At 44.6% G+C, this 1,153,433-nt stretch overlaps 11 protein-coding genes and 2 long non-coding RNA genes across 28 annotated transcripts; 10 read left to right on the top strand and 3 right to left on the bottom strand.

The window, feature by feature from the left end:
• The first annotated feature begins 4,009 nt into the window (after positions 1–4,009).
• On the top strand, positions 4,010–144,708 carry LONRF2 (LON peptidase N-terminal domain and ring finger 2). Of its 6 annotated transcripts, none has more exons than XR_012645208.1 (15): positions 4,010–4,743; positions 28,318–28,436; positions 35,453–35,575; positions 39,784–39,936; positions 40,630–40,918; positions 44,473–44,572; positions 44,942–45,056; positions 46,692–46,813; positions 47,841–47,999; positions 53,037–53,199; positions 54,285–54,434; positions 54,785–55,482; positions 121,505–121,692; positions 130,691–130,830; positions 144,136–144,708. XR_012645208.1 is itself a non-coding variant. In XM_074991613.1 (12 exons), exons 1-12 carry the CDS (start codon positions 4,074–4,076, stop codon positions 54,941–54,943), a joined length of 2,322 nt encoding a protein of 773 aa, XP_074847714.1. In that variant the 5' UTR covers positions 4,010–4,073; the 3' UTR covers positions 54,944–59,157. The 6 variants fall into 6 exon arrangements, 2 of the variants coding, with proteins under 2 accessions (XP_074847714.1, XP_074847715.1); XR_012645209.1 differs by having other exon boundaries at positions 130,743–130,830; XR_012645211.1 differs by lacking the exons at positions 121,505–121,692; positions 130,691–130,830.
• A 37,034-nt stretch (positions 144,709–181,742) lies between these two features.
• Positions 181,743–697,225, top strand: AFF3 (ALF transcription elongation factor 3). Its single transcript, XM_074986799.1, has 22 exons — positions 181,743–181,797; positions 184,010–184,034; positions 252,310–252,430; positions 263,632–264,432; positions 420,730–420,774; positions 481,888–481,974; positions 489,388–489,424; positions 518,370–518,421; positions 568,383–568,434; positions 587,715–587,755; positions 636,232–636,397; positions 645,520–646,560; positions 649,161–649,285; positions 653,147–653,348; positions 658,855–658,979; positions 682,506–682,569; positions 685,309–685,445; positions 687,543–687,614; positions 690,084–690,177; positions 694,806–694,855; positions 694,991–695,205; positions 696,975–697,225. The coding sequence occupies exons 1-22, from the start codon at positions 181,743–181,745 to the stop codon at positions 697,112–697,114; spliced, it is 3,747 nt and encodes a 1,248-aa protein (XP_074842900.1). The 3' UTR covers positions 697,115–697,225.
• A 37,868-nt stretch (positions 697,226–735,093) lies between these two features.
• Positions 735,094–848,972, top strand: REV1 (REV1 DNA directed polymerase). 7 transcript variants are annotated; one of them, XM_074991619.1, is made up of 23 exons: positions 735,094–735,212; positions 751,423–751,489; positions 752,738–752,870; positions 755,862–756,030; positions 768,039–768,191; positions 773,084–773,772; positions 774,698–774,805; positions 777,127–777,243; positions 783,507–783,636; positions 785,667–785,795; positions 786,498–786,652; positions 794,528–794,647; positions 796,668–796,888; positions 807,472–807,644; positions 811,098–811,200; positions 812,324–812,492; positions 813,112–813,314; positions 825,119–825,352; positions 838,765–838,882; positions 841,817–842,037; positions 844,354–844,510; positions 845,596–845,698; positions 848,067–848,972. In XM_074991619.1, exons 2-23 carry the CDS (start codon positions 751,433–751,435, stop codon positions 848,176–848,178), a joined length of 3,774 nt encoding a protein of 1,257 aa, XP_074847720.1. In that variant the 5' UTR covers positions 735,094–735,212; positions 751,423–751,432; the 3' UTR covers positions 848,179–848,972. The 7 variants fall into 7 exon arrangements, with proteins under 7 accessions (XP_074847720.1, XP_074847716.1, XP_074847721.1 ...); XM_074991615.1 differs by having other exon boundaries at positions 773,084–773,802; positions 848,067–848,971; XM_074991620.1 differs by having other exon boundaries at positions 773,084–773,475; positions 848,067–848,969.
• Positions 848,973–858,111: 9,139 nt separating this feature from the next.
• Positions 858,112–935,976, bottom strand: EIF5B (eukaryotic translation initiation factor 5B). Its single transcript, XM_074991622.1, has 24 exons — positions 935,839–935,976; positions 925,133–925,258; positions 924,965–925,049; positions 923,881–924,535; positions 923,136–923,350; positions 920,558–920,708; positions 917,193–917,291; positions 914,771–914,854; positions 909,856–909,942; positions 904,739–905,046; positions 903,134–903,241; positions 898,204–898,314; positions 893,890–893,957; positions 881,730–881,871; positions 879,597–879,728; positions 878,745–878,927; positions 878,478–878,639; positions 869,721–869,852; positions 863,980–864,111; positions 863,797–863,873; positions 863,370–863,534; positions 860,559–860,697; positions 859,819–859,980; positions 858,112–858,928 (listed from the first exon to the last, which is right to left on the bottom strand). Exons 1-24 carry the CDS (start codon positions 935,871–935,873, stop codon positions 858,821–858,823), a joined length of 3,666 nt encoding a protein of 1,221 aa, XP_074847723.1. The 5' UTR covers positions 935,874–935,976; the 3' UTR covers positions 858,112–858,820.
• A 9,811-nt stretch (positions 935,977–945,787) lies between these two features.
• On the top strand, positions 945,788–957,314 carry TXNDC9 (thioredoxin domain containing 9). The gene is made up of 5 exons (XM_074983273.1): positions 945,788–945,906; positions 949,267–949,485; positions 951,830–951,948; positions 953,578–953,832; positions 955,463–957,314. The coding sequence occupies exons 2-5, from the start codon at positions 949,297–949,299 to the stop codon at positions 955,578–955,580; spliced, it is 681 nt and encodes a 226-aa protein (XP_074839374.1). The 5' UTR covers positions 945,788–945,906; positions 949,267–949,296; the 3' UTR covers positions 955,581–957,314.
• A 4,968-nt stretch (positions 957,315–962,282) lies between these two features.
• Positions 962,283–969,893, top strand: LOC142006798 (lysozyme g-like). The gene is made up of 5 exons (XM_074983274.1): positions 962,283–962,325; positions 963,543–963,629; positions 967,315–967,514; positions 968,138–968,276; positions 969,754–969,893. Exons 1-5 carry the CDS (start codon positions 962,283–962,285, stop codon positions 969,891–969,893), a joined length of 609 nt encoding a protein of 202 aa, XP_074839375.1.
• A 24,348-nt stretch (positions 969,894–994,241) lies between these two features.
• Positions 994,242–1,004,908, top strand: LOC142006950 (uncharacterized). The gene is made up of 3 exons (XR_012643862.1): positions 994,242–994,335; positions 996,043–996,144; positions 1,004,840–1,004,908. It is a non-coding gene; the product is annotated as an uncharacterized LOC142006950 (long non-coding RNA).
• A 4,593-nt stretch (positions 1,004,909–1,009,501) lies between these two features.
• Positions 1,009,502–1,012,601, top strand: LOC142006799 (uncharacterized). Of its 2 annotated transcripts, none has more exons than XR_012643831.1 (4): positions 1,009,502–1,009,650; positions 1,010,475–1,010,770; positions 1,011,746–1,011,925; positions 1,012,462–1,012,601. It is a non-coding gene; the product is annotated as an uncharacterized LOC142006799 (long non-coding RNA). The 2 variants fall into 2 exon arrangements; XR_012643830.1 differs by having other exon boundaries at positions 1,011,775–1,011,925.
• A 14,366-nt stretch (positions 1,012,602–1,026,967) lies between these two features.
• On the top strand, positions 1,026,968–1,043,270 carry LOC142006800 (lysozyme g-like). Its single transcript, XM_074983275.1, has 5 exons — positions 1,026,968–1,027,010; positions 1,028,035–1,028,136; positions 1,029,524–1,029,720; positions 1,041,496–1,041,634; positions 1,043,137–1,043,270. The coding sequence occupies exons 1-5, from the start codon at positions 1,026,968–1,026,970 to the stop codon at positions 1,043,268–1,043,270; spliced, it is 615 nt and encodes a 204-aa protein (XP_074839376.1).
• A 20,301-nt stretch (positions 1,043,271–1,063,571) lies between these two features.
• Positions 1,063,572–1,073,077, top strand: LOC142006801 (lysozyme g-like). The gene is made up of 5 exons (XM_074983276.1): positions 1,063,572–1,063,652; positions 1,064,456–1,064,557; positions 1,065,871–1,066,067; positions 1,068,458–1,068,596; positions 1,072,669–1,073,077. The coding sequence occupies exons 1-5, from the start codon at positions 1,063,610–1,063,612 to the stop codon at positions 1,072,800–1,072,802; spliced, it is 615 nt and encodes a 204-aa protein (XP_074839377.1). The 5' UTR covers positions 1,063,572–1,063,609; the 3' UTR covers positions 1,072,803–1,073,077.
• Positions 1,073,078–1,123,408: 50,331 nt separating this feature from the next.
• Positions 1,123,409–1,125,967, bottom strand: MRPL30 (mitochondrial ribosomal protein L30). 2 transcript variants are annotated; one of them, XM_074983280.1, is made up of 5 exons: positions 1,125,891–1,125,967; positions 1,125,212–1,125,295; positions 1,124,435–1,124,581; positions 1,123,721–1,123,794; positions 1,123,409–1,123,636 (listed from the first exon to the last, which is right to left on the bottom strand). In XM_074983280.1, the coding sequence occupies exons 1-5, from the start codon at positions 1,125,942–1,125,944 to the stop codon at positions 1,123,504–1,123,506; spliced, it is 492 nt and encodes a 163-aa protein (XP_074839381.1). In that variant the 5' UTR covers positions 1,125,945–1,125,967; the 3' UTR covers positions 1,123,409–1,123,503. The 2 variants fall into 2 exon arrangements, with proteins under 2 accessions (XP_074839381.1, XP_074839382.1); XM_074983281.1 differs by having other exon boundaries at positions 1,125,927–1,125,959.
• Positions 1,125,968–1,125,995: 28 nt separating this feature from the next.
• On the top strand, positions 1,125,996–1,130,119 carry MITD1 (microtubule interacting and trafficking domain containing 1). 2 transcript variants are annotated; one of them, XM_074983278.1, is made up of 7 exons: positions 1,125,996–1,126,390; positions 1,128,272–1,128,373; positions 1,128,510–1,128,646; positions 1,128,719–1,128,805; positions 1,129,388–1,129,503; positions 1,129,813–1,129,873; positions 1,129,948–1,130,119. In XM_074983278.1, exons 1-7 carry the CDS (start codon positions 1,126,237–1,126,239, stop codon positions 1,130,041–1,130,043), a joined length of 753 nt encoding a protein of 250 aa, XP_074839379.1. In that variant the 5' UTR covers positions 1,125,996–1,126,236; the 3' UTR covers positions 1,130,044–1,130,119. The 2 variants fall into 2 exon arrangements, with proteins under 2 accessions (XP_074839379.1, XP_074839380.1); XM_074983279.1 differs by having other exon boundaries at positions 1,126,216–1,126,344.
• Positions 1,130,120–1,132,623: 2,504 nt separating this feature from the next.
• On the bottom strand, positions 1,132,624–1,136,952 carry LIPT1 (lipoyltransferase 1). 2 transcript variants are annotated; one of them, XM_074983282.1, is made up of 2 exons: positions 1,136,815–1,136,952; positions 1,132,624–1,134,111 (listed from the first exon to the last, which is right to left on the bottom strand). In XM_074983282.1, exon 2 carries the CDS (start codon positions 1,133,822–1,133,824, stop codon positions 1,132,706–1,132,708), a length of 1,119 nt encoding a protein of 372 aa, XP_074839383.1. In that variant the 5' UTR covers positions 1,133,825–1,134,111; positions 1,136,815–1,136,952; the 3' UTR covers positions 1,132,624–1,132,705. The 2 variants fall into 2 exon arrangements, with proteins under 2 accessions (XP_074839383.1, XP_074839384.1); XM_074983283.1 differs by lacking the exon at positions 1,136,815–1,136,952 and adding an exon at positions 1,135,235–1,135,360.
• Between the last annotated feature and the right edge of the window lie 16,481 nt (positions 1,136,953–1,153,433).

Here is a 1,153,433-nt window from a genome sequence, read left to right on the forward strand (position 1 = left end):
AAGTTCAGGGGATTATGTTGTTTGAGGTGGAGCTCTGTGTGGGTGGGTGGGGGGGGGGGGGGGGGGGGGGGCGGGGCAGGTTTATGCTAGGTTGCCATTAACTATGAAGTGGCCAATTTAACTTTCAATAAAATAGTGATATAGGCCTCTGTGGCTCTCTTCTTGGAAAGCAGGCAGACTCATGTAAATGTTTAATCCTTAAACCAGCACTATGAGGCCACCGCTGAGAGAGACTAGGGAGGAACTTCCCAGGCTCCCCATGGCAACGGCTAATTTGGACAAAATAGGGCTTTTAGGCCTTGATCCAACCGCAAGCAAATCAATACAATTGACTTCAGTGGAGGTGGACTCATGCCTTTGGTCCCCCATCTAAATCTTAATCCCATGGAATGGCTCCAGATTTAAAAAAAAAAAAAAGTTCAATTAATTTTGCAGACGCAGTTAGGGTCATGATTTAATTCTGAGACTATCAGAAGAGTAAAAATTGTTATTGAAGCATGTCCGGGGGTTTTTAACCACAAATTATCCTTAGTTTACGGAAAAAGAGAGAATGTGTGTGTGATTATCAACTAGTTTTGAACCTGGTTTGCAAAGGACTCAAGTTGCCATAGGTCTGCAGCCTTCAGTTTCATGGCACTGTTGGTCCAGAACTCCTCACCGGATTTCTTCTTAGTGGGCTTATTAACCATGAACAAATAACCCTTCTCATGTGGCCTTTAAGTTGACAGAAGAAAATTTATTTCTCTCTTTTTTTGTTGTTGTTTAATTTCAAGGAGAGGCTGTTGCTAACAAAATAATTAATAACCCTATTGTCTCACTTTTAATTTATTTTTATGTGCTTTACAATATCAATCTGCTTTGAAACTGTTACAGATTGTACATCCCTTATCCGGCATGCATGGGACTAGTCAGTTCCTGAACAAGACAATTTGCTGGATTAAGGCAAAGTGCTGGGCTGTGTTGAGGTTCCAGCATCCCTCGCCTGCGGCTCTGGCCCCAAACCAGACTCCCAGGGGCTGCCACAGGGCTTCAGCCAGTCCCTGTCTCCCCTCCCCCTGCCAGGGTACTGGGGTTCCAACTCCTGCCCATGGCCGCCTCCTGGCTCCCGCTGCTGTGGGGCAGGCAGGGGCTCCTGCTCCTGCCCTGCAGTACTAAAGGGCTCCAGTTCCTAACCCTATGGCAGCATCCCTCTCCTCCTGCTGCAGGACAAGCAGGCACTCTGGCTCCCGGCCCCGTGATGCTGTAGGGCAAGGTAGAGCTCCAGCTCAGGCCTGTTACAGCCTTCCAGACCCTGATCCCATGGGGCAGGTGGGGGCTCCGGTTCCCAGCCTTACAGCAGCATTCCAACCCCTGCTGCTCAGGGTTCTGGCTCCACATTGCCACGCGGCTGGCGGGAATTCCAGCTCCTGCTCCTTGCTGCTGGGGAGCTTCGGTTCCTGACCCGTGGCAGCCTCCTGCCCTACAGTCGCGAGGCAGGCAGCGGGGTCTGGTACCCAGCCCGGCTGGGGCTCCTGCTCCTGTCGGCTGCTCTCTCATCTGGCAATATCTCATGATGCATGTTGCCGGATGAGAGAGAGTGCCGGATTTGAGAGGTGCATCCTGTAGTATTAAATACAGCATTTTCCCTCTAGGGCTATCTGATTCCTATAGCATCATCACTTCCAGACTTATCTCCTGGTTAGTGTCTTAACTGGTGGCACTTCTCACCCCCTTTTGATGTTATCCCTCATCCATGTCGCCAGATTTCCAACAGACCACCCATCAGCTTTCCTTTTTGACACACTTTTTAGTCCAACTAGTAGTGTCTGCTAGAAACTGCTCTCCAGGAAGATTTGGGGAGTGAGTGGGGGTGGGGGGAGAATTTTACTCAAAAGCTGAAACAGAAGTGAGGCATGTTCAGCCAATGCACTGGATTTATATGTGGTCCTTTCAGATGAGCTTCTGGGATGAGCTAATTATTACTTGCATTGCATGGGGCACCAAGCTGAAGGCATTGGTGGCAGTTGGGGAAGAGCATTTTTGGGGAGAAGAACACAAGAGGCTCTGACACCACTAGGTCCACCTATGGCAGCATCCCTCTCCTCCTGCTGCAGGACAAGCAGGCACTCTGGCTCCCAGCCCCATGATGCTGTAGGGCAAGGTAGAGCTCCAGCTCAGGCCTGTAACAGCCTTCCAGACCCTGCTCCCATGGGACAGGTGGGGGCTCCAACTACCGGGCCCCTCTGCCAAGGGGCTCCGGTTCCCAGCCCCACAGCAGTATTCCAACGCCTGCTGCTCAGGGCCCTTGCAAAGGGACTTAAGCACGTAACTGTCTCTTTAGGTGCCTAAATATGACAATTAGGTTCCAATATCATTCTCAGTCAAGCTCTCCCCTGCAGCACACACACACCTAACCTTGTAAGGTGCCTAAATGCTAAGTTTTCACTTGTGGGCATGGGGCAAAAACCACTTAAGTCCTATTGCTGCCAAGTTGCTTGGTACCCTAGCTCAGGCCCAAGTCATAGAAGGACTCACAAACAAGGCTTTCCCCTGCGGCTCTGGAAGACAGGGTTTAATCCAGTGGGCATGCCTAACCCATGTATTTGATATGGGGGTGGGTGAGAATTTTGTGGGCTGGCTAGTGTGTTATTGGACCCAGAATGATTAGGACACTAAGCTGGGATGTCAGAGAGCCTTATTCTGCCTCATTTGCCAGTGACACTTAAACTCTGATCTCACGTATCCCAGGTGACTGCTGCAACCATCAGGCTCTTGGGTATTCAGAGGCTGGGGGGAATTCCTCAATCTCTGCCTTTGAAGCCATTCTTCTTTGTATAAATAATTCAACATTTGCTGGCATAGTGGCTTGAATTCGACACTTCTGGACAACAGAGTCGAGTTCTCATTTTCTTTTTCTTTCCCAATGGAGACTTAATTGTTCATACAAAGTGGGACAACTTCAATGGGAAAAAGAAAGACGCACACAAAGTACTTTGGTGGAAAGTGGGAGACCTCAATTCAAGTCCTGTTTTCAATCAAGAAGTGTGTGAACTGGGGGGAGCAGTCTCACTTTCTCTCTGGCTGTTCATAAAGGCTTTCCTGGCTGATACTCTGACCAGACCAAGGTGCCTCTTCCATCTGCTTTTGCTAAATCTCAGCTACTACTTGGGATGTGAAACTTTCTCTGTCATATACACACCACTTCTGTATCCTTTTCTTCTCTTTCCTAATACTCATTTTGTCTCCTATCTAATAAAAGTCTGGCTTCACCAGCTAAGACTGTGTATTTTGCAACACTGCTGCAAGACAGTGACCAGAGAAAGAGCTAAAAGGAATGCCCATGACAGCAAATTTGCCAGGTTTCAGAGTAACTGAGTAGGCTGATAAAGCTGCTAATAGGAGTTCAACAACAGACACTGAAGCTGTATTTTCTATTTTTGCAAGACACTTAACTTTCCCCTTCAGTTCATGTATTTGGTTTGTCGTTTTTTATTGCATTTTTTTTGGCTCCCTGTGCTATCTAACCGGGGCAGGACTGGAACCGCTGTACATCTGAAGAAGTGGGTCAGCCCCACAAAAGCTCATCACCTTATCAATCATTGTGTTGATCTTTAAAGCGCTCAGGACTGCTGGGATAGACTAACAGGGCTACCTCTCCAGTACTCGGACACATGGCCCTGTCCTGCTCCTCCCCGCTGTTGCCCAGACTCCTATCCGCCCGCCCCACGCCTGCAGGAAGCGGTGCCGCCCGGCAGCCTGGCCTGGAGAGCTGCTTTCAGCCCTGGCCGTGCACAACGGGAACCACTTCAAGCAGCACCCCAGTTCCACCCCTCCCCGCGCGCCCCAGCGCCCCCCTCTGGCGGGCAGCGGAGAAGCGAAGCCGGGTGGGGGGAGTGGGAGGCGCCACCTTCGCAGCGCGGCCAGGCAGGAGGCGGGGACGCGTTGCACAATCCCCGCCCCTTCCATAAGCGGCCGAGGCGGCGGCACCGCCCCGCGGGCCGGAGGCTGCCGGGAAGGAGGGGCGGGCGGCGGCGGCGGCGGCGGCGGCATGGCGTAGGGGCCGGGGCGGCGTGGAGCGGAGCGGAGCAGGCGGCATGGAGCCGAGCTCGGGGCCCTGCGCCGAGATGCTGCAGGTGGCCGAGGAGGCCTTTCGCGGCGGCAACTTCGAGCTGGCGGCCGAGATCTACGGCTCGCAGCTGGCCGAGCTGCCGCAGCCCGAGCGGGGCCTGTGCCTGCGCCGGGGGGACGCGCTGGCCCGCGCCGGCCGCATGGCCGAGGCCCTGGAGGCCTACAGCGCCGCCGCCCGGCTGGCCCGCCTGCGGCCCGACGAGCTGCGGGAGCTGGCGGAGAGCCTGGCGCTCAGCCTGCGCCACACGGCGCTGCGCCTGCCGCCCTGGCCCGACGGCGGCGGCGGCCCCCAGGGGGCGGGCGAGGCGCTGGCCGACCCCGTCTGCTGCCGCCCGCCCGAGCTGCTCGGCTGCCCCCTGTGCCGGCGGCTGCTGTGCGAGCCGGTGACCCTGCACTGCGGCCACACCCGCTGCCGGCGCTGCGCCGAGCCGGGCGACTGCGGCCGCTGCCACCGGCCCCGCCGCGACGCGCCCGGCCCCGCCAGCGCCCGGGTCAACGTGGTGCTGGGCAACCTGCTGGAGAAGTGGCTGGAGGGGGAGAGCCGGGCGCGGCGGCTCCGCGCCGAGGGGGACGAGCTGCGGGACAGGCAGGAGCTGCTGGCCGCGCTGGAGAAATACACCCAGGCGCTGGAGAGCGGTGAGTGTCGGCCCGGCCTCTCCGTGTCCTTTGTCTCCAGGCGCTGCCTGCAGGAGGGCTCGGGGCCGGGCGACACCACGTGGGTCAGGGTGGCCGCGCCGGGCCCTGCTGGCTGGCTCCGGAGTCAGCCCCCTGCAGCTCGAAGCGCGCTGCGCTAAACCATTTCCCGGGGGGCCTCGGCCCGGCGCAAAGCAGTGGATGCTGGGAGATGAGTGGAGCCCACTCGGGGAGAAGGGGAGTTGAGCGGCTTCAGCTACCCCCTGGGGGCACGCTGGCAATAGAAGGGTTCGTTATAGCCCCCCCATCCTGCACGTAAAACTGTTGGAACAGGTCCTTTGTGTGGGCACAAGGTTGAAGCCTTAAGAGGCTAGGGTGGCTCTTTGTTCGTTTCTCTAGCACCCTCACCTTTTTCTCTCCTCTCCCCCTTGCCAGTATCCTAGAGCAGGAGCAGTAACTGCTGCTGTTATGGTATGGTTTTGGGGACGCCTGGGCAGCAGCAGAGGAAGGGACTGGGAGCTTTCTACTTTGCCCCACTCGGCCACATAGTAACTATGTAGAGGGAAACAAGCTGAAATCCTAGTTGTTTATAGTAAATGAAGTGTTATTTCATGCTATATCTGGCTTTGAGTTATCCTGCCAGTTTCTTTGGCATGACCATCATAGGGTCTTTTATTTTTGTGGTGTGTTTTTTTTTTTTTAAATCATGTTTATGCAGATGGGAGCTACATAGGGAAACACAAGCTTCTGTCAAAAGATGTGAAATAAGGGTAACTTTTTTTTAGTTAGCTGCTGTTAGCAGTGAATACATTCATGTTTTAAAACTGTTCATTAATAGTTGAACGTGTAGGGGAATTCTCCCTTTCTAGTAACCGTGAAAGTGAAGCAATATAATTTATTTGTTAGCTTTTCTTTTAACTTGGGACCATAGAGACAGAATAGTCAGTTTTGCAATTTGTGTCCACTTAACGTGGGTTTACATTGCATAGCCAACACTGCAGTTGACTGACTTGTAAACATAAAAGGGGACTGACCGCTTGTTTGGAAGGAATAGTGGAATACCAAGCAAAGGTGAAAATATATCCAGTATGCTCTTGTTGAAATTTAGCAAACATGGAGCCCATCTACTGATCTTGACCTGTGAGAACTTTATTTTGAAAAATGCCTCATTGTATATACTGTAGCTTGAGTAGTTTTTTTACTTAAGTAAGCAACGTTGAAACAGGGCTGTCTTGGAGGGAGGAGGGGAAAAAGGTAAGTGTCCACACACAAACTTGCACTGAAATACCAAAATGTGAATTAACTCTTCAGTTGTTTTGGTGCAAGTTTGTAGAGGCAAGCTCTTAGTGTTTCTTCATCCTCTCTCTGAAATGATTTTGTGGGTTACAGGAAAATGTACTCAGTATTTTAAAAGTTTAATGCAAAGAAAGAGCTGTGATTTGAAATTTGCGTGGCTATAAATATAAACTGAGCACTGTGTTCAGAAACGCACTGCCAAGTTAAAGTGTAGCCAGTATTACAAACTTCAAATGAAAGATTAATTCTGGCCCTGTAAAACTGTGCAAGCAGTTTAAAACACCGGCTCTTACTATGGAATGCAAATTGCTCCTTGATGATTTGTGAAAGGTTGACAGAGCACCTTTTCAAATAGATACTTGTGCTTTTAAAAATGGAACTAAACAGCCTGCCTTTGCAAGAGCCAGTGTTTTACAGGAAGAGGAAAGGAAACAGAAGTCATCTTCAGTGGCAGGAGCTGTTGGTGGTGGAGATGTATGTGGGGGAGAAAGCAATCCCTTGGTAGCTAGCATGTGGCGGCAAAAAAAAAAAGGACTTGGGGAATGGAGGGCCAGAAACTACTATAATGCCTAATGGATAGAAGAGGAGAATAAGAGGGAGGTGGAGGAAAAAACGAAAAACAGAGTTTTGTCTTAAATACTCATGTATCTTTATCCTAGATTTGATGTTTTTCCAGAACTATGCACAAGTGATGGATGTTTCTTTAGCTGCAGAGAGGTCCCCCCCTTTCTTTGTGTAAGTCTCCCCAGGGCATTGGCAAACAAGCAAGTGCTCCCTAGTCTATACTTCACCATGCTTGCTTGTGTTTGTATTATTAATTTGTGTACATAAGCTGTTGGAGCATCACCTTGCTGAACAAACGTTATCTGCCCCAGTGGGAAGGAATCTCTCCTGGGATTCCAAATCTGTTTCAATGTGTCTGTGCAGTCTCCTTGCATAATCTCAGTAGTGCCTTGTCTGCTGTCTTATCTGAAGACACAACACTGGTCATAAAACTTTTCTGTGACTTTATTTTTTTTAAGGCATTTGGTTACCCCTGTGCAATTGTATAATGGGTGCCTAGTGTCTTTGCTTGCTGCCTTCTTTCTCATGGGGCTAGTCTAGGTGGTGGTTGTGTGTCTTATGGTAGACTTTGGCAAGCAGGTTTTAGTGTCTGACTGTATTGTATGCAACTGATAACCACCTGCTGTGTTCCTCTTCTTGAATCACACTTCTGCATCCTGGGGGTGTTCAGTAGTTAGCCAGTGAAGGATTTTCCTGTTCTAAAGCAGGCTTGTACTACTGGCATTAGATCCTGTTAGATATGAAGTGAGGTGAGGGAAAATAGTTTTCGTAAAGTTTATAAAGGTGGCAGAGGAGTGATAATGGCCTGAAGCTCTTTGTGTCAGAGACATTATTTACTGGCTTCGATAGAGCTATTACGTAGGCTTTTTACCATAATGTGGGTAATCTAAGGGGTTGAAAAACAACAAGAAGTCCTGTGTCCCTTACACACTAACAGGTATTTTGGAGCATAAGCTTTCGTCGGCAAAGACCCGCTTCATCTGACGAAGTGGGTCTTTGTCCAAGAAAGCGTATGTTCTAAAATATCTATTCGTCTATGAGGTGTCACGGGATTTCTTGTTGTTTTTGAAGATACAGAGTAACGCAGCTGTCTCTCTGATACTAAGGGGATGAGGAACTGTCGTTAACAGGTCATAATACCCTTAACTTGGTTGCAGGACCAAAGCGTTTAATTTGCTCCGTGTGTATATGAAGTTCAGTTGCTTTGCCATTCTTCAAGAGACTTCTTCTGGCATTGAGTTCATTTATCGTGTACAGCAGGCTGAAATGATTTTCTTCCTAATCAGTTTGCCCTCTAATTACTATTGTAGGCAGCTTGGTCAGAGTTTTCCCCATTGAGCGGGAGCTGATGTGACTGACATTTTTTGTGGTGCTCTACTTTTTTTGAGTCATTATCCAGCTTGTGAAAGGTCAACTATTCTGTTGGGTCATTTCTTTCCGTTTGTCACCTTTTTCTTGAACAACATTAGTTAGGGCTGTCCCTACCATGATAGTGTCTTGCAAGAAAGGATCGCTGTTGAATATTTGTGGTATTTTTCATATTCAGCTGCTAATATGGGAGTAAAATCTGGTATGTGCTCAGTTCTGCTTCCTTGACTTAACTGTACTGAAGACTATTAAAATTGCTGTAGTTCCTATGGAGGGGTTATGCAAATCGATAAGACAGTCTCTGATTGCTAATGATATGAAAAGTGTTTTGAAAGAGATTGTTATGATACCTCACAGTGTGAAAGTTTGGGAATGAATGCTGGTAAATGCAATAAAACTGCTAGTTCTTATTTTTAGTCCCACTATTGATTTTTGTACCCAGTATATCAGACTTCAGAATGAAACACTTATCTGCCTGCAGTTGATGACTCATTATGCAGCATTTCTAGAAAATCCTCTTTCATGCTGGTGTTGAAAAGGTCTTTCATGTAAACTATATACCTGAACTCCTGCTTGATTCTGCCACAGTTGTATGGGAGAAACTTGTTTGTGGTCAGATCTATGAACCTTTGGCTATAGGCCATTACATTTGCAACAAAAATGAATTGCTAAAAGTAACTTACTTATGTTTACATTTTTTTTAGGAAAAGTTTTATCTACACTCAAGTTTTGAGGATAACACTGTGGTTTTGTCAACAAAATGCACAGAGCATCAACACACTATGCATTTTGTTGACAGAAGCTATCAACAAAAAAGCCATGTAGCTGCAGTGGGGGGCCCTTTAGTCAACAGAGTGGATCAAAATATCGATATGCTTTTCTGTGTAGACGTGATCTGTCAATGGAAGTTTTGTTGGAACATCTCTTCCAACAGTAACATCCGTACAGATATGCTTCTAGTGTAGATGTATCCTGTGTGAATAAAACAAAGGGCTCCGTGTCTTGCATGGTAAAACATGAAACTGTATTTTGACCTACAAAGAGGAGCTATGTCTTTATTACCTGATCTATGTAGGGAATTTTCAACGCTTCCACTTTACTGCACTGTACCTTTCTTGCTTGAGGCATGAAAAACCACCCCTCTCCTGAGCACGGCAGTCGATCATCCCCCTAAAGTGCCAACATAAATATACTCCCACACTGCTAGCTACTCCCCCCCCCGGAGGTGGGTACACCTACAGCACTGGGAGAGCTCTCCCAGCACTGGTTCCATGACCATACTCTTACATTAAAGCACTGCTATGGCAGCACTGCCATGGCTATGCTTTAAACTTAACTGTGTAGACAAAACCTGAGTCTGGACACCATTCAGTCCAAACAGGCGCATAATTTTAGTTAGGCAAAAAGTAGCCGTGCAAGGCATTCCCCATCTTCCTTGGGGAAATCAGACAAAAATTATGTTTAGCCTGTGTTTTTCTTCCCCCTGCACCTTTAAAAGCACCACATGCAGAACAATGATTTCACTTCTCTACTGGGCAAGATGTGGACTCTGGTCACTTGGTTGCAGTAACATAGTATAGCTTTTGTTAGAGGATGGTAACAGGGAGGTAGCCCTTTTAGTCTATATTCCAATGAAACGAACTAGCATTCATGTAGCTCTTCAAAGACTAACAATAATTTGTTAGGTGGTGAGTTTTCCTGGGGCAGATCCGCTTCCTCAGATCTTGATCATCTTTAAAGTGCTACATGACTCCTTTTGCACTAAAGGAAGTAATGAAGCGAGGACCAAACTGCTCCCTTTGGCTACATCTACGCTACAAGATAAATGCGAATTTATTAAAATCAATTTTATACTGCCATTTTTTTTAAATTTGATTTCGTGTATCCTCACTACCAATAGGCTCCCAACATATTGCTTCCACACTGAACTTGCCAAATGTCAACTGTTGCAGCAGTGAATTGTGGGAGCCTGTCCCACAGTTCCCATAGCCCTTGTGCCAGGTGCAGCCCTGCTGTCTGTTTCCCACCTCCCCCAGCCTGTGGGACCTCAGAAACTGACAGCACAGCAGCCCTGGTCAGTTTCCCGGCTCCTGCTAGTGACAGGGAGGCAGGTGCAACGCCTAGCGTTGTGGGACGCTTGTGGAGGCTAATAAAGTCAAATTAAAGACTTGACACTTCCACACTAGCCTTTATTTGAGGTTTTAAATTATAGATTGAAGCTGTGCCCCTCCTTAATAACGACATATTGTTACTGATATTGGGGCAAACTAAATTGAGCTAATGACGTACTGTGAAGACAGTGATGTTTTGCTGTCGAGCTACCTCCTTTTAAATTTGACTTTATCTCGTAGCATAGACGCAGCCTTTGAGATGAGCTGGAGGGGGAGGCAAAAATGAAATGTTTAGATGAAGGATAAGGTGGGGAGGGGATGGGACCAAACACAGTCTGTGTTAGCAGGCAAAAAAAGAGGTCAATAAAACCTGTCGCACCACATGCCCCAATTAAATGTATGTCAGCGAATCTGCTTCTGTACAAAAACAAAACAGTGATTCACCATTGAAGTAATTCATCATCTTGAATAAGACTGTTCCACCCCCTGCCTCCTCACGCACACCCTGAGGCTTTTTATCTGGGGGAGACTTGTCTATGGAAAAAGTACTCCCATTCTTTTCAGAGTAGTAGACAAAGCACAGGAAGATCACTGTTCCAATCTGTATTTTGGTCATGCTTGTACAAAAACGAGTCAGCATTGAGCGGGAGGGGAATTATACTTATTCTGGTGTCTTTTAGTGGTCAGTATGGTTTGGGACAGGAAAAACTGTTCCTCCTCTTAACTGTGGAAGGGTGACAAGCCATTCTTGCTGCTTTAAAATCTCATCCTAAAACAAAGGTACAGCTCAACAGAATAATCTGTGCTAACGCAGAGGAGGGTAGAACAGACAGCTCAAGATGGAGAGTGGAGCAGGACAAATGATAGACTTGATATAGGTTAGTATCAGAAGTGGATTTTTGTGTGTAAAAATACTTTGATCTTATACTGAGAAGTGTTGCTTTATCCACTAATTATTCCATTGTTAATAAACTTAGGTCCCATAAATGAATTACTACTTAACAAAATAAATCCAATATAAGTATATGCTGGGACATCAGTAAGGTTGCTCTACCTGTTACAATCCTAATTATTTAAACTGATCTCTTCTGCTTTGGAAGCAGTTGCCTCATTGTACAAGTGCAGCTGGATTACTTAATTAGGAAGATCCAAAATAATTGTTTTTAAAAAGGTGACATATACCAAAACAGTTGTAGGGAAGTTCTTAGTTGCATGTTTTCTCCTAGGTTCTGAACCCCTAGAGCCATAGGATTGAATGTTGTGGATCTTCAGGGAGTTTTACAACAGCAAATTTATACTCCAGGGACTGAAGTTGCAATTAGTCCTCTTGATGTTCGTCTGATTTCGGTTTTTCAGAATTAATGCTGATTGAAGAGCTGGTGTTCAATTTAACTTTGCCTCATACTGATTTTTCTACTTCATTGTGACTCTTCATTCAAAGGAATAGTGAGACAATAGTATAAACAAGAGTAAGGAATGGTGGATGTGAGTAACTTCCCCAGAAATGTGTCAGATGCTAGCACGGACTCTAGAAGTAACAAGAATGCATGATCTGGGATATCAGCTTTTCAGGAACTTTAATCTGGATGTAGATGAGGATTTTTTTCCCTTCACATTCTTCTTGGTTAGACTTTTAGTTCTCTTAAAAATCTTTCCCACTTTGAAAACCATGCGCAGATAAATGACTCATTGTCTTAAAATTCAACAGGTTTACAATGTCAGCTCAGGCACTGCAGTTCAGCTTTTAAAGGCATTTGTGTAGGCCTGGAAAGGGACCTTTGAAGCCATCAAATCCAGCCCTTTGGGCTGAGGCAGAACTAAGTGAACCTTAGACCATCTCTGACAGATGTTACCCGGCCTTTTCAAAAGCGTCCTGTATAGTAAACCCCTGAAATGTTCAGTTTCAAGGTGTGCTTCACTTGCATTAACACGTATTAAGCACATTTCAAAAGTGCTCTGTGGCTGTCAGCCTGCCCAGCTCCCCCAGTTAGGGGAAGCCAGAAAGAAGCTGTGCCTGGCTCCCAGAGTGGTGGGGAGCCTGGAACTAGGCAGCAGCCTGGTTCCCACTCCCTACCACTGGCGGGAGCCAAGAAACTGACCAGCGATGTACTGGTTAGTTTCCCGGGTCCTGCCAGTGGAGGCCAAGAAACTGACTGGCGATGTGCTGGTCAGCTTCCCATGTCCTGCCAGTGGAGGAGAGCTGGGAGCCAGGCTACTGCCTGGTTTCAAGCTCCCTGCTTCACTGTGGGAGCCAGAAAACTGACCAGCGCTGCTGCAACGATCGGGTTCCTGGCTTCTAAGTTATGCAACAATGCAACTTATGCAGAGGTGGACAAGAACTCAACCTCTGTGTAGGTCAGGGGTCTACTGTAATGTGATTTGAATAACCTGCCAAGGAAAGCTGTGGAGGAGTTTAACTACCCTTACAGTTAGTCTGCAGCAAGAGAGATGTAGGTTAGCTATTAAGAAAAAACGCTTAAGCCATTACTTTTTATCATATATTGACTGGTCACTGAGAACCTGTCTGATCACCATCCTCTTTGTAACATACCTGAAGACTTACCAGGTCCTCCTCGGGCATCCTTTCTCAAGACTAAATGGGCCTTTCCTCGTAAATCAAGTTTTCCAAAACTTTAGTAGCTCTCATCTGGACTTTCTGCCACTTGTCCACATCTTTCTTGAGTTGCAGTGACCAGTGCTGGACACAGTATTCAACTGAGGCTGCATCAGTGTTGGGTAGAGGGCCAATTATCCTATATGTCTTACGTATGACACTCCTGTTAGTACACCTGCAAATGAGAGTAGCCTCTTCTGCAACTGCCTCACATTGTTGACTTGTCATTAATTTCGGCTCCACTGCAGCCTTCGGATCCTTTTCAGCAGTACTGCTGTCTGGCTAGGTGTTTCTCTTTTTGCAGTTGTGCAGTTGATTTCTTCTCCGCACACACTACACCAGCTTCCTAAGATGGAGTGCAGAGTACTTTGCTGCAAGTGGCTTAGCATGGCTGAAGATGCATTCACTTGAACTTTAAGGAGTTGCAACTTAAACTGCTGTCAGTAAATGTGCTTTCCAATATAGATACAGTTTTATCATATGCTTTAGATAGAAACTTTGCTGGTTTTTTTTCCAGGACTCAGGGTGATCCAGTGCTCTCTGGTGGACAAGTGGGCTAGCATCATGGAATTTCAGGCCAGAAGGGTCTACCAGATTATCCCACCAGACTTCCTGTATATCACAGGTCACCCCAACCCCGTGTGTACACTTACTGCAACAACAAAGTAGATGGAAATATTCCATCCCTGGCAGACAAGACTATTATGTATCACAGGCAGAGAAAGAGAGGGACCAAAGTACCCCAAGGCCCTGCAGTGGCACCCGTGCAGATCCATTTTCCTATTGCCAAGAGTCTGAGACGAAATTGAGTTAAGTCAGAAGCCAAGTCAACAGACTAGGAGTAGGTCTAGGAATAATGCAGTATTTCTGGATATGTTCCAGTGTCTTGAGAGTAAATACCTGAACTCAGGAAGCTCTTTTCCTATGATGAAATTCAAGTGTATTTTGAAGCTGGGTACTGTGTGTCTCCTTTTTAAGGATCTGTGCAATTACTGGCTGAAATAGGTGTCTAATGCTCTGCAAAGAAGTTGATTGAATAGGAGTGGGCAATTCAGGGGTACAGAACCCCGTTGTGATCTTCTATTGTGTCCGACTTCTTTGCATAGTATAGAAAGGAACTAAACATGGCATATAAGCTTTTTTGTATGAAAATAAGTTCTAAAATAACTGGCAGTATAGTCCAACAGCTAAATGTTTTGCTTGCCTTTCAGGTTTCATATATACATTTCCTTTCCAGGTTTCATGTATCCTTAAATTTATATATGATGGCCAATAAATTTAGAAATATGAGAGTGACATGTATCTAGAACAGAGGTCGGCAAACAAAATAGCAAGAAGAGCCATTTTTTTCCTAATTTGGTAAAAAACTTAATTCAAGAGCCGCGATGAATATGAATAAAATTTTTTTAGTGACACGATAAAAACACAGATACAGTATCATATCCCACCGTGCACTACACATATTGAAGGGGGAGTTGCCCAAGGTTTGGGAGATGTGCTATTGTTTGGTATTTAGACATGAGTTGTTCATTGTTGGGCTTTTAGACGGTTCACCATTTAGCGGAAAGGAAAAAAACTTCCTGATTTTTTTTTTTTCTTCCTTTGTTTGTAATTATAGCACCGGGAGCCACAAATAAGTCCTTAAAGAGCTTCGTGTGGCTCCAGAGCCGCAGGTTGCAGACCTCTGAGCTAGAATATGCTCTGTTTTGTTTTATACGTCCTAAAAAATCTGCTGACACAATCTGAGAGCACGTGTATTGTATGTTCCATACCACATTGCTGGGTTTTAAGATTGGAACTAATGGAATTGGGGCTGTGATCAACTCTAGGGCAAGAGCAGACTGGTCATTGGATGGGAGAGGGCTGGGGAGCGAAACTGTAGAGAGAACTGGTGACTTCAGCTGGCAGAAGTTCTCAGCCTTTCTTGATAGCAAAAGTTGAGTTAAGCCAGAAGACTAAATTAGGCCTCTGAGCATATACTAAATAAGATTAAATAAAATCTTTTTCAAAGGTAACAAGACAGCAATAGTTTTATGGCTGTACCCACATGATCTCTTTCTCCATACTCAGCTGGACAGCTGCAGTTTTTTTAATGATCTTCTGAGCTGGAGCTTGTATACAATACAAGCACTGTTCAGACTTTCTCCTCACTAGAATAGTCTGCTTATTCACCCTGTTGCACATACAACTTCTGCACAGATTGCACATGTTGGAAGATAATTTTGTGCAAAAGTTTACTCACACATAAGCATAGCAAAGCTGTTGACGCTAATGAGGTCTTGTTTATTTGCATACAGTATATAGCCCTTAGACTTTGTACAGTAATTTACATGCTAGAAACCAGACTGTACGTGGGCTTCATACCTGAATTTGGGCACGAACTTTACACACAGATAACATCTAGCTCTGCTGGTCTCCTGTTGGGTAAAGTGCACTTACTTGGGGGAGTACTAGTAACCATCACAACTTATGACTATAACAATACTTGGCATGTAATCTTAGGTAAGGAGCAGTTTTCTGTTTGCAGGCCTTGAGAAAATGTTGAATGCTATGTCTGGATAGCACATTCAGCTTTCACTTCCACAGTTGCAGGTGACAAAGGTTACTAAAAGTCACCTTGTAGATTGTCTGGTGCTTTCCCACTTGTTAGTCCTTAGTGTCGTGAATTGTAATGCTACCACACTTATCTCGGATATGGATGCATACTGCTATTATATATTTTTCATAGTTTTTTCATCTTGTTTTATCCCGGCCTTTTGACTTTTTTCTTTGTGCATCGCTATGTGGAACCAGAAGACAGACAGACAGACAAGCTGTTGTATTAAATTGTCTCTAATTTTAGAAGGAGATGTGCTAAAGGTGGGGTGGGGGGGCATGTAGTCCCTTTTCACGAGTTTTCAGTACCCTTGACCAACTGGCCTTTTAAAGAAAGAGTGTGGTTTTTTTTTTGTTTTTTAAGATGCAGGGTACCTGCCCTTTCAGTGAGGTGAGCATTCACAGGAACCATTCCTGCTATCCCAAATTCAGTCTGCAAGGGAAAGTGGGCCTGATATTTCTTCTAAGGGGTTTCAGAGTCTGTAGCTCAAGTGGAATGAATTCACTGGATACTCCAGGAGCTCCTGGAATCCCTCCCATTTCCCTCACAGGCTCTCTGTGTGCCACCTTCCCATTCCTCTTCATTACAGCTGCTCCCTGTCCCTCATTTCAGGGTTTCTGTCTCTTGTGTCAGGGTCTGTGTATAGTGTGATTTAATAGGGACTCAAGTGGCTGAAGCCAGGCTATTACACAAGTGACCCAGCTTTCAAACACGTTGAGCACTTTGAGAACTGCCATTAAACTCAAAGTAAATTTTTACTGTGGAGTTCAGTTGTTGGAGCTGGTGTGGACACAACCAGGTTTTATTGCTCGCTGTTGAAACCTGATCTAGGATAGAGCTGACAGGTTTTATATTAGAAAGTATTAACTTGAAACACTGAGACCTAGTCATAAAGTTGCAGAATCTTTCACAAAGGAGAAACCATGGTTCCTCATGTGAAATATTTAGGGTTTTTTTCCTTTGAGTTCCATATCTTTCTCTTCAAACTTGAAGAGCAATGGAGTGGGCCATTCTGTTAATGACTTAAGAGTTTGCGTGTTACCTAAGAGGAATTTTCAGCAGCCTCTCTTTCAAGAGTGTTGTGAACTCTTATATTCAAATTCGACACATTAACACACAGTTTGAACTGGGATGGGAATTTTCTGGGACACTCTAGGAGCTCGTTTGCATACTTGGCTTAATCTAATTCTTGATTCCCGCCCCCCCCCCCCCCGCCCCTCTACTCTCTGATTTGTTCACCTTGATAGGTTTTTTTCTGATTTGTCGACCTTGATTCCTGTTTTTGGTTCTCTGTGCCTTAAATATGGAGTCTGGTCTGGTCTGGCTATGGTCTGAAGAAGTGGGTCTGCCCACGAAAGCTCATCACCTAATAAATTATTTTGTTAGTCTTTAAAGTGCTACTTGACTGCTTTTTGTTTTGATAGTATATAGACTAGCACGGCTTTCTCTCTTACTTTTGAAACTTGAAGCAACTCTTAGAGACAGAGTATGAATAGAGAAACCTATTCAGAGCCAGTGCAGTCCTGGATTTTATCCTGAGTCCCAGGTTGGGAAACACTCTAGATGAGCATGACAAAAGTATAAAATGTTCCACAGTGCGTTCGTGGGATTGGGCAATCCTGGTTCCACTGACCATTATGATAACTGAAATGTAGCACTTTAAAAAATAACAACATGAATCATCACCAAATAAATCATTTTGTTAGTCTTTAAAGTGCTATATTTCTGCTACTTTGTTTTGTTGCAGTACAGACTAATGTGGCTACCTCTCTGTTACTGTTACGATAGCTGTACAGCATGCCACATCCCAAGTTTCATATCATAATTGCACTCTTGTCTTCCGTGGCGGTTGCTCCTCTCCCTGCTTCTGAAAAGCAGTTTATGTAAATAGAATATGAGGTACTACCTTTGTGTTCCAAGGGAGTCCACACCTCACTCTGCTGTGAAGGGCTGCAGATTGTTTAGAGAGAGAATCTGGTAACTTGTTAACCAAAAATGAAAGTGCATCTTAAAACAAAGAAGCAGCTGGCTTTGTGTTTGTGAGTCGGGGGTTTCTATTAGGTCGTTGTCTTTGGGGCACAATAAGTGTCTTACAGCATCACACACAAACCAGGACTCCTTGGGCTCGGGCAGAGATCTGCCCTTTTATAGCATCGGGAACCACATGCAGCTCTTTAAGGACTTCTTTCTGGCTCCCAGTGGTATAACTGCAAACTGAAAAAAAAGAAAAAGAAAACCCTCCTGATCATTTTCTATGTATAGTGAATGTCTAAAAGCCCAAAATTGAACATCTCCTATCTAGCAAACGATACATGATCTCGAAACGTTGGGTAACTCTCCCTATGTGATTTCAAAATGTTGGATAACTCTTCCAAAGAGAGAGAAGATTCAGGAGTGAAAGTCAGGAAGACAGTGGTATAAACGCACATGTGAAGTGTAAAGAAATAGAGTATGTAAAAGTTTGTGAACATCCTGCAGTAAGCATCGTATTACAAATCGTTGTGTGTGCAGTGTTCTTAATAGCAGATGTTAATGCTCTTCATTCAGTCCGCCCTTTGAAGGACTTCGCATTTCAATTAGTTTCTCTAGCCCCGAAGAGCATAATGGACTTAGAGTTGGCCTTTGTGAGCTGGTCACAAGAGTAAAGGTTTCCTGTCTTTTGGAGCTATTGGGAGAGGAGAGTTAGGTTAACCTAATTCCTTATGTGATAGGGAAGAGGACTTACGTATTGCTTTTTTGAATAGCTTGGAAGCACTTCCTGATTTCTGTGCACAGTGTTGCATGTGGTTTGTTCCAGTTGGAAAATATTTGAAAATGGAATGGTCTAAATAAAGCAGAAAATAAAACTAACTGGATGGCTGGGTGGAGAATGTTTTACAGCCCTTTAAAGCAGAAATCAATGTAACTTTTAATTTGTGGCTACTAAAAAGCGTAATCTGTTTCTAAACTAAGAGTGAAGTATAGCCTTTGCCAGATTGGTTTTTTTTTTTTTTAGTTCTTCTGTGAGATTTCTTACAGAACATGACTTTCTTCTGACTGTAAAATGACGTGGGTATTTTATTTTAACCAAGTGAAGTGCATGTCTCTCTAGCATGTGTTGCAAATGAATTGTACCATTTCTAGAAAGGGCTGGAGCTAAAGAGGAAACTGCTGTCCGTCCTTAAATACCCTGTGTGTCAAATTTGCTTAAAACGTGACTTGGAAACCTGTGCCTTCTAGCTGTTGCACGTGCACAGGAAAAAAGAATGAAAGTGGGAGTTATGGTTACCTAGAGACTCTCACCCACTCATTTTCATAAGGCTGGGATTTTTTACCTTTAGACTACTTTTTTAAATCTTGCATATTTCTGTTCCCATTTCAACAATTGAGTCTGCTCAGTTGCAGAATATTATTAATAGTATTTCAGGTGATGTGGGTTTAAAATACACCAATCAGTACTTTACTGAGAGAATCCACTCTTAAGTGCTTACAGCTTAAGGACCTCATCCTTAGTTAGATACACACGATCTGTCTGGTTGTGCAGGCTCCAGTGGAACTCTGTCGTTACACTCGGGTGCAGAAGCCTGCATGGGTTAGATTATAAGATCAGGACTCAAGTGAATCATGGTCAGACACAGGAGTGGCTGAAAAAGTGGATAATTTCTAAGGGTATGAACGATGAAAAGGAATAAATACAGACTAGAGTATGAAATTGGTTGTGCAGTACATGAAATGTTTCCTTTTTAAAATTAGGCACATGAGTGTGTACAATTAAACAATACATAATGTACTTAAAAGAATTTATTGGCTAAGACTTTTTTATTTATAGTATGTTAACAGCAAGAGAGATCGCAGTTATGAGAAAAGGGAGGAAGCAGAGTGGGAGTGCAGAGTTCTGAATTATTGGCAACTTTGTAACTGGCTTATTTTTGTTTTAGTTTTGGTAAAAATTTCATTTCAAGGGGAATACTTGTTTTTTCCACTTTTTCCTTTTCAAATGTTTTGAGTTCACAGAAAAAAACTACTTAATTCATCTGTTCTTGCTTTTTAATCATTAAAAGTGAAAATTAATATCATATTTTGCTGTTCTACATTCCTTTTAATTTATTGGTGTTGGCTTTCACAGATGCATAAAGTACTCAATTCAAGTGACACGAGAAAGGGAGGCTTTCTTAAAAGTATTCACCCCTTTTCTCCCAGAGAGAGAGGATCTAAACAAAGAATGCAAAACTGAACCAATAGGCAAAGGATATTTTGTAACTGTGTTTTCTTTTTTAATTTTTAAAGGCTGTGGTGGGCTAATCAATTTAGTGCTAGCTAGCCAGTATAAGTTTGACTTTACTGCTGTTTATTATTGTTGCAACACCACCCCTCTTTCCCTCCTCACATTTAACTGGGTTTTAAGTGACTTGTTACGTCTGGTCTTACAATTAAGCCTTATCTACACTAACCCCCACCATCGATCTAGGTCAGCTGCACAAAGAGCACAGCTGAAGTTGACACTCCCTTAATCCCATTAATTCCAGCTACTCTCATTTTGGTGGAATACCAACATCAATGGAAGAGCACTGGGATATTGGTTTATCACGTGTAAGCAGATTCGATAAATGGATGGCCAGTGGGATTGATTGCTGCATCTGTGACATGGCAGAAACATACCTGTAGGTTGAGACTCTCTTGCAGCGGGGATAGCTGCTATTTCTTTACAGGGCTCAGCATGAATAAGGCCTCAGTGTGTTATGAATAAGGGATTCATTACGTAAATCTCAAATGGGAAAAGAGATGGACAAAAATGGAGATGTCAGTTCTATATTTCTCTAAGGACTGGGGATTCTACCACTGTGAAAGTGCCTTGTCAGCAACCACCTACCTTAACCAAGAGATGCCAGGTGTCTTCAACTTCCAGAATGGGTTTTACCCATTATAGCTCATGACCGAATAAATTTGGTAGTCTCTAAGTTGCCACGGGACTGCTTATTATGGGTTGTCTTATGTGCTTCATTTGCTTTCATAATCAGTGATGTCAACACTTACAAAAAAGGGGTCGCTAACTTGCTCCCTCTATTGGCTGCATAGCCAAAATCTTGTGTGGTCATCTATTACTGGTAAAAGATATTTTTTTTATTGAATTATATCTGACTGGGGAATCAGATTGACTTGGTCCAAGGATGTCTTAGTGAACAATGTTATAAATAGACGTATGTTGCTGAAGTTTCCATGAACCAAAGTGGAATACAGAAAATCATGCTTAGCACTCCAGTATACAAAGCTATGTGCAAATGCATTTCTCCACAGAGAGGTTTTTAATAAGATTATAGCAGTGCCTAGAGGGCACAGTGGGAATCAGGCTCCCATCATGCTAAGCACTGGACCTGTGTATAAATAAACTAATTTCCAACTTTTCTGTCTTGTAGTATAAATTGGAAAATGAAAGTTTTATGGGAACTGTGTGTCAAAACCCAGTTTCCTCAGAGTGAGAAGTATTAAAGTGCTGGGTGACTTTCTCCTGTCAACCTCCTGCTGTGGGATGTCAGGAAAAAAAAATCTATTTTGAATATGTTGACTCCAGTTATGCTATTTCTGTAGCTGGAATGGTGTAACTTAAATCGTTTTTCCCTCATACTGTGAACCTGGCCTAAATCTGCACCAGAATTCTCTTGGCTCTCCATCGGTGAAATGGCAAACAAAGGAGAACTGTTAAATAACTCGTTTGGGTTTTCAAAATACTGAAGCAAATTCCTTGCGAACTGTTCTAATTCTGTGATTGCTTCCCTTAAAGTTCTGGTCTGTGCATTTTTTTTAATATAAATGAAAAATGAAGTTTGACAATGAGGGGTTGTTTTTCAATGTGGACTGCACTCCAGAACTCCAGCCTACATCTGTTGTGCAAATTTATCACACAGATAAGTGGGTGAATGAAAATGTGCCAAAATTTAAAAACCATGGGGCTGCAATGCTGCTGGCTGCCAGTAGGACCCCTTGGACCTGGAAGAGACCAATTTGCACATAGAAGACCCTGCCAGAGGGTGGGAGAGCTGAAGGGTTCCTGGCAGCTGTGGTTCCCAGCATGCCCTGAGGGAAGGAGAGATGGGGGAGTACAGGAAACTTTGTTGAAGCCTGGGGCTGAGCATCAGGCTGTTCTACCTCTGAATCCCTGTCTAGTCTCTTGTAGATGAGCGCTAGGCTATAGGAAGATTGATGGGTAACCATTGGCTGGAAAAAGCAAACAGCGGCTGCTGGGTGCCACAGGGAGCGTTGTCTGCAGATGCTTGTTTTTTATAGCCCACCAGCAGATTACTCTGATGGGCCGTGTGCAGCCCCATGAGCCACAGATTGCCCAGCACTATTGCTTTCAAATCGCACTTTTTGGAATTCCAGAGTGAAGAGTGGTGATACAACATACATCTATGTTTAGAGAGGAGTGTTTAAAATAAAAACCACTGTATGGGTTCATGGATAAGATGTGGGGTTACCTAGCCGTTGGTTGGCAAAAGGCATTCCAGCCTAGTCGTGTAATGTGTCCATTCTTTGAGCATGTGCATGTTTGTGTTCTACTTCTAGTGCGCGTGTTCTCCAGGTACTGGAGATCAGTCATGTCCCGTAGCCCAGATTTGCTGATTAGTGCCCTCAGGCTTGCTCAGTTGTGGGCATAAGGGGTAGGGTCATTTGACCCTCAGTTCTTTTGTACGGTCTGTGGTTGCAAGACTGGTCGGAGTTAGCCATGTCTGGTCTCTTGCGGTCCCTATTTAGCTTTAAACAACTTGTGTAGGAGAGTGGTGAGTATGACTGGTTGAGATCCCCTCTGGGCTGTCATCTGGTGTTTTGAGAGCACACTGCTCCTACTTTTCCTAACAGCCTGGTCACATGGTGGCCCTGTCTCTCTCAGACCAGCTTAGTGCAGACATAGGGACAGGATTTTATTTAAAAAAAAGGCTGTAGACCCATGCTGTAAAGCCGCACAGTGTGAGACCTTTTCTCAGCACTCAAGTACAGTACACAACCCCTCTGGGAGCTGAACCCCAGATAAATCTGTATTCAGCTGTGTAGAGACCTGTACAGTGTAAGCTAATGAAATTTGCTGTCTTTCTCAGTGTGAACAGAGATGTGCACAGACTCGTTGCTCCCCCCACCAAGCCCAGTTACTGTTACTTATTTATTTATAAATCAGTAATTTCGTTAAGTAAAAGAGGATTTCACTGGCTAGAAGGACAGAATATAGAACATAATAGGTTACTAAGCAAAATAAAATTGAATGTGCAAGCCAAGCTCAGTGCACTAGAGAAACTAGTTACACATAATATTTCACCCGAAGAGTTGTTCCAGTAAACTTTGTAGAATAGATCTTCTTCCAGCCTGTGCCTAGTTCTCTTTGGCAAGTAATGGGGCCAGCATTGGGCCCCTAGAAGAGGTGGGATTGGGAGGGGGCGTCTAGAGGAAATGTGTGCACATGAGACTTCATATGTGTAGCACAGAGTAGTGTGTGGAAGCACGAGAGGGACTGTCTGCCGGCTGCCACTGTGTAACTTGCTGCTTGAACCCTGCTCCCCACCAATAAAATAGATTTCTCCCCCTCAGCCAACCAGTCCAAGCCCTTCCTGCTGCTCCTTCTTGTTGCCCTACCTCCATAGTTGTAATCCATTTCCCTGACATCCCCATTCCCATGTCACCCTGCCCACTGTCTTTTTTTTTTTTTTGCTCCTTATCACCCAATCTAACAAAACAAGTTGGTTAGACCAGAGGCCGCTGGAGTGGGAAGCATTGGCTGGATGCGTTCCGTCCACCGTTTCCGTCTGTTCTGGCAGTGTGTGTTCAGCTGGCCTTTCTCCAACCTTGCTCTGGCCTGAAGCCGAACTACTCCCAGGACCCTTCTGCTCACTGCAGGGTGGGAGCGGGGTGGAGTGCTGAAGTCACCCCTGCTCCTGTAATCCGTCAGGGAGAGGGGAGGACACAACAGAACTGCTCCAATCTGAAGTATTGTGAGTGACTGAGCTGAGGGCCTGTTTTAAGAGGCAGTTCACTGTTTCCAAGATTTCTCTAGCCTCTCTCTCTCACCCACCCCCACACACACTTTGTCTCTTCCCTCCACCCCCTAGGATATCCCATCTCTGCAGAATGGGAGGATGAAGGAAACAACACAGCAGGACAGCTTTCCCTGTCTTAGAGGCAGCGTGTGGTGTGTCAAAAAATTACCCAGCAACAGCCAGCTCGCACAGTCTGTCATACGCCCACAAACCTAGTCTGTGCCACCACACACACCGTGTACGTCATAAAGTCTGTCTTTCAAGCACACGCTCTCTCTCTTAGCCCCGCAGCCCTTCTGGGTGTTTAAGAACTGGCATAAATTGTCCAGGGAGGCTGTGGTGGGTCCATCTGAGGTTTTTAAGATCAGGTTAGACAACGCCTATAGGCACTGATGGTGCTTGATTCTGCAGTGAGTGCAGGGGACTGGATTTGATGATCTCTTGCGGTTCCTTTCAGTTTTGTGATCGCCCGTGATTTAGTGTTTGTACAGAACCAGGCTAGTAACCACTTACACCATATGTTTTTCTGGCGCTTGTTCTGGATGTGATTGAATGTGAAGTATCTGTCTGTCATTCTTGAATTAAATATTTTGTAAATTTAAACTCTCAATGCAGGGTTCTGTCAGAGAAAGATAGATTAAAAAGTTGAAGTCTTACAGACTTGTGCACGGGTGAACTAATTTGGAGTTGTCCAGCTGCTTAGTTGTGGGCATTGCCACTTGAGTAATCTTTCTGTAAAAAGTTGTTTTTCTTCAAACAGGGATGGTTTAGACAGTACTTGGTCCTGCTGTTAGGGCAGGGGGCTGGACTCGATGGCCTCTTGAGGTCCCTTCCAGTCCTAGCATTCTGTGATTCTATGAATGTGTTCTTGGTGAGATTTGCTTTAGCAGTTCTAGACAGTCTTGCTTCTGGCTGATGGAACATTTATAGACTATTGTTTGTAAGAGTCTGCACACTTTACTTTCCAGAGTAAGTAGCTGTAGGAATCTGGAAGGAGCTTGTCATACTTGTCACTTTTCTCCTTAAGAGTGGCCATGCAGGGTCAGACCAAAGGTCTGTTTTCTTGCTAGCTCTTGCCTTGTATGTGATTTTGGGGGTGGGGGGGGCAGTGCTTTTTCCTCTTTTTAGATATTTCCAGGTTCTTGTGTACTTGTCTGTTGGAGGACTTGCTGTTGAATTCAACCTTCCCTGCATATCTTTGTTACGGAGTTACTGCTTTCCTTTAACTAAAAGGGGAAAATGCTCTTGTGGGTCTGTAAACTAGCTTATAACAGATTCTGAGCCTATCAGTGTTTTGAAATAGCTTTGAATTATTGACTGATGCTGACCGACAGAATTTGACATCAAGATACCTTGACTAACGCACAATCCCAGACAGCTTTCCACATCTCCCTAAGCTCCAACTGGCTGTCCAATTGCCAGAACCTCTAGCTTAGGGATTTCTGGCCTGTGGGTCTCCATTAGATTTGTTAAAGGTGGCCAGCTGGGCAGTTCCCAGTTGCATGTGGCTGTTAAAGAAGCCATTTGCAGTTTCTTAACACTGCTTCCTCAGGCGGATATCTGTCACTAGAGACAGCTGTTACCTTATGCCTAGGTGCTGACAGCTTAACCCTGAGTTAATTGGTTTTAACAGACTGTTACCTGCTGGGAGCAGGAGAGCTGGGAGAGCCACCCAGCCTAGCAACTCTGGTGAAAAGGCTGCGGGAGGAGGGGAAGTGTCTAAGGCTGGAGCCGTTGAGGGGAGAGGAGTCTAAGGCTGGGGCCAGTTTGGGGCTGCTGCGGGGGGGGTCTTAAGCCTGAGGGCAGATTGGGGCTGCTGGAGGGGGTCTAAGGCTGGGAGCAGTTGGGGGAAGGGGTTAAGTGAGGGGGCAGTTTGGGGCTGCTGGGGGGTTTAAGGTTGGGGGGCAGGGGTGGAGTGGTGGTACTTTGGGTCTATTTTGTGTTCAGTCCTTGGAACATTGGAGAAAATTGCCGTGTGGCCCCCAGTGTAAAAAAAAAAATTTTTCTTGGACCCCTCCCACCTCTAGCCTCTGAGTGTGGGGTTTAAGTCAGGGACGGGGGGGAGCGGTTTGAGGGCGAGTCTTTCTCCCACCATAATTCAGGTTAAGCATAATAATAAACTGTGGTTAATGTTTTCTCCCTCTTTTATGGAATAACTAGTAATGTATAAACGTGAGGGAGCACAAGTGTATATTCTTGCCTCAGGCACAAAAATGAACTATTCATGGCACCCCCCCATTTTTGGATTGCCTTGGGTCACCAAGTCTTCCTGAATTGTCAAAATCGTTTCCCATCTGTGAAAGATTGGGAACCACTGCTCTAGCTACAGCACTGACAGTTCTGATTACATTAACTCGGAAACCTGCTGAAAATTGGCCACTGATTAATATAAAAAATGTACTTTGATACTACAGTTTCTAGTGTATTCGCCTAGCATGCCATTAGGTTTGTCTTGGAAGGAGGTGCATAGGCATTTTGAAAGGTCATGTCTGGCATATTTTTGTGAGGTGTAAAAGTTTATCAACTGCACACCTATATGCCACTTTTGTTGTACACAGCAGCCCTTTGTTTCTGATAAACTGGGATAATTTCTGTTGAATTGTGCATTAAAGATGCTCTCACAGAAATGAAACATGAACTGAATGATCTCAGTCTCCACCTGTGTTCAAGTGCACTGCAGAGTATAGGAGCTACACAAGTTGTCTTTCCTGTTTCTTCACACTCCATCTTTCTACAGAGCGTGTGCAACTGGTCTGAAGAAGTGGGCCTGTCCCACGAAAGCTCATCACCTAAGAAATTATTTTGTTAGTCTTTAAAGTGCTACTGGACTGCATTTATGTTTTGATAGAATATAGACTAACACGACTATCTCTCTGTTACTACTCCTGAAAATCTGTGTATATAGATGATCACAGAAATTGAAGTGTACTTGGCCACTTACCTATAGTGTTAAATGGCTGTGGAGATGCAAATGGGGAGCCAGGAAACATTTGTAAAAATAAGATACAGAAAACATAAGGAAGTAGGATAATATTGTGAATGGGCAGAAAATGAAGTGTCTTTAAAATTGGAGGTTAACAACTAGGGAGAACGTTGGGGAACACTGCGTTGAAAGTCCATGAAGAAAAGAAGCCCATATAGACAAGGCAGCATGGAGCTCATTCTAGGCATAGAGGGAAGGTGTTGAACAGGTATGAAAGGAAAAATAGTGCGGAGAAAAAGACAGGACTCACTGCATGAAGTGGAGTAACGAAAGTACTGTGCAGGGCCTTGGTGTAAGGGAGAAGAATTCAAACATTATGTCTGAAGATACAGGTATGTACTAACTCGGACCTGTAGGATTAGTCATCTTAAAATGCATATACCCAAGGGAACTGGAGATTTAAAAAAAAAAAAAAAAAAGATATTCAAGGTTTAAGAGGTCAGCTGGCTAAAAGACTTTTTTTATCAAAGATCCATACCTAACTTTACAGAGAATAACCGGGATATAACATGGTGGTGAACAGGAGCATAAAGTTTGAGGTACATTTGCTCTGTGCATTCACTTCTCAGTGACTGTGTGCTGTGTTCATTTAGATATAAGTTCACAGGCTTTTCAGCATAGTGCCTCAGAAGCATGCTTGGCTCTACTGGTGTTAGGTCTCTTTCCCCAAGGAACGGACAATAAAGCATGCAACGGAATTGTGAAAAGTTAGAGAATGTTGTTAGTCACAGATTCATAATGAGGTTTTTGTAGGATTCAGTTTCAGTTGATAAATGTTGATAAACATAGATTTTAGCTGAGACACTGAAATGGGTGAGTTGGGGAGTTGGTAATAATCAGCATGCGTGTGGGGTTCGGGTGTCACCAGCCCTGAGGCAGCCCAGGGAGTTGTCTTCAGCTCTGCTGTCCAAAGGAGTGAGTGGCTTGTTGATGAGTTTGCAAAGATTGGCGACACCGAATCCTTGAAGGGATAAGATGCGACAGAGGCTTGTGGTCCGAGCCTGGTACGACAACCCCCCACCTTTCTCAGTCAGGACTGAAAAGAGAGGTATGAGCCCCTGGCCCTGAAGGAGATCATCCCAATGCAGAACGGCTGTTTGCTAGGAACAGAGCCATTTAGCAGTGGGGGAGACCTCTTCTGGGCTAGGATTCATGGGAGGGGAGTGCGGGAGATGGTCTCTTGACCAGGATCTTAGTCTTCCTGATGTCTTGGGCTCCATTGTTGATGCTGGGAGTCCTCTAAAATGCCAACAGGATACCCACAGCAATTGTGGGAAATAAAAATAGTTTAAAAATAGGGGTTAAACCCTAAAAAACTGTATCAGCTCTCAAAATTTAGAAAAAAAAATCAAATTCTGTAACCCTGTCTATAAACTTGAAGGCTGTGTCTACACTAGCAAGTTCTTTTGGGGAAAAACAGGCACTTTTTGGAAAGAACGTGCAGAGCATCCATGCACAAAATGTGCTCTTTTTTCTGAAATTGGAAGAATGTGGCACTTTTTCCAGCAGCCCTCTTCTTCTCCCAGATGAGAAGGAGAGTGCCTTTTTCCGAAATACTCTTTAGGAAAAAAGAGTGTGTAGATGCTCCGGGTGCCCTTCTTTTGAAAGAGCAGTCTTCATGATGCCAGATTTTTTGATCCCTGGCTTGCTCTTTCAAAAGAGCAGGGGCTGTGTGGCTGCAGTCTGTCAAAAGAGCAGATTGATCATTCAATCCACTTTTTGTGTGTGTGTGTGTGTGTGTGTGGGCACGTTCTTTCCAAACAAGGTTTTTCAAAAGAGATCTTCCAGAAAAACTTCTTTTGAAAGATCACTGTAGTGTAGATGTGGCCTCAGAGTCTGGCCCTGACCTTTATGTAGGTGAGAATTGATTAGTGCTATGCTGAGAAAGGTATGTGCATAGTTTACGGGATGAGGAGAAGGAATATTTTTGTTTCTAGTAGGTAAACATACAAATAAAGTACTTAACTTAGGTTTGGAGTAAGATATGTTTTACAAGAGATTACTCTTAAATTTGTAGAGTTCTTAACCTTCTCTTTGTTTTCCAGCTCCCTGTAAATGTTCGTTAATAGCACAACGAGCAGAATTGTGGATAACAATGAAAAACTACCAGCAAGCTCTCCATGAGGCAGATGTGCTCTGCCAGAGCAAACCCCTGTGGGCCAAGGTATGGAATTCTGATACATCAAAGAGTGAAATATGTAGCTGGGTCTCTTTGTAGTGCAGACCATACTTTTCTAGGTCACTTTTGGAAGGCTATTTTGGCAATTGGCAGGGCTAGAAACATGAAAGAAAACTTAAATGCTTCTTTGAGTGGTCCCCATGGGTGCTGCACAGTAGGTATCGGGCTCGCCCCAGCGCCGCAGATTGGAAATTTTCAGCAGTCTCTGTCGGGTCGCGCATGCACTGATGCGCACCGGTCCTTCGTGCGCCTTCGGTCACATGCACGATCCGGTCCCCGCCAGTTCCTTCTGAACCGCCAATGGCTGCAGACGGATTCCACTCCAGCTCCAATGCCTGAGAAAGATAAAACTATGTTTTAATTTTGTTAATAGTTATTAGTTGATAGTTTTAGTTAGCACTGTTAAAGTTGTTCCGTTTAAATGTAGATATAGTTTTTAAAATAAAAAAAAAAAAGGAGAGAGAAGAACAGAGGAAGCCGCCCTAAGCGGTCTGCTATCCTAAAAGTCACGAACGTTATCTTTTCCAGGACTGATTAGCTGTTAAGTGCCCTATTAACATTCAAAGACTTAAATGCCTGGGCCGAGATGTCCTCGCCTGGGTTTAAGAAATGTGCATCATGCTGCAAGGCCATGCCTGCCTCAGATGGGCATAGCGAGTGCATTCGTTGCCTTGGGGAGATCCACGTTCCACAAAAGTGTCCTCACTGCTCCAAGCTCACAGCCAGAGCCAGAAAGGACAGGGAAATGAGGCTGAAGATGATTTTATTTGATAAGGCCCTCCAACCTGGACCATCGGAGAAGCCCCATAAAGAGGGGCCCTCAGGGTCGCACAAGAGGAAGGTGGCTTCCCTAACCTCCTCTGTACAAGAGAAAAGGAAGCTTTTTCCAGCTTGATCCTTGCCGGTAACACCTGCGAGCAGGACAAGCAGAGCACAGTGCTCTGACCCGCGGGCTGCTCAAAGCGGGACGACTGTAGTGCACACAGCTGCGCCGGGACCTCTGACCATTAAGCAGTTGGCACCAGGGCACCGCAGGCGCCAGAATCGGCGTCACTGACTCCCATGGCATTGAGCCCTGCGGCACCGACGGCACCGGAGCAGGGGTACCCGGCACGGGACCCAACAGTGCTGGAGGAAGCTACCGGCGTGGCACTGTGCACAGGGGCGCCGAGGTCCCTGGCACGGGAGGGGGCGGCACCTGCTTCTCAGGGACGAGGAAAAGCACAGGCAAAACCCAGCACTGCAGCCGATCCCCAGAGGTCATTGCGTTGCCGTTATCGCCTGGCTTGCTTCCCCCCCCCGCCCCCCGAAATACACCGGGCAGCAACTCCAATGGCCTGTTTCAGACCTCCATCCCCGTTCCTTCAACCACCATCCCCCTGGCTCAGACAACCTTCACCAGTCTCCAGTAGGGACCCCTATGAACACTATCACAGAGCATCTCCGCCACTGTCAGCGTCATGGAGGTAATGCTCGTCTAGACCCCATGCGTACGCTTTCCGATCGTGGTCCAGATCCCCATCACCGGGCCCTTGCCCCTGCTGTTATGGCCATCCTTACCATACTGAACACCAGCACAGGGGGTCCACATCCAGGGGTAGATCCCCACCCACACCTCGCCAACACCCCTTCACACAGTCTTACTCCATGAGAAGAACACAGCCTTCCCAGGCGGACGTTGGTCCACAGGCCCTGGACCTCCCTTCTGAATCCTCAAAAGGGCAAGCGTATGAACAAATCCAGGAATCAGAGGAATTAGAGGAGGTGTATCATAGCGACGCCTCTTCGTCCTCCCCAGATGAGGGGGTTGTCCCCGGGGATATTTCCCCCCCGGACGACCTTAGGCAATTCCAAGAACTATTCAAGAGAGTAGCACAAACACAGGACATTCAGATAGCAGAGGTGCAGGAGAAACATCATAAACTCCTGAAAAATTTGAGACCCCTGGCTACATCTAAGATCGCAATCCCACTAGATGAAGCGATTATGGAATCAGCCACCAACATATGGCAGACTCCAGCCTCCACCCCTTCCACAAATAAGAGGGCGGATAAGAAATACTTTGTTCCAGCCAAGGGCGTGGAATTCCTGTTTAGCCACTCCCAGCCAAATTCCCTGATAGACGAATCATCACAGCATAGATCCAAGACACCCCAATAAAAATCAGGAGGGTGAGAAAAAGACACAAGGAAATTAGACACGTTCGGTAGGAAGGTCTATTCCTCCTCTACCTTACTGCTCAGAATGGCAAACTATGCAGCACACCTGTCAAACCACAACTTCAACAATTATTCCAGACTTACTTCCCTCATGGATTTCCTTCCAGAGAATAAGAAACTGGTGCTGAAAGCGATCGTCCAAGAGGGCTACGCGGCCTCACGAACAGGAGTTCAGATTGCCCTGGACGTGGCAGACACGGGAATTGTGGCTCCAGACGTCCAGCATTCCCAGAGATTTGCAAACAAAAATCGTAGACCTTCCATTTGATAAACAGAAGTTATTTGCAGATTCAACTGACTCGGTCCTACACTCCAGCAAGGACTCGAGAACCACACTTAGGACCCTGGGCATATATACCCCTCCGTACAGGAGGAGGAAGTTTTACCCCCAGCAAAGGCGCTACGCTTATCAACCTCATCGTACACAATACCAACGGAGCTATGACCAAGGGTGCCGTCACCAGCAGCAACAGTATAGGGCCCCCAGACGACGCCCCCAGCAGGGTCGTGCACCCTCGCGGCAAGCCCTGAGACAGCAAGCTTGATGGGTATGTAGAGGACTGCAATATCAAGACCATCCCTCAATGCCAATCCCAGCACATGTTCCATCATCGGCTCAAATCGTTCTACTCTCAATGGCAAAACATCACCACAGACAAATGGGTACTGGAAATTATAGCCACGGGATACATGATCCCCTTCCAATCACTACCTCCACCGAAACCTCCCACCCAGTCCTTTTTCAAGGAGCCCCTCCCATGAGACAAGGATAAAACAGGAGGTGGACCATCTCATGTTCATAGGGGCAGTGGAGAGTGTTCCGGAACAATTCCAAGGGAAAGGGTTCTACTCACGATTCTTCCTAACAGGGAAGAAGACAGGAGGCTGGAGGCCAATCCTGGACCTACAGGCCCCCAACCAACATCTGTGCAAACAGCGTTTCAGGATGATTACAGTTGCCTCCATACTTACGGCATTGGACGATGGAGACTGGTTTGCAGCCCTCGACTTGCAGGACGCGTATTTTCGTATAACTATTCACCCGGCACACAGATGTTTCCTTCGCTTCACAGTAGGCAGGGAGCACTTCCAATACAGAGTTCTTCCGTTTGTGCCCAGAGTGTTTACCAAAACACTGGCGGTAGTATCAGCTTACCTACACAGACAGGGTGTGTTCATTTTTCCATACGTGGACAATTGCCTACTGAAAGGGGCCTCGAAGGCAGAGGTGCTGCACATGATACACGTCACTACAAACACATTCACCTCGTTAGGCCTAGTTATCAACCTCTCGAAATCAAATACCAAACCTACGCAGAATATAGGGTTCATAGGGGCACGCATAGACTCTACTACATCAAGAGTATACCTGCCCGATGCCCGTTTCCACACCATCAAATCCCTGGTACAAGTAATGACGTACAGGCCCACAGTGCCAATCCTAACATGTCTACAACTGTTGGGGCACATGGCGACCACCACATTTGTGGTACAGAATGCCAGGCTGCATATGCAGGGCCTGCAGCACTGGCTGGCGAGCGTTTACAAACCGATAGTCCATACCATCCACAGGGCAGTATCGCCCACAGTGGAGGCGCGCAGGTCTCTGGCATGGTGGGCAGATCCCAAGAACTTACTAGTTGGAGTGCTCTTCCACCAACCACAAATTGTGATTTTTCTTACGAGAGACACATCCCACATAGGATGGGGAGCGCACATCGGCAACAAAGTAACTCAGGGGCTATGGTCCCCCGTGGAAAAGACATTGCACATAAACATACTAGAACTCACAGCAGTGTCCAATGCGTGCAGATGTTTTTGGAAATACCTGCACGGCAAAGTAGTCGGGATGAATACCAACAACACCTCCACCATGTTTTATATCAACTGACAAGGAGGGGCCAGATCATGTGCGCTATGCACGGAGGCAGTCCGGTTGTGGAACTGGTGCATTGTCAACAATATAACGCTAAAAGGCTCATACTTACCCGGTGTCCACAACGTGAAGGTGGACCAGCTAAGCAGGCGCTTTGTGCTCACGCATGAGTGGCAGATTCGTGCCAATCTGCTCCAACAAGTATTTCACAAATGGGGGGTTCCCCAAATCGATCTGTTTGCCACTTACAACAACAAGCAATGCCCTCAGTACTGCTCCAGAGCGGGCATAGGACAGGGATCCTTGGGGGATGCCTTCACGGTGCCATGGAAGGGCCCTCTACTCCATGCGTTCCCTCCCATGGCACTCATTCACAAGGTTCTAGAGAAAGCCAAAAGAGAGCGAGCATGCATAATACTTAAAGTCCCAACCTGGGACCGACAGCAATGGTTTCCTCTGCTTCTGCACGTCATGCTGCCCGCCACTCCCCCTACTGGTAGTGCCGGACCTTCTCACACAGGCTCAGGGGTCCATAGTGCACCCATACCCTCAAGGACTCCGCCTACAGGCATGGCTAATCCATGGCTCAGCGCCTTAGAGAGCACATGTTCGGAGGCAGTGAAACAAGTCTTGGAGTCCAGTCGAAGGACTTCCACCAGAAGGACTTACGCACAGAAGTGGAAACGATTCATCTCCTGGTGCTCTTCCAAGCAGCTGGCTCCTCAGGGCATCCCTATAACCGCAATTCTAGAATACCTGCTGGAGCTAAAACAAGATGGACTCTCCCTATCCTCACTAAAGGTCCATCTTGCAGCTATATCAGCGTTTCAAGACAAAGAGGAAGGGCCAACCATATTCGCCCATCCTATGGTCACAGGGTTCCTAAAGGGGCTGGCAAACCTGTACCCCCCTCAGAAACCGCTATCGCCATCATGGAATTTGGACTTGGTCCTCCACACGCTGTCGGGACCACCCTTTGAACCATTGGTCACGGTACCCCTCCGGTTACTTACCCCGAAAACAACCTTCCTTCTCCCGATTACGTCAGCCCACAGGGTGAGCGAACTCGCAGCAATAATGGCAACGCCACCCTGCACAGTATTCTCAAAAGAAGCGGAGATCTTACGATTACACCTGGCCTTCGTTCCAAAGGTTTCCTCAGAGTTCCACATTAACGAACCAGTAGTATTACTCTCATTTTATCCTAAGCCTCACAAGTCCAGCAAAGAGGCGCAGCTGCACCTGCTAGATGTAAGGAGGGCGTTGGCCTTTTACATAGACAGAACTAAGCTCTTCTGGAAAACGGACAGACTCCTGGTGTGTCTCGCACCCAGGTCGAAAGGGGAAGGCCTATCATCACAAAGAATTTCAAAACACATCGTATCCTGCATAAGACTGTGTTATGAGCTGAGTAAGACCCCTCTGCTAGTTCCGCCCAGGGCTCTCTCCACCAGAGTGATGGCAGCGTCGATGGCCTTCTTCAAAGAAATATCATTAACAGACATCTGCAGAGCGGCGACTTGGTCATCTTACGACACCTTTGCCCAGCATTATGCCATGCACCGGGTGTTCGATGAGGATACATGCCTATCGACAGCAGTCCTATCAAGGGCACGCTGCACATAAAGCGGACACCCACCTTCTTAATTGGGGTCACTGCTGGGTAGTCACCTACTGTGGAGCACCAACAGGGACCACTCGAAGAAGAAAGAGAAGTTACTCACCTGTGTAGTTACGATGGTTCTTTGAGATGTGTCCCCGTGGGTGCTCCACTACCCACCCGTTCCTCCCCGCTTCGGAGCTCTGTTTTGCGTTTTTCAGAAGCATCTGGGGCGGTTGGTCAAGGAACTGGTAGGAACCAGATCGCGCATGTAACTGAAGGCGCGCGAAGGACCGGTGCGCATCGGCGCATGCGCGACCCGACAGAGACTGCTGGAAATTTCCGATCTGCGGCGCCGGGGCAAGCCCGACACCTACTGTGGAGCACCCATGGGGACACATCTCAAGAAACCATCGTTACTACACAAGTGAATAACTTCTCTTTGTGCATGAAACAGTGAGCTCTGTGGTGGGACTGTAAATCTGTACTAATGCATGGAATTGCTATGGGGTGTGCATCCATTGGCCCTTCATGCTAAGGCCCACTGATAAGTTAAAATGGATATGTTGGTATGCCTGGGGACAGAACCAGATCTGGCAGTAGGGGAATGACCCATCACCTGAAAATCCCTCCAGTTTTGTTATTTTCCGAAGTGGCTTAGACAGCCCTTCACACTGCTGCAGAGCTTTTCTTGGGAAAATGCCAAATTTATTTCATGTTCTTTTAACTATAAAATTTGGTTCAACAATGTGTCTAGTTCTCAGACTTGACTCCTGGCTTCATTTTTGTGTGTGAGGGAAAGAGGGTAGACAACGGGGAAATAAAGGTTGTATGGTAGATTTTGAAACAGCCCATGAAGTGCAAAAGGGGAAGAACTAATGCCCCTTTGCAAGTAATAGGTAGAACAAAGTGCAGCATCAGAAGCCACCCACTCTTGCTTCAGAGCTGTCTGCAGGTCTCCCAGCTCTGTCTGTAGTTGAACACCGTGACTGGTCCGGAAATAAAAGGGTTACCTATAGGTTTGCTCAAGTGAGATCACCTGACATTATCCAGAGGGTCTGTGGACCTGTGTAAGGCTTTTAGGAACAGCTCAGTAATCCATGGAAAGGCCACCAGAGGAATGGAAGCATCCATCTTGAGCTTTTGTATCAGAGCATTGCTGCCCACTCCCCATCCAATTTCTAATCTCTTCTGTATTTGAAACTATGCAGTGTGACTTCAGAAAATAATAGTGATATTCATTGGTCTCCTGTGCAATCTGCCACTTTGGAAATGTTAATTTTACCCACCATTTGTTTGCATGTAGGGTCATTATGTAAAAGCACACGCTCTTTTGGGATTGGGAAGGACTGAGGAAGCACTGAAGGAGTTTCTTTATTGTGTTGCCTTAAATCCTGACTGGAGCTTAATGAAGAAAGAAGCCCAGAAGGTACAGTAACTCTGGCACACCACTCTTTGTATGCCGTGTCTGTTGTGCCCTGCACCTAATAGAAAATCTTTGTATTCAGATACGTTCCATGTTGATGATGATGATGATAGTGCTTTTGTTGTTGTTTTATTATTTGGGCGCAATAACAAATAAAACCTTTGTGCGCTTAATTACGCAGAACTGCACCATAGAAGAGACTTCTTTCTCTGCTTGGTCACCTCTTTGTCTTGCTTGTGTGTGAATTTTGCTAAGCTGGTCATAGATGGAGTGAAGTGAGGTCTAATCTCGCATCAGTGGTGTCTGTCTATTGCAGTAATTACCTCCGGACAGGCCTGCTGACTAGGGAGAGGGAGAGGAGGCAGTTGCACAGAGGCCTGGCATTTAAAAGGGGCCTGGAGCTCTGGCTGCCACCACTGCTGGTTCAGCAGTTCCCTACCCATTTGATGTGCTGCAGCAGTGCTGCTCTGCATGGCTCTGAAGGGGATGCGGGCAGAGCTGCAGTCTGAGCGGTGCTAATGGATGACTATCCTAAGCCCTGCCCCATCCTGGGTGGGGAACCAGGTCCTCCTCCACCTTGCCCTGGGGCCTGTGATGGCAGTCAGCCTTTATGCCTCCAGAATTTCAGGGAACAGTCTTGGTATCATTGGGCACAGGCCTGTTTTTGTTGGTGCAGATCAGAACACCAGTAAAGCATGATTGAGAGGAAAATCAGGGCCCCCAGATTCACCTATGCCGCATGCAGAGAAATCAGAACCAGCAGCTTAATTTGCTGTGTGTGTTGGGGGGTGTCAGTAGCCTGGACTGTCTCACAAGACCCTTGCGCAGAATATTGTAGGGGGTAGCAGGAACCCAGGGGACGGGAATTGATTTGAGGAAGGGCACAGACCCTGGCATGAGAGAATGAGGACGGTACTGTGGAGGGACGTGTGAGGGATGGTGGGGGGACAGCCTCTGCCATGAGGGAGAGGTGGGAGGTGGTTTAAGGAGTCCCTAACAGAGAGGGTGTTGTGTGGGTAGCACAGCTGTGGAATGAATGGATGCAAACAGCCCTGGAATGCTCGGTGAGCTCCTGTTAAAGAAGCTGCAGTGTGTGCGAATCCTCCCACCCACATACCCAGCTCTTCAGTTGTCATCTGTATTTCTCATTTATGGGAACACACCAACTGGTGCAGCCTAAATAGCAGCGTTCAGCTAACAGTAGCCATTGGAACGCTCACCTCTCCTGCTGGCCCTCAAAACTGTGAACATCACATGTTCTGGGGTGTAGGTATAAAACGGGCCTGGCACCCTAATCATCTCCGTTCTTTGCAGCTGTGATGGGCTGATTAGACCAGGAAAGTGATCCCAGATTTGCACCTTGTTAGTTAGTAATTTTATGGTTAGAATTAGTTTAGCATTTGTTTATATTGTAAATCTTTTGGTTTCAAAATTCTTTGATTGCCTAACAGAAAAATAAAAAGCTCAGTTTTAAAAAGATATCCTCTCCAGCTGTGTTTCCAGCACTCAGTGTACTTGGCATGCTTAGGTGAGCGACACTCACGAGTCTGTTGCAACATGAGCCAAAGAGGAGTGACAGAATAGCCTTACGGTGCTGAATGATCCAGAGTCAAGAGAGGTAGGAATATAACGAGCCCCCTAGCCCAGTGTCTCCTTTGAGCAAGTCTGAGGGAAGGACAAACCCTCCACCTCAGTACCCAGGACTAAAGGATCCAAAGAGTAAAACTGCTCTGTGGTGGCCTGTTTCCAGAGCTTATCCGTGACAAAAAGACCTAGCTGTCATGGTGCGCATGATTTCTGAGTGTCACTGGTGCCAGTCTCTTTGTGAAGAGCCAGCCCTCAAGAGAGACGGTTTGGCTCCTGGAAGACCTTCTGGACAATCTGGGTACAAAAGCAAAGGAACCAGTGAGGGGTAGGATAAGATGATGTGGTAATCCATACCAGCATGTGATCACCATGACAGGTGCAGTCACAGCACAGGTTCATATATAGATCCTTCTCTGGTTCCAATATCTGGTCATTTGAGTTATCAAATGCTTTGTTGTAACAGATTCAGTTAGGTACTTAGTCCAGGAAAGTGTTGAACTCAGGTTGTCATCTCTGCTCCCACCATCTAAGATTTCTTTTAGGTCTCTAGAAAAAAAGGTGTTTTGTGTGTGTGCGCGCGCACTCTTCACCCTCTCATGGCTTCCTTTATTCAGCCAAGGAAAATGCTGTTTGTAGTTCCACCTGAAAGGAGAAAGGACTTAGCTCAGAGAAGACAGAAATCGGAGGTCAGATCTAGAGACAGATTTTTTCATCCAGACCTTTGGCCTGACTGCCAAGTATCCCCCTTCTAGTCTGTGCTTTTACTGGTCCTCTTCACCTTATCAAGATGCTTCTGTGTACAAAAATAGACCTATGCCAGTTTGGTGCAAGAGAACACTCCGTTGTCAGTCCCAAAAGGCATGATCCAAGACTGCATCTCTAAGTCCTAATAGGTATCCTACCGTGGTAGGAGTTTTTTGATATTACAAGAGGAGGAATTAGTGGAGTTAACAATAATAGGATCCAGACTCTAGAATTGTGCCTTCTACAGAGAAGAACACATCAGACACTTCAGCATTGTCACCAAAAGAGAGGATGCAGAGTTGTCCATTAATTGGTGGTTTGCATGACAAAGACATCAAAAAGTTTAATTTCTACTTATTATCTCAAAGTTTTATAATCCCCCCATTTTTCCCTTCAGGATCAGTTTGCAGCACTCTAAGACACTTTTCAGTAAGACCACATAGCTGGAAATATTCTCATTTTGTGCTAGGAGAGAACCATTTTCAGTATACAGTCATCTTCTTTTGCTCATCGAGGACTCCGAGGCTGTTTATGAAATTCGTATCTATAATGGCAGCATACCTGAGAAAATGGGATTTATGTATATCCTTACCTAGACAGCTAGCGGCTCAAGCATGTTTTATTTTTTGCTAGTATGAGATTACATATAAATTGCGAAAAGCCATCTCTAAATCCAGTAACCCAAAACATCCATTTCATTGGGGCCATGTTAGGCTTGAGTGTAACAATGTGTTTCTTCCAGGAGAAAGGTTTATTAAAATTAAGTTGTCTGTACGTCTTCTGCAGTCCCCCCAGTGGCCTATACTCTTCCTTTCTAAATGCTCCCACAGTTACTGGGTCTTTTGCATCAGTCATGTCAGTAACTCACATGCTCATCTTGAGATGAAACCGGGGCACCAGTTAGGAGAAGCTACAAACTTGGCTTAAACAAAGTGCATTACAAATTTGGTAATTTTTCTGTAGAAGTTAACACTGATGCAGTGAATGTGCTCTTAGTGTAATGAAGTTTATACCTTTCTGTCTGTCTTGCTATCATTAATATCTGCACATATGCTGAGGTGGGTGGTGCCCATTTAAATAAAATTCTGTTGGTCAGAGCTCACTGGTCACCAAAGGATAAGAATCCACATATCAGTATCTAAGATTTGAGAGCGATCAGGTTGACTGATCAAATCCCTTGTGCTTGAAGTCAAAAATAGGGTATGTCAGATCATGACAGGTAATAGAGGTTTATATTACCTGAAGAAATAAGACAGGGGTCATTTCCCTACAGTTGTGTGTAGAGTCCAGGCATCTGGGACTGATGCATGGGACAAGATAATCAGCCAGTAATAATTCGTAGTTGGGGAGAACAACACAAGTCCTTGCAGATCACCTGAGCAGGTCAACCACTCGTATGCATGAGTAGAATCTAGATCTCATGAACTTCTGGTGTGGCTATTCTGCAATTCTTATTCAATTAGGATTCCATGGTCCCACAATCCTTTGGTACTGCTGTCTCGTGTGGGAATATGGCAGACATTTCAAGAAGAAATGAAGCTTATCTGTAATCAGCATGTTCTCATACCTTCCACATTCCCCCTCCTCCTGCCAGGCTTGCAGTCCTACTTGGTGCATGGGAAAGAAACTCAGGCAGTTGGACTGGTTATGCCCCATTTATACTCTCTCCCTGGAACATTCAGCGTTCCCCAAAGGAAGGTTTAAGAAAGGCATCTGAATGCCCCCACAGCTACTTCTAGAGTTCTAACCTTGCAGGCTACACCTGTGAATATGCAGAATATAGCTTATAGAACCTTGTTTACATGTAAGTAACTTCATTTGGACTACAAATACGCTTGTTTTTGTAATACCATCTCTAAATTCTCTTTCTCATTTACTAGATAATGTGTGAGATGTTTTTCCCAGCTTTTGAAAATGTGCACGACAGCCTCACTGCACCTTTCTCTAGTCGGACTTCTTACACAAGGTTGAAACCTGCATTTTTAAGCAGCTTGAATACTGTTGAAGATGGTTGTACTGCTGGGTGTTCTGAGGTAAATAAAATATTCAAAATATATTAACACCAAAAGTAACTTGATTCATCTTCTGGTATCTGATTTATCTGACTTGAATTGTTTTGTGTGGTTATATACGAGCTTAGTTATTACTAATGTATATTTTCCTCTCTGAAATTTTAGGGAGGAAATCTAGCTTTATTGTAATTTGATAAACAGATGGGAGGAAGTATGAATTATATTAGCTCTCTTTTCTCTGCAGGCATGTCTGTGCAGTAAAGCAAAACCTCTGGCTGTCTCAGGCCAGCTGATTCAGACTTCCAGGTATCGGACTGTGAGGCTGTTTCACTGCTGTGTAGACTTCCGAGCATGGATGCAAACCCAGAAGTAGCCCCACAGCCTGAGCGAAGTCCAATGGCACAGGCCAGCCCTGGGTTTTTCTTTGATATGTAGGCTTAACTTAAGGCAACCTAATACAATTATGTTGAGGTGTCATTTTTCCAAGAGAATCAGCTTGCTGTTGTCATATGGTGTCCCATCATGATTTTAATAACATTTTATTATTTTTCATCAGTTTTTTGCTTTGAGAATGCACGATGACAATATGCCAGGGAGTGGTTAGTAAAGAATAAGAAGTGTAAAGAGAGAAATAGCCCTCTGTTTCTGTTGGTGTTGGCTCAGAGCAGTTATTAGTTTGCCACCATGACACTGTTTTACCATTTCTATGGGCAGAATTCGAGCAGACAAGGAGGAAACAATCTGTTCTCAAGCAGGGTTTTTTTCCCGCCCCCCCAGGATGCTGTAAACAAATTCACAAAAGCCCTGTCCCAAGAACCTGATGTACTTCGAAGCACTGATTCTTCTCTCTCTCACAATGTACTGGATTTACATTTTGAAGAAAATAAGAAGTCATTGGGAACAATTCTCTCCAGCTTACCCGGCACACGTTTAAAAAGAAAGCTATCCTGTGACTTGAAGGATTTACAAAGCTTGGATGTTCCAAATAAAATTCCTAAAAAAGGTCAGTCCATTTGGGAGAGGTGGTTACAGCACTGTATTTTAAAATAGATGAACGATAACCTCGAGTGTTTTTTCCTATAGGTAAAACGTGAGGTGGGGGAGGAGAGAATATGCTACACCGAGCTCTTCCTCAGGCATGGGAGAGGTATTCAGGCCTCATCTACACTAGGAATTCACTTCAATATAGCTGTCTCTCAGAGATATGAAAAATCCACATCCCAAGATGAGATGCTTAGCAGTATTGACCTAGCCATTAGCATAGCCACCACTAGGTTGATGTAAGAATTCTTCCATCAACCCAGCTGCCGCCTCTCAGGGAGGTGGATTACCTATGCTGACAGAGGATGCCCTCTGATCAGTGTAGATAGTGTCTACATTGAAATGGTGCATGTGTGCCACTGTTTTAGTTCAAGTGTAGACATAACCTTAGTGTCACAGTGAAATACAAGATGGAGTTAATGGTTTAGGAGGGCAAGTCTGTGCTTAAAACCTTTCTGTGGCACAGTTCTCTCACCTGTGTAGTTTATCTGCTTCCCTGAGAGGCCATAGCTGTGTTGATGGGAGAAGCTGTCCTGCTATCATATCTCTTTCTCAGCAGGATTTTTCACACCATCAGTAATGTAGTTTTTGCTGAGTAGTAAGATCTGATTTACACTACAGACCCATAAAAGTAGTTAACGCGTTCTAGGGCTAAGTCTACACTGCAGAGGTCCTTCTAAAGTAGTTCTTCTGGAAGATATCTTCCAAAAAAACCTCCTTTTGAAGGAGTGCGTCTGCACACACAAAAGCAGTTAGAAAAATCTGCTCTTTTGATAGAGGGCATCTACGCAGCCCCTGCTCATTTGCAAGAATTGGCTGGGGATCGAAAAATCTGGTGCCGTGAGGACTGCTCTTTCAAAAGAAGGGCCCCGCAGAGCCCATCTATGCATGCTTTCTCTTGAAAGGAGTGCCACATTTTTTTATTTACATTCAAAAGAATGTTTGCTGTGCGTAGATGCTCCTTGGGATCTTTCGAAAGAGCCCCCTTCTTTCAAAATAACTTGCTAGTGTAGTCACAGCCTGGGAGACCATTTGAGGTGAAGCAGCCCATTAACACCTCTGCAATCATAGGACAAATATGGAGAGAGAGAGTTACAAATTACTGTAATAAACTATAAACCCTGTTCCTTTTTATTACGATCATATAGGTGTGCTGTAGTTATTAGGCCGCTGAGGTATAGCTAAACTTCAGTGTGTCTCTTTACATGAAATAGATGCTTTGTAAACCCAACAGGGAGTGCGGATTTGCATCAAAATCAGTCATATGTTAGTGCCTATTTTCCCCCAAAAACAAAGAATCTATTTAGAAGAGTATTAGCCCCATTCATTCTGTCATTTGATATCTATGTAAGCACAAGGTATGTATTTCAGAAATAAAGGGTTTAGCAGTGCACAGGAATGCTAGACGGCAGTAACCCACTGTATAATGAAATACCTGGCTAATGGATGTTCGTAAAAATCTCCATTGTGTTCACATTCATTGTTTTGCCAAATTTTGAAGGTTAGAAATCTGATTTCTGCTTTGAAATGTATGCAGAGTACCATTGTCTGTCTGTATTCCACCTCTCCACTTAAAACACATTTCTTCTGGTTAATAGAAATGGTCCCACACCCTGCTGTGATAGGAAAACTCCGACAGAATGACCTGTAAACACACCCAGTAACACGGGTTGGAAATCTAACCTTCCCCTTCCTTCACAGTAAGACAATTAGAGCCCATGTCACGCTTTGGCTATCAATTTAAGCTTCACACAAGATGTGATAGCATGTTACTGTCTACTGAATAGCCCAGTTAGGGTCCTGCTATTGGTCAGGGGTTCCACACTCAAGATGCATGTGAAACATTTTTCAAGAAAAGCCACTAATCTATTGACCCCAGGATCCAAGTGCTCTCTACACCTCCCCTGTACCTGGTACAGGGCTGAAGGCTGTGTGCAGGTTATTCTGTAACAAATCGTGGTATTGTAACTTGCAAGTAAGAGGAAAAACTCAATTTTTAATTTGGCATCTGATTGGATTCCATCACCGGAAGGTTAGGAGGCAGAGTTTACCAGGGTTTTAGAACTTTCACTAGTATTTCTAGACTTTCTGCAATTTCAGCTTTTTGAATTATGGTGTTAAAATTATCTGACAAATGTTGGTCTTCCAGTGAGTTTTGCGCATATGAAGGAATTTGCTTGCAGAGATCCTATTGCGGGATCATGCAGTGTGTCCTAGAGCAAAAAGAACTTAAAAACAGATTAGAGCGAGAAATTTGTGAATTGGAATTCATATTCAAATTTGACACATTAACATGTGGTATGAACAGACACATCGATTACCTCATGCTTTACAGGAACTGCTTCCCTTCCTTTGATGCTTGTAATTATCTCAGGCAGGACAATTAACATCCCCCCGGTTGTCATCCCCCTTTTCCAGTCCTATGTATTTGATTTGTTAGTTTTTATTGCAATTTTTTTGGTCCTCTGTACTTATGATGTCAGTCTGTATTGGAAATGAGGTTAGGTTCTGATGTCTCACAAAAGCTCATCACTGAATAAATCATTTTGTTAGTCTTCGAAGTGCTACATTTCTGCTGTTTTGTTTTGTTGGAATACAGACTAACACAGGTACCTCTCTGTTACTATTCATTATGGAGCTTATACTGCTACAGAGCTTCTAGGTCCAAACTAGTAGAAATCTTGTTTGCTGGAGACAAGAATTGTTCCCGTGATTTGGGGTCATGTATATGTTTCTCAAGACGAAGAATTTAGAAGTCTTTGGAGTGGTGGGATTTAATTTGAACCTGTGAATTTAGTAGTCTCTTAGTCCAGCTGTGCTTAGGTCAGCTTCAGCAATTAAATGTTCTGCAGCTTAATGCCGTGGGATGGGCTTTATATTTAAAATTCTTGAAAAACAGAAATTCATCTATGGAGAATTTGCCAACAAACCAGACTTTCTGCTAGAAGTTCATGGACTCTTTTCACTCTTACAAGCCGTGCCCACCCTTGAGAACTGTGAACATTACTGCAACATCAGAGTTCTCAGACACAAATGGACTTACCAAAAATACTGAAATGCAATATACCTGACTTCAGAGGAGGAGGTATTTAAAAAACAAAGTTAGAGTTCTTAAATTAAGCTTGGTTTGGGGTGAGGGGTGTTTTTGGGAGGAGGGGCTGTTTTTTTTGTGACTTTTTTGTTGTGGCTTTGCTTGAAACATGAAAAGCTTCTGAAAAATTAAAACCTCATTTCAGCTCAAGTGTTTTGTCTTGTCTAAATGTCTGGCTTTCCAGCAGTAACCTCAGCAAAGTTCCTTCTGGGAAGAAGCCATGTGTAAATATTTCAGGTAGAAGAGAGTTGTTTTTTTTTTTGGTGGGTTGTTGGGGGAAAGGCGCTTGTGTTCATGGAGAACAGATGTAAAACTGGGTTCCTCATTGAAACTAGCATGGCATCACTACTCCAGTTCCATAGTAAGTGTTCGTATGTAGTACATACTTTATATGAATATTTCATATATAGTTCTTTCTAACTTAGATGAAGATACTGTACTTGAAGACTCTGCCATGTCCGTGTTACGTGAAATACCAGCAACTCTTGTGGATGCCTCTGACTTTGAGTGTTCCCTCTGCATGAGGTATGATTGAGTAGAGCCGAGAGCCTTCCTAAACTTTAGATCAAGCTTAGTTGTGTTTGGAGGAAGGGTTTATACTGAAGCTATTCTACCATGAACTAAAGATTTTTGTTTATGTTCCAGATGTAATGTTAACTTCAGTGGAGAGGCTGAAATTATTTTTGTAACAGATCGACATAATGGATTTATTTTAAAAATCCCTTTTGCATTATAGGGTAGAGATTAGATAATAAAAATGTCAAAAGACATGAGAAGGGGAAAATTGCTTTTAAAATGATAGGCTTAGCAACTCAGTACTATCCATTTTGCTTGTATGTGATGGATGGAAATTATAAAGAACCAATTTTATTTTGTCTCAACTGTCTTGTTCAGGTTATTCTATGAGCCAGTTACCACTCCTTGTGGACATACATTTTGTCTCAAATGCCTCGAGCGTTGCCTGGACCATAATCCATATTGCCCCCTCTGTAAAGAAAAGCTGTCTGAAGTAAGTTTGTATTTATGAGGAGTGTTTTGTTTTTGTGTTTAATACAAAGGAACAATTTGTATAGAAGCTCTTATTAAAATCTTGGCATATTGTGCAAAATCTCCTGTTTATACAGGCAGTTGAACAGTATAGAGCCAACATCGTAGTCTTGCTGAGCTCTGCACAGACATAATCTGAATACTAATACTAATATTTATTAAGATGTATTCATAATCTAGAACAGGTCAGAGGGGAATGGAAGTACTGACCAAAGTTCTTTGTATAACTTTCTCACACTGAAATGAGGCATGCTAGCTTTTGCCTGAGCAGACTGTAGTAAAAACTGTAAATGCTGAAGCAGCTGTACTGTCGCTTGCAATATGAGATGGTGAACAAAATACACTTCCGGCCAGTTCAGCGTAGAGAACATATGTTCAGCTGGAGGAAATCTGATTCCCAAATACTCAGACTCCTTAGGTGACAATAGCTTGACAGCTTCAGAGTCAAAAGAAATTGTGTCATTTACACCAACTAAAGAGAGCAAGGGATGGGCAAAAGTGTTTTGGTGGAGGAGAGGGAATGGAAACTATTATGCTGAAAAAGGCTGTTTTGCATAGACCAAAACATTTCAGACTCCTATCTGCTTCAGGTAGTTGTTTCAGGCAAAATGGGAGTGGGGTAGGGGGGTGGGGAGCAGGAGGGTTAGAGGATGGAAGAAGTTCAGAAATGTCAAACCAGCCTTGTTTTCAACCCTTCTGAAACATAAACATTTTGTTTTTATTTGTTAGATTCACAAAACTGGAAGTGCTGGTGAACCATTTATATCCTTTAGTCCAGTTAAAGCACTCCCCCTTCTCTCCTGCTGAAGCTGTTACACTTTGCTTATATGATTAAGTATTTATTGGAGCAGGGACTGGAACCTGAGTGTTGCCTGCCCTCCAAGGTGAGTGCCTGAACCACTGACTGGGCTGTTGTCATTCCCATTTGCTTGCTCTCTCTGGTCCAGTGACTACTTAAACACATTACACAAAGTGGAATAGCTTCAAGAGGAGAGACTGAGAACATTCTCTAAACCTGGTGATTAGGGCACTCATGTGAAGGGAGGCAAGATCTGAGTTCAAGTTTTTTTTCTAGAATGGGGATTTGAGCCTGGGTTTTCCACACCCTGAGTCAGTGCCGTAATAGCTAGGCAATAAGGGAACATCATTATTTAATTTTTTGTTTTTCTTATAGTGATCTGGCACAAGTTTTACTCAACTTTTTTGATATGCTTCAAATTCCAACATATTTCAGGGTTTGAGTCAAGTTGAACTGAATTGTTTTCAACTCTTTGGGACTGCCAGTGAATTGCAAGTCATTTTTTTTCCCACAACTCTTAAAGAGTATCCGGTTTTTGTATAATGTTGTAGACGCTATGATAAACGTGCCTTTCTGTAAGCTGATGGGCACTGAAAGTGGCTTGTGTGTGCATTTTTGTATCTCAGATATGACCTCCGATTTTAAGAAGGAAGATAAGAAAAAATGTACATGGGGAAGCTGCTGCATTCATTGCTTTGTCGCTGTTTGTGAACAGTCTTGAGCTATCTTGTTCTCGGAATGGTGGCTAGATATAACTGATAAATATTAGTACTTAAATTTTAACTCTCTTCTCTGTAGTTTTTGGCAAGCAGAACATATAAAAAGACTGTTCTTACAGAAGAACTAATAGTTCGTTACTTGCCAGAAGAATTGTCAGAAAGAAAGAAAGTGTATGAAGAAGAAATGAAGGAATTATCAAAGTAAGTTGTTTTTGCTGTTTCATCCATTACTAAAGAAACCTTTAATTTATTTATGAAAGTAGGTTTCAAGGGTTAACTTAATCTATTGCAGTGCTGGCATGTTTGTGGTAGATGGTGCTCGAGCAGAAGTAGGCTTGGATGTGAGAAGTGCACAACATCAATGGAAAATAATAATTTTGTACAAGATTTGGCAATAAGTGTAGCTGATTTATTTCTATGAATAAAACCCTGTAATTTTAAACTAATTGAAACATCTTCTCTGAAAATGGGAAGTGGGAATGGGAGTAGGGGAAGTGTAAAGTTTAAGCAGGTATGCTTCGGCGCACCCATATAAGTAGGTATATTGGCTGCTTTATCAATGATTACTTGTATTTGCCATATAGTTGAATTAAGAAAGTCCCAATAAAAATGAAAGTAATACAATTGTGTGCTACAAAACTACAGACGTTGAAAGGTCACAGAGAGGAAGCTGTTGAAGTCTCTGTCACAAAACAAAAACCCGTCTTTGAAGTGCAACAGCACTGCTTTTTTGTTTTGTAGAGAGGCTGAAATTTAACTGAGTCATTTCCACTGAATTGCTACCAGCCACCCATCTCACATTAATACAAGCCATGCTTTCCAGCCATGATTAAAATACACATAGCATGCAGTAACATGCGTCCTTTTGAAAATTACAGATAAAAATTGTGAAAGACCGATATGCAAATTAGATGTGTTTTCCATGCATTTTCTTGTGAAGGCGATTAAATTTTCCAAGCTCTTCCTCTATTTGTTTTAAAAAAAAAAAAAAAAAAAAAAAAAGGAATGGAGGTATCAATGCCTAGAGTGCATTAATGGGAGAGAAAGCCCTTGATGCTCAGGTGCCTGAGAAAGCAAACAATTTTGTAGACCAAGAGCTCTCTTTTTTTTTTTACGAGAAACAAGTCCAGGAAACCACTCTAGTCAAACCTCAGCTATGAGGTATTGTGCTGAATAAATACAGTACATGGGAGGAGATTGACTGTTCTCACATTTGTATTTTTTACAGTTTGAATAAAGATGTTCCCATCTTTGTGTGTACTATGGCCTTCCCAACCATCCCTTGTCCACTTCATGTCTTTGAACCTCGATATCGGCTTATGATAAGAAGATGCATGGAAACTGGTACCAAGCAGTTTGGCATGTGCTTAGCTGATGAACTAAAAGGGTAAGGAATTGTGCTGAGGACATCCCTTTTGGAAGCCAGTCGAGAACCATAGGCCCTGTTGGTCTTCCACAGCTACTTGGATCCTTTTTAGGTCTCATGTTAGCAGGTACAAGCGTTATCAAGCATGTTGTGCTGGGTTTTTGCAGAACTTTTAAACATCCCCTTTCAACTAGATCCAGACAGTTGACTTATACTCTAGCTATCCAGCCAGACTTCTTCCTGTATTCCTGGACAGTGTATTTCATTGTGAATATGCTTTGAAATAGTTCCATTGCATTTAACTTGAGAAGAAAAACATGTCAAAAGACTGCGGAGCCCATGGCATCTATTTCTTACTAGGTGATATGTGATTGTTTTGTGGTCAGCAGTACCACAGAGTCCATTATGACCATTTCTGATCCGTGGTTTTGTTCCAAGAGAAGGCTGTTGACTAAATCAAGGTAAGGACTGCAGTTCTGTAAAGGAATATCTGCAAAGGAATGCTCCTGTGGCTGCTCTGGGTCAGATGACTCAGTCTCTGGGGCTGAAAATTCACGGTGTAGATGTTCAGAACTAGGTCCCTCAGAGGGTGGTGTCCCAGAGCTCAGGCTCCATCCTCAGGCTGAAGTCTACACAACAGTTTCTAGCCCATGAGTCTGAGTCAGCTGATCTACACCACCCGTAGCCATGCCTGTGTGTGTTTATCCCTGTGTAGATATGACCTAAAACATCGTCCTGTCTCCTTAGCTTCTGGTTCAGATTGGATTTCTGTGAATACCCTGGATTAATAAAGCTGGACCGTGCAATAGGTGTTTGAAGCAGAAAATTAGGCTCCTTGATGGAGAATTACATGTTTGGTAGATGAGGGCACTGGATGTGGGCTTTGCATGTCTAGAAATTGAAGATTCCTAAAGAGGTCATGGAAGACTCTTGATTGCATGGTGTCACTGTGACATATGCAGCGAAATCTTACAATGAAGTGCTCATTCCTTTGCAAGAGGCATCAGTGGAGAATAACTGGCTTCTCTGTTCTGTCTACAGTGCATGCAGAATAGTTAAGCTGTGCCTACACTGCAAAGTTTGTTGACAAAAGAGGCCTTCTATTGAGAAAACTAGGGAACGTCCACACTACAAATGGGTTCTCTCGAGAATCTGTTGACAGAACGCAACCTTTTTCCCTGGCAGAGTTACGTCTTGAGAGTTTGAGGCATAGCGTCTCTGTTGACAGAGAGGGCTTCCAGTTCACCAGGCTGCCCTGTTCATAGAGCTTCTGGTTGGCTGTTCTGTCAACAGAAGGCTGGGCAGTCTGTCTACTCTCTGTTGACAGACAACGTGTAGATGTGTCCTGTAGACAGAGTTGTCAGGGAAATCTGCCAACAGCAACTTCTGTCAGCAAAACTCTGTAGTGTAAACACAACTTGGTTCCAAAACCCTCGCTGTTAGGGTCTTGGCTTTAATGGTAACTCAGGTATAACATAGTATAAGTGTCCACTTAAGCTGCTTCTCAGGAGCAGCTATTCTTAGGGTTTCTCTGTAAAACCACTTTTGGCCTAATTCTTTCTAGTACAGACGCTCCCATCCCCTTGCTATTAAAATAGGAGATCGTCTGCACTGTGAAGAGCTCAACACCTGACTTGTAAAGTGCTTGGCACAACACAGTCCTGACCTAGGCCAGTGTCCTTGGATACTACAGATAATACATTTGCATGGAACTAATGGACTCACTTGTCATGACTCAGAAGTCTTACGCTGAATTCTAATGCAATATATTAGCTCCAGTTGCTGCCTTCTGAAGGGTGCAGTGTATAACTGTTGCAGCACGTCTGGGTACAACAGGAAAGGATTTGCTTGGTCAAATACCTCTTCCTAGGATTTTTTGCAGGTGGCACTGGCAGCTGGTGGCTGAGGAGACTCTGGTTGGTATCTCTCTCAGCAGAGACCATCAGTAGGAACAGCAGGACTTTTTAGGACTCCTCTCCCGTATTCTCTTCCTGCTCTTCCCTGTATAGGCTGGGTGGCAGCTTCTTTCTTCTCTGCCCCACCCAGCCAAAAATAAGGAGAGCATGTGTGAGAGAGTCATAGTAGTCCCCTTGGAGTGCATTGTGTCTACACAATGGGTAAGTTGCACTCTAAGAGGATTAGTATATCAGAACTCACTCACAGTAGTGTGTTAATTAACTTTCAGTATCTTATGCCAAGATTGTTTTCTGCTAAAATGTCCAACCAGTGTCTTCACTATTGGATCAAAGAAAGTGGCAGCAACAATGGGACAACTTGTCTGAGACCCAAGTGGAGTAAAAGTCTAAAACTACAAAAGACATTTACTTCACTTGCACAACATCATAGAATCATAGGGCTGGAAGGGACCTCAGGAGGTCATCTAGTCCAGCTCCCTGCTTCAAGGAGGATCAACCCCCACTAAGTCATCCCAGCCAGGATTTAAAAACCTCAAGGGATGGAGAATATACCACCTCTCTAGGCAATGCATTCTAGTGCTTCACCATCCTCCTGGTGAAGTAGCTTTTCGTAATATCCAATGTACACCTCTCCCTTTTTAACTTCAGACCATTACTCCTTGTTCTGCTATCTGACACCACTGAGAACAGCTTCTCACCATCCTCTTTAGAGCGCTCCTTCAGGAAGTTGAAGGCTGCTATTAAATCAGCCCTAAGTCTTCTCTTCTGTAAAACTGAACATTTTTGTTGCCCTCTGCTGAACCTGCTCCATCAAATCCACATTCTTTTTATACTGGGGGGGCCCAAAACTGGACACACTATTCCAGATGTGGCCTCACCAGTGCTGAATAGAGGGGAACAACTGCTTCTCTAATCTGCTTGAGATGCTCCTCCTAATGTACCCTAATATGCCTTTAGCCGCCTTGGCTACAAGGCCACACTGTTTACTCATATCCAGCCTTTCATCCACCATAACCCCTAGGTCCCTTTCCTGCTTAGCCACTCGGTCCCCAGCCTATAACAATGCTTGGGATTCTTCTGCCCCAGGTGCAGGACTCTACACTTCCCCTTGTTGAACCGCATCAGATTTCTTTAGGCCCAATCCTGCAATTTTATCCAGGTCACTCTGGATTCTACCTCTCTTCTCCATTGTATCTACCCCTCCCCCTAGCTTTGTGTCATCCACAGACTTGCTGAGGGTGTGGTCCAGTCCCTCATCCGGGTCATTAATGAAGATGTTGAGCAACTCCGGTCCCAGAACCGAGCCTTGTGGCACTCCTCTTGAAACCGACTGCCATCCAGATATTGAGCCATTGGCCACTACCCCTTGGGCCCAGCCGTCTAGCCAGCTTTCTTTCCATCTTATAGTCCAAGGGTCCAGTCCATATTTCCTTAACTTATGGGAAAGAATGTTGTGGGATTCTGTATCAAAAGCTTTGCTGAAGTCAAGGTATATCACATCCACTGACTTCCCCATGTCCACAGAGCCTGTTAGCTCATCATAGAAGCTGATCAGATTGGTCAGGCAGGACTTCCCCTGGATGAATCCATGTTGGCTACTTTTGATCACTTCCCCTCTTCCAAGTGCTCCAAAATGGATTCCTTGATGATCTCCATTATTTTTCTAGGGACTGAGGTAAGGCTGACCGGTCTATAGTTCCCTGGATTGTCCTGCTTTCATTTTTTAAAGACGGGCACTATATTTGCCTTTGTCCAGTCATCTGGGATCTCTCCTGATTTCCAAGAGTCTTCAAAGATAATGGCCAAGGGCGTTGCAATGACATCTGCCAATTCATTCAGTACTCTTGGGTGCACTAAATTTAGACCCATGGATTTGTGTACATCTAGTTTTTCTAGATAGCTCAGAACTTGTTCCTTCCCCACAGATGGCTGCCCTCCACCTTCCCATACGGTATTGTCTAGCACCCTGGTGTGGGACTTGACTTTGTCTGTGAAGACTGAGGCAAAAAAAGCATTGAATACTTCAGCTTTTCCTACATCATCTGTCACTAGGTTACCTCTCTCATCCAGTAATGGCCCCACACCTTCTCTGGTAGCCCATTTATTGTTCACATGCCTGTAGAAACCCTTCTTATTAACCTTCACATCTCTTGCCAGTTCCAATTGTGCTTTTGCTTTCCTGATTACTCCCCGACATTCTCCAGCCATATGTTTATACTCCTTCTTAGCCAACTGTCCACGTTTCCATTTCTTGTACACATCCTTTTTGAGTTTAAGCTGACTAGGAATTTCCCTGTTAAGCCAAGCTGGTTGCCTACCATGTTTGCATTTCTTACTATGCAGTGGGCTGGTTTGTTCCTGTGCCTTCAGTAAGACTTCTTTGAAACACTGCTGGTTCTCTTGTACTCTTTTCCCCTTCATCTTGGTTTCCCAAGCGATCCTGCTCATCAGTTCTCTCAGCGAGTCAGTCTGCTCTTTTGAAATCAAGGGTCTGTATGTTACTGCTCACCCTTCTTCCTTTTGTCCAGATCCTGACATCTACTATCTCATGGTCACTGCAGCCCAGGTTTCCACCTACTTCTATTTCTCCTTCTGGCTCTTCCCTGTTTGAGCAGCAGGTCAAGTTGTGCACGGCCCCGGTTGGTTCCTTCAGCACTTGTACTAAGAAGTTATCCACAACATTCTCCAAAAACTTTGTGGATTGTCTGTGTGCTGCTGTATTGGTCTCCCAACAAATGTCCGGATGATTAAAGTCTCCCATGAGAGCCAGGGCAGTGATTTGGAAGCTTCACTTAGCTCATCTTATACAGGTACTTCTGCCTTCCCCAGCAGTGCAGTAGAGCTCTTCACAAGATGATTGCAAAACCCTGCCTAGCTTGCTATCAGCATGTGGGATTCAGCATGAAATGTGCTCAATTTAAATACCACCCTCCTTTTCCCAACACACAATTCTAATTTTAATAAGTTGTTTCTTCAGCTATGAAGTGTGTGTGTGAGAGACTGTCACCAAAAGCAATGTTGTGTTGGAAAACCATGAAGTTACACTGGTGAAAAATGAAGTAACACAGTTATGTTTATAAATCTCCGAAGTTCCATAAACATGTGTCAGTGTGAAGTTTTGGTTTCTCTTTTATCATTTTAGGTTTGCTGATTATGGCTGCATGCTAGAGATCAGGGATGTAAAGTTTTTTCCTGATGGGCGTTCAGTTGTTGATACAGTTGGTGTTCGTCGGTTTAAGGTCCTGAACCATGGTCAGCGCGATGGTTATAACACAGCAAACATTGAATATCTTGAAGATAAAAAGGTGACCTGCTGTGTATTCATGTTTCTTTGGGGTTCGTTTCAGTGTGTTGTCCTTGTCACATCTCAAGTTGAAGTTGTGCATTTACAGCCATGTAAATAAGTATCTATTTCTGAAACCATGGAATACATTATTTTGCCCCTCTGATTACCTCACTAGTTCTTTGCAGTTTAATCATGTCTTCAGTGGTACTTCTGTCATCATTGCTCTCAGGGGTAGCTTTCAAACCTTTGGTACTTGAAAAGGTGTAACCTACCATGTCATGTTTAGATCAGGTTCTGAAGTAGCAGTTAAAAGTAACACTGTTTCAAGACCCTTCTAAAGACACCTACATGTAAATTTTACAGGTTGCACTCAGTGGTCCCAAATGAGAGAATTTGCTAGACCAGGAGAGCTTAATGCTCCCAGCCTCTGGCCCACCCCCCTGGCCCTCCAGCTGCAGCTTGCCACCACAGCTGGCTGCCTGGCCCCACATGGCTGCCACAGGATGCTAGCACTCCTGTTGCCCCTTGCAATGCAGCCAGGAGACTGGCCTTGCTTGCTCTTCTGTCCCAGCTTTCTAGTCCAGGAGCTCAGTGGTTAGAGCAGTGGCCTTGTAAACCCTAGGTTCAATCCTTGAGGGGGCCTTTCAAGGGGAAAAATGAAAAAAATACTGTGCAGGATGGTGATAAGTCCTGCTGTGAGGGCAGGGGACTGGACTGAATGACACCTCAGTGTCCCTTCCAGTTCTATATTATGATATGCCCTGTCTGGAGGTCCAGGGATGCTTGTTGCCAGATCTGAGAGCATCTGTTTTAGGAGATGCAACCTGTATTGAAGTTCTTACGATTCCATACTTTTTGCATTGATAATGTCTGTTTCACTGCCACAGATGATCTCTGACCCCACCATCCAGGGAGTAAAAAATGTTTTGGGGGATATTTTGCTTTGTTTTTTTTGTTTAAGGTGGAACTCTTTTTTAAGAGAACTTTGTACTCAAATGCCTGTGTGTGCGTGACATCTCAGGATATCTAGCTTTGTATGTGCAGTGAATTTGAATTGTACAGAATATAAAATAAATCTGATTTTTGTATTCTCTTTTTGATAAGGTGGAGGGAGCAGAGTATGAAGAACTCGTCCGTCTTCATGATTCAGTTTATGATCAAGCTGTTGCCTGGTTTACTTCTCTTAAAGACAATATGAAAGCGCAAATTCTCAGTCATTTTGGTTCGATGCCAGGAAAAGAATCAGAGCCACAGGTAAATAGTTCCTAAACGTCCACCATTGCCCTAGGTCTATGGATCACCTAAACAAATTTCTGGTAGAAGAATCTCTTGTCTGTCATACATGTCAAGCTTAGTTGTTATTACCCCTTCCTGGTTCACTAAAATCAAGGTTGGAAAAACGTTGCCAGTACTCCATGTAGCTTGTCTTTTGAAGATGTGAATTGCACAAAGAGGAAGCATTTAAAGTTGGTTTATATAGCTCAAGAAGCCCCCAGTATAGAGGTGGTTATCAGTATCTGCTACTAAAATAAAGGAAGGTGAGAGGGAGGATTTGCTAATGCTAACCTTTAACCCATAAACATGTCTCTTAATTTCTCTTGCAGAGTAACCCCAGTGGTCCAGCCTGGTACTGGTGGCTGTTGGCAGTTTTGCCGTTAGAAAACAGGGCTCAGCTGGCTATACTTGCTATGACTTCCCTTAAAGATCGTCTTATTGCCATCAGACGCGTATTAATATTTGTCACACGCAAGAGACCCAGATGACACGGACTTACTTGTGAACAGGCACTGACACTATATTGGTAGCTATGTTTTTAAAATGCATTATGCAGAGATGAACAGTTTCTGGTTGTGTGTGACATTTGCTACTCTGGACGTTCGCCAAACTTTGCACTCTACTCTGTAACTAATAAGCACTCTGTGCCTGTCATCCTGGTGAAACCTGAGCCTCTACGAAGTTGTGCTGCAATTACAGTGTAGTTGGTAGTTGTGGATAACTACTTCTGAAGTACTAATCATGATCCAGAGTTGATGTGTCTAGCCTGTGAGAGATTGAGTTTGAAGTACGAGAGCACCACACATGGCCTCTGTGCAGTTTGGATTCACACTAGGCAGGGAAAAGAATTCTCCATGGTGGATCACAGAAGATGGATTTACTAGCGTTTTCCTGAGGTGATCAGCAGAAGAGAAGACGAACTTTCCTGTGGAAAAAGAATGCACACACTGCATAGCAGGCGCGATGTTCTCTTAACAAGCTGATAGTCTTTCTGCACTTTTATCTCCTCCTTGTTCAAGAAATATTGGTATGTGAAACAATTGTCAAGATTAAGTTTTTGGAGGTTGTCCAAGATAATAGTATTTACGTGGTCAAGGCTGTAGTAGAGGGTGTTTGTCAGAGTGGTAGCTATTGAACAGCTTTAAGTAGTCCCTTGTGTTGTGATTTGCATGTTGTAGTGGAATGAGTATATCAAATGTGAAAGGAATGCATTCTTTTTTAGAAACTCAAAGTAATCCTAGCTGGTCTCTTATCACTAGACACAAACAAAACATATTCCCTAAAACATGAAACTAGTCAAAGGCTGTTGTGAAATAGCTATTTCACTCCATGCTGTAATACTCAGCTGGTGTGTGTTCTTGAAGTGAACTGGCTAGGATAAGCACCAGGGAAGATTCCCTTCCCCTTCCCCTCTGCAACTAATGTGTCAAGCCAATGCTACATTGAAAGGATATTTGTTAAAACTTTAGGTTTAAAAGTTACTGTTATGATTTATATCACAAGTGCTGTACGTGGTTAGAACCTTGGTCTGTGACGATGTCGTGAAAGGAGGTCCAAACTGAACACTGACAAAAGGCACGTCTCAATGCAAGCTTAAGTAAGATGTCAGCTTCATTTGTTTGTCTCAGTTTTGTTAATATCTTACTTTGATAGCTATTAAATATGTTACTGGTTAGTCAGATTGCTTAGTTTTCTGAATAGCCACTGAAATAATTAACTGTGTTACTAATTTTTGGGTGTACCTTCACTATCAGTAGAAATAGCTTTACCAACAGGAAAAAGTTAGCCAGAATCTGTGTGCTCAAAGGATAGTGAGATGCTTTTAGAGGCACTTGTTCATGTGCAACTCTCTGGCATGAGGAAAGTGGAATCTTGACTAAATGTTTTAAGTGCCTAGTTTTTAGTTTGCGTTGAATTTTTTTTTGTGCATGAAGATATATGAAACAATTTGCACATGAGTTCTGGAAGAAAACTACATAAACAGATACATAAAGACATACTGACGGCTTTCTTGGATACTGTAATTACAACCTTTTGTGGTCTGAGAAACTAAAGTATCTAGTGCAGGGTTTTTCAGCCTTTCTTTATTTGAGATCACCTACAGAACTTCAAAAGGAGGTGCGCGGACCCTTTTGGAAATTGTAGACATAGTCTGTTGAAAACCAGTGATCTAGTTCTCTTTTCTTTCAGCAAACTGTTTACCAGAAGTAATTTCTGTGACCAGCTCTGAATGTACTGTACTTGCCTCTACCTTGAACACGCCTTTTCTAGTTAGTGATTTGTACTTATCCTTTGGATTGTGAAGTACATAACTTAAAACCAATGATTTCATAATCTCAACAATAGCCTTGCTGCAAGTTCTGCTACCATCCTGAGTACTAAAAGTAAAAGCTGTAGGAGATTCTGAGAGAGTAGAGAAGCACCAGAGCCTCAAAGCTGCAAAACAAACAGCTTGAAATCTTTTGGGGGCACTTCCCCCTCCAAGCATGCATTCGGACAGGTTGAACCTCTCTACTCCGGTGTTCTCTGGTCCAGCAACATCTGTGGTCCGGCGTGATTTTAATTATCTGGATGTCTGGGTGCAGCCAAGTTTCATGTGATCCTGTAAAGTTTGTTTACAGCTGCCATTCCTGGCTCTCACTGTTTTCTGCTGTTGTTTAGCTCTAATGTACCCCTTCTTGTCTTCTAAGAGCTCAGTAACCAATGGACGTGTTAGTTATGTGCTAGACAATATTGGCCTTCCATAGTTTGGCAGATTCTTTGGTTCTGCACCGTTGAGGTGTGAGGGCACAAGAGTAGAGGTTCAATCTATAACTTTCCTATTTCTTCGCAGTGAGCTAACCATGCTAGAATACCAACAGTTTAAGTAGCTCGCCTTCAGAGTGTGGTAACCCAATGCATTTTCAGTTGGGAAAACAAATTCTCTTTGTGAACTTTCATATTGTTTGTTGTGTACAACGCTTGTGCCATCACTGTCCTTGCTCTTAGTATTGCCCTTCTCCTCTTCCATGTCTTTCCTTGTCTGTTCATTCATCGAATTTTAATGCTTTGTCTGGAAAGGGACACTGACATAATCATACAAGCCTAGGCACTGAATCTGCAGACACATGTAAGTGTTTACACTTAAGCCAATAGACACCCCTTTAGAACTGAAATGTTAGTAGGTGCCTCCTTGACTCTCATTACTGAAGACAATGTGAATTTCTCCTCTTTGCAAAAGCCCATGCTTTAAGATGTCTGTTTTCTAAGTATTTTAAAGGTAACACTATAAAACAAAAAGCATGACCTTTTTATACATCATAGAATAATAATCAAGACAAGATTGTCTCTGGGGTTTTTTAATTAGCCTTTTTTTTTTTTTTAGCATTACTGTCATAAGGTGCCTGGATAACTAGTAAAATGTCATTGCTTGAGTGAAAAACTGAGTAACGGAAGAATTTGGGTCAGTTTTAAACTATTTCTAGCACAGTGAGCTCCTGGTCCATGACTGGGGCTCGGGGTACGGTGCTAATGCAAGTATTATTAGTGTTTAAATACTTAGTAACTCACATTTTGGATAAATAATATGTAATAGTATCTGTATGCAAATGTTAAGCCAACAACCCAAACTCACTTTTTCTTTCAAAATACCAAATACTGGATCATACAGCAAAGCTAAAAAAGAAACCCTTTTCTTGTTTACGAACAGAGTCTCAAGGAGTAAAGTGAATGTTTTAGTCCAATGAAGTTCTACTGGCATTGTTTGTGTAGCAGCAAATAGTAAGATGGAGGAACCAGTTGTCTCGCCTTTGGATTACAGGCAACTGTTCATATTGCAGCTTTTACATCTTTGCTTTGATCTTGTCCCCATGGTACAGTATTGAAACCATGAGCTGAGAAGCTGGAAATGACAGGTGTTTCGCTGTCCCTTAATGCACTACATTTTTTGTGCTTGTTTCCTAACATGGGCAGTGCTGTAGGCAAGAATCCACTTTCAAGAGATCCTATGTAAATCTCCCCTGCCCACCCCCCACCCCCCAAAAAAAAAAGTCCAGACCTATTTATTTTCCCCCGTGGGTTATCTGTAAGACTTCATTTTTATTTTTAATTTAATCTTTCCAGAAACGTATTAAGTATTTGTTTTGTCACCAGAGCCCTTTTTTATCTACTGTATTTGTACATGTCCAGTTTGTATTTTGTCATCCATTGTTTTGCATATCTAACCTGCTTGTAATCAATTCAGCTTCTTCCTGTGCCTCTTAGTCATGCTCCAGTCTTTTTTGAAGCTGAAATATAAATCCATCATTCAAAAAACTCTGCACTCTGTCCATATTAACTTTCACCCTGGTGGAATTAGTACTTGGTAGCGCCTTGAACTTGCAGTTGTGAAATGATTGTATCAATAACAAAAACTCATCTGGGCCTTGTGACCAGATTAAAACAAGTATGTGTAAAGTAGATAAACTTGAAACAATTTTTTTTACTGTTTTAAAGCTAATTATGAAACTGTATGTAAATATGTATAAATATAAATTAAACTACACCATTTTGTATTTAGTAAATACAGGACAAGTCCATGTTCTAACCACATTTGGCACTTGTTGCATAAGCAAAGCCAACCTTTTTTAAAAAATTGCAATGTTCATTTCATGTATATTTGCGATGTTCATGGGAACTGTATTTAATTTATGTGACATTTTGAATAAACAGATTACGTTTAGAAGTGTCTGTCTTTTAACAAAAGCCTAGCCTCTGTGATATGTCATGTTTACTTGGACCTTTCTTCATTGGAAGTTCAGTTTAATGTGCTGGTGTGTATCTAGTGCTGTTAAGGTGGATTTAGAACTGTAGACACTTGTCATGTAGCATCTTGCATTTTAAATGTCTTAACTATCTGTAAGTCTGTGTTAATGGAGACCACTCAGACTGCTCTTGTGTGTTTCCCCAGGTAGGATTTTTAATATGATGTGGAGCAGGGCTTGGAATTTTTATCTAGTTGGGGGTAACTACCAGGATTATTTCCAGATCTGAAGAAGTGGGTCTGCCCCTGGAAAGCTCGTCACCTAATTATTTTGTTAGTCTTTAAAGTGCTACGTGACTATTTTTTGGCTTTGTGAAGACAGACTAACATGACTACTCTCTATAATTATTCACCTAAATAAAAGGTAGTTTCATGGTTACTTTTTTCTTCTTCTTCCTCTTTTCAGTCTTTTCTGGCACGTAATCCCATCTTTTCCCAGTTGATCCCTCATGAGCTCTGCCCTTCAGCTGTAGGAGTTGGTCGCACACTTCAGTAGTATGACCACTGTAGTGGTCTTCTTTCTGAATAGAGGTTATAAACAGGAAACTTTCCTGTAATACTTCAGGAGTCTCATCTCAAAGTGAGTTATGGGGTTGCAGGCCTATAGGTTGAGTTCAGAAAATTTTAAATGGTTATTGGGACTGGTTTTAAGAAGGCTAACATCATAGCTAATAGCCAAGTAGAGTCATTTGGAGAGTTGTGGTGTCTCTGTTCAGAAACATTGTTGACTGTACAGTCATGGTATAATTTTTTAAGACTTCTACCACCCTTGCTGGATAATGTGCTGTGCTCCAGGTATTGCCAGTCATTCGTATACCATGCTATCGGGCAAACTAAGGCTGCTCACCAGTGTTCCATGTAAGCTGAGCGCATGGGTGGCTGCCCAAGAGAGAGGCAGGTGCTGGCCCAGCTGATTAGCAGAGCACCCACAGCCACCTGGAGTTGGCAGCATGTGTTTCTATTGGGGGTGCACACCCGTGCATGCCTCGGTGCACATAACAAAATCTGTTCTTCCAAGGGATGTAAAAAAAAATGGAGGGAATGCTGCTGCTCACTGAGGTAACGAAGTTTCTTTTAGACCCATTTCTTTCTTGGCCAGATTTGTCAATGGAGAAGTGGATAGCTGAATTGTCATTTCCTCCTGCCCCTGCTAGGAGCCTAGGAAATAATCTAGGGTTGGAAGCCGGACAAAGTGGGTAAAGAGTGAATGGCATCAGATAGCCTACGCAGGTTAGTCTCTCCCAAGTGCATGTTAAGGCGAGGGAGGTGGATATATAAAAGGAAGGTGGAGGTAGCATGGGAGTCAGCCAGCATATGCCTGTGGATAGAGGAGCAGGAGAAGAGGAGATGTTGAATGAGGTGCGAGGGAGCATTTGGAAATGAGATGCAGGTAAGAGAAGCCTATAACTGCAGTGAATAGGTAAAGGAATCTGGAGGAGTGTGGTTCCAGAACCTAACCATTTCGGTGAGGGTAAGAGGCTGGGCTGAGCACGAGAGAAGTAATTGCATTTTTTGTATTCTAATAAGTAAAGCCCTGAGGTGACTGAGGCCTGGTTGTGCAAGGCACTAGAGGAGTGGTTCCCAGCCTTTTCCAGATGGGAACCCATTTTGACAATTCAGGAAGACTTGGTGAACCAAGTCAATTTACAAGTGGGGGCTGGGGGGACGGCTGTGGAAAGCGGTGCTGGAACTAGCTAATTTTATGCCTGAGGAAAGAATATACAGTTGTGCCCCCTCATGTTTATATATTAATAGTTATTCCATAAAAATGGCAAAATACATTAATAAAATAACACTATATTATATTTTATTTATTATTATACTTAATCTGAGTTTTGGTGGGGGAAAGACATTTTCAAACCACTCCCCTCTGCACCTGTTTTAAACCCCACACTCTGAGGCTGGAGGGCCTGGCCAGGGCAGGGGAGGGAATAGGAAACAAAAAAATGAAAACTGAGAAATCCAGCTACATAGAACGGGGCAAAAGTGGGAGAAGAAAAGTGGGGGAGGGGGGTGAAAATTACTGCCAGACTATTAAGTGGCTTGCCTGGGATCACTATGACTATCAAAGACACAGAAGCAGTCTGTAATGCGTAAGGTGGGGGAGGGGTTCCAATTTTTCTTTCACTGGGGGCCACACAGCAATTTTTTAAATGTTCCAAGGGCTGAACACAAAATAGGCCCAAAGCCACCACCACCCCACCCCCTCCCCCAGTCTTACACCACCCACCCACCCAGCAGCCCTAAACCGCCCCAGGCTTAGACCCTCTCCCAGCAGCCCCAAACTGTCTCCAGTCTTGGACCGCCCCTCCAGCAGCCCTAAACCGCCCCCAGCCATAAATTCCCCCTCCCACACCCACCCCTGCCACCACAGCCCTAAAGGGCCCCGGTCTTAGACACTCCCTCTCCCACAACCTCTTCACTGGGGCTGCTAGGCTGGGTGCCCTCCCCCAGCCCTCCTTCTCCCACCAGGTAACAGTCGTTAAAACCAATTAACTCAAGTGTTACGCTTTCAGCACCTAGGCATAAGGTAATCCCCTATCCCTAGTGATAGAGCTGCCATCTCCAGCAGCTGTCTCTATTGCTAGATACCTGCCTGAGGCAGTGTTGGTAAGAAACTGGGAGTGGCTTCTTAAACAGCCACATGCAGCTGGGAACTGGTGACCTTTAACAAATCTAATGGTGACCCATGTTCGGGTCCCAGCCCATAGGTTGGGAATCCCTGAGCTACACACACATGCTCTAAATAAACAAGACTGACAGAGCCTAGAGCAGTGAGCTGTCCTGAAATTAATGGGTTTTGCTGTTGACTGCCAGTTGATTGAGCCAAAAGAGAGCCTACAGAGCCTATGGGAGAGGGTAAGATCTATGGCATCTGGGAAGGGACAAAATTAGGGCATTTAGCCAGCTATGGCAAAGGAAAGAACAGTGAGATCTATAAATAGAAAGATGCAAAGCTGATGGGGTGGGAGGATAGTAAAGAAGATGAGACCAGAAGGAAAGCAGGAGAAATGAATATGTAAAATAAAAAGTAGAGGGTAATGGAGCAGGGATATGGATGGAGGTTACATAGTTACCTTCCTCTATTTCAAAAGTTCCTGCATAGGGAGCTTGGATGATTCATTTCAGAAATATTTTAATTGTAAATCTGTCAAGTTCAGCATTTATCCTTCTGCCCCCAAATATTGAACTGGTTAATTGACTTCAGCGCTCATAGTTGAGACACAGAAGCCACCTACACCTATCGTGTGGCTTAAAATAATCAGTAGAGGTACCTTACAAAAATGTCAAGATGTAGTCTATGCTCAGAATGGGCTTTCATTTTGCTGCCTAGGAGCTAGGTTATTACATATAAATGCAGTTTTGAGGGTTAGAGGAAAATATTGACAGATTGTAGAATATCTCGGTGGTTCTCACAGTGGAGGGGAATGTGAGGCATAGTTCCTGATTGGAAATAGGTATTTGAAAGTATTTCTCATGGTTTTTAATGAAGTAGACTGACTTTAACCAGGTATATGTTTTCTGAGTACTTGAACAATTGAGCTTCATTTCTGTAGAGTGAAAGGATTGCCACATTCAACTAATTATATCATTACAGCTATATGTAAGTATATTAAAACAATACTGCTTTAATACACTAAAGAGGATTTCCAAAATTTCTCCCAAATCCTGCCACAAAGGCAGTTGAATGAGCCAAACAAGGATCTGCGACTGCACTTCTCACAGCTAAGACCATACACACAACTACTTTGTGTGACTATAATGAGGGGAGAGGTAGAGGAGAAAGCGGCACACACTAACTTACACAGAAGCAAGAGGATTTTCTTGCCTTTTCTGTGCAAAGGTGCTGTGTGGTCTGGAAAGGAGTTGTGTCAGTGTGTGGATGCCTCTGCTGGTTCATCATCTAAAGTTCACTTTTAGCCGGCGGGGGGGGAAACTTGCCAGTGTAGAACCACGCCTAAGAGTTTTGTTTTTTTTTCTCTCCAGTTTTCTTAATCTTGCACAATGCCTCTCTCAGACTGAAAACTAAAATGGTGGCTAAAAGTTATCGTGCTTCTGACCTTCACTCAGGAACAGAAATTAAGCTATTTTACAATTGCTTGTGTCCAGCAGACCTTACGTGTTTGAACAGGAGTTCTAAGTACTCACTGCTGCTCACAATGAATCAATGGATTGGGGGTGGGGGGTTATAAATTAGAATAACAAATATGAGGAATTATAATTGGTACACAGTAAAAGGCAATGAGAGTAAATTAGTGTGAATAACTGCTCTCAACGGCAGCATTTTTATATCCATGGAACAATTTCTCCATACAGTACTAACTGCTGAGTGGCTATTTTATTGAACCTATTTTGTATGCTGTGGTTTGTTACCTCTAAATCAAAATTCATTCACTGAGAGGATGTTGTGGCATTTTGTTTCCCGACAGAGGTAGATTAATGAAACTCAAATACATTATAGAGTGGAAAATAACTTCACATTAAATGTCTCGTTCATTTGTTTTGATGCATGGCAACTTCACCCTAATGTAGCTGTGTTGTCTGAGCTGAGCCCCTGATGAGGGGTCACAGCCCACGGGCCCATACATTGGAGATGGTTTTGTATATCCTGGGAGAGCTTTGGATTTTGGAGGAAAACTTTTTATTCCAGAGAGGAGCCCCACAACAGAATGAGTTGTGGGAAACCAGTCAAGGCCAGGGAATCTCAGATGTTCTGTTTAGGAGTTATCTGTGGAACTGTACCACCTATTCTTAGGGGAATATGTTCTGTTTACTATGTGCTTGGTGCATTTGAGGTTTCTGAAAAGTCTGATTAGCTACAGTGGCTAGCATGCATGCAAAGCGCCCAGATTTTCATCTAAATTCTCCTCAGGCTTTACAGTGTTTAGCATTAGTCTGCATTTGCAGATTAATGTCACTTTAAGAAGTGCCACTGCCACAAGTAGATGAGCCATTACTTTGTATCATGACAGTGATTTGCAGGAGCGTCTCTTCCTGCAGTCTTAACTGAGGTGGAACGGTAAAGGGACCAGAAGTGATTTTTGGGTAGTGCAATGTAACAATAGGTGAAAATACTGCAAACTGGATGCCAGGGCTGTTTTGGGTTCTGTTACTTTACTGGTTAATAATTAACTTTATCCTTAAAGTTCGTGTTAAGCATATACAAGACCAGACACTGAGGTGCATAGACAATGTGTGACACCCCTCCCCCACAGCTGCCTAGACTACCCGGGAAGGAGGCCCCCCTCCTGCTGCTGCAGCTGCCCCCTGGCACACTAAGCCCTGGCCCTGGAAGCCGGGCCCAAGCATGGCATGGAAGAGGTGGGACCAGCCTACTGCTCGGGGTTGCTGCTCTGTGCAGTGTGGTGTCTGCCTGAGAGCAGCCACAGGCCACTCCCCACCTGGGCAGTGCTGCTGCCAGAGTTCCAGCTCCATGTTTCTGGCTCACTTGACTACTGTCCTTGGCAGCCAAGTGGGGGGCGGCCCACCGCCCCCACCTCCCTCAGGCGGCTGTTGTGCTGCACGGAACAGTGAGCTGCAGTAGCCAGCTTCAGTGGGGTGTGCGAAGCAGCGTCCTCCTGCTCCTGTCTGTGCCCACCTGCGAGGAACAGGGTCTTAGTGGGGTGGGGAGGGAGAAAGAGCCCTCTCCCCAGAGGTAGTTCTGGTTAGGCAGTAGCACTGGGCTGGGTGAATGGCAGGGAGCGTCACTGAGCATTGGAGAAGTGGTGCAGCCTTATGTTGCTTCTCCTTTAGATTGTCGTGTCCCCCACACCTACTATCGGGAGGTGTGAGTTGTCTATGCTGAGGTGTGATTCTGTACCATATCCTCAGCAATTACCACAGAGGTCAGTCTAGTCTGGTGTCTTGTTCCTGACAGTGGCTTTCAACAAATGCTTCAGAGGAAGGTTGAAGAAACAGAGTGGGCAAAAAGAATCAGCAAAACCTCACCTGTCAAGCGCCTCAGTTAGCGGCTGGCTCATGTCCAGAAAAATGAGCGTTTCTTGCCCTTGCAAGTTGCTGGCGTATGTTTTGCTTTTTAAAATCCTGACAATTAAGACTATGAAGTTCTTGTCAATCATTGTAAAAATCTGCAGTCCTTTCTTGAAGCCCGCACTGCTTGTGCCCCCATGACATCATGTGGCAGTGAGTTCTGCAAGTTAATTGTGAACTGCCATAAACTGGTAAACATGAAATCTGCTGCCTCTAAGTTTCTTGGAATATCTGCTTTTGTTCTTGTTTTAGGAACGGATACATAGAAATGCCAATTCCACCTTCTCCTTACCATTCAGGGTCCTCTAAATCATTATCACATCCCCTCTTCTTTACCATTATTTTCACTCGTCATAATTCCTTCTACTTGACTGCTTTTTGTTGCCTGTTTCGGAACTATTTTGCTGCTACCCCCCCCCCTTTTTTTTTAAAGATTGACTGACCACAGTGTTTCAAATGAGGGCATAGTTCTGATTTATGTACCAGCATTATAATACTTTTTGTACTCTTTCCGTCCTGTAGAAGGCGTTAATTACATTCTGTATTTTGTTCCTTTTGTTTTGGACTTCTGCTGGCCTGGGCTTATCTGAATTTCTGAACTTTTGCTGGGACCCTTTGCCTTTTAGTGGTGACTTCTTAGGGAAGGCCTCGTCTGATAGCCAGGAAGACAAGTAATTTTTGTTGCTAATGGTAGTAATTGACTGTATGGCTATGTCTACAGTTCAGTGATCTTTCAAAAGAAGTTCTTCCTGCGGTTCTCTTCTGCAAAAACTTCTTTGGAAAGAGTGTGTCCACATACAAAAAGCAGATCGAAATGTTCATCTGTTCTTTCAATAGAAAGTATCCACACAGTCCCTGCCCTTTCAAAAGAATGGGCCACGAATTGAAAAATCTGGTGCCACGAGGGCTGCTCTTTCAAAAAAAAAAAGCCTTTCTTTTGCAGAAAAGAGGTTGTCTTCCTGATCCAGGAGTGGTAGAAGGCTTCCAGAAGAAGAGCCTCATTCTTTCAATTTCAGATTGAAAGCGGATTTTGTGCATATACGCTCCACGTGTTCTTTCAAAAAGAGTTGGATTTTGCAAAAGAATTTGCTAGTGTAGATACAGCCAATGTGTGTGTCAGTTTGGGCTGGCCACTTCTGAATGTCATCAACCTCCATGAGTTACTTTTAATCTAGGATGTTTTGGGTTGTTTTTGCAAGTAAAGCTGCTGCAGAGAAGGGAGAACACGTGCCAAGGCATAGATACAGTTGAGGTACCTCTGTTTGTAAGAGGTCTTCTGTAAATCCTTTTGTTTCACTGATTAACCTGAATTTAAAAAAAATACCTAGCAGTCTGCACATCTAGCTGCTCCTTTCAGTCAATATCTGCCTGGAGATGCCTTTTTATATAAGTGCTTAGTGTTGGAAAACCTAACTACTGGAATCTCAAGGGGTTAAACATTTCTTAATTCTAGCATGACTCATTTGTCCCTGCGTTGGGAGTCAGTCTGCTTGCAATCACGTATTAGATTGGATTGGTTCCTGGAACAGGAGCTCCTGGCTCACGTCTGACATGAACAAGCTCAGAGAAATGAAGAAACAGTTACTGCAAATAAAAACATATAGAGGCCCTCTGCTTGCAAAAAAGAAACAGGAAAACAGGCTTGCTTATTCGGGATTATCACAGGACAGTTTGTTCCCTTCCACTTTTTTTGGAAGGTGTGGCTGAAATTTTCAGTACATTGTGTCTATGGTGAGTGTTAAAGGTCAGGTTAGGCATAAGTACTGTGCTGAAAATACTCGAGAAGAGGAGCAGGCAGTCCCTATACAGGTCAGTGTGCAACGTTTTAACATTTGTCGTGGTTTGAGCTCACCATATGGGCTATGAAGGGTGTTTAAAAAGGGAGCCAGATGGGGAATAGAGCAGAATCAGTGGTGGGAAATGATCCATTTCTATCCCCTGCAAGGGAGGTGGCTGCAGTACAGAACCTGCTCAGATCAAACTCTGAGTTATAGTTCCTTTACTTCATTAGGACGTAATGGAAAAGTTGCCACTGCAGTAAGATGGAAGGCCTAAGCCCATACAGCACAGACTTGGTGTGAGCAACAATGGACAAACCATGTCCAATAAAACATGGCTCAAAGCTAAGCTGTGAGCAAGAGGCAGGCCTCAGCTAACAGAACTTGGCATAGACAGGGCTGAGAGCACAAAACGCTAATTGGTCCAGGTGCAGAGCAATAGTTGGTATAAGTTGAAATCACACGGTCTCACCAGCTCATTAAAAAAGACCTTGATACCTACTCCTTACAGATACAGGCCCAGGTTCAGGAAAGGGTCTAAAATGACAGCCTGATGGATAGATATGACCAAACCAACCACGAGGTGCAGGGTAATGGGTGGTATCTAAGTAGCATCAGAAGGTGGTAACCTGACAACATCAGCACTGAGGTGCACTTTGTTTGTACCTGTATAGAATGGGATGTTTGGGGAGGGGACCGTCTTTGTCTGACCTGTGGGGGCAATGGAATTTCTACCATTTGTGTCAGTCCATTGCAGCAGGGGCATGTGTGCAGGGTATCAGTACAGTATACTGTACCTAACAACCATTATTTGCACCTTGTTTGGCAATAAATCCTGGCTGGGTGTCTTTGATCCTCACCTGGTCTGTGGTATTTGGGAAGCCTTGGCTGTGGTGAGTGGGCCTGTTTCATTGAACGCACACACACATGCACACACTCACTCACACACACCAGCAGCCTTCTGGTTATCATCAACAGAGCCAAAGACCCATGAGGACACAATGGCAGTAAATCCACCGAACTACAGTAGCTGAAAAGTACTAGGCTTCAACAACTGGAGGTAGGAAATGCGTTTCCTATGGTGACCAGTAGCAGCCTTTGTCACTCATAACAGCCGTGCATAAGCCTTTCCTGCCATTTTGTCCAAAGAAACTGGAAAGATCTCTTAGGGTATGTCTATACTTATGTAGGGGGTCAGTGTGCCGTGATGAATCTTCCTGGGATCAGTTTTGCTGTGGGTGTGAGGATGCGGCAAAATCAATCTCTTTGGGCTCAGCCATTGACCTTGGGATGCTGGCGCAAGCCTGAAGAGCTCCAGTCTATACCAGGGAAGAAGGTCAACCCTGCTGTGTCAATTCTAGCTATGCAAATAGCATAGCTAGAATTGTGTATCTGGGATCAAATTTGATGCCTATTGTAGACCTCCCTTGTTCCAGCTTATTTCTAGCCCCATTCCCACCTACCAGCTCTTTCAGCTCTCTCTCCCCATGGCTTCAAAATCTTTACTGCTGCCGGCTCCAGGCTCTTGCCCATTTTCCCTTTCTTGGAGTCAACTTCTCTACTGTCCCTACAGATTGTTGGTGTGTGCCAGTGAGAGAGAGGTTTGTGGACATGGCAAAAAGAACTAACCAAGACACTCAGCATTGGTCTGATTTTTGGAATCTATTTGACCAGCACAGTCATGAGTGCATGATAGAAAGCTCGTCACAATTACAGCTGGTCTCACCATTGTGTTGAGAAAACATTTTTCAGTGACGAGTAGGGCTTTTATGGAAATCAAAATTTCTGCAGACAATTTGTTTCATGCAAAATATTGAGGGTGGGCTTTCTTAAGGTACCCCACTTCTTTGTCTCTCTACCCTACTTCCTTACTTTTTTTTTTCCTTTTCTGAGGGCAAAAGATGGAAAAAGAGTGAATGGGGAGGGAAACAACCATACTTTTTTCCAAAAGTTTTAGTAGAAATAATTTTATTTTTTTTTCATCCCATATAAATCATTGCAGCCACACTGCTGGGATGGCGTCACTGTCGCTCACTTCAGATTCGGAATGGTGTAAAGTGTCTGAGGGGAGTCAATGGATCTACTTATTGTGCTCAAAACCATGCATCCAATTTTCACCATCTTATACATGTAAAGAGGGTTTGAATGAGCTCTCCCTGACACCTCATGACAAGCTGAGGGGGGGAACCCTCAAAATTAGACTATTGCACAGTTGTGCTACTCTGGCAAAATGATCCATGTTGTCTGCTGTTGGGTTAAAAATCACTTCAGTTCAGGGGTAAGGAAATGTTATCCCGATGCAAGGGCAGCAGAACTGTGCTCAGCCTGCCCTGATTGAAGAGGTCACCCTCAGCTCAGCTGAATTGCACTCGCTAAAGCGGGGTGGGGGTGGGGATGATGGATGGCAGAGAGTTTGGGAGAGGCCTTCCTACCTGATGGGGTGGGCTCTCCCTAAGAAGCCCCAGCGGCCATTTGAACCTCCCTCTCCATTGTCCAAAGACAGAGCTGATTAGACTCAGAGGAGAGTTCTTATTTTGTTCACTGGTTGTTGGAACTGAAATCACTTATAATCGAGTGGTGGTGGGATAGCTCAGTGGTTAGAGCATTGACTTCGTAAACCCGGGTTGGTGAGCTCAATCCACGAGAGGGCCATTTAGGGGCCTGGGGCAAACAGATTTTTAAAAAAAAAATCTGCCAGGGATGGTGATAGGTCCTGCTGTGAGTGCAGGAGGCTGGACTCAATGAGGTCCCTGGCAGTTCTGTGAGGTATGGAGTGTGGTGCATTAGACCAGGTGTGAGCTGCTCTTGCATTGAAAGGGACTGCACAGCCTGCATTAGCAGCCAGGTTCTCCTCTGCCTGGGGAAATCATTTGAGACCCAGTGGCATTAGAACAATATGAGTAGCAGTGGTGCTGAGAGCCAATATAACCAAACTGTGAACGCTGCGTGTGCTGGGAAGCACCGCAAGCCAGGGAGGGCAGCAGCACCCTTCGTTCCAACATCTCTCTTGAGAGCCAAGTTAAGTGGTGAGACCTCAGGATGAGAGGTCACAGCGGAAAGAAAATAGAAGCTGGGAGTGGTAGCAGCAACAACCAATGGCTGAGGTGGTGTAGTGAACAGCAGCTGTAAGCCATTGTGGTGGTAGTGCTGCTGCTGAGGTGTTAGTCTTGGCTCACCTCAGCTTCACACGAACACACCCGTGAACAACGGGTCTTCACTGGCCAATAAAAGCAACTGGGAGTGGGGTGTGGTGGAAGGAGAGGGCAGGTGTGTGTGTGTTGGACTTTCACAGTAAAGGATGAGAAACTGAGGCAAAGGACACCACCCAACATACTATCTGGCAGGTGTTTTGTCATATGCTTTTGAATTGTGATTGTGGTATTTCCCTCCTAATTAATTCTAAGGTCATTGACTCTCTTTGTTAAAGTTTCTCTTTGCTATGCACGCTCAATGGTTGGAAAAAGGGAAGTACTGTCTCTTGGAGATGTCGGGGTGGGGGTTAACTTTTCCAGATTACTGGGTGAGATTTTGAACTGGTTCTGTTTTGAATTGTGAAGGGGAACCCCTACATCAGTGGTTCCCAACCTTTTCACTAGTGTGGGCCCCCATGAAAGCCAATTCTAGTGCTATCTATGCTTCCTTAAGTGAAAAAGGAAACCACAACATAGATTTTTGGACAGCAATTAACATAATTGGAAGATATGTAACTTAAAAATAATCATTGATTGAAACTTTGCAATTAGTTTGATTTATTTTCCATGATCTTTTTTATCTTTTTTTTTTCCTCATGGACACCTGCAATACCCTCACGGACCCCAGGATGGGAACCTCTGCCCCTAAATATTGAACTCTGCCTTTGTTTCTGTCAACTCCACCTGGCAAAAAGGTTATGTACAAAACTACGTTAGTGATTCACTCTAGAGACAAAAATCAGGTTTGACAACTTGTAGGTAACGTCAGGATTCTGTGTGTCAGTCATTCTTCTGTATATAGACAGTACTATTATTCACTTTTATTAGGCCTTTGTTTGGATTACTATTGGTTACCAAACACTTCTTACAGAATGTTAGTTCATCCCAACATGCCTGTGTAACCAGACGATCAGGGCAATCTGTGTAGGGCTGCTACAGTGAACGCTTTCATATCCAGAAGCCCCGGGACCAGCAGGTTTCTGGATATTCAGATGTATTGGATAATAGAGAGGTATACATAGCAACGTCTAACACTAAAGAAAAACAAGATTAGGTATTAAGTAACAAACAAAAATGTATGCAGAGTACTTTATTTACCAACAATAGTATTGTACACTGTAAACTTATACTGTGTATGCAGTATTTATTTGTATTTACTTTCACTACACTGTACTTATGGAAAATGTAACTAAAATTAACATATGGTTAAAATGCCTATTCTTTGAGAGTTCCGGATGTTAGAGTGATGGATTTGAAAGTTATACACTCCCCTCCCTTCACCTGAGCTTAACTTTTAACTGAACCGCTGGCTGGTTTTCAGTCTTTGGAGAGAGCCCTGCACCAAACCAAACACACCCATAACTTTGAACATAGATTTTAATGGCTCCACTCATTTGCAAAATGACCACCGTACAACTGTTTAGTGGACAAAGAACTTGATATTTAATGCAAACCAGACATTTTAAGCAGTACTGAAAATACCCAAATAACTTCATGAGCAAAAGCTTTTGGGGAGAAAGGCTACCAGTTTCTACCACACACCAATTTATTTAGAGTATTTACTGTCTCTAAATCACTCCTCTGTCACATTTAGAGGGCTTTTCTGCATGCATTCTTCTCCAATCTTTAGGGATTTTAGTTTTGCGTGGCCTGAACTGAATTCTCTAGAATCTGAAAACTGTACTGTACACCACCCCTTATCCAAACACTTCTGCCTTAGCGGCAAATAGAAGCGACTGGGTTGCGACGACTTCTAGCTAGCCACACTCTGACCCTGTTCGGTTGATTACTGTGGCTTAGGTTTTGGTTGGCTAGGATCAAGCCGGCTGATGGGGAGGAAGGGGCAGTTGTCCTGGGACCCAATGTTTCAAAGGGGCCTGGAGCTGCTACTTCAACAGCAACTGAAGCCGGAGTTCTGGGCCCCTTTGAAACACAAAGGCACCACTGCTCCACTGCTACTTGTGGCTTTGGGGTGGGGGGAGGTGACTAGCACCATGACCTCAGTGTTGCTAAGGGCTGACTGACCTTGGCCCCAGCCCTTCCAGGGGTGTAGAGCCAGGTCCCCCTCCCACTCTGCCCCCCAGGGCCCACGGTGGCTGTCAGCCCCTCTGCATAGGACAGATTTTGTCCTGTTCACGCTAATAGGGTTGAGCCATCAGCACCTGAAACAACGCATTCCTCTCTGTCTTAGGACTCTGCCGGCTAGCTGAGCGGTGCTATAAGAACGAGAGCGCTGCACTAGTCTTTGCTGCCAACGGTTCAGTGGAGGGTGGGGAAGAGGGCAACAGTGAGATAATTAATGCATGGTAATTATCTCTGCAAAATGGTGCCAGAGACCGGGTACTATTTTACCTTGAGTTACCTATATGCAGTCAAGATGGCTGACCTCGTAACTGCCCATAGGCAGACTCAGACCTGGGCCTTCTGGAGCTTAGTGAAGGCACCTCTATGGCTTGATCTAAAGGCCACCTAGAGGCCACTTCTTCCTCTGTGAAGTAGACATGGGGCAGGGAACCACACGTAGGCATGTGGGTTACAACCTCACTTCATTTTTTGGTGGTGAAACTACAGCATCTTGTCTCCATTAGGCTTGCGTAACAGGTTAGCTCACGTTTGTTAAACATGCCTTTTTTTAGCAGTGAGGACGAAATCTATCCTAGCTTGTCCACCTATGGTTTTTAGCACCATGTTATCATAACCCTGCTCAGAGCAGCTCTAAGCTACACCATGTGCAAAGTGACTCTGGATGCTGGTCTCTGTTGCTGTTAATGTCAGCACTGCTCATGCTCCACTGGTGCTAACTATAACGGGAGGCTTTTCAAAGGCTTACCTGGTGCAGAGAGAGCTACAAAGTTCACTGAGTATTTTAAAGTAAGCTTGTGTTGAGCCACATGAGGGATTTATAGACTTTCCTGTCACTGAGCTCCAGCTGCCCGTGTTCATTCTTTTCTTAGCTAGAGAGGATTGTGACATTAAAGCAGCGAGCGTGCAGCTAAATCATGATGTTCACAGGCTCTGTTCACCTTGAGTTGTGTGCGAGCACTCTAGAACACTCTCCTGGCAAATCGGGGTAGGGGAGTGGGGCGGTGGTGGGGGACAGAATGATGTTGCAGTACTTCTGGCAATTGTAAAGTAATGGGATAATTAGTGACTGGTTTCATTTTGTACTTTGCAGTATGTAGCACTGGTACCTGCCTCAGTGGTTAAACTATGTGGTGTTCTTTGAGTAGCATCCCCATGGGTGCTCCATTCTCGGTGTCAGTGGGTCTGTACGCTGGCGATAGGAGATTCTTAATTAGTTGTGGTTCCTTCACAATATCCAAATGCAAATCTCCATCACCGGAGATTGTTAGGAGCAGGGTAAACAGACACCTGTCAGAGATGGTTTAACTCAGTGGTTCCCAACCTTTACACAAGTGCAGATTGCCAGTCACCTCCCAAACTATTTGTGGACCCCCATCAAAGCCACGTCTAGCCACTAGGTAGACTTCACTAAATGAAAAAGGAAATGACAACGTAGATTTTCAGACAACAATTAATATTACTGGAAGATATTTAATTTAAAAATAATTGATTCTACTTTGCAATTTCTTTAAAACTTATTTTCTACGATTATTTTTTTTTCATGGACCCCCTGCAATACCCTTGCAAACTCGCAGGGGTCTTTGGACCCCAAGCTGGGAACCAGAGGTATAGATTATACTTGGACCTGCCATGAGTGTAGGGGCCGGGAGTAGATGACCTCTTGAGACGCCTTCCAGTCCTACAGTTCTATTCTGTGATGCTGTAGGTCTCTTTCTGTTTCATCACTCCTGCCTTATGAGAGTCAAAGAGCAGAAAAGATGAAAAATGTTCTTGTTCATTATCGTTTTTTTTTCCTTCTTCCAGAATTCAAGCTGATGCGTCAAGGCCTTTTCAGAGTTTGACTGGCATGGGGCAAATGTTTTTATTATTATGGTGAAGCAAAAGCATAAGTATGGATTACAGACATTGCAGTAGGATTAATACATGTAGGAGCTTACAAGCCTTTAATGAAGTCTGAAAACATAGGCCGTGGCCACACTTGGCCAAAACTTTGAAATGGCCATGCTAATGGCCAAATTGAAGAATACTAATGAGGTGCTGAATTGAATATTCAGCACCTCATTAGCATTAAGCCACTTCTGGCCACGGCACTTCAAAAGCACCACTTTTGAATGCACGCGGCTTGGCACAGCTACACAGGGTCCTATTCAAAAGGGGAATAAGGCTGAGGGGAATAAGGGGATTTCGAAATGTGTGGGGTCCTTTTGAAAAGGACCCCCATGTAGCTGCACCAATCCACGTACATTCAAAAGCAGCACTTTCAAAGCACCGCTGTCGGAAGTGGCCTAATGCTAATGAGGTGCTGAATATTCAGTTCAGCACCTCCTTAGTATTCTTCAATTTGGCCATTAGCCTGGCCGTTTCCAAGGTTTGGCCAAATGTGGCCAGAGCCATTGTGATGTCAGATACCCATCTTACACCAACTAACACACAAATGAGCTGAACGGGTTTCCCTCATATGTACTGGGATGAGGCCTAAGGCCCTGTCAGGAATTAGCATCTGCTCTGCCAGCATCACTATCCCTTTTTTTTAAAAGACATTTTAATATCTGAACACCAGAGAGTTAGATGGTTCCGAGAATTAGTAACTGCCTTACTAAGAATAATAGTGTATTTCATAAGTGCTGATACAGTCCATTCGGTGACTGTGAGTTTGGCGACACTGACCATAACACAGCTTAAACCCATAGCTGGAAAAGAGGCATTCCCAGGAGAGTGGGTGCTGTAATGCTGTGCTTCAAAGCTTGGGAAATTTGAGAACCCTGGAGGTTTTGAAATTATTTTAAGTGTTGTACGTGAAAAGGTAATCACTGTGATGGAAAACCAAGCCAAATGAAGTGTCTAGCCATGTGAAACAGTAATTTAATATGCTCACCTGGTGTTGTTTAATGCTGCAATTCGACAATCCTCAGTACAGTGAGCACAAAACCAAGTTCAATAAGCTGTTGGTTAACTATGCTGCTTATCAGCAGTATGATTACATTTTTAAAATCTCAACTTCTAACATGTCTGAATATCTAAATGAGGGGCCTGGCATAAACTTTGGCTCTACTCACCACATAATCAGCTAACTTTCCAAGTTTGCTGGTTCTGTTATTGAACCTAAGAAATTATTTTGTTGGTCTTTAAAGTGCTACTGGACTGCTTTTTTGTTTTCATAGTATATAGACTAGCACGGCTTTCTTTTTGTTACAAAAAATATTCAGATAATTCTAAAACATTTAGACTACCACAAGAGGTCACTGTAACCATGCGTAATGGATAAATGACTCTCACATAGTGGCCGTGTCTACACTAGCCCCAAACTTTGAAATTGCCATACAAATAGCCATTTTGAAGTTTACTAATGAAGTGCTGAAATACATATTCAGCGCTTCATTAGCATGCGGGCAGCCGCGGCACTTTGAAATTGACGCGGCTTGCCGCTGCGTGGCTCATCCAGACAGGGCTCCTTTTTGAAAGGACCCCGCCTACTTCGAAGTCCCCTTATTCCCATCTGCTCACAAGGGGACTTTGAAGTAGGCGGGGTCCTTTTGAAAAGGAGCCCTGTCTGGACGAGCCGCGCAGCGGCACGCCGCGTCAATTTCAAAGTGCCGCGGCTGCCCGCATGCTAATGAGGCGCTGAATATGTATTTCAGTGCTTCATTAGTAAACTTGGAAATGACCATTTACATGGACATTTCGAAGTTTGGGGCTAGTGTAGACATAGCCAGTAAGGCTTAGAACACCCATATATAATAAGGTTTTCTTCCTTCTCAGTATGTTGACGGTAGAAACTAAGGCTGTCCTCGTTGACTTATTTTCTACTTACATGATACTGCTTCTCATCATCAACATTGCTTTGGCATGCTCGCACTATGGTCCTGTCGGCAGAGCACTACTACACTTGATGCTTTAGCTTTGACAAGTATGAGCAGTGCACCAGGGGTAGCCACTGGCCTGTGGCATGTTCTGGTGTGGGGGGCACTCTTCTATGCAGGCTGTACCACACTGTAGAAGTAATTAAATGCCAGGCCAGAGAATACCTGCAAATAACTGTGCTACATGCCACCACCTTCTGCAACGAAGGTGGAGTGGATAACAGTGCATCATAGGTGTGGTCTCAATGTCCCATGATGCAGTTCTTTTTCATCCTAGCATTCTGTGGGCTTCTGACAGCAATTTTCAACAGCACACATTTACTGTGTGCCTGCCATCTCTGTTTGAAAAGTTGGGTCCTGTACTGCGGTATATTGAGGTGACTGTCATTAACACTTCAGAGATGGTCATGCACTGCATCATGAGCTCCCAGTCTGAACAGGAATCAAATTTGCCTCCCCTACTCTGTGCCATGGAAAGAAACAACACCAGATTTCTTTTGGCATTCATGGAGCATGGTGGCTACGCAGGTCTGAGGTGACGAGTAGCAACTGCAGCACTTTCAAATGCTGAAAGTCACTGGCCTGAAACTGTATGTGGGATTCACTCCAGTCCTGAGGTACCTGGTCACCAAAATGAGAGCTGCCCTCCATCTGGAGAAGCACATGGCAATGGGCATGCAGAAGTTGGTGATTCCAGATTGCTATGGCTTGGTCACAAATGAGTTTGGAGTTCGGAAGGTGATAAGGTAATGTTAATGCAACCATGCAGTATCTTTAATCATATCCTGCTATGAAAGACTAATATCGGAGGGGTAGCCGTGTTAGTCTGGATCTGTAACAGCAACGAAGGGTCCTGTGGCACCTTATAGACTAACAGAAAAGTTTTGAGCATGAGCTTTCATGAGCTTTGAAGTGAGTCTGTGCTCACGAAAGCTCATGCTCAAAACTTTTCTGTTAGTCTATGAAAGACTGTGACTCTTGGAAATTTTTTATGAAATTGTGAATGGGTTTATGAAAATCAGATTTCCTGACTGTAAAGGGGCAGTAGAGGGCATACATATTCCAATTTTAGCCCCAAACCATCTTGCAACAGATTACACCACTAGAAAAGGTTACTTGTTGACCACTGGGGCTTTTCACTGATATCATCACAGCGTGATGCAGGAAAAGGCACAACACGTGCATCTTTAGGAAAGTTATGGCCTGCACAGAAAGCTGCAGCAGGGACTTTTTTCCAAACCCAAGAATTACAATGGGGGATGTTTAAATGCCTGTCGTGATCCTGCAAGACCCAGCATACCCCTTACTCCCAGGCCTCATGAAGCCTTACATGAGAAAATCTGAAGAGCAGCAAGGTGCACTTCCAACAATTGGCTGAGCAGATGCAGAATGACTGTGGACTGTGCTTCTGGCAGATTACAGTTGTGCTGGAGAGGCCTAGATGGCAGGATAGAGCTAAGTGAAGAAAATATTCCAATGAGCATAGCTGCTTGCTGTGCTCCCCATAATTCTAGTGAGGCAAAGGGTAAAAAGTTTGCCTAGGAGGCCAGTGCTGAGACAGATCATGTGGCTGCTGATTTTGAGCAGGAATGTGCAATGCTGTTGGAGTGGGTCAATGAGGTGGGGACAGTTTGAATCAGGGAGGCTTTGAGGCAACATTTGGATACTGGGAAAAAGTAATGTGTATTTGTATGCATCAATCTATTCTGATTCATTCATTGGACTTTTTGTTTGTTTGCCTAGCACTTGTGATGATTCCCGAGCAGTTTTTATAGTAAGCAAAGGATTAAAAGACAGGTCCATATTTTACTATCACCACATGGAGGACACAAATAAAGACTGGTTATCTTCTGGAGAGTTTGTTTCTATTAAACACCAGTTAACACCCACAAAAGGCTTGGTGAGAAGGGAGATAGTAGTGCAAGACATTGGAGGCTCTCATAGCAATATGTAAGTCCAGCTTTTTTCAAAGCTGTCCAACAGGACAGAGCGAGCAGAGTACAGAACAGTCATACTAGGTCAGACCAAAGGTCCATCTAGCCCAGTATCCTGTCTTCTGACAGTGGCCAATGCCCGGTGCCTCAGAGGGAGTGAATTGAACAGATAATCATTGTAATCCCTCCCCTGTCACCCTTTCCCAACTTCTGACAAAAAGAGAGGCTTGGGACACCATTCCTTCCCATCCTGGCTAATAGTCACTGATGGACTTATTCTCCATGAATTTTCCTACCTCTTTTCAGCTCTTTTAAAGTCCTGGTCTTCACAAAATCCTCTGGCAAGAAGTTCCACAGGTTGACTGTGCATTGTGTGAAGAAATTCCTCCTTTTGTTTGATTTAAACCTACTACCTATTCGTTGGGTGATTCCTCCCACCCGTTCTTCTGTTATGAGAATATGTAAATAACTATTCCTTATTTACTTTACTTGCTTACTGTCGTAATTTAGGAGACCTTTATCCTATCCCTCTCCTGCTTAGTCTCCTCTTTTCTAAGATGAAAAACCTGAGTCTTTTTAGTCCCTCCTCTTATGGTTTGCCTCCCTGGCTTTAAGGCGTACCTGCATCAGCTCTTTGCTTTGCTCCGCACTGCCTGGTGTCCTGTTTGTAGCCTTTATCACACGTTACCCAACCCAACTTCTCTCTCTCATATCATGAGACTGACACAGCTACAGCAACATTGCGTGCATCTAAGTGTGTGGGTCAGTGATAACAAGAGAGTGAAAATGTACAGGATTGTTATTAGAGATGAAAAGACTTGTACCAAGTTAATCTTGCTGGAAAATCAAATCACTTGACAAAAGCTGTATTATACTGATACTACTGCTTCCTGTACTACATAAGGGGCAAAGAAGGAAGAGGCTTACACTGAAGGTTAATGGAATCCTGACAAACACTCTGTGTCTTTAGAGATGCTCCATTGTAAACTCTATATTACCAAAAACGATGCCTGCTCTGTGCCGTGTAATGTTTGAGGACTCTCCACGTTCCACCCACTAAACAAATTCACGAGAAATTCATAACTAAATGATCATCTTCTCACGCAGGTTTCCTTCTCTCAGACCTTCATTTAAACTGAAAAAAGGAAAGGACATTCTTTCTAAGGCTTTGCAGGCAGCAATCAAAATTAGCAAAATCACTGGTTTGAAGTTAACCCCAACCCTTGATTTCCAAATGAACACAAATGCAGCTTTCAAGTTGCTTTTCCATTCATTGCTCATATCTCTTGTTTTTTGTGGAGTGCGGCCACCTCTGTTCAACCACTGGCTGCTTCATCTGAGTATGTGCAAGAGCTATACAGGAGGGGGATGTGATTTCAGGAGAGTGGCGGAGCAAATGAAGCAGTGTTTTGACTTTGGCTTTCTGCCTAAATGACAGTATAACTGCTGTGTTAATAGAAATCTTGCTGTTAGGATGAATACAGCCTCTTTCTAGGAGTGGATTGCAGCTGGGCAAAAATTAGGCAACAGCACAGTTTAGGTATATACTGTAACCTAAAAGACCATGAAGGAAGCCTGCTTTTTCTTTTAAATCAATTAAGTATTTATGGAAGGTGCTTAAGGTGCAGTCTTATCCCACCACAAAAATATTATAACTTAGAAGTAACTTTGTTCAAGTGCATTGCTAATCAATCACCAAAGGGCTCCTCCATACAAATAAATTGACCATGCTAGTTCTCCCAGAATAGCTCGCAGAGTAGACACTGTTCCAAAATAAAAGTCACGTTACACACAAAGCACAGTAATTACTCTGAAGCAGAAACTTTTAGTTTGGAATAGAATGTCCATGCAGGGAAGTATTCTGGAATACCTATCACAGCAAAGCTTATTCAGTAATAGCTATCCAGTCAATTTTCCCATGTAGACAAGCTCTAACAATTCAAGGAATCACCAGTTAATCCGACATTTGCTCCAATCTCAATTTAATTCAGGTGTGCAATTATACAACTATTTTGTTCAGGTATAGCCATTGCATGAGGAAATAGAGTACTTACATGTGGGAGACCTTGAAATGGCAAATACAACCTCCCCACCCACAGTTATCAATGAAAGATTTACTATGGATCCAGGGTGGAATATGGCCCTAATCTGTAGAGTGCAGCTCGCACATCATGATTAGAAATATAACGTTTGGTGCTCTGGATCTAGAAGGTGATTCTAATTGTGAGAGAGACGAGGCAGTGGGTCAAATCCCCAGCTGGTATCAAGCATTAAAGTCACTGGAATTATATCCACAAAGAGGATGAGACCAAAATATTTTATGGCCAATTCTTCTTCCTTTGACTCACACAAATGATCCTGCTGAAATCAATGGAACCACTTGAAGGAATCTGACAAGCAAATTAAGTGGTTAACTGGCTTTGCTTTTTTGAAACTTTGTAACAGTTCTCATCTATTAGCATCTCTGTTGTGAAGGCCTAATACATTTTTAAACAAACTTGTCTCCTTTTATAATTCTCTCGCAGTTCACGTTCCATCCCCTTCAAAAAAATATTTAAAATGGAGAAGGGCAGCAAAAATTATTAAGGGTACGGAACAGCTTGCATAGGAGGTGAGCAGAGATGACCAGTGTGGAGATTTCAGGGGGAAGCAAGGGGAAGCACCGGCCACATGCCCCTCCCACTTTGCCCTGCTCTTCCTATACCCCACCCCTTCTCTGCCCAGGCCCCTCCCCTCCCACCACTGCTTCACCCCTGCCCAGTCCTCTCCCTTCCACTGTTCCATGCCCATTGCCTCTACCTGAGGAAGTGCTGCACTGCTTCCAGTGAGTCCCGGGCCATCCTCCCCACTCCACTAGAGCAGGACGGCCTGAGAGTGGTGTGAGCTGGGAAGTTCAGGCTACTCTCAGCCCACATCACTCTAGGAGAGGGACAGGATTGCCCCCGCTCTCATCGGAAGCAGTGTGGTACTAACTGTGAGTGTGGGGGGGCTGCACATCCCCAGGTATCACCTATGCAGGTGAGATTAATAAGACTGAAACAGCATGGCTAAAGTTGATTTATCTGCAGTCAACTTCCGTAACTGTCCACAGGATGGAAGCCCAATGGGAGCGTTTCTCCCTTTGACCTTCCTTTTTCCTTACCTTGTGTGAGGAGTACGTGGGTTGACCTGTGGGAACGTCATTTTGTGCATGCATGAAATGAAGCCCTGGAAGATCAACCCTAATGGGTTGATCTTCCTGTAGTGTGGCTCTAGCCTTGGTAGCGCCAGATCAGATTTTTCTGTGAGAAAGTGGGGTGGAGGGGAGATGAATTAAATCCCATTTTATTTTTTTAAATATGTGGAAAGAGGCATTGTGACAATAGTAAATGGGGCAAAAGTGGAACTTCCTGAATCCCAAGTATCTTCAACTGCTGAAGTGAACTATCTGAAAAAAACTGGACCGGCTTCACACTTCTGAGAGATTCCCCCAATCTGCCATTGAAACAATGTCCCCCAGAACTTGGGCCCACATTCTCCATGGGGCCTACTTCTCACTGAAATTAATTGCTTTAGATTTCTAAATATCTTTGGGGATTTGAGCCCAGGAGCCTAGGACAAGTCCTTACTGTACATGTTGCAAATACCTTGCATCAGATTAGACAGAGCTAAAAGATGGAGGGAAACTTTAGTGAATTATTTTTTATTCCAGAAGCAGTTATTGAAAAGGAAATTGGGAAGTGACATTAGTAGGAAACACTCTGATTTATCAACATCTTCCATTACATTACCCATGTTATGCAGTTCCATTCACAATCACAGAGTAGGGAGTGTACATATAGGGCATTGATCAATGGCTGGGTTAATGATGATGATGGTTCAAATAATTAGGGAAGAAACCTGAAGTTTGTGCATTTCTTTAAACATATATTGAGGACTAAAGCAATGAGAGTTAGCAGGTGTGTTTATTGGACATCACAGATACAACAAGAGGTGAGAGCTATTGAAGGAGTCTGTCACGACAAAGAAGAACCTTATTTAATTCATTCGCACAAGTCTCAGCAACATTATGTTAATGTTTCTAATCGTCACAGGAGTTTTACACATGTACATGGGGAAGTCAGTAAGATACAGTTATCCTTCTCCTAGCTTGGTGGGACTGAAGCAGGCAAGAAAACAAGGGCCCTGTGTTTAATTGATGATTGTTTTCCTTCATAAGCAATATAATTTCAAGGTTTATTTCATATAACAAGAAAGATTAGCTCTCACATTAAACATTATTGAGGTTCTGGGATGTAGGCATCATCAAGTTTTTCATATTATTTAGCATTTACAGCATTGTTCACCTGGATGATTTTTATTTTCTGAATCCAAGTGTATTCTCTTTGCTGTGCCATGATGGGGTACTGCTCATATAGTACATTCAGCATCTTTTCCTTATGATGTGGTTTCCAATTTGGCTTTAACATACATTAGCAGCTGTCTCATGTCTGATATTTTTAATGGCTATTGTAACAATTATTATCAACGAAAAATTTAGGCAGGAAAAATATTTTCTCTGATTTGGTCAGTACATTTAGTTCGTGTACCTGACAGAAAGTTGTTTATAGTCAGTTTCACTGATTCCCCTTATATAAAAAGTGACTTTTCTCTATTAGTTGTGGGGGGCTCCTGACATAAAAGTTTGCCATAATAGGTGGCTAACCCCAGATACTCCTCCCAAGAAGCTTTCTTAACATAGTGTGTCTCAAAGGTGGACCAAATCTGGATCCTTTCACATATTTTCTTGGCAGCAAAGTTCTCCCTAGTTACCAAGAAAAAGAGGCTTATTTAATAAAGATACAGACCCCCTCCCGCCAAGCCCTCTGCATGGTACTGTTATAGCGGAGGGTGCAGGTGGGTTTCAGCAAGCCTGTCTTTGATCTATGTTGTGGTCATGTAGGGAACCTATATATGGTGTGAATTCTGACTGATGTGAAGTTATTCTAAGTTTTTGCTCTGAAAAGTGCTGTCGTATGAACATCCGTCTGTCTCTGCATATCTACCTTTGCTAATAAACTTTTCATCATATACCTCCCAGACCTGAGATGATAGTGGGTCCTTCATATTCAGCAACGGACTCAATAAACACCTTGGGACAATAGGTTTGCTTAAACTGTGGGGAGGTACCTCTGTATTTATGTCAAGGGAGAGGGAAGTGTAGAGAGTGAAAATGCTGTAACCTGGACAAAGAGACACAAAAGACCCAGCACAGGATGATAAAGGGACTTACTAAAGGGAGACGTAGGGCTTGTCTACACTAGCTCCCTAATTTGAAGGGAGCCGGGCACTTTGAAGTACCAGCTGGTGAGCCGCAGCTACACGCAAGCCGGCACTTCGAAGTTTAACGGTTTGAAGTTGCCGTGGGGGGGAATTTGCTTAATGAGGTGCTGCATATGCACCACAAACTCCCCACACCCTACTTACCATGTGCCTTTTGAAGCATGGAGTTAGTGTAGACAAACCTTCAGAGAGCAGTAGAAGAGGGGGAGGGATAGCTCAGTGGTTTGAGCATTAGCCTGCTAAACCTAGGGTGGTGAGCTCAGTCCTTGAGGAGACCATTTAGGGAACTGGGGCAAAATAGATGGGGGGGAGGGGTTCTTGGCCCTGCTAAGGAAGCAGGTGGGGTGGACTAGATGACCTTCCTCAGTTACCCTCTAGCTCTTTGAGGTGTGTATCTCTTTTTATTTACATTTTGGGCCAGAAGAAGGGAGGGAATGGATAAGCCAACGTTGGAAAAATTGACCTGGGGGAAAAGCATCTAAATTTCATAATCCAGGCCATACAATGCATCAGAAGTACTCAGGCTGGTCCTAGGCAAACCTGACACCAGCCCAAAGAATGTTCTGGGAGACATTGAGGTAGGGAAATGTATGTAGGGTTTATTATATTATGTATCTGTGTATTTTTCATAGTGGCAAAGAAAAGGCAATGGTATGCTAGAATCCCGTGCAAAGTATTCGTGCATTTCACAAGTTACACCTGCCATGTGTTCCCATGATGAGGTAATCCAGAAAACTTATGGATGAAGGTCTTGGAGAGGGTGTGTTTAAGCTACGACAGGAGATTGTGGGGTCTGCACTGATCCTAAGGCAGGAGGGGACAGCACGGTTACACCTCTCAAGAGGTGCCTGGTAGAGGATCTGCTTCCCAAAAGTATGCTTAGACACCTCCAAGACAGGGCCAGTGCCTGGACTCTGTTCAGTCACTGGTGGCTTAAGGCACTGAGGGATTCAATGTCTGGATTTCCTCTCAGAAGCACAGCAAGTGGATGCTCAGCTAGCACTGTTACAAGTGAAGAACCACAGCCTTGAAGCTGATGGGAGTGCAAGCCATCTCTCATTCAAACAAAATGAGGGACCAAATAAATTTCTCTTTGTTCAGTGACAGATGAAACAAGAGAAACCGCTAAATTACATGCAAGGCTGGGCATGTGGGCTGCACATTTCCCTGGGGCTAAGCCAAACACACAGCCAGGGGAACTGATTGTGAGTGGGTCTGGAAGGAACCAGAAAGCAAGAAGCCAGTGACATATGCAGTGTAAGTCTGGCCCTGGAAAGAACCCAGAAGAGAGAGGGCTTTTGGGGCAGCAGAAAACTGGCTGGAAAGCCAGGCTTGGAAACTGAGCAGGGACACCGCCTACCATTAACTTGTTTAGGGAGATAGGTCGTGGTGTATGTTCCCTGTAAACAAACAGAATTTTACCACAGCAATACTTGTCTCTAGCATCATTTTTCCCCCCTACTAACAGAAACAACTCAGCCACACGCCAACTACTGGTCAAGGGGGCCATGGTACTTTCATTCTAATCCAAGCTGCACAGACAGTGTGAGAAACAGACCTCTGGGTTCCTTACTGGAGAGCCCACTCCTTGAGCGGAAGACAAAACTGGACTTGGCTCATCTTATATCCAACCTCTGCAGTGAATCCTTTTGCTAGTCTACAAAATACGTTAGAATCAACAGCCCAGGTGAAGGATTACCACTGTGACCCCTGAAGATACATAGGGCACAACACAGTAATCGGGGCCAATGGGTTTGTTAAATCACACTTATTTCCAGATTCAGTGGCAACAGAACTGTCTTCCTCTTTCCGTTGCCGCATGTGAGCAAGTTAGTCTCAGTGAGGGGTGGAGAATCACTGTGAACATGGAAGTGTTCCTATAGTGAGGTCATGTTGCTGCTTTGGTGATAGGAGGTGTGCTATCACTAATATTCATATTAGTATCTGGAAAGAGAATCTGGGAGAGAAGTTAATTGACAGCTAGATGAAACAATGTCATGGCTAACATGGATATGAGTGTAAATATTCTCTGTTGTATCACTATATTTTGCCATTTCCAGCCTCAAAGCACATTCATTAAGTACATGAGGCTTTTAAAAGGTAGTGCCAAGAAGAAGCCATTAGTATTTTTCCTTCAAGCAGAAGCAACCTTCTATCTCTGGGGAGAACACAGGGTTATGAGAAACTAAGGGAAAGAATATCCCATTCTATCTGTCAACTTCTGAATGCCACCTCATGCCCTTCCGACTGGCATGACTAAGAAACTGGTTTTCCGTACGCCTGCAGGGAATTAAGTCTGACTCCTGTAAGGTAAAAATCTGAAGTGATGCAGACAAGCATGACTCAGCCTGTATGTCACAGTAGGTTTATAATGCTGAAGAAGGAATTTGTTCTTGAACATGAGTAACTGACACACTAGGTTTATATACATGGTAAGGACAGCTTTCAAAATGAAAGATGACAGACTGTTCAACAACAGCTGGAACTATACTAGCAGACGTAAACTGTTAGGTTATGGCTCTTTTGCTAAATGTAATTTCTTCCCTTTTTCTTTTTTTTCTAAATGTATATACATATATTTCATAATATATATGGTCAAAATACTAAGTGTAAAAGCTGCTGTCATTATGGGAGTTTTGCCACTGATTTCAGGAGCACCAGGATTTCCTCCAGGAAGTCTGTTGCATTCATTGAATTTCTGGTAATAATATAAACTCTGAGATGGAACCTAGAGTGTTTTTCCCCATCAGCAGAGCTGTGACAAACATTTTGACTTTCTTATCTTTCTTTCTATATCCTTTATTTGATGTTGATTTCTTCCCCCATACACCTCCTCTGGTGTTGCTGAATAGCGTTTATTGATTCTATTCTTCTTGGTGCTTCTATTTCTGCTCAGCGATCTGAGTAACAGAAAACTTTAAGAGCCCTGGCATGTTCCACACTTGACTCAGCCCTCTAAGCTAGTGGTTGCTAAATGTTTTCAATCATTTCTCCCTGCGCATCTGGTCTGTGCCCCATGGGAGCCAGGGCAGAGGGTGAGAGCATAGGCGCCAGTTCCTGGGGTGCTCACTGCTGCCTGGCAGCTCCGCAACATGAGCGGCAGATGTAAGTGGCAAAGAGAAGCAATTCCTCCCCTGGATCTTAGTGCTCAACCCTTCCCTTCTTCCTATCCCAGGGATCTGCAACCAAAATAGTGAGAAGAGCCATTTTTTTCAAATTCGGTTACAAAATCAACACTGCAAGAGCCACAATGTACATCAATACAAGACAGTCCTTAATAAATAACATCCAACTGTACTTTTTGTAACTCTGGTTTAAGACTAGCATGCACAATGAGTTGTACCAGTTAGAAAGTTTAGGTTACTTTCACTCCTGGATTGGAGAGCAAATGAGAAGAAAAATGCCGTGCCTGGGGTTAGACTCTTAAGTAGGAAGAAGCAATGTTTGCGTTAACCCTCCATACCAGTGTTTCTCAACTTTTTTTGGAAAGTACCTCTTTTTTAAAAGAATTATAAGTACTCCCAGCCCCCCCGCCCCCCGCTTTAACCCCCCTCCTCCAGACCCAGGCACTCACAGTCACCTCTCCCCCAAGCTGTAATCCACTGCTGATGACTCACCACCATCACCACTGCCATGTGCTTCTCCCTCAAACTTCTCCCTTCTGTGTGTACCCCTCCACTCCTCTTGCATGCCAGGGTTGGCGACCTGCCAGCAGAGTTGGAGCCAGCCTGAGGCAGCTCTGGAGCCTCAGGTTGCCAGCCCCTGCGACCTATCCCCATGCTGACAGTCCTAAAGGCTCCCACAGCAAACTTTTGCACTTTGCAGACTCATGACTCTGCCCTCCCATTTCCCCACCCCTTGCAGCAGATCTGTTAACTTAAAAGTGAAAAGTCTTCCAGCTTGTCTGATCTATTAACATAACATTGAACTTGTGAGAAAAGCCGTGATGTGGATAATGAAGCTATTTAACAGGCATGTATCAACCCTGAATATAGTGGCAAAAACCGATTGTGCATTACTATGGCTGCATCTACACTGCGAGATGAAATCAAACGTAAAGGCGTTAGCTCAATGTTAAAACGTCACTGGCTTCGCTGTAAATAGTGATCCGTAATACCTATAACAAAACGTCGACATTACAGGATGGGTGTAGCGTCAATTTTGAGTTTAAAATTTTGAATAAAGGCCAGTGTGGAAACGCCGTGTCTTTCATTTGAATTTATTAGCATCCAAATGTGTCTTGTATGTATCCCACAAAGCTATGCAGTGACCCTCCATGTAAGGTCACTTCCTCCTCCACTGCTCTCCAGCCAGGTGCACAGGAAGAAGGTCATAGGAAGCCTGCAAATTTTTGATTGAATTAGAATTCGAATTTAAATTCTGCAGCACCCATGCCTGCAAATATAAAGGTCCAGACACACAGCTGATGGAACCAGGTGGGAGTGGGCAGGGCTGCTAGCACAGCTGCCCACCACTATGCCAACATCCACAGAGGACGTGAGGCAAAGGGAACCCGGATGTGTTTGGGGAAAGTCCAGCTAAGGCACTGTGGGATAGGTACCCACAATGCACTGCTCACACTGTCGAACTTGCATAGGGCAATGGAGATGCAGAAACTCAATACGAACAAACGATGGGTCGAATGTCAAGAAGGTTTGTGGATACTTAAATTAAAATTCATAAGAACAAGGTTAAAATTGAATTTATTAAAAATCGAATTTACCTCGTAGTGTAGACATAACCTATGTCTACAGGACCTTAATTTAAAAGTTGCTTAAAATATTTCATTAGTTTGTGGCTGTACTTATAAAAATTACATCTCTAAAAAAATCTTTGTATAGATATTTGGATGCACAATCTGAATATTCAGTTTAGCCTTAAATGCTTGGATCTGCAGACATAGGTTTTGTTTGTTTGTCTGTTAATAAAGTCTTCAACAGACCACCCTGATGTAAAATATTTAATTTTAATTACTATAGTACAAAAACTTGCTTCCAAAATCTTCTTGTCCTTTATATCTGTCCCTACTCCTCTTTCACCCTTTCCGTTGAACAGAGACCCAAATGGACAATGTTCCTTTACTTCTAGATAGAAATAAAAAGGAAACTGATTTATCCACCTATTTGATGAACTAGTTTTCAGAGACCCCATCACCAAGCTCAGTACCTTACTAAGATATAAAAGCCTTTAGTATTCCTAAAATTTTTGGAAACATATTTTAACATAAACGTACAGTGAAATGTGAAAAACATGTCATGTTCTGAAAATCACACAAAATAAATTAGTATTCCCGTTTTCTAAAAGCAATGAACTTTCTTATGATCGCACAAAACTACTCTGACTGATTAGTTTAAATAATATCTTTGTTTCAGCAAGTTTAAATAGGTAGCAATCTGGAATGATTTATTTATGAAGAACTTGAGAGTATATTTAAACTATAAAATCAGTTTTAAAATACTGAGGAAGAAAATGTTAAACAGAGAAGGGCTGCAACATGTATTCTGTAATATTTACTATTGTATTCAGGTGGACAGCTGACTTGCCCTCACTGCAAAGTCTTTGCACGTACATCTCTGACAAGCTTCAGAATATATCAAAAACATTGTGACTGGCATTTTTTATTCCCATATTTAGTGCTTTTAATTAAGGACCCTCTGCATGTCCATTTTTCACAATCCAACACCCTATGCTCCATTTTCTTTAGAAATAAATTTAAGAAGAGGGTTGGTTGGTTGGTTGTTTTCTCCCTCCCAAATATCATTTGCTACATGTGGGTTCCAGAATTTTTCTGGAAGGGATGAGCAGAGAAAAGAGAGAGACAGTGGGAAGGGAGTGAGCATGTGGATATGGGGTGGGGTCTGGGCAAAGCAGGGGTTTGCAGAATTTGCCTCCCCAAGCAGCAGCTTCACCTACTGCCCATGACCCATGGATTAGCTCCTCTGTTTCCCTGCCAGCCCTCCACCCATCAGTGGCCTCTGATGATTAGCTTCTCCTGTGCTCTCCCAGCTACTTCAGACCACTGCTATCAGCTGTCCAGCAGCCTGGAGAAGGCCTGGGGTGAGGTAGAAGAGAGAAGAGCTGGGAGAAAAGGGATGGGAAGAGGTGGGGGCATGGGAAAAGGGGTGGGGCCAGTGGCAGAGCGGGAGTTGAGCACCCTGCAGCACCTGGGGAAATCAGTGCTTCTGAGCGTGGGGAGGAGGTGAGTGGAGCAGATGTGGGAGAGATTGTTGTGCTCCGGGGAGGGCGGGGGAAGAGTGTATGTGTGTGTGTGAGTGTGGCAGTCCATAGCCCATGCTTGAGCTGGCCAAGGGTATGTCTCTCACCAGAGCCTTCTGTCACTGCTCCTGAAGCTTCTGCAGGTAATAGGATTTTTGATGTCCAGGAGGCTGGGACTGGGCTGGCACCAGAACAGAACTGGGGCAGACTGGGGATGGGTGGAGCTCGCTGTCTGCCCCACACAGGGCTGGTCTGGGCCTGACATGCCTGCACCCCTGCAGTCTGGGGACCACTAGTTTAAGCCCTTCTGAGGGGAATTCCCATTGACTGCTGAAGACTGCTTGCTCAGCTCAGGCCCGTGCTCCCTAAGGCTTAGATCCCCACTCCATAGGTGCTGGAACTAGCCCCTCCCCCTCCCTGTCAGCCCTCTCAAGTTGCAGGACACCTGGCTTGAAGTGGTTGCCATTATACACATGGTTTACTGTGTTGTTCAGTGGTGCTCAGCACCCCCACTTTACAAATTAATCCATTTCCAGGACCCTCTGTGCACACCTACCGAAGTCAGCTAAAGCTTCTTATTTCACTGGTGCAGAATTAGGCCCTTAGTTTGCTGTTCAAAGCATATAGAACACTTCACAGCGTGCTTGTAAAGTAAGGGGGGGAAGCCTAAATAACAATGTCTTCAACAGACTGTCCCAAAGCCTACTCCATCCAGCTGCATGAAAACGCTGGGTTTTGAAGTATGCCTGGGAGTTAAAAATTGCTAGAGAAGAGATAATTGCATCTTTTAGTGTAGTCCATCAAAGCGACTTCTGCAACAACACAGGCAGGCCGCTAACCGTTATGGATTTGTGTATGCGGATTTTGTTTGTCAGCTGCTTTATGGTAAGAAACAGAAAATTGTCATGAGACATAGTGGTGTTGTGTTCCTTTAGCATTTATTTATTTACGCTACTGCTGAGGAGAGGAATCCATTGAAATAAATCCCTGCTCGAAAAGTGGACTAGATAATCTGGAATGGGCTGCCTACTCACCCATAAAACACTAATTATTGCAGCAGGACCTCTCAAATGAATCCCTGCTAACAGGAAGCCATTATGAAAAACATCAGTTTTCAGTGCAACTCAATCAGACTGCACACAGACAAATAAATCTAGATTGAAATGCTTAACAGATACAATTTTCCAATGGTGGTGCACTGTTGTCTGCACAAACACACTCTGAGTGAGTGCTCAGTGATTTTGCAATTTATATGAAGGACATATAGCCTATCAATCTGTTTATTGCTTATTGCTATTTGGATATATGGGTAATTCTTGAGAGACAACAACAGGAATTCTGTAGAGTCCTTTTTCCTTGAGATCTAATGTTATTCTTTGATATCCATGTTTGTTGTAGGTAGGTTGTAAGATCCCTTGGAACATAAAAGAAAAACTTGTAATAGTATTTCTTGCTTAGGATACATAAATGAAAATGTGTACTGTCACATTAGTTTCTTTTTAGTTACATCCAGCTGGAATCAAATCTCTTGCAGAATGCATGTTTGCCACAGGGCATGAAAAATTGATTTTTTTTAGGTATTGTCCAAATTTCTATCTTCCAGATCTCCCCTCCACATCAGTTGCCAGAAGTGGGCCACATCCTCCCTGACTGAATTGACCTCATCAACGCTGGCCTTCCTCTTGAGCCTGTATAATTAGACCTGCTTCTGGAACCTCTACTACATGCATCTGACAAAGCGGGTCTTTGCCCACGAAAGCTTATGCTCCAAAAAAATCCTATTAGTCTACAAGGTGCCTCAGGACTTCTCGTTGTTTTTGAAGATACAGACTAAAACGGCTTCCCCCTCTGATACTTATCTCAAAATATTTATGTCAAACTATTTTCATGGACAATTGTGGAACATGTGTTTTAAAACGTTGTGTACTGCCTGCTGTGTATGCAACTTGTATCATCCACATCCGCCGAGTCTCTCCCATGGAGTTGTGACAGCACTCAAGGAATCCATTCCCTGACAGGCCACCCTACTGTGAGACAAGAAGGGTGAGGTAATATCTTTTATTAGACCAACATCTGATGGTGAGAGAGACTACTGTGCACTGCCAGACCTAGCTGGCTGATGAGCTCATTCCAGGAGCTAAACTTTCAATTTCCCTTTTTTGATGGAGAAACAGGTGCATGTGATTATGGCATGTCAAATCCATGGGGAAACAGGTGCCTCTGGCTTCTGTTGAAGACAGAGTGCCAGGCCATTGGGGAGGGTAGTGTATTGCTAGCCCAAGACACAGTAAAGAGATTGCGTGCGCTGAGTTTGATAACTGCATCCAGACTGAGTAGGGGACAGAAATCTTGGTAATCAACAAATGAGGGACACAGGAGGTAATGTCTCAGGGACAAGTTGAGCACCTCCGTTACCTAGTCAGTCGGTGGTGTTATGGGTGCCAGGGAATTAGCAGTTGTGGTAAGGCTGTGTTATTCTTCAGATCGTGCAAGGATCCATGGATGCCCAGTGCAAAACCATGCAGAAATATTGTTGCCCATGATGCCCTCGTAAGTCCATAGGTGAGCTCTCCTCCCACAGGATGTAGGCAAATAGACTTTCTGTCCAGGTTGTGATTCATCATTAGGACTCACCCATGCTAACTATAAGAAAGAAAATTACGGTCACGTGTCATTCTCCATGGAAGGGGCATGACTGACCATGACCCCTACACCTGGCATTCTCTGGAAATCAAGTGCCATGTGTCAGATCAGCTGTTCACAACACAGGCAAAACATCCTGGCCTTCTCCTAATGATTGTGTATACCAGGATTCAAAGCATATCAATGAAATCATACAGATCACAATTATTTATTTACTGCTTGGCAGAACGGCGTGCAGAATGGTGGAAGCCTGAGATTGACAAAAACTGGGCACACAATCTATGCACCTAATAAGCTCATGCAGCCCCAATTTCAGCTTCTCTCTCGTACTCTCTGTGTATCTATACATACATATATAGATATATAGAGATATGTGTATAAAAAATTCCTCCCAGATGGCAGAACGATGTCATTATGCAAATGCATCTGTCTGCCACCGAGGAACTTTTGGGGGAGGTTGCTGTGAGTGGCTCTGGCAGAGCAGTAAGGGAGGCAGGGCAGAGCTGGGCTGCCTCCGGCTATGGGTAAGGGGAGGACCTGGGACCAGCCACCACCACCAGGCAATGGTGGGCAAACAAGGTGCCATTCAGAGCCAAATTCCAGCTGCTGCTCCTGACTTCCCTGTCCCCAGGTCAGGCAGCAGGAAGCGGCTTCCCTGTCAGTAGCAGCATGCGGAGTTTGGCTCTGAATAGCACCTTCCTTCCCCAGCAGAGAGGTGGGAGGGCCTGCTCAGAGTCAAGTGCCAATGGTCATTACAGAGGGGTACCAAGTCCTGCTCCCCAGCCTGGGGTAGGGGAGTCAGTAGCAGCAGCCAGAGCTCAGCATGGGATGGCCGGACAACTCCCCGACCTGGGGGAAGAGAGGGAGGTTGGAGAGAGTAGCAAGCAGGGGGCACAGCCCACTCAGTGGTATTTTAATTTGAAATTAAATGCTCATATGTTTGGTGCCACTGTGACTCCATGCAATTCTGTATACACCATATCTGCAGACAAACTTCGGGTGACTGCAGTTTTTGTGGTTGCCCTCTAAGGCCTGTGTGATTTTCCAACAATACTCTACTCTTCATGCTTAAGTAACACCTGCTGCTAACCTTTGGCTTGGTTCCACATAGCTGGGCGCTACTTTTTGGTTGCCCGGTCGGTATGGCATAACTTATTTTGGAGAACTTATTGTTATAAGCGGTCACTGGCTGATTGTGATGTTACTGCCTATTTGGGAGCTGAGTGCACTTTATATCTGCAGTGTTAGTGAGGTATTTTACATTCTCCTTGTGTTTCCTTATACAGTAGTCTTCTATTAATCTTCCTTTGTGGGCACTGATTTTTCTATCTTGCCTACACTTCCCTACCCTTCCTTACACTTACTGGAAGATCAGCGTGGGGGCAATCCATCTTCCAGGGTTTGATTTAGCGTGACTAGTGGGGCTGTGCTAAATCGAAACATCAGGCCTCCACCATCAATCCTGGTGCTCCTCGCTGTCATGAGGAGTAAGGGAAGTCAATGGGAGAAACTCTCCTGTCAACCTCGCACTGTGGAGATGGCAGGAAAAATCAGTTTAGGATACGTCGACTCCAACTACACAATTCATGGAGCTGGAGTTGTGTATCTTAAACTGATCTTTCCTCATAGCGTAGACCTGGCCTTTGTCTTGATCTTCAAGTCCAAACATCCTTTTCCCCTTCTTCTGTCATGAGACTTAACTGCCGTGTCTTATGTTTAAATGTCTCAGAATGTGGCCGTACCAGAAAACAAATATTTCCTGGCCTTCCAGTTTGTGTGGCCAGATGGGCCCTTTATGGACATGCAGTTGTTTCCCGTGCAACGCAAATAGAATGGACTTTTAGGATAGTTGATTTATAGAAATTCTGGGCTTCTACAGCTTCCATTGATTCAATAAAGGTGTCCTTGCTCACTCCTCTGAAAATCAAGTGATTTCATGCACCTATAAAACTTCTATTCTCATGTTGGGCCTATTTTTGATGCTGCCACTCCACCCTTGCAGAATGCAGAGTGTTATTCGATGGTGCTTAAAAGACTACTGTAACTTTTGCAGGCCAGCTGCATTTTCTGAGTTCCAAATACTTGCAAGTGTTGATTCCTCCTCCCTGTTTTTCCTCTCAGGCTGCATCTACACTGCAAAGTTATTCAGAAATAACAGCCGTTCTTTCAAAATAACTTTACGAGCATCTATGCTATGCGTGTGCAATTTCAAAATAAATTGGAAATAGTGGGTGCATTATTTTGAAATTGGTAAATCTCGTTGCAGGAGGAATAACTACTGTTAGAAAATAAGCTATATGTCCAGACATGCTATTTCAAAATGCTTTTTGCATGTAGCAGCGTTATTTAAAAATAAGATATTTCAAAATAGCTGTTCTGAAATATCATTTCAAAATAATTCTGCAGACTAGATGTAGCCTCACAGTCCCAAAGATTGAATGACCACAGGACACTCTGCCCAGATTTCTTTTCTCCCCCGTTTCACAAAAAAACATTCTACACCAAGCTGGGGTTTGACCCAGGGAACAAAATTTACCCCCAAGTGCTTACTTAAAAGGCATATATTTTAGTGTCTTATCTTTTCTTTTCCAGTTACACACTCCAGTGAGCTATAAATGATGGGTAAATACCCAAAACAAGAATAAAGAGGTTTGCTGAGTAGTGATAAATAATAAATTACATTGGAAAAAAAACACATTGCTTTTATTTATTTATTTGGCCTGGCACAATTTCCATAAGATTCTGACAACCATACCACCATTATCTTTTCATGACTGAGGCCCTAAGAACTTGTTTAGCCCACAGCAAGAACCCTTTATCTACCTACTAATGTGTTGATTCAGAGAGCCTGAGCAGGGCTGCTGATCTGAATAGTAATCAGATTCCACTGGATGCTGTCTCTATATAAGAAGCATGGACATTAATAATGTCTCTGGGGAGTGGCTGCAGCTGCAATAGAGAAATGATCTGCAATGTTTGCACAGCTCTCCTCATTTGTCCTTCTAGGTAGTGAAGTGTGGTAATTAGGCCTTTACAAAATTTAAATGACACGTGAGGATTTTTTTTTTAATTTTAGAAAAGTAACAAGGGTGTTTCTGCCAGTTATGCTTGAATGCTGTTCGTATTTCTAAAAGATGGCCCAAGTTTGCTATTATATGAAAGGCCATCCACAAAAGTCATCTTTGAAAATTTTTTATTTCTAGTTATGGAGCATGGAAAGTACCATGTCACAAATATCCAAATTTTAACTGCTAGCCCATAACGCCATTCTTGCTTCAAACCAACTCAGGAAAATTGATTTACCTCTCTCATGCAAATTAAATTAAGAAGAGAGAATTCAGCCATTATAAAACACTGACAACTAATTAAAGGAAAACAAAAAAGCAGTCATGTAGCACTTTAATTTATTAGGTGACGAGCTTTCATGGGAAAGATGGACTTCTTCAGATCTGGAAATTCTGAAGAAGTGGATTTGTCTCATGAAAGCTCATCACCTAATTAATTTGTTAGTCTTTAAAGTGCTACAGGACTGCTTTTTTGTTTTTTGAAGATACAGACTAGCACAGCTACCTCTCTGACGAATAGAAGGAAGTGGTTATATAGCAAGTCTGTGAAAAGGCAACATTAAAAGAACTTCAATAATTTTTTTAAAAATTATACCATTCCGATATTAGCTTGGCTATGTACAAATAACATCTGCTAAGAAAATAAAGCCACAGAAATGTAGCACTTTAAATACTAACAAAATAATTTATTCGGTGATGAGCTTTGGTGGGACAAACCCACTTCATCAGATCCTGTATTTTGTTGGAGTATAGACTAACATGGCTACTGCCCTGTTACTATTCAGTGTGCTAAGAGTCCTTTAAAGGAAAGAAACTGGGGGGAAAAGTGACTTTATTTTGTGGCTTTGACATCTCCACATGTCACTAACTTCTCTGAGGTTTGAAACATGGCGTTTAGGGGTAGCAAGTTAACTGTGTTAAATGATGGGGTAAAGGAAGAATTTAGGCCTCTCAGGGTTAAGCCACTTGCAAGCTCCTTAACCCAGAACTATTAGGCTGGCATAGCCCATCTGTTCCACTGATTTCATTAGAGTAGCTCATAACCACTCAGGAAGGAGCCGTTGAACATTATAAACCCCTGCTCTAGTTAAATCACCCTACTCCACATCAGTACAATAGGATCGCTAAAATGTAAACAAATCTTTAAGTGACAACACTTGTGAATTTGCCATGAATCTCACAGCAACTGATATTTTTTTTCTTAAATCCTCAACTCTTAGATTCTTGTGAGTGTAGTGGCCGGCACTCACCCCCAAGAGCCCACTGTAGAACTGCAGTGGCATCACTGTCTCACTTTCCTCTAGTAGTCTTTCAATAAGTTCAGTAGGATGGTTCACAGTCAAAGCCCCCCTCAAGGTCTGGCTTATTTAATCAACCTCCAATGGCGTGTAAACAAGCTTTCTCTTTTTCCTATAAATCCCCAGGCTTCTCCAGTGCTTCTATCTCTCTTCCACTCACTCAGAGCATCTCTAAGGCCTATCCTGCCTGGAAATCATTTTCAGGTGCTTTCTCTCTTTGTCTTCTTGGGGTTGTTGGGCTCTCCTGCGAAACACCCTTGGAAGAAGCATCTTCTCTAGGTCTCTGCCTTCATAACCCTATATAAAGCCCAGCAGTTCCTTAATTAACAATATACTAGCCAGTTACTTGTCCCATGAACTATCCTCAGGTGGAGCTGAGCTGACTCATTCTTCTCAGTGGAGGGATGTTAGTGAGGTCAGGTGCCTGACACTGAGGCTGTGTCTATACCACAAAAATAACACTGAAGTTGCTTACTTCGAAGTACAACTTTGAAGTAAGCAACTTTGCGGATGAGCATCTACACACACCCTACTTCGAAGTTAAGCTTCAAAGTAGGGCACTACTGCATTCCCGGGAATGGAGTAAGGGCTTCGAAGCTGGGCTCCCTGCTTGGAAGTTAACTTCGGAGTAAGGGAAATGTGTGTAGACTCTCTGCTGGCTACTTCAATGTAGTGCCTAACATCAAAGTTAACTTCGAAGTTAGTTCCTAGTCTAGATGTGCCCTGAGAGGATCTGTACTTGGGGCAGTGAGATTCTCAGCTTTCATTTTACAAAAAGAGTCTCTAGCCCTTGTTGCTGTGGACAAACCTTGACACTGTGACCCTGAAGGCACAGAAAGTCAAAGGTAATTAAGAAGAACCTGCATTTTTTTTTTCCAAATCTCACGTTTAGCAGGCCCAGTCCTGATTTTGGGGGCCTGACCTCTGATATTTAAATGCTTGTTCTTGGCAGCAGTGTCATATATTTACTCCTTTCTACTGCAAATGCAAGAAGGATGTACATTTAACGAGCTAGCTGGCAGTCAGCACTACACGTGACAATGAATGATGTCCGTTTGTCTGACCATATCAAAACAGTAAACGGCAAAAAATTAAACTCGTAAGTGCAAAACTTCAAGTAGCTGCATTGTGGGGCCTTGTGTGATTGTTTTTGTTTCTTAGGGTGTAAAACTTAAAATCAAGTGTTTTCCACATAAGTGTCTCTTTTGCTTTATTGCTGCAGCCTCCTGTGGCAGGACAGTGACTGGGCTGAGATCAGAGTCACTGTACAAGCCATCACAGACTGAAAAATGGATTGAGATGCACAAAATTAAGAAATGTTCTGTCTGTTCATGTCAGCATAAAGTCCATGGGGGAGAAAGAAGGGTCTGTGTCATCCTCAAGTAATTTCTTGCTAATGTTAGCAGCCAATTCAATGAACAATGTGATCCTTGTCTGAGATATGCTGGTGGAAAATGCTTGCATTTGTTCTTCCACTCATTGAGGCCTGACCTTAATTCAAGCAGTTTATTTTAACAACTCCAAGTATAGCTGTAACAACAGCAGAACAACCAGGCATGGCAGGGTTCTGAGTCTGAGATGATGGCTGTACAGTGAGACCCTTCTAGCAAAATACAATTATTGCTCAGGATGAGGGAGTAGGAGATTGATCATCTTCTCTACAAAACACAGACACATTTTAAGATAATTGTAGAGGAAAGGCTGTCATAACCAGTTGGGGGATGAGAGGGTTTCTAAATAGGATGGTGCAGAAAGCTATTTTAATGAAAAAGCTGGAAGGGAGACCATATCTTAGAACAGGAAATAGGAAGCAAACAAGGAGAAGAATAATGCATCTCTAGTTCCAATGGAGGCTTTATAAGATAATGTCACTGAATTCTAAGTATTCACTCATATATTCACTGGCTTTTTAAAAAACCCATTCTCTTATAAAATGATGTGCTGTTTATCTGGGAAAAATTGAGACCTACAGTATCAAGGCTGCTGAAGAAAAAAGTAAGGCATGAAAAAGATCAACAGGAGGACATTCAGATTTGTATGAGCGTGTCTAAAGATGAAAAGAGAACTGGACATCATGGCCCTGTGAGTTAGCATGAACAATCACAAAAGGGAAAAGGCTACAGCTTAAATCCTCATACTGCCCCAGGATTACAGTTGCTGGAATGGAGTATTTAGATTGTTGCCTACCCAGTAAAAGAGTGGTTGCTTCTCAAACAACTTTCTGTGAGGAAAGAATCTCAGAGCCTGGGCTTCAACAGAGCCCTGATCCTTAGATCTGCATGTGTTTATCAACAAAGGGTGCAAATTACCCCTCTGCTGGAAAAAAAAGTCAAGCAGTACTGTAGTACCTTAAAGACTTACAATTTTATTTAATAGGTAATGATCTTTTGTGGATAAGACCAGTGCACCATGAAGATCCCAGTTGTTTAGAGACCCTTTGCTGCTGTTTGCATGGGGGCACATTTCACTTGGGGTGTGTCTACAAGAGCCCCCTCCTTTCGGAAGGGGCATGGTAATGAGGGAGTTGGGAAGATGCTGAGGAGGCGCTGCCATGAATACGCGGTGCCTCATTAGCATAATGGCAGCCGAATCATTCAAAAGTTACGCTTTTGAATCACGCGCCACCCTTGTAGCTGGAGGCATTTCAAAATGACGCCCAGGACTTGGAAAGCCCCTTGTTCCCATTTCTTTTGGGAAGAAGGGGCTTTCAAAGACTGGGAGGTCCTTTCGAAAGGCCCCCAGCAACACTGGCAGTGCACGATTCAAAAGCAACACTTTTGAATGATGTGGCTGCTATTATGCTAATGAAGCACTGCATATTTATGGCAGCACCTCATTAGCATCTTCCCAACTCTCTCATTAACATGCCCCTTCAGAAAGGAGAGGGCTCGTGTAGGCACACCCTTGAGCTTTTGAGGCCTTTGTGCTTCTGTTGCAGGGCTGGCATTTGTTAGGTACTATTATTGCTAAATCAATTACTCAAAGAACATGTCTTGCCATACAGTTTGAGGTTTTAGCTTAGCTGTCGCTACTCTCCGAAAGACAGCATTGAGAGCAAATTTCCCAAGTACAATTTGTCCTATAAGCAGAATAGGATAAGTGGTGCACATGAGAAACGTAAGAAGATCTCTGCTTACAGATCATGTAATCCCTGCCCCCCCCACGCACACACACACATTGCTCAGCCACCTGTAACTCGGAGATTCATGTGCAGCCTGTGGGGACCTCATGTGAGTGTGTGACACTCCTGGGGGAAATCTGAGTTAATAAAGCACTTGTGGCACGTGGCTCCAGAGCCTCTGGCAACACAGGGAGCGTGGGAGCCAGGAAGAAAGTCAGAGCAGGCACGTGACCGAGAGCAGTGACATCCTAAGAGCCTTAGAGGAGAGAAGAGACAAGCAGAGGTTCCAGGGTGTGATGGAAAGAAAAAGCTTTGTGAAGCTGCAGCTGCTAATTGAGTGGCTTGGGGGGTTTGAAGTTCCTAACATCTCCGACTGTGTGTCTGGCGGTGGGGTTTTCTGGCCCTTTTCACAGAGTAGAGGGGACTGTCAACACTGCTGCCTATAGGGTAATCGGACATCTCTGACAGCTTCCTTTGAGAAAATTAGAAGGGGCTGCCTGTCCTCCCCTTGGAAAGTCTCCCACCGCCTCGACTGCACAGAGCTGGAAGGGATCTTGAGAGGTCCTCAAGGCCAGTCCCCTGCCCCCTGGGCAGGACCAAGCACCATCCCTAACAGATTTTATTTATTTATTTAATTTATTCACCCCAGATACCTAAATGGCCTCCTCAAAGGTTAAACTCACAACATCGGTTTACAAGCTCAGTGCTCAAACCACTGAGCTCACAAAAAGGGAACATGCCCTCTGCTGCTACTCTGAGGCCCCATGTGCTGCAATAGGTGCTGGAGGTGGAGCTGCAGAGAGAGCTGAACCATAGTGATACCCCTGCTTCCCCTCCACCCCTCCCAACCCCTCTGTCTGCCATGCAACATAGCTCGGCGGTGCGCAGTGCTCCATCATGTGCCAGCACCCCCAAGAGGGCAGCATTGTGCAGACAAGCAATGACGGTCACTGCTTGCAATGGTATCAGCATAATTACGTGGATTTCCGTCAGGGATTTATTCAGAAACATCAACAAGACAGAAAAATGTTACTCATCGCAGGAGTAGGGGGACAGAGGCTTGTATCAGACTTGTGCGATATCAGAAAAATCTTGTCACCTTTGCAGGATTCCATTGCTCAACACAGCACTTGGTAGAATTTCATTTTTACATTGGGCTTCTGTTCCTAATCTGGGCCTCACAAAATAACAAGGTGGTAAGAGGTCTAATTAATGTTCTGAGCACACATGGCTGTACAGCAGCTAGTAGTAGCATCCTTCAGTCTATGTGGACTATGGATCGCGCCCTTCGTAGTTCCATTTGGGATCATCATTTGCAGCATCGACTGTGTCTGTGCAGGCCCACATGAGAGTGACATTCCTTGCTGCATCTGTTGCATGAACCAGTATCTGTTACCTCCCGTGTTGGTTCAACGCTGTTAAGCGATGCTGGAGTACCTCTCCAGGAGCGAGCCTGGGCAATATTTTGGGACCCTGGGCTGCCCAGACGCCACTGTTCCCCTCTCGGCTTTACTGATATAGTTCAAAGGAGAGGATAACCTCTACATCTGGTAGCAGCTCAGCTGCAGCAGTTACCGGATCAATGCCAGAAGTTGGCACAGAACCGCCTTAGGACTCCCCTCCGGATATTCTGTCAGGGTTTACTCCCTTAGCCTTGCTCCTTCCCAGGATAACCCACAAGGCAGTGGGGCATGGAGATACAGCAGCTAACTGATCAAAGAACTTTGAAAATGAAAAATGTTATAAGCACTAAAGATTGTATTTTTATTAGATATGTGACTAAAGGGTTGCTAAACAGTTTTGTTTGACTCAAGGCCAAAGGCCTCAGTAAAAAAAAGCTAATGCCTTATTTACAGAGCAAACATAAGCATATATTTAACTAATCATATTCGTATTATTGCAGTTTGGAAGTGGGACAGAATATTTTTCTGAGTTAAACATCCGCTACTGTGGGGTAAGCACTATGTAGGTCAGTGCTTGTTCCAATGCTTTGGCTTCAAGTTGAAATAGTCAATATTAAATTAATTGCTTTCCATTGTATTTGGTTTGTCGATCTTTAAATAGAGGAAACGCAAAGACTATGTTAGTGCAACTGAAGGTTAGGAATTGAAATGAGGAGAAAGACAGAAAATGTGAAAGTTCAAGTTCTCATAGCAATATTAATTCCCATTGTCCATAATGTATATCACAGTACACATGAAATTATAAAGGAGTTTACATTAGAAATGTTATAGACGGATAATGTGAGTCAGTGATACAGCAGAATGCTAAACCCTTCCATTTCCTGACTAGATTTAAATATGACACTGAGATTCTGTATTTTATCTGGTTTTTCTTTACTTTAAAGAAAAATGCCATCCCTCCTTCCCTTGTGGCTTACCCCTTTAATGTTCTGCTGCCTTTCCCTCTTCTAAGACAGAGAGAAGCAGATCTTTATTTTCTACCCCTCTTAGTATCCTTATCCAGGAAAATCATAGAATCATAGGGCTGGAAGGGACCTCAGGAAGTCATCTAGACCAGCCCCCTGCTTCAGGCAGTATCAATCCCCACTAAGTCATCCCAGCCAGGGCCTTGTCAAGCTGGGACTTAAGAACCTCAAGAGATGGACAATCCACCACCTCTCTAGGCAATGCATTCCAATGCTTCACCACCCTCCTGGTGAAGTAGTTTTTCCTAATATCTAACCTACACCTCTCCCTTTTCAACTTCAGACCATTACTCCTTGGTCTGCCACCACTCAGAACAGTTTCTCAACCTCCTTTTTAGAGCTCCCCTTCAGGAAGTTGAAGGCTGCTATTAAATCACTCCTAAGTCTTCTCTTCTGTGAACTAAACAAGCCCAAATCCCTCAGCCTCTCCTCATAGGTCATATGCTCCAGCCCCTTAATCATTTTTGTTGCCCTCTGCTGAACCTGCTCCAGTACATCCACTTCCTTTTGATACTGGGGGGGGCCAAAACTGGACACAATATTCCAGATGTGGCCTCATCAGTGCCGAATAGAGGGGAACAAATACTTATCTAGATCTGCTCGAAATGCTCCTCCTAATGCACCCTAGTATGCCGTTAGCCTTCTTGGCTACAAGGGCACACTGTTTACTCATATCCGGCCTTTCATCCACCATAACCCCTAGGTCCCTTTCCATCGTACTGTTGCTGAGCCAGTCCCCAGCCTATAACAATGATTGGGATTCTTCTGCCCCAGGTGCAGGACTCCACACTTCTCCTTGTAAAACTGAATCAGATATCTTTGGCCCAGTCCTCCAATTTATCCAGGACACTCTGGATTCTCTCTCTACCCGCCAGTACCTACCTCTCCCACTAATTTTGTGTCATCTGCAAACTTGCAGAAGGTGCAATCCAGTCCCTCATCCAGGTCACTAATAAAGAGGTTGAACAACACCAGCCCCAGAACTGAGTTTTGCAGCACTTCGCTTGAAACTGACCACCATCCAGATATTGAGCCATTGACCACTACCTGTTGGGCCTGAACATCAAGCCAGCTTTCTATCCATCTCATAGTCCAAGGATCCAATCCATATTTCCTTAACTTATGGGCAAGAATGTTGTGGGGGACTGTATCAAAAGCTTTGATAAAGTCAAGGTCTATCACCTCCACTGACTTCCCCATGTCCACAGAGCCTGCTACCTCATCAGTCCCTATTCTTTAAGCCAGAGAAGCAAAGCTGGTCACCTCACCACAACTTTCACCTTCCCCCTCCCATTCTTCCATGTCACTTAGCCAATACTTAATATGACATTAGATAACGAAGCACACGCTTAATTTCCCTCCAAAATGTGCAGGACCTCTTCCCCCATGAACATACAGCTAGACACTGTTTTATTAATACAAAAGATTATATAAAGATTTGCTTAAAGACATTTTTTCCAAGATCCCTTCATCTGATCTAAGGGTTAGGTCCAATCTTCCAAGGTTTTTCATGTTCTCTCAGAATCCTTTGATTGGTGTTCTGTTTCTTAGCCCTTTGGGTTTTTGGGTTTTTTACCAAAATTACAGACAAAAGCTCTCCACTTTTCAAGCTCTACTGCACAGTAGGTCAGCAGTGCTGGGTCATCATACCATAACTTATGGAGAGGAGAGAGGGCAAGAGTGGTGGTTTCCTTATAAAAACACAAACTACAGGGGCGGGGGGAATCAACCACCTGCTAGGGTTTATAAAAAGTTTTTCCTAGTATTACCTTTCTTCCACTTCTGGAAAACCCTGGAATCCAGAAGAATAATTAGATCTAAAATAAGTGACTAAAATAAGTAGAAAGGAAGAAAAGAAATTGAACAGACAAGTTTGCTAGCCAATCTGGAAAAGAAGGAAGAAAAAAATAAGAGCTTCCCAAACAGTAAATTTCCTTTTTTTTAATTTTTATCATGGGCTGTAGAGGGTGGTGGAAAGGGTATCGCATATTCTATACATTCTGTTCCATTCTATCTCATTATGGATCATCTTAGGGCTTGTCTCCGGAGATCAGTCTCCTGAGGGTTGATTTAGCACATGTAGTAGGGAAGCAGTATATTGATTGCTTGTTGCTCTCCTGCTGGCTCCAGGACTCCATGGAGTTGTGAGGAGTAAGGGAAGTCAATGGGAAAGTTTCTCCCATCAACCTCCCGCTGTGGGTACACAGCAGAAATTTGGCTACACTAGTCACGTAGCTGGAGCTGTGCATCTGAAGTCAACTTTCTCCCTAAGTGTAGACCTGCCCTCAGTAAAAAGTACAGTAATCCCCTGATTTCACATAAACTGGTGGGAGGGTTGGCTGAGGAAGAGGGAAGCTGGGAGAAGTGGGGCAGGGCAGCCACGCAGCTCCTGGTTTCTCCCAGCTGGGGGCACACAGCTGTTTGCACCATGGTTTCTCCCAGCTGGGAACCGCGCTGAAAACAGCTGTGTCCTCGCCAGGCTCTTCCACTGGGGGGAGCCAGAGGGAGCGAAGGGGGGCAGTTTCGAATTGCATTTAACTCATGTTAATGTGAGTTAAGTGCAAATTGAAATTGCACGTCTCAAGGGTTTACTGTAGCAAATATGTATCTTTGATTTCCAAAGCTAGATCATCAGTGTTATAAACTAGAAACACCCGTAAAAGCCTTCTTGATGACCATAAGGAAGTTATTAGGAAAAAATAAAAGGTACTACAGGTTGAATCTCTCTTGTTTGGCACCCTTGGGACTTGACCAGTGCTGAACAAGAGAATTTACCAGACTCCGGGGGGTCAATATTGTCTAGCACATTACCAGCACTTCCACTGCTTACTGGGCTCTTAGAAGACATTTAGGGGCAAATTAGAGCTAAATAACAGCACAAAACACTGACAGCCCGGACTGGTGGCTGTTCACAAATTTTACGAGACTGTGGGAAACTTGGCCACACCCATGATAAGCGGTCATCCAGCTAACTAAAATCACGCTGGATTACAGATGTTGTCAGATGAGAGAATTCTGGATTAAAGAGCTTCCGCCTGTAGTTTAACCCTGCCTGGTACACTGTGCAGAAAATGATACGTAATGGAAAATCAGCTACAGCATGTGTTCTCTGCCTTTAATGACAGGACAGAGCCCCAAAGAGAGTACAAACAGGCCCACCAGTGCTGTTACTCAGAGAATCTTGAGATAGATCCTGGAAAATCTCCACAGTGGCTGAAGCCAAAACGCACTGAAATCACTGTGGCTACGGTCAGACTACAGTTATCTGTCAACACAAGTCACTGTCGGAAGAGGGTGGTTTCTGACAAAACTTCTGTCGACAAGAGTGTGGCCACATACAAAAGCCAATCGGAAGAGTGCTCCCCTTTTTGAAAAAGCAACCAGACTTCCTGGCCACACTCTTGACAAAACACAGACAGGGCTGTCCATTGTTCTGGATGCCCTGCGTACCCAGAGAAGGTCCCCCACCCCCACACCCCAGAGCATCCACACAGCTTTTGCAGACAAAAGTCACCCTCCCTCATCTGGGAGAGGCAGAAGGTTGTCAGCAAATGTGTTGGGTTTTGTCGAGATACTGTTGACAAATCCCATTTTATGTGTGGACCCTCCATGAGTTTTGTCAATAAAACCAGGGTTTTGCTAGCAAAGCTCACTAGTGTAATCATAGCCTGGGGGTCTTTAGTTCCAGCTTTATGGTGCAGAGCATCCATTGTCGTCAGGCCTCAGATCTTAAATAGTATATCCACTTACTTGTCCATAGGAGCATTGTTCATTGTCCATAACCTCATAACCTCTGATCTGAAGAAGCGGGTCTGTCCCAAGAAAGCTCATCACCTAATAAATTGTTAGTCTTTAAAGTGCTACTGGACTGCTTTTTTGTTCTTATAACCTCAGATTTCTGAATAAATGCGATTGTGTGTGTGACGGAGAGGAAGCGATAATACTACTGGTTTTTTTCTATTTTAGGAGATTAATTTTTCTTTTCATTCCAGTTTTTGAAGTCAGTATCTTGCTGCAGCATTACTTACTGTTAGTTTTCAATGCACTGTAATTACAATTTGGAAGCAATCATTTAAATCAGTTCAATATGTTTCAATTGCAGTCCTGTGCAGAACAGACATATGAATCATTGTCAAACTGAAGTGTGTAAAATTAAGCGTTCCAGCTAATGAAATAACTCTGTAATGCCGCATACATTCCCAGACTGGCTGTCTTCAGTTCACTTTTATAAACTCTTGAGTTCAGGAGCAAGTGCACTGTGAAATTACTAGTCAATTCTGTGGATAGTGTAATGGGGGGGGGGGCTAAATGTTTCTAAGCTTAGCGAATTTTTCATAAGACTATCCATTTTCACTCCATGCACATTAACCAAGGACGCATCAACCAGAGATTTATTCATAGCAATATATCACCGATTGGTGTTAGCACATCTACCACAAGAAACTAAAGCTATGGTCTCTTCCCTAGCCTTACAGTGTAGGCATACAGAACTGGAATTCAGGGTTGTGCTCTGCTAAAATTTAGCTGAGAGTCCTGGGGCAAAACTTTCAACTTCTGTACTTATTTGTGAGTAAAATGGGGAAAGCAATACTTATCTCCATTGGGGGTATTCTCAGGTTGAATTTCACTAATATTTGGACAGAATTCCTTCTGATACTTGATTTCCTGAAAGGCAGCTAGTAGCTGTCATGATAGGCATTATTAAGGATTCTGTCTGTAGACTAGTATTTGCAAAATGCTTTGATGTCCCTGACTGGCAGTTTGAGGGAGTAGGTAAGTACAGCTCTGAGGATGCAATTGCACCTGCAGTGTGGAACCTTGCACCCACACGGACTCGACCTCCTCCCCCTCCCACCTGCTGCACCCTCAGTGAAGAAGGAGCTCTATGTGAGTTCAGGTGTTCATCAGCATGGGTCTGATAGGATCACAAAAATCATGGTGTATGTTGTTATTATAAGGGCTACTTCTCATGAACTGCTGCTGTGAGTGCTCGTGTTTTTGCACATGCCATGCACAACAAAGGCAAGCAAAAAGGTTGCAAAAGGTGAATGTGGGTCCATTTTCCAGGGAAAACCGGTTGTATTCAAAGGGAATGGTGGTAAATGTAGTTCCGATTCTGTGGATACCTCAAATTCCTCTATTTCTAATTGAAAGGAACTTTGGTTACACGATTAATATGTAAAGTGAAATGTAATTAGAGAAGCTGATTGGGCACTTCTTTATAATTATCTAAACATACAATAGTCATTGTTCTAATGAGATCTTTTAGTTATTTTAGATTAAGTTTCCAGTGAAGAGTGAACTTAGAACTGGGTTTCTTTTCCTGGACAGGTGGTGGCATTGTTGCACTAATAAATGCTGTAAAACCAATGAAGGTGCTCCCAGAATGAAATCAACTGTTTGATTTGTTCTCCACACACTTTAGCAGCTTGAGGTTTTGCATTTGCTTTTCATGTCTTTGGTGAAACAGATGAATGCTATAATAGCAGTACTTTCTAAAAGGAAGACATTAAATCTTTATATTTTATAATAAAGAAGTGTTACCAACCTCATTGTAATTCAGACTTGAACTGTTCACCCTGTGCACGTCCAGAAACTGATTCTCTAATATTAGGATAAAATGATCTCTTGAGGGAAGTTTTCCATCTGTTTCCTTATGATGTTAAGCTGTTAGGGTGGTTCATTATATCTACTAGTTGATGTTAAGCTATGATATTCTTCTTTAAGGATTTAACTGAGTTAGTGCAAAAATTAAGGTTTGCATCTCATACAGATTTTTTTTAAACATATGGGGTGGAAGCCTGGAATTTCTCCCAAGACGCTTTTGGGTTAGCAGATCATTTATGTTTAATTCAGTGATACAGAATCAAATTAACCACTTGAAGGCTACATCTACACGTGAAGCCAACATCGAAATAGCTTATTTCGATGTAGCAACGGCTATTTCGATGAATAACGTCTACACGTCCTCCAGGGCTGGCAACGTCGATGTTCAACTTCGACATTGCGCGGCACCACATAGAAATAGGCGCTGCGAGGGTACGTCTACACGCCAAAGTAGCACACATCGAAATAAGGGTGCCAGGCACAGCTGCAGACAGGGTCACAGGGCGGACTCAACAGCAAGCTGCTCCCTTAAAGGGCCCCTCCCAGACACAGTTGCACTAAACACCACAAGATCCACAGAGCCGACAACTGGTTGCAGACCCTGTGCCTGCAGCATGGATCCCCAGCTGCAGCAGCAGCAGCATCCAGAAGCCCTGGGCTAAGGGCTGCTGCCCACGGTGACCATAGAGCTCCGCAGGGGCTGGAGAGAGAGCATCTCTCAACCCCCCAGCTGATGGCCGCCATGGAGGACCCGGCAATTTCGACGTTGCAGGACGCGGATCGTCTACACGGTCCCTACTTCGACGTTGAACGTCGAAGTAGGGCGCTATTCCGATCCCCTCATGAGGTTAGCGACTTCGACGTCTTGCCGCCTAACATCAAAGTTAACTTCGAAATAGCGCCCGACGCGTGTAGCCGCAACGGGCGCTATTTCGAAGTTAGTGCCGCTACTTCGAAGTAGCGTGCATGTGTAGATACAGCTGAAGACTGACATAAGTGTAGACTTGTGAATATAGTCTGTTTCTGCCATCCTAACTCATCATACCAGCACTTTATTTTGCCTGACTGACTACTTGCAAAGTAAGACCCTTCTCAAGGTAAGGTAAACAGAAAGAAGCCCATAATGAATACATTATATTGCTTTATACCCATGTGTTTATATCAATATATGTGAAGGAAAGTGTGTATACATGTGCACACATCTTTGTGTAAAAGCATAGCTCACAGGTTCATGTTCAATTTATATATTCTTCTGGCTTAGCAGCTGGAGAGGCACAGAGTGTTTTGTGTACTATTTACAGTATACAGAAGAAATGACAGATTCTCTCTGTAGGGAGAATAATAGCTCAGGAAGACTATTGCTTCCCCCAAATTATTACTTTTTGGTTGGTTCATACTGTTCCATTGCTCTTTGCATTTAGAGCAAACAGCAGTTTAGGTGTCATGAAATAGCTGTGAGGGATAGTTTGTGCAGTTATTTAAATTGTACAAGAGGCAACTCTTGATGTGCTGCATCCTGCTTACAGAAATATCTTACGAGGCATACTGGAATACGCTCAGAATCTTATTACGCTGTAATTAAAGTATCAGTTTTTACCTGTGAAATATTATGTAGAATAATCATAGAAAGTGTTTTTAGCAACACTGATTGCTTTGGAATAAACATATGGGTTTTCAAACAGCAGCAGAGAAAGTTTTAGTGTATCATTCTCATATGTGGTTTCTTCTAACGTGATGGAGATTTGGAGATAAGACTTGATTGTTCTCTCTCTTGTCATGTTTCTGTGTCTTTATCTGCATAGAGATGTTACGATAAAAACATCTCCATACTGTGGTGTAATAAACCCCAGAATTAACAATGCTTTATAGTTCATAAAGAACAGAGTCTCTGACTGCTTTAAGCAATATCAAAGTAAAAATATCTTTAACTGGTGGGTGCGGGTGGGCAGGAGGCAGGGGAGAGGGGAAGAGGAAAGCAGTTTTTATTATTTGCTAAATTTGGATCTATAAAGAAAACCCAAATTTCTGATGTCCCCAATTTATCAACACAGAAAAAAGTTAAAGAAGGGAAGATAGTCATTTATGCATTTTATTTCCGTAACGGAAATGTATTTGACAAGGCTCATAGTTTGTTCAAAGCCCTTTTCTGGATGTTTGATGGGAGGAATAAAAGCCAAGTGCTGCTGTTCTGGGGGATTTATGTGTTACTCACGGACGCCATGTCTACATGAGTGGATATTCCTGGCAAAACCGGGCTTTTGCCAGAAAAAAACGTGGACTCTGTGGACAGCAAATGCACTTTGTCAACAGTTTGTCGAAAAAACCTGGCACATCTGCCGGCAGAGTTATACCTCTCCCTATTCAAGTATAATGCTCTCGCAACAGCTTCTGTCAACAAAACAGCTATGTAGACACTATGGAGCCTTTCTGTCGACAGACAGGGCTTCCAGTTCACCAAGCAGCCCTGTTTGCAGAGCTTCTGGTCAGCCATTCTGTTGAGAGAGGGCCAAGCAGTCTGGCTGCTCTCTGTTGGCAGAGTGGGTTGCTCTTTCAATTTGTTTTTATATGTAGATGTGATCTGTTGACAGAAGCTTTGCCAGGAAATCCCTTCTGACAGTGACTTCTGTCGACAGAGGCTTCTCGTGTGGATGTGACCAGAAAGCCTAAGACAGCTGCATTAAGTTATCCTGGAATTTTGCAATAGACCACCTACAAAGTGACTTTAGTATGAGTTAGATCAGATTCCTAACCACTATCATAAATTCTCACAATCTGTGTCTCATGCAATTTATTTTTTAAAACTTCAGTATCTTTGCTGAGGGGAGGAGAATCTGACTCTTGAGTTTTGAACCTGTGGTTTTGCAACACTGTGTATTGCACAAGCACTTTGTGGAGCCAACTATGGCCAAATCCACAAAAGGACTTAATCATTGCAACCTTGTGTTGTAATCTCGCTGCGTACCTAGGTACGTAACCACCCAGTGGAGTCCAGAAACCCTGACTTAGGCGTGTAGGTTCCACAAACTATTAATGAGGAGAGAGAGAGAGAGAGGTGCCTAAGAATGGGATGCACAAAAGCCAATGCATATATCAGGAGGTTGCCTACACAGACAGTAGCAGATGCCAAGGAGACAGGTATATCCTCAGCCCTGGCCCATTCAGGGACCTAGGTGCTCAATTCAGGTTGGAGGTAAGTGTCTGATTCTGTTGGGAGCCACAGCTGGGAACCATTCATTGGAAGCCATGCCCATAAGCTGGGTATTTTTTGCTATAACAGCAACTGGCTAACTACACACAAGGTGGCCAGAGGCGAATGAGTGGCTTCTAACCTCAGCCCTTTAACCATAAGGTGGAAAGGAGGACTTGAACGTGGTTCTCCTATATCTGGGAGAACTCCCTAATCACTGGGATGGCTGGAGCTAAAACAATTCATTTTCTTCTTGCCATGGCTCTGGCTGGATGAGGCCTTTTCCATCCGTTAACCATGACCCAGTGTTATTTATGGGCTTTAGAAGGAAATGTATCAAATCTGAAAGAAGGTCATCACTGTGTGGTGCTGGCAGACCATGTGCCAAGGCCTCACTGAATACTGACAAATGAGCGTCTGGTGGGTTATTATTGTTAAAGTTGACATTAGAGTTTGTGACATTGGTCCAGATTGTGTCCTGAGTAATGAACAGGTGCATCTCCCTTCAGTTCTCCAACCTGTAATGACTTTTACATTGCTTTTCTATCAGAGCAACGACTCCTGGTCTGCTCGCCTGCAGCCACCACTTGTATGGCAAGATTGCTACAGACATACACACTGGAATTACATTGCAGAATACCAGCAGATTCACAGACCAAGACTTTCTCCTACATTTTGTACTGCCCAGGACTCTCCTGGACAATACACACTCATATCAAATCCATCATTTTATTTACAGAAAACGACATGCACAGATCCTGTTACCCCAAACGCAGCTTCTCAAACACTTCAGTCCAAACATATTGGTCTAAATAAAACAAGAAAGATAAATTTTAAGCAATTACAAGTAATGAAGCATAAGTCAGAATTGGTTGCAAGAAAATAAAAATAAGAGCTAATGTCTCACTTAAAAAGCTAGAGTGAATTCCAAATAAAGTTCTCTCTCACCACACGTTCTAGCAGTTTTAAGGCAGGTCTACACCAGACCCTACAGTCAATCATAGATATGCAATTCCATCTATGGCAATTGCGCAGCTGGAATCAACGTATCTACGATTGACTTATCTGGCCATCCTCACTGAGGGACGCTGACGGGAGAAACTCTCCCATCAACCTGCCTTACACCTCACAAGAATGAGGAGTACAAGGAGTACAAGTACTGTTGATCCGTGATAGTTCAATTTTTGTGCCCCCCCACCCCCCCCGCCACCAGGCATGTAAAATCAAACCTCAGAAGTAAGAGTAGCTGTACCCTTGCTGTCTAAATCTTTCAGTCAGGATCCTTTTTTTGAGTCAAGCTGTTGCCTTTGCTTTTCACGTGTTGTGGAAGAGGAAGAACTTGTGCTATCTCCTCTTTACTTTTATAGTTCTTTCTCTTCTTTGGGAATACTCTCCAGCTGAGATTCAGGAGACATAAAGTCTGTGTGGGCACAATCCTAGCTGTTTCTTTGTCAAGATGTACATGTTCGCTCACATCTTCTTTTCTGCCAGAGAATGGCCACTTAACTTTTTGATAGTCCATTTGATGCTGCTGACACCTGACTGAGGCAATGGCTAACCTTTTATCTCTGGTGAACAGGTTTCTGACTCTTCTTCGGACTCAGAACAAATATTTAGTTGTATAATACATTAGAATTCTATAACCTTACATGCTATGTTACCAAACATATTTTCCCAGGACAATAATGTCCAGTAAATGAGTTTTCAAATGATGCCTCACAAGGCATGCTTTGTACAAAAATTATCATAGTCCATAAAGTACAGACTGTTAATGTTATAAAACTTTATAGAACCCTGGGTGCGTGGTCTACGTATTTATCTACTTATAATAGAGATATCCCATTTTATAAAGATATTGAGTGTTTTCATTATAAACCTCTAATTGTGTAACTTGCCAAACAGGAAAACAAGCATTAATTAAGGCAATGTGCATTTCTCACAACAAGATGGTTCACTGAAAGCACATGAGGCATCATATCTCATGAAAGGACAGAATCGTTGTTGATTGGCTTCCTCTCTCCCTCCAGGAAGAGGTTATCTGTGCATGAACTCCTTCCATCAGCTTGAATTCTGGGATAAAGTCCCTGACCAGGAGAAACTAGGATCTTTTACGCTGTCAGGACTGCAAAGGGCAAAGATTCCTAAATATAGACAAAAGATCTCTGTGCACCTTAGGATACATCAGCCCTAAAGGATGCATAGAGCTACTAGTTATATTATCTTCTGAAATCGAAGACTGTAACTCATATCCAGGGCCCTAACAAGTTCATGGTCCATTTTGGTCAATAGCCCGATTGCAGGATTTTTAAAGTTGTAAGTGTAATGATTTCGGATACTTACATCTGAAATTTCATGGTCTTGTAATTGTAGGGGACCTGATCCCAAATGGGGGTTTTGTGTGTGTGCATTTCTGTGTGTGGTGGGGGTGGGAGTTACAAGGTTATTGCAGGAGGGGTTACAGTACAGCTACTCTTACTTCTGTGCTGCTGCTGTTGGTGGCAGTGCTGCCTTCACAACTTGGCCACGGGGGGGTGGGGGGTGGGGGTGGAGAGGGGGGTGGGGAGGGGCCCACAGCTGCCAGCCAGGCATCTAGCTCTAAAGACAGAGCCACAGCCAGCAGCAGTGCAGAAGTAAGAATTCCATGGTATGTCATTCTCACCCCTATTTCTGCACTGCAGCTGGGGCCTGCTGCCATCAGAGCTGGGCAGTACAGAAGTGACGGTGACAATATCATGACACACGCACACCCAATAACACTGTGACCTCCCCCGCAAGTCCTTTTTGAGGCAGGTCTCCCCCATGCCGGTAGATGCTGATACACCAGTTTTGGCTTTTGCCCTGAGCCTGGCACTCACAGGAGTGAGTATGGGAGACAGGTAAACCCCTGGCCCGGCCCACCCCTTCTGCCTGAGGCCCTGCCGTCCTTCACCCTTCGGTCCCAAGCCCAGATCCCCTCTGCAGTGCCACATGCACACGGCCCTCCAGACCACCAGGAGGACTATCAGCAAGTTAAGTGTGCCCCCACCCCCTGCCAAAACCCAGTGCACTGGGAGGCTGGTATGTGCACTGCCCCTCCCAGCACCGATGTACCGGGCAGGCAATGCATACAGAACCCAGCCCCAGCTCCAGTGCAGCCCAAGTTCCCAGAGCTCCCCTGTGCCGGGCTGTTCCAGCAACCCTAAATCCCAGCTGTCCCAGCTCCAGCCCCAGAAGGCGTCCCTTCCCGGAACAGGAGCAACTTGCCTGAGCTGGGCTAACTAGCAGCAGGAGAGAACCTCTGGGCAGGTTTATTATCTTCTAGCCAGTTTTTAGCCAATGCTGATTTGTCAAAAAGATGTTCTCAGGTTTAAAAGTCACATAATTTCCTTGTGTTCAGATAACTGTAAACTGATTTTGCTTTAAACACTTGAAACTTGCCATGGATGGTAAAGTAAACTCTTTCGTATCCAACAGCCCCAGAACCAGGAGGTTGCTGGATAGTCAAATATTCTGGATAATAGAGAGGTATACCCAGCAATGCATAACGCTAAAGGAAAAGAAGATTAGATATTAAGGAACAATCAAAAATGTATGCAGAATTCTTTATTTACCAACAACAGTAGTACTGTACACTGCAAACTTATACTGTATTTGCTGTATTTATCTGTATTTACTTTTACTACATAGCACTTATGCAAAATGTAACTAAAATTTACCTGTGGTTAAAATGCTAGTTGTTTGATTGTTCCCGATAATAGAATGCTGGATATGAAAGAGTTTTCTGTATATTATCCAACCATTGCCATGTTTTCAGGAATTTGCTTTGAAATACTAAGGATAGTATAGGGCATATATGTCCTTATACAAACACATGGCCAAAAGTAATTCTGTGAACATTGCTATCTTAGGGACCCAATGACCCATGTGGACAATTCTATTGATGAATTGAGAGTCAGGCATATATTTAAGCATCAAGTTGAATTGGGCTTTGGTAATTTAAAAGAAGGTGGATATTAATTAGGAAGGTTGATGAACCTCCTCAGTTCTTGCATAGCAGTTGGCAAAATGCTCTGGTTAATGGTATGACGAAGACAAATAATGATATTGCAGACTTACAGGATTATCCTTGGATTTATAAATTGAGTGAACAGTGAGCTGCAGTTGAAAGGATAGCAGCTGGATTCTTGAAAACAGATGGCCTTCTCTAACTCGGCTGGATCTTATCTAATCTTTAAAAAGCTAAGTAGGCTTGGGTCTGAAATATTCACCTGAGAATAGCTGATGCTCTAGGATTGTTGCTTTTCTGTCATAGCAGTAGCTGTTCATTGTGAGGTATAAGACTTAATAATTTTTGCAGAAATAATTTGTGTGTATTTCATGTCCTTTCTGGTGGCTTGTTGGTAGCAGTTTTGCTGTGTTATGAAGGTGACAAGTTTGATTCCTGCTTCAGGTACCTTTTTACATATGGCTTCGTGACCCAGAGAGACAAACCGTTACCTTAGCTATAAAATGCCATCTGCTAAAAATGTCAGTCATGGTTTGTGTTTGGATGAAGGAAATGTTCAAATTTACAAAAGATACAACAACAACAGTATTTGTCTTGTGAATCATGCTGCAGCCACAATTTTGTTGCCTAAAAAATCCTTTGGGTAACTGCATTTCTGATTGCATTTTTCCCCTGATTTTTATTGGCTATTTTGTGTATTCAGTTTTCTTTTAAAATTCCTCTGTGCATTACAGTGTGCTCTGTCTGTTAGTCTACAGCACATGCATGTGCTCTTACAGTTCACATCTGTATAGCTCATACGAGGGTCAGCACAGCAGTCGTACTTCTCAGCATGTGCGCAGCGTAACTCAGGAGGCACGTGACCAAGATTCATCACTGACTTTAGTCTACCGGTTGGAGTGTTAGCTTCCCTGGCCTGGGATAGGTACAGATTGGCGTACAATTTGAATGCTGATCCATATTCTGCAGCAGTTGCACTGAAGTTGCATGTTGCCATGACAGACTGCGGGTTTGCGAGCTGGGTACTCGGTTATTTTCATATACAGTCAGAGCAGCCTACCTCAGGCTTGTTTTCCTTCCTCACACTTAATCCTTGCTGCACAAATTCTATACTGAGGGCTCTTGACACAGGAAGCCTGCAGAAGCTGCCCTTTAAAATGTGATCAACAGGAATCCTGGAAACCCCTTTGCGTTAGAAAAGTGTGGAATTTTTATTTTTACAGAGAATTTTTAGATTTTACATTTTGCGAAAAAATAAAAATATTAACTACATGTCACTGAAAGCACTATCAAAACAAAATGCAGTCAAGTAGCACTTTAAAGACTAGCAAAATAGTTTATTAGGTGATGAGCTTTCATGGGACAGACCCACTTCTTCAGACCACAGCCAGACCAGAAGAGACAATATTTAAGGCACAGAGAACCAAAAACAGTAAGCAAGGGGGACAAATCAGAGAGTGGAGGGGTGGAGGCAAAGGTCAAGAATTAGATTGAGCCAAGTATGCAGACGAGCCCCCATAGTGACTCAGAAAGTTCCCATCACGATTTAAACCATGTGTTAATGTGCCAAATTTGAATATAAAAGCACTAGTGTCACTGCTTCCAAGAGGCGTCCCACAAAGCCCTGCTGTGATTGTTGTGGTAGCTTTCCCCATTTAAAAGCTCTTCAGCCAATGCTGCTCAACCCATAACCACACAGCAATACCATCCCACCAGTCTGCTTGTTTCCTGGGACCAGAATTGGTGCTCTACCACATCCAACTGCTGTGCAACTGCCAGGTGCCACCAGAAATTGTTTTGTTCTTAGGCCTCCAGGAAGGAGGCTTGAAGGACACCTCAAAGTTCCATGCAGCAGCTCCTGTCTCAGCTGCAGAAACACTGCAGGGCAACGGACTAGGTGTTTGTAATGCTCACCACAAAAGCGTGCAACCGAGCAGGGCCCTGTGCTTCTCAGGCTATGGCGTAGATACGGCTTAGAACAAAAACTGTGGCTTGTTTCCCATTGATGTCTGGGGCGAGAGGGAGAAAACCGTGCTGCCCTTTTATGCCCTGATTCAGAGAAGTGCTTCAGCATGTGCATACCATAGCAAGCTGTCCCACTGAGGCAAAGCCATAGCCCATATAGCGCATCTTTCCTCTAAGTTATTTGCTATATGCTGGGGACTGCATCTGCACTCTCCCTCATGCTGCTTGGGCTTGGCCAGCCACAGTCCCCTGTATTTTAAACCTTCTGAAATTGGCAGGTGTGAAAGATTCTGGGTAGGTGCGATGGAAGGCAAAGAGACCACTTTGCTCTGCACCATGCTGTTGTGGACGCCTTTGGGGATGGAGCCACATGGGTTCTGCTGTGGATGTGAGCCGCCTGCTTCCTGGGTGGCTCCTTTTCTGCCACAGCACAGCAGGAGCTAGGAGAGGGGAGCTGTTAGGTGACTTCCATAGAAGCCTTTGTCTGAAAGCAACTGTAGTGTCTTTGATCCAAGTCTAAAGGTACGCAGAGAACCATAGCTGGAAGATAATTTTTTAATATGACTAGCTTCCTTTTTGTTTGGTCCTGAGCCATAATTTATCTGCCTATTTTCTGTACATTACAAATGGTGCTCCCAAAGCCACTGCTTGATAGAGTCGAATTGAAACCTCTCTGCCTCTTAGTGAAGATTCTCTCAGTGTCTCACCTGTCCAGGACATTTAAGCATAAATGCATCTTACTATTCTAAACAAGTGCGTTCAGTCCCGTGCCAGAACTCCATGCAGTGGAGTTCAGTTACAAGAGTTGATCTGGGCAGCGTTCCATGTGATCTGTAATAGCCTGTGGAATACCAATGGTATTCAGAGCAGCGGTGCCAGCTGACAAGTTTGGTCTGGTACACAATACTGGCAAGTTGGTTTTAGCCAGTACGGTGTACCAGAAAGACTCCCTGCTGGCCAGCCTAAGCCCCTCCACTGGTGGCTGCATCTCTGTCTGTGTGGCAGGGCTGGGATCATTACAGTAGCCAGAAAAGCTCCAGCACTCTGTGCCTTTCCCCACGGCCGTTCCCAGCAGGGAAAAGCACAGAACTCCCTGCTCCACCCCACCACGGCACTTCTTCGTGCAGTTAGCCCCACGGACTTCAATGGGACAAACTCATGTTAACCTATGCCATTTGGCATGAGTAAGTATCACATAGGTAGGCCCGATATGGATACATGCAATAAACATATTGGACGGCGGTTGTTTTACTGGGACGGAGTGCATTTGTTTTGAAACAGTATTTGAGAAATGCTGACTATCTGTGGAAGGGTAGCCTACAAATCCTATCCAGCACTGAAGCAACCAGTGACTCTTTCCCCTGCCGGTTACTGGCTTCTGCTGCAGAAGCTGGATGATCGGCTCTAGCAACTTGCTGGGAAGCTGGAGGGGAGGAGCCCTGGTCCTCATGGGCTAGATCCAGGCGACCACTGGCCAGATCTGGCCCATGAGTGCTGCCTGACAGCGGGAGGAAGCAGCTCTGCACACTGCTGTTTCCCCTCCTCCATGGCTGGAGAAACAGCAGCGCAGATGACTGCTCACCTGAGCTGTGTCTACATGTGCACGCTACTTCGAAGTAGCGGCACTAACTTCGAAATAGCGCCCGTCGCGGCTACACGCTTCGGGCGCTATTTCGAAGTTAACTTCGACGTTAGGCGGCGAGACGTCGAAGTCGCTAACCTCATGAGGGGATCGGAATAGCACCCTACTTCGACGTTCAACGTCGAAGTAGGGACCGTGTAGACGATCCGCGTCCTGCAACGTCGAAATTGCCGGGTCCTCCATGGCGGCCATCAGCTGGGGGGTTGAGAGATGCTCTCTCTCCAGCCCCTGCGGGGCTCTATGGTCACCGGGGGCAGCAGCCCTTAGCCCAGGGCTTCTGGATGCTGCTGCTGCTGCAGCTGGGGATCCATGTTGCAGGCACAGGGTCTGCAACCAGTTGTCGGCTCTGTGGATCTTGTGGTGTTTAGTGCAACTGTGTCTGGGAGGGGCCCTTTAAGGGAGCGGCTTGCTGTTGAGTCCGCCCTGTGACCCTGTCTGCAGCTGTGCCTGGCACCCTTATTTCGATGTGTGCTACTTTGGCGTGTAGACGTACCCTCGCAGCGCCTATTTCGATGTGGTGCTGCGCAACGTCGAAGTTGAACATCGACGTTGCCAGCCCTGGAGGACGTGTAGACGTTATTCATCGAAATAGTTGCTACATCGAAATAAGCTATTTCGATGTTGGCTTCACGTGTAGATGTAGCCCTGGAGTCTTTTACCCCTCTACTGCCATTGGCTGGAATCATGGCCAGTGGGAGTGGCAGGGGGTGGTGCCTGGGAGCAGTGGAACAGGGGTGCAGAGCCGTATGTGCCCTCAGGAAGCTGCACCAGGTAAGAACTCCCATCCCCCTCATGCACCCATCTACCACCCTGCTGCCACACCCTCAGCCTGCTCCTGCGCCTCACCTCCCACACAGATCCCACATCTCCATCCCACTTCTGCACCCCCGCTCCAGGCCCCTCCTGAACTGTCTCTCCTGCCCTGACCCTACACCGAACCCCTCATTTTTGACCCCACCCCAGAGCCTGGGGAGGCAGAAAATATAATAGCTTTGGGTCCCCAGAAAAGAGAATCTGGCCTGGGGGAAGCCCTGATCCTTTGTCTGTGCCACTTCCCATGTGGGCCTGGAGCACAGGAAGAATGAGGTGTCTCAGTCAGGGTCATGTCAGTGAGGTCTGGGTTTTGTTTGTTTTGTTTTGTTTGCGTCTTACTTTTGTGTGACCTCAGCTGATTTTTCTGTGGGTCAGTGGCCTCTCATCCAAAAAAGGTTCTCCACCCCGTCCTACAGTACGGAGAGCTGAGACACTCAAGTGAAAAAGCGCATTCCAGAAAGCATCCTCTGTCAGCTCCTTCCAGATTTCCACAACGCAGTATAGAATTTATTGGCACTTCTTCATTTCTTTCCATGGTGGCATAATAACTATTTCCTCTTCATGTCCTACATTTCCTTACAGGTTCAGAGCAAGCATTTTCAAAGTGATAAAGCAAAGTGAGAAGCAAAAAACAAACAAATAAAACCCAACCAGTGACGATGAATGACATACAAACACGTACACAGTAGATTGGCTCTTGTTAGCACTTATTTCCTTCTAGCCTGATCTTTAAAGCTGGAAACTAGCTGGGGGTTATAAGTGAGGCAAATGTACCAGAACAATGAATACCCAGTTTTGGAAATAAGGATATGACTGTTATAGCCAAATAATCATTAGAGTGTTTAATTACAGAAATTGAATTCCTCATGTACTGAACTACACCTGCCTGACATCTGGAAAATTGAACTAATCAATCACCTTAAAGGAACACTAACTTGAAACTCTCATTTCCATGTGACAGAGTTGCACCAACTGTTGTTACAAGTAGTCTCTAAGATTATTAGGCTGGAAAGAAAACAAAGACAACCATTTGTTTAATCAGTTTACTTTGTGCATTTGACAGTCCTCGGTATGGCATCAATTGCCCTGTTTTATTGTCAGTTACGTTGCTCCTATGCTGCCCTGGCAAGAGCTTGCATGCACTGGCTGCTCCAGGTTTTGCGAAGGGACGTTTATTAGCCATAGTATATGCAAAGGGAAAAGTGAACTGGCACAAGGCAATAGTAAATTCTGAAATGAGCCCAAGCATGTTTGGTGTAGTTGGTGGGCCTCCCAAATGACCTTTAAGAAAGCAGCTGGAGGACAGAAAGACCCTATATTGTTACTTTTAAAGACTGATTTTTAATGTGAGGACATGCAGTTTCCTGTGTGCGCCATCAGAAAAAAAAAATATATATACACATATATATTTAAAATTCAGTTTCAAAATACTCCAGATGCCATGTGTTCCTTTAAGATTGCTAAAGCTTATCTGTTTTGAACAAGAAGCACAACAAATTTCCGACTCTGACCCACCTTGAGGAATACGCTGGAGCAAAAAGTTGATCTAAATATGTGACAACTTTGTCCATCAAAATAGAAGTGTTTAACAGAGATATATCAATCTTGATGCAAACTTAAGAGAGAAGACTTCTTAGGCCTACATGGAAAATTGGCTAATAGCCTTATGGTTAGGGTTTTCTTCCGTGATACGTAAGGTCTAAGTTTAAGACCCTGCTCTCGCTGATTTGGATTGAAACTTAAAGATTAACAACTTTATTTATTAGGTAACGAGCTTCCATGGGTATGGCTCACTTCTTCCAATTCTCCTGTGTTACCCACAAAAGCTCATTACCTAATAAATAAAATTGTCAGTGTTTTAAGGTGCTACAGGGCTGCTTGGAGGTTTGAGAGTTATTTTTTATGAAGCTACAGACTAACACAGCTTCTTTCTGGGACTTGAAACTGGATCTATCATGACTGCCAGACTACGGAGTCAGTTTCTTTGTCAGCCTCTCCTTCTGCACAAATAATTAAATACTCAGTGGGCCAGAGGCTTGTCTGGGATATTTTTCATGCTTTGTGGCTTGAGGAGAAAAGTCTCGATTTGTTTTTTTTTTCAATGCAGAATGAAAACAAATTTTGAAACATAAACTTTTCCTTTCCTTTCTTTTTTCCAGCCCTACCCAACAGACTTAGCCCTGGTTCATCCCGATCTTTGGATTCTATAACAATGGATGGAGTCGAAGGAGGCCACAGATTTCACAGACTCAAACCCTAACGTGTGGACCCTGTTGCAGCACCTACATGGAGCAGTTGCCTTGCCATGCACATCCACCCACATGAACACTTGCACATATGCCCACAAGTCAGTGCCAGCAGTATTACTAGCTTCCTACTAGGAAATTCAAGGCTGACTTTCACGCTAAAAGAGAGGTGAAAGTAGCTTTCACATTGTGTGCTCCTCCCTCAAATTTCTGCCAGTCCTTCACAAATGTTGTGATTGGTACTGTTCTCTGTTACCCACGCAGGAAAAGCATTGGGCATTGACAGCATTCTTCTGGGCTTCCATTAATACCTCTGCAGAGATGATGTGATTGGATGGCAGCACTGTTCACAGGAGTGATTGCCCCCAGTAAACTCTCAGCAGCTTGGTGATAATCAAAGGTATCCATCAGGCTGGCTGGAGTGGGTGACAATCTTGAGTGCCTACCTTCTGACAAGCATCCTGCAGCACCTCAAAGATGAGACTAATTTATTAAGTTATGAACTTACGTGGGGAAGACCCACTTCTTCAGATGAAAGTTTGACCCATGAAAGCTCATTATCTAATAACATTTGTAATATCTAAGGTGCTACAGGACTGCTTGTGATTTGTGAAGCTACAGACTAATACAGGTAACACTCTGAGACTACTTACCTCAGGGCAGACTGTCGAAACTAGGACTGACACCACAAATTGGTGGTTTGGTTCATAATTAGATTTCATCAATCTTGTAAAAAAAAGTGTACTCCTGGATCACTGTAACAGTCTCTCTATTAAGTCATAGACAGGACTTAGACTGTCTCTTTAGACACTCCAGTCCCGTTTACCACTCTGACAAACTAGGGATAAAAGGTTATTTACAAAAATCACATCATATTCAAGTTCCTTCCAATCCCAAGACACCAGTCGCTTACCTTGGCTGTCTTGGTACCCTAGATCTAACATCAAACACAACCTGTAGCCAATCCTGTAATAAATTAATCTGAAGGTTTAATAACTAGGAAAAATAAATGTTTTATAAGTTTAAACATCAAACATATATACACAAATGAGTTATCTAAATCCTAAGAATGACAAAGTTGTAATCATATGTCAAGTTAAAGGGAAGTAGCTTCTGTGAATCACTGGCTTCAGTTTGATGATTTCTCTCACCCTGCAAGAGTTCAAAGAGCAAAGATGAAAAATCTTCACATCAGTTATTTTTATTTCCCTCTTCCAGCATTCAAAGTGAAGAGACAAGGCCCTCTGCACATACTTCTCCATGGGGGAGATAGGACCATCTATTGCAACATTGCCCGATGGCCCATCTGATTTTGATAGTTCTTCTGGATGGCGCAAGAGCAAGGGACACACACTGCTATTCCCACACCTGGGTTTACAGGTTCAGAACAAACATTTTCAAAGTGATAAAGCAAAAATATCATATTTTTCTATAGCATGGAATGCAGCCATTACAAGTGGGATTAACGCACCAGCAACTTATGAGCATTCCCTTCACTCTAAACACTAAACACATTCTTATAAAGCTAAAGTTAATCTGAGCAAAGCCAACGTACAGGTGAACTAGTCTGGTTAGGGTTAGGGTAGTCTGAGTCTGTCAGTTCTTAGCTAATACTTGCAGTCTTGGCAAGAGATGGTGCCTTGTCTGACAGAGTCATAGTATTGACATTTTAAAACCTAGAAAGCCATCCAATTTCCACTCCACCCCCAAGTTACAACCTGTCTCTTCTCTGTTCAACATACAAATTACTGGAACAGATAATCCTGGCGAAGCTGACACCCCATCTCCTCCAGCCTGGAGACAAGAACAGACAGATTTCCAAGCAGGCCAAAGCTGTTGTGACCAAGTGCATGCATTGACTACACTTCTTGAGGCCAGCTTCCCATGGCAGCTTAAAATTGCTGCAGATTTCATCAACTTGTCATCAATGAATGAAGCAGCACAGCAAATAAAGACACAGAACTACAATTACAGTTTCAATTAACTAACAATATAATAATTCGCTTAATACTAAACATCTAGTATGCCTGGCCTGGCAGAAATTAAATGGGTAGGAAGAACTCACTCAAACTGCAGGCATCCAGCTTTATTTACAGTTGAAACCCATAGTCTCTAGGATGTTAAATACAGACAGATTTTGCCTCACAGTGACTTTTCTAAAATCCCTCTCTTCTTCATCTCCAGAGCAGCCCTCCCACTCTGTCACCTAGGCTATGTCTACACTAGCCCCAGAACTTTGAAAGGGGCATGATAAAGAACCTAATTGAAATATGCTAATGAGATGCTGCTATGAATATGCAGAGCCTCATTAGCATTATGGCAGCTGTGGCACTTTGAAAGTGCCACTTTCAATCGCACATGGCTTGTCTACATGGGGTCCTTTTCAAAGGACCCCGCACACTTTGAAATCCCCTTATTCGTATTTGGTTATAGGAATAATGGGATTTCAAAGTGTGCAGGGTCCTTTCAAAAAGGACCCCGTGTAGAGGAGCTGCACACGATCGAAAGTGGCACTTTCAAAGTGCTGTGGCCGCCATTATGCTAATGAAGCGCTGCATATTCATGGCAGTTCCTCATTAGCATCTTTCAGTTAGATTCATTATCATGCCCCTTTTGAAATTCTGAGGCTAGTGCAGGCAAAGTCCTAATGGTTGTGGATTTTGGGGAGCCTTGTGTGATGAAGGGCTGCTTCTGGTGAGGTACTCTCTGCTACCTCCTTCTGAGGTGCAGTGTCTCCTCAGGCAGGAAAGACAACCGTGTAGGTCAGTGTTTCTCAACTGATGTTCTGCAGGAGTGAAAACAAGAGCTGTGCAGTCAGGAGTCAGCAACCTGCGCCTCTGGAGCCACATGCAGTTTAAGGAATCATTTGAGTCTCTGATGCTGCTGCTAACTCCTCTGTGACTCACTGGCCCACTGCCGCTGGTAGGGGAGTCAGACGGGTCCAGTGTTGTTCTGCGTCAGGCCCTTGGGACTAGAGTCAGAGGAGCAGAGGGTGGTTCGTCTGCCATATTAGATGAGGTATTTGGGCAGGTTTGGGGCTGAGAAGGGTTTTGCCTGGAGAAGGGGGAGGCAGGTTTGTGGGATGGGGGTAAAACTTGGGGATGGGGGCCAGATTTGGGGGATCGGGGGGTGCAGCCTGGGAATGGAGTTCTGCAAAATTCTTTCGTGTTGAAAAGGGTTCTGTGGCCAAACACAATTGGGAAACTGCTGTAGGGTACTGGTGCTGGGCTACTGCAGCGGCTTCCCATTGGCTAGGTGCCAGAAGCAGCCACTGCATGGGACAACCCTGGAACCCAGGGTGGGCTGCTGCTGCAATGGTGGTCTTTCAAGCAGCCTTTCATTTGCCAGGTTCTGCCAGAGCTGTTACTGCTGTTCGTGGGTGCCTTCTTTCTTTCTTTCTTTCTTTTTCTCTTTCAGGAGCCCGCATTCCTCAACTTACTTGCTAGTCCCTGTCTGTATGGAGCTTTAGTCTCACAGCTGTGGCCTTTATATACTGTTTGGCTGAGCCTAGGTGGCCAATCAGTCTTCAACTTTTCAATGACCTCACAGCGTAGTCACTTACCTGCAGGTGATAGAAGCCCCATTTGCTTCAGTGGGCTCCAATATATCCTTATGGAATTTTGCTGAATCATCCTCATGCAGCATCTCCTTCTATTGTATATTATGAGTTTCTTCAGGGGTTTTCTTGGCTGACCTTTAGATGAACTCTATCCACTTTCTGTCTAAGAGGGCAATGTATTTCTGCAGGCTACAGTGTATTTCTATGGAGTTTTGATTAGTAATCTTCCATAGGAAGTGGAATGTACCATTGCATCACAAGAAGATTACTATATCATATGCAAGGAACTCCTCCTATGAGCTCTAGAGGTGGAGTCTCCCATTCTATGAAATCACCTTGTAACAATCTTTACTGGATTTTCTATTTCAACTGTTATTAATTTTTTATTTAATTAAAGCCTAATTCTTAAAATTAATTAATGGTCTTAGGGTCCTGGCACTACCACCATTCCATTTCTGTTCAATTACATCAATTCAGCAGACTTTTAAACTCCTTCTGTGGTTTTTCTATAGATTTCTAGTTCAGAGCACAGTAAGGTATTTCAGGCTACCGAGGCAAAAATCACTCCCTGGCTCCATGCTACTCCCAGAAGTGGCTTGCACATTTCTGTGGCCTGTCAGGACTGGCAGGTGGCATGTTGCCCATGCCCACAGGCACCACCCCCACAGCTCCCATTGGCCATGATTCCCAGCCAATGGGAGCTGTGGAATCAGTGCTCGGAAAGGAGGCAGTGTGAAGAGACACTCCCACCTCTAGGGCTCGCAGACACAGGAATGTGCCAGCTACTTTCAGGAGTGGTACAGTGCCAGGACAAGCATGGAGCCAGCCTGAGCTGCACTGTGCCACCAAACTTTTAGGGGACTAAAATTTCCCAGTTTAGCTGCAGAAGCTTCCCAGGCTACATGTACACTTGAGAGCTTTGTGGATGAAAACTGGGGGTTTGTCAACAAAATGTGTTTTGTTGACAGAAACAGTTGACCAAAAAATCTGTGTAGACACTCTGGGGGCCCTTTTGTCGACAGAGTGGATAAAAAGATTGATACGCTTTTATGTGTAGACGTGATCTGTTGACAGAAGTTTTGTCAGAAGATTTCATCCAGCAGTAATTCCTGCAGACAGATACTTCTAGTGTAGACATAGCCCTGGAGATTAAGGCTGATTCTGAAGGACTCCTTTTGAAACCAGGGGTTTGGCAACCCTAGGCTATCACCTGTGATCCTAACCTCTGCTACCTTGTAGTCACTGTTCCTCATAGTCTTACCTATCAACATCTGAAGAAGGTGAGCTGCAAAATGAAGCATTGCATCAATGTAATCCAAATGCCAGCATGTTCTAGCTAGGGATGTGATGTTCAAATGCTGGGAATGGCAACACTGGCTTTAATTCGGCTGAGTACTGTTCACCTGTTTGGGGAAGAAACTTGCATTTGGACCTAGTTGATATCCAGCTAAATGCACTCGTGAAACTTGTAAATGACATTCTGAAGCCCCCTCTACTCCTGGACTTCTACACTTCAAAAACATCCTTCTTCCAGCCATCCAGTGAGAGATGGCTATGGTGTGTGAGTAGAAAGAAGCTCTCACCAGTTGGAAGTTTCCACAATGTTACAACCTTAAGAACATAAGAACATAAGAACCTTGCTGTCACACCTCATGTTTACCTCTTAGTCCTCCCAGATTTTGAGTAGTTGGAGCTCTTCTGTTGTCCTGCTTCAACCAGGATCTGATAGATGGGCAAGTTCTCATGGAAACAAGCATCTCATAAATTCTCTCTCCATCAAACCACATCAGGTGTGTCTACACTAGAAACTAACTTCGAAGTTAGGCACTATTCTAAATAGCCACCAGAGAGTCTACACATGTTTTCCCTTACTTTGAAGTTAACTTTGAAGTAAAGGAGCCCAACTTCAAAGTCCTTACTCCATTCCTGGGAATGGAGTAGTGCCCTACTTCAAAGTTTAACTTCGAAGTAGGGTGTGTGTAGACACTCAACTTCAAACTAAGCAATTTCAAAGTTATTTTTGTAGTGTAGATATGGCCATCATTTCTTATTCTGCCAAAGACAGTGGACACACATCAACTGTATTAGGCTCTTATATGAATATGCACACATTTGATGAACAAATGCTGTCTCAATGATTTGCCAAAGTAAGAATGTGTAGACCTCCAAGCCATCATATGCATAGGGAAAAAGTGCCCTGTCTTTTTCCTTCTAGGAAGCATACCAAAGATTCACTCTGCATCTGCTGAAACCCTCAAATGGATTTCAAATTGTTCTATTAATTCGTAAATGTTATAGTCATATGGAAGGAAAAGGAAGTTATAAAAAGGGAAATAAATTTTGGGAAAATCATTTTCTATTAGCACCTTAACAGCTGTTCTGCTCTGGTAGTTTGTTTGGGTTTTTTGGTTTTTTGGTTTTTTTTCGTTTTTTGTTTTTTTATGGTATAGAATCCTGTTTTAAAAACTGGTTTACTTTAAAACTTGTTCATTTTCACCTCTGTGAAATTTGTAACCATAACCTTTCCCATGGACTTTGAGTTTGCTTACTTAGTAATACACACATGATATACAAACCTTATGATTGTGATAAGATGGTCTTCACAAAGCTTTTTTGTCAGCAAAGGAGATCAGTACATCTGGGTTTAGAGATTGTTTACAAAGTACTTGATCCAGCTTTCACTGAAGTTAGTGAGGGAAAACTCTTACTGAATTTCAAAAGGTACTCAATTTAAGACAAATTCAAATGTTGAAGAAAGTTCTTTCCAGAGCACTTAATTGAATGACTTCCCAGGTTTTCAAATAGTGACACTGGCAGTCAATTTATCTTCTTCTGACTTCAGTGGGATTAAGGTCTGAACTTAAAATTAAGCACATGCTTAAATGTTTTGTTCTCTAGACCCTAATTCTTTAAGGCCTATTTCTTTAAGGCCCTATATGGCTATAGTTACACTGACCTAAAATATCATCAGCAGTATGCAAATGAACAATCTCAAAAATGCAAATGGACTGTCATTTGCATAGTCACTTACCAGCAGAGGCTGCTGCCAAAAGACAAAAAAGCAGTGTAAATGTGGTTCTGCTGGTGAAACCCCTCCTTTTTCAGCAGCCTCTTATGCCTGATTTTTTCCAGGCATAAGAGGCTGCCAACAAAGGGGCCGGGGTTTCATCAGCAGAACCACATTTACACAGCTTTTCTTCTGCTTGCAGCAGCCTCTGCCAGCGAATGAATATGCAAATTAGTGGCAATTTGCATTTTAGAGACCACCCATTAGCACACTGCTGCTGGTAGTTCAGGCCAGTGTATCTGTAGCCTATATGTTTCAAGCTTGTGTTCAGGTGTGGCTTGATGACAATATACAGCAGTAAATCAATTTCTGGTTCAATTAAAAAGAGTAATTTTAAATTTAAAATACATCACCTTTACAAGATGGGCAAAGTGGTCTTTTTTATTTTGAAATGCTTAATATTTTGAATTGCTGTATGTTGCTGTCTCAAGTATTTTATTTAATATTTTATAGTGATCAACTTTTAAAATCATTTAATGCAATAGTAATGTTTCTTTGCTATTTAAGTGACTTAGCCACATGGGTATATGGTCTTATCAAAGTCTCATTATTATTCTGTCAGTTTCTCATTTGTATGCAAATCCACTTGTATGCAACCTATTCTTTGCAAATGGTACTAGCATACCAGAAAGCCTTTCTTTAATTATGAACATGTCTTGTGTGTACTGTATTTGTTACTGTATATGAACATTAACAAATACAGTATCTTATGTCATGTTCATGGATAGTGCTGGAAGTCATCCTGTGATTTGTCTCATGAATGCTGTGTTAGTCTCTGTCACCAAAAGGTAGCAGTAATTTATAAGATATCATTTTATATACACTATTCATAGGTTTCCTTCTTTTTGATTGCTCATCTCTTCCATAGTAATGTCCACGGCATTGGCATTTCTTCAGCTTCCCTCTCATTTTTCAATTTGAATATCCTTGACCATTGCCAAAAATGAATTTTATTACACACAAACAGAAAATGAGTATCTGCTGAAAACATTCCTTAGATTACCACTTTCATTTAGTAGTTTTTGGCAAACTATAAATAAAAGTCTGTTTCATTAAAGGTGTGGGCAATTCTGTCTTAATGGGCAGTTGTCCTAAGAATAGCACATACATGTGCTACAAAAGCAGCATTAATGTGTGCCTGTAGTCTGGCCATAAGCAACCCATGCACAGCCTTCTAGTGAAGATTATTCCTGCCAGGAGCATAAATAATCTTTGTGTGTGTGTTTTGTAAGGTTCATTGCTAGGTTAGGGTGTGCGTACACACGAATATACAGCTCATGCCAGCTGATTGATGGACCCTATTCCTAACACTCATCTGCATTGCCTCTCCCATGGAGTGGCCTCTCTGCAGCTTGTAGAAAGATTCAAGATTGGTCAAAGGGTACCTTCCCTGTAGTTCTGAGATGGGCATGATTTTTTTGGCAGCCTGTGCTATGTAGCCCCTTCTCTTCAGTATAAGGCTAATATTGTATGTTTTAGTGCATAAAAAGAGGCTGACTCTTTGCAAAGCAAAATGTAAAAATAGAAGCACCCTAGCAACTAGTTGAGAAAATGTAACAGGGAAGTAGCCGTGTTAGTCTGTATTCCAACAAAACAAACCAGCAGTCAAATAGCACTTTAAAGACTAACAAAATAATTTATTCGGTGATGAGCTTTCGTGGGCCACTTCTTCAGATCTATATAATTTCCAGTCTAGACCAGATATACAGCACGGAGGTCCAAAAGGATTGGAAATTATATAGCTATGAAGAAGCGGGTTTGTCCCACAAAAGCCCATCACCTAATAGTTCAGAAAATGTTCAACTACAGCTTTTCAAAAAAATTAAAGAGAAAGATGTATAAATGTTGCAGTTTCTCATTGGTGACATTTCCAAGTAAAAAAAAAAAACAGTTTTGATTATCTCAGGAAAAATGTAACAACATATACAATAGGCTGGTTGGTGAAGATGTACAAGTCCTTTTAGAATATATGCAATAGTGCTGCATTCCTATTGTGTGTGCATACATAACTATTATGGGCAGTGATGTATGCCTCTGTATATGCATGAGAGAAAACCACCCATGTACAAAATCAACATCTATCAGAAATACTTTTCAATAGGTACTATAGAGAAAATATAGTGAATTCAAAACAACCAAACTTCTGCAATTAGTAATAAAGCTGACAATTTAATTTATGACTTTTTCTGCTTCATTCCAATGACAGATTGATCTTTATGCAAAAATTAGCAAGGTTTAAATTGGTATCATATGGCTCTTAATTCAGATGACAATATGTTAGCAATTAAATTCTGCTTAAGCTATCATCAGCGAGCAAACCACAGAATGCATTAAATAGCATGGCAATCAGGGAACCAGTAAAATACTTTGCAGCGTAAGTCTAAGGGCTGGCCAGTAAAATAGGTACCAGAAAAATAGTTTTTTCGCAGGGCAAATGAAACTATTACTAACTATTAATTTCCTCATGCTGTAGGTGTTCAGAAGGAATTCTTTTACCAACTATCCCTTTTGTCACTTCCCTTCAGCGACAGCACAGTAGAAATGGAGAGATGCATTATGAGAGAAATCCTGGAGAAGCCAGTGAGAGTTTTGCCCCTGGGATTTGAGTTTAAGGTTGGTTGTTTTAGTTTGTCTTTGGCTCGTCTCAGAAGGGTCATTTTTTTTATTACTTGGGGAATGAAGAGTCCTTTGTTGCTAGGCAAGAGATCTGATCCACTGTAGCAAATATTGTGTTCCTAACTTGATTTCCATTCCCCAATTCCTCCCCACTTTTTACAAATATGGAAGATTGCTCTGAAACAGTACAACCTACTCTCAAGGCTGTAGTAAGAAAACAGGTCTTTAGTCCATGTTTTGACCCCATCAGACTACTTGATTCATTGGGTGTGATCTCTTTAAACTCTCCAATGGCAGCATCTCCAAGGAAAGACTCATTTTAACTTCTGATAACTGCAGTGAAGTGAAAACCACAAGTACTCAAAAGTTTTGAGAGCCAGAAATTTACCTTGTAAGGAGAGAGATGCATGTCATAAAGCTGGAGGGGACCTCAAGTCTAGTGCCCCACCCTCTTGGCGGGACAAAGCACCATCCCCCTCTCCTTTTTAAGGAGCCTATTTGTCCCAGATCCCTAAATGGCCCCCTCAAGAGCTGAGCTCATAACCCAGGGTTTAGCAGGGCAATGCTCAAACCACTGAACTATTCTTCCCCCTATTAAGCCAGCTATTAGCTTGGTTTATTTAAACAAACATGAACATCATTAGTCTGACACACAGGAGCCGTGTCTACACGTGCACGCTACTTCGAAATAGCGCCCGTCACGGCTACATGCGCCGGGTGCTATTTCAAAGTTAACTTCGACGTTAGGCGGCGAGACGTCGAAGTCGCTAACCCCATGAGGGGATAGGAATAGCGCCCTACTTCGACGTTCAACGTTGAAGTAGGGACCGTGTAGACGATCCGCGTCCCGCAACTTCGAAATAGCGGGGTCCGCCATGGCGGCCATCAGCTGAGGGGTTGAGAGATGCTCTCTCTCCAGCCCCTGCGGGGCTCTATGGTCACCGTGGGCAGCAGCCCTTAGCCCAGGGCTTCTGGCTGCTGCTGCAGCTGGGGATCCATGCTGCAGGCACAGGGTCTGCAACCAGTTGTCGGCTCTGTGGATCTTGTGGTGTTTAGTGCAACTGTGTCTGGGAGGGGCCCTTTAAGGGAGCGGCTTGCTGTTGAGTCTGCCCTGTGACCCTGTCTGCAGCTGTGCCTGGCACCCTTATTTCGATGTGTGCTACTTTGGCGTGTAGACGTACCCTCGCAGCGCCTATTTCGATGTGGTGCTGCCCAACGTCGAAGTTGAACATCGACGTTGCCAGCCCTGGAGGACATGTAGACGTTACTCATCGAAATAGACTATTTCAATGTTGCTACATCGAAATAAGCTATTTCGATGTTGGCTTCACGTGTAGACGTAGCCAGGATGAAGTAAGCTGGGCTCATCTTAAATGGTCAACAGGAATGACTCTCTTTGTTTTAAATACAGTACTGAGGTGTTCCACAAAATAGTGTAGCGAAAACATTGGTGAACGTATAAGACTGCAATATTCCAGAAAAGCTACTGGAGTTTGAAATCTTATAATGGGGCAACTCATTATACTGCAAGAGTATGCAGTAACTCTTGGATAGCCCCTTCTTTTTGTACCATATAAAGTGAAATCATAAGCCAAAAATTCACTTTTTTAAAAAAGTAAAATTATAAAACTCTCTCAGATACAAATATCCCTCTTACTGTTGGTTACAGTGTAAACCAGGCATCTGCATCAATATAATAATTTACAAGGTATTTGCACACAACACATGGCATTCTTTAAGTATGGTAAATTAGACATAATAAGAGAACTGTTAGGCTACACCTACGCTATGAGATAAATTCAATTTTTAATAAATTTGATTTTTTAACCTCATTCTTATAAATTTGAATTTGTGTCCACAAAACTTCTTGAAATTCAACCCATCATTTTTCTGTGTCAAGTATCTGCGTCCCTATTGCCCTGTGCAAGTTCAACAGTGTGAGCAATGCATTGTGTGTAACTATCCCACAGAGCCTGAGCCCCACTTGCTTGCCGGTGTTTCATGTTAGAATCCCAGAATGCAAAGCACTGCCCCAGAATTCAGAGCACTCAGTAACAGAATTCAGACCTCCCCAAAACCCACCTGGGGTCCCTGTGCCACATGTCCTCTGCAGACATTGGCGTAGCAGTGGACAGCTGTGCTATCAGCCTTGTCTCCCGCACCCAGTTCTGTCAGCCGCGCATCCGCTGTGGATGTTGGCATAGTGGTGGGCAGCTGTGCTATCAGCTCTGTCCAGCCTCAACTGGTTCCGTCAACTGTGTGTTCGGACCTTTATATTTGCAGGCCTGGGCACTGCAGAATTCAAATCTAATTCAATCAAAAAATCTGTGGACTTCCTGTAACCTTCTTCCTGTGCACTTGGATAGAAAGCAGTGGAGAAGGAAGCAGCCATACACGGAATGTCACTGCATAGCTTTTGGGATACATATGGGACACTTCTGGAGGCAAATAAATCTGAATTAAAGACATGACATTTCCACACTGGACTTTATTCTAAATTTTAAATTCAAAATTGATGCTATACCCATCCTGTAATATTGACATTTTGTTATTGGTATTAGGGCTCAGTAATTTGAGCAAATGGCATTTACAGTGAAGACAGCGACATTTTAGTATCGTGCTAACTCCTTTAAATTTGATTTTATCTCATAGTGTAGACAGCCTTAGATACTTAGAAGATATAAATAGCTGTGCATTCAGGGGAAATCCAGTTTTTCCTCTGCAGGTATAATATGCCCCTGGTGGTGAAACACATGAAGCTCCATTAAAAACACATGGCCCAATACTAATTTTCCTTTTTGGGAAAGATTATGGGTGTCATCTGAGGACCATGCATTTCTTTGATCCCTTTTAGTTTGACTTTCCCTGTGCTATAGCCTGAACACAGTATAGAACTATATGGCTGCTTGCGTACTTTTAGCAGTGGATAAAGTTCAAGGGTGCATGCTGGGCTGGTTTCTTTTAGTTATGTCAGCAGCCTTTGACACTGCTGATATGAGGTTTTGTTGCCCTTGGCTTGGGTAAGTGGCATATTGAAGAGTTCTTCCCCTTCCTTTCCAAGGGATTCCAGAGGATCTTTTAGGACACAAGTTTAGGGACTCAAGCATGAGAACTCTACGGCGTTTTCTTCTTTCATCTCTCCTTTTCAATGAACAACACAAGTCTGCTGGAGAAAATAGGCTTTGATCCCATCGTTATACACAATAGAATGATAATGAAGCTCTATTGTTCGCTGTCATCAGACCTAGACTCATTTCTTAAAGATGGGTGGGGATGGACAATGAACACCTGGAAAAAAATAAAAAATGAGTATGGTCAATGAAGGGCATACTTGGAGTACTGGCTTACCAAAGACGATGCTTTCATCGTCTTTCAGATTATCAGAGACTCAGCCACCATTTTCAGACCACTTTAAGAACAGCCTGGACTGCTTACTGCTTCTGTTTCTCATTGCCTGGGTGAGACGGGAGCTTGGATGAGAGTGAGCTGCCACAATCCAGAGAAGATAGAGGGGATGCTGGTAGGTTAGGGAAAAGATTTGAGAAAATATGGGAGGAGTACTTACTGCCTCTGCTCTCTGCGTCAACTATATTTCACATCTCTAGATAATATCCGCGTAGTATATGAGATCCTGATTCTGATCTCTGATACACCATATTACACTGGTGGGACCTTTCCACTGACTTTTTAGTGGGTTGTGGATTTTCGCAGAAAATGCAGCTTTTGCCAGTCAATGGCCATGTCTACACTAGCCAAAAACTTGGAAGTTGCCATGCAAATGGCCATTTTGAAGTTTACTAATGAAGCACTGAAATACATATTCAGCGCCTCCTTAGCATGCGGGCGGCTGCGACACTTCGAAATTGATGCGGCTCGCCGCCACATGGCTCGTCCAGACAGGGTTCCTTTTCAAAAGGACACCAGCTACTTCGAAATCCCTTACTCCTATGAGCAGATGGGAATAAGGGGACTTCGAAGTAGGTGGGGTCCTTTAGAAAAAGAGCCCTGTCTGGATGAACCGCGCGGAGGCGAGCTGCATCAATTTCGAAGTGCTGCGGCCGCCCGCATGCTAATGAGGTGCTGAATAGAATTTCAGCGCTTCATTGTAAACTTCAAAATGGCCATTTGCATGGCAACTTCGAAGTTTTTGGCTAGTGTAGACATAGCCAATGACAATTCTTATAAAGCTACCATAGCTTATCACCTAAAATGAGAAAAACCAAAAACACTGCACAGGAAGAATAAGAGCAGTTGAAAGAAAGATGTCCAGAGGTGCATAAAACAATGAGACTAGCTAGTCGTCAACCAGTATGTCTGTAACATTTCCTAGTTTGTGCAGTCACTTAACATTACATTGGGTACAGCTCATTTAAACAAATTTATATGCGGGAACACTATTTTAATCTTAGTTTTAAATTAGCTTTCATTAATAATACCTATCTTTTCCAGATTGTCAACATAGCTCTACCTCTTGGTGTTTTAAGAATTAAATACAGAAATATTAACTTGCTACCATACATCCAGAAATAGGAAAATATTAGAATTCTCAAGCCTGTAGCTCCCCTTCCACCCAAAAAGGATGGTTTTCAAATCCATACAACCCATTTAGTGTAAATATATATAGTTTCCATTGTTGTTAGATGATACTTTGTTTGAAGGGAACTATCGAAATGCTGTTCAAGCAAAACATTATATCGTGTTATCTCTTCCTTTATTCCTCTACAGTGTTTCCTGTACAAGGTTTTCTTCTCTTGATAAGTGTTAACGAAAAACAGTCTTCTAACTTTACCTTTGGCATATCTCCTATTACTGCTATTTTTTAGCTTTCTCTTTACTGGAAACAACTCCTGCATGTGGCTAACTTTTTGTAGGATGCAATTCAGAAGCAATGGCAATGCAATTAAATGCAGTGGTTACACAATATATATGGCTTTTCTGGATCTCAGACCAAAATAATACCCTATATTTTTGGGACACCGTGTTGTGGAGTTTGTTGAGGCTTTTTGAGTTCAGGATACATAGTCCCTGGAGCCTTCCTCCTGGCTCATTCCCATAATGGGCATTCCTATGTTGCAGATAGCCACTGATGACACTAAGGACCATCAGGTATATACTGCTGTTGAACTGTATCAACAAATCTGCATGTGTCTGCTTCCTAGTCAGGAGAGTGAGAACTTTGAACTGTTTCCCATTCTTCTCTAAAATAAAGTTGGTAATTCTAAGTTCTTCCCTATCCACGCCTAAGAAACAAAAGCGTTCTAGAATCAGATTAAAATGCGATACACAGGCCACTATGCCATTTCCACAAAGGCTATCCACAAATGCCTTTATGGAAAAAAGTACTTTTCAGGTAAAGAATGGGAATTATAATGCAATGATCGGGAATGTATCTTTGTTTTTCCTAAGGATGTACTAATTTAATGGATAGACTAACCTAGAGAGAGTACTAGAAATACCTTAAATTAATATAAATCCTTGAGTTGTTTATGGCTTTAAAAAGTCTTAAACGGTCTTTAGGAGATGATATGTGGGTAAAATGCAAATTGAGAGATAATGGAATAAAGTAATTGCAATACAAACCAGCTCAAAAACTTTAGACAGTAAATATCTGGCAAAGAGGACCAGCTCTTTTCTCTCTCAGTGGGTTTTTGAAGAACTATGTGACCCAGGAAAGAAAACATTAAGATATTTGATTTCACCTTATAGTATAGGGAAATATAGTTTTGTTAATGCTTACCATAATTCTGTCTGTTTGGTTCAGGCAGTTATAATTTTACAAATCTTATGTTACTTTCTGTTACCCTCTAGGCAACAATATAGAGTTATTACAGTATAAAGGAAAATTCATCCCGTTGAGCTGATATTTGTTCTAGTCCTAACCAAGTGGAAGCTTTCAAAAAAGGGTAAATAAAGTGAGAAATAAACATACACATGGGCTATGTCTACACGGCTCTCTGCCCAGTGCCGCTGCCGGCAGAGCTATGCAAAATGACCTTCTAGGGATTGCAAATGGTGTGCTATTTGCATACTCCCAAAGCTCATTACTATAGCCCTGCAAGAGTTTGGCCTCAGCAGAAGGGGGTGCCAGCATGGCAGAGGCAGTGTGGATGTGCCTATGCCAGCTAAACCCGCCTCTGTTGCCAGTCTTTTGTGCCTCAAATGTCCAGAGGGACCACTATCATGCAGCAAGATACCAATCTAGAATATAAGAAATGCTATACTGGATCAGACCAGTTGTCTATCTAGGCTGGAATCCTATCTCTAATTGTGGCCAGCAGCAGCAGCTTTTGAGGAAGCTACAAGAAATCACTGAATTAGGCAGTTTTGAGAACTTATTCCCATGGTCCCCAATAGTTAAAGAATGGATGAAACCTTGAAGTACTAGAGTGATGGAGGGTCCCTTCCAAAACTCCTGTTTGGCTTTTGTAGTATTTATTCCAACTGGCAGTTCTTGTTATCCACATAAATATCTAATTCCTTTTTTGAATACTGCTTCTTTTTTTTTTCTTGCACTGAAATTTTGTTACCATGAGTACTGTTGGGTAATTGTGTTTTGTGGGATGGGGTAAGGATTTCCTTTTATGCATTTTACATTTCTTTCCATTCAATTATACTGAATATTTCCTTTGTTCTTACGTTATTAAAAAAGTGAATAGAATTTCCCAGTCATCCTCTCTCTAACATTCTTTATTTGGTCTCTTGTCTAAGGAAAATGCTCTCAATTTCTTCAATCTCACTTCATATGCAAGTTTTTCACCACTCCAATCCTTTGTGTTGGCTATTTCATTCTCCTCCTTTTTGAGACGGAATTACCAAAAATGAAGAGTTTTCCAGATGAGCTCGCTCATGCAATAGTATATTTTCTGTATTATTCCAAAATCCTATTCTTTATGCAATTTTTTTATTTTAATTTTTAACTATTCTGCAGATTGAGCAGAAATCTTCACTGAGCAGGTCTCAGCAGCGCCTGGGTTTTTTTTTCTGATATAAAATTAATTTAGAATCCTGTAAGAAGTCTATGTAGTTTCACATTATTTCCACCAATGCACACTACTTAGCATGTGGCAATGCCGAGGCCATGTCTTCAAGTCAACCAAACTTATATCTGGTACTTCAGCAATAATCACCGTGCTTGTGTGTGTCGACAGGTTGCTTCTTCCTTGCGTCAACAGTTCACATCCTCACCAGTAGTGCTGATTAAACTGTCAGTGTGAGTCATTAGGGGACAGCTTCTGAAAGCCAGCAACAGTTCATGCAATCAATAGTGTGTACGCTGTCACTGTGTCGACCTAGCTACATTGACGTTGATTGTATGCTTTTTGTGACGATAGTTAAGTCGGTGTAGCAGGCGAGTTACATTAGTGAGGGTGAAATTTCAACATATACATTTAAGCTATGGTTACACTAGCAAGTTTTGCCAAAAAAAACTTTGTTTTTTTTTATTTTTTGACAAAACTGATGGAACATCCACACACAAAATGTGTTTTGCCGACAGTGTTGACAAAACTCAGCACTTTCGCCAGCAGTGTGCTGCCTCACAGCCATGAGGCATAATGCTGCTGTCAACAGATTCTGCTGACTTTAAAAAAACTGTGGATGCTCTGGGGGGGGGGTCTTCTCTCAGCAGACAGGGCATCTAGAACAATGGGCAGTCCTGCCTGCTGTGTTTCTGGGTGCCTGTTTTGTCGACAGAGCTGAGCGCCAGCCTGATTAGCTTTTGTATATGGCTGTATGTCAAAAGAAGCTTTGTCATGAAATCTCTTCCAACAGTGACTTCTTTCGACACATCACTGTAGTGTAAGTGTAGCCCTATGTAGATTGACCTCACCCTTCAGCATAGACAAAAGCTGACTTCCATTTGCTGTCCTACTTGACTTCCTCTTCTGGCCAGAAAATCCTCAACTAAAAGAAAATTACTCAGAACCCCCCAAACCAAAATGCATATGTGGAGCAAAGGACAAGGTTGTTGAGGTAATATTTTTTAAGCTATTGGTTTGATGAAGAACGTGCTCACCCATTACAGTTTTGGACAGCAGTGTAAGTTGCTAAGGCTATGTTTAGCCTGCATTTGATATTTCGGGGTACAGAGGTATCCCAAAATAGCAATGCTGTAAAGTGGAGGTTTAAGAAACCTAGGAAAGGTAAACCATTAACTTTTCTGGAAGCTCAAAATAGCGCTGATATTTTGAGGGCGGTATTCTGGTTCCGGTACCCCTTATCATGAGAGGGGTAAGGGCACTTTCCGAACAGACCCTTATTTTGAACTTCGGTGCTGTTTGGATGCATCAAGTTCAAAATAAGGTACTTGGAGACAATTTACAGGATTTGCATTGCGCAAATTGTGTAAATTATTTTGAAATACAAATGCAGTCTAAACATAGACTAAGAGAATCGGTTGCTGCCCTTACAATAAGCATAAAATGGATATATTTCTCTTTGATGAAAATGTTACCCTCCTGAGGGTTAAGGTGATGCAGGGGTACCCAAAACTTCCAGCGATTTGCACATCATCAAAGATTGGTTGCCCGTGTATGTGACTTACAGAAATGTGAATTTCAGACAGCAGTCCTTACAGTACTCTGTGTCTGATATGAATAGAATATACTTTCTGGGTAATAGTCATGAGGGCATTCTGCACTCCTCTGCACTATGGCACTGAACCTTTGGCTAATATGAGCTATGCCTACGCCACACGATAATATTGATTTTAAGTCAATTAGCTCAATTTTTCCAAGTGTCTGTCCTCACTGTAAACCCCATTAGCTCATTTTATGGAGCACTAAAATCAACATAATATCAAGATCATAATATTGTAGTAATCTGATGGGTGTAGCGTCAGTCCAAATTGAAAATTCCGAATGAGGGGCAGTGAGGAAGCGCCATGTCTTTAAATCAAATCCATTAGCCTCCAGACACGTCCCATATGTGCTTCAAAATGCCCCACAGTTCTCCACTCTGGCCTCTAACATCTCCACTGCTCACAGGTGCTGAGGAATTAGGCAACAGGAAGACTGTTTCCATTTGGCACCTGGAAGCCCATGGCTGTAGGGTCAATAAATCTTCTTTCTTTTTCATTGCTAGTAGCGCGTCTCTGGGGTCTGTGGGTCTGTGTATACCCCTGCTAGCTGCCTTTTTTTTCTGCACGTCTGAAACCAGTTGCTGCCCCCTGTACCATTTGGCAGCTAGGCTGTGGGTGGCGGGTTGTGCTTCTCTGTTAGGATGAGAAACTTCTTTTTAGCTGTTTGCATTTTCTCCCGCTCTTCACATCTGCTCCCTTTCCTCCCTGAGAGGTGCCATGCAAATATACTCTATCCATAGCTCATCCCTCCCCAAGAGGTGCCACGCATTCTGGAACTTTCCCTCACCCGTATCACATGGCAGCTAGTTTGGGAGTGGGGGTTGTGCTTGGATGAGAAACTTCTTTTCAGCCACTTACATTTTGTCCTGACCCCCACGTCCTGTCCCTTCCCTCCCCCCAGAGGTGCCACGCAGTCTGGAACTTTCCCACGCCCAGCCATATCACGTGGCTTGACCCTGAACCAATAAAAATGCATGTCGTGCAAGGTGCCAGACAGCTTGTGCACAGTAAGGATCATGATTTTCAGGTGCTGGCTATAGCTGAGGGTCTTTTGACCATCATGGGGAAGTCTCCCTTGGCGGTCATGATTTCCAGGTGATGGCTGTAGCCAGGGGTCTCTTAGCCACCCTCGAGCTGTAACTTTTTCAATGATTCATTTGAGTTTCAGTGTAGCACCTTTGTCTACTTAAACATTCTAATGGTCTTGTTTGGCAGAAGGCCTAAATTCTGATTCAGGCCCAACATAATCAAAGGGTGGTCAACATAATCTCCCTGGCTGGTCACAATTTTCAGGGCTGTCAAATGCCTGCTGCCTTTTAGCCGCTCCAAGCCATTACTGTTTCAATGATTCATTTGAGTTCCAGTGTAGCACCCGTGTCGAGCTAAGCATATTCTTCTTTTAAGGGTCTTCTTTGCCAGGAGGTCTAAAACCACATCCAAGCCTGCAAAGATCCAGTGCTTTTGCATTCCATTTTAAAAAACCTGTCAATGGGACAGGTTTACTACCCTTTCCCTTCCCTCCCCCCAAGTTATAAAAAAGCACATCTCTTACAAAGGCAAGCCAGACCCCCGTCTGGAAAAAGACATTTGTTTAACGGGGCAGGGGAAAGAGGGGAATGGAATGTGGGAAGATGTCGTCAGATATCCACATCTGCTTGCAGGGCATTTTTTCCCCGTGCTGCACCAGTGAAAATAGGCCAGAATGCTATGGGCCTCAGGGAACTATGGGACAGGTTCCCACAATACACTGCTGCAGCACTTCATTTAAGCTCGATTTTGGGTACTTGCATGGGGCAGCAATAAGTCAATTTTGTGGAGAGCATGTGGGAAGGTGAAGATGTTCAAAATGAAATGGATGAAACCCAGCATTAAGAGATTGATTTTAATAAATTTGATTTTTAGCTCATTGTGTAGACGCAGCCACAGTCACTTAGGCCACATCTATACTAGCAAGTACATTCAAAAGTGAGGTCAAAAGGCGGCCTTCTTTCAAAATAATCCACAGAGCGTCTACACACACCCTGCAATCTTTCAAAAGTAACATTGAAAGAACAGGGCTGTTCCGTCAAAGTTGGTCCTCCGTTCCCATGGCGGAAAGAGCAGCCCACTTCAAAAGATTACTTCAAAAGAAAGCGAGTGTAGACGCTTTTCAGATGGCTGTTTCAAAAGAGGAAGTCCTCTATGGCAACGATCAGCTAGCGGGCAGCGACACCACTCTCAGCATAAGTGGAGCTCTATGGTTCCAGCGTCTGGCCGCATTTAAAGACGCAGGCTCCCACAAGCCTCAGGCAGGAAGTGGAGACCATGCAGGCAGCAGGGAGCCCAGGCTGCTCTCCAGCTCGTTGCCTTCTGCAATGCATCAGGCAGCTCCTCGCCCTCCCCAGTCCCATGGCAGGCCTTCAAGACCCCTGCCCACCCCAGGGTCCCCCTGAAGACAGCAGAGAGCCCTCCCAGGAGGTGAGCCAGGCCTCAAAGTGCTGGGCCTCCTCCTGGATGGAGGCCAAGCCCCAGGACTTCCTGTCCCTATGGGCAGATGAGGAGGTCCCTCACCAAACAGCGGTCCAGCGCCGCAATGCCATGGTCTTTGAGTGGCTGTCGAAGGACCTGATCAGATGGGGCCACCTCACCCGCACCCTGGACTAGGTCCATTTGAAGGTGAAGGAGCTCTGGCAGGGCTATTGCAAAACCTGGGGTATGGCTGGGCAATCGGGGGCAGCACCCATAAGCTGCTCCTACTATAAAGAGCTTCACCACCTCCAGACCCCCAATCGTCATCATGGACATGGCTGAGCCCAAGCCGGAGATGGCAACGGAGGGCAAGAAGCATCCGGGACCGGCAGCCAGCACCAGGTGCCTATGGATGGTCTGGTGCTTGGACCCAACCAGCAATGATGAGGGCTCAAGTGAAGGGGCTCTCGTCATTGACATCCCATCCAGGCTGTCCAGCCAGGCCACATCTGTCGATGCCTCTCCTGACTTTCTGGAGGGACCTACAGATAGTTGGTGGGCACACCACGCACCCCAGCACCTGGGGAAAGGACACTGGGTCCTGCCTGGGGTTGCCACAGGCCACCCATGTGGCCGCCAGCCCCAATGCATGTGGACATAGAAGAGCACGAATTGTTGGGCAAAAGTCAGCATGGTTTCTGCAGAGGGAAGTCGTGTCTAACTAATCTATTAGAATTCTTTGAAGGGGTTAATAAACATGCGGACAAGGGGCACCCAGTGGACATAATATACCTAGATTTCCAGAAAGCCTTTGACACGGTCCCACACCAAAGGCTTTTATGTAAATTAGGTGGTCATGGGATAGGAGGAAAGGTCCTTTCATGGATCGGGAATTGGTTAAAAGACAGAAAACAAAGGGTGGGAATAAATGGTAAATTTTCACAATGGAGGAGGGTAACTAGTGGTGTTCCCCAGGGGTCAGTCCTGGGACCGATCCTGTTCAACTTGTTCATCAATGATCTAGAAAATGAGGTAAGCAGTGAGGTGGCAAAGTTTGCAGATGACACCAAGTTGTTCAGGACAGTCAAAAGCAAAAGGGATTGTGAAGAACTACAAAAAGATCTCAGCAAACTGAGTGATTGGGCAGCAAAATGGCAAATGAAATTTAATGTGGGTAAGTGTAAGGTAATGCATGTTGGAAAAAATAACCCAAATTACACGTACTACATGATGGGGTCAAATTTAGCTACGACAGATCAGGAAAGGGATCTTGGAGTTATAGTGGATAGTTCTCTGAAGACATCCACGCAGTGTGCAGGGGCAGTTAGTAAGGCAAATAGGATGTTAGGAATTATTAAAAAAGGGATCGATAATAAGACAAAAGATATCATACTTCCCCTATATAAAACTATGGTACGCCCACATCTTGAGTACTGCGTGCAGATGTGGTCTCCTCACCTCAAAAAAGATATATTGGCATTAGAAAAGGTTCAGAAAAGGGCGACTAAGATGATTAGGGGCTTGGAAAGGGTCCCATATGGGGAGAGGCTAGAGAGACTGGGACTTTTCAGTTTGGAAAAGAGGCGATTGAGGGGCGATATGATAGAGGTATATAAAATCATGAATGGTGTGGAGAAAGTGAATATAGAAAAATTATTTACCTTTTCCCATAATACAAGATCTAGGGGACACCAAATGAAATTGATGGGTAGTAGGTTCAAAACTAATAAAAGGAAATTTTTCTTCACACAGCGCACAGTCAACCTGTGGAACTCCTTGCCCGAGGAGGCTGTGAAGGCCAGGACTCTATTAGGGTTTAAAAAAGAGCTTGATAAATTTTTGCAGGTTAGGTCCATAAATGGCTATTAGCCAGGGATAAAGTATGGTGCCCTAGCCTTCATAACAAGGGCAGGAGATGGATGGCAGGAGATAAATCACTTGATCATTGTCTTCTGTTCTCCTTCTCTGGGGCACCTGGCATTGGCCACCGTCGGCAGATGGGATGCTGGGCTCGATGGACCTTTGGTCTGACCCAGTATGGCCATTCTTATGTTCTTATGTTCTTATGACACACGTCACTCACCACCACGTGTCTGGGACAGCACCATGTGCCAGCTGGATGTGGAGGTACCAGGGGACAGTGGGGGGGAACCTGCACCCATGAAACCCATGTGGGGAACCCTGGGACATGGACATTGCAGGGCCCTCAGGATGGGGACACGGGGGCCAGCATCTGAGACTAGTGGCTTGTTTCCCTTCCCCTTCTGTCTCCGCAGCTCCAGCAGCCAGCAACCTTAGCAGCCCCACCAGCCAAGGCAAGGGGGAGTGGCCCAGAACTCAAGCCAGGACTGCGCGGGACTGCCGCTGGGCTGTTTGCTGGTGCCACAAGCCCAGGAAGGAGGAGGTGGGGGACACTGCCCACGCTGCAGCCCTGCAGGACCTTACCTGGCCTGCATGTTGCTGGCCAGGGACAGCCAGGAGGAGGCCGCGCCTGTGCCCCCTGCTTCCCGTGTGCCAACCCTGGGGAGGCCACTGGGGCCTCACCCCAGCCATGGCCCTTGCCACTGGCTCCAGCCCAGCCCTGATGGGGCCCCCAAACATGGGGTGGGGAGGGGAAGGCATGAGCAATGGCGATCCCAGCCCTCAACCCCTCCATCAATGGGTAGAGCCACCCGCCCTGACCGTCAACCCTCCCGGAGCTTGGTGGGTGCCTGCCTGGGTCTGCTATGCCCCTGTGTATAGTCCCCCCCAGCCCCCTGTTTACAGTCATTCCCCCCACCCCATATAGTTCTCTGGAGTTGGCACAGGCACAGACTGGTGGTAGGTGCAATTAAAGAGTTTATTGTGGAGTTTAACCCCATGTCCTCTGTGCATGTGTGGGGGTGGGGATGCATTTGCCTGGGGGGGATGTATGTCCAGGGTGGGGGGTTACTGCAGTTCCTGCTTGAAGGGCCTCCTGTACCTGCACTCTGTCCTGCTGGGCCTGGTGGCATGGGGCAGCAGGGGGCTGCTCAGACCTGTGCCCCGCCTCGACGACCCACCCCACACGAATGTCTCAGGCTTCACCTCCACAAGGTTGTGCAGGGTGCAGCAGGCCCTGACCACCTCCAGGACACTGTGGAGGCCCACCTCAGGCCTGGTGAGGAGGCACTGGAAACATTCCTTCAAGCAGCCAAATGCCTGATCAACTGTATTGCGGGCCCTGGCTAGGCTGTGTGTGTCCCATGTATGGCCTCATCAGCCAAGGCTGTGGGTGGTAAGCCGCATCCGCCACAATGCAGGGTGGTATTGTGGTGTCCCTGCCAGGGAGCTCCCACCAGGGGATGAAGGTCCCCTCAGCCATGCCGTGGCCCAGCCCTGAGTTCCAGAATACCCTGTGGGGTGGGTTGAGGGTTGTGGGTCTGGCTGGACCAGCCCACGCAGATGTCCTGGAACCGACCATTGGCATCAACAAGCACCTGCAGGACCACGGAGAGGTAGCCCTTGTGATTTACGTAGGCCCCACTGCTGTGCTCTGGGGCCCAGAAGGCAATGTGCGTACCGTCCAGCACCCTGAAGCAGTTTGGGAAGCCCTACTCTTCAAACCCCTAGATGGCATCTTCCAGGTCCCCAACGCAGACTGGCTGCCACAGGAGGGCCCTGTTGATGGCCTGGATGACCTGCAAGGCATTGGGGAAGGATGCACATATGAGTGTGGGGTGAGGTGCAGTGTGTCCACTCCCCCGTCCCCACCCCAGTCCCCTGCAGGGCAGGCCTCTGGGGGGGTCTCCAACCCCTTCATGCCTGCCTGTCCCTAAGCCCGCACCATCCCCTGTAGGGCAGGCCTCCCTGGGGCCCCCATCTTCTCACCCCTGCATACCTGCCCATCCCCATCCCTGTCCCTGGCAGGGGCCACCGCCACAAGTCCCTGACACTGCCCCTTACCAGGGTGCCCCCTAGCCTCTGCATGCAGTGGGCCGGGCATGGCTTACTTAATTGAGGATGGCCCCAAAGTGGCCCTGCCCATCCCAAACTGGTGGCCGATGGATTGGTGACCATCCGGGGTGGCCCATTTCAAGACACCAATGGCCACCCTTTTCTGGAGTGTGAGAACTGGCCTTATGCAGGTGTCGCGGTGCTGGAGGACTGGGATAAGCCAGTGGCACAGCTCCAGGAATGTCTCTTTGGTCATCCTGAAGTTCTGTAGCCACCAGTTGTTGCCCCAGTCCTCCAGCACCAGCCGGTCCCACAAGTTGCTGCTTCTGGGGAGCCCCACAAGGGGCAGAAGACCCGGGGGACCGGATGGGGACGTCAAGCTGTGAGGACGGCCTCCGGCGGGGTGGCTAGTAGGGCGGCCACCCAGAGTTGCTGGTGCATGGCAACCATGACCATGGCCAGCATGCCGGCCACAGCCTCAATGTGGGTGGGAACCTGCTTGGGGTCCATGGGGGCCCGAGGTGCTTCCTCTGCTCACTGTCCCTGCACACCTGGGGACAGGTAGCTGGCCCTCAGCATGTGCAGGCTGAGGCTTGGGGTGGTGGGGCCCTTTGAAGGGATGGCAGGTAGCAGCCCCAGAACAGCTAATCTGCCATGCAACTCTGCCCACAGCGCTTCCTGCCCCTGTACTTTCAAAACGGCGCCCTGGGACATGTGGACGCGCTCTTTCAAAAGTGCGGCAGGGGACATTTGAAAGGGCGAGTCAAAGCTTCACTCCCCGTTTGCCTGTGTAGACTCTCCATTTTGAAAGGCCGTCTTTCAACATTAAGTTTTGAAAGCTGTCCTTTCAAAAGGGAGCTGTAGTGTAAATGCAGCGTCTGGGTATGTCCACACAGAAGCCTTATTTCAAAATAAGCTATTCCAGAAGAGCTATTCCAAAATAGCTTATTTCAAAATAATGCTGCTACACAAAGCCTATGGCTACATCTACACTACAAGATAAATTTGATTTATTAAAATCGGTTTCCATAATCCTCACTTCCCACAGGATCCCAACAAATTTGATTCATTGCGTCCACACTGAAATCACCAAACATCAACTGTTGCAGCAGTGCGTTGTGGGAACCTATCCCACAGTTCCCTCAGCCCCACATTCTGAGCCGGCAGCCAAGTGCAGCAGCACTGTCAGTTTCCCCAGCCCCTGCAGCTTGGGGGACCCAGGAAACTGACAGCGCAGCAGCCCTGGTCAATTTTCTGACTCCCCTATGCTGCAGGACCTGGAAAACTGACAGCACAGCAGCCCTGGTCAGTTTCCTGACTTCCGCTAGGAGCAGGGGGGAGTTGGGAGCGAGTGCAGTACATATCTTTGTGGGAGACATACGGGACACGTGTGGAGGCTATTCAATTTGAATGAAAGACATGGTGCTTCCACGCTAGCCTTTATTTGCCATTTTAAACTCAAGATTAATGCTATACCTGTCCATTGATAGCGACATTTTGTTATCGATATTAGGGCAGACGAAATCAAGCTAATGGTATTTCCAGTGAAGACAGTGACATTTTAATGTCGAGCTAACGCCTTTAAATTAAATTTTATCTTGTAGTGTAGATGCAGCCTATGTCTACGCTGCGAGATAATATTGATTTTAAGGCCTTTAGCCCAATTTTAACCAGTGCTAATCTTCACTGTAAATTCCAATAGCTCGATTTATGGTGCACTAAAATTGACATATCAATATAATATCATTGTAACCTGATGGGGGTAGCATTCAGTGTGAATTTAAAATTCTAAATGAAGGGTAGTGAGGAACCACCATGTCTTTAATTTGATTTCATTAGCCTCTAGAGATGTCCTATATGTGCCCCACAATGCCCCACAGCTCTCCTCTCTGGCCTCTTCCATCTCCACTGCTCTCAGGTGTGGAGGAATTAGGCAAGAGGAAGACCATTTCAATTCAGCACCTGGAAGCTCATGGCTGTAGGGTCATGCTTGTATGAGAGGCTGAAAAATCTTTCTTTCTTTGCTATTAGTGCAGCTGTGGGGTCTGTGGTTCTGTGTCTACCTCTGCCAGCTGTATGTTTTTTTCTGCACTGCCTGGTGCCAGCCACTGCCCCTCTGCACCACGTGGCAGCTAGGCTGTGGGTGTGGGTCATGCATGGACAAGAAGCTTCTTTTCAGCTGTTTACATTTTGTCCTGCCCCCCACATCCACTGCCTTCCCTCGCCTCAGAAGTGCCACACAGTCTGGAACATTCCTCGCACCCAACACATCACGTGGCTTGACCCCAAACCAATAAAAGGATGTGCTGGGCAAGATGCCAGGCAGCTTGCACCTGGTGAGGGTCCTGGAGCCAACTGGGGGAAGTCTCCCATGGCAGGCATGATTTTTGGGTTAACACGGCAGGGGACTGAGGGAAATGAAATGTGAGAAGATATTGTCAGATGCCCACAACATCTTTGTGGGACATTTTTTCCCCATGCTGCACCAATGCAAATAGCCAGAATGCAACAGGGCTCTGGGAACTGTGGGATAGGTTCCCCTGCAACATTAGATTTTGGTGACGTATGTGGCAGCAATAAGTCAGTTTTGTGGGGAACATGTAGAATGATGAGGATTCTCAAAATTGAGTTGATAAAACCAGCGTTAATAAATCGATTTAATAAAATCGATTTTAGCTTATAGTGTAAACGCAGCCAAAAATGCATTTTGAAATAGCACTTTTCAGCTCATACATAAAGCTTATTTCAAAACAGAGCCATTGGACAAACTATGGCTTATTTCGAAATAGGCTCTAGTCCCTCTATTAGCAGCATTTACTTTGAAATAGGCACTATTTCTAGTGGAATGGGGCTTACCAATTTCAAAATAAGCCATCTGCTATTTCAAAACAGCAGCTGTGCTATGTAGATGCTTGGATAGTTATTTTGAAATAACTTTGCCATGTTGATCTACCCGTAACCTTCAAATGCGATGGAGCCCGGTTTTGGTTGGTTCAGAGCATATTGCTTCAGCACAGCCAAATTATGTGGTTGCAGACTGCAAGGCTGTGGCCACACTAGCTCCTCCTTTCGGTGTGGCTATGGTAATATGGCATATTGGGATATGCTAATGAGGTGCTGCCAAGAATAGGCAGTGGCTCATTAGCATAATTGCAGCCACACATGCTTCGAAACTGCCAGTTTCTAAATGCACGCTGCCCACGTAACTGGGGGCCTTTCAAAACAACCGCCTGATTTTGAAAGCCCCTTCTTCCCATCTGGCTTTGGGAAGAAGGGGCTTTCAAAATCAGGGGGGTCATTTTGAAAAGCCCCCCAGCTACATGGGCAGCGTGCATTTTGAAACCAGCAGTTTCAAAGCATGCACGGCCACCATTATGGTAATGAGGCACTGCATATTCATGGTAGTGCTTCATTAGCATATCCTGAAGTGCCACATTACCATAGCCATTCTGAAAGGCATGGCTAGTGTGGCCACAGTCCAAATGATTAATAATTAGCTGTAGGCCCACTGACAGCAATGCCAGGTCAGCTAGATAGTTTTTCACTCAGTTAATGACTCTGCTGTTGTTATTTTAACTCCTCTGAAGAAGGTAGCTGACAGTCTGTCTCATCTGTGTTAATGTTTTACCTTTCCTAGGTTTCTTAAACCTCCACTTTACAGCCTCCTTTGATGTAACTCTATGGATTCAGTCATGCAGCAATTTAAAATTGAACAGGGAAATCAAATCATGAGTCTGCTCTGGTATGGCTATGGTCAGAAGTGGGTCTGTCCCACAACAGCTCATCACCTAATAAATTATTTTGTTAGTCTATCAAGCACTACTGAACTGCCTTTTAGTTTTGACAAACCATACATAATATTCCTTAGACAACATACAGATTCTTTTGACTTGACAAATCTGAGGAATTGTCCCAGATTGCAGTTTCAACAGAAGAGGTTTGGAAACAAATTGATAGATAGAAGTAAGTTACCAGCACCAGACAATATTCACCCAAGAGTTCTGAAGGAACTCTAATTTGAAATTGCAGAATTACTAATTGTGGTATAGTCACAGAGTGAAAGCTGTGCTAGTCTCTATACTATCAAAACAAAAAAGCAGCCTAGTAGCACTTTAAAGACTAACAAAATAATTTATTAGGTGATGAGCTTTCGTGGGACAGACCTACTTCTTCAGACCATAGCCATACCAGAACAGACTCAATATTGAAGGCACAGAGAACCAAAAATAGTAATCGAGGTGGATAAATCAGAAAAAAAAATTATCAAGGTGAGCAAATCAGAGAATAGAGGGGCAGAAGGGGGAAGAAGTTAAGAATTAGATTAAGCCAAGTATGCAAACGAGCCCCTATAGGCTACGTCTACACGTGCACCCAACTTCGAAATAGCTTATTTCGATGTTGCAACATCGAAATAGGCTATTTCGATGAATAACGTCTACACGTCCTCCAGGGCTGGCAACGTCGATGTTCAACTTCGACGTTGCTCAGCCCAACATCGAAATAGGCACAGCGAGGGAACGTCTACACGCCAAAGTAGCACACATCGAAATAAGGGAGCCAGGCACAGCTGCAGACAGGGTCACGGGGCGGACTCAACAGCAAGTCGCTCCCTTAAAGGGCCCCTCCCAGACACACTTTCATTAAACAGTGCAAGATACACAGAGCCAACAACTAGTTGCAGACCCTGTATATGCAGCACGGACCCCCAGCTGCAGCAGCAGCAGCCAGAAGCCCTGGGCTAAGGGCTGCTGCCCACGGTGACCACAGAGCCCCGCAAGGGCTGGAGAGAGAGTATCTCTCAACCCCCCAGCTGATGGCCGCCATGGAGGACCCCGCTATTTCGATGTTGCGGGACGCGTATCGTCTACACGTCCCTACTTCGATGTTGAACGTCGAAGTAGGGCGCTATTCCCATCCGCTCATGGGGTTAGCGACTTCGACGTCTCGCCGCCTAACGTCGATTTCAACTTCGAAATAGCGCCCAACACGTGTAGACGTGACGGGCGCTATTTCGAAGTTACTGCCGCTACTTCGAAGTAGCGTGCACGTGTAGACGCAGCCATAACGACCCAGAAAATTCCCATCCCTGTTCAAACCACATGTTAATGTGTCAAATTTGAATATAAAAGAGAGTTCAGCAGCCTCTCTTTCAAGAATATGGTGAAAATTCCTCTTCAGTAAGATGCAAACTTTTAAGTCATTAACAGAATGGCCCAGTCCATGAAAATGCCGGTTGACCAGTTTGTGGATCAGGAGTGTTTTTATGTGTGTTTTGTGCCCATTAACTCTTTGTCTAGGAGAGTTTGAAGTCTGCCCAACATACAAAGCATCTGGGCATTGTTGGCACATGATGGCATATATGATGTTAGTTGAGGAACATGAGAATGTGCCTGTGATTCTGATGGGAACTTTCTGAGTCACTATAGGGGCTCGTCTGCATACTTGACTCAATCTAATTCTTGATCTTCCCCCCCACCCCTCCATTCTCTGATTTGCTCACCTTGATTATCTTTTTCTGATCTGTCCTCCTTGCTTACTGTTTTTGGTTCTCTGTGTCTTAAATATTGAGTCTGTTCTGGTCTGGCTATGGTCTGAAGAAGTGGGTCTGTCCCACGAAAGCTCACCTAATAAACTATTTTGCTAGTCTTTAAAGTGCTACTTGACTGCTTTTTGTTTTGATAGTGTATAGAGTAGCATGGTTTACTCTCTGTTACTGGTTAGGTCCCTGCATGTTGAATAGTAACAGAGAGAAAGCCGTGCTAGTCTATATACTATCAAAACAAAAAAGCAGTAAAGTAACACTTTAAAGACTAACAAAATAATTTATTAGGTGAGCTTTCGTGGGACAGACCCACTTCTTCAGACCATATTGAGTCTGTTCTGGTCTGGCTATGGTCTGAAGAAGTGGGTCTGTCCCACAAAAGCTCACCTAATAAATTATTTTGTTAGTCTTTAAAGAGCTATTTCACCACTTTTTTGTTTTAATTGTGGTATGTAACCTATCATTTAAATCAGCTTCTGTAATTGTAAGATGACTAAAGGATAGCTAATATTACATCAATTTTTTAAAAAGACACCATAGGCAATGCTGACAATTACGGGCCAGTAAGCTTAACTTTACTACCAAGCCAACTACCATGAAGATTATTGGTCATGTAGATGGAGATGATTTGTTGGGCAAGAGTCAAAGTAGGCTTTTGTGAAGGGCAGTCAAGCCTGGCCAATATATTAGATTTCTTTGAGGAAGTCAATAAACATGTGGATGAGGCTGATCCAGATGATTGTAGTGTATTTGGACTTTTAGAAAGACTGTGACAAAGTCTCTCACCAAAGTCTTTTAAACAAAGTAAGCAGTCCTCACCTCACAGATCAGTAACAGGTTAAAATACAAAAAATGAAGGTAGGAATAAATAGTCATCTTTCAGAATGGAGAAAGTTTCTCCTTTGGGTTCTGTACTGAGACTTTAAAAGATCTGGAAAAAAAGAGTAAACAGGGGGGTGTTTGCAGATGATACAAAATTACTCAAGATAGTTGACCCAAAGCAGACTGCAAAGAGTTAGAAAGTGATCTCAAAAGACTGGGTGACTGGGTATTAAAATGGCAGTTGAAATTCATTGTTTATAAAAGCAAAGTACTGCACATTGGAAAATATAATTTCAACTAGACATACAAAACAATGGGTGCGTCTACACTAGGAACTAACTTCAAAGTTAACTTTGAAGTGAGGTACTACATTGAAATAGCCAGAAGAGAGTCTATGCACTTTTTCCTTTACTTCAAAGTGAACTTCCAAGTTGGGAACCCAACTTCGAAGTCCTTACTCCACTCCAGGAATGGAGTAGTGCCCTACTTTGAAGTTCAGCTTTGAAGTAGGGTGTGTATAAATGCTCTACTTCGAATTAAGCAACTTCAAAGTTATTTTTGTAGTGTAGACACAGCCAATGGGGTCTAAATTAGCTGTTACTGTTCAAGAAAGGGAGCTTAGAATCAGTTGTAGATCTTTTCTTGAAAATATCTGTTCAACATGCAACAGCAGTCAATTAAGAAATAGATAAAAGAGAAAATACAATGTCATTATATAATTTCATGGTATGCCAATAGCTTGAATATTATGCGCAGTTCTGGTCAGTCCATCTCAAAAATATTGTAATTGGAAATGGTATAGAGAAGGGCAACACAAATAATTAAGGTTAGAAAAGTCTTTCATAAAGGGAAAAGACTGGGACTTTTCATCTCTGAAAAGAGAAGACTAAGGGGGGCTTTGATAGAGGTCTATAAAATTGTGACTGGTGTGGAGAAAATGAATAAGGATGTTATTTATTCCTTCAAATAAGACAAATCACAAGTAATCCAATAAATTAATATGCAGCTTTCTTAAATAAAATGAAGTACTTGTTCACACAATGAACCTGTGAAATTCATGACCAGGGAATGTTGTGAAGTCCAAAAGTATAATAAAATTCAAAAAAGAGCTAAGCATGTTCAGGAAAGATAAGTCCCTCAATGGTTATTAGCTGAGATGGTCAGGGATGCAACCCTATGCTCTGCATGTCCCTAATCCTCTGATTGCCAGATGCTGGGTGTGGATGATAGGGGTCATTCAGTCATAGCCTGTTCTGTTCATCCCCCCAAAAGCGCCTGGCATGAGACATTGGCAGAACACAGGATACAGGTCTAGATGGACCATTTGTCTGGCCCAGTATGGCTGTTCTTATGCAGATACTGTCACACCCTCTTTTATGTTATTACATACTGTCAGGTCTCTCTCTTGACATTAGTTCTGAAGAAGACTTCCCAAAACTTATGAATCATCATATCTCATAGGAAAAGTGAGTGTTGGCAACTCCTCCTGCCTATGCAGCAGTATTGCTCCCAGCCCTGGCCTCAGTCACATCTCCTGTCTGGGGTCATACAGCGCTGCTGAGGATGGGGTAGAGGAGAATACAGCCACATGTCTGGGGGAGCAGGCTCCTATGAATAGCAGCACCACATTCTTGTCATTTGACTGCTGTATTTCCTGGGAGTAGCACCCTTTGGCTCAGTGAATACCAATTTATATCCATGGATATCTGCATCTGGGGCAAGATATTTCCATCTATGCAGGGTTCTAGTTACAGAATGTTGTTAATAGTTCAGTGAGGACTGCATTAGTCTACTTGTGCATTGATTTGTAAATGTTATTCAAAAACACATCACAATCTTCCCTAGATGTCTCAGCTTTTTCTCCCACCAGTCCTTGCCCTCATAGTATAGCCTAAAGCCCTGTGGGAATCTACATTTGAGCTTCTGTTCTACAGGCTGTCCCTGGTATGTCTGGGAATGAGACAAGGATTTCATTATGTACCAGGTTCTTTGTTTCCAAAACTCTTCTGTCTAATCAGCTAATATGGTCAGACAGCTATCTCTGTAACACACCAACTTTCTTTAGGGACCCATTATTCCAAGAGATGCTGTCACTGGATACAACCTTAAAAATGATGCAATCAAAGAGAATTATAATTTATAGCATTTACTAAGGCTATTTACCAGGCAGAAGACAGACAGCCCAGAAAGCACGAGATAAAAAGTAAATCGCAATCGCCTTACAAAATCTGACATTGTTTAAGAATTTGAAAATCTTTTTGTAGGAAAAGATCAAAGATAACTTAAAATACCACTCCTAGGGTCCATCTACACAAGGAAAATTGAACACTGATAGACAGTGGTTGTGAGAAATAGGTTGTCTCCTAGTCCTCTTTGACTTGTGATGGAAATTGCCTATTAGTACAGAGAGGCAAAACTGCTTTTGCCAGCTTCTCAATGTGGTTGCTTCAATGCAGGGCTGACCCATTACTGACAACCAAAGTCACCAACTGGTCATTTGCATAATGCAGAAACCATTTGTATAATTGTCAGCCAACATTCACAGGCATGAGGCAGCCAGTGTAAGTGACAGAGTGATTTGATTGTGCTTTACCTTTTGTTCCTCATTCCTCTCTCTCTCAAGTGGACTGTCTGTGTCTGAACCTAGACCAACCATCTGATAAATTTACTCAGTGCCTTTTTTTTTTATTTTTATTTTTTTTTAACTGAAGCGGAGCCAGTACTCAGCTGGTTCCCCAACTCCCTGCTCAGCCAATCCTGTAGCAGGGGCTACTGAGGTGCCAGTACTCAGTACTTGGTTATAATTGTTCAATTCTTTCCTTTCCAGGTCAAAAATTTTATCTTCCCTGCCCCCCAAATCTCAAAAAACTACTACAAGTCCTTTTGTTAAGCTTATCTTGCAAAAATGTCCTCTGGAAGCATTTTGGTCCCAGACTACAGATTTCCATTTTGTTCATAACGTTTAGTTTGAGCAACTTTAAATTGAATAAAAAAATCACAGAGAAAAGTTTTGTATCTGTCTCTAATTGGCCTCATTCCTTCCATCATGGCTCTGATTTAGTATGGCCCAATTTATCTACAGTTGACAAGACATGATACACATTGTCACCAGTACTTAGAGCTATTTGCTGTCCTTCATCCATCCACACAGCATGCACTTACTTCAGCTGGAGCCCCTTGTGTGAAGCAAGAGAACTATACGGTCAGTAGGTTGAACTTTGACTTACTCCTCCAGACATGCAACATATATGAGACTAATACATTTTCAGTATCCACAAAATCAATTCTATCCCTCTACTTTAGCACTTGTTAACTAACCATTTGAATTCATTGCCGCAATTAACCAATGAAAATTTTGTTTTCAATGTGTTTTATTTGTGTGAAAAAGTTAGTTTTTAACCACTTTCCATTTATGGGTGTTCTGTGGAAAGATGAAATGGAATATGCTCTGTTAACCTTAGCAGCATCAGCAGCGATAGCATCTTGTATGGTGATCCTGTCAAATCTTTCAAGCTGCAATGCAAGATTAGGCTGTGTTGTTATTTGAATGAGAGAACTCATGCACAACACAACACAACACAGATTTTCCGCAGACAAATCCTGTGTAGGAAAAAAATCTAATAATGTCATACAAGGCTGTATAAGAACACATATACACAAGAAGGAAGAGTTAAGATTATACATACTGTTTCCTGCCACGCACACAGCAGATTTCATTATAAAAGGATTCAAAATCTCATAAATTTAAACAAATATAGAAACTATATATAGGTTGAATCTCTAGTCCAGCACCCTCAGGACCTGACCAGTGATGAACAAGAGAATTTGCTGGACTACGGGAAGTCAATATTGTCTAGCACATTACCAACACTGCCACTGCTTACTGGGCTCTTAGAAGACATTTAGGAGTAAATTACAGCTAAAGAACAGCACAGAACACTGAGGCTATGTCTACACCACAGGTCATTTTGCCAACAAAACCCACAGAGCATCCAGATTCCTAAGGCATTCTGTCGACACTAAGTTGACAGAATGCAGCACTCTCGTTGACAGCTGTACCCTGCTCCCCACAAGGAATAACACCTCTGTCAACAGAGATCTGTCAACAGAAAGCCGGTTTGGAGGTCTCTGTCAACAGGCAGGGCTTTTGGGACACTGGGCAGCCCTGTCTGCTGTGGTTCCAGTTAGCCATTTTGCTGGTAGAATGGCCGGGCAGTCTGGCTGCTCTCTGTCAACAGAGCAGATCACATTTTTGATTTGCTTTGCAGTCTGACTGCATTCTGTCAGCAGAAGTTTTACTTCTGTCAACAAATCCCTGTAATCTAGACATAGCCTGAGAGCCAGGACTGGTGCCTGTAAACAAACTTTATGGAACCACAGGAAATGGAGCCACACCCAGTGGTCATCAAGCTAACTAAAATCATGCTGGATTGCGGATGTTGCAGGAAAAGAGAGTGCTGAACTAGAGAGGTTGAACCTGTACAGTGATAATTTTCTTGGATCGTTACATTAACAGCTGCTATTGTTCTGGAACATAGCCGTTATTTAAAGGAATACTATACGGTTCCAATAATATATGTGGGATAAAAGATAGGTTGGTAAGTGAAAATTGTCTTTCTTTTTCTTTCTTTTGCGTGTCTACTATTTTAACAGTACTAAGTAACAGACAATGCAGCTATTCTTAAGAAAGAACTTTAAAAACGAAGCCCAACACAAGTTACTGGGCTCAACATGGGGTAACTGGGTGAAATTTAGTGGCCCATATTATTCAGGAGGTCAGACTTGATCTAACAGTCCCTTTTAGTTCAACAAATACATATAAAATGGCTTTAAGCTCAAACTTTCATGTACCAAAATAAAGTGAAGCTATCAATTATGTCTACCTATTATATATTCATACTGGCACTGCAGAGTCCTTTTTACAAGTAAAATACAACTTAGGGTATGTCTGCACTGTGTGTTAAAACCCGCATCAATGAGTCTCAAAAGCCAGAGCTAAAGACTTGGGCTCATGGTGCATTCCAGTGCTAAGAATAATGGTGAAACTCAGACTGGATGGGTGCTGTGAAGCTTGGGGAGCAGGGTGAGCCCCTGTACAAATTGCAGTTTCTACACCTGCTATTTGTAGTGTGGGACCTACAGACCTGAGTCTGTAGACCTGGGTGCTGATACTTGCTGTCACAGTTTTTATAACACAGCAACACATACTCACTTATGTAGTACTAACGAATGCAGTTGGAACAATTTGTGTGCACCTTGCCCAGAGTGCGTAAAGGTTGTAGAATCAAGACCATAATTACAGGAGGTTCTCCCTTTCTTTCTTTGGAACAGATTGAGACTGGTCCTCATGCATGTGTTCTGGGGAAAGAGTACATCTGGTCCAAGTTCTGGCCACCATTGCAAAGGACCACTTGCTTCACAATGGCTCACGGAACTGAATGAGCAGCTGGTGGACCCAGGAAGGGTTGTAACAGCAGGTGTGAGAACTCCTCATATAGACAATGTAGCTCCATACAATACAGCTGAGCCCTTTGATCACGAGGGCTTGTAGTTTTCCATGATGAACTTCCCCCACATTCTTGGATAAAAAAAAATCCTGTTTTTCTGTGATTAAAATGGAGAGCCACTTCCTAAGGGGTGTTGTTTGGTGCCCTCCCCTTCATTTTTCCATAGCAAATGGATTTCTAAGATACCTGTTGATTATTCAGTCTCATTGATATATTTTTCAATAAGACCTGTCTTCTGTGCTGCTACTCAATGCACTGACTTTACTGGAACAGAAAACACAGATCAGTTCTTGTGCAGTGGATACTTTATGTAAACTTATTTTGTGCGAAACTGAAGGTAATACCAGGCTTTTTATGAGCACTTTCCACACAAACAAACAAACTCCAATTCTTTATCGACTCAGTTACACATCTTTATGCTGGTGTAACAAAAATATTATAATGCAGTAGAGAATCAGGCGAAGAAGGTTAACGCACACTACACTTGTTCCTTTTCAGAAGACATTTAAAATATATATTTTTCTTAGTTCTCCTCTCCTCAAATTTATTGCCTGTTTAGGCTTTTGTAGTTTAGTCTCAGGGAAAATTTGCAAATAGAGGAAAGGGCACAATGGGGTATGGGTGGAAGGGCAAAATCATGATGAAAAGGGTAAACTTTTTTTTTAATGTATTAAATGAATAGGATTAGGCTTCAAGTAGAAATGCAACTACACACCTGAAAAGAAAGGTTCTTTTCCCACCAGTGAAGTTAAATCATGTCTTCATATGGTACGGCAAGGGATGACAAAGTGAAATGATTGTAAGAGGTATAAGGGTTCACTCAGTAAGAGGTCAATACACACTTTATTTTTTAAAGGAAAAATCAATCTTCTGACCTAATATATGTTGATTAAAGGGAAAAAAATTAGGAAAGAGGTCAGGAATGGAGGTCAGTGTTCCCTGTAATCTTTTCCGTCCATGTGTGTGTTTTTCCATCCATCTGCAGAATAAATTTTTCTGTGCACACCAAGGCATGTGAGAATATGAACCACAAGTAGGAAAAAAAAAGTAGGTGTGGGTGCTCTGCTAATCAGCTGAGCAGCATTGAACTGTCTCCTGAGCAACTGCCCAAGCACCCAGCTTACAGGGAAGGCTGATGGAGGTTAATGTCAGGTGGCTAAAAAGAAAAAGGAATTAAAAGAGTTGAGGTTGTATAGCACACAGGGTCCAGAAGGATAGTCTGGTCATAGGGACTGGCCAAGGAGAGTGCTCAGATTGGAAAATAAAACTGGTGAAGGCACAAGCCTGGCTAGCAGAGGCTAAAGCAGAAGCAGGATAGTATATGAAGCAGGACCACATATTAGCCAGGGAAGTACTGTGCACTTTGCAGAGGAGGCTGAAGCAATTGAATCTGATGTGTAAGAAGTTTGGAAAGTATTCCAGGTGCTGGGATTCAGAGAGAGGAAGATGCCATCACTCTCCACCTTGAAATGCCGATGCACAATAGCTGAGATTTTTCAGTCCCCTGAGGGGTTTGAAAATCTCCACTGACTTCAGTGGATTTGCTCCTGATGCATACCACTGCAGGTGGGAAGAGAATCATGGCCACAATGGTAGAACACAAAGGAACACAAGAGTCATAACAGATACATACAAATTTAAAGTGTGGTTCATGAGTTAATATATTTAAAAAGCTAAAACAAATTTCTTTACCTGTATTGCTGATGTCTTGGGTTATTAAAAATAAGAGGATTTTGGGAAATTTAATTCATTTTGTACCGGTTATACTGTTTCCTGTTTTGTATTGTCAGCTTGAGTGATGGAAATGTAGACAGTTTAACTTTTACGTTTTCATGCATTAGTATCCTGCTGGAATATTATTGCTTGTTTGCACCAAAATGCACGTAGCGCTTCACAGAAACACGTGTAAGGTGGTGTATCACCATTGATCTGGCCCAAAGAGACAACAAAATTCTCCAGGGCCTTGTAGACTGATTTTGGTAGCATTTTAACCCTACTTTTCACAGGTGTAAATGATTGCACATGGTGGCTGTCAGTAAAGACTCAGGTCCAGAGTCTCCTCTCTGGGTTCCAAAATCTAGATAAATCCAGAACAGCAGCAGAAATTGACAGCACCCAGGCACTGGTCAAAGAGGGAGAAGAGCATGAAAACAGTCCAGTCATTCTGTCATCTAGGGTAATATATGTGTCTTGGAGTAAGCAAGGGGCTGGTGCAGCCCCAAGCATAAATTAGAGCATGCACAAGCCTATTCTAAATTGCACTGGCTAGATTATGTGCCAAACCTCCCCATACCGGAATGCTTCCACTCTCCCTGCACCCCACTCTGGCGCCTCAGTGGGCCATGTTGTGATCTTGTTCTGGGATGGGAAAGAGAGGATATAGGGCTGGCATAAACCTAACCATACTAAATGGAGGAATTATAGCTTCCACTGATTTTGCACTTCTTTGCCTATGCAAAAATAACCTAAGTGGAACTGAGAATCTGGCCTATAATTTCTAAACCTCTTGTGATAGGTATATAAGCCACAATTGTCTGAGTTTTCCAACTTTTTCATAGCGTGGACATATGAGCAGAAAGAACTACTTCCTGTCTCCTTCACTCTTCCAGACCATCCTTCTCATCTGTGGTCATATAATATTTCTGGGGCAACTGTAGCAATTGTTTAAATGGAAAAATAATATTCTGAAAGTGTTTGGTGTTAGCTTCTTTTAATGTGATGTAGCATTTAGAAGTCAGGAAACCCAGCATCATGTGACCAGTCAGCTCTCAAAACCGCAGTCTAAACAAGAACCATGGCTATGATTATTAGTTTATTTGAGAAGCAAACATAACAGGGGAAAATATTGGTTTAAAAAAATGTTTCCATTGGATCTTATGGACTTGTCCATGTTGGCGATTTTCAGCAGTGAGTGCCCAGGCTCTTTTGGCAGTGACTTAACACTGGTGCAGTTTACCTAAATTTTATGGAGGGATAAACTGTTTCAGTGTGACATTGCAGACAGTTTATATCAAATGTATCCTGTAGAAATAGCCTGTCTACATTCAGGGCTGGTGCTATTGGTGGCTGGCCATCAATGGCTGAAATGCACAAGAGTAGGCTAGGCCTAAGCCAAAGCAAATGCCTGTTAGTCTTAGGTAACTTTAACTCAGATACCTTTAGGATCAACGTGAAACAGTAATGTGTTTTTACAACAAAACTGGTTGAAAAAATTGAAATATATTGGTTACTACATACTCCCAATATCACATTTGTGTGGGATTTTTTTATTATACATATTTCTTAAAGCCTGCTGGTGATGAATATAAAAAGGATCCATTTTCAGAGAACCTGCAATCGGCATTAGTGTCAGCCAGAGTATGAGTGCTGAACATTTCCTAAAATCAGGCTCCCAGTGGGGATACCAGCACAGGCTATTGTTACACGTCTGGCCCTGAGAGCAAGGGACAGGATTAGATGCCCTAGTGCAGGGGTCAGCAAAGTGGGGGTGGGTCCCTTCAGGAGTTTCATAAGGGGGACACAGCATGATCAGCTGCTGGGTCTCAGGCTCATCCATCCCATTAAAAATGTTGCAGACTGACTCTTTATGTACCTGTTTTCACATTCATATACTGATTAATAAAATTTTTTACATTCTACATACTTTATTTTCTTACATGTGCCAAAAGGAGGGTTTTTTATTGTATGAACATAATGGAAATTTCCACAGGTTTGGGTTCATTAGACAGGTTGGGGGTGGGGGTGGGGGTGGGGGCTGCTAATTACAGGGATGAAAAGTGGGGCCCAAATTTGCTCACCCCTGCCTTAGTGCAGTGTCTTCCTGTCCTACAGGTCTAGGAATCTCTCTCTGGCCATTTGCCAGCATCAGTGACCCTGGGCTTTGGCCCCTCTCTCCCCGGAGCCGGGCACCCCAAAGGAGGCTGCTTTGTGAAGGTGTGACAGGGGTGTGTATGTGATGGTGGGGGGAGGAGGGGAAGCAGAGGGGGCCACAACCCGGGAGTGGAAGCAAGTTGCAGCTGGAGATGATGAGGGGAGGGAGGCCGGCAGGGAAAGTAACACACAGTCCTCGATCTCCCCCCCCCCTCTCCCACCCCCGGCAGCAGCCCGGCGAGGGACCGAGCCAGTGGCCAGAAAACAAAGGCGCAGGCTGCGAGCCGGCCTGGCGGCAACGAGCGCTACCTGCCAGGCACCGGCAGGGCGCGGGGCTGTGCGGCGTGCGGGCGCCGCCGGAGTGACTCACACACACACACACACACACACACGGGCGGCGGCGCGCGGCGGCGAGCGGAGGCGCAGAGAGGAGAGGGCGGCCGGGGCCCGGGCTGTGGCGGCGCGTTGCTCCGGGCAGCCACGACCCCCGCAGGCGCAGGGCGGGCTCGGGGCGCTGGCGATGCCCCGGGGAGGCTCCGCTGGTGTCGCTCAGCCGCGCTGACGCGTCTCCGCCCCCCCGCCCCGGCATGGACAGCTTCGACTTCGCCCTGCTCCAGGAATGGGACCTGGACTCCCTCTGGTGAGCGCTGCCGGCCGCGCCGCGCCTGGCCCCCGCCGCCTGGCTCCCCCCGCCCCTGGGCAGCAGCCCGGCTCGCGGCGTGTCCCTGCCCCGCGAGGTGCCCGCTCCCCTGCCCCCGTTCCCCTCCCGTTGCCCCCGCTCCTGCCTGCGCGGCGGCGCTGCGCATCGCCCGCCCTCCCGGGCCCATTGCACCCCCCTTCTCTCCCCCCAAGTCTGTGCCGCCTCCCTGGCGGCCGGCGCGCGGCAGCGGGCTGGAGACTGTCATTGTCCGCTGTCCCCGCGCGAGGCGGGGTGGGACCCGGGGCTGGGTGTTTCAGGTAGCCGGCTCGGGCGCCGCAGCCGGAGGCGCCGCGCACGGGGCCCCCTGGCCGGGGCTTGGCCAGCCGGGCCCTTCCCCTGGCGGGGAGCAGGCGCCCGTCCCGCCGCGTCGCGGGGCTTTTCGCTTGTGACTCGCAGGTGCCGGGGGGGCGCCGGCGGTGTGCTGCTCCGCCGCGTGTCGCTGCCGCGCGCGGCCCCCGCGAGGAACCCTGGGGTGCCCCCAGAGGCGCGGGGCGGAGCGGGGGCGGTCTCGGGCTCCCCCTGCCCTGGAGTGCATGCCCTGGAAGGCACCGGAGCTGAGCGGTTTGATGCCAGCGGCAGGTGCCTTGGAATAAGCCCGTGCGCCCTCCTGCCACCCCCCAGGCAGGTGGTCTCATTATTTCAGTGCCAGTGTGTGTTGTTGCTAGAGGAACTCCTGTTACGGTCATCCTTTTACGTGAGAATTTGCTAGAAGAAGGACAGTGACTGCAGTTTATGTCCTGTGAGCTGGAATGGTGTATTTGGGAATTGAAAATATTTTTGCCTAAAATCGGTTAACGGTGTTGCATTTCTCTTAACATTTTGTGTGATCTGTGTCAGTAGTGGAGGCATTCAGCAACTACAGCTTATCTTTTCCATTACAGGGGTAACAAAGTAAGCTGGACAAGCAAATCCATTAGTGAGCTCCAGCTTACAAAAGATCTCATGATTCATGCAGTGCATAATGATGGTCCTTATAAATGCACACATTGATGGCATGCAGCGTGTTAAAACTTTGTATTGCTATGGGAATGTTAAAGATCAAATATAATAAAATAATTGGTTTCCCACTCTATAAAAGTTATTAATTACAGTGCTGCTTTCTGAGATACTGGTTAAGGTTGTCTCTGAATTTTAGTAGTGATTGCCAATTTTTAGTTTATAGGCAAACCATAACACTTGTCTCTGATTTTAAAATTTCAGCCCCCATACATGTTTTTAAAATTAAATTCCGCAAACTTTCTATTTAACAAGGTGAGAAGGATGGAAAGAAATAGTACTTTGGTCTGGTTTGGACCCTCCCTTTTGCATACTCTCTTTAAAAAATGGGAATATGGTGACCATTAGTTCAACTTATAGCTTAGCTGTTGTAGTTAATATTTTAAACATGGCAAAAGTTGAGACTCTAATGTTGGAAACCCAGCTGGCGTTATGTCTGGCTATTGGTCCTCTCCATAACTTTCTTAGCTTGATTTGAGTGTTATGGAGTCATTCTGAACATTGTATCACAGGTCCTACTGATTTTAAATTATAATATTGATCCTAAGGATGTTTCTAGTCTCCCAGATAACAAGCTTTTAAAAAGCAAGCCTATATATTTGTGTAAGAAGATTTTTATTTTAAATAGACTAAGTATATATTTATGAAGTACGCCACAAATGTTGCAAAGGAAGTATTATAGGCAGTTGGTAATAATGAGCCTGATCCTTGCTCACCTAAACCTTTCTCTGAAGTTTTGCAGAGTTGGGTTCACAAGAAATTAAACAGCAAGCCTTCAAAAAGTGAATCACATATATAATCGTAACAAAAAGCAGTCAAGTAGCACTTTAAAGACTAGCAAAATGGACCTAATAAACCATTTTGCTAGTCTTTAAAGTGCTACTTGACTGCTTTTTGTTTTGATAGTGTATAGACTAGCACGGCTTCCTCTTTGTTAATATATAATCGTAACTTTGCTACAGAACACGAGTTTCATAAGGGTTATTTTATGTTTGCATTTTTTCAGGAAGAAAGTGTAGTCATGTTCTGCTGAATGTCTTGATGAATCTCAGGTTGTCTACTGGAAGTTTATCACAAAGCAGCTATTTTAGCAAATGTTTCAAAATAAAAACACTCAGAATAATCAAGTCAGAGTCATAGAGGAAGTATTGATGTCACATAATATAAGCTTACATCAAGAATACTAGGAACATGGTAACTATACAGCTGAGTGACCCAGCAACAACAGGCACAGAGGGCCCTGGGCTTATTTATGATTATGGGCAATGTGTGCATGTCATGCTGTCCTTCCTCTATAGTGCCAGCTTCTTTCTTGTGAACAGACAGGTTATTGAAAATTACATCCTGCCTTGTAGGATGTACTCACTCACTAAAATAAACCTTCTAGATCTAATTTTAGACTTAAAAGGCTGACAGTATCTTTCTAAAGGAGCACAGCTATCACCAAAAAGAAGAAAATATATTTTGTACCACACAGATGGAGAATACTTTTATGGCAAAGGGCAACACAGAGGATTTAATTTTTCATACAGTAAGAATAAATTTTGTCACATTTTTGAATGCAATACTATTGACAATTTGTACACTTAACTGATGACAGAAAAGCTGCCTTTTGCAGTACTTGATGACTGTTTTACTTAAAGGTACAATCAGTAAATATTAATAAACTTCTCTCAAGTTGTTTGGTTTTAAAATTTTTGTTGTTGGAAAATCAAAATGGTTTGAAAAGATAGATGTCCAAATCAACAGTAGTATGATACTCAGTTTTCATTAAGGACATGTAAATACTGTATTGAAAGTACCAGATTTGGTGAATTTGTCTTCCAGTTAAAAGCCATGAGATTTTTACTCTCTTCATGAGGTAGTATACAAAATGTAATATAATATTGCTGTCATATACATGGGACAGAAACCATCATAAAAGAGGATATTAGTATATTTTAAACTTCAGAGGGCTATATAAGTTGATTTTTATATTGAATTGCAGTGTCTGCCAAGTTCATCCATGCCAATGACATCCCATACTCCCAGTAACTAGCATATTTCAAATGGCAAAAGCTAAGTGAAACTCAATTAGCAAATGCATCATAGCCACACAGTTTTTTTGCATAAACAAAATATGGTCATGGGTGCTGTCTAAAATTTTGTTGGCACATTTTTGGGGAGATCTGCATATATCTCTTATGCCACTGTTACTGGTGAATAATGCAGTTATTCCAGTGTCTCAGCAATAACAACTTTGAACACTGCCTGACATATTTTTTTTCCTGTATCAATTCATTTGTATGTAATAGATAGTTTGTGTGTACCGCAGCAAGGGGCTAGATTTTCCACTACCTTGCAACTTGTATGTTCTTTTACACTGCGCAAAATGGGGTTATTTTGATTTACTAGTGTTTTATACCTGTTTTACTTGAGGTAAAACAAATTGCAATCAGGTCAAATGAGCTAACTAAAAGTGTCAAGCTTGGTTTTGTTTTTTAAAAATAAAAAATCATGCAGCTGTGTTGTGTTGCATAGGTAAAACGTAAGCCCAGAGTCAGCTAGATACTTAAGCATATGCCTGCCTCTAAACCTACAAGGAAATCCTGTTGAAAGTGAGTTTGTAAAGAAACAATTTAAATACCTAGCAGAATTGTGGTAAATATTTACAACATTTGTAAAAGTTAAATAAAATTATCAGGCTTATTAATGCAGTTATTCACTATGTTACAGCATACAAAAAGTAAATTTTATGCATATATAAGCATGAGGCGTGTTAATCCTGAATAAACTGGTGGTGGGTTAGGCACAGGTAGCAAACTGCATAACTGATGACTATGTTGCTGATTTGATGCATTTGGGGATATTTTGAATTATCATCAGTTTTGCAGTATGCCTAGTGTTCTAAATAAATGCAAATATAACCATGTAGTTTCCAAGTAGAGGTCAATGTCAAATGCCACAGTGTAAGGTGGCTCACTGTTTTATACAGACTGCGTATTGAATTACTAGTTCATTTGCTATCTTTGGGTCTGCTCCTGCTCCATTTGAAGTCAATGAGAGTTTTGTTTGGAACCTGCTCTTAACAAAAAGTGGGTAGACATCCAGCTGTCTTATAAAAGAAGCTTTTGTGAGTTTTTGATCCAGAGTAGTCCAGTTTTTAGTCACTAAGTTTTATATTTGCACAAGTTGAGGTCTTTTTCATTTTGTACAAAGTGTTCACTAGAGAAGATTCTAGAAGGCTGATTTTGCGAATAGTTCCCTAGATACTACAAAGTATTAAAATGTTTATTTTCAGTTAATTTTACACTGATTTTTTTTAGTTCGGGGTCACTTAACCCATGGATATCTTTCCTTCTAGGACTGGGACCACAGTTTACCATTACAGGTACACTAATACATTCACAAGAGTAATACTTAATTTTATATAAGCGGTAAGCTTCTCATTTTAATCATGAACTCTGTGAACATCTGGTGTACCTTGGGGTCACATTAGACCGAAACTGACAGGCTACATCTACAATTACTAAAAACTTCAAAATGGCCACGCTAATTGCCAAATCGAAGAATACTAATGAGGTGCTGAAATGCATATTCAGCACCTCATTAGGATGCTACCAGCTGTGGCACTTCAAAAGTGCCGTGGTTTGCTCGCCTGCGGTTCATCTACACATGGGTCCTTTACAAAAGTACCCCACCATCATCGAAATCCCCTTATTTCTGTCAGCTGAAGAAAGAAAGTGAACTCCAGGAACTGTCCAATACAAAATGGGGAGCTGAGCGCAAAACACTGAACAACCGGTCCCACCGTGTGTTACTCAGTGGAAGGGTACTGTGCCTTCGTATGGTTACACTCGAACCACCACACACGCAAAATTTATATTTAACTTATTCAAGCCTATAGGTTCATCAGAGGGGGCTTTGAAACTGATTCTGCGTTGTCGCTGTACTGTATCATGAGGAATGTATTGCCATTAGTCAGGCAGAATGCTTTCAGTCGAGAGACTAAAATAGGTGCATGATCTAAGATGTCAGCTGCATGAACATATTCTCCCATGCAAGAAGATGAAGTCCAGGAAGAGATTTGCCACTGAAAATCACAGTGGTAGCCTGCCACTATGGTATTTTGAGGTAACAAAATACTGGTAAATGCTGATGATCCTGGGACGCATGGGTCTGCTAGAACAACTTCCTCCAGTAGGTAGTGCTACTAGTTACTCACACTCCCCTCCCAAATAAATAGGAAATGGCTGTCTCAGCCTTTGTCCCTGCTTGCACTGTGATCAAGAAGTTTCCCCTGCCACTGCTCTGAATTTAAAAGACTAAGCCGGCAGGCAAGCAGACAGGCTCAGCTTCTGTCCCACCTCCCCACCCCTGCTGCTCTGCATTTAAAAGGCTGAACTGGCATGCAAGCTGGCTCAACTTCTGACCCCACTGTGCGGATGGGCCCTTCCCTTCCTCCACACCTCTGCTGCTCTGCAATGAAAATTTTAACTGCACAGCAGCAGAGGAGGAGGGAAGAGCTGATCCCCACAGCAGGGACAGAAGCTGAGCCAGCCCATGTGCTGGCTTATCCTTTTAAATGCAGAGCAGCAGGACAGGGTAGTCAGTTAACTAAGTAACTAACAGAAATGGTGGTGGTTACTCAGTCACCAGATTACTCACTCTTTAACATCCCTACTCCAGTCATTGTCCTGAAATAAACTTAAAAAAAAAAAGATGTGCTCTACATAGAGTAAGAGTTGGGATGCTAAAGACTGATGACAGTATGATCAAACAGAAGCAAGGAATATGGAGCTTTGAGATAAATATTTCAACATTGCCTAATGTAACGTCCCTGTCCACATCCTGATGTCTAGCAGGAAGGTTTTAGCTGAAATTGTGGAGAAACAAACAGTGATGACCTTAAGTGTCAAGGTCCTACAGAACTTGCAATCTATTTTGGACATCCTCTTATTCCTTTCCCATTTTCTCTTGCCTCTTTCTTACAGCAATATCATGCTTGATGCTCTTCTGGTTTATTTTCTTCTTGGTTCCATCTTTGTGCCTCTTTCCTCAATTCTGATCAATGATAAGTCTGAGTAGACAATAACAACAAAGATAATAGATAACTTTGTTATCTATCTATGGATTTTATAGTGTTCTTTTCTTCTGTCTGTCTTTCAGATTGTAAGCTCTTTGGGTCAGGAATTGCTTTATATTTTCTTTTACAGCGCTGAACAAATTGTGTGCATCACCATCATCATCATTATTATTAACAAGCATGGGCTCAGTTCCCATTTGTGTCTGATGCCTCCCTTACTATTTCCTTCCATCTTTCCCTGTCGAGTGCGGAGTGGCTCAAGTTTCTGTAGACTAGCTCTGCATCAGTCTGCTATATCATCTACCCATTCTCTGTGGGGTCTGCCTCTCCTCTTCGAACTGTCCATTATGCTGAATCCCAGGGTCTTGACTTTTTGTTCATTGTTCAGTCTGCAGATATGCCCAAATAGCTGTAACTTCTGTTGTATAATCTTCTGCAGTTGGTTGTCTTTCAGCTGTATATTCCTATGTGATTCCTTGTTGGTGACCTTCTTCATCCATCCTATTCTCAGTATCTTTCTATAACAACTTCTCTCAAATGCCAATATCCTTCTTTTCAAATCTTCCATTGTCACCTGCGTCTCACATCTTTACAACATGCTGCTGAATACACAGGATGTATTCCTAAATTAATCACGTTGCTTTTCCAGATCTTATCCGTTGCCTTCAAACTCGCTCTTGCTTTCGCTATTCTAGTTGCTATTTCTTTCTTACAGTGTAGATCATACATTTTGTTGCTCCCCAGATACGTGAACATCTCTATGTTCTCTAGTTCGATCCCAGCTACATTGGTTTTCCTTCCTGTTTCCTAATCTCCAAGTACAGTAAACCCTAGAAATGCATGATTTCGAGTTGCGTTTAACTCACATTAATGCAAGTTAAATGCATCTCAAAATCATGCTCCACCTGGCCCTGGCTCAACCCCCCACTAGCCCTGTGTTGCCCCCGTTCAACTGCCCCAGCCCTGGTTTAAACCCCCCAGCCCTGGCTAAAGTCCCCAGCAGCCCATGTCACCACCCACGAATGGCTACTGCTCACCACTCCCACCCTAGTTCAAATCCCCTTTGGCTGGGCTCACCACCCATGCATGGCTCTGTCTCACCACCCTTGCCCTGGTTCAGTCCCCCTACCTGTGGCCCAGCTCGCCACCCCTGTGCACAGTTCCAGCTCAGCCCCCAGTGCCATGGTTCAAATCTTGCACAGCTCCGTCTCACCACCCCTGCACATGCTTCTAGCTCAACCCCCTCACCTGGTTCAACCCCTCCCCCCCGTGTGGCTCTGGTTCAACTTTCTTTCCTCCAACCCCTCTTGTAGCCCCAATCCACCACCAGGCTTAACTCTCCGCAGCTGACCCCTGCCAGACTTACCTTTCAAAAGGAGCTCCAGGTGCTCCTGCTGCTTCTCCGGCTGCTGAACGTGCATTCCACTGGGGAAAAAATCTGCCCCCCTACTTACATGAAATTTGAGTTATGCGAAGTTGTGTGGGAACGCAACTCTCGCATAACTCGAAGGACTACTGTACTACTGTCTTTGTTTTATCAATGTTGATAATCAGTCTGTACCACTTCCTGTCCTCATTTAGCACCTCCACTGTTCTTGGTAACTTGTCTTCATCTTTCTTGATGATAACTTTATGATCCATGAGCCTCAAGTTGTTAATCTCATCCTTTGCACCAATATCCCTTCTACCTCTTCCTTGATCTTGTCCGTCACTCTCTCTAGGTGCGTGATGAAGATACTCCTCAATAATGGATCTCCTTGTCTCTACCTCTACTGATTCTAAACCAACTTCCCAACTCCGCACATTCTCACCATTGCCTCCTTCAACAACTGTACCAGTCTGCTATCCACTCCATACAACTCCAACACTACCTCAGTCTCTTTCTGATCTGTGCTGTCAAATGCCTTCTGAAAATCGACAGAGCAATTGTAGATGTTCTTGTTCTTTATTCGAGCTTTCTCTGCTATCAATCTTAGTGCCAGTATTTGCTGTATGGTACTTCTATCTTTCTTGAACCCCACTTGCTCATCTGCTAGATTTCTTCTATCTGCAGTCTCAGTCTCTCCATCAGTAACAAATTGTGTTGGTGACATACAGTACAAACAAATAAGAGCTTTTCATGTTCAAAATGCAGTATCCACAAAATAATAATGTTTTAAAAAGTATGTCCAGTACTTAGTTGCTAGATGTACTGTGCTAGAGTCTCAGTTGGTTTAAATCTGCATAGCTCCATTAACTTCAATGCACTATGACAATTTGTGCCAGTTAAGGATCTGGCTTATTATCACTAATTTGTGGGTCTCAGGAAATTAACATTTGTAAGGAGTGGTATATTTTTCATCCCCACAATGTTTTTTAGCTTGAAGAATGATATTCGAGGAAGACAGTGGGATGGTGTATTTTCCTTTTGCTTCCCCACTGTAGACAAGTTGATGATCCAAAACTAGCTGTTTGATATATAATGATAAAAACTCTTCAGGATGTCCTGCTGGTCCTCAAGCCTCTAGATTTATATAACTGTGGATATGCTTTCTTTGAGGACTATGAGGATGACAAGTAGAAAGCTCACTAGGTTATGGGAAAATAAAAACATACAGGAGGGTATGCTAAATTGCCAGGCTCACTCAATAAAATATGATCATTCTAGCAAAAGTATCAGACCTGGAAAAATTTGCAGATGAAGAGAAGAAAAGCTATTAAGGAGGAGGGACAGAAAAAAGCTTATATCATATCCGTATACTTCTTATCATCCATTTATAAGAACCAACATTATAATCAATGCCATAATATTTTCATATAGGAGAGCAAATATTTTGTTTTTAAAATATTTAAAATTGGGAAAAGTTAGTATTGAACATTATTTTGTTGTATTCTTTTTTCTGGCCAAAAATATTGTCTCTGATTACTTTCAGTGTACTGCAAAATAAGAGCAAAGAGGGATATCAACTATTATCTCTGCGTGTTGGACTATAGCTAAATATCACATAATAACTTCAATGACAATATGGCTAATAAAAATAGTAACAGGAATGAAGAAAAATTGATTTCCAGAGAGGCTAGAAAAAGAAGGTTTTTTGAAGTTGGTGTTGAAAGTACAGTGAAGCATACCAGACATCTCTGAGAGCTGTAATACTTTGATGTATGGCTGATTGGAAGGGTTGGTATAAGGGTGGCTTGTGATGTACAAGAGGACAGACTAGATGATCCTAGTGGTCCCACCTGAGCTTGAACTATGGTAAGTGTACTTCCTTTGGGGAGTATTGGAGGGCGGGGGTCATATCCACACACAACTCTGATTTCAAAGAGGAAAACCATGCTTTCAAAATTTCTGGGTTATAGGACATAGAGGAAACTCCCATCTTTAGGACCTGCTAACTATATGACATGCTTCTTCCCCCGCCTTACTCCCTCCCACCGGAGAAAAAAATAAACTTTTTGGTAAAAATTTAAAAGCTAAAAATATAAACAGCAAATGTTCCATTTGAAACAGAACATCCTTATGCCACCACGTTTCCTCCTGGGAGTTGTATGGCTGCTTCATGTACCCATTCTTCTCTATGGGCAGGTCTCCCTCGCTGGACTAAATTTCCTGTGATGCATCACCCTTACTGAGACATTGTAGTGCATCTCAGGAATTCCTCAGCCTTTTGTATTCCTGGAAGATGTATTCTTATTTGGGAGCAAAGGAGAATAGGGATATGAGGCATCCAAACTACAGCTTCTGTGAGGTACTGGGGCAATCTGTGTGAAGAGAATTTTTTTGTTAAAATGTTTTACTCATTTGACTTTCCTACAAAAAGTTGAAAGCAGAAAGCTTGTATACAAAATAAATTTTGCAAACATTTTGATTTGTGAAGTACTCAATTTTCTGTTGAAATCTTTTTGCCAGGATTATTTAGAACACTTTTTATATGGTTACAAAGAGGGTGAAGGTAGGATTCAATCTTCTTGCCATTGAAATCTGTGGAAGTATACCAGTTGATTTTAATGGTTCATAATCAGGCCCTAACAGAGGAGAGAATGACATTTCTAGCTTAACAGTTGCTCAGTGATTCACATATTTTCCTTAATATTGCTTAATATACGTATAAGGTTTTATTTTAGTAAGAGATGTGTTATAGTTACTCCTATTATATGAGCATGGTGATGGTTATTAATATAAGTAAAATATTTTCTGCATGTTTTCAAAGAGAAAAATACAGAATGTTTGTTTATTAAGTTTCTTATTTGCCCCCTTCATAACTCGTTTTACAGATAATATCAATGTACTCACTAGCAAGAAAAGTAGATCAAATTTTATTTTCCTAGGAAAAGTGTGAACTACACATATGATTCCACAGGGTTAGAAACTCGCGCTTAATTGTTTATTGAGAAATAGTCCAGTAGGAGGAAAATATAAAGTTGTCATAGGCTATTCTTTATTTTTTATTTTATTAATAAATTAATCTCAATGACAAAAGTCAGAAAGAATTTGTGACTGCAACATGAGGAGTGGGACGCCTTTGCTATAAAGGCTGTAAAAACCAGCAGGCACCGAAGGAGGCTGAGTGTTCCCCAAAACAGTAAAACATTTTTAAAAATAAAAAAGAAGGTTTGAGCTGGAAAAGCGCTAACCCTTTTGATAAACTAATCCTCTCTTATTTTGCCATCTACAAGGTCCTGGTCAACAAAATGTTCTGGTTGGTTGACAGGGAAACTAATGGACCATATTAGATTCAGCTTACACTTGATAAGTCAATACTGGCTGTGCTTAGTGAGGAGAGGATAAGGGTGATGCCATCTTATGTTTCAATTTTGATTACTTTCAGATATGATCTAAGTTTTTGTTTGTATGCTATTCATGGCTAATTAAATCGACCGGGGACAGACTGGTGAACACGATAGGCAATTCATGGCCTGTATAATAAATCCTCTCACTTGGTATGTAAATAATCTCTTGTATGGTATTAGAGCTACTGCAGATGGATAGATAAGAGAGAATAAAGTTAAAATTAAAGTTGCTTTTGCCATACTTGAGATCCTAAAGCCATCTCTGCAATTTTATTTTCATCAGCTATTGCCCTGTTTCTCTCCCTATGTTTTTGGGAGAGGTTATAGAGAAGGTGAGAAAGCTCTGCAATACCTGGCTTTAATAGATTTCCTGGATTCTTTTAATGTAGATTTAGATGTGAGTTAGGGTACTATGGTTTGACAAGACAATGACCACCTTCTGGTCATGGATAAAGACAGTGCTGTCTTTTAAATTTATCAAGTGCCTTTAATTCTGTTGACCATGAGGCTTAGGGGACACAGCTGTGAATTCTAGCAGGGGGTGAGAGAGCTTGAATGGCTCCCTTGTTTGTCTGAGAGGCTGTGATCACTTGTCTGCCCCATGTTCTTGTGAGGTGCCACAATATGTAAGAAGTTGGGGAGAAAGAGGAGGGAGTAAGGAAATATGGGAGGTGGTGTCATCAACATTCAGGTCAGATCCTGAAGGGATCATTTCTCTGCTTTCTGTCTAGCAGAGATTTGGTCCTGGATGAAAGCTATTTGGTTGAAGCTTGTTCCCGAGGAGAGAAGTGATGCCTTCTGGCAGGAAAAAAATGCCTGGAGGAGGCAGCAATATTAATATGTGTCTCTTTGGTCATTTCTCATCATTCGTTACAGAAATGTGTGATTCAGGCGGAGTCTTGTTTGATTATTTGCTTCTAAACAAACAAGAAATAGACCAGAGAGGTTTTTTTTCATTTCTATCTGGCAAGAAGAGCACAACCCTTTCCTCTAAAATGAGGATATTAGTTATCCAAACCTTTACCACCACCTAGACTGTATGGCTATTTTACGGTGTGTGCTGTTTGTGGCTAGGTCTGATGATCATTCAAGAATTTCATCCAGCCCCTCCAGAGAGTGGGGAGAAGACCTGCAGGACACACCCTGAGGCACGAAGGGGTGGGCCTCCTCTTGGATGGAGCCAGAGATCCAGGACCTGCTCGGCTTCAGGTCTGAGGAGAACATGCTCCTGAACCCAGCAGCAAAACGGCGGAATGCCCTCAGCTACAGCTCGATTGCCAATACCTTAATGGTGTGCGGACAACCTGCCCGGACCACGGAACAGGTCTGGGCAAAAATTAAGGAACTTCAGCAGGGCTATTTCCGGGCCTGGAATGCTGCCCGCTGGTTGGGGGCACGATGGGCAAGCTGCCCATACTCTCAAGAGCTGCATGACCTCCTCTGGGCAGAGGACCCCTCACCTCCTGCAAGCCCCCTGGATATGGCTGAGGAGACATCCCCCACTAACCAGAGTTGGAGTTCCATGCACAGGAGAAGCAGCCCGGGACCTAGGGCAAGTCAGAGCCAGAGGGCAACACCGCCTCCATTGCCAGTGAAGGGACCCTCATTATTTCCTTGGGGTTGGGCCCCTCCTCCAGCCAGAGCACTTCCAGGGCCTCCCTGGATCTATTCAAGGAACCCTCCAGTGAGTACCCCATGGTGGGCAGGTGCAGGTGGGGAATGCTGTGAGCCCCATGAGGCCGTCTTGGGTGGGATCCCACCCCATGGGCCCAGCATGTGCACATGTGTGCAAGGCTCTGTGTTCCACCCAGACTGACCACACAGCCTGAAGGCATGGGCGCAGGCTCGCTGCCAGCCCCATGGGAGGCCACAAGAGCTCCAGGGCCCTGGGGGAGCCCACCTTCCCCTGGCACAGCTGGAAGCGGAACAGCCGCACGGGCAATGGCCTGACTCTAGCCACATCATTGGGGACCACAGCTCTCAGGTCGCAGGCACACCCACAGGAAAGAGGGAGCACCTGAACCCGTGGACACTGCCGTGAGCCACATGTGTGTGGGAGCTTCCCTGGAGGACCAGGCTGTACACAGCTCACCTGCCACCCATGTGGGGACCCTACTGTGGTTGGACAACCCCCCTTGACTGGCAGGTGGGGGTGTGTTCAGGGAAAAGCCCAATCACCAAGGTGCTGTGGACACCCTGTGTGGCAAGGGCTGCCTGTGTTTCCGGAACATCCCTGTCCCCCAGCTTGGGGGTGGGGGCTGCCCCTCATGGGGGAATGTAGGGGAGGTCCTTGGGAATTGTGTGCTGGGAAGGACAAACTGTCTCTCCTCCTTGTGTTCCTTGCAGCTTCACAGTCAGAGGACTGGGCCAGCCCCACTTCCCCACAAGAGCTGTCCGGCTCCCAGGAGGAGCCAGAGCTGGAACTGGGTGTTCTGTGTGGACCATCCACACCAGGAAGCATTGGCACCCCACTGTGGCAGGGGCAGGCCCATGGCTGGAGGGCTTATTGTTGGGGCGAGGAGGACTGGTTGGGGGGGGGTGGGGCTTGGGTGGCTCACTGACATTATGGAGCAGCCCTGGAGGCACATGCCACCTGGTTGTGCTCCCAGGTGAGGTGAGAATTGAACAGTTTCTGGCTTGGGTGCTTGTGTCCAGGGTAGGGCCTCGTGAGCCAGGGCAGGAGTGGGGTAGGCGCGTCCCCCACTATGCAGAGTGGCATGTCCACATCCCCGATGGCCAGCTTCCAGCAGGTGATTTAGGTGCCCACCTCCATCCTCTGGAACAGGCTGGAGTTGTGTAAAACCCTGGCATCATGTGCCCAGCCTGCTCACCTGACATACACGTCTATGAAGAGTCCCCGGTGGTCGACCAAGGCCTGCAGCACAAGGGAGCGATAGCCCTTACGGGGCATGGATGGGGATGTGGGTCCTGTCGATGGCCCTGAAACAGTTGGGGAACCCCAGGGCATCTAATCTGGCCATAACCACATCGACCTCAGCCAGATGGATGCACCTCTGCAGCACGAGTGAGTTGATGGCCCTTACGATCTGCGAGGGGAGGAGGTGGGACACATGGGTGAGGGACTGGGTGGGTTGAGCCCTTGGCCCTGGAGCGTTCCCCCTCCCACCTCCCCGAGCTCTTCAGGAGACCCCCCCTTCCATGAGGTCGCTCCCCAAGCAGCAGAACTCTGTGTGGGTAGGATGGTATGGTCCCCTGGGGACGCTTCTCCCCCTGCCCCTCCACACCACTGCTATCCACTCCCTCAGGTTCCCCTTAGATGGGACCTCTCTTCCTCCCCTGCAGGGCCTGCAGCCTGAGAGTGCCTTACCTGCATGAGGACAGTGCTGACGGTGGACCTGCCCATGCCACATGGGTTCCCTACAGAGCGGTAGCTATCGGGGTGGCTTGCTTCCAGAGAAAGATGGTGACACTCTTCTCCAGGGGGATGGCGGGCCGCAGCTGGGTGTCCTGTTGTCAGAGGGAGGGCGTGAGATCCAGGAAGGCCTTCTTCCGCATGCGGAAGTTCTGGAGCTGTGGCTGGTCATCCCCCTGCCCCATGACCAACCAGTCCCACAAGTGAGGCCTGGTGGTGTATCTCCAGACCTGCCTAATGACCTGAGGGGTGCAGGCATTGGTGGTGCCCTGTGTCCTTCCAGGAGGTATGCAAGCCTTTGCATGGGCAGGGAACACAGGTCGGCTCGGGGCAGGGACTTTAAGGGTGCTGGGTTGGGGCTCCAAGTAGGGCTTGGTGTCCATGTGAGCCTGTCTTCTAGGGTCACCAGGGCACGTTCAGTTGCGAGAGCGGTTGGAACGTGTGGCCACTCTTTGTTGACAGTGTGTCAAAAGAGCGAGCTGCTTTTATATGTAGATGAATTCTGTGGACTGGAGTTTTGTCAGAAGATATCTTCCGACGGTGACTCCTGTCAACAAATTGACGTAGTGTACACGTAGTTTTAGAGGCAAGTTGGATAAGTTAATATTTTTATTGACTCAGCTTCTGTTGGTGAAGGAGACAAGCTTTTGAGTGTCAAACCGGAAGGACACCTCTGTAGATTTCAGAAGTTTTCCTTTCATCAACCATGAGTCACCTATGATGGGCATTCATCTCTGGAACCTACCTTTCATAGTTTGATGAAGCACAAGTTTGTTGTCTTCCCAGGCAGACTGCAGTGCTCATCTGTTTACATGGATTTTCATCTGTGAGAATGAGCTTGGAATGAGTTTAAGATTTGTTTTAATTGAGGTGAGGACTTCAAGTCTTTTAATATTGAGTCGATTTAGTTAACTGTCAATTTTGCATTTAAAATGTTTATAGATGTACTTAGAGATTTTGATAAGTACACTTTCTGCATTTAATACATCAGTCAAAATAAAACATAAGTGGAGATGTCTTGGATAAGAGCTATAACTTTTCAAGTTTATCTGCCCTTTTGTTGTCTTCAAACAAATTGGTGCTGCTATGTTCAAAGTAGAAACATGAAAGCATTCCTGGGTTAATTCAAATCATATTGAAGAATCTGACTATGTAACAATAGGAGATACTTAACAGGTTTTATAAGTCTACATGACATTGGACTAAAGTAAAAATATAAACCAGATAGATGAAAATTCAAAAAACACATCCTAGTTCTTACAACGATATAAGTAATAATATTTTGAACTAATTACAAGTGATGTAAAGTACATTAAAGGAATCCCATTAGAGGAAAATTAGAACTGGAACAGATTAGCTGTTCTTTAATGGTGTTGACCATAGATCTTTTGATGCTTGGGATACTTTTTCTAACTCCTATTTTGAGTTATCTTGACTAAATGACTGAGAAGCTGTTTCCAGTTTCCCAGCTGATAGTCAACAAATTTATTTTCAGTCAGATACAGTGATTATATTTTTAAAATGTAAACTCTGCTGTATTCTATAATATTTGCTTGTGGGATTTAAGGAATTACTTGAATACTCACAGTGACTCATAGGAAGAACAGTTTAATAGATTTCAATGTAGATATTAATTATTTACTTTATGGAAATACTGATCAGAGACAGTGGTACATTACTTGCTTTTCTAGGGCAGCCTTTTTTTCTCTGTTTTTATTTTCTTGTGCTATGCAAGCATATAAACTCTATCACTGAAAAGGGAAGTAAGTAACATGAGCAACTGCAGCCGTTTCATAACTTATTTCAGTGTATAACAAGTAGTGCCTATTCCATTCCTGAGTATCTCTGCAAAGCATTAAGATTCACAGTATCAAGATATGATCCAGATGGTAGCACATACTTTATGATCGGAAAAGAAATATAGTTTGTACAAGGCCTGAAAAATCCTGCACTGATAAAAATGTAAAGTCTCAGGAGAACATAAGAATGGGCATACGGGGTCAGACCAATGGCCCACTAGCCCAATATCCTCTCTTTTGACAGTGGTCAGTGCCATGTGCTGCAGAAGGAATAAATAGAATAGGGTAATATTGTGTGATCCTTCTGGCAGTCAGAGAGACTCAAGAAACGTAGAACCTGGAGTTGTGCCCCTAACTGTCTTGGTCAATAGCCATTGATGGACCAGTTCTTTTTGTGAATACAGTTATAGTTTTGGCCTTCATAACTTTCTCCGGCAATGAGTTCCAGGTTGGCAGTATATTGCATGATGAAGTACTACTTAGGGTTTGATTTGTTTTAAATCTGCTCGCCGTTAATTTCATTGGATGACCCTTGGTTCTTGTATTATGTGGTGGAGTAAATAACAGTATTTTCCTCCACATCATTCATGACTTTATAGATTTTCTAATATGCCCTTAGTCATCTTTTTCAAGCTGAAAAGTCTCTGTCTTTTTAATCTTTCTGGATATGAAAACTGTTCCCTACCGCTAGTGATATCTGTTGTCCTTCTCTGCCCCTTTTCCAGTTCTTATGTATCTTTTGAGTTGGGGTAACCAGGGCTTTTCCTAGTGAGGCATGAGCCTGAAACAACCTTCCTTCTCGGCCCCTTTATTATTGAGTTTTCTGCGTTAATAGCTTCTGTAGTCTCCTACAGCATGTCACAATCACCATCACCCTACTGGGCACGTGGTCAGTAGCATATTCCTCCTGCTAAATTTTTATTATTTAAGCATGGATTTTTATCCACAAAGATTTGTGATGGCTGGAAGGGTCCAGCTAGTGGGTGCAAAAGGTTGTAGATCTTGCAAGGTGTCCAGACAGGCTTATGTGCGGTACTCAAGAGTCTGTGGATATAGTACGTGTAGTTCCTAATAGCATAGGTAAGGATAGGAGGCAGATCCTGGAGTTTAAATCTACGTGGCTAGATAAGAAATTGAGTTCCAGAGCCTCCATGGTAGCATTCACTGAAATGTTTCCAGTTCCACACAGAGAGACAGCTAAATGGGCAGTGCTACAGGATTGCATTGTGTGGTTGAGGTGATGGTATAGGCAGGAGGGTTTTAGGTTTATTAGGAACTGGGGAACCTTTTGGGAAAGGATGAGCCTATGCTGATAGGATAGGTTCTGCCTCAACTAAAACTGAATCAGATAGCATGTAAAATTAAACAGGTTGTAGGAGAGTTTTTGACTAAGGGCTAGGGGGAAGCCAGAATGTTTGGAGCAGTGCATAGTTTGGGCTGAAAAATCCATTGGGGAAGATCTATTAATTGTGTTTTTCTATATCCTAGTAAAGGAGAGAAGATGGAGGTTGATAAAATACAGGTAGGAAGTGACGAGAAAGCCAAATGAAAAAGGAGTCCTATTTGCATACATTATATAATAGTAGTCAGCTAAAAGGTGACAAATCATGTAAGTGCTTGTATGCAAATGCTAGAATTCTGAGTAGTAAGATCGGTGAACATGAGTGTTTGATATTAAATGAGGCTAATGATACATTAGACATCACTGAAACTTGGTTGGAATGATGATACCCAATGGGATACAGTTATATGACAGTACTAAATACATAGAAATGACAGAACAGGTCCTGCTGGTGAGGAGAGAGGCACTATATGTGAAAGAAAGCATAGTGTGAAATAATGGAGAAATCTTAAATGAGTCAAGCTATACCAGAGAATTTCTGTAGAAAGAAAAAAAGTACCTTATCCAAATTTTGAACCATTGCCTTAAGTATTACTTAAAGCACCTATTTGAAGCAGAATAATAATCATTTTAATAGAACTGTAGAGCCAGGGAAACAGTATACTTACTTACAGTATACAGATTTACTTATAAATCAGTATATAATATGCAGTACTCAGAAATGTTTGATAAAGCAAGTAGAAAAAATATTGAGCAGAAGGAGATATCATAAATGGTCTGATGAGGTACATGTAGAAATTCTACTAAGCAATTATGAAGGTTCATATGTGAACTCTTTACAGAGCTGTTTGGGGAAAAATTAAGTCTTTATATTAATTTTACTTTAAAATAAGTAAATATTTTAATAGAAAATAGTATAGCAAAACACCAGAGTTACAAACTGACCAGTCAACCACCCACCTCATTTGTAACCGCAAGCTTTCAGTTAGCTTGCAGAAACAAACAAAAGAAAGCAAATGATAAATTACTAAATATAAGGAAATTTATAAAGATGGACAAGGTAAGGAACTGTTTCTGTGCTTTTTATTGAAATTAAGATGCTTAAAAAACAGGATTTTCTTCTATATAGTAAAATTTCAAAGCTATATTTAGTCAGTGTTCATTTGTAAACTTCTGAAAGGACAATCGTAAGATATTGTTAGGAGCTACAGTCTATATTTCCAAGGTGTTTGTAATTTTGTGGTTGTACTGTATGTTGCAAAAAAAAAATCTTTTATGCTTTTGAGAGAATTTCCAAATAAAAGGCCAAGTCCTTTGCAGCATTTAATCCTTACTCAGGCAAAGTTGTCTTTGAAGTCAATGGGAGTTTTGCATGAATAAAGACTCCATGAATTAGCCAGTTCACTTTAATCTGAGTTACATCAAAAGTTGACAGCTAAACAATACAATCATGATTCATGACACAACTGCGTTACTTACTTCTTTTATAATTTTAATAGATGTCATTATATTGTACTTCTGTTCTTTCTTCCCTATGCAGTATTCAGATTAATAACAACCACCTTTATGTAACTTTTGGTTAGATTTTTGCTGCTTTAACAGGGTCAAAGGATTTTTCTTTGTAGTTTTTTGCATATATATCAATACTGTGGTGATCAATGTAGCCATTAAACAGAATGAAATACTTTGGGATACCTTATTGGGGATGCACAGACTCAGAGATTGAAGACATCTTACATTCTTGAGAGATTCCCAAATTTTTGGGACATTCGTGAATTGAACATGAGTGAATGGGAAGTCTTAGCTATACCTTCTTGAGAGTAATGTGTGCTGTATAATGCCCTCAGCCAGAGTCACCAGGCCTTCACCTTCCTTTAGATCCTTGTGTAAGTGAATGATAGGAGGAAAAGGTCTGTCACCTTATCCTTCTGGTAATGGAGACGGAGAAAGTAGACTGAGGGTGACTGGAGATAGGGTAAAATGATGGGAGAGGTTGAAATTTGAAGTGAGAGGAAGTCTGGGGGAAGAGCCTGAGGGAAAGGTGAGCCAAAAATAACATCAGTAGGACTCTCACAACTATAAACCTGACCTTAACCAAGGAGAAATGCATGGTGAGCAGAATTAAGGACAAAAAAGAGTTTTTTAAAAAAAGTATTAGACCAAAAAGAATTGTGACGATGATATGGTTCGTTACCAGATGAAAATGGTGGAATTATCTATAATAATAAAGAAAACTCGTAAGTGTTCAGTAATATTTTTGTTCGTATTTGGGGAGAGAACAAACAACTAAGTGTCATTGGATAATACTCCATTCCGCTAGTGTCTCTGGAAGTTGTTAAACAGAAGCTACTAATGTTAGACATTTTAAAACCAGTAGGTGTCAGGAAACCAGGGTGTCAGGGTCATAGGCAATCTGACCTAGTGGTCTGAGCAAGAGTCAGGCCTGGTGGTCAAAGGGAGGGTTGGGATCAGAATCTGAGTTTAAATGTTAGAGACAATGAGCAAGACAAAGCTGGAACCATGGTGGAGAGGCAGAAACTAGAGTCCAAATGCCAAAGCCCAGTTTCAGAATTATATTAACTGGAATCAAGGACGGCAGGTGAAGGGCTGGTTTCAAGTCTGGGGCAACGTCAAATGAAGGCAGGAACTAGGTTGGAGTGACATTGGTTGCAGGGTGGGGTCTGAGCTGGAGCAGGCTTGGTGTAAGATGAGTAAAGGAATTGGGCCATCCTGACAACTTATGGGCCCTAACAATGGAGGGCCCCTCAGCTTCTGCTGAGGTCTGCATGCTACACCTTCTCTTTCCATCCCCCCAGCCAGTCAGCTCCTGCCAGCTCCTGGCCACCTGGTGCTGCTCACCCAACACTGCCTGTGCAGACACCTGGGTCTTCCTTGCCCCAATGCACCTCATTCCCCTTGCGTGGCTCCAGCAAGAAGGCCTGGGGCTTCCTCCTCAACCCTCCATGAGTGGCTCCTGCTGGGAGCCTGGGGCTTCCCTCTTGCTCCTGACATGTGGCTATGGCTTGGGGCTTCCGTCTCCTCTCTCATCTGGTAGTTTACTAGTTTACCAGTGCTCAAGGGCTTCCCTGGGGCTGGAGCAGAGCTGCAGAGGCTGCGGGGCCTCCTCTGTACCCCAGTCTGGCAGCACAGAGCCCTCTGCTGGCTGAGAAGAGCATGTGGAGAAGGTGGTCCATAAAACTTACATTGAAGAGTTATAGGAACTGGCTGAGGAGCTTGGTGGGCCATTATTATTGATTTTTAAAAAATCTTGGAGCACTGGGGAAATTTCAGAAGACGTGAAGAACTGTGCCAATTGTTTAAAAGGGTAAATGAGATGACTGAGGTAATTTTAGGGCTGTCAACTTGACATCGATCGTAGGCAAGATAGTGGAGTGAAGCAAAGGAGGGTAATGTAATTAAATGCAAATCAGCATGGATTTATGGAAAATAGATCCCATCAAACTAACTTGATATCCTTTCTAGATGATACTACAAATTTAGTTGACAAAGGTATTGATGGAATATACTTAGATTTCAGTAAAAAGTTTGATGTGGTAGCACATGACATATTAATTTAAAAAAATTAGAATGATATAAAATTAACATGGCACACATTTAATAGATTAAAAACTGTCTAACTGATAGGGGGTCAATGTAACTGTAAATGGGGAATCTTCAATGAGCAGATGTGTTGCCAGTGGGATCCCAGGAGGACCTGTTCTTTACCCTATGCTATTTGCCATTTTTATCAGTGACCTGGAAGAAGACATAAAATACTCACTAATAAAGTTTACAGGTAACACAAAAGTTGGTGGGAGTGGTCAGGTCACTGGTAGAGCAATCTAGATCACTTGGTAAACTGGGCCCAAGCAAATGATGATTTTTAATATGGATAAATGTAAATGTGTACAACCGGGGACAAAGAACGTAGACCATATTTACAAGTGGGGGCACTATATCCTCAGAAATGGTGAGTCTGAACAAGATTTTTTTCAGGGGGAGGGAACGACTGGTGGATAATCAACTGACCATGAGCTCTCATTGACAGACTATGGCCAAAAGAGCTAACGTGCTCCTGGGATTCATAAACAGAGGAATCTCCAATAGGAGTTGAAAGCTTACCTTACCTTTATATTTGGCACTGGTTCTCTTGCTGCTAGAATTCTGGGTCTGAGTCTGGTGTCCACAATTCAAGAAGGATGTTGATAAATTGGAAAGGGCTCAGAGAAGAGAGACAAGAATAATTAAAATGTTAAAAAACATTCCTTATAGTGATGGACTCAAGAAGCTTAGGGAGTGATGAGTAAGGAGTTAAGAGGTGATGACTACAGTCCACAAGTTTAAGCACAGGGACCAAATATTTAATAATAGGCTCTTTATCATATCAGAGAAAGGCGTAACATGATCTAATGTCTGGATGATGAAGTTGAACAAATTCTAACTGGAAAGAAGGCATACATTTTCAACAGCGAGAGTAAGTAAACATTAGATTGTGGTGGATTTTCCATCACTGACAATTTTTAACTAAAAATTGGATGCTTTTCTAAAAGATATATTTGAGGATTTATGTTGGGGAAGTTCTGTGGCCTGGGTTATACAGAAGGTCGGAGTAAATGATCTGAGTGGTCCCTTCTGGCTGAGAGTTTATGAATCTATGAACCCCTTACTTGGAAGTCATCTGTAGCTGTCAAACTTTTAGAATATTTTTCATCTGGAGACATAAATGGAGCAAGATGTGTAATGGCTTCAAGATGTGTCATTTGTCAATGTAACTAGAAAAGTGAGTTCTGCAGTATACTAATATGCAGAGCAATGTTACCATTGGGCAAAAAATAAGAATAAAATGTAATAGCATGCTGAAGAAAGGCAGGAGAGAGGAGTAGATGGATGAAACGCTACAATTAAATCTCAGTGCTAAATGGTATTATGTTGTACTGGCATTCTCCTTCTTGGTAATAACTTGATAACAAGTAGGACATTTTCATGTCACCCTCCTATTTGTGAGTCTGTTGATGGATGATCAGCCCAGTTCTGGAGCCGCAGGTCTTATCATAGATGGGGGAGGAGTTGGTAGCTGTTGGAGGGGCGTGGGGTAGTTTGTGATGCTCTTTTCTTCTTCTCTGTCTCTCTTCATCTGCATTGGGGCAGGACCTCTCAAATTGTGCCACGCCCTTACGGATTACTGTTTTCCACTGGGAGGAGTCTTGTGCAAGGTTCTTCCAAGTATCAACACTGACGCTGCACTTTTTCATGTGTGCTTTCAGCAAGTCCTTATATTGCTTTCACTGCCCCCCAATACTCCTCTGTCCTTCCTCTGTTTTGGGAGGCACTGATCAGACATCTGAACCACGTGGTCAGTCCAATGAAGTTGTTGATGAATGATAATGGTGTCACTGCTGGTCATGTTCGACTCTTCTAGGATGCTAGTGCTCGTGTGCCTATCCTCCCAAGCCATTTAGGCTTCTCCTGAGGCAGAGTTGATGATATTGTTAAAGTGCCTTCAGATGATGCTGGTACATTGTCCAGGTTTCATATGCATACAGTAGTGTTGGAACAACCACTGCACGGTATACAAGAAGCTTTCTCTTGGGATAGATATCCCAGGTCTCGATGATGCTTTGCCTTAAGCAGGTGAAAGCAGAGCTTGCACGGCAAAGATGGTGCTGTATTTCCACACCAATGTCAACTGTAGTGGAAAGAGGACTTCCAAGGTATGGGAAGTGCTCCACATTTTCAAGCAGTTCTCCATTGACTTCAATAGAAGGTACATGAGATTGTCCCATCAGTGAGGGTTGGTGGAGCACCTTGGACTTTTTGATGTTTGGCAAAGGCACCTAAGATGGTCTGAAGGGCTGTGGGAGAAAGCAGCAACCGTATTGTCACCCGGGTACTCGAGCTTCGTGATTGAGGGTGTGAAGGTCTTGCTTTTAGCCTTCAGTTTCCTGAGATTGAAAAGCTTCCTGTTCTTTCTATAGACAATCTTCACATCATGTGGAAGCTTGCCAGCAATAAGGGGAAGGGTCATGGTGATGAAGATGCAGAACAGTGATGGAGAAATGATGCAGTTTTGTTTAACTGCTGTTTTGACCTCAAAGGGTCAAAGGGCCACTTTGGGATCTGTTGTGGCAATCATGTTGTCATGAAACAGCCTCAAAATGCCAATGAATTTTTTGGGGCAGCTCATCTTCGAGAGGATGGTTCACAGGGCACTGCAACTGACTGAATCATGTATAAGGCTTGGTTTTGTTCACGATATTTTTTCTTGCAGATGCCAGGTGGTGAAGATCATGTCTGCTGTTCCTCAGAATAGTCAAAAGCCACACTGGGATTCTGAGAGAATTTCTTCTGAGAGTGGTAGGAGTTGGTTTGCAAGGCTTCAAGCTGAGATTTTCCCTGCTGTTGCCAGGAGGGAGATGCCATGATAGTTTCCACAGTCTGACTTGTCACCCTTCTTTAGGAGACTGATGATCAGCGTGTCTCTGAAATCTCATAGCGTCGACTCCCTATGCGAGATCTTGACAATCAGGAGGTGGAGCTGTTTGTGGAGCTCTGGCTCACTGTCTTTGAAAACTTCGGCAGGGATTCTATCTAGTTTGGTTGCCTTGTCACACTTCATCACTTCGACGGCAGCTTGGACCTCACTCAGGGTAGGAAGTGTTGCAAGATCATCCCTAGGTGGTTGCTGAAGGATTTGGTCAAGGGATTCTAGGACCATGGCAGAGGGGGCATTTCAAGAGCTCATTGTAGTGCTAGCTGCAGTGAGAAACAATGGTTTCATTGTCTTTCAAGAGTTGGGTACCATCCTTCCATGGTTTCTTGGTCCATAAATAGCTTTGGAAGCATTGATGAAACTTCTTGTATCCTTGATGTCTGTGAGATGCTGCAGTTCTCACACTTTCTCAGTCTACCATTGTTTTTTCAGTCCTTGTTTTACATTGGACTTCTGCCTCGGGGTCCTTTAAGCCTTGTACTTTGATCTTTCATCAGATCTGTTTCCTCTGTCTTCTCCATTTGGTGACAATCCTAATCACCATTGTGGATCAAATAAGGCGGTGATTGGTCCAGCAGTCATCAGCACTAGTCATTGCACATGTGAGAAGGACATCATACTGAACCTGAGCATGGAGGTGACATAGTCTTTGAGGTGCCAGTGCTTTGGCTGATCATGTTGCCATGAGGTCTTAAATTTGTTTTTATAGTGGAAGAGGGTGTTGGTGAGGTTGAGCTTGTGTTCCTCACATTTCGTAAGGAGGAACACTCCATTTGGAGGTGCTGTTGTCGACTCCTTTCCCAATGGTAGTCTGTCAGAGGTCCCTGTCTCTTCTGACCCTGGCGTTGAAATCCTCCAAGAGAATAATCTTGTCTTCTTTGGGGCTGTCTTTCATGACGGTGTCCAATTGGGTATAGAATTTCTTCTTCATGTCATTTTTGGTGTCTACAGTTGGTGCAGAAGCACTGATAACAGTTGCCTGTTGGTTTTTGGCAAGCTTCAAGCAGAGAGTCATGAGGCACTCACTGACACCAACAGGGACTTCAGATAGGATCTCTGTAAGTTTGTTTTGATGGCAAATCCTACTCCATGAATTCATTTTTCTTCCTTTGGGGTTCCTTTCCAGAAAAATGTGTATCCTCTGCCTTCTTTTAGGTGTCCTTCTTCTGGTCTATGCATTTCTGTCAGGGCAGCTATACCAATGATGTATCGTCACGGCTTGCAGGTGATAATTGCCGTGTGTCTTTTGGGTCACTCAGCTTCTGTGTTGTCCATTAGAGCCTGAATATTCCGTGTTCCAAAGTTTACTATTCAGTTTTGCCCATGCAGAGGTGAACCCACTGGACGTAGTTATCCAGTCAAGCGGGGATTAAGCTGGGCTGTTTGTAGGACACCTTTTCTAGCTCTCTCCCTATGTGACATTAGTAGAGTGGAGCCTAAATAGGGCTGCTCAGTCATGGATGTAGCAGCTGGGCCATTCTACTACCTCAGTCCTCAAAACACATAATGAATGATACATACATCCACCATCTATGTGCTGATCCATGACCAAAAACTTTGGAATTTCACAATCCTGTTCCAGTCACCATTCACCATGGGGCTTAAGTTTTGGAGAGCAGTACATAGAGGAAGATGCCTGTATGTGACTACTTTCAACGTGGGGGGACTGAAGCACTGCAGGCACCACACAGTTCTTGATGGACACAAGGCATGGGATCCATGACTACTTGGAGTCTCCTGTCTGCTGCAGGCTTCATGCACCTTCGCAGCCATTGTAGCATTACCCTTGCTACACTCTACCTGTTCTGCTGTTGAGGACTTTTAGGATTGTTCTTCATCTAAACCCTCACCCTTGACCTTGCTATCCTGGGTTACCCTGCTGGGAGTATGCGACTCCCTACAGCATCGCTATTGGGTTCATTGGAACCCACAAGCCCACTCACCATGACAAGGTGATGATCCGGAGAGTGTATAGCATAAAGACAACCTTTAGCATGAAACTCAAGGGGTGAAATGCTGAGTGCACTGAAGTCAGTGACAAAATTCCTGTTGCTTTGGTGAGTGAAATTCTGGCTCCAACATAGATAACTGGAGGAAAGAGTGGCAGCTCTGCTGCTGTGAATATCTGCCCACTTTTTCCTGGAAGAGGAAAACATAATGCAACAAGGGTAGTACAGATAAGTGAGGAACGGAGCTTTGGAAATCAGGAATTCCTTGAAAGATTGAAAACTTACTCAAAAGGGAGAAAGCAAAGTAAACTGTAATAAGCAGCATCCATTTAGAAAAGGATGTGAATGAAACAAGGGTGATATTATTTTCACTTATTGATGTATGCCATTTAATTCATCTATTGAACTGTGAGACACATTCTCAGCTGGCATATATAACTATGGCTATATTGATGTCAGTTTGCACTTGCGGTAGTGGCCTTATCTGTAACTCTGTTTAGGAGCAGAAGGCAGAAGTTTTGAGGCAGTGTGGCGTAGGGAACAGGGCACTGGCATGATACTGAAGATAGTTGGGCCTGTTCCCAATTTAGCCACTGATGTACTTTGTGACCTACAGCAACTTACTTCACCTCATTGTCTGTTTTCCCTCCCATCCTTTGTCCATCATGTCTGTTTGAAAGCTTTTTGGTGGAAGGTTTTTACTCTGTGTTTGAACAGTGATCTCTAGCAAAGTAGAGTCCTGATCTTGATTGGCATCTCTAGGTGCTATTGTAATACAAATAACACACCGTGAAATAATTTATGTTAACAGACAAGGCAGCATTTCAGTTTTTGTTTGAAAGGAATTTTGGAGCAGTATTTCTGGACTTACAGAGAACACCCCTTTCCCAACAACATAGATAAGCCACTTTCCGCTATGTAGCGTCTCTTGCATGGAAAGACTTCTCTAACAGCTTATAAAAGCATTCCTCACCAAAAATTCTAGGAGTTCTTAATCAGTGAGGTCCACTTCTGTTTTTCTATTGAAAGGCTAAAGAAAAACAATTAGAAAATTATTAATATTATTTGTGTTGTAGTTGCACCCAGCAGCCTCAATCCAGGGTCATTACCCCATTTGTGGTAGGCACTGTACATGCATATGACAAAGAGCTGTCCTCCACCACAGAGAACTTACAATATAAGTAAACGAAATAGCAATTAGTGAGCTGTTATACTCTAAGGTTATCCTATCAAAATATCACTTTTGCAAGGCTCCTTAATTTAGAAGTGAATTTTCCAGGTATAGCAAAGTTCCTGTCAAAAATGGATGGAGAGAAGAAAATGATGTCCGGCCAGATGAAAGCCATGAGGACTGTTAGGCAAATGCTCCCTTTGTGAACTGAAGCACCGAAGTATCCGTTTCATGGACAAAATACTGAGAGCTGGAGAGTAGACAGCTGACCAAGAAATACTGTCTCAAAGTCAAGTGGAGGATAACATTTTCAAAAGTATGTGCTTGTCTTCACTGTAGAGTTAATAACATTGGACTGGAAAGGGGGCAAGGATAAGGGTAACTGGGAGTGGATAGAAGTAAGGGGGTTCCAGGTTTGAGGATCACTGACTTTCAGCACCCCCACTGTAAAAACTGTACCATCAGAGTTGAGTTCAGTCCCCTGTTATCACAGGTCACCCTTCATATAATCCCATTAATAAACATGGTGTTAACTGGACTAAAGTGAACTCTTATTTGGATGTTGCCCTTAACCTAGTTCTCACCCATATACTAACCCCTGGCATCTGAATGAGTTTGTGCTTAACACATGAGCTAGCTGGTCCATCCTGCGGATGTGGGCAAAAGCTCAAGTACTTATGTAACCCCTTTACCTTCGCATGCTGGGAATTCTGCAGTGCCTTCCTCCAATTCCTGATGTGCCAAGAAGTCCCTCTTCACAATTAATTGAGACAGAACAATAGAGTGGCTCAGGTTACTGCAGTGCTAGGAACAAAAGAATGTGCACTTGTATGTAGTCCTAATGACATACACAGTTGCGTACAGAAGCAGCCTAAGGTGCAGTTGAGTGGAGACGCTTGGGTATAGCTTTGTAGCATGTCTGCATACAACTGAGCTAGGCTGACTAGGTGCTTCGGAGCCCACTGTGAATCAGTGATCTGAGTGTCTGAAGTCTGATTTTTTTCAAAAAATGACTTGTGCTCTCAGGAGGCCACATATACCTGTGATCACGTGCGGTAGTGTTTTTAATTAAATTTGGCTGGCCTGAGAGAGGATATAGGGCACAGGTTGAGTGAGTATGACATGATTGCTGACGTGATGATGCTTGAGCACTGCTAGTCCTCCAGTGCTTTCTCACAATTCCTCTTGTGCTCAGAAAGGATATGCAAATCCTCCCAAAATGTTCTGGTAAAGAATTCATAGAGAGGCTTTGCTTACTGCAGTGCTGAGAACCATAGGCTGTGCCCCCAGCAGTATTAACACCAGGGATGATGGTACAGTTTTTACAGTGGGGGTGCTGAAAGCCAGTGATCCTCAAACCTGGAACCCCCTTACTTCTATCCACTCCCAGTTACCCTTATCCTTGCCCCCTTTCCCCAGAGCTGGGGTCAAGACTGGCCCATGGCTGTGGAGGGGGAGGACATGAGACATGGAGAGGGGTAAGTGGGCTGAGGCTGGGACAACATTTGGAGGTGGGAGCAGAGCTCTGGTTCAGCCAACAGTTGGAACCCTGCGTATGGGGCTGGGAGAAGAGACTTGAGTGGGAGACCAGCAGTGGGACCTGGGTGCAGGTCTGGCGGCTGGGACTCCACATAAAACCTGGGCATGCTGCAGCACCCACCGCACCCCTAGCTCTCATCCCTCTTTGTGTCAATATTGAGTGATGCAGAGTCAGTGTGAGCACCACAGCTCAACTGTTATTTTGAAGTGTGGCCACTTTTTCTTGAGGTAGGAGAACGAGATGAGTAACTCAAGTGTAGATAAGCTGAGACAACACTACAGTAAAGACTTATTCTTTGTCACAGATGTTTTTGAAAATTGTATCCAAAGTCCATCCATGCAAGAGACACTGTAGAGTGGGCAGTGAAGCTTGGGGGGGATGGAGGGCAATCAATTTCTAGGTCAGTGAAGTGCTAGCTGTATACAGAAAAGGAAATGTAATTTAAATACAATGCAGGATCAGTCATCCCCATGAGTACTCCTAGATACATGAGTGACTATTTCTAGCTACAGCTAGGTTCGGAATGTGTCACCTGAACTCCTTAGTGTAGTGGGAAAGAAGGAAAGGTATTTTGTGTGTCAGAATATCAATAGTGAATTCATAAGGAAAAGTAAGTAATTTAAGTGTGGTGTATGGGATTCAGAGTCCTTCTCAAGTCGACATACATATATGTGTGTGTGTGTGTATATATATATGTATATATATATATATATATATGTATGTCGACTTGAGAAGGACTCTGAATATACGCATGGAGAGAGAGAGAGAGAGTTAAAAAACTTAGGTGCACAAAATAATGTATGAGGAGTAAAAGGGGCTGCTCCTTCTGGTCATTGCATCCCTCCATTAAGAATAAAGAAGAGAGGGGAAAAGTCAAAGTAGAACCAACAGAAATCTTACATATGCAAAGCAAAACATCCTGCTGCTGCCTCTCATCTAGGGCTTGATCTGCAGTACTGAAACTGATGGGAGTTTTCCTGTCAACTTGGCTGGGAAACAGAATCAAGTCTCCATTGAGAAAAGTGACAGTAGTTTTCAGATGCTAGACTGGAACAAGCTCCTTTTTCTACCCTGCTACTCTGCAGATTTCTTTGAGTGAAAGGTGAAAAGGGCCTCAAAATTGCAAGGAATATGATTTTAATAAGATAAAATCATTTTCCTTCCATTTTTATTTATTATTTTTGCAAAAGCAGCCCCCTTTGTCATCTTGATTTGGAATAAACTGAAATAAAACAAAGTCTATATATGTGACGGTGCATTTAAAAAGAAGCATATTTAAGCGTGAAGTTGCTAGCATTCATGGGGCCTTCAATAAACCTGAAAGTATTTTAAGATATTAATAGGTCTCATGAAGTTTTAGTCACACTTCATAATAAGGAGTTCTCTGTGATTATTTTACCATAGTTTTCACTGCCAGTTTAGGATGCTGCTTTAAGGTCTATCAGCAATGTCTGGAGTTTCTACCACAATATCAGTTACAGCAAGGGCAATATTCCAGTTGGATGGAGTTCCTGTCTGTCTTTCTCTGGAATGCATTCTTACCAAGTAAACTGTCTTCCGTCTGATACAGCAAATTGCCAACAGCATCACCACAATTATGTAACAGGTTTGTGATCACACTAGAAAACTTAGTACCACTTTAATTGATTACACGTCTAGGATTCCTTATAGATTGCAAACAAGGAAGAACTCTTCTTTCAAGAAGGATTTTGGAAGTTGCAGAAGCTCACAAAAGAAATATAAATTAGGAAGGAAGTTTTGAGGAAATCATTAATAAGTCTATGATGTGTCATGCACTGAAGTGCTCTTACAGGGTACACTTTATATGATGAACTTGCAAACATTAATCTCAAATTGTCATACAAAAGGAATGAAGTGTTCTGATAGTGGTTTCAGTATATGTAAAATCAACTTTTTGGGGCGTACATGTGCAGATTTTCTTAATTTGGGATTTATAATCTTGCAGGTCCAATGACAGGGGGCAAAAGGGGGAACTGCCTGGAGGCCTGGTGATTCAAAAGTACCTGGAGTTCTGGTCACTGCCGATACAGTAAACCTTCGATTTAATGGACTAATGGGGAGGGGGGGAAAGGGTGTCCATTAATGCTGAAAGTCTATTATATCCGAATGGTTATACCGCATAAAGATGCATTGACCTTCCTAGCCCATTGCTCACTCCTGCCCTCTGTTCCCCCTTCTTTACCCTTCCTGCCCCATTCTTCCCCTCACACCTCCATCTCCCTCTCCCAATTACCAGGAGAGGAGCTGAATGCCAGCCTGGCTCCTTCCACCTCCTGCAGTTCTGAGTGGCTCCAGCCCTGGCTCTGAGCTGCCCACGCCAAGGTAGAGTGTGGCTGTCCCCAGCCTGCCGGCGGGCAGTAGCCTCCGACACCATGGCTGCTGCTCAGGACCATTGCAGGCAGTGGCGGCCGGGTGCCGACATGCTCCACACACATGGGGCTGGTGGGGGAGAGCTCCAGCTCCCCACTGCACCCTCCCCGGCTTCTATGGTCCCAGTGGCTCCAGCTGCTGCGGTGGCCTCTCCAGTCCCGGTGGCCCCAGCTGCTCTGGCAGCTCCTCCTGCCCTGGCGAGTCCCTCGTGAGTCTCCAGCATTTGATTAGGGGAGGCTGGCGGACAGTGCTGTTACTTCCAAAGCCTTTTATATCAGGGTCTGTTAAACCGAGGGTTTACTGTACTACTGTTGCAACAGCAGCCAAAGCTCTGGCCCTTTAAATCGTTGCCAGAGGGACACGTAGCACACTAGTGACACGGTGGCATGGTCCTGGCAGTGTTGACGGCTGGCTGTCCCAGCACTGCCCTTTCTGCACCAGGCCACACCCCTTTTGGGGTGCAGCGCCCTGGCCCTTCCCCCACTTTGTCCAGGGGTCTGGCAATTCTGTTGGCCCCTGTGGTCGTGGCAGCAAAAAGTCAACGGTATCAGTATTTTTACTCCAGTGGACAGTAACCATCTTGTTCTTCATAATGGCAGGACATGTTAGCAATTTCGAAAATAACTATAGACTTCTTTAGCAGAAGTCGTTTGACAATGGAAGGGAGCTTAAATCTTGAAATGTGCACTAACTTAAAAGGCAATGGGAGAAGCAACAAACAGACCTCTTTTCATTGAAGGTCTAGTATCAGAAAATAAAATGCAAAACTGTAGATACTCTAAAGCAGAGATTGTATGTACTTCCACTCTTTTTCATGCTGGCCAGCACTGCTGACTAGTTTAGAAGGGAAAAGGATAGCACAATATTGATCTGGGAGACTGTGCCTTCTGAGCTTGATGAAAACGTCGTCACACTACCAGTCACAAAGGACTTTTTACAACAAGGTGGAGTCGTCCATCTAAATGTAAACTCTGTTACCTTAATAATGTGGTTATTGAAGGGGAGAGAGCACTGAAAAGGAAAAAAAATCAATTCAGGGACGGCAATACTCAGACAATGTTATTGCACAGCAGGAGTACAAATTAAGGGAACACATAAGAATCTTGGAAATACTTTGGTCATAGAAATAAAGAAAAGACCTCAGAACTTTTGAAGGCCAAAATACATCAGACCATAATCCACAAAAAGACGTTTGTTAGCAGACTGAATGGATAATCAGGTTGTATGGTGAGATTGCTATTAAGACTTCTTCAGCTATATAATTTGAACCACTAAAACATTTTCATTATACTTACCTTATTTCTAATCGCCACTGCGTCAGTCAGAATTATCTCCGGACTGTTTGTAGATACTGCTGTTGATTTTTGTTGAACCAAATAGTGTGAATTCATGCTAAAAGTGAATTCAGCTTATCACAGATGCACAAAGATATGTAGCTAGCTCAGTGCCTAACCTAGGTGCTAGTCTCTCCATGCATGGATTGCGTGGGAATAATTAGGTGCTTTAGAGTGAGATTCACAAAAAGCCAAGAAATTGAGTGCCTAGAAAATGAGGCTCTTGTCTCCATACAGGATTTGAAGCCGTGAGTTCTCTAGATGTTAGGCACTGAAACCTCGTCAGTCCTTTCTCTCAAAAAATGAAGGAGAAATAGGAGATGCTGCTGCCCATTATACTCAATGGCCCAGTGGTTAGACATTAATCTCCTGTGCCTGATGTGAAGCATGAGCTTGAATCAAGGTCTCCTACCACCCACATGAGGGCCCTAAAAGCCAGGCTGTGAGCGGCAGGGAGCCCAGAGTCAGGTGCAGCAGCACTTCTCAGTTTCCCGGCTCCCGTAAGCTGTGGGGACTGGGACCAAGGCAGCACGGTGAGCACTGCAGGGAGCGGAGGGTGCAGCAGAGTTTGTTGATTTCAACTCATGTTATTCTAAGAATCGTGTAAGTCAAAATCATGTAAAATGGGGGGTTTACTGTATAGGGTCAGACCAGTGCTTCCTATAGCCCATCATACTGTCTTCATTTCAGAGACCTTTCTGGATGGTCTGTTTTCTCAGATGAAAAATACTTTTTAATCTCTTCTCATATGGAAACTGTTTCACACTCTTAATACTTTTCTGTTGCCCTTCTGGGTACCTTTTCCAATTCTCATACATGTTTTTTGAGTTGCAAATAGTATTCAAGTTGCAGGGATAACTTGGATTTATATAGTGTCATTATGACATTTTCTGTCATATTATCGATGATCCCTTTCCTTCCCAACTGCCTACTTAGCTTATGAGCCTTTGGTGTGGGACCTGAAAGTCCACGTACACTATGGATATGTCTATGCTGCAGTCTAACTCTGAATTTAAACCAGAGCTCAGGCCTAACCTCCCTAGCCTCTATACTGCAGTTGCACTAAGCCAGGACTTGGACCCAGATTCTGCAGAGCTACAAGGTCTGAGATGAAGTTAAGTGAAGACTGAGCGGAGGGGTGGGGGTGGGAACGGGGTTTCCAAGCATTATTGCTTTTCAGTGTAGGCATGCCACTCTCTTGCAGAGTACTAGAGCCCACACTGCAGCCCAAACCTGAACAATTATACAGCTCTTTAGTTGGAAGCTCAAGAGCCTGAATCAGCAGGCACAGGCCAGCCACACTATAGACAATAGCCAGGGTTTCGGGGGGATGATAGGTGCCAAGTAATCAGTATGACATGTTGGTTCCTTGAGCACAGGCCACACAACAGCTATGTTAAGAGATTCACCAACATTTCCTCCTTATGGGAGGTGCTGACTGTTTCCAGTGGCTGTAAACCCAGTTCTTCTTTATCGTCCTTCACCAATCAGGAAGGACATAGGTCCAGAAGGCAGATTGTGTAACAAAAAAGCTCCCAGTACCTGGAGTACCTGAGCTAGCATAAGTAGTGTACTCAGATGGAGAAAACTAGCGGTAGATTCTCTGCCCCACCTAAGTTCTACTCAATGGCAGTGGAGAAGGTACAATTGTAAAGGGGCTGGTTGTGGTTCCCTGATCCTCAGTTACTCAACCCTAGCACAGATTAAATGTTTAGCCCTAACTCATGGGAAAAATCTGGTCTAGGGCCCGTCAGTACTTCTGGGAAGATTGACCTGGTCAGGGTCGATTGTCCGGAGTACCACAAAATCGATCTCTCTTGGGTCAGCAGTTGACCCTTGTAGTCCTCGCTCTTGCGAGGAGTAAGGGAGGTCGATGGGAGAAACGCTTCTGTTGACCTTTCTTAGTTAGGACAGTCAGGTAATTGCTGTGGCTAGAATTACAAATTTAAAATCAACTTATTTCCCTTGTACAGACTAGCCCCTAGAGTGGCTTTGTTATATTCCCTCCAGTTCTAACCCCCAACATGTGCAATCTTACTTTACAGCAGGGGTTACAATGCAGCAGCACTTTCTTCTCCAGCTTTATACTTCTGGTGTTCTCCCTTGTGCAGGAGAAATTCTTCAGTGGCAGTCTCTGATGGCTTTAGGTGTGAAATGGCCTTGGCAAACTAGAAAATATGACACTTAGACTTAGCCTTTGTCTGTTCCAGATCTCATCTTGCTTGTGTAGTAGGGTGCTATTTACCATGAATAAGGTGGTAAAATCAGGTCTTTATGCAGCTCTGGAACATTTGGCTCCGTACTGTATAACTAAAAAAGATATCCGCCTGGGCTTCTTTTACTTGTATTGTTTTCACCATGTAAAACCTATATAATCTGCATGAACAGAAACTGTTTTGACAATAGCATTTGCATTATGTGCAGCAAGATGCATTCTTTTTATTTGTAACTTCTAACCTGTGATGTATACCTTGGGCTTCATTTGAGAGTAAGAGGTTAGTGTGTTATTGACTTGTCTCTAAATTGCATTTCATCGTATTAAAGAGGATCTATCATTTTTCTATAATTTGAGATGTACTATTATGTAGAAAATATTCGACTAGCACATAGCTGTAAGGCTAGATTTTGAAAAACAGTCATCGATGAAGCTAAGATGGTATTTAGTGAAAACATTCAAGAGGGTTATTATTTAAAATGGTTTTATTCATAATTTGATTTTTATGCAGTTTTGCTGATCATTTCCTTTGCACTTAAGAATCCTGAATTGATTAGACACACTATTGCATCTGCACTGGAGATATGAGAGGAACTGAATGAACAGCTTACAAGAATGTTGTAGCAATTCAAGATTGAGGCTAAAAAGACATGATAAAGAGAGAGGTTACCTCTTTCCTAAGGTTGTCACTTCTGGTCATGATTTAATTAGAATTTACTGAACTGAAAGAGGATGAAGAGGTAATTCTGCATAGGAACTTCTAACATAAAATAGTGTGTGACATTATTCCTATCGTCTGTGGGGAACTTGTCAGCTTTCATAATATTAATCCTGTAATTAACAGCATATGCAGCAATATATTTTAAAATAACGTATGTTTCAGATGCCTCATAGCGTATTAGTAGTGGCTCATTTTTTCAGGTTCCTTAGAATCACTTTTTTTCTCCTTGTCTTTTTCTATATAAAAAAAAGGTCTTTCAGAGTTTTCTAAATTGTGCTAATTCCCAAGGGTGACTTAATGGACACAGTATGGATAAATCCACATGACAGTCCACTTTACAATACCGCACAGCTGGCATTCTGTGCACATGTACAGCTCAGGAATAAACTCACAGAGAAACTGCATCAGTGTAGAGTGTGGGTCAGTGCCTGATGCATCATCGTGTCCTGTAAATGACCTTTTTCCTCTTACAGAAGATGGTGGCACACCAACTTGTACATTTTTCTTAATGCTATCAAAGCAGAAGGAATCATTTGCAAGGTATTTTGGGTAAGAGTGTGCACTGGAGTTACCATATTTTTTTCCTGGTATTTAAAAACACAAGGTTTTTTAATCTTCGTTTGTTTAATAGAATTATTCATATACTCTGTATTCTTAATTGTCAATACTCTATATTCTTTTTTAGAGCATAAATCACTTAAGTAGAAAAAATAATTAGAAAAATATTTATAGAACTAGATTAGATTCAAGATTCCCACAATTTGTCGGAAACCATGCCCACACTATAGATAGTGAATAAATTGCAGGTTGTGTGTCTGCAAACAAACCGAAACTAATGTAATTGAATTGTAGGCCTGTAAGGGACCGCAGGAGGTCATTAGTCCAGTCCCCTGCCCAAAGCACGATCAATCCAACTAAATCATCCCAGCCCAAGCCAGGATTTAAAAACCAATAGGAGTGGAGATTCTACCAAAACCACTAGGAATGGAGATTCTACCACTTCTGGGCTACGTCTACACGTGAAGCCTACATCGAAATAGCTTATTTCAATGTAGCAACATCGAAATAGGCTATTTCGATGAGTAACGTCTACACGTCCTCCAGGGCTGGCAACGTCGATGTTCAACTTCGACGTTGCGCGGCACCACATCGAAATAGGCGCTGCGAGGGAACGTCTACATGCCAAAGTAGCACACATCGAAATAAGGGTGCCAGGCACAGCTGCAGACAGGGTCACAGGGCGGACTCAACAGCAAGCCGCTCCCTTAAAGGGCCCCTCCCAGACACAGTTGCACTAAACAACACAAGATCCACAGAGCTGACAACTGGTTGCAGACCCTGTGCCTGCAGCATGGATCCCCAGCTGCCGCAGCAGCATCCAGAAGCCCTGGGCTAAGGGCTGCTGCCCACGGTGACCATAGAGCCCCGCAGGGGCTGGAGAGAGAGCGTCTCTCAACCCCTCAGCTGATGGTCGCCATGGCGGACCCCGCTATTTCGAAGTTGCGGGACGCGCAACGACTACACGGTCCCTACTTCAACGTTGAACGTCGAAGTAGGGCGCTATTCCTATCCCCTCACGGGGTTAGTGATTTCGATGTCTCGCCGCCTAACGTCGAAGTTAACTTCGAAATAGCGCCCGGTGCGTGTAGCCGTGACGGGCGCTATTTCGAAGTTAGTGCCGCTACTTCGAAGTAGCGTGCACGTGTAGACACGGCTCTGGTGAAATAGTTTTTCCTAATATCCAGCCTACACCTTTCCCTCTGTAACTTCAGACTATTGCTCCTTGTTCTGCCATCCGTCACCTTTGAGAACAGTCTCTCTCCATTCTCTTTAGAGCTGCCTTTCAGGAAGTTGAAAGCTGCTATCAAATTGCCTCTCAGTCTTCTCTTCTGCAAACAAAACTAGCTCAAATCTCTCAGCCTCTCTGCACGAGAAAAATCATTTGAAATGAACGAGGCAATTTGGAATATGTAGGCAGGTTAAATGGTTAGCTATGAAAGGCAGTGGCCATGTATACCTTTGTCTTTGTATGGGATGTAGCACAAGAGAGAGATTGTGGCCCCTGTTATAAAAGTTTAACACTAAAAAATAAAAAGAGAGAAGAACAATGGAAAATTGGTATTTTATGTCAGTTCTTAGGTTTGTAAAGCAATTTCAACACTTCTAAACAACCGGTCATTTACTGAGTTTTCTCCATTGCCCTTATACCTCATACTCCAAAATCCATGCTGTTTTTTTAATCAGAATATATTGGGTTCCTCAACCAGATCATCTACTTGATACACTACTAATTACACTTTGTTGCGATTTGGTGGGCAAATGATTGGTCTATTTGTAGGACAGTGAATATGTCCCTGCTTAATAGTACCTGAAGTATTTCAAACTGATTTGTCCATCTTTACCACAAATAAAATAAGACAAAGAACTGTTTTCTAAGTCTACTTATCACAGTAGACACAATTGTGTCTTAAAGGCTTAGTAATTTTCTCTGCTAGAAGTAAAATAGTAGCAGTTTAATTGCACTTTAAATGATAATATTTCTACTGAATGTCTACAAAGGACAGTATTTTATTATTTTATTTGGAGGTTATAAGAAGTAAAAACATTTTTCTCTCTTACACTGGCCGTGTTATTCTGTAAACTCTGTATTGTTGCTATTGCCATGACCACTTACAGCAACTATACAATAAAACATTCCAGTCACACAAGGTCATTTTCTCATAATTTAAAACTGCCTGTTACAACCAATAACTTGAGTGCTGAAAATCAGTGCAGCAGTTATAAAATCTTGGAATATAACTTTTCATGTAAGGCAATGGTTTTATCACAGCCATGGACATGCAAGTGACCCGGGGCATAAAATTGCTTCTCAAAAAAATGATACATTTCCACAAAATGCTCAGATATCTACTTATAACAATTATTAACAATGGTGATTTCACATCGGTTAGGCAGACAGTTTTAATCTGTAAAAGGTTAAGTACTTGACAGTTACTTGTTCTTACATACAGATTAGCTGCTTGATGTTTAACCTTTAGATGTACTTAAGCAACTGCTCTTTAAAATTTATTGTGTAAAGCCACCCAAATAGAAATGGTGTAATCACTTGTAATTAAGAATACAGAAATCAGTAAGACTTTTTTTTCCTCCTTAAAAATCGCTCAAATAGCTTTCCCTTTTTTGTGTGTGAAAATATTTATAATCATATTATTTTAATTTCCACAGATACAGGTTGGCAATTAAGAATTATAAAAGAGGATTTTATGACTAAATGCGTACAATTAATTAGGTAGACTTAATAAGGGTACTTCTGGAAGAATACAGTGATTCTTAAGCATTGAATTTTGTGAAGTACACTGAAATAGGGTGGGTGGGAATGAGTGTTCTTGAGGCCTTTACGTTTGCTTAAGAATGGAGATAAGAAGTATTTTATAGTTCTACAAATATCTCTAGATTTATGTCATTTTATATTAGTTGTTTCCTAAGTTTCATAAAATGTGATATTTTAAACCTTCTTAATGGAATTTAATTTAATTAAAAAGTGTCCTGTGGAAGTAAGTTTGTTTGTTTGTTTGTTTTTCCCCCTGCGATGGCATTTATGAAGCTATCAAGAACATGCACGTTATTTAGATTAAAAGGCTTATTTTATTACATATTTGATTAATGGCAAAGGAACAAATAGTTCTTCAAAAGTCAGACATGCGTACACTGGGATTGGACATTTGTTTGTTGCTGCTTTGTATGGCTCCTTTCTGATTCACAGAAGAGCACCTTGAATGTCCTATTCCTCCTCCAGCAGGAATGGGAAGGCATACAAATTTCCATTTCAGGCCCTTCATAACTGTGTCATTATTATTATTGTCTCCCCCCCAAGAATAGACTCTCTGAATTTGTGGTCGACACATCCAAATTAGGCCTACAAAGGCAGCCAATTCAAAAATGAAACAACAAGTACAGGGAAGAGGGAGGTTTCATCTCAATGGCTTGATTTTTTACTATTCAAGTGAGTGAGAGGTTGGTGTGTTGTTGTTTTCCATTGACAGGAATGAGAACAGGGTCATATCCCAAATGAGCAAGTTGCAGGAATTCACAAAAGCATAGCTTTCTGAAAAAGTCATACTCACATGTGCACAAAGTTTTTCCTTGGTAAATTTTTCTTTTGCACCAGCCATAGGGATCTCCATCTGTGGGGATGGTGGTGTTTTTTTTTTTAAAGCAAATATTTGTAATGGGTAGTGCAAGCAATGGGATCACTTTAGCCCTGGGGCTCAGAGTTTTCAATCTTGCCCCTCCACCCACTTCCTAGGCTGTGTCTACACGTGCCCCAAACTTCGAAATGGCCACGCAAATAGCCATTTTGAAGTTTACTAATGAAGCTCTGAAATGCATATTCAGCGCTTCATTAGCATGCGGGCAGCAGCGGCGCTTCGAAATTGATGCGGATGGCTGGCGCATGTCTCGTCCACATGGGGCTCCTTTTCAAAAGGACCCCGCCTACTCCGAGGTCCCCTTATTCCCATGAGCTGATAAGCTTATTTCCATGAGCTGATGGGAATAAGGGGACTTTGAAGTAGGCGGGGTCCTTTCGAAAAGGAGCCCCGTGTGGACGAGACGCGCACCGGCAATCTGCGTCAATTTCGAAGCGCCGCTGCCGACCGCATGCTAATGAAGCGCTGAATATGCATTTCAGTGCTTGATTAGTAAACTTCGAAATGGCCATTTGCGTGGCCATTTCGAAGTTTGGGGCATGTGTAGACGTAGCCCTAGTGTGTCAGGTATATCCCAAGAGGGAAGCAGCAGAACAGTCACAGCCTTTTGACAGGGAAAGGCAACTTTTTACATTTCAGCCGGTGCTCCATAGCTCATCTCCAAGATATTGCTCCCTTCCCATTTAATCTGTTGTTATGCTACCTTCTTCACAGTTCTCTTTATTGTTTACTGACTGTGTTATGGCTCAGTGTGCAAGAAAGGTGGGCATATCCTGGGTCTTGTATTGATGGGTCAAATCAATCATAAACAGGAAAGCAATTTGTGGCAGTTGGGGAGATCTGACGGTGGAAATCTGCATGAAGGGGTGCTTGTCTTATGGGGTGGCTTGCGGCAGGTGGAAGCACCCAGGAACAGATGTCTGAGTGCAGAAGTGTGTTCCAGTGGGAGGGTAGAGTGAGCATACAGTAGAGTGGTGGTACTGTACTGTAGTTGCACGCAGAGGTAGGTGTCTCTCTTTGGGGAGAACATTCCCAAATCGATTGCTTTGACTAGAGTTGTTTATAGGAGGTTCCATTTTGTCCACTTTTGAACAGCTTAAAGGAGATGGACAGAGGTAGCTTTTAATCTTGGATTGGTATTAACCATTGTGTTCTTAGGTCCTGCTTAGCTCTTATCACCATGAGTCATATAAATGAAGAAACAGATGAAGTCTGCCAGTGCCTTAACAGTATGGATCATTACAAACACATTAAAGAGTAATAGCTATCTAGTCTCTGTAAATCTACTATTGGCCAATTAGTATATCTAAATAGAGCGATAAAAAGTTAATAAAATACATCTTAGAATTTGAATGTAAGATCAGATGTGACATTTTGGCTTTTCTTCAGATTGCTGAACAATGCAGTAGGCTTGAAAAGGTCAGATTATTTTATTTAAAGCCTGAGAAAGTATTCATGGCTGAAGTATATATTGTCTCTCCTTATTTTCTTAATGGTGATCTATATTTTGCTACATATTAAGCAGCCCTCAGTCAAACGCAGCAAGAGTTTTGTGTGCAAATTATAATTAATTGTTTGAAAATGGTATAAATAATGTAGTGCTGTCCTTAGAAAACATATAGTCCTAAATGTAGAGAGAGATACTGCAGTGGAGGTATAGAAAGTGAATGACGTGAAGATATTGATAAAAGCTTGTTTCAAATTATTTAATCACTTTGATGTTTTCTCTCTCTCACTCTCTCTCTCTCTCTCTTCCTCTCTCTCTTGCTGATTGCCAGTGCTGTAAGAATGACCAGTAATCAATTGTATAGCTGTCTTAATTGAAAAAATAGAAATTCTAGGTGCAGTTTCAAAATGGATTATGTATTGGGGCTATTTGTAAGTTAGTAATACATAATACAGAACTTTATTTCCTATTCTTCTAGGAATCTGGTGTTTCAGTGAGTAGTGTTAAAAAAAGACATCTAGTTGGCTTATTTTAAGAACTATGGGATCAGCTAGATTTTCAGCTGATGTAAATCATTGTGGCTCTATTTAATTAAATGCTACTACATTGGTCTGAACCAGCTAAAGCTCTCACTCTGAATCTTCATCTGAAATCCATGCATTAGTTGTAGTTGTCAGTTGTGGAAAGTATTATTTAGGTTAATTGAATTAATTAAAATAAATATTTGTATTTTAAGCAAAACAGTTTATGTTGTAATAAGATAAGACTCATTTTATGCATCCTCTTCTTTGCTGGATTTTGTTCCTTACGAATAATGATCTTCCAATCTCTGTACCATAAATATGCACGTCATGTTTAAATGCATGCATGAGTAGGAAGCACTGCATTTGATTAACTTTAATAACAATAAATAATCAAGTGTACTGTTTTATGTTAACTTCTGTTGAAGGGCACTCATCTGTGTAACTTTACTCATGTGAGTACTACCATGATCATAACAGAATTACTCACATGATTAAAATTAGTCAAGTGTGTGAGTTTCTTGTAGGATCAGTCCTTTATTGTGTATCAGCCTTTAGAGCTTTTACTGTCTGGCAAGCAATCATTTGTATCCTTTTAAAAATATTTATGGCTTTTTTTTTTTGACTAATTGCTTCTTACATGACTTAGAGCATTTTGCATTGGTATCATTTGTTAAAACACATCCAGAAGCAGGCAGAGCAGAATCATTTTTCAACTTTTTAGTGTCATTTTTATAGACAAATAACACATATACATGATGGATAATAGCCAGTAGAATGCTGTGTTATATAAAAAGTGTATGAATTATATTTGCTGGGAGTTAGAAGGTTAACTTGCCTATGAACTAATTGAGGAGGTTTATGGTAAATGCAAAGTAGTGGGTGCATGTTATAAACATAAGGCAGTTCAAAAAGGGGGTTTTCTTCTCTTGGGGATTATTCATTGTCTCATCCATTTTTGGGCAACCTGGTGTTTAAAAATGAAGGCCCAATCACAATGAATCCATAGGAACTAAAAGAGTGAGAACAGAACAGGTATAGTTAACGATGTGATACATCAGCACTTTACAACCTTCTGCCCCAATCCTGTAAACCCGTTGTGCTCAGAACTCTCACTAACCTCAGTGAGAATTTGTGCACTGAGAGTTGGCAGAATTGTCTTAATCTTCAGTCACTGTCATGCACAATAAAGTTTTCTCGGCTAGTATTCAAGAACAGTTGTTTTGTATACTACAATTCATAGGTCACTTTATAATGTTTATTCTCATATTGTGTTATGAAAGAATTCAGAATAACGGCCTTCCCCTTACTATAATATATGGCTGTCATTTAGAGCTGTGCTAGTCAATAGAAGTTTGTAAGTTTGGCTTTGAGTGACGCCTGTTGGTGTCAAGGTATGTGAATGTTTGGCCAACGCCAAGCAATGGCAAAGTAGGCAGATGGCTCTGTTTGCGGTACAAGTTGCACCTTTCCAATCCAGAACTCTCTTGTCTGGCAACATCCGTTGTCCAGAATGACCACAGATGTTGCCAGATGAGAGAATGGCCAGCAGATGAAGGAGCCCCAGCTGGGCGGGGAGCCAGAGCCCCTGCCTGACTCATGTCTGTGGGGCAGAAGGCTGCTGCAGGTCGGGAACCGGAGCTCCCCGGTAGCAGGGGGCCAGGAGTTGGAGCCCCTGACAGGCCTGTAGCAGTGGCTGCCAGGAAGCTGCCCAGTGGCCAGGAGTTGGAGCCCCCACCTGCCCTGTGGCAGAGTGGGGGCTGAGAGGCTGCCGTGGGCAGGAGTGGACCCCCTTCTGCCCTGGGGGTGGGGCGTGGAGATAGAGGCTGGCTGGCTGGAGCCCTGTGGCAGCCTCTGGGAGTCTGGGCTGAGCCCAGAGCCCCATGGGAGGGAAGCTTGAGGCTGGTGCCTGAACACAGCCCTGCACTTTCCCTTGTCCAGCAAATTCTCTTGTTCAGGACCTGTCAGGTCCTGAGCAAGCCAGATAAGGGAGAATCAACCTGTAAAATGTTCTGGGTGTGTCTACACTAGCCCCCTCCTTTGAAAGGGGTATGTTAAGCAGCGTGTCAGAGGAGGCTAATGAGGTGCTGTGATGCATATGCAGCACCTCATTAGCATAATGGCCACCACGGGAACCTCAAAACTGCAAACTTTGAAGCACTGACGGGCAGGGTAGGTGCGGATGCTTCCAAGTACACGCTGAACTTTGAAGTTTTCTTACTCCCAAAAAGTTTTGGTTTGATTAAAACATTATATGTGTATATATTATTTTTGGTGCATCCTCTAGGCCAGTGCTTACCAACATTTTCTCTACCAGGGCGCACCTCAATCTCAAGGGGTTCTTTTCCCCACCCCAGCTGCAGGAGCGATGGGGAAAGGCAGAGAAGCAGACCTCTTACTCAAACAGGAGGAGGGGGAGAAAGAGGAAACTGACCATGGATTGGTTGCTCCTCTCCTGGAGGAGGTGGAACAGTGAGGCAGACAGCCAATCAGAAGGTGGTTTCCCTCCCTAGTTCTCATATGTATTTTTCAAAAAAAAAATTCTGTGGCACACCTATTAGAGGCTGATGGCACATCACTGTGCCACGGCACACCAGTTGGGAAACAGTGGTCTGAGGTGCTTCCTTTTTACTTCTTTTACTCACCCTGATAGACCCAACATCATGGGCACTTTCTCTCTAGCCAAGGAGAACTGATTGCAGTTACTTAATCCTGCCCCATGCTCTGACTAGCAGGAAGTGTTACTATCGAGCAACAAAAGCCCCCAGCAATTGAGTGTTCTCTCCCTGTTCCAGGGGTGCTTGGGGCTGACCTAATGATCCAGATTCATATCCCCAACAAACACTGCCGTACTACCCCACTGCTGCCTTGCTCCCAGTTCATTGTTTTTAGTATTTTACTTTTTATTTACACATCTTGGCATTTAATTTTTGCAATGGTTTTAATTTAACATTTAAATAAATATTTGGGATATGGGTAGAGTTTCAGCAATTTGTTGCTAGGATCCAGTAGAGTTCATGCCAGCCCACATTCTTTGTCCTTTTCAAAGGTCCTCAAGAGACACATATGCAGAATCTGGATAATATCCTTCTAGCAATGGCATCTGGCTTCTTGGCAGACTCCTCAGGCAATTGGCAGTCTTGCCTTTAGATCCAAAACCGGTTCTCGTATAAGTTTTTTGAGATACCTTATACTGCCGGCTGTCATTTGTGCTTGGCTTACATTTGATTTTGAAATATTAGTACATTATTGATTAGTTAAGAACTTGGTGCTTATCTAATCTGTCATGCTAGTTGAAATTTTATGGTAAAATAGCTGCTTTCATATGTATCTAATGTGGGCACACATACCTATTTTATTGTGGTCTTCAGGTACGTATAGATTCATCTCTTTTTTTCTAAATGAATAGAGAGTCAAAAGTACAACATCCCATTGGATTGTGGGAGGGTGTGTATGATGGTGTCTGTAGTGTCTGCATAGCTAACAATGTGTTGAGATTCGCACTCCACATCTGACACAATAAACTCTTCAGAACACAATTCAGTTTTCTATGTAATTTTGTTTTGGTAAAATACTTGCTGTTTTGCAGTGGAAACATTCTGTGGTTTCTCTGTCACATGCGTGTGTGTGTGTGTGTGTGTGTGTGTATGTGTGTGTGTGCATGTGCATTCAGAGATAACATATTAGGCTTAGTACACACCAAACTTTTACCTACGCAAAGTTATTGCCGTTTTTCACAATAATTTAATTGAGCTATGGCTAGATTAGTCAGTGGAGCTGCCTAGATCCATTACCTGCATCCATCGTCAGCCATTACTAGCCTGTCTCTGACCCATCAGTAGTTCTGGGCACCCAGAAAACCAGGAGCTTGAGGGACAGTCTGAACAGAAGCAGATATTGGGAGGAGACTGAACTTTGCAGAAAATGGGAGGAGAGGATGTGTGTGTTAGGAAGAGTGAAGAAAGCTTAAAGGGAGGCTTTGGGTGAAACAGAGAGATTTAGATGGCACATGTGGTAGTGCTGAAGAAGAGGCCTTTGTGTGGGGAGAAGAGGTCCATGTTTGAAGGGTTCCCATAATGCTCCTGCCATCTTGTGGTGGGGTTGGGAAAGAAAGGGAAAGGAGTGAACTTTCCTCTGAACATGCTTGTGAAAATGAGTTAGCACTAGTGCATCACTAATGGCTTGATGCAAAGATGCTGCCCCCCCACCCCCAAAACTTTTTGGGAATTTAGTGAGGTATGGGACATGCTAACATACATAAAGAATATGAGGTATTATTCATAATGTGCATGTGTGTGTGTAAGAGGGAGAGATTTTGTGTGTGTGTGTGTGTGTGTGAGAGAGAGAGAGAGAGAGAGAGTTGCTAGGAATCATAGTGTAATATATATAGTTGTTAGGAACTGGCCATCAGGCATGTTGGTCATTACAGGCATCCATGTTGGGGAACAGAAGCAAGGAGTCAGGATGGATTCAATCCCAAATACCAGAACTGGAGGTAGTGCCTGAAGTCAGGACCAGCAACTGAAGCTGAGATACAGAGCCAGGGTCTGGTACCAAATGCCAAAGCCCAGGCTTGAGGCAGAGTCAGAATTTGGAGCCTAGGGTCAAGAACAAAGCATCAGGGAAGGAACTGGAGAGTGGCTAAGATCAGACATGGAACAGGTCAGGAATCAGGAACAGAGTTGGATAAGGACTGCAGGATGCAGGCAAGAGCAGGCTTCAGTATGACGGCAGCAGTAGCAGTATCAGAAAGTCGTCTTCACAGATGATTAAACAGGCCACCCGACTCACTTCCTGGCTTACATAGCAAGTGTGAATCAGTCATATAGCTGTTCTAATAGGACTTTGTCTGACTGTGCGAGCTTAGCAAGTTGCTGCTTCACCCATTTGCCTTGCTGGCAATGAAGGAGTGTCAGCAGTTCAGCCCCCTCCTTGCCCCAGCCCTGCATTCTAGACTTTCACACCTACAGCTAAACTGGGTCAAGTGGCAGGTGCATCAGCTATGACACAAGTTAATTCTCAGGTGGGAGACTGAATGACTTCCTTTCCCTACTATTTGTGCACCCCTCTCTAACCCAGGGAGAACTATCATAATACGAACGCTGCTGCTAACTCACGTTTTACATAAGATAGCACAGTGCACTAGTATCAAGCACCCCTCACCCCAAAACTATTAGATGGCTTCAAGTAATCAAAAGGATAACTTGATGTAATTGTCTGGTACAATGTAAATGAACCATGTGTGCTTTCCCCCCAGAATTCTACAGCTGCATAATTTGGAAGCTGGTTTAAAATATTACCACTTTGTTCTAAGAGTAATTTAAAAAGAATGGATTGTGCAATGCAGGAAATTATCTGGATCTGCGGTTCATTTCCAAGTGAGAGCTTCCAATTTTGGAGTGACTTTGGGCCTGCCATTTCTTGTTCTGGAAAGGGCAGTACCACCAGCTTCTTTTTTGAGGGCTCAGGGAAAAACAAGGAAGAGATAAATGTAGGTCTCCATCCAACAAAGCATATATGAAGCATATATTAAGTGGTTTGTTTTATTGGGACTAGCACTCCCTTTTGGCTTATAGAGTATCACTGCAAACACTGGGGAAACTGCGTGGTTTTAAAGAGTATTACTTTACTGCAAGAAATGTAGGTGATAATGCCTACTAGATAAGTAGGCCAGAGTGAATGCGTCAATAGAAGGTGAATATATTTAACCCTTTCCACACAAAATAATCCTGTGTAGCATCCATCCTGGGGAAGAACCAACATATTGGTTAATTATACTTGCCACAAAAAGAATATATAGGTAGTCCATCATGTCTGACGATGATGTCTTGAGCTTGCACAAGCTCATCGGTTGTGGACTCGCATGTGGCTGAGGAGTCCAAGGTTTGAATGGCATGGGCATTCACAGTGGGGGCAAGGGAATTGTCCTGGCTTTGTTGGTGCGGCTGCTGCTTTTGTTTTCTTCCTCTCATGAGCATCAATGAGGTATAGGTGTCACTGCTCTTCAAAGTTGTCATACGTGTGTCATACGAGAGCACGCCAGCCTGTTCGGTCTTTTGCATGCTGCTCTAGCTAATCTGGTTTTAAACCAAAATAAACAATGTTGGCCTTCACGCAGTCTTTATACCTCTTGCGAGGCATACCTTGATTCCTTTTGCCCTGGGAGAGTTCAACGTAGAGGAGTTGCTTAGGGATTCTTGACTCCTCCATTCGTATGACGTGCCCTGTCCAGCGAAGCTGGGCTTTCGGAATCATGGCTTTGATGCTTGTGGTTCCTGCTCTGTCCAGGACTTCCAGGTTCATAACTCTGTCCTGCCATCCAATGTGCAGTGTTGACCTCAGGCTGCGTGTGTGGAAGCACTCCAGCAGTTTTACATGGTTTCTGTACAAGGTCCAGGTTTCACAGCCATACAGGAGACTAGTCAGGCCTACAGCCTTGTACACTTTCAGTTTAGTGGACTGTCAGATATTATGCTGATTCAACACTCCCAATCTCAGACTTCCTAGTGCCCGGCTGGCCTGGCAGATTCTGCCATTGATTTCTTTGTCAAGGGATCCATCATTGGGTATCACTCTGCCAAGATACTTGAACTCCTCTACTGTTTTTATCTCTGTTCCTTCAATAAAGATTGAAGTGATGAGAACAGCAGATCCTGGAGCAGGTTGAAACAGTACCTCAGTATTTCCTAGGCTGATGGTCAAACCAAAGAGGGGAATGGCATCAGCAAACTTGTTGATGATGAGGTGGAGATCAGATTCCTTGTGTGCCATATGTGCACAGTCATCAGCAAAAAGGGCTTCAAGAATGAGCCTTTCAAGCATCTTGGTTTTAGCATTCAGACGACGAAGGTCGAAAAGTGACCCATCAAGTCTGTATTTTATTTGGACTCCATGGTCCAGGTCCCTAACTGCGTGGCTGAGTATGCATGTGAAAAAGAGGTTGAATAACACTGGGGCCAGAATGCACCCTTGCTTCACACCACTGGATATCTCAAATGGATCTGAGGACTCAGCATTTGAAAGAGCAAAGCAAGTCATGTCATTGTGGAACCGGCATGTGAAGTTAACGAATCTTCTCGGGCAGCCAAGTTTTGACAGGATAATCCACAGGGCTTCTCTGTTGACGGTGGCAAACGCCTTGGTTAGGTCTATTAAGACAGCATACAGATCCAAGTTCTGCTCTATGCACTTTTCCTGGACCTGACGAACAGCAAAGATCACGTCAATGGTGCTGCGGCCTGGGTGAAAACCGCATTGTGCCTCTGGTAGGTTCTCCTCTGAGATGCTGGTGATCAGACGGTTGAGGATGACTCGAGCCAAGATCTTCCCAGCAGTACAGAGAAGGGAAATGCCCCAGTAATTTCCACAGTCAGCTTTGTTGCCCTTGTTCTTGAAGAGCGAGATGACTGTGGCATCTTTAAAGTCTTTGGGCATGTCTTCTTCTTCCCAGATGCTGATCAAGATGTTGTGAAAGGCTTCAAGTGACACTGGTCCTGCCTTTTTGAAAATTTCAGCAGGGATACTGTCCATCCCAGGGGCTTTGTCAGAGCTGGTCTGGCTGATTGCCTTTTTGACTTCATCCATTGTAGGGGGCAGGTCAAGATTGTCTGTTGTGGGTTTCTGAGGGGTCTGGTCTAGGGCCACAGGGTCGACAATGGAGGGTCTGTTGAGAAGGTAGCTGAAGTGCTCTCTCCACCTATTGTTGATGCTGTTCTTCTCCCTCAGAAGGGTCATGCCGTCTGCAGACAGGAGAGTTGTGGTACTTGGCTTTGAAGGTCCATATATAGCTTTGATAGCACTGAAGAACATCTTGGAGTTCGTGGTGTCAGCACAGTATTGGACTTCATCGGCTTTACTCTCCCACCACTCATCTTGCATTTTGAGAAGTGCTGTTTGCTCCTGGCTCTGAAGATGTTTGAAATGATCACGTTTGGAGATTGAGGACAGATCGTTTTGCCATAGCAGAAATGCGTTCTCTTTTTTCTCTAAGATCTTCAAGATGGCTTCGTCATTTCATCAAACCAGTCTTGGTGAACTCTCTTTTTCAGTCCTAGTGTTGACCTGGCTGACTCCGTCACCAGGGTTTTGAACTGGTCCCACTGGGTCTCCAGTCAGAGGTCCATGGGATGTCAGCACTTCATCAAGGCAGGCTGCGAATTTCTCATGATGACCAGTATGTTGCAGCTTCCCAATGTTGAAGCTTCTTGCGGTGCAGTGGTGTGATGTGCAGCATAAGGACTGATCTGACGAGTCTATGGTCAGTCCAGCACTCAGCTTCCCCCATTGGCACTGGTGATCTTAACATCTCTAATGTCCCGCCTGCTACTGATGACATAGTCAGTCAGGTGCCACTGTTTTGATCTCGGGTGCATCCATGTGGTCTTGTATTTATTGGCTTGCCTGAAGAGAGTGTTGATAATCGTCAGGTCGTTTTCTGCACACAAGCTCAACAGAAGGCGGCCATTAGCATTCATGTTGCCAACACTATGATGCCCCAGCACCCCTTTCCAGGTCCTACAGTCCTTGCTGACCCTGGCATTGAAGTCACCCAACAGGAGAAGCTTGTCACTAGGAGGAGTTGCTTTCACAAGATGGTCAGGGTCCTCATAGAAACTTTCTTTTGCTTCATCGCTGCTAGTCAGTGTGAGGGCATAAGTGCTGATGACTGTAACGTGGCGAGAGGTGTTGGGGGGAAGCAGAGCTTGATCAGACACTCACTGATGCAAGTTGGTAGGTCAGCAAGTGGGTGCAGAAGTGATGTCTTGATGGCAAGTCCCACTCTGTGGATTCTGTCTTCATTTTTTGTCTTGCCTTTCCAGAAGAAGGTGTAACCTCCTTTTGGTTCGCATATGGATCCTTCCTCTGCCAGTCTGGTCTCGCTATGCCAATGTTATAACGTGCCAGTTCTCTTGCTATGAAGGCCGTTCTTCTCTCAGGCCTCACAGCATCCTCCCTGCTCAAGAGGGTGCGAATGTTCCATGCTGCAATATCATCTTTCTTTTCACTGTTTTTTGACCACTGTGAGGGTAAAACTGCCAGCTGCGGCATGCTGGCCATTTTGGCTGGGACAAGCAATTTTTGGGACACCTTTTCTAGTCCTGCCCCTCATTTTGAGGATGAGCAGTGCTGTTCCTAAAAAGGCCTGTTCAGTCGCCTGGGATGGTGCCCAACTCCTCTGTCGTCCCAGGGTCAGAGTTAAGCGGGCAAAGTCCACAGGCCGCCTATGTGCAGGTTTGGAGCCACGACTCCCAGTGGTCACCTCCCCCGTCGCTTCGCCCCTCCGCCATCGCCGTAGGACTTTGAGGTAGACAGAAGTGATGAGAATGTGCAAAGAACCTGAGCGGGAGAATGTTTAAAGTGGAATAGCTGTTGCACAGGGGCAGTTCCACTCTCTCGACCTCAGAAGCCTGGTTCCAGTAGTACAAAAAGTTGTCACGGCTTGGACTTCCTAGGTTGCAGTGGATGGCCCTGCCGTTTTTGGTGCCTTGTCATGCCCTTCGCTCTCCACAGAGCGTTGCAGAACTGCCTTCCTGGTCATTGGATCTTGCTGTTGATCTCGTCTGCCCAGTCCGCTGGGGCTGACTTTGCATGCTGGGATAGGCAATTCCCTATCTCACCGCAGGCTTCACACCTGCCGACTACCCTCACCTGGTTTAGCCCGCCTGTCGAAGTGGTTTATCGAGGTGTGGCTGCTGCATGCTACAGCTTCTTGGAGCCACAGGTGAGAGCTGGTGCCACGTGGGAACCAAAGGTGCACGAACTGCCCCGAAGAGACACGACAAGTCCCCACACCAGAGGTGCTACTCCTCCCTGGACAACTCATACACCTCACCACAAAAAGAATATATTTAAAAAAATGCCAATGTGTTTCACATATAAACTGAGATTTTAAGAAAACCTTACATTTGAAAAGGTGCAGATCCCATTTGAAATCTGCGTATCTGCTTTACCTGTACACATCGCAATTCTTAAGTTATCAGAGCTATGATAAATAATGATGGCATTTAATGGTACATTACTTAAGTCAACCAAATAATGTAAATAATCCCAGCTTTAACTGCTTGTATCTACTGCACAGAGTTGGAAAGATAGAGGACTACAGTGGTTTGTTATTAAATAAACTTCAGTAATATTTTTGTGGACTATAACTAACTTTGATAAATGGTCCCATTCCCCCTGCTTCCTTCCTTTCAGAAGGGTTGCAATTACTTTTATTCAAGTTTAAAACAAAAGAAATTGCATTCAAATGTAAGAATCTTGGGGAAATGCAAGAAGCTGCTTGTGGGTGGAATGTAGTACATCACAAGACACTGATTTCTCCATTTTAATTATTGACTTTTTATTATAAAGGCATAATTATGTTCTCATTCCTCTTAATGAATTATAACTCATACTTGAATTATTACCTTACACATCATTATTGGGGATGGTTAGCAACTGGAACTTGCTAGTGCACCTATTTTTTAAGGTATTGCAAATATGAGATAAAGTGTTGGCAATGAGATGGCCATATGTATTTTCCATTAAAAAAAGTTAGCATTTGCTGTCAGTCACCAGACAGTGGACTCCCAGTTCCACAGAAGCATTTTTCTATTATTGGAATGAGAAGTAATTGCTAAAGCTCAGATATCACTGTGTATTCACTGTGTAAGTCTTCGCTTTTTAGTAACAAGCACGTCTGAATTAGATCAGGCTTTATATTTGTACACTGTTTTGTTTTCTCTGTTTCAGTTAATAAACAAAAGATAGCTCTGTGGAACTGTTAGTCATACAATCTGTGACAGAATCTTTATTCAAAGTTTAGATTTTCAGGATTCTTTCTTGTCAACTTTTAATTTTCTTAAAGTGAAATTTAACCACAGATTTCTTCACTTCCTTTCACTTTCTTTAGGGTAGAAGTTATAAAATATGAATGTAATCTAAAATGTGGTTTAGTAATGATGAAAAAAATAATCTAGCTTCACATATTTTAATCTTGAAGTATAACAATGCAGATTTTCAAAGTTCTCATTTTGCATAGAACAGCCAGTAAACCTTGCCTTGAGGAGCACTGTTAATCTGTTTTAGTAAACTGTAGCCATGACTATTAGCATTGACTGTGCTGTTTAAATTAGTGAATGCCATCAAACTGCTATGCATATGCAGTAACAGCATGATGATGTAAACGCTTATGTATTAAACATGCTGATTGCATGGTGCCTAAGGCAGATTATGAATAATATTAGCTGAAAGTAGTACTATGCAGTAGTACCTATCAATACTATTTATATAGATTAGATACAGCAAATATCAACTAAGGGCATGACCTGTTTACCTTAAGACATTAAGGCTATGTCTACACTAGCCCCCTTCTTTGAAGAGGGCATGGCAATGACACGGACCAAGGAATATCAATGAGGCGCTGCGGTGCATATGCAGTGTCTCGTTAGCATAATGGCAGCCATATGAATTTTGAAGCTGCTAACTTGGAAGTGCTGACAGGCAGTCTAGACATGGGCACTTCAAAATACTCCCCCAACTTTGAAAGTCCCTTACTCCCAAAACAAATTGGGAGTAAGGGAATTTCAAAGTTGGGCGTGTGTTTCGAAGCGCCCACATCTAGACTGTCTGTCAGTGCTTCAAAGTTAGCAGCATCGAAATTCACATAACCGCCTTTATGCTAATGAGTTGTTGCATATGCATGGAAGTGACTCATTGATATTCCCTGGTTTGTGTCATTTCCGTGCCTCCTTCAAAGACGCGGGCTAGTGTAGACGCATTCTTAATGTTTTAATGTAAACAGGTCATGGCCTTAGTTAATATTTGCTGTGTAGACACTGCCTAATATGTGATATAAGTGAAACTTGATTTTTTTAAATTTCGAGACTGGTGTGTAATACTGTATAAAACTAGCACTGCCTGTCACTAAATAAAAGTCTGTACTATTTTCACATTGTGTAGATGAATGAGCGGAATGATTAACATGTATTGCTTTTGAGTTTATGAATTGTAAATATAGCTCAGCTTCAATATGCCATTGGTTTAAAATCTTTGACTAAATCAATATGCTTACAATTTAAATCAAATATAATTCCAGCAATTTGCAGTTACTTCAAGGATACAAGCAAGAGTGGAGGAAAGCACGGAGGTCACAAAGGCTGTGTCTACACAGGAGCCCACTGTCGAAAGGTCAAAATTGAAAACCGGGAATTGAAATCCTGGCGTTTGAGAGTGTACAACCACATGGCAAAGGCAGATTGCAGGTCCGACTCCCTGTTTCGACAATCCATCCCATTCTTTCAAAAGGAAGCACCACATGGCTTTGAGCGCTCTTTCGAAAGAAGGGAGGCAGAGACGCCGCAGACAGGGTCATGTGGCTGTCAAACCCTTCCAGGGCCTGCAGCCAGCCACTTCCTTAAACGGCCCCCTCCAACTTCCCCACCCTGCATGAGCTGAGGCCTGCCGAGCTGCCAGCAGTGACGCAGACCCCAGCCAGCAGCGCCATGGCTGATGATACCCTGCTCCTGGCACTGGATGCAGACATCATGGACAATGTTGCCCATGTCGTCTGCACTGTTGCTGCGTCTGTCCCCCTCCTTCTCAGGACAGAGAGCAGTCCTCCTGGGGACATGGACCCCCCCCAGCCTGCACCCCACCCCCCTGGCACCCTGGCACCCATCCCAGCAGTTCAGACTGGTGGGAGCAACTGGTGCTGGGGCAATGGGATGATGCCACATGGCTGTGGAACTTGGGCATGAGCTGGGACACCTTCCAGGAGCTATGCCACTCGCTGGCACACGCACTAGGACACCACCATGTAGACCGCACTCCCCCTTGAGAAGCGGGTTGCGATCACGGTATGGAAACTGGCCACTGGACTCCTACTGCTCAGTGGGGTGCCAGTTCGGGGTGGGCAAGGCCACCATTGGAGTGGTCCTCATGGAGATAAGCTGGGCCCAGGGCACACCCCCAGCACAGGGACCCCGGGGGAGGCTGGCCAGGAACACCCTCAGGTGAGCGCATGGCCTCCCTCCCATACAGGTTATCCGTGCCATAAATGCAGTGCTCCTGCACTGGGTCATCCGTGTCAGGGTTTTCTCCTCTCTGGGGTTCTCAAACTGCTTCAGTACCTTCAATGGGACAGACATCCCCATCTGCACCCTGCCAAACAGAACCAGCCACTATATCAGCCGGAAGGGCTACCACTCGGTAGTCCTCCAGGCCCTTGTGGATCATAAAGACCAGTTCATGGACATCTGTGTGGGCTGCATGGGGCAAATGAATCTTCCGCAATTTGGGCCTGTGCCAGTGTATGGAGGCCGGCACCTTCATCCCCCAGCAGGAGCTGGGGACACCACCAGGCCACTGTGCATGGTCACAGATCCTACTGCTATGGATGATGCAGCTGGGAGGCCTTCAACACCCACCTCAACCAGGCCTGGCACATGGTGAAGCAGACCTTTCGGTGCCCACGGTGCATCCTTGCCCACCTTGAGGTTGGGGTGCACAATGTGCTGCAGCTGGTGGACGCCTGCTGTGCCTTCCACAACATTGTGGAGGGTAATGGGGGTGCCTACATCCAGAGATGGGTGGCTGAGGCCACCACAGGGTTCCAGCAGCTGCCTGCTGTCCCCAGTTGCACCGCAACAGGGTCTGGATCCAAATAACATATGGAGATACACATCTCATCTCATCGAGCTGGGAGGGACCTTGGGAGGTCATCGAGGCCAGTCCCCTGCCCTCTCAGCAGGACCAAGCACCATACCTAACAGTGTTTTTTTTTTTTTTTTGGATCTATTTACCCCAGACCCTCCTCAAGGACTGAGCTCACAACCCTGGGGTTAGCAGGCCAATGTTCAAACCATTGAGCTATCCCAGGTCCTCCAGGTGAGCCTCCCCCCGGACCGCACTGACCCCCCAACGCCCACCCCTCGCCATCTCCCCATGCATCCAGCCCCACCACATGCACAACCCCCACCACCACTGCACCCCTGTTTCCCCCCACGAGACCATGGGACACAGGCGTTGGTGTGTAATAAACATGTATAACCATGAACTACAACCCAGTAGCTGTGCAAATGTGCAACTATTTACAATGAGGGGTGGGAAGCCCGCCAGTTAAGTCGCAGGGCAGGGAGGGGCCTGAACTGGCAGGGTCACTTGGGGATGGGGTTTGCAGGCTGAGAGCCCTGTCATCCCCAGCATCCCCTTCCCCCTCCAGGTGCGAGCTCTGCAGCAGGGCTGGGTTGGCGGGGGGGAGCACTGGAAAGTAGGGGCATTGGGAGATGTCATTGGGGGGTGTCAGCTTGAGGTGGGGCAGGGGACTCTGTGGGATGCTTGGGGGAGTGGGTGGTGGAGGGGGGGCTGCATGGAGGGTCAGGAGCTGGGCTACATTGCCAATGTGCTTCTGCAGGGTCCCATGGATGTCCTCCAGGTGGGACATCAGCCTCTCTCTGCCCCGCCAGGCTGGCCTCCTCCAACTGGCGGAGGCTGGTGGTGTCATCCGCTGTGTGCAACTGTGGTCTGCGGGTGCAGACATGACACCTTGGTGCTGCTGGAGGCACCTGGCCCCTGTCTGCCGCCTCCGGGAGGCTCTCGGGGACCACTGAGGCTGATGGGCTGTACGGGCCCTCAATTGCTGCACCTGGAAGGGGAGATGGATGGCATGTCAGTTCCCAAGTGGGATCCTGTCCCCTATCCCCCAGGACCCCGTCCCCGCCAGGACCCTGTCCTCCCATCCCCCAGGGGCTTGTCCCCCTCTGGGGCCTGGGTATGGCAGGTGAGGAGTTCATGCAGTGTTGGGTGCGCACAGGGGTTCCCCCCAGCGTGGGACCATCCCTGGGTGCATACCAGCCCACTTACTGTGCGTTTGGGTGCCTGGATCTGTCCACAGGTCTGGGTGCTGGGTGGCACAGGCAGGTGCCAGGGGCATGCCGTGGGCCATGGCTGGTTGGGGTGTCTGGCCCTGTGCCTCTGGGGCCGTGCGTGGCCTACAGGAGGCTGTGCCACCCCTGCCGTGCAATTACCAGAGGGTCCTTCGATGACCTCCAGTGACGCCCAGCTCCCTGTGGCCTGGCTGGACGACTGTGAGGGGACGTCGATGAAGTGGTCACGCTCCTCACTGGAACAGTCCAGGGTGATGTCTGCCCACTGGCTTGGTCTAGCTGGTCCTGGCTCCTTGAGCCCCTCTGGATCAGGCTGATCTGCAGAGGTGTCCAGGACCACTGGGGAAGGGGAGTGGTCCCAGGACCCCAGGATGTAGTGGTGCTCTCGGTAGTAGGGGCAGGTGGTGCGACCTGCCCCCGAGCGCCCGGCCTCATCCTGGACTCAGATGTAGCCCTACCAGAGTGATTTTACTTTGCTCTGGACTTGCTCCAAGGTCTGCTCTGGGTGGCCACAACTGGTCAGTCCCCGGGCCAGGTGAGCGTAGGCCGCGGTGTTCCTCTGCTTGACCCCCATCTCCCGGAGGATCTCTTCTTATTTCCAGAGACCTAGGAGGTGTTGGAGTTCTCTGGTGGGGGCACTGGGGCTCGGGAGGCTGCCAAGAGCTGGCCATGAGGCCTCCGCAGTCATCGGGACCAGCTGAGCAGGCCCCGCTGCTTTTGCAGCTTGTCTGCTCTCAGCTTCCTGCCACAGGGTTTCTGGGTCTGTGCAGCTATAAGAGTGGCTGGACATGCAGATCATAGAGCCCCTCTCTGCAGGGCAAGGTGTCTCTGTGCCCCAGGTGGGTGCCACCCTGGAGGCCTTGTTTTTTGAAAGAGCGGGCCATGAAGCATCTACACATGCCTTATTTTGATGTAGTTTGTTGACGGGAGGCACTCTTCCCACTGTGGGATCAGGGTCCAGCTTTCAATGCCTGGGCCGCATTTCTCCGATCTCCAATCAAAAGAGTGCATGGCACGTGTGGACGCTCCCTCTGTTCTTTCGAAAGAGGGCCTGTCTTTTCGAAATAACGTGCATGTGTAGACACAGCCAAAGAGAACGGTATCCAGTCAGCATGTTTTTATTTAATGTCACTTAAGGATTTATGAAGCAAACTAGCATTGATAGAATCTGCTGCCTTTTTAAAGCAATTCTCATTTGAAGAATTGCCTAAAATAAATTTCTGACTAATTGAATCATATATTTCCCTAATATGCTGAGTATAAAATTAGATAAGGAAATAAACAATAAAGTCAAGTAAACATTCCTTTCTAATTAATAATTGTTTCAGGTTTTTAAAACAAATTTCAGTTTGCCTAAAGTAGCCATTCTGGTATAAACTTAAAAATGGAGGCTGTAATAATAGGTAAATATCAATTGTTTAGTCCCTGATAACCTGGTGTAATAGAATGATTTTATTTATAGCTTGTGATATTTTTCTTGCTTTTTTCTTTATCTGGGTTGTATTGCAGATAAGGCAAATACCCCTGTGCAGGCCCTGACCAAAAAAAAAAAAAAAATTTGGTGGGGAAGAGGGTCTGACAATGTAGACATTTATGCAAATACATTTCTTTTGTAAGTAAAATGCAGGAACTCTATGAGGATTTAACAGTATCATCATAGTAGCTATTCTTACTCCTGTATTGTGAAAAATAAAACACTGAGAATGGTTTAAGTATGGAGTATGAGGGTACAAAGGTAATATCCACAGTGCAATAAAATATTTTGATTCCCTTGAGTGCCTCCTCAAGGAGTATACTGCACTACTAAGTGCTTTGCATTGATGCTTGCCTTGACAAATAAATATTGCCAAAAGTGCTTTCTTTTTATGATGGTAGCAAACAGAAGGTAGAAAGCAACAAAAATATACCAACAAGAAGCATCCTGCTTTAAATTTGCGAGAAAGGATATAATTCTTTTCATGTTACAGACAAAATAACATCAGAATTCAAAATCAAGAGCCACGTAGTTTACCACCAACATACTTTCAGACTTTGTGTATGGATTTTTAAAATTATTATTTAAAAAAAGAACAAATCAAGGAGTGGGATCCAGTTTTTGGGTCTTGATTTCATTTTAGCAATGTATATATTTTTTGTATTTAAAGTTTATATTTCAGTGTATCAAGTTGAAAGAACAAATAAAAATTAAAATCAGTAAAAAGTCTTCCTGTATTATGTCCTCTCCAAACAATATCAGAAAATAGCAATGGAAAATCTTTCTTGGTTGTACATATAAACACATTATTCAATTTAGTAATTTTTACTTGTTAACTTTATGGCCTCATGGTCCAAAACTGGATTCACAAATTGGGTTAACCTTAAATACTTTTTGAGTTGTGGTAAAGTGTATAGTTTATTTCAGTGTTTCTTAAAATTTTCTTCAAAAATTGTTGTTAGTTGTCAGATCAAAAACTAACAAACAAATGAACCCCTCCCTCCCCCCAAAACCCACCCAAACAGCAAAATATACAGCCAAAACAAAATTAAGTAATTTAATCGTGTCATAGCAATGAAAAGGTAACATTCTTTCTCGTTTTAATAACAGAAAATATATACTGCCAGTGTATTTTTCCAAATGCTTGTGGCACACTTATGGGTAGTTTGTGGAATACCAGTGTTCCACAGAACACAGTTTAAGAAATACTGGTCTATAGGATAGTTCATACTCTGTCACAGGGGTGGGTAAGATGCTTTTAATCTAGCCTATGGTTGGCTCCTATACTGGGGAGGGGGGAGAGCTTCAAGGGCCTCCCCCAGCAAAATCACTCAGTTCCCATTGACCAGTTTCATGTCTCCCACACCCCCAGCAAAATCTCTCTGCTTCCATCGGCCAGCCAATAGGAGCTGAGAGATTTTGCTGGGGAGGGGTGTGAGGGAGAGGGAGGCATTAAACTGTCCCAGGGGAGCTGAGAAATTTTCCTAGGGGCACGACAGTTCAGCACAATTTGTCAGCTCCTATTGGCCAGTTTCTGAGCCTCATGGACAGATCAAGACAGTTCCCAGACCCCAGACCCTCTCCATAGAAAGGTGTGGCCCTTGAGCACTCACCAAATCTTGGAGTGGCTCCCCACCAAAAATTATTGTTCACCCCTGTCTACTAAGTACTTATGCTTCAGAGCTCCCCGCCCCGCCCCCCGATGTGCGGGACTTCTTGCCTCTCGAGATGCTTAAATCATCCCTCTCTATTTTTCTGGATGATTTCAGAGTCTATACCCAGGATAGTTCTCTTGGGTTAACTCAGAATTGCCTGGGATCATTTCAGATAACATTTGGTTCTGCACATACAGTTGGGCTTACAGTAGGATCTTAGGCCAAATCCTCATTTGGTGTAAATTGGCATAGCTTAATTGACTCGAGTTTACATAAGTTTACATAGATGAGGATCTGATTCTTGATTTTTGCATCAAGTTTGGTAATTGAAAGAGTAGGAAATATACCTTTTGGTTATAATACCATTTTTCCTGATCACCACTCACTTTTGCTGTTGGTGGAGAAAAGGGTATATTTCATTTGCATACCATGAAGATAGGGTGACCATCTGTCCCATATTTGGTGAGATGGTCCCGTATGTGGGACGCCAAAAATGTGTTCCTACTTATTTTTTAAAAGGGACTAATTGTACCGTGTTTGGACCCTCCCCCGCTGACCTTTTCTGCCAGCAGCTGCAGCTGGAAGGCATGTACGTCACTTCCCCGAGCCTCAGAGGGGGGTGGGGTGGGGGTGCGGCAAGAGTGGCTGCCACATCCCTGCCGCTTTCCCAGAGAGCACCGGCTGCTGCTGCTTCCCTGGGCTTGATGGAGCCGGGAGGAGCTGCCTCTCACCGCTCCCTATCTCCCTGTCCTGTATTTGGGACAGGGAGATATGGTTGCCCTACATCAAGACTGATGGTCCACTTAGATTTCTGAATTTTCTAAAGGAAAATTATTTGCACCTGTGGCCTGCTCTTTTGAAGATTTGACAGGAGCTTGTGATTGTCCAATGGTATAGTGTCTCCTTGAGTTCTCTGTCCAGTGAGTGTTCTTGCAAGCCTCCAGGGTGTGTACAAATGACCCACAAAAAACTAAAACCTACAAACACTGCAGGTGATGGGAAAAGTATATTAAATCTGAAGGACTGAATCACAGAAGCCATGTGTACACTAGGTCGGAAGATGCTAATGAGGCGCTGCCATGAATATGTAGTGCCTCATTAGCATAACGATGGCCACGGTGATTTGAAAGTGCTACTCTCAACTTGCGTGCTGCCCGTGTAGATGGGGGTCTTTCAAAAGGAACCCCCCCAGTCTTCAAAAGCCCCTTCTTCCTAAAACCAAATAGGAATAAGGGACTTTCAAAGACTGGGGGGTCCTTTCAAAAGACCTCCATTTACACGGGTGGTGCGCGATTCAAAAGAAGCACTTTTGAATTGCAGCAGCTGCCATTATGCTAATAAGGTGCTGCATGTTCATGGCAGCGCCTCATTAGCATCTTTCCACCTCACTCATTACCATGCCCCTTGCGAAAGGAAGGGGCTAGTGTAGACGTAGCCAGAGTGTTTGTGGCATTTCACCCAGTTCTGCTTACTGAGGTTCAGAAGATACTGAAGGTTCTTGTGCACTTGAGGTGTGTGGAAGAACAGGTGAGGCAGAAGGTTTTTTCACTCAGGCTGTGTTTACACTAGCTCCCTTCTTCGAAAGGGGCATAGTAATCAGCCTGAGTGGGGAATAATAATGAAGTGCTGCGATCAACGTGCAACACCTGATTAAGCTAGTTCTCCCTGAAGCAACTTTGAAGTTGCAGACTTCGAAGCGCTGGCATGCCGTGTAGCCGCGGGCACTTCTAAGTACCCATGCAACTTCGAAGCACCCTTACTCCCAAAATTTTTGAAGAAGGGGGCTAGCGTAGACACAGACTCATAGAGGAGAGTAGGGCTTCCCTCCAATTGCAGTGCCTGGGGCCTGTGTTTAAGAAGCCTATCACTTACCTGTATTGAGTTTTATCAGTTATGACAATTTTCCTAAACTTCCCTTTTTGGGAAGGATTATTGAGAAGGCAGTGATGAGGAAAGTCAGGCGTCATTTAAAGTCCTCTGATTTTCTTGACCCCTTTCAGTCCATATTGTGATCTGGATATGGCATGGAAAGCATGGCCGTATCATAAGTTATCTGTCTGCCTCTGGCTCTGATCATGGTGATTCTTTTAGATCTACGAGAGACTGTAGTACTGGATGCTATTGCCACAAAGCTTTGTACATTTGCTTGTGATCTTCAGCTGAGGTAGATAGTACTGTTCCATCTTTCTGATGGAGTCCCAGAAGTTGGTTTGGGGCGGGTGTTCTTCTGTGGAGATCTGTGAGGTTCCACTTCATATCTCTTACTACTCAAGCTGTTGATGTTATTGTTTCAGCTGGAAGATATCAGTGTGTCTCTTTGTCATCATCCTGTAGTGGTATTGCACGTGTGCTTTCTCAGCCTATGGCTAAGATGGGACTTAAGTAAGGATCACAATAAAAAAGACAGAGGTGGCAATATGTGGATGGAAGTAGGATCTTGAGGATAAGGAAGCTTTTGTGACTTAAGGACTGAATTGTTGAAATGTGTTTTGAATGGAATGATTTCAGATCATTCAGATGCCGCAGCTGATACAGAATACAGCTGTCTTCCTGTTATGCCATATGAGATTCAGGAAACATATTGTATTCCTCTATTTCTCCATGAATTGAAATGGTTTCTCGGTTCCTTTCAGATGCCATTCAGTGTATTGATCTTCATTTCTAAAGTTCCTTGTGGCTTTACACCTGGCTACCTGGGAGACTGCCTCTCTGCATGAGTCATCGAGGCAGCTGAGGTAAAGTGGGGAGCACAAGTCCCTACATTAGTGTTCCGGAGATCGTGTCTTCATATTCTAAGTGGAAAGCAAGCAAGCAGGTTTAGCAAATGCTTTCCCCATTGGTCAGACAGTCTCTGTTGACCTTTTAGGCTTGCACATTTTCTCAAACATTTGGGAGAGTGGATCCATTTAGGGAGAGGAGACAGCTCTATTTTATGGAATGGCCTTAGCACTGCTGACTCTGGGGAAAAGGATAAAAGTTGCATACTTGTTGTTTAAATTGTATATTATGGTCCACGAGATGAGACAAGGTGCATTTTATAAATTTAAAACCATAAAAAATACAATGTTCATTGAAAAAAAAAGTTTCAAATAATTTCATCTGCACTTTGTCATATCTACCCAATCTTTTTGGCTCAAAGAGGATGCATTCAAAATCACTGTTAAATAATTTCTCTTCTGAAGGCCCACTGTTTTTTCCCCCTTTATGATACCGTGTGAATACTATATCAGGTATCCACTGATTCCCACACCAAGATCAGTAAAGTGTTCCTTAGGCTCTCCTGTACAGCCTTAGATCCTTTACATACCTTTGTCTCCGAGTTAATAGCATCATCTTTTTGTTCAGATCAGAATAAAATACTGAGTATTTAAAATTTACCTAGAAATAATCCCAAACAGATGGAATTTCTTAGTTAAAATTATTTTTTCCAGATGTACTAAAAACAACTGAAATAAGTTAACAGGATTCTTCCACTCTAAAAGTTATTAACTTGCTGTTACTTCCTTTGCTTCTCAGAAGTCATGTTAGCATGTTTATCGAGGGGTGTTTCAGGAAGGCTCTTTGCAGTTGCAATTTTCTGTTTAAAAGTATGTATCATTAACCAAATGCTGTTTGGCTAGTAACAGCTTCTGTTTATTTTTGCGTTGGGGTATCTCAGATATCAGCAGGTGGATTCTGCCGTGTTGCACTTGGACCCAATTCAAAAGCCAATTTACTAACAACATGCTGCCTCCCCTGTACTGTGTTATTTTGTACTATTTTATCCCCTTGTCAACTATAGGTTTACCCTGCTCTTGTCAGGTTATTTCCATTACAGACACATCAAGAATGTATCGGGAATCTGATAGCAGGCAGCCCTTGTGGTATGTCTTCACTGCAGTGCTTACCCGAGCTGTAATTCAAGTATTGCCCCATCTCTCCTTCCAGCCATGCAGAAAAACCTCCAATCCCGGATTCTTTAAGACCACTGCTGTTCGGCATGGCTGAGAGTATAGGTCTGAGCTTGGTTTCATGTCATCCTGGGCTCACAGTCCACCTACCTGACGATGAGAATGCACGTCCAAGTGCTGTGAAGTTCTCCAGTGCTCCTAGGTTAAACTTTGTCATCTAACTTGTTCTTTCATCTGCACTGCATTTTTGCCTGTTTCATTTCTGTACTTCCACAACATTTTGAACAGAGATGCCATCCAAGAAATTGTTGTCCGGTGCTGCCAGCTGGCTGGAAGCTAATGTAATTCCCATGCCTATGAGTGTGGTTCACTGTCCCATGTAGTGGCACTCAAACCACTGAAAGAGAGAAAGAATGGGTCTCCTCTACAGCCTTAGCTGAGAGCCAATGGACTTTTAGGTCAAGCTGTAGAGCAGGATCAGCAACCTTTCTGAGGTGCAGTGTGAAATTTAACCTTTTGACCTCTATTTAAGGTCTGAATGCCGGTGATACTTTTTAAAGTCACTAATAGTCCTACTTACGACAGTTTCATTAATAAATAAAGATGCAAAGTTTTACTGTTTAGGTGGTGGTTAGTAGCATTAGCTGGTCTTTTGTTAATCCACAGGCAGCATGACTTTGAACAAGCCCCTGGGTACATTGGGGAAAAAGAGGCAGGGCTGAGCTCCCAACTTGCGCGCCAATGAAAATTGGCTCACATGCCACTCTTGGCACCCATGCCAGGGGTCGCTGACCCCTGCTGTAGAGGTTTATACACTAAGTTCTAGGGGTCCCAGGGTCAAGTCCCCCTTTCGGTGGTTATGCTAACACCAGCCTTCTGATAAAGCTGTGGTGTGATAACTGTAAGACCCATTAGGGTATATCTACATTACAGAGTTATTCTGAAATATCTTATTTTAGAATTATTATTCCAAAATAAACTATTATGGAATAATCCATCTACACTACAGGGAAGCCCCAACACAAGCAAAACTTATGCTGAAATAGGTTGTATTACGTCTGGATACGCTATGTCGGATTAGAGCCCCTGGAAGCACTGCGAGGTTGTTCTGTGGTTTAAGCATAACCATGGAGTGCACAGTCATCACCTTTCTGTTCTTTTCCGGTTTCCTCTTCAACTTTCTATTTCCCAAGCATGAAAATAATTTAAGGGCTTTAACTGTAAGCGAAATAAATGTAAATAAGGCACAAATTCCTTTTGTAAGCACAATCCTGTGTTTTAAATGTGACCATATCTTCTCTCTGTTTTCATAATTTATGTTCTTGTAAAAAAATGGAGTTTCTTTGGTATCTAGTCCAGTGTCTTGATAGTCATCACTTTTAAGTTCAGACCCTGAGATTGCAAAATCTGAAACAAGTATGTATATTCATATCCCAAACCAGATGGTTATAGTTCTTATAAATGTTTACTCTCATTCATAAAACTCATTGCACAGCATTCAGCAACCCCAGCAACAGGGCTGGATTTAATCTTCTGAGGTTCTGGGGCTATTAGCTTTTCTGGGTCCCCCTTCGTTTTGGGGTGGGACCAAAGATGAGGAGTTTGGAGTGTGGGAGGGATGCAGGTTGTGGCAGGAGCCTGGGTGCAGGAGGGGGTGAGGGCTCCAACTGCATGGTACGGATTCTGGGGTGGGTCATTTTTCCATTGTACAAACAAGACACAGAAAGGGTAACTATGGATTGCTCAAGGATAACACAATGAAATAGTGTCAGAACCAGAACTCAGGAATACCTTGCTTCATGCTTGATCTGCTAGACCACACTGGCTTTTTGATTAGAAATTTATAAGAGTTTCACATCTCCTTACATAAAGTTTAAACAAAATCCTGGGCCACTTACTCTGATATAAGCGTGCATTTGTGGAAATATGCTTTAAAAATGAAGTATGAACCACTTCACCCCCTCAACCCCCCCTACAACCTAGAAGCTATTTCCCCCCTTCAGACTTTCAAATTTGTTTAAAGAAGTCCTGAGAATAAAACAGCTGTTTGGGAAGTAGGGGACCGTGTATCATATCTCATCAGATTGCTTGCTTTTTGGATTGGAACCACAGGGCTTTGAAACCAAATGGATAGTCTTTTATAAGCAGCATCTGGCTCTTTGGCAGTCTCCCCAGTTATATTTGTGTCTTTGGAGTGGCCTCTGCATCTATCAAATGTTTCAGCTGCAGGATGGCTTCCTCTCATTTTGTCAAATGTGGAGATACTTAAAGAAATAATCTGTCTGAAATTGAAATGTTCCATAACCTAGACATAATGACTCTGTGTAATATCATACTTAACGAGATTAAAAATGACCATTTTTTCCCTTAGTTCTGTTACCATTAGTTGTTGTAGTGCTCTGTTTTTCTTTCTGAAAAAATTCCCTTATTGTTGGGTTTGTAAGGAGGCCCTATGCTTCCATACTTTTAAAATAAACACAGAGTAGTAAGGCAGACATAAGCCATTAAAAAGAAAAGTGTGTTAATTTGAAATGTTTATTGGTTATCATGAAAAGTAAAATACTGCATTTCCCATTGCATCTTACTAGAGTAGTTAAACATGCATATGTCTACACGTGCTCCTGCACATTATGTCAAACATGGGTAGCATGAATTTTGATACAAATGTTGATCTCAAAGGCTCAGTGAATACAGAATAACATGATGAAAAGTTCAGTTTTACAGTTTCAGTGTATTCCTCATTTTAAGAAGAAGTGCATTTTTTGTTCATGTGTGACCGACCATATATTGCTATTTAGAACTGGGTATGCCAGTTTTGCCTAAATATTTTTTCTAATTTTGATTTTATGTCCCTGGGAACTATGTCAAAATATGACAGAGCTGCAGAGGCCAAGCAGAATTTAATGGACAGGAAACGGGAATTTATATTGTGTGTTTTGGAATTTTCTAATTTATATTTGAAAAATAAGTGATATGTGGTTAACTTCTTAATTGGGCAAGCATAAACTCCAGCTTCTGCTGGACAAGTTGGAAAAGCGTTGCATTTAATTAATTTCAGTTAAAATGTGTACAGTTGCCTTGATAGAAACTGGTGAGTTGTATAGTGCAACACAATCTGTTTAGCTGGTAGCATTTACTCCTTAAAGGAATACAATATGCTCTTTGTAAAGTATTTTCACTTTTGGAGTAAAAAATACATAATAAAACACATTTCTTGTTTTCTTGAGGCCAAGCTTTTAAGAGTTGAGACATTTATTTTAATTCAGTATCTGTACATGTAGGTACAATATATTATTTTTTTATTTTTCTATATGCTAGATGCTGTTGGCCTATATCATATTTCACTTACCATGTTTAAAATAGTATCTCATTATTACTTATAAATAAAGAACCATTGCAGATACCTAGAACAAATTTAGGTACTATAACTGAGGGCATGGGGATAGTGTTTCTTTGTATAATAAGCCACAATGTCATATGCTCAGATGAGAGAAATCCTTATTGGACTTTCTACTTAGATATTCACTGAGGCTGCGTCTACACTAGCAAGTTCTTTCAAAAGATTTTTTGAAAGAAGGAGGCTCTTTTGGAAGATCCCATGGAACATCTGCACACAAAAAGCGTTCTTTCAAAAGTCAATCGAAAGAATGCAGTGTTCCTTTCAAAATCGCCCTTCCTCTCCTGTTTCAGGAATAGTGCCCCCTTTTGAAAGCTTTTTTCAAAAGAAAATGTGTGTAGATGCTCCACAGGCCCTTTTTTTTGAGAAAGCAGTCCTCATGGGGCCTGATTTTTTGATCTCTGGCCCATTCTTTTGAAAGAACAGGGGCTATGGGGGACACTCTTTTTTGAACGAGCAGATTGCTCTTTTGTCCACCTGTTTGTGTGAGGACACACTCTTTCAAAAGAAGTTCTTAACAGATCTTCCAGAAGGGCTTCTTTTGAAAGATCTCTGTAGTGTAAATGTAGCCTGGGGGTTATTTTTGTTTGGTTTTGTTTTGTTTTTTGTATATGTGGAAATGGCATAGATTTTGCAATACCTTGCTTTTGAATTATTTTTTGTTTGCATTTGCAGTTTTGTCTTATGGGTGTGCATATGCATATTACGATATATACATTGGCAAAACTCATCTGAATCTTAACTATGAGTCATGATGGTTCCTCCGTAATAATACCTCATTTTATAAAATAATTATCTGTGCAATAATAATGAAATATAAACCACAAGCAAGTTATTGCAAAACACATATCTACTCTGTAAACTCAAAAAACCAAAACAAACAAAAAAAAACCCTCAGTGAACGTCCACTAAATGCCCAAGGAAGAAGTGCTTTTGCAGCTATATGAACTGTGATGACTTACAATATGCTAGGTTCATTATTTGTTTCAAATTCCAGCAATTGTGTAGTTTTCATAACATTGTAAATCCTGATTTAACGTGCTCAGAAAAGCTGTCACACGTGATCCTTTTTAAGCCAAGAAAACATAATACAATACAAAATGTACGTCATTTTCTTGATTAACCTTGATGAACCTTCAGTCATTATCTATTATAGTAACAGTAAATGGGAAACGTTGCTTTGTTAATAAAACATGTATAGACATTTTCATGAGTCATAGAATTGATGGCTACTAGCAGCTGACATTTGTAATGGAATATTGTACTTTATCTTTCCTTGAAAGTAAAATATTACATATAGATGCAATTATGCATCCCATGCTTCACGCAGGAGGCAGGTGGTACTGTATTTTGATGGCTTCATGAATTTTATTCCAGAATTAAGTCATAGCGATAGCCAAGGCTTTTTACAGATTTTGTACCCATTAAAAGCTAAGTTACCTGCTGCATGTTTTTCACTCACATTTTGCGTAGACTCAGCGATGCTGGGGCATTGCTAGGGCTAACAAACTTATATTAAAACTACCCTGACTGGTCTGTCACCTGCAAGCTGGATGAATGACTCAACACTCAAAGACCATTTAGAAGTTTCATCTAGGACTTGATCCTGCAATGATCCTGATCCAGCAAAGCCCTTAAGCATATACTTACAATTAAGAATATGCTTAATTGTATTGCTGCATCATGGCCAGAATGTTTATTGCCTTGCACAATTGAGTGCTACATGCAGAATTCAGCTACCTTTCTTTTAGACATAGTGTACCTCTACACAGCAGTTGCACACTTATGCCTGGTTACGGCCATGAAGCCATCATTTATTTCTGGTATATACGAACACTGAGAGTTCATTACCCTATTTTAATTATTCTTATTTATTTTGATAGCACTGTAAGTGATACATGTTATGTTATTCGTGCATAAAATTCATAGCACATGAACCAAAGAGCTCGCACATCTAAATTAAGACTGAAAATGGTTGGGATTAAAATATTAGATATTCTATATAGTAGGAAAAGTCAGGTGCATAATTCATGAAGGATATACTTATGACAGTCATGTGATGAGTTTTCACTTTTGGTTCCCTGTTTGTAATTTGTTTGGGTGCAAGCAAGAGTTATTTGGTTTATGCTTGTTCACTTTCTAAGTAGTTCGGGCATGATTTTAGTAGCAGGATGGCCACTTACCATAGGTGTGGCCAAGTTTCCTGTGGTCCCATAAAGTTTGTTAACCACCATTGGTCCTGGCTTTAAGTGTTCTGTGCTGTTATGTAGCTGTAATTTACCCCAAAATGTCTTCTAAGAACCCAGTAAGCGGTGAAAGTGTGGCCCAACAAATTCATCTGGCATAGGTCAGATGCGAAGGGTGCTGGACAAGAGAGGTTCAGCCTGTATGATTGACTCTACTTGTGGCCTTTGTACTATTTTTTGTTTTCAAAAGTATTAAGGAAAAATTTAGAGTCACAAATCATCATAGCTTGGCACATTAGGGCTATGACTAGATTAGAGGGATTTATTGGCAGAAGTTTTTGTCACAAGATATCTTCTGACAAAACTTCTGATGACGGATTGTAGCCAGACCACCCATGCAGATCGAAAGAGTAATCACTCTGTGAATAGGGAGCAGCTGGGCTGCCCAGCCACTCTATCGGCAAAATGGCCAACCGGAAGCACAGAAGACAGCCTTGCACAGTGTCCCGGAAGCCCTTTCTGTCACCAGAAGGGCCCTCTAACATCCAGACTGGCTTTTTCTCAACAGAGATCTGTCAACAGAGGTATTCCTCCTTGTGGCAAGTGGGGTACAGCTGTTGACAAAATTGCTACCTCCTGTTGACTTACTATCAACAGAACGCCCTTGGGAATCTGGACGCTCCACGGGTTTTCTCAACAAAATCCTCTAGTCTTGATGTAGCCTAGAATAAGAAGGGTATTTGGTTTGTAACCTGGAGCCACTGAGAAGGGAAAGTAAAGTCTTCCCTACCACCTTAGCCAAGAGAAAGCTGGATTTTAACTTATGTGGTAGAGCAGACATGTCAAACTCAAAGCCTACTGAGGACCACACAAACAAAAACTGGTAGCTTTCAGGGCCACCAAAGACAATGTGCTTCTATCAGAAAGTTGTAATTATTTATTATTACAGATTATGTTTTAGGTATATTTTATAATATTTTTACGAGTCTTGTTGGAATATAATACAGTAATTTTAATTGAGAATTTAATACTTAATTTTATTGTTTTGTAATTTTATTAATAGTTCAGAACATTTGATGTGGCAAAATTATTTGTAAATACATATAATCATTTCAATTGAAATATACATTTAAGGTAATATTACATTATTTTATATGATACATACCTTGGCCGTGTCTACACTAGCCAAAAACTTGGAAATGGCCATGGAAATGGCCATTTCGAAGTTTACTAATGAAGCGCTGAAATACATATTCAGTGCCTCATTAGCATGTGGGCGGCCGCGGCACGTCGAAATTGACGCGGCTCGCCACCACGCAGATCGTCCAGACGGTGCTCCTTTTCGAAAGGACCCCGGCTACTTCGAAGTCCTCTTATTCCTGTGAGCAGATGGGAATAAGGGAACTTCGAAGTAGCAGGTGTCCTTTTGAAAAGGAGTCCCGTCTCGGCGAGCTGCGTCAATTTCGAAGTGCTGTGGCCACCCACACGCGAATGAGGCGCAGAATACGTATTTCAGCGCTTCATTAGTAAACTTTGAAATGGCCATTTGGATGGCCATTTCGAAGTTTTTGGCTAGTGTAGACGTAGCCCTTGTTTTGTTGAAATAAAAACAAGCATAGACTGTGGTTAATCAAATAGAAAGTTTGAAATTTTACATAAACATAATTGTTTGTGTGATTGCAAAAATGGATATATATTTATTGATATAAAATTAATATATTACATTTTGTGATTTTATTTTTAAATAAATAACTGAATAAAAACAAAAAATAATTTTTTTACTATTCAGCATTGAGAAGCAAATATAACAGTAGCATATGAATGGAATATAATAGAGTGAAATTTTCAAATTAAAACCTGCAGCATTTCAGTCCTAGGTATTCTTTCCAGAGAGCTGACACCACTTTTGTGATACCAGTTTTTCAGTATTTTTGTAGCACAAAAAGCTATAGAAAAGACACATCTAGCAGTGAGGAAAGAAAGCGATAGAAAACACAGATGATAAAAGCAGATCAGGGAGAAAAGCCAAAACATCTGTAAGAAGGAAGGGACAGACAGTTTTTCAGTGAACATGGAACGCCAGGTGTCAGGACACCTGCGTTCCACGGCTACCTCTGCACTTTCTGTGCTGCCAGTTTCGTCATCTCTAAAAATGAGGATTGGTGTGATTGTGGTATAGCCTGTGGTTTCTGGTGAGAATCCTCATAAGGTTGGGAGGTTGTCTGTAGCACAGAACAGGCCTGTCACCTAGGGCCTTCTGGAGTGTGGCATCCTGATTAAAGATAGGTTGTAGGTCTTTAATGATGCGTTTCAGTGGTTTGAGTTGAGGGGCTGTAGGTAATGACCCAACAACAGGACACCATTGGTCATTACCTACAGCCCCCAACTCTAACCACTGCAACACATCATCCTACTGCCCCTCTGCTCTTCTGATTTGCCCACCTTGATTACACTTTTTCTGATTTGTCTACCTTAATAACAATTTTTTGGTTCTTCATGCCTTATATATTGAGTCTGTTCTGGTATGGCTGTGGTCTGAAGAAGTAGGTCTGTCCCATGAAAGCTCATCACCTAATAAATTATTTTGTTAGTCTTTAAAGTGCTACTGGACTGCTTTTTTGTTTTGATAGAATATAGACTAACATGGCTATCTCTGTTACTATCCATATGGAGGTTAGAGATTCCCCTTTTTCCCACCTTCTATAGTGGACCATAGAAGACATCATAATCCAACATTTTTTTCCTGCATACAGGAAGCAGGAAGAGAGGAAGGAGGCCCTGGGTGGGACTGGGTGGACCCCAGAAGGGAAAGGGGTGATGGGGAGAGAGACCGGATCAGGATCTCACAGCTTCAGTGGCCTTTGTCCAAAGTCCAGAAAGAAGATTTCCTTTCAGTTCCATTGAAGGAGAAATATTGCACTCCCCTCCCCTGCTTAGACACCCTCCCCTCCAGCTTACACTGCCCCCCCACTTTTCTGTACTTCCTTCTCAAACGTTCTGGGGTTTACTCTGCAATTCCCCATTGCACTGTGTTCTCCCCAGACTCTTTGAGGCTTGTTCCCCTCCTCCCCCCGCACTTCGGTGCAGCCTTAATTGCACCTCCCCTGGCCCCCGGAGGCCTGCACTGCTCCCCATTACAGTGCAGCCCTCATTGTACTGCCACCCATTGCAGTGCAGGGCTGAATACACCGACCCCTTTCCCCATGAGGCTTGCACTGCACCCTCCCTGTACTCTCTCCCCATATAACTCTGCCTTGCGCATCTGAGTTGTCCATTGCTCTGCCCCCCACAGCTCCCTACCTGCCGCTGTCCCAGGCAGGTGCCCCTCATCACCTCATCTTCCTCTGGCCACACTTGGGCCAAACTTCGAAATGGTCATGCAAATGTCCAAATCAAAGAATACTAGTGAGGCACTGAAATTAATATTCAGCACTTCATTAGCATGCTGCCAGCCACAGCACTTCGAAAGTGCCCCATTTTGCATGCGCGCAGCTTGTCTAAGCAGGGTTCTTTTCAAAAGGACCCTGCAGATTTTGAAATCCCCTTATTTCTATCAGCTGACCAAATAGGAAAAAGGGGATTTCGAAATCTGCAGGGTCCTTTCAAAAAGAACCCTATATAGATGAGCCCCGCGCCATCGAAAGCGGCACTTTAGAAGTGCTGTGGCTGCCATTATGCTAATGAGGTGCTGCATATTCATGCACATGCCTCATTAGCATCTTTCAATGAGGTTCATTATCATTCCCCTTTCAAAGTTCTGGGGCTAGTGTAGACACAGTATCCATGAGGAATAGCAGCTATTTGAAATAGCTCTTTTGAAATAGGGTCCATGTAAAAAGGGAGTAGGTCCTATTTTGAAATCAGCCATAAGCCTTTTGGAACGAGCATGTTAATGAGGCAGTTGGGAAGATGCTAATGAGATGCTGACATGAATATTCAGTGCCTCATTAGCATAATGGCAGCCATGCATGATTCTAAAGTGCTGCTTTTGGAATGCACACCACCTATGTAGACGGAGGCCTTTTGAAAGGACCTTTTGGACTTCAAAAGCCCTTCTTCCTAAACCAAATAGGAGGAAGGGGTGTTCAGAATCCAGGGGGTCCTTTCAAAAGGTTCCTGTCTACACAGGCGGTGTGCATTCCAAAAGTGGCACATCTGAATTGCACGCAGCTGCCATTGTACTAATGAGGTGCTGCATATTCATGTCAGTGTCTCATTAACATCTTCCAAACTGCCTCATTTACATGCCCCTTCTGAAAGGAGGGGGCTAGTGAAGATGTAGCTGGTGTGTCCAATGGCTCTATTTTGAAATAGGCTCTGGTGTGTGTAGATGTTCTCTTTTGAAATAGCTGAGTGGTATTTTGAAGTGCATGTTACATGTAGCAGCATTATTTCAATATAAGCTGTTCTGGATTATCTCTTTCAAAATAGCTTATTTGAAATAACACTGCTGTGTAGACATGCCCTAAGGCCGCGGTTACACTAGTGAATTTTGCTGACAAAACCAGTGGAACGTCCACACACAAAATGCATTTCATTGACAGTTTGTTGACAAAACTCAACACTTTTGCTGGCAGCATTCTGCCTCAAAGCCATGAGGCATAATGCTGCTTGTTGACAGATTCTGTCAACAAAAAAGCGGTGTGGATGCTCTGGCCGGGGGATGAGGGAGGGGGCTTCTCTTGACAGACAGGACATCCACAAAAATGGGCAGCCCTGTCTGCCCTGCTTCCAGCTGCCAATATTGTCGAAAAAACATCCAGGCAGTCCAGATGCTCTGTTGACAGAGCAGAGTGCTCTCCGGATTGGCTTTTGTGTGTGGTTGCACTCTGTCAACAGAAGTTTTGTCAGGAAATCACTTCTGACAGTAACATCTGTTGACAGATTGCTGTAGTGTAACAGTAGCCTAAAATTCCTCCCTAAAACTCTTTTGCTATGGGCCTTGCAAAGACGTTAACAATGATTAAGCTTCAGTTCTTCTTCGAGTTGTCCCCGGGGATGCTCCACATCAAGTGATGGGCTCACCCCCATGCCGCAGTTTGGAGATTTTCAAGCTGTAGTTTGTCGGATTGCGCATGTGCAGGAGCATGCTGGGCCCCTTGCATGCTTTTGGTCACATGCGCGATCCAGTCCATCCCAGTTCCTCTCAGCCCCTAGTATCTGCAGACAGACTTCGCATGTGGTCCAACGCATGTCTGAAAAGATAAATCCAAGTTGCTTGTTATATTTGCCCTTTTACCTTTTTAACATGTTTAGAACTTTGTACTGTATATACTTAAAAAAAAAAAAGAGGGGAGAGAGAGAGAGAGAAGAAGGAGGAGGTAGACGAGGGAGAGCTAGGAGAGTTTACATAATAGTTCAAATTTACTTAATAGTTATCTAGAGACTGTTCTTATCACTGGTTAAATACCCCTTGTTACAGTAAGCTCTGTTAAGTGCTGTTTTAAAAAAAAAGAAAAGAAAAGAAGAGAAGAGAGAATGATGGTGGCAGGGTTTAAATGTGAGTTATGCCATGAGGCCATGCTGTGTCCGTCAGAGTCTGGCATGGCCTCGTGGCATAACTGGGGAGGCCCATGTCTCTCAAAAATGTCCCCTCTGCTCTAAACCTACTGCAAGGGCCAGAAAGGACAGAGAGATTAGGCTAAAGATGATTCTCTTTCATAAGGATCTTCAGCCTACAACATCTGAACTGATACCCCCTAAGGGTTTGTCCTTACGTCAGAAGTGACAAGCTGTCTATCTGGCTTCCTCAAGACAAAAGAAAAAGACAGCATCTCCTACTTGATCCTTGCCAGTGTTATCTACAAGCAGGACAAGTGAGACTGAAAACCATGATCCCTCTGCATCTAAAGGGAACAAACGGCCCAAAGAGCAGAAGGCAGCAAGCATAACCCAGACACATAGACATGCTTCGGAGCCAAGAAGCTTGCATCCCTCCAAATGACTGGTGTCTGGAGACTACGGCACTGAGGCAACCATCCCCGGCACTGAGAACATCGGAACCGGAGGCACTGGAGCACAGACCCACGGCACGAAGGCCTCTGCGCGCATGCAGCTGAAAGCTTCGGAACTGAGGCCTGCGCCAGCAACAACAAAACCAATGGCATGGACAGACTCTGCACCAAGGCCTTTGGCACCGAGTACGATACCAACTGTATTAGCACTGGTCCAATCAGCATGCAAGGACTGAGAAAAGCACGGTCCAAAACTCACCACTGTAGTCCTTCTCCAGACTTGGTTATTATGACATCACCTTTATCTCCAAACTGTCCCCCAGAGCCATTTATTCCAGAGCGGCCTTTCACACCTCCATCACCATTTGTTAGACCTCTGTCTCCCTTTCCTAAGATCTCCTTCTCCCTGGCTCAGGCATCCCTTGCCTACTCCTCAACAGCCATGCCAACTGCAAGAACACTCCTGTCAGGCATCCCCACCTCCTTCTCTGTCATCGAGGCAGTCTCATTTACCTTACTCATTCCATCATGACACCTATAGGAGACATTTGTGGTCCCGATCTTCACTGGGATCATGCCTTTGCTATTATCCTCACCCATACCATCAAGAAGGATACCGTCGGGGTCACTACTCTTCTAGATCTATAGACAGATTTCCAGACTCGCATCCCTCATATACTCAGTCTTTATCTGCTCCTCCCAAGAGACACTGTTTCTCTTCTTCAAGAGAATGTTCAGAGGTAGCTATCGGTGCCCCTTCAGAACTCACAGAGGAGCAACTACAAGAAATGGTGGAAGAGCAGACAGAGGCCTACCAAACTGATGTCTTTTCATCATCTCCAGATAAGGCAGTTGTCTCGGGCAACATATACCCTCCTAACCACCTTAGGCACTTTCAGAAGCTTTTTAAGGGGGTCGCTCAGTCACAGGACATACAGGTTGTGGAGGTACAGGAAAAGCAGCACAGGTCCTTAAGAACCTAGGGCCTCTGACATCATCCAAAGATAGCCATTCTGTTGGGTGATGCTATTGCAAAATCTGCTACCAACATTTGGCAAACTCCTGCCTCTATCCCACCAACCAGCAAGAAAGCAGACAAAAAGTATTTCTTCCCTTAGAAGGGAATGGAATTTCTGTTCAGTCACCCTCAACCAAACCGTCTCATGGTAGGATCTTCCCAACAGAGATCGAAGACACCACAATATAAGTCCTCAGTGTATGACAGGGAAGCTTAGAGGCTCGACCTATCTGGACGAAAGATGTACTCATCTTCCACCTTGTTATTACGGATGGCTAACTGTGCCACACATCTTTCTAATCATAACTTTGATAATTATACGAAACTGACATCCCTAATGGACTTTCTCCCTGATGATAAGAAACCCATTCTAAAATCAATAGTACAAGAAGGGTACAATGCCTCACATACAGGTGTCCAAATTGCACTTCATGTTGCAGACACAGCTGCACCATCAAATGCTACTGCGATGGTAATGAGGTGAGTGTCTTGGCTACAAATGTCTGGCATTCCGAAAGAGCTGCAAACAAAGGTGGAAGACCTCCACTTTAATAAGCCAAAATTACTTGCTGAATCCACAGATACGGTTCTGCTCTCTAGTAAAGACTCAATAACCACATTGAGAACACTGGGGATGTATACCCCCGCATACAGGATGAAGAGGTACTACCCATATCAACACCATTACAATTACTATCCTCAGCAGCCACAATATCATCAGCATGGCTATGACAGCAACAGCAAAGACTATTAAGGTGCCACAACCCTGTGCTGCAAATGGCTAGGCAGCAGGTTTGACTACCATGTTGAGGACTGTGACACTACACCCATTGTCCAGCACCAACAGCCATCTCACCATCTGTTTCACCACCTCCTCAGACCATTTTATCAGCAGTGGGAGAATGCTACTTCAGACAAACGGGTGCTGGACATCATCTCTGTGGGGTACACCATCCCATGCCGCACCCTACCGCCAACCATCCTCCCATCCAGTCCCTCTTTGGGGACCCCTCACACGAGACCGTGTTGAAATGCAGGGTCGATCACCTCCTATCTGTAGGAGCAGGGGAGAAAGTTCTGGAAGAATTCAAGGCAAAAGGGTTCTACTCCCATTACTTCCTCACAGAGAAGAAGATTGGGGTGGGGTGGGGGGGGTGGAGGCCAGTATTGGACTTAAGGGCCCTCAACTGTTAACTTTGCAAACAGCATTCAAGGTGGTCACCATTACTTCTATAGTTATAGCACTGGACGACGGGGATTGGTTTGCAGCCCTTGACCTACAAGACGCTTATTTCCATATAAGCATTCATGCTGCCAACAGGCATTTTCTTTGTTTCACATTGGGCATGGAACATTTTCACTACAAAGTTCTGCCCTTCGGCCTGTCATCAGCACCCAGAGTTTTCACAAAGACACTCTCCGTAGTGTAATCTTACCTACACTGCCAAGATGTCTTCATCTTCCTGTGCTTGGACAATTGCCTCTTACAAGGCAACTCGTGTGCATGTGTACTTTGTATGATAGACATCACCACAAAGACATTTCAGTCTCTGGGCCTCATCATCTATTTCCAGAAATTGACCACTGAACCCCCGCAGGACACAGAATTCACAGGAGCCCACCTCGATTCCACCACAGTGAGCGTGTATTTACCTGCTCCTCATTTTTGCACTGTCCAATCACTAATACAAATTCTGCTACACAGTCTTCCAGTATGGGTAATAACTTGCCTCCAGCTTCTGGGCCACATGGCCACCACCACATCTGTGGTGCAAAATGCCAGACTGCATTTTTGCTATCTTCAGCATTGGTTGGCGACAGTACATACGCCGACGAAGCACACCATTCACAATGTGTCACCAACTGCAGGGGTATTAAAATACTTGCGGTGGTGGATGGACCCCAAAAACCTACTATTGGGGGTTCCCTTTCATCAGCCCCAGACTGCCATTTATTATGGCAGATGCTTCTGGCATAGGTTGGGGAGCACATATGGGAGACACATCACTGCGAGGATGGTGGTCACAATGGGAGATGGCTCTTCACATAAACGTGCTGGAACTAAAAGAACAAAAAAGCAGTTGTGTAGCACTTTGAACATCACTCTTAGTTCCAGCATGAATAGTGACAGAGAGATAGTCGTGTTAGTCTGTATTCTATCGAAACAAAAAAGGGTGGTTCTAGTGTAGACACAGCCTCGATGTGAGAAGGGCGCTGGCCTTTTATATAGGCAGAACTAAACCTTTCCGCAAAATGTACAGATCACTTGTATCTCTTGCACAGAGGTAGAAGGGTGAAGGATTATCATCGCAAAGGATCTCAGACATCATCACATTTTGTATTAAGATTTGCTACCCATTACACAGAACCACCTTATCATCTCCGTACAAAGCTCACTCTACCAGGGCGATGGTGGCTTTGACAGCCTTTTTCAGGGGTCTCTTTGAAAGATATTTGCAGAGCAGCAACGTGGTCATCCTATGACACGTTTGCCAAACATTATGCAATCCATCGGCACATGGAAGAAGATACACGCCTTCCAGCAGCGGTCCTCTCACGGGCAAGCTACATATAACTCCGGTACCCATCTCCATGCTTTGGGGTCACTGCTGTGCAGTCACCTGATGTGGAGCACCCATTGGGAACGCTCGAAGAAGGAGGAGAAGTTACTCACTTGTGTGGTAACGATGGTTCTTGGAGATGTGTCCCCGTAGGTGCTCCACTACCGACCCGCTCCTCCCCACTTTGGAGTTCTGCTTTATGTTTTCCAGATGCTTCTGGGGTGGTTTTTTGAGGAACTGGCCCGGACGGGATCACACACATGACCGAAAGCGGATGAAGGGCCTGACGCACTCCTGCTCATGCATGATCCAACAAACCACGGCTTGAAAATGTCCACACTGCGGTGCTGGGGTGAGCTCAACACCTGATGTGGAGCACCCACGGGGCACATCTTGAAGAACCACCATTACCATGCAAGTGAGTAACTTCTCCTTATACTGAGACCACTTACTGTCTTTAATGCTGACCATATTGTCTCATTGTTTTCTTGTACTCCCATCTGTCTTCAAATGTTGTTTCTTGCCTTATATTTAGACTGTAAATTCTTTGGGACGGAGACAAAATAAAATATAAAGGCTCAAATCAAATGCATTCTGTAGTGCCTTTTGTGCTACTCACGTTTGATTTACTATGTTTTTGCCTTAATGAAAAAAGTGTCGGGGGGGGGGAAGGTGACAAATGGAATATTTTCATACATATTAGCTTCAGTGTCAGATAATGAAGGCACCTGTTTAAAACTTTTTTATTTTTGTTTCATACATGGTATCCATTTTAAACTTGCAGATAATTGAAGGAGCAAATTCACTATTGGTGTAAGCTTAAGAAGGTGATGAATTTCTTGCACATAAGAATAAACATTCAAAACAATATGCCAGGGTAATAGTCCAAAATTCCATTAAGGTTAGGTGTTTATATGTTGTAATTGTAAAGCTCTTTCCTGTTTTGGCTCAAGTCACTACTGGGACTCTTTCAGTTTTCAGTCTAATGATCACATTAGAAGAAAGTTGAAAATGAGCAGTGTTATGATAATACATAAATGGTAAGCTTGTTTGTCACAAGTGATTACTGTATGTGTATGAACGTTATGTATATGGAATGGCATATTTTAGAATTGATTAAGTTATTCTTTCTGAAGTAAATATTAAGCTAGAATTAATGGCTGGGGTCTTGCTCTTCCCAGTGTTAGTGCCATAAATGGTGCTTTGACGTAAGAAACATCCAAGTTAGCTACAGCTTCTGAAATGTTCTGATGTTATCTGATTTGTTGGACTAATTCAAGTGATTTCTGACTCAAGATTTTCAAAATTAATCAGTTTAGCATAAATCCTTTGTATGCACAAAACTCATATTTTGTGAGTACTGGATATCTACACACTAAAACATTAATTGCACACATGATACTTGTCAGTTTGCGTGCTCAGAAGCCTATATTATACACCCAGATGTATGTTTGGCATGCATTGCTTGCATTAATTTTGAGGGTGCAATTTAAGTAGCTTTGAAAAGTGGCTCCTATTTTCAATTCTTGAATTTTCAGGAAAGTAATTAAAGCACCTTCAAGCTGGCACCTGCCACTGAATAAATGGCTAGTACTGCAAAACTCTTCATGTTTGTTTGATACTGTTTTGTGTTTAGTACAAATCATAAACAGATTATAAAAGATGAAGCATCAATGAGTCCTGTCTTTAAAATTATTCAGAGATAAAGTTTTAAAACTGATATTGCAAAGTGAACGATAAAATGTAGCCAGACATTTTTGTAAAGAAAAAGTAATTTATTGGATATAAAATGAAAAGCTGTGAAAATAAACATCAGTCTTGTCTTATGCCACACATGCCACTGATTTGATGTTTGCTCTGTTCTCCTGCCTGGGGGTAAACTCTTTGAAATAGCAAGGTAGGTGCTTTATCAGTTTGTAGATAGGCGTACAGCTTTCTATATTACTGCTTTTTTGAGACCTCGTTACATCTTTATGTTCAATCAAAGAGGAAACAGTAAATCAGAGTAATTGCTTTACCCCAGGGCATTTCTATTTGTAAATGGAAAATATACTGTAAAAATCTTGAAATTAACTTCTGCTGTTTCAACCAGATGAAAAGTCTAAAAAAGTCACTTGTAGCCCTCTATAGCAGTTTAGTGATCATGTCAATTAGTTCATTAAAGAATGACTCTTTGTTCTGTTTGACTCAATGCTTTAAGTTTCATTAGGGAAAGCATGTAACTCTCAAAAATGCAGAACGGTCATCTCTAGAAGCTTCTATTTCCAGTAGGGGTTTTGAAATTATTATTTTTAATTAGGTAAAATGGAACTGAGACCAGTAAACTGGCCATTAAAGACTATGGACATAAACAATGAAATGGAAAGCAAAACAAACATGAAATGGTAGCACTATTAGGTTACATAGCAATTTAACAAGTGAAATCCACTGTGCTCTATTAATTAAATTGTATTAAAATGTTTTCTAACATGAGCTAGTTCTTGTTCATTGTTCCTGGATGGCTAATCTTTCTGTGGGACTATAGTATTGACACCATTGTTAAACTTGTAAGACAGTTTCCATTTTTATCTTAAGTTTCACAATGACCAGCCCAAATCAGGACTAGGTTGATTCTCCATTATATTAGTTTTACCCAGGAGCTACTCAGTTAAGTTACTCTTCAATAAAACTGGTATAATATAATGGAGAATTAGACCATAAAACTTTTTAAAAGTCCCCCTTTCAGCCTGAAAATGTAAACATTAAATCATAGCTCCTTTGTCAATTTTTGTAGAAATTTAGAGGTTAGATGAATAAGCAACTTTGAAGTTATGAGTCCTTGAAATATGATTTATTTATTCATATTTGAAGCATACTTCTAACTTAACTATTCATCATTTGAAAGTGGTTTTGGGTAAACTTCAAATAATATTTTTACATATTTATCATCACTTGTGTTTAGGTCTATCTTTATTGTTTGGAATTTATAAATATTTGGTATTTGTATTTTGGTTTTGTAGTTTCTTTTCCTGTGAATATTATGGATTCTATACACTACCATCCATCATCTAGGTATTTTACAGTGTCTGTGGGTTTCACTGTTATTTCCACAATCTAAAATCTAGGTGTTGAAGTATATGGTGCTCTTCTGCGGAGGTTGTAAATGCTGACATGAGACAGAGAAGAGGAGGAGATGAAGTCTGGGTGCATTGAGAACTTTAAGTATCTGGAGGAAAGGAGGTGGCACAATAGGTGCCTGGATGATGTACAATAAAGAAAAGTACGCACAAACTTTATTTATATGCTCCACTTTGAGATGTAGAATTAGCTATACATTTGCCACCTTAAGAAACTGCCCTATATTAATGCAAAATGGATTTCACTTTTGTTCTTCTACTTGAATTCGCGATTGTAAATAGTTTATATGCATAATATAGTTTATGACTGAATTATTAGGAGACAAAACCTGAATAGATAATGTAACCAAATAATAGTCTCACAACTGGGCATGCGCGGTCTGACCTAGTGGTGAGAGCAGGAGTCAGGCTGGGTCAGATACCAGGAGGTCAGAGTCCAAGATAGGCTTGAGGGCAAAACCAAGAGCCACGTGTCAAGCACAATGAGGCTACCAAGGTATCAATAGGAGCACATATTTGGGGAGGATACAGTCCTAGCTTGAACAGACAACTTCTTGTTCCTGTATTTGGGTCAAGTAGGAGCTGGGGGCCAATCAGAATCCTCCAGTGTTCCATCAGTCAAATCCCAGGACAGGAGGTCCTCTGTCAGAGCTCATCTGGGCTATGTCTACACAGCAAAGTTGTTTTGAAATAACTTTGCAAGCACCTCCACTACTCAAATGCTACTTCAAAATAAATTCGAAATAGCAGGCACATTGTTTCAAATTTTGTATACTTCATTGCAGGAAGAATAATAAAATAGCTATTTTGAAATAGGCACTATTTCAAAATAAGCCATAATGGTGTCCAACAGCACTATTTTGAAATAGTCACTGTATGTTCGGACATGCTATTTCAAAATAGCTGGGTTCTATTTCAAAATGCTTTATTGCATGTAGCTGTGTTATTTCAAAATAAAGTCTTTTGGAACGGCTATTCTGGAAAGGATTATTTCAAAATAATGCTGCTATGTGGAAATAGCCCTACCATTCTGGCAGCAGGTTGCTGTATGGTAGATTGGAACTGCCCAGTTCCTATGTGCTCTGTGGAATATTGTTCAAGACTAATGGTATAAATATATTATACAATATAATATTGTAACCGTATATTAGCCCCATGTTTTCTCTTACATATATATATATGGGAAAACATGGGGCTGATATACGGTTACAATATTCTGTCTGCTAAAACTGTTTTAGAATACATGTAGTTTTTAAAATTGAAAAGCTCCTGAAATCCAACAAATACCAACCTAAATATCTAGAATTAATAAACAAACATGAAACGGTCTAGCAATTCGGAGTTAAGATACTACATTATGGGTAGGCCTATACTAGGGAAATAAGTTGATTTCAGATTCGTAATTCTAGTTATGGCATTTGTGTAGCTAGAATCGATGTATCAGAATTAACTAGTGTAGTCCTAGCCTTGTTAGTCACACGTCAGTGTCTCTTACTCCATGTGATAGTGTGGAATACAGGGGTTCACAACCAAGTCCAGAGAGGTCAATTTTGCTGTGTCTTCGCCAGATGCACAAAATCAAACTCTGGAAGATTGACTGCAGTGTGGTGATCTTCAGGTAAGTGAAGTCTTACTCTATGACTAAATGCAGCTAACCATAGCCAGGTCATTCTACATTCGTTGTATACTCTCATCTTGCAGGTAGATCAGCTGAGATAGGAAATGTTTTGAGTCTTCTTTCCCAAAGTTCCTTTACCACAGGAAATGGTCCCTTAAGGATGGACTTGTAAAAAGGCAGAACCGGTATGCAACTGAGATTTGCACTTTCTACTTCCATGTGTATGTTATACTTTTTCCAAAATATTAGATGGTACAAAGATGGAAGTCTAGAAGCAAAAGTCTTATATCTGTTTTGGAACTCTCATTGGTGCTCTGTGCTGGTGATAAGCAGTTTTGTTAGGCCTCTTCCTTGGGAGCAAATACCGCCTGGACCATCTGAGAGTTAGTAATCTGGTGAGGAAGGGAAATGTGCTGATAGGGTGTTCTCAGATGTCTCTCAAGTTGGAGCTGGAGAATGCTTCTTTCAGTTGAGTTCTTCAGCCTACCAATGGTCTGGTTCTGGAATGTTATACCCCAGAAGATCACAAGACACTCATGAGACAGTGAAGTTTCAATGTTTAAAACCTCAGGATTTTCAGATAGATGTATTCTCCATCACTTGAGGTCCTGTTACTATTTGGATGCTTTGTGAGAGATTAAATTCAGTTTTGGGTGAGCTATGTTTTTCAGGTAAGTTTATGGCTACCCATTTAGGCCTTCTCCTGAGTTGTCTGTATCTGTTTCTGTGTATAAAATTAGAGGGAAATTGTTCCTTCAGATATCAGGTCAAGCAAAAAAATAGGCCAGGAATGCTCCTGTCAGTATTGCAGAAGTTTTTTCTAGAGAGGCTTAGAGTTGTGAAGTGTTTTCCTCCAAATTCCTGAGAATCCAGGCATCTGTCCTTAAATCTTTCCAGTTAGGGCTTGTGTTCCCTAGCACAATACTGAAAAGAAGTTTCAGTCTATCTGTGCCTCATATAATGCCCACAGAACCATCACATCCTGTGTCTACACGTGCCCCTTCCTTTCGAAAGGGGCATGTTAATGAGCAGGTTTGAAAGATGCTAATGATGCGCTGCAATGAATATACAATGCCTCATTAGCATAATGGCGGCTGCAGTGATTCGAAAGTGTGGGTTTTCGAACCACGCGCCACCTGTGGAGACAGGACCTTCCGAAAGGACCCCCCCCCCAGTTTTCGAAAGCCCTTCTTCCGATCACCAGATAGGAAGAAGGGCTTTCGAAAACTTGGGGGTCCTTTCAGAAGGTCCTGTCTCCACGGGTGGTGTGCGATTCGAAAAGCCGCACTTTTGAATCGCCGCAGCTGCCATTATGCTAATGAGGCACTGCATATTCATTGCAGTGCCTCATTAGCATCTTTTGAACCTGCTCATTAACATGCCCCTTTTGAAAGAAAGGGGCACTTGTAGACCCAGCCACACAGTCTGAATTGAGAGAATAGATGTTTATATAAATGTTTTTATATTTTAATTATCAACTTAATTTTTGTAGAGCTATTATGCCAGCTAGAAGAATCAGCGAACTGACCACCCCTCTAATCCAAGTCTCCAGTGCTGATATTCTTTAAAGTCGGGGTTGTCTAGAAGAGTTTGCTAGCCACTGAGAAAAGTTTCCGTGTAATTCCATGAGATAGTCCTTCTTAGTTTTGTTCTTTTTTAACTTCTAAGGAGAAGTTTGGATTCCCTTAATGTCTGAACTTCAAAGTACTTTGAAACTCCGTAGTTTAGACTGTTATACAGGAAATGTGGATATGGGGGGGCTGAGAAGGGTGGAGCATGGTAAAGAGTGGGAGGGAGGACTGCAGAGGGGAAGAAAGCCATTTACAGTTGCTATAGCTATAGTAATGATGATGTGATAACAATCCAGTGGGCATGAAATGTAGTTACATAAGTTTATTTTCCTTTTTTGATATGTGCTTTTGCAGAGCTTAAAGCTGAAATAAATTTATATGGACTTATAAAGCAGATTCAAATACATAGGAGACTAGAGATACAAAGTAGATGACGTATCTCTTATTCTGTTAGTGAGAGAGAGCAAAGCTTTCAAAGTTGGAGCAGTAAAAGATATAACCTCATGCACCTTGTCTTGCTAGTATCCATGGACTGACATGGTCACAGTATGACTGCAGAGGCTAATGTAAGCATTATGCGAATGCAACATTCATTCATTCATATTTAGATGTCAGTACTGCAGACATTTGGACTGCAACTCGTGCTAACTAATATCTTGTAAGCATAAATTCCAAATGGAAATGCATTTTAAAAATAACCATGTACTGCCTATGAAAAACATTTAAACCAATCCTTCTAGAGTTTGACATTTTTTAATAATGTAGAATAAACTAATTTTAAATTTTTGAAAATAGTCCGCTGTTTGTTTGTCTGATTTTCCCTGACTGCCTATAGGCCTTTTGGCCAATATTCAAAATCCCATATATTTTCGAGATGCATATGGGAAGAGTCTTGAAATGTGCCATATGGCACAGGTATCAGAGAAATGAACAGAGTACAGCATAAATGCTTAGATCAGTATGTGTACATTTTTGGTTGTTTTTAAATTTAAAAGTTCATTTTTACCAAAAAGAAACTATTAGATTCATTTTCCATTAACTAAAGTGTTTGCAATAAATAAAGTTACAGCTTTTGGACTATTCTGTTTCAAACAAAAGAAATAAATATCTTTGGTGACATATGCTCATGGAAATATTCTTGTAATGTTCTTGCAAATAAGGAGCAGTCTTGCAAATAATACAGAATTTTGCCATCTGCCATTAACAAAGAAACATAACTTTCAACTTGCAGCAGTTTGTAGGATATTATGTTTAACTGGCATATTAGTCATCATGATACTGCTTTGTCATTTGCATAGTCAGTCTATATTTTTGTTGCAAGTTATGAATTCCATTGCTTAGTCAATAGCTAACTGCAGATGTGTGGATGGGTGTTCAAAGACATATAAAGTATACATTTGTATAGATATTCTTTTTTCATCTAATAAGGGGAGGAAAAAAAGCCCCTCAGCTTTGTCAGTGATTGTCACATCGGTGAGTTTTAAAAAAATATCTGTTGGTGCCAGAGTGAAGACTCATGCATGCATTTGCTTTCTAGAAACTGGCTAGGTACCAGATATATAAAGCCTCGAAAGGAGATGTCTGCCTGAACTGCGCACAGACTAGATACCTCATAGAAAGTTTTACAGGGGACACAGTTCTGAAATGGGAAGGCAGGTAGCTCCAGAGGAAGATGTTGGACTTGTGTGCCAGAAGGTGTTGGCTTTGTTTTAGCAGATTGTGTGTGACTCTGCTGGAAGGTTTAGGCACTGCAGAGCCGCAACAAACAGAAAGAGAGTGCAGGCACATGCAGTTGTCCAGGAGGTGCTTGTGAGAGGTGAGTGCCCACATTAACTCTGAGTGCGTGTCAGGTTTCCCTCTAATTTTTCCCATCCGCCCAGGAATATGCAGATGTGCACCACCATAGAAACATATGCTGCTGGCCGTGGATGCTGTGGGATTGCTGCAAGTCAGCTGGGAAGCACCTGAATCTCTGCTTGGTGGCTGTCAAAACACTCAGCTTACAGGGAACACTGAATTTAAAAAAAATTGAAACAACCAACCACCTACCCCGCCCAGTCCATCATGTGACTTCATATACAACCTGATTCATTAGGACGGTGACAGTCTTTGGTCCCCCACACAGACCTTATCCATTTGAGCTAACAGAGTATTGGTAACTAGCTGTCATTGTCTGTCTGTGTAGACCAGCCCAGAAGGGGGATGGGACACTTTGCCAACAGGTTTCAAAGTTAACTGCTGAGACTCAGAGATCTTGGGTTCCAGTCTAAGCTCTGCACAGGAGCATTCTCTAATGGAGGGCACCGATTTTTCTACCCATTTACCCCAAGCTTCACACCTTCTGCCCTCTTCCCTTGAGTCTTTTCCTGCCCCAGTCCTGTCTCTTCTCCACCAGTGACTCCTTGTCCCAGTTCAGTTTTGCTCTCCTACTCAGTCCCAGTCCCCTTTCTCAGACCTCTGATTCCAGTCCCAGTCTTCCTACTCAATACAATGTACTCTCACCCCTCCAGATGCCCTGTCCCAGTCCCGTTTTCCACCCCTTTCAATCTCCTTATCTAATATTCCCCACCTCTTACATGCGAGTCCTTTGTTCTCTGTCTCCTTGCCCAGCCAGTCCCAGTTGTCTGCTCAGCTCTCCGATCTCTTCTATCTCTTGCAGCCTCCTGTTTCTACCCTGCACACATTCTTTGTCCTTGTCTTAGTCACTGGGCTTATTGTCCAGTCTTTGTGTCCTCATCAGTCTATTTGCTCAGCTAGTCCTAGGTCTTACCCCTGCCCTGGTTTATTATCTGGTCTGTCCCACCTCCCTCCGTGTCTTTCGCCTGCCCCTCTGGTTCCCATCAGCTCACTGACAGCTCCTTGTCTGATCAAAGTTTATCCCACCAGCACTCTAAGTTCCTTCTGACTTTTCCCTCCTTGGCTCCCATACCCAGTCTTCTTGTTCAGCCATTCCCAGGCCTCTCCCACTAGCAGTCTCCAGTCCTGGTCTGACCCAAAGGTCCTTGTTTCAGTCTGCTCTCCCTCTGCCTTCATCTGCAGTGCCATAGATCCAGCCCTTATCCTTTCCCTCCTGCATTTAAAATCAGACAGCTTCCTCCTTTGTGTTGCCCAGAGCCAGCAGAGGTCATTGAGAACACAGGAGAGACAAGCTCCCGGCTCTCATTTCTGGTGTTCAGCCCAGAGCAACTGTTACAGGGTATTATTGTGTCCCATAGCCCTAAGCTGCAGCTTAGGCAAATTCTGGAGGTTGTATATGCACTGTGAGGCGGGGAGGGGAAGCATGCTCTTTTTCTAATGTGTCCAAATTGGAGCAGATTTTCACAGGGACAGCAGAAGATCACGAAGTCCCCAAGCCAAAGGATGGAGAGGCCAGAGCTTTCCAAAGAAAAGGTGGCCAGAATTTTTTATTACCATTGTTTGTCAGTGTATTATTAATTAACTTTATTCTCAGAAACAGCCAAACCATTTTGGCTGAAATTTTCCAAGAATGTTTGTTTTGAGGGTAACGTAGTTCGGCAGAAATAGGCAACAGAAAATGGGGTTTGATAATGTGAAGTGTCAGGCAATCTTACTATGCAGTGTGACCAGCCTTGACTACATTACAATGATTGCTGTTAGAAAATCACTTTCCATGTTACCACACTGGGGTATCTCAGGTGGTATGGTGTAGTAACACCAGTGTTACCTTTTAAATACCATCTGTTTTCTCTCTGTATATATTACGTGTAGCATATGTTCTCCATCTTTTCCCATAACGATTGCTAAATGGAATCTCACCTGCGCAAAGCAGGTTCCACTGAAGTAGTAAATCTTCTCACCAGTGCCTCCATGCAATCTAAGGGAGCAGTCTGTGATTATCCGATCAGGTCAAATGGGTCAAGTACCACTCTTTCAGCAGATATATTATCTTAAGTACATTTATTTCACATGCAAAGTGAAAAATTGACAGCATTGAATAAAAAACTGTGTTTTTTAAGGAAAAGAGAAAGTGTATCTTAAGCAGCAGCTTTGACTGTTTTCCTGCTCTGCTATGTCTTAATTCTGCTTTGAAGAGAAACTTCCTTTGGTTTAGAGTACTGTTTAATTTGCATGGTCAGTGTTTGGTGTCTGAGGTGAGCCTTCAGTCAAAGGTATCCAATGAGACAGGCAAACATCTGTCCATTGAGAATTAGGCTCAGAAGTTCATCTCACACAGATCAACAAATGGACAGTGGATTTTAGTGTCTTTTGGTCGCTATGAAGAAATTATTTTAAACTACTAATTGTATCTATGTGTTTTGGATGTTTTCGGTATATCCATATCTTAAATTAATTTTCAAAGTGTTAGGCATTTTGACAGTCTTCCCTGAGGCATACAAAGTGAAGTCACTTGGGTGGATGATTTAAAGTCTATTTTGACTGACGGGGCAGCTAGTGAGAAAGACAAGCTTTATTTTATTTATGGCCAATACACTTATATGGTGGTAATATATTTTTACTTTATGAAACTGCAGCACAGAAAAAAGAGGAAAGCATTGGCTGAGAAAAGCAAAATGCTAAGCTGTCTTTTTAAGCTAAATATTTATAAACAACATTTAAACCCTATTTTGGCATTTAGGTTTATTTTGTGTCGAGGATGAAACTTAAGAAATTGAAGCATGCAAATCTATATATGTTGCTTGGAGGTGATATGAAGACAGTGTTGTTCATCTCTTGAACCAGTTACTTTAATATATTTCTTTCAATAGTGGGGCCTTTAGTTTACTTCCAAAAAGGACACCATTGTTTCATGAAATTATATTACTTAATGACCAGCTTCTCCTAAACCCATCATTGCAATACTCATGTATTCTTTGAAGTAGTGATAGTGTCAAATCATTCAGAAAGAGGAATTGAGTCAGCAGTAATTTCATGATTTGACAGATCAGTAGAAATCAGAAGGAGTATATCTGGGGAAACAGCTATAGCATGTAGTTTTAACTGCTCTTTGGGGAGCTCAGTAGTTAAAAAAATCACTACAGAAACAGAGTTATGTGAAAAAAGAGCATTCTTTTATAACATACAGAGGATATGTAATAAATGGAAATATGTTCATAACTTCTCTTTATTCTTAGGTGTAATTACCCTGTGTCTTATGAGTACTCAGGTCTATGTCAAAGTTGCTTGGATCTTTTATGCATCACATTTCAGGCAGGGAAGTTCAGTGTAGGCTAGGGTTTGCCCCATGGTGTGTGGGGTTTTTGTTTTGTTTTGTTTTGTTGTTGGCTTCCTTAAGAATCTAATTATCTGTTCTCTGTGCGAAGAGAGCACTGGCATACCCAGAGACCTGAGTTTCCACTGGCTGATTAGGCTGGCATTAATCTGATTCATGTTCTTGTTATCGCTGCCATCTGTCTGTGACCCCACTGTTCTTCAGATAGATTAATGTTGATTTATGTGCTGACCTTTAATTTTTTAAAAATTCTCTCTTTTGACACAGTGTCTATGAACCAGACAGAAATGTTCTGCGGTGGAAAGAATGGGAGAGGAGAAATCAGGAAACACAGCAGGAAGATGGTTCATTTAATACCAGTTACTCCCTCTTCAGTGAACCGTACAAGGTAGATGTTTTCCCAACTGTGCTGATTTTTATTTATTTATGTTTGGACAATACAGTTTAAGTTGTGTACGTTGTTGCACAGGCTTTAGTAGTCTCCAAAAAATGTTGGCCTCACAAAACTTACATATAAATATTTATGGTTCATTGAGAATCAGATGACTTTTCATTGGCTTCTTATGAGTTTCAGTGGTAAATGAAAATGACATAATCTTACACCTTGATGTTACTGCATTGAATCTATGCAGCTGCACTGAATCTAAGGGTCAAGGTGATGGTGCTGTACTTCTGAAGTATTTAGAAAAAAAACTGTTAGAATGAATTCAAGCTTACATAAGAACATCCAGATGGCTATACTGCACCAAATGAATGGTACATATTGTCCAACATTCTGTCGTCAAACAGTGGCCAGTGCCAGATACTTTAGAGGGAATGAACAGACCAGGGAAACTGCATGAACCGTACCCTGTCATTTAGTTCCAGTATGTGGCAATCAAAGGCTCAAAGGCTTACAGATGCCCAGAGTATGGGGTTGTATACTTGAGTGTCTTGCCTAGTAGTCATTGAACTTGTTCTTGTTTTAACTCCAGTAATACTATTGATTTTTTTGGTGCCGGTATGGAGTATGTGCCAGGGAACCCCAGCAGCCCTGGGGCTGGGAGCCAGACAGGGTGCAGAGCCCTGCCAGCAGTTCCAGCCCCAGGGACCCAGCTGGGGAACTGAAGGTCCCTGGGGGCCTCACAGCAGGGAGCTGGCTGGGGCGTGGAGCTCTGCTGGCTGCCCCAGTCATGGGAACATCTGCAGGGGGTGGAGAGGGTGGGGAATGGCAGTGTACTGGCTCCTCTTTTCTTACAGAAAAAGCACTGAGTAATACTTGTGGCTTTTGTAATATCCCCAGTACAGGATGACTTGAGTTGTGCGAGGAAACACTTCCTAAGTTTGTTTTAAGCCTGCTATTTATTAATTTAATTGGGTGAGCTCTACTTCTTGTGTTACATGAAAGGGAAAATAATATTTCCTCAATTTGTCCACCCCTTTTGTGACTTCATTCACTACCATTATGGCTCCCCCATTAGTTACCCCTTTTCTAAATTGAGCAGTCCAAGTCTTTAAAATCATTCTTCTTATGGAAGTTGTTTTGTATGCCAAATCATTTTTGTAGCTCTTCCAATTTTATCTTTCTTAAGATGTGGCAACAAGAACTGCACGAATATTCAATATGTCAGAGGGTACCCTGAATTTATATAGTGGCACTTTAATATTTTATATCCTATCCATCCCTTTCCTAATGGTTCCTAACATTCTGCTAACTTTTTGTTTCAGCCATTGCTGCCTCTGTGGGATTTTTCCAAAGAGCCCTGGCTTTCTCAAAAAAACACACTAGTGTAGACATAGCCTGTGAGAGACTCCCGAAAAATCTTCATTATTGACACTGATGCAATCTTCTCATCCTGTATCAGGAAGTGGGTGGAACTTTCACATAACTCAGAATACTTTTTACACTGAGATTATTGCCTGTGCCCAAGAGTCATCTCCTTCAGCCACTAAGCTCTGGCTTCCGCACCATCTTCTCCCACCCTGTACCACGGATTTTTATGAAGTCCCTGTCAGTGGTTCCCGAGGCACTTACAACTCTATAGTCTACCCCACACATTTCCATCACCAGACAGTTCCTTCTGTTTATATTGTGGGTATAGAGAGGGTGAAGGACAAATGAGACTTGTAGGAAAATCAGTATTTTTGCTAAAGAAAGAAATCAAGATGGTCATCCTGAAAATCAGCAAGGTTCTTGAAGAATGTGATGGGCTATCTTGCAGTCATTTGAATACAAGGGTACTTCCCAGGTGTCAGAAGGCTCTTTGATTATTATATCTGAGATCTGTTTTCACAGAATATTTGGCCTACTTATCCAGGTTGGGAATACATGTGTTACCATAATTAATAATTGGCTACTCAGGGACAGCAATCCATTTGAGAGTGTCATAAAGTCAGTCTCTATCACTATAATTACCAGTTAAAATACCCAACATTTCAACTTGCCCCAGCAAACTATTAGAGTATCCAAGAGCCCAGCTAAATACAGCTTGGCTTAAAACTTTTCTGCCTCAGGATTGGATCCAAGACCTCACCAGTGCATGGGGTAAAGCTGATCTCTCCAGGAACAAAGGCAGCACAAAAATGTTCATAGGGATGTGGAGAGTTCCTCGAGCTTTAAGGCATCAGTTTCCAAAAGGTGGCTCTTTGAAGAGAATCAGGCCACCTCATTTTATATCAGTAAGTATGGAAACTCTCTCTATATAATGGATAACGTGCTTATTTAAGGGCCAGGAGACCAGGGGTTGGCCAAGCTTGTTTAATTAGCCAGGCCCTGGCACATCTGAGCTGGGCATAGGACTTAAAAAGGGAGGAAAACCACCACTTAGGGGCTGGCTGCGAAGGAGTGCTATTGAACTGACTTATGGCTGGAGCACTGAGTCACTGGAGTGGAGCTAACTCCTGAGGTAGGCCCTGGAACAAAGAGCCTGTCCCCAGGGAGGCAGTTCTGAGGGCTATGTTCTGTAAGAGGAACTGTGATTTGAAGAAGAAACCAAGAGGGGCAAGAGTCTCAAGTCTATAGAATAGTGAAAGATGTTCTGGATGTGTTTAATCTTGAAGTTTTCCTGAACCCAGGGAAGAGTTGTGGGACCTGTTTCTCTTTAAAAAAAAAAAAAAGACTGCAATTCTGTTCTGATTTAGAAGGCCTCTGTTTCTGGCCCTGCAGGAGATGGATAATGGGACTTTGAAGATGCCAGCTGCGAGAATCTAGTTAGGGCTTGTGCAGTTATGGCTGGACTTGAATATCCCAGAAGAGATTTAGAACTTTTAAGTTACAAAAGATCCAGACAGAGGGTAACCACAGGAGAAGGTGACCCGCAGGGAATCCCATCAGTCCCACACCCAACATAAAGAAGTGCCAGTGGATGAATAGCTTCTGTATATATGAGGCTTGCTTTGGAGTGGGATCCTATAAGATCTCTTGGTAAAAACCTGTTCATGTGAAAGTGGCCCTGTTTGTCTAACCATCCCTTGGTACCATACACACGGCAGGGAAATAGAACATTATCATGAGCAGACTAGATTAGTCTGTGGCAGGTTCTCACAAATGGTCTCTGAATCAAGGAATAGTGGATCAATGCTTCTCTTCAATGGAGAATGCCAGAAGTGGACCACTTCAGTTGTCATCTGACCAGAGAAAAAATTACACTCATGACAGATCCACTGGAGAAAAGATCCAGTGGAGAAGGAGGAGCCTTTTGTGTGTCTTTCTGCTAACATCTCTAATAGCCAACATGACAGGAAAAATTAGAAGATCTTGTGCATCCCATACTGGCCCAGACACATATCGCTCCCAACTCTGTTGCAGATACCCAATTCCATAAGGCTGGGAGTCTGGCCAGAGGGTACACCCTTTTCCTCCCAACCCAGGAACTCCCTTCTTGAGAATATTCGCTCCTGACAAGATAGATATCTATAGTTATGCTGTCTCTGAACTGGTAGCTCCAGCCTTCTTAGCTTGTCCAAAAATCACATATGTGGTAGATTTACAATTCCAGGTAGAAGAGACTTGTGGCATGATATGAGCAGGCCCATGTGAACTCTTTACTACCTATGCTTGACTTCCTTCTCACTGCCTGAGTCTAACTTAAATTCCAGCTTCATTAAAAAACACCTGGCCTGTTGAGAGTTAGGCTATGTCCACACAGCAGCCTCATTTTGAAATAAGTTATTTTGAAATAATGCTGCTACACAGAAAATGCCTTTCAAAAATAGCCCTCAGCTATTTCAGAAAACACCATCTACACACAACAGAGCCTATTTTGAAATAGAACCATTGGACACACTAGCCATGTCTACACGTGCACGCTACTTCGAAGTAGCGGCACTAACTTCAAAATACGCCCGTCACAGCTACACGTGTTGGGCGCTATTTCGATGTTAACATCGACGTTAGGCGGCGAGACGTCGAAGCCGCTGACCCCGTGAGGGGATGGGAATAGCGCCCTACTTCGACGTTCAATGTCGAAGTAGGGAACGTGTAGTCATTGTGCATCCTGCAACTTTGAAATTGCGGGGTCCTCCATGGCGGCCATCAGCTGAGGGGTTGAGAGACGCTCTCTCCAGCCCCTCAGCTCAATGGTGGCTGCGTGGAGCGGCCCCTTAAACGTCCCCACCCCCTACCTTTCTGTGCAGGAAGCTGAGAGAGCATGCAGGCAGCAGCAATAACACACGGCTCGGCTGCACGCTCTTCTTCAGCCACCCACACCCCCAACCGACCTGATGGCCTCCCAGCAGCACCCCCAGCGCCCTCAGGGAACCCCCCCGAAGGGGAGCCAGGGTTCCCAGGGCAGGAGCCAGGCCGGGAAGCGGCAGTGGGGCCGCTCCTGGACGGAGGCCGAGCTTCGGGACCTGCTGGGGCTCTGGAGCGAGGAGGAGGTGCTCCAGGTAATGGGGAGCAAGAGGCGGAATGTGGATGCGTTCGCTCGGCTGGCTGAGGGCCTGGCCGCCCGGGGACACCCTGCCCGCACTTCGGACCATGTCCGGAGTAAAGTGAAAGAGCTGCGGCAGGGTTACGCCCGGGCCCGGGATGCGGCCGGCCGATCTGGGGCTGCCCCCATCACTTGCCCCTTTTACAGGGAGCTCAGGGACATCCTGGGCCCCTGGCACACCTCCTCCCCTCCGGCCACGCTTGACACCTTGGCTGAGGAGCCCCAGTAGGCCCCAGAGGCGGAGTCCGCCCCAGAGGCAAGCCCCACACCCTGGAGGCCTCCCCAGGAGCTCACCCCCGGGGCACCGGAGCAGGAGGAGGAGGAGGAGGGGGACTCCTCCTCCACTGACACCGGCCTCCAGATCCTCCTCCTGCCATCCCAGAGCAGCAGCCGGGCGCCCGCCCCCCGGGTGTTCCCCGACCGTGGGAGTGGACCGTCAGGTATGTACCCCCCCGGTGCACACCCCCAGGGTTGAGGGGCGGGGGTAATAGATATGGCCAGGGCCCTCCACATGCCCAGATGACCATGGCCCCAAGGACAGCAGTGGCATGTCCCTCACAGGAGTGCATCAACCCCTTCCCCCCCCAGCACAACAGTGCCATGCCCCATCCCCGGGGCAGGGGGGAGCGGAACCTCTAGGGTCCCCCGGGGGAAGGGGGTGGGACACCCAGCAGCAGCAGCAGCAGCAGCATGTGATGGAGTGGGGGCAGTGCAAATGTGAGACTCAGGCTAGATATGAGCAACAAGCTGAATAGCTCCCAGTGGCTAAGGATGATCCTGGGGCTACAACTGACAGGTAACACCTCTGCCCTGAACAAAGAGGAGGGAGGAGCTGAGCTGGGTTTGAATCGGGGGCCTCAGATAGAGGCTAGGGGAAGGGAGAGCTAGAAGGCTGCCTGCCTGAGGAGGGGGAAAGCTACACCCCAGAGGGGCACCCCTCGGGGTCTTCTCCCCAGGACGGGTTGGAAGGACTGTCTCTGACTGCTGTACTGTCGCTTCTGGGAGAAACTGGGCATCTGTTGCCTAAGAAACCTCTCCTGTCATACCTGCTGAGTGAAGTGAGAGTCACTCCCGCCAGGGGACAGGGTGCAGTGCAGGGGGACCCTTGAACCCCATCACAGCAGCATCTCCCGGGGACGGGGATGGGGAACCTGCAGCAGAGGGGTGGGGGGACAAGGGCCACGGCTCGGGGCCCACACTAACGGCTGTCTCCACTCTTCTTCTCCCCCTCCTGTGTTCCGCAGCTGCACCATCGGAAGGACCGGAGAGCGCCGGCGAGGCTTCAGTGGTCCCGGAATCCCCTCCGGGGCCATCGCTCCAGGCCAGCCCCTCGGCGGAGGACCGACCGGCCCCACGGCAGGCAAGACGGCAGACCCAGCAGCAGCAGCCGCCGGCGACAGACCCCCAGCTGCTGGCCGTCCACCTCTGGCAGGTGGAGGTCGCAGAGTAGCATCTGCGGGTAGAGCAACGCCGCCTCCACCTGCAGGAGCGGGCGCTGGCCTGGCGCCAAGAGGCATGGGGGGCCTACATGCAGACATTCAACCGCATAGCGGATTACCTGGCCCCCCATGCCGCGCCGGCTGCCACTGCGCCCGCCCTGCGTGCTCCACCCGCTGCGCCACCTGCTGCTCCAGTCACTGCGCTGTCCGCTGTCGCCCCACCACCCGCCACCGAGGGCCATTCCGCCGAGGGGGACCTGGGGCCAGCTGAGACTTGCCGGCCATATCTTCTGGTCCGCCCGGCCCCCAGCCAGGGCTGCGGCCGAGGCGGGGATCCCGGCCGCCCACCCCTGGTGCTGGACTGTAGGGGCGTGGGGCCCAGGACGTGCCGCCCCCGCCTTTATATATCTTCCCCCCACTATTTTGGTTTTTTGCCCTGTGCATAGTTTGTATTTATTTATTTGTGACCCCCATTTTCACTGTCTGATGCTTCCCCCCCCATGTAAATAGTTCTCCCCTTCCTTGTCATCTCTGTTTTTATATTAATATACATACATGTAATATATAAGTTAGTTAGAAGTTCTATAGTTATTATTAAGAAGAGTTCAAGTAAACATGTTTGATTTCACAAACAAGTGTCTGTTTTTATTTGTACAAGAAAAGGGTGGGGGGGTGCTGTTGGGTGCTCCGTGGTGTGGGCGTAGGGGCAGGGAGTGTTGTGGAGGATGGGGGGGCAGTGGGGGGCCTGCCAGCGTTCACCCTGCGGCCTCATCGAAGTGGGCCCGCAGAGCCTCCCGGACCCGGGTCCCTTCGGGGTCCACCTGGCAACTGGGGGCAGCGGGTGGCTGCACAGCGGCCCTGCCGGCCTCCACAGCCCAGCCCTGAAAGAAGGCCTCCCCCTTGCTCTCCACCAGATTGTGTAGGGCGCTGCACGCACCCACAATCTGGGGGATGTTGGTGGGGCCCGCATCCAGGCGGGTGAGGAGACACCTCCAGCGCCCTTTGAGGCGGCCAAATGAGCGCTCCACCACCTGGCGCGCGTGGTTCAGGCGCTGGTTGAAGTGCTCCTGGCTGGCACACAGATGGCCCGTGTACAGGTGCATGAGCCAGGGCCGGAGGGGGTATGCCGCATCTGCGATGACGCAGAGGGGCATGGTGGTGTCCCCCACAGGGATCTCCCGCTGGGGGATGTAGGTCCCCGCTTCCAGCTGGCGGCACAGGCCCAAGTTTTGGAATACCCAGGCGTCGTGGGTGCTGCCAGGCCAGCCCACATAAATGTCCAAGAAATGGCCCTGGCTGTCCACCAAGGCCTGGAGGACCACTGAGTGGTAGCCCTTCCGGTTGATGTAACGTCCTCCACTGTGCTCCAGGGCGCGGATGGGGATGTGAGTCCCATCCAGAGCCCCGAAGCAATTGGGGAAGCCCAGGGTGGGAAAGCACATGATGGTGGCATCTGGGTCCCCAAGCCTCATGAGCCTGTGGAGTAGCAGGGCGTTGATGGCACAGACGACCTGCAGGGGAAGCACATGGGAGAGCACCAATGAGGGGTGAGCAGGGTGTGTGTGGCCCTCCCCTGCCAGGGCCCCCCTCCCCTCCCCTCCTCTGCCCCCCCTGCCAGGGCCCCCCCTTCCCTCCCCTGCCCCCCCTGCCAGGGCCCCCCTCTTCTCCCCTCTCTTGCCCTCCTCAGCCAGGGCCCCCCTCCCCTGCCAGGGCTGCCTCCCCCCACTTCCCCCCGTGGGTCCTCTTACCTCCACGAGGACAGCCCCGACGGTGGCCTTGCCGATGCCAAACTGCTGGCCCACTGATCGGTAGCTGTCTGGAGTGGCCAGCTTCCAGATAGCGATTCCGACCCGTTTCTCCACAGGGAGGTCATGCCTCATGGCGGTGTCCTGGTGCCTGAGTGCGGGGTTGAGCCACTGGCATAGCTCCAGAAATGTCTGCCGGCTCATGCGAAAGTTCCTGAGCCAGCGGTTGTCGTCCCACTCCCCAAGCACCAGCCGCTCCCACCAGTCGGTACTGGTGGGGTAGCTCCACAGCTGGTGGCGTATGAGGCGGCGGGGGGGTCGGGGTGCTGCAGGGTTGGGGGTTGCGTCCCCCTCCCCTACGGGCAGCTCCTCCTCTGTGGCAAGGAGGTGCTCAGCTGCCTCCTGCATGGCATAGAGCAGGGCGAGCGCTGCTCCTGCAGGGGCGGCTGGGTGGACCTCTGGCGGCTGCTGCTGCTGCTGCTGGGGGTCCATCATGAGTGCGTTGCCCGAGGTGTGCGTGCCTATGGCTCTGCAGACCGCGTGTGTCTGGGAGGGGCCCTTTAAGGGAGCAGCTAGCTGTTGCCCCGGAAGCGCTAGTCCGCCCTGTGACCCTGTCTGCAGCTGTTCCTGGCACCCTTCTTTCGATGTGTGCTACTTTGGCGTGTAGACGTTCCCTCGCAGCGCCTATTTCGATGTGGTGCTGCGCAACGTCGATGTTGAACGTCGACGTTGCCAGCCCTGGAGGACGTGTAGACGTTATTCATCGAAATAGCCTATTTCGATGTCGCTACATCGAAATAAGCTACTCCGATGTAGGCTTCACGTGTAGACGTAGCTACTGTGTCTTACTTCTAAATAGGCTCTATTTCCTGTCTATGCAACCCCTATTTCGAAATAAGCCAACCGCTATTTTGGAATTATTTTGAAATAGCAGTTGCATTGTGTAGATGCTAGCAAAGTTATTTCAAAATAAGGGCTGTTATTTGGAAGTAACTTTCCTGTGTAGACATACCCGTAGTCATGACATCATCTGTGTAGACCATCATCTTCAGATTTATGTGGGGCTTTCCATTTTTTGATGCCTGATTAATAGCTCTCTGTTATGGGATGTTAATGTGGTCCTGACACCTACCCCAAAATTACATTTAAACTACTGTATTTACTTGTGAGTTGAAATACCATGTGATATAATGACTTTTTCTTGTAGAGAGTGGAAGCTTCAGGCTATCATGACTGTTGTGTCTTATTTCAAGTTTTAGAGTGTGATGCCTCAGTCTCAGCTGAGGCTGCTCTTGCAGGTGGTGACATAGTTCCATCATAGCCCGCTTCACAACACAGCAATGTTCTTTCTATCCATGTGCCCCGATCATGGTTGATGCACTTCTCCCTAGGCTCAAAAAGTTCTTGGCATTCTAACTGGAGTGCAGTAAATGAGAAATAAACCCACCCAGTCTTTTTTTTGTTTTACTCTACTGTGGCAAAGTTGTGGCGAAGTGATCCATTTCAGAATTGTTGTTTGATCCCATTCTGCATGTTGATCATTTGGCTTCCTTGAACATAGAAGACCATGTTCAGCTTTAGGCAAGGCTGCCTGCAGTGCTTGCCCTGGAGATGGTTTCCTTGCAAACATAGGCAGAGCAGTTACATGACCCTCATTTGACACATCCCTAAGGTATTATTACTTGGTTTCAGCTTCTAGGAGGAAATCCTGTTTAAGTGCTGGCAAAACTGTTCCTGAGGTAGGGGAGTACAGATTCGTCTTTCTCCAAGAATTTCTTTTCATTATGTGACTAGTTTAAGTCAATTGTAATTGAAATTTATAAAATATAAATCAAAAATCCCCACCTTGCTCTCCATGCTTGCTATTGGCCTGATTATTGCTGCCTGGTGCAGATTTATTTACATTCTTTTCTTTTTTACATTCATGTAATGTTCTTGTCATGAGCTACTCATTCTCCCAGAGCAAGAACCTTGAAGTTAAATTTTGGCCCTACTGAAGGCAATGGGTACTTTGCCCCGACTTCATTGGGATGAGGATTTCACTTATGATGAAGGAAAAGCAGAAGATTATAGACCTCTGCTTCTATTTCTTTGAAGATAGCCTGACGGGGTTCTCACTCATCCGCCTGCTCTCTGCAGGGTTTGGAAGCATTTAAGAGGTGGTGATGTTTATGTTTACATCATTGTTTATAATTAATGTCTTCAGACATTAGTTTTTCAGTTTATTTTTATTGATCATCTTGTTTCTTTGGGGAGCTTTTGCCTCCTGTTCCAAGGCCATGGGTAGGCACCGATATTAGCACTTTCCGCCCTTGGAAGGATAGAAAAGTCAACTGCTTGTATTCTTTCTCACTGGCACTGCCAATCTGTGATAAGAACTCGGGAAGTTCTGCCTGTTTTCTGAAAAACAGCAGAGACCCAGGAGTGAGAATTCTTCTGTTGCAAATGATATTTTGCGGAGAAGTAGAGTAACAAGTCAATGCTATTTCCCCTGTCCCATTAGCTCACTTTCTTCCCTTAAGAAACCTCCTTGATGTTAGAATATCAGAATATGAAGTACACCAATGAATTCAGTACTTTCTCAAGCTGTTGTGTGGCCCCTTCTTCTGCAATGTCTACATTTCTGTAAGAAAGGTATCTGGAGGAAATCAAGAATGCAGTGTTTTTATTCATGGCTGAAGCGTAACCAGTGTTGTGAAAAGGAAGCTTGCTGTGCACTACAAGGATTTAATTCTGAGGCACCAGGCAGCAGTCCAGAGCAGTAATGTATATCCAGTGAGTCAGTCCGTATCAGAAGCTGTCCAGGGGCATGGTCAGAATACCTGAAGGGTTCAGTAGCTGGAAGACTCAATCCAAGGGGCCTGGTCAGGGAGGTGGGCAGGTGATGTTGGATGAGGCAACAAGGCAAGGTCAAGTGAAGCAGCACAGTAGACTGGGAAGCAACCAGCAAGCATCGGTCTGGCACTCAGACAGCTTCTTATTCCTGTTCAGGCCTTTATATAGTCCAGTTACCCAGTGAAAATGCTGCCTGTCCATCCAATCAGAGGCCTGGTAGCTGTGGGCCCATAGGCCTTCATTGCTAAGTGTCAACAGGCCAGGGGTCACAGTCCATTTCATGGCTGTGGTGCAGTTGCTAAGGCTGCTAGTTAAGGCTATCAGTGAAGAATGTTTCTTACTCATGACCAGATTTAGTCCAAACCATTCTGCATAGTCACAATAATAAATTGTCTAGTTTCCAGGTAATATATTTTAAGTACAGTGTGATACCAGTTATAGATTTTTTTATGCACTCTGTGGCTCTTTAGAGCTTTTCCAGGTCAGAGTAGATTTACAATGTGGACAAGCATCTTCAGAGATAATAAGGATTTTTTATCTCGTTCCACATCTGTGCTGCTGAATAAGGCAGAGCTACTTCAGTAAGTAGCGAAGCACAAATGGAATTATTTTCTCTTACATTAATTGTTACAGAATATTTGATTTTTTTTTGTTTTGCAGACTAACAAGGGAGATGAGCTCTCAAATCGTATCCAGAATACATTAGGCAATTATGATGAAATGAAGGACTTATTGACAGATCGATCCAACCAGAGTCATCTTGTTGGAGTTCCAAAATCTGGCATTTCACAGGCACCTGGGAACAAAACCGATGAACATTTTATTGCAGAGTCAAGACCACAATCTACGCCTTCTCTTTGCAGCACTTCATCTTCAATACCAGCAACTCTATCTGGTCAGCAGAGCAAGAGCCCAACAATGGATCGGCAGAAAGCTGGGCACAGTCTTCCTGATGGCCAGCAGAGGGCAAACAAACATGGACACAGATTGCTTGAGTCACACAACAGTGACTTCAAAATGGCTAACCAAAAAAACAGCCTGGAAAAGCTTAAGCATTTTGTATCAAGTCCCACATCAGCTGCCAGTGCAGCACAACAAGGTGGTTTAAGATCTGTGCTTGGAGACAGTGTCAGCAGAGCACAACAGCAGTCAAAACTAAACAGCAATGCAGAAATAGTACCTCAGGCTCAAGAAAGGTCAGCAAAACCCAGCACTGGGCACTGTGTTCAGAACTTTCCTCCTTCTCTTGCTTCAAAGCCTAATATAATTCAGCAGAAGCCAACAGCTTATGTAAGACCAATGGATGGTCAAGATCAGGCTCCTGATGAGTCTCCAAAGCTAAAGTTATCGACAGAAACTAACAAGCACTGCATGTCATGTAGGGGAGTACCTTCAAGTAAGCCTGACCTGGGTATGGCCAAGACCAAGATGGCAAAATTTAATATTCCTAAGCAAGAAGAGGTAAGCCTTTTAACATATTTCCTGGTATTGCCCCATAAGCTGGTATTTCCAATGCATCTCTTTGAAAACATTTTATATATTTGTTTTGTTTAACAATTTTTGTTTTATGAATTGGAATGTCATATACTGCAAATAGTAACCAGTAGTTAGATCAGAAATGTATCTGAGATAGAGGCTTAGTTGTCTTCAGAACTAAAGCACATTTTACAGGTGCAAAATTTTCAGTTAACATAAATTATGGACTGTTGACACTAGAAACTTCTCTGGCTGCCTAAGCTTAAGTTCTTCGGGGAGGGCAGGGAAAGGGACCATAGTGACATAAAATTTAATTTCCTTGTTCAAGTATCCTGCATATTACCATATATTAATGGATTTCTCTTCTAACAGATGGTCAGGCATAGTTGCACCCGCCTTTGTCAAAATAGCTACACCATGTAAATAACTTACATAATCAATGTTCACATTATAACATAGGTGAGAGAATAATAATAGTACTGGCTATTCATATCTTTCATATTCATTTTGAAATTGAGAAAATTACTATGACTTCTAAATAGATGGAAACAAAAATACATATTTTCTCAAGAGTCATCCTCTTATAGAAAGCCAGTAAACATAGAAACCTCACCATTTGCAACAAACAAACAAGCTTATAGGCAACATTTCTCTTTCTGTTATCTGAGTGTTATAAAGACTTATGCTCTGTATTGGGTGAATTTCAGAGACATAAATCAGGCAACCCAATTTTTGAAGAATGGGCCTTTTAGAATCCTAGTGAAAAGGCAGCAAACCAAGGGAGACCCCAGAAATGTTAATTTTACAGCATGAGAGACAGAAACCACATTCTGTGATTTTTCTTGTATTTTATTTATTTATTTATTTGGTTGGTTGGTTTAAAAAGCACTGGTAGACACCTTATGTTGGTTTACTTGATGTTGTGCTTAAGTTAGGCAGGGTAAAGTCAGAGGCTTCGTTCGGTAGTTTCGCATCTTCACCTGGTGTACATTGGGTGGCATACACCCATTAATTTTCAATGGATCTATGCCACTTATAGCTCTGGCATAGTTTCTCTGGTTAACTTGAATGGCAGGGACTACCTCAGTGCAAAGATAGTGATCTTGTTACTCTTTCTTGAGAGGTATAGTGTTTATTGAGCTGTTTTAGACTATGTCTACACGGCACCATAAGCTCGAACTAAGCTGTGCAATTTGAGCTGTACAAATGGCATAGCTTATTTAGAGTAGATTTTGATATAGGCTGTTTTGGCATGTGGCACTGTCTAAACAGCACCACATGCCAAAATAAAACCCTATTTCGAGGCATCCCAGTACTCCTCCTGCAATGAGTTGTATTGGGATGCTGGAATAACGTGCCCATTATCTCAAAAACTGTTTTGAGACAATGGGCATGTTGCTTAGGTGTGGATATCGATTTTGGGATACCTTCATGTCCTAAAATAGCACCTGTTGTGTAGATATAGACTTAATGTTTGTCTCTTGCATCAGTAAATAAATGTTTTTTGGTTCTCTCTTCGTTTTCTGCCTTATCACTGGGATTCTAAAAAAGGCCTATTCAAAAATTGGGTTGTCAGATGTGTGCTTTTTAAATTTTTAGGAAACCACATCTCTGTGAACGCAACTGCATTGTCTCAGCCAGTCCTCTCAGACACTCCAGGTCACGTGATTATTTTCTCTAATTGAATTATTCACCAATTAAAAGCAAAAGTGAAGTGATTTGTCGGCCTTGAAAAGGATCAATTTATACTCAAGTCAAATTTTCAGGAGCCCAGGGAATAGGTCAATCACACAAAAATACCTTTGCATTCATGAACCCCTGTGTTTATGCAAAATATAAATTCAGGTAATGGCATGTGCTGCAGCCAGTTCAATCATATCATTCCCTTGTTTTGCTGGTGTAAATACATGCTTGGATAACCAAATGAAGAGGTGTTTGAGGACTAACAGAACCAGGTGCTCTTTTCTAGCGCTTCTGAATTTTTCTCCTCTGGTGTGTGTGCCACATCTTTAAGATTAATTAGCAGAGATGCCAGTAACAAGTCACTTGCTTCTTTCAAATTTCAGCGTTGGCTTCAGGATTTTTCACCTGTATTCTAATTTTGACCTGCCTGTGCCAGTGAAGTTATAGTGAATTATATATTGTCCAAATTTGCCTCATTTTGTTCAAAGAACAGATAGTAAATTATGCTGTATGTGATCCAGCAGGCATTATGGAAATGTACTGAGATGATGTTGGTAATTAACTGTGCTGTTAATGGAACTGCAAAATTAGTAAATGGACAAGACAAGATGCAATGTGAAATGTAGTAATTTGATACCATGTCGCATGAAATTTTAGTTGAAATCAAATTAGATGTTTAGAGATGTTGGTGGACTAATAAATGGCCATGATACTACTCATATATCAGAATTCTTCTTCGAGTGGTCCCCGTGGGTGCTCCATAATAGGTGTCGGGCTCGCCCGGCACCGCAGATCGGAAATCTTCCAGCAGTTTCTCCTGGACCGCGCATGCGCTGGCGCGCGCCGCTCCCCCACACACCCCCAGCCACATGCGCGCTCCGGTCCCCGCCAGTTCCTTCTCAACCGCCAATGGCTGCAGACGGAATCCGCTCAGGCTAAGGCCAGAGTCAGATTAGATAGCTGTTTTCTATGTGTAATTTGTTGTTTTTGGTTACTAAAAAAAAAAAAAGAGAGAGAGAAAGCAAGGACAAAGAGAATATCAGCAAAAAAAAAAAAAAAAAGAGGAGCGGAGAAGAGAAGAGCGAACGTGAAGGCCATTTAGGCCACCCACTGCCCCGCAGGCCGGTGATCGCTATTTGGGGTGGAAAGGCACGGATTAAGTGCCAAGTACCCTATTAACAGTAAAGGACTCACCGCAATGGCCTCTTCAGGTTTTAAAAAGTGTGAGTCATGCCACAAAACTGTGCCGGCCTCCGATGGGCATAGCGAATGCATCTGCTGCCTGGGGGAATCACACGTTACCCAGAAGTGTTCTCACTGTGCTAAGCTCACAGCCAGGGCCAGGAAGGACAGAAAGATGAGGCTTAAAATGCTCTTGTTCGATAAGGCTCTCCAGCCGGACTTGCCGGAGGAGCCTCACCCAGAAGGGCCCTCTGGGTTGCATAAGAGGAAGGCAGCTTCTCTGACCCCCTCGGTGCAGAAACGGAGGAAACTCTCCCCGGCTCGATCCTTGCCGGCGGGTTCAGCGAGCAGGATGAGCGGCACACACAGCCCCCAGCCGCATACTCAGGCAAGCGGCAGCGCGGCAGCGCACGTGGCAGAGGCTGAGCCTCCGGTTACACAACAGCCGGCACGCGCGGCGCCCAGAGCGTCAGCGAGGCAAGCGCCGGACCTGGCGGCACCGGCCCCCACAGCACCAATGGTGCAGGGGCCCCAGGCACGAAGCCTGCAGGCGCCGGAGGAAGCTACCCGCGCGGCACCACAGCTGATTGTGCCAAGCGTGGTGCCAACAGTGGGGCCGAGATCCCCGGCATGGGAGGGGGCGGTGCCAGCCCTGCAGGGAAGGGGCAAGGCGAAATCAAAAACCCGGCACCGCAGCCCATCTCCGGACAGGGCTGCACTGCTGTTAGCACCAAGCCCTCCCCCTGTGATACACACGCCACACCGAAGGCCTGTGTCTCCACTGGTTTATCCAGAACCTCCTTCTCTGTTCCTCCAACCAATGTCACCATGGCTTGGGCTACCTTCACCATTTCTGGGAGTGGATCCCCTGGAGTACTATCACAAGCCAGTTTCACCTCTATCTGTGTCGTCGCAGAGGTCTTGCTCTCCCAGACATCAGGGGTACACACTCCGTGGGTGGTCCAGGTCTCCATCCCCGGACCCTTGCCCATGCTGCTATGGTCGTCCTCATCATGCTGGACACAGACATCGCAGACCTACATCCAGGGGCAGGTCCCCCCGGCCGCTCAATACCCCCGTGGACACTCTCGATCGGGGACAGAAACACAGCTGTCTCAAGGGGAGTTAGTTTTAGAACCCCGAGACTTTCCTTCACAATCCTCCAGGGAGCAAGCGTATCGTCGACCGCAGGAGCCTGAGGGTTCGAGGGAGGTTTACCCCAGTGGTTCCTCCTCATCCTCCCCACATGAGGCCATGGCCCCCGGGGATGTCTCCCCCCCGCATGACCTTAAACAATTTCAGGAGCTATTTAAAAGGGTAGCTTTCACGCAAGACATTCAAATGGCAGAGGTACAGGAGAAACATCACAAACTCCTGAAAAATTTGAGACCCCCGGCTCCATCCAAAATTGCTATTCTGCTGGACGAAGCCATTATGGAGTCAGCCACTACCATATGGCAGACTCCGGCCTCTATCCCGCCTACGAACAAGAGAGCGGATAAGAAGTACTTCGTCCCGGCAAAGAGCATGGAGTTCCTCTTCAGTCACCCACAACCAAATTCTTTGGTGGTCGAATCATCCCAGCGGAGGTCGAAGGCTTCTCAGTATAAATCGGGGGGATCGGACAAAGATGCTAAGAAGCTAGAGCTGTTTGGCAGGAAGGTATATTCCTCTTCTACCCTGCTATTGAGAATGGCAAATTACGCGGCACACCTACCAAACCATAATTTTGATAATTACTCCAGACTTACTCCCCTCATGGATTCACTTCCGGAAGACAAAAAGCCGGTGTTAAAGGCGATTGTTCAAGAGGGCTATGCAGCATCACAGACGGGAGTCCAGATTGCCCTGGACATGGCGGACACGGCAGCACGTTCAACGGCTACAGCAGTGGTCGTGCGTAGAGAATCCTGGCTCCAGACGTCTGGTATCCCTAGGGACCTACAGGCGAAGATCGTGGACCCTCCCTTTGATACACAAAAGCTGTTTGCAGACTCAACTGACTCAGTCCTCCACTCCAGTAAGGACTCGAGAGCTACACTTAGAACCTTGGGCATTTATACTCCCCCATACAGGAAGAAAAAATTTTATCCTCAGCAAAGACGCTATGCTTACCAACCACAGCGTGCTCAATATCAACGGGGCTACGACCAAGGGCGCCATCAACAGCAGCAACAGTACAGAACTCCCAGGCGACGTTCTCAACAAAGCCGTACGCCCTTGGGATAGGGCCAAAGGCAACAAGTTTGACGGGTATGTCGGCGGCTGCACTGTCAATACCATCGCTCAATGCCACTCTCATCTCATGTTCCATCATCGCCTCAGACCGTTCCACTCCCAATGGCAAAAGATCACCACAGACAAATGGGTGCTGGAGATCATAGCCACGGGTTACACGATCCCCTTCCAGTCGCTCCCACCAACGAAGCCTCCCGCCAGGCCTCACCTCAGGGACGCTGCCCACGAGGCAAGGCTCAAGCAGGAGGTGGATCACCTTATGTTCATAGGGGCGGTGGAAAGAGTGCCGGAAGAATTCCAGGGGAAAGCTTTTTATTCACGCTACTTCCTAACAGAGAAGAAAACAGGAGGCTGGAGGCCCATCTTAGATCTTCAGGGCCTCAACCGTTACTTGCGCAAGCAACATTTTTGGATGATCACAGTTGCTTCGATACTCACGGCACTGGACGATGGAGACTGGGTTGCAACCCTCGACTTACAAGATGCTTACTTTCATATAACAATCCACCCAACACACAGATGCTTCCTCTGCTTCATGGTCAGCAAGGAGCACTTCCAGTACAGGGTTCTTCCGTTCAGCCTCTCCTCGGCCCCCAGTCTTTACCAAAACCCTGGCAGTGGCCTCAGCCTACCTGCACAGACAGGGGGTGTTTATTTTCCCATATCTGGATGACTGCCTGCTGAAAGGGACCTCGAAGGCAGAGGTCTTACGCATGATACGCGTCACAGTGGACACATTTTCTTCGCTGGGCCTAGTTATCAACCTCGCAAAGTCAAAGACTGAACCCACACAAGGTATAGAGTTCATAGGGGCACGCATCAACTCTATCACAGCAAGGGTGTACCTACCCGACGCCCACTTCCGCACCATCAGTTCGCTGGTGCAAGTCATCACATACAGCCCCACTGTGCCGGTCTTAACGTGCTTACAGCTGCTGGGCCACATGGCGGCAGCGACGTTTGTGGCACAGAATGCCAGGTTACACATGCGAAGCCTGCAGCATTGGCTGGCGAGCGTTTACAAACCGGCATCCCACGCTGTCCACAGGGTGGTGTCGCCCACGACAGAGGTGCGCAGATCCCTGGCGTGGTGGGAAAACCCCAAGAATCTGCTAGTGGGAGTGCCCTTTCACCAACCACAAATTTCTATTTTTCTTACTACCGACGCCTCCCACATAGGATGGGGAGCACACATCGGCGACAAGGTAACGCAAGGGCTATGGTCCCCTGCAGAACAGACACTGCACATAAACATACTGGAGCTCAGAGCAGTGTTCAACGCCTGCAAACATTTTCGAGATTACCTACATGGCAAAGTAGTCGGGATTAATACCAACAATACCTCCACTATGTTTTACATCAATCGACAAGGAGGAGCACGATCCCATGCTCTATGTGCGGAAGCAGTCCGATTGTGGAACTGGTGCATCGCCAACAACATAACGTTGAAAGCCTTGTACTTGCCGGGCGCTCACAACGTGAAAGCAGATCAGCTGAGCAGGCGCTTCGCACTCAAGCACGAATGGCAGATCCGCTCTGATCTGCTACGGCGCATTTTTCGTACATGGGGGTTTCCCCAGATCGATCTGTTTGCCACCCAGTACAACAAGAAGTGTCCCCAGTACTGCTCCAGGGCAGGAGTGGGGCGGGGGTCCCTGGGGGACGCATGCATGATTTCATGGAGGGGCCCCCTACTTCACGCGTTTCCCCCCACAGCGCTTATCCACAAGGTTCTGCAGAAAGCCAGAAGGGAGAGAGCTCGCATGATACTCATAGTCCCAACTTGGGATTGGCAGCAATGGTTTCCCTTGCTTCTGTGCATGTCGGACTGCCCACTGTTTCCTCTACCGGTGGCGCCAGACTTACTCACGCAGACTCAGGGTCCATAGTACACCCGCACCCTCAGGGTCTGCGTCTACAAGCATGGCTAATCCATGGCTCAGCTCCTTAGAGAGCATGTGTACGGAGGGAGTACAACAAGTCCTGGAATGTAGCCGAAGGACCTCCACCAGGAGGACTTACGAGCAGAAATGGACTCGATTTACAGCCTGGTGTTCCGCCAAGCAGTTAGCTCCCCTTGACATTCCTATACCTGTAATACTAGAATACTTATTGGACGTCAAAAGAGGTGGGCTTTCTCTATCCTCGCTAAAGGTCCACCTCGCTGCTATATCAGCCTTTCGGCATACAGAGGAAGGGCCCACTGTATTCGCCCATCCTATCGTTACAAGGTTCTTGAAGGGGCTGGTAAACCTGTACCCTCCTCGGAAACCGCTTCCACCATTGTGGAATTTGGACTTGGTGCTCAGCACGCTATCGTGTCCACCTTTCGAACCATTAGCCACAGTTCCCCTCTGTCTCCTTACGATGAAAACAACCTTCCTCCTTGCAATTACATCAGCCCGCAGGCTGCACCCAGCCTTTGTTCCAAAAGTTTCTTGGGAGTTCCATCTTAACGAACCAATAGTTTTACCCTCGTTTTACCCGAAGCCTCACAGCTCCAGCAAGGAGGCACGCCTGCATCTCCTGGATGTGAGGAGGGCATTGGCCTTCTACATAGACAGAACTAAGTCCTTCCAGAAAACGGACAGGCTTCTAGTCTCTCTTGGTCCCAGGTCAAAAGGGGAAGGTCCCTCTTCACAGAGAATCTCAACGCACGTTGTGTCCTGTATAAAAATGTGCTACGAGCTTCGAAAGACTCCTTTGCTGGCCCCGCCCAGGGCTCACTCCACCAGGGCGGTGGCGGCGTCAACAGCCTTCTTCAAGGGCATCGCGTTAAAAGACATCTGTAGAGCGGCAACCTGGTCATCCTACGACACCTTCGCCAACCATTATGCCCTACATCGGGTATTCGAAGAGGATACCCGTCTGTCGACAGCAGTCCTCTCGGGGGCAAGCTGCACATAAACCGATTACCCACCTCCTTACTTGGGTTGCTGCTGGGTAGTCACCTATTGTGGAGCACCCACGGGGACCACTCGAAGAAGAAAGAGAAGTTACTCACCTGTAGTAACGATGGTTCTTTGAGATGTGTCCCCATGGGTGCTCCACCACCTGCCCATCCTCCCCGCTTCGGATCTCTGTCTAGTGTTTTTCAGGAGCATCCGAGGCAGTTGGTCAAGGAACTGGCGGGGACCGGATCATGCACGTGGCCGGGGGTGCGCCGGGGAGCAGCGCGCGCCGGCGCATGCGCGATCCAGGAGAAATTGCTGGAAGATTTCTGATCTGCGGTGCCGGGCGAGCCCGACACCTATTGTGGAGCACCCACGGGGACACATCTCGAAGAACCATTGTTACTACAGGTGAGTAACTTCTCTTTTTTTGTTATTCTTTGAGTTGTGGAGGGGTATAAACAGAGATCTGTTAGGATTTTGAGATGTACTCAAATTATGGAAAAGATAGTATGTGACCTAGAGCTGGAAGTCTGTGGATTTAAATATTATTTCCCGTGATTTTTTGCTTTACCCTGTGCTAGCATTTTCTGCACCTAGGTGTTAGTGCAGAGAGATGTATTAACCAAAGCTGGTCATTCAGCCAAAGCCAACTTCGAGTCCTGAGGCTCTGGTCTTCAGCATCTTGCATCCTCCATTCTCCATGCACAGCACTTAACCGTTCTAAATTGTAGTCCTGTGTCTTTTTCTGTTTCAATATTTTAAGCTCTTGCAATTTTATAATGTTTCACGATATCTGGGGAGGTTTAAGGGTCTCAGTTCATTTTTATTTCTTCTTTCAATATTGCAAAATTTTGCCTTCTTCCTAAAGTGGTCACCATGTCCTATTCCTGTTGATAAGACTGATGATAGAAGTTCTTTCAGTACGATAACCATTATGCATCTCTACCCTTTGCAAAGGAAAATGAGGTTCCTGTTCTCTGCAGTCTGGCTGACGTGAGGCTGTTCTTAAGCGATGGCTGCCCCTTAGTCATCACAGGAGGGCCAGGCAGGGGCCAGAAGTGAGGCTTTCAGAGAGGTTGGGAAGAGGAATATGTTAAGCAATAGGACAGGAAACTGAAGAGCTGGGGAAATGTGGTCAGCTGAAGGCATGCAGTGGAATATGGAGAGCCGAACAGAGGCAAAGGATTGGCACAGGGACGTATGGAGAGATGAAGGCAGACTGAGTCCTTGTTTAGGTTAGAATAAAAACTGTGTGATACCGTAGTGTGTTAGGTAATTCATTCTTACCAGCATGTTTTAAAAGGCTAATTCAGAAAAGGCAGTATATTCTAATGTATTAAGGTGATCTAATTATAAAATCTAGGGAATTTAAAATGAGCAGCTTAGCACATGTTAAATAATGCACTGATTTCAGTACACTAGATTTTCAAAACTGGTTAGTTCAGACATGTTAGGTAATCCGTACTAACACATATTTTATTCTAGCGTACATAAGGCCTGAGAGGGCATGCAGGGGAATTGGGGTGAAAGAGGAATTGAGAGAAATGTAGCAGGCAGGAAGAGTGTAAATGGAAGACAACTGTGGGGGAAATGTGAGAGCTAAGTGAATGCAGAGAGTAGGTGGGAAATGGGAGACGAGGGACTGTGAATTGGGCAGCTGCCTCGCCTGTCTGGTAAGGGACGGAAATAGAAGAGGAATGTCAGTTTCCTGCGTTGCAGGGATTGGACCGAGTCCAGCTTGTAGACAAGAGTGAGGACAATATTTTTCTGTGGTATTTGAGGATTTATTTTGAATTTGATGGGCTTGTTCACAAGTTGGGTGTGGGCATCTGCTAAACATGAAAAAATCAGAAGAAAAATTTGATTTTATTTTCAGTTATTAAAAACCTCTTCATCTGTAAGAACTTTTTGAGGTCTGAGTCATTGTATATGAATGCTTGAGTTTTAGAATATTGCTGTATCTCAGGGCTGCTATTAGCCCTGATAAGTGTGTTCTTGCTTTCACGTGTACCAGTTTGAAGGAACCACCATCTGGAAAAATAAACTGCTGATAAAGCAATCAAAGTTAGGATCAAGTGTAAAAAAGAAAATAAGAAACAGTGTAAGATGAAGTGTTTCTCTTCTGTTGCAGTACCATCTCTTCTTTGGTATATCCTTGGAGGTTTTAAGTGGAACAGGCCAAAGTTGACTGTGGTACAGTTATCATTAACTGGGAGTGAAAGCACCTGAATCCAAATTGAAGACCATTAGTTTTCAATATATGAAAAAGGATTGATTTCTAATATAGTCCAGTGCCTCATTTGATATTGTTAATCACATATGGAAAGCTTTCAATATTTTGACACAAATTGAAGCTTATAACATTTTTAAAAATTGCTTTAATGAGAATATATATCTTGGATAGACTGCATACAGAAAGATATCAATTACTCATTGAGGATATTAGTCTTTAGGAATCAGGTTCATCAGTGTTAATCAGAATCTGTACCCAACCTCCTGGTCATTTCAAAATTATGATCTTGCTCTGCATAAAGGATGGTCTCTCATCTCAAGTACTTCTGTTTCACATTTTGTATTTTACTCTAAATTACTTGTGCATTATATTACAGTAGATAAAAACCTAATGTGCTGAGCAGTACAGAGAAATAGATGTGATACTAAAGAGGAAAAAAGGCAACAGAGGAAGTGCGTCTTCTAAAGAATGTTATGCTAGAAACACACATAAAAGCTAGGATGGCAAGTAAGCCTTTGTATCTGAATTGCACTTTTAAATACTATATTATAGTCTATAAATTGTTTTTTAATTTTAAGTGGAATACATGAGTTGAAAATATGTATTGGTACCTCTGGTTTGCTTACTCGAGTGAAACAAGAAAATCGAGGACATCTGTTTGAGAATGAGAAGTGACTACTAACTTAGTGACGTTAAGCACAGTTTTTGTTTGTCAAATATGTGACCATATTTATGAGTAATTTAGATAAAAGCGTATTAGGAACACTTTCTATTCCAGTTAATAAGGTGCTTACACAGTATCTGCAATGCACTACATGTTGAGTTCTTCATTCCATTCTTCCTCAATCCTTCCTCAGGCAAACTCCTATTGAAGTCAGTTGAAGTTTCCAGGGTAAGAAACTCACTTGGCCATATTGGAGTAATTTTTGTTTTATGGAATCTTTTTTTAGCAAAAATGGAGGCTCCTCAACAGCATCAAAGCATTTTACTAATTTGTGTTCGTTTTGTTAAATTAGCTTACAAAAACCTCCCAACTTTCTGAAAAAAATTAAATGTTTCCTCTGATATTTTTGAAATGAAACATTTTCATAGGATCACTTGATTATTACAGGTTCTGTACATTTCCTCTGGAGCACCTAGCACTGGTCACTATTGGAAGAAAGGATACTGGGCTAGATGAACCTTTGGTCTGACATAGTATGGCCACTTTTACGTTCTTATGATTTTTTGGTTCAAAATTACTTTAGTTTTTTGAAAATTTTCTTTAAATTACTTTTTAATAACATTAACACATGCTCAAAATTGAAACAAAATCTTTAGTTTCAAGTGAAACTAAGTGTTTAATTCCAGCCAATATCTTTGGATTTGTTTCAGAATTGCCAGTGGACCGAAGCATCCATTATTGTTTAGCAGTATCATCAATGTTTGTCACCAAACACTAGATACTGTTTTTCAATGATGCATGCTAATTGTGGGTGTCTTTAGGTAGAAAATTTTCTCAATTCCTTTTACTCAAGGGTGTTGGAATAAACAAGACAACCATCACCAAAAACTGGATAGTAGATTTGCATGTGTGAAAAGCATAATGTGGCTACGTTTCATCCACTGGTAATGTCATGACTGGGACACATGCAGTCAGGCCTAGTGGTCAAAGCAGGTGTCAGTCTGGGTTGGGTACCAGTAGGCAGAGTCTGAGATGGGCCAGAGGGAAGACCAAGAGTCACGTGTGAGAAGAAAGGCAGAGTTGGAAGGCAGAGTCTGGGGCCTCTTACATGTAGGGTCTCAAGCAGAGACAGGCAGGCAATCTGTTTTATTGAGTAGACAGCTCCCCGTCATGGCTTCCTGGCTTAAGTGTTGGTGACAGCCAATCAGTGGGATGAGAAGAACTGCCACTTAGATGCTGCTGGGTGGTACTTCCTGTTGACCCTAGTCTCATAGAAGCCTATCTCAAGCCTCCTGTGGTGATCTGGAGGTGTCAGTGGTCAGAACCCCCAGGGGTCTAGCTTCTAGCCTGGCAAGTTCCTACATGCTGAAACTCCAGTACATAGTAGATAGGAAAAAAAATTTCAGAATCAGTATTTGTGCTCACACCATGAAGACTGAAGAAGTGAGTTAACTCACGAAAGCTCATGCTCTAAACTTTTCTGTTAGTCTATAAGGTGCCACAGGACCCTTCGTTGCTATCATAAAGACTGTGCATCAGTCAAAAATGGAAGATAATCTGCATCATCACAATGGCTGCGTCTACACTACAACCTTACTTCAAAGTAAGGGGCTACTTCAAAGTAGCCTGCAGAGTGTCTACACCCACTTTTCCTTACTTTGAATTTAACTTTGAAGTAAGAGAGGCTAACTTTGAAGTCACTGCTCCATTCCCGGGAATGGAGTAGTGCCCTACTTCGAAGTTTAAATTCAAGGTAGGATGTATGTAGACATTCTGCACTCACTACTTTGAAATAAAGGGTCCGCCAAGGAGGTGCCCACCCCCCGGAGTACAGAGACACTCTGGCCAGCCCAGTCAGGGCTCTGTGGTCCCTGCCGGCTGCCTAAGAGGAAGCCGTCGCTGGGCAACCCCAGGCAGGAAGCTGAAAGTGTGCCACAAGCAGGAGCAGAACGAGCTCTCACTCGGACTGCCCCTGGTCGATGCACCACCCAGCATCCACTCCCCTGCCCACCATGGCAGCATACCAGGACCCCCCGATCCCTCGGAGGCCCTGGATAAGGGGTCTGAGGGCTCACAGCACCCGGACACGGACTGTGCCAGGAGGTGACCCTCATGGACTGAGGGGGAGCTGAAGGACCACCTCGCTTTGTGGGGGAAGGAGGAGGTCCTTTGGCAAACCAGCACCCGCCAGTGGAACGCCGAGGCCTTCGACTGGCTGGCCAGGGGGCTCGCCGCTCGAGGCTACCGTGACCGCACTGGCAGCAGCATCTGGATCAAGGTGAAAGAATTGAGGCAGGCATACATGAAAGCCCGGAACACAGCCAGCTGGTCAGGGGCATGGCGTCTGCACTGCTCCCACTACAGGGAGCTGCACAGACTCCTGGGGCCGAGGGAGGCAGCCACCCTGGAGCACCTCGTCAACAGTCCCCTCCCTCCTGCGGACAGTGATGAGGAGGCAGACCCCCATGGCACTATAAGCCCCCTGTGTGGGGACCGGCCCACTGAGATCAGGAGTAATGATGAGGGCTCCAGCGACAGGACCTTCGTCATTGCCTTCCCCTCTGAGACACCCAGCCATGCATTGTCCACCTGTGCTTCACCTGAGCTCCACGAGGTCACAGCCGGTACGTATGGGGTGAGCATGATGTTGCAAGGGATGGGTCCGCTACCCCATAACAGCCCCGCAGCCCACACGCCAGGGAATGGGGAGGGAACGCAGCTCGACCCTCATCAGGTGAGAACCTCTAGGCACCCGGGAACCCATGGGGCTCATGGGCCGTCAGGCTGCAGGCGAGCAGGTTTGGGACCCAGCACTCACGGGCTGCCCCCCGCCCCATCCTCTGTTGTCTCCACAGGGGAGTCACTGGGCAGCTGCCACAGCCCTTCAGAGCAGGTCACAGGGGGCTGGGAAGCCATCCCATCGCCCCAGCGTGCATCCCCCCATGGCCACATCCAGGCTTCCTGGGGACAATGGTGGAGGGATGAGGAGGCGGCCGCCAACCTGGCAGTTGTTCAGGAGATGACCGGGGTGCTCTGGGACTGGCTGGTGATGGAGCAGGATGTGTGGGTGTGGATGGCCGGCAGCCTGGACGCTGTGGCCCAGGCCTTGGCTGCCCGCCTCACCCAACCTCCCAGCCCCTCGCCAGCCCAGTCTGCAGCCGTCCCCCCAGCCACCCTTCTGGCAGCTGCTTCCTCCCAAGTCGCCTACTGTGTGGTGGACCTGTCTCCGGCCACCTGTATCAAGCTGGCTCAGTGACTCCTGGATAGGGTGGGCACACCTGGTCCAGCCCCAGTGGTTCCCCCGTACACCCTGTGGAGGCCGAGCCTGTGGCACACCCAGCCCACATCTACTTCCCCGTGGCTCCGTCCCTGTCGCAGCCCTGCAGGGGGCCCTGGACCTGGGGTAGTAGGGGTAGCTGTGGCCGCTGCGGCTCCCTGCCCCCATGCCCCTGGGCAACAGAGCCTTCTCTCATCCCAGCTCCACTCCAAGTTCAGTCTCAGTCTCCTCACCTAGCCCTCCACCTTCCCTCTGAGGACCAGTCTCGCCGTGCATTGTAAATAGTTTAACACATTCTGTTTTGTTTTCCAATTACATTTATTCCCCAAATTAAAATTTAATGTTCCCAACCTAACCCCGAGTCCCTGGTGTATGGTAGGAGAGTGGTGGTGGGGGAGAGTTGGAGAGGGTGTGTTTGGTAGTGGAGCATGAGGGATGAGGGAGTGAGGGGGCCTGTGATGTGGACTGTGGCTGGGAGGGTCAGGGTAGGTCCTGCATAAAGGCCTGGCATGAGGTGTCCTGGACCCAGACCCCATCCCTCTGAAGCTCATGGCATGAGGCAGCGGGTGGCTGTTCGTACCAGGCCCCCAGGTTGCAGCCCAGCCCTGGGTAAAGGGCTCCTGCCCACCCTCCACAAGCTTGTGGAGGGCACAGCAGGTGGTGATCACCAAGGGGAGGCCGACATCCAGCCTGGTGAGGAGGCTGCGAAACCTCCCCTTCAGCCTCCCAAATGCCCACTCTGTTATGCTCCTGGCATGGTTGAGGTGACTGTTGAAGGTGTCCTGGGCTGGCGTGGTGCGTCCAGTATAGGGCCACGTGAGCCATGGGTGCAGCGGGTATGTGGCATCAGCCACAATGCAGAGGGGCATTGTGATGTCCCTGAGTGGGAGCTTCCATGGGGGAGAACATATGTGCACTCCTGCATTCGGCTTCTCAGCCATGAATTCCAGAACACCCGGGTGTCATGGGCCCTGCTTGGCCACCCAACACACTCATCCAGGAAATGGCCCCTCGTGTCCAGCAGGGCCTTGTGTACCACTGAGTGGTACCCCTTCCTGTTAATGTAGGCACCCTGGCTGTGGTCTGGAGCCTGGATCGCCACGTGCATCCCATCTACAGCTCCAAAACAACTGAGGAAGCCCAGGTCATCAAACCCAGAGAGAGCAGCATCCAGGTCCCCCAGGGCAATGGTGTGCCTCAGGAGCACCCTGTTGATGACTCGGACGACGTGTGCGGGGGGGGGAAAGGAAGACACACCTATGAACGCCTGACTGGGAGGCCCACCCCTTCTCCTTGCCCCCTCCCTGCCAGGGGCCCCCTTCTTACTGCTCCCTCCCCACTAAGGGCCCCCTTCCCTTTCTCCCCTCCCAACTAGGGGCCCTCTTCCCCCTGCCCAGTAGCCCCCTCCCCAGGATGGGTCCGTCGTGGGGGCCAGACATACCTTGATCAGCACTGCTCCAACGGTGGCCTTGCCAACTCTGAATTGGTGGCCAACAGACCGGAGGCTGTTGGGGGTTGTAGGGTGCGAGAAGACATTGTAACGGTTGAGAGTTCAGTCTGACCCCTCTGTGAATCCTCAGGAGAATCTAAACAGACCAGTCTGTGCAAGGTGAAAAGCTGCAAAATAACTAACCCTGCCATGGGAACTACTGCAGAACAAGGCGCGCTTGCCAAGACTTCAAGGCTACGCTGGCAGTAGGCCACAAGAGATAGTTATAAGAAATGCATAGGCAATTTTAGGCAATCTTATGTTAATGAGTTCAGCCTTATCAGCTAGTGTTAGGAGGCCTGTTACAGAGCCTCTCCCCGAGTGAAGCTCCGACGCGTCGTGTTTTCCGCCACTGGTGACTGCGGCGTGTCTGGGGAGCCCGTCACGGGTGTCATGTGCTTTCAATAAACCAAATATAGCACTCGCCTTCTGGGTGCAGCCTCGTTTCTGGGGAACCCGAGCCTGGTTGGCTACAGGGGTGGCCAGCCTCCACACACAGACTGGAACGAAAAACAGATGAGCTGTTGAGGGTGTTTGTGGATCCATCCAATATGGACACATTTAACAATAAGTTGGTAATTCTTCTGAGATGATGTAAGATTTGCCAAAAGAGATTGTAAACTTGGTTCTGTTCTGTAATGGAATTCAGTGCCGTGCGAGTCTTGTAACAGTTGTCAGTGTTACCAATGTACTCGGTGTTTGGTGTCAACAACAATTACACACAGCATTGCTCAGTGATCTGAAACAGACATAGGTTTATTTAAGTTCCTTGAATGTATTTGTGAGAGCTATATGGAGCTTTGTGTTTTTAGTTAGGAGAAAGCAATGGTACAGGTTCCAAAGAAGAAGAGGGGAAGTGGTATTGAAAGTCTCGAGCACAGGGTGAGCAAACATGCTAAGGTTGTATGGATAATCATTTCTTGATTAAGTAAGCTAAGCTGTCTTTAATGAATTCCTCTTCCAGGATCCTGCAAACAGTAATGTACTGAGTAATTTTACACTTGTGCACAGGCTCGCTCCACTCAGTGGGACTAATACACAGAGTTATTTATCTATCAGTGTTTGCAGGTTTGAGGCCTTTCTTATAAGCTTTTACCTGATATATATTTTAGTGCTCTCTACTTTTTACCATTTCCATCTGCAACAGAACAATTAAATTGCCCTTTTGCATCAAATCACATTTTTGGGGGAAAATGCTACACATACTTAACATCTCTGAAGAACTAAGAACTATATTGCATTGATTCTAAAAGTTTTGTATATATGCCCTTCCATGTGGTGTATAATCTACATTGGTTTCTATGGTGAGTTACTTGTTACTTGTCATTAATTTTGACTAGTATGATCATCAATGTAGGAAAATCTCTGGTAACTGAAAATATAGTTGTGATTGTTGAGAGGCTTGCTTAACTTATGCAGCTTCTTGACAGTTTTTCCTAAGTTTGTTTTTTTTGCCTTTAATGAAAGACATCTAGTTTGAGCATTGGAACAAGGTTCTCTTTTTCTCAGCTTCACTTGTCAGTAAAATTGATCTTTCCTGCATTTACCCGTTGGAGAGGTTGCTACTTCATGATGAGGAAGAGAACTTAATGAATGTCAGAATTTTATATTTTATGGGGCAAAAAGAGTATTCTACCTTTTCCCGGTCAAGTGAACTTTATGTTTTTGCTGCTTAAATCATCCCTAGAGATAATATCATGTATGTGAATAGAGTTCAGTTATACAGGATTGCAGTGCTTTAATTCTGCATATTAAGATAACATTGTTGATAAAAGAATTAAGATTGCTAGAACTGAAAATGTTTTTAATTAAGCCAAAATTTGGTGAATACTTAATCATTCTGTGGAGCTTTATGTTGTAATGGGTAAATGTTAAAAATCCTGACTACCAAATATTATCTAATAACCCTCTTAAAGAAATATGTCTTATAGGCTACTTGTATATTAAAACATCTTTTTTTATTTGCTCAGTTAACATTCACCATTTTGAATTACTGCAAATGCATTGGGAGGCTTTAAAACTTACTATAAAGTCCTAGATCTTGATATCCTTGCAGGGCACATAGCAGGAACCACAAAATGCTGCTGTTTAGTGTAATTGGAGGCTACTTGTGGAATCACATACGATTTAGAACAGGTCATTGTTCTCTCCAATGAACAGGGTTCTCAAGCTCCTGTTGTACCTGCTTTATGAGTCTTAAGAACGTGGATTTGGAAGAAAAGGGTTGGATGCATGTGGGTGGGCTTTGCCAGATCTTTGTGTGCAAGTTTAAGTGCAAAATCAATGCCAAAGTAACTTGACAGATACAGCAGTGCTCTTACTCATGCAGGATCAGGCTCCTCTGGCATAGTAATTATAATGATAATCCCAGCCTACTCATGTGCACATCAGTTTGTGCAGGTGAAAGCCTAAAGATGGCCTAGCATTTTTCTAAATTATCCACTCAGAAGGTTTCCCTGTTTTTGCTGATAGTTTCTTTTCCCAGTCTTTAATTAATTAGAGTGACATGAAGTGGCTGTCGCAGAACATATGAGACACTTAGGACCAGGTATGATTGAAGAGCTGGAGAACCAAAGGAAATGTGAAGGGCTATATAGAGCACTAACAATTCTAACCAAAGAAATGAATGATGTATGTCATTTTATAAATGGAGTTAAAAAGGTCATGTCTCCAATAATCATGGTTAATGCACCCAGTGGCATCAAAAACCATTTATTGTTGGTCACCCATTCAATTACTGTTAATGAAAACACAGCATTCCCAGTATTTGCACACCTTATTGATCTTTCACATCTTAAAAGTTTCATTTCCTTAGTGCTTCAAAATACAGAAGATCTGTTGCATGGTGCCACAAAATAGCTTCCCAGAAAAGCAATTAACATGTTTTTTTAGGAAGAAAATAAAAAGTTCAGTAAAGAGAAATAATGTGGGCATAAAATAAGATTTCCTGTCATTCTTAGTTAACTTTGTATGAGAATAGATAGCTTCCAAATTAAAGTAGGCACCAGCCTGCATGAGGAAGAATGCATCTGTAAAGAAGTGTGTACGTTATGCATTCAGACAATTCCAAATTTCTTAATTGTACTTGATATGCATAATATTTCATGTACTGAACTATGGTATCATATTATTTCATGTGTTAAGAACAGAATGCATGATATTATAAGCTAAAGTTATTGTACAGTACAGCATACTAGAATTTCTTCCTCCCCTCACAATAACAAAGAGATCATATTGTTTGTTGCAGCACTACATTGCTATATACGTGAGAGAAATATATGACACCATTCCTGTTGATCAAGTTATTACAGTTACTCTCATTTTATACAGCAGATATTAAATATTGAAGCAAGGTTTACTTTTGAGGGAAAATTAATATAGAAACTACAAAGGAGTAGAACTGAACCACAGGTTCCAGATTGTTGAGGTCCATCATTTTCTATCCGAGCCAATCTCTTGGTAAAAATTTCTATTCATATCCTTCTGTGTTTTCTGCAAATGGCTGTAATGGAGGTTTGTACAATGAAAAGATGATACCTGGTTTACATCCATATATTTGGCCAACTACATGTTCAAGAAGTGATAGAATTTGAAATTGAACCTCTGTATAGTAATTTTGTTTTTAAAGTTGTAGCTGAATTTTCTTCTTGTGCCTACTGGAGATAATTATTACAGTTCAGATGACTACAATGTCATTTGTCTGGAAACAAAAATCTAGTTTTGCACTTATTGAGCCCAATTTTTTTAGAAATTAAAACATATTCAAATACTCAGTTGGTACAGTTAGACTTGTATCTCATGACAACAGGTGAAAAAAGGTTTTTCAGGTTGACTAATTGTGCCTGTCTAAAATCCATCGGTAAGTAGATTTGGCTAAAATAACTAGAACTATGGATTGGCACTCATATTCTTTTCTCTTGGAGTTTTGTCTTGGAGTTTGAATTACCTTCTAGAGTTGAAACTGGCTCAAGGAATTACATCAGCTACTTCATTTCTCATAGAAGTGCCAGTCTAGAATTAAATCATATCACTGAGAAAAGATGTAGAACAAGTAATAATTTGACAGTGGAAAGAGTGAGAGAAAGTACTTAAAAACCACAGTAACTGGAAGGGAGCTGTCAGAGTGGGCCAGAAGGATGGTTATATAGTTTGGAAGCCAGCCTGGAACTGGGAGACCTGTGTTCAATTAACTGCTCTGTGACAGATGTCCTGTGTGGCCTTGGGCAAGTCAATTAGACTCTGTCCCTCAATTCCCCATCTATAAAAAGGGAGTGATAGTATTTTTCTACTTATGGTATTATATGGTGCTCATACTATGGTAATTAGGGCCACATAAATATTCAGGAATCAGCTACTCTTAAAACACAGCAGAGCAGTTGCAGTGCTTCAGTGAAGATGCTACTTACACTCAAGTCTGTCAATGTGCAAGGCGTGGGGGGCAGTGGGGTCAGTTACTCTGGGCTCCTTTGTCATGCTGCTGCTCAGCTGCTCCATGCAGCTGTGAGTGGGGTGGGCAGTGCCATTGTCTGAGTGGTGCTTAGGGCAGACAGACCTAGGCCTCACCCCTTCTGTCCTTGGGCCCACGTTCCTTCTGGAGTCACGGACCTGGGCCTTCTTCTTACCTTGTCCCAGGGCCCATGGTGGCTGTTGGTCCTGCTGCCTACGCTGAGGAGAGGATGTCTCCCATCAGTGTATGTAGTCAGAGTCTTTGAGAGGCATTAGCTAGGTTGATGGGGAGATTCTCTAGAGGCCGTACTGATTCTCCCATCAGCCCTGCACTGCCAACACTGGGGTTGGGGCTGTTTAGCTGTGCTGCTGGGCTGCTCAAGGGTGTGGTTTTTTTACACCTCTAAGGCTACGTCTACACGTGCAGCCGACATCGAAATAGGCTATTTCGATGAATAACGTCTACACGTCCTCCAGGGCCGGCAACGTCGATGTTCAACTTCGACGTTGCTCAGCCCAACATCGAAATAGGCGCAGCGAGGGAACGTCTACACGTCAAAGTAGCACACATCGAAATAGGGATGCCAGGCACAGCTGCAGACAGGGTCACAGGGCGGACTCAACAGCAAGCCGCTCCCTTAAAGGGCCCCTCCCAGACACAGTTGCACTAAACAACACAAGATCCACAGAGCTGACAACTGGTTGCAGACCCTGTGCCTGCAGCATAGATCCCCAGCTGCCGCAGAAGCAGCCAGAAGCCCTGGGCTAAGGGCTGCTGCCCACGGCGACCATAGAGCCCCGCAGGGGCTGGAGAGAGAGCATCTCTCAACCCCCCAGCTGATGGCCGCCATGGAGGACCCAGCAATTTCGACGTTGCGGGACGCGGATCGTCTACACGTTCCCTACTTCGACGTTGAACGTCGAAGTAGGGCGCTATTCCTATCTCCTCATGAGGTTAGCGACTTCGACGTCTCGCCGCCTAACGTCGAAGTTAACTTCGAAATAGCGCCCGACGCGTGTAGACGCGACGGGCGCTATTTCGAAGTTGGTGCCGCTACTTCGAAGTAGCGTGCACGTGTAGACGCAGCTTAAGAGATGTACCAAACTAAATTTCTAGTGGAGACCAGGCCCACGATAGACAGGTATCAATCCACAGGGCTAACCAGTAGTGCTCAGAATACAAAATTTTGCTGAGAATACAACGGTCTGGAGTTGTGTAGTGTGTCCTGGATGGAAGCTGGTAGCATGTAGCTAAGCATAGTGGTCCATGGGTTTTTGGTGTAGGTTGGTATTTATGTGACCATCGCTTATCTGCACAGTAGTGTCCAAGATGTGGATCTCTTGTGTGGACTAGTCCAGGCTAAGGTTGATGGTAGAGGGGAAAGGTGCAGCTAAGCAATGGTCACATAAACTCTGCTCATATATCTACACCAGTGATATCATCACAGGACCTAACATCAACCATACCATCAGGGTCTCCTTTACCTGCACATTTACTAATATAATGTATGCCATCAGATGCCAGCAATGCCCCACTACAATTTATATTGGCCAAACTGGACAGTCTCTACATAAAAGAATAAATGGATATAAATCAGACATCAGGAATGGTAATGTACAGAAATGTGTGGGAGAGCACTTCAGTCTCCCTGGACACTCAGTAACAGCTTTAAAAGTAGCAGTCCTAAAACAAAGAAATTACCATCCTATTCCAAGCAGAAAGTGCCAACCAACTATTTATTAGCCTTTTTGTGTAGCAAATAGGATATATATTTTGTGTAACTTGATGCTGTTGAATAAGGGTTTGTCTACACTAAGGGAGTGTCTAAACTACTAAGAAGATTGACCTGGTTTCACACCTAGTAGAGAGGAGCAAAATTGAACTGTCTGGGGTCAGTAGTCGACCCCTGTGCTCCTCACTATTGACCTGGTTGCACAGCTAGTAGGGAGGAGAGAAATTGAACTATCTGGGGTCAGCAGTTGCCCCATACTACTGAATATTGTGAGGAGTAAGGGAGGTTGACGAGGGAGTTTCTCCCATTGACCTCTCTCTGAATGGACGGCCAGGTAAGTCGATTGCAGATAAGTTGATTCTAGCCATGCAATTGCTGTAGCTAGAATTGTGTATCTGTAATCAACTTAACTCCCTACTGTAGACCAAGCCTAAGGGGAAGATCAATGCTGCCGCAGTTGATCTTCCCAGATTTGATTTAGTGCACCTTGTAGTAATGCGTTAAATCGAACCCTAAGGTCGCCTCCATTGACTGTGGTACTCTCCACTGATGCGAGGGATAAGGGAAGTCGACCTCCCTCAGTGGGGCTGCACTGGAAATTTGACCAAAGGTAGGATGACTCCAGCTATGCCATTCTCATATCTGGATTTGTGTAAATTTACACAATTTACACACTGTTTAATGTGGTCAAGTAGACTGAATCCATATAGTACTTTGACTCACAATTATAAAAACTTTAGACTGGGGTCAGCAACCGCTGGCATGTATGCCAAGAGTGGTATGTGAGGCAGGAGTTCAGCCCTGTCCCTCCTCCCCCATGCAGCCAGGTATTTGTTCAGAGCCATGTCACCTGTGGGTTAACAAAAGACCAGCTAATGCTACCATCCACCACTTAAATGGCAAAGCTCTGCATAGTAATTTATTTATTAATGAAGCTGTTGTAAGTAGGACTGTTAATTACTTTTAAAAATATCACTGGCCCTGGACTGTACGTAGAGGTCAAAAGGTCAAATTTCAGCACTCTGTCTCAGAAAGGTTTCTGACCCCTGCCTTTGATGAGGGGTGCGCAAAGTGAGGGGGGTGACATTTTATAAGGGTGGTGCAAGGCAATTGGCTCCTGTCCCCCACGGCTTCCGCTGCCTCCCCAACCCTCTGCTTTCTCCCCGTAGCCTCTGCTGCTGCTGTCGCCCAGGGAACATCCCTCCTCCTCCCCACAGCCACTGGGCCAATCAAAATGTTCAGAGGCGCTGAGTCAAGCAGTGGGGTCAATCCGGCAAGTTCCTATCTTGGTAACTTGGCTGCATTGGTCCTGCAGCCCATGTCATGCTGTTCCCCAGGAGTCGCCCGAGATGCCGGTGTGGAGTGAGTGCTGCTTGGTGGGGTGCAGGGCTGCTTTTGGCCTGATGCCACTGCCACACGTCAACATGGTGCAGCCCCAGGTCGCTGCCTCCCTGCTGCCCTTGCCATGTGCAGGAAGGGCAACACCTGCAAGGTGGAGGTGGTGATGCAGATGAGCCTCCAGGGTCTTCCCTTTGAGACAGACCCCCCGAGCACCCCTTTGGGGCAGCCCTTGAATCCCCCCATATACCCCACATGCCCTGCTGGGGTCCTCCCCACAAGCACCGCTCCCACTTCTGGGCACCCCCTGGAACACCCCCAGCACCCTTCCCTGAGTATTCCATTCCCTACCCAAGCGTCCCACCCCCTTCCTGAGTGCTCTCCCTGCACATCCCTCCCTGTGGTCCTCCCACAGGTTGGGTGGTCCCTGGCTAATTGTTGGAGAAAAAGTGGGGTCCAATGTGAAAAGTTTGCTCATCCCTGCCTTAGACTATAACAATCATCCTCTTGATAGAGAGTGAAAGGAAGGTGTGGTGTCAGCTGTTATGCATCAGTGCATAATCCAATGCTCTCATTCAGTCATCCAAATTAAAATTGTATTATGGTATGTACTAAAATAGAGAAAGGTGGTAGATGTAGGCTCCTTGAAGGCAGATGAGGTGTAAAACAGATTTATAATGTTACATATCTTTAGATTTTCTCTAAAACATATTATATATTATTATGAGACTTTGAAAATTATTCCTGTGCATACAATTATCTTTCTTGTTTTCATATTCTTTAGTTGTTTGGCAGACTGCATTAGTTTTGCTAATGCTTCCATAGGTATGCAACAGTATGGCCACGTCTACACGAGCCAAAAACTTCAAACTGGCCATGCAAATGGCCATTTTGAAGTTTACTAATGAAGCGCTGAAATACCTATTCAGCACCTCATTAGCATGCAGGTGGCCATGGCACTTCGAAATTGATGCGGCTCGTCTCCACGCGGCTCGTCCAGATGGGGCTCCTTTTCGAAAGGACCCCACCTGCTTCAAAGTCCCCTTATTCCCCTCTGCTCATAGGAGTAAGGGGACTTTGAAGTTGCCGGGGTCCTTTCAAAAAGGAGCCTTGTCTGGATGAGCTGCACAGCAGCGAGCCACGTCAATTTCAAAGTGCTGTGGCCGCCCGCATGCTAATGAGGCGCTGAATATGTATTTCAGCGCTTCATTAGTAAACTTCGAAATGGCCATTTGCATGGCCAGTTTGAAGTTTTTGGCTCGTGTAGACACGTCCTATGTGTAATATACTCAGTCACATTCTCTTTCTATTTGCAATATACCAGATTATTTTCTGATTAGATATTATATTTATTTGAAAAGTTGTGATGATAGTCAGATGATCTCCAAAAAACAAAATAAAATGTATGCTGTATTATTAACGGTGCCATTTAGGCAAGGCTCTCAAAGCACTGTGTAAGAATTAATTAGTGCTGAATACCTTCAATGTGTGGTAATAATCACAGGTACAGCATAAACAGAGGCACTGTTTGGTGCAGTCATTTTGCCTCTCTATGAGTCTTGTGTATCATAATGAGGATAAAGCCATTAACTCCCAGTCCCCTGCTCCAATTTCTATTTTACAGAGATTTTCATAAAAATAGAACGTAATACAAAACCCTTCCCTATCATTTAACTTGAAAGTGAAATTTACAGAGAAGCAAAAGGAAAGAACTAATGTTACACTTTGAGTTCATGGCTGTCTTATCACTTGATAAAAGAAACTCTTTAGGTCTGTGAGACAGAGAGTTCCCGTGTGGTTGTGTTACTCGTGGATTACTTCTTCCATGTGTTTAAATTAATGGGAGTTTTTCCTTTGACTTAATTGAGAGCAAGATCAGGGCCTAACATGAATGAAACTTATTTTTATACATTGTAGGTACGGCTTTTGATGAGGAAGATGTTGCTTGCGGGAAGACAATATGCTTATCTCACTTTTTCACTATATAATTTTTGTAGTTTTTGTTGTAGAATCAAAGATGTAATGATTCTGATTGTTCCTGATAAAAATTCAACATTTGCAGTAGTAGCACAATATCAAAATGGCAGCTGAATTCAGCTATCATTTTAAAATGCTGTACTGTATTAACTGGTATTTTTAAGGATAGTCTTTAGAGCATCAAAGCAGTTTCTCTGATCAGTACTACATGCTTGATCACCTTCAGTATGTCCTAACTAAGGGAGGTTGTGTTCTGTGACTCACGTGTAGTATTTGTGAAAATACATTCTTTTGAATACACGATACTTAATTTAGAAAGATACAGGATAAAAAAATTTGTTGTTGAATAATTTTTAAATAAAATATTTCTTTAAATAGATTAAGTAGAGAAATCAGTCATTGTTGGACTAAAATCCACCTCCTCCTGCTTCTTGAGCAATTCAATTAATGAACAGAATAGGATTTGTTCCTAGATGTATGGGAAGCTCCATTTAATTAAAAATATACATAAACCCTGTGATCTCCCTCTGTATTTTAAAATTATGGTTATGGGCATAAAGCATGTAATATGGACCGTCAGTGTAGTTTGAAACATAAAGAAATTACAATTATCTTTAAAGTGGTGAATTGTAAAGCTATTAAAAATTCCTTCTGCTTTCCAGGTGTGAACTTTCTTTTAAATTTGATGAAGTCACCCTCTAAGCTGTTAAACCATTATCAATGAGCAGACTGTGCATTTTCTAATCATTACTGTGGAATTGAAAAAGACTCCATAATGTTCCTTTAGTTTGTTCATCATTTTTGTTTGATAATTGTCCTAAAAATCAATGACAGCTATGGCATGTAGAAATTGGATTGAAGCAAGTATAAATATAGTCAGCAATTTAGGCTGTTCTAACTCAGTATGAAAATGTCTTTGGATAATAAGTGGATTCCTATCTAAATTCATGAGTTCTTTTATGACACTTTGGGTTAAGCCTGAAATAGATTAATCTTTTCCTGATAAAGTTTCATAAGCTGTGATTTCTCCAGTGACCACATTTAATTGGATATTAAATAAAGTGCTTATCTTTACACCAACAGGTTTTATAGTCTGGATTTTTTTTCTGAACTGTATTTCACAGTTTAAGTAACAAGTAGTAAGCTCACAAAAATGTTGATTTGAACTATGATATACTTAGATTAGAAATTAGAATGTGTTAATTCACATATGTTTTTGAGACACACAATTGAAATGAAGGTTTAAAGTTAAAGGATTAAGGAAACTATAGAATATTCCCACAAGTTAATGCAGCCAGGCCTGGTAAGTTTACTTTACTTAGTTCCTGTTATGTGGTACTGCTGCTTGCAGCTTTGTGAAATTTATGTTTCATGCTATGGAAGCTGAGCAGAGTAATGTAAAAATGGTGATACCACCCAGAGAGCACTCTGAGGAGGTATTTGAAAACAAGTCTTAAGGAAGAGGCTTGTGCTCAGCTACACTGCTGAACCAAACTATGCCTACCCCTCAAGCTCTTCCCACTGGTGTGACAACACTGGGGTTACATGGGTTGGACAGTGACTTGCTGAAACACCTTTAGGTAACCAAGCCCCCTTTGGACTTCCAGTGTGTGGAGCTGACAGCCATTTTACAACAAAAAGCTGTCTATATGGTGGCTCCTGTAGCCGAGAGAATTACTCTGGCATTCTGGAGACAGACCAAGACATTGGGCAACTACTTCCTGACAGAGTTCTTATGGTCTGTGGAAGAATCAAATGGGAGACATGATAGCAGATGGCTTTACAATAAAGCAGGTGATATTGACAGGCTGAGCAGGGTTACTGAGCAAATTGAAGGCTTTCAACTTTCCTAGTGATTCCCAAACTGTGATGGGCCTGTTCAGAGATCTCACTTTCTGGCTCTGTGCTTCCTAGATCAGGTGAAACAGAGTCATACAGTAACTGTGCACCATTCTGTGGTCATCCAGGCTGTGGTGATTCTATAAGGATGCTCTGTGAATGCCAGTATAGGTCATGCAAGATTCATGATGCTGGAGTATTAACGAATTTGAACTTGTTTAGGCAGGGAAAGTGAAGATACTATTTCTTCAACAAAATAGGGGCATTAATATTGTTTGGGTACCAAAAGTGATTCCTGAAGAATGTGATCATCTTATGTTGCTATGGTGGATGAAGCCATGGCCAGGTAATGATGATGGTGTCAACAATAATCTTCTCTGCACATGAGGGACTGCATAAATCAAGAGTTATTTTATGTTCCAAATTTTTCCATGAGCACTGAATCTCTTGCAGGCCTTTTCCTTGTGTCAGTCACTGGATGGGACATGCTAGCATCATTAGATAGCTCTTTCAAGTGCCTTCCAGAAACTCGGATAGAGAATGTGAGTTATTCATTATCAGAAAGTTAATTCTACAGCATGCATCTGTTGGGCCACTTTCTGTATGAAGTATTGTTCCCCTAGACTCATGTGCAGTCTTGTTTTTTGTAATTTAGGGCTTGAGTATATTTGCTGGAAGATCAACATGCTGTGGTCAATCTTCCGGAGTTTGATTTTGCGCATCTGCTGAAGATGTGGCAAAATCGACCTCTCTGGGTTCGGCCGTTGACCCCTATACTTTGTTGCATGTAGTAAGGCATGTTAACGCAAGACTAAAGGGGCCTGGATGACACTAGGGAAGTCAGTTGATTCTGATATGTTGGTTCTAGCTAGTCAAATGCCATCGCTAGAATTGCATATCTGAAATTGAATTATCTCCCTAGTATAGACTTAACCAAACACTTCATTTAAAGATTTTTCCCTTTAGAGTACTGTCAGTAAAGCTAAGTAATAAACTCTGTAGTGGGCATTATTTCACGTATGATACTAAATTATTTTTCTCAGACACATTGGATTTCAAATAGAGTAACAGAAAGGAAAGACAAGACAAATCTTTTGATTTTTTATGGCTACCAGTGCTGGATTTCGGTGTCTTTCCATGCACACATTGATATTAGTGAATGTCTGGGACCTAATATGCTAGTATCCACCAAGAATCTAGACCACTATGTTGTCAGAGCATCCCAGGTAATGATAAATGATTATGGGAGACATACTTACGAGGTGGTGAATGTTGTATGCAGGTTTAGCAGAGAAATATGCACGGCTTGTGACTCTGTTGCATAAGCCTGAATGGTAGCTGTCATAAAAAGTTTTGAAGTACTTAATAGAGATCAGAGAAAGATTTAAGCTATGGTGAACTTGTGCACTGGCTAGATTTCCAAAGTCCCAGCTTAAGTGGGGGAAAGGTGAAATACTTGACACCCCAAACTACTTCCCTAATTAAATGTATTTGCAGATTGACTATAAATATTTTCACATTGTTTCTTTTAATTTTGAAATAAGGAAATAATACATGCCATTATGGGGAAACTAGGCCAATCAACTTTCAATATATAAGGGTGTTCCACTTAGCTCTACCTTTGCCAGACATGCTTTAAGTATCTCCTCAAGGACGTGAGGCAAAATTTTCCAGTGATGTAAACTGGGATGGGTGGGGTGTTACTGTATTTCAGTTTTAAAATTACTAATTATTACTATTTATCTCTGTTTATTGAGTGAGCAGGTGTCGGAGGCAATGGTGGTGGTGGAATGTTTTCCAGGCTGGGGCACACTGCAGTGTGAAAACAGTGGGAAAAGGATTTCTGCCTCCTCAGAACACTTATGTCAGTATAATGACAAAAGCGCCATTCACGCACATGTAGCCAGCCACAGGACTTTTCCTGTAGCCACAGGACTGTTCCCTCAGCCCTGCTATCATCTGTCTATCACATAAAGACTTTCTATGATGACTGAATTATTTTGTTGCCAGATTGCTTCCTCATTCCTCCTTTCCTTCTCTTTGCATACCACTTCACGCAGTTCAAATTCCCTGCTGTCCACAGAGTTGAGTTTCAGTTCCTGGTTTGTTTGAGTGCCTTGCCCAGCAACACAAGTTACAGGCCTTTTAATCTGTTCCAAGGCTTCCTGCTGATGTAGTCCAAGAAGCCCTCTGTGATAGCTTTCTGGGAGGAGATGGCGTTCCTGGAGACCAGGCACATAATATGACACCCACATCCCATAGCAAACTGCATTGTTGTAGGGGAATGGACTGTCTCTTTTTATGGTTATAGCGGTACATGTAGGAGTGGCTTTTACATGTTCCAGAACCATGTTTGTAGCTGGTTACAAGACTAAAATTGTGTGGCGGACTAGGGAGAAGGCACTGGGTTCGGTATTACTATTTAGTAACCGGTTATTAACTGTATCCTATGCCCTTTCAGTCAGATGCGCCCTTAGCTGATAGGAGGCATGTTAAAAAGTTGCTCTTTGGATCTGAGGCCTGAATCTGTGTATTGATGTCTCTTTGCCTCACACTAGCGGCATCAAGTTCCCTAAAAGCAGTGGTTCCCAACCTTTTCATGAGTGCAGACCCCTAATCTCTCCTCCCCAAGACCATTCGTGGACCTCCATCAAAGCTACTTCTAAGTTCTATGATCATTTTTATATATCTTTTATTTTTTTCACAGACCCCTTGCAATATCCTCACTGGCCCCAGGCTGGGAACCACTGCCTTAAAGCATACCTTGTCTTGATGTAAATGAGATCGGTCTGCTGGTCTGTAGCTCAGCTGCTTCTCCTTCATTAAAGGACTTGACATGTAAAGAACTCTTTTACGCCTTCTGGCTATGGAATATGAGAGATTAATTAATCTGTTGTCATTGTACAGATGTTAACTAAGGGATCAAGATGGTAAAAACATGGTCTCTTGGGTTGCAGCTCTCCTGGAAGGCTGTGGAAAGGGGAAGGGTCAGCCTGCTACAAAAATGGAAGAAAACCCTTCTGAACCCTGTCCACTCTGTTGAGTGCTATACTTGTGCAAGGAGAGGTGAATTTACATGAATGATTTCAGAACTCAGTGGCAGCTCCGCAACTAGCAGTTCTTTCAGAAATGAAACAACTAGCAGGCTAATTTATTGACTCTATTCTGCATTCAGATCATCCACAAGCTAGATCCTCTGTGGGTATAAATCAGCACAGCTCCACTTACACTGAAGATCAGCTGCCGTATGAGATGTTTAAACCATTAACTCAACTGGGGGGTTGATGTGCTGATTTCTGGGTGTGGATACCTCCTGTGGCTGAAATTAATGTGTGTGCAGAATTTCCTTTCCTTTCCCTCACAGAAATGGGCTGCAGTACTGATACCCACCACTAGGGGCGAGTGGACCCAGCTGAGCACACAGAAGATACTGCTGCGGGTGGTGCAGCAGGAGAGTTAGTTCTGCGCAGGTGAAGTTCCCAGCATGCCTTGAGGTGGCAGTGTGCAAGAAACTCTGCAAGTCTGGGACTGAGTGATTCTTCCTTTGCAGCCCTGAGAGAAGGTGTGGGTGTCTATGTTGTCAGGGCCTGACTGCTGTGCTGTGGGGAGGAGGACGTAGGTGTCTGGTCCCCCAGCGGGACTTTGTGGGGGAAGAGCGGAATAAAGTAGCAAGGAATCAGGAACTGGGTTTTCATAGGTGCTTCTTTAAGTCCTGGAGGAGTTTGGGCATGCATCTACATTACTACAAAAGCAACCAGGGGTCCTGTGGCACCTTACAGACGAACAGAAATATATGAGCATGAGCTTTTGTGGGCAAAGGCCCACTTCTCCAGATGCAGGTAGTGGAAATTTGCAGAGGCAGGTATAAATAGGCAGGCCAGAGCAAGGCTGGAGATAACGAGGTTAACTCAGTCAGGGAGGGTGAGGCCTATTACCAGCAGTTGATCTGGAGGTGTGAACACAAAGAGAGGAGAAACTGCTTTTGTATTTAGCTGGCCATTCACAGTCTTTGTTTAATCCTGAGCTGAGGGTGTCAGATTTGCAGATGAAATGCAGCTCAGCAGTTTCTCTTTGGAGTCTGGTTTTAAAATTTTTTCCTGTAGGATAGCTACTTTTCAATCTGTTACTGTGTGTCCTGGGAGATTGACATGCTCTCCTACAGGCTTTTGTACATTGCCATTTCTGATATCCGACTTGTGTGCATTTATTCTTTTCTGAAGGGACTGTCCAGTTTGTCCGATGTATATAGCAGAGGGGCACTGCCAGCACATGATGGCATATATTACATTGGAAGATGTGCAGCTGAATGAACCTGTGATGGTGTGACTGACTTGGTTAGGTCCTGGGATGGTGTTGCTGGTGTAGATATGTGGGCAGAGCTGGCACCGAGGTTTGTTGCATGGGTAGGTTCCTGAGTTAGAGTTGCTGTGGTGTGGTGTATAGTTGCTGGTGAGAATTTGCTTCAAGTTGGCAGGTTGTCTGTAGGCAAGGACTGGCCTGCCGCCCAAGGCCTGTGAAAGTTGGGAATCATTGTCCAGGATGGGTTGTAAATCACTGATGATGCACTGGAGGGGTTTTAGCTGAGGACTGTAGGTGATGGCCAATGGTGTTCTGTTGGTTTTGTTCTTGGGCTTGTCCTGTAGTAGGAGTCTTCTGGGTATCTGTCTGGCTTTGTTGATCTGTTTCCTTACTTCCTCGGGTGGGTATTGTGGTTTCAAGAATGCTTGGTAAAGATCCTGTAGGTGTTTGTCTCTGTCAGAGGGATTGGAGCAAATGTGGTTGTATCTTAGTGCTTGGCTGTAGGCAATGGATCGTGTGGTGTGTCTGAGATGGAAGCTGGAGGCATGAAGGTAAGCGTAGCGGTCAGTGGGTTTATGGTATAGGGTGGTGTTTATGCAGCCATCGCTTATTTGCACCGTGGTGTCCAGGAAGTGGATCTCCTGTATAGACTGGTCCAGGCTGAGGTTGATGGTGAGGTGGAAGTTGTTAAAATCCTGGTGGAATTCCTCCAGAGTCTCCTTCCCATGGGTCCAGACGATGAAGATGTGATTGATGTAGCGTAGGTAGGGACGGGGTGTAAGTGGACGAGAGCTGAGGAAGCTCTGTGCTAGGTCTGAGGTGGCATAGGGTCTGAGGAGAGAGTCCACGTAATGAGACAGTCCTTTTGATTATAATGTCTGAGGTGTATAAAGGAGGAGCCATTGTCATCATGAACAGGTCTGACTTCCAGAAGGAGGCTGCCAGACAACTCTCCAACACCAAATTCTACAGGCTACGTTCTTCGGATCCCACCAAGAAATACATTAAGAAACTGCACCTTCTGCTCAGGACACTCCCTACACAAGCACAGGAACAGAGCTACACAAACACACCATTAGCACCCTGTCCAGGGCTATTCTGTCTACTACCCAAGATCCACAAACCTGGAAATTCTGGACAACCCATCATCTCGGGCATTGGCACTCTCACTGAAGGACTGTCTGGTTATGTGGACTCTCTCCTCAGACCCTGAGACACCACTGATTTCGTGAGAAAACTGCAATACATTGGTGATCTCCCAGAAAACACCGTCCCATCCACCATGGATGTACAGGCTCTCTACACCAACATCCCACACACAGATGGAATAAACGCTGTCCGGAACAGTATCCCCGATGATGCCACAGCTCAACTGGTGGATGAGCTCTGTAACTTAATCCTCACGCACAACTATTTCAGATTTGGTGACAATATATACCTCCAAATCAGTGTCACAGCTATGGACACCCGCATGGCCCCTCACTATGCCAATATTTTTGTGGCTGATCTAGAACAGCGCTTCCTCAACTCTCATCCACTTATACCCCGTCTCTACTTACGCTACATCGATGACATCTTCATCGTCTGGACCCATGGGAAGGAGACTCTGGAGGAATTCCACCAGGATTTTAACAACTTCCACCTCACCATCAACCTCAGCCTGGACCAGTCTATACAGGAGATCCACTTCCTGGACACCACGGTGCAAATAAGCGATGGCTGCATAAACACCACCCTATACCATAAACCCACTGACCGCTACGCTTACTTTCATGCCTCCAGCTTCCATCTCAGACACACCACACGATCCATTGCCTACAGCCAAGCACTAAGATACAACCACATTTGCTCCAATCCCTCTGACAGAGACAAACACCTACAGGATCTTTACCAAGCATTCTTGAAACCACAATACCCACCCGAGGAAGTAAGGAAACAGATCAACAAAGCCAGACAGATACCCAGAAGACTCCTACTACAGGACAAGCCCAAGAACAAAACCAACAGAACACCATTGGCCATCACCTACAGTCCTCAGCTAAAACCCCTCCAGCGCATCATCAGTAATTTACAACCCATCCTGGACAATGATCCCCAACTTTCACAGGCCTTGGGCGGCAGGCCAGTCCTTGCCTACAGACAACCTGCCAACTTGAAGCAAATTCTCACCAGCAACTATACACCACACCACAGCAACTCTAACTCAGGAACCTACCCATGCAACAAACCTCGGTGCCAGCTCTGCCCACATATCTACACCAGCAACACCATCCCAGGACCTAACCAAGTCAGTCACACCATCACAGGTTCATTCAGCTGCACATCTTCCAATGTAATATATGCCATCATGTGCTGGCAGTGCCCCTCTGCTATATACATCGGACAAACTGGACAGTCCCTTCAGAAAAGAATAAATGCACACAAGTCGGATATCAGAAATGGCAATGTACAAAAGCCTGTAGGAGAGCATGTCAATCTCCCAGGACACACAGTAACAGATTGAAAAGTAGCTATCCTACAGGAAAAAATTTTAAAACCAGACTCCAAAGAGAAACTGCTGAGCTGCATTTCATCTGCAAATCTGACACCCTCAGCTCAGGATTAAACAAAGACTGTGAATGGCTAGCTAAATACAAAAGCAGTTTCTCCTCTCTTTGTGTTCACACCTCCAGATCAACTGCTGGTAATAGGCCTCACCCTCCCTGACTGAGTTAACCTCGTTATCTCCAGCCTTGCTCTGGCCTGCCTATTTATACCTGCCTCTGCAAATTTCCACTACCTGCATCTGCCGAAGTGGGTCTTTGCCCACGAAAGCTTATGCTCATATATTTCTGTTCGTCTGTAAGGTGCCACAGGACCCCTGATTGCTTTTGCAGATCCAGACTAACACGGCTACCCCTCTGATATATTACTGCAGACATTTTTCCTGACAGGCATTTTAAAATAATTCAAACTGGCATTGTTATGTGCTGTCATTTTGGCAAATAAAATTTGCAAAATTTTGCAGAATTTTTAATGGCGCAGAAAGCCCCTGGGAGTAGCACATACTGCAAAGTACTCCATTCCATATTAACTATCATATTTGCAGCTTAGCCTGCATTGTGGACTAGAGATGTCATTTGTATCACATTGCTTCTCTAGTTTTATCACTTTGTTTCCTCATTTAATCTGGGATTAATTGATTACTAGCTGTACAAACAGTGCAATTCTTTGCACATTGGTTCCCATTAGAAACTTGACATTTACCACTTGAAGGTAATTATAGCACTAATGAGGCATTAATTAGTTGTATGGCAATGATGCCCACTACATTATGAAATATGAGATTGATTTTCAAGCAATAGCCTTCTTTTGCAAACATGGAAAGTTATGTGTGCAGCTGGCCGTGAACACACCTTACATGCATTAACACCTGGGCATGCTGGTAACGGAATGTACGTATTGAAACTGTGTCACTTGAATACACAAGTGTTAGGCTTTATCAACTATATGCAAAGTTACTAGTGCTTGAAAAGATGATTTTGCATGTGCAACTGTTCATGTAATGGAGGTCAGCTTGGTGCCTCTTTCAAAACAAGGCTGATATATATTTTAATATTTTAAAAGTTCACTGTAATTTCAGAGCTTTGTTCACCATCTAAAATATTTATTCTTCTTCAAGTGCTTGCTCATTTCCATTCCATGTAGATGTACGTGCACAGTGTGCACGTGGCGTTGGAAATTTTTCCCTTAGCGGTACCCGTTGGGCTGGCTGTGGAGCCCCCAACAGTGGCACCATATATCAGACCATATATACCCTTGCCAGCTCTCCATCCAGTCAGTTCCTTCTTGCTGTCCATAATGGTCATTGGAACTTGCTCTTGCTAGCAAGTGCCCTTTAGCAGTCACCCCTTGTGTTCCAGTTGCAGTTGTTATCTTAAGTAGTTGTTAAGTACCTGCTGAGTGTTGTTAGTTTAGTTGAGGACCTAGTGTGGTCCTTGAGTAGAGTGCTGGGCGCATGCTACAGGGAATGCCTGGCCCCCAGCACTTCAAACCCTGTAGGAGCTGCCAGAAGCTGATGTCCTTTGGTAACTCACACTCTGCTTTTCTTAAGTGCCTGGGTGAGGCTCACCTGCAGAGGCCTGCAAGATCTGCAAGGCTTTTAAACCCTGGACCAAGTGTGAGAGGGAGTAATGCTTTGAAGATATCCTCATGGAGGCAGCTCTGCATCTGGCACTGGAGTTGGACCTGGCACCGACAACACAGAGTGCCCTGGTCTTGGTGTGGGAGGCATCCAAACTCCCACATGCCTCCCTGCACCGTGCACACCTCAGCTCTGCTTCTAGTCCCTGGTGCCCCAGAAGAAGACAAGGTCTAGCAGTGGCAGGTCATCCCAATGGTGCAGGCCCTCCATGCACGCTCAAGTGGGGCACATGTGGCCATCAGGTGCTGAGCCCAATCCGGTTGGGCAAGAGACTAAGCTCAGGCAGGGAGTCCAGCCTGGCAGTAGACTTCCCAGAGCCTGTGATGCCAGAGGCTTTTGAGGTGGCTAGGGACCTTATTCAGTTGTTTCTGTCCTCCCACTACCCCAAGGCACCAGCCCTGGGGAAGGATTGTGACCAAGCGCTACACCAGCCAAAGAGTATGGTGCTGGGTGTTCTGGAACCAGCGGTGAAGAAGCACCATGTTGCTGTCCCAGACCAGAGTACGGCACTGCTGGCATCGGCAACCTTGACCCTGACCTGTGTCCCAGCATTGGACCCTGCACCAGGAGGGCCACACATGGCACATAGTATGGCTTTGGCTGATGTGGTCTCTGTCAATGCTCAGAATCTCCTGGGTCTCTTTTTCTGGCAAGAAGGCTGCAGATCCTGTCACCAGGGGCTGCATCTCCACAGTAGGAGCCATAGTGGCAGGAATGGTAGGTGATGCCACTGGTTGAATCACAATCAGGAGCAACATCCATGTGACAAATCCTTGGGGCTCCATCAGGGATTTTGAAGGTGCACTTGAGGACAGCCTACCAACCTCATCGCTTCCTTTCCAGGACTGCCTGTTCCCTTTCCACCAAACCTGGGAGTCTGTCACTTGGGACCTGGAGTCTATCCCCCTCCGATCCATGCCCCCATTCCCATTCCCCCAACCCATCCGTCTTCAGGGACCCCTCTCATGAGTACCTGCAGGAGGAGGTGAGTCAGCTCCTCGCCCTGCGAGTGGTAGAGATGGTCCCTGTGGGGACGATCGATACAGGTTTTTATTCCCATTATTTCCTGGTTTCCAATGCAATGTGTGGGTTCCATCCCATCCTTGACCTCTGGAACCTCAACACCTTCATAGTCAAGAAGAAGTTCAAGATGGTGACCTTGGCGTCCATCATCCTGCTCCTGGCTCCCGGAGACTGGTATGCTGCCCTCAGTCTCAAAGATGCCTATTTTCATATTTCTGTTACACCCTACCATTGGCAGTTCCTCCACTTTACAGTGGGCAAGGACTACTATTTTATGGCCCTTCCCTTTGGGCTTTCTACAGCCCCATGGGTTTTTACAAAAATGCACTCCATTAAGTAGTGTTATGGGCTGGCAGGGGTCTTAGCTCTTCCCCTCACAGGCCACTTGATGAGATTGTGGGCTTCCTCAACAACTTTTTATGGCTCAGCTCCTGATTCTGGACATCTGTTGGGCTGCCACTTCGTCCTCTGTCCACACTTTTGCCAACATTGTGCATTGACATATCATGCCGGGGAGGATGCTGCTGTGGTTAGGGCTGTCCTCCATTCAGTGGGTGGGTAGAACTCTGATCCTGCCTCCAGGGATATCTGGTTTGGAGTCACGTACGTGGAAGTGACATGAGCAAGCACTTGAAGAAGAAAGAATGGTTACTTACCATTGTAACTGTTGTTCTTTGAGATGTGTTGCTCGTGTCCATTCCAAATCCGACTTGTCTCCTCTTCATCAGAGATTTCTGGTAAGAAGGAACTGAAGGGGTGTGGACCTGGCAAGGGTATATATGGGCTGATATAACAGCGCCACTCTAGGGGGCTCCCCGTTGGCGTGATGGGTACTGCTATGGGAAAAATTTCTGACGATGCGTTCATGCTGTGCACACACACCTAAATGGAATTGTAGAACACTAGGACTGGAAGGGACTTTGAGAGGCCATCGAGTCCAGCCCCCTGCCCCAATGGCAGGACCAAGTACTGTCTAAACCACCCCTGACAGACATCTATCTAACCTGTTCATGAGCAACTCATCTCAAAGAACAACAGTTACAATGGCAAGTAACTGTTCTATTGTAGACATGAACATGTGTTAAATGAACCTGTTCTCTAGGAAAATATATAATAGCTTCCTGAATGGTTTAACATGCAGCTTAAAGCAATTTCTTGAAATTATGAGCAGAACTTCTTAATTATCCCCCAATAAAATTGGTTAGCTTATATGTTCTGCATTTACAACCTATTTCTTTAATTGGTACATATTTTTAGAGAGGAAACAGAAACTCTTAGAATTTCACAGTCTTTATGTTATCCGAAGCAGTCTCATAATTTTGTATGGAACCTATTATACATATGCAGCAGTTTAAAGGTTTAAGTATGTTTTATATTTTATATTAGTAAATTAATTTTACTTTCCCGTGTTTAATGGTGTGCCTTACAGCTTTAAAAATGTGGCATGATTTCCCTTTAACTAGATCATGTCATGTGTCCTTGTAAAGTTTGTATATAACAGCAGCAGCAATAAATTTAGTGAATTTTATGATTAAAAGAGCCTTTACCATGTTTCTTTAAAGGAGTAATTTATATACAGTAGTGCTGCACTGCATTTCAGAAAGTGATTGGAGAATTCCTTTTTAAGGGATTTGATAGTAAATTTTGATGCAGTACTGAAAAGTGGTCTTATTGTACAGTATGCCATCACTCACTGAATGATTTTGATGAGCAACAACTGAGGATTAGCATGTAAACTATCCCCATTGTTTCATATTAAAAGTGAATATTTAAGAGCAGAAAATGCAAATTTGTTTCACTTGCCTGGTGCACGTGTTTTCACTATGTAAATGTTCCACATCTGTGTATTTGTTTTGCTGCAGACATAACCAGCAAGAGTCTAGTGATGAAATCTGTTCTTAATTATGATAGCAGCTGTTGGAAGAGTAGCCATTTCTTTCCTCCTGATGTGAAGTTGCCTGATTTACTTGTTTCTGTCTGCATTTGTTCAGGCTGCCAGTGCAAAGAGAGAACTCTTTGTGAGAGGTTGCAATTTGTTTTCTGTGTGAGAGCCCAGTGTAAATTGACTAAATCTTTACAGCAGGGTAGTTTTCTCTTTCCCCTTCCTGCAATGCAGGCTGTTGTACCTCTGCTCCAGCACAAGAGGCCTATAAAACTACAAAACAAATGAGTGAGCTATTAAGTGCTCTGGCAAGTGTCTTAGGCAGCCGTTCATGTATGTTATCTATATCTTACTGACAAAAAGAATTGGATAGTCTAGATCTGGGATGTATGGTATTAAAGTATTATTTTGATAATCAGTTTGTAAGTCTGATACCTTTTTCTTCTCCAGTTATCAAAGTTACCAGCTCTCTGGAGTTCTAATTTCTTATTTGGAAATTATAAATATCTTACTTTTCGTAAATAATTTACTTATGACACAGATCAGTGGTAAATCAGCACTGCCAAAAAATATTTCTTTTGCATTCTGATAAAATACAGACTGCAGATAGAGTTCAAAATGAAAACTGAGTTAAGAAATCAGTTTTCATTCATAAAATTTTTGTATACCAGTTTTCAAAGCAATTGTTGTCCCCACACAGCCAATGATTAATTTAACAAATAGTTCATTTCACAGTACATTGTACCTTGTTTTAAAATTCAGTCAGTCCAAGTCTTAAGTAGACTTCATTCGTGCTTCTTGTGGGTGCTGAACATTTTGAAAGTCATGTCCTACACCAATGAAGTAATTGGAAACTTTACCATTAACTTCCAAGATATGTAGCAGATCAAGTCATACAAGAATATGGATTTGGCATTCTTTTTTTAAAAGGGCCACTTCTATCTGCACAACACGAATATGATGAGTACTTCATATGAGACTGTTTGCAGTTGCTCTCTGTAATATGTTATTCCTAAGTAATATAATATTGCTTATCGTTTTATTGGAAAGAACTGCAAAATAGTGAGCCTGGGGATTCAAGTAACTTTGATTTTACATTTATAAATTTATGGTAAATCAAAGATTAGGTACTTAAGATAATAGTGCTGTAAAACAGTAGATGAATTTATGGTGTGAATCTATTGACTGCATAGGTTATCAGATAAAGTATATCATCTTAGAGTTTGTCTATTGAAACAGTGCACTCTAATCTGTAGGCATCCTTCAGTCTGCATAGACTATGGACCGCGCCCTTTAAAGTTTCAGTTGAGGACTTCATTTACAGCGTCTATTGTGACTATGAAGACCCACACGAGAGTGACAGTCCTTGCTGCATCTCTTGCAGATGTAGTAGGTGTCTGGCAAGTCCATATTGTGCTTTCTGTGCGCTCACTTCTCCTCTGCTAGCTGTCTGATCTTCATCTCGCCCTTTTGAAGGCCCTTGTGTAACCCCTGCCTCCATCTGCTGTGGTCATCTGCTAGTTCTTCTCAGTTGTCCAGCTCGATGTCTACCTCTCTGAGGTCTCTCTTGCAGACATCTTTGTAGCGCAACTGGGGGCGTCCGGGAGGTCTTTTGCCAGAGGCTAGCTCACCATACAGGATGTCTTTTGGAATCCTTCCATCATTCATCCTGTGGACGTGGCCAAGCCAGCGGAGTCGATGCTGCCTGAGGAGGGTGTGCATGGTTGGGATTCCAGCTTGCTCGAGGATGGCGGTGTTGGTCACTCTGTCCTTCCATGATTTTCCAAGGATGCGCCTGAGGCAGCGCAAGTGGAAGACATTCAGCCTCTTTTCCTGGCGGGCGTACAGGGTCCAAGTCTCGCTGCCGTAAAGGAGGGTGCTGAGGATGCAGGCTCTGTAGACTTGCAATTTTGGTGTGAGTGTACACCTTGTTGTTATTCCATACTCTCTTGCTGAGTCTGGACAGAGTTGTGGCTGCTTTTCCGATCCTCCTATTTAGCTCAGTGTCCAACGACAGGGTTTCAGTGATGGTGGACCCGAGGTAAACGAACTCGTAGATGACCTCTAACGTATAGTTGTCAATGCTGATTGATGGGGATTCAGCAGCATCCTGACCGAGTATCTAGTATTCTTGGAAATAACTAGATTAATGAACTGTTAATGCAGATCAGCTGAGTCTACATGGACAGTTAGTTTTGTGGCAGGCCAGTGTGAAGTAGAGTGACACTGCAGTTTGCCACAAATTAAATGTTTGTGCAGACAAACCCTTTGATATTGAGGTGACGTGCAGATTGAAAACTGTAAAGCAGGTGTGTAGGCATATTTATGATTTCTATATTGTTGAGAAGGTTTGGTCATAAGTGGGTTATTTCCTTAGTGCAAGAGAAATGAGTGGATTTTGCTCTCGGCAGAGGAGTCTGTGGGAGGGAAATTCAGGCACAAGGGACTGGCGACAGAGTGAGGTTTAGCCATCAGAGGCACGTCTACACAGCCTTTTTCCTGCCAGCAGACCCCTCTGCTGAGAGCGAAATCTTGCATGGCTATGTTAATTAGGCGCAAGAATATGCAAATGGAAAGCTGTTTGAAATTTCCAGAAACCTGGTTAGCACAGCTCTGCTGGCAGTGGAGCTGATGACCTGGGCTGTAGAGACATGGCCATAGCTTCCTTTGTTGCTCACTTACCTATGAAGATTTAATGCAGTGGTTGAAAGTTCTCCATAATCACCCTTCCCTTTTGGTATTCTTCAGAAACTCAGTGTTTTTCCTCCAAGACTACATCTAGACAGTCTCCCTAACTTATTATTTCGAAGTTTCTGCTGCCTCTCTCAGGACGAGGGGTAGCAGAAACAATAATGCACTCAAAAGAGCTGCATTGTTTCGAGAGCGGTGAGTAGCAATAGGGAATATCAGTACTGGTGGTATAAGGCAGTGTTTAATTATATGTACTGTGGATAGGAAAAAATGCAGAAGGTATTAGTTGTTCTCCACATGTTTGGTCCGCTTACAGTGAGCTACGCAAAATGTTTAATTCAGGACCAAGAAATCTGTGATTTTTTTAGAAGGTTTTCTTGCTGGAGTACATCTCAGTGACTTAATTGGAAATTTCATTTAATTTAACATGAAAAGTGTTTTTCACTTGTCAAGTGTTCCCATCAGCAGTCTTATAGAATTTAATTGTGTGTCATTGTCACTATGTTAGGCTCTTCCTTGACTATTTCTCAGCTGTGTTTCTTCTCTCTCATAAGAGTCTGTGCGTTTGAATCTGCTGCTGCGTATATTTGGTGAAACATTCCTTTATTTAATTAGTCTGTTTTCCTCAAGTGGCTCTGGGCTCTGCTGCTACTCGCTGCAGTTTCCTCGGCCATGGGGAGAGGGAGAGGAGCAGTAGCAGCCTCTGTAGAAATGCCTGGATGCTTCCTACCACTTCTCTGATTGGGTGGAATTCCAACCAATCAGAGCAGCAGAGGGAGGTGCCTGTGAGCAGAGAGCGGGGGCACAGAACTTTGTGTGTCCAGGGTTGCTGCAGAGGTAAGCAGCACCCTGTCACCCAGACCCCATAACCCCAGACAGCTCCTGCACCCCCTCTCATCCAGATTCCCATCTCATCCCTTTCCTGCACCCTACCCCCGACCCTGACTCCTCACCCTCACTCTGCTCCTGACTTCTCCTTCACAGACCCCTCATCCCCACTCTGACCCCTCCCCCTAAGCCCTCCACTGCCTCCCAGCCAGACCCCAAACCCCTCTCCTGTATCTCCCCTCCCAGGCTCCCCACCTGCACCTTACTCCTGCCCTCTCCCTCCCAGACCTCTCACACACATCCTGACCCCCCCACACCCCACACTCTCCTTCACCCTTCCTCTCACCTAGACCCATACCCCCAGCTTGCTTCTGCACCCTCTTCTGCCCAGACCACCACTTGTGTCATACACCCTTTTAACCAGCAAACTTCAGGTAAAGCTATCAGGACAAAAATCAACCTATCACCTGTATATGTACAGTCACTGCCACCCTTGGGACTGGTGTCGTGGTTAGCAATAAACTCAGTGGATCAGGTGATAGTGTTTTGATTACACAACCATCAGTGAACTTAACAGATTTTTAGTAGGGACAACGTGAAAAAGCGAAGTGGATGAAACCAACAGAAAATTACAAAAATGTTGTATCTGCCATGTAATGTAATCATATTAACTTGAAGTCTCCTTTATGCTGCTGTGACAGTGTGAAGGAGCCATAGTATAAATGAGAGTCAGGCCCACTATTTGCAAAAGTGTATAGAAAACATGGGGAGTAAGCAGGCAATCTTCAGTTATTTTGTAAGGAAAATCAAAGGATTCATTGCACCATGAAGACTTAAACTATAATATCTGGCACACCAGTAACTCTTAGGGCTTGTCTACACTACCACCTTCCTTCGAAGGAAGGATGGTAATTAGGATGTTGGGAGTTTACTAATGAAGTGCTGCCATGCATAGGCAGCACTTTATTAAGCAAATTCCCCCCCCTTGGCAACTCTAAAGTTTTAAACTTCGAAGTACTGGCATGTGTCTAGCTGCATTGCACCCACCGGTACTTCGAAGTGCCGGGGAAACTTCAAAGTCCTCTTACTCCAAATTTTGCTGCCACAGGGGGGAATTTGCTTAAGAAAGTGCTGCCTATGCACGGCAGCTCTTCATTAGTAAACTCCCAACACCCTAATTACCATCCTTCCTTCGAAGGAAGGTGGTAGTGTAGACTCAGCCTTAGTCACTATAGAGAAATTTCTACATTCTGGCTGGGTCTACACAAGCCCCTTCCTTTTGAAAGGGTATGTTAATGAGTGGGTTCGAAAGATGCTAATGAGGCACTGCGGTGAACGTGCAGTGCCTCATTAACATAATGGCGGCCGCGGTGATTCGAAAGTGCGGCTTTTCGAATTGTGCGCTGCCTGTGGAGACGGGACCTTCTGAAAGGAACCGCCCCCCCAGTTTTCAAAAGCCCTTCTCTTCCTATGTGGTGATCGGAAAAAGGGCTTTCGAAAACTGTGGGGGGGTCCTTTTGGAAGGTCCCGTCTCCACGGGCAGCGCACTATTCGAAAAGCCGCACTTTTGAATCGCCGTGGCTGCCATTATGCTAATGAGGCATTGCATATTCATGGCAGTGCCTCATTAGCATCTTTTGAACCCACACATTAACATGCCCCTTTCAAAAGGAAGGGGCTTGTGTAGACACAGGGTCTATGATTTGCAGAATGTGATTCCTTGCTGTTCACCCCTTTTAAGTTGGTCACCTTTGCTTGTAGAAGTTCAAAGTTCTTTTAACCAGCAAATATGCTCATATCTTTCTTTGTATTTAACTGGCTCCCCCCATTATTACGTGCACACTGGCCCTATATGTGCTTGGCAGAGCTATTTTAGCATACCTTGGTATCCCAAAATCACTACTCTGTCTTTGGCACGCACCCGTTATTTCAAAATATTTCTTTGAAATCATGGGCGTTCTATGTTGGCATCCCTGTAGTCCTCATTGCAGGAGGAGTAAGGGAAGTTTCAAAAAAGCTCTTTATTTCAACATTTGGCACTGTTTAGAAAGCACCAAATGCTGAAATAACCTATTTTGAGGTACACTCAGAATTTGTTTAGTGCAAATTGCTTAGCTTATTTTGAGTTCAGGCTGTTGCATAGACATAGCCTGGGACAGATAGATATTTCCTGTACATATAAGGAAATCTACTGTGATTATTCAGTATGCAATTTTAAAATGTTCATTTTTTTTTCAAAACAGAGAAACTGATCCTCGGTGAGAACTGTATCCACCATATGTGAATCCTATGGTTATACTGCACTGCTGAGTCAAAAGTTCAGATTTTTTTTCTTTTTTCTTGTTCCAACATACATGGTTTTTTACAGTGGCAAAAGTGTATTCCTCCCTGTCCCCTGGTAACCTAAAACGTGTCTGAAGAGATTTAGCTCAAATATTCAAACAAATTCTTTTTCAGATTGAGGACAAAGCTGAAATGTTTTAGCCCAAAAGCTATCTTTGAAAGTTATGAGCTTGCAAAAACAGGAGGATATAGTAAAAAGTATTTTGCAACTTTAACTGTGATGGGCATAGAAGGTGGCCACTATAACACTGAGTGAAGGAGCTTTTACAAATTTATCTGATTTATAATGTAAGGGGCAAATTAGTTGGATTCAATTGTTAATTTGAAAGCGACTTTCTCACTGTACCTAGGATGACCTTTATTCCAAAACTAAGTAAATTTCTAATGTACTGGATTTTTTGTATACATATGTCTCAACTCAGCCTATTTAATGTTCTCTGCCTAATACCAATGAAACATCTTTGTTGTCTTGTATAACTCATCTTTGCTGGTATTGATATTTAGATTTGAAAAAAGCAAGTATACATTTCTTTGCTGTTTCTTCTGGATGTGATTTTAGTTTGATATGAAATTTATCAGATGTTATGATCAATTAGTGGAATATAGAAATGAAAAGTTGGACTAATGAGACATGAAGAACTGGGCCACGCCAGCCAGGGTGTGTGTGGCGCCCTCCCAACAGTTAATTCATAGAAGTGAATACCCAGAGAGGAAAAATTGCATTTGTAGTGAGCCAGCCATTCCCAATCCCTATTCAAATTCCACATTTGTGGGCCCCATCTACTTTTTTAAAGTAAGATAAGTCATTTAAATATGTTATGTAGCATTTGTATGACAATGTGTTTGACTGACTGTATCTATTACTAGGTAATAGGTAATAGGTAAACAGCCTATTATTTTACTCCAAATCACTACTGAGGTTAAATTCCTAGAGGAGGAATGTTTAACTGCAGATAAAAAAATGTCAGCTTCTGGAATTAATTAATATTTGTGCTACTTTGGGTGTCTCTAGTGCTCTGATTACAGATTTGATACAAGGCTCTTATTAAGATGTGTCTTATTAATGCACTGCTGCTGGAAGGAGAAGAGTCATTAGGACACATCCTCTTACATTCAGCAGATCACAACACAAGGTCTGTGTCGCAGTCATTTAAATATTAAATGGCTCCAAGCAACCTCATTAAAACGATGTTTGCAGTAGCTAGAAGTGCCACTGTGGAGCCACATATGACGTACTAATTTTCTGTAAAAAAAAATTCATAAATAGAAAATAAAAGAAAAACTGGTTTAAAGTAAAGGTATGAGAATACTGCTAAAGCAGTTTTGAAAGAATAAGATGCTGTTTTTAATTTTTTAAAAGACTTCTTTCCTGCAATATACGAAATCAAACCTGTGTTAAAAGTTAAAGAACAAGAGAGGGGGAGAGAGAGAGAAAGAGAACATATAGTTTTGTTACACAGTGTATTATCCAGACAATGTTTTCCAAAAATATTCTATATCACAAAAAAAAGGCAAAGATCAATCAACACTATGACATACATTTTCTTAAAATAACATAGTAACCACAGCCAGTAAAAATATCTTTAAAACATATTCCTTCCTCTGCATCTATGTATAGTTAAGTATGTAGAAGTATTTTATAAAGCAATGGCAGGAGAGGCAAGAGGGCTACTTTCAAGTCTCAGTGACATAGCTGATGACAAGGAACGATAGTAATTCTATCAGCTATAAGCACTACTGCAGACTGCTGAGAGGAACTGTCTAAACCTCAGGGAGCTATCATTATGCCAGTGCAAAAGGTGAAAAAATGTTGGAACGATGTATAAGGTATGTCAAGAGAAACTTGAGGAAGCTACACACTATAAAGTCTTTCTGTCCAGATTGTGTAGGTGCTGCTGTTCCCTTGCAATATATTTTACAAGGGTATGTTCTCGTAATAACATTAAGGGCAAAAATGGCTTGCACAACTATTTAAGAACAAACATTGCTGAGTGTAGTGATTGTAGATACAGGTGTACGGCACTTAATATATTAATTTACAAATACCATACACAGTATGCTTATTTAGTTTACCACACCTGTTTTGCTTTGATTATCCTTTTAAATAAGAACATCTGAACAGTAATGTCACAATGTCCTGAAGACTCATGGATCTTTATTAATGAATAGGGCAGCAAAAATCAGTCAAGACACTTCCTATCTGTAGTGCATATCTGTGTGGGTGGTGGGTAAAGCAAGGGCTGGGGGAGGCAAGCCCCTAGCCCTGCCCTTGCTGCCCAAGGTCCCGTGGGAGCCAAGCACCCCACCCAACTGCAGACCGCCCCTTTCCTGGTAGGCAGTGCATGGCTGCAGCCCAGGAGAGCAAGGGGGAGGGCATGGGTGGCATGTCGCTCCAGCCTGCCCTAGCCCTGGCCAGAGCACATGAAGGGAAGGCTGGCAGAACAGCCTCAGCCTTGGTGGGACTGAAGCCTAGACAGTGCCAGGAGACTGGGATAGATGCACTTAAGGGGAGCAGGAGCAGTGGTGGAGAGTGGGTGGGACTGGGCTAGCAATTTGGGAAGGCATTGCTCTGCCTCTTCCATCCACCACCGATGCATTTCTGTTTGGGGTTAAGGTGCAATGCTCAAAAACATCGCCAGTATTCAACTAACACTTAACACCCTTGTTACACCTACAAATGCACATTGTTGATGCATTGTTTCAGCTGCCATACACAAGACTGGTGCCATAGTTATCCAGTGTGAATTTACATGTAACATTATTCCACTAACTGAATTAACATTATCTGGAACACATTTGTGTTTGTATTAGAAGTCCAAGGTTATAACGAATAATTTGAATTAATGTTCCACTGCATATAATCCCAAATAACATTTTCCAGAAATGTCACATGTTACGGGAGGGCCACCGTCTTTGACATGGCCTTTTTCTTTTCTTGTTTGGGTTTTCCAAAATGTTGCATGCCTTTTATTTTTAATTGAGGTTACAATTTAATCACTCCACCTTTCTCCCCAACCAATAGTGGGAAAACAGAAAATAACCAATGTTTATATAAAGAAGCAAACAGTTTAACCCTTGCCAATGATGGGAAGGGGGAGGGGGAAGCATATGTGTCTATGTTGTGTAACTTATATTGGTAGATATAAAACTGTAATAAAATTAATGTAAACAAATGATTTTTGAAAGGGTTCCACATCGGCCTACACATGCTGACACTGTAAACTGCGAAAAAGCTAATACTTTAATAGGAGCAGAGGTAGGTCAGTGCTGAGTGCTTTTGAAAATCCCGCCAAATTTGGTTTTGGTTTTTCAAAAAAAAAAAAAAAGACCAAAGGAGAATTTTTTATTGTATTTTGGAGTTCTCTTCAGACTGGAGGATGGTTATTGGGCTACTTAATTTTTGGTGGGATGACATGTATGTGTGGGGAGAGGGGATATTTATTTATCTTGCAAAGCAAAATAAGAAATTCTGTAAATCCTCAGAAAGGAAACGGTCAGATATGCTAATAACTTCTATGTAAGTAAGTTGTCTTTAGAGAACCATGAGGAGATTTCACTAAAACTACCTTGATTTTATGCCAGGTCTAAACTAGGGATCAATGTCAATTCCAGATACGCAAACCTAGCCATTACATTAGCATAGCTAGAATTGGCATATCAGGATCAACTTTGTTCCCTGATGTAGATCAGGGATCTTTGGTCTTATGCTGATGTCCGTGGAATACAAGGGCTGACGACCAAGCCCAGAGAGATTGATTTTGCCACATCTTCGCCAACGCGGCAAAATCAAACTCCAGCGGATTGATTGCGGTGCGTCAAACCTGCAGTAAATATAGACATACCTTTAGTGGTTAAAGTATTGGAGCAGCACTCAGGAGCCCTGGGCTGTATTCCCAGGTCTGATGTGGACCTACTGGATGACATTGGGCAAGTCACTTCCCCTTTCTGTGCCTCAGTTTGTTCCTTGTAAAACAGAGTAGATTAAAGATGAACCTTTTTCTTTGATTCTTACCTTCTGAGTAAAGCATTTTGAGATCTATTGATGAAAAGTCCTGGAAACAACTAAGGATTATTACTGTGTGCTACAAATGTTGGAAGAGTCACATAAACAAAAAATATTAAGGCTGGGTCTACACGAGCCCCTTCCTTTTGGAAGGGGCATGTTAATGAGCGGGTTCGAAAGGTGCTAATGAGGCGCTACCATGAATATGCAGCACCTTATTAGCATAATGGCAACCACAGCGATTCGAAAGTGCAGCTTTTCGAATCACTTGCCATCTGTGGAGACGGGGACCTTCCAAAAGGACCCCCCAGTTTTTGAAAGCCATTTCTTCCTAACACCATATAGGAAGAAGGGGCTTTCGAAAACTGGGGGGTCCTCTCGGAAGGTCCTCGTTTCCACGGGCAGCGCGCGATTCAAAAAGCGGCACTTTCGAATCATTGCGGCTGCCATTATGCTAATGAGGTGCTGCATATTCATGGTAGCTCCTCATTAGTACCTTTCGAACCCGCTCATTAATATGCCCCTTCCGAAAGGAAGGGGTCATGTATACTCAGGGTAAGGAAATGACTGTCTGATACTCTGGCTGAGCTGCTTTTGTCAATTTGCTCATTCAAATTGCTGATTTTTTTTCACTCACTTTAAAAAAACAGCAATTTTTTAATTGTATATGATGAAATATTTTGTTTACTTCAGTCTGTCTGGTACAGCTTTAAAATTGCTTGGTTTTCATATTATATGGTTTGGAAAAGCCTTTTCTCCTAGTATTTTCCCATGTGAAAATCCAAGGTCACCTCTCTCTTTTCCTTAACAAAGAAGGTGTTTGCAAATGTTCTTACTGTCATATAGACATACTGTTTCACCATATTGCAGTATGTACTGCTGGAAAGGTCCATGTTGAGGCTGACATCTGAGTATTTCCTCAATGTAGAAGAGCCAATGAATGAATAATAAAGATTCATTTTTTTTCAAGCAGACACATGCAAAAGAACATTACATTAATCTCTTTCTGTTGCTATTTATACAGCATTATTAGCATTGTGAAACTAACATGAGGGTAATCACAATAGCTTATCTACTCAGTTTATAAAAACAGCTGGTTTATGTTTACTGTCTATTGCCTCCTACCTGCTGCATGAATGTTGTCAGATACTCAGAACCTAAAGACAAGGACACCCTCTTCTTTTTTGTTTGGGAAGCTACTAGCACATTGCAGGCACTACACGATATTAACTAAATTAGGAATAATAAATGTATATAGATAAGCTACAAGACAAGATCACTGACCCTCAAAGACTTATGGTCAAAATATGAAGATTATTCTCAAATCAAGCAGAGGAAATGCCGAATCCCAACACCAGTGAGTTTCATAATAGCGTGGACTGTGCTCTCACTCTCCTACCTCCAATCAGGAGTCAGCATGGGAGTTTTGTATAAAGATCAAGGGGTGCAACAGGACCCTTAGTAAATCCACATGTGAAACCTTGGGCCGAATTCTGCTCTCAGTTATACCTATGAGACCCACTCCTTAGCAAGTCAATGGTGGGTGCTCGGGTGCAGAATTTGATCATCAGAGTTTATATTTATATTGGAAGGTAAGATGAAAGAGTTTTGTTGCTGCTTATGCTGTGTATTAAATTACCTTTGCATGTCTATTATGGCTTTCAGGTTTAGTAGTCTGTGAGTTATAGCCTTCATGTTGCAACTGCTAAAATCTGCTCTAATACCAAGGAGCTATCACTGTAGCTTTGTTTAGCATTAGCAAAAAAGAGGGCAAAAACCTCTTAACTGAGGACTGTCAGGGATTACCGTGTGTATGTTGCGAGAAACCAAACAGCCTCCAGGGTGCTTATCTCCACTGCTGCTCACTTCATGTTTTATCCATTAAATGAATATGACAACAGTATTATTTTTTTCTTCTTGACATTACTTTTTCTACAGTGGAACAATTTAACATGCAGTAGGCTTAGCTCTGTTTTTACTGGAGCAGAATTGTCATCTAAATTGTTATTGATGAAATAATTTTCTATTAAATTGTGAAAGTCTATTGAAGATGAACTGCCTCTTTAATTGTGTGCATTTTAAATACAAAGACTTGGTTTAAGCAGGTTTTACATTTGGAAAGATTGTTATTTGCATGTGCTTTTTAACACTGCAGGTTGGGTACTTCCCCTTCTTCTCTTTTGATTCAGCCTGTTCGTATATGCCTTTTTAAAAGATCTCACAAGCTCCCTGTGGTATTCCCTCACAGCCTTGAGATGGTTTTACATAGTTGAAAATATTATGTCACAATTATTTATGAAAATCATAAAAACTGTTACTGAGAGGTGGAGACTTTCTGATTGTTGGGTTTTCTCATAATGTTAATTACAATAACATAGCTTGGTACATTAATTTTTGAGTTGCATCAACTGTATTTTGTGACAGGATGAGAGGGCATACATGCCAGGGCTGCCAGATTTGATTTGCAGTAGCAGAAAAATTCTGGTTTTGACAGGGCTATCACAATGCACCACTGCTTACCTCCTATACTGTACAGACTGTTCTCTTTTTCAAAGATTGACTCATCTGTGTGTGATGCAGAAAACACATCAGGCACAGCAAGAACTTCCTAGATCTTGCGAGAGATTTTGCCTGAAAATTATAGTGTGCAATCTTTATCTAATTTAACATAATCTAGGTGATCCTAAAACTTCAAACCATCTTCAGTGGGTTATGGTTTGCAAATGCTGTCCAGGGGTTCACAGAACAATTGTATTGCCCTATAAGAAGAAAATATTCCTAATAAAACATTGCTTTTCCCTGATACTGCAATGTAACATGTTATTTTATTGTCCATAGTTAAATCCAGTTTTGCAGATAACTTATGGTAGTGAGATATCCATTTGGTTGTTGGTGATGTGATGGGTTGGGTCACAGCGATTTCCTTGAGTTTGTTGCTTGATGGGCTGATCATATCAGGGAGCCCATATACCTACCACCTGGGTGCCCCATCCTGTCCAGCTGAGCCAGCAGCTCTGGTCTCCTGCAACAAAGGCAAAGTTGGGGTCACAACCCACCGCAGAGCAACACGGACGCTGAGATTAGCTCAGCTCTGGGAAGGCTCAGTCACAGGGACTTGACAAACTCCCCCATCACCATACCAGGTGCAAGGCTCCAATGCAACCTGAACCCCAGGTAAATCCATCTTACACTGCATGAAAGTTTTACACAGTTCAATCTCATAAGTTTGTTCCTTTTAATAATGAGAGATATCACTGTTTCCCCTTTATTTATACTGGGTTTAATGATAACCAAAAGTGATTTTATTAACTCTAAAAAGGAAGATTTAAGTAGTTGAAAGTGATAACAGATCAAAATAAGACATTAAGCAAAATAAAAAAAAGCTCGTCAGCTAAACTCAATATTCCAAGAAACTTGTTACATGTAATTTCTTATCCTAACAGTAGTTTTAATCCTCTTCCTCATAAGCTAGCAGCTTCCTAGTTTGGCCTGATCCTTCCCCATTCAGTCTTAGATGGTTTAAGCAATCATCCGGGAGGTAAACTGAGGGTGTCTTACTGTCTTGCAGCTTCCAACTCCCTTATTGTTTGGTTTCCTGTCTATAAATAGATTTTGCCCAAGGTGGGAATCGTTTGTGTTCAGTTTCATCCCTTTTTCCCATGTAAAAGTACCACTTCCACAATGAGCTCCACCATCAGGTGACACGGGCACATGTCACCGTAGGACCAACCATAGTCCAGGCTTACAGGAAGAACAAGACTATTTACAGATCATTGTCTTGAGCACTGGGCCATTAGGTTCCTTAAATACTATTAATGACTTTCATTAGCACACCTGGCTCATTAACCAAGTTTATACTTCATATTTCTAGCTTCCACTACAGGACTTATACAAGCACATGAATAGAATATACACATTCAGACCATTACAAGCTCTTCAATGATAGGTTACATGCCCCATTTGGTAAAAAGCACGTTCAGGTTAGGCATATTCATATAATAGAATCATATAATAGAATACTAGGACTGGAAGGCACCTCGAGACGTCATCGAGTCCAGCCCCCTGCCCTCATGGCAGGACCAAGTACTGTCTAGACCCTGCCTGATAGATATTTATCTAACCTGTTCTTAAGTATCTCCAGAGATGGAGATTCCACAACCTCCCTCAGCAATTTATTCCAGTGTTTGGCCACCCTTACGGTTAGGAACTTTTTCCTGATGTCCAATGGAAACCTCCCTTGCTGCAATTTAAGCCCATTGCTGCTTGTTCTATCCTCAGAGGCCAAGAAGAACAAGTTTTCTCCCTCCTCCTTATGACATCCTTTTAGATACCTGAAAACCGCTGTCATGCTCCCCCCCTCAATCTTCTCTTTTTCAAACTAAACAAGACCAATTCTTTCAGCCTTCCTTCATAGGTCATGTTCTCTAGACCTTTGATCATTCTTGTTGCTCTTTTCTGGGCCCTCTCCAATTTCTCCACATCTTTCTTGAAATACGGTGTCCACAACTGGACATAATACTCGAGCTGAGGCCTGGCCAGTGGAAGAATAACTTCTCCTGTCTTGCTCACAACACACCTGTTAATGCATCCCAGAATCACGTTTGCTTTTTTTTTGCAAAAGCATCACTCTTTTGACTCATAATTAGCTTGTGGTCCACTATAACCCCTAGATCCCTTTCTACCATACTCCTTCCTAGACAGTCACTTCCCATTCTGTATGTGTGAAACTGATTGTTCCTTCCTAAGTGGAGCACTTTGCATTTGTCTTTATTAAACTTCATCCTGTTTACCTCAGCCCATTCCTCCAGTTTGTCCAGATCATTTTGAATTTTGACCCTATCCTCCAAAGCAGTTGCAACCCCTCCTAGCTTAGTATTGTTTACAAACTAAATAAGCATACTCTCTGTGCCAATATCTAAATCGTTAATGAAGATACTGAACAGAATTGGTCCCAAAACATACCCGCGTGGAACCCCACTTGTTACACCTTTCCAGCAGGATTGAGAACAATTAATAACTACTCTCTGACCACAGTTATCCAGTTATATTCATATTGAAAAACATATTTCCATAAAAATATGGGAGTGCAGCGTCATAGATGAATGGGTGTAATAAAAGACCAAAGAGCATATGGTATGTGAACATTCAAAAAGGAAAGAACTTTCACTTTATCTGACATTCATCTTTGAATTAATTTATGTCATTTGTTTGTTATTCCAGAAATGAATGCAGGATTTTAAAGACAAGAGTTCTTTATTGAAAACTTTATGTTTTAAAATGGAATCCAAACCAAATTTAAATTTACAGTTGCATTATGTTTTTGGATACTTGAATGTTCACCAATAAGTAAATATTATCTCAAGGTAAATTGGATTTTGGTTTGATTTATAATTTAATCACCAGATTCCACACTTAAGTAGGCACATAACTTTATTCATAAGAGTGAGTGAGTTGTTGATCAGTGTGATGTGTGATCATCGTGTCAGAACTCTGGGAGGAGTGCTTCCTTTTTATGATACTCATGGCAAAATCAGGGAGCCTCCTCCCTTCAAAAGACGAAACTCATGACTATCTACATTATATCAAAAAGAAACAGTTAACCTTTGCATGTAATTAGTTGTGTAATTTCTTATGTAGACTACATCTATAGCTTATATAGTTACTCAAACTGTTACGTGGCTAGCATGTGTAGGAATGCGATAGAAAAATTCCAGAGGAACATTTCCAGTAAAAGGATGATACTTCTACTTTCTTGTCCTTCTAATGCAATTATAACTTTTTATATATATCGTATATAACTTTATATATATATATCTTTGGCTGCGTCTACACGTGCACGCTACTTCGAAGTAGCGGCACCAACTTCGAAATAGCGCCCGTCGCATCTACACGCGTCGGGCGCTATTTCGAAGTTAACTTCGACGTTAGGCGGCGAGACGTCGAAGTCGCTAACCTCATGAGGAGATAGGAATAGTGCCCTACTTCGACATTCAACGTCGAAGTAGGGACCGTGTAGACGATCCGCGTCCCGCAACGTCAAAATTGCTGGGTCCTCCATGGTGGCCATCAGCTGGGGGGTTGAGAGATGCTCTCTCTCCAGCCCCTGCGGGGCTCTATGGTCACCGTGGGCAGCAGCCCTTAGCCCAGGGCTTCTAGCTGCTTCTGCGGCAGCTGGGGATCTATGCTGCAGGCACAGGGTCTGCAACCAGTTGTCAGCTCTGTGGATCTTGTGTTGTTTAGTGCAACTGTGTCTGGGAGGGGCCCTTTAAGGGAGCGGCTGGCTGTTGAGTCCGCCCTGTGACCCTGTCTGCAGCTGTGCCTGGCATCCCTATTTCGATGTGTGCTACTTTGATGTGTAGACGTTCCCTCGCTGCGCCTATTTCGATGTTGGGCTGAGCAACGTCGAAGTTGAACATCGACGTTGCCGGCCCTGGAGGACGTGTAGACGTTATTCATCGAAATAGCCTATTTCGATGTTGGCTGCACATGTAGACGTAGCCTTTATGTTTAGAGGCCAACAAAGGGCATGACCAACATTACTTACTGGCCTGCTTCTGCCAGTCATTGTGCTGACGTTTTGTATCCACTCACTAACTCACCAGTCCTGAATTCAGATCTACAAAACACACTCACTGGCACAGCTAAATACAACATGGAACAGACTTCATACGTGGTTAATGTATATTCCAAAGTGAAATAGCCCATTAGCATCTGTCCAGTCATAGGTGGGAAAGGAAGGTAGATTAAAAAAAGGCACCGGTAGGGGTGTCTTAGTGCAACCTGTGTGGCCCATTGTGGTTTTATGTATCGCCCACAAAACTTTTTTTTTTTGTTAACCATTGTCCATGCACAAGATTGGTAGATTCTGCAGATTTTTGTCTGCATAGTTTTTTTTTACTACCAGGATTACAAAAGTGACATGCACTTAAAGCAAGGGCACGTGCAGCGAGGTCCATGCTGATTGCACACAACATTGTGAGAGCCATCTGCTCCCTCTGCAGCCAAGTGAAATGCTGCTATAGTTCACTCAGTACACCCTGCAAAGTTTAGGTACGCAAGAGCAGATAGCAAAACTACCCTGTGCTGGGAGACCATCTTGGTTACAACAATATTTCAGTTCCCTGAGCTCACTTACTAACCTAAGTTGCCCCTCACTGTGTTAGTGGATTATAAATTGTTGTAATAAGCCATTAATCCAGTGTCTATTCAGTCTGTGATTTTGATGTCTAACAAAGTTATGAATTTAGCTCTTAGGCTTATCTTTGAAGGAATAATACAGCTTTCCTTTGAGAATGAAGACTGAGAGATCTGATATAGAGTGACAGTTTTGTAAAATATTGTTTGCCTACAGGTGTTAAGGTGTTTTTGTCATTTATCATGTTTCTCTGCAAGTTCGTTCAAGAACGTAGCGATTGTCTAGTTTTCTAATGTTAATGTAATCTGAATCTAGAGATGTTAATGTAATTACATCATCATCTCAGCTGACTGAGCTCTGCTATCTTTAAGGGTTTGTGAAGTAGAAGAAACTCAATGCATCATGTTGTTGCAGTCCAATGGTATATCAAGATGTCACAATATAATTTCACCATCATCACATATGCACAGAATGGTTTGCTAGATTCTTTATTGATCCTGCAACGCAACACAGTGTGATTTTTGTCAAAGTGGATCATATCCTCAAAACTGTTGTCCCAGGAACAATGGGACATGTTTGCAACCCTGGCTGTTGTTCTGTTGTGTTCCCCTGGGTATGTATGGACCATGGAAATAAATTTAGATAAAACTGCTCTTTCTCTTCCCTGTCTCCTTTGCTGCCTATAATTATTTCATTAGTGCTACATAAGAAGTGTTAGAGCGCCTCTCCATGGAAGAAGAGAGGGTGTTATCTCTCAACCGTGTTTTACAAAAGTCTTCTCTCCCTGGGTAGAAGTGGACTCAGACCAAAATTTGCTTTTCTTTGCCAGTTGTTTCTGTTTCTTTCCAAAGAATTCCACATTATGTCCTCTTCTTGTGCACAAACCAAAATGAAACTTCTCAGTGTAATTAGAATGACAGAAGACTGAAGATCAGGAGGAGTGAAATGGTGCAAATAGTGCATTTTGGCAATATGCAGTAGAAGTGTGGAGAGAGCATCAGGAGATCAACATGAGGTGAATAAAGAGAGATTCTGAGAGTGAGCCATTTCACTCCAAAGTATCTCCAACATCAGCAATAATTAGTCCTCACACCCTATTATTAAATTCACTCTTACCCATTAATATTTGTGCCCTCCCAGTAGCATCTTCCACTGCATCATTGTCCCTGACCTCCTAACTAGTTGTTCAAAGAGGCCATTTCTATAACTCTGCTTGAGTGACACTTTTCTTGATTGTGACCTCAGAAGAAAAGATGATACTGAGGTGAAATGCCTATCCTATTCCAAAAATCAATACATGGATTTCACAAATTCTCTTCTGTTATCTTTAATGATCTACTTTGTCTCCTGTCTACCCTGAAACTCTTTTGACTAGAACTAATGGCACCTCCCAGAATCTTTCTATACCCTGGTGTAGACCTAGCAGCCACAGAGAGTACTGTTGGCTACCTTGGATTCCTGTGTCTTCTCCTTCTCTGTCATGTTTTGAACAGTTGCTCTTCTTCCTTCGGTCACAGCAGCAACTGTGATCATTGTTGTTAGCAGTAAACATTTATGTTATGGTGGTGTCCGGAAACCTCAGTCAGACTGGGCAAGGTCTCTTGGTGCTGGGTGCTATACAAACATAGGTAAGACACTGTTACAGGGCTAGAGGGCTTACTATGTAAAAGATTCCAGGAGAAGTTGTTTGTTTGTTTGTTTTTTTAAATCTCACATTCACAGTTAACCTTTCAAATAGATATATATGTACTTCAGGGCAGAAGAGCAATTAGACACAACCTCATGAGGAACCCATACAGTTGGCACGTTTTCCTTTTTCCTTGGTTGGTAGTGAATTGCAAGAAAGCCATTTTGCACTGCATAAAGAGAGCAGAATCACATGGTTGTGTGTGACTGGTGAGGATAGAAAGGGGGGCTGGTTATCTAGTTCATTAGTTCTCGTTTACTGTTATGAGAGTACCACTGACAACATATCAGGTTTTTGTTATTTGTATTCTGGATTCCCTTCTGAAGGAGGAGCTTCTGTGTTTTACACCTGTGCAGAGCTGGTGCCCACTTCCCATTTGAGTAGTCAATGTTCCTGTGCAATTTAAAAATTCACAATTGAATGGAAGGCACCAGGAGGTGACCTCATTTATTAAACTATACCACTGAAGTGGTTGGGAAGCACTAGTTTACATTTCAGATATGATTAATGACATGATAGCTTGACAAGATGTACTGGATATAAGTGTTGATGAAGATATCTGTTAGTAGAAAAGCTTTAAAAATTCCTATATTAATGAACATTTCAGAGAGATTTAAATAAAAACTACTTGATATAGTGTAATGGATGAAGCTATTGAAACAGCAAAAACAATAGCTGTATTTTAGTGATACAGCAGGGCCACTGTAATTAAGATTGTGTCATGACTTCTGTTTGAAGATCAGCCTTTCTCTAATGCCTCTAAAGTTGACACAGACAGATTCCTCTGAAAACTGTAAAAAACCCAAGCAGTCCTATAGTATCTTCAACACTAAGGCTGTGTCTACACTACAGAGATCTTTCAAAAGAAGCCATTCTGGAAGATCTATTACGAAAGAACTTCTTTCGAGAGAGTGCGTATACACCCAAAAAGCAGATCAAAAGAGAGATCTGCTGTTTTGAAAGAGTGTCCACACAGGCCCTGCTCTTTCAAAAGAACGGGCTGGAGATTTAAAAATCAGGCCCCATTAGGCCTGCTCTTTTGGAAAAAAGTAAAAAGGCCTGCAGCACGTCTACACAGGTTTTCTTTTGAAAGAAGCTGTTGAAAGCGGGCATTCTTCCTGAAACAGGAAAGGAAGAGCAATTTCAAAAGAAGTGCCACATTTTTTCGATTTACTTTCAAAAGAATGTATTTTGTGTGTAGAGGCTCCATGGAATCTTTCAAAAGAGCCCCCTTCTTTTGAAAAATCTTTCAAAAGTACTTGCTAGTATAGACACAGCCTAACAGTTTTACTTATTAGGTAGTGAGCTTTTGTGAGTAAGACCCGCTGAATAAACCTGTTAGTCTATAAGGTGCTCCAGGATGGCTTGTTTTTGTGAAGCTGCAGACTAACACAAGATTCCCTTGAAATTTATTTTACTTCAGGAGGATAGACTGGAAACCCAAATTTGGGGCTGCGGGTTTTGGGGATGTAAACCCTGGGGAAAAAGCAGGCATTTTCCACTAAGTTTCTAGGTGTATTTTATTTTGTGCGGAGATCAAACTATTGATGTGATACAGGCCAAAACAGTGTCACTCACTCGAGTTTTACCCAAGATAGTGCCTGGCATCCACTAAATCTTTGGTTGAACCCAAACTGAGAACAGTATTTAAGACAACATCTGTCTTTTACATGGAGCAAGTGCTAATACACAAAAAGACACCAACAGTTTCCATTGCCGCCATTCTATAGGCTTTCCTATTGCATGTACTCTAAATCAGAGCGGTTACTCTGATGGTTTTGAAATGTGATGTGCTTTTGGGAGGCACAGGGTTAACACAAGTGTTCCACATTTGGAGTCATTTAACAAAGGGACACCTGAGTTACAGGCCCCACCAAAACACATTTTCCTTCTGATACCTTGTACTGTCTAACTGAGAGGCACTAAGGACTACATGAATCACAGACCTCCCTGAGATCGACAGCAGTGAATGTTACCCTTCAGTTAACATAACAAAGGTTAAGCTAATCAGAGCCTTCGGCCTAGGGTAAGTTTTGAACTCAGTGGTTAGATATTATAACAGTTTGGGAGTCTTGTTTGGCAGTCTTAATTTGGAGGGAATATAATCAGTCTTTTGAGTGTGTGTGTTGGGCAAAAGTGAATAGACCTGCGAATGCTTCTTTTGAGGGAAGAAGTATTAGCAGTGGAGGAGTGGGGGAACAGGAGGAGTGGGTTAGGGGCTGCAGTTTGTGGGGAAGAATGGTAGGGGAGGAGAAAGAGGGTTGGGGTTTGGGCGAGGAAGGTTTGTGGATTAGGAGGAGTAGAGGAATACTTCGGGAATGTGAATGTGTGGGGTAAATGGCAGTGGGCCTGGGGAAGAATAGGGATTGGGCTTCTGTCAGCCCGTGTTCTCCCCACTCAGGTATGTACCTAGACCTGGAGGTTTCTGAGTTCTCCCCCATTCCTGTATCCTCAGATGAACTAGGATAAGGTTCCCCTCTTTCCCCCTGTGTGTATGCTAGAATCAGGGTGAGGGGGATGTGTCCCTCCCTACCTGTGTCATGTGAGCCAGATTCTGGGGAGGGTTTGTCCTTTTGGGAGTGTGCGAGACCCTCTTCCTGCTCCCCATGTAAGCCAGGATCTGACAGACTCCTCCTTCTTTGAGTCGGGAGCTAAAAATGGGCATACTTCATATCACAGGCTTTCAAGCTCTGTGGAGGAGGATGAGAACAACACTGAGAAGAATGGAGCAGGCCACACCTCTCTAAGCTATTGTGTCAGGTTGTATTCATACCGTTTCTCATGCCTCTTACACCTGAATGCATAGAGGAGCCTTTACCCTCCTCTGTCTCTCTAGCCTTTTTGGTTAAAGGACGACACCACAAGTGCGTTGCAATCTGCAAGCTTGCCTGGACTATCTTGAAATTTGTTATTCTGTGGGAGTTCAGAGGAGACTTACACTTCGTCTATGCTGGCCGTTTAATAACAAAACTTCTGTCATTCACAGGTCTTAATAAAACATCCCCTACCCTCCAAAAGACAATGTGAACAGCTCGTTGTCAGGAGGAGCATTCTGCCATTGAAAATGCAAACCCTGCTCATAGGGAATGGAAGTATTTTGTCAGCAAAAGTGCCACCAACCAGCATGTATATTGCCAGACTTTTAGCAACATGGCCATGGAGTGTAGAAAAAGCCTGAATGAATCCTAAGGCTATGGACTTCTAATGACTTCTAAGGCTATGGAGCGTAGAAAAAACATGAATGACTCCAATTTGGGAATATTTGAGTCAGGTAGGCCAGAGATACGTTTCCCAAAACCAGTGACTTTTCAAAAAGTTTCTGGATGCACTTTTGCTTGCTTGTTTGTTTGTTTGTTTGTTGTGAGTGTTTTTACTCACAACAAGAGATCATCTATTGTTAGGACAGGGGTCCAGGTCATCTTAATCAGTCAGTTTTTACCCAAGGTAAAACTGGGTAAAACTAGCATGCACTAAACCTTTTGTTGGAGTCCCAAACTGAGAAATATGTAGGACCTTGTTCACGTCTTCCGTTATGCAGTCTGGCAAGATTATTGTGAGTCTGTGAAAGGGTTTTTATGTAGTTGCTTTATATGTACCTTGATAGTTCGAGCAAATGTGCTGACATCTTTGCGCCAGTGAACATCGTGCTGCAGACATTTCCAGTCAAACCTTTGCACACCTGTGTAATAAAGATTTAATAACTCATGTTGTTATGGGTTGTCTTTGTTATAAGAGAACATCCCTATGGATCTGTAGTGGTAGCTAAGCTGTTCAGTGTGTACATAAGTGATCTGGAGAATGAGGTAAAAGGTGAGATGGCAATGTTTGCAGATGATCCAAAACTACTCAGGATGGTTAAGTTAAAGCAGACTGTGAAGAATTACAAAAGGAGCTCAACAGAACTGGGTTTCTTGGGCAAGAAATTGACAGATGAAATTTAGTGTTGATAAATATAAAGTAATGTGTATTGGACAACATAACCACAACTACACATACAGAATGATCGGGGGTGGTCTAAATTAGTTGTTAGAACTCATGAAATGGGTCTGTAAGTGAATTGTTCTCTGAAGACATCTACTCAATGTGTATCAGCAGTCAAAAAGCTAACCACGTTAGAAACCTTTAGAAAAGGAATTGGTAAGAAGACAGTAAGTATAATGCCACTGTATAAAGCCATTGTATACCTACACCTTGAATACTGCATGCAGTTCTTGCTACCCCATCTCAGGCTATGTCTACACTACAAAATAAAGTCGAATTTATTAAAGTTGACTTTGTAACACTGGATTTTAGAAAGTCAAAGTTGAGTGTCTGCATCTGCCCACAAAGTTGACTTAGGGCACCCCCACTAAATTGCCAAAGTTCAACTGTTGCAGCAGTGCATTGTGGGAACCTATCCCACAGTTCCCTCAGCCTCATGGCAATCTGAGTTCTCTTGCTGGTGTTTATGGGAAAAAAAATGTCCTGCAAGTACTTATGGATGTGTGATGTCATCTTCCCAGAATGCATTGCCCTCATTCCCTCCCACTGAAAACAAATGGCCATTTTTCTGAAACCTCTTTCACTGATGAGAGAAATTGTTTGAGTTGTTTGCATTACCTCCACCCCCAGGCCATTTGTAAGTTTTCATTGCTGGGACTTGTGCTTCATTCTGTCCCTTTTTAAAGAATAATGACATTAAAAAAGAGCATGACTGTACTGGTCACTCAACTACCTTTGTCCTGAAAAAACTCAGGTGACAGGGACCAGCTGAGTAGAGTAACCTGTTGACGTGGTTCAAACTGTGTGTCTAGGTGGGAGGGTTGGGCAGCCACCCAAAATATTTTCTGCTGGGTGGGCCAGACTCCCAGCACTTGGTGAACCCCAGAAAATTTGAGGTGCAGAAGCCTTCGTCCCATGCAGATCAGAACATGCTGCTGTCTGGAAGCATGGTCCATGCTGCACAGCTGGCACATGCTGTGGAGGGGTGAGGCCTAGCCCACAAGCTGCAGGGTGCCTGTGCGGGAAGGGGAGCTGCCCTGTACAAATGTGAAGCATGGAAAACCAGTGTCCCAGCCTCACCTGCTAAATTCTGTGCAGAGAGGAAGCCCTCACCCTGTGCAGGACAGGACATGACACTGTCTGCAAGCATGATCCCCACATCCCATAGTTTGGTGGAGCAGAGGCTTGTCCAGCAGCCTCATGGCGCCTGGCATGGGGCCTAGTCACGTGGGCTGGTGGGAACTAGACTGCCAACTGCATGGCACTTGGGGGTGGGGGTGAAGGGCTGCCCCATACAAATGTAAAGGGCAGAAAAGAAGTTTCTTGGTCTCTCTTGCTACATCCTGTGCAGGGAAGAAGTCGTCACCACGCACAGGGCAAAACATGGTGCTGTGCTGCTGTCTGGTGCCCACAGCCAAGCCGCCACATGGTGTGGTGAGAGAGAGGGAGAGGTCACCAGCGCCAACAGTGGAGCCCCTGCCAAAGAAAGTAATCCTGCATGAAGGAACACTGAATTCAGTAGGGGGTTCTAGACACACAGATCTGCTTGTAATTTTGGGATGTGAAATGTGAGAAAACCATGCTATACATGAATACCAAAGCCTAAAATATAGAGAAATCTTGTAATCATTGTTTTTTTTTTCCAGCAGAATTCTGAAAAGAATGTAGGAGTAATATGTTTCCAATTTGTTAGGTACTAATCTAATCAAGGAATGGAAACTTGAAGGAGAGCAATAATGCAGTAGCACTTAAAATAGTGAAAATACCGGCAGACTGCACTGTTTCCCAATTTCACTAACTGTGGATTTTAAAATATTAGAAAAGTTAATGATTTAACAGATTACAATTTATTATGCTGGACTTGGCTCACCATAACCAAAGGGGAGTCATTAGAAATAGATTACAATGTACAGCAATAATAATAGGCACTTATTGAATGTAATGAATCAGTGTAAAGGAGGGAAGAGCCAGTGTCTGTCTTTTCCATTAGAGACAGAATAACACATTTGATCATGTAAACTTGGGTTATTTAGTTTTTATTCTCAATTTTTACAGCTAGATCAAACTGCATTATATTACAGCAGAAAGGCCTGTCATAACTACACATCATCTCCTGTCTGTAACCATGCATGAAATATTTTTTAAAAAATGAGTATGTGAATGGTACATTAATATTTGTATCTCATCCAACACATACCATAGCTGTATTATTCTAATTAATTTAGTATTTTGATTTCTAATCCTGTACCATCAAGACTCGTGAAAGGGAATGCTTTTTCTACAGTCATAATTAATCTGTGGAACTCATTGCCATGAGTTAAGAAGGTTTCAAAACAGGATGAGCCATTTATATAAATGATGAGACTATCTGGCTGTTATAGTTACTGTAGGATGCAAACCAGCATCTTACCTCATAGAAGGAGGAAGAAGCTTACGCTATGCAGATGCTACTTCATGATAGTCTACTACTTGGATATTTCTGTGCTGTTCCACATACCTTATTGTGCATCCCTCCTCACTGTAGTAGTTGAACATTTGTATGTAGTGTACCTGTCTATGAACTGTCTAGTACTTCCCAGGAACAGGTTATTGGACTGGATAGATCATTGGCCTGATCCAGTAGGGCAATTTGTGTCTATTAAATAACTAGAAAGAGCCAAGACTTTAATATTATCAAGATGACTGCTTTAACTCATATGATAAATGAAGATCTAAATGGCTTTCTTTCATATTGTCCTGTATGCCAAGAATAACTTTTCCAGTTGCATGCGCCAAGCTCCCTCTTCCATCTCTGTTATCCTTCTTGCCTTCAGAATATATAGCATAGCATTCAGCACAGGGACTAGTCATGTGTTTGACCTGATGTATCACTTTGTGGTAATATATTTATAATGCTTTGCTCATTATGATTGTGATCAATAACAATAATATGTATCAGTGAGTGTAAAATATCCAGGTCAAATTAACTATAAAGTAAAGGTTATAGTTCAATTAAAGTTAGATCAGCTGGAATAACCATTGTATAAATGTGCTGGGGGCAAGGAATTCAGAAATTCCACAGAGGAGATGCAAAAAAATTCCAGACTTTTCATTAAATTGCTCTCAAAGTCTGTCATAAAAGCAGTCATGATTTCTGCTCCTTTGCTACACACTTGGTGGTTATTTCTGGTAATTTCATCCTTCTAACCCACTCCGACCCCAACTGTCTGGTTCATTCACCTGCTTGCACTCCTATGCAGCTGTGTATTATCTAGACCAGAGGCCACCATCTTTGTTAGTTACTTGGTCAGCATCTGGAACTTTGGATCCCTGATCTTTTATTAGCTTTCCAGGCATTAGTGTTATCTAAATAATTATAAAATAAGTAACAGCAACGAAGGTCCTGTGGCACCTTATAGACTAACAGAAAAGTTAGCATCTGATGAAGTGAGTCTGTGCTCACGAAAGCTCATGCTCAAAACTTTTCTGTTAGTCTATAAAGTGCCACAGGACCCTTCGTTGCTGTTACAGATCCAGACTAACACGGCTACCCCTCCGATATAAAATAAGTGTCTCCAGTATAGCTCATTCTGGCATGTTTATCTCCCTCCTCCATTTTCATTGTGCCTTTTACAAAGGTATAATCTGATTCCATAGCAAAAGGTCAATTATTTTAGTTCAAAAGGTACAATGCTTCATTTTACTGAAGTAAAGAAATTTACTCCATGCAGTCGAGTAATATTCTTCAGAATGACTGACTTTATATGGACCATGAAACAAAATACATAAAATATAAGATTAAAAAAAGCTCTGCCTTAAAAAAATTTCATTATGCTATTGGATGAGTTTTAAATCTGAACCTAAATACCTGGTGTCTGTAGCCAAGTCAAAGTAAACGCTGAGGAAAGCTACTAAATCATTCTCTGATCTTCACCGAACTCTATTAGAAATAGAGCATGTTTTTTATAATGTGTACCTCTTGGTTCTCATTAAAGCCTCATAGAAATGATACATTGTACTTGAAAACCATAGATTGGAATATAAATTCATCTGAGTCTGTTTTTTTGGGCATGTGCCCTGGCTCCCAGTGGTAAATTTAGCTTGTTAATGGCTGATGCTTTAAAGAAATAGAAAAAGCCCTCAGGCTAGTCTTGTATTGCAGCGTATCTGCATAGCAGCTACAAGTATTAATCAAAGCTTTTAAACTAATGTAATGGATTGTCCTTGATAATCTTTAACTGAGTGTGAACCACAACAGACTGGTCTAGCAGCTGCCCCACTATCTTTTCTAAAAGAAAATTTTGACACACTTGCACAGCATTGCATTGAACACTCAGGAACAGGATCATGAACAGATTGTAATGTGATTATTATGGGGTAGATATTAAAGCCCTGGTCCTGCAAAGGCTGACACACAGCCATTGCTTTACATACTTCAAGAGGTTCCCCTGGACTGCTTACAGCGCAGTCCCAGAGACTACAAGGCACGGCCACTGGGAGGTGTCTCCTTTAACAGTCTGCGGCAGAGATCAATGAAGTCTCAGCACTGGGAACAAGAAGTCCTATGGCACCGTATAGACTAACAGGTATTTTGGAGCATAAGCTTTCATGGGCAAAAACCCGCTTCGTCAGATGCACGAGTCCCACATCAGCCCTTTGCCCACGAAAGCTTGTGCTCCAAAATATCTGTTAGACTGTAAGGTGCCACAGGACTTCTTGTTGTTCTCAAAGATACGGACTAACATGGCTACTTCTCTGATGCTTGTCTCAGCACTGGGAATTTCCTCTCTCTTCCAGTTTGAGAGCAAGAAAATGAGATAGTCTTCAGTCCAGCTGGTAGTAGAGGAGGCTCTTCCCAGCTGCTAAGGGGGCTCAGATGTTGTCGTTCCACTGACACCAAGGAAAGGGTACTCTAGGAGGTCTGGATTCCACCTACTGCACTATAACCTATGGAGAAAATAAAATAAATCTTTTCTCCTGGTTCTGGTGATACCAGGGGAGGTAAGAACACTGTGGGAGCTGCTCCATTTACATCAAGGAGAGGCAAAGGAGAGAGGTGCATTGTGAGGAGGTACTGCCTTTCCCATCCACTTGTGTGACTAGGAGAGGGTGAACTGAGCTGCAGGAGATTGCTCATGAGCTGCCTGCTGGCAGGCTAGACAACAGAAGGAGTATTAACCAGATCTGATGGTTGAGTGGCCAAATGTTTCACTGTGCCAGATATCAACTGGAAATATTCAAAGGCCCAGTAGTCGGACTATGAAGTGATTAAGTTTTTCCCTTAGTGTATTCAAACAATGGCCTTGAATGCACTGTCTGTTGGGCTGCCATCACACTGTTGAAATCACAGTCAAAAGGCCTGAGGTTATGGTTAGGTCCCATGAAAAATGCATCATGGGCAATGAAGTCTGGTCTTCCTCCGTGCATCCAGTCTTTTGTGTACTTTTACCCTAGACTATATAGATCTTATGGGGAGAGCAGTGGTTCTCAAATTGGAAGTCCTGACCCAAAGGGAGTTGCAGAGAGAATGTGATCTTACCACCCTTACTTCTGCATTGCCTTTGGAGCTGGATGGTTGGAGAGCAGCAGCAGTTGGCCGGGTGATCAGCTCTGAATGCAGTACTCTGCTAACGGCAGTGCAAAAGAGACGATGGTCATACATAGGGTGACCATATCTCCCTGTCCCAAATACAAGACAGAGAGATATGGAGGGGCAGATGTGCCTCTTCCCAGCTTAACCAAGCCCAGGGGAGCTGGTGTCCCCCATAGCCCTGGGGAAGCAGCAGCCGCGGGTGCTCCTGGCCCGGAGCTCTGGGGAATTGGCAGCCACAGATGCTCCTGCCCCATCCCCTAGCCCCCGAAGGCCTAAATATGGGACAATTTGTCCCTTTTAAAAAATAAGTAGGGATGCCTTTTTGGCATCCCAAATATGAGACTGTCCAGCCCAATATGGAACGGTTGGTCACCCTAACCGTACCTTACTGTATCATCATCCTTCTGCATTGCTGCTGGTGGCAGCTCTGCCTTTAGAGCTGGGTGCCTGGCTAGCAGCTACTGCTTTCCAGCGGCCCAGCAGTGCAGATGTGAGGGTAGCAATGCCACAACCCCACTACAATAACTTTGTGACTGCCCTACAACTCCTTTTAGGGTCAGAAAACTATGTAATAATCAGGGTTCCAGGGGAGCCATCTGTGGTCATTCAGGGTGCACAACAAAATTGGACAGTCAGTCCCCAAAGCTGCTGGCTTATATTTACCAAGCCAGATCAAAATAGCTTCTATGTTACCCTTATTAGTTAATCAGAAGTCCAAACAATGCAGTTCCCTTAATGTACCCAGCCTCAGGCTTTATTTCCAAGTCAAATAAAGCTCAGTGAATTCCAAAGGATCAGCCACATTGCCTTCCAGGTCAGTAAATACCGTAAACCCTCTATTTAACAGACTAATGGGGGAAGGGGTGTCCGTTAATGCCAGAAGGCCATTATATCTGAATGGTTATACTGTGTGATAATGCACTGACCTTCCCAGCCCATCACTCCTGTCCTCTGCTCTCCCACTTCTCTTCACCCCTCCTGCCCCATTCTTCCCCTCACACCTGCACCTCCCTCTCCCAATTGCCAGGAGAGGAGCTGAATGCCGGCCTGGCTCCTTCCATCTCCTGCAGCTCTCAGTGCTGCGACTCCTCCAGCCCAGGCTGTGAGCAGTCCATGCAAAAGTACAGCATGGCCGCCAGCAGCCAGCACAGTCCCCATGGCTGCTGTTCCATGCCATTGCAGACAGTGGCAGCCAGGCGCCGACATGATCCAAGCACATGGGGCTGGTGGGTGGGGGAGAGCTCCTGTGCCCTGCCACAGTGCCCTCCACCATCAGCTCCTTTGGCCCCAGTGGCCCCGTGTGCTGCTTTGGCTCCTCTGGCCCCAGCCACCCTGGCAGCTCGTTCAGCCCTGGTGGTGGCTCCGGTGAATTTCCAGCATTTATTTACAGGTGGGGGAGGGCGGTGGGCGCTGACAGACAGCGCCTTTTTTTCCGAAGTCTGTTATATCAGGGCCGTTAAATCGGGGGTTTCCTGTTTTTCAAATCTTATCCCAAATACATGCTGTGTTCCAACACATGCGTATAATCAATTCTTATTAAATAAACTAAAATTTGTTAAAAAGAAAAAAGAGAACATTGGTTAACATATCAATAATAAACACACACAAGTTCAGTTCTTGAGGGTAAGATACACAATAGAGTTGGTGAACTTGCAGTTAGAAGTATCACAGAAGTAGCTGTGTTAGTCTGTATCTTCGAGAACAACAAGAAGTCCTGTGGCACCTTATCACTCATGCATCTGATGAAGTGGGTCTTTGCCCACAAAAGCTTTTGCTCTAAAACATCTGTTAGTCTATAAGGTGCCACAGGACTTCTTGTAGTTAGAAAAAATTCTTTTAGAATTTAGTCTGTGATTATGTTTTAAAATTCAACATCATATTTGGGGGATACCAGTTTAGGGCTGTGATCTCAATACTTATGGTTTAGGCTTTTGCTGCATTAAATCTTAAGCAGATCTGAGATTTAATTCAGTGTCCAGGATCAAAAGTAAGGGCCTTTTATACAATTTTGGGTGAACAGCAGGCTTTTGATGGAACCACCTGTTTCCCAAATATCATGGTAATTATCATAAGGTAATTTATCCATTAAACAGTTTATCACAATCTCAACATTATTTCGTACAAGATTCATCTAAATTTTAATATTCCCTTGATCTCTGAATCAGTAGTTATATGATAGACAGGAACTGTCTGTTTACATGTTTAGCATCTGTAAGACACAAATTAATACATATAACTAATATTACTTCTGTTCTAATATTAGTTCTGATCTAAGTAGCATTGAATGGCCTTAATTACCAAGCTGGGAGGGGGTGCAAGTGCTTTGGATTATAAAATGGAGGTTCAAAATGATCTGGAGAAACTGGAGAAATGGTCTGAGGTAAATAGGATGAAGTTCAATAAGGATAAATGCAAAGTATTTCATGTAGGAAGAAACAATCCATTACATACATACAGAATGCGAAATGACTGCCTAGGAAGAAGCAATGCATCGTGGTCATAGTGAACCACAAGCTAAATATGAGTCAATGGTATAACCCTTTTGCCAAACAAACAATCAAAACCCCATCATTCTGGGAAGCCTTAGTAGTAGTGTTGTGAGACACAGGAAGTAATTCTTCCACTCTACTCTACTCAGTTGAGGCCTCAGCTGGAGTATTGTCTGCAGTTCTGAGCACCACATTTTAGGAAAAATGTGGACAAATTGAAGAAGTCCAGAGAGGAGAAGCTTGATCCTGCCATGAGTACAGGGGATTGGACATGATGACTTCCAGAGTTCTTTTTCAGTTCTGTGACTCTGTGATTTAAATATTTTTCTCACATGCCTCTGCAGGTTGACTCTGTGTCATTTGGCCCAGGAATGTTTAGCATTTCCTGGCCAACAATATCATAGGGGTATCAACAAGGTTTTTTGATAATATTATGATCAGATAATGTCACACCCTACAACCGCAACACCATGAAATTTCACATTTCAGTACCTGAATAATGAAATTTACAGTTTTTAAAATCCGCTTGCTGTCAGGAGCCCAGGACAGCACATGTCCCGGGTCACGGCAGCGTGAGAGTCTGACCCTAACCCTGAAGCCTTAACTCCCACCCTGTCCAATGAGCTGTCTGCATAGGGAGCTCCCCAGCACTTGAGCTCGGCCCTGCCCCCTTGGCTCCATGGGCATTTCGGTCCCTTTAAAGCCAGTAATGTTTTGAGGGCAAGTTCCCAACCCAAGCTGAGTGCATCCCGATGGACTGCGTAACTGTATCAGACTAGGCTACATGCTGCTTGCCCCACTGCCTTGTGGGTTATCCTGGGAAGGAGCAAGGCTAAGGGAGTAAACCCTGACAGAAAATCTGGAGGGGAGTCCTAAGGCGGTTCTGTGCCAACTTCTGGCACTGACCCGGCAACTCCTGGAGGTGAGCTGGTACCAGACGTAGAGGTTATCCTCTCCTTTGGACTATATCAGTAAAGCCAAACCAACTCGGAAGATAACAGATACCAGTTATAAGTTCTTGCTCGATTGGCGTAGAGAACGAGCGCCAGGGCTTGCCTTCAATGGTGGGAGAGATCATCGCATCTCACTGGACAGTCACCGCCCACCTCAAGCTGGGCAGCTCCCCGTCACTAGGGTACTGTCTCGCCACAGTTCACCTGCCTCACTGGGTGCGCGAGGCTTAAGGTTCCCAAACCTGAGAAGTGACTGAAATATGAGCACCAGGCCAACCAATAAGAAAATCAACAAGAAAAGGAAACCATCACAGTTTTAAGCTTGCTTGCTGGAATGTGCGGACCATGCTGACTGGTTTGACTGAAGATTTTCAGGACATCAGTGACACCCGAAAGACTGCTGTCATCAATGAGGAACTGAAGAGGCTCCAAGCAGATTCAGGATCTCTAAAGGAAAAGGACTACACCTTTTTCTGGCAGGGTGAAGCCCAAGAAGAACCCAGGGAGCATGGTGTTGGCTTTGCCATCAGAAACACCCTTCTACAAGTGGTGGAATTAGTCATGGGCAGATCAGAAAGACTCCTTCAGGTCATACTTCAAGCTTGCGCCGGTCCTGTCCACCTGATCAGCACTTACTCTCCAACCCTGTACGCCACACCGGAAGTAAAAGACAAGTTCTATGACGTGCTTAGTGCTGCCATAGCGCAAATACCTGCTCGTGAACAACTGTGCATTTCGGGTGACTTCAGAGTGAGAGTTGGAGCCGATTGTAACTCACGGCCTTCCTGCTTAGGCCACTTCGGTGTGGGAATAATGAATGAAAATGGACAGCGTCTTCTCAAACTTTGCATGTGCCACAATCTGTGCATCACAAACACATTTTTCCAAACCAAGCCACAGCACAGAGTGTCATGGAGACACCCACACTTGAAAAACTGGCATCAACTAGACATGGTCATCACTAGATGTGATAACCTCAAAAACGTCCTTCTGACATGCAGCTATCATAGTGCTGACTGTGATACAGATCACTCGCTAGTTTGGTCCAAACTCAAGGTGAGACCCAAGAAGCTGTACCGCTCTAAACCAACTGGAAGGCCCCGCATCAATGCCAGAAAGACAGCAAACTCAGAGAGAGCCGAAAAGTTCAGAGCAACCCTCGAGGAGAATCTGTGCAGGAGCCCTGGGGGTGCCAATGTGACATCCAGATGGCAGCATCTGAGGGATACAATTTACAACACGGCCTTGTCGGTGTTTGGAAGAAGAGCTAGAAACACAAATGACTGGTTGGAAGTTAACTCCAATCAGATGATTCCAGCCATCAAAAAGAAGCGTGCTGCACTCCTGGAACACAAACACTTGCCGAGCCAGAGTACCCTGCAAGCACTCAGAGCAGCCAGAAAAACAGTACAGCAGACAGCCAGGTGCTGTGCCAACAACTACTGGCTCAAGCTGTGCAGCAGCATTCAGACCTGTGCTGACTTTGGTAATCTCAGGGGAATGTACAAGAGCATCAAGAAGGCATTAGGACCCACCCAGAACAAGATGGCACCTCTGAAATCCAAATCTGGCGAAGTCATCCCTGACAAAGCCAAACAGATGGAGCGCTGGGTCGAGCACTACTCCGAGCTATACTCACGTGAGAACATTGTGGTTGATACAGCCCTCAATGCCGTCAAACTCCTACCAGTAATGGACGAATTGGATCAGCAACTAACTGTGGACGAACTGAAGAAAGCCATTGACAGCATTGCAGTAGGAAAGGCCCCAGTCCAGGATGGTATACCACCAGAGGTAATCAAGTGTGCCACGGACACCCTCCTGGAACCCCTACATGAGCTACTGTGCCTGTGCTGGAGAGAGGTAGAGGTTCCATAGGATATGCACAATGCTGACATTGTAACCTTGTATAGAACAAAGGAGGCAGAAGCGATTGGAACAATTACGGTGGAATCTCCCTCCTAAGCATCACTGGTAAACTGTTCACTCGCGTCATCCTCAGCAGACTCCAGAAGATTGCTGAGGGTGTATCCCAAATCACAGTGCAGATTCCGCGCAGGGAGATCTACCGTTGACATGGTCTTCTCTCTGAGGCAGCTGCAGGAGAAATGCAGGGAGCAGAGGAAGGCACTCTATATTTCCTTCATCGACCTGACCAAGGCCTTTGACTTGGTCAGCAGGGATGGACTGTTCAAACTGCTCCACAAGATAGGCTGTCCACCACGGACACTCAAGATGATCCAGTCTTTCCACAAAGACATGAGAGGAACCATCCAATATGACGGCACATTATCGGATGTTTTCAGCATCAGGAGTGGCGTCAAACAAGGATGCGTCCTTGTTCCGACATTGTTTGGCATCTTCTTCGCACTCCTCCTGAAGCACACCTTTGGATCTTCAGCAGAGGGCATCTTTTTGCACGCAAGATCTGATGGGGAAACTGTTTAATCTTGCAAGGCTGAAAGCTAAGTCTAAGGTGCGGGAAGTCCTCATCAGAGATTTGCTGTTCGCAGATGACGCTGCTGTAGTGTCACACACAGAAGACCAGCTTCAGAAACTGCTGGATCAGTTCTCCAAAGCATGCAAGGACTTCGGGCTTTCCATCAGCCTAAAGAAAACAAACATACTTGCTCAGGACGTTGCTGAACATGCATCAATCAGCATTGACAACTATTCGTTCAAGGTCGTCCACGAGTTGGTTTATCTTGGGTCCACCATCACTGACACGCTGTCATTGGAGACTGAGCTAAATAGGAGTATTGGAAAAGCAGCCACAACTCTGTCCAGACTCAGCAAGAGAGTGTGGAATAACATCAAGTTGTACACCCACATCAAAATGCAAGTCTACAGAGCCTGCATCCTCAGCACCCTCCTTTACGGCAGCGAGTCTTGGACCCTGTACGCCCTCCAGGAAAAGAGGCTGAATGTCTTCCACTTGTGCTGCCTCAGGCGCATCCTTGGAATATCATGGAAGGACAGAGTGACCAACACCGCCATCCTTGAGCAAGCTGGAATCCCAACCATGCACACCCTCCTCAGGCAGCGTCGACTCTGCTGGCTTGGCCACATCCACAGGATAAATGATGGAAGGATCCCAAAAGACATCCTGTATGGCAAGCTAGCCTATGGCAAAAGACCTCCTGGACACCCCCAATTGCACTACAAAGATGTTTGCAAGAGGGACCTCAAGGAGGTCGACATCGAGCCGAACAGCTGGGAGGAGCTGGCAGACGATCGCAGAAGATGGAGGCAGGACCTATACAAGGGCCTTCAGAAGGATGAGATGAGGATCAGACAACTAGCAGAGGAGAAGTGAGCCCACAGAAAGCACAGTAAGGACCTGCCAGACACCCATTACACATGCAACAGATGCAGCAAGGACTGTCACTCTTGTGTGGGCCTTCACAGTCACAGTTGATGCTGCAAATGATGATCCCAAATGGAACTATGAAGGGCGCGATCCATAGCCTACGTAGACTGAAGGATGCTGCTACTACAATTGACCAGAATGGACTGTGAGTTTGGTAGGGCTGTAGGTATAGTCTAGGCACAATTTTCCCTAAATTTCAGATATTCCTTAAGGGAATTATGGGTGCTGCTTTGTATGTCATAGACTCCCTCAGTGTTATTGGCTCTGTTTTGTATTAATACCACAGCAACATGGAGTGCCTGATTCTATTGTGTTATGTGCGTATGCAGCAGGATTAACTCCACTGAAGGCAGTTGTATTGCATGAGTGTAAATGTTGAATCAGAGCTAGTGTACTCTTCAAGGTGATTACTTACTTCCTTGTTTAGAAAAAGTGTATTTTTTTATTTACAAAAAAACAGTAAGCATGTAAAATCAACCTATCCACTTTACGTTGACGTTTCTGTCTTGCAAGGCTCAGGTATGGATAACTGGCTGTTTTTCTATCATCTTGGGGTTGTGCGGATAACTGAAATATGCTTTTCATGATATCAAACACCATCATCTGCGCAATGACCATGTAGCTTTCTTTCCCACCATTATTAAGTTTGGAACTTAATTTTTAAAAAGAACTGCTTTCATTTACATCAGGTTTCTGGAACTAAACTGTGTGCAAGAGTAGTGCTATGCATTTAAATCAATCTTTTTCTAAAAAAATTGGTACTGCATGCTTTCAGCTGTGTGCAGACATTTATTGCAGGATTTACAAATCTGTAACGTAATTTATTCGCAGCTAAGGTTGCACTTAAAATGAGAGCTAAAGAACATGTAGGGATGCAGCTTGCTATAAGAAGGTCCAGTGCGATATTTTGGAAGGTGTTTGTACAGACCTGTCTTTTTTTTCTAGTTAGCTGTGTAAGAGCCAATGTTAGAACAGATGGTGATCAGAAAAGATATATGGGGAATAGGGTGAAAATTAAGCTTGAAAAGGTTTCCTTTTAGCACTTCATGAGAGTCAGGGTTATCTCCTTTCATTACCTTGTTGCTGTGTTCTCTTGCATGGTTTAATTGATCTGGTTATGTCATTTTAATTAGCCATGTGCTGTTTTTCATGCACCACTGTATTGACATGTCTCCTGCCCATGATCTCTGTTTTCTTAAAATAAATAGGACAATAAAAAGACCTCAATGTTTTAAATGGGCTTTAATATTCTTTAAAGGATAATAAATAGTAAATTATATTAATGCTTTAAAAAGTTATAAAAAATAAGAGAAATAAATAAAAATCCCCACTGGGCTCAGTTCATGTTCTGATTCAATGGCCTGAAAATTTTCATTTGTATAGAAAAAGATGAAGATATTTTTGAGTTAGAGGATAAGTAGTAGTATAAAGTTGGCAGAATTGTTATTCCATGTTGTTCGGTTCTTTAGCAGATTTCATTCAAGTGGTTGTGGAGTAGGGTAAGACCGGCCTCGCAGAATGTGCAGTACAGTACTCAGCACGCTGAATGTGAACAGATGGCTTTGTGTAATTGTAAAATTAAATATGACTGATTCATTTCACAGACAAACTGTAATCAGGTTTTAGAATAAACGTAATTGTAAACGTTAATGCAATAAATTTGAAGATAATTGTCCTCTCTGACTTTTTTTTTCTTCATAACATGGACCTATCTTTCCCAGGTATAAATTGGCTTAGGGCTATCCGAATCAGTGGAGTTTATTCCCACAGACTCTCCAGTCTACAGACTTATTTCTCCCTAACCCAGGATTGCTGCTTTAATATTTCTGTGAAAAAAAAAACAAAACAGAAAACTTTCTCATATTTTGCAACAGTGACAGATAGATTGGGGAAAATATTGATTGGTATAAACTTCAGCATGGAGTATTTGAACAGGGGCACTGTTCGTGACAGTTGAACTCTTTGATATCGTTCTGTTTATTGTTGTAGTTATTTTAGCTGATTTTATTAATTTTCTTTTCTGCAAAAAATTTACTACATCCAGACAAGCCTTTTCCTTCTTTTGTCTGATGGAATTTCCTATATCAATTGATTTAGGTCAATTGATTTGTTTTAGTTATGTCTGAGAAGTTTTTAATTTATACATGGATACACTGCAACATAGGAATTGCCTTTCTGAGCCAGACCAGTGATTCCTCTATTCTAGTAGCCTATCTCCGACATTTGTCGTGGCCCTGATGTGAGGTACTTTGGGACCAGAACTCCCCATGAGAGAAGGGACGTAAGCATGCCGAACAGCCTCCTGGCCATACCTATACATTCCTGTTGTACTTGGCTTACTAAAGTGTACCTTGTGAATAATTTTCAATAACTTGGAGTAGATAAGTTTAATAAGGTACTACTATCCCTGATCAGCTTTGCATCAAAGCGAATCCCATAAATACTGTCCAGCCTCAGCCTTGTGAGTTGACAGAGAGCAACAACTGTTGGCCCAGTGCTCAGCTCTGAAAGCAACTTTGCATCAGCAATGGTGCAGAAGTAAAGCTGGCAATACCATACCATCACCCTTATTTCTGTGCTGGTCTCTTCAGAGATGGGTGGCCAGTGAGTGGTTGTTGCTGATTGAGGGCCCAGCTTTGCAGGTAGCAGCACAAAAGTAAGGGTGGCCATAACATAACACACCATACCATCCTTACTTCTGTGTTGCTGGTGTAGTACCCAGAGGCAGTGAGACCTCATCTGGGGTGAGTGAAGTCTGTCCTCTACAGCCTTAGCTGAGACCCAGCTGACCTCTAGCTTATGTAGTAGAGTGCAGGACTTTAGACCCTATGCTTGCAGGTTCCATCCCTGGTGCTGACAACCCAAGTCTGTCGGTGTCACAACTGGTGTGTTGGCTGGAAAGAACTGCTGGAAGGTCTCACAAGCTTGTGCTGTGCTTCCTCAGGCCAGCGAAGCATGGAGTATCCAGAGGTACTGAGATCTCATCTGGGATGAGTGAAGTCTCTGCTCTACAGCATTGGCTGAGAGCCAGTTGGCCTTCAGCTTGTGTGGTAGAGTACAGGGCTTTTAGACCCTATGATCATCGGTTCTGTCCCTGCAGCAGGCAAGCCAGGTTTGTCAGCATTACACTGGTAACAGCTCTGCTTTCAGAGCTGGGCTGCCAGCAAGTGTTGTTCGGGTGCTCAGCTCTTAAGACAGAGCTGCCACCAACAGCAGTACAAAAGAAAGGGTAGGAATACCACAACCTTCCTTCCAGTAAGCTTGCAACATTCCAACAATTTCTTTCTTGGGTTAGGACCTCTCCAAGTATACCATGGCATTGCAGATTTACATAGCTGGAAATAATGAAATTTATTATTTTTAGAAACCTATGACCATGAAATGGACCAAAACAGATGATGAATTTGGGAGGGCCGTACTTTTATATACTAAACTGAGCATTAGATTTGAGAGTAAGCAAATGATTCCAAATTGTATGTGCTACATAGTGAAAAGAACTTTACCTGCAGTATATTCTATGCTACATTTAAAGTTTGTTTTCTGTTGTGACCTTAAGATGTAATTGCCTTTCCTTTCGTTAAAGTTTTAGTCACTAAATTTGGTAGTTTTACAGACAGTGAGAGGTGACAATAGCCCAGCACAGTCTCCATGACTTAGAATAGCCAGTTACTAAAGTATTTCACCGTTTTGTTTATGCATTTTGAATGCACCTTACAAAATGAAACAGATTATACCAGATCCTGTATCTTAATCAAAATGTGCACAGTGGCCAACACCAGTCAACTTAAATTAAGCTGGCATAAACAAGCAAGAATAGAATATGTAGTTTCATGCTGTAAGGTTATCTAACTATTAAAATTGATTGCATTTAATGGTTCTGTTTGTAGATGGGGAAACAGTGTTTTCTACAGGTTGAACATCTCTCGTGCAGTACCCTAGGCATCTGCTGGATGAGAGAATTTGCCAGATGACAGAAGGTCAATACTTTCTAGCACATTATCAACACTTCCACTGCTTACTGGGCTCTTAGAAGATATTTAGGGGTAAATTAGGGGTAAATAACAGCACAGAACATTGAGAGTCAGGACTGGTGGCTGTAAACAAACTTTATGGGAAAGTTAGCCACACCCATGGTAGGTGGTCGTCTGCCTAACTAAAATCCTGCTGGATTATGAATGTTGCCAGATGAGAGAGTTTCAGATTAGAGAGATTCCACTTGTATTCCTAATGATAATGTAATGACACTGAATAACAATGGGTGGGATTCTCAGTTAACCTGTTTCTTGTAATTCCTAGTGGCTGAGGCAGGAAAGGGAGCAGTCCAGGGCAGTAGTTAAGTATACATGTGTGGTCAGATAACATGCAAGTCATCCATATCAGAGGCAGTCAGGGCTGTTTAATCCAGAGGACTCATATCAATGGGGCAATGAGGTGAGTCAAACAAGATTGCAAAGTTGGGGTAGGCAAAGCAACATGGTCTCAGCAGTCACCCAGTGCTCAGATAACTTTCTCTTCCTGTTGTGCCCTTTGTGTAGTCCAGGTTTCCAATGCAGGTTCGTCTTGTATATTCAATGAGGAGTTTGGGGTATGCCTGGTGTGAGCCTGGTGGCTTTAGGCAGTAAATCAGTTGGTCAGGGGCACCAGCTTGGTACATTGGTATGGCCCAGTGCCCAGGAGTACTACCTAAGCACTTAGCAGGGCTGCATTCAGTGCCAGCACCCTGACATTGCTGCATAAGGAAGATCATATGTGGCAAAGCTATGGCTATGATCTGAAGAAGTGGGTCTGTCCCGCAAAAGCTCATCAACTAATACATTATTTTGTTAGTCTTTAAAGTGCTACTGGACTGGTTTTTTGTTTTGATAGTGTATGTACTAGCACGGCTATCTCTCTGTTACCTTGAAACCACTTTGTATTTCCTTTAGTCCTGGGCTGAGTGGTGGCATAAATTAGAGCAGAGTTAGACTTGTTCTGAATTATCCTTTGCTTTTCAGTGGCTTCATAGAAGCCCTATGAAGCAGGTAATAGCCATTGTGTAGTCAATTCTAGCCACAGCCCCTAAAAGACCTCTCTCAGGGACTGGATTCAGGATTGGTGCAGAATTCACACAAATTACTGTTACACCAACCAAGCAAGGCTGTTTCTGCCCACTTTAAGGCCCTTCTACAATGCCAGAGAGGTGTACAGAGTACTTGATATAATAGAAAACAGGCTTTATGAGTTCAAAAGATGTGTGTTAAAACCTCCCAAAGGTCCCCCGGCTTTTTGGGAGGTTGAGATTCAAATCCCCATATCTAAATTTACCTGTGTGTATTGGGTTTGAAGTCAGATGTATGCATATGCCTATTTTCTGGATTTAGATTTTTTGTGAAGTACTTGGTTCTAGAAGTCTCACAGAGAAAAGAAGCCCTGGTGTGGTTTGCAAGAGCCAGTATAATGAAAATCATGCAAGAGCAACTAATCTTGCTAGATTTCTATGATTCAGTAGAAAAATATTTTGATACTGTCAACCTGAAACTTTACCCTTGTTATCATTTCCAATGTGCAATGTGAATCTAGAATAAGCCTTGTAGAGATATGAATAATGTTACCTTACTTTGTCTATAATTTGGTGGTATTATCCTTAATAGTATTCCATTAAGCAAGTGAATGAATATTGAATTACTTAAATTGATAGCATGCCTTCCAATTTTGTGTTGGTAGCAAATACTTTATCTAGGTTCACCATAGGTAAATCAGTAAATTACAACAACATACCTTTTGCTTTTTTGAACTTGCCATTCAGTGTTGAAGTGTAGTAAGTGAATAGAAAGAGTATAGCTTTGCAGATTATCTGTTATTACAGGATCTGTAAAATGATATAAAATAATCCAGAAAGAATACTAAAATAAGGGATAGGCACATGACAGAGTACAAGTTCATTACAGCACATGAAATATTTAAGTATGTTTGCTTTTATTTGAAATAGTTATATAAGACCAGTAAAATGGATTCCCTTGATCAAAAGAAACATGTCATGGTAGCAACAGTATCTTAAATATAGAAACAGCTTTTCATCATCAGGATATCAAAGTGCACAGAGGCACAGGAAGCAGCATACAATCCCATAGTTTTGTATGTTTTTATAAAATGTTTATTTACATTGAACTTTTCCTGGGGTATGGACTGTTTCTCATCTAGGTTCAATGTAAAGACACTCTCAGCAAACAACAAATAATAAGAATATTGATTTGAAAATAATCCTTCCTCTTCACTTAGATAACTGACCCAAAATCAAGGGAAGAATTTCCATTCCTTCTAACAAATTATACCCTATTGGTTTCTATCTTCCTGATTCTGATACAGCACAGTAAGCATTTCTGCTCTTTTATTGGTTAGACTATGGAATGAATATCTGATCTTTTGTTATGTTTTCAGCACAGCTATTTATACATTGTGACACATACAAGGACCTTGTCTAGGAGCGTTCTTGTACTGTTTATACAATATAATGAGCTCATTCTCCCTCTCCTCCATAACTAAAGTTTAAATAAAATAATACAAAATAGTATTGCACCTTCCAATGTTATGTAAATTGTACGCAGAGCGTCTTATCTTAAGTCCAAAGCAGACTGTGAAGAACTTGAGAAGTATCTTACAAAACTAAGTGGTTACGTCTACGCTAGCCCAAAACTTCGAAATGGCTATGCAAATTGACGCAGCTTGCCGCCGTGCGGCTCATCCAGATGGGGCTCCTTTTCGAAAGGACCCCTGGCAACTTCGAAATCCCCTTAATCCTAAGAGCAGATAGGAATAAGGGGATTTGGAAGCTGCTGGGGTCCTTTCAAAAAGGAGCCCCGTCTGGACAAGACGCGCAGCGGCAAGCCACATCAACTGCAAAGTGCCGCGGTTGCTGACATTCTAATGAGGCGCTGAATATGTATTTCAGCGCCTCATTAGTAAACTTCGAAATGGCCATTTGCATGGCTATTTCGAAGTTTTGGGCTAGTGTAGACACAGCCAGTGACTGGGCAACAAAATGGCAGATGGATTTTAATTTTGATAGATGGAAAATAATGCACATTGGAAAACATAATCCCTAACTATGCATATATAGAATTATGGGTACTAATTACCTGTTATTACTACTCAAGAGAGAGAGATCTTGGATTCATTATGCATAGTTCTCTGTAAGCATGCAGTCTATGTGCAGCAACAGTTAAAAAAGAAAACAATGTTTGGAGGTATTATAAAGGGGATAGCAAATACGGTAGAGAATATCTTATTGCCTGTTTTCAAACCCATGAATACTCTATGCCACAGCTCAAAAAAAAAAGATATTTTGGCATTGGAAAAAGTTCAGAAAAGGGCAACAAAAATGATGATTAACAGAGAATAAGCCGTGCTAGTCTATACTCTATCAAAACAAAAAGCAGTCAAGTAGCACTTTAAAGACTAGCAAAATAGTTTATTAGGTGAGCTTTCGTGGGACAGACCCACTTCTTCAGACCATAGCCAGACCAGAACAGTCTCAATATTTAAGACACAGAGAACCAAAAACAGTAAGCAAGGAGGACAAATCAGAAAAAGATAATCAAGGTGAGCAAATCAGAGAGTGGAGAGGTGGGGGGGAAAGATCAAGAATTAGATTGAGTTAAGTATGCAGACGAGCCCCTATAGTGACTCAGAAAGTTCACATCCCAATTTAAGCCATGTGTTAATGTTCCGAATTTGAATATAAATGTCAATTCGTCCGCTTCCCTTTGTACAAAGGAGCGATAATCTCTTTTCAGTAACACACATACCTTGAGGTCATTGACAGAATGGCCCATTCCATTAAAATGTTGACTAACTGGTTTGTGGATCTGGAGTGTTTTAATGTCTGTTTTGTGCCCGTTGACCCTTTGTCTAAGGGAGTTAGAAGTCTGTCCAATATACAAAGCATCTGGGCATTGTTGACACATGATGGCATATGTGATGTTAGTAGAGGAGCATGAAAAAGTGCCCGTGATTCTGTGAGTAACCTGGTTAGGTCCAGTGATGGTATTTCCAGAGAAGATATGTGGACAAAGCTGGCAGGGGGCTTTGTTGCAGGGAAAGGTTCCAGGACTGGTGTTCCTGGGGTACAAACTGTGGCTGTTAATAAGGATCCTCATGAGGTTGGGAGGTTGTCTGTAGGAGAGAACAGGCATGTCACCCAGGGCCTTCTGGAGTGTAGCATCCTGATTAAGAATAGGTTGTAGGTCTTTAATAATTTGTTGCAGTGGTCTGAGTTGGGGGCTGTAAGTGATGACCAGTGGTGTTCTGTTCTTGGCTTTTTTGGGCTGATCTTGGAGTAGCTGGTTTCTGGGTATGCGTCTGGCTCTGTCGATTTGTTTTTTCACTTCTCCTGGTGGGTCATTCAGGTTTATGAATATTTGGTAAAGTTCTTGTAGTTTTTGGTCTCTGTCAGTTGGATCAGAGCAAATGCGATTATACCTAAGAGCTTGACTGTAAACAATGGATCTAGTCACGTGTGCAGGATGGAAGCTAGAAGGGTGTAGATAAGTATAGCGATCAGTAGGTTTTCGGTACAGTGTGGTACTGATCAGGCCATCCTTGATTAGTACTGTAGTGTCCAGGAAATGTATCTCTTGCATGTTGTAATCGAGGCATAAGTTGATGGTGGGGTGTAGATTGTTAAAGTCTCTGTGGAATTCTTCTAGAGCCTCTGTACCATGGGTCCAAATCATAAAGATGTCATCAATGTATCTTAAGTAGAGGAGGGGTAATAGGGGACGAGAGATTCATTTGCATTCATTGTCATTTTGCCCGGCATTTTCTCCAGCCCAGTGCTAGCGCAAGCGTGGATCCCCAGTTGTTGCAAGTCATTGCACACATTGTTGCAGTAGCTTCCTGGACTGTTGCACAATATGCTTTTTATTACAAAACGTAGTGATGGTTCAGTATGATGATAATGCTGGTTTTGAATAGCAAATCTTTCAACGGCAGTCTAAGAACTCACAAATGCTATCTGCCCTGAATGCATTGCTGACAGTGGAGCAGAAGTTTTGGACTTACGAGACCAGCAGCTACTGGCGGGACCACATTATTTTGGAGTCCTAGGATGACCAGCAGCGGCTGCTGGACTTTCACATGTTCAAGTCCACTTTTATGAAACTTTGTGGTTGCTGGCCCCCACACTGAGATGCAACACCTGAGGCTGGCTTTAAAAGCAAGTAGCAATCGCTCTGTGGAAGTCTGCAATGCTTGACAATTACAGGTGAGTGGCTAATCAATTTGGGGCAGACAGATCTGCAGTGGGGTCCGTGGTGATGCAGGTGGTCCATGCAATCTGTCGGTGTCTCCTCAGGAAGAGTGGGACCCTGGGAGATGTAGAGGCCATAGTGGATGGCTTTGTTGCCATGGGGTTTCCTAACTGCAGTGGGTCAGTAGATGGCACGCACATCCCCATCATGGCCCCAGAACACCTGGCCTCTGAGTACATAAATCGAAAGGAATACTTCTCCATGGTTTTGCTGGCATTGGTAGATCACAAATGTCATTCCACCAACATCAATGTGGGGTGGTCGAGGAGGGTTCACAGCGCATGCATCTTCCTGTGCTCCTGGCTGGAGAACAGCGGAGAAGGAAGTGGCCATACTTGGTGGATAACCGCTTAGCTTTAGGGGATACATACAGGACACTTCTGGAGGCTAATAAATTAGATTTAAAGACAGGGCACATCCACACTGGCCTTTATTCAAGATTTTAAATTCCAACTTGAGGCCCCACCCACCCATTTCCAACGAGATTATGATATCGATATTATATCAACATTAGTGCTCCCTAAATCAAGCTAGTGATAGTTACAGTGAAGACAATCACTTGGTGCAATCGAGCCAACTGCATTAAATTCGAATTTATCTCACAGTGTAGATGGAACCTAAGACTGGAACTTTTCATCTTAGAAAAAAGGAGACTAATGGGGATATGATAGATGCTTATAAAATCATGGCTGGTGTGAAGAAAGTAAGTTATTTACTTGTTCCCATAACATAAAAAGTAGGGAGTCACCAAATGAAATTAATAGGTAGCAGATTTAGAACAAACAGAAAAGGAAGTATTTCTTCCCACAGTGAATGGTCAACCTGAGGAACTCCTTGCCGGAGGATGTTGTCAATATGAGGACTTTATTCAAAAAAGAGCAAGATATATTCATGGAGGATAGGTCTATCAATGGCTATTAGCCAGGATGGGCAGGAATGGTGTCCTTAACTTCTGGCAAGGGGATGGATCACTTGATGAAGAGGATGAGGATAAATATGTGGCTGTGAAGGAAGAAAAAGGTTCATCATATGCTGAAAAAAAGCTGATCAGGTTTGAAGGCTTGGGGAAGTCAATCAGTTAAAATAATCTTCCTGTCATCAGACGTGCTAGTGGACGCGCTGCAGTCCTGCCACGAGAGCCTTCCTCAACAATCTTGTTGTCTTCACAGCATCGGGAAAGGGAATAAGGAATTCCCCAGAGGCTAGTTCTGAAGATCTCCATTGAAAGAAGAGCCTGCAGTTATACTTTGCCTCCTGTATTTGCTATTTCAATCAAACATCCCCAGTGGAATTCAGGAATATCTTCTGCAGTGTACAAAGGATTTCTGACTCATGTGCAGCCCAGAAAAGTCTTGGTAATAGTAATTCCAGAAGCAAGTGGGCCCAGGTCCTCACGCAGAAAAACACTCGAGAGCTTGTTAGTTTTGCAAATAAGTGTAAGATTTGAGAAAGTTTGGTTTCTCTCTCAGTTGCGAGCCCAGACAGCTATCCAAGTGCTGCAGCAGGTGAGCAGGAGCAGTACTCTCAAGGGCTTTGCTTCTCTTTTCCCGTCATATGTATTGGGTATTAGCATGCTTCTCTCTATTGCAAACCTGTGCCCTGTGAGTGCCTCAAGTTCTGTTTAACTTGTGTTAATACAGACTGCCTGTCAACAGTCTCTTCATGTAAATACTGCATTAGCTCCCTAAGGGAGCCATCTTGCTTTGAGCTACTTAGCACTTGGTCTGCCAGAGATGCAGCTCTGAGGAGGCTTGTTCCCTGAGGAACAAGGTTAACAAAACCCAGCACATGTCTTGTCTTCTTTTTCCTCTGGTTGCTTTAATGAATGCCGTGTTCTTTTCTTAACAGTGGGGATATAGATCCCTTACATACAACAGCAGCCTCTGTCCCTGAATGCTGTCAAGCTCAGTTTGCATGGTGTCAAATTCCAGAGATTTATTACAGAAAACTAACATCGATTTGCATGTCTGGAGTTTTCACACGGTGCAGCACCAGCAGAATCTGACCATTTGTCCCGGCTGCGTCACAGCCAGTCAAATGACAAAGAAAAAGCAGCTGTCCAGATTGCCAATACACTATTAAAAGAGGCAAACTGGGATCATAATGACAGATGAACAACATAAATGGACTGGAGAAATACCAACAGAAACTTTAGGCAGCAATTGCATAGTTTGTTGAAGTTACTTGGTTTCTGTTATAGGAAGAGAAATATTTTATTCTTGGACATGGAAATCCTGCATAGCTTGTATTTGCCCTGTGAAATATTTACTAACATGTGTCTCTTAGCAAATAAACTTGGTGAAAAGTTTGCACTTCCATTGGCCTGCTTCTTGGTGATGTGCCCACACATTTTCCTTTTCTGTCAAAATTAATGGTTTCATTTTGAAACATCATATACTGACATGTTAGTAAAGGAAGTGACACTTGAGAACATGTATGGATTCTATGTATGAATAACATAAAGAGCAAGAACATTTTTTAAAATAGCCTTTGAACCGCTAGCAAAGTTGACAATCTGTAATAATACCCTCTGATAAACATTTGGAACGTTTTCCTGTGCCATGGGAGCAATCAGACCCTGGAGGTGTTTGCCAGGGAACGTCAATGAGTTACCTTAGCTTTGCCATTGACAAAGTTTTAAGGGACTGAGCTTTCAAAAAGCCTAAAAGCTTTTTAAGATTGAGGTTATCTCTGGCCTCCCTCTTTTTTTTAAAGCAGGCAGCAAGCCTGACCAGAAGAAATAACTATTCAGTTTACATCTTTGTCTCAGTAAATATGGTAGCTTAGCTCTTGCAATTTAAATCTGTTAGAAAATAAGTAAAAAATACAAATAGAGTTGTTGGCAGTAGTCCTACCTGGAGAGCCCAATAGAAACATGCAACTTCTGTTCCATTTCATCCATTAGTTTTCACTGTCATAGGACTCTTCAGAAGTTTAAATGGATATGAGCCTTTGGAGAGGCACAGTCGGACAATGCAGTTATTTTTACCTTTTCTGACAAGAAGATATTGTTGACTAATAATCATCTAGTGCCTGTTCATATCAAAATTCTACATCTTTTTCCTGGAGAGAATTATTTATAATGCTAGTATTTGTAAGTAAGTATTAGTCATCCACGTTAAGTGCTTAATCTCTTCACACGCATGTACCTGTGTAAATTAGACTGTCTCTTAGCTTGTCAAAGGTACCAGATTGAACTCCTAGTGATCGTGGTACTCTATTTAACTGTAGGAAAGGCACAGGCCAAACAATAGAGTACTGCAATTTTCCCTCACATTTATCTACCACTGTCCCTTAAACTTGTTTTGGAAGGACAGTCTCTGGAGTATCTGAGTATTTAAGACTCCGTGCTCATTCAGTCTTGTGTTTTTCTGCAGGGAGACTCTCAGTACCTTTGCCAATTGTAAAAGTGATTTTGTTTTAAATATGGATACCTAAGAATAGCTAATAATTGATCTGAGGCGTCCAAAGTACACATTTTAAGCCAAACATATCATATCAAATTGTATAATAATGGCTGTCATCATCAACTACAAGTCCAATAATTAAGTTATTGTGGTGCTGGTAAGTTTCCGTGTGATTGTGCCATGCTAAAAGGAGTTGTTAGGCAGCTGTGCACATTATCAATGCTTAATATATATTAATTATTAGTAGTAAAGTTGCAAAGGGCACAACAAACAATGAATGGGCATGAAGTGATATTGCTTCTTTTTCCAGAGCATTTTCATGTGTTTGAAAACCGGAAAAGAATAAAGACAGAAGCTTGTTCGGAGTGAGGGAGGTATCAGGTTTATTAACAATAAATGTTTGTGTTTCTAAGTTATACCTGGCTTTTGTTTTTTAATGTTGAAATTATTAAAATTACTCTGAACAATCTACATCAGGATAGATCTGATTGTCAGGTATTGGTTTTGAAATAATGGAAAAAAAGCGTACATCTTTCACAACCTGCAGCATCAGGAGGATGGGTGACCTAGCACATGGCACCGTCTCTAAGTGGAAAGTAAAAGAAAAAATATTGCCAACACGTATATAAAAGACATTTTGCTTGGTAAATGCAAATTAGAATAAATTTTTTAAAATAATAGAAGGGAAGTGCTGGGCTGAACATGCTGTAAATTATTTATTCCCTTTGGACAACTCTGCTACAAGGCAAAAGAAAAGCTTTTATAAGAATTGATTATGTACTAGCACATTATGACTGGAGCAATACCACATCATGCTAGTTTCTCAGGGTTTTTATTTCTGCCATATTTTTATATAATAGCCCAAGCAATAAATACAAAGCAGAAATTCCTTTGTGCTCTTTTTGCAGTGGGATAATGTGGCACCCTTGTCAAGAAGAAAACTATGTTGTCCATCACTTATCTTATTATTGGTAGGATAGTATCTGATGTGTAAGTCCATGAGAAGTCTAGATAGTGAATAACTAGAACAATTGTTAATCCTTTAAGAAGTGTAACAAGATAAAGAGAATTAGGAGGAGAGTGTTACATTATGGATGCTAAATAATGGGACATTTGGTGTTCCAAGAAACAACTGCTGATTTCTCTCCTGTCTGTGGTTTCCATGAAACTACATTTATGACCCATTGCAAATTATTTTTCATAATAAGTGGGCTTTGACGTTTTCCCCACGCACTTGCTCTCCCAGTAACAACCAGCCCAGGAGGAAGATTGCAAGCAGTCCTCTAAGCATGCGTGAGGTGGAAAGCATAGGAAGCATCTCTCCTCCTGTGCCCATTCTCTGCAAAGACTGTTACAAGTACAATATCCAGCCCATACTGAGGATAACATACACCAATGGCTGTGCTATCTTACATCATTGCTTTGTGACACTGACCATTCAGAAGGGGTTTTGATATGCAATGCCCCTAAAATCAGGCCAGTTTGGGCATTTGGATGCTGAGCTGATGATGATCTGAACCAAAGTTTACAAATTGAACAATCACATGTTTGGGATCTACATTTCCCAGCTGATTCCTCTTTCATTTATGGGCCACATCAACATTTGTAAGGGCAATTCGGAATCCAGCTTGGAATTTTGAAGATCAGTCCTATCTGCAATATATCTGCCAAATGTTAGTGACACCAAATGTTGTGGCAGAACAAAGGAAAGACCCCAGAACAATTGGAAAAAATAGCAAAATAAGGCACATTCATGCCCTTCCAAACTTCATGATGAGAGTATTTCTTACAAAAACTATACCATAATGAAAAAATGACAGATATTGAAATAGAATGTAGTGAAAGTAGCCTGATATTTTTTTTTAATTTTGACTGGCCATGTAACATTGTATTGCTGGTTAATTCATGGTATTAGACTGTGTAGTTTCAGATTCATTGTGTGATATAATATTTCTGGAAAATCTAGTTAGCTCAAATCATGCCATAGTAATGTAGTTTTAGTATATTGCTATGCTAAATTTACACCTCAGTGCATTAAAAACACAACCTGTTATAAACCTTTGCTTGGAAAAAGAAAGGCTCTCAGCTCCTGGTTGAGGCAAGTTATTTATTGTTTCTTAATGGTATCTTGTAGTACAGTTATAAATGAAAATAAATGTTGAAATAACTAGTATAATGTTTTGGTACAGGCATGCCAAAAGTGCAACTTTTTGTTCATAATTTGCACTAATGCAAATTATGGAGTGACATTTATGAACTCTGGTATCAAACATAAAGCTTCAGATAAATGTAGAGGTATTGATCTGCACTTTTATGGGCAAATACTTTTCCACAGATCAGAATGGTTTTTGCTCGAAGCCCCTCATAAGATTGTAAGGTTGTTAAGTTAATAAATGGAGGGCTTAAATTTTATAGACTAATCACTTTCAGTACTCAAGGTTTACTCTTCTATACTAATATAAATACGTTGTTACAGCTTACTCTAAAAAAAACTTTACATAGTAAAATTCATTTTACAAAGTGTCATAGATTTCTGAAGTTAGACAAAAGAATGTGATGGATGAAAATGGAGACTTTTTACTAGGAATTTTTTTTTGTCATTTATTAGTGTCAGATGTATTTATATGCCCATATTTGTCTAGTTATTGCATTTTGTTTTAGTTTATTATTTTTAGTTACTTGTACATTTATATGTTTTTTCATACGAAGTCTTAATGGTATGCCCGGAAAATAATCATACACTTTGGTTTTTTTTTTTTTTTGGTTTGCACACTCCACACTGAGCCTGTTTATATCTAATATGGTTCAATATACTAATGTTAAAGAGAAAATAAAATCCAGACATTAGATACAAGTTATATTAGCATTAAAATATGCTATTGTAAATTCACTTTAGTGGAATAAAGGTAGATAAAGTGCTTGGAATATCTGATATTAGGGCCATATATTCATAAATTACATACCAAGGCATGCAACATTTTGTATGTAAACAAATGGGAAATTATGATACAATAAAAAACTAGAAGAAATGAAAATAACTGCAAAGACTTAGAATTGTATCATGTAGCGCACAATTTAATCAATCAAATTATTCAGATATTCCAATAGTCAACCTTACTTAGGGAGGTACAGACAGGAGAAAAGTTATAAAAAGCACTGAAGGTCAGACTGAGTTTGATTGTACCTAGAAGCAAATAATGAGTCATTGCAATATTTGAAGCATTAATGTAACATGTTTTCTTTGGCTAGCACTTGAAAGTAGAACAGCAGGCCACCGTATTTCTCACCCAGTAAAGGCTAAGTTGGGAACCTATGTAGCAGGAATGGAGAACCTTTTTTGGGCCCGGGTCCACTGACCCACAGACAAAAACAAACAAAAAACAAACAAACAAAACAAAAACACTTTGATGTGGTCTCCAGCTGTATGGGGGCCAGGGCTATCGGGTCTGGGTAGGAGGGAGAGTGTGCAGTAGCAGGCTGGGGTGTGTGTGATCTGGTAGGAAATGGGGTGCAGGAGCATGATAGGGGAGTCTGGGTGGGGGGAGGATAAAGGAGGGGGCTGTGGGTGGAGATCTGGACAGGAAGGGGTGTAGTAGAGGAATGGGAGTCTGGGTGGGAGCGGTGCGCATGAACAGGCTGGGGGTGTGGGTCTAGGGCCGCGTCTACATGTGCACGCTACTTCGAAGTAGCGCCCGTCACGGCTACATGTGTTGGGCGCTATTTCGAAGTTGAAATCGACATTAGGCGGCGAGACGTCGAAGTCGCTAAGCCCATGAGGGGATGGGAATAGCGCTCTACTTCGAAGTTGAACGTCGAAGTAGGGCACGTGTAGACGATCCGCGTCCTGCAACATTGAAATAGCGGGGTCCTCCATGGCAGCCACCAACTGAGGGGTTGAGAGACGCTCTCTCTCCAGCCCCTGCAGGGCTCTATATTCACCGTGTGCAGCAGCCCTTAGCCCAGGGCTTCTGGCTGCTGCTGCTGCAGCTGGGGATCCATGCTGCATGCACAGGGTCTGCAACCAGTTGTCGGCTCTGTGGATCTTGTGTTGTTTAGTGCAACTGTGTCTGGGAGGGGCCCTTTAAGGGAGCGGCTTGCTGTTGAGTCCGCCCTGTGACCCTGTCTGCAGCTGTTCCTGGCACCCTTATTTCGATGTGTGCTACTTTGGCGTGTAGACGTTCCCTCGCAGTGCCTATTTCGATGTGGTGCTGCCCAACGTCGAAGTTGAATGTCAACGTTGCCAGCCCTGGAGGACGTGTAGACGTTACTCATCGAAATAGCCTATTTCAATGTCGCTACCTCAAAATAAGCTATTTTGATGTAGCGTGCACGTGTAGACGTAGCCTAGATGGGAAGAAGGGTGCAGGAGGGTTTGGGGTCTGGAAGGAAGAGGTCAGGGTGGGGTGAAGGGTCTAGGAGGGAGGGGTCAGGGGTCAGGGATTGGAGGTAGGAGCATGGTATGGGTAAGGAATATGGGTAGGAGGGGAAAAGTGGTGGAGAGAGGTATGGGGTATAGGCAGGAGGGGATGAAGGGCTTCAGGTTTGAGATCTGATGGGAGGAGAATCGAGGTCAGAGGGAAGGTGCAGGAAGCAGGTGGGAGTCGGGGTTCACTACCCAGGCTATATAGAATACTTGACATAATCCATAGCAGTTTTGGGCCAAGCTCAGATGACAAAATACATCTCTAGATAACAGAGTGGCCTTGGATGCCAGGAACAACCAGCCATGTAAAGGTACCCCACAACTGAAAAACAAACTGAAAAAGAGCGGTTGAACCTCTTTGAAAATGGAGACCAATTCCAACTTCCAGCCTCTCTAACTCTAAATGCTTAATCCAAGGCCCATTAAAGTCTATGAAATTCTTTCCATTGAGTTCAGTAGGCTTTGGATCAGATTCCAAATGCTCCCCAAAGCTGATACACCTTTTGAATGTTTTAACTGGATTGAATTTCAAGAAACAGTCTCCTCCAGGTCCTCTGTCAGTCACTGGGAAAGCAAAGACATCATTGTGTCTGGGTGAACTGAAAAAAATCTACATTATTAAAAATCTACATTATTAAAATATTTGTATTAGAAAAATCAGTATTACAACTGATAATCTATTTTTTCTCTCTAATGGGATTTGGAGAATTGGTCCAATATCAACAATGTGAAATTCAATTAAGACAAATGCAAATTACTACATTTAGGAAGGGAAAATTAAATACAGAGCTTCAAAATGGGCAGTAACTGGTTAGATGGTCTCAGAAGGATAGTTATGTTAGTCTGTAGCTTCACAAGTAACAAGCAGTCCTGTAGCATTTCAGAGATTGACAAATTGGTAGGTCATGAGCTTTTGTGGGTGAGACCCATTACTGCAGAAAAGGACCTGGAGGTTATAGTAGATCACGAACTGTACATGCACCAAAATGTGACAATTGCAAAAAGACTAATATCATTCTGGTGTTTGGGAATATACGTTGTGTGTAAGACGTGGGAGATAATTGCTCCATTCTACTGTACACTAAAGAGGCCCTACTGGGAGAGTGTTCCATTGTACACAATACTTGGGGAGAGACGAGTACAAACTGGAGAGTGCCTAGGGGAGAGCAATAAAAATTGATAAAAGGTTTAGAAGAACTAACCTATGAGGAAACAGTTTTAAAAAGTATGTTTAGTTTTGACAGAAGAAGATGAAGGCTGACAGGAGAGGGGATAGAAGGGTGAGGAACAACACAATAATAGTGAAAGGCTGTTACAAAATGGATAGAAACTGATTTTTCCCCATGCCCATAGAAAACAGGACAAGAAATACTTAGTTTGCAGCACAGGAGATTGAGGTTAAGTATTAGGGAGCACTTTAAAGATAGTCAAATACTGGAGTAGATTGCCAAGGGAAATTGTGAAATCCCCATCATTGAAGGTTTTTAAGAACAGGTGGGAACAATACCTCGCAAGGAGGGTCTAGATATACTTAATTTCATTCACCGTTAGGGGATGGAACAGATGATGATCTAAGGTATCTTCCAGCCCTGCATTTCCGTGATTCTGTGAGACATGCTGTAGCTGATAACGGGGTGTATGATGCCTTTTCCTTCTTCAACATGCATGTAATGCACCAAAGTTGTTGCAGCATGTACTTCTGTGTCTTTTTTAATAGTAAACATTGCTTGATTGGAGACCATGGAAAGTTTGTGAATGTTGATGTTTTGTGCTCTTTTATATTTGGCAAATATTGTTGGGGATAACTAATTGGCAGAGCATATCACATAACATAAGGGTACCATTAATGCTTAAACACATAAATATACTAACAAACAAGATGCACAAAGGGGTAGATAAAAGATTAGTATATTTCTAAAAGTGTTATTTCAGAGTGCATGTCTATGTATTTTTCTTACTGTTATTACTGAGGATAAACCGTATTTTAGGTGTACAGAGGTGTAGAGAATCCTAACTTCTACAGATCCTGAGTACCATCCTTTTGGCATTTAAACTGCAATGGCAGCCAGTTCTTTCACATCATCTGTCATATATAGAAAAACTACATCAACATTTTTAGGCCATTTCTTTTTCGTCAATTTTATTGCTACATAAAGGTTTGGGGGGAAGAGCGACACTAGCCTGAAAGACTTGATTTGAAGATTTGAGAGGTGAAAGCAAGAGAAGAATGGAGGGAGGAAGATGCTGGAGCAATGGAACGAAGAGAAGTGAAGGGGAAAGAATAAATCATGCAGAGGATAGAAGAAATCTGACGAAAAATCAATCCAGCTTAACTGATAGAAATTTGGGAAAAAGGGGTAAGGAAAAGGCATGAAGTCAGGCACAAAGCGATGTTTTTAAATTGCATCTGTAATTTATAACAATGAAATACAATATGTTACCACTTTTGAACTGTCTCAAGTCTGGATGTTACATTCCAGTGTTTGGCAAAAAGTTTAAACATTCTACTTCTGTGGGAATTTTTGTCTAATAGTTAAAAATCGTGTGCCAGAAATTAATTTTAAAATTCTGCAAATTTTATTTGTCAAAACAAAATCACGCCAGTTTCAATTATTTTGGTAATTTGTTTCAGCAGCTATGTCTGTAACAATACAGACAACAAAAAAGATACTTCCAGGAGAATCCTATGACAACACAATATAATAACTTTTAATATTCCTGTGTTGGGAAGAACACCGCAGCCGTCAAACACTCTGGCATTTAATTTCAAAAAGGGGAATTACACTAAAATGAGGAAGCTAGTTAAACAGAAACTAAAAGGTAGAGTAATTAAACTAAAATCCCTGGAAGCTGCATGGAAACTGTTTAAAGACACCATACTAGAGGCCCAACTTAAATGTATACCCCAAATAAAAAAACACAGTAAGAGACCTAACAAAGAACCACCATGGCTAAACAGCCATGTTAAAAAGGCAGTGAGAGAGAAAAGGGCAGCTTTTAAAAAGTGGAAGTCAAATCCTAGTGAGGAAAATAGAAAGGAACATAAACACTCCCAAATTAACTGTCATAATGTAGTAAGAAAAGCCAAAAAAGAGTTTGAGGAACAGCTAGCCAAAAATTCAAAAAACAATAGTAAAATGTTTTTAAAATACATTAGAAGCAGGAAGCCTGCTAAAAAAGCAGTGCGGCCCTTGGATGATAAAGATATAAAAGGAGCGATCAAGGAAGACAGTGCCATTGCGGAGCGATTAAATGATTTCTTTGCTTCAGTCTTCACGGCTGAAGATGTTACAGAGGTTCCTAAATCTGAGCCAGCCTTTTTAGGCGACAAATCTGAGGAACTCACTCAGATTGAAGTGACATTAGAGGAGGTTTTGGAATTAATTGATAAGCTGAATAGTAACAAGTCTCCAGGACCAGACGGCATTCACCCAAGGGTTCTGAAAGAACTCAAATGTGAAATTGCGGAGTTATTAACAGTGGTTTGTAACCTATCCTTTAAATCCACTTTGGTACCAAATGACTGGAAGACGGCCAATATAACACCAATATTTAAAAAAGGCTCTAGAGGAGATCCTGGCAATTATAGACCGATAAGTTTAACATCAGTACCAGGTAAATTAGTAGAAACACTAGTAAAGAGTAAAATTGCAAGGCACATAGAAGAGCACGAATTGTTGGGCAAAAGTCAGCATGGTTTCTGCAGAGGGAAGTCGTGTCTGTCTAATCTATTAGAATTCTTTGAAGGGGTTAATAAACATGCGGACAAGGGGCACCCAGTGGACATAATATACCTAGATTTCCAGAAAGCCTTTGACACGGTCCCACACCAAAGGCTTTTATGTAAATTAGGTGGTCATGGGATAGGAGGAAAGGTCCTTTCATGGATCGGGAATTGGTTAAAAGACAGAAAACAAAGGGTTGGAATAAATGGTAAATTTTCACAATGGAGGGGGGTAACTAGTGGTGTTCCCCAGGGCTCAGTCCTGGGACCGATCCTGTTCAACTTGTTCATCAATGATCTAGAAAATGAGGTAAGCAGTGAGGTGGCAAAGTTTGCAGATGACACCAAGTTGTTCAGGACAGTCAAAAGCAAAAGGGATTGTGAAGAACTACAAAAAGATCTCAGCAAACTGAGTGATTGGGCAGCAAAATGGCAAATGAAATTTAATGTGGGTAAGTGTAAGGTAATGCATGTTGGAAAAAATAACCCAAATTACACGTACTACATGATGGGGTCAAATTTAGCTACGACAGATCAGGAAAGGGATCTTGGAGTTATAGTGGATAGTTCTCTGAAGACATCCACGCAGTGTGCAGCGGCAGTTAGTAAGGCAAATAGGATGTTAGGAATTATTAAAAAAGGGATCGATAATAAGACAAAAGATATCATACTTCCCCTATATAAAACTATGGTACGCCCACATCTCGAGTACTGCGTGCAGATGTGGTCTCCTCACCTCAAAAAAGATATATTGGCATTAGAAAAGGTTCAGAAAAGGGCGACTAAGATGATTAGGGGCTTGGAAAGGGTCCCATATGGGGAGAGGCTAGAGAGACTGGGACTTTTCAGTTTGGAAAAGAGGCGATTGAGGGGCGATATGATAGAGGTATATAAAATCATGAATGGTGTGGAGAAAGTGAATATAGAAAAATTATTTACCTTTTCCCATAATACAAGAACTAGGGGACACCAAATGAAATTGATGGGTAGTAGGTTCAAAACTAATAAAAGGAAATTTTTCTTCACACAGCGCACAGTCAACCTGTGGAACTCCTTGCCCGAGGAGGCTGTGAAGGCCAGGACTCTATTAGGGTTTAAAAAAGAGCTTGATAAATTTTTGCAGGTCAGGTCCATAAATGGCTATTAGCCAGGGATAAAGTATGGTGCCCTAGCCTTCATAACAAGGGCAGGAGATGGATGGCAGGAGATAAATCACTTGTCTTCTGTTCTCCTTCTCTGGGGCACCTGGCATTGGCCACCGTCGGCAGATGGGATGCTGGGCTGGATGGACCTTTGGTCTGACCCAGTATGGCCATTCTTATGTTCTTATGTTCTTATGTGTTTCTTCCTTTCCTCTCCATGCCCAGAACCCAGGTGCAGGCCCCATCCCAGAACCAGATACCTACCACAGAGCTCAGCCAGGGATCTCCACATCCCAGGCACCTACACCCCCTCTTCCCTAGAGCTCAGTCGCGGGGCTCCACCAGCCAGCCACTTGCATACCCTCCCCCCAGAGCTCAGCTGCAGGGTCCCCCCGGCATACCGACACGTCTCCTACAGCCCCAGGATCCAGAAGGAGAAGCAGCCTGATCTTAAGCCCTAGGTTTGTTTGGCATTTCCTGCGCACCGCTTCCTTCCTTCAGGGCATGCTGGGAACTGCAGCTTCCAGAATCCTTCCAGCTCGGCCCCTTCCCCTCTCCTATTATCAAGCTGGAGAGCAAGGCTCTGTCAAGTCCAGAGGCCCCAAGTGGCGATCAGCAGCTCTGCAGCACCAATTCTGTGCAGAACATTAATTCTGCACACATTCTGTGTTACTCAGTGGCACAAAATTATCCAGAGTAATATTCTCAGTAGGGGAGCCAGTCAAATCAAATAAAGTTGTATGTTCACACGCCAGTTACTGAGAAATAACCATCTGGTGATTATGCAGATCCTTCACTCTTTGCCCAGCACAGTATGTGCCATCCAATGAAAGTGCAGGGATTTACACACTGGATGGTTGACATTTAGTTATGCACATCAGACTCCATAGCTAATCAGAATTGCTTAAGTGAGGGAAAACTGTTCCCTTTCGGATTAGTAATGCTTCAGCAGCCTTGCACTTTGACTAGCTGGAACTTATCTATATATGTGATATTTTATAATCTCTGCTATTGTAGACAGAGATTAGATCCAGCAGAAAGAAAACTTGATTCTGAAACAGAATCCTACAGACATAAGAATTAATGGGTTGCTTGCCCTGATGCCTGCCATTTCTCCCTTCTAATTCCACACACAGGTCTTTACAGCTACTTTTTGATGAAGTGGGGATTTCTTGGGGTTGGCTAAAATCTGTATTAAAGTCAGCAATTTTAATATAGCATGTTACCCTAACAGAGGATAAAAAATACAACTCTGATAAAAGACACTTGAAGTAGATTAAACAAAAATTGTTTGAAAATGAGCCCCTTAATTTATTGTCCTTTCTTGTACATGGTGACAACTGAAAAAGACACTATCTAGCCAATATAGGTCTAAGCGCCATTAGTAATGTGGGAACAGTACAGTGTGGCTGATGTATGGCATCAGCCTACTTCACAGAGAGCTTCATGGGTCAGCCTTCAGGTTTCAATATAGGTACTTGCCCGTCTCGTTTTGCAACCAGAAACTGCAGGAGCAGAGGGAGAAGGCATGGCAAACAAATACGTGTACAGGTTTCTCTAGAGCTGTTTCACATCCTATGCACATGCTTCTTGATGTGTCTGCTGTTATGGCTCCAGATTCTGCAGGAAATAGGAATATACTACATAACACAAGCTACACTATAGTGGCATGGCAGCGCCAGGACAGCTGAGAAATAACTGTTTGAAGGTTGACCTTTCCAAGGCCTCTAACACTGACATGCTTCGTCAACAACAAGAAGTCCTGTTGCACCTTATAGACTAACAAATATTTTGGAGCACAAGTTTTCGTGGCCAAAGACCCGCTTCATCAGATGCATGAGTGGTGGGAAGACAGGTTTCAGAGGGGCATTTAAAGAGTGGGGTCCCAGAAAAAGGGAGGGCCAGAGCTGACAAGGTCTATTCAGTCAAGGTGGAAATGGCCCATTATCAGTAGCATGTATCAAAAGAGGAAAAAGCGAGCCGGATCAGAGAGGGGGATATGAGCCATTGTTAGAGTCTAATGTGGAGATGTTAACACCCACGGCAGAGAAGCTGTTTTTGTACAGGGCCAGCCACTCCCAGTCTCTGTTTAATCCTCGGTTGATGGAGTCAAATTTGCAAATCAATTGCAGCTCAGAGATTTCTCTTTCCATTTGATTTTTGAAATTTCTTTGTTTTAGGACTGCTGCTTTTTAATCTGTTACTGAATGTCCAGGGAGATTGAAGTGCTCTCCCACAGGTTTCTGTACGTTGCCATTCCTGATGTCTCATGTATGTCCATTTATTCTTTTACATAGAGACTGTCCAGTTTGGCCAAAGTGAATTGCATTGGGGCATTGCTGGCACATGATGGTGTATATTATATTAGTAGATGTGCAGGTAAAGGAGCCCCTGATGGTATGGTTGATGTTAGGTCCTGTGATGATGTCACTGGTGTAGATATGTGAGCAGAGTTGACAGCGAGGTTTTTTGCAGGGATTGGTTCCAGGTTTAGAGTTACTGTGTTGTGATCTATAGATGCTGGTGGGAATTTGTTTAAGGCTGGCAGGCTGTCTGTGAGTGAGGACCGGCCTGCCTCCCAAGGTCTGTGAGAGTGAAGGATCATTGTCCAGGCTGGGTTGCAGATCACTGATGATGCGTAGGAGAGGCCTTAGGTGGGGCTGTATGTGGTGGCCAGTGGTGGTCTCTTGTTTTCCCTGCAAGACGTGTCTTGTAGCAGGTGGCTTCTGGGTACCCATCTGGCTCTGTCAACCTGTTTCCTCACTTCCTTAGGTGGGTATTGTAGTTTGAGGAAAGCCTGGTAAAGGTCTTGTAGATGTTTGTCTCCGTCTGATGGATCAGAGCAAATCTGGTTGTACCTTAGCGCCTGGCTGTAAACAATGGATCGTGTAGTGTGCCCTGGATGGAAGCTGGCGGCGTGTAGATAAGCATAGCGGTCCGGGGGTTTTCGGTGGAGGGTGGTATTTGTGTGACCATCACTTATCTGCACAGTAGTGTCCAGGAAGTGGATCTCGTGTGTGGACTGGTCCAGGCTAATGTTGGTGGTGGGGTGGAAACTGTTGAAATCACGGTGGAATTCTTCAAGAGCCTCCTTCACATGGGTCCAGATGATGAAGATGTCATCAATGTAGTGCAGGTAGCGGAGGGACGCTAGGAGACGAGAACTGAGCAAGCATTGTTCCAGGTCAGCCATAAAAATGTTGGCATACTGTGCGGCTATTTGGGTGCCCATAGCAGTGCCACTGATTTGAAGGTATAAATTGTGCTCAAATCTGAAATAGTTGTGGGTGAGGACAAAGTCACAAAGCTCCACCACCATTTGTGCCTCGGTCTCATCAGGGGTAATGTTCCTAACATCTTGGAGTTCATCTTCATGTGGGATATTGGTGCAAAGGGTGTCTACATCCATGGTGGCCAGGATTTCCTTTGAAATTTCATGTGCATCAGGGTAGGATTTCTAACCCAATTTGGGGTCATTCAGGGTAGAGGGCTGGGGAAATACAAGTTATTTTCCAGGAAGCATCTAGTAGGAGGCTTTTCATTTATGTATGTGTGCATGCCTGCATCATAGGGATGAAACTACTGCAGGGAGGTGGGTCATAAGATCTCAGCTGATCAGTTTTTTACCCAAGCCAGTGCATGGCATCTACTAAATCTTTCGGGGAACCCAACCTGTGAACAAGTTTTAAGAATATGCTCACTCCTTCGTTGGCATAGATGTGCAGCGTGCGGGGTTGCTGTGCTCACACAGCAGGAAAGAGCAGAAGTGAGACGGTTTCTATGCAGCTGCTTTGTATTGTGCGGGTAGTTTGAGGACTGTGCCAATGCCAGTGCCCATGATGAACACCAACACGGTTGACATTTTGAGTCCAAACCTGTGTATATGTTATACTAATAACTTGTGTTGTCCCTGTGCAACTTGCCTGTATTATAATGTCATGGTTCAACAGCATAGGTACCCTAACTGCCGAGGAAAAAAGAAATATGCCTGCTGCAAAGGTTGCTAGTGTGTGGATTTAGGTGATTCCTGGAACAGGAATTTGCAGACATTTGCCAGAGAGCAAGGTATGTAAACTACACCGAGAGGGTTGATTTGGGTGGGGAGAAGTGGTCTGCACTGGCATCACATTTGACACAATCTGCAACGTTTAACCTGTGGCTGAAGAGGTAGTTATCTACTGCCTGTTACAGTGGCTCATTCAGGTGGAAATGATGTTGGCTTTACTCATGCTCTTTCAGTGTACGAGAGCAGATTTGGACTGCATCATAGATTTGCGTCCAGGAGCTGTGATGGTTTTCTTGGATTTGGCTGGGTGTCTGAATAATTGCCACAGTGACAGCATGAAAGTTATTAGTAAGTGTTGGAAGAACATTTATCCGGAAATTAAAGGGCATATGGCTGCCCTGAAGATATGGATTGTATGGCATGGAAACAGTACAAGCCCTGGCACCGCACTCTTCTCAGGTTCATCTGTTGGACAGAGGTCAGCAGATCTTTCTCTCAGACGTAAATTGTCAGTATTTGGAACAGACACCTGGCTGTGATTTCTCTTTGGCTACGTCTACACGTGCAGCCAACATCAAAATAGCTTATGTCGATGTTGCGACATCGAAATAGTCTATTTCGATGAATAACGTCTACACGTCCTCCAGGGCCAGCAACGTCGATGTTCAACTTCGACGTTGCTCAGCCCAACATCGAAATAGTCGCAGTGAGGGAACGTCTACACGTCAGAGTAGCACACATCGAAATAGGGATGCCAGGCACAGCTGCAGACAGGGTCACAGGGCGGACTCAACAGCAAGCCGCTCCCTTAAAGGGCCCCTCCCAGACACAGTTGCACTAAACAACACAAGATCCACAGAGCTGACAACTGGTTGCAGACCCTGTGCCTGCAGCATAGATCCCCAGCTGCTGCAGAAGCAGCCAGAAGCCCTGGGCTAAGGGCTGCTGCCCACGGTGACCATAGAGCCCCACAGGGGCTGGAGAGAGCATCTCTCAACCCCCCAGCTGATGGCCGCCATGGAGGACCCAGCAATTTCGACGTTGCGGGACGCAGATCATCTACACGGTCCCTACTTCGACGTTGAACGTCGAAGTAGGGCGCTATTCCTATCTCCTCATGAGGTTAGCGACTTCGACGTCTCGCCGCCTAACGTCGAAGTTGGTGCCGCTACTTCGAAGTAGCGTGCACGTGTAGACGCAGCTTTTCCGTCCCCACCACAAACTCCACCCTCCAACCATCCTGAAACATGCCGAGGATCACAATTCCACTGTAACACAGCTGTCCTTTGCTCTAGGTACTGCATGTGAGTCAGGCTCCAGGAAGGGGTGGGAAGAAGTAGCTGAACTGGAGCATTTGCACACCAGGGATTGAAGACTTCAGGGAGATGCACTGCTTGCTGCGATGGTGGGAGCTGTGTACAATAATGGGGAAGGAGCCAGGAAGGAGGAGAGAATGCATGAGTGGGTTGGGGCAGGCTGTCTGAGGTGTATTAAAGCCAGGCTGCAGGAGCTGGCTTGGTATGCAAATTGCAGAGTACTATAATGCAACTGCCTAAATTACTGTTAACTCCTACCACAGCATAGTTTTTCCTGTTAAAAACAGAAAAAAATTAGGAAAGTTGATGGGAAAAAAATTGCACAAATGCGGATTTAAGGCTGAATGGCAGTTACATCATCCTGTTACAGAACATTGACTTGGGCAAAACTCAAACCTCTGAAAACCAGGAAATGCGTAGTTTAAGTTGTCGATTTAGCCTTAATTCTGCCCTCTTCCAGCAATGGCTCTGTAGGCTTCTTTAACATACATTCCATTTCTCTGCCAAACCCTCTGCTGAAATGTACAAACTCCTCACCTTCCATTTCTTGTACTGTTTGCTCATCTTAAAATAAATTATTATGGCAGTCTCCACATAGGCTGGAAGGAGAGGGTTCTCCGCAGCTTCTGGAGCTGGTGGTTGTGGATGTTAGGTAGGCAGGAGGCAGAGGGTTGCACAGAGAAGTCTCTGCTTTTCAAGCATTTGTATTGAAAGCCTGAGAGCCAGGATGGGGTGCAGCCTTTGTGCCCTAAAGAGCAGAACCTTTGGGAGTAAGAGGACCAGCGTATGCACAGGAACAGACTACAAACAGGGAGCTGTGCAGACAGGTCAAAACAAGACAGAAGTACTAGACTCTGGCTGGGGAACCTGTAAGCTCGTGTGTGATTGCCTTGGGGGCATGTTGGTGTGTTGAGTTTGTCAGCTTTTGCTTGTCACTTTAACGCAAACATCTCTTAGGGTGTTTGTGTCTAATTTTTGGCAGCTTCTCCAGTAAACTAATTCATGTAACTACCGACAACTGGGCACGTCCTGGGGAATCTGCAGGGGCTAAGGCCGGAAGAGTCTAGTGTTGTGCATGTCTGTGGCAGTAGTCTTTGATCACATCAAACACCCAGCATGGCCACCACCACTCAAAGTGACACCCTGCAGCGGAGCCAGTTACAATATGATTCCCCTTAGTGGGGAGTGGGAAAGGAAGGAAGACATTCTACCTGCATTTCCCCAACACCCCACAGCCTCGTCAGCAGTTTGGACTCTTGCCACCAGTTAAGAAGTAACTGATGAATCATTTCTGCTGTAAGTTCATAAATTTTGGTACTGTTTGATTCCAGAAGGCTTGTGTGTGTCAGCACTACTTCCCAGTTATGTCTTTTGGGGGACCGGCTTTTTTTTTCTCTTCTTTTTTTGTGTGAGCTCCGACTGTGACTGGGTTTTCAGTTGCGTAGGCTTGTGCTGCACGAATGTCTGATGCCTGGTAACCCTTGAATTCAGAGTGCTCCTGGAATACCCAGAAATGGATTCAGAGAGTCAGTGTGGGACTGGGTGCTAGCAGCATCCTGAATTTTCACATTTTAAACACAAGTTCCTGTCAACAAAATAACATCTGCTGCTACTTTAAGGTGCATTTTTCACCCAGAAGACTGAATCCATAGCAGCTCAGTTTCATCTGACCTATGTGCTGATGTGATTCTTTTAAAGGAAGATAGTTACCCTGAATGACTAAGAGTGAAGGAGATCGCTTCAGTTCCTGGCAATGTCATAATAAAGTTAAGCAGGCCTTCTGTTAGTGGTAAGAGATATGAGCACCAGCATCACATATTTAAAAGAAGCCAGAGCCAGATATCTCATACTTCTGGGACTGAGTCTACATAACATCAGTGCAGTTCACCCTCCTGCAATGACTCAACCATTTGCCATGGATTTTAAGTGGTTTGTGTGGACAAGACAGCCAGTTGTGTGCTGGTTTGCTGGCACTTCACTATATTCCAGGATTATGTACCCAAGGCCAAGACTTTGATAGCCTAATTTTTATTATTTTGTTAAATAATATGTATTATTCAGCAAGTGCTGGTTAATTGTCTTCCTGTTATTCAGAATGAGAAGGTAGATTATCTTTATTTTTTGTTGGACTAACTTCTGTCAGGGCTTGTCTACACTACCACCCTCCTTTGAAGGGAGGATGGTAATTAGGGTGTTGGGAGTTTACTAATGAAGTCCTGCGGTGCATAGGCAGCACTTTGTTAAGCAAATTCCCCCCGGCAGCAACTTTGAAGTGTTAAAGTTCAAAATACCGGCTTGCGTCTGGCCGCAGCGCACCCGCCGGTACTTCGAAGTGTCCGGGCAACTTCAAAGTTCCTTTACTCCTCAGAATTTTGGCTCTGGCATCTTTTAAATATTTGAAGCTCAGATCTCTTACCACTAGCAGAAAGCCTGATTAAAACTTCGAAAAGTAAAGGGACTTCGTAGTTGCCCCAGCACTTCAAAGTTCTGGTGGGTGAGCCGCAGCTAGATGCCTGCTGGTACTTTGGAGTTGCCGCCGGAGGTGGTGGGGGGAATTTGCTTAATGAAGTGCTGCCTATGCACGACAGCACTTCATTAGTAAACTCCCAACATCCTACTTACGATCCTTCCTTCGAAGGAAGGTGGTCGTGTACACAAGCCCTCAGTGAAAGAGACAGGATTTCAAGCTACTGAGAGCTGCTCTTTAGGTCTGCGAAAGGTAACCAGAATGTCGTAGGTTAATACAAGGGGGAACAGATTGTTAAACATAAGGGATCAACACAAGGTACAAGAAACCACCTGAATGAGCAGCAGTAGCCACTTCTGCCCTTAGCTAGGGTATGTTCCTTATTTACAGAAGATTTGTGAACAGGTTAAGAGCTGGACTGTTGCCATTGTGCCAGCAAGCAGTGCTTCTCAAGCTGTCTCAAACATGTATTCTGTCACATGTGAACCAACAGGCAAAATTAAAAATCAGGGAAAGGAAGAAAATTATGTATGAGGAGTAACGTACAATGAACCTGGAAAATTTCATATTCATCACTCATGAATGCTGTAGCTGAAACAGGGAGAATTTAATAGCTGCACTGTTTGTTTTCAATTGCTGTCAGTAAAATACTGATTTGCTTAGGCTAATAAATCACTATTTGGCAGTTGTTACTGGCAGCTTATACAGCAAAACACACACATGCTGTAGACACTGTATTTTTTATTTTTTTCTTGTTATTATGAAGTAACTAAAATATAGTGTACTTTTACTAATGGCAGTATATTTTACTAATAAAAAGGGAATACATGTGACTTACAGAATAAATCATGTACCGATATACAGCAATGAGTTATTATACATGGGATTTTTTCACCCTGAGTTTTTTCTGATTTCCAGCTTCTCCCATCAAGCTGGTACTTTAATGGCTCTTTGGCATCTGTCAGGGTGCTCTTTTCCTGCCATTTGCTTCCCCTCAGCAATCCTGCATCTGTAGTTAACTGGACTGCTAACAGTGGCTCCAGGATTTCAAAAAATTCTCTTTTCTTTTCTTTTTTTCTTTTCTTGAGGAAGCCCCTCTTATAAAATAGCTCCCAAGTTAGTATTCTCCCCACTCTCTTCCTGTCTTCCCATGATTTTGCAATAGCAGCAGCACCTCAAGCAATTAACATTTCTCTTCACTCTCCAGTGAAAGCGGGACTCTTTTTCTCCCCAGAGAGAAAACAAAAAAACTTCAGTCATAGAATCATAGGGCTGGAAGGGACCTCAGGAGGTCATCTAGTCCAGCCCCCTGCCTGAGGCAGGCTCAACCCTAACTAAATCATCCCACGCATGGCTATATCAAGATGGGACTTAAAAACCTCTAGGAATGGAGATACCTCCCCCTCTCTTGGTAACACATTCCAATGCTTCACTACGCTCCTGGTGAAATAATTTTTCCTAATATCCAATCTACACCTCTCCTTCTGTAACTTCAGACCATTGCACCTTGTTCTGCCATCTGTCACCACTGAGAACAGTCTCTCTCCGTCCTCTTTAGAGCCTCCTTTCAGGAAGTTGAAGGCTGCTATCAAATTGCACCTCAGTCTTCCCTTCTGCAAACTAAATAATCCCAAATCTCTCAGCCTCTCCTCATTGGTCATGTGCTGTAGCTCCTTAATCATTTTCATTGCCCTCTACTGAATCCGCTCCAGTGCATCCACATCCTTTCTATACCATGGGCCCAGAACTGGACACAATACTCCAGATGTGGCCTCACCAGTGCTGAGTAAAGGGGAATAACAACTTCTCTAGATCTGCTGGAAATGCTTCTTCTAATGCACCCCAGTATGCCACTGGCCTTCTTGGCTACAAGGGCACAATGTTGAGTCATATGCAGCCTCTCATCCACTGTAATCCACAGGTCCTTGTCTGCTGTACTGCTAGTTAGCCAGTTGGTCCCCAGTCTGGAACACTGCTTAGGATTCTTCCATCCCAAGTACAGGACTCTGCACTTCTCCATGTTGAACTTCATCAAATTTCATTTGGCCAAATCCTCCCCTTTGTCTAGGTCCCTCTAGACCATATCCCTACCCTCCAATGTATCTACCTGACCCCCTAGCTTAGTGTCATCTGCAAATTTGCTGAGGGTGCAATCCATCCCCTCATCCAGATCATTAATAAAGATGTTGAACAGTGCTGGCTCTAGAACTGATCCTTGGGGCACTCCACTTGAAACTGACCACCAACCAGACATTGAGCCATTGACCACTACCCATTAGGCCCATCTGCCAAGCCAGTCTTCTGTCCATCTTACAGTCCATGTATCCAATCCTTGCTTATTGTGAACAGGTTCTGGTGTGGAAAACAATCCCAGTGGTAAAAATGAGCTAATCTCATCTCTGGAGATCCTACTTTGTGTGCAATACTCCTGTTTTTTTTTGGGAGGCAAGAGTAGAAAGTCATTTCCTGGGAGTATATCTGTACTTAAAACGCTAAAACAGCACAGCTGCACCGCTCTATCACTTCAGCATAGTTGCTTCTGACATAGACGGGGCAGGTTCTCCCATCAATATAAGTAATCCACCTGTCCAAGAGTCATTAGCTAGGTCACATGACTGACATTAGTGTATTCTTCCCAACACAATCTTTTATTTTTAATGCTAAAAGTTTAACAACCATATTCATTTTCGGGTAGACTATTTTTTTATTGCTTTTAATGGCTGTCGCTGGGAAATGGCCTGCGTGCAGCATCATTCTTGTGTATTTCCCTCTCTCCCATTTGTTTGAACATAAGGTGTGTTTCTTGTCAGTGATATTTCATCTTGACATCGTAGCAACAGCTCCGTATATTTTCTTCAGCATAATTTTGCAACTATACCTTTGCATTAAAATTCTCTTACTGCTTTAATATCACATCATAATCGCATTGTGACAGGTCCTCTATGACTTTGCACTGTAATCTTCATATGATCGCTGGGACTTTTTGAAGTAGCTATTATCTTGGTTTACATTTAGAGCTATATAAAGCAACCTCTTGTGTTCTCATTACTTACCTTGTCCTTCTAAATACCTAAACGTTTTCTAAATGTTTTCTCTTTAAAATAGAAGAAAGTTCCAGAGTGAAGTGACTTACAGAGCACAACTGAGATATAAACTGTTTGCAATTTTTATAATAAATGTTTTATTATTTTTTGCTAACATAAATATTTTGTGAGGATTAGGATGGCATTCATCATTTTAAACTCTTTTCTCTGTGCTTCGTTTGGGAAGAGACATTTTCTGTGTACTTTGTTAACATCACAGCTTTCTAAATGTAATCCTTATTTTGCAGCGAATTGGTGGTAGACTAGCCAGTTTTCTGCTGTTCCTAAAATCTCTGTATCAACAATATTTCTTTCAACATAATATTTATTTATCAAGGTTTACACTGCTTTGACTTTTTATAAAATAACAGTGAAGATAAATGGATCAATTGACCCCAAGAGCAGTTTATTTATCCCTTTAGTCACACTTCAGTGGCAAAATCAATACTGTTTTGAAATATCTGCTATCAGTGGTTCCAGTAAATACTGACATTCCCGAGCATGGGGAACAAAAAATTATTATGAGCTTAGATATTTTAGTACTTGTATTGATTTTGGTTTGAAGGCTTGTGAATTTTTATTTATGTGTAGCTAAGTAAGTGACCTTTGTTTCAAAAAAAGAAAAAACACAAATACACATCTAACACTGTCAAGGAAAAGGTCCTCTTCAGGAGTGTATATCTTTTTTTAAAAGAAACATTGCCCAGTGCTCTGTGTTCTTTTTCATATCGTCTGTGTTTGAAACTGCATACTACACATACACTTTATATTGATACCATTGTCATCCACTTGATATATAGCAGTTAAAATATTTTTATGAGACCGGGATTGGCATTGCCTTGATATACGGGAAAAGAATAGGTAATAATGAGCTGAAACAAAACCAGGAAATACTAAAAAGCATTAGCGTCTCTTAATTCATAGATCTAGTTCAGGGGCCAGCAACCTTTCCAAGGCAAAGTGCCAACACCTGACCTTTTGACCTCTGTGTACAGTCTGAGTGCTGGTGATACTTTTTAAAGTCACTAATAGTCCTACTCAACAACAGCTTCAATAATAAATACATTAAGATGCAGAGCTGTACTCTTTAGGTGCTGGTTGTTAGCATTATCTAGTCTTTTGTTAATCCGCAGGCAGCCTGGCGTTGAGCAAGCTCCCAGCTCCATGGTAGAGAAGGGATATGACTGAGCTCCCTGCTTGCGTGCCGATGAAGATTGGCTCACGTGCCACTCTTGGCACCTGTGCTGAGAGTTGTTGAGCCCTGGTCTAGATGATGTCAGTGTGAGTTAAGCACACATATTGGAGGAAGTCTTCTGAAGGATTCGAATGTAGCATAGCTGCAGTTGTTATGCTTAATTCAGAGAGTAGGATTCGGAGAGTCCATGCAGGCAGTCTGGATTCTGTGTTCCATGAAGTTTGTGGTCTTTGGGACTGTTCTGTACCAGAGGTAGAATCTTGTTTTGCAGATGGGATGGGGCCATCTCCCTGTAAAGGCAAAGAGGCTGGTACCTCAGTAAGGTTGCAAAAAGCAACTCTGCCGCTGCTATTTGTGGCCTGTGGAATATTCTTTCCCAGTCACCACATCCACAATACACAGTCCATGTTACTTGGACTGTGTAGTCAAAAGAGAATGTAGGGCCATTTAGAGTCAGATAGAGAGTTTATCAAGATTAGGTTACAAAACAGCATCAGATCAGTCTGACTTTCCTGCATATAGATGCCTCCAAGACTAACTAGCATCCATACACTAAACCCAACAACCACATGTTGTGTGTGCATGTGTGTACACTTCAGCATGTGCCTACTTTTATGTGTTTGCATAAAGCAATGAACCTCTGCAGAACAGTTGTGTTTTGGAAGACTAAAGATATTACAGAGTTTGGCTGCATCTATACTATATTCCTCTTTTGAAAGAGGAATGAGGGAAATCAAAAATGCAGATGAAGTGCTGATTTACAAATGCCACTCTTCATTTGCATAATCTCTTATGATTGTGTTTTCAAAAGAACACTTATATCTCATTCTTTTTCCAGGAATAAAGGTGCTTTTGAAAACAAGTGATTTCTTTTTTAAAGAACCCCATCTACACTGCTTTTTTTTCCCATGAAAAAATCTCCTTCAAAAACATGATCGGATTATGCAAATGAAGCGTGAGATTTGTAAATAAGTACTTCATTTGCATTTTCAATTTCCCTCATTTGCATTCCTCTTTCGAAAAAGGAATCTAGTGTAGACATATCCTTTGGGTTCTCTGGTGCCTGAAGTTTTGAGAGATGAATTTTTTTCTTAGTAGATGGAAATTTGCAAACCACAAGTATGCCGCTTTAAAACCCTGAAATGTTACCTGTTCATTCCCAGTCACTTTTCAAAAACTTAATGAGAATTGCACATTTTTGTCTTCTGTTGTATTTTTACTAGTGTACAAGCCAGTGAGATTTAAGTCTAAAACACTCTTCAGTTCTAAAAACGCTCTTCTAAACAACTGTACAGTAGTACAGTGAAATAACTGCTAATGGCTGCTCCAATTTTGTTGTCATGCTAGTAGCTTTATGAAGGTGTTCTCACTGAACCAACAATTGAAGGAATAGCTTGATGGTTTTTAGCTCTCACATCATCCAATCCTCTTAATTTCTGAGACTTTCCCAGAAACCGTTTTTTTTTTAAACTTTTTATGCTGAAGTTCCCTATAGTAGCAGCAAGAACAGTTGGCACATTATCATCAGGGGTACTAGAACAGTTTTTATAATGGTGGTGAGAGGTGGGGCTAAAAGGCTTTGACCCAAACGCATGCAGAAGTTAAAGGTCATGGGTAGCCCCACTCATTTCAAAGACAGAGACTCCTCATGGTTAAAATTAAGCACATATTTAAGGACTTTGCTGAACTGGAACGTATTCTTAGAAAAAATATTATTCTGACTATAAAATTCACATTGGTAGAGAGGAAGAGTCTTCTAGAAGCAGGATATTTGGCTAGATGGCTTTCTAGGACAATGCAGAATATGGACTCCTGCTGTAAATTTGTAATAATTACATTGAGCATTGGGTTAATTTGTCAGCACTGTTCTGTTGGATCCAATGCCCAGGAAGTATCTAACATAGATTTATTAGTGGATGGGGGAAATTTAGAATATCGTGAATAAATTTCAAAAAGGCTAATAAGCCATGGTGCATTGCTCTGCTAATGCAGCCCATCCTCTGAGGGGGGACAAAAAAAGGAACTTAACTGGCATAAAGAGTGGTAAATCATTCTCTCCTTTCCCTATGCTTTTGAGCATTTATTGTCATACACCCACCTACAAATGAAGTGATAATAAAATACATGCTGAATTTTAAATAAAATCTTACCCCCCTTCTCAGAACACTAAATCTTCAGCATATCTGAACCTGAACAACATGACCTTTCACTGTTACTAAATTATCCACATACCATTTCTAAATAAAGGCTATTGCTTTGAATTCATTATTCACTAGGGCTGTGGATCAAGATAAGAAATAGCTAGTTTGATTGCTTGCCATCCCAAGGGAAAATGACCACATAGAAAAAACTTCAAAATTAGTAGGTGATTTGCAACAAGGAGCCATTACACAATGAAATAATATTTTCCCCAGCTTCTGTTAATACCAAGGTTTCTGTTAAACTAGAGTGAAGTCATGAAACCAGGGCAGATAGTGTGGTCCTGCACTGAGAAACACTGACTGCACTTCTAAAATCTGGTACTCTCCTGTCCAGCAACATGTTGCCGGAAGGAGAGTAGCAGGCCAGCGCAGGAGCAGGAGCCCTTTGGCAGTGCTGAGGCCAAGAGCCTGCCAGGGCTGGGAACTGTGGCTCCTGCCTGCTCTGGAGCAGTAGGGCTGGGACCCCATGTCCCCTCCTGCCTGGCAGCAGCCTGGGACTACGAACCATAGCTCCTGCCTGCCCTATGGCAGGTCAGGGTCCGGCTGAAGCCCCTGGGAGCCTGGGCTGGGGCTGGAGTCCCAAGGAAGGGAGGCTGAGGCTACAGCAGCCCCGGAACACAGGGTTGCACAAGCCCTGGACCTTCCCTCCTCCAGCAGATTCTCTTGTTCGGGACCTGTCAGGTTCTGAGCATGCCAGAGAAGGGACCTGTACTGGCCTCACCTCCCCTGTTCATGCAATTCAGGAAGTTGTGTTATCCCCAGCAAGGCTGTGGTAGTCATTTACAAAGGTAAATAATCCATATTTATATGACATAATGTAGGTGCTCAACACTAGAAGCTAAGAGCGATAATTGTGGAGCCAGAAGAAAATAATTCCTTTGATTCTTTTGAAGTCAAGCCAAATGTGAGAATGAGTAGTTACTTAGAATGACATTTCCAAAGGCGCCTAACAATTTTTGGTGCTTAGCTCCTATCAAATTTCAGTGAGCTTTGGGCACCTAATTCCCTTGAGCCAATTTGCAAATCCCATTCTTAGGGATATTTTTAAAGAATAAGAATGAGCAAACTCTCGTTCAAGGACTTCTGAGGACTTGGCACCCTGAACATTCAATCTGTTTATTTACACAGGTGCTTTTGAAATAGCTTTGCAGCTGAGCTGTGAAAAATTACATAGGATGTCTTCTGATACTTAACAAGGAGTCCAGCGGCACCTTAAAGACTAACAATTTTATTATGACATACATTTTTGAGAATTGGAATGCACTTCACTGATGTATGCATGAAGTTTTTCTTTCCCTTCATGCATCTGACGAAGCGTGTTGTAACTCACAAAAGCTTATGCCACAATGAAATTGTTAGTCTTTAGGGCTATGTCTAAACTGCAGGCTTCTGTTGGGAGATCAGAGGTCTCTTGATAAAAGTTTGCCCTGTTGGGAGCATTCTGCCAACATCCCCGTCTTCCTTGTTCCACGAGGAGGAAGGGATGTCTTGGCAGAGGGATTTTCCTAACATTTGGCCCTTTGTGGATGAGTCAAACGTTGGGAAAGCCTCTCCTGACAGAACTGTTGGCAAAAGATGTGCAAATACAGTGCACGGTTTGCATGTCTTTTGCTGACAGTTCTTGGCAATCTAGACACAGCCTAAGGGCCCGCCAGACTCCTTGTTGTTTTCGCTGAAACAGACTGCCACGGCTGCCTCTGAAATCTTTCCGATACTTAGCAAAGTTGTTGTTTTAGGAAATCGAGTGTGCACGTGGAAGAAACAAAAGTTAACTGTGGTCATTTCTAACCAACATGCTTGTTCTTACGTTTTTAAAATGTAGCTTACCTTTCTAAAATGTTTTAGGGCATGTGGTTGTATCTTGATTTTTATGGCAGTCAAATTAATTATTTCATATCACATTTGAACCTAATAGAGATTGACTGTCTTGTTTTCCTCCAGTAATGATGTGTACTGAGCTGAAAACGAAGATGTTGGAGGATAAAAAATAGTGCTGTGACTGCTATTGATTAGCTGTCTTGTTTGCTTCATTGTTCAGGCCTCATTGGCCTCTTGGGCAGAGGAACACCCAAGTATAATATCTCTGACATTTTCCTGTAAAGATACACACTTTAGAAGTGACAGCTTCACTTAAAAAATAAAATTTTGATGTATGAATGCTGTAGCCTTCGCAAAAGAAACCTGATGGATTAGAGCAGACAAAAGAGGAAGGTTTCTGAAAAATTCCTTGGGTCAGTTTCATATTAAAATAGATGTAATAGGAAATGTCTGTACGATGACGCCAAAACTCTTAGTAGACGTGTTTATAGAAAAGGATTGGAGTCAGTGGTAGTGGAGATGAACAATCAAAGTTGAGTTTATCTTCAAAGGCAGAGTGATTTGGATATTCTTACTTATGTGTTCACTTTTTATTAAGAGCTTCAGTAGTCATGAATGCCAGAAGTCTTGAATCTATCTGTCTATCTGTCTATCTATCTGTCTAGCTATCTATCTATAATACAGTCTTGCTTGAAGTAACAAATAGTTCCATTTAAAATTTTCAAGAAAATGGTGAATAGAAGATTGTCCTTCATAATCTTCTGACAGTTGACTTTTTATTGCAGTTTTCTTCATTTTCTTCAATGCTTTTAATACTAAATATGATTATATATGACAGCGTTATATACATCTGTAAAATGATTAAATCAATTATACTAATAAATCAGTGAATAAACACATTAAAATTCCATTATGGCTCTTGTTTACATGGATAATAAACCATACTTCACCCTACATTGTCTGTGAAGTTGTCAAAGGGATCTGGTACTCCGGATGATTTTATATACCATAAATGACTAAGTATAGAAATGTACAAAGATAATTTAGGGACTGGGTGGCATCCAAAATTAGAAATGTCCCTGATTTTGTAAGTTTAAGTTACAAAGGGCCTGATTCTTCCACTCTGACATCATCATCATCATCATCATCATCAATAATAACCATGGGTTCAGGACCCGTTGGTGTCTGATGCCTCTCTCACTATTTCCTTCCATCTTTCCCTGTCCAGTGTGGAGTGGCTTAGCTTCTGGAGACTAGCTCTGCACCAATCTACTATATCTTCTACCCATTCTCTGTGTGGTCTGCCTCTCCAATTTGAACCGTCCACATAATGCCGAATACCAGGGTCTTGGTTTTTCTTTCGTCGTTCATTCTGCAAATATGCCTGTGTAGCTGTAACTTCCATTGTATAACCTTCTGCAGTAGGTTCTCTTTCAGCTGTATCTTCCGATATAATTCCTCATTGGTGACCTTCTGGATCCATCCTATTGTCAGGATCTTTCTGTAACAACTCCTCTAGAATGCCAATATTCTTCTCTTCGAATCTGTTCTTACCCATGTCTTACATCCACACAACATGCTGCTGAATACACATGGTTTCAGGAGGCTCAGCTTCATTCCTAAGCTAATTGCTTTGCTTTTCCAGATCTTAACCATCACCTTCAAACTCACTCTTGCTTTCGCTTTTCTAGTTGCTATTTCCTTTTTATAGTCTAGATCATATGTTATGTTGCTTCCCAAATACATGAACTTTTCTGTGTTTTCTAGTTTTCTACTCATTCTAAACCAACTTCCCAACTCTCTGAGTCTCACAGGAAAAAAATGAATAGAAACAGAGCGGGAGCCATGTTAGTCTATATACCATAAAAACAAAAAGCAGTCAAGTAGCACTTTAAAGACGAGCAAAATAATTTATTAAGTGAGCTTTCGTGGGACAGACCAACTTCTTCAGACCATAGCCAGACCAGAACAGACTCAATATTTAAGGCACAGAGAACCAAAAACATCAAAAATAAAAGACATCAAAACACTCCAGATCCACAAACCAGTTAGTCAACATTTTAATGGAATGGGGCATTCTGTCAATGACCTAAAGGTATGTGTGTTACTGAAAAAAAACTTTCGCACTGCTATTCAAAGAGAAGCAGCCAAGCTGGCTTTTATATTCAAATTTGGCACATTAACACAGTTTGAACAGGGATGTGAACTTTCTGAGTCACTACAGGGGCTCGTCTGCATACTTGGCTTAATCTAATTCTTGACCTTCTTCCCCCACCCCTCCACTCTCTGATTTGCTCTTCTTGATCTTTTCTTTTCTGATTTGTCCTCCTTGCTTACTGTTTTTGGTTCCCTGTGCCTTAAATATTGAGTCTGTTCTGGTCTGGCTACGGTTTGAAGAAGTGGTTCTGTCCCACGAAAGCTCACCTAATAAATTATTTTGCTAGTCTTTAAAGGGCCACATGACTGCTTTTCGTTTTGATAGGAGAAACATGATGTGATGTGTAATAGGGCTAGGGGAAGGTATATTGTAAAATGGGACCTTATCTCACCTTAAATTGGCTCAGACAGATGAGAAGCAAATCATCTCACTGCTGCGTCAGCCCTGGTGTTACCCAGAGGAACAAGCTGGGCATGGTTTCTCACCTGGGAGAGGGTGACACACTCACAACTCCAGGGACGTCTTTACACTTGCGAAAAGTGAAGACCAAAATACTCAAAAGTCAGGAAATGGCAAAGTTAAGATTACACAATAATCTTACCTGCACCCTCACTGTGTATGCATTGTGATCAAAGCCCAGTTTTTTAAAGATGTTGCTTGTACTTAGCCATGCAACACCCCTTAGGAACAAAAATCCCATTGACAGTCTCCCTTGGGGCATAGACTTCTAAATGCCCAAATCCCTTTTGGAAATGAGATTTAGGCTCCTAAATCATTTAGGTGTTCCAATGCTGAGGGCAGCAAGGCCTAAATACCTTGAAAAATCTGGTACTTTAATGTCTAGTTCTGAAATAACATAGGGCATGATCCCCTCCTTAGTATTTCTCAAGTGGAGAGGGGTAACTCAGTGGTTTGAGGATTGGCCTACTAATCCTAGGGTTGTGAGTTTAATACTTGAGGGGCCATCTGGGACAAATTCATTATTAGAAAAATCTATCAGGAATCGTAGTAGGTCCTGCTATGAGTGCTGGGGACTAGATGCCCTCTGAAGGTCCCTTCTAGCTCTATAAGACAGGTATATCTCCAAAAAGTTATACAGTAACATCGGAAGGTAACTGATAGAGAAATATTAGTTGCAGCCAAAATTCCATTAATGGAAAGAAAACATGTGATGGCTATTTTATAGAGTACATTTTGTAAAGCAGCATGCTGAATAATAAGGTACACATGAGTTCCAGGCATAACATATTTTTTTTCAATTTTGAGGAATTTGTTTTCTTTCCAAACCTAAAACTCAAGGGGTGTGTCTACACGGGAGCCCACCATCGAAAGAACAAAATTGAAATTCAGAAATCGATATACTGTCTTTTGAAAGAACACGACCACACGGCAAAGGCGGATCGCAGTTGCGACCCACTCTTTTGAAGACCCCGTCCCGTTATTTCAAAAGAGCGTCCACACGTGTACGAGCACTCTTTTGAAAGAAGGGAGGCGGAGATGCCACGGACGGGGTCGCATGGCTGCCAAGCCCTTCCAGGGCCTGCAGCCAGCCGCCGCCTTAAAGGGCCCCCCTTCACCTCCCCAGCCCTGCACTAGCCAAGGCCTGCTGAGCTGCCAGGAGCAAGGCGGGACCCCAGCGCAGCAGCACCATGGCCGACAACACCCTGCTCCTCGCACTGGATGCAGACATCGTGGGCACTGTTGCCCACATTGTCTGCACGGTTGCCGCAGCTGCCCCCCCTCCTCCTTGGGAGACAGAACAGCCCCCCTGAGGACACGCAGCACACCCAGCCTGAACCCCGCCCCCTTGCACCCCGGCGCCTGTGAAGCCACCCCAGCAGCATGGACTGGTGGGAGCGGCTGGTTCTGGGGCAGTGGGATGATGTCATCTGGCTCTGGAACTTTCGCATGAGCTGGGACACCTTCCAGGAATGGTGTCACTGGCTGGCACCTGCATTGAGGCATCAGAGCACCACCATGCAGCCTGCGCTTCCCCTCAAGAAGCGAGTCGCCATTGCGGTATGGAAATTGGCCACCCCGGACTCCTACCACTCAGTGGGTCACCAGTTTGGGGTGGGCAAGGCCACTGTCGGAGCAGTGCTCAAGGAGGTAAGCTGGGCCTGGGGCACACTCCCACTACGGGAAGGGGGAAGGGGGCCCATGGACACAGGGACCCCTTGAGGGTCACTGGCTGGGGGGGCTGGGAGGGGGGCTGCTGGCTGGGGGGCCAGGAGAGGGTTGCCAGTTGGAAACACCCTGCCACACCCTCACGAGAGTGCATGGCCTCCCTCCCTGCAGGTTGTCTGTGCCCTGAACGCCATGCTTCTGCACCGGGTCGTCTGCGTCGGGGATGTGGACTCCATCGTCAAAGGTTTCTCTTGGTTAGGGTTCCCGAACTGCTTTGGTGCCCTGGACAAGATGCACGTCCTCATTTGCGCCCCACCACACAGTGCCGGCCACTATATCAACCAGAAGGGCTACCACTCAGTGGTCCTCCAGGCCCTGGTGGACCACAAAGGCTGGTTCATGGATATCTATGTGGGCTGGTCAGGGCGAACCCACAATGCCAGGGTCTTCCGCAATTTTGGCCTGTGCCAGCGTATGGAGGCCAGCACCTTCATCCCCCAGCGGGAAATGCCAGTTGGGGACACCACCATGCCGCTATGCATAGTTGTGGATGCAGCATACCCCCTACTGCCATGGCTGATGCGGCCCTATACTGACCACCTTGACCCCAGCAGGGAGGCCTTCAACGCCCACCTCAACCAAGCCCGGCACGTGGTTGAGCGGGCCTTTGGGCGCCTCAAGGGGCGGTGGCGGTGCCTTCTTGTCTGCCTTGAGGTGGAGATACGCAATGTCCCACAAGTGGTTGGTGCCTGCTGCGTTCTCCACAACATTGTGGAGGCCAAGGGGGATGCCTACATCCAGGGGTGGGCAGCTGAGGCCACCATGGGATTCGAGCAGCCAGCTGCTGTCGCCAGTCACCAGGCGAACCGCGATGGTGTCCAGATCCAGGAGGCCCTTTGTGCAAATCTCTCCCCAGGGCTGCACTGAGCACCTTGATGCCCACACCTACCCCTCCCCCCATACATCCACCCCCCACCACGTGCACCACCACCATGCCATGCCTCTCCCCATGGGACCACGGGACACGGTTAGTGGTGCACAACATAAACCTTTATCAATAATAAACTGTAAAAAAATGGTGTAAAAGTTCAACAACTATGTACAATGTGTGTGGGGGGGGTATAGGTTGGGGGCTAGAACTGGGAGAGGGGGCAGGGGGCCTGAACTCAGAAGGGGGTGGGGAGGGGGCTAGAACTGGGAGGGTCACTTGGGCAAGGGGGTTGTGGGCTGAGAGCCACGCCAGCCCCGAGATCCCCTTCCCCCCCAGGAGCGGGTGCCACGGCAGGGCCGGGACAGGGAGGGGAGCACTGGAAGATATGGGCGTGGTGGGACGGCGGGGGGGGGCAGCTGTGTGAGGTGGGGTGGAGGACTCTGGGGAGGGTGTGGGGTGGACAGGGGACCCTGTGGGGGGCTCGGGATTGGGCAGTTGGGGGGTGGTGTGGAGGACCAGGAGCTGGGCCACATTGCCCATATGCTCCTGTAAAGTCCCATGAATGGCGTCCAGGTGGGATATGAGCCTGTCCCAGGCCTCCCTCCGCCACGCCTGCCAGAGCTCTTTAACTTTGCTCCGGGGTCCGCTCCGGGTAGCATTGGCTGGTCAGTTCCTGGGCAAGGTGGGTGAAGGCAGTGGTGTTCCTCTGCTTTCCCCCATCTCCCAGAGAACCTTTACCCCCCATTTCTTCCCTCCAGGGGCCCAGGAGGTCTCTCAGTTCATGGTACATCCAGGAAGGGGCCCTTTTATTCTTTTCAGGGGCAGACCCCTGGGAGCCCTGTGGGGGCGCTGAGGGGCAACCCTGGGGCTTGGGGGACTGCCGGGTGCTGGCCATGTGCCTGTCGCTGTGTCCAGGTGTGGCTGAGAGGGCGTGCTGCCTGGAGCTCGTGCTTTCGCAGCTTGCCCGCTTTCAGCTTCCTGCCACAGGGTTTCTGGGTCCATGCGGCTTTAAGAATGGCCAGACGTGCAGGTCATAGAGCTCCACTTGGTGGGGCAGGGCGTCTCCGTGCTCGGACTGGGTGCCGTCGTGGAGGACTCCTCTTTCGAAAGAGCAGGCCATGGCGCATCTACACATGCCTTCTTTCGATGTTGTTTTTTGATGGGTGGCGCTTTTCCCATGCGGGATCGGGGTCCAGCTTTCAATGTCTGGGCCGCGTTCCTTTGATTTCACATTGAAAGAGTACATGGTATGTGTAGACGCTCACTTCGCTCTTTCAAAAGAGGGCCAGTCTTCTCAAAATACTGTGCATGTGTAGACACACCCAAGGAGCAAACCCAGTTTTCACTCAGGCAGCCACAGTCAGGAGCTCTGAGAGTCAGAAACTTTCAGTTTTAATTCTGCCTCCCACACCACTTTCAGATATCTTCTGATATTCCCTTCCTTGCCATGGTATTTTACTTTTAGTATGTTTTCAGGGTTCTGCAATATCTTCCAAGAGGTGGGAAGCTGCAAGACAAAAAAGAAGTTGTGATTTCTCTTTCCTAAAAAAGAGGAACTCCTTTTTAACACCCCTTTCATTAACTCACCTCGGACCTCTAATGTGTACGTATAGACTGTCTGAGCCTTATGGTGAATGGAAAATCCACAGCAAATTCTAGAGAGAGCTTGTCAAGAGCAACTCCCATTGTAGTAAGAAGAAATTATATCGTTTTTGCTCTCAGATGCTTTCTTTGTCTCAGACACAGCTGTCTTTTCCCCTTAATGAAGGAGTCTGAGAGCTTTTCAGCCTTCCCATGACCAACAGTCTGATTATGAGAGAAGAAGAGAAAAGAAAATCCAAACCCTAATTTAGTGGATTTGAAGTAGGAAATGATTAAGGAAATATTGTTTTATTTTCTTCCTCTTCATGTTTGTTTAAATAAATAGGGAGCTTTTGGAAGGTGGTTCTTCTGTTTCCAAAAGAAAAGGAGAAATGTCACAACGATAAACAGTATGCCTTCCATGATGGTCAAATCACTAGTTAAAGGTAATGAATATCTCTTCTGTGTCCATATAATATGAAAAGACAAGAAAAATACTGTATTTGGTGGATTCAGTGTTAAGATAAAAAAACTAAAGAAATATTTTGTAGTTCTGGGATGCTCTTTCTAACCATGCAATTACAGTATCAAAACACAAAGCAGTCAAGTAGCACTTTAAGGACTAGCAAAATAGTTTATTAGGTGAGCTTTTGTGGGACAGAACCACTTCTTCGGACCATAGCCAGACCAGAACAGACTCAATATTTAAGGCACAGAGAACCAAAAAGAGTAAGCAAGGAGGACAAATCAGAAAAAAGATAATCAAGGTGAGCAAATCAGAGAGTGGAAGGGTCGGGGGGAAGGTCAAGAATTAGATTGAGCCAAGTACGCAGACGAGCCCCTACAGTGACTCAGAAAGTTCCCATCACGATTTAAACCATGTGTTAATGTGCCAAATTTGAATATAAAAGCCAGCTTGGCTGCTTCCCTTTCCAGAACAGTGCGATAATTCTTCTTCAGTAACACACATACCTTGAGGTCATTGACAGAATGGCCCATTCCATTAAAATGTTGACTAACTGGTTTGTGGATCTGGAGTGTTTTGATGTGTGTTTTGTGTGTGTTTTGTGTTTTGTCTGATTTGTCCTCTTTGCTTACTGTTTTTCGTTCTCTGTGCCTTAAATATTGAGTCTGCTCTGGTCTGGCTATGGTCTGAAGAAGTGGGTCTGTCCCACGAAAGCTCACCTAATAAACTATTTTGCTAGTCTTTAAAGTGCTACTTGACTGCTTACTATTTAACATGCAATTACAGGTTAGCCTGGAAGCACTATCTGTTAAGAAGGTTCCCCACAGTTCCCATTACAAGACATTTTTCTCAGTTGCCAAACTTTAACTGCTTGGGCTGAAGTTTTTCATGATGGGTGTTTGCATGGAACTATTTTTTCTTTTGCGGAGTGCAAGGGGAGGAGGCAGGGGGTGTCCACAAGGGAATATCTGTATGTGTTAGGGAGGGGCCTTTTATCTTCCACATGGAAAACTGCTCCACTTTGGCCACGTCTTCAGCTTCTGAACAATAACCATTTGCACATTCTCACTAGATACTTTTGAGATTTTAGCAGCTAAGAGTCTCCCAAGAGTCCATCCTCACTGAGCATGCTCAGTTCTCTCAGAGCTCCAAGTGCAGACTGTGTATGCATCATCCCCCCAGAATACCTGGCCAAGCTCCTGCCCAGGGCTACAAAGCCAGACACAGATTTTCCTAGTAATAGCTGCTCCAGTCCAGGTGGGGAACTTGTTTCTCCTGGTCTCAATGGCTGCCCTGCTTGCTCCCTGGAAGGGTGGGAAAGGATGTCATTGGAGTCTGATGCAGAAGGGCCAAAAGCCAGACCTGTGGGGAAGAGAAGATAATGCAATAGGACCAGGAGATGAGGCTGAAACTGGGTATCAAAAAGAGAGGCAATATGACTGGGACTGGCTGGGCCAGGAGACTGAGACTGGGAGTTGGATGCAGAAGGGGAGACTGGTACTGGTTGGGCAAGCGGCCAGGGAAGAGGTGGGATGGCAAAAGACAAGTGAGCTGAGGAGCCAGGAGCGTGGAAGTGGGAGTGGCTGGGAAGGGGATTGGGACTGGTTGTAGAGAGAGAAGAAAGACGAGAAACGACTGGGACTTGGAGTGCAAGCCTACAGGGGCAATCGGTAAGTGGTTCAGAGTCACCCACGGGGAAGGATGGGCAAGGTTTGCACAGCCTACCTCTTCCAGAGAGTCTGTGGGAGAGTCTGCCTGGGCAATAGTTTGAAGTGACATATACCACGGTTTCTCCTGGCCATACCGATGCCCTGGCCCATACAATTCACATCTGGATATATTCTGGTTAGGCCAGTTGCCGCAGCAGAGCAGGGATTGCAAAATTCATGTACCATTGGCACTAATCTTCAGGTAGCTGGTCTGCTACTATGATCCCTGTGGCTTGGTTATACTGAAGGAAGCAGCAAAACCTAAAGGTTAATCAAATCTATTGACTTGCCTCATAGATTCCCCCCACTTGCTATCTTTTACCAGTCAAATATGGTATGATTAAAAAAGCCAAAAACATAACCCAATCATCTTTCAGTAATGCAGACTAGAAACGCATTTCTTGGACTTAGCTTTTGCATGCCATTTCATAGAAAGACCTCTTTGAACAATGCATTGAAATTTATAATTTCATTAATAAGCCTGAGTGTTTTATAGTGGGTAAATCGAGTGGGAAGTCAGGAGACCAGGGTTCTGTTGTTCATTTTGTTCTGACTTTTTGTGTGCCCTAGAGCAAGGCAATATGTCTGATTTTTGGAAGCATTCACTAATTTTACGTTCTTCATTTTTTGGTGATCGACTTGAAATACCTCCAATTAATTTGCAGAGCTGGACTCACACATCCCATTCTGTGTCTCATTTTCTACATCTGTGAAGTTAATGTAATTAATTAGATTCTACCAAAGAAATATATCTAGTCAAACTATAGATAGTGTACAGATGAGGAAATGATAAGGAATGCAAATTATAGGTATCACCTCTTATAGCTGTGTGTAATTATAGTCCGGTCAAGTAAGATGAAAACTCAGGGTGTCTTCACTACCCAGAAGATTGATGTAGTCAGGGTAGATCTTCCAGAGTTCGATTTTGCATGCCTAGTGAGGACACACAAAATCAAACTATCGGGAGTCAACAGTCGACCCCTGGACTCTTCAGTCTTGCGAGAAGTAAGGGAAGTCAATGGGAGAGTTTCTCCCACTGACTTCCCTCAGTGAGGATGGCTGGGTAAGTCAACTGTAGATAAGTTGATTCCAGCTGCACAATTGCAGTAGCTGGAATTGCTTATTTGCAATAAACTTTAGTGTAGACCTGGCCTCAGAGAGTCTTCTGCATCATACAGCAAGCAAAAAGCAATAGAGTTGGTTATAAAACGCAGCATGATGAATAACCATTTGTCTTCAAATATTTCTTCAGTTTCATTCATCTGTTCTGTAAGCAAAATGTCACTTTTGTAAACAGCAAACAACTTGCTAATGATTCATGTAGTCTCGGGGGTGGCCATGTTAGTCGGTAGCTTCACAAAAATAAGCAGTTCTGTGGCACCTTAAAGACTAACAAATTTATTTATTAGGTAACAAAAGCTCATTACCTAATAAATAAATTTTTAGTCTTTAAGGTGCTACAAAACTGCTTATTTTAATGATTAATGTAGTTCTGAATAGCACTCTGATTACTGAGCAAGCAATCAAAGTCGGTTAGGAGATACGTTAAGGGCCCAGAGCTACAGTTCCTGATGCCTAATTTTATCAAGTAGTTATATTTTATACAGTAACATTAACTTAGAGTCTTACTGCACAATGGAGTTTGACCGTGTGTGTGTGTGCGCCTGCCAGTAAGTGATCTGGGAAGGCATCTGGGATTAAAAACCTGAGCAAGTGTACAGAATCGAAGACATGAATCTTGATTTGTTCATTATGCCCCAATGAGAGACACCCCCCAGAGAAGGAGGTAGGTGATATGTAGAATTCTCATGGAACTATAATTAATCATTGTATTAACTGTAGCTAGCAAACCATCCAAAAGGCTACATGCCATCAAAAGGTGGTCCAGCCAAAGACAGTCCACATAAGCCAGTTTTCAGGTTCTCTAAGCTCAATTACACCACTGAATTAATTAATCATCTTTAGTGTGTGGTTCTAATAAGGAAAACTGTTCATCTTATGCCATTGCTGGAATACCAAGCAGTAAGATACTTTACACATGCTTACCTCTTTCACAGCTGGGTAGTTTCATCCTAATCGCTAGTGTATTTCTCCAACATTTTGACCTCATAAAAACATAATGTCACAGGATGCTTAGATTTTATGATAATTTATTCTGAAGACTGCGGCTTTGAATCTCTCACATACAGTTTAATGACGATATTCTTGTCATCAGGCAAACTTCATTGTTCCGATTAAAATTTGTACCTTCATTTTCCACACACCAAAAAATAAGCCTGACGATGATTTACAACAGCACTAGAGACGGAACAGAAACAGAGAACAAGGAAAGCGAAGACCAACCATGCTAAAATGAGGCATGTTTTTCTGTTGTTTTCCTTTCCTGTTTTCTGGATTGATTCCAGAGACGCTCTCTCCATAGTCATTCCAGTTGTTGTGTGTGTGCTCATGCATAAATTCAGATCAAGTATGAAACCTGGTTTCTGTATTTATAGTAGGACTGTGTAATGGGTATTATCAACAGATAACCAAAAATCTGAACTAATTTAGCTCATGATCTTACTCTTTTACCATTAACACTGGAGATGGTGTTTGCTTAATTATTAATGCATTCAGTGCAGTAAATTAGAGCAGCTTGAAATTTCTACTAATCTTTCTTATTGAGGGTTTCCCAGGACCAAGTGACGCTCAATAAAATAAAAACAATATGCACACACAGGTTTCTCAGATTTTTTTCTGAATCAAATATAATTTAAGGGGTGCAGTGTTCCTAAATGAGATTTTTCAGGAAAAAAAATGCTTGTACAAAAACCGCCCATAAATAAATGGTGTTTATGAAAGGTAAGCATTGCATGAACCTGGCTCATACAGTGGCTAAATGCTGAGGGGTTATTTGGCAAGGAAAAATTTGACCAATATATAAGGATAAAATTAGAAAAACACCCAGCACAGAGATGTTTTTTGACTGAATCAGTCTTTGCTATTTAATTTACATTTTGAGGGCTCATTAAGATGATGAATGACACTGCTGGAGAATAAAACATACTTCCTGAACAAAAGAAAATCTCTGTAGCCTAATAACATTTTATGCTAGTACTTACATTTGTCAGAAGTGGATGCTATTTATCCCTATGATTATTTAAAAATCATTTTTATTGTCCTTTGTGCTGTGTCCTCTTCTGGGAATTTTAATTCAGAGTTTGACACCTACTTATTAACTTCCTTGAAGTATGGAGTACAAAGACTTATACTACATAAAGAATTTTATACCGCCACATGAATGTTGCCTGCAGCTGTACACAAATTAGCTTCCTTTGGATTCATTTTGCTTCAAAATAGAAAGTGTTCTGGAGTTGTGTAACCTTTACCCCTTCAGTAGAATAAATGAGAACTGCTGCTGCATCAGAACTGTAAAGAGGAGGAATCTTCAGCATTTATATTACATATTAAAAATACACAATAGTCTGCAAACCTTTTGCCTCCTTCTCCTCATCCTTTCTTTCGCAATGTGATAAAGTATAATCCTACATATTTCACATTTCAGGTTCCAGCCTCTTTATAATGAGTCAGGGACCATTTGCTGTCTTTTCACATGAATGCTTGTAGTGGAGTCATAGGAATGAAGAACATCAATGCGGTTACAAACAAACTTGAAAATTGACAACACGTGTTGGTAAATTATGTTTCATTACATAATTGTATTTTCAGAGTGTGTCTCAGAGGAGCTACTGTTTTCATACCATAGAAACATTGAAGGGTTATTACTTTCTAATGCAGAATCCATCATTTCACCCTGCACCCAAGGCCACCCTCTCCCACACAAAAGGAGTTTTGTACTTGTAACAGGAGGGGAATCAGACCACAAGAACAAAATTAAGTCAAAGATGTCACTTGTATTACAGAGAAAATGTTTCAGCTGCTCAGCTAGCTTTTTGTGGGACTACATAAAGTAGATGGCATACAGCTTGCTTTGCTCACCATGAGGTGATAACAGATGTGCTTTAGCTCACTCTTATTCCTCTTTCCAAAGTCATTTCTCATTCTTCTTGAGGGATCAGGATGACAAATTGCTAGAAGTACAGCAGCAAATATGATTTTTGTAAGAGGAATTCTGCTACCTATTGTAACTTCAACTTTTCCCGTTGTTTTAGGTAGCCTCATTCCACCCATGAAACAGATGGATTTCAAATGGTGAGGAATAGCCCCTCTATACACAGCTTTTAAAGTGCTTTGGAATGCTTTTGGGTAAAAGGAAGTGCATACAAGTGAAATGATTACATTATTGCAATAGCAACGAAGGGTCCTGTGGCACCTTATAGACTAACAGAAAAGTTTTGAGCATGAGCTTTCGTGAGGACAGACCAGCATCTGATGAAGTGAGTCTGTGCTCACGAAAGCTCATGCTCAGAACTTTTCTGTTAGTCTGTAAGGTGCCACAGGACCCTTCGTTGCTATTACAGATCCAGACTAACACGGCTACCCCTCCGATACATTATTGCAGACTCTTTAAAATTATCCACCTATAATCTCTTTGTATCTGGTCAAATGGCAGAACATAAGCAATGTCACATTGGATGTTTGCAAAAGACACACCCAGCGTGGCCATAAGCATTGCCCAGATGATGGAGTGCAAGCTGAACAGAGAGATAGAATTACTTAACCTGTCGATGTTTTCCGCCCTGTGACTTGGGAATCACAAATACTTTCACCTTTGGGAATTGGCTCCTCACAATTGATACATGTAAAGAGTTGGAACTTTCTAGGAGGCCACTGTGCTTTGTGCACGTACCCAGCCCTTGGGTACATCCGGGGGGCAGGCCGTCTTGGGGGACATGACACTCCGTAAGTGGAGTGTAGTACGATTGGCTGCTGGTTCTCAGGCTCAACCATCCCATTAAAACTGTTGATGTACGCTACTGTTTTTATGTATGGCTGTGTCAACGCATGCCGCTTCTTCTGGAAGAAGTGGCACGCTAATGAGCTATCCGAAAGGACGCTAACAAGGTGAGGATGCAAATTTTCCGTGCCCCATTAGCATATCATCACACAGTTCAGAGTCCGGAAGAAGCTCCTTCTTCCCCAAAATTTACATCCGCGCCTCATTAGCATCTTCCAGATAGAAGCGGCATGTGTAGACGCAGCCTACATGTATTCACATTTATATACCGATTAATAATGTTTTTACATTCTACAGACTTATTTTCTTACACATGCAACTAAGGTTTTTATTCATATGAGCATAACTCAGATGTCTGTGTATTTGGATTAAATTAGATGGGGCCGGGGGTTGCTAATTGCAGGGACAAAAACTGGGGCCTGTCATAAAAAGTTTGTTCACCCCTGCTCTAGCCTGCAAATGAGAATGACTGCATGTAGAAATGGGTATACTCTGAGCTCATTTACTTCCTTTCCATGCTAATAGACCATCTTGTAAAGGACAGAGCAGAATATCAAACCATTATAACATTTTTTTAAAACTTGGACTTTCTGTTGTCAGTCCTCTGAGTGTGAAATGAACATATATTATGCTTTTGCAAGATAATTTTGTTTTCAGTTTTCAATTTCTGTTTTAGCACTTAAGAATCATATTGTTCTCCTTGCACCTTGCTTTGAAACATACTGGGCGCGTCTACAGTAGCAAGTTCTTTCCAAAGATTTTTGGAAAGAAGGGGGATCTTTTGAAAGAGACCATGGAGTGTCTACACACAAAAAACATTCTTTCAAAAGTAAATCTAACAAATGTGGTGCTGCTTTTGAAATCACTCTTCCTTTCACATTTCAGGCAGAGCACCCCCTTTTGAAAGCTTCTTTCGAAAGAAAACGTGTGTACATGCTCTGCAGGACCCTTCTTTCGAAAGGACAGTCTTCATTTTTGATCCCTGGCCCCTTCTTTCAAAAGAGTAGGGGCTGTGTGGACTCTCTCTTTTGAGAGCACAGATCACTCTTTTGATTCATTTTTTTGTGTGTGGACGCGCTCTTTTGAAAGAACCTTTTCAGAAGAGATCTTCCAGAAGAGCTTCTTTTGAAAGGTCCCATGGAATGTCAACACACAAAAAGAACTCTTCCAAAAATAATTTCAGAAGACCGTGGCACACCTTTCAAAATCGCTCTTCCCTTCCCGGGTCAGGGAGAGCCCCTCCTTTCAACATCCTCTTTCGACAGAGGGCAAGTGCAGATGCTCCGCAGGCCGCTCTTTCAAAAGAGCAGTCCTTCATGGCACCAGCCAGCTGGCGTGCAGAGACACTTCTGCCAGCACATGCGGAGCTCTGTGGTCAGCGTGTCTGGCCGTGTTTAAAGATACAGCGACCCAGAAGCCCCGTGAAGGAAGCTGAGAGCTTGCTGGGTGCAGGAACTGCACGAGCCTGCAGCAGTACACCCTCCCGGCAAAGTGAGAGTGGAGCGAGGCACCCCCACTGGCTCCACGGCCAGCTCCCAAGACTCCCCTCCATGCTCCCCAGGGGCCTCCCTATGACCCATCGGAGGGATCCATGGAGGGCAGACAGGGGCCAAAAGAGAGGGCTCCCTCTTGGAGCGAGGGGGAGGTCAAGGACTTGTTGGGGCTGTGGGGAGAGGAGGAGGCGCTCCTCCACACCACCAGCTGGGTTCTGGAACGCTGCAGCCTTTGTCCAGCTGTCAGGAGGGCTGAAGACCTGGGGCCACCCTACCCACTTGGCTGACCACCTTCATTCCAAAGTAAAGGAACTGCACCAGGTGTACACCCTGGCCTCTCGGGAGCAGCTCCCACTGGCTGCCCGCATCATAAGGCTCTGGACCGGCTGCTGGGGCTGAGGGATGCCGCCAAGCCGCAGGCTGTGGTGGACACATCGGTGCCCATGGCGGAGGCCCAGCTTGTGCCGGGTGAGCAGGCAGGACCCACAGCCAAGACCCACAGTCAAGCTCAGACAAGGTGGGGGCCCTGGTCATCAAGATCCCCTGTGGCTCCTCAAGCAGGGACCCCTCCACCTGGGCCACCCCCAAATCCTTGAGGGGCCCTCAGCTAGGTGACTGGTGATTCGGACACCCCAGACTGTGGGGAGGGGCACCTGGCACTGCCGGCAGAGGGCTGGCCACACAGCCGCCATCCCCATCCTGACACAATCCAGCCAGCCGAGGCCTGCAAGCCACGGAGCAGCCCATGCCCAGCAATCAGCGCCCCTGGCCATGGACAGCACCACAATCCGCAAGATCTGAGAGGGTGACAGGGAGGGAGAGAGACCTCATCTGTTGCACAGCCCACCCATGTGGGCCCCCCAAGTGCCCAGGATCCCCCAGGGCCCGCTGGCCATTGAAGGGGGGGCTGGCCCCAGGGGCTGGGGGGCATGGCCCCCAGAGCCAGAGCATGGGGCTGATCCCATTTTGTCTCCACAGCACCACTGTCCAAGGGCCAGGTGAGCCCTGTCTAGGGCCATGGGAACCCCCCCCACCCCAAGTGCTGAGTGGGCCAGTCCACTGGGACATCCACCCATGTGGGCCTGTGCCCGGAGGTCATGCCACAGCCGCCATGGGGAGGATGAGGAGGAGGCTGCCTCCCAGACAGTAGCCATCTGAGAGCAGACGGCCATGCTCTGGCGTTAACTGGAGCTGGAGGAGGCGGACATGGGGTGGTGCCATGAGGCCTGGGGTGAGGTGACTGGAGCCCTACAGGCCCTCCTCTGGGCTGTCACCTGGCGCCTTCCCCCCACCTCCACTGCCTCCCCAACTGCCCCCCTGGTTTCTCCCTGGAACCTTCCCTGCTGCCTCCATATCAGCACCCTTGACACCCCCAACCTCGCTGCCCTGCTGCCAGCCGATATCCCCTCAGCTGCCTGCTGAAGCCGGCACAGCTGCTCTTAGCCAGGGCAGGCCATACTGCACTACCCCCCACATCCTTCCTGCTCCTGGGCAATGAGGCTGCAGCTGCCACACCACTGTCACACCCCTACCTCCTCATGCCCTCAGCCCCACTGGAGACCCTGGACCTGGGGTGGTAGGGCCCCCCGCAGTCAACATGGGTCACAGCCCCCCACCCCTATGGAAGACTAAGGCCCACTCCCCTCCAGGTTCCGGTGCCCCCCCACACTCTGTACATCGTTCCCCCTGTTTATATCTGTGTATACCCCCCCATTTGTATTATTGTTTCAAGAGTTTGTTTTAAATTTCAACAAGTTTATTTACAAATACCCCTGTGTCCTGTGTGATAGGTAGTGGAGGGTGGGATGTGTGCATGTGGGGGGTCAGTGGTGAGGGGTGCACTTATAGGGGCAGTGGAAGCCATACGTGGGGGGCATGATGGAGGGTGCCTGGGGGAGAGTGATTGGGGCCACTCAGCAAAGGCCACCCTGAGAGCCTCCCTCATCCGCGCCCTGTCCCAGTTCGCCTGGTGGCATGGGGCATGGAGTGGCTGCTGTTACGCAGCCACAGCACCCTACCCCTGCACAAAGTGCTCCTGCTTTCTCTCCACAATATTGTGGAGAGTGCAGCGTGCACACACCACTGTGGCCACATTCCTCAGGCTGACCTCCAGCCTTGTGAAGAAGCAGCAGAAGTGCTCCTTCAGCCTTCTCCACTGTGCTCTAGGCCCGGTTCAGGTGCTCGTTAAAACGTTCCTGGGTGGGGTCAGTTTGTCCCATGTAGGGAGGCATGAGCTATGGGTGGAGAGACTATGTGGCATTGGCCCCAGTACCTGGGGATAAGGTGGTGTCCCCAACAGGAGGTCCTGTGGGGGCACATAGGTCCTGTCCTGCAGCCTGTGGCCCAGCCAGGAGTTAGGGAATATCCAGGCATCATGGGCCTGCCTGGATCATCCCACACAAATGTCCAGGAAGTGGTCTGGGCATCCACAAGGGCGTGGAGGACCACCGAGTGAGACCCCTTTCTATTAACATATCACCCCATGCTGGGTCCAGGGCCCGGATGGGAATGTGGGTCCCATCCAGGGCCCCAAAGCAGTTGGGAAAGCCCAGGCCAGCAAATCCCTCCATAGCAGTGTTGAGGACCCCCACAAGGACAGCCCTTTGCAGGAAGATGGCATTAATTGCTTGGATGACCTGCATGGGATGGAGGGTGTGCACGCTGTGAGTGCGTCAGGGTACCCCAAAGCCTCCGAACCCATGCCCTCTTGGGCCCCTCCCCAGACCCCTCCTGTGTCCCTTCCATCCTTGATGGTCCCCCTTGCTGGGGAGCCCCCCACCCCAGGGAGGGTGTGTGATCCGAGCATCACTTACTTGCAGTAGGATGGCCTCAATGGTAACCTTGCCCACCCCAAACTAGTGGCCAACTGAGTGGTGGCTGTCTGGGGTGGCCAGTTTCCAGATGTCAGTTGCCACTTGTTTCTCCAGAGGGAGCGCGGGCCTCATCTGCATGTCCTGGTGCTGAAGGGTGGGAGCCAGCCAGTGGCACAGCTCCAGAAATGTCTCCTTCCTCATGCAAAGGTGCTGGACCCATTGCTCATTGTCCCACTCCTGCCTCACCAGCCAGTCCCACCACTCAGCAGTGGTGGCGTAGCTCCACAAGTGCTAGATGGCTCAGGGGATGGGGTATGGACAGTGCCCCACGGCGAGGGCTTGCAGGACTGGGGCAGAAGGGTCAGCCTCCAGAAGAGGTGGAGGGCTGCAAGGACAGTCATGGCCAGCAGCCTGACCACATTGCCGGTGTAGCCGGTGGAGAGCTGGATGGGATCCATGCAGGTCCATGGGATCCTGGCATAGCTCCAGGCACAGGGTCTGTGAGACTGTGTCCGGCAAAGCAGCCCTCAGCGTGTGCAGGCCGGGGGTATTTGGGAGGGGCCCTTTAAGGGAGCAGCTGTCTGTGGGGCCCAGAAGGGCTTGTCCGCCATGTGACCCCATCTGCAGCGTTTCCTGGTTTGTTCTTTTGAAAGGGCTCCTGTGGCTGTGTGGATACTCCCTTTGGACAGAGTGCCTCGCCCTTTCAAAAGAACGGAATAGAGGGGTGCATGCATGCTCTTTCGAAGCCCAGTCTGTTGAAAGGTGCCTTCCAGAAGCTTGCCTTTTGAAAGCACATTGTAATATAGACACGGCCAAAACGTATAATGCTCATATTAAAAAGACAGCTTGGTAGTGGCAGGTTCCTACTGGGCACATTCTTAGGCAGGTGTAGAGAGAGAGGTAAAGAGGAAAAAAAAATCTATCTATCTATCTGTTTATAAATGTAGTTTGAACAACTTCCACTCTGCCGGATATAAACAATTCACTTGTGTCTATGTGTATTTTGGTACATCATTTTATTTACATATAAATAAATTGAAATATACCCTCTCTCTCTCTCTCTCTCTCTCCCCCCCCTCCTCACTGATGGATATGATATTAAACACAAGCGAATACCCCCAAAATCAAAGATGCTACCGTTATTGGAAAATTGGATTCTGTCTTACTGATGATCCAAAGATGATGCAGAGTGGGCATTTGTAGCAATGAGAAGGAGAGATGAGGTATTTTTCATGAGGCAAAAATATTTGTAGAATCTGTTATGACATTAACAAGTGATCTTGCTAATCATATTACTCTTAATAGTAATAGTAGTAATATTACTGTAGCGTATAGAAACCCCATCAGTGCAAAGCTCCAGGCAGACAAATAACAAGGAATAGCGTCTATGCCCTTGAAATTCATATAATAATGGTCACCTGCATTCATACAATATGTTATTTTTCATACCTGATTCACAAAATCATTCCTTTTCAGGACAACGCTTAAAATATGCTAATCTTTCTCCATTGATTTAAGACTTTTTCTGAATTGGGGTTTACTGCTTTGATTTCCAGTGCTTTCGAATGGGAGCCAATTTTTTTCCATTCTGTTCTGGATCCTGCAGCTGTGAATAGCTGTCATCTGTCAGCTGAAATAAGCTGTTTCGATGTAGGCTTCACGTGTAGACGTAGCCAATGAGAGCTCTTTCTGTATAATTAATAATTATTTATGATAACATACTTGAAATGTGTTTACTGATTTTTGCTTTTATTTAATTGTAAACCTAATAATATTTAGAATATTTCTCTATTTTTATTTAAAATGGTCACAACTCAGTCTGCATTTGTGTTGATTGAAGTTTATAGTCATTTTTATAGTTATTAATGATGGACTCATACCCAGTATATGTGTGTTGGTGTTTAGTATTTTGCTAGTGTTATAATTTTATAAGTATGTGAAATATGATTATAGTGATGATACAAAAGAAGTAGTATACCCCATGCAGCTTGGTGTGGTTCACTGTCCCATGTGGTGGCATTTACACAGAGGAAGATTAAGTCTCTTATAGAGCCTTAGCTGAGAAGCAGTTGGCTTTAAGCTAAAGCTATAAAGGCTCCTGCTCAGAGGTCTCAGGTTTGATTCTGCCTGTGGGTGTTTACAGTAGCACAGGAGAGCATATTGTTATAACCAGATGCTATGTCTACACTAGTGAGTTTGTTTAAAGAGGCCATGGCTCTTTCGAAAAATCCTGCGGTGCATCTACACACAAAATGTGCTCTGTCAATATTAAATTGGAAGAATACAGCACTTTTTCCAGTGGCCCTCCTCCTTCCCCAGATGAGGAAGAGAGCCTTTTTCTGGAAGATTCTTTCGGAAAAAAATGTGTCTAGATGCCCCGAGGGCCCTTTTTCTGAAAGAGCAGTCCTCAAGGCACTGGATTTTTTATTCTTGGCCCATTCTTTCTGAAGAGTGGGGGCTGTATGGACGCTTTCTGTCGAAAGAGATCAATCTTTTTTGTGTGTGGATGCGCTCTTTTGCAAGAAGATTTTTTTGGAAGAGATCTTCCTGAAGAACTTCTTTCAAAGGACCACTGTAGTGCAGACATAGCCAAAGAGAACTAGACAGAGCACTTTTCCCCAAGGTCAGCTTCACGAAATACACATTTCTCATGACTCCACTCTTCTCTCTATACTCGTCTCTTAGGCCCATTCATTAGGAAGAGTAGAGCTATTCCCGCCTCCCCCCCCCAAAAAAAAAAAAAAAGCTAATTTCATTCTGCAGATTATTTTGGTATTTTTAATTGTAATTGCATTGTAATTCAAAGCACAATCCAAAAATCGTTAAGTTGTTCATAAAAGGGAATGGAGTGCCTGCACTGGGGCAATCTGTCTGGAACCTCTGGGCTCCCTGGATTGCAAGTAGTCAGCCTGGCTAGCTTGCCCCCAAGCGGTGAATCCTGAAAGCCTGGGTGGGCTGCTGTGGATCCAGGTAGGCAAGATGGCACAAAATCAGGCCGGTTTCAAAACCTGCCTAGGGGCAGGGATCCATTAGACCCCAGCCTAGTTTCTGGAAGAACTTTTTTCAAAACTGAACCATCTCCAGACTGTTTCATTTTCAATAACTCAACACATTCTGATGAAAGAATGTCCCATCAGAATTGTTTCTGCCAGGTACATGGCAGAGTCGGTATAGAACTGAGAATTCCATTTGCCAGGCCTAGTCTCTAGCACATGCAATACATTCATGGATAACTATGGCTGCTTCTACACTCTCACTCTCCTGTCAGCGGTGACATTGGAATGAGGCAATTCAAAGCAGGCTAATGAGGTGCTAACATGCACATTCAGCGCCTCATTTAGCATAATGGTTGCCGTTCAAATTTCAAAGTGCAGACTTTGAATTGCAGACTGACAGTGAAGATGGGGGCAGCTTCAAAATAAGCACCCCACTTTGATATTCTCTTCCTCTGATCTAGTTCTGTGGGAGGAAGGGAATGTCGAAGTGGGGCGCTTATTTCAAAGATGCAACTCCAAGTCAATCTGCGATTCCAAGTCTGCACTTTGAATTTTGCACAGCCACCAGTATGCTAATAAGGCACTGAATATGCACGTTAGTGCCTCATTAGCCTCCTTCGAATTGCCTCATTACCATGCCACCTCCGACAGGAGCATGAGAGTAGAGAAACAGCCTAAATGTCTGTGTGTTCTTGTGCTGGCTAGAGTAGCCTGTTTGATAACAGTACTTATCCAGCAAAAACAGGATCACAAAAGAGCTTTGACAGGAAAGTTTCCCCTTGTGTTATTTCCATTCCTTCCCTAGCTAAGTGCAAGGCGCTAAAAATAGCACAGGCACATTTATGTTCTTTTGCAGGCCACTTGACCTAACAGATTTCTATTCTAGCTAAGACTCAGTCACATGAACAAATGAAACATTTTGCAAATGCTAGCAGTGCTATGAACAGGGAAACAGAAACTAAGCCAGAAAGGGGAAGCATTCCAAATATGAATAGCCTATTGAAACCTCCTGACAGGCATGAAATGTTTCTGATGTAGCTCTTTCCTACTGCATTCTTATCAGCTTTCTCTTGTATGATCATGTGTACACACTCTATAATCTTAATATTGAATTGAAACTAAAGACCAGCAAAAGCGTTGTCTGCTCCTCCTCTGAAAAGAGTTGTAACATTCAAAACCTCAGTCCCTGCTTCCAAAGAGTTAATGTGCAATGAGATGAGAAACTCATCATTTCTACAATACACAAATAAGTGTAATACAAATATGTGATAATTTGATCTTTATAGTTCATATTTTTGAAACCAGTAAGTTCAGAATAAACATAGTCGTTGAGTAATTACAAATTATTTGGTCCAATTAAACGAAGTGTGGAAACTGATGACAATATGGTATTAAATATCACTCCTTTACTATATCCTCTTTTATCCAAAACTAATAGTTTTGGAGTAGTGCATGTCCATAACAAATGCATATTATTCAGAGAGCTCCAACACAATGCATACTTCTGTGTTTCGTATGCAGTGTGCAAACAAGAAATGAAGAGACATTTGTGTTCTGTGTAGGCTTGCCACCTTTCTATTTATTGGTAACTGGACCTGCGAAACCCCACTCCTTCCCCCCAAGGCTCTGTCCTTTCCTCACCTCTTCCCTTGCAGCCTACCCTCTTCTCTATCTCTTCCCCAGGTCCCACCCACTTCCTTGCCTCTTCCCTCCAAGGCCCCACTCCCCCACCCCTTGCTTCTCTCACCCTGTCCTCCTGTTGCTTGTTGGGTCATCTCAAGAGCCTGCCTGCAGTAAAAGGTGATCTCAGCTGAGCAAGGCCTCGTGTAGCTTAATGCCCCAGTGCCTTCCCCCCATACACTTGGTTCAGATGTCAAGTGGTGTTGCCAGGTTCCCCTTTCTGACCAGATTTTCTGATCAAAAACTGGGCAACTGGCAACCATTAATGGGACCTGGGCACAGAAGCTGTGGGTGGCATCACAGACCAATGCTACTTACTATTCCAGAATTCTGATATGGGAAAACCAACATTTATTATATCTGAAAACAGCCTGGTTTTTAATCACTTAATTCATGCATATTTTATGCATTATAATAGCTGTCTTACAAAACAAATTATAAGACATTAATGTAATCATTGATTTCATATAGCTTTTTATTTTCACAGGTTAAGGTGTTGATTAAATATTCCATGGTCTATTCCTGATTTGTTTTATGTCAAGCCTGCCCTTTTGCTACTGACTTTCTAAAATCTCTCCATACAAATAACAATAGGCTTACTTCAGAGGAAGCTTTGATCCCCAGGACTTAACTAAACTATTTACTTTTTAAAATTCTTTAAAAAGTGTTTTAGCATTTGTAATATGTTTGTAGGTCTGCAAATGCTGTTGTTTTACAACTTCAGCCATGTTACTCAAATTAAACAAACCTGTATGAACCATTTTTGAAAGTGGAACAGAAAAAATGAAACCAGTATATCTTGATCGTTAGAGAAGTTTCTGTGTTTCCCTATCTTTTAGTACCTAATAACAACTTGCTCTGGGGCCATACAAAAGTCACATAAAAGAACTGTTGCACAAGCTAGCCAAAAACGTAGTGTGTTGAGAACAAAAAACTTCTTTGTTGATTTCCACTTCAGGCTCAAAGACATGGAATGGAATATCCTTGGACTAAATTACCAGCTATTAGGCTAGGGAGATAAATAAATAAAACAGCCAAAAGCCACAGGGAAACAATAAAGAAAATAAAAACATTTATAGCATTTATTAACCTGGAAATATCAACATGAATAAAAGCAGAGTGCATATAAATAAAAGCACAGAGGTTTCACAACCAGAAGGCTTCCACTTCTTTTGACATTCTGAATGCCTTCTCCATCTCTTTGTTTTCTGTGCTTTCTGTAATGATTTTGTGGTCATACAGAACTTCCTAGTTAGTGTTTATGAAAATCATGATCTTCTACTTAAAAATGACAAGACCCAAGTACTTGATCTTAAGAAAGAGTATATCTACACTTGAAATGCTGCAGCTGTGCCACTGCAGATCTTCTGTGTAGACACTACCTAACCCAATGGGAGTGGTCCTCACACTAGAGTAGGGTAATCCACCTCCCTGAGATGATGATGAGGCTGATGAAAGAATTCTTCTACTGAGCAAGTACTCTATGTTGGGGGTTCACTATCTCTCTAAGATATAAATTTTTCCTAGTGTAGATCATGCCTAACTCTTCTGTTAGCTGCAATAGTATTAGGGCTATTTTCCTTAATCTGTTTACATCTGGAGCACAGCTTAGGTCACATCTACACTTGGAGATGAAGATGTGATTTCCAGCTCAGAAAGACACACTTGCACCGGCGGTCTTCAAGCTACCACACTCAAAATAGTAGTGTAGCCAAAGGAGTGCAGACTATAAAAGTGTTAGATGAAATTGCATCATGTTTCTGTTACGCCAGTCTTTAAAGTTGTCCAAATCTTACCATGTGTTATTCCAATCTTCTTCTGTGTTGATGATGCTTCCCAACTCTGTGTCATCAGCAGCTGTGTTAGCACACTCATACTTCTGTGCTGATGTCTGCAATAAAAATATTGAATAAGATTGGCCCCAAGTCTGGTTCTTGTGGAACTCTGCTGACAACCTGCCTCCAGTCCTCGACAGGTTGAACCTCTCTAATCCAGCACTCTCTCACCCAGAGACATCCATATTCTGGCATGATTTTAGTTAGCCAGGTGACCACTTATCAGGGGTGTGGCCAAGTTTCCCATGGTCTCCTAAAGTTTTTTTACAGCCACCAGTGCCGCCTGCTCTCAGCGTTCTGTGCTCTTATTTAGTTGTAAGTTTCCCCTAAATGTTGTCTAAGAGCCCAGTAAACAGCAAAAGTGCTGGTAATACTGCTAGACAATATGGACATCCCATGGTCTGGCAAATTCTCCTGTTCGACACTGGTCAGGTCCCGAGGGTGCCAGACTAGAGAGGTTCAACCTGTAGTTCACCTTTCAGAACCTGCTACCTTCTCCCCTTTAGTCAGTTTCTTTCCCACCTAAATGATTCTCGTACTAATCTTCTCTGATTTAACTAATTTCCCATGTAGCACTTTATCAACTGGCATGATCTCCTTTCGTACACCCATGTTGCATTACATTCCTTCTTTTTCGAGTGTCCCCGTGGGTGCTCCACATTAGGTGTCGGGCTCGCCCGGCGCCGCAGATCGGATCTTCCAAGCAGTTTCTGCCGGACCGCGCATGCGCCGGTGCGCACCGCTCCCTTGTGCACTCCTGGCCACGTGCGTGATCCGATCCCCGCCAGTTCCTCTTAACCACCGTCGGCTGCAGATGGAATCCGACTAGGCTACGGCCAAGTTAGCGTATTCAATGGTTTTAGCTGTTTTCTTTAAAGTTTTCAAGTTCTTAGTCTATTGTTAAGTTAGCCAGTTGTTATTTTCAAAAAAAAAAAAAAAACAAGAAACAAAAAGCGGGACGGAATTCAGTCCAGTCCTAGTAACAAGCGGAGCACCGGAGGCCAGGAGCTTAGGGCCATTAGCCCTCCTGCCGCGGCAGGCTATCGGAGAGGGGGAAAACAGCACAGAGAAGGTGCTAAGTACCCCATTAACAACTAAAAGACTCACCAACAATGTCCTCTTCAGGATTCAAGAAGTGTGAGTCTTGCCGAGAGGCAATGCCAGCGTCTGATGGGCACAGTCACTGCATAAGGTGCCTTGGGGAGTCCCATGTCACGCAGAAATGCTCCTTCTGTGCAAAATTAACAGCCAGAGCAAGGAAGGACAGGGAGATGCGGCATAAAATGCTGCTCTTCGACAAGGCCCTCCAGCCAGACGTGCCGGAGCGGCCACAGCAGGAGGGACCCTCCGGGGCCCATAAAAGGAAAGCTGCCTCCCTCACCCCATCAGTGCAAAAACGGAGGAAAGTCTCCCCAGCCTGATTCCTGCTGGCAGCAACAGCGAGCAGGACGGGAGGAGCGCACAGCCCCCAGCCGCAGCAACAGCTGATCGGCGGCGGCATGGAGAGCCACGTGAAGGTGGCTCAGCCTCCGATGATCAAACAGCCGGCCCGCACTGCAGGCAGGGCGGCGGCTAAACAAGCGCCGGTACTGGCGGCACTGCAGGCAGCGGCACCGACCCCCGAGGAACCGGCGGTGCAGAGCACACAGGCACGCAGCCTGCAGGCACCGGAGGACACCGCCCGTGCAGCACCACCCATGAGCGTGCCAAGCGCGGTGCAGACGGGGCCGAGATCCCCTGCATGTCAGGGGGCGGAGCCACCCCCTCAAGGGAGGGGGAAGGCTGCACAGAAAACAAGGCACCACAGCCCCTCTCCAGACAGGGCTGCAGAGTTGCTTTCTCTCAGCCCTCCGCTCATGCTGCAGACTCCAACTAGAAGGCAGGGGTCCCCCCTAGCCTACCCGGAGCCCCTGTCTCCATTTTTACAACCAGCCTCGCCCTGGCTGGGACCACCTTCACCCTTCTTGGGGTTTGAGCCGCTGGAGTACTATCACAAATCGCTCTCTCCAGTGTCCCAGGTCTCTCGACGATCTCGCTCCCCCAGACGCAGGGGGTATGCACCAAGGGAGTGGTCCAGGTCACCTTCCCAAGAACAGTGCCCATGCTGCCATGGTCGCCCCTATCACGCGGGGCATAGACACCACCGGCAGTCTACCAGGGAAAGATCCCCACAGACGGTCCCGTATCCCCGAGGGCAATCGCGAACGGGGACAGAGACTCAAGAATCTCAGGGGGAACTGGTTATGGAACCCCGAGATTTTCCCTTGCAAGCTTCCAGCAAGCAGATGTACCATCACCAAGAGGAACTGGAAGGGTCCAGAGAGGCGTATCCTACTGGTTCCTCGCTCTCCTCCCCGGACGAGGCTACGGCCCCGGGGGACGTCCATCCTCCGGACGATATCAAACAGTTTCAAGAGCTGTTTAAAAGGGTGGCCTTCACGCAAGGCATCCAGACAGCAGAGGTGCAAGAGAAACACCATAAGCTCCTCAAAAATCTGAGACCTCCGGCCTCCTCCAAAATAGCAATACCGCTTGACGAAGCAATCTTGGAGTCCACCACTATGATATGGCAGACCCTTGTGACTATTCCGCCTGTCCACAAGAGAGCGGACAAGAAATACTTCGTGCCGGCAAAGGGCATGGAGTTCCTGTTCAGCCACCCACAACCAAATTCCTTGGTGGTAGAGTCGTCGCAACAAAGATCAAAGACATCTCAATTCAAGACAGGGGGAACAGACAAAGATGCCAAGAAGCTAGAGCTGTTCGGCAGAAAGGTCTACTCCTCCTCCCTACGACTGTTGCGAATGGCAAATTATGCAGCGCATCTAGCGAACCACAATTTCGACAACTACACTAGGTTAACCTCCCTCATGGACTCGCTTCCAGAGGACAAGAAACCGGTGCTCAAGGCCATCGTGCAAGAAGGCTACGTGGCCTCAAGGACGGGAGTTCAGATCGCCCTGGATGTTGCGGACACAGCAGCACGCTCCACAGCTACGGCAGTGGTGATGCGAAGGGAGTCCTGGCTCCAGACTTCGGGTATACCAAGGGATCTGCAGGCAAAGATAGTCGATCTTCCCTTCGACTCGCAGAAGCTGTTTGTTGAATCAGCTGACTCGGTCCTTCATTCCAGTAAAGATTCAAGAGCCACACATAGGACCCTGGGGATTTACACCCCTCCATACAGAAATAAAAAGTGCTACCCTCAACAAAGACGGTACCAGTACCAGCAACAGCATCCCCAGTACCACAGGGGTTATGAGCAAGGGCAACATCAACAGCACCAGCAGTACAGAACTCCCAGGCGACGTTCCCAACAGAGCCGTGCATCCTCGGGGCAGGGCCAAAGGCCACAAGTTTGACACACAGATCCAGGGCTGTGCCATCGCTACCATCGTACAAGGTCATCCGAAGCGGTTATTCCACCATCGTCTCCAACCATTCTACGACCAGTGGCAAAGGATCACCACAGACAAATGGGTGCTGGAGATCATAGCCACAGGGTACGCCATCCCCTTCCAGTCGCTCCCACCGCCACGACCTCCACCCAGGCCCCACCTCCAGGAGGCCTCCCACGTAGCGAGGCTCAAGCAGGAGGTAGACCACCTCATGCTCATAGGGGCAGTGGAAAGAGTGCCGGATCAACTGCAAGGGAAAGGGTTCTACTCGAGGTACTTCCTCACGGAGAAAAAGACAGGAGGCTGGAGGCCCATCTTAGATCTTTGAGGCCTCAACCGGTACCTGCGCAAGCAACGCTTTCGGATGATCACAATCGCCTCCATCCTTACGGCACTAGACGATGGAGATTGGTTCGCAGCCCTCGACTTACAAGACGCGTATTTTCGCATAACTATCCATCCGGCTCACCGACGATTCCTCCGGTTCATGGTAGGCAAAGAACATTTTCAATACAAGGTCCTACCATTTTGGCCTCTCCTTGGCCCCCAGAGTCTTCACCAAGACCTTGGCAGTGGTGTCAGCCTACCTGCACAGACAGGGGGTATTTATATTCCCGTATCTGGACGACTGCCTACTCAAAGGGGCCTCGAAGGAGGAGGTACTACGCATGATAGGCGTCACAGCAGGCACGTTCTCTTTGCTCGGCCTGGTTATCAATCTGGCAAAATCAAAGATAGACCGCACACAGGACATAGAGTTCATAGGGGCACGCATAAATTCTATTACAGCGAGAGTGTATCTACCAGAGACACGCTTTCGGGCCATCGGCTCCCTCATGCAAGTCATCACCTTCAGCCCTACGGTGCCAGTTCTGACGTGCTTACAGCTGCTGGGCCACATGGCAGCAGCGACGTTCGTAGTACAGAACTCCAGGTTACACATGCGCAGCATGCAGCACTGGCTGGCGAGCGTATACAAACCGGCAGCACGCACCGTTCACAGGGTGGTGTTGCCCACAACAGAGGTGTGCAAATCCCTGCAATGGTGGGTAAACCCCAAGAACTTGCTAACAGGGGTACCCTTCCACCAACCACAAATATCGGTTTTTCTTACTACAAATGCCTCCCTCATAGGGTGGGGAGCACACATGGGTGAAGAGGTGACGCAAGGAATGTGGTCCTCCACGGAGCAGTCACTGCACATAAATATACTGGAGCTCAGAGCAGTGTTCAACGCCTGCAGACGCTTTCGAGACCATATACAAGGCAAAGTAGTCGGGATCAGTACAGACAATACCTCCACCATGTTTTATATAAATCGGCAAGGAGGAGCTCAGTCCCGTGCCTTATGTGCGGAAGCAGTCCGGTTGTGGAACTGGTGCATCGCCAACAATATAATCTTGAAAGCCTTGTACTTACCAGGCGCTCACAATGTGAAGGCAGACCAGCTGAGCAGGCGTTTCGCACTCACGCATGAGTGGCAGATCCGTCCCGATCTGCTACGACCGATTTTTCACGCATGGGGTTTTCCCCAGATAGACCTGTTTGCTACTCAACACAACAAGAAGTGCCCACGATTCTGCTCCAGGGCAGGACTGGGACGGGGGTCCCTGGGGGATGCATTCGCGATATCCTGGAGGGGCCCCCTGCTTTACGCTTTTCCTCCCACAGTGCTGATCCACAGTCTTGCAGAAAGCCAGGAGGGAAGGAGCCCGAATGATCCTGATAGTCCCAACGTGGGATCGACAGCAATGGTTCCCCCTACTCCTGTGCATGTCGGACCGTCCACTGATGCCCCTTCCGGTGGCGCCGGATCTGCTCACGCAAGCCCAGGGGTCCATAGTGCATCCGCACCCCCAAGGCCTGTGACTACAAGCATGATTAATCCATGGCTCAGCTCCCTCGAGAGCACATGTACGGAGGAAGTGCAACAAGTCCTAGAAAGTAGCAGGAGGACTTCCACCAGGAAGACTTACAAGCAGAAATGGACTCGCTTCACGGCATGGTGTTCTACCTAACAGCTAGCCCCCCTTTCAGTGCCTATACCTGTAATATTAGAGTATTTACTGGACCTCAAGAGAGGAGGACTCTCACTATCCTCGTTAAAGGTCCACCTTGCCACCATTTCGGCGTTCAGACATGAAGAGGAAGGGCACACGGTGTTCGCCCATCCCATGGTTACCAGGTTCCTCAAAGGGTTGGTAAACCTATACCCTCCTCGGAAACCACTTCCACCTTCGTGGAACTTGGACCTAGTGCTTAATGCGCTAACGGGACCACCGTTCGAGCCTTTGGCCATGGTTTCCCTCCGCCTCCTTACGATAAAGACGACCTTTCTTCTCGCAATCACGTCAGCTCGCAGGGTGAGCGAGCTTGCGGCAGTTATGGCAACGCCACCCTGCACTGTTTTTTCCAAGGAGGCGGTAACCATACGGCTGCATCCAGCCTTTGTTCCTAAAGTTTCTTCTGAGTTTCATATTAACGAACCTATCGTTTTACCCTCGTTTTATCCAAAGCCTCATAACTCTAACAAAGAGGCGCGCCTACACCTCCTGGACGTGAGGAGGGCGCTAGCCTTTTATATAGACAGGACCAAGTCCTTCCAGAAAACAGATAGACTCCTAGTCTCTCTCGCTCCCAAATCGAAAGGAGAAGGTCTCTCTTCACAGAGAATCTCGAAGCACATCGTATCCTGCATAAAAATGTGCTACGAACTCAAAAAGACTCCTTTACTGGCCACGCCCAGGGCTCATTCCAGTAGGGCCGTGGCGGCATCAACAGCCTTTTTCAAGGGCGTTGCGCTAAAAGACATTTGCAGAGCGGTGACCTGGTCATCCTATGACACCTTCGCCAAACATTACGCCCTTCACAGGGTATTCCAAGAGGATACCCGTCTCTCGACAGCGGTCCTCTCGGGGACAAGCTGCACATAATCCGATTACCCACCTCCTGTCTTGGGTTACTGCTGGGTAGTCACCTAATGTGGAGCACCCACGGGGACACTCGAAGAAGAAAGAAAGGTTACTCACCGTAGTAACGGTGGTTCTTCGAGATGTGTCCCCGTGGGTGCTCCACTACCCTCCCATCCTCTCCACTTCGGATCTCTGTTAGTGTTTTGCAGGAGCATCCGAGGCGGTTGGTCAAGGAACTGGCGGGGACCGGATCGCACACGTGGCCAGGAGCGCGCAAGGGAGCGGCGCGCACCGGCGCATGCATGGTCCGGCAGAAACTGCTTGGAAGATCCGATCTGCGGCGTCGGGTGAGCCCGACACCTAATGTGGAGCACCCACGGGGACACATCTCGAAGAACCACCGTTACTACGGTGAGTAACCTTTCTTTTTTCCATTTACTTCCATGAATTTAATTATCCTTTTATTCACAGTTTGTTCCATAGTCTTTGAAACTACGGAGAGCAGACTAACTGTTCTGCCTGCAACACTTTCTTTCTCTTTCTTACATATAGGTACAATATGAGCTGTTGCCTGAAACTGTGATACTGCACCCCTTGCTTCCAGACTAACTACGTCATATGTATCATGTGCAAGCTCTTTCAGTATTCTGGGATGGACATTATCTGCGCACTCTAATTTGAGTGCATTAAGCTTTTTGCATCTGACAAAGCGGGTCTTTGCCCACGAAATTTTATGGTCCAATAAATCGGTTAGTCTGTAAGGTGCCACAGGACTTCTCATTGTTTCTGCGGATACAGACTAACATGGCTATCCCTCTGATACTTGAGATTTTTGAGATTTGTTTACACCTCAGTTATGGTCATGTCCATTGACAACCACTTTCTGAATCTGACATGATTCTTGTCAGTTTTACTGATGCACACTCCTGACGAGCAGCAGTGACAAAAACCTAGCAGACTGATCAGTTTCTAATTGGTGTTCACTGATGGACAACCAAACAACTGATACAACCCAGGTGAACATTTGCCAGTTTTCCTGGAGTTTACCAGCCACAGGCAGCTCTGCCATGCAGCTAGACCCAGAGCAGGGAACTCAGGGTTACTAAATTCCTGGGCCAGATGTGCTCCCAGTCTTCCCAATTCTGACAGTCTGGGGAGTTTGTTACCCCAAGATTTGGGTAGCCTGTGGAGCCAAGGAGTCCAGGAGTCAGGAGTCAGCCCAGTAGCTGCATAGTGGCCCTGAGAATTCTGGCTCAAGTCAGGGCACCCCTGCATTTCAGGTTCCCAGCTACAGTGCTGAGAGCCTAGACCCTGAGAGCCACAGCTTGTGCTCGGTTTCCGTGGGCTGCCATTCTCTTGGCTGCAGCATCAGTGACACTGGAAACCCAAGAGCCTTAGCTTGTCCCACAGTTTGTAGGGCTTCCAGGCTCCCTGCTGTGAAGCTGGGAGCTCAACATTGTCTCGAGCCAAGAATTCCAAGATCTCCAGCCCTCTCCTTTAGCTACAAGAAGCCTGGAAGCCCAGTGGTCCCCAGCCACGAGGCAAACTGCTTAGCGGGGCTGCCTCAGGCCTCTGGGCCTTGGAGATATGGATCCGGCAGTACCTTGTTAGGTGAGTTGGCAGGAAATCAGCAGGTTTCCATTGGAACTGTGGCTAGCAGGTGTTCTTGTACTCAGGAAAGATTTCCACAGAATTCTGTATTCCAAAGCCTTCCACCACTAATGGGTTTAACCCTTTCTTTGCTACACTCTGTAATCACACAACCTTTAGCTCAGAGGGAATGAATACCAATTATCATTTATAAACAGTTCCTCTCATTATACGCCTATTTATGGCATATTTTATAGCTTGCTAATTACAAGCTCACAAAACAGAAATATTTGGAGTTAAATAATATAAACAGGAATGGAATTGATTTTCACGTAGAATAATTGTATTGATTTATTGTTAATTAAAATCTTTTAAAAAGATCTTTTGGCAAATTAAGCCATTTAATTAATTGCATAGTAGTAGCTGGTCACACACACACATATATATATATATATATGTGTGTGTGTGTGTGTGTATATATATATATATATACACACATACACACATATATATATTGCATTACAGTAAGATTAATGGTTCCATAATATTCTTTCCTCTAAAAGCTGCTGCTTCACAGGAGTGTATTAGAGTTACTGTATTTATCCAGGATGACTCTACATGAAACATATTCCACAAATATGATGCTGTCATTCCAGTTCCTAATGGACGTGTCCACATCCCACTCCCCCCACCCCCTGCAAAAAAAATTGCAGTCCAGTTGGTACTACATGGTACTGTTGGCAGTCTCCGTAACAGAGAGTAAGAACTGACTAGGGTTGGAGACTAAGCTCTGTCGGTCTCACAGAAAGTCTCTGTAGTTTACTATGGGGGGCCTTTGTGGACTATGTGAGAAAATCACACTGTTGCTAACAATGCTTTACGTATTACAAAGGCAAAGGACTCCAGGTTTCTTTATGGAAACTTTCCAATAAAAGACTGTTATGTCAAACAGTTAATCAATTTAATACACTTACAGTGTGCATTAATATAATGCAGTACAGTAGTAAATGTACTGTGCAGAAGGCATTTCCAAAGGACTCCAGTTTAGGGTTTTTTTTGGAAAGACTTAATTTTTAGTGTCAAAGTAGGCATGAAGAGGCAATTTTGCAATCTTTTGAGTGCTTCTTGAGAAGTGCTGAGTGCCTTCCACTCCTGTGGACTTCAGTGGGACCTCAGGACCTCACTCAGCACCTTGCAGAATTAGGCACCTTATGCTGCAGTAGCAATTTTATTTACTACTATCTTATTCTATTTTGCAGCTGTATGGCAAGCTCATGTAGTCACATCAGCATCCATTGTTTCATTAGTGAAGAAAAAACATGAATATACTATGATACAGTATCGATTGGATAGTCACTCTTCCCTAATAGCAATAAAACCTTTATATTTTATTAATAGAACAATGCAGTTGTTGCCCATTATGCTCCCTTTTATTGTTCCTGGGCTGCAGCGGTTTTTTATGAATGAAATGTTGAAGTCTGTTAAATTGTTTAGCCCATCTGCCTGTGCCTTTCACGAGAAGTTCCCAAGCTACCTTCATATGAAACAGAACCAGTGTAGCTGTGATGATTGATTGCTCCATTGTTGCTATGATGGGTAGAAGGGGGATTTGAGGAGTTCTTTTTCTTTTAACTTAAAGTTTTTAGAACACTCACCATAATCTATGAACGTACTTACCCGACAATGTATTTTTTGCTATGAGTGTCCTCACGGTCTTAGTTCAACTGAGATGGAAAGAGGGGACTGTTAACTTGGACCTGCTCTTCTTTTGTTCTCACCCACTCCACTTGCAAACCCATTTTGTAATATATAAAAAAGAAGAAACACACAGGGTGTCTTTACAAATAGGAAGTACTGTAGAGACAGCCTAAGTTGGACTAAGGGCTTCCCTCGATAGTGAGATCCTCCCGTCTTCTCTTCCATTTGCTGTAGGTAAAAGAGGCAGAGTAGTGTGAGAGAGATTCTAAAAGCCCTCTGTCTGGTGGGAGGACTGTCCCAGCAAAGAACAGGCAATTGGCTGTCCTGCCTGGGCCTCCTCACAAGCCTCGGTGTAAGGGGCATGGCAGAGCAGAAAGAGACGTTTTGGTGGTTGGGTCAGAGCATGTGGTGCCACAGAGATTTTTGCAGTGCCGAAGTCCATAGGGCAGCCAGGGGCTGCTGTAACTTAGGCCTCCAGGCCATCTAAATTGTGCCAGAAGTCACTCCAGCCTCTAAGCTGGCCCAGAAATAGGTGTGCAGAAATGTGACATAAAATCAACATAACCACTGCTCACTGTGGGTTGTGAGTTATGCACTGTGACAGAGTCAGACTGCAGCCTTGTGGGCATACGGGAGCTGCTTTGATCTGGCCAGCGTGAATAACAGTAACAGTGAAGCTGCAGCAGCATGGACTAGCCACTGAAATATGTGCTCAGCGTCGCAGGCAAGCCAGAATACTCTGGGTAGTGGCTCCTGCTGCTGAGGTTTCACTGTGATTGTCATTCAAGATAGCCAGCCTCAGCTAGCTTTGGTCATGTTTGCGCATGCATCTGTCACCATTGTGCTTACATTGTAGACATTCACTTAGAGGTGTAGCACAGAATTTCACCCAGAATCCTTAAATGGTGAACCTCCATTCACAGTTGAAGTTTGCTAGATCAGGCCCATAAGCTATCCGGACAGTTGGATAATACAAAGAAAAAAGAGTTTCCAAAATAGTTTGCTGTGTGGTGTGTGTTATTTCATCAACTGATTTGCAGAAGATGTTTTTCCCATTATTAAATACAACTTTTTATCCCTCTCCATTATTTGTTTATGATAGTGGGTCCCAAACCTTAGTCCATGGATCAGAAGACAGCTAAAAATATTACAGGTTGAACTTCCGGCAGACTATCATCTGGCAATATCTGCAGTCCGGCATGATCATAGTTAGCCGGCTATCCACTTATCATGGGTGACGCCAAGTTTCCTGTTGTCCCGTAAAGTTTCTTTACAACCACCAGTCCTGGTTCTCTGTGTTCTATGCTGTTATTTAGCTATAATTGACCCTGAAGTGTCTTCTGAGAGACTGGTGAACAGTGGAAGTGTTGGTAGAGCTGCTAGACAATATTGACATCCCATGGTCCCTCAAATTCTCTTGTTTGGCACTGGTCAGGTTCTGGAGGTGCTGGACTAGAGAGGTCCAACCTGTACTTACTTTCTTAATATTTCTTTTCCATGAAAGCAGTTGCTGTAGTTGTCACAGGCATGTTATTGGAAGGCAAGATGTGTCTATGCAATCATTTAATGGGAGGAAGTGGTCTATCAGATGGTCTCATTACTACCATGTACAGAAGAAGCCCTGTTTTGCAAACTAACTGGGTATTGCAGAATTAATAAAACTGAATACCTCAAAATTATAGTCAGTTAAATGCATACGGTGATATATGGTGCACTCCCCTGCTTTCTTTTTGTCCTTCATACCAGTGCAAAGCAGTTTCCAAAGCACTGAAGTCATCAGAATAAAAAGGGTTGTTTACTTTTAGTTCATCAGTTTCAGTTTTGTAATGTGATTATATGTCTTCTGGCAAGAAAAAACTGTTAATATAACTGGTCTGTTGTAAGACTGGTATTGATAAAGCTGAGGTTCTACTGTAATCCATTCTGTGGAGAAGTTTGGGTGCCACCAAGTTCTATAGCTTTCCCATTTCCATCATTACTTTTGTTCTCTAAAGACTCCTTATCACCGCTTGTCACCAGTTGTCACTTCACTGGTCTGACTAGAAATTCCCTAATGACTCTCTGTGTAGGTTCAGTCCAATTAACTTGTTCTGAGCAGCTGGCAGTCAGGGAATAGCTATTTGATTGTTTTGTGTTCCTGTTTGCCTGTGGTTATTTCTGTTTGTTGTTCATCATCTTCCTCACCAGAGGCAACATGTGGGCCAGCTGCATGAGGCCAGCCGGGGGGACATCGGTTGGAACTAGGGCAGCGGGGTTGGGCTCATGGGGGGTGGTCCGCTGCGGGGGGGGGATGAGGGGGGACTGGGGTGGGGGGATGTTGGAGAGGACGGTGGGGTGGGGGATGGTGGGGTGGGGGTGGGAGGGGCAGGGTTGGGAGTAGCTCACAATGGGGCAGCAGCCGGGGCCAGGTGGCTGACCATGGCCTGGGTCAGGGCGTCCAGGTTGGCCGCCACCTGGTCCTGGGCCTGCCGCTCCATGGCGAGCCTCTCCTGCAGCACACCCGTGAGGTCCCGCAGGGATGCAGTGAGCTATGTCCCCCACCTCCTGCTCCCCAGCCTGGTAGCGCCGGCAGACGGCCCGGCAGAGGCTCTGTGCTGTCCCTGGTTGGGGTCCGGGCCTCTCCACTTCGAGGTCAGGCTCCCTGGCCTGTGGATGGTGCTGGTCCAGCTGCTGGCTGCTGGAGCTGTGGAGACCGAAGGGGAGAGAGGAATGGGCCATTAGTCCCGTGCAATCGCCCCTGCCTCTCTTCCCCTCCCCGGCCCTCCCCACCCCAGGAGGACTCCCCGGTGTCCTTGGGGGACTCCTGTGGTGGGCAGGGGTCCATCTGGCTGGCCATGGGTGCTGGGAGGCTGGCGGGCTGGCTGGGGCTTCGTTGCTGGGAGCAGGCTGTGAAGCAGCATGGGCTCCCTGCTGCCTGCGTGATCTCAGCTTCCTGCCTGGGGATATGTGGGAGCCTGTGTCTTTAAACACAGGTGGATGCCAGAGCCATAGAGCTCCACTTATGCTGAGAGTGGCGCCGCCATCTGCCAGCTGATCAGCTCCATAGAGGACTCCCTCTATCAAAATAGCCATCCACGGAGCATCTACACTTGCTCTCTTTCAGAAGAGTCTTTTGAAAGGGAGCGCTCTTCCCCCCACGGGAACGGAGGACCGACTTTGACGGAACGGCCTCACTCTGCCAAAGTTAATTTCAAAAGACCGCAATGTGTGTGCAGATGCTCCATGGGGAATTTCGAAAGACGGGCTGTCTTTCAACCCCAATTTCAAATGTACTTGCTAGTGTAGACGTGGCCATAAAGAGGTGAAAGCAGGGCTTGTAATGGAAAGTATTAGATATCCCTAACTAGGGGCGTAACTAGTAGCGTCTGTCTTAAATCAAAATGCAGAGATCGCTTTTTTACCTGAGACGGGGAATGTCGTGTGTAGACATGAATGGAAAGCCTCTGGAAGAATGCCAACGAGAAGAGGGAAGCACTTGTTATGAATCATGTTGGTGAGTCTGAAACTTAGTTCAAAAATGGGACTTGATGACTTTTATATCATTAAAAACCTGGGCCACAATTTTTCTGTGCACTTTCTTCATTAATATAAGCCCTATATTGATTTCTTTGAGAGTGAGGCACTTAACTATCTTAGAGGATCTAGCCGTAAGCAGTTTTTTAAAAGTACCAGTGGCTCCAGTGGTAGGGTACTTCCAATCAAAATGCCTTTTTTCCTTTTAAGCATCTGGAAGTTTTCTGCATTGAAATGATTTGCTGTCTTGTAGACTACGGAAACCGGTTTTTGATACATAGGTAGATCAAAGTTTATGCCCATGCGTTTTTTCGCAGAAATAACCAGGGCAAGTCATAAGCACTCATCATCACTTCCCAAATGAAGCTTTAATTTGCTCTGCATGTGTGAATTCCAGCAACATGATCTTATATCGCTCGGTAATATAACCTGTATTTATGATTTCAGCCCATTACAGTGCTTGTGGGGGGTGACAGTCTGCCTAGAAAGGCAGTTATTCGTCAGGAGGGTATTAGAAAATGAATCCTTGCAGTTAGACACTGGCTTGAGAAAGGACCCCAAAGGTACAATCAGCTGACACCAAACTTGATGCTGATGTCCAGCTTTTTTATGCCAGCAAGGCCCAGATGGAGTGGACAGAGGCCCAGGAGGTAAAAAGGGTGTAGCTCAACATTTAAAACACTTCAACTTTTAACTCACACTGAAGACAAAATGCAACAAGTTTTGTTGAGTTAGCAGAAGTACTTAATGCAACCCAAATAATGATATAAAAAGCTTTTGCCATAAAAAATCCCCTTGTGTGAAGACTATGTCTGTGCTACAGTTGGAGCTAAGGATCTGACTCCCAGCTCATGCAGACGTAAGTGGACTAGCTCTTATCTTATTGTCTTCTACCTACCCTATCTGCCCCCAGCGGATACCTACTTGGGGTAACTTGGCCATGCTGTCGCTCAGTGCTGCCCATGCTACTGTAGCTGTGCTAATATTTTTGACACGCTGGTTTGACAAGAGCCAGCATGAGTACGTCTGTGCAAGCTGGAAATCACACCCTCGGCTCCCAGTGTAGAAAAACCTAAATGTAAACCAGATTGTGGTGGTAGATTGTTCGCCCCTTTTACAATGTAAAGATTTGGGGAAAGTCTCCTAAACAGGAAATTCTTTTAAGAGAAGTTCTTTTATAGATCATTCTGAGCTATTGGTAAGAAAAAATGAGTGCTATAAAATAAAATGTGTACAGATGCAGCTTTCTTGCAATTACATCTCATGTCCCAAGAATTTGGTGTAGTCTTTATTCAGCTTCATGCCTTGCAGTGCTCTGTGCTTTGCATGGCAATTAGCTCCATGTGTTATCAATGATGTGTGCTCCTGGCTATTTCTCCAGTAATAACTGCTGTTATCCTCAGCTGCAGAGCCTCACATCTTCCTGACAGACTCCATGTGCACATGTGTGTGCAAATGGTTGTTGTTGTGTGGGGCTGCCCTGACTGAGGAATGGAGAGACAGGAAAAAGCATCAAAGAACTAAAGGAATCATGCCCACTGCCTTTGATACGTGAACTAGAGTTGCCAGCATTTCACTGAGAGTTCATTGGAGGTTCACGGAGGCGAGTCTGTTGTGGTAGATTTCAAAAAACCGACGATAGACAAATGAGTTCATCCCAGTTAGTATAAATAATAAATCAGTAATGGTTCAGCAATTCAGCATGATATAACACTCAAAAACCTCACTGCTCTTCCTCCCCAGCCCCTGGGAAACAGAGTCCTTAAAACATGGTGCAAATCTTCTGCTGGGTGGACATTTTCAAAAGGGAGAAATGATTACATTGTTCAAACTATGGGCACCTTATATATAAATGTATTTAGGCACAGGGTCATATAGTAAACACTGACATAATAGTAGGAACAGAACGCTGTTTAAAATTGGCGGTTCCAGCCGTGTAAGTAGGTGAAGGATTGGAGAGGTATACAGTATTGACTGCACCTCACTAATAGATGATTTAAAAAAATACTTTTAGTAAGGCAAAGTTACAATAAAATGTTAATGTACCCCGTTGTGTTTTACTTATTCAGGATCAGATTAATAGTCAAAGAACCTGTTAAAAGATTCTGGCCTGCTGGTTGGGGAGCCCTCCTACTCTGCATATGCTTAAAGGGTGACCAAATCTCTTTGGTACCTATTGTCTTTTGGCCCTTTTTGGTCTTTTAGTGGTATTTTAGCTGCATTTTTGCAATAGCGTACAAAATCTAAATGCGAACAATAAAAGAAAACATTGATTTGTCTTTCTATTTAAAATGCAGATCTTCTACTGGAGCATTAAATGAGCAAATCAGAGGATCTTTAGAAAACTGCTATTCTGCTATAAGATTGATCTTTTTAATTATTTCCTTCCCAGACCACCTAATTCTTGGTGACAGCCACCACATTTACAAGTATGTTCCTCCATCCCTGCAAGCCCTCCGACAGGTCATCTCTTGATGCAAACTGCAGGCAAAATTTACTGCCATGTAAAATTTTTGTTAAGATATAATTGCGAAGTGAAACTCAGCATGTTGAGCTCAGAGTCTTGTGGACGTCTGTGACATTTTGCAAGGTGAAAACAATTTAATACAGCATAATCATCCAGATACACTTGTATTGACTTTGTTGTATGGTACTAACAGGGCAAGACCATGGAACAACGTTATTATAAAGAGAGAAGTGGACACAGAGATTTCTTTTCAAGTAATATTTCCATATTTGCTTCTGTTTGCCTGGTTCTTGTGTTTTTAATTTTTTGTCATTATCATTCATTGTAAGGCTATCAAATCACTTGTATCAAAATTTAACTGTGGGGAGTAAAGGTTTTGTTGGTTGGTTGGTTGGTTGGTTTGGGTTTTATTTATTTTTATTTTCTGCCTTGAAGTGTAATTGGCCAGGAGATATCAATTTTGGCTTAGATCCAGCGTGGCAGAAAGGACAAAGCTGTTACTGGTGAATATTTACAAATGTGCATGATCCTCCTGGGAAGAGAGAGATTTAATTTTAAAATACAAAACTAAATCATTCCTGAATTGAGTTATGAGCAAATCTTATCTATTCATGTTATTTTGATCTTAAACAGGAGTGAGATCATGTTATGCAACAAGTTGATACCCCTTCTCGTGTAAAATGAGAGCAGATAAATGAATTATAGTTTTTCAGTGGGGCAGCAGACGCACTGCTCTGCAAACAAGGTGTGTGGTATGTCAACAGGGCTTTTTGTGCTCTACTGTTAATGATGTTAGACAAGAACATAAAAATGACCGTATTGGGTCACGCCAAAGATCCAGTTAGCTCAGCATCCTGTCTTCTGACAGTGGCCAGTGCCAGATGCCCCGGAGGGAGTGAACACAACAGACAATGATCAAGTGATTCCTCCCCGTCACTCATTTCCAGCCTCTGACAACCAGAGGCTAAGTACACCATTCCTACCAATCCTTGTTAATAACCATTGATAGACCTAACTTCCATGAGTTTATCTAGCTCTTTTTGTAACCCTGTTTAAGTCTGGGTTTTCACAACCTCCTCCGGCAAGGAGTTCCACAGGCCTAACAATGTGATGCCAAAGCATGCAACAAGCTTTTTAATTTTTTTTAGGGGGAAGGGGAGGGAAACCAGAAGGGTGAAAAATAGATCAGCTAATGCAGGAGGAAAATAAAGTCTGCAGAATTTTGTTATTTTTCTTTATGCATGTTTTTTCTTCTGAGCTACTTTTATTAGCAGCATCATTTATTTCTGATTTATTACTGCAGTAACAGTAAAAGCAGCCTATCACATTCTTTGATTCATCTGTTGCAATGGTGAGTTGAGAATGGGTCTGTTTGCAATTGATTATAGTGTCTTGGTGATTTGTCAAATATGAGGAATTCTTGAAAGGCGCTTTATGTTTCACCTGTTTCTTTTTCTACTACAGCTAGTGACGTAACTCCTGTTGACTTTTAAATGACAAACTATATTACAGCAAAAGGGTTAAAGACAATTCATTTGTTTAATAACCACAGGACATATTCAGCAATAATTTCCAGGAGTCCTGACAATAAAAGACTCACAAGTTCCCATAACCTCGCATGAAATCCCATCCACAAAAAATTATAAAACATAAATTATTCTCTGCTTGTATGTGGCTACCTTAATTCTGACATTGGTATGCCTTAGATGCCCAGCGCATGTGAATTCAAACCCTCCCATGCACTCTGCCAGGAAGCACACTATCATGGTTATGATGTTATGGTCTGTGTTCAGCACGGTCCTCCAGGAGAACATTATTATTAATATACAGAAGTCACGCAAATGGCATTTGGCTAACAATACATGAAAGTATAAAAACCTTAAATTTTCAAAAGTGAGTGGTGATTGCAGGTGCCTAAGTTGAGACACTTTTTGGGAGGTCTAACTTTCAGAGGGCAGGTGCTCAGTACTGCAGAAGATCAGGCATGTATCTCAAGTTGGGCATCTGAACATTTAGGCATCTGGAATCCCTAACCACCTTCAAAAATTTAGGCCAGAATTCCTTCAAAAGTAATAATAACATAATATACATTATGTTAATATTCTCTTAATAATGTTAATATGTTAATAATAACGTAAAGTACAAATGCATTTGTTCTTTCATTGTTAGACAACAGTCGGGGCCAGATTCTCCCATCATTGTGCTCTGCATAAGCCGAAATCATTTCAGTTGATGGATTCTGCAGTGCAAAGTGACCTTAAGCTTTTGGAGACCTGCCCCACTCTCAGAAGTTTCCTCTGTTTAGCTGGAATCTCTAAGTCATGTAAACCTGGAAGAGGCAGCTACACCACCTCCTGCACCTGCTTCCCCACTTCCCAATGCTGTTTGCTCTAGCAGAGCTGCACTCCACAGCCTAAGCAAGAAACAGGATTTGTTGGGGCTGTGATGGGAGTCGGGGGAAGGGGAGAGGTTGAAGCTGAGGCATGGGCATAGCAGAGTGAGGTTACACTTTACCTCATTCTCTGCTGGCAGAAGATCTGGTTTCAGTGGCTCTTAGGCACATGCGTAAAGTTAAACATGTACTTGAATGTTTTGCTGAATAGGATGGATTTAAGGACCTGTATAGAGAGGCAGACTAGGGGTTTCTGGGCAAGAGCTAGTGGGGGCCCCTTCTCACCACTTCTTCTTGCAGTCCCTCCACCTTAGCGCTTCTGCTGGGGAGTGGAATTGGGATATTTGGGTGCCCCTCACACCCAGTAAGAGCATTGGGCAGGTGGAGGGGCACAAGCCCCTGTGCCCTGAACCAGCTCCCCTGCAGGAGAGGTGGCAGCCATAGAGAGGTAAGTCCCCATGCTCAGACTCTGTACTGCTGTGCAGAGCTGGTCAGGGTGTGCTGATACCCCAGCTGGCCAGGGCCCTATTGGCCCAGTGACTAATCTGCCACTGCCTGTATAGGTAACTCTTCATACTTGTGTACAAGGTGTTCACTATGGTTAAGTGAAATCTTCCAGATTTCAAGCTCAGGCTCAAGCCTACCCGCCTTTCTGTCTACACACAAATTGTGCTTACCTAAGACTCAGACCTTGAGTTCCCCCCACCCCAAGCATGGAAGTTCCTGACCTGAGTCACACTGGGACTCATGAATCAAGCCCTGTTGTTTTGCAGTGGAAACTCAGTTACACTACTCTGGGAGTCCACTACAAGTATCCCGCAGTCCCACAATGCAACTTTCCTTGTCCCCGGTCAACCACACTTCATGGACAATCCAGTTTTCTCACACTATACCATGAACAAAGTTCTAGAATAGACACTTGTTCTGAAGACAGTAGAAAGTCAGGAATAAGGGTACAAAAAGAAGTCCTGTGACACCTTATAGACTAACAGATATTTTGGAGCATAAGCTTTTGTGGGCAAAGACCCGCTTCATCAGATGCATGAGTGGGATGGGGGCATGCAGAGGGGCATTTAAAGAGGGGGATCCCAGTAAAAGGAAGGGCCAGAGCTCACAAGGTCTATTCAGTCAGGGTGGAAATGGCCCATTATCAGTGGTATGTATCAAAAGACAAAAAACAAGTCAGATCAGACCGGGGGATATGGCCCATTGTCAGAGTCTAATGTGAAGCTGTTAATACCCAGGATGGTTATGGGTGGTTGCTTTCAGGTCAGCATTATACAGTATAGTCAGGTTGGGACCCAGGGTTCAACAGTTCTTAGCCAGGGATTACAAATCAGTGTAGATGTTTAAGTCCTAGGTTACAAACCCAGGGTCTGCTAACTTAAGCCGAACTAACCGTGGGCTTGCCATGTAGACATACCCTAGGTGGCCCTGTTAGACCTCTGATTTACTCATTGAACGTGGCTCCAGTTTAAACACTTGATTCCATGAAAGTTTCTGCAGTTAATAATGGGCATAATTCTTAGGGAAATAAAACCACCCTAAGCAACCAATGGGCAAGGATGCTTTAAAATCACTTCTGGAAACATAGGGAAGCATGAGCTAGGCAGCACTGAACTGACCGCGGGAGGGTAGACCTGTAGCCCTGCCCCTTCCACCTGAGGCCCCACCTCTTCCGGATGAGGTCCCACTACTCCTGCCCATGGGTCTGGCAATGCTGCCAATGGGAATCCTCCCAAAGAGAAGGATCAAGCATGTTACTTCTTTTGTAAATAAAATTACAGTAAATATATTAGGTCTGTGTATACTATAGGTATAATATATACTCAAAATGAAATGAACCACACCTTTCATAAATGTAACCAGAATCTTACAGATTAAATAAAAATATATAGTAGTCACTCATTTAGAGACTAAACATTTTTAATAATTGTGTTTTCTTATAGAAAATGTAGCAAATATTTTTGAGCTTACTACATTGCAAGTATTCTGATGGTAGAAACACTTGACATTGACTTAAAAATGTACCAAAGTTTTGAGTACACCTCATGTAGCCACGTATCATCAAATCCTGCCATTTGCAATTTCTTACTTTAAAAAGTATTTTTGTCTCTGTTTACAGGACAATGGAACAGGAGATAACAGCTCTATTGAAGAAATTTTGCTGGTAGGAACTCTTTAACTGTTGTATTCTCATGTCATTGAATTTACCCAAAAGAAGGAAGGAAAAAGTTTAGATACTAGAATTCCTACTCTGGTACCTGTTTGCTGTTTTTAGATGTCACCTTTCCAGAAAACACATAAAGCATGTAAAAATAATGTCTTGTGCACTGGATTTCCCTGTTGCTTTGCCCTGCTGCCACTGACCAGATGTTCACCTTGAAGCAAGCAAGGGGACTAAATTAGAAACTGCAATGTAGAAGTATGTTTCAGGTTTACAAACCATGAAGTGAGCATGTTACCATTAGTCATGGATGTCAAAAAAACTTGTTTCAGGGTGAGTGGACCACAAGGGTCTTTTTCGACTTGGATTTAATTAAAATCCATTGTGTGGTTCTCTTATTAATGACGTTATGCTATATTATTATGTCTATTATCAAATCAAAATATATTACATCTTGCCATTGCTATATTTATCACTTTTATCATAATAATTTCCACTTTTCTAGTAAATTAATTTATTTTTGGACTAATCTAGGCCTGAATACATTTTGGCATTGGACCTTTTCTGAAGTAGGCAAACCTAAAAGCAGCCTCTGATTTTACCATAGATATTTAATTCCTATTTTATTGATTCTCTTTTTAAAGTGCTCATCTAGTAATTTACATATCCTAGAAAGCTGATATTGTACAGGATAAAGCATCAAGACACTTTAGTCCTGGTGGCATGACAAAACCTCAGGAAAAACATCTTTATTCTGTTATGTTACTAATCTTCTGAAAATCTTATACACGCTTCTTTTAGATCTGTTTAAGAATGAGCCTGTTGGGGAAAACTCTAACCTCCTTGGTCATTCAATAATGGATTTAAAAGTGGCCATTTTCCTACTGTAGTATCCAGAGGTACTGAGACCTTATCTGGGGTGAGTGAAGTCTCTGCTCTATAGCCTCAGCTGCAAGTGAGCTGGACTTTAGCTAACATGGTAGAGTGCAGGGCTTTAGGCCCTTGCTCACAGGTTCTATCTCTGGGGCCAGCAACCTGGGTCTGTCAGCATTACACTGCAAAAGGATTTTACCACAAGATCGTAGAAGGTGACATCTGAATTAGGTCTACAGCTATACCAGAAGTCGCAGAAGTCATTCATTTGGAGGCATAGTGCCTGCCAGGGCTTCTATGGTGGCAGCATTTCTTGCCCTGCGCTGCTGGTGGATCAGTGCTTTAAAGACCTGAACTGAGCTTTTCATTTGCTCTGACAATGCACAAGGCTAGTAAACCTTGCACTGTCTTGAATTTTTGAACATGTATGCAATGTAGGATTTGGCAGTTTAAGTGTGAAATTATTTTACATGTTTTATCCAAAAACTTGAGATCTCTGTAGAGCTTGCAATTTCACAAATCAGACCGCACAGCTCTTAGGAAGTCTTGTACCTGGGGATTTAGATTTCCATAGGCACCTCTCTAGGGTGTTAAAGTAATGCAAGGACTCCTGCAGGGTCTATAAACCCTTCAAGGGTCATCTAAAATCTGCAGGAAACCTAGTCCAGGTCTTACTTCATATGTCAGTTTATATCAACTGCATCAAATTACAAGGACTATATCAGGCAGGATTAAATTTTCACCCAGAGGGGAGAATATACAAACAATTAAAGGAAGTTAGGAAAACTTTCAGACAAAAACACTATTGAATTACAGTTCTAATGATAGACCAACCCAAAAAAGCCTTATTAGAATTTTTTTTTCCAATTCGTGCCTTCTAAGTTAAAGGCCATGTTTAAAAAAATACAGGAAGCATGGAAAATCATAATTGAGGTTCTGCACATATCCTTAACAGTGTCACTCCTTGTATCCTTTACCAGACTGCCTGAATACTCCTCAGAACTCCTTGCAGCCACCCTGCAGGCTTTCAAAGCATAGTCCGTGGGCTGGCTAAGTGATAGCCTTCATATCCCTGGAGTTGATTTTGATTGGCTTTTACTAGTAGTCTGTGTTGCACTGTGCATTTTATAATGAGTGCTGGGAATTTTGGGTAAAAGTATATTTTGGTGTAGGATCTGCTTAAAACTGGAATAGTAGTGGTGAAACAGATCCAGCATCTCCATTAATTTAACAGTTGTTCCTCACACCTTATATACTGGGAGCGGGTATTTATTGTAGAGATGAAGAATGCGTGAGATGAGGTTGGGTTGTTTGTTCATATGGTCTTAAAGTGTAACTTATTGGACTTCTCACATTTTTGTTGAAAGGAGATGCATTTATGGAGTCTTAACTCTAACTGGACAAAAAATATTATGGCGCAGGCTTGGGCTAAACATAAAACTTGGGCTGACTGTACTACATTGCTGAGTTTGGTGAAAAGTGTCATGTCCCGTGTGATGTAGTGAGGTTGACTTAATCACTACTGTCCATGCAGCTAAATCAGCAGGATCCTTCCGTCTGCATGTTGAGCAGGAGCATATAGAGTGGTGGGAGGCAGTAGGAAATGTTGGGCAGGATATCAAGGAGGTAGGTAGACAGCAGAGGGTTGATAGGCAGGAGAGGGTGGTGAGAATAAGGAAGTCTTTGGACAAGAGATATAGGTGAAAACAGCACTTAGATGGGTCCCACAGGAAGAGAAACATTGCTTAGAGTAGTGTTTCTTAAACTTTTTGAGACCGCAAAACACCAAACAATTGTATTTTTATGTGGAACGCCTATGAACATTATTTTAAAAAATTTGTTGCCAGACCAAATAAGAACAAAGAAAACAAAACCAAATACTAAATACCAAAACAAAATGAAACGAAAACTAAATGAAGCAATTTAGTCAACTATCATAGCAATGAAGAACTAACATTGTATCCGAGTTGTTCATGGAACACGAGTGTTCCACAGAACAGTTTAACAAACACTAGTTTAGAGGAACACAAAGGGTGGTGGCATAGGAGAGATAAGGCTGTGTAAAAGGGACATGAGATGCAAGGCAAAGTGTTTCTTCTAGGATGGACCAAAAGTAGGGAGCAAAGAAATCCAGAGGCTCAGGGTTCTGACCAAGTACATCTTTTTAAGAGTCCTGTCTCTTTTATACTCCAAATCTGGCACCTCCACAAGTGCACATGCTAAAGTGGGCATGCAAATATATGTGCCCTAGAGTTCTCCCTTTATAAAACTTAATAGCTGTGACATTGAAAATAATTTAACCCCATTTCCTTTGCACTAATGAAACGAATTCAAATTTGTAAGACAATATAACTTCCTGGTTAAGTAAAATAAAAAAATAATAGAAACTGCTACCACGTATATTTTGTTTCTTCATGTTAACATTGGATCCCTTAGATGATTGGTGAGTTTACTAGTTCTCTATCTGAAAGCACTGAGTCAGGCAGGACGTTTTAGGCTGTTTTAAACTTCACCAGTCATATGCATCAGCTGCACGTCATCAGCTGAGTGAATTAAAAACAGAAGTAAAAGGTAAATTAGAAACTGTCTCCAGAAAAAAAAAAACCTGTGGAAAAGGCGAGATGTTACCAAACACACTGTCATTCTAAGTGACCGTTTTAGACAATGGAGGATGTGTCAATACTTAGAAGAGAGAAAAATCAGTTTCTTAAGAGGTTGGATGTTAGTTCAACAAACTGCACACTGCTTCTTTATAAATATTAATGACTGAGATTCCGCTGGCTTCAGTTAAGCTCCAGATGTTGTTGGACATGTGAAGATTTACAGTCCACAAATATGGCAATCCACAGTATATTTCCAAATACTGACCTTGCTTTCTAAAGCAGAAGGAGAAACATTCAGATGGCATGAGAGATACTTAACTGGTGCTGAACAAGCACGTGCTGTTGGATCAATAGATACCTTGGACTACGGGAGTTACATAATTGCAGTCTCACTGCTGGAAAGAAATGGCTGGAGATGGCTTGGGAGGAGGGTGAAGATGCAAATTCAGACCCGGTGCTCTTCCTGTTTCAATACACGGAAAATCTTTGACTGCATTCGGTAAGATCAGGATTGCCAAGGGTTTATTTCTTGTCCACTGCTCTCCAAGTAATAGAATCCTGAATCATATGAAATACAGTGCAACACCCAAACATTTAAAAAATACACCAAATACATAAAATATTCATGTTAAATAATAACTCAAAGAATCCTTCTAAAGAAGTTTCATGGCAGTATTTTATTAATTTAATACTGTATATATTAATTCAATTAAAGAACATCAGTTATAGCTAATAAATACTGACTTTGCTACTTTTTCCTGTTGTTTTTTATCTCTACCCCTTAAATGAACAGAAGCATATAAAAATGACTATAACCTAGTAGACATGTATTTTTACCTCTAGTTTTTATTCTGACTATCTATATGCGGCTCAGACATTTCTTTCAATACATCTTTTAAGGGAAACACCAATTATTATCAGAAGGGGTCCTGTGAGGAAGTTCCCACACACTTTGCTTTGAAAGTTTGTACCTTAGCCATTTGATAAGCTGATAAAAATGATGAAAAAGCCCTGCACTAATAAATTTGTGGTTTGAGAATTACACGTGCGCTTTATAATTCTTGCCTGTTCACATTGCTATCCTTACGGCTCTATCATCCAGGCCTGGAGATGGATCACTTGTTGATTGCCTGTTCTATTCATTTCCTCTGTGGCGCCTGGTGTTCACCACTAACAGAAGGCAGAATACTGTCCTGCCTGGATCTTTTATCTGACCCAGTATGGCTGTTCTGACATAACAAAACCATTTGGCTGCGGCCACACTAGCCCCTTCTTTTGGAGGGGCTCTGGTAATGTGGCACTTTGGGATATGCTAATGAGGCTCTGACAAGAATATGCAGCACCTTATTAGCATAATGGCTGCAGCACGCACTTTGAAACTACCCGTTTTGAAACGCACGCCACCCGTGTAGCTGGGGGGACTTTCGAAACGGACCCCTGATTTTGAAAGCCCCTTATTCCCAGAACCAGATGGGAATAAGTGGCTTTCAAAATCAAGGGGTTGTTTCAAAAGGCACCCACAACTACATAGTCAGTGTGCATTTCGAAACCAGCAATTTCAAAGCATGCAGGGCTGCCATTATGCTAATGAGGTGCTGCATATTTATGGCAGCTCCTCATTAGCATATTCTGAAGTGCTACATTACCATAGCCTTTCAGTAATTGTAGTGTTCAAACTCATACTTGTGTCACGTGCTCATTTTAACTCGGCTTTCATACCATACTCACTACTGTGATATCTGAGTTCCTCCATGCTCCGCTCATGTGATAATTGTGAGAGGTCATAATTTGCCCATTGGCTTCCATAAACGCATATGCAAACAGAGGAGGTTACATGGAATAGATTCCCATTAAACAAACCCCACCTCATTCACCTTTTCTGCTGCACGATGTGTTTTTTCTTAGTTCCAGCACCACTGGGTTTGTTTGTTTTAGGCAGTGGAAACTCATATGGGCTGGGTCTACGTCGCGCTCCACCCAGTGCCACTGCCAGCAGAGCTATGCAAAATGAGTTTTTCGGGATTGCAAATTGTGTGTCATTTGCATATTCCCGAAGCTCGTTACTATAGCCCCGCGAGAGTTCGGCATCAGCAGAATGGGATCCGGCACTGAGGCATAAGGGACTGGCAACAGAGTGGGGTTTACGTGGCAGAGGCATCTCCACGTAGCTTCTGCAGTGCCAGCACCCTCTTCTGCTGACACCAAACTCTTGCAGGGCTATGGTAATGAGCTTCAGGAGTATGCAAATGGCACACCATTTGCAATCCCAAGAAGCTCATTTTACATAGTTCTGCTGGCAGTCTCACTGGGCAGACCACCATGTAGACATGCAAAAAATGATGACACAGGACAAGAGAGTCGGTAAGTGTGATACAATACTACAAGCTAACGCTAATGAGGTGGGACCTGTTTGTGGCTTTATTTTTAGTCAACATCTGATGGGTATTTCATTCAGTTCTCTGAAACATGTTTTTTCTTAAAACCCCGGGTTTGTTCCTAGCACTTGGTGACAAGAGATTATATGATAATCTTATCTTTCACTGATGTGCCAAGTTTAGCTAAAAACAATGTAATACCATGCAGGAAATTGTAAGGCCAGCACTTTACCTTTGAGGGGGCAAAAATGATATTCAGCATAGACGCAAGAGCTTGCTGGGATTGAAAAAAAGGCTTCATTCAGGAAAAAGTCCAGACCAGCTGTGGAATTTTCCACGGATTCTATTAATGAGTGTTATTAGGTTGTTTATTCATGGAAACAGAGCAAATACCAAGCAAATTCAAGGCATTATTAATTTCCATAGCATTATATGAATGCATATGTGATGGTTCATTATGTCCCTAAATTTAGACCAGAATAAGCAAAAAAGTGCCAGATTAAAAAAAAAAAACTGTAATCTCCAGTCCAACTTTCATTAACTTCCATCATGGATAGAGAACTGAGTCCCAAGGAAGAAAATTATATCTATTAAATTAAATATTTTGTTGATTTATGCAATGGCTTTTTTTTGTGCCAGTGAAACTTGTTTTTAATAGGAGCACCTCCCCTTACAAATCTAATCAGTACTAATGAAGTTTAGAATGGACAAAAAGAGGGTAATGTTTCTTAGGTGCTTTGTTTGTAAGACCCGGGTCATCAGAGGTCTATTCTCTCTTTGATATGATAGTGCAACTTTCATTATAGTCAATGGGAGACAGGTATGTGTATATAGCAGTAGCAGAATAGGATGATAAATATAGCCACTGATCCTAGTTTGCCCCCCATGCACCCTCACATCTCTTCCCCCTCGTATGCACCAAGTCTGGAAGCCGGAAGGTCTAACAGACTCATATAAATTGAACCAGTCTAGTCTGGAACTCTTTTGTCCAGCAACATCCATAATCCGGCATGACTTTAGTTAGCCAGATGACCCCTTATCATGGGAGTGGCCAAGTTTCCTGTGGTCCCATAAAGGTTGTTCACGGCCACCAGTCCTGGCTCTCAGTGTTCTGTGCTGTTATTTAGCTGTAATTTACCCCTAAATGTCTTGTAAGAGCCCAGTAAGCAGCGGGAGTGCTGGTAATGTGCTAGACAATATTGACCTCCTATGGGTTGGCAAATTCTCTCATTCAGCATCAGTCAGTTCCCAAGGGTGCTGGATTAGGAATAGCAGATACCTTTTTAAGTTTGAACCTCTCATTATAAATCTGCTCAATCTTTTTATCTCTGAACTTCTCCCCTGCAAAAACCATTTACTGTTACTAAAATGTTGTGTGGCACATCTCATCCTAAGCACGAGTTATTCTGGGAAGTTTGGTAAAAGTTATACTGTGTAAGCCATCTCTATTTAAATTTTGAAAAAGAAAAAAAAAGACAGTGACATTCCTAAACAAAAACTTAATTTAAAAAGTGTTAAAGTTACAAATGTGAGCAATGAAAATCAATTGAAATGATCAATACTGATGCAGCCAGTGCTGCTTATATATTTTCATAGTCTAGAGCCATTCCATTGCTGTACACATAGATCTGCCAGTGGATTTCTACTGTGAGAGTGCAGGCCCTTTTCTGAATACAGACTACAGATTGACACATAACTAGTTATACTAAATTAAGTCTTGTTTCTTTTTATGCACAAAGTACCACAGAATAAATAAATTAAACATCCACCCCTACCCAGACTTATTTATTTTCACTAAAGAGACGTTTTCACCAAAACTCTGCAATGGCCCACACTCTGGTCTGTCTGCCATCAGTGGTCTGTGGCTTGCTTCCTAGGAATCCACAGGACTGCATTTTTGTTTAATTACGTTTGGAGTGATTTTATGCATACACAGGACTAATCCTGACAGTTCAGTTTTCTTGACTATAAACATATTGTACAATCAGACTTAAAATGTAATGGAACTGAAAGCTGTTGGTCTATGAGACTCATGTTCCAGACATTATAATAATGTTCAAATAATTTATACTGTTATGAAATTAAGACGTGAAAAGGTCTAGGAAGCAGACAGGTGCTTGCCACCTCACTCCAGAGCTGTGAAGTTCCTTTAGTTTGGAATTATCACTGTAAATCTTCAATATCACTCAGACTATTTGAAGGTACTGAAGCATGTTTAAAGAAAGTTCAGATCTTTTGTGCCTGCCACTTACATTCTGATTATCTTCCTAGAGGCAGAAATCCTCATTTTGATATATAATGAATAAAAGGCACAAGTTGAAGGAATCAAGATAACGAATTTGCAGGATAATTTTATTAATTATCTTACTGCTTCTCATAGAACCAAGGCACTGCAAGTCAATCCTTCCACAGTTATTAATATGCAATGCCTGAAGCTGTTCTTGTAACATTTATTACACATTTACCTAACTAGCTTCACACAAGACTGATTGATTTCTATTATATTTATAACACTGAAAAGCACTGAAGAGGGTCCTTGTTTCTGCTCTAATTTGCACTGTGTTAAATTATATAGATTTACTGCAAATTATCATGGAAGGGAAAGTTTGTAATAATCCCTTTTCTACACTGTAAATGTTAAGTAATGAAATATTAAGTAATGAATGGGTGTGTTGCTCTCTGTCATGAAGGTTGGTAAAGAGATGGTATCAAGTTAAAAATGAGCTGATTTCTAATTTGTTATGGGGAAGTGCAGACTAGGAAAGGAGGCAGTAATAAAAGTAGCATGAGATTATGTTTGACTCCCATCTAGACGTATCAGGAATGTGTGTGGGAAGGAGCAGGCAAAGATGGGAAACAGTCCATACTGATAATATAGGGAAAAGGTAGAAGAAGGAGACGTGTGAGGAGTGATGTAAAGAGGTGTATGGTTGAATGTGATTAAATGGTTAAAGTGGCCTCATAAGCCAGCTAACCTACTGAACTGCCCCTGGAGGGGAGTTAAGTCTCATTGGTGATCACACCAGGCAAGAGAGGGCTGGACCTTCATAAAGGAAGGTACAAAGGGTAGCTGGAGGAAAGACCAGCAAGGAGACCCAAGTGGAAGGCTTCTTGGAATTCTTGGTCTGAAGGCTGAGTAAAGCAGAGCCCTGAGTGTGAAGCCTGACTGGAGAGATCCAGGTCTGGAGCCCTGAGCAGAGGAGGAAGAGCTGCCTTGAGTGCTGGGATTGAAACACAAAGAATTGGGGCTGGTTTGATGATTATTTGGAGCTTGGGCTGGCCTGCAAAGAAGAAGGGGCTGAAGATGCTGTTTAGTTTGCTGTTGGATTTTAAGTGAAAAGCTTTAAGGCTGTGAGAAGGGTTGGGCTCTGTCACCTGGCATGGTTGAATAGCCAGGTCCTGACAGCAGTTGAAATATGTCAAAAATGGTATGGGGGAAACTGGGGCACAGCTGCTGCAGCCAGTTGCAAATGTGGGTGTAAGGGCAACTTTCTGACAAGAGATCAGACAGATTTGTGAGCCATCAAGGTACAGGTTGTAGCTGGCCTGGTATGCATGGATAAGGGAGAAGAGGAGTAGTCCAGAGATGGACCTCTGTAGGACCCTTCCTAGGAAGAATGGTTGTGGGTAGGCAAAAGTGGACCCAGGTAAGAGAGAGAGACTGAAGGAATGATCAGTGAGGATAGGACACAGAGAAAATATGACTGAAAGAGTCATCAGAGGACAAAGCTTTGACAAAGGGTATGAGCAACAGTAGCAAAAGCACCAGAGAGGTCAAGTAGATTGTTTAGCAGTCTGGAAACTTGGCCATGGAAAGGTTATTGGAGGTGGTGGGAAAGCAGAAATCTGAGTGGAGGGGATTGCAGAAGGAGTGGGAGGAGATGAACTCAAGGCAACGGTTGTACATGACATGTTAATTTACAAGCAAAGGGAAACTTCCTAACTGTGAGGGTGGGGCTACGTCTACAGTATCCCAAAACTTTGAAATGGCCATTCAAATGGCCATTTCGAAGTTTACTAATGAAGTGTTGAAATGTATATTCAGAGCCTCATTAGTAAACTTTGAAATGGCTATTTGCATGGCCATTTCAAAGTTTTGGGATAGTGTAGACACGGCCAGGAATAAATTGAATAGGGAGGTTGTGGAACCTCCATCACTGGAGATATTTGAGAGCAGATTAAATGGACATGTATCAGGGATGGTCTAGATGGTGCTCGGTCCTGCTATGAGGGCCGGGGACTGGACTCAATGACCTCTCAAAGTCTCTTCCAGTTCTAGTGTTCTAGTGAAAAGTGCGCTGCGGTAAGAAGTTGGAGAGGCAGTGGGGTCAAGCTGAATGTTCTGAGGTCGGGGGCTGCTGGAGGTGAACAAGTCAGAAGGGTGAGGAATTGGAAAGGCAGGCAGAGGGATGCGTGGGACAAGAGTGGTGTTGAGGAAGTGAGTTTTAGAGCCATCCCATAGAAGTCTGTAGCAGGGGCATCGTTACAGTGTAAGAACAAAAGAAAGATTTTTATTTGCTACCAAATTCAACAGGACACAACAAGGGTGAAACTCCAGTAACGCAACAGTTGGTGATTATCGACTATTTCAATGGCAAGCCCTGTAAGCAAGTGTGACCCTCTGGTCAGTCCTTATAGCCCACTCTGGCCAATCTACAGAGCATATAGGCCTATTTATAGGTCTTGAGAGAGTCTAGCTCTTTAACTCAAACTGTAGAGACTCATGATTTCAGCTTTGGAAGTGCCCAGGTCAGTCCCTAGGGCCTAGATGGTGACTGTAGCACAAGTGCTAGTGAAGTTATCTTAATCTGTTTTGGCCAAACAATCAGTGGTACAATGCCAGACAGAAGGAATGCACAACTTGCCAACGGCTTATACGCACTGGGAAGTCCCTTTTTGCTCTATCACATCCCACAATTCTTTCAAAGTAATCTTGACAGTTGCAATATCTGCTAATCTGGAAGTGTTAGTAGAGGGCTTTTTCATTACCAGGTCAGATGCTCAGGGACAGCATGAACAAAGTTTCTAACAGTGTTTGTACATCATCAACATTACAACCATACCCGAGCATGAAATGGAATGAGTTAGTCTGTGTCCATACTGCACTTTCATCAGTAAAATGTGCCCCATCAACATATGTTTTACCAATGAAAAGTGCTTGGTAGTGGAAGATGCTCCTGACAAAGGTACCTCCCCTCGCTGGGTGTGCTTTTATTTTGTTGGCAGGGGAGCACTCTCCTGCTGACAAAGAGCATTAGGCCACTGTAAGGTGTTCAGTGTAGATACAGCCTTACTCGGGTCAGGTGCTAAGAAGGATCCCTGAGGGTGCGTCTACACTGGCATTCCTCTTTCGAAAGAGATATGCCAATGAGGTAAATCAAAAATGCAAATGAGGTATAAATTTGCATATTTGGCACCTCAGTTGCATATTCTAATTTTGAAAGAGCTTCTTTCTGTAGAAAAATCCTCTTCTAAGGTGATTTATATGTCCCTGTCCATGAGCTGTGGTGTCTGTATGGTTGCCCTGCATCCTGACCAAATAGCTCTTAAGCTAAGCATTTTAAACTTATAACCTGCTTTACCAGCAGTGGTGACATATTTCCCTCACAAACCACATCAAAATTAGATAAATTAAAAAACCATATTCACTGTTAAAATGGAGTTTTAGAAATCCAAAATGGCCGCCGGAGAATGACAGTTAGAAAATGACAGTTGTAATTAATATTCGGCGAGCTATAAATATGTATAAAGTTATGGTTTGAAAAGTTTCAAACTGATTGGTTACTTTAGGATCCTCATACATATGTAATAGTCAAATGCCCCTTTAATACATTGTGGCACTGAGGAGGACCTAGCAGGCAAAGGTTGTCAAACAGGTCCACCCAGGCTGCATATATTCAGGAGAGCAGCCCTGCTTGGGGCATTCCGGACCAGACCTCAAAGGAGAGCAGAAGAAGAAAGAAAACTACAGAAGGACTAAGCTAAGAGCTGGACTGAGCCTGTAGCTGAACATCGCTGGCAGAAGAGCTGAAGCTGACCTGCGTGTCAGTCATCGCTCTCTAGCCGCCGTGGGCCGTCAAAGAACAGAAGAGCTCCAGCCTGAAGACCAGAAGAGCTCCAGTCTCCATAAAGCTAAATCACTAGTAAGGCTCTGGTTCTTTTATCCGGAGGGTTTGCCTGGCAGACTGCACCGCCCAAACAACGGTGCCCTGCATGGGGAAACCGCAGCAGCGACCCTGCCCTTCCAGTCACCGACCCTAGCTCAGGCCGGTGTCTGAAATATCACGGTCGTTCCTAAAAACACGGAAGGTTTTTGTTAACCAAGCTGGTTTTTCCTCCTGGCTCTCTTTTTCTCCCTCCTTTACTATCTAACCTAACGCGGCTGCCGTACAAGCGCGCCGTAAGGGTCATAACTTCCTAGCTCAAAGAAAACTACAGGCCCAGCGCCTAAATCACAAAGCAAAAATAAGAAGGTATTCATGGTCTGGGTTTAGGGTTAAATAATTGGGTAAGCAGTTAATGTTTTCATATAGCTTTGTAATAAAGGGTGGATTAGGACTTCCCCAAGTCCATAATCAGCGCCTTATATTTTGTATTCCTTGTCCTTCTGTAAAGGCACAGGAGGCCAATGCTATTGGTTTAGCTTAAAACTATTGCATGCACACAGAAGGGTAGTTAGGTAAACTGCGTTGTTACTATAATCCAGAGCTATAAACTCCCCCCTATTTAGGAGGGTAAAGCGGTCAAAAATAACCCAATAAAGGAAAAACCCTGGTATTCTTAGTAACCCTTTAAGGGTAATAAAGGTCTGCAATAAAGGGCTACCATAACAAGGTGATCAAAATAGGCAGTACCATTTTTTAAAAAAATAACCTTTAACTAGAAAAACCCCTCCACTTAACTAAGGGAAAAACCTCTCAGTAAAAAACCCCGCATATACTGGGCTCTCCCCTGCTTGGCCAGCAGGGCAACCCATTTAACTAAAGAATTAACCTAGCTTAGTGCAGGCAAATTCTTATTCTTATAAGATCTGCTCCCCGCAGTAGTCGGCCAAGGGTTAAGCAACCTGGTAAACCTCAAAAAAATCCAAAAATAAATAAGTAAATAAAACTCAGCTCTAAAGTTAATCTTTCCATTTTACAGCACGCATCAAAGGCTGCACGGTCCGTCCCAAAAGCACAGTAAGTAGCTAAAAAATTAAATAGCAGTGCTGTTACAGCAGTTACCTATTGTTTAAGGCTATAACCCATAGTATTCAAGTCCTGTGTCTATTCCACAAAAACAAGGGCTTACACATTTTGTGCAACTTAGCTTACCAAAATTCATACTTTTAAGTTATAAAATAAACCCTATCTCCCTGTTTAAACCTAACATCTTGTTTGCATCTTCTTCCTTGGGTAAACACACCGCAGCAGCGCAGTTCACACACCCTAAAACCCCGTTGTAATTAGACCCACCGTAAACGGCAAGCAGGGTCGCGGGGTAAAATCCTGGAAGCATTGGTAAGGACTCAATTTTAGTCCAGTCCACTGCTCTGGTGTAATTAACTTAACCTAATCAATATTCAAATTTATTCATACGTCACTCGCATCCTCAATACTTTCGAAAGAGGAAAGCCAATGTAGATGCTGCTCTTTCGAAAGTAAGCCCATCTTCGAAAGAATCCTTCTTCTCTTTATTTCTTCTCTTCATTTAATGGGAATAAGGATTCTTTCGAAGATGGGGTTTACTTTCAAAAGAGCAGTGTCTACACTGGTTTTCTTCTTTTGAAATTAGAATATGCAAATGAATCATAAAATATGCAAATTTATGCCTGATTTACATTTTTGTTTTCCTCATTTGCGCACCTCTTTCGAAAGAGTAATGCAAGTGTAGACGCACCCTGAGTTCTGCAAGCCAGGCACACTTACACTGGTTTCTAAGCTTAATGACCATATTTGCATAAACTGCTGCCCTTTTTGAAGTGACCCACCCTCCCTCACACAGCCAAACAGAACCCCTCCGTACAGAGATGCACAGTCACCCCACTTCCTGGAGTGCAGCATTTATGGCTTGCTGTGTAGTCAGCCAGCTGTGATAGCCCTCATGTGAGGGAGGGTGGGGCCATGGCTGCTACCCATCCCTCCTCACCCCTTTTGGGATTCCGTACATTCATGAGATCAGTGACTGCACGCCCCTGAACTCAGAACCTGCTGTTCCCCTGACCCATATGTGAGCCATGCAAGGTGCAGGGAATGCACTTTACTCCCTGTCCCTCTCACAGCACACCTGCAAAAAGATCAGATGCAATCTGACCCTTACATTTATTTCTGTTCATTTCACCTGAGGTGCGGTAACCACTCTCACCCTGTCCCCACACCATACTTTTTTAACAAAACCTAAATCCTATGCCAAAGTTACTGGATGCTTCTCATTTATATCTCATTTATCATTTATATCTCAACTATATTATGTATGCATTCTCATTTAAGATATCCATGCAGACTCTTCTTGGAAGTGGCTGTGATATCAAAGTTTTTTATAACTCAATCCATTTGGTGTTCTATTTCTTCCCTCAGATCATTTCCCTTAATACTACATAAAACTACACAATAATAACAAACAATAATAGCAAGGCACGTGGCTTAGTAAGAGTCTCTTAACACTCCAGTATGCTTCTGAACTGCTTTTATAACTCTGAAATGAGGTCAGCTGTTCGAAAGTGTGTCTTAAAGTTAGCTGAAAATATTTGAAATAGTAATAGAAAAATCAAAGCTTCTTCTCTGCTATGCTAGTCACAAATAAGAATGCTGCAAATATGGCCTCTGGAGTACCAGAGGAGATAATAAGGTACTATCTCAAAGCACTTGTACAGACAACCTGAAGGGGGAAAATAACCCAGACCAGAGATTTGACTGTAGAGAGAAATTGGAAGGCAACAGGTTCTTTCCAGACAACTGGATAAATAGCTAGTGTGCTCTGAAAAATAAACATTTATTGTGCTGACTTTATTTAGTTTACATTTCATGGGATTTTTTTTCTCATAAAAGTCTACCAAAAACATTAAAAGCATGACTAAAGTGCTCTTTGGAGGTTTTGTTATTGTATGAAATTGGGAGCCTACTGTGGTATAAATAAAAGCTTGTACCTAAATTCCTAGAATACTAAAAGCTGCTGAACAGGAGATTAAGATGGTCTGAAGTCACTGACTCAGATCATCAACAGTGTGCTGTTAGCTGAAATGATTAATCACTTCAGTACAAAAGAAAAGGAAAGGAAATTTGTTAAAAATAAGCAGGGGGCACAGTGCTAACTCCTGGGGCAAGGTGATTGGCTGTTTAATAATGTATAACTAAGTGTGTGCCAGATCAAAGGCAAATCACATGCAGCTGGCAGAAGATGAAATAGCGTTAGGCAAAATATTTGTCAAGATATGAATGCTATTTAGGAAGTTACTGTACAGTAATGTTCAAACGATTTTTGCAAATAAAAGCCCCACATGTAAACACAGTATATATAGTATACATATGGCAAAAACTGAACTGAGCTTCATAGTAATTGAAATGCATATATTGAGTTTACCATAATCTGATTTAAAATTATTATTTATGCTTTGCAAACTGCTTTGATAATGAGATGTATGGGTTACATTTGCGTGTGGATTGTTGTTAGTCCAGGGTGCGATTGCTGATTTTAGCTCTTACCCTATCAACAATTGAAGAGAGAAGATTTGGGATGCATAAATGTATCACTCCTATCCTTCACTTCTCCCTCTTCTCCCCCTTTGCATCAGTGGCACCCTCAGCTTAAAATGTAGGGTGAGGAAGAGATCTTGGCTGAGTTTTCTCAGGTTTTTGTGCCTTTTGGCAGGCTTGGGTTTGTGGCAGTGATATAAGGGCCAGAGGAAGGAGCTTTTACCTAAAGATGCCTTCTCATTGCATGGTCATTTTCTAACTACCAGTATGTAATAATCTACAGTTTAATCACACAAAAAGTTTCTGCTGAATTTGGATTTAGGACAGGGGCTCTAGGATTCTGTGCTTCTGGGGCTGGCTTGGACCTCAGCAACTTTGCTTGGAAAAGCACCTTTTGACTCCTTATCTACAGATCCCCAAACCAATCCCCTGCTCTCCACACACTGTAATGCCAGTTCTGGGCTGCCCTAACCAGAAGCTCAGCTGGTGGCGCTTCTTAATACACTTATATTTTAAGCATGAAAATGTACAAAGAGATGTCATTTTTGCAGTGTTGGGGAGAAATAGGGGCTTGTGGGACTAAAATTAGAATTCCTCTGTCTCCACATGGAGCTTCTGATCTCCAGTGGAGAGGCTCCATCCTCCTGTCCTCTCTGACTGCAGAGAGAAGTGTCCTCTCTGGCACATCTCTCAGTTTGTACAAAAACAAGGAAGCAACAAAGAACTGTTACAGGAACATTATTAAGGTTGCAAAATCAAACACTCTAAAGTTAAGAAATGCCAGAATTAAGTGTCTCTGGGCAGCCTTAAATTAGTCCCCTTTAGTGTATACTTTATAATGCTGTCTTTAATCAGAAGATACTGTTTTTCCACAAGAGTCCTCCCTCATCCAGTGCAAAGGATGGATGCTACTAAATTAATGAGCAGATATCCAGTATTGTTCACTATGTGTCCTTACACCTAATTCACTGCACACTATTCAAACACTACTCTGATAACAGACTTTTATTTCCCCATGGTTTTTCCTGTGGGAATGATGTCACCGTTTTACCAGTGGGGAACTGAAGTGAAGGTCTAAAGTGTACATTAACCTTAAGTGCTGATACCGTGGGCCTGGTTTTTCAGAGTATTTGCCATTATTTAGCACTATGTGTATTTACAGCATAGCTTCCAATTAATTCAGTTGATGCTGTGAACTCTCAGAAAAATCAGTCAGTTGTGGCACCCAGAAAATGAGGACCACGCGGTTGGTGACCACATGTGTAGAGGCTGGTTTAAGTGACTTGCCCAGAATGACACAGGAACTGTATGGCAGTGGTAGGAATAAAATCAGGTTCTTTAGGGCAGCATTTAATTGCCTAAAGTATGAGACCCTCCTTTCTCTGTCAGCAATTTCTTGCCTCATTCACAATACACCTTCCAGATTTTGCAACAACGAAGCAGGGATCCATCGGGCAATAGACTCCTTTACTATGCAACACCGATTCATCCCTACGACAGTGCACTCTGTGCACTGAACGAGGAATGCGGAGTAATAGTATGTGACCATTTAATTAAAGACTGTAGTGTAATGCATATGTGCAAGGAAGCTGTGTTAATGTTCTACAGGCAGTCTTCATTCTGGCATTTCCTAACTTCCGAGTGCAACACCTCTCTTCCTATAATGTAGGATTTTTTTGTGTGTAAATTCATAGGTCTTTTTTTTAAAAAGGCCATTGGAAAAAGTTCCAGAAATCCCGTGATGTGGACTCCTGCATGGTTAATCAGTGCATTCAGAACCTTTGGCACCTGAGCACAGTCCTCTCCCATGTGAGCTAATTGAGCAAACTACCATTGTCTTACATCTTAAGTTCACCACCAACTACGTGTGGATAACACAAGAAATTTGCTAGTGGGTTTCACAGATATTGGCTGAATGCAGAGGACTGTTGAGAATTTGGAATTTTGCGTTCCATTCCACGTTTTGGAGGTTAGCATCCTTTTACAGCAACGGACATTTCTATGCCTGTTCCTTCCATCCTGTCCCGTTCTGGTCTCTTCCCTTCACTTACCCCTGTCCTTTCCCCCATGCCTTGCCGTAGCCACCATGTTATCACCTAGCCAATACCAGTCCCACCCCCCCTCCGAATTCTGTCCAAATTCCAGTCTTCCCTGCACCCAGTCCCATGTCCCAGTCTCTCACTCCCGGCTCCTCTTAGTTTGTTACTGCGGTCTCCTTGCACAGCTAGTCTCAGTCAATCCCTTCTCTGCTTCTGGTATCAGTCTTCCCATTGCCTCTTCCAGCCTCCCTTACCCACAGCTCCATAATGCACAGCTACTTATCCCAATCTGTTCCTTCCAGCATCTTCCTCATTCCAATTTTTATTCCCTCTGCATTCTAGTTTGGTTGCTTTCTCCTCCGTACTTCCAACACCTCTCATTTTGGTGTATTTAGAGTGGGGAGAAGGAGTTACAATCAAGCATCTAAACGGAAGGTGGCTTCGACTTTAACTGTTGCAGGACTTATCTCTGCATAGCTCATCCTACCACCGTCACATCACAGTAATAACAATAAACTGAAATGTAAGTGTGTATATTTGAAAAAAAATAGCGATAGCTGCATTACTGTACATGAAGATTGTTACTTCTGTAATTTTATAATTATCAACAATATTTAGTTTTTGTTGTCACTCACTAAGAACAGGCATAGCTACTGAAATAAGAGAGCACTTAAGGAAAACCCAGAGCTTTTATATCTGCCACTTATTTCCTGATTATCTTTCTGGAGGTCAGGCCCTTCATTTTGACACTTAATGAGTAAAATGCCCACGTTGCAGGAAATGGGATAATGAATTGTGAAAAGACATAATCAGCAATGACTAAATAATTAAGGGAATTGAAATGTAGAGTCATTTGGGAATGTATTAATAATAACACATTTTTTCCATATGCCAAATAATTCTGTCTGTTTTTAGAAAATCGGTCTCACACATGCTCTGTGGCAAAAAAAAATTAAAGTAGACTAATAGGAACTGTAATTAGATGTTCTGCTTTTAAACAGCTGAATAAAAGATGAAATCATATAGAAAGTATATTTAGATCCAAGCCAGAAAGTAAACTGATTATTATTCATAGTGCTGTTAATAGGAGCTGTAATTTATGCATCTAGTGGGAATTATGTTAGGCAATTAGGAAAGGGAGTCACACTTGACTTCCCTGTATGCATTTACATATTTATTTATTTTGTCTATATCAAGCCAGTATCCCCATCCCTCTAGTTACCTATAATCAAATAACTATCTAAAATAATACCTGGGCAAACTGCACAATGAAAATGGCTTTTGGAGCCTGCATTAAATAAAATGTCATACACAAAAAATTTTGTTTGATCTTGTCTGCCAGTCACATTGACTAATGCCAGTCACAACCAGCACACAACATTTTAACTGCTGTTTGTGTTTCACCTTCAGATGCTTGTCATAGAAGCCCTCTGCTACCATAGCTGTGGTTTTGGACTGGGGCCAGCCTCCCTTAAATTTTACTCTGAGGGTATGTCTGTACTTACCCATGGTTCGTTGCTCCAGAGGTTGATCTTCTGGGGTTCGATTTAGCACATCTAGTAGCAGCTGCGAGGAGTAAGGGAAGTTGATGGCTGCATTTCTCCCATAGATCTCCCACTGTGAGGATGGCACCAAAGTTTGAATCAAGGTCTGTAGACTCCAGCTACCCAATTAACAGCAGGAGTTATGTGTCTTAATTCAAACTTATCCTCTGTCTTGTGTAGACCTGGCCTTATTCTAGCTACTCAGCACCAGATTCAGTAGTCTAGCATTGATAGCATGTTACTAAAAACCAGTGAGAGGCAAGATAGTTGCGCTAATCTCTGTTAATGGACCAACTTCCACTGATGGATGGAGCAAGCTTTGGAGTTTCACAGAGCTCTTCAGGTCTGGAGAGACCAACTGTAGTGTCTGAGCTAAATACAGGTGAAACAGAGAGTGAAGCATGTGCATTTCTCATAGACTTCAGGAGTTAAGTGAAGTGGCTCTGTAAGAGTTAACAGGCAGGAGAGTGTGTCTAAATGAGTCTAAAACCAGTGTCTCTATTCAGTCCATGGTTTGTATTGTCCTGCAAAGTTATGAATGTAAATTCTAAGGCTCTTCTATTGTAGGTATTTTGATGGTTTTTGTCTTTTATCATTTTTTTGTATGAGTTTATTTTAGGAGTATGCCTATTGTCTAGTTTTTCCCCATATAGTAGTTGTTGGGCAATTGGATGCACTGCATAAGGTACAGCATATGTTGTGACAGGCATGGATAGGACCCCAGGATCTTGAAAGGTGTATTGCGGGCGGTTGATTATAATAGCACTGGAGATATGTAGGTTTCGCATCTGTTGTTTAAGAAGGGTCTGGAGCAGCTTTGACTTAGTATGTCCTGGTCTGTGGAGATCTCACTTCTGAGGATGGGCTTAGCAAGGTGGGGGATTGTTGAAGGCCAAAAGAGGTAGCTCAGGAAAGATTTTAGTCAGGTTGTGTTTTTATTTGTTTTCTGACAGCCTGTAAGAATTCTCGAGTGGGGGAGTAAGTTGTGGAGTGCATGTGAGGTTTTAATTTATTACTCATCAGTCAATGGGATCTTATTCCCCCTCAGAGTTACAGAATAAATGATGTAACCCTTCACTACAAGTCTAATTTGCATTTGTGTAATATGATACCTTGTGTTTTCATCCAAAATTTTACTAGCTGATAAACAAACATTTACGAATCTTCATGGATGCTGCAGAGAGATCGGTAAATGAAATTATACCTGTTTTACAGATGGCCAAAATGAAATACGGATAGTTAAGAGATTCGCTGACTGAACAAAAACAATTCAATAGCACAATTATTATTAGAGTTAAGAACTACATTCAGCAGTGGATTAACCAGGTACAATTTCCATTGCCTGCAATCGGCACTGCAGGCACTTGCTCCAGACCTGAATTTATTATTTTAGTGTGGTCTAAATCTCCTAATGTAGATATATAATCTCTCTTTTCTTACATTCATAATGCTCCATTTTAGGGATACTCTCCATTAATCTTCACCCAGTTCATTCTAGCTAGACCGGGGCCAGCAAACAAAATAGCAGGAAGAGCCATTTTTTTCAAATTCAGTAAAAAATAAAAAAACAATCCCTCAATAATTCAAGAGCCGCAATGAATGTGAATACGAGACCGTATTTAATAAATAACATCAATCACACGTTCTCTAACCCCTGTTTTAGAACAGCACCCACGCAATGATTTGTAATGTGATACACGGTTACTGCAGGACATTCACAAACTTTTCACATATTCTATTTCCTCACACTTTGTGTGTTTGTACCACCATCTTCCTGACTTTTACTCCGAAACCTACTTTATTTATGTCAATTTTACTTCGTTTAACTTCATTTTTTTCTTAAAATGTGCATTGCCCTTCACAGCAGGAATGCCACAAGCTTCCTTTTCCTTTTCAAAAGCAAGACTTTATTAGCAAAATGATCAAAACACAGATACAATATCATATCGCACAATGCACTGCGCATATTAAAGGGGGAGTTATCCAACATTTCAAGATCACCTATCATTTGCTATTTAGATCTGAGTTGTTCATTGTTGGGCTTTTAGATGTTCATGGTTTATTGAAAATAATGGGGGGGAGGTGTTTGGTTTTTTGCTTTACTTTGCAATTACAGGGTTGGGAACCACAGAGAAATCCTTAAAGAGCCACATGCAGCTCCAGAGTTACAGGTTGCAGACCCCTGAGCTAGACAAACTGCACTTCCCAAGCCTGCAATAGGTGTTAAAATTCTTAAGCTCCTGTGTCTTACAGCCTAGGCTGTTGCCATATCTTCCTATTATGTGTTTTTTTCCCTAGTGGTCCAAAATTTCAAGTTATTTGAATGTCAGTGAGAGGCTCATTTGGATTCCCGCCTTGACCTCTGGTTCTTAACAGGCAGCCCTAGCATATGAGTGTTTGGCAAGACATCTCTGTCTCCTCTGTGGTACTCTGCACTGCACCTCAGAAAAGTATTTAAGGTCTATTTCTGCCAGACCTGTCCTGGAAATTAGGTGTCTGATTTCTTGGCCCCGAGCCCACACTATCTCTTAGCTACAGGTCTTCTCTTTTTGGCTGCTGATCGTCGTTTGTAATTGGGCTGGCAAAAATTTCCATTGCCTTTCTCTCTCCACCCAAGCTCTAATTGACAGCTGCTCCTACCCTGCTCCATTATCACAGAGGGCCGTACCAACACCTAGCAGTTGTTTCACCCCTTGTCTAATTTACTTCCACCTGTCATGTTAGTGAGATCCTCAGCCACAACAGAAGTCGTTCCCCTGAGCCACATTTGTGCCTCCCTTACGTTACTACTCCTATCGGCCCTTATTTAGCAAGCTCCAGCCACCTCCTTTACACCTGCTGTGATCTCCCTCTCATCTGCCTCTTAGTAACCGGAAAGCTTGTGATACTTTTGCAGCTCTTATGAGTTGACTTCCCAAGTGCAGAAGGAAATGTAAAAGGTGTATGTGTATATTTACATGCATTTTATTATTTTTAGTCACAGGTCGTGGCTACTTTTAACTTACACTCTTAAAAAAATCTGTTGTTAGTTCCCTCCCACCCCCACCCCCACCCCGCCGTCCCCTCCAGCACTCCACTGGTCTGGTTAGATACATTTATTCTCAGAAGAGCTGTTCTACCCTGGAATGGACTCTCTGAGCTTAACACTGAAAAATTCCTGTTGTTGTGCTGCTGTATTATTGGATAATCGTTAAATAAATGCACTGTTTTACTGTATTAACAAAAACACATGATTGTTTAACTGAGTTCATTACCGAAGATGGAGGCTTTAATGACCTCTATGGATTCTGAGTTTGTAAGAGGAGGTTATGAAGCTGTCTTAGTAGGGTGCTGTTTTCCTATGTGAAAGAAGTTACCAGCATTATACATCATTTTTATGTCTTGTTGCTAGGCAACATATCATAGTGCCCTTATTGCAAAGGTGTCTGCTTTCTAGTTAAAGAATCTTCGTGTTGTTCTTTAATTCTGCTAACTTACCCTTGATAGTGAGATATGTCTTAGTGCTTACTTTTCATTTCCCTGCTCATCAATATTTTTTTCAAACAGGTCATTGGTATTAGTGATATATTTAAAGATCCCGACAGTTAACAAAAACGTTCTGGAAAAGACTTAAAATTCTGATACCCCATTCCTTTGTTCCCTTTAATATTCAGCTTCTGCTTCAGTACAGTTTACCTGCAAACCCTTTTTATTGTATCGTTGTAAAATCCAATAGCACTTTTTACTTCAGATTTGCCAAGGTTTTGCAAGATTTTGGGGTTTGGGAGAGCATAATGGTTCCAGAGTATGACTTTTTTCCCTCTTTGTGAACACGGATTTATTTTAAAAAGCACATAACAACAAATAATAACATTTATAAGCATCTGCACTATCATAAAATAACAGTTTACAGCAGGAGCATTTATTCACATCAGCACAGCTCCTGGATAACTCCTTTAATAAGAGCTCTGTCTTCCTTGGCTCCATGTGCTATCTAGACACAGGCTGTGATTCTAGCACATGTCCTACAGATGACTCTTCCGGCTCACGTGGAGCAAGGTCACATGGACGGAATGAAAGAACCCAGTCAATATTTGGAATTGCTATGTTCAAGAAACAAGGAACTTCCTGCAACTTTCATATACAGTAAATGGTACTAGTTATAGTCATCCTTAATGCTTTAATTACTAGCTCATTTTAATTACATTAATTCACAAGATTTACTACATTGGTGATGGTTAGTAGAGCTACTTTTAATTTTGGGTGAGCAGTACTATTATAACACCTGTTCTTAATTAAACTATTCGGGATTAAACTTGATGACTATGTCTACACTAGAGAGATCTTTCGAAAGAAGCCCTTCCGGAAGATCTCTTCCAAAAGAACTTATTTCATAAGAGTGCGTCCACACACAAAAAAGCAGATCACAAGGGCAAACACACAGCCTGTGCTTTTTTGAAAGAGAACACCACGCAGCCCCTGCTCTTTCAAAAGGACAGGCCAGGGATGGAAAAGTCAGGTGCCATGAGGACTGTTCTTTCAAAAGAAGGGCCCTGTGGAGTGTCTACACACATTTTCTTTTGAAAGAAGGCGTTCTTCCTGAAATGGAAAAGAAAAAGCATTTTAGAAAGGAGCGCTACATTCTTTCAATTTACTTTTGAAAGAACACTTTTTGTTGTGTGTAGATGCTCCATGGAATCTTTCAAAAGAGCCCCCTTCTTTGGAAAAAAGCTTTTGGAAGAACTTGCTAGTGTAGATGCAGCTGAAATGTTCAAGACCCTTAAAACAAATTCTGCTCTCCATACACATCCATTCACAGTTCCCTTTAATTCTTTATATGTGCATTTCTGAGAGTTCAAGTGTATTAGAAGACAGAATATGTCATGTTTTTTTCAAATCTGTATGTGTGAAAGAGACATGAAGGAGACAGATTTAAAAGTAAGCCAGTCAACTATTTTTAAGCTGTAAAAGAGAGAGAAAATGGATTATAAGACTTGGTTTTGCTCTAAAACCCTAGAGAGTCTTAGTTGTTTAAAAGACCCAGTGCGAGTAATTAATTTGTAATGTGGACTAATTAGTTTTGTCATAAAAAGTGAAAATTATGAAGACCAAAATATTTAATTTCACAATTACCTACTGCACATGCATGAAATTTTTCCAATAATTTTCACAACTTTTTAAAACTAGTAATTACATGTTCTAATTATGTAATTATACATCCTAATTATGTTGTTAAGTCTAATCATAGTGATTATATAATTACACACTAATTGCTATGTAACTGACATGCAAAAACCTGCATACATATTATTTCACAAACAGAATAAGTTCCATATTAGCCATTTGGGGCTCTTAAAGCATGCTGTTTTATTGGAGGGCCAGAGGATGGGATTTGGGCCACTTGCTCATTTTTTAAATCTCTTTGTTCCCTGCGATTGGTGCTGAAAAAAAATGACTTTTTTTCGTAAGCGTGTGCACCTTCCTCCCACTGATGTCAGCTGGAGCCATGCGTGGATATCCAATGATGGAATTTGCCCCAAGAGTGAAAGAAGACACAGGGGCCAGTGTTCCCTGTAAGCTGAGCTCTTGGGCGACCACCCAAGAAAGATTCAGGTGCTGCCTAGCTGAGAAGCAGAGTTCCCACAGCCGCCAGCGTGTGCTTCGATTGGGGGTGCACAGCTGCACTTGCATTGGTACATGTGAAATTTTGTTCTGCACCTGGATGGGAAAAATGAGAGGGAACACTGGTAGGGACTCCTGTACCTAGTGGCACAAGAGACTTGGACTAGATGCATGTCTTTTACGGAAACATCACAAAGTGCTACAACCTGATTTAAATTAATTTCTTCATATCAGTGTGACCGTAGTATCTAAGCATTGTGAAGCATAGCGGACCTGCTTGTATGCACATAAAAGACCATGCAAAAACATGTATTGAGGTGAGTGCCTGCAGGAGCCTGTCCCGGGGAAGATTTCTCTCTGCTTCCTCTCTAAGCCTCACACATTCGTTTACATTTTTCAATTTTTATTTCTCAGTCTGTGTGAAATTTTTTAATTTTTAAAAAATGTTGGGTTGTTTTTTTTTTGGTCCGGTACTTGTGCACATAGATATTCTTGAACAGGCACAGGCCTATTAGGGATCTACATTGGGTTGCCAGGTATCCAGTTTGTGACTGGAAAGTGTGCTCAAAAGGGGACCTGGCAGTCAGATGTAGTGACCAGATAATTACCTCAGGCTGGGGGAGAAGTGGCAGCCTGTCGCCTGGCCCTGAAGCACCAGCTCCTGTGGTAGCAGCTGACACCAGCCCTGGTGGCCCCTTTAAGGAGCAGAGTTGGGAAGGCTGCAGCAGTGGACAGAGGGGAGTGGCCCAGGATGAGTGGAGTAAGGGCTTCCTAGCAGTCTTGGAACATTCCCCAGGAGGGAAGGAAGTTGAGCTGCCTCACCATCTGGGGCTTCCCCAGTCCCATTCTAGAGCAGATCTTAGAAAGGGAGAGCTCTTGTAAGCAGTGAAGGGGTGGCTGAGCAGGAGGTGCAAAGAAAGGCAGGAGGCTACCATGTAGGAGAGCCACAACTGAGCTCACCAGCGGAACTGCCTGGCCACTCCTGTGTGGCTGCAGCATTCTTCTGATCTGTACTGCCAGGCAGCCTGTTGGTGCTAGAGTTTGCCAGTCCTGCGTGGCTGCTCACACTGGAGTTGGGCCAGGGGGAAGCAGCGAGTGGGGAGTGCGGGGTGTAGATGGGAGAGGAGACAATAGGACAGGGACTTGGGGGAAGAGGCTGATCAGGGTCTTGGTTGGAGAAACCAAAATTGGGGGGAGGCACCTTGGCAGTGAAAAGTGGAGCTGGGACGATGACTTGGCGGGGAAGCGGAAAGGCAGGTGTGTCAGATGGGTCTGCTTATCAGAAAGATGGTAACCCAACCATACACCCAACCTCGCTTGTGCATTAGATTGTATGATCAAGGCCTAAGTTTGTCCCTGTTTAAATAACCTGACACTGAGTAAAAGAACGGGAAGGGTGTAGTTTATTGGCACAAGCACTTAGCTTAATTGAACTGGCTCAGCCTCTGAGATAAGTGGATTGCAGTCAGTGACTCTGGGCATAAGCAGACTAAGCCGTTACTTAGTGCCCCAGGCAGCTCAGGGGGTCTTTGATTTAGCATTAACCCCAAATTATTTAACATGGACTTTTTGACAAGTGCAATTGTATATATAACATATTGGTTTTTTTTTTAGTTTGTTTTTTTTGGTTTGTTGAAATAACGCTATTAGTATTTTTAGGGGGTAGGTGAGGGGCTTGGGAACCCAAAAATATTCCTGCTAGGGCCCCAAAAGGGGTAAATATCACCGCTTTATGTTTTAGAGGATGGAGATGTTAGGTAAGTCTATAAAGACCCAGTATTTCTAGGTGATATCAAAGACCTCAGGACACATTTCATTATTGATGGGATTTGCTCTCTGTTGTCCCTGGGCAAAAATGTGTCGTTGTTTAACAAAGTACATTAGAAAAGATGGAGACTTTAATGGTCTGGAGGGATTTTTAATTTGTAAGTGGACATTGTAAAGCTGTCTTGATAGGGTGCTATTTTGATATGTGAAAGAAGTAACTGGTAAAAATTTACTCTTCCTTTTCCCTCCACCCACCATTGTGCAAAGTGTCACATACCTCCTATAGCTCTTTGCTCTTCCCACCACAGAGGTGGCTGAATTTCAGTTATGTTTTATCCTTTGTATGGAAAGCACCCTGGGAACAAAGACATATGTAAATATAAAATGTAGTTTTTATTAATATTTGGTGTGTGGCTAGAAAGAAAGAAACTTCCACTGTTGTCTTGTCTCTTTTTCTGTCTGTACCACACATACACATATTTTAGATGAGATGTATTATCTTGTCCTTTGTTGTATGGCAAGTCTCTGTAAATGCCCAAGTAGTGTTTTTGTTAGTAGAACTGTATCACACGTAAGACAGATTCAGAAAAGTAAGGATATATTTTCTGTTTGGCAATCACTTTCCATTTATTTTTCACACTATCTGCTACCAAGCATCTAGTTTTAAGGGCTATCATTTATGTATATAGAAGTGGAATTTTGATTTGATCCATATTCATTTCAATGCAGAAATTATTTGAAAAACTTTCTTCTTTGGTCCAAAATCCAAAAAATATCATATTATCTTTACTTGTGAGTGTTTATATTACTAAAGCTCTCTTGGTGATCACTCAATAATGAGTAGGACATCTTCGTGTCACCCTCCTATTTGTGAGTCCGTTAATGGCTGATCAGCCCAATTCTGGAGCCGCAGATCTTATCACAGAAGAGGCAGGTGTCGGTAGCTGTTGGAGGGGTGTGAGGTAGTTTTCGATGCTCTTTTCTTCTTCTCCACCTCTCCTCATCTGTACTGTGGCAGGGACTCTCATATTGTGTCAACCCTTCGTGGATTACTGTTTTTCACTGGGGACGGTCTTGAGCAAGGTTCTCCCAAGTGTCAACACCAACGATACGCTTTTTCATGTGTGCCTTCAGCATGTCCTTACATCACTTCCACTGGCCCCAAATGCTCCTCTGTCCTTCCTCCAGCTCAGAAAACAGAATCTGTTTTGGGAGGCACTGATCAGACATCCAGACCACATGACTAGTCCAATTAAGTTGTTGGTGAATGATAATGGCTTCAATGCTGGTCATGTTCAACTCTTCCAGGATGCTAGTGTTCATGCACCTATCCTCCCAAGAGGTATTTAGGATTCTCCTGAGGCAGCATTGATGATATTGTTCAAGTGCCTTCAAATGATGTTGTCCAGGATTCACACGTGTACAGTAGCATTGGAAAAACCACTGCACGGTATACAAGGAGCTTTGTCTTGGGATAGATGTCCCAGTTCTCAAAGACCCTTTGTCTCAAGTGGGCAAAAGCAGAACTTGCGTGGCTTAGATGATGCTGTATCTCCACATCAGTGATGACTTTAGCAGAAAGATGACTTCCAAGGTGGGGGAACAGTTCTACATTTTCCATCAGTTCTCCACTGACTTCAATAGAAAGTACATGAGGTTGTCCTAATGGTGAGGGTTGGTGAATCACCTTAGTCTTCTTGATGTTCATTGTGAGGCTGAGATTCTTGTATTATTCAGCAAAGACACTTAAGATGGTCTTAAGGGCTGCAGGAGAAAGAGTAGCAACCATGTTGTCATCCACATACTGGAGTTCCATGATTGAGGTCATGAGATCTTGCTTTTATCCTTCAGTCTTCTGAGATTGAAAAGCTTCCCGTTCATTCTATAGACAATCTTCACGCCATCTGGAAGCTTGCCATCAATGAGGGGAAGGGTCATGGCGATGAATATGCCTAACAGTAATGGGCAGTGATGCAGCCTTGTTTGATTCCTGTTTTGACCTCATATGTGTCACTTCGGGATCCATTGTTGCTCAGTACAGTAGCAGTCATGCTGTAATGAAACAGCCTCAAAATGCTAAAGAATTTTTGGGGCAGCTGATCTTTGAGAAGATGGGCCACAGGGCACTACTATTGACTGAGTCAAATGCTTTGGTCAGGTCGATGAACCTCATTTATAAGGCTTGGTTTTGTTCACAGCATTTTTCTTGCAGTTGCTGGGCAGTGAAGATCATGTTCTCTGTTCCTTGGAATGGTCAGAAGCCACACTGGGATTCTGGGAGAATTTCTTCCGAGAGTGGCAGGAGTCAGTTTGCAAGGATTTGAGCCAGGATTTTCACTGCCATTACCAGGAGGGAGATGCCACGATAGTTTCCACAATGACTTGTCACCCTTCTTGAAGAGACTGATGCTCAGTGTGTCTCCAAAATCTCGTGGCACCTGCTCGTGAGAATCAGGAGATGGAGTTGTTTGTGGAGCTCTGACCCACCTCCTTTGAAATCTTTGCTGGGCATTACATCTAGTCCAGGTGCCTTGTTGCATTTCATGGCAGCTTGGATCTCACTCAGGGTAGGAAGTGTTGCAAGATCATCCCTAGGCAGCTCCTGCGGCATTCAGTCAAGGGGTTCTAAAACCGCAGTGGAGGGGTTCAAGAGCTCATTATAGTGCTTTCTCCAGAGAGAAGCAACGGCTTCATTCAAAAGTAAATGTTCGTATTACAGCCAGTAATGTTTACTTTTCATGACAGAGACTGAAAATACGTAGGTAAGACTACAACTGAACAGTTGTTTATTCGTGGTGGGATAAATTCAGCTCTGAGCAGAGACGCCAGCCAATGCCTGTACAGAGTCCATGCCACATATTTTGAAAGCTTAAGTTGAATTTAAGGGATGAGTCAGTCTCATGCTGGCCTTCTGCCCATGGCCAAATCTCACCCTGAGGAGGGATCCTCATACTTGAGTATTTTTCTGTCACCATCTTAGAAATATCACAGCTGGGCTTAGGGAGACAGAGCAATCATTAACACAGTGTAGAGATTTAAATATGTTTCTTAGACAGGGTCCTGATCTACCTGGACTCCTAGTAGCTGTGCATGCTGCAGAACCAGCACATCCAAGCCCTGAAGTAATAGAAGAAACTCCTGCCATACATTGAAATCCAGTGACTGATGGTCATAGAGCCCCTGTGGAAGGGGTGGCCAACCAGCTGGGGACTAAGAGCCACTGATAGAATGCAAACAGCCCCATATTATATATTTATTTTTATCTAGATAGATAGATAGATAGATAACATGTAGCTTAATGCCCTCCCCTCCTCCAGAAGCAGGCACCCACATCTACCTGCTATAACCGAATCCCTGCTCCATCCTCCAGAGCCAGGCACCCCCAGCCCACCCCTGCTCTAACTCAGTGCCCTTCCCCTCCCCAAGAGCCAAGCACTACCAGCCCCCTGCTCTAACCCAATCCCCCTACCGTCCTCCAGAAGCAGGCACCCCCAGCTCCCTGCTATAACCCAATCTCCCACCTCTCCCCCAGAGCCAGGCACCCCCCGCCCACCTCTACTTTAACACAATGCCCTCCCCCTCCCTCAGAGCCAGGCACCCCCAGTCCCCTGCTCAAACTTGATGCCGGCAACTCACCAGAGCCACTGGCACTGCTGCCACCACGTACGTCTTCCACCAAGTGCTGGGGCACGTGCACAGAGCAGCGGATGGCACCCCTGATACACGGCTCTGAGCAGGAGCCGCAGTTAATTGCTTGAAGGGCTGCATGCGACTCAAGAGTCAGGGTTGGCCACTGCTGTCCTGAGGGTTCCAAAGAGAGCTCAGTCTGTCTGTCTTCAGTCAGAGGGAGGGTTGTCATTGTGACTGAGGCTTGGAAAATGGAAAGAAGGGGCGTGTAGTTGGGAGAATTGGGAAGGATCCTGGAAAAGATATATATTATAAAAGAATTAATTATGGAAATGTAATGTACAATCTTTTCACAGCCATAGAGCACGTGGTGCTATCATAAGTCTGTGTAACACAACCCAGAGGTAGTCTTATGGCAGTGGAGTGGCCAGGATGGGAGAAGTGGGTGGGCCCTGATTTTGCGTGGTTAGGGAGTGTGGCTTTAATTCTCAACAAGTTTCTGCCCTCATTGCCTTACTATGAAACAAACTCACTTTCACATAGGTACACGACCTGAATTTTCCTGTCGATTTGCTAATTACGATATGCCAAGTGGTGCTGACTTTGGCTAGGATACAGTAATAGCCATAGTACGGCTGATCTTATTGCTCAGTGTGGTTGAAAGGAAGATTTTTAAAAGAGGTATAACTGCCTGAATTACTACTCTTTTATATGTTTTTAAATGAGACTGTAAAGGCCAAGGGCATTTTTTTCTATTTAATATCATTAAATCCATCATTAAATCTCTCAGTGAACACTGAATTTAATGGTGCCCTCAAGTACCAATGCTGATTCTTACACTGTTAATATTGTTGTGCAGATATAGACCCAATAAATAACATTTAGCTATGATAGTATTAGAGGAATGATTGAGTATAATGATATAAATAGCAGGACTAATGAGACTAAGCATCAAAAACTGATGGCAATGTGTGAACCAAGCCAGTGGAGCTAAGAGTGGATAAGGACTCAACAGCATGACACATAGAATCTATCAATAAAGCCAGACAGACTCTATTAAATGCTTTACTGCTAGCTGGCATTAAAAGATTAATTCGAACATACAGTTTTTATGTTTTATTATCTCACTATATAACACTGTAGCTTAAACTCCAGGCTGCTTCTCATTATCTACTATTTTATGTATTAGCTTTCCTTTGCTGAATTACCATTACAAAACTGGTGGCACTCTGTTTTACCTTCCCTTTTTTAGTCGTCATTGTCCCTTGTTATATAACCCTGCATGGCTGATGGCCAGAACATTTACCTCTCCTGTTCCTATACTCAACATTTTGAAAAACAGAATTTTCATTAAGTAGTGAACTTAACTGTAGAGGTATTGCTCCTTTTCTCAACATATCAGATGTTAATATGCTCATTATCTTTGCATATTATTTTAAACATCCAGGCGTAATTTTGGATCCAGGTTGCCCATATGAAGAGCATATAATGGTTGTGTTTACCTTGCTGTTTCCCCTGCCACCCCCAAGGTTAAGTAATTTACAAATGTCTCCATTTGACTTTGGGGGAGTGTCTGATTGTCACCTGGATTCACCGTGAATGTGATGCCCTGTTTTATGATCTCCCTGCACAGATTAAAACTTGTATAGATTTAGACATCCAGAGTTTGTTTTACTAGGGGATGAAAAACTCATTCAGAATAAAATAGAAGCAACCCCACCTGACTAGCTCTGATCAGAAAGGGTGAAGTATACCTCTGTAGAAGGCCCATTTAGGTCTTATTTGCTATGTGTAGCCATTGTATGGGCTCTTGGTAGAGGGATGAATTTTGCCCAGTCCATCACATAATGCAGTTTGATAGATCTTTTCAATAAAAAGTAAAATAAATGAACATTTGGTGCCACAAAAACTATGTGCAAGTGTTTTAAAGTTCCAAATTTGAAACTGATCTTTTTGGGTCCCTGATATGAGAATGGTTATTATTATTTAGACATGCCAATGCTAAGTTCTGTTCCGTCATTTATAAATATTAGTTTTGTCATTTAAAGTAAATCCGTCTTCTCAAGGTAAACGAAAACAATGCTGTGCTATGTATGCATTTCCATCTAAAAAGCTACACTTAAACACGAATGCTAAGGTTGCACTGGTAAGCACTCAGAAGTAAACAAGATTAGTCACATACAGTTAAATGAAAAATAGGCAAGCATTTTCAGCCTTAAAGTCTGCGTCCTTGTGCATATTCATTGTCACACGGAATCTAATTTTATAAACAAATACTGTTTGCTGGCATATTTTAGGAGTGTTTTAGAGCAGTGTTTCTTAAACTATGTTCCTTGGAACACTGGAGTTCTGTGAACAACTTGTAGGTGTGCTGTGGCATCATACAGTGGTGGTATATGTTTTCTGTACATAAAACCAGACACAATGTTCCTTCTTCATTGCTATGATACCTGATTAAATTACTTCAGTTTGGTTTTGCTGTATACATTTCTGTTTGTTTGTTGGGGTTTATTTACTTAGTTATTTAGTTGGTTATTGATCTGCCAAAAATTTTTTAAAGAAAGTTTTCATAGGTGCTCCTTATAAAAATATTACTGTTTGGTATTCCAAAGTCTCAAAAAGTTTAAGAAATACTGCTTTAGAGGATTTTAAAAACTTCTGTCAGTGTGTTTATTTCATTTCATACTGGGAAGAAGGATGCTTTCAAAAGCGGGGTTACCTTTTGAAGGAATCCCCACTACAAGGCTGTTTGTGATTCGAAAGCAGCCCCTTTCAGAATTGAGATCCTATGGGGTATGTAAATGAGGCATAAGATATTTAAATCCACACCTCATTTGCATTTTCAACAGCTGCATTTGCATGCCCCTTCCAAAAGAAAGGGGCAGTGTGGCCGCAGCTGAAAATAAGGTTACCGCTATTTTGAATTGATTTAGAAATAGCAGTTGCATTGTTTAGATGCAAGCATAGTTATCTGGAAATTGTGCTGTGTAGGCCTACCCTGTCTTAACAGCACCTGTTCTGAGATGACTATTTTGAAGAAGGCAATATTCCACATGAAATGAGAGTCACCAATTTCGAAATAAGGTGACCGCTGTTTTGAACTTATTTTGAAATAGTGGTCTTATCGTGTAGATGCTAGCATAGTTATTTTGAAATAATAACTGTGCTGTGTAAACCTACCCCTAGATTACAAGGATGGTGGGATTCCATGAAGTTTGTAAAATGCGGCTAAATCTTCATATGAAAGGTAATGAATGCTGTAAGTGCTAAGTATTCTGATGTAAGGGTTTAATGCTGACAGAATTTGGGGCAATAATGGCTTTGAAGAATCTTCATGCTAGGTGACTTGTGGTGACAGGGAGGTATGAAGTAGTGGGATCCTTAACCACATTCTCCACACCCCACTGCCTTGTGGGTTATCCTGGGAAGGAGCAAGGCTAAGGGAGTAAACCCTGATGGAAAATCCAGAGTGGAGTCCAAAGTCGGTTCGGTGTCAACTTCTGGCACTGTCCCAGCAACTCCTGCAGCTGAGCTGGTACCAGACGTGGAGGTTATCCTCTCCTTTGTACTATATCAGTAAAGCCGAGAGGGGGACACTGGTGTCTGGGCAGCCCAGAGTCTCCATAATAAGTGCCCAGGCTCGCGCCCAGAGAGGTGCTCCAGCATCGCTGAACAGCGTTGCATCAACACGGGAGGCAACAGCTACCAGTTATAAGCTCTTGCTCGATTGGCGTAGAGAACGAGCGCCAGGGGTGCCTTCGACGGTGGGAGAGATCCTCACATCTCACTGGACAGTCACCGCCCGCCTCAAGCTGGGCAGCCCCCAACCAATAGGGTACTGTCCCGCCACAGTTCACCTGCCTCACTGGGTGCGTGAGGCTTAAGATTCCTGAACCTGACAAGTGACTGAAATTTGGGCACCAGGCAAACCAATAAGAAAATCAACAAGAAATGAGAAACATCAACAATTTAAGCTTGCTTGCTGGAATGTGTGGACCATGCTGACCGGCTTGACTGAAGATCTTCAGGCCATCAGTGACACCCGAAAGACCGCTGTCATCGACGAGGAACTGAAGAGGCTCCGAGTTGATATCGCTGCACTGCAAGAGACGTGACTCACAGGTTCGGGATCTCTAAAGGAAAAGGACTACACCTTTTTCTGGCAGGGTAAAGCCCAAGAAGAACCCAGAGAGCATGGTGTTGGCTTTGCTGTCAGAAACACCCTTCTACAAATGGTGGAATTAGTCATGGGTGGATCAGAAAGACTTCTTCGGATCACGCTTCAAACTTGCGCCGGTCCTGTCCACCTGATCAGCGCTTATGCTCCAACCCTGTACGCCACACCAGAAGTAAAAGACAAGTTCTATGATGTGCTTAGAGCTGCTGTAGCGCAAATACCTGCTCGTGAACAATCTTGGGTGACTTCAATGCAAGAGTTGGAGCTGATTGGGCCTCATGGCCTTCCTGCTTAGGACAGTTCGGTGTGGGAAAAATGAATGACAATGGACAGCGTCTCCTTGAACTGTGCATGTACCACAATCTGTGCATCACAAACACATTCTTCCAAACAAAGCCACAGCACAGAGTGTCGTGGAGACACCCACGCTCCAAGCACTGGCATCAATTAGCTGTGGTCATCATTAGGCGTAATAACCTCAAAAACGTCCTTCTGACACTTAGCTATCATAGTGCTGACTGTGATACAGCTCACTCGCTAGTTTGCTCCAAGCTCAAGCTGAGACCCAAGAAGCTGTACTGCTCTAAACCTGCTGGAAGGCCCCGCATTGACGCCAGAAAGACGGCAAACTCGGAGAAAGCTGAAAAGTTCAGAGGGACCCTCCAGGAAAATCTGCGCAGCGGGGGGCACCGATGTGACATCCAAATGGCAATATCTGATGGATACAGTTTACAACATGGCCTTGTCAGTGTTTGGAAGAAGAGCTAGAAACACGAACGACTGGTTCGAAGCTAACTCCGATGAGATGATTCCAGTCATTGAAAAGAAGCGTGCTGCACTGCTGGAGTACAAACGCTCACCGAGCCAGAGTACCCAGCAACCACTTAAAGCAGCCAGAAGAACAGTACAGCAGACAGCCAGGCATTGTGCCAACAACCACTGGCTCCAGCTATGCAGCAGAATTCAGACCTGTGCTGACTTTGGTAATCTTAGAGGAATGTGCGAGGGTATGAAGAAGGCATTAGGACCCACCCAGAACAAGATGGCACCTCTGAAATCCAAACCTGGTGAAGTCATTGCTGACAAAGCCAAACAGATGGAGCGCTGGGTTGAGCACTACTCCGAGCTGTACTCACACGAGAACATTGTGGTTGACACAGCCCTCGATGCCATCGAGCTCCTACCAGTAATGGACGAACTGGATCAGGAACTGACTGTGGATGAACTGAAGAGAGCCATCGACAGCATTGCAGCAGGAAAGGCCCCAGTCCAGGATGGTATACCACCAGAGGTAATCAAGTGTGCTGCAGACACCCTCCTGGAACCCCTACATGAGCTACTGTGCCTGTGCTGGAAAGAGGGTGAGGTTCCACAGGATATGCGCGATGCTAACATTGTAACATTGTATAAGAACAAAGGAGACAGAAGCGACTGCAACAACTACCGTGGAATCTCCCTCCTAAGTGTCACTGGTAAACTGTTCGCTCACGTCATCCTGGGCAGACTCCAGAAGATTGCTGAGAGGGTGTACCCCAAATCGCAGTGTGGATTCCGCTCAGAGAGGTCTACCGTTGACATGGTCTTCTCTCTGAGGCAGCTGCAGGAGAAATGCAGGGAGCAGAGGAAGCCACTCTACATAGCCTTCATTGACCTGACCAAGGCCTTTGACATAGTCAGCAGGGATGGTCTGTTCAAACTGCTCCACAAGATAGGCTGTCCTCCACCGTTACTCAAGATGATCCAGTCATTCCATGAAGACATGAGAGGAACCATCCAATATGACAGCGCTTTATCAGATGCTTTCAGAATCAGGAGCGGTGTCAAACAAGGATGCGTGCTTGCTTCGACATTGTTCAGGATCTTCTTCGCACTCCTCCTGAAGCATGCCTTTGGATCTTCAACAGAAGGCATCTTGCTGCACACAAGATCTGATGGGAAACTGTTTAATCTTGCAAGGCTGAAAGCTAAGTCTAAGGTGCAGGAAGTCCTCATCAGAGACATGCTGTTCGCAGACGATGCTGCTGTAGTGTCTCACACAGAAGACCAGCTTCAAAAACTGCTGGATCAGTTCTCCAAAGCGTGCAAGGACTTTGGGCTTACCATCAGCCTAAAGAAGAAAAACGTACTCGGTCAGGATGTTGCTGAATCCCCATCAATCAGCATTGACAACTATACGTTAGAGGTCGTCCACGAGTTCGTTTACCTCGGATCCACCATCACTGACACCCTGTTGTTGGACACTGAGCTAAATAGGAGGATCGGAAAAGCGTCCACAACTCTGTCCAGACTCAGCAAGAGAGTGTGGAATAACAACAAGGTGTACACTCACACCAAGGTGCAAGTCTACAGAGCCTGCATCCTCAGCACCCTCCTTTACAGCAGCGAGACTTGGACCCTGTATGCCTGCCAGGAAAAGAGGCTGAACATCTTCCACTTGCGCTGCCTCAGGCGCATCCTTGGAATATCATGGAAGGACAGAGTGACCAACACCGCCGTCCTCGAGCAAGCTGGAATCCCAACCATGCACACCCTCCTCAGGCAGCGTCGGCTCTGCTGGCTTGGCCACGTCCACAGGATGAATGATGGAAGGATTCCAAAAGACATCCTGTATGGTGAGCTAGCCTCTGGCAAAAGACCTCCCGGACGCCCCCAGTTGTGCTACAAAGATGTCTGCAAGAGAGACCTCAGAAAGGTAGACATCAAGCTGAACAACTGGGAAGAACTAGCAGACGACTGCAGCAGATGGAGACAAGGGTTACACAAGGGCCTTCAGAAGGGCAAGATGAGGATCAGACAGCTAACAGAGGAGAAGCGAGCGCACAGAAAGCACACTAAGGACTTGCCAGACACCCGCCACATCTGCAAGAGATGCAGCAAAGACTGTCACTCTCGTGTGGGTCTTCATAGTCACAGTAGACGCTGTAAATGAAGCCCTCAATTGAAACTATAAAGGGCGCGATCCGTAGTCTATGCAGACTGAAGGATGCCTACTACGACTAATACTACTAACAATGTCAGGCATCTTGTAATTGTGTACGTCTGGTGAGTATGCTTGTGGCTAGACAGAAATATCATATTAAGTTACTTTTTACAGAAAATACTAGGTTTATGCAGCTCCAGTCTGTCTCACAGGGGCAGAGAAGTACAAAATAGTAGTGCACTACTGGGGCTGATCCATCTTGTTTCTGGATGGATTAGAGAGAAGGTGGGACAATGATGAGGGTGATATGTCCCAAGATGAAGCTTAGCAGGGAATTGTGCTTCCAGCAGGCACAATATTTCACAGAGGTCAAGAGGAATATGGCCTCTTTGACGCTCTTGAAGGGTATGCAGCATCTGATACTTTCTGCTAGCATGTTCAGTATCCCCTCTTAAGAATTTGCCAGCAAGTCTAATACCCTTCTTGTGCTTTCTATATACAAAGACTGTTCTCGTGCCCGGTCCCTGAGCACGTCGGCAAGTAGGTGAAATGCACTCATCTTCTAACTGGCACTGGTACGTATGTTGTGCCCTTAGAACCAAGAACAATATGTGCCTTAATTAAAAAGAAGAGTCCATTTGTATCTGCTTGTTGCGCCTGTGACCCTGAGAAACAAATAGCAGTAGCCACAGCAATAATATAAGGACAGGATATCTCATTTAACCAGACCTTCTGAAATGATGGGAAAGGACCTGATAACTGGGATTGCTTTTCAGCTGGTCAGTCCCCACTTGCATCCTCCCACCTAGGACTCCTCTCCCCCATCCACCTCAAACACATCAACAGGGTTTAGGTATTATCAGTTTCAAAGTCTTTCATTCTACTTCTATACAGAACCATGGGATCTCCTGTGAAGTTATACTCCATCTGCATGTGCCAGTCTTCATGATCTCTGCAAGTGTTTCGCTTACTCTGTGTAGGTGGGATTTTTGAAAGGGCTTGAGGGATTTAGGAGCATAAATGCTGCTGAAAGCCAGTGAGACTCATATGTCTAACTATTTACATGTCTTTTCAAAATCTCCTCCTCTTTAACATTTTGTTCTCTATTTTCTGATGCACTATTGACATCGGTCTTATCAAAACTACCAAATAAAGAAAAATCGTAACACACCTCAAAACAGCCCATAAAGTGTTTTTGTCCAAATACGGACTTTTGTCCATTCATATACCAGTTCCCTCATGCCAATTCACTGCAGTGAAACGATGAGATACTGTAGTCATTTTGAGAGGTGCGGTGGATTTGTGTTTTATTTCTTCAAATGGAAATTTTTCCAGGTAAGCTTTGTCAATGAACTAGTATTCTGCTACAGGTGAATACCACTGCCAAGCAAGGGCTTATACCAGTAATCCCCACTGGAGAGGATGGGCCTGATTCTCCAAGGCTTTGACATCTTGTGTTATCATTTACACCTGTACAAAGTGAGTGTAAAATAGTGCCAAATTATTACACGTTTATAATTATTTGTATTACAATTATCTAGAGAACCCAATCAAAATCAGAGCCCCATTATTCTTCAGGCACTGTATAACATAAAGTAAGAGACAGCCCCTGTCCCACAGAGCTCATAGGTTAGATGTGTGCCAGGTTCTCTATATATATGCACCAAAGCTGCACTCCATGCCCCAAACAATAAAGGCAACAGGTGGGTACCAGGATAGTGACATGAGGAAAAAACGTCTTCCTGCATTGCGTTGTTTTGAAGAAATAGATAATTCCATCCTGTTATTCATGATCCTTGCACAGATATAGATTCTGCTGGGTCACAAGGTTTATTTATTTATTTTATACGTGGTATCGAGTGGTGTAAAAATGAAGGATTTTTAATGATTTTTTTATAGAAACCCTAAACTCTAAGGAATATGCACCTGGTGTGCGTCCCTGGAAATGAGCGGTCCTTTCACAATCAGCGTCAAAGGGCAAAAGGGACCAAAAAAGCACCCCTCCTCTGATTTCCTATAGAGCACAGGCCAGATCATTTCATTCAGTTATCTCTGCACTGAGCCAAATAGCTAGGATTTGGCTAACACCGCTCTTCTAGTAACAGAGAGGTAGCCATGTTAGTTTATAGCCTAATGAAACAAATCAGCAGTCATGGAGCACTTAAAAGACTAACAAAATAATTTATTCGGTGATGAGCTTTCGTGGGGCAGACCTGCTTCTTCAGACACTTAGGCCACATCTACACTAGCAACTACATTCGAAATAGGATCGGAAAACCGAGCTCTTTTGAAAGAACCCACAGAGCATCCACACACACCCCTTGCCCTTTCGAAAGTAACTTCGAAAGAACTCCCACGTTCTTTTGCAGTCGGTCCTCCGTTCCCAGGATGGGAGGAGCGTCCTTCTTCGAAAGATAATTTTGAAAGAGCAAGTGTAGACGCTCCGCATCGTGCTCTTTTGAAAGAGGGAGTCCTCCATGGCGGCGATCAGCTGGCAGGCGGTAGCGCCGCTCACAGCACAGACGGAGCTCTATGGTCCCAGCGTCCGGCCGTGCTTAAGAGGACACCGCCTTCCAGAAACCCTCAGGCAGGAAGCTGTGAGCGTGCAGCCAGCAGTGAGGCCATGCTGCTCTCCAGCTCGCCAGCCACCATGACGGCCAGCCAGTTCCCCACACCACCTGGACCCATGGCCAGCCACCCAGACCTCTGCCCACCCCAGGGGCCCTCCAAAGGCAGCATGGAGTAACCCCAGAAGGCAGGACAGCCCCCGAAGCGTCGAGCCCCCTCCTGGACAGAGGCCGAGATCCAGGGCCTCCTCTCCCTCTGGGAGGATGAGGAGGTCCTCCAACAAATGTGGGTCTGGCGCCACAATGCCATCACTTTCCAGCAGCTGGCAAAGGGGCTGCTTGGCCGCGACCACCCTACCTGCACAATGGACTAGCTCCGGTCAAAGGTAAAAGAACTGCGTCAGGGGTATTGCAGGGCCCAGGACGTAGTCAGGTGGTCGGGGGCAGCCCCTACAAGCTGCCCCTACTACAAAGAGCTCCACCGCCTTCAGGGGCTGAAGGAGGCCGGACCCCCCACCATCTTCATCGACACGTCCGTCGGTGACACCAAGCCAGAGACGGCGACTGAGGGTGAGGAGCATCCAGGGTTGTCAGCCAGCTCCAGCCGACCACAGACAGCTCGGCGACTCGACCCCACCAGCAATGACGAGGGCTCAAGCAAGGGGGCCCTCGTCATCGACCTCCCATCTGGGCCATCCAGCCGGGCCCCGTCCAACTGTGCCTCACCTGCCTTCCCAGAGGGACCCCTAGATAGGTGGCATGCACGCCAGCCTCCCTAGTGCCCACGGAGGGAGTGTCAGGTCCCACCCGGGGTGGCCACAGGCATCCCACACAGCCACCAGTCCAGGTTCATGTGGACCCTGGACAGCTATGCTCCCCGAGCTCAGGGGGATGATGTGCGGCACTCAGCACCACATAGATGGGACAGCACCAGGGACTGGCCAGACTTGGAGGGAGCGGGGAACAGCATGGGGGGCGCATTCCCAGTACCCCTGTGGGCCACCAAGGGACATGGACCCTGGGAGTGGGGGTGGGCAGGACATGGGGACCAGCACCTGGGACTAATGGCCTATTCCCCACTCCCCTTCTGTCTGCACAGCTCCGGCAGCCAGTGGCCAGACCAGCCCCACCACAGAGGGCAAGGGGGAGCGGCCGTCATCCCGAGCAGGGACTGTGCGGGGCTGCTGCCAGGCCACCTGCCAGTGCCACCAGGGCAGCGACGAGGAGGCGGGGGATGCTGCCCATCCCGCAGCTTTGCAGGACCTTACTGGCGTGCTGCGGGAGTGGCTTGCCATGGAAAGGCAGGCCTGGGACCGGGTCGCGGCGAACATGGACGCCCTGACCCGGGCCATGGTGGGCCACCTAGACCCAGCTGCCTCCCCATTGCAAGCCACTCTCGCACCCGCCTCCCCTGCCTCCACCCCACAATCCTTCATCCTCCCGTCACCCAGCCGCCCCCCGCAACCTCCCCAGTCCCACAGTCAGCCTCCTCACCCCCAACCTCAACCACCTCCCCTGTCCCCCAGTCAGCCTCCCCAGCCCCGACCTCAACCACTTCCCCAGTCCCCTGGTCAGCCTCCCCACCCCCGACATCTCCTCCACCCCGGGTTTCCCCCGCACCCCACCTCTGTAGCAAACCCCTCCCCATGAGCCTGACCTCTCTGCCCTTGTCCCAACCCAACTGCCCCCGTCTGCCCTGATGCAGCTGGCCCATATGTCGATGGCCAGGGCTGGCCAAGGTGAGGCCATTCCCCCTGCCCCCCACACCTCCCATGTCGACCCCAGGGAGCCCGCAGGGACCTCTCCCCAGCAGCGCCCCTACCTCCCAGTGCCATTCACCCCAGCCCAGCCACGACGGACCACCCGGACCCGGGGGAGAAGGGGTGGACATGGGCGACGGGGATCCCATCCCTCAACTCTCATAAATGAATAGGGTCTTCCGCCCTTACCTTCGGCCCTCCCAGGGCCCAGAGGGTGACCACCTGGCGCTGCAACGCCCCTGTATATAGTTCCCCCCCAACCCCCCTTTCTGTGATACCCCCGTATATAGTTCCCCCCAGCCCCTCTTTCTGTGATACCCCCGTATACAGTTCCCCCCAGCCCCCCTTTCTGTGATACCCCTCCCTGTACATAGGCGGCAAAGCAGTAGTATCGGTTAAGTAAAGTGTTTATTTTGTGGTTCCATCTGGGTCCCCAGTGGATGTGTGGGGGTGGTGGGGTGTGCATGGGGGTGGGGTGGTTACTGCAGTTCCCGCTCAAAGGCCTGGCGCAGGTCCTCCTATACCCGCACCCCATCCCACTGGGCCTGGTGGCATGGGGCAGCAAGGGGCTGCTCATACCTGCGCCCTGCCTCAACGGCCCACCCATGCACGAATAGCTCATGCTTTGCCTCCACAAGGTTGTGCAGGACACAGCAGGCCCCAACCACTGCCGGAATGCTGGGGAGGCCAACCTCCAGCCTCGTGAGGAGGCATCTGAAGCGCCCTTTCAAGCGGCCAAATGCTTACTCCACCATGTTGTGGGCCTGGTTCAGCCGCTCATTAAAAAAGTCCTGGCTGGGCTATGTGTGTCCCATGTATGGCCTCATGAGCCAGGCCTGCAGGGCGTAGGCCGCATCTGCCACGATGCAGGGTGGCAATGTGGTGTCCCCAATGGGGAGCTCCCGCTGGGGGATAAAGGTCTCCTTGGCCATGCGGCGGCCCAGCCCCGAGTTCCAGAACACCCTGGCGTCATGGGCACAGCCAGCCTAGGCCACACAGATATCCTGGAACCAACTGTTGGTGTCGATGTGTGCCTGCAGGACCCTGGAGCAGTAGCCCTTACGGTTTATGAAAGCCACGCTGCTGTGCTCTGGGGCCTGGATGGCGATGTGCATGCTGTCCAGGGTCCCGAAGCAGTTTGGGAATCCTAACTCCTTGAAGCCCTGGATGACATCGTCCAGGTCCCTGACATGTACCAGCTGCCACAGGAGGACCCTGTTGATGGCCCAGATGACCTGCAGGGAGCGGGAGGAGGATGCACTCATGAGCATGGGGTGGGGTGTCATGTGCCCAACCATCCCTGCCTGGGGTCCCTGTCCCCATCCCTGTCCCATCCCCAGTGGGGGCTGCCCTGTTGTCCTCGATGGTGCCCCATGCCAAAGTGCCCCCCATCCCCTGGCCCCTGCATGCACATGGCTGACCTCATTGAGGACGGCCCCAGCGGTGGCCCTGCCTACCCCGAACTGGTGGTCAACAGGATCAGTGACTGTCCAGAGTGGCCAATTTCCAGAGGGCAATGGCCACCCTTTTCTGGAGCAGGAGTGTTGGCCTCATGAGGGTGTCCTGGTGCTGGGGGGCTGGGGAGAGCCAGTGGCACAGCTCTAGGAATGTCTCCTTGGTCATCCAGAAGTTCTGTAGCCACCGGTCATCGCACCAGTCCTCCAGCACCAGCCGGTCCCACCAGTCACTGCTTGTGGGGAAGCTCCACAGGCGGCAGATGCCCCGGGGACCAGCTGGGGATGTTGTGCCCTCAGGACGACTTCCAGGAGTGTGGCTAGTAGGCTGGCTGCCCATGGTCACTGCTGCGCGGTGGCCAGGACCACAGCCAGTGCGCTGGCCACGGCCTCGATGGGGATGGGGGCTGCTAGGCTGCTCAGGTTCCATGGGGGCCCGGGGTGCCTCCTCTGATCTCCTCGGTGTGCAAGCCTGGGGACAGGTGGCTGGCCCTTGCTGTGTGCAGGCTTACGTATGGGATGGGGGGGGCCTTTAAGGGGATGACGGGCCACGGTCCCGGAAGGGCTCATCTGCCATGCGACCCTGCCTGCGGGACTTCCTGCGCCTGTGCTTTCGAAAGAGCGCCCTGCATAGCGTGGTCGCTCATTATTGAAATTGCACTTCAGGACTTTCGAAAGAGCGGATCGCACCTTTGGTCTCTGTTTGTCTCTGTGGACGCTCCGTTTTGAAAAGACAGCTTTTGATGTTCTGTTTCGAAAGCCGTCCTTTCAAAAGGGGGCTGTAGTGTAGACACACCCTCAGTCTTGCTTAGAATGGAGAATCTGCTGCTTCCCATAGTAGTCTGTTCCAATGTCTAATCACCCTCACCGGAAAAATGTGTACCTTATTTCAAACCCAAATTTGCCCAGTTTTAACTCCCAGACATTGGTTCTTGTTATGCCTTTCTCTACTAGATTAGAGAGGCTTTGGTATCTGGCATTTTCTCCTTGTGATGGTACCTATACATGATAATAAATTACCTCACAGTCTTTTTTGTCTGTGCTCAACAGATTGACCTCTTTAAGCCTCTCACTATGGGACATTTTTTCCAATCCTTAAATAATATTTTTGTAGCTCTTCTTTGCCCCAAGTCCACTATCTTGTTACCGCTTTAAAAATATTAATGCCAAAACTGGACCCAGGTTTCACCAGTGCCATAAACAGAGCTAAAATCACTTCCCTATTGCTGCTCACTGTCTCTCTTTTATGCAGCTAAAGATTGCACCAGGGTGGGGTTTGTTTGGTTTTTTTTTGTTTTTTGGTGCGTGTGGTTTCCTTTTTGGTTTGTTTTATTTTTGTCACAGCACCACACTGGGGTCTTATTTTCAAGTTAGGTCTTCCTGGGAAGAAACTGGAGGAACCTTTCTCGCTGCGTCTACACTAGCAAGTTCTTTTTTTAAAAATGGGTCTTTTCCAAAAGCTTCTGCGAAGCATCCACACACAAAATGTGCTCTTGTGATCTGAAATGGAAAGAACGCAGCACTTTTCCCAGCAGCCCTCTTCCTCTCCCAGATGAGGAGGAGCACCTTTTTCCTAAAGATTCTTTCAGAAAAAAATGTGTAGATGGTACAGGAGCCCTTCCCCCCCCCCCCAAAGATCAGTTTTCATGGCTCAGGTTTTTTATCCCTGGCCTGTCCTTTCGAAAGAGCAGGGGGCTGTGTGGATGCTCTCTATCAAAATAGTGGATCAATTTTTTGATCCATTTTTTGTGTGTGGACACGCTCTTTCAAAAGAAGCTTTTTTGGAAGCGATCTTTTGGAAGAGCTTCTTTCGGAAGATCGTTGTACAGTACATGAAGCCACAGTGGATAAGTTAAGATCCAGAAATCTGCCATTTGATGCTCTGTTAGGAACAAAGCACTGCAGGATTAGAATTTTGGCTTCACAGAGACCAAATAAAGAGCTGAGATAAATACTGTTAATGTGCAGTGAAGACCTATGGTCAAAGTGAAAATAAAGGAAAACAAAAGAAAAAAAAATCTAAAAATGAAGCAGCTTAAAGATTTAACCCAAGATTTTTTTTTTAAGAAGTGGCTAAAATTTGGCACCAAGCCCCATATTTGGGCTCCTAAATAAGTGGCTTAATTTTCAAAAGTGCTAAGCACCCAACATTTCCCATGCTTACCACTTTAAAAATTAAATGAATTATTTTGGGTACCTAAAGAGAGATTGACAACCCTTACTTTAGGCATTTGTTTTTTTTTAAAAATTCTTAGCCTTAGTGTTCTGAAAAGTTACCAAATTAATTGTTCATGGCTGGCAATATATTATGAGTGTGATTTTCAAAAGTACCAAAATGGTGACTAAATGAATCTGCAAATTTGACACCATCAAACAAGGATTGAATAGAGCCTTGGAGTGGCTGGCCAATTACAAAAGCAGTATCTCCTCTCTTAATGTTCACACCTCCACATTAGCTACTGATAATGGGCCACATCCTCCCTGTCTGAATTGACCTTGTCAACTCTGGCTCTCCTCTTGACCCTCATCTGGAGCCCACTCGTGCATCTGATGAAGTGGATCTTTGCACACGAAAGCTTACGCCTCAAAATATCTGTGAGTCCATAAGGTGCCACAGGACTTCTTGTTGTTTTTGAAGATATAGACTAACTCGGCTATCTCTCTGAAAATGGTGAATAGTCTTCTACTAAATCCCTCTTTCATATCTGCTAACCCTGGGACTGGGAGGTTGCTGGATATTCACAATTGCCGCTTAATAGAAAGGCGGCTTCAGGATCCCCAGTAGGGGATCTCACCAGCCCCAGGGCTGGGACCGTGCTGGGGGTGGAGCCCCACTGACAGCTCCAGCCCCAGGGTGCTGGTTCAGGGGAACTCTGGCAGCCTCAGGGCTGGGAGAACTCTGTGGGCATGCAGGGCTCTACCGGCGGGTGCTCAGGGCTCTGCCAGTGACCCTGAGCTCCCCTGGCGACCCCAGGGTGCAGGGCTCTGCCGACGGCCCTGGGGCGTGGGGGAACTCCACAAGGGAGTGGAGCTCTGTTGGGGCCGGGGAACCCCAGCAGCCCTAGGACTGAGAGCTGGCAGGTCAAGCTCTGGGACTGTATGGTTTAACTCCAGAAGCCCTGGGGCAGAAGCGGGTGGAGCTCCACTGGCAGCTTCAGCCCTGGACTTGGCCAGGCCAGGGAACCCTGGCAGCCCAGGGGCTGAGAGCCAGCAGGTTAAGTCCCAACCAGAAGAACCCGGGGGCAGAGCCAGCAGGGGCTGGTGCCAATTATTTAAGAGTTCTGGTTTAATGAATACTGGATAAGAAAAAGTTTACTGTGTAGTCTTAACAATGTTTCTTCTCTTTAAGAAGGTTTACATGAAGAAGGTACCACTTTAGGATCAGATCTACTCAGGATTACATGTCAGGAATTTAGTGGTCAGAAAAAGATTTCCTGTGTATTGTTTGTATTAATCCCAAAGAGCTAAACGAGATGGGTCGTAGCCCTCTTTGTACATATACCAAATTATTAGTTACACTTATGCAATACTACTGAATGTCATATGGTCATGTAGGTGTCACTGAGAAACTAATTTGAAGGCTGTGGTCTCATCAGACTACAATTTACAGCCTAATTCAACATGCAAAAATTTTATATACTAATGAAGATATGTGAGAAGGAAGAGCCCATCTTAACTTTCAGGTGCCACTTTTGATTCCCAAATTGGCATATTTTCTTGTAAATTGAGCACATTTCATGTGAAGACACTGAGAGATAATAAACATGAAACCCCAAAAAATTAATTTTACTAAGTCACTTTTCAGAGTGGAACTACATTTTAAATTCTAATTATGACCTTTTCCTTGCTGAGCTTTTCTGTCCCCCGTCACTTTTTTGATGTTGGCCAAACCAGTCAAGATGTTTATTGTAACAGTGTGAGGGAGAAATATTATTTATGGAATGCCCAGAAGGTTTTGTCCATTCACTTGCTAAGATACATAATGACACAGCTTCTGGGCATTCCATAATGTAGTTCCAGGTTGTAGCCAGTTTTAAAATAAAACCCAAGGCACTTGTTGTGCAAGGCACAAATTGCCTCCATCTTCTTCCTGGATGTACAAAGCAAAGAGGGTGCACTAAGATTCCTGTTATCTTCTTTTCTGATTGTAAGAGACCTCTTTTCCAATAGGCTCTGGGTTCAAGTTCAAGGAGCTCTTGGAGGAATTCCTTCTGAAAATCTGCCTAGCTAAGCTGGGGCTGCTAAGGGTGCCTTCTGTCGTGTACCATCTCCTTTAAAACATAGTTGAGTCATGTCTGAATACACAGAACTTCTTATAAAATGTGTTTCAAAACATTTCTAGTAAATATAAAATTTTGTTCTGCATTTTGACTGACAATATAAGGGAAGTTGTAAACATATCAAGACTGCATCCTCCATGTTGGAAGAAACCCGCACGCACCGAGATGTTTCATTTTGAGAAAGCTAAATAGGGTCTGGGAGAAGAGTGTCGAAAACTGCCAACTGTCATGTACCAATCAGTTACTGTCTAGACAATCAGATATTCAACCAGTTGGTTTTTCCAGTTGTGGATAAGGCCAGGCACACTCCCCATCCCATACCACAGGGAGAGAATGTGCCGTCTCCACAGTGCTCCCTCTTCATGATGGAAGGGGTGTGCGAAACATTCATTGAGGAGAAATGAATTAATTTGATCTTTTGTTTAGAGTTTCACCTATGACATGGAAAAGGATCGCGAATGCACCCATCAGTAAACTCCTTCTTTCCAGAATGTTAGTACTTTCTCCATAATAAATTATGCTTTCATTTCATTATTACAACTCACTGACTATTTCTATCTAAAATAAGGAAAATTTTACATCAGAACATAAAATATTTTTGTTGCCTTTGACAACACAGGTGTGTAAAATGTTTCTGCACTGCTATGTATTTATCTATCTAACTTGTGCTAACCTGAAATATTTTGTTGGCTAATGTGCTAGATATGTTGGATTTTTTTTTCTTTTTTTTTTTTAAACTCACCTTTCTCCGTATAAATATAGTCATCTGTCAATTCCAGGTATACTGCCTATCCATGCAGTTTGTTTTTTAATTTTTATCCCCTTTGTTTTAATTCCTGGACATTTGCCTAAGGTAATCCTGAGTCCAGGCTGTTGCTTTGTTAACAAAGTGCATAAATAACACATTTGCTAGGGTCTCTAAAGAGGCCCGCTATGTGCAATTTTTTCATTATTATTTGAAATTGTGCCGAGATCTAGACCTTGAACTATCCTAGGTCTTTACCGCCCTTACTTTTCCTGTTGCTGCTCCCAAGAGACCCAAGAGGCAGCCATTCATCTTCATTATCCACTTCTGCTAGCTTGGTGCCAACTGAGACCAGAAAACTAGCTGCATCCATCTTGCATGGCAATTCAAGAATTAGAATGCATAGTCCTTGGGTACAGGAGGTTAATGCACTAATAAAGATTCCACCTTCATTAGCCACATCATCACAGCGTGCCCGTGCAGGGCTACTTGTCAGACAATTGCCACATCACATGGCCCGCTGCATTCACCTGAACACATAACCTCCTAAATAGATGCAAAGATTGAACATAGGGAATGAATAAGTGATTCCTTCCTCTTTTGGCATGTGAAAATATGCCAACTATTTTTGAGCAAACTTCTGGAATGTGGTGATTTAGCTTGACAGAGTTTGGTTTTCATAATTGTCGGCTAGCATTCGAAAATCTTCATTACTTAAATTTTGATATCCAAGATCTTAGTATAATATATATCCTCACTAGAACACTTGCAAACTTTATTTTATGAAGTCCTCCTGGCCTCAATTGGGCATAGCAGCTCGGCTAGATTAAAAGAAAAAAAAAGGAACCTACCAGCCTTTGTATAAAAAAATACAGTCTTTAAAAACGTAAATGAATCATTGTGATAAATAAACTGTCTTTGCACTGTTGTGTATTTCTCAAGTTATATATGATGAGATATAGATTAAACATTATAGAATAGGCTGTTTGCTGCACAGTGTCAGCAACACAGTGAAACCACATTCCAGATTGAAAGTTTACCACACTGTTATTTGTGATTTGCTATAGATTGAGTTGCTCCATAGATCACATGCTTTGGAATTATTTCATTCTGTAGAACACCACAGATACCAAACATCTGGAGATTTAATGCTGAAGGTAATTATGCTGCTATCTGCAAAATCTCTGACCTGCCCTCTTTGCAAGGGTTTAATAGCTCACTTCTCTGAGAGAAGGAAGGACTCTGGAGGTGGGGGTGTGAATTGAATATCGCTCCATTTAAAGCAGTGGTGTTACAATAATGTAAAATAATGGTACGTGTGATTGGGTCCAGGCCCAGGTCTCTGCCCTTTCTCCTCTCAGATCTACTTAAAGACAAAAATAATGATCAGCAGACAGTTAATTCAAGCATATCAGTAGATGGCACAACATTGGAGAGTTTACAAGAGAGGATCGGATTATAGTTGTGGGGCTTTGTTCTTTATTTGAAATGAAGAAAATAATCTTCTAGCAGTGCCTTTCTGTCTATATCACTGCTCAGAGTGCTCTCTAGTTTTGGAACCTCACTGGTAGGGTGAGTTGAACCTGCAAGCTGTAAAGGGGTTCTCTCCTTTACAAATATGCAATGCAGGTAACACAAACGGAAGGAGAGTCAAGTCACTACAGAGGATTAGGAAAAGTTCCTTTACATAGACGGTAATTGGGGTATGGAACAGGTGACTAAAAAAATAGCCATGAAAGCCGGAATATGAAATATATTCAAGAGAGATGGGCAAATTGACACTTGCATTTGGGGTCCATTAGGCTGTCCTGAATCCACCGTTCCAGTGGAACCAGTCATGAAGTAAGGTACCAGTCAGCATGAGTTAGGGTGGCCCTTAGTGGGGAAAAGTGAGTGATGGATGAACCTCAGAAAGTATGTTGGTTTGGCACTCAGCTCAGCCAAGTGGTGGCTTTGTAGTTGCCGTTTCATCCCGCTGAGTGATCCTGTAATAGCTCCCTAGTTCTTCCCTCCATCAGTAGAGGAGTGGAATAGCGTGGATGTAATAGGTCTGGATTTTAATAAGGCATTTTGACATTGTGATATGTTAACTGAGAAATTAATTGTGATTTTAAATAGGAGGATTAAACACTGGCTAAAAGATCATAAACAGCTGATGATGATCAGTTTCAATACACCAAGTTGGTCAGTGGTGAAGAGTAGAGTGCCATTGGTTTCAGTATTGGGATGTTATTTAGCAGCTTTATTAATATCTGGAAGAAGAAGTAAACAGCACATTAATGAAATTCCCAGATTATACTACAGATTGAACCTCTTTAGTCCAGCACACTCTCATTTGGCATCCGTTATCTGGCATGATTTTAGTTAGCTGAACGACCACTTGTCATAGGTGTAGCCAAATTTCCCACAGTCCCATAAAGCTTGTTTACAGCCACCAGTCCTGGCTCTCAGTGATCTGTGCTGTTGTTTAGTAGTAATTGACCCCTAAATGTCTTCTAAGAGCCCAATAAGCAGTGGAAGTGTTGGTAATGCTGCTAGACCATATTGACGTCCTTTGGTCTGGCAAATTCTCTCGTTCATAACTGGTCAGATCCCGAGGGTGCAGGACTAGAGTGGGTCAACCTTTAATAACTAGGAGGTACAAGCAGCAGTTAAAGCAATCAAATACTATAAAGATATAAAGAGGTTTGCACCAGTGTGGAAGGGTTAGCTCAGTGGTTTGAGCATTGCCCTGTTAAACCCAGGGTTATGACCTCAAGCCTTGAAGAGGCCATTTAGCGGTCTGGGGCAAATAGTCTAATAAAAATCTTTCAGAGATAGTGCTTGGTCTTGTCAAGGGCAGGGACTGGACTTAATGACCTCCCAAGGTCCCTTCCAGCTCTATGAGATGTGTGTCTCCATATATTTGTATTTAGGTTATAAATAGGGGCAAATATGATAAAATGAGAATAATCTTGAAAAATGCAAATTAACATAACTGTCCAAAATAATCTAAAGCAGGCTTATGTAAGAGGAATAAAATTAATACAAAAATTTAGTCTGCTGGTCAGACCAAACATTCAGAGAGAGATGCTTCAGTCTTCGAAATAATGCCCCCAGAGAAATGGTATCAGTCTCTTTGGATGTTGGAAACTAGCACTGAGGTACTGAAATTATAGCTAAAGTTCAGCTAGTGTCAGTCAATAGAGCGCCACTGAAATTAATGGATCTAGGCCAGCTGACACTGGCTAAGCTTCTGGCCCCTTGTACAGTGACCACATCTGGAAAAATTTGATTAATGATACAGAGGTGGTAGACTTGGAACTTCTGTTCTCCCTGTTACATTATGCAAAAGCAAGGAGCTATTTGATTAAGTAAAAAATGGGAAATTCAAAACTGATGCAAATAAAAGAAATACTTTTCCACATAACAGGTAATTTAAACTGTGGTGCTTATTGCCACAGGAAGTTATTCAGGCCAAGGTTTAACACAGTTCAGAAAGATTGGACATGTATATTATAACAAGAATACCCAGAGCTGACATGAATGATAAAAACCAATTGTAGAAGGGGATATTAAACATCATCTTTCATGGCTTCAACCAATTATCTAATGAGTAGATATGAGGATGAAAGCTAATGGGAAGGGTAGATAACTCCATCTTTGCCTACTGTAGGGTTCTGACACCTTCCTCCTAAGCATCTGGAGCTGCTCACAGTTGGAGAGAGAATAGGGAATGAGATTGATCTCAAGTGTGGTCAGGTATGACAAGTCCTATGTTTTCATTAAATATTGAAAATCTGAGAACTCCTGGAATGGATGATCTTATATATCTCTTCCATCTCTAGTGCCTATGATTCTGTGCTTATTCTCCTGACCCTTAATAGGCTATGACCTCTTTTCCGTCACTCATGAATTACTCGTTATCCTTGATTACCCGTTGTTCCATGAATTCCATTTCCCTTTTTATGCCATTGGCATTAGCACCTTTTAACACATTCTCCCAATCTTCTCTTGAACTTTCAATGAGAAAGTTTGGTAGGCAACCACTAGCCTTAATGCTCATTTTTCACTTTGTGAGAAAGTGAATACTGCAGTACCTAGAGGAAGTTAAATCCAAACAAGTCTAGTGGAAAACTGAATTCACAGTTTTTTATTAAAGTAAAAGTTTTCTGAACGTTTTCTTGACAAACATTGTTGGTTTCAAATGCCATGCAGCGAGATGGACAGCGCTAGCAAGATGGCCTTCAGTCTACAGTCAGTGCTCTCCCATATTTTACACTGCATAGTATTCTTCCTGAAAATTTATTACAAGTTAGGCTTACAAAACAAAACACTGCATAACCAGTCATTAGTCTACAAGAAACATTTTCTTACTCGATTGTTGTTGCTGAAACTAGTTTTACCACTAGGGCATACATTGTGGATATTTTTATCTGAATTTTTCTTCTTCAATCTGCACAAAAGCTGAGTTTGCATATTGTCTAAGATGATCTTCTATCTACAAACCTGAACGTTCACATTCAATTATTGAAGTCTGATCACATTCAACTACTGAAGTCTGAGTCACAGTAGGTGGAAAGGAAAACAGGTATGGTATAATATGTGTTTGTGTGTAAAATAATGCAGTGTCTCAGCCCATGAATATGTCCATTTGTGCCAATGAATGAATTTGAGCCAGTGTAAAATAAATGCTTAATATGACAACATCCAGTATCACCTGGTAATGTGGTGTACTGTGTATCTGATGTAAAGATGAAATATATTGCCTTTTTGTTTAAAGAAAAAAAAAGAGGTGCCCATATTCAGCCAATCCCATGGCTGGGGCTGCTGAGGTACCAGTATTCAGTACCAATAAGTACTGGCACAAAAAAAGCACTGTGTGTATCTATATATAGATACGGATATAGGTAGATAAGACTCACAGGCTGCATCTACACTGTAGCGTTTCATCGACAGGAGTCACTGTTAGGAGAAATCTTCCAACAAAACTCCTGTTCACAGAATGCATCTACACCTAACAGAGGGTCATTCTGTTGACACTCTCTGTCAACAGAAGTGGCCCCGGTGACCCAGAAGACAGGCTCGCATGGATGCCAAGCCCATCCTGGAGCAACAGCCCTGAGTGTCATTAAAGCCCCCCGCCCCCCGGGCCACGTTAAAGCCCCCTGCCCATGCCACAGCTTGCATATTTCTTGGAGGGACAGCAAAGCTAGTGCAGGGTTCCCGGGCTTCATGTGAGAGAGCCTGACCTTTCCAGTGAGCTATACTGCCAGAACAGCCCCTGGGCTTGTGCTGCCCACCCACACTGCTGCTGCAGCTTCTGCTGCACCTCATCCCGGCCATCCTCCTCCTCCTACAGAGAGGCAAGCCGGACACCTCCCATGAGGAGGACGCCCTCCTCACTGCTGCATTGCTTCACTGGCGCCCGCACCCTGGGGTCACCAGGCGTGTCTGGCGATACACCACTGCTCAGACTGGTGGGACTGGCTGGTGATGGGTGAGTGGGATGACCAGCAGTGGCTCCAGAATTTCCTCATGCACGAGGACATGTTTCTGCAGCTCTGCATCTGGCTTGTCCCCACTCTCTGATGACAGGACACCCACCTGCAGCTTGCCATCCCCCTGGAGAAGAGGGTTGCCATGGCCCTCTGGAAGCTGGCCACCCCTGACAGCTACCGTTCCATAGGGAACGAGTTCAGCGTGGGAAAGTCCACTGTTGGCGCCATCCTTGGGCAGGTAAGGCACTCCCAGGCTGCAGACCCTGCCCAGGGAGGTAGGGTCCCACCCAAGGGGGACCTTGGGGAGCAGAGGTAGGAGGCTGTGGGGGGATTGGAAGGAGGAAGGCCCATCCTCAGGGGACTGTGCCATCCAACCTGCACACAGTCCTGCTACGTGGCAGATGACCTCCCTGGGAGGGTGGGTTCCTGAAGAGCTCAGGTGGGGAGGGGACAGGGAACACGCTGGGGCTAAGGGTTCATCCCCAGTCCATCACCATGCATCCCGCCTCATCATCAACTGCAAGGAGTACCACTCCATCCTGATGCAGTCCTTGGTGTATCACTGCGGACACTTCGTAGACATGTACGTTGGGTGGGCAGGCTGGGCACATGATGCAAGGGTTTTCTGCAACTCCAGCCTGTTCCAGAGGCTGGAGGTGGGCACCTTCGTCCCCCATCAGGAGCTGGCCATTGGGGGTTGGGGCATGCCTTTGCGCATGGTGGGGGATGCCGCCTACCCCTCATTCACTGGCTCATGAGGCCCTATACCAGACATCTGGACCCCACCCAGGAACTCTTTTAATTCCCATCTCAACCAGGCTCATATACTGTTGGAATGTGCCTTTGGCCATGTGAAGGCTTGCCTTCGCTGTCTATGGATTGCCTGGATGTGGAGGAGGACAGTGTACCCCAAGTTGTGGGGGCATGCTGCTGGCTCCACATTTGTGAGGGGAAAGGGGAGGCATTACTCCTGCCAGGGGGGCCACTGCCAGCCGCATAACTCTCATTTGCCAGGCCCATCAAGACGGGGTGTGGATCCAGGAGGCCCTGAGGGAGGGATTCTCCTAGGAACCCTAATAACCCCCACAGGGCACCTCCAGCACAGGTCTCAGGCTTGCTGCTCCACCCCGTCCTCACCAGGACCTCCCTTTGCCAACTCATCCCTCTGTGTACCCTCCCCAATAACAAGGGATATGGGGATTGTGAACAAATAAACCTTTACTTCTTAACAAATGAGCATGTGCAAAAAAACATCATGTGAACCCAAGCGTTTTACAAAGTGCAATGGTGCAGAATTATTTACACTGTGTTTGGGGCTTGGGACATGGGGTAGCATGTCTCAGTCTAGAGAGGTGTGGTGGGCTGCAATCCTGTGGGGGATCAGGACCCTGAGTGGCCCGGCTGCTGGATCCCCTCCAACCGTGGGTTTGGGGTCCACAATGGGGCCAGGTCGGGGCTGGGGTCACAGGGAGGTATGGTGGGGAGGGGCCATGGTGGGGTGAGGCTTGGTGATGGGGATCTGGGGAGCAAGGGGGTGGGGCTCAGTGGAGGAAGCAGAGGGGTGCCAGGGGGACAGAGGGGCTGGCTGAGGACAGGATCCATGGGGGAGGAAAGGCAGTGGGGGCAGGGGCAGGGGGACTGGGGGCAGCAGGCACAGGTGGCTGGGTCAGCTGGTCCCGCCAGATGCTGGTGACAGTGTCTAGGCAGGACATCAGCTGGTCCCAGGCCTGTGCCTTCCACTCCAGTCCTTTGCCAACCACACCTCATCAGCCCACAGCCACCACTCCAGTATGTCTGTGACCTGCCTGAGGCCTCCCAGTCCACCCTTTCCCAGTGATGGGCCCTCTGCCCACAGGCCCACACACACCACAGTGGGGCTCCACTGTGTCCCGGCACCATTCATCCTGCTGGTACACCCAGCTCCAGCTCCGGCTCTGGGTCCAGCTCCTCCCAGGGGCTGGCTGGCCCTGATGGAGAGGTGGGGCCGGCCTGGCCCTCTGATGGTCCAGCTGGAAGGCAGACAAGGAGGAGAAATAGTGATTCCTTCCCACCATGCAGCCTCCGAGGCCCTCCCACCATCCTTCGCATGGCTGCGTTCTGCCTGGCACGGGAGGGACAGACCCCTGCCAAGAAAACTGCTGTGTTCTGTTGACAGTATCTCAACAGAATGCATTTTAAGTGTAGATACTCCGTGAATTTTGTCAACAAAATCCTAGTTTTGTCGAAAAAACTCTATAGTGTAGACACAGCTACAGGGTAATTTAGAAATTGGATGAAATCTTAGAATGGAAGACAAGTAGGGGAGAAGGGACCATGAGACGTCCTCTAATTTATTTTCTGGCAGTGAGGCAGATTCGAGCGTATACAGACCATCACTGACAGATGTTTTGTCTAACCTGTTCCCAAATACCTTCAGTGGCAGATGTTCTACAACCTCCCTTGGAAGCCTGTTCCAGTGCTTAACTATTTTTATCACTGTAAAGGGTTTTTTTTTCTAATATCTAGCCTAAACAAAGTGTTTTGCACATTAACACAGTAACTCCTTGTACTATCATCTCTAGATGGAGTATTCCACAGCAACAAGTATACTTAATAGCACTTCAAGTATTATAGCACCAGAATTATATTTTATTTCTTAAGAGTCCAAAACAATAAGCTTGAAATACTGCTTTCAGGCCTGCATACCATGTCTCTTCATATGCCAACCCAAAGCATTCAAATTCATTAGTAATGACATAAACACCCTTAAGGTTTTCATTATAAACATGTTGGGTTCTTTCTATTTACCTTCGGGGTTTTGAGCCTGTGGCGGGGGGGTCACATTTTCAAGCATTTCTGCACAATCATGAGGGCTAGAAACTTTCATTTATTTTTAAAGGAAAGCAATGTTCTCATATACTAACTTTTCTGTAGGAGCTATTTTACCAAATACACCAAATATCATGAGACCTGTCCCAGAATGATGATACACCTGGCAATTTTCTGAAACATCTTGTAGAGGTCTGACTGTATTCAATTTGTGGGCGAAGGATTGAATGTAATGTAATGTAACCGTAGCCTCTCCAGGGACTAAAGATTGGGGCTTGGGGTAGGCAAATACACACAGGTATCACTGCTCAGGGAGGCTATCATATGTTAGTTCAGACTGGATTCTCCAGAGACCAACAGACAAAGAAAGAACTTGTGGATCTACAGCCTGAATTTAAACTTAGTCCAGGCCTTCTTTCTAATCCAGCAAATGCATAGACCTTTCTCCTCCATGAGTGCCCTGGGGTTGGAGGGACTTTGGCCTACTGAGGCTTCATAAGACTAATGGGTGATCTCTGTTAACCTGAGAAGCTCACATGTAGGTTCTTCTTTTCTTTCAATGTTTTCTGTCATGCTTTCACCTTAAGAATAATTGTGCTTGCTAATAAACAGTTGTGTATAACTTAACTGTACGCTATTACACTATTTATAGCCTTTGAGGAGAAAGCAAACCAGGCCTTCTGAGGCAATCGGACTTACTGAGGTACTGATAGTGTAGGCAGGGACCTGTGCAGCCTGGAAAAAGCCTGATTAGGAGGGAGACAGACTCACATCTCCATCCAAGAGAGGTGACAGCTGAAAAGCTGGGAAGTTAGTAGCGAATGCCTTGGTGGACAACAAAGGTAAGGATGTACAGGGACAGTTGCCCTGAACTGTGACAAAATTCAGAATACATGTCTAGTTTTATTTGCTATTGAACTTTGAACACCTGAAATTTTGTAGTACAGTTAAATATTTATTCTCAGTTTCAAGATTTCTTGCTTGGTGTTCTGAAACAATAGTAAGGAGAAATAAAAGTTTTTGTTTTACAAAATCAATTAAATTTTTTATCCCTTTCTGGTCATCAGCATTAAAAAATTAGTAGCTACTCTTATAATAGGGAGGATTGAGTTCTCATACCAGGTTTGTTCTTTTGGTTAATTTTTAATTTTCCATAATGTGAAATTCAGATTTAGAAAAAAATAAACCACACAATCTCAATTTAAAACATCAATAAAATAAAGACAAATTTGGAGGACTGTGATAAAGAGAAATACCCATAATAAACATCAGTGTTTCTATGAAGTCTGTGTTACAATGGATTACATCAAATTAAAATTATATACCAAAACTCACAGAACAAAATAAGTAGTAGAGAAACTAGTAGAAAAAGACCCGCCCTACCGTGTCTTGTCTAAGTGTAGATGAGAAATAATCCTGAGAAAAATATGAAAGATTTTCACATGTCACATAAGGTCATCCTCACTTTTAATGAGCACTCTAATTCTTTCCATAGATAAAGGTTTCATTGCCAAATCCAGGGAGGCATGATGGGTGGACAAAGCTGTCCTGCTGTAACAGATTGGTTTCTTTACACTGAATAGCAGACTTCTTAGAGGATGTTTCTATCAAGGCAAGGCAGAGAATTCAACAATTGTATAAGCGAGGAGAACTGGATCTTTGATTAATGGAAATCTTAGGTGCTGAGAAGCATATTTCAGAAATGTCATATCATTAGGGCAGAGTTACCAGCAGTGTTTCGTATCTGCAAGTCTAGTACCACAATTGCGAGAGCCGAAGTAAAGCTTTCCTCTCTTGAACAAATAAGGCTGCAGAGGAAAATCCTGGGTATATGTTTGAGCTGAAGGTCTCCAAATAGATAAACCCTTCGTTTCTTTGGGGTCTGAGTTTCATCAAATTTCATACTTTGGAGGAAGCACATATACATTTCTTTCATACATGAAAATGGGTGTGATATGCAAAGAGCCTCCAACTTTTTAAATATGAGTAATTTAACATGTGATGTAACAGGATGGGATAGTGGTCCCAACAGACCCTAGCCTAGGGGAAAAATGTGTTCAGTTCAATCAGCCACAGGGCTAACAAATATCCATTTGTAAAAGTACAATCATGATAAACGATTACCACAACAATACTTTTTTCAGAATATAATTATTTAATCTTTTGAAAATGATTCTGTGCAATGGGCACTGGTAGCAATAAGAAATACTTGTTTCCGTATAGCAAACTGCATAGTGATTGGTTGTCTGTGTTTAAAGGATTTGCTGTATAATAAAAATTAGTAAGTACTGCTGCTGGTGGCACTTATCGGATAAGAGAGTCATAAGATGAACAATCTGCCTGAAAGAACTGAAAGGCAAAGCAATTCTGATAGTGCAACTTCAAACCAGATGATGCTCTGATTAGAGGCACCCACAGAGATTACACGGGTATAATAAATCATTTAAGATTTTTAGCTTCCAATAATATAAAAGAATTCAGTTTTTTATTAGAAAATAAACTGTTTATCAAGAACATTTTGAAAGTGATATTTATAACTCATAAACCATCTTGGAATTGTTAGTCAAATAGATTACTTCATTGGCAGAACACTCAGAGACTTTGTTCTGAGCAAGAATTATTGAGAGGCCATGAAATACCCAATGTCTTTTCCATTGTTGTTGAGAAAAAAAACGTGCAACTTACCTACACCTATTTCTTTCTTCAAATGTTTTTCATATTACTTTAAAAAGTGGTGATGTATAGAGCTGTAACAACGTTATTAGGGATTAAATACAGCTCCCAAGACAGCTGACCAGCATACTATCAAGTGACAACATTGCATTCAGTCTATGAAACACAAGACAGAAATATAATATCTTCAGAAGAAAATTCTCATCATGGTTGTTTTCTGTGATATCGAGGCAAAACATTGCCTACTAAGCAACTTTGAAGCCGTGCATACTAACCTGTCATAGCTGTTGCATGCAACATAATTTTCAGCATTAATTTAATTAATATGAACTGCACCAAACATCATGGCTTTTCAGAAATCATCCATGTAAGCAAGTATTAATCTATAACTGCCTACAATTGGCAACAATACGAACCCTTTCATAATACACCATGAACCTGTGAGGAAAGAATTCAGAACAATAGGTAAAGCCTGTGCCTTAGTTTAGCCCTGTCTGGTAAAGACTTTGCCAAAAAGGGCAACTGTGAGCAACCCCTTGAAGGCTAGGTCACTTGGGTTTGGACTGTGATGGAATAGCTTACTTTGAAGGTGCTCTTAAAACTCTATATGCAGCCAGGAAAAGGTAAGCATATCTCTGTGCTAAAACAAGACAACTAGTTCTGCAAATGTAGGGAGAGGACAAAAGAATGAGTGGAGAACTCCTTGCATAAAAGACTGACAGGGCACTGAACAGTAGGAGGCTGTGAGCACATTCAGTTCCTACTGAAATTAAGTGGCAATTTCAGTTACAGCAGAATTTCAGAGTTACAAACACTAGAATTATAAAGTGACCAGTCAACCACATACCTCATTTTGAACTAGAAATATATAATCAGGCAGCAGCAGAGACAAAAAATAAAAAAGCCAAACCACAAAGAGTGTAGTACATTACTGTGTTAAACATACACCACTACCAAATTCATAGTAATGTTTAAAATCACTACTAAATCAATGTTCAGTTGTAAGCTTTTGGTGGAACAATCATAATGTTTTGTTCAGAGTTATGAATATTTCAAAGTTACTCATACAGAACAATTTGACTCATCTAGTAAGTGGAGCAACACAGATATCATGTGATTTAGTATGTCCGTATGTAATGTGTACACCTAGGAACAAAAAATGTAGGCTTCAGTGATGGTTTGGAGGATTCTTTTGGGAAGCAATGACTCAGAAAGGGATTTTGAGGATGGTGGTAGATAATCTGCTGACAAGGGCTTCCCATGTGATGCTGTGGCCAAAAGGACCAATGCTATGATGCATATATAGCATCTTTGAAAGTAAGGTTATTTTACCTCTGTGTTTGGCACTTTTATGACTGCTGCTGGAATACAGCATCCAGTTCTGGTGCAACAATTCAAGAAAGATGTCGGTACATGGAAGAGGGTTCGGAGAAGATCCATGAGATTGATTAAAGGGTTAGAAAACATGCTCAAGGAGCTTCATCCTTTTAGCATAACAAGGAGAAAGTAAAGGTATGGCTTCCATACATTCAGCCAGTGACTACGAGGGAAACAAATATTATATAATCAGTCTACCAGAGAAAGGTCTCGTATGATAGATCCAATGGCAGGAGGTTGAAGCTAGACAATTGAGACCAGAAATAAGATGTAAAATTTGTAACAGTGAGGTTAATGAACCATTGGAACAAGGTCATGATGAGGTCTCCATCACTTACAATGTTAGTCCATATTCCATACCTAATTACTCAGTCATGAACTGAAGTTTCTCTTTCTTTTGTTGCAAGTAAGGAAATAACCCTTTTTGTTTCTCTTATTCTCACCTTTTTATATTTGTTCACAGAACACATTGCATGATTGAAGCTTGAGAGCAGTTTGTCAGAAAATCATACTTCTTGCACTCAAAAAACATTACCCACTGAAAACTATCAAACTCCTTTTAAACCTGCCCCCAACAATCTGTGAGAGATAATGTGATTCATTTATTAACTAGATTATATATAAACAAGATATATCCCAGAAATTATTAAAATCTAGCTGCAGAAAGTTATGTATACATGCCACTATCCACAAATGCCTACTAATCATCCGCCATTGCCTCATATTATTTTGTTAATTAAAATATAGTTTACTGTACAATATTATTTTCCAGGAGATGACCCATTCCTGGCCTCCACCACTGTCAGCTATTCACACCCCTGGAAAAGTGGAACAGAGCAAGTTTCCATTTCAGAACAAGGTAAGAAACTCTCCATAGTCTAGAAACCTGTCTCCTCCCGGCTCAATGTACAGCTTCAACTGTGATCCCCAAATAACCTTGTGCTGCTAGTAGCTAGACTACTGGGGTGTGTGCAGAAGACAGAGGATACATGGGGAAGTGTAAAGCTTACAGCATGAATCTGGGAAAACCACATTACTCAAAATTGGTGAAGCAACTAGTGAATTATGTAAGTTATCCCAGACCAATACAGTTTTTAGATCACACCATCCTGTATTGTTTATATTCTAGGACTATTTTAGTCCTAATTTAGAGCTTTTAAAGGTTTCTTGGTGTTAAGGACAGTTAGTTATCTTCTGCTGGTGAAACCAAGCATGACTGATATGTCAATTTCCTGCAATATCTTTGAAAGATCATACTGAATTGAAGTCTTTTTGGGTTCATTGCACTTAATGCAAAATGTGTGTATTATTGTGGTTAAGAATGGTACGTAACTTCTGTGGGAGGGAAGTGTGATGGAAGGCCTGGATAATCAAAGGACTCTGTTGAACAACGGGCCAAACAAGAATAGACTTTAGAAACAATACATGTGAAGTGGATTTCCTGTTAAATATTCAAGAAAACCATCTTTTGAAGCTAAGCCCCAAGGAGTGGGCCTTTGTGTGTTCATAACCTGATACATCCAGCCAAGATCACAGACCCAAGCAGTAAAAAGTAAAGAGCAAGCTATTCATATTGGCTGTGATTCTGAATCTGAGACATTTATAAAGTTGTAAGCACAGGAAAAAACCCAGCTGTGGGTTTAGGAGGACAGAAAAATAATACAGCTCAAGCTTGGAATCGGGGTGACCTCTGCTAAGCTTTTTAAGGTGTATAGATTCTTTTCTTTTTTAAGTCTGTGATGCTGTCTCTTTAAGAATAAATGTGTGTAGTAACTAGTGACTGCTGGCAATTACAGCTGTGCAGAGCCTTCAGAGCAAAAGCACAGCATAAGAAGACAGCTTGACAAACAGAAGCTAATCCCGTGCTGGTGGTCATGGGACTAGCCCTGTTAGCCAGGTTGCCTTGTTCTGGTGTGGTCTCACCACCTACACTTCCTCTCTAGGACCCATATCACTGTGAGGACCACAGCATCTTCTTGAGGATACAACCCTCCAGCTGTGCCGCACTCTTCTCCCCTTTTGTCCAGCCACTTCCTTCAGTGGCTGCTGCAGCCCATTGTCTGGCCGCTTTCTCAGTCGTGGGCGGACCCGAGCCCACCCAGTACTCAGACCCCAGCCCAGGGACACTGTAGATAGCTGCCACTTGTTGCCTCCCCTCCAAATCCTCAGTTCATTTCCCTGGGCCACTTCCCTGGGCACCTTCATCAGCCTTACCTCAGAACTTCAGCCTGCTAGTCTTAGCACTAGCCAAGAGCATGCTCCAGCTTTCCTACTCACTGCTGGCATCACTGCTCTGTCCAGGGTGCTGTTGCTCCTTTCTCCTGGAAAGATCCTGACCTTCCCTCCTCAGGCTGCAGGTAGGTACTGACTCTGCTCTGCAGTCCTTCTCATATGGTCCTGATTGACTGCTTCTTCTTGCAGCCCCTCTCCTGTTGAATGCTTCCTGTACAGTCTCCCTAGGGCTCCCTTAAGGCCATACAGGCCAATGTGGGCCAAATTGTCCATCACTGTGTGCCTTTGGTGGGCCACAAGGGGGAAATACAGGTTAATTTACCTAGAACTGTGACACTGTGTCTTTAATTATCATAAACCCACTGTACAAGCCTCAGAGGGGAAGAAAGTTGTAATCATATTGTTGAGAAACTTGTAAGATTCTCTTACAGGGAAATAGGTCTCAATGGATAATAATGTTGTAATTTTTAACAACCAGGGATTAAAAGAGAAGACTCCCACTGCATATGGCAAAGAAGGCAATATTTTTGTGACAGGATGCTTTTTTATTAAATGGGGTTTATTAGAAGCTGATCAGAGGTTTGGAACATTAAAAATAAGTCCTCAGAGAGATGAAGTAGAGATTAGATGGTTAGAGGTTCATGATAAAAGTAATATTTCATTTGGCTCTGCAATTTATCATGTGTCTATCATAATTTCATGTGGAGGGTAAAGTATGTGCATAAGTTGTTGAAAAAATGTTTCCTCCTGTGTATCTATATATATTGATAAAGACATAAATTTTGCAGAATCATACGTTATATTACAGAGCTATGTGAAGACTGATGTATCATCCCCTCTGACCTAATTTACCCTCTGCCTGCTAATGCATTTCCCGGGGACTTCTTCTAACATAACAAAGAAGAGCCACCATTAAAAAAAAAAAAGTCCTGCTAGGAAATGTTGTTCTTCTCCCACCATAATGGAATTTCACCCACAGAATGTTACACCTTCCCCATGGCTAGGACTGGCAAGATTATTTTGTCCAGGACCAGTGACAGGTTTTCTGTAAATAAAAATGTCGCAGCTGTGAAGTACATTATCTCACAGCCCTTCCTGGCTAGAACTGGGAGCTTTATATAGTGCATTTGGGAACAAGAGATATCCAATGAGACCTAACGCTGACTTGATTCTTGGAAAGAGCCCAAGATACTGAGTTTAACTCATGACATTTTTATGTATATGTGAGGGGGTTGAGAGGCCCATGCTGAAGGCATTGTGGTCTTGCCAGATCCTGTCGCAGAAAAGGGCAGTGCTCTGAGCTGCCTAGAACAGCTGTTTGGGAAGCAGCCACTGAGGGTCCAGCAAGCTACTATAAGGAGAACTGTTAAATCTAGAGGAGAGCAGATGTTGTTTCAGGTTGGCTGCCAGGACTTCACCAGGACAAGGCCTTGAGGTAAGGGTGAACAGTGTGTTGGAGATGTGGGTCAGTGGCCCAGGGAATTACAGAAGCAATGCAGTTATTTAAAGGGAGATAGAATCATAGAACACTGGACATGGAAGGGACCTCAAGAGGTCATCAAGTCCAGTTGCCTGACTTCACAGCAGGACCAGGCACCATTTATATCATCCTTGTTTGAAATTTATCCAACTTATTCTTAAATATCTCCACCAACGGAGATTCTCCAACAACCCTAGGCAATTTACTCCAGTACGTAACCACCCTGAGAGCTAGGAAATTTTTCCTAACGTCCAACCTAAACCTCCCCTTGCTTCAATTTAAGACTATTACTTACTTGTCCTTGCCCTTCTTATCCATCAGGCAGCTGTTATCTACAGGGTCTCTGAGCTGGGACTCAGTGTACAGAGTAGGTCATTAGCCACTGGAGGAGAAGAGGCCTGGAGTTTGAGGCACCCCAGAGCGGGAACAAAACTCTAGCAGCCCAGCTCGAAAATTTGTCCAAAAAAGCCCTAAAAGGGTGAAGACATTGCCTCCAGAAAAGGCACTCCGGGGCACCACTCTATTCAGGAGTAGAGACAGACTTAAAGACAGTCGAGAAGGATGCCATACCTTACTGCCAGGGAAAAATATGAGATTGGGGATGCCAGAATTGTGAAGCAATCCAACCAAACTTAGACTCCTATGGGATTCACCCTAGAAGTGAGGTCATATAGCATGTCCTGGTTGGCTGGTAATAACCAGATGTCTTTTGTTTATGGTCCAGCATGCTCAGTCATATAGGGCCTTTGCTCACGGTTTTCTTCTTTTTCCTGTGAGTTAGCATGTTCTTTCTTCTTTTGATCTGTACAGATATATTACTGTTTCATGTGCTATGCAGGCTTCATATGGTTGAGTTTACAGGTGATCATTTTATTTACTTGTGTCGAGTGGCTCTTGAGAAGGATAAATTTGTGTTATTTTCCTTCCATCAGTTTTGGGAACCTTCACTGTATGTTTTATCATGTGACAAAAGAGAAATCCCAACGAATCATTGTTTCACAGTGAAAATTAAATCAAAATAAACATTTGTAAATATATTTTAATATAGTCTGGATCAGCTTTTCATTTTCCTAACAAACATTTTTTCATCTATTCTATGAAAAGAAGGGTAATTTTCCTTATTTGTGCTATAGGGCAGAGAGATACTGAGTTTAACTCATGACATATTTATATACATGTGAAGGTGTTCAGAGGCCCCTGCTGGAGGCCTCATGGTCTTGCCAGACCCTACCCCAGAAAAGGGCTGTGCTCTAGCTAGCTAGCTAGCTAAATCCTTCCTGTCGTGCTTTCCTGTAAGAAGACAGACAACATGGCACTAAATAGCCTGGTAAATAGTAATTAAATATCATTTGTTGTTGTACAGATATATAAATATCAATATTTATAATATGAAATTATTTTTACTGTTTTCATTAAAAAGCTTTGTGCTCTCAATTTTAGTACCAATATTTGGTGAGGCAGCATAACCTTTTATAAGAACAATCCAAATCAATGGATGGGGAAAATACAACCCGCATACCATTGCACAGATAGAAGACATTTAAACCACCAGGACCTTTATCACATCATCATCCAAGATAAGATTCCCTATTGGAGAAGCAATTTTGTGGCTCTTTTTAGTCTAATGTTGTTTATTACAGCTCAGGGCCTCAGAATGTCATGGTCTAGCCCTGCTTATGGAAAGGAGCTTCTCATGTGTATGTACTTTTTTGTGTGAAGAGACGGAGGATTGCATGACTCTTTTCCTTCAGTTTCACAATTGTTTCATACATCTCAAAAAGCAGATCCATTTCCGTGTAGCTGTGTATGATTGTATGAGGTCACCAGTCATGGTGGTGTCTGGGCACCACTCCTCTTTCAGAAAACTGGTCCTTCTTCACAAGTGTGTTACGTGCTTAAATATTGGGGTCAACTCATCTTTATGATGGTCAGCTAGTTACTCTTCTATTCTTACAGATTTTTAAAAAGCAAGAGTGGGTGAAGTGGATTAAATGTTTGACTGTATGCTAGAGCAGAATTTGAATTCAAGGGTATCTGTCATCACATCACTGCAGCAAACTGCTCCTGCTGTTTTTAGATTATACTCAAAAATACAAAAGGAGGCACGGTTTTGTATCTCTTCGTCAGAAGTGGTTGTGCTTGGGACAGTTCCCCGTAAGTAAAGAGTGTAAATCATAAAAAAGTGTTGCCACTTAAAAAAGTGTTGAGAGGTAGCATGGATTGTAGCTTATGTGTGTGGATCTATAAATCTCTTAGGACAGGATAAAAATTGAGTATCTGCTCAGCCTGTTTCAGGTGAAAGGAGGGATTTAATTACACAGACATATGCATAAATAATTAATAGTTCCCTTCTCTTTTGGTCATCTGGGGAGTTGGCCAGCATCTTGAAACTGACATGGGACAGAGCTGCCTGTATGTGGCAGGTTAACTTCTGGGTCTCTAGCCTGCCTTAAAGGGACACCACTCTCTCTTTGACAAGCCAGACAAAAAGTCCCCACCACTCATTGTAAAGAGCGGTCATTTCTGATGTGTGAGATGGCAGTAAATAACAGATGTGTATGACAGATCTGCAAATTCCAAATCAAAGCCAGGTGGTCTGGAGATGCCTGCCCCCACAGGCAGCTTGCACAGCTAGAGTGGCTTTAAGATCTGACCCTTAAAGATTCCGATTGCCACCAGTTCAGTGACTATGGCTTACTTGCAAGTTGATGCTGAGAAGGCTGTGGGATTAAGCCCTTATGTGTCTAACCAGGCTGTCATTCAACTCAATGGAAAAACACTCCCAGTGATTTTAGTGAGGCAAAATTACCTCCTTAGTGGAATTAAAACTGCCATCCAAAAATCCAGAAGTACGGTAGATAGGGAGAAGGGAAGGGAAGATTCCCTGGGAGCAAGGGTTGAGGAAAGAGCTGGGATTATCTGGGTTATCTTAAGTGTGAAGTACTGTATTTTTCATTCTGTTTCGGTAACCTGAACTTTAACTGTCCAGGCTTCTTTGTGTTATTTTTTTACCCCCGTCTGAGAAGAAGTATAAGGTTCTCAATGTTTTTTCCTTAAATAATTAATAAAGGTTTACCAACATAACTGCATCATAAAGACATTTTTAGCCTGGAAATAAAAAAGAAAAAAAGGTCTCTTGCCTTGAGTCCATCTCTTGACTCAGTACTTCCATTAGGACCATGGTTTTAGCTCAGAATCTAACTTCTGCCTTGAAAATAACATGTGTATTGGTATGTGTGCCTCTTATCTCAAGTTGCCGTCTTTACTGTCATAATTGCAGCACACTCCAAAGCAGTATAATGTTATGTTTGTTTCATACATAATTGGAGTTATGTATAGAATGCCATCTCTGAACTAGTTCATAATCCATTTCTCTTGCAGCTCAGCCACCCAGTGATGGCTAGCCTGCCTGACAGTAAGAGATAGGTGACTTTATTATTTTAAAAAAGAAGAGTGGAAAAACTTCAAGTTATTTAAACCATTAAGATGACTAAGTGTGTGCTAAGTGTGGTGATGCAGTCTAAGATGCTCGTAATATTTTTGGAGAAGTTGCTAAACTGAAGCAAGTGTTGTGCCTTGTTTATGGTAATTGAAATTCCATCTTTAACTATTGGGAGAGGCACCTAAAGAACAAGAATCCGTAAATAATACACAGTAATAAATCAACAGTACCAATATGATGTTAGTACTTATTGTACTTTACACTCTTTTCCATATATCAAGTCTAAAAACACCCCATAATTGCAGTGAATTGTTTAAAACAAATCCAGTTTGAACAAACCTACATGGAAGATTTAATGCAAGGCAGACTATCAGTGTTTTTCAGAAATGTTCTAAACATTTCACTGGAAATGTTTTAGGTGCTTTTGTGAAGTTCAGTTACAAAATCACTTCTGATAAACATGTATCTGCTGAGCCACTGAAGGCAAGCTTGAGTTGACAGAGATGTTCGCCAAGGCTATATTTGGAAACTAGGTGCTGATTTCGTTTGTTTTTTATTTTACCCTAATATTTCAGTATGTCGAGTAGCTAGAAAAAAAACTAGGCTCAGGAGAAGGGTCTAAAATTCCATTCTCCAATGCTGTGGGTATCAATTTCCTGATCCATTATGGAAGTGACTCTTGGGATCCTTGAGGTGAGGAGAAAAGATTAGCTGTGCTGCTCCCAGAACAATCTGATGGCCTATGAAACGATATTGGAAAGAACTTCAGAAATAATCATTTGTCTGCCTGTCTGTCTTCTCACCTAGTCTGGTAGAAAGTAATAGCCCCTGGAGTGCTGGTGGAGTAATAAGTGAATAATAAGCTGGAGATTGATAGTGAAGATAGAAAAAATATATACTATTAAGGGGCCAGAGTTGAGAGATAAATATAAAAAGCCTAGCGTAAATGCATTTTCAAGGGAATATTTGATTTTCTTCTTGTAGCTGGAAATGATGTTCTTTGATTAGACTGATTAACAAAGGTCTTTAATAGTGTTGAGTTAACTTACATTCAATCTATTATTGCATTTAAAAATTGCCAAAAATAATATGCGGTATGCCTTTTTTTATTATTTCAGGAATCACAGCAGATATCTACGGGACACAGCAATCCAAGTAAGAATTACCTCATTTTACAGCTGGATTTGGTGAAGACTCTATCTGTGAATGTGAGAAGCAAGTGAACAATAGGTTAGATGAGGAAAAAATAATAGAAACATGAATCCTATTGATACAGTACAGCATGTCAGTTGGCAGGCTACTGTTTTGTCCAAGTGCAAAACCTTGGGAGTGACCATCACTAATGACTGTGTAGGCTGTACATACACTACAAAATAACTGTGAAGTTATGCAGAGCATCTACACACACTTAACTTCAAAGTTCAACTTTGAAGGAAGCCACTACTCCATTCCCAGGAACGGAGCAGTGACTTCAAAGTTAGCCTCTCTTACTTCAAAGTTAACTTTGAAGTAAGAAAAAGTGTGTGTAGATGCTCTGAATGCTACTTCAAAGTACCAGCTTACTTGGAAGTTATTTTGAAGTGTAGACGCAGCCATACTGTGGAAGGAGAAGGACCCATCCCTCAGTTCCTTTGACAATGCAAAAAACAATTCACTGCATTATGCATAGTTCTACTGAATGTGAGAGAGATTTTAAAGGCAGAAACAGTTGATCTTCTAAAATGACAGGAAGCGGGTGAAAATTCTGCATACAAAAACAAATGTGCACACAATACCAACCTCCAAACTGCCTAAAATTTCGGAGAGCTTGGGTTGTTATAAATTGACTAATTAATGTATAAGCCCTGACACTATCAATATATGTGGTGCTATATAATTAGAGTGACCACATGTCCCTTTTTGGCCAGAACAATCCCCATTTTTAAGCCTCATTGTGGACATGCTGCCTTTTAAAGATAGATACATAGATTAGTTTGTTTATTTTGCAAAATTGGGCTGTTGTCCCATTTGCTTTTGCTGACTTGAGCTATTGGCAAGAGCAAATGCAACAAATGCCAACTTTATTTTTATAAATGTGGGGTGTGGTGCAGAGGAATGTGAGGGACGGGATGCCAGCCCATCATGGGGGAGGTGGGAAAGACGGCATTCCAGTGCTGTATGTGTGGGCAGAGGGAGGGAGGGAGAGCAGACAGGGTTCCGGCAATAGCCTTGCAGCAGGTGGGGGACATGTAGGATTCCGGCAATAGCTTCATGAGGGGAGCAGGCAGGGCGCCAGTACCAGCAGCAGTCTGCAAGGTAGGGAGTCCTTAAGCAAGTGGCTGGGAGCGTCCCATTTTGTCTTTGTGAAATAGGGTCACCCGATGTATGAAATGCATGTAGTGTTCCAAACAAATAACAATGTTGCCTCAAAGAGCATTTAGCTTTGGGCTTCCTTTGGTGTTTAATTTTGGCAAGGATGGTGAGTTCAGAGCTTGCTTTGCTCATGTTCTTTCCTGTGCAAATACTGAAATGCACAGGCCATGTGACAAAACAGTAGTACTTTAATTACATTTAGTTACTGGTAAAACACTTAGCGGCTATGTTGAAACAAAAGAGTGAATTGTTCTGTGAAACAAAGTATTAATCCTCTCTTCTGACACCACTGACTGATACTAATGTTCTAGCAGCGCATATTAAACATACATGACCTTACCCTGCTCATGACTTCAAAGCATCCCAACCAAGGGCTCTATTTTGTTAGCTTTATGACCTGTCAGCTAGCACAGAGCACAATATGCAAATTACAAAGCTGTGTTTGAAGATGACAAATGCTCTGAGCAGTAGAAATGTCTTTGAAACTGACTGGTCACCCACTGGGTGCAGGAAGCAGATACCCGGAGGGAAAATGCTGGGAGCCTTCAGGCTATCAATAAAGCACGACACTTTGCTAAGGGAGGATCACTACAGTGGAAGAACATGTAGTGAACAAGCAGGAGGTGGTGCCATTTAATTGCCAGCATCAGTTTGCTGTTGCTGTGAGCACCAGCCCTGAGACACTTCTAAAAAGGCAAAGGAGATGGGGTTCTCTAGAAAAATAATGAATGCACTAACTAGAGGAGGAAGCTCTAAAGAACCCTAATAGATAACGCTGTGTGAAGAATTCTGAGCGTAATAAACACAAGAGCAGAGCTGGAGTGGTTTATGATGACATCAAAACACCACTATATTTACAATCGCTTTGGTCATCGTTTTCTGGTGTTTTATTTTACCTATTTCACGGTCTTTGCAAAATTTCAATAATTAAAACAAAAGTGGTGAGTAACGAGATGAGGTAAGTAACGAGGTTGGATGAAATAAACCAAATATTTGCCCGGAACCCTTATTGAAACTGAAAGCTCGTTTCTGAGGTTTTTGGAAATTCTAACAAATGGCTCTGATGTGGGAAGGGGACATGTGTCAACATGTGCCTGTTCCGCTTTACCTGATTACAAGTCTTTGGTGTTCCAGTAAGCTAATAGACTCCATTTTATTAGGCCTGCTTTGGGAGTGGTTTGAAGCTTATTGTTAAAGATATTTTGACTCCAGCTGTTAAAACCACCTCTATCACAAGTAATAGTAATTCTGCATTTCTGGAGTGTCTTCTGTACAAAGATCTCAAAACACTTTACAAACATTATAAATAAGTTTCATTACTGTGATGACTGGTGCGTGTAGCCTTCCTGCTCCATATTCCTGTTTGTTTCCCTGTGTTCAGCTCCCTGAACTCATTGTTCTAGCTCCTGTTCTTCTGATGGCATCATGTGGTCATTGGAACATTGTGCTTGGTGTATGCAGTTACTTAGGATCTGCAGCTACCTATCTGCCATTGGCACTGTTATGTTTTTCTACACACTGTGGATGACACAACTGTTTCATGGTTATGACATGTTTTGATTATGTATCTATATGTCTTGCTTCATATTCCTTGTGGGTTTTGGACTGTGTTATGAGGTGCATCAGAATGGAAAATTATGGTGACAATTCTTTCTGTTTTCCATCCCATGCTGCCTGCACATTCTTCAGCTGTCAACTGCTGATGCTTTATTCAGAATTTGTAAAACTATGTGCAATATCTGCAACTCTCTGATACTGCTAGGTTCCTCTTGATGCAGAACTGTTTGGGTTGTGATGGCATTGACATTTATTGGGGCTGTGGATTAATCTCAGCTTTAATCATGGTGTTAAACAATAGAATAGCAACTGTAATTAATTAAACATGTTGGGTGTTTTTCTGCATTGTCAAATATGTCAATTCCAATTATGCTACAGAATACAAAGTGTGTATAGTGCTCACTTCATAGTGTTGTTTTTATTACATATATTAACACTGTAAAAATGATAAAATAATACGTTTATCTCATGCAGTTACTGTAGTGCAATCTCCTTATCATGAAAGTACTACTTCTAAATGAAGATTCTTTTTGTTATTATATATCTGCACTCAAAACCAAAATAATGTAAAACTTTAGAGCCTACCGATCCCTTCATCTTACTTCTTGTTCAGCCTATCACTAAGCCAAACAAGTTTGTTTACATTTATGGGAGTCAATGCTGCCCACTTACTTGTAATATCATCTGAAAGTAAGAACAGGCATTTGCATGGCACTTTTGTAGCTGGCACTGTAAGGCATGAACATACCAGATATGCTAAATATTCACATGCCCACCATTGCATAGTACACTCATCCCTTGCTATATCAGCACAGTTGGTTCCCAACTTTCTGCTCGTAGGCGAAAACCCGTAAGAGTGACACTAAATTCCCATTAACATACATGTAAAAGTCTCTGATTCATTCCAAGTGCTTGTAAGTTGACATAAACTAGTTGAATTTAGGTACTTTTCTGAGGTGTTTGAATAGTTTGGCACCAGAAATAGGATGTAATGTATGTATGAAGTGTAACTAGGTTCCATATTAGAACCTTAAGTTACATTTTTTATTTTACTTATTAAAGCTGCGTCTACACGTGCACGCTGCTTCGAAGTAGCGGCACCAACTTCGAAATAGCGCCCGTCACGGCTACACGTGTTGGGCGCTATTTTGATGTTAACATCGACATAAGGCGGCAAGACGTCGAAGCCACTAACCCCATGAGGGGATGGGAATAGCGCCCTACTTCGACGTTCAACGTCGAAGTAGGGAGCGTGTAGTCGTTGTGCGTCCCGCAACATCGAAATTGCGGGGTCCTCCATGGCGGCCATCAGCTGAGGGGTTGAGAGACACTCTCTCCAGCCCCTGAGCTCAATGGTGGCCGCGTGGAGTGGCCCCTTAAAGCTCCCTGCCCCCTCCCTTCCTATGCAGGAAGCTGAGAGAGCGTGCAGGCAGCAGCAGTAACACGCGGCTAGCCTGCACGCTCCTCCGCAGCCACCCACACCCCCACCCAATGCGATGGCCGCCCGGCAGCCCCCCCAGCGCCCCCAGGGGACCCCCCGCAAGGGGAGCCAGGGCTCACAGCCCAGCAGCCAGGTGGGGAAGCGGCAGCGGGGCCCCTTCTGGATGGAGGCCGAGCTTCGGGACCTGCTGGGGCTCTGGAGCAAGGAGGAGGTGCTCCAGGCAATGGGGAGCAAGAGGCGGAACGCGGATGCATTCGCTTGGCTGGCCGAGGGCCTGGCTGCCCGGGGTCACCCTGCCCGCACTCTGGATCATGTACGCAGTAAAGTGAAGGAGCTGCGGCAGGGTTACGCCCGGGCCCGGGATGCGGCCGGCCGATCTGGGGCCGCCCCCGTCGCTTGCCCCTTTTACAGGGAGCTCAGGGCCATCCTGGGTCCCCGGCACACCTCCTGCCCTCCAGCCACTCTTGATACCTCAGCCGAGGAGCCCCAGCAGGCCCCGGAGGCGGAGTCCACCCCGGAGGCAAGCCCCGCACCCCGGGGGCCCCCCCAGGAGCCCACCCCCGGGGCACCGGAGCAGGAGGAGGAGGGGGACTCCTCCTCCAGTGACGCCGGCCTGCACATCATCCTCCCATCCAGGAGCTCCAGCAGGGCGTCCGCCCCCCGGGTGTCCTCCGACCGTGGGAGTGGACCATCAGGTATGTACCCCCCCGGTGCACACCCCCAGGGTTGAGGAGCAGGGGTAATAGATATGACCAGGGCCCTCCACATGCCCAGATGACCATGGCCCCAGGGACAGCAGTGGCATGTCCCTCACAGGAGTGCATCAGCCCCTCCCCCCACAGCACAACAGTGCCATGCCCCATCCCCGGGGCTGGGGGGAGCAGAACCTCTAGGGTCCCCCGGGGGGAGGGGGTGGGACATCCAGCAGCAGCAGCAGCAGCAGCATGTGATGGAGTCGGGGGAGTGCAAATGCGAGACTCAGGCTAGATATGAGCAACAAGCTGAATAGTTCCCAGTGGCTAAGGATGATCCTGGGGCTACAACTGGCAGGTTACACCTCTGCCCTGAACAAAGAGGAGGGAGGAGCCAAGCTGGCTTTGAATTGGGGGTGGCAGTTAGAGGCTAGGGGAAGGGAGAGCTGGAAGGCAGCCAGCCTGAGGAGGGGGAAAGCTACACCCCAGAGAGGCACCCGTCGGGGTCTTCTCCCCCAGGACGGGTTGGAAGGACTGTCTCTGACTGCTGTACTGTCGCTTCTGGGAGAAACTGGGCATCTGTTGCCTAATAAACCTCCTGTTGTACCTGCTGAGTGAGAGTCACTCCTGCCAGCGGACGGGGTGCAGTGCAGGGGGACCCCTGAACCCCATCACAGCAGCATCTCCCGGGGACGGGGATGGGGAACCTGCAGCAGAGGGGTGGGGGGACAAGGGCCACGGCTCGGGGCCCACACTAATGCCTGTATCCACTCTTCTTCCCACCCTCCTGTGTTCCGCAGCTGCACCATCGGAAGGACCGGAGAGCACCAGCGAGGTGTCAGTGGTCCCGGAAAGCCCTCCAGGGCCATCACTCCAGGCCAGCCCCTCGGCGAAGCAACGACCGGCCCCACGGCGGGGAAGACGGCGGACGCAGCACCACCACCCACCGGTGACGGCCCCCCCAGCTGCTGGCACTGCACCGTCGGCAGCTGGAGGTCGCCGAGCAGCGGCTGCGGGTGGAGGAATGCCGCCTCCACCTCCAGGAGCGGGCGCTGGCCTGGCACCAGGAGGCATGGGGGGCCTACATGCGGACCCTCAACCACATCGTGGACTCCCTGGCCCCCCAGGCCACGCCGGCCGCCACAGCGCTCGCCCTGCCTGCTCCACCCGCTGCTCCAGCCGCTGCGCTGGCCGCCGTTGCACCGCCACCCGCCACCGAGGGCCATTCCACCGAGGGAGACCTGGGGCCCGCTGACACTCGCCGGCCATATCACCTGGTCCGCCCAGCCCCCAGCCAGCCCCGGCCAGGGCTGCGGCCGAGGTGGGGATCCCGGCCGCCCACCCCCAGCGCTGGACTATAGGGGCGTGGGGCCTAGGATGTGGCCACCCCCTTCCCCCATTGTATATATTCACCCCAGTTTATTGTTCTTTTCTTGTAAATAGTTTGTATTTGTGACCCATTACTTTGCTGATCCTTACCCCCCCATGTAAATAGTTCTCCCCTTCCTTGTCTTCCCCTTTCATGTTATCCCGATTTTTATAATGTATATATATTTATCAGTTTGATTTCCCCTGTACATAGTTTGTCTTGTTCAGAATATTTATAATAGTAATAATAATAGTATAAGAGTTGCAGTAAAGAAAATGTTTGAGTTGACAAACAACTGTCTGCTTTTATTTTTATAAGAAAAGTGTGGGGGGGGGTGCTCTTGGGTGCTCTGTGGTGTGGGCATAGGGGCAAGGAGTGTTGTGGAGGATGGGGGGGTGCAGTGGGGGGCCTGCAGGCATTCACCCCGCAGCCTCATCGAAGTGGGCCCACAGGGCCTCCCGGACCCGGGTCCCTTCGGGGTCCACCTGGTGACTGGGGGCAGTGGGTGGCTGCACATCGGCCCTGCCGGCCTCCACAGTCCAGCCATGAAAGAAGGCCTCCCCCTTCCTCTCCACCAGGTTGTGTAGGGCGCTGCACGCACCCACAATCTGGGTGATGTTGGTGGGGCCCACATCAAGGTGGGTAAGGAGACACCTCCAGCGCCCTTTGAGGCGCCCAAATGTGCGCTCCACCACCTGGCGCGCGTGGTTCAGGCGCTGGTTGAAGCGCTCCTGGCTGGCTGACAGATGGCCCATTTACGGGTGCATGAGCCAGGGCCGGAGGGGGTATGCCGCATCTGCGATGATGCAGAGGGGCATGGTGGTGTCCCCCACAGGTACCTCCCGCTGGGGGATGTAGGTCCCCGCCTCCAGCCGGCGGCACAGGCCCGAGTTCCGGAATACCTGGACATCATGGGTGCTGCCAGGCCAGCCCACATAAATGTCCAGGAAACGGCCCCGGCTGTCCACCAAGGCCTGGAGGACCACTGAGTGGTAGCCCTTCCTGTTTATGTAGCGTCCTCCACTGTGTTCCGGGGTGCGTATGGGGATGTGGGTCCCATCCAGAGCCCCGAAGTAATTGGGGAAGCCCAGGATGGCAAAGCCCGCGATGGCGGCACCCGGGTCCCCCAGCCTCATGAGCCTGTGGAGGAGCAGGGCATTGATGGCGCGGACTATCTGCAGGGGAAGCACATGGGAGAGTACCAATGAGGGGTGTGCAGGGTGTGTGTGGCCCTCCCCTACCAGGGCCCCCCTCCCCTCCCCTCTCCTGCCAGGGCTGCCTCCCCCCCACCCCCATGGGTCCTCTTACCTCCATGAGGACAGCCCCGACGGTGGCCTTGCCAACGCCAAACTGCTGGCCCACGGATTGGTAGCTGTCTGGAGTGGCCAGCTTCCAGACAGCGATGCCGACCCGTTTCTCCACGCTTAGGGCACGCCGCATGGCGGTGTCCTGGTGCCTGAGTGCGGGGGTGAGCCACTGGCATAGCTCCAGAAATGTCTGCCGGCTCATCCGAAAATTCTGGAGCCAGCGGTTGTCATCCCACTCTCCGAGCACCAGCCGCTCCCACCAGTCGGTGCTCGTGGGGTAGCTCCACAGCCGGCGGCGTGTGCGGCAGGGGTGGGGCAGGGTGCTGCAGGGTTGGGGGTTGAGTCCTCCTCCCCTGCGGGCAGCTCCTCCTCTGTGGCAAGGATGTGCTCAGCTGCCTCCGGCATGGCATGGAGCAGGGCGAGCACTGCTCCTACAGGGGCGGCTGTGTGGACCTCTGGCTGCTGCTGCTGCTGCTGCTGGGGTTCCATGACTGCATCGCTCGAGGTGTGCATGCCTATGGCTCTGCAGACCGCGTGCTGTGCAGGCTGCGTGTGTCTGGGAGGGGCCCTTTAAGGGAGCGGCTAGCTGTTGCCCCGGAAGCGCTAGTCCGCCCTGTGACCCTATCTGCAGCTGTTCCTGGCACCCTTCTTTCGATGTGTGCTACTTTGGCGTGTAGACGTTCCCTCGCAGCGCCTATTTCGATGTGGTGCTGCGCAACGTCGATGTTGAACGTCAACAGCACCAGCCCTGGAGGACGTGTAGACGTTATTCATCGAAATAGCCTATTTCGATGTCTCTACATCGAAGTAAGCTACTTCAATGTAGCGTTGACATGTAGACGTAGCTTAAAAGTGAAAAACAAAATTTAACAGTCACCAAAAGAAGTCAGCATTGATTGGGTGGTGGTTGTGCTGGTAACTGTCAGTTGGTTGTTTGTGAGGGGTCATCAGCATCTTCCTCCGAAGGCACATCAACTTTGATGTGGAAGGTTGAGGATCAACAGTTTTTGAATGAAAAAAAATGTTCAAGTGTGGTTTGTTTGGCAGCCTGTTTTTTCATTTTGTAAATTTTGCAATAACAAGCTAGGGAAACATTTAGTTCATGCTTGAAAGCAAAATTTCCTTTCAAGTTTGGATCATTTACATCCAATATTGCCATTGCTGGTTCACAATATTCAAACACTTTAGAGAGTTTTTTGGTGTCTCGTATTCTCACTACTGCACTGTGTTCATCATCAGATTCACCATCTTCATCCTCTACTTTTTTTTTCTGTCTTTGATGAGTTGAATGAGTTCTTCATTGGACAATGTCTCCTTGTGAGAGTTTAAAACTTCTTGAATGTCATCTTCGTCAACTTCTTCGAATCCAGCTTCCAGTGCCAGCTTCACAATTTTGTCTTAAATGCCTACCATGACTGTGTCAAAGCCAATGAGGCTGGCAAATTTCAGCAGCAAGGCTTTCCACACCCCATTCATATTTTTAAGTGACTTTGTCCAAAGTTAAAGCAATAATATCTATTGCCATTCTTATGTTGTACTTCTTCCACAACTCTCGGACTGTTGGTTTGTTTTCACTGTCAGGTTCTGATATGAGGTATCTCATGGCCAATTGTGAATAATATGCCTGCAAAGTGGCTATTACACCTGGATCCATCAGCTGAAGGATCGAGGTGGTAACAGGAGACAAAAAAAAAACACTTCAATGTTATTGGCATAGTCTTCAACATTAACAGGATGGCCAGGAACATTATCAATTAACAGTCATCTATTGTCTAAGTTGTTTTTGGCACTGTAAGATTCAATAAAGGGAGAGACGTAGCTGGTTATGTAGTCTATAAACATTTGTATTGTCACCTATGCCTTCTTGTTGGACCGCCGTATCACTGTAATGATGCTTTATTCCATCCTTTCATTGCTCGTGGGTTTTGTGAGTGATACATGAGTAGAGGCTTCAGCTTGACATCACCTTCAAGATTACCCCCCAAGAGTAGCGTGAGACAGTCTTTAGATACTTTAAAGCCTGGTGCTTTCCTTTCCTCTCTAGAAATAAATGTTCCAGAAGCCGTTCTTTTCCAAAAGAGCCCTGTCTCATCAGTATTGAAAATCTGCTTAGATGAATAGTCTCCTTCTCCAACAGCCTTCACGAACTCTTGGGGAAACTTCCTTGCAGCTGCGACATCAGCACTTGCCCTTTCACCTGATGTATGAATTCTATGTAAATTAGCAAGATTCTTGAATCTCTCAAACCAACCATGGCTTGTCTTAAATTTAAGATCCTTCTCATCTGCTACTCCTTCTTCATGAGCCTTCAGCTTTAAATCTTCAAACAATGACATAGCTTTCTCTTGGATGATAAGAAAGCTCAAATGCATATTACATTGGTTGTGGCTGTCAAACCAATGGGTCAAAAGTCTTTCTAGTTTTTGCATAATAACATCTCTTGTTCATGTTATGTGCTCCAATTTCATACCACCAACAGACCTCTCAGCAACTTCTTTCAACTTATCTTTTTGAGAAGGAATTGTACTCACAGTCGAAAAAGATAAGTTCATGGCTGCACAGATATCCCTGTTACATTCACCTTTTTCAGTACACTCTATAATTTCTAGTTTCTGAGCTACACTTAATGGCCTTCTCACTTTCTTTGGTTTGCCACTATTGGACTCACTTCCAAATGCGTTTTGGACTCGTATTTCACAAAACAATGATGGTGACTAAAATAAAATGAGTCACTGTAAGAGCACTTAAGAGATGCACAAAGATCACGAACACAAGACCCATGCTGAAACACTGAAGAGAATCATGGGAGAGTGTGACATCATGAGAGATTCATGCAGGGCTTTTTTCTGCCACCTTTTTTACAGGGCTTCCATTTTTAAAATGTGGCAGGGCAGCTCTGAGCCACATATGGCTCTTTGACAGCAATGAAGGGTCCTGTGGCTCCTTATAGACTAACAGAAAAAGTTTTGAGCATGAGCTTTCGTGAGCAAAGACTCACTTCATCAGATGCATCTGATGAAGTGAGTCTGCGCTCACGAAAGCTCATGCTCAAAACTTTTTCTGTTAGTCTATAAGGTGCCACAGGACCCTTCGTTGCTGTTACAGATCCAGACTAACACGGCTATCCCTCTGCTATATGGCTCTTTGAGCAGCCCCTGGAGGCTCCCGCCACGCCACCTCTGGCTCCCTGCCTGCTGATGAAAGAGCTGGACCCCAGGTGGCAGCCCTTAAACCCATTAAAGTGAGCCCTGCTCTGTCAGACCAACAGGTCAGGGAGCTGCCCCTGCCACACTGTAAGTGGCAGGAGCCAGAGGGCTGGAGAGAGATGTGCAGCCAAGGGAAGGGAACATTTTAGCCAGGAAAGGAGCAGCAGCTCTTGGAGCTCCTTTTGAAAGGTAAGTGAACCTTGGGTTGTGGGAGTTGGGGAGGGTTAAAGGCTGGAGGCAGTTTGGGGACATGAGTGGAGAGGGGTGTTAAAACCTGGCAGCAGATTGGGTCCGTGGGGAAGGCGTGGGAGGGTGGGGCGGTTAATATTGGGTCCATGGGGTCGGCAGTGGGTTAAGGTTGGGGCCGTGGAGCAGACAGGGGGTTAAGGCTGCAGCAGTTTGAGGCCACAGGGCAGGTGGGGGGTCAAGGCTGCAGTGGATTGGGGCCACAGTGGGAGTAAGGCTTTTATCAGCAGGGGGAAGTTCACTCATCAAATGAACAAAGGCTCATCTGCATACTTGGCTCATTCTAATTCTTGATCTTCCCCCCACCCTTCCACTCTCTGATTTGCTCACCTTGATTATCTTTTTCTGATTTGTCCTCCTTGCTTACTGTTTTTGGTTCTCTGTGTCTTAAATATTGAGTCTGTTCTGGTCTGGCTATGGTCTGAAGAAGTGGGTCTGTCCCACGAAAGCTCACCTAATAAACTATTTTGCTAGTCTTTAAAGTGCTACTTGACTGCTTTTTGTTTTGATAGTGTATAGACAGCACGGCTTCCTCTCTGTTACTGTTCAAAGGTAGGTATGTGTATCCCTCATTTTAGCAAGTACTCATAAGTAAAGTACTCGTTTAATGTGGGATGAGTGTATGCACTTAAAGGCTGATGGCACTCATTCAAAATCTCATTAATTAAATTTGTGACTAAATTCCTTGTGGGAGAATTGTATGTCTCCTGCTCTTTTTTACCAACATTCTGCCATATATTTCATAGCCTACCAGTCTTTGATGATAATCCAGCACATTTTTTGCTTGTTTGTTTGGTTTGGTTTGGTTTGGTTTAAGAACACTTTCACTGCAGATTTGACAAAACACAAAGAAGACACCAATGTGAGATTTCTAAAGATAGTTACAGCACTTGTGCCAAGGTTTAAAAATCTGAAGTGCCTTCCAAAATCTGAAAGTGTTGAGGTGTGAAACATGCTTTCAGAAATCTTAAAAGAGCAACATTCCTCTGTAAAACCCACCTATCCTGAACCACCATAAAAGAAAACCAACCTTGTGCTGGTAGCATCTAACTCAGTTTATGAAAATGAACATACATCAGTCCACGTTACTTTGGATCGTTATTGAGCAAAACCTATTGTCAGCATGGACACACATCCTGTGGAATGAAGGGGCTTATGACTCTTTAGCACAACTGGCACATAAATATCTTGTGAGGAAATAAACAGAGTTGCCATACAAATGCCTGTTCTCAATTTCAGGTGACCTTGTAAACAAGGACTGAGTAAACTTCAGCCATTGAAATTATATATTGTTATATTTTTAAATGCAGTTACTTTTGTACATAATTCTACATTTGTAAGGTTACCTTTCATTTCAACTTACAACTTGATACTAGAGTACTTGTGTTAGGTGAACTTGTTATATTTTTAACATGGAAATATTTGTCATTAACAGAAATATAAGGTGATCATTGTACACTTTGTATTCTGTGTTATAATTGAAATCAACATAGAGTCAGACCCCGAGATACGAGAATTCAAATTTATGAGGAGTTTGATTTAAAACCTCTACTTCGCATTACGAGGCATTTCTTCTAATTTACGAGTGCCTCAGTGGGACGCGGACGCCCTGCAGCGGGAGAAAGGCCGTGGCTCCAGGCAACAGCTGCCCACAGTTGCATCCTGCCTGGTGCATCTCGCCACAGTGCCCGGCGGCGGTTTCACGGAGCCCCCAGCTCAGCCTTTACCTGTGGCTGGTCTGGGTCTCTGCCGTGGTGCTGGAGCAGCGGTGCACTCCAGCCTAGCCGGCGGCCGTGGGCTCCCAGGTGCTCCTGGGAGACGTAGCTGCTGGGCGCACAGCCCATCCTGGCCACACCCCTGCCGCTCGCCCGCCGGGCAGCTGGGGAGCCACCTCTGCCCGCCCTGTGCAGCTGTGCCTCGGGCACTGCTCACTGCCTGCGCCATTCCTTCCAATTTAGCGTCTCAGCTGCTGCCAGTGGGGCCTTTCTGCCACGCAGCCCCGCATGAGTGAGGCATCGCCCCATCACCCCTCACCTTCCTAGCTCCCCGTGTGGCCAGCCGCTGCTTAACCTAAGCTGAGCTCAGGCCGGGCTGCCTCCCCTGTGCCCTGCTGCGCCCTGCCCCCACCTTGCACCAGCCCCACTTCTGCAGCTGTGGGCAGCTACCCGGCTTTGCACCCCCTTCCCAGGAGCTCTTCGATTTCCATTCCCCTATCTCTGCACCTGGGACAGCCCCCCAGCCCCGGGCTCTGCTCCCCAGGCTGCACTACCAGGAGGACTTTTCTGAGCTTCACAGTTGTATAGTTGGTGTGTGTGAGTATTCATGGTTTGATCGTTTATAGCAGTGATAATCTCGTGCATCATGTCCCCTACAATGAAGAAAGTGCTAAAAAAAACAAGTAATGAGCTAGAAAAGCCAAAAAAAGACAGGAAAGCCATACCTCTAAGTGTTAAATTGGATGTGATAGTGTATCGATGAATGACAGCGTAACAAAGATGTGATGCAGGCACTCCATTTATTTTCGTCTACTGTGCATACTATCTACATGCAAAAGGAAAAAATATGAAAACTGCTGAGACTGCTGTTGGTGGTAAAAGTTTAACAACATTGTCTTTGAGTAGGCACCCCATTATGCAAAAGCTTGAGACGCTTTTTGTTGCGATGGATAGAGAATTCAGTGAAATGCCACATGACTCTTAGCTTTCTTCTCATAAGAGAAAAGGCACTATCATTGTCTGAGCAATTGAAGGCACAGGCAGTTGAGAGGGTGATGAGATGTCCGAGGATTTGAACTTTAAAGGCAATAATGACCGTTTCAGGAAGAGGGGACTCTTGCATAGCCTCAAGGTTACAGGTGAGGCAGCATCTGCCAATTTTGCAGCAGGCAGTACTTTTCCTGAAAAGCTGAAGAAAATTATCCAAGAAGGCGGCTACACAAACAAGCAGATTTTGAATATGGACGAGACTGGCTTGTTTTGGAAGCGAATGATGTCTCGTACCTACATCTCCAAAGACAAAAAGCAAGCCAAAGGACATAAGGCCTCTAAAGACAGGTTAACATTGTTGCTTGGTGGCAATGCTGAGGACAACATAAAGGTCAAACCTTTGCTCATATACCATTCGGAAAATCCACAGGCTTTGAAAGGTATCAATAAGATAAGCCTTCCAGTGATTTGGTGTTCAAATAGAAGTGCATGGGTGACCCAACAAGTGTTTCTAGACTACGTGCAGAGTTACTTTTGTCCTTTCATTGAAAAATATCGCAAAGAAAATAACCTATACAACAAAGCACTTTTAATCATCGATTATGCTCCAGGCTATCCAGCAACAATTCTTGATTATGGTAGCAATGTTCAGGTTGCATTTTTGCCTCTGAACACAACATCTTTGATACAGCTGATGGACCAAGTTGTCATTGCTGCATTTAAAGCTTACTATATGCAGCTTGTGATGAAGTATCTTGTTGATGGTTTGAACAAGAGTGACAAGGTGACAGTCAGGGAATTATGGAAAAATTACAACATAAAACTGGCCATTGAAAACATAGCAACTGTGTGGGACAAAGTGACAGCAAACACTATGAATGCTGTTTGGAAAAACTTCTTCCTAAGGTTGTGCATGACTTTCAAGGTTTTGAATCCGTGAACAAGACAATCTGTGATGACATTGTACAGCTGGCAGCGAAAGCAGGTTCTGATGAGGTCAACATTGAAGATGTGCAAGAGGTGCTGGAATCTCACTCTGAAGACCTGACGGATGATGAGCTAATTCAACAAGAAGAGCGTTTGAAGGAGGAGGCTGAAAGTTTGAAAGAAGGGAAATTCCACAAAGAGGAAGAACCAGTAAAATAATTTGGCACGAAACAGTTACGCAATTTGTTCTCCATTATTGTTAGTGTTTGTGCTTTGTTGGGTGAAGACGATAGCAATTTTGAAAGAGCTCGGAAAGCTAAAATTCTCATGAGAGAATTGATTGAATGTTACAAACAACTGTATGATAGAAAGGTGCGAGAAGGCAAGCAGACAAGTATCTTATTGTTTTTTATTCCAGCCACCCCTGCTACTGCTGCTGCTGGTACTTCTGCTGCTTCTGAGCCTCAGCCTTCAACCTCTGGCATTTCTAGTCCTCCCATTGCAATGGAAGAGGAAGAAGAAGATGATGTTGACAATCCAGAAATTATGGAGTATGAAGAACTCAGCCACTCTTCATCCACCTCACCTTTGCCTTCATTTTCTACTTCATTCACACCAATGCCACCATCACCAACCAACGAACAACAGTGACTCTCCTCGTAGTCGCCCTCACCTCATCTTATCGCCTTTCCACACAATGTCAACTTGTTCACTGAGCGTGATATCATTTGCATTGTTTTCATTGATTTCTTTTGTCTCAACTGTTCTGCTGTTTTGTTCTTTCTTGCATTAAAGGTTAAATTACATAAACATTGAGTATCATATGTATGTTTTGTTTGTGAGCATAGTCTTAAGTGTACTGTGCATAATAGCTATGAAAGAGCTTAACAAGAGCAGGTAAACAGCCATATTATAGAGTAATTAATTAAGGGAAAATGCCTTGTTAGGTTGTGTTATGATAACTAATGTTAACTATTGAAGTAACTGTGTTCATTTTAATTTGGTGTTATTTTAGCGTAAATGGATTGTAAATTTTGGGGCTCAGGAACGCATAACATTTTTTCCCATTGAAATTAATGGTAATTACATTTTCAACTTTCAAGAATTCACCCTAAGAGGAGATTTTCAGGAACAAATTACCCTCATAAGGTAGGGGAAGACTGTATCTGAAAATGTGGGAAACATCCAAAATATTTAAATATTGCTTAACAGCACAGTTAATCACAATTATTTTTTATCTCACAATTAATCGTGATTATTTTTAATTGCTTGACAGCCCTAATATTTGTGACGGACCAAAAGGCTATGTCTACATGACAGAACTATTTTGAGACACCTCAGTATCCCGAAAGAGCTATTCCACATCTTTGAAATGTGCCTGTTATTTCTAAATATTTGTTTCAAAATACTGGCACGTTATCTTGGCATAGCTGTATTCCTTGTTGCAGGAGGAGTAAGGGATGCTTTGAAATAGGGCATTATTCCAACATTTGACACTGTTTAGACAGTGCCAAATATGAAAATAGCATGTTTTGAAATAAACTTGAAATAAGATACGAAATTTGCATAGAGCAAATTGTGTATCTTATTTTGAGTTTAGGGTGCTGTGTAGACGTAGCCAAAGAGCACAAGTCTTCCTTAGCCTGAGCAAACGATTACTGGCTGCAAGTGTTAAGTTTTGACGCCACGGTTGCTAAAGGTATGTCTTCACTACAAGCTGGATTGTAGGGTAGTGGTTGATCCAGTGGTGGTCAATTTACCCTATCTGATGTGATAAATCGACCACAAAGTGCGCTCCTGTTGACTTTTGTGCTTCACCAAAACAATAAAACTAAGCAGAGTTGATGGGAGAGAGTTGTCAACTTAACACGGTGAAGATACCATGGTAAGCAGACTTAAGTACGATGACTTCGGCTACGTTATTCACACAGCTGAAGTCGAGTAGCTTTGTCCTGTGGTACTGCAGACAGTCTCAGAGTGAGACATTTGGGAAGGTTCAAACTGTAAGGTGTTCTGCATCTCAGATGGCTGCTACCTTTGTGTCAACACTTGAATCACCATTAGCTACTTCTACTTCCAGGGCCTAGAGTCATATGTTATATACTCCCCTGCTTAATGGCCTCAGCAGTGAAAGTTTCCAGCTCCTCACTGTTTCTTCTGTGATGGTACAGATCACTTGGCCAATTTCTCTACCTGCCTGGCTAGAACTGCTCGGTGTGAGACTTGTGGGAAGGAAAGAAACTTTAAGTTAGTTTGTCACAGTAGACTGGGTCATGGAAATGGGTAGCCTTAAGTTCATATTTGTAAAATATGGACTCACACAAAGCCCTCTTTACCAGGGACTAGCTGTTTCCTTCAGTACAGTCTCCTCACGTGGCAAGGCACTGGAGCTAGAATCCTGTATTGTAATGGTCCGCTGCTTAAATGCATGGTGACTATGAATGCTGATGTTGACTTTCTCCCCTTTGGGTTTGCTCATAATCAGGACAGTTGCCTAACTATTGTGGTTATATGAACATGGAGGCTATGTCCACACTAGCACCTCCCTTTCGAAAGGATGATGTTAATGAGACACATTGGGTTATGCTAATGAGGCACTGCAATGAATATGCAGCACCTCATTAGCATAACGGCGGTGTGGCACTTCGAAAGTGCCTCTTTCGATTGCGCGCGGCTTGTCTGCACAGGGTCCTTTTCAAAAGGACCCCACAGACGTTGAAATCCTCTTATTCCTATTTTGGTTATATGTACCTTCTGCACTTGTGGACCAGATCTGGGTGGAATTACAGCACGTGTAAAATAATGGCATTATTAGGAAGGTGGAAGGGCCTATGGATTGGACTTAACCTATGGTGACCATAGAATGGAATTGTGTTACTGTATGCTGATTTTAAACAGAAAAGGCATGTGAGGTAATATCTTTTATTGGGCTTTACAATGTGCTGCTCCAATATTCGTCAGAAAGTCTTCAGACTCCCTTGCCAGAAAACATGCTGGGAAGTACAACAAGTGTATCCACAAAAGACTCCACACATTCTGTCCTTGATGTTAGGCAAGGGCCTGGATGCATTTTCATTACTCATGGCATGATCTTGCGGGCTGCAGGTGACAGATCCAGCACCTCACCACACCCACGTCCCTAACTCTCTCCCAGACCGGGTACAACCACGTAGAGCTCTAGCTCTGAGCCTGCTCCTCCACTCTAGCTCCCTCCTAGACCACCACACCCCAGTCCTGAGCCCATCCTGCACCTTAATTCTTGCCCAGACCCCACACTCCCATCCCAACCTTCTGCTCTGAGCCCACTCCTACACTTGTCCCCAGCCTGCATTCCCATTCTCCACCTTAAACCTCTCATTTTCATCCCCACCCCAGAACCTGCACCCCAGTCAGATCCCCTATTTCCCCCCCAATCCTGAGCCCGCTCTCATACTTTGAACCCCTTGGCCACACCCCCACCACGGAACATCCATACGCAAAATGAACTTTTATATGCTCCAGAATGGAGGTGATGTGTTGAACATCATATCGGTATTGGTACACATAACAAAATTTATTCTGCGCATGGACATAAAATTTATTCTTTATTCTGCACATGGACATAAAAATTAGAGGGAGCACCGGGGACCACCAGTCGCGACTTAGGTTCAAGTCCTGGCTGAATGATCCCAGGACAGGATTTGTCTCGGCTTCCCTGGAGCGCTGCTCTGTGCCTGCCGAAGGCTTAGAAGTGGTGCTAGTCTCTTCTTAGTGAGGGGAAGGCATAACTGAGATGGGCTGTAGCCCCTCCCCCATGAGGCCCTGCCTCCTGCCCTCCTCTGATGAGCCACCCTCTGTTCCTCCTCCACTCCCCACCCGAGGCCCCACTCTCTGACCAGGTCAGAATGCAAAGCAGGGCAGAAGTAAGAGCTGTCCAGGTCAGCTGTGAAGAGCACAAACACTCCAGTTGCCCTGGGCAGCACACCCTCAGGGCAGGGACATAGGTTGTACGGTGCTCTGTCCAACCCACTTCCAAGTCTCCCTGGTTAGCTGTTATCATCACCCAGCTCTGGGTTCTAGCTTGGCCTGGTGGGAGGAGGAACAGATGCCAGGGCATCAAGGAGGAGGAGTAGCAGAGGAGGGGGTCATGAATGTGTCCCATTTTTGCCTTTTGAAAAGCTTTGTCACCTTGGCTGTGGGGTTACACTTCTCATGTACGTAGCACTATTACTGTCATCCCCATTATGCAGCTGGGGAAACTGAAGCACAGACAAGTTTATTGGCCTGCTCAGGCTTGTAAGCTTGGTGTGACACTCTCGAGTCATGGCTAGGCCAACTAAAGATCGATGCAGCAGCTCCAACCTTGTTCAAGACTGGTTTGGGCAGTCGATGCTGACTGCAGCCAGGGGCTCACCCAGAGGTGTCAGCATTACATAAGGAACATGTGGCAGTTAGTAACAGAGCTCAGATATGCTGGTTACTTAACTTCTGTTTCATCTAGAAGACTAAAATGGAGGTCTTCTGAAAGACAAGGAGACAGAAGCTTGCTGTGGTTCCCCCGGAATGCAGTTTGGCTCCAGTCTCATTACTCAGTTTTGTTTCCTTTTTTTAAATTTGTCATGCAGTAAAGCTATACTGTGTGAGTAGATCAGCTCCAAATGTAGGGAGTGATACAGGCTACTCCACATCCAAAGGTATGCAGAAAACCTCTTTCTTTGTATACATTTACACCCTATGTTGCATTTGCTGTACCTTGCATCATACATATTGAGATTGGGATAATCACTTAGTAAGAAGCAATCCCTTTACAGCACACACTGTTTAGGCTTTACCTAGTCTTATGTTCCACATCTGCCATACCCATTGTTATCTTGTTTGTTGCAAATGGTTCCCTGGCTACTCCCCCTTGTCTTAGCTAGTACTACAGACATTCTGAGTCCAACCTGCTGATCCATGTACTTCTGTAATGCTGCCTCCCAAGAAATGAGACCTCGTCCAAGTCTGGTTACTCATGTCAAGCCAGGCCTAAGGACCCCCTTCTCCACCCAGGGTGAGTTTCAAGTTCTCTTCTTCCCTCTTGCCCCATCACCCAAGAAAGGTTTGAAATTGGCCTTAGACACAAAAGAGCCAATTCCGTGAGAAGCAGCGGAAATCAGCCAGGACTACTGCTGAAGAACTGAGATGAGAGGGCCTTCATCTATGTGCACATTCTCCAGAAGATCAGTCATTTGGATGAGAGCACATTGACAGAAGGCCTGCAAACAAGGAGGACATTTTGTGGGATTCTTGACCAGCTTCAAAAGACTGAGGTCAGGAGGAGAGGGCCTCATGAACTGCTCCGAAAATGATACCTGGAGCCAAAGAGGTTTAGCTGGCTGTTGAATTGCCTCTCTCCCACAATAGTACCTTTATCTATGGGAAAGCTAGGGGAAATTGGTTGTAGCAGTTTGTGTGAAGCATGGGAAGAGGATAATCTCAGAGTGTGGCCAAGAGTGGGATCAAACAGATTGGATAGTTCAGATAAGCACCATCCTTTTATTATGCTTATCACACTGAGGCCATGTCTACACGTGCACGCTACTTCGAAGTAGCGGCGCCAACTTCGAAATAGCGCCCGTCACGGCTACATGTGTTGGGCACTATTTCGAAGTTGAAATCGACGTTAGGCGGCGAGACGTCGAAGTCGCTAACCCCATGAGGAGATGGGAATAGCGCCCTACTTCGAAGTTGAACGTCGAAGTAGGGCACGTGTAGACGATCCGCGTCCCGCAACATCGAAATAGCAGGGTCCGCCATGGCGGCCATCAGCTGAGGGGTTGAGAGACGCTCTCTCTCCAGCCCCTGCGGGGCTCTATGGTCACCATGTGCAGCAGCCCTTAGCCCAGGGCTTCTGGCTGCTGCTGCGGCAGCTGGGGATCCATGCTGCATGCACAGGGTCTGCAACCAGTTGTTGGCTCTGTGGATCTTGTGTTGTTTAGTGCAACTGTGTCTGAGAGGGGCCCTTTAAGGGAGCAGCTTGTTGTTGAGTCTGCCCTGTGACCCTGTCTGCAGCTGTTCCTGGCACCCTTATTTTGATGTGTGCTACTTTGGCATGTAGACGTTCCCTCGCAGCACCTATTTCGATGTGGTGCTGCCCAATGTCGAAGTTGAACGTCGACGTTGCCAGCCCTGGAGGACGTGTAGACGTTATTCATCGAAATAGACTATTTTGATGTCGCTACATAGAAATAAGCTATTTCGATGTAGCGTGCACGTGTATACGTAGCCTGAATCTGAATTCCAAATCTTTAAATTCTGTTTATGCTTAGCTCATACATTTTTTTTCTTGGATTTCTATGGCTCATCGGAGTAATGGTGCAGTTCTCTTTCTGTGGAATCAGTGAGACGTTAATTTTCCATTCTCCCACTTACTTTTCTGTGCAGTAAAATTGCCCTCCTTTCTCCCTGAAATATTAAGTGATTATCAGCATTAAAGCAGCTGCAATCACTGTAGAGTAATTCATTAATATCCTGTTTCTCGAAGTAGCATCCCAGCTACAGAACCTAGACTCTTTTCCTTTTAGTCACAGCACTGGTTACAGCTGCACTAGAACCATCTGTTGACGGAACTTTATGTCGGAAGATATCTTCTGAGAAAACAGCTGTCAACAGATTGCAATCATACACAAAACTGGATCAAAAAAACCAATCTGCTCACTCAACAGAATGGGACCAGACTGCACGGCCGCTCACTTGATAGAACGGTCAGCCGGAAGCTCAGTAAACAGGGCTGCCCCCTGAAACAGAAGCCCGGTCTGTCGACTGAGGGCCCCCCAGAATTTTGTTGTCAACAGAATCTATTGACAATGACATTATGCCTTGTGGCAGAGAGGCAGAAGGCTGTTGGCGAAAGTTCTGAGTTATGTCGACACACATGACAAAACGCATTTTGTGTGTGGGTGCTCCACGAGTTTTTTCGACGAAACCCTCTAGTGTCGCTGTAGCCACTAAGTGCTACAGTACTAAGAACAGAGTTAACGAAGTGCAGCTCTTCCAGTTGTGGCAGAACACAGCCAACAAGCCACTTAGGGCTTCACACTCCATTTGCATGCAAAACCACCAATGCTCATTGCACTAATGTGTTATTAACAAAAGTATTAGTTATAAACAGAGTATCTATGTTGAACTATTATTTGTTTTGGGGTGTAAATATGGTATTTCAAGGTAGATTGTTGCTAAGCCAGTCTGGCTACATCTACACTAGCATGCTTCTTTCAAAAGAGTCATGGAAATGAGGGGAATAGAAAATGCAAGTGAGGCACAGATTTACATATCTGGCATGCCATTTGCATATTATTCTTTCGAAAGAAGAAAAGCAGTGTAGACACAGCTCTTTCAGAAGTAATCCCCATCTTTGAAAGAACCTTTCTTCCTTTTTTTTTTTTTTGAGAAGAAGTGTTCTTATGAAGGTGGGGATTACTTTCCAAAGAGCCGTGTCTACACTGCTTTTCTTCTTTGGAATATGAAAATGAGGTGCCAGATAAGTAAATCTGCACCTCATTTGCATTTCCGATTTCCCTCATTTGCATGCCTCTTTCGAAAGAGGAATGCCAGTGTAGGTGTAGCCTCTAAGTGCAGTAAATCCACAGACAGACATAAGGGGCTCAGGAAGCTAAACCAGAACACCAGATCCAAACCCCACCTGGACTTTGGGAAATTCAGAGCTAGACTCAGGTTTTCCAGCTCCAACTTAATCCAGACACTGCAAGACTTATGAGGTCTGTATCTCTTCATCTTTGGCCCATACCGAGCAACAGCCAAATACACACCTTATCTTTCCCCAGCTCCTTCCCCAAAATTAGCCCTGTTTTCTTTGGGAGAAAATGAGTCTACAACTACTACTATTTGAATTAAAGCCACTGTAGAAGACATCTAATAGTTAGAAGTGGGAGTCAGGATTCTTGAATTCTCATACCTGTCCCAGACAGTAACTCATTGGCTATGTCTACACGTGCACGCTACATCGAAATAGCTTATTTTGAGGTAGTGACATCGAAATAGGCTATTTCGATGAATAACATCTACATGTCCTCCAGGGCTGGTGCCGTCGATGTTCAACGTCGACGTTGGGCAGCACCACATCGAAATAGGCGCTGCGAGGGAACGTCTACATGCCAAAGTAGCACACATCGAAATAAGGGTGCCAGGAACAGCTGCAGACAGGGTCACAGGGCGGACTAGCGCTTCCGGGGCAACAGCTAGCCGCTCCCTTAAATGGCCCCTCCCAGACACATGCAGCCTGCACAGCACGCGGTCTGCAGAGCCATAGGCATGCACACCTCGAGCGACGCAGTCATGGACCCCCAGCAGCAGCAGCAGACAGAGGTCCACACAGCTGCCCCTGCAGGAGCAGTGCTCGCCCTGCTCCATGCCATGCAGGAGGCAGCTGAGCACATCCTTGCCACAGAGGAGGAGCTGCCTGCAGGGGAGGAGGAAGCAACCCCCAACCCTACAGCACCCCGCCCCTCCCCCCGCCTCATACGCCTCCGGCTGTGGAGCTACCCCACGAGCACCGACTGGTGGGAGCGGCTGGTGCTCGGAGAGTGGGACGACAACCACTGACTCCAGAACTTTCGGATGAGCCGGCAGACATTTCTGAAGCTATGCCAGTGGCTCACCCCCACACTGAGGCACCAGGACATCTTCATGCGGCGTGCCCTCAGTGTGGAGAAACGGGTCAGCATCGCTGTCTGGAAGCTGGCCACTCCAGACGGCTACCGATCCATGGGCCAGCAATTTGGCGTCGGCAAGGCCACTATCGGTGCTGTCCTCATGGAGGTAAGAGGACCCATGGGGGGAGAGGGAGGCAGCCCTGGCAGGGGAGGGGAGGGGAGGGGAGCCCTGGCAGGGGAGGGCCACACACACGCTGCACAACCCTCATTGGTGCTCTCCCATGTGCTTCCCCTGCAGGTCGTCCGCGCCATCAACGCCCTGCTGCTCTACAGGCTCATGAGGCTGGGGGACCCGGATGCCGCCATCACAGGCTTTGCCACCCTGGGCTTCCCCAATTGCTTTGGGGCTCTGTATGGGACCCACATCCCCATCCACGCCCCGGAGCACAGTGGAGGACGCTACTTAAACAGGAAGGGCTACCATTCTGTGGTCCTCCAGGCCTTGGTGGACAGCCGGGGCCGTTTCCTGGACATTTATGTGGGCTGGCCTGGCAGCACCCACGACGCCCGGGTATTCCAGAACTTGGGCCTGTGCCGCCGGCTGGAGGCGGGGACCTACATCCCCCAGCGGGAGATCCCTGTGGGGGACACCACCATGCCCCTCTGCATCATCGCAGATGCGGCATACCCCCTCCGGCCCTGGCTCATGCACCCGTACACGGGCCACCTGTCAGCCAGCCAGGAGCGCTTCAACCTGTGCCTGAACCACACGCGCCAGGTGGTGGAGCGCACATTTGGGCGCCTCAAAGGGCGCTGGAGGTGTCTCCTTACCCACCTTGATGCGGGCCCCACCAACATCCCCCAGATTGTGGGCGCGTGCAGTGCCCTCCACAACCTGGTGGAGAGCAAGGGGGAGGCCTTCTTTCAGGGCTGGGCTGTGGAGGCCAGCAGGGCCGATGTGCAGCCACCCACTGCCCCCAGTCACCAGGTGGACCCCGAAGGGACCCGGGTCCGGGAGGCCCTGCGGGCCCAGTTCGACGAGGCCACGGAGTGAACACTGGCAGACCCCCCACAGCCCCCGCCCCATCCTCCACAACACTCCCTGCCCCTACGGCCACACCACAGAGCACCCAAGAGCACACCCCCACTTTTCTTGTAAATAAAAGCAGACATTTGTTCGTCAAATCAAATATCTGTAGAACTCTTATTATTATTATCATGACTAACTATTTACAGGCAAAATCAAAATTATATATATGTATTATAAATAAGATGAAAGGGGGAGACAAGGAAGGGGAGAACTATGTACATGGGGGGGCAGGGATCAGCATAACAACAGGGGTCTAACATAGAAACTATTTACAAAACAACATTAAACTGAGGGGAATATATACAAAGGGGGGGGGCCACGTCCTGGGCCCCACACCCCCTAATGTCCAGCACTGGGGGTGGGCGTCCGTGACCCATGCCTCGGCCTCAGCCCTGGCCAGGGCTGGCTGGGGGCCAGGCGGACCGGTAGATATGGCCGGCGGGTGTCAGCTGGCCCCAGGTCCCCCTCGGCAGAAGGGCCCTCGGTGGCGGGTGGCGGTGCGACAGCGGATGGCGCAGCAGGTGGAGCAGCAGGTGGAGCAGGCAGGGCGGGCACAGCGGCGGCCGGCACGGCATGGGGGGCCAGGTAGTCTGCGATATGGTCGAATGTCCGCATAAAGGCCCCCCATGCCTCCTGGCGCCAGGCCAGTGCCCGTTCCTGTAGTTGGAGGCAGCGCTCCTCCACCCGCAGCTGCTGCTCGGCGACCTCCAGCTGCCAGTGATGGATGGCCAGCAGCTGGGGGTCCGTCGCCATCGGGTGGTGGTGCTGGGTCCACCATCGTCCCCGCCATGGGGCTGGTCCGTCCTCCGCCAAGGGGCTGGCCTGGAGTGATGGCCCCGGTGGGCTGTCCGGGACCACTGACACCTCACCGGTGCTCTCTGGTCCTTCCGATGGTGCAGCTGCGGAACACAGGAGCGGGGGAAGAAGAGTGGAGACAGGTTTTAGTGTGGGCCCCGAGCCATGGCCCTTGTACCCCCACCCCTCTGCTGCAGGTTCCCCATCCCTGTCCCCGGGAGATGCTGCTGCTGCTGCTGATGGATTTCCCACCCCCTCCCCCCGGGGGACCCTAGAGGTTCCACTCCCCCTGGCCCCGGGGATGGGGCATGGCACTGTCGTGCTGAGGGGCAGGGGCTGATGCACTCTTCTGAGGGACATGCCACTGCTGTCCTTGGGGCCATGGTCATCTGGGCATGTGGAGGGCCCTGGTCATATCTATTACCCCCGCCCCTCAACCCCGGGGGTGTGCACCGGGGGGGTACATACCTGATGGTCAACTCCCATGGTTGGGGGACACCCAGTGGGCGGATGCCCTGCTGGAGCTCCTGGATGGGAGGATGATGTGCAGGCCGGCGTCACTGGAGGAGGAGTCCCCATCCTCCTCCTCCTCCTCCTGCTCCGGTGCCCCGGGGGTGGGCTCCTGGGGGGGCCCCCGGGGTGCGGGGCTTGCCTCCGGGGTGGACTCCGCCTCCGGGGCCTGCTGGGGCTCCTCGGCTGAGGTATCAAGAGTGGCTGGAGGGCAGGAGGTGTGCCGGGGACCCAGGATGGCCCTGAGCTCCCTGTAAAAGGGGCAAGCGACGGGGGAGGCCCCAGATCGGCCGGCCGCATCCAGGGCCCAGGCGTAACCCTGCCACAGCTCCTTCACTTTACTGCGTACATGATCCAGAGTGCGGGCAGGGTGACCCCGGGCGGCCAGGCCCTCGGCCAGCCAAGCGAATGCATCCGCGTTCCGCCTCTTGCTCCCCATTGCCTGGAGCACCTCCTCCTCGCTCCAGAGCCCCAGCAGGTTCCAAAGCTCGGCCTCCGTCCAGGAGGGGCCCTACTGCCGCTTCCCCGCCTGGCTGCTGGGCTGGGAGCCCTGGCTCCCCTTGGGGGCGTGCCCTGGGGGCACAAGGGGACTGGGGGGCAGCCATCACAGCGCTGGGGGGTTTTTCTGGCTGCAGAAGAGCGTGCAGGCTAGCTGCGTGGCAGTGCTGCCACCTGCACGCTCTCTCAGCTTCCTGCACAGGAAGGCAGGGGGCGGGGAGCTTTAAGGGGCCACTGCACACAGCGACCATCGAGCTCAGGGGCTGGAGAGAGCGTCTTTCAACCCCTCGGCTGATGGCCGCCATGGCGGACCCCACTATTTCGATGTTGCGGGACGTGCAACGACTACACATTCCCTACTTTGACGTTGAACGTCGAAGTAGGGCGCTGTTCCCATCTCCTGATGGGGATAGCGACTTCGATGTCTCGCCGCCTTACGTCGATGTTAACTTTGAAATAGCGCCCTCCACGTGTAGCCATGACGGGCGCTATTTCGAAGTTGGCGCCGCTACTTCAAAGTAGCCGGCACGTGTAGACGCGGCCATTGTTGCCTTTAGCAATAACTTCAACAGCTCTTTGTCTTAATCAGATATCTAAAATAGGCTCATATGGTGTTGAATCGTTTGAAAGCACAATATAATTATATAAAAAAACTCGTGATCATGTAGTTAACATTTGCCTTCTGATTGGTGTAAAATCATGGGTCTGATTTCAAAGGGTGATTTGGTGATAAGAAACTGATTTTTCCTCTCCTTCCCAAAGTTAAGCAATGTTTCAGTGAAACTCTCTCCGCAACCCTAGAAAGCCTATAAACATCTGCTGCAGTTACCAAAACACCATGGAGCAAGTGTGTAAACTAACCAAAAGCTCCTTTCCTGGACCTCTGCTCCTAAAACCATAATTATCTTGAATTTCAGCTTGTTTCAAGATTGTGCTGTGAAAATACTCAGCGTGAAATCCATTTGAGTTGATAGCAAACCTCCCATTGACTTCAGAAAGGATACTATTTCTCCTCAGAGATTCATTTCATACCCTAAGTCCTTCCATCTTTGATTTAGTGGAAATGAAGCTTGAGAGCTCTGGCAAGATCAATTAATATGTAAGGTGGAAATTCTTGTAATGTCTTGGGTCTGAACCAAAGCCTCTTTTGTATTTGATGAGAAATTTTCTGTTGAGCTTAAGGGGTATGAATCAGGTGCATCACACAAGAAAAATTTAAACAATTTGAGAAGGGAAAGCATGTTGCCCTTTTTTCACAGAACACAAATGAATTTTGATTTGTCAAAACGCATATAAGCTGAACAGTGAAACACTGGTCCCATATGTAAGGTAGTCACACTCAAGCTCTTCATCATCAGGAACATGCGTGTAAACAGCACATCAGCAACCATTGAAAAGACAAGTGCCTGGGCTGTTGGCTGGCATAGAAACAAATTTTCGCCTTCAGACTATACATGATGTACAAGCAAGGTGGTACAATACTGTGGAAGCTATCTTGTATAGAAGCCATTTCACATCTCTTACTTCTGCACGCACACAAGAGCCTGTACTTGACTTGACTTGTTTCCTTGACTTGTTTGGGAATGGCTGGGAGGATGAGCTCTATGGAATGCGTTAATGGACTGTTTGGAGTTGGGGATCCAGCTCCCTTGTACCTGTTTTTCCTTGCTGATAACGGTTTCTCTTTGGAAAGTGATTTATGATTCTCTAACTAATTGCCTCTGACAGTGGGCTTGTTTGTGTAAGGGTATAAAATACTAGAGTTAGCTGCATCGAGCAGCCTTGCTTTACTTGGTTTTACTCGTGTCCAGTTTGGCTCATCTGTTGCCTTATTGAATTCAATAACGCTGAATGTTAGCCGCCTAAACACAGAGAAGTCTTGTGCTTCAACAATACTGACAACAAAACAAAAATCCAACTCTCACGGCTTTCAAACCAACCATGTTTCTCCTCAAGGGCCCCTAGTTTAGGGCAGTGACCTACAGCCCCATGCAAGGGGCAGCATATGTGACCATTGTCCTGGAAGGGGATCCAGGTACAATTATGATTGGGCCTCTCTATTTTTACAAGTAAGGGGAAGTAATTTACTGGGGCCTGAAAAGGTGCATCTGACTTCCCAGAGTGGATCCAGACAGCCCTTCTAGGGAGGACTTGACGGCGGAAAAGAGACAAGGGTCCATCTGGTTTTTGAGCCTCTCTGCCTTCTCCTCACCTGCTCTTTTGCAAAGTAGAGCAGCAGCTGCTCAGTCACGCAGGCCTCTTAAATCAAGTTCTGGGTAGCCTGGCCAAAATACAGCTGCATACCCTGCACACCTATGTTAGGACGGGGGACTGCCTAACACTGGCGTTCCAATGATTGCTCAGAGAGAGTATTTGCAACACATAAGGTGAATCAAATGGTTTAATTTTTGGGGTGGGGGAAGGAAGAGACCCCAAAACCCAGCAGACTGATCAGTCACCTCAGGTCTATAGGGACTGAGACTCCCAGGCATTCTGTCCTTAGAGAATTTCCTGCCTTCTTACTAGGAATCCGATAGTCATGAAATTGCCGGGCCTGCTTTACAACTTTCTCCTAAAGACAAGACATGTCATGCTGATGTTAACTCCCAGTTTCCAAGTTCTGAGGTAGCACCCCAGCTACCTACCTTAAGATATTTTAAAAGCATTCTTCTGTACACTTTGAAAGTGGTAAAGTAAGCATGATAATGTATTGACCTCTAATGCCATAAAGATTTTTATAGTCTTTTTTTCGTATTATTTTTCTTCTTTATTAAGGGAAAGGTGATGCTGAGCCGAAGAATCCAGAAAACAGTGCATCACATACATCGTAAGTCAGTTTTATATTTGTGATCAGAGATGATTGCTGTGTTTTATCTCCTTGCCATGTCAAATAGTGTTTGTCTGTTTGTTTTCATTAAAATTAAGCTCTTTCACTGATGCTTCTCTTTAAAAGGCTTTTAAGTAATGATGAATAGTTAATTGTTCAGAAATCATTAGCATCCTTAATATGAGAGATCTTGAAAAGTGAGACAGCTCTGTATCAAGCTGAATAAATATTAAATTATTTTTGCTGGAGTGAGTGAGTGAGGTTAGCTTTTACAACTGGAGATGTCCAACATTACCTTACAGCTGTAGAAGATTTTCACATTTTCCAGAAGATAATCATGCCACCTATGCCTTTGATGTACTGTTGTAATTTTAAAAGACTGCAGTCTGCAACTTCACCTCTGAATTACTCGAAATCCAATTACAGCCACCTCTGGTCTCTCACGATTTTGTTGATGTTTTTGAATTAACAGAAACCGTTGAGAAACAGATGGGAACAGGCACTTGCAGTATATCTGTGTTCACCTTTACTTTAATGCGACAGTAGAAGTCCTGATGCTTTTTTTTTAAAGTGTACAATGGAACTAACTGATTTACTGTTACCAGAATGAACCAGCTTTTCTGAGGCGGGGGGGACACACACATTCTACAGGCTAGATCAGCAAACTTGATTTCTCTCACATGAGTTAGGGGAGGTTTGAATTTCTACAAAATCGCTCACCCTTTTAATCCTGTTTGAATGGCGGTGAAATTCTTTTGGAAGTGCAGTCGTGAATTTTAGCAAATGTCTTATCTGGAATTTGTATCCTCTGGCTCCTGTTATTTAAATTCAGAGTGTTAAGTCATGTAAGTTTTACACTGTCACCTTTTGTTTCGTGGCCAAAAATAGCCCCAGATGGTACAATAGGTGTGATTGTTGAATGTTCTGATTTCTTATATAAGTGTATATTTTAAATATTCTGGAAATGAATCTAGAAAACATTTGACATGATCTACAAATGGCTCGTCCTGTAGATTTTGCTGTAGAATATAATTACAATATATTATATTTAGTGAAACATGTTTAATAAACAGAGCACTAGTGGTTTTATGCCTTCTTGTAATATGACTGTTGGGAATGGTTAATGTGTGTTGATACAGAATGCTTCCAATAGCTACCATTTAAAAAAAATAATAAAACAATAAAGACTTAAAGGAAAAGTTTTAATGCCACCTTGAGGTATTGTGAAGAAATGAACATTTATTTTTGCTGACATTTAATATTTAAAACATGAGCATACACCGTCCTTTGATGTAATCTTACGGCTGAGTCATATGTTTAGTGGGATTACATACAAAGGATTTTATAATTCTTTTTAGAAAAATTTCATTGAAGTTGTGTAAGTTGTGTTGTGTGAATGCAGAAATTCCTACATGTGTTTGCAGCAGACTAGATAAAGTGTCAATAGTGGGCTTTATTAAATAAATTGGACCACATTGTGATGTCCTTATTCATATTGAATAGTACCTTACCCAATGAGTGGTCCCATTGAAACTGTAAACTATTCTACTTCATAGAGTCATAGATTCCAATGTCAAAAGGTCCTGTTGTGATCTAGTCTGTCCTGTATAACACAGGCCAGAGGACTCCCTCAAAGTAATTGCTAGAATGTATCTTTTAGAAGACCATTCAGTCTTGATTTAAAATTGTCATTGATGGAGAATCCACTGCAGCCTTTGGTATATTGTTCCAGTGCCTGACCGTGCTCACTGTTGTTGTGCCATATTTCCAGCCCAAATCTGTCTAGCTTCAACTTCCAGTCACTGGATCATATTATACCTTTCTCTGCTGGATAAATGAGCCCGTTATTTAATATATGTTCCTCATGTAGGTACTTGTATAGCCAGCTCACCTCTTAATCTTCTCGTTGTTAATCTAAATAGATTGAGCTCCTTGAGTCTATCACTATAAGAGCTGTTTGCTAACATACTACATGTTTTCTAATGTAATACATTTACAGGGTCACCATTATATTATTACCAGTTGTGAATAATGACCAAATAGCAGAAACTGAAATACCGATGTTTATTCTTGTTTTAAGTGGGAAAAGCTGTCGTGTCTGTAGGTAAACAGTAACCCTTTAAATGGGAGCAATTATATTTATGACTATTGTTAGTGTGAAAAAGAGAAAAAGAAGAAAGGAGAGTCTAAAAGGACATGGCAGAAGTAGTTTTTAAACAGAAAGTGGGGGAAGATAGGGAAGAGATAGATTAAGGTGCAGAGAGGAAAAGAGAATAAGAGGTTGAAATATAGTGGAAGAGCCACAATAAGGCAGCAGGAAAGAAAAATAAGCAGGAGAGAATGGGAAAGAGAAAAAGGAGAAAGCAAAAACAGCCACAGTTAGATTGTTTAACAGAAAGCCGAGTGCCAGCACGTTATAATGACGCACATATAAATAATGTTAGTGTGCATGTGAGCACAAAGAGCTGTGCCTTAGTCTCCTTTTACTGATGCTGATTTTATATCAGTGCAGCTCCATTTAGTTTAATGGATTTTCTCCTGATTTACGTCAGTGCTGACCCAATCCATTAGATAACTTTTACCTTGATCTTTGGACACTTTTGCATATTAAGGTTTTTAAAAATTAGGAATAAAGTAGATTGTACCATGTATTAAAAAGTACACCGGGGATAATACATTGGGACACCACAATCTATGCATGTGTGCACACACACACACAAACTAGTATACAACAATTGACTTTGTCTCATCCTACAGCTCATTGTAACTTGTAGTCAAGAGATATCACCCAGACCAGTTTTGCAACTGGCAAAGAAATATTGAAAATGCCCAGCCAGCATATGAACCTTCACATCAGAGCCCAGAACCTGCAAAGACTGAAGCCAGGCTGAGAAAACCATTTAGATTAATTTTAAGGAGTGTTTAGCTGGTGGAGTGAAGGGACCACAATTCTTTGTGGGAGGGGAGGACTTGTGAAGATACAGACTAACTCAGCTACCTCTCTGTGACTATTTTTTATGAATTACTGCTCCTGGGAAAGATTTTGGAACAATCAAGTAGGAGTCTTGAAAGAGGCTGCTGGTCTCCATAGAGAGCAAATGGCATTCCTGAGTCTGAGAGGAAGAAGCAGTACAGAGATCTAAAGAATTCTCCTCTTTAAAAAAAACACACACACACACACACACACACACACACACACACACACACAGAGAACAGGTCACATTGGGTTTGATAAAAGTGAGATAGAAAAAAAACAGGAGGAGCAAGTTAATTGCTTTTATTTTTCTCTTATGAAAAGTATTTTTTCTGATTGTTAAAAGCCACAGGTACAAATCCACTGCACATGGCTACAATGACATTCTTTGTCTGAATGTACTGCCACCCTCCAAACATTATTCAGACAGCTCCAAAGGGACAGGTTTATCACTCTTCTGAATCCTGCAGAAACACTGAATTGAACATTTACATAGACTTCCTCAGAGACTACCCCTGCCTAGCCAGTGTGCTCCAGAACAACAAAAACTATCACATAACCTGATTGGATTTCTCCTGAGTCACTTGACCAAAGATAGTATCTGTAACCTTTCAAAACAAAGAATGCTGCAGGATATTTTTAGTAAACACACAACCAATGTTAAACATGTTTTATTTCTGTCTGTATTAACTCTCTAGTTATGTTTCTGCATGAATTAACTCCGGTAATAATATTTACCACTTAGAGAGCTTTATAAACATTCATTTACTGACTAGCTCTCAGAAGGACCCTCCCCGCCTTCCTCTACCCCAGAAGGAGATGAATAAGGGTATTTATTCTAGTGATACGGATATATTGAGGCAAATGTTAGTTTCCAGATTACCCAAGACTATAAAAGGAGCTATCATTCTGCATATAGATTACATTGACATGTGCAGCCATTAAGACAGACTTAAGGACACCAGAAGTTTTTTTTCACGTTTTCTAAATGGATTCATGTTACTTTTGACTAGGCATCATCATCATCGATAACAATGGGCTCAGCACCCGTTGGTGTCCAATACCTCCCTCACTATTTCCTTCTGTCTTTCCCTGTCAAGTGCAGAGTGGTTTAGATTCTGTAGACTAGCTCCACACAATCCACAATCACTCCAATCTACTATATCATCTTGCCATTTTCTGTGGGGTCTGCCTGTCCTGTTTGAGCCATCAACTATGCCAAATACCGCAGGTCTTGACTTTTCACTCGTTGTTCATTCTGCAGATATGCCCGAATAACTGTAGCTTCCATTGTATAACCTTCTGCGATGGGTTCTTTCGGCTGTATCTTCCTGTCTAATTCCTCATTGGTGACCTTCTGCATCCATCCTGTTCTCAGGATCTTTCTATAACAACTCCTCTTGAATGCCAATATCATTCTCTTCTAATCTTTCATTATCACCCATCTCACATCAGTACAACATGCTGCTGAATATATGTTTTCAAGATGCTTAGCTTCATTCCTAAGCTAATTGCTTTGCTTTTCCAGATATTATCCTTGAAACTCATTCTTGCTTTCGCTATTCTAGTTACTATTTCCTTCTTCCAATCTAGATCATACATCATGTTGCTCCCCAGATACGTGAACTTCTATGGTTTCTAGTTTGATCCCATCAATGCTTGTCTTCTTTCCTATTTCCTCATATCCAAATAGCATTGTCTTCATTTGATCAATGTTCATAATCAGTCCATACCACTTCCCTTCCTCATTTAGCACCTTCATCATTCTCACCAGCTTCTCTTCATCTTCCTCGATGATAACTATATTGTCCACGAACCTCAAGTTAATTCTCATCCTTTGCACCTTTATTCCTTCTGCTTCTTCCTTGATCTTGTCAATTGTACTCTCTAGGTGCAACTTGAAGATACTCGGCGATATCAGATCTCTTTGTCTTGTACCTCTGCTCATTCTAAACCAGCTTCTCAGCTCTCTGCACACTGAAGGATATCAACAACAATGTGCAGGCAGCAGCCTAACTAGGCAAGCCGTACTTAAGTGGATTTTTTAAAAGCAAAACCACTCTAGATCTGAGTAGCTTCACTTTACATCATATTATTATGCATAGATGTTGATGAATCACCTAACCGAAGCTTCACTGAGGCTATGGCTAGATTACAGGGATTTGTTGACAGAAGCTTTTGTCGGAAGATATCTTCCAACAAAATTTCTGTTGACAGATCGTGGCCAAACTGCCAAGAAGATCGCAAGAGCAATCCCCTTTGTTGACAGACAGCTGCCACACTGCCCAGACAGTCTTTAAGCAAAACAGCCACCCGGAAGCACAGCTGTTTTGCCAACAAAACCCTCTAGTGTAGACATAGCCTGTATGTTTAAAAGCTGTAAATTCCAAAGAAAGTTGATTGGTTGGTTGGGTTTTCTGGCTGGTTGAAAATTTTCTGCCAATGTTTTAGTTTTATTGTTAGTTTGCTTTGGTTTGGTTTGGTTTTGGTTTTGGTTGGTAGGTTTTGTTGTTGTTGTTTGAATGGGTTTTCAAAAAAACTGAATACTTTTGCAGAAAGTTTCCATTTCAAAAAACGTCAGAAGAACCTATATTGCCCCAACCCCCTTTCCCCCCACACACAGAAGATGAGCAGTTATTGTCTGATTTTTTTCTTTTTTTTTTTTACTTTTTGGCAGTTTTCAGGTAAAATATTCAATGTTTGGCTGCCATAAACTTTAATATGTTTATTTTCTTGATAAAAAGTAAAAAAAAGGGGAAGATAAAGAATATTTTGATGTGAGTGAATTTTTTGTTGTTGTTGTTTAAATTTTCTGTAAGAAGAAAAAATCCTGACCAGCTTCAAATTCTTTCTGTAGTTTCAAACACTGGCTTTGTAAACTCCCCAAAACAATCCTGGTAAAAGAATGTGTTTAGAGATACCGTATCGTGTTCTTTTAGAACTTTTTGTTGTTCTAATTCACATCCTGTTACATCCACAACAGCTTCACCTATCCCACGTGTGATTCATTGTCACACATTCAACAGCACATGCTCGTGCAAGTGCTTAATTACTGGAAGTTGGAAGAAAGCTCTAGACAAAAATTTGTAATACAATAAGGTCTCAGTGTACGTGGATCCAGAGTATGTAACCCTGCTGTTACACGTCTGACCCCCAATTCATACTGTATACAGTAAACCCTCAAGATGCATGCATTCAACATGCACATATCTCCCATTAGCGTGATTGGAGGGGGACCCCGGAAACTACAGCCCCAGGCAGATGCCAAGGTGTGGGGAGGGAGGAGATCCACCTGTCAAAGGGGTACAGAGCTGGCAGCAGCCGGCTCTTCCCCTGAGTGCTTCGGGGGGAGGGCTCCAGCCACCACATGCCCTGGCTCAAGCGACTGCCACAGCCCCCCGTTCCAGCCACCACCGCAGCCTCCTGTTCCAGCCTCTGCCGCATGCCCCAGCTCCAGCCTCTGCAGTGTGCCCCAGCTCCAGCCTCTGCCGTGTGCCCCAGCCCCAACCCCCCTGCCCTAGCTCCAACCCTTACAGCCCAGGCTCCAATCCCCATGAACCTTGCTCAACTCACCCCCCCAACACACTCCCTGCAGCCCTAACCCACCCTAGGCTTAACCCTTCCTGCTCCTGTCCCACACCCAAACGCAACACCCAAGCCCCCAACTTACGTGAAATTCAGGGTATGCGAGGGTTGCATTCCGTGCAACCCTCGCGTATTTGGGGGGATTACTGTACACCTCCAAAGTGCATGGGCTGGGACCTGTGCTGGCCAGGGGAGGAGTGGGTCTGCCATGGTGGGGAGGAGGGCTCCATTGCGGGGGCTGGGCTAGGCCCTGCGCTGGCCGGGCGGGGGGGAGGCTGGGCTGGGCCCCTTCCTGGGCAAGGGGTGGCCTGGCATGGTGCAGGGGGCTCTGTTGGGGGATAGGATGGGCCCCGTGCTGGCTGGGGGAGCGGCTCGGGCTGGCAAGGTGGGGGGATTCATTGAGGTGGCTGAGGTGGGCCCACACCGGCTAGAGAAGGGGCTGGAGCTGGTACAGCGAGGGAAGGCTGCGTTGGATAGCTGGGTTAGGCCCTGCACTGGGTGGAGGAGGGGCTGGCAGAGTGAAGATGTGCTCCCTTGAGGGCCTGGACTACTGAAAATGACATAGTTTAAGCTGATCTCAGGGAGTTTTTTTCTTCTGAAGACAACTTTGTATTGTGTCACCACTTTTAATATCTGCCTGTGCGGTTTTTGAGACGTGTCTCAGATAGCCTACAGAAAAAGTTGTACCTTTTTATAACAAGTGAAGCTAGTGTTTCTCAGAGTGATGGAGATCTTAAAAATTGTGAAGGCTGAACTCTGGTGTTTATCTGTGAACCAGGTACCTGGCAGTAGAAAAAGGCTGTCTTTGCTTCACTGTTCTACCTGTTTTCCCAACAGCTACTTGACAGGCTAACCTTCTAACAGTGCCATATTTTATTTCAGTCTGCTCATCCAGTCCTGTGAGGCTGTCTAGAGCTTGTAAAATATATTACTGAGCTTCCAAATTCCCAGAAAGAATTTCTTCTCTGTCTTCTTTCTCCCAAAGAATTACCCTCAAACACACACACTTTTGCACTTAAAAACCTATACTTTTCAGTAACTTCCTTGTCTAAGTACCATAATAGCTGAACTAAAGTTTGCGTCAGAGCTTCTAGTTGGCACTGTATTGATGCGTACAGTTCTGGTGGGGTCTAGGCCTCCCGTTAGCACATATTTTTGGAATTGTAGTGTGTGTTACAATGTTACCAATAGTCCACAAAGATCTACTGTGACTCTAAATCCCAGCAAACCAAATTTCTTCCAATCCTGCAGAGCCACTTGGCAAAAGTTTTACCAAGGCTGAATCTGTCTTAGAGATTTAGGTAAACTAGCAAGGAGCAACAACAATAAGGACTTTTGTATTAATTATTTTTTCTGCTCAAAATGGTAAGCACATGGTAGCTGTGTGAGAAATGTTAAGGAAGATGAAAGCAGGGGAGAGAGAAGGCCGAATTGGAGAAGTTCACTTCTTCGGTGCTGTTTTCTGGTTAGACATTTTTTTCCAGTGGATGATCCTACATCTTAACCATCTCAAAATCAGGGGAAGGGGAGAACCATAAACCTTCCAGTGGCAAATTTAAACAATATCCCCACCTTTTTCCAAGCATATTCTGTTCCTTAGGCCATGGCTACACTACAGAATTAAGTAAATTTAATTATGTCCCTAATCATGAACTGCTGCAGTTTTATTCCTCATGCATGGTCATACAACATTCCTTGTGTTGGAGAACACCCCCACAACTAGTGCTGTAGCATCAACAGAACAGGCATTGTGTGCTGAGTAGCTATGCCACTGTGCAAATCATCACTTTCTCCTCTACCTCATGTCACCAAGCACAACTGAAGCAAAATAAGTACTTACCGGAACTCTCTTCTCTGGCTTCAGGCATGCCAGATTCTTGAAGAGTCAAACTCCTCCAGAATCAAAAAGAGGACCTGGCTCCTCGTGCCATTGGATGACCTTGTTCCCTTTCTCACATCCTCCTTCAATGCAACTTCCTCATCCATCACTTTGTCCTCAAGGTTGATTCTTCTGACTGCTGCTTCCAGTACCCACAAAATATCCAGGGGGCTCTTGGGTTTGGAGGCGGGGTGTTGCTGAGGATGGTGCACAGCTCCTTGTAGAAGCTGCATGTTTTTGGAGCCACGCGAGAATGGTAGTTGACGTCCCTTATACATATCCTATGGAGCTAGAAGGGACCATAAGAGATCTTGGAGTCCAGTCCCCTGCCCTCACAGAAAGGCCAAGCACCAGCGCTGACAGATTTCTTTTTTAATCTAACCTGCCACAGGCCCTTGAAAGGCCCACTCAAGGGCTAAACTCACAATCATGGGTTTACAAGGCCAATGTGCTAACCACTGAGATATCCACCCTTGCCTTCTGATATGCCTGCCTCAGATCTTTGGCCTTGGCCTGTCAATGCTTCCAGTCCCTTTTGGGCCCCTTATCATTCATGCCATGAACAATCTGCTTGTAGGTGTCAAAGTCCCCAAAGCTGGATCAGAACTGCAGCTGCACCAACCTCCTCCCCACGCATTCCCAACAGATCTGGCAACTCTATGGTAAGCCAGGCCTGGAGAGGTTTTGCGGCAGAAAGCTGGCATGAGTAGGTGGGAAGATGTTATATGAGCCATCCACACAGAGCAAACAGGAAGTGGAATTTCAAGGAGAGGTGCATGCCTGTATACCCAGCTTCAGGGCAGCAGAGAAGAAATTGCTTACCAGAATGGCCATGATGGCAGTTCTGGAACATCTTCTGGAGGCCACTTAGGGCAATACTTGGAAGCGCAATATTTATTCTGGCACTGCATAGCTCTAAATGTGTTGCAAAAGGTTTGTGCTGCTTGTTGAGCGGTTTTACATGAGCATAGCAGGAGAGTTATATCAGTGGAAGGAGCACTGTTGTGTGAACATTGTTTTGTCTACGAAACCTGACTTTTTTTTAACAAAACTGTAGTGTAGACAGTTCCTTAGTAACTTTGCATCTCCTTTCATGCTAGGAACTAACACATCTAGACAATGTCCAGGTATAGTAGCTACTCATTTACTATCTAGCTCTACCATCCCTGGTTCAGAGAAAATTAATTAAAATCATTAGAGTGGTAGTAGTAGTGGTAGTAGTAAGCCTGTTCCACTCCTACATCTTGGAACATAGGCCGTTGATAACCATTCACCAGCCTCCCCTGTCCTGGGTGATCTTTTCCAGTTCTGACCAGGAATATCCCATCTTTTTAGTGTCTGCCTTCAGGTTTCTATGCCAGGTGTTTCTTGGGTGCCCTCTTTTCCTTTTTCCTTGTGGGTTCCAACCTAAGGTTTGCCTTGTGATGATGGTGGTTGGTTTTCTAAGGGTATGTCCAATCCATCGCCATCTTCTCTTCCTGATTTATTCTTCCATAGGAAGTTAGTGAGTCAGGTGCCACAGATCTTGGTTGTTGATGGTGTATGGCCAGTGCTGGAGCTACACTTGACTCAGTGCCATGGGGAAATTAGTTAAGCTTAATGGCTATTTCTACACTACAATGTGATTTCAAAAGGGCGGCTTTTGAAAATACACTGCGAAGGATGGCCTTTCGAAAAGGAGCATCCACACAGCCAAACAGAGATGGAAGGTCTGACCCACCCTTCTGAAAGGCCAAACTGCTTTTTTTGAAAGAGAACATCTCTACATCCCAGGGCACCCTTTTAAAGGTAAAGGACCAGGAAATGCTGCTGACAGGGTCGCATGAGGGGAAGCCCTTCTGGGGCCATTGCCAGATGCTCCTTTAAAGGTTCCCTCCCCAGGAGCCTCATGCTGAGGGCTGGCTAGCCCTCCACAGGCATGCAGAGGGTGCCTGTGCAGAGAAGGCACTGCGGGGTGCCCCCGTGGACCCTGAGCAGCTCCCCCCGATCCCATCAAGGCTGTGGCCAGTGTGCTGGCTGCAGTCCTGCAGCAGCTTCAGGTGGTGAACCTGGTAGCCACTATCCTAGAGGCTCTCCTCAGGGTGCGACACCTGCGCCCTGTCCCCCAGGTCATCCACCGCTTGTGAGGCTACCCCACAAGCATGGATTGGTGAGACTGGCTGGTGCTGGAGGACTGGGGTGACAACCAGTGGCTGCAGAACTTCCGGATGACCAAGGGGACATTCCTGGATCTGTGCTACTGCCTCATCCCAGCCCTCCAGCACCACGACACCTGCAAGAGGCCACTGCTCCCCCTGCAGAAAAGGGTGGCCATTGGCCTATGGAAACTGGCCACCCTGCACAGCCACTGATCCTTCAGCCCCCAGTTCGGGGTGGGCAGGGCCACTGTCAGGGCCATCCTTAACAAGGTAAGATATACTCAGCTCACACTCCCACCACAGGCGGGGGGTTGCAGGGGCAGGGGGCTCCCCAACAATGGGTCACCATCGGGAACCAGAGGGGCGACTCCCAACAAGGACAGGACAGTGGGGACAGGGATGGGTGGGCACACAGAGGGCAAGAGGAAGGTGTCCCAGAGAGGAATGCCCTGTAGGTGACGGGGCGGTGACAGGGTGGTGGGGATGGGTGAGTACACAGTTCTCCAATCCACTCTCAGGAATGTGTTGTCCCCTCACACCCTGCAGGTCGTCCAGGCCATGAACAAGGTCCTCCTGCAGCAGCTGATCCGTGCTGGGGACCTCGATGACACGCTCAGGGGGTTTGACAAGTTGGGGTTCCCCAACTGCTTCAGGGCTCTAGTAGTAGTAGTAGTAGTAGCATCCTTCAGTCTACGTAGACTATGGATCGCGCCCTTCGTAGTTCCGTTTGGCATCCTCATTTGCAGCGTCAGCTGTGACTGTGAAGACCCACACGAGAGTGACAGTCCTTGCTGCATCTGTTGCATATGTAATGGGTGTCTGGCAGGTCCTTGCTGTGCTTTCTGTGCGTTCGCTTCTCCATTGCTAGCTGTCTGATCCTCAACTCACCCTTCTGAAGGCCCTTGTATAGTTTCTGCCTCCATCTGCTGCGATCGTCTTCCAGCTCCTCCCAGCTGTCTGGCTTGATGTCTACTTCCCTGAGGTCTCTCTTGCAAACATCTTTGTAGCGCAGCTGGGGGCATCTGGGAGGTCTTTTGCCAGAGGCTATCTCGCCATACAGGATGTCTTTTGGGATCCTTCCATCATTTATCCTGTGGATGTGGCCAAGCCACCGGCGCTGCCGCTGCCTGAGGAGGGTGTGCATGGTTGGGATTCCAGCTTGCTCAAGGATGGTAGTGTTGGACACTCTGTCCTTCCACGATATTCCAAGGATGCGCCTGAGGCAGCGCAAGTAGAAGACGTTCAGCCTCTTTTCCTGGCGGGCGTACAGGGTCCAAGTCTTGCTGCTGTAAAGGAGGGTGCTGAGGATGCAGGCTCTGTAGACTTGCACCTTGGTGTGAGTGTACAGCTTGTTGTTATTCCACACTCTCTCGCTGAGTCCGGACAGAGTTGTGGCTGCTTTACCGATCCTCCTCAGTGTCCAACGACAAGGTGTCAGTGATGGTGGACCTGAGGTAAACAAACTCGTGGACGACCTCTAACGTATAGTTCTCAATGCTGATTGATGGAGAAACAGCAACGTCCTGAGCAAGTACATTTGTCGTCTTTAGGCTGATGGAGAGCCCGAAGTCCTTGCATGCTTTGGAGAACCGATCCAGCAGCTTCTGAAGCTGGTCTTGTGTGTGTGACACGACAGCAGCGTCATCTGCGAACAGCATATCTCTGATGAGGACTTCCCGCACCTTAGATTTAGCTTTCAGCCTTGCAAGATTAAACAGTTTCCCGTCAGATCTTGTGTGCAAAAAGATGCCCTCTGTTGAAGATCCAAAGGCCTGTTTAAGGAGGAGTGCGAAGAAGATGCCGAACAATGTCGGAGCAAGGATACATCCTTGTTTGACGCTGCTCCTGATGCTGAAAGCATCCGATAATGTGGCATCGTATTGGACGGTTCCTCTCATGTCTTTGTGGAAAGACTGGATCATCTTGAGTAACCGTGGAGGACAGCCTATCTTGTGGAGCAGTTTGAACAGTCCATCCTTGCTGACCAAGTCGAAGGCCTTGGTCAGGTCAATGAAGGCAATATAGAGTGGCTTCCTCTGCTCCCTGCACTTCTCCTGCAGCTGCCTCAGAGAGAAGACCATGTCGACGGTAGATCTGTCTGCGCGGAATCCGCACTGTGATTCAGGATACACCCTCTCAGCAATCTTCTGGAGTCTGACGAGGATCATGGGAGCGAACAGTTTACCCGTGATGCTTAGGAGGGAGATTCCACGGTAATTGTTGCAGTCACTTCTGTCTCCTTTGTTCTTATACAAGGTTATGATGTTAGCATCACGCATGTCCTGTGGAACCTCTCCCTCTCTTCACCACAGGCACAGTTGCTCATGTAGGGGTTCCAGGAGAGTGTCCGTGGCACACTTGATTACCTCTGGTGGTATACCATCCTGGCCCGGGGCCTTTCCTACTGCAATGTTGTCAATGGGTTTCTTCAGTTCATCCACAGTTGGTTCCTGGTCCAGTTCGTCCATTACTGGTAGGAGTTCGATGGCATCGAGGGCTGAGTCGACCACAATGTTCTCGCGTGAGTGCAGCTCGGAGTAGTGCTCGACCCAGTGCTCCATCTGTTTGGCTTTGTCAGCGATGACTTCACCAGATTTGGATTTCAGAGGTGCCATCTTGTTCTGGGTGGGTCCTAATGCCTTCCTGATGCCCTCGTACATTCCCCTGAGATTACCAAAGTCAGCACAGGTCTGGATGCTGCTGCAGAGCTCGAACCAGTAGTTGTTGGCACAGCACCTGGCCGTGTGCTGTACTGTTTTTCTGGCTGCTCTGAGTGCTTGCAGGGTACTCGGGCTTGGCAAGCGTTTGTACTCCAGGAGTGGAGTGCGCTTTTTTTCGATGGCTGGAATCATCTCATTGGAGTTAGCTTCGAACCAGTCATTTGTGTTTCTAGCTCTTCTTCCAAACACCAACAAGGCCGTGTTGTACATTGTATCCCTCAGATGCTGCCATCTGGATGTCACATCGGCACCCCCAGGGTTGCTGCGCAGATTCTCCTCGAGGGTCGCTCTGAACTTTTCGGCTCTCTCTGAGTTAGCTGTCTTTCTGGCATCGATGCGGGGCCTTCCAGTTGGTTTAGAGCAGTGAAGCTTCTTGGGAATCACCTTGAGTTTGGAGCAAACTAACGAGTGATCTGTATCGCAGTCAGCACTATGATAGCTGCGTGTCAGAAGGACGTTTTTGAGGTTATCACGTCTAGCGATGACCACGTCTAGTTGATGCCAGTATTTCAAGTGTGGGTGTCTCCATGACACTCTGTGCTGTGGCTTGGTTTGGAAAAATGTGTTTGTGAGGCACAGATTGTGGTACGTGCAAAGTTCGAGAAGACGCTGACCATTTTCATTCATTTTTCCCACACCAAAGTGGCCTAAGCAGGAAGGCCACAAGTCACGATCGGCTCCAACTCTCGCATTGAAGTCACCCAGAATGTACAGTTGTTCGCGAGCAGGTATTTGCGCTATGGCAGCACTAAGCACATCATAAAACTTGTCTTTTACTTCCGGTGCCACATACAGGGTTGGGGCGTAAGCGCTGATCAGGTGGACAGGATGGGTGCGAGTTTGAAGTATGACCTGAAGGAGTCTTTCTGATCCACCCATGACTAATTCCACCATTTGTAGAAGGGTGTTTCTGATGGCAAAGCCAACACCAAGCTCCCTGGCTTCTTCTCGGGCTTTACCCTGCCAGAAAAAGGTGTAGTCCTTTTCCTTTAGAGATCCCGAATCTGCGATATGTGTCTCTTGCAGAGCAGCAATGTCAACTTCAGGGCACTGGACAGCACCCATAGTGCCATCTGGGCCCTGGAGCACAGCGGTGGGGCCTACACAAACTGCCAGGGCTACCATTCCATGGTGCTGGTCCAGCTACACCCATGATGCCAAGGTGTTCTGGAACTCCGGGATGGGCCACCAGATGGGCAAGGGGACCTACAGCCCCCGGTGGGAGCTCCCTATCAGGAAAACCACAGTGCCACCCTGCGTTGTGGCTGACGCGGCCTACCCCCTGCAGGCCTGGCTCATGAGGCCTTATATGTGACACGCTGAGCCTACCCAGCATGTTTTAAACAAGTGGCTTACCTGGGCCCAGAATACAGTGGAGTGGGCATTTGGCCACCTCAAGGGGCACTTCTGCTGCCTCCTAATTAGTCTGGAGTGGGCCTCCCCAACGTCCTAGCAGTGGTTGGGACATGCTGTACCTTACACAACTATGTGGAAGCGAAGCACAAGCCCTTTGTGCAGGGATGGGCCACCAAGGCCAGTTGCAGCTAAGAGCGGCCTCTCATCACCCCATGCCGCCAGGCCCAATGGGATGGGGTATGGGTAAGGGAGGTTGTGCATGAGGCCTTTGCCCAAGAGCCACAATGACCGCCCCCATGCACACACACCTGACCCCCGCCCCAGCACATACACAGGGCACACAGAGCTATGCACAAATAAAGCTTTTGTGGAGCACATACCTACCAACCAGCTGTGTGTCTTCATAACCTTACAAACTATTACAGGGGGATGGGGGCAACTATTTACAGGGGTGGCCTGGGCCAGGTTAGGCAGACAGCAATGCCCCAGGAGGGCCACGGTGGGGGGCCTTAACCCTCAGCAGGAATCAAGGGACTGGATCTCCGTCACTTGCGTGAGCCATTACCTTCCTGTGTCTGAGGGCCCCATCAGGGCTGGTCTGGTCTGGGAACACGGGGAGGTAGGAGAGTGGCTGGGCTGCAATGTGTACTGTGTCACTGGGGTCGGCATGGGGGGAGGGTGGGGCAGGGGGAGCTGCCTCCACCTGGGCCACCCTGGCCACAAGCAAGTGTACCAGCTGGAGGAGGCTGGCCGGGGGGAGGTGGGTGGGGGTCAGGGCAGCAAGTTCAGGCTTGTGGGGGTTGGCTGGTGCAGGGGAGGAGGTTGGAGAGGGGGCTGGAGCAGGGGGGGGAAGGTGAAGGAGGGGGCCAGTGCTGTGGCCGGGTTGAAGGGGGGAGGTTGGAGGAGGGCTGGGTGATGGGGTGTGAGGGGGGGCAGGAGGGGAGGGTGTGGAAGTGACTTGCGAGGGGGTGGTAGGCGAGGCCAGATGGGTGGTCACAGCCTGGGCTAGGGTGTCCAAGTTGGATGCCAACCTGTCCCAGGCCTACCGCTCCATAGCTACTGCCACTGCCGCTCCTGTAGCATGCTGATGAGGTGCCGCAGGGCTGCAGTGTGTGCAGGGTCCTCCACATTCTCCTCTCCATCTTGGTGGCACCAGCGTACAGCCCACTGGGAGGCTTATGCTGTCCTTGGTCGGGGTCTGGGCCGATCCCCCTGCACCTCTGTGATGGGGCTCCCTGGCCCATGGACAGGGCACGACTGGCTGCTGGGTGCTGGAGGGTGCTGTGGAGACAGAAGAATTTGCCATTAGTCCTACATGATGGTCCCTGCATCCCCGCCCCTCCCCTCCTCATCCTCGGGACCCTGTGACATCTGGATCCCGGAGTTCCTTGCTTGGGTGGCATGGGTGCAGGCTTCCCTCCACTTCCCCCAAGCCCTCCGTGGCTGTGTGACCTGTGGTGCTGTCCTGGCTGCGTGGGGCCGAATGTCACGTGCTGTCCCCTCTGGGCCCGGGGTGTGTGGCCATGCAGGTTGCACCGGGGCCGGCAGCCATATGGGTGGGCTGCAGCCACCCTGGGCAGGACCAAGCGCCCCCTCCCCAAGTCGCAGGGCAACTGACATGCCCAACACCTACCTGAGGGTCCCTCCAGGAACTCAGGTGAGGTACAAGTGGAGGGGGCCCGGCTGGATGGCCCAGAAGGGATGTCAATGACGAAGGCCCCCTCACTTGAGCCCTCATCATTGCTGATGGTTTCCAGGCACTGGACTGTCCACTGGCGCCTGGTGGTGGCTGGTGGTCCTAGGTGGCCCTCGCCCTACATCCCTGGCTCCAGCTTGGTCTCTGTCTTGGCCATGTCCAGGACAACAACCGGGAGTCCCGCCTCCTTGGGGCCAAGAAAGCGGTCAAGTTCTTTAAAGTAGGAGCAGCTGGTGGGTGCTGCCCCCAACTGTCTGGCCACATCCCAGGCCTTGCAATACCCCTGCCAGAGCTCCTTCACCTTCAACTTCACTGGGGTGCAGGTGGGCGTCACCAGCTGGTGGGGGCCTTTGAGAGGCTCTCAAAAGTAGCTGCATTCATGCACCAGACCCCCCCTCTGGTGCAGGACTTCCTCCTGTTTCCAGAGGGAGAGAAGGTCCCAGAGTTCAGCCTCCACCCAGGAGGGGGTCTGTCTCTTCAGGGCCTCGCTCAGCTCCTGGATGAGGGCTCCCTGCCGTCCTTGGGGGGGGGCCGTGGGGTGAGCTGGAGTCCGGGGTGCTGGCCATGGATCCATGCAGCATGGCGGGTTGCCTGGAGCATCGCTGAATGCAATGTGCTGGTTGGTGAGCAGCCTGGGCTCCCTGCTACCAGCACACTCTCAGCTTCCTGCCTAGGGGTTTGTGGGAGCCTGTGTCTTTAAATGCAGGCAGACGCAGGAGCCATTGAGCTCCAGTTGCGCTGTGAGTGGCATCCCAGCCCACCAGCTGATCAGCTCCAGGAAGGACTCCCTCTTTCAAAATAGCTGTAAGCCAAGCATCTACACGTGCTCTCTTTCGAAAGAGTCTTCTGAAAGGGAGTGCTCTTCCCACCACGGGCACAGAGGACCAACTTTGATGGAACGGTCCTGTTCTTTTGAAGTTAATTTTGGAAGACCAGTGTGTGTGTGCAGACGCTCCATAGGGAATTTCAAAAGATGAGCTTTTTTCAATGTTAATTTCGAATGTACTTGCTAGTGTAGATGCAGCCAATAGGTTTAAGTGAACAAAGGTATAGAGCACATTTTGTCAGCTTGGAAATGTTCCACAATATTCAATATTATTTCTAACTTTATGCAAGCAGCCAAGAGGTAAGTCTGATAGGATTGTGTGAAACTTGGGTTTAGTTATGTTTGAAGAAATTCACTTAGAATACAATTGGCCAATTTAAACAGGTAAAATGTAGTATTACAGGAGAAAATGTGTACTTCTTTAAGTAACTAGAAGTATGTGTTTATTTTCCCTTTATCTTACTACTATTTTCCTTCAACTTCTTCTTTTGGGAGAGATTGTAAAGTGTTTTGAATGTTGTGCTACATCTGAATACCATGGTGGTTAATCAGGAAATTGTGAAGGTGTACATGCCTGTGGAAACATATATTTTACGTGAACTACTTTCAGAAATGTGTGCAGGGTCTAGCTTGTACTCTCTTTCTCTCGCTCTCAAGAAAATGGTAAATTGATGCTTGGACTCTTACATGCTTTTTGTTGCTGAATTAAGATTCCTTGTTCCCTTGGCAACCGGTTTTGGAAAGTCTGGACTCTGGGTGACTGCTGTCTGAAGTCCAAAACCCCCTGCAGTACTGTGGAGTTTTGCTTGATATACAGTTTGTACACTGTTGTCACTGATACACAGTGTACTCCTGTTTTGTCCAGTGAGTTATGGAAAAGAGAAATGAAAATGAAATAAAATCACTATTAAAGAAAATTAATACAAAGGTAACTTTTCAGTATTTGGGCTGGTGCTCATGAATTGGTTACTTTCTTCCCCCACCAGTTACCTTAGGTCAAGAAAAGCTTTAATTTCAATCACTACTGATCGGGGTTCATAGAAAGATGAAGTTGACGGGAATCAGAGGAGTGGGTAGAAGACAGAGTGAGAGAGAGAGAGACCAAATTCAGACAAGCTGCCAAGCAAAATAAACTAAGATTTTGCAAAAAAGAAATCCTAAGAGTGAGGTCATAGTATGGAAAAAGTCCATTTCACAGACTGTTTAGCATGAGTATGGGCCATTTTTTTTAATGGAGGCATCCTATTAAGATTTGAACACAAAAGTTCACCCAGGAATGGAAAGATTTTGGTATTTGAAGATCCTTAGTTTCCTACTTTGTTGGTGCATATTTTCTTTAATTGAAAAATCTTTTTTTTTTTTGTTTAATGAAATGCTTCTTGGGCTGTTTAATTATTTTAAAACCATGGAGGCCATAGTAAGGAAATCTAAATAAACTTTTTGCCCACAAAGTGATGAGCTCAAAAAGACACTTCATAAGCTTGCTGGATAACTTTCATTTGCCATCCACTGAAATACAGAGAGATACTGAAATCTAAAATGGAGATGAATTTACTACTCTTGAAAAGTCCTGCTGTTCAGCTATAAATATTTAAGACTTTTTTTTTAACTTTAAAGTAGTTAGCTGACAGTTTCAGGATAAATTAATTTGTCATATCTAACCACACAAATTAGGAAAGTTCTGTTGCCTTAATCTCTGGATTTGAATTTGACATTCAATAGAGCATGAAATTATTTTTTAACTCTAGAGGAACAAATAACTCTTTGAATCTATGAGGATACTATTACAAGCAAGTTTAATGGTCTTTGATTTGCTAAGCTACAACTAGAATCTGCCTTCTTCAGGGTAAGAATATTTCCACATTATTATGACAACTTTAGTGTCTAAAGAGGAATGATATTGTGTACCTTGTATACATTGATTTTAAACATACCGTTCTTTTGTTAGTAGTCAGACAAAATACATTTCCCAAAAGAAATGTGGAATGTAAGTATTTGAAACTCACGATAGTTTCAGGAGTCAGGAAGTTAAGGAAGCTATCAAAGCTAGAAATTGATCAGGCCAAAAGTTTGCATGAGGACAGATGTCCTGTGATTTAAGGAGTCGTATTACAGAGTGTTTCTGTATTAAGTTGTGCTTCTGATTTACAAAGATAAACGCAAACATTTCTCGTAAAAAAAATTGCTCATTGACTGGTCTATTGACTTTCTCTAGCAAAACAGTGATAATTCCTCCAGCTGTTGGGTTTTATTATGTTTGTGAAGCATGTTTTCAGGATTCTCTCCTTCCATTTTTCAGGGTGTGGTTTGTATTCAGTTGTAGCTGGAGACAAGGATACTCTCGGCACATTTTCTCGAACATACAACTTGAGACTTGAAATTGAAGGATCGGTTCTACCCAAGTAAAAATCAGTGATCTCTCACCCAGTGAACAGTGGGGCTTTTTCATTAGTTTCAGCGTGTCAGTGTTCAGTGCCCCAGGAATGCAATTATAAATGAAAAGTCTAAGTACTCAGCAGGAACTCCACCAGTATCAGTAAGGTGCAGGTGCCCCCTCGACAGCATAACATGGGCATGGCATGTAGAAATATCTTTCCATGCCTTGTTCTGCAGACAATCCTTGGGTGCAGCATTAGAAAGTGCTGTTTGTAGAGAAGGTTAGCCTGTCCCATCCGAGAAAGAATGTATTGGACAACAGGGACGTGAGACTCAGTCCACCTCAGCCGGAGGCCCAGTACTTCAATGAACAAGATAAATCTTTTCAGTATAATGATAAGAACAGAACAATGCGATATACAGTAAGCAGTCTTTATTTTTATAAACCGTCTGATTCATGCTGAGTTTTCTTTGGGAATGACATTTTCTTGAGGATTTGGGGATAAGCTTCTTCATAATGACCATTCTAGTAAAAAATGTATATTTTCAACATGTGTCAATCATAAAATAAATCTAGAATCAGATTAAGCCAGTTTAAGAGCAGCAATCAGCATTATTAGCTCAGAATTCTGCAAGGATTCACAATAGAAGGGATACTGTCCCTTATCAATAAATTGCTACTACTGGGCACTTTATTTCATTTTTTCTGGATTACAAGCTAAGGGTTTGAGCAGACAAATTATTACAGCTGAGTATAGTGTGCCTGCCACCCCACTCCATCTCCTTAAAACTGCTTGCAGGACCATGCTTTCATTTTGTTAACTGTGTTTCTGAATACTGCACACATCCAGCTGCCAAGTTCAAGGCTTCTGTTTGCTGGTGTGTTGTGTAGATTACAGAAAACCATCTATGTCAGGTTGAACTATGTATAAGAAAAGGTCAGCCTGCTATGGAAAGGTTATACTTTAAGACATACAGAAAGGCGGAAGCTGTAGCTTTGTTGTCACAAAGGCAAGAAACTGAGAGGGGGGAGCTCCACTGCTCTTTATCCTCAGTCTACAACAACCATATCATGCTCTCATCTATTTCTTGCACTGGATGCAGTTCCATTGAGTAAGAGCATGGTTTCAGTATATCATACAGGCCATGAAATTAAATTAAGCTTCACTTAGAGGTGAGCTTCCTTTCTATAACTTCAGAGAACAACTTTAATTGTAGGAACAACTCAGGAAATGAAACCCCTGGACACTCCTCTGAGCATGACCACTACAGGTTGAACCTCTCTCGTCCAGCACCCTTGGGACCTGACCAGTGCTAGGTAACAAAATTTGCCAGATGATGGGAGGTCAATACTTTCTAGCACATTACCAACACTTCCACTGCTTTCTGGGCTCTTAGACAACATTTAGGGGTAAATTACAGCTAAATAAGAGCACAGAACACTGACAGCCAGGACTGGTGGCTGTTAACAAACTTATGGGACTGCAGGAAACTTGGCCACACCCATCATAAGTGGTCATCTGACTAAATAAAATCACGCCAGATTACAGAGTTTGCCAGACAAGAGCATTCCAGATTAGTGGGGTGACCAGATCTCCCTGTCCCAAATATGGGACAGGAAGATGTGGGGGGAGGGGCAGCTTCTCCAAGCCCTGGAAAGCTGGTAAGGGGGTGGCAGCTCCCAGAGCTCCTTGGGACCCCCAGGGAAGCCGCAGCCACTGGTGAATTCCCGGAGCCCCAGAGAAGCAGCAATCCCCCAGAGCCTCAGGGATGCGGTAGCTGCCGGCGATCACCTGGAGCCCTTGGGAAGTCACAGCTTCCAGCCGCCCTGGGAGCCTCGGGGAAGTAGTAGCCCCTGCTGCTGGCCCTGGTAGAAGCTGCTGGCAGAAAAGAGAGGGTGGGGGACAGGCACAAATACGGGAGGAGTCCCTTTTGAAAAATAAGTCAGGATGCCTTTTTGGCATCCCAAATATGGAGCCATCCCGCCCAATAAGGGACAGATGGTCACCTCTCAGATTAGAGAGGTTCAACCTGTAGCTGCTGGGCAAGACAGCACATGTGACACCACCCCTTCGAAATATGTTAACACAGAGAGAATTGAGTGCTCAAAGTGCTACGTGATTATTGCTGTGGGGAAGTACCCAGAAGAACTGAGAGACAATTCTTCAGCTGCACATCCTGAGAGACCGGCAGAATTACTTGGCTGGAAGAGTAACATTTATTCAAAGGTGACTTGACTGCTAAATAGAACCTTGAGGGCTTAAAAGTTATATGCAGTATATATTGTATAAACAAATTCATGTCTGTAAATGGTAAGAGGGGTGCTTATGTGCGAACAGTGATTGTTACATTGATTGAGGGGCCTAAATGCCTTATAACTGTCTAAACCTGCGTATAGTTCATCATGATCTTATCAGCTGAGAACCAGTTAGCAACCTTTATACTCAGCCATTATGGAAAGAAAAGAAAGAACTGCAATTCCTCCTTTTCAAAATTATATTTTTTCACTTTAATTGACTTATATTGCCAAGTTCGTCCTTAGTGCATCCTCTTTACTGCAACGAAGACACGCCAGCTATGAACTCGACAAAAAAGAAACACAGGTTCCACGTGTCTTTAAGAACCTAAAGCCTTTGGTTCCTGACTGAAAAGCAAATACCTTCAGCTCAAGCCCTGAACAAGTTTTAAAACCTCATCCTGTTTCTGTGTATGCATATGCCATGCACATGTGCTCTCAGACAATCTCTGGCCTGCTTTAAAGTGTGAGTGTCTGCAGCTCATGTGCCATTAGAGGCTCAGCAGGTACTGAATAATTCTATTTTGGTCCCTTGGTTTTGTATATTCTGTAAAGTATCTCATCATTGCCCACATCTTAATTTGGACCACTTAGTTTTCCTTTTTTTAAAAAATACCAGGTTAGTGGGGGAATAAAAATGAGAAATGTAACTTAACCACTAGATTTTAGTTTTACTTACCAATTTTCTTCTTAGTTTAAGTTTAAATATAGCCCTTTATCATGATTGGCAAGTAGGGCTGTTTGGTCTAATAGGTTGTTCCGTTGGGGGATTGGGATAGAGTAGGAGTCTGGGGGGGGGGGGGCCTGGCTCTGGGGGAAGGGCAGGACATTGAGCCACATATTATATATTTATTTTTATTTATCTAGAGATAGATTGAAAGATAGATCGATAGATAAAACGTGGCTCTTTACACTCCATCTATAGCTATTTTGGCTCTTAGGCTCTAACTGATTGGCCACCCCTAGGCTAGTAGTATCAGTGAAATCAAACAGTGATATCCCCTGCAATTATCTGCGCAAACTAGGACGAGCTATGATTTCACCAGGAAAGGAGAAATTTAAGAAAAGTCAAGTTAAAACTTATTTTTATGCTGCATATTCACTACCGCCTGTTGGTGCCAACATTCTGCACACATTTTTGGGGTTAATTCAGTTTTCATTTTAGCCTGGCAGATGAGCATAATCATCAACAAAATCTTCATGAAATGCATTTCTCTCATAAGTCAGGGTATTTCTACTTTTTATTTTCCACATATGTAAGTTCCAGGAAAGCACTTATGTTTCTCAAGATTTCTGTTGAGATTGAAATTTTGTAGGATCTAGCAAGTTTCCCCTAAATTCCTAGTAACATGCTATAGAAGTCTGTTCCTTCACTAGGAAAGACAAAGCATAGGCAGTTTTCATCACTTTCTACTTTGATTAAAGGGAAGACACTCCTTGTAAAAAGAATATGACAATAATCTATTTTTAAAAGGAATAAAACGTCTTTACTGGCAATCATATTAATCTGGGTTTACTTCATTTTTATTTATTTAGTTAGTTAGTTAGTTAGTTAGTTTTACCGTTTACCTTTAAATGAATTTGCGTTTAACGTCTGAGTAGTCTATTATGCAGCAGATTGGATTGACATGGGGGCGTGGAATGTGTGGCTCTGGCCAGAAAGGCATGTTTTTATGGAGTTCCACTCCATTTCAAATTCTTTCAGTTGTGCCATGGCATGGGAACTCACTTAAGTAAATAACTGGCAAATGAATAAAACATTCTAATTGGGACATTTTTTAAGAAGCAAGACTTTTTATAGGACCCTGAGTGAGAACAGCATTTGTTAAATGAATTGCTTTTTAAATGAAACACATAAGAGAATTTTTTAAATCCTCCATTGTTCTTTAAAATGTTTTAGTGCCTCATTAATTCTTGATTAGTCTGGTTGTTAAGAGGCCATTATTATGTGGTAATAAGGGGTAAGAAATTACTTCTGGAACTGCAATAGTATCATATAAATATGCTATAATTAGCACCTCATCAGGTGTTGAGGCCAGGTCTGAAGGGTATAAATTAGTTGTACTCTAAGGGTGGCCTGTGGCCAGCCAGTTGTCTGCATAATTCCTCCCAGTGGCCTGTAAGAATGAAATGTTTTGAGAACGAAGTAGAGGAGCCTTGGGTGAGGAGGCGGTACACGTGAGAAGCTCTCTCCTTCAGAGGGCTCCACTGAATGGCAACGTAAAAATGAACTGAGAAGTGGTATAGAAGTAGATACAGTTATGCTAATTTTATTATCTTGGTGTGACGTATACTAACAACTCCCTTTTAATAGTTATGATAATCCTGAGTATACCCCAAAAGTATACCCCACAGCTGTGGGTGCTCTGAACATTTGTTTGAAATCTCTGTGCATTAGTGTGAGAGTACAGAGTACAAAATCACTGTGCTTTGGAGACTAGAATTATAATTCAGAATGATCTGGACAAGCTGGAGAAAAGGTCTGAGGTAAATGGGACAAAATTCAATAAGAACAAATACAAAGTTCTCCAATTAGGAAAGAACTATCCATTTCACATGTACAGAATGAGAAATGACCATTTAGGAAGGAGTACTGCAGAAAGGGATCTAGGGGTCATAATAGACCACAAGCTAAACATGAGTCAGTGTGTCACTGTTGCAAAAAAAGCAAATATCATTCTCGGATGTATTAACAGGAGTATTGTAAGCAAGATATGAGAAGTAATTCTTCGACTCTACTTTGTGCTGATTAGGTCTCAACTAGAGCATTGTGACCAGGTCTGGATGCCACATTTCTGGAAAGTGTGGACAAATTGGGGAAAATCCAAAGAAGAGCAACAAAAATGATTAAAAGTCTAAAAACATGATATATGAGGCAAGATTGAAAGAATTGGTTTTGTTTAGTTTGGAAAAGAGAAGACTGACAGGGGACTTAATAACAACTTTCAAATATCTAAAAGGTTGTCACAAAGTCTAGGGGTACGCTGTAGTCCTAGCTTGAAATAAATTGCACAATTTGCATTACACAAATTGTGTAACTTATTTTGAGGCATCTTATTTTGAACCTGGGGCAGGCTACACTACAAATTCTCTTATTCTCGAATTTAATTCTATTTTGTGCTTATTTCAAATTTCCCAGTAACCCTCGTCGGAACAAAATACTGCCCTCAAAATAGTCCTGCCACATATGCTGAAATAGAAACAGTAGTATAACCTTAACCAAAGAGAAGGGAGAAAAAATTATTCCGTTTAGCCTCTGATGATAGGACAAGAAACAATGGACTTAAATTGCAACAAAGGAGGTTTAGATAAGACATTAGGAAAAAAATTCTAACTGTAAGGTTGACTAAGTATTGGAATAAATTGCCAGAGGATATAATAGAATCTTAGTCATTGGAGATGTTTAAGAGCAGGTTTGGCAAACACTTGTTAGGGATGGTTTAAATGGTGCTTGACCCTTCCACGAGTGCAGGGGACTGGACTTGATGACCTCTTGAGGTTCCTTCCAGTTCTTGTGTTTTGTGTTATATGACTATATCCTGTGTTGGTTTTATGAGTAGGAATTGTCGGAGAAGGAAATATTAATAAGAAAATCTTTACAGGCCCTTTCATTCATTCCTGGCTGTTTTGTAATATTTTAAACTGACTATAAACTGCAAACACATAAGAATTTTATGAAAATATTTTGTAAGCTGTTGAGTCTTTTGAATAGTAACAATATTTGCAGCTGTTACTGTGAGGATAATGGTACACGGAATATACAGAGTGATTTATTTTGTCCACTAATGTCTCTTTTGTGGGTATTTCTAAAGGGTTATACAACTTCTGATATATTTATATACATATATCTTAAAGTCTCTATTGTCAGTCTCCCTCATTTTGGTCTATAGTATTTCAATATTCTCATTGTTTATCTCTACTGTCTTCAGAGCACTAAATACATTTATATGCCAAAGAAACTTTAATTTTAATGCAATGACACCAGCAATTAAACTGACCCAGTGGATTTAAGTAGGTGATCTGCTTTGATCTTTAAGATTGTCAGTATTAATGATCCCATTTAAAATTCATGTAAAGTGCACGTTTTATATATAAGCATACAGTGTATCTGCACTTAAAGTATATAAATGTATTGTTAAACGTTCCTTTTTATTTATATACCAAAAAGATGCCTATCCACAGCTCAGCATCCTAACAATTATTTAAAATAATAACATATATAAGGGATATCTGGTCAACAGCACAACAAAACCCCCAGTCACAATATCTAAATATCAAAATATCAAAAGTACCAAACTATATCTCAATCCTCTCCAAAGCACCATCAGCGTAGAGCTCTCAGTTATCCTAAAAACTTCATCTCTGAACTGTGCTCTGTAAGTCAGCAGTTTCTGGTTGTTTGGACCAAGACAATAAAAAGCAAGTTTCAGAGTTTCGGTCCCTCAGAGAGTGGTAGCTTTCTGTCTCATTCTCTTTCCTACGCAAAAATACCGATCACTGTCTAAGACAATTGTGGCAGTAGCACACTGGGGCTGGGTCTACTTGGAGGCTCTCCCCCAGCAGCTCCATGCTAATGAACAGCCTCACAATGGCAAATGGCTGCTCATTAGCATAGTGCTGCAGCTCATTGGCATAGCTGCGCAAGATCTCACTCTCTGCAGAGGGGGGTGCCAGCAGTAAAGACGCTGTGTGGACGTGCCTCTGTCAGCAAGAAGCCCCTCTGTCGCCAGCCCCTTATGCCTGCTATGCTAATGAGCCGTGAGACTATGCTAATGAGCAGCCATTTGCAATTACAAGGCTGCTCATTAGCATGGAGCTACTGGGAGACTGGCTCTGTGTAGACCCAGCCTGGGGGGGGGAGACATTCTACCAGGAAACATGAGCCCTTCTTTAGTCCTCCATTCTTTACAACTAATGCATTAAATTTCACCTTGAAATCCATAGGCAGCCAGCACAGATCCTGCACCCCTGGGGTCATGTTCTCATTGCTTAGAAGGTGGGATGCCTCATTCTGCCCAGTTCCAGTGTCCAAAGGAATTGAAAGATATAGCTTCATTGTAGACTGGATCACAATAGTCTAATCATGAGGTGACAAAGGAAAAGGTAACAGCAGAGTGTTATGAATCTGAGAGAAAATTGTAACCTTCTGGTCAGGTGCTGATGGAAAAAAGCCATCCTCTATACTGTGGTTAGATATCAATTGAAAAGCAGAGGGGTAGCCCTGTTAGTCTGTATCTGAAAGGGAAAAAAAAAAGTCCTGTCTGACGTGCTTCTGACGAAGCGGGTCTTTACTCACTTATGCTCCAAAAAATCTTTTAGTCTTTAAGGTGCCACAGGACTTCTTGTTTTTAATTCAAAAGCAAGTTTTTGATATGATGCTAGCTTTGAGTTGCAAATTTAAGTGACCAGTGGTGAATACACTCTTTCAAAGATGCCACTTCTCTATTACCATAACTTCAGGCTCCTTTCCTCAGTCCCAGTCAGCCCCTCAGACTTGTCTGGGTGAAGCAAACTTGATTCCATTTTACCTCAGTTTCTACCAGACATTAGCAAGGCTGCTTGACTGTGTCACTGTAGCCAGGTTGTGTGTATACATGCTGAGTTTCATTATTGATTTGTATTTGTACTATTGTAGCACCTAGGAACCCCTGTTGGAACTAGGGCCCTGTTGTGCTTAGCACTTTACAAACACAGAACCAAAAGACAGTCCCTGCCCCAAAGACCTTACAATCCAGATACAGGTTGAACCTCTCTAGTCTGGCATTCTCTCTTCTGGCAACATGTGTAATCCAGCATAATTTTAGTCAGCTGGAGGATCACTTATTGTGGGTGTGGCCAAGTTTCCCATGGTCCCATACATTTTGCTTGCAGCCACCAGTCCTGGTTCTCAGTGTTCCGTGATGTTATTTATCTGTAATTTACCTCTAAATGTCTTCCAAGAGCCTTACTGGAAGTGGTGGTACAGTCATACCCCGAGATACACCCATTCGAGTTATGAGAATTCGATTTTACAAGGAGTTTCATTTAATACCCCTACTTCAGCTTATGAGGCATTTCTTCGCATTTACGAGGACCCATTTGGAGGCTGGCAGCTCTGGTAGGCAAGCACCGAGGGGATGGAGTCGGCTGCATTGGTCTTGATGAAGAGGCCATGCAAGGGGGCGGCAGTGTCCTGCGAGAGGGCGGCAGTCTGGTGCGGGGAGGTAGACTCGTCCGAGTCCTGGCAGTAGATCACACCACTCTGCAAGATGTGGATGCTGGGTGCGCAGCCCATCCAAGCCCCGCTGCTGCCGCTCACCCCCTGGGCAGCTAGGGGGCCTCCATCGCCCGTCTTGCGCAGCTGTGCCTTGGGCGCCGCTCGCTGTCTGTGGTGCTCCCTCCCATTTAGCGCGTGGCTTGCCTGCCGCTGCCGCCTCGGCTGCCACCGGTGGGGCATCTCCACTGCGCAGCCCCGCACAAGAGAGGCATCTCCCCTCACCAGCCGGGGGCCCCCTGTGCCTGCCTAGCTCCCCACGCGGCCAGCCCCTGGCAGCGCCCCCTCCCCACTTAACCTAAGCTGCACTCAGGCCGGGCTGCCTCCCTGTGCCCTGCTCTGCCCTGCCCGCCCGCTTGCACCAGATTTAATGGGATTTGGTGTTGTTTTAGCATAAATGGGTGTACACTTTTGGGCTCAGGAACGCATAAAATTTTTTCTCATTGAAATTAATGGTAATTACAGTTTCACTTATGAGAATTCACCCTAAGAGGGGTTTTTCAGGAACAAATTACCCTCGTAAGGTGGGGGAAGACTGTAACATGCTAGACAATATTGACCTTCCATGGTCCGGTAAACTCTCTCGTTTGGCAGAGGTCAGGTCCTGGGGGTGACAGACTAGAGAGCTTCAATCTGCATAAGACAAGAGACAGTAGATAAGTACAGACAGACTCATGGTGAGGTTACAAGGAAATAAAAAGACTTTATAGGGAAGCGAAATTGACGGGGGGGTTTATTTTTATTTTGCAAACCTCACAGCAGAACAGGATTTTAAAGGGTGATAGTGAGTGTGTTTTGCTGATGTTTATGAGGAACTTCTCTCAGGCACAGGGAGGGAGACGGCTTGGAGAAAGCATGACAATGCTTGCTCGTAAATTCAATACAGCAGGCAATGGAAGCTCACCTCAGTGGTTTCTCAGAGGCAGGAGTTCACCTTTTGATACTGAATGAGAGCTAATAGATAAGGCAGGGATAGGTCATGAAAGGCCTTGAAACTGAATTCAATCAGCTTATGTTTGATGCGATAGAGAAGAGGGAGCCAATGAGGGGATGCAAAGTGGCAGGTCAAAGCCGCAGCGCAAAAAAAATGGTCATTCCAACAGCATTCTGAATAGATGTCAGCTGGGCGAGACTGCATTTGTCGAGGCTGGAGAGAAGGATGCAGTTCTTGAGATGCAAGATGATGGGAACTTGGATGAGAGTATCAGCTGTGTAGATGGATAGGCAAGACTGTATCTTAAGAAGTGTTCTGCAGAAGGAATCCACAAGACTTAGAGCTAACCTGAATGTGAGGACCTAGGGAGATGCCTAGGCTGCAGAGGAGAGAATAAGAATGGTTGTGAAATGGAAGCCTAGTGAACTGACACTTTGAAGAAGTAGAAGTGGAGCAACCTCCCTGGGAAATGGAGCAATTGCTCTTAATTACCCTGCATATTCATATTTATTATTTCATACTAGAAAATTGTACTGTGCTAAATTCTGGCTGGTCTCTCAAGGTGTGTCTACACTGCAAGTTATTTTGGAATAATGGCCACTATTTTGAAATAACTTTGCTAGGATCTACACGACACAAAATTGCGATTTTGAAATAATTTTGAAATAGCGGATGCCTTAGTTCGAATTTGGTAAACCTCCTTCCATGAGGAGTAGCGCCTATTCCTATAGGTATTTAGGAATAGGGGCTATTTCTGGAATAGCTTATGCTGAGATAACTCTGCTGTGTAGACGTGCTGTGTAGAAGTGCTTCCAGGGGCTTTAATTAGAAATAGGCTCTCTAGTGTGTGGACACACAATTTCAGAATAGGTTTCACAAATTTTGGAGCTTCCCTGTAGTGTAGATAATTATTCTGCAATATCTTATTTCGGAATATTAACTCTGGAATAAATTATTCCAGAATAACTCTGTAGTGTAGACATACCCTCAGTGTGCACATCGTACATCTCCTTGCCGTGCCCAAAGTACTTCCAAAATTAAACATACAACTATCACTTTGATTAAACTTGCTTCCACTTGAAAAGGAAATAGTAACCACGGTCAGGCCCCCTGAAGGGGTGGGGCAAAGGAAGCAGTTGCCCTGAGGCCCAGGGGCACTCCAGGCCCCTTTTGAAGTGCTGTTGCAGCACTGCTCTGCTACTCCGCGCAGTTGTGAAGGGGGTGGGGGCAGTGCCATGGTCCAAGTGGCACTAAAGGCTCAGTGCCCTTGGGGCCCCTCTCCTTCTGCCCTTGGCCCTGTCCCTGTCCCTTCTGGGGCACAGAGCTGAGCCCCCACTTCCATCTTGCCCCAGGGCCTGATGACTGTTGGTCCTGCTAATCGTGGTCAGTCATTCACAGAAGCTGGGCACATGAGCTCCTGCTGATTTGGTTGGGATTTTAGCACCTCTAAAAATCGTACTCTGAAATTGAAACAAAAACAAAACGGAAACCCTCACAGTTATATAAGTGGCAGGACTGCAGGAGCAAAGTTTCAGTTGCAGTGCACCTCTGTAATTACCACTTTGTATTTCTAACACCATAGATCCTCAAAGATACGAACATCAACGTTACAGATTGACCTGTCAAGAGAGCACCATGTGGAACTGGAAGTAACCAATCGGGCAGCAGCAGAGGCTAAATAAATAAAATCCAGTAGCAAGTACTATCCTGCCAGGCTTCTCCTCAACCTTTTGCTTTCTGAGACCCACTTTCTAACATATGATTAAAACACTAGGTTTCAATAGAGCATCCTCAAGGCTGGGGCTTCAGCCACATGGAAGAGGACTGGAACTGCAATCCCCACAAGGGACACAAGGTCTCAAGGCTTTAGCTATGAGGCTGTCTGCAGTGCTGATCCAAGTTTCAGCCCCACCATTACCCTGCAGCTTACCCTTTGAGACCGGCTCGTCCCCTGGTTGAAACCAGCAGTGGAGCCATGGAGAGCCCTGAGCCCTTGTACCCACTGCAAGGCTGAAACCAGGAACATAGCTGCGGGACTGAACCGCAAACCCCAGTGCTCCCCTGGGGTCTAAAGCCCTGAGCATTGGTGCTTCCATGGGACAGAAGCCTGGAGCTCCAGTGCCCAAAGGTCAGAATTCCTAAACCCCCTTCTGGAGCCCTGACACTCTCCCCCAGTGCCCTGTGCAGCTGCCACTCCCACCAGCCCCATGGCTGAAGTCATCACTTCTTATTTGGAGTTATGAATCTTTCAGAGCTATGATCAACCTCCATGCCGGAGTGCCCGTTACTCAGTGGCTGCACTTACACTACAGCGATCCTTAAATAAAAGTTCTCCTGGAAGAGATCTTCAGAAAAGACATCTTTTGAAAGGGCACGTTCACACACAGAAAAGCAGATCGCAAGATTGAGGTAGACGCGGTAGTGTAGATGCAGCCTGTAGTTCAACTATAGCATTTGACTTCCAAGTCTCAGACTGCTTTACACCTGCATCTGTATCTGACTAGCCTTGCAACGCTTCTGTGATACAAATTGAGAGCTCTGTTAGCTCCAAGCCTGTCTTTGTGGACGATAGTCTGAGAAGGAATAAGAACAAAATATAAAAATAAATCACTTCGCAGAAAACTTCAATTAACTGTTCATGAAAAGGAAAAAAAATTGAAGAAATTTCTGCAGATTCATGGATGCAGTTCAGACACTAACCGAGCTGAATTTCTAGCACTCTTGCAATCAGAATTGAACTAATAGATGCAGTACTGCATCTCATAGGATTATACCTAGGATTTGTTGTAGTCAAAATGAACTTCTGGATTCTTTCGGGATTGCTCACCTATTTCAAAGATTTTTGGCCTATTAGAAGTGTGCTGTTGTAGAGAAAGGTGTGATCATTTACACTTATGGATTGATTTGAGCCTGTGAATAATTGGGTGGTCAGACTCAGCTGCCAGTCAAAATACAACAAAGTTTATTTCCTTTTTACGCCACAGGCTTATTAGTTAAAAAGTCATATTTTCTTGAAGTGACATTTCAGCCATGAAATATCTCTTCTGAATCATGTAATGGCCCTGAAATATGACTTTTTCTCACAAACCACCGGTGTGGTATTGCCAGCATGCCAAGCTAGTGTCCAGAGGAGAATTTAAGAGTGGTGATAAAAAAAGAAAAATACCCAGAAAACAGAGGTTTATAATGGAAATGCTGACACAAGCATGAATGATGAGAGATGGAGAATTCATAATAGCATATAGCAGTGTAACATGCAATCCAATTGATTTCCACATATGAAAGAATGACCTATAACTCGTAAGATACTGGGTGTCAACTGAGTTATGAGAGTTACTGCCCTGAGTATATTTAAAAAGAGGCATTAAAAAGAAAACATAACATGATTTACTGTGTGAGAGGTAAAGTCCTGATTTGACCAAAATTAATTTTTAAGTAAAATGTGCTTAATATTTTCAGATGGATACTGCACACTAGGTAGTGTATCTCTTCATGCCATGGAAAGCCTGTAAATGGTGCAACTGAAACCCTTCCAATATCGGAAGCAGCAATCATCAGTTATTTATTCCAGCTGCTATGGGGTTTGAAAGAGTTTGTTACTGGCAGCTGGGAAATTTCCCATTTTGACCTGCAATAAAATTGTATTTTTAAAGAATTGCATAGTGGTACCACAGTCCGAACAAGACAGAGATGCTGTGTGCCACAGACCTGCTGTAGCCAAGATGTTGTGGAGTAGCTGATACCCATCTGCCCCCACCAATCTGTACTACAATGTGATGCAATAAGGAAAGTAAAGTTAAAGCAAAGTTATACCAGTGCTACCACTAGCTCAACTGCCATGGTTTTAGCACTAGTGGGAATCTTAGTGTAGGCAAGGCTCCAGCAGATTTCAAGCTTTGTATTATAGCATGAATTAACCCTGCTGGTCTATGATATCATGCGCTGCCTGTCGGTATCAGCTCTCATCTTTAGAATACTTATCTTTTCAATGTAGTTCCCTGGGAACTGCCAGTGGCAGTGTTTGAACAGCTCACATTTCCAAACCATGTTCTCTGGCCATCTCTTACAGAATCTGAGAACTCTTCCTGGTTGCCCTTGTAGGGCAACAAGACCTTTCTGCACCGTGATGTGGCCTCACCTACTGGGAGATGATTTAATAAAAACAAATTGTTGTAAATGAGAACAAACTTCTGTTTTCTGGTTACAGCAATGATGGTACAAGCAAGATTGGATCCTGCTAGGGCCTCAACTGTATTTCATTTTTCTTAGTGGACTATTCTGCTTGAGTGTGCAGAAAAGCAAGAAGACAAGTGAACATTTGCACTCTTAATGTATAAGCGACTGTGGCTGAGATCATAATCACTCCGCCTTTGCTATCAGAGAGCCAACAGTTATGTCAGGAGACACAAAATTGTTATTTCTGGGGCTTAACTAGTACTTTCAAATAATTTCTGATTCTTTTTGTTTCTTGAAACTGGATAGAGTACAAAATCTATTCAATCCATTCTGATCAAACTGTGGAAGAAAGGTCTTCCAGAAGGAGGGGTTTCCTTTGGAAGCACCCCTGTTTCCTTCTGAAGGAACCCTGTCTACATGGCAGCTTTTGCTTGTAACAGGAGAATCTTACAGAAGTGAGATCTCACAGTTTTATGCAAATAAGGCACAAGATATTTAATCCATGCCTCATTTGCATATTCCATTGCACTCATTACCATGCCCTTTCCAGAAGCGGGGAGCAGTGTAGACATGGCCTAAGAGACCATCATAAGTCCATTCACATAGTTGGGGCAGAGAAGCTGGTAATCATATCTAAAGCGCAGGAGTCTTTTAACCGGATTCTATTAGTGTATCTCACTTACAACATTGTCCAAAATGTGCTAGGTATGAAAATAGTCTATTCAAGAACATCTGCAGTATGAACTGAATATGTTAACTCCTGAAATTTGGAAGCTACTCCACACAGGCAAAACCTGGGGCCTAGATGGACACCACTGAAGTCAATACAGCTCTTTGCCCCCAAGGGGTATGTCTACACAGCAAAGTTATTTTGAATAGCAGCCACAATTTTGAAATAAATTTGTGAACGTCTACACAATGCAACCTGTACTTTGAAATAATTTCAGAATAGCAGTTGCCTTATTTTGAAACTGGTAAACCTCATTGTACAAGGAATAGTGCCTATTTTGAGATAGGTATTCGAGACAAGGGCTGTTTAGACATGGAATAGAGCCTATTTCTAAATGGCTCTATTTCAAAATAGGCTCTATTGTGCGTAGACAATCTAGTTTGAAAAAGCTGAATGCTATTTTGAAATTAATTTTTGGTGTAGCTTCTTCCAGAATACTTCTCCCAGAATAGCTTATTCAGGAATAACCCTGCTGTGTAGGCATAGCCAAGGTAATCTGCTTGCATGGACTTTAATGATGTTTCATATAGGCACAGGGCTTCACAGAGCAGAGAAGCTTGCAGTGTGAAGATCTAAGGGATTGTCTGTGCTTCAGAAACAAAACCGCAGCCACAAGTCACTCCAAAACAGCAGCATAGCCACCCGCTGCACTGCAAATCTTCTTTACAGAATGTTCCGTTTTCGTGGCATGCCCTGACGTAAATATGTCACACCGTCCATATTATTTCAGTAATAACGAAATCTAATGACAATTAAGAAGTAGCTGGGATTATGCAGTAACAGCATTGAGATGATTTTAGCAGTGGGATTTTTATTAGAATTTTATTATTCCTAAAGTGTTTCAGAATTGCTCTTTCTCGTTAATGTGCAACCCGCTCTGCAACATGTGTTGATGAGATTTTCCAACTACTACCTTTTCTCTCTACTGACAATACTGACAGGAAGGATAATCACTTGTATTGTCCAAAGTACTGTTTATAGAAATGAGTGACAAATACCTGTTGAGACTTTACTAGAGGCCTCCCAGATGAGCGGTACATTTATTAATGCAGACAGGATTTCTTTTGTTATTATGTAAATGGAGCAGACTGCTACACTATATTTAATCTAGTTTATAATGATTTTAAAACTGAATGAAACTATTACAAACACATGTGGAACTGAAAAATGTAATAGGCTTCCAGGAAATTGCAGGGAAAAACATTGCAAGGAAACCCTGAAAGGTTTCAGTTTTCAGTTGCCTGTCACAAATGTTTCCTACAGTGTCCAGCCTGTTTGAATCATGTAGATTGTGAAGTCTTGCTTAGTTTCCTGAAGTCAGCTGTCTTCACTGCTCCATCATGTTCCAGCTGTGAATTCTTTGATGCCCTTCTGATGCTTCTGTTTCTAGTGTAATGTAACTTGGGAAGACCACATTAGCCTAGGTATTTGCTCTTAGGTGCTTGTATTTGCTCTTAGGTGCTTTTATTTACAAGAAATATTGACAGAGAGGTAGCTGTGTTAGTCTGTATTCTAGCAAAACAAACCAGCAGTCATGTGGCACTTTAAAGACTAACAAAATAATGTATTAGGTACTGACCTTTCGTGGGACAGACCCACTTCCTCAGATCAATAGCATTTCCAGTACATACTGACAATTACATAACACAGAGGTCCAAAAAATGAAAAAAACCTGACAAATCAGATATATGTAATTGAAGAGGGGTGGAAGGGGAGAGATACTGACAGTCTTGCCTGAGATCATCACAAATACCAAAGGAAGACAAACAGTCCTTGTAATAGTGACAGAGAGATAGCCCTGTTAGTCTGTATTCTATCAAAACAAAAAAGCAGTCAAGTAGCACTCCAGTTCACACGTCTCCCTTTGTAATCTGCTGTTAAAGTCTCTTTGTTGTAGGACGCATATTCTCAGGTCTTTAACAGAATGGCCCACTCCATTGAAATGCTCACTGATGGGCTTATGAGTATAATAGACCCTCAAATTAGGCGAGGGTTACAGTCCCACATACCCTCATGTAACCCAAATTTCACAGCTAGGGAGCAGCAGGAGCACCTGTAGCTCCTTTTGAACAGTAAGCCCTGGGGTTGAGAAGGCAAATGGGGAGGGTTAAGCCTGGCGGTGGGTCAGGGCTGTGAGAGAGGGGCAGGGGAGTTAAGCCTGGGGTTAGAGTTAGGTCTGCAGGGAGGTGTGGGGGAGGGTGAACCAGAGCCCTAGCGTGGAGGGTTTGAACTGGGGCCAGGGAGTGCCCGCAGCTGCCACTTCCCAGGAGCTCCGGGACCATCAGTGTCCGGGGCTGCTGCTTCCTTGAGTCTCTGGGCAGGGAGCACCTGTGGCTGCCGCTTCTCCGAGGGTTTGGGTAGGGAGGGCCTGCAGCTGCTGCTTCCACAGGGCTTGGTTGCAGCCGGGAGGAGCCACATCCCCTTGCTTAATCTATGAGGTGCCTCAGGACTTCTTGATGTTTTTGCAAATACAGATATTTTGCAGCATAAGCTTTCCTGGGCTTTCCTGGGCAAAGACCCGCTTCGTCAGATGCATCTGACGAACCAGGTCTTCGCCTAATAGAGTTGTGTTTTGACTCATACAAAACAATGTCTGTACTACAAAAGCAGAGTAAAGGTCTTACTAATTAGATCATGATCAAAACTTCTTTGAAATCCATGCAAAGGTTCCTACTAATCTCAATGGGCTTTGGGTCAGGATTTGAGGAGAACACTGAAACCATACTTCGTTTATAACACAATCCACTTTCATCTATGCAGCTAGTAAAATTCAGGGAATGAATAAAGGCCTGCTTTCCAAATCCAGGAGGAACTGAGAACAAGGTATTGCTTCTTTGCCTACTGCCCAAGCATCTTTACCAAACACCAGGCTCAAAAGACTAGGTTCCTTCAGGCTCCCACTGTGCTCAAAATGTACATAGGGTACAGGGAGAAAAGCCTCACAAAATGGCCACAACTGGCTTGAGTCTGCTGACTTGGACTGTGGAGCTAAAAAGCTCTGTGTAGATGTTCAGGCTCTGGGCTGAAACCTCAGCCTGAATGTTTACGCAGCCATTTTTAAACTCCAGAGCCCAAGCCTGGTAAACCTGAGTCAACTGACTCAGATCAGCTGCAGGCTTTTTATTCCTATGTAGAAATCACCATCGGCTCCTATTTGGATTTCTTCTGGCTGGCTCCTTCTCTCTCTCTCTGTGGATCTGTGTTCTACCTTCCTACACACACAAACACGTGCATGCATGCATGCCCTCTTGCCCAAAAAACTGTTCCACACATATAATCCAAAACTCCTAGGCAGGGCTACAAACATATTTTGGTCTAAGGGGGTTGCTTTTGATTAGCTTACCCTTACAGTCATGTTAATTTATTGGCTATCTTAATAAAAAGTGTCCAAAAAAAAGACCTATCATATCTCATGCTTCAAGGCCTATTCTTGAAGACCTTTGGGGACCAGGATGAATTTGTTTTATGTATGCAATTGTGATAGCCACATGGATTGGCTACCAGTGCCTCGGATATTGGTGTTCCATATATTTGAAGTTGTCCAATGCTGGATTAGGTAAGATTCAATTTAGCATAAAAAATCTATTGTTGTCCTTGGAAGGATATTGGAAGTTTTCTGAGAATGTAATATAACTATTGGGTATTTTCACTGTAGAAAACTATTCTTTGCTTTAAACTCAGCATAATGGCTGCCATTAAAAATTAACATTTGCAAACATATACTGCACATTTAATCCCTATTGTAAGTATAGAAAAATATGTGGTGGCTCGGGCTATGTCTACACTAACAGTTTTGTTGGTAAAACTTATGTCACTCAGGGATGTGAAAAAAACCATAACTGACTGAGAAAATTACGCTGACAGAAGCGCTGGTGCAGACTGCGTTAGGTCAATGGGAGACCTGCGTTAGGTCAATGGGCTATGTCTACACTACAGAGTGATTTTGAAATAATAGCTGCCATTTTAAAATAACTTTGTGAGCATCTACACTACACAAACGCTATTTCAAAATAAAATTGTAATAGTGGTGCATTATTTTAAAACCAGGAGGAATAATGCCTACTCCAAAATAACTGTTTTGAAATAGGTTCAGTTAAGACACGGATTAGAGCTATTTCAAAAGAAGCCATAATTGGCTTCCATGGCACTATTTTGAAATAGCCACTATGCACCCAACATGCTACTTCAAAATGCCTTTTTGTGTGTAACTATGTTATTTCAAAATAAATTATTTCAGAATGGCTATTCCAGAATAGCTTATTTCGAAATAGGGCTGCAGTGTAGACGTAGCCCTGCTGACCTAGTTAACGCTAGTCGTTGGCAGTGGTTTAATTATTCTGACAGGAGAGTTCTCTTCCATAAGCATAGAGAGACTGTTCAGAAGACCATACAATGACACAGCCTCAGGCACACGTGTGTTAGTACCTGGCAAAAGCACAGGCTGTTTTTATTTATGTTGCTCATCATATGTGCGTGGACAAATGGTTAACATGGCTGACTCTATATCAAAAGACTGTGAGTCCAAGTATGATTTCCAAAAGTGCACAGTCTTTAATCATCTCATAGCCTGTCTTCCACTCAATCCAATGGATAGAATAATTTGAAAACTGGGGAGGGATGATTTTTTTTAGTTACAAGGGCATTTTATTTTGGGGGGAAAAACTGACTTTTGCAATTTTTTATTAATTTTTTTACTTGGAACTTACGGGGATCTTGTTTTGCCCAACCCCACACCCTCTTCCTCCTTCTTTTCTCCTAGCTTTCCTTTTTTGTTAGTTTTGTACATGGGTGTTTTGTAAATTGCCAGTTCACGGATAAAGCTCTAACTTTGAGATGGAAATGCTTTAGCTTGGAGATTGTGCAGCAATGTAATAACCACTGAATAGTTTTTATACAATAAATAGCAATATTTTCTTTCCTTTTGCATACTCAGTGTTTAATGCCACTGCAGTAGATTGCTAAGTAGGCTGGATAATTACATTCTTCTTCAGTCACAAGCTGCATGCCTTAGATTGGGTAGCTCAAGGGACTAGTGATAAGATATGGAGCTTTACATTTGCAGGTTGTTAGGTTTTGAATGTGACCCATATAATAATCCATATAAATGTGACTGTGGGTGAAAAATACGTCACTGGCAGGGCTAAGTACAATAATAAAGAGGTTGTTTTAAGTACATTCAGAACAAAAAAGGCTCATTATTACATGGAGGAGGTAAAATTGTTCATAAATATTAAGAAAAGGCAGCAAATCTCAATAAATCTGACTCTTCTGTATTTGGAAAGAAGCAGCATGTTGTCCTTGAAGCACATGAGGATGAGGATGTACCTTTAAGTCTGTTAATAATCCAGAAGCAAGTTCAGCTATATCTATGAGGAATAAACATTTTTAAATCTGAAAACCCAAGGAGTCCTTAAAGAACTGGCTGGGAGATGGTTGATGTTCATTTTTTTAAAGAAATCATGATACAGCAGGAAAATTCCAGAAGAGTCCTGATGTTGCAGCAGTATTCAAAATGGACAAGCGTAATGTCCTGGGTAATTATAGGCTGGTTAGCCTGGCATCAGTCCTGAGAAGAATAATGGAAAATTGAACTAAAAGCCTGAGCTGCTAGAGCTTGAGTTTAAAAGATCACTTGCATTTAAATGCTTGTTCACTAGCTGGAACTGTGACAGACTCATATGCACTGCAGATTGGGCAGAAAAGGAGACCTATAACACACGTTCTTTAGTGGATTACATTTGCTGTACCCAGCCAATGTAATCTGAGTACATACTAATATAGCCTCACATATGGACACTCTTAAATGGAGGAGCAGAGTTACAGGTGTCTGCAGTTGTCTGTAATGAAACAGCTGTTTTGCCATGAGCAGTGGTACAGAGTAAAATGGGAATGGGAGGTAGAAAGAGAACAGATGATTTTAACAAAAGAATGTGCGAAGTTGAAGCAGAAATAAAAATGACCAACAGCTCCAAAATGTAGTACTGCACCTTCTGTAGACATAACTGACTTCCAGTGAAAATTCTGACAAGCTATGGAATTTAAATACCCTAAGAGTCATACTGTGGCAATTGACGTATAAAGCAGCAGTGCAGTTGAAGCACTCTTATTTAGTTTCATGTTTAACAATTAAGTAACATTTTGTAACAAGCAGCAGCAAACCATTTTCAGAAAGTCAGGCAAGTGCATTTAGAAGAACGACTACTAATCACTCACAGCGGGAGTAGAATGAATGGGGATGGGGAGGCAAGAAATTACATGGAAAATCCTGAGTGGCTCGTTCTAAGCTTTTGCTTCCCAGATGTATTTTCTTATGCCACCCATTAAATTATTAGCACTGAGATTTTGGTGGTGTTCCTGACTGAAGGGAATATTTAGGCTGGTATTTAGGCAGAGCTTCTTTTAAGTAACTCATTCTTCTCTCTTTCTCTTGGTATATGCATTTTTATGTTGCTTCCTTGATCGTGAAGTGGGCCTGTGTTAATTATTTTAAAAAGTTTTTCTGAAGACAGTCTTTCATTTTTAAAGGGTTCTTTTGGACCCTTCTCCACAAATTCTAATAGGATGTGAGAACCGAGTGACGTGGAAATACATAGCTTTCCTTGCAGTCCCCCCAAGAGACTTCAGCATGTGATTGAGCTATATTTCCTTTCTTTTTCTATACCAGTTTGATTTTATTTTGTTCTACATCCTGTGCCAATATGTTTAAGACCACTTGGCTTAACAGTGGTGGTACATAGCAAAATAACAAATTGTGATGAAGCTCAAGAAGGTACAGGTTGCACCTATCAAATCTAGGATTCTCTTGTCTATCAAGACCACAGATGTTCCAAGACCAGAGAGTCCTGGGGCTGGTGTCCGCAGGCCTGTGTCTGACATGCCAGCCAGAATGTGCCTGGGCCAGGTCCAGAGCATGAAGCTGAAGCCCCCTGCCTGCTCTTTGGCAGCATGAGGGCTAGAACCAGAACCCTTGCCTTCTCTGCAGCAGTCAGGCCCAGATCCAGAGTCCCCTGGCTGCCCAGTGGCAGCCTGCAGTGGGTCAGAGCCCTGTGGCAGCCTCACACTAAAGCTGGACTGGGGCTAACAGCTTGTCCTTGTGAAGTTTTATTTCATGTTCTGCTAGAAATATCCATTGCATTATTCTGCAAAGATTGTCTTGCATTTCAAATTATTCCATTAGTGTGTTGGAAATTTAACCATGCAGTTAGACAATTTAAATGGTTTTGAACAGAAATTTAGTACATCTCCAATGGATTCAGTCCAAGATATGAAAACCTTACAGCTATTTTTTATTGAAATTGCTAATTTTGTTACTATAGACTGTCACTTTTTCAAGCTTTTAGACTTTTAGACTCTGCATTCCATAATTATATTTCACATTGATGTAAATACTTCATTTCAGCATTAAGTACATTAATATTGCACCTAACTAATTTTACTGGCTAGTCCACTTTATTTTTAATTATCTTTGACGGTATTCTATACGTGTGTGTTTTCCTATGTGTAGCTTCATAATGGAATTTTGGCACTGTTTTTTTTCTGTATAGTTTAAGATTCATATTATAACAGTATTTTTGAAAAAGAACACATTTCAAAATTGTAGAGGCCCTGTTAAAAACTCTATTTTGCAACTTACCCTTCTGATCTAATTCCTACAGTTCTCTTATCCATAATCTCATCACTTTAGTTTTGCACAAAATAATCCAAATTAAGTAACTTTTTAAATTTAAGAATTTGTAATTTAAGATTTGAAAGTGAAAAATGTCTGCGATTAGAATCTAGTTGGTTAAAAATCATTGCTGTATAATGCAGTTATTCATACATTTTGTATTAACAAACAAGCCTGTTTGAAATACACATTAAACCTCTCCCACCCGGCCCTTTTGGGACCTGACCCGTGCTGGATGAGAGAATTTTCTGGACCACGGGATGTCAGTATTTTCTAGCACATTACCAACACTTCTACTCCTTACTGGGCTCTTAGAAGACATTTGGGGGTAAATTACAGCTAATTAACAGCACAGAACGCTGCTGGCTGTAAACAAACATATAGGACCATGGGAAACTTGGCCACACCCATGATGAGAGATTGTCTAGCTAACTAAAATCATGCTGTTTTACAGAGTTTGCTGGATGAGAGTATTCCAGATTAGAGAGGTTCAACTTGTGCTTGTTTTCGGTATAGTTGAGCATTAGCTGTATCTGGCTGTCTGGGAAATGCCAGCTAATCAGCATCCCTACTCCCAGCTGGTTATTTGGTGCCAGAAACTCCTTGTGGGAGGAGCTATCTAATATCCCATTAGGCCAGATCTACATTGAAGGGGAAAGTCAACTAAAGATACATAACTCCAGCTACAATAATTATGTAGCTGGAGTCAACATACTTTAATTTGGGCTTCCTCTCCATCTCTACTGTGGGAGGTTGATGGGAGTGAATGCTCCCATCAACTTTCCTTTCTCCTAATGAGGGGTAGGAGTACCAGCACGGACAGGAGCACCCTGTGAGTTTGAGTTAGGATGTCCCTTCCAGGTGCACTAAGTCAAACTCCAGAAGATCACCCATGACAGCATCAACCTTCCCGGTAGTAAAAACATACCCTTAGTGAGTATCTTCCCCCCTTGCTTCTGGGGCTGTCCCCTTTTAGTACTGACGCCATCAAGCTCCTCCACCAGTTGAGGCATGTGGGTGGCATTTTTGCTGAGGTATTCTTCAACACACCAAATGAAATCAAAGCATTTTTCCAATACTTTTATCGCTTTGTGACACAAAGGGTGGAAGTAAGGAAAATGAATGATAGAAGTGCTCAAATTCTAATGGATAGACTGTCATTTATTCACTTGGTGGGACATTGTCCTGAGTTAAAGTAACACCGAATATGTGTCATGATATTATGTATTAATGATTAACGTTTTCATCAGTAAAACAAATTGAATGTGGTTATTACAATGTATAATACACTTCTACAATAAACTGTGCAAATTATTCTCATGCTCCTCTGCTGATGTAATAGAGCTCATAATTTAAATGAGAGTTAGAAATATTTTCCCTTTCCAGTTTCAAAAGTTGTCTGAGCTTTATGCTTGAAAATATCCATAGTGCCCATGCTGGGGAAAAAAAAAATCTCCAGAATTTTGGCTTAACTCAGAAAAAGGACACAAAAAAGTCCCTCATGTCATAAGCTATACTCATAATTATCAGGGTCAGTTCTCTTTTCTTCTGAACATTTTACTCTTCAGTATTCAGTGGATTTGAGGACGGAGGTTAAGTTAAGAAATTGGGAATACTTCAGAAGTGAATTTAAAATAAATCTGTTGGCCCTGTCCTCTACGCTATGCCAGTGTACCTCACTAGAGGTGCATCTACACTCGCCCCATTCTTCAAAGTTTTGGGAGTAAGGGAACTTCGAAGTTTAGCAGGTACCTTGGCACCTTTCTTCAAAGTGCCCACGGCTACACTGCCTGTCTGCTTTGAAGTTAGCAGCTTCGAAGTTCCTGCGGCGGCCATTATGCTAATGAGGTGCTGCATGTGTATCGGAGCACCTCAATAGCTTCCTCCAACCTGCCTGCTTAGCATGCCCCCTTCCAAGAAGGAGGCTAGTGTAGCTGCGCCCTAGGAGTAACACAGTGAAACACAATGGAATTATACCAAGGCTTAAGTGAATGGAGAACCATTCCCAGTAGTAACCATAGATTGATCTCTACCATTCAAAGGACTGAACATGAATCCTTAAATTTCTCACAAATCCAGGAAAAGTGGCTGTAAACCAAAGGAGTCCCTACCCTACCTTGAGCCCTCCGTTCAATCCAGATGTAATCCCTTCGGGGCTATTGGCTTTATAATTTATTCCAAAAGCAGCAGCAAAGCTGTAAACCTCAGCCTAAACTTTCTCTTTAAGTTTGGCCACTCCTACAATTTCCCTGCAGAGGTCCCTCTGTCACAGACCCCAGTTCCTTTTGACCAAAAACAACTCCTACCTCCATTATGTTCATGGTGGAGTTAATAAGATATTCATGCCATAGAGAGTTAGCAGGAATCACTCAACATCTCTCTCAGAGTTCCAATACTTGCTGACAAGTTCGATAAACAGAAGAACTTGCCTATTCTGTGATAGTGATTCAGAAAACAGCCCTCACATAACAAAAGATAATACACTGTGGATGAGGTTTAAAATGAGCTTAGATATTTGGACATCCAATTCCTATTGAAAGTCACGGAAATTGGGTGTCCAAATCCCTTTTACCCTATTATAGCCCTATTATAATTCCATTCACTTTTTTTCTCATTATATCAAAGCCCTTCTCTGTCCCTGTTCCTCACCATAGTATGTGTGTAATATAGGCACCCACAGGTGAAAACACTTGATTAGATATTGCAGAAATGAAACAGCTGGTTGACTAGGCATTTTTCAATATTCGGAACCCTTAGTCATTTCATTTAATTATAAGTGCACCTTTTGTCATTTGTCACAGAAAAGGGACATTGTCTATTATACATTGTTCAATTACCGAGCATGCAAAACTCTTAACTTTAGCTTTTAAAGACTTGCTGTTCTCATTCATCTAGCACAGGTTCCATTATGGATTTATAATGAAGTCCTCATCCCTAACTGCTTTATCACAAAGTTCTCTCCAGAAGAACGTCAGATGTAAAGTGGATAAATTATGTGTCTCAGAGAACCTTTTTGTTCTCCACTTTCTTTCTTTGACCTTCGTTCTCAGAGTTTTATTTTATGTCTCTTCACTTGAGCGTGGTGATGTCAACTACACATCAAAAAACCACAAAAAGCACGGCGAGTGGTATCATGAACTGAACTACACTGCCTGTATACAGAAAATGGTAGTAATTGCAGGCATGGTTGAAATGTGTATGTTTGTATGGCTATTATTTCCCTCCTCCTTCCCTTACCATAATAATTTATCAAAGCACTAAGCACATGCATAAGTATCTATAATAGTAATAATAATATCATCATCCTTAATGCCAGTTACAGTGGAAATGTTTCTTGAAGAGAAGGCTCTTGAAACACGTCTGAGGTGTTCAGACCCTGGCTTGATGTGAGCTTCTTTGGAATCATATTCCACAACAGAACCTCCTCAGTTACTCAACTTTGTCTCTGGCTCTCTTACACTTCCTTCTGCGGTTTAAAACCTGAAAGGTACAAGAAGAACACAGCGGATTGGATGCTCTGAGAATGGATCACAGTGCATCATGAAAGCAGGCTCCACATCCCATGGTACAGTTTTCTTTATCCCATAATTTCTTGGGCTGCCTACTACGTGTCTTGCTGCTTTTCAACAGTTCCTATAGGCTGTGCATGCACCATCTCTGTCATCATCATCTGTGCAGCCACAGAGCCCTTTCTATCTATCAACACAGCAGAATAAGAAGCAGAGAGGTGTGCTGACACTGCATTGCTTTAACTTCATCACAAGAGACTGTGTGCCTCTCATCCAGAGGATTTTATTATGTCCGCCTAGTAGGAAAGTTAAATCAACAAGAAGAGCACTGCAGTGTGTTTCCCTCAACTGTTTTGTTAATGAAAGATGAGGTTTTTGGTAAATCTGTAGTGCACATGTGGACTCACTTTGCAGCCAGATTTTGCTTAAGCTGTCACTTATAGAGAGTTTTAAATCTCTAATCACAGAGGAAGAGCCTTTGAATCATCATCGTCATCATCATCAATAACCATGGGCTCAGCACCCGTTGGTGTCTGATGCCTCTCTTACTATTTCCTTCAATCTTTCCCTGTCCAGTGCAGAGTGGCTTAGTTTCTGTAGACTAGCTCCACACCAATCCACTATATCATCTATCCATTCTCTGTGGGGTCTGCCTCTCCTATTTGAACTGTCCATTATGCCAAATACCAGGGTCTTGATTTTTCATTCATCATTCGTTCTACAAATATGCCCAAATAGTTGCAGCTTCTGTTTTATAACCTTCTGCAGCAGGTTCTCTTTTGGCTGTATCTTTCTATATAATTCCTCATTGGTGACCTTCTGCATCCATCCTATTCTCAGAATCTTTCTATAACAACTCCTTTCGAACACCAATATTCTTCTTTTTGAATCTTTTGTTATCACCCATTTCTCACATCCATACAACATGCTGTTGAATACACACATTTTCAAGATGCTCAGCTTCATTCCTAAGCTAATTACTTTGCTTTTCCAGATCTTATCCATCGCCTTCAAACTCGCTCTTGCTTTTGCTATTCTAGTCGCTATTTCCTTCTCACAGTCTAGATCATACATTATGTTGTTCCCTAGATATGTGAACTTCTCCACATTTTCTAGTTCAATACCATCGACACTGATCTTCCTTCCTATTTCCTTATCTCCAAATACTATTGTTTTTGTTTTATCGATGTTCATGATCATTCCGTACCACTTCCCTTCTTCATTGAGCACCTGCAACATTTTCGCTAGCTTCCCCTCATCTTCCTCAATTATATCATCCACGAACCTCAAGTTGTTAATTCTTTTCCTGTGCACAGATATGCCTTCTATCTCTTCCTTGATCTTGTCCATGGGTCTCTCCAGATGTGCGATGAAGATACTTGGCGATATGGGATCTCCTTGTCTCATACCTCTACTTGTTTTAAACCAACTTACCAACTCCCTGCATGTTCTCACCACTGCCTCCACATTGTCACTGATATACTTCAACAACCATATCAGTCTGCTATCCACTCCATGTGACTCCAATGCCACCCAAGTCACTTTCTGATCTTTACTGTCAAATGCTTTTTGAAAATCTACAATGCAATTGTATACGTTCTTGTTCTTTCGCCGAGCTTTCTGCGCTACCAGTCTTAGTGCCAATATCTGCTGTATGATACTTCTGTCTTTTCTGAACCCTGCTTGCTTGTCTGCTGTAGGTTCTTCTGTCTGCAATCTTAGTCTCTCAGTCAGTATCATCATCAGCACCATGCCTGGATGACCCATTAGGGCAATCGTTCTGTAGTTCTTGCACTCCAATGTACTTCCTTTCTTGTGCATTGTCACTAGCACAGATCTTGTCCATTCCTTAGGGTCCTTTCCTTCTTTCCATGCTATATTACATAGTTGGTGTATTTCCTGAATCATGCTTTCTCTGCCATATTTGATCATCTCTCTCATGATTTATCATTTCCCGGGCTCTTGTTGTTCTTTAGTCGTTTCACTGCTTTTTCTACTTCTTCCTTCAAAATATCGGTCTCGCTCTTGATGCTCGGTGGACATATCTCTTCCAATTCTTTAATCAGTCTCTCTGAGACACTCGAGTCCAACTGTGCTTTGTGTTGATTGGTGCAGTATTCCGTCCATCGTTGCACAGTCTTCTCCCTATTCATGAGCACTTCTTCATTCTCATCTTGGATCGCCATCTGCTACGTTACCCATTTCCTATTAATATTCCTAATTGTCTTATACACTTCCCTGGTCTTATGTTAGCTGTAATACCTCTCTATATCTTCACATTGCTCCTCTAACCATTTCTCCTTATCCTTTCTGGCTGCTTTCCTTGCCTCACTGCATTTCACCCTATATTGTTGTTCCACCAACTCAGAAACATTTCTGCTGATCTTCAACACTCTCTTCTCTTGAACCAACTTCAGTGTCTTCTGAGTAATCCACTTCTTATTGATTTTCTCTTCTTCTGGAACAATCTGCTCAATTGCCTCTTCTATAGCAGTGGCTGTCCCTGCAACTCTCTTATCCAGGTCTTTCTCCGTGGCGATATTCTTAATCTTCTCTTTGAGCGTTGCTCTGTATGCATTCCCTGTTTCTTCCTCACATAGCCTCGCCATGTCTCTGCTTTTCTTAAACCGTGTCTTACACTTTCTTTTGAGTTTTATTTTGATGTTTACGATCACTAGACTGTGGTCTGAGTCTATATCCGCTCCTTGGAAAGTTCGGCATTGCTGTACTGCTGTTATCCATCTTCTTATCAAAATCATATCTATCATGTTCTTGGACTTCCTGTCATTCGATCACCATGTCCAATTCCTACAGTCCTTTTGTTGGGATTTCACGTTGCAGATCACCATCTCATGCTCCGTATCAAACTCTAGTAGTTTCTCACCTCGTTCGTTTCTATCTCCATATCCAAAACTTCCCATGACTCTCTCCCAACCTTCATTATCTGTTCTAACTTTCTCATTCCAATCTCCTCCAATGATCAAAACATCTTTCTTTGGTATCTCCTCCACCGTCTTTGTCAAGTCTTTATAGAATAGCCCAATCTCTTCCTCCATACTGTCCGATGTGGGTGCACACACCTGAATGACTGAGATGTTGAATGGTTTTGCTTCGAATCTTGCTGCCATCATTCTTGCACTCACCAGTTTGTATCCTAATAATGCTCTTCTAGCTGTTTTGCTGAGAAGGAATCCGACGCCTGCTTTATGCTTTGTTTTGTTTCCTGACCAAATGACTTCGCAACTGCATATCTCTCCTGATGCTGTCGAACACATCTCTGCCAGTCCAAGTATATCGCTTTGGTATCTCTCCATCTCCTTCCAAAGCAGCTCTAATTTTCCACTTGCCCAGAGTGTTCGGACATTCCATGTTCCAGCGGATAGCATATGTGTTAGTTGTAATTTTCTTTGGTAGCCAACTTATCAACCCAACCCCGATGGGTATCGCGAACCTTGTTTATCCAGGCGACATCTGAGCTGGCATCTTTTATCATTTAGTTGTACTGCATCAGATTTCATTTGTATTGTTGTTTGAGGGTTAGCGCATTGACACTCATCTGACCAACCCTCCTCCTTCATCCAGGCTTGGGAGTAACATGGAATAGTAAATCCAGGGGGAAAAAACAGAAACAGGGTTAATTAGACTGTGACATAATAATTTCCCTTTATAATCTAACTTTTCATACTGGAGTTGGAGGTAGTATCAGTCTCCCCAGCTTTATAAAGAGCATAGATCAACCTTGAAGCTGAAACCAAGCAATTTCTCCAGCAATGAGGTGCTCTTTGTTCTGTAGCTGCAGTGGTAAACTAGTGGTGTCAGTAGCTGAAAGTCTTAGAGAAGCATGGCTAGGCTATGTGTTCCTTCGGATATGGTGTTCCTTTGCTTCTGTGTGATCTTGTGAAATGAACACCCTGTTACAAATTTAAGAATTAGGTTTTTCAGCTGCCTTCTCATGTAATTAGGCACAAGTACATGAAGGTGGTTTGAGATGATTATATATGTCTTCTTTATATAGTTACACTCCGAGGACCACCCACATCACGGTATGCATTTAAATTGTTCACCAAACTTTTGGAGTCAAAACTAAACCATAGATTCATTTTTCCCAGACTACAAAAAAAAAACTAGCTACTTTTCCAGTGACTATTATTAGAAATTTAAAAAAAAGAGAGCGAGAGACTACGATCCCTTCACTGTGGACCTTTCAAATAGTAGAAAGAGTCTTCACACAACCTAAAATTCTTTTAACTGCCTGTTATTTAACTCTGTGTTTCAATACAATTCTAAGATGTTAAAAACAGACACCTTTTTTGCAAGCAAATTTAAATACTTTGGTGATGGTTTGGGACAAGGGAGTGAAATCCTCCCTTAGAAAAAGTGAGGTTTTTTTCTGTTTTCAAATGATATGGATAAATTCTTTTGAGCATTGTGACATTATAGCATTGCTTTAATTATTTCAAACAATAAGTCAGCATTGATTCAAGCCTGAAAAGTGACCTTTGAGAAATATGAGGTTACCCTATTTGATGTCACAACATTTTTGGTGCAAATATCTACGAGAAAATGCTTTGTAAATTCTAACCCTGATGGAGTAATGTTTTTGTCGGTTGAGGAATGCCCACTTGGCAGTGTCAAAAATGTTCTTTTTTAGCATTTAAAATTGTCACATAATTCTACTAATTATAATAATCTTCTCAAAATCCATTAATAAGGTAATAATCAATTGCTTTCCTCAAGTACAGTATTGACAGTCAACAACTTAACAAGACAGTTGGCAACAAATATAATACTGCATGTCTTAATTATATGGGTATTTAAAATGTATTTTTCTGTTATTGTTTCTCCAGAATGTTGGAAGATGACCTCAAGTTAAGTAGTGATGAAGAAGAAAATGATCAGGTATGAGCTACTGAATTCAAATGTAATCTGTAGAATGTTTAATACCAAGACTGATTTATTCAAGTAATATTATGCTATTACTCACTAAAGTATGCATAGAGGTTATCAAAATAATTGAAGTACTGTAAATGGAAAACAGATGAGCTTGTTTTATGCCAGGTTGTTTTAACTTCAGTATTTAATGGAAATGTGCTACATGGGTCTTGATTTATTAGCTTGATGTAATGCAGAAATATTCTTGGATATGTCTGTTTGTAAAATAAAAATCAATTTTATATTAAAGAGTCCAGTCAAAATGTTCAGATTTGGATGCCCAAAGTAAGGGTTCAAAATCTATATATGGCACCAAAAATAAAAGTAGCTTAATTTTCAAAAGGTGCTCAGTTCCGTCATCTACGACTGAAGTCAGTATGGGATTTGCAGATGCTCAGTACTTCTAAAACTCAGGCCATTTACATGTTTGTACATGAATATAGGTGTGTAACTTTAAGTGCCCTGGTGCAAAAAAGTTGATCTTGTTGCTTTTAATTTCTCTTTAGTACGGTTACATCTACATTTGGAGTTAGGGTGTGATTCCCAGTTCATGGAGACATAGTTATGCTAGCTCTTACTGAGCTAGAGCTGTGGTTTTCAGCTTGTCATCTGTGGACCCCCACCCCCAGAGTCCTCAGAATGTGTCTGATTTCCAAAGGGGTGTACCCATCCATTTGAATTTTTTTATGGATCTGCAAAGGAAAAAAGGGTTGAAAAACCCTTACTAAGGCAGTTTTTCTCAATATCCTGTCTATGGACCCAGTGCCAGTTCCTGAGATTTCCCTGACATGGTTTAGAAAGATAGCAAGCCAGTCCCTGGTGTCAAAAAAGTTGAGAAACACTGAGCTAAACCATTAAAACTACGGGTCTGGGTCTCCAATCTGGAACTCTCTCATCTGGCAACATCCGTTATCCAGCATGATTTTAGTTAGCCAGATGATCACTTATCATGGGTGTAGCAAGCTTTCCTGTGGCCCCATAAAGTTTATTTACAGCCACCAGTCCTGGCTGTCATTCTCTGTGCTGTTATTTAGCTGTAATTTACCCCTAAATATCTTCTAAGAGCCCAGTAAGCAGTGGAAGTGTTGGTTATGTGCTAGAAAATATTGACCTCCCATTGTCCAACAAATTCTCTTGTCTGGCACCGGTCAGGTCCCAAGGGTGCCAGATGAGAGAAGTTCAACCTGTAGTAGTGTAACCATAAAAGCACAGACAACAATGAGCAGCAACATGGACTAGCCACCCAGAATGCGAACTTTCCTGGAGCAGATGGGTGCATACCTCGGATGGCTAGCCCATGCTTTCCATGCTCCTGAAATTTAGTGCACATGCTCAATGAGAGCTACAGTGAGTATGTTTGCACAGGCTCGAAATCACACTGCTGCCTCTTGGTGTAGACATAGCCTAAGTTTCTATGTACTAAAACATGCTGCAAACTATAAACAAGTGAAAATGTTTTTGTATTTATGTTAGATAAGCTGATATTTCACCAGTTTTGAATACAACTTGAGTGAAAGTCAGGGGTTAAGAAGACTCTGCACGTGAACTAAAGTTGCTTGCAGCATTTGTAAAATTTCATTTTGTTCAATATGTTTCATGTGAGGTGTCTTGGAACACTGCCAAGCGAATTTTTTTTCTCGACTGTCTAGACAGTTTAATATGCAGTACAGCAAGGTCACGACATTCGCGAATTTGATGTTCATGAATTCAGTTATTTGCGAGTGGCTTGTTGTCCTCTGTACTATTGCCACCGTGTGGTGCAAGACACTGTAGCTGCCCACGCAGTGCTGTTATTGCTGCCACGTGGCGTGAGGCACCATAGCCACCCACGCGGCGCTGCTTCTGCCTCAGCATGGAGTGAGGCACCGTAGCCACCCGTGTGACGCTGCTGTTGCCACCACGTGGCACGAGGCACCGTAGCCTTCCATGCAGTGCTTCTGGAGCCACCGCGAGGTGCCCTAGCCAACCATGCAGTGCGTCCAGATATTGGCGATATTCAGCATTCGTGGGGGTTCTCAACACCAAACCCTCACGAATGTCATGACCCTCCTGTATATAGACAGACTATGGCAAGGTGAAGTAAGGGACAAAGAAAAGGTTTGGGGAACTGTAATTGAGCACAAGGAATTGTTGGGGTCAAGGAGCAGGATTTCTATGGCTTAGGAGAAAAAGTTAGGATTTAGGAGTCCCAGTAAACCATCGAGTTACAAAAGAAGAGATGCGTCTCAATGAAGGACAGATTTTGGAGTCATGGAACCATGGGACAGGGTGGCTGCTTCTGAAAATGGTTGGAAATAAATAGGCATATGGATCTGTGTTGTCCAAGGCAAATGGAGATAGGGATAAGAGGGTGTATACCTATTAAGGTATGCATGGTATAAGAACATAGTACATTGCAGGGGATGTGAAATTGCTGTTAATTCCTGCCTGCTTCTACAGACCTGCCTTTTTATTTCTTTTTCTCCCTGTGCCACAACATATGCAAACTAATAATGCTTTTCCCATGTTCAGAAAGTGGTATTGTTAATGTTAGCTTCTGGAATACTAAACGCTATAAAAGAGAATATTATAGTATTGCCTCTTTGTTTTGTATAATCTGTTTCTCTGTTTAGACCACATAACATATTGTTTGGCCTTTTTAACTATTTGTGTGCAGTGCATTAATGGTTTCAGTGACTTTTTTTATTTTGAGGCCCCATTTTTCCTGATCAATGTGCTGGAAGATAGCTCCATTTAACACATTTTCCCTGGAATGATCACTTTGTCTGAGACTAATTATTTCATATTTTTAGACACTGACCTCCTTTTGCCACCCGCTGGACTGATCAGCTAAATCATCAATGTTCTGTACAATCTGCATCATTATTTTAATCAGAAATCCTGAAGATCTTGATTCCAGTCATGGGCAGCATCCTAACTACGGTTGATGACATTTCTGCCCTCTTTCCCACTAGTCCTATGGGTAGCCAGGAGCCATAATGTTCCTCAGTGAAATTAGGGCATCTTCCAGGTTGTTCTGGCTTATGTCATCTCCATATGGCCCATGAAGGAACATTGTACACATATAAGTAAGTGTAGAAATTCCGTGGCCTTGTACCCTTTCTCTAGTTATATATTCTATAGAAGGGGACAGGAGAAATATGCTCGGTGGTAGTTCTTTGCAACCAAGAATTTCTCTGCCACTAGATGGCTAAGATAGCATTATAGCTGATTTTTCCCACAAAAGAGTTATAAATCAACTGAAGCAGAGCTGAGAATCTAGTCTCCTCTTTTGAAAGCCTTCAGCTAAATAAATTGTGTATATTATGAACACTTGATTCTTAAAACACTTCCCACTGGAGAACTGGTCTTATAGTTAAGACACTCCACTCAAACTGAGGTGACTGAGTTCAGTCCCCAGCTTTACCAAGGACTGTCTGAGTGATCTGAACAAGTTGCTGAATTTCTTTATGTCTTGGCTTCTCACTTGTAAAATGGAAATAATCATACTTCTTTACTCCCATACATTGTCAGTCTTGCACACTTAGATCATAAATTCTTCAACAGTCGCTTTCTTGTTGTGTATTTATACAATGCCTAGCAATATGGGGCACTGATCTCTATTGGGGCCATAATACAAGTGGTATGAGAAGTCCTGTAGCACCTTGTAGAGCATAAGCTTTCATGGGCCAAGACCCACTTCATTAGATGCATAGATGCCCCTGAAAGCTTATGCTCCAAAAAATGTTAGTCTGTAAAGTGCCACAGGACTTCTCATTGTTTTTGCTGATACAGACTAACATGGCTACCCCTCTGATACTTGTAATACAAATAATCCCTAATTATTTCCCTTTTTGATGAGAAAAGTAGTAACTGTTCATCATACTAGCAAGAGACAGACTTAAATGGGACTAATCATTCTCCAGCCAGATTCACATTTTACAACTGCCTTTCTCCATTTGAACTCTATGGCTTGGTATCATGTCTGTAGCTGACACTTGTCCCTGGCTGTTTACCAAGATTTTACCCCAAAGTCTATTTTACTTTCTATCTCTATCTGACTTTACCCCCTAATCTCAGAGTTGAGTCAGAGGAACAGGAAGAAATGAAGCCGAAGAAAACATATATGAATGAATTTCAGGTTTTATGTAACTAATTATTACTATCCTTCAGAATAATTATAATCATGCAGTTAATGGAGGGCAGATTGCACAAGAGCTGCAAAGCTTTTTATTTTATTTTTTTAATCATTATATAAATCATGAAAAAGATTTTTAGCAAGACTTAAAACATTGGAAGGAGTCTTTATATTTGGTTTTAAATATTCAAGAAGCCAGTGAAAAATGCTGAGGTAATGCCAGTGAGGAGAGGAGCTGACACATTCCAATAGTGCTGTTTGGAGAACTGTGACAAAGCCAATGAATGTGAATGACTGGAATGCAGAGGCCAAGATGGGGAATAGATACATGAATTAGAGCTTCAGTAGAGGTGTGGCCAAAGCTTTGAATGTGGACTACATTCCATGGAATACAGTAAGCAAGATTTATGGACTTGGGAGGTATGGGAAGGCAAAAGAGAATGGTATCAACAGTGTGTGTCTGTAAGCAAGCTTACAGTAATCACATGAGCTACACATAATAGACAGTCAACTTTAATTATATAAATGTATTTTTCTTCTTTAATGAGCATCGTTTATGCAGTTAAACTGATCGTTTTAATTTTACAGGCAGTGATCACAAGAGCTGATAGGAAGCAGGAAAATTTCCAATTGGCATATTTTACTTCACACACATTGAAGAAAATTTACCTTTTAATCCCCAATCAATATCTAAAGAGCCCGCAATTAACAGCTAGCTTGGTAGTTAACGTTAATCTCCAAGTTAAAGAGCCACATCCTTTTGATTTATAATGCATAGAGTAGTAATTTTGCCATCATCTCTCTGAGAAAGTGTCTGATGCTTTGTAGCATGAAGATGTCAAAACTGTAGTTAAGATGGTTCGGAGGGTGAACTGTGCTGAATTCTGGTGGTTATTGCCTCTTGGTTCCTTGAAGTGTGGAATGGCACATTCTGCATTCCCATTAGAATACTCTGCTCTTCACTTTAGAGGTCACCGGATAACTTAAATCAGTTTTGGGTGTAATATTAAAAGGAGATTGCCATTTGTAAAGTGAGCAGTTCATTTTTTTTTCCTCTCTGTCCTTTTACAATATGAAAATTTCCTAACAGAAAGCAGAGCCTTTAAGGGAAAGAAACACTGTGAATTCAGTTGTGCAATTCATGTCAATAAATGGCCGAATCAATTAACTGATTGCTATACCTACATGGAATAATAATGTAACGTATTTTTGCAACCCAAGTCTGTTTCCTGGAATGCATTTTTTTCCTCAGTATCAGGTTGGTTGCTGCTGAAGCTTTGTGGCTGTGAAAATTTATTACCCACAGAGTCAATCTAAATTCAGGCTGCCAAGTCTGAATAAATAGAGTCATTGTGCTTGTCTGGAATATGTAACTGAAGTTCGACTAGTCAGCTTGACTTTTGTATCCTAAGAGATTCATAAAAGCCAACACCCTGGTATGTGCTCATGATTCCTGCCAGAATTTTGTAAAATTGTATAAACAGAAGTTGAAGAAGCAATCAGAGCCTGGTCTGAGCAACGTGACTCCAAACTCAAACTCCTGGTGCTCTTGAAAGAAAAGAATTGAGTTTTAATAATTTGCTTAATAATAATGTGAACATCTCTTAGCAAGGGCAGGTAAATATGAAGATTAAAGAGCTATAAAAAAGGTACATAGGGAATCAATGAATGATTATCTGAAATGCTGCTTAAGACATTAATTTTGCCTACATAAATTACACAAAAGCAAAAATAAAGTAGCTTTTACATGTAAATAGATGCCTGCTTTAGGCACTGATAGAAGTAGACTGCAGTATCGCATCCAGGATGAGACTAACACAAAAGCACGTTTCCTTCCATCTAAAATATAGCATTAAACACTGTTGATGCTTAGCTTTAATACAATCCAAAATGTATAAACTGCGGTGAAGATTTTCAGTAGCACAGGAATTTAAACACTAGTGGAAAGCTAGCAACTCTTTGCCATCCTCATGACTAAAGCAGTAGTACATTAGTCTGTCACAATCTGTATAGCCAGGTCTCCCCTCCCAACAGAAAATAAAAATTTGTTTTTAAAAGTCCTGAAGTTCTGCTCAGTGAATATGTTTTATTACTGCTTATGACATCATATAATATTACTTTTTGTATTTCTGCACTTTCATTCACAATCAATACAAAATTAAAAATTTTAATGAAAAGAAAGCCTATACACATAAACGTCTCAAGAATCTAAGAACCTATCTCATGGTGTTTTGACACATCTGATTCTGTTCTTGACCTGCTCTATAAATAGCAGAAATGGGCACAAATAGAAATAAAAACTGTTTGATTTGAGGCATAGGTGAAATCTCAGGTAGTAGTAGGCATCCTTCAGTCTGCATAGACTATGGATCGCGGCCTTTAAAGTTTCAATTGAGGACTTCATTTACAGCGTCTATTGTGACTATAAAGACCCACACGAGAGTGACAGTCCTTGCTGCATCTCTTGGAGATGTAGTGGGTGTCTGGCAAGTCCTTATTGTGCTTTCTGTGTGCTCGCTTCTCCTCTGCTAGCTGTCTGATCTTCAACTCGCCCTTCTGAAGGCCCTTGTGTAACCCCTGTCTCCATCTGCTGCGGTCGTCTGCTAGTTCTTCCCAGTTGTTCAGCTCGATGTCTACCTCTCTGAGGTCTCTCTTGCAGACATCTTTGTAGCGTAACTGGGGGCGTCCGGGAGGTCTTTTGCCAGAGGCTAGCTCACCATACAGGATGTCTTTTGGAATCCTTCCATCATTCATCCTGTGGACATGGCCAAGCCAGCGGAGTCGACGCTGCCTGAGGAGGGTGTGCATGGTTGGGATTCCAGCTTGCTTTCGCCCCCACCCCCCAGCTACCATCATCATAGGACCGTCCCCAACCCACTACCCCCGTCTGCTCCCATGTCCGCCCTCCTCACTGCACTGGCCCGTCTCCCCCCAGCTGCTCTCAGTGCCCCCAGGTCCACCTTCCACCATCGCTCTTCAGGCTTTTTTCTTCAGAGACTCCTTTTCCTGGTAGTGCTGCCTTGCAGGGCACAGGTGGAACACCATACCTGAAAAGGACAAACAAACACGGGGCTCCTCTCTCGGCGAACTCCCAGAGGCAAACTCCCTTCCCTGTTAGCTGCTGCCCCATTATCTGCTGCCCCTGTTAGCTGCTGCCCCCTGTTCGCTGGGAGCTCCCTTCTTATAGGGAGAGCGGGTGGCTGGTCAGGCCTGGCTTAAAGCCTTGCCTCCAGTCTATTCAGCCCTTGAAGGCTCACCTGTCAGGGAACTCCCCCAATTCACACCTTGCAAACTGCTCTTCTCTGCACAGCACAAACTCAGGCACCCACCCAGGCAGCTGATCTAAACTGCCCTTCTCTGCAAAGTAACATAGCTGCACAGACAGACAGACATTCACCCACCAGCTCACCACACAGCCCCCCAAATCCCACACTCACCCAAGCTCCTCTAGGACGCTTTGCCCAGAGGCAAACTCCCCCAGGCCAGCCCTTACTTAAAGTAAATAGGGTTACCCATCCCTGTTTTGTAGATATTGTGGCTATATTTCTTGATTGGAAAAAAATTATCCTCATTATGAATATGAACCTCACTTACCCAGGGTAGGTCCATTATTTTCTTCATTAAAAGAATAATCTTTTTGGCATCAAACCAAACTAAAATCTGGAACGAGTAAAGTAAGTCAAAGGAGCCAATTTTCAGCAACCCTGTGGCTTGCCAGCACTGATTTTTGAAAGCTTTGTGACATCTACATTTGTTCTTTAACCAGAAATGACAAGAAGACCAAGCTTTCTTCATGTAAACTGACAGATAAGACAACATAAAAGTGCAGTCTGATTCTGCCAAACATGGCTTGCATCACAGCCTGTCATACAAAATCAGATTCAGTGTATGGAAACTCTCAATCTGAATACTGTTGCCATGACTCACACCAATGACATAAATTAGAGACTTAGAGAATCATGGACTTCCCCAAAGTTTGGGGAGGTTCACAATAGATGGTGTTCTGCTTTGGGATCTTTTCTAGTAGGAAAGACTTTAAAATACACTGCAAAATAAACAAATACAAGCACAGCTTTCTTCTCTCCCAATACTGACAGTGTTACGAAATAAAGTTGTTTCTTTACAACGCCTCCAAGTTCTGTCTATTCCTATGATCATAACTGTCGTTCGAGCCTGAGAATTTCATACCTTGACTGCTGCAACCTCTTCATCTCTGGCTTCCTAAACCTGACCTTGTCTGTATATCAAAAAAACTCTTCCACTGAAAATATCTGTATTGCCAGCTCTCTGACCATGTCCAGCCCCAGTCACAGAGGCCTTGTCTACACTAGGGCTATTTCTACACGTGCCCCCTTCATCGAAGTGGGCATGGTAATCAGGGTGATGGAAGATTCCTAATGAAGTGCTATGGTGAATATGCAGCACTTCATTAGGCTAATTAATTCTCACCTGCAGCAACTTCAAAGTTTTGGGGAGTAAAAACACTCTGAAGTAGTGTGGGCACTTCAAAGTACCTGTGGCTAAACACAAGCCGGCACTTCAAAATTTAACACTTCAAAGTTGCCAGGGGGAGAATTTCCCTAATGAAGTGCTGCATATTCAGCATAGCGCTTCATTAGTAATCTCCCATCACCCTGATTACCATGCCCCCTTCAAAGAAGAGAGCAAGTGTAGGCATAGCGTAGGAGTCTATTTTGAAATTGGCCCTTATTTCGAATTAACAGGTGGAGCATCCACGCTACCATGCCTGAATAATTTATTCGGTGATGAGCTTTCATGGAACAGACCGACTTCTTCAGATCATAGCCATACCAGAACAGACTCAATATTTAAGGCACAGAGAGCCAAAAATAGTAATCAAAGTTGACAACTCAGAAAAATTATTACCAAGGTGAGCAAATCAGAGAGCAGAGGGGCAGAAGGAGGGGATGGGGGAAGTCAAGAATTAGATAAAGCAAAGAATGTAAAAGAGCCCCTATAATGAACTAGAGAATTGTCATCCCAGTTTAAATCACGTGTTAATGTGTCGAATTTGAATATAAAAGAGAGTTCAGCAGCCTCTCTTTCCAAAAGACTGTGAAAATTCCTTTTCAGTAAAACCCAGACTTTCAGGTCATTAACAGAATGGCCCACTCCATTAAGGTGCTGGCTGACGGGTTTGGGAATCAGGAGTGTTTTTATGTCTGTTTTATGCCCATTAATTCTTTGCGTAAGAGAGTTTGAAGTCTGTCCAATATACAGAGCTCATGGGCATTGTTGGCACATGATGGCATTTGTGATGTTTTTTGAAGAATGTGACCGTGATTCTGTGAATAACTTGGTGAGGTCCAGTGATGGTATCTCCAGAATAGATATGTGGACAAAGTTGGCAACTGGCCTTGTTGCAAGGAAAGTTCCAGGATTGGTATTCCTGTGATATAGACTGTGGTTGTGGGTGAGAATCCCCATAAGGTTGGGAGGTTGTCTGTAGGAGAGAACAGGCCTGTCACCTAGGGCCTTCTGGAGCGTGGCATCCTGATTAAGGATAGGTTGTAAATCTTTAATAATACATTGCAGTAGTTTGAATTGGGGGCTGTAGGTAATGACCAGTGGTGTTCCGTTATTGGTTTTTTGGGGCCTATCTTGGAGTAACTGGTCTCTGGGTATTCATCTGGCCCTGTCAATTAGTTTTTTTCATTTCTCCTAGTGGGTAATTCAGGTTAATGAATATTTGGTAGAGATCTTGTAGTTTTTGGTCTCTGTCAGTAGGATGAGAGCAAATGCGATTGTACCTAAGGGCTTGACTGTAAATAATGGATCTAGTTGTGCATGCAGGATGGAAGCTAGAAGCGTATAGGTAAGTATAGCAATCAGTGGGTTTCTGGTAGAGTGTGATACTGATCAGGCCATCCTTGATTTGTACTGTAGTGTCCAGGAAATGTATCTCTCACGTGGAGTAGTCAAGGCATAAGTTGATGGTGGGGTGCACACTGTTAAAGTCTCTGTGGAATTCTTCTAGAGTCTCTCTATACCATGGGTCCAAATCATAAAGATGTCATCAAAGTATCATAAGTAAAGGAAGGGTAATAGGGAGGCGAGCTGAGGAATCATTGTTCCAGGTCAGCCATAAATATATTAGCATATTGTGGGGCCATCGGGTGCCCGTAGCAGTTCCACTAAATTGGAGGTATAAACTGTCCCCAAATCAGAAGTAATTGTGAGTGAGAACAAAGTTACAGAGGTCAGACACCAGATTGGCTGTGGTGACATCAGGAATGGTATTCCTGATCACTTGTAATCCATCGTCGTGTGGAATATTAGCGTACAGAGCCTCTACATCCATGGTGGCAAGGATGGTATTGTCGGGAACTTTTCCAATGGTTTGTAATTTCCTCAGGAAGTCAGTGGTATCTCAGAGATAGCTGGGATTGTTGGTGGCATAGGGTTTGAGGAGGGAGTCCACATAACCAGATAGTCCGGTGATAAGGGTGCCAATACCCGAAATGATAGGACGTCCAGGGTTTCCAGGTTTGTGGATTTTGGGAAGTAAATAGAATAATCCAGGTTGGGACTCAGATGGTGTGTCTGAGTGAATAAGGTCCCAAATAGCAGCAAGGAGTTCCTTAAGTAGTTGTAATTTCTTTTGGAATTCCAAAGTGGGATCAGAGGAGAAAGGTCTGTAAAATTTGGTGTTGGAGAGTTGTCTGGCTGCCTCCTATTCATAGTCTGACTTATTCATGATGACAACTGCACCCACTTTGTCGGATGGTTTGATTAGAATATCTGGGTTATTTAACGGGTCTTATTTCAAAATTGTCTCCTGGTGTAGACCAGAGCCATGAGGTGTAACACTTATTTCAAAATAGCAGTCGTATGGACATGATATTTTGATTTAGTTATTTTGGGAGTTATCAATTTTTGGAAAACAGGCTAAGTCAAGGCAGTGAAAAATGTTCTGATGGGCTGATCAGAGTGTCTTTGAGATTTAGAAGCCACACACTGAAGTGCACACATTTATACCTAGAGCACACACTTGAGCAATTGAGATGCAGGTAGTCTGGGGTTGGTATATTCAGATACTCTACTGTCATTTTTTGCTTTCTTGGGAAATAGCTCTTGGCCATTGATATAGCAGGTTAAATGTACTGTGCCAAATTATGCTCTCAGTTGTTCCAGTATAATTCCTTAAACTTCATTAGGGGTGTACCATTGTAAGTGAGAAAACAATTTGGTCCTCTGCCTCCATTAATTTTATTCAGTTATCACAGTTGATGCAAGTGCACTTGGTATATTCCAGTACAATTTGTTTGTGTTCCTATATCTGTAGGTCCCACCTCTACCTAGTAATCAGAAAGGCTGTGATCATATGGACAATTCTTTGGAGTATAGCGTGTGTGTCTTCGCACCTTCCCTTCAAGGCACTGCTATATAAAAACTACACAATAAGGCATTTGTTATTAAATTAGCATCTGCTGCAAAAGGAAGCAGACACAGATAATTGTACTTCAACTTCTATTAAAATGCTGTTAGTAAATTTTAGATGCACTGATACTAAACCAGTGCTGACAAAAGCTGACAAAGCAGATATGAGGTTAGCTGCATTCCGATATTAGAATAGGCAGAAGCTTGGGAGTCACAACAGATCAGATGGCCTTACATGAGGCTTTACCTCAATCAGACCAATAAGAGGTCACCTTTTCTGCACTGCTTATAGGTAGGTGGCAGGGGTGGGGTTTCATCTTTCTCTACTTTTCCCTCTTTTTAATTTTAAGATTAGAAATACATTTTCTTCTGATTTAACAGACCACTGGTTTCCCTGAATTCCTCTTGTTCAATAGCTGTGGCTATTAGATTAGACTATATCTAATCTAATCTGGATTAGAGTATATCTTTTACAACATATCCAGTTTTGATTTGAAAGTGATAGTCATGCAGAACCAACCACAACCCAGGGTAAATTGTCCCAATGGTTAATTACCCTCACTGTGAAATATTTGCATCTTGTTTCTAATCTGAATGTATCTAACTTCAATTTCCAGCCACTGGAAGTTACATCTGGATCTACTAAACTGTAATTTCGGATCCCTGTGTAGTACCTATAGACTGTGAATAAGCCACCCCTTATGTTTTTCTTTGATAAGCTACAGAGCGCCTTAAAGTCTATCACAACATGGCAGGTTTTGTCATGGCTCTTCTCTGAACCCTCTCTAATTTATCCATACCATTTGAAGTGTGGACATTAGAACTGGACACACTTTTCCCACAGTGATTACACCAGAATCAAATACAGAGGTAGTATAACCTTCCTACTCCAGCTTGACATTCCTCTCTTTATATAACCAAGAATTGCATTATTCCTTTTGGCCCGGCACTGCACTGGGAGCTCAAATTCAGCTAGATTACTGCATGTTATTTCAGTACAGTGTATCTTGTTATGTTCTTTGCTCTTAATGCATTACTCTGAGGATTATTTTTCCAAGGTGTTTTTTGAGGGTTTTAAAAAATTATGTGTAGACTATAAAGTTTGAGTTTTTCTTCTATAAGTCTGTAATAGCTATGTGTTAGTGGTTTCATTATCCACTCAGTGCTTATTTAAGTTTCACCAGCTAAAAATTTACCAAATTTTCTAATTTTGTTTTGTCCCCACTAAAGCCGCATGTTTCAATGTATGGATGCTCTAAATCTGAATACTGTTGCCACGACTCCCAGTAATAACATAAATTAGAGATTGAGAGAATCACAGACTTCCCCCAAGTTTGGGGAGGTTCACAAATCTTTCTTAATATTGTGATTTTGTTTGGCTGCGGGGAGGCTTTCAATTTCCAAATATTTCTTTGCCTCCAATGCTTCCTCTAATCTTTTTTCATCTATGTGTGTGGTTCTCAAACTTCTTTTGAAGATCTGGCTGATGGTTCTGACCCCAGGTCCCTTTGCAATGTCCTAAAGCAGTTGTTGTTATGACTACTTTCTTCTGACATTTTTATTTGTTCTTTGATTCCCTCTAGTCTTTTCTTTCCAACATTCCCTTGAACCAGTGGTTTATGTAGCAACTCCATTGTCCGTATAGGTTGCATCTTCCTCGTTTGGTGCGCCCAAGACCTAATCCAACCCGAATGAGGGAATTTGCCAGACAAAAGGAGGTCCCAGCCTGCCCACCCCTCCCCCCACCTCCAGCCCTACTGGCCCCTTTACCCACAGTCAGCACCTGGTCCCTCTTGCCCCACAGAGGCCGGCACAAGCCCCAGTCTTGGGAGCCAGCTCCAGCTGCCCACCAGGCTGCCAGCACAAGCCCCAGCCAGAGAGCTACCAGCTCCATCCCCAAGTACCAGCGCTGTCAGGGGACCCAGCACCAGACACAAGCCCCTGGCCTCCCCTGCACAGGGCCACCAGGCCTCCTGTCACTGGGCTCCCAGCTTCTGGACCTCTTCCTAGCAACCACCCAGCTGGGAGTCTCTGATCCAGTAACAGCGCTCTTCCTGCCACACTACAGATGTGGCTGGATGAGAGAATTCTGGTTTTGTGAGGTGCAGCCTGTAGATAAAAAAAACATAGATATTTCTGGGACCACATTAGCTTTCCAGGATCTCTGTCTCAACAGCTCCATTCAGCCTGCTTTGCTCACTGCTTCATGCCAATTACAGTGAACTAGCTCACTGCTCAGTCCCAATTGCAAAGCAGATATTTAATTTCCTCTTTGATTTCCCTTCAACAACAGATTGCAACCTGTGACAGTTCACATAGCTTTGGTAGCTCATTGAATGCATGCTGAAACCTGAATATCTGATGATTATGTTCCCAAGCACCAGCTCATTGCAATAAAGAATGAAGAGAAGAGATGAAATCTCCAGAGCGTGAGAATCTGAAAATGATGACTACTGGCAGAAAACTTGTTTTCTCTCAAAGTCTTGGGGTATAGGTAGAACCTGTCATGAATGGTTAATGAACTATAGTCAGATCCATGAACTAGAGTCCTAAATGTATTGATAACCTACCCAGGCAAAGGACAGGTGGCAGAACAGTCCTGGTCCTTGTAATTTGTGACGGCTGAAATAGTGAAATAGAGTAATGCATCTAATGTACTGTGGCTAGTTTTTCAACTTGCTTTACCTGAGTCACCAAACTGATTTTTTTTCTTTACTGTTTCCTATACAGCAGTAAAGTGTAAATTGAATGGGCCAAATTCTCAGCACCTTACTTATGTTGTGTTTCCTGTTCTGGGACTATGAGAGGAGTACGATGTTACTCACTGTGAAGGTGTCCGAGTCTGAACATAGGAACAGCCACACTAGGTCAGACCAAAGGTCCATCTGGCCTACTATTCTGTCTTCTGGCAATGACCAATGCCACATGCCCCAGAGGGTGCGTCTACACTTGCATTCCTCTTTCGAAAGAGATATGCAAATGAGGGGAATCAAACATGCAAATGATGTGCATATTTGCATATCCTGTACCTCATTTGCATATTCTTATTTTGAAAGAGCATCTTTCCCTTTATTTAATGGGAAGAAGAATTCTTTCTAAGATGGGGTTTACTTTTGAAAGAGAAGCATCTACACTGGTTTTCTTCTTTCCAAAGAAGCTCTTTTGAAATAAGAATATGCACCTCATTTGCGTTTTTGATTTCCCTCATTTGCATACCTCTTTCAAAAGAGGAATGCAAGTGTAGACGCACCCTCTAAGTGGAACTCTTTTGTCTGGCAACATTTATAATCTGGCATGATTCTAGTTAGCTGGACCACCACTTATCATGGGTGTGGCCAAGTTTCCCATGGTCCCATAAAATTTGTTTGCAGCCACCAGTCCTGGCTCTCAGTGTTCTGTGCTCTTACTTGGTTATAATTTACCCCTAAATGTCTTCTAAGAGCTCAGTAAGCAGTGGGAGTGTTGGTTATGCTGCCAAGCAAGACTGACCTCCCATAGTCCAGCAAATTCTCTTGTTCAGCAACAGTCAGGTCCGGAGGGTGCTGGATGAGAGAGGTTGAACCTGCAGGGTTTGTTTTTTTGTTTTAAATTTTGGGTATACATTTAAGTTGAGCCTCTGTTCTGGTGTCTTTAAAAAGTTTCCATGCAGCTTACAGGGATTTCACTTTTGGCGCTGTACCTTTTAATTTCTGTTTAACTAACTTCCTTACCTTTTTTGTGTAATTGCCTTTGAATGCTCTAACATTGGTTTGACCCATATTTGATTGTTTAGTTATTTGGCAACAGAAAAAAATAAAATATTAAGCCAAAACACCCACTGTATTTTTTGTAACGATAAATTGTGAAGGTGTTCAAATTCTCTCTGTGATAAACTTCAACCTAGTTACTCAGGCCTTATTCTTTTAACTACTGCAATCTCTTAATTCCAGGAGTTATGAAGAATATTTAATATATTCTCATCTACTTACTTGATGCATGATGAGTTCTCCTCAGTAAAGTTGTTAGTGATGTAAAAAAAAATGCAAATTAAATAGCACGATCAAAATTAAACTATTAGAAATAACGGTACAGGCAAGAGATAGCACTAAATACTACACTTTTCTGTGTATTGTTAAGCAGATAATACTGGCCTATTTAGGAGCAGGGCCATTCCTGTGGTCTCATGGGTAGAATATTCTGCTCTTCTGCATCAGACCACGTTGATTTAGGTGAGAGGGGAATTTGTTGGAAACATCAAATGCAAAGCAAATTGAAATTTTCTGTAATTATATTCAAACATATTTCATAGGGTCATTGCAAAGATTTATTTTTAGGGGAAGCAATCTTAAAGGGTGTGCAGATGCTTTCTTTCTGGAATACAGGAAGCTTTCCATGCCCTTTTCCCTTTCCCTATGCAGTCTGCCTCTTCCTCACTGCCTCGGCGAGTTCTCTTGTGGTCACAGATCAGCAGGGAGGCAGCAACATCCTTAAAGTGGCTAAGGCAGGAAGGCAGGAGTTGCAGGTCAGCAACAGTCCTCTTTTTCTTCTCTCTCCTCCCTTCCTGCTCTCTTAGCAGCTCATATTCATATGCATTGCTGCTCTTGAATTATTGATTTTTTTACCAAATTGGAAAAGATGACTTTTCTTCCTGTTTTGGTTGCCAACCTCTGTGCTAGAAGTTGTATAAACTTATATGCAGATGTGGACCAGTGTTCCCTGTAAGCTGTGCACTTGTGCAGCTCAGGAAAAATTTACATGCTGCCAAGCTGAGTAGCACAGCACCCACCTTTCCAAAGCTGGCAACAGGCAGATGGGCTGACCTCAATGGGGTGCATGAGGGCCACACTGGAGGACTGGATGCAGGTAGCACGAGATACAGGGCATTCAGATACCACCTTGATGAGCACAGTATTGTCGCAGCCGCTGCCAAGACGCCGAATATGGCAAGCAACCATGAGATGAGGGTGCTGCGTGAGCAGCGAGAGCTGACCAAAAATGCCAAGCTCTATCAGACCTAGGCTCTAACAATGGCTCTAGGTCTGTGGTGTAACGACCCCTCATGGGTTTCCCTCTTTTAATAAGAAACAATTTGCTTTAAAAATAAAACACAGTGATGCCTAATTGAATTAGAAAGACTCAAAGGCAATTTAGCATGGTGGTCAGATTAAAAGAAACTCAGGTGTCAGCAGTAGCTAATAGAGTTCCTTAGAGGGCATCCCCTGGTGTTAGGTCCCTGCAGTTCCCTGTACGGCCCAGAGAAAATGGAGGCTGAGGGTAATTAACTGTTACAAAAACAAAGTGGAAGTTTATGATAAGTGTTCACCAAAGAAGCCTTTTGATTACAGTTAATCCAGTTATTTATATTTACTTACACAAAAGATGAATCCGATTGCCATTCCCATGTCTTATTAACAAAAGTATTAAAGACCAACAGGGTGTTGTTAAACTGCTGTCAATTAAGTCCACTGGGGGCGCTACTCCCCAGGGACCCAAAGATAAGATATAATACTGTGTTCAGGTATGATACGCTTGGGGGCCCTGCTACCCCCTGCACTTACCTAAAGGGAGACAGAGCTGCTGCTTCCTAACACCCCTTATTTATAAGTGTTAGGGCCAGGGGTTGCTAAACATCAATAGTGACTTATAACGAATTTGTAAGTATATATAATTGCACTAAGTTAAGGGCAATAAAAGGTCTTTAAGAGACACTAAACAATCAGCTTCTACTAATAATACTATACCTAATACTTAACAATAACAATAACAACAGTAATAATTAACAATAATTAACAATAATATCAGCAACTGTGAATAGGAGTAAAGGGAAAGAAAAGAGTCAATATTAGAAGGATACAGCAGCTGGAGCGGCCTTTCTTTTGTAGCCTCAGCTCACAGCTGTTTAGTTGATGAGTTGTCCAATCCGTTAAGGAAGTCTCTTTGGAGTGAGAGCCGGCCCTAGCCCGGTCGGCCCCTGCCGGGAAGCGGTGTCAGGTGATGTAGTCTACCACCGTCACTGCTGGGATTCGCTGTGATGGTATGGCTGCGAGCTGCAGATGATGCTTGGTGTGGTGATCCAGGTCCCCTCAGTGCCGCTTGTCTGTCCAGTGATGTTTCAGCTGCTTCTCCCCAAAGGGCTACCAAAAGGGACTGATCCAGGTCAAGAGACAGGCACTTCCCGAAGGGCCCCTTCTGTGGTGAGCACCTTTCTTTTATTCACCCAGCTCATGAATAATTCATGAGTCTGGGGGCTGGGTGCGGACCTGATAGAGAACTACCCCTAACAGGTCCGGAGACTTCAGACCTTTCCAGAAGTTTTCCTTTTATGGTCATAGGTGGCAGTTACAGTTCATTAATAGTCATAGGTTGTTGCTTTCCTGCCTAAAGTTAGCTCCTCAGATTAAATGGATGGCTATGTATTGATTTTAAGTTAAAATCACTTTCTGTAGAAATTTCTGAGGTAAAACTTTGCACTTTGTTGATGTATCAAGCATGACGGGTCACCAAGGAGACCCCGCAATACACCAGAGGCTGGGGGCATCTCAAAACCCTGTCAGGGGCTTTTCTGACAGGATTTCTTGACAAGTATAAGAACACAATCCGTACAAAAAAGCAGTCATGTAACAATTTAAAGACTAACAAAATAATGTATTAGGTGATGAGTTTTTATGGGACAGACCCACTTCTTCAGATCTGGAAATTTGGTAGCAAGAATGTAACGGAAAGATTGAAAAAAAAAATGAAATGAAAACTCACAAATCAGCTACATAGGACAGAAGAGGGAGCGAAGGGTGGGGAAGAGGGGGAAGAAAATTTTTTACTGAAAGTGTCCATTAAGTTAAGTGACTTGCCTGAGATCACTTAACTTAATAGATACCTGTATAAGTAATTTTCTATCATTTCCATTCCTAAAACCAAGCAGTCCTGTAGCATATTAAAGGCTAACAAATTTATTTATTAGGTAAATTTGTTTATTAATTTAGGTAACAAATTTACTTATTTATTCAGGCATTCTGAAAAATCTGAAGATGTGGGTCATACCCACCAAAACTCATTACCTAATAAATAAATGTGTTAGTCTTTAAGATGTTCCAGGACTGCTGTTTTTTGTGAAGCTACCAAGTAACACAACTACCCCTCTGAGACTATTCCTAAAACCACCAGTTAACATAGTAACAAACACCAGGCTTCCATGCTCCACCCAAGGACTCATACAAGGCAAGAACTGAGAGCCAATACAACAACAGGTCAGTTCTGTGCAAGTAGTCAAAAGTTGCCAGCAAATTATCATGGCAGTACACTTGAAAACCCTACAGCAGCTCTGGCAGTCTTCACTAAATTTATATGTGTAGTCACAGGCTCCATTGCAAAAGGAGCCAGATATATGATGTTTGTTTCTGTGGAAGGATGGAAGGAGATGAAAGGTAATGGAGGGGGTAGGATCGGAGGGAACAGGGAAGGAAACCAAGTCTTTTGGGGTTTTCAGAGACCTGCAGAAAATCATTTAAATAGAGTAGTTCATACCTCACATACTGTGCACTGTTTTGACAGTCCTCTGTGTTATGGTTTACTTAACAAAGTCTTACATTTACTAGGCTGGAATGTCCATTTTAGTAGATGGTTTCTGTTATTTTACCAATACTTTAAAATTTGGACATGTGACAAAAATGTGCGTAACACATTTTTAAGTGTTGATTGCACTCATAATTTTACAGTCAGAATATAAAATAAACATCTCTGCCCTTTCTTCCAGCAGGCAGCACAGAGATCTGCTCTCCACATTCTGTCTGACAGGTACATTTTGTCATTTTTATGAACTATAAATTGTTTTATGAAATGTTGAGCCCTATTTATTGTGGCATATAACTCATAATCGGATTTTGTCCCCAAAGTATCTGTGAATTGGGATGTTAAATATTTTGCATGCTTGGATTTGTCATGCATGTGTGGAGTTTATTACAGCAAAAATCACAGTCTTGTTGTATTTCATACAGAATATGCAGAATACCTTGTTGTGATACCAAGCAAGAGATAAGAAACTTACTGGAGAAGGCATGAAAGCTACAGTAAATTCTAAGCTTTAGAGTATGCTGGGATATATTTAAGCTCATTTTTCAGCAATAAGTGCCTCATTTATTTTGACTCTTGCCAGATACTTTCACTGGGAGTTACTCCTGTTTTGTTGAGATTCTCTCAGTGTTAATTTATGAGGGATTGGGTTTTGGCTGTGGGAGTATTTATTTTATTTCTGGAGAGTAACTGGTGCATTAGTCAGAAAAACAAGGGAACAAACCCTGATGTTCCTACTCTGTTTTTACTCAGTCCTTTCTCAGGCAGAGCTCCCATTGACTTGAGCAGGAGTCTTGCCTAAATAAGGAATTGAGGATTCAGGCCATAGTAAATGTTATAGTCGGTCTGGAGATCGCTACAGGTATTTACCCTAAATGACCATTCTGAAAGAGGAGCGACTGAAATATAAGGAAGCTTTCTGAGGCAGTCCTGATTTCTTTACCCCATTTGCGGTAGGGTGAAGACGGTACACTTTAGTGCCTGTGAAAATGAAGGAACAGATTTGCACGTTTCCACAAATGAGGTGATGTGTCATGCAGGCTGACACAAAGTAAATTTCCTCCTGCCTCTTTGGCAGCCACTTCTACTCCATCTAGCCCACCCTCCCTGGGAATAAGCAGAAATTAACTTAGTAAACCTGCTCAGTCTGGGCTTCTCCAGAGCACAGCCTGCCACTTAGGCTGAATTATACGTTGTGCCTGGGTGAATAACATTTCTCTGTGCCCTGGGCAGAGACTGCCAAAATTATCCCTCTGTGGTATACAAGCACTGTTTTGTTTAGATTTTTTTAAAAGAAAAGCTTTATCCTAGTGAGCTGAGTGAAACACGTATGAGTTGTCATGTCCTCAGCTGTTGGGCAAGGAAGGCACACAGATATTGGCCAAATCTGGCCAGAAAACAGTCAAGGAAAAAAATGCCTCAGCAGCATTGTACTCCTGTAACTGAATACATCTAAGCTCTTCCACATAAACAAGATGCCTTTTGGGTTTTGTGGGTATTTGGAGGTGTGGCCACAAGGAATGGGAGGAGACAGAGCTGGCTGTTGAACTCTGCCTTGTTCCCCAGCTAAACTACAAAAATACCTGCAGAATTCCCCTGGGGAGCCACCGTGCAGGCTATCTGTGCTGAATGTGTTCCCACAGGATTGGGGCAGCTTTGTACTCAGCATGGCTAGCACATGCCACCATTAGCCGCCGACTATGCTGACCCCTGCCCCTGTACACTACTGTGTTTAGCCTGCTAACTTCATGAAAATAAGCTTATATCTGTGCGAGCTGAGAAAGATACCCCTAGCTCCAAAGCGTAAGCAGATCCTGAAAGAGAAGTGCTATGACACGAGAGAACGTATTTACCATTTCATCTTTTGTTACTCGAGAGCAAGAATGGCTGAGTGCTTAGGGCACTAGCCTAGCAGATAGGAGACACAAGCTCAGTTCCTTGCTCTGGGCAAGTCACTAAGGGTGTGTCTCTGCTATCGTCAGGCAGCTGAAATGCCAGGCCTGATGAGGGGGCACTGCCCCTTTGATTCTCCCTCTCAGTTTCAGTTGAGCTCACTTAAATAGCAATAGCAGTGAAACTGTGGCAGGACAAATTGTATAGTCCTTCCTCATGATCGGGGGCAGTACTGGAGCAGTCAGCCAATGCTGCCATCACCTCCCTGCTGTTGTTATTCAGATATGTCTGTATGCAGCATTCACACCTCTGATTGCAGTACAGGCAGACACTCAGGCTCTCTCAGCTTCAGCTCCCTATATGTAAAATTGGGGTAATAGCCCTTCTCTACCTCAGAGGTATGAGCCAGATCTTGTCACTGGGTGGAAAGAAGACAGAAGGCAGAAATCTGTGCCATGTTGCAACTGGTTTACTATAATGAGCTGCTGGATCATAACCATTTCTAGTCAAGAGCCCCAAAAGGAACCGGCAGATTCTCCCACAGTACGCTGTGAGAGCATTCATAGAGTGGTGACATTTAAAGAAGTGCAGTGGACCATGGCACGTGCTCCCAGAAGTCTTAACTCACCACAAGTCAATAGAGAATCACAGGAATGCAGGGCATTCCAATACCCCCCTTCAGCCTCTGGAGCATGGCTGTTCTCTCTTGTGACAGGCTTGCTGGAAGGAAGTAAACTCAAAGGTAGGTGACATGAGTTAATCCTGCAGGAAGGACACACCTAAATGCAGCAGAGGGGACTCTGAGGTGCTGCGTTCTGGAATAAGAGGTCATAGAAACTAAGGCTTAGAGATTTTGATGACTTCGACAATTTAGATGCCCAGGACAGCAACTGTCTGGATCTGTCTGCACTGCAATCCAAGATCTGATTGTAGCCCTGGTAGGCATACCAGTGCTAGCTTTACCCTAAAAATAAATGGAGACACAGCAATATGAGCTGTACATGCACCTTGGCATCCTACAGACCTGCTCTCACTGCTTGCCGATGATGAAGCCTGTGTCTCCATCTCCAGGCCTACACTACTAGTTTTAGCAGTGCTAGTGTGGGTGAGGCATGCGCAGGTGTCCCTACCCCAGCTGCAATCACATTTCTCTTCATGGTGTAGGCATACCCTTGAGTCAGCCTGAGCAGCTTTGAATGAGCCGAGAGTTTCTTGTTCCCAGGTGCACCCTTAAGCTATGATTAGGGCCCTATCAAAATCATGGGCATAAAAAATGCAGCAGAGATTGTGAAATCTGGTCTTCCCCTATGAAGTCTGGTCTTCTGTGTGCTTTTATCCCATATTATCCAGATTTCACAGGGGAGACCAATGCTTATAAAATTGCGGGGTGGGAAAAGGGGCTGAGCCAACAGGGAGTTGTGTGGAGGGGTCACAAGGTTATCTTAGGAGGGTTGCAGAATTGTCTCCCTTACTTCTATACTCCCTGCAGAGTTAGGGGACTGGAGAGTAAAATCAGTTGGCCAAGTGCTTATCTCTAAAGGCCGCACCCGACAAGCAGCTGTGCAGAAGTAAGGGTTGCAGAACCATACTGTGCCACCCCTATTTCTGCACTGCTGCCTTCAGAGAATATAAGAACATAAGAACAGCCACACTGGGTAAGACCAAAGGTCCATCTAGCCCAGAATCCTGTCTTCTGACAGTGGCCAATTCCAGATGCCCCAGAGGGAGTGGACTGAACAGGAAATCATTGGGTGATGCCACTCCCATCATCCATTTCCAACCTCTGACAAACAGAAGCTAGGAACACCATTCCTATCCATCCTAGCTAATAAGTATGCATAGATCTAACCTCCTTGTAGCTCTTTGTTGAACTCTAAAGTCCTGGTCTTCACAACATCCTTTAACAAGGACCTCCACAGGTTGACTATCTGAAGAAAAACTTCCTTTTCTTTGTTTTAAACCAGCTGACTATTAATTTAATTTGGTCACCCCTAGTTCTTATGTTATGGGCAGCCAGAGGGAGGAGACTGCTGAGTAAGGGCCCAGGTCTGCAAGTAGCACAGAAGTAAAGGGGACAACGCCATACCGTGCCATTCTTCTGCACTGCTGTTATGGCAGCTCTGTCTTCAGAGCTGAGCTCTTAGCCAACAGCTGCTGCTGTCCAGCTGCCCCACTCTGAAGGCAGCGCCACCACCAGCAGCAGCACAGAAGAAAGGAGAGCAGTAATACAAGCCTCCATCCCTACTGTAACTCTGCAACTCCCACAACTCCTTTTTGGGTCAGAACCTCTAGCACTATAACACTGCAAAATTTCTGATTTAAATAGCTGAAATCATGAAATTTACTTTTTTTTTTAAAGTCCTATGACTGTGAATCCTGTGGACCCTGAATTTGGGATGGCCTGATTTGAGATCCAGCAAAGCACTTAAACATGTAACTTGAAGCATGTGAATAATCCCTTTGCAGTCAGTAAAACTATTCATGGGGTTCAAGTTCCATACACAAGTTTTGTGTTGGACTGAAGCCTGCCTCTGTTAGCCCATGTTGCCTCTCACACTGTAGAGTTCCCCGCAGAGGCTGTTTATCAAGGAAAAGACTCGGCTGGCTGCAAGCCAGAAAGAGCACAGTATGGCAGCTCTGTGGTAGCCTAGGGAAGCCTCAACTCCCTCACAGCTGCAAGTTTATTTGGGTCCCATCAGAAAGTGTGGACCCAATGGTAATGAGTTTCACAAGGCACAAAGGAGGACCATGATTAACGTGCATGCAGGATGAGTCGGTGGGAAACCTTCGGCTCTAGAAATATTTTCACTTTGGCTACATTTTTAAAGGCTATCCTGCAAGGAAAAGAGACAGACTTTTCTTTCCCATAAATGAAAGCATAATAAGAATCCTGGTTATCTCATGGCTGCAAGCTCTGTATGCACTGCAGGGCTGCCAACGGTGATTGCTGGCATATTTTAGGGTAGAAGATATCTAGGACAAGTGGATCCTAGCCCCTCTAATTATAACATGCACTGAAAGAAATTGCATAAAATGTATCCTGTTTTTCTGCATTACCTGCTGAAGCTGTTCTGTTGCACATTAAAGACAAAGGAATCTAAAAGCTCTGGAACTTCAAAAAAGCATAGGGTGAATAGTGAAAATAGGGATTCAGATGCACATCTTTTTCACTTAGGAGCTAAATTTGTTCATATCAGTTGAATTCCAAGTGCCTATGTTTTCACATCACAGGGCTTTAATGCGATTTGCCATGTTTTGGTCATTACCATTCTTTGTTTAGGAACATCCCAGGACAGGACTTTTAAACAAGGGTTGTAAGTCACAACTGAGGTTCATTGACACATTTACATAGGCAGGGAGAACAGAGCTGGTTTAGGGAATTCTAGCAAACATAATCAAACGTAATCAGCTTTTCACACTGATGAGTGATAACAGCCTTCAGGAAATGAGAGGCTCAGTGGGAGAAGGGGAAAAAAGAAAGTGATCTTCTCTTCCAGAATATAGTAACAGTTTTCTATCAGCGTAGTTTGTTTCTCATCATACTGCAGCCAAACATATGCCCATACCTACAGCTCTACCAAATTCACAGTCCATTGTGGTCAATGTCCTGGTCATGGGATTTTACTAATCCTGCATTTCATGATTTCAGCTATTTAAAGCTGAAGTGTTATGGTGTTGTACTTGTAAGGGTCTTGACCCAAAAAGGAGTTGTGGGGAGAAGGTTGCAAGGTTTTTGTAGGGGAAGTAGTGCTATTGCTGCCCTTCTTTCTGTGTTGCTTCTGGCAGCGATGCTGCCTTCAGAGTGAGGCAGCTGGAGATCACTGGCTGCTAACCAGGATCCCAGCACTAAAGGGAGAGCCCCCACAAGTAGCAGTGCAGAAATAAGGGTAGCATGGTACCCACCCTTAATTTCGCACTGCTGCTAGCAGGCTGCTGCCTGCAGAGCTGGGGACACAAGCAACAACCCCCACTTTCTGGCTGTCCAGCTGTGAAGTCAGCACAGAAATAAGAGTGGCAGTATCATGATTCCCTAAAATAACCTTGTGATATCCTCTCCCCACCCCTGCAACTCTCTTTTGGGTAACACTGGTCTCCTCCATAAAGTCTGTGTAGTATTGGGTAAAAGCCCCAACAAGACTAGCTTTCATGGAAGAAGACCGATTTCACAGTTCATGGCTGTGAATTTGGCAGGGCCCAACCTATTCCCACTGGTCCATTCCCTAACTTTTTCAAAAGTGGCCCTATTTGAGGAGGCAAGGGAGAATGAACATTCTGGTTAAGAGAAATTTATGCTTTTAAAATGCCTTAAAAAGCAGTTTGCTAAAAGAGAGAAAAGTGATTGTTTTAACCTTGCATGTATCCTTTCCAGTTGTCAGCTTCTTTTCATAATAGTTTGCAAAGAATTTATGTTTGGATAATTACTCTGTGTGTGGTGCATTGATATACTCTTCTTTATATTAGTAAGGAAGAGACAGGCATGGTTGCTTTCTGGAAATGTGAAGAATATGCAAAGTGCTATTGGGAAGAAGAGTGTCTATGTGTGTAGCATATGAAGTGCCTCAGCATGTGATTAACCTCACTGGGTATGCAGTAAATAGTAGATAACTGTGATCAAAAAAGTATTCATGTGATTTATCAAGCTGAGCGACTATACATTTTGCAGTGAAGCAGGAGGTCAATCCTGAAATCTAGGGCAAGTAGAGCAATAGGAAATTGCAGGGACTAAGAAGTTAATCATACCTTTGGACTGCTTCCATCTGTTTTTGAAAGACAGAGTCAGTACAGTGCTAGCAAGGATGCTTCATGGCTCCAGATCAGGAATTAATTTTTTTAGTGAATCTTCAAATCTCATTTACAGTAACATGGGTTTATAAAAATGTAATTTAATTTCATGGGGATAAATCATATAGGATAAGAAGCGTGTGAGGATTTTAAAAAATGTGTGCATCTAAAAAAGAGAAGCAGTAAAAAAACCAGGAGGAAAAGAGATATTCACAGCATGAAATTTGGAGGATACAAATGGTCATGTGGTTAAATTGTGCATGTAATCTTTTGAAAAATTGGCATGCAACTGGGAAACTCTTCCATTTTTATGATCTTTTGAGGTATATTTTTCAGTAACGTGTCTGCCCATATTGCATCAGTTTGGGTCAAAGGGGCATTTACTTAAAGTATTGTTGAACTGCTGCTCTGAACAATGACTCCTATGCATGAGAACTAAATGCTTATCAGTGGCAAACTGTTTTATTAATGAAGAGAAAATACGGTTCTGTAATTTCTGTATCAGTTTTGACACTTCTCAGTGTATTTCATTCCCTTTGAACAATGATATTCTCTTTGGGCACTGAACATGTTATAAAACAAAAGGGATTTTTGCTTTTCATAATGATGCCAGTAAATGAAATGTGCTCCTCCCATTGGAAAAGATAAGGGGTATAATTATCTGATATTAGACTGTCCTTCAGGATGAGCTCACAGGGAGCTGACTGGACAGAGAAGACATGTATTACAAATTACAATATATATTCTATTTTTAGTGCTGGTATGAAAGTGAAATTTTGTGGAGACATTATTTACCTATTTGTGACAGCTTGGAGAAACATCTGCGGTTTGTACAGTACTAATAGCACGAAATCAGGAGCTGTGCAATTCATCCACTTTCACTAGAACCAGTTCTTTAACTTTTAAGTAAGATTTCAAATGTATGAATGCCTAAATAAAAGTACCTGTCTTTTGAGAGATTAAATAACTCTAATAGGAAGTCAGTAGTACTCAAGTATGAAATCAGGTGCCTGACTTCAGTCACACAAGTTTGAAAAATTCAGCCGTGGGGTTTGTGAAACGTGTCATAATGAGAATACTGGAGACCCATAGAACAAGGGTATCCTGCAGAGTAGAAGTTCAAATTTCAATTTTGTGGGCCAACTCTCCATGGGGTAGAGGTATGTGTAGGCTTCTCCTCCTGCTCCTCACCACTTGTGCACACACATACACACCTCCTTCTATACTACAGGTGGGCAAAAATTAACCAGTCAGATCAGGTAAACATTTTTTTTCCTTTTGAGCCAGTTCAGAAGCTTCCTCTCAAATTCTAGTTCGCCATTAGTTTCATTTCATTTATTTTGTCATTAGGCCTTTTGGCTGCTAAACCTTTTTTATTTTACATGTGTGACCATTATTCTCATTTTCCGTCTGTTGCTGCTGTAGCAACAGTGGAGGAAGAGGAGGAGGACAAGCTGGAGGAGTACAACTCAGGTGGAGGTTTGTGCATGGACTGAATGCAGGCCAAGAACTCCTGTCCTGTGACAACAGCTTTTTGCTGCCCTAACAGAATTATAGACGCTTAGGGGAAGCTGTGTTAGTCTGTAGCTTCACAAAGAACAAACAGTCCTATAGCACCTTAAAGACTTGCAAATTTAATTTATGTATTTGTTATTTTATATTTTATATATCCTCAAATCTATTATGTATTAATAATTTTATTTATTTATAGAGAAATTTGTTAGTCTTTAACGTACTAACAGAACTATTACACTTACTAACAGAACTATTACAGAACTAGCACTTTACTTTTAGCTGCCATCCTAGATGACATTTTTGGAGATGAGGGCAATGCTTCCCTGCAGGAGCAGAACTGTGGCCAGTTTCTTTGCTGGCAGTGGAAGTGGAGTAGATACAAGAAAAGTCAGACCATTATCCATCGGATTACTGAATGTCTGAGTCAGGCCTACCGCATTTCTTTTAGGTTGTATTGGGTCCTTATTCTGACGTGCTCTTCTCCCACAGTGGAATTTCAGCACTGAAGATAGCCTACCTCTCAATGTCTAGAAGCCCTCTCAGTTTTCTCACAGTTGTTTTGCTTTGCAATAGGCTACAGGAAATCCTTCATCTTCTCTACCCTCTCCTGACCCATCATTACTGTAGGCTCTGTCTTAGGGGAGGATCATGTTGATTTGCCATTAGGGCAGGAATGTCTTCGTTGGCATTTCCCTTGTACCTCTGATACCCATGAGAGTGCTACCGCTACACAAATAAATAAATAAATAAATTACCTGCCTCAGAAATTGATCCACAGTCTTCTGAATCCTAGATGAGAATCACTCACAATAACTGGAATTACCTTGTTAAGTATGTAGTTGATATTTTCTTCAGGTATTTAGAGCATTTCGAAAGGGTAAGTCTCTCTCAGAACACTCCTCAGATAAGAAACTGATTTTTGCTTGCTGGAAATCTCATTCTTTAAATCAGTCAAGAAAAGCAAACTCCCCTCAGAATACCCACAGTCTCATGCACTTAAATCTTCCACCATCCCCCTGGAAGCAAGCAGTTTGCCTATGGGTACTCAATAACAATATGGAAAAAGCGGTTGACAGTTAATCCAGCTGGCAACAGCCATTAACGCCTCCTGTATTTTTAAGGTGACTAGCGGTAGCCCGGACAAAGTCAGTTATGTATGCCTCTCATTCTGGAGCTGCTACTGGTTTCATGTCCTTGCTGCAGTCCAACAAGGTTATGTCAGTCATAACCCCCAAGAAGTCACATAAATTATTGACCCTAGGCAAGCACGCATTCACCTCAATGATACCTTGAAGAGTTTTGTTAAATATTTGGCTACCAAAATTCAGGACTAAGAAATCATTGAGGTGTAAGAGATTTCTGAGATGAGATAAAGCTCATGTCTAGGACTTTCTTTGATTCACACTTCCTGTGTGGCCTCAGTGTTCCTGTCAGAGGACAAAGCTGTTTTCCAGTCCCTTCCATTTTGGAAGGTACAGAGAGTTTGTACCTAGAGGACCTTCCAAAGTAGGAACCTGCCCCTGCATTCCTTGCATGCCCAAAATTTTCACTCAAATCCACAGTAGTTCTTCCATCCCTTGATATGAGGATGATCTCTACAATGGATTTACATGTGGGTCCTGACGTAATTTGGGAGTCCTATCTTGGAGCCTCAAGGTACAGACAGCTTGTGGCAGGCCTTCTGCCTACTGAGAGAAAGTTCGTTCTTGTTCCTTTTCTCTCTCTCCCTCTCTCTCTCTCTCTCTTCCTCTTTGAGGGGAAAGGCTTATGTCCTCCAAACAGACCCCTGCTTGAGAGTCTGGCATTTGTACATACTGTCCAGCCCCGTGAAGCTGGAGCATGAGGATCATTGCTTCAGTGCTGGTGACATTGGCGTCAGTGAAGATCCTAGCATTAGCGCACTGATCTTGACACTTGACATGAAGAATCTTCCAGAGGCATCCTTGGTGGTACCTTTGCAGACTCTTGAAGTGCTGGTCAATAGGTCACCCAGGTTTTGCATCTATAAACAAGAGTAGGAAAAAGAATTGTATTGTAAACCTAGATCTTGATGTCCTGACATGGATTACTCTGCATGAAAACTTACTGGATCGATTTCCCGAAGGATGCCCTTGCACGCTTGTTCCTGTGCCAGAGCTCACTGTCTATCTCTGTTGTCTATCTCTGTTACCTATCTCACTGTCTGTCATTGTTGTCTGAGCTCTGGAGAATGTCCCCAGTTAGCACCAGTCTCTGGGCTTGTTACAGGGGTCAACAATCTCACTCCTTTTCCATCGTCCTAATCAAAGTCACAGCTCATAGAACAGAGGAAATGCCTGTCACAGCTGGCGGTGAACCACAAGGTGACCTATGTGCATCCACTTGCATACATTCAGGGTGTTCTGGGTACGGGGGCTGTGGCATTTGGCCCTGTGTCATTGCAACCAAGTTTCTGAGCTGGGGCCCCTCACCAGTCTGCTTTCCTCACCCTGGCACCTGTGATGGAGCCTGCAGAGGTGTCGCTGCAAAAGTGTTCAGCTGACTCCATGAAGATGGTGCAGTCATCAGCATACATACCAAAGACCCGTATTCAACACCCTGCATACTTCAGACATTGAGGGGAGACGTGAAAAATTAAAGAGCTGCCCATCCATTCTGCATTGGATGCCAACTGCATGGGAGAGGGCATCTTTAGTGAGGACCAAAATGCTAAACAGATGAAAAATAGGGTTGGGGCAATAATGCATTCTTGCTTAAGCCCAATTGTGATTATGAAGGCTTCCGTGTCAAGGACATTGCAGAGAATCGTGACAATCATCTTATCATAAAGAAGCTGTAGGATCTTAATAAAGTTTGTGGGGCATCCAAATCTGCCCAACACCTTCCACAAACCTTTGTGATTGACAAAGTCAAAGTCTGTTGTCAGATTTATGAAGGCCAGGGTCAGATACTGATTTTTTTCCCAGGACTTTTCCTGGATTTGGCGGACAATGAAGGCTAGGTTGGTTTTCCCACAGGATTGTCTAAAACTGCACTGAGATTCTGGCAATATTTCCTCATTTTGAGAGTGCATGAAATTTAAGATCAGGCCATAGTTTGGAGCTGTTTAAAGAATGAACATGTGGTCACCAGGCACATGAAAGATTTCTTATGCAGGCATCAGGAGGAGGCTATATGTTTATATTCTTTAAAGGTATTATTCATCTGTGAGTTTTGCGTGCAAAACTTCTGTTTTACCCAAATAGTTAAACGTACATCAGTGGGGAGTATTTTTTCATGGGAATGTGGAACATCAACATAAAAAGTACCAGGGTTTTGGTCTACTTTGATTTGGGGATATTTTGCATAAAGTCAAAGCTGAAATCATTCATTTTAAATGTTTTAAATTGTGGCTTATACATTACCCTAAGCAGTATGTATTATAACATTTCTTACTTTACAGCAGTTCTACACTCTGAACTCTGCTTTAAAGTTACGTGACCAGATTCTCAGCTGGTATAAGCTGAAGCAACACCATCGACATAATTGGAGGTACAGCAAGTCTCACCAGCTGAGAAACTGGCTCCAGGAGGTTTGAAACATTTTCCATTTTTAAAAAGCACTCTGCTGAATTTATTTGGAAGACTGCAAACATTTAAAGCATTAAAAGTGCAGTTTTGTCCTCTGTCATTAATTAAATAATAAAGCACTCTACTGCAGCCAAAACTGTTTTCAGTGTACCCTGGAGCCAGAAGTCCTGCCTTTTTTTGAGCGTTTGGAACACTAGTAAGATTCAGTTGAGATAGTTACTGAGCATAAAAGGCACTCTGCTGTATTTATGAGCTGGTTGGAAATTCTCCAGTGGAATGATTTTTCCATCAGAGAATACAGATTTGTTGGAATTGGAATGTTTTGCAGAGAGGGTTTAATTTTGACTAAGGTCTGATGAGATCCAGGCAGGGCCACAGTGGAGCCCTCAGGCAAATGTTGAATCCTGCATAATTTTATACCAGCTCCTCAGTAGTTCATCTGGTGGGTTACCAAGGAAGCCAGGCTTCCAGACTCCCAGATCTTCAGCCTCCTGCCTGGCATATGGCAAGAAGCTGGAACCATGGAAGACCTGGGAGCAAACAAGTTCTGAAGGTTCCAGTTCGATGGGCAGTCCCACAGCTTCCAGTCTTGTCTCCCTGTCAGCTTGCCAGGAGGAATTTTATTATAAAATTATCAAACCACACAGTTTATATGTTCCAAAATGGATTTTTGTTTTTGTTTCACAGAAAATTTCAAAATTTTTCATTTTTGTTCAGAGTTGAAATGAAACAAATTTCAAAAGTCAGAAATCCTTGGCAAAAACTCAATTATGGTTCTCTGCATAGCTCTCTTTATTCTTAATGGAGCCTCCAAAGGCAGTAGTCAGTGGGTGTGCCAGAGAGTATTATAATTCTTTGCTTTCTTGTGCTGTGCACTCAGGTGTAAAGATTAGATCTGGTTTGAAAGGTATGAGGTAAAGAGTCTCAATTCAGGAATTATTTATGGTTTTTCAACCTGAAAAAAACGTGGGTTTGAAACACAGTAATAAAGAAAGAAGTAAATAGAAATTACTTAGATTATTTTTTCCCTCCAGTGTATAATTTAAACTATACAATCTGTAGGTACCATGTTCCACGGTCTTTGCAATTTACCTTTTATACTCATGTGTCTTCTGTATCTGAATGCTGCAAAGACTTGAAGGATCTATTCTACGCTTGATGCACACAGATAGCTTCTGTTCATACTTCTGGAACTCTGTCTCTCCTGTACACACAAAGGGAAGAATAGACCTCTCTGTGTGGAAATGCCTCAGCCAAATAATTCATAACCTGTGCTCCCTTATTATTTGTTGATACAGTAGGATAGGAGTGTTCCAATGGAGTAAATAATGTATCAAGAAAATCTTTTTTAAACAGTACACTGGTTCTGATTGATACAATAAGATCAAAATGGTTCTAGAAAAGTCATGGAGACCTGCTAAGTAAATCACACTTTTCTAAATTACCTTTTCAGACACTTCACTGTGTGTTTGTGAGTGTGTAAGCCGACCCTGGCTTTATGTAGTATACATTGCAAATTCTGCATTGTTTTGTAACTGAGGCTGCATCTAGACTACGAGATAAACTTGAACTTAAGGCAGTTAGCTCAATATTACCAAGTGACGGTCTTCACTGGAAATACCATTAGCTTGATTTTGGGAGCATTAATAGCAAGGTTACAATATTGCTCATACCTGATGGGTGTAATGCCAAGCTTGAATTCAGAAGTTTGATTAAAGGCCAGTGTGGAAGCGCCACATCTTAAAAGTGAATGTATTAGCCTCCAGAGGTGTCCTGTATGTAATCCATAATGCCCTACTCAGTGCTCCGCTCTGGCCGCTGCTCTCCAGTTAATTACGTAACAGGAAGACTGTGAATTTCAAAGTGGGAGCAGCAAGTCTGTGGCTGTGGGCTCATGTTTGTATGAGAGGCTGAGAAATGTCTTTCTTACTTTGCTATTAGTGCTGTGAGTGCACCTACCCATTACAAATAGCCCCTGCAGGGATTTCGTGGTTCTGTCTCGACACTTGTTTTTCTGATTTTCTGCGCTGCCTGGCACCAGCTGCTGCCCTGCTGCACCACGTGGCAACAAGGCTGTTGTGGGGGGTTGTGCTTGTATAAGATCCCAAGAAACTTCTTCTCAGCTGTTTACATTTGTGCGCAAACCCACCTCCATCCCCCACAGGCACCATGCAGTCTGGGTCTTTCCTGCACTCAGCCACATAATGTGGGTAGCCCCTGACCCAATAAAAGGATGTACCTGCTGTTCAGTGCTGACCATGCTGCCAGGCAGCACCATGTCATAGATACCACATGTTTAGGGCTCCAAGGGTGGGAAAGATATTCAGGGGCTTGCAGCTGCTGGGGGGGATGTCTCCCCCTGGCGGCTAAGATGCTCAGGGAGGATCACAGCTGCTGGCCCTCCTGAACCCCCCCATGCCCATAGCATGGGACCGCTGGGGCTTGCAACTGCTGGGGAGAAGTCTCCCCTGGTAGCTAAGATAGTCAGGGGGACTATTTCAGCTAGTTCAACATTCCAAGAGGTTCTGCAGCCGCAAACCACAGCACCCTCCACACTCTGCTTTGGGAGCTTGCTGGCCATTGCAGACACCTGCTGGTTTAATACTTTGGTTATAAAATCTTTTTGCTAACATCTCCTCTTATCTGTCTTCATGCTTTCACCCCCTCAGAAACACAGATGTGGGGGGCTAGTTGAGATTCCTGTTTGCATTATAAGTTCAGTATATGATATTTCACTGCCATCACCCATGTTCACAGTATCTGTGTAGTGCAGGGGAAAATCAAACATTTTTTTTCCGAGACTTTTCTATCCTCTTTCTTCTCACTTTGAGAATACGGTCTGGGTCCCTGTATTATTTTCAGGGATCACTTGCAATGATGGGAGGTGGGACACTCAGTGGATGGCCCATTGAGAACAGTCATTGCACAGAAACCTTACAGTTCACCAGAAAGCCAAAGATTCTCCCCATTAGCAGCTCACTATTCTGAAAATCTTTCCTATCTTCTCTTTCTTCATGCTTTTCAGGGTCCCCGTATTGTTTTCACAAAAGTCAAATCTTTTTTCCTCAATTTTCCTCTTTCTTCTAATTTTGAGAATACAGTCAGGCTCCCTGTATTATTTTCAGATATGGGATGTAGTCACAGGAGAGGGGACGCTCACAGAATCATGGGGCTGGAAGGGACCTTAGGAGGTCATCTAGTGCAGCCCCATGCTTCAAGCAGGATCAACCTCTACTAAGTCATCCCAGCCAGGACCTTGTCCAGCCGGAACTTAAAAACCTCAAGGGATGGAGAATCCAGCACCTCTCTAGGCAACGCATTCCAATGCTTCACCACCCGCCTGGTGAAGAAGTATTTCCTAATATCTAACCTACACCTTTCCCTCTTCAACTTCTGACCATTACTCCTTGTTCTGCCATCTGACACCACTGAGAACAGTTTCTCACCCTCCTCTTTAGAGCTCCCCTTGAGGAGGTTGAAGGCTGCTATTAAATCACCTCTACGTCTTCCCTTCTGTAAACTAAACAAGCCCAAATCCCTCAGCCTATCCTCATAGGTCTTGTGCTCCAGACCCTTAATCATTTTTGTTGCCCTTCGCTGAACCTGCTCCAGTAAATCCACATCCTTTTTATACTGGGGGGCCCAAAACTGGACACAATATTCCAGATGTGGCCTCACCAGTGCCGAATAAAGAAGAATAACTACTTCTCTAGCTCTGCTTGAAATGCTCCTCCTAATGCACCCCAGTATGCCCTTAGCTTTCTTGGCTACAAGGGCACACTGTTTACTCATATCCAGCCTTTCATCCACCATAACCCCGAGGTCCCTTTCCATCGTACTGCTGCTGAGCCAGTCGGTCCCCAGCCTGTAACAATGTTTGGGATTCTTCCGCCCCAGGTGCAAGACTCTACACTTCTCCTTATTGAACTGCATCAGATTTCTTTTGGCCCAGTCCTCCAGTTTATCCAGGTCCCTCTGGATTCTCTCTCTGCCCTCCAACATATCTACCTCTCCACCTAGTTTTGTGTCATCCGCAAACTTGCTGAGGGTGCAACACAGTCCCTCATCCAGGTCATTAATAAACATGTTGAATAACACTGGCCGCAGAACCGAGCCTTGTGGCACTCCGCTTGAAACAGACCGCCATCCAGATATTGAGCCATTGACCACTACCCGTTGGGCCCGACCACAAAGCCAGCTTTCTATCTATCTTACAGTCCAAGGATCCAATCCATATTTCCTTAACTTATGGACAAGAATGTTGTGGGAGACCATATCAAAAGCCTTGCTGAAGTCAAGGTATATCACATCCAGTGACTTCCTCATGTCCACAGAGCTTGTTACCTCATTATAGAAGCTGATCAGATTGGTGAGGCAGGACTTGCCCCTGGTGAATCCATGTTGGCTACTTTTGATCACTTTCCCCTTTTCCAAGTGCTTCAAAATGGATTCCTTGAGGATTCCCTCCATTATTTTCCCAGGGATTGAGGTAAGGCTGACGGGTCTATTGTCCTTCTTTCCTTCTTTAAAGATGGGCACTACGTTTGCCTTCTTCCAGTCATCCGGTATCTCCCCCGATCTCTTCCGTTAAGAGTCTTCAAGGATAATGGCCAAAGGTTCAGCAATGACCTCTGCCAATTCCCTCAGTACCCTGGGGTGCATTAAATCCAGACCCATGGACTTGTGCACATGTAGTTTTTCTAGATAGCTCAGAACTTGTTCCTTCCCCACAGATGGCTGCCCTCCACCTTCCCATACTGCATCATCTAGGACCGTCATTGGGAAGTTAACTTTGTCTGTGAAGAGTGAGGCAAAAAAAGCATTGAGTACTTCAGCTTTTCCTGCATCATCTGTCACTAGGTTACCTCCCCCATCCAGTAATGGCCCCACACCTTCTCTGATAACCCATTTATTGTTCACATGCCTGTAGAAACCCTTCTTGTTACTCTTCACATTCCTTGCCAGCTGCAGTTCCAATTGTGCTTTCGCTTTTCTGATTACTGCCCGGCATTCTCCAGCCGTATGTTTATACTCCTCCTTAGTCAACTGTCCTCGTTTCTATTTCTTGTAATTCGTTTCTTCCATTTCTCAGGGTGTGTCTACACTAGCCAGCTACTTCGAAGTAGCCGGCACAACGTCGAAATAGCGCGTATCGCATCTACATGTGCCGTGTGCTATTTCGACGTTGAGATTGACATTAGGCGGCGAAACGTCAAAATCGCTATTCCCATCCCGTTCAACATTGAAGTAGGGCGTGTGTAGATGATCCATGTCCTGCTACTTTGAAATAGCGGGGTCCTCCATGGCGGCCATCAGCTGAGGGGTTGAGAGACACTCTGTCCAGCCCCTGTGGGGCTCTATGGTCACCGTGTGCAGCAGCCCTTAAGCCAGGGCTTCGGGCTGCTGCTGCTGCTGCTGCTGCTGCAGCTGGGAGTCCATGCTGCGTGCACAGGGTCTGCAACTGGTTGTCAGCTCTGTGGATCTCGTGCTGTGCAGGCCGAGTATGTCTGGGAGGGGCCCTTTAAGGGAGCAGCTTGGGGCTTTCCTAGCCCCTTATTTCAACGGGGAGCACATGTGTGTGTGGATGCTCCGCAACTCCTTCCGGGGCGGCTCCTTTCAACATTCTCCGTCGCTACTTCAATGTTGAACGTCAATGGCACCAGCCCTGGAGGACGCGTAGACGATACACGTCAAAGTAGCCTATTTCTATGTCCTTACTGCGAAATAGGGTACTTCAACGTAGTGTGCTAGTGTAGATGTTGCCTCAGTGGATGGCCAGTTGATAATTCAGCTACAGAAGAAAGACATTTCTGTAAATGTTTTTGCCATCTCTGTGGATGCCCTACTTTTCCTTCCTTTCAACAGGAAAAAAGGACGTTTGCTTAGCACAGATGGGGAATGAGGAAAATGCAATGTGGGAACATGATGTCACAGACCAGTGAGCATACCTAGAGTGCTACAAGGATGAGGGAACTGTGGCATAGGTTCCTACAATGCACTACTGCAACAGTTAATGTTTGCCAATTTGAGTGTCGCAGCAGTAAGTCGACTTTATGGTGAGCACGTGGGGAGTTGAGGATGGTCAAATTCCAACATCTTATTTGCAGAATTACAAAATCAATATTAATGAAGTTGAATTTATCCCACAGTGTAAACGTAGCCTAAGTGATTACTTCCAACAGTTCTGGCTGCTTCATGTAGGGCCCTCCATGATAACCTCTGTGAGACATTCTCTGTATTGTTGCATTCTCCTTATCCTCATTCTTTCTCCTGTACTTCTGTGCATTTTGGAATAAGAGAGGTGCAGGAAAAACAGGTCCCCTTGGCCAATGTTTCTTAAAATTTTCATAGGTGTTCAGTATAAAAAAAGTTACTTTTTGGTATTTCATGGTCTCAAAAAGGTTAAGAAACACTGCCTGACAGTAGCTGGCTTCCCTATGGATCCCAATGTTTTTGGCTTTCCAACCCTCATCTTTTTTATTCTGCCCTCTTGTTCCTCCTACTCAGCTTCCCTTCTGTGCCTCACACTCCTGAGATGTTTGGCTTCCTGACCATCCTTCACTGCTTGTTCTTGTTCTGCTCCCCTAGCAGTCATCTCCCTGACACCCAGGACTGCTGGAGCCTTCCTACCTGACATGCTCTGCCCATGACCTACTCGCTCAACTGACTGGGCCCAGGTCCCTAGTATGTGCCATGGGAGGCAGGTTGTCTTGGCTCCTGGAGTCACTTTAAAATGGTTTGGAACCTAGTCAACTCACCACCTGCTGCTGAAAGGTTAATGTGCCCTGCACTGTTAGAGTGAATTGACCTCCCTTTTTTCCCCTCCCATTTAATGATTTTATGTGACTCTGGCTCTTCTCCAAGAGCATGATTCATAGCATTAACTAGAGCCAGCTGTAGTTCAAACAAGCTCCTCCTCTGCTCCCCCCACTCCCCAGTTGCTCTAATGCTTCTTAGTCCCAACTGCTAAACACCTGCTTTCGCAGTGTTGTGCTCCTTCTGAGCAGAGGCTCACCGTGGTGCGGATGGTGTGGTGCTTTTTATGGTGTGGACAAGTGTCCTCTCTTTTCCCAGGTGACCTTGTCAGAAATTAATCCAGGCCAACAGTGGTGGTTTAACCCACCCTCCCACCTACCCTATTAACTGAAATGACCTTTGTCTTCAGACCATGAAGGTTCACACAGGATAATCAATCATACGTGACAATTAGTTAGCAGGAATTATTTTTCAATCCTTTGTTCTGCTCCCCGACAAGCCACTGCTGACCCTCCCTCACAATATCTTCAAGTAGTCCTTTCTTGAGGTAACTTCCTTCATAATGTCACACACAGTCCTTTTTCTCAAATCTTACCTGTGTGATACTGAACAATGACACCATGGCCGTGTCTACACTAGCCCCAAACTTCGAAATGACCATGTAAATGGCCATTTCGAAGTTTACTAATGAAGCGCTGAAATACATATTCAGCACCTCATTAGCATGTGGGCGGCCACGGCACTTCGAAATTGACACGGCTCGCCGCTGCGCGGCTCGTCCCAACGGGGCTCCTTTTCGAAAGGACCCCGCCTACTTCGAAGTCCCCTTATTCCCATCTGCTCACAGGAATAAGGGGACTTCGAAGTAGGCAGGGTTCTTTCGAAAAGGAGCCCCATCAGGACGAGCCACGCAGCAGCGAGCTGCATCAATTTCAAAGTGCCGTGGCCGCCTGCATGCTAATGAGGCGCTGAATGTGCATTTCAGCGCTTCATTAGTAAACTTTGAAATGGCCATTTACATGGCCATTTTGAAGTTTGGGGCTCGTGTAGACGTAGCCCATGTGGGATAAAGCAGGGTTTGTAAATATTTGATTCTTCAGTGCCACTCATCTGAAAATAGACAGTAGGACCATCCCACCCTATGTCCCAATAAAATAACATTTGGGGGAAGATTTAGGAGCTTTGGCTGGGCTAGAACAGTTGCCAGAAGGCAGGAGAGAAACTTTGGAAAATTAACAGGCTTTTTAAAGTTCTCAAAGCAAAAGCCTTTTTCTCTAAAACTTTGGCCTGAAAGGAGTTCCAGGTGTGGCTTGCTATAAACCCTGCAGGGTCATTTTAACCCACACAGAGCTCTGGCTAAACAACATTGCACCAAACCAAATCTGTAGGGTATCAGGTTGGTGTTTGCTCTTTCAAACTTGTCTACTGTCTTCGTAACATATTGCCAGTGCTCACAATGCCAGATGATATAGATCATGCCCTTTCCTTTAACATACTCAGTGCTCTTTAGTTTACAATCCATGAGATTAACAAGAAAACATGGGGAAAAAATCTCCACCAAAAGTCAATCTTTGATGGTTTTCTAGTACCCTTCTCATTTCATATTCATTTGTTCTCACTTAATTGCATGTGACTCTATTGGAAAAAAATAGCTCAAAGGATTATTAAAATAATGTTCAACAAATGAGTAAGTTTGTAGGCCCTGACTGGGTCCTCTTGCACGATATCAGGGATAGGAAAACTCATTTTACCTATTTGAAACGTTATTTGTACAAATTTCTCAGCATATTGGGTTCTTGTAGAAGGGTCACAAATATTGATCTTATAAGTAGAGCTGTTGAGAAATTTTCAGCACAACCATGGTTTATCAGAAAATGCTGATTTGTCAAACTCAAAATGTTCCGCAAAAATATCTTGGCCATGTCTACACTAGCCCCAAACTTCAAAATGGCCATGCAAATGGCCATTTCAAAGTTTACTAATGAAGCGCTGAAATACATATTCAGCGCCTCATTAGCATGTGGGCAGCCGCAGCACTTCGAAATTGACGCAGCTCACCGCCACATGGCTCGTTCAGACGGGGCTCCTTTTCAAAAGGACCCTGGCTACTTTGAAGTCCCTTTATTCTTATGAGCAGATGGGAATAAGGGGACTTCGAAGTAGGCGGGGTCCTTTCGAAAAGGAGCCCCGTCGGGATGAGCTGCGCGGCGGCGAGCTGCGTCAATTTCGAAGTGCCGCGGCCGCCCACATGCTAATGAGGCGCTGAATATGTATTTCAACACTTTATTAGTAAACTTCGAAATGGCCATTTACATGGTCATTTCGAAGTTTGGGGCTAGTGTAGATGTAGCCCATGTGTCGCTGTTTCTAAAGCAATATTTTCTCCCAAGTTTCCATTTTTTGAGAAATTTTGAAAAGAAAAAATATTTGGGGCTGAAACAAAAAACAAATTTCAAAATGTTGACATTTCCCATGAAATGCAAGTGCCAAGTCTCAGCCAGCTCTCATCATAAGATACACACCACAGAAGCACTAGTGGTTCTCCCAGCTCTCAGAATCACACACAGCATTCCTCTCACTCCTGGTGCTGGAGAGACACTCAGTACTGCTCTTTGATTTACATAACAGAGGAGAAAAGATTTATGTCAATTCTGCAAATGTAGATCCTAAACTCTTCTGGGATTGCCCATGCCTAATTGAAACAGGGCTGTGCTGTCATCTTTTAGGTCAATCATAGTTTTTAAATCATCACCTGCATTAGCATCGCCTCTCCTGTCAGCCATTCTTTAATCTGAATCTAAGATTATGTATATCTGCAAGCAGTTTTTAAAATATCTTTGCCTATATTTTTGAAATTAATTTGAATATTGGTGACACTTTCTGGGTTGGTAGTTCTGGAGAGTGAAGTTCATTTTATCGTGCCATGTGTGAATTAGGAGGAAAGTGTAAATGCCCAGTTGTTGCAGAACTTACTCTGCAATGCTGCTTGCTTCCTGTGTAGAAGCTATGAAAGTCCTTAAGGATTTCCTTGTTCTTTGTGCTCGGAAGCCATTAAGACTTTAAAAGTGCACTGGTGCTGCTTAGTACCTTAGCATTTGATATGGTTAGCTTAGCTGAGCCAGATCCACCTTGTTATATTATAAAAGCTAAGACAGGATTCTGTTCTCAGGGCCACACTGATTTGAATGGTGATATTCTGCTCTTCATATATGCCCCATCTCTACTGTTCAAGAGCACAAAATATCAGAGTTGCAGCCTCCTTGAGCAGAATTCACCCTTAGGGTAGAAATTCTGGTATTACATTGCTTTAGAAAAGAAGTGAATCTGCCTGTGAGTTGTATCCATTTGTGTAGCAGTCCTTTATTAATGTCACCGTTAAATACGTACACTAGAACCTCAGAGTTGTAAACACCTCAAGAATAGCATTTGTACGTAACTCTGAACAAAATAAAATCATCTGGTTGGAAGAGATCTCAGGAGGCTGTCGAATCCAACGCCCCTGCTCAATGCAGGACCAATCCCAGCTTAAATCATCCCAGCCAGGGCTTTGTCAAGCCAGGATCTCTGGGGAAGGAGAGTCTACCATCTCCCGAGGTAACCCATTCTAGAGCTTCATCACTCTCCAAGGCTGCGTCTACACTAGCACCCCCCTTTCGAAAGGGGGGATGATAATGAGACACTTTGGGATATGCTAATGAGGTGCTACTATGAATACGCAGCACCTCATTAGCATAATGGTGGCCACAGCACTTTGAAAGTGCCGCTTTCGGTCGTCCGTGGCTTGTCCCCATGGGGTCTTGTTCAAAAGGACCCTGCACTCTTCAAAATCCTCTTATTCCTATAACCAAAGTGTGCAGGGTCCTTTCGAAAGGGACCCCGTGTAGACAAGCTGCGCATGATCGAAAGCGGCACTGTCGAAGTGCCACAGCTTCCATTATGCTAATGAGACACTGCATATTCATTGTAGTGCCTCATTAGCATATCCCAAAGTGTCTCATTAGCATCCCCCTTTCGAAAGGGGGGTGCCAGTGTAGACCCAGCCCAAGTGAAATAGCTTTTCCTAATATCCAACCTAGATCTCCCCCCACCATAACCAATTATGGTTGTTCTTTCAAAAGCTTACAACTTAACATTGACTTAACAAAGCTTTGAAATTCTTCTGTGCTGAAGAAAAATACTGCTTTTCCTTTTTTTAAAAAGTAATTTGCTTTTAACATAGTACTGTACTGTATTTGCCTTTTTTCCCCTATTTCTCTTGCCTGATTGAGTATTTCTGGTTCCAAATGAGGCTTGGTTTTGACTGGTCAGTTTGTAGCTCTGGGGTTCATTAACTCTGAGGTTCTAACGTAGCAACAAATCCTGCCCACATGCTACCCGCTGTTACTGACTGGAAGTGGAGTATTTCTGCAGCTCTGGGTGGAAGAAGTGAAGCCCTCCTGGTGCAAAACCAACACTCCTTTTGGGCATGTTAAAATTGATGTCTACAAAGGTGTTATGCACCCCAGCATATAGGCATTCTGTGAACAAAGGACTTGTCAATTCACAGTTGCATGATCCCACTGTTGAATGTGTAGAGAGAGAGATACATATCACACAGATGTGGAAGGACCTTAGAAGGTCATTGAGTCTAGTCCCCTGCCCTCTGGGTGGGGCCAAGCACCTTTTTTTTCCTTTTTATGTCTGTTTGTCCTGGGTTGTTAACTGGCCCCCTCAAGGGTAGAGCTTGCAAGTCTGGGGTTAACAGGCCAATGCTCAAACCACCAAGCTATCCCTTTGCAGCCCCACTTATTCTTAGTGTGGTGAAGTATGCAATGTGGATAGTCTACACATGAAGCGCAATGAATGTGTAACCCTAGAAGCACTGAGGCCACATACTAGAGAGAGTGAAGTCTCTGCTTTCGGCTGAGAGCCAGTTGTCCCTTAGCTCATGTGGTAGAGTACAGAGCTTTTGCCCCTAAGGTCAGAGGTTCAGTCCTCCTGCAGACAACCTGGCCTGAGAAAAGTGAGTTCTGAAAAAGTGACAGTGGAATCCAGGTGGGCATGGAGGGGCTGCAGCCGTGTGTGTGGGGATGCTGCTTGCTCTTCCTCCTCTCCCTTCACTACCAGGAAGCAAGGGAACAGTATAGAGCCTACATAAATTACTCCTCTTCCCCCTCCCTTCATCAGCCTGGAGTGAGAGGAAAACATGCAAGCTGGGTCCTCTCTCTTGCTCCCTGATGGTCAGTAGAACAGGAAGAAGCAGTGGTGTCAACAGCCGCTGCAGGCCAGCGGGCAAGGGGGGGGGCAGTTCCCCACCACAGGAAGGGGCAGGGCATAGGGCAGTCAGGCCTGCCCCTCCCACAGTCCCTCAAAGCCTCACATGGAGCGGTGTCACAGCACTCCACAGCATTTTCAAAGGAGCTTGGAGCTCAGGCTGCTTATGCTGCTGCTGCTGTTGTTTTGACAGTGGCTGAGGCTGGAGCGCTGGGGCCCTTTGAAATGACAGGCCCCAGGGAAACTGCCCCCTTTGCCCCCACCTTGCTGTCAGCAGGCCTGAGAAGAAGAGCAAGCAGCATCCCAGTACACACAGTTCCAGCACCTACCCCTCATGCTCCTAAAATGGCACTCTTGTAAAATTCATTTGTGAAAATCTGAGCAGTCTTTCTTAAGACCACCAGCATTATGCAAAACCTATACCGTTGGCTCAAATAAGATATTTCAGTATATGTCAAAGAGTGATAGGCTGCAGTTTGGTTGAGCCAAAACTTAGCTAGTTTTGTTATCTAAGACGTTTCATAAATGCACTTTCCACAGCTGTCCTGGGAGATGTTACCAAAAGAGTGACACTTTTCTTGTTTAGACATTATACTTGGCTCACATGGGCTTTGCAAGACACTAAAATTAACAGCATGTTTCCAGTGCTGAGATGTAAACATCTTTTGTTTAGTTAGGATGTGATTGCCTATGTTTTTTGTTGCATCTGAGACAGAGTTTGTAAAAGGCAATATTTTAACCTTGATTTTTATGTAATCATTTATAAGATAATATTTTAAAAGATCTTTACTTTAATCTTGGTACTTATTCTTTCAGAGTTCTTTTCATAATTTTTCTTTCTATAAAATCAGTTTTCACACCTTTAAAATTTAGTTGCTGCATTCTATAATATCAGATCTGCAGTTAATTACAGTTAGTTCTCCCACTTGTCATTTGGTCTGGAAAGATATTATCGAATGTTGGAGAACACAGAATAACTGCTGAGTTTTAGTCCATGAGATCATCCAGCGGTTTGTAACTGCAGACTCTGTCTGTCTAACTTCACGTCCCCAGGTTAAATAATTATGATATTGTTTCTTGAAAAATCCAAGATAACAAAAACCAAATAATCCAGAGACATATGGGACTGTTTTGGATAAGAAAGTAACAAATTGCTCTAACTCTTCAAACGTGGAAGTCTACCATGGAAACCCCAGCAGCCTCTTTGGCAGGCTGCTCTAAAACCTTTGATTTGCTTTGAAGTATTTTGTTATTTATGCCCATTTGAGGTTTGCAGACTAAGGAAATCATCTATTTTAATAACTTGAAACCTTCTTGTGGCCACCAGTGCTGGGAATCCCTACCCTGTTTCCTGTGCCTCACTGACAGGACCAATGAGAGGTTTTTTTAAACTTTTTAATAGCTGCTAATGATCAATGGCATGACATCACCTACAGGTAACAAATGTCTGTCAGCCTAGTACTCAACTCCTATTCAAGGGATTACATGGTTAGTGAGACTTTTATGTTCTCCATCTACAGTGATGTTATTTCATTATATTAATAATTCAGAGAGAGGTTACATAATTACAATTATAATATCAGAGCAATGACTGAACTTGTGTATTTAATTCAAAATTATTTTAATTATTAGGGGGATCAACCAGTTTTTAAATTTTGTTTTGCCAAATCTCTTGCCACTGTGGTATCACCTCTTGGTAACTGCAGCTCTCATAAGGCAAGCTAACAAAGGGAAAATTAAAACTGTGTCTCAGGCAGGCAGGAATAGGAAATATATGTTCCTGCATGAAAGCTGCTCACCTCTTAATTATCCTGCAATTGCTAGATTTAAAATCTAATTTATGATCTTGGACAAAATGGCTAAATTAGTCCATTATTTCCAGGATGATTTTTCATTCCTGGATTGAGGAATGCAGTTCTCACTGTGCCCGTGTTATCAGCTGCTCTCTGCAGTGTTCTGGGAGCAGACCCACATTGGAGAGAAGGCTTGAAAAAGTTCAGAACAGTCTCCAAACAACAACATTTTATAGAAGGAGTGATATGAAGCCATAAAATCGAAAATTGATGGCCTGGTAATGGTACGTCAATATTCTGACCAAAATGGAAAATGGAAAGCAAACACAGACATGGCTGGAACAAAATGCAGTTTCACTGTTGTGGTAATATCTCACACACTTCATAAAGCATACCAGACCCTACAGTTCATCACATACTCTGCTACATATGACATCTAAGCGCTTTAACAAATGCTGCAGTAGGCTGGTTGATGTACCTGTAGAAATGGTGCAACATGGGTGGGCAACATAGGTCTTTACACTAAAGGTTGAACCTCTCTAATCCAGAACTCTCTCATCTGGCATGATTTTAGTTAGCTAGATGACTACTTAGCACAAGGGTGAACCAAGTCTCCTGTGATGCCGTAAAGTTTGTTAACAGCTACCAGTCCTGGCTGTCAGTGTTCTGTGCTGTAACTTACCCCAAAGGTCTTCTAAGAGCCCAGTAATCACTGAAAGTGTTGGTAATGTGCTAGAAAATATTGACTGCCCATCATCCAACAAATTCCCTCATTCAGGTGCCAAACGAGAGAGGTTAACCTGTAGTTATAGCAAGGATGTCAAACACGTAAAGCAGACCAAATACTGTAGAAAGGACTAGATTCCACTTTTAATCATGGTATAAAAAGTTAGGACTACATATATCCCACAATCCACTATGTGTGTGGGCGGGGGGCGCTAACACTGGCATAGATAGGTTGTCTGCATTGTGCTCAGAAGTAAATAATGGCCTTCATGTAGTAATTAAACTGTTATTCTTCATTTATGCATTTTGTGTTCATACTTAATTACGGCATTCCATATCATTCAGTGAAAGAAAATGCTCACATATACAGCCACTATTATTGCTGTCTTTTGTTTCTCTTCCTCCTTCTCCATCCTTTTTTTTCATTTCTCTCCCTCATCCCTGTGTACACCTCCTCTCCCACCTTGTCTCTGCCTATCCTTACCTGCAATAACTTCCAGTTCCTCGTCCTTCACAAACAGACTTCATTTCTAATTCCTCCCCATTCCACTGCTCAAATGAGCAGTTGAATCATTACATTTACAGCGCCATTAGGTTTTCAAGTCAACACGAATGAGATCCTTGGTAGATGGGGCAGTTCCCACGCCTCCCTGCCTCAGATCGTCTGCAGGCTCCAGGACAGCCTTAGGGCTGTGAGGACTAGAAAACGTAGTTTCATTTGTTTTTTAAAGAAGATCGATGCTGCAGATTCTGAATTCGCCACGTGGCTCTTACAAACATACGCATGGGCTTGATGGTTGGTGTTTGACACATGTGAGCTATACAGAAAATCTGAGACCCCAGTAAACAGGCCCATCAATGGGGTGGGAGGGAGGTTCAAGGAAGACAGTTGTCCTGGAGCCTGGCATTTCAAAGGATCACCAGGCCCTTTAGAAATGCTGTGTCTGTGGTCCTCCGCCACTTTGCATGGCTCTGAGGGAGTGGGGGGAGCCAGCGCCACAGTCTGAGTGGCGCCAAGGGCCAACTATCCTAAGCCCTGCCCCCTCCACCTTTGGTCCCACCCCTTATAGGGGTGGGGAGCCAGGCCCTCCTCCCACCTTGCCCCAAGGCCCACAGTGGCTATTGGCCCCGCTGCCACTAATATTTTAGGGTCTTCTTAGTCACAGTGAAGGAGTACCACAAGTGTTCTCTCCACTCGAGAGAAGGTTGTTAATTTTATAGTTTAGGGGGGGTTGACTTTTACTGCATTTCTTCTTATCTGGGTATCTACTACACTTCGAAATGGCCAATACATGTGCTTTCACAGTTCGCATCCCACTTTCCTCAGTCCTAGCAGCAGCATTAGATGCAGGCTCATCACCTTTAATAGCCTCTCTCTGGATCCTGCTGTTAAATTTAAAGTCTTTGTGACACGGGGATATATACTACATTGCACTGCACACCCAAGAGCGAGGAAGATACTAGTAAAGCTGTAATCGGGAGGAGGCCATAAGAGGTAGTCAGCCTCAGATGAGAGCTCCAGAAAGTCAAAAAGGCCTTTGTGATTGTTAAATTGCATGGGGTGGATTTCTTCGTTGGACTACCCCCATCTATTGCCCACTGGGAGAGGCAGAGCAAACAAACTTTCCAAACCCTGATAAAGGTTAGGCTGAAGAACAAACTAAATAAGATGCACATGAGTTCCTATTACTGTAAAAAATTTAAAATCATGCATGGCTGTTAACAAACAGCAAAACATATGAGACAGAAGATGACATACTTAAAGAATATGTCTAGTACTGGGGAGATTTGAGCCTATGAAGACAAATACATCAAAAAAACAGCGTGGTTTAAGACAAAATATTTATTAAAATGTTATACAATTCTAAGACTGCTTTCCTTCCGTGGGCTAATACCTTCAACATAAACAAGGATTGATAACTTGCTGTGTGAGAGTGCAGTCAGGGAGCCACTGTGACCAGAGACACCAGTACCACTCTGAGTTAACAAAGTAAATAAAATAATACTCATCACTCTGTAGCTTATTTCTCCTGCCCTGCTTGTTCTGTGCATGAATAAACAAACCTTCCACGCTGTTTTCCATGGACAGCATATAAAAAGTAGTTCATTTCACGTTTGGACCTTACTTTGAAATATGAAGTGCCATTGTTTCCTAATATGGGTTTTGTGCAGGTTGGTTATTACCTGTTTTAACCAGGCCAGTTTTAGGCATCAGGACTGAGATAGGTGCAGCTAAGACTATAGCTGACGTAAGGCTATACATTATTCTGACTTTTTACTTCCAACATTGAAATACTATGATGCTGTATCACAATGGGCTGGATTCCAATCCAGTTCCTCAGGGAGGCGGGATATTACATTACTCCACAACTACTTCCATGAAAGTGTCAGAATCAGGCCCTGTGGAATTTGGATTTGGGATTTTTCCCAGGTGTCAGACCCTGGAAACCCTAAAACCAGCCTACATGGAAATATGCCTCTATTGCATTTTATAAGCATTTCTTCCTGTGTGGTTTCTTGAGTTCCTTGGGGTGTGAGGTGCTAATGAAATCTTATGTGCAACTCTTCTTAAAAACAGCACGCTAGAATTGTTGTGTACTTGACAGAAAAATAGTTTGTGCTTACTCAAATGGGAAAATATTTGAAGAACCTTCTAAGGGCTGCTGGCAATTTCAAAGTGATTAACTTTTAACCTCCTCTTCACTGCTACTCTGGGCTGTATTTGTTGCTCTTTTTGGCCCCTCCTCAGACTGTGTAATGCCTTGTGTGATGATAGAAAACTATGTATTTGAGCATTTTTAATTTTTACAATATCTGAGAGAGAGCCCTTTGATCCAGTGCAGGCTAATGGAAAACAGACTAGCATTCGGCATAAGAAATGATGTACACACACAAGTGGTAGAATTTGAAACCTCTCTATATAGTTCTTTAGGCAGAGCAGAACAATAATGCCTTCACAAGAGCTACTGTAAATTTCAAGACAGCGGATAGACTAGAGCAGACAAACTAAAAAAGTCCTTTGAGACACAACAGAATATGGCTTGAGTTAAAGAACTTAGAGTGTAGAACATCTACACTGACAAAAAACTTCCAAATGGCCATGCAAATGGCCATTTCAAAGATTACTAATGAGGCGCTATAGGAATAAGGGGATTTCGAAGTCGGCGAAGTTTGTCAGTGTAGGCACGGCCAAAGAGTGACACAAAAACTGGCAGCCACAAAGGTGAGAGTCAGTAAAGCCTGACTCTTATCACTCTTCATCACATATTTAAATTCATTACACCGACTCAAACAGCTATTCCAATAGTTAGTTATTTTATCTGCACAAGTTCCTCAATATATGGACTTTCAGAGCATAGAAATTAATCTTGCTGGACGGAGCAATTTGCACAGTTCTGTTTATTTAAACCAAAGGCTGAAATGTTGTAGTGCGACACACTGGTACAAATTTTGAAGCAATCAGAAATTCATTCTTTTAGATTGTCAGACAGAGGGCTGATTTTGTTAGTAATACTCTGACATGAGTTGCCAGTGCATTGAAGCAAAAAGAGATAGAAGGATACCTCTGTGGCTACAGTCCAGTATGTGTACAGTAATGTTGGGTACAGCTGTCAAAAAAAGTCACACACAAGCAAAAATTGCCCTTTTCCTAATTAGTGTCACATCCATATTGACTATTTTGGGAAGAAAGTGTGACAGACAAGATAACACCAAGGCAAATTGCCCATAATTACCCAAACTTTTCCTGCTAGGACATATGGAAGGACAGCAAAACACAGTTGATACCATTCTGCATTTTGAGTGATAAATGCATATTTGACATCAAATTCTTGCAACTGATTTTTCCCAGATGATGCAAGTCACTGAATGTGAGTCCCTACCATTATTATAGCTTGAACAAATCCCTGTATTTAGCATTATCTCTTATGGCACAAAATAAATTATATAGAATTGTTTAAGACAGTTGGAAAGTGATTTTTATTAGCAAGTAAATATCATAAATCACTTCAGACAAAGGACACATGTGGACTAATCTCTTAAGGTATCTCGTGTTATTTTTTTAACTATTAGCTTCTAGCTTTATTAAAACCTATATACTTTTCATATACCTAGGCATACAGTTCCCATTGCCTATATGTGAAACCAAAACTCCTTTTCCAAAATGCACCTTTTGAAAATTTAATCTGCGATTTTAATCAAGTAGTACAATTAATTAAGGCATATCCAAGAGTTCTGTTTTCTCTGAATCATAGCTTTCTGCAGTTTGTAAGAACAGTATTCCATTCTAGCCTTCTTGCAAAGCAGTCCATTTGCCCAAAGGCATCCATTTATATAACTGGACTCACACTTTAAGTAGAAGTATAAAACACAATCATTGGAAGCAGCTGGTGCTTTCCTCACTTTCTGACTCTTTAACTGGATTACAGATCCCTGCATTTTACCAAGATATTCAATAGTACAATGTAGTTTAGTGATGATTCTTCGATGTCAGAATGTAGAGTAATGTAAAGAAATACTAAAAGTTCCAAACAGCCCAGGAATGGAGATTGCTCTTAATTCCGAAATGTTTGAACAAAACATTATGGGTTATTCTTTCAAAAGCTTACAACTAAACACTGACTGAATACAGCTTTGAAGCTTTACTGTTCAGAAGAACAATGCTACTTTCCCTTTATTGTGTTTTTTCCAGTTGTTTACATTTAACAAAGTACTGTAGTTGCTCTCTCTCTCCCATTCTCTCTGCTGCTCCAAATAGGATGTGTGCATGACTGGTCAGTTTGGAACTCTGAGGTTCTGATGTATTGGGACATTCTGGTTACAAGGTCTCAGTGTAACCATGTGGGAACAGTCCATTTCTCAGTTTTGCTGGCTTACCTTAACTCTACTGCAGCCTCTCTGCCATCCTGCGGCCTTCATTGTTTCTCTGGTTCCTGTTCATTTCTCTTTCAGGTTTCATGCCTAATGCTTCCACTTCCTGCTGTCCCTTTTCCTCCTGCTTGTAAATTCCCATGCTGAAATTCTGCGTGCTCAGGTTGATAGTTAGGGACTGTCCTAATCTAGATGACCCCCTTGTTTCACAAAATGTCCTGAGCAAAACATTCTGTCATCATTTACTGTCATCTAATTATATGCCACTTGGCCCTTTTTCCTGGTGATCTGATCCTTCAATTTAGTATTCAGACTTCAAAGCTATCTAGATAGTCTGTATCTCTATCTGCAATTTTATACCACATTTATTCGTATGGTACACTATCCTTGCACAGTGGCCACTTCTAACATGATTGGACCACTAGACCGCATTACTGTTATTCCTTATTCTGTCACAGCCCTGCCTGATTAAACAGTGTTCTTTTTAGCCATGCTCGCCAGTTCTTCCAAGACGATATATCTCCTGCTAAAGGAATCGCTCCTGTTAGTTCACAAAGTCAGGCTGCTTTTGTTTTCAGAAAACATCCTGCAGCTCATTTCTAGTGGATTTTCTCGTTCTCTCTCTTATCTCTTTTAGAAATATACAGTTCTCCATTCTTCTAAGCAGTGAAGGCCTTTCTTTCTGTATAATGGCAGCCTCGCGATAGTGCCTTTATCTCTTCCCTTCCTGAGGGGAATGGACTCACTTGCCTTTCTCTTCCCCTGCAGTCCCAGATGTTAAGAATATTCTTTAAAGCAGTGTCCCTCACAGTACTGTAAACTTTGGAATCTACCTCCTAGTGAAAGGACTTGGATCTCTATGACTGTGCTTCATTTTTTCCTACTGACCAAGAGGAAGCCATGTTGAGCTCCAAAAACACAATGGTTATTGTATAGAGTCACTTCTGACAGACTTTTGAAGTCCAAGTCTATGTTAGCAGCTCTCTGGGTGCCAAGCAGCCTGAAGCTGAACTGGCTACAACAAATATGATACACTCAAAATTACTTCAAAATACTACTGATGGAGGATGGACTACAAAGAAGATTCTCTGTTCCATCCTGAGGCCTTGTGAGGAGGCCACACAATTGAGGAGCAACAAGGCTGTTCTCAGCCAAGGCATCCCTTCTTGTCTGCCTTGCTGACAGGGAAGAAGCAAGCCCTTTGAGTGATGATGCTACTGCAGCTTGTTTGGTTTGATAGAACATTCGTCACAATGAAAGAGGCTCCTCACATCACTCACATCAAAGATTTGGAGAGTATTTCCTAGCTGCAGTTTTAGATCTCTAATTCAAAGGCACCATGCCTGCTTTCCTCCCAGCATGGAAGGTGGGGCTAGAGCACTACAGAAGATTTGCAGATATAAGGTTCCTAACTGTGTACAAGAGCGGATTAATGAGGGGGAAAGCAAAAAGGCAGCCTGTGGGGTATAGATGAAGGAGTAATAACAAAAGCCATCAAAATCCTCAAGTCATGGGGAGCTGATATGCAGCAGTATGTCATTCGTGGTTGACTTTCCTTCACAGCTTCTTTCACATACAGCTCCTTTTCCTTCACCCTCAGAAAAGTCTCTTTTGGTATTGCTCCCAGATTTATTCTGACAAAGGGAGAAAAATGAGTTCATAGAGTACACTTAGGTGGTTTCAAAGCCTGTTGTAAATCACCCACCCATTAATCCAAAAAGGCACATGTGAACTGTGTAGTTTTTTCTCTTTTCACATTAAAGACTGAGGTTGCTAGTCCCAGGGGGAGAACCTGCAAGTATAGAGTCTAAAGCCCTGCACTCTACCACATAAGCTAGAGGCTAACTGGCTCTTAGGCAAGGCTGTAGAGCTGAGACTTTACTTACCCCAGCTGAGGGCTCAGTGCCTCTGGGTACTACATGCTTCCCTGGGCTGAGGAAGTATGTCCTGAGCTTCTGAGACCTTCCAGCAGTTCTTCACAGCCAATGCACCGGTTGTAAGGCTGACAGTCCTGGGTTGCAAGTTCCAAGGATAGAACCTGTGAGCATAGGGTCTAAAATCCTTCAGTCTGGCCTTTAGCTCACATGGTAGAGTACAGGGCTTTAGACCCTATACTTACAGGTTCTATACCTGGGGTTGGCAATGTGGGTCTGTTGGCATTACACAATATTTACAGCTTCTAGGAGACTAATTATTACCATTGTGAAGACAACTGAAGGCATGTTCTGAAAATCCAAAGTGGGTCTTACTTGTGAAAGCTGATTGTCTAAAATTAAATGGATTAGTCTTTAAGGTGCTACAGGACTGCTTGTTTTTGTTTGTTTTGTGAAGCTGCACACAAACACAGCTACGCCTCTGAAACCATTCTGTAAAGAGTTAACTTCCCTGGACCTGGAAATCTTGCTGCTCATATTCAGCTGATGCAAGGTCAATGACAAACACATCTAGGAAGTAAGAGTTGCTTTATTTTTCTTGTGAGCAGGTCAAATAAAACACTGCTGATGCTCCATTTATCTGGTGAGACAAGCAAACACTTGGCAGCTGAGGAAGGCATACATTGGAATCTGGCACCACTCTCCCAGCACAGCTGTCAGCTTGCTGACTAATCACTTCATCTCCAGTTAATGTAACTGCAGGTTTTTAGCACCCTTTCATCTCACCTACCCAGGCACACGTCCTCGTGAGAGACCTATTGGTACTAGATATACAATTATTAATGTTTTTGTCTCTGTTTGTTTGTTTGCAAGAAGGTACTTACTTTGGCTGGTTTCTTCCTTTTTTTTTTTTTTTTTTTTAAATTCTCACAACGTCCTTTCAAGGTGGGAGCTGTCATTTCCCACTGCTGCTTCTAGTAACAATCAAACCATAAAGGAGACTGTGAGTTGAAGAGCTATATTTAAAACATTATTTTCAATTTGGTTTGGTTTTGGGAGTTAATATCTTAGCAGATACAATCATCCTAAATGCCACAAACCTGCTTTTGTAGGGAGAGCTAGTTTCCCATAGGTTTGCAGTATCAGATAATTCTCGCCATCTTGTCAGCACCAACCATTTAAGCAATGCCCAAGGACAGTGTTAATAAATGGGTGGAGTCTCTGAACTCCATTCTTGGCAGCTGTTCTTTAAGAGCTGCCCTCTGCCAAGGTGGTAGTGCTAAGTGAACGACGCACTTTTGCAGAAGCATTACGTATTTGTGACAAGCCAAACATCCAGAATTCTCAACCATCACGACTCACCTTGCACATATCGTCCATTATATAAGTGGTCTCAAATCTTTTTACATCACAGATGATTTCTTGAGTTTAAGGGCAACCCCGGATGCACCCTGTCCCTTCCCTGAGGCCCCGGCCCTTCCCCAAAATCCCACCCATTTCCACACTCCACCTTCACTCACTTTCATCTGACCGAGGGGGGTGGTTGAAGTGCAGGAGAAGGTGAGGGTTACAGGTTCTGGGAGGTAGCCTGGGTGCAGGAGGAGGCTCCAGGCTGGGTCAGAGTGTTCAGGGGCAGGAGGGGTGCAGGCTCCAGTAGCGAGTTTGGGTGCAGGAGAGAGCTCCAGGCTGTGGCAGAGTTTTGGGTGCAGGAATGAGGAATGCAAGCTCAGAAACTGCCCCAGTCTGCAGCCCCATCCTGCCCCCAAATTCACTCCCAGAGCCCATACCCCTCCCTCCCTCCTGCTCCCCTGCGCTCTGGGAGCGAGTCTGGGCTCAGGAGGGGACTCCAGGCTGGGGGGAGTATGTTGAGTGTAGGAGGGATATGGACTGTGGGTTCTGGGAGGGAGTTTGCATGATGGCACAGGGGTTAGAGATTGCAAGCTGCAACCAGGAAGCACTTACTACTGGTGGCCCCATGTTGCTCCTGGAAACACTGGCTAGCTGAGAACGGGCATTCTCTTTGTGTGGCTGGTTCCTGGCCAATAGAACAGCACTGGAGGCAGAAGCAGCACCGAGCTGCCTTCTTCTCTCCCCTTCCCCGCCCCACAGCATCGCTAGGACTGAGAGGGGCCAGGAGCAGTGTGAGGCCAGGCAGGCAGAGGCAGGCTACCTGAGAATAGCAATCGACTGGCAGAGGCTCCAGGATCTACCAGTCAATCGTGATCGATGAGGTGGTGACTCCTGTATTGTATGATTACATTTTTCTGTCTCGTAAGTATATTAATAGATGCGTGGGAACAGTTCTGCTGAAGGAAGGGGAGTGACTAGGTCTGTTTTGTGTGTTCAGTCACAAAGAGGCGGCCATGGAAGGGCTGCCCACTTTACCTTTAGTAAGCCATTTCTAAGAACAAATAGTAGTTATTTAAAAGTTAGAAACACTGCTTAGCTACAGGCTGAACCTCTCTAGTCTGACACCCTCAGGACCTGACAGGTGCCAAATGAGAGAATTTGCTGGACTACAGGAGGTTAATATTATCTAGCACATTACCAACACTTCCGTTGCTTACTGGGCTCTTTGGAGACATAGGCTGTCTACACTCCCACCTTCCTTTGACGGAAGGATGGTAATTAGGGTGTTGGGAGTTTACTAATGAAGTGCTGCCGTGCATAGGCAGCACTTCATTAAGCAAATTCCCCCCCGCGGCAACTGCGAAGTTTTAAAATTCGAAGTACCGGCACGCGTCTAGCCGCAGCGCACCCGCTGGTACGTTGAAGTGCCGGGACAACTTCGAAGTTCCCTTACTCCTCAAAATTTTGCCCATATAAAAGTAAATTAGAGCTAAATAATCCTCAAAATCCTCCCAGCTGCATGCATGGGAGACTCATACTATATTTAGTGCCGGGCATTAATGATAATTAAACAAATTTTGACACAAAGCTGTCTATTTGTACTGTGCAGCGCTACTATGCAGTATTTACTCCACACAAAGAAGAAATTAATTGTGTACTGTAATGGCTCCTAATTGGTTTTAAGGAGTGGGAAGGATGCTCCTGTTCTATAGAACCACATTTCTGATGAGGTAGGGTGGGAAATAAATTACTCTGGAATTAGGGGTCTTTTAAAGTTAGAGACATACTTATCGCTAAGTGTAAAGCATTATTACCTACATTGGGCCAGACCCTCAACTGGTGTAAGTTAATTGTAGTTGTTGGAGCTATGTGAGTTTACTCTAGTGAAGAATCTGATCTGCTGTATTAAATATTGTTTTCTTATTGACACTCTTGTCTGGCATATTTTTCTTGACTTTTAAATTTCTATAAGGCTGGCAATAGATTTTCTGGACCTTGGGAACATTTGAAATTTCTTCAGTCTCTTCTCTTGGGTGCTTCCCACCTCTGTGGTGGTCTCAGACCCAGAACAATTTCTTTTCTTCGTAATTCATTTACTTAACCAAAACTAACCCAATCCTTGGCAGTGTTATTTGCTTCCAGAAGCAGCTCTTTTTCACTGCTTGTTCCATTGTTGTTGTTTTTGCCCCCACATACATTCCTGAACCAAATGCATAGGCCAGAATTTCCCCACTGACATTGTTTTTATCCCTACTTCCCTCTTAGTGAATCAAATTAGCACTCTTCTACTGGCTTAAAGGTTGTGACAATCTTGAATGTTCAGTAAGAAGCAAATTGTACAGTGAAATTCAGTGCTGATTTCTTACCTGCAATGTTTGGCCAAGTTCCTAGAAAACATGGTGGCATGTCTCAAAGGTAATGATCTGAAAGCTAAATGGCAATCTGTCCCATTAGGGTCATGAATGATGTGCAAACAATAGTGGATAGAAGCGTACTATACTTCTTCATGTTTTAAGACCCATCGGCATTCTTTAGCATGTTGGGTCATCAGATCCAGTTAAACTAGCCAAAGAACAGGTTGGGTATGGCAGTTTTATTATAATATTATGACAGTATGTAGTAACTTGTATCTTGGTCATAGTGCATTAATTAGAATCACTTAGTTGCACTTGGAGCATTCTCCTGAGAATTTTACTTGTCACTTTTTGTGCATGCATTTCTATTTTTTCTAAAGCCTCTTTTCTGGCACTCGTAATGATAGAATCTAGTGGCTGGAACACTTATGGTGTTTCCCATGGCACTGCTCTGGCTGTGATGCTTTTCATGCTGTTTTGTATATAGAATCAGATTTAGAGAAAGAATACTTCAGGTCATCGCTGCTATGCAGACAACACCAGTTATATTTTTTCAGTTTCCAGATGTGGACAGCAAAAGGAGTTACTAAGCAAGATAGCAAGTTGTAAGCAAAAATCTGGTTAAAAATTAAACCTTGGCAAAGTGAAACGATACATATCTGTTGGCGTTGAAAGTAAGAAGAAATTAACATTTTTCTGGACTTCCCTTGAATGGGAAAATGTGCTTAGGGTCAGTCACTACATAGTCTGGGCATAGTCCTTCATCAGGAGCTAGCGTTGACATTCCGGGGCTACTGCTTTGCTTTGTTGGATATCATTTGTAGCTCTTAAAAGTGGGGATAAAATGCCAGGCATTGGTGAAACAGGCTGTAGAGGGTCCACAGTAGTCAGAGCTGGTTTACTTCCTTTTAATCAATTTAATAACGTTGCCGGGCTGCAGCTCCTGCTCTGGCACTCTGGTGTCTATGATGCATGCCTTCGTAACTCTGCTGTTGGGTTACTGCAATGCATTCTGTGTTCTCCTCTCTCAGAGTCACGTTTGGCTAATGCAGAATACAGCAGCATGACTGCTATTGATGGTGAGGGCTGTGCAGTTGTCTGCATTGCCTAGGCATTGGTGTGAACTAGGTTTAAGAATTTATTTTGATATTTAAGATTGCATCTGTGCTGTGAGGTAGGGTGAGGTTCCTAGATCACATCCTCTTACTTTAGCTCTTATCTGAACTTGCACGCTAAAAATATTAGTATAACTGCACTAGTACAGGCTGCAGCAGCACCAAGATGCTAGCTGCCTACACTACAAACCCCCTTCAAACCCCTGAGTATATACTTGGGGCTGTTAGCCACATCCTGTACTACCAGACTGACACTACTAGTTTTAGCATGCTGGCTCAGATGACAACTTGTGTGAGCACATCTACTCAACCTGGGAATCACATTTCTGGCTTATAATGTTGACATAAAGGGGGTATCATATTGAGATTTTGATTCTGTACAGCAATGTCTTGCTCTCTTAGGTCAGGCCAAGTGGGTGTTCATAGGGCTATAAAACATAGTTCTGTGACATAATCCATATACTGCTATATATGCTATTTGCCACAAAGATTAAAATGTATCTGTTTTATTTTGACAGCATGGTCTAGCATGCGTAAGCAAGAGAATTTCAAAGTATCATTCAATGAGCCATATCCATGGTTCATGTTTTTCAAAAAGAAAATAAAAAACAAACAGCAAGGGTTTTCACACTGAACCACCCAATCCAATAAACACTTCTCAAAAATAGGGTACATTTACAGTCATGGAGATAGTAGGGGGATAGGAGCTATCACAGTATCCATTGACTGTAGAAAAACATTTATGTAGTTTAATTTTTTAATATACTGGTTACCATTAGAGTTGCAAATATAGATTTCCAGATGTTTGTAAGAGTTCAATGGTTATATTATATATGTATGGCTGCAGTAATGATAGCTATTCAGCAGCCTAGAAAAAGCATTTCATGTCACAACAAAAAAGAAATATTACTGCTTTTTATCCCTCATACCCTGTCTAAGAATTCTGAATAATTTAATCAATGCCAAGCAAAAATGATGGGGTAGAAATTAAAACCACAACCACCAGAGGCAGGACATAAATGTGCAGATGTTTTGTGAGGCTGAGAAAGAAAGACACTGATACTGGCTTTCTGAGAAGGCCTATGAATCTATTAAATGAGGGCACTCTCAGAACAATGCTTCCCTTAACCACCCCATCAGAAAAAAAAACATTTGTCTTTTGCCATTAACTGAAAGAATTGTCACATGGAGAATTATTCTGTTCTCCCCGTTTCATTAGCAAGGCTAATAATTAGAATCTATTATCTATTAGTACTGTATAAGTAAATAAAGTGAGAAACGCCCATCTCTGATTTAGTGGGCCTATCACATGTGCACACTGCTGATCAGTCTCAAAGTAATGAGCACACATCAAGTCCGTTTCCAGTCAGGCTTATTGTTTCAAGTGTCTGTGTGTCTCTTATCCCTGCTGTACAAATTGGAGTCCTGAAAAAATCTTGTGTTTCCCACATTTCAATAATTAATAGAAGAAGATATTACAAATAACAGTAACAGCCATAACTGGTGAGTTTCTAAAGGCACTCACTGAGGCTGGGTACATGTTCAGACATGATAATAAACACATTACTATAGAAAAGGTTTATACTCTACTTTTCCAGTCTCTGCTGCACTAGACTACCTAACTGGTATGGGCCTCTGTTGGCATTAAATTTCAGCCTCTGAAAGGAGATCTCTGATTGGAGTTCTTCAGCAAATGTAAATAAAGTCCAGCTGCTCCTGCTTCATTCCCTACATTTTATTTATTGTTTTAATCAAAACACACAGGGCCAGATTTCCTATGTGGTCTGGTTCCTTTCTGCCTCAGGCAGTTCGAAGGAGCTAGATGTTGAGATGAAAAGTCTGCTAATGCAGAGAGTACTCAGCTATCATAAAGCTCATGGAACCAGTCCATATTCCAGATCCTGGGTAGGTAGGGGACATGCCAAGAGGCAGGAAGGCAGTGATTAAGTTGTGCAAGAGCTTGCCAGAGCTGAGCAGTTCATAGACCCAGTACCTCTTGGCTTGCTGCCTCAGTTATGAAAGTCAAAAAAAAAAAAATCCTTGAGCCGCAGCACCTAGTTTCTTCATCCGGGGCAGGAATGGGACATATTAGAGATGAGAGGGAACATAGGTTCTTCTTTGAGTGTCCCCGTGGGTGCTCCACATTAGGTGTCAGGCTCGCCCGGCGCCGCAGATCGGATCTTCCAAGCAGTTTCTGCCGGACTGCGCATGCGCCGGTGCTCGCCGCTCCCTTGCGCGCTCCTGGCCACGTGGGCGATCCGGTCCCCGCCAGTTCCTCTTAACCGCCGTCGGCTGCAGGTGGAATCCTAGTAGGCTACAGCCAAGTTAGCGTATTCAATGGTTTTAACTGTTTTTCTTTAAAGTTTTCAAGTTCTTAGTCTATTGCTAAGTTAGCCAGTTGTTATTTTCAAAAAAAAAAAAAACAAACAAACAAGAAACAACAAGCGGGACGGCATTCAGTCCAGTCCTAGTAACAAGCGGAGCACTGCAGGCCAGGAGCCTAGGGCCATTAGCCCTCCTGCCGCGGCAGGCTATCGGAGAGGGGGAAAATAGCACAGAGAAGGTGCTAAGTACCCCATTAACAACTAAAAGACTCACCAACAATGTCCTCTTCAGGATTGAAGAAATGTGAGTCTTGCCGAGAGGCAGTGCCAGTGTCTGATGGGCACAGTCACTGCATAAGGTGCCTTGGGGAGTCCCATGTCACGCAGAAATGCTCCTTCTGTGCAAAATTAACAGCCAGAGCAAGGAAGGACAGGGAGATGCGGCTTAAAATGCTGCTCTTCGACAAGGCCCTCCAGCCAGACGTGCCGGAGCGGCCGCAGCAGGAGGGACCCTCCGGGGCCCATAAAAGGAAAGCTGCCTCCCTCACCCCATCAGCGCAAAAACGGAGGAAAATCTCCCAAGCCTGATCCCTGCCGGCAGCAACAGCGAGCGGGATGGGAGGAGTGCACAGCCCCCAGCCACAGCAACAGCTGATCGGCGGCAGCACGGAGAGCCACGTGGAGGCGGCTCAGCCTCCGATAATCAAACAGCCGCCCCGCACCGCAGGCAGGGCGGCGGCTAAACAAGCGCCGGTACCGGCGGCACCGCAGGCAGCAGCACCAACACCGACCCCCAGGGAACCAGCGGTGCAGAGCGCGCAGGCACGCAGCCTGCAGGCAACGGAGGACACCGCCCGTGCGGCACCGCCCATGAGCGTGCCGAGCGCGGTGCAGACGGGGCCGAGATCCCCTGCACGTCAGGGGGCGGAGCCACCCTCTCAAGGGATGGGGAAGGCTGCACAGAAAACAAGGCACCGCAGCCCCTCTCCAGACAGGGCTGCAGAGTTGCTTTCTCTCAGCCCTCCGCTCATGCTGCAGACTCCAACTAGAAGGCAGGGGTCCCCCCTAGCCTACCCGGAGCCCCCGTCTCCATTTTTACAACCAGCCTCGCGCTGGCTGGGACCACCTTCACCCTTCTTGGGGTTTGAGCCGCTGGAGTACTATCACAAATCGCTCTCTCCAGTGTCCCAGGTCTCTCGACGATCTCGCTCCCCCAGACGCAGGGGGTATGCACCAAGGGAGTGGTCCAGGTCACCTTCCCAAGAACAGTGCCCATGCTGCCATGGTTGTCCCTATCACGCGGGGCATAGACACCACCGGCAGTCTACCAGGGAAAGATCCCCACAGACGGTCCCGTATCCCCGAGGGCAATCGCGAACGGGGACAGAGACTCAAGTATCTCAGGGGGAACTGGTTATGGAACCCCGAGATTTTCCCTTGCAAGCTTCCAGCAAGCGGATGTACCATCACCAACAGGAACCGGAAGGGCCCAGAGAGGCGTATCCTAGTGGTTCCTCGCTCTCCTCCCCGGACGAGGCTACGGCCCCAGGGGACGTCCATCCTCCGGACGATCTCAAACATTTTCAGGAGCTGTTTAAGAGGGTGGCCTTCATGCGAGGCATCCAGACAGCAGAGGTGCAAGAGAAACACCATAAGCTCCTCAAAAATCTGAGACCTCCGGCCTCCTCCAAAATAGCAATACCGCTTGACGAAGCAATCTTGGAGTCCACCACTATGATATGGCAGACCCCCGCGACTATTCCGCCTGTCCACAAGAGAGCGGATAAGAAATACTTCGTGCCGGCGAAGGGCATGGAGTTCCTGTTCAGCCACCCACAACCAAATTCCTTGGTGGTGGAGTCGTCGCAACAAAGATCAAAGACATCTCAATTCAAGACAGGGGGAACAGACAAAGATGCCAAGAAGCTAGAGCTGTTCGGCAGAAAGGTCTACTCCTCCTCCACTCTACTGTTGCGAATGGCAAATTACGCAGCGCATCTAGCGAACCATAATTTCGACAACTACGCTAGGTTAACCTCCCTCATGGACTCACTTCCAGAGGACAAGAAACCGGTGCTCAAGGCCATCGTGCAAGAAGGCTACGCAGCCTCGAGGACGGGAGTTCACATCACCCTGGATGTTGCGGACACAGCAGCACGCTCCACAGCTACGGCAGTGGTGATGCGAAGGGAGTCCTGGCTCCAGACTTTGGGTATACCGAAGGATCTGCAGGCAAAGATAGTCGATCTTCCCTTCAACTCGCAGAAGTTATTTGCTGAATCAACTGACTCGGTCCTTCATTCCAGTAAAGATTCAAGAGCCACACTTAGGACCCTGGGGATTTACACCCCTCCATACAGAAAGAAAAAGTACTACCCTCAACAAAGACGGTACCAGTACCAGCAACAGCATCCCCAGTACCACAGGGGTTACGAGCAAGGGCGACATCAACAGCACCAGCAGTACAGAACTCCCAGGCGACATTCCCAACAGAGCCGTGCGTCCTCGGGGCAGGGCCAAAGGCCACAAGTTTGACACACAGATCCAGGGCTGCGCCATCACTACCATCACACAAGGTCATCCGAAGCGGTTATTCCACCATCGCCTCCGACCATTCTACGACCAGTGGCAAAGGACCACCACAGAAAAATGGGTGCTGGAGATCATAGCCACGGGGTATGCCATCCCCTTCCAGTCGCTCCCACCGCCACCACCTCCACCCAGGCCCCACCTCCAGGAGGCCTCCCACGTAGCGAGGCTCAAGCAGGAGGTAGACCATCTTATGCTCATAGGGGCAGTGGAAAGAGTGCCAGAGCAACTGCAAGGGAAAGGGTTCTACTTGAGGTACTTCCTCACGGAGAAAAAGACAGGAGGCTGGAGGCCCATCTTAGATCTTCGAGGCCTCAACCGGTACCTGCGCAAGCAACGCTTTCGGATGATCACAATCGCCTCCATCCTTACGGCACTAGACGAGGGAGATTGGTTCGCAGCCCTCGACTTACAAGACGCGTATTTTCACATAACTATCCATCCGGCTCACCGACGATTCCTCCGGTTCATGGTAGGCAAAGAACATTTTCAATACAAGGTCCTACCGTTTGGCCACTCCTCGGCCCCCAGAGTCTTCACCAAGACCTTGGCAGTGGTGTCAGCCTACCTGCACAGACAGCGGGTATTTGTATTGCCGTATCTGGACGACTGCCTACTCAAAGGGGCCTCGAAGGAGGAGGTACTACGCATGATACGCGTCACAGCAGGCACGTTCTCTTCGCTCGGCCTGGTTATCAATCTGGCAAAATCAAAGATAGACCCCACACAGGACATAGAGTTCATAGGGGCATGCATAAATTCTATTACAGCGAGAGTGTATCTACCAGAGACACGCTTTCGGGCCATTGGCTCCCTCGTGCAAGTCATCACCTTCAGCCCTACGGTGCCGGTTCTGACGTGCTTACAGCTGCTGGGCCACATGGCAGCAGCGACGTTCGTAGTACAGAACGCCAGGTTACACATGCGCAGCATGCAGCACTGGCTGGCGAGCGTGTACAAACCAGCAGCACACACCGTTCACAGGGTGGTGTCGCCCACAACAGAGGTGCGCAAATCCCTGCAATGGTGGGTAAACCCCAAGAACTTGCTAACAGGGGTACCCTTCCACCAACCACAAATATCGGTTTTTCTTACTACAGATGCCTCCCTCATAGGGTGGGGAGCACACATGGGCGAAGAGGTGACGCAAGGGCTGTGGTCCTCCACGGAGCAGTCACTGCACATAAATATACTGGAGCTCAGAGCAGTGTTCAATGCCTGCAGACACTTTCGAGACCATATACAAGGCAAAGTAGTCGGGATCAGTACAGACAATACCTCCACCATGTTTTATATAAATCGGCAAGGAGGAGCTCGGTCCCGTGCCTTATGTGCGGAAGCAGTCCGGTTGTGGAACTGGTGCATCGCCAACAATATAACCTTGAAAGCCTCATACTTACCAGGCGCTCACAATGTGAAGGCAGACCAGCTGAGGAGGCGTTTCGCACTCACGCACGTGTGGCAGATCCTGATAGTCCCAACGTGGGATCGACAGCAATGGTTCCCCCTACTCCTGTGCATGTCGGAGCGTCCACCGATGCCCCTTCCGGTGGCACCGGATCTGCTCACGCAAGCTCAGGGGTCCATAGTGCATCCGCACCCCCAAGGCCTGTGACTACAAGCGTGGTTAATCCATGGCTCAGCTCCCTAGAGAGCACATGTACGGAGGAAGTGCAACAAGTCCTAGAAAGTAGCAGGAGGACTTCCACCAGGAAGACCTACAAGCAGAAATGGACTCGCTTCACGGCATGGTGTTCTACCAAACAGCTAGCCCCCCTTTCGGTGCCTATACCTGTAATATTAGAGTATCTACTGGACCTCAAGAGAGGAGGACTCTCACTATCCTCGTTAAAGGTCCACCTTGCCGCCATTTCGGCGTTCAGACACAAAGAGGAAGGGCACACGGTGTTCGCCCATCCCATGGTTACCAGGTTCCTCAAAGGGTTGGTAAACCTATACCCCCCTCGGAAACAGCTTCCACCTTCGTGGAACTTGGACCTGGTGCTTAATGCGCTAACGGGACCGCCGTTCGAGCCTTTGGCCACGGTTTCCCTCCGCCTCTTTACGATAAAGACGACCTTTCTTCTCGCAATCACGTCAGCTCGCAGGGTGAGCAAGCTTGCGGCAGTTATGGCAACGCCACCCTGCACTGTTTTTTCCAAGGAGGCGGTAACCATACGGCTGCATCCAGCCTTTGTTCCTAAAGTTTCTTCTGAGTTTCACATTAACGAACCTATCGTTTTACCCTCGTTTTATCCAAAGCCTCATAACTCTAACAAAGAGGTGCACCTACACCTCCTGGACGTGAGGAGGGCGCTAGCCTTCTATATAGACAGGACCAAGTTCTTCCGGAAAACGGATAGACTCCTAGTCTCTCTCGCTCCCAAATCGAAAGGAGAAGGTCTCTTTTCGCAGAGAATCTCGAAGCACATCGTATCCTGCATAAAAATGTGCTATGAACTCAAAAAGACTCCTTTACTGGCCACGCCCAGGGCTCATTCCCCTAGGGCAGTGGCGGCATCAACAGCGTTTTTCAAGGGCGTTGCGCTAAAAGACATTTGCAGAGCGGCGACCTGGTCATCCTATGACACCTTCGCCAAGCACTACGCCCTTCACAGGGTATTCCAAGAGGATACCCATCTCTCGACAACGGTCCTCTCGGGGACAAGCTGCACATAATCCGATTACCCACCTCCTATCTTGGGTTACTGCTGGGTAGTCACCTAATGTGGAGCACCCACGGGGACACTCGAAGAAGAAAGAAAGGTTACTCACCGTAGTAACGGTGGTTCTTCGAGATGTGTCCCCGTGGGTGCTCCACTACCCGCCCATCCTCCCCGCTTCGGATCTCTGTTTAGTGTTTTGCAGGAGCATCCGAGGCGGTTGGTCAAGGAACTGGCTGGGACCGGATCGCGCACGTGGCCAGGAGCGCTCAAGGAAGCGGCGCGCACTGGCGCATGCGCGGTCCGGCAGAAACTGCTTGGAAGATCCGATCTGTGGTGCTCGACACCTAATGTGGAGCACCCACGGGGACACATCTCGAAGAACCACCTTTACTACGGTGAGTAACCTTTCTTAAAGTGCTTCTATGCCGGTTCATGTCAGGCAAGTGGTCCTTTGTGGACCTTTACCATCCAGCCTAAGTGAGAGCTGCCTGTTGAGCCTGCGGCTCAGAGCTCCTCAGAGCGGAGGAACTTGGAGCTATCACTAGCTTTCTGACTGCCTTTCCTCTTTCCTACACTGAGTGGATCTCAATTTAGGAAAGAATCTTACCCATAATTTCTTGTTTCAAAAGGCTTGAATCAGGTATGAGATCTTTGCTTTCTACACAGAATTAGTGGATGAAAAGAGCAGGATGTAGTATATTTTAATTGTAATTAATTATTTGAGACAAAATATCTCTCAAAATTAATTCATGTTATCTTGGGATTGTGCTATGAACCAGATATAAATTGAAGGATGTAAACAAGGACAATGTTAAATCATCATGTTCTGAGCTGGGAGCATATGATTATGGGGTACCTGAGTGTTTGGCTTGGACTCATTTAATATCCTTATTAATCGTCTGGAAGAGGAAGAGAACAGACATTTAATTCAGTCTGCATTTGATACTAAATTAGGAGCTGCTGCAGAAACCAGTGAGGGCTGAGAAATAAATCAAAGGCACCTGGAAACCTGGGTAGTAAATAACAAAATGAGATTCAGTTTGAAAAAATGCAAGCTAATATCTTTGGAAGGAAACCATCCAAAATACAGCTGTTAGGAGAGAGAATCCTGGAAGCAGTAATTCTGAAAGGGCTATAAAGGTATTAATAGGCAGCAAACTGCATGAGCTTGAAATACGATATTACAGCCAAAAAGTCAGTGTAATTTAGGTCTATATATGCAGGAGGAGTGCATCAAGGAACTAGGAAATGGTCCCTCTTCATACGCCTGTGGTGAAAACACATCTGTAATACTGTGTTCAGTTTTGGGCTTCCTGTTATCAGAGAGATACAGACAAATTGGAAGGAGTTCAGAAAAGAGCCATAAAAATGATCCAGCACCTGGAGGCAGAATTGACTTAAGATGAAAGATCACAGAGGTTATATCTGTATAACATGGCTGCAAGGGGATAGAATAACAAATATTTGGTCAGTGTAAACACCAGATGGGGAAGAGAATGGTTTAAGATGATCACTATGAGTAACGAGATTAAATAATAAACAGCAACAATAAGTTAAGAGGGCAAATTTAAATGGGATAGGAAGAAAAACATATAGCAGTGAGATCTGTTAGGCTGCAGTGTGGTTTCCCATGGGATGAGGTGAAAGCTCCATTTATATGAGTCATTTAACACCAGGCTGGACAAATCACTAGAAAATGTACTGTACTGCAGGGAGGCTTCCATTGCCAGAGGAATGGAGTGGATGACTTACCAGTCTCAAATATTTATGGCTGTATGATGTTTTAATATGTGTGGTCAGTTAGTTACCTGTGAAAAGAATGTATTTCCCTGTTGTGTGGGGGCTCATAATTTAATAACCCAATCCTGAACAAAAACTTCTGGATGTGCTTATCTTTGTAGAATGTAAGGAGTACTGTTGACTGCTCTGCTCATATGGGCTACGTCTACACATGCAGCCAACATCGAAATAGCTTATTTCGATGAATAACGTCTACACGTCCTCCAGGGCCGGCAACATCGATGTTCAACTTCGACGTTGCTCAGCCCAACATCGAAATAGGCGCAGCGAGGGAACGTCTACACGTCAGAGTAGCACACATCGAAATAGGGATGCCAGGCACAGCTGCAGACAGGGTCACAGGGCGGACTCAACAGCAAGCCGCTCCCTTAAAGGGCCCCTCCCAGACACAGTTGCACTAAACAACACAAGATCCACAGAGCTGACAACTGGTTGCAGACCCTGTGCCTGCAGCATAGATCCCCAGCTGCCACAGAAGCAGCCAGAAGCCCTGGGCTAAGGGCTGCTGCCCACGGTGACCATAGAGCCCCGCAGGGGCTGGAGAGAGAGCATCTCTCAACCCCCCAGCTGATGGCCGCCATGGAGGACCCAGCAATTTCGATGTTGCGGGACGCGGATCGTCTACACAGTCCCTACTTCGACGTTGAACGTCGAAGTAGGGCGCTATTCCTATGTCCTCATGAGGTTAGCGACTTCGACGTCTCGCCGCCTAACGTCGAAGTTAACTTCGAAATAGCGCCCGACGCGTGTAGACGCGACGGGTGCTATTTCGAAGTTGGTGCCGCTACTTCGAAGTAGCGTGCACGTGTAGACGCAGCTATGTTTAGGTATAGGCTCAAATTTTTGTAGGATCAGAGTCTTAGATCTAGCGCAGTTCTGTGACAATGTAGTGCATATAGCTAAATCATCTCTCTTTAACCAAGAGATGGGGAAAATTCAGAAGAGCAGTGTCTGCAGGAATTTTCAAAGAGAAGTTACTCTATGGGGATTTTTTTTTTTAAGTTGACAAGTAATTTGGAGTACATCCCAGTTTACGAACGGTTAGTCATTACCATCTTGCTGCTCTCCCCTCTGGGATAGTAAGTATTCTGCAGACATTGTGAAGCTGTGTTCTCTATCCCAGTTTTTACAAAATTTGATCTTTTTGAATGGTTTGACTTTGAAATGTACTGTTAAAAACATGAAAAAGGCAACTGGAAATGAAAATAAGATCCTTGTGCATAGGAGGAAGAGATGCCAGGGTGTATTAGTATGAAACTAACATCCAGCTTGGATACTTTTTCCCATTAAAAGAAAGTTATTTGCAACCCACCTGAGCACTTATCTTTAAAGCCAGTAAAGCCTAGGTTGCCAATATTCAGGCAGCTGTGAGTTATGCTCCCGCCGCCCCAAAATAGCAGAAAGTGGAACTGGCTTGTTTGGTTTGTTTTATGTTTGTTTGTCTGTTTGTTTGCTTTTCTTTCCCCCTTGGTGGGTTGTGCGTGGGGCTGGCAGTGCTGTCGTGCCGCAGTCCAGCAGCAGAACCTCGGGACTCTCCAGCAAGAGGTCAAGTAGCAGCAGCTCCAGTGAATCCGAGAGCAGTTCAGAATCTGACTCAGAGAGCGAAAGCAGTTCCAGTGAGAGTGACAGCTGCAAGCCCTCTCATTACTCCAGCCCAGAGGTAAGGACTCCTGCTCTTTATGATTCAGGGGGGCAGCTGAGATTATACCCACTCGGCCCTTAGCTAGCCAAGAAAACGTAGGGAAGCTGTGGGTAGGCAATAAATAAATAAATTAAATTAAAGACCAAGAATGGGAGAGGCCCAGGGATCCCGTGCCCTGTGTCACTCTGAAATACATTCCTCCACAAAAGCAAGCCCAAAAAGACATGCAAACTGGGGACACGTGATGTTGATTATATTATCCTAAGGTGGATGCAAAACTGATTTAAAGACTGTACAGAAAGAGTAGTTATCGGTGTTTCACTGTCAGACTGGGAGACCATAGCTGTTGAGATCCCGCAGGGGGTCTGTCCTGGCACTGGTACTATTCAGCATTTTCATTAATGACTTGGATAAGAAAGTCAAGAGTACTCTTAAAAAAATTGTGGATGGCACCAAGCTGGTGGATGCTCCAAGCATTTTGGAAGGTGGAGTTAGAATTCAAAATGACCTGGACAAATTAGAGCTTTCGTCTAAAATAAATGAACTAAGATTCAATAGAACCAATAGGACACCCAGAGGCAGCAGAGTCTGGCACCAGGACTCTGGGTGGCAGCAGAGTCCCTGGCAATCTGGAGTCAACAGCAGAGCCCATGGAGCTGGTGTCCAGGGTCTTCAGAGGCAGCCATGACCTCAGGTAGCAGTGGAGTCCCTGGATGCAAGTTGACAGCACAGCTTGGGGCACAAAATCTGGGGGTGCTGCAGCCCCTGCAATTGCCTGCAAGTGTACTGGATTAAGAAAGCTCAAACACACAACTACAACATGGGAAGTAACGGGGTAGGGTGTGGTAAAGTAAGTTTAAAGAACAGGGAATGTTTAGTCTTTAAAAAAGAACTGTGGGAAAGGGGAATATGATAAATATGTTACAGGCTGTTATGAAGAGGACTGTGGTCAGTTGTTCTCCATGCCCACTGAAGGTAGGACACGAAGTGTTGCCTTAATCTGCAGCAAGGGAAATTTAAATAGTTTTTGGTAAAAGCTTTATAACTGTAAGGATAGTTAAGCACTGGACTAGGCTTTCAAGGGAGGTTGTGGAACCCCCATGATTGGATATTTTTGAGAACCAGTTCAATGAAAACCAGTCTGGAATGGTCTAGGTATACTTGGACCTGCCTTCGTGAAGAAAGCTTGTTGCACACCCAATTAAAGCTGCAAATGCCCTTATGTATTCCCTAGACACACACCCATATGGATACATTGGCTATGGTTACACTAGCAAGTTTTGCCGACAGAACCCTTGTTTTGTCAACAAAACTCATGGAGCGTGCACACACTAAATATAGATGCTCTGGGGCGGGGGAGGCTTCTCTTGACAGACAGGGCATCCAGAACAATGGGCAGCCCTGTCTGCTGTGCTTCTGGGTTCCTGTTTTGTAGAGAGAGCAGCTGGACTGTCAAAAGAGCAGAGTGCTCTCACAATTGGCTTTCATGTGTGGCCACACTCTGTCAATAGAAGTTTTGTTGGGAACTCTCTTGCAAGAGTGACTTATGTCAACAGAGCACAAGAGTGTAACCATAGCTATCAATATACGCAAAAGTACTTAAAAGTCCAGCATCAAGATTACAAGCACACACAAATACCAGACAGGCAATTCTCCTTTACCATACAACACTGGATCATGACACCTGTATCTTTCAATTGCTCCTCATCGTAAAGAATTACATCCCCTTATTAAAATAAAAAACTGTGCTACCTATGTTATGTAACTTCTTGAAAACAAATTTTTTTTAGTCAGCTATAAAAGTCCCAACAGCATACATAAGTGTGTCTCCATTGTTTTTGTTGTTTTTTCTTTCCTCAACAATTTTCTTCCTGCTCTCTACCTCTCAGTATTTTCTGATTCACTGTTAATTTTTCTTTCCCCTTCCCCATATCTATTGCTCCAACCTTCCCCTTTTTTTTTTCGTTTTCTACATTCCCACGCTCTTTTTCCACATCTCCCTCCTTTTGGTGTGCTGTTTCCTCATCTACCCATTAGTCTTTTTCCAGCCATGTTCTTCCTTTTTTCCTGCAGATTCAACTCTCTTTTTCCAGTTCCCCACTGCAGACATCTGTCTTTATGCCTTTATATGGAGTTTCGACAAACCTATTATTTGGGAGGCTGGGTAAAGAAAAGGAGAAGGGGGTGGGGGTCAGACTCATAGGCCAGCAGGTGGCAAAGGAGGAAGAAATGATGGAGAAGACCAGTCACCTACTTTGAGGAAATGGGGAGGAAGGAATTAATGTGGAGGGAAAAGAAAGAGCAATCTGGGCACTCAACACAAGTCAAAATGGAAGTATACATATTCGTCCTTGTTCATGCTGCATGGAATTAAACACAATTATCTTTTCTTCGGGTAAAGAGCATAAGGGGAGGGAAGCTAATTGATGGAATTGAGCTAAAGTTTTCACCATGCTAAGCAGAAAGGATGTTAATCAGGACCCACGATTACGTGAACATGGAGGAACTGGCACCCCCAGAGTACTTTTTCACACATCCTGTCAAAATCTGTAGGGCTACTTCTGCATGGGTTGCAGGTATTGGTAATTGTGGTCATCAAATGATTGTACCATTCTGACAGATTGTTGTCCCCTTTACAGCAAGTGGTTTGCCTTTTGAGGGCATGCTCCAATTGTAGAGCTTTCCAAAGATTTCCTGCCTGCAATAGTTCTGGGGAAGGTCATGACATTAACCTGAATGAAGTGGTGGCTCAGCCAGCAGAGCAGCACGTTCATAATGGCCTCAGTGTCTACTGCTGTACAAGGTCCAGCATGTATATGTCCATAAGCACAGATTCCAATACTGCCTGTGTGAAGCCTGTGATTTTTCTATAGGAAAAAAAATTAGTTGCTAGTGTGTGGTTTTGTCCATGTGTAGGTAGGAGTGGTGTCTCCAAGACGGATAGAGCTGGTTCTTGTAGCACTGTGCTGGCCATCAGGTCTATAGTTCATATGGGACCATGATGGGAATTTCATGTGGACATCTTTAGACTACAAGTAGTCTTTGGTTCTTTTTTTATCCCTTGCCTCAAAGATCGTAAGCACATATGCAAATATTTTTATTTCTTGTGTGGTATCTTCTGCCTTTGTGTTGCGAGGGAAACAGGATTGCTGCTCCAGCTCCTTTTTTATTTCTTTAGTTTATTTTGGGATTTTTGTGGATTGAATAAACTAAGATAAATAACAGAGGCAAAATAGGGTCAGAGGTGGTGTCCAACCAGGTTTCAGTGACACAAGCCAATTAAGATATCTCATCCAATATCAAATTATGAGCAGGGCTAGTTTTGTTGACTGCCAAACATGCACTCATCAATCAAGAATTTGAGGCTGTTATCCTCTTTCTCTACTTAGGCCTGGAATGAGGGTGCTGGTAGAGGGGCTGACTTCATATGTCTAGCTGAAGCACTGATTCCATGTGCAGCATCCTGGAGTGAGGTCCATACATTCTAGTGACAATTTGGGTTTGCAGTGATGAGGAGTAACTGGATTTTAGGTCCCATTAAGGGTCCAAACTTCCTACTTTCCAAATCCTAGGCATCTGGCACTATTTTGCTTTCCTCCAACAACATGGACTCTGTAAGAGAAGAACTGGTTAGAAGAGTATAGAGGTAATGGAGTGAGTGCGTGTGCGTGTGCGTGTGCGTGTGTGATGCAGGAGACACAATTGTAACTGGCTGAGTGGCTGTCTTGGGGAGTGAAGGGATACCCTGGTGCTATCTGACAGAGGCACTACACTACTAGCATGTAATTTCTAGTTATCACTCCAGCCCTCCCACAAGATTTCTTATCCCCATACATCTGGATCTTCCTGTTTCCCTAGGCATTTCATGTTCCATGGCCCCATAGAGTCCTCCCCTTACCTCTTACCCCACTCGTCCCAAGGAGAGCATTCTATTTTTCATCCCTCCCCTGTCAGTGGACGTTTAAGCATGGAGGAGAGGGTGTTAGGGTAGCCTCCATTCTGAACCTCCTCCAGTTCCCACTGTGCAGTACGGACCTATGTATCCTTACTTCTAAAATCTGTAAATAAAAACAGAATTAGAGAAGGTTTGCAGTAGCACTAGGGAAGTACCTATATTTTTGGCATCCCCTGAGGTCTTATATATATCAGTGTCATTGACGCACTTCTCTCTTGCTACACCTGCAGTGGACGCTCGGGCCGTGATTCCCTGCTCTGGTACATATAATGACGCTCGCTCTCTGCTGAGCTAACACAAGTATAAATAGTGGTATAGCCGCAGTACCACAGGGAGCAGCAGCACCAAGTGTGAACCCACCTAAACCTTATACAGAGGTCCTCAGCCATGTTCAGCCTATCCCCCCGGTCTGTCACTACACTACTACTTCTACTCAGGCCAGCTCTTAGAGAGCGGGGCCAGCATGCAAATACAAGCTGGGAATTGCACCCCTCCATAAATGGCAAGTCATATGGGTCTGTGGTGCCCGTGCTCCACCAATATTTGATCTTATGTTTTCAGAGCCATCCTGTCCATAGGACAGACAGGGCAACAATCTAGGGCCCCATACTTGGTGGGGGAGGGACAGCTTGAGGGAGATCCATTGTCCAGCGCAGCCTGGGGCATTAGTAGAGGGTCTGATTCTGGCAACAGTGAGCAACTAAGACCCAGCCACTCTGCGCTGCCTCTTCCCTCCCTTTCCCACCTCCATTACACCCCGAGTCCCAAGCCCCTCCCTCACCTCTTTCTGGCTTCCACCCCCTCCCCTGAGCTGTGCTGGAAGTCAGCAAGGTGGGGCAGAGCACAGCAGGCTGAGTCAGGTAGTTCACTGCTGCTAGTGCCAGGCCCCCATCTAGCCCCCTAAGCTGCCCTGGTCTCCACACACCCCCAAATTGTGGGACCACCTGAAGTGTAGGGCTTGGGGCAGTCGCCACCGTCCGTCCTGTGGTTGGTACAGTTCTGCGTGCACTTGTTCTAGGCACCACCCAACATTCTAATTTAAACCCGGCATGCACATACCCCTCACTTGTAGAATACACATAGTCTTTATGGCTGTGTCTAGACTAACCCCCAGCTTCGAAGGGGGCACGGTAATTAGGGTGTTGGGAGATTACTAATGAAGTGCTGTGGTGTGTATGCAGCACCTCAATAGGCTAAATCTCCCCTGCAGCAACGTTGAAGTGTCAAACTTCGAAATGCCGGCTTGCATGTAGCCACAGGTCCGCTGCAGGTACTTCTACGTGCCCACGCTCCTTTGGAGTCCCTTTACTCCTCAGAATTACAATTCTCCTTTCACAGTTGGGGTCTAGTCTAGACCACAGCCCAAGTGAAGTAAATAGAAAGAATGTATATGCCCAGGTAGATTGGTTAAATGGTAATAAGGCACTTATGTCCTCCCCAGATTTGTTTCTCAATCAGATTTAACTGTGGTGGGTTTTTGTTTTTGTTTTTTTTTCATCTTTTCTCCTTCTTGACTAAAACCGTGACCTCCTTGTATTCTATGGCAAAAAGCAGCAGGGTAGGTACCACCTCTCATTATGCGTATGTATAGTGCCTAGCATAAGAGGGTCCCTGCTGTCAGTGGGGGTGTCTAGATTAGCCAGATGGTAATGCGAATGATAACAGAGAGTGACTTCACTTCTTGAAAGGAAAGGGCACCATGCTTCATAGACCCTAATATGCTGTCAAGTCTGAAAGTCTCACTTTCCAGTGGTAAGTTCAGGAGACACGATATCTTGGTCCCCGCACCCCCACCCCGACCCCTCTGGAGAATGAGTATTGGAAGCTTCCCCTGGATCCGTGACCTGGTGCCTCCAGCTGTAACTTCGTTGCCTCTAAGAAATCCAGAGACACAGTGTTTCTGAGCAGGTGTGCCAAGTCCTGGTTTCCCCAAAGGCAACTGTCAGTGGAGTTAGTCATTTAAAGTAGGAAAGGCTTGTGATCCAGTGCCTACAGGCTCTTTAAATGCTGCACGCACAGGCCTGTTCTCTCCTTCATTTGTTTGATTTAGTTGTCAGACATCTTTCATAGGGCAGCCACTTTCATCCACCTGAACTAAGGCAGAAGACAGACCAATGTTTCTGTTGAACCTGGTAATCCAGGTCTTCACAGGTTTCACACAATTTAAAATGATCCAGTGTAATGTGGGAGTGTAGACACTTATACCCTTCCAAAGAGAGCAACAGAGTGGTGGACAGACGTGATATAAGTTGGGTGCTGCATGATTTGCTCAGGGGGTACTGTCATCTAATGGGTCGGGTGTTGGCTATCTTCTCCCCCACCCCACGTCCAACACATGCAAATAATTGAAATTCCTGGGGGAGTACAACATGAACTGATGAACAGTTTCCACTGAAAGTTTGCAAACATTTTCTCCATTTTCACCTTACCAATCATTGTCATGTTTCATTGCAAAACAGTCTGCCTTAGTGAAAGCAGGTTCTGGTATATGATTTTTTGAACTGAAAAGCTTTCCACTGGATATATTAATCAAATAAATAGATTCCAATTGTGTATTGACTTAACTGATGCAGTACTGCATGCGTTCAAAAATCATGTCAAGCCCACAGAATCATCAAATTGGCTTAAAATCATGAAGGCTTTTTATTTGAGTTTTTTTTATTTATCTTTTCCTTTTAGGGTTCACATTTTCAAGCTTTTTTTTCATGACCATGAGTTCTAAAAACTTTCCCTTTTTTAAAAGCTAAAGCCAATGATCTAACCAATGATTCCAGCTGCTGGTGCTTTCAGAAAAGTACCAAATATCATGAGATTCATGATAAAACTGGGAGAGTTCGCAACACAGTTTGTACTAGAGGGGTTTTGCCTGAGGCACTGCTAAGCAGCGTGGTTGATAATGGAAGTACTGCTAGTGGGAAGCAACACATTGTAAAATTACTTCACACAGCTGTTCCTCATTGTTTGCTGATGCTGTAATTTTGTCCCTGAAGTGTGAATTGTGAGAAACAGAGTTTTGGATAATGACAATATCTAAACAGGGAGAACAGGATCATAAGTGCAGCCACATACAAAATTTGTGGGTGACCAGTTGTCTCAGGAGACTGAATGGGACGACAGCAGGATAGTGCAAAGTTGCCCTGATCTTACCCTGTGAACCTTTACCATAGGTAGTTGACTGATGAGAAAAATCAGACAAGAGTAAAATTCTTCTTGGTAGGACTGAGGGCAAGGTTTAGTCCAATGATGGTTTTCATGCCAGCCATAAAACATGCATGATGGTTATTTATTTCAAATGTAATGGAATACTGAGGCAAATTTGGTCCCACAGTGGACTTTGGGAGTGATGCCACAATTTAGCTTTTTATGACTATGGACACAAAAGATGATCCATATGTTAGTGAGATCCTATCCAAACTTCCTCTTCAGTGGGGTTTTAGTGGTAAAGTTGAAGGTATTATTTTGCCCCATTGTCCATGCATTCTTATTCCATTGCCACTTGTTTCATTACATTCAAATTACTGGTTGAAAGAAATACTAAGAAGCACTTGTGCATTATTGTCTTAGCCCTAGCTGCATTTGAAATAATAAATACTCCATTCTTCACTGTCCAAACACCACTGTACTTTAGGGCTACGTCTACACGTGAAGCCTACATCGAAGTAGACTATTTCAATGTGGCGACATCAAAATAGGCTATTTCGATGAATAACGTCTACATGTCCTCCAGGGCTGGCAACGTCGATGTTCAACATCGACGTTGCGCAGCACCACATTGAAATAGGCGCAGCGAGGGAACGTCTACACGCCACAGTAGCACACATCGAAATAAGGGTGCCAGGCACAGCTGCAGACAGGGTCACAGGGCAGACTCAACAGCCAGCCGCTCCCTTAAAGGGCCCCTCCCAGACACACTTGCACTAAACAGCACAAGATCCACAGAGCCGACAACGAGTTGCAGACCCTGTGCATGCAGCATGAATCCCCCGCTGCAGCAGCAGCAGCCAGAAGCCCTGGGCTAAAGGCTGCTGCACACGGTGACCATAGAGCCCCGCACGGGCTGGAGAGAGAGCGTCTCTCAACCCCTCAGCTGATGGCTGCCATGGAGGACCCCACAATTTCGACGTTGTGGGACGCGGATCGTCTACACGGTCCCTACTTCGACGTTGAACGTCAAAGTAGGGCGCTATTCCGATCCCCTCATGAGGTTAGCGACTTCGACGTCTCGCCGCCTAACGTCGAAGTTAACTTCGAAATAGCGCCCGACGTGTGTAGCCGCAACGGGTGCTATTTCGAAGTTAGTGCCGCTACTTCGAAGTAGCGTGCACGTGTAGACACAGCTTAGATGCGCTCTTAAAACTTGATCCTTTGACAATGTAAGTGAGCAGAAAAATTAACTCCACACACAATGTTTGGATGATCTTGCATGATTCTTGTGTCTCTGAACCAGGGGAAAACCAGCAAGTTAACTAAATAAGGCAAGTTAACTCCCTTGTAGTGTCTAAATAGTCTTGTCTTTACTGACAATATCTTAAGACACAAAATACATCTCCTTTTTCAGCTCCCAATCCTTCATTCTGTAGCTTTTCTTTCTTTCTTTCTATCACCATTATATTTTTTTTATTTGGATAGTTGGAAGCATTTCCCACTAAAGTGGATATCAATTGCACACTGCATGAATCACCTTTTAAGAAGCATGAATCACAGGAGCTGTCCTCCTTCCCAGCCTCATTCAAAGCTGAAAATGCTGCTTCTACAGTATACCCCATCTCTAATAGACTGCACTTTCATCACTCCATTCTGTCAATGCCCCTGGTTATAGCAGAGGATTACTATTAATTTCACAATTGGGTACTCTAATAAATGTGGTAATCTTAAACAGAGCACTAGCTGAACACACTTTGATATTTTTTCACTTTTCACATCACTGGGTTTTTTTTTCTTTGATTCCACACCCTGATGGTGATGCTTCTGTCATAGACAAAAGTACCAAATAAAGAGTTAATTCTAGGAGCTGAACCTTTACCTTATCCAGTAAGAACAGCATAGCCACAGTTAAAAGAAACACAGCACAAACCCTATGATTTAGTTATTTTCGTGCTGATCGTATAACCTATACAAATACAGACTGTGACGTCCCTCACAGCTGGAAATTTATTAAACGCTGTTTTGTTTGATTTGCCTTCAGCCTGAACAGTCATCATCAAACAAGTGGCAGCTGGATAAATGGCTAAATAAAGTTAATCCTCACAAAACACCTATTTTTAACCAAAATGATAACCATGGACTGGAGAGCAATCAGTATTACAGCAGGATAAAGGATGAAGGACAGGAGTGTGAGAAAATACCAGCTATTTGCCAAACTGACCTTAGAGACAAGGAAATTAAGAACTCCAGCAAAGAAGAGTTGAGGCCTAGAACTGCTAATAAAGCACCAGGAAATAAAGGAGGAAAGCAGAAATCACCTCCTACGGTTGCAGGGGCTGTTTCTGGTGACAGCGGCCCTCAGAGAAGGACGACTTGTAAAAAACAGCTGAGAAGAACAGACAGGACCTCTGGTGGGGATGCCTTGAACTGCCACACATCTGAGGATCTTGCCTTGAGCCAAATATTTTTGGAAAATAACATCTGTGAGCAACCTAAAGCCAGGCCCTGCGGCAACAGAACTGGGCACAGAAAAGAACCCCGCTCTGTCGCTACATGTGAAAAGAGACGTACCAGAGGGCCAAGCAAAACTGCACCTAAATCCAAGGAATTTATTGAGACCGAGTCATCATCATCATCATCATCATCATCTTCAGATTCAGAATCCCAACAAGGGGAATATCCTGTGCCCAAACCTCAAACTGTGGCCTGTGTTTCAGGTGGGGGTGACCAGAGGCTGAAGGACTCCGTACTCAGTAACACCAACAAAACTAACAGCAGCTGCAGTGCCTTTGCCTCCATTAATGCCAGGACTAGTAACGAAATAGCAAAGGAGCTGGAGGAACAGTTTTATACTCTGGTTCCTTTTGGCAGGAATGAGCTCCTGTCTCCTCTGAAAGACGAAGAGGTAAAATCACTGTGGGTCAAAATTGATTTGACTCTTTTGTCCAGAATTCCAGAGCACTTACCTGAGGAGCTGCTGGCCATGAGCACTGGAGCAAAAGAAGAAGCCAGCCTCCAGCAGAGTAATAGTACTGAACCACCAGCGGAAAAGATTGTGCCAAAATCTCGAAGGAGACGTAAGGTAAGCTGTAATGGGTTTCTTTGGCTTTGGAGGGGCTGCAGGGGAGAGTCACACAGGCTATTTTGTGTGTTTCTATCATTTCGTGTATATGATGTGTCTACCAAAACCATTTAACGTAGGTATGTATCGTGCATTTTAAAAACATCCTATCTGAACTTGACTCTTTGAAGCAATGTTTCGTCACCACTCGCTCCCCTACTTTGTGTGATATTGGACCAATGACATTCATTCAAGGAACAGGGGGAGGAAGAGCAAAAGTAAAACTTATAACAAGCAGGAGTTAAAGGTGCCGGAACTCACAGATGCATTTTCAGTTAATACAGTCTCAATCCCTTCTCCTGAAAACAAGACCCTTTATACACTTCTGAAGCTGATGTCTAAATCAGGAAATGAAGTGTATGCAACGGTATAAGTAAAGCTAATATCAGGTCCTTTGTTAGGTGTGGGGGGGAAAGAGAGGTTGTTGTAGAGCCTACATCATCTCAAGATATTAACAAAGGGCCCAATCCTGTAAACGTGCCACATGCAGGATCTTTAGCTATGGAGCACTGGTAAATTCATTTGGATGGACAACTTTTCTCATTTACATCAGTGCAATCCCCTGTAACTCAGTGGGGTTGCACAGGTAGAACTCAGGATATGTCTAGACTACGCGGATCAGCCTGATTAAGGTCAATTTTCCAGAGTTCAGTTTCACTGGCTGGTTATAGATGTGCAAAATTGAACTATCTGGGGTTGGCAGTTGACCCCTGAACTTCTTGGTACTGCAAAGAATAAGGGAAGTCACAGGAGAGTTTCTCCCTTCAACCTTCCTCTATGAAGAAGTCCAGGTAAGTCAATTGCAGGTAAGTTGATTCTAGCTACAATTACCATAGCTAAAATTGTGTATCTGCAATTGACTTACCTGCCTAGTGGAGACCAAACCTGAGTCCAGAGTTTAGGCTCATAGCTGCTGTGCACCCACAGGTGCCATCTCCAGTAGCCATTACACTAACCAGGGAAAGACAGAATGCAGCAGCTCCGTGGTTACATCTATCCCACAGCCAGGATTTACCTACATTCCCTAGACCACCAAAATACAACAGCCATGGGGCAGATGGATCCCCATGTGCCCAACGAGAGCACCTTTCCAGTCCTCTTTTTCAGCTGTGACCCCACAAATGATTCTGAACACAGGTCAGACATCATGCAAAGAGACCCAGAGAGCTTCCCTTTTTCAGAGCAACACCTGTCTTGCCCTGGAAGTACCATGCAGCAATCATGGAAGAGTTACTAGAAATGGTCAAAGAATGGCAGAGGCAAAAGCATAGCTATGCCACTGTGATGTAGGAACAGTGAAAGAGCCATGTTGTGTATCTTACAGAAGACAGGAAGGCACAATGAAAAAGCAGAATAAACAGCATAAGACAAGTAAACCGCATCTGACCAATTACAGAGGAATGTCATAAGGGTACAGCAGATACATTGATATAAGCAGAAACAGGCTTAATTGCTGTAACCAGCACCGTTCCCCTAAAAACATGGGTAGACTAGCAACACAACCACGAAACATGTACTAAAGATGTAGGATGATCATCCTTTCTAATCAACGAAAGCCAAGCTATAGACACAATAGCTACATCTACACTAGACCCTTCCTTTTTGGGGCGGGGCATGATAATGAGGGAGTTCAAAAGATGCTAATAAGGAACTTCCATGAATATGCAGCGCATCATTAGCATAATGACAGCTGCGCACGATCTGAAAGTGCCGCTTTCAGGACACGCACCACCCATGTAGACAGAGGACTTTTGAAAGGACCCCCCAGATTCGAAAGCCCCTTCTTCCTATTTGTTTTTAGGAAGAAGGGGCTTTCAAAGTCCAGAGGGAGGTGTCCTTTCAAAAGGCCCCCCGTCCACACGGGTGGTGTGCATTGGGAAAGTGGCACTTTAGAAACATATGCGGCTGCCATTTTGCTAATGAGGCGCTGCATATTCATGGCAGTGCCTCATCAGCATCTTCCAAACTCCCTCATTACCATGTCCCTTCCAGAAGGAAGGGGCTAGTGTAAACGTAGGTAATGTGAATGCCTTAAAACCAGGCCTGAGTGTAATGTGTAAAAGAGACAGAAAGCTGTTGAGATGAAGCAAAGCAATGAATGAAGCCCACCTGAAGGGTAACAGGAGGAGCTCAGGCCCCTAGAAGATTGGTTCAGTGCTGCCAATGGAAGTGTGTTCATAGGGATCATAGGAAGGAGAGAGAGAGCAGGACTTACCAAACTGTGACAGGATATGGGACCCATGGAAGAGAGAAATGAAGAACGTGAAAGGAGACCAGTCTTGGTGTGAGAAAGAGATGTAGAGGGAAATGAACAAAAAGACGAAAGAAAAAGATAATGTGTAGAAAAAAATGTAAGTTGTCTATTAAAATTATAGGCATTTCAGCATGATGAACTGTCTTGCTGCATGACTTGTGGACTATATAAATAAAATTAAATAATAGTAGTTAATACCAGGTTACACCAAAATCCAGGCCCTAGTACCCAGCAGTCTTTTACTTCTGCACATGGTACTTGTGTCACTTGTAAATTTCACAAGATGATCATTTTTCTCTTTGCTCAGTGTGAAAATGAAGAAGAGGACAGGGAGATCAAGAAGACTCATTTAGAGCGAGAGTGTTCCTCACGATTAGTTGCCTCTGCCCCAGGTATTTCAACAGCAAATCATTGCAACAGGAGTGAACATAGGTATGCACTTTCCTTGTTATTTAAAATTCGGTCTCTAGCATTAACTGATCATAATGGGGTCTGTTATTTTTTTACATTTTATGTGTAAAAATTATCCTAATGCATTCTCTCTCTCTCTCTCTCTGTTTTTTTCTTTGTATAATGTATGAGTTAGCTATTTCTACATAATTGTACTAATATTTATTCTGTTACATAAAGAAGTGGTAGTTCCAAGTGTTTGTATCTTGGGATAGATAATTATAGCAACAACAGGACAGTAAATTTAGACATTACATTATTCCAAGGCATTAGGCATCAATTCACTTAGAGTATCATTCTTAGACCACCTCCCCCACATTGTTAAGAGTTTCAGAATTATAGCTGGTTTATGCATATCACTTTAAATGTAATTAATCTGTGTGCTCTGAAGCCAAGTACTTGAACTCATGCCTGGAATTCTCAACTCTTGCCTATATTAAGGACCCAACAATCTAAACATAACAGGCAAGGTGTTTTTTTCCTATGGTATTTGATATATTTAGGACATACAACTTTGTGTGACTATAAACATCCAAATTTCCAAAGAATGCAAAGCATGAAATGTGGAATGAAAATTCATGTATCCGTTTGCAGAGATTTGTACAAGTCATACTATCATTCTGACAACTCAATCATACCTGGTTTCTTCGGAAATTGGAAGCAAGCATTTTGAGTCATGACCATCTTAGAATTCAGCTGCATGCTGTTTAATACATTGCAGGTCATTGATCTATAAAAAAATCCTTTTTATTATATTTTATAGTGTAAGTGCAAAGTGTACCTTGTAATTTATAAATCTTCTAATATGAAACTATAATTAGTATTTCTTATATTTATATAAGGGCATTTCTCTTTTCTGAACAACTCTTATTTTTCATAATGAAATAATGCAAAGGAAGAACCTCAAATATGTTTTGTATATTCCAAAATATGAATTCAGCTTCTCTGTCTTGCTATTACATAAAGTAAAAATATCCCATGTGGTAGAGTATTTTATTGTGGTTGATTGGATGCATGTATGCTATTCCGGTTACCAAAGTACATTTTACATCACATTCATTCTCAGTATGATCATCATAGTCTGACAGGTTTAGCATTTTTTGAGTCATATTTTCCTGGGTTTAATTCGACACCTCCTAAAAGTGACAGAATGTGTGTCGCGTGTAATGCAAACAGGGTTTCCAAACAAACACATTATTAGATGATTTCCTCTTCCATCCCTCCAAGGTTGTTATGTAGCTTCTATTGCCATAGCATCTCCAATGCATAATGTATTTATCCTCACAGCCTCCCCATGAAGTAGGGCAATGATGTTATTCCTATTTTATAGATAAGGAATTGAGGTATGGTGAGTCCATGAGTCTTGCCCAGAGTCATACAGAAACACGTACAGCATGGATCTGAATGCAGGTCAACCTGGGTTTCCTGCTAGTACCCTAACCTTGTGCTGTTACACTTCAAAGCAGCTGCAGCTCCTTAAGTCTACTTTAGCCTCACCCCCAATAATGAGAAGGGCCCCACCAAATTTATAGTCTATTTCATATTCATAGGGTTTTAAAAATAATAAATGTCATGCTTTCAGCTATTTAAATCTGAAATTTCAGAAATTTTATTTCTGCAATTCAGAGAATCCTGAACAAAAAAGGATTTTTTTGGGGGGAGGCATGAGGGGTGACACAAGGTTAATGTGAGTGTGGGGAGGTGGCACTGCTACCCTTACTTCTGCACTGCTGCTAGTAGCAGCACTGCCTTCAGAGCTGGGCAGCTGAAGCTTAGTGGCTGATGGCCTGGATGCCCAGATCTGAAGGCAGAGCTACTGCCTGCAGCAGCAGTATAGAAGTAAGGATGGCATGGTACGGTATTGCCGTCCTTATTTCTGCAATGCTGCTGGCAGAAGCACTGCCTTGAGATCTGGACGCCCAGCCAACACTGCTCTCCAACTGCCCAGCCCTGAAGGCAGCATGGAAATAAAGGTGGTGACTCCATGACCTCTGCTCCCCAATAATTTTGTGATTTCCCCCTGCCCCCACAAATCCATTTTGGATCAGGACTGCCAATTTGAGGAATGCCGGTCTCTCCCCTGAAATCTATATAGTATAGGGTAAACGTGCCTACAAGACCAGATTTCACAGTGGGAGACCAGATTTCATGGTATATGACATGTTTTTCATGGCTGTGAATTTGGTAGGGCCCTAAAAATGATATATGAACCTTACTGACCAGGGCAGAGCTTCTTTTTGGGGGAAAAAAAAAAAAAGAAAGAAAGAAAGTTGGAACATCAGAAAGGAGCTCTTAAATATTCAGAATTTATATCAAAATCCATTAGTTTTTCTTACAAAAAATGACTATTGGCCATTTGCTCACCCAGACAGGCTCTATCATTAAAAGCGTAGGCCATTAAAAAATTCCTTTATCCACATTTGAAAGTACTGCATAATGAGCAAAAAGGTCTAAATAATGAGCTCTCCTTTCTGCCACCTCAAGTTTTTTAAGATTCATAAAATAAGTAAGTATTTAGCAGCCAACTGTTTAAGTAGTTCTCTTTCTCTGAAATGATAATGGTGAAACATGTTTTTGTATCATATTAACTTTTGCAACTACATTCAGGGTCTAATGTCTGTTATTGGATCTATAAAGTCAGAAATGTCCACGCAAAGGAATAGGCTGGATTGAAGGGCAAGTGGCCGAGAAACATAGTGGCTATGGTTACACTACAGCGCTCTGTTGACAGGAGTTTGTAGGATTTCCCTACAAAACAGAATGTGGCCACACAAAAGCCAATCAGGAGAGCACTCCGTTCTGCCAACAAAGCAGCTGGACTGTCACCCGGAAGCGTAGCAGACAGGGCTGCCCATTGTTCTGGATGCCCTGTCTGTTGAAAGAAGCCCCCCCTACAGCATCTGCACCGCTTTTTTGTTGACAGAATCTGTCAACAGCAACGTTATGCCACATGGCTTTAAGGCAGACCGCCTCCAGCAAAAGTGCTGAGTTTTATTCACAAACTGTTGACGAAACACATTTTGTCAGCAAAACTTGGTAGTGTAACCGTAGCCAGTGTGATAATATTCTGTTTACTCTTAATCTCAAATTTGGCCTCAATGAAAAATTCTCTCTCTCAAATAATTTTTCCTTTATATTCCTTTAATTTTTCAGCTAAGTATTTACTCTAAATTAGCACCTAGCAAGTTTCTTTACAATTTATTGCTACTGATGTTACCAGCTTGACTTTTCCTCTCTGTGGCATCTCTGAAAAAATGGCTTCTGTGATGCAGCCCTCCCTTTTAGGAGACACAGCATTACACATTTCCTTCATTCCATTGTGACATAATAGCACATATTTTTTGGTCTTCTGAACCTGTCCCAAATTACTGTAAATTAAATTACCAAAGCCTGGTCAGTGATACAGAGACATCCCAATTGTCTTCTAGCACATTCCTTGTTTAATTCACATATGCTTTTATTGCTATGGCTTCTAAATTGTCACCCTTATTGTGAAATAGGATTCCATAACTTAAACTTATACTTCAGAGCCTCCTCTGCTTCTCCAAGTAACCCTTATAAGGCAGTGAATAATTGTCCATTTATCTCCTTATTTTTTCAAGTACTCTGACATAGACTTTATAGGAACCCCAGGATGGCAATTTACCCTGGAGGGAAAGAGAAGAAACATGATCCAAATTCATAAATGAATTCTTGCTTCTGATACTGTAAAGTTGTTTCCAGACGTCAATAGACTTTATCCTTCCAGCAGGTTTTAAATTCAAAGTTTTGATAATATATAAAACATTTACCTTTCTCAAAGCCAGCTTTGTGACACTCTATTACTGTAATTTCCATTTCCAGCTTGGCAGTACCAATAAATAGAAATGAGAAAATGCTTCAAGCACCCATCTCACCCCTCTCTGATGCATCAAAACACAAATACTCAAACGATGATTTAACTTCTTCCAGTAGACCTAATGGCAGCAGTCTACTACCTTCCATGTCCTCCAGCAAAAAACATAAGAGTGAAATCCAGCCCCAGCCACATCCTTCAGACTCCAATGTAAGTTAATGTTGTTGATTGCAGTATAAAACCTCGCTGGTTTTTCTTCTCTTTGTATCACTGCACATATAGCCCTTGATATTTCTGCAGAATAACATGGAAATAAACATATTAATGAATGTTCCATTAAGCAAGACTTTTCCACTTGGGAAATGGTAAGGGATAACAGATTTAGAAATGACCTTGAAAAATAGGAGGCAGAAGAAGATCTACTGCTCAAGTAAGTTCAACAACACTAAGAGTTTGCAAGAAGTAAAGAATAAGCCAAAGGTAAGGAATTTCATGTTTTACCATTCATGCATCTGTAAACATAGGTGAGTTTTTCAAGACATATATGCTGCTGATCTTGATGCTCTGAACTGGAATTCTGTGTATTTGTATGCCTGAAATACTGTTTTCCTCATAACTATATTTCCAATAAGTGTACAGAGCTGTGCATGAAATGACAGAGGCAGCAAAGTAGAGCTTTAGTCTTGCCTTTCTTGACTAGCTAGGCTCTTGAAACAGGAGTCTGAGGCATGAAAGGAATGTAAAATCATCCCAATGAATAGAAAAACTTCTAAGCTAAGATTAGAGTCTTACTTCTGTGGAGAACACCAATGCAAATCCTGAGCTCCACACATGGGAGCAATAAAGAGTACTAGTCCCGCTGTGTCATTCTTCCCCTTCCATCAAAGACTCCTCCTTAGAGTTGAGGATCTGTGCTTGGGAAACAGGAAAGGGCACTCTCCATGCATTGACTTCCCACCAATACTACTACTACTACTTAACCCTTGTACTCCAAGGCTACGTCTACACGTGCAGCCAACATCGAAATAGCTTATTTCGATGTTGCGACATCGAAATAGTCTATTTCGATGAATAACGTCTACACGTCCTCCAGGGCCAGCAACGTCGATGTTCAACTTCGACATTGCTCAGCCCAACATCGAAATAGGCGCAGCGAGGGAACGTCTACACGCCAAAGTAGCACACATCGAAATAAGGGAGCCAGGCACAGCTGCAGACAGGGTCACGGGGCAGACTCAACAGCAAGTCGCTCCCTTAAAGGGCCCCTCCCAGACACACTTTCATTAAACAGTGCAAGATACACAGAGCCAACAACTAGTTGCAGACCCTGTATATGCAGCACGGACCCCCAGCTGCAGCAGCAGCAGCCAGAAGCCCTGGGCTAAGGGCTGCTGCCCACGGTGACCACAGAGCCCCGCAAGGGCTGGAGAGAGAGTATCTCTCAACCCCCCAGCTGATGGCCGCCATGGAGGACCCCGCTATTTCGATGTTGCGGGACGCGGATCGTCTACACGTCCCTACTTCGATGTTGAACGTCGAAGTAGGGCGCTATTCCCATCCCCTCATGGGGTTAGCGACTTCGACGTCTCGCCGCCTAACGTCGATTTCAACTTCAAAATAGCGCCCAACACGTGTAGACGTGACGGGCGCTATTTCGAAGTTACTGCCGCTACTTCGAAGTAGCGTGCACGTATAGACGCAGCTCAAGTGGAACATAGGTCATCTACAAGTCTCCTCCACTTCACTCTGTCTTGGGACAAAACTTCTAGCTGGCTCCAGGAATACCCCAGTTGTCCTTCAATCTCAGTAGACCTTCTCCACGTTGTCCAAGGTCTTTCTCTTTTGTGATTTCCTCGCAGGTTCCATGTGAGAGCTTGACTGATTATGCTGGATGATGGTTTTCTGAGGATGTGGCCTAGCCATCCCCACTCCTTGATTTCAGTGTCAATTGGTTCTTGTCCTATTCTGTTCCAAAGCTCATCATTTGTGACAACTCTTGCCATTTGATGTAAAGTACGTACCTCGGACATCTGTTTATGGATGTCTGTAGCTTGTCATTTGAAGACTTTTTAGTATGCCAGGTCTCACATCCATACAAGAGCACACTCTTCACATTTGTGTTGAAGATCTGCAGTTTCGTCTTCACAGATATTATTTGTGAACTCCATATGGGACTAAGATTCTTGAAGACAGCAGTTACTTTCCCTGTCTTGGCATTGATATCCTTATCTGTTCCTCCATCTCTGCCCAAAATACTCCCCAAGCAGGTAAACTGCTCCACACCTTCTGGGTCATACCCTCCCAGTGTGGTGGTAGAGTTGCTGGACTGGTTGATCCTCGTTGTCTTGGTCTTTCCCTTTTTAATGCTCAGTCCAGTCAATGAGGCAGTGTTGTCTAATGTTGTGACCTCTTCCTTCATGCTTTCATTTTGGTGTGAAAGGAGGGTGATGTTGTCAGAAATCCAGATTGATCACATCTGTATCAGCAGTTATTTCAGAAGATTGATGCAGGATGTCCACACTAAAAGAGGAACAGATGTAGATTCAGACCACAATTTGGTCACGGTAAAACTCAAGTTCAAGCTCAAGAGGTACACTGAAAAAGTGACCAAGCCAGGACTGAGATTGAGCATGGAGCAGCTGAACGATTTAGAGGCAAGAGATGGTTTCCAAGTGGAGCTGTCCAACAGATATGTACTTCTGGCAAACCTCAGCCTGAAAGATGCTACTGCGGAACAAATTTTGGAACACACAAAACAGCCTGGAAAGAAACCTGTGATAAAACATTGGGGAAAAGGACAAGGCATCACAAAGAGTGGACCACAGCAGAAACTCTAAGAAAAATGAAAGAACCAAAGGACAGAAAAGCAGCAGTCAACAAAAGCAAAACAAGAGCAGCCAAGGTAGAAGCTCAGAGACTTTATTCAGAAGCCAACAAAGAAGTTCAAAAGGCTGTATAATGGGACAAGAAATACTTTGTGGAAAATCTTGCACCACAAGCTGAACAAGCTGCAGGACAGAGAAACTTGAAAGAGCTCCCACCATTAACAAAACCCCAAATTAATAATAATAATTATGAACTTAATAATAAAGTGGGCCCACACCTATTCCCTTCTTTGGAACATCTCTAGTGGGCAATTGTGGGGCGGGGGGGCATGTCTGTGGGAGTGCAGCACTCAGGTACCTGTGCTGTCATGCAGTCAAGAGGCACCTGTGGGGAAAGAGGGCTGGTGATGGATTAGAGCAGCAGGCCCCTCATGTGGATGATCCTGGTCTTCAGCAGTTCGCTAGAGATCTGCAGCTTTTCCAGGCCTCAGAATTGGTCAGTTTCATGAGCAGAGTTAATCTCAGGCTACCTCTACATTACCCAGAAGATCAAGCTGCTCAGGGTCAATCTTCTGGTGTTCAATTTCATGCACCTAGTGGAGATGCATGAAATCAGCCTATCAGGGTTGGCAGTCAAACCCTGTCCTCCTTGCGATCATGAGGAGTAAGGCAGATGGATGGGAGAAATCCTCCTGTTGACCTTCCTTAGCAAGCACGGACAGATAAGGTGATTAAAGATAAGTTGATTCTAGCCATGCAGTTGCCATAGCTACAACTGCATATCCGCAGTCGGCTTACCTGCCTAGTGTAGACAAAGCATCAGTATTTCCCTCTCTGTGGTAATTAAAGGACCCAGAGGAAACTACATGAGAATTTCTGTGGCATGATCTTTTCCAGAATAGAGAACCCGGTCTGAGCCATTCTACATTCCGTGAAAAGCAAATATGAAAAAGTGTTGAATCTTTTTGCAAAATATAATCTTTATTATTATTTATGTCTTGATATATTACAGGCTTCAAAAGCCTACATCTGGCAGCAGAAAACAACTTTAGCCTGAGCCTCCTTAAGTCACTTCTGCTCAGGGGCAACTGGCCTGTTCCAGAAAGGCAGGTTTGGGGGAATAAAGGGAGGTAACAAAGTGGGGGAGTAAAAGTAACTCTTTCTGATCTAACTTTAAGGTGTTTTGTTTTAAAACATTGCTGTAAATGAGGTTAGGGGCATTAGTCTCTCTCAAACACATTGAATAATAAGAAGGAATAAACTTAACTATTTAAAAATAGGCTACATAAAAGGCCTTGAAAAGACATTTGTTGGCTATTGGACTGACCAGTTTCTCTTCTGCTGTAAAGTAAAGGTAAATTATTAAACACTTAAGTTTTGGGTTTGGTTTGCAAACTCATTCAGTTATAATTATGTGATACCTGGAAAATAATTTAAATTCCTTCAAAGATAAATGTGTTGCAAACTAGAAGTAAAAAGTCATTGTTTTATAATTCACACCCTTAGCTAATGCTTTCCACTCCAGTTTTTCATTTTATTTCATCAACATTTTAATAATCCTTTTAATGAAAATCTGAGAGCTAGCCCGCTGAACTGACCTGGACATGCCATACTGAAAATGAGTTCATGAACTATAGATGTCCAGATTGGCTTTGTTTTATCAAATCTGCTCATCTGGTGCCTAACTGTCATGACCAAGTGTTCCTGTGGATTACTTACAGTGAATGCAAGACAGGGAGTGGTAGTTGGAGCTCTCTGTTGAGATCATCATTCCATTTCCTGCTGTTGTCTGAAGCAGAACAATTTTGTTCAGCTGCAATTACTGTCAAGCCAGAATAACAGTCTGAATTTGATGAAAAGTTGTAGCAACAAAAAATATCCATATGGTTGAGATGTTTTTACATGGCTTGACAGGCAGTATAACTACAACTGGTCTATGATTTAATAGGTACACTCATGTAATAATTCTGTTCGGTTTCTCTTCAGATCACCTTGAAACTTAAAGCTCTTTACCAATGAGGACGAGCAATATCTGTGAATTTGTGGCTATCAGTGACAAGGTAGTAAGCTGTACAGTTTGAACCTCTCCAATCCTGCACTCTATGGTCCAGCAACATCTGTGGTCCAGCATGAATTTAATTAGCTGGATGTCCATTTATCATGGGTGGGATCAAGTTTCCCTTGTTTCAGTAACATTTGTTTACAGCTACCTGTCCTGGCTCTTAGTGTTCTGTACTTTTATTTAGCTCTAATTTACCCTAAGGCTGTGTCTACACGGGCACAAATCTTCGAAATAGCCATATTTTGAAGATTACTAATGAGGCGCTGAATTGAATATTCAGCGCCTCATTAGCATTAGGACGCTTCCGGCCGTGGCGTTTCAAAAACGCTGCTTTCGAAAGCACGCGGCTTGGCGCAGCTACATGGGGGTCCTTTTCGAAAGGACCCCACACCTTTTGAAAAGGACCCCCGCGTAGTCGCAGCGAGCCGCACACTTTCAAAAGCGGCGCTTTCAAAACGCTGCGGCCAGAAGTGTCCTAATGCTAATGAGGCGCTGAATATTCAATTCAGCGCCTCATTAGTAATCTTCAAAATATGGCTATTTCGAAGATTTGTGCCCATGTAGACACACCCTAAATGTCTTCTAAGAGCCCGGTAATTAGTGGAAGTGTTGGAAATGTTGCTAGACGGTATTGACTTCTCTGATTCAGCACCAGTCAGGTTCCAAGGGTATTGGGCTAGAGAGGTTCAACCTGTATTCACTATTGAAATAGTGAGCAAGCTAACTTGCTATTTACTGCACAATACAGACAAATTTTCATAGTTTACAAGATGCCTTTTCCAACTCAGTAGTCGATTTCTCAATGTGTTCTACTTTGTTTGTTGTCTAGAAAGCAGTTCACATCAGTTCAGAAAGTGTTCTCTACAACAAGCCACACTCCCAAACAGAGGCTTGGCCATCTTTATCCAGTGCACACAAAGACGACAGAAGAGCAAAGCTCATCTTTGATGATATGTAAGTACAAATGTTTTAGAAAAACAGCTTAGGTGCTAATGTTTTATGAAGTAAATCTTGCCCAGCAGGAGCTCAGACATGGCCAATGCCATCATAGTACAATACATTTTCCACCCATTACATGTGAATTGGACATGCTGTATACCTTTTGTTATTGTTACTTCTCATTACACATCTAATTCTCTTAACACTGAACTAGGACTGTACGCCATCAACTTTGGTGAGAGGTCATTTTGTTTCGCTTCTTGAACCTGAAATATTTTCACACATACAGAATGGGAAGCGACTGTCTAGGAAGGAGTACGGCAGAAAGGGATCTAGGGATTATAGTGGACCACAAGTTAAATATGAGTCAACAGTGTGATGCTGTTGCAAAAAATGCAAACATGATTCTGAGATGCATTAGCAGGTGTGTTCTGAATAAGACACGAGAAGTCATTCTCCCGCTCTACTCTGGGCTGGTTAGGCCTCAGTTGGAGTATTGTGTCCAGTTCTGGGCACTGCATTTCAAGAAAGATGGGAACAAATTGGAAAGTGTCCAGAAAAAAACAACAAGAATGATCAAAGGTCTAGAGAACATGACCTATGAAGAAAGATTAAAAGAATTGGGCTTTTTTAGTGTGAAAAAAAGAAGATTGAGGGGGAACATGATAGCTGTTTTCAGGTATCTGAAAGGGTGTCATAAGGAGGAGGCAGAAAACTTGTTCTTCTTGGCTTCTGAGGATAGCACAAGAAACAATGGGCTTAAACTGCAGCAAGGAAGCTTTAGGTTGGACATTAGGAAAAAATTCCTAACTATCAGCGTGGTCAAACACAGGAATAAATTGCCTAGGGAGGTTGTGGAATGTCCATCTCTGGAGATATTTAGGAACAGGTTAGATAAATGTCTATCAGGAGTGGTCTAGACAGTACTTGGACCTGCCATAAGGGCAGGGGGCTGGACTCGATGACCTCTCAAGGTCCCTTCCAGTCCTAGCATTCTGTGATATTCAGAGGTTGTGTTGTTTCATTGTGTTTTTAACAAGGTCACTTGCTATTTATAGTCACAGGGAGGAAAGAGAGGAATTGCGCTCTTTTGGTAGTGTAAAGCTAAAAGGGGCTTGACCCTGTTTATTCAAATCCCCCATTTCTCCTTATACTTCAGCAGATTTTGAAAAATAGCTCCAGTTGGCAGTCATCTCTCATTACAATGATTGCAAATTGTTCATTTTTCGAGGTACTTTAGCGTGTTACATATCAAAATAAAGCTTAAGTTACCATTGGTTCAAATAGACATGTTGCCTTGTAATGACCTGATCTTAGTACATTCGTCTTTCTGAATACTTGGGGTGAAATTCTGTGTAAACTACTGTAGCCTCCCAGGACTGCTTTTCCCCAGGAAAAAAGCTCATTGGTGTGGATTAGCAGACAAAATGCAATCAGAAACAGTTACAATACAACTGTTGTACCTCAGTCTGAGGCTTCCTTAACCTGCTGATAAGTAACAGAGTGTTTTTTTCAGGATGCTGTCAAAGGAGCTAAGACTGCTTTTTTTTGCTGTCTCTATTAACTCTGAGGCTTTTATCACTTGCTTCCTCCATTAGTGATACATGTGATTTCTCTGGCAGACATCAGCAATAAAATGGCTTAACCTTTTCAGAGAGAGAGATACAATAAAATCTATTCCTATATAGTGCCTTCCGTATAGTGTGTCCCTAAGCAATTTGCAGCCCATAAAAATAAAAAAGGCAATCTAAAAAGCTGAATTAGATATGCACCAAAAATCAAATATATCTTAATTTTACCCTTAAAAATAGTACAATAGGCCGTTACTATTTTTATCTAAAGGATTTCTACAGTTCTCATCGGTGCGTTCATCACCAGAAGTCTTTGACCTTGGATCCCAAATTGGTATGTGTGGAGGTCACTGAGATGTAGTGAATGACACTGATTACAAATGTCCAAACTTAGCAAAACTGACACACATCAGACAGATCATACTGAACATGGTAAACATAATTTTTCAGATTCCCCTGGTACCATATTATGGTGTTTGAAGCAATACAGTCCATAATTTTAAACCTACACTAGCGCCCATAATAACACCATTTGCCCCAAAATTATGTCCAGAGAACATTTCAGTTGTTAAAACACAAAATTCTGAATTATAATACTCCAGCCATGGATTCTACTGTCTGTTTAATACCATGAGGATGCTAAATCCCACATACTTGATTTAAAACAATCACTCTAATGTGTTTCAATCATTCAAGAACTCTTCACTTTGTTCCTCCTGTTTTCTTCAGAGCATTGAAAATAAGTGTAGCTAATGATTAATTGGATCACAAATAAGTCAATGAAAAGTATCTTTTTTAGCAGAGTACCTACTGTGGATACTGTATTTGCATAAATTGAAGTATTTGAAATGGCAAGCAAAAGCCAGCTTTCCATGGTTTTCCTGAATGTCCTGAATATGCTTCAAGACATTCTCTAGGAATTATTTTGAGAAGTTCTATGGCCTACCTTATTCAGGAAGTCAGAATAGTTGATCACAATGTTCTCTTCTGGCCTTGGAATCTAAGACCAACAGGTCAGGCACAGAAGTGACATATAAAGGGTGTGTGGAGTTACCATTTTCCTCTCTGTGTACTTCACTTGGATGTGTGGGATTTTTTAGCCATTTGAGATTTATTCTACTGTATAAATGGAAAACTTTAGAGGCTGTGTTATAACGTGGCAGGTTTGTCTACACTGCACTGTAAGGCTAGGGTTAGAAGGCTTCAAGTCAGCTGACCTGTTATAGAGAACCTGAGGCTTGAGTGTCTGTATTGATTCTTAACCGTACATTAAGAATTTTCTAATCTGGGCTCAAATCAGTGGGGACTGTGGTGTCCACACTCAGCACACAGACTTGAAACATACTGAACATCTCTTAGACTTACTTCAGAGAGAACAATTTCTTTTACAAAGGAACAGTCAGGATTTCTTACAGACTTATGGTACCTTTAGGCTGGGTCTACATGTGCCCCTTCCTTTCGAAAGGGGCATGTTAATGAGCAGTTTCAAAAGATAGTAACGAGGCACTGCAATGAATATGCAGCACCTCATTAGCATAATGGCGGCCGCGGCAATTCGAAACCGTGGCTTTTCGAATCGCGTGCCACCCATGGAGACGGGACCTTCCGACAGTACCCCCCACAGTTTTCAAAAGCCCTTCTCCCTATCTGTGATCGGAAGAAGGGCTTTCGAAAACTGGGGGGTCCTTTCAGAAGGTCCCATCTCCACGGGCGGCACGCGATTCGAAAAGCCATGCTTTCGAATCGCTGCGGCTGCCATTATGCTAATGAGGCACTGCATATTCATTGCGGTGCCTTGTTACCATCTTTCAAACCTGCTCATTAACATGCCCCTTTCGAAAGGAAGGGGCACACGTAGACCCAGCCATAAAGAATTTCTTACTACTTTATAATACTCTATATAGACCTAGCAGCTTCTACAAAATAAAGCTTACAAGAAGTTCCAGGACTTAAAACCAGTGATGACTGAAAGTTGCAGAACTTACATCTGCATCATACTGCACTGAGCGGAGGCTTTATACAATACTTCTGTGGTTAACCTCTTCCCATACAAAGCTAGTTGATGTACAGGAAAACCAAATGATGAGACAGCCTGGCCCTTCACTTGTGGTGCACTGTAGGAAAGCGTTACTGCCCACCTGGCCCATGACGGGAAGCTTGAACACCCTCCCGGCACAGCCTGCCAAGCATCATGGAGGAGACAGTTTTGTCTAGTGCCGTGATATTTTCTTCCATGTTTTCATGTCACTTAGAAACAGGAATTGCCCTAGCAAAAATCTGTGCCTTCCTGATAAAAACACTCTTTACATGTGTACATTAGTGTTAGCATTTCCTGGGTAATTCTGAAGTCTACATGGTGCAGGGGAGGTGGAAAGGGGTGGGATTCAGTCCATTATTAGCAGCTACACATTGCTAGGCTAGGTTTCTCATAACTTTTGCATAGGTTTGTAGAGTAGAAATCACTCCCATTATGGTAAATATTAGTGTGGAGCCAGAAACTTATCAGGCTCAGGGGCAGCTTCTGTCCCTTATGCTGAGCAGCAGGATATTCCTCAAGGGGGCATCTCAAACAGCTCTTTCAGTTATGGACCCAGAATTTGCTGTTCCAAAGCTTGTTCTGAGACCAGTTTCAGATCTTAGTTGCTGTCTGCAGCTGGTTCCCATAAGTCCCCAGGCTGGATTCTGAATCCAGCAGCAATTCATCCTGGCAGAGCAGATCTTCAAGCACTAGAATTAAGTCCATGCTGGGTGCAGTACCCAGCACCCAGTCAGACTCCTCATAAAATGAGAGTTGCCTGGTGTGTTGGTGCTGGTCCCTGGTCTTCCAATACTCACTCTTGAACTGCTTAATCCACTTCCTGCACTGGATACTGGTAAAATTACAAAGCTGCTGGACCCTTCACTATTTGCTGGTGTGGATGGTCATTCCTGGTACTTTTACTAAAATCCAGTTTTGCTAGTTTTAGACAAGGGATTCGCCAAAATCAGGCTGTGCTCCCATGACCATGCAGCAGTGTGCTTCGCAAAAGGCTTGTTCTGTTCTGCCTTCACTGCAAACACAGAAGGCTCTCCAGTGGTGGGCTTGCAGCTCAGCAGTCACAGACAAATGGAAGGATTAATGCTGACTCACTTTGCTGTAGCTGTACCCCAAAGGGGTGGCTGCCATTTTCACTTGCATTGCTTAGTGAGTCTTGGGATGCAAAGGACAAAGGCATTGGCCCAGAGGAGTGCAGAATACTTTTTGCAAACTCCCGGGTTAAGCAGGGCTGCATCTATACTGCACAGCAAAAGCGCTCTTTCACCAGAGCTATCACTTCCCCCAGACCCAAAGCATCCACTCCCATGCCCAGTATTTTCAAGGAGGCTTTTTTTTCTTTTAACCGGTTATTAAACAAGCTGAAAATAGTTTTAACTCAGTCCTTGGCCACAGGCTTTGGGGCCACACATCCCAAGGGTCTCTGTCATTCCAGTGCCTGGCAGATTCCCCATCTCAACCGCCTGTGCTCTCTCCTTGCAGCAACATCCCTACCCCGCAGCCCTTGCTTCAGGGTCCCACCTTGGGAGCTTCAGTGTGGGCCTCTCCTCCCCTGGGTGCAGCCCATCTAGTCCTTCCATTCCAGCTACCTGCTAGCAATCTTTGTAGGCCCAGGACCAGCCTCTTTAATTAGTAGCTTGGTCTGACCAGCTTTGGACTTAGCCTTCTCACAGGGTACAAGCTACCTTGTGGCAGGTTCAAATCCTGCATTCCTGTCTTGATTCAGGCTGAGCCCCTCCACCTCTGCATGCTCCTAGGTCCAGAAGTCTGAGCCCGATTCTGAGGGACTTATGTGTAGACAGAAGTGAGGTTTGGGCTCATGCTTGGGTTTGAGCCTCTGCTTACATTGCAGTGTAGACATACCCTTAGAGCCAGCTTCAGCCTTGTTGTAATGTTATGGAGCAGCAAAACTCCCACTGACTTCTGCTTTTAGGTTCCAGATGACTAGTGCTGGGGATCTCTGTTTGAGAAGAAAGAAAGAAACCTGCCTGTGATTATGGAGCAGCAGTGTATCTGCTATTTGCCCAGTCCTTCCTCTACAGAACTTGGTAGCCTTGGCATGGTTTATGGCCATTCTAAATGGTTTGACTGGCCAGTGGAACCAGTAGTGGTCCTACCTTCTCCTACAGGGCACACAGCCATGCACATGCTACACCTGCTTCTGAAAAACTGCCCCTCCCCATTGTGCACTCAACTTGCGGTGGGAGGGCAGGGTTTTGGGCTTTGTGACAGACATTTTACATTTGAAAAGGGTCTCTCTTGCTGCTGTCAAAATTTACTGCACTAGAAAACGAACGACGAGCACGTCCTAGCTTGTGGTACTGGCATCCTTTGGAGGACACTGGCCCTGCTGCTCCTGAAAGTTTATGATGATGTTTTCTTAGTTTGTTGCATTTTATTAGCTGCGTCTACACGTGCACGCTACTTCGAAGTAGCAGCACCAACTTCGAAATGGCGCCCGTCGCGTCTACACGCGTCGGGCGCTATTTCGAAGTTAACTTCGACGTTAGGCGGCGAGACGTCGAAGTCGCTAACCTCATGAGGAGATAGGAATAGCGCCCTACTTCGACGTTCAACGTTGAAGTAGGGACCGTGTAGACGATCTGCGTCCCGCAACGTCGAAATTGCTGGGTCCTCCATGGCGGCCATCAGCTGGGGGGTTGAGAGATGCTCTCTCTCCAGCCCCTGCGGGGCTCTATGGTCACCGTGGGCAGCAGCCCTTAGCCCAGGGCTTCTGGCTGCTTCTGCGGCAGCTGGGGATCTATGCTGCAGGCACAGGGTCTGCAACCAGTTGTCAGCTCTGTGTATCTTGTGTTGTTTAGTGCAACTGTGTCTGGGAGGGGCCCTTTAAGGGAGCGGCTGTCTGTTGAGTCCGCCCTGTGACCCTGTCTGCAGCTGTGCCTGGCATCCCTATTTCGATGTGTGCTACTTTGACGTGTAGACGTTCCCTCGCTGCGCCTATTTCGATGTTGGGCTGAGCAACGTCGAAGTTGAACATCGACGTTGCCGGCCCTGGAGGACGTGTAGACGTTATTCATCGAAATAGACTATTTCAATGTTGGCTGCACGTGTAGACGTAGCCATTTAGTTATACAGCACCTTTGAGCCAAATAAAATAGTCAGTCGTGAAAGCTGCCCTCAGCCAAATTACCAAATGGCCGTCTGGTCCAGCAGAGTGGGTAGAGTTCTCAGCAGTATTCCCTCTGATTTTGTATGTCCTTGTGCAGAATGGCTTTCGTTATGTCACCGGTAAGGAGGTGATGTGTTGCATAACAAAAGTCATTCTTTGCAAAGACAGCGTGTGGCAGGAGTGGTGCTGAGCATTTGGGGTGCGGGAGGGGGCTGGGGGCATGGGCTGTCAGGTGAGGCTGGAGATAAGGGTTTGTAGGACAGGCTGCCCTGGGGAGAGAGGATTCCCTCCCAGACCTCTCTCACCACAGTAGCTTAGGGCTAGGTGAGAAGCCCCTCTCCACAGCCCTCACAGGTCCAGCTGGTCCAGGCTAGGCTGTGTGGGGGCCAGGGAACTGATGCTTGTCCCCCAGCAGCAGCATCTCTGGATTGGATGCCACAGCTTGGTGGGGGAGGCCCCAGCATGGAGCTGCTATAGCAGCTCAGTGCTGGAGCCAGCAGGGAGAGGTGCTTCTGCTCCAGCTGTGGAAGCCCAGTGCTGGAGCCAGTCAGCAAAAGGGACTCTTTTCACAGCTGCTCTGAGCCCGTTTGTGACTAGTTTAGGTCGTGGCTTCTTCACTATGTGGAGGTTTGACCCGGCCAGGGTCAATCTTTCAGGGTTCGCGTGCCAAGTGGGGATACGTGAAATCAAACTATCTGGGGTCCACTGTCAACCTCTGTGCTCTTCAATATTGCAAGGAATGATGGAGGTTGACAGGTGAGGTCGGCCAGGTAAGTCGATTGCAGATAAGTTGATTCTAGCTATGCAGTTGTCGTAGCTAGAATTGGCTATCTACAATTGACTTTAAAGTCAAGTGTAGACCTGGCCTTAGAAGCCTGGCCATGCAGCTTAGAGAGAACATAGGTTCTTAGCTATTCCCAGCATTTACAGAAGATCACTGTGCAAACTGTACTTAGTATTGCTGTTCATTAGATATGCTGGGTGTGAGTTTTGTTTCCATTGCACTGCTGTTGATATTTAATATTGATGTTACAGCAGGGCCTCGAGGCTCCAGTCCGGAATTTATCAATTGGGGCAGACAGGATCATAAACACAGACACGGGGAGGAATTTTAAAGCAGCAGACTGCAGCTCTATTAACTTTTTAACTTCAATGCAGAAGGATTCTCTTTCCTCTCCCGCACCCACTCCCCAGCAGAAAACAACAACAAAGCCCCCCAGTTTTGCATTTACCTGGGTCTGGTGCAGAATCAAAAGGCCTAAATACCAAACAACCAATATTAGCAGCAGAGAGCTGGCACAGGTGCTCCATCCAGAGTGCATCTGTCATTTGGCTGGAGTGCCAGCGCTGGCTCATGCTGCTGCGGAGGAGTGGGGCAGGGAGTGAGCCCCAAAGCTCGCAGGCAGATCAAAGCAAGATGTAGGTCTGGCTGAGGGCCCTATTTTCTGATTTAAAAACAACGAGAAGTCCTGTGGCACCTTATAGACTAACATATTTTGGAGCATAGGCTATTGTGGGCAAAGACCCACTTCATCAGATGCATGTCATCGTCATGCATCAGATGAAGCAGGTCTTTGCCCACGAAAGCTTATGCTTCAAAATATCTGTTAGTCTTTAAGGTGCCACACGACTTTTTGTTGTTTTTGAAGATACAGACGAACTTGGCTACCCCTCTAATACTTGACACCTGACTTAATGTCTCTCCTGCTTTCTCCACGCTAATTGGATCTATCAAACATCTCCTAGGCTGCATGTTTCTCTATGAAAATTGGCCTTTTCAAGCCTCTCACCTGCACTGGATACCAACTGAAAGTTGCAGTGAAATTACAAACTCAATACAACTTTCAAATCATGCTCATGCTCCCAATTAACCTAAAATCAGCCTCCTGGCTGCTGTAATGAAGGCCAAGAAAAATGACCCAAACAAAAAAATGGATCCAAGGGTGTTACCTACGCAAAATTCTCTGTCACTCCCACACTCTGGAGAGAGAGAGAGAGAGAGAGACACACACAGACACACACACACACACACGCATTTACTAGGGCTCAAGGTATAACTCTGTTAATTTAAATAGCCGCCTTACCCAATTGCTGGGGCTCAAGGTATAATTTCCTGGGGGTTTGCAGAACCTTTTACCAGTGAAAAACCCTTACACAGTAATATTCTTACTCTCTGGACAATTGCCAACCAGGCAGGCAAATTGGAATTCCAGCCAGTCAGAGCAGCAGAGGGCAGAGCCTTGGAGCCAGGGAAAGGGGTGCAGAGCCATGCACATCCTGGGGTGCTGCACAGGTAAATGCACCCCTGTTGCCCAGAGCCCACGCCTCAAACGAGTTCCTGAAATGAAAATTTTAATTAATTGTAAAAAATACTTCTCAGGTTGCATCATTCTTGACCATTTTTAAGCAATTTTGATTAATTTTGTTTAAAAAACGGAGGATTGTTTTAAACAAAACGTCTTCTTGAAGCGACAAATTTAAAACATTTCATTTTGGAAATGTAAAATTAAACTTTCTGATTTTTTGGTCTGACTTTTAAGGTTTTGGGGGTTTTTTAAGCTAAAACAATTCAGTGATATCAACACAAACTTCCTTGAAGTCACCCTAAATCTTCCTTTTCCAGTGGAAAAAAGTGTTGGCCAAAATGTAGGATTTTACCATGAGGAGAAAGGGTTTATGAAAAGTTGAGTTTTTCTACTTAGTATACCCTATAACATGGTTAGCTGATACAGTAAATTGGTGCAGAGCTCATCTACAGAATAGAATATATATGGAAATACACATCTCAGAGCTGCAAGTGTCCTTGGGAGGTCATTAAGTCCACTCCCCTGCTTTCTCAGCAGGACCAAGCACCATCCCTCACAGGTTTTTTTTCCATCTATTTACCCCAGATCCCTAAATGGTCCCTTCAAGGATTGAACTCAAAACCCTTGGCTTGTTGGGCGGGCAGGGGAAAACAGGGTGCAGGAATGCTCAAACCACTACACTATCCTTCCCTGTGAGACTAAAGCCACTCCACACTGGAGAGGGAAAGATGGAAGGAAATAGTGAGAATGGCAGCAGACACCAAAGGGCACTGAGCCTGTTGTTGTCGATGATGATGATGATAACCTGGTTGGTGCAAGCATTCAGCAATCAGCCCATATTTCTGGGGTTAATTCAGTTCTCATTTAACTTTGTGGTTCAACAAAATCAACAAATCATTTATAAGAAAAGCCTTTTGATCTTAAGTCATTTCTACTTTTTATTTTCTGCCTGTTATCATTCCAGAAAAGCATCTGAGTTTCTCAAACATTTCCAATGAGATTTCCAGTGAGATCGACTTTTGCTAAGATCTGGCAAGTTTCTCCTAGACTCCCAGTCACATGCAATAGGAGTCAGTTTGTGATGTTTCTGGATGGAAGTGTCACTTAGTGGGTTCAAAAGGTCACTTTCCTTTTGTCTCCCATCCTGATGCACACTGGGTTACAAGCATGAGGTGCTGTTTGATGAAAATCCTGGTGGACCAGACATAATGTAGAAACGCTGATATTAAGGGCCAGGGCCATCATCTGGTTTAGAGTCTACCAGTCTACACAAAGGCATAGCATCCCATCCTTTTTTCTTAACAGAGAGGAAAGGGTCTCCTGCTGGGCAGATGGAGCACTGGATGAAGAAATGTACACAACCCTCATTTTGCATATGGCCCTGTACTTAGAGTTATGATTCGAGTTGTTTTGTTACATGCAATTGTGGAAGTCCTAGTTTGCTTTTTATAATACTTTAGTAACACTATCTCTGAAGAACATTAAAATACCCACTTGGCTGAGGATTCAATGGTTAATTGAACTTTTACTACCCCCTTTAATGTATCCTCATAAAGCACCATACACAGCAAGAAAAAATGTACAAATGGTAAATCATGTAAATAAAACAGAAAACTATACAATGTATAAACCTAGATGGGAAATAAGTGTTTGAATGTGGTTGTAATTAAAATTATATATCGGAATCTAAGCTATGTAGTACTTGGTAGTACTTGGTAAATCCAATGATGCTGACTTCCAAAGAGATTGTTTTTGTAACTACTGCTAGATTGTTTTGTGAAGTACTGCTTTTATTGATTTGCTTTGTATGATTCATTTTTGACTGCATGAGTTTACTTTTATTTTGCTAAGTTATCCGCTAGACTAAATGTAATTTATAAATTATATTTAGTCAAGCGGATAATTTAGCAAAGTAAATGTAGCAGATGATGGCAGATGACCAAGATGGCAAAGGGAGGTCCTGAGACTCACTGTGGTCTGGCACATATATACAGTCTATAGAGAAACAAACATTCATTTCATCTGAATAGTAACACCATTCTTAGCGTTCCAGCAGCCTGGAAATTTTAAAAGGAGAGTGATTATAATGCCTGAGGCCATGCTACCTCATACTGCGATCATGTGCAACATAACAAGTAATGGGCACGCTGTATTTCCTGCTGGCTTTTGGCAAGTTCTTAAAAAAGTGTTGGACTTTCTGGACAATAGTGGATTGTTTGATCAATTTTATCCTGAAGCCAGCCACAAACATGGTACCGAGGTTGCACTTGAAAATCATGAATGCTCTGCATATTATTGTGGAAAAAGAAGCCTGTCCTTGTGCTATCAAAACTCGCAGTGCGGTTTTCTATTTTGTAAATGGCTGGACAGATTCTGTGGCACTGTCCAGGTGATCAGGTGGGTGTGACTAAGAATATGTTGAACAAGTTCCAGCGGCACCTGATGGAGCTACCCAGGCAGTATAGTTAGATGAATTCTCATCAAGAAGTGTTGGTTTCCTTAATGGCATATTATCCCAGCTCATTTCAGTGAGAATGCACCCAGGATCCTGAGCTGGCTCTGCTTTTTAGCAGTCTTTCTGTTGCCTTTTAGGCTATGTGGTGATTGCTGTTTCAGGATACAAACATATCCCAAAATAGCAACAATGAAGCTCTCCCCCTCCCCCCGCACTCAAAATAACGGTGGCTTTTTGAGCACAGTATTCCAGTTCCACTACCCTTCGTCATACACAGAGTAATAAAACTTTTGAAATAGCCACTTTTTCTGAACTGTGGTACCGAACCAACCAAAGCACAATATTATTTGCCTGCATCTTTAAAACAAAACAGCTAATTTACATAAAATCTAACGAGAAATTTCATCTTCAAACTTTTTCAGCAGATTTGTAAGCTGCTTACAATGTTTGCAGATCTGTGGCATATAATTGAATGTCAGGCACATTTTTCACTATGGAGAGTTAAGTGGTTCTTCATAGGTTGTGTGTATATTGACAATGTAGGTCGACAAACACATATTTCCTTAATGATTCCCTTAATGATAATACCTTGAAGGACGCTAAATGTGCTGAGTTTCCAGATATAGTAATATGGACTTTTGTACTTCCATGAACTGGGCACAATATTACAATTTAAAAAAATATGTTTTAATTCAGTCTTACAGTCTCTTATGTCTATCCCAAAGTTACGTTAAATGACAAAAGTGAAATCTGTATTAATTAGAATTACTTATTCCTTCATTCAGCACACACAGTCAGCCTGTGGAACTCTTTGCCAGAGGATGTTGTAAAAACTAAGACTTTAACAGGATTTAAAAACAAGAATTAGAATAATTCATGGAGGTTAGGTCCATCGATGGCTATTAGCCAGGATGGCTAGGAATGGTATCCCTAGCCTCTGTGTTTCGGTGGCTGGAAATGAGTGATAGGAGAGGGATCACTTGATAATTACCTCTTCTGTTCACTCCTTCTGGGGCATCTGGCATTGGCCACTGTTGGAAGACAGGATACTGGGCTAGATGGACCTTTGGTCTGACCCAGTGTGGCCATTCTTATGATCTATAAAATTAATATTCAGTCATTTTTAAAAAGTAAAAATTCAATTCATGTCTAAAAATCTACTGTCAAAAATCAGCATTTTTCACTGTACAAACAAGTGGGCTCAAGCCAATACCCCACATCCAACCCATCCCAAGTGTAGGGAGCCTACTAAACTTTGCATTTTGGACCTATCTGTATAAATGGCTCTAGTTGAAACTCAACTCCCGACATGCTGGAACTTGGGGAAAGCTTTACAATTAATTTCTGTATAAGTAGAATACAATTGTATTGAATTATTTTACTTTGTTTTTGCAGGCTGCCAGGACACTTTTAACAAACAAATTATACACGCAAAGAAAGACTATGCGTGATGGTGTGTAGTGGGAGAAAAGTTTTAGAGACATGAGTTTGGGATAATCCTGCAAGTGACAAAGAGGATAAATCCAAATATCTGCCATTTGTTATCACTCATTTTGCTTCATAAAATCATATTAATCTAGGGCTGGAAAGGACCTCAAGCCATCATCTTGTCCAGTATTTCTCAACAACTGGTCCATGGACCAGTGCTGGTACTGAGATCTCCTAGGCTACATGTACACTACAAGATAAATTCAAATTTATTTAAATCTATTTTATAATGCTGTGTTTTTGTAATCGATTTTTGAGTATCCTCACTTTCCACAGGCTCCCAACAACTTCCCAAAATATTTCTTCGACACTGTAATCACCAAACATTGACTGTTGCAGCAGTGCATTGTGGGAACCTATCCCACAGTTCCCTCAGCCCCACATTCTGATCTGGGAGCCAGGTGCAGCAGCACTGTCAGTTTCCCAGGTCCCTGCTGCTTGGGGAATGCAGGAAACTGACAGCGCAGCAGCCCTGGTCAATTTCCTGGCTTCCCCAAGCTGTGGGACAACAGCACAGAAGCCCTGGACCCAGGAAACTTACAGCGCAGCAGCCCTGGTCAGTTTCCCAGCTCCCGCTAGTGTCAGTGAGCCAGGTGCAGCACATAGCTTTGTGGAATACAAAAGGGACGCTTGTGGTGGCTAATAAATCCGAATTAAGAAGTTGGCACTTCCACACTAGCCTTTATTCAAGATTTTAAATTTGAAATTGAAGCTGTACCCATCTGTTAATATTGACATTTTGTTATCGATATTAGGGCAACTAAATCGAGCTAATGACATTTACAGTGAAGACTGAGACATTTTAATGTCGAGCTAACTCCTTTAAAACCGATTTCATCTCAGAGTGTGGCTGCAGCCTTAATGTAGTTTGGGAAAACAGCAACCTGGTCTCTGCTGTCAAAAAGGTTGAGAAATACTGATTTCTAATCCACCCACCTGGGCTGTGGCAGGCTCAGTGTACCTAGACCAATTCTGACTGGTGTCTGTCCAACTGGATCTTGAAATCTCCAGTGATGAGGATTCCACACACACTAGAAAAATGTGGGGACCTCAGTGGGTACAGGAGGTACTTTTAACTGTGATGTAGTATGAGGTACTAGAATGTAAAGCTTTGTCAGTCCAGCCCTGCAGTCTTGGAAAAAGGACCATTGTAAATCTGGGGTGAAATTCCATGTTGAAAGGGACGAAAAGAATCATTTTGTACAAAGAATTTTTTGTTCCTTTTCCATATTGTTATCATTACGAAAAAGTAGTAGACTCTTCTCTACAAGTTCAAATTGCAGCCAGTTCCCACTATTGAGCATTTTTAACATACCTAATTTTTGAAAATACCTAGTTTTACTCAAAAACCAAAGGCTATGTCAAGAGGAAGAAAATCTGTCAAATGTTTTTGTCAGAGGTAATTAAATATTACTCAGATGTCAGATTTTACTTCTGTCTAACCTCAGTCTCCCTTTCACTTGGAAAACAGCATGTTTTTATCCCTCCAAGCCGTAGTTAAATCTCCTGGAAAATTTATTCCACCACCTGTGTTTGAAGGAAACAGGTTAAACAAGTCTATTACTAAATTGCAACATTTCTTTGTTGAGAAATTAAGCACCATGATTAATTGCTGGGGAGGGGACTCTGTTGTTTCTCTTGGTTTCCATAGCAGTTATGGCTCCAGTACCACTTGTGTTATTGTCAGTATCTTTGTGACTCATCTCATCCTCCTAATATAAAAATTTTGAATGTACACCTCCACTGAGCTACATAATAGGAGAATGAGAAACATGTGTGATGTTAGCAGACCAGATGCCAGCTCATGTCAAGGCCCATAGGCCTCACTGAACACAGACAGATGCATAGGTGTGAGCCAGGCTTACCCTGTGTGTTGGTAACAGAGAGGTAGTGATGTTAGTCTGTACTCCAACAAAACAAAGCAGCAGAAATGTAGCACTTTAAAGACTAACAAAGTGATTTATTTGGTGATGAGCTTTCGTGGGACAGACCCACTTCATCAGATCAATTTTATTTCCAAAACAAACTGACATTTATAAGTACAGAGGACCAAAAAAAATTGCAATAAAAACTGACAAATCAAATAGGATTGAAGGAAGGGAGTGATGGGTGGGGTGGATGTTAATTGTCCTATCTGAGATAATTACGAGTATCAAAGTGTTAGTGTTGTTAAAATAGGTGTTAAGCTTCTAAGAACGTATTCAGTGTTTAGATTTATTAAATGTCCATAGGATACTGTGTGTATTAATCTCACTTATAACACCTGTACCCCCAGTCATAAGGCTATTTTATGATTTAGCATTGTAGTCCCCTGTAGTTGTGGAAATCATCAAACAAGAAAGGAGCATGAATTATTGCAGAAATGCTGGCTTTCTACAGAAGGTGTTAGGTCCTGCCCAGGAAGAAGGCCCTTTGAAAACAAATGAGCCATCAAAGAACAAAGACTTCAGTGAACAACAAGAAGTCCTGTGGCACCTTATAGACTAACAGATATTTTGGAGGATAAGCTCTTGTGGTCAAAGACCCACTTCATCAGATGCAAAGACTTCAGTAATTTCTCGCTGCTCCTTTCTCTCCCGCCCCCACATCCATGAAGAGTTGTAGAGGTGGACTCATCCCATCATGAACTGAGAAAATGGAATTAAAATCCCTGACAGGAAGGAAGTGGTCCCTGAAATTTTCTAATCCTCCAATGATGAGGACTCCCAAAAGTCAGTTTCTTTGAAAGAAAAAAGTTGCACCTTGAAATGCACCTGCTTCTAGTGCTGATGAGAAACACTGAGTATAACTCAAAATGCCTAAAACTTTAAAGTGTCGGCTACTGGGCGGTTTCCCCTATACAGTACAGTTGTGTTAGGATTACTGACAAGTAGAAAGAAATCATTTGTTTTTATTTTACATTGTTCATTTCAAATGCCAAGTAAATGAAGGTTAAATTTCATGCTAGACTTCTTATTTTTCTCTCTATTGAATGGGAGTGGAGGTTGTCAATGTCATAGTTTGCCTAGGCTGCCAAAAACCCTCAGTTCAATCCTAGATGAGAACCCTGGGAAATGAATGCTGCCGAATTGCAGCCTTTGAGATGTGGTGGTGGCAAAGACTGCGTATTTCCCTGGGCAGAAAAGAAGATGTTGCTTATACTATACACATTCTTGGAGAGAACCAGCCTCTGCCCTTGAAATTAACAGGTGTCACATTGGACATAGAAATGCAAATAACCTCACAAAAGTTATCATGGAAAGAATGGCAGCAGGTCATCAAGCCAGGGGGTGAGCACTAAGCGACTGATAGATGGTGTGCAGCAGCTCGTTGAGAAGTCAGCTGCTGAGTGTGCAAACTGAGTGATGGATCAAGACAGCATCCAAAAATTCTGCTGTGATTTCACCAGCATTCAGACCTGGATAACTGGACTTTATTTACTGTAAAGAAGGTATTTGGATACTGAAATATGAAAAGAAACAGCAACCTAGCAATCCATGGATCTGAGTAAAGGTATCGTGTTGAGATGAAATCTTCATTTCTTTCTACTTGAAAAGAATGATTATTTGCTTATTATGGCCATACCCAGCTTTGCTGTATCTACAATACCTACTTAAGGAAGTGAAGAAACAGATTGACAGAGCCAGACGTGTACCCAGAAGCCACCTGCTACAAGACAGGCCCAACAAGGAAAACAACAGAACACCACTGGCCATCACACTTCCTGGACACTACTGTGCACATAAGTGATGGTCACATAAACACCACCCTACGCTGGAAACCCACAGACCACTATGCTTACCTACATGCCTCCAGCTTCCATTCAGAGCACACCACAGCTATGTCTACGCTAGCCAAAAACTTCAAAATGGCCATGCAAATGGTCATTTCACAGTTTACTAATGAAGCGCTGAAATACATATTCAGCACCTCATTAGCATGTGGGCAGCCACGGCACTTCGAAATTGACGCGGCTCGCCGCTGCGCGGCTCGTCCAGACAGGGCTCCTTTTCAAAAGGGCCCCGGCTACTTCGAAGTCCCCATATTCCTAACAGCAGGTATGAATAAGGGGATTTCAAAATTCCCGGGGTTCTTTTGAAAAGGAGCCCTGTCTGGACAAGCCGCATGGCGGCGAGCCGCATCAATTTCAGAGTGCTGCGGCTGCTGGCATTCTAATGAGGCGCTGAATATGTATTTCAGCGCTTCATTAATAAACTTCGAAATGGCCATTTGCATGGCCATTTTGAGGTTTTGGGCTAGCGTAGCCACAGCCTGAGTAGCAGATTTAAAAGTAGCCATCCTGCAACAACACTAAAAAAAAAAAGACTTAAAAACAGGCTCCAAAGAGAAACTGCAAAACTACATTCATTTGCAAATTTGACACCATCAACCAACAGAACAGAGACTGGAAATGGCTGGCCAATTACAAAAGCAGTTTATCCTTTCTTGATATTCACACCTCCACATCAGCTACTGATAATGAGACACATCCTCCCTGATGAATTGACCTGGTTTCTCCTCTCTTGATGGTCACAGCTCCACATGAACTGCTGGAAGTGGGCCACATCCTCCATGACTGAACTGACCTTGTCAATTCTGGCCCTCCTCTGGACTGAGATTCCCTCCTTTTCATGAGCCCATATATTTAAACCCTCCTCTAGAACCCCAACTCATGCATCTGATGGAATGGGTCTGTGCCCACGAACCATATGCTCCAAAATATCTATTAGTCTAAAAGTTGCCATGGGACGACTTGTTTATTATGGCTGTGATCCTGAAAACACGCATGCACATGCTTTACTTTAGTACCATTATGAGTTGTCTTCTTCGCGCAATGTCTCCAATCCAGAGATTGTCAGCCACTGCTATCCATCTTTCAGGGTTATGAGGGACCATCATGATAAGCCCTGTTTATTTCATTGCAGCTGCTCAAGGAAGGTAAAGCTAAGCATATGTGTAAGTGCTTACAGGCTCAAGGGGTAGTGTAAGATTTAGAATATCTTTAACTGTTCATTTCCTTGATGTTAAGTGCTTGGGTTCTGTAAAGGAAGTGATACGTGTTATCAGCTAGCAATCTTAATTTTTTTAAAAGCTTTGAGGGTTGAAATATATATTATACACATGATAGTAAAGATGAGGATGGAATTTCTTGTCGTCAGTTTGACAGATGAGCTACAGTTACCTATTGTGGGTGCTGAGATAAGACCAAAGACTCATGCTGGACCCACAGCTCTGTCCATGGTGCCACAAGTGATTGTAGATTTTAGCTGTAAGTCTTGACTGTGCCTCCTGTAACAGTCTTTGGTCTATCAAAAGGCAGGTCTACACAACAGGGGAAGGTCAAATTAAGGCTTGGAATTCCAGCTATATTAATTATGTAGGAAGAGCTGACGTACATTAATTTGGGCTTCTGTGCCATATCCACTAAGGGACGTCAATAAGAGCAACTTTCCTTACTCCTACCAGGGGGAGGAGTATTGGCGCCAAAGCCCTGTCAGTTCAATTTGGCACATCTCCACTAGACATACTAAATCAAACTCCGGAAGATCGACTACGGCAGGGTCAATCTTCCCTCCAGTGAAGATGTACCCTAAGTCTTTCTGTCCCATTTGGCAGGGCTGCTGCCTTCAGATCTTACCATGTTCTAGGACCTCCAAGGCATCAAGGTCAATATTGCATGATTGGAAGTTGGCCTTTGTAACATTTTCTTGGTCTGTCCCCAAAACAAGATCCAGTCTGCATTCTCTGGCATTCTACTATCACATAGCTGGACCACATGATTGCACCATCTCATCTGTGCTTGCACTATGAAAGCTTCAATGCCTGAAATGCTGCAGCTCTCAGAGGCCACTTTGTTAGGAACCATATCGTGCCATTCAGTTCCAATTATCTGCCATACACATCATAGGTGGAATTGGTCCAAGTGTTGTATATGGCATTAATAAGTAATCTGTATATTGAGAAGTGCAGTGGTGACCATACTTCAATAAACAACTATTTTTGTTTGCAAGCTGTCACCATATTCATTGAAGGATGATGATGATGTTTTCCAAAGGCATTGCTGACTGCACCAATGTGTTTCATGTCATCCTCAATTTTTGTGGCTTATGAAACAAGACGGCTGAAGTAGCAAAGTTTGTCAATGACCTTGAGTAGTTGCAGTACTTTCCATTTGAGCCTGGACCATGACTTCTGTCTTGGTTTAGGCTGATCGTTAAGCCAAAACCTTTTGCTGCACGCACAAAGTTGTCCTGAGCAACTGAGTATCCTTGAAATTATGAGCCAACATCACAGTCATCACTGAACAGCAATTCACATATAATTATCTTCATAACTTCATAAAACACAGAAAATGTAAATTCAAGACAGCTCCATCCCTGTGGTACTGCATACAAGTGCCAGCATCAAAGTCTCTTACTGCATCTTTTAGAACAGCTGCAAACATGAAACTGAATAATGTCAGAACAAGAACACCGTTTTCTTTTGATCCATTTGTGGCAGTGCAAGGAGTTGAGAAGCAGTATTAGTCAAGGACACAAACCTGCACTCCTGCATGAAAAAGACTAAATAACATTGATTTACCTATCAGGACAATCAGATTAGTCCACAGGCCACCAGTATTCACAAGGTCAAAGATCTTAGTAAGATCACCACAAATTACATATAGGCCTTGATTCTGTTCACATTCTGTTCTCCTGAACATTCCAGAGTGCAAAGATCTTGTGTGAAGTACTATGCCCAGGGCAGAGGCCACAATGCCTTTCAGGCTGGACCTTCTCTACAAATTGATCAATTAGCTGGGTTATCGTGGCTTGGGTGAGTATTTTTCCTGCAGTGGCAAGAAGCGACATGCCACAATGGTTATGGCAAGAGACCTGATTGCCTTTCCTTTTGTACAGGGGAATGATACTGGCATCTTTCAGTTCCTGTAGCACAGCCTCCTGCTGCCAAACTTTAGGTAGAGGCCAGTGAGCTTCCTGATAGGCTTATGGCCCCCCATTTGAAGGAACACTATCTGGACCGGCTTCTCTAACCTTGTGGCTGTGGCTTTCTAAGCGGCACGTAGCTATGTTAAAAGAATATTTCATGTTGAAACCCCCCCCGAGTTTGGCACCCTCAAGACTTGACCGGTGCCAAACAAGAAAATTTGCTGAATGATGGGAGGTCAGTATTGTCTAGCAGCATTACCAACACTTCCACTCTATACTTGGCTCTTAGAAGACATTTGGGGTAAATTACGGCTAAATAACAGCACAGAACACTGAGAGCCAGGACAAATTTCATGGGGCCATGGGAAACCTGGCCACATCCATGACAAGTGGATATCCAGCTAACTAAAATCATGCCAGACTACAGATGTTGACAGACTAGAGAGTGCTGGAGTAGAGGAGTTCAGCCTGCGTTAAGGTTGCTAAGTCCAGCACTCAAAAGACAGGAAAGGCCACAGTTCAAGTTGTCTTACAACCTAATTCAGCTAACTAGGGTGTATGTGGGACAGACCCTCTTCATCAGATCAATTTTATTTCCAATACAGACTGACATTTATAAGTACAGAGGTCCAAGAAATTGCAATAAAAACTGACAAATCAAGTGCATAGGATGTAAGTGCCCTGCCTGAGATAATTACAAGCATCAAAGGAAGGGAACAGTCCTTGTGATGGGTGAGGTGATGGATGTCTCTGTTCATACCAAGTGTTAATGTGTCGAATTTGAATATGAATTACAATTCAGAACTTTCTCTATGTAATCTGTTTTTAAAATCTCTTTGTTCTAAGACACAGATTCTCAGGTCTTTAAGAGAATGGCCCACTCCACTGAAGTGTTCACTGACCGGCTTATGTGTATTGAGATTCCTGATGTCTGCTCTGTGTCCATTCATTCTTTGATGAACAGTTTGCCCAGTCTGGCCCATATACGTTGTATAGGGGCATTGTTGGCATATAACGGCATATATATATATATATATGTATATATGTATATATAATGTTGGTCAAAGTACACGAGAATGTGCTCTTGATCTTGTAACTAGCATGGTTAGGTCCAGTGATGGTATCCCCAAAATAAATATGTGGACAAAGTTGGCAGTGGGGTTTGTTGCAAGGAAAAGTTCCAGGATTAGTATTACAGTGGTGTAGCCAGTGACTGCTGTTGAGCATCTTTCTTAGGTTAGTAGGTTGTCTATAGGAAAGGACAGGCTTGTCACCTAAGGCCTTCCAGAGAGTGTAGCATTTTGTTCTAGAACAGGTTGTAGGTGTTTGATGATGTGTTCCAGAAGTTTGAATTGGGGGCTATAGGTGATAACAACTGGTGTTCTGTTGTTGATCTTCTTGGGCCTATCTTGAAGTAGTTGGTTTCTGGGTATTCGTCTAACCCTGTCAATCTGTTTTTTTTTACTACTTCCAGTGGGCAATTAAGTTTAATAAATGTTTGGTAGAGGTCTTTAAGTTTTCAGTCTCTGTCAGTAGGATCAGAGCAGATGCGATTGTATCTAAGGGCTTGACTTTAAATGATGGATTGTGTGGTGTGTGCTGGATGGAAGCTGGAGGCATGTAAGTAAGTGTAGCAGTCAGTGCATTTCTGGTAGAGAGTGGTGTCGACGTGGCCATCAGTGATTTGTACTGCGCAGTCCTGGAAATGTATTTCTCATGCGGAATAATCAAGGCTGAGATTGATGGTGGGATGCAAGTTGTTAAAATCTCTGTGGAATTCTTCCAGAGTCTCTTTACTGTGGTTCCAAATGATAAAGATGTCATCCATGTAGCATAAGTAAAGGAGAGGGAACAGGAGACGAGAGCTAAGGAATCATTTTTCTAAGTCGGCCATAAAAATGTTAGCATACTGTGGGGCCATGTGAATGCCCATAGCAGTGCCACTAATCTGGAAGTATAAATTGTCCCCAAATTGGAAATAACTGTGGGTCAGAACAAAGTTACATAGGTCCATGAAGATGGACTACAAGCTATCAGGAATACCATCCCTGATGTTACCACAGCAAATCTGGTGGCTGACCTTTGTGATTTTGTTAGTCTTTAAAGAGCTACATTTCTGCTGTTTTGTTTGTTGGAGTACAGACTAACACAGCTACGTCTCTGTTACTAATGTGTATGTATTATACAATCTTTCATTAAATGATCACATACTGTTTTTTCCAGATGACCACAGCCTCATTCAGTACACAGGCTGGACAGCACTCGCTTAATGAGCAGCTGTTCTGCATTTGTTTTATCCTGATTGTTCGATGCCTCATTCAGTGCGCATTATTCATACTTTGTTCTGAAGATTGAATTATTAATTTCCTCGTGGACTTTCACAAACATTCATTTACTTTCACAACACCTCTTTGAGATGACATGGTAATATTATCCCTGTTATGCAAGTGGAAGACAGAGGCACAAAGAAATCAAGGTCTACAGTATCTACTAATTTAGGGTGCTCAATATAAGATACTCACGATTAGATTTTTCAGGCTACATAGTATTATTATATAGCACTTTATATGTTCAAAGCGCTTGTCCTTGAGTTCATCTGGAGCAGTGAGTACTTAGCACTTCTGAATGTCAGATCCCAGGGTCTCAGGTAAGGCACCCATCAAATGAGGAATACATAATTAGTGATCATCTGTGAGAGAGTTTGGTTTAAGTGTCTAGCCCAGCATTACACAGGGATTCTGTGGCAGAAGCAGGGATAGAATCTCATTCTCAAGTGCTGTATGAGACCATCCTTTCTCTTTCTGCAAGCCCCTGCCTCATTTATGACAATCTTCCATATTCTGTAACATAATGAAGCAGGGATCCTTATACAAATAAGCTCTTTTATTATACAACTCTGATTCATCACCAGAGCATGTCCCAACCTATGCACTAAATGAGGCTGGGATTCTGTGGAACAAGTACTAGGTGATCATATAATTAAAGACTGAATCTTACTTTAATAAGCACAATTGCATAGGCGACCATAATTCTGGCATTTCGTAACTTTTATAGATGACTGCTGTGTGCAACTGCTTAGAGATTTTTGAAATTTGGGCCGTTAGAAGGAGTGCGGACAAATATGGATTAGTGGGCAGTGTGCAGATGAAACATTCAGATATAAAAATGAATATTCTATATCTCATGGGTGCCAAAATTAAGGGAATGCATTTCATTTTCAACACTGCTGTATGTAAAACATCTTTTATGTTAAACTGAGAAAGAATTTTTTTGGGTACAAATGTGACCCAGAAGTTTTTATGTGACCCTTTTACTCTCATCCCTATTTATCTCTTTTTATTTATTTGCTCCGTATAGTACAGGTGTCTGTTTTGCCAGTCAAAGCTGCATTAATTTGGGAGGCATTTGGTATCATCCATAAAAACAAATTTTATTAACTTTTTTTTTCTTTCAACTATTAGCTACCCAAGAATGAGAACAGCCATAAATGCTGCTCTATCTACAGGAAGTAATCTGGAAATACAAAATGCATGTTTCCATGTTAAGTACATTTTCTTTGCAAAAATGTTTGCAAATCAGGGACAAAATAACTACAAAATGTTTTGCATTTCAAAAATAATGAAATATATTCCTATTCTGCCATTGTAGACCACGCAATGCTGATCACTTTATGCAAGAAGCTAAACGGAAGAAGCATAAAGCAGATGCGATGGTGAGAACATTTTCATTCCAGTTATTTGTTCCGAATTAATTTTGTAATTGGAATTTCTTCAACAGAGCAACATAGCTAGGCTAATTATAAAATCTGTTATCAGGATGGCTGGGCTCGGTAAATTTAGAAGTGTTTATACAATCTAGCGTTCATAGTGCAATAAACTATGACCTAAACAAATAACTTGCTAGGATCAACTCTTGGATAAATGAAAATTTCCATTTACTCCTTTGCTTTAATTAGTAGCTATAGTAATAGGCCAGGATTTTGAAAGGTGTTTAAATGTTGTGGCTCTCATTGTTGCAGCACCTCACTGAGTTAGAACCCTAAATCTCATTTTTAAAGGGATTTAAGCATTTAGGGGCCTAAAACCCACTGACTGTAAATAGAACTTAAATACCTTCTGAAAATGAGGCATAGGCTCCGAAATCAGTTGGGTATAGCAATGCCGAGAGCCCCTTAGGTACCTTTACAAATCTGAGCTGCAGCAACTCTATTAGATGTCCAAAAAGACATCTTTTTGTACTGTAAAACTATCTGGCTCACCACTGGCCTGATGATCAACCCAAAGCCAAAGGAAGACTCCCGTTGTTCTGAAAGGACTTTGGAGAAAGCTTTACTGCTGTGAGGCCATAAGATTCCTGGTTTTGTACAGGTACTTCCTCCCAAAATAAGGTCAGTACTCAGATAATGGTTTCTGTGTCTGACTTCTGTGAAACTCTAGAGTAACCGGACTGACACAACTGACCATTGCAATAACAAATTCTTGACCCTGGCTTTGGCTGCTCTAATTGCATAGCCAAGGTTTCCCTATAACAAAGCGATGTCCAAGGCTGTATGTGGAACTGTGGCACTCCTCCTCTTCACTAGGTGTGCCTCAGAGAAAATGGCAAGAGACATGTTGGGGATGGGCTAGAGACAGGCCTGTCGACAGGGAGGAGCAAGGAGAGGCCATTGCACAGGGGTCTAAAGATTCAAAGGGCCCCAGAGTTCCCAGCTGCTGCCACCACTACTGCAATAGCCGTGGTGGCTAGAGCCCCAGGCCCCTTTGAATAGCTCCAGGCCTGCCATGGTGCTGCTCTGAGAGCTGGAGGGCGAGGTGCACAACCGTCTGGACAGTGCTAAAGGCTGACTGCCTGAGGCCCCCCCAGCTTTTCTGCTTAAGGCCCCACCCTTCTAGGGGCACAGAGCCAGGCCCCGCACCTTGCCCATGGATCTGTGGGTGGCTGTCAGCCACCCTGGCTAGAGCTGACAGTACTGTGACAGATTCTTTAGCTATTTTGAAATATAGCATTTACACGCATAGAGCCTATTTTGAAATAGAGCCATTGGACACACTGTGGCTTATTTCAAAATAAGCTCTATTGCCTGTCTAAACAGCCCCTATTTCAAAACAGAAATTTCAAAATAGGTGCTATTCCTTGTTCAGTGAGGTTTACGCATTTCAGAATAATCCAACTGCTCTTTCAAAATTATTTCAAAATAGCAATTGCGTTGTGTAGATGCTAGCAAAGTTATTTTGAAATAAAGGCTGTTATTTTGAAGTAACTCTGCAGGGTAGATCTACCCTTATACAGGAGTAAGATCAACAAGTCTTTTTGTCTGTGCAATAGATTTCAATGAGAGGAATTGACTATACTAATGGCTTTGTACCACCTGTTCACTATTTGGATTCTGATGGAAGAAAATAGAAGTCATGGTAGAAGGGTAGATTTAGAATTCACCCACATCCCTTTCTTATGGAGTACACACAGGCATAGTAAAGCAGTTTGACTAAGCATGAATCCAAAGCCTGCCCATCTAAAGCTTTTATGCAGACTTATCTAAAACCCTTTAGTCTAGAAAAGAAATAGGAAATCTTACAATAACAGGCTATCTGGTATACTCTCTGGCATTTCCTAGTGTTAAATGGGTTGGAAGTACCTGCAGCCTTTCTTGTAATCCTTTGATATTTCTCCTTCTGGATCTTGACAGAAACCTGCTAATGCAAATGTGTGCAAAATCTGGACAAGAAGAGGAACTAAGAATAACTTTATATGTTAATAACTCAGAGCTTTGATCCAAGTCTAGTTTGTATTTTAGGCAAAATTTCATCCTCATAATCAGAGTTTCTTCTAATTTTTTCCATCTATGGGTGGAAATTTTGTTATGTGCACTAAGGCACCTGTGGATTTGCATAACAATACAAAAACATGCTGCCAGCTGTGGGTGGCTCTGGGCATTCTGATAATCAGCTGGACAGCCCCTGAATCTCTCCTGGGAGGCTGTCTAAACACTCATCTTACAGGGAACACCGCTCATAATCATTTGTAGATCTTACCTGCCTTGATAATTTTCCAATAGCCCTGTGGAAAATTCTCAGAAAAAAATCCAAATATATATTCCTTATTTCTCTTAGTTACAGACTAGTCATTACCTGCAATTTTTCAGCATTGAAAAATGGTATTTACATCCGAGCAGGATAAGGGATAAGGGAGTTCATATTTTTCTCTGATTCCTTTTTCTTCTCCTGCTCCTTCTTTTGTTATTTTATCCAAAACAGTTTGCTCAACCACAGTCATAAATTTCCTTGACAATAGCTTTTTCTTTGTTGTAGTGTTGCTTCCTCGCCCCCATATTTGTCTATCAGAATTGGAAACCCTGTTGTGTGTCAGTTTATACCAACCAAACCTGTGTGTAACATGTTTTGCTGCCATGTGTAATGGTAGTGTTTCTGTGTGCCCTTATTTAATCTGCCAGGTGGAGAAATTTGGAAAGGCACTGAACTATACTGAGGCCGCATTGTCATTTATTGAATGTGGAAATGCTATGGAACAAGGTCCCATGGAATCTAAATCCCCTTATACAATGTATTCAGAAACAGTTGAACTTATCAGGTAAGTTGTTTGGGTTTATTCTCCGTGGGGGAGGAAAATGGTATGGGTAGAAATTAGACATGAAAATATTTTAAATTATAGAAAACAAACAGCTCCTCAGTAGTCAATATTCATCTTTTGGGGAACTCAGTGCCTATGGTAATCCATAACGCAATTACGTAGTGTCCCTCATTTGATCACCAATTATAATCCAAGCCAGACTCATAGTGATTAGAGATCCATCCCATCCCATTTCTATTTGTTAGTCTGTGCGAAATATATTGGCAATCGCAATGCAGTTCCTGCTGGACAAACGTGCACATCACTACTGTCCTCCTCTATTACAGCTGTCATTAACAGGCATCCTTATCAACAGTTTCATCTAAGAAAAGCAAAGATTGACTCATCACAGAGTCTGAGCTATTTTCTCATCCAAAGAATGGTATGTCTAGCTGATGGAGAAAATTTGCACCGCTGGTGACGGTATTATACTTGTTCTGTAGATAGAGAATTTCATTCAGTCAGCAATGCCTCAATGCAGCTTTCACCAGCACACATTTTACTTTCAAATTTTAACATTTTAAAAATGATAGCTCTGCAAAACTTTTTAAATTAATGTTTTCTTGCAGATTTCTCTGCTGATTGAACCATATGCTCATTTGTGTAAACAATTGCACTGTATTGTGGTCCCAGTTTGGGCTCAACTCTGATGCTCACTAGTCATAGTAAAGCCAGCTGACTTTGACCAGAAGGAATGGCATAAGATAAACACCTTTTACTCACCACTATAAAGCCTTCCGTATCTCTTTCTGCCCTCCCCTCGCTTGCAGCACCACAAGAAGCAAAGTTGCCCTTCTTCATTTGCTTTCTCTAATCCCAGTATATTTACAGTCATGACTCTGGATGTGAATTTTGCTTAGAGTTGCATGTATGCATGTAGCTAGATTTCATAGTTATAAATTGCTTATGATCTGCCTGCTGGGTGTAATCCAAAAAAGTAACTGATTTATCAGGAGAAGTGGATTATCATGCACACAATATATATGCACTGATATCAGATTTAGGGCTTGTCTGCACTTGCCCCCAACTTCAAAGTGCCTTCACTTCCCACAATTTTGAGGAGTAAAGGCACTTGGAAATAGCGTGGGCACTTCAAAGTACCCGTGGCTACATGCATGCTGGCACTTAGAAGTTTGACGCTTCGAAGTTGCTGCGGGGGGAGAATTAGCTTAATGAAGTGCTGCATATTCACCACAGCACTTCATCAGTAATCTCCCCTCGCCCTGATTACCATGCCCCCTTTGAAGCTGGGGGCAAGTATAGACCCAGCCTTAGAGTTTTATAACCAAGATGGTGGTGAAATATAATCAGCTAACTATAGGAAACATGTATTATTCTGGAAACAAGCCCAGAGGTGTTTTATGTCACACTCAGCTTGTCCAGTGCTCAGGTGCTAAACCAGAAGCTGAGGTTTCCATGAATTGATCTGGCACTGCATAGCACATAGATTCTAGAAATAGAATGCTGCTGTTGTGGATCTTCAAAGAATTTGATTTGACAGACAACAAATTTATAGTCTCTGAGGTGCCACAGAACTGCTTGCTATTTGTGCAGCTACAGACTTACACAGCTATCCATCTAGGATAGGACCTAAATAAATGTAAGCTAAGTGCTGCCCTCTGCTGCACAGTGTCTGGAGAAGCAAAACTGGACAGACAAGTTCAAAATTTGCAGTGTGAGAGGAATCACTGCCTCCATAGCACACTTCAGGGAGCATTTTTGCAAAGTTGAGTTTCCATAGGGCTGGAGGGTATTTTGAGAGGACCGCACAGAGCAAACCAAGGAGCAGTAACTCTCCAAAGCAGGATCCCCTTAATACTGTATGACTTTCCAAGGGATTTACTACTTGTTAAAGAGAGTTAATTAGGCAGGGAGGGAGAGAGAGCTATTGGTGGACTGACGAACACAATGCACAGCTGAGAAAACTGAAAGAATAAACATAATGGGGCACATGCTGAGCTGCAGTAAGTCAGTATAGCTCAATGAGTCCTGACCAACAAGGCAGTCTGCTATTACTACACGCTGGCCTTAATGCTGGTTCTTATCCCTTTTGTAAAGGTATGCTGTGAGACTAAACACCCACTCAGGCCCTAATGCCACTCCGGAGGACAAACAGCTAGCAGCGTTATGGTTAGTAGATCGTTATTTACTTAACGATTTCTTTGATGCAGTGAATCAGTCCTTGAAAATCAAATACTTAATGTCAAAAGGCAGAGGGCTTGGTTTTGCGTTGTCTGTTCACAGAAGGAGACTATTTCCTGATCCTGGAAGAGCCAGGCCTCTTGTGTGTTTTTCCTTGTGCCTGCTCTGTGTTCTGTTTCTGTAAATAAGCAATTCATATTTATTGGCTATGACAAGCCAGCTATGGCATCTCAGTGTAATTAGTTTTTAAGAGCCTGATGGTCTGTGTTTTTATGACTGATGTACTTTTCTTGTAACAGCGTCTCGTAATTTCTTCTTTGTATAACATTTTAGGTTCAATCATCATAAATTATACTGATATTGTATGAAGGGTTAGTAAGATGATAATTAAACAATTTGAATCAACTCTCTGAATGAAGATTCCTGGATATATGCATTCTATAAACAGTTCTGAACACTAATAATAATGTTATTAAAATTACATTTCAATTTTAACTACTATGTAGTTAACACATATAATATTCTTAGTAAAAAGGAATTTACAATTTATTCTTAACGTGTAAAAATCTAAATTAAATGTGTGTTTAGAATTTATAAATTAATCTTAATTTATCATTTTATATAAAAGAAAAACTATTTAATGGTCTAGTTTAATTAAAATACATCTTTTGTCACTGCGTTGATGTAGAATTGGGTGCACAAATAAGACTGTGTTTTTAAAATGCTTACAAGACTAAAAATAGTTTTAAAATATAGGTGACCATGTCTATGTCTGGGTTTTGTAATGTCTTTCAGAACCAATATAACATTTTCGTATGTGGAATTTAATGAAATTCGTAAAGCTGCTGCATCTATTTAAGCAGAAAGGTCACAGCGAGGGAAAGTAGACAGAGCACTTCTTCCGCACAGAATAGCAGCCCTAAGTCATTGTCTGCCACACAGCAGATGAGTAGACACCATTTGCATATGTACTGTAATCTATGAAGGTGACAGAGTGAGAATTATGAGGACTATAAGTATCTTTGGCTCTGTACAATGCAAATTGGGCATACTGCCACACAAATAGTTTATTTGATTCCAATCTCCTAAGAAGAAACTGTCCTCTAGTGGTAAAAGAGGAAATTTCAAACTTTCAAGGTTGCAGATGTAAAAAAGTAAAAGTGAATTATAACAACCCTGGCTGAGATTTGCAACAGCAGCTAGTGATTATGGGTGCTTTGACTTGATTTTGGGGGCCTAGTTCACCTTAGTTGGGTGAAACTATCAGCGGGTGAGAGCACAGCACTTTCTAAATTCAAGCTTCTCTAAGGCAGTGTTTCTTAAACTATGTTCAGAAGAACACTGGTGTTCCGTGAGCAACTCTCAGGTGTCCCACAAGTGTCTGACACTTTTTTGATATCATACACGGATGGTATATATTTTCTGTTATTAAAACCAGATATTATGTTACTTTTTAATTTAATCAGGTATCATAACAATGACTTCGTTTTGGTTTTGCTTATATAGTACTGTGTTTTTTGGTTTGGTTTGGTTGTTTTTTTTCAGTCTGGCAACAATTTTTTTAAGAAAATTTTTATAGGAGTTTTGCATAAAAAATTAATGTTTAGTGTTCCATTGTCTTAAAAGTAAAAAACACTGCTCTAAGGTATCGATCTCAGGATGGGCATTCAAAACCACAAATAATCATTGAAAATCTTGACCTCTGTGACCAAACGAAAACAAGCATGACTGATTTTGTTGCATTACGTACTGTTGAGCAATCCTCTGTCTTGTGAATATACAAATGCCAATAGAGAAAATGAAACATTTAGTAAATTAGTACTTATCGCTTCTTGTTGTAATGTAAATGGAGGATCATAGAATACCTGTCATTGGAGGTTTTAAGGCCAGGTTAGACAAACCCCTGTCAGTGATGATCTACGAATGCTCAGTCCTGCTTCAGTACAGCGTAGTTAATTCTCTAGATGATTTCTTATGGTGCTTTCCAGCCTTGATTTCTCTGACTGTATAATTATTGTTAATTATTTTTATTGTTTACTTAATTGTACAGCATTATAAAGGTGCCTGGTGCTCTAAAAACCTTAGAGACAATGACCAGGCCCTCCCCATGCTTCCCTTTTGTTCTGGCTATTGCTGCGTAGCATGCTCTTTGTAGGGGAATCCTAAAGCAGAATAGATTTGTCTTAGCAGCTTCTGGTCCCCAGGGAAGAGATGTGAATAGGGAAATTTGGTCACATCAAAGGCATCCCTGTTCCCTGGCAGCCTCCAGCTGCTGGAAGACCCCTTGGGGATCACAGGCATCTAAGATGAATAGCCCTGAGACTAGTCTTATTTACTCCATCGACTAGTCTGTTCCTGCGTCATATAGCCCCAGGTTCAAGGGCCACAGAGAACACCTTTCTGCTTTCAAGGTGCTATTGCACATTTTACATTTTGTCCTCTTTCTCTTTGTTCCAGTTATCGCTGTTTGGCACTTCTTTACTGGAGAATGTTCCGACTCAAAAGAGACCACGCTGTAAAGTATTCAAAAGCACTTATTGATTATTTCAAGGTACATTTTTTGCTATATTACATTTTTCAAATTGCTAATAGTTAAATGAGTAGCCCTCTCGGGCCCAGTCCTACTCCCACTTGTGTTTTGACGTAGGCTTCAATGGGTGCCATTCATTTCCAACCTGCTATTCTGTATTCACAAAAGCATGTGCAACTGTATAACTTCCCATGCCATGAAACTGACACGTCCTGCCCAGTCTCCTTTTTTCTGGATTGTCCAGTGTAATTCATCACGTTCTGCCGTGAATAAGAGTCAGAGGATTCATGGGGGTAGGGTTGGGGGAACAGCTTCCACTGATCCACCTGCAAGGTGTGGGAGGGGTGGCTCTGTGCCTGTGGAAGGGGTGGGACCTTGGGCAGAAGGCGCAGGGCCAGTGACATCTAGCCCTCAGCCCTGCCCAGCGCATGGCACTGCCCAGCCCTCAGAACCACACAGAGCACACATGGTTCTGATGGCAATTTAAAGGTCCTGGCACTCCAGCCACCACCACCGCTGCAGTAACAGTGGTAGCAGCTGGGAAACCTGGCCCCTTGAATCGCCAGGCCCTAGGGCAATTGCCTCCTTTGCCCTTGCTTCCCTGTTGGCAGACCTGAGCATTCACAATAAGAATCCACTTCAGGATGCTAGCTCCATACTGGAAATAACTGTAGGGTTCCTATTTATGGACATCAGCATGTAAGAGCAGACAAGTGACTAATTCCTCTCTCATTGGCTTCCATGGGAGTTGCATACAAGTATCTGTGGTCAGGATATGCACCTGCCACCAACTGCGCACACCTGTGAGTGCTTGCCCCCAGATAGGCCCTTCATTTCTCCATTCTCTCATAGGCCAGTGTGCCATTTTATTATTATTAAGACAGGAAGTCATCTGAGTCTTTAAATTTTCCCTAAAGTGGCAAGGTTTGATTGGAAGGCATCTGGAAATCATGCCAGGTGGATCTGTAAAAGAGTAGGTCAAATATTTGTATTTCCAGCTGAAAAAAAAAAAACAAAAATATTTAAAAAGAACAAGAAGTCCTGTGGCACCTTAAAGACTAACAGATATTTTGAAGCATAAGCATAAGCTTCATGGGCAAAGACCCGCTTCATCAGATATATGAGTGGCGGGTTCCAGAGGAGAGTCTAAATAAATGAGCTTATGAAACGGAGGGAGTCCCAGTCAAGAGGAGGGCCAGAGTTGACAAGGTCAGTTCAGTCACGGAGGATGTGGCCCGTTATCAGCCTCTCATGTGGAGTTGTAAACATCAAGAGAGGAGAAACCAGGTCAGTTCAGACAGGGAGGATGTAGCCTATTATCGGTAGCTGGTGTGGAGGTGTGAACATCAAGAGAGGAGACGCTGCTTTTGTACTTGGCCAGCCACTCCCAGTCTCTCTTCAATCCTTGGTTGATACTGTCAAATTTGCAAATGAATTGTAGCTCTGCAGTTTCTCTTCGGAGTCTGTTTTTTGTTGCAGGATGGCTACTTTTAAATCTGTTACTGAGTGTCCAGCTTGAAGTGTTCTCCTACAAGTTTTTGTATATTACCACTCCTGATGTCTGATTTGTGTCCATTTATTCTTTTTCGTAGAGACTGTCCAGTTTGGCCAATGCATATGGCAGAGGGGAGTTGCTGACACATGATGGCATATATTCTATTGGTAGATGTGCAGGTGAATGATGGTGTGATTGATGTGGTTAGGTCCTGTGATGGTGTTGCTAGTGAAGATATGTGAGCAGAGTTGGCACCAATGTTTGTTGCAGGGATTGGTTCCATGTGTAGAGTTATTGTGGTGTAGTCTATAGTTGCTGGTGAGAATTTGTTTCAGGTTGGCGGGCTGTCTGTAGGTGAGGACTGGTCTGCTTCCCAAGGCCTGTGAGAGTGAAGGATCATTGTCCAGGATGGTTGTAGATCACTGATGGTGCATTGGAGAGGTTTTAGCTGGGGGCTGTATGTGGTGGCCAGGGGTGTTCTCTAGTTTTCCTTGTTGGCTTCTGGATACATGTCTGGCTCTATCAATCTGCTTCTTCACTTCCTTAGGTGGATATTGTAGTTTCAGGAAAGCTTGGGAACAGTCTTGTAGGTGTTTGTCTGAGGGATTGGAGCAAATATGGTTGTACCTGAGTACTTGCCTCTATACAATGGATCGTGTGGTGTGCTCTGAATGGAAGCTGGTGGCATGTACGTAAGCATAGTGGTCTGTGGGTTTCCAGCATAGGGTGTTTTTTATGTGACCATCACTTATCTGTACAGTAGTGTCCAGGAAGTGAATCTCTTGTGTGGACTGGTCCAGGTTGAGGTTGATGGTGGGGTGGAAACTGTTGAAATCACAATGGAACTCTTCTTCCCATGAGTCCAGATGATGAAGATGTCATCAATGTAGTGCAAGTAGAGGAGGGGCACTAGGGGACAAGAACTGAGGAAGCTTTGTTCCAGGTCAGCTATAAAAATGTTGGCATGCTGTGGGGCCATGCAGCTGCCCATAGTAGTGCCACTGATTTGAAGGTATAAATTGTCTTCAAATCTAAAATAGTTGTGGGTGTGGACAAAGTCACAAATATTTGGCTGCTGCCACCCTTCAATTAGTTCTTATAGTCTGAGATATAAAATCAGAGATAGTGAGTGTACAAATGCTCTGCAGTCCTCTTAGGGGACCCTATGTAGTCATTTGGTTTGAGGTGTTTTAGCATGCTTGGGGAGTGGGGTGAGGGGGAAGAGATTGTCTCTTTCTGTACACACATACTCCCAGCACAGACATTTTGTTAATGACGAACTTTAAGTAGAAGCACAAATTTTTATGACTGAATTATAATTTCATTAAAATAGGCAGGAAAGGTGACAAATATTTTACAATCAAGCCGAAATAGATGTCACCTCTATTATGATTAATATTTAATTAAAAGTGTTGCATTTCTCTAATAATCTCTAATTTCTCTAATAATCATCTTTATTTTATTTGTAAAATATCTATAAATATTGTAATACTGTAGTTCTCCTGCCAATATAAATAACACCTCTAGTAAATATTGGAAATCCAGTCTCACAACTATTTGAAAGGTCTGCAACTTTCTACAGAAAACAATGTTTATATGTATTCTTTATTATACTAACATAATGGTCATAAAAACAAGCCTAGGGTTTGTTTTGTCATGCTTCTGCTGGTATAATAATTCTGTAGATTCTCATTTGAAAGTAAAGTAAAATAATTGTTCGTTTGTCATCTTTCGCAGCGGAAAACAAGACAATTTTAGACTTTTTTCATATGTTCTTTATCTGAAATCTTGCAAAATCATCTAACATCACATGCAAGCCACATTAAAAAGCCTTCTTATACTGTCTAAGCAGTGGGGTTTTTTGTGAATAAAGAGAGGTACTCAGCCAGCTCCCAACCCAGGCACCGCTGCTAGGTTTCCCACAGCTGGGGCTGCCTGTGGGGCTCAACACCCCAGCAAGCTCCCAGCTGCATGGATGGTGGAGTCCGTCAATGCCCTGGGCAGGTTTCCAGCAGCTGGGGCTGCCAGTGGCCCAAGCCATGGGATCCCCAGCCAGGGAGAACGTTGATTTATTTTGGCAGAGGTGCCAGTACGCAGTTATCACCACAAAAAGGAAAAAAACAACATGTGTTAAGGAAATATATCGAAATTTTTCACACATTTCCAAAGTAAATTGAAAATGTTTTTCTTTTAAAAAAGAAAAATTATTTAAATCTTCTTTAAATTTTTTTATTTCCATTTTCAAAACAATGAGTAAACCAGAGAATTTTAAGAAATCACAGACATTTGGCAGTTAACGGTTTTTGAGAATGTATGAAATAAGGTTTGAGTCATGAGAGCAGAATAAACCCCGCAAGAAAATCAGTGGTGACAGAGAAGGTGTTGTAATTTAGACTCCATTACACTTTCTGAGAGCTATGTGCCTCATTGACTGGTATCTAACAGAATCTAAACTAAGGAGGGCAGAAGCTATTTTAATTTTAATTGTAAGTGACTCTTCCACCACCATCTTCCAGCTCCTCCATGTGTAAATTACCTGCTTTTGGACGCTCGTACACATCAGCATGATGGACCTAAGTAGCTTTGAGAATCTAGCAGAAGATTAAATGGATATCTGAAATCAAGGTGAGGACAGTCAGGTCTAAGGGTTGGAGACAGGATTCAGACCAGAATCAGGAGTTAAGAGCCGTGCTGGGAGAAGATAAGAGCACGGCTGGAACAGGACCCGGGACATGACTGGAACAAGACTAGGGCTGTAGCAGGCTGAGGCTTGGGGAGTCTGTCGCCGCTATCAGGAAAAGGAGAGTTCCAAGCCATAAGCCAAAACTGAGCATAACTGAGCTCCTGTTGTGCCAGTGGGGCTGCTATAACTGTCCCAACAGTCACCAGATCAACTGACTGGTGGATTGGCTCATCCCTACATATGGTTTAATCAAGGGATGGCTGAATATAAGGGATTCTGCCATGACCTCACCATCTGCACCACATCTCAGTTTAGCCCAATGGGTTTATGGCACCATGAAACCTGAATACACTTTCCACATATATCACCTCTGCTTTGTGCGCCCCATCTTCATGTCCTCTTTACTGACTTTCATTTCGCAGTCCTGTTTAAATTATAGATTGGTAAATGTTTTTTTTATTCCTTCTGCAGAATTCATCAAAAGCGGCCCAAGCCCCATCTCCATGGAGCGCCAGTGGAAAGTAAGTTCACTCAGCATACAGAAACGATGTCTGAAGTGCAGTGAGGAATAGCATTTGCTGTGTTCTGCTGTTTTCAAGTTTATCCGTGTCACCCTAACATATATATATATATATATATATAATGTTCTGTTTCAGGAGCACAGGGACTCCGTCCCCCATGTCTCCTAACCCTTCTCCCGTCAGCTCTGTAGGGTCCCAGGGGAGCAGCGGTGCCCCTTCCCCCTCTTCCACCATCAGCATTCCACAGCGTATTCATCAGATGGCAGCCAATCATGTCAGTATCACCAACAGCATCCTGCACAGTTATGACTATTGGGAGATGGCTGACAATCTAGCTAAGGAAAACAGAGGTATGTAACCTAACAAACTAAAACCTGGTATGTGTCCTTTAAAAACATGCCAATAAGAGAAAATTTAGACCTATTTTGCAGTGGACCTGTTGGAAGATCTTACCTCCTGGATTACAGAGCTGTGTTCTTTAATCTATTCATGGGCTGTCCCATAAATTAACAAAAACAGGTTTGTCAGTTGCTCAACTCAGAAAAGGGAAATTATCACTAGTTTCTCTTTTATTTGACTGTCTAGCTCTCACCCTTTTCTAGAGAAAAAAATCACAGATATCTGGCAGCCAAGCAGGAATTAAATTGATGTTTTGAATTTATTTTTATTCTCCTTCACAGTATTACAGAAATGGATCTCTTTCGTCCTTTGTTCTTGGTTTATGAGAGAAGACTAGTCAAGTACACCGATGACATTCCCTTTTGGTGGTGGCTGCTACATTGCCTCATATTTTTGCATGTCTTGACTAAAGCATTAACGTGCAGCTATAAGGCTCACTTGTCTGTGGACATGTAGGACACCTCCCCTCTGAATATCAGCATGGATGCTCATTGCTTATGCTATACCACCTGCCCCTACAATTCCATCTGGGCCATGCTTGGCATGGCTCTTGCAAGAGCAAAGCCACCTGGGCCCTTAACTATCACTGCTTCCAGAATCCACCTTCAGTGGAGTGGCAGGAATAGCATAAGAAATAATAGCGGCAGGCTGAATTCATTTCCCCTTATATCCCTCATGAGTTTCAGGCAGCCTCCTTTGCTCACCTTCTCCGGCTTCCTGGAGCTGCACAGGATGGAGATTCAAAGGGACCGGTGTGACATGAGGGTTCAAACATGCCAAAGGATAGGAACCCCTCCCCACTCCTGCAAGTGCAATTTCCCTCCACATGTAAATTTGGGCTGCTTCTACACATTCTTCTCATGAGAGGTGGCATGGTAATGAAGCAACTCAGAGCAGGCTAATAAGGAGCTAATATGCGTATTCATCACATCATTAGCATGATGGTGGCCCCATGAATTTCAAAGTGCAGACTTCGAATTGCAGATTGAGAGTGGAGGTGGGGGCAGCTTCGAAATAAGCACCCCACTTCAACATTCCCTTACTCTAACAAAACTAGATCAGAGTAAGGGAATATCAAAGTGGGGCGCTTACTTCGAAGCTGCCCCCATCTTCACTCTCAATCTGCAATTCAAAGTCTGCACTTTGAAATTCGCACAGCCACCATTATGCTAATGAGGTGCTGAATATGCTTGTTAGTGCCTCATTAGCCTGCTTTGAATTGCCTCATTACTATGCCACCTCTGAAATGAGGGGGCGAGTGTAGAAGCAGCCTTAGAGAGGACCAAAGGGTCCTCAGCGTTTACTTCCTCCACCTTCAGGCAAAGTTCCCTCAGGATTTAAGTAGGAGTTAGTCTGGGAATAATCTCAGGATTTGTCTAGGTCTCACTCATAAAAGTACCATTTTTAAAAAACGTTGGGCAGGTTAATTTGTGTGTTTGAAGTGTAAGTGACATCTCCTAACTCTTACCACTGGTAAGTAATCCTTTTGCACACAGTACTAATGGGTGCCCCTGGAAGAGCGAGCCAAGGAGTTAGCTGTCTAATTTTTTAAATGAAATTGTTCGAAATACTCATCAGGGACCTTCAAGAAGCCCATTAACCCTAAACTTTCATTTTAATAAAATAGTCAGTGCAGTTTAATTGGTAAAAACAGCTCTCTCCTGGTGATCAATAGCAAGTGTAGCTTTCCTCATTCTGATGCTTACCATTTTTTCCATAGAGTTTTTTAATGACTTGGATGCGTTGATGGGACCTGTCACCCTACACAGCAGTATGGAGCATTTAGTTCAGTACACTCAGCAAGGACTCCACTGGGTACGGAATAGTGCTCGTGCAAAAGACTGTGCGTCATTCAAATGAACTGCATAATCTCCCATGGACAATTCAGTTATTCTGGACACTGTGCTACAGAACTAATCCACCTTAGCATTGATCCAAACAAAGGTGAATATTTCTCAACGCTGAACACTGTTTTTCAGAGTGTAGACATACGTGTGTGTATGTGTAATATGCATCTATGTCTCTTCCGAAGGCCTTGTTCCATAGAAATCTCCATACATCCACATACCCCAAATGGAACTAACTACAGATGTCTTAATATACACACATTTCCTATACCTACCCTTAGAAATATTCAGAAACCAAAATCTTAAGGGTTAATTGAACCAAGTGCAATAAACATACAGTGGCTCCTAGTCAGGAGCACACTTAAGTGGGTGTTTAAGTGTGTGCTTAATTTTAAGCATGTGCTTAAATGCCATTTCTTCAGTAAAACTTAGGCAGGCACTTAAGTGCTTCCTTGAATTGGAGACAATGAGAGGCTGATGGTGGTTTGGCAACTCTATAGAACTTTCAGTGCACCTTCTCCCTCCTACTCCCTAACTGGAATGTACAGATGAACGACATAGGCTGAAAAAATGTGGAGCAAGAAATCTTTAAGGTTTGTGCAATAAGCTACAACAGCTTGTATTTGTTTCTCTGTTTCCTGTCTTTTTAAATTACCTTACCTCCTGTTCAGCCTCTTTTAGTCAATCATCAAGGAAATAGCTTGAAAAATGGGTGTATTGATGAACTAGAAGGGAATCTGGAAAATTATACTGTCATTACAGGGAAGAAGTTAAAACAAAAATACTGCAAAGAAAAGTCCATTTATTGCATACACACACACACACACACCTCTAATGTTTGTTTTGTGCAGTGAGGCTTCACATTACTGGCTCTGGTTTTGATATATTTTCCATTTTAAGTCGTTTGTTTACAGTTTCTTCTAGGCTGTATCATGCTAAGACATGAAATTCTTCTCATTTTCGAAAGCTGGATTTGCTGCTCACCAGACTACGCACTGTGCCCTATCGTAATCCTCCCACTCATCGTGCATAATCTTCACCTAGGCTTTTGTGTTGCTTGATTTATGGGATGTTTTCAGCCCATGTTGACAAGCTGTGTCTTTTGTGCCAAGGGAATTAACCCTGAAGTAATTGCAATTTAGTTTGGATCAGCTGAGGCCATGGCCAGTTCATAACTAATGTGTTGTGCGATTTTATTCCTAGGTAATTTCATTTTCACTCATCTGGAAAATGTGATTGTTTTTAGCTAAAAGGTAATTGTTCAGTTGTTTTGCACCCAGCCCTGTAGCCCTTGCCCATGCAAGTACGTACATTAACTTTGGTGGGATCACTCAAGTCAGAGCCAATAAATGCCCATCTTCATTGCTCTATTCTACTCAGCTCCATCTCAATATCCCTGTGATGCTGGTGCAAAAATATCTGCTAATAGAAATCACATATCAACAAAGAAAAACATCCGCTTATGTAGTTCCTTATATACTGTCATTTCCATGCCTGATGCATTGCATTAGGAACTGTATATCAAATAATTTGGCCAGAGGTAAATTTAGGTTTCCAGGAACCCTAGGCCAGAGCAAACAGCCCTCTCCACTCCTGCCTGTGGTCCTGCCCCCGTTCTGCCCCTCCATGTGTGAACCCACCTACAGATCTACCCTTTTCTGCCCCTCCCTTATTTCACCCAGGATCCTCACCGTTCTGCACCTACAGTACCAAATCATTCTAAGAGTGAGAGCTTCCACAGCCCTCAGGTGCAGCTGGTGGCAAGAGTTCCCCCAATCCCAGAACCATGGCTGGTCTCTCCTTAAACACCTCAGTAGTCCCCATGCCTTCAGGGCCCTACTCTCTGATTTCAGTATCAACCACCCACCGGCAGGGCCCTGCTGGGCAAGCTCTGTCCCCTGGCTTCTGACAAGTACAGGGTCAGAGAATGCTAGGGCCTCCTCCACAGTCTCCTGGCTTCTGCCAGGGATGGGGTCTGGGAGGTGGGAAGGGCTTCCTCAGGCCAGCCAACTTCTGCCAGGATCAGGGAGTACTGGTGGCTTTCTTCACTGCTATGCTCACCTTGCCTGCCTGGCGCTGCCACTGGGGAGTGGGGGATGTCTGAGGTTTCAGGGGTTTTCCCCACCTCTGCACCTGTTCAGCTGCTAGCAGGGAACAGTGTCGGAGCATTGGGGGACTTCCCAGCCCTGCTGCCCAGGAGCAGTTGGGATGCAAGGGCTTTCCCCTCCTGCGCAGGGCTCCTGTAGGCCCAGTGATAAATCCAGTTTGGGTAGATGTGTATGCACAAGCTTTGATCAAGCTGACACAACAAACATAGCAGTGTAGCCGCAGAATGAAAGGCAGCAATCCCAACAGAGATCCTATGAAATACTCTGGCAGCTAGCCCATTCTGACATGTCTATGCTGCTATCTCTGGTGTATGAGCTCCATCAAAGAAAGTGAACATCCATCTGTCTGAACTGGGAAATATACATCCAGCTGCAGTGCAGACATTCTCCATGTCAGGTCATCAGATTTCACTTTGGTTGTTGCATGTTGGAGAAGAAATAATACCAATAGTTCAGAGGTGTAGTTGTGTTAGTCTGTATCTGTAAAAACAACAAAAGCTGCGTCTACACGTGCACGCTACTTCGAAGTAGCGGCACCAACTTCGAAATAGCGCCCGTCGCGTCTACACACGTCGGGCGCTATTTCGAAGTTAACTTCGACGTTAGGCGGCGAGACGTCGAAGTCGCTAACCTCATGAGGAGATAGGAATAGCGCCCTACTTCAACGTTCAACGTCGAAGTAGGGACCGTGTAGACGATCCGCGTCCCGCAACGTCGAAATTGCTGGGTCCTCCATGGCGGCCATCAGCTGGGGGGTTGAGAGATGCTCTCTCTCCAGCCCCTGCGGGGCTCTATGGTCACCGTGGGCAGCAGCCCTTAGCCCAGGGCTTCTGGCTGCTTCTGCGGCAGCTGGGGATCTATGCTGCAGGCACAGGGTCTGCAACCAGTTGTCAGCTCTGTGTATCTTGTGTTGTTTAGTGCAACTGTGTCTGGGAGGGGCCCTTTAAGGGAGCGGCTGGCTGTTGAGTCCGCCCTGTGACCCTGTCTGCAGCTGTGCCTGGCATCCCTATTTCGATGTGTGCTACTTTGACGTGTAGACGTTCCCTCGCTGCGCCTATTTCGATGTTGGGCTGAGCAACGTCGAAGTTGAACATCGACGTTGCCAGCCCTGGAGGACGTGTAGACGTTATTCATCGAAATAGACTATTTCGATGTCGCTACATCGAAATAAGCTATTTCGATGTTGGCTGCACGTGTAGACGTAGCCAAAGAGTCCTTTAACACCTTGGGGTGGGTCTACACAGCACAGTTATTTTGAAATAACTAACCTAGCACCTAGACGATGCAACCGCTATTTCAAAATAAATTCAAAATAGCGATTAACTTATTTTGAAATTGGTAAACCTCATTTCACTAGGAATAGCGCCTGTTTTGAAGTAAGCCATAATGTGTCCTGTGGCTTTATTTCAAAATAGGCTCTGTGTGTGTAGATTCTGTATTTTGAAATAGCTAAGTGCTATTTTGAAATGCATTTTTGTGTGTAGCAGCATTATTTTGAAATAAACTATTTCAGAGTAGCTCTTCTGGAGTAGCTTATTTCAAAAATAAGGCTGCTGTATAGACATACCCTTAGGCTGCATCTACACTCACACCCCCCTTCCGGATGGGGTGTGGTAGTAAGCAGAGTGGAAGGTGCAGATGAGGCACGGATTAAAATGTCTCGTGCCCCATTAGCATGTTCCCACGAGGTATCGCTTCCAGAAGACCCCCTTCCGTAAGCAAAAGTTGCAGTGTAGATGGGGCTCCTTGGGAAGGAAATGGGGGTCCTGGTGCAGGAAATCCCCCTTCCAGAAGACCCTTCTTCCACAAACATTTGCGGAAGATGGGTCTTCCAGAAGGGGGATTTCCTTTGGAAGGACCCCTGTTTTCTTCCAAAGGAGCTCTGTCTACATGGCAGTTTTTGCTTCCGGAAAGGGATCTTCCAGAAGTGAGATCTCATGGGACTATGTTAATGAGGCACGAGATATTTTAATCTGCACTTCCTTTGCATCTTCCACTCGACTCATTGCTATGCCCCTTCCAGAAGCGGGGGAAGGGGGGCGAATGTAGACGAAGCCTTAAAGACGAACGGATTTATCAGATGGAAGTGGATTTTACCCTTGAAAGTTTATGCCCGAATAAATCCAATAGTCTCTAAGGTGCTGCAGGACTCCTCATTGTTTTTACCAACAGTTCAAGCACAGTTGTTGGAATGTAATTTAATCAGTGTTGATTATCAGCTGCCTGATGTCTGCAAGTGAAAGTCTGCCAGTGATGTCCTAGATGAAGAAGTGATTTCAATTCTCTTAATACTGTGGGTAATTTGGTTCTATTAGGATAGCAGCGTGGGAATTTCTGTCCAACCAGACAAGTGAGGCAAGTTAGATTTGTTTCTGCTTTCTTTGGTGGTTGCTTTAACATTTGCCTTCAGTTTTTTGTGTTTGTTTTTGTTTTTGTTTTTTTGTTTGTTTTGGCATTTGAGAATTATCATCTCAATTTTATGCCAGTCAAACTTAGAAGCAACACATATTGCTTGCCTCACACAGATTTTAACTTAATATTGGAGTTTCTGATAAGAAACTTCGAATCACAGCTATTGACTGGGGATAGTTCTTATTAATCGTGAGCTCTTTTGGAACTCCTTTGGCTGCAATATACACAGTAATTTCATGAAAATTCAGTAAAAGTTAATCTGCTGTTGATGTAACATGTTTCCTGAGTACTAAGGGTTTCTTGTAGATCTGTGCCATTTCTTTTAAGCTCTTTTCATGCTGAATCCTTCCAGCTAAAATACCCATCACGTGCTGTGAAAATAGTTCATTAATTGTAGTTTTTGTGCTGGAATCACTTACGCTGAACTCACGTAAACAGAAGAAACTCCATGGAAGTCCAAAGAGCTGCACCCATTTAGACCAAAGGAGAACTGGGTCTCCTGTCCATGATGTTCCTTACAGCGGGTCATTTGATGAGCTGGGAGCATGCTGTTCAGGGACAGGCTTGTGTTTCTTTTGTACTGACTGCTTCTTGTCACAATTGCTGCTCTTTAAAAAACTACAGCTGCATATGGTATGCCAGCCAAAGACATTTCATGCCATTCTCTTAGGGCCTGATCCTGAAAAGTGCTGTGGGGCCTCAGGACCTGATCCAGCAAAGCCCTTAAATATAAGCATCACTTGAGGGACATTAATAGGCCCGTTCATTTCCATGTGAGCTGAGGGGTCTGGGCACATTGTGGGATCAGACCCCTAGACACTGTTCTTATTTTGCTTGCCACTTGCAAAGTCACATCTTGTTTGTTTTAACTCTTTTTTCAAATGCATGAATGATAAAGGTTCCCTTCTCTTCTGTTAGAGATTCCATATCAATATGTCAGAGGTGAATCTGTCAACCTGTACAAAACTTGCTCAAAAGCGAGATTATGCCTGGAGGGAGAGGTCTCGTGAAAGAAAGAAACTTCTAAAAGTGGAGCTCCTCTACCAGCTGAAGAGCGCACACAGGCATTGGAAATCAACTGCAATAGTATCAGATAACACGTGTGCTACTGTTGGACACAACCAAGGCATACAGTGAGGTTTTTGGCATTAATAATAATGCCCCGAGGTGCTCTGAGAGATTGACAAATACCAAGTCCGTGAGATGCTCAGATACGCTTTGGCCTTGAACCTGTAAGATGTGTGGGAGTACAAGCAGGGAGTGCAAGGGTGAGTGGAAGATAGTCATAGGATCGAGTATGGCTGAACGCTTAGCATAGTCATCCATATTGGGTGGTGGCAAATCCCGAGCTCTTTCCATGGCCCCCTCTTGATTCTGAATCTCATAGGGTTTAACAGGAAGGAATGTGGGCAGATGCTGAGCATATCTGAGAAGACTGTTGTGTAGATGAACATAGTGAAGTCTAGGCACAGATTCTCCAAGGTATTTAGCCACCTAAGTCCCTTTTGTTTCAATGGGAGTTAAGTACGAGTGCTTGGTTAAGGACTCCTTACCTGGGCTTTGCTGCTGCTACTAGGAATATCAGATTACAAAGGGAGACATCTGAACTGGAATTCATTTTCAAGTTTGATACCTATCGCCATGGACTCAACAAAGATCTCAATGACCCCAGGCATCCCAATTAACTTAATAGCCACTTGTAGAGCTTTTTAGTTCCTCCCTCCTTCTTCCCTCTGCCCCCCATGTAGCTGATTCCTCGGGTTTTTTTCTAACAGTTTTTCTTTTCTATTGGTTCTTTTTCTTTGTTATCAGCTATTCTCCAGAGCTGAAGCAATGGGTCTTTCCCAGGAAAGCTCATCACCTCATAAATAATATTGTTAGTCTTTAAGGTGCTACAGGACTGCTTGCTTTGTTTTTAGGAGTGTCTTGGCAACCTGGAAAGTAGTGGTCTCATTAACACAGTATCAGATTTCCTGCTCTCCCAGTACAGCCCATCACTTCTTACCTGTCACTTAGACACACAGAACTCTTCCCCTGCACTGTGCAAGGTCAAGGCCTCAGTGTAATACATGCACATGTTTCTGTACACTCTATATCAAAATCACGGAAGAGTCCACTCAGCACAAAGGATATCACTAGTGCCTCCCATTGATCATTGAGTTCATGCCACCAAACGCCGTACCACTTCAGAAAAGCAGTAATTGTTAGCAAGGCAATGTGTGCAGCTAATTAATTTGTAAGCCTCTCACCTTGGCAGTGGTATATGTTTTGTAATACAAACTTCCACCCATTTTTCATGGCTCTGATATAAATCTGCAGCACTAAAATGCCAGAATATTTTTTTAAAGAGAACATACACTTAGACCTGGCTAATCTGTGCTTAAGTCATCTACTGAAGAGACTTTACCAGTCACCAGCCTTAATGCATATAAAGTATGTACCATTGAGTGACCTAGTCAGTGTTTAATCCAAATGAAAGTGGAATTTGCAAACTAACTTGGATTAACTGTCTCTGCCACTGGAAGGTTGCAAATGTGACATTAAAATGGTCATGGTTTTAAACAAAAGTGGTTCAACGTTACATAAAGAGTAATGACTGGATTCTTTAATCTTTCTAGAAGAAGATTTTTTATAAGAACACCTTGTCAAAGTAATATGTTTCTTAACTTTCCCAGAATTTCTGAAAGGTCACTGGTTCACAGTCACGGCTGTATTAACAATATTTCCCTTCTACAGTATATCTAGCCTTTTACATAATCTGCTGAATACTTAATATGTCAGAAAGAAATGTTTCTTTTCATAATGATTACAACACTCTTCTCCCCCAGTTCAGTGGAAACCCCACAGACTAAAGAATAAAATCTCCTTGCCCATAGCTGGCATCGTACAAATAGCGATGACTGAATTAATTTTTTACAATGATAATAGAAGTTTGGCTAGCACAGATCGAAAGTATCTTTCCTTTTGATAACTTTTTGTTACCACCATTTACATGGTGTATTCAAACTCACTCCTTATTTGGATGGAGAGAATTACCTGACCTGCATCTTATCACTGTAGTCCTACTCAGAGCAACGTCATAGTCCTAATTATTACATTACTTGGTATATTGGTTATGCACTAAAGAATGGGAACATGAATTGCAGTGGGTGAGCCTCATCTGAATCTATTCCAGAAAGCATCTGGATGTCTATTTGAAGCTGATCTGAACATAGGAATTTCTTTTGTCAGCAAAGCTGACTGGAAAACTGATGTGAACAGGGTCTCAGGAGATTCTCAGTGTGAAATCCCGGCTTCAGTGGGTACAGCTACACAGAAAAAAAAAAGAAGAGGGGGATAGCAAGTCTCACAGTCCATGTCAAGGGATTGGGGCTCACATGATGGAGCTAGAGATTTGGGCTTCAGCTGGAGGCTGGGCTATGGGATTTTCCCCCTTACCAGGTGGGGCAGAGGGGCTGCTGTGTAGCTGTACCTAGTGAAGCATATAGGCAGAATTTCCTACAAGAGAGCCAAGATTTCACACTCCCAGTACTTATTGGTTGCCATGTTATAAATTGTTTACAAGATGAATGGGAAAGTCACTCAGAGCCCTCTTTTCCTGAACACCAGAATAATCCTACTGAGGGCTGCACCCTCGCTCCCCAATTTTTGCCTGTTGCACACTGTTTGTCTCCTAGAAAGAAGTCAGGGGTCTCTCTACAGCCTCCCCCCTGGGGATGTCAGATAGTTCCCAAATCATCCCCTTGCCTCCACTCTGCCATCTGGCCCAGGCAGCTGCTTCTAAACCCTGAATATTCTCACATGTCCAGGGCTTTCCTTACAGTGGCTGACCCAAAAACCCATCCCTGAAGTGGGGTTCGATGGTGCGGAGGAGCAAGTCATGCAAATAACCATGGATTCCATCCATTAACTGACACAGTTTCCCCTACAGGGCTCGCCAGGGCGACCCCAGAGGTGCACAGCCAGTCTCCCTCCATTTCCAGCTCTGTGGAGGCGGAATCCCATAGAGCTCCCTTGAAAAGGCATTTATGGGATCAAGAGGAGTGCTGAAGTGGTGGCATTTCCTCCAAGGGCACAGGCTTCTTTCAGTTCAGGAACACCCAGGGGGAGCAAAGTGCTGCAGTTTCTCAATGTGTAAAATGGGGGTGATAATTTTTGTGTGTGTGTGAAGCACTTAACAATCCTCAACTGGAAGGTGCTACAGAAGTGCTAAGAATCATTGTAAAACGTTAAGCCCTGTGAATGAATTTCAGCAGGGCCAATGCAAAGCCTTTGCATCCCAAAATAGGATACCTACAAGTTCACAAAATAGGCTGCCGTGATGCACAGACTTTGTGAGTGCAAAGAGTTACAAAGGGATCTCAGTTGCCTACATAAAAACTGCTAAGTGTTGTTAATATTACCGGCTACATTCATTTGGGTCAGAAATAGCATGAAAATTACCATTCTTCAAGTACTTATGTTTTTGATCTTAGTGGAAACCAGGCCATACCAACTCACACACACAAAAGGTTAGCCAAACTAGCTGTGCCTCCAGAAAGTTCAAATGGACCTCTAATTTCCCCATGTCAGTTTGTCCTTCCCTGAAAGAAATTTTTTCAGGCCTTGCTGTCTTTAACCAATAGTATCATAAACACGCAAATAGTTTGTTTCCCCAGAGTCGTGTTACCCTTTCAGAGCAGAGCCTTGCAGAACAGACTGATCTCTTTATTTGGCATAAGAAAAATTATGTAACTCTCACAAAAGATTTCCATCTGTCAATGAGTCATCTGTAGTTAATTGGTAGGGCAAGTCAATTAGGGATACATTTCCAGCATAATGCACAGAGAGTTACACTCCCAACTTCCATTAACATAAATAAGAATCCCAGGGGGGTTAAATGCCCAGGCACTACATTACCAATTTCCCTCTAAAGGTCAATAGCAAAGCACTTTGATTCTGAGGAATAAATACCAGTCAGATCAGCAATAGACTCTCAATTACTGCTCTAGCCTCAGTTGGCAGAGATTACAAATGGATGTGTCTCTGTCATGCTAAATAATCCAACACTATTAGTCTTTCTTTTCTTAGCAACATCAGTTTTCATTGTTTTCCCCAAGGCTCTGTTCTACCTGCAACTCTGGTCTCATCACCCCAAGAAACCTTTGAAAGAAAACCTTTCCCATGGGAGGAAGCTAGTAAGAGGTTACAGTTCCCCAAAGAAATGCAATTTTCTACTCTTTTCTGATCTCTGTTATGGTAAAGGTTTGTGTTTTTAATAAGGACTTTCACCGCATTCCCTAGTTCACATTCTCATACCTGCCCTACATCCTGTTACAAAACAAGTGGATTTTCACTTTACATAGAGCACTGTCTGAAGATACCAGGACTTTCAGTCCTCCCTAAAAACATATACCCCAATGAAGTCATTCATTCTGTTCCCTATCCCCAGCTGCCCAGCAAAGAATTTTGCTTCCTCTCAGCCCCACATCTTCCCTCAACCCAGCCCAACTGCATGCCTCCCATAGCCTGAGAAGATTACTTCACACTTTCCAGGGATAAAGAAAAGAAAAGGGGAAGAGCCAATATATTATCCACAAGAAGAGAAGTTGGGGAGGAGAGAGCAGAGCCCCCCTGAAATGCTGGACTTTTTCTGTTCCCTTTTCAGGGGTGACATTTATGGGGAGCTAGGAGAGGCAGTTCCCCCCCCCCAAAAAAAGTCAGAATCCCTGGATTTCATCCATGAGAGCTGCATGCCTTAGTTCCAGAGGCAGTTCTTACTTGCAGTAGAGTTTGACCTGCTTGCACAGGAAATTTGTTTTAAACAGAGTGAGGTAAGGTAATCATGAATAATATAAAGCCTGTCATTCAAGTAGCTGAAGGCTCGCCAGACCATCATGAAAACATTGTTGGATACTCCACTTCAAAGGTAAGAATGAGCTGTGTGCTGCTCAGATTTGCATTTGGATCCCTGTGCTGTTAAACATCTCATAAATGGTCTTGAAACGGGTAAACAGTGGGGTGGCTACATACAAAAATGATGGGATCTAATTTAGCTGTTACCATTGAAGAAAGAGATCGTGGAATTATTGTGGATGGTTCCCTGGAAACATCTGCTCAATGTGTGGTGGCAGACTAAAAACTAAAAAGCCAGCAGGAGTCTGTGAGTCATTAGAAATAGATAATAAGAGAGAAAATATCATACTGCCTATACGTAACGCCATGGCATGCCCATATCTTGAATACGGTACGCAGACCTGGTCATCCCATCTAAAAAAGGGTATATTGGTTTTGGAAAAGGTATAGAAAGGGCAACACAAATTATTACGGGTCAGGAATGGCCTCCATACGAGGAGAGATTAAGAAGACTGGGGCTTTTCAGCTTGGAAAAGACTAAAGGGTGGGGGGATATGTTAGAGGTCCAGAAAATCATGACGTGGGGAAAAACAGAATAAAGAGATGTAATTTTTTCCTTCACTAATATAATGCAGGAAGCTCACCCAATGAAATTTCAAGGCAGCAAATCAAAAACAAACAAAAATTCATTCTTCATACTCAACCTGTGGAACTCTTTGTCAGGGGATGGTGGAAAGGCCTAAGGTATAACAGGGTTCCAATAAGAGCAAAATAAGTTCAAGTAGGACAGGTCTGTCAATTGCTACTAGCCAAACTGGGCAGGATGGTGTCCTGGGCATCTGTCTGCCAGAAGCTGGGAATGAGCAACAGTGGGCAGATCATTTAGTGATTGCCTCCTCTGTTCATATCTGACATTGGTCACTGTTGGAAGACAGGATACTGGGCTAGATGGACCATAGGTCTAACCGAGTGTGGCCATTATGATGTTCTTATATAGAGCCAACATGTAGCTGCCCCGTGCTGTAACCCTCAAGACCCCACTCCCCTTCCAGAGCTGAAATAGACCCCGGGGCTGTGTCTACATGGAAGGTGCTATTTCAGGATACAAGGATATCCTGAAATAGCTGCCTGCTTCTAAGCAATGCTCCCGTTGTCTCAAAGCAGGTTTTGAGATACTGGATGTGCTATTCCAGCATCCCTGAACACCACATTGCATGAGGAGTACAGGGATGCCTCGAAATAGGACTTTGTTTCGGCATATGGTGCCATTTAGACAGTGCCACATGCTGTGATGCCAAAATAGCTTATTTTGAGCTTACGGCGCCGTGTAGACATAGCCCAGGAGTTTCTCTCTCTCTCCACACAGTTGGCAACAAAGTAAGAATATATATTAAAATTTAAAGGATAACCAGCGTCCCTTACCTGACTCACCACAAGATCTGAGAATATCTCAGCTGAGTGGGCCTAACATTTATTTAATTTTCTTACTTTTTATATAGGAATTAGTAGATACAGTACTCCTGTCAGCTAACTGCTGAGTTATCTGCTAAAAAAACCTAGAGTTTTCTGGTGCCTTAGTAGCCCTTGGAAAGAGGTGATGTGTGTGTCTGAGGGGTGGGGAGGGGGAGGCAGATGCAGTAGACCATCACCACCACCACCCCCCTGCCAATTTGCTGCTTGGCTTGTACTGAGCATGCTAGCTAACACTGCCGAATCTGCTGTCCTCCTTCTTCCCCCAGCCCCACCATGCTCTCACTCTCTTCCTCCCTCCATCATGGCATGCACTACTCACCACCTACACACGCCCCAGATCTGAAGTAGCATCCCATCGCCGCTCCTTCGCAGTCCATTTTATCAGGTAGAACGCCGCCCTATCCCTCCAGCCCTACCAAACAACTTCTGTTCTCTCCTGAGGGGAGGGGGCGGGTGCTGCTTGTCACACGCAGAAGCATTGAGTGGCTGCCCCTCTCCAGGAGGCAGGAAATGTTGAAGGAGGGGTTCCCTGCAGAGCTGCAGAACGCACTGAAATTCCTCAGAGAGGCAGCCATGTTAGTCCATATCTTCAAAAACAACAAGAAGTCCTGTGGCACCTTATAGACTAACAGAAATTTTGGAGCATAAGCTTTTGTGGACGAAGACCCGCTTCATCTGACGCTTCATTCTTCTTCGTCAGATGGAGCAAGTCCTTGCCCATGAAAGCTTATGCTCCAAAACATCTGTTAGTCTATAAGGTGCCACAGGACTTCTTGTTGTTTTTGAAAATCCTCAGCATTGCCAAGGTTGGATGCCCCATGTGCCACTCCAGGCACCGTAGGGAGAAAGCTTGAGGGCATCCCTCCAAGGCTGAACACACAGACATGGCTTGTATTTTGCCAGGATTTTTTAATGGGCATTACTGTTCTCTGAATCTGCACAAAGGTGACTGAGGATTGTCTATGCAAGGACTTACTATTTTAGGTCTTAGGTGTCACATATTCAGCATCATGACTTTTCAGCAAGCTCAAACAGAAAGATAAGTAGGAATGGGAGTCCTACTTTAAATACAAAGGGACTGGTTCTGTATCTGCTGTGACTGCAGGACTCTTGGAAATCAATACACATCCCATCATGCAGGCTGGTTATTTTCATCACAGATGTCTATTATGTGAACGCTGGTTCCATGTAGCTGAGAAGTGCATTGCATCTTTTAATGGAAATTGAGACATTGATTCGTCGTGTGTCACATGAGCACAAACCAAGACAGACAAAACTCTGAGTTGATTTATGGTGAACAGCTGAGCGTTAATGGCAGGCTGTATTGGTAGCACTATATGTAGCATCCCAATTCACGTCAGTAGAAGTTTTGTGTGTAGCTCAAAAATATGGCCTTCATATTTCAATATTTTGTGAATTAATCTTTCTGTGCAGCTCCATTAGCAAATACTGGCCACACTAGATTTGTTTATACTCACGGTTGGAAAGTATGGCTGCTAAAACCCTGCAAACTTCTCTGACATCAGTTTTCTTCTTTTTCCTGTATTTACCATTATTATTAATTGACATCTACGTTGCAGCAGTGCCTGAGTGCTTCAGCCACATCAGGACCTCTTTGCATTAGGCAGTGACAAAGATAGAGTGAATAAAAGTCCCTATCCCAAAGAGCCTCCATTTGGGAAAATAAGACAAAACAGGTGTCTGAGACAAGCAAGCAAGTTGCAGGGAGGACAGGTAACAAAAACAGGCTGCTTTAGCATAGACTGGCGGCGGGTGCAATTTTTAACTAAGCTGTAGCAATAATCACGGTAGCAGTAATTTGCCCGTCTGATTGTTATGTTAACCAATGTTTATCTTAGGACCAATCTGTCACTGATAGTGGCTGTCTGACCTTGTTGTACAGACTCCAGTTTTACGAGCACAATTATTTTTGTACCCAGATGCAGCAAGCGTAACTCCAAATCTCATTTTATGCCAACTCTCGGCAAATTCGTGCATATTGTAATATTATTAGAGTCTATATCAGTTTGGCTCAGTTCTTAGCTGATTAAATGTTCTTTGATGTTTCTCAGAGAGCACTCTAGTTTCCTCCTGGAGCCATCACCTAGACAGCCAAAGCAATACCGCAGCAACTTTCAAATGAGCATTCTGGACTTAACATTTTTGTAATACCTACACAACATAAGTACAATCCCTCCACATGTCCCTGTGTAACAGGCAATATTGTTTACTCAGCTGAACAATTTGATAGATGGGAATATTCTGTACAGTAATTTATGCTGTAAAATATGTACATATATCCTTGTAGCTTTGAATTGGTTTGAATTGCTTTATTTATTAGATCAGGTGAGATTTCCCCCTCATTCTAGAATATTTTAAATTATTTTTCTGATAGGTTGATTTTTCACTATTTGTTGCTACATTTTGACCCAGTATTGAACAAAATATAATTTACAGTAAATAGCTATTTTTTAAAATTTAAGTAGGAATAGTAAATTCAGTGTCAACCCAAATAATATATATCTGATTATGAGTAAAAGTAAAAATCATATACTCGTATCTGTATATTATAGTATATGCTAGAAATCATGTGCCACATGTGATTAAAACAAACAGCAAGAGCTTTAATAGCTTTCATATACTCCATGCTTCCTCTCTGAGACCAAAAACAATAAACCATTTAATCTCAAATGATCCTCAAGAGAGCCCTATTTTCATTTCTGTCTCAGGCATAACTCTCAGTGGTTTCAGTGGGAATTTCGTCTAGTAAACATGCAACATAGGGACCTCAAAAATAAATGTCTTGCTTCTGAACATTGCTTCTGCTTGGCAGTCATTAAAAAAAATCTGGGAGGAGGGTAAGACATATAAAGTAAATATTACACCTGTACCATCCTGTAACTCTCTCTTTTCTTGCTGTGAAAGGGAGGCAAGGGAGGAAAATTACATTCATAAATAACTGTATTTGTTCCATTTCCATGAGTGAAATAAGAAATTTAAAGTGCATTGGTTTCATTTCAGGTTAAAAACAAAATCAAGTATTTTTGGATTTCGGTTGCTTTAGACTCTGGTACACTGCTGACCAAGTTCAAATGTACAAAAATTATGAACTCATTGACAAGTTGTCTTAGTATTTGGAGATTTTGCTGTTTCTAAAATTCATAAAAAACTCACGTAGCACAGTTTCTGGAATGATGAAAAATCCTACTTTAATGTAACAGAGTGAGCCTTAAGGATTTGTAAGAATAAGCACTTTTATATTAAAAAGTAAATATTAATTCATCAGTAAAATTACTTTTTTAATGTGACAATAAACCATGAAATCAACATCCTTCTGTCTTGATTTTGTCTCAGCTGTCTTTTTCTTACACGTTTTTCAGGGTGAAAACCTACCTCATGCTTTTTTTTTTTTTTTTTTGCTTAGCCGTGTAATCATTTGCGTTACTGATTAACACTTTTGCCCTTCCCCACACTCCAGACAGAGACAAAGTCATTTGAAGTCTTAGTGTGAATAAAGAAATTTTTCAAGTGAGTCATGTTAACGAGGAACGGGGAATGGACTTACCTGATCTCCCAGAAGGGAAAAAAATTACTTTAAAATGAGGCTATATATTTTATGGGAGATTGGCTGACTGACCCTCAGTTTGTTTGTTTAGACTGAGAGGAGCATGGTGGATAGATAATTAGTTTCAAGTTTTTATAAAGTTACATTTTGTTTATATTTAAAGTTACATGTTGGACCTCCCTGGTGCAGCCTTCCTGGTGTCACCATTTTTAAAAGGTGGCTGAGCAGCTCTGACCTGCCTGTGGCTCTTTAAAGAGCCATTTACAGCTCCCATCTCTCCCTCTGCCACTCTCTTCCAGCTCCCTGCCTGCCACACTGCAAGAGGACTCAGTTTACTTGGTTTAAACTAATTAAATTGAGTCTTATTTCAGCCAGCAGGGCACTGGGAGCTGCCCGTGCTAGAGGGCTGGGGGGAGCTGTGAAGCTGCAGTGAAGAGCAGACAGCCTGGCAAAAGAGCAGCACACAGAGCTGTGAGTCCTGGATAAGGTGAGTGACTCTTGGGTTGGGGGGGTGCGTTTTGAGGCTGCTGGGTGGGGGTTAAGCCACCTGGGAGTGGAGGGGGTGTAATTTGGGGCTGCTGAAGGAGCTGAGCTGCCCGGGGACAGGAGTGGGGTGGTTTGGTGGTGCTGGGGTGGGGGGGGGGTTAAGCCACCTGTGGCAGGGGAGTGGCCGCCAGGGGATTAAGCCACCTGGGGGCAGTTTGGGGCTGCCGGGTGGGGGGTTAAGCCATCTGGGGGTGGCAGGGAAGTTTGGGACTCGAGTTCTGGCCCCTTTTCTTTTCCCTAGAAAAAAATTATTGTGTAATGTGATCAAATCTGAGCCTTTAAGAATGGCTGTTGAAAAAGTAAGATCTAACCTGTAAGATAAACAGGGATTTTTAGCTTTACTATATTAACCAGGGAAATTTATTCGACTGTACACCATGACCCTCTGAACACAGGGAAACATGAATGGAAAAAAAAGAGAACAGAAGGTGTGCATCAGGAGTTTCGGGAACTGTTGCCTGCTCTGCCGGACTTGTTCTGACCTGGAGCATCTCATTTAACCTCTCTGTAGCCGCCTCTACACTAGCCGACTATTTCGAAGTAGCTGGTCCAACTTCAAAATAGTGCGCGTCACATCTACACACGCCGTGCACTACTTCAAAGTTGAAATCAACGTTAGACGGCGAGACGTCGAAATCGCTATCCCCATCAGAAGACGGGAATAGCGCCCTACTTCGACGTTTAACAACACTGAATGTCGAAGTTGGGCATATGTAGACAATCCACATCCTGCTACTTTGAAATAGTGGGTCCTCCATGGCAGAAATCAGCTGAGGGGTTGAGACATGCTCTATGTTCGCCGTGTGCAGCAGCCCTCAAAGCACCATGGACCTGGCTTTCCTGTGGCAGGAGGCTGAGAGCGTGCAGGCAGCAGCACCCATGTGCTCACCCTGCACACCCTCCAGAAGCCCTGAGCCACCCACCCAGCACCCATGGCAGCCAGCCAGCCCCCTGAGCGCCCCAGGGCACACACCCCAAGGAGACCCAGGGCTGCCAGGCGTCCAGCCAAGGGGGGGAAGATGCAGCAGGACCCCTCCTGGATGGACGCTGGTCTCCAAGACCTGCTGGGACTCTGGGCCAAGGAGGAGGTGCTCCAGGTAATGGGGAGCAAGTGGCAGAATGCAGAAGCATTTGCCCAGCTGGCCAAGGGCCTGGCCGCCCAGGGTCACCCTGCCTTTACCCCTGACCACATCAGGAGTAAAGTCAAGGAGCCGTGGCAGGGTTATGCCCAGGGCCTGGGACACAGCCAGACGGTCTGGGGCCATCCCCACTGCTTGCCCCTATTATAGAGAGCTCAGGGAAATCCTGGGCCCTTCAGTACACCTCCCTCCCAAACCCTGGCCTCACTTGACACCATGGCTGAAGAGCCCCAGCAGGCCTCAGAGCTGGAGTCCAGCCCAGAGGCCATCCCTGCACCCCAGGGGCCCCTAGAGGAGACCACCCTGGGACAGCAGAGGAAGGGTCCAGTGATGGGGACCTCCAGGTTGACCTCCCCTCCCACAGCTCCAGCAGGGCATTCGCCCAACCGGTGTCTAACGGCCGACCCCTCTCTCTCCGCAGCTGCACCAGCCGAGGGCCATGACAACACTGTGGCATGTGTGGTGCCAGACAGTCCACTGGGGACCCAGCACTGTGGCAGCCAGCCTGGGAGGGGATGAGCCCATCACCACTGAAGCCAGCCATGGGCGGCCACCGATCCCCCCCAGGTCCTCGCTACCCTCCGTCCCCAGGGTGAGGTGGCAGAGCACCAGCTCCAGTTGGAGGAGCAGGCGCTGGCCTGGCACCAGGACTGGGGGAGGGGTCCTTCATGAGGACATTTGACCACATCGTGGGAAACCTCGAGCGGATCGTGGACTGGCTGCTGCCCACCCCACCGCCACTGTTCCAGCTGCTGTCCCTCCCAGTGCTGTCCCTCCAGCTGCTGTCCCTCCTGCACTGGAGCCGCAGAATGGGATCACGGCGCCCCAGAGCCAGCCCAGCCGTATCTGCCAGTCCTCCCAGCACCCCCCCCCCACACCCAGCCTCACCAGGGACTCAGGACCAGCCATGGGTCACGCCCCTCCACGCCACATGAGGGGCTTTGAGGGGCCAAGAACTGGGCCACTCAGCCCCCTCCCCTGTGCATAGTTCCCCCCCACTGCTGTGGTAAAAATTGTGCGCCCCCCCCCGCCCCCGTACATAGTTCCCCCATGTGTGTTGGTTTCTGTGAATAATTGGTCAACATGTTTGGGATCATAAATATTATTTCACAGGTTTATTTTGCAAAACGTGTGTCGTGTGCTCTTTAGGGCTGCAGTGTGGGGGTGATGGGGGCAGTGTGCGGGTGGTGAGAAAGAGGCCGCCAGGGATGGCCACAATGGTGCTCACCCTGCAGCCTGATCAAAATGGGCCTGCAGGGCCTCTCAGACCCAGATCTCCTTGTGGTGGGCCTGGCGGCTCAGGGGTGGCAGCTGGCTGGGGTAGGCCGTGCTGGCCTCCACAGCCCACCCGTGGATGAAGGCATCCCCTTTGCTCTCCAGTAGGTTGTGCAGCATGCGCCCACAACCTGGGGGATGTTGGGGAGGCCCATGTTGTCCAGGCGAGCAAGGAGGCAGTGCCAGCAGCCATTGAGGTGGCTGAAAGCCCACTTGACCCACTGGTGCGCATGGCTCAGGCGGGTGTTGAACCCCTCCTGGCTGGCAGCAAGGTGGCCCATGTATGGCCGCATAAGCCATGGCTGTGGGGGGCGGGGGTAGGCCACAACTGCCACGAGGCAGAGGGGCACAGTGGTGTCCCCCAGGGGAATCTCCCTCTGGGGGCTGTAGGTCCCCACCTCCAGCCGGCGGCACAGGCCCCAGTTCCTGAAAACATGGGAGTCATGGGTGCTGCCAGGCCAGCCCACATATATGTCCTAGGAGCAGCCCCAGCTGTCCACCATGGCTTGGAGGACCACTGAGTGGTAGCCCTTCCTGGTTATGAAGCATCCTCCACTGTGGTCCAGGGCGTGGATGTGGACATAGGTCCCGTCCAGTGCTCCAAAGCAGTTGGGGAACCCCGTGACAGCAAACCCTGCAATGGCTGCATCCAGGTCCCCGAGCCACACGAGCCTGTGGAGCAGCAGGGCCATTCAGCACACGGACCACCTGCGGGAGGGGCGGGCGGGGGGGGAGACATGGGCACCCTTGAGAGTGTGCAGAGTGTGCCTGCCCCCCCGCCCCAGCCCCTCTGGGCTCTCCCCTGGGTTCCGCCCTCCCCTGGCACCCTTTCCTGGCCCCTCCACCACCAACCCCCACAGGTCCCTTCCTGGGCCTCCTTACCATCATGACAATGGCCCCAACAGTGGCCTTACCCGCACCAAACTGGTATCCTATGGATCGGTAGCTGTCTGGCATGGCCAGCTTCCAGACAGCGATGCCGACCTGTTTCTCAACGGTAAGGGCGTGCCACATACAGGTATCGTGGTGCCTTAGGGCAGGGTGAGCCACTGGCAGAGCTCGAGGAACGTCTGCTGGCTCATCCAGAAATTCCAGAGCCAGCGGTCATCATCCCACTGCTCCAGGCCCAGGCACTCCCACCACTCCATGCTGGTGGGGTATCTCCATAGCCGGCAGAGCATCCAGCGGGGAGAAGCCTGGGGGGTCCCCATGATGGTCTGAGGCAGCCCCTTCATCCCACAAGGAGGGCTCCTCTTCCAGGAGGTGCTGGGCAGCCTCCTGCACAGCACCGAGCAGGGCGGCCCCTGCCTTGGTGACAGCCCTGAGGGCTTTTGGCTGCTGCTGCTGGCGATCCATAGCTGCATGCATGGGGGTCTGCAACCCTGGTGTCAGGTCTGCAGACCTCGTGCTGTGCAGGTTGGGTGTGTCTGGGAGAAGCTCTTTAAGGGAGTGGCTTGCTGTTGCCCTGGAAGGGCTAGGCCATCCTGTGACCCTGTCCACAGTCTTTCCTGTTTCAAACGGGGCGGCTTTTGTGTGTAGATGCTCTTCCGAGGGGGCCCCGTTTGATGTTGTGCATCGCGGTATTGACATTGAATGTCGACAGTGCCAGCCCCGGAGGATGTGTGGACACTACTCATCGAAGTAGCTTATTTTGCTGTCACTACTTTGACATACGCTACTTCGACATAGTGTTCTAGTGTAGACGTAGCCTGTCTCATTTTCTCCGTCTGTAACATAGAAATATTGCCACTTACCTATTTCACAAAAGTACCATGAACCCTTAATTAATTAATGTTGATAGAGAGCTTTGAGCTTCTTGAATGGAAGGCAAACTATTATTTAGGTACAATGTTTCATGTATTGTAAAAATAGTATAGACATATAACAGGCACTACACCACTTGTTGCCCAATTTGTATTGCTATCCAAGGAGCCGTTTTTAAGACAGTCACTGGTTTATCTTGGTGATGTAGAGATGGCATTCAAATGAAGTTGCAATTCTTTAAGCAATTACCAAGAGATGATATTAAGTAGTGTTTTCTTTATTTTTTAACTTAACTGAAGTATTAATCCCAGCCCATCTGTAACAGTCTCTAAATATCCTTTGTTAATTGGCCATACTTTCTCATGTCACTAATTAATATTCTCTTTTGTGAGGAAGCCAGAATTAAATGCATGTGGGGTTCAGTACAAAATAATGAAAGCTAAGCATTAAATCCCTTCTGTGGAATTTACTACAATACGGGCCAAACCCTTAGGTCTTCACTTAGCTTGTCTCACCCAAGCTCTCCCAGCCTGCAGTGGGTTCTGGTCTGAGCTAGGTCTAGACTTTAATAAAAGAAGTTTCTGTTTTACTATGTTTTCTAATTCACAAAAAATAGCCTAACACCTTCTCTTGCTCCCTACATTCTGTAAAAAAATTGTCATGGCCACTGTAGCAAAGAGAGGTGGCCTGCTTCTGTGCTTCACAACAGGGGAATGCCACAAACCCCCTGATGGGAAGAACCAGGAAAGCCACACCCATTATGCCAGCAACAGAACAGGAATGGGAAGTATAAAAGGCAGGTACGGTAAACCCTTGATTTAATGGAGTGATGGGGGGGAGGGGTGTCTGTTAATACCAAAAGTCTGGTAAATCCAAATGGTGAAACTGTGTGATGATGCACTGACCTTCCCAGCCCATCACGCGCTCCTGCCCTCTGCTCTTCCTTCTTTACCCCTCCTGCCTTATTCTTCCCCTCACACCTCCATCTCTCTCTCCCAGCTGCATGCTGTCCTGGATCCTTTCACCTCCCGGGGCTCTTGGTGTGCTCAGCTCTGCAGCTCCTGCCACCCCCGGCTCCTCCAGCAGTTTCTGATGCCATGGCTGCTGCTCGGTGCCATTGCACAGTGGTGGCTGGTTGCCCACACGGTGCTGGTGAAGGAGAGCTCCCACACCCCGCCACAGGCCTCCCCCTGTCCCCTGCATGGCTCCTTCAGCCCTGGCAGTCCCCTTGGCTCCTCCGTCCCCAGAGGCCCCAACACTGCACCTCCTCCAGCCCTGGCCACTCTCACGGCTCCTCTGGCCCCAGTGATGGCAGCAGCTCTGGTGAGTCACCAGCATTTATTTCCCAGTGGGGCCCTAAGGGACAGCGTGGGAGGGATAGCTCAGTGGTGCCAACATTGGCCTGCTAGCCCCAGGGTTGTGAGGTCAGCTCTTGAGGAGGCTGTTTAGGGGTCTGGGGCAAATGTATTTTTAAAAAAAAAAAAAAAACTGTTAGGGATGGTGCTTGGTCCTGCCAAGAGGGCAGGGGACTGAACTCAATGACCTCCTGAGATCCCTTCCAGTTCTGTGAGGTGTGTATCTCCATTTATTATTCTTAAATCAGGGGCTGTTGAATGGGGAGTTTGTTGTACTATGTAGCTCAGTTGTGCCAAAGACATCGAGGGGGTCAGATGCTTCCACCCTGCCGCTGGAGCCAGAGCCCACTGAGGACTTCTGCTGTCCCAACCTGTCAGACACACCCACTATTGAAGAACGGCTGAGATTACCACGTGCAGTATACTGAGGCGCACCCCAAAAGGAGGGTAGGACGTGGTCCAGGGACAGCTGACAACAGTCCTGCTGGGGTGCTCCCCATGTCTGGTTCAATGTGTTGTGGCTGGATTCTGCCACTATTAGGGACCCAGGCTAGGATGTGGTAGACTCACTTCAGCCCACATACCCCCGACCCCTTGCCTCAGGGTTCAGCCCCAGGTAGGCAGCGCCCCCACCTTCCGACAGGAGGCCCGTGTGAGTCTGCCATCTGCAGAGCTAGGATGCTAGACTGTGTGGTGCTTTCCCTGCCTGAAAGCTGGTGCTTTAGGCTACTGATGGCCCACCCAGCTTGAGGGCTGAAGTCCCCAACTTATTCATTGGGCTGCCCTGCCTGAGAGTTGAGGCCCTTGATTTAAGTGGTACCTACCCTGTCTGAGGGTTGGACTTGAGTCTGTTTGCTGTCCCAACTGGCCTGGGCTAGGGCTTTTAGACCACTAACTCCTCTACCCCATTGGAGGTCTTTAGCCCCAAGACTGCTAACTCCCCACTTGTCTGGTACCATTTTCCTGGGGTATGACAGCAAAGAGACACACCCTTTCTCAGCAAGTGACAGCCAAACACGCCTACATGCCTTCATTGGCTCCTACTTACAAAACATAAACAAACAGCTCAGCTTTCAGTAAACTACTAGCAAAGGTGCTCTTTAAATAATGTTAACGGGACAAAGATCACAAATGCAAGAAAATTTAGCTTTCCAGGCAAAAGCTTTTTCTTACCCTGCTCTACAGGAATTACCTAAGGTCACATGCTTGAGGAATGGGATGATTTTTTTAATATTATAGGGCAAAACTCTGCTGTGCACAATTGCCTACCTGAAAATACACAGCCAATAGCAGCAGCATGGACATCCTCTTCCCCCAAGTGCCTGGAGAGACTGCTCTGCAACAATTTCAGGGAGCTACTGGAGAAAGATGACATGGATGTCAAAGCCCAGTACTACCTATGTGTCCAGCCCTCACACCAGCCAAGACCTCACACCGATTATTTGTACTCGCCTGGAAATCATCTGCATGGGGGCATAAGCAAAGAGGCTTGATAGCACTACAAAAGTGATGAGCAACCTGCCACCTGTGAGTCACATGCAGCATATCAGGGTAATCTGAGTGCAGGGGTTGAACCATTTTGCTGACATTGAGTCTCTGCGGACACCACCCCCTGCAGCTCTTAGTGGCTGCAGTTCTCTGTTCTGGGCCAACGGGTGCTGTGGGACGCAAGGGCCAGCACGTCCCTGGGCCCTCCTTGCCTGCAGATGTGGGATGGTTTTGCCACCCTTAGTTCTGTACTGCTGCTGAGGGGGCCACCACACCGAAGACAGTGCAGAAGTAAGGGTGGCAACACTGGGATGACCTCCCTAAAATGATCTTGTGACTCCCCACAACTCCCTTTAGGGTTAGGACCCCCACTTTGAGAAATGCTGGTCTCCCCCATGTAGCCTGTATAGCAGAGGCTAAAAACACACAAAAACCAGATTTCACAGGGGGAAACCAGATTTCATGGCTCGTGACACGTTTCAGGTTCAAAATGTAAATGCCAGAAACTTTTTTAATTAAAAATTCTGAAAATGCTGATCAGCGCCTTTATTTATCCCCAGCAAGACTTGCCACTGACTCCTCCCATAAACCTGCCATGTACTCTAAGCCAACAGTTCTCAAACTTCATTGCATCAAGGCCTGCTGCTGACAATTCAAATGGCTACATGACCCTGGGGAAGGGGGGCACAAAAGCTTGAATTCCAATCCGTCCCCCACTCCCCCTCAGGTGGAGAGACCAAGGCCAAAGTCCAAGTTCTTCTGTCCCAGGCAGGGGGCCTGTCACCTGAGCCCTGAGACCTCGTGATTTAGATCTTGGGCTTCAGCTTTGCTGCTAGGTGGTACAGCTTTGGCAGGAGGTGGTAGGGCTTGGGCTTTGCCCCTGGACCCCAGCAAGTCTAACACGACCCTGGTGAATCCATTAAGATGTGGTCATGATGCATTTTGGGGTCCCAAGCCACAGTTTGAGAATGCGTGCTCTAAGCACAGCTCAAGTCTTTCTTGCAGCCCGCAAGCAACTAATGGTCAAGGGCTGCTTTTCTTAGTCCTTCCTATTGTCAGTCATCCTCTTGGTCCCCATGTCTCCTTGCACTACCCTGCCTCCATGTGGCCAAGTGCTCGCATTCTTGATTATCTTTCCCCAGCTGACCAAGCGTCCATTGAGAACATGCTTCTCTTCTGCTGCATAGTAGAATATTTCCCGTATGCACCAAATCTGCGGTGTCCAATACATTTGCCACTCACCACATGTGGTGAACAGAACACCAAGGTGTGGCACATACAGCTCTTGAGCCGCATACAGCTCTTGGAGCCTTTCAATGTGGCTTCTCCTGAGAGCCGCTTGCAGGGAGTGCAATCTTCCTATGCTGTGCATGTGCCCCACTGGTTGGTGGAGAAAACATATGGCAGTGCCCTGCGCGGAGGATCCAGCAGCAGCTCTGGTGAGTCGCTGGCATTAAATTAGAATGGTGGGAGGGCAGAGGGAGCATGGCTCTGGGGGGAGGGCATTTAGTTTGGGCAGGGGAATGAGGCAAATATGGAAAGACGACAACAACCAGTGTGGCGATCTTTGAATAACTATTGGACACAGCTGTTCTAAATGGCCTACTGCAAAAGGAGGTATAACCCTGAGGTCAACTTCTTAAGGTTCCAGAGTAGCCACTTGCTTTCCTCCTGGCCTTTCCCACCGCTGACCAGCCTATGGCCTCCGTATGTCACGTTGAGGAAGGCACACCGTAATGAACTTATGCGCAGCCTTTGGTGGGGAAAGAACAGGTTAGGAGCTATCTAAAAAAGCTAAATGTACATAAATCGATAGGTCCAGACCTAATTCATCTTAGGGTTCTGAGGGAGTTGGCATATGTTGTTGACGAGCCCTTTGCCGTTATCTTTGAAAAGTCGTGGAGATCGGGAGAGATCCCGGATGATTGGAAAAAGGCAAATGTAGTGCCCATCTTTAAAAAAGGGAAGAAGGATGATCCAGGGAACTATAGGCCGGTCATTCTTACATCAGTCCCTGGAAAAAATCATGGAAGGGATCCTCAAGGAAGTCATTTTGAGGCACTTGAAGGAAGGGAGAGTGATCAGGAATAGTCAGCATGGATTCACGAAGGGCAAGACATGCCTGACCAATCCGATTAGTTTCTACGATGAGATAACTGGCTCTGTGTATAGGGGACAATCAATGGATGTGATTTATCTTGATTTTAGCAAAGCTTTTGTTACGGTCTCACACAATATTCTTGTCAGCAAGTTAAAGGAATGTGGATTGGATAAATGGATGGTAAGATGGATAGAAAGGTGGCTAGAAGGTCAGGCTCAGAGGGTAGTGATCAACGGCTTGATGTCGGGATGGCAGTTGGTTTCTAGTGGAGTTTCCCAAGGTTCAGTTCTGGGTCCTGTTCTGTTCAACATATTTATCAATTACCTGGATGAGGGGGTTGGATTGCACCCTCAGCAAGTTTGCGGATGCCACTAAGCTAGGAGGAGAGGTAGATACATTGGAGGGTAGGGACAGGGTCCAGACTGACTGAGACAAATTGGAAGACTGGGCTGCAAGAAATCTGATGACATTCAATAAGGACAAGTGCAGAGTTCTGCACTTGGGCCGGAAGAATCCCAAGCGTTGTTACAGGCTGGGGGCCGACTGGCTCAGTAGTAGTTTTGCAGAAAAGGACCTGGGAGTTGTAGTAGACGAGCAGCTGGACACAAGTCAACAGTGTGCCGTTGTAGCCAAGAAAGCTAATGGCATATGAGGTTGCATTAAGAGGAGTATTGCCAGTAGATCCAAAGAAGTGATTATTCCTCTTTATTCGGCTTTGGTGAGGCCGAATCTGGAGTACTGTGTCCAGTTCTGGGCCCCCAATTATAGGAAGGATGTGGACACACTGGAGAGGGTCCAGCAGAGGGTGATCAAAATAATTAGGGGGCTGGAGCATATGACTTATGAAGAAAGGTTGCGGAAACTGGGACTGTTTAGTCTGCAGAAGACTGAGAGGGGGAACTTGATAACAGCCTTCAACTTACTGAAGGGAGGCTGCAAAGAGGCTGGAGAGAGGCTGTTCACAGGGGTCACGGATGGCAGAACACGGAACAATGATCTCAAGTTGTGGTTGGGAAGGTCCAGGTTGAACATTAGGAAAAACTTTTTCACTAGGAGGGTGGTGAAGCATTGGAATGGTCTACCCAGGGAAGTAGTGGAGCCTCCATCCCTGGAGGCGTTTAAGTCTCGCCTCGACAAAGCCCTGGCGGGGCTAACCTGATGGGTTTGGTCCTGCTTAGCGCAGGGGCCTGGACTCGATGGCTTTTTTAGGTCTCTTCCAGCTCTGTTGTTCTATGATTCTATGAACTAAGCTCCTGCACAAACCAAAAAACCATAGAAGCTGAAATGTTAGGGGACTTTCCTCTACACATCACTTTACTGATTAGCTGTAGGTCCTTCATTGGCCTGCTTGTTCTGAGATGAATCCACATGCCTCAAGCTCATGTATAATTTTGCTCCATACAGTGACCCTGGTGACATGTTCCCTGGACCATATTCATCCCTGATGTAGTTCAATGAAAGCATATGTTAAGTGTCATTTTTGTGACGTAGCTGTATTTGTGTTCTGTAGTCCTTTCTGCTTTTCTAATTTTAACCCATGAGCAGCAGCCGCTTGACAATAACTAGCACGATCATCATTTCAAAACTTCTCCTGTGTCTCCCTTTGACCTGAGCGAATAATCCCTCTAACGTCAACCTTAGAACTGAAATCACACAAAACATTTGATCTTAGATGCCTTATACAGAACTTGCTCCAAATCCCACCTCCCTTGGACAGTGAACTAAGCTGTGCGTGCCATTCTAGAGAAGTGTAATAATTGTCTTCCCAAGCCCTAGTATTGCCTATATTGTTTTGTATTATGGATCAGCTCCATCAGTCTAGTATCTCGTTTGCCCTTTTTATTGCAGCTGTGTGCAGAAGTGACCATTTCTACCATGTTTTCCCCACAATAATCCCCAGTTCTTTCTCTGATCAGTGTGTTGTCTTGAGCACATATTCCCTGCTTTAGCTCTTTGTTCGCAGACTAATTACTTTTCATTTTCTACGCTGAGCAGCATTTGCCATCTGCTGGCTCATCAACTAAACGATCCGAATCCCTTTTGAATACGCTTCCATTGTTCCCTGTTTTTCTCAGTCTTCGGTTTTACCATCAGAACAGTACAGATCTCATTCAAGCAGCTCAGCTGATGCACTTTTGCAGCAGGAGCCTGGGAAGCCACAGAATTCTCTTACTCTCGGCATCATCTCTCATTGGCTCTAGACCTTCCTCCATTCATAAAGAAGGTTGTCGGTTTTGGCACCTACTACAGATCTCACCTATGTTTCGTGCTGAGATAAATTGTGGCTCGAGCCCCTGGCCTTGCATGCGGAGTGTGAGACAGCAGCGAGGCTGGACAGTCTGTGGGAGCTTTCAGGGTGCACGGCTGCCGTGTGCCATCTTCAGAGTGTAGCTGGCTTGTCCCTTTGTGGCTCAGCAGCTCTGCTGGCTGGCACTGAAGGACAGGGTGCCACTGAACCCTGAATGTCAAGTGGGGCTGCCCCCTTTGGCTCAGTTCAGGGTCGGTACCCCCGCCCCCATCACACAAGTGGAGAGCCTCCCTGCGGGCTCAGGCAATTACAAGAAGGCGGGCCCGGGATCGCTGTTGAGCAAACAGTTGCAGCCCTCGAGTGGAGGAGTGCAAAGCAAACTGCAGCAGCAGTAACAGGTGGGCGTTCTGACCTCCAAGGCGGGATGGAGCACTCAGTTTGTAGCTCCTGGGGAGGGCAGAGGCCAGGTGCTATATTATGGGAAAAAATGAATTTACGATACACAACTCCAGGTAGGAGAATTGCGTAGCTGGAGTCGTTGTATCCTAAATCGATTTTTGCTGCTATCCCCACAGTGGGTGGTTAACGGTAGAAATTCTCCTATTGACTTCCCTTACTCCTCACAACTGCAAGGAGTATCAGGGACGCCAGCAGTGCCCTGAGTGTTCAATTTAGCGCAGCCCAACTGGGTGCACTAAATCAAACCCCGGAAGATCAGCCACCAGTGTGTTGATCTTCTGGTAAGCATAGACAAGCCAAGAGCAAACAAACAGTAGTGGGCGTGGAGTGGGAACAGGGAAACGGGCCCACTCTGCTTTACCAGATTCCAACCCAGGGCCCTCTGGAGAAAGGAAATATTCAATTAAGTGTTTAAAAACTGGCTTATAACATATTCCCTGGGTCACCTTCTGCAACAAGGTGCATCTCAGGCTTCTCCTTGGCTGGCGGCCGCGTGGCGTCCCAGTCAGTCTCCATGGTCAGCCAGCCATTTGCCACATAGATCAACTCCATGGTTCCTACTTCTACAGGCACCTGCAGTACTGGTGTTACTACTGCTGAAAAGCAGCATGTCTTTCACAGCTCATATGTGTTCCACTTTCTACACTGATTTCTTTGGGAAATGTTCTGCTTTGCAACAGCAAACTTTACCTAAGGGATTCCTAAGAGGAATTACAACATCTGTAGGGTTTTTCTATTTATGTAACACTTTTGGAATGCGTTGTCTGAGACAGAGGTGAGCAAACTTTTCACATTGGGTCCCATTTTGCATCCCTGCAGTTAGCAGCCTCTCTATCTGTCTAATATAATCCAAATCCCAGCAGTGAGCCGTAGTTGCCTGGGAGTGAAGTGTCACACTCCCTTGGCAATGATGGAAGTCATGGGGTGTGGAGAGAGGGACCAGAGGAGGCTGTGGAATGGGGAGAGGTCGATAGTGCTGTGTCCCACTACTGAAATTTCACCCCTTATGTGTCCCACTGGTCTGGGACAATGCACAGGTGAATGATCTTTTGTCTTCTCTGCTGTGAGACAATGTCCGTTGCGGTTAAAATCATAGCTGGTGTACATGCAGGTAAGAGAAGAATTAAGAAACTATAAATCAGAAGACTAGGGGTCAGGCGTAACCCTTCTTACTGTCTGAGTAGTATAGGACAATCTTCAGAATTTCAAGAGCCAGGGTGAGCCTGTCTGGGGCAGGAGTGCCTGCCAGCATGTGGGGCTTCAGCCCTGCTCCTGCTGAAGTCCTGAGCCCCAGCAGATATGGCCCGTGCAGCTGAAGCCCCAAGACTCCCCTCACCTGCTTGGAAAAAGCTGGAGGTGAAATGTGGAGGGCATATCCTGCCGACCCTCAATTTCTGCCAGGGTTAGCTGGCCTGCCTCTGCTGTGGTACCACCAAGCCCACACTCTGCACAGCAGCTGCTGGGGCCATCACGCTAGGAGCTGTGGTCATGGTAAAAGGCAGCAACAGGGAGAGCCATTTCATTTGCTTTTGGCCCTCTCCCCAGAGCTAAAGCAGCTGCCCCTCCCTGCAGTGCCCAGCTCTTTGCCTTTCCACCAGAATTCACACCTGGGAGCCGCAGAGAGGGGCCACTGAGGGTAAGAGGGGTGCATGTGCCATGACATTAACCCTTGTACTCCGAGTGGAGCATAGGTCATCTACAAGGCTCCTCCACCTCACTCTGTCTTGGGAAAAAACTCCTAGCTGGCTCCAGGCGTATCCCAGTTGTTGTCCTTCGATCTCAGTAGACCTTCTCCACACTGTCCGAGGTCTTCCTCTTTTGCGTTTTCCTTGCAGGTTCCATGTGAGAGTGTGACTGATTATGCTGGATGATGGTTTTTCTGAGAGTGTGGCCAAGCCACCCCCACTTTCTTCTCTTGATTTGAACATCAAGTGGTTCTTGTCCTGCTCTGTTCCAAAGCTCCTCATTTGTGACAAAGTCTTACCATTGGATGTGAGGATATACCTCAGGCATCTGTTTATGAATGTCTGTAGCTTGTGATTGGAAGACTTTTTAGTGAGCCAGGTCTCACATCCATACAAGAGCACACTCTTCACATTTGTGCTGCAGATCCGCAGTTTCGTCTTCAGAGCTGTTATTTGTGAACTCCGTATGGGACAAACAATCTTGAAGGCAGCAGTTGCTTTCTCTGTGCTGGTACTGATATCCCTGTCTGTTCGTCCATCTCTAGCTACACTACGCCCCCATTAGAAGGTGACCATCTGTCCCGTATTAGGCAGGAAGGTCCCATATTTGGCAGGAAGGTCCCATATTTGAGAAGCCGAAAAGGCGTCCTGACTTATTTTCTAAAAGGGATGAATGCTCCCATATTTAGGTCCTCTGGGACTGGGGGTGGGGGCAGGAGCACCTGTGGCCACTGCCTTCCCAGGGCTCTGGGCAGGGAGCACCTGTGGCTGCCACTTTCCCAGAGCTCCAGGCTGGGAGCACCCATGGCTGCTACTTCCCTGCGGCTTTGGGCCAGGAGCGCCTGCAGCTGATGCTTCCCCAGGGCTTTTGGTCTGGAAGCATCCGTGGCTGCCATTTTCCCATGGCTGGGGTGGGGCACCACCTCCCCAGGGCTTGATGCCACCAGGAAGAGCCACCTCTACACCCCCATATCTCCCTGGTCCATATTTGAGACAGGGCGATACAGTCACCCTACCCAAGTAGGTGAACTGCTCCACATCTTCCAGGTTATCCCCTCTCAGTGTGATGGTGGTGTTGTTGGACTGGTTGGTCCTCGTGGTCTTGGTCTTCCCTTGTTAATGCTCAGTTCAGTCATTCACTCAGTTAATGTTCAGGTCAGTCATTGAGGCAGTTTTGTCTAGTGTTGTGACCTTTTATTCCATACTTTCATATTGATGTGCAAGAAGGGCAACCTCTTCAGCAAAATCCATGTCCCCTAGCTGTTTGAAAAGTGTCCACTGAATGCCCCATTGACGGCCATCTGTTATCTGGCGAATAATCCAGTCCACTGTGATCAAGAACAGGAAAGGTGACAAAAGGCACCCTTGTTGCACTCCTTGTCTCCACTGCCTTGCAAACTGTACTTCATTCATTTATGTGCAAAACAAGCACAAAGGGGGTGCAAAGCCCCACCGAATCAGATGATAACATTTTATACAGCTTTTAGCTCATGAGAAATGTGGCTTTGCAAGGAGCAGAACAATGTAGAATCACGTCCTGTAGTTTCAACTGCATTAAGACATTTTGTACGAGGGCCACTCCCCTAAATATGGTTCCCAGTTACATGCTGCTTTTTGGTATGGCTCAAAATCTTTGGTACGATTATCTAATTTATGTCTTCAAGCTGTGCTCCCCTTGCCTCAAATTCCACATCAATGGGGAAGAGTATTCTGTTTCAGGGTAGTTTGGCAATGTATTGTATTTCATAGCCAAATCTTAATAGCATCCTATAATTAACAGAAGACAATGTGTAACTCATTCTCTCCCTTTAGACCAAATAATAAGGCATATGCCTTGAAAAAAATCTGATTGTAAATGATTCCAGGTTTGAATGCCCAGATTAAGAGATGGTGGGCTTGTTTTTCAGAACTGTTGTATATTGACTTTTCCTATTAAAATAATTTCCCTTGTAAGCTTATACAGAAGATCACTGCTTATCCTTAGAGATACTATTCTGTTAATGACTACACTTCTGCTGGCAAAATTCATTACAAGTATAGATAGAAATCCTTCCCCCAGTTTTCCTCCTGGGCCCAGATTTTCACAAGTAGCTTCAGGTTACAGACATGACATAATTCAGTTTCATTTCCCCTGAGTGGAGAAGTATAACCTTAAGAGACATGCTAGGCCATTGATAATTGAAGCTAGCTTTAAAAAAAAAAAAACTGGACTGTTTTGCATGCCTTTGTCTAAACCAGTGTATCTTAAACTTTTTGAGACACAGAACACCAAACTAAATTATGTTCACTGGTGTTCCCTGAACGACTTGCAAGTGTGCTGTGAGCATTTGGAAAAATACACTGATGGTCTATATGTTCTGTAAGTAAAATCAGACACAATGTTACTTACTTCATTTTGGTTTTTTTTTAGCCTGATAATTTTTTGAAGAAAATTTTCGTAGGTGTTCCACATAAAAATATATTACTGTTTGGTAGTCCAGGGTCTCAAAAAGTTTAAGAAACACTGGTCTAAACCACTGTCCAAGCTCGTCAGGCCTTACAATCTGACAAGGAAGGTGGAAAGGCAAACTGAGGTTGAGGCTGATGAATCTTCATTATGTCAATACAGTAGGGTCTCAACATGAGCAAGGGTTCCGTGTTGAGCCCCAGTGAGGTGGCGGCGGCTGCTGGCGCTTGCTGTCTGGGTCCCCAGAGAAGCAGAGGCTGCTGGCGCTCCCCGCTCTGGGGCACCAGGAGGCGGGGGCTGCCAGTGCTCCCCGCCTGGGGCCCCAGGGAAACAGCTGCTCAAAAAGAATTGAAGTCGCAAACCTTAAGTTCACACCTGTTGAGACCCTACTGTACTTCGCTGAGATAAAGCCCCTTACGTCAATGGTGTAAATCACAGTACTTCTTGACTGTTCTACATATGCCAGGATCAGGTTAATGCTGCATTAAAGAGTCACAGCTGGCTCCTTCATGTCGTCCCACTCAGCAAGCAGAGCTCTGATATAGTTTTGACTGCCATTCGTTCTCATAATGCTGACCTTGCCACCTCTCTTCCTTCCTTCAGTTGTGTTTCAATACTAGGGACAACACTCACAAGGCCAATATTGCTTTAGTGTATATTATGTTGTACGGGTTGAACATCTCTAATGTGGAACTTTCTCATGTGGCAACATCCATAATCCATCATGATTTTAGTTGGCCGGATGACCACTTATCATGGGTATGGCCAAGTTTTCCGTGGTCCCATAAAGTTTGTTTAAGGCCACCAGTCCTAGCTCTCAGTGTTCTGTGCTGCTATTTAGTGGTAATTTACCCCTAAATATCTTCTAAGATCCCAGTAAGCAGTGGAAGTGTTGGTAATGTGCTAAACAATATTGAACTCCTGTGGGCTGGCAAATCTGTCCAGCACCAGTCAGTCCCAAATGTGCCAGATGAGAGAGGTTCAATCTGTACATATTTCTATTTTCATGATTTTTTTAATAAAAAATGGTGAAAACTGAATGCAATAATTAATTTTTACTACCTTAGTTGAACAGCTACTTGCAAGTTAATAAAGCCAGGGCTGGAAATCCTTACTGGCTCATCTTATTCTTAGAAGACCAATAAGTAGTGTTCCCCAGTAGGACTGATAATATAAAACATGCATTACTTCTAAAAACCTGACATTAGTGTTTTAGAACATGACTACCAGACTAACCATGATGATGGATATGTGCAAGTGGTGATACACACTGCACTTTGTAGTTACATTGTAAATAAGCTATATGACCAGCCTTCGCAATAGCTTTCATTGTTTGTTTCTGAACAACAGTATCTGGTCAAGGAAACCACTTCAGTAACCCTACGGCTGTATCCTAAGTATAATGGGGGCATCACTATAATAAGCTGTACTACCATGAGGTCTGAAATGTCTGTGTAATTATTAATTGTCATTGTCAAGTATTAGTCCTGCACTGTAGACCTCAGTGTAAGCTTCTGTTCCTTTCCTGCATCCATGGATGGATTTTTACTATCGCTGGTGCTGTTTAAAATACCCTGCCTGCAATTTTTCCAAGGAATACCATGAAATACAGTGCATCAGTTTTGGTAAGATCTAGTCTACAGGTGATTTGCTCCTGTAAGGCAATGTTTCTCAAACTCAAAACATTTGCGTACCCTTCAGGACGGCAGCCTTATTGGCATATCTTCTTTCCCAGTGCCCTCCCAGTGCTTAGTTCCTGATTTTAGTCATTTATTTTCTGCCATGTACCCCCTGAAATCCTTCTCTGTATCCCCAGTGGTACGCATCCCACACTTTGGGAAACATTACTGTGAGGCAGTTTTCAGACTGGGGAAACTCATTAATAATATTGGCTATCCCTGCAGGTTTCCCCCGTCGCCACTAGATGTCAGTACAAGCTAGCTGCATTCAGCCAGGGACTCTCAAATCCTTTATTAGACTTAGTTACACCATGTTAAAGATAATTATCCTTGCATTTTAATCCCAGAGTGCAGCCATTTCTAACCAGAGCCACCATGGTAAACAGCTGAGACCTTCCAGCAATGCAGGGTACTGATGAAGCAGGGTACAACACTCAGGATGAGATCTGAAGCCTCTGCATGCAGACTGTTTGGGCTGTCTGCAATGCAGCACCGTCTCTACGAGGTGTGACTAGATTGATTTCTAAGTTAGTGCAGCCTGCGCTCCCCCTGCAATGTGTTCATCTCCCCATTAGATGCCGCTGCTGTACAACAGATTCATTGAGAGATCCGTCAGTGCTGTGCAGTAATATCCTTCACCGGCTGCAGGACTGTCAGCAAGAGACACAGACTGTAAGTTGTTGCAGTGCTGGCTAGAAGTACCTGTGTAATGATATCCTTGCATGAGAATGGACTGGAAGTTAGGTTTAGTAAATGCAACTTCATGGCTAAACATTCCTTACGTGTTTGTCCTTACATCAATAGCACTTATTTAATAAAGCTACAAGGCTATGTCTACACGAGAGTGATCTGTCGATAGAAGATATCTTCTGACAAAACCTCTGTCAACAGAGTGCGACCAGACACCAAAGCAAATCAAATAAGTGATCCGCTCTGTCTCTAGAGAACAGCCAGAGCCTCCAGCCTCTCACTCAGCAGAGTAGCCCCCAGAACCCCATTCGAGGGTCGCATGGCCAGCAACCCATTTCCAGAGTCCGGGTGAGGCCTCACGGGGTGGGGGAGGGGCTGCTGGAGGGCTCAGGGGGAGACAGGAAGGGGTGGGGGAGTCAGTCCCTGACTGTGTGTTCAGCCCCCTCCCTTCGCAGCTTGACAGCCATCAGCATGCTCCTAACAGACGTGGACGCAATCCTGGTGAGACTCACCACTCTGGGGTTCCCCAACTGCTTTGTGATGATCGACAGGACTCACATCCCCATCTGTGCCCCGGACCACCGTGTGGCCAAGTTAATCAACCACAAGGCATATTTCTCCATCATGCTGCAGGCCCTGGCCAACCACCGTGGACACTTCATAGTGTCGGGTGGTCGGGTCAGGCACACAACGCGTGAGCATTTTGCAACTCTGGCCTATGCCAGAGGACGGAGGTGGGCCCCTTTGCCCCTCACCAGGAACTGTCACTCGGGGATGCACATATGCAGCTATGTATTGTGAGGGATGCTGCCTACCCCTTCATGCCCTGGCTCATGAAGCCATACATTAGGCAGCTGGACCCGAGCCAGGAATTCTTTAATGCCCAAGTTAACAGGACGTGGATGCAGGCAGAGTGCACCTTCAGCCACCTGAGGGCACACTTCAGGTGCCTGCTCTCTACGTGGGGGGGGCACAACGTCCCCCAGGTTGTGGCAGCATGTTGTGCCGTATGCAACATTGAGGCAGGGAAGGGGGAGGCCTTCCTCCCGGGTTGGGAGGTGGACAGCGGTCATGGCTATGAGCAGCCAGGCTCAGCTCTGATCCTCCAAGCCCACAGGGATGAGCTGAGGATCCAGGAGGCCCAAAGGGAGAGCTTCATCCAGGGCTCCCAATGACCCTCCCCAGCGGGTGCCCGAGGCCTGCAGCCCTACCCCATCCTCCCCATGACCCTCCCTTTGAATACTCACTCACCCCTCCCCCATAAAGACAGAAGTGGTGGTGGTGGTAATCAAGCAACTTCTTTACTTAAAGAAAAATGTGTGGAAACTAAATAGTGCAATAAAAAACTGTTCACGAATTGCTAACCCAATGAACTATGTACAGTGAGGGGCCTTGGGATGGGGGGCATCAGAACTCAGGTGTGGGGGCTTGAGATGGGGCACGTGAAGCACCAAGCCATGGAGGGGGTGTGGGGCTGCGATCCCTCAGGGCAGCATCAGCCTTGGGATCCCCTCCCACCACAGGTTTGGGGTCCCTATTGGGGCTGGGAGCACTGGGAGGTATGAAGGCGGTGGGGCTGCAGTGGGGTCTGGGTCGGGAGGGGGAGTGGAGGGACCTGGGGAGCAGGGGAGTGGGCATGGCCCTCATCCGCTGACAAAAATCAAGGAAGCCTGGGCGATGGCCAGCAGGGGCAAGGGGAGAGGAGGAGCAGGGCAGCAGCTGTGGGTAGCTGGGCCTACAGGTCCTGCCTGATGCTGCTTGGTGGAGTCAAAGCAGGACAGTTGGTCCCAGGACCACGACCACCACTCTCGGTCCCATGATTACCACTCCCAGTCACCCCACAGCTGCCACTCAAGGAGGTTGGTTGGCCTCCAGAGGGTGGCAACCTAGGCCCTCAGCAGGTTGTTGTTGGCCTGGTAACAGCCCCTCAGACTGTGGACCCTCCCTTTTGGTGGGGAGTGGGGACTGGCTCCCCCGACAGGGAAGTGGGGCTGTTTCACTCCTCGCTTGGTGTAGATCCAGCTGTAAGGAAGATGAGAAGGGGAAATGATGGGTTATTCATGCAATGAAGGCCCTAGAGCCCTGCCCAGGAGCACCAACCAACACTCCCCAGGTCACAGGATGGGAATGTCCCAGGAGCACAGGCATGTGTGGTCTGTACAGTGGACCCTGCTGCAGAGGGACTCCGCGGTGCCTCCAGGATTGGGCTGACTGCTTTGGGCTCCCATCCCACCTCACTCAATGGGCTAGCAGCCAAGTGCGGGTGTCCAGCCACAGGGGGTCCCCGCATGGGTGGTAGGGTAAATCAGATGCAACTTGGTGCTCCCTGGCTCTCCCCCACCCCCAGCGTGTGGCTTGCAGTGCTGTTTGCAGGAGCAGGTGCTGCCTCCCACCTGCAGGCATGCCCACATGGTGGGAGCTGCACTCGGTGTGTCTGGGGCCAGGCCACCAACTGTGTGGCTAGCCCACTTCCACCTCTGGCAGAGGCTGGCATCCCCCACACCCTGGGGGATGGACTCATCCTGCCTCCCTGAGGCTGGCAGGAGGCTGATGCCCATGCCTAGGATTGCCTCCTGGGTCCAAGTGGGACATGCTACCTTGCACATGGTTCCATGTGCTGGGACTGCAGAGCGAGGTCCCACCCGAGCTGGCCTGGTGAAGATCACAGCATGCCCCCCATCTGTGCCACCTCCCACACTCTGGGGTGTGTGATGCATAGGGTACTCACCAGCAGGACCCTTGTACATCTCTGGAGATGCCCTGGAGGTGGCCTGGCTGGAGGGGCCCCAGTCCAGGGTGATGATGAGTGGGCTGCTGCTGCCTCAGACTCCATGCCCGCCACCGGCTCTGGTGGGGCTTGGGTCCCGGGTTGCTGCTCCCCCGCCTCAGGCTCTGGCTGCTGGTGGGGGAGGGGAGATGTCTGCCCCAGGTGCTGGAGCAGCTCCCCGTTCTAGGGGCAGCTGGTGGATCCCGCCCTAACTTCCATCTGGTGTCATTGGCCTTTTTCATTTCTCCATCTCCCCGCCAGCGCCCCCGCCTCCTCTGTGCCATGGGGCAGCCCCCGCTCACGAACTCCCCGCCCCAGACGAAGACGCTGGGGTCGGGGACTCATGCACCCCCGGAACAGGGACTTTTCCAACAGCGGGGGGAAAGTAGCTTCCCGACACCCCCGGGAACAGCCCCATGAAAGGCGGGGAGCACGGGCTGCTGCCACCCACCAGCCCGGCTGGCTGCGCAGCGCGCTCCGTGCGGGGCCGCGCTCAGCTGCTGCCCACGTGGGCTCTAGCAGGCCAGAGTCACTAGGCGCATTCTCCCCCCTCCCCCCAACGCTGCTTGTCATTCGGCTGCGGCGCTCCAGGCACTGCAGTGCACGCCGCTGGCCGGTAGGGGTCGCCGCCGGCCCGGGCCGGCCCGGCCCGGCTTCCCCACCCGGGAGGAAAGGCAACAGGAGCGGCGCGAGCGGCGTTCCAGACGGTCACGTGCCCAGGAATCCTCTAGCCGGCGACGGCTGCGCGGCACGCGACTTCTCCGAGGGCGCGCGCCGCTAGGGGGCGCCCTGGGCTGCTGGTGCGAGGCTTGTTGACCGAGCGGCGGTTGGTGGCGCGAGACTCTCTCGCGCCGTGTGTGTGTGTGTGTGTGACGCGTTCGCAGGAAGAAGCGGGCGGGAGGAGCCGGGGACACCGGGAGGGGCGGGGGGTGGGGGCAAAGCGCCAGCCGGGGCTGCCTGAGAGGAACGAACGAAGGAGCGGGGCGGGAGAGGGAGCGCGATGTGAAGCCCCCGACACGGCCCGGCCGGGCAGGCGGCGCCGCCTGGGAATGTGCGACTGGCTGACGCGGCGACAGGTGAGCCCAGGGCGGCTGACCGCGCGGGCCACGGCGGCGGTCGGCGCGAGAAGCGGCGGCCGGGCCCGCGGCCTGCCACGAGCTGCCAGCGACTCGGGCCGCGCGAGCCTCGCAGCGACGGCAGGAGGTGGGCGCGGGGCCGCGGCACCGCCCCCGGTCACGGGGAGGGGGCGGTGGGGGTCCCGCGGAGGGGGCGGGGCGCGCGAGCGGTAACTTGCCCAAGGCCGGGCGTGCTGCTGCGAGATCTGCCGGTGTGGGTCACATCCCCCTCCCCGTGCCCGCCCGTGTCACATAGGGCCTCGGCCTCAGGCACAACACCGGCCAGGCCGGCTCGCGCCCAGATCCCGGCCTTGGGGCAGCGCGGCCAGCGGAGCCCGTGGCAGGATCGAACCCTGCCTCAGTGCGGCAGCTTCTTCCGCCTGCCCGGGCCCCAAGCTGGAGCGGCGTGCGCCCGCCTGCCCGTCCGTCCCAGTTATGAGTGAGAGTGGCACAGCCGAAAGGAAGGGGGAATTCATGCTCTCTGTGTTTCCTGACACCACTCTCTCCCGGTCAGCCTGGCTCGTTTCACTACCGCCTTAGCACCCTCGACCCAAGGTAGTAAGCAACAGCTGCTGCGAGAAAATGCGCATTACTTGTTACTCTTAAATTGGGGGTGGGAGGGGTGACTGGGCAGCGTCCTGAGTGGCTCGGTTTGTTGGCAGAAATCAAACACTGCAACATTTCATTGTTTTTAGTGTGTTACCATTCCTGCCTCAAGTACAACAAAAGAGTAAGGTATACAAGAGTCGTGGTGCGTGTTTGCAAATAAAACACAGATGTTTGTTCTTGAAGCACTTTTCCTTCTCTTTTTAGTTTGTGAGCTTGGTTTCAGAGCCAGGTATAACGTGAAAGTTCAGTACCATCATCCATAAAAGCAGACTATTGATGGTTTGTTATGCTGTCCGAAATACGTGTTTAAAACAACCCCCCTCCCCCCCAAAAATCGAGAAACCTCTCGTAGAGGTAGTTTAATTATCAGTGGCTGCCAGAAGTCCTCGTTAATGTAGAACTATTCCAGAGACTAGCCTATTAAGAGTCAAGATAATTAACATACAAATCCAAAATCTCTGCAGACCTCTTCCTTTGCTGTCTTGTCTCAAGTGTGTTGTTAGTGGCTCTGCGTCACATTGGTCTTTTGTTCCATCACTTTCTTTAACTGGATCGTTTGACTGAATCTCTTAACTTGTTAGTGAATAATTCCACCCTGTCAAACTGGAGGTCATTGGTAGGACAGCATTAGGAAACTCCTTACAGCTCCTGCGTAGTGAATAATTAAAGGTTTTCAGCTACTTGGTACGTGTTTGTTTTTAAGCTGTGTGAATTCAGATAGTTTTTGTTTAGAGCGCTTACGGTAAAAAGTCTGACTACTTTTGGATAGCACATTTGTCTACAATGTGTTTAGTTTTTTAGTAGATCTCTGTGCCCTGTATTATAGGTCAAAATTTAGTGGTAGTCAGGGCTTTGTTGGTGGCCTATTTGATTTTCCTTTCCTATTGACCAGTGAAATATGGGCACATTGTAAGGCATAATTGTGTATCCCTGGGCATTGGGCCTCAGGCTATCTTGCTGTTAGTTCCCTTGACTTAGACGATACATATATTCGGTCTGGAGAAGTGTCATGTCAGATTTTTCATTTTACTGTTGTTTCAGCTACTCTAAGGAACAAATATTAAAGAGTTATGCCACTAAGTATAAAAACAGCATTTGTAGCAGAGAAATTGTTTCCCCAATGAGGAAAACTAAATTCACTTGTCTTCTGCAGTTAGTGAAAGATAAATATGCTTGATTCCATCGTACATTCTCAATTTAACCTTTGTTAAATAGTAGGAATTTAACTAGTATGAGTTATAGTTGGTAGTAATATCAAAGGAAAATGATATTTTTCCTTCTTTGAAATAGGTGTTTGTCAAAAAAAAAAAAAAAAAAATAATAATAATAATAATAATAATGGCAGGTATAGTTTCCTTTTTAAGAGCTCCTAACTCCTGTTAGTAGTAGTTTTGGGCAATAGGTCTGTAGGGAGGGAATTAAATCTCGTAATAGTGAAAATTCTCCATTAAAGAAATACTATTGGGAACAGTCTTGTGGTAGTTCTGTGCTCTCCCCAAGGAGCAGCGGAACAAGAACTATTGGAAGAGGAAAGGGAGCAGAGAAATGGGAACTGCAATGGAATTGTTCAGGGCCTCGAAGCAGAACAACTTGAATGCAAGAGAGGGGAAGAGATGGCTGAGCACCATGCAAGGAAGATGAATTCTGTGGGACTTTATAAATATATGATATGAGTTACTCTAGGTATTTCACTGAAAAAAAAATAGCACTTTCTGTACTTCATTGTGCCTATCTTCTCCATTTTGGAAAACAGACAATATTGCAGTTGAAAACACTACTGTTGTCTAGGATGAAGTATTCTTGTTATGTGCTGCCACCTATGTTTAAGGATGGTGCATTAACAATTGTAGTGTAGAAACCCAAAATGACAGCGTATGGACCTGAGAGAGAGCTCCACTATGGGGTTTTGCTCTCAAAACTGACTGAAGAGTATCACTGCTTTGGAGTTGCATGTTGTGGCTCTTTGATCCATCTGACTTTTATCTGAAGCTTGGCATCTCCACTGGAATGCTTCCTAATGAGTTTCCACTCTTTCTAATGCAGTTGACTAGCAGAGGCAGTCCACAGTCACTCTGTGGATCACTGCAAAATTTGATTCTGAGAAGACTAAAAAGTACTTACTTATGGAACTTACAGTTTGTCTGCAGTTACATGTGTGTCATGGTAGTGCTTACTGAAGATGATGTTAACACTGATGGAAAAATTTCTCCTGTTGGGTGTAGATACTCTACCTTCCCAGTAGGTACTAACTTTGTCGAGAAGTCCTCAGCAGTGTAGTTTTACCAAAATAAGTTCGTAGTATAGACAGATGCTTGCTTGACATTGTGAAGCTTTGAGTCTTTCATTTGCCACAGTCGTAAGACTGTCATAAACCAGATGCTTTGCTAAGAGAAAAGAGAGCTAATTAATTGAATTACCTGAGTTTTAGGTCTTTGCACATTCATCACTAGGTGCCCTAACTACCGTTATCTGGTCAAATCACAGCCTCATGGGTACTTCACTATCTGGCTTGTCTGAATTCAGCTATCACTGTTTCAACTTCTTTATGGAGTATGAGAGATTGCAGCAACATAATCCTGGCAAGGGGGAATCTAGTATCTCATGAAAACATAGTGTGTCCGGTACAACCTTTTTAGCAGATACAGAGACTGCCTTGGATCCCAGAACTTGAGAGATCTTGCAAGCACATGGCCTCATTCTTCAAACTCCTACCTAACCTAGGATTGAAGATATAAACAGCTCAATCGCTCCATAACGGTTCCCAGTTCCTGTCCTTGTACCTCATCAAAAATTTTCCTTCTTTTTTAACTATTTTGTCTTACTGCAACTTATATTATTAATGGCTTTGTTAGGGGGCACAAAAAAGAGAATTCACAGTTTCAGATTATATTCTTGTTGCTGTCCTTTAAGAAGATGGAATCTCTAAAATGTTCTTTGCTCACAGTTTTGCTCACATGGATGGTCATGAAAAGAGAGTTCTTTGCATTAGAGGGCATTTTTCTATGACTTGTGAGGTGTGCATTTTTTTTTCCTGTTGAACACAGGAAGACAGGTTTTTTTAATACAAGAGGCAGTCAAATAAGGTTTCAAGAAAGTCTTCGGTTAAGGGGACTGTCCCAGCACTAATGTGGCGCAGAAGATCATCATAATACCGAAGTGGTAGACTATTTATGAGCACCAGAGACCCTGGGACCTGGGAAGGTGCAACTGGCTCTGTGGCTCCTGGTGGCTCTGTGCCAGGAGGGAGAGCTCTGCTATCATTTGAACATGTGGCTTGGATTGTAAAATCGGCCTTTCTGAAAAGATCTAGGCCTGTTTGTCCTATGTCTGCACATTGATTATGAGGAATTCGTGTGCCTGCACCCTTACAAATGGAACTTTCAGAACCCTTTTGAAAGGGTTGACAGAAGAAAGGTTGAACTATCCTTTGCGCTGAACCCAGTGATACTAAAACTGTTCTTCTGTCTTAGGAGACTTTGGGATAAATAACATACACAGATGGCAACATGTCTTATAGCATCAGATGATGTAAAATGCACCTCAGACATCCTGCAAAGATTGTGTGCCATTTAGATATGATGCATACATGTTTTTACTGTATTATGTAAAAGTGGCGTGGAAGGTTAGTGGGTATGTTTTTATTTTACATTAGAAATTTGCATCACAAAAGTTTTATTGGACTGGAGAGCTAGTAGATCTAGCAGATAACTCATGAGTAAAATCAGATTGAGAACTGAAGCCGGTTTTAGTCATACAGTTTAAAGAGATATTGTCAAGTGCATTTCTGGAATTATCCAGTTTAAAAACTAAGTTTCTAATAAAGCAGCTTTTATATATTATAAGAATGGCCGTATTGTGTCAGACCGATGGTCCATTGAGCTCGGTATACTGTCTTCTGACCGTAACCAGTGCCAAATGATTCAAAGAGAATGCACAGAACAAGGCAGTTGAATGATCTAATACTAATACTAGCTTCTGGCATTCAGTCTTATGGACATCCAGAGCATGTGGCTGCATCCCTGACCACGTTGTCTAATATCAGTTGATGGACCTATCCATGAACTTGCCTAATGCTTTTATTAACCCAGTTATGCTTTTGGCCTTCTCACCATTAGTGGCAACAAGTTCCATAAGTTGTACGTTGTGTGAAGAAGTAGCTCCTCACTGGTAGCAACATACTATGCCCTACTTCTGTGTTGCTGCAAAGGTAGTTGCTGTTATGGGGTGTGTCAGCTGACCAAAGGGCTATGAAGAATTAAGAGAGTTTTGGAAGGGCTACATGAGCCATGTTGTGCAGGGGAATTGAGGGTTGTGTGTGTGTGTGAGTGAGTGAGAGAACGAGGATGAACCCAAGTTTGTGGCAGGGATACTCTGGGATTGTCAGAGGATCCTCCAACTGGCAAAGTGGCTGTGTAAGCCTGGCTGCCGACAGGCCGAGGATGCTATCACTGGCAACTGTTTGCTCCACCCTAGTGGGGGAGAGACGAATGGTGAGGGAGTGCATCGTGTGTAGCCTGAAATGGACTGTGTGTGGGGAAGTGGTGGGATTTTTCCTAGCACAGGCATTGGTGCTGGTAGTAGGGAAGGAGACAAGTCAGTGTCCTGGGGGGTGAGATCTCTTGACCACCCATCAAAACAGCACTGGCAAACACCGCCATAGGCAACAGATGGAGTGGGCTAGACAGTCCTGTGATGAGAGGAGGTCCTTGATATTTCCCCTCCTGCAAAGTAGCAAACACACACTGCTCATATGCCTGTTACTGCTTGCAAGCCAGGTGTTGAGGAAGGGAGGAGGAGGAGGAGACCTTTCAGCTGTTGCTCCCCAACCCCAGCTTCTCCCCACCCTGAAAATTCTCCGACCTTCAGACCCTCTCAGATGCCTTCCTACATGTGTGCTCTGTGCAGGCTCCATCAGGCAGATCAAGTGGCTTGGTTTGCGTGTCCTCTGCTGAAGGCCCAGGATCAAGACAGGAGTGGAACGATGCAGTTTGTGGGGCACGTAGATGGACTCCCAGTCTCTGCTCTTGTTGGTGATGTCACAGTGTCACAAATGTTGCTTTTACGCAGCAACTACCTTACTTTTACTGACTACAGCTCACAGTAGGGAAAGCATTCCCGGGGGAAATGAGTGGAAGCCGTACTTGATCTTAACAAGGTGTTTATGCACGCAAATGTCTTCTGTAGTTCTCTGTATTTGTTTTAAACCTGCTGCCTGTTATGCTGCTTTACACCTCTATTAATTTTTGTGCGCTTTTTTGAGATGAGGGGCATTGAACTGTTACACAGTATTCAAAGTGTGGGCATACCATGGATTTACATATAGGTATTGTGTGACATTTTTGTTGTTGTCTTTATTGAAGGAGTTGGAGAAGAGAATTAGTGTGTAAGTTATATTCGAAGATGACACCCAAGGAAGGAGCAAGTCATGTGCTTTATCTAGGAGAAGGCTATTTTAACTTGGGCCTTCCTGCATCTGTCTCCAAAGATCAAAGATGTGTCTGTGCTCTGAATGCTGTTTTAGGTATCTGGTTTAAAGTAGACACCTTCAAACCACACCAGAACAAGAATCATTGACACTTGAATGACATTTGGAAGAGGTCTTGGGGTCTGAGGAGCTCTGCTTTCTCCAAAGAGATTAAGATGATCTCTCCAACACACCATGTAACTTCAAGGAACTCAATGCTACTGAACATCCCTTCAGTTTCCACGTGCTAGGAGAAGGTCTTGAAATTAGTAAGTTAAGTTGGAAAAGCTGCACTTCAAAATAAGCATAAAGGCACACACTGCGCTGAGAACACAGTTTGGATGGTAAAGCTTTGAGGCCGTCACAGAACTGTCCCAGAAATATGAATATGTGAGGGAAATGATGAAGCTAATCACCCACAATATGTTGAATTCCGTACCTGTGGATTGTGCCATGTCCTTTCCTGAAAGCGTTGCTGACACTTCAACTCAAAGACTAATTGAGCCATGTAACTAAAATTATTAAAGTAGTTTTTGGAAAGAGCTAAGCTGGAAGAGTGGGGATCAAGGGGAAGAGAGGGAAAAAACAAAAGAAAATTCTATTGAAAATCGAGTTGGAATCCCCAGGAACAGAAAACAGCTGCTGTTGGCTAAACAGCTACAATTGCAATGAACTCCTAAGGTATTCGTGGTGGGCAGTAATCAGAAACATTGATCATAGAGGGCAGTGAGACATAGATGTCTGATCTCAAAATGAATACAGCGTGATTGTAGTTTGGAGAGCTAAGGGTTTGGTAGTGTGCAATAATCAAATTAGCATTTCGTCTAACTGTGGCTTGCACAATGTTTGAGTATCCTGTATTCACTGCTGCACCATCTATTTTTAGCCTGAGTCATTTTGACTTGAGCTGTTATGTATTCTTCTCCAAAATTCCCAAAGTTGTTTTTATTCTCTGTGTATTACAGCCACTTGGCACAGATTCAAATTGTACTCAGTGTACAAGATTTCTCATCCTACACAGCTGTAATGTACACTTGATACTTGTTCAATATCAAACTTGTCTGTGGTTCCATCAGCAAGCATAATAAGAGATCTAGTTTTCTGTATTCTGAGACAATTGTGTAGGAGACTGTATAGTGGCTTGCTGTGACAAATATGACTGTTTCCAACTATCTGCAGTAATATCTCCCAAATTAAGTGTGTCTGTCGCTTTGGCCAGGGATTCTGTGTATTTCAATGGTAGCTTGAAGGGTAGCTGCAGCCTTCTGATATCCAAAAATAGTGGGGGATGATTAGGCAAAATCACTCATGTTGCAATGCCTCTAGTTGGAAAAGTTCTTGTATATTCAGACAGGATTCTTCAGAGACTATCAAAGGCTCCATCTACACTACAATATAAAATCGAATTTATTAATATTGATTTTATAACTCTGGAGTTTATAAATTCTATTTTGACTATCCTCACCTCCCCATGTGCTCCTCACCAAGTTGCCTTATTGCTGCCACAGTCAATTGGCAAACATCAGCTGTTCCAGTAGTGCATTATGCGAACCTGTCCCACAGTTCCATCATCCCTGTAGTGTTCTGGGTGTGTTCACTAGTATTCAACATCATCTTCCCATGTTGCATGGTCCTCATTCTTCTCCCGTGTTAAGCAAACATCCATTTTTCCAGTTGGAAGGAAGGAAAAGTAGGGCATCTGCAAAGATGGCAAAGTTAACAGAAATCTCTTTCCTCTATATCTGAATTATCAAGGTTTTCATAAAAATCAGCAAGTGTGCGTTTTCTCAACTGGCCATCCACTGACTGTATCCCCTCCTGTGATTGCATCTGATCCTTGAAAATGATACAGGGACAATGAGACGCTTGAAGAAAGAGTTGATAGTAAAGCTTTTGGGGAAAAAAAATTGAGTTGTTGAGGGGAGGGTATTTGGCTTCCCAGTCCACTATACAGCTTCTGTGCACCGTCCATGTTCTCAGCTGGCCCTCCACTCACAGTCCCCCCTCCCTCCCTGGATTGCATCTGATCTCCAAAAACAACACAAGGGCAATGAAGAGCTTGAAGAAAGAGTTGATGATAAAATTTTTGAAACAAGAGGGTTGCTGAGGGGAGGGTATTTGGCTTCCCAGTTCATTATAAAGCTTCAGCAGACAATCTGTATTCCCAACTGGCTCTCCACCCACTCTTTCCTGCGTGAAGGGGTGCAGAGTTAGAAGAAAGAGAATAGAAAAGGCTAGGAAGAAAATATTTTTGTCTTCCCTCTTCACTACACAGGCATTGCCAACATGGGGGATGGCAGTGAAATCTCATACAATGAACTTACAGCAGAAACAAGAATCTGAGCTGGCTCTCCACCCACTCTTCCTTGTGTTTTTGGGGAGGGGGTGTGTCAAAACATGAAGAATGAGGATAGGAAAGGTTAGGAAAAAGATTTTATAAATGAAATATCAAAGATTTTGCCAAAAGCAGTAGGCATCTGCAATGGGCAGCAAGCCCCCAAAAATATATTTGGCTGGGGGGCTGTTTTCTGCGGCTGCTGAACTGGTTGAAATGTTCCACCACCTTGGAAGATCGATGCCCCTGGGTGAGACTTTCCCCGCCCCATGGCGACAGCAAGCCCGTGAATATCTTAGTTGCTGAGGGAGACTTTGCCCCACCAGCAGCAAGCCCCCTGAGTCCTTGTTGAGGTGTTGGGCATGGAGGGGCTTCAGTGGGGGGGGCAGTTGAAGTAGTCCCCCCGAATATGTTAGCCGCTACGGAAGACTTTCCACCAGCAGCAACAAGCCCACGAAATTCTTTCCTGCCCTAGAAACCCTAACCACACATAAACCAGGACCTGGTGATGCCTGGCAGCATGGTGAGCACAGCAGGCATGTCCTTTTATTGGGTTGGGGGCTACCCACGTGATGTGGCTGAGCACAGGAAAGACCCCGACTGCAGGGCACCTGTTGGTGGGGGCAGGGATGTGTGCACAAATGTAAACTGCTGAGAAGAAGTTTCTTGGCTTCTTATGCAAGCACAACCCCCAAAACAGCCTTGCTGCCACATGCTGCATCAGAGCAGTGGCTGGTGCTAGGCAGAGCAGAAAAAAATGCCAAAAGTAGAAACAGAACCACGAAGTCCGTTCTGGGGCTATTTGTAATGGGTGGATGCTGTCATAGCGCTAATAGCAAAAAAAAAAAAAAAAAAAAAAAAAAATTTCTCAGGCTCTCCTACAGATGTGACCCCATAGCCAAAGGCTTCCTGGTCCTGATTGGAAATTTATGGTCCTCCTGTTACCTAATTCCTATGCAGTTGGAGAACAATTGCGAGAGCAGAGTACAGAGTGGTATTGTGGATTACATATGGGGCATCTCTGGAGAGTAATAAATTCCATTTTAACATGAGGCACTTCCACGCTGACCTTTAATCAAACTTTTGAATTTGAGCTTGATGCCATACTAGTCAGGTAATGACAATGTTATATTGATATTAGTGTTCCCTAAGTTAAGCTGATGGTATTACAGTGAAGACAGTCACCTGGTAATATAGGGTGAACTGCCTTACATTCAAATTTAACTCGTAGTGTAGATGCAGCTAAAGAGAGACTTGGATAATAGTTTGTGTTTAAACTGATTCAGGATTGTCTTTTTAATTAATCAAATGGGCAGAATTTTCTGTCCAGGGGGGCGACCTCCAGTGCTTTTGGAAAGATTGAAACCTACTAGAGCCTGAGATTGGAGTTGGGATGATCTCTGATCAGTTTTTTACCATGTGCATAGTTTTTTTTTAAACTGGTTTTAGTACATTATATTTGTAATCCTTTTATTTTTAGAATGTGTGTGGTAACCCATACTTGTTGGCTGTTATGATGGTCATAACTTTTTGAAGCTTAACAAAGCACAGAGGCTGGGCTAGTTAAGCATTCTGGCTTGCTGGGAATAACACTGTATAGGCAGGGAACTGTGCAACTGCTGTTCAGGAGGTAGAGAGACATTGGTCTCCTCCCACGAGAGGTGACCCCTGAAGATCATAGAGTGGGTGCCTATTCTGGACCACAGAATGGGGAATGCAGGTGCGGCTATGGAGAACTGACACACTTCTATGTACAGTCTTTCAGTTCTTGGGTAGTAACAGAGAAATAGCCATGCTAGTCTATATACTATGAAAACAAAAAAGCAGTCCAGTAGCACTTTAAAGACTAACAAAATAATTTATTAGGTGATGAGCTTTTGTGGGACAGACCCACTTCTTCAGATCCTAGCCATACCAGAACAGACTCAATATTTAAGGAACAGAGAACCAAAAATAGTAATCAAGGTTGACAAATCGGAAACATATGAGTGGCAGAAGTGGGAGTGCGGGGAGTCAAAAATTACATAAAACAAAGTATGTAAAAGAGCCCCTATAATGAGCTAGAAAATTGGTTCAACTGGGATGGCAATTTTCTAGCTCATTATAGGGGCTCTTTAACATACTTTGCTTTATATAGTTCTTGGGTGTTAACATAGTTTGATCTAAGGTTAAGGCCACTTCGGCTTGCAAATTACAAACTACAGGCAATTTCAATATCTCAGGAATTGAAATTATATTTGGCAACTCTGGGTATAACTTTTATATCTTCTCATGTTACAGCTTTTTTGTTTTGATAGCATGGCTATGATCTGAAGAAGTGGGTCTTTAAAGTGCTACTGGACTGCTTTTTTATTTTGATAGTATACAGACTAGCACGGTTATCTGTATGTTAATATTTCTAAAGAAATGTGTACTAGGAGTTTCTTTGGACAAAACAACATTTCCTGCTATCATGTATTTCACATGAGCAGCCTTCTACATATAGGCTATGTCCAGACTAGAAGGATCTGTTGACATACGTAATGGTCGATAGGGATGCACCACAGATTGCATCTGCACGCAACTTGCTCTGTCGACAGAGAACTGCCAGACTGCACTGCCCTCTGGTGCCGGAAAGTGGAATGGCAGCTCTGCAAAGAGGGCCGCCCAGCAACCAGAAGTCCTCTCTGTCGACAGAGGTGTCTGTGTGCGCTTCTGTCGACGACACTCTGTTGACAGATTGTTATGCCTTGATTTTTGAACTGTCAAGGCAAATGCAGAGTTCTGTTGAGAATCTGGTGACACAATGCTTTGTGTGTAGATGCTCCCTGAGTTATGTCGCCAGAAAGCCCCTTCTGTTGCCAAAACTCTCTAGTGTAGACCCAGCCATAGGGTATTCATTTTAAAGGACTTAGTATTCATGACTTTTCCAGATGACCTCATTTCTCTGTAACTGTATCAAGTAATAAAGTTTATTTTGTTATAAAGTGGTATTGTGAATCTTAGACTTTCAAGTCATGAAAATATATTTTTAATTCTAATTCTCTCTCCTCCCCTCCCAGTAATTATTGTTGGCCTATATGCTGATTTTAAACTCCATTTGTTGTTCCTCTTCAATGTGTTAGGGTTACTAACTCTCAAAAATGTATTGTAATATGACTTTTGTGTCTTACTGCAGAAGCCCTTGCTAGAAGACCCAATTGAGAGTGGAACTATATTATGTTAGCATTGTACAAGTACATAGTAAGAGGGCACTTGCCCCAAGAACCTGCTGTCTAATGCCAACACAATGATATGTTTGTGACTTGGGAGGTAGAACTGAGGTCTGTGAAATGCATATAGGTCAAAAAAACATCCATTAGATGAAAACAATTTTCAGTCCCTTGATGAGTCAAATTCAGAGTGGTGAGATACAGATGAAAGGTTCTTTAGTTTACTAAATCCATTCTCCCACATTTGCTAAAGTTACAACCTGAAGAAGGAGACGTGCATTCTGGAATGATAAATTTACCAGATTTATTAAGACTTTTTTGAAGTCTGTCTTTCAGTGATCTGCTAACAGTTACAAAAAACGAGGAGCAGAACTCAGACTGAGGACTGGGATTTGATTGAGTCCATATTTGTATTTAAACCAAATGCAAGAACGGGAAGTTGGGCTTGCAGCTGCCTTTTCCCTGCTAAGGGCTGCTTGTGCCTGAGACTGATGGCTAGTCCTGCCTCCTGACAGCTTACTGTTGCTTTGCCCTCTAATCTTCCTGTCTGATTTCTGGGTATCTTGCCTAGCTTGGCTCCTGTTCAGAATAGTGCATCACACTGTCTATGTCTTGTGACAGAGTCTCTTAACAACCAGGTTATGCTTCTGTCTCCAGTTCAGTCTGTTTCGCCTTTTAATTGTATCTAATTAAACATTTGACAAGGGAGAGATACTGACTCTGTAGTCACCAAATCACTGATCCTGGTGTGTGACATTGTAGGTGAGTGCCATAACCACCAAGCTGTTGGCTTTTCTGGGGCTGGGCAACTCTGTCTTGCTTTTTGTGAAAAACTTATGGCCTCAATTTCCTCCTGATGCCTAATGTGAAAAGTTGAATCTGAAAATTTCTGTGGGAAACTTGTTCCCTGTTCAGTTGCAGTCCTCACACTAAATTTCAAGTATAAATTCTCTCCCCTCAAATTGAGTGGCAAGTTTTGAACCCATAGCCTTCAGATCTACAGCATGTTCAGTAAACCCTAGAAATGCATTATTTCAAGTTATGCTTAACTTGCATTAACGTTGAGTTGAGTTAAGCACAACTCAAAATCCCTCTCACCTTCCCCCCATGCATGGCTCTGACTCACCCCGCCCCTCCCCCAGTCCGCAGCTTTGGTTCAGACTGCCCCCCTGTGTGTGGCTCTGATTGAGTAGCCAAGTGCAGCTTGGTTCCGGCTCATCAACCACCACCACCACCCCATGCATGGCTGTGGTTCATCACCACCCCCTCCCCAGTTCAACCACCTGTGCATGGCTGCAGCTCAGCTCCAAACCCCTGGTCTGCCCTGCAGCCTCAACCTGCCGCCAGTCTTAACCCTCCCCAACTGCCCACCCCAAACTCAGGACTTACCTTTCAAAAGGAGTGTCAGGTGCTTCTGCTGCTTCCCTGGCTGCAGAATGTGTGTGTTTCTGTGGAAGAAGATGCCCCCCAACTTATGAGAAATTTGAGTTATGCGAGGGTGCATGGGAACGCAACCCTCGCATAATTTGAGGGACGACTGTACTTTTTCCTCTTGAGTGGTAGGAGTAACTGGTTGGGGGAAAGTATAATGCTGTTTTCTCTGTGAACTGACATACAACAGATGCTTTCCCACTGGGTTATGCAAGTATTGGAGAGAGAACAGAAGAGTGCTGAGCATCATAATTCTGGTTCCTATTCTTGGTTTGGGTAGCAGCATTTTCTAGTAGTCATGGTATTTGTGGTGGTATCCACCAGAAGAAGATGTGATGCATTCTTTCTTGCCTTTGCATCTGGTCTGTGAAGGGTCAGAGAGCAATTCAGGGTCAGTGGGGCTTTTGGAAGAAGGAGTTGTTATAAATGTCAGGAATAACCCTCTCTCTGAAATTTGTCCACCTGTGTTCAGTCTTCAAGCCATAGACTCTCTTCTCTGCAGGAAAAACTTAATAAAGCATCTTTTGTAGTAGCTCAGATTAAAGCATTAAACACACATTTGTTCAGACTGGTCTTCCAAATAGGGAGCATCCATATCGTCTTTCATAGCTCTGATCCATTGAACCAATAAACATGTATATCCTTACTTTCACTTAGTTTTCTGACTCAGTAGGTCTGTTTGCAGGGAAAGATTACCTTAGCTCTAACAGTCCATTACTGCTGAAAGAAGCCCAGTGAATTTTTCCATGTGCCTCTACTGGATTCTTGGGCCATCATTCATCACCAGAGGTGGAAGACTGGGTGGGAGCTCTTTCTCAACCCAGAAATTTTGTTTCCTTGTTAAACAACTTGAGCTGCAAATGGGAAGATTGGTCTTCAGGTTACAGGTGATTAAGACAACATTGATGTTAAATAAACAAGCAGGGCTGTGTTAGCAAAATGAACCCCTATTCTGAGAAACTGTAGAACACATTTGATAATTGCTGAAGTGGCACTTGCCTGGTCTGTGTGTTCAGACTTCTAGTGAAGTGGCTGAGTCTGATCTGTCAGGGAAATTCAAAATGTATCTGAGATTTCTGATGACAGCTTATCTCAATACTTGCAGATCTGTAGCAACCAGTAATGCCAAGCTTTGTCTAGTTTTGAAATTTCTAGGAAGAAGAGAACTTCTGTCTGACAGACATCCTGCTCCTCATCTCTTGAATTCCTTGTCATTCTGGTCACTTGTCCTGATGAAACTAAAAATAGAAAAACAATTCTGATTTTGATTGGCTGTGGTTATAATAGTATTCCAACCTGCTACACTTTGGTACGAGATTATCTTCCCATCTCTTGAGTTAAAAGATCAGTGTGTCAAAAGTTTTCAGAAAATTTGTTTTAAATGGTCAGCTCATGAAATAGAATGCCTGGCTATGAGTCAAAAAGGCTAATCTCCACCTTGTGATACTGAGGAACATTATGTAAAAAAACAAGAACCTACCCAAAATGCCTACCATTAATTTACCAGAAAGTTGCTCTCCATTATTTACTGCTTCATGGATGCTGGATTTTCTTTTAGTGGAGTGTTTGTTACTCTTAGGCCTTTTAGTTGCCTGGCATTCACCCTGCAGGCCCCTAAAAGACACACAATCTAATGGGAAACCCTATTATGTTCTTGAGAACCAGGTAACCATCTTAACTTAGAATACCTCTGCTAGTCTTTGCCATATTCAAGCTCGGAGTCAGTATTTGGTTTTGTTTAATGTCTCCAGAAGAAAGGGCCTATTCTCTAAGGCCACATCTACACAAGCGACTTTTCCTGGCAAAATCAGGCTTTTGCCTGAAAAACTGCAGAGCGTCTACATGATAAATGCACTTTGTCAACAGTTTGTCAGCAAAACCCAGCATATCCACCAGCAGCATTATACCAGTTCCTGCTCAACTATAACAGCTCTCTCAATAATGTTTTGTTAACCAAATAGCCATGTAGACTCTCCGGGGTCTTTTTTGTTGACAGACGGGGCTTCCAATTAATCAAGAAGCCCTGTTGCAGACCTTCTGGTCAGCCATTCTGTCAAGAGAGGCTGGGCAGTCTGGCTGCTCTCTGTTGGCAAACAGATTGCTCGTTCTGTCTGCTTTTATGTGTACATGCGATCTGTCGATAGAAGTTTTGCCTTGAAATCCATTCCGACAATGATGTCTGTTGACAGTGTCTTCTAGTATAGATGTGGCCTAAGAGGTAAAGTCACTATGTGAGCTGAGAGAATCTCTGAGATGTGATATACTAGGTAGTGACCTGGCAATCCATCCACGCCAATAGTTAATATTTCAGAATCAATATCGGTGCTCTAGTTAATGTGGATTAATTGGGTGAAGCGTATTCAGGAGCCATAGTCCAATATACTCCCTTCCCTTCCTACTATTTCTGCTTCAACTTACTGAGGGTTTACCTGGACATTGCTATATATAGGTCAGATGCCAATGTTAAACTGGTCACAGAAAGGGAGATTTTTGGTTTTAGTTTATAAATAGATATTTCTGATGAAACCTGGTGGTAAATAGTTGCCATTTTAACCCAGAGGCACTTCATTGAGCAAAAAGTGGCTTTTGTTGTCATATAAAGTAACAGAACACAAAGCATCAACAGCTTTTGAGATTAGGTGTAAATCCACTAGTATAATTAACTAGGCCTGATACCAAGAAAATTGTGCTTGAACCCTAGATTCTTCGGATATCAAATATGAAAAAAATGTTGCTAAGTGACAGTGTTGTGCATGGGTGGTAGTAGTCCTGTTTAAACAGCTTATAAATCGTTTGCTATGTAAGGTGTACATTGGACAGTAACAGTCTTGTAAATTACTTTAGATTTTGAACTATGTAGTGCTGTTTTGTACTTACAAGAACAACATACTGTATTTAGTATAGGACATAGCAAGTTCCTTGAGGACTTATTTTATTTCCAGCTCCTAAATAAGAGTTGTTTTACATTTCGCTTTTCTGAGGATGCATTTTGCAGCTTCTACCTTTAGTTTAAGTTCTGATTAAGTGCATGAGGATGTTAGTGAAAAAGACCATCTGTTTGTGTGGAATCACCTATGTGGAATTGGAAATCCTGCTAAAAACCAAACCAACCATGCCTTTGTTTTTTTATTTCCTAAACAGAAGCATCAGTATGAGGCGGGGTGGATGGAGGAAAAGAGCCAGCAATGACGATGGCTGGGGGACATGGGTATGTTTAAAACCTAAAGGCTTTTTATTGAAAGGGTAAATAAATGCAATGTTCTTGAAGCATATGTATGCATCTAAAAGGCTTGGGACATGCAGAAGTATATTTGTTCCACTTGAAAGAGACTGTCAGGTTGAAAATCATTCAAAAAAAAGTCTTGACTTTCAGAGAGATTCAGCAAAGGCCATCCAATGAATTGTACTGTACAATTCCATTCTAAACTCTTGAGCAATTTCAAACATACTTCAGCTTAAAAACAAAAGAACCAACCTACTGAAAGAATTTATGTTCTCTCCATTCTTTTCTCTACCTTCCCCTTGGAAAAATAATATATTGAGTTTATACCAAAAGTGGACTGTTCAGTGTCTTATAACCTGGCAGAGTAAGAATAGGAGGGTTTTTGGTTTTTTTTTTTTGGCCATTGGGGAGATTGGATGATGAGTCTATTTTTTGAGATATTTTAAGCTTTCCTCTTCATCTGAAGTCCTTTACAGTTGGACAAGTGATAACTCAGGCACCTAAATTCAGGTAAGTATATTCCATACCACCATATGTCCTGTATATGTAGGAAGAAACAATTCAGAATTATTTCAGGAAAATTCTGTGGCCTGAATTATACGGGAGATCAGACTAGATGGTCACGGTGGTCCCATCTGGTCTTGAAATCTCTGAAGGTTAATGTATTTGAGTCTATATTCTACACTTAGAACACATAGGCCATGAATTGCCATATAACCTTGCCCTCTGTGGCTTTATTCGTTTTCATTTGACTTTAGTAGTAACTCAAACAAATAGAAAACATAACCACTAGCCTAAGCTTCTTCTGTGATTTTGACTTTCCCTAGAGTTTCTCCAGAACGTCCTCTAAACTAGATCATTCTCCCTCAGAGAGACACCTCAGTGTCCTTTACAGTCAGGGAAGAAGTAACAAGTCATATCTAAAGTCATTCTGTGTTGGATTCCAACATATGTTACCAGGGTGAATAAAACGAAGAGCCTGGCCGCATTGCTAGCATGATACAACTGTTTAATCAGCTGGAGTGAGGATGAAATGTATTATTCATGATTGGAGACACATGAATTTAGAAGTTCATCCAAAATGAGTTTCAAGAAGGAAAATGAAATGTATACCATTTATTTTCAGAAGGGAATATCTGATTAAGTTTTTAGTTTTGGTGAAACTGATCTGTTTCATACATAGGCATCTGAAAGTGAAAATAGTCATTGCTTTGGCTTTTATTTAAATTCTAGGGAGGATACATGTCTGCAAAGATCCAGAAACTGGAGGATCAGTTCCAGTCAGATGCATCTATACAGCATCATAAGGATGGACCTTCATCCGCTATCTTTAGTGGAGTTGCCATCTATGTCAATGGCTTGACAGGTATGATTTTCATTTTTTTCATGAATATAAAATGTTTCTCACTTATACTAATGCCTCTCTACACTCCTGGTGTGGTACCAAAGAGTCTTATTGTAAATAAGAATTGGGCCTTAAATATGCGTATTTGAATAAGAATCTGCTGTGGTATAAATACAGTTTAGTTATGATAGTAAAATACTGCTTGGAACTTTATGATTAAGACTTAGGTGGCTTTCTGTACAAAATCGTTTTCTTTAATAAGTCATAACTGTGACAAGAAATATTGTTCCAATTGAAACCTCAGAAGCTTGTGTCTCAGACAGGGAGATTTTCTTGTGTTCTGCAGAATTTAGTTTTATGGTTTGATTCACCAGAACATGCCCAATGAAATAGTAGTTGGGTGGGCCTTCTTCGCACACAATTTAGAGAAATTAATTAAAAAACTGAAATTTGATTAGTCATCTTAGAGCTGTTAATTTTGCCTAAGATGTTTTACATTAATATCAGTTAGCAATAAAATCAGAATGGCTACTGAAACATTCCATAATGGCTTCCATTTTTATTTTTCCATTGTGAGTGTAAACATTTTTTCACCATTTAACATGTATGGTCACTGACATTGTCATTAAGCAAGATACGGAGAAATTGGAAAGAATCCAGAAAAGAGCACCAAAAACAATAAAAAGTTTAGAAACAGCCTGAAGGAGGATTTAAAAAAACAAGGCATATGTAGTCTTGAGAAAAGAAGACTAGGGGAATATCTGATAGGTCTTCAAATATGCTAAATGCCATAATATAGATAATTGTGGTCATTTGTTCTCTGTGTCCATTGAAGTTGGGAAAAGATGTAATCAGCTAATCTGCAGCAAGGTTAGGTATTAGGAAATAATTTTACCTGTAAGGATAGCTAAGGAGTAGAACAGTTTACAGAGAGCTTGTGGAATTCCTTTTGGAGGTTTTTAGAAACAGATTAAGCAAATATCTGTCAGGGATGGTTAGGTATACTTGGTCCTACCCCAGTGCAGTGGGAGGGTCTTGATGACCCTGAACACCTTTCCAGTTCTGAAAAAAAAAATTAGAAAGAAGGGCGCTTTCAAAGGAACCCCATCAACGTGGCTGCTTTGGCTTCCGGAAATGGCTCTTGGGGAAGCCAGATCACATGGGCATATGCAAATGAGGTGTGAGATGTTTAAATCTGCCTTATTTGCATTTCTGATTGACCGCATTTGCATGCCCCTTCCAAAAGGGAGGGGCCGTATAGACTTGGCTTTAGTGTTTTGCACTTTGAGCCCTGTTTTTGCCAAGTTTTGTTATTAGGGACCTACCACTTGTTCATAGCTTAGCTTTGCTTTAAGTTAGCTATGTTTTTGTCCATTGTTAACTAGGCCTCGGGCCTTAGACCAGGCCTGTGCTACATAGGCTTAGGTCTTCATCTTACTACATAGCCATCTCAGATTATGATGCAGTACATGTTCATGTTAAGAACACTTTCACAGCACATTGACAAAACACAAGTAAGGTACCTATGTGAGATTTCTAAAAATAGCTATACCGCTCAACCCAAGGTTTAAGAATCTGGAGTACCATCCAAAATCTGAAAGGGGCAAGGTGAGGAGCAAGCTTTCAGAAGTCTTGTCAGAGTGCTGCTCTTATATGGAAACTACAGAACCCAAACCACCAAAAAAGAAAATCAGCTTTCTGCTAGTGGCATTTGACTCAGATAATGAAAATGATTGTGGATTAGTCTGCTCTGCTTTGGATCATTATTCAGCAGAATCTGTCATCAGCATGGATACATGTCCTGTGGGATGATAGTTGAAGAATGAAGGGACATATGAATCTTTAGTGTGTTTGTCATATAAATACCTTATGATGCCAGCTACAACAGTGCCATGTGAGTGCCTATTCACACTTTCAGGTGACATTGTAAACTGGAAGCGGGCAGCATTATCTCCTACAAATAGTAACCAAACTTGTTTGTCTGAGCAATTGGGTGAACAAGAAGTAGGACTGAGTGGACTTGTAGGCTATAAAGCAGGGAGTTTTCAAACTTCAATCCACTGCAGCACCTTTCTGACAACAAACATTACTACACAACCCATTTTTGTTGATAGCACAACATTGCTACTTTTCGTGTAGACTGTTGTAAATTAGGCAATTATCTAGATGACTTTTTGTACCCCGAGTTGAGAACCTTAATTTTTATTGCTTTGATTTTATCTATAATCTTTTCAGATATGTTCAGGTATACTTTCTCTAGCTTCATGGTTTTCTTATTTGTTTAAGATGGTAGCTTTTTTATTTGACTGGTCCTTAAGAATAATTCTTGTTTCATACATAGGGAAAATTTACTTTTAATTTCTTAAATTTCATGTATTTATGATTGGTTTTCGATTTTTAGGGAGCTCCTTGCTTCCTATAACATTTAGGAATTGACCAAGCAGGTTCTAACTGGAACTTACTGTTGGTAGCTGGTCAGTGCACGTAAGGCAAGAGAAGGCATTTCCTCAACAACGAGTATTTCAGAGAGCCAAAAGATGTAGAGACTGATGGAGTTGCTCACTTGAGATAAAATCTCAGAAGCAGGAACCCTGTGATGATACAAAAATAGAGTTAAAAGCTTGCAGTTTCTCTTCCTGGTGATAAACTACTTTACATCAAGGTCACATACAGCATATCATGTAGGAAAACTTATCTGTTTTGTTGTATGTTGATGCTTATGTAAAAGGGCTTTGATTAATATTTTTAAATGAAGCTGATCATTAGATCTTTGTTTGTGAACTAGCTTTTCTGGAAGTGACAGTTTGCTTGAACTTCTGTGGATTTGTTTCCTTTTATATTGAAGAAGTGACTTAAGTCTTCTAAGAAACTAATGGTTTTCCCAAAAAAGAAGAAAAAAAGTTGCTCTGCATTTTAATTAATTGTTTTAGATACCTGATACTGAAACTCTTCTTAGTGATGAAAGTGCAAGAATACTTTTCTTATTCTATTGGATTTTTGTTAATTTTGCAGATCCTTCAGCTGACGAATTAAGGAGGTTAATGATGTTGCATGGTGGTCAGTACCATGTGTACTATTCCAGATCCAAAACAACGCACATCATTGCCACAAATCTTCCCAGTGCCAAAATAAAAGAATTGAAAGGAGAAAAAGTGGTTCGACCAGAATGGATCGTAGAAAGGTAAAATTATAAAGATGATGATCTGACTGTTTGATTAGTTTTGCATTTGGTGAGTTTCAATGAGAATAGGCTTCTCCCTTTAACAAACAAACAAAACTCTGTGTGTGTGAGTGAGTGAGTGAGAGGGAGGGGGAGAGAGAGAGACCTTGACCACTGCTGATACTGGCACCTTGACAGCCTCAGCCGTGGGATTGCGCAGCCCACTGAGCACCAGCTCCTCCTCCTTTTTTTTTTTTAAATACTAAAAAGGCATTGTATATAACAAGTCATTAAAATTTTAGTTTGTATTGTTTTTGCTAGTGCTTTTTATGTAGCCTGTTGTAAAACTGGCCAACTCATGAGTTGCACCCTCTGAAAGAGCTCTGTTACAGCTGGGTGAGAGCCACTATTTCACGTGTTATAATCTGGTGAATGACACATTTCTTGTTTACTTGATTATTTTTTTACTTGCTATTTGTGTCAGGTGGTAGTTAGATAAAAGTTCAAATTCCATTAAATAAACAAAATTATAGGGTTTAAATAGTTTATTAAATAAAACTATCTCAAATGTGCTGGATGCATAACAAAAAAGTTGATCAACCACGTTTTTAATTTAAAGGAATGGATCTGTTTAACTGCTTTGCTATCTAAATAATTTGTCTATAGTTAGTGAATTGAAGTATACTCATCCCTCATTAAACGAGTACTTTATTTATGAGTACTCGATTAAACAAAGGACACATTTCCTGACGTTTTGTTCACTGGACGAGTGAACTGCCCCCGCTAATACGAGACTTACCCTTCCCCACAGCTCCAACCCACCACAGCCTGACCCTCCCGCCGGCCCTGCAGACCCAAACCGCAGCAATTTAAACCCCGCCCCCCCACGACCCCAAACTGCCAAAACCATGTCCTTCAAGCTTTTAGAACTAATAGAGCTTTTCCTTTTATGCTTCATTGTTGTTACTATTCTGAAAGAATCATAGAACTGGAAGGAACCTCAAGAAGTCATAAAGTCCAGTTCCCTTCATTCATGCCAGAACCAGGCATCATCTAGACCAGTGGCTCCCAAACTTTTTGGCATCATGCTCCCCTTTTGATTTTTGAGAAACCCTCACACACACACCTCTTCTTTACCATCATCCAACCCCCTCCTTAACAAAAAATTAATTTGTAATTTAAAATAGACACAAAAGCTTGGTTATAAAAATGTTATTTAAAATTAAAAATAAGCACAATAATTTTTCTTGGCCCCTTTTGGTTGCCTGGTGCAGCCCCAGCTGGCCCAGCTACCTGAGCCCTATGCCAGCCTCCAGAGCTGCTTGTGCCAGCTGCCTACCCCCCTGAAACCTGCACTGCCAGAGCTGCCCAGCCAAGCACCACGCCACTGGAGCCAGCTACTCGCTCACCCGCCAGCCGCTGGGGCCAGCCATCCACCTGCCTCCCAGCCGCCCGAGCCCCGCACTTCTGGGACCAGCTGCCCGCTCACTGGCCAGCCACCTGCCCAATTTTACTCTGCCAGGGCCACCATCCTGAGCCTCCTGAGCTCCGTGCTGCTGGGGCCAGCCACCTGCCCAATAGCCTGAGCCACCCAAGCCCCATGGTGCTGGGGCTAGCCGCCCAAGTCCTGCTCTGCTGGGGCCAGCTGTCTGAGTCCCACAAGTCCCACAAGCTGGCCGGCTGCTCAAGCCACCCACCCGAGCCCCTTGCCTGCCCTCCTGCAAAGCCAGGCACCCCCAGCACCATATCTAACCCTGTCCTGCTCCCTCCAGCCCACTCTCACTATCATTTGCAGAAGGCAGCTAGCTCCACATGGGTCTTTGATGGCTGCCTGCTTTTCATAGCGGCTGTGCCGGGTCACCCACGTAAAATGTCAGGGGCTGAGAGCCAGAAACGAAGGCCGGGTCTGTCTTCAGCTGGGGGGAATGAGGAGGGGGCTGGGTTGCCTTGAACTCCCACAGAATTTCTTCATGCGCCCCTGCCCCCCCCGCAACTATCTAGACTATTGCTGACAGGTGTTTGTGTAAGCTGCTCTTAAAAAAATCTCTAATGATGGAGATACGTCAACTTCTGTCGGCATTTTATTCCAGTACTTAACCACCCTGACAATTAAGAAGTTTTTCCTAAGGTACAGCTTAAACCTCCTTTGCTGCTATTTAAGCCTATCCTCAGAGGTTATGGAAAATAATTTTTCTTCTTCCTCTTTACCACAATCTTTTAGGTATTTGACATGTCTTATGTCCCCCTCAGTCTTCTCTTCTAAACAAACCCAATTTTTTGTCCCTCCTAGATCGTAAGCCACGTTTTTAGATCTTTAATGATTTTTGTTGCTGTTCTCTGGACCTTCTCCAGTTTATCTGCATCTTTGGTGAAGTGTGGCACGCAGAACTGGACAAAATACTCCAGTTGAAGCCTAATCAATGAGGAATAGATTGGAAGAATTACTTGCATTGTTTACAGTACTCCTGTTAATACATTACAAAAATGATGTTTGTGCTTTATATGTTTAATTTATTTTGTAATAGTGTTACACTGCAGACTCTATTTAGCTTGTGGTCTACTATGACCCCTAGATCACTTTCTGCTGTACTCCTTCCTAGGCAGTTGTTTCCTGTTATGTACATGTGAATTTGATTGTCTCTTCCTAAGTAAAGCACTTTGAACTCGTTCTAGTTGAACTTCACCTTATTTACCTTACTTATAGACCATTTTCTCAGTTTGTCTAGGTTTCTTTGAATTATAATCGTGTCCTCCAAGGCACTTGCAACTCCTCCAGATTGGTATTATCTGCAAACTTGATGAGTGTCCTCTCTATGCCATTATCTAGATCATTGTTTCCCCAATGGTGTTCCCTGGAACCCCAGGCGTCCATTAAATGAAAATAAGTGTTCCACGAGAAAATGATCTGGGGGATGAGGGGGCGTGTCAACAAACTGCAGCCTGACTCTTCTGTGGCTCCCTGCCCTGCCACTGCTGAAGCAGTAGAAATTGCTTTAACAGCTGGCAGGTGGAGGGAAGGATCTGGCCGTTAAACCAACTGAATTTAGTTACGTTATTTCAGCAGCAACAGGGCAGGGAGCTGTAGAGATCCCCTCACTCACAAAGTAGCTAGTGCACTCAGAATGGGTTCAGGACAAGGGTGTAGCCAGAGGCTACCTGGAAGGGGAGCCAGATGGGTCCTGCAGTTCCTGTATTGTCCTGGCCTTTGGCCTCTCACATTCCCATAGGGCAGCCAATGAAATCAGGCCCTCAGGACTAGAGTTGGAGGAGCAGCGGTGGTTAAGGTAGGTTCGTCCACCATGTTGGGTGAAGTAACGTGAGGAGCTAACTCAGGTGGAGTTTGTTCAGGTGAAGTTAGTCTGGGGACCTGTTTGAGTGGATGGGTTGGTCCCAGGGGCCAGTTTGGGGCTGAGGTGGGTTATTCCTGGGGATGGGCAGAGTGGGTTTGGGGCTCAGAGGGGTTAAACAATATATGACTGTTGTTAGGGGTTCTGCAAAATTCTTTCAAGTTTAAAAAGGTTCGGTGGCCAATTAAAATTGGGAAACACTGATTTAAATAGCTGATGAAGATGTTGAACAGAACTGGTCCAAAAACTGATTTCTGCAAAAACTCTCTTGTTATGCCCTTCCAGCATGACATTTAACCATTGATAACTGTTCTCTTGGAATGGTTATCAAACCAGTTATGCACCCATCGTATGCTCCATCTATGTTGTATTTCCCTTTGTTAATGAGAAGGTTATGTAAGACTGTATCAAGGGCTTTACTGAAGTCCATATATACCACATCTGTTGCTTTCTTCTTGTCCACAAAGCTTGTTATCCTGTCAAAGAAAGCTGTCAGGTTCATTTGACATGATTTCTTTTCACAAATCCATGGTCACTGTTACTTATCACCTTATAGTTCAGGGTTTTGCAAATGGATTCCTTGATTATTTGCTCCATTATCTTATCTGGCACAGAAGTTAAGTTTCCTGGCTTGTCCTTATTTCCTTTTTTATAGCCGGGCACTTCATTTTCCTTTTCCAGTCTTCTGGAATCTCTCCTGTCTTCCAAGAGTTTTCAAGAACAGTAGCTAATGGCTCAGATACCTCCTCTGTTAGCTTCTTGAGTATTCTAGAATGCATTTCATCAGGCCCTGTTAACTTGAAGACCTCTAATTTTTCTAAGTAATGTTTAACTTGTTTTGTTTTCCTGACTTTTGAACTTCTGAACCTTCCTCATTTTCTCCAGCATTCACTATGCTAGGTGTCCAATCGCCACGTGCCTTTTGGTGAAAACCAAAACAGTCATCATTAAACACCTCTGACATTTCCACTTTTTCAGATATTGTTTTTACCTTCTCATTGAGTAACAGTGCTACCCTGTCCTTTGTCTACCTCTCATTTCTAATATTTGTAGCATGTTTTATTACCCTTTATGTCTCAAGATAGTTTAAGCTTTGACTTTTAATTTTGTCCTTATATACTTCTCTAGTTTGTCTATGTTCATCATTTGTAATTTAACCTAGTTTCCCTTTTTGTAGGACTCCTTTTTGATTTATAGATTATTCAAGATCTCCTGGTTAAGATGGGGTGGTTTTCTGCCATCGTTCCTGTTTTTATTTTCTATGCAGCAGAATAGTTTGCTTTTGTGTCCTTAATAATGTCTCTTTGAAAAACTGCCAACTGTCCATATGTTTTTCCTGTTCGACTTGCTTCCCGTGGGACCTTACCAACTAATTCCCTGACTGCTAAAGTCTGCCTCCTTGAAATTCATTGTTTTTCTACCATTTCTTAAAATCAGGAACTCTATCATTGCATAATCTCTCACTCAACCTGCCTTCCACTTTCAAGTTCTGAACCAGTGGCTCCCTATTTATTAAAATCAGCCCTAGAACAGCCTCTTCCCCAGCACCTTTCTCCACTTTCTGAAATAAAAATTTGTCTCCAATACATTCCAAGAACTTCTTGAATAATCTGTGCCCTTCAGTGTTATTTTCCCAACACATATCTGGATAATTGAAGTCTGCCATCACCACTAAGTCCTGTGCTTTGCATACTTTTGCTGGTAGTTTAAAAAAAGGTTCATCCTTCTCTATTTCCTGTTTGGGCAGTTTGTAGTAGACCCCTATAGTGACACCCCAGCTTGTTTTTTCCTCTTTTATCTGTACAGAGACTCTTGACAAGTCTGTACCCTATGTCCATCCCATACTCAATCCAAGTGTATACATTTTTAATATATAAGGCAGGTGTTGGCAACCTGTGGCTCTTTAAGGAGTAATTTGTGACTCCGAATGCTGCCACTTTTGACTTCTCTGTGGCTCCCTGCCCTGCAGCTGCTGAAACAGTAGAACTAAATTCAGTTGGTTTAACAGCCGGCAGGGCAGCGGGAGGGATCTGGCTATTAAACCAACTGAATTTAGTTCTACGTTTCAGCAGCAGCAGGGCAGGGAGCCACAGAGGAGTCAGTGGTGGCAGCATTCAGAGCGGCAAATGACTGCATTTTGGCTCCAGAAGAGAGTGGTCTGGCCCCGGACATCCTCCACTGCTTCACCTGTTTCTTCCATGTTGTCCAGCTCTAGCCAGATCCCTCCCTCGTGCCCTCCACCTGGCCATTGCAGGTCAGCAGTGAGGCACTATGTCAGGTAAGGTGGGCAGATCTAGGAGCTAAGAGGGGAAGGCAAGACAGAATGGGTGCAGGGGGATGCAGGGGCAATTGGCGCTTCTGGTTTTCACAGGGGAGTCCTGTGCAGCTGCTGCTGGCCCTTCTGCTTGCCTCTGCTGAGGGTAACAAGTGCCGCCTGAGCAAGGCCTGGCTGCAGAGCTCACAGGAGTGCATGGCAGCCTGGGTGCAGGAGGAGTATGTGTCCATATCTGCTGCTTCCAGTTTCTGGCTGTGCTGAATGCCTGATCTCCAAGCTTCAGAGCATAACTAAATTCAGCAACCCTTAACAGCTGGGCAGTGCCCCACACCCCTCTCCAGGGCTGGCTCAGTGTAGCTCAGACAACCTCCCCAGCTACTGCTCCTGCTGTCTGGCTCCTTGGAGGATGGACCTAGTCTGCTGCAGCTAAGTAAGAGTGTCCCAGTTCCCTCCCCAGCCTGGCTCCCCTCCCCATCACAGCAGCAAACTTTTCCCCCTCCCTTTGGCCCTGAGGAACCCCCGTCTGCCCCAGGGACAAGACCTCTACTCTTCCTCCCCCCATATAAAGTGTGAGGAAATAGAATATGTAAAGTTTGGAACATCCTGTAGTAAACATGTATTGCATTACAAATCGTTGTGTGTGCACACTATTTTTCAAAAAGCAGTCAAGTAGCACTTTGAAGACTAGCAAAACAGATTATTAGGTGAGCTTTCGAAAGCTCATCACCTAATAAACTATTTTGCTAGTCTTTAAAGTGCTATTTGACTGCTTTTTGTTTTGATAGTGTATAGACTAGCATGGCTCCCTCTCTGTTACTATTTGTCAAAAAGTATGGTTTGACGTTTTTTATTAAGGAGGCTCTTGTATTCACATGCATCGGAGCTCTTGAAGTATTAATTCTATACTTGAATTTGAAAAAAAATGGCTCTTCTCACAATTTTGGTTGCAGACTCCTGATAAGGCAACATCTCTTCCCTTTTTTTGCTGTCTTTCCTGAGCATGCTGTACCCAATACTCCGGTCATGGGTATTATCGCACCAAACCATTTAATGTTTTTTCTTGCTATCCTCTGTACTTTCTCCAGTTAGTTTGTGGTTTTGGAAATGTGACACCTACAACTAGGCACATTGCTCCAGTTGACACTTTACAAGCGTGGAGAAAAGCGGAACTGCAGCTTTGTGTCTTGCTTTTAACACTTCTGCTAAAGCATCCCAGAATGATTACTGCTCTTTTTGCAACAGTGATAATGGTTGACTCATACTTAGGTTGTGACACACCAGTGTTCCCTGTAAACTGAGTGCTTGGACAACTGTCCACCTCATTAGCAGAATGCCCACAGCCACCCACAGTGAGCATCATGTATTTCTATTGATGGTGCACATAAAAAAATGTATTCTGCCCATGGACAGAAAAACAATTAAAGGGAATGCTTATTATGACCCCTGGAATACCTAACATACTGCTCCTTCCTGCATGGTTATTTCCTCTTTTGTATGTGTGTTTAGCATCCTTCCTAAGTGGAGTACTTGCCATTTATCTTCTTTGAATTTTATTCTGTTTCTTTTAGAACATTTCTCCAGTTCATCCAGCTCATTCCTCCAAAGCACTTGCTACCCCTCCAGAATTTTAATGTAGACAGTTCAGTGGGGAAGGTGCACCTAGCATTTCCTAATGCTTACCGGGTCTCTGAAAAGATCTACAAGAAGTGCAGAAAAATATCTTTGGAAAGAGCAAACAGTCTGATGCTTGTCTGTCTTAATTCAGGAGTGAATAAATTCTTCCTTTCCCACCTCTGAATCTACCAACTGTGAAGGAATTCAGATGTGTCTCCTGGTTGAATGGATATTTGTCCTGTTGCTCCACAGAACCCTTACCTGTAATATGTCAGGGAGTTGTAGGGGCCTGACCCAAAACAGAGTTGAGTGGATCACAAAGTTATTGTGGAGGTTGGGGGAGAGGGAGGGTTGTGGCACTTCTATGCTGCTGCCTTCGTAGCTGGGCACCTGGAAAGTCAGCATCACAGAAGTAAGGTTAAAAGAATGGGAAAAAAAAATGGAGATTCACATCTCCTAGAACTGGAAGGGACCTTGGGAGGTCATCTTGTCCAGTCCCCTACCCTCTCAGCAGGACCAAGCACCATCCCTGGCATCTGTTTGCCCCAATCCCTAAATGGCCTCCTCAAGGATTGAGCTCACAGTCCCAGGTTTAGCAGGCCAATGCGCAAACCACTGAGCTATCTCTCCTCCCAGGGTTAGCAGGATCAAGGTTAGCATGATCTGGTATTGCCACACATACTTCTGAACTACTCTTGGTGGAGTGCTGCCTTCATAGCTGGCACCCAGTTATTGCTCTCTGGTTGCCTAGCTCCAAAGGCCATATAGAAGTAAGGTGGCATTACTGCAACCCCTTAAAATAATTTTGCAACCACCCTGCAATTCACTACTGGATGAGGACCCACAATTTGAGAAATGCTGGTCTCCTCCTCTCTTTGAAGTTTGGGTTGTGTAAGGTAAAAGCACACTCAAGAACCGATTTCTCAGGGAGAGACCAAATTGCATGGTCCATGACATGTTTTTCATAGCCGTGAATATGGTAGTTCTGTAGCTTTTTGGTATTATGCTAAGTGAAGGTAACAGTGGAGCAAATAAGAGAATATTAATTTGCTTGGCCCGTTTCCCTGAGTTCAGGAAGCAGATGAACAGCAGGCCTGATAATTTAAAGACACTTCTTCGCTTCTTCATCTGATTCTTGTTATTTCCTGGCCTCTATCCTGGCATTCATAAGGAGAGGAAGTTCCCTCTTCCTGATGTACTACGAGCCTTAGTAGGTTTTTATAACCAACTGCTGGTTGTCCAATGGTATGTCAGGCTAATTTGGCTGACGAGCCTCATTAAAGCTTGTCAGGGCTCAGAAATGAAGGAGATAGTCCTAGGGAATGAAGAACCCCAACCCTGTGTCCCCTATATTGCTTGCTATCCCTTAGACCCCAGGCAAAGTATGAAAGAAGTTCCCCACTCCGTTTTATCCCCGGACTTAGGCACTGGGGAGGATTGGGAAGTGTAGTGAATGAAAGTGGCAGTGATATCCAAATGCTTTAATTTTGCTTTAATGCCCCAGGTCACCTTCTAGCTTCATTATTTCTGCCTACCCCACCTTCTCCATCTTTGTTCCTGCCCTCCTTTAGCTACTAGAAGAGTAGCTCCAAATCACATGGATGTTATGCCATTGGAAGGGAGGTCAGTCCTGTAGTGCTTCTTTTGTGCAAGAAGCTCTCATTTTCTTTCTTCTTGGGAGCACTATAGATTCAAGACTCCCGTTCAACATGGTTATGTAAAGAAACTGGATAACAGGCAATTTTGTGATGGGCAGACCAAAAGGACCCTTCATTCCCTTTCCTCTTCTCCCTAAGTTCCGGTGTCCATATTTAAAAATTATGTTGAAATTTGAGAAGATGCACAAAATACCACAAGAATTTTTCAATGTCTCAAGAAGGAACTAATCTGTTTATCTTTTCAAAAGATTGAGAGACTTGATTGATGGGTAGCCACTTTCATAGTGAGAAAATACTGTGTACAGGAATGCTCTGTAGTCTTTCAGTGAAAGTCGTAACAAAAACTAATGGCTGGAAGGTGAAGACAGACGTTCGAATTAGAAATAAGTCATTAATTTGGGACAGCGAGGGTGATTACCTGGTACTGAAACTACCATTTCAGTCTCTTGCTAGCTTCAACACAGAATGCCTTTCTGGAAAAATATGCTTTATTCAGACAAGTAAACTAGGTTCACTATAAGGATAACTAGGTGAAATTAAATGGCCTTTGATATGTAGATCAGTCTGGGTAATCTAATAGTCCCTTCTGGTCTTCAACTCTACCTGTTGTTGACTGTTCCAATATTTTGAATCAAAAGCCTCCAGATTCTGATGTGAGCAGAACTAAATCTAATTCCCTTTGAGCACTGTAAGGGAAACAGTGGTGAAGATACCGAAGAAACGTGATTCTAACCACATCTTTTTAAAGATTGGGAATATGCCACCATAACACATGGCTTCAACAAAATAGCCACAAGTGTCCAGAAATTAGTCTAGTGAGACTCGTCTGATTTCCAGGGGGAGTCTCTGCTCCTGATTTCTAATTATGCATAACATAAAATACTAGAATAAATACAAACTGGTACATTCAAATCCATTCAGTTTCTTTAAGGTATATTGTGTCTTTCCAACATATTAATATTTTTAATATGTAATAAAATAAGGGTTGCAAAAAGTATGGTTTGAGATTATTTATTAAGGATGTCTCGTATTCCAGGATGTCATTGGTAAGTCTAAACTGCGCTTTAAAACTTGTGGCAGAGGGCTTCAGGTTCTGGGATCACAGATCTGGGCTTTCATTAGGGCTTTAAAACCAGCTGTGTAGACCTTTGGGCTTCAGCCCAACCCTGAATATCTGTGCAACTGTTTTTACTTTTGTAGCATGAGAGTGGGTCTGTAGACAAAGGCTCTGAGACTTGAGAGTTTTAAAATGCAGTCTAGACATGCGTTTGCACTTGGGCCTTTTCTTCATTGGGATTTTAGCTGTTGATGCATTGTAATATGGTTTAAAAATGGGTGAGCTATCACAGTGAAGATCTTACCTGTGGTTGGTGTGTGATGGCTGCAGCCATACCAGTGGCTGACGCCTCAGCCTAGAAAATAACAGCTTAAATACTGTTTGAATTCAAAGTTGACAGGATAATTTTGTGGCTATTGTCACTTTAGGTTATTCAAGTTTGTGATGACGTGGAAAAAAAAGCTTCTTTCTTTGAGTATAAATGCCTAGTTGCTATTTTTATCCAAAAGGTTGGAAGTGTCATTAATTATATTTAATTTGGTTAGTTCACAGTATTTGTGAAAGAATGTCATTTAAGTTGTATAAATGCATCAAAATGTACTTCCTTCAACTGTTGTTGGGACTTTCCCTATTGTAGCTGTTTTGATTATTCCTTTCCCTAGAATCCTTCACAGTCTCTTTGAAAATGCTAACTAGTTTGTCTCTCTAATTGAGTAATATGATCTCCCTTTACATTCCTCCCTAATTGTAAGCTGACAGCCAGTAGAGGCTTTGCCCCACTTGCTAAGTTCCGTAATAGAGTACAGGTCTAAGCTAATTAGGAAAAAAGTATTGAGGTGTTTATAATAAAATGGTTTTGATAACTGATCTATTTCTGTGTCCTCTTTTAAAAGCTTTGAATCTAGTCTGATCCTTTGATTCTCAAATGCATCTCATCCCTCTCTGTCATAAAAGAGATTTCCACCTGAGCAACACCTTTGTTCCAGAATGCAGTATGGAGATCCTCCTATGGTCAGGGGAAAGGGTAGTGGCTAGGAAGGGAGCACATCATCATCACCACCACCATGAACAGAGGTCAGGAGGGAAAGGTAAAATCTCATTCTGGATTCTCCAAGGCCTAACAGTAGAGAGGTGGTGGGTAGAAAAGCATGGAACTGAAATGATCAAGGACAAATCTTTGGAGTCTTTCTCCTTTTTAGCGCCTGCCATGTATTACCTCACAAGGGGACAGTTGAGCCTGTAGAACTGCAGAAGCTGAGGGAACTTTTTAAAAGTGAATCAGATTCTGGTGAAACTCAGTCTCTGATCTTGTGTTGGGCCCCACCCCCACCCCCAGAGTGCATCTGTTACAGTGTTCAGAGTTAATTGGGTTTCCCAGCACAGCAATGAACTGAATTGATACTATTTCTAGTATATTGTGAATATGCAGTACTTAAAGTCCAGAATTTGGAACAGAAGTATTGATGTCAATCCGATCAATAAACTAAAATGTATATATGGACCCCTTTTAAAGCGTATTTAAGATTCTTGATTTGTATGTGGGTGTAAAAAAAAATTGTGTGAAGAAAATATATACTTTCTCACGGAAAGTTACTTGGTTTTTGTGATCACATTTACTGAATGAATATTTGTTGCATAGTTTTGGATATAGCCGCAGAGCAGTTATTGTGGTAAGTGGGCTTAATTTTGGTCTGTTGTACTCCAAATAAAAATGTGATTCACATCTTACATGTTAACTTTCTAGACATGAACAATCTTGAAAATTCTTGTTAGCAGTTAAGAGTGTGTAAAGTATTTATTAACACTACCATCATCCTACTTACTGTATCCTCATTTCATATCTTACACTTTTTTTGTTTTTTAATTTAAACCATTTTTTCCCCATTTAGGTGCAATTTAGCTGTTCAGATAACACAACTGAAATATTTGGACAGTTATAGGACTGATGGGAAAAGCACATATAACAAGACAGCAAATTGTAATGGTCGAAGTATTAGCTTATTATAACTAAGATAAACTCAGTTTCCTTCTTTTCTGAAAGCTTTTAGTGATAAACTTTTGCTTCTTTTCTGTTTCAGCATAAAAGCCGGGCGTCTCCTGTCATACATTCCTTATCAGCTTTACAGCAAGCAGTCAAGTGTTCAAAAAGTTCTCAATTTTAATACCATATGCAAACCTGAAGAGCCCATGCCAGGTCCTAGCAATATAACAGACAAGCTCAACAACAGGGTGTAAGTGTTTCCGGTCTGTGAATACTGACAAATCTGTTGATGTGCCAGCTGTAATTAGTTTAAAAATATACTTGTATAGCATTTTATAATTTACCTCAAAGCAGTTTATGAAGGAAGTTGTGTCTTTATCTATATTTTACAAATGGAAAATCAGGCATAGAGGGATGAAATAAGTTGTCTGGGGTCCTAGGGTCCCACAGAAACCAGATCTCCTATTTGAGTCCATTGCCTTGGCCCTGTACGTGAGATATTCCTGGGTTTTGTAGCTGCCTGGGGGAAGTCTCCCTTGGTGGCTAATATTCGGGGGCTGGCTTAAGAGCACCAAGTGCCCAGAGGAAGGGGCTGGGACCAGACTTGCTCTCCAATTCATCATCATTAAAGGATTTAAACTGTACTCAGCCCAATGCGGCAGCTGTTTCTCAGGCTCCCTCTGTTGCCCGTAGGCACAAGAAGTGCCATCCAAACTTTTGCTGTCATCAGGCAGGCATTCTGTGTAATGCCCATGTGTACTTAATTGTATGTTTCTAGATTATGGATTGGGTACAGGGGTGCAAATTATTGCTCTGAGGATCTTCTTTGCCAGTAGGTCTAAATACCTAGCCAAGACTTTCCTCTGGGCCTGCTGGACATAGGGGAAGGTTGTGGGTCCTGCTGTAGGGCTTCCTGGGTTCCCAGCAGATTTACGAAGGGTAAGAGGCAGGAACCATAGAGCATTGGTTACTGTGGACAGGGTGTCCCCTTGGGCACTTAGAGGCCTTTTAGGTCAACAGAAGAAAATCTTTGTCACTAGAGTGACTGTACTTTGAGACCAAATTTTTGTTTGGCTTGATCCAAAGGCCATTGAAAGCAAAGTAGTAGCTCTACAGTTACCACAGTTTTCCTAGTAAGGCTTGCAGCAGCCACCTGAGCCCTAGCTCATTTGACGATCCATTGCATTTTCAGTGTTTTGCCCATCTTTACTACTTACACCTGCATTTCCATATTTTGGAGTGAGTGCAAGGAAGAAAATTCTTGTTCTGAGGATCTCATTTGCCAGGAGGTCTAAACCCAGATCCAAGCCTGGGCATTCTGTTAAAAGGGGCAGGTGGTGGGTCCTGCCGTGCAGTGTCAGTGAGCAACCAAAGCAGTCATAAGTGATTCAGTGATCCATTGCATTTTCAGTGTAGTGCCCACGTCTACTTACGCATGCATTTCAAGTACAAATTCTTGATCTGAGGGTCTCCTTTGCTAGGAGGTCTAAATTCAGATGCAGGTGGTGGGTCCTGCCCTGGAGTGTCGGCCAGTATGCTGGGGCATAGATGTAGCCCTGAAGGACCTCCTTCACCTTCGCCTGGACTTCATCCATGCTGCAGTGGGTCGGGGTGGCCTCATTCCTCTAGGGTGGTGGGCATCCAGCATAAGCTTGGGCATTACAACTCTTCATCTTGGGGTCTTAGAGTCGATGATCCTCGCCCCACAGGTCCAAGAGGATCTGCACCTTTTGCCAACTCCAGGAGGGACCTGCCTCTTGGTGCCCTGGCCTGGCTTCTGGGACTCCTCCAGATGATTCCTTGAGGGTCTGTGGAGTCTCAGGCTTGCCCCTGGTGTGCCATGTAGAATGCTGGCTGGAAAGGAGTGGGTGCTAGTGTGTTTGCACAGCAGCTTGTAGCTCTGCATTTGGTCACACAGAAATTTGTCACTAGAGTGGCTGGCCTTTGAGTCAAAATTATTGATCTGGGGATCTTCTTTGCTAGGAGGTCTAAATCCAGATCCAAACCTCCAAAGATCCAGTGCTTTTGCATCCCCTTTTGAAAACCTTTTGGTTGGGAAACCTGAAATCTTTTTTCCAATTTTTTTCTTAAATGTTTTACTACATCTCCCCTCAATTATAAAAAGCACATGTCTTATACAGGCAGGCCAGATTCTGCCTGGAAAAAGGGACATTTGGTTAGCAGGGCACTGGAATGAGAAAAATGAAATGTGGGAAGATGTTTTCAGATACCCACAGCCACTTGCGGGGCATTTTTTGTCCCAGGCTGCTCCAGTGAAAATACACAGAATGCTGTGGGGGTTCAGGGAACTGTGGGATAGGTTCCCACAATACACTGCAGCAACAGTCGATTTTGGCATCTTGTGTGTGGCAGCAATAAGACAATTTTGTGGGGAGCCTGTGGGAAGGTGAGGATGCTCAGAATCGAATTTATAAAACCCAGCATTAATAAATCTATTTTAATAAAGTTGAGTTTTAGCAAGTAGTGTAGATGCAGCCCAAGGCACGATATTGGATTAGATTGAACACATGGTCAGATTCAGCATAGTAGTTCATATTCCTGCATATTACACAGAAAGTAATTTAATAGTTCTTTTGGTATATTAGTAGACCTAATTCTGCAAAGAAACTCTTAAGAAAAAATTCAGTTTATTATGGAATTGGACCTATAATTGGTGACAAATGAAAGTACTCTTGTAGTGTGCAGATGCATAACATTTTTCCTTACATTCGCCTGTAGGTGATATAGTCACCTGAATCCTAGTTTAATATTATTTATTTGGTAATGAAAATATATAGACCTTCATTAAAGTCTGTTTAACTTGACCATTCTGAATTTTAAAATGCACGTGTATGCTATTACTCTATTAAATCAATGCCACTGGGAAACAATAGCTTCACAAACACATCGCTGTTCAAAAATATTGTTGATTCATGTAATGTAGTTAGTAATTGCAGTAATCTTAGAAGAATTACTATAATGGCTAATTGGCTTTCTGGTCTTACTTGCATGTGAGGGAACTAATTATCAATCACTTTTTATATGTATGTTTAAGTGTCTGTGGGAGTTATGTAGACAAAGAATCAAGTTAACTCTTGAAGTCTAATTTTAAACCACTTATGTTCGTTGAGATTATTATAGTACTACTCTTTGAGGTAAAAGTTTGTCTTCAAAGTACCAGGGTAAAAAATTAATAGTCAATGTACCTGTGACACTTGCTGTTTATTTTTGTGTGTCCATAACATGTAGTGTTGCTTAAAGAAAAACATCTAGAAGTCCAAAGTATTTTGAGTTTATGCATCTGCAACAAGTTTTAACAAGGAGAAAACTAGATGGATTTGAACAGATTGAAAATAATCTCCAAAAAGGAGAAATAAATTTTGATCTTTGAAATTAACATTTTCTGGTATACAAATGGTATAAAAATTACATCTTTGGATAAAAATGGAAGACATTCCCTTCCAGTAACTTTACATTATTAGTGCTGTCCAACTAGTAGTTAATTTTTTCCACATGACTGTTTCGTGTGCTGTTTCATCAAATATATATTACTGTAAACCAAGAGAAAGCTGTGTTATTAATGAAAGAGCGTGATTAATGCAGGAGTGACCTTTAACTCTTCGTGTTATAGTGAATCTGCAAAAGTTTGTGTACACAAGATACTGATCTCTTTGTGATGAAGGGTCGTAGTTCAAACTTAGTTATTAAAGTCATGTGATCTTCTATGTTTAATAACCTACCAGGAGTGTGAACATGAGCATTCAGAATATACTCATCCCTTGTTTAACAACTACTTTACTAATGAGTACTTGCTAAAATGAGGAACATATATACCTACCTTTATTCATTATATGCGTGAACTCCCCCCGCTTATATGAGCAGAGTCCCTGGCTGAGGGTGAGGAGTCCTGCAGCGCTGCGGCTGGCTCAGCTGCAGCCGTGGGGTCCCTGGCTGGGGATGGGGAGACCTGCAGCTGGAGCGGAGCCAGCCATGGAGTCCCAGGTGGAGCGGGGGGCAGGGAGACCCTCAGACATGCAGCTGTCTGACAGCCCTTCAGCTGGGGGAGGAGAGGGAGAAGGCTCTTAGCCTGCTTCCCTCCCCTGCACTGGTGGGAAGATGAAACTGACCAGCCATGAGCTCATCAGTTTCCTAACCCCTCAAGTCATGGGAAGACTGGAACCAGCCTTCCCCTAGTTCCCAGCTTCTGTTATTCTGGGAGCCAGGAAATTGACCAGCCCTGCTGGTTCCTGGCTCCCCTTCCCTTGCAGGAAAATTTGAGTTATGCAGGGGTGCAGGAACAACCCCTAGGTAACTCCAGGATTTACTGTATTAGACACCCCCCGCCCTCGCCCCACAGACCTCACCCTTGGCCAGGTTTTAAACCCCCCCCCAGGTCCCACACTGCCCCCACCCTTAAAGCCCCCCAGCAGGCCCAAACTGTCCCCAGCTTTACACCCCCCCCCGCATCCCTCAGCAGCCCCAGCCTTAGACGCTCCTCCTCCTCCTGCAGCCTCTTCACCTGGGCTGCTAGGCTGGGTGGCTCCCCCAGCCGTCCTGCTCCCAGCAATTAACTCAAGTGTTAAGGTTTCAGCACCTAGGCATAAGGTAGTTGCTAGAGATAGCTTCTGGAGATGGCAGCTATCTCTATTGATAAATATTTACCTGATGCAGCAGTGTTAAGAAACTGCAAATGGCTTCTTTAACAGCCACATGCAACTGGGAACTGCCCAGCTGGTGACGTTTAACAAATCTAATGGGACCCATAGGTTGGGAATCCCTGCTCTACATACATACACTGCATCCTATTTCTAGTGCCAAACTATTCAAATACATCAGAAGAGTACGTAAACTCAACAGGTTTATGTCATGTTACAAGCACTTGGAATGAATTGGAGACTTTTACATGTATTTTAATGGGAATTTAGTGTCACTCTTATGAGTTTTCGCCTACAAGCAGAAATTTGGGAACCAATTGTACTTGTATAGCAGGGGATGAATGTGCCTAAAGTTTTTATCTATCTATCTATATATCTGTATATTATTTATTTATAGATGTATCTGTAATACTTAAAATTGCTTCTTGGTGGACTGGGTATTTGTTTTCTGTAAGGTTATTAAAGGGCATTTTCTTGTCTTTTTTAGGAATTGTGTAATCAAAAAGTATGAGAATGAAAATGAGATCAAAGCCAATGGAACCAGTGGCTGTGATGAAGAAGAGAAAAAAGAAAGTGAAGATTTAGTCTTTATGGAGCTGGATCAAGTGTTTCCTGGGAGGAAACAAAATGGAATTCAGCATCACAGAGGCAGTACTGCTATCTTTAATGGACACACTCACAGTTCTATCAGTGCCTTACAGACACAGGATTGCGTGGTGCCCTCGGGCAACAGAGTTGCAAGCAGGTTCTCTTCAGGCTCTGTGCAGGAGGATGGGAAGACTGAAAAAGACACAATTGACTTTAGAGACTGCAGTATGCAGCAGTTGCAGGAAAGCAACAAAAACACAGTCCTTTTAAAAAATCCGCATAGGACTACGAGTAATTCATTCTCATCTTCATCTTTGCACAATAATACTAAAATAAATGGTGCTCACCACTCCACTGTTCAGGGGCCTTTAAGCACAAAAAGCACTTCAGTATCTACTCAGAGCAAGGCCACTCCTTCATCTTTGTCCAAACCTTTAGATTGCAGTTTTATTTCTGACTTTTACTCTCATTCAAGACTGCATCACATATCTACATGGAAGTGTGAATTGACAGAGTTTGTCAATGCCCTGCAGAGAAAAAATAATGGTGTCTTTCCAGGAAGGGAAAAGTTAAAAAGAATGAAAGCAGGCAGGTCTGCACTTACGATAGCTGACACAGGTAGATAACGTGTTTAAGACAGTTTTACTTAAAAAGATGCCCTATTCCTTCAGCTGATCAAAATTAAACGTTAGCTTCCCGTATTCAAAATATTGAGGTTATGTGAAAGTTATTTGTCATTTTGATATATCAGTGTCTAAAAGGCCTCCTTTGTTTTTTAATTTTAAAAGGGAATTATGACTTCATATGAAATTCAAGTTTAAACACACATCTTTTCTGTAGAATTTGATTATTTTTTCCAGAAATCTTCACGCTCATTTGGTTCCTTGAGGAAAACATTTTTATCTCTACAAAGCATTGGTTTGCCTCTCTGTACTAGTGTTTGCACCTGTGTAGGTACACTGGTGACCAAAATTACCATGGTAGAGAAGATTTTAAAATCATTCAGCACTTGTGAACAGAGAACAGATTGTTCAGAGATGATGACGGCTCTGATCTGTAATCAGAAACTGAAGAAGCTTGCCATTGTTGATAGAATTTTAACATGAAATGTGAGCCACTGAGTATTAAGACTTAGTATATCTAGTAAACTCATGGAAGTAGACTTGTTTTAAGAACGAAGAATGTTAATTGTGAGAACACAGAAGAGGTAACAGTGGGGTGTGATGCCTCACTTAGTAGATATTACACTTTGGTTTTACACTTATGGATACATTCCCAAAATGTTGTTGTTCTAGTGTATTGTTTCCACAATATTATATTCTATTATTTTAGGGCATTTAATAGTACAAAATTTTATTTTTTTCTTTAAAGGCAATTGAATAGTTGGGTGGGGAAGGTTATGAAAAAAGTGCTATATTGGAAACGACTTATATTAGTCCTTGATAACGAACATGAGTACTTCAAAGATTTGTATATTAGGTTTCAAATTTCTGTTTGTATTTGTTTATACCAGGTAATGTTTCTGTCTTAAGTTCATCCAAGCATCAGCGCTGTATAATGCACATGGATATGGATTGCTTCTTTGTATCAGTGGGTATTCGAAATAGGCCTGATCTCCAAGGTCAGTTTTCATATATTTTTAAATGTCAAAAATCACTTAGGCAATACTGAAAATGCACTTGCTAACAACAAGAAAAGTTGACTGGGTGAGTGCTTTTCTTCTAATGACTTATCCTGATGGTATGAGACTACTGCTCGTGTATCGTCAGGTTGTAGTGCTCAGTGCCTCACAAGTGTCAGGGGTGTCTGTGTTAGTCTGTATCTGCAAAAAGTGCCTCACGCTTAATGGATATACGTGGAAGAAAGATTGAAATTCTCCTTATTGCCTACTTTCCAGCAGTCAGTATCAAGGAATAAAAAGAAAATAGTTTCCTCCCTCTCAGCAGGCAGAGGTGTGAAAAGGTGAAAACTAGAGCTGTGTTATACCTCCAAAACTAGAAATGGGGAGAGAACTCAGCTCTGTCTGCACCCTGTTAGGAGGACATATCTGTTGTTGTTAAGCATGGGCAACCTGAATTCAGTTATTTTCTATTTTAGGAGTGCCTGATTTTGCAAACCTAAATGCTCTTTTAGCATATTTTTTCTCATATAATTTCCTGGTGGTTTATTGGGGAGGGAGACATGATAAATCTGAAGAACAGAAATTACATCAGGTGGAACTGTTTTGAACTTTTCCCGTGTGGGCCATCGGACTATGAAAGCAGAAGTTGTAGATACACACAGATCTCTATCTGATAAACTAAAGTATTAAATGGTAGCAATACTATTCAGCTATCTTTTCCAGTGTCTTATGTAAGTGTTTGCCAGAGAGCAGAGGAATGTTGGGAATCAGAAATCCAAGTCCTAGCTCGGAAGGGGAAGTGGTTACGTGATTATGAACATGATCAATAATCATACAGGTTTGGAACAAGCATTCTAAAAGTCGGTGTAAATACCAAAAGTGACTTTTTTTTTGTTATTTCCCATCTGTAAATATTAAGAATAATATTTGCCTGTCTTCTAAAGTAAGAAATTTGTGGTGTTGCTTGTTATGGGCTGCCAATTGGAAAAGGAGAGAACAGAACTCATTGTCTCCTTGGCCCTAGCTCAGTATATCTTCCAATAGGCCAAAAGACAATCTGCTACCTAGCCTGGTCTGGCCTTTTGCTCTATAATTACTATGCAGAAGACTCTATGGCTGGGATCAGCAACCTTTTTGAGGTGGACTGCTGAAATTTGACCTTTTGAGCTCTATATATGGGCTACGTGGCAGTGATGCTTTTTAAAGTTGCCAGTAGTCCTTACAACAGCTTCATTAATAAATAAATTCAGATGAAGGACTTTACTGTTTAGGTGGTGTCTGGTAGCATTAGCTGGTCTTTTGTTAACAGGCAATATGACTGAGCAAGCTCCTGTCTGTAGAGGGGCAGGGCTGAGCTCCTGCCTTATTTGCCAGTAAAAATTGGCTCATGTGCTTTGTTTTCCTTTTGCGCACGTGCCAGGGGTTGCTGATCCCTGCGGCTGTGGACTGTTGGAGGAAGTGCATGCCAGGGGACATTGAGGCAAGCGAGTATGCTCAATGCAGATGGAATGTTCAGAGATTTTAGAAGTTAGATATACTGTGCAAATTGAAATTTCATAAATTTTTAAGTCATAGAAATGCAGGTGACTCTATGACACCAAGGCTATTCCCCTTCCAAATTTTAAATATATGTTGCAGAGTATGGAGCGTGGCTAGAACTTGTAGCATTTTATGTTTATAAATTAAAAACAGATTTGCAAACAAAAAAACCATAGTCATTTCTTAAACTTGTTCATGCAAGTGGCTGGATTTTGTACTATGTTCAAAAAATCTTCAGATGAGATAGACAACAGGCATGAAAAAGTATAGAGATTATTAGAATCACAAAAGGTTAGGCCAGAATGGCTGTTGATGTGATCTAGCACCATTTTATTTAAACTGTTGCATATTTTCGTGTGGACTGTTGTTCCAGTTTTAAACCCTAGTTGAAGGATGGGGCAAAGTAAACTGATACAATATGTCACTGCAAAGAGGTTGCAATGATGAAACTAAAATGATACAATATCCGATGTCTAGTTAAGGTGTGCATCTTCTGTTTAGATTAGCCATTCAACACAAACTAACCTAACTAACCAAATTGTTTGCTTCAAAGGATTTTTCATTTTTTTTCTCCTGTTGATACAAGATTGTAACCAATTAAGATGATGTTTGTAATACATGTCACTTTCTTAACTGCTGCTTCCTTGATGCCAGATAATTAGATAACCTTGAAATAATGTGGTTGAAAGAAATGAACAAAATTAAAGTAAACATGAATCTTTGCCTTAGTGTGCTATTATTGTAAATGTTTATTATATAGTGATTTCAATTATTATTCACAGGAAAACCAGTGGCTGTTACAAGCAACAGAGGTGCAGGAAGGGTACCACTTCGCCCTGGTGCAAACCCACAGTTGGAATGGCATTATTACCAGAATAAGACGTTGAATGGCAAAGCAGGTACAAAAATTAATCTTATTTTAAAATTGTAGTGCTGATAAGGAATCTCTTAGGCTATGTCTAGATTAGAGCAATTTGTTGACAGAAGTTTTTGTTGGAAGATATCTTCCAACAAAACTTCTGTTGACAGATTGCAGCCAGACTGCCAAGCGGGATCGCTCTTTTGATCTGCTCTGTTGACAGAGAGTGGCCAGACTGTCCAGCCGCTCTGCTGGCAGAAGGGCCAACCAGAAGCACAGCAGACATGACTCCCTGTGTGTCAACAGGAGGCCCCCCCAGAATGTCCAAACCAGCTTTCTGTTGTCAGAGGTGTTATTCTTTGTGAAAAGCGGGGTACAACCGTTGGCAGAAGTGCTGTGTTCTGTCGACTTCCTATTGACGGAACACCTTGGGAATTTGGACACTCCGTGGGCTTTGTCAACAAAACAGCTACTTTGCTGACAAAACCCTCTAGTCTAGACATAGCCTTATTAAAATTCAAAAAAATTAAAAGATAGGTATTGTTCATTGAGTTGACCTAGAACAAGATTGAAATTCTTTTTTTTTTTTAAATAGAATGATGGTCTCTGGCAGAAATGTAAATTGTTTCCTATCATGACATTCTGCTAATTAATTTGGTTGAAAATGGAGATTATTTTAGGGTAGTATATTTTCTATAACCTTTTTTTGGTTAGGGATAGGAATAAAGTATAATGTTTCAGTAAATGTTTGTCCCATTTGGGGGAAAAATATGCATAGACCATCTGTATAACTGTATAACTGAGTACCAGTGTACCACAAATGAGCCAGTACAAAATATCAAAAGTTATGGTTGCTAAAAAAGACATTACTAGAAAGCAGAGGAAAGTTATAGAAACAGCAGCATGTTACCAGTGAGACATTGACTGCTTAAATATAGTTATATATCTTTAAAATATATATATGTATATATGTGAACCTGTAGATTTAATATAGATTCCTTTTTAGAATATTTTAGTTTCTGGAAAGCCTCTGAAAAATTCCGTGATTTCTGCCTTCTCACTTCAGGATTGTTCCTGCAAAAGACAGGCATCTGTTATTGTTTATTAAAGAATGTCTCCTTTCCCACAGTGCTTTAGAATCTGTTTGTGTTCTGAAGTAGAAATAAGAAGCGTCAATGTATTAGCATTTAAAATTAAGTGTCTTATACACTTAGGTGTGTTTAGGGTGAAAAAAGTAACATGCTAAAATTAGATAACATGGTTAATATTTATTCTCCCTGTTATTTTATTCATTTTTCTCTCTTGAGAAGTCTAAAGAGGTTTCTAACTGCTATCATTTAATTTCAACTGGATTTCTAGAAATCAGATTATTTTTCACTTTCATCAGCAGCAGATACAACAAATAGAGTTGGATTAGAATTTATACCATAGTAATGTGTTGATGTGCACAGTAGAATACAATAGTATGATAGTCTATAGCAATGTTTTTTTTCTGTAGTATTAACAGTAAAAAGTTGGCTTTGTTAATAAAGCAGATCTTGGAAGAAAAAGCAGAAAGCAGATATGTATCATAATAAGTTATTTATAGTTGTCATTTTGCAGTAGCATAGTCAGAGTTTAAAACAGAAAGGCAGTAAAAAATGTAGACCCCATTGTCCCCCAATTTTCTTTTAGGCTATGTCTACACAGCCAAGTTATCTCAAAATAGCAGTAGTTATTTTGAAATAACTTTGGCAGTGTCTAAATGTCGAACATGCTATTTTGAAACAAATTTGAAATAGCAGGTGTGTTGTTTCAACTCTGGAAAACCTCATGATCAAAATAGGCCATAATGGGCTCCAATGGCACTATTTCAAAATAGTGTTATGGACCTGGAAATGCTATTTCAAAGTAGCTAAGTGCTATTTGGAAAGTCGTTTTGTGTTTGGTGGTGATATTTTGAAATATTTCAAACTAGTTCAAAATTTCTTATGTTGAAATAGGGCTGTCATGTAGACATAGCCAAAGTGACTTTCAGGATGTTCAGAATTTAGTCTAATTGATTCAGGTTGCCATTCATAAGACTCAGTGGTTTATAATAAGGACAGTTATTGTTAATAAGAATTTAGCCTCCTTGCACTGTAGTTTCAGTGAACAGTTGTTAGTACAGTTCAAGGTATAGGCATTCTATAACGTTTTCTGGGCTATGATATTTTGATAGGAAGGCCATTTGTTACAATTTAGAAGCTACAGTTTGGAAAGCTAGCTAGCTAGAATTGAGAAAGATTAGCTAACAAAAACATACTGTGTGTAATATACAAATGCAGCAGTAACTCATCTATAATGTGCAGCATGCAGGATTTCATTGGTTCTGTATGTTAAAAACTCAATATTTTTTATTTCAGCAGCTTTTCTTGGAAGACCTGACATTCAATCCTTTTACTTCAGCATCCTCTCTTGCTGTCAGGCATGTAGGTAGCTCTTTTTCTTTCTCAATGCACAGCCTCACTGTACAACCTGTAGTTTATCAAACGATTTTTTTCTCCCTCGCACTCTTTCTTAATATGTATCTTATTAATTAAGGGTTCGTTGCATTTTAAGAGTCTCTTTTGTATTACTTTACATCTCAGTATATCAAACTTTTACCAATAATATCAAGAGAGGCTTGCAGATTTTCATAAAAATGTATCAGATTGTCATCATCTGGAGCAAAACAAAATGAGTTTCATGCTTGATAATTAGTTTGTAGCATTAAATGAAAAGTTGTACTGCAAAAAGCAGAGTCGTCTTTGACTTTGCTATGTCCTACATAGTATACATGAAGCACTTCACAGCAGCAGCAAATTATGCAGTTCACTGCATGTAAACATGGTCCAGTCAGCACAAGGGATTATGTGAAACAAATCTATTTTCTAAAATTATTAAACCCCCCCAAGTCCAAGTTACACTGTGTTAAACATGTGCAACCTGTTGAGAACATACTTGTGCAAATGAGAAGAAAATTGGGCCCAGGTAGTCTTTTTATTTAAATTCATTTTTTACATCAATTCTCCATTATAGAACAAAGTTCATTTGTATGATGCCTCAGGCTGTCCATATTGTTCTCTGATCGTGCTTTCTCTGGAACTTGCTTATTAGGTATGATGTTCCAAATGGGAGTAAGGGGGAACCAAAATGTAAATCTGTGTGACTCACTGAGTTTTGACCATGCATACGATACTTCAGTATCAACTACTTCTTTGGCAAATTGCTTCTTCAGTGATATTGGTTTCTCTATTTTGATTTGTCTTGTTGGACAAATATCAACTCGCATTAGAATCTTTGATCTTTTGTGATTTTTTTTTAATATTCATCCAAAACTATCAACTTTTAAATTTAAAATGCTTGTCTTTCTCACTCCATGTGTCCAATTTGGAGTAGCTTTGTGTAGCATCATCTTGAATGGTAGAAATTGCAGTCTGTATGGTATCTTTAACAGTCATGTCTCAAAAACTAAGGGATTAATTTACATATACAGTTCAGAGGTTGGGGATGTCTTTTCCTAGCCAGGATGCGCAAGATGTGGATCTTTTTAGACTGTCTCTTCCTATGCAACGGTATCCCCAGTTTTCATTCTCAAGAGCAGCAGTTTTAATTATCATATTAGTCACAAATTTATTCTCAGCAATTTCTTTTTCACACACTAGGGGTCCTGGCCTCTGATTTCTCCATTTGTTGCTCTGCATTCACCATGCACTTGTCTAGATTCCAAGCTTTTGATGCCTTGCCTTCCAGCGAGGACTATGTGTTCTGCATTGCCCGGAATTTCATGTGAAGTGACTCCATGAGCTCATGGGGGGGATCTGCTCTGCTATGCAGTGGAAAGGGTCTGCGAGACCAGTGAAGATAGTCAAGATGACAACAGGATCACAGATTAAATGCATTGTTCTTGTGTTCTTATTTTCCTTTGGGGCATAATTTTGTCTTCATAAATTTGCAACTTCAGACATCTTAGATAACTTAATGATCTTATCGATCATTTAAACACATTTTTAAGAAATAAAACAAATTAGCAGAAGTTCTGTGTACAAAGGCAGATGTGCACAAGTCAGGTTCTGCCCCCCATTTCCACACTTTCTTTGGTATGGTAACCACCTTTAGGTGGTCATAGCAGCATACGTCTTTTCCAACTAAAAATATTTGCTCCGTAAGCTGTTGTTGCACTGCATTATTACTGAGCCATATCACACTTCAGAGCTATAACTTAGATATATTTTATTACAAAGGTGTTTTGCATTAAATACACTACATTATCGAAAACCAAATTTAAAGCAAGCAGTAGGTTTTTGTCTTTGTGATATTTCACCATTTAGAATGCTGTTCTTGAGTAAGGGCTTTTGGTTTGGATGTGTTTTTTTTTTTTGTTTGTTTTGTTTTGTTTTGCAGGTACCCACTTATGGCTGATGCATAGTTAGAGAGTCAGTGTATCTAGAGATACTTAGATACCATGTTGATTCAGAGAATTAAGAATATGAACAGAATAGGGAATGCTTTATTTCATCTCAGTTTGCTCTCTCTGCCATACATTTTTGCATTTGTATATAGTACTCAGCTGGCTTAACAGATTAAGTCTTTTTAGCTTAGCTCAAAGTGGGATATATAGAATTAGCTAAAGACCTGTCTCGTCCTCTTCTCTTATAGTCTGACATTGATGTAGTTACTTAGGCTGTGGCCACATTTGGCCAAAACTTCGAAATGGCCATGCTAATAGTCAAATCGAAGAATACTAGTGAGGCACTGAACTGAATATTCATCGCCTCATTAGCATGCTCCCAGCCGCAGTGCTTCAAAAGTGCCGCTTTCGAATGTGCGCGGCTACACTAACGTCCTTTTCAAGAGGACCCTGCATGTTTCGAAATCCCTTATTCCTTCTCTGAGGGGAATAAGGGCCTTTCAAAATATGCAGGGTCCTTTTGAAAAGGATCCTCATGTAGCCACGCACGTTTGAAAGTGGGACTTTCAAAGCACCACGGCTGGCAGCATGCTCATGCTAATGAGGCACTGAATATTCAATTCAGTGCCTCATTAGTATTCTTTGATTTGGCCATTAGCATGGCCATTTTGGATTTTGGCCAAGTGTGGCCACAGCCTTAGTGTGTTTAAATTTTGGTACTGCATAACTTTGGAATAATTGTACTAATTCAGGTGCTTTTGAATCCCAGTAAAAGAGTCATGAGAGGCCAGTAGCAGAAGGTTTATGACTATAAATTTAACAATGAAACTGAAAGCTGCAAAGGGTAGATAAATAGCCAAGAAGGCTTACATTTTTTGCTTAATTCTTGATCTGAAAACATTTTTGCTGTTTCATTTGATTTTTGAAATTCTGATTTGAGGTATATGTTTTGAGTTACTTCATGTTTATATTAAGCAATTACTATAAAGAGATGTCAGTACTAGGTTACCAGGGTCTGAGCTGTAGAATTTCATTTTAAGTTGAAATTCTATATTCCTATATAAATTCTGTATTCTATAAGTTGGCTTTTTTAAAGCATATAAATATGGCATAATTTTGTTTAGGTGAATGGTTGATAAGCTTCGAGTGTCATGAATTTCGTTTATTGTCGTAGCTTAAAGAAACCTCAAGACTTTGGCAATTAAATATTTTTACAACCATATTAAGGTTATTGATATGTCTGTCAACTCACAGTATTACATTGTAATTTAGTAGCCCCTAGCTATCTGTAAACTGCTCTTGGATATTGTGAAAAAAGAAAGTACAGTTATTCTGCAGTAGCATGATATTTTAAGATCTCATAGGCTGTGTCTAGATTGCTGAGAACGGTTGGAAAAAGGTAGGCCAATTGCACAATGCATTTGCTTATCTTTTGCTGACAGTTCTATCGGGAGAGGCTTTTCCTACATTTGGCCCATCCACATGGGGCCAAATGTCAGAAAAGCCCCCTCTGTCAAGACATCCCTTCTTCCTCATGGAACATGGTGTACAGGGATGTTGATGGAACACTCCCTACCAGCAGATCTCTCATGAGAGAGCTGCAGTCTGGACATACACTTAGTCAACAAAACTTCTGTTGGCAGAAGTTTTGTCAGCAGAAGCCTGTAGTTTAGACATAGCCATAGATGGGTAAATTCTTTGTTGACTGAATCAGTTATTGGAGGATATGAACCAATATATTGTGAATAATTTTCTCATCGTTACATATCTGATCGCAAAAACTGCTGAAAAATAATTCATTTGTAATCCATTATTTATTTCTCAGTGAAATATGTCTTTTTAACAATTAAAACAATAATGTGAAAACCAAATATAAAATATTTTCCAAACAGAATGTAGAGTTCCTGATAAACTGGATTCACCAGTCTGGGAGAATCCAGATTCTGTGCAGATGAATGGAGCTGAACTGGATATCTCTGGTTTGTCAATGGCCGAAATTGCATCTTGTAGTTATGAAGCCAGGTAGGTAGGAATTATTTATCATAATAGTTGTAAAATTCTGTCATATAATACTCACAGATGAAAGGTGCAATATCTGTTTTATTTGTTTAAATTGATCTAAAGATGTAAACACTGTAATTTTCTGAAATAAAGACTTTAAGTTTAGTACAAGAAGGGAAGATGTGTTTCCTCTCCCTTTACTTTAATAGTATGTTTTAAGCTGTGTTTTAGTCAGTTCTCACTAGTTAAGCATATTTCAGTTGGGCCAAAGCCACTAAAGAAAATCCAAGTCTCTATGCAAAGTGATATTGTTGATTTTAAGAGGTGCCATTCTCTCTGAAATGAAAACAATGTGTTATTTTAGTGGGATTAGAAATGTTGTACTGTTGGAGATCTAGCTCAGATGAGGAATAAATTAAGGTCTTGACCACATATTTTCACTAAATTTAATGGTACAGTAGACCCCTGTGTTATGTAAAGGTTGTGCTCCTGTGCACCCTCGTGAAACTCAAATTTTGTGAAAGTCAGGAGGAGCTGGAAATCAGGTGACAACCTGGCTCCCCAGGGCTTACGGGAACCAGGAAACAGACTAGTGCACTAGTGCTGGTCAGTTTCGTGGCTCCCAGAGTGCACCGGCACTGGTTAGTTTCTTAACTCTCATCAGCAGCAGGGAGCCGGGAATCAGGCTCTCTGCCTGGTTCCCAGCTCCCTGCTGCTCTGGGAGCCAGGTGCAGCTTCTCCCAGCTGGGGGAAGCTAGGGAGAAGCCATGCCCCTGCGGCTGTCTGTCCACCAGCTCCCCCGGCTGGGGGAAGCCAGGAAGAAGCCATAGCAGAGCCGCTCTCTCTCCCTTGCTCCCCAGGCAGGCAGACAGCCATGGCAGAGCTCCTGCCAGACCCCAACTCCTGAGAACCCCAGGATTTCGACTTGCACTTATCTCATGTTAACACACGTTAAGTGCAATTTGAAATTGCATATATCGGGGGTTTAGTGTACTTTTTGCACAAATTGTGTGCTGATTTCCCCATGTAGTCTGGTCAAGAAGGGAACGTCCAATGCCTACAATAACTTGTCTTTAATCTCTCATAGATGTATAATGTATTGGGTTCTTCTGCAAGTAGCATCCCAGCATTCATTTTTGCAATAGAATCACGGCTAGAGCATTTTAGGACAGGTTTGGTTTTGCACATATTATGTTTATATCTCAATACATAACTTCAAAAAATTGTGCCATTACAGTAAAATAAACCACACATCCTTTTTCCTCCTCCATACCCTAGCAGAATTATACTGTTGTGTTTAGTAGATATTCTGTCGTAACTTGAAGAAAGAGATGGCAAGCTTAGTCTGAAATATGTCTTTTAAAATTATATGATTTTAAAGTAAATTATGGTATATATTCCCAATTGCCTCACTTTTGTTTATGGTTTGAAACACGTCACAAAACAATACAATTACTCAAGTTAATTACTACAGTTCAAGTCGTTTTTGCATTGATTAGAACAGGTACGCAGGTATTAAAAACTGTATATCTGCTCTTTGGAGTAGTGGTGTTCGAACATGTAAAATACAGGTTGAACCTCTCTAATGCGGAACTCTCTTGTTTAGCAACATCCATAATCTGGCATGATTTTAGTTAGCTGGGTGACTGCTTATCGTGGGTGTGGTCAAGTTTCTCGTGGTCCCATAAATTATTTACAGCCACCAGTCCTGTCTCTCAGCGTTGTGTACTGTTACTGAGTTGTAATTTATCCTAAATGTCTTCTCAGAGCTCAGTAAGCAGTGAAAGTGTTGATAATGTGCTAAACAATATTGACCATGTGGGGTCCAGCAAATTCTCTTGTGTGGTACCAGTCAGGTCTGAAGGGTGCCAGACGAGAGAGGTTCTACCTGTATTGTTGTTTGTATTGTTATGGTATCTACAAAACCTAGTTATAGAGTGGAAACACATTGTGGTAGGTGGTGCTGTACAAACACTTCATCTTGTAAATGTCTGAAATCTAGGGATTTTTGTAAAGGGCAGATCTATGTATTTTACTTTACTTTATTTTAGACAAGTTGGTGTAAAGAATGGAATGTTTTTTGGCCAAGCAAAACAGCTATGTCCAAGTCTTCAAGCAGTTCCATATGATTTCAATGCATACAAAGAAGTTACACAGACAGTGTATGAGACACTGGCAAGGTAAAATGTATTCTTATTTGTGTAATCTTTTGCAGTGGTCAAATAAGTTTTTATGTGCTACATTCCCAAATGCCATTTTGTGATCTAAGATTTTCGTCTTCATGGGTCTGTTTTCTCCATTTCCCTCCCCACTTCCAAACAGTTTCCATTTCAGATCTTCCTTTTGTCGTAACTTTCTATCTTGACTGGATAGTGGAGGATAGTCATCTTAGGGCGAGATTACCCCCTATTCTGCTCTGAATCTTGAGATCCAATCCTGCAAAATGATCAACAAGTGACTCCTGTAAAAAGTCAGTGTCAAAACGCCCACTGACTTCAGCAGAAGATGACAGTGGCTTTCAGCTAGCAAGTGCTGCTGCTCTTTTAAGACACCAATATTTCTTCAGACACACATTTTGAAGAACTGATTTTTGTAATGAATTGACAAGAAATTTTACTATATTTCATTTAAATGTGAGGGGGGGGACATTTATTTTTAGGTGAAGAATAAAATATTTAGTTTTCCTTTTCCAACTATTCTCTTAAAAATATGATGAATGCTAAAATTAGTCCTGGACAGTTGTATTACTATACTTTGCTATATTAATGTTTTGAAATATAGGGAAATGCCACCACAAAAGGAAGACTTTACTTGCCACGTATTTGTTTTAACAGATGGTGAGCTGTTGCTGCTGTTTCATCTCCTTTACTTTGTGTTGTTAGCTATACCCATAACATCGAAGCAGTCAGTTGTGATGAAGCACTAGTAGATATCACTGAAATCCTTGGAGAGACCAGAATGACTCCTGAGGAATTTGCAAGTGCTATCCGCACAGAAATCAAAGACAAGACTAAATGTGCTGCCTCTGTTGGGATGGGTTAGTACTTTATTTCATATTTACTTACAAGTTTCACATGCCATCCTTGGGTATATCAAATTACATAAGGGGCTGCTAAAACATTGTTTTCTTAGGGGAAAAAAAGCATTGCCATTTAAATTAATATATATTTTTAAAAAAATTCTTGGATGGAAAATATTAAGCATCCTAACTTCAGTAGTTGCTATCAGTTCCCTTTATAGTACTGATAGTGTGGTATATAATTTCATTTTTGTGACGCTTTGTGTTAATTTTTAAATAAATATTAAGAAATGATTCCTAGTAGATTGACTAACAAAAGCAGGTTAGAACATCCTATGTAAAAAAAAGGGAAAGAAATAAACAACTGTAGGATGGCTTGATTTAGTATAAGCCATGAAACATGTTCACTAAAAGCAGTGTTAGTTTTGTAGGATGTACAGTATGTGAATTCACATCTTTGAAATTTTCCATGCTTGCTTTTTCTTTTTCTCCCTCTTCTCCCTCTTACACTGTTCATATCCACATTCTAGAAATGAGAATCTGGAAATTAATATTTTGAGACAAAATTAATTTCTCATTTAAGTAGAAATTGATTTTTGGAGCTGTTTGGACTTAGACTTCTCCCTTTATTTCTTATTCATTATTATTAACTTATTATTCTCCAGATTCCTGTTTGTGTCATGCTTTGCCTTTAGATCCTTTTATAGCCTTATACCTATTCTTTGTATTATTTTTTGTTTTCTGAGAATAACTTTATACTCTAATTTCTGCTTTGTACCACATTCCTCCAGGCAAATGCTCGTTCTAGTAATAAGTATATATAAAATGATTTTTAAAAGTATGTTTTACTGTGTTTCCAGTAATTTTCTGAAGTGTCACATGTTGGGAACAGTAGAAGGATTTCAGCCTTAAACTTGTGACCTGAAAGAAACCTGGATTCAGGTCTTTCACACATACTTGGGTCAGATTACACTGCATTAGACCTGAAAGTCCATTTCAGATACACAATTCTACCAACAGCAATTGCGTAGCTCGAAGTGACATATTGGAAATCAACTTAGTTGACTGTCTTCACTAAGGAAGATTGACAGGAGCGTTTGTCCTGTTGACCTCCCTTACTCCTTGTGATAGCAAGGATTACAGGGGTCGACTGCCAACCACAGAGAAATCGATTTCAAGTTGAACTCCAGAAGATTGACCCTGACCAGGTCTATCTTCACAGAAGTGAAGACAAGTCTTCAGTACGGGCCTTGTCTCCTTGGAAGGTTGCCGTATTTTAACCCAAGATGTGAATGAAACTGATTAAGTAGCTCAACTAGTGCAAACTCCTGTGTTAGACGCTCTTATCTGTGCTATAGTGGTGTCCTTTTGTCTTAGCTTAATTTCATTGAAAACAAGTTAAATGGACATAAGAGCATCTACGCTAGGTTAACTAAGCCATTTTATTGAATCCAGTTAAATTAAAACCTGTGAATGTGTATAAACAAGGCCTTAGCTTTTCTATGTCTTAATTGCCCATCGTCTAAAGTAAGTATAATAGTATTTCCCACTTCACAATAGGCTGTGTGGATATATACAGTGAAGCTTGTGAGTCGCTTAGATACGACAGTAATTTGGGACCTGTAAATACTTGAGAGGTAGACTGGTGAGAATCTTTAATGATGTATTATAGGCAGACATTGGGGCACCAAAATAAAATTGGACATGGAATCTTTTATTGATTGTGTCATAAAGTTAATTCCTAGCATGGTGCCTATTACATGTGCATTAATATCATTATTGACCAAAAAGACGTTAATGTTCTTCGAGTGGTCCCCGTGGGTGCTCCACAATAGGTGTCGGGCTCGCCCGGCGCTGCAGATCGGAAATCTTCCAGCAGTTTCTCCTGGATTGCGCATGCGCTGGCGCGCGCCGCCCCCCTGCACACCCCCAGCAGCGTGCACAATCTGGTCCCCGCCAGTTCCTTCTCAACCGCCATCGGCTGCAGACGGAATCCACTCAGGCTAAGGCCAGAGTCAGATTACTTAGTGGTTTTTTTTCCACGTGTAATTTGTTGTTTTCGGTTATTAAAAAAAAAGAGAGAGAAAGCAAAGACAAAGAGAATATCAGCAAAAAAAAAGGAAAAAGAGAGGAGCGGAGAAGAGAAAAGCGGACGTGAAGGCCATTTAGGTCGCCCACTGCCGCAGGCCGGTGATCACTATTTGGGGTGGAAAGGCACGGATTAAGTGCTAAGTACCCTATTAACAATAAAGGACTCACCGCAATGGCCTCTTCAGGTTTTACAGAGCGGGAGTCATGCCATGAAGCTATGCCGGCCTCCATGGGGCATAGCGAAGGCATCCGATGCCTGGGGGAATTATGGCTACCCAGACGCGTTCTCACTGTGCTAAGCTCACAGTCAGGGCCAGGAAGGACAGAGCGATGAGGCATAAAATGCTCTTGTCGATAAGGCTCTCCAGCCGGACTTGCCGGAGAAGCCTCACCCAGAAGGGCCCTCTGGGTTGCATAAGAGAAGGGTGGTTTTTCTCTGACCCCCTCAGTGCAGAAACAGAGGAAACTCTCCCTGGCTCGATCCTTGCCGTGCATTTGCAGCGAGCAGGACGAGCAGCGCGCACAGCCACCAGCCGCATACTCAGGCAAGCGGCAGCGCACATGGCAGAGGCTGAGCCTCCGGTTATACAACAGCCGGCACGCATGGCACCTAGAGCGTCAGCCAGGCAAGCACTGGAACCGGTGGCATCGGCACAGACCCCCGCGGCACCAGCGGTGCAGGGGCGCCAGGCACAGAGCCCGCAGGCACCGGAGGAGGATACCCGCGCGGCACCGCAGCTGACGGTGCCGAGATCCCCGGCACGGGAGGGGGCGGTGCCGGCCCCGTAGCGGAGGGGCAAGGCAACATCAAAAACCCAGCACCGCAGTCTATCTCTGGACAGGGCTGCGCTGCTGTTAGCACTAAGCCCTCCCCCTATGATACACACGCCGCATCGAAGGCCTGTGTCTCCACCGGCCCATCCAGGGGGGGAAAATCTCCTTCTCCGTTCCTCCAACCAATGTCACCATGGCTTGGGCCACCTTCACCCATGCTGCCATGGTCGTCCTTATCATGCTGGACACAGACAAACCACAGGCCTACACCCAGGGGCAGGTCCCCCCCCCGGCCGCTCAGTACCCCCGTGGGCACTCCCAATCGGGGACGGAAACACAGTTGTCTCAAGGGGAGTTAATTTTAGAACCCCGAGACTTTCCTTCACAATCCTCCAGCGAGCAAGTGTATCATCGACCACAGGAACCCAAGGGTTCGATGGAGTTTACCTTAGTGGTTCCTCCTCATCCTCCCCAGATGAGGCCAGGGCCCCCGGTATGTCTCTCCTCCGGATGACCTTAAACAGTTTCAGGAGCTGTTTAAAAGGGTGGCTTTCACACAAGACATTCAAACGGCAGAGGTGCAGGAGAAACATCACAAACTCCTGAAAAATTTGAGACCCCCGGCTTCATCCAAAATGGCTATTCTGCTGGACGGAGCCGTTCTGGAGTCAGCCACTACTATATGGCGGACTCCGGCTTCTGTTCCGCCTACGAACAAGAGAGCGGATAAGAAATACTTCGTCCTGGCAAAGGGCATGGAGTTCCTCTTCAGTCACCCACAACCAAATTCTTTGGTGGTCGGGTCGTCCCAGCAGAGGTCAAAGGCTTCTCAGTACAAATCGGAGCATCGGACAAAGATGCTAAGAAGCTAGAGCTGTTTGGCAGGAAGGTATATTCCTCTCCTATCGTGCTATTGAGAATGGCAAATTATGGGCACACCTAGCAAAACATAATTTTGATAATTACTCCAGGCTTACTCCCCTCATGGATTCACTTCCGGAAGATAAAAAGCCGGTGTTAAAGGCAATTGTTCAAGAGGGCTACACAGCATCGCAGGCGGGAGTCCAGATTGCCCTGGACATGGAGGACACGGCGGCATGTTCAGCGGCTACAGCAGTGGTCATGCGTAGAGAATCCTGGCCCCAGACATCGGGTATCTCGAGGGACCTACAGGCGAAGATCATGGACCTTCCCTTTGATACACAAAAGCTGTTTGCAGACTCAACCGACTCGGTCCCTCACTCCAGTAAGGACTCGAGAGCTACACTTAGAACCTCGGGCATTTATACTCCCCCATACAGGAGGGAAAAATTTTATCCTCGGCAACGACGCTACACTTACAACCACAGCGTGCTCAATATCAATGGGGCTACGGCCAAGGGCGCTATCAATAGCGGCAACAGTACAGAACTCTTAGGCGACATTCTCAACAAAGCTGTACACCCTCGGGTCAGGCCCAAAGGCAACAAGTTTGATGGGTATGTCAGGGGGTGCACTATCAATGCCCTCACTCAATGCCACTCTCATCTCATGTTCCATCATCGCCTCAGACCGTTCCACTCCCAATGGCAAAAGATCACCACAGACATATGGGTGCTGGAGATCATAGCCACGGGTTACGCGATCCCCTCCCAGTCGCTTCCACCGACGAAGCCTCCCACCAGGCCTCACCTCAGGGACACTGCCACGAGGCGAGGCTCAAGCAGAAGGTGACTCACCTTATGTTCATAAGGGTGGTGGAAAGAGTGCCGGAATAATTCCAGGGGAAGGTTTTTATTCACGCTACTTCCTACCAGGGAAGAAAACAGGACACTGGAGGCCCATCTTAGATCTCGGGTCCTCAACCGTTACTTGCGCAAGCAACGGTTTCAGATGGTCAGAGTTGCGTTGATACTCACGGCACTGGACGATGGAGACTGGGTTGCAGCACTCGACTTACGAGATGCTTACTTTCATATAACAATCCACCCGGCACACAGACGCTTCCTCTGCTTCACAGTCGGCCAGGAGTGCTTCCAGCACAGGGTTCTTCTGTTTGGCCTCTCCTCGGCCCCCAGAGTTTTTACCAAAACCCTGGCAGTGGTGTCAGCCTACCTGCACAGACGGGGTGTTTATTTTTCCCATATCTGGGCGACTGCCTGCTAAAAGGGACCTCGAAGGCAGAGGTCTCACGCATGATACACGTCACAGCGGACACATTTCTTCGCTGGGCCTAGTCATCAGCCTCGCAAAGTCAAAGTCCGAACCCACACAACATATAGAGTTCATAGGGGCACGCATAAACTCTATCACAGCAAGGGTGTACCTACCCGACGCCCGCTTCCGCGTAATCAGTTTGCTGGTGCAAGTCATTACATACAGCCCCACGGTGCCGGTCTTTAACGTGCCTACAGCTGCTGGGCCACATGGCGGCAGCGACGTTTGTGGTACAGAATGCCAGGTCGCACATGTCAAGCCTGTAGCATTGGCTGGCAAGTGTTTACAAACCGGCATCCCACACTGTCCACAGGGTGGTGTCACCCACAACAGAGGTGCGCAGATCCCTGGCGTGGTGGGAAAACCCTGAGAATCTGCTAGTGGGGGTGCCTTTTCACCAACCACAAATTTCTATTTTTCTTACTACCGATGCCTCCCACATGGGATGGGGAGCGCACATCGGCAACAAGGTAACGCAAGGGCTATGGTCCCCTGCAGAACAGACACTGCACATATCCATACTGGAGCTCAGAGCAGTGTTCAACGCCTGCAGACATTTTCGAGATTACCTACATGGCAAAGTAGTCGGGATTCAATAGCAACAATACCTCCACTATGTTTCTACATCAATTGACAAGGGGGAGCACAATCCCGTGCCCTATGTGCGGAAGCACTCCGATTGCGGAATCGGTGCATTGCCAACAACATAACGTTGAAAGCCTTGTACTTGCGGGCGCTCACAACGTGAATGCAGATCAGCTGAGCAGGCGCTTCGCAATCACGCACGAATGGCAGATCCGCTCCGATCTGCTACAGCGCATTTTTCGTACATGGGGGTTTTCCCCAGATCGATCTGTTTGCAACCCAGTACCAAAAAAAAAAAAAAGTGTCCCCAGTACTGCTCCAGGGCAGGGGTGGGGCGGGGGTCCCTGGGGGACGCATTCATGTTTTCATGGAAGGGCTCCCTACTTTACGCGTTTCCCCTGCAGCGCTTATCCGCAAGGTCTTGCACAAAGCCAGAAGGGAGAGAGCTCGCATGATACTCATAGTCCCGCTTGGGATCGGCAGCAATGGTTTCCCTTGTGTCTGCGCATGTCGGACCGCCCACCGCTCCCTCTACCGGTGGCGCTGGACTTACTCACGTGGGCTCAAGGGTCCATAGTGCACCCGCACCCTCAGGGTCTGCACCTACAAGCATGGCTAATCCATGGCTCAGCTCCTTAAAGAGCACATGTACGGAGGGAGCACAACAAGTCCTGGAATATAGCCGAAGGACCTCCACCGGGAGGACTTACAAGCAGAAATGGACTCGATTCACAGCCTGGTGTTCCCCCAAGCAGTTAGCTCCCCTTGATGTTCCTATACCTGTAATGCTAGAATACTTATTGGACGTCAAAAGAGGCGGGCTTTCTCTATCCTCACTAAAGGTCCACCTCGCCGCTATATCAGCCTTTCAGCATACAGAGGAAGGGCCCACGGTATTCGCCCATCCTATCATTACCAGGTTCTTGAAGGGGCTGGTAAACCTGTACCCCCCCTCGGAAACCGCTTCCACTATCGTGGAATTTGGACTTGGTGCTCAGCACGCTATTGGGTCCATCTTTGGAACCATTAGCCACAGTTCCCATACGTCTCCTTACGATAAAAACAACCTTCCTCCTTGCAACTACGTCAGCCCGCAGGGTGAGTGAGCTCGCGGCAGTGATGTCAACGCCGCACTGCACAGTATTCTCAAAGGAGGCGGTAACCTTAAGGCTGCGCCCAGCCTTTGTTCCAAAAGTCTCTTCGGAGTCCAATCTTAACGAGCCAGTAGTTTTACCCTCGTTTTACCTGAAGCCTCGCAGCTCCGGCAAGGAGGCACGCCTGCATCTCCTAGATGTGAGGAGGGCGTTGGCCTTCTACACAGACAGAACTAAGTCCTTCCAGAAAACGGACAGGTTTCTAGCCTCTCTTGCTGCCGGGTCAAAAGGAGAAGGTCTCTCTTCTCGGAGAATCTCAAAGCACATTGTGTCCTGTATAAAATTGTGCTTCGAACTTCGGAAGACTCCTTTGCTTGCCCCGCCCAGGGCTCACTCCACCAGGGCGGTGGCGGCGTCAACAGCCTTCTTCAAGGGCATCACGTTAACAGACAGCTGTAGAGCGGCGACCTGGTCATCCTATGACACCTTCTCCAAGCATTATGCCCTGCCTCGGGTATTCTAAGAGGATACCCGTCTGTCGACAGCAGTCCTCTCGGGAGCAAGCTGCACATAAACCGATTACCCACCTCCTTACTTGGGTTACTGCTGGGTAGTCACCTATTGTGGAGCACCCACGGGGACCACTTGAAGAAGAAAGAGAAGTTACTCACCTGTAGTAACGATGGTTCTTCGAGATGTGTCCCCATGGGTGCTCCACCATGCGCCCATCCTCCCCACTTCGGATCTCTGTCTAGTGTTTTTCAGGAGCATCCGAGGCGGTTGGTCAAGGAACTGGCGGGGACCGGATCGTTCGCGCGGCCGGGGCGCGCAGGGGGGCGGCGTGCGCCGGCGCATGCGCGATCCAGGAGAAACTGCTGGAAGATTTCCAATCTGCGGTGCCGGGCGAGCCCGACACCTATTGTGGAGCACCCACGGGGACACATCTCGAAGAACCATCGTTACTACAGGTGAGTAACTTCTCTTTAATCTTGCAGGGCAGGAGACACAGGGAAAAACACTGAGTAAATGATTGTATTTTCCTTTTTGTAGTTTGCTATTTCCTACAGCAAGGCTTTTTTGGTAGCAGTGGTATAATAGAATAACCTATGCCAGCACCCCACATAGAAATGGTAATTATTTCTTCACTTCACAGGTTCCAATATTCTGCTGGCCAGAATGGCAACTCGCAAAGCAAAACCAGATGGACAGTATCACTTAAAACCAGAGGAAGTGGATGATTTTATTAGAGTCCAGCTAGTTAGCAATCTTCCAGGTACAATTTAAATGGAATTACTCATCTCGTTTTACAGGGATTTTTCAGGCTGATTACAAAATTTGCTATCTCCTGGTGTCCGGTATGAATTAAGGGTGATATTATTTTTCTTGAATGTCACAAAAACAGGTTGGCCATTATTTAAGGTTATCTGACCTCAAAATGAGGACATTTCATGTTTAAGATTACACGATGAATGCTTCTGACTGCTGGAATGCTCTTTGTCATTTCACATTTTTTCTTCAGCCACATCTACACTAACAGAAATTTGAATTTATTAATATTGATTTTATAATTCTGGTATTTATAAGTTTGAATTGGACCATCCTCACCTCCCACGTACTCCTCACAAAGTCCACTCATTGCTGCCACGCTCAAATTGGCAAACATCGACTATTGCAGTAGAGCATTGTGGGGACTTTGTCCCACAGTTCCCTCATTCCCGTAGCATTCTGGGTGTGCCCACTGGTCTTTGACATTACGTTTCCACATTGCATTTTCCTCATTCCCTTCTTGTGCTAAGCAAATGTCCCTTTTTCTAGTTGAAAGGAAGGAAAAGTAGGGCATCCACACAGACGGCAAAAAAGTTTACAGAAATGTCTTTCTTCTGTAGCTGAACTCTCAACTGGCCATCCACTGAGTGTCGTCCCCACCCCCCCCGTGATTGCATCCAATCCCTGAAAATATGCCGATCCATGAAAATAATACAGGGGCCCTGACTGTGTTCTAAAAGTTAGAAGAAAGAGGATAGAAAAGTCTAGGAAAAAGGAATTTTTGACTTTCCCCTTCAGTACTCAGATTATTGCCAACACAGGCGATGGCAGTGAAATATCATACACTGAACTCATAATGCAAACAGGAATCTCAACTTGCCCCACCCCGTGTTTCTGCAGTTGTCAAAGTATGAAGACATACAGCAGATATTAGCAAAGAGGTCTTATAACAAATATAAAACCAGAAGGTGTCTGCAATGGACAGCAACCTCCTGAAAATGTTTTTGGCAGGGTGTGGGGTGGGTGCTGTGGTCTGCGGCTGCTGAAGTAGTCCTTCCCCTCCCCCCGTGAGTAACTTAGATCCTGGGAGAGACTTCAGCCCCAGTGGCAGCAGCCCCAGTGGTCCCACGCTATGGCCTGGGGGGGTTCAGTGAAGGAGCCAGTTGAAGTGGCCCTCCCTGAGTATTTTAACTGCCAGGGGAGACTTCCCCCTCCCCAGCTGTAAGCCCCCAAATATCCTTCCTACCCTTGGAGCCCTGAATGCATGCATTCTATGACATGGTGCTGCTTTGCAGTATGGTCAGCACCGAACAGTGGGCACATTGTTTTATTGGACTGGGGCTACCCACGTGATGTGGCAGAGAGCGGGAAAGACCCAGACTGCATGGCACCTGTCGGGGGGACAAGGGTGTTCGCACAGAAATGTAAACCACTGAGAAGTTTCTCTGCATCTTATGCAAGCATGACACTCAGCACAACCTTGTTGCCACGTGGTGTGGCTGGGCAGCAGCTGGCACCAGGCAGCAAGAAAAAACAAGTGTAGAGACAGAACCACAAACTCCTTGCAGGGGCTATTTGTGATCTCACTTGTTTTATTTTGCTTTTATAAGATTTCTATTTTGGATTGCAAAAATGTTCTAATAAAACTACCGTCTTACTACTGACGTGCTGAGTTTTGTGCAGAGTTTACATGACAGTCAATATGCAAGGGATTACAAGTTGGAAAATAAGTTCTACAGGTATAGGTTAGCAAGACTCCAGACTGGAACAAGGACACAAACAGCAAAAACTACAGAATTAAGCCATTGTTAACATTCAGTACAGACTAAACAAACACTATACACAAAACAAAAGTTGCTGGTCAAATCATAATAGAGCCAATGTGCTTTTTCCTCCAACCCAGCTGTCAAATTTGAACTGTGTACAACCAGCTTAAGAGGGAAAGAAAATGGCAGTGCTTTAAATATAATGAATTTTGTGTGAGTTGTGTATACTTAACAGAATAAAATCACTTATTCTCTTGTTAGGAGTTGGTAGGTCAATGGAATCCAAGTTGGCATCTTTGGGAATTAAAACTTGTGGAGACCTACAATATCTTACTATGTCAAAACTCCAGAAAGAGTTTGGCCCAAAAACAGGACAAATGCTCTACAGATTCTGTCGTGGTTTGGATGACAGACCTGTTCGAACAGAAAAGGAAAGAAAATCCGTTTCAGCTGAGATCAACTATGGTATAAGGTTTTCTCAGGTAAATTAAAACTTTTTTATTTTGGAGTATTTAATGTTATATTTGAAAGATTTCCCCTCCATGGGAGACGATTCTCCTTGTTTCACATGGGGCTTCTAAACGCCCTCATTTAGATTTTTTGTTTTAGATATTACTCTGTTACACCCACAATTTTAGCAGTCATATTGATAATCTCTCATTCTGACCTTACGATTTTATTCCTGGGACAAATTCATCAGAATAAAATTTAAAAAATCTTTAAGTATGTGAATATTAAAATAATTACTACCTTCCAAGAGAAAGCTTATGAAATGGTAAGATTGAGAAATTAAATATGTGTGAAAATTATAAAAATGAAGACTGATTTTCAAATCTGTATCTCCAAAGTTAGTCTACACATCCATATTTCTGCTCAGACAAAATGCCAGTTGGGAAAGGGAGTGACAACTTGCCTTTCTTATTGACTCCATAATCAACGCAAGAATCTGGGGCTTTGTCTACACAAACACTTAATTTACTCCCATTTCAAAGCTGGGTACATTATTTCAGTGGTTTTCAACTGGGGTTGAGACCATGGAGGTATGCAGAGGTCATCTAGTGCAGAAGTTCCCAATCTTTTCACGAGTGTGGACCCCCAATCACCTCCCCAAACCATTCGTGGACCCCATCAAAGCCATTTTTAGCCACTATATGTACTTCATTAAATATACAAGGAAACTACAACATAGATTTTTTGAACAGCAGTTAATAATATTATTGGAAGATATTTAAAAATAATTGATTGCAACTTTGCAATTTATTTAAAACTTATTTTCTATGATCATTTTTATGTACCCTCAATTTTTTTCGCAGACCTCCTGCAGTACCCTTGCAGATTTCCGGGGGTCTGCCAACCCCAGGTTGGGAACCACTGTCTTAGTGGGTACATAGATACATTTACCTAGTTTTATAACAGACTACAGGTTGGACTTCTCTAGATTGACACACACTTGTCCAGCAACATCCATGGTCCTGCATGATTTTAGTCAGCTGGTTGTCCACCTATCATGGGTGTGGCCAAGTTTCCTGTGATTCCATAAAATTTGTTTACAGCCACCAGTTCTGACCCTTTAGCCGTGTCTACAGTTTTCTCCCGACTTCCAGCCCTTCCAGAAGGGGCAAGGTAATGAGCGGATTGGAAGATACCAGTGAGGTGCTGATTAAAGTATATCATGCCTCATTCGCATATCCCCACAAGATCTCGCTTTGGAAAGATTCCCTCTGGAAGCAAAGCTGCCGTGTAGATGCAGGTCCTTCTGAAGGATATCCCTCTTTCCAGAAGACCCTTCTTCCATAAACATTTGTGGAAGAAGGGTCTTCCGGAAATGAGATTTACCTTTGGAAGTACCCCTGTCCTTCCAAAGGAGTCCCATCCACATGGCAGCTTTGCTTGCAGAAGGCCTTCTTCCAGAAGCAAGATCTTGTGGGGATATGCTAATGAGACATGAGATATTTTAATCTACGCCTCATTAGCATCTTCTGATTTGCTCATTACCACACCTCTTCTGGAAGGTGGGGGCAAGTGTAGTTGCAGCCGTAGTGTCATAGTGGTGCATCCTTGAACATAGGTCATCATGATCTACCCATACTTAGATATCAGCCTCTGCAGGGGCTCCTGAGTTTCAGGACAGTATGTGCCAAGCAGACAGCAAGTCACTTCTGCGTAACTGGGTCTGCAGCTCAGCATACAGAAATAGTCACTGATCTGATGCATTGCCGTAGTTCCAGTGCCAACCTCAGTGCAGAACAAGTGAGCGCCTTCCTTCTACTACACCAGTGTTCTTCACTGCATGGCCTTTGAATCAGTGGTGGCTTCATGGAACTAAAGTGCAGCTCTCTGTTGATCATGATCTCTGGCAGCACAACAGGACTGCTGCTAAGGCAGGCTCCCTGCCTGCTCTAGCCTGTGCTACTTCCATCTGCGAGCACTGCCACCCTCCAGCCCCCTGTGGCTGGTGAGATGCCACCTATGCCCTTATTTTCATCCGAGTCTTTAACTGCTAGGACAGACAGTCCCCTTGCAGCGGGCAGCCAGGACAGGCTGATGGGTGCCCCAACGATTGCACTGAGAGCTTCCCACACCCGAGTCTTTAACTGCTGGGACGAGAGAGTCCCTTCGCAGCGGGCAGACAGGGTGGCTGACGGGTGCCCCAGGGAGTCTGACCCATGGAGGTGGCAAGACTCAGCGCTCCGCTCTCAGCAGACTCTCACCAATGACCAGGCTAATGCAGCTGAAAAGCAGCTGGGTTCTTTGTTTTGTGTTGGGCTTGCACAGTAACAGGGAGAGTCAGGTTACAACTTAACCAGTTACTTATTTATTGACTAAGGAGACTTAACTCTTACGGTTACACGATTACAAGATATTTATACTTTGTTGCAAGCTTACAAGATTTATACTTTGTTACAAAGATTACAAGGTTTACACTTTGTTCTTTAGTTGCCAGTAGCTAGCATATAACAGTTCATAGATCTGTTATTGAATGTGCACAAAGAAAACAAAAGGAAAGCAATACACTTAACAGGTCTTATTCTCACCCCTGCATTACCAACGTGGCGTGGTCAGCGTTTTCACTCAATCCCTCGGGTAGAAGCAATAATAACGAGGAACGGGCGTCCCCTAGGACCTCGGGAGGCAAAGACCCTCCTGACCGGCAGGTAGAGGTAATTGGAGCACAGTTAGAAGGGCTGCCGGACTCTTACTTTATACCCATTGGGTCACATATGCTCTTCCTTATCTCAAAAGATGCCAATTGAATTAACTCATCTTGAGACACTAGTTGTCACAAGGCTGGTTCACACCTGTGGGGTGGAGATAATTTTAGGGCATTCTGTCTTTATGGGCTGGAGATTTTTCCTCCGTCTGGGACATTTGTGCAGGCGAATCAACTGATGGTACTTAGCCAAGGGCAGTCCGAGGCCCAGCTGTCGGTTAGCCCATTGTCTCTTGTTGCAGCTTTGCTCCAGAGCATCAAAAGACTGTGCCTGAAATAAGCACATCTGCGCTCTCGGGCATTCCAGGGCTGAGCTGTTTCTTTAACCCTCTGGTGCTCTGAAGCACCCGGGAGAGACAAGATGGAGGAGAGAAAAGGGGGGGTTCTTCAAATGTCCCCGTGGGTGCTCCACGTTAGGTGTCGGGCTCGCCCGGTGCCACAGATCGGATTTTCCAAGCAGTTTCTGCCGGACCGCGCATGCGCCGGTGCGCACCGCTCCCTTGCGCACTCCTGGCCACATGCGCGATCCGGTCCCCACCAGTTCCTCTTAACCACCGTCGGCTGCAGACAGAATCCAACTAGGCTACGGCCAAGTTAGCGTTTTCAATGGTTTTAACTGTTTTCTTTAAAGTTTTCAAGTTCTTAGGCTATTGTTAAGTTAGCCAGTTGTTATTTTCAAAAAAAAACAAAAAAAAAACAAGAAACAACAAGCGGGACGGCATTCAGTCCAGTCCTAGTAACAAGCGGAGCACCAGAGGCTAGGAGCCTAGGGCCATTAGCCCTCCTGCCGCGGCAGGCTATCCGAGAGGGGGAAAACAGCACAGAGAAGGTGCTAAGTACCCCATTAACAACTAAAAGACTCACCAACAATGTCCTCTTCAGGATTGAAGAAATGTGAGTCTTGCCAAGAGGCAATGCCAGCGTCTGATGGGCACAGTCACTGCAAAAGGTGCCTTGGGGAGTCCCATGTCACGCAGAAATGCTCCTTCTGTGCAAAATTAACAGCCAGAGCAAGTAAGGACAGGGAGATGCGGCTTAAAATGCTGCTCTTCGACAAGGCCCTCCAGCCAGACGTGCCGGAGTGGCCGCAGCAGGAGGGACCCTCCGGGGCCCATAAAAGGAAAGCTGCCTCCCTCACCCCATCAGCACAAAAAACGGAGGAAAGTCTCCCCAACCTGATCCCTGCCAGCAGCAACAGCGAGCGGGACGGGAGGAGCGCACAGCCCTCAGCCGCAGCAACAGCTGATCGGCGGCGGCACGGAGAGCCACGTGGAGGCGGCTCAGCCTCCGATGATCAAGCAGCCGCCCCGCACCGCAGGCAGGGCGGCGGCTAAACAAGGGCCGGTACCGGCGGCACCGCAGGCAGCGGCACCGACCCCCGGGGAACCGGCGGTGCACAGCGCACAGGCACGCAGCCTGCAGGCACTGGAGGACACCACCCATGCGGCACCGCCCATGAGCGTGCCGAGCGCGGCGCGGACGGGGCTGAGATCCCCTGCACGTCAGGGAGCGGAGCCACCCCCTCAAGGGAGGGGGAAGGCTGCACAGAAAACAAGGCACCGCAGCCCCTCTCCAGACAGGGCTGCAGAGTTGCTTTCTCTCAGCCCTCCGCTCATGCTGCAGACTCCAACTAGAAGGCAGGGGTCCCCCCTAGCCTACCCGGAGCCCCTGTCTCCATTTTTACAACCAGCCTCGCCCTGGCTGGGACCACCTTCACCCTTCTTGGGGTTTGAGCCGCTGGAGTACTATCACAAATCGCTCTCTCCAGTGTCCCAGGTCTCTCGACAATCTTGCTCCCCCAGACGCAGAGGGTATGCACCAAGGGAGTGGTCCAGGTCACCTTCCCAAGAACAGTGCCCATACTGCCATGGTTGTCCCTATCACGCGGGGCATAGACACCACCGGCAGTCTACCAGGGAAAGATCCCCACAGACGGTCCCGTATCCCCGAGGGCAATCGCGAACGGGGACAGAGACTCAAGTATCTCAGGGGGAACTGGTTATGGAACCCCGAGATTTTCCCTTGCAAGCTTCCAGCGAGTGGATGTGCCATCACCAACAGGAACCGGAAGGGTCCAGAGAGGCGTATCCTAGTGGTTCCTCGCTCTCCTCCCCGGACGAGGCTACGGCCCCGGGGGACGTCCATCCTCCGGACGATCTCAAACAGTTTCAAAAGCTGTTTAAAAGGGTGGCCTTCACGCAAGGCATTCAGACAGCAGAGGTGCAAGAGAAACACCATAAGCTCCTCAAAAATCTGAGACCTCCGGCCTCCTCCAAAATAGCAATACCGCTTGTCGAAGCAACCTTGGAGTCCGCCACTATGATATGGCAGACCCCTGCGACTATTCCGCCTGTCCACAAGAGAGCGGATAAGAAATACTTCGTGCTGGCGAAGGGCATGGAGTTCCTGTTCAGCCACCCACAACCAAATTCCTTGGTGGTAGAGTCGTCACAACAAAGATCAGACATCTCAATTCAAGACAGGGGGAACAGACAAAGATGCCAAGAAGCTAGAGCTGTTCGGCAGAAAGGTCTACTCCTCCTCCACTCTACTGTTGCGAATGGCAAATTACGCAGCGCATCTAGCGAACCACAATTTCGACAACTACACTAGGTTAACCTCCCTCATGGACTTGCTTCCAGAGGACAAGAAACCGGTGCTCAAGGCCATCGTGCAAGAAGGCTACGCGGCCTCGAGGACGGGAGTTCAGATCGCCCTGGATGTTGCGGACACAGCAGCACGCTCCACAGCTACGGCAGTGGTGATGCGAAGGGAGTCCTGGCTCCAGACTTCGGGTATACCGAGGGATCTGCAGGCAAAGATAGTCGATCTTCCCTTCGACTCGCAGAAGCTGTTTGCTGAATCAACTGACTCGGTCCTTCATTCCAGTAAAGATTCAAGAGCCACACTTAGGACCCTGGGGATTTACACCCCTCCATACAGAAAGAAAAAGTACTACCCTCAACAAAGACGGTACCCGTACCAGCAACAGCATCCCCAGTACCACAGGGGTTACGAGCAAGGGCGACATCAACAGCACCAGCAGTACAGAACTCCCAGGCAACATTCCCAACAGAGCCGTGCGTCCTCGGGGCAGGGCCAAAGGCCACAAGTTTGACACACAGATCCAGGGCTGTGCCATCACTACCATCACACAAGGTCATCTGAAGCGGTTATTCCACCATCGCCTCCGACCATTCTACGACCAGTGGCAAAGGACCACCACAGACAAATGGGTGCTGGAGATCATAGCCACGGGGTACGCCATCCCCTTCCAGTCGCTCCCACCGCCACGACCTCCACCCAGGCCCCACCTCCAGGAGGCCTCCCACGTAGCGAGGCTCAAGCAGGAGGTAGACCATCTTATGCTCATAGGGGCAGTGGAAAGAGTGCCAGAGCAACTGCAAGGGAAAGGGTTCTACTCGAGGTACTTCCTCACGGAGAAAAAGACAGGAGGCTGGAGGCCCATCTTAGATCTTCGAGGCCTCAACCGGTACCTGCGCAAGCAACGCTTTCGGATGATCACAATCGCCTCCATCCTTACGGCACTAGACGAGGGAGATTGGTTCGCAGCCCTCGACTTACAAGACGCGTATTTTCACATAACTATCCATCCGGCTCACCGACAATTCCTCCGGTTCGTGGTAGGCAAAGAACATTTTCAATACAAGGTCCTACCGTTTGGCCTCTCCTCGGCCCCCAGAGTCTTCACCAAGACCTTGGCAGTGGTGTCAGCCTACCTGCACAGACAGGGGGTATTTATATTCCCGTATCTGGACGACTGCCTCCTCAAAGGGGCCTCGAAGGAGGAGGTACTACACATGGTACGCGTCACAGCAGGCACGTTCTCTTCGCTTGGCCTGGTTATCAATCTGGCAAAATCAAAGATAGATCCCACACAGGACATAGGGTTCATAGGGGCACGCATAAATTCTATTACAGCGAGAGTGTATCTACCAGAGACACGCTTTCGGGCCATCGGCTCCCTTGTGCAAGTCATAACCTTCAGCCCTACGGTGCCGGTTTTGACGTGCTTACAGCTGCTGGGCCACATGGCAGCAGCGACGTTCGTAGTACAGAACGCCAGGTTACACATGCGCAGCATGCAGCACTGGCTGGCGAGCGTATACAAACCAGCAGCACACACCGTTCACAGGGTGGTGTCGCCCATAACAGAGGTGCGCAAATCCCTGCAATGGTGGGTAAACCCCAAGAACTTGCTAACAGGGGTACCCTTCCACCAACCACAAATATCGGTTTTTCTTACTACAGATGCCTCCCTCATAGGGTGGGGAGCACACATGGGCGAAGAGGTGACGCAAGGACTGTGGTCCTCCACGGAGCAGTCACTGCACATAAATATACTGGAGCTCAGAGCAGTGTTCAACGCCTGCAGACACTTTCGAGACCATATACAAGGCAAAGTAGTCGGGATCAGTACAGATAATACCTCCACCGTGTTTTATATAAATCAGCAAGGAGGAGCTCGGTCCCGTGCCTTATGTGCGGAAGCAGTCCGGTTGTGGAACTGGTGCATCGCCAACAATATAACCTTGAAAGCCTCGTACTTACCAGGCGCTCACAATGTGAAGGCAGACCAGCTGAGCAGGCGTTTCGCACTCACGCACGAGTGGCAGATCCGTCATGATCTGCTACGACCGATTTTTCACGCATGGGGTTTTCCCCAGATAGACCTGTTTGCCACGCAACACAACAAGAAGTGCCCACGATTCTGCTCCAGGGCAGGACTGGGACGGGGGTCCCTGGGGGACACATTCGCGATCTCCTGGAGGGGCCCCCTGCTTTACGCTTTCCCTCCCACAGTGCTCATCCACAAAGTCTTGCAGGAAGCCAGGAGGGAAGGAGCCCGAATGATCCTGATAGTCCCAACGTGGGATCGACAGCAATGGTTCCCCCTACTCCTGCGCATGTCGGACCGGCCACCGATGCCCTTAAAGGTGGCGCCGGATCTGCTCACGCAAGCCCAGGGGTCCATAGTGCATCCGCACCCCCAAGGCCTGCGACTACAAGCGTGGTTAATCCATGGCTCAGCTCCCCAGAGAGCACATGTACGGAGGAAGTGCAACAAGTCCTAGAAAGTAGCAGGAGGACTTCCACCAGGAAGACCTACAAGCAGAAATGGACTTGCTTCACGGCATGGTGTTCTACCAAACAGCTAGCCCTGCTTTCGGTGCCTATACCTGTAATATTAGAGTATTTACTGGACCTCACGAGAGGAGGATTCTCACTATCCTAGTTAAAGGTCCACCTTGCCGCCATTTCGGCGTTCAGACACAAAGAGGAAGGGCACACTGTGTTCGCCCATCCCATGGTTACCAGGTTCCTCAAAGGGTTGGTAAACCTATACCCCCCTCGGAAACCACTTCCACCTTTGTGGAACTTGGACCTGGTGCTTAATGCGCTAACGGGACCACCGTTTGAGCCTTTGGCCACGGTTTCCCTCCGCTTCCTTACAATAAAGACGACCTTTCTTCTCGCAATCACGTCAGCTCGCAGGGTGAGCGAGCTTGCGGCAGTTATGGCAACGCCACCCTGCACTGTTTTTTCCAAGGAGGCGGTAACCATACGGCTGCATCCAGCCTTTGTTCCTAAAGTTTCTTTTGAGTTTCATATTAACGAACCTATCGTTTTACCCTCGTTTTATCCAAAGCCTCATAACTCTAACAAAGAGGTGCGCCTACACCTCCTGGACGTGAGGAGGGTGCTAGCCTTCTATATAGACAGGACCAAGTCCTTCCAGAAAACGGATAGACTCCTAGTCTCTCTCTCTCCCAAATCGAAAGGAGAAGGTCTCTCTTCGCAGAGAATCTCGAAGCACATCGTATCCTGCATAAAAATGTGCTACGAACTCAAAAAGACTCCTTTACTGGCCACGCCCAGGGCTCATTCCACTAGGGCGGTGGCGTCATCAACAGCGTTTTTCAAGGGCGTTGCGCTAAAAGACATTTGCAGAGCGGCGACCTGGTCATCCTATGACACCTTCGCCAAACATTACGCCCTTCACAGGGTATTCCAAGAGGATACCCGTCTCTCGACAGCGGTCCTCTCAGAGACAAGCTGCACATAATCCGATTACCCACCTCCTATCTTGGGTTACTGCTGGGTAGTCACCTAATGTGGAGCACCCACGGGGACACTCGAAGAAGAAAGAAAGGTTACTCACCGTAGTAATGGTGGTTCTTCGAGATGTGTCCCCGTGGGTGCTCCACTACCCGCCCATCCTCCCCGCTTCGGATCTCTGTTTAGTGTTTTGCAGGAGCATCCGAGGCGGTTGGTCAAGGAACTGGCGGGGACTGGATCGCGCATGTGGCCAGTAGCGCGCAAGGGAGCGGTGCGCACCGGCGCATGCGCGGTCCGGCAGAAACTGCTTGGAAGATCCGATCTGCGGCGCCGGGCGAGCCCGACACCTAATGTGGAGCACCAATGGGGACACATCTCGAAGAACCACCGTTACTACGGTGAGTAACCTTTCTTTCTGTCTGGCTACAGCTGGGAATAGAGAACTGTAGCCAATGGGAGTTGTGTGGGTAGTGCCTGCAAAGAGGTGCGGTGCGTAGAGCCACTGCAGGGACCACAGGGAAGTGGTATGGGGCTGGGGCTACCCAAAATAAATGCTGCCCACTCTTGGAGCCAGCATGTCATACCTTATATCCTGCACCCCAGCTTCCTGCCTTGAGACCCCATTCCAGAGCCAGCACCCCATATTCCCTCTTATGCCCCAACAGTGCCCCAGTCTGGAGTCATGTCTTCAGCTGCCATCTTCAGCTCTACAGTACTCTGTAGAGCTACTGACTGCACTCTGAAGCCCCAGCCCTCCAGGGAGGATATTGCTGTGATGTCACCTCCAGTGGAGCATGCACTAGGAGGTTACTCAAAGAGGGAATTACCTTGTGTGATGGTCCTTCAAGATGTGTGTTCTTATGGGTACACCATAGCCCGCCCTCCTTCCCTCTATTTTCAAATTCTCTATAAGGGACTCTGTGTACAGGCGGAACTGAGGGCAGGAGTGTAGAGGGAGAGGGATTGCACTTGCAGTGCTAGATAGCTTTGAGGGAAAGAGAGAGAGCACATGTGCAGATGGAACAGACACCACTACCTAAAATCTCTGATTAGAGGCACAGATAGGACTACAGTAGAGCACACATAGTAAAACATATTTCAAAAAATTATCATTACTGCCCAAGGAACTTCCTCTTTTCAGGGTTTGTACTAGTGGTCGTCCAAATATCTTAGATAAAGCAACTTGAACTTTTAGTAGCTCTACAAGGAAGTTGTACTTTTTGTAGGAAACTAAAAGTAATTTTTCAGTGTTCTACATTCCAAAAGTGTATGATTCACTTTGCATGATGCTAGAACATTCCTCTGGGACTGCAGATGACAGAATATGAAATATTAACCTCTGACTTGTCATACGTCTGTAAAACAAATTGCAAGCAGTCCTATGGTAGCTTAAAGACTTAATGATTTACTAGGTAATGAGCTTTCATGGGTAGGACCCAATTTTTCAGATTATTAGAGAAGACAGTCAGAATCCAGGGTTTATGTAGCAGGGAGGTGAGGGGAGAAGGAAGTAGGGGAAAAAGGGGCTTTCAGAGGTGAAACTGGGCAAGTTAAAAAAACAAACTTTTTACCTGCGAGTTTTGTTGTAGTATTTGTTTGTGCTCTTTTTAAAATATTTTCATATCTTTGCAACATACACTTTTTAGCTGCATACCAAAATTGCTGAAGTAAATTAATGTAAATTAAGCACTTTTAATCTTTAAAGATGCTTTATAGCTTTCTGCATCACGTGCATGAGAGAAATGATAAAGTGCTTTTTTTTCTTCCTTTTAGCCTAAGGAAGCAGAAGCTTTCCTTCTGAGTCTTTCAGAAGAGATTCAACATAGACTTGAAGCTGCTGGTATGAAGGGTAAACGATTAACTCTTAAAATCATGGTCAGAAAGGCTGGGGCCCCTGTGGAGCCTGCAAAATTTGGAGGCCATGGAATCTGTGACAACATTGCCAGGTAACCTTGCACAGAATTTAAGACTTATCACTATATATTCATGGGCCCATTTCTGCAGTGTGCTGAGCCCCCTCAACTCCCAGTAAAACAATGTGCTCAGTGCCTTGCAGAACTGGGCTTTATACAGTACAAAGAATCAGTAATAGCTGCAGTAATGTTTTCAAACTTCATATTCATTTTGCTGAATATAGTACTAGGTGGTCGTGTTCTTTCCTTTAGCAAAACGAGTAGACTTTAGGATTTTCATGCAAAATATCTTAAATACATTTTCCTCTGATAATCTTAGCAGAGTTTAGAGACTAATATCTCTCCTTCCAGCCTCTTTTACAAGCAAATGAATTTCATTGTTATGGTCTTGAAATAATCAGAAGTTGTTTGAACAGGGAGGTTTTCCTTAAAAAGCTTACGTAGTGTGACAATTTCCTGTCGGCCCCCTGTGGGTCCCTGTGCTTCCTGGCGGTTCTCTGTTGTGCCTCAGGGACTCACGGAGACTCCTTATCTGCCCAGGTCTTTCCAGAGGCAGGTGTCTCCACTTAGCGAGCCATTCTCATCGTAGGCAAGTCCAGAATGGGGAGGATAAAGCCATTCCACTTGCAGGCCTTTGCCTGCTCCAGTGGAGTAACCCTCTGGGGAAGGGTGGGGGGAGTCCAGACCTGCCCTCTACCCTGGAGTCCAACCCAGGGTCCCTAAGAGGACAAGAGGTAGCTGGCAGGGCCTTCACCCCTGCCCCAATGTAGCAACCTCCCCCTGGGCCACTTCACCCACCACTTCCCTTTGTTAACTTCTGGTTCTGGCCTTGGCCTTCTCTCCAGGGCACCTTCCAAAACCTTTCCCCCTGCTACCAGGTGGGGAGATGTTTATAGGAAGACCAGGGCCTCAGCTGGCCATGAGTGCCAATTAGACTCAGCTGTGGCTGACTCCCTTAGGAGACCCCAGCTGCCTCGCCTAATTGGGCTTACTCAGGGAACAGAAACGCATTAGCCCACCAGCCAGTATGTATGCCTTCTTGCAGGCTCTTGCAAGCCGACAGGCAGCAGTCTGCCACAGTAGTCAAAATCATCTTTAAAAGAGCACCCTCTTTGACACAATCTTTAAAAAAAATGGTGTTAATTTTCTGCACCATGTAGTACAAACAGCCACACCAGTCAGAGCATCCCAGCCTCCAATAAATGAGGTAATCAGCCTCCAGTAAATCTTTTGAAAGATTCAGGTATTCCAGAAGACTAATTAAAAAAAAACCTTAAAAAAATCAGACTTTTTCAGGCTTTTCTTTTTTTCCTGCTTTCAACGATAAAATAATTATTGGTAATAATTACTGACAGTCTACTACTGTATTTAGCATTATGTGGCTGCCACATACCTACTGAAGTGTACAGGTTCCTTACATTCAGCAAATCTTAAAATGATTGGCTTTTAGGTCTGTGCTAGAGCACTCTCAAACTGATGCCGGTAAGAACATGAAGAATGAATAAATAACTTTCGTGAAAAGTGACCTTGAGAACATCTACCTGTTTGAATAATGCTGAAAATAAGATCAGATCTAAGAGAAACTCTGGGACCCTATCTAATGTAATACTATCTGATGTAAAACTGTTGGTACAGATAAAATACAATAGCTTTGGTTCTGTTGGTTTTTCAAAACGCAGTAGTCTCTTAAGTCTGTTCAATAAAATAGATTGGCACACTGTACAAATGCTTTATAGAAATCAATTGTTACTGCACAGACTTGTCTCATATGAAAAGTATTAATATTTATCCCTTTCATAGACATTGTATTGAGCAGAAGATCTAGAGTTAAAGGGGTGAAGTAAAGTAGAAGTGAGAACCAGCAGAATTAATCAATCTGAAAATGAAACTCATCCAGGATAAGATGGAGACTACTGGAGAAAGCAAAGAGAGCTAGAAATGTCCAAATTAGAAATACAGAGGATCAAAAGATATTAAGAACAATAAATGACAACTGCACTCACAGAAAAGGGAAGGAAAGGAGAACAGAATATGCTTCAGTGGGAAGAAAGATGTGAGGCATGTTGTGTGTTTTGTATGTATTATTATTAGAGCACTTGTGTACTTTATTCTTGGACAAGAATCCAATTATATTAAGTGCTATACAAACAAAACAAAATAACTTGCAATCTTAGGCTTTGTCTATACTACGCAGTATTTGGCAAAAGTTATGCCACTTATTTAAGCACTTCAATTAAAACTGCTATTGCATGTGCACACTAGTTCCTTGCATTCACACTTGTAGCTCGAGCAGTGCACTGTAGCAGCTATCCCACAGTGCAAATGGCTGCAGGGTGCTTTGGGAAGCGTTTGCAGTTCCTCATGGAGTAGGTACAGCATTATATGGTGCTGGTTTGTCATTCCCAATGTTCCACTTCATTGCTTTAACTCGGCCACAAAAGGTGTTATGCTCTCAATAAGGTGATTTCATTTTGTCAGCAAAACAGCAGTTTTTTTGCCAAAAGTAGCTTTGTAGTGTGTACACCTTCTCTGTTTTGTCAACAAAAGACAGCTTTGTAGTGTAGACAAGGCCTAAGTGTAGACAGGACCAAAACCTAAACATACCAAGCATCAGAGAAGTGTAAGGGTGGAATGAAATAATTTGGGAGATGATCGTTTGTGTTTGACGAGGCAGGCCTGTGACTTCAGTGCGTTTTTCCAGGTTCGAAGGAAAAAAGATTGCAACTGAAATAGGATAGCTACAGACTCCTGGACACCTATGGCTGATTGTGTGTGTGTGTGTGTGTTAGGGTGATTTTAGTAAAAGTTAATGTTTCGCCTATCAGATTGTTAATATTATTTAAGTATTGAGGACAAGAATGTTTCTCCCTTCCTCCCTATCAACTTAATAATCAGGAATTTTTAAAAATCATTTTAAGACTGGTAGCCTTCTCTCATAAGTGTTACCTTTAGTCAGTGTGATTAGTCATAGGTTTCCAAAAAAATATATAGTCTTAGGTTTCCAAAAAAAAGTAACAGTTTTATAGACTGAGAAATTAGTTTCCTCCGTTGTATCAAGTACAGGTTGAACCTTTTTCCTCTGGCACGCTCTCATCTGACAGCATCCAAAATCTGGCATGTTTTTAGTTAGCCAGATGGCCATTTATCCTGGGTGTGGCTGAGTTTCCTGTGGTCCCATAAAATTTGTTTGCAGCCACCAAACCTGGCTCTCAGTGTTCCATGCTGTTATTTAGCGGTAATTTACTCTAAATGTCTTCTAAGAGTCCAGTACGCAATGGGAGTGGTGTTAATGCTGTTACACAACATTGACTTTCCATGTTCAGGAAATTCTCTTAGTCGGCACCACCAGGTCCCAAGAATGACACACTAAAGAGGTTCAACCTGTAATACATCTTTTCTTTGTGATGATGTCTGGAATTAATAATGTAAAGTGGCTTTAAGATTTGATAACGCATCTTTTCTTTAGCTGAATTTTATTATTTGCAGAACTGTCACTCTTGACCATGCAACGGATAGTGCAAAAGTAATTGGGAAAGAAACACTGAACATGTTTCACACAATGAAATTGAACATATCAGATATGCGAGGGGTGAGTTAATAAATCTGAGAATTCAAGATTCCATTTTTTGTATTTCCCTATATTGATATTTTGTGTAACTTTATTAGGCCACGCAGTTTTGGATTGACATTAACAGGGTAATGGTTTCAGATATGATTAAGTACAATTTGATTATTGTAAACTTAGTACACTTGTTTCTATTCAAAAAAGATAATTATGGAAAGCCAAATATGCCCTTTTTATAGAGAGAGTTCCCATAGTTTCACAATTTGGTATTACAGTTACAGCTTAACAAATTGGCAGCGAATAATATCCTAGGTATGTAAACATAGAAGAAAGCCCTAGTAGTTACCACCCACCACCATTACATGCTCTTTGTGGCCAATTATATACAGAGGATTTCTACTGCAAGATTTTAGGAAAGGTGAAGGTAATCCTCCAAATGATGCCCAGCTGTGTTATTGAATTGAACAGACTTTTTACAAATACTTCTGCAATTTTGTTTCGGTATTATTTTGGACTAAATTAAAAGTGAAGGAGACTTTTCTGAGCAGGGAGTGTACCTGGTAGAAAATTAAAATATGTTTCCTGTCTCACTTTGGGGGAAACCCTGCACTTGTGCACTTGGAGCACTGACCTTTACTCTTTGATATTCAGATACTGAAGTGGTAAGAGAAATACGGATTAGATCAGTGAATTGGAAGGGAAAAATAGCATCTCATATTTGGTATATCTTTCAATTGTCACGGTACTATTCTGATTTAGAAGATTTTTACTTCTGTTTGTGCATGCGCGTGCATGTGTGTGTATGTATTGTGTTTGGTTTTGGGGCATTTGTTTAATTTATTAAAACTAATATAAATTGTTCATACGCTCCTATTGACGCACTTTCTTTAACCCAGAGAAATAAAGGAGATGGCATTTTAGTAATGTCTTAGCTGTTGACATGGGTGCAGAATTGTTTTTTTAGTGCCTGCAGAATATTTTTCCTATAATAGTGAGTAGGTGGTTTTGGTCAAGAGGTTTGAGGGAGTTTACATAATTTAAAAAACAAAACTCCATTAAATTAATGTCCATTTTACATTGCACTTATTTGTTACTGTTGGTGATTTTTTAATTAGAAATAAGGATACAAAATGTGTTTTGTTTTGAGGTTGGAATTCAGGTGCATCAGTTAGTTCCCATCAACAAAACCAGTTCAGCTATTTCCTCTCGCTCATCAGTACCATCTGGACATTTACCTGGGGGATCACACTCAGTTATCGATCTTCTCCATGTCCAGAAAGCTAAGAAACATTTAGAAGAAAAAGAACATAAAGAAGGTCAGTAACTACTTAGGCTGAACTATTTGTTCCACCTTGTGTTTACTTGTGATGTTCTGAGTAAGTTTCCAAGACTTGAAGAAGAGCTCTGTGTAAGCTGGAAATTTGTCTTTCTCATCAACAGAAATTGGTCAAATAAATATTACCTCACACACCTTGTATCTCTAATTTCCTGAACCAACATGACTTAAGTACTGATACTTTAAACTGTCATAGTCAGTTGTATTTTGTACTTGTGTTAGTATCAGCTTCCTTTGATGAACCAACTCAGTTTTACCTTGATTTTGCATCTGCACATTTTCCCGCAGAAATTCAGTACAAGTTATGTAAGCAACAAGAGATGGAGTGCATTTTTGCTGCTACATCCCTCCTTGAAAAAGGAGAGATATATGGCTTATTTTAGAATTGGAGTTTATGCCAAATCTTCAGAAGATAGATAGAACTAAGATAGATATTCAAAGTGGAAAAAGAGGCTCACTAATTATTTCCATTATTGCACAAACTGCCAAATGAGTTGCAATAGAAACAGAGGGTAGCTAAAATTCTATACCATATGAAAACTAAGTTGTTTCTGAACTCTTAAGAGAATTTTTCTGTATATTGTTTTCTACATTTATAGTATTTATGGCAGCTATGGATCTCGAAATATCATCCTCATCAAGAACATGCACTTTTCTGCCATCTCTCACTACTCACGTGACATCTGGTCTCAATCCTGTTACCAGCAAGGCTGAGTCTGCAGTCAAATGGAATGGTTTTCATAATCCTATCAGCGTAAAATCAAGACTTAATTTAAGTATTGAGGTTCCTTCACTGTCCCAGGTAAATGTGATGGGTACCGAATTTCTGATATATATTTGTTTGTAATTATTGTACAGGAATGCAGTTCCTATTTTTGATGGATTAACACAAGCAGGAATAACTATCATTGTTCCAGTATTCTTCCTCATTTTTTGCATCAGTGAATGCAACTGAGGCTAAAAAGAAGTTACTCTGAAATCAGGGTATTGAATAAATTAGTTTACACCCAGCTACTCTAAAGGTCTTTAAAGAAATAGAAAGCTTGATTTTTAAAACTCTTGGAGCTTCTGAAAACTTAACTGAGTCTTACAGTACTCTTTGATGTTAACACTAGTACATAATAAAAATGGCAATATTCTATTAGGAATTTACATATTTTTTTTTCCAATTGTATAGTATGTACTGAGTTTTAATTGTGCTATTAATAGGGACCAACTAAAAATCACGTCCCAACTAAAAATTGCAAGTGCCTGATGACAATGTTGTGGCATGGCGAGTGTGACCTGCCATCAAATAAAGCTACTGCCCCCTCGTTCTGCATGAGCTGAGGGTCTAGGATACTTGGATCCATGGATTATTTTGGATAATCCAAATGGCATATGAACCATGATTTGATCAGAGCATGACTCCTTATGTCACCCCAGGGAAGACAACCCTGTCAGAAAATTTCCCACTCCTTTGTGGGTGGGTTCAGGAGAGCCAAAGGCAATGGGAGTAAACCAAGACAGGAAATCTGGTGTGGAGACCCTAAGGCAGTTAACAGGGAGGATTCGTTCAACCTGCTTTCCAGCATCTCCTTGCAGTCACCTTCGTTCCAAATGTACTGACTTCTGTCTTCCATTTGGATTCATCTGGGGTAACAAAGGGGGGGATAGTGCTGCTTAGACAACGCACTTGCTCCAAACACTAGCTCAGGCAATGCAGCATGTAAGAGGGAGACACTCACCAGTGCGTGCTAGCATATGATATTACCATAACACTCAAATAAAGTTTCAACAGCTAATAGCCAGATGGAGAGGACACTCCATCCTTGCAGAGCATGGAGACAATGCAGGAAGTGGCCATGATGGATTACAAGCCCTCCTCAATTGGTGAAGAGGAGGACGCCACAGGTCACTTTTGTCGATGGGAGAAGTCATCACGCTCCACTAGAGAGCTACCACCTGCCTCAATCCGGGCAGCCCCTGGTCAGTAAGTTCAACAATTCTATTACCTTGGATCTACTGTTACCACAAACGTATCCATAGATAATGAATTGAACATCAGAATCGGGAAGTCACCTATTGTTTTTGGCAAACTTACAAAACAAGCAAGGGACAATCCTAAGATGACAGTGAAAACAAAGATACTAATCTACCAGGTATGTATATTGACTATCCTGTTATATGGATCTGAGACATGGACCACCTACTCGAACCATGAGAAAAAATTGAACAGCTTCCATCGTCGCTGCCTGTGCAGAATTATGAATATCAACAGGAAAGATAAAGTTTCAAATGCAGATATCCTGTCAAGATCTGGCATATCGAGCCTCATAGCGATTCGCAACAACAGAAGACTATGATAGGTTCGTCATGTGAGAAGAATGGGTGACGAACATTTTCCCTAAGAAATCCTCTTTGGTGAACTGTCCTGTGGGGAGAGGACAAGAGGAAGACCAAAGCTAAGATTCGAGAACATATGCAAAAACACCATGAAAATATTCAACATTGATCTAAACTCTTGGGAATCTACATCATCAGATTGAAATATGTGGCCAAGCTTGCTGAGACAGGGCACATCATCCTTCGATAGTATATGTGCAAGTCACGCAAAAGAACTTAGTCTTAGAAGGAAAAACTTTGACACAGTTCGGAAGTAGACTGACATGCGGTTATTGCAATCAACAGTGCAAATCCAGTATTGGACAGATAAGCCTTGAGAGAAGCTGCAGACTTAAATCAGTCTATAGATCCTCACCACTGCTGCTAACCACCATCTCTTGAGATGAAAGAGGGACCGAGAGTAGAGGACAGAGAGTAGAGAAGGGACTATTTTCCATGTAGGCTAATTACTACTACTGCTACTTTAATATGAGGAAGGAGAAAATCCAGTTGAGTGTCTTTGGGTTAAGCTTAGAGGTGGAAGTATCAGAGGTGGTGTTGTAGTTGGTGTCTGTTATGGGCCGCCAGATCAGGGAGATGAGATAGATGAACCTTTCTTCAGGCAGCTAAGTGAACCTTCCAAATCACAGGCCCTGATTCTCATGGGGGACTTTAATCATCCGGACATTTGTTGGGAGACCAATACATCAGCACACAGACAATCCAGGAAGTTTTTGGAGAATGCTCGGGATAACTTGTTGTTCTTCTTCGAGTGTCCCCGTGGGTGCTCCACAATAGGTGACGGCTTGGCCGGCGCTGCAGATCGGATCTTCCAAGCAGTTTTCTGCCGGACCGCGCATGCGCCGGCGCGCGCCGCTCCCTGGCGCGCTCCTGGCCATGTGCACGATCCAGTCCCCGCCAGTTCCTCTCAACCGCCGTCGGCTGCAGACGGAATCCGACTAGGCTAAAGCCACATAGCGTATTCAACGACTTATTTGTTTTCTCTTTAAAGTTTTTCAGTTATTTAGGCTACCATAAGTAGCCGGTTGTTATTTTGTAAAAAAAAAAAACGAAAAAAAAAACAAACAACAAACAAGCTACGGAGGGACAGCTCAAACCAGTCCCAGTAACAAGCGCCGGAGGCCGGGAGCTAGGGCCATCAGCCCTCCTGCTGAGGCAGGCCATCGGACGGGGAAACAGCACAAAGAAGGTGCTAAGTACCCATAAACAAACTCAAAGACTCACCAACAATGTCCTCCTCAGGCTTTAAAAAATGTGAGTCCTGCTGAGAGGCGATGCCAGTATCCGATGGGCACAGTCTATGCATAAGGTGCCTGGGGGAGTCCCATGTGGCACAAAAATGCGCCTTCTGTGCAAAATTAACGACCAGAGCACGGAGAGACAGGGAGATGAGGATTAAACTGCTGCTTCTTGACAAGGCCCTCCAGCCAGACGTGCCGGAGCGGCCGCAGCAGGAGGGACCCTCCGGGGCCCTTAGAAGAAAAGCTGCCTCCCTTACTCCATCAGCGCAAAAACGGAGGAAAGTTTCTCCAACCCGATCCCTGCCGGCAGCAACAGTGAGCGGGACGGGAGGGGCAAGCAGCCCCCAGCCGCAGCAACAGCTGATCGGCGGCGGCACGGAGAGCCACGGGCAAGCGGCTCAGCCTCCCATAATCAGCCAGCCGCCCCGCACTGCAGGCAGGGCGGCAGCTAAGCAAGCGCCGGTACCGGTGGCACCGCAGGCAGTGGCACCGACCCCCGGGGAACCGGCGGTGCACAGCGCGCAGGCACGTAGCCTGCAGGCGCGGAAGGACTCCGCACGTGCGGCACCGCCCTCGAGCGTGCCTAGCACAGTGCCGACGGGGCCGGGATCCCCCGCCCATCAGGGGGCGGAGTTACCTCCCTCAGGGAGAGGAAAGGCTGCACACAAGAGGAGGCATTGCAGCCCCTCTCCAGACAGGGCTGCGGAGCTTTTTTCCCACAGCCCTCCGCTCATGTTGCAGACTCCAACCAGAAGGCAGGGGTCCCCCCTAGCCTACCCGGAGCCCCCTTCTCCTTTCCTGCAATCAGCCTCCCCATGGCTGGCACCACCCTCACCCTTCCTGGGATTTGAAACGCTGGACTATTATGCAAAATCGCTCTCTCCAGTGTCTCGACGATCCCCCTCTCCTAGACACAGAGGGTACGTGCAAAGGGAATGGTCAAGGTCACCTTCCCAGGAACAGTGCCTATACTGCCATGGTCGTCCCTACCACGCGGGGCGTGGACACCATCGGCATTCTCCCAGGGAGAGATCCCCACATACTACCTCGTACCCCCGAGGGCAATCGCGATCGGGGACAGAGACTCAAGCATCCCAGGGGGGACTGGCCGTGGACCCACGAGATTTTCCCTCGCAAACCTCCAGCGAGAGGGCGCACCATCACCATCAAGAACCGGAAGGGTCCAAAGAAATGTACCCCAGCGGTTCCTCGTTTTTCCTCCCCGGATGAGGCCACGGCCTTAGGGGACGTCCATCCTAAGGACGATCTCAAACAGTTTCAGGAGCTGTTTAAGAGGGTAGCTTTCACGCAAGGCATCCAGACAGCGCAAGTGCAAGAGAAACATCATAAGCTCCTTAAAAATTTGAGCTCCCCGGCCTCCTCCAGAGTAGCAATACCGCTTGATGACGCGATTTTGGAGTCCGCCACTACCATATGGCAGACCCCTGCAACTATTCCGCCTGTTCAAAGGAGAGCGGATAAGAAATACTTCGTGCCGGCGAAGGGCATGGAGTTCTTGTTTAGCCACCCCCAGCCAAACTCCTTGGTGGTGGAGTCCTCGCAGCAAAGATTAAAAACATCTCAATTTAAAACAGGGGGAATGGACAGAGATGCCAAGAAGCTAGAGCTGTTCGGCAGAAAGGTCTACTCCTCCTCCACTTTAACGTTGCGAATGGCAAATTACGCATCGCATTTGGCGAACCATAATTTCGACAACTATGCCAGATTAACTTCCCTCATGGACTCGCTTCCAGAGGACAAAAAGCCGGTCCTCAAGGCCATAGTGCAAGAGGGCTACGCGGCTGCGAGGATGGAAGTTCAGATTGCTTTGGACGTTGCGGACACGGCAGCACGTTCCACAGCAACTGCAGTGGTGATGCGACGGGAGTCCTGGCTCCAGACCTCGGGTATACCGAGAGATCTGCAAGCGAAGATAGTCGACCTTCCCTTCGACTTGCAGAAGCTGTTTGCTGAATCAACTGACTCGGTCCTTCATTCCAGTAAAGATTCAAGAGCCACGCTCAGGACCCTGGGGATTTACACCCCTCCATACTCAAAGAAAAGGTACTACCCACAGCAGAGGCGGTACCAGTACCAGCAACAGCGCCCCCAGTATCACAGGGGTTACGAGCAAGGGCGGCATCAGCAGCACCAGCAGTACAGAACCCCCAGGCGACGCTCACAACAGGGCCGGCCGTCCTCGGGGCGGGGCCAAAGGTCACAAGTTTGACATACAGATCCAGGGCTGCGCCATCACCACCATTGCACAAGATCATCCGAAACGACTTTTTCACCATCGCCTCCGACCATTTTACGACCAGTGGCAAAGGATCACCACAGACAAATGGGTGCTGGAGATCATAGCCACGGGGTACGCCATCCCCTTCCAGTCGCTCCCGCCGCCGCGACCCCCGCCCAAGCCCTACCCCCGGGAGGCCTCCCATGTAGCCAGGCTCAGGCAGGAGGTGGCCCACCTCGAGTTCATAGGGGCGGTGGAAAAGGTGCCGGAGCAACTGGAAGGGAAAGGGTTCTACTCTCGGTATTTCCTGACGGAGAAAAAGACAGGAGGCTGGAGGCCCATCTTAGACCTTCGTGGCCTCAACAGGTACCTACGCAAGCAACGTTTTCGGATGATCACGATTGCCTCCATCCTTACAGCACTGGACGATGGAGACTGGTTCGCAGCCCTCGATCTACAAGACGCGTACTTCCACATAACCATCCATCCGGCTCACCGGCGTTTTCTCCGGTTCATGGTGGGCAACGAACACTTCCAATACAAGGTCCTACCGTTTGGCCTTTCCTCGGCCCCCAGAGTCTTCACCAAGACCTTGGCAGTGGTGTCCGCCTACCTGCACAGACAGGGGGTGTTTATTTTCCCGTATCTGGACGACTGCCTGCTCAAAGGGACCTCAAAAAGGGAGGTCCTCCGCATGATACGCGTCACGGCAAACACGTTCTCTTCACTTGGCCTGGTTATCAATCTGGCAAAATCAAAGATAGACCCCTCACAGGACATAGAGTTCATAGGGGCTCGCATAAACTCGGTCTCGGCGAGAGTATACCTACCAGAGGCTCGCTTTCGAGCCATCGGTTCCCTCGTGCAGGTCATCACCTTCAGCCCTACAGTGCCGGTCTTGACGTGCTTGCAGCTGCTGGGCCACATGGCAGCGGCGACGTTTGTGGTACAGAACGCCAGGTTGCACATGCGCAGCATGCAACACTGGCTGGCAAGTGTATACAAGCCGGCAGTACACACCGTTCACAGGGTGGTGTCGCCCTCACCTGGGGTGCGCGAATCCCTGCAATGGTGGGTAAACCCCGGGAACTTGCTAACAGGGGTACCCTTCCATCAGCCACAAATATCGGTTTTCCGCACTACGGATGCCTCCCTCATAGGGTGGGGAGCGCACATGGGCGAAGAGGTGGCTCAAGGACTGTGGTCACCCACGGAACAGTCTCTACATATCAATGTTCTAGAGCTCAGAGCAGTGTTCAACGCCTGCAAACACTTTCGAGACCGTATACAAGGCAAAGTCGTAGGGATCAGTACAGACAATACCTCCACCATGTTTTACATAAACAGGCAAGGAGGAGCTCGATCCCGTACCTTATGCGCGGAAGCAATCCGCCTATGGAACTGGTGCATCGCCCACGATATAATCCTGAGAGCCTCATACTTGCCGGGCACGCACAACGTGAAGGCAGACCAGTTGAGCAGGCGTTTTGCGCTCACCCACGAGTGGCAGATCCGTCCCGATCTACTACGGCCGATTTTCCACGCATGGGGGTTTCCTCAAATAGATCTGTTTGCCACTCAGCACAACAAACAGTGCCCACAATTCTCTTCCAGAGCAGGGCTGGGCCGGGGGTCCCTGGGGGACGCATTCGCGATCCCGTGGGGGGGCCCCCTGCTTTACGCGTTTCCTCCCACAGTGCTGATCCACAAAGTTTTGCAAAAAGCCAGGAGGGAAAGGGCCCGGATGATCCTGATAGTCCCAACGTGGGATCGCCAGCACTGGTTCCCCCTACTCCTGCGCATGTCGGACCGCCCACCGATGCCTCTTCCGGTGGCGCCGGATCTGCTCACGCAAGCCCAAGGGTCCATAGTGCATCCGCACCCCCAAAGCCTGCGACTGCAAGCATGGCTAATCCATGGCTCAGCTCCCTAGAGAGCACATGCACAGTGGAAGTACAGCAAGTCCTAGAAAGTAGTAGGAGCACTTCCACTAGGAAAACCTACAAACAAAAATGGACTCGCTTTATGGCTTGGTGTTCTACCAAGCAGCTGGCCCCCCTTTCGGTGCCTATACCTACAATTCTAGAGTATCTACTGGACCTCAAGAGAGCAGGACTCTCGCTATCTTCGTTAAAGGTCCACCTTGCCGCCATCTCGGCGTTCAGACACGAGGATGGAGGGCACACGGTGTTCGCCCACCCTATGGTTACCAGGTTCCTCAAAGGGTTGGTAAACCTCTACCCCCCTCGGAAACCGATTCCACCCTCGTGGAGCTTGGACCTGGTGCTTACCACACTCATGGGACCACCGTTCGAGCCCTTGGCCACGGTTCCCCTTCGCCTCCTTACAATAAAGACGACCTTTCTTCTTGCAATTACGTCAGCGCGTCGGGTGAGCGAGCTTGCGGCAGTCATGGCAACGCCACCCTGCACTGTTTTTTCCAAGGAGGCAGTAACCATACGGCTGTATCCAGCCTTTGTTCCCACAGTTTCTTCCGAGTTTCACATCAATGAACCTATTGTTCTACCCTCGTTTTATCCAAAGCCTCATAACTCCAACGAAGAGGCGCGCCTACACCTCCTGGACGTGAGGAGGGCGCTAGCCTTCTACGTAGACAGGACCAAGTCCTTCCAGAAAACGGATAGACTCCTAGTCTCCCTCGCTCCCAAATCGAAAGGAGAAGGTCTCTCATCGCAGAGAATCTCAAAGCACATTGTATCCTGCATAAAAATGTGCTACGAGCTCAAAAAGACTCCTTTATCGGCCACTCCCAGGGCTCATTCCACGAGGGCGGTGGCAGCATCAACAGCCTTTTTCAAGGGCGTTGCGTTAAAAGACATTTGCAGAGCGGCGACCTGGTCATCCCACGACACCTTCGCCAAACATTACGCCCTTCACAGGGTATTCCAAGAGGATACCCGTCTCTCCGCAGCGGTCCTCTCGGGGACAAGCTGCACATAATCCGATTACCCACCTCCTATCTTGGGTTACTGCTGGGTAGTCACCTATTGTGGAGCACCCACGGGGACACTCGAAGAAGAAAGAGAAGTTACTCACCGTAGTAACGGTGGTTCTTCGAGATGTGTCCCCGTGGGTGCTCCACTTCCCGCCCATCCTCCCCGCTTCGGATCTCTGTTAGTGTTTTGCAGGGGCACCCGAGGCGGTTGGTCGAGGAACTGGCGGGGACCGGATCGCGCACATGGCCAGGAGCGCGCCAGGGAGCGGCGCGCGCCGGCGCATGCGCGGTCCGGCAGAAAACTGCTTGGAAGATCCGATCTGCGGCGCCGGCCAAGCCGTCACCTATTGTGGAACACCCACGGGGACACATCTCGAAGAACCACCGTTACTACGGTGAGTAACTTCTCTTTACAAGCGCTGAAGGAACCAACCAGGGGCCGTGTGCAACTTGACCTGCTGTTCACAGACAGGAAAGAACTAGTAGAAGAAATAGAATTGGGAGGGAACCTGGGCTGCAGCGACCATGAGATCGTAGATTTCATGATCCGGACAAAAGTAAGAAAGGTGAGCAGTAACATACAGACCCTTGATTTCAGAAGAGCAGACTTTGACTCCCTGAGAGAATGGATGAGCAGGATCCCTTGGGAAATGAAGATGAAGGGGAAAAGAGTTCAAGAGAACTGGCAGTATTTTAAAGAAGTCTTACTGAAGGCACAGAAACAAACAATCCCGCTGCATGTTAAGAAGTGCAAACGTGGTAGCTTTAACCAGCTTGGCTTAACGGGGAAATCCTTAGTCAGCTTAAATTCAAAAAGGATGTGTACAAGAAATGGAAACATGGACAGTTGATTAAGGAGGAGTATAAACATATGGCTGGAGAATGCCGTGCAGTAATCAGGAAAGCGAAAGCACAATTGGAACTGCAGTTGGCAAGGGATGTGAAGAGTAACAAGAAGGGTTTTTACAGGCATGTGAACAATAAACAGGTTATCAGAGAAGGTGTGGGACCATTACTGGATGAGGGAGGTAACCTAGTGACAGATGATGCAGGAAAAGCTGAAGTACTCAGTGCTTTTTTTGCCTCAGTCTTCATGGACAAAGTCAACTTCCATATGACTGTCCTAGACAATGCAGTATGGGAAGGTGGAGGGCAGCCATCTGTGGGGAAGGAACAAGTTCTGAGCTATCTAGAAAAACTAGATGTGCATAAGTCCATGGGTCTGGATTTAATGCACCCCAGGGTACTGAGAGAATTGGCAGAGGTCATTGCTGAACCTTTGGCCATTATCCTTGAAGACTCTTGGAGATCAGGGGAGATACCGGATGACTGGAAGAAGGCAAACGTAGTGCCCGTCTTTAAAATAGGAAAGGAGGACAATCCAGGGAACTATAGACCCGACAGCCTTACCTCAATCCCTGGGAAAATAATGGAGAGAATCCTCAAGGAATCTGTTTTGGAGTACTTGGAAGAAGGGAAAGTGCTCAAAAGTAGCCAACATGGATTCACCAAGGACAAGTCCTGCCTGACCAATCTGATTAGCTTCTATGACTAGGTGACAAGCTCTGTGGACATGGGGAAGTCAGTGGATGTGATATACCTTGACTTCAGCCAGGCTTTTGATACGGTCTCCCACAACATTGTTGTCCATAAATTAAGGAAATATGGATTGGATCCTTGGACTATAAGATGGACAGAAAGCTGGCTTCGTGGTCGGGCCCAACAGGTAGTGGTCAACGGCTCAATATCTGAATGGCGGTCTGTTTCAAGCGGAGTGCCGCAAGGCTCAGTTCTGAGGCTGGTGTTATTCAATGTCTTTATTAATGACCTGGATGAGGGACTGGGTTGCACTCTCAGCAAGTTTGCAGATGACATGAAACTAGGGGGAGAGGTGGATTCGTTGGAGGGTAGAGAGAGAATCCAGAGGGACCTGTATAAATTGGAGGACTGGGCCAAAAGAAATCTGATGCGGTTCAATAAGGGGAAGTGTAGAGTCCTGCACCTGGGGCAGAAGAATCTCAAGCATTGTAACAGGCTGGGGACTGACTGGCTCAGCAGCAGTACGATGGAAAGAGACCTAGGGGTTATTGTGGATGAAAGGCCGGATATGAGTAAACAGTGTGCCCTTGTAGCCAAGAAGGCTAACGGCATACTAGGGTGCATTAGGAGGAGCATTTCGAGCAGATCTAGAGAAGTAGTTATTCCTCTTTATTCGGCACTGGTGAGGCCACATCTGGAATATTGTGTCCAGTTTTGGGCCCCCCTGTATAAAAAGGCTGTGGATTTGCTGGAGCAGGTTCAGTGAAGGGCAACAAAAATGATTAAGAGTCTGGAGCACAAGACCTATGAGGATAGGCTGAGGGATTTGGGCTTGTTTAGTTTACAGAAGAGAAGACTTAGAGGTGATTTAATAGTAGCCTTCAGCTTCCTGAAGGGGAGCTCTAAAAAGGAGGGTGAGAAACTGTTCTCAGTGGTGTCAGATGGCAGAACAAGGAGTAATGGTTTGAAGTCGAAGAGGGAGAGGTGTAGGTTAGATATTAGGAAAAACTACTTCACCAGGAGGAGGGTGGTGAAGCATTGGAATGCGTTGCCTGGAGAGGTGGTGGTTTCTCCGTCCCTTGAGGTTTTTAATTCCTGGCTGGACAAGGTCCTGGCTGGGGTGACTTAGTGGGGGGTTGATCCTGCTTGAAGCATGGGGCTGGACTAGATGACCTCCTGAGGTCTCTTCCAGCCCTGTGATTCTGTGAACTACTGAAGGGGGATTTTTCATGTTTTTCGTGAAGGTAACTCCCTTAAGTGCTGTTAGTATACTTTTATTACAGTCCTGATATTAACACCTGTTCATCCTAATACCTTATTAGAGTTCTGCTCTACACAAGGATACCCTTTCCCTTCCTAATTAATAACAACTAATTCATAAAGTTCAAATGACATTCAAATTTTTACCATGTTAATTTTGTTTAATGTATTAAACAAAGTACAAATTGAACCTCTATGGTATGGCAATTTTGGGACCTGACCAACGCTAAATAAAAGAATTTGCTGAACCACAGGAGGGCAGTATTGTCTAGCAGCATTAACAACACTTGTACTGGTTACTGGTCTCTTACAAGACATTTAGGGGTAAATTACAGCTAAATAACAATATAAAACACTGATAGCCAGGACTGGTGCCTGTAAATAAATTTTTAGGACCACGTGAAATGTGGCCACACACATAAGTGGTCATCTGGCTAACTAAAATTATGTCAGATTATGGATATTCCTGATGAGTGTGTTCTGGATTAGAGAGATACAGCTGTATACATAATATAAAAATAAAAATAATCCAGGCACTAAACTGAATAATAGCTCAGTTGCTGTATTGCTGACTGATCAGTCAACTGCTTTAGTCCAGCTAGTAGACAGATGTTCAGATCAATATACATGTTGCCCTACTTTATTTGTGTTAGTTATTTAGGGTTCTAATGAAGAATAGATGAACGTGAAGGAAGGATGATTGTATAAGATTTGTATTTACTATGTTAATATTATTTGTAAACATACAAAACAGCATTTCTGTATACTGGGTAATTTACAGTGTTGAGCGTTTTGCCTCTTACTTCATACAACTGCCACAGTGGTTAAAACCATCTCAGTCCCAAATCAGCTTGTGTATACAGATTAGGATGTCAGTTGTTGAGTGTTCATTTCTTCTTAGTTTGTTTTAGAAAATAAGTATTATGACTCTCTTTTTTCTGCTTCCCAGAAAATCTAATGGCCTTTATATTTTATTTTATTTGTAGTTAGATCAGTCTGTCTTGGAAGCACTGCCATCTGATCTCAGAGAACAGGTAGAGCAAATGTATGGTATTCAACAGGGAGAGACATATGCAGATAGTAAAAAAGAGCCCATAAATGGGTGCAACAATGAGCTTCTGCCGCAGCCAATTGGAACCGTTCTCTTACAAATACCAGACCTCCAGGGGCCAAACAGTGATGCTGGAATTAATGTAATAGCCCTGCCAGCATTCTCACAGGTACAGTATACTCTAAAATAAGTGGATTTTAACACTGTGCTCACAAACCATAAATATGAGTGTTGAATCTGTAGTAATAAATAGTAAATATTCATTTTTCCAGGCAGAATGTGCGACTCCTTCAGAACCCATCCCTCAGTCACTAAGGATTGGTCTCTGCACCTTTGGAATTTTTATCCTCGGCTCAAAATGTGTAATACGTGTTAAATATTTATAGTTGTCAATATTTCTGCATCCATTTATTTAAAAGTTTTTTTAATTGTTGTTATTTGATGCAAAGGCTCTGCATTTACCCCAAATTTTGAAATAAAATGAAGTGTATGAACAGGTTTTTTTGTTTGCTTCAGCTGTGTTGCATTGCACTACTAGTGCAAAGCATTTCTAAAGTCAGCTTAGCTAGCCACTAGACAATCAGCCCATTATAGATGGATTTGTTTTGTTGGCATAAAACTAGTGTAGTATCTTCCGTCCTACACCTGTATGTGCCAACCAGTTTTATGTGTATGTGTAAGGGGAAGGAGGAGGCATAACAAAAGTTTCCCTCTGTCCTAGCAATTCCTAGATGCTGTTTTAATTGTTTGAGGCTGTTGGTGCTAGTTGGAGCAGCCTAAAGACTATCCTAAATCATTAAGGATGCTGGACTGCAAGACCAAGATTAAGAGAGTGCAAATGTGGTTTATAGCATGGTGACTTGAAATGGTAGATGGATGCTGTTCTTCTTTTCAGTCCCAGGGGACTAATATGTACAAGATGAATGTTGAAAGATCTTGTTTTAGACCTTGTTTAAAACTCATTAGCTACAACAGGGTGCTAATTCTCCATTTACTGTTCTCAGGACATTCTATTTAACTAAATATCCTATTAGGCAGAGCGGGAAATTGAATTTTAATCTCCTGTGCACTGACTGAGTACCCTAGTCATGGGGTTAAAGATTGTAATAGAGCAGGGATGGGGAACCTCTGACCCACAGAAGATCAGTTGGGGCCATATAAAAGTCAGAAGCAAAACAAAACAAAACAAAAACCCTCACTGATGTGGCTCCTGGTACTTCACACTCCAGCACCATGGGCAGAGGTGTGGACAAGGAGGGCTGAGGTTCAAGGCTTCTGCCAGGCTAGATTAACTCTTCTGGGGACTGGCATGGGACCCGAAATGGGGGTCAGGGGAGGGTGCAGGAATGGGTTGGGTTGGGGTGGGGTCTGGGTGGGAAGTGGGGTACAGGACGAGGCTGAGGGTGGAAGCTCTGGGTGGCAGGTAAGGTACATAAGTGGGAGCGGTGGTGGGGGTTCAGGAGCAGGCTGGAGATGAGGGGTCTGGGCAAGAGGGAGGTGCAGGAGCAGGCTGGGGGGTGGGGGTCTGGATGTTGCGGCAGGAGGCTTACCTCTTTAATCTGCTGCTGCAGCCCTTTCCCCTGGCTAGAGGAACAGCAGTGCAGAGAAATTCTCCCTGGAGTGGCTCTCCTCCCGCCATTCCCAAGCATTGCTTCAACGCCCCCCCCCCCCCCCCCCGTGTATGTACATACATACATGTACACACACGCACACTACTCTGATTGGCTGTAATTCAGTGGGAAAGCTTCTCCATGCAGCTGTGTGCCTCCATGCCCCAGTAACAGAGATGGAGCCACTTCCTGCTCCCACAAGGCAGAGCCCTTAGGTCTGCATGTGGCCCTAGCTTGCCTGACTCCAGCCGGCAAGGCTCGGAGTCCACACCTGCCTCAGTTTGGGTCCTGGGAAGGGGAGCCCTGAGCCTCCGCGGCCAGATCCAGGCAACAGACCACATGCAGAGATTCCCCAGGCTTGTAATAGCAGCCTTTCCCCTCTAGTTGTTTTGTATGGAACTGCAAAAACAGCTTAGCCTCCTGACCTGTCTGACTCCAAGAAACAGGAGATAAGTTTCCAGTTCTGGATTGCAAACAGAGGTAAATTCATCCCTTCAGACTTGACTCTCTGCTGATATCTTTGAGAAGGGTGGAATATACTTATCTTAGCACCATTTCCATTGGCTAACATCTCCTGATTAGTGTCCTGGCTTTTGTGTATCATATTGTTTGGTGCGTAACTCTGGCTTTGTGGATTTCAGTGATTTTTTTTCTATGCATCTAAAAGTTAGGCATTATGGCAAAATCACTGTGTAGATCCAACCCCAAGTTCTGAAAACTAAAAGTAACATTGGTAAAAGCTGTTGGTAGCTTTAGTTAAAACAATATGTGGTCTTGGCCCAAGAACGTCTTCGTGTCATAAACTGCATTGTTATGGGAGAATATAATAGACTTATAAAAACTTAGGGCTGGAAGGGACCCCAGGAAACCATCAGTTCTTCTTCGAGTGTCCCCGTGGGTGCTCCACAATAGGTGACGGCTTGGCCGGCGCCGCAGATCAGATCTTCCAAGCAGTTTTCTGCCGGACCGCGCATGCACCGGCACGCGCCGCTCCCTGGCGCGCTCCTGGCCATGTGCGCGATCCGGTCCCCGCCAGTTCCTCTCGGCTGCAGACGGAATCCGACTAGGCTAAAGCCACATAGCGTATTCAACGACTTATTTGTTTTCTCTTTAAAGTTTTTCAGTTATTTAGGCTACCATAAGTAGCCGGTTGTTATTTTGTAAAAAAAAAACAAACAACAAACAAGCTACGGAGGGACAGCTCAAACCAGTCCCAGTAAAAAGCGCCGGAGGCCGGGAGCTAGGGCCATCAGCCCTCCTGCTGAGGCAGGCCATCGGACGGGGAAACAGCACAAAGAAGGTGCTAAGTACCCATAAACAAACTCAAAGACTCACCAACAATGTCCTCCTCAGGCTTTAAAAAATGTGAGTCCTGCCGAGAGGCGATGCCAGTATCCGATGGGCACAGTCTATGCATAAGGTGCCTGGGGGAGTCCCATGTGGCACAAAAATGCGCCTTCTGTGCAAAATTAACGACCAGAGCACGGAGAGACAGGGAGATGAGGATTAAACTGCTGCTTCTTGACAAGGCCCTCCAGCCAGACGTGCTGGAGCGGCCGCAGCAGGAGGGACCCTCCGGGGCCCTTAGAAGAAAAGCTGCCTCCCTCACTCCATCAGCGCAAAAACGGAGGAAAGTTTCTCCAACCCGATCCCTGCCGGCAGCAACAGTGAGCGGGACGGGAGGGGCAAGCAGCCCCCAGCCGCAGCAACAGCTGATCGGCGGCGGCACGGAGAGCCACGGGCAAGCGGCTCAGCCTCCCATAATCAGCCAGCCGCCCCGCACCGCAGGCAGGGCGGCGGCTAAGCAAGCGCCGGTACCGGTGGCACCGCAGGCAGCGGCACCGACCCCCGGGGAACCGGCGGTGCACAGCGCGCAGGCACGTAGCCTGCAGGCGCGGAAGGACTCCGCACGTGCGGCACCGCCCTCGAGCGTGCCTAGCACAGTGCCGACGGGGCCGGGATCCCCTGCCCATCAGGGGGCGGAGTTACCTCCCTCAGGGAGGGGAAAGGCTGCACACAAGAGGAGGCATTGCAGCCCCTCTCCAGACAGGGCTGCGGAGCTTTTTTCCCACAGCCCTCCGCTCATGTTGCAGACTCCAACCAGAAGGCAGGGGTCCCCCCTAGCCTACCCGGAGCCCCCTTCTCCTTTCCTGCAATCAGCCTCCCCATGGCTGGCACCACCCTCACCCTTCCTGGGATTTGAAACGCTGGACTATTATGCAAAATCACTCTCTCCAGTGTCTCGACGATCCCCCTCTCCTAGACACAGAGGGTACGTGCAAGGGGAATGGTCAAGGTCACCTTCCCAGGAACAGTGCCTATACTGCCATGGTCGTCCCTACCACGCGGGGCGTGGACACCATCGGCATTCTCCCAGGGAGAGATCCCCACATACTACCTCGTACCCCCGAGGGCAATCGCGATCGGGGACAGAGACTCAAGCATCCCAGGGGGGACTGGCCGTGGACCCACGAGATTTTCCCTCGCAAACCTCCAGCGAGGGGGCGCACCATCACCATCAAGAACCGGAAGGGTCCAAAGAAATGTACCCCAGCGGTTCCTCGTTTTCCTCCCCGGATGAGGCCACGGCCTTAGGGGACGTCCATCCTAAGGACGATCTCAAACAGTTTCAGGAGCTGTTTAAGAGGGTAGCTTTCACGCAAGGCATCCAGACAGCGCAAGTGCAAGAGAAACATCATAAGCTCCTTAAAAATTTGAGCTCCCCGGCCTCCTCCAGAGTAGCAATACCGCTTGATGACGCGATTTTGGAGTCCGCCACTACCATATGGCAGACCCCTGCAACTATTCCGCCTGTTCAAAGGAGAGCGGATAAGAAATACTTCGTGCCGGCGAAGGGCATGGAGTTCTTGTTTAGCCACCCCCAGCCAAACTCTTTGGTGGTGGAGTCCTCGCAACAAAGATTAAAAACATCTCAATTTAAAACAGGGGGAATGGACAGAGATGCCAAGAAGCTAGAGCTGTTCGGCAGAAAGGTCTACTCCTCCTCCACTTTAACGTTGCGAATGGCAAATTACGCATCGCATTTGGCGAACCATAATTTCGACAACTATGCCAGATTAACTTCCCTCATGGACTCGCTTCCAGAGGACAAAAAGCCGGTCCTCAAGGCCATAGTGCAAGAGGGCTACGCGGCTGCGAGGATGGAAGTTCAGATTACTTTGGACGTTGCGGACACGGCAGCACGTTCCACAGCAACTGCAGTGGTGATGCGACGGGAGTCCTGGCTCCAGACCTCGGGTATACCGAGAGATCTGCAAGCGAAGATAGTCGACCTTCCCTTCGACTTGCAGAAGCTGTTTGCTGAATCAACTGACTCGGTCCTTCATTCCAGTAAAGATTCAAGAGCCACGCTCAGGACCCTGGGGATTTACACCCCTCCATACTCAAAGAAAAGGTACTACCCACAGCAGAGGCGGTACCAGTACCAGCAACAGCGCCCCCAGTATCACAGGGGTTACGAGCAAGGGCGGCATCAGCAGCACCAGCAGTACAGAACCCCCAGGCGACGCTCACAACAGGGCCGGCCGTCCTCGGGGCGGGGCCAAAGGCCACAAGTTTGACATACAGATCCAGGGCTGCGCCATCACCACCATTGCACAAGATCATCCGAAACGACTTTTTCACCATCGCCTCCGACCATTTTACGACCAGTGGCAAAGGATCACCACAGACAAATGGGTGCTGGAGATCATAGCCACGGGGTACGCCATCCCCTTCCAGTCGCTCCCACCGCCGCGACCCCCGCCCAAGCCCTACCCCCGGGAGGCCTCCCATGTAGCCAGGCTCAGGCAGGAGGTGGCCCACCTCGAGTTCATAGGGGCGGTGGAAAAGGTGCCAGAGCAACTGGAAGGGAAAGGGTTCTACTCTCGGTATTTCCTGACGGAGAAAAAGACAGGAGGCTGGAGGCCCATCTTAGACCTTCGTGGCCTCAACAGGTACCTACGCAAGCAACGTTTTCGGATGATCACGATTGCCTCCATCCTTACAGCACTGGACTATGGAGACTGGTTCGCAGCCCTCGATCTACAAGACGCGTACTTCCACATAACCATCCATCCGGCTCACCGGCGTTTTCTCCGGTTCATGGTGGGCAACGAACACTTCCAATACAAGGTCCTACCGTTTGGCCTTTCCTCGGCCCCCAGAGTCTTCACCAAGACCTTGGCAGTGGTGTCCGCCTACCTGCACAGACAGGGGGTGTTTATTTTCCCGTATCTGGACGACTGCCTGCTCAAAGGGACCTCAAAAAGGGAGGTCCTCCGCATGATACGCGTCACGGCAAACACGTTCTCTTCACTTGGCCTGGTTATCAATCTGGCAAAATCAAAGATAGACCCCTCACAGGACATAGAGTTCATAGGGGCTCGCATAAACTCGGTCTCGGCGAGAGTATACCTACCAGAGGCTCGCTTTCGAGCCATCGGTTCCCTCGTGCAGGTCATCACCTTCAGCCCTACAGTGCCGGTCTTGACGTGCTTGCAGCTGCTGGGCCACATGGCAGCGGCGACGTTTGTGGTACAGAACGCCAGGTTGCACATGCGCAGCATGCAACACTGGCTGGCAAGTGTATACAAGCCGGCAGTACACACCGTTCACAGGGTGGTGTCGCCCTCACCTGGGGTGCGCGAATCCCTGCAATGGTGGGTAAACCCCGGGAACTTGCTAACAGGGGTACCCTTCCATCAGCCGCAAATATCGGTTTTCCGCACTACGGATGCCTCCCTCATAGGGTGGGGAGCGCACATGGGCGAAGAGGTGGCTCAAGGACTGTGGTCACCCACGGAACAGTCTCTACATATCAATGTTCTAGAGCTCAGAGCAGTGTTCAACGCCTGCAAACACTTTCGAGACCGTATACAAGGCAAAGTCGTAGGGATCAGTACAGACAATACCTCCACCATGTTTTACATAAACAGGCAAGGAGGAGCTCGATCCCGTACCTTATGCGTGGAAGCAATCCGCCTATGGAACTGGTGCATCGCCCACGATATAATCCTGAGAGCCTCATACTTGCCGGGCACGCACAACGTGAAGGCAGACCAGTTGAGCAGGCGTTTTGCGCTCACCCACGAGTGGCAGATCCGTCCCGATCTACTACGGCCGATTTTCCACGCATGGGGGTTTCCTCAAATAGATCTGTTTGCCACTCAGCACAACAAACAGTGCCCACAATTCTCTTCCAGAGCAGGGCTGGGCCGGGGGTCCCTGGGGGACGCATTCGCGATCCCGTGGGGGGGCCCCCTGCTTTACGCGTTTCCTCCCACAGTGCTGATCCACAAAGTTTTGCAAAAAGCCAGGAGGGAAAGGGCCCGGATGATCCTGATAGTCCCAACGTGGGATCGCCAGCACTGGTTCCCCCTACTCCTGCGCATGTCGGACCGCCCACCGATGCCTCTTCCGGTGGCGCCGGATCTGCTCACGCAAGCCCAAGGGTCCATAGTGCATCCGCACCCCCAAAGCCTGCGACTGCAAGCATGGCTAATCCATGGCTCAGCTCCCTAGAGAGCACATGCACAGTGGAAGTACAGCAAGTCCTAGAAAGTAGTAGGAGCACTTCCACTAGGAAAACCTACAAACAAAAATGGACTCGCTTTATGGCTTGGTGTTCTACCAAGCAGCTGGCCCCCCTTTCGGTGCCTATACCTACAATTCTAGAGTATCTACTGGACCTCAAGAGAGCAGGACTCTCGCTATCCTCGTTAAAGGTCCACCTTGCCGCCATCTCGGCGTTCAGACACGAGGATGGAGGGCACACGGTGTTCGCCCACCCTATGGTTACCAGGTTCCTCAAAGGGTTGGTAAACCTCTACCCCCCTCGGAAACCGATTCCACCCTCGTGGAGCTTGGACCTGGTGCTTACCACACTCATGGGACCACCGTTCGAGCCCTTGGCCGTGGTTCCCCTTCGCCTCCTTACAATAAAGACGACCTTTCTTCTTGCAATTACGTCAGGACCGGTACCTACCCAATGTTTTGTCAGATCCTGGTGCTGGAGCCCCTGCAGGCACCTGTTCTCATGGGCAGTGGCTTACATAGGAATCTGTGTGGTTTTCCCCTGGTACCAGGAGCACCTCATTCCTCTTTCAGTATTCCAAAAAAGATGGTGTCCACAAAAAGGCCCCTGTGCTGTGCCACCTGGCCTCCAGAACTAATACTCAGGGGATAGACATGCATGCTGAGAAAGCAAAGTGTGTGCGTCTACCCTTACTTTAAAAACCGGATGATCAAGAGCTAGTAGGAAAAACAGGTGAGAGCCAGCATCAGTCTGGTCCAGGCTGTCTTTCAAGCTGCGCCTGTTGGTAAATGAGAAGTTTATTCTCGTCCCCATCCAGACAACAGGGTTTATCTGTGCAGTGCTTGATTCTGCCAGGCTGGAGACTTCCTCCCAGAAGCAAGCTTCTAGACAGTCAGCTCTGATATCAAAGATCAGGGCCCACTGCATCACAGCAGCCAGTTTCCGTCTCAGACTTTTAGGTCACATGGCAGCGTGCATCTACAAGGTACAGCATGCAAGATTGTGCCTCAGACCCCTTCAAGATTCGATGACCTTAGTGTTCTCACTGAGCTGCCACCACTTGGTGCTTACAGTTCTTTCCCCATCCTCACCTCCCTCTGCTGGTGGAGGAATCCTGATCAGTGAGGGCATCATCCCTTTGTCACTCCAATGACATCAGTACATTTAATCTCAGAATTGTCCAGTCTAGTTTGAGGGATAAGGAGCAACTCAAATTAAGCATCTTGGTATTCAAGGCAGGAGGAGTTCTTCCTGCATATAAATGTCAGATAGCTCAGAGCAAACTGCATAGTGTGCCAGGTGTTTCTATGCCAGATTCCAGGCAGACCAATGCAAGTACTTATGATAGTAGTGTTTTAGATAAGCAGGCAGAGAGATGCATGTTCATCTACCCTATGTCAAGAGGCCATTCACATGTGGCTCTTCTGTACAAAGCACTCCACCCCCCTCAAAGCTTCTCACCCTCTTGGAGCCCCAAACACACTTAGATGATCCTTCAGAAAGACTTTCTCTTCTCACCATGAGTTGTTTTTTAATCCTCATGTAGCAAGATCAGAGGTGGAAGTTTCCCCTTGTAGGCCTATTTGCAACCAATCAGAATAGGAAACATCAGCAGTGTTGCTCCTTACACGGTCACAGCCCACGCTCACTCTCAGATGTCTTCCTGCTCCCAGGGACAAAGAACCTGTTTTGTATGTCTTCCACCCTTCTTGTATGTAAGGTCTTAGTGAAAGTGAAATAAGCATTCTTATAGCCTTTACATGGCTGTGTCAATACTGGTTCAGCATGGTAGTGGATATGTCAGTAGCAGCCCTGTTGCAGCTCCTTCCCTTCCCGGACCTGATCTCACAAGAATGATGGCTGTCTGCTCCACTGACCATGTGGTAGCACCATGGCTGAATCTGGTGAAGCTGACCTGTTCAGAACAAGTCTGCCAGGTCTTGTGTTGGGAAACCATCTGCTAGAACAACTTAACTCACCAAGTAGAGGCATTTCTCAGAGAAGTCCTTGCAAAGAGCAGGCTAGATAAATATCGAACAGGGATGATATAGATGGTGCTTGGTCCTGCTGTGATGGCAGGGAACTGGACTTGATGGCCTCTTGAGGTCCCTTCCAGTTCTAGTATTCTATGCATTCATCTGTCCATTCTGTGCAGGAGTACATTCTTCATCTGAAACAGGTTTCAGACATTTTATCAATCAAGGTGCATCTATTAACAGTTTCAGCCTTTCACCCTCTGGTGGCCAGTAGGTCAGTTTTTTCCTACAAATGTTCATTCACTTTTTCAAGGAACTAGAGAAAGTTTACCCTCAAACTTGCCAAAGAACTACAGAAACTTTGCCATCAGACTTGCCAATCTGGTCCCCTGTGGGACCTAACCCTATCCTGTAGAGGGTCACAGGCCCCACTTTGAGTCACTGGTATGATGTCGTCTGTTGTATTTATCTTGGTTGCAATTATCTTGGCCAAGATGATCTCAGGAATCTGAGCCTTTATTTCAGAATTCCTACTGTTCCTTACAGATACAGTTCATCTGTGTCCCCATTGAGTATTTTTCCCAAAGATGGTTTCACAGTTTTGTAATAATCAGGCTGGTTTCTTGAGAATTCTTTTCCTAAAACTGCACGAGAATTTGGAGGAGTGGCACCTCCACATGCTGGATGTTAAATATGTCCTCGCCTTCTGCCTTGAGAGGAGCAAGGAGTTCTGTAAATCTACATAACTATTTGCGGTAGTAACAGCCAGGATGAAAGGCCTACAGCTTTCAGCCCAGAGAATTACATTCTGGATCACTACCTGGTTTTGTATGTGCTGAGAGCAAGTGGGCATCCCACCCTTTGCCAAACTGATTGCCTATTAAAAAAGAGCTAAGCCTTCAGCATCAGCATTTCTGGCAGAGGTCCTGATCCAAAACATCTGAAGAGCAGCAGAATGGTCTTTTGTACATATCTTGTCCTCCCACTAGGCCGTCATCCAGCAGGCTAGAGATGATGACATGTTTGGTAGAGCTTTATTGCAATCCATATATCAAACTCTGAGCCTACCTCCCTGGATACTGCTTGGAAGACACCTAATACAGTGTGGACGTGACCAAGCACTCAAAATAAAAGTGATTACTAACGCTTCTGTAACACTTCTGATAACTAACACTTACTAACTTCATGTTCTTCGAGATGTATTGTTCATGTCCATTCCATGATCCATCCTCCTGCCCCTCTGTCGGAATTAACTGGCAAGAGGGAACTGAGATGGTGCAAAGACAGATGGGCCCCTTATACCAATATATGAGTGCTTGGCACCAGAGAGCACTAGAGCTAATTATTGGACAATACCAACGAAGGAAAAAAATCTCATAATTTGATGTGTAAATACGTAATATGGAATGGACTTGAGCAGCACATCTCAAAGAACAGCAGTTACACAAAGGTTAGAGACTCCTGTGTTCTGTGGTGTGTTAAGAAGGAAAGATCACTTACGATCTCCTGACTTTACAAGAGATTCGTTTTATCTTAAACAGTATTTGTTTTATCTAGTCTATCACCTTGTTAATAATTTATTACAAATAGAAAGTCCATCATAAAGTTTGAGAACTATATAAAGTATACAAGGTTAACATTCTGTTAAGTTTTTTAAAACTATGTTTAAAATATTATGGATGCACAGGTAGTTAAGTATCAGGCAGTTAGTTAATTTTGTACGTTCAAACTTTAGTTTGGATTTCTGTCTCTTAGTGGAATTTACAAAGTGCTCCATTAAATAGTGGTGGTGGATGTGCACATGCACAAGTAAAATACAACATAAAATATCCTGTATATAATTTTGGTGAATAATTATGAGAGGATATTATTAGACTGTTACAATGCATATGCAAAGAGGGACTGAGTTCATACTGCAGGGGCAAATGTCCTGATTCTTGGTGTTCTTAATCATTCAGCTTTTACTTTAAAAAATATTTTAATAGAAATGCCTATGTTTTTAAGCGTAATTCCAAGTTCAGAAAATATTTGGCTGGAGTCCACTTTAATGTGCATTAATACAAGGTGTGCACTCAGTAAGGCCCAGGATTCCATCCAAGGCTTACCTTATTTACTTCACGTCTTATGTGTTGGAAACTTTGTGCTGGGCATGAAGAGTTTTCAACTCTGAAAAAAAAAATTGTGCCAAGTGCATCAAGATTTACCTTTGTAAGCAGATGCACAGTTTGTGATGTGAGTATTGATTAGAGAGGTAAGTTGGTATGTGTGAGCTGTGCAGCCTGTCTTCTATACAAATGTTTGTAGATCTCAAATGGAAAAAAAAAATGCCATTGTTGAGAAAAACAACTAGGCTTGGCAGAATTCTATTTTTATGTCTTATAATTCTGATGGATACGATCAGCGTTTAAGCATTTTTTTATTTTATTGATTTTTAAATTTTCAGAGTTGCACAAAAAATTGCATTTTTAGCATTTTTAATTTGTTCATTGATTTGTAAATTTTTATAATTTTGGGAAATTAGGGAGGGGGGTCAGACAATAATTAATGACAAGATATTGAGATTCAAAAAGTTAAAAGCTTTATAATTGTTAAAACACATTGTCAAAATCACATGTGAAAAGTACACCTGGTTAATATGCTTAAATCGAAATCTGAAAAGTTCTCAAGCACCAGTTTTCTTACTTTCCCTACCTGTACATTTCAGTTATTATTTATGGTTATTATTGATTCATTGATTTGTGTCTACTAAGAAGTCACTGATTTATCAACATATACAAGTGAAAATCTACCCGTCCAAACCTTAAAAAGTAACATGTAATCCTCATATACAAAGCTTCCCCCGGCCCCCCCAAAACCTCCTAAATTTGCCAGAATCTCACAATTTTCATTGGGAAATCTGAAAGCCAAATTCTGTTTCTCTGCCAAATTAACATTCTCCATTCATCCATTTTAGCTTTTAGGGCATTTCAGAAAATTCACAAGAATTTTTCTGTAATGGGGGAAATGGACATTTGACCCAGAGCACTAATAGTTCACTCACTTTTTTTCCATTGGAAACTTAAGAAAAGTAAGTATTTGAAATTTTTAGAGTATTGAGCAACTCAAAACTGGAGAACAGTAACATGTACAGTATTTCTACTGGCTCATGTAACTTCATCAGAATATTCCAAAAAATCTAAAATACACTAGAGTACTTTGATTGTCTGAAAACTTATCTGAAACTCTGTATTTTCTGAAGTCCTTCCTTGTCTCCTGTAGAGAGCAGCCCTAGAGGTTCAGCCAATAGAACAGAGACCCCCAAAAGCAGGGAGGCTGTACTGTTGCTGATTGGCTCCTTTGGCAATGCAGGGGACCTGCTGCAGCTCTCCCATCGTAGCTCTGCTCAGTTGCGCCTGTGATTGCAGAGCTGCTGAGGGCTCTCTGCACTGGCGCAGGACTAGTGACATCCTATCCCTGCAAGCCCAAGGTGCAGAGCTGATGAGGTTGTGGCATACTAGAGCAATATCCTGGCCAAGGGTCTCCTTTATGCTCCACCAGGAACACATCCCCCTCTTCCCACACATGTACATTGTGTCTGCTTAAGTGAATGGAGATATGACAATGGAGTTGCAGAGGTTTTCTTTTGCTGCTGCTGCTGCCATCTGGTCTATTATCAAACTGCCAATTAGTCAAATAAAACCCAAGACTTCCATTCTATTCAAATAATCAGAAGTATACTGTATATCTATATTCAAGAGCTGGAAATGATTCATCCAAAAGTAAGAATCTGTGCAATCAAAAGTGTAGGCATTGGTTTAGGAATGAGGGAAGGCTCCTACCCTCCAAATACAGTGTAACTCATCTAGCTAGCTAGATTTATAGCTTCTGTGCTCAATGAAGCACGAGGTTGCTTTAAAGATGCTCCGTTTGGGATGTACCAGCTTAAAAGAATTGTTGAGTGCAAGGACTAGCAGGAGCCAGTTGTTGACCATACTTCTCTTTGAAGATAAAGGCGGGAAGGGCATGCTTCTGGGTGTCTTTCCCTGGACAGAAGTTGTTCTGAACATGCTCCCATTACAGACGTGTGCATCTTAAAGACACAACTTAGCCCACAACGTTCAGCAAGTGTGTACTAAATATATTAAGAAAATTATCAAAATGGTTGTTGAATTAATACCTCTGAGTATGATATTTAAATTGAGTTGATATACTATAAATGCTATTCAGCAGATTATTTAAAAGTAAGTTTCATTTAAAATGTAACTGTTGGAATTAAAATAATTTCAGTTTTTCATTTGTTGGCAAGATACAGATATATAGAAAAGCAAATAGAAGATATCTTACTATATTTTAAATCTATCAAAATACAGTTGACACAGAACACACATCCTTTTCTCATGTGGATAAACAAGAAAAAATAAACATCAAACACTTGCTTACAAGAAAATAAACCTCTAATGAACTATTTCTTGTTGTTCAGGTGGACCCCGAGGTTTATGCTGCACTACCTACTGAGCTGCAAGAGGAACTAAAAAATGCATATGATCAAAGGCAAAAACAGTCAGAAGACACTTACCAGCAACCGGCCAGGACACTTGGTGAGTCATAAATTTATGTATATATATAATATGCTTTTTGACAATCCTGAAGAAAATTTCAAAGTACAAGTAATGCATCTAAAACGACTTCTGTACAGTTTGGTTCCAGTCCTGTTGCCCAATCCATGTTTGTTTGTACTGGGTGCATGTTTAAGCAGAAATGTGTTCACAGTTGTGCCATGGACTTGATTGGTTTGTGCATGGCTCCAGGATCAAGACCGCAATAAAAGTGGCTTAAAGAACCTCTCTTCCCCTGTTCTTCAAAGGAGCATGGCTCAATTGCATTGGTGGATCTAGCATTTTGGCAATAAAAAGAGAGAAGAGTGGGTTCAGTAGGTATAGATTGTATGCATATGTATGACTAAAATCTGAGATGACCAAGGGCTGCTACTGGATTCTGTCACTTCTGTTCTATATTCCACCTGTTTTGTTAAGGGGTAGTCTATCTGATCTCAGAGTGACTTGGTAGAAGAGGAAGACAGCTTTCTCCAAAAAGTGTGCCCAAAGAAGTAAGTTGGAGTTTAAAGCAAAGTAGCCAAGACAGTATCATTAGAAGTGACTTTCCCACTGTCACTTTCCCACTGTTTCTTCATTTGGATCACTGCCTTTGTTTTGGACAGGCTGTTAATTTTTGCCACACTTAATATACTGTTTTGAAAATACATATGCACATCATTTTGCCAAATAGTCGACTTCATGAGACTAGTTACAGGAATAAACAATTCATGTGCATTTATGTTTGGAGATTGAGTCCCTAATTCAAGACACTTCTTTGCAGTTCATGTGACTTGAAGATTAAATTCGCTCTTCAGTTTAACTTGAATGTATAGATAAGCGCCTATTGATTGTTAGAGCATGGATTTGGACTCAGCCACTGGCCAGATAGATAATTTTTAGCAAATCACTTCAGCTCTCTGTGTCTAATTTCCTCCTCCAACCCCCCTCCCCATATAACAGGCATTGACCTCCTTTAAAAAGCACTTTATGATCATCTGATGAAAAGTGCTGTATTAAAGCTTACTATTATTTTCAGTGCTTTTGTGGCATATACCACCAAATGTATTTTTATACAGTTACTTCTAATTAGAATCTGAAAATTAAATTTTGAAAAAGTCTTTCCCAGCTTTGGAGTTGGAGACTGGACCCCTCCCCTTTCTTTGTCCACATTGTATGCATTATTAATTCTTGTGTAAAATCATCTAGACTAGGGTGAAATGTTTGCCATTGACTTTGTCTGAATTATACCCTGTGACCTTAAACTTCGCCCAATATTCTGTGGGGATCAATTAAAGTGACTATGACATCCTAGTAGCCATTGGATGGTCTACATTTTGCTCCAGCTGGAATGTTGTATGCATGCGTGTGCTTTCATTCCTCATTTGTAGTATATTATAAAAATCAAACTTTAATCCACAATTCGTAAGTCCCTGTGGAGGGGTTTGAATCTAACTGGAGGGGTATAGTTTCTTGGTTAGCCAACGTGGGAAGATATTTGTTGCTGTTTCTAACTAGTGGGCGTTTTAAGTGATAGCTCTACAATTTTCCTCAGTTGCTTGGATCTTTGGGAAAAGAGAAGCAGTTTGTTTGACTAATATCACTACATTGCTGACCGGGTATAGGTTCAACTAGTTCTCTCTCAGGCACTAATGTATTTTTGATGTTAAAAAAAAAATGTTATGCTGGGCATCATCGGCAGGCACTAACTTAATAAAAATATGCTTAAAAAAGTTTTGCTTGAAGCACTGCCCTGAGTGGAATGACAGATACATTATGTCATCTTGTCTATGACTTAAAGCTCTTCATTTTGGATTCTTATTTTACTTATAGTTTCCTGGGAAATCATCTGCGTTTGCTATTAAATAAAATTGGTGCAAAAAATTAAATTCCATTTGCTGGGTAAATGTTGAGGCTAACATTGAGGTAATGGGAGGTCACAAGAAAGAAACGGGGAAAAGAGAGAATACTGAAGGTGTGGTTCATTTCATGAACTGTTCAGCAGTGTAATAATACATAGTGTCACTAATTGGTACAGTAAGCCCCCAGTAAGTGCAATTTCATTTTGCACTTAACTTGTGTTAAGTCAAGTGCAAATTGAAAGGAGCAGCTCCCCACTCCAGCCCCCAGCTAAGGGAAGTGGGGGAGAACCCATTCTGCTGCAGCTGTCTGCCCGCCCATCTTCCCCAGCTGCAGGAACTGGGCGGGCAGACAACTGCTGTGTCATGGCTTCTCCACAGCTTCCTCCAGCTCCCACAAGACCAGGGGAGTTGGGAGCCATGTACTGCCAGGTTCTGGGCTCCCCCTCAACTTCTGCAAAATGTGAGGATGCGCAGAAGCACAACCCTTGCATTCCTTGGAGCTCTACTGTACTGAACCTGACGGAGCCTCAAAATACTGTTTAAAAAAAAACAGAATTCAGTGTGAATTAAATTGAACTCAAAACCACTACACATCATCTCAACCAAGTGTAATATGTAACAACAACGAAGGGTCCTGTGGCACCGTATAGACTAACAGAAAAGTTTTGAGCATGAGCTTTTGTGAGCACAGACTCGCTTCATCAGATGCTGGTCCATGATGAAGTGAGTCTGTGCTCACGAAAGCTCATGCTCAAAACTTTTCTGTTAGTCTATAAGGTGCCACAGGACCCTTCGTTGCTGTTACAGATCCAGACTAACACAGCTACCCCTCCGATAAGTGTAATATGGTGGACAGTCTTAGTATCACCATTTAAATGTACGTGAAGTGTTCAGTGTTCAGGTGAAAATCAGTAAAAACACCTTTTGTAAACTCTGGAAATCTTTGGTAAAACCCAAAAACTATGAACTTCGTCTGTGTGGACGATTGCGCTGTAGATTTCACATTAATGTTAAGATTCTTGCTCTCAATGATAAAATATTAAAAGTTAGTAACCATTTATTACTTCTGCTTTTTCAGTATCAAAGAATCCTTTATTACAATTGAAGCAAGCAACAGTGAAAACTAAGAAAAAAACAAGGAAAAAAAATCAAGTCAGTCCTATGAAAAAGGTTCAAAGTCCTTTGAAAAACAAACTCTTTGCTAGCCCTGCAAAAAATGTTGTGGCTTCTTCTGGAAGCCCACAGAAGCTAATAGATGGTTTCTTAAATCGGGACGGTACAGTCATTGGTAAATCTCAGGTAATTTTAAACATAAGTAAAAGGTTTTTTCAGTAAAAGGTCTTTTTATTTTAATGAATGTTTAGATTTATTCTTTGTTCAAAGTTATTGTAGCAGCTTAATGTACTAAGTAGGACTAGTACTGTTTTTCTGCCATCTTGTATTTGTTTTTCAAAGTATTAAGAGTTGTTTTTCAGTATTTTGCTCAGAAAACATAGTTGATACATATTTGAAAATCAGTCTGACAGACATTAAAGCAGGAGTGGGGAATCTGTGGTCTGGATCTAGACTGTGGCTCGCTTGGATCTGGACTCTGAGGCTCTGGGCTCCCTTCCATGGCATCCAGTCTGCAGCAGGGTGGAGGGTGCAGAGCCCCAAGCTTAATGGGCCAGATCAGGCGAGCTGCGTTCTGGATCCAGACTGCGGGCTCAGACAGAGGGCAGGAAGTGGTTCCGGGCTCTGCTGCCAGTCACTGCTGTCCCCCAGCTGGGGGAAGGGAAGGGGAGCAGCTTGCTAAGAGGCTTCTTACTGCTGCTGTGGCTGGAATTCCAGTCAGTCAGAGTAGCAGAGGGTGGTGCCTGGGAACAGGAGTGAGGAGGCACAGAGCCATGTGTCTAGTGATGCTGCAAAGGTAAGCTGCACTCTGTTGCCCTCCCCCATCCAGACTTTCCTCCCACCCCTTCCTGTACCCTCCCTTCCAGACCCCACCCCTCCCTTCTGCACTGCTCTGCCACCCAGACTCCCCACCTCACCCTGCTTAGCCACATCCCTCCCATACCCATCACCCCTACCCTTGTTGGAACAAAGTTTGGACACTGTGTATGAAGCAAGCAGGAGGGTTTGTTACACGCGGCACTGGTGGAGTGCCACTTCACCCATCAGGACTCTCAGGAGCACTCCACCAGCGTTGTGTAGTAAACCCTCGTGCTTGCTTCATACACAGTGTCCAGGCTTCATTCCATCAACTGGGGGCTTGTCCAGATGCGTGGTTATCTGTTAGCTTATTTAGGGGAGCTAAGGGGATTAGTCTGAGTGGCCCGTTTGCCAGACTGCAAGTTTACCAGAGTAATGTGGGGCCAAAGAGGCAGCACAATCCCTTGAGTCTAGGACACCAAATAGCAAATCATGTATCGGAGCGGCATTGTTTATTTGCATCAGACCAGCCGTTATTTGCATCAGGGCTCACCTGGTTAAATAATTTATAGCATCCTCATTAGGCTCCTGAGTGAAAGCTACAGCCTGTGCCATAAAACTGCTTCTGCTTATCTGGGTCCCAAATGTTGCCATTAAGGCCAAGAGTCCAGTATAATTGGTGGCTGGCAACCTATCCAGGGAGGCTCTCATCTCTGGGGCCACACATACCCCCATGAGTTGGTAGACTTCCAGGGTAGTGACCCCTTCCCTTGCTGCAAGTAAGAATGCACTGGTGCACCATCTGGAAAAGGTAGCTGTGTTAATCTGTATCTTAAAAACAACAAGAAGTCCTGTGGAACCTTATAGACTAACAGATATTTTGGAGCATAAGCTTTTATGGGCAAAGACCCGCTTCATCAGAATGTAAATCAGCCCACTCTGGGCCTGAGAGAAAAGCGGTAAATTCTCCCTCTTGTGCTCAAGCTTACTAGACCGAGGTGCATGCGCCTACTAGTTTGGAACGAGGAACGCTAAGTCCTCCTCTTACTGCCTGACCATGCTACAGCCGGGGTGTATTCACCTAATTTGGGGTATTTCCCTAGGCAGACAGTGTCTTCCCCCGCTCCCCCATAATCTAATTTCCCCCGGCACTCCAGGGCGGAGAGAGGGATATTAAACCTCTCCCCTGTTACTCGCCCATGCTATGACCAAGGGTGCATATACAAACAATAAATATAACAATTAGTTCCTTATTAACTGGTACCTCCTGACCGGGGTGTGCACACCTTTTCCCTCCAATATTTGTCGATAATTACAGCACATTTCTCCCCCTTTGCATTCTCAACCAAACATGTTAAGTGTGTCAATATGTGACCTTACAGTGCTACATTATTAAGCCTAAAATTCAAAGTATAAAGAGAATAAAAGAGAATAAAACTTTCAACTCCAACACCTTGATAATCCCCTTTCCATATCCCACATCTCAAACCCTCCTTTGCCCTTTCTGTCACCTAGACCCACACCCCCAGCCTACTCATATACACCTTTTCTGCCCAGATCACCCACATCCAGCCCACCCTTTCTCCTGCCCAGCCCACCCAATTCCCAGCCTGCTCCTACATCCTCCATCCATAGCGGCCCCCCAACCCGAAAAAGGTTCCTCACTCCTGAATTAAAGCATATGAACAACATCTTTTTTAATAGGTGGAACCAGTTCCATCAACCTCAGATACTTCAGGCCCATCAGCCCAGCAGACAGCACAATCTGGCTCAGTTAGACCCCCGGTACCAAATCTAGCCGGAGCTGTTGAATTCAGTGACGTAAAGACCTTGCTTAAAGAATGGATTACGACTATTTCAGGTAAATTGTAATTCAGATCATTTTATTTTCAAAATTTATACCTGTGGCGATTCTGCATACATCGCATGGAAAATGGAATTTCTGTACACCATCTCTCTGTGCTCCTGCTTCTCTTGGTGTTGTCTTTTCCAGTTGTCCTCTCTCTCTTCCTCACACTGTTGGGATAGATGGATTACAGTAAGAGCTTGATTATCCAGCATCCCTGAGGAACAGGGATTGTTGGGTGATCAGATTTGCCGGTTAGTCCATTTGGGTGTCTGGGGGGCCAGCAGCTGGCCTGACATGGGGCTGCTGCCCCATGGCAGCTGGCCCCAACGCAGCTGACCCAAGTGCCATCAATAGAATGTGCCAGTTATCCAAGTTCCAGACAACATGGCTTTTACTGTATTTTCATTCTTTCTTGCATCTATGCTTTTGCCAAATTTTATTTTCTCTCTGATAATATTTCTTGAAGCTACCTTCTTCTGTTTGTGCCTTGATATAATCTGAGTTACTGTGGCTATTCTTCGTTCTGTCCGAGATGTTGCACCTGTCGCACTTAAAGGTAACCGAAGTGAAACCCTCTTCTGTGGTACACATTTTTTTATCAGAAAAGTGAACTGGAAGATTTCATAATACATCATAATTCTTTTATAAGATTGGAGAAGAATGAAAGTATAAAACAATCGTTACATCCTGAATGTAATATTGTACTTGGACATAATGTGAGATTATGATTGCCTCCTTGGTATTCTGGAAAATATGAGCTGCAGTTTGTTTGGGTTTTTTTTGGCCTTCCTGATATTGCGGGACATGACCTTAATTTCTCAGTGTTTTGAAAAAACTATTCTATTATAAATGCACTTGTCTGTTACTTTTCTGTAATAGCATGCTGTCACTTCTTCATGCAAAAGAAAACACGTCTGCTGTCCAGATTTCTCAGGATCATGCAGTCCTTGCATATGCACAGCTTTGATGAATTTAGCAAGAGATGTGGGAATGCAAGGGCTGCAAGATCAGGTTCCAAAGTACTAGTCACCAGGAATTTCTTTGATTCCCAATATACTTGAACAAAAGTTTCCTACCATATTTAAATTTTCTTACAGATCCCATGGAGGAAGACATTCTGCAGGTTGTGAAGTACTGTACTGATCTGATAGAAGAAAAGGATTTGGAAAAGTTAGATTTGGTCATCAAGTACATGAAAAGGTAGCTTAATATCATGTGCTGGGGGGCGTGTGGTTATATGTTACATATATGTATGACACTTTAATATTTTGTGCTGGAGTGGATGTAGTAGACGTGCCAATACAAGGCCATAAACTTAACTGTCATGGCATTTATGAATGTATGATTTTAAAAAAGCAAAATCAGACTATGTAAGAGAAGATTCCTAATTTTTAGAAAATTGAGCAAGTGAAAATAGCTGCACCAGTTTTGCGATGTTAATAGTGCCATTACCTAAAAAGTAGAATGCTTTTTGGAAAAAGGATGGACTTCTGAGTGATTGCACATATCTGTTCCTCTTCATGCCCACATGCATGCCCAGTGCATCAGAATGAGACACTTTTCTTTTAGTAGTCTGTCAGGTAGCATGTGCACTCTTTGCAGCCTAATGCTTTTGCTTGATGGTATATAGGGCGGAACCTTCCCCAGTCCTCCTCAGTTCCTTCTGACCACCCTTGATTTATAATCAATGCATTAGCTTGCTTCTGGCAGCATGCCCCTTTTCAATTATTTATTTTCTCTTGTATATCATTTGGTTCTCATTTATAGTTAGGCCAGTGTACATTACATTTCCTAGTTCCTTTGGCCTTTGATGAGCTGATTTTTTTTTCTGGGTGCTAGTGCCCAGTACCAGAAGATGTTCTGGTTTTCAAGTTTTAAGCCTTGCAGAGGCTGCAGAATATCCATGCTGGTGAGTGATTATCCTTCTTGAAGTTTAAAGTCTCTTGACAAGGGTCATGTCTGGACAGGTGCCAGATCTTCAGAGACTTGAGCGCCAAAAGTAATAGATTGGTGAAGCTCTGTCATCTTCTAATGAAAGCTGCCTTGCCCTTTGTCTACCATCAGAGCCTTGCCAATCGTATCTTCTGTCAGAGGTGCCATTCTGAATATTGCAGAGTTCTGGCACAGCTCTGCTTCCCTGGTACTTGGAAATATTGGCATGGAGCTGCAAAGAACTCGTACTCCAGGAGATCAAGATCCCTGGCACCATCAACCAATAAACAAGTTGAGAAGCAGAGTATTGGAGAGGAGTCACTCACTGGTCCCTGTAGCACCTCAAGGGGACTCAGAAACTAGAACTGTTTGGGCAGGACTCAAGGGCTGAGAAGTAGAATGGGTTGGAAGACTGGATGGGTACAAAACTGAACTTGAAATACGAGGATTGGAGCTGTAAATCATTGGGACAGGCTGAAGGAGTGGGTGGAACAGAGACAAATCTGACAAGGAGCTGGGGTATGGGGAGAGAACTGGGACTGATGGAGCAAAGACACTGAGCCAAGGAGCAGAGGAAGCTGAAGACAGTGAAACAGAATGAAAAAGCTACAGAGATGAAACTAGTAGTGTGTTGTGTGTGTGTTGCTGGGGTGGGGTGGGTTCAGGTGTCTTCCAGCTCCGGGGTAAATAGAGATCAGGAACTGAGGGGAGGGAACTGGAATTGGTGGGTCACAGAGGTGATGGGGACTGGGACATAATAGACAAGGAAACTAGAAACTTGGGAGTGGAGATTTTGACTAGCTGAGGCGAATGGAATAGGATGAGAAGTCTGTTGGGATAGATATGGAACAGAGGTAGGTTGGAAGGGATGGGGCAGGAAGGGGTCAAGATTGGGGTACATAGGCAGAAGATTCGATGTCTGTTAGACTACATACTCCTCTAGAGTTTGGAGTGGAATCCAAGATCCCGGAATCAGTGTTACTATTCCATTGTCTCAGCAAATATTTGTGAAACCCATTAGCAAGGTCTCCCATTGTCCTCCTTGCTGGTCCTAATAAAGGAGAGCAACCTGCTGCTCCTATCAGTTATCCCGTTAGCTCTGTAACAGGGGTCTAGGTGGATCTAAAAGTTCCAAGGCTGCTGATGGGTCAAAGAAGTGTATCAGTATACTGCCATATCATGGAATCTCTGGCTTTTTACTTGGCTTTTGTTTGTTTGTTTGTTAAAAACATAGCATATTACACACACACAAGCTATATTAAAAGAACATGATTAAGGTAATAAATATAAAAGGTAGGAAATGCTGACCAAGGTTGCACAGGCAATCTTAATTCAGCAGTCATGTAACTAAAGAATATATCATAATGCATATGCATAAAGGAGTTAAATTAAGATGGGAAAGACATAATTACTCATCCATAATCTTTTTTTTCTAAATTTTTTGTGTTTTACTAAAATCTAATCCAAACACTGTTTATATGGAGATTCCATGATTCATTTCTAGTGGGATTTTTTTTCTCCCAGTTTTGATATTGGAAACAAACTCTTCCCTAAGCATCCCATACTTTAATGCACACCAACCTGGGAAGGATGATGGTTGTATTGTTCTAAGTATGGCTATTATTTTTCTTCTCAGGTTAATGCAGCAGTCTGTGGAATCAGTTTGGACTATGGCATTTGATTTCATTCTTGACAACGTTCAGGTGGTTTTACAACAAACTTATGGAAGCACATTAAAAGTTATCTGAACTTGTAATAAAGAGCTTGGTGAGAGCCTGGAGCTCTCTGCTAGCTGTGCCATAAGTGCTTGTGAGGTATTTGCAAAGTGCATGATAGTAAGGCTCTGAGTTTTTATAATTTTCCATTTCTTTTTAAACAAAAAAGTGTTTTGTACATTTCTTTTCAAAAAGTGCCAAATTTGTCAGTATTGCATGTAAATAATTGTGTTCAAATTCTTTTATTGTAGTATAGAATCTATTTGCAAAATGTTTGTTTATAAAGTTTTATGGATTTTTACAGTGAAGTGTTTACAGTTGTTTAATAAAGAACTGTATGTATATTTTTGTACTGATTCAGTTTTGTCAGTGCTTCAGTTTGAATATAACTAACCCTTCATTAAACCTGTAGCTTTGAGTCGTTTTACTAATCTCTAGAGTGGTAAGTGCTTATTAAGCACTCTCAATATCTGTAAGAAAAATCTATGAATCCTTGTTCCTGTTTCTGTACAGTATTCTGAAGTCTAGAATACATTTTGAGTGTAACCACTTTAAACCACAAGTCCCATACACTCCTGTCACACTCTTAACTACATCACACACAAACTTCCTGTGATTTGTGGCCCCATTCAGAAAAACTTTGTTGCAGTAATGTTCTTGCATGCATGTGTTCTTGAACGTTTAACATAATAACCTGTTTTGCAGAATTCAGGGTTGGCGTACTGGGGTCGCTGCTTTCTGCTTTTCTCATCAGCTGGGAGAACGACAGGGAAGGATTAAAGTGAGGGACGCATGGGTAGCTCAGAAGAACCTGGTAGGAAGAGAGAACTCCTGGCAAATTCAGCTGCCATCCTGATCACTCCTCAGATTTTTCATTAGGTAGGAAGTGACCACTGTGGAGTTTCAGTAAATTTACCATATTATAGAGTATGTTATTAAAACAGCTATGGTGTTTCCTTTGTTTGGGGAGAGAGAGGCCTTCAGTAAGCACAAAATGGTAGTTGACTGCAACAATTAACACAGCATGTTTTATATAAAAGCTGACAAAAATAGCAAAATCTATGACCATGGACTGAGTTTGCCTAATTTAAATTTAAAGAATGTTAGCATTAGTTTTCAGCCCTGAAATGCAATCATCTGATGCATTTTGCTCAATAAATATTTCTTTGTCATTGCTCAATTGCTGCAGCACAGCTTCATAAATTATAAAGGGACTGTTATGATCATCTGGTGTGACCAAGTGCAGTAACACAGGCCAAAGAACCTCACTCAGTAATTACACAGCCAAACGGGGCATTTGTGATCATGTCATCTAACTTCCTGCAGTACACAGGTCATAGAACTTACTCAAAATAGTTCCTAGAACTTATCTTTTAGAGAGCTATTCATCCCATCCATGTCTTTTCAAGACAGAGCTTATATTCCTCTTCGAGTGCTTGTGCATGTTGATTCCAGTTAGATGTGTGTGTGCTGTGTGCTCAGTGGTCGGAAAGTTTTCCCCCCAGCAGCATTGGTAGGTTGGCTGTGGAGATCCCTAGGCTGGCCCTGAGATAAGAGTTCACATATATCACAGCCGACCTTCCCCCTGCTCACTCAGTTCCTTCTCACTGTCTGTGACAGTCATTGTAGGTCACCTTATCTTGCCTTGAGCAAGGGAGCAAGTGTCTCTCCCTTCTTTCATCTAATGATGTTAGCTGTCATGTAAGTGTTCTCAGAGAGGTAGCTGCATTAGTCTATCTTGGCAAAACAAAGCAAGCAGTCCTGTAACACCTTAGACTAACAATATTATTAATTGGGTAATGAGTTTTCATGGGACAGATCTACTTCAATAAGTGGGCCTTTCCCACAAAAGCTTATTACCTAATAAATAATATTGTTAGTCTCTAAGGTGCTACAGGACTCTCTTGCTTTGTTTTGTCATGTAAATAGTTTGTTAGTACTGTAGTTAGTAATCAGCAGCTCTCCCTGCTTTCATCTGTAGATGTTATCTGTAGTGTAAATAGTTTCTTTTTTAGTAGTTAGTAATTAGGTGTTAGTAGTGGGTTCTTAGTGGGGAGTGTGTTGTTCCTCCTCCCCTTCCCCAGGGCCAGGGCATGCCTCAGACCGTGGGTTTAAGCTCTTTGTCTCCTGCCAAAAGTTTATGCCTGTCTAAAGTGTCTGGGGGAGGCACATCTTACAAACAAGTATAAGATTTGTAAGGTTTTCCACCCAAGAACTCAGAAGAACAAGAGTGTACAGATTTAAGCAGATTCTCATGGCATGCTCTGTTGACCCTCAGCCAGTGCACAGCATGCCTCTGTCGGTATGGGGCTCCGTACCAGAACAGAAAGAGGCCTCAACAAAAGTTTGGTGCCAGCACTGAAGACGTCAGCACTGGCATCACAGCACCGATCCCATTCTCTGCTACTATGGAAGATCCAAAAACATTCTGAGCAGAGCAGATCGCCAAGCAACAAGGTGGCTAAGCCGAAGACGGTGCCAACAGGGATGAGCCAGGCCCTTTGACTCCGGCCTTGCAGCCGGAACCATCACATCTGGTGCCACTGGACTCTCCCACGATTATGAGTTAGGGCATGTAGATCTGCCATCTACCCACAAGACCTATGAAGTAGCCACGGACTTAATTGATGTCTGGCTGTTCTGTGTCCCCAAGAGCCTCTCCAATGCAGCAGCCAGCACTGCCACTGGGTCTGAGCCACTGGCACTGAGAGGAAAGCCAGCAATGATGCAGCAGTCACTATCTCCCCAGTACTTCACCTCCTGGGACCGCTTGCGTTGGCACCATTCCAGGAGCTGTCATGAGGCCAGTATTTTAGAGACCTCATCCTACACAGTTGTCACTGAGGCTGTCAGCAACGGCGCCCCCATGGTGGTCATGCTCCAACTTGTCATCTGGTTCGGCGCTGGAGTCATATAGATCCTAGAGGTCCCAGTACTGCTCTCCCTGCATCGTAGAAATGACCAGGCGTCAGCCATGAAGTGAGTTCTGCTGTGGCAAGGCCCTACACAATGGCCCTTCTGGATCTCCTGGGCATACCATCAGGCCTATGGTGGGGGCTCCACGTTGGTGTCTGTAGCATCAGTCAGGAGAAGGACTCTGTTGGTGTTCCTGGTCAGGGAGCCTCACAGGAGTGAAGGTCGTGCCTCCTTGCAAGCCCCATGGCTTGCATTTACACGTTGTGGATCTCCAGGCTCCACATAAGACCCCTGCAGACTTGATTAGCACAGGTATACAAATTAAGCGGCTCCCCTTTGGACAGGGTCCATTATGAGTCCTGTGATTTTGACTTCCCTCCAGTGACAATTGAACCACAATTTTGTATGTGCAGGGCCTCCTTTCTAGCCCCCGCACCCAAGGCTTTTGATGTTGCTTGTCATGGATACAGCAGACCTAGGCTGTGGAGCCCTCTTGGACAACCTCAGTATTCAACGTGTCTGGTTACTGCTCAAAATCTGGCTCCATGTCAGTGTCGAAGAGCTGCAGACAGGTCGCCTGGCATGCTGAACCTTTTCAGAGCATCTGGTGGGCAAATGTGTCTCAGTCCAGCTGCACAACACTGTAGCAATCTGGGAATTCTGCATCTGAAACGATGTACATCTGGAAGGCTCGTATCCCAGCCCCAGAATTTGCCAAGAGCCTCAGTCAATTGTTCCACACTAGTGTGTCTGTCCAGACATAGCTCATATGGTCATCCACACGCGAGGCTTTCCATGAGTAGACCTCTTTGTGACTCATCAGAACAAGAAGGGATTTGTTACCATAAGAGGGGAAAAAAATGAGGAAAAACCAGTTGCAGACTAACTCTTAACTAATCAATGGAAGTGAGCAGTTAAAAAACCCGTGAAATCCCAGCTGGATTACATATGAAAATAAACTGGTTAAATTGTACCCCAGATTATGGTTACTTCACTTTGTTGGACTGGAGCTGGCAGGGTCGAAGGGTTGTTGCCCAGGACTTTCTACCTTTGGGCTGATGAAGCGTGTGCAAGGAGGAACACTGAGGAGTCCCACCTTGATAGTGCTGGAACCCTGAAGAGGGTCACAGGCAGGGTGGTAGGCAGTGGCTGGGATGTCCTCTTCCTAGCTGGTAACCCACACCCACACTGCTGCTCAGATGGACAGCAACCCTGTCAGGCAGCGTATGGACTTACAAAGCCTCAGGGGTGGGAAAGTTCTGAGGTGTTTTTCAGGGGCCAGCAGAAAAGGTGGGAGATTCCAGTCATAGCCAGTTCTTGTTTACCACTTTGAGGAGCCCCCTCCCCCCCACCGTCAAATGACCTGGTTACTCCATTTTGTTATACAATCTCCATTTTGTTTTTACATAAATTACCATATTGATTAGGATATTAACCTATTTACATAGCTGGCATATACTGCCATGCAGTCAGCCTATACCCTATCTGACGTCTCTGTTGGAATAATTCTAGCAAGGCAGAACTGACCTGGGGAGTGGGGGGTGGGGTTGGCTGTGATATATATGAACTGTTACCTCAGCCCCACTGTAGGGGGGTCTCCACAGGTGACCTACGGATCCTGCTGGCTGGAGGCGGGGGTGGTGGGATGCGTCTGATGACTGCACGTGGCTTCCATATGCCCAATTGGAATGGGCATGAGCAACACGTCTCGAAGCCCAATTACAATAGGTTACTAACCATTTTGGTTTTGTTCTTTAGAAGGATGTCCAGTCTTCATTTTAGTACAGAGCATCTTGCATGTATCAGAGTAAGTTGTTCCAATGATTGATTACCTTCATTGTGAACAATATTGACCTTATTTCTCATGTGAATTTACCGAATAAGAATACTGTTGATTCAATTGCTGATTCTCTCATGTCTTTTTTTACTAAAGTAAAATGCTGTCAGAGCTCTTCCCTGGAGAGTAGACTGCGGTCAAGCAAGCTCTTGATTAAGACTGTGCTTCTATAAGGTGTTTGCCAGCCCTTAAAGCTCTTCTTAAGCTCTTTTTTTTTTTTTTTGTTCGGGGACGACACTTTCCAGTTGTTGAACATTCTTTTTGAAGGGTAGCCACCAGAACTGGATAGCACTGTGCTTGTATACGGCCTTTACACTGTAGGTGTGTGCACAGCTCTTGCACCAGCATAAGCCGTTTCCCTAGTGGTCCATGGATGAGTTGTCCCACCCACACTCCAGCTCCTCATGCCTTTCAGCAGTTGCTATGATGAGTGGAGCCCATCTCCTCCTTCAGTTCCTTCTAGCCATTCTAGTTAAGAATTCTTTTGTTGAGCAGGCATTCAGGTCTTGCCCAATACTGGGCGAGGCAATGCCAAAGCCCTCAGGTGTCAAGCCTTGCTCGAACCAATGGCTGCTAGTGACTGTCATTCCCACCATCTCAAGAGGTTGGGTGGGGTCCAAGAGCCAGGTGTTCCATGGTTTTAAGACCAGCACAGGAGATATTTCCTGTCACTGGGACAATCTTCAAGCCCAAAGACAGTGGCGCAATCCTGGCCTCAGAAATGGAAGCAGTCGGCTTCAGGCTTCTCAAAGAAAAGCATGTGCATACGTTAAGTATGGCCTAATAGCCATTAGGTGGTTTCTGTTTGGAATAGTCGATCAATAGCCAGCCCCCCAGCTGCTCCCCCAGTGCCCTTTTCTGTAAGCAAACCATGAAGCAGCTTGTCACCTCACACAGTCAGCTAGTTCAGGTTTCAAATCCCCTCTGGCATGTATCTGGCCCAGATGACATCATGAAACTGCCGCTATAGCTTTTTAAAGTATGCAAAGAAAACCTACCTGGTATATAACACAGGCCATATTTGCTGCCTAGTTTTACAGTCACCCTGAAATAGGGCTGGAATGTAAATTCCACAGCCCCATTGAGAAAATTATTTTCTTTGTAAGACTAAAGATCTGTAATTTCATTAGCTGGGAGTGGAGTGGGGCAAAGCATATCGTTCTTCTGATGGACTTTATCAGAAGTTTGTCTTCAGTTGTATATGGCCATTCCACTTCAGGTGTGTGTGCATGCTTTCACTAGCATAGGATACTTTTTTCCCTTCGTGATATCTGTCAGGATGGGGCCCAGGCCTTTGGTTATACAATAATGTAAAGGGCAGTACAGCCCCCCTCACCCCACCACCTTTACCTGCTATGATGGTGTTGGCAAACATTCCCCTTTCTCATCATAGCATGTTAGCACTGGTTAATAGGATAGGCTTAGTATATGTCTACTAGGTTTCCTTTGATATGAGTGTACACTTTGTTTCCTGCCAGGTTAGGTACCAGCACCTGAGGCTGGGGATACCAGAGTTTCACACCTAATTGCATGCATGAAACTAAAGCTGGTCAGTGACTTGCCTCTGTGCCTAGGAGAAGCACAGCTCAGCGAGGTGCCAAGGACTTTAAGCCCAGAATTAAAGCCAGCAAGATCAGACCGAAGCTCCTCTGTAGGGAGGCAGTTCTGCACCCATGCTGCTAGCCTGCCAAATTGAGATGGGCCCCATCCCCTCTATTTCACTAGAGAGCTGCTGCTGTCATTCTGTTGGCTCAGCTCTGGCACTGGATGGGCAGCATTGGAGAACTGCATACAGCTCTCTATTAAATTGACTAAGGTCCCCCAATCTCCCTGGGGAAAGACAGTAGCCTGCTGAGGCTTTCCACAGCACCAGTACTGCCTTAGGGCTGGGAAGTGAGCATCAACCCCCCTATTACTGTTTTGGCTGACCTCTCTGCTGCTGTCATCTTTGGCCCAGCAGCAGCAGCAGCAGCAACAACAAACGTCAACCCTTGAAGCATACGCTCTAGCGTGTGATTTGAGTTTGTGTGTTTTTATTTTCCCAGCAGTCCAAGCAATAGCTGGATGGACACACACAGATTTGCCAGCTACTAATGTTTAGCACATCCTGTCTCAGAGGTGTTCATCCCTGGGATCCAGCAGAGCCTCCCTGTGGGGCTGCTAGGAGGGAGCTGTGATCAGGAAGAAACTGGACTCCAGTGCCATGTTTATGGCTTTATCAAAATCCCTGGGGATTTGTTCCTTTCTCCATCCCCTCCCTCACCCCTTCCTGCCTCCTCTAGTAAACAGCATGGGATGATCTTTGCAGAAAGCTGCACGTGGGACAAAGGCAGGAGCTGAACATGGGCTGCCTGCTTCAATTTGCTCTTGAGCAAACCAGGGACACCACCACATCAGCCAGCCTTTGTTCCTCCTCCTCAGTACCTGAGAAAGCAGTAGGTGGCTGCTGTTCCCTAGCTTTGTAATCTCCAATTACACAGCCAATGAAGACCATTTAAAAAGGGCAACTTCTGCTCTGTGCAGCATTCTCCAGTGGCACTCCCCATAAGTGAGGCTATTGTAGAGCAGTGCACCCATGAAGTAGTGCTTGGTGTGCCTCAGAGCCATGCTTTGTGGGAGAAGTGTGGTGGCTGCTGTAGTGAGTGGCCAGGCTTGAGTTAGAACAGAGCAGGGGCTGGGCCTGGCTCTAGAGAAGGGGAGGGGAATGGGGTTTAAACACTGGGGCTAGGCCTACACCAGCATCCCTCTTTTGAAAGAGGGATGCAAGTGAGGGAAATCAAAAAGTAATCCCCAAATAAAGAACTCTTCTTCTTACAACCCCCACCCCTTTTTTTTGGTTTAAAAAAGGACAGGCTCTTTCAAAGATGGGGTTTATTTCTGAAAGCGCTGCATCTACCCTGCTTTTCTTCTTTTGAAAGAACATGCAAATGAGGTACCTGATATGTAAATGAGGAATAAAATTTACATTTTTATTTTTCATTTGCATGCCTCTTTCAAAAGTGCTGACAAAGGTTGCTGATCACTCTTCTAGAGCTCACATGTATTCTACCACTAACTGGCCTGAGGGGTGGTATGTTGTCAGGTAAGGATGTGAACTCTCCTGTGGTCCTATATGCCACAGTCAGCAGGTACCTGTGTATCACAGGAGGCAAAGCTGTGACTGGGAAGTTCAACAGCTGAACCACAACTGGATTTCCTCATCTATTTTTTGTCCCACCAAGACAATTTGCAGACAAGCTGTCAGACTAGTTTCTTGCTGTAGTGTACAAGGGAATGTTGGTAATCAAGACTTTGTTTCAGGTGGCACTGGCCAGTTCTGCTGCAACAGCCCTTGCACTGAAGAGGTAGGTGTGGCTCCAGTTATTAGGTCTTCCTCAGGAGGTCAGACAATTCAAGATCTTTGTTTCACAGGACTGACTTTTTGCAGCAGCTTGACAAGCTGCACAACCCTAGACTCTAAAACAACACTCAAGTCTCAGGGTATCTGTGCTTCTCCTTTGAGGAGTGTCCCTGTGGATACACTACATAAGGTGTCATGGCACCCTGCACTTACCCTTTGAGATTTTTCAGCAGCACATGTGCAGTACATGGCTCCTGCTTGTAGCCTCTTAACTGTCACACACTGCCCACCAGTCCTCGGTGCCTGCTCTACCCCCCTTGGCATAAGTCAGAACCTCAGCAGCTTCACCTCTACCTTCATTTAACCTCCTTTTTATCTACCCTAAACCCTTATTAGTTTATACCTGTGTGAGCTTTGACCTTAAAAAAAAAATCCCGCAGCTGCCTGTGTGAGACAGACGTAGTCTAAAAACATGTCCCCCTGCAAAAAGTTTTCTACAAGATCCCTAAAAGTCAGGCTGGATCTCCCACTGGAACTAATGCTCATGGAGAAGTCTTTGAGGTCCATGTTTGACCCTAAGGCATCACCTACTTCTTTCCCAGCCTGTCCTTCCTGAGCAGGCGGCACCTTCTATCTCATTATCACAGCTACCTCTGATTCCAACTACAGCAGAGTTGTTTATTTACAAGCATTCAATCTCTTTTTGCTTATTCCCCACACTTCTTGCATTCATATGCAGACTGAGATACTGATTTGATTTTGTCCCCCTGTTCGACCTGGTTTCTTCTTTCTCTCCCCTCATACAGGCCATGGTCCCCCCCCACCCCGCTTTCTGACCTGTCTTCCAGGTCTCCACGTTTAACTTACTTGATGGCTTTGGTAACTTGCCCCATCAAACCTAGTTTCAAGGCATACTCCCCTTCCCCCCCACTAGGTCTGTTCCTGGATTGCTGAGATCAGTAAGAGATACCGAATTGTGCACTGCATCTCTTGCTGATGGAAGTGTCAGGAGACCTTCCCAACATTTTCCCACCAACATGGGTCCAAATAACAGGAAAACCCCCTCTGCCAAGACATCCCTTCTTTCTTGTGGAACAAGGAAGACAGGGATGTTGGCAGAGTGCTCCTGAGATGGCAGAGTTCTGTCCTGAGACCTCTGGTCTCCTGCCAGAAGCCTGCAGTTTAGACATAGCCTTGGTTAGCCAGTCTGTGTCCAAATCGTTTCTTCCCCTTTCTCTATCCCATCTCTACACTTTGCAGCTCTTTTTCCCAGAACAGCATCCCATGGTCAAGGAAGCCAAAGCCCACCTGTACCCCCTCAACTTTTGACAAGAAGGATCAAAGACCACCCACTGTGCCCCAAACTCCATCTATATCCCTGGAGTCCAGCAGTCACTTCTGGTTTGCTCAGGGTCATACCGCACAGTACCATGAGTGCTCGCATGGATGAGTAGCATGGGGTTAGTAGTCAGAAAGCTGGATGATCTCAACAATCCCACCATAATGTCCTGGATACCGTGTTGCCCACTTTGAATAAGGAGAAGAAAGCACCAATCTGACAAAACACAAACCCAAACCAAACCAAAAAAAAAAAAAAAAAACAAGAAAAAAGAACCCAAGACAAACAAAACCCAGAAATTGTATCCAAACTTATTTCTACCTGAGCTCCAGTGGCATTGTGGCAGACTTCTTTGTGGTTTTTAATATCACCAGTCTCAAAATCTAAACCATGAACATTTTGACAGCAATTTTTTGTTTTACTGGTGGGAGTTGGCAATGCAGCAGGAGAGAGAGATGTTTGGTAGGGACCCAAATCAATTCTGGTAATTTTATCTGTGGGTAGCACATAGGTAAACTTCACTTTTACAGAACAGCTGATAAACAGATGCTTTATTTATTGAAACAAGTTATAACAAAAGAGCTACTGTGTCCTTTTCCTTTATTGGTGGCTCTGCTTTGTAATGATTACAGATTAAGTTGACCTTCATGAACTGTACAAGCAATAAAAGATGACCAGCTATGCTTTACATCATTGTTTCACACAAAGCAAATACAGAAATATCCAATGACCTAATTTTCTATTTTAAAAAATTTCTATAGGCACAAAGCAGAAGGGGGAGGGCGAAATCAAGGAAAGAGAGAAGTATGCATAAATAAAGAAGTATTTCTTACATCAAAAACGTCCAAGAACCAAAGTCTGCAGCAGCTTGGTTAATCAAATACTGCAGTACTGAGACCAATATAAAAGTGAAAGTTTTAGTTCTGTAATAAAAATTCAATTTTTATTTGTTGATTGGGGGGGTGAGAAAGGGCAAACTTTAAAACAGCAGCCACTAAAAGGGAAGGGCCATGGGAAGAGTGAACAGGCACAGTGGAACCGTGGGGACATGTAAATTGAGCACTGTCAAACCAGTGTAAGTTTATTGGTTTCTCATGGAAAACATCTTATCCATAGATTTTCCTCCCAAACATAAGTCCAGCAGTCTCTGCAATACTCTTCGTTGGCAATTTTGAGAACAGGAATAGCGAGTAATATTCCAGCCTGCCCATTGCTTGAAAAAAAAAAAATTTATATATAAAGGCTAGATTATTTCAAACACCTTCTTCAGTTCTACAATAAGTTGCCAGTCAGACTTCTGCATTTCATCTCTGAACCAGTCCTTCAGGGCATCAATGGACTGACGACTAATCTACAAACATATAACATATCAATGTTAGAAACACACACAAGAGTTTTAATGAAATTTTCCCCTAAATACTGGAAGTCTAACAGGCAGGGCACAAGTTAAATGCGAGGAAACCAGGGTTTTAATAACAGCTTTGCCCTGATATGCCGACTAATTTGGAAATCCACATTGCTCCAGTTTTCCTTCCCATCCTTTGCCTATCTTGTCTAGATTTTATGCTCTTTGGAACACAGACTGTCTCCAGACAGTGCAACTATGTTGGCATTGTGCCTACTACAATGGGGTTCCGTCCGTGCTATAGTATAAAGTAGCCTTAAAAATCTGAAATTAGAGCAAATGAATCAGTGGTTTTTCCTTGCATCCCACAACAGGCAAAGTGCAACAGCCAGTATTTAGCGTTTTGTAAAGTCTCAATCCATGGCAATTCTGTCCAGCCTGCTAGCTGGATGTACTTTTACACATAAAGCGATGCACTACTGAATGCTGTAGAAGTTCAGTCAGCGCACTGCAAACATTGGCCTCTCCTCCATAGTCTTTCGCTTTTAGCTACTTCCTCTGTCTCAGAAGGGAGGATGGTGCAAGATGTATTTACTTCCAGTGTTTCATCCCTTTGTTAAGGCAAGTTTGCTTTCTTAACAGCACTATTGCAAGAGTCAACGCTGGGGCCTCCCAGTGTCCCTTAGGCAATCAGATTTTTGTGAGAAGCTGAGCTGCACTACACATGCCCCGTGCATACAGTAAATGTGCTCCACTAGAATGGGGTTCCAGGGCTCAGAATATTAGAATTCTTCAGCCTCACAAGCAACCTCTACTACAAGCCAACTTACCGACATGCCACCGCCCTCAAAAAAAGACAAGCCAACACCCAATATTTCTCCCCAGGAAATATTTACCTTACTGACTAGGATATCTGTCGCTTCAAAGTGCCGTCCGTACATTTTAGGCGATTCACCGGGAATAGGTTCAATTTTAACACAAACCTCTTGGCCTTTTTTTGCAACATCCACTTGTTTGTGGTTCACTTCAATACTTGTAACTATTCCAATTTCAACGAACTGTAACAACACAACACAGAGGCTACTACACATCCCAAAGGGACGTTTGGCCACGTTGCTTCCCTCAAATCCCACCACCATTCTGTGGGCTTCTCACATTAGATGCCCTGAACACAGAATTTACTTTCAAGACTGCCACTGTAATATAGCCCCATAGCAGCTTGGCATTTTACTATGAGGAGAGTGCAACACGTACACAAACTGGGTTTTAAAACTGATTTGGAAGATCAGCAGTTAAACTTGGCCACAATATTTAGAAAGGTGAGTTCACCTCTCCTGCTAGCTGCCAGGAATTTATTTTTGATTGTTATACTTTAGTGCCGCACCACAGAATCTGAGCAGGGGGAGAGCTTTAACAAAGTCCCTCCACAGTCATACATCCTAGCTTCATGCTGTCTCCTCTGCTACATCCCAAGTTGCATTAACCAGCAGCAGCATATATGTTCGCTCCAGGCCCTGCTCCAGCTTTGGCCTATCGTCGGGAATGAGGCTCATTTTGTGGGGAGAGAGCAGCTCCCATGGAGATTCTGTCCCTGTGGGATGGATATATAGCAGCTTTTGCAGGAATGCTTACTTACGTTTTTGCTAGGTACACATATGAGAGTCCCCTGCTTCACCTGGCCTGCTTCCACCATGACACCCATCACTATTGGGTCGCGGGAGTTGAAAATAAACTGAGGGAGTATTTTCATCTTGCAAGGAAATACTGCTATATGCCTATGAAAGGGAAGAGGCATTTTGAAAGATTTATTGGAGCATGGTACATAACACTGATGTTTACACCCACACACACTATTTAAAGAACATTCGCCAAATGAGAACATATTCTAAAACTTGGTTCCATAATTTTGTAGTGGTAATCCATTTACACAGCAACCTGCTGAGTGTGAGCCAACCCCTATAAATTAAAAATTTTTTTTTTACTGAATGGGATTATAAATGCCGGAGGCAAAGTTGGGTTTCAGGTGTTGGCGGACAACTCACGAGTCTCACTCCCACACATAACATTGTGACCTGTGGAAGGGTCACAAACCCCCAGTTTGAGAACCTGTACTCCCTTTTGCAAAACAGCTGGTTGACAGACACAAGCTAATACCAGATCTTCCTATGTATATAATCTCCTGGTAGCCAAAGCACACCCCATAGGAGAGTAGTTTGTGAGAGGTTTATTTTGACTAGCTTGAGCAACCAAGAACAAATGCAAGTAACAAGGAGGACCCCTGAATTGTACTGAGAAAGGCAGCAATCTGAGGCATCTGTACATGAACACAAAAAGCCTGGGAAAGAAGGAGGAAGAACTGGAAGTCCTGACACAGTCAAGAACTAAGATGTGATTGGAATAACAAACTTGGCGGGACAAGTCATATGGGTGGAGCGCTATCATGGAAAAAGTTATGAACTGTTCAGGAAGGACAGACAGGGTAGGGAAAGTGGAGGAGTTTCACTCTCACAGAATCATAGAATTCTCAGGCTAGAAGGCACCTCAGGAGGTCATCAAGTCCAGCCTCCTGCCTAAAGCAGGATCAACCCCAAATAAATCATCCCAGCCAGGCCTTTGTCAAGCCAGGACTTAAAACCATCTAGGGATGAGAACAAGAAGTAGTCCTGTGGCACCTTAGACTAACCGATGCGGAGTCTTAGCCCATGAACGCTCACACTCCAAAGTATCTGTTAGTCTATAAGGTGCCACAGGACTTCTTGTTATTCTTGAAGATACAATCTAACGCGGCTACCTCTCTGATACCTCTAGGGATGGAGATTCCACCACCTCTCAGGGTAACACATTCCAGCACTTCACCACCCTCCTGGTGAAATAGTTTTTCCTAATATCCAACCTACACCTCTCCCTCTGTAACTTCAGACCATTGCTCCTTGTTCTGCTGTCACAACTGAGAACAGGCTCTCTCCATCCTCTTCAGAGCGCTGTTAGACAGCGGTATGATTGCTCAGAGCTCCAGTATAAAACAGAAGAAAAGCCTGCTGAGAGTCTTTGGGTTAAATTTAGGAGTGGAAGTAACAAGGGTGATGGTGTGAAGGGTGTCTAATATAGACCACCAGATCAGGTGGATGAGGTCGATGAGATTTTCTTTGGACAATTAATGGAAGCTGCCAGATCACAGGCCCTGGTTCTCACAGGGGACTTCAAGGCCGTGTCTACACGTGCCCGAAACTTCGAAATGGCCACGCAAATGGCCATTTCGAAGTTTACTAATGAAGCGCTGAAATGCATATTCAGCGCTTCATTAGCATGCGGGCGGCAGCGGCACTTCGAAATTGACGCGGCTTGCCGCCACGCGTCTCGTCCGGACGGGGCTCCTTTTCGAAAGGACCCCGCCTACTTCGAAGTCCCCATGAGCTCATGGGAATAAGGGGACTTCGAAGTAGGCGGGGTCCTTTCGAAAAGGAGCCCCGTCCGGACGAGACGCGCAGTGGCAAGCCGCGTCAATTTCAAAGTGCTGCTGCCGCCCGCATGCTAATGAAGCGCTGAATATGCATTTCAGCGCTTCATTAGTAAACTTCGAAATGGCCATTTGCATGGCCATTTCGAAGTTTGGGGCACATGTAGACGTAGCCCAAATCACTCAGACATCTGCCGAGAGATCAATAGAGCAGTACACAGACTATCCAGGAAATTTTTGGAGAATGTTGGAGACAACTTCCTGGTGCTCAAGGAACCAACTAGGAGCCAGAATCAGCTTGACCTGCTGCTCACAAATTGGGAGGCATTGGTAGGGGAAGTAAATGTTGGTTCCAACTTAGGTAGTAGTGATCATGAGACGGTTGAGTTCAGGTTCCTGACCAAAAGAACAAATGACAGCAGCAGAACATGGACCCTGGACTTCAGAAAAGCAGATTTTAACTCCCTTAAGGAACTGATGGGCAGAAGTCTCTGGCACAGCAACTTCAAAGTATCAAACTTCAAAGTGCTGGCAAGCCTGCAGCACTTCAAAGTGCCTGTGCTACTTGAAAGTGCTTTTAAAGGCACTTTGAAGTGCCTGTGGCTACACGCATGTCAGCACTTCGAAGTCTCAAACTTCGAAGTTGTCATGGGAGAGAATTAGCCTAATGAAGCGCTGCATATTTACCACAGCACTTCATTAGTAATCTCCCATGGCCCTGATTACCATGCCCCCTTCAAAGTTGGGGGCAAGTGTAGACAAGCCCAAAGAGTCCAAGAAATCTGCTTCTGAGTAGAAAAGTTTCTCCACTCTGTGCTGGAACAAGCACAGAATTTCTAAGCTGTCAACATACCCCCACCCTCCACAAAAACTAGAGCTTTGCGAAAAGAATTCCATGCTTAACAGATGTATACATTTCAAGAGTATGCTTTTCATTTCATTAAGGATCATACTTGTTCGAAAGCATCCAAATAAGGACAATTCACTTACTTGAACTCTTCCTGTTTCTGTTTTTTGTAGTCTTGCCTGTATTTTGTAAAGGCATCAAATAAATGATAAATTATTTCTGCACTAAATATTCGAACTCCTAAACTATCGGCCATCTCCTGGGCATCTCGTTCAATCCTCACATCAAAGGCTAGAATTACTGCATACCTGCAAGTTAAAAAACACACAGTCAGCTGTGAAGTAGCCTACAGAACAAGTAACAGTTGGGAAGAAAGGAGTCTTTCAGAAACTTCACTATATGCTGTCATGAGCACGGCAGCTGTATGTAACCCCAGAGGCACTGAGAGCCCTGACAAGGAAGCGTGAAGTCTGCTCCAAAGCCTTGGCTTTAGTCCTTAAGGTCATGCGTTCATTCCCCGCTGCCAAAGACTTGGATCAGCCAGACTTACATTAAGAAAAAGTTACTTACTGAGGATCATGTTCCAGCATAACGGAGGCCTTCATAACATCCTTTTTATGAACAGGACCTATGTTAATTCCAGCATACTGTTGGGGAAAGAAAAAATTACTATTGTACTATTCATCTGTTAGATTAACATAGTTATGGTACGAAACACAACAAAACACATCAGAAAGAGCATCAAGTACTTACTGGCACTTCTGATGTCTTAAGAAATTCAAGTAGTGCCTCCAAAGAACCTAAAGTAGAGGCCTGGACATAAACACCTTTCTCCTCTAACTTGATAGCGTTTAGCGTTTGCTTCAGTTCATGTATTAATTCATCCTTTAGAAAGAAAAGCAAGTTTTAGCAGTCTCACCAACTCACAATAGCTTGCTAAGCTTCAAAACTCCCTCAGTCTATCCTTGGCTTTATAATACACCTATCAATAAGGTGCCTGGACACCATGTGCCAACTTACATAACTGGCCCCGAGCCACCATGCTCTGTCTCAAATAACTCGTATCTCTCTCAATATAAGGAGACATTTCTCCCCCCCACACCTTCCAATACAGCTGGGAGAATCTCTGGATCATGAAGTCCTGTCATAATCGCTTAATACAAGTTCTACCTTCTTGTAAAATCTTTGGCTCTTTCGGTAATAACCTTGCAGACGCGTATTACGCTCAGGTGTGTGTACACCCAGCGCACAAAGCTAGAGAATTCTGTCCAGCAGTACCTTTAGGGGCAACACTTATTTCCCCCTCCTCATACACCCTCCTATGGCAAAACAAAGGCAACACCTCCCCAGCTCCCCTCAGATTCTTTTCACCCAAGGCAGCTGGAGTCTGAACAACACACACTTTCACAACCGTCTTCATTCACAGTGTTTTACATCTTCTTTGTATGTAGGTATAGTCAGCACCCTCAATGAGTAAGTAACAGCAAGCAGTTAGGTAGCATCTTCTCCCAGCCCTCAGAATTGAAACAGTGCCCTTGGTGTGGGCCTTACAGCCTCGGTAAGACGACTCACAGCAGACATTTACTGTGTCTTTGGACAAGGCACTTAAAGAGAGGCCACCAGTAGCTAAAGTGGAAACTGATGCTATTGTCTCTGGAGGGTGCCTACTTGAGACAGTGCTGCTTTGAGCCTATCTGGTAGCAGATTTGCTGTACCCATCTGTCCATTTTACTGCTTTTTCAGCATCACCCAAAGGCAGCCGCATCATTTGCTGCATCCTGAGCTCTCCTTGGACCGGTAGCCAACTCTCACCACCACTGCCAACATCGGGATCTGCACCATAGGTTTTTGTAGTCATCCTCACAACTGAGCTCAGAGGCCCTTTCCCCATCTCACACTTGACCCTGAAGGTTGTTGAGAAAGCAGGAGCCTTGGTGGGTACTCGAAGTGGTACTACTCCAATAGTGGAGACAGGGGATCCTGGTTGCCAATCTGTTCCAACTTGCTGCCAAGATCTAAATGCCACCAATCTGTATTCTTATCCACAGTGGCTTCCTTGAATGTCCATCAGTGAAGTCCCAAGTCTGCTAGCTCTAGAATGACGACACATGTATCTCTAGTAGACTCCCTGTCTGAATCACCTGTCCTGCAGACAGCAGCAGAGGGAGCTCCCTCTCCATTAGAGCAGCCTGAAGCTTGGGGACATTCAAATGTCATTCCACAAAGGATTCCACTGACCCCAGCTAATTCATCCTTCACAGCACCAGACAACACTGTGGTACTCAAGTCCTCGGCTCCAGTACTGAGGACTAAAGATTGCATGAGGATCTGCTCCGATGCATGGTGCTGTCCTGAGGTATTCAGCCCAAGCCTGTGCATGAAAATACCCACATACTGGCGGATATCCTCCAGGCGTTGGCTTCTGAGAGCATTCCTTTCCCTAAATGAAGCAATATTGAAGCCTTCTAAATTTTACAGAACACCTTGGCTTTATTAATGCCCTCTGCAACGTAAAGAGCTACTTTGTCCCAATGCAGGGCAACAAATCCTACTTAACAGATCTAGCTCCAAATTCCCTGTTTGTGACAGCAGTAAATGAGTGAAACACTAAAGAAATATATCTATGCCTCAAGGGGGGAAAAAAGAGTTGAAGAGGCTAGATTTGATGGTAAGAAAGTTCTACTCAAAGCCCTCCTTGCAAGTCATCAGACTGGATTAGCAAAATTTGATTTTGTGAACTAGGACACCAAGTCCTAATTTGCAGACGAGTTCCCAGAATCCTCCATTGACAAGTTCAAGGCCTTTCTTATGGAAGGATAATTTAGTGGCTAAAATATGATTACAGTCAGCCCTGGACACAGCAGATACTTCACCTAGGCTCATGACCTTGATTGTAACAGTGAGAAGAATTTCCTGGTTACAAACTATGGCATAGCACCTATGATCCAGCAAATATAGGGGATTTGTCATTTGAGGGTCACCCCCTACTCTCAAAGAAAGAAGATGATAATGTATTTGTTCAATGACTCCTGGACCATGCTCTGCTCTTTGAGAATTTACACCCAGGCCACAAACAGATGGCACTTTGGGAATGAACTGCAGCAACAGCAATATCATCCTGAGCAATTTTTTCCCCATCAACCTTCCTACAGTTTAATGCAGCAAGACTCCCCCAGAAATGGGCATCAATCACCACAGAGGAAACCTTATGGGTCTAGTTTTAGTCAGATGGATTTCTCTTCCTTCTTCAGCAAGATAGGCTGTTTCACTGCTGCACCCCAGTTCTCAATGTTGTATCTGTGCCCCGACTACTGGGGCCAGACTGTCTCACTGTGCTTGGGAGATCACAGCTGTAGATAGATGAGTCCTAACCCTGTGAAACTTTGTCATTCAGTTGCCAGCCACCCTCCCATCCCGTCCCTCTACCACATCTTCCTTCAGGGATCCTTCCTTGAGTCACTGCTGTTACAGTAGGTACAAACCCTGTGTACTCCAGGCAATTCTCAAACTTATTTGACTGCACTGCCTTCATTGCTTCTGTAGTAGTTTAGGCCCCTATGAGTACCCAGTTAACAGCCATCACTCTCTGGCGGCACAGTGGAGAGCAGTGGCTGTTTGCTGGGAGCCCAGCTCTGAAGGCAGTGCCACTGCTAGCAGCAGCAATGCAAAAGTGAGAGCAGCATGGCATGGTATATTGCCAGACTTGTGTGCGGCTACTGGCAGCAGTGCTAGGTACTTAGCCAGCCAGCCGTGAATGCGCACAGTAAAATTTTATCCCCTAAACCACCTCACGCTCCCTGGAATACATTCTGCATCCCCCAAGTTTGAGAACCTCTGTTCTACAGGCTATAGGAAAAGTTCCTCATCTCTACCAAAAGAAGGTTTTATTCCTGGTAGCTCATGATCCCCATATCAGAGGAAGCAGATTTGGCCTCAATCCCCAGGCTCTCAGCCAACAAAAACCAACAAATATATGAGCTTTCACATGATTACCCTAACTACTCTTCTTCCTGCTCTGAATCACGTCTCGTTTGCTGCTCTTAGTCTCCCAAGTGCTTGTTTTCAAATCTCAGTCTTCCCAGACCCTGGGAAGTTCCTCCAGTTCCTCATCGCTGACCATCACTCCCAGTACACAGCTCTGCCCTTCGGCTGTTCCAGGTGAGTACCTGCTTGCAATAACAGAGCTTACGAAAACAACAAGAAGTTCGGTGGCACCTTATAGACTAACATATCTTGGAGCATAAGCTTTTGTGGACAAAGACCCACTTCGTCAGAGCTTACGAAGTGGCTCAAATAACGCCTCCATAGTCACAGCAGGCCCACTCGATAACAGCTCAAGCAATGGGGCTGCATTTCTTAGTCAAGTCTCAACTGTCGATATCTGCAGAGCTGCAACACGGGCCTGTGCACATACTTATGCTAGATATGGCACCACACTGCAGCAAGATCAAATGCAAACGTTGAGAATGCCCCCACGTCCTGCCCCCACTCTGAAGTCCCCCTCCTGCTGGAGCAGCTTGTGAACTCCCTGGCTGGAACACACGTTGCAAGCATTCAAAGAAGAAAAGATGGTTACATACCTGTAACCTGGGCATGGACCTGCATTCTCGTACCCATGAACTACTCCTCTACACTGAAGTCTCCAGATGGAGATTTCGATGCAAAGTAACTGAGGGGAGTCAGAGTGGTTCCTTTACACAGGGAGGGACTTTGAGGTGAGAGGAGTGAGCACTGCCCTCACGGCAGAGGTCCCCAAACCATGAGGTGTGCAGGAAAGTCTGCACAAACATGGTGGGAAGGGAGCCCCATCCAGCCCCATTCCACCCTTAACTCTACGCCTGTTCCTGCCCTCAGCCAGGGTCCTCACCCCTGTCCACATCCCTCCTCAGAGCCTCAGTCGCACCTGCCACCTAAAGAGCAGGGTGAGGGGGGCAACCCTGAAAAGTTTGGGGACTACTGCCTTATGAGTAGTGTTAAGCAAAAAAGCTGTCCAACTTCGGCGCCCTGGCACCCCGGGGGAAATGTATGTCTGCACCCACGTCGTGAATAGCTAACAGTCAGACAACTAAGTCTTTGCATCAAATTGTTATCTGTAAGCTCTGCTCGCTCCTTCCTGATACAGCGATAGTCTCTGCTGTTGAGATTGATGAAGCTCTGATCAGTGAATACAGGCAGAATGCAATTGTCAGCTACACTTAAGATCTTCATTTGCGTAAGGAAAAGGAGCTGCTCCTCATCAGCCACAGAAGTAGACACCCCTAAAATCTTGATCAGCAGGTATCTTAAAAAGCCCTTGGAGGTACAATGTACCGAGAAGACAAATTGCACATTACATAAAACAGACTGGAAGAGGCCAGCATACAGATCTCATCACTTTCAGAGCAAAAATACCCACCCTGCCTAGGCTTCCCGCAATACCTAACATGCAGTTCAGTTCTTTGACAGATAAATCTTTGCCCTCAATTTTGGCAAGTGCTCAGATGCTCATTGTGTGGCAGATGTTCTATAGGCACACATACCAGTCAATGTTATGACTGTATGGAATGTGAATTTAGTACTCGTTTTAAAATAAACGCTAAGTGCAATTCTGTCAGTTGCATGATTAAATTCCCAAGAGGCGATTTACACCATCTGATGGGAGAAAGTTTTTGAAAAGTAAATTTTTGATCCAGACTACTACACGGAGCGCGTCTAGAACTGCAGTAATGATTCACTCATCTATCCGATTGCTAATATCCAAACAGCAGTTAAACTTGCACACCTGAATCTGCTCTTGCTGATTAAATATTAAATGCATTATACGACCCTTCAGCAAAAAACGTATTTGTAGATCATCCAAGCACGACACCCAGATGTACAGAAACTTTTTCTCAACCCGTGTACCCTGTATATTTCCCCCCCTCAACATTTGCTTAATTTTTCTTTTTTTATTTCTGTATTAGCCCAAGGGTATGGAACCATTAAACATGCATACGAGAAGTCCTAATTTTCTCTTGTATAGTACTTCCTAACACGCTAAAGTCAGTGCTGTAAATTCAAGTATTCTGATCCCACTAATATAAAGAAATTTATATTTTGGGCTAAACTGCTAATTTACATAATACAGGTCCAGACTACTACAGGTCCCAAAACTATAATTATAAATACAAACAACTGCTAGACAGTTTGGCTTTTAATAATTGAATCTCACCAACAGACTGCAGTAAGTTGATTTTCTGCTTGTTAATAAACAAGTCATAGAAACAATAAAACTCTACTACACTAGAGTGACAGGTTACAGTGTTATCATAAAACTATCATACATTATAAAACTGTTGTAGACACACCAAAATGGCTAAGTTTCCCACATGCTGATGCTTCACAACATTGTAACAGATCTTAAATTCCTGTTAAAAAGGTTTTCATTGTTACTTTTAATCATTCAGTGGCTTTTATGTTATTTGGCATTCCATTACAGATCTTACCGAAAGTGTTTATGTTCACCAATGCCTCACCTTGAGAACTGGGATCTCATCCTCTTTATGAGCCACAAGGAGGGGCAAACCAGCCAGTGTTTTCTCCAAGTCTTTCCCAAGAATCTTTACACCCTGGGCTGCAAGCACTTCTTTGTGTTTTTCATACTGGTTCTGAAGAAGAATGAAAAATATTCATTGAAGACTTCACATGGATTTTCTTTACCAGCACATGGTAGCAGTTTAGCTGTTCAGCAGAGACCACCTGGTCATATGTCCCTCTTTTCTCATGCTACCAAAAAAGACAGGCAAAGATGCCTAATTTTATGGCTGCACCTAACTAACAAGGTGGCACAGGCTCAACCAGTTGGAAAGATGGCTCAGGTCTGTTCCCACTTACTCTAGATTTTCTTTGCCTCCAGTTCCCTAAAGAAGGGGTTGCAGCAGGGCCGACAGGCACAATGGGCCTGGGACAAGGTGGGGAGCAGCTCCACACCCCACTCCCCAGAGGGGGGAGGAGCCTCAGGCAGAAGGGGCAGGGCCAAGGGCAGTCAGTTCCTAGAGATGCCTAGAGCTGCGGCCCCCGCCCCCAGCAGCCGCATGGAGCAGCGACAGCAGCTGGGAGGTCCAGGTCCCTTATGCAGTTGCTCCCATGGCACGCTGGAGGCAGCGTGCTTCAGTCTGCATACTCGGCTGCTGCCTCCTTAATTCTTCCTCCTGGTTCTGTTTTAAGCCCAGAAGAAAAGACCCAAGAAAGAAGGAAAAGGAATCCCAGGAAAGAGAAGACAAAAAACAGATCAGCAAGTCCCCTGCTTCCGGTGTAGATTTAGTCTTTGGGGGAGAAGGGAGAAGCAGCAGATAGCACTCTGCAAAGAGTCTACAATGGCTCTGAGGCAGGATTCCCACTGTCACCCCTGCTCCCCTCCCAGGCATGACTGGAAAGCAGGCAACCCTTCCTAATGGCTTATTTCCTGATAAACATTCACCCTTCTCTCCCCCCCCGATGCTCAGGGAAATCTTGCAGATCTCTCTCCTCGCCAGGCCCTCCCTACAGCACGGCACATTTCAGTCTCACCTCGAAGAGAGAGACCATCGAGACAGCGTCAGGACCCCATTACCTCTGGGAGATCTCCACCTTCCCTGGACAGTCCAGTACAACTCCACAGTCCCACAAACACACCACCCGTTCAAGCCCCTCTGGAGGCACTCCTGTGGCAAGGCTGACGCAGTTTGTCTAGGTAACCCTGACCTGCTAAAGGATCCTGTTTCCCACTGGACCTCTCAAGAAATGGCAGGAAGAACAGACAATAAGATTTAAGCACCAAAGGGTGCTCTGAAAATAGCACACAGGCAAAATGTTACCCTTGATTTTAAACACAAGGGCACACGTGCACAGATGCTCCTTCAGTTTACACCCAGGTAATAAGCAGGTACCCAGCAACTGCAGATGAATCACATGAGACCTTGCCCTGCGAATGATAAAGGGGAGCCTCCGTATCCAGCCTCCAGCCTTGACAGATCCATAGCAGTGTCACCAGACACCAACGACAGGAAAGCCGACCTCACACAGTGCAGGGCTCCCAGGAGAACTGCCGGAACCATCTGCTTTGTTACTCAATTTGTCTGGGTGAGCCTGGACAAGATGCTGGTCTCCCTCTCAGAGCTAGGCCCTAAAGGCCTTATTAGTATGGCCAGATTTCACTCAGCTCTCTTTCTTCCTCTGAGACACCATTTTCACCTGGCAACCAGGACAGCAAAGTCTGACAGTCAGGCACCACCAGGGCAGACAGAAAATGGAATGCCAAGGTGGGTGCTAAAACCCAGCTTTACCAATTTCCCTCAGGACAGCGTCCAGCTCTGCAAAGCCATCCAGGGGAAGGAAAAGTTCCCCAATGAAAGAAAAGATGCTCCCACTATTAAGATTCTGGACTGAGACACAATATCTCGATTCTAACCTGAGAAGCGTTTAAGATCTGTGTTATGCCAAAGGGAAGACTAGAGAGCCATAATGCTTTCTCTGGCCTGATGTCTATGAAATACCCCAGACCCTTACAGCCTTAATTTCAGATAGCAGAGAAAAAAAAAGAGAAGTTACTCACCTGTGTAGTAACAATGGTTCTTTGAGATGTGTCCCCTGTGGGTGCTCCACAGTGGGTGTCGGGCTCGCCCCGGCGCCACAGATTGGAAATCTTTAGCAGTCTCCGTCAGGTCGCGCGTGCGCCGATGCGCGCCATTCCTTCGCGCACGTTCAGTCACATGTGCGATCTGGTCCCCACCAGTTCCTTGACCAACTGCCCTGGATGCTTCTGAAAAACACGAAAACAGAGCTCCAAAGAGGGGAGGATGGGCGGGTAGTGGAGCACCCACGGGGACACATCTTGAAGAACCATCGTTACTACACAGGTGAGTAACTTCTCTTTCTTCTTCGAGTGGTCCCCGTGGGTGCTCTACAGTAGGTGACTACCCAGCAGTGACCCCAGTTAAGGAGGTGGGTGTCCGCTTATGTGCGGCTTGCCCTTGATAGGACTGCTGTTGATAGGCGTGTATCCTCATCGAACACCCGGTGCATGGCATAATGCTTGGCAAAGGTGTCGTAAGATGACCAAGTCACCGGTTCTGCAGACGTCTTTTAACGCGATGCCTTTGAAGAAGGCCGTCGACAGTGCCATCGCTCTGGTGGAGTGAGCCCTGGGCGGAACTAGCAGAGGGGTCTTACTGAGCTCATAGCACAGTCTTATGCAGGATACGATGTGATTTGAATTTCATTGTGAGGATAGGCCTTCCCCTTTCGGCCTGGGTGCAAGAGACACCAGGAGTCTGTCCGTTTTCCGGAAGGGCTTAGTTCTGTCTATGTATAAGGCCAACGCCCTCCTTACGTCTAGTAGGTGCAGCCACGCCTCTTCACTGGAGTTGTGAGGCTTAGGATAAAATGAGGGTAATACTACTGGTTCGTTAATGTGGAACTCTGAGGAAACCTTTGGGAGGAAAGCTGGGTGTAACCGTAAGATCACCGCTTCTTTTGAGAATACTGTGCAGGGTGGCGTTGCCATTATTGGTGCGAGTTCACTCACCCTGCAGGCCGACGTGATGGCGAGAAGGAAGGCTGTTTTCAGGATAAGTAGCCGGAGAGGTACCGTGGCCAATGGTTCAAAGGGTGGTCCCGACAGCGCGTGGAGGACCCAGTCCAAACTCCATGATGGCGATAGTGGTTTCCGAGGGGGGTACAGGTTTACCAGGCCCTTCAGGAACCATGAGACCATAGGATGGGCGAATATGGTTGGTCCTTCCTCTTTGTGTTGAAATGCTGATATAGCCGCAAGATGGACCTTTAGAGAAGATAGGGAGAGTCTGTCTTGTTTCACCTCCAGCAGGTAGTCTAGAATTGCAGTTACAGGGACGCCCTGAGGAGCCAACTGCTTGGAAGAGCACCAGGAGATGAATCGTTTCCACTTCTGTGTGTAAGTCCTTCTGGTGGAAGTCCTTCGACTGGACTCCAAGACGTGTTTCACTCCCCCCAAACATGTGCTCTCTAAGGCGCTGAGCCATGGATTAGCCACGCCTGTAGGCAGAGTCTTTGAGGATGTGGGTACACTATGGACACCTGAGCCTGCATGAGAAGGTCCGGCACTACTGATAGGGGGAGTGGCGGGCGGCATGACATGCGCAGAAGCAGAGGAAACCATTGCTGTCGGTCCCAGGTTGGGACTATAAGTATTATGCGTGCTCTCTCTTTTGGCCTTCTCTAGAACCTTGTGGATGCGTGACGTGGGAGGGAATGCACAGAGTACAGGGCCCTTCCATGGCACCGTGAAGGCGTCCCCCAAGGATCCTGGTCCTATGCCTGCTCTGGAGCGGTACTGAGGGCATTGTTTGTTGTTGTAAGTGGCAAACAGATCGATTTGGGGAACCCCCCACTTGTGAAAAACTTGTTGGAGCCGATCGGCTCGGATCTACCACTAGTGCATGAGCGCAAATCGCCTGCTTAGCTCGTCCGCCTTCATGTTGTGGACACCGGGTAGGTATGAGGCTTTCAGCGTTATATTGTTGGCAGTGCACCAGTTGCACAACCGGACTGCCTCCGTGCATAGCACATAGGATCTGGCCCCTCCTTGCTGGTTGATATAAAACATGGTGGTGGTGTTGTCGGTATTTATCCCGACTACTTTGCCGTGCAGGTATTTCCGAAAGTGTCTGCACACGTTGAACACTGCTCTGAGTTCTAGTATGTTTATGTGCATTGTCTTTTCCATGGGGGACCATAGCCCCTGAGTTACTTTGTTGCCGATGTGTGCTCCCCATCCCATGTGGGATGCGTCTGTTGTAAGAAAAATCGCGATTTGTGGCTGGTGGAAGGGCACCCCTACTAGTAAGTTCTTGGGATCTGCCCACCATGCCAGAGACCTGCGCACCTCCACTGTGGGCGATACTGCCCTGTGGATGGTATGGACTATTGGTTTGTAAATGCTCACCAGCCAATGCTGCAGGCTCCGCATATGCAGCCTGGAATTCTGTACCACGAACGTGGTGGTCGCCCTGTGCCCCAACAATTGTAGACATGTTAGGATTGGCACTGTGGGGCTGTACGTCATCACTTGTACCAGGGATTTGATGGTGCGGAAACAGGCCTCGGGCAGGTATACTCTTGATGTAGTAGAGTCTATGCATGCCCCTATGAACTCTATATTCTGCATAGGCTCGGTCTTTGATTTCGAGAGGTTGATAACTAGGCCCAACAAGGCGAATGTGTTTGTAGTGATGTGTATCATGCGTAGGACCTCTGCCTTTGAGGCCCCTTTCAGTAGGCAGTCGTCCAGGTATGGAAAAATGAACACACCCTGTCTGCGTAGGTAAGCCGATATTACCACCAGTGTTTTGGTGAACACTCTGGGCGCCGAAGAGAGACCGAATGGAAGAACTCTGTATTGGAAGTGCTCCCTGCCTACTGTGAAGCGGAGGAAACGTCTGTGTGCCGGGTGAATAGTTATACGAAAATACGCATCCTGCAAGTCGAGGGCTGCAAACCAGTCTCCATCGTCCAATGCCGTAAGTATGGAGGCAATTGTAATCATCCTGAAACGCTGTTTGTGCAGGTGCCAGTTGAGGGCCCGTAGGTCCAGGATTGGTCTCCAGCCTCTTGTCTTCTTCTCTGTTAGGAAGTACCGTGAGTAGAACCCTTTCCCTTGGAATTGTTCTGGAACTCTCTCCACCGCCCCTATGAGCATGAGATGGTCCACCTCCTGTTTTAATCTTGTCTTGTGGGAGAGGTCCTTGAAGGAGGACTGGGTGGGCAGTTTCGGTGGAGGTAGTGATTGGAAGGGGATCATGTATCCCGTGGCTATAATCTCCAGTACCCATTTGTCTGTGTTGATGTTTTGCCAATGAGAGTAGAACGGTTTGAGCCGATGGTGGAACATGTGCTGGGATTGGCATTGAGGGATGGTCTTGATATTGCTGTCCTCAACATACCCGTCAAATTTGCTGTCTCAGGGCTTGCCCCGAGGGTGCGCGACCCTGCTGGGGGTGTCGTCTGGGGGCCCTATACTGTTGCTGCTGGTGGTGGCGCCCTTGGTCATAACTCCGTTGGTACTGTGTACACTGAGGTTGATAAGCGTAGCGCCTTTGCTGGGGGTAAAACTTCTTCCTCCTGTACGGAGGGGTATATATACCCAGGGTCCTAAGCGTGGCTCTCGAATCCTTGCTGGAGTGTAGGACCGAGTCATTTGAATCTGCGAATAACTTCTGTTTATCAAATGGAAGGTCTACGATTTTTGTTTGCAGATCTCTGGGAATGCCGGACGTCTGCAGCCACGATTCCCTACGCATTACCACTGCTGTGGCTGTGGAGCGTGCTGCTGTATCTGCCACGTCCAGGGCAATCTGGACTCCTGTTCGTGAGGCCACGTAGCCCCCTTGGACGATCACTTTTAGCACCGGTTTCTTATCCTCTGGAAGGAAATCCATGAGGGACACAAGCCTGGAATAATTGTCAAAATTGTGGTTTGACAGGTGTGCTTCATAGTTTGCCATTCTGAGCAGTAAGGTAGAGGAGGAACAGACTTTCCTACTGAACGTGTAATTTCCTTGCATCTTTTTCTGATCCTCCTGATTTATACTGGGGTGTCTTGGATCTCTGCTGTGATGATTCGACTACCAGGGAATTTGGTTGGGGGTGGCTAAACAGGAATTCCATGCCCTTGGCCGGAACAAAGTATTTCTTATCCGCCCTCTTATTTGTGGGAAGGGTAGTGGCTGGAGTCCGCCATATGTTGGTGGCCGATTCCATAATCGCTTCATCTAGTGGGATTGCGATCTTAGATGAAGCCGGGGGTCTTAAATTTTTCAGGAGTTTATGATGTTTCTCCTGCACCTCTGCTATGTGAATGTCCTGTGTTTGTGCTACCCTCTTGAACAGTTCTTGGAATTGCCTAAGGTCGACCAGAGGGAAATATCCCCGGGGACAGTCCCCTCATCTGGGGAGGACGAAGAGGCATCACTATGATATACCTCCTCTAATTCCTCTGATTCCTGGATTTGTTCATATGTTTGCCCTTTTGAGGATTCACAGGGGAGGTCCAGGGCCTGTGGACCAACATCCGCCTGGGGAGGCTGTGTCCTTCTGACGGAGTGAGACTGTGTGAGTGGGGATCTACCCCTGGACCTGGACCCCCTGTGCCGGTGTTCAGTATGGTAGGGACGGCCGTAACAGCAGGGGCAAGGGCCCGGTGATGGGGATCTAGATCATGATCGGAAAACGTACGCATGGGCTCTAGACGAGCATAACCTCTGTGATGACGCTGATAGTGGTGGGGATGCTCTGTGATAGTATTCATAGGGGTCCCTACTGGAGATTGGTGAAGGCTGTCTGAGCCAGGGGGATGGTGGCTCAAGGAACGGGGATGGAGGTCTGAAGCAGGCCATTGGAGTTGCTGCCCAATGTATTTCTGGGGGGGAGCTAGGCGATAACAGCAAGACGGTGGCCTCTGGGGATGGGCTGTGATGCCGTGTTTTGGCTTTTGCTTTTCCCCGTCCCTGCGGAGCAGGCGCCGCCCCCCTCCCGTGCCAGGGATCTCTGCGCCGTTGTGGGTGCCGCGCTCGGTACCCCTGTGCACGGCGCTGTGCGGATAGCTTCCTCCAGCACCGTTGGGTCCCGTGCCGGGCACCCCTGCTCTGGCACCATCAGTGCCCCAGGGCTTGGTGCCGTGGGAGTTAGTGCCGCCAATGCCAGTGCCTCCAGCACCCCCGGTGCCGACTGCTTAATGGTCGGAAGCCCCGGCGCAGCTGCATGCGCTACGGTCATCCCGCTTTGAGCAGCCCGCGGGTCAGAGCCCTGTGCTCCGCTCGTCCTGCTCGCAGGTGTTACCAGCAAGGATCAAGCTGGAAAAAGCTTCCTTTTCTTTTGTACAGAGGTGGTTAGGGAAGCCACCCTCCTCTTGTGCGATCCTGAGGGTCCCTCCTTATTGGGCTTCTCCGATGGTTCAGGCTGGAGGGCTTATCAAATAAAATCATTTTCAGCCTCATCTCCCTGTCCTTTCTGGCTCTGGCCGTGAGCTTGGAGCAGTGAGGACACTTTTGTGGAACGTGGGTCTCCCCGACGCAACAAATGCACTCGCTATGCCCATCTGAGACAGGCATGGCCTCGCGGCATGACGCACATTTCTTAAACCCCAGTGAGGACATCTCGGCCCGGGTGTTTAGTCTTTGAATGTTAATAGGGCACTTAACAGCTAAATGAGTCCTGGCAAAAAGACAACGTTCGCGGCTTTTAGGATAGCAGACCGCTTAAGGCGGCCGCCTCCGTTCTTCTCTCCCCGCTCCTTTTTTTTCCTATACCTACATTTAACGAAACAACTTTAACAATGTTAACTAAACTATCAAAGTAATAACTATTAACAAGATTAACAAAATTAAGAGATAGTTTTCTCTTTCTCAGGCGTTGGAGCCGGAGTGGAATCTGTCTGCAGTCGGTGGTGGTTGAGAAGGAACTGGCGGGGACTGGATCACGCATGTGACCGAAGGCGCACGAAGCAACGGTGCACATCAGCGTACGTGCGACCCGACGGAGACTGCTAAAGATTTCCGATCTGCGGTGCCGGGGCGAGCCCGACACCCACTGTGGAGCACCCACGGGGACCACTAGAAGAAGCAGCTTACTTATTCCTCATCAGGTTCCAGCTTCTCCCCTTCCTCCTCTCATAATCAGCCTCTCACATCTATGACTCTCCTCCTCCTCCTTTCAGAATGACCCAGAAGACAAGCTTCTAGCCTCCCTCTGTACTTCCTAGCTACACAGTGAGGTCAGGCAGGCAAGTCTCTTATCCCTCCCAAAGCAAAAAAAGGGCTGCAGCACCGTACAAGGGTTTCATTCACCTTGTCTTGGAATACCTAGTACCAACCATAATGAACTACCGATTCATTGGTTCAGTCATTTCACTGTATGTTTGAATGCTGTTTAGTCAGTCTTTCTACAAGATCTTTTCTTACCACGTCTATACATTATGCATAAACCTGGATAACCAGAATGAACAGACTTTGATGATTGTTTACATACATTGGGGTGGTTGTTCTTTGATCTTTCTCCTGAACCACATCCACAATTAGACACATCTGTGGAAACATGAATGTGTTGTAACCTGCAACTTCTTCTATTTGTTCCCCTTCATCTTTGGTCACTTGCTACAACAATGTAACATGTGTATTGTATTCTATTGTATTGTATGTGTATTCCCCCTTCTGTCTCATCTTTTGTTCTAATTCTTAGCACTTCCTTAAAATGGAACCTGCACCATGCTGTGCCCCTACCTTAACTCGTAGTTCCTTCATAGGGGGAGGTAGCAGAAGACCTCTAATCTGAGTTACTATAGGACCTTCTACTCCAGGGACAATAATGGTATCACCCTCTTTCAGACGTCCATTAATCAAAATTACATCTATTGTAGTACCCATGCCTGGAAGGGCTTTGACCTAAAAGATATGAGAGAAAAAAATTCAACAGTTGCATTTCAAATCAGCTTCAAAAAAAGAAAAAGAAAAAAAAATTTGCTAGCTAAAGCATGGATACTGACTTACCTCCATGACCTGAGCTCTCAGTTCCTCACACTGGGCCAGTCTCTTGCTCAGCATGGTTTGGGTCAGCTCAACAAGAAGAGCTATGAGACTCCCCATGCCATCCCCAGTGTGAGCAGAGGTAGGTACCAGAGAAACAAAAGTGCGGGGATCCTTATTCTCGTAGAACAAAGCAGCATTCAAGCCCTACAACAAAGAATAGTACAGTTGCACAGAAAAATTACCCCATCTATCTTAATAATTCACATATAACAAGACTAAACAGTTCGATCATTTCTTTTTTTTTCAAATGCTAAATTCCAGTCACTGCACTATTTCAGCAACATCTTAATAATGCAACCTCTAATTTCACACTTTAAGGGACAGCAGAGGGCAATAGACAACAGCACCTCAGAAAATGAGCGAAGTTTATAAAGCTAGTTAGCATATTTTAACTTCTAGGCAACTTTTGTGTGAGCAGAGAGACTGCGAAAACTAAGCATTGCTGGAACACGCTCTCACTGGTCTGAGGAAAGGAGGGAGAGGAGATAGTTTCTCATGTGATCCCAAAGAAGGGAGTGTACCGAAAACCTAGTCTGCTTTCACTGGCCCTACTGATGCTACTGTCTCAATGAAGTGCCCAAGGACTGGAAGAGAGGGTAGAGAAATCTGTCTCTAACCAAACTAAAACACTGATTTACTACTTTAATCATTTACTTAAACTGAAACTAAATACACGGATAAAGAGTTACAAAATACACTGTGCTGTTCATACTGCAAGAAATCTCTCTTTGGCTTGCTTTGACTCAGGCTTTCAAAAGTCATTTACCTTTCCTCACATCTGTTAAGAGGGGCAAGATAAATAATCCATCCTACCTGCTGTGCAAATTCCACTACAATAGCCTTTGCACGTTCCTCAAATTCATCTTTTGTGTTTTTCTTCTGCTTCTTTAATGTGGCAGCTACATCTGTGTCAGGGCTTTTCTTCCAGTCATATAACCTATCAATCTTCAAAATACAATTTCAATACAGTTATGTTATGTCTTGCAATTTTCAGAAGTGCATTCCAGGATTATGCCCACAACTGCCATCTATGACCTGCCTTTATTTATACATGACTCATAAATATGAATAACTTAAATGTGTTTCTTGTAATTTAATCACCATTAGTTTCTAGATGCCAATTTCTCATAGTAACCACATACCTGTTTCAAATACAAAGAATTCCATCACACATGTAACCAATATTGCAATGGAAAAAACAAAGCTTAGCAGAAAATATTTCCTAAGTGTAATGATTACAACCTATTTAAAACTTCAGACTGTAAAAGCATTTTTATACTGAAAAGGTAGTTTTCAGTTACATGTATTGCATCAAGTTGAAGACAAAACAAGTTTTTGATTTTCTAAGCTTCCTGAAAACGATTCTACGTTATAACTTTTGTTTTTTAAAAAACAGTGTTCTTTGTGTATCCTTTCTTTACTGTATATAAACACAAAGTCCTTATCTAAAGGATATTTCATTGTTTATAGAAGTATTTTAAAACAAACTGGTAAGCTATGAATTCCTTTCATGATACAACAGAATCATCATCAACAGCAATTTGCACCCCCCCCCTTTTTTTTTTAATTAAAGAAAAAGATGATGTGCTCAGAACAGGCACCAAAACAACAAAATGATGTTACAGAATTTAAGGTAACTGAGTTAAAAAAGTAGGTCAAGTTTAGTGCGAGGCATTTTCATTTAATTCAACTCCCCAAAGACTTGCTTCTTCCACAATGCTCATAAAAGAGGTGTAAATTAAGACCTTTTAAACTAGGCCATCAAATAGTACACATACCCACACTAACAGGATTTTACGGCTGTGACTGTCTTTGTCACACTATATGTACACAAGCAGACACATATACTTTACCTTTTTTTAACCCTCATATATTGCATCACATCTAAAAGTTAGACTATGGAGCTTTTTGAGACAGATTACAGAATTTTATGGAACAGACAGAACATGGAGGTGTCTGAAAAGTAAAAAGATTTGATGGCCTCCACTACTGAGGTTTAAGACACTTTCAAGGTCAATCCACCCACTCCCTGCACCCCAGCAGACAAGAGTCCTTTCTTCACTTCCTGTCACCTTTAGTTCTTAATATTTAATTATTACTTTGAAATCATAATGCATATTGCAAAACAACTGCATTAACATCCATTTAAGAAGCAAGACAGCCAGCGTGTCAAATACACAGCAAAGCAAATGTAACAACATAACCTAGATTTGTTAATACCAACCAATAACACAATTCAAAATGCACAATAGCAATAACAGCAGGGTTTCCGTAGTGTTTTAGCTTTTGCTTTTATACAAATATTTCACTGAAACTTACATAGTAAAGTGGTTATCTTAAATTTTGTAAAAAAAAAAAAAAAAATGCTTATCAGCACACCTGAAAAATGCCAATTATTCAATTTTAAAGATGAACTGATCACAAAAATTTCCTCTACACTGACATTTCACCGTGTAGTCCCTGAAACCAGCCTTTATAAAAGGTATTGAAATTTGCTCAGTGCTCTGGAATGACACTGAAACCTGCGTCCAACTTCCAAACTGACAGAATTCCCACCTCAGTTAAAGGGGGAGCAGAATTGTACTCCACCTTTGAATTTTACAAAAAGTAACAGAGAAGACAAAGTAACACCCAACAAATTCATCCAAGTACATTACAGAATGGTTGAAAAAACTACATCAGACAATGTGCAACACAGAGGAGAATGAGATGAATAATAAAACCTGTTAGGAGATTCCTTAAATTAGCTCTGCAAAGCCCACGAATATCTTATCAGTTTCATTTCCAGAAAAAGATGCATGTCAATAGAAAGAAAGCTATGAACCACTGCTTCAACTCTTACAATGGATTGATGGCACTGTTCATGCACACAATTCAATTAACAAAATAGGATAGCATATGTTTTACAATTATTTTGCTAATTAAATCCTTGAAAGGCCATCTTACCTTGTTCAGAGCTACTATAAAGGGACATTTCTTGGACTTCAGCAAGTTTATAGATTCAATTGTCTGGGGCTCCAAACCATGCATAATATCAACTACTAGAATAGCAATATCACAAAGTGAGCTTCCTCGATTTCGTAGGTTGCTGTGGCATTGGGAAAGAAAGGAAGTGTCATTCTTACAGTAATCTGAATAGTTTGTAACTTTTTTTATTAGAAATTATTCTTTTTAATGTCAGGGTGAAGTGATGTTTACCCCCACATAAAATGAAAGCTTGTAATTTTCTTGAAGATAATGCCATGTTAACCCATTCTTGCCAACAAATACAAAGACTGATTAAAATGACATACTAACTATAAACCATTAACGGAGGATAATTTCTAGAATTTATTATAGAGTGTTTCTGTACAAGTCCATCAACAAAACTGCATACTTCTGGAAGAATTTGTAAGCAAACAATCAGCAACCAATATTAACTACCACACTGTTTCTACCTTGCCCTTTCTGAGCAAGATTATTAACTTGGTGAATGAAAATTGGTCAAAGGTCCCTAAATCAGCTCACTGTAATTCATTTTTTTAATTTACATATAAGGCAGAGACTGCATAGATCTTATTCCTTAGTACCCTAGCAATGAAGATCAGGTAATCCTGCTTCCCTCAGATAGTTAACACACTGCACTGCATAAACTTATCCACTCACTGATGCTATTTACTCAAGTTGCTGATCTTCTAACTGACACTGTTATACACTCTGTTGAGTGCAGTATGTTATTTGTTGGTGCAGAAGAGTTTGTTTTGAAGGTGCTGAGTTTTTCATAACCAGTAGGAATATAGTGTGTCAGTATAAGGGTACAGCTCAAAAGCATCATGTAACCTGCAACAATGTTGTTGGAGGGCATCACATTTAACCAAACCTAATTCTTTCTCTCATGTTTTGGTTGGAGATTCATTAGACTCCTGGATCAATTAGTATATGAGGTATTTTAAGAAAGTTAACTTCATGAACTCTAATGCCCAGATTTAGTCAGGCTTTATAACAAGCCATAATTTACTTACTACTGACTAGAGACTCGGGCTGTGTCCACACTATGAGATAATATCGATTTTGAGACATTTAGCTCGATTTTACTAAGTGCCTTTCTTCACTGTAAATTCCATTACTTTGATTTATGGAGCACTAAAGTCGACATATCGAAATTATAAAATCGTCGTAACCTGACAGGTGTAGCATTCAGGTCAAATCTAAAATGCTGAATGAAGGGCAGTGAGGAAGCGCCCGTCTTTAAATCAAATCCATTAGCCTCCAGACATGTCATGTATGTTCCCCACAGTACCCCACTGTTCTCCACTCTGGCCTCTTCCATCTCCACTGCTCTCAGGGGTGCAGGAATTAGGCAACAGGAAGCCTGTTTCAATTCAGCACCTGGAAGCCTGTGGCTGTAAGATCATGCTTGTACGAGAGGCTGAAAAAAAGAGAAGTTACTCACCGTAGTAACGGTGGTTCTTCGAGATGTGTCCCCGTGGGTGCTCCACCACCATAGGTGACGGCTTGGCCGGCGCCGCAGATCGGATCTTCCAAGCAGTTTCTGCCGGACCGCGCATGCGCCGGTACGCGCCGCTCCCTGGCGCGCTCCTGGCCATGTGCGCGATCCGGTCCCCGCCAGTTCCTCGACCAACCGCCTCGGTTGCCCCTGCAAAACACTAACAGAGATCCGAAGCGGGGAGGATGGGCGGGAAGTGGAGCACCCACGGGGACACATCTCGAAGAACCACCGTTACTACGGTGAGTAACTTCTCTTTCTTCTTCGAGTGTCCCCGTGGGTGCTCCACCATAGGTGACTACCCAGCAGTAACCCAGATAGGTGGTGGGTAATCGGATTATGTGCAGCTGGTCCCCGAGAGGACCGCTGCAGAGAGACGGGTATCCTCTTGGAATACCCTGTGAAGGGCGTAATGTTTGGCGAACGTGTCGTAGGATGACCAGGTCGCCGCTCTGCAAATGTCTTTCAATGCAACACCCTTGAAAAAGGCTGTTGATGCTGCCACCGCCCTGGTGGAATGAGCCCTGGGAGTGGCCGACAAAGGAGTCTTTCTGAGCTTGTAGCACATTTTTATGCAGGATACAATGTGCTTTGAGATTCTCTGCGATGAGAGACCTTCTCCTTTAGATTTGGGAGCGAGGGAGACCAGGAGTCTATCCGATTTTCGGAAGGACTTGGTCCTGTCTACGTAGAAGGCTAGCGCCCTCCTCACATCCAGGAGGTGTAGGCGCGCCTCTTCGCTGGAGTTATGAGGCTTTGGATAGAACGAGGGTAGAACAATAGGTTCATTGATGTGAAACTCGGAAGAAACTTTGGGAACAAAGGCTGGATGCAGCCGTATGGTTACCGCCTCCTTGGAAAAGACAGTGCAGGGTGGCGTTGCCATGACTGCCGCAAGCTCGCTCACCCGACGGGCTGACGTAATTGCAAGAAGAAAGGTCGTCTTTACTGTAAGGAGGCGAAGGGGAACCGTGGCCAAGGGCTCGAACGGTGGTCCCATGAGTGTGGTAAGCACCAGGTCCAAGCTCCACGAAGGTGGAATCGGTTTCCGAGGGGGGTATAGGTTTACCAACCCTTTGAGGAACCTGGTAACCATAGGGTGGGCGAACACCGTGTGCCCTCCCTCCTCATGTCTGAACGCCGAGATGGCGGCCAGGTGGACCTTTAACGAGGATAGCGAGAGTCCTGCTCTCTTGAGGTCCAGTAAATACTCTAGAATTGTAGGTATAGGCACCGAAAGGGGGGCCAGCTGCTTGGTAGAACACCAAGCCATGAAGCGAGTCCATTTTTGTTTGTAGGTTTTCCTAGTGGAAGTCCTCCTGCTACTTTCTAGGACTTGCTGTACTTCCACTGTGCATGTGCTCTCTAGGGAGCTGAGCCATGGATTAGCCACGCTTGCAGTCGCAGGCTTTGGGGGTGCGGATGCACTATGGACCCCTGGGCTTGCGTGAGCAGGTCCGGCGCCACCGGAAGAGGCATCGGTGGGCGGTCCGACAGGCGCAGGAGTAGGGGGAACCATGGTTGGCGATCCCATGTTGGGACTATCAGGATCATCCGAGCCTTGTCTCTCCTGGCTTTTTGCAGAACCTTGTGGATCAGCACTGCGGGGGGAAACGCGTAAAGCAGGGGGCCTCCCCACGGGATCGCGAACGCGTCCCCCAGGGACCCCCGGCCCAGCCCTGCTCTGGAGGAGAATCGTGGGCACTGTTTGTTGTGCTGAGTGGCAAACAGATCTATTTGGGGAAACCCCCATGCGTGGAAAATAGGCCGTAGTAGATCGGGACGGATCTGCCACTCGTGGGTGAGCGCAAAACGTCTGCTCAACTGGTCTGCCTTCACGTTGTGCGTGCCCGGCAAGTAGGAGGCTCTCAGGATTATATCGTGGGCGATGCACCAGTTCCATAGGCGGATTGCTTCCGCGCATAAGGTACGGGATCGAGCTCCTCCTTGCCTGTTTATGTAAAACATGGTGGAGGTATTGTCTGTACTGATCCCGACGACTTTGCCTTGTATACGGTCTCGAAAGTGTTTGCAGGCGTTGAACACTGCTCTGAGCTCTAAAACATTGATATGCAGAGACTGTTCCGTGGGTGACCACAGTCCTTGAGCCACCTCTTCGCCCATGTGCGCTCCCCACCCTATGAGGGAGGCATCCGTAGTGAGGAAAACCGATATTTGCGGCTGATGGAAGGGTACCCCTGTTAGCAAGTTCCCGGGGTTTACCCACCATTGCAGGGATTCGCGCACCCCAGGTGGGGGCGACACCACCCTGTGAACGGTGTGTACTGCCGGCTTGTATACACTTGCCAGCCAATGTTGCATGCCGCGCATGTGCAACCTGGCGTTCTGTACCACAAACGTAGCCGCTGCCATGTGGCCCAGCAGCTGCAAGCACGTCAAGACCGGCACCGTAGGGCTGAAGGTGATGACCTGCACGAGGGAACCGATGGCTCGAAAGCGAGCCTCTGGAAGGTATACTCTCGCCGAGACTGAGTTTATGCGAGCCCCTATGAACTCTATGTCCTGTGAGGGGTCTATCTTTGATTTTGCCATATTGATAACCAGGCCAAGTGCGGAGAACGTGTTTGCTGTGACGCGTATCATGCGGAGAACCTCCCTTTTCGAGGTCCCTTTGAGCAGGCAGTCGTCCAGATACGGGAAAATAAACACCCCCTGTCTGTGCAGGTAGGCTGACACCACTGCCAAGGTCTTGGTGAAGACTCTGGGGGCCGAGGAAAGGCCAAACGGCAGGACCTTGTATTGGAAGTGTTCGTTGCCCACCATGAACCGGAGAAAACGTCGGTGAGCCGGATGAATGGTTATGTGGAAGTACGCGTCTTGTAGATCGAGGGCTGCGAACCAGTCTCCATCGTCCAGTGCTGTAAGGATGGAGGCAATAGTGATCATCCGAAAACGTTGCTTGCGCAGATACCTGTTGAGGCCACGAAGGTCTAAGATGGGCCTCCAGCCTCCTGTTTTTTTCTCCGTCAGGAAATACCGAGAGTAGAACCCTTTCCCTTGCAGTTGCTCCGGCACCTTTTCCACCGCCCCTATGAACTCTAGGTGGGCCACCTCCTGCCTGAGCCTGGCTACATGGGAGGCCTCCTGGGGGTGGGGCTTGGGCGGGGGTCGCGGCGGTGGGAGCGACTGGAAGGGGATGGCGTACCCCGTGGCTATGATCTCCAGCACCCATTTGTCTGTGGTGATCCTTTGCCACTGGTCGTAGAATGGTCGGAGGCGATGGTGAAAAAGTCGTTTCGGATGATCTTGTGCAATGGTGGTGATGGCGCAGCCCTGGATTTGTATGTCAAACTTGTGGCCTTTGGCCCCGCCCCGAGGACGTACGGCCCTGTTGTGAGCGTCGCCTGGGGGTTCTGTACTGCTGGTGCTGCTGATGCCGCCCTTGCTCGTAACCCCTGTGATACTGGGGGCGCTGTTGCTGGTATTGGTACCGCCTTTGCTGTGGGTAGTACCTTTTCTTTGAGTATGGAGGGGTGTAAATCCCCAGGGTCCTGAGTGTGGCTCTTGAGTCTTTACTGGAATGAAGGACCGAGTCAGTTGATTCAGCAAACAGCTTCTGCAAGTCGAAGGGAAGGTCGATTATCTTCGCCTGCAGATTTTTTGGTATGCCCGAGGTCTGGAGCCAGGACTCCCGTCGCATCACCACTGCAGTTGCTGTGGAACGTGCTGCCGTGTCCGCAACGTCCAAAGCAATCTGAACTTCCATCCTCGCAGCCGCGTAGCCCTCTTGCACTATGGCCTTGAGGACCGGCTTTTTGTCCTCTGGAAGCGAGTCCATGAGGGAAGTTAATCTGGCATAGTTGTCGAAATTATGGTTCGCCAAGTGCGCTGCATAATTTGCCATTCGCAAGGTTAAAGTGGAGGAGGAGTAGACCTTTCTGCCGAACAGCTCTAGCTTCTTGGCATCTCTGTCCATTCCCCCTGTTTTAAATTGAGATGTTTTTAATCTTTGCTGCGAGGACTCCACCACCAAGGAGTTTGGCTGGGGGTGGCTAAACAAGAACTCCATGCCCTTCGCCGGCACGAAGTATTTCTTATCCGCTCTCTTTTGGACAGGCGGAATAGTTGCCGGGGTGTGCCATATGGTAGTGGCGGACTCCAAGATCGCTTCATCAAGCGGGATTGCTACTCTGGAGGAGGCCGGGGAGCTCAAATTTTTAAGGAGCTTATGATGTTTCTCTTGCACTTGTGCTGTCTGGATGCCTTGCGTGAAAGCTACCCTCTTAAACAGCTCCTGAAACTGTTTGAGATCGTCCTTGGGATGGACGTCCCCTAAGGCCGTGGCCTCATCCGGGGAGGAAAACGAGGAACCGCTGGGGTACATTTCTTTGGACCCTTCCGGTTCTTGATGGTGATGGTGCGCCCTCTCGCTGGAGGTTTGCGAGGGAAAATCTCGTGGGTCCACGGCCAGCCCCCCCTGGGATGCTTGAGTCTCCGTCCCTGATCGCGATTGCCCTCGGGGGTACGAGGTAATATGTGGGGATCTCCCCCTGGTAGATTGCCGATGGTGTCCATGCCCCGCGTGGAAGGGACGACCATGGTAGTATAGGCACTGTTCCTGGGAAGGTGACCTTGACCATTCCCTTTGCACGTACCCTGTGTGTCTGGGAGAGGGGGATTGTCGAGACACTGGAGAGAGCGATTTTGCATAATAGTCCAGCGATTCAAATCCCAGGAAGGGCGAGGGGGGTGCCAGCCATGGGGAGGCTGATTGCAGGAAAGGAGAAGGGGGCTCCGGGTAGGCTAGGGGGGGCCCCTGCCTTCTGGTTGGAGTCTGCAACATGAGCGGAGGGCTGTGAGAGAAGAGCTCCACAGCCCTGTCTGGAGAGGGGCTGCAATGCCTCCTCTTGTGTGCAGCCTTCCCCCTCCCTTGAGGAGGTAACTCCGCCCCCTGATGGGCGGGGGATCCCGGCCCCGTCGGCACCGTGCTAGGCACGCTCGAGGGCGGTGCCACACGTGCGGAGTCCTTGTGCGCCTGCAGGCTACGTGCCTGCGCTCCCTGCACCGCCGGTTCCCCGGGGATCGGTGCCGCTGTCTGCGGTGCCGCTGGTACCGGCGCTTGCTTAGCCGCCGCCCTGCCTGTGGTGCGGGGCGGCTGGCTGATCATCGGAGGCTGAGCCGCTTCCACGTGGCTCTCCGTGCCGCCGCCGATCAGCTGTTGCTGCGGCTGGGGGCTGCTCGCTCCTCCCGTCCCGCTCACTGTTACTGCCGGCAGGGATCGGGTTGGAGAAACTTTCCTCCGTTTTTGCGCAGATGGAGTGAGGGAGGCAGCTTTCCTTCTAAGGGCCCCGGAGGGTCCCTCCTGCTGCGGCCGCTCCGGCACGTCTGGCTGGAGGGCCTTGTCAAGAAGCAGCAGTTTAATTCTCATCTCCCTGTCTCTCCGTGCTCTGGTCGTTAACTTTGCACAGAAGGCGCATTTTTGTGCCACATGGGACTCCCCCAGGCACCTTATGCATAGGCTGTGCCCATCGGACACTGGCATCGCCTCTCGGCAGGACTCACATTTTTTAAAGCCTGAGGCGGACATTGTTGGTGAGTCTTTGAGTTTGCTTGTGGGTACTTAGCACTTCTTTGTGCTGTTTCCCCGTCCGATGGCCTGCCTCCGCAGGAGGGCTGATGGCCCTAGCTCCCGGCCTCCGGCGCTGGTTACTGGGACTGGCTTGAGCTGTCCCTCCGTAGCTTGTTTGTTTTTTTTTTTTTTTTTTTTTTTTTGCAAAATAACAACCGGTTACTTATGGTATCCTAAGAACTGAAAAACTTTAAAGAGAAAAACAAATGAAGTCGTTGAATACGCTATGTGGCTTTAGCCTAGTCGGATTCAGTCTGCAGCCGACGGCGGTTGAGAGGAACTGGCGGGGACCGGATCGCGCACATGGCCAGGAGCGCGCCAGGGAGCGGCGCGTACCGGCGCATGCGCGGTCCGGCAGAAACTGCTTGGAAGATCCGATCTGCGGCGCCGGCCAAGCCGTCACCTATGGTGGTGGAGCACCCACGGGGACACTCGAAGAAGAATCTTTTGTTATTAGTGCGCCTGTAGGGTCTGTGGTTCTGTGTTTACCTCTGCTGGCTGTCCCTTTTCTTCTGCACTGCCTGGCGCCAGCCCCTGCACACACACACCCCCCAACCCCACTTGGCATCTGAGCTGTGGGTGGGGGTCCTGCTTGCATCATAGGATGAGAAAATTCTTTTCAGCTGTTTCCATTTTGTGCTGCTGCTCCCCCCATTCCCTTCCCTCCCTCCCACAGAGGTTCCAGACTGTGTGGCGCATTCCTGCGCCCAGCCGCATCATGTGGCTTGACCGCAAACCAATAAAAGGACGTGCTGAACATGCTGCCAGGCAGCTTGCGTGTGGTGGTGGTCCTGGGCCCACCTCCCTCCCCAGCTAAAGATATTTGGGGGATGGCAGCCACCCGGGGAAAGTCTCCGGTGGCTGAGATATTCGGGCACTTTTAGGGGGATTCCTCACTAGGCGCCTAATATTCGGGGGCTGGCTTAACATAAGAACGGCCATACTGGGTCAGACCAAAGGTCCATCCAGCCCAGTATCCTGTCTGCCGACAGTGGCCAGTGCCAGGTGCCCCAGAGGAGGTGAACTGAAGACAATGATCAAGCGATTTGTTTCCTGCCATCTGTCTCCAGCCTTTGACTAAAGGCAAGGGGCACCATACTTTACCCTTGGCTAATAACCATTTATGGACCTAACCTCCAAAAATTTATCAAGCTCTATTTTAAACTCTGTTAGAGTGCTGGCGTTCACAGCCTCCTCCAGCAGGAGTTCCACAGGTTGACTGTGCGCTGTGTGAAGAAAAACTTGTTAGTTTTGAACCTATAACCCATTAATTTCAGTTGGTGTCCCCTAGTTCTTACATTATGGGAACAAGTAAATAACTTTTCAATATTCGCTTTCTCCACACCATTCGTGATTTTATATATCTCTATCATATCGCCCCTCAATCTCCTCTTTTCTAGACTGAAAAGTCCCAGTCTCTCTAGCTTCTCCTCATATGGGACCCTTTCCAAACCCTTAATCGTTTTAGTTGCCCTTTTCTGAACTTTTTCTAAGGCCAGTATATCTTTTTGGAGGTGAGGAGACCACATCTGCATGCAGTACTCAAGATGTGGGCGTACCATAGTTTTATATAGGGGAAGAAAGATATTCTTCGTCTTATTCTCTATCCCTTTTTTAATCATTCCTAACATCCTATTTGCTTTACTGACTGCCGCTGCACACTGTGTGGATGTTTTCAGAGAACTATCCACTATAATTCCAAGATCCCTTTCCTGATCTGTTGTATCTAAATTTGCCTCCATCACACTGTATGTATAATTGGGGTTATTTTTCCCCAATGTGCATTACCTTACACTTACCCACATTAAATTTCATTTGCCATTTTGCTGCCCAATCACTCAGTTTGCTGAGATCTTTTTGAAGTTCTTCACAATCTACTTTGGTTTTGACTATCCTGAACAGCTTGGTATCATCTGCAAATTTTACCATCTCACTACTTACCCCTTTCTCTAGATCTTTGATGAACAAGTTGAACAGGACTGGTCCCAGGACTGACCCTTGGGGAACACCACTAGTTACACCCCCCATTGTGAAAATTAACCATTTATTCCAACCCTTTGTTTCCTGTCTTTTAACCAGTTTCCAATCCATGAAAGGATCCTTCCTCCTATCCCATGACCACCTAATTTACATAAGAGCCTTTGGTGAGGGACCTTGTCAAAGGCTTTCTGGAAATCTAAGTATATTATGTTCACTGGATCCCCCCCGTCTGCATGTTTGTTAACCCCTTCAAAGAACTCTAATAGATTAGTAAGACACGACTTCCCTCTACAGAAACCATGATGACTTTTGCCCAACAAATCATGTTCTTCTACGTGTCTGATAATTTTATTCTTTACTATTGTTTCTACTAATTTGCCCAGTACTGACGTTAGACTTACCGGTCTGTAATTGCTAGGGTCTCCTATAGAGCCCTTTTTAAACATTGGTGTTATATTAGCCGTCTTCCAGTCATTGGGTACCAAAGCTGATTTAAAGGATAGGTTACAAACCACCATTAATAGCTCTGTAATTTCACATTTGAGTTCTTTCAGAACCCTTGGGTGAATGCCATCTGGTCCTGGAGACTTGTTACTGTTTAGCTTATCAATTAGTTCCAAAACCTCTTCTACTGACACTTCAATCTGGGACAGTTCCTCAGATTTGTCACCTACAAAGGACGGCTCAGATTTGGGAACCTCTGTAATATCCTCAGCCGGGAAGACTGAAGCAAAGAAATCATTTAGTTTCTCTGCAACGGCATTATCTTCCTTGATTGTTCCTTTTATATCTCTATCGTCCAGGTGTCCCACTGCTTTTTTAGCGGGTTTCTTGCTTCTAATGTACTTAAACATTTTACTGTTGGTTTTTTGAATTTATGGCTAACTGTTCCTCAAAATCTTTTTTGGCTTTTCTTATTACATTTTTACACTTAATTTGGCAATGTTTATGTTCCTTTCTATTTTCCTCACTAGGATTTGACTTCCACTTTTTAAAGGATGCCTTTTTATCTCTCACTGCCTCTTTTACATGGTTGTTAAGCCACGGTGGCTCTTTTTTAGGTCTCTTACTGTGTTTTTTAATTTGGGGTATACATTTCAGTTGGGCCTCTAATATGGTGTCCTTGAAAAGTTTCCACGCAGCCTGCAGGGATTTTACTTTAGTTACTCTACCTTTTAATTTCTGTTTAACTAACCTCCTCATTTTTGTATAATTCCCCTTTTTGAAATTAAACGCCAGAGTGTTGGACTGCTGCAGTGTTCTTCCCAACACAGGAATATTAAAAACACCAAGTGCCCAGAGGCAGGGTTGGGACCAGACTTGCCCTGCAATGGATCATCGTTTAAAGCATTTAAATTGTACTCAGTCCAACGTGGCAGCTGTTTCTCAGGCTCCCGCTCCATAATTAATTCCTGGTTTCCCGTTATCCATAGGGACAGGAAGTGCCCTTGAAAGCTGATCAGGAGGACGTCCAGTGTAACGCCTGTGTGTACTTAGTCACATTTTTAGATTATGAATTGGGTACAGGGGGTGCAAATTATTGCTCTGAGGATCTTCTTTGCCAGGAGGTCTCAATACAGAGCCAAGACTTTCCTTTGGGCCTGCTGGGCATAGAGGAAGGTCGTGGGCCCTGCTGCAGGGTTTCCTAGGCTCCCAGCAGATTTAAGAAGGGCCAGAGGCAGGCAACATGGAGCACTGATTACTGTGGACAGGGTGTCCCCTGGGGCACCTGGAGGCCTTTTAAGTCAACAGAAAAAAAGGCTTTGTCACTAGAGTGACTGTACTTTGAGACCAAATTTTTGTATGGGCTTGATCCAAAGGCTATTGAAAGCAAAGTAGTAGCTCTACAGTTACCACAGTTCTCCAAGTAAGGCTTGCAGCAACCACCAGAGCCCTAGCTCATTTGACGATCCATCGCATTTTCAGTGTTTTGCCCGTCTCTACTGCTTACACATGCATTCCATATTTTGGAGTGAGTGCAAGGATGAATATTCTTGTTCTGAGGAGCTCCTTTGCTCAGAGGTCTAAACCCAGATCCTAGTCCTTCCCCTGGGCCCACAGTGGCTTTTGGCTCTGCTGATGTTAGGAGTCCCCTCAGTTTGTGTGACCCTTCCTCCCTACTTCACATTAAGCAAGTGCTCCGGTGCTTTTGCATCCCGTTTTGAAAACCTGTTGGTTGGGAAGCCTGAAATCTTATTTCTAACCCTTCCTATCCACTTTACTACCCCTCCCTTTCCCTCACTTATAAAAAGCACATCTCTTATACAGGCAAGCCAGAGTCCGCCTGGAAAAAGGGATGTTTGGTTAACACAGAAGGGGAATGAGGGAAATGAAACGCAGGAAGATGTTGTCAGATATCCACAGCCACCTGTGGGCATTTTTTTCCCCATGCTGCACAAATGGAAATACCCAGAATGTTATGGGGCCCAGGGAACTGTGGGATAGGTTTTCACAATACACTGCTGCAACAGACGGTTTTGGTGACTTGTGTGTGGCAGCAATAAGTCGATTTTGTGGGGAGCCTGTGGGAAGGTGAGGATGCTCAAAATTGCACTGATAAAACCAGGCGTTAAAAAAAACGAATTAAATAAAGTCAATTTTAGCTCAGAGTAGACACAGCCTTGGATGGGAAAAGGCCTTTTCCCCAACCATTTAAGTTACATCTCACACATAAGCAATATTTTCCTCACCGATAAATTTTTATATTCACTATTCAAAGATAAAGATGGTCTTTACATGCTCTTCTAGATTATATTTGTAACAGTTTGACCAAGTCCAAGAAAATTATTTTTAACAGTTTGACAAAGGATAGGGAAATTACATGTGTCATCCCCCAGTGATTATTCCAATACTGAAAGAAAATGTAAAATCAAGGATACCCACATATCCCTGGTCAGATAGTAAATAACAATTTTTGACATGTAACGATATTTACTAAATAGCAAATTCATCCTACATTCTACAATTCAATTAAGTATGTGTGTCTATATCAAACATTAAGTCTTATCATCACTTATTAACAAGACCTTTCAAAACATAATGAAAGTTACCTGAAAGACTCATGTCCTGGAGTATCAATTATCAGCATTCCTGGAATTTTTACGCTCTCTCTGTCAAACTAACATTTTCAAATATTAGCCATCTTGTGAAAATTATGTAAGAAAACAACAATGTACAGCCCCAGCAGTAGTCACAAATTTCAACTAAGTATTTTAAGACAGGAAAACGTGTAATCCTAACAACTTTTAAGAATATCACTATATCAAAATAAAAGCTGCGCTGGTTGGGTAAGGGACATTCAAATGACTACATCATATGAAAGAGAGGTCACTTGCCTTGCACAGTAACTGGAGGTCTTTGAGATGTGTCCTACTTTGTGTGCCTACTTCAGGATGTTTGCGCACCACACACTCCTGATCAGAGATTTTATCAGTAGAGTTGAGGGATGATGCCCATGCCCCACCTAGCCTCATATTTTCCCCACCATCCACCCTTGAACCGGGAGGAGGTCAGATCAACTGCCACTCCAGTTCTCCCTGGAGCACAGAAGTCCAGCAAGATGACTAAGGCAGGAGGGAAGGAGGGTGGCTAGAGCATGGTTTCCCAAACTGGGCGGGGGGGGCATGAAGAAATTCCCAGGGGTGTGCGAGATGACCCAGCCCCCCTCATCATTCCCCCCACCCCAAGAAAGATCTGGCCTTTGCTTCTGGCTCTCAGCCCCTGCTATTTTACATGGGTGACCCGGCGTAGCCGCTGTGAAAAGTGGGCAGCTGGCCAAGACCCATGTGGAGCTAGCTGCCTCCTCAAAAGGGGAGGGAGAGTGGGTTGGAGAAGGAGGAGGAGGAGGATGGGGTTAGATGGGTGGCTGGGGGGGAGACTGGTGGTGCCTAGCTTTGTACGGTGGGAGGGGAGGGGCTGGAGTGGGTGGGCGGGCAGGCAGGCAGGCAGGCGGCTTGAGGGACTTGCAGGGCTCGGACAGCTTCCTCCAGCATCTCAGGTGGGCAGCTTGCCCTGGAATCTCAGGGCTCAGGAAGGCTGCGGCAGGTGGCTAGTCCTGGCAGCACAGAGCTCAGGTGGCCGGTGGGCAGCTGGCCCTGGTGGCTGGCACCAGCCGCAGACCTTGGGCGGGCAGCTCTGGCAGTGCAGGCCTCAGGCGGGTGGGCAGCTGCTGTAGGCAGTTCTGGCGGCTGGCATGAGGCTCAGGCAGCTGGCCAGCTAGGGCTGCACCCGCAAGGGGCCCAAGAAAAAACTATCTGCGCTTATTTTTAGTTTTAAGCATTTTATATCAGGTTTTTGTTTTTATTTTAAATTACAAATTGAATTTTTTGTTAAAAGGGGGTGTTGGATGATGGTAAAGAAGAGGTGGGGGGCATAAGGGTTTCTCAAACAAAAGGGGGGTGTGATGCCAAAAAGTTTGGGAACCACCGCGTTAGTGGGACATTTCTCAAGGAACTCCAGTCACTCCACAAAGTAAGAAACCCTTACCCTAATTCCCTTCAAATAGTGCCCCCAGGGATGCTCCACTTCAAGAGGTTCCCAAGGAGTACCTCAATTTCAGAGGAGGTGCCAAGGAGGCAAATCCAATACAGACCGTAGAACAGGATCACTAAAGGGTGCACCAGCAGTGGAAACAAGCTCAATAGTGCAGTGCTAGGAAAACCTGTGCATCATTTGCCAGGGTTACTATTCTGAACAGCTGAACACAGATGGTGTTCTGAGGTCCAGAACTGGTGTCCATGACCCATTTTAATTTGAGACCAGGAAGTACTGGTAATAGAACCCTTATCTGACAAAGTCTAGGTGAAACAGGTTTGGTCACCCACTGAGAGAGGGTTCCCTGAAAGGGCTGAACTAGGTAGAGTGACACCCAAGACCCATCTGCCTGAGATGACGACCTCAAGGAAGGCAGAACATGGGACACATGGTCCCTGTAAGTAAAGAAAGGTGATTTGTATATGTAGGACCTGGAGCCAGAGAGACAGTTCATGATCCTCAACCAATGGAGCTATTCACCATAAAGAACCAGAAAGAGATGTAAGGGAAGGGGACAGTATCCAAGATTGTCCTTGCCAGGTTTGCTGGATATCTTCACCAGGCTGCACCACAACAAGGGAAGACAAAAATGGGGAAAACTGAGGGGCTTTGTACAGACACCTCAGAATCAAATGAGTTATTTCTCCAAAGGAAGTGGTAAATAAGTGATGCAGCTGAGTGGGTATGAGAGACTAAATTGGGTCGAGTAACTACAAAGGAACTGGAGATTAAGTCTGGTTGAGAGAGAGAGATGGTACCACAGAATGTATCTCAGCACCAGTCAGAAATGTTCCTCTGTAATCTCCAGGGGTTGGTGTGGAATCAGTGCATTGACACCAGATGGTAAAAATCAATTCCAGGACATAAGATGGTATCAGAGACGTGTCTGTTGTTACCCTTGAGCAATGGTGACTCAGGTTCTTCCAGGATTCAAAAGATCCTTGTGGAAAAATAGCCTGGACACTACTGGGTACACCAAGTAACCTCAAGAATTGATACATGGTGTGGAACTGCAGATGGTAGTGAAGTGCAGTCTGTGAGCTCTTGTCTACTGGCTATGGAAGGTGGCACCAAGGATACTTTTGGTTTAACCTTAGAGTCACTGTACTTTGGAAACACAGGACGTAGTGCTGACTTCAGCACCCCCACAGTTCAGAGAGCACCTCTGCATATGGCATGGTTTTCTTGCTGAGTATGGAACAGGGGCCTCAGCGGTACCTTTGTCATGCCACAATAGCAACTCTGCCCTCCTCTATCCTGTTCCTCAGAGCAGGGTCTGCTTTTGAACATTCCAGGTACTTCTCATGGGTCTCTTGGTTCTCTGCCTCTCGTAGCAGCACTGATTCCGTTGCAGGTGCTCCCTGAGAAACGGAATTTAAATTTACAGGGAGGTGACTTGGACCCCACAGGTCTCAGGGAACACTTCATAAGCAGGACTTTTACCTGGTCCCCTCAGTTTTTCAGATGTACTTCAAAATTGTAAGTGGCTTTTATATTGGGAGGTGATGAGAATCTCTGTGCAGCATCTGGAGGCTGCTCAGGGGTCCACTTTGGGGAGAAGACCTGTGACTGATTTGACACGGTTTGAAGCCCCCCGCAACTCTCTCCCCTCCCCCTGTCTCCCTGTCCCTCCCTCTCTCCTCCCCCCCAGAGAAAAAAAAAAAGACCTAAATAGCAGAAAAAGAACTGTCTAAGAAAAAATAAGCAAAAAAAAAAAAGAGGTGGCTAGCCACATAGCTTGAGCACAGAAGGCTGAAAAGGAACTGAAACCGTGGAGGGTCCACCTTTCCCCTATATAGGCTTCTAACAGAAATGAGGCTCTCTTGGGCCCAGACAAGGCTCTGCTGATGAAAACACCAATCTTGAAGTGGAGCACTCCTAAGGAAATGACTTGAAGGAAATTTTCAGACACTCTCCTGGATGCAGAAATCTACCATTTGAGAAACCAGGCACTTGCTTTGCCAAGACACATTAAGTTAGGATTTCTACTGCATTAAGCCCAGCTAAAGGGGGACAGTTTTTGCCATCTCAACCATCTTCTACTTGCTACATTTGAGAAACAAAGTCCCAGTCAATTGTTTAAATAATGTCAACAATAGTTTTGTAGATATTAAGTTGTCTAAAAGTGACTTAATTTGCTAGTGGTGATTTGAAGAACAGCTCTCCTGCAACTTATGACTGTTCTTCATACTAGGACAAATATATTTGGAGTGGCTTGTGGAACACCGAAAACTGAACAGCCCACCAGGGCTGGTCAGTTTCCTGGTGGTTTCTCCCTGCCCTCCCCCAGCCATGCTGGGGAAGGGCAGGGAGAATGGGTTTTTAGCATGCCTGGCTGACCACAGCTAAAAGTCTTCTCCCTGCCTCAGCGGTGCAGTGGGAGAAGGCATGGAAAAGGGGCTCTTCGCTTGCCAGGCTAATAGCCACAGAGCAGCTTCCACCTGTGCTTAACTCACATTAAAGCAAGTTACACACAACTTGAAGACGCATATTTCGAGGGTTTACTGTATTTTTTTTTCCCCCAACATAGTCAACAAGCATAAATATAAATACAGAGTCTTGAATGGTGTAGATGGCAGGTAAGAGGGTTTTTTTTTTTTTGAAGCACAGCTAATTTGTAGAGCAATACTGTTGCTCTAACTCATAATTTAGAGACTCTCTTTTAAAACAGGAAGAATAAACAAACCAAATAACTGTATGTCAGCTAGGTTTTCACATACTCAAGTGGAAAAATGTCTTAAACTATGCCACCCAACATGTAGTAATTAAGCAGATCACTATGAACCTCTGGACCTCAATCTATGGTCTTTGAAGTACTTACTATTACTTACATTTTTCACCATCTTAGTTTGCTCATTAATGGCTTCCAGGGGAACATTAGTTGCTCCAATCTGCTGAGTGATACCGCCTGCTTCACTGTCTTGTACATGAGTATGGCGGAGCTGTAAAACCAAAGAAGAGACACTGAGTGCACAGGGAAAACAACAGAAATAAGAACCTGCTTTCAGAAAGGAATTTAAAAAATCGTATCTTGGAAGTGTCAATTATTATTTCCAATTTAGGGATGAGAATTTTCTGAGTCACTATAAGGGCTCATCTGCATACTTGGCTTAATCTAATTCTTCTCCCCCCCACCACACCCCTCCACTCTCTGATTTGCTCACCTTGATCATTTTTTTCTGATTTGTCCTCCTTGATTACTGTTTTTGGTTCTCTGTGCCTTAAATATTGAGTCTGTTCTGGTCTGGCTATGGTCTGAAGAAGTGGGTCTGTCCCACGAAAGCTCACCTAATAAATTATTTTGCTAGTCTTTAAAGTGCTACTTGACAGCTTTTTGTTTCAATTCATTTGAGTGTGAGTCTTTATTTACAAAGTCGTATCATGTAGAAGAACAAAACAATGGCCACAATAGGTTAAACAAAAGGTCAAGCTAATTCAATATCCAGACTTCAGATAGTGCCATTATACTTCAAAATGAAGAGATTAAGGCAATTTAGTGATCCAGTCCTGACAGTCTGTCCCAGGTTCTGCCTATTAGAAGCTTAGGGGTGCTCAGGCCACAGAATTGCATCCCTGACTCTCTTTGTTAATAGCCACCAATGGGCCCATCATCCATGTATTTATCTAGTTTTTTGTGGTGGCAGTGAATCAGCACTACCCCCAGTTTCTGAAATACAGTGACTAAGGTTAAGCCAAAATCATCATTGTTTTCACCTTCCACCTGTTATACTTTTGACTTTCTCAAACAAGCTCCACAAAGGTGATAGGGAACAGCCAGCATGGATACGTAAAGAACAAATCACGTCAAATTAATCCGATAGCTTTCTTTGATAGGATAACAAGCCTTGTGGATAGGGGAGAAGCGGTAGATGTGATATACCTAAACTTTAGTAAAGCATCTGATACGGTCTCGCATGATATTCTTATAAAAAAAAACTAGGCAAATACAATTTAGATGAGGCTACTATAAGGTGGGTGCATAACTGGTTGGATAAACTGTACCCAGAGAGTAGTTCTTAATGGTTCTCAATCCTGCTGGAAAAGGATAACAAGTGGGGTTCCACAGGGGTCTGTGTTAGGACCAGTTCTGTTCAATGTCTTCATCAATGATTTAGATATTGGCATCGAAAGTATGCTTAGTAAGCGGATGATTATGCAGATGATACCAAGCTGGGAGGGGTTGCAACTGCTTTGGAGGATAGGGTCATAATTCAAAATGATCTGGAGAAATTGGAGAAATGGTCTGAGGCAAACAGGATGAAGTTTAATAAGGACAAATGCAAAGCGCTCCACTTGGGAAGGAACAGTTTCACACATACAGAATGGGGAGAGACCGTCTAGGAATGACTACAGCAGACAGGGATCTAGAGTTAGAGTGGACCACAAGCTAAATATGAGTCAACAGTTTGATACTGTTGCAAAAAAAGCAAACATGATTCTGGGATGCATTAATAGGTGTGTTGTGAACAAGACACAAGAAGTCATTCTTCCGCTCTACTCTGCACTGGTTAGGCCTCAGCTGGAGTACTGTGTCCAGTTCTGGGCACCACAGTGCAAGAAAGATGTGGAGAAATTGGAGAGGGTCCAGAAAAGAGCGACAAGAATGATTAAAGGTCTAGAGAATATGACCTATGAAGAAAGGCTGAAAGAACTGGGCTAGTTTAGTTTGGAAAAGAGAAGATTGAGGGGAGACATGATAGAGGTTTTCAGGTATCTAAAAGGGTGTCATAAGGAGGAGGGAGAAAAACTTGTCGTTCTTGGCCTCTGAGGATAGAACAAGAGGCAATGGACTTAAACTGCAACAAGGGAGGTTTAGGCTGGACATTAGGAAAAGTTCCTAACTGTCAGGGTGACCAAACAGTGGAATAAATTGCCAAAGGAGGTTGTGGAATCTCCATCGCTGGAGATATTTAAAAACAGGTTAAATAGATGTCTATCAGGGATGGTTTAGACAGTACTTGGTCCTGCCATTGGGGCAGGGGGCTGAACTCGATGACCTCTCGAGGTCCCTTCCAGTCCTAGTGTTCTATGATTCTATGAAATTGACAGTGTAGTACTCCTTTATGTTCAAATCTGACACCTATTAATTTCTCTAGGTGACCCTGATTCTTGTGTTATGTGACAAGGCGAATAAATTCCTTATTCATCTCGCTATTTGCCCCCTTTTTCAGATAACTTAAGTCTGCTGAACAGCACAGGTCACACTACCAGTCCTTGGAGGACCCTGCTATCTACCTCTCTCTGTTGTGAAAATTGACTATTTATTTCTACCCGTTATTTCCTGTCCATGAGCAGGGCCTTCCCTCTTAGGCCATGACTGCTTACCTTAACAGACCTCAGTGCTGGACATTTACAAAGGCTCTCTGTTAAGTGCAAGTACACTATATGCACCACATCACCCTTGTCCTCATGCTTGTTCACATCCTCCCACCTGCCCTGTTTCACAGATTTCTATTATGATTGGCGAGGCATGTTCCCCCCTTACAAAAGCTCTGTTGATTCTTTCAACATATTTCTGTTAATCTAGGTTTCTGATAATTCTGTTCTTTATTATAGTTTCAACCACTTTGCTAGGAATTGAAGTTAAGCTTACTGGCCTGCAATTGCTAGGGTCACCTCTGGAGCCTTTATTTTTAAAATAAAAATAAAAAACCCTGCCACCCACCCAAGAATACATTAGCTACTCTCCAAGAAATCTGGTACAGAGGCAGATTAAATAAATAGGTTACATATCACAGTTCTGAAGTTTCAGCCTTCAGAACTTTTGGGTGAATACCACCTGGATCTTGGTAACAATGGGGTTTATTTCTGTGCCTCAGGTCTGTAACTTGAAGGACGGCTCACATGTGGGAACAGCCAGAAGTCCTTTGGCATCTGACAGACTAAATAGATACTTTGGAGCATAAGCTTTCATGGGCAAAGACTCGCTTCATCAGATGCAACATCGTCCTACAAGGTTCCAGAGAACTTCTTGTCGTTTTTGCGGATACAGACTAAACACAGCTACCCCCTCTGATACTTACCACATGTGAGAATCAACTCACATCCTTTGCAGTGAATACCAGTGCAGAAAAGCTCACTGAATTTTTTGCATTGGTTTTGTCTTCTCGAAATGCCCTTGAGCGCCCTGATCATCTAGTTGCCCTATTGGTAGTTCAGCAAGGTTAATACTGAAGTACTTAATAAACTGCTGCTAGTTTCTCTGGCCGTGTCTACACATATTCAGCACCTCATTAGAATGTGGGTGGCTGCGGCACTTCGAAATTGATAGGAATAAGGGGATTTCGAAGTTGCCGGGGTCCTTTTGAAAAGGAGCCCTGTGTGGACGAGCTGCACAGTGGCGAGCTGCATCAATTTCAAAGTGCCGTGGCCGCCCGCATTCTAATGAGGCGCTGAATATGTATTTCAGCACTTAATTAGTAAACTTCGAAATGGCCATTCGCATGACCACTTCAAAGTTTTTGTCTACTGTAGACGTTGTCTCTGTCTTGCTAGTTGCTGTTTAAATTTTCTTACCTTGATTATATTTTCACACCTGGCTTGCCAAAATTTATGCTCCCATTTTCTACACTGGAATTCAATTTTTAAAGGATGCTTTTTTGCCTTTGTTTAGCCATTCTGGGAGTTTTTTGGTTCTGATACTTTATTATATTGGGCTAACCACTTAGCTTACACCTTTATTATGATGTTTTTAAATTGGTTTCTATGCAGCTTGCAGGCATTTCACTCTTGTGATTGCTCCTTTTAGTTTTTATTCAACTAGCTCTTTTTTTAGTGCCTGTTTTGCAATTAAAATGTCAAAAACTCACGAGAGTAGCATCCTCCGCCTCCCCTCTACAAGGATATCAAAATTTAGTTACGTTATGATCAGGATTAGTCTCATTTGGATATATACACTTCTTCGATCAGACCCTAACCATGAAATGTTTAATGTATAGTTTCTGAAATTTACAAGAATAAGCTTTTGTTTAGAGAAAAATTATATAGTAATATAAATCCTGGACTTTTTTTTAAACACAGTGTTAAGTTATAGAATGAGCATATTTACAATAATCATAACATGTCATTTCTCATGCTTTTATTAAACTGAGTGGAATCTCCGATTCCCTATTTATAAATTGGGCATGTCCATCAAGGGGTAATATTAAAAAAATTGGACAGGTGTGGTGGATTATTTTGCAGGTGAAAGTATGTTGGAGTATTAAGTAAATGGCAACCAAGTACCTATTTGTCTTCTGTCTGTTCAACTGAACACATTGTTCTATAACTTCCAACCCCACCCATTCTCCATTCCTCTAGAGTTGGGCTATTTTTCTTTTCCCAATACTGGCTGTTAACAGTAGACAATTCTTCATTTCCTTTTGTCTAACAGTTTCTGGTAGAAAGCCCCAGCAGGATTCCCAAATGATCGTCCAACAATACATATCCAATAATTCGTGATACTTGACTATGAACTACAATGTTTATCACCATTCATACTCTTATTCTCTTTATCTCAAGTTTTCCTCTCTTGTATTATAGACTGAGGATGCTGGTCCTCTTCCCAAGCAAACACATTTCTTGGGGTTAACTGGCCTATATAAGTCCCTATCCCAATGTGTCATTTTTGGTTAGGAAAGTTATCTTGCATTGTGTATTTATGAGCATTATTGGAGTACTATGACTTATTTCATGCAGTAGCAGTTTACTATTGACAAATAAACTAATACAGAAACTTGACAATAAAGATACACAAGTTCTATCACACTCTGCAGATCTTACCTTATCTAGAATTTTAGTCTTTCCTGTGTCTACATGTCCAAGTACACAGATAACCGGTGCTCTGAGTTTTTCAGTGTTTACATTTTTGTTATTTTCAGCACGTCTTTTCTGGCACGAGAATATAATAAGACAGGTTAGAACCTAGAAACTAACATTTAAAGTATTATTAAAAAAAGCGGAGAATTACTTAACATTTTCAGCAGCACTTTTTAGGAAAAATGGGCAAGGCTTTTCCACTCACTCTCCATGGTTTACTAACAGCAATACTTTCCCCAGGGAATCTGAATTGCCATGAGACTTGGGAGGGGCAGATCATGTGGACAGAAGCTTTTCTAGTCCAAGTTCAATTTTCATTGTCTGCATCGGGATTCAACACTGAGCTAGGTTGTTTATCTCCAAGAAGAACATATGAGGTCCTGAGAGCTAACCTACTTACAATAAGGCTAGTTTCCCCATCTCTCTGGCACTCTTTAAAGACCAGAATTAAAGGCTTGCATCCTGGACCAAGTCTAATTAAATGGAATCAAATTGCATTTCAGCAGATCAGTAACATTCTTAACCAGCAATTTTAAAAGCAATAGTTTCAACCTTGTGACCACCACTACCCCACTCTCCCCTGGCCATGCAAAATTCTTTGGATGAGGGCACTAAGATTTCAGATTTACATAGCTGAAAACCTTAAATTTATTATTTAAAACCGGATATGACTGTGACATTGACCAAAACAGACTGTCAATTTGGCAGGATCCTATTGATGCATTTTTTCAGGACATATGGCAAATGGTGTGCACCTTGGGACAAGTAGTACTGCTTGTAGTTTGTTTTACTAAGCTTATATTTCTAAATTTCCTTACCAGATGAAACCAACTACTAGGCATTAACCTTAATGAATATAGCAGTTTCAATATCTATTGTACACTGAAGGTGGAAAAGAGCCAATAAGAAACGTCAATAACTCCAAAAACCTCAGCATGAAATCCTTCAATAAAATTCTAACAGCGCTGAATGGAACATATTTCGACCTTTCCAGGAAGCTTTCCTTTAAAAGCCAGGATACTTTTTAGCCTTATAAAAGGAAGTTATACTCCTAACAGTCAGATCATATAAGCCCTGTATTTTGGTTTTAAGTCAAGACTGATGTAAGTCTACCTAAATGCATTCATATAAATGCAGCTATATTAAGTACTGTTGAAAATTTTAACTTTGTACAGAGGAATCAGTTGTAAATCTGTAGAGCATGAAAAATAAATTCAGTTCAGACAGCTATGGACATGTGCACTAACATCTTGTTTGCAGTGTTGTTTTAGCAATGCCTGTTTCCAAAGATTAGAGATACAAGGCAGGAAAGATCATATATTTTATAGGACCAACTTCTGTCAGTGAAAGTCAGATTTTCAGCTTACAAAGATATGCAAAAGATCTCTGTGCAAACTCCGAAGTTTGTCTCTTTCAACAACAGAAATTGGTCCTGTAAAATATATTCCTTCACCTGACTACAGCAGTATGAGTGTGCATTATTTTTAAAGGTATATTTAGAGAAGTATGGTTGAAGGCCACTAAAAATCTACACTTCTCATGCTTCAAGACAAAGCTACACACAGATACCTCAATTCCCCGCTTAGCTTTGTCATAAGCACGTTCTTCTTTTGTACGATCATCATCGGAATCACATTCAGAATCAGAGCTTATTTCTCTGCTTGGCTTTTTCTCTACCAATTGTTTTCCAACAGCTTGAGACTCTGTTTCTCTCTCATCTGAAGTCTTTTCATCTTCATCTTCACTTCCCTCACTGTCTCCATCTTCAGACTCTTCACTCTCTTCCTCCTCCTCTTCCTCCTCATCATCATCCTCTTCCTCCTCCTCCTCCTCCATTTCACTGTGTTCTTTGACTTCAATGTGGACAGGTTTCCCCTCTGGAAAGTGGAGAGATAGAGCTGAAGTAAAATGCTCTCTCTGTATCAAACCCCCCAAAAGCCATCATACACAGAAGTATGAACAGAGGTCAGGTACATACACTAATTTTGGTTTATCCACATGAAGAAATAAATCAGCTGCACAAAAGTATAGAAATAAATTTGTAAGCTTGGAGCCAGTCAAAGCAGTGTAAGTCACAAATCAGAACTGGGTATTGCCAGGGCACCCACCAAGGATGAACCATGCTGACTTAAGACACCCTTTTCTAACTATCTGGAAGAATAAAATGGCTCCATTCAAATACACACTATGCACTTCATTTTTAATACACACCCACCCATACCCACACCCACACAGTCAGTGCAGGCAAGAACTCATGGTCCAAATCTAATAGGTTCAATCTGGAACCAATTTTTCATCAGAACGTGGCTTTTGTTATTTTCTACAACAAGGAATTTGCAATTAGTGTAGAGGTGACTAAATCTTTATAGGTATTGTCAAGACTGTAAAACATTTTAAAGGTAGTATAATAAAAAATATATTTTCCAGTAGAGTTTCCTTGCAGAGGACAGGGTTCTTACCAATTACAATTTCATTGAGAGATGGCTATGTGTATTCATAACTGTGGAATATGGCACTCCCCCTTGAGGATGAATTAAAGAGCTCTCTTCAAAGCTGTGTCTGCTGAAGGGTTGTGCACTCATGACACTGACATATGAAATCTGAGCTTCTAAGTTTGTGTATCCCCAACCCTCCTCCTTAGTGTCTTCTCTTAAAACCAAGAAGAAATCTCAGGCCAAGTAGGAGGTAGGCAGGAACTGCGGACACACACCAGGGACTGAAAACAACTGATAGCAGCAAACAGACAATCAATACATGGTCCTCTAGCCTTCTTTCTTGTGGGAGATTAGCAAGTAGTACTACACTGGTGGAACCTGGTTGAAGAATTAATGCCAAACTATGCAGTTTACCATTCTCCCAAAGAGGCCATTAGATCATGATGCAAGTACAAACAGCCGTGCTTGGAGGTAGGAAACACCAAACTTCACATTGCTCTTCGTAACTCCACTAGTGAGTTGTGCTTGACATATTGCACACAAGCTGCAGTGTCTCTATTCAGGTAAGTCCTCTACCCTATAAGATTCTGGCCCTTTGTATTCTATATAACTCAGACAATCAGTGTGGAAACTGGCTCTTGATGACTTTACTCGTATGCTACATAGCCTATCTAATAGGTGTTGTTTACTTTCATATAAAGTAGGACACTATTCCCCAGGTGGGCAGAAGGTCAGTTCATGAGCTGCCAATAGCTGTTTAATGTCTGCTGAGGCTCTCAAGCACAGGGTATTGCAACATTGATTTAATTATTAACCCACTTTAAGTTATTAATCCTTCAGGATCCTTTTACAATGTTATTAACCACCTGTAGTGACAATAATACTTGGTTAAGTCACTTTGGAAACCTAACATTTCCTGTCAAACTGTTTAAATACAAATGAACGAACACACACACACGAACACACACTCTCTCTCTCATCTCAAATAACCAGCACTGCAACCATAAGTACATCTTAGTTATGTTTTCCATGCGTTCGGCATGATGAAATACAAATAAATACAGCAAATACAGTATAAGTTCGCAGTGTACAATACTATTGTTGTTGGTAAATAAAGTACTCTGCATACATTTTTGTTTCTTAACCTCTAATTTTTTCTTTTGTGTTGTGCATTGCTAGGTGTACCTCTCTATTATCCAGAATAGTTGAATATCCAGCAACCTCCTGGTCCCAGGGCTGCCGGATATGGAAGAGTTTACTGTAGTGAGTACTAGAGTAAATGAAGCAATGAATTCACACTACTGTGGCTCTTTTGGGTAATGCTGATTGCTAATTTGGCCCCTTAACATCTGGATGTCCAAATATCTTTGGTCTAAGAACACAAGTGGAAGATTGGCTAAGATGGTAGCCAGATACCACAAGATAGGAAGCCAGGGCAAGGTCTAAGCGCTACTTCTTTTTGGACACTACAGAGCTTAGGGCTCACCAACTCCTCTCATGGATGTGATTGAAAACAGCTGTGTGTAGAGCAAAAGACAGGTTTTTCTAAGGGAATATCCCTGAGAGATTCAAAAGGGAAGTCTTCCCCTCCATCCTCAACTTGAGGAACACTGGATTTAAATCCAAGGAATGTGAATATTTGTCTTGCTAGGAAAGTTGTTAATAAACCCTTTAAAAATCTGGCTAATGTATGATGGAAATGTACTATTCTTCCCTGCACTGGCTCGTGATTGGCTAAGAAACCAGAACAACAGGCTTTTAGAGAGGCTAACAAGTCACTGGGACTAGAGGTGCAGGCAGTCCAACACCATACGAACGCCAGTCTGATGGGGTATGACGACACTTAGTGCCTGACAATCCTTAGGGGCTAAACCGAAGGATTCAGGTATCACAGCTGAGGAGGCGGAGGCTCCCCATCTGCTCTCTGCACCGAAATGGTTGTGGCTACATGGGAACTTATGTGCCCCAGTGCACCACACCCACAAGGTATGTGACTTTGAAGAGGCCTCAACAGCTTGTTGCCAAGGAGTGCCAAATCCCCTAGGGCAATATAGTTGTGGCTTGACTGGGACTCCTTTGGATGCTGGGAATTGTTCCCAAGTCTGCCAACGTCCCCAGGACTGGAGAGCTGAAAGTAATGCTATCATTGCTGCATACACGACCTCTCCAGCTGCTCAAGGCAACATGTGAACAGCTTGTTGCTAACCCTGCTAATTACCCACAAATGCCAGTTCAGCACACCATGCTAGCCACTTCACAGCGATTCTCAGTGTGCACTTGAGACAGCTATTTCCACTGGAGCACAAAGGCCCAGCAGAAGTTGCTAGGAATAGGTAATTTAACCCAGTGAAAAGGAAGTAAAGCAGGGAGAATTCTCTACCTAGACGGGAAACAAGGGAGTAGTGCTACAGGGCACAGTGCAAGACAGACACACTTTCACTATCTATCTGCAGAGGTACACTTCAAGAGGAGAGATTGCAGGAGCCCTCCCATCAGAATGCCACAGCTCAGTAGTAAGGGCACTCAATCATCTGAGAGGTGTTAGGACTTTAACTGGAATCTTTCTCCTGCTCAGGCAGAAAAGGGATGTGAAGTGGAGATCTCATACCCCAGGTGAATATCCTAATCACTACACTAAAAGTTCAGAGGGAGGTCCTCCTCTTCTCCTATTGCTGACCTTCTTGCTACAACAGTGTAGGTGCCTAGCACCAAGGAAGGGTTTGCAGCCGAGAATACCAAGCAAAGGGAGGGACTTCTCTGAAGCCTATACTTAACAGCCGGTCTCAGAGAGGTAGGGCTTTGTACACACCCCTATGATTGGCACTTCTCACTGTGCATCTCAGGCAAGGAGCCAACAAGTTCTTGTAAATCCCACTGTAAAGGTACCTGTCTCTCCCCATTCATGGTATAGTAAACTCTCATGTCCAGCAGGCCCAGGAGCAGGAGGTTGCTGGATATTCAAAATATTCTGGATAATAGAGAAGTATACCTAGCAATGCACAAGACTAAAGAAAAACAAGATTACATTTTTGTTTGTTTCTTAATATCTAATCAGAGTACTTTATTCACCAAAGGAGTAGTGTACACTGTTAACATATACTGTATTTATTAGTATTTACTTTCACTAGACTGTTCTTATAGAAAACAACTAAAATTTACTTATGGTTAAAAAGTCGGTTATTTGAGAGTTCCAGTTGACAGAATGCTGGATATGAAAGAGTTGACTGTATAGGGTTTGTGAAGTGAAGTGAAGTGATTTCCCAGGCACAGACAGTGTCCTCACAACTAAGTTGCTTTTGCAAACCTACACTTAACCCCTTCACCACCTTCCAAAAACACACACACACACGACTCTCACTAAACAGGATTTTGAATAATTTCTAAAAGATGTCAGTCATGATAAAAATATCTAGAATTCTCACCCTATTACAGTTTATTTCACTTTTCTCCAGGGAAGAGGGGGAGAGGAGAGAGAACTCGCTAACTAAAGATAGGTACACTCATCCCTCATTTAAATGAGTATTTTACCTACGAGTACTCACTAAAACCAGGGAAACACATACTAACCTTTGTTCAGTATGCAAGTGAACTTCCCCCACTTTTATGAGCAAGCGAGCAGCAAGGTTCCTGGCCCAGGGGCAGGGAGACCCCGCAGCCCCAGCCCGGCCACCCCCAACCCCGCCACCCCCTCCCGTGGCAACTCCCAGCACACGCCCCTTCTCCCCTGGTCCCATCCTAACAGTCCCCTGGCCCACAGCTCCCCGTGCACCCCCTGACCCTGCCTGCTCCCAAAACCCACCCTGGCCCAGCCCCCAAGCCCTCTGGCTGCCATACCACTCCTACAAGTAACACTTGTGCAGCCAGGAAGAACAAGTTGCCACCTCCTCCACTGGAGCCGCCACCAGGTTTTAACCCTCCCTCCCGTTCATGGCCCCAAACTGCCCCCAGCCTTTTATCATCTGCAACCCCCACCTCCAACCCAAGGTTCACTTACTTTTTTTAAAAGCAGTGCCACATGCTGCCACTCCTTCGGGGACTTAGAAGCACTAGGAACCAATCAGAGACTTGTACATGTATTTTAATGGTAATTCAGTGTCCCTTTGACAGGTTTTCACCTATGAGCAGAAAGCTGGGAACCAATTGCGCTTGCATAGCGAGGGATAAGTGTAGATGGATTGTTGTGGTCATAATAATCGGCACTACTGTTAAACAATGTTAACCTTTTCCTAGATATAAAAAAGCACTACCCACCTTTTTCTCTCTCTTCATCACTGATCATTGCTTCCCAGTCATCCAAACCTGCATCTGCCATTTCTTCCTCCTCCTTTTCTTCTGACACTGAAAGAATACCATATATCAGCACTAGGATTACAATATCCATGTTACATAACAGTGCAAGAAATATCAGCAGATGACCATAATAAAAGATATTTTTCTTATTACTAAGTGGCAACTAAAACTCCTAAGTTCACAAAACTAGCATTATAGCAAAGCTCTAGAAATGTCAGATTCCGGAGTTGTTACACTCCCTGGAAAATTCATTATGGATGAAATGGGGAAAAAAATACAGACAATTAGACATGCCAGTCTATGTAGTAAGCCTCAGTAACACGTTATGCTCCCAAGAAATAAATCCACTCTTCTTTTGAGTATGCGAAAGTCTTTGTATACTCAACAAACCTAACTTACATTCCAGAGGGCTCACATCTGAAGACCTCTTATTTTCAAGGACTGGACACTTACCAGGAAACAAATATTTTGCCCAGAAGACTACAGCTGCTTGGGTTTCTGCACAGCCATAAGAAATAAAAATAGTAGAATGTGTATACCCTGCCCACTTAGGTGGATCTATTGAGGAGAATGTTGGCATTATGCATGAACCTCAAGAGCACATTTTTCTATGTGGATCAGTTACAGAGCTCCTGGTCCTCCACAATTAGCGGAGAGGACAAGGATGTATTGCAGTGGGGAGCTTCATATGGACTTTCCCACTGAGGAGTTCTCTAGACGCTGTTTCAAGCATGGTTCTGTATGTTTATCTTTTCACACTCTACAGTATCAGGACCTAGATACATCTCTCTCTCTCTCTCTCTGTCTCTACAGCATAGAATATAAGACACTACCACCACCTCACCCTGCCCCAGCCCCGATGTTCAGGGCAGTAGGTGGGAAAGTGGAAAATCAGAGAGGATATCTGTGAAAACTACCACAGGAAGGAGGCAAAGTCCTATGGTAGAATAGCAATACCGTCTACAGCATAAATATCTGTCAAAGAAGTTTGATACAGGCAACTCAGGCAGCTAGTCTTGCTAGATCTGAAGACTGGAACAGTTCCAGGTGGTTTTTGGTTTAACAGAGAAAACAATAAGAATACCGTGTAAATATCCCAATACTTGTCTTGGGTAGTGCTGTTGATGGTATCCCATGTAGTGCTATTCCTCACTGATTAAAGAAAGAAAGACTACTTCAAAGTGAAAGCACACCTGGCTGATCAACACCACTTGCATCTGGACTTCCCGCTACAGAACTTCTGATGGGCATATGACAAAGGATGCTTAACTCTCACACCAATACAGCATAAGCTGCCTTAAGTGGCCCAAAACTGAAGGAATTTTCAAAATGGTATGCTGAAATTAAAGCCTTATTACTGCTGAGTTTTTATTCAGCACAGAACAAAAGACAGCCACTTGAGATGAGAGAACAAAGTCTGGTTAAAAAACTGCCTGACACTTAGATTTGTCCAGAACTGGTCAAATTTCCAGATCCTAAAGGATGGAGATTCCAAAAGGACTTTTCCAGAGAGGAATCCATGGATTCATCCTTAATATTTTCCAACACAACAAACTGGATTTGGAATCTGCTGATACTGTCAGAGGATTCTACGTACAAAGTGAGGAGGCGAGAGCAGACAAAAAGATGGGTAGAAAGTTGGCTAGATCACTTGCCTCGGTGCTTACTAGGCAACTAATACCAAGCGGAGTACACCAAAGGTCCTGGAGCTGGCTATGTTCAACATCTTCATTAATGATCTAAGAACAGGCGTGCCCAACCTGCGGCCCACGGGCCACATGCGGCCCTGGACAGCTAGTAATGTGGCCCCACAAGATCGTAAACTTTTAACATTATTATGTGATATATACATTAACTATATTATATATTTTGTACACAGCCCAAGACTATCTTCACTCAACGCGGCCCAGGCAAGCCAAAAGGTTGGACACCCACGATCTAGACGATGGAATGGACTGAACCCAGCAAGTTCATGGATGGGAAGAGGTAGCCTGTCCCTACCTTCCAGCATACCTAACAGCATATTGGGGCTGTGTTAGTATGAGCACTCTCAGCAGATCAAGCAAAGTGATTATTCCCCTTGATTTGGTACTGGTGAGACCACACCTGGAGCATTGCATCCAGTTTTGCCCTCCCCCACCCCCACTACAGAAAGGATATGGACAAACTGGACAGAGTCCAGTGGTGGGCAATTAAAATGATTAGGGGGCTGAGGCACCTGACTTATGGAGGAAAAACTGAGGGGAACTGTGCTTAGTTTAAAGAAGAGAAGAGAGGGGAATTGGTAGTAGTCTTCAACTACTTAAAGGGGAGTTCCAAACATGATGGAGCCAAGCTGTTCTCTGTGGTACCAGATGACAGAACAAGTAGCAATGATCTCAAGTTGCAGGGGAAGTCTAGGCTGGATATCCATCATCATCCTCCTCCTCCACCACCACCACCACCACCGGCTCAGCGTCCATTGATGTCTGATGCCTCCCTTACTATTTCCTTCCATCTTTCCCTGTCCAGTGTGGAGCGGCTTAATTTCTGTAGACTAGCCCTATGCCAATTTACTACACCATCTCTGGGAGGTCTGCCTCTCCTATTCGAGCCACCCATTATGCCGAATCTCAGGGTTTTGATTTTTTGTTCATTCTGCAGATATGCCTGAATAGCTGTAATTTCCATTGTACAACCTTTTGCAGTAGATTCTTTCAGCTGTATCTTCCTATATAATTCCTCGTAGTTGACCTTCTGCATCCATCCCATTCTCAGGATCTTCCTATAACTCCTTGAATCCCAATATCCTTCTCTTCGAATCTTTCATTATCACCCATGTCTCACATTTGTAAAACATGCTGCTAAATACACAGTTTCAAGATGCTCAGCTTCATCCCTAAGCTAATCGCTTTGCTTTTCCAGATCTTATCCATTGCCTTCAAACTTGCTCTTGCTTCTGCTATTCTAGTCGTTATTTCCTTCTTACAGTCTAGATCATATGTTACGTGCTGTTTCCCGGATGTGAATTTCTCTATGTTCTCTAGTTCGATCCCGTCTACACTGATCTTCCCTCCTATTTTTTTTTTTTATCTCCAAATGCCGTTGTTTTTGTTTTACTGATGTTCATAATCAGTCCATACCCCTTCCTCGTTTAGCACCTGCACTGTTCTCACTAGCTTCCCTTCATCTTCTTCAATAACCATATCAGCCGCGAGCCTCAAATTGTTAATTCTAATCCCGTGCACAGATATCCCTTCTACCTCCTCCTTGATTTTGTCCATCGTTCTCTCTAGATGCGTGAAGATACTCGGCGATATCAGATCTCCTTGTCTCGTACCTCCATTTGTTCTAAACCATCTTCCCAACTCTCTACACATTCTCACTGCTGCCTCTGCACTGTCGTTGACATCGTTCAACGATCTGACAAAGACACTAGAGGAGATACCAAAGAGATATGTGCTGATCATCGGAGGAGATGGGAACATGAAGGTTCTAACAGATAACTAAGGTTGGGAGAGAGTCATGGGAAGGTTTGGATATGGAGAAAGAAATGAACAAGGCCAGAAACAACAAGAGGTTTTCTATGGAGCACAAGATGATGATCTGCAACAGGATATTCCAACAAAAATAAGAAGATGGGTAACATCAGTACAGCAGTGCCGAACTTTCCAAGGAGTAGATAGACTCAGACCATAGTCTAGTGATCGAAAACATCAAGATGAACCTAAAGTATAAGGCTGGATATTACAGAAAAACTATTTCACTAGAAAGGTGGTGAACCACTCTAGCATATTGCCCAGGGAGGCGGTGGAATCTCCATACTGAGAGCTTTTATGACCGGGTTTGACAAAGCCCTGGCTGGAATGATTTTGTTGGGATTGATCCTGCATTGAGGAAGGGGTTGGAAAAGATGACCTCCTGAGGTCTCTCCCAACCCTAATTTTCTATTATATTGGAAGACTGATGAGACTTCTTCGAACAACTTATCTGTAATATGCTCATGACCATTGAAACGCCATTCTTAAATGGACATAGCAAAAATAGTTTTGAAGAATTTCAAATTCATTGTGAGTTGTGTATACACACACACACACACACACACACCCACCCACCCACCCCTCTATTTTTTTCTATCCGTGTGGAGAATAAATTTTGTTATATATGCCAAGCCATGTGCAGATGTGGACCTCCCCACGTGGCTGTGGACATTGGGTGCTCTGCCAATAAGCTGGGTAGCATGTGAATCTCTCCTAGGTAGGCCCCCAAGCACTCAGCTTACAAAGAGCACAGATACGCACACCCTCTGCTTCATAATTTAAAAGGTTTGACTTTTTTTTAGAACTATGAAGAATGGGTGATATAGAGTGGTAATAGAATTCCCAGTCCTTCATAGTAAACAAAGGGGGGAAAAGTGTTGCAGCAGCAAGTTTAAAAAATGAAGCAAATCGCTTAAAGCATTGCTCTTTGTGTTTATTGTCCTCACTTAATACTGTTTAGTCATCACAAACGTTGAGGTGGATCACTCAGTAAGATACAGTCATCAGTTTAATACTGCTCATTACCAAAGCCACATTTAAAAAGCTTTGTTCTCTGCGCACCAGTGGAGTAAATTCTTTACCTACCAGTATTTAGTTTCCCATGCAATTCTACACAAACTGCTCAGCATCTGCTAAAATAAATCCTTTGGAATCTAGTCCACCTAATGAGAGGGTGAAAAAGGTAAAGGAAAAAGAAAAAAACAAAAACCACACAACCAAAAATCCACAAGAAAGAAAAAACCCTCCCTGGCTAGAACTCTCCAAGTACTGCAGGTCTCTGAGTATATTTTAAAATGACTGCCAGGCAACCTATTTTTCCTACTTCTTTTAGTTGATTGTTTGACATTACCACCAACCTGGTTCTGAAACAGGAATCTCCTCTTGTACTGGTATAACTGGTTCTACAACATCTTCAGTTGGGGAGGTCACCTCCATGGTTTCTGAGATTGTAAGAAAAAGCAAAATCATTGCTATGTTGTCTGTGGAAAACAATGCCTGGAGGCATACAATCAACTTTGTTAAATATTTTTTCCTCTGGATTCTATTTTAAAGCCAAACTACAGGTTGAACCTCTCTCATTCATTGCCCTTGGGATCTAACTGATGCCGGACAAGAGAATTTGCAGAACGACAGGAGGTCAATATTTTCGAGCACATTGCCAACATTTCTACTGCTTATGGGGCTCTTAGATGACATTGAGGGGTAAATTACAGCTGCATAAACAGCACAGAACACAGACCCAGAACTGCTGGCTGTAAACATATTTTATGGGACCAAGGGAAACTTGGCCACACCATTATAAGTGGTCATCCAGATAATTAAAATCATGCCAGATTACAGACTTTGCCAGATGATAGAGTTCCAGATTAGAGAGGTTCAACCCATATTACCAGGAAAATAAATCACCATTATATTTTAGTATGATGAAACAAAAATTCGTGAGCTCCTAACTGTTGATCTAAAACAGAGGTTAAAGCAAACAGTTCCCAAAGCAAGGCATTTCTCAAACATCAACAGGCTTGAAAATGAACAAATATTCATCAATTACTGGCTAATCAGTACAATCACCAATTCAAAAAACCCACACACCAAGGTTCACCTCCTAGTTCCCCTTACCAATCAGAAAGATACACTAAGATGTGATAATACTAATAAGCATCAGATCTTTCTCCATGTCCCCAAACAAAAAGGGAGAAAATAATGACTGAAATGTAATTTAAGTCCTCAATTAATCAAAGAACTATCCTCAGAAAGGAAATATAGGTACTTACAATTCAGCATAATTGAAAAAGATAAATAAAAAAAAAAAAAAAAAATCAAAAAAATGTTTCAGATGTTAAATTGTGGCCCTATTTCACTTAAAACTTTTTGGCTGTGTCTACACTAGAACCCCCCTTTTGAAAGGGGAATGTTAATAAGACACTTCAGGATATGCTAATGAAGTGCGGCAATGAATATGCAGCACCTCATTAGCATAATGGCAGCCATGGAACTTTGAAGATGCCGCTTTTGATCCCACGCGGCTTGTCTATCGAAATCCCCTTAACTCCTATAACCAAATAGGAATAAGGGGATTTCAAAATGTGCAGGGTCCTTTCAAAAACGACCCCGTGTAGACGAGCCACGCGGGATCAAAAGCAGCACTTTTGAAGTGTGGCGGCTGCCATTAGGCTAATGAGGTGCTGCATATTCATTGCAGTGCCTCATTAGCATATCCTGAAGCGTCTCATTAGCCTCCCCCTTTTGAAAGGGGGGTACTGGTGTACACATAGCTTTTGTGGCATATCAATGATATTCTGAAAAACCTTTAACAATCATAAACCTAGAACTGTAAAGCTGAAAGTAGTTACATGCAATCCATTAGAGAATTATACTCAGCTTCTCTGACAGATTCCCACGAGTCAAGAATGTGAGCACCCTCCCTCATACCTCTCTTTTAGTGAGGATGAAAGTTGCTGGCAATTAGTTGGAAAGATTTTTTATTTTTTAAAAACACAATCAAATGTACAACTGAAATAATACTACCTCAAAAAAGCTCATATGGGTATCAACCCCCTTGTATCTTCACTAGTGTTCTCTCTCAAAGCTAATGATACAAACCAGATTCTCAGATATTTAGGTACATAAAAACATGTCCCTAACCTGCACAAACATTATTGCAAATGTACTTATAAATCATAAAATTCACACAGTTTGTAAAAATGGCCAAAAGGAAAAGAAAGGTGGCCCTAACCATAAACTGCATCATTTCTCTCACCGCCTGGGACAGTTTTCCAATTAGGTCCAGTAGGCACATGGCTTGGGGCACAGCAGACCCCCAGCTTAAGCAGAGGTTGCATTCTTGGCAACCTCCAGGTAAACTGAATTTTATTGTAACTCAGGAGCCAGGAAACTGACCAGCGTAGCAATGCTGGTCAGTTTCCTGGCTCCCACAGTGAGGTGCGGAGCTGGGAAATTACCGTGTGTGGCCAGTTTCCTGGCTCCCCTGAATGTCAGGCAGCCCAGAGCCAGGCGCCAGCTCCCCACCACTCAGAGTCACATTAACCTGAGATACACGCAACTTGAATGCGCACATCTTGGGGTTCTACTGTATAGGGACAACACATAAGCTTTTAAGTGTTACCAATATGGTTAGTGAACAAGAGATTTAAAAAAAAAAAAAAAAAAGTATTAGAGTCAAAGTAACAGACAAAAAAACTGTGCAATGAAAGAGTGGACTAGTTTTGTTGACTTTATTATAAGCAGCAAGATTTTTTTGCTCAAGTAAGATACGCTCACCTTCTTTGTTCTCCTGTTGCTGCTGCTGTTTCTTTTTCTTCTTGTCTTCATAAATTGGCCTCTTCTTTGGCACAGAATCTTTGGATGGCACTTCAACACCTTCAAAGTGAGAATTAGAAAAATTCAAGTACTGCAAATGAATACAACTAACCAATACGGCAAATTAAAATAAAAGTTACAGTGTGGTTTAATTTTAAGACCAAAGTTTTCCAAATGTGCATTAAGTCAGGCTAAGTGCATATTTAGACCTCTAACTGGCCTAATTTTCAAGAAGGTGGCAGTGACATGCATCTTCATGTGGCACTTATGAGAGCTCACAACTTCTGGAAAAAAGGGATCAGGCTACTCATGCTTATGAATCTAAGCAAGTTTTAATCTTTTGACTGAGGTTTACATTTGGTCCCACAAGCACATACATTTCATATTTAGCAGGCAACAGGGAATCAGTAAAGGATTCTTTACTATGGAATTCACATCCAAACAGGCCTGACAGCAAACCTAGTTAATAAGGCCTTTAGGCTTCTTCCCTGTCACCTTTGTTTTCTTGAGCTTTTAAAGAAGGCTAAGTAGGAAGTACTTCACCTGTTGGTAGACGTACAGTAGAAGTTGTGTTATCTTGCATGTAGATAACCAGCCAGCTCTGTTAACTGGCACTCCCAGTCAAGGCCAGCTGGCCCCTACTCAACTAACAGGAAAATTTGATTAGCTGGCAACTTCAGCTCCCCAGGAATGCTCAATAGCCAAACTTCTACTGTATTGAGCTTCTGCAGTTAGCTAAGTGAAAAATTAACCTCAATACCTTCATCTTCTACCTTATCAGAAATGTGACCTCCCATGGAACTCTTCCCTTGTTTGCTCTAAGGCTGTCTCTACACTACAGAATTTTGTTGAGAAAACTGGGTTTTTGTCAACAAAACTCAGGGAGCATCTACACACAAAAAGGCATTTTGTCGCCAGAGTCTCGACAAAACAGAGCACTTTCCCCAACAGTGTTATACCGGTTGTGAGGAATAATGCTTCTGTCGACAGAGTTCTGGCGAAGAAAAACAGCTGTGTAGATGCTCTGGGACCTCTCTGTTGACAGGCAGGGCTTGCAGTTCAGCAGGCAGCCCTGTTTGCAGGGCTTCCAGTCTTCCATTCTGTTGAGAGAGGGCTGGGCAGTCTGGCTGCTTTGTCAGAGTATATTGCTATTTTGATCTGCTTTTCTGTGTAGACACAGAGGTTTTGCCAGTAGATCTCTTCCAACAATGACTTCTGGGCTGTGTCTACACTAGAGGGTTATGTCAACAGAAGGGCCTTCTGTCGACATAACTCAGGGAGTGTCTACATGTTTAAAGCATTCTGTCAGAGTCTCAACAGAACTCTGCATTTGCCTCGACAGTGTTATCCCTCAAAAATCTGAGGCATAACAATCCCATTGACATAGTCCTGTCGACAACAGTGCAGTGTATCCACGTGTGGTGACAGAGAGGACTTTCAGTTGCTGGACAGCCCTCTTTGCAGAGCTGCCATTCTGCTTTCTGGCACCAGAGGGCAGTGCAGTCTGGCAGGTCTCTGTTGACAGAGCAAATTGTGTATAAATGCAATCTGTTGACAAAGGTTCTGTCAAGATGTCCCTGTCAACAGTAACTTCTGTCAACAGATGCTTCTAGTGTAGACATACGCCTACTGAGAGATTGCTGTAATGTAGATGTAACTTAAGTCAACCTTCTAGCATGAGAGCAGAGACCTGACCTCGTACAAGAAAAGGGAAGGATTGCCACTCAAGTACCACAACCTAAGATCCTTTTAAATCCCTACCACTCTTACGTATACCAAACCCTGCGAAGTTTGAGACACGGTATGACTACGCAGAGGAATGCAATCTTCCAATGAGTCAGCAAGATTCCAGAGAAAGCAAGTTAAACACTACACCAGCAAATGTAGAAAAATCATGCACCAAATGTAAATCCATCAACTCTTGCCAGAATCCCTGTATAGTTCGAGTCCTGACCACCTGAGATTGCATGCCATCTTGCTGAAAGAAAAGCCATTATGATCAGTGGAAGAACTCAAGCTAGTTTTCTCCAGATTTAAAGTCAAATGCCTTCGCCTTCAAGTTCACTTCCTCTCATTGCCTGCTAGGAACCAAATCACTTACTTTCAAGACAAGCTGCAAAACTCACCTAATTTCTCTGGGATTCATTTTTGGCTGTAACCAATACATTATATTCATCACCTTAACCTATGTATTAACCAAATTTTCCCTTCTTGTTTTATGGTTATATTTAATACTAGCACAAAATCCTAGAAGCAATGGCATAACTATTGTTAAGAATATAATTCTGTCTAGGAGGCCATGGATTCCATGGCTTTCCAGCATCTTCATGACTTCTGGGGCCACCAGAGCAACCAGCCCCATGGAACAGCAGTTGGAAGGACTTGTGGACAACACAACAACTAGCCTAGTGCAGCAGTCCTAGTCCACTAGAACTAGGCCAGCCCCCGAGGGTTGAAGCAGCAGCAGCAGCCGCCAACCCTGACACAAGAGCAGTGCAGGCGCATGGGCTGCTGCTGCAAGTCCTGTCAGTGCTCTGTTCATTGCCACCCCCAGTATTTTTAGCAATGAATTCAGGGACAGATTGTGGGCTTCAGTGGATTTTATTTAATTGCCCACAACCTATCCCTTAACTATTCTTAATAAATTTGACATAAAAATACAGTAAAACCCTCCATTTAAGGGCCTAATGGGGGGAGGGGTGTCCATTATTCCAAAAAGTCTATTAAATGTGTTTACTGCCTCCCCCAGCTCCCCCTGCTCCAGCAGCCCTCCCCGCCGCCCAAAGAAGAAAACCACACCCCTGCCAATCACCAAAGCCACCACCGGAGGAGCCCCCGGAGCCCTCCCTGGCTCAGCCCTGCCATCCATGGCTAATGGTGCCTTGCCACATGTGGCTGGAGGCATCCCGCTGTGTGCAGCTAAAGGCACCTCACGAAGCACAGCTGGAGGAGCCATCTCACAAGCCTACAGGAGTCGCTGCAGCCACTGGAGCTGTCACGTGCTCCTCCCACACCAGTTAAGTCCCCTGCTCTTTTTTGGGTGGGCGGGGGGAATTCTTAGGGTTTTACAGACCCTAGCAGACTTTGGGAACAATGGGGGCAGGGGGAAATGTCCATTGCTCCTGAAGTCCACTAAATCGGGTCTGTAAAAATCGAGGGTTTACTGTGTTGCCTTCCTTGGCTACAGAAACGGTAGTTTACATGTGCTCTTTTGGTATATTCTGCTTGAAGCAACACTGGATGTGACATCAGAAGAAAATGATGAACAAACTTTCCTTGTGCAGTAACTGCATTAAGAATTTAGATTTTTAACAAAGACTACTTACCCTGAGCTTGAAGTAGTTTAAGAGTAGCTTCTGCTCTGGCTCTAGCTTCTCGTTGAGATTTAGTTAAAAGCTTTCCCTCCTTTTTCAAGCGCTCTTTCCTCTCTCGCTCTTTTTGTTTTTTCCTTTCCTTCCTTTCTTGTTCCAGTCGTTCCTATGAAAGTAAACGGTGATTTGGAAAAATAGTACCAGGCAGCTTTATGATTTATGGAGCAGGTTATCAAACTACAGGGGTTTATTGAAACGTTTTACAGCTGGCCAGAAGGGGGACTTTGACTACTTTCAGTGGATTGCGACTACACAGGAAGTCCCTAGTTTACAAGCAGGATGTGTTTCAGAAGTCTGTACAGTAAACCCCCGAGTTACATGGGGACTGTGTTCCTGCAACCCCTGCCTAACTCAAAATTTCTGTGCAAGTCAGGGGGAGGGGAGGAGCTTGCAGGATCCGGAAAACTGACCAGCCTACCAGGGCAGGGCAGTTTCTCAGCTCCCAGAGTGGTGAGGAGCTGGGAACCAGGATGCAGCCTGGTTCCAGTTTCCCTGCCACTTGCAGGACCCAGGAAACTGACCAGTCATGTGCCGGTCGGCTTCTCAAGTTGCACAAGTGGCGGGGAGATGGGAACCATATGGCAGATTGATTCCCAGCTCCCCGCTACTAAGCATTCTCCCTGCTTTCCCCCAGTGGCACCACAGTCAGCCTGACAGCTGCACAGCTGGGGAAGGTAGGGAGAAAGGGCTATTAGCCTGCCTCACTGGTTGCAGCTGCAAGAATCCATGGGAACGCTGCTTCTGGGAGAAGGGTGGCAGCGGGGTAGGGACTACCACTGGGGGAAGGCAGAGAAAAGGCTTAGCTGCTTGAGGGAGCCAGGAAATCGACCAGGTGCTGCTGCACCTTGCTGCCAGCTCCTCAGCCCTGAGGAGCTTCCCCCTCACTCCCTCCTATCCCCTCCCTCATTCCCCAACCCTAGGTAGCCAGGCACAGCAGCACCTGGTCAGTTTCCCAGCTCCCTACTGCTCGCAGGAGCTGGGAAACTGATCAAGCACTGCTGCACCTGGCTCCTGATCTCCCCTCCCCCCAGCCTCCTTCTTCCTAACAGTGGCGTCCCTCTATATTCCCCCAGCTAGGGGAAGCCGCAGGGCTGCTCCTTTCAGCACTTGGCCGCTGGCTCCAAGAGCTGGAGCTGGTGGCAGTGCACTGGAAGAAGCAGCCCCACAGATTCTGCCTGGCTTCCCCCAGCTGGGGGAAGCTGTGCCCCGCCCCCGATGACTGCTTCCCCCAATGCTAGACAGCTGGGGGAAGCAGGAGGTTGGAGCCTGGGATTTTGACATTCATGTTAATACGATTAACGCATATGTCAAAACTGCATTAAGCAGGGGTTTACTGTAAGTCAGTTGTACGTTATCAGTGGCAGTCAGACTCCCAAGCCAGCCCACAAAACCCTATTTAACCCATAATGCAGCTGAACTCTCCCTGTATATTTCAGAAATGGGTGTCTATCCCTCTGTGAGCCTGTTTGTTCCAGAACTTCTCCTCAACTATAAGAGAGAGGACCACCAAATGCCACTTTCTCTTATCATAACAAAGCAAGCTCAGGGTTTTGGCGTGCCAGAATAGTGGGATGTGCGTGTAATTTGATTGTTTCTTAAAATGAAAAGGAAGGGATCTGATAGATGGGAGTTATACTGCAGAATGACAGCAAAGGGCCAGAGATGGGGACCAGGACAGTGGGCCAGCCGGAGCGTGTGGGGAGAGAAAGGGACAGCTATCTACTACATATGGCAGAGAGTTTGTCTGTCATGAAACCTTTCCCCAGCTGTGCCCACTATTACAGCCATAGAGATGCACTTCTCACCTGGCCCAAAGCTGCTCCAGTGAGAGAGGGCTGGGGTTGTCGTAAGCCACTGGGGCAGCCTGCATACTAAACCTCTCGCTCCCAGCCCCACCCCAGGACAGTGATTTAACCAAAAAAAAAAAAAAAAAAAAAAAAAAAGCTCATTTGAGTTAGGACCCAAGCAACACCAGGTAAATCTCCCCCTACTGTATATTTGCAATAAAAAATAGTAGAAATAGTTTTTATTTAACCCTGAATCACGGTTTAATTGGACGAGGAAAGGGGAAGTGGAGATTCTTAAGGGGACTTATGGGCATCCCGCAGCTGCCTGTGCGTTCTGCGCTGGCTACTGTGACCAGCCCCATTCCCCAGCTGCTACTCCTCAGCCCTTGCAGCCTGCATCCAGCTCTGATCAGGAGGTGGCAAGGGGCACGAGCGTAGGATGGAGACCTCCAGAGGAGCACAGGGCAGCTGCGCAGCCCTCATGTGGAGAGAAGCAGTAGTTTCCCTTCTAAACACCACTTCTCTCCAACCACCAGCTGCACAGCTGCCCCCTGCTCCTCCAGAGTCCTCCAGCCAGCACTTGCACCGCTCCCCACCACCTGTGCTTCTTACCAGTTCAAAAAGCTGATGTTTGTAACTCGGAGAGCACCTGTATTCATAGTTAACCCCTAAGCCTGCACAGAGACAGACTAGGGGTCCACCTCTTCCCTACCTGTCACCCATACTCATCTGAAAACATGGAGTACCTCCTCTTTACGCTTGGCTTCTAATTCCTCAAGTCGTTTTAAACGCTCTTCCTCTTCTCTCTTTGCTCTTTCCTCCTCCTCTTTCATCTTAGCCAAGGCTTCTTGCATTGCTTTCACTGTAGCTTTACTAGGACCTTTCTTCTTCTCTTTCTCTTCCTTCTCGATCTTCTTTTTCTTTTTGTCTTTTTTCTTTTTGTCCCCTTCATTATCATCAGCTACATAAGACAGAAAGATATTTAGGGGTGTCAAAAATTCAATTAAAAATTTACAGATAGTTAAGTGCTGTTTTAAATACTACATTTTGCTTAATTCCAGATCTTAGAAACATTGCTGAGTCTTATTTCACATTGAAAAAGAAAAAACTGACTCTTAAATAATAGCGATAAGGCTCTGAAGTGTTCATGTAATAGACTTCTTAGAATAATCAAGGGGTGAAAAATTATGTTTGTACCACTGAGTTATAAACATACAATGCAGTGAGCATACGCCATCTGGCACTCACTATCTATATACCTGGAAAACATATAGGCCAGGAACAATGCCTGTTGATAAACCACATACCAAAAAGTCTCTCTCTCTCTCTCTCTCTCTCACACACACACACACACACAGTTGTGTGTGTGTACACAAACACTACACCTCTTCACTACTGACTAATGAAAGAACTGACATTCACTGGTTTACCAGTGGTCTAGCTCACTAATTATTTGGCTACATCAAATGTTGCTCTTCTAAAATTACCAACCTTCTGCAGCTGCAGTAGCTTCTCCCTTTTCCTCTGTGGCAGCAGCTGGCACAGCTTCAGGAAAAACTTCTTCTTCAGCTCTCATTGGAATCTCTTTCTGCTTCACCTGTTCTTTACCACCTTCCTTCTCTTCCTTCTCCTTCTGTTTCCTCAGTTTGGCTTTTTCCTCCTCACGTTTTTTTCTCTCACGCTCTTTTTTTTCTGCCTTCTTCTGAGCCACTGTTTTTATTTTGAATGAAGGCTCCTCTTCCTCTTCCCCACTTTCAACATTAGGAGAAGGCTTTCCCTTTTGGTTTTTCTTTTGACCCTTTTTAGATTGGGAGAAGTCGTCTGATTCATCACCACTCTCACCTGAGGACACTGCTTTTGTATTCCCTTTACTTTTCTTAAGGTTAGCCTCATCCTCTTCTGACAGGTCTGGCTTTTTATTTGATTTTTGAGTTCTTCCTTTGCTTTTCTTAAGCAGTATCTCACAATCGTCATCACTGCCAGAGTGCATTTCAGTTTTTGGTTTCTGAGTCTTTTTAGATTTTGTATCCTTATCCTCCATTTCCTCACTGTCCTCGTCATCGTCAAAACTTGTCTTTTTACTCTTCCCTCTCTTTTTCTTGTCTTGTTTTGAGAAACTGATTTCTTTGTCATCATTCTCTACTGTCTGATAAGCAAACAAATTATATTTATTTTGTAATGGAAAATTAAATACAGTATTTTAAAATGCAAATTTCACAGACCATATACAGGACTCTTCATACTTAAGATATAGATTAAACAACAGTAAAAGGATACCTGAACTAACTAAAAAGACAGCTCATAAACAACACATTTATTTTGGTCCCATTTTTTCAATTCTTCTACTGTGTGCAGAAGTGGTTTAAGTTAAAACCATCACTGTTTGCATCTAATATAAAGAGTATGTAAAAGCAGCGGTTATTTTAAAATAGTTTTCATTTTAGGGGCAGCAACTATACAGCAGCACCAAAACTGTTACAGAGTCTGCAAGTAAAAGATCCAGCTATCCAAAAACTGCCCTTCAAAACAAAAAACAAACAAACATTCTTTTTGCCAAAAGCCCCTCAACTTTCACCTTTTCTGAAGCAGGTTCTCTGTCAACCTTCCCGCCTTGTGCTTCCAGAGACAGTTCTTCCAGCTCTTTTAGGATATCATCTTCACTAAAGAAACAGAGAAGTTAAATAATTTGAAGTATTTGTTTATTTGTAAATGAATAAATAATGAAAGAGACGAAGTTATTTACTCAAACTCTTGTTTCTTCTTTTCTTTTTTCTTTTTGCCTTTAGACTTTTGTGGTTCCTGCTCCTTGGCAGCACCTGCTCCCTCTATTTCAGCAGCAAGAGCATCAAGGTCAATATCATCTTTGGCACTGACAAGAAAGATAAAACAATTTCAAACTAAAAAAAAATAAAATTAAATGCCAGTTACCTAAAGGAGTGAGTCACCAAGATGAGTATATTTAATAACTTCCACAGAGACTTTGGAACGAAACTTGAGTTTGATTTATTTTAATTGTATTACGATTTGGAAAATGACATTTAGGCTTCCATCCATTTTTAAAGTTAATGATATTGGAAGAGCTTGTGCATTGTTGTTCCACAAGCCAATTAAAATTTCCCTCATTGTAGTTATCAGGTCTGTGCTAAAGAACAGTCGCTGCATCCTAGCCAGTATCATTTTGACAGTACACAATGTGAGGTGTCCAGTTTAAAAATTCCAAACAACAACAGGAACTTCAAATTCTCTTCTCCATTCTTGAGAATGGTCACATACATACACAAAATATCCTGGAAAATACAGATCACGCCTGTTCATTTGTACAAGAATCATATTCTTCTTTCAAGAAGAAATGATGTATAATACAAAGTCATTCCAAAAAGTTCAAAGGAAAGCTTATCCAGAGATCTAGACACACAAGTTGTCATGAAGGGAAAAATGTACAAATTGTTTGTAGGATGAAAATGCAAGTGGTAGTTTTTCCTCCTTCAGGATTTATAATCACCAGCGCACAGAACACAGTGTGTCTGCAGCAGTTTCGTCCTTTGCACCCCATCCCACCAGCAGCCACTGCTCACCAGCCACCCAGCCCTAAAGGCATAGTGGAGAACACAGGCTGCCAGCTGGGCAACCAGCTCTGAAGGCAGTGCCACCACCAGTGAAGTGCAATACCATATAGCATCCTTACTTCTCTGCTGATGCCAGCAGTGGCACTGTTTTGGAAGCTAGACATCTAGCCAGCATCCACCACCACTGCTCTCCAGCCACCAGAGGGTAGGGAAAGTACCCAAAAAGTTACTTGAGTAAGAGTCCAGCTGCTTTCACTTCTGGATACTTGAGTACAATCTAGATGTGATGTGTTTGTGTGCACACACATACCTTTTCTCAAGCAGGTTTTCCAGAGGGGCACTGGCGACTTGCATTTATGTATATGCTTCCCTCCCTCTCTCCCAAAACAGCTGTACTTTTATTCAAATAACTTTTGGGGTACTTTTTTCATCTCTGCTGGCCACACAGCAAGTTTGTTTTTCACCCTGAAGTGTCTCATGTTCCCCTCACCCACCAGTACATTCCATGACACACACACAGGGGAGATATTCCCCCCAGCTTGAGACATAGCACAATTTCCTTCATTATATGTCTGCAAACTCAACACAGAAGGCGCAGAAAGAAATGACTCTTTAAATCAATGTTTCTTAAAACTATATTTTGCAGAACACTGGTGTTTCATGAACAACTTGCAGGTGTGCTGCGAGCATCTGATTTTTTTTTTTTTGATATCGTACAACAATGGTATAATATTTTCTGCTATTAAAACAACTCCGCCACGAAGCCACTAAGAGCTCCATGCCAGTCCCAGCCTGGATGAAGGAGGAGGGTTGGTCAGAGGTGTGTCAATGCGCTGACTGTCAAACAACAATACGAATGAAATCCGATGCCAGTACAACCAAACGTTAAAAGATGCCAGCTCGAACATTGCCCAGATAAACAAGGTCCATGATACCAAATCGAGCGATTGGGGTTGGGTCGATAAGTTGGCTACCGAAAGAAAATTACACCTAACACATATGCTATCCATTGGAACGTGGAACACCTGAACACTGTGGGCAACTGGAAAACTAGAGCTGCTTTGGAAGGAAATGGAGAGATATCGATGTGATAATACTTGGACTGGTAGAGATGCGAAATCATTTGGTAAGAAAACGAAACGAAGCATGAAGCAGGAATTATATTCCTTCTTAGCAAAAACAGCTAGAAGAGCATAGTTAGGATACAAACCAGCGAGCACAAGAATGATGGTCACGCGATTCAAAGCAATGGAACCTCATTCCCAGCTGGCTTCTTCTAATTCCCATCTCTGTTTTTCATGTTGAGAATGAACCAGAGTTCTCACATTTTCTTATCCTGATATTATTTAAAGTTATATAGTCTGAACTATATTCTACGCAGTAGGTCTACAGATACAAGTGACCACTTAGTATTAAACGGATTTGGGCAAATGTTCCTTTGAGGATTTAGTTTTTTTGGCCAGGGCAAAAAAACTCGGGTATATTAAAAAACCTCAACTGCAAACTAAACCATGAAGCAGCTACTATTATTCCAATCAGTTTGCAAAGATTTAATATTACATCTTAGTTTAAAAGTCACTTTTGTTCATGGTTAGGGCACTCTGAAATAAAAACAGCAAATATTAATCCAGTTCCCTTCCAAAAGCTTAAATGATACAATTCTCAAAGTTCTCCTGCTCAAAATTCCCTTTATTTAGGGTACTGTAACACAGAAACTTCAACACAGAATATGCCAAAATTATGTACGTTCTAGCCATTTACTGAAGTGTAAAATTTAAATGTGTTTATTAATGTCCCCCAAAATCTTGCATACAGGAATCAAAGCATCAGTCACCATTCCGGAAAGTATTTCAAGCAGAAAAAAAGCAAGTAAAAATACAGCACCTACCTCTGGTCAACCAGCTATAGAAGAGCTATCCAATAACTCTGCTACTTATAGGATTCCAAGCAGTTGCAAGCTATTGAGTCAGAAAAGTGGAAAATCCCTAGTGAGAAGCACATGACCTGAGGAAATCTGTCTGCGAGGCTTGTCCAAGGGTAGGAGACAAATGTTTAAAAATTAAGTATTGGTACGAACTTGGTTCCACAAAAGACATGTGGCTAAAAGATGCACAAAAATAAGTTGTGGTGCCTTCAGTGTAAGTGGTTACTTAAAAAAAAAAGTTCATATTGTGATCAAATTCCTTTTCTGATGCAACATCTTGTAACAACTGAAATCTTGCAGTTCTAAGCTCAAGTCATGAAGAAATCACAGTGCATTACAATTCAGATTGATTAAATCCAAAAAAACCACATACTTGATCATCATTTACCTTGGTTTAAACATGCTAAGGTATCAGTCTTCTTTTAATGGGGTTCCATATAATAACTGGACTGCAGAGATATGACAGCACTGCAGCAATTTTACACTGTATTGATGCTTGGAATGGTGTATTTTTGTAAAGGCTAGGACATTCAGAGGAGGGAGGCTGTTTTAAAGAGAAGTCTAGGATTCTGCAGAGGTTGGCAGTTATAGATCCACACAAAGTTTAAGCCTTTTTTACAAGACACACACTTATAATTCAAAAGTGACAAGAGAACAGCATAACTTGTTTTCCAGGCCCAAAATGTTGTGAAATAATTTCACACTCATTTATCTCGTGCTCTCTTTTAAACTTCCATTTGAAAAATACTGTTAGCTGAACTTCCCATATGGTCAAAAATGTGACCTAACAAGTCAAGATAGAAGGACTGTAGGATTTCATCTCCCGCCAAACTGTGCATTATTACAGAACAGCAGTAAATACTTAGCATCGCTGATGTATCTTCAATCCAAGGATCTTTATATTAGGTCTCAATATCCATGATCGAAACACATCAAATAGTTAAATCTCCATTTAACCTAAAGGTACAGAAAGTTTAGTGACTTGCCTAACATTTCACAATGAATCCTTAGCACAAATTAGAGGAATACTATGCTTAAACAAAAGGTCAGACTTTTACTACAAGGACTATCAGAATTCTATAGCTCTCCCTTGATCACTGCTTCCATTACTTTTATTTACACCTGCCCTTCCTTATCTAACACCCTTGTCAAGCTTATCCACCCAGGTTCTAGTAAGTAAGTCTTGTGTGCCAATTGATAACAAGGGCATCCTCCAGCTGCCCTTGAATAAAGGATAAGAATATTGGTTAATCATCAATTAAAATTCCATCTTTTGTTTTCTTTTCTACAACTTACACTAGAACCAGTAGTCTGTGGGTCTAATTCAGGGCTGGGCAGTAATTTTTGACGGGGTGGGCATTCTAAGAATTTGATAAGTGGTCATGAGCTGCACTCTATGATATTAATAGAGGAGTTGTGGGACCAGGGATGGAGACTGGGTACAGAGGGGGTGCTTGGGGTAAGGGACCAGGGGTGTGCAATCTGGGGCAGCAGACTGGAGTGCAGGAGAAGGGTACAAGGACAGGAGGGATTATGGGTGCAGGAGAGGATTCTGACCCAGAGGAAGGACAGAAGGAGGTCAAGAGGCATCAACAATAAAAATTAAAGGCGGTCAGGTAGCACTTTAAAGACTAACACAATAATGTACTAGGTGATGAGCTTTTGTGGGACAGACCCGCTTCTTCAGATCATAGCCATACCAGAACAGACTCCACATAACGCCTTTGTATGGAGTCTGTTCTGGTATAGCTATGATTTGAAGAAGCGGGTCTATCCCACGAAAGCTCACCACCTAGTACATTATTGTGTTAGGTCTTTAAAGTGCTATTTGACTGATTTTTTGTTTTGATAGAATACAGACTAACACGGTTATCTCTGTCACTATTCAATTAAAAAAAGCTATTGAGCAACTGGACCACTAGGAGTTTTTTGGCAGCGTATGGAAGAGAGAAAGTTCTCCACGTTTATATCAGTAAAGATCCATTAAAGTTAATTAATGGAATTACACCAGAGTAACTTACTTTTTCAAATCCAGCATCCCAAGACTGAGCTACAATTCCAGATTCTAACAGGCAGAAAAACAGGAAAGATTTTATGTGTCAACCAATGAAACTAAAGTAAAAGCTTACAAGAAAACAAAGACAAGATGGTAAACCTTCCCAGCATCAACCAACCATTCACCAAGAGTCTGAGAAATATAAACATGCGTCTTATGCTTTAAACATGCTACAGCTAACAACCATCTGACTACAGACAAGGTGAACAGTTCTTGTTCAAAGGACTTTCTCATTTAAAAAAAATTAAAAGTGACTCACTGCAAGTGAACACAAGGTTAAAAGCCTGCCAGTTTTTAAAACTAGAAAAGTACAGTAAGCCAACAGAAGAAGAAAGTTGCATCACTACATCATAGTACACTCATCGCTCATCTTCCTAAAAGGAAGTATCTGAGATTCATTTTGCAGAAGCAACTCATGATATCATGTCCATTTCAGTTACAATAAAACTGCTCTACATGAATTATAAAAGGGACTGCAGGAATTTTATGAAGTTACTTCTGATTTTTGTACCTTCCAAATTGCTACAAATGAAAGTTTACCAAGAGCACGGGGAGAAAGGGAAGGAGTCTTCATTTTGCATCTCATCACCTTCACCATTTTCTCTATATAGTATGTAACCCCAGCAAATGGGGGATAAGCCCCCACAGACAACAGGGAAGATAAAAGTATTGAAAAAGTACACTTCAAGGCTACTGAAATCAATAAGAGTTCATGTATTACCTGGAACTACTTCTAGCACTTTAAAACTGTTCAGATTTCAAATTGATGGTAGTTCCTCAAAGAAGTAACCACAAAATAACTAATAACTAATAACTACTAATTCACTGATGCACAGTATATGAAAGATTTTGACCATAAAAAGTACGAAATTAATCATATATTTTAGCATGTGCAAATTGCAATTTTTTTGTTTTTGATCTGTAAGTGGGCTTTTAAGTGGAATATGCCTGTTTTATGTGACTAAATGAGACTAAGTAGCTCTGGAATGCCAGTCAAGACATCCAGATATTGTCCTTGATCCAGGTCTTAGCTAGAAATACCAAGGAAGCAGTATTTCACTTTCAGAGTAATAAGGGTAAGAAAGTTATTGTCAATGCTAATGCAGTCCTTTCTTGCACCATTAAATGCAACTCAAAAAAATTGCTGCTACTGTCTGTGTGTATGTACAGATGGCCCAGAAGGTCTTTTCCATCTTATTTCCAATATGAGAAATCCTGGCCTCTCGCATTTAATTTATTTTGGAAAACCACGGTTGACAGAGGTGCTAAAAAGTTACCATATCTAACAAGGGAGTAAAGCCTCACTGAGAAATTATGCAAATTTTGCTCATATTCTTTAAAAATCATGTCAGACTCATTTGACAAATATTTAAAAACTGGAATAGGTCTAGCTACAGCACCAACACTTCTATCACTTCAGTTTAAGGCTCAGGGAACTTCTAATGTTCTGTAGACGATCTCAACAAAAACCTGATAAAATATAAATAAGTTCTTACTTTACTTAATACTGTAAGTTTGTTTTTAAAAAGTAGGAATTCTTTCCTCACCTTGTTGATACATTCTGCAAAGATGCCTAAGTCTCCCCCTTACCTCTCCACTCCTCACACATTTCTTCACATATCAGATTTAAATGAATGATGGTACAAAAGTTACAGCCAGGAAAAGTTAAAAATTAAACTGACAGAAAAAAAAATAGATAAAAGGAGATTTTGTATTGTTGTTGCATGTTAACAACTACAGTGGACAGAGGATAGAGCTGCCAAAGTATCTGACAGCACGTTAGGAATGTCAACTATAAGAAGGCTTCATTTGTTGCAAGCATGATAAATAAAAACCAATCATTTAAATGGATTTCAATTAAAATTTAAGGCTGTCTACTCGGGCACAAATCTTCAAAATAGCCATATTTCAAAAAGATTACTAATGAGGCACTGAATTGAATATTCAGCGCCTCATTAGCATTAGGATGCTTCCGGCCGTGGCACTTCGAAAGCACTGCTTTCGAAACCACGCAGCTTGGCGCGGCTACACAGGGCTCCTTTTCAAAAGGTACTCACACCTTTCGAAATCTCCTTATCCTGCTCACCCTAAATGTTTTAAGATATTTAAAATAAATATGCTGAGCCCATGGGTCTCTGTAAAAAGCAGTACTATAACTCTCAATTTATCTAGGGTGATTCTGAAGCCAGGAATGAACACTTGTTGCACTTATGACATCCAAAGAAATATGTATAAGTGATCCCTCTAGTAGGTCTACGAAACAGACTGCAAAGCCATAGGGCACCAAAAATAAGAGCAAGAATAAATACAGTCAAAGATGAAAATACCCAAAGTAGAAAGAACAGGCAAGAAAGGAAAAAAAAAAAAAAAAAAACTTACAAGGAGAAAGACAGCAAACATAGAAGGCCCAGAGCACTTGAGGGAGAGAATGAGAATCAAGATGGAAAACAATTTATAAATATTGATACCGCATAAGACGTAACACCACATGCCTATTTGGAAGTGGGATGTGAATTCAAAGCAAAATGGAAACAGCTATGTGTCTTCCATAACAACCCCTCTCCCCACTCAAAAACTTCTGCAGTAACACCCCCACCAAAGCTGTACGTCCTTCCGCAGGCTTCCCTCCCCAATGGCATAGTGTTGTTCCTCCCACTGCATTCTTCTCCTGAAAGCACTTGTAATAAAATGAAGGCCTAAGCCCACGCAGCAAAGGCCTGGTCTAAAGCCTGAGACCTAGCTAACACACGGACAATATGTGCTAACTTAAAGCAAAGTTAAGCTGTGAGCAAGATGCAGGCCTCCATAACAAAACACAAACTGGGCTGAGAGTGCAAAGCACTAACTGGTAAATCAGCTCAGGTGCAGACTAACTGGTACAGTTCATAAGTTGAAATCACATGGTATCACCAGCTCATTAAAAAAAGATCTTGGTACCAACTCCTTACAGATATAGACCAAGGTTCAGGAAAGGGTCTAAAATAACAGCCTGATGGATAGATGGTCTAGTCAAATCACAAGGCACACGGTGATGAGTGATAACCTAAAAACCATCAGAGGGTGGCAACCTGATAAGTCAGCAGTGAGATGTAATTTGTTTGTACCTGTATATAAAGTGGTGTCCATTGTGGCAGCTACACATGTGCAGTGATTCAGTAGACTCTGCTGAAAACTGTTATTGTACTTTGCTTAACAATAAGCCTGGTCTGGCCCCTTCAATCCGTATCTGGTCTTTGGGGGCCCTCTCATGTCATTGACCCCCCCCACACACACACACCTTCTGTTTATCATCATTGACTGAGCCAAAGACACATGAGGATACCATGGCAGTAAATTCGTCTTACAGCACTCACCAGAATGCTCCCTTGATACACACACATGCCTCTACTTTGCTCATCAACATATCTACTATTATGCTCAGCAGGATCCTGAATTGATACAGGGTCATGGCAGGGAACTGGATATAAAGAGAGGGGTCAGAATTGCAAGGCTAGAGGAGAAGAAATCAAGCAAAGAGGACGTGCATTTTGAAAGATCACAGGTGGTGTGTCAGGACTTTTCTTCTCTTTTACTTCAAATCATCTCACACAGCCCCAAACTTTGATCAAGCACCACATTCCCTTTGTATTGTCCCTCATTATTATTTATGCTTCTTAGCTTTTGCACAATGTGGAAGAGCAGCCAAAGAGGCATAAATCAGGGCAGGAGATGGTATGTGGAAAAGAGAGGGAGGCACAGATCTACTTAAAAGGGCACAAAAGAGAAAGATTGTGATTTGTGAAGAACTGAAGGTTTGCAGGAAACCAAAGTTGAGGAAACAGTGCTTCTGCACAGCATCACTTCTCCCACAGTAGAACTGGAGGCAAACGAGAAGAAACTGCAAGTTACTACTGCCACTCTTGATACATCTCCTCTGATAAGACTGTGATTTACCAGAAGAGAAACTCAGTTTGATGGACGCAAGCAGGTTGTACTCTCCACAGTTGCACTTTGAGTATTATTATTATTATTATTATTATTATTATTCTGCTTCTTCTTCTGCTTCTTCTTCAAGCCTCCTGTGATTAGTCAAGCCCCTTGCCTAGTCATCCTCTGAGACTGGGAAAGATGAGCAAGGATATGAAGCAGAATAGAAGAAAGATGAGTACCTCTCTAAGGGCTCAGCAAACCTGCACATCCCTCATTTGTGCTTCCGCTCCCCAACACACCAACCTATGTCACTATGAGGAGCCAGTTATCTGCACACCAAAACTTCAGCTTTTGAAGAGCTCAGTGCTGCAATCAGCAGCAGCACCAAGCCCCACCTCCTCCCTTATTTGCACAGTACCAGCCAATATCTTTTCTGTCTCAAAGCCCCACATGATTCCCATTGTACCAATACCCCTAACCAGCCAGCCTCCCCCGTTCATTTTTGCTGAGCACAGATGGTGAGTCAGTTTGGTGACAACAGATACTACAGAGCAGCCTAAATGGTGCTTCCCACTCTTCCATTGTGAGCAATAACTAAACTACAAAGATTTTCATTAAAAGCCAACTCCCTATCCAGAGAGCTAGGCCAGAAGAGGAAGGCAGATTACAATCTAGTTTAGTGTACAAGGATGGAAAACTATCGGTTTCTTGTAATGCTTAGGATACAATGTAAGTTTTTACAGTAATACATGTTTAAGAGTTAAAAAAAAAAACCAGTAAAATTCAGATATTTTAAAGTGACTAGAAAGTTACAGTGATCTAATTCAAAAAACAGATAATACATCCATGATACCTAAACCTAGGAATAAGATACTTAACACAGTTGCGTCCCAATGCCTATTTTGAGGTTAAGTAAAAAAGAAAAATGAAACAAATACATGCACTCATTTATTTTTATATTCTTTTAGTTTGTATAGCTTAGCTCTCATCAGCAATTATGCCGGGCCCATGATCAAATAAAGTGGAATTAGGTTTTGTTAAGGAGCATAAGAAGCATACTTATTCTTGATGAAAGGCACAATGCATGCTGCACACAACAATGATCTTTCTGGTAGATTTAAGAGTTTTCACTGGAATCCATTCCTGAGTCAAAACGATGAAGAGGGCATGCACAAAATGACAGACAGAGGACTTGTGGACTCATCTGTCACATGTAAAAAGTGTGCAAATGTTCAGCATGGAGCCACCAACAGAATTCATTGTTAAGGTTTAAAACTGAAGCAAGAAGCGACCTAACACAGCTGACAGCTGCTTTTGCAGGACACCCCATCATTCATCTTAGCTAGCAGTGTAAAGCACAGACGTTTGAAACCAGGAGTCAGGTTAAGAAATGATGGCCTCTTCACCAACCACTTAACTGCTTGGTAAAATGACATAATAAAAAAAAAATCCACCTTTCCCACCTGTCTAAACGACAGCCCATCTATCACTTTATAGGAGAGCAACGCCAAGAGCCTTTTGCCCAGAGACGCTTCTTCCCCTCAGTGCTACAAATCCCAAGGCAGACAACGCCTCGGCTAAACGCGGCAAGATGCCTGGCCAAGCCTACCGGAGGAGGGGGAGCTTTGGGAGCGCAGCCCACACGTGCGGCTGCCGGTTCGCGTTTCCCCTGCGGCTCCGCGCCCCTGACAGGCCGGGCGCGCGGGTGCGGAGGCAGGTGTCCCTCCCAGAACAAACCGGGAGGGCAACTCCCACGAGAGCCCTGCGTAGCTACCCACAAGGCCCAGCTGCCCCGGGAAGGGACCAGCAGAGGGAGTCGGCACCTGGAAAGAAGCGCTCGGCCGGTCGCCGTCACCCCGCCGGTCCTCTAAGCCGTGGGCAGCGAGACCCCGCGTTGCTGCCGGCACAGCGGAGCCGGGGCCCCCGGGGGGAGGAGGGGTCCCGGCCACAGGTGGGGAGGCCCCCGCGCTGTCACTCCCCCGCCTGGCCGCTACCTGTCCTCGCTCTTATTCTTCTGCTTCTTCCCCATGGCGGGGCCGCCCGGTCACCGCTCGTCCGCGTCCGCCTCAGCGCGCTCCAGCCGGCCACAGCTACCAACACCCGGGCGCATATGGGGAGAGGCCACAGTGCGCAGGCGCCTTCACCCCGGGACCCGGCGCCACGGCGGCCTACGCAAAGAGCACGAGAGGAGGCGCGGGAGGGACCCGCTGGCGCTGAGCGAAGCTCTCGCTGCGGCAGACAGCGCCCCCTCGGGCCGGAGGGGGAACAGCAGCAGCGGGCGCCGCGCTCCCCTCCCTGCCCTCTGCCGGCCAAGCCCGCCCGCTGCCTGTCCCTGCGCTCCCCCAGCGCGGCCGCCAGCTGCTGCACCAGTCCCCGCGTTTCCCTGACGGGTTGGGGGGGGGGCTACAGTCTAATCCAAAAGCCGCCTTTCCCTGCTGGGCGCGGCACTGAATAACTAAAGTCCGTCTCCGGCGCTCAACGTGATGCTGCAGCCCCATGTTCACACAGGGCTGTCATGAGCCCACTCGGGCTTTGCAGCGGGTGTGTAGCTCAGCAGTTAGAGGAGGATGTTTTCATGCTCTCTCTTTCGGGGGATGCTGGAGGGATGCTGAAGTCTAAAGCAGGTTGTGGATGCTTGTGAGCACATGAAGCAGATAACGTCATTGGTGAGCATGTTGGTAGCTGCAGCAGTAGAATGATACACACACACCTCAAAAGGTCATCACGTCCAGGCACCTGCCCTCTTGACAAGGCCAATCACCATCTCTTGTTCCCTCCCCCCACAAACCTATTTGCCCCAGATCCTTAAATAGCCCCTTCAAGGTCTGAACTCACAACCCTGGATTTAACAGGCTCGTGCTCAAACCACTGATGCTTTCCCCTGGTGGGCAACAATCAATTATTTCTGTCCCCTTCAAACACTTGGAAAGCTCTAAGTCCCATGTATTGCCACGTAGTTCTATTTAATGATGCCTTCTCGAAGTCTTGGGTTTTATGATTTATACTGGCCAGGTAGTGCTTTGTGGGGCAACCTTGATGCCAATTAGTAACAGAGAGGAAGCCGTGCTAGTCTATATACTATCAAAACAAAAAAGCAGTAAAGTAGCACTTTAAAGACTAACAAAATAATTTATTAGGTGATGAGCTTTCATGGGACAGACCCACTTCTTCAGACCATAGCCATACCAGAACAGACTCAATATTTAAGGCACAGAGAACCAAAAACAGTAATCAAGGCTGACAACTCAGAAAAAATATGATCAAGGGGAGCAAATTAGAGAGTAGAGAGGTGGGGGGGGGCGGAGTCAAGAATTAGATTAAGCCAAGTATGCAAAAGAGCCCCTATAATGACCTAGAAAATTCGCATCCTAGTGTAAACCACGTGTTAATATGTCGAAGGGGTACCGAAGAAGATGTTTGCTAGATAAACAATCAGATAAGAGGTACTTATTTGCACACATTTACTGGACTTTCACCTCATCTTCCATGCCCTTGATTCTTCTTTCCCCCTCTACTGCATCTCTGTCCTTCTCCTTTGCAATGGCACCTCTGTATGTATAAGATTACCTTGCAGTTAAATTGTTATAAGACTACAAATTTCAGTGTTGTGTAATTTGGTCCCAGACTACACTGCCTGCCAGATAAGGCATTAATTCAGATAACGAAGATAATTCAAGGGGAAGGAGCTGTGCTAGGGATCAGCACAAAGGCAGGTGACCCTCAGTTCTGTTTCAAATGTCACAACTGATTGATGGGGAAAAAGAAGGAGGTTGCCCTGCCAGCTAGCCTCTGATACTGAAACTGCTTAAAATACTACAGTAAATCAGGAAGTTTAGTCAGTGCAGGCAGTACAACTAGAGCACTGTCTCTCTCAAAAATGAACTGTTGGAATATTGCTCAGCTCTTGAAATCATATAGAAATTCCTCTCTATGTTAGTGCCATTTTAAGAATTACAGAGGGTTTAAATTAAAAAAGAAAAACAAAAAACAAAGGTCATCATGAAATATAGCAGAGGGAGAGGAGAAAGGTTGATGGATCTGGCAGCATATGCTTGCATACCTAGTAACACCAATCTAATGATGAGAAACACATTCTACTAAGACTGAAGACTTCATTCATTACATTAAAGTATAAGATAATACAAATCCTACATGGTACCAAAATTTAAATCAAACACTAAGGCCATGTCTACACTAGCCCAAATCTTCAAAATGGCCATGCAAATGAAATACATATTCAGCGCCTCATTAGCATGCCACCGGCCGTGGCACTTTGAAATTTCTGCAGCTTGCTGCTGCGCAGCTCATCCAGAGAGAGCTCCTTTTCGAAAGGACCCCACCAACTTCAAAATCCCCTTATTCCTAGTATCGGAGGGGTAGCTGTGTTAGTCTGGATCTGTAACAGCAACAAAGGGTCCTGTGGCACCTTATAGACTAACAGAAAAGTTTTGAGCATGAGCTTTCGTGAGCACAGAGCATCTGATGAAGTGAGTCTGTGCTCATGAAAGCTCATGCTCAAAACTTTTCTGTTAGTCTATAAGGTGCCACAGGACCCTTCGTTGCCCTTATTCCTAGTGATTTGGAAGTTGGTGGGGTCCTTTCAAAAAGGAGCCCCGTCTGGACGAGCTGCGTGGCAGCGAGCTGCAGCAATTTCAAAGCACCATGGCCAGCAGCATGCCAATGAGGCGCTGAATATGTACTTCAGTGCCTCATTAGTAATCTTCAAAATGGCCATTTGCATGGCCATTTCAAAGATTTGGGCTAGTGTAGATGTAGCCTGAAACTCTTAATAGTAGCGCCCAAATTTAAACAGTAACTAAGTTACTAATTTCCTCAGTAATCTGAGGAAGTGGGTCTCACCCACAAAAGCTCATTACTCAATAAATAAATTGGTTAGTCTTTAAAGTGCTACAGAGCTACTTATTATTTCTTAAACAGTAACTAGTAGCTGAAGGCGTGCGCTAGCAAAAAGGTGTACTGTGTCGTGTGTAAAAAACCCAAAATGGCTAATAAGAGCTTAAAGTTGGATAGTAAGAGACTACAAACACAAAACCCAACAGTGATTGAACCTGGTGATATGCTAAACAAAAAAGATTCATAATCATGATTTTAGCTCTCTCCAGTGTTTCACATTGATTCAACAAATATTTTAGGTTTCAGAGTGATGTTTAGGGTTATTATGTGTGCTAGTTGTGTCACTTTTGTCTGTGGGGGTTGTGTGGGGGAACTGTTCTCAGAAAGTAGTTATTAATGGTTCACAGTCACGCTGGAAGGGCATAAAAAGTGGGGTTCCACAGTGATCTGTTTTAGGACTGGTACTATTCAATATCTTCATCAACAATTTAGATATTGGCATAGAGAGAACACTTATTAAGTTTGCAGATGATACCAAGTTGGGAGGAGTTGCAACAACTTTGAAGGATTGGCTCATAATTCAAAATAATCTGGACAAACTGGAGAAATGGTCTGAGGAAAACAGGATAAAGTTTAATAAAAACAAATGCAAAGCACTCCACTTAGGAAGAAACAAATCAGCTTCATATATATAGAATGGGAAGTTACTGTCTAGGAAGGAGTACTGTAGAAAAGGACTTAGGGGTCATAATGGACCACAAGCTAAATATGAGTCAACAGTGTGATGCTGTTGCAAAAAAAAGCAAATGTGATTCTGGATGCACTAACAGGAGTGTTGAGATCAAGACATGAGTGTGGGAGCATGAGTACCTGGTGGCCGGGCCTCACTCGCAAGGCAGAATGACCATACACTCCATCTTGGAACGCTATCATACAACGGCGGGAAGGTCTGAAGTCAGGCCAGGAGAAAGAAATCAGAAAGTTGACAAGTAGTTGGAGAGTCCCCAAAGAGAACATCCTGAGAAGCAGATAGTAAGCCCCCAAAGAGAACAGCTGGGGCTAGTAGCTGGAAGCCCCCCAAAGAGAACATCTTGGTTGTACAACATCAGAGGGTCCCAGGGGAGGTTCAGAAAAAGACCAAGGACAGAGGACATCTTGTAACATGTTCTGACAGGCCGGGAGGATAGAAAGCCCAAATTAGGTAACAAACGCTTTAATTGGCCAGGTATCGAACCCCCAAGTAAGAAACAGTATAAAAGGTGATTTAGCAGGAATAAGGGTGTGGGCTGGACACAAGGCAGAGGCTAGCAACTTCCAGTCCAGACAGCAGACCCCGGCCTGACCCGGACGTCACCACCACGAAAGGTCCCAACCAAGCTGTATCTCTGACTGGAAGGGCCGCTGTAATGTAGTTGTTGGTGAGATGTGGGAGCATTGGATGTTATTGGTAAGTCACATGTAATTATATACAGCTATATGTAACCTAGTGTTTAGCCTATGCCAAATAAATAACTATATATATATATAACAAGTGTTAAGTAATTGTAGTTACGAATAAATGAATCAAGCACTATCGGTAAATACCACTAGCTGGTCTAGCTGGGGCTGTATAGAGAATTATTGGGACTTAGAACAGCCACAGGGCATTGTGGTGTTCACAGTCGGAATGTTATTGTTCCAGGTACTCATAATACTGTGGAAACCTAGGTTTTAAAGTAGATACACTGAATCACATATTGCTGTTACACTATATAAGGCTGCTATAAAGGTGGGGTGGTCGGTCCCGGGCCACCCGACTCCCCCCGCTGTATCACACCCCACACGCACCCACGGGACCTGGAGTAGGTTGGCACATCGTCAATGAGAAGTCAGTCTTCCACTCTACATTAGGCTTCAGTTGGAATGTTGTGTCCATCTCTGGGTACCACATTTCAAGAAAGATGTGGAGAAACTGAAGAAGGTCCAGAGAAGAGCAACAAGAATGATAAAAGGTCTAAAGTACACGAGCTATGAGGGAAGACTGAAGGAACTGAGCTTGTTTAGTTTAGAAAAGAGGAAACTTAGAGGAGACGTGATAGCGGTTTTCAAGTATCTCAAAGAGGGTTACAAGGAGGAGGGAGAAAAATTGTTCTCCTTGGTCTCTGAGGATAGGATAAAGAGTAATGGGCTAAAACTGCAGCAAGGGAGATTTAAATCAGACATTAGGGAAAACTTCCTAACTGTCAGGGTGGTTAAACACTGGAATAAGTTACTTAGGGATGTTGTAGAATCTCCATCGCTGGAGATATTTAATAGCAGGTTAGATAGACACCTATCGGGGATGGTGTTTCATCCTGCCAGGAGGGCAGAGGACTGGACTCCATGACTTCTTCAGGTCCCTTCCAGTTCTAGTGTTCTATGATTCTATGACTGCAATTGTTCTAATACATGGGAGCCATAATGTTTGTGATACAGCATGCAAGACTACATACATTGCCGAAAGAGCTGGCTGAGCTTGGCATATATATCCAAGATTATACAGGCATTACCTCCAGGGCTGATTGAGCTTGCTATACATACGTAGTAAGCACAGCCTCTACAAATGACTAGCAGTGCCATCCCAAGTCTTGGACTCTTGACACTGGTGACCAAGATCAGAAAATATCTGCATGTGTATCCTGTTCCAACAGGAATACCCATCAATAGTAATCATGCTGGATGCCTGTCTGATAGACTGGGGCACACACATGAATCAACACATGGCCCAAGGCAAATGATCTCCAGCAGAGACTCATTTATGTGCTGCAGGTATTTCCTGCCACACAAAAATAATGAATCAATTCACACTGACAACATTTCCTGCATGTTTTACATCAATTGTTGGGGGTTGGGGAGGATATCCCTCAATCACACTCACTTTGCATCAAAGCCACAAAACTGTGGAACTGCCTTATACAACACATCATAAACTTTTCAGCCTCCTCCCTTCCTGACTGTCAGAACTCGAAGGTGGACACGCTAAGTAGATACTTCGCTCAAGAACACAAATAGGAAATGAACAATTCCATATTCCATTGATGGGTCACTTCCCCCTCAAATTATTTGCCTCCCCAACAAACCACAAATGCTCAATGTCCTGCTACAGAGCGGGAATGGGATCAGGATCATGGGGCCCACCCTTCTTGTCATATGGGATGCATGTATGCATTCCCACCATACCCCTTGGTATCATGTATAGTACACAAGACACAAAAAGGCACGGCTTATTCATTCTGATAGTCACAAAATAGGCCTGACAACCATGGTATTCTTACCTGATGTGTTAATGTGTGGTCTGCAACTCTCTTGCCTTCCAGACCTGTTTCACAGAACAAAAGTTGTACTATTCACTCAAATCCAGAGAAACTCCACTCACAAGCATGGCTCCTGCATGGTTCCATGATGGCAAACTAACCTGTTCAGAACAGGTAAAACACGTAATTCTAAAAAGCAGGAAATTGAGCATGCATAATTCTTACCTTCAGAAACAAAATAGATGCTCCTCATGGTGTCAAATAAAATAACCAATAGCCTGCAAAACACCATTACTAATAGTGCTGGAATATTTGGGTTTAGCAAAGAGCTCAATCAAAGTGCATTTTACAGCAATTACAGCATTCCATCATAAGATCAAAGGGACCTCAATTGTAACACATCTGATTATTAAATGCTTCACCGCCAGCCTCCAGAATACTTACCCAGAGATTCACCAACCTACTGTGGCCTGGGACCTCACTCTGGTATTGAAATGTCTCACCAGACCATCACTTGAACCCTTAAACACCTGTTCCCTACTACAGTTAGCCTATGTATAATCTGCAGGCTTCTGTCAGGAGACTGGAGATCTCTCAACAGAAGTCTGCTATGTTGGAAGTGTTCTGCCAACATCCTGTCTTCCTCGTTCCGCATGGACAGGACAAATGTAGACGAAGCCTCTCCCGACAGAACTGTTGACAAGAGATACGCAAATGTGGTGTGTGATTTGTGCATCTTTTGCCACGGTTCTCAGCAATCTAGACACAGTCTTAGTGTTATTTTTGGTCACAGTTACTTATGCCATATAGATGAGTGAGATAGGGACTAATCCTCCCTACACAATATTCTTCAAAGACAAGGTCACGCTACAACGACACCCAACATTTCTAAAAAGGGTAGAATCATTATTTCATATAAACCAACCCATTCATCTTCCCACGTTTTATCCAAAACCACATGTAAGTCCAACAGAAATTGTCTTGAATATATCAGATGTCAGACAAGCATTAGATTTCTTCTTAGAAAAGGACCAAGCTGTTTCAAAGGTCCCCTAGACTTCTTGTGTCTGCTCCTGAGCATTCAAAAGGATGAGCAATATCCATTCAGAGATTATCTGAAAATGGACCGCCATATGCATTCAGCAATGCTCCCAAATTCAGAATACGCACTCTCCTAAACTTATCAGTGCTCATTCCACACAATCATTACTGATCTCAATAGCATTCCTAAACAATGTACCTATAATAGAAATATGAGGTACTCGGTATGTATAGCATAGCAACTTGGGCTTCTGTTCACACATTCCATGATTACTGTAAAATAACTCATGGTTCCAGATCCAATGAGTGTTTTTTTCCTTTACCGCATAGACAAACCGGAAGGTCGTCCTTACTTCAGAGGGGCACTGGTCTATGGTCAACTGAATTGGATCACCCCAGGGACAGCACTTGAAGAAGAGAACACCATTCACCATGTGCAGTAACTGAGGTTCTCCACTGTCTGCCTCCCCTCTACTTTGGAGTTCACAGTGAAGACTCTATGGTAGAGAAGGAACTGGAGGGATTGGATTGTGTGCATGCTAGATGTGGCACCAACAACATTGCAAGACACCTACTGCGAACGCACAACCCATATGGACACTGATACCATAAATCTCCAGTCTGGGATGTACTGACACCTGAAGTAGGGCAGACATAGGGTCACGCATTTCAAAGAACTTCAGCTACTGCACAAGATAATTAATCTTCTCATTTGTGTCAGTACTTAAGTACTACAGACACCAATCCTGCTGACTTCCCTACTCATTACTATCACTATTGTACATCAAAAATATGACCAGTGTGGGGTTAACGAAAATAATTAAATGATGACTTCAGAACGTATCATTTGTAATCACAAAAATGTAACACAGACAGACATCAGCCAATGGGTAGGTTATGGTGGTAAGATTCACGACTCCCAATGAACCTCCTCCTGGTCATCATAACGTAATGACATCCGTCTGTAGATAAGTGCAATAGAGCAGTAAAATGATGGTCTATTGGAAGGATAACACAACAGGAAGGTGTAAAAAATGTCTGAACGCTATATGTTTAACATTTCCAATTCGGGATTTAAAAGAAGTCTAGAAGACAGAACAATGTAGTTACGATATACACCTTTTATATAGCCTTCACATTTAGAAAAACAAAACATTCCATTTTGATTTTAGAATAGGAAGTGACGTGCTGAAGTCATGCGTTATAAGTGATGACCTGTTGAGATTACTCTGCTTACCAGAAACCATCACTCAACATGCTGCACTCAGTCCCTACAGGATTTTACAAACTGCCTAATGTGACTCTTATTGACTAGATGCTTTTGCCTAGGTGGGGTTGCTGGTAGGGAGGGTGCAGGGAGATAGGGTGGGGGGGGGCAATTGCCCCTGAGCCTGGTGTTTCAAAGGGGCCTGGAGCTCCAGCCACCACCACTGCTACTTTGGCAGCAGCAGCGGCTGTAGCTCTGGGCTCCTCTGAAATGCCACAGCAGCACAGCTCCAGCTGCCTATGGCTGTCAGAGTGGGATGGACGGAGAACCATGGTTTTGGTGGCACTGAGGGCTGATGGTCCTTCACCCGTACCTCCCACCTTGCCCCAGGGACTGCAGCACCTGTTGTTGCTGCTGTAGTAGGGTGTCAGACATTGACACCTGAAAAAGGTCAAACATAAACTTGGGTCCATTCCTGATGTCAAGAGATACCTAGAGAGCCAGGAGTGGCTCCTTCTAACAGCAGCAGCCCAGGGTCACAGAGCCCTGCTCCCATCCTCCCATCAAATAAGACTGCAGCAGCTGCAACACCTGCCTGTGGGAAACCCCGCTGTAGCTGCAGTCTTTGTGCAGCTGGTGCTTCACTCCCATGCCCCAGCCCGCAGGGGAGCTCCTGCCCCATCTCTCAGGGAGGTTCTCTGGTCCAGTCAGCTCCCCAGATTGTAGGCCCTGGGCCCAGGCAGGTGTCACGTGGCACACTGCTCTGCTCTGAACCCATGTGTGCCTCCTTGGTGGGGCGGGGCGGGGGGTGAGGAGGAATTTCATTGCAGCCACCCTCCTTCACTGTCCAGGGATCCCAAAGTGCTTTACAAACATGAATTCTCCCAACGCCCCTGTGAGGCAGGAGGCTGCTGTTGTGCCCATTGTACAAAAGCATCACAGAATGCTAGGACTGGAAGAGACCTTGAGAGGTCACTGAGTCCAGCCGACCAAGTACTGTCTAGACCATCCCTGATAGGCACTTATCTAACCTGTTCTTAAATATCTCCAGAGATATCTAGGATGGTACAAAGAGAGGCCTGATCAGCCACCCCAGGAGCTACAACGCCCATGGAAGAGGCTCATGGGTGGCAATGAGTAATTGCCCTCACTGCAGGCGGAGGAGAGGGTCAGTGGTTTGAGCACCGGCCTGCTAAGCCCAGGGGTGTGAGCTCCATCCCTTGAGGGGGCCAGGGACGGTCTGGGGCAAACTGGTTAAATAAAAAAAACGATGGTCAGAGATGGTGATAGGTGCAGCCGAGAGGGCGGGGGCTGGACTCGATGACCTACGAAAGTCCCTTCCAGCTCCACGAGCTAAGTGGGGAAGCAAACGGCCGGGCAGGAGGGACAGGCAGCGGGTCGCTGGGCCGCAAGGGGTACTGGGGCGCCGGGCTGGCAGAGGACCCAGCGGGTCGCCCGCTGCCGCTTTTCCTCCTCCGGCCCGAGGGGGCGCTGTCCGCCGCAGCGAGCGCTTCACTCAGCGCCGGCGGGTCCGTCTCGCGCTCTCTCCGCAGGCCGCCGGGTCCCGGGGTGAGGGCGCATGCGCGCTGCGCCGTCTCCCTTCAACTAAGCCGGCTCGGTGCGTGGGAGTTCAGCGACCATCGGAGCCGTCAGGCACGAGACTCTCGGCCGTTGCGCGCGCGGACAGGGTGAGGGGCGGCGCCGGGCCTGGGGGCGGGAGCAGCGATCGGCGTTTCCCGTGTAGGCCCGGGGGCGGGCTCCGTTCCGGGGTGGGCCCGGGATTGCCGAGGACCGTTGATGCCGCCGAGCGGTGCGGTTGCAGCTGGCGCGAGGCGCGCATGCGTACTACGCCGAGGGCCGTGGCCGCCTTGTTCTCCCCGTGCCCTGCGGGTGTGGCACCTGTGGGGTGTTCAGCCCTCGCCCTCTCCGCCTGGCTGGGCGCCCTGTCGCCCCTCAGCGGCGCTGTGTCCCCCGCCCCCGCACTGGCTTCCCCAGCTGGCGGGGGTGGGTCCATGGCACCCCCCCCACACACCGCCCCCTTTGCCCTGCTGGGACGTGCAGCTGCTGCGCCGTTGGGACCCTGCTGCACGATCCCCCCACACGCACACCGGGGGCGGTGTGATTTGCAAAACCGGTTTCAGCTCGCGTTGTTTCTCTCAGGGCCAGGTCTGCACCAGCAGGTTTTGCCACCTTGCCGGCAGAATGTCTTTCTCCATAGACAGCAACGAAGGGTCCTGTGGCACCTTATAGACTAACAGAAAAGTTTTGAGCATGAGCTTTCGTGAGCACAGACTCGCTTCATCGGATGCTGCATCTGATGAAGTGAGTCTCTGCTCACGAAAGCTCATGCTCAAAACTTTTCTGTTAGTCTGTAAGGTGCCACAGGACCCTTCGTTGCTGTTACAGATCCAGACTAACACAGCTACCCCTCTGATACTTTTCTCCATAGAGTATCAGAGAGGTAGCGGAGTTAGTCTGTGTCTTCAAAAGCAACAGAAGACCTACGGCGCCTGATGGACTAACAGATATTTTGGAGCATAAGCTTTCGTGGACAAAGACCTGCTTTATCAGATGCAGCTGACAAAGTGGGTCTTTGACCTTGAAAGCTTATGCACCAAAATGTTTGTTTCTCCATAGAATCTGTCAGCAAAAAAGCCAGTAGGATGCCCAGACAGCTTCTAGGTCACTGGGTAGTCCTGCCTGCTGTGCTTCTGGTTGGCTCTTCTGTAGAGAGAGGGCCAGGCAGTCCGGCCATGCTCTGTTGGTTGACTGGATTGCTTTATTTTCAATCCACTTTTGTGTGTGGACACATTCTGTCTACAGAAGTTTTGTTTGAAGATCTCTTGCAACAGCGACTCTTGTCGACAGATAGCTGTGGTGTAGACATAGCCTAGGAGTGGGGTGACCAGCGGCCTAATCATACAAGCCAAATATACTTACCTCACCCGTAACCCTGCTTCCTCCATTCCTCTTTTGTCTGTTACTCACTTTCATCAGGTTGGGGCAGGGCATAGGAGGCTATGTGTGATCTGTCAGGCAGTTTGGGAGTGGAAGGGGTTGGAGCATGGGCTGCAGCTGGGCATTACCTTGAGTAGCTTTGTGTCCCACTCAGCACCACAGCTGCGCTAAGGCAGGCTCCCTACTTGCTCTGTCCTGTGATGCTCCCCAGAGCAACCATCATGTCCCTACAGATCTTAGGCGCTGGGAACAAGTGGTTCCATATGCTGCTTCTGAATGCAGGCACATCACCTAATCCCACAGTTTCCATTAGCTGCAGTTCTTTGCTAGTGGGAGCTGAAGAGTCATCTAACACACACCCTATCTGTCGGCCACAGGGATATGCTGGCTACTTCTGGGAGCAGCTTGGGGCTCGGGCAGGTACTTTGCTGGACTTTTAACATTTGATCTCTTGGGTTGGCTTCAGGAGCCTCTGGGACATCAAGCCCAATTCCAGAAGTCTTCCTGCAAAACTGGGATGGTTGGTAACCCTATACTTACACTATAGGTGGAATTAAGCCAGGTGGCTACTGTGTGGCCTGCAGTCTGTTTGATCCAAAGCTCAGTGGTCTCCTCATGGCCCCACTGGAAGCTTGTTATAAAACCACCACAAAACATTAAATAACTAGAAGAAAAGCAAACATGGAGTGTTATGGGGAAATGTCAGTGAGTTCCTGCAGCTCTTTTTCCTCCCTATTCCTTGTACAATACATGTCTGAAATTCTATATACGGAGGATTTCCAGAGTGGACAATTGAGCCTGTTGTTCTGCCCAGAGCAGTTTCTTACTCACCTGACAGGTGCCAAATACCTGTTCATATCAATTCTCATAACGCAGAAGAGGGACTTGACCTGGGGTGGGGGGTTGGGTCTCTCACATCCCTAAATGAGTATCCTAATCACTCTGCTACAGATTATAAGGTAGATTTGTTTCCCACTCTGCCCACGGCTGTTTTGTGTGGTGGTAGGCAGCCTCTGAGCACCCTTACCAGATCAGGCCCTACAGCTGATTCAGACCCTTTTCTGCTTTTATTCCCCTGGACTGTGGATTGAGCTAGGCTTTAGACATAGGATGGGTATCCAGACACATATACGGAGTCAATTGTGCACATGGCACAGGCAGAAACATAGGAAACATCTACCTTGAAAACTGAGGTGCACTGAGTGAGATGAGGCAGAAGTCAGGTGTTGATGTCATGGATCTCAGTGATGCTAAAACAGAGACTGAAGTGCCCCATATAATTATGGCCTCCCTATCCAAGAAGCTGAACATGCTGTTTAGCAGCTGGCATAGGGAGTCAGAGAATAGGATATGCTTGGAATCTTTATTTTCTTGTGTCAGTGCAGTGTTAAGTATTGTCTACACACTTGTAAAGCTCCCTAAAGAAAACAACTGTCTGTATATTAGTTCCTAATACAGGAGTGGTCAACCTGGGGCTCTCGAGCTGCATAAGGCTCTTTGAGCCTTTAAATGGGGCTCTTCCTCCGAGCCACACCCTGGGTGTGCCACCTGCCCACCCCAAATATTCACCCCACTGATTGGTGGGGGAATCGTGGTGGCAGCAGCTCCAACGGTGGCTCTTTTGAGCTTCCAGCATGGAATTAGAGGGTGGTGGGGAGACATTCATTTAGACTGGGGAGGTGCTTGGCTCTGGGGTGGGGGTCAGCATTCATTTAGAGCATGGGGGAGCTGGGTATGCCTGGCTCTGGAGGAGGGTGAAGGCATTCTGTTAGAGCAGGAAAGCTGGGGGTACTTGGCTCTTGAGGAGGGTATTGAGCCACATATTATTTTTATATATCTGTATATCAATCTACATTTTTATGTATCTGTAATCTACATCTAGATATATGAAATATAAATAAATATATAGTAAGTGGCTCTTTACATTCTATCCACCACTATTTTGGCTCTTCATCTTTAACTGGTTGGCCACCCTGTCTATACTCGGTTTTGCTACAGAACTTTGTACATAAAAGACTGGCTTGCTCAGGATCTGAACTAAAGCCTTTAATAGGTACCTTTTTATAGCATGCATGTATTATATTCTGCAGCTTCAAGGAGTATATTGTATACCTGGAAGAATGGCTGCTGATACTTCAGTTGAAATATTTTCAAAAGTTCTGGAAAATCAGTTGCTTCAGACCACTAAAGTAGTGGAAGAACAGCTGGATGCTGAAATCCAGAAATTGGACCAGATGGATGAAGATGAATTGGAACGCCTTAAAGAAAGAAGGCTTGAAGCATTAAAGAAATCCCAGCAGCAGAAACAAGTAACTTTGTGGCAGCATTTTAAATTCTGAACTTCAAAGAATGGGATCAGATACTTTATGCACTATAACAAAGAGGATCATACTTGATTCTCTGTTTGATAGAAAAATCTCACAGGAGGCTAGGGGTTGAATATCTGTGTGCTTGTGCTGAGGGCTGAAGTTTTGCATAAAATACTGCATGTCTAACAAATTTGAATTTTGGCCTTGATTTAAAACAGTTTGATTACATCTTTAGAGGTCTTGCTTTTTAAAAAATTTTAGATTAAAAGAAGAGTAAGTAAATAAATTTGATACTGGGTTTTAATTGTGTTAATATTCAAGTGATTGAGACCTCAGAGACTGACTGAAAATATCAGTAATGCACTCATGCCAACATGTCTGAGGGATCCTCCTCCTCCAAACTTCTGAACGTTTGAAATCTTCTGGTAGTAGTAAGCAAGTTGCTGTCTTTCTGTGTTTTGAGGTATTTACCAAAGGACGTGTGCATGGCCTCTCCCAGCTCTTTAGAGGGCTGGTCTCCCAGCCTGCATCTGCAAAGAGGCTTTATATAATTCAGAAAAACTTTGGGATGTGTATGAAGACTTACTTGCTCCTGTCTTTTTGCAGGGGCAGGAAATGATCCTACCTTATTGTTGAAGCCACTTTTAAAGCTCTTTATCTTAAGGTTTCTTCCAAAAAATTTGCAACATAGTTTGTTTCCTTAGCCACTTGTGTGGAACTTGAGCTGTGAATAGGGAAACCCAAAGGTCTTCCCTATCTTGTATGGTGAAGCCTCACAAACCATGTGGATAAGGAAATAAAAGGGCAGTGATATGAGGTCAAAAAAAATGTTGCAGTTGTGAAGGGAACAGTAGAGGCCAATTCCAGGCATTGAGATGTGGATGCAGCTGAATGTCTACCATTTTTAGGCTGGAATGCTGGGGCATATGGAATCGTGTTAGTTCTGACTCAATGTAGACCTGAATATATGTTGTAATAATATAACATGCCTCTCTCTAGCACTGATTTTCTTTGAAGAACAATTTAGTTTGTTGTGGACTTTTTTTGATTTTTCTTCTTTGTAATCTCTTGATTAAAAAGTCAAGATAATTAGGCTGTACTAAGTACCATGAGGATGGACAACATTCAGCATATCTATGACCTTTTTTAGTTCAGTTCATTCTTTCATAGCATAACATCCTTCTTCCCCCACAGGTATCTTGTTAAAACGGCTTTGTTTTAACATTAGAAAATAGGCAAAATGACATTTAGCATTGGAAAAGCAAGTACTGCTCATAAAAAATCTAGCTTATTCCATCCTTCTCTGTTCAGTGCAAAGTAATTTTTATTAAAGGGCTATGTTTTCAAAATTGAGAGACAGATCTGCACATCTAAGCATAGAATTACTTCAGTTACATGTACAGTTTCCCTTGTGAAATTGTAACTGTGCATTCAGTAACTGTGAACAGGCATGCATTTTGGTGTTTATAATTGCATGCATGTTATTCTAGAAAATAGTCCACATACTCTTAACAAAAGCCAGAACCTAGATGCTTAAGGACTTTTCGCTTGTGTACAATTGGTGTTTTAAAGGTTATCTAAATACTTAATGTATCTATTGTTAAAGCTTCATCTGATGACCTTCATAATGTGGAGATGCTAACGTATGTCTCAAAGGTTTTAAAAATAAATATGCATTTTCCATATAGGGACAACTGCAAATCATTTTTAAAATGTGCTGTTATGTTTTCAGTAATATTTTTTTATTATTATAAGTGGCATGCTTTGCTGATTTTTTTTTTCAATATACAGTGACTTTCTCAAGAGGGCAGTCCATATTGCAACTTTGAGACTCCCAGAATTGTTAAAAGAACTTTTTACTTTGGGATTTCTATCCTCTTTTTGATCACTGGAAGCTTAATATAATTTTTGTAAGAGATTATGCCACTGAACTGTATTCTGTACAGTTCTGCTCCTGCCAAAGCAGTGACTGTTCCCCATCTCCCCCACCAAAGAAAGTGAGGGGGGGGGTCATGTAACCCAGCAGCCATATCCAGACCAGTGGTCTTTGATAAATTGCGTGAGAAAGGGGCAAGAGGGAAAAGTAACATTATTTCCTGTCTAGCTGCTATAGCTTGAATTCTAACTGTTTCATGATAAAACCCTTCTGTCACTTTCCTCTTTTAAAGAAATAAAAGAATTCTCAGCTTTTATTTGAGCTTTCAAATGGCAGCTTTTTATTTAATATGAATAAAATATATTTAATGTTTTTATAACATGTTAGGAAGTTCTCTAATATTGTCCCCAAAATATAATAAATACAGTTAAGAAATACTGTACAAACTTTTTGTTTCTCATCATTTAGGAATGGCTTTCAAAAGGACATGGAGAGTACAGAGAAATCCCAAGTGAGAAAGACTTTTTCCGAGAAGTCAAAGAGAGTAAAAATGTGGTTTGTCATTTCTATAAAGATACAACTTTTAGGTAAATAAATACTTTATTTTAAAGAAGTTCTTGTGATGCTAAGAATGTGTAAGGGTAAATACACCCCAGTAACCTCTTTCTTTCATATCTGGAAGTCCCAGGGCTGGGAGGTTGCTGGATGTTCAAAAATGCTGCTTAACAGAGAGGAAGCTGGGGGATCCTGGCAAGGGGGCAGGGCAACCCATGGCTGGGAGCTGGCTGAGGTATGGAAGCCCACCGGGAGTTCTAGCCCCAGGGAACTGGCCAGGGTGCTGGGTTCTGTGAAGCTCTGGGGCTGGAAGAACTTTCTAGCAGTTCTGGGGCTGTGCTGCCAGCCATGGGGCACAGGGGATCCATGGTAATCCCATGCACCAGGGAACTCCACCAGAGAGTGGAGCTCCAGGGCCAGGGATACTCTGGCAGTTCTGGGGCTGAGAGATGGCAGCCCCATCTGAGAGAACCCAGAGGTGGAGCTGGCAGGGGCTGGTGCCGGTGATTTGAGAGTTCCAGTTTAACGAATACTGGATAAGAAGGAGTTTATTTTGTTTCAAAAGCAGCAATGGAACTGAATTTAGAGGCTGTAAAATCAACAGATCTGTCAAATCTCATGGAGGAGGTGGGCCATCAAGCAGTAATGTTTTAGCTAAAACCAAATAAGTATCCAAAATGTATAAAATGAGCCCCATGTTTAAACACAGTCTGACTGTGTTGACCAGCTCGATAAACTGATATCTGAAAATTTTCACTACAGTTGGTATACAGCATTTCTAGGGGAGACTTTTGCTTCATATCATTATCGTTGCTTAGCTTTGAGGCAGGCAGCTCATTAATATTGAGCTAAGCAACTAGGACCAGATCTACACTAACGGAAGAAATCTGTTTAAGATACAGAACTCCAGCTACAAGAATTGCACAGCTGGAGTTGACATTGGTTAAATCAATTTTTGCCACTGTCACCACATCCAGAGGTCAAAAGGAGAAATTCTCCTGTCGACTTCCTTTACTACTCATGTCTGCAAGGAGTTCTGGGGGTGGACAATGGTAGGTTGATCATTTGATTTAGCATGGCCCCACTAGGCATGCTAGATTGCATCCTGAAAGATCAACTATCAGGATGTCGATTTTCTGGTAAGTATAGTTGGATTCTTAGAGAGAAGCCGGGGTAGGGATACTTGGTAGCAGAGCAAAAATAAAAGGGTGGATGATTCTTAATCACTGTACAAACTGCTTGAATTGCTTCTTAAAAACTTGGGCTTGATCTTGTGTTGTTTGTTTGAAGTCCAACAGCAAAGTTACCAAATACTTTAGGACATGTTCTTGCTCCCACTAATGAAAAATTAGAACATTCCCTTCGAACTTATAACAGCCAGATGCTCAGGGTAGGAGCATGGTGTCCCAAGTTCCCCAGCCACAGTTTCAAGTCACTTAATCTTGATAACCGTGAAATCCAGATAATGTAAGTTGAAGCTGTTAGATAATAGTAAACTGATTGGGGGGGGGGGAGTAAAATATTCCAGACCTTTCTTTTTCTGTGTATGTAATATTCGTTCTTCACATCTGACCTTAATAATCCATCAATGAGATATATTTAATTTATGATGTTTGTAATACCTAAGTATGAGTATTTGAATTATTTTGTTTTTTTCACAGGTGCATGATATTAGACAAGCATTTGGCAGCATTAGCAAAAAAACACATTGAAACAAAATTCCTGAAATTAAACGCAGAAAAATCTCCATTCCTGTGTGAGAGATTGCGCATCAAAGTAATTCCCACTCTAGCATTAGTAAAAGATGGAAAAACGCAAGATTTTATTGTTGGCTTTACTGATCTTGGTAATACTGATGACTTCACGACAGATACCTTAGAATGGAGGTTAGGCTGTTCAGACATAATTAATTACAGGTAACTTCATATATTTGGTGTTTTAAAGTTAATGTGGGTGGGTTATGGTTGGGCTCATTTTTTGTATAAAGATGCTGATCATGTTGATATTTATTGTTTTCAATACACAAGTGAGCTAATAATCAAGGTGTTACAGCAGTAATCTTTTGACAAGGAAAATAAAGGGAAATGCAATTCCTGAAAGTATTGGCAAAACTTCTTTTCTCAAGTGTAGGGGAGTGGGAGGGGAAATTTGGCCTTAGGGCTTTAGGACAAAAACTTCCAACCCACTCTGCTTACAGCTGCTTCTTAATGAGTCACTGTTGAAGGCACTTCCTTTCTTCCCAAGCTGACTAATTCAGTCTTCACGGAATATCTTTACCTTTCAATGAACGGATTTGACCCTTGCACTGTTCAGCTAAGTATGGGGGACATGCCAGTCCAAGGTGATAGCAAAAATGTTAAATATAATTTGACTTTAAAAAGCTTTTTACTGACAAAAGGACAAACAACTTCTATTATGTTACTTTTGTAAAGAACTGTGTCACATAGCCTGGTGAGGTATGATCATTAATGAAAGGACATGGATCATAAAAATGAGGCATAGAGTTCAGGTTGTTGTAGATTCTGCAATGAGAATTAATTATTGTGAAAATACCAATCTTGATAATTTAATGTAGCATTGTTTGTTTTTTAATATTCTTGTATTTTCTGAAGCCACTTTATTTAAAAATGGAAAGATTTCCATTAAACTTATCCGTATTTATTCGAATGTTAAAACTTCAAATTGTTGAATGTATTCTCACCCTACTTTAAAAAAATAAGGTCCCAGGGAATCAGAAAAATATATTGTAGTCTTATGGGAGCTGAGCTATAGTCTCATACTCCTTGCTTAAGCACTGTATTTTTTCAGTATTTTTATAGAGCTCTGGTTTTGTCTGGACATTTCATTAATCTGTCACAGGGTCTAGGGAAGGGCTGCTTTCTCTTTTCTTTTCCCTTTCTTCCACACTAGTAAAAAGCAAGTACAGAGAGGCTTGCCAAAGAGACTCTACTAGCAGGATCCAACAAATGAGGAACAAGTAGACTTGCTGGATTGCAACATATATAAGAAAACCTATTCTGAGAGTGCTAGATGGTCTTGAATCTAGTAAATATTGATGGGCTGGCCTATTCCACACATGGTAAAACTTAGAGAAAGGGAAGAGGTGTGAGGAAACCTGCATTGGGTTCTCCTTGCAAAGTTTCTCCCATCTGGGTCCAATAGCTCTCCCTCTGCAAAATGAGCCACAAACGCTGCTGATCTCCAGAGATCCACTGTATGCAACAGCCATCTGTGGCTCTGCATGCCCATCCTACTCTGGAATGTTGGTCTCCGCTGTCCTGCTTTCTGGGCTTTTAACTGTGACTCTCCTTAGTACCCTTCCTTAAGAGGAGATAGCTATATAAGCAAGGTACTACTTTCCCTGACAATCTCTGCGTTTAGTGTTGGGGGAGATTAAGGGTATAGAAAACATGCTCCTTCTAACCACTGTTGATCCCAATCCTCTTCCTTTAAACATATTTGTCCACATAGCTGATTTTTGTAGGTTTGTGTTGCTGTCTGTTAAGATATCTTACCTTTAAACAGAAAAATTTTATTTTTTTCCAGTGGAAACTTGATGGACCCGCCTTTTCAGAGCCAAAAGAAATTTGGAACCAGTGTCACAAAGCTGGAAAAGAAAACCATCAAAGGAAAGAAATATGATTCAGACTCTGATGATGACTAAAAGCTCAGCTATAAATCTTTTGTATATCACTCTTTGTTTAATCTTGGTACATTTCTAGGAATGTTTTTATAATGTCTATTATTTCAGTGTGTTTGCACATAATACTTCCATTTTTCTGTACAATTTTATAAAGTGAATCACATTTTGAAGAACTTCCAAATGTTTGTTTATCTTTTGAAAGTCATTTGTATTTTGAAAATCTGAGCCCCTTTGAACCAGGCATCATCTGGGAACTGACTATACATTTAATCTGTTTCAAAACATTTCCATCATCTACATCTCAGAATTTTGTACCATTTATCATGTTTTCAGTATAGGTAACTTAAAGGGGCAAGAATGACAAATAACTATTACTAGAGCAGTGCATCTCAAAGCATTGCTTGCCTTACAGTGCCATAGTATAACATTGCCTAAAATTTAAATGCATTGGATGATGAATTGTAAAAAACCATCTTGGCTTTTGTAAATTTTCAAGTAGACCCATTAAAAATGCCCATATTCCAAGTCTGTACACTGCATGTTGCAGCTGATGTAGCTGGTACTAGCACACGAAAACAAAGGTACTGAAAACATCTTGCTTGCAGGGTTTTACAATATGAATTCTGTGGCTGTGAATTTTAGAAGTGATGCTTGTATAAGAGATTAGGCAGGATAAATACACAGACAATTTTTGTTTATTTTTAAATTTGATGCTATGCAGTTTTTTTATTGCTCTGTTGCTCTTCAGTAATCGATAAGACTCTACGTCAGTCATGAGACGATCTTCAAATAAATGATCGACTGACAGATAAGACGTGGAAAACTGGAGAAAATAACGAACCTTTCTTGATAGCTCTACTGCGGCTTTTCCAAATTAATGCTATTTGCTGGAGCAATATAATTACTCAACTACAATATTATGCCTGCCAAGTTTATTTTTTTATAACCAGACAATTTCATACTGTATTAAATTAATTTTAAAAAGTGACTAGTACAATATGAAATTCAGAAGACTAAGTCTCTTAGCACAATTGCTGTAGAAATAAAGTCCAGTCAAATTTACATTTTACAGGCATTGAATGTTAGCGTAATACACCCTGCTGCAGTGATATCCTTCATGCTTGTTTGCTTAGTGAAGACTTGTTCATACTGTGCACTCAGCATCCACAGAACTAAGCAAGATCAATTGTGATTATTTTGCCATACCTGCCAACTCTGGAAATCACAGTAGAACTGAAGATCATTGAAGTGTTAATGGAGTAAAAACGTGTGTTGCAAACCTCAAAATGTATGCAAAATTGTGAACTGTGCAAAGTAAGCTAATTTAAAACAAAATTGCAGTGGACACCTAATGTTAAAAAGCTTCAATTTCCACACTACCACAAGTGAATTAGGATTTTCATAATAGATGTATTTTTTTCAGAAGTCTCTCTCCTCTTTGAAGCTCTGAGGTCGGCATGCAGTTCAGTTTGTCTGGCTGAGGAATGGATGGGTTTCTTCTTCAGTGTTCATAAACACTAGTTCTTAATTGCACAGCAATGCAAGTCCTCTTGGGAAATAAGCATCTGTGGCATTTCCAGCTCCTTTTGGCTCAACAAGCAAAGTGAAGACTAGAAAGCTTGTCAGTCTCACTGCTTAGTAGTGAAGAACATTTGCCAGTGGGCCAACCCAGCAATATATTTCTCTTAAGTCTGTAAAACTCAATTATATTTTTGTTTCAGTTCATGTACATTGAAATAAAGTTATTTGAATTCAGATGCTGAGGTTTATATAGTCTTTTTGAATGAGTTTAGCCTGACTAATACGTTTTATCTAGTGGGCTGTGTGCAAGTCACACATCTTAAGTTTTGACTTTTTAATGGAGTGAGTTAAAATTTTAAGAATAAGGGCACACTTTGTTGAAAGAACAATATATCTGCTTTATATCAAACAGGTTTGCTATGCATTAAAATCTCATATCAATGAACAGTGTTTGATCGTGTGATCGCAAAGCATAGTTTCAGTAAGAATAGTTCTGTTCTTGTGTCCTGTTTGAGAAAATGGATATAATAGTTCACTATTAATTTTCATATGCCACAGCGAATCAACCAGCCTCATTCTGAGCACTACTTGCTTTGAGTAGACTGCGAAAACCTGTAACTATTAACCATCACGCCAAATACAAAATCTTCTGACTAAGTCTACACGAGAGACTTTTCCCAGCTAAACTGGGCTTTTGTTGGGAAAACCCATGGAGTGTCTACATGCAAAATGCACTTTGTTGACAGTTTGTTGACAAAACCTGGCACATCCATCAGCAGCGTTATATCTCTCCCCATTCAGGTATAATGCCTTTCTCAACAGCATTCTCTCAACAAAACAACTGTGTAGATGCTCTGGGGCCCTTTTGTCAGCAGACAGGGCTTCTAGTTCACTGGGCAGCCCTGTTTGCAGAGCTTCCGATCAGCCATTCTGTCAAGAGAGGCTTGGGCAGTTTGGCTGTTCTCTGTTGACAGCAGATTGCTCTTTTGATCTGCTTTTCTGTGTATACGTGATCTGTTGACAGCAATTTTGCCAGGAAATCCCTTCTGACATTCACTGTTCACAGTTGTTTCTCATGTAGATGTGGCCTTAAAGAAGTATTCTGGGTAAATATGGTATTTAAGGTCTGTTTCAAACAGCAGAGAAGAAAGCACAGTAGCACTGCATTCCACATAGAAATCTTAAATTAAAAGAACCTTTTACAAGAGTTGATTTATAAATTTTAAAAAGCTCAAATGAATGGGATAAGTACAAATCTGGTTACATCTTTTAAAATATGTATTTAAAATAAGATGAGAAAATACAAAATTAGCAAGGAATCAAGATGCCTTCCCCCTTCTCTTTAACAGCATTGGAAATATACTAGAAAACTTTGTCCCATCCTCCAATTTGAAAAGTTCCTTTTCCAAACTTTCCTTAAGATAGGAATGAAGTCTGGGGTTGAGGGATGGAAGAGAAGAAGTACTTATGTACACTTTCGATTTTCCTCTATACCTGTAAGTATGGTAGTGCACCCACTTCATCAGATATGTTCTTTTTCATTGCCCACAAAAGCTTATGCTCCAATAAATCTGTTAGGCTACAAGGTGTCAGAGGACTTCTTGTTTTATTTCCACTGGAGCAGGTGAAGAAACGTTCAGAGTGGAAAAGATCTTAAAAGTAAGTTCTAATTCCTAGAAAAGCTTTCCTTAAGTGACAAGCTTCATGCCCTACTTGGCAGCAACTGTAACAGACTGGAAAGGAGATGGGTGGTCTTGGCTTGTCTATTCTGCCACAAAAGTTTATACTGCATTATCTGTTAGCCTATAAGGTGCCACATGACTTCTCGTTGCAGATACAGATTAACATGGCAACCTGTCTGATCCCAGTGGAAATGTTATCCAGTGTGCCTGCTCTTTAAGAATTACCTAAAAAAGATGATGGTGGCATAGCTCAGCCAAGTGTGACTGCTTCCTCCTCTTTACATGTATGCCTGCAATTAACTGCTGTTTGCATCTATGAACTTCTGCCCAGTGGAAAAGATGAGATTAGGGAGATGAAAATTTCATATGCCCTGGGCTAAAGGAATAGTTGAATACCTAATTTTTATCCAGAGCTGCATTCTGATACTATTTCAGGTCCTACCTTGGTTGGTTGGTTGTGCATGGGTTAATGAAATGTCCATTTAGCTGACAGCCTATCCTGAGATACTGTTAGAATCCGATGAACTCCAATTTCTGCAGCAGCATTTGGCATTAGCTGCAGATTCATTTTCATTAAGTTAGCTCTGGAGCTGATAAGAAAAGGTTAAAACAAATCTGACGTAAATGAAGTAGGCCACAATAAAGCTTCAAAGGAGCACTCTGCTTAGACACGGTGGATTTTACTGCAGGCATGTCTGCATTTACAGCTGTCCAAGACTAGACTGGTGAAGGTGAGACAGCCAGTAAAACTGTTTTGAATTAGCTCATACATAGCATCCTCTAGGTGGTAGTATAGTTGCAGAATTCTATGGATGAGACTTCATATCCTGAATTATTATTGCTAAATGGGACTTCTTGGGTGTTTTTTGAGAATATTTCATTTTAACTAACCTGTTTAATGAGCCCTATGGCTTGCAATACATACGTGTTTTCCCAAGTATTCCACGTGCATGAAAATCAGATTATTTTAAAGCACACAAGCAAAATAACTCCCTCCCAGTGTTCCTTCCTTATTAATTACTTGCTAATTACATAGTATGCTGCTCTAGAAAAAGTTTGAGATTATTTCCTTTATGCGGTTTCCAAAATGTTCACAGTCATTTAAATGTAACTTTTATAATAATGTGTTGCTTCGTTCATTTAAGCGTGGCAAAGCTATTAGACACACTCCTGATTAATAACATAACCTTGCAGTGTCATATACTGCAGTTCTGTCATTTGAATCAATGTAAGGTCATTTGGTAATAACGTGTTTGCCAACGATGAACTATTACTTGCTACAACTCCAATACGTGCTCTATAATATCATTCAGGACATGTTACTAAACTGATCGTTTGTAAATGGGTGTTTCCTCTTTGACCATATTAACACAGAAATCGTAAAACTCAAGTCTGCAATTTGAGCAATGTGTCACAAAAATTAAGTATTTCCTTGACTGTTTTTAAATACAGAAACTAGTAAAGGAAGCAGAGCATTTTCTGGCCTATTTTATTGCTTATATTGATTTTTTCACAGGAATACATAAAATAGACATAATTCAATGTTTTCTTTCATTAGAAATAGAAAATAAAGATACTGTGAATCCACTGGCCTTAAAATCTACGAATCGGAGCATGCAGCACATGTTGTTTAAACAAGGCTGTAGCCAGATTTTCACTTGTTCCCCAGATCTGCGAAAGAGGTGGACCCTAGTTGACACTTGACCTCAAAACCTCTCCTCTGTTCTACTCCAGTGGACAGCATGACGTTCTCTCTGTCACATGAGCTGATAAAATGTTTATGCTCCCTTGGTGGCATGAGCAGCCTCAGTAAACTGTTAACCAAAATGAGATGCTCCCAGGCCTAAAACAGCCAAAAATGGTGGTTCTAGAGCAGGGGTCAGCAACCTGTCTGAGGTGAGTGCTGAAATGTGACCAGCCAATGGGATATGTAGAAAGTAGCATAGGCCAGGCCACCAATTCCCACAGATCCCATTGGCTTGGACTGGCGAGCCACGGCCCCTGGGATTTGCGAGGCCCCATGCCTGTGGACACTTTGGTAAACAAACTGTCTGGGGCCAGCCCTAACAAACCATGCGGGCTATAAAGTGCCCCATCCATGTCATAGGCACACTGCAATTTGATGATGATTCCCCATTAAGAACATACGAACAGCCATATTGGGTCAAGGCAAAGGTCCATCTAACCCAGCATTCTACTTCTGAGAGTGGCCAAAGGCAGGTGCCCTAGAGGTAATAAACAGAACAGGTGTTATGTTTGCAATTACATTTATCAACCAAACTTGGTATTGCCTTGCAAAATCACATTTGTTTGACAAGAGCTATTTTCCATAAACCTATGTTGATTGGTATTAATTATATTTCTATCCTTTAATTCCGTGCTGATTGGATCCCATATCAGCTCTTCCATTCTTTTTTTCCTGGTATTGATGTCAGGCTAACTGGTATGTCATTAGTCAAGTCATTCCCCCTTGCTCTTTTAGAAGTCTGATGGAACATTAGCCCCCTTCCAGTCTTCTGGAATTTCCCAGTGATTCAGGATTTATTGAAAAGCAACATCAGTGGGCCAGAGATCCCAGCTGAGATGTATAGCAAGAAAATAATAGCGTTCTGATTCAAGTGTGGCCTCTCCTACTGACTCACTGCTATATTTTGTGCACGTCTTATTTTGCATCAGTTGTGTTAAAAGGCTATAATACTTATTTACTTCATTGGAGTGTTCTGTGGTTTCGTAAAACAATGAAGGGCAGAGCTTTGAGATCCTTGGATGAAAGGCATTTTATGTGTTCAAAGCATTACTATTATTATAGTTTTTAAACTTTACAGGACATGTCATCATATTAAGTAGAGCATAAAATTCCCAAAGCCAGAAGGTGGGGCAGCTTGGTATATATAAAGCTCTTTAAGTGATCGTCTTTCAGGACAAGGCTGGTTGAAGGCAGGTGAGTCTAGATTATTTCATACTTTACTCACTTGGAGCAGAAGGAGTCCTCACTTTTATTCACAGTAAGACTGTGTCTGTAATAATCTAGTGAATGTTGTGTGGCTGTTTAAGTATAGTGATGCAATTTGTAAACTTTTAAAATTATTTTTATAAAAGGAATCTTTGAGGAAAAAATAAGGTATGTTAAAAAGCGATTATATGATCAGTTCCTGATCATGGAAATACCAATGGTGTACCAAAAAGTCTGCTCATCATTAGCTTGATCTATGAAAACGTTTGCTACTGATCAAATGGATATTGTGACAGATTATAATGGTCAGATCCTTCAAGCACTATCAAGTACGGGTCTTATTATGCTGAAGTCCATGTGGCTGTAAGCCCTGACCTAAATAGTAAGCATGTGCTAGACCGGATAAAAAGTCAATGAATGTGTGTTTAGATGTGATTTGAGTAAAGTCTTGCATTTGAGTATGTGAACTTTTTCTTATTAACATTGTAAACTTTCTTGAATTCTTCATGTTTGCAGAGTTTGACTGATTTTCTGGCAGTCTTGGGTACCTGAGAAAGAGCCATCTCAATGCTACTATCTCTGCTGTTTCTGGGCCTTGCTGCCCTTGTTGGTGAGTTTTATTTCACTAGTCAAAAGCAACACTGGAAAGAGGTTATTTTAAGGCCAGGGAAATGTAATCAGACCTGAGATCTCCTATTATGCAGCACTGTAAAATCTAACATATTGATAATGTTTGTTTTAGATGTGAGCTTTCTCGTCTTTCATGTAAGCCTAATAAACTTTAAAAGCTAAAGTATAGGTCAGACACCAGAATAGGATCACAAAAATAATTTCTTATGTTTGTTCTCATCTAAGGTCATAAATGCCCTTGGGTGACTGATGGCTTCAGTTAATTTCCCACTTTCAAGAAAACAGAACACCACCAGGGCTAGTGATTCATTCTTTTCCCTTCAAAACCACACTTAGGAGCCAGAAGCCACATCCAATGGGAGATGGGTATCTTTCCATCCTACGTGGAGATAAATTCTCTGAGAATGTATGGTATGCTTGTAGGAGTTTGATAGAAGTTCACTGAAACATATTCATGTGTTGGGACATTAGCTCAGGTATAGAGCCTTTAAGGGACAGATTCTCAGCTGTTATAAATTGTTGTGACTCTACTGACTTCCATACGCAACGTTAGAAAAGTGCAATTAATGGATATTAGACTTTGTTGTCATTGCTGATGCTGCTAAAAATGCTATTAACATAAATGAGTAAAATACAAGAGAAATGTCAGTGTTGAGGTCTCCTTTCTGCATGGCTACAGTTACACTAGCGAGTTTTGCCAGCAAAACCCCGGTTTTGTCAACAAAACTCATGCAGCGTGCACACACAAAATGGGATTTGTTGACAGCATCTCAACAAAACACAGTACTTTCACTGGCAGCACTCTGCCTCAAAGCTTTGAAGCAGAATGCTGCTGTTGACAGACTCCGTTGACAAAAAAGCTGTACAAACACTCTGGGGGTCCTTCTCTCAAGGGAACAGGCATCCACAACAATGGGCAGCCCTGTCTGCTGTGCTTCCAGGTGCCTGTTTCGTTGAGAGCAGCTGGGCAGTCTGGCTGCTTGGCGACAGATTGGAGCACTCTCCTGATTGGCTTTTGTGTGTGGCCACACTCTGTTGACAGAAACTTTGTCAGGAAAACTCTCCCAACAGTGACTCCTGTTGACAGAGAACTGTAGTGCTACCGTAACCCATGAGTTTAATTCATGCTTACAACAGCCTGAGCAATATAATGTTGAGATATTATTTTATTTTAAGTACCTCCCTTTAATTTTTTAGCTCCTTCGGTAAGTTATGGATGTTATGGCGATTTACAAACGATTCAAACCCCTGAGGTTTCCTGCGAACCTGTGCAAACCCCAGCTTGTGGTAGGTAACATTCACTGCTTGATTGACAGTACTTACGGTACGCAGCTATTTGTACATGATGGAGGAACATTTTTATACTCAATTATTACTGAATTAAACTTCCTAGAGCTCCTTATTCAGTTAGTCAAGGGGGGAAAACATGTAGTTGTTACGAACCATTTTCTATTCGTGCTCAGAAATACAGTGGTAATTGGCGGGTACAGATAGTGATACTGAGTCTACAAAACAGGCTGAGTGGAAGTGGCAAGTGATATAGGCTACTGTTTTCAAATGGCCGTATTTCTTAGGTATGTCTTCTCTCTCTCTCTGAGGAAATGCCCTTTCAAGGTCCACCTTTACAGCAGTCAACCTCTGAACAAAGAGGAATAGATAAAATCCCTTTCCAGTCAAGACAGTTCCTTTATCAGCTAGGCCTTTAGTAGCATTAGCTCCACCAAGGTGGTGAACACACACCTTCTTCAGCACTCCCAGCAGGCCTGACTTCAAGGCAAGGTGAGCAAGGCAGTTGCCTTGGCTCCCACTGCCTTCTGGGCCCCTGGCTCCAACTGATTTCAGCATCCACTACCCACTTGCTGGGCCCCACTGTCAGCATGTCATCTTGGGCCTTGCCCACTGGCTGGGCCCCACTGTCAGTGTGTTGCTTTGAGTCCTGCCCAATGGCTGAAGCCCACTGTCAGTGTGTTGCTTTGAGTCCTGCCCAATGGCTGAGCCCCACTGGGCTGGCTTGGATACACAGACTCCTCCTAGACTGAGGAAAAAAAAACCCATGGAATGAAACTTGAGTCTTGGCATGCCGAACACACTAGGCAGTTGTGACATGCCAAATAAATACTTTATAGGCCCACATCAAAGGAGGAACTGTGGCGCCCCTTCTTTGAGAGATCCATTTTGGGAAATCTCACCCAATTTCCCAAGCATTTGTTTGAGGAGATTAAGTTTTGTGGATGAGAAGCCTTTTCACTTGCACTCCTGTTTGGAAAAGAAGATGTGTTGGAGAAGAAAAAGAAAATTGCAGCATTTTATTGCAACATGTAGAAAATATCCAGTATTTTGCTAGGCGTGAAATCCTAGTCATAATGAGAGTCAGTGGCAAACCCTGAACTTCAGTGAAGCTGGTATTTCTCATTATGTAATATCTTGAAGATCTGAAAATAAACTTGGAAGACTGAGATGCATTAGTCGTTGGGCCCTATTTAAAGCCAATCAGGTTTCCAGGGGAGCTGGCATAGTCCCTCTATAGCACTAGGCTGAGTAGGTACTTGGAAAGGAGGTCTAGAAGGAACATCAAGGCAGGAAAATGATTTAATAGATAGCACTCTTTCCTCAGGGTGGGTGACGATCCAGTTGATCCGGAATGTATTAAAAGGCTGCAGGCAACTTTTGGAGTATGAGATGTAAAATGGAGTTTGCTTCTATCTTCAGTCAGGAAAGATGCCAGAGAACTTTTGTTAAGAAGAGGGATGCTATCCATGTTGTCTTGATCACTCTCCAAATTGGATCATTCCATTTTGTATACAGGTTGAACCTCTCTAATCTGGAACACTCCTGTCTGTCACACTCCGTAATCCAACATGATTTTAGTTAGACAACAATTTATCATGGGTGTGGCCAAGTTTGTTTACAGACACCAGTCCTGGCTCTCACTGTTCTGACCTGTTTATCTGTAATTTATCCCTAATTGTCTTCTAAGAGCCAAATAAACAGTGGAATTGTTGGTAATGTGCTAGAAAATATTCACCTCTCATGGTCTGACATATTCTCTCATCCAGCCTCAGTCAGGTCATTAGGGTGCTGGACGAGAGAGGTTCAACTTGTACCTAAATTTCCTTTGGCTATTTTGCTTGTATACAGTATTCTGTATTCTTTCTGTCCTGTATTATTGCCTTAAGTGCTAAAATAGCTTCTTCACTTCTGAGTAGAGGTGATTGTATTTTACTGATATGAAAAGTGGTTCTTGTACATTACGTAAGTATACACAACTTTTGGGGCTGAAAACTGCTATATAGTGTAAGTTACATTAAACATGTTATAAACTATTTCAAAACTTGCTGTGGAATTTAACAGTTAAGGTAGCTTGCTGTGTTGCTTTTTTAAAATAGAAATAATCTGACATTTATTTTCATGTTTTTTCTTATAATTTTATGCATAGTTTTTTCAAACATACTTTAGAACCTGTGACCTGCAGGTGCTTAGTCTTCCTGCAAATCAGGCTTTTATTGAAAAGAAACTATAAAAAAAGATTTTATGAGAAAATTAGAGAGGAAAGAGATATCAAAGGCTGCCTAAGAAGTGCAGAGGCTGCTCCCATCACTTTGTTATTAATTCAGTAACAGAGAGGTAGCCATGTTAGTCTGTATTCTAATAAAACAAACCCACAGTCATGTAGCACTTTAAAGACTAACAAAATAATTTATTAGGTGGTGAACTTTCATGGAGCAGACCCACTTCCTCAGATCTGGAGGTTTGCCATTTCCAGTACAGAACTGACAGTTTTATAATATAGAATAAAAAAAAATTGAAACAAAAATGGACAAATCAGATACATAGAACTGACAGGGAGGAGGGAGGCGTGCAGAATACTAAGTGTCGTGTGTGAGATCATTACAAATATCAAACGTAGGGAGACTGTCTCTGTAATGCATAATGTAATTGCTATCTCTGGCTGCGTCTACACTACAAACTAAATTCAAATTTAAGGCAATTTGCTCAATATTACCACGTGACTGTCTTCACTGTGAGTACCATTAGCTCAATTTTGGGACCACTAATATCGAGATTACAATATCGCAGTTACCTGCTGGCTACAGCATCAAGCTTGAATTCAGAAGTTTGATTAAAGGCCAGTGTGGAAGTCCCACATCTTAAAATCCAATCTATTAGGCTCCACAAGTGTCCCGTGTGTAACCCACAAAGCTATGCACGCACCGGGCTCCCAGCTCCCTGCTACTAGCAGGAGCCGTGGAACTGACCAGGGCTGCTGTACTGTCAGTTTCTTGAGTCCTGCAGCTTTGTTGGAGCTGGGAAATTGACCAGGGCTGCTGCGCTGTCAGTTTCCCAGGTCCCCCAAGCTGCAGGGACCTGGGAAACTGACAGTGCTGCTACACTTGGCTGCCAGCTCAGAATGTGGGGCTGAGGGAACTGTGGGATAGTTTCTCACAATGCACTGCTGCAACAGTCAATGTGCAATATGTTGAATTTGTTGGGAGCCTGTTGGGAGCCTCAAAATCGAATTTAAAAAAACAGCATTATAAAAACGATTTTAATAAATTCGAATTTATCTTGTAACGTAGATGTAGCCTCTATTAAGGCCAAGAGTCAGTGTGTTGAATTTGAGCATGAACTCCAGTTCACACGTTTCTGTTTGTAATCTGTCCTGCCCCATGATAGCTTATTCCCTAATACATTATTTTGTTAGTCTTTAAAGTGCTACATGACTGCTGGTTTGTTTTACTAATTCAGAGACATATAAAGATATATATTTATTGCTTTATGCATTTCAAAAGCTATGAATCATATTTAGAAATCAAGAGGATTGCACCTGCTTTTGAATATGGTGCTCCACATTACAAGGCTACATTTTTCCAAACAGAGAATGATGGCTTTGGAATACCAATGATCATTGTAAACTGATTTAAAAAAACATTACTTGCACAAACCACACTCACCTTTGCATTTCCTACAGGTGGTGTTCAGTCTGCAGCAAAGCTTGTTCAAGTACATATCATACGTCTCAGGCAATACGAAGTCCCCATCAAGAGAGTTGCCAAAATTTATTGCATAGATCCAGCACTGATTGGTGCACTTATCTCTGTGGAGAGCGGTGCTGGACTGAATCTTGTTGATGGCTGGAACCGTGACAGAACTCGATATGGCTTGATGCAGGTACAAAAGGAAGACCAGGAAAAATAAAAATCCCAAATAGTGAAATAGAAATACTATACACTAAGGCTTTACTTTAGAAAACAACATTATACCGTAAACTTTTCATATCTGGCAGCCCTGGGACTGGGAGGTTGCTGGATATTCAAATATTCTGAATAACAGAGAAGTATACCTAGCAATGCCTAACACTGGAAAAAAAACAAGATTAGAGATTAAGAAATAAACAAAAATGTATGCAGAGTACTTTATTTACCAACAGCAGTAGTACTGTACACTGCAAACTTGTATTATATTTGCTATATTTATATGGATTTACTTTTACTATACTGGTTAAAATGTCAGTTATTTGAGAGTTTTGGATGAGAGAATGCTGGATATTGAAGTACTTACTATACATTTGTTTAGCAAATTACTTTATGCATTTTGGACAGCACTTGTAGAAATGCTTAAATCTGTTCCTATTTAGACATCTAAGACATCTAAGTATGTGCTTAACTGTTTTCCTGACTAAGGATACGTCCTTAATTGCAATCTAAAAATACAAAAGAAGATAAACCAAAAATGGTGGTTTTGTTTCTAAAGAGACTGATTTTTTTGTGAATTTTTTTGTCTGTATCTTCTAGATTCACAAACACTACAATACAATTCCTGTAGCCTGGGATAGCGAAGATCATATAGCTCATGGTACAAATATTCTAGTTACCTCAATGAAAGAATTAAGAATCAAGCATCCTACCTGGACATGGCAACAATGTCTCATAGGTATAGTATGTGCTATATAGTGTCCAGAAGGTAAAGGGATCCTGTAAAGACAAAACATAATATACTGAAAAGTTGCTTTAGCAGCCTGATTAAGATTTTAATAGCTGAGATTTCTAAAGCTGCCGTTGATGTAACAGTCTGATTTACTTTCCATCGTGCTTTTTTGTTTTCCTTTTTCATTTCAATGTGGACAGTGTGACAGTTTTATTTTAGGCTATATTTTCTGGTTCTGCTGCACTGTACAGTGCTGTGCTGGGTTTCCAAGACTGTAGCAAGCTATTTATGTGGAAACAAATGTTTCCTTTCTAGTGCCATGTAGGCTACGTCTACACGTGCACCCAACTTCGAAATAGCTTATTTCGATGTTGCGACATCGAAATAGGCTATTTCGATGAATAACGTCTACACGTCCTCCAGGGCTGGCAACGTCGATGTTCAACTTCGACGTTGCTCAGCCCAACATCGAAATAGGCACAGCGAGGGAACATCTACACGCCAAAGTAGCACACATCGAAATAAGGGAGCCAGGCACAGCTGCAGACAGGGTCACGGGGCGGACTCAACAGCAAGTCGCTCCCTTAAAGGGCCCCTCCCAGACACACTTTCATTAAACAGTGCAAGATACACAGAGCCAACAACTAGTTGCAGACCCTGTATATGCAGCACGGACCCCCAGCTGCAGCAGCAGCAGCCAGAAGCCCTGGGCTAAGGGCTGCTGCCCACGGTGACCACAGAGCCCCGCAAGGGCTGGAGAGAGAGTATCTCTCAACCCCCCAGCTGATGGCCGCCATGGAGGACCCCGCTATTTCGATGTTGCGGGACGCGGATCGTCTACACGTCCCTACTTCGATGTTGAACGTCGAAGTAGGGCGCTATTCCCATCCGCTCATGGGGTTAGCGACTTCGACGTCTCGCCGCCTAACGTCGATTTCAACTTCGAAATAGCGCCCAACACGTGTAGACGTGACGGGCGCTATTTCGAACTTACTGCCGCTACTTCGAAGTAGCGTGCACGTGTAGACGCAGCTGTAAATAATAGCAAAAATGTTTCTATTCATAGTTTATCCTCAAAAACCTTTCCTTAAAATATGACTTATTATTTGTATGACAGTCCCATGTGGAGGCCTCAACCAAGAAAAGGGCCCCACTGTGCCACACAGAACACAAAACCCAGACCCATTATATATTTTAAAGGCAAATACTGTGTTCCTATCTGCATTCAGAGAGCCTCTGCCACATTTTGGCTGCTATTGTAATATAAAAAATAATAAATAAACAGAAAGTTGTTTGCAGCCTCCCTGTTAAGTTCTCTGTAAATGCAGTTTCATAATTCATCATTCTCCAAAAGGCTTTATAGGTTCAGTCAGATGCCTTTTCGCTAGTGCCACAGTTTCTGGCTGAGATATATTTGTTTTGAATTCTGTATTAACTACTTAATACTACTTAACTACTTAATTAATTCTGTGTCTCATTGCAGGTGGACTGTGTGCCTTTCATGATAAGGTTAGAAACATCCAGGTCTATGACGGGACGGACAACTGCAATCTGAACAACAATTATGTTAATACTGTTCTTGTTCGAGCCAAGACACTGCAGACTATGGGCTTTACAATTTGAGTGTAATATTGGCTTCAGTCTCTTTTCAGCTAAACCATAATTCTCGTTATTACCTACCGGGTCATGAGAGATGCTGTGCATCTAGGGAAAACAGATGTTTAATATAGTGATTGTAACCACAAAAGAAATTTCTCTGGGGCTTTTCCCAGCAATAGTGGAGCAGGAAGCACCTGTAAATTAATTCCACCTATCTCTCCATCCAAGCACCTATTATCAGTTTCATTTTTGTCACTTGCCAGGGTTGCATGAACAACAACTGTTCCTATAGATCTAGGAGTTAAGCAATCCCTCCTCTAGGATTCTAATAGGTTGTGTGTGGTAGGAATGCAGGCCCTCGATGCCTTTAGGCAAAAACAATCCCACAGGCCAGCATAATCTTTTCTTGTTGAGCAAGGGAGGCCTCTTGCACATTCTCATGTACAATGCTGAGTTTGGGGCTACTCATGCATCATCTAGAGATGTGAGCATGTGCGGTTCTCCTTCTCTGTCTGTACTTGCACTTCCTCCATCCTCATTCCTCCCCTTTCCCAGCAGGGAGAAAGAAGTTCTTCATCTCCATGGGCTCCCTCCCTTTACCTTATACCTGCTGTTCTGTAAACACATTCAAGGGACTTGGCTCTGAGTTCTCAGCCCATCTCAATGTCTTTACTAGCTGACTGATCAATTGGCCAGTGGAAAAAAACAGCTCTGCTAGGATACTGGAGGACACGCTGAGCATGCTCAGTATATCCTTTACTTTCATTCTCATGAGCCAGACTCCTTCCAGTGGCAAATTTAGTTAAATACATAAGGTCAAAATCAACCTTAAATGGACATGTCCAAAAGGGAATCTCTGGTAGCCCAGGAGACATGCAAAGCCTCTCTGGGTCACACCAGCCTAAAAGCATGCGCCTTCCACTTAGTCAGTTTCCTGGGAACTATATGACAGTGACACTGCTTGGTAGCACAATGCTAACACCTTTTTGTACTTAACATGGTTGCAGTTACATTAGTGCCTTCCAACTTTTAAACATGTGGATGTTTCAGTATCTGACTCATGAAAACAAAACCAAAGAAAACCCTAGTAGCACCTGTTTTTAATTGGAAAGTTCAAAGCTGATAGTTTATGATTATTCGGCTTTAAAGTTTATTTTTCTTTATGTCTAGATTTGGATATGTAATATTACTGATCAAATGAATAAAAGCAAATGGCATATTAAAATGTTTTGGCAAATGAAACAAGTCTCCCAAGAGGCTATCTTTTCAGTTTCATGAACAAACGTGGACATTAATTTCAATTACCTAGAAATAATCTAAAAATTCATTTGCTGATATATGGTAGCTACAACTGCTGAAGTTGCTCTGAATTCAGAAATCTTAATATCCCCCATTAAACATACGGGACAATACAACCCCAAGGCAAGGATAGTGCCCTGGAGCTTGTCTGCACATTAGAACATGAAACTATCTGGGGCTCCATCAAATAGGTTTTCCTTTTATTCTTTAATAAGAAGTAGCAATCATTTTCCAAAAATTACACCAAGCACACTTCATGGGTGTGAGAATAAGTTCTTAAACGAGCCCTTTAAGGCCTCCTAAAAGCCCTCCAAAATGATGTTTGCAACATACCCTGATTTCAATAATAATAATAATAATACATTCAACTTCACTGAATTGCAGCAGATTTAAAAGCTGAATAGGTCTTTGAAAGGAAATTCTATGATCTCTACTGTCCTGTGCATCTACTGTGGTAGTTTAACTGGGACAAGCAGAGTTATAGCTCTAGGTTGGCAGGTGACAAAGCAACCAACTAAGAAATTAAAATGAAGCACTGGAATGCGTTGTCTACAGAGGTGGTAGATACTCCATCCCTCAAGATTTTTAAGTCCCAGTTTGACAAGGTCCTGGCTGGGATGACTTAGTTGGGATTGATCCTGCTTGAAGCAGGGGTCTGGACTAGATGACCTCCTGAGGTCACTTCCAGCCCTATGAGTCTATGAATTGGCTACACCCTTTGGGCTGAAGTGTGAGGCACACCTTTCATGTTATGTTATGCGGTGCACAGCATACCCCGATAATATGAGAGAAGAGAAAAGTATTTTGGCCAAGAACAGGTTGTAGATTTTGCTGGTATACACGTCCTGTATGGATACCCTGCCCAGAGCCCTTAACCCATCCAACATGAAATTGGGCTCTGTGTTTGGAGGAGAGCTGATCACTCTCACAGAATTACTAGACATGGATTTATTGTCCTTGGCCTTCCAGTACTGACTCTTAATACTCCTGACCTTCTTTAGCCAAAAAGATCCCATCTGTTGGAGCCCTTACTCTGCCAGCTCCTTGGTGATGTCATCACAGAATGATGAATTCCAGGCGTTTGGTTCAGAATCATCTTCCTTGCTGATCTGAGGTGTAGGGATTCTGGATGCCAGTCTCTGGTCAGCTGTCCACATATTAGAAGGAGGTCTTCTTGAATGCTACTCCAACTGGACGAAATTCAATACCAGATCTGGAGACATGCTGATGCTTATACTAAAAGAAACACGTGAATGTGGGTTTTGAACACTGAACCTGCATGGATGAACAGCTCTGGGCAGGAGAGGGGGAGGAGGGGACAGGGAGAAGGGAAGAGGAGAGAAGGGCATTATGGGAAGACATTGAACGTGTAGGATGGAAATTTCTGAGGCAGGTTATGGTAAGAAATTCTGCAGCCAAAAACCCAGAACAAAACCACCACACAAGTTTTTAATCTCAAAAACTACAATGTAATAATCTAAGAAATGAATTATTTACATAACCTGCCTCAGAAATCTCAGGAAGACTTTGTAACACTTAAGTTATGGTAGTCTGCATCAACACTGCAGACTTGCTCAGTCAGGTTGGGCTTACTCAGGCTTTAACCCATGCCACTCTTAGGTAAGCCAATTTGAGTTAAAGGAATCACCAGCCTTGAGAGGGTGTTTTTCTATGTGGGCAGGTTGAGAGTTGGGAGCAACTGTTGAGTTAACCCAGGGGTCTGCAACCTACGTCCCTGGCGATGCATGTGGCTCTTTAAGGACTTCTTTGTGCTCCTCACATTACAATTGCAAATTCAAAAACAAACAAACAAACAAAAAACAAACAAAAAACCCCCCAAAAACAAAAATACAAAAACCAAAAAACCCCCTTGTGATTATTTTCTATGAACGGTGAACATCCTGCAGTTAACATGTACCACGTTACAAATCATTGCGTGGGTGCTGTTCTTAACATGGGGGTTACAAAAAGTATGGTTTAATGTTATTTATTAAGTACCGTCTCCGATTCACATGCATTGCGGCTCTTGAATTATTGAGATTTTTACTGAATTAAAAAAAAAAATGGCTCTTCTTGCTATTTTAGTTGCTGACCCCTGAGTTAACCTGAAGTGGAGAAAAGGTCACATGGAGGCAGCTGCTGACACTAGTAGGAAAGAGAACTCTTGCAGGAGGCATTGCAATAAAAATAGAACTAAGTGTCCAATCTTTACAAATTTTTAGAGGGACAGCCCCTCTCCTTAAGAATAATCTCTTTCTTCTCTTATTTCATTAACGCTTAACCTGTTTGACAATCTGACAGAAATCTGACCCTGGGAATTATCGTCCAGTGTTTCCTAGGCCTCTCGTTTCCTTTTCTGGGAAGCTTGCCAATCTGTGTTGTTGTGAGGAAAGCACAGTTACACAGCCTTAATTCTGCAAATAGAGTGTATTGTGTCTGAGTAACCTGGGGTCCAAGTCTTACATAAAGCTAATAACCTCACTGCAGGGATGTTGTGAAGGTAAAGGCAAACCTCAGCGCTCACTGAATAAACAAGAAAAATGCTATTTGCATAATTTCCTCCTGCAAGTAGAAAGCAGAACTTCCTTTCCCTAATGACTCCTGGCAACACAGCACCCACAAATAGAAATATTTCTTCCTTTCTATCCTTGCCTGTGTCCGTGCTTCATCAGGAAGTACATTCCAATCAATATTATCAAGAGTTCTGGTGTATCATTGTTGTTCAAACAACAGACCAACCATATTAGCCAGAATAACCCACTTCAGACGCAGATGTGTTAGTCATCCAATAGCTACTAGCATGGTAAATCATTATGCATACTTAAAGCGTTGTCAAAAACAAGGGACACACCCAAACCTGCATATCCTCCTGAAAGCTGGAAGAAAATGCTCATTACCGATTATATCAATGCCAGGGATCAAAAGTGCCAATTAAGAGGGAATCGGGGGCGGGGGGGTGCTAGGAGAGACAGTAGCTGACTCTTAAAGTCTGAATCCCTGGATTTCATACGTGGCGTCTGCTTAAAGCACATTCCCTAGCTCCAGAGGCAGTTCATAAGGGCAACAGACTTTGAGTTGCTTGGAGCTTTGCATTTGGGGCAGGGAGTTTGTTCACTCCAAGAATTGCAATCAGCATGTAAACATTGCCAGGTACTCCACGTAAAGGATAGCGGGGAAAGAGTAAGAATGAGCAGTGTGCTGCTGGGATCTGCATTTGGATCCCTGTGCTGTTAAACATCTCTTAAATGTTCTTGGAATGGGTAAACAGTGAGGTGGCAAAATTTGCTTATGATACAAAGTTATTCAAAATAGTTAAGTCCAAAGCAGACTACAAAGAGGTAAATGCGAATCTCACAAAACTGGGTGACTGGGCAACACAAAGGCAGATGGAATTCAATGTTGATATATGCAAAGTAATGCACTTGGGAAAATATAATCCAAACTATACATATAAAAATGATGGGATCTAAATTAGCCGCCACCATTCAAGTACCATTTACCTGGTAGCTTCCAAATAACAGGCCCTGTTTCTCACGGGAGGCTTTAATCACCCGGACATTTGTTGGGAGACCAATACAGCAGCACACAGACAATCCAGGAAGTTCTTGTAGAATGTTGTGGATAACTTCCTGGTACATGTGCTGAAGGAACCGACCAGGGGCCATGCACTGCTTGACCTGCTGCTCACAAACCAGGAAGAACTAGATGGAGAAATAGAAGTGAGTGGTAACCTGGGCTGCAGTGACCATGATATGGTGGATTTCAGGATCCTGACAAAAGGAAGAAAGGTGAGCAGTAAAATACAGACTCTTGATTTCAGAAGAGCAGACTTTGACTCTCTCACAGAACTGATGATCAGGATCCTTTGGGAAGTGGATATGAAGGGGAAAGGAGTTGAAGAGAACTGGCAGTATTTTAAAGAAGTCTTATGGAAGGCACAGGAACAAACCATTCCGATACACAGTAAGAAAACCAAACATGGTAGGAAACCAGCTTGGCTTAACAGGGAAATCTTTGACAAGCTCAAGCTCAAAAAGGATGTGTATAAGAAGTGGAAACTTGGACAGATGATTAAGGAGGAGTATAAATATGTGGCTGGAGAATGCCAGGAAGTAATCAGGAAAGTGAAAGTGCAATTGGAACTGCAGCTAGCAAGGAATGTGAAGGGTAACAAGAAGGAATTCCACAGGCATGTTTACAATAGGAGGGTGATAAGGGAAGTTGTGGGGCCATTACTGGATGAGGGAGGTAACCTAGAGAGGGATAATGTAGGTAAAACTGAACTACTCAATGCTTTTACTGCCTCAGTCTTCACGGACAAGATCAGTTCCCAAGCTATGACACGAGGCCATGAAGTATGGGAAGGAGCTGGGCAGCCCTCAGTGGGGGAAGAAGACGTTAAGAGCTACTTAGAAAAGTTAGAGGTACACACATCCATAGGTCAGGATTTAATACACCCCAGGGTACTTGCGGGAATTGGCAGATTTCATTGCAGAGCCTTTGGCCATTATTTTTGAAAACTCACGGAGATCAGAAGAGATCACAGGTGACTGGAAAAAGGCAAATGTAAAGCCCATATTTAAAAAAAGAAAAGAAGGACAATCCAGGGAATTATAGACCAGCCAGTCTTACCTCAGTCCCTGGAAAATTCAGGGAGGGGGATCCTCAAGGAATCCATTTTGAAGCACTTGGAAAAGGAAGAAGTGATCAAGAGCAGTCAACATGAATTCACCAAGGGTAAGTCGTGCATGACCAATCTGATTAGCTTCTATGATGAGGTAACAGGCTCTGTGGACATGAGGAAGTCAATGGATGTGATATACCTTGACTTTAGCAAAGCTTTTGTTACAGTCTCCCACAATATTCTTACCCTTAAGTTAAGGAAATATGGATTGGATAAATGGACTGTAAGATAGAGAGAAAACCGGCTTGACGGACAGGCCCAAACGGTAGTGGTCAATGGCTCATTGTCTGGTTGGCAGCCAGTTTCAAGTGGAGTGCCCCAAGGATCGGTTCTAGAGCCGGTATTTTTCAATATCTCTATTAATGACCTGTATGAGGGGATGGATTGTACCTTCAGCAAATTTGCAGATGACGCTAAGATAGGGGGTCAGGTGGATACATTAGAGGGTTGGGATAGAGTCCAGAGTGACATAGACAAATTGGAGGATTGGGCCAATAGAAATCTGATGAGGTTCAACAAGGAGAAGTGCAGAGCCCTGTACTTGGGATGGAAGAAACCCAAGCATTGTTAGAGTCTGGGGACTGACTGGCTAAGTAGCAATGCAGCAGAACAGGACTTAGGGATTACGGTGGCTGAGAGGCTGCATATGAGTTAATAGTATGCCCTTGTAGCCAGGAAGGCCAATGGCATATTGGGGTGTATTAGGAGAAGCATTTCCAGCAGATCTAGTGGTTATTATTCCCCTCTACTCGGCACTGGTGATGCCACATCTGGAGTATTGCGTCCAGTTCTGAGCTCACCAGTATAGAAAAGATGTGGACACATTGGAGCGGATTCAGCGGAGGGCAACGAAAATGATTAAGGGGCTGGAGCACATGACCTATGAGGAGCGGCTGTGAGATATGATCTTATGTAGTTTGCAGAAGAGAAAACTGAGGGGGTGATTTGATAGCATCCTTCAACATCCTGAAAGGGGGCTCTAAAGAGGATGGAGAGAGGCTGTTCTCTGTAGTGACTGACGGCAGAACAAGGAGCAATGGTCTGAAGTTACAGAGGAAGACGCGTAGCTTAGATATTAGGAAAAACTATTTGACCAGGAGGGTGGTGAAGCACTAGTATGCGTTACCTAGAGATGTGGTGGAATCTCCATCGCTAGAGGTTTTTAAGTCCCAGCTTTACATAGTCATGGTTGGGATGATTTAGTTGGGTTTGATCCTGCTATGGGCAGGGGGCTGGACTAGATGGCCTCCTGAGGTCTCTTCCCTACGATTCTATGATTCTATAAGAAAGAGATCTTGGAACCATTATGGATCGTTCCTTGGAAACGTCTGCTCAATGTGCAGTGGCAGTCTGAAAACTAAAAGGCTAACAGAATATTGAGAATCACTGGAAAAGGAATAGATAATAAGACAAAAAGGTCATATTGCCATACCTTGTATGCAGAAGTGGTCACTCCATCTAAAAAAAGATATACAGTAAACCCTCGAAATGCATGATTTCGAGTTGCACTTAACTCGCATTAACGTGTTATAAGCGCAACTCAAAATTCAGCTCCTGCCTACCTCTGGCCCTGAGTGGCCCCAGTTCATCTCCCACGCAGCCCTGATCACCACCTGCATACGGCTCAGGCTCATCCCCCACCCCTGCGCCCAACTCTGGCTCACTACTCATACACGGCTCCAGCTCAACCCCACAGGCCCCAGTTCAAACCACCCCCCCCGCCAGCTCACCACCCCCACTCGCGGCTCTGGCTCAACCCCCTCCACCCTGGTTCAAACCTCCCGTGAGTGGCTCTGGTTCAACCCGCCCCCCCACATCCCAGTCCTGGTTCAAACTCCCTGTGTGCAGCTCTGGCTCAATCCCCACCAGCCCCGGTTCAAACCTACTGCATGTGGCTCTGGCTCAACACCCCCACATACCCTGGTTCAACACTCCTGCGGCCCAGCTCATCAACCGAGCACAGCTCCGGCTCACCACTCCAGTGCATGGCTCTAGCTCAACCCCCCGCCCTGGGTCAACCATCCCCTTCCCCCATGCGCGGCTCCGGCTCAATTCCACCCTCTGCAGCCCTAACCCACCGCGGCCTTAACCCTCCTACCCCACTCCCTTCATCCCAACCCACCGCCAGGCTTAATCCTCCCCAACTGCTCCCCGAGCCCCAGGACTTACCTTGCAAAAGGAGCTCCAGGTGCTCCTGCTTCTTCCCTGGCTGCAGAATGTGTTTTCTGCCGGGGGAAAAAGCTGCCCCCAACTTACGAGAAATTCGAGTTATGCGAGGGCGTACTGTACTGGAGTTAATAGCATGCCCTTGTAGCCAAGAAGGCTAATGGCATATTGGGGTGTATTAGGAGAAGCATTTCCAGCAGATCTAGTGAAGTTATTATTTCCCTCTACTCGGCACTGGTGAGGCCACATCTGGAGTATTGCATCCAGTTCTGAACCCGCCAGTATAGAAAAGATGTGGACACATTGGAGCAGGTTCAGCAGAGGGCAACAAAAATGATTAAGGGGCCAGAGCACATGACCTATGTGGAGAGGCTGTGGGAAATGGTCTTATTTACTTTGCATACTGGAGGTATGCAAGGCACTACTGTACTGAGTTTGGAAAAGGTACAGAAAGGCAACAGAAATGATTAGGGGAAAGGAACATCTTCCATAGGAAGAGAAATTAAGACGACTGGGACTTTTTAGCTTGGAAAAGAAATGACTAAAGTTTTGGAGGGGGGATATGTTAGCAGTCTAGAAAATTATGAATGCTGTGGAAAAAAGAATGAGAACAAGATGCTCATCCCATTAACTTTATAAGCAGCAGATTGAAACAACCAGAACAAATTATTCTTTTCATATTATGACATGGTTCAAATAAAAAAAAAGTACATTCAAGGAGAACAGGTACATCAATGGCTACTATCCAGAATGGGCTCAGGTGAGCTGTGTCTGCACGTGCACGCTACTTCGAAGTAGCGGCACTAACTTCGAAATAGCGCCCGTCGCGGCTACACGCGTCGGGCGCTATTTCGAAGTTAACTTCGACGTTAGGCGGCGAGACGTCGAAGTCGCTAACCTCATGAGGGGATCGGAATAGCGCCCTACTTCGACGTTCAACGTCGAAGTAGGGACCGTGTAGACAATCTGCGTCCCGCAACGTTGAAATTGCTGGGTCCTCCATGGCGGCCATCAGCTGGGGGGGTTGAGAGATGCTCTCTCTCCAGCCCCTGCGGGGCTCTATGGTCACCGTGGGCAGCAGCCCTTAGCCCAGGGCTTCTGGCTGCTGCTGCAGCAGCTGGGGATCCATGCTGCAGGCACAGGGTCTGCAACCAGTTGTCGGCTCTGTGTATCTTGTGTTGTTTAGTGCAATTGTGTGTGGGAGGGGCCCTTTAAGGGAGCGGCTTGCTGTTGAGTCTGCCCTGTGACCCTGTCTGCAGCTGTGCCTGGCACCCTTATTTCGATGTGTTCTACTTTGGCGTGTAGACGTACCCTCGCAGCGCCTATTTCGATGTGGTGCCACTCAACGTCGAAGTTGAACGTCGACGTTGCCAGCCCTGGAGGACATGTAGACGTTATTCATCGAAATAGCCTATTTCGATGTTGGCTTCACGTGTAGACGTAGCCGTGGTGTCCCTAGCTTCTGTCCGCCAGAAACTGGGAATGAGTGACTGACAGGAAATGGATCATTTGATGATTGACTCATCTGTTCGCTCCTTCTGAAGCACATGCTTTAGCCACTACTGGAAGACAGGGTACAGGGCTAGACGGAGTGACCCAGTATGTAGTAGTATTAGTAGTAGGCATCCGTCAGTCTGCATAGACTATGGATCGCGCCCTTTATAGTTTCAATTGAGGACTTCATTTACAGCGTCTACTGTGACTATGAAGACCCACACGAGAGTGACAGTCCTTGCTGCATCTCTTGCAGATGTGGTGGGTGTCTGGCAAGTCCTTAATTTACTTTCTGTGCGCTCGCTTCTCCTCTGCTAGCTGTCTGATCCTCATCTTGCCCTTCTGAAGGCCCTTGTGTAACCCCTGCCTCCATCTGCTGCAGTCGTCTGCTAGTTCTTCCCAGTTGTCCAGCTCGATGTCTACCTCTCTGAGGTCTCTCTTGCAGACATCTTTGTAGTGCAACTGGGGGTGTCCAGGAGGTCTTTTGCCAGAGGCTAGTTCACCATACAGGATGTCTTTTGGAATCCTTCCATCATTCATCCTGTGGATGTGGCCAAGCCAGTGGAGCCGACGCTGCCTGAGGAGGGTGTGCATGGTTGGGATTCCAGCTTGCTCGAGGACGGCGGTGTTGGTCACTCATACTGACCCAGTATGGCCATTCTGATATTCATATATAGAGCCCAAATGTACCTGTCCCTTGCTGTAACTTACTAGACCCTACTTCCCTCCCAGAGCTGAAATAGATCCCAGGAGTCCTGACACTGTCTCTGCAGAGTGGGTAACAAAGGAAAACTACATTAACATTTTTAGTGACTTGCCACAAGATGTTGGAATTTGTTATTATTAGAGCTGAGCGGCTCTAATTATTTTTTTTCCTTTTATGAATGAATTAGATGCAATGCTCCCATCAGCTGATTGCTAAGTTTTCCAGGGCTTTAGTAGCTCCTGGAAAGAGGTGATCTGTGTGTGTTGGATTGCAGATGGGGCCAGTCTGTGCCCCCACCTTGATTTGCAGCTGGACTTATAAGCTGTGTCTACACGTGCACGCTACTTCGAAGTAGCGGCACTAACTTCGAAATACCGCCCGTCGCGGCTACACGCGTCGGGCGCTATTTAGAAGTTAACTTCGACGTTAGGCGGTGAGACGTCGAAGTCACTAACCTCATGAGGGGATCGGAATAGCGCCCTACTTCGACGTTCAACGTCGAAGTAGGGACCGTGTAGACGATCCGCGTCCCACAACGTCGAAATTGCTGGGTCCTCCATGGCGGCCATCAGCTGTGGGGTTGAGAGACGCTCTCTCCAGCCCCTCAGCTCACTGGTGGCCACGTGGAGCGGCCCCTTAAAGGTCCCCTCCCCCTCCCTGCCTCTGCAGGAAGCTGAGGGAACGTGCAGGCTGCAGCCTGCACACGCGGCTAGCCTGCACCACCCTCAGCGACCCAGCCAGCTGCGATGGCTGCCCGGCAGCCCCCCCAGCACCCCCAGGGGACCCCCCCCAAGGGGAGCCAGGGCAGCCAGCCCAGCCAGAGGGGCAGCCAGGCTGGCAAGCAGCAGCAGGGCCCCTCCTGGACGGAGGCCGAGCTGCGGGACCTGCTGGGGCTCTGGAGCGAGAAGGAGGTGCTGCAGGTAATGGGGAGCAAGAGGCGGAACGCGGATGCGTTCGCTCGGCTGGCCGACGGCCTGGCTGCCTGGGGTCACCCTGCCCGCACTCCTGACCACGTCAGGAGTAAGGTCAAGGAGCTGCGGCAGGGTTACTCCCGGGCCCGGGATGCGGCCAGCCGATCTGGGGCCGCCCCCGTCACTTGCCCATTTTACAGGGAGCTCAGGGACATCCTGGGCTCCCGGCACACCTCCTCCCCTCCGGCCACCCTTGACACCTCGACTGATGAGCCCCAGCAGGCCCTGCAGACGGAGTCTGCCCCGGAGGCAAGCCCCGCACCCTGGGGGCCCCCCCCGGAGGTGACCCCCGGGACATCGCGGCAGGAGGAGGAGGAGGAGGAGGAGGACGGGGGCTCCTCCTCCGCAGAGTCCAGCCTGCAGATCCTCCTCCTGCCATCCCGGAGCAGCAGCAGGGCCTCCGCCCCCCGGGGATCTCCGGACCGTGGGAGCGGACCGACAGGTAGGTACCCCTCTCTGGTGGACACCCCTGGGCTTGAGGGGCGGGGGTAAGAGATATGTGTCCAGGGCCCCCCACCTGCTCATATGGCCATGGCCCCAAGGACACCAGGACCATGGCCCTCACAGCACTGCAGCCATCAGCCCCTGCCCCCCCCAACCCGCATGACAGTGCCATGCCCCATCCCCGGGCCAGGGGGGAGCGGAACCTCGAGGGGCCCCCGGGAGGAGGGGGTGGGACACCCCGCAGCAGCAGCATGTGATGGAGTGGGGGGAGTGCCAAAGGGAGACTCAGGCTACATATGAGCAACCAGAGCCGAATAGCTCCCAGGGGCAAAGGAGGATCCTGGCGCTACAGCTGGCAGGTGACACCTCTGCCCTGAACAAACAGGAGGGAGGAGCCGAGCTGGCTTGGAATTGGGGGGCGGTGGCGGGGGCCACAGGTAGAGGCTAGGGGAAGGGAGAGCTGGCAGGCAGCCAGCCTGAGGAGGGGGAAAGCTGCATCCCAGAGGGGCCCCCCCTTGGGGTCTTCTCCCCACGACGGGTTGGAAGGACTGTCTCTTCTGACAGCTGGTGCTGTCACTCCTGGCAGAAACTGGGGATCTGTGGCCTAAGAAACCTCTCCTGCTCTCACCCCTGCGGGGTGAAGTGAGAGTCGCTCCCACCAGGGGACGGGGTGCAGGGCAGGGGGACCCCTGAACCCCATCCATCACAGCAGCATCTCCCGGGGACAGGGATGGGGAACCTGCAGCACAGGGCGGGGGGGACAAAGGCCATGGCTCGGGGCCCACACTAACGCCTGTCTCCATTCTTCTTTCCCCCCTCCTCTCCTGTGTCCTGCACCTGCACCTGCACCATCCGAAGGACCGGAAGAGAGCGCCGGCGAGGCCTCGGTTGTCCCAGAGAGCCCTCCAGGACCCTCGCTCCAGGGCAGCCCCTCGGCCGAGGAACGACCAGCCCCGCGGAGGGCAAGACGGCGGACCCCGCGCCTACTACCGGCGGCGGCAACGGACCCCCAGCTGCTGGCCATCCTCCGCCGGCAGCTGGAGGTGTCGGAGCAGCACCTCCAGCTGCAGGAGCGGGCGCTGGCCTGGCGCAAGGAGGCATGGGGGGCCTATATGCAGACATTCAACCGGCTGGTTGATTACCTGGCCCCCCCATGCTGCGCCGGCCGAGCCATTGCCCGCCCTGCCCGCTCCTGCAGCCCCACCACCAGCTGCTCCAGCCGTCGCCGGGCCGTCCGCCGTCGCCCCACCACCCACCCGTGAGGGCCACAGCGCCGAGGGACCCCTGGAGCCCCCTGAGACTCGCCGGCGCCGGTACCTTCCTGTCCAGCCCGCTCCCACCCAGCCGCAGACCAGACTGCAGGCACGGCGGGGCTCCCGGCCGGGCACGCCAGGTGCTGGGCTCTAGGGGCGAGAGGCCCGGGACGTGGCCCCCCGCCTTGTTGTATATAGTTTGAACGTTTGTTTTTGGTGCCCCCGTTTGCCCCGTCCCCCCCATGTAAATAGTTCTCCCCGTTCTCCTCCCTGCTTTTCTTTTTTGTTGATGGCGCACACTTCTTTGCTTTGTTGTTGTATATTGTTTTATTTGTCCACATCTTGCTTTTGTTGAACATTTGTCCCTCCTTTTTGGTTTCTGTTTCACATATTTATTTATTTACAAAAAAAAAAAAAGTTTCATAAAGAGGAAAAAAAAGTTTACGTTCACCCACACGTTCGTGCTGTCATTTGTCCAGGACAAGTGGGAGGGGGGGGCGGTGGGGTGCTCCATGGTGTGGGCGTTGGGGCAGGAGTGTGGGGGAAGAAGGGGCGGGCAGTAGGGGGCCTGGGCAGAGTTCACCCCGCGGCCTGTTGGTCGAAGTGGGCCCGCAGGGCCTCCCGGACCCTGGTCCCCTCTGGGTCCACCTGCCGACTGGGGGCAGCAGGTGGCTGCATGTGTGCCCTGCCGGCCTCCGCGGCCCAGCCCTGCAGAAAGGTCTCCCCCTTGCTCTCCACGAGGTTGTGCAGGGCGCAGCAGGCACCCACAATCTGGGGGATGTTGTTGGGGCCCGCATCCAGGCGGGTCAGGAGACATCGCCAGCGTCCCTTGAGGCGGCCAAATGAGCGCTCCACCACCTGGCGCGCACGGTTCAGGCGCTCGTTGAAGCGCTCCTGGCTAGCGGAGAGATAGCCCGTGTAGGAGTGCATGAGCCACGGCCGGAGGGGGTAGGCCGCATCGGCGATGATGCAGAAGGGCAAGGTGGTGTCCCCTAGAGGGATCTCCCGCTGGGGGATGTAGGTCCCCGCCTCCAGCCGGCGGCACAGGCCCGAGTTCCGGAAAACCCGGGCGTTGTGGGTGCTGCCAGGCCAGCCCACGTAAATGTCCTGGAAACGTCCCCGGCTGTCCACCAAGGCCTGCAGGACGACAGAATGGTAGCCCTTTCGATTGAGGTATCATCCGCCACTGTGATGCGGGGCGCGGATGGGGATGTGAGTCCCATCCAGAGCCCCGAAGCAGTTGGGGAAGCCCAGGGTGGCAAAGGCGGTGATGGTGGCATCTGGGTCCCCCAGCCTCACGAGCCTGTGCAGGAGCATGGCGTTGATGGCACGCACAACCTGCAGAGAAAGCACATGGGACAGCACCAATGAGGGGTGAGCAGGGTGTGCGTGGCCCTGCCCTGCTCTGGCCCCCCTGCCCTGGCCCCCCTGCCCTGCCCTGCCCTGCCCTGCTCTGGCCCCCCTGCCCTGGCCTCCCCCCGTGGGTTCGCTTACCTCCATGAAGACAGCCCCGACGGTGGCCTTGCTGACACCAAACTGCTGGCCCACGGATCGGTAGCTGTCCGGAGTGGCCAGCTTCCAGACAGCGATGCCGACCCGTTTCTGCACTGTGAGGGCACGCCGCATGGCAGTGTCCTGGTGCCTGAGTGCGGGGGTGAGCCACTGGCACAGCTCCAGGAATGTCTGCCGGGTCATCCTGAAGTTCCTGAGCCAGTGGTCGTCGTCCCACTCCCCAAGCACCAGCCGCTCCCACCAGTCGGTGCTGGTGGGGTAGCTCCACAGCTGCCGGCGTGTGAGGCGGGGGGTGGAGCGGGGTGCTGCAGGGGTAGGGATTGAGCCCTGCTGCCCTGGGGGCATCTCCTCCCCTGGGGCAAGGAGGTGCTCAGCTGCCTCCCACATGGCATGGGTCAGGGCAAGCCCTGCTCCTGCCGGGAGGGCTGGGTGGACCTCTAGCTGCTGCTGCTGCTGCTGCTGCTGCTGCTGGGGGTCCATGACTGCAGCGCCCGGGGTCTGTGTTCCTATGGCTCCTCAGACCACGTGCTGTGCAGGCTGAGTGTATGTGGGAGGGGCCCTTTAAGGGAGCGGCTAGCTGTTGCCCCGGAAGCGCTAGTCCGCCCTGTGACCCTGTGTGCAGCTGTGCCTGGCATCCCTTTTTCGATGTGTGCTACTTGGGCGTGTAGACATTCCCTCGCTGCGCCTATTTCGATGTTGGGCTGCGCAACGTCGAAGTTGAACATCGACGTTGCCAGCCCTGGAGGACGTGTAGACGCTATTCATCGAAATAGCCTATTTCGATGTCGCCACATCGAAATAGGCTACTTCGATGTAGGCTTCACGTGTAGACGTAGCCATACTGAGCCACCACCCAAAGTCTGAAATGGTGCTCCTGCCAGTGGTCAGTGAACAGACATGACCGAAATAACACCATAAATGAAGGTCAACCAAACGCTTCATTCACAAGACAAACGACACTTAGTTTATAACATGGCACACTAGTTGTTTAAGCTGAGTGAGGGATGCTTCCAGGGCCAGCGCTATCCTGCACCAGGTTTGTACACAGCACTCAAACTCATCAAACACAAGTAGCTAGGAGGGAAATACTTTCAGAAAGACAGTGAGGCGCTTAAGCTGCACTCTCACTAACCAGCCAATTTCCACCCCATGCCACCAAAATCTGCAAGTCGATCCATCCCATGCCTTCCTAACTCAGCGTCCTTTAAGGTAACCCAGCCTGCTCAAACACCCTCACACACTGAGACTCCACCCTCTCATTGTACCTGACCTCTCCCCACTCTGGACCCACCCCTGTTGGCTCTGATGCCTCTCCCACACCACACTCCAGTCTCAGGATCAACACACACACACACACACACCCCAAACCTGCCACACTCAGAGAAACATCTCTTCTTACCTGACACCTATCAGCACCGGGGTCAGAAAGAATCCTCAGAATGCTCAAAAATCCCTACTCCTGCTGATCGCTGGGCCTGGACGAGCAGAGGCAGCATGGAGAGACGGTGGGAGCAAGGAGCCCTGTTCTCTGCCTCTATATGGCTACTCTGAACTATTGTCACAGACACGTGTGTTCCTGCTGTGTGTTCCTACCCACTGTCTGTGTGCTCTAGAGACTCCCGCCATGGTGGTGGCCACAGGATCTACTGCAGCTTTCAGGGGCTGAAACAAGAGTCCCCTGTCCACAGCAGGTGGTACTGCGCCCGCAGTATATCCATGAAACACGGTGTCTGCAGTGTGGCTGATGGCTGTGCCACATCTGATGGGGCTTTGGCCGTGTAAAGCTATTGAGGTGAATGAAATGTTCTCCTCCACTCAACTTGATGTAATGAGATAGCTTTTGAGCACTTCATCTGAGCACTTCCAAAATCCCAGGGAAAGTTCTAAGCATCAGGAGGCAAAGCTGGGGATGTACAATTTCCAGAAATTTTGAAGGCATGGAAAAAAGTGCCCCCTTTTCCATGAAATTATGGGAAAAAATATTGAATATCAGCAGTAGTTACTTGCTTATTGAAACTAAACATTATTTATCTCTTTAATAATCAGAATTATATTCTGAGTATTTTTGCTAGCACATAAAAAGTTCTGTTTGGTATAGAATCTTTAGTTTTAATTCAAATACAGGTTGAACCTCTCTAATCTGGAACGCTCTCATCCAGCACACTCCATAATCCAGTATGATTTTAGTTAGCTGGATGACCACTTATGATTCATCTGGCCAAGTTGCCTGTGGTCCCATAAATTTTGTTTATAGAAACCAGCCCTTCCTCTCCGTGTTCTGTGCTGTTGTTTAGCTGTAATTTGCCCCTAAACATCTTTTAAGAGCCCAGTGAGCAGCAGAAGTGTTGGTAATTTCTAGAACAGTGGTGTCCAACTGAAATTTACCTGGCACCACAGCTCCCCCATGTCAGCCAGATGCTACCACCCTGATCCACTGACCCCTAGCCAGGTGACAGTCCCCCTAGCCAGCCCCCCCCCCCAGTGACATTACTCACTTTGTACAAGCCACCTGGGGCTGAAGCCACGCTGTGTCTGGAGCCACCTCTGCACTAGCCATCCCACAGCTAGAGCCTGCTGGGGCTGGAGGAGCCACCTCTCCCACGGGCACCACACGCTTGTCCCACCATGTGGTGCAGTATGTGAACAGAGCAGTGAGGGGGGAGCAGCCCACATGTGCTGCTCTCCTGAGCTACACTTTGCCACATTGCATTGCCCTGTTTGCCACATGTGGCAGACGGGGAGCATATTGGACACCGCTGTGCTAGAAAATATTGACCTCCTGTCATCTGGCAAATTCTCTCGTCCAGCACTGGTCAAGTCCCAAGGGTGCTGGATGAGAGTCGTTCAACCTGTAATAATAACTAATATGGCTAGCCTTGCTCTGGCTTATTTATAGCTGGCCCTGCAGATTTCCATGACCAGCATCTGATGAAGTGAGTCTGTGCTCACGAAAGCTCATGCTCAAAACTTTTCTGTTAGTCTATAAGGTGCCACAGGACCCTTCGTTGCTAATATGGCTAGCGTAAGGAACGTGCCAGCAGGAGCTCAGTACTGCTGAAGGAGTTGGGGAATGTGTCCTGCAGAGATCATTTGCATGAAAATACAAAGGTGTGCATATGGAATGCCTTGCAAACAAAGCCTGACGGGAGCAGGCAAAGCAGAGGGGTTTTGTCTGTTGTAAACAACAAGTTGTTGTAAAGACACAATTTATGCTATCACCCAGTGTAAGAATTGTGGAGTCTCAACAATGCTTGAAGTTTTGTGTGTGGGGGGGTGGGAAACAGGGTACTGGGCAGTCATCGTTACTGTGCGGGACATGGATTGCAGAGGGCTCCCTCCCTCACAAAAACCATGGAGAGGTAGAGTTTGAGTGACTGACTTAGCTGAGTAGCAGCCTTTAGGCTACATGGCTGTAAAGCTAGTTTGACTAATTCTTCCCCACCCCCACTGCTCACAGGTAGACCTAAAGATGGGTCTGTAGTTATTCTGTGAGAATCCACCTCAGCGGATACTGAGATGCTATAGCTAGGCTCAGAGCCGAACACCAGGGAGAGCTGGAATCACAGAATTTTGCCTATAGCAAAATCTACAAGACAGCAGTGGGCAGATGGCTGGTGGGAGGAGCAGTGCACAAACAGATAGCGCAACTGGTGCACAGCTGGTAGGAGGAGCAGCGGATGGCTGGATGGCGTGGCCAGTGGCCAGCCGGTAGGAGGAGCAGCAGGTGGACAGCAGGCATGACCGACGGACAGCCAGGGGGGCAGCTGGCAGTGAGCAAGCGGAATGCTGGACCAGCATAAAGAGGGCATTGCCTCAGGTTCAGTGAGGGAATGCATCAGGGTGATGTGTCAGGGCCTGCACAGACTGGACTGAGTTGTAAGTGGGGCGTTTGAAAGGGGGTACGTAGAAAGTTTGGGTGTGTGGATTGGCTAGTTACAGTATTGGACTGGTGAGCCTGAGGGGCCAAGGACACTGCTAATCCATTTGAGCTGGGACAGTTACTTGAGGATTGGTTATGAACTCTGGGTGTGGTATTTTCCCAAGCTAATGCCATAAGACTTTTCTGCCTCTTTCATTAAAAGTTTCTTTTCTACACTCAGACGCTGTGCTGGCGAGTGGGGAAGCACTGCCTCTCCGAGGCGCCCGGGGTGTGTGAATTTCCCAGGCTACTGCGGGGGGGCTTGAGCTGGTTCTGTGTGAGATGGATAAAAAGGAACCCCTAGATGTTGAGCCCAGCCCTGGCTGCTGCCGACTCTTTCCGGCAGAAGAGTTACACTGGTATTGGGGATGGAGCTGCAGCTTCACACTAGATATTTAAATACACTTTTTAAGCTTGTGACACATAGGAAACAAATACAAAAATGCTGAAAATAGAAAGAAGCACTATAAACTAAAAGGAAGGTTATATCCTTTGGGCTCAAAAAAGTATCTATGAATAGACCTGACCTGATATTATCACGCAGATATAGACAAAACTCATGTTTTTAGAGAAATATTTTATTCATTTTACAGCCTTATGAGTTATTATTAGAAAGTATTTGAAGACCTGAAGGGCAGCAGTAACTGTATTATTTGAAACATTCCTCTAAAATGTTCTTACTGTTCATTCTGAGGGAAAATAGTTCACGTAACAGTTTCTTTTCAATTCCCCACCCCTTACTAAGGGAGAAAAAAAGCAGTAGAGATGATATCAGCCCTAGGCCTGTCCCTTTCCATGTAGGGACACAGATGGAACGAACCCTCCTTGGCTATGTCTACACTAGCCCCAAAGTTTGAAATGGCCATGCAAATGGCCATTTCGAAGTTTACTAATGAAGCGCTGAAATACATATTCAGCGCTTCATTAGCATGCGGGTGGCCGTGGCACTTCGAAAGGGACGCGGCTCGCCGCTGCGTAGCTTGTCCCAACGGGGCTCCTTTTCAAAAGGACCCCGCCTACTTCAAAGTCGCCTTATTCCTGTGAGCAGATGGGAATAAGGGGACTTCGAAGTAGGCGGGGTCCTTTCGAAAAGGAGCCTTGTCAGGACGAGCCGCGCGGTGGCAAGGCGCGTCAATTTTGAAGTGCCGCGGCCGCCCGCATGCTAATGAGGCGCTGAATATGTATTTCAGTGCTTCATTAGTAAACTTTGAAATGGCCATTTGCATGGCCATTTCGAAGTTTGGGGCTAGTGTAGACACGGCCCTTCACTGGAGGCTGAGGGTAGTGAAAACTGACAGGCACAGGAAGCCCTGGCATGCAGGGAAGCAGGGGATGTGGGAATCCAACACAGCCCCAGTATGAAGGGGGCAGGTGCACAGAACCCCTAAAAGAAAGAGAGATGGGAGGATGTGGTTAATGGTCTGGTGTACTTCAGGAGATCTCTGTGCCCAATAAATACAGGTTATGTGTTGTAACGGTGACTAGGTAGTGTTGGCTGTTTAGCTCAAGCTGTAATAACTTATGCTTTTTAGTTCCAGAAACTCCCTGTTCAGTCCCAGGTGAGTCAGCCAAGAAAGCTGTCGTCACACACTCAGCTTGCGTGGGAAATGGAGAAATGCCAGGGGCATCTGGTATGTGCCCTGAGCTTGGAGTACAGCAGCTATGAAGTACAGCACCCTCTAGTGCATGGTTTCCCAAAGTGGGGGGGGGCATGCCCCCTGGGGGTGTGTGTGAAGAAATTCCAGGAAGCGTGCAAGGCGACCCAACCCCTCTGTTATTCCCCTCACCCGAAGAAAAAGCTGATCTTTGCTTCCAGCTCTCAGCCCCTGCCATTTTATGTGGGCAACCTGGCGTAGCCTCTATAAAAATCAGGCAGCTGGCGAAGACCCACGTGAAGCTGGCTGCCTCCTGCAAAGGGGAGCGAGTGTGGGCTGGGGAGAGGAGGATGGGGTTAGGTGAGGGGCTGGGGGTGCCAGACTCAAGGGAAGGAGATGGGGTGAGATTGGGGGTTTGGTGGTGCCTGGCTTTGGGGGAGGGAAGGGGCTCAGGCGGGGGGGGGGGGCGCTTGTGGGGCCGGCTTGTGGGGCTTGGGTGGCTGGCCCCGGCATTGCAGGACTCAGGCAGGTGGGCAGCTGGTGCAGGCAGCTCTGGTGGCTAGCATGGGGCTCAGTCAGCTGGCCAGCTGGGGCTGCAAATGGGCACCCCCAAGGGGCCAAGAAAAACTATTTGTGTTTATTTTTAATTTTAAACAACATTTTATATCAAGTTTTTATGTGTATTTTAAATTACAAATAAATTTTTTGTTAAGGGGGGTTGGATGATAGTAGAGAAGAGGTGAAGGGGCATGAGGATTTCTCAAAAATCAAAAGGGGGGACATGATGCCAAAAAGTGTGGAAACTCCTGAATCCTGGGAACTAGGATTAGTAGTCTGGGAATTACTGAATCCTGGCTTTTTCTTTGTTTATTTCCACAGTCCCTTCGGTGACAGTTTCTGACACCAGAAGGGGAGGAGGATGAATGACTCGTCTTTGCTTTGGGCTTTGTCACCAAGTGTAGGACCAAGGCTAGTGAAAGGGAAAACACAGGGGAAGGGCAAATTCTTTCTTTTGAAATCTGAATCTTGCCACATCGTGGACTGAGGTCACACCTTCTCGCCATCTGACTCTCATAATGACAAACGCTGGTTGGTTTTAATTATAATCTGATATGGATGTGTTGAATAAAGAGGGAAGAAACCTTCTAGGATATATAAAGCTCTTGAAAATAAAGCAATCATCTTCTAGGAAAAGAGAAACTGAAGACAGGTGAGTGAAATATCAGGCTCATTCAGAGTGGGATCTAATCTCTGTTTTACTTATTAGTAAATTTTATGGGTGGAAATGGGAGGCCTTTTCCTTTCTCTTTGACTTCAGTGAAAACTCCACTTGAGAAAAGACTCCAGCCTTTGTCCTTTAGAGGTTGTTTTTGTGTGTCCGCTGGACAGTAACTTCTAAATAAGAGGTATTTGCTGATTGTTCAGATTCCCTTATAAAAACCTAGGGCCATGCAGCATCTACAAGTGGGGTTGGAGGTGATATCATCTGTGCCCTGCTCAAAACGAATTAAGCAAACATTTGCACAATGTGCATACGGTATCTTGGCATAGAATAAAAGTGTATATATAGCAGCAGTAGGTCACACTAAAAAGTATTGATAATATGAAGCTCTGATAAAATATTACTAAGGTTTGTATTTGAAAACAAGCTATTAAGATGGTCCCAGAAACACGAACTGTGAATGTCAACGGAACAGAATTATTGCAACTTGATTCTGAATTTATCCTGTTGGCTCTTTTCCGCCATATAACTACCTCATTTGTGCGCTGCGTCAGCGAGAGGCAGAGGTGCTGTCAGCATCTCAGTCCCACCGTTTAGGTACAGAATTCTTTTCTACCTCAGTGTTTGCACATCCAGTCAAGAACGACTCCCCATTGTTTCAAACATGGTGTCTTTGTTCTGAAGCCCATAGGGTTAGCACCCCTTTGTTATACTCCCTGCCTTGCTTTCATTGTAGTCTGCTTTCATTATTTTCTACTATAACGCCAGAAGCTGACAGGCCTGTATCCTGTAAGACAGGGCTGGGAAATGGCCCACAGCTTGGAGCCAGCCTATGGCTTGACTTGATCTGGTTTGCAAGGCCTGGGGTTCTTTCCCTGCAGCAGGATGAGCCAGCGCTGGTGCTCCAGCCCCAGAGTGAGTTTTCGAGCCTTGGCACTCCCACCCCCATGAGGCTGGGGTGTCGCTGCTGGCTCCCCATTGTGGGAGGGGGAGACCTGAGCCTCGGAGGCCTCTTCAAGACAAGCTGTGAGCCATTCTGCCTGGCAGGGTCGGGTGGAGGAAGCAGCTCAGGGTGGCAGTGCAGGGAAGCACTGTCCCTTCACTTGCTTGCAGGCTTTGCCCAGTCTCTTCCATTGGCTGGGAATCGTGGACAGTGGGAGGGGTGGGGGGGCAATGCCTGCAAGTGCAGGACCACACAGACCCACCTGTGCCCCCCTAGAGCTGCACTAGATACCCCAGTCCCTTCCCCCCCGCCGTAAGGTGACCGTCCATCCCGTATTCGGTAGGACGGTCCCGTATTTGGGACACCAAAAAGGCAGCCCGACTTATTTTTTAAAAGGGACAAATTGTCCCGTGTTTGGACCCTTCCCCACTGACCTTTTCTGCTAGCAGCTGCACAGGCACAGCTGCTGGTGGGAGTCACTTCCCCGAGGCTCAGAGAAGCCGGGGGAGTGTGGGCGGCTGCCGCGTCCCTGCCACTTCCCTGGAGCTCCCGGAGAGCGCTGGCGGCCGCCCCCTCCTTCCCAGCTCTCTGGGGCTGGGTGGAGCTGGGAGGAGCCGCCCCTCCCCCCAATATCTCCCTGTCCTGTATTTGGGACAGGGAGATATGATCACCCTTCTGCTTCTCCACAGACTGTGTGCTCCAACCCCAGCCTGCTCCTGCCATCTACGTCCGGCCCAACCCTCCATCCCCACCTCTAACCCACTCACGTACCACACATCCTGCCCAGGCCCTGCACTCCCAGCCCCAGTCTGCTTCTGCACCCCACCTCCCACTCAGATTCTGCCCCCACCCCATCCCACTCCCACACTCTCCCTCCCGCCCTGACTCTGCACCTACAGCTCACCCCTGTACCCTACCGCACATCCAGACTCAGCCTGCCCACCCTGCTCCGGTACCATACTTCCTGCTCGGACTCCATCCCTTCACACTCTAGCCCACTTCCTGGCAGCCCCCTCCCACACACTAACCCCCTCCTTTTGGCCCCATCTCAGAGCCTAGCTGGTGGGGGAGGAGGGGCGTCACAAAACCTACCAAGCCCCCCAGAAAAGCTAATTCAGTCCTAGAAGGAAGCTCTGCACCTCAGTGCTCACCCCTGTGCCCCATGGGGCCGGAGCGAGAGGAGAGTGAGGTAAGTATCTCTCTTTTACTTGTTCTGCATCTCAGTTTGGGGCCGGGGCAGTGAGTGAGGTTTGGTTTGGTTTTGTTTCTCCCTTGTGTGTGGCACCCAACTGATTTTTCTGTGGGTCAGTGACACAAACAAGTTTCCCCACCTCTAATGTAAGACATTTAGCTGAAAAGGGTTAGTATAACTATAAAGAATAACAGGCTAAAACCTAGATAAATGGTGTCACAGTTACCTTTAGATTTTGGGAACTGAGGAGAACTTGCTTAATGGTAGAATTTACCACTAAATAGTACCGCAAGGAGCATCAAAATTACAACCACTGATCCTCCGGGATTCTAATCTTGTCCATCCCTGTGTGGATATTTTTCCACCCATGTGCAAAAGAAACTTTGTCATGTGCATCGAGCCATGTGTGAATGTGCATCACCAGCAGAAACACAGCCCAGCTCTGCTGATCATCTGGATGGCTTTGGAGTCACCACACAAGCACACCTGAGGATGGGTGTGATAATGAACTTGAATGGCAGCTCATTGCTCAACATGTTACTGTGGACATGGCTGAACAGGTTCACCTACAGAATCAATACCTCAACCTTAGGTGAGCTAAATTTGAGCATGGAGCATGAGCAGTTGATGCTTAGGCTTATAACAGGGCAGCCACCAAGTAGCTGAGAGTTCTTTCTGGGCATCTTTCATCACTGTCTGCTCCCTGCCACTTGACCCTTCAGCTCACTGAGGAACTTTGTCCATCAGACACAACGGCACGCTAGAGACAGAGATGGGGTTTGCCTCTTGCCATGAGGTCCTTAAGGAACGGAGTGAGTATGTAATTCTAAGAATTTATGTAAAGGATGGGGGAAAGAATCTTGTTAAAGTCAGATTTAGGCCATCAGGACAATCATCATTAGCCTCAAGAAGGGTCAGACAACAGTACTTCTTTGCAGGAGTGCTGCGCATTCAGGTGTTTTGATTTCTTTGCAGACTTGGGTTTATTGTCCGACACTTGAGTGTTTGAGAAGAACTGTCCCCATGCTGTTAACACTGATGCTTCTGGGCCCTGTTGCCCTCATTGGTGAGTCTGAGGTCTCTTTCTGTTTCCCTTAGTTCGCTGCCAAAGCAGCAGTGTTGGAAGATCTTTGTGGAGATAGGGAAGGTGGTCATGGATATCTTTCTCTGGGCAGCAGCTTGACTGTAGCCTTGGCTCCAGACTTGGGTTGCAGCCCTCTGGCTGTGCCTTTTTGAGACTCTGTTCCCTACTGGCATGTGGGGTTAAAGGAGTCCAAGATTTAATGTGGGTAAGTGTAAGGTAATGCACATTGGGAAAAATAACCCCAATTATACATACAATGTGATGGGGGCAAATTTACATACAACAGATCAGGAAAGGGATCTTGGGGTTATAGTGGATAGTTCTCTGAAAACATCCATGCAGTGTGCAGGGGCAGTCAGTAAAGCAAATAGGATGTTAGGAATTATTAAAAAAGGGATAGAGAATAAGATGAAGAATATCATACTTCCCATATATAAAACTATGGTACACCCACATCTTGAGTACTGCGTGCAGATGTGGTCTCCTCACCTCAAAAAAGATATACTGGCATTAGAAAAAGTTCAGAAAAGGGCGACTAAAATGATTAAGGGTTTGGAAAGGGTCCCATATGAGGAGAGGCTAGAGAGACTGGGACTTTTCAGTCTAGAAGAGAGAAGATTGAGGGGCGATATGATAGAGGTATATAAAATCATGAATGGTATGGAGAAAGTGAATATTGAAAAGTTATTTACTCGTTCCCATAATATAAGAATATAAGAACCAGAGGACACCAACTGAAATTAATGGGTAGTAGGTTCAAAACTAATAAAAGAAAATTTTTCTTCACACAGCGCACAGTCAACCTGTGGAACTCCTTGCTGGAGGAGGCTGTGAAGGCCAGCACTCTAACAGAGTTTAAAATAGAGCTTGATAAATTTTTGGAGGTTAGGTCCATAAATGGCTATTAGCCAAGGGTAAAGTATGGTGCCCCTAGCCTTTAGTCAAAGGCTGGAGACAGAAGGCAGGAGACAAATCGCTTGATCATTGTCTTCGGTCCACCTCCTCTGGGGCACCTGGCACTGACCACTGTCAGCAGACAGGATACTGGGCTGGATGGACCTTTGGTCTGACCCAGTATGGCCGTTCTTATGTTCTTATGTAAGAGAAAAAGGCAAACTATCCGCATGGCCAACCTACCAACCCGTTCCCCACAGTCTCGTGTAGGGTACAGGCCAATAGACCTTTGGGGGAAGGGTTGGGCTGCTTATCCCTTGTGTATCCAAACAGGTGAGGCCGAGTTCCAGGGCTCCAAAAATAGAAGCTGGGCCTGCTGTTTCCTCAGGGGATGCAGGAAGCTGCTGTATGAATGAACAACTTTGGTTCAAGAGCAAATGGAATATAAATAAACTATTTCTGACTTATTTGGCTCTTAGGGTCAAGGCGTGGCAATAGGATGTTTTCAGTGAGGGGCACATGATATACAGGGAAAGAGATTTTCACCTCCAGCCTCTTTTAGAGACAAATTAAAGGAGATCTCAGTTTGCCCAGGATTTCTCCACGGAGGCAGTAACTCCTGGCTAGCAAGTCAAGTCCTCCTGTCCCAGAGAACTCAAACCCATATCACAACACCTGTGCAACATAACCCAACTGAGAGCAGAGCAGGGTTTGAGACATGACTTTACATTCTTTTAGCTGTACTTATGTTCTCAAACAGTCCTTACAGTAGAGTACCCCCATTTAATTTTCCAGGTTCTTCTGAGGGTCAGACTGGCTCCTATGGTGACATAAAAAAGGTTGATACCACTGGGGCTTCTTGTAAAACTGCAAGAGTGGAAGGCTTAAACTACTGTGGTGAGTAAAAAATGCTGCAGTGTTGTTGCTTTATTTCAGCACACCGAGTCATCACAATGACCCACATAGTATTTTACCTCTGCAAAGTGCTTTTCAAGAATTAATTGATTAACCTCATAACTTTCCTGTTGGTTTTATACCATTGCTAACATTTCACAAATGAAGAAACTAAGATAGAGTACTTACATCAAAATTTAGTAACGTCATTGTCTTCAGTGGAGTGACACTACAAATCATCGTGGCCCAGAAAGCTGACAGCCAATTTTTTCAGAAGTGGCTTCTGGGTTTTTTTAGGTGCCCAATATCATTATTTAGCATCTGATTTGCAGAAATGCTCACACAAACACTTCTAATTAAAGTGATCAGGAGCTGCAGGTGCTGTGTAATGAGTCGGGACCCCCTTGAGACTGTCACCTGATGTACTGAGACACATTATGGGCATGGTTCCCCTGACAGCCAAAGCACCCTGCCATCCTGTCTTGTTGAGCTTAGCTCTCCAGCCTGCTTCATCTGAGACACTGGGACAGGTCCACACTCAGGGGTACACACACAAATTGAACATAACAGTGTGAGACCTCTTCTGGACACTCAAGTGCACAGCTCATTTGGCACGTGAATCCTAAATAAATCTCCTTTGCTACATAGAGAGCTACATAATATAAACTCATTAAACTCACCCTCTTTCTCAATATAAAGAGAAATAGGCACCAGTTTCTTTATGCCTCAGGATATACTTACTTACACTGGATTTCACATTCAACAGACTAACAAACCGCCAGGGTCTCGGGCTGCCCTTGACTGGTACCGGTGATACCGGCGATTAATACGCCCACTTGGTCCCAGACGAGGACTCTCCAGCCCATTAAGAAAATATGCCCTAAATTGTTAAATTGTCTCCACCTCACAGCTGCTAACTAAGCCCTTGAACTCTCCAGGAGAACCAGCATCACGGGACGATTTAATTCAATTGGTACCTTTTAGATAAGGAAGAAGCGTACATGACCCAAGAGGTATAAGAGGAGGGTCTGGCAACCCCTTTTTGAGCTCCAGTCACCTTCGCCTGCCGGACACGAGGGTTATTGTCTCCCGAGGTCCCAGGGGACGCCCGCCTCCTTGAAAAAAGGGAGAAAGACTTCTTCCCAAGGGATTGAGAGAAGCCTGGCCACGCCATGTTGGTAACTCAGGGGTGAGAATAAGACCTGCTAGGTGTTTTACCTTTTGCTTTTGCGTGCATTTAACAGGTATAGGTCTATGAATTAAAGTGTATGCTAGCTATTTGTAATCAAAGTATAAACCTTGCAACATTGTAACCACAGAGCTTAACTCGTTAGTTAAATAAACAAAGTAATTGATTAAGTGGTAACCTGACGGCTCCTGTTACTGTGCAAACCAAACACAAAACAAAGAACCCAGCTGCTTTTCAGCTGCTCTAAGCCTGGTCACCGGTGAAACGTACTGAGAGCCAGCGTTGAGTCGTGCTGCCTCCAAGGAGCAGGCTCTTGGAGCGCCCGTCAGCCAACCCTGGCTGCCCACTGCGAAGGGATTTTATCCTAGCAGTTGAAGTCTTGGGTGTAGGAGGCTCTCAGTGCAACCTTGGGGCACCCGTCAGCCAACCCTGGCTGCCCACTGCGAAGGAACTCTGTTCTAGCAGTAAAAGACTCGGGTGTTTAGGACTCTGGGGCATCCATCAGCCTGCCCGGGCTGCCCGCTGCGAAGGGGCTCTGTCCTAGCAGTTGAAATCTCAGATGAAAACAAGGGCATAGTTGGTATCTCACCTGACCATCGGCTAACAGATGGTCAGGCCCAATGGGTAAGCAGTCAATGGCTCGATATCTGGATGGTGGTCGGTTTCAAGTGGAGTGCCTCAAGGCTCGATTCTGGGGCCAGTGTTGTCCAACATCTTTATTAATGACCTGGATGAGGGACTGGAGTTCACCCTCAGCAAGCTGGTGGATGACACCAAGCTAGGGAGAGAGGTAGATATGTTGGAGGGTAGAGACAGGAGTCAATGTGACCTGGACAAATTGGAGGATTGGGCCAAAAGAAATCTGATGTGGTTCAACAAGGAGAAGTGTAGAGTCCCGCGCTTGGGACAGAAGAATCCCAAGTATTGTTATAGGCTGGAGACCTATAGGCTAAACCGCAATACAGCAGAAAGGGACCTAGGGATTATAGTGGATGCAAGGCTGGATATGAGTAAACAGTACACCCTTGCAGCCAAGAAGGACAATGGCATATTGAGGTGCATTAGGAAGAGCATTTCAAGCAGAGCTAGAGAAGTTGTTGTTCCCCTCTGTTCAACACCACTTAGGCCACATCTGGAGTATTGCGTCCAGTTTTGGGCCCCCCAGTATAGGAAGAATATGGACGTGCTGGAGCAGATTCAGTGGAGGGCAATGAAAATGATTAAGGATCTGGAGCACATGACCTATGAAGAGAGGCTGAGGGATTTGGGCTTATTTAGTTGCAGAAGAGCAGACGGAGGGGTGATTTAATAGCAGCCTTCAGCTTCCTGAAGGGGTGCTGTAAAGGTGATGGAGAGAAACTGTTCTCAGTGGTGACAGACAGCAGAACAAGAAGTAATGATCTGAAGTTACAGAAGGAGAGAAGTAGGTTGGATATTAGGAAAAACGATTTCGCCAGGAGGGTTGTGAAGCACTGGAATGCGTTGCCTAGAGAGGTAGTGGAATCTCCATCCCTAGAGGTTTTTAAGTCCCGGCTTGACAAGGTCCTGGCTGGGATGATTTAGTGGGGGTTAATCCTGCTTGAAGCAGTGGGCTGGACTTGATGACCTCTTGAGGTCCTCTCCAGCTCTGTGATTCTATGACTCTATGCTTCTAATGTTACTGTTAAAATCTGCTGAATGTGTATATCCCAATTTTTGTGCATATATCATTCTTGTTTGTGAAGTTAGAAATATAAAGAGTGGATCTGTTTTAAGTTCTAAATATGCTAATGAGGCCCATTACTGATGTTCTGGATCTTAATGGCTTGCTACTTAGACCCGCAACCTGCAAATAGTCTTGTTTGCTTTGTAAGTCCAAACTGTGGTTGGATCTAGAAGATGTGGCTAAGAAACCTGATGCTGAAACTCATTTTGGATTCTGCACTTGTTCATTTGAGGTGTGAAAAGTTTGAATTAAGTACGAAGAACTCCTGCCTTGGGTAAAAGGGCTATAATAGGGAGGAAAATAAACAATAGAGGGAATTGCCAGATGCCAAGAGACTCCCTCTTACCACCTAAGATGCCTGCTGGAAACACCTAAGACTGAACAGGAGGGACAATTGGGCCCAAGCTAGGAGGCTACTTAGCTTGTGAAAGAGATGTATAGAACACCTGTTTAGAGTAACAATTTGCATGAAACAAGATTCTCAGTAGATTAGGATTAGGGGGCATATTTTATTTATTTTAATTTAGTAATTTGCATTGATCTGATTGTTTTCATTCGCAACCACTTAAATCCTACTATTTGTACTTCATAAAAACATTTTAGTTTATTATCAAGCCTAGAGTAAATAATTGTTTCCTGGGAGGGGCAGCAACCAATGTGCATGTCTCTCTTTTACTGATAAAGAGAACAGATCTCCTTCTGAACTTTCTCTGTGTAAAACTTTTAAATAGGGTAAGATGGATTTGTTTAGGGTTTTGGTCCCTTTTCAGGGAGTTGGTTTCTTGGGTGCTGAGTCCCAATAGCTGAGCCTTCCCAGAGTTGAACAGGCTTAGCATTTGTGTTGCTCTGCAGGGGGGCAGTTACCCCACATCTGGGCTTTGGGCGGGTGAGACCAGAACGTCTGGCCCAGTAAGACAGGGTGGTGGGGAGCCCTAAAGAACAGTAAGGCAGGCATCTGTGTCACGATCAGCGCACTGGGGGACAATTCTAAGAGGATTTATGTGATCTAACCCATCACATAACTTGTAGCCTGACTATCTGTTCTGTCAGGACCTGCAATTGTTGGGCAAGTTCATCTCCGGTGTTCGCCATCAGTGAACTGGTAGTCTGCTGCAAAACTGTGCTGGCTGACTCACATGGCTGAGCTTTCCAAAATTCACAGGCATCCTGCCTTTCTTTCTCCTCTCTGACCCCTTTCATCAAGTGGGAGTAACTGGGGGGGATGTTCCTGTTGCCTTCTTAGCCAGAGATGAAGTAGAATCTGGCACTTAATTTCTCTTATAATCTGAGCCAGTCTGGTCTGAGTCATCTGCAAAATAGTCACTGCTCCCCTCCAGATGGCTCTCTAAAGCAGTCCCTGCATATAGGCTGAAATCTTCTCATCTCTTTGTGATCCAGAATTAAGAAACTACTATAACTAACCTCAGTGCTCTCTATACTCCCAAAGGTGTGGTCGGGGGCCTCTATGCAGCCCTGCACACTGACCCAGGTTTAGTGAGCTTCAGGGGTGAATCACAGAATACCAGAACTGGAAACAACATTGAGAGGTCATCAAGTCCAATCCCCTGCATTCATGGCAGGACCAAATAACATCTAGACCATTTCTGACAGGTGTTTGTCTAACTTGTTCTTAAAAATCTCCAATTTTGTAGATTACATAACCTCTCTAGGCAATTTATTCCAGTGCTTAACCACCCTGATGGTTAAAATATTTTTCCTAATGTGCAACCTAAACCTCTCTTGCTGCAGTTTAAGCCTATTGCTTCATGTCTTATCATCAGAGATTAAAAAGAACAATTTATCTCCCTCCTGTTTGTGACAAAGTTTTTGGTACTTGAAAGCTGTTATCATATCCTCTCTTAGTCTTCTCTTTTCCAGAATAAACAAACCCAGCTCCTTCAGTCTTCCCTCACAGGTCATGTTTTCTAGACCTTTAATCATTTTGGTTTCTCTTCTCTTGACCGTCGCCAATCTGTCCACATTTTTCCTGAAATGTGGTGCCTAGAACTGAACACAGTACACCAGCTAATACCAAATCAGCTGATGCCATATCAGCAAGAATGACTTCTTGTGTCTTGCTTACAATACTCCTGTTATTACAGCTCAGAATGATGTTTGCTTGGTACTACCCTCAAACTTTATAAGCACATTCTCTGTGCCATTATCTTAAATCGTTGATGAAGATATTGAACAGAACTGGTCCCAAAACTGATCCCTGTGGAACCCCACTTATTATGCCCTTCCAGCATGACTGTCAGCCATTGAAAACTACTCTCTGGGAATGGTTATCCAACCAATTATGCATTCACCATATAGTAGCCCTGTCTGGGTTATAGTTCCCCAGTGAATTGATAAGAAGCTCATGTGAGACTGTATCAAATGTTTTACTAAAGTCTTGCTATACCACATGTACTTCTTCCCCCTTATCCACAAGGGTTGTTATCCTATCAAAGAAAGCTATCAGGTTGGTTTGACATGAGCTGTTCTTTTACAAATCCATGCTGGCTGTTACTTACCTCATTATTATTTTCTAGATGTTTACAAATGGATGCCTTAATTATTTGCTCCATTATTTTCCTAGCATAGAAGTTAAGCTGACTGATCTGTAGTTTCCTGGTGGTCCTTATTTCCTTTTTTATAGATAGGCACTGTAATTGCCCTATTCCAGTATTCTGGAATCTCTCTCTTCTTTCATGATTTTTCAATTATACTAGCTGATGGCTCAGATATCTCCTCAATCAGCCGTTGAATATTCTAGGATGTATTTCATCAGGCTCTGACTTGAAGACATCTAACTTTTCTAAGTAATTTTTATCTTGTTCTTTCCATTTCGACTTTTGAACCTACCTTATTTTCTTCATCATACACTATTCCAGGCATCCAGTCACCACCAACCTTCTTGGTGACAACCAACACAAAGAAGTCATTAAGCACCTCTTCCATTTCTTCGTTTTCTGTTATTGTTTTTCCCTCTTCATTGAGTAAGGGGTCTAGCCTGCCCTTGGTCTTCCATTTGCTTCTAATATATTTGTAGAACATTGTCTTGTTACCGTTTATGTCCCAAGCTAGTTAGAGCTTGTTTTGTGCCTTTTTCCCTTCTAATTTTACCCCTAGATATTTGTTATTTGTTTATATTCATCCTTTTTAATTTGATCGAGTTTTCACTCTTTGTAGGGCTCCTTTTTGATAAAATTTGATCATTCAAGTTCTCCTGGTTAAGCCAGGGCAGTCTTTTGTCATACTTCTTACCTCTTCTATGCAGTGGAATAGTTTAAACCAATTTGCCAAAGAAAGCAAAGCTGTAAAAAGCAGGTATATTGTATGCAAAGTTGCTGCTGCTGATTTTGATAAGCCCTGCATCTGTGGTTTGCACAAGTCATCTTCAAAGGCACTCCTATAAGCAGTGTGATGATTAGAGGAAAGACAGTTATTCTATCAAGAACTATATCCAGGTGAGGACTATATTAAAACAAGCATAGCGTAACTGGGTCAGTTCAAAAACTGACATGGAGCACAGCAATGGGCAATGAAAGGCGAGTCTCTGTCTGCTGACTGGAATGCTGCTGCTGAATTTGAAAACACTTTCAAAGCAACAGGGAGGAAGCCGTGCTAGTCTATATACTAGCAAAACAAAAAAGCAGTCAAGTAGCACTTTAAAGACGAACAAAATAATTTATTAGGTGGTGAACTTTTGTGGGACAAACCCTCTTCTTCAGACCATAGCCAGACCAGAACAGACTCAATATTTAAGGCGCAGAGAACCAAAAACAGCAATCAAGGAGGACAAATCAGAAAAAAATGATCAAGGTGAGCAAATCAGGCACCCCTGAGGCTGAGTTTCCTCAGTGAAACTCAGCTAGGGGCAGGACCTTACAGAGATTTTATCCCTTAGCTGTTTACTGGGTGTGCACGTACTGGCTCAATGCCACTTTTAATGTTCTCATGGGGCTGAAGCCAAGCTTGCTGTGGTTACTGGTTTCTTAGGTTCCCACATTCAAACAAAGGTGTGAGGGCTGATATGGCTACCTGGTGTTTATGTTTGTGCGGTTTAAAGCTGTAACACAGGGATGGGAACTTGGTTGTACTACAGGAATGGAAGTTTCTACTCTTGCTCTCTGAGGCCTGCAGGTTGCTCTTTAGGGCATTTAGGCCTGCAGACAGGCCTGCTGGCAGGTTACAAGACAGCCTCATTCAACTAATGGACTGAGGCATTCTGGAAACCATGAACCATCAATACAAATGAAACCTCTTATGGTGATTATTGTTGGGATTAATGGAATCTGAATCTGGTGCAGATTTTTGTAAACAGCTGACAAACACAGATGCTACATGCATGCCAAGACCTGGAATAAAATTGGTTCTGAGTCTTTGAGATGTTCATGGAATATATTTTGGCTGTGTATTGATAAAAACTGAACCAAATCATTTGGAAAACAATGATCCAGTAGAAAATGAACTAAATTTTTCTGAAGAGCAGCAGCTTTGGCTACCACCACAGGAAGAATGGCTAAACACACGTAAACATAAAAACAGACACCCCATTCTTTGTGACCAAGAGATAACTGCGTTTGTGCAAGAAACAGCACAACCACCTAGTGACAGTGATAAGCAGAGAGAGAACACCAAAAAGCTACCATACATACAAGCAGAAGAGTGCTTCGCTACCTGTTTTCAATGGTTTGAACAACAGCTGGAACCTACAGGGGTGAAATATTTCAAGAGCTACACGCCTTGGCAGCAAACAAGGTTTAAGAATATGAAATACCATCCAAAATCTAAGAGCAAGGATTGGCAACCTGTGGCTCCGGAAGCACATGTGGCTCTTTAAGGATCCACTTGCAGCTCTGGGCACGGCCGCTGCTGACTCCTTTTGCGGCTCCCTGTGCTGCCCCTGCTGAAATAATGGAACTAAACTGAATTGGTTTAACAGCTGGTACTAAACCAATTCAATTTAATTTCATTACTTATAAATGCAGGTAGGGCAAGGAGCCACCTGTGTTGCACATGGGGGAAATGAGCAGGGGGAGGGACAGACAAATCTGCCCCTGCTGGAACTATGCAGAAGCACCTGCCCCTGCTGGAGCTACCCAGCCATGCTAAGGAGGAAGAGGCAGTGGGGGAGACCTCCTGTAAAGAACAGCTTCCCTCCCCATGGGGCCAGCACCTCCTCCCGGGCAGTGCAGCGCCCCCCAGCTCCTCCTTGCTCTGCAGCAGCTGTTGAAGCCTGGAACTGAATTTGGCAATGCGACGTCAGCTCCCCCAGGACCCAGCCCAGCTCCCTGCCTGGCCCTGGGACTCACTGAGTCTGGCACTGGTGCCGCTGGTGGGGGCTGGCTGGGAAAGGTGCAGACACTTTCTGGCCTGAGAAGTTTGGGGGAGATCTAGGGTGGGTGGGTGGGGGGGGAGCCAGAGCACATTTTGGGCATGGGCAGAGGGTGGGCAAGTAAGATCTGGGTTCAGTGGGCAGGTTGGGGAAAAGCAAATGAGGTGAGTTAAACCTGGGATGGGGGTGCAATTTGGTGCTGATAGGAGTTAAGCCCAGGGATGAGGGGGTGGAGCGAGGGGTAAAACTTGGGGATAGGGGGCAGATTTGGTGGCTGAGGTAAGCCTGGAGATGGGGGTAACAACTTTTTAACTGGTACAAATCATTGTGTATGGGCTGTTCTTAAAATAGGGGTGACAAAAAGTATTGTTTGATGATATTCATTAAGGACGGTCTTGCATTCATGTTCATTTTGGCTCTTGAAGTATTGGCTTTGTAATTGAATTTGAAAAAATGGCTCTTCTCGCTATTTTGCTTGCAGGCCCCTGTCTAAGAGGGATAGGTTGTGAAGCACACTTTACCAACTCTGTTGTGGAAACTTCAGAATCCGAATCACCAACAAAGAAGATCAACCTTCTGTTGGATGGCATCTGACTCAGATGATGAAAATGAACATGCATTTGTTTGCTCTGCTTTGAATAGTTATTGAGCAGCACTTATCAACCGCATGAGGGGTTGAAATATAAAAAAAAAATTTCTGAGCAATTTGCGTTACAAGAGATAGGACTTAGTGGACTTGTAGGCTCTAGAGTTTTATATTGTTTTATTTTTCTATACATTTATTTTTGTACACAAGTCTATATTCGTAAGTTCAACTTTCATGATAAGCACAATGCACTACAGTACTTAAGTGAATTGAAAAATGCTAATTGTTTTATTTTTACAGTGCAAATATTTATCATGAAAAAGTGAACTCAGTACACTTTGAATTCAGAGTTATAAATGAAATCTATATATTCGAAAATGTGAAAAATGTCTAAAATATTTCTATAAATGGTATTTTGTTATTCTTTAAAGGCATGATTTTTAATCACATGGTTAATCATAATTAATACTTAAAAGCTTCACAGACCTACTTTCTAGAGAAATATTTATTGATTTTGCATACTTATCAGTTATTATTAGAAAGCATTTTGAAGGCCTGACAGGCAGATGAAATGATATTATTTTAAACATTCCCGTAAATATTTATTCACTGTTTATTCTGAGAGAAAATATTTCCTATAACTGTTTCTTTCAATTTTCCCCCAAATTTCCAATTTTTCCACACTGGTCCTCCGAAAAGAAATGCCAAAAGAAAAAAAAGTTTTCCCTCAAAGGTTCCAATTTTGCTTCTGCATCTGAAGATCCCCATTGATGTTTGGTGAAAATCAGACTTCTGGAAAAGCCACTAGCCCCTCAAGTGGATGCAGGATACGTGTTGTAACAGTCACTCAGTAACTTCTGTCAACGGATTGCTGTAGTGTCGATATAGCCCTAGTGAATAGTTGCCCTGGCTTTTTAATGTGGCTGTTTCAACAGTCTCTCCTTCGTGGGATTTTGATGCCAGAAGCAGCCTGGGCAATACAATTCTGGGGATGTGGATGAATGCTTTGTCTTTGCTTTGAATTTTGTCACTGACTGTAAGGAGAGAAAGCTAGTAAAAAGCAGAACAATGGGGAAGGGAAAATTATTTCTTTTGAAATCTGAATCGCGCCACATAGCAGAACTGGGGTTACACCTTCCCACAGACCAACTCTCATGATGAGAAAAGTCTATTCTCATGACAGACACTTACTTTTTTCTTTAATTGTAAACTGGTAGCTACTTAAGCGCATCTGATCAAGTTGTTTTGAACAAAGAGGGAAAGAAACCTTCTCGGGAAGGGGTCTGTAACCTGTAGTTCTGGAGCCGCATGCGGCTCTTTAAGGATTTCTTTCTGGCTCCCAACGCTATGATTGCAAATTAAAAAAAAACAACCTCTTGATTATTTTCTATAAACAGCAAACATCCTGCAGTAAACATGTATTGCATTATAAATCATTGTGCGTGCTCTGTTCTTAGACTAGGGGTCACAAAAAGTGTGGTTTGATGTTATTAATGAAGTATCTTCTCATATTCATGTGCATTGACACTCTTGAATTATTGAGATTTTTACTGAATTTAAAAAATGGATTAAGCCTGGTGGTGGGTTGGCAGGGGGTTAAGGTTAAGCCTGGTGGTGGGTTGACGCCGTGGGGTTAAGGTTAAGCCTGGGGTGGGTTAGGGCTGCAGGGGGCTGAGTTGAGCTGGAGCCGCACACGGGGTGGTTGAACTGGGGTGGGGGTGGGGGGGGTGTTGAGCTACAGCCACGTGTGGGGGTGGTGAGCCGGAGCTGTCCTCGGGTGGTGCGCTGGGCTGTGGGGGGGCGGTTTGAACTGGGACCACGAGTGGGGGGGCTGAACCAGGACAGGGAGCGGGGGGTGGGGGCGCGGTTGAGCTGGAGCTGCCCATGGGGGCGGTGAGCTGGAGCCGTGCACCGGAGGTTTGAACCAGGGCAGGGAGGGCTGAGCCACAGCAGCGAGTGGGGCAGTAAGACGGCCCTGTTTGGGTGGTGAGCCAGTGGGGACTTTGAACCAGGATCGGGGTTTGGGGTGTGGAGTTTGAACTGGGGCTTGGGGGGCTAAACTGGAGCTGTGCGTGAGGGGTGGTGAGCTGGAGCCAGAGCCTGGTGACCAGGGACGGGGGTTTGAGTTGGAGCTGTGCAGGGCGGGGGGGTTTGAAGTGGGGTGGGGGGGGGCTGTTGAACCGGGGCTGCATGGGGCCAGTGGGGATTGAGCCAGGGCCAGGAGGAGTGGGATTCTGAGTCGTCGCATATTTTGAGGGCTACTGTACTTGGTTGCTAGGTATTACAAAGCAACTAAACAAGAAGATAGATGAAAGCACAGAGAATTACTTCGCTGGGATTCAGTTTATAAGTTACATTGTGCAGGAGGGGTACATCAGACAGCCTGAGAAGTTCTGCACCAAACCCAAAATAAAAAATAACCCAGTCGTGTCTGACTAAATATTTCCTTTCTGCTTACATATCTGTATGCCCAGGTCATGTTGTAGCCTCGGTATTTGCTCGATTCTTTAAGCATACTCAAGATTAAATACCTTGGTCTTTCCACTCTCCAGACAAAGAAAGACCCCCTCAGCAGGCAACTACCTCAGTCCAAAAGATCCCTCTCGCCTCCCATTGGCTCACCTGGCTGCTTGCAACAGAGAGCCAACTCTCTGGGTTTAACCCTTTACAGGAATTCGTTCATAACTACCACTGATGCTATTTGTCTACTTTTTGATTTCAGATAGTTTGGGCAATGAAAGTAGATTAGTCAGTTTCAGCAGTCTGTCCCATTCTTTAGCACAAGACTTTGCATAGGATTTCCAACATTGCATAGGCAATATTTATAACATGTTCCCACCCTCCCCTGCCCATCTAGTTTATATTGACAGTTGGGCTTCTATTCCTTTGCAATGAGTTAAACTGAGGTGCTGTTGAAGTCACTGAATGTTTATTTGAATCATTCCTGAAATTTGCCCTATATCTTTGTAGGTGGGTGGGTGGGAGGTGCATTTTTAGGGACGTGACAGAGCTTCAGGGGACCGCAAAATTGTCTGGCACAACATGGAGCGGAGTCAGAAAGGGGAGCAGAATGGAGTGTGAGGTTATGTTTTAGTTTTCTCTCACACAATCATTTGCAGGGCTGAATGAAAAGTCCCACGGTAATTGGGCCTCGTGTTCTATTAAGAACAGGCCTGGTTCAAAGACTGAGGGCTTCCATTTGAATGTGGTTAGCCAAATGCTTACCAAAGGTTCACCAAGCTACTGACATTTGTTCATATAAAACCCCCAAAGTGCTCTGATTATAGGTGGATTCAGGAATGCACACAAACAGCCTCCTTTTATTCACGTGAGGTGTAATAAAGCAATTCATGCACAGTCAGTCTCTTTATTTTATTTTTTTTTAATACACTACTAAAAAACCTGACAGATCTGTCTAGATTTTTTTTCTTTTTAAGTCTGTTTTTAAAAGAATCCCCTCTCATTGTTTCAGGTGGAATTTCTGTCTACAACGCAGGACTAGGAAACGTCCAAACCTATGGCCAAATGGATATCGGTACATGATGTAAATATTCCCATTGACTGTATTTGGAAGACTTTCTTAAATAAGAATTTGCAATCTCAGTCACCAAATTTTTACATTTTCTAGTCAGTAAATTCTTGGTAAGTTAAATGGTAACTTCAAAATAAATTTGGTCTTGATCTTACAAAAAAATTAGTAATGAGTGTATTAATAAAGTCCGATCCGATCCGATTATTTCTAAGAATTACTAACGCTGTTCTAGCTGGCTGTTGATAATTGTTTGCCCTCTCAATTTCAAGCAACAAGAATACAAGATATTTCAATATCTGCTGCTGCATTAGCAATAAAAGAGGTAAGTGATCTCTTCGGGCAAGGAAGTCTGTATTTCCAATCTTTTTTGTGATTTATTGTGACATAAAATAAGCCAAACCTCTGGGCAAGAGAGGGGGATACCTCCATACTCCTAAAGTGTCAGGGCATAGGCCGCTGTGGTCCTGGAAGTGGCTGGGCCTTGGGGTTGCCTGACTAGGTGCCTCAGCTCAGCACTGTTCAAAGCACAATGCCTGGGGCTCTGCAGGGTGCTGCATAGATGCTCTGTCAATGAATTAAAGGGCCTGGGCTCTGGCCAACACTGTTGATGCAATTGGAGCAGAAGCAGCTAGGAGTCCTGGGCCCTTTTGAAACCGCAGGCCCTGGTGAAGTTGCCTGCTTTATCCTCCGACTTCCATGGGCTTGGCTGGGCACATGTCTGATATAGCCCATGGGGATTTTATCTACTATAATTTTGCACAGAAATGCCTGGAGATGGGGATGGATGCTCTTAATCAAACTGAAATAAGTGAATGGAGACTGAATAAAATTAGCACATGCAGCAAGATTCAAATATTCATCTTTCCTGTTGGAAAATTAGCAAAGTTGGATAATGACAACAGTGCATTAAAAGCAGAAAAGCAAACTGAAAAGTACGTGGCACTGGCCTCTGCCAGGATACAGGATACTGGGCCAGATGGACCATTGGTCTGACCCAGTATGGCCATTCTCATGTTTACAGGAGCGATAGGTTTGCCAGGCTCAAGAGGAACATTTTCTGCTGTGTCTCAACCCAGGAGGTCAGGTGGTTTACAGAGAAAAGGAACCCAGCTGATACTGGGTCTGTCAAAATTCAGCCCAGAGAATGAGCCAAGGTGTCTTTCTGCGACTTCAGGTAGGTACCAACAACAGCAGCAAGGACTGGATCCTCTTGGGCAGTTCAAGTGGCCCTGTTACTTTCCCGAAAAGGTCATTGTGTGACGAGCAGATAGCAGTCCTACACAAACAGTAGAAAAGGATTTTCTGGTCATTCTAGCTGCCCCCAGAAGCACACCACCTCTGGATTGGAGTAGCCCTTTCCCTAGGAAATACATCATTGTTTGGTAGCACCCTGGCTAGTATGCCTGACAAGAAAAGGTTGCAACCCAACATAAATTCATTGGATCAGGCAGAGAACATTATTGTCTTGGAATAATTTCTGAAGTTCTTGTGTGGTGGAGTCCAAAGCTGGTTCCAGAGGTTTTAGTTAACTTCTACCAATGTGGCTGTAGCCTATATGCAGTCTGGTGATGCCAAATCACCCAAACAATAGGCTAGAACAAGGGGCCCATACAGAGGTAAATTAGATGACAAAAAATCCCAACCCTACGGAGTCAAAGGGGACACAGGAGAGAGAGAAGCTAGTGGAAACTTGTGTATCCAGGAAAACATAGAATCTATTGACACTGCAGGCACCCAGGAGTTAAAAGGACTAGGGCAGCATTTCCGGAAGTGTGGTCTGTGGCCCAGCACTGGTCCTTGGTAAAAAAAACACTGGTCTTTAGGAACTACAACTATTAACTTTCTACTGGGTAAATGGTAATTAAGGTAATAACAATAAGTTAGACACAAGTATTTTACATCAAGATTTATATCATTATGTACTATTATTATTGTGAATAAATAATAAATCGTGAAATTTTATTCATTTTTTATTCTTTTTTTTCTATGTGTTCATAGTTTAGAGCCGCAAAAAAAGGTACTGAAAAAAAACATGGTTCCAACTATATGAAGTTTGGGAAACCCTGGACTAGGATATGTGTTTTCCATATGGCCAACTGGGTCTCTGAAGAAAAGAAGGCCAACCAATGGAGTGTGGCTATTTGGATTGCTAATGCGGTCAACTGTGTGGCTTGGGACACTCCATCTTCTCTGTATTCACTAATTTGGCCAGTTGTGAAGTGCGAAACTCCATCAACCCCTGGTGCAGCAGAAAACAGCCTCTGGCCATTGAGAACAATGCAGCTTTTGGAAATGTAAGCAGGATCTGAATGAGCTCTTCTCTGACATCTAGTGAAGCACTGGGGGGAGCAGAACATATGTGCACACACTTACTCTGCCTATAAACTATTTTGCTAGTCTTTAAAGTGCTACTTGACTGCTTTTTTTTTTTTTACTCTGCCTAGGTGAGCGTCAGACAGAGCCCTTTGCAAACGTGATTCAGTTTGGCTGGCTTGGAGATATAATTTGCTTTAGCATGGAATGCTGCAGCAATGAAAGGTTGTGGCTCTATTTGTATGAGTAAAGGGCAGCAGAACAAAACTTATCATGCAATGATTCAGGTGGTCACCCTAAACTAACCTCACTAGCTAAGCAGAAGTAGGGATATCAAATCCCACTGAAAATGAGGATAAGAAGATACGTTCCCAGCTAGTGGTGAGCGTGCTGCCTAAGGAGTCCTAGATACCCTTTGATCCTTCCATCTCTCGACAGAGCTGATTGGCTTCAATGGAGAGCCCTTATTTCTGGTCAGGTGACATCACTGATGAGTATCAGAGGGGTAGCCGTGTTAGTCTGGATGTGCAACAGCAACGAAGGGTCCTGTGGCACCTTATAGACTAACAGAAAAGTTTTGAGCATGAGCTTTCATGAACACAGACTCACTTCATCAGATGCTGGTCTTGGAAATCTGCAGGGCCACGTATAAATAAGCCAGAGCAAGAGTGGGGATAACAAGGTTTTGGGCTAACCTTTAGCCCTCATGTGGGAACAGTGTTGCAGTGAATGACATCTCAGAGATAGCACTGGGTGGGGTCCTGAACCTCTTTAGCTTCATATTCTTAAGAGAAGCCCTAAATATTGACTTAGACTTAGTTCCGCCTGTGCGCCTGGGCACATTGGGCAACAAGTGCTCTCCAGAGATTTCGGTCTGATGCCACTGTTTTTGCTTCTTCCCACATTATACCTATGTTCTTAAAGTCTTCTTTAACGGTGCTTCGCCACGTTTTCAGTGGCCTTCCCCTCTTTCTCTTTCCTTTAGCTGGTGTCCATGGCATTGCTACCTTTGGATGAAGATTATCTGAAAGACGCAAGATGTGTCCAGCAAGACGCAATCTACACTCTGCCACAACATCCTGCAGTCTCCGCAGACCACATCTTCGTAGAATCTCTTCGTTAGTAATGCGATCTATGTAGGTAACACCAAGGATCTTACGCAGACATCGCTGGCGGAACACATTCAGCTTATGTGATATTCTTGCAGTGTTTTTCCATGTTTCACTGGCGTAGATTGCAGTGGACATGACAATAGTGCTATAGAGTCGAAGCTTTGTAGCAAGGCCAATTGTTGACACAGACCAAATTGGGCATAGTCTTTGGAACACTGCTGAGGCTTTCCCGATTCTGCAGGTGACATCCCATCATTGGATGGAGTGCTGCCAAGATAGGTGAACCACCAGACATCTAAGGACTGATTTTCTAAATATTGACTGACGAAATATTGAACCTGACCTTTATTGTTATTGACCAATTCTTCACCACAACTTAATTTTAAATCGTCACAGGGAGCGGTTTCTCTCAGTCATTCTCTAGGCACAGCAGAGGCACCTCTAATCAGATTTTCAATCAGCTTTTTATATAAATCATATTTTTTATTTTTAAATAATCCACACAAAAAACCCTACATTTCTCATTTAAAAATAAAAGTTGATTAAATTAATTTCTTCAGTTCCTTTTAGGATTTGAATGTGAGGAGGCTGACCCTGTGCAATCCTTGGGGAATTGGATTTATTTTTTTAAAGGCACTGAAGAAGGGCAATGTAATGCCCATCCACGGTTACACTTGCTCATGAATAAATCTTGTTTTACCTCATCCATCTATTCTATTTTTTGCTTCAAATTTCTTCCAAGGGCATTTCATGCTGTTTATACACAGTCTATGGGCATTGTTTTTAACCTCTCAAGTTTTTTTCTGTAACTTTATTTCCTCAAGCAGGGAACACATTCAGGTCCATGGATCTTGATGTTCCAAGGGAAGATGATTGTTTTTTTTCTTTTTTTTTTGTAGGGCTGTCAATTAACTCTTATTAATGCCTGTGATTAACGCAGGCCAGAATTAATGCATTAAAGAATGAACAGTGCATTAACGGCCAATTTGTGGAGGGCAGGAGTCCAGCAAGAGCTGCTCCGGAGACTCTCTCGTAAGGTGCAGTAATACACACTGCCACCAGAGGGCACACAGAAAAGTGAAGCAGCAAAAAAGGGGGAAAAAACCCAAAGACGTAGCAGCTCCAGCAGAGAAGTGAACAAGAGGTAAAGACCCTGATGGCTGCTCCTCTCCCCTCCCATATGTTTGTAAAATAAAACAGCCTGAGCCTCCCCTTGCAGGACTCACCCAAGCCACCCTCTCTTTGCCTCCCAGGCCTTTGACTTGTCCTCCCCTGACATCTGATTCTGAGGCTGAGTCCCCCACTCCCAAATTCTGCACTGCCCAGGGTGGGATGTGCCCCTCCCGAGGGGCTGACCCCTTTCTTGAGCTTGGAGAATGACCCCCCCACCACAAGCCCTGTGCCACCTGCAGCTGGGGGCCGAACCTCTGTCCCCAAACTCTGCACTACCCACAACAGAGTCTTCCTCCTCCTGTCCATGTGCTGCCCCCACGTGGGGCTGAGATAAAAAAGGGAATCGTTTCTGGACAGGACACAAATGTACTGGTTACTAGAGCTGTCGAGCAATTAAATGTGATTCCTTTTTCTAATTGCTTGGCAGCCCTAGTTTTTGCTGTCCTTCCTGCCCTGGTTTTAATATAACCTTGTGCGAGGCTTCAATGGTGTCTGGAAGTCACTGGGACAACGACATGAATTGGCACCTGACTCTGTTACATAGCTCCTGTAGGAAGTCACGCTTCAGAAGGTGCCCTTCCTTGCTCCCTAGACCACACAATACAGCAGGAGGATTTTCCCCACTGAGATATACTTGTTGTGCTTATGTCCCCCTCAGCTGTTAGCAACCAAAGCACACTGAGAAGAGGTCGGTGATCCAAGTTACCCCACAAAGTTTTCCTTGACCCTGCACAATAGTGCAGTCCAGAGGAGTCCAAATTATGAGGAGCTTATTAGGAGAGTTTTGGGGAGCTTACTAACAATGACAAACCATCTGCTGCACTCTGCTGCCTCTGTTAGAGTTTCTACCGGCCTGTGACTACACACATCCCTCGTTAAATGAGTACTTTACTTACGATACTTGCTAAACAAGGGACACACATACCTACCTTTGTTCACTAGACAAGTGAACTCCCCCCACTGATATGAGCCTTATCCCCTCCCCTCGGTTCCATCCCGCCTCAGCCTGAATCCCCCACCGGACCCGCAGACACCAAATTGCCACAGCCTGACTCCCCCGCACCAGCCCCACGCACCCCAACCCCCGCAGCCTTAACCTCCCCGCCAGCCCCGCAGACTTCAAACCGCCACAGCCTTAACCCCACCACCCTTCCCCCAGACCCAACCTGCAGCAGCCCGAACACCCCCGCCTGTCCACCCACCCCCGCCCCCCGCATGGACCCAACCTGCCACCAGGTTTTAACTCCCTCCTTCTCATGGCCCCAAACTGCCCTCAGCCTTTAACCCTTCCCCCAGCCCAAAGTTCACCTACTTTTCAAAAGCAGCACCACCTGCTGCCACTCCTTCCCTGAGGTAGGAGCCCTAGGAACCAATCAGCGACTTTAACGTGTATTTAATGGGAATTTAGTGTCCCTCTTACGAGTTTTCACCTACGAGCAGAAAGTTGGGAGCCAATTGTGCTCGTCTAGCGAGGGATGAGTGTACTGAATCCCACACACACAGGTGCCATTATCTATTTGGTAATACTAAAATACTTTTCCCATTTAAATTTTTCCTGACCTCAGTTCTTGCAACATTACATACACATGTCAGCAAAACCACACGATAATGTGCAGCAAGCCTAAGTGGGAAAAGGAAGCCCCCTCTGCTAGTTACTGTGCGCGTAACAGCTACACTCCTTTTGTTTACATGCAATGATTTTTCATCAGTTCGTTACACACTTATGGGCCTAAAGCAGCCTTTCTCTCCATTGGCTGGTCGGTGTTCTCCAGAGCACCGTGAACCATTCTGAAGTCTTTTGTTTTGTTCAGAAGAGACGGGAGCGTGGTTTCAGTGGGGGGGGTGGGGGGGCAGGTTGAGAGGTCATTTGAAGTGAAGACAAAGCCCAGTGGAGGCAGCCGCTGACTTTAGCAGGAAAGGGGAGTTTTGCAGGAGGCACCGCAATAAAACTAAAATACAGGGGCCAATTTTTGCAAGATTTAGAGAGACAAACATCTCCTTAAGGATAAGTTTCTTTCTCTTTATATTTCACATTTGCTGAACCTGATAAGAAATCTTATAGAAACCTGACCCTGGGAATTCCTGCTCAGTCTTTCCAAGGCCACACATCTCTCTTCTGGGAAGCCTGATGGTCTGTGTTGTTGTTAGGAAAGTACCATGGCACAATTTTAATTCTGATGACAAAGTTCATTCTGTGGGAGTGACCTAGAGTCCAACTGTTATGCAAAGCTACTAACTTCACCGTAGGGATGTTGTGTGGCTCAAGACAAACCCTAATGCTCACTCAATAAATGACAAAATTATATTTGGCTATTTCTTTCTGCAAGAACAAAACAGAACTTCCCTTACCCAACGATTCCTGGTTACATTGCACCTGCAGCGTGGATGCTGACAGACTAGCCCAGCCTCTGGGTAAGATGGGTGGGCCCCTGACTCCATGCTTCCAGAATGAGAATGGTGTCAGGTGTCAGGGGCTGGGCGGGGCCGGGAGCAGCCAGACCTCAGTGGTATGTGGAGCTCACCATGCTGCCTCCCCTCAGAGCTTCCTGGAGCGTGCTACGGGGGGCTGCTGCACAGATGACTTAAAGGGCCCAGGGCTCCAGCTGTTGCCCCTCCTGCAACAGCAGCAGGAGTCGGAGCCCTTGGCCCTTTTAAATCTCTAGGCCCCAAGGCAACCACCCACTTCCTCCCATCAGAGGGCCTGAGTCACAGACGGAAACATTTTTTCCTTTTTATCCTTGAGTGCAACAGTGCCTCTTCAGGGATTACATCCCACGCAGTGCAATCAAGAGTCTTGGTGTATAATTATTGTTTGACAATAGCAAATGGGCCAGCCAAATTCTAGAAGAACCCAAAAGTAGAGCAGCACTTCAGATGCAGATGTGTTCGTCATCCCACAGTTACTAACTAGCGTGGTAAATTCTTAGACATAGTGTAAATCTTGTCAGTGTCAGGGAGACAAGGCTGTCCTCCTAGTGCGCTATGTGGGGAGAAGGAAGTAGAACATTAAGAATGGCAGCTGCACAGGTGGCGGGAGGGAGCTTCAGCCAGGGCAAGCAAGCCAGAGGGATGATCTGGACAGGCAAGCACAGGTGATGGAACTGGAGGGCTGCTGCAGCACCCCCACATTTTATGTAGGTTCCCAGCTGCTATCGGTTCTGTGCCCAGGATCCCAACTTCATCCCGGGCCTCTGCCACTGGCCCCATGCCCATGGTCCTGTCTGCCGCCCAGGACTCCATCACTGGCCTTGCACCTGAAGTCTCAGCTGCTACCCTGGAATCTGCTGCCAGCCCCATGCCGAGGGTTCCAGCTGACACCCTATCCTCCACCACTGGCCCTGCTCCTAGAGTCCTGCATAAACCACATGGCGCTGCCTCGGGCACCACTAAATGTGGGGCACTTCATATTCTGTTTATGCCTAAGGAGAGCCCCTCAGGGAGACACCCAGTCCTACATATCTTCATGAAAGCTGTGAGAAAATCCCCATTAGCAGATTATAGCATTGCCAGTGATCCGTGAACAGACAGGACCACAACACTGCCAGGAATGAAAGTCACAGGACCCTTGTACATAAAGCAAATGCCCTTAGCGTGTCATGAGACATACCAGCTGGCTAGACCTGGTGAGGGAAACCTCCAGGGGCCAACACTATCTTGCACGAGTACATAAACCCTGGATCATCAAATGCAGGTAGCTAGGGAGGAAATGGTTTCAGGAAGACAAAGGGGTTTTTAACCCACACTCACTCACCACCAAACCCTGTGAATCTGATCCCACCCACGTCTTCCTGCAGCTCAGCATTCTCTATGCAAGTGGCCTCCGAATGGTTTATGCCCAAGATCACTTTTCAAATATAAGGGCAACCTAAGATCTGCCTGATCCCTTACCTGAGGCCCCGTCCCTTCCTCAAAGTTCCTTCCCCCCCATTGCTCTCTCTCCCCATCCTCACTCAGTTTTGCGGGATTGGGGAAAGGGGTTGGGGTTCGGGAGGGCATGGCAGGTGCAAACTCTGGGAGGTTGTTTAGGAGCAGGAGTGGGCTCTGAGCAGGGCAGAGTGCTGAGGTGCAGGAGGAGGTACAGGGGACTGACTCTGAGGGAGGCTAGGGATGGGGCAGGCTGCATGAAGGGATGTGAGGTGCTGCCTCAGACAGGAGGGGCTGGGCTGGGGTAGGAGATTCGGGTGTAGGAAGGGATGTGGGTTTCTGGCTCTGGGAGGGGGCTCAGGGCTGGAGCTTGACTTTTTGGATTGGTGCATGTAATTTGATTACTTTAACAATTTTAATCTCAACCTATTCTCTTCTCGTCTTTTCTAATTAAACTGTAGCTCTTAGACTCTTAAGGATTGGCACAGCATGCTGTTTTGGATGAGATCGGAAGCAGGGGTCAGCAACCCCATGGCACCGGTGCCAAGAGTGGCACACAAGTCGATTTCCACCGGCATGCAAGGTGGAAGCTCAACCCCAGCCCTCCTCCCCAATGCGGTAAAGACCTTGCTCAACGCCACGCCTCCTGTGGATTAATAAAAGACTCGCGAATGCTGCCAACCACCACCTAAACGGTAAAGCTGTGCATCTTAATGTACAACTATCCACAAAGTTTTTGTAAGTCGGCCTATTAGTAATTTTTAAAAATATCACTGGCACTTGGATCATACATAGAGGTCAAAAGGTCAGATTTTGGCAGTCTGCATGGGAAAGGTTGCTGACCCCTGGTCTGAGGTATACATTGACCCGGGTATGTGGCTGGTCCTTTCAGGCTGGATGAACCTGTTCAGATCGGGTGAGATTGGTTTTCATCATCTGCGTAAGGAGGGATACTGGTTGGGGCACAGGAGAAGCTGGCGTGTGCAAGGGAATTGTTTGTGTGACCTCCTGCTGACCAGCGTGGCACCAGAAGTGCTCTTTGTGACGGTTTGGTGTGCCTTTTAGGGGAGGACTTCTCACCTTGGGCTGTCATTAGTTCTGTTTTAAGCAATTTGCCCTTATTTGGCTCTCTCAGTGGTGCCCAGAAAACCTTGTAACATTACACAGGGGCAGGGGCACACCCTGACATCAGTGCCTCCTGCCCACTCTGCATCACCAGCAGGACGATACAGGGCAAGAGGCTGCGACATGGAAGGAGGGGCACCTGAGCACATGCTGACGGCTGTGCTGGCTCTGCTTATCAGCAAGGCTGTCTCACAGCCAGAGATTGTACTGGGGAGTCTACTGGGAGAGTCTCCAGGATCGACCAGTCGATCGTGATTGACTGGTCCATGACCACTGCTCTGCACTAATCCAACCTGCTCAAACACCCTCATGTTCCAGGCTGAGAACCCTCCCTGTCATCATATCGGATCTCTCCACAGTCTGGACCCATCCCTGTTGGCTCTGATGCCTCTCCCACACCACACCCCAGGCTCAGGATCAACACACACACACACCCCGCCAAACCTGCCACACTCAGAGAAACATCTCTTCTTACCTGACACCCATCAGCACCAGGGTCAGAAAGAATCCTCAGAATGCTCAAAAATCCCTACTCCTGCTGATCGCTGGGCCTGGACGAGCGGAGGCAGCATGGAGAGACGGTGGGAGCAAGGAGCCCTGTTCTCTGCCTCTACATGGCAGCTCTGAACTATCGCCACAGACACGTGTGTTCCTGCTCTGTGTTCCTACCCACTGTCTGTGCACTCTAGAGACTCCCGCCACGGTGGTGGCCACAGGATCTACTACAGCTTTCAGGGGCTGAAACAAGAGTCCCCTGTCCACAGCAGGTGGTACTGCGCTCGCAGTATAGCCATGATACACGGCGTCTGCAGCGTGGCTGACGGCTGTGCCACATCTGAAGGGGCTTTGGCTGTGTAAAGCTATTGAGGTGAATGAAATGTTCTCCTCCACTCAACTCGATGTAATGAAATAGCTTTTGAGCACTTCATCTGAGCACTTCCAAAATCCCAGGAAATGTTCTAGGCATCAGGAGGCAAAGCTGGGGATGTACAATTTCCAGAAATTTTGAAGGCGTGGAAAAAAGTGCCCCCTTTTCCATGAAATTCTGGAAATAAATGAAATATCTGCAGTAGTTATTAGCTCAGGGACCTGCAGACCGCACATGCCTGCCACTTTTGGCATGTGAGTTGATTGTAGGCATCACATGGTGGAAGCTCAGCCCTGCCTCTTCCCTCCCCATGCAGCATTGAGGGGAGAGGAACACAGCGTCACAGCCCCTACCAAGAAAGCTCTCACCACGGCACAGTGCTAGGGCCGGTGCCTCCGTCTGAGGCAGGGTGCTGAAGCCCAGGGCCCTATCCAAGAGAAGAAGAGTTTTTGAATTCCACCCCCACCTCATAATGATAGGTGCACTCAAAGACCCATAAGAGGAGAGATGCAGCTAGCCCTGGAGTACAGCACCTGCCTAATGGAACTGTGGATGTTCAGGTTAAGTTCTTGAAGTGTATGTTGTGTAAAGACTCATTTTCTTTGATCTGTTTTAAATTTATTGCATTTTAGTTTCTTTGTAATGCCCCCTTTTTCCTGCGTCATGAGCAGGGAAACCAGTTTTCCATGATAAACCCACCAAAAGTCTAATAAAAATAAAAAGTCACTTGCCATGATTACAATGAAATCAGACATTAGGACTTGATTAATTGAGTGATTGATTGATGACTTCACTGTAAGTAGGACCATTAGTGACTTTAAAAAGTATCAGCACCACTGGAGCCAAACAGAGAGGTCAAAAGGTTCAGCACTCTGCTTTGGAAAGATTGCTGACCCCAGTATTAGCTTATCAAAAGTAAAAATGTATTCTGTATAATTTAGCTAGGACATAAAAGGTACTTTTTTGGTATATTAATGAAATAGATGAGTATAGATTATTTTTAATTCAAATAATAAAGACTAATATAGTTAGTATTAAGGATGGAGCTACAGCTTCAAACTAAGGTATTTAAGTAAATTATTTTATCTTTTGGCTCATAGGAAACAAATACTGTATAAAATGCTGAACATAGAAAGCACCGCTATTGTTACAAACTAAAAGGAGGTTATATCCTTTGGGCTCCAGAACAGTATGTAAACAGACCTGACCTCACATCATGCAGATGCACAAAAAAATTATGCTTCTACTAAGGCTTTCAATGAATCATGGTTATCTCATGCAATTAACTTAAAAAAAATTAATCACATTTAATCACAGGCTTAACCACACTGTTAAACAATAGAATACCAATTGAAATATGCTAAATACTTGGGATGTTTTTCTTCATTTTTTCAAACATATTTATTTCAATTACAACACAGAATACAAAGTATATACTACTCACTATATACTAATTAATTACAAATATTTTCATTGTAAAAATGATAAGCAGAAGAAATGGTATTTTTTCTGTTCACCTCTTACCAGTACTGTAGTGCAATCTCCTTAACATACAAGTGCAAGTTATAAATGTTAATTATTATGTTACATAAATTAATTCAAAACTAAAGCAATTAAAAGTTTTAGAGCCTACAAGTTCACTCAGACCAACTTTTTTCCAGGCAATCACTAAAAGAAAAAAATGTGTTTACAATTAGTGGAGATAATGCTGCCCGCTTTTTATCTACGTCATCTGAAAGTTAGAACTGATATTTCACATAGCGCTTCTGTAGCCAGTACTGCAAGGTATTTACATGACAGATACGCTAAACATTCATATGCCCCCTTCATGGTCCAGCCACGATTCCACAGGACACGTTTCTATGGCACTGATGCTCCTTAAAATGTGTTGATTAATTTGTGACTGAATTCCATGGGGGAGAAATGTATGTCTCCTGCTCTGTTTTATCCACATTCTGCCATGTATTTCACAATGCAGCAATTTTGGATGATGCTCCATGCTCATGCTGTTCATTTTCACTGCGGATTTGACCAAATTCAAAGAAATATCTGTGATGAAATGGGTCAAAGAAATCCTCTTGGGGCTTGTCCCCTGGTGTACTGTTCAAGCCACTGATGCCCACCTCCTACCCTTTGGGGCTCCCCACCACCCTGTTCTGCTGGGCCAGAAGCTCTGGTGTCCTTCAGAAAAGGCAGAGATTTGGCGTTACCACCCTCCTGCAGAGCAACACAGATGATGAACCAGTTCATCTTCAGGACGGTTTAGCTATAAGGGCTAAGCACACAGGAAACCAACCCACAAAAGGGACCAAACCCCCTAATAAATCTGTCTTACTCTGCAAAAATTTTACAGAGAGAAAACTCATGAGATTAGCCCTTTTTATTAATAAAAGAGAGATATGCACAGAGGTTGCTCCCCTACCCTCATAACAATTACACGGGGCTTGATGATAAATACAAGTGTTTTTATTAAGTATAAGAAGTAGGATTTAAATGGTTGCAAGTGATAGTAGCCCAGTCAAAGTAACGAAGTAAAAATAAACAATGGATGCCAGCTACTTCTAATCCACTAAGAAACTTGTTACGTGCAAATTCTTACCCTGAACAGCTGTTCTTATTTCAGATAAAATACTTCATATCAGAGTTGATCTTTACTCTGGCCTGTGTCTACACCTTTTTTCAGAGTTCTTTGTTTCCAGGTCCCAGCCCCTGAGTGTGACTCCCCAGCCCCTCCTATCGTGGGCAAGGAAGTTTCAAAGGCCATGTGAAGATAAAGATCTGATAGTTTGCCGTTCCTTAAATACACTTACCCTCAGGGTGGGAACCCTGTGTCTAGACACTCCATTCTGTTGGAAAAGTATTACATTCAAGATGAATTCCAGTATTGGAGTAGAATCCATCATCAGCATGGACACATATTCTCTCAAATAGTCACTGAACCAAGAAAGAACACATGAACATTTAGCATATCTAGCATATAAAAATATTGTAATGCTATTTACCAGAGAGGCTTGTGAATGGTTGTTCTTGCTTTCAGGTGAACTAGCGGTAGGACCGAATGGATTGTAGGTTCTAGCATTTTACATGGTTTTATTTCTGAATGTATTTATTTTTGTACATAATTATACATTTTCAAGGTCAACTTTTATGATAATATAAATAGACTACTTACTTGTATTCAGTGAATTGAAAAATACTATTTTTTATCTGGCAGTGCAAGTATTTATAAGAAGAAGTGAGCGCGGCACACTGTATTCTGTGTTCTACATTAAATGAATGTATTTGAAAATATGAAAAAAATCCAAAAAACATTTATACATTTTTGCTTTCCATATAATTATATATATTCCATTATTTCTAATAGTACAATCAATCACACAATTACTCACAAATAATTTCCTTAATCACAAGCAGCCTGAGTTTGTAGGGAAATATTTATTCATTTGTATACTTATTATTAGAAAGAATTTTGAAGGCTTGATGGGCAACAGGAACAATATTATTTTAAACAATCCTCAAATATTTATTTATTTTTCATTCTGAGAGAAAATATTTCATATCACAGTTTCTTTTCAATTTTACCCAAATTTTCCTATTTTTCCATACTGGGCCTCAAAAAAAGAAATTCCATAAAAAGTTTTTTCCAAAAAAGTTTTCAACTTTTCTTCTGGATCCTCATGTCTGCAGAGCTCTATTGATTTTAGTAAAAATTAGAAAACTGGAAAATCCCTAAAGGTTGTTTCTTACTCTCTCTACTGAGGTGCACCTAACAGTGCTAGAGTCAATGCAGAGGGAGTTAGAGGTAGCAGGGAGAAAAGGTGACTTTCTTCCTTCCATGCGTGCTGCTGCCCCAAAGCCTGCTCCATGTTTTGGGAGCAAAAGAGAAGCGGAGAGGATAGAAGCCATAGGCCTGTCCCTTTCCATCCAGAGCCATTGGTAGAATTAACCCTCCTTCATCGGAGGCAGAGGAGAGTGAAAAGTGAGGGGCACAGAAAGCCTGGCCTGAAGGGAGGGAGAGAATGATGAGGGAAGGAGAGAATGATGGGACCAGATACAGCCCCTGGTCTGAAGCAGGAGAGTACATGGAATCCCTGAGATACGTGGGGATCTGGTGAGTGCGTTCTACAGGAAATCTCTGTGCCCAGCGAATTCAGGATCTGTGTTGTAACAATCATTCATCAGGTAGTGTTGTTTCTTTAGCTCCAGCTGTCATAGCTCATGCATTTAGCTGTAGATATTCCCAGTACAGCCCTAGTATGTCAGCTGAGAAAGCAGTCAGTGCACACGGAGTTTGCGGGGCAAACAGAGGGATGCAAGGAGCCTCTGGTATGTGCCATGAGCTAGTACGGCACCAAAGAAGCTTCTAGCCCAGGGTTTCAGAACCTATGGGTCGGGACCCAAACATGGGTCACCAGCAGCTCAGAGCTGCATGTGATCTTAAAGAAGCCATTTGCAGCTCCTTAACACTGCCACAACCAGCAGCTATCTCTATCCATAGAAAAGAGATTATGGATTACAAAGACCATTGATAATTGTAGCTATCCCAGGCAAGACTCTTGCAGTAATTTTTGCCCCTCCCTTCCCTGCTTTTCCCCTCTTCTATGTAGCTAATGTGTCGGTTTTCTTTTTTTTTTGTTTCTATCTCTCCCCAGCCCCTGAGTGTGACCCTCCCGGTCCCCCTCAGCCTGAATGTGACCGCCCCAGCCTCTGAGTGTGACCCCAGTCCCCTAGCCCCGAGTGTGACCCCCCAACCCAAGTGTGACTCCCCAAGCCCCTGAGTGACACATAGCCCTTGAATGTGACCCGCCAGCCTGAATATGACTCCCCCAGGCCCTGAGTGTAACTAGCCCCACTCCCTGAGTGTGATCCTCCCAGCCCCTGAGTGTGACTCCCCAGCCCTTCCAGCCTCTGAATGTGACTCCTCCCAGCCCCTGCATGTGACTCCCCCCAGCCTGAGTGCAACTCCCCCCCAGCCCTGAGTGTGGCTCCCCAAAGCCCCTAGCCCTTGAGTGTGACCCCCAGCCCCTGAGTGTGACTTCCCCCAACCCCTCCAGCCTCTGAGTGTGGGGTTTAAGCGGGGGAAGTTGGGGGGGGGAACAATTTGGGGTTGAGGGTCTTTCCCCCACCACAACTCAGATCAACTATAATAAGAAAATAATAAACTATAATAAAAGTAATGTAATTACTTTATTATTATTTATGTATTTTCCCTTTCTCTATGAAATAACTACTATGAATATATAAACATGAGGGGGCACAATTTTATATTCTTGCCTCAGGTGCAAAATTAGCTAGTTATGGCACTGCTCCCCCTATGCATTTTTAATTGCCTTTGGTCACCGAGTCTTCCTGAATCGGTCCCTGTCTGGAAAAGCTTGGGAACTGCTGCTCTAGTGAATAGTCGCCCCTTGCTTTTTTGTGTGGTCATTTCCACAGTCTCTTCTGAGAGGGTCTGTGACACCAGAAGAAACAGGACAATACATTCCTGGGGAGGAGGATGCATGCCTTGTCTTAGCTTTGGATTTTGTCATCGACTGTAGGGAGAGAAAGCTAATAAAAGGAGAACAACGAGGAAGGGAAAATCTTTTCTTTTGAAATCTGAATCTTGCCACATAGCAAAACTGAAATGACACCTTTCAACAGATGGCCTCTCATAATGACAGACGCTTGTATGATCTAATTCTCTGTTTAATCACATCTGATATGGTTGTTTGGAATAAAGAGGGAAGGAACATTCTAGGGTATATAAAGCTCTTCAGAACAACACATCCACCTTCTATGAGATGAGAAACTGAAGACAGGTGAGTGAACTATCAAGCTTATTCAGAATGAGGACTACTCTCTATTCTACTCAGTAAAATCCTATGTGTGGTAATGGTAGGCCATCTCCTTTCTCACTGATGTCAGTGAAAAATGTTCTTGCCTTTGCCATTTAGAGGTTGTTAATGTGTCTCTTCTGGACAGTGATTTCTAGGTAAGAGGTATTTGCTGATTATTCAGATTATAGAAAACTAGAGTCATGGACCAGCTACAAGTGGGTTGGGAGGTGCTATCTCCTTTCCCCTACTGAAAGAAATGATTAATTTAGTAATCATCTGCACAGGGTGTGCAGGTTACCTTGGCATAGGAAAATGGCCATACTAAACACTATTAACAATATATGTCCTGGTCAAATATTACTAGGGTTTGTATTTGGACGCAAACTATTAAGCTAGGCCCCGAAAGATAAATTATGAATGTCAACAAAACTGAATTATTGCAACTTGATTCTGAATGTATTCTCTTGCCTCTCTCCTACCATGTAACTACCTAATTTGTGTGCTGTGTCAGCAAGAGGCAGGTACACTGTTACGGATCCTGCCCCAATGTTTAGATATAGATTTCCTTTCTATCTTAGTATTTGACATTCAGTCAAGAACATGGCCCCATCGTTTCAAACATGACCTCTTTGTACTGTAGCACATAGGTCTAGTGTCCCCTTTTTATACTCACTGCCTTGGTTTTGGTATATTAGTAGTAGTAGGCATTCTTCAGTCTACGTAGGCTATGGATTGCGCCCTTTGTAGCTCCATTTGGAATCATCATTTGCAGTGTCGACTGTGACTGTGAAGGCCCACACGAGAGTGACAGTCCTTGCTGCATCTGTTGCATGTGTAATGGGTGTCTGGCAGGTCCTTACCATGCTTTCTGTGGGCTCTGCTGGCTCATCCTGTGAACGTGGCCAAGCCAGCAGAGCCACCGCTGCCTGAGGAGGGTGTGCATGGTTGGGATTCCAGCTTGCTCAAGGACAGCCGTGTTGGACACTCTGTCTTTCCATGATATTCCAAGGACTCACTGCCTTGGTTTTGGTACATTAGCCTTTCGTTACACAGTATTCAGCTCTAATACAAGAAACCTACAGGCCTGTACCTTGTAAGACATTTTGCTGAAGTGATTTAACATAAATTGGCATAAATGCAATCAAGTGTAAGAGGCTGCAAACTTTGACTTAGATTAAAAGCCTAATGGTTATCTTTAGATACTGGGAAGTCAGCAGAGCTCACTCAATGGTAGGAGTTAGAATTTACCAGTAAATGCTACCACAAGAAATGTTAAATAATCACCACAACTTCACTTAAGGAAAGGATAATGGATATGTTAATGAACTCAGAAGGCAGTTACATGGCTCAATATGTTAACCTATCAAATCAGCACCTCAATATTAGGTTGGGTGAAACAGCTAAATTTGGGCATAGAGTATGAGTAGATGATCAGATCCCATGACAGGGCAGCCACCATGATGGGCTTCTTCCTTCACTGTCTGCTTCCTGCCACTTGACCCTTCAGCTCATTGAGGAACTTGGTACATTGGACACAGTGGCATGATAGAGAGAAAATTGGTCTGGTGTCTCTTACCTTGTGGTCCTTAAGGAAGGGTGCGAGTATGGAATTCTGAGAGCTTATGTAAAGAATGATGCCACCAATAGCCCCAATACTGTCTTATCTCTGTCTTCTCACATGGCTTTGTGGCTTTGTTCCTTGTTCTGAAAAAAGAATACCAGAGTTTATTTGACTAGTAACAGAGAGGAAGCCGTGCTAGTCTATACACTATCAAAACAAAAAGCAGTTAAGTAGAACTTTAAAGACCAGCAAAATAGTTTGTTAGGTGAGCTTTCGTGGGACAGACCCACTTCTTCAGATCATAGCCAGACCAGAACAGACTCAATATTTAAGGCACAGAGTTTATTTGGTTTATTTATTTATTTATTTAAGGCACTGAGTTTATTTGGTTCTCAGTGTGAGTGTCCCTGTCATCTACTCCAAGCCTCCACACAAGATATTAAATTCCGTAATTTTAGTTCTGTAGCCTGGTTGTGTGGAAAGAACCTTATCACAGTCAGATCTATTGGCCATCAATACAATCATCACTAACCTCTGAAAGGATCAGAACAGAAAGTACTTCTTTGTGGTAGCACTGCACATTCAGGTATTTTGATTTCTTTGCAGACTTGGATTTATTGTCTGGCTGTCTTGGGTGCCTGAGAAGAATCAGCACCATGCTGCTAATGCTGATGATTCTAGGCCTTGTTGCCCTCATTGGTGAGTCTGGGTTCACTTGTTATTTCACTAAGCTCACTGCCAAAGCAGCAGTGTTGGAAGACCTTCACAGAGATGGGGAGTGTGGTAGGTTTTGTCTCTCTGGCATCCCATGAGAGGATGGGAGCCCCTCTCTCATCCTGGCCATCCTTCTCTGGGGAGCAACTTGACTATAGCCTTGATTCCAGACTTGGGTTACAGCCCTCTGGCTTTGCCTCTTTGGGACTCTGCTCCCTGCTGGCATGTGGGGTTAAAGTAGTCAAAGTTAAAAAAGGACCACTTCCCCACTGTCTCTCATAAGGTAAAGTTCATTTGGAGGAAGGAGTGGGCTACTTAATCTTTCTTAACCTTAACTTAACAATTGAGGTTAAGTCTCAGGGCTCCAAAAATAAAAGTTGGTCCTGCTGTTTAATCAGGGGACTCAGGCACCCGCTGTAAGTGGAGGAATGAGTTTGATTCAAGAGCAAATGAAATATAAATAAACTGTTTCCAACTTATTTGGCTCTTAGGATCAAAGATGACTGTTGCAAGAAGTAGCAATAGAATGTTCTCAATGATATACAGGGAAAGAGGTTTTCATCTCTAGCATCTTTTAGAGCCAAATTAAGAGATCTCAGTTTGCCCAGGCTTCTCAGAGGCAGTAACTCCTGGCTAACAAGTCCTCCTGTCCCAGAAAACTGAAACCCAAACCCCAAAACCCATGAAAGAGCTCCCATGAGAGAGCGGAGCAGGGTCTGATTCATGACTTTGAATTCTTTTAGCTGTACTTACGTTCTCTATTGCTGTGTGCACACTAGAAGCATCTTTCTACAGAAGTTGCTGTCAGAACAGATGTTCCTCATGCAGAACTTCTGTTGAGAGATCACATCTACACATTAAAAGTACCAGTATTTGTTGATAAAATGCATTTTGTGTGTGGATGCTCCATGAGTTTTGTCGACAAAACCTCTGTTTTGTTGACAAAACTCTCTAGTGTAGACGCAGCTAAGAAGTTCTTGGAGTAAAGTATCTCCATTTGATTTTTCAGGTACTTCTGAGGGTCAGCCTGGTTGCTATGGTGACATAAATAAGGTTGATACCACTGGGGCTTCCTGTAGAACTGCGAGAGCGGAACGCTTACGCTATTGTGGTGAGTATAAAATGCTGCTGTTTTGTTGCTCTGTTTCAGCACACAGAGTTATCACAATGACCCACATAGTATTTTATAGTCACGGAGATGTAGTCATGTTAGTCCATAGCTTCACAAAACAAAAAAACAGTCATGTAGCACTTTAAAGATTAAAAAATAGTTTATTAACTGATGAGCTTTCATGGGGCAGACCCACTTCTTCAGATCTGTAAATAGTGCTGAAAGTGCACTTTAAAGTGCTACATGACCGTTTTTTTGTTTCGTACAGTATTTTGCAAGCATTACTTGTTTAAACCTCAGAACATTCCTGCTGGCTAAATACCAGTGTCCTCATTTCACAGATGAGGGATGCTATGTCTACACAGTGAATGCTATTTCGGGATACAAATGTATCCCAAAATACTAATGCGCCAGCTTTTCCGCATGCTCGAAATAGTGCTGCCGTTTCAAGAGCAGAATTCCGTTTCTGGTATCCCTCATCTTATGAAGGGTAATGGAACTTGCAGAATAACTTCAGTGCCATTTGGATAGCACCACATTCAGAATAAGGAATTTCAAAATAATTTACATAGTTTGCATAGTGCAAATTGCATAAATTATTTCAAAAACAACTTACCATGTAGACATGGCCGAACTGATGGAGAGGAGGACTTAAAAAAATTCTAATGTAACTTCACTTCTTTTAGTGCAGTAACATTAGAAATGATCTTGGCCCAGGAAGCTGACAGCCAGTTGTTTCACAAGTGGTCCTGTTATTTTTAGGTGCTCAACCTGAGACTCTTATGGTCTGATTTGCAGAAGTGCTCACACAAGCACCTTTAGTTAAAGTTATCAAGAGCTGTGGGGCTCAATGTGTCTTTGGCTAAGGCACCCAGAATTATAGGGCATTTATCAATGTTTTGCCCCAGTCATAAGGCTACACAGAAAGTCAGTGGTGAAGCTGGGATTAGTACTGAGGAATTTCCTGTCACCCAGACTCTTGTTTCGTCCTTACTACATCACACCTGCTTTGTGCACTTTGGATCAGGAGGTAATCTGGTTTTGCTGGTAAAAGGCAAAGGCACTGGTATGTCTTTTGCTCTAGAAACAAAATCAGACTTAATGCCAAACCCGCCCAGGCTGAGTAGGTTGGAGATTCTCTCCTAACGTAGGATGAAATGGTTCTGAGATGAGACTGAGAAGAAAGTGCAACTATTGGGATCTACTGTCACATTTTGCAGCCGCTCCCCTTGCCCTGCCCCCATCAGTCTTCTGCATCTATTGCTAAGAATGCCACTAGTTTGTTCCACCTCTCAGCTTTGCAGTGCCATAGTACAGTCCTGTCCTTCTGGACGAAGAGGAGTGAACGTGACTCCTCCCAGTTCCTGTACTTTCCCACTTATTACAGGAGTGCAGGCGTCAGCAACAATTGCTGGGAGAGACTTACAAAGAATGAAGATATATAAAGCCATCATTCAGCGCGCTGGCAGAAGATATTGTGTGGATCCAGCTGTGATCGCTGGTATCATCTCCCGAGAGTCACATGCTGGAGCTGCCCTGAGGGATGGCTGGGGTGATGGTGGAAATGGATATGGTCTGATGCAGGTAATCTACTCCGTGTTCCAGGGAATGTGTCTGTTTTTCTGTTTGATCAAGCACTCCTCCTAAATAGTAAGAGCTAGGAGCACCCAATTTGGTGTGCAGCTGCCCCTTATCGCAGGGGTCTGCAATCAAAATGTCGAGAAGAGCCATTTTTTCAAATTCAGTTACAAAATCAATAGTTCAACAGCCACAATGCACGTGAATAGGAGACAGTCCTTAATAAATAATGTTAAACTGTGCTTTTTGTAACCCTTATTTTAATAACAGCTCACATACAGTGGCTGTGTCTACACTTGCATTCCTCTTTTGAAAGAGGCATGCAAATGAGGGAAATTGAAAGTGCAAATGAGGTGCAGATTTACATATTGGGTGCCTCATTTGCATATTCTTCTTTCAAAGGAGCGTCTATCAAAAGAAGAAAGGCAGAGTAGACATGTCTTTCAAAAGTAAACCCCATCTTTCAAAGAATCCTTCTTTCCATAAAAAAGGGAAGAAGGGTTCTTTCAAAGATGGGGTTTACCTTCAAAAGAGCTGCAGCTACATTGCTTGTCTTCTTTCGAAACAATAATATGCAAATGAGGTGCCAGATATGTAAATCTGCACCTCATTTGCATGTTCAATTTCCCTCGTTTGCATGACTCTTTCAAAAGAAGAATGCAAGTGTAGACACAGCCAATGATTTGTACCAGTTAGGAAGTTAAGTTAACCTCAGCTCCAGGCTTTACCCACCTCCGCCCCCAAATCTGCCCCCATCCCCAAACTTCATCTCCCATCCCACCCCCACGCCCTCAGGCTTAACCCCATCAGTGCGAAATTGCACCCCCACATCCCCAGGTTTAACCCACCTCAGCTGCCCTGCCCCAACCTGCTCACAGGATCCAGATCTTACTTGCCTACCCACTATTCTCCCTGACATGTACTCTGGGTCCCCCTGCCCCCGCCTTCCTCTCCCCACCCTCAGTCCCCCCTCAAACTTCTCAGGCCAGGAAGTGCCTGCAACTTTCCCAGCCACTCCACACCCAGAGGCGCCAGCGCTGGACTCATCGGGTCCCAGGGCTGGGCAGGGAGCTGGGCTGGGTCCTGGGGGAGCTGACCTTGCACCACCGGATGCAGCTCTAGGCTCCGGTGGCTACTGCAGAGCAAGGAGGCGTTGAGAGGTGCCGTGCTGCTCAGGAGGAGGTGCTGGACCCAAGGGGAGGGAAGCTGTGCTCACAGGAGGCCCCTCCCTGCCTCTTCCTCTTTATCGTGGTTGCCCTGCTCCGGTAGGGGCGGGTGTGGCTGCATGGCTCCAGCAAGAGAAGACTTGTTCGCTCCCTCCCTGCTCTCTCCAACTCCCTGCAGCTCAGGCAGCTCTCTGCGCTGCCCCTGCTGAAATAACAGAACTAAATTGAATTGATTTAACATTGGCCATTAAACCAATTCAATTTAGTTCCATTATTTCAGTGGGGGGCAGCGCAGGGAGCAACAAGAGGAGTCTGCGGTGGCAGCGCCCAGAGCTCCAAGTGGCTCCTTAAAAAGTCATGTGTGGCTCCAGAGCCACAGGTTGCCAACCTCGTCCTCTCATAACCTAACGCACCATAAGGGTTTGTTTGTCCCAGGAAAACAGGAGATTCCTGGAATGAGATTGCTTCTCATAAAACCACCCAGAAAAGAGACAGAATCACTACATCAAGTTCAGTCCTCAAAACTGCCATAACTGGATGAATGCTGAAAGAGGCTGAACCAAGATGAGCCAGAAAAATAGGATGAACTGGCAATAGGATCGATTCTCAATAAAATTTAAGGGAAAAAAGGAGAAATTTGGAGTCGTGCTCTGTTTGACAAAGCTAAATCAATGCTTAAAGGTTGAAAACTAGAAGAAAATGTACAATAGCCTTTTTTTATTAAAACTTAGTGAAAGAGAAGAGTTTAAAGGGATGAAGAAAAATAAACAATTGATGGAATTCCCATTTCAAAGAATTTACGACAAAGAAACTAAATGGACAAATTTTAACAGTCTCTTTTTAAAAGAAATCAGAACTGAAGATTAACTTCATAAATATAGCATGGTATTTTTGAAAAATACTATCATTTAAATGTAGCAAGTACATTTTCCTTTTATTAAAAAATAACCCTTAATTGAATGAAGGATGCAAGCGACTCGGGGGAAATCTCCTAGTTACCAATAAACTAAGTATATAGCCCAGAACTTGGCAGGAAGCCTGCTGCACTTCTCTTTAGTGCAGCCCAGGCTGGGATTGACTTTTGGCACACTGCTAGAAAAGGCACCATTGCTGAGGCAGCAGTGCATTGCTCCAGCATATGTCAGACTTGCACTAGACAGGCGGCTTCTTGTTCCACCTAACAAGGTGGAACGTTTTACCCTTCCATCCAGAAGTTCCAGGTAACATATAGAATCCATGTACTGGCCATTTGTACCCAAATGTTTTCAGAAGGAATGAGTTCCCAGAGTCTGGCAGATTTACAGCTGGCATTTCAGATTTGGCATAATTTATGGTAAATTGAGGTGTTTCCCAAATTCATTTTCTGTATCTCTACGACTTAGATAATAAGAACATGACATCAGCTGCACGCGGCACCTCCCAAGGGTTCCTGCAAGTTTTAGTCCTGTGATATATTCACTGATCCCTTTCCTTTGTCCAGAAAGTTCCATGGCCAGTGCAAAAAATAAAGGAGACAATGAACTTCCCTGCCTAGTCCTGTGTAATTCAAACAGGGGACCTTGACTCGCAGGGCTGCTTTTGGAGTGATAAAAGGTGCAGTTACCTGATTAAGGAACTGGGAATCAGTGTCCGCACAGGATGGGACCTGCAGCACTCTGTTCTGTGGAAGCTCTCTCTGGTCAGGTGACCCTTTGCTGAGCTGGCCATATGAGGGCTGTCGGTGGGGGAGGAGGGACAAAGGAAGGAGCTGTCCCAGCAATAGAAAAGTTCCCAGTGCTACCAGCTGCCATTGCTGCTACTGCAGCCACACCAGCAGCCAGAGCTCCAGGCATTTTCAAATCTCTCCTGCAGCCCACGGCCAGGCAGTCTGGACTGCACAGAAGGGCTGGCAGGGGAAAGCTGGCCCCCAGCCTTGCCTCTTCTACCGCCTGAAGCCCACCCCTTCCAGGAGGGGCCAGGACCACCCCCCTCACCATTTGGAAGCCTGGCATTTCTGTCCTCAGCCCTGCTATGTACTTTCAGAATATTGCCTGGCATTTCTCTAGTCCAGGGCTCAGCAACCTTGCTGAGGCAGGTGCCGAAATGTGACCTTTTGACCTCTATGTACGGTCCCAGTGCCAGTGATACTTTTTAAAGTCACTAACAGTCCTGCTTATAACAGCTTCATTAATAAGTACATTCAGATGCAGAGCTTCACTGTTAGGTGGTGATTGGTAGGATTAGCTGGTCTTTTGTTAATGCACAGGCGGCATGGCTTTGAGCAAGCTCCCAGCCGCGTGGGGGAGGTGGGTGGGGCTGAGCTCCTGTCTTGTGTACTGATGAAAATCAGCTCATGGCACCTGCACTGGGGGTTGTTGACCCCTGGTCTACTATTAATGAATCCACTGTGTCTTTGGCTGATCTGACAATATGGGGAATTCCAAGTCTGAGGGCTGCTGAAGGGAGCCAGAGGCAGCTGTCCCAGGGCCCGGTGATTTAAAAGGGCTCATGTCTCCTGGCTGCCACTGCACTACCACAGCCATGGCAGCAATGGGAGCCCTGGGCCCTTTTAAATCCTTGCCTCTGGGTGGGCAGGCTAGGTGGTGTTGAAGGGCTCAAAGTGGGAAGGTAGACGCCAACCCAACCCTTCCGCCTGAGGTTCCAACCCTCCCAGGAGGGCCCTCTTTTCACACCTTTCCCAGAGGACCAGCATTTCTGTCCTCAGCCCTGCCAAGTACTTTCAGAACTTTGCCTGAGCCAGTGTTAAGAAATCCACTGTGGGCTGGATTTATGTAAGAGGAGAGCATGGACTGCAGCCAGCCAGCTAGTATTTTGGTGAGAATATTTATGCCATGATTCAGTTGTAATGCAGGCCGATAAGAGCTGCATACAGTCAGGTCTGTTCCAACTTTAGAGAGAACAGCAAAAGCTCCTTTCATCGGTTGTGTAAGTTCTTTCCCCAGCAGACCAGCATTGAAGCTTTCTCTCAACAGATCCACTAATGCCTCCTTAAATTCCTGATATAATTCAGATGGAAAGCCTTCAGCTTCTGGAGTTTCATACTTTCCATTGTTCTAAAACTCCACCATGAAGCCACTGAGAGCTCCATGCCAGTCCCAAGCCTGGATGAAGGAGGAGAGTTGGTCAGATGTGTGTCGAGGCGCTGACCATCAAACAACAATATGAATGAAATCTGATGCCAGTACAACCAAATGTTAAAAAATGCCGGCTCGGACATCACCCAGCTAAACAAGGTCCGCAATACCAATTGAGCGATCGGGGTTGGGTCAATAAATTGGCTACTGAAAGAAAATTACACTGAACACGTATGCTATCCATTGGAACATGGAACGTTCGAACACTGTGGGCAACTGGAAAATTAGAGCTGCTTCAGAAGGAAATGGAGAGATATCAATGTGATATACTTGGACTGGCAGAGATGCGTTGGACAGGATCAGGAGAGATATGTGGTTGTGAAATCGTTTGGTCAGGAAATGAAACGAAGCATGAAGCAGAAGTTGGATTCCTTCATAGCAAAACAGCTAGAAGAGCATTATTAGGATACAAACCGGTGAGTGCAAGAATGATGGTCGCGCGATTCGAAGCAAAACCGTTCAACATCTCAGTCATTCAGGTGTATGCACCCACGTCGGACAGTACAGAGGAAGAGATTGAGCTATTTTATAAAGACTTGACAAAGACAGTGGAGGAGATTCCGAAGAAAGATTTGTTGATCATTGGAGGAGATTAAAATGCGGAGGTTGGAACAGATAATGAAGGTTGGGAGAGAGTCATGGGAAGGTTTGGATATGGAGAAAGAAACGAACGAAGTGAGACACTGTTAGAATTTGCCACAGAGCATGAGATGGTGATTTGCAACACAAGATTCCAACAAAAGGACTTTAGAAGTGGACATGGTGATTGAATGACAGGAAGTCCAAGAACATGACAGATATGATTTTGGTAAGAAGATGGATAACATCAGTACAGCAGTGCCGAACTTTCCAAGGAGTGGATGTAGACTCAGACCACAGTCTAGTGATCGCAAACATCAAGATAAAACTCAAAAGAAAATGTAAGACACAGTTTAAGAAAAGAAGAGATGTGGCTAGGCTATGTGAGGAAGAAACAGGGAATGCATACAGAATAGCGCTCAAAGAGAAGATTAAGAATATTGCCATAGAGAAAGACGTAGATAAGAGAGTCGCAGGGATATCCATCACTATAGAAGAGGCAATTGAGCAGACTGTTCCAGAAGAAGAAAAGATCAATAAGAAGTGGATTACTCAGAAGACACTGAAGTTGGTTCAAGAGAAAAGAGGGTTGAAGATCAGAAGAGATGTTTCTGAGATGGCAGAACAGCAATATAGGATGAAATGCAATGAGGTAAGGAAAGCAGCCAGAAAGGATAAGGCACAATGGTTAGAGGAGCAATGTGAAGATATTGAGAGGTATTACAGCACATGTAAGACCAGGGAGGTGTATAAGACAATTAGGAATATTAATAGGAAATGGCAACTGAAGCAGATGGCGATCAAAGATGAGAATAAAGAAGTGCTCATGAACAGGGAAAAGATTGTGCAGCAATGGATGAGATATTGCACGATCTATACAAAGCACAGTTGGACCTGAGTGTCTCAGAGAGACTGACTGAAGAACTGAAAGAGATATGTCTCCCGAGAATCGAGACTGAGACCAATATTTCAAAGGAGGAAGTAGAAAAAGCAGTGAAACGACTGAAGGACAGCAAGAGCCCTGGAAATGATAAGATCATGGGAGAGATGATCAAATACGGCGAAGAAAGCATGATTCAGGAAATACACCAACTATGTAATATAGCATGAAAAGAAGCAAAGGCACCTAAGGAATGGACAAGATCTGTGCTAGTGACAATACACAAGAAAGGAAGTACATTGGAATGCAAGAACTACAGAACGATCGCCCTAACGAGTCATCTAGGTAAGGTGCTGATGATGATACTGACTGAGACATTAAGATCGCAGATAGAAGAACATATAGCAGACAAGCAAGCAGGGTTCAGAAAAGATAGAAGTACCATACAGCAGATATTGGCACTAAGACTGATAGTGGAGAAAGCTCGACGAAAGAACAAAAACGTATCACTTGCTTCATCAATTTTCAAAAGGCATTTGACAGTATAGATCAGAAAGTGACTTGGGTGGTGTTGGAGTCATATGGAGTGGATAGCAGACAAATACGGTTGTTGAAAGATATCAATGATAATGTGGAGGCAGCCGTGAGAACATGCGGGGAGTTTGGAAGATGGTTTAAAACAAGAAGAGGTACGAGACAAGGAGATCCAATATCGTCAAGTATCTTCATTGCACATCTGGAAAGAGCAATGGACAAGATCAAGGAAGAGGTAGAAGGGATATTTGTGCACGGGAAAAGAATTAACAACTTGAGGTTCACGGATGATACAGTTATCATTGGGAAGATAAGGAGAAGCTAGCAAAAACAGTGCGGGTGTTAAACAAAGAAGGGAAGCGGTATGGACTGATTATGAACATCGATAAAACAAAAACAATGGTATTTGGAGATAAGGAAATAGGAGGGAACATCAGTGTGGAGGGTAGTGAACTAGAAAATGTAGAGAAGTTCACCTATCTGGGGAGCAACATAACGTATGAGCTAGACTGTAAGAAGGAAATAGCGACTAGAATAATGAAAGCAAGAGCTAGTTTGAAGGCGATGGATAAGATCTGGAAAAGTAAAACAATTAGCTTAAGAATGAAGCTGGGCATCTTGAAAACGTGTGTATTCAGCAGCATGTTGTATGGATGTGAGACATGGGTGATAACAAAAGATTCGAAAAGAAGAATATTGGCATCCGAAAGGAGTTGTTATAGAAAGATTCTGAGAATAGGATGGATGCAGAAGGTCACCAATGAGGAATTATACAGGAAGATACAGCCGAAAGAGAACCTGCTGCAGAAGGTTATAAAACGGAAGCTACAACTATTTGGACATATTTGCAGAATGAACGACGAATGAAAAATCAAGACCCTGGTATTCGGCATAATGGATGCTTCAAACAGGAGAGGCAGACCCCACAGAGAATGGATAGATGATATAGTAGATTGGTGCGGAGCTAGTCTACAGAAACGAAGCCACTCTGCACTGGATAGGGAAAGATGGAAGGAAATAGTGAGAGAGGCATCAGACACCAACAGGCACTGAGCCCACAGTTATTGATGATGATGATGATGATTGTTCTAAGTCTCCTTTTTGTTTATTTCTTTATCAAAAGTCTCTTGGTCAATATCATTTTGCTTTGCCAAGCCTGCTACTTCCAAATATTTCAGAATAAATTCAGAGTTTGAAGTATCTGAGCTCGAGAGGACTTTTTGAATAAACAGCAAAAGTAGCACATATTTCATTACAGGATGTAATGCTTTTCTGCCAATTATATTTAACATAAAACATAAGAACATAAGAACGGCCATACGGGGTCAGACCAAAGGTCCATCTAGCCCAGTATCCTGTCTGCCGACAGTAGCCAATGCCAGGTGACCCGAAGACAATGATCAAGCGATTTGTCTCCTGCCATCCATCTCCCGCCTTCAACAACAGGCTAGGGTCACCATACCTTACCCCTTGCTAATAGCCATCTATGGCCCTAACCTCCAAATATTTATTGAGCTCTTTTTTAAACTCTGTTAGAGTCCTGGCCTTCACAGCGTCCTCTGTCAAGGAGTTCCATAGGTTGACTGTGCGCTGTGTGAAGAAAAACTTTCTTTTATGAGTTTTGAACCTGCCACCCATTAATTTCATTTGGTGTCCTCTAGTTCTTCTATCGTGGGAACAAGTAAATAACTTTTCTGTATTCACTTTCTCCACACCATTCATGATTTTATATATCTCTATCATGTCGCCCCTCAGTCTCCTCTTTTCTAGACTGAAAAGTCCCAGTCTCTCTAGCCTCTCCTCATATGAGACCCGTTCCAAACCCTTAATCATTTTAGTTGCCCTTTTCTGAACCTTTTCTAATGCCAATATATCTTTTTTGAGGTGAGGAGACCACATCTACACGCAGTACTCAAGATGTGGGCATACCATAGTTTTATATAGGGGAAGTAAGATATTCTTTGTCTTATTTTCTGTCCCTTTTTTAATTATTCCTAACATCCTATTTGCTTTACTGACTGCCGCTGCACACTGTGTGGATGTTTTCAGAGAACTATCCACTATAATTCCAAGATCCCTTTCCTGATCTGTTGTAGCTAAATTTGTCCCCATCACATTGTATATATAATTGGGGTTATTTTTCGCAATGTGCATTACCTTACACTTACCCACATTAAATTTCATTTGCCATTTTTTTGCCCAATCACTCAGTTTTCTGAGATCTTTTTGAAGTTCTTCACAGTCTGCTTTGGTTTTGACTATCCTGAACAGTTTGGTGTCATCTGCAAATTTTGCCACCTCCCTGCTTACCCCTCTCTCTAGATCATTGACGAATAAGTTGAACAAGATTGGTCCCAGGACGGACCCTTGGGGAAAGCCACTAGTTACCTCCTTCCATTGTGAAAATTTACCATTTATTCCAACCCTTTGTTTCCTGTCTTTTAACCAGTTCCCAATCCATGAAAAGATCTTTCCTCCCATCCCATGACCACCTAATTTACATAAGAGCCTTTGGTGAGGGACCGTGTCAAATGCTTTCTGGAAATCTAAGTATACTGTGTCCACTGGATCCCCCCCGTCTGCATGCTAGTTAACCCCTTCAAAGAATTCTAATAGATTGGTAAGACACGACTTCCCTCTACAGAAACCATGTTGACTTTTGCTCAACAAATCATGTTCTTCTACGTGTCTGACAATTTTATTCTTTACTATTGTTTCTACTAATTTGCCTGGTACTGATGTTAGACTTACCGGTCTATAATTGCTAGGGTCTCCTATAGAGCCCTTTTTAAATATTGGCGTTATATTAGCTGTCTTCCAGTCATTGGGTACCGAAGCTGATTTAAAGGATAGGTTACAAATCACCATTAATAGTTCCGCAATTTCACATTTGAGTTCTTTCAGAACCCTTGGGTGAATGCCATCTGGTCCCGGAGACTTGTACCTGTTTAGCTTATCAATTAGTTCCAAAACCTCCTCTAATGACACTTCAATCTGGGACAGTTCCTCAGATTTGTTGCCTATAAAGGATGACTCAGATTTGGGAATCTCTCTAACATCCTCAGCCGTGAAGACTGAAGCAAAGAAATCATTTAGTTTTTCCGCAATGGCATCATCTTCCCTGATTGCTCCTTTTATGTCTCTATCGTCCAGGGGCCCCACTGCTTTTATAGCGAGCTTCTTGCTTCTAATGTACTTAAAAAACATTTTACTATTGTTTTTTGAATTTATGGCTAACTGTTCCTCAAAATCTTTTTTGGCTTTTCTTATTACATTTTTACACTTAATTTGGCAGTGTTTATGTTCCTTTCTATTTTGATCACTAGGATCTGACTTCCACTTTTTAAAAGATGCCTTTTTATCTCTCACTGCCTCTTTTACATGGTTGTTAAGCCATGGTGGCTCTTTTTTAGGTCTCTTACTGTGTTTTTTAATTTGGGGTATACATTTAAGTTGGGCCTCTAACATGGTATCTTTGAAAAGTTTCCAGACAGCTTGCAGGATTTTACTCTAGTTACTCTACCTTTTAAATTCTGTTTAACTAACCTCCTCATTTTTGTGTAATTCCCCTTTTTGAAATTAAATACCAGAGTGTTGGACTGTTGCAGTGTTCTTCCGAACACAGGAATATTAAATGCTATTATGTTATGGTCACTATTTCCAAGCGATGCTGTAATAGTTACCTCTTGGACCAGATCCTGTGTTCCACTCAGTCCTAAATCAAGAATTGCCTCTCCCCTTGTGGGTTCCTGTACCAGCTGCTCCAAGAAGCAGTCATTTAAGGCATCAAAAATTTTTTTTTCTGAATCCCTTCCTGAAGTGTCATGTACCCAGTCAATATGGGGATAATTGAAATCCCTCATTATAACTGAGTTTTTTATTTTGATAGCCTCTCTAATCTCCCTTAGCATTTCAGCATCACTATCACTGTCCTGGTCAGGTGGTCGATAATATATCCCTAGTCCTATATTCCCATCAGAGGAAGGAATTGCTATCCATAGTGATTCTATGGAACATTTTGATTCATTAAGGATTTTTATTTTATTTGATTCTATATTATCTTTCACATACTGTTTAATGGAGGAATAATATGTTGTTCTTGAATCCCTTAAGCCAGGGATCTTCAAGTGGCACAGCAGCCTCCCTAAATTAAGAAAACGAAGGGTATCTGCCTGCCCAGAGTGTATTAAGATGCTAAAAAGAACTGAAAAGCCTACAATTTGCACAAATACAATTAATAAAATAGAAGAGCTTTGAGCAACGTAGCCATCTAAGCAGGAGTGTCAAAAATACTGATTTTATTCCGTAAAACACATATGAGTTAGCTCCCAGCTTTGTTTAAAAGGAGAACAAATTGCAGCAGTGAAAGGAAAGCTGCACAAATGTTTTAGGAAATCATAACAGCAAACAAGCACAGAGGGTGTTGGTACCCATCGGCCCTTCTTCATCAGTCGGAGGAGAGAGTTTGTCTAGCTGTAGAAAGTATTGGGATTCGAGGTCACAATACAGAAAAGTAGAGGTGGCTCCAGCCCCGCTGCCTGTTCAGCAGGCTCCTCCCACGGGTCTGAGTCTCTGTCCCTACCCAAGCAGTGCCTCTGGCTGGAGAGGAGAGGTGCACCTTCATAAATTCTAAGGCCAGAAGGGACCATTGTGATCTCCTGGTCTGAGCTCCTACCCTCCAACCTTGCACTGGCTCACCCTTGTGACTCCCATCTCAGTGAAGAAAATGAAAGGAACAGGAGACTGTTGCCCCGAGCTACTCCCACCTTTACCCACTGTTGCTCCTCCTGTCCACACAGGCTGCACCATTCCTGCTGTGTGTACACAGGGGGTGTAGCTTCTCTCTGCAGGAGCCAGCAAGACCCTCTCCGTCAGGGACAGCTGTCCAATCGTAGCAGCTGAGACTCCCGACAGTGGTATTTAGCGATGTATTTTGCATTCAAGTTCATGCTGGCTGGGGCAGGATCATGTGTTTGTAAGGCTGACAGACCCAAGTCACTGACAGGAGAGAATGAACCTCTGATCATAGGGGCTAAAGCCATGTGCTATACAGTATGCACTAAAAGCCGGCTTATGCCAAGCCTGTCAGCCATAATCCAACAATGAACTTGTGGTGGGAGTTTTATTTTTGAACTTTTGAATGGAGTACTGTAAAGTGCCAAAACTTGGAAGGCTGAGACAGAGAGCTTTGTGGGACCATGCCTTATAAACTTCTTGGGGCAAAGATTTTCTTCAGCAGATATTCAGCAGCAGCACTGAGCACTACAACTTGTTAGCCTTATTTCTTTAGTGGCTACAGTTGAAATGGCACAGAAGATGCATTTTAAGATAAACCCTTTTTTTTAGCACAGTCCGATGTACAATCCCTCAGGGCTTGCTTTGGGTTTACAGTGGGAAGTGCAGCGAAGGTGAAAACTTCATTAAGGAGTGAAGAGCCCCATAAACACCTCACCTTTTTAAGAAGCGATGTTCTCTCTGACCCTTCTAGGTGGATAAACGCTACCATAAACTGGTTGGAGCGTGGAACAGTGAGGCACATCTCAATCAGGGGACAAGCATCCTTGTTAATATGGTTAAGGAAATCAAGAGAAAGTTCCCCAGATGGACCAAAGAACAGCAGCTGAAAGGTACGGTACAGAGTGCATTCAGTCCTGGACAAAGGGAACTTCTAAGACAAAAATCATGTTAAGAGTTTCTTATTTTTAAAATACTTTTTATTCTGAATATTGTAACTATTTCCCACTGATGATATTTGGCTACTTTTTGATTTCACATAGTTTGGGCATTGAAACTAGATTGGTCAGTTTCAGCAGTTTGCCCCATTCTTCGTCACAATGTGACATGGAAGATTTCCAATGCTGTATGGGGAATATTTATAAGTTGCCCTCCTGCCCATATATCTTTGTAGGTTTGTGAATGGGAGCTGGTTGTTTGGAACTGGATAGAGCTTCTGTGGACTGCAGAATTAGGTGGTATATCATGGAGCAGAGATTCAGAAAGGGGAGCAGAATGGAGTGTGAGGTCATGTTCTGATTATTTGCCATACAATTATTTTCAGGGCTGAATGAAAAGTCACACGGTAATTAGCTACGTCTACACATGAAACCTACATCGAAGTAGCCTATTTCGATGTGGAGACATTGAAATAGGCTATTTCGATGAATAACGTCTACACGTCCTCCAGGGCTGGCAACGTCCATGTTCAACATCGACGTTGCGCAGCACCACATCGAAATAGGCGCAGCGAGGGAATGTCTACACGCCAAAGTAGCACACATTGAAATAGGGGTGCCAGGCACAGCTGCAGACAGGGTCACAGGGCGGACTCAACAGCAAGCTGCTCCCTTAAAGGGCCCCTCCCAGACACAGTTGCACTAAACAACACAAGATCCACAGAGCCGACAACTGGTTGCAGACCCTGTGCATGCAGCATGGATCCCCAGCTGCCGCAGCAGCAGCCAGAAGCCCTGGGCTAAGGGCTGCTGCACACGGTCACCATAGAGCCCTGCAGGGGCTGGAGAGAGAGCGTCTCTCAACCCCTCAGCTGATGGCCGCCATGGCGGATCCCGCTATTTCAATGTTGTGGGACGCGGATCATCTACACGTGCCCTATTTCGACGTTCAACTTCGAAGTAGGGCACTATTCCCATCCCCTCATGGGGTTAGCGACTTCGACGTCTCGCCGCCTAACGTCGATGTTAACTTCGAAATAGCACCCAACACGTGTAGCCATGACAGGCGCTATTTTGAAGTTGGCGCCACTACTTCGAAGTAGCGTGCACGTGTAGACGTGGCCATTGTGTCCTATATTGTATTAAGAACAGGCCTGGTTCAAAGACTGAGGGCTTCTGTTTGAATGTGGTTAGTCAAATGCACATTGAAAGGTCACCAAGCTACTGACCTTTGTTCTCATAAAACCCCAAAAGTGCTTTGATTGTGGGTGGATTCAGGCATGTATACAAACAACCGCTTTTTATTCAGTTCCAATGTCATAAAAGCAATTCATGCATAGACAATGTCTTTATTTTATTTTTAATGCACAACATAAAAACTAGTCAGATCTGCCTGGAATTTTTGTGTTTTTTTCTTTTGAGTCTGTTTTTAAAATAATCCCTTCTTATTGTTTCAGGTGGGATTTCCGCCTACAACGCAGGAACAAAAAACGTCCAATCTTATGATCGAATGGATATTGGCACAACCAACAATGACTATGCCAACGATGTAGTTGCACGAGCCAAGTATTATAAGAGAAACGGGTACTGACTGTGGGAATTGTATTTTCAAATACACAGTGTTTCTTACAATCACTGGCATTCAGGAATGATATTGTATGTTTGGGGGAGTTTAGAAGCTGGAACCTGCAAAATTTTATGATGTAAATATTCCCATTGACTTGTTTAAATGAGGGTTTGCGGTCTCAGTCACCAAATTTTAAATTCTCCAGTCAGTAAAATTTTGGTTAAATGGTAACTTCAAAACAGATTTGGTCTTGATCTTACAAAATATATGGTAATGAGTGTATTAATAATGTCTGATCCTATCTGATCATTTCTCTGACTTAATAAAGCTGCTGTATCTAGCTATTGATAATTGTTTACCTTCTGAATGTCAAACAACGACAAGATATGTCAATAAGAGCTGGTGTCCTATCAGTAAAAGAGAAGAGGGATCTATTGGGGGAAGAAAGCCTGTATTTTCAATCTTTTTTGTGATTTATTTTGACAATTTATTTTTAATTGCATTTGGATACAGGCCTGTTGGTATATTCACAGAGGCCCTAGGCTAAGTGTGAGTGTGGGATGGGGCAGGTAGGTGTGTAACAGCTCCATACTTTCAGAACAGGTGATTCTGAAGCTGCTGGGCCTCTGGGCTGCAAGGACCAAGTCCCCCACCTCAGGGCCATGAAGAGCATACTACCAGGGCTCTAGCAAGGCACCACACTGGTAACCTGGTGAGGATTTATGGGGCTGGGGCTCCAGCCACTACTGCTGTCATAGCAGGAACAACAACAGCCCCTGTGAAACACCAGGTGCTCATGAAATAGCCCCCTATTGCCTCACCTGTCAAGAGGCCTGGCTGGGCACGTGTCTGGAAAAATATAGCAGGTGGGGATTTTATCTAATATACTTTTTCATGGAAATGCCTGGAGACGGGGGTGGATGCTTTTAATGAAACTGAAATAAGGGAATGGAGTTTGAACAAGAATATCAGAGGCAATTGCAGCAAGATTCAAATATTCATCTGTAAGGAATGTGCCAGCAGGAACACAATGCTGCTGAAGGCTAGGAGGAATGTGTCTCCCAGAGATCATTTGCATGAGAATGCAAAGGTGTGCATATATGATACCTTGCAAACAAAGCCTGATGGGTAGCAAGGAAGCAATGATGTTTTGTTTATTGTAAACACTTTGTAAAATCACAGTTTATGCTAACACTCAGTATAGGAATTGTGAAATCTGACCAATGCTCCAAGTCATTGTGGGGGACAGGGCAGTCATCATAACTGCGTAAGACATGGATTACACAGGGCTCCCCTGGTTTAAAGCATTATAAAGCAGAAGAGGAAGGGTGTGGGTTGAGTTAGCTAGCTGAGTGCCATAGTTCTGTGTATATCTTGACTGTATAGGTATGAGCTTGGTTTGGTTAGCTCTCCCTGCCCATTAGAAGCTAGAGCTGGATACTAGTGGTTTTTTATGAGACTCCACTCCAGTAAATATTAAGAGCTGAAGTCACAGAGTCACAGCTGAGGCTGCCAAGAGCTAAAATCATAGGGCTTTGCCTCAGGCCAAACCCATGGCAGACAGATGATGCAACCAGCAGAAGGCTGGTAGGAGCAGCAGCAGATAGACTGTGCCGGTGGCCAGTAGGAGGAGCAGCGCATGGACAGATGGTGCGGCCGGCCGGTAGGAGCAAGCAGAATGCCAGACCAGCGCAAAGGTGACCTTGTCTCAGGTTCCATGAGGGAATGGATCAGCATGAGGTGTCAGTGCCTGCATGGACCGGACCAGGTTGTAAGCGGGGCATTTGAATTGGAGGTGCAGAGAAAGTTGGGTGTGTGGATTGGCTATTTACAGTATTGGACTGATAAGCCTGAGAGGCCAAGGATATTGCTCAGTGCATTTGAGCTGGGACAGTTACTTGAGGATTGGTTATGAACTCTGGGTGTGGTATTTTCCCAAGCTTATGATAATTAACTTTTCTGCCTCTTTTATTAAAAGCTTTTTTCTGCACTCAGACTCTGTGCTGGCGAGTGGGGAAGCATTGCCAGGGGTGTGTGAATTTCCCAGGCTACTGGGTGGGGGCTTGAGCGGGTTCTGTGTGAGATGAGTGAAAAGGAACCCCTAGATGTTGAACCCAGTCCTGGTTGCTGCCAACTCCTTCTGGCAGAAGGGTTACAGCTATTAGCCTTGTTTAACTAGCCCTCCCTGCCTGTTTAAAAGGGAGAGGTGGATACTAGTGTTTGTATTTTTTATGAGACTCTGCTTTGGTAGACATTGAGAGCTGAAATCACAGCGTGGCAGCTGAGGCCATTAAGAGCTGAAATCACAGGGTTTTGCCTCAGTACAAACCCACGGTGGATGGTGTGACCGGTGGCCGGCTGGTAGGAGGAGCAGGAGGCGGCAGTTGGCGGGAAGCTGCAGACAAGTGGACAGCTAGCACCGCCATGGTGGTGTATCTGTGGACTCTGGGTTTTGGACTGCACTGTGAGAGGTACACCCTATAAGTGTGTGGGGGGTAAAGGCAGAGAGCCCTCAGCAGGAGACTGGGTTCTATAAAGTATTGGGACGGTATCTTGTTAATGGGGTGTATCTCTCTGTTGTTTAGATATATTGCATATGTCACCGTGTGCACCTGGGTTAGGCTATTGTCATCAAACAAGCTGCTTCTATCTCAGACTCTGCGCTTGTGAGAGGGGAAGAACTGCCTTCCAGGCACCCAGCAGGTGGAGTGAGATTGTCCCAGGTCACTGGGTGGGGGCTCGAGGTGGTTGGTTGCATCATTGACAGAAAACCACTAGGAGCTGAACTGCTGTCGTAGCACCTGGCAGGCACCTGGCATTAATAGAAGGGTTACACATCTTTTCAGCTGGAAAGTTAGCAAAGGTTGGATAATGACAACAGTACATGTAAATGCAGGTAAGCAAACTAAAAGGCCCCTGGAACTGGCCTCTGACAGGAGACAGGATACGGGGCCAGCTGGACCATTGGTCTGATCCACTGTGGCCATCTTATGTTTATTGTACTATAGACTCAGCAGACTCAAGAGGAGAATTTCCTGCTGTGCCTCAACAAGTGAACTCAGGAGGTCAGGTGGCTAACAGAGAAGAGACACCCAGAAGATATAGGGTCTGTCAAAATTCAGCCCAGATGATGAGCCAAGGTGTCTTCGTGTGGCTTCAAGAAGATACCAACCACAGCAGCAAGGACTGGATCCTCTTAGGCAGCTCAAGTTGCCCCACTACTTTCAGGAAAAGTTCAGGCACCCTTCTAGCCCTTGTGTGCTAAGCAGAGAGCACAAATGGTGGAACAGTCCATTCTGGAGGTCAAAGGCTGACTGCAGACCCACACCACCTCTGGACTAGAGCAGAGCCTTTCACCTAGGAAATACACCTGTGTGCGGTGGCACCCTGTCTGTAACATCTGGTGAGAAAATGGTTGAGTCCAATATGAATTCATTGGATAGGGCAAAGAACATTATAGTCCTGGTATACCTTCCAAAGATCTTATCTCATGGAGTCCAAACTTGGTTCCAGAGGTTTCATCTGACTTCTGCCAATAAGGCTATACTGAGAACATGGGCCTATATGCAACCCAGCGATGGAAATTGCCCAAACAAAGGGTTAGAACCATATGGAGGTAAATTAGATGAGAAAGAATCCCAACCCTACAGAGTCAAAGAGGACACAAGGGAGAGAGAAGGTTCTCAACACCTGTATATCTAGGAAATCGTAGGAATTATTGATACCGCAGGCACCCAGGAGTTAGAAGCAGTAGGTTATGTGTTTCTGTGTGGCCAACTTGGTCACACAAAAAAGAATTCCAACTAACGGAGTGTGGCTATTTGGATTGTTCATGCAGTCAATGGTGCGAGAATCTTGATTAACTCCAGGGGCAGCAGGAAACGGCCTCTGGGAATTAAGAACTGTTCAGCATTTGGAAATGTAAGCAGGGATGAATGAACTCTCCTCTGACATCTGGGCCAAAGTGCAACTGGCTGCAGTTATGCTAACCAGGTGGTAACTATTCATATCAGCACCTCATTAACCAGTTCCGACCCATGTCATTTAAAAACCCCTTCTGAAAGGGAGGGGTAGTGTAGACACAGCCCTAGTGAGGTACTGGGGGCAAAAAAATGTTAGAAACGCACCATATTTGCAAAAACGTACTCTGCTTCAATGAGCATCAGACAGAGCCCTTTGCAAACATGATTGATTTTGGCTGGCTTTGAGTTACAATTTGCTTTAGCACGGAATGCTGGGGCAATGAAATGTTGTTGCCCTGTTTGTAGGAGTAAAGGACAGCAGAACAGGATGTACCATGCAATGAGTCAGGTGATCATTTGAATCTCATTTGCTAAACAGGAGTAGGATATCAAATGCCACTGAAAATGAGAGGGGGTAAGTATGTATGTTCCTAGTTAGTGGTGTGGGCACTGTCTAAAGAGTCCTAGACACCCTTTGATCCTTCTCTCTCCAGTGGCTAAAGAAAGAGCTGATTGGCTTCAATGTAGAGTCCTTGTTTCTGTTCAGATACTACTACCACTGATCAGCAGATCAAGGGGCTAAGCCTTAGACCTGGTGTGGGGACAGTGGAGCTGTGAATGACAACATAAAGTTTGCACCGGGTGGGGTCCTGAGCCTGTTTGGTTTTGTATTTTTAAGAGGAAGCCCTAAATAGTGAACCTGGTCTTTGTTGCTGCTGCCCAGTTCTTCACCACAACTTATTTCCAAGTCATGTCAGGGAGCAGTTTCTATTAGTCATTTTGTAGGCCTGGCAGAGGCACCTCTAAGTCCCCTATGCACCTCCCAGGATGCTCCTAACCACATCCAACACAGACATCTGAATTTTGTGCAGGAATAAGACTGTGTCTAGACTGCAGGGTCTTTCAGAAGAAGCTTTTTTGGAAGATATCGTCCAAAAAATCTTGTTCCGAAGGAGTGCGTCCACACACCAAAGCACATCGAGAGAGTGATCCGGTCTTTCGAAAGAGAATGTACCTACTGGACATTCTCTCACCTAAGCCACCCAGAACTACCTCAGCCAGGGCTACAAGTCACCCGTCGCTCCTGAGTGCTATTGCCAGAGTCTTGCAGAGACATGTAGTTAGAGGGATTACCTCCCCCGCCCCACACACACCCTGACAGCTGTTTCTCTGCTGCTTCTGAGTGCTTGCCTACCTCTTTGGGGCAGCAAACTTCTCGCAGTGCTTGCTGTGGTTGACCTGCTTTTATGGATGCCACAGCTTTCCTGCTGGTACCATGGAGCCAGAGCTGCCCCATGGCATGTGATGGCCCCACAGGGCCATGCTGCAGTTTTTGTGGCACTTTCCGCCAGCTGCCATCCTGTTTCTCAGCGAGCTCGACCCCGAGCTCAGTCTCAGGCTGTGGGAGCTCCACCCTGGCAATAGCACCTGCTTGGTGGAGAGGTGTTTTTGGAGGCTCCACACCAGTTCAGACGGTTGGGACCGGCTGGTCGTGGAGCGGTGGGACAACCAGAAGTGGTTCCAAAACTCCCACTTGCAGAAGGTCACCTTCCTGACCCTCTGTGCCTGGCTGCCCCCGGCCCTCTGGAGATGCAACACCCAGCTGCGGCCCGCATCTCCCTGGAGAAGCATCTCACAATCACCCTCTGGAAGCTCTCCACCCCAACAGCTTCCAGTTGCTGGGAAACCAGTGTGGCACGGGGAAGTCCACCACTGGGTTCCACCTCATGGGGGTAATGAACTCTCTGGCGGCAGTCCCTGCCAGGGGTGAGGGTGTCCCGGAGATGGGGGACCCTTGAGAAGGGGGTTGGGAGATGTGAGGTGTGGAGTGAGAGTGGGAGGAAAGCCCCATCCCCGGGGGTTGTGCTGTCCCACCCTTGCACGGGGAGATGGCGGGCCACAGCGGGCACACTCTAACATTGCTCGTGGTTCTACACCCAAGGGCTGCAGCATCATGTCCAGCCCAAGCCGGCCAAGCAATGCTGGCACCCCAGCCCCTCTGCACCCACCTCCCCGACCCTGTGCGTGTGATGAACTGGGAGCGCTCACCTGACAATCCCTCCCTGGTGTTGGATGGTGCCTGGGACATGTCCTGAGTGGCAGGGACTGGCTCCAGGGTGAGGGTGACGGTGCTCGCGTCCTCCGCTGCCTGCGCCTCCTTCTGCTGCCCCTGGTCCTCCTGCTCCTCCAGCGTGACCTGGACGTGTGACTACGGGAGTCTTGAGCCTCGAGTCCACCACGATGGGAGAGGATGATGTTTACCCTGCCCCCAGGAGTTGGTGCAGCTTCTGGTAGTAGGGGCAAGTGTGGAGTCCTCCCCCTGGGCACAAGCCACGCTCTCTTGCCTGGACATATCCCTGGCAGCGCCCTTTCACCTTGCTCTAGGTTTACTCCAGCATCTGGGGTGGGTGTCCACATTCTGCCAGGGACTCGTGCATGCGCCTGTCAATGTCTGCATTGCAGCGCTTGGAGTGGAGAGCTGCACCTTACTTGTGTTGAAGCACAAGACTTCTCTGTGTTTAGGCGACTAACATTCAGCTTTATTGAATTCAATAAGACAACAGATGAGCCAAACTGGACACTAGTAAAACCAGGTCCAGCAAGGCTGCTTGATGCAGCTAACTCTGGTATTTTATACCCTTACACAAACAAGTCCAGTGTCAGAGGCAATTAGTTAGAGAACCGTAAATCACTTCTCCAAGAGAAACTGTTATCAGCAAAGAGAAACAGGTACCAGGGAGCTGGAGCCTTAACTCCAAACAGTCCATTAACGCATTCCATAGAGCTCATCCTCCCAGCCATTCCCAAACAGGTCAAGGCAAGGACAGGCTCTTGTGTGCGTGCAGAAGTAAAGGATGTGAAATGGCCTCTATACAAGATGGTTTCCATCAGTTGGCAGTCAGTGTTTCCTTTACTATCTCCCCAGACTCTATATTGGGGTGAGCCTGCACTAGCCTTCTGGAATGTGTGTATGAATATCCTGCACCTAGTACACCTTAGCAGTGCCTGTGATTTTGCAGCATTAGTCAAGTTCATGTACCGGACATTGAATATGTGAGAGAGCCTCTGTTTTATGAGCAGGCCTGACTTTTGGTCACAGCATCATAGTGTGACACCTTCTGAACATCCCATCCTGTCCAATGTCTCAGGGAACATGCTAGTTAGTTATCACTGGACAGGGCTCTACTGATTTTTGGGAAAAGCAGAAAAGTCAATTGCATGTAAAAATTTACTCTCTCCCCTCAGAGATGGTCAGCAGAAGGGGAAGCCAGGGACAAAGAAGAGAGTAGGAAGCTTCATTCCTTCTCCTTCCTAGCACGCTGCCTCCCTAAAGTCTGCATGGTGATGGGGAGAGGACAAGTGTTCTCAGTCCGGGAAACCTTGAGGAAGCAGAGCCTCCTGCACTGGAGGCTGGGAGGGAGGAAAGACATGCAACGCTCCGGGTGTGGAAAGGAGAAAAGGGGCTATACGTGGTCCCCGACTGAGAGGGGGGAGGGACGTCTCATGTCTCTGTGATAGAGAAGAACGTGAGGGTGCTCATGTTCCAGATCCTCCTCTGTGCCCAGTAAACACAGACGATGTGTTCCCGCTGTCACCAGATAGAAAGCCTTAGCTTAGCCTTAGCTTAACTGGTAACAGCTGACGCTTGTAGCTTGAGAGCTTCCGAGTTCAACCCTTAGTGCTGCGAAGTCCAACGCACGACCCCAGGGGTGCCCAACAGTACTTTGAAGGATTACCTCACATCCTTCTATATTCACCACAGACCCACCACCCCCCCCTGTAACAATGCCCACCCCTCACCCAGAGACGGGCACCCCCAGCCCCCTCACTGCTCTAAGAACCACCTCCCTCTCCTCCAGAGCCAAGCCCCCCTCAGCCCAGGGGTCAGAAACCTTTCTGAGGCAGAGTGCCTGCCTAGGCCTCCCCACCCCTCTGCCCTGCATCCCCCATTACCAGTGGGGGATCCACTGCACGGGCCCCACGTCAGGGGCTCGGGCTCTGGCCAGCGCTACGCTTCAAGAGCTCCATTTGCCACAGTGTGGTCTCTTATTCGCCACCTGTGGCAAATGCAGACCGTAGTGGACACAGTGGCGTGAGCCACTGCTCTTTGGCCAGTTGAGTGGGTAGTTGGCTCAAACAATAAATATCTGTTTTTAGAATAATGTGGCTAATTCCCTATCGCAATGGCCACTGTAATTACTACTGCTTCAGAACTGATTGGACACCATGGCGCCAGTGTGTTAGTCAAAAATATGGACATCCCACTGGATAACATGTAGGAACTTGGGGGGAATGGAAGAATGCAGGCAGCCCTTGATATATGCAGGGCGGTACCACCCTCTAGTGCAGGGGTCAGCAACCTCTGACACGGGCCCCAAAAGTGGCACACAACATGTTTTCACCAGTATGCAAGGTGGGAGCTCAACCCCGCCCTTCCTCCCCCATGCAGCCAGGAGCTTGTTCAAAGCCATTCCAGCCACTGATAACCAAAGACCAGCTCATGCTACCGACCACCACCTAAGAACATAAGAATGGCCGTACTGGGTCAGACCAAGGGTCCATCTAGCCAAGTATCCTGCCCGCTGACAGGGTCCAATGCCAGGAGCCCCAGAGGAAATGAACTAAACAGGTGTTGATCTCTCTCCTGCCATCCATCTCCAGCTTCAGACAACCAGAGGCTAGTGACACCATTCCTTACCTGGCTAACAACCACTAATGGACCTAACTGCCATGAATTTTTCTAGATCTTACTTAAACCCTGTTGTAGTCCTGGCCTTCACAGCCTCCTCTGGCAAGGAGTTCCACAGGTTGACTGTGAACTGTGTGAAGAAGAACTTCCTCTTATTTGTTTTAAACCTGCTGCCCATTAATTTCATTCGGTGTCCCCAAGTTCCTCTGTTATGAATAATTTCTTCTTATTCACTTTCTCCACACCACTCATAATTTTATATACCTCTAGTTCCCCTTAATCTCTTCTTTTCTAAGCCAAATAGTCCTAGCCTCTTTAATCTCTCTTCGTATGGGCCTGGTTCCAAGCCCATAATCATTTTAGCTACCCTTTTCTGAACCTCTTCCAATGGCAAGATATCTTTTTTGACTGTACGCAGTATTCAAGATGTGGGCAAACCATGGTTTTTACATAAGGGCAATGAGATATTCTCTGTCTTATTCTCTATCCCTTTTTTAATGATTCCTACCCTTCTTGCTTTTTCGATTGCCACTGCACACTGCGTGGATGTTTTCAGAGAACTAGCCACGATGACTCCAAGATGTCTTCCGTGATTAGCTAAATTAGCCCTCATCATATTGTATGTGTAGTTGGGGTTATTTTTTCCAATGTGCATTACTTTGCATTTATCAACATTAAATTTCTTCTGCCATTTTGTTGCCCAATCACTCAGTTTTGTGAGATCCTTTTGAAGTTCTTCACAGCCTGCTTTGGTATTAACTACCTTGAGCAGTTCAGTATCATCTGCAAACTTTGCCACCTCACAGTTTACCCTTTTCTCCAGATCATTTATGACTAAGTTGAATAGGATTGGTCGTAGGACTGACCCCTGGGAAATGCCACTAGTTACCTCTCTCCTTTCTGAAAATTTACCATTTATTCCTACCCTTTGTGTCCTATCTTAACCAGTTCTCAATCCATGAAAGGATCTTCTCTCTTATCCCATGACAACTTAATTTACGTAGAGCTTTTGATGAGGGACCTTGTCAAAAAGCTTTCTGGAAATCTAAGATCACGGTATCTACTGGACCCCCATTTGTCCACGTTTGTTGACCCCTTCAAAGAACTTGAATAGACTAGAAAGACATTATTTACCTTTACAGGAACCAAGCTGACTTTTGCCTAACAAATTATGTTCTTCTATCTGTCCGACAATTTTATTCTTCACTATGATTTCAACCGGTTTGCCCAGTACTGACATTAGACTTACTGGTCTGTAACTATCAAAGAGGTAGCCATGTTAGTCTGTATCTTCGAAAACAACAAGAAGTCCTGTGACACCTTATAGACTAACGGATATTTTGGAGCGTAAGCATGAGTCATGAAGCTGATGAAGCGGGTCTTTGCCCACAAAAGCTTATGCTCCAAAATATCTGTTAGTCTATAAGGTGCCACAGGACTTCTTGTTGTTTTGGTCTGTAATTGACGGGATCACCTCTAGAGCCCTTTTTAAATACTGGCATTACATAACCTATCTTCCAGTCATTGGGTACAGAAGCTGATTTAAAAGATAGGTTACAAACCATAGTCAATAGTTACACATTTTCACATTTGAGTTCTTTCAGAACTCTTGGGTGAATGCCATCTGGTCCCGGTGACATGTTACAGTTGTTTGTTAATTAGTTCCAAAACCTCCTCTAATGACACCTCATTCTTGGACAGTTCCTCAGATTTGTTACCTACAAAGGATGGCTCAAGTTTGGGAATCTCCTTAAGCTCCTCAGCTGTGAAGACTGAAACAAAGAATTCATACCTAAACGGTAAAGCGCTGCATCTTAATGTATTTATCGATGAAGCTGTTGTAAGTAGGACTATTAGCAACTTTAAAAAGTATCACCAGCACTTGGACCATACATACAGGTCAAATTTTGGCACTCTGCCTCGGAAAGGTTTCTCACCCTGATATAGTGACTGGTTGTTCCTGTTCTGAAGGAAAAATGTTTCTTGTTTGCTCTCACAGAATCTCCCGAGAAGGGTCTGTGATACTGGAAGAGAAAAAATCATTAGTCAATACTTTGTCTTTGCTTTGGACTTTGTCACAACCCTTTCAGGGAAAATATTGTGAAACCAGAGAAAGATAAGGAAGGAGGAAGAACTGCCGGGAATAGGATTTTTTGTTTGTTTTGAAAATGAATCATGTCAAATAATTTCCTCATGCCTTCTCCCACAACAGACCACACTGCAGTCTGTTTTTGTTATGAAGCTTGAACAAGCTGAGTAAACAGAGAAGTAGCACCTTGCATATAAGCTAATTCAGAGTGGGGGCTATTTTGAATTTTGTCCCTTAGAAAAACCCTCTAGGTAGTCATGAAAAGCCAGATTCTTATGCATCGACATCACAGGGAGCTGTGCTGAAGGAAAGTCTGGAGGAATTGTCCTTTAGGTAACACTGATAGTATGAACTAGGAGTGTGATTTCCAGCTCACATAGACATGTTCCAACTCTTTCTGCTCTAGGGCACTTGTGACAGGGTGTATGACCAGACCCCCTTCCTGGTTCAAAAGGCTTCAGTGTAGTGGAACTCCCGCATCCTTTGTTTCTTCTCAGGTTTCTCACACCCAGGGGCCCGCTGCATACAAGTTGTACGGGTTTTGCTCCTCTCCCAGGCAGAATTAATCACCAGCTACCTGAGTTCTAACTCGACCCTGACATCTCCCAGGCTCTGGCACCTCTGGCTCTTCCAGGTTGGCAGGTGTTGCCAATCTTCAGGCAGGCCACAGGCTTTTCCACCAGCCCCAATCTGTTCCCCTTGACTGGAGCTGAGGGGATGGGGGCTAATTAGGTGCTAGCCTAAAGCAGCCAATCAGGGCCTAGATGGGCTGTATACAAGGTCTGCATGTCAGAGACAGTCAGTCCGTTCCTTCAGACCTGTAGGGAGAAGTGCATCTTCTTTCCATGAAATTCTGAAAGAAAAAAAATGAAATATTTGCAGTAGGTACTAGTTTATCAAAAGTAAACTTTGTTTACTTGGTTAGAAGGGAAAAATATATTTTGTATAACTTAGCTAGGACATGAAAGGTACTTTTTGGTATATTAATGAAATAGATAAGTATAAATTCTTTATTTTTAATTCAAATAATAATGAGGAATATAGCTAGTATTAGAGATGGAGCTGCAGCTTCACACTAAGGTATTTAAGTGAATTATTTTACCTTTTGGCACACAAGAAACAAGTATAAAATGCTGAATATAGAAAGCTCCACTGTTATTACAAACTAAAAGGTTATATCCTTTGGGCTCAAGAGGAGTATGTAAATAGACCTGAAATAACATCATGCAAAGGCAGAAAAAATTAGGCTTCTACTGAGGCTTTAAATTAATGGTGACTATCTCTTGTGACTAAGGCAAAATTGAATCACATTTAATCACAGTTTTAACCATACTGTTGAACAATAGAATACAAATTGAAATTTACTAAATACTTGGGATGTTTTTCTACATTTTCAAATATATTAATTTCAATTACAACACAGCCTACAAAGTATACACTATTCACCGTACATTATTTTTTTACAAATGTTTGCATTGTAAACATGATAAACAAAAGAAATACTTTCAGTTCACCTCTTACCTCTACTGTAGTGCAATCTCTTTAACATAAAAGTGCAATTTACAAATGTAGATTATTTTGTTACATAAATAAATTCAAATTAAAATAATGAAAGTTTTAGAGCCTACAAGTTCACTCAGACCTACTTTTTTTTCCAGGCAATCACTAAAAGAAACAAATTTCTTTAAATATAGGCTGCATCTACACTAACCAGCTGCTTCAAAGTAGCCGGCACAACTTTGAAGTACAACAAGTCCTGTGGCGCCTTATAGACTAACAGATATTTCAGAGCATAAGCTTTCGTGGGCAAAGACCTACTTCATCAGATGCATGGGGGAGAGGGGGTGGTTTCAGAGGCGTATTCTAAGAGTGGGGTCCCAGTAAAAGGAAGGGCCAGAGCTGACAAGGTCTATTCAGTCAGGGTGGAAAAGGTCCTTTATCACTAGCATGTATGAAGAGAGAAAAAAAAAGGTCAGATAAGATGTGGGGAATATGGCCCATTCTCAGTCTAATGTGGAGGTGTTAATATCTAGGGCAGAGAAGCTCTTTTTGTAAGGTGCGTGTCACTCCCAGTCTCTGTTTAATCCTTGGTTGATGGAGTCAAATTTGCAAATAAATTGCAGCTCAGAGATTTCTCTCTCCATTTGATTTCTCAAATGTCTTTGTTTCAGGACTGCCACCCTTAAATCTGCCACTGAGTGTCCAGGAAGAATGAAGTGCTCTCCCACAGGCTTCTGTACATTACCTTTCCTGATGTTTGATTTGTGTCCATTTATTATTTTACGTAGAGACTGTCCAGTTTGGCCAATGTAAATTGCAGTGGGGCATTGCTGGCACATGATGGCATATATTATATTAGTAACTGTGCAGGTAAAGGAACCCCTGATGGTATGGTTGGTGTTAGGTCCTGTGATGATGTCACTGGTGTAGATATGTGAGCAGAGTTGGCAGTGGGGTTTGTTGCCGGGGCTGGTTCCAGGCTTAAAGTTACTGTTTTGTGACATATAGTGGCTGGTGAGGATTTGTTTAAGGTTGGCAGACTGCCTGTAGGTGAGGACAGGCCTGCCTCCCAAGGTCTGTGAGAGTGAAGGATCATTGTTCAGGATGGGTTGCAGATCACTGATGATGCGCTGGAGAGGCCTTAGGTGGGGCTGTATGTGATGGTCAGTGGTGTTCTCTTGTTTTCTTGCTGGGCCTGTCTTGTAGCAGGTGGCTTCTAGGCACCCATCTGGCTCTGTCAATCTGTTTCCTCACTTCCTTAGGTGGGTATTGTAGTTTGAGGAAAGCTTGGTAAAGGTCTTGTAGATGTTTGTCTCTGTCTGATGGAACAGAGCAAATATGGTTGTACCTTAGTGCCTGGCTGTAAACAATGGATCAAGTAGTATGCCCTGGATGGAAGCTGGAGGCGTGTAGGTAAGCATAGCGGTCCATGGGTTTTCGGTATAGGGTGGCATTTATGTGACCGTCGCTTATCTGCACAGTAGTGTCCAGGAAGTGAATCTCTTATGTGGACTGGTCCAGGCTAAGGTTGACGGTGGGGTGGAAACTGTTGAAATCACGGTGGAATTCTTCAAGAGCCTCCTTCACATGGGTCCAGATGATGAAGATGTCTTCAATGTAGCACAGGTAGAGGAGGAGCGCTAGGGGAACGAGAACTGAGAAAATGTTGTTCTAGGTCAGCCATAAAAATGTTGGCATACTGTGGAGCCATGTGGGTGCCCATAGCAGTGCCAGTGATTTGAAGGTATAATTTGTCCTCAAATCTGAAATAGTTGTGGGTGAGGACAAAGTGACAAAGCTCCACCACCGTTTGTGCCTTGGTCTCATCAGGAATCATGTTCCTAACAGCTTGTAGTCCATCTTCATGTGGGATATTGGTGTAAAGCACCTCTACACCCATGGTGGCAGGATGGTGTTTTCAGGAAGGTCACCAATGGATTGTAGTTTCCTGAGAAAGTCAGTGGTATCTCGAAGAAAGCTGGGGGTGCTGGTAGCATAGGGTCTAAGTAGAGACTCCACATATCCAGACAGTCCTGTGGTGAGGGAGCCAATGCCTGAGATGATGGGGCGTCCGGGATTCCCAGGTTTATGGATCTTGGGTAGCAGGTAGAATAAACCTGGTTTGGGCTCAAGGGGTGTGTCTGTGTAAATCTGTTCCTGTGTTTTTATAGGGATAGTCTTGAGGAGATGCTGTAGTTTCTTTGTGTATTCCTCAGTGGGATCCTCGGACAGAGGCTTGTAGAATGTGGTATTGGAGAGTTGCCTGGCAGCCTCCTTTTGGTAGTCTGTCCTATTCACGACGACAACAGTGCCTCCCTTGTCGGCCTCTTGGGTGACAATGTCAGAGTTGTTTCTGAGGCTGTTGATGGTATTGCATACATGGGGCTACAATACTGGTACCCCTAGCTCATCCAGCAATATTGCCAATCTATCCAACTGCACACTCAGCCCGGCAGAAGAATCTGCCCTTTCTCGAGGACTCTCTTTCTGCCCCACCGCCCCCACAAACTTGATACAGTTCTGTGGTGATCTGGAAGCCTTCTTTCGCCATCTACAACTCAAGGAATACTTCCAACTTGACACAGAACAGCGCACTGACCCACAGGCACCCTCCCACCTGTGGTGCAAGAAAAAGCACCCTCCTTCGAAAGATTATTTCGAAAGAGAGCAAGTGTAGACGCTCCGTGGCCCGCTCTTTCGAAAGAGGGAGTCCTCCATGGCAGCAATCCGCTGGCAGGTGGTGGTGCCCCTCACAGCACAAGCAGAGCTCTCTGGCTCCAGCGCCCAGCTGCGCGTAAGGCTGCAGGCACCCAGAAGCCCTCAGGCAGGAAGCTGAGAGCATGCAGGCAGCCGGGAGCCCATGCTGCTGCTCAGCCCACTGCCAGCCACAATGCCCTGGGCAAAGCATCACCCTTGTCAGCACCACGGCCAGCAGCCAGGACCCCCACCAACCCCAGGGGCCATCCAGGGACTCGGGGGAGTCCTCCCAGGAGGGGACCCAAGCACCAAAGCGCCAGGCCTCCTCCTGGACTAATGCCAAACTGCAGGATCTCCTCGCCCTCTGGGCAGATGAGGCGCTCCTGCATCAGACGGGGGTTTGGCGCCGGAACACAGTGGCATTTGAGCACCTGGCTAAGGGCCTCACCAACCGGGGTCATCCCACCCGGACCCCCAACCAGGTGAGGTCCAAAGTCAAGGAGCTCTGGCAGGGCTACTGCCAGGCTCAGGACACGACTGGGTGGGCAGGGGCAGCGCCCACCAGCTTCCCCTACTATCAAGCATTGGACCACCTCCTTGGGCCCCCGGCTGTGATCCTGGGCATCGCCGGCCCCTCCAATGGAGATGGAGCCAGAGGAGACGGGAACTGAGGAGGAGGACTGGGGATGCAGTGGGGTCCTTCACCAGGACTAATGGCCCATTCCTCTCCCCTTATGTCTCCACAGCTCCAGCAGCCGGCGGCTGGACCAGCCGCATGACAGGCGTGGGGAGCCCCACCACCGAGGGCAAGGGGGGGTGGTCTAAGCCCCAGACCAGGACAGCACAGGGCCGCCACCGGTCTCTCCGCTGGCACCGCCAGGCTGGAGAGGACGAGGCAGGGGATGCAGCCCCCACAGCCACCCTGCAGGATCTGACGGGCATGGTGCAGCAGTGGCTTGCCATGGAGCGGCAGGCTTAGGACTTGGTTGCAGCCAAGTGGACTCCCTAACGCAGGCCGTGGTTGGCCACTAGTCCCAGCCACCACCTCATCATGGTCCACTTCTGCACCCAGCCCAGCCGTCATCCCCCGATTGTCCCCTGTGCCCCCGCCACTTGCATGCCCCCTCCCCTCCCCCCGCGGTTTTCCCCCCACCCCAGTTCCCCATCCCCCTTCCCCCCACAAGGGCACCCCCACCGAGGAGCCTGACTTCGAGGCCCTGCTCCTTCCCCACCTCCCCCTCAGCCAACCTCATCCACCTGGCCCACACTCTCCTCAGGGCTGGCTAGCTGGAGGCTAAGCCCCCCACTCACCCCCCCCACCACCACATGCCACACCTGGTGCAGACATGGGAAGTGCACCTGAGCAGCACCCCTACCTCCCTGTGCCACTGGCCCCAGCCCAGCCCCGGCCCGGTCCCCGGACATGGGGAGGAAGGGGCAGGTGTGGGCGACGGGGATGTCAACCATCAAGCCCCATCAAGGGGTAAGGCCCCCCCCACCCTGAACCTGACCACTCAGGGCCTCCAGGGTGCCCACCCAGGGCTGCTACACCCCCCCGCAAAAGTATTCCCCCGCCAGCACCCCCGTTCACCTTCCACCCTCCCATCCCATCCCATCCGTAAAGAGTTCCCCCGAGAATTGAGGGGCACAGTTTTGTGAACAAGTAAATAATTTATTTTTATGCTTTAACTTGTACATGTGTGGTGGTGGGTGTGCCTGTGTGTGCAGGGTGCGAGTGGGAGATAAGCGTGTGTGTGCAGGGTGTGGGTTGGGGGGCAGTGTGCAGAGTGGGGAGTCACCTTGGCCCCCACTTGAAAGCCTGGCTCAGGGCCTCCCATACCTGCACTCTGTCCTTTCTGGGCTTGGCAGCAGGGGGCTGTTCATACCCGTGCCCCGCCTCAGAGGCCCACCCCTGAATGAAGGTCTCATGTTTTGCCTCTACCAGGTTATGAAGGGTGCAGCAGGCCCCGAACACCACTGGGACACTGGGGAGGCCCACCTCCAGCCTGGTGTGCAGGCATCTAAAATGCCCCTTGAGGCGGCCAAACGCCTGCTCCACCGTGTTTTGGGCCCAGCTCGGACGCTCATTAAAAAGGTCCTGGCTCGGCCAGGTGTGCCCAGTGTATGGCTGCATCAGCTAGGCCTGCAAGGTGTAGGCCGCATCCACCACGAAGCAGGGCTGCACTGTTGTGTTCCCGATGGGGAGTTCCCACTGGGGTAGGGGGTGGAGGTCCCCTCAGCCATGCAACGTCCCAGCCCTGAGTTCCGGAACACCTTGCATGCATGGCCGGACCAGCCCACGTAGATGTTCTGGAACCGGCCGTTGGCGTTGACCAGGGCCTGCAGGACCATCGAGTGGCAGCCCTTCCAATTCACAAAGGCCCCGCGGCTGTGCTCTGGGGCCTGGATGGTGATGTGGGTGCCATCCAGGGCCCCTAAGCATTTGAGGAAGCCCAGCTCCTGGAAACCCCGGATGGCATTGTCCAGGTCCCCAACGCAGACCAGCTGCCTCAGGAGCACCCTGTTGATGGCCCGGACGACCTGCAGGGAGTAGGGGGTGCACTCATGAGCGTGGGGGGGTGCAGCTTGCCCACCCATCCCCATCCCTGCCTCGTCCCTAGCAGAGGGCTGCCCCCCCTTCTCGATGGTGCCCCTTGCCAGGGTGGCCCCCCCCTCTCCACATGCAGTCTAGGTGTGAGCTGGGCAAGGCTTACCTTGATGAGGACAGCCCTGATGGTGGTCTTGCCCTCCCCAAACTGGTGGCTGATGGATCGGTAATTGTCCGGGGTGGCCAGCTTCCATAGGCTGATGGCCACCCTTTTGTGCAGGGGGGAGAGCTGGCCTCATGCTGGAGTCCCGGTGCTGGAGGGCTGGGGTGTGCCAGTGGCACAGCTCCAGGAATGTTCCCTTGGTCATTCTGAAGTTCTGTAGCCACCGGTCATCGCCCCAGTCCTCCAGCACCAGCCGGTCCCACCAGTCACTGCTTGTGGGGAAACTCTATGAGTGGCAGGTGACCGGCTGGGGACGTTGTGAGCTGTGGATGGCTATGAGTGTTGCCACCTGGAACTACTGGAGCACAGCAGCCAGGACCACGGCCAGTGCACTGGCCACAGCCACGAATGGAGAGGGGGGTGCTGCTCGGGATCCATGGGGGCCCAGGATGCCTTCTCTGCTCTCTGTCTGTAACTGCCTGGGGACAGGTTGCTGGCCCTTGGCGTGTGTGGGGAGGATCCTTTAAAGGGACTGTGGGCAGCAGCCCCGGAAGGGCTCATCTGCCATGCGACCCTGCCCATGGCCCTTCCTGCCCCTGCTCTTTCGAAAGAGTGCCCTGGTATGTGTGGATGCTCTCTTTCAAAATTGTGCTGGGGGCCTTTCGAAAGAACGCCTCAAACCTTCGGTCCCCACTGGTGCGCGTGGGATCTCCGTTGTGAAAGACCATCTTCTGATGTTCTCTTTCAAAAGACGTTCTTTCGAAGCAGAGCTGTAGTGTAGATGCACCCAAAAAGTTTTATGTGGTTTTTTTTTTTTGTCCTTCTTCTGGATCCGCACGTCTTAAGAGTCCTATTGGTTTTTGGTAAAACTTTGGTAAACTACAGAAGCCGCCACTATTGCACGTTTTTGGCCCGACTGAGATGCACCTAACAGTGCAGGAGGGATACAGAGGGAGTTAGAGGTAACAGAGCGAAAAGGTGACTTTCTTCCTTCCATGCGTGCTGCCTCCCCAAAGCCTGCTCCATGTTATGGGAGAGAAAGAGAAGCGCAGAGGATAGAAGCCATAGGTCTGCCCCTTTCCATTCAGGACCATTGGTAGAATGAACCCTCCTTCAATGGAGGCTGAGGAGAGTGAAAAGTGAGGGACACAGAGAGCCCGGCCTGAAGGGAAGGAGAGAATGATGGGGCCAAGTACAGCCCCTGGTCTGAAGCGGGAGAGTACATGCAATCCCTGAGATATGTGGGGAGCGTGTTCTGCAGGACACCTCTGTGTGCAGGGAATGCAGGATACGTGTTGTAACAGGCACTCACCGGGTAGTGTTGTTTCTTTAGCTCAAGCTACAGTAGCTTATGCTTCTAGCGTTAGACATTCCCGGTTCAGCCCCAGTATGACAGCCAAGAAAGCAGTCAGCACACACTCAGCTTGTGGGGCAAATGGAGAGATGCAAGGAGCCTCTGGTACGTGCCAGGCATTTGTACAGCAACAAAGAAACCTCTAGTGAATAGTTGCCCTGCTTTATTTTATTTTATTTTATTTTCCTGTCTCTCCTGAGAGGGTCTGTGACACCAGAACAAACAGGACAATAGATTCCTGGGGAGGAGGATGAATGCCTTGTCTTTGCTTTGGATTTCGTCACTGACTGTAGGGAGAGAAAGCTAGTTGAAAGGAGAACACAGGTGAACGGCAAAGTGTTTCTTTTGAAATCTGAATCTTGCCACATAACAAAACAGATTACACCTTCCTGCAGCCAGACCCTCATAATGACAGACACTTGTTTGTTTTAACGATAAACTTTAAACTCTGTATAATGACATCTGATATGGTTGTTTGGAATAAAGAGGGAAGGAACATTCTAGGGTATATAAAGCTCTTCAGAACAACACATCCACCTTCTATGAGAAGAGAAACTGAACACAGGTGAGTGAACCATCAAGCTCATTCAGAGTGGGATCTAATCTTTGATCTACTTATTAGTAAAATACTATGGGTGGTAATGGGAGGTCAGCTCCTTTTTCACTGGTTTCAGTGAAAACCAAACCAAATAGGGAGAAGGGGCTTTCGAAGTCTGGGGGCCTTTTGAAAGGCCGGCATCTACACAGGCCGCGCACAGTTCGAAAGCAGCTCTTTCCACTCATGCCTGGCTGGCATTATGCTAATGAGGTGCTGCATACTCAAGGCAGCGCCTCATTAGCACCTTCCCAACTCGTTCATTACCACGCCCTTTCCGGAAGGAAGGGGGGCACGTGGATGTAGCCAGTGGCATGTTAGAGAGAAAATTGGTCTGGTGTCTCTGACCTTGCGGTCCTTAAGGAAGGGTGCGAGTATGGAATGCTGAGAGTTTATGTGAAGGATGATGCCACCGATAGCCCCCATACTGTCTTATCTCTGTCTTCTCACCTGGTAGGGATCCTTTCTGGCTTTGTACCTTACACGGAATCCCAGGTTTATTTGTTCCTCAGTGTGAGTGTCCCTGTCATGCACTCCAAGCCTCCCCACAAGATCTCAAACTTCATAGTTCTACAGCCTGGTTATGTGGAAAGAACCATATCACAGTCAGATCTATTGGCCGTTGTTACAATCATTGCTAACCTCTGAAAGGATCAGACAACAGTACTGCTTTGTGGTAGTGCTGCACATTCAGGTATTTTGATTTTTTTTGCAGATTTGGCTTTTTTGTCCAACTCTCTTGCGTGCTCGAGAAGAACCGTCCCCATGCTCCTAAAGCTGATGATTCTGGGCCTTGTTGCCCTCATTGGTGAGTCTGGAGTCCCCTTCTATTTCCCTAAGCTCACAGCTAAAACAACAGTGTAAGAAGATCTTTGTGGGGATTGAGTGTGTGGTAGGTTTTATCTCTCTGGCATCCCCTAGGAGGAGGGGAGCCCCTCTCTCATCCTGGACATCCCTCTCTGTGGAGCAACTTGACTCTAGCATTGGGTTTGGACTTGGGTTACAGCCAGCTGGCTGTGCCTCTTTGGGACTCTGCTCCCTGCTGGTGTGGGGGGGTAAAGTAGTCTAAAGAAAGCAAAATACCCCCATGGCCAACCAGTTCCCCGCTGTCTCGTACAGGGTAGAGGCCCACGGATCTTGGGAGGAAGGGTTGAGCTGCTTATCCCTGTGAGTCCAAACTAGTGAGGCTGAGTTCCAGGGCTCCAAAAATAAAAGCTGGTCCTACTCTTTCATCAGGGGACTTAGGCACCTGCTGTAAGTGGAAGTATGAGTTTGATTCAATAGGAAATGGAATATAAATAAACTGTTTCCAACTTTTTTGGCTCCTAGAATCAAGGATGACTCTTGCAAGACATAGCAGTAATTTCAGTGATGTACAGGGCAAGATGTTTTCGTCTTTAGCCTCTTTTAGAGACAAGAGATCTCAGTTTGCACAGGGCTTCTCAGAGGCTATCAAGTCCTCCTGTCCCAGAGAACTCACACTCAAACCCCAAAACCTGTAAAGGAGAACCCACCAGACACTGAAGCAGGATGTGATTCTATGAATTCTTTTACCTTTACTTATATTCACAAAAAGTCCTTAAAGTAAAGTATCTCCATTTAATTTTTCAGATATTTCTGAAGGTCAGACTGGCTGCTATGGTGACATAAATAGAGTTGATACAACTGGGGCTTCCTGGAGAACTGCAAGAGCAGAAGGCTTACAGTACAATGGTGAGTATAACTCTGCTGTTCTTTTGCTGTGTTGCAGCACACAGAGTCATCATAATGAGCCATGGTAGTTCACATCTTCAAAGCACTTTACAAACATAAATTGATTAAACCTCAGAACATTGCTGTTGGCTATATACCATTGTCCTCATTTTACAGATGAAGAAATTAAGATGGAGGGGAGGACTTAATAAAATTTTGGTATAGCTCCACTTTCTCTAACACTGTTACACAAGGAACGGTGGGTGATGGTCAATTTTTTCAGAAGTGGCTTCTGATTTTTTATTTTATTTTATTTTTATTTAAGGTGTCCATCTCAGATACTTTGGGTCTGGTTTGCAGAAGTGCTCACAATAGCACCTCTAGCTAATGTTACAAAGAGCTGGGAGCACTTCCAGCCCTCAAAAACCAGGCCCAAGCATCCAGAATTAACAGTCGCTTATTAAAATTTGGCCCAGTTGACTTTTCCCAGGCTTCTGAGACAATCAGAGGCAGAGCTGGGATTGGTAGTGAAGAAGTTCCTGACTCCCAGACTCTTTATTTCCTTATTGCTGCTTAACACCCGCTACATGCAGGGGAGGTCAATGGGGGCAGTTGATTCAAAAGGACCAGGCCTTCCTGGCAGCCACTGCCACTGTCTGAAAAGCAGCAGTGGTAGAGCTCACAGCCCTTTAATTACCATTGAAGCACTACACATTGTACTCCGGGAAGATCTGAGCGATGTGAGGGCTGGAGTGGCATGCTCTGGGTGATGCGGAAGGGTGGCTGCCCCAGTGCCACCACCTCTTCTACCTGCTCCATCCAGCAGCATGGACGGCCCACCCCTTACCCAGGAGGCCTGCATGTCTGCCGGCACCCCTATTCCGCAGCTATCCCTAGAATTCCCACTATTTTGAATTTACATCTCAATTTTGAAGCTCTGTATTACAGCCCTGTCCTTCTGGCTATAGAAGGGTAGATGTGACTCCTCCCAGTTCATGCCTCCTCTGATCACTCCTACATCATTAAGAGACTGACAGGTTACAGGTGAGCTGATTTCTCTGTAGCATCTGAGCACAATCCCCCTCCAGTTTCTCAGGGACCTCGTTTGCTTTCATCCTGAGCCCTGAAGAAGTAAGAATTAAATCCAGATTTTACCAATTATTTCAAGGCACTTTTTTTTTTGGCCTGGACACACTGTTAAATTCAAAAATCTTTAATTCAAAGCTAGCAAGTTGCACAAGGGCTGTTGGAGAGCAGAACACAGCTCTTTGCTTAGGAAATCTCTTTCGGATATTACAAGAAAAAAAACATCTGTACTTTCGCACTTACTACAGGAGTGAGTGCTTCAGAAAAGATTGCTGAGAAGGATTTAAATGCTATGAATAACTATAAAACCATCATTCAGCGCGCTGGCAGAAGATATTGTGTGGATCCTGCTGTGATCGCTGGTATCATCTCCCGAGAGTCACATGCTGGAAAAATCCTACAGAATGGCTGGGGGGACCACGGAAAAGGATTTGGTTTGATGCAGGTCAGCAATTACCAAGAAACTAAGCGTATAGCCCAGGGTTTGATAGGGACCCTGCTGAATCCTAAATTTCTCTCTAGTGCAGCCCAGGCTGGGACTGATAGTTGGTACACTGCTAGAAAAGGTGCAGTGCATTGCTCCGGCATATGTCAGATTTGCCATGGAGAGGTGGCTTCTTGTTTAATCTAACAAAATTGAACATTTTCCCCTTCCACCCAGAAGTTCCATTTCTTGTTTGTATGATTTATTTCGCACGTACTGATAAGTTTACAAATCCCTGCTGTGTAAAGGTCACAGCAAAGCAACAGTTGTTAAACTCGCAAGCTTTTGTTTAAAGGGCCATTGTGCAGCAGCACAAATATCAGGCCTCTCTCTTGATTATCGTATTACCTCAGTACAATGCCTACTGTGGCATGTTTAGTGATTTTATTAAACAGAATGGAATCTCTGATTGCCCTCATCAAACAGCTCAGAAATCTCTAGCAAATTATAATAGTCAAAATAAAAAAAATGGCACAGCTGTGCTGCTTATGGTGCTGGTGGACATACTGAGTGTTGACTAAATGATAACTAAACATCTATGTGTCTATTTGCCCTTAGTTTCTTTGGGGCTACACTATTTTTCTTTCTCCACTAATAAACACGAGTAGCCTAGCAGCTACTAGCAGATGAGAGATTAAACTTTCATTTCCTTTCGTGTGACTAGTTCTACAAGGAAGGCCCTAGGAGGATCATTTGGCAATAATTATCCAACGATTTTTTATGTTTGATTACAAATTGCATCTCTGTACTTGCTAATGTTCATATGTGCATAAACTCTGCTTTTTCACCAGTTTCTCCAAAGCTTACTTATCTTACCTCGTAGCTGTAAAAATCTCCTCTTTCCCTACTATTCCTCCAACACTTCTCCGTCTTTCAGTCTCTTTAACCCCATTCATCTATACACAGTCTTTTCCCAGTGTGCCATACAGACTTTTTTTTTTGATTAAGAAAGCTGGCTATTATGATTGATCTAAATTAGTTATAACATTTTGTTTCATAATTCACTAGTTGCCACTAGTTCTTTTAGAGTTAAGTTTCTGTATAAAACAGTGTTTTAGAAAGTTGAAAAAGTAACGCAAATACAATAAATAAAATAGAAGAGCCTTGAGCAACGTAGCCATCTGAGCAGGAGTGTCAAAAACACTGATTTATTCCACAAAACACATATGTGTTATCTCCCAGCTTTGTTCACATGGAGAAAAAAAGCAGCAGTGAAAGGAAAGCTGCACAAATGTTTTAGGAAATCATAATAGCAAATAAGTATAGATGATGACAGTCGGAGGAGAGAGTTTGTCTAGCTGTAGAAAGTATTGGGATTCGGGGTCACAATACAGAAAAGTAGAGGTGGCTCTGGCCCCACTGCCTGTTCAGCAGGCTCCTCCCACGGGTCTGAGTCTCTGTCCCTACCCAAGCAGTGCCTCTGGCTGGAGAGGAGAGGTGCACCTTCATAAATTCTAAGGCCAGAAGGGACCAGTGTGATCTCCTGGTCTGAGCTCCTACCCTCCAACCTTGCACTGGCTCACCCTTGTGACTCCCATCTCAGTGAAGGAAATGAAAGGAACAGGAGACTGTTGCCCTGAGCTACTCCCACCTGTACCCACCGTTGCTCCTCCTGTCCACACAGGCTGCACCATTCCTGCTGTGTGTTCACAAGGGGTGTAGCCTCTCTCTGCAGGAGCCAGCAAGCCCTGCATAGGCCTGTCGGGGACAGCTGTCCAGTTCTAGCAGATGTGGCTACCCACAGCAGTATTTAGTGGAAGATGCAGCATAAATGCATGTGATGCATTTCTCACTCAAGTTCATGCTGGCGGGGGCAGGAACACGTGTTTGTAAGGCCAACAGGCATGAGTCGTTGACAGGAGAAAATGAACCTCTGACTGTAGGCGCCAAAGCCATATGTTGTACAGTATGTGCGAGAAGCCAGCTTATGCCAAGCCTGTCAGTGATAATCCAACGTTGAATTTGTGGTGGAAGTTTTATTTTTGAGCTTCTGAATGGAGTCCTATTTAGCGCCAAAACTGTGAAGGCCGAGACAGAGAGCTTTGTGGGATCGTGCCCTTACAATATAAGCTTCCTGGGTGGGGGGCAAGACAAGAGAGGCAGATATAGAGCAGCACAAGCCACTGCAACCGTGCTAGCCAAATATCTTTCGTAACTACAGTTGAAATGGCGCAGAAGATGCACTTTAAGATAAACCCTTTTTTGTTAGCACAGTCCAATGTACAATCTCTCCGAGTTTGCTTTGGGGTTACAGTAAAAAGTGCAACGAAAATGAAGTCTTGATGAAGGAAGGAAGAGCACCATAAACACCTAATCTTTTTATGAAATAATGTTCTCTCTGGCCCATCTAGGTTGATAGAGGCTCCCATGCACCAGTTAAACCATGGAATGGTGAGGCACATCTCAATCAGGGGACAAGCATCCTTGTTGGTATGATTAAGGACATTCAAAGAAAATTCCCCAGATGGACAAAAGAACAACAGCTGAAAGGTACGGTACAGATCACATTCAGTCCCAGACAAAGGGAACTTCTAAGACAAAAATTGTGTTGAGTTTCTTATTTTTAAAATATTTTTATTTTGAATGTCTCAATTCACAGCATCACAGAATCGTAGGACTGCAAGGGACCTCAGGAGGTCATCTAGTCCAGTCCCCTGCAGGATCAAGCCCCACTAAGTCATCCCAGCCAGGAACTTGTCCGGCTGGGACTTAAAAACCTCAAGGGATGGAGAATTCACCACACCTCTCTAATCAACGCATTCCAATGCTTCACCACCCTCCTGGTGAAGTAGTTTTTCCTAATATCTAACCTACACTTCTCCCTCCTCAACTTCAGACCACTACTCCTTGGTCTGTCATACAACACCACTAAGTACAGTTCCTCACCCTCCTCTTTAGAGCTCCCCTTCAGTAAGTTGAAGGCTGCTATTAAATCACCCCTAAGTCTTCTCTTCTGTAAACTAAACAAGTCCAAATCCCTCAGCCTCTCCTCATAGGTCCTGTGCTCCAGCCCCTTAGTCATTTTTGTTGCCCTCTGCTGAACCTGCTCCAGCACATCCACATCCTTTTTATACTGGGGGACCCAAAACTGGACACAATATTCCAGATGTGGCCTCACCAGTGCTGAATAGAGGGGAATAACTACTTATCTAGATCTGCTTGAATGCTCCTCCTAATGCACCCTAGTATGCTGTTAGCCATCTTGGCTACAAGGCCACACTGTTTACTCATATCCAGCCTTTCATCTACCATAACCCCTAGGTCCCTTTCCATCGTACTGCTGCTGAGCCAGTCGGTCCCCAGCCTGTAACAATGCTTGGAATCCTTCCGCCCCAGGTGCAGGACTCTACACCTCTCTTTGTTGAACTGCATCAGATTTCTTTTGGCCCAGTCCTCCAATTTATCTGGGTCACTCTGGATTTTCTCTGTACCCTCCAACGTATCTACCTCTCTTCCTAGTTTTGTATCATCCGCAAACTTGCTGAGGGTGCAAACCAGTCCCTCATCCAGGTCATTAATAAAGATGTTGAATAACACTGGCCCCACAACAGAGCCTTGCGGCATTCCACTTGAAACAGACCGCCATCCAGATATTGAGCCATTGACCACTACTCGTTGGGCCCAACCATCAAACCAGCTTTCTATCCATCTTATAGTCCAAGGATCCAATTCATATTTCCTTAACTTATGGCCAAGAATGTTGTGGGAGACTGTATCAAAAGCTTTGCTGAGGTCAAGGTATATCACATCCACTGACTTCCCCATGTCCACAGAGCTTGTTAACTTGTCATAGAAGCTAATCAGGTTGGTCAAGCAGGACTTGCCCCTCATGAATCCATGTTGGCTACTTTTAATCATTTTCCCCTCTTCCAAGTGCTCCAGAATGGATTCCTTGAGGATCCCCTCCATTATTTTCCCAGGGACTGAGGTAAGGCTGACCGGTCTATAGTTCCCTGGATTGTCCTTCTTTCCTTTTTTAAAAATGAGCATTACGTTTGCCTCCTTCCAGTCATCCAGTATCTCCCCCAATCTAGAGTCTTCAAGAATAATGGCCAAAGGTTCAGCAATGACCTTTGCCAGTTCTCTCAGTACCCAGGGGTGCATTAAATCCAGACCCATGGACTTGTGTACATCTAGTTTTTCTAGATAGCTCAGAACTTGTTCCTTCGCCACAGATGGCTGCCCTCCACCTTCCCATACTGCATTGTCTAGGACCGTCATGTGGACGTTGACTTTGTCCGTGAAGACTGAGGCAAAAAAAGCATTGAGTACTTCAGCTTTTCCTACATCGTCTGTCACTAGGTTACCTCCGTTATCCAGTAACAGCTCCACACATTCTCTGATAACCCATTTATTGTTCACATACCTGTAGAAACCCTTCTTGTCACCCTTCACATCCCTTGCCAGCTGCAGTTCCAATTGTGCTTTTGCTTTCCTGATTACTCCCTGACATTCTCCAGCTGTATGTTTATACTCCTCCTTAGCCAACTGTTCATGTTTCCATTTCTTGTACACATCCTTTTTGAGTTTAAGCTGACTAAGGATTTCCCCATTAAGCCAAGTTGGCTGACTACCATGTCTGCATTTCTTATGATGCAGTGTGATGGTTTGTTCCTGTGCCTTCAGTAAGACTTCTTTAAAATACTGTCAGTTCCCTTGAACTCTTTTCCCCTTCATGTTCTTTTCCCAAGGGATCCTTCTCATCTGTTCTGTCAGGGAGCTGAAGTCTGCTCTTCTGAAGTCAAGGGTCTGTATGTTACTGCTCACCTTTCTTCCTTTCGTCCAGATTCTGAAATCTTCACTCTCACAGTCACTGCAGCCCAGGTTTCCTCCCACTTCTATTTCTTCTGCTAGTTCTTCCCTGTTTGTGAGCAACAGGTCAAGCAGTGCATGGCCCCTGCTCAGTTCCTTCAGCACTTGTACCAAGAAGTTATCCCCAACATTCTCCAAAAACTTCCTGGATTGTCTGTGTGCTGCTGTATTGGTCTCCCAACAAATGTCCGGACGATTAAAGTCTCCCATGAGAACCAGGGCCTGTGATTTGGAAGCTTCACTTTGCCTCATCTATCTCATCTCCCTGATCTGGCAGTCTACAGCAGACACCAACTACACTAGCACCTCTGTTACTTCCACCTCTAAGTTTAACCCAAACACACTCAACTGGATTTTCTCCTTCCTCATACTGGAGCTCTGAGCCATCATACTGCTCCCTCACACAGAGCACAACTCCTCCTCCTTTTCTCCCCGTCTGTCCTTCCTAAACAATTTACAACCTTCCATGACCGTGCTCCAGTTATGCGAATCGTCCCACCAAGTCTCCGTTATTCCAACCACCTCATACTTGTGTGACTGTGCCAGGGGCTCCAATTCTTCCTGTTTGTTCCCCAGGCTTCTGGCATCAGTGTACAAGCATCTTAGAGAAGAGGCCTATTGCCCCACTTTCTCCTCTTTACCCAGGAAACCCACTTGATTGATCCATCCTCCTTCCTCACTTACCTCAGTACTTGTGTCACCTTCCCCCAATGAACCTAGTTTAAAGCCCTCCTCACTAGGTTTGCAAGCCTGCCCACAAAGTTGCTCTTTCCTCTCTTTGTGAGGTGAATCCCATCTCTTCCCAGCAATCCCTGTTCACGAAAAAGAATCCCATGGTCAAAGAAACCAAATCCTTCCCTGCTATACCACCTATGCCACCACGCATTTACCTCTGTGATTTGACAATCCCTATGCAGACCCCTTCCTTCCACAGGGAGGATAGACGAGAACGCCACTTGTGCACCGTATTCCTTGATCTTCCTTCCTAGGGTTACGTAATCCACTGTGATCTCTTCAAAGTTGCTCTTACCTGTATCATTAGTTCCTTATATGTATCATTATTGTAATTGCTGACGAGTGATGCTTTTTGGCTACTTTTTGATTTCACATAGTTTGGGCATTGACACTAGATTGGTCAGTTTCAGCAGTTTGCCCCATTCTTCGTCACAATGTGGTGCGGAAGATTTCCAATGCTGTATGGGGAATATGTATAAGTTGCCCTCCTGCCTGTAAAGCTTTGTACGTTTGTGGGTGGGAGGTGGTTGTTTGGAACTTGATAGAGCTTCTCTGGACTGAAGAATTGTGTAGTATAACATGGAGCAGAGATTCAGAAAAGGGAGCAGAATGGAGTGTGAGGTCATGTTCTAATTGTCTCCCATGCAGTTATTTGCAGGGCTGAATGATAAGTCACACGGTAATTGTGTCCAATATTGTATTAAGAACAGGCCTGGTTCAAAGACTGAGGGCTTCTGTTTGAATGTGGTTAGTCAAACACATATTGAAGGGTCACCAAGCTACTGACCTTTGTTCTCATAAAACCCCCAAAGTGCTTTGATTGTGGGGGGAGTCAGGAATGGATGCAAACAGCTGCCTTTTATTCAGTTACAATGTCATAAAGCAATTAATGCACAGACAATTGCTTTATTTTACTTTTTAATACACAACATAAACACTAGACAGATCTGGCTGGAATTTTCATGTGTTTTCTTTTGTGTCTTTTTTTTTCAAAAATCCCCATTTATTGTTTCAGGTGGGATTTCCGCCTACAATGCAGGAACAAAAAACGTCCGATCTTATGATCAAATGGATATTGGCACAACCAACGATGACTATGCCAACGATGCAGTTGCACGAGCCAAGTATTATAAGAGAAACGGGTACTGACCAGGAAGTTTTCTTTTCAGACGCACAGTGCTTCTTACAGTGACTGATTATCAGGAAAGATATGCATATTTGGGGGAGTTTAGAAGCTGGGACCTGTTAAACTTAATGATGTAAATCTTTATGGGGGACCCTTGTTTAAATGAGTGTTTGCAGTCACAGTTACTAAATTTTTACATTCTCCAGTCAGTAAAATCTTGGTTAAATGCCAACTTCCAAACAAATTTGGTCTTGATCTTCCAAAAAAATAGTAATGAGTGTATTAATAATGTCCCATCTTATCTGATTATTTCTCTGACTTATTAAAGTTGTTCTATCTGGCTATTGATAATCGTCTGCCTTCCAAATGTCAAGCAACAACAAGATACACTCATCCCTTGTTTAACGAGTACTTGACTTACAAGTACTCGCTAAAACGAGGGAGACACATACCTACCAATGGTCACTAGACAAGTGAACTTCCCCCGCTAATACAAGAGCCAGCCAGTGGGTTCCCAGTGCAGGGGTGGAGAGACCGGCAGCCCTGAGGCTGGTTCTGCTCCAGGCAGGGGTCCCCGGTGGTGGGGGGAGTGAGTCCAGCAGCCCCCAGCTGGCTGCGGTCCAGCTGCTGGATCCCCGGTGGGGAGTGGACAGACTGGCAGCCCTGTGGCTGGCTGCGCTCCAGCAGCAGGGCTGCTGGCAGGGGGTGGGGGGTGAGATCGGCAGCCCTGTGGGGTCCCCGTCAGGTGGTGGAGCAGAGAGGCTGGCAGCCCTGCGGTTGGCTCTGCTCCAGCAGCAGGGTTCCCGCAGGGGCAGAGGAGTCCAGCAGCCCTGTGGCTGGCTCCTCTGGAGCCGCAGGGTCCCTGGCGGGGTGGGGGGACGGCGATAGTGTCAGCCTCATGGCTGGCTCCGCTCTAGCGGCGGGGTCCCTGGCCAGGGTGCGGGGAGATCTGTGGCTGGAGCCGAGCTGGCCGAGGGGTCCCTGGCTGGGGCACGGGGAAATCCGCAGCCCCCACTCAGTCACAACGTTCCCACAGCTCCCTGCACAACCCACCCCCCTCAGCCTGCTCCCAACACCCACCCCATCCTGTTCAGTTCCAAACCCCCCACCCCCACAGGCTCCTCTGATGCAGCCAGGAGGAACAAGCAGCCACCTCATTCACCTGAGCTGCCTACAGGTTTTAACACTCCTTCCAGCTTATAGCCCCAAACTGTCCTCAGTCTTTAACCCCCCTCCAACTCCAGGTTCACTTACTTTTCAAAAGCAGCACCACCTGCTGCCCCTCCCAGCACTTGGAACCAATCAGAGTCTTTTACAAATATTTTAACAGGAATTTAGTGTCCCTCTTATGAGTTTTCGCCTATGAGCAAAAAGTTAGGAATCAATTGTGCTCGTACAGCGAGGGGTGAGTGTCCTTCAATACCCAATGCTGTCTTAACACTAAAAGAGAAAAGTGATCTGTTGGGGGAAGGAAGCCTGTAGTTTCAATCTTTTTTGTGATATATTTTGACAATTTATTTTTCATTACTGTTTGATACAGGCCTGTTGATAGATTCACTGGGCCCCTGGGCAATGTGTGTGTGGGAGGACAGGGGGACAGCTTCATACTCCTGGAATAGGTGAGGCTGAGGCTGCTGTGTCTCCAGGCTGCCTGGGACTGAGTCACACATCTCAGTGCCATTCAGAACATGCCACCCAAGCTTTGCAGGGCACCATGTGGGTGATCTGGCAGTGATTTAAAGGGTCTGGGCCTATGGCAACTGCTGCTACCACAGCAGGAGAAACAACATCTGGGAGCCCCAGACCTCACTGTAACATTTTTGCACCCTTTATCCTCACTTGTCAATGGGCCATAGAATTCTAGGGCTGGAAGGGACCTCAGGAGGTCATCTAGTCCAGCCCCCTGCCTAAAGCAAGATCAACCCCAACTAAATTATCCCACCCGTGACTCTGTCAAGCTGGGATTTAAAAACCTCTAGGGATGGAGATTCCACCACCTCTCTCAATAACACATTCCAGTGCTTCACCACTCTCTGGGTGAAGTAGTTTTTCCCAATATCCAACCTTCTCCTCTCCCTCTGTCACTTCAGACCATTGCTCCTTGTTCTGCTATCTGACACCACTGAGAGCAGTTCTCTCCATCCTCTTTAGATCTCCCTTTCAGGAAGTTGAGGTTGCTATCAATTGACCCTCACTCTTCTCTTCTGCAAACTAAACAAGCCCAAATCTCTCAGCCTCGCCTCACAGATCATGTGCTCCAGCCCCCTAATCATTTTTATTACCTTCTGCTGAACACTCTCCAATGCATCGACATCCTTCCTATGCTGGGGGCGGGCCCAGAACTGGACACAATACTCCAGATGTGGCCTCACCAGTGCAAAGTAGAGGGGAATAATAACTTCTCTAGCTTTGCTGGAAATGCTTCTCCTAATACACCCCAATATGCCATTAGCCTTCTTGGCTACAGGGGCACACTGTTTACTCATATCCAGCCTCTCATCCACTGTAATCTCTGAGTCCTTTTCTGCTGCACTGCTACTTAGCCAGTTGGTCTTGAGCCTATAACAGTGCTGGGATTCGTCCATCCCAAGTGCAGGACTCGGCACTTCTCAAATGTCTCATAGCCCAGTCCTCCAATTTGTCTAAGTCACTCTGGATCCTATCCCTACCTTCCAATGTATCTACCTGACCCCCTAGCTTAGTGTCAGCTGCAAATTTGCTGCGGGTGAAATTAATCCCCTCATTCAGGTCATTAATAAAGATGTTGAACAGTACTGGCCCTAGAACCAATCCTTGGGGCACTCCACTTGAAACCGACTGCCAACCAGACCCTGAGCCATTGACCACTACCCATTGGGCCTGTCCATCGATCCAGTGTTCTGTCCATCTTACAGTCCATGTAGCCAATCCAAACTTCCTTAACTTATGGGCAAGAATGTTGTGGGAGACCGTACCAAAAGCCTTGCTAAACTCAAGGTTTATTGCATCCATTGACTTCCCCATGTTCACTGAGCCAGTTACTTCATCATAGAAGCTAATCAGATTGGTCAGGCATGACTTGCCCTCAGTGAATCCATGTCGACTACTCTTGATCACTTTTGCCACTTCCAAGTGCTCCAAAATGGATTCCTGAGAATCCCCTCTATGATTTTTCCAGGGACTGAGATAAGGCTGACCGGTCTATAATTCCCTGGACTGACCTTCTTTCTTTATTAAACATGGGCACTACATTTGCCTTTTTCCAATCATCTGGAACCTCTCCTGACCTACACAAGTTTTCAAAGATAATAGCCAATGGCTCTGCAATGACATCTGCCAGTTCCCTCAGTACCCTTGGATGCATTAAATATGGATCCATGGATATGTGTGCCTCTAGCTTTTGTAAATAGCTCTTAGCCCATTCTTTCCTCACTGAGGGCTGCCCACTTCCTTACCATACTGCATTGCCTAGTGCCGTACTCGGGGACCTGAACTTGATCGTGAAGACTGAGGCAAAAAAAGCTTTGAGCATTTCAGCGTTTCCCATATCATCTGTCACCACATTACCTCCCTCATCCAGTAATGACCCCACACCCTCCCTGATAACCCTCTTACTGTTAACATGCCTATAGAATTCCTTTGTATTGCCCTTCACATTCCTTGCTAGCTGCAATTCCAATTGTGCTTTCACTTTCCTGATAGCCCCCAGCATTCTCCAGCCATATATTTATACTGCTCCTCAGTCATCTGTCCAAGTTTCCACTTTTTATACATATCCTTTTTAAGTTTAAGCTCACCTAGGATTTCCCTTGTAAGCCAAGCTGGTTGCCTCCCATATTTGGTTTTCTTAGGCTGTCTCTACACTACAAAAATAACTTTGAAGTTGCTTACTTCAAAGTACAACTTTTGAAGTAAGCAACTTTGAAGTAGAGCATCTATGCACACAGTACTTTAAAGTTCAGTTTCAAAGTAGAGCGCTACTCCATTCCCAGGGATGGAATAAGGACTTCGAAGTTGTGCTCCCTTGCTTCAAAGTTAACGTTGAAGTATGGGAAAATGTGTAGACTCTCCTAGCTACTTCGAAGTAGTGCCTAACTTTGAAGTTATCTTCAAAGTCAGTTCCTAGTGTAGATGCACCTTTACTGTGCTTGAGGATGGTTTGTTCCTGTGTCTTCAATAAGACCTCTTTAAAATACTGCCAGTTCTCCTGAACTCCTTTCACCTTCTTATCAGCTTCCCAGGGGATCCTGCCCATCAGTTCTCTGAGGGAGTCGAAGTCTGCTCTTCTGAAATCAAGGGTCTGTATTTTACTGCTCACCTTTCTTCCTTTTGTAAGAATCCTGAAATCTACCATCTCATGGTCACTGCAGCCCAGGCTGCCACCCACTTCTATTGCTCATACCAGTTCTTCCCTGTTTGTGAGCAACAGGTCAAGCTGCACATGGCCCCGGTCAGTTTTTTCAGCACTTGTACCAGGAAGTTAACCCCAGTATTCTCCAAAAAACTTCCTGGATTGTTTGTGTGCTGCTGTATTGGTCTCCCAACAAACATCTGGGGGGTTAAAGTCTCCCATGAGAACCAGCACCTGTGATTTGAAAGCCTCTCTTAGTTGTCTGAAGAAATCCTCGTCTACCTCATCTAGTGGCCTATAGCAGACACCAAATGCAACATTGCCTCTGTAGCTTTCGCTTCAAAGCTTAACCCAAAGACACTCAACTGTCTTCTCCCTCCATAGACTGGAGCTCTGAACAATCATATTGCTCTTTCACATAAATTGCAACTCTTCTTCCTTTTCTCCCCTTCTTGTCCTTCCTGAATAGTTTATACTTTTCCATGACAGTCCTCCAGTTAAGTGAGTCATCCCACCAAGTCTCTGTTATTCCAATCACCTCTTACTTCTTTGACTGTACCAGGCCTCTAATTCCTCCTGTTTGTTTCCCAGGCTTCTGCATTTGTGCACAAACGCCTTAGATAATATAAGCTGATTGGCCTACTTTCTCCTTTCGAATGAGTGGTCCTCCTTTCTTGTACCTTCTTCCTTCCCCACTTACTACGGGACTTGTGTCACCATTCCCTGATCAACCTAGTTTAAAGACCTCCTCACTAAGTTTGCAAGCCAGCCCACAAAGATGTTCTTTCCTTTCTACATTAGGTGGATCCCATCACTTCCCAGCAATCATTGTTCTCAAAACAGAATCCCATGGTTGAAGAAACCAAATCCCTCTCTCTGACACCACCTGTACAACCACACATTTACCTCCATGATTCAATGATCACTTTGTGGACCCTTTCCTTCCACTTTCCACAGGGAGGATGGATGAGGACACCACTTGTGCTAGATATTTCTGGATTTTCCTTCTCCGTGTTACATAATCCACAGTGATCCACTCAAGGTTGTTCTTTGCTGTGTCGTTGGTTCCTACATGGAGAAGTAGGAAGGGGTAATGATCCACAGGGTTGATGATTTTTGGGTGTCTCTCTGTCACATCCTCGATCCTAGCTCCTGGTAAGCAGCAAACTTTGTGAGGTTTCAGGTCTGCCTGGAAGATGGATGATTCAGCCCCTCTTAGGAGGGAGTCCCCGACCACCACCAGCTGTCTTCTTCTCTTGGGGGTGGTTGTCGTAGAAATGTCATCCCTAGGACTACGCATCCTATACCTTCCAGTCAGTGGATTTTTCTTCTGATCCCTTCTCTGAGAGGTCTCTGCCACAACGTTCTCCACTGTATCACCTGTGCAGAGAGCTTGAAAGTGGTTGCTTAACTCTACAGGAATTGATGATAACTGAATTGGCTTTCTTCTCCCGGAGGTTACATGCTTCCAGTTCTCTTCCTCAGTTTGTACTGCCATCATTGGTTGCTCAGCCTGCTGTGCCTGCAGTACTAAATGATGCCTTCTATCGAGGAAGTCTTCACCTTTTCTGATGGACCAGAGGATTGACATTTGCATCTGAAGTCCTCTAAACTTTTCTTCCAATATGGCGACCAGCTTGCACTTGGTACATATGAATCCCTTCTGTCTTCCAGGAGGAAAACAAACATAGCACACGCAGTGCAGGTCACAACAGCTGACTTGTCATTAGACTTGTCACTATCCATTTTTTCTTTCTTCAGTGGATCCACTTAGAAGATATTAGAGCCAACTTGAAGGGCAGAAGAGAAAAAAAACTATTTTAAAAAAAAAAAGAAACCAAATAATTATATGGGGCTCCCCTCAAGGCAACCTTCCAGGCAAACTCCCCTGTTAGCAGCCCCCTGTTTGTAGCTCCCAGCTGGTCATGCTCCTACTGGTCACTAGCCTCTGGCTTGTGAAGCCTTCTCTCCTTTCGGTCCCTCCTAAACCTGGTGAGTCACAGGAGGAGGGGCTTACACACACACACACACACACACACACACACACACTAACTAACTGCCACAATAACTGGAATTCAAATTCAACCAGACAATCAGTCTAGCACACTGAAATTCAGATTCAGAAATTCAAATTCACACAGATGCCTGTAAAAATATACCAGGTAGGGATTTTATCTACTATATTTTTTGTAGATGTGCCTGGACACAGGAATGGATGATTTTAATGAAACTGAAACTAGTGTGACTAAGTCAGTCCTATTCCTGGGCCTCTGGCCTCTGTTCAGTCTATTGGGCCCACTCAAGGGCCCAGTTGCCCTCGCTGGGGCAAGAGATGATCTGGGGGAAACCTGGCCCCCATCCACTTGTGCCAGGTTCTGGCCCAGGGACCCTGTGTGACTTCTGGTGGGAAGGGCTGACTCCCTTAGCCCTCGGTGCAGCAGCTCTTCTCCCTGGGCCACTTCCCCAGACAATTGTCCCAGTACCTTCTCCAGGCCACAGCTGTAATGAGTCCCTCCCTCAGTCTGCTGCAGCTTCCCACTCTCCCCCTGCAGTTCCTGGTGTTCCAGTTCCTTTCTTCTGCTCCTTTCCAACATGCTTTCTCTCACTACTTCTGGGCTTCTCACTTCTTACCTCCCACACTCTCCCCCATCCCTTCCCACTGTGAACGGTTTTTAAAGGCCTCTTATTAGCCCCGTCATTGGGGCCAGCTGGTCTCAAGTAGGCTGAGCCATCTCCCACCCAGCTGCCTGTGATTGTCCTGCAGGCCCTTCTGTTTGTTTGGGCTCCCTCTGTGGGGCCCTCCACCCTGGCCCTGTCACACATCCCTTGCCCCGCTCAACACCCTGGGGGTGGGCTACTTGGTTCGGGCAACAGGACACTCTTCACAAGCTGTCTGCATTTCCATTTTGGCTTCTGGATCTGTGTTGCACCTTAAAATTGAAGGGCTGCAGGCACAGGAACCATCTGGTGACCCTCGAGTTCTCGTCTTTGTTGGGGTGCATCCATTGTAGGGATGCATGATCAGTGACCAGGAGGTAATAGCATAGGGCCTCCATGGTCCATTTCACTGTGAGGCGTTCTCTCTCCTTGATGGCATATCTTTGCTCACACGGCAGGAGCTTTCTGCTAAGGTATAGAACAGGATGCTCCTCCTCCCCTACCATCTGCGACAATACCGCCCCAGCCCGACTTCTGAGGCATCGGTCTGTAAGATAAATTCCTTCTTAAAGTCGGGGCGATGAGGACAGGGTCACTGCAGAGGGTGGTCTTCAGGTCTCTGAAATCTTCCTCAGCTGCTCAGGTCAGTTAACAGGTACGCCCTGGAAGCAAAGTGGTGAATGAATCCATTAAATAAAGGGAAGAAGGATTCTTTCAAAGATGGGGTTTGTTTTTGAAAGAGCAGCATCTACACGAGCTTTCTTCTTTCAGAGAAGCTATTTTGAAATTAGAATATGCAAATGAGGTGTCAAATATGCAAGTTTATACCTCATTTGCATTTTCAATTTACCTCATTTGCATACCTCTTTCGAAAGAGGAATGCGAGTGTAGACGCACCCTGAGGCTGGGTCTACACGTGCCCCTTCCTTTCGAAAGGGGCATATTAATGAGCGGGTTCGAAAGATGCTAATAAGGCACTGCAATGAACATGCAGCACCTCATTAGCATAATGGCAGCCGCGGTGATTTGAAAGTGCGGCTTTTTGAATCCCACACCACCCATGGAGACGGGACCTTCCGAAAGGACCCCCACCCCCAGTTTTCAAAAGCCCTTCTTCCTATCTGTGATATATATATATCAATGACTATATCAATTAGCAAGCAACTATACAAGGGCTACAGCTACATGGGCAGCCTCTCTTGACAGAGGTCACTGTCGACAGAGAAACCTCAGCAGTACCTCTGTCAACAGATTGCATCTACACATAAAAGCAGCTCAAAAGAGCAAGCTGCTCTGTCGACAGGGAGCAGCCGGACTGCGCTGCTGTCTCTCAGCAGAATGGCTGACTGGAAGCTCTGCAACTGGGGCTGCCTGGGGAACCAGACGCCCTCTCTGTCAGCAGAACTGTCTACACGGGCACTCTGGTGACAAAACACTGTCGATGGAGGCGTTATGCCTGATCCGGGAGAGCTTTATTTTTACATTTACTACAGGAGTTCTTGTGTCAGAAAAGATCACTGAGAGGGATTTAAATAATGTGAACCATCATTACGAGGGCTGGCTGAAAAATGTGTTGATCCAGCTCTGACTGCTGGTATTGTGTCTCAGGAGTGCTGGGACACTTCTAAATGAGGATTGGGGTGATAACAGAAACTTGTTTGGTTTGATGCAGGTCAGTTATGATCAATAAACGAAAAATAAGATACTATTGTGTAGCCAAGTATTTCCTCAGAGGTGGCCTGCTTCATGTCTCACTATAGGTACAGTGTAGATTTGTATTCAGACAAGGACCTTAGGGAAAAACTAACAAAAATAATATTAAAAAGTTTCTTGTCACTGCAACTTAACCATTTAAAAGTATCTAAGGTCAGGTATACATTAGGGAATCAAAATCGACCCCAGACTCACAATTCTAGCCATCACAATCAACTTTGTTCCCTGGTGTAAATCAGGGATCTTCGAGCTTGTACAGACGTCTCTTACTCCACACGTCAGCATGGAGTGCCAGGGTCAATGGCCGAGCCCAGAGAGATTGATTTTGCCACATCTTCACACATGCGGCAAAATCGATCCCCAGAAGATCGATCATGGCGTGTCAACCCCTCAGCCCTCCGTAAGTATAGCCATACCCTCACAGTTTTTCGCCACTGATGCTTTTGGTCTATATCTTGATTTGCTATCACTTGTGCAGTGCCACATTCTTTAGCAAAATGTTGGATGGCAGGTTTCTAACACTGCGTGGGGAATATTTATAAATCTCCCCCTCCCCCACAAAAAATCTAGTTTATATTGACTGTAAGCAATTTTGGTGTTTCTTTTCAGCTGGAATTTCTGCCTACAACGGAGGGATAGGAAATGTTTGAAGTTATGATAATATGGGTATTGGCATGTCTGGTAACGACTCAAATGAATCAAATTAAACAAATTTAAACTAAATGAAATTACGGATCTTTTCTCTACACTCAAAGGCCTTAACACCTCATTAAATGAAAAGGAATGATAGATTCCTTGAGAACATATTAGTACTAGCTACTAAAATATGTCTTACATTCTTGACTTTCAGATCTGCAGTTGAGCACTTTTTCTGGGGAGCATTCAGAATCCGGTTGCTCCCAGTATACATGGGAGCCACAAGATAAGGATCATTTTTGAAAATAGGGTATTAAATGAATTGACCAGAAGAATCTGAACCAATGTCCTTTGAGTCAATGGGAAGACTGTTTTAAGTAAAAACAGAAAAGAAAACATTTTTGAACCTCATCAATCTCATGGACAAGCTGAAAAATCAATGGGTGTCTACAGGCCTGAAAACCTAGATGATCATTCTGGGCTTCATGGACATGTTATACAAACAATCTAAAAGATAACACTAGTGATTGTTATTTCACTCATAACTGCTGTCTTGTTAGATTCTGCTTGTCCAGTCAAACATTATAATTTCTCAAGCCATTAGTCTCCATTGCCCATATTTACAACTAAAGTTAACCATGAGCACTTGTATCTATCTTCAGATTCATAGAAGTATATATAGCCATGTTTTCTGGTGGCCTCACCAAGAATACCAGTCAAAAACACAAAAAAAAAATCTGTATTTCTTTTTTTTCTGAATGGAAGACTATCTTCACCAGCACATTTAGTATGGATGGAAATGCTAAATGGCTTACTTATTTTCACTTGCATCCTCTTAACATACATGTAAAGATGCCTGCAGACAACAGCCTGCAACAGAACCGTTCTATAAGCACTGAAGATCACAGAGGTGGCCTCTGATTGTTGTTTGTCTCTGAAATAGCGTGTACTTGGCCTTTGAAGTGCTTTTCTAGTGGCTCTGCAGTCCTACTACACCCTGGTCCAAAAACGGGCAAGCTGTAAGGACAAGACGAGTGGAGGTGGGCCCTCCAACCTTTCCTACAGATGTAGCTCCAGCGTGGCCATTTTGAAAGCAACAGAATTCTAGTCCTTCATGTGCTAGAAGAGCTAGCAACAGCCAATGGGGGCCCTAATGCCCCACATGAAAGTAGTTGCCTGACCTTACCAATTCAGTGTCTTGACTGGGACCAGAGGAGAGATGGAAGAGTGCTCCTCCATGGACAAACACACTGGAAGGATAGACAGAGTTTGGTTTTTGGCTGAATTTCACATAACTGGGTTTGCAGGGCTAAAGAAGAACTAAGATCCAAAAACCCTAGCCCTGAGATAAGGGTAAAGGTCCAGATAGGAACAGGCCCAGTGAAGAAGGAGCAACTAACTGAATTGAGAAATGTATGGGTGTATTTTATAGGATCCTTGGGTTATATGGAACTCAGGAACAGTTGGCAACCCTGGGTGCTCCTACAGGCCTCCCACAAAGTGGCATAAACCCCAAAAAGGTGATAGAACTTCTTTGACAGCCTGAACAAAGGTCTCAGACCTGGGGCTTGTTGTATATAAACCATCTACACAGGCATTATCACCCCTGTGAATCAGGGACAGCATGATTTTGGCAGGAAGGGGCTGTATGATAAAAATCCCCACAGATACATGAAGCTTTAAACTGTTATTGCTTGCCCATTGGCAACACTGTAATGGTTCTTTTTGACCGGTAGCTCCCCCAGGAATTTGAATTGTTCCATGCGCTCATCCATATTCATGAGTCAAGGGTATTCAGATTTGCATAGGGGCAATCTGATTGGGTGAGCCTGGATGCCTTCCAGAACTTTCCATCAGAGTGTGGACCTAGCTGAGGACTTTACCTGCATGGTAATGATCTCATGAATTATTCATGACAACCCTCTATAAAAGCAGGGCACGCAGCCCATTCTGGGTGGCCCTGGATGGGAAGGTGCGGCACACAAGAGCGTCCACCAAGGCCCTAGGCCAGCCCTTTGGGGTGAAGACTGAAGATCCCAGAGAGGCGCAAGACTGTCACCACCCAGAGAGGCACAACACTGTCTCCAAGCCTGTGTTCCTCTGGCAGCAGCTTTGGCAGCAAGGCAGCGTCCCTGTGGGGGAGCTCACCAGAGGTCGAACTGGCCTGCATCCATGCATGTACTGCGTCTCTGGTGTAGTGAACCCCAGGGCCTGCTATGAGCCCAGTAGCACCCGTCTTCATCACCGGCTTAACCAGCAGCAGCCTAATACCGGACCCGACACATCTTCCAGACAAGTATCCTAACCCACTGGCAGGCCTGTGCTTTGCGCAGGGCCTGCAGACAAAGCAATACCGCTTCAGCCGGTAGCTAAGGGACCCCTAGTGGGGGAGCAGGGCCGATCCCCCTGCTATGTGCCTGTCGGGCAGGGCAGGTGCAGCGCCCCGAGGACCGACCTTAGGCCGGGCCTTGCTGGCCTCTGGCTGAACTCTAGTCCAAAAGACATTTACTAAGACTACTCATAATCTGGAACTGTTATGACTTTAATTGATCTGTTTTCCATAGATAGTTCCTTTTAATGTTAGTTGAATAGTTGAGTTGTTAGTAATAAATAGGATTGTTAGTAATAGATAAGATTGTTAAATTACTTTAGTAGTTAATTATAGGTAGTAATTGTTAGTTATTAATACCTAGTTAGGGAGAAATCGTAAGTAACTTGTTAGAATATTGGAGAATATATACCAAGGTGAAGGCGTGGCCTCCCTTTCCTTGTTTTCCTAATTGGCTCGATAGAGAGGTAAACCCTCCATTGGCCTTTTATAAAATTATTATTTGGATCGGAGTAGCGACCCAGTCCCGGTAAGGGTAAAGAGGAGTAGCGCCCTCTCCCTCCTTTTAATTCAAAATACATACATATATATATTTATTACTTTCCTTTGAACTGACCCCTGCGCTGAACTTACCTGAGACCACGTCACAGCCTGGCGTTAAATATGATCATCTTTCTCTTAATTCAAGTAAGTGCATATTGTTATTAGAACAGAACTTGCAGTAATATCCCTGTTCCTTCCCTGTGTATTAATAAACTAATTGTTTGTGGTTCATAAATTTCTGTTGCCTGCCTCATTGTTCTCCTAGACCCCAGTCTTCCTGGGGGGTGCCGGCATAGGTCCATATCCCCTGGAGGCGCACCCCGACAAACGCTGCGGGGGCGGGTTCCGGAACCTAAAAGGTGGTGAGGAGTTGCTTTTTAGCGTCTTCCCACCACCTGTCGGGGGCCCGGCATTGCTGTCAATTTCTCGGCATTGCTGGAGAGTCCCTGGGCACTGGGGTGGATTCAGGGTGCTCCAAAATTTAATTCCAGAGGCTTGCTTGGCTCCCATGCCCTCCAAGAGAACTACCCTTTGAAGGTGACCTGCACACATGGAGGTGTCTACTTCTATCCCATAATGCGAGTACAGTTGAAGGTCAGTGACCCCAAACCAAAAATTCATGTCAGTGTGATGAAAGAGTTGCCCTGAAAAATTCTGACTGGAAGAGACTGGAAACAATTCCCTTCCTTGCTGTCCGCTCAGGCAGTTCTACCTGTTCTGGCTGAAACAGCCTCCCAGCAACTGGAATAGACTTTTGTAATAGTGAGATTTAGGCTTTAGGAGGGGCCTGCTCAACCCGGGAAAGACAAAAAGACTAGAAGACGATGGCAGGTGGAGGAAAAAGCCTGGTCACAGGGGAGAACGGACTGGAGGAGCACCCCCCAGGCGACAAATAGAAGAGCAGCTGGAGCGTGCAAGGGAATTGTTGTGTGTCTTCTTGCTGACCAGCGTGGCAAGAGCAGTGCTCTGTGCAGAACTGGTTCGATGTGCCTTTTAGTGGAAGCCCCCCAGTCTTGGGCTGCAAGTTGCTCTGTTTTAAGCAATTTGCCCTGATTAAGCTCTCTCAGTAGTGCCCAGAAAAACCCCATATTTTACAGGGGAACAGGGGCACGCCCTGACATCACTGCACCCTGCCTGCTCGGCAGCACCAGCAGGAGGGTACAGGGCAAGAGGGAGCAACATGGAAGGGGGGGCACATGAGCACATGCTGACGGCTGTGATGCAGAAGGTCACCCAAGAGGAATTACATAGGATTGAGCCAAAAGAGAACCTGCTGCAGAAGGTTATACAACGCAAGTTACAGCTATTTGGGCATAGCTGTAGAATGAACGACAAACAAAAAATCAAGACCCTGGTATTCGCCATAAAGGATGGTTCAAATAGGAGAGGCAAACCGCCCCCAGAGAATGGGTGGGTGGTATAGCAGAGTGATGTGGAGCTAGTCTACAGAAACGAAGCCACTCTGCACAGGACAGGGAAAGATGGAAGGAAATAGTGAGAGAGGCATCAGACACCAATGGGTGCTGAGCACATGCTTGTTGAGGATGATGATGTGCGGGCTCTACTTATTGTCAAGGCTTCCTTATGGCCAGAGATTTCAATCTACTGGGAGAGTCTCCAGGATCAACCAGTCGATCGTGATTAACTGGTTCATGACCACGGCTCTGCACTAATCCAACCTGCTCAAACACCCTCATCTTCCAGGCTGAGAACCCTCCCTGTCATCATATCTGATCTCTCCACAGTCTGGACCCATCCCTGTTGGCTCTGATGCCTCTCCCATACCACACCCCAGGCTCAGGATCAACACACACACACACACACACACACACACACAGAAACATCTCCCCTTACCTGACACCTATCAGCACCAGGGTCAGAAAGAATCCTCAGAATGCTCAAAAATCCCTACTCCTGCTGATCGCTGGGCCTGGACGAGCAGAGGCAGCATGGAGAGACGGTGGGAGCAAGGAGCCCTGTTCTCTGCCTCTATATGGCAGCTCTGAACTATTGTCACAGACACGTGTGTTCCTGCTCTGTGTTCCTACCCACTGTCTGTGCGCTCTAGAGACTCCCGCCACGGTGGTGGCCACAAGATCTACTGCAGCTTTCAGGGGCTGAAACAAGAGTCCCCTGTCCACAGCAGGTGGTACTGCGCCCGCAGTATAGCCATGAAACACGGCGTCTGCAACGTGACTGACAGCTGTGCCACATCTGAAGGGGCTTTGGCCGTGTAAAGCTATTGAGGTGAATTAAGTGCTGCCCTCCACTCAACTTGATGCCGTTTGCCTGGATCCTATAAGAAAACATTTGAGCACTTCATCTGACCACTTCCAAAATTCCAGGGAATGTTCTAGGCATCAGGGTGCAAAGCTGGGGATGTACAATTTCCAGAAATTTAACAGGTATTCAAAAAGTACCCCTTTTTCCCAAGAAATTCTGGAACAAAATGAAATATCTTCAGTAGTTACTAGCTTATCAAACATAAACTTTATTTACTTGTTTAAGAAGAAAAAATGAATTCTGTATAATTTAGTTAGAACATAAAATGTCCTTTTTTGGTATATAAATTGAAAGTATAGATAAGTATAGTAGATAAGTATAGAGTGCCGACACTGCAAATGAGGATGCCAAACGGAACTACGAAGGGCGCGATCCGTAGACTGAAGGATGCTACTACTATACTATAGAGTGTTTTTAATTCAAATAATAATGACAAATATAGCTAACACTATAGCTTCACAGTAAGGTATTTAAGTGAATTATTTTACCTTTTGGCACATTAGAAACAAATATAAAATGCTGAAAATAGAAAGCGCCACTATTGCTGCGAACACAAGGGAAGGTTATATCCTTTGAGCTCAGGAAGAGTATGTCAATAGACCTGACCTAACATCATGGAGATGCAGGAAAAATTGTGTTTCTACTAAGACTTTCAATTAATCACAGTTATCTCCTGTGAGTAACTCAAAAATTAATCACACTTAATCACAGTTTCAACCGACCTGTTGAACAATAAAATACCAATTGAAATTTACTAATATTCAGGGTATTTTTCTACATTTCAAATATATTGACCTCAATTACAATACAGGATGCAAAGTATACGTCACCCAAAATTGGGCCAGCCGCTAAGCTTAGGGAAGTCTAATGACCCACCAGAGTTTGGCAGAAAACAGCACATTTATTATACTGATAACGAAGCTCAAGAAGGGTGAGGAAGGGATCCCACTCACACTTGGATACTCATGCTCCCAGGACAGGTGGCCTTGGAGATGTCACAATTCTTCCAGGTCAGTTTCCCACAGCACAGCAAGGGATGGTGCAATGGAGGTTAAGTCTTCCCGAGGCAGGATGCAATGTGATGCGGCAGACCACTGGCCAGGCAGTCCAGGTGAAGGGCCTTCCTGGGAGGTGCAATCTTGTGAGTGCACTCCTGAACATCTGGCTCCATCCCTTTTTAAGGATCTGCTCCTCCTGGTCTGTGGCTAGAGGTGAATTGACTTTGTCTGGTTGGTCAAACCCCACCTCCAGCAGTGTCCATGCATTGGGCAGGTGATTAACGCCTGATCAGAGTCCCAGACCCCTTGTCTAACTGGGAGCTCTTCTGCTCTTCCTGCTACTCAGGCAGCCCACTCATCCTACAAACATTCCTGGAGGTGTCTGTTCTGGTATGGCTATGGTCTGAAAAAGTGGGTCTGTCCCACGAAAGCTCACCACCTAATAAATTATTTTGTTAGTCTTTAAAGTGCTAATTGACTGCTTTTTTATTCCAGGAGGGAGGGGGAAGCCATTTCATGGGTATTCAAAAAGGGAGAAAGGGGTGGGAAAGATGTAACAGACCTTTTAAACATACAGGTCCTATAGATCAACAATGCTCATACAACAGTATACAGTACTGACTGTATACATAATTCTACATATGTAAGTTCAGCTTTTGATAAAAAGAATGCATTATATTACTTGTATTAAGTGAATTGAAAAATACTTTTTTTATTTTACAGTGAAAATATTTATAAGAAAAAGTGAGCGCTGTACACTCGGTATTCTGTGTAGTACATTAAACCAATATATTTGAAAATGTGGAAAAAAAAAATCCGAAAACTTTTACAACGTTTCAGTAATCCATATATTTATATAAATTGATTAGTTATACTAGTACAATTAATCAAAATCACTTTCATCACTTGTCATCCCTTGTTTCCAGAGAAATATATTTTTATTTTGCGTACTTCTAGTTATTATTAGAAAGCTTTTTGAAGGCCTGATGAGCAGCAGCAACAATAATATTTTAACCATTCCTCTAAATATTTATTCATTCTTGAGAAAATATTTCATATCACAGTTTCTCTTCAATTTTCCCTCAGATTTCCAACTTTTCCATACTGGGCCTCAGAAAAGCAATTTTTCAATTTCTTGGCTGGATCCTTATGTCTGCAGAGAAAATCAGAAAATTGGAAAAGCATGGAATGTTGCTCCTTACTTATATCCTCCACTGAGATGCACCTAACAGTGCGGGAGGGATACAGAGGGAGTTAGAGGTAACAGAGCCAAAAGGTGACTTTCTTCCTTCCATGCGTGCTGCCTCACCAAAGCCTGCTCCATGTTATGGGAGAGAAAGAGAAGCGCAGAGGATAGAAGCCATAGGTCTGCCCCTTTCCATTCAGGACCATTGGTAGAATGAACCCTCCTTCAACAGAGGCTGAGGAGAGTGAAAATTGAGGGACACAGAGAGCCCGGCCTGAAGGGAAGGAGAGAATGATGGGGCCAAGTACAGCCCCTGGTCTGAAGCAGGAGAGTACATGGAATCCCTGAGATACGTGGGGATCTGGTGAGTGTGTTCTGCAGGAAATCTCTGTGCCCAGTGAATGCAGGATCTGTGTTGTAACAGTCACTCGCCAGGCAGTGTTGTCTCTTGCTCAAACTATAGTGGCTTATGCTTTTAGCATTAGCCATTCCCAGTACAGCCCTGGCAAGTCAGCTGAGAATGCAGCCATCGCACACTCAGCTTGTGGGGTAAATGGAGGGATGCAAAGAGCCTCTGGTATGTGCCACAGAAACACAGAATGCTAAGACTGGAAGGGACCTTGAGAGGTCATTGAGTCCAGCCCCCTGCCCTCATGGCAGGACCAACGACCATCTAGATCGGGGTCAGCAACCCCTGACAAGCGCGCAGCAGGAGCTCAGCCCTGCCCCTCCTCCCCCCATGCCACAGCACAGGACCAGGGCTGGAGCCCCTGGTGCAGAGTCTCCGCCACGGGGCTGGGGCCAGAGCCGGAGCCCAGGCTGTGGAATTCCAGCCACAGCGTGGGACTAGGGCAGTGGCACAGGGGTGAGGCTGGAGCCAGTACCCTGGGCAGGGTGCACGGCCGTAGTGGTTCCCCTATTGAAAGCAAGGCTGCCCCCCCACTCCCCGACTCCAAGCCCCGTGTTGGAACCTGGGACCGGAGCTCAGGGCCGCCCTCCCCTCACCAGAGCCAGGCGCTGTAACTGTTGCACCCCTCCCCCAACACAGAACTGGGCTATGGTTGGCCTTCCCCACCGCTTGAGCACGGGGATGTAGCCAGCCCCCCCACCCACCTCCACAGCATGGGGCTAGGGTCAGAGCTCCATTGTGGAGGGCCCTGGCACAGTGTGGGGCTGGGGCCAGAGCCCTCACCAGAGGCAGGGTACTGACTAAGAGAAGGAGAGTTTTTGAATACCACCCCAGTCAAGGTAAAGCCCTGGTGTGACCTGACGCTAAGGGGTGCACTCAGAGACCAGCAAGGGAGAGGTGCCCTGAAGCACAGCGCCTGTTTAGTGGAACTGTGGCTGTTCAGCTTAACCCATTGACACTGAGTTCGCAAGGTGAAATATAGATTGTGTGAAGGTGCATTTGCTTTGATCAGTTTTAAATCTGTCGCATTTTAGGCCTGGGCTACACTAGGAGATTAAAATCAAATTTTAGGGGCTAAGGTCGATTTTACAAAGCATCGGTCTACACCACAGCGCTCAATAGGTCGATTTTAAAGGGCTCTAAGGTCGATTTTTGTAATGCCAGATTTCCCAGGAGTAACTTGAGAAAATCCATTTTACAATGTCAACCTATGCAAGTGCAGATGGCAGCATTATTAAAATTGATTTTATTAGCTTCCAAAACTGTTCCACAAGGCCCCTTGGTGTGTCCTTTCTGGTTATCGCTTCACCTCTGCTGCTCTCCAGGTGGGCAGGAAGTAGGCGGCAGGAAGCAATGGTCATCAGTCCAGGAATTTTGGTTTGATTTCCTTTGCTCCCTGGCCAGCGTAGTGAGCAGACGTGCGGATCACATCTCTGTACACACTTAGCACACCTTGTAGCCATGAGGGTCACAAAAGGGCCCCAGCGTGAGCCATTGGAGAGCCTGCATCTCATTGCAGTGGGGTGGGGGGCGAAGAAACTATTTTCCTTCAGCTCAAAGCCAGCAAAAGAAATGCTGTTATTTATATGGAAATACTGCAAGGTGTGAGTCTGAAAGGCTACACCAGGAATGCTCAGTACTGCCACGTAAAAATCAAGGAGCTGGGACAAAGCTACCAGAAGTGCAAACAAGCTAATGGTCAGTCTGGGGCATCTTCCCAGACATGCCGATATTATGATGAACTTCATGCTATTCTAGGGACAGACACAACTTCTTCCCCCAGAAGGCGCCTTGACTCCTCATTAAAGGGTGTCCCTCCGTGGGATCATAAAGCGCGGTCTGATTTGCAAGAGGTGGATGACAGCAGGGTCCCATCGAATGTAGAAGCAGATCCCGCAAGCCAGGAGCTGTTTCTCAGCTTGGGGAGCCCATCCCCTTATCTCGGGAGGCAGCTTCAGAGGCAAACCAGGATGCTGGAAGGAGCGACTCTGGTGACTATGCTTTTTTCCTACTGATAAAGGTATGGTGCAACCATGGGAGGAGGGTCTACGCCTGTTTCCCTTAGACCAGCTTGTTAATCTTTCTGGTGATGGGGTTCCGATCCTGATCAGACAAAAAGGTAAAGGTCTTAGCGGGGCTGCCTCTGACAGAGAGTAAGGGGAGCTGCACAGACATGGTGAAGAGGAGATGGCCCGGCGAAAGAGCAGCATGTGGAGCTCTGAGTCCTGGGTAAAGTGAGTGAACCCTGGGTTTGGGGGGCAGCTTGGGGCGAGGGGCAGGGTGTTAAGCCACCTCGGGGCGAGAGGGCAGTTTGGGGCTGCTGGGGGTGGGGATTTAAGCCACCTGCGGGCAGTTTGGGGCTGCGAGTAGCAGTGGCTGAAGCTCTGGGCCCATTACATGGCTACCAGAGTGTTGGGCAGTGTGCTCTGAGCAGTGCTAAGAGCTAGCAATGGGAGCACAGCTTGGTCTGGTAGGCCTGAGGCTGCCCCCAACTCTGCCCCATCTGGCCAAGACCCCACTTCTTCTTCACCTCTTCAAGTCAGGTGCCCACTGCCACATTGCCCAGGGGCCTTGCAATCCTGTTGGCCCCTCTGACCAAAGTGTTGTGAGGATAAATACATTAAAGATTGGGAAGCACTCAGATATTGGGATAATAGGGACCATCTCAGTTCCTAATATAGATTTAATTCCCTTTCTGAGACCATCCTATATCCATTCTCTCTCCCTTTAACATTTATAGTAAGTAGACTGGAGAGGTCTGGCTCTACTTTGCAAAAGATATGCTGGTTTGTCCCAGTCAAATTATGTCTGCCTAGATGCTTTAATTACCAGTTCAACTAATTGTTTCGGTACTAGAAACAGTTCTTCCTAATAGGCCTTATGCCCCATCTACCATCTGTCTGAAAGTATTTTTGTCGTCCTCTTTACTGTGGTATCACTAACAACACATCAGTTATTATAATATAGCATTTCTAAAGGTAAGCGACATAGTACCTGGAAAGCCATCTTCCCACTTACAGTCTACTAGCATGATGCAGCCTGTCTTGATATTATAAACAACATAAATAAGCCATAAAATATTAGGATGTATCCAGTAATTCCAGTATCAAATTGCAGAATTCCTCAGAATGAAGCCAAAATTCAACTCTGTCTCTGTAAAACTTGCAATACAACCATGTTCTTCAGATTAAAGCGAAAAGCTTTGATATGACAAGCAGGCAAATTAGTCCTGTTTATCAGCTGACAGCTAATTCCCTTTGCCTCATGCAGCAATAGGGAAGTACAAGTGGGAGACTTTATCAAAAGGGATATCACATCCATTGACTTCCCCACGTCCACAGAGCCAGTTACCTCCTCACAGAAGCTAATCAGATTGGTTAGGCAGGACTTGCCCATGTTGAAAACAAAAAAGCAGTCAAGTAGCACTTTAAAGACTAACAAAATAATTTATAGGTGATGAGCTTTCGTGGGATAGACCCACTTCTGTGTCCCACGAAAGCTCATCACCTAATAAATCATTTTCTTAGTCTTTAAAGTGCTACTTGACCTCTTTTTTGTTTTGATAGAATATAGACTAACACAGCTATCTCTCTGTTACTATTGTCCATGTTGGCTATTTTTGATCGCTTTTCCCTCTTCCAAGTGCTTCAAAATGGATTCCTTGAGGATCCCCTCCGTGATTTTTCCAGGGACTGAGTTAAGGCTCAGTGCTCTATAGTTCCCTGGATTGTTCTTCTTTACTTTTTTAAAGATGGGCACTATATTTGTCTTTTTCTAGCCATCTGGGACCTCCCCCAATCTCCACGAGTTTTCAAAGATAATGGCCAAAGGCTCTGCAATGACATTTGACAATTCTCTCAGTACCCTTGGATGCATTAAACCTGAACCCGTAGATTGTGTATGTCTAGCTTTTCTAAATAGCCTTTAACCTGTTCTTTTCCTACCAAGGGCTTCCCACTTCCTTCCCATACTGCATTGCTAAGTGACGTAGTTGGAGAGCTGTGTTTGTCCATGAAGATAGAGGCAAAAAAGCACAGAGTACTTCAGCTTTTCTTACATCATCTGTCACCAGGTTACATCCCTCATCCAGTAATGGCCCCACACCCTCCCTGCTCACCATCTTATTGTTAGCATGCCTGTAGAATTCCTTCTTGTCACGCTTCACATTCTTTGTCAGCTGCCGTTCCAATTGTGCTTTCACCTTCCTGCTTACTCCCCAGCATTCTCCAAAAATATATTTATACTCCTCCTTGGTCATCTGTCCAAATGTCCCTTTTTTATATGCATCCCTTCTGAGTTTAAGCTTGCCAGGGATTCCCCTGGTAAGTCAAGCTGGTTGCCTTCCATATTTGCTTGTTTACTGCACATCAGGATGGTTTGTTCCTGTGCCTTCAATGAGGCTTCTTTACAATACTGCCAGTTCTCCTGAACTCCCTTCCCCTTAATATTAGCTTCACAGGGGAGCGTGACAATCAGTTCTCTCAGGGAGTCCAAGTCTTCTCTTCTGAAATCAAGGGTCTGTATTTTACTCCTCATTTTGTCCTTTTGTCCTTGTACTACTCCTTTTGTCGGGATCCTGAAATCTACCATCTCATGATCGCTGCTGCCCAGGTTTCCACCCACTTCTATTTCTCATACTAGTTCTTCCCTGCTTGTGAGCAGCTGGTCGTTGTGCATGGCACCTGGGTAGTTCGTTCTGCACTTGCACAAGGAAGTTACCTCCAACATTCTCCAAAAATTTCCTGGATTGTCTGTGTGCTGTTCTATTGGTCTCCCAACAAATGTCAGGGTGATCAAAGTCTCCCAAGAGAACCAGGGCCTGTGATTTGGAGGCGTCTCTTAGTTGTCTGAAGAAATGCTCATCTACCATCTGGTGGTCTACAGCAGACAACAACTACATCACCTCTGTTGCTTCCACCTCTAAGCTTAACCCAAAGACTCTCCACTGGCTTTTCTGCCTCCATATGCTGGAGTTCTGAGCAATCATGATTCTGTCTTAGGTACAGCACAACTCCTTCTGTTTTTCTCTCCACCTATCCTTCCTCAGAGTCGAACAGTTTATACCCTTCCATGACCGTGTTCCAATTATCATCCCGTCAAATCTCCGTTATTCCAATCTCCTCATACTTCTGTGACTCTGCCAGGGCTTCTAATTCTTTGTGTTTGTTTCCCAGGCTTCTTGTGTTTGTGTACAAACATCTTAGATAACTAGATGATTGAGCTACTTTCGCCTTTTGAATCGGGGTCGTCCTTTGTTGTTCTTTCTTCCTTCCCCACTTACCTCAGGGCTTGTGTCACTGTCCCCCGTCAAACCTAGTTTAAAGCCCTCCTCGCTACGTTTGCAAGCCTGTCTGCAAAAATGTTCTTCCCTCTTTTCATTAGGTAGATCCAATCTCTTCCTAGCAATCCTTGTAACGTGTGTTGCTAAAATTTCCCTTGTTTTTACTGTCTCATTTTTGTTTGCTTGTCGATCACCATGGCTACCTGGATGACAACACTGTAGATTTGCCCACTCCAGATTGATTTCCCACTGACCGGTAGCTGTCTGGCATTGCAAACTTCCACAGAACAATTGCCACACGATTCTCAACTGTCAAAGCAGGTCTCATTCTGGTATTGCTGCGCTCCAGGGTGGGAGAGAGCAGTTCACAAAGTCTGTGAAAGTGGCCTTACTCATGAGGAAGCATTGCCTCCACTGCTGATCATCCCATGACTGCAAAATGATGTGATCCCACTGGTTTTGCAGCTCCAGAACCTGCGCTCCCCACTGTGCAGTGACTCCAGTCCTGTCAGCAACTCCTTGATGCCATGCTCCAGATCTTCATGTCCGTCAGTGCTCCTGGCATCAATGAGCTGATATTGCAAGGGTATTACATTCAGAATGTACTGCATTGCAGTTTGGGAAGTGATCACAAAAACCGCATCAACCTTTCAAGCATCTTGGGATCCATGTTAGCATTTGTAATGACAGATAGCAGTCACTATAAAAGTGGCATGAAAATTCTGTTTGTTTTCACTGGGAAGGAGGAAGTGAGGCAAATGCATTCTGGGACGATGACATCAGAAACCCAGAACCATTTGCAGTGACTTTTTTCCCCACAAGACACTAGCTCAAAATCCCAAAATGCACCAGGTCTATGGGAACTATGGCAGAGGCACCCACAATGCACTGCTTCCACACTCAGGCAACTTTGTGGGGACACACTAAATCGACTTAGGCTACGTCTACACGTGCATGCTACATCGAAATAGCTTATTTCGATGTAGCGACATCGAAATAAGCTATTTTGATGAATAATGTCTACACGTCCTCCAGGGCTGGCAACGTCGACGTTCAACTTCAACGTTGGGCAGCACCACATCGAAATAGGCGCTGCGAGGGAACGTCTACATGCCAAAGTAGCACACATCGAAATAAGGGTGCCAGGAACAGCTGCAGACAGGGTCACAGGGCGGACTCAACAGCAAGCTGCTCCCTTAAAGGGCCCCTCCCAGACACAGTTGCACTAAACAACACAAGATCCACAGAGCCGACAACTGGTTGAAGACCCTGTGCATGCAGCACGGATCCCCAGCTGCAGCAGCAGCAGCCAGAAGCCCTGGGCTAAGGGCTGCTGCACACGGTCACCATAGAGCCCCGCAGGGGCTGGAGAGAGAGCATCTCTCAACCCCTCAGCTGATGGCCGCCATGGCGGACCCCACTATTTCAATGTTGCGGGACGCGGATCGGCTACACGTGCCCTACTTCGACGTTCAACTTCAAAGTAGGGCGCTATTCCCATCCCCTCATGGGGTTAGCGACTTCGACGTCTCGCCGCCTAACGTCGATTTCAACTTTGAAATAGCGCCCAACACGTGTAGCCGTGACGGGCGCTATTTCGAAGTTGGCGCCGCTACTTCGAAGTAGCGTGCACGTGTAGATGCGGCCTTACTGAGCAGTTTAAGACACTCAAATTCAACTTTATAAAATCTAGTGTAAAAAAGTCAACTTTAACAAAAATTTGACTTCATTCCATAGTGTAGATTCATCCTCAGTTTCTCTTTACTGCCCCCTTTATCCTATGTCATGAGTAGGAATCTTAGTTTTCTGTGATAAACCCACCAAAAGTCTCATAAAAATAAAAAATTGTCATTTTCCATGTTTAAAATGAAATCTGACAGTAGGGCTTTATTTATTTATTAATGAAGCTGCTGTAAGTGGGACTATTAGTGAGTTTAAAAAGTATGACTGGCACTCAGGAGGTACACAGAGGTCAAAAGGTTAAATTTTGGCACGCCACTTCAGAAAGGTTGCTGACCCCTGATCTAGACCATGCCTCATGGAGGCCTATCGAAATTGTTCTTAAATATCTCCAGTGATGGAGATTTCCCCACCTCCCTAGGCAATTCATTCCAGTGTTTGACCACCCTGACAGTTAGGAAGTTTTTCCTAATGTCCAACCTAAACATCCCTTGCTGCAGTTTAAGCCGTGAGCTTGTACAGCAGCAAAGAGGACACCAGTGAATTAGTGCCCCTGCTTTTTTTGTTAGGTCATTTCCACAGTATCTCCTGAGCGGGTCTGTGACACCAGAACAAACAGGACAATACATTCCTGAGGGGGATGAATGCCTTGTCTTTGCTTTGAATGTTGTCACGGACTCTCGGGAGAGAAAACTAGTGAAAAGGAGAACACCAGGGAAGGGCAAATTCTTTCTTCTGAAATCTGAATCCTGCCCAACTCCCATAATGAGAGACACTTGTTTGTTTTAACTGTAAACTCTCTGTTTAGTCACATCTGATAAAATCATTTTGAGTAAAGAGGGAAGGAACATTCTAGGGTATATAAAGCTCTTCAGAACAACACACCCACCTTCTATGAGAAGAGAAACTGAAGACAGGTGAGTGAACTATCAAGCTCATTCAGAAAGGGATCCAGTCTCTATTCTACTCATTGGTAAAATGCTATGGGTGATAACGGGAGGCCATTTCCTTTCTCATTAGCTACATCTACACTGTAGGGTTTTCTCGACAAAACAGGCATTTTGTCAACAAAGCCCCAAGAGCATCTACACCTAAAATGCATTCCGTGGATATACAGTTGACAGGATGCTGCACTTTCGTCGACAGAGTTCTGTCTTCCCCCCCCAGCCCCCGAAGGCAGAAGGCCTGCTTCTACAGAATCTGTCGACAAAACTGCAGCGTAGATGCTCCAGGGGGACTTTTGTCAACGGCACTGTCCTCCGTTGCACAAGAGATGCCCCGTCCACCTCAATCACAGCTCTCTGTCTACGGCCATTCTGAAAGGTACAGAGAGCCCGAGGAACCCCGTAGCAGGAAGCAGGCGGCGTGCTAGCAGCAGAGGCAGCACGGTCTCTGCTGACAGTTCCTCAGCCACACCCTGCAGCCAGAGGCAGGACGTGGCGGCAACACAGGCACCCCATGACCCTCTGGCCACTCCAAGGAGGAGGGAAAGAACCCCCAGGACCCACCCCAGGGGTCAAGGAAGCAGGCCCGCTCCTGGAAAGAGCCCAAGATCAGGGACCTGCTGGGCCTGTGGGCAGAGGAGGCCAGGCTGTTAGACCTGGCAGCCAAATGGGGGAATGCTCCAGGCTACAACCAGGTCACCACAGCCCTGGTGGCACATGCCCACCCTGACCAGACCATGGAATGAGTCCGGGCCAAAATAAAGGAGCTGTGCCAGGTGTATGCCCAGGCCTGGGATGCTGCTCGGAGGTTGGGGACAGAACAGGCAAGTTGCCCTTATTACGAGGAGCTGTATCAGCTCCTGCAGAGCAAGGACACGTCACCACCAGAGGACACCCCTCCACTGCACAGCAGGGGGTGCAGCCAGAGGAGCAGCATGCAGGGACCCAGGGGAGCTAGAGACACCGCCTCTGCGGCCAGTGATGGGACCCTGGTCATCACCCTGGAATCAAACCCCCTCCTCCAGCCAGTGCACCTCCAGGGCCTCCCAGCACCTTTTCAAGGGACCCCTCCCCCCCGGTGAGCACCCCACAGGGCACACACCCCAGGGCAGGGGGGTGGGCGCAGGTGAAGGCGTGCCATGAGCCTCACCGGGCCAGCTTGAGCGGGACCCCACCCTGTGGGCCTAGCACGTGCAAGTATGAGCAAGGCAGTATGTCCCACCTAAGCCAAACACACAGACTTGGGGCATGGGTGCTGCCAGCCCCACGGGTGGCCACATGAGCGCCAGGGCCCCATGGGAGGGGCTCCCACCTGACCCTGCTGCAGCTGAGAGCAGGAGAGCCACACAGCTGACAGCCCAACCCCAGACACACCACCAGGTAGTGTGGCCCTCAGCTCAGGGGCATGCCCTCAGGCAACCGGCAGCACCTGCACCTGTGGACAGTGCCGTGAGCTGCAGACATGCAGGGGCGTCCCAGGGACGGCCATGCCATGCCCAGCCCATCTGCCACGCATGCAGGGAGCCCTCTGCGGCCAGACCACCCCCACTGACCAAAGGCCCATTGGGTGGGAGGGCCTGGGGCCCAGTCCTGTCCCTGGGCTGCCATGGACCCACCATGCAGCAGGGCCCACCTGTGCTCCCAGGACACTGTCACCCTGGCCGGGGATGGGAGCTGCTGCTCAGGGGGAGACTGGGCCTTGGGGACCATGTGGCAGAAGGACTCACTGTCTCTCCTCCTTGTCTCTGTTACAGCTGCACCATCAAAGGGCCGGACCAGCCACACGTCCGCACCAGAGTCAGCCAGCCCCAGGGAGTAGATGGAGCTGGAGCCAGAGCCAGGAGTGCCACAGGGAACACCAGCCCCAGGACGCAGCGGCACCTCACTGTGGCCGGAGGGCCTGTCGCTGGGACAAGGAGGACCAAGGGGGCCTCTGGTGGGTTGCTGACCTCCTGGAACAGAGGCTGCAGGCTGACGAGGCGCAATGGGCATGGGACGGCGAGGGGCAGGCGTGGGCATGGAACCACCTGATGTCCCACCTAGATTCCATCACCGGCGTCTGGCAGGACCAGCCAGCCCAGTCACCAGCACCCACCACCCCTGCTCCCTCCCACCCCTGCTCTCTCTCCCACTCCCCTTCCACCTCTGCTCCCACTGCCCTCGCTACCTTGCCCCCATTGGACATACTCTGGCTGTCCTGGACCTTGCCAAGTGGTTTCTGTCTGCGGCCACCCCCATCTCTCAGCACCCACCCCCCACACCATGCCCACCCCACATCCTTCGAGCTCCCCCAGCCATGCCTACCCCTGTCCTACAGGCCCCCCTACTCCACCACACCGAGCCCTACCCCACCACAGCCCCTCCATGCCTGTACCTCCCCATGCTCCTGGCCCCATCCCAACCCTGGCGGGGGCGGGGGGAACCTGAACCTTCCATAGGAGGGGATCCTGTGGCTGATGCCACTTGGGGCCCCCCACCCGCTCCCTAGACTGAGGCCTACCCCCCCCATCCCATGCCCCCCCAGCCAGTTTGGATGCCTCTGTCTGATGCCCCCTCCCCCACTGTATATAGTTATGTTGTATTGCACATTGTGAATCCTTTTTTATCACAGTGTTTATTTTGAACATGGTTATGTTAAAGTAAAGAAGGTTTTTGTTCTCTACCCCCATGTGCCTCTTCACTGGGGAGGGGTTGGGGGAGAGTGTGGGGGCAACAGGAGAGGTCATGGTGGGGATGTGGTGGGCCTGTGGGCATCATTCTTTACCTAAGCTCTCAGAATTACATACTTACACCCTTCCTTAAGGCCCACGAGGTCAGAGGCAACGGAACAGTTTTGTCTCTAGCATGCCACTGTGTCTTCTCCCGCTGTGGAGGGTCTTCCGTCTAACTGATGTGGATGAAGTCATGGCTGGTGGCAATGCCCTGGGGTTCTCTAACCGTTTCAGGGCCATGGACAGGACCCACATCCCCATCTGCGCCCCTGGATCACAGTGCAGCATGGTTCATCCACCCAAAGGGGTACTACTTCATTGTGCTGCAGGCCCTGGTAAACAACTGGGGACAGTTCATCGATGTGTATGTCAGGTGGGCAGGCTAGGTACATGATGCCCGCAACTTTTGGAACTCCAGCCTGTTCCAGGGGATGGAGGCAGGCACCTTTGTCTCCCACTGGGAGCTGGCAGTCGGGGATGTGGACATGCCATTGTGCATGCTGGGGGATGCCAACTACCCCCCCTCGTGCCTTGGCTCATGAGGCCCCACGTAGGCCACCTGGACCCTACCCGTGAATATTTCAATGCCTGCCTCAACCGGGCACAGAACCAGGGTGTCAGAAAATATGGTTCAGGTGTCTCCTGATCTGCCTGGATGTGGGGGAGCAAAATGTCCCCATGTTGTGGGGGCATGCTGTGCCCTCCACAACCTTCCTCTGGGATGGGGGTGTGGATGCCAGCCTCACCTGTCAATAGCTGGGCACAGCTACCATCCACCAAGCCCATCAGAGCTGTGGATCCAGGAGGCTCTCAGGAAGAGATTCTCCCAGGGACCCCAGTAACTCCCCGCACTTAGGGAAAGAATAATAGACATGTTAATGAACTTGGATGACCCCATATATAATTAAATTAAATTAAATCAGAGCAGGCAATGGAGGCAAAAGCCCACCAGCACAGCGGGGGCTATCCTGTTTATTGTGTCGAGTGTAATATGTATGACTACATACCCTGTGGGCGGGTGTCATGTGTGTACTCGATGCAAGGAGCTCCTGACCCTTAAAAGACCGAGTGCAGGCTTTGGAGGCCAGGGTGGCTGAACTGGAGAAGCTAAGGGAGGCAGAGAGCTATGCTGATGAGGCTTTCTGGGACATAGTAGGGCTGTCCCACCTCCGGTCGGACAGCCCTGATGCTGTTGAGGAGGATGAAAGGCTCGGGGAAAGAGAACAGTCAATGGGAGCAGAGGGAAACCATCCCATAGTTGGGACCCTCCTTCCAGAGGGTGCTATGTTATCCTCTCGTGCTGAGGATACCTCTCCGGGGGAGGAAACACCAGTTGTTAGGAAGAGGCAGGTGTTAGTAGTGGGGGATTCGATCATTAGAAATATAGATAGCTGGGTTTGTGATGACCGGGAGAACCGTATGGTGACTTGCCTGCCTGGTGCGAAGGTTGCGGATCTTTCGAGGCATCTAGATTGACTTATATGCAGTGCTGGCGAAGAGCCAGTGGTCGTGGTACATGTAGGTACCAATGACATAGGGAAGGGCAGGAGAGATGTCCTGGAAGCCAAATTTAGGTTGCTAGGAAGGAGACTGAAATCCAGGACCTCTATGGTGGCATTATCAGAAATGCTTCCAGTTCCACGCGCAGGGCCAGGTAGACAGGCAGAGCAATGTAACAATGCTTGGGATTCTTCTGGCCCAAGTGCAGGACTCTGCACTTGTCCTTATTGAACCTCATCAGATTTCTTGCAGCCCCCTCAGCTCCCCACTCTTCCAGCCCCCCCCCCACCTTCCATGTCCCTCCCCTGCCCTTGCAGCTCTGCTCCCAGCCAACATGTCCCTGGCTGAGCAGCAGGAGCTTGTGTGCTGGCTGTGGCCAGGCGAGCCCTTCCTGTCCATGGCTCTCCCCCGTCCTCCCCGCAAGTCCAAGCCCCTAAATACCCCTGTCCGGCCCTACCTACCCGTTCCACCTGCCCCATCCCAGCCCTGCCGTGGTCCCCGGACCTGGGGCTGTCGCAGCTTCAGGGGCTGTTGTGGTTCCCGACCAGCCACTCTGACAGAGGATTGAGGCCCCCACCTCCCTATGTAAATAGTTCCCCCCCCTGCATGTACATAGTCACATATTCTTTGTTTTCCAAAAATAACAGCTGAATTTATTTAACGGTGATGTGTGTCTTGCCTCGGGTGGGGATGGCGAGGGGGTGCATGTGAGCAGGGGTGCTGCTGGGGCAGGTGTAAGAATGGGGAGGGGGGTTGCATGGAGTGGGCCGGGCCAGGTCATGGGGGCCCCCGGACAAAGGCCTCCTGGAGGGCCTCCCGCACCCACACCCCATCCTGGTGCACCTGGCGACATGGGACTGCACCTGGCTGCTCGTAGTGCAGCACGGCCTTGGCCGCCCAGCACGCCAGAAAGAGTTCCTGCCAGCAGGCACTCACAACTGCGGGCGCACTGGGCAGTCCTAACTCCAGGCGCATCAGGAGGCACCTGAAGCACAGATGAATGCCCACTCAACGGTATTCCTGGCCTGGTTGAGGCAGGCATTGTAGAGGTCCTGGCTCTCCTTGGTGTGTCCTGTGTAGGGGCGCATTAGCCAGGCCTGGAGAGGGTAGGCGGCATCAGTGACGATGCACGGGGCCACGGTCATGTCCCCCACCGGCAGCGCCCATGGGGGGACGTAGGTGCTCTCTGCCACCCTGCAGCCGAGACACGAGTTCCGCAGGACACAGGCATCGTGGGCCCCGCCCGGACAGCCCACACAGATGTCCGTGAAACTTCCTCGGGCACCCACGAGGGCCTGGAGGACAATGGAGTGGTAGCCCTTTTGGCTGATGTACCATCCCTGGCTGTCTGGTGGGACCTGAATGGCGATGTGGGTGCCATCCAATGTGCTGATGCAGTTGGGAATCCCAGCTGTTGGAAGCCGGCCATGGCAGTGTCCACGTCTCCAAGGCGGTGCAGGAGGATCCTGGTGATGGCGGCGACATCCTGTAGGGGTAGAGGGCACAGGCACCCGTGAGTGTGTGGTAGCATATGGGGGACCCCCCCCTCCCCGGGGCCCCGTTCCTGGGACCACCCTCCCTGGGAGCCCCCTCCCTAGGACCCCACCGTGGGTGTGTGGCCCCGGGTGCCTTACCTCAAGGAGGATGACCCTGGCGGTGGCCTTCCCCACCCTGAACTGGCAGCCCGCCGAGCAGTTGCTGTCCAGAGCGGCCAGCTTCCACACAGCGACGGCTACTTGTTTCTCCAGGGGGAGCGTGGGCCGCACGCGGGTGTCCTGGTGGTGAAGTGGTGGTTCCAGCCAATGGCACAGCTCCATGAAGGTGGCCCGAGTCATCCGGAAGTTGCGGACCCACTGGTCGTCGTCCTGCTCCCTGAGGAGGATGTCGTCCCACCATTCCCTGCTGGTGGGGTACTGCCAGAGGCGACAGCGGGGCTGGAACAGGGGGTGCTCCGGATGCACCGTGCAGGGAGCCTGCAGGAGGCTGGCCACATGTCAGGTGGCACGTAGCCTCATGTGGCATGCTGTCAGGCTGGCCATGATGTCCAAGGTGCTGCGAGTCCATGGCAGGCAGTGGTGTGGTGGCTAACCAAGGCTCTGTCGAGTGCTGTGCCGGAGGTCACATGCTGCCAGCAGCCAAGGTCCTCAGCATGTGCACAGGGGGTGTATTTAGGTAAGGCCCCTTAATAGGGCAGCTGGCCCATGCTCCTGGAAGGGCTTGTTGGCCATCCGACCCTGCCCTGGCCATTTCCTGCCCTGTTATTTAGAAGTGAAGCTGTGGCTGTGCAGCCGCTCCATTTCGAAATGATGGGGCATCTCTCTTCATCACAATCCACAACATCGATCCTGGTTTTGTGTGCAGTTGCTTCCTTTCGAAGTGACGGATAGGGATTACCCCTTTCGACGTCACTTCCTAGTGTGGCCACAGCCACAGTGTATAGCCCAGGGATTGGCAGGGCACCTGCTGAATTTCTCTAGTGCAGCCCAGGCTGGGACTGATAATTGGCACACTGCTAGAAAAGGCATCCTTGCTGAAGCAGCAGCACATTGCTCTAGCATATCCCAGACCTGCCATAGAGAGGCAGATTCTTGCTCAACCTAACAAGATGGAGCATTCTATCCATCCATCCAGAGGTTCCATTTCCTGTTCGTGTGATTTATTTAAGAAGTACTGATAAGTTTACAAATCCCTGCTGTGTAAAATCAGAACAAAGCAACAGTTAATAAAGTTGCAAGTTTTTGTTTAACGAGACATTTTGCAGGAGTACAGATATTGGACCTGCTTATGTACAACACCTCTCATGGCATGTTTAGTGATTTTGTTACAGAGAATGGAATCTCTGCATATATCAAACAAACCAGAAATGCCTAGTAAATTGTAATAGTCAAAAAAATTGCACATCTGTGCTGTTTACATTGTAGGTGGATGTACTCTGAGGCTATGTTTACACTGTGGAACTATTTTGGGACACCAAGGTAATCTGAAATAGTAACTCCACTTCTAGAAAACACATCCAGTATTTCAGGGCAGAGGGAAAGGATGCCCTGAAATTGTACTGTATTTTAAAATTTGGCACTGTGTAGACAGCACCAAATCCCAAAATAGCCTGTTTCGAAATTGAATGAAAATAGGATACCACAAATTGCGTACATTATTTTGAGCTGGGGCACAGTGTAGATATAGTCTGTGTTGAGTAAATGGTAATTAAACAGCTAACCATCTATTTGCCCTTGGTTTCTTTGGGTGGGTGCATAATAGATCCATTCATTTTTCCATAACAATCTCCCATATTTTTTTACCTAGTCCTCGACAGATGCACTATTTTTCTTTCTCCACTAACAAGTATCAGTAGCCTCACAGCCACTAGCAGATGAATGACTAAATTTTCATTTCCTTTTGTGTGACTAGTTCTACTAGGAGGGCCCCAAGAGGATCCCAAACAATCATATGACAATAAATATCCAACTCTGTCCCCACCCAAGCAGTGCCTCTGGCTGGAGAGGAGAGGCGCACCTTCATAAATTCTAAGGCCCATAGGTACTGTCATGATCTTCTGGTCTGAGCTCCTACCCTGCACTGGCTCACCCTTGTGATTCCCATCTCAGTGAAGGAAATGAAAGGAACAGGCAGCTATTGCCCCAAGCTACTCTCACCTTTACCCACTGCTGCTCCTTCCATCTGAACAGGCTGCACCATTCCTGCTCTATGTTCACAGGCATGTACCCTCTCTGTGCAGGAGCCAGCAAGCCCTACATCCACCTTTCCCAGGGACAGCAGTCCAGTCCTGGCAGCTGAGGCTAACAACAGTGGTATTTAGCAATGCATTCCTCATTCAAGGTCATGCTGGCCAGGGCAAGATCATGTGTTCATTAGGCCAATACACCCAAGTCATCCACAGAAGGGAATGAACCTGTGACCTCAGAGGCTATAGCTCAACCCCATGCACAAGAAGCCACCTGGCTCTCAGGTAAGGCTGCAGAGCAGAGACTTCACTCTTACTTGTCAGGGCCTCAGTGCCTCTGAGGTTACATGTTCCTGAGCCATCTGATCTCACACACATCATGATATCACACAGCAGGATCTGGCCCACGCAATTCCTAGCCATGCTCAAATGTCCCTTATTCCAGGAACGTGTGGATAGCTATCCTGCAGAAAGGTCATGGACATACTGCAGCATGAGGCCCTTGAGTTCTGAATCACTCTCTTGCTTTTTTCCTCAGTTAAATCTTTCTGCCAATAATGCTAAACTCTAATCATAAAATCTTGGGGTCTATTATGATTAGGTCCAGACTGGGGAGACCAATGCCCTATGTGCTCTCTTCACTTTCACTTCTTCCAGAGAGCTCAGATTTCACAACTCAGCACTTAACTACTTGACTGCTTTTTGTTTTGATAATACATAGACTAGCCTGGCTCCCTCTCTGTTTCTGATCATTTTGTTGGTCTTTAAAGTGCTACATTTCTGCTGCTGTATCGGGCTGATCTTGATCCCAAAACAAAGAATCCCACTACCAGCGTCTTGTGGCATAGAAGGCAATATACGAGCTTTTGTTGCTGACACATTCAATACCATCAGCAGGCTATCTCAGGTGAGAAAAGACATTCAACAACTTACAAACCCAGCTCTTCTGAGTTGGTCATTATAAGGCCAACTTCTGTGCATCTTGTCCTGATTGTTAATGGGTTGTCCTAAAGGGTTTGAGAAAAGAACATTTAGTCCTCCCTAACTCTCATAGATATGCCTTTTGAATGGATAACAGGTTACATGTGTTGCTCTTAGAAAAAACTACATGAGGACACCAACATATATTGGTTATAGTGGATATGCCAAACAAGCCCCAATAGAGGTGCTCCACAGGCATGCCACAGTGGCACTAACTGTAGTGAGTAAACAGATAAAGCTTTTCTCTCAGGCAGGTTTGCCCACTAAGATCCTCAAGAACCAAAGATGAATGTTATGTGTCAATTACTAAGACAGGTATAGACACTCCTAGAGGTTAAATCACTCAAGACCTCAGTGTGCCACCCCCAAATGTGGACAGATTTAATTAAACTCTATAAATCATGTTTTTAAAAGTTTGTTAATGCAGACCCTTGTAACTGGGACCAACTCCTGCCACATTTTCTGTTGGCAATACAGGAGGTGCTACAGGCTTCAATAAGATTTTCCCCTTTCACGTTATTTTATGGCCACCAGTCTTGGGGAATCCTGGACCTGCTCCATGCCTTCTGGAGTCCACAGTGTAGTCCGATACATGGCACAGATGAGTGAATGACTAGCTATTGTATCACATTTCACTTAGGAGAATCTGAAGCAGGCTCAACAAACCCAGGCCTGACATTATAATAGAGAAACTCAAGACATGCAAGACAGGTAACTGGATCTTCTTGTTATCAAGCACTGACAGTAAGCTGTTAACTAAGTCACAGAGATCCTGTAACCATAGAATCATAGCACTGGAAGGAATCTTGAGAGCTTAAGTCCAGTCCCTTGCACTCTGCAAGGACCAAGCACCATCTAGACCATCCCGACAGGTCTTTGCGTAAGTTCCTCTTAAAAATCTCAAATGATGGAGTTTACACAACCTCCCTAAGCAATTTATCCCAGTGCTTAACCACCCTGACAGTTAGGAAGTTTTTCCTAATGTTCAACCTAAACCTCCCTTGCAGCAATTTAAGCCCATTGTTTCTTCTCTTATCCTCAGAGGTTAAGAAGGATAATTTTTCTCCCTTCTTTCCTTTCAAAAGGTCCATTTACACAGGCAGCATGTGTTTCGAAAGCAGCACTTTTGATTCGCACAGGGCCACTATTATGCTAATAAGGTGCTGCATATTCATGGCAGTGCCTCATTAGCATCTTCCAAACTCCCTCATTACCATGCCCGTTCTGAAAGGATGGGCCTAGTGTAGACATAGCTTATAAGTATAATTTCTATGCCATTGTCTAGATTATTGATGAAAATAGTGAGCAGAACTGCTCCCAAAACTTATCGGGCAGAAATCCACTGGTTATGCTCTTCCAGGATGGCTATGAGCCATTGATAATACTCTCTAGGAATGGTTATCTAAACAGTTATGCACCTGCCTTATAGTAGGTCCATCTAGGTTGTATTTCTCTTCATGAGAAGATCATGCAAGACTATATCAAATGCCTTACTAAACTCTAGATATACAACATCTACCACTTCTCCCTTATCCACAAGGCTTGTTATCCTGACAAAGAAAGCTATCAGGCGGGTTTGACATGATTTGTTCTTGACAAATCTATGCTGACTGTTATTTATCACCTTATTAGTTTCTAGATGTTTGCAAATGGATTCCCTAATTGTTTGTTCCATTACCTTTCCACGTACAGAAGATAAGCAGACTGATTTGTAATTCTCTGAGTTGTCTTTATTTCCCTTATAATAGATGGACACTGTATTTGCCCTTTCCCAGTCTTCTGGAATCTCTCCTGTAGTCCATGACTTTAGAAAGACAATTAAATAAGGGCTCAGATACCTCCTTAGTCAGCTCCTTGGATACTCTAGGATGCATTTCACCAGGCCCTGCTGACTTTATGATGTCTAACTTGTCTAAGTAATTTTTAACTTTTTATTTCTTTTTACCTTCTGAACCAACCCACTATGTTCAGTGTCCAATCACCACCAGCATTCATGGTGAAAACCAAAAACAGTAATTAAACACTTGTACCATTTCCACATTTCCTGTTATTGCTTTTCCCTCTTCATTTAAGTAATGGGCCCACCCTATCCTTGATCTTCCTCTTGCTTCTCATATATATATATATATAGAGAGAGAGAGAGAGAGAAAGACAGAGAGAGAGAGTTTTCTTGTTTCCCTTTATGTCTCTAGCTCGTATGAGGTCATTTTTTGCCTTCACCTCTCTAATTTTGCCCTACATACTTGTGTTATATTCATCCTTTGTAATTTGATCTAGTTTCCACTTTTGGCAGGACTCCCTTCTGATTTTTAGATCATTCAAGATCTCCTGGTTAAGCCATTGCAGTCTCTTGACATACTTCCTATGTTTCCTACCAGTGCAATGCTTAGCTTTTGTGACCTTAACAAAGTATCTTTAAAAAGCTTCCATTGTTTTTTTCTCTTATATGTACATCCTATAGGATCTTACCTACCAATGCTGGAGTTTGCTAAAGTCTGTCTGCTTGAAATCCATTGTCGCTATTTTGTTGTTTTCCCTTCTACCATTCCTTAGAATCATGAACTCAGTCATTTCATCATCACTTTCACCCAAACTGTCTTCCTCTTTGAAATTCACAGGCAGTTCCCTCTATTCGTTAAAATCAAACCTAGAATAACTTCCCTACCGTAGCTTTCTCCACCTTCCGAAATAAAAAAAAAATTGTCCCCAGGACATTCCAAGAACTTGTTGACTAATCAGTGCCCTACTATGTTATTTTCCCAACAGACATCTAAATGGTTGAAGTTCCCCATCACCACCAAGTCCTGTGCTGTGTGTGTGATTTCGTTAGTTGCTTAAAAAAGCCTCTTCCCCTTCATCTTCCTTGGTAGGTCATCTCTAGTAGATTATTGAAGCTGCTCAGTCTAGCTCTTGTTAGTCTTTAGCTTTTTTTCTGTTTCTATTTCTATATCTGAAAATTTTCTTAAGAAATACAGGTAATCTCTTCACAGCGAGAAGCCGGCATTGCAGTCTCTGTAATTTAGTTTGATCATTTATTTTTTCATTGCAACAGGACATGTGTCCATTAATTTATTTTATGAGGAGATTTCATCTGTGTGTCCTTTAGTTCTTCACAGAAATGTCTAGAGCCTGGGATAAATGCTTTCAATCTAAACAGAAATATTCAAATAAAAATTGAACAAAATATCTTTTTAGGAACATAAGGACAGCCACACTGGGGCCAGCCAAACGTCCATCTGGCCCAGCATCTCGTCTTCCAACAGTGGCCAATGCCAGGTGCCCCAGAGGGAACAGGCAACCATCATGGGAGCCATCCTCTGTCACTTTCCCAGGTTCTGGCAAAGCGTGGCGATGGAGTGAAGCAAGCAGGCCTGCTGATGGAGGGCGGGAGGTGGGTGGCAAAAGGCGCAATTGCCCAGTGGCTCACTGCTGTGGAGCCCCAAACCCTTTAAAGCATCGCCCCAGCACTCCACATGGCTCTTAGGTTGCCTAGAGTGGTGGGGGTGCCACACAGCATATTCCAGGCTGTGCTGAGGGGGTGACACAGTCTGGAAAGCTCTGAGGGTTGGCTGCCCTCAGTCCTGCCCCTTCCTGGGTGTGGAACCCCTCCCCACACCCACACACAACCTACCCAGAGACCCAGCATGGCTGTCAGCTGCCCAGAAAGCAAGAGGAAAATAATCATCTTTCAGTTGCAAAGTTACATAACGGCTGTGACAGAGCGCTAGACAAGAATGGATGAGCCAAGACTGGTCAGGACACCTCCAATCAAAGTTGAAAGGAGCTGCTTAAGGACAGCTCTCTTTCAAAGCATAAAAAGAGACCTACAAATGCTATGCATCACCTGACCGGACCAGAGTCAGGGTCATGACTTTGAATGCTTTTAACTTTACTTATGCTCACAAAAGGTCTTTAATGTGAATCTCTCTCTACACTCATCCCTCATTAAATGAGTACTTTACTTATGAGAACTCACTAAAACGAGGAACACCTATACCTACTTTTGTTCACTCGATGAGTGAACTTTCCCCTGCTAATATGAGCCTTACCCCCACCCCGCAGCCCCAACCTGCCACAGTCTGAGTCCACCCCCCCCGCAGACCCCATAGACCCCAACCCACCACAGGTTGACCCCCCGCCAGCCCACAGCCGCCCCCCCACCCCACGACCTGGCCCAGTCACCTAACCAAACCCCCCAAAAAAGTTAAGGACTTACTTACCGCTGGTGCTGCCCGGAGGAGCTGCTGGTACCTTCAGCTGCACGCATCAAAGCTGCTCCCGCTGCATGGCGGGGTGGCCACGTGCTGCGAAGTGGCTCCGGCTGCACAGTGGGGTGCCTGCAGCCATGAGCCTCCAGCCACACTCCCCAGCTCCGCCCGCACCCTCCAGCCCAACCTGCCCAGCCCGGCCCACTCCCAACACTCCCCTGGCCTGCAGCTCCCCATGCACCCCCCGATCCAGCCTGCAATCAACACCCACCCCAGCCCAGTCCCTGAAACCCCAGCCCACCACCGCCAGGTACCACTGGTTCAGCCTGGAGGAACAAGCCACCACCTCCTCCACCGGAGCGACCACCAGGTTTTAGCCCTCCTTCCCGCTCATGGCCCCAAACTGCCCCCAGCCTTTAACCCTCCCCACCCCGCCAAAACCAAGGTTCACTTACCTTTCAAAAGCAGCCACATGCTGCCACTCCTTCCCTGAGTCAGGAGCACTAGGAACCAATCAGAGACTTAAACATGTATTTAATGGGAATTTAGTGTTCCTCTTATGAGTGTACGCCTACGAGCAGAAAGTTGAGAACCAATTGTGCCCATCTAGCGAGGGATGAGTGTATAATTTTGCAGGTATTGCTGTGAGTCAGACTGGACGCTGGGATACCATAAACAGCCTTGATAAAACTGGGGTTCCTGTGCAACTGCATCACCAGAAGGCTTAAGATAATGTGATGAGAAAAAATTCTGTTGTTTTGTTGCATTTTGTCATTACATTTCAGCACAGAGTCATCACAACCATCCATAGCACTTTACATGTTCAAAGTACTTTACAAATATTAACTGGTTAAGCCTCACAACTTTCCTGTTGGCTAAGTACTACTGTCATTTCACAGATGAGGAAAGTATATGCTCACTGAAGCCCGTATCTTCAAAATTCATATAGCTCAAGGATGTGAATAGTCCACACACTGGAGCAACATAAGTTATGCCTACATAACTGCTTGTATCAATAAGATTATCAAGTTTATCTAACCATAGCTCTGCCACTGATACCTTATATCAGTCATGGGCAACCTGCATCCTAAGGGCCACACACAGTTCATCTCGGTAAGCTGCTGGCAGATGGCTGTACCTGAGAACACAAAGCAAACAAACTGGCAGCTTGCGAGGCCCTCCGCTGCCTTAGATGGTATACCTTGTTAGATTCATTGCAATTTTGTAATATTGGTATCAATAATATTATAAGTCATCCATATTTCATAGAGTCACATTCCTTATTCAGCAAAATGACTTCAAATTCAAATTCAGCAAAATTCAACTTTCTCATTTGTCAGGTCAACTTGCAACAGCTAAAGTAAATCTGTTGCTATATTGTCAAGCCACTCCCATATCTTAACCGCTAACATTAAAGAAAGGAATGTGGCTTTAGAAATGCATAATGCTGAAATGGGTCAGGATCCAGCTTTCATTGTATTTCACTAGGGCCGTTTCTACACAGGCCACTTCCTTCAGAAGTGGCATGCTAATACACGGAGCAAAAGATGCTAATGAGGCACGGATGCAAATTCCCTGCACCTCATTAGCATAACATCACGTGATTTGGAGTCTGGAAGACCGTTCTTCCAGACTCCAAAATGCCATGTAGAAGCACGGCCCTTGCGGGGGGCTTCTGGAACAACGTGCTTCTTCTGAGGTCCCTTCTTCCCAAAAATTTTTGGGAAGAAAGGGCCTCCAGAAGAAGGACTTCCTTCCAGAAGCCTCCCTGGGGCCGCGCTTCTACACAATGTTTTGGAGTCCGGAAGAACGGTCTTCCAGACTCCAAATCATGTGACATTATGCTAATGAGGTGTGGGGAATTTGCATCCATGCCTCATTAGCATCTTTCGCTTCGTGTATTAGCTTGCCACTTCCAAAGGAAGTGGCCTGTGTAGAAACTGCCAAGATGTGGTGTAGGCAAAGTACTATCTTTTGTTCTCTCACTTTCAACCCAGCCATATGTGGGAGAATGCAGAATGCTGCCAGATGGGGTGCTAATCTTGAAAGTACACGTCTCTGTTTCTTTAGGAACCAGTGAATCAAAACAATGTGATATCACAAAGTAAACATACAAACTAATATTTTAGCAACATACCATATCACAAGGGCTGCCACCCAAGAATTGCTGGATTAAATATAGCACTATTCATACACCTTCAGCCTGTAACAGAGAGAAAGCCATACTAGTCTATATACTATCTAAACAAAAAAGCAGTCCAGTAGCACTTTAAAGATGAACAAAATAATTTATTTGGTGATGAGTTTTCGTGAGACAGACCCACTTCTTCAGATCATAGCCATACCAGAACAGACTCAAATATTGGCCTTAAATATTGAGTCTGTTCTGGTATGGCTATGATCAGAAGAAGTGGGTCTGTCCCACAAAAGCTCATCACCAAATAACTTTGTTAGTCTTTAAAGTGCTAGTGGAATACCCCCAGTTCAGTCTTTGTTCTGTGGGTGTTTTCATGAATCTTCTTGGGTGAGGAGTCAGAAGAATGAAGATACTGTCACTCCTCTGCCTTAAATAGATTTTGCATAGCACGAGAACACTTTGTTTCCTTTTTTTTTTCCTGCACTGGTCTGTGGAAAAATACTGACACCCCAAGATGAAGCCCAGCACCAGGTAGCCTGGTCCCATGTCTCTGTAATGTTCCAGCAGCCATTACTGAGAGGCTGTCTGTAGCATCCTCCACAGGTGAGAGAAAACCTTCTCCTATTGTTCTCTCTAATGGCACTTCCCTGCCTGCTATCTAGAGTGAAAATGTCTTATCTAGTGAGTGTTATCAAGGAGATCACACAGATACATAGGTAATAGTCCTAACTTCAGAAACAAAAATGATATGTGCATACCAACAGGATACTTGTATCCAGCAAATCATATCTTAAGGTCACTGTGAAGAACATGGGGTGCAGTGTCACAGCAGAGACTTGCTATGTGTTTGTAGCTCCTCTAGCACAGAAGCACTGTGACTCTCTCTGCATTCTTGAGCTCAGATGTGGGGAAAGATAAATGGAAATTGTTAATGTTGGCTCTTCCTGACATCTATGTACAGCAAGGGGAGGGAACTATGTGTAACTATCAAAACTTAGAAGAAAAGTAATCAGTGTGGTTTCTTTGTGAACTTAAAGACCTCAGTAGAACAGCTCAGTGATAGAAGCTGTTACAATCTACCATAGGGTGACGCTTTGAGAGTTCTGTCATCCCTCGTGCTCTGGAACCCTGAGTGCCTTAATGTTATTTTGCACTGGGTCAGAGCCTTAACCCCAGCAGCATGCTGCTAACACAAACGTCTTGCTCACATCTTTCATCACGCCAATTGTAATATGTGGCGTGACTCCAACAAACGTATGAGTGTCAAATCTCCCCTGCAGCATCCAGTCCCTTTTTGTGGACACTCACGGAGGTAACATCCCATCTGCTGCCTCCAAAGAGCCACAGAGAGGTAGCCGTGTTAGTCTGTATCTTTGGAAAACAAAGCAAGCAGTCCTGTAGCACCATAAATACTAACAATAGTAGTTATTGGGTAATGAGCTTTGTGGGAAAGACCCACTTCTCCAGACCCACTGAAAAAGTGGATCTTTCCCACAAAAGCTCATTACCTAATACAGTAGTCCCTCGAATTATGCGAGGGTTGTGGACCCACACACCCTCGCATAACTTGAATTTTGCATAAGTTTGGGGGTGGGAGGGACAGCTTTTCTTCCCCAGCAGAACGCACATTCTGCAGCCAGGGAAGCAGCAGGAGCACCTGGAGTTCCTTTTGAAAAGTAAGTCCTGGGTGCAGGGGCAGCTGGGGAGGGTTAAGCTTGGCAGTGGATTGGGGCCGTGGGAAGCGGGGAGGGGGGTTAGGCCTGGGGTAAATTAGGGCTGCAGGGGTGTAGGGGGTGGAGTTGAGCTGAAGCCACGCGAGAGGGCTTAAGCCAGAACTGGAGCCATGCACGAGTTGGTGAGCTTTAGCCAGGTCACGGGGAGGTGGTTGAGCCAGAGCCATAAAGCCGCAGCTGGGCCGCAGCAGGGCCACAGGGGTGTAGGGAGGGTTGAGCCAGAGCTGCACAGAGGGTTTGAACTGGGGGGCACTGGGTGTTGAACCAAGCCAAATAGGGCCGGGGGGGAGCTGGATTTTCAGTTGTGCTTAACTTGCATTAATGCGAGTTAAACTCAACTCAAAATTGCGCATTTTGAGGGTTTACTGTAAATAATATCATCAGCCTTTACAGTGCTACAGGACTCCTTGCTTTGTTTTCCAAAGAGCCAGTACACACAACTTAGCTGGAATTATACACTCCACCTCAACACACAGAACTGAGATGATCTGTAGTAAAACTTAGTTAAGGAAGAACATAAATTTAAGTGATTTCTAGCGAAAGAGAGCGATACAACCCTAACGTGTCTTCTAGTGCCTAAAATTTAATTCTAGCAAGAGACAGCTTGCCTAAGAGAGATTGTTGCTTACATCAAGTTGTCAACATTTTCCATCTCGTTTTGCAGGAATACCATCAACATAAATGACAGCTCCTTTATTCTCCCAAGAGATGGGTCACTGGGATTTCTCTTTGCTCCTCCATATTATCCCAGTGTTGTCCATTTCAAGAGCCAGGAAGTTCCTAAGGATGCAAACTCCACTCCCCATCAAGGTCATTCAGCAGTTATCTCCCCTGCTTGCTAGCTTCACTGGCTAGTCCACACAAGAGATCCACTTCCTGGACACTACTGTGCAGATAAGAGACAGTCACATAAATACCATCCCTTGAGGTTTTTAAGTCCCGGATGGACAAGGTCCTGGCTGGGATGACTTAGTGGGGGTTGATCCTGCTTGAAGCAGGGGACTGGACTAGATGACCTCCTGAGGTCCCTTCCAGCCCTGTGATTCTGTGATACCACCCTATACCGAAAACCCACGGACCACTATGCTTATCTACACGCCTCCAGCTTCCATTCAGGGCATGCTACACGATCCATTGTTTACAGCCAGGCACTAAGGTACAACCATATTTGCTCTGATCCATCAGACAGAGACAAACATCTACAAGACCTTTACCAAGCTTTCCTCAAACTACAATACCCACCTAAGGAAGTGAGGAAACAGACAGAGCCAGACAGGTACCCAGAAGCCACCTGCAACAAGACAGGTCTCGCAAGGAAAACAAGAGAACACCACTGACTGTCACATACAGCCCTCACCTAAACCCCTCCAGCGCAACAACAGTGATTTGCAACCCATCCTGAACAATGATCTTTCACTCTCACCTTGGGAGGCAGGCCTGCCCTTGCCAACAGACAGCCTGCCAGCCTTAAAGAAATCCTCACCAGCCACTACAAATCACAAACCAGTGGCTCTAGGCCTAGAACCCACCCCTGCAATGGTCCTCGCTCCCAACTCTGCTCACATATCTACACCAGTGACATCATCATTGGACCTAACATCAACCATACCATCAGGGCTCCTTTACCTGCACATCTACTAATATAATATGTGCCAGCAAGGCCTCACTGCAATTTACATTGGCCAAACTGGACAGTCTCTACATAAAAGAATAAATGGACATAAATCAGACATCAGGAACGGTAATGTACAGAAGTCCTGGGGGAGAACACTTCAATCTCCCTGGACACTCAGTGGCAGATTTAAGGGTGACAGTCCTGAAACAAAGAAATTTCAGAAATCAAATGGAGAGAGAAATCTCTGAACTGCAATTTATTTGCAAATTTGACTCCATTACCTGAGGATTAAACAGAGACTAGGAGTGGCTCGCAGCTTACAAAAGCAGCTTCTCTGCCCTGGTTGTTAAGATCTCCCCATTAGACTCTGACAATGGCTCATGTCCCCCTGTCTGATCTGACTTGTTTTTTCCTCTTTTGATACCTACTATTGATAATGGGCCATTTCCACCTTGCTGAATAGACCTTGTCAGCTCTGGCCCTCCCTTTTTCTGGGACCCCACTCTTTAAATACCCCTCTGAAACCACCACCCCCCACTCATGCAGCTGATGAAGTGAGTCTTTGCCCACGAAAGCTTATGCTCCAAAACATCTGTTAGTCTATCAGGTGCCACAAGACTTCTTGTTGTTCTCTAAGTAAACATTCTTTTCATTGTTCTTAGTGATCAAGCTGCTCAGACGTGTAAATACAAGCTCTTCCATTTAGGGCAGACTGGGCTTTTAGCGTTGCTGCCAAACACATCTTAAGAACATATTTCTAGTGTAGATTTATAATGCTTTGTACACACCCGGAAGTACATTATGCAATGAATTTTCAGGACGAGCATGTTACCAGTTTGCATATGGTGTTTATCACAGAACATCTTGTTAGATTCAGACTGTCAACAGTAAATCTGTTTTGCCTCCTTTGTTTACAGACTCCAAAAGATAATATCAGAGATTATTCATACTGTCACACAGCTTTGTTACATACATTTCACAACTGCATTAATGACCAGCATGCTAGTAGTTTGTAAATCATATATTACCAGACACCTTTTAAAAGAGTATCATAACAAGTTTCCTGAGTTGGTGAGGCCAGACAAGATTTACTGGTAGATATGAGAGAGTCCTTTGCCATCTGGCTTTAAGTCATTTGAGTCAAGTTAGTCAAGTTATGTCAGCGTACAGCTGCTGACCTTCGTATATCACTCATAGGCCGCATCCACACTAGCCGGCTATATTGAAGTAGCCGGCACAACGTTGAAATAGCGCACGTCACATCTACACGTGCTGTGCGACTATTCCTATCCAAAGATGGGAATAGCGCCCCACAGCGATGTTAAATGTTGAAGTACGGCGTGTGTAGACGATCTGCATCCCGCTACTTCAAAATAGCGGGGTCCGCCATGGCAGTAATCAGCTGAGAGGTTGAGATGTGCTGTCCAGACCCTGCAGGGCTCTATGATCACCGCGCACAGCAGCCCTTAAAGCACCACGCACCCAGATTTCCTGTGGCAGGAAGCTGAAAGCGTGCAGGCAGCAGCACACACATGTGCTAGCCCTGCACGCCCTCCATGGACCCCTATCCATCCACACAGCCATGGCATCCAGCCAACCCCCTGAGCGCCCCCAGGGCTCCCTCCGAGGGGACCCAGGAACCCCCAGCAGCCAAACGGGGGGGGGCCAAAAAGCAGCAGGACCCCTCCTGGTCAGAGGCTGAGCTCCAGGACCTGCTGGGGCTCTGGGGTGAGGAGGAGGTGTTCCATGTGATGGGGAGCAAGCAGCAGAATGCAGAAGTGTTTGCCCAACTGGCTGAGGGCCTGGCCACCCAGGGTCACCCTGCCCACACTCCGGAACACATCCAGAGCAAGACAAAGGAGCTGCAGCTGGGTTACGCCTGGGCTCGGGACTTGGCCAGCCGGTCTGGGGCCGCCCCCGCCGCTTGCCTCTCTTACAGGGAGCTCAGGGCCATCCTGGGCCCCAGGGCACCTCCTCCCCCCCAACCACACTGGACACTGCAGCCGAGGAGTCCCAGCAGGCCTTGGAGCTGGAGTCCGGCCCGGAGGCCAGTCCTGCACCCCAGGGCCCACCCAAGGAGACAGCCCTCGGGATGGCAGAGGAGGGGTCCAGCAGCAAGGAGGGGGGATCCTCATATACCTCCCCTCCTGGAGCACCAGCTGGGCATCTTCCCACGGGGTTTTCCTGACTGTGGCAGTGGATAGTCAGGTATGTACCCTACAGGGCACACACCCCTGGGCCATGGGGCAGGGGCATCAGACATGACTGGGGGCCCCACATACCCCCAGCAGACCCCAACCCACAACTGCCCAGCCACAACATGGTCCCAGGATGGCGGCATGGCCATTAGCACCCATCAGCACCCACACCCATGGACAGCACTGTGCTCTAACCCCGGGGGTGGAGGAACCATGCAATGGGGACACCCAACATGGACACCACACCCACCGACGGGGGACAGAGACCCAGCACCCAAGGGGGGATGGGGGCACGGGCCATGGGCCAGGGCACAGTACTAACAGCCTTCACCTCTCTCTCTCTCCCTCTTTCTGCAGCCGCACCATCTGAGGCCCTAGGCAGCCAGGCACCCTCCGTAGTCCCCGAGAGCCCGTCGGAGGTCAGGCACCGCCATCACCCAGGGAGACCCCCAAGGCCAAGATGGGCACACCACCACCAGACCCAGATGATGGTGCCTGTGGACCCACAGCTCCTGGGGGCTCTCCGGCAGAAGATGGAGGTGGCTGAGGAGTGGCTGTTGTTCGGCAGGGAGGAGTCCACCTGGCGCCGGGCGGCATGGCAGGAGTTCATAGGGGTCTTCTGGGACATAGCCAGATTGCTCTGGGAGGCCGTCGCCCAGCTCCCACCCCTCACCACCCCCCTACCACCCTCTCTGCTGCTCCACCCAATGCCCCCCTGCCACCCCACCTGACTCGCCCGCCGCCCCACCTGCCAGCCCTCCAAGACTGGAGCCTACTGGGGCTGAAGACTGGCTGGTGGAGGCATCCTGGCCGTACCTGCCGATCCTCCTGGCCCGCAACCCGAACCCACCAGGAGTCACACCCCTCTATCCCCACCCCAGATTGATGGGCTGACGGCCAAGCTGTGCACTGGCCGTCCCATTTGTATACAGTTGTCCCCCGATTTGTATATTGGTTACAGTTTTTGTCGTGCACGTACCAGACAGTTTTATCAGTATTCAGTAATCGACAGTTTTATTTTCCAGAGAACCTGAGATGTGTGCTTGTCGGGGGGATAGTGTGCGGGCAGTGGGGGTGATGTGCGGGTGGTGGGGGCGGTGTGCGGGAGGCCTGCCAGAGATGGCCAAGGAGGTGCTCAGAGTCCCCCTGATCAAAATGGGCCCGCAGGGCCTCGTGGACCTGTACCCCCTCGCAGTGGGCTTTGTGACTGGTGCAGCAGTCAGCTGGGTGAAGTCCGTGCCAGTGTCAACTGCCCACCCCTGGACGAAGGCCTCCCCCTTGCTCTCGACAATGTGGTGGAACGTGCGGCATGCGCCCACAACCTGGGGGATGTTCTGGAGGCCAATGTCCAGGTGGGCGAGGAGGCACTGCCACCAGCCCTTCAGGCAGCTGATGGTCCTCTCCACCACCTGGTGGGTGTGGTTCAGGTGACCGTTGAACTGCTCCTGGCTCGCCATGAGGTGGCCAGTGTACGGGTGCATGAGCCAAGGCTGGAGGGGGTAGGCTGCGTCCACCACGAGGCAAAAGGGCACAGTGGTGCCCCCGCAAGAGATCTCCCTCTGGGGGATGTAGGTCCCCACCTCCAGCCGGCAGTGCAGACCTGAGTTCCAGAAGACGCAGGCTTTGTGTGTACAGCCAGGCCAGCCCACGTACACATCCTGTAAGCAGCTCTGGCTGTCCACCATGGCCTGCAGGACCACGGAGTGGTAGTCCCTCCGGTTTCTTTATCTTCCCCCGCTGTGGTCCAGGGCACAGATGGCAATGTGGGTCCCGTCTAGGGTCCTGAAGCCTTTCAGAAACCCCATGGCAGCAAATCCAGCAATGGCTGCATCCAGGTCCCCAACTTGGATTACCCTCTGGAACAGCAAGGCATTGAGTGCATGGACCACCTGTGGGGAGGGGACACAAGCACCCATGAGGGTGTGCAGGGTGCCCCAGGCCCCTCCCCCCAGGCCCCCCCACCGAGCCCCTCCCTCCCCAGAATCCCTCCCTCCCACAGGCCTCCATCCAGCCCCCTCCCTCCCTTCCCAGCCCCACATCTGGGCCCATGTCCCTGCCCCCCCGCCCTCCCAGTGGGTGCGTGCCCAGGCCTCCTTACTTCCATGATGACAGCCCCGACCATGGACTTTCCCACTCCAAACTGGTGTCCCACAGAGCGGCCAGCTTCCAGACAGCTATTGCGACCCTCTTCTCCACAGTGAGGGCGCGCCGCATCCGGGTGTCCTGGTGCCTCAGTGCGGGGGTGAGCCACTGGCAGAACTCCAGGAAGGTCTGCCGGCGCATGTGAAAGTTCCGCAGCCACATGTTGTTGTCCCACTCCCCCATGACCAGCCGCTCCCACCACTCGGAACTGGTGGGGTAGCTCTAGAGGCGGCAGAGCACCCAGCAGTGGAGGAACCGGGGAGCCCGGTGGTCAGGGGCGTCCCCCTCTGCCCCCTGGGAAGGCTCCCCTGCCAGGAGCTGCTAGGCGGCCTCCTGTGCAGCACCTAGCAGGGTGCTTGCTCCCTGGGTGAAAACCTGGAAGGCTTCCAGGTGCTACTGCTGCTGCTGGGGGGTCCATGGCTGCTGTGCCTCAGTCTGCAGGAGTGTGGCTCGCGCTCTGCAGACCTTGTGCTGTGCAGGCCTGGTATGTCTGGGAGGGACTCTTTAAAGGAGTGGATTGCCACTGCCCCAGAAGGGCTAGTCCAGCCTGTGACCCTGTCCGCAGGCTTTCCTAGCCCCTTATTTCGAAAGCGGGTGCCTGTGTGTGTGGACACTCTGCTTTTCCTTCTGGGGCGGCCCCTTTCGACATTCCCCATCACTACTTCGACATTGAATATCAACAGCACCACCCCAGAGGATGTGTGGATGACACGCGTGTAAGTGGCCTATTTCAATGTTGTTACTTCAAAATAGACTACTTCGACGTAGCGTCCTAGTGTAGACATAGCCATACACTCACATATTTGGCTGCTTGCATCTGCACTGTACAGACTTACCACATGTTCTTGTTTCGATGCGACATGCAATACACAGTGGGCAGGCATCCTAGTGCACCATGTGCAACACACAGGCAAAATACCTTTTGGAAAATTTCCATATTTTGGCAGAGAGAAATTACTTATCTACAGATCTCTGGGAGTTGGGGATCAAGCTCCCAGCATTCAGCTTTCTTCATCTTGTGATGCCACTGATATCCTGTAATTTTTCCAATTTTTTTTTTTAAATCCCACAAACCCACATGGCATTTTTTGGTGTCTGCTATAGTTGACAGAAGCCTGGAGCACGCAGACTCCTGCACTATTTTCATGAGTGCTGCAAGTACAGGATGCACGATTGTACTGTATTTTCACATTCACACTGGTGTGAGACACAGGTGAGCAAACTTTATGTGTCAGGCCTCACTTTTGTCCCTGCAGATGGCAGTAGGGCCCCCAAGCCCACTTAATGTAAGCCAAACTGATGGAAATTTCACTTGTGCGCGCGCGTGTGTGTGTGTACATATAGATAGATAGATAGATATAGATCTATGTATATATAGATAGAGATGACCAAAAAAATATTTCAGCACATGTAAGAAGCCTGCAGAATGTAAAAACTTTATTATTTGGTATATAAATGTGAATACACATACATAAAACAGTAACATATTTCAATGCTTTTAATGAGATGGATGAGCCTGAGACCCAGCAGCCAATCATGCTGCGCCCCACTTAAAAAATTTCACACCCGCCCACTACTTTCTGGACGCCTGGTCTGAGGGATGCTGGTGAGGTCGCTGCCCAGTGTCGCATGCAGTTCATTGTAAATGTGGCAGCTCTGTGACTTAGTGCCAGATCTATCATTGACCTCCCTGAACTCATGGAATCCCTGATGAAGTTGCTTCACTTTCACATGACACTGCGGCTGCTTCTACTGTTGTATCCCTTTGCCTGCATCCCCCATGTACTTGTTTCACAGAGAGCCATGTTTGTGTTGCTGATCCATAGCTGTGCATGTAAACCTTCTTATCCTCATGGCCCCAGAAGATCCAATATATCACACCTACTCCAGGCTGGAGACCATTTCCTGCATGCCACCACGCTGGTCAGTTGGGAACACACAGAGGTGAGCTTCTGCGATTGCCAAAATCAGCAATCACAAGAGGGCATTCAAAAAACAAATTGAGGGTTTTAAAGAAGATGATGGGGGGAGCGTCTGGCTTTCAGTCTCTGAAGCCATGGGAAATGGATTTTATAATTGTAACCAGACCTGTCACTGCCACAAAGAACAGTATATTACGGGACAGCTGCTGGAGTATTAGGACGAACAGAGGCCATGCAGCGTGTACACTCACAGTGTCAACTTCAGTGGCTCTATTCTGGCACCACACATTCAAGGAGGCAGTATAACTTTGTTACTGGAGGTGCTTGTTGGCAGTAGGTAAGTCTGGGCAGACATATGCACTAAAAGGTTGATGTAAGACAACTTAAATTACCGCACTTTGTAGTGTAGGGCAGGCCTTAATGTTCAAAACTGTCAGAATGGTGAGACTGAGGAAGCAGCCATCTCATCACTATAACCAGCCCCCCCAGAGCTGAGCTGATTCAGTCTTTGTGTTGTTTGCAGGGGGCTGTAACCCACAGTGCCTTGGCTGTGGGAGACCAGAGCTTCTGGACCAGCAGGACAATGTGATGAGGAGCCCCAGAGAGCAGGAAGGTGCACATCAGTGGCACGATCAGCACACCTGGTGACAACCTCAAGAGGATTTCTGTGATCCAAACCATCATATGGCATAGCAGGTGTTTCCTTATCTCTAATTTTATTAAATGTCCTAGTCCTTGGTTAACTAAGGAGCAGTTGTTTCAAGGGCTTATCCTCTCTTTATAGTGAGACAATAAACTGTGATACTCACGGACAGGTTGGGTTTCTTTTTAATCATTCCTTAATACTTAATCCAATTTATCAGTTAAATAATTTATTTTATAAAAGTGAGAACAGTTGGTGCATACTAAGACTTAATTGCTTTTTGTTCCACTGGTTTCAGATGCCGCCGAATTACTAATTCTCCTGTGCTCTTCAGTAAAGTATCTGACATTTCCTCTTCTGTTGGAATTCCATGGGGTAATTTCAGAGGCTGTATTCTACAAACGAGATAATTGGTTTAAAACATGGATTATGCTAACAAGTTATTTTAATTGTGCAGGTTAAAGGAACAGTTAACAAACCTTAACAGATGTTTTACAATTTTCAGTTTTGCATTCACAGATGGGATGTTTTTGTGCACTCTGGGCTGATTTGCCTGTAAACAATTCACAATAAATGTACAGACTCACTTCAAAAATGCAATTTGTGTGTCTAGGAACTGATGTATTAAATTGAAATATATACAAATCACTAAAACAATATGCATGCAAAATTACACTACTTTGCAAAATTCACAGCTTACTGAGAACAAGTTTGTACTAAAATTAATTGAATTTTTGGGATTCAATAATATCTTAATTAATATGCCCAATATTCACAGGCACTGCTTAATATGACCCCCAAGAATGAATTAATGAGCATTCATAAATACACTTGTATTTTAACAGCTTCATTAAAACTAATAGGCAAAATTCTTTTCTGCTATACATAGCAAATTCAATATTGGTATTCCCTGTTTTCCTCACAAATACATATTTCCGATCAAAATCCAAAGAGAGATGCATATCTAGACTTCTATTATGCAAATACCTACCTATCTGTGAGTATCCATTCTCACAGTAGTAAAATTAAGCACATGCATAAACATTTATGGAATCAGGATCCCACAAGACAAAAATATCAAAGCAATGTACTATCATGAAGATCAAAGAAACACATTTGGTCCTAAATTTCTAGGTTAACTACTCTAATGATGCGCAGAATAAACATGAAATAAAGTAATTTAAAAAGCATACTTTGTCTAGTCCAAGATCATGTATTATTTTCTTTTCCCAGTATGGACGACATATTGTGCTTCTGATTCTAGTGATAAGATGCAGTTTGTGAGGATGCTGAGGATCACCTCCATATTTTTCATGATCTGAAGGTTTTGGCTGAAATACCTAAAAATATGTAGATCACAAATGGCATGTTTTTATCTGTTTATTTTTAAACATTTCAAAATTTACTAAATCCGTAAAATCTTGCCATAAAAATATTCTGCTAAAATGTATTTTGGTCTTTCACACAGAAGAAAATGCGGCAATTCCCTTCCCCCCACTCAAATTTGTAAAAAGCTGCCCTTCCAGAATGGCAAAGCAGGAATAGTATTGATGATAGTAATTTTTTAGTATGTCAAGACAGCTAATCTTCAAACAGTTTAAAATTATTGTTTCCTCAACACATTTTCCAGAAGGATACAATAAGTTTGGGGTTATGATTCTGCAACCATATACATGTATACTTCAATGACCTCTGCATAAGAGCAAAGGTCTGCACAAACAGATCCAGTTGTAGGTCTGGGACCCAAATTTGTAAGATGACTGTAACAAACCTATTATTGAAGAATGTCCTATTTCAGAAATAAAATTAACTACAACCATATACTGTTTTTTCATACAAGAATCTGAGTGTGCATACCCCTCTGTTTTAATAAAGGTACTGTTCAGTATTCTTACAAATCATCCCTGTGAAAACACAAAGATATATTCAAATCTCAAGCATGCTTTAAAATCCTGAAATATTGTGCTTACTGAAGCTGGAATTCTTGATTTAGTAAATTTATGGCGAATCCATCCTGTCCAAGTCAGTGATTCCACACTGTTTTTTGCCAGAGTCTTTAAAAAAAAACGGCATGTTTTGTCAAATGCATTCAAGGAGGAAATTAACATTTGTATTGTACATAAAACTGTAATGACTGAATTAGGATCAAGGTCCCATAGTGCAAACAAAATAACCAATACAGAAATGTATACTGATTACATCAGCGGATGCTAAAAGAAACCAAACGCTTCTAAATCTTTTTAAAGCCTGTATTTCTATTCCTAGTGTTCGAGCAAAAGGATACAACTTCTGGTTTCACCAGCGCGGAGCCTGCAGGAGCAAAACCTCAGGGCGCCCAGACAGGCACTTGAGAGCGCTCAGCCACCACAGCTCACTAGGGTGAGCCGGCCTAGGGGTGGATATCAGACTACAGCCAGTCCTAGTGTAGCCCAGGATGGCTCGAAAAGGGGAAAGCCCCAGCCCCACTGCACTTTCTCGAGGGGGCTCCAGGAACCCGAACAGATGGAGGAAAGCCGGGAAAAGGGGAGGCGGGACCGAGCCGCGGCTGACTCTCAGGCCGCCCTTCCCTGCTCTTGCCAACAGGATGCAAGAACTGCCCCCCAAATCCCACTACAACTAACCCAGGGAACCCGCTCGCGCCTCACTCACTCCCCAGAAGGCCGGGGGTCTCCGAGTAACACAGACCAGCACACCCGCCGCCATCTTGGCCCCAAGTGTCGTTTCCGGTGCACACTACGGCCCGCGCGCAGAAACCACCGCTCGTTGGTTCCGAGCTGCAGGGCGAGTTCCGGCAACTTCCGGCGCCGGGGGAAGCATAAAGCGATGCACCACTTCCGCTTGGGGTTCCCTACAGGTGTCCGAAAATCACGTGACCTTCCCGCGATGCTCTTGTCTAGCCGGTGCTTGTAGTGGCTGCTAGCCCGCGTGCGCAGACTTGTCCAGCTGCGGATTCAATGCCCCGCGGGTGCAGCGCTGCCGCCTCCCGGCTGCCTCCATGTCCCAGGCCGGGCCGGACGCGGTGGCCGCGCTGGAGCCCCCGGCAGTGGCGACGCTGAAGCGGGCGGTAGAGCTAGACTCGACCTCCCGCTTCCAGGAGTCGCTGGTGTGTTACCAGGAAGGGATCGACCTGCTCCTGCGGGTGCTGAAAGGTACCCAGGGCTGGACCCCACCCATTTGCCCGCGGCCTCGGGCTCCCGCCCAGAGCCGGGGCTGGCTTCCCGGCCGCTGGGAAACATCGGGAGCAGCAGCTCCGGTGCCACCTCCCTGTCAGAACTAACGCTGCTCTCTCCTGTGCTTGCAGACCGTAGGGCCTTGGGTACTGGGTTGCACAGCTCGCGTTGCGCAAGGATCCCTGGGCAGGCTACACCAGACACCTTAAGTTGGCTTAAATATATTGGCCAGGGATGTGCAAATCCACCTTCTCTATCGCCTGGTATAGTTGAGCCCATCTAAATCCCTCCGTGGATAAGGCTAGAAAAATTTTTCTGACAGGTTAGCTACTGGCTGGGAGAACCCATTCCTCTCCTCTGTGGGCATAGGAAATGTCTACTCTGAAAAGGCACACCTGTGCCTTTTGGCAGAGCCCCAATGACCTTAACATGCATACTTCCTTTCAGAGGAGGAATGCAAATGAGGGAGATCAAAAATGCAAATGAAGCCCTGATTTACAAATCTCATGTGATCAGGCTTCTGGAAGAGACTTTTCCAAAAGCAAAAACAGCCATATAGATGGGGTTCCTTCAAGAAAAAAAAAACCTTCTTCCTGAAACAAATGAGGAACAAGGGTTTCCACTGCTTACTGAGCTCTTAGAAGACATACAAGGGATGTTAGAGCTAAATAACAGCACAGAACACGGGGAGCCAGGACTGCTGGCTGTAAACAAACTTTACAGGATAATGGGAAAGTTGGCCACACTCATGAAAAGTGGACATCCAGCTAACTAAAATCATGTTGTACCAAGAATGTTGCTGGACTAAAGAGGTTCAAGCTGTGGTTCATAGCTGCCAAATTCCTCTGTCTCACACACACACACACAGAGCACAAGCCTATCCTGTAATATATGTCCATTCGAAAAGCTTCAGTTTTTAATTGGTAAATGTCAGTCAGCATTGATGTCATTGTAAATATAAAGTATTTCTGAGCTGACAGAATATCTCCATGGATCATAATCAAAATTTATAGAAAGACAATGTAAAAAATCTGCTTGGAAATGCAGAGTTTGACATAAGTATATTAACTTTGTATAGTTTTACCTGTGATGTTGACAATGTGTGTTAACCATTAAAAAGTTTTAACTTGTTGAATCTCAACAGCTATTGTTATTAAATACCATCTGACAACCCTTCAGAATTTTCTGCTGTGAAAATTATAAATTGATAAATGTTCTTATAAATAAACCTCAATTATTCAAAAATTTCAAAAATTAAATTCTGCCAACTATAGATACATACAGTGAAAAATTAAACAGTACAATGAGAACCAAACAGTAAAGTGGACTGGGTATTGGGCATGGATGTAAGTTCAGCAAAGGACTTATCTGTTCTGCTGTAGACCTGTGGTGTCCAATATGCTGTTCGTTTATGTGGCAAACTGGACAGTGTGATGTGGCAAATATGACTCCTTAGAGCTGCACGTGTGAAGCACCCTCCATGCACACACCCCAATGCTTGGCGGGACAGGCATGGCACTAGCAGCAGCAACTCCTCCTGCAGCTCCATTGGGTCGCAGAAGGGCTTGGGGCTGGGCAACATGGCTATCTGGATGTGGGAGGCTCTTGGCTGTCTGGTGCTTGGACAGTGCAGCTCCGGCGGTGGCTCTAGTGAGTCGTCGTGGCAGGGGATGGGGTTAGGGTGTGTGGCAGTGGGGGTAGGGCACCTGGTAGGGGAGATGTGGCAATTGATTTTGAACATCACTGCTGTAGAATGAAAGAAATATTAGAAAATCTTTTATCCTTAGGAACAGAGAGGATTAATTACCAGACATGGCTGCCCTCATTTTCTGAAATAATCTTAATGTTTTTGATTTACAGGTACAAAAGATGAAACAAAAAAAGCTCATTACAGAAAAAAAATATCTGACTACATGGAAAGAGCTGAAGCAATTAAAAAATATATTGCAAAAGAAAAAGAAGGTATAAAGTTGGACTGTAAATGTTTTAAAATATTCATAAAATGCACATGTACATCTGAAGCTATGATAGCTTCATAGGTTTTACATAATACAAACACACGATTGTCTTGTTTAGTGAAGGATACTCTTTTTTTCAGATGGTAAATACCACCAGCAGATTAAAATTGAAGAGAATGCAACAGGTTTCAGCTATGAGAAGGTTTTCCAAGATTACCTTAATGAGACTGTTACCGAAGTTTGGGTAGAGGATCCATATATTAGGCATACTCACCAGGCAAGTGGCTCTGAAATGTAGCCTATACATAAAACAATATTTTTGAGTTATTAACTAATCTAACTCTTACAGTTGTACAACTTCTTACGATTCTGTGAGATGCTTGTTAAGGGGCCCTGCAAAGTGAAAACTATCCACCTCCTCACTTCCTATGATGAAGTAAGTATTGAGACTTATTGTATTAAACCTATTGTTCATGCATACCAATTTTATCAGACTGAGACCCTCTGTCTTTCAAAAGGAGATGCAAGCAGGTCAAGAGGATTTAATATAAACAATGAATTATCTAATTCAAAATATTTTGCTAGCTAATAAATTCTACTTATGTGGAATCCTAAGTGGAAATGACCCAGGGGATGAAGGGAGAAGATGTTTATATTGTCATGTTTGACTATGGTAAAACTGTTTCAAAAAAATTCTGCAGTGAAACTACCTAACAAGAAAGGTCTGGATACATTTTGATACGTAGGGGTTATGACACACATAAAACCCTTTCATTCAGCCCAAATCTTAGTCTGAACAGACAATCCAGTGTATGGAAGATAGAACACATCTAATGCCTAGAATTACTGTGCCTCAGTCACCCAGTCTGCAATAATGAGGATAACGTATCTGGCTTTATAAAGTCTGTTGTGACTTGGACAAAAGATATAAGAACAAAGTGGTGTTAGTGAATGGAAGAAGATAAATGTACACCACTGGAACATGCATGGTGAGAAAACAACTTTTACTTTTGAACAGAGCAGTGGGAAGAATCAGCAGACAAGTAGCCTAGAAGAAATTAAGCAATCACTGAAGAACTTTGGAGTAACACTGAATGTCTCTTTTTCATCTTCAATTCATGATCGAGAAATAAGGTGGGTGATGCAGAGAACCACTTATTTCCAAATTATTTAATCCTTACAAATTATCTATATGCTTACAATGTCATTCAAAACAGAAGGCAGTTGCTTTATTGAGTAAAGTACGTTCTTCAAAGTTTTATATGTACTGTAATTAACTTTGGGACCCATACAATACAGTTTTTAAAACAAGATATTGCTGTATTATATAGTTGGCATCTACTTTAAGAAATTGTTTTCAATGGTAGAAGGAATTTGCATCACTTAATTGTATGTATGTTTTTTTAAACTAAGATGGAGTAACATTGTGAACTTTTAAAATAGATTCAACAATGGATGGATGATTAAAATTGGAAGAGGGCTTGATTATTTTAAGAAACCACAGGTACGTGTGTCTTTACTTTTGAATGAATTTAAACTCTAAGACGACCTATTCTAAAACTGTCATCATATCTGCAGGGTCGGTTTTGCCTGGGATACTGTGACTTTGATTTGAGACCATGTCATGAAACAACAGTTGATGTCTTTCATACTAAGCACACAAAGAAAGCATGATCAGATATTTGTATTTACTTACTGCTCTTCCAAGTTTAACACCTGCTTTATTTTTTTCTTAATTACATGTACTGTACATTTATGGAATAAATTATTTTTTATATTTTTATTACTTGCAGTTTATTTGAATCTATAGAATTTCTAAAGTAAATGGGAAACACTTTAGAACACACCAGAACGTTAAATACCAGTCACAAACTGATGGTATATTTCCACCACAGGACAGATGGATCCTGTGCTGCTCACTCTTGTTGACTCTGGTACTTCACCAGAATGAGATGAGTAAGAGGAGTCAATGGGAGAGTTTCTTCTATCAATCCAGCATAGTGTGGACCCTGCAGTAATTAGATCTAAGCTATGGGAATTTGAATTGTACTACTAATGTAACTCAGATTGCATCTTTTAGATTGACTTGCCTTCATAATGTTGACTAATCAGGGCAGGTTTACCAAACTCTCCATTTTGAACCAAAACTATGCATCTGGGCAGTAGCATAGACCCTCCCCACCCCCAGGCAAAAAAATACAATGCTGCTTTAAATTTTAAACTTCTCCTAAATAAGGTACATAAACTATTTCTGTGCTTGTTTCATTTATATTTAGGTAAAAGCACCATATTGCTTCTGCATAGTGAAGTTTAAGTTGTATTAATAGTAACTGGAGATACACATCTCCTAGAGCTGGAAGGGACCTTGGGAGGTCATCTAGTCCAGTCACCTGCCCTCTCAGCAGGACCAAGCATCATCTATTTGCTCCAATCCCTAAATGGCCTCCTCAAGGATTGAGCTCATGAGCCTGGGTTAGCAGGCCAATACTCAAACCACTGAGCTATCCAAGCCTATACTGATTTGTAAACTTTTGAAGGAACCACAATATTTTTGTCAAGAGTTTTAACATTTCAGAGTTAAACAACCTCCATTACCAATGTGCTCATAGCTGAGGTTTCTGTATCAAGAATCATGAATTAGCAGTACTGAAAGTTCAAATGTTTGATACTAGTTACATTTGTGCTCTGTACATCTAAAACTTATTTTTGATCCAATGCCAAAAATCCAAATATATGGAAGTTAAATAGGCATCCTTATTCCATGTTATAGTTTAAAGAAAAAACAGGATTTATGGAAAACCCATTGTGGCTTAGTTAATTAAATAAAGGCCAATTGTTTGCTTATAAAACAAGGTAGAGAGCTGTACAAATCAGTGAATATTTGTCCAGAGTCTTCTGTAGTACCAGTTGGCAATCACACTACAATTTAACTGCCCTCGGAAGTCCTTTATTTCTGTAATCAACTTATTTAAATACTAATGGGAATACATGTATTGATGGGCTCAACTATCTGTAAATGGAAGATGGTATGATCAAGTATGGCTCATTCTTTTATCTAATTGTGTGTTCCTGCTTTGTGGTCATTATCCTTCCAGTTGAGGACTAGCCCAGTAAGCAAGACACAAGAATCAAAATCTAGTTCTGCAAATATGAGCTGGTCACAAGTCCATGGCCCATTGTTTACTTTTTCAAATAATTGTAGCATGCCTCTTAACTAACTTTAATATAGACCATAAGATGGAAATCTAGAATAAAGTTTAGTTTAGAGCCTAAAATATAGACAGAGCTGTGAAGTTAAACCTGGAGTATCTCATCAAAATACCACCTCATATAGACTATACTAATGACTTTACAGTCTTCATAAAATTGTCACTCTGTCCAAATCCTTTATAATTTTTCAAATCTTTGCGTTTGAAACGTGAGGTTTTAGCTATAGAACTAGTTTCAAATACAGGTTAAACCTCGCAAAACTGGAATTCTCTTGTCCGGTAACATCGGTCATCCAGAAGGACCACAGATGTTACTGGAGTACAGACCCTGGGGTTAGGTGGTTAGTAAGGGGAGCCTGGTTGCCTCAGGCAGGAGAGCCCAGTGGGGCTTGCATCCCTGGCCAGCAGCTGCCAGGAGCCAGCCTTCATGGAGCCAGGGCTGCACCCAGCACCCCCCAAGGGCCAGGACCATACAGGCAGCCCACCCACAGGGCCAGACTACACTGGTAGCCCAGCCAGGGCCGCACCAAGCACCCATGAAGTGGTTGCCTTGCCAGCAACGTGGCCAGTCTAGAGCCAGCCTCTGTGCTAAGGCCAGGACCAGCTCCTCTGGGGCCAGGGCAGCATCCAACTCCCTGTCCAGGGCTGGAGCTGGCCTCTGCAGGGACCAAGCCACCCCTGCAGCTCTGGGGCCATGCCAGCAGCCCAGTTGAGGCCTACCTAGCACCCCAGTAGCTGGGGCCATGTCCAGTATGGGGCTGGAACCGGCCAAGCCAGTGTCTGCCCAGCAGAATTCAAGGTCTGGCAGGAGGTAAAGGGCCCTAGGACTAGGAGGGGAGTGGGGAGAGAGGAGCGGACGGCAGACTGGGTGGCTGGAGCAAGAGACCTCCATTAATCAGACAAATTCTCTCGTCCAGGACCAGTTAGGTCCCCATGGTGCCAGAGAAAGGAGGTGCAACTTATATCTTCATGTACTTGGGTGAGTAAGTACACGTTCAATCTGATTAGTTGTCAAACTAAAGCAAGATTGCACAATATTCTGAAAATAACCAGATTTTATTTTACATTTGCAGTAAATCATGTATTTGTCAGTAGCAAAGATGTGACTTACGCTTTGATTATGAACATCACATTAGTGTCATCACATTCTCACATAAGAGGCTCCACTTGCTGTGCAACTCATGGTTTTGTGGATATATTCTCAGCAGAGCACTTGCTAATGCTGTGGTTTCATTTGGGCAAAACTTACTACCAATTAGGTTGTTCTCCAGTTCATTACACATTGCTGGTGGCAGCCACTGCTCTGGCAAATCTATATTACAGACTTCAATTCTTCCATACTTTACCTGTATATCTACCTTAACTTCAAGGGGAGACTGTTTATATACCATGTTTAAACAAGTGCTAATACTAAATTTTGGTGTCTTGCCATATATCCATTCCCATGTTTGTAGTTCTTTTGTTTTAGTGTTAATTCCAGGGAAAACTGTCTCATCAGCTGGGTTTATTAAGGTAATATGATGATCAGTTTGATGGCACCTGGCATATTCTGCAGCAACAGCATCCATGACTATCTCACATGTTAAAGAAGGATCCTCTTCAAAGAGATTTTTCACTAAAGCAGGCATGCTAGGAGTGGCATTGCTTTTAATCCCCTTGTAAGGGCTCTTCAGCACAGAAGATAAAAGAAACCTATCTGCATTGCATAGTAAAGTGCAATGATGGTAAGCAACAGTCCTTCCAAGCTTTGCAGCTGTACCTGAAATTTTAAATTTCCCATTTAGTAGCAGATCATATCGTTCAGTAGCACACACATCAAACTGGGGTTGCAAGGCTTTTAGAGCCCTAACAACTAATTTTAGGTTTTCCATTCTCTCATATTTTTTCTTGGATGTAAAGAAAGTCAAATTGATATTGCCCAGATCATGGTAAACTGTCCCTCCCCCACTTCTCCTTCTGGCAAGTTTTATATTCTTCTTCCTCATTATCTTGAGGTTACACTCTTGCCAAGGATTCTGGTGTCTTCCAATCACCACAGTGGGAGAATTTCTCCACAGGAAAAGAACCTGTTTGTTCTCTAAATTCATGTTGTCATGAATCCAATCTTCCACAGCCAAATTCTGATAAATATCACTAGAAACAGACTGTAAAATAAGTCCTCTGTTTGCTGTGCATCTGAAGCCAGGTGCTGGAATTTTGATACAAAATAACTGAAAACAGTTCTTCAGCGATAACGGGATTACCATGTTTGTAGTACAGTTATCAGAAAATTTATGGATGACAAGTCTCTCAAGGTTGGATTTAAGATGTTCATAACCCACACTCCTTTAGTACAAACATGAGGAACGGTAATGGTGCCATATTTACTTTTTTCCCTGCATACCAAAATAGTGATGCTACCACACTGAATGCTTTTACAAGGTAGTTTTCTCTTCTTCCAAATCCAAGGATGGCATTCCACCACTGGTGCATGGCCAATGTCCAAGATGGGGCTGCAGAAGGCTCTTTGCACTTGCTGCATACTACTAGAAGCCTGTAGAGGGGGGAAAACGTGTATCTGATTGTATTAGTTGTTCCCCTTGAAATGGAAATTTTACAACATTGCCATTACCAACAAATCTGACAGTACAGACACACACACACACCTTTTTAATGAGTCAGTAAGCAGTCCAGCTAATTGCATTTAAATAGTATGTGATGCTAAAATAATGTATGCTTAGTACAGGTCACAAAGTGAGCACGAATGGTCTCAAACTGTAAATACACCCCCACCCTGTTTCAGAGATTGCACTAGAGAAGAAAAGACATAGCTCAGTTACGCCATCAACGTTGTCAGAGATGCTGGTGATAGAAGCTTGTCAGACCTTTGCAGGGTGAAAGCAGACACAACAAGTGGGCTCGGTGGCTGTGTGGGTCCCACTGGCACTTGTGGCTAGCCAATACAGGAGTATCTGAATGTGCCTGGCAATCACATGCCTTTAATTCTCGGGGCCTCAGGCAGTGCCAGTGGGATGAATATATCTGTTCCCAGTAAGAATAGGTTACCAGGTTAATGATATGAGTGATTGTAAGGAATTGCTAGCAGGTTGTAACACAGGCCTACAGGGAGCAGTTACATTCGCTGCAGCGTGTGTGAAATGGGTAGGTGTAGTGCAGTAAACCCTTGATTTAATGGACTAATGGGGGAAAGTTGCTGAATGTTCACCATTAATGCTGAAAGTTCATTAAATTTGAATCTCCAGAACTGGAGGTACCTTGCAAAGCACACTAGTGAGCACTCCAAGACCTGGGTGGAACGCAGTGGGCTCTCTGTGCTCGTCAGCTGCAGTCCCATCCCCTCTGATGGCTCTTTCAGCCCCAGCCACTCTGACAGCTTTGGTGAGTCACCAGCAACTTACTGGGGGCAGGGGAGGACTGACAGACAGCATCCGTTATTTCTGGGGTCCATCAAATTGAGGGTTTACTGTAGTATGCTACCAGAAGCACTATTTTCCCCAACAAATGTCTAAACAGTTGACCACTGCTCCATAACCACAAGAACTAGAGTGACTCTCATATTTGGCAGGACGGTCCCATATTTGGGATGCCAAAAAGGCATCCCTATTTATTTTTTTAAAAGGGACTAACTGTTCGGTATTTGGGCCCTCCCCGCTGACCTTTTCCACCAGTAGCCGCAGCTGTTGGCTGGAGAGCACTAGGTCACTTCCCCAAGCCTCAGGGGAATCGTGGGCAGCTGCTGCTTCCCCGGGGAGGGCCGGGGGCTATTGCCTCCTTCCCAGCTCCCCAGGGCTTGGTGGAGCTGCCCCACCACCAGTACCTCGAGAGGGCCATATGGTCACCCTAAAAAGAACATAAGATTGTTACTGGCTGGCTTGTCTTAATTGCTATTTGATGATGTTGATGCCTATGACTAGCAGTTTATTACACTGTTAGGTGTATGAAACTGCTGTCTGTAGGAATTAGCCACATCAGAGAGCAGTTCTAGGAAACTAGGTTGTTCCACAGATAGCAGTTTCTTACACAAATGGTAGTGTGAAACTGCTACTTATGAGAATTGGCTTTCTACAGCAGGGAAAGGTAATGAATTGTTAGCAGTAACAGTTATGGGAACATTTGGGGCTGTTTTTGATTAAGTAAAAAAAAACCTATTTTTGTAAACGCTAGTGCCTCAGTCGCAGTGGTTAACTGTTCTTAACACTTCTGCTTAGCCTGTGCTAGGACTTTGCCCTCTTCTACCTTCCAGCAGCACCCCCACACAGGACTTACCTGCTGCCCCTGTTCTCCCCAGCCCTGATTTTGCCTCCAGCTCCTCATCTAATCCTGCCACCACCTACTTGGCCTTACACCTCTGTCAATTTTCACCTGCAGCTCAGACCCCAGCTGCCTCCTGTACACCTTTTTCACACCTTTAAAAAGCAGCCCGCATATTATTACACAAACTAAGGACAGGAAGGTCAACAGCTTCAGCAGCTACTGAGCATGCTCTGTTTGAGCCGACAAAAAAAGCCCCTCCCGCTGTATTGTTGCAAAGTTCCCACTAAGGGAATTATCAAAACAAAAAAGCCGTCCAGTAGCACTTTAAAGACTAACAGAACAATTTATTAGAAGATGACCTTTTGTGGGACAGGGTGTTCTGGTAGGGCTGTAGATCTAAAGAAGTGGGCCTGTCCCACGAAAGCTCATCACCTAATAAATTATTTTGTTCGTCTTTAAAGTGCTACTGGACTGTTTGTTTTGATCGTATCTAGACTAGCAGGGATCTCTCTCTGTTACTGAGAGAATTGTTACCCATCTGCCTGTGCTGGGCCTTTGCCGCCTGTAACTCTATGACAGCGACTCCCCCGGGGCTTAGCCGCTGCCCCCCCCCGCGCCGCCGCCGCCGCCGCCAACCCCCACCTAGCCCTGCCTCCAGTTGCTTGACCTCCCAGCTCAGTCAATTTCCACCTCCTGCTCCACTACACCCTCTTTGTCCCGGCTTGATGCCCGGCGCGGAGAAGGAAGCGGAAACTACCGCACAGCGCGGGTCGGCGGCTCCTGCGATGAGCAGAGCTGCTCCCGCTAGGAAGGGGGCCACCTGGGCTGTATTGCGCATGCTCAGTAACACCGAGCCCCGCAGCCGTTAGCCGCGGGGCGCGCGCCGGGACGCCAACAAGCAGCGGGTCGGCAGAGCGGGAAACGCCGAGCGCCTCCCGGGGGTCGGCCTTGAGCCGCGGGGCGAAGCTAGGTCGTTACTCACGGAGGGCGGGGGGAAGTTCCAGCCGCCTCCAGCTTCCCCGCGGCCGCTCTGCAGCCCGTTACCCAACCGTCCGGGCGGAGTGCGCTCCTGAACACCTGCCGGCCCCGCGCCGCAGCTGGGAGCGGACGTTCCCCCAGCGACGTGGGGGAAGAAAGAAGCGAGAACACCGCATCCCTCCCACGGGAGGGGGAGGGGGAGAGGTTTGTCAGCCCCGCCCAGCCCAGCCCAGCCCAGCCCAGCCCGCCTCTGCTTGCCAGGTGACGTGGCGCGGTCTTTGGCGGGAAGGCACGATTTGGCGTCGGACCAGGCTCCACAGGGCTGGGACTTTGCTCTGTGCCCGGGGGGCGGGGGACGATGGTTTCAGCCAGTGGGACCAGCTTGTGCTGGGGGCTGAGACAAGCTGTGCTGGGCAGAGGGGAAAGGAAGCAGGTGCGCAGTTAGGAAAAGGAATAAGGGTTCCTTCCAAGACAGGATTTATTTCCGAAAGAGCCCCATGTGCACTTCCTTTTTCTTGCCAAAGAATCCGTTCTAAAAAGATTATGCAAATGAAATGTGAGATATGTAAATTGTACCTTATTCGCATTTCTGATTTCCCTCATTTACATTTCTTTTTGGAAGGAGCAGTGCACGTGTAGACACAGCTAAGATGAATGGCTGCATCTACACACCCCCTCCCTTTCCGAAGGGACATGTAATTACAGCAGATCAAAAATAAAAAAGCAGTCAAGTCGCACTTTAAAGACTAGCAAAATAGTTTGTTGGGTGAGCTTTCGTGGGACGGACGCACTTCTTCAGACCATAGCTGGCTGCCCATAGCTGGCTATGGTCTGAAGAAGTGGGTCTGTCCCACGAAAGCTCACCTAATAAACTATTTTGCAAGTCTTTAAAGTGCTACTTGACTGCTTTTTGTTTTGATAGCGTATAGGCTAGCACAGCTTACTCTCTGTTACAGATAAAAATGTTAATGAGGTGCTTATGAATATTCAGCACGTTGTTTGCATAACAATGACCATTTGCAACATTGAAAGTGCTGCTTTTGAAATGCAAATTAGCTGTGTGGACACAGTTCCTTTGAAAGGCAGCCCAGCTTTTGAAAGCATCCTTCTTCCTGAAAAAAATTAGGAAGAAGGATGATTTCAAAAGCGGGGCTTCCTTTCAAAGTAACCCCGTCCACATGGCTAGTTTGTATTTCCAAAGCAGCACTCTCCATGTTGCAAGTGATCATCATTATGCAAATGAGGTGCTGAATATTCATATCTGCACCTTATTAGCATTTTTCATCCACTGCATTTACATGCCCCTTCTGAAAGGGAGGGATAGTGTAGACACATTCAATGTGTTTGTGATGGGACCCAACTTAGTTCAATGACAGCAAGCCTAATAAGTGTCCCAGCAGTCAGGCAGTACAAAATCAGGCACAATTGCAGAGTGTGCTTTAGTTAAGGAAGCGGAGCTTGAAAAGAGAAAGCTGGACTCGGACCAAAAGGTGAAGTTTGCTCAAGAGAGCTGGTAGGGAGCCCAACAGCCAAGAGGAGCCCATCGCAAGGCAGTGGCTAGCCTCCTGTTCCATTTAGGCACATGAATGTGCAGCCCTCAGCGGGGCTCTGAGCTGTAGGTGGACCTAAGCAGCTGTGATAGGGACTGGAATAAGTGGATGGAAAAAGGAATCACAGAGTGCATTCAACTGTTGCAGGGAGGAAGAAGTTTACATATGCTCTGTCTAGCAACCCCCAAGAACTACAATCATCAGGCCCATTGCCCAACTCTGGAAACGATTGCTGACCCTTCAGATTCCTCCATAGACTAAACATGTCCTCTGTCAGAATTCCAGATGTAAATTGTAGTTCCAGAACACCTACACATCTTCAAGGGCATGCAGTAGATACAAATTCAAAACAATTAATTTGCATAAGCTTTTGATACTACCACTATTTACACAAACACAAGATATTTGGGGAGGGAATAGCTCAGTGGTTAGAGCATTGGTCTGATAAACTCTGAGTTCAGCCCTGGAGCAAGCCCTTTAAGTGCCAGGGGCAGGTTAATTGTAAAAAAATTTACACAGAACACAAGTCTTTTAGAAACGAAACATCAATGCAATGACCCTCAGTCTCATTTGCCTTTCCCTTGGAAATGATCTGGACTCTTCAGGTAGGCTTAATCTGGTAGAAATGACCAAAACTCTAGAACAAATCAGTTCCTGCCATTTTATAACCATTCAGTCCCTATTTAGTGCTTCCTAGCATACACTCCTCCATTGATTATTTGCAGACCCTTAACAAGTGAATTCATTAGCAAGGGGACCCGTCCTCTGCCTAACCAGTCCAAGTCTCTAGGATGTTTGTGTTTGAATAGAGAATTATGCTGATTAACAATCTTCCACTGTCATCGCTGTATCACTGTCAGTTAGAATTTCAATCCAACATGTTGGTAAAAGGACAACAAAAAAAGTAATAGGCCACATTTTCAAAATGGAGTTTGAAGCTTGGTAAAATTACATGCAGAAGTTCATACTGTCACACAGAATGTCATGAATTAAACAGTTTCCCCAGATTGCTACTGAGGATACACAGCATCTTGCAAGAGTTGGCACCTTTATCGTCACTTAAAACTACCAAGTAACTGATACTTTTGATTTTAGTATGGTGGCTCTTGACCTTTGGAAAGTCTGTTATGGTGCTGTCCCCATCCTGAAGAGCACAATCCCTAGATCATCTTTATAGTATTGTCTAAAGTTTAAAAATGAGGGCCAAACAACGGGTGTTTTGTTCATTTCTGTAGATCCAGGATTTGGCCCTGAATATATGCCACATGAAAAAGAAGTTACTCACCTTGGTGCAGTAACGATGATTCTTCAAGATGTGTCCCCATGGGTGCTCCACCTTAGATGTCAGGCTTCCCCTGACACCATAGCTCAGAGATCTTGATAGCTGTTTTCAGCTGGGATGTGCACGTGTGGGCTCCAACATGCTGTTTCTTGCCCTTTTATCACGTGCACAGTCCAGACGCCACCAGTTCCTCGAAACCTCTTTGAACCTGAAACAGAAAAACGCAGAGAAGAATCTGAAGTGGGGAGGAAGGGTAGGTGCTGGAGCGCCCATGGGGACACATCTTGAAGAATCGTCATCATTGCATGAAGGTGAGTAACTTCTTTTTCTTCTTCGAGTGTCTCTGTGAGTGCTGCACCTTACATGACTGAGTAGCAGTACTACCCCCCCAGTAAACAAGGAGACAGGTACTGGATTCAAGTCTTGTCCAGGACAGACAGCACTGCTCTGTACAAGGAGGTATCCTCAGTTATCTGTCAGTAGACGACATAGTACCCAATAAACGTATCATAGGATGCCCAGGTCGCCACCTTGCAGACGTTGCAAAGGGGGAGTCCTCTGAAGAAAGCCATCAACACTACCATTGCTCTGGTTAAGTGTGCCCTCAATTGACATGGTAAGGACATGCCACACAGGGAACAGCAAGTTGTGATGCAGGATGTGATACGGTTATAGAGTTTCTGCGAAACTATTGCTTCACCTTTAGAGCAACAGGCTGTAGACATATCATCCTCTCGGTCCTCCAAAAGGGTTTGGTTCTGTCAGTGTAGAAGGCTAGGGCCCTTCTGATATCCAGTGAGTGTAACTATACCTCACATGACAAGGCATGCGGTTTAGGATAAAACACAGGCAGCACTATTGGCTTGTTAATATGGAACTCAGAGGAGACCTCAGGGATGAATCGGGGATGTAATCTGAGTCTCACCCCATCCTTGTTGAAATTGTATATGGTGGGGTCACCAGGAGGACTGACAGTTCGCTCACCCTTCAGGTGGATGTAATCACCAGGAAGAATGCAGTCTTTAACAATAACAATCTGAGATGGACCATGGCCATAGGCTCAAATGGGCCTCTCATCAGTGTCTCTAGGCCAAGTCCAAACTCCATGGGGGCGCAACAGGCTGCCTCAGTGGGTACAAGTTAGCTAGCCCTTTAAGGGAATGTGCTGTAACTGGGTGAGCAAAGACTGATGTGCTGTCAATTGTGTGCCTGAATGTCGATATGGCAGCCAGGTGCACTTTCAAAGATGCCAGTGCTAGACCTTGTTTTAGGTCCAGCAAGTAGTTCAGAAAAGAATGGATCTGGGCTTCAGTCTGAGACAGCTGCCTGGAGAAGCACCAGATCATGAATCGCTTCCACTTAGAAAAGTAAGTCTTGTGTGTATTTTGCCATCTGCTCTACATGAAGACCTCTTTTACTTGATCCGAGCAGAGGTCCTCTGCACTGTCAAACCAGCAATGATCCAGGCTGTGAGGTGAAGAGTGCAAGGTTGTGGGTGCACAGTTGCCCCTTTATTCTGAGTCAGCAGATCTATGGGACAAGGCAGGAGCTGTGGCATGTGCAACATCCTGCGCAGTACAGGGAAACAGTACTGGCATGCCCATGCAGGCGCTATCAGTATGAGCTTGGCTCCGTCCCTGTTGACTTTCTCCAGCATTCTGGGAATTAGCACTGTTGGGGGGAACGCATAGAGTAGTGGAACCCTCCAGTTGCTTAATAATGTGTCACCCAGGGAGTTTGGCCCCAGACATGCTCTAACGCAGTATTGTTTGCATTGGCGATTCAGATGGGTAGCAAATAAGTCTATGACCGGGAATCCCCATCGGTGGAACACAGGGTGAAGAATGTCACAGCAGATCTCCCATTCGTGGTCTGGCACAAAGCATCTGCTCAAGGCATCTGCTTCCATATTGTTGATGCCTGGTAAGTATGACGCTACCAGAGTTATGTCATTGCAAATGCACCAGTTCCATAGGTGGGTCACCTCTGTGCTAAGAGGCTGGGAGTGTGCTTCTCCGTGGCGACTGATGTAGTACATCGTAGCCATGCTGTCTGTAAGTATTTTGACAGGCATGCTGCGAATGCATGGCAGAAAGTGTCTGCAAGCGTTTCGCACTGTTCTGAGCTCCAACAGATTTATGTAGTGAGATGCCTCTGTGGTGGACCACCAGCCTTTACAGACTGGCCATTGAGGTGAGCTCCCCATCGCAGTAAGGAAGCATCCATCATTATCGGTACAGTTGGCTGTGGCTGATGAAGTGAGATTCCTGCAAGTAGGTTGTCTGGTATCATCCACCACCACAAGGATTGGAGGACATTGTTTGGCACTGTGACCCATTTGTGAATATCATGATTTGTGGGTCTGCATACAGACACTATCCTATACTGGATGCATCGAAACCGCAGGTGTGCATTTTGAACAACATAAATAGTGACAGCCCTGTGCCCCATGAGTTGCAAGCAATTTATGATCTGTACCTTCAGGATCATGGAGACCATGTGGACGATGTCTTGAATAGTATGATAATGCTGGAGCGGAAGATACGCTCGAGCTGTGATGGAGTCTAGTCTCGCACTGATAAACTCCATGTTTTGTGTGGGTTCCAGAGTCGATTTCTGGGTGTTTGTGATGAGGCCCAACGAGAGAAGGTGGCATTCGTAACCTGTATCATAGTGTCGACAGGGAGAAGACAGCTGCCACACCTGCACTAGAGCACGTGTCCCCCTCCCCAGCCCCTGCAGGTCGTCAGAGCCATCAGTGCAATGCTGCTCCATAGGGTCGTCCGCCTGGGGTATCTGGACAACACCATCGCCAGCTTCCAGGACCTGGGCTTTCTGAACTGCATCAGCTCTTTGAATGGCACACACATCCCCATGCGTGTCCCGCTACACAGCACCAGCTAGTACATCAACAGGAAGGGCTACCATTCAGTGGTGCTCTAGGCCCTGGTGGCCCCGAGGGGCTGGTTCACCAACATCTATGTGGGCTGGGCCGTCCGCACCCATGATGCCCTTGTCTTCTGGAACTCCAGCACATGGGGGCCAGCACCTTCATCCCCCAGTGGGAGATCCCAGTGGCGGGGGACATCACCATACCGCTCTGCATAGTGGCAGATGCAGCATACCCCCTGCAGCCATGGCTCATGAGACCATACACAGGACATCTCAACCCCCCGCGGGAAGCACTAAGTCAGCACCTCAACCATGCCTACAACATTGTGGAGCGGGCCTTTGGGCACCTAAGGGGACAGTGGAGGTTGTAGCCATACAGAATCCCCCTGCTCGACTCCATCTTACCCCTCTTCAGTGCCTCAGAGCACAAAGGGCAAAAGGAAACAGCACAGTTTTGATGCCTGGGAGTGCAGATGTGCTAATCTCAAGCACAGTCTTTGATACCTCAGAGCACAGGTGTGCTGCCTCATCACGACCCTGGACAACGGAAGAACACAGATAAGAGGGCTAACAGGCCAGCCGATGACCAAAGGGCCTCAAACTGCCCTTGGCTCATACTGATAATTGATACGCCTACACATCGTCCCAGGAGAGGAATCTTGCGCCCATATGAAAAGAATGTCCTGTCTTAATTATTTAGTTATTTCTGTCTTACAAGTGTAAATTAAGTCGCAACTCCCTTGTAAGAACTGGCGTCACAAAGGCGAACCAGTACAACTGGCAACTTTAGATAAGGAAGAGCGTATGTGACCCAAGGGGTATAAAGGAGGATTCAGCAGCCCACTCTGAGCTCCAATTACCTATACCTGCCAGTCGGGAAAGGTCATTGTCTCCTGAGGACCCAGGAGATGCCCTCCTTGTACTCTTCTTCCCGAGGGATTGAGTGACAGACGCTGGCTACGCTAGAGTCGAAGGACGCAGGTGTGAGAATTATACCTGTAATGTACTTTGTGCACATTTAATAGTAAGAGCTCTGTAAACTGAGGTGTTTCGTCCTCAAATGTGTAACTTTCATCTGTAATCTAATTGGTATACCATATGTATCATCCTACTAGTAGTTAAGAATATAGAGCAATAACCTTGTAACCGCTATGATTCTTATTTCTGCCTTTTAATAAATAGTAACCATTTAAGCTTTCAGCCTGACTCCTTCCAGTTACTGTAACTCAGCCGAACACAAAACAAAGAACCTTAGCTGTTTGGCTATGTCAGCCTGATCAGTGGTAAGGTGCAGTAAAAGCTGAGCGCCGAGTCGTGTCGCCTCCACGGGACAGACTCCTAGGGCACCCGTCAGCCTCCCAGGCTGCCCTCTGCGAAGGGACAGTCTCTCCTAGCAGTTAAATACTCGGGTGAAATAAGCTCTCTGCACCAACAATTGGGGCACCCATCAGCCACACTGGCTGCCTGCTGCGAAGGGACTGCCTGTCCTAGCAGTTAAAGACTCGGGTGAATCTCTGGGGCATCTGTCAGCCATTGTGGCTGCCCGCTGTGAAGGGACTGTCGGTCCTAGCAGTCAAAGACTCGGATGTAATTAGGCTCACAGACCACTCATTACCTGGCCATCGGCTAACAGAGGTGCCTCCACATGCGGCTGGAGGTCGGGGTCCTCAACATGTCCTGGTGGTGGGCACCTGTTGCTGCCTCCACAATGTTGTGGAGGGAAAGGGGGATGCCTATGTCCCCGGAGGGGCCCTCCGGCCAGCACTGGCTATGAGCAGCTGGGCACCACCCCCATCTGCCAGGCCCATCAGAACAGCCACCGCATCAGGGAAGCCCTCAGACAAGCCTTTGCCGACGGCCACCTCTGACCCACATGCACACCCACATCTCATGCACATCTGCCATCCACTGTCCCTGCCACCCCCACCTCCACCAGCACCACACATCCAGCACCCACCATCCCCCTGAGGAGCACAGCATGGAGTGGTGAACATGAAAATAAACATTTATCTACACTTGAATAGTAACAGAGAGGAAGCCGTGCTAGTCTATACACTATCAAAACAAAAAGCAGTCAAGTAGCACTTTAAAGACTAGCAAAATAGTTTATTAGGTGAGCTTTCGTGGGACAGACCCACTTCTTCAGACCATAGCCAGACCAGAACAGACTCAATATTTAAGACACAGAGAACCAAAAACAGTAAGCAAGGAGGACAAATCAGAAAAAGATAATCAAGGTGAGCAAATCAGAGAGTGGAGGGGTGGGGGGGAAGGTCAAGAATTAGGTTGAGCCAAGTATGCAGACGAGCCCCTATAGTGACTCAGAAAGTTCCCATCATGATTTAAACCATGTGTTAATGTGCCGAATTTGAATATAAAAGTCAGCTCGTCCACTTCTCTTTCCAAAACGGTGCGATAATTCCTCTTCAGTAACACACGTACCTTTAGGTCATTGACAGAATGCCCCATTCCATTAAAATGTTGACTAACTGGTTTGTGGATCTGGAGTGTTTTGATGTCTGTTTTGTGCCCGTTGACCCTTTGTCTAAGGGAGTTAGAAGTCTGTCCAATATACAAAGCATCTGGGCATTGTTGGCACATGATGGCATATATGATGTTAGTAGAGGAGCATGAGAAAGTGCCCGTGATTCTGTGAGTAACCTGGTTAGGTCCAGTGATGGTATTTCCAGAGAAGATATGTGGACAAAGCTGGCAGCGGGCTTTGTTGCAGGGAAAGGTTCCAGGGCTGGTGTTCCTGGGGTATAGACTGTGGTTGTTAGTGAGGATCCTCATGAGGTTGGGAGGTTGTCTATAGGAGAGAACAGGCATGTCACCCAGGGCCTTCTGGAGTGTGGCATCCTGATTAAGAATAGGTTGTAGGTCTTTAATAATTCGTTGCAGTGGTCTGAGTTGGGGGCTGTAGGTGATGACCAGTGGTGTTCTGTTCTTGGCTTTTTTGGGCCGATCTTGGAGTAGCTGGTCTCTGGGTATTCGTCTGGCCCTGTCGATTTATTTTTTTACATCTCCTGGTGGGTAATTCAGGTTTATGAATATTTGGTAAAGTTCTTGTAGTTTTTGGTCTCTGTCAGTTGGATCAGAGCAAATGCGATTGTACCTAAGAGCTTGACTGTAAACAATGGATCTAGTCACGTGTGCAGGATGGAAACTAGAAGGGTGTAGATAAGTATAGCGATCAGTAGGTTTTCGGTACAGTGTGGTACTGATCAGGCCATCCTTGATTAGTACTGTAGTGTCCAGGAAATGTATCTCTTGCATGTTGTAATCGAGGCATAAGTTGATGGTGGGGTGCAGATTGTTAAAGTCTCTGTGGAATTCTTCTAGAGCCTCTGTACCATGGGTCCAAATCATAAAGATGTCATCAATGTATCTTAAGTAGAGGAGTGGTAATAGGGGACGAGAGCTAGTACACTAATACTCCACATAAAGACGGGTTACAAGCAATCAGGAACACCATCCCTGATGCCACCACAGCCAATCTGGTGTCTGACCTCTGTAACTTTGTTCTCACACACAATCATTTCCGATTTGGGGACAATTTATATCTCCAGATTAGTGGAACTGCTATGGGCACCCGCATGGCCCCACAATATGCTAATATATTTATGGCTGACCTGGAACGATTCCTCAGCTCTCGTCCCCTATTACCACTCCATGGTCCCTGTGTGGCTTGCGGCGCTGTCCACTTGCGGCTGGGCCACTGCGGGGTGCCGCATCCTATGTGGGGGGTGGCCTGTGTGCAGCCTGGGACCACCAGTCCTGTGTGCGGGCAACTAGCCATTGCTTTGCCCCCACCCTGTGGAACAGGTGTACGCCCCTCCCTTTAAGTACTGGAGGGTCCCTCGGCGACGTCCAGGGATGTCCAGCTCCCAGTCGCCTGGCTGGAGGAGGCGGGGGGAGGACAATGGTGAGGTCCCCCTCCTCACTCAACCACTCCATGGTCCCCACACCCTCCTGGGTCCCCGGTCTGGGCTTCTGCTCCTCCTCCAGCTGCAGCTCCTCGACCGAGGTGTCCAGAAACAATGGAGGTGGGGAGCTGTCCTGGGTCCCAGGATGCCCCACAGCTCCTAGAAGAAGGGGCAATTGGCTGGAGCTGCCCCGGAGTGGCTGGCCTGGTCCCTGGCCCAGGCATAGGCCTGCCGCAGCTCCTTTACCTTGGAGTGTACCTGCTCCGTGGTACACTCCAGGTGGCCCCTGATCTGGAGGCCCTGCGCCAGGCAGCTGAAGGCGGCGGCATTGTGCCATTTGACCCCCAAGGAGGTCCAGCAGCTCCCACTCCGTCCAGAAGGCGGCCCTTTTTTTTTCTCCCCCTGGGAGCCTTGCGGGAGCTCGGAGGGGGAGCCATGGGGCTCGTGGGAAGACTGGCTACTGCCCATGATGCAGCACTGGAGCATGGGGCTGGAGCACATGTAGAAGCTGCTCCTAGCACGCTCTCAGCTTTCTGCCACAGGTTTCCTGCATGTGTGCAGCTTTAAGGCAGCCAAATACAGGAACCACAGAGCCGCGCTGCTGCCGGCTGGAGAGGCCCCGCGCTCCAGCTGACCAGCGCCAGGGCGGACCCATATTTTGACAAAGCGGAGTGTTGAGCATCTGCATGTGTACTCTTTCGGTTTAGTATTTCAAAAGGGGCCGATCTTCCTGATCTGGGATCGGGGTTCAGATTTTGACGTCTGTGCCCTGTTCTTTCAATTTCCTTTTGAAAGACAGTTTTGCACGTGTGGACGCTCCTCCTGCTCTTTCAAAAAAGGGCCACTTATTTGGATGTTTTGTGCACGTGTAGACACAGCTTTTGTGTACTGGCCCCTCTGCGGAACAAGTCCTGAAACTCCCTGAGATCATCGGGGAAGATATATTGCCAGGAATAACAGCCTCATCAGGTGAAGATGAAGAAAGATCGGTTGGTGAAGGTGGCCTAGGAGGGGCATCAGTGTCAGAAAAACAGGCCTCTTCTTCCCCTGATGAGGAGGAGATAGAGGCTGAGGCTCCAATGGTGGCAGAGCTGTCAGAGATGGGCTGGGAGACCAGGATGCCACAGAGCATCTTTCTGGTGACTCCCATCATTCATGCACCTCTCATTTTTTACAATAACATGTCTCATAGTCCCTGGATCTAGCACAGCAAGGAAGGTGATGATGCCTCACAGGCAAGTAGCATCTATATGGAGAATGGTACCTGTAACCATGCCTGTGCAAGGAATAAGACTGTGAATGCCTGAACGAAGGAGGTGGCGATATAGAGGAGTGGCTACCCTGGTGCCTCTGTGATTTCACTTTGTACAAAGAAGGAGATCGTGGCTTTAAAAATGGTGAAGGTGACCTCAATCTGTGGTAAGGCTGTAAGGGACGCAGGAAGAGTGATGGAATTGAATCCCATCCTAGAGATAGCTGCTAGGTAACAGAGACAAGTGGTGACAATGAGCGGTGCGGTGAAGACTCAGGAGTGTGGCTGTGCTTCAATTTAGATTTAGCTTTAGTGTGCTTAGAGTCTTTATCTGTTGCTTTAGTCAGGCCCTTAGTAGACTGCAGGATAATTGGTACTGGTACAGTCAGTGCCGATGATTCACAGCCAGGTGCCAGTTCAGTCAGTGCCGACAATTGCACCACATGAGCCAGTGGCTTTGTCAGTGCCATAGTTGATGCTGGGGCCGCCAGTGCCACTGGACTCAGGGCTGTCCATGGCGAACGTTGAGGTATGGAGACTGCCAGTTCTGCCTTTGGATAGTCCGGAACCAGTCTACCACCTGGTTCCGTTTCATGCGCTGGGGCAGTTAGCGGAACCACTTTCCTGGTCTTGGCCTTTTTAGGCACAACAGAGACCATTTCAGCAGCGCTCTCAGCCTTGCTCATGATTCTTCTGGGTAAACTAGGCTGTGATTGAGTAGGGGAGGCCCTTGGTCACTTGTGCGTGGCAGCTTCAGATGAAAGCTCCCTGTGCTTGTGCTGGCTATCTTGGGAAGGCTCAGCACTTTAAGGGAGAAAGGCTGGATGGCCTTGTCAAACAGGATCATGCACAGCTGCATTTCCCTGTCCCTCCGGGCCCATGTGGTAAGCTTTGAACAATGTGGGCACTTCTGTGGAACATGCCCTTCTCCCAAACACTGAACACATTTGGAGTGGCCGTCCGAGGCAGGCATTGCCTCACGGCACATCACATTTCTTAAAACTGGCTGTGCCGGCATGATTATCACAGTTTTTTTAAACTGCAAATTAAAGTCACTTAAATAAGAATAAAGAGTCCATTTGCTCCACAGGAGTTGTCAACGAAGCTTAACTGGTAATAGCCATTGACTTAAATAACAAGCAACTTGAAAACTTCAACTTTAAAACTTTAAACTTTAACTATTAACTATAAAAAAAAATCTTTCAAGTAATGAATCAGGAGAAAAGGAGAAGAAAGAGGAAGAAGATGAATAATGGGAAAGGCTGAGGAGAAGGTAGAAGCTCTGTCTGCAGCAGCTGGCAGTTGAGAGGAACTAGCTGAGTCCGGACTATGCATGTGGTAGAAAGGGCGCAAAACAGAACGTTGGAGCCCATGCACGCATGGGTTGGCTGAAAACAGCTATCAAGATCTCCAAGCTGTGTCACCTGGGCAAGCCTGACACCTAAGGTGGAGCACCCACAGGAACACTCAAAGAAGAAACTAAAGATATAAGGTGTGGCAAATGTTGTATGGGCAGTGATAGACTATCCAATCTGGATTCCTGACAGCAAAGGGAGACGCAGGCACCACTGGATAAAATATTCAATGGGCAATTAATTTTGAGATTATGGGGATTAAAAAAAATCTAGCTAGAAACAATATGCATATTGACGTGATCAAAATTGTATTAAAGCAACAACCAGTAAGGAAGTCCTGAGAAAGGTCTGTGACAGATTCCCCCAAAGTGCCCTCTTAAACTGGGGTACTGCTGAGTTCTCTGACACACAAATCTGGACAGCCCCTCCCCCACATCATGCTGCTGCTGTGACAAATTGCAAAGTTCTTCATGCTTGATCTTTGACCAGCATTCACACAGGTAGAGGTGCACCCAGGAGACTCTAACCACCAGCTTTGCAGCCTTGGACCCCAGAGCAGAATAGTCCTGCCCTGGTTAAATCTGGCCAGTATGTGTGTTTGATACTCGCCTTTCTTCTCCATATTGGGAGGTCAATTTCTGCTGTTTTGATGTCTGTTGGATTTTCTGGGGCTGGTCTGTTGAGCTCTTTGAAATGTTCTGTCCATCAGTTCAGTTGCTGCTCTGTCCCTACTATCACACGCCCTTTTTGTCTTTGACTGGTCTTTCAAGTCTGCAGCATTTTCCTGAGAGCTTCTTTGTAGTGTTGTATAGCTGTTTCATGTTTCTACTTGTGGCTGCAGTTTGTTTCTTCTGCCAGATTTTCTATGAAACTCCAATTGTCTGTCTTCACACACTCTTTCACTTCCTTTTTGACTTTTGTGTATTCTTCCTGTGCCACTGCCTTTGCTGCTCTGGTTCGGCTGGTGTTAGCTGCCTCCTTCTGGTACTTCCTCTCTTGTACCTTGCACATCGTTTCTGCTGAGATTCATTCCTTTTGTTGGGGTTTTTTGTGGTCCAACTATTTCTTGGCAGGTTACTGTTACTGTTTCTTTCACTTGTTGCCACCAAGTGTGTAGATCTGCGTCTTCACTGTACAGATTTGTAGAACCTGGAACTTTTTGGTCAACTTAAGTCGATGCTGTTCCTGCGTCTTTGTATCTTTCAAGAGGCTGATGTTGTATCTCTGTCTTCTGGTTGCTGTTCTTCTTCAGCTTTAGTTTCAGTTTGGAAACCAGTAGGTGGTGAGCTGATGCTACATTGGCCCCTATCTTCACTTGTACATCATGCAGTGATCTTCTCACTAGAGAGGAGGTCAGGAAGGCCATTTTGAAGACAAAAAACAGTAAAGCCATGGGCCCAGATGACATTCCTGCAGAAGCCCTCAAAGCGGACACTGATACCACAGTAGAGATGTTGTTTCCCCTGTCTGAGAAGATCTGCAAAGAAGAGGATAACCCAGCAGACTGGAAGGAAGGGAACCTCATCATGATTCCAAAGATGGGCAGCTTAAGCAGCTGAGAGAACTATAGAGTAATCACACTTCTGTCTGTGCCATGAAAGATGTTCAACAGAATCATCCTGGAAAGAATGAAAAACACAGCAGACCCAGAGCTGAGAGACCAGCAAGCCAGCTTTCTGCAAAACAGATCATGCATTGACCAGATTGCAACATTACAAATCATAGTGGAGCAATCTATAGAATGAAATTCACCACTTTACATCAGCTTCGACTATGAGAAAGACTGACAGTGTACGTGGACTCTGGCTGCTGCTTCAGCATTATGGCATACCAAAGTTAGTAAGCCTCGTTAAGAATGCCTATGAAGGAATGACCTGCAAAGTTTACCACTGAGGACTGTTCACAAGGAGCTTTGAAGTGAAGACCGGAGTTTGACAAGTCTGCTTGTTGTCACAATTCCTCTTTCTCCTGAAAGACTGGGTCATGAAGATGACAACAGCAGGGAAAAGAAATGGGATCCAGTGGACACTGTGGACCCAACTGAATGACCTGGACTTCACCGGCGATCTGTCACTTCTGTCCCACAGCCACCAACAGATGGGAGAGAAGACATCACACCTTGCTGCCATCTCAGCTACAGTTGGCTTGAGCATCCATAAGGGAAAAACTAAGACCTTGAAAATCAACATCAGTAGCACAGAGCCAGTCATACTTGTCAGCAGAGTGCTGGAAGAAGTTGACGTCTTCACGTACTTGGGCAGCATCATCAATAAACAGAGGCACCGATGCTGATGGGAAAGTGAGGATTGGGAAAGCAAGAACAGCTTTTGTCCTCATGAAAAACATCTGAAATTCTGAGCAGATCAGAACTCAAACTAAGATCAGATTATTCATCTCCAGTATCAATTATTCCTACTGTATGGAGCAGAAACTTGGAGAACAACAACGAATGCTGTCCAAAAAAAAAAAAAACCCGACATTTATCAATAACTGCCTCCGTAAAATCCTCCAGATCCACTGGCCATACACCATCAACAGCCAAGACCTGTGCAACTGACTCACTAACTTTCTGCCAAAGAAGAAATTGGGAAGATGTTGATGGATTGGACATACCCTTAGAAAGCCAACCACCATCATCACAAGACAAGCCTTATGTTGGAACCACATGGAGAAAAGGAAAAGAGGGCACCCAAGAAACACCTGGCATAGATACCTGCAGGCAAACACTAAAAAGATAGGATACACCTAGACAGAACTGGAAACAATGGCCCAAGACAGGGGACACTGGTGAATGTCACCAATGGTCTATCCTCCAAGATGTAGGAGTGAAAGACACTTACTAGTACTACTACTACTATTACTACTACTGTTTCTCCCTCAACATAAAGAGAACTCATGCATACCTGTGGTAACCAAATTGAGATTTTCCCCACACACCTTAGTCAAACACACACTGGTCTGGATTTAAACATTAAAATAAGTTTATTAACGACAAAAAAAGAGATTTTAAGTGGTAGCGAACAGATCAAAGCAGGTTACCTCATACATGAAAAACCCCACAAACTGAGTTTAAAATGCCATATAGAATATAAACTAGCAAAGTCTCACCCTGGCTACGTCTACACTAGCCAAAAACTTCGAAATGGCCATGCAAATGGCCATTTCGAAGTTTACTAATGAAGCGCTGAAATACATATTCAGCACCTCATTAGCATGCGGGCAGCTGCGGCATTTTAAAATTGATGCAGCTCGCCACCACGCGGCTCGTCCAGACGGGGCTCCTTTTCGAAAGGACCCCAGCTACTACAAAGTCCTCTTATTCCCATCTGCTCATAGGAATAAGGGCACTTCAAAGTAGCCAGGCTCCTTTTGAAAAGGAGCCCTGTCTGGATGAGCCACGCGGCGGCGAGCCACGTCAATTTCGAAGTGCCGCGGCCACCCGCATGCTAATGAGGCGCTGAATATGTATTTCAGTGCTTCATGAGTAAACTTCGAAATGGCCATTTGTGTGGCCATTTAGAAGTTTTTGGCTAGTGAAGACACGGCCCCTGAGTGATAAACAGACTAGCAGATGAAGGCACAAACTGCCTTTGCTTTGTAGCTTTGGTTTCCCAAATTTCCATAAGCAGGCTAGAAATTCCTTTAGCCTGGGTACTAGCACTTCCCCCTGTTCATTATTTGTTTCTCAGGTGTTTCAAGGTGTGTTGTTGTAGTGAGAGTGAGGTAACATATCATTGCCCTAAAATATATCTTCTTCCCACTTGCTGGAAAGCTCCTTTGCTTTGACCTGGGTCAAACAATTCCATTCACGTAGTACTATCTGAGATGTTTCTATTGCACACAGTTGCTGGGGTAATCCTTATGCTTGTGCGCATTTCTTCAATAAGCCATTAACATTGTTCGGCCTTTTTACTGTTGTACTAGAAAGGCTGCTTGTGGATGTTTTCAACCTTACATGTTTTAGTAACACATACATAGCCAAACTTCATAACTTTACATATGATAGCATATACAATTCAATGAAATATTAATGTCTAGCATATCAAGACTTTTAGAATAACATCCCACAAGGCATACAACAGAATAAGGGAGTGCAAGAATGTCACAAGGTCCAAAAAAGTCAAAGGGAACAAAATAGGAAAGGAAGATGTCTTTCTGACTGTGTATTTTATTTTTGTTTCAGAATATAGCAAGATGCACTGCAGACTCTTCCTCATCAGCAGGGTCCCTGTGGGGTGAGGAGGTGTAGAGAGGGGGCATGTGGGACCACCCCAGTTAGCAATTAAAATTTTGGCAGGAGCATGCAGGGGAAGGGGGTGCTGCCTGAGTGCTACCAAGAAGTCACCTATGTTCATCTGAGAGCTGA

This window comes from Carettochelys insculpta, chromosome 1, assembly GCF_033958435.1.
Source record: "Carettochelys insculpta isolate YL-2023 chromosome 1, ASM3395843v1, whole genome shotgun sequence".
Classification (NCBI taxonomy): domain Eukaryota; kingdom Metazoa; phylum Chordata; order Testudines; family Carettochelyidae; genus Carettochelys; species Carettochelys insculpta.

Coding starts and splice junctions, on each gene's coding strand:
- LONRF2 (XM_074991613.1), top strand. CDS start 4,074: ATGGAGCCGAGCTCGGGGCCCTGCGCCGAGATGCTGCAGGTGGCCGAG. Junction 35,576..39,783: donor TGAAGAAAGAAGCCCAGAAG/GTACAGTAACTC, acceptor CTCATTTACTAG/ATAATGTGTGAGATGTTTTT. Junction 44,573..44,941: donor GAGTGTTCCCTCTGCATGAG/GTATGATTGAGT, acceptor TGTCTTGTTCAG/GTTATTCTATGAGCCAGTTA.
- AFF3 (XM_074986799.1), top strand. CDS start 181,743: ATGGTTCGTTACCAGATGAAAATGGTGGAATTATCTATAATAATAAAG. Junction 687,615..690,083: donor AAACAGCTAGCAGCGTTATG/GTTAGTAGATCG, acceptor TCTTTGTTCCAG/TTATCGCTGTTTGGCACTTC. Junction 694,856..694,990: donor CCATGGAGCGCCAGTGGAAA/GTAAGTTCACTC, acceptor GTTCTGTTTCAG/GAGCACAGGGACTCCGTCCC.
- REV1 (XM_074991615.1), top strand. CDS start 751,433: ATGAGGCGGGGTGGATGGAGGAAAAGAGCCAGCAATGACGATGGCTGG. Junction 783,637..785,666: donor TCTTGTAGTTATGAAGCCAG/GTAGGTAGGAAT, acceptor ACTTTATTTTAG/ACAAGTTGGTGTAAAGAATG. Junction 813,315..825,118: donor AGGTTCCTTCACTGTCCCAG/GTAAATGTGATG, acceptor TTTTATTTGTAG/TTAGATCAGTCTGTCTTGGA.
- EIF5B (XM_074991622.1), bottom strand. CDS start 935,873: ATGGGGAAGAAGCAGAAGAATAAGAGCGAGGACAG. Junction 925,259..935,838: donor AAGAATAAGAGCGAGGACAG/GTAGCGGCCAGG, acceptor CTTTCTTGTCAG/TGCCAAAGATGATATTGACC. Junction 879,729..881,729: donor TTATAGTAGCTCTGAACAAG/GTAAGATGGCCT, acceptor TGTATTTTGAAG/ATTGATAGGTTATATGACTG.
- TXNDC9 (XM_074983273.1), top strand. CDS start 949,297: ATGGCTGCTGATACTTCAGTTGAAATATTTTCAAAAGTTCTGGAAAAT. Junction 951,949..953,577: donor TATAAAGATACAACTTTTAG/GTAAATAAATAC, acceptor TTTTTTTCACAG/GTGCATGATATTAGACAAGC. Junction 953,833..955,462: donor TCAGACATAATTAATTACAG/GTAACTTCATAT, acceptor ATTTTTTTCCAG/TGGAAACTTGATGGACCCGC.
- LOC142006798 (XM_074983274.1), top strand. CDS start 962,283: ATGCTACTATCTCTGCTGTTTCTGGGCCTTGCTGCCCTTGTTG. Junction 963,630..967,314: donor ACCTGTGCAAACCCCAGCTT/GTGGTAGGTAAC, acceptor CATTTCCTACAG/GTGGTGTTCAGTCTGCAGCA. Junction 968,277..969,753: donor ATGGCAACAATGTCTCATAG/GTATAGTATGTG, acceptor GTCTCATTGCAG/GTGGACTGTGTGCCTTTCAT.
- LOC142006800 (XM_074983275.1), top strand. CDS start 1,026,968: ATGCTGCTAATGCTGATGATTCTAGGCCTTGTTGCCCTCATTG. Junction 1,027,011..1,028,034: donor AGGCCTTGTTGCCCTCATTG/GTGAGTCTGGGT, acceptor TTGATTTTTCAG/GTACTTCTGAGGGTCAGCCT. Junction 1,028,137..1,029,523: donor GGAACGCTTACGCTATTGTG/GTGAGTATAAAA, acceptor CACTTATTACAG/GAGTGCAGGCGTCAGCAACA.
- LOC142006801 (XM_074983276.1), top strand. CDS start 1,063,610: ATGCTCCTAAAGCTGATGATTCTGGGCCTTGTTGCCCTCATTG. Junction 1,066,068..1,068,457: donor AAGGATTTGGTTTGATGCAG/GTCAGCAATTAC, acceptor TGGCCCATCTAG/GTTGATAGAGGCTCCCATGC. Junction 1,068,597..1,072,668: donor AAAAGAACAACAGCTGAAAG/GTACGGTACAGA, acceptor TTATTGTTTCAG/GTGGGATTTCCGCCTACAAT.
- MRPL30 (XM_074983280.1), bottom strand. CDS start 1,125,944: ATGGCGGCGGGTGTGCTGGTCTGTGTTACTCGGAGACCCCCGGCCTTC. Junction 1,125,296..1,125,890: donor GACCCCCGGCCTTCTGGGGA/GTGAGTGAGGCG, acceptor TTTTTTTTAAAG/ACTCTGGCAAAAAACAGTGT. Junction 1,123,795..1,124,434: donor ATGATCTTGGACTAGACAAA/GTATGCTTTTTA, acceptor AATTGTTTACAG/GCAAATCAGCCCAGAGTGCA.
- MITD1 (XM_074983278.1), top strand. CDS start 1,126,237: ATGTCCCAGGCCGGGCCGGACGCGGTGGCCGCGCTGGAGCCCCCGGCA. Junction 1,128,374..1,128,509: donor TATTGCAAAAGAAAAAGAAG/GTATAAAGTTGG, acceptor TCTTTTTTTCAG/ATGGTAAATACCACCAGCAG. Junction 1,129,874..1,129,947: donor ATTATTTTAAGAAACCACAG/GTACGTGTGTCT, acceptor TCATATCTGCAG/GGTCGGTTTTGCCTGGGATA.
- LIPT1 (XM_074983282.1), bottom strand. CDS start 1,133,824: ATGGTAATCCCGTTATCGCTGAAGAACTGTTTTCAGTTATTTTGTATC.